Source organism: Leucoraja erinacea, chromosome 5 (assembly GCF_028641065.1).
Source record: "Leucoraja erinacea ecotype New England chromosome 5, Leri_hhj_1, whole genome shotgun sequence".
Classification (NCBI taxonomy): Eukaryota; Metazoa; Chordata; class Chondrichthyes; order Rajiformes; family Rajidae; genus Leucoraja; species Leucoraja erinaceus.
The window spans coordinates 92,960,235-94,011,934 of NC_073381.1; the positions used below are offsets into that span (position 1 = coordinate 92,960,235).

General features: G+C 45.5%; 14 protein-coding genes and 2 long non-coding RNA genes across 25 annotated transcripts in view; 8 read left to right on the top strand and 8 right to left on the bottom strand.

Moving 5' to 3' along the window:
- Positions 1-3,279: 3,279 nt before the first annotated feature.
- Positions 3,280-7,192, bottom strand: srp9 (signal recognition particle 9). Its single transcript, XM_055636261.1, has 3 exons — positions 7,035-7,192; positions 4,418-4,486; positions 3,280-3,781 (listed from the first exon to the last, which is right to left on the bottom strand). Exons 1-3 carry the CDS (start codon positions 7,104-7,106, stop codon positions 3,662-3,664), a joined length of 261 nt encoding a protein of 86 aa, XP_055492236.1. The 5' UTR covers positions 7,107-7,192; the 3' UTR covers positions 3,280-3,661.
- A 13,513-nt stretch (positions 7,193-20,705) lies between these two features.
- LOC129697684 (uncharacterized) lies at positions 20,706-21,763 on the bottom strand. Its single transcript, XM_055636392.1, has 2 exons — positions 21,739-21,763; positions 20,706-21,652 (listed from the first exon to the last, which is right to left on the bottom strand). Exons 1-2 carry the CDS (start codon positions 21,761-21,763, stop codon positions 20,706-20,708), a joined length of 972 nt encoding a protein of 323 aa, XP_055492367.1.
- enah (ENAH actin regulator) lies at positions 21,429-232,960 on the top strand. 6 transcript variants are annotated; one of them, XM_055636262.1, is made up of 16 exons: positions 21,429-21,766; positions 113,108-113,273; positions 126,318-126,495; positions 164,698-164,782; positions 190,676-190,953; positions 196,954-197,757; positions 203,945-203,983; positions 205,682-206,013; positions 206,535-206,668; positions 210,338-210,395; positions 210,809-210,860; positions 213,635-213,701; positions 219,528-219,587; positions 224,943-225,021; positions 225,330-225,387; positions 227,495-232,960. In XM_055636262.1, the coding sequence occupies exons 1-16, from the start codon at positions 21,762-21,764 to the stop codon at positions 227,530-227,532; spliced, it is 2,433 nt and encodes an 810-aa protein (XP_055492237.1). In that variant the 5' UTR covers positions 21,429-21,761; the 3' UTR covers positions 227,533-232,960. The 6 variants fall into 6 exon arrangements, with proteins under 6 accessions (XP_055492237.1, XP_055492238.1, XP_055492240.1 ...); XM_055636263.1 differs by lacking the exon at positions 219,528-219,587; XM_055636265.1 differs by lacking the exon at positions 196,954-197,757.
- An 8,653-nt stretch (positions 232,961-241,613) lies between these two features.
- Positions 241,614-249,776, bottom strand: LOC129697585 (uncharacterized). The gene is made up of 3 exons (XR_008723546.1): positions 249,575-249,776; positions 249,211-249,257; positions 241,614-242,390 (listed from the first exon to the last, which is right to left on the bottom strand). It is a non-coding gene; the product is annotated as an uncharacterized LOC129697585 (long non-coding RNA).
- Positions 249,777-250,038: 262 nt separating this feature from the next.
- lbr (lamin B receptor) lies at positions 250,039-292,696 on the top strand. The gene is made up of 14 exons (XM_055636272.1): positions 250,039-250,183; positions 270,656-270,823; positions 271,101-271,289; positions 276,339-276,431; positions 276,960-277,122; positions 277,454-277,650; positions 278,117-278,171; positions 280,736-280,930; positions 281,045-281,148; positions 287,070-287,195; positions 288,326-288,494; positions 288,600-288,680; positions 289,169-289,291; positions 290,849-292,696. Exons 2-14 carry the CDS (start codon positions 270,659-270,661, stop codon positions 291,007-291,009), a joined length of 1,821 nt encoding a protein of 606 aa, XP_055492247.1. The 5' UTR covers positions 250,039-250,183; positions 270,656-270,658; the 3' UTR covers positions 291,010-292,696.
- A 2,456-nt stretch (positions 292,697-295,152) lies between these two features.
- On the bottom strand, positions 295,153-330,007 carry LOC129697685 (alanine--tRNA ligase, mitochondrial-like). Its single transcript, XM_055636394.1, is given in 24 exon segments — positions 295,153-297,293; positions 297,612-297,722; positions 297,803-297,886; positions 298,299-298,409; positions 298,626-298,748; positions 301,229-301,337; positions 302,400-302,503; positions 303,087-303,224; positions 303,770-303,910; positions 304,631-304,744; positions 308,541-308,710; positions 310,553-310,697; positions 310,992-311,119; positions 316,957-317,008; positions 317,010-317,069; positions 319,020-319,058; positions 320,305-320,413; positions 320,988-321,133; positions 323,350-323,494; positions 324,760-324,951; positions 325,564-325,709; positions 326,199-326,387; positions 328,572-328,974; positions 329,997-330,007. Coding segments are annotated over 24 exon segments (3,135 nt in total). The 3' UTR covers positions 295,153-297,128.
- A 2,536-nt stretch (positions 330,008-332,543) lies between these two features.
- On the top strand, positions 332,544-337,899 carry cnih4 (cornichon family AMPA receptor auxiliary protein 4). The gene is made up of 5 exons (XM_055636275.1): positions 332,544-332,692; positions 335,217-335,285; positions 335,562-335,674; positions 335,999-336,139; positions 336,772-337,899. Exons 1-5 carry the CDS (start codon positions 332,624-332,626, stop codon positions 336,797-336,799), a joined length of 420 nt encoding a protein of 139 aa, XP_055492250.1. The 5' UTR covers positions 332,544-332,623; the 3' UTR covers positions 336,800-337,899.
- A 5,521-nt stretch (positions 337,900-343,420) lies between these two features.
- Positions 343,421-415,832, bottom strand: LOC129697586 (WD repeat-containing protein 26). Of its 3 annotated transcripts, XM_055636268.1 has the most exons (15): positions 414,556-415,832; positions 408,786-408,885; positions 408,653-408,709; positions 391,478-391,614; positions 386,741-386,838; positions 385,094-385,250; positions 376,930-376,989; positions 375,573-375,711; positions 372,869-373,009; positions 371,586-371,705; positions 369,250-369,395; positions 364,143-364,221; positions 352,684-352,813; positions 349,251-349,436; positions 343,421-348,004 (listed from the first exon to the last, which is right to left on the bottom strand). In XM_055636268.1, the coding sequence occupies exons 1-15, from the start codon at positions 414,867-414,869 to the stop codon at positions 347,979-347,981; spliced, it is 1,890 nt and encodes a 629-aa protein (XP_055492243.1). In that variant the 5' UTR covers positions 414,870-415,832; the 3' UTR covers positions 343,421-347,978. The 3 variants fall into 3 exon arrangements, with proteins under 3 accessions (XP_055492243.1, XP_055492245.1, XP_055492246.1); XM_055636270.1 differs by lacking the exon at positions 376,930-376,989 and having other exon boundaries at positions 414,556-415,830; XM_055636271.1 differs by lacking the exons at positions 343,421-348,004; positions 349,251-349,436; positions 352,684-352,813 and adding an exon at positions 356,826-356,961 and having other exon boundaries at positions 414,556-415,424.
- LOC129697590 (uncharacterized) lies at positions 415,336-418,394 on the top strand. Its single transcript, XR_008723547.1, has 3 exons — positions 415,336-415,468; positions 417,469-417,673; positions 417,722-418,394. It is a non-coding gene; the product is annotated as an uncharacterized LOC129697590 (long non-coding RNA).
- A 26,488-nt stretch (positions 418,395-444,882) lies between these two features.
- cnih3 (cornichon family AMPA receptor auxiliary protein 3) lies at positions 444,883-495,318 on the top strand. Its single transcript, XM_055636273.1, has 6 exons — positions 444,883-445,531; positions 465,667-465,735; positions 466,414-466,461; positions 469,103-469,215; positions 477,068-477,211; positions 491,935-495,318. Exons 1-6 carry the CDS (start codon positions 445,451-445,453, stop codon positions 491,960-491,962), a joined length of 483 nt encoding a protein of 160 aa, XP_055492248.1. The 5' UTR covers positions 444,883-445,450; the 3' UTR covers positions 491,963-495,318.
- A 1,996-nt stretch (positions 495,319-497,314) lies between these two features.
- Positions 497,315-912,406, top strand: LOC129697686 (dynein axonemal heavy chain 6-like). Its single transcript, XM_055636395.1, has 86 exons — positions 497,315-498,232; positions 537,070-537,187; positions 544,845-544,975; positions 546,281-546,420; positions 563,391-563,533; positions 569,765-569,935; positions 577,456-577,568; positions 579,211-579,468; positions 583,472-583,610; positions 584,851-584,982; positions 590,448-590,704; positions 592,478-592,640; positions 595,388-595,619; positions 599,701-599,734; positions 601,322-601,422; positions 605,722-605,888; positions 606,481-606,828; positions 611,741-612,082; positions 627,683-628,082; positions 631,188-631,375; positions 641,350-641,595; positions 645,105-645,226; positions 646,234-646,405; positions 651,132-651,236; positions 655,322-655,437; positions 659,282-659,356; positions 660,510-660,597; positions 689,013-689,263; positions 690,373-690,604; positions 694,846-694,899; positions 705,454-705,599; positions 713,854-713,922; positions 717,619-717,805; positions 721,303-721,382; positions 728,389-728,560; positions 735,347-735,436; positions 736,621-736,752; positions 744,385-744,646; positions 747,273-747,493; positions 750,845-751,097; positions 755,705-755,828; positions 758,075-758,307; positions 760,641-760,757; positions 764,733-764,888; positions 774,406-774,538; positions 778,168-778,420; positions 783,438-783,453; positions 794,128-794,327; positions 795,963-796,091; positions 800,983-801,123; positions 802,481-802,648; positions 806,951-807,121; positions 814,127-814,420; positions 818,057-818,152; positions 820,314-820,511; positions 822,786-822,947; positions 823,589-823,771; positions 825,915-826,096; positions 828,762-828,870; positions 830,793-830,918; positions 832,740-832,834; positions 834,374-834,533; positions 834,696-834,827; positions 844,359-844,454; positions 845,338-845,478; positions 846,439-846,654; positions 848,742-848,972; positions 852,370-852,491; positions 855,552-856,006; positions 858,611-859,035; positions 869,104-869,354; positions 871,452-871,699; positions 874,509-874,621; positions 878,964-879,120; positions 880,688-880,898; positions 881,682-881,784; positions 891,974-892,201; positions 894,846-895,043; positions 896,561-896,760; positions 898,040-898,203; positions 901,314-901,510; positions 903,528-903,640; positions 904,641-904,735; positions 905,237-905,391; positions 906,685-906,831; positions 911,778-912,406. The coding sequence occupies exons 2-86, from the start codon at positions 537,110-537,112 to the stop codon at positions 911,994-911,996; spliced, it is 14,673 nt and encodes a 4,890-aa protein (XP_055492370.1). The 5' UTR covers positions 497,315-498,232; positions 537,070-537,109; the 3' UTR covers positions 911,997-912,406.
- si:dkey-1j5.4 (insulin-like growth factor-binding protein complex acid labile subunit) lies at positions 835,811-844,253 on the bottom strand. Its single transcript, XM_055636277.1, has 4 exons — positions 841,944-844,253; positions 841,054-841,252; positions 837,910-838,608; positions 835,811-837,113 (listed from the first exon to the last, which is right to left on the bottom strand). The coding sequence occupies exons 2-4, from the start codon at positions 841,238-841,240 to the stop codon at positions 836,917-836,919; spliced, it is 1,083 nt and encodes a 360-aa protein (XP_055492252.1). The 5' UTR covers positions 841,241-841,252; positions 841,944-844,253; the 3' UTR covers positions 835,811-836,916.
- Positions 912,407-915,951: 3,545 nt separating the features above from the next.
- On the top strand, positions 915,952-928,854 carry tcte1 (t-complex-associated-testis-expressed 1). Its single transcript, XM_055636276.1, has 4 exons — positions 915,952-916,016; positions 920,056-920,311; positions 924,994-926,003; positions 928,471-928,854. The coding sequence occupies exons 2-4, from the start codon at positions 920,143-920,145 to the stop codon at positions 928,681-928,683; spliced, it is 1,392 nt and encodes a 463-aa protein (XP_055492251.1). The 5' UTR covers positions 915,952-916,016; positions 920,056-920,142; the 3' UTR covers positions 928,684-928,854.
- Positions 928,855-938,682: 9,828 nt separating this feature from the next.
- slc35b2 (solute carrier family 35 member B2) lies at positions 938,683-956,650 on the top strand. Of its 3 annotated transcripts, XR_008723548.1 has the most exons (6): positions 938,683-938,871; positions 946,977-947,158; positions 947,467-947,523; positions 951,860-952,020; positions 953,608-955,975; positions 956,018-956,650. XR_008723548.1 is itself a non-coding variant. In XM_055636278.1 (5 exons), exons 1-5 carry the CDS (start codon positions 938,855-938,857, stop codon positions 954,541-954,543), a joined length of 1,353 nt encoding a protein of 450 aa, XP_055492253.1. In that variant the 5' UTR covers positions 938,683-938,854; the 3' UTR covers positions 954,544-956,650. The 3 variants fall into 3 exon arrangements, 2 of the variants coding, with proteins under 2 accessions (XP_055492253.1, XP_055492254.1); XM_055636278.1 differs by having other exon boundaries at positions 953,608-956,650; XM_055636279.1 differs by lacking the exon at positions 947,467-947,523 and having other exon boundaries at positions 938,685-938,871; positions 953,608-956,650.
- A 21,670-nt stretch (positions 956,651-978,320) lies between these two features.
- Positions 978,321-1,000,482, bottom strand: hsp90ab1 (heat shock protein 90, alpha (cytosolic), class B member 1). Its single transcript, XM_055636280.1, has 11 exons — positions 1,000,325-1,000,482; positions 994,483-994,626; positions 992,486-992,852; positions 985,699-985,853; positions 985,182-985,496; positions 984,886-985,051; positions 983,229-983,419; positions 981,458-981,605; positions 980,874-981,142; positions 979,794-980,127; positions 978,321-978,647 (listed from the first exon to the last, which is right to left on the bottom strand). Exons 2-11 carry the CDS (start codon positions 994,624-994,626, stop codon positions 978,538-978,540), a joined length of 2,199 nt encoding a protein of 732 aa, XP_055492255.1. The 5' UTR covers positions 1,000,325-1,000,482; the 3' UTR covers positions 978,321-978,537.
- A 28,049-nt stretch (positions 1,000,483-1,028,531) lies between these two features.
- Positions 1,028,532-1,051,700, bottom strand: part of LOC129697687 (equilibrative nucleoside transporter 1-like) — a 79,796-nt gene continuing 56,627 nt past the window's right edge. Inside the window, 6 exon segments of the mRNA XM_055636396.1 lie at positions 1,028,532-1,029,213; positions 1,032,111-1,032,307; positions 1,046,084-1,046,169; positions 1,046,735-1,046,843; positions 1,047,395-1,047,492; positions 1,050,231-1,050,324. Coding sequence (XP_055492371.1) covers positions 1,029,102-1,029,213; positions 1,032,111-1,032,307; positions 1,046,084-1,046,169; positions 1,046,735-1,046,843; positions 1,047,395-1,047,492; positions 1,050,231-1,050,324 — 696 coding nt within the window. The 3' untranslated portion in view covers positions 1,028,532-1,029,101.

Genomic DNA, 1,051,700 nt, shown 5'->3' on the forward strand with positions numbered 1-1,051,700 from the left:
GAATTCCCCACCACAGAGGGCAATGGAGGCCAAGTCACTGGATGGATTTAAGAGAGAGTTAGATAGAGCTCTAGGGGCTAGTGGAGTCAAGGGATATGGGGAGAAGGCAGGCACGAGTTATTGATAGGGGATGATCAATCATGAACAGCAATGGTCTCCTCCTGCACCTATTTTCTATGTTTCTATGAAGGCATCAGCACAAAAGGCTGGATGGAGTAACGCAGCAGGACCGGCAGCATCTTTGGAGAGAAGCAATGGGCGACGTTTCGGGGTCGAGACCCTTCTTCAGTTACTTCAATCTGAAGTCTCGACCCGAAACGTCACCCATTCCTTCTCTTCAGAGATGCTACCTCGCCCCGCTGAGTTACTCCAGAATTTTTTTTTGTCTATCTGCGGTGTAAATCAGCATCTGCATTTCTTTCCTACCCAGTAACATTAGGATGTCTCGGATCCTCTGCTAACCTCGCCCTTGTGGTGGTGAAGGTGGAGACATAGGAGACAGCAATGCTGGGATGCTGAGGGGGGAAAAAAATACAGTCCGCTGGAATACTCAGTGGGTCGATGGTCAATGGTTTCTTTATTATCACGTGCACCAAGGTACAGCGAAATACTTTAATGTAGGAACGAACAGCAGATGCTGATCAGGTATGTCCAAGAACACTGTGGGAAGCAGGGGACGAAATTGTGGGTGCCATCGATAACATGTATGCATTAAAGTTAGCCAATGGTGAGGCACCAGAAGATGTGAGGGCAGCTTATATGTCTTCATTCAAGAAGGGCTGCAAACAAAATCATGGAACTACAGACTAGTAAGCTTGGTGTTGGTAGGAACGTTACTGCAGAGGATTCTAAGGGATAAGCTTTACGTACATTTGGACAGACGGGTTGATTTAGGATAGTCAACATGGTTTTGCGTATGGGAGATCATATGAATTTTATTGAGGTAACCAAGACATTGATTAGAGCAAGACTGTAACCGTATATGGACTTCACAAACATTTGCATAGGAGGTTAGATTGCACGGGATCCAGCGAGAACGATCTAATTGGACATATGTTCAAAAGTTCTAGTAGAAATAGGCCATTTGGCCCATCAAGCCTACTCTGCCATTCAATTATAGGTAATCTATCTTTCTCTCTCAACCTGATTCTCCTGCCTTCCCCCATAACAACTGACACCCGTACTAATCAAGAATCTGTCAATCTCTGCCTTTAAAATATCCTTCACAGCCGCCTGTGGCAATGAATTCCATAGATTCACCACCCTCTGACTAAAGAAATTCCTCCTAATTTCCTTTCCAAAGGAACGTCCTTTTATTCTGAGGTTATGGCCACTGGTCCTTGACTCTCCCATTAGTGGAAACATCCTCTCCACATCCACGCCTTTCTCTATTCAGTAAGTTCCAACGAGGTCTCCCCTCATCCTTCTAAACTCCAGCGAGTACAGGCCCAGTGTCGTCAAACGCTCATCATACGTTACCCACTCATTCCTGGGATCATACTTCTAAACTTCCTCTGGACCCTCTCCAACTCCTGCACATCCTTCCTCAGATACAGGGCCCAAAACCGATCACAATGCTTCTAATGTGATCTGACCAGTGCCTTATAAAGCTTCAGCAGTACATCCCTGTTTTTACATAATTGGCTTGAAGCAAGCAGAGGGTGGTAGGGGAAGAACATCTGGAGACTGCAAGCCTGTGACTATTGCTATACCTCAAGGATCAGTGCTGGGTCCAGTGGTGTTTGCCAAGTATATTAACGAGTTGGATAGGAAGGTACAAGGCATGGTTTATAAGTTTGTAGATGGCACTAAAATAGGTGATATTGTAGATAGTGAAGGTTATCAAGATTTACAGTGGAATCTTGGTCAGCTGGTCAAGTAGGCCTAGAAATATCAAATGCAGTATAATCCAGTTAGGATGAGGTATTGAATTTTGGGAAGTCAAACCAGTGTAGGAACTTTACAGTAAATGGCAAGACCCTGGGGGATGTTGTAGAATAGAGGGAACCAGGAGTACAAGCACATAGTTCCCTAAAAATGGTGTCACAGGCAGATAGGGTGGTGTAGGTGACTTTTGGATCACTGGTTTACATCAATCAGTGCAGTGAGTACAGACGTTGGGTCATTATGTGGCAGTTGTACAAGACATTGACGAGGACACACTTGGAGTATTGTGTGTCAGTTTTGGTCATCATGCTATTAAGCTGAAAAGAGTTCAGAAAATATTTACAGGGATGTTGCCAGGACTTGCGTGCCTGAGCTATTGGGAGAAGTTGGGCAGGTTAGGACTTTATTTCTTGCAGCATAGAAGAATGAGGGGTGATTTTTCCAAGCTACAATAAAATCATGAGGGCAATAGACAAGGTGAATGTACCAAATCTTTTTCCCACGACTGGGGAAATCAAGAACTAGAGGGCATTGTTTTAAAGTGCATGGAGAAATACTTAATAGGAACCTGAGAGCAACTTTTTTTTTCATAGAAAAGGTGGTGGGTGTATGGAATGAGCTGGCAGAGGAAGTAGTTGAGATAGAAGAGTTAGAGCCATACAGCATGGAAATGGCCCATTTGGTCCAACTTGTCCATGCCGATCAAGATCCTCATACACTAGTCCCACCTACCTGCTTTTGGCCCAAACCTTTCCGAGCCGCGTACCTGTCCAAATGTATTTTAAATGTCATTATAGTATCTGCCTCAACTACCTACTCTGGCAGCTCTTTCCATACACCCACCACCTTTCATTTCTCTGCACATCTCATATGTGTATGTGACAAATAAACTTGACTTGACATGTGCAAAAAAAAAATGCCCTCAGGTTATTGTAAAAATGTTCCCCTCCCACTTTAAAACAATGTCCTCTGATTCTTGATTCCCCTACTCTGGGTAAGATTTTGTGCATTCACCCTATCTATTCCCCTCAATTATTACATACACCTCTAAAATATCACTCTTCAGCCTCCTGCGCGTCAAGGAATAAAGTCATAGCCTGCCCAACCTCTCCCTATAGCTCAGGCCCTCAGGTACTAGTCATGTCCTCGTAAATATTCTCTGCACTCTTTAAAATAGTATATTAACATTGAAAAGACATTTGACATGGGTCAAATGCAGTAAAAGGATGAGTTGAGCTGAAGGGCCTATTTCCCTGTTGTATGACTGTGACTATAACAGGGGGCACTCGGGCAGAACCAGCCACAGGGAGGGAGTGTGTCACAACCCAATGTCCGCCAGGGCTCAGGCGTTGTTTGACAGGATAGGGCAAGGATGTGAAGACAGACGGTGGATTCTGCCAAGTATCATTTATTTCCATATCCGATTTCTGTACAAGGTTTCTGGCAGTCTCCCCACAGGAAGAAAACCTGCAGAATATTCAAGGAGAAGGAGTGACTGTGGATGTAGACATGTCGCCACTGGGAAGTTCGGGGTCACGTCATCTCGGGCCAATCAGCGGAGACACTGTCATCCAGCAGCCCAGCAGCAGGAGAGGCATTCCCTGTCCCGGGAAATGCAGCCTCCTCCCTCATGGAGCCGCCCACCGACTCAGTCCCCCGAAGCTCCTTCGCCTCTCAGCCCACACTCCACAACCACCTCTCTCCAAGACACAGCACATACGGAAAGTCTTTCCTGCTCCTTCCAACCAAGGGACCCAGCAGCGTACCCTTGGCTTTACTCCATTTCCATCAGATTGCTCCGGCATTCCCGGGAAACCATCAGGCGCATCAACTGGTTCTGGAACTTCTCAAATTTCTTGACATCTTGAGCTTGATCTGTCTTGTACTGTAGGCACTGGAGGTGGGAAAAAGAGTTATCATGAAACTCAACTCCCTCACTAGTCCTGCACAGCCCACCTACTCTCTGAGGTGCACCATCCAAGTCCCTATTCCACCTCACCCGTGCCAGAGTTTTCTACGTCAACCCTGCCCCCCAGGGTAAGCAATCTCCCCTAAACCCCCAATTAATTTATCAGGTGCTCTTCCTACCGAGGATCCAGCATTCATATCAATTACCAACAAAATTATTCTCGCCGCCTCTTCACTTGCCTCGAGACACATCGTCAGCTCTTGTCAGATACAGCTGTAGAGCCACCCGACTGATTTCTCCCCACCCACCCACCCATGCTCCTGCACTGCAGAAACTGGTGGGAGATCAACCTTGTCTGTGCCACACTGGAGAGTGATTGTAATAATATAGCATTGTTTAGCATGTCCACACACATGTAAGATTTTGTCTGTTAGTATTGTTTAGTGTGGTATTCGCATTAATTGTAAAACTCTCATTACTGAAAAGAGCAGTATATTGTACAAGTGGGAGAGAAGGATAGCAGTCCGCTGCACTGCCACCTCTTCCCAAACTGTGGTCACCGAGCCCAATCGGAATCCCTGTCCGCAGGCTCCCAGCTGTCACGGGCCAAGCAAGACTCACCACCACATCGTTGGTCACTTTCATGGACAGAAGGCCTGCACAGTGTCGATACTTGATGACCACCCGCACCTGCCGAGAACAAGAACAAACTGTATCAGCTAGCCATGCCCCGGGGAGGGAGGTTTACTGGGAGAGGATCCAGGGGCACTGCCAACACCAGGGTGAGGTCTTGTCTGTCGGGGGGTGGTGGTGGAAGGGGCAGGATCACTGTCAGAACTTGGGAAAGGAAGAGAAGATGGTGGGATTGGAGGGTGATGGGAATGGGTTGGCAAATTATAGGGAGGAGGCAATGCCGAAGATTTTGTGGCTGGAAGTGATATAGTGGTGAGGGGGGGGATTGATGCAAGGGGTGGGGTGGTAAGGCTGAGAGACAATGAGGTGGATGAGATGAGGGTGTGGAGATGGGTGTTACAGAGTGGTCAGGGGAGAAGATGATATGGGGAAGCAGTCTATGAATGGGGAGATTAGCAGGCCCAGGGAAATTGATTTTGAATTGAGGCGTAGACAGACAGTGACGAGGAGGGGAAGTGGGGGACAGCAGGTGGGAAGAAATGAGGGGTGGGAATGGTGATGAGGTCGGGGTAGTGATGGTGGGAAGCAGATGGGCGAGGGAGAGGGGATGTGAGGAGGAACAGTGATGTGGGTAGAGATGAAGTGGGAGAGCTGATGAGGGGCAGTGATGGGGATTATTGGGAAACGGGGAGGGGTGGGGGTGAGTGGTGCGGATGTGTGGGGGGGGGGAGAGAGGGTGAGTGAGGATGAGGGGGTGGGAGAGCTGATGAGGGGCAGTGATATTGGGGAATGAGGTAGGAGGGGATGGGAGAGGTAATGAGATTGGGGCAGTGATGGTGGGGAGCGGAAGAGCTGATGAGAGGCAGTGATAGGGAGGGAGGAGATGAGGTGGTGGGAGAGGTGATGAGTAGTGGAAGTGATGGGGAGGTGGTGAGGAGGGGCAGTGATGTGGGTGGGGGGGGGCAGTGATGGGGATCATAGGGGGGGGAGAGGAAGGGAGTTGGTGGTGGAGAGAGGTGATGAGGGGCAGTGATGGGGAGGTTGGGGTGGGGGTGGGTTGAGTGAGGGATGGGGAGGGAGGTTGGGTGCGGGTGGGTCTGAGGAAGGAGTGAGGGTGGGGGCGAGGCGGTGGAGAGGCAGTGATGGTGGGGAACGGATGGGGGAATGAGGGGAGCTGATATGGGGCAGTGATGGGGATGGGAGAGTTGTTGGTGGGGAGGGGGAGGTGGTGATGAAGGTGGGGACAGAGAGTGGTGAGTCTCTGGAACTCCTCTGCCGCAGAGGGTAGTTGAGGCCAGTTCATTGGCTATATTTAAGAGGGAGTTAGATGTGGCCCTTGTGGCTAAGAGGATCAGAGGGTATGGAGAGAAGGCAGGTACGGGATACTGAGTTGGATGATCAGCCATGATCATATTGAATGGTGGTGCAGGCTCGAAGGGCCAAACGGCCTACTCCTGCACCTAATTTCTATGTGGTCTATGAGGGGAAGTGGTGATAAAGAGGGGGAGAGGCAGTCGGTGGGGTGGGTGGGTCAAGTGAGGGATGGGTCGGTGAGGATGAGGAGGTAGGGAGGGTGGGTCTGGGGAGGGTGGGGTGGGGCGGTGGAGAGACAGTGATGGTGGGGAGCGGATGTGGGAGTGAGTGAGCTGATGAGGGGCAGTGATGGGGATCATGGGGGGGGGGGCAGGAAGGGAGTTGGTGGTGGGGAGATTGGGTGGGGATGGGTCGAGTGAGGGATGGGGAGGGAGGTATGGAAAGTGGGTGGGGGGGTGAGGGAGGGGAGGTTGGGTGGGGGTGGGTCGAGTGAGGGTGAGGGTGGGGCGGTGGAGACAGTGATGGTGGGGAGCGGATGTGGGAGTGAGGGGGGCTGATGTGGGGCAATGATGGGGATCATGGAGGGGGGGGGGGAGAGGAAGAGGAAGGGAGTTGGTGGTGTGGAGGTTGGGTGGGGGTGGGTCGAGTGAGGGATGAGGGGAGGGAGTGAGGGTGGGGTGAGGCGGTGGAGAGGCAGTGATGGTGGGGAGCGGATGTGGGAGTGAGCTGATGTGGGGCAGTGATGGGGATCATGGGGGGGGGGGGGGGGGGGGGCAGGAAGGGAGTTGGTGGTGAGGGAGGTTGGGTGAGGGAGGTATGGAAAGTTGGGTGGGGGTGATGGGAGGGGAGGTTGGTGAGGGGAGGCGGGGGAGAGGACAGTGATGGTGGGGAGCGGATATGGGGCAATGATGGGGTGGGTCGAGTGAGGGATGGGGAGTGAGGGTGGGGCGGGGGGCGAGGCGGTGGAGAGGGCAGTGATGGTGGGGAGCGGATATGGGAGTGAGAGGAGCTGATATGGGGCAGTGATGGGAATCATGGGGGGGGGGGGGTGGGGAGGAAGGGAGTTGGTGGTGCCAATGGGTTGGGTGGGGGTGGGGTCGCGTGAGGGACGAGGAGGGAGTGAGGAGGGTGGGGTGGGGCGAGGCGGTGGAGAGGCAGTGATGGTGGGGAGCGGATATGGGAGTGAGAGGAGCTGATATGGGGCAATGTTGGGGATGGGAGAGTTGGTGGTGATGGGGATTATCGGGGAGGGGGGACACAACCACAACCACAACCCGCGGCCCGGCTCTACCTTCATGAGGTCGGTGAGGCAGAGTTTCTCGGCCGCCCGGACGAACTCCTCCCAGCTGGGGATGTAGGTCATGGCGGCGCCTGGCTGCGGCCACCGCGTCCGCGGCCCAATCACTGCCCGCCGTGCTGCCGCGCTCAGAAACAGCCAATGGGTGAGAGCGGTCCGGACCGCGTGGCGATCAATCAGGGCCCGCCGCGCTGCCGCCCCCCCCCCGGCAACAGCCAATGGGTGAGAGCGATACCGGCAACGTGGCGGCCAATCGCGGCCCGCTGATCAATCCGGAGTGAAACAACCAATGGGAACACGAAAGGCGGGAGGCCGGCAACCAATCAGATCCAGCCGGGCCGGCAAACCAATCAGATCCACCCGGATCGGGGCCAGCAAACCAATCAGAACCAACCAGAGCGGGGCCGGCAACCAATCAGATCCACCTGGAGCGGGGCCGGCAACCAATCAAATCCACCTGGAGCGGGGACGGCAACCAATCAGATCCACCCGGAGCGGGGCCGGCAACCAATCAGATCCACCTGGAGCGGGGCCGGCAACCAATCAGATCCACCTGGAGCGGGGCCGGCAACCAATCAGATCCACCCGGAGCGGAGGCCGGCAACCAATCAGATCCACCCGGAGCGGGATCGGCAACCAATTAGATCCACTCGGTGCGGGGCCGGCAACCAATCAGACCCACCTGAAGCGGAGCCGGCAACCAATCAGGTCCACTCGGTGCGGGGCCGGCAACCAATCAGATCCACCCGGAGCGGGGCCGGCAACCAATCAGACCCACCTGAAGCGGAGCCGGCAACCAATCAGGTCCACTCGGTGCGGGGCCGGCAACCAATCAGATCCACCCGGAGCGGGGCCGGCAACCAATCACATCCAGTCAGGTGACCTGTCGGCCTCGCCTGTCCCGCCTAAATCACCTGGCGAGTTGGGGCGAGTGAGAGACGATTCAATGGGGGGGGCAATCCCCGGGGTCGGGTGGGACCCTGACCATCATAAACGGCCTTGTAGGGATCTCATCATGTCTGGAGTAGACAACGCAGATGTGCAGCAGCCAGTTTCACTCGAGCTGCCCACCTTCTGTGCATCACTGCCCAAAGTGTGGTTCATACAGGCCGAAGCCCAGTTCCACATCCACCACATAACTACCGACCTCACCAAGTACCTCTGCGTGGTCTGTGCGCTGGACCAGGAAACCACCAGGCGCCTCATCCATTACCTTCGCCAGCCACCGGCCGACAACAAGTACGAAGGGATCAAGACGCTCCTCTTGCGCACTTTCTGCCTCAGCCGCCGCGAGAGGGCGGCCAGACTCCTGCACATGGGTGGCCTAGGCGACCGCAAACCGTCCGTGCTCATGGGCGAAATGCTGGCCCTGATGGATGGACACAAGACCTGCCTCCTTTTCGACCTGCTCTTCCTCGAGCAGATGCCTATGGACATCCGCCTGCTCCTCGTGGATGATGATTTCACCGACCCCCACCGGCTGGCAGCCCATGCAGACGTGTTGTGGCAGGCCTTACACTTACAGCAGGGTGGGGCCGCCATCAGTCGGGAGGCGGCTGTGCCTCGGGAAGGAGTGGCAGTGCCGTCGGCCACGTACGGAGCCAGAAAGGACAAGTGGTGCTACTACCACCAAAGGTGGGGCTCCGAGGCCCACCGATGCCGACCACCCTGCATGCATCCAGGAAACGCCTCGGCCGGCTGTCAGTAATGGCAACTGCGGCCAGCCAAAAACATCACCGCCTCTACACCTGGGATCGTCATTCAGGGCGGCGTTCTCGCGTTGACATGGAAGTGGAGGTCAGTATTTTGCCCCCCTTGAGCACCAACACTCGTTCCTTAAAGAAATGGCCTCCCCTGACCGCCATCAACAGCAGCAACATCAGAACATTCGGGGTCCGCACGATCCCACTCAACTTCAACTCCTGTTGCTTCAAGTGGACCTTTACCATCGCCGACGTCTCACAACCGCTGCTGGGCGCTGACTTTCTCCGGGCGCACTCCCTGCTGGTCGACGAGAAAGGACAACGTCTCGTTAATTCGGAGACGTTCGAGTCGATCGCCTTGCACCACGCCGAATTGACTGCGCTCCACCTTGGCTCGGTGACCTCCTCCGACAACGAGTAAGCCAGGATCTTGGCCGATTTTTCCGGACATTATAACTCCCCAGTTCACACCCTAGAATAAAGATACTGATTGTGTACCCTATCTGTGTCTCTCATAATTTTATAAACCTCTATTACGACTCCTTTTAGCCTCTGCCGTGCCAGAGGAAACAATCCAAGTTTGTCCAACTTCTCCTTAGAGATAACACCCCCTAATGCAGCCATCTTTCTGATAAATGATAAGCATCCCGGTTGCTCAGCGCTTTGACTCCCCTTCCCATTCCCAAACTGACCTTTCTGTCCTGGGCCCCCTCCATTGTCAGAGTGACGCTCAGCGCAAATTGGAGAAACAGCACCTCATATTTCGCTTGGATAGTTTTCACCGCAGCGATATGAACATTTTCTCTAGCTTCAAATAGCCCTTGCTTTCCCTCTCCATCCCTTCCCAGTTCCCCCACCAGTCTTACTGTCTCTGACTACATTCTATCTCTGTCCCGCCCACTCCCGACTCTCAGTCTGAAGAAGAGTCTCAACCCGAAATATCACCCATTCCTTTTCTCCAGAGATGCTGCCTGTCCCACTGAGTTACTCCAGCATTTTGTGTCTACCTTCATTCTGATAAATTTCTTCTGCATGCTCTCCAAAGTCATCATTTCTATAATGGGGTGATCAGAACTGCACACAAAACTCCAAATGCAGCCTTACCAAAACTTAATAAATTTGCATCATGACTTCCAGACTCTTACACTCAGTCCCCAACTGATGAAGGCATGTCTTCTTTACTACTATATCTACTTGTGTTGCCACTTTCAGGGAGCTGTGGACGTAATCCTATGGATCAGCCAGCCATGAGGGATCTTGTCAAATCCTTTTGCAATATCCTTGAATCTCTGCGCTCTCTCTTTTGCTACCATGTCCTTCCTGTAGTCCTGTGGTATAGCGGTGACACTACAGGAAGGACGTGTGTTCCAACCGGGGTGGAAGATTGCAACCTTCACATGGTCCGCCCTGTTTCGACAAATGCAATCAAACCGACGTGCACAATCCTATTCTGTTCGGTGTGCTGAAGCAAAGCAAGAATTTCATTGTCCTATCAGGGACACATGACAATAAACTCACATGACTTGACTTGAGATCAAATAGAACAAGTTGTCCTACAACTTTAGGCTGTGCACGTTATACTCAAGATGAAGAAGAAGTGTGTTCCAACCAATATTTTGTACTGCTGCAACATGACATCTTAGCTCTTATACTTAATGTCTTGGTGTGTGAAGGCAAACCTACTGAATGCGTTCTTCACTAACCCATCAGTGAGCTATGGACATGCATCCCAAAGTTTCTCTATACATAATGCTCCTAAACTCCCTGCCAGTAACCCCATATGTCATTTCAGAATTTGAATTCCCAAAGTGCATTACCTAATATTTGTCTGGAATATGTTCCACCTGCCACACTCCACCCACTTTTCCAGCTGATCTGTGTCCCATTGTATCCTTGGACAACCTTTCTCATTGTCAGTGACTCCACCGATTTCCATGTTACCTGCAACTTAATAATCAGACCCTTACATAGAAGATAGACAGAAAATGCTGGAGTAACTCAGTGGGTCAGGCAGCATCTCTGGAGAAAAGGAATAGGTGATGTTTCGGGTCAAGGTCCTTCCTACCTACACAGACTACCTACATTCCTATTTAAGTTATTTATGTTGTGTAGCTGTGACTGCCACAAACAGCAATCTGGTCTGTGCTGGTAATTTCTCTGATTTTGCCTGTCATATCAATAGAAGACTTGGAGGCTGGTGTCTGTGTACAATAGAAATAGATTGAAGGCAGTTCTTTGCTTATTCTAACAGGTATTAAACTGTTCTCTCGCTCTCTCTGTTTCTCTGATTCTTAACCCCATCCTTGCCGACTGGTGGTGCAGTCTGTGTATGCTTGGTAGGAGCTGTACTGTCTTTGCAGTCCAGAGGTGCAATGTGAATCTTTGCAGAATAGGGAGCAGTGCCCAGCCCTGCCGAGTGAGGATGCGGCACTGAGTCCTTGCAGACACACATGAACGGAATCCTTGCTGAGCCCAGGAAAAGTTCAAATGTTTGCAGAAAAAAGCGGCATAGATGGAGTTAATCAGATTAGGGACTGCAGTGCTAGTCTTTTGGAGAGAAGAGGTACTGTTAAGTTTGTGCAGATCAGCAGTGCAGTGTGTGTCTTTGCAGAGAGGGACTGCAATGCTCTCTTTGCAGAGTGATAGTATTGCTCTTACTGTAGAGGCGCTGTAATACCTGTACTATGCTTGCAGAGCAGAGACAGTAATGTTTTACTTGCAGAGAGGGACTGTAATACAATCCTTGCAGAACAGTGATACAGTTTTGCCAAAGCTGAGCAGAGATTCATTGTGAGCCTCTGCAGAGCAGTAGACAGTGTGACTATGGGGGGCCTTGCTCAAGTGGGTTGCAGGGCTGGATTTCCCAGAGCTTGGATGCAGAGTTAGTCTTGGTAATTTAGGCATAGTTTGAGTCTTTGCTGAGCAGAGGCTATAAGATGCGGCCGTCAGTGTTATTCCATGCAGAACTGGATTTGAAATTCATGTCTTTGTAGGGCATGCATGTATTTTGATCCTTTACAGAGCAGGACTGCAGGGTGAATCCTTGCTGAGATATTGTCTTAGTTTTGTTTATAGATACAGCGCGGAAACAGGCCCCCTCAGCCCACCGAGCACGTGCCGACCAGCAATCCCCGTACACTAGCATTATCATACACACACTAGGGACAATTTACAATCTTTATCAAAACCAATTAACCTACAAACTATACGTCTTTGGGGTGTGGGAGGAAACCAGAGCACCTGTGGAAAAGGTCACGGGGAGAACGTACAAACTCCGTACAGACAGCACCCGTACTCAGGTTCTAAATCGGATCTCTGGCACTGTAAGGCAGCAACTCTGAGTCTGAGGCTGCAGTATGGAGACACATTGTCTGCAGAACAGAGATGCATTGCATTGCCGTGGAGCAGGGATGTAGCATGAGTCCTTGGAATGCAGGGGTATAGTTGATTCTTTGTAAAAGGCGATTGATCCAAGAGTCTGGTAGCAATGGGAAAGAAACTGTTCTATAAGTCAATCTCTTGTGGGTAGAAGAGGTAACAGAGAGAAAAGGAAATGACCAGGGTGGTAGCATCCTTGACAAGACTTCCAGCCTTCCTGATGCAATGCACTGTGAAGATTGATGGGATGGACAAGGTGACAAGTCTGTGGTGGGCTGAGCTGTGTTCACCACTCCCTGCTGGTTTAGGTGATCTGGAGCAGAGCAGTTGCCACACCAGGCTGAGATGCATCTTGTCGGAATACCTTCTGTAGAACATCAGTAGATGTTCGAGACATTCTTCATGGAGGGTGAGAAATGTAGCAAGCGACTCATCAGAGCTGGGTTGCACCCTTATAGAGCAGAGGTGCAGTTTAAGTTCAGAGCAGCATGGCTGTGTGAGCCTTTGCAAGGTTGTTATGCCAATCCAGGGATGTAGTGAGTCAATGTGAGGCTTTGCAGAGCCAGAATCCAATGGGTGTCCTTGGAGAACAGACGTAGTGTGTGAGTCATTGCCAAGCCGTGGTGCAGTGTGAGATTTTGCAGTCTGGGGTGCAGTGTATGTCTTCGTTGAGCAAGGATGCACGATGAGTTTTTGCAAAGCAGCACTGCAGTGTGAGTCTTTGCAGATCACAGGTGCAAGGCTGCGGTGCTGTGCAAATATTTTTAAAGAAAGGGGCTGCAGTGTGAGCTCTTGTAGAGCCAGGATTGGGCCTCTACTGGGCCTGTACTCACTGGAGTTTAGAAGAGTGAGGGGGACATCATTGAAACGTACAGAATAGTGAAAGGCTTGGATAGAGTGGATGTGGAGGGGATGTTTCCACTATTGGGAGAGTCTTGAAATAAAGGTCAAAGCCTCCGAATTAAGGGATGTTCTTTTAGGAAGGAGATGAGGAGAAATGCATTTAGTCAGAGGGTGGTGAATCTGTGGAATTCTTTGCCACAGAAGGCTGTGGAGGCCAAGTCAGTGGCTATATTTAAGGCAGAGACAGATAGATTCTTAATTAGTACAGGTGTCGGGGGTTATAGGGAGAAGGCAGGATAATGGGGTTAATCAACCATGATTAGATGGCATAGACTTGATGGGCCGAATGGCCTAATTCTACTCCTATCATTTATGACCTTATGATACTGTGTTAGCCCTTGGACAAACCAATAATGACTGGGACTCGTCATAGTAACCGATAGTAATGCTTTGCATGCTGCATTCAGTCACAAAGGTCATAAAATGGTCAAGTAACACATGTCTGGGGGAGATAAGAAAATGGGGGAATAAAGACAACACGTTTGTTTTCAGTGGCTTTAAATATGCACTTATCGGATCAAAGCAAAGATCTGACATTGGCGACGAGGATGAATTAGGAATTGTGTAGTTCAACTTTTGAGACAGACATGGTGTTTGGTGGAGTTGAAGTAGCTGGAATTGGAGGATTGAATCCATTCGCGTGGGGAAGTGAGTGTAGTACGTGCACTTTGGAAGGCATGGCCAGAGGAATTTGATGTCTCCGCAGACAGCCTGGGACTGTTTGTCGACGGGACAATGCTGATGGAGCTCACAGGACAGAGAGCATTGCTATTGTACGGTAGGATGCAAGCAGAAGCCTCCACGTGGCACATCCCGGGCAATGCTGATGACAGACACTGTACCACAGTGACTGACTGAAGTAGCCAATTCCAACCAACCACCGACCGTCAACCGTCACTGACCGAACGGAAAGACGTGATATAGAAGATGGCCGGACACGAGGAAGAAGTTGTACAGTCCTGGAGCTTCAGTTTGAGAGTCTTTCAAAACTCTTCCAGAGACAGGATGCAAAGTGGATTATGCTAAGGCTGTTGCTGCTTTGATGAGGCATCATGTGATGGAAACGAATGGTACATTTCAACAACATGTGTTGCGCCAGATGACACAGAGAGATGGGGAAATCATGCGGGGAAAATGCATTTTCTTCCACCTGATCTACTTGTATTGCCACCTGATCTATGAACAAGATCCCTCTTTACAGCAATGCCATTAAGGTTCCTGCCATTAACTGTATACTTTCCCATTACATTCATTCTCCCAAAGTGCAACGCCTCACCACACTTGATTGGATTCAACTCCATCTGCCATTTCTCTGCCCATTTCTGCAACTGATCTATAATCTCACTGTATCTTCAGTGAGCATTCCTCACTGTCTGTAACTCTGCCAATTTTAGTATCGTTAGAAACTTATTCACCGATCCATCTACATTTACATCTAGATCATTTATGTATATTGCAAACAGCAGAAGTCCCAGCACAGATCCCTGTGGAACGCCACTGGCCACTGACCTCCAGCCGGAATATTTAGCTTCCACCACAATTCTCAGTTTACTGTGAATAAGCCAGTTCTGAATCTGTACGGCCAAGCCATTGTGAATCCTGTGTATCTTCTGGATCAGCCTGTAATGAGAGACCTTATCAAAAGCCTTTCTAAAATACATCCACTGCCCTGCCTTCATCAATCTACTTCATCACCTCTCTTCGTCAATCTGCTTTGTCACCTCCATATTGTACTGGGAAATGAACCTGGCTAGGTGATCGGAGTTTCAGTGGAAGAGTATTTTGGGAACAGCGATCACAATTTCAGAAGTTTTAAGAGAGTTATTAATAAGTATAAGTTTGGACCTTAGGTAATGTACTATATTAGGGTAAAGCAGATTACAGCGTTATTAGGCAGGGGCTAGGAAGAGTAATTTGGGGCAGTTGTTATTGGGTAAGACCGCATGTGACATGTGGGAGGCGTTTAAAGGCCAGCTGATTAGAGCTCAGGACTGGCATGTTCCACTAAGGAGGAAGGATAAGGATGGCAAGATAAGGGAACCTTGGATGACCAAAGAGGTTGTAAGTTTGGTCAAAAAGAAAAATAGGAAGCCTATGTAAGATTTAGAAAAAGGAAATCCGACAGGGCTTTTGAAAAATATAAAGCGAGCAGGGAAGTTCGTTATTTTTACTTTTATTGGTTTTTTTTGGTGTGTCTAGTGTTGGTTTGGATGTCTCTCGGTATGTCTTGTGTGGGGGGTGGTGGGGAGGGCAAAGGGGGGGGGGGAACTATTTACGGTCGCCTCCTCCAAGGAGAGGCGACTTTTTCCATGTCGCCTCCCTCGCGGCCTAACAGAATGGATTGTAGCGGCCTTTCCCGGAGTCGGGCCCGGAGCATCGGCAGCAGCGCAGCGTGGACTTTCCATCGCGGAGCGGGCAAACCCTTGCTGGGGGTCGCCAGAGAGGAGTGCTCCGAATGCTGGCCTGGTGACTTTGGCATCATGGAGCTGTGGTCTGCAGAGCTTCGTGGCATGGACTTACCACCCGGAGCCTGGGATCCCTCGACGGGGATCGCCGGAGAAGAGCTCCGACCGCCGGCTGCGGCCTATAATATCCTGAAGCCACGGTCTCCAGTAGGAAAATGCCAATTCGGGACCTCCAAGCCGCGGAGTGTGTTCGACCGTCCCGACGTCGGAGTTTCAATCACCCCGACGAGAGGGCCTTTACATCGGGCTGTCCGTAGCGGCGGCTACAGAGGGTTTATGGCCCCGAACACGGGGTGAACAAGGATGAGGGCTGGCTGAACTTTGTTGCCTTCCACCACCGTGAAGAATGCTGTGGTGGGTGTTTGTATTAAATTTTATTGTGTATTGTGTGTTCTTTTTAAGTGTATCGCTGCTGGAAAATTCATTTCACTGCACCTTCGGGTAAATTGACTTTGAAAGACGAGTAGGCAATTAGAAGGGGCAAAAAGGGACATGAAATATTAATGGTGAGTGAATTAAAAAAAAAAAACCAAGGCTTTTCATATGTATGTTAAAAAGAAGATGGTAACCAGGGAGAAGGTAGGAATGCTCAAGGACAAGAGAGAATTTTTGCTTGGAGAAAGAGAATATAAGCAAAGTACTAAACACCCCCGGTGCGGATGCGAGGTGGATAGGCCCCAGGTGAGGCGGCAAGGTTCGGCGGGGGAAAAGGGTTAAATAAACGACATACCTTTTGCTTTGTCCTGCACTTCCAGTGATCCAAGGATCTGTGGAGCAAATTCCTCTCCACAACGAATATAAACCTCACCTGCATTTTAATCCCTCCCCCTCACATCACCAAAGCGCCACCGATGGTAGGTTTTGTAACAACGCATTTATCGCACAGCGCCTCTGATGGTAGGATTTGTAACAACGCCACTATCTCAAAAGTTTAACACACCTTGGTGCAGCAAGCAGAGGCCCCCCTAGATCTCGAGGCCCTAAAGTTAAGCTTGTCTAGCTTATACGTAAATCCGGCCCTGGGAGGCCATTTAAGCCTGATGTGAGAAAAAAACTTTTTCACCCAGAGAGCTGTGAATTTGTATAATTCCCTGCCACAGGGAGCAGTGGAGGCCAAATCACTGGATGGATTTAAGAGAGAGTTAGATAGAGCTCGAGTGGCTAGTGGTATCAAGGAATATGGTGAGAAGGCAGGCACGGTTATTGATTGGGGATGATCAGCCATGATCACAATGAATGGCGGTGCTGGCTCGAATGGCCGAATAATCTATAAACCACGTGTTCAAGAAGGAACTGCAGATGCTGGAAAATCGAAGGTACACAAAAATGCTGGAGAAACTCAGCGGGTGCAGCAGCATCTATGGAGTGAAGGAAATAGGTAACGTTTCGGGCCGAAACCCTTCTTCAGACTGATGGGGGGTGGGGAGAAGGAAGGAAAAAGGAGGAGGAGGAGCCCGAGGGCTGGGGGATGGGAGGAGACAGCTCGAGGGCTAAGGAAGGGGAGGAGACAGCAAGGGCTAACAAAATTGGGAGAATTCAATGTTCATGCCCTCTGGATGCAGGCTCACCAAGCGGAATATGAGGTGCTGTTCCTCCAATTTCTGGTGTTGTTCACTCTGGCAATGGAGGAGACCCAGGACAGAGAGATCAGATTGGGAATAGGAGGGGGAGTTGAAGTGCTGAGCCACCAGGAGGTCATGTAGGTTCTTGCGGACCGAGCGGAGGTGTTCGGCGAAACGATCGCCCAACCTCCGCTTAGTCTCACCGATGTAGGTCAGCTGACATCCAGAGCAGCGGATGCAGTAGATGAGGTTGGAGGAGATACAGGTGAACCTCTGTCGCACCTGGAACGACTGCTTGGGTCCTTGAATGGAGTCGAGGGGGGAGGTAAAGGGATAGGTGTTGCATTTCTTGCGGTTGCAACAGAAAGTGCCCGGGGAGGGGGTGGTACGGGAGGGAAGGGAAGAATTGACAAGGGAGTTGCGGAGGGAGCGGTCTTTGCGGAAGGCAGACATGGGGGGAGATGGGAAGATGTGGCGAGTGGTGGGGTCATGTTGGAGGTGGCGATAAATGACGGAGGATTATTTGTTGTATGTGACGGCTGGTGGGGTGAAAGGTGAGGACTAGGGGGACTCTGCCCTTGTTGCGAGTGTGGGGATGGGGAGAGAGAGCAGTGTTGCGGGGTATGGAAGAGACCCTGGTGCGAGCCTCATCTATGGTGGAGGAGGGGAATCCCCGTTCCCTGAAGAATGAGGACATTTCAGATGCCCTGGTGTGGAACGCCTCATCCTGGGAGCAGATGCCGCGTAGGCGGAGGAATTGGGAGTGGGGGATGGAGTCCTTACATGAGGCAGGGTGGGAAGAAGTGTAGTCCAGAGAGCCATGGGAGTCAGTGGGTTTGTAGTGGATGTCGGTCAGAAGTCTATAACCTGCGATGGAGATAGTGAGGTCAAGGAATGGTAGGGAAGTGTCGGAAATAGTCCAGGTGTGTTTGAGTGCCGGATGGAAGTTGGTGGTGAAGTGGATGAAGTCGGTCAGTTGTGTGTGGGTGCAGGAGGTGACCCCAAAGCAGTCGTCGATGTAACGGAGGTCTATGAACCACTGTTGTTTGTTACACTATTCTTATACCAATGTTAAGCACTTTGGCCAACGAGAGGTGTTTATTAAATGTGCTATATAAATAAATGTGACTTGACTTGACTTCTCCTGCGCCTATTTTCTATGTTTTCTATGTCTATCATTGCAGATCAAGAATTTCTTTGTTCTATCTCGGGCATATGACAATAAAATACCTTTAACTCTTGAGCAGGTTGCATTGAGCCTTATAAGAGGAGGTATGTGCAGCGAGTTCCTGTGAAAGTAGGGACTGCAATGCTAATCTAAGCAGGGATGAGGTGTCGTTTGCAGAACCGCTGCTGCAATGGTGAGCTCTGCAGAACAAAGGGTGCTCTGCTCATCGTCATTGCAAAGTAGAGGATGCCATGTGGGTCTTCGCAGAGCAGGGATGGGATGGGATGCCGCCTGAGACTTGCCAGGGCAGTTACTTTACTGCAAGTCCCTGGGAAGCGGCAATGCAAAGTGAGTAACTGCAGAGCAGAATAAGGGATTCAATGCCGGTCTTTTTGCAGAGCATTGAATGTAGCAGGATCCAGCCCCTTTCGGAGCGGTAATGATGTGGAAGGTACACAAAAATGCTGGAGAAACTTAGCGGGTGCAGCAGCATCTATGGAGCAAAGGAAATAGGCAACGTTTCGGGCCGAAACCCTTCTCCAGTCTTCGATTTTCCAGCATCTGCAGTTCCTTCTTAAACAACATGATGTGGACGGGAGGTACACAAAAAAGCTGGAGAAACTCAGCGGGTGCAGCAGCATCTATGGAGCGAAGGAAATAGGCAACGTTTCGGGCCGAAACGCTTCTTCAGACTGATCGGGGGGGGGGACAAGAAAGGACAAAGGAGGAGGAGCCCGAAGGCTGGGGGATGGGAGGAGACAGCAGGGGGACTGAGGAAGGGGAGGAGACAGCAAGGACTAACAAAATTGGGAGAATTCGATGTTCATGCCCCCAGGATGCAGACTCCCCAAACGGAATATGAGGTGCTGTTCCTCCAATTTCCGGTGCTGCTCGCTGTGGCCATGGAGGAGACCCAGGACAGAGAGGTCGGAGACGGAGTGGGAGGGGGAGTTGAAGTGCTGAGCCACCGGGAGGTCAGCTTGGTTATTGCGGACTGAGCGGAGGTGTTCGGCGAAACGATCGCCCAACCTCAGCTTGGTCTCACCGATATACATCTGCTGACATCTAGAGCAGCGGATGCAATTGATGAGGTTGGAAGAGATGCAGGTAAACCTCTGTCGCACCTGGAACGATTGCTTGGGTCCTTGAACGGAGTCGAGGGGGGAGGTAAAGGGACAAGTGTTGCATCTCTTGCGGTTGCAAGGGAAAGTGCCCGGGGAGGGGGTGGTACGAGAGGGGAGGGAAGAATTGACAAGGGAGTTATGGAGGGAGGAGTCTGAAGAAGGGTTTCGGCCCGAAACGTTGCCTATTTCCTTTGCTCCATAGATGCTGCTGCACCCGCTGAGTTTCTCCAGCTTTTTTGTGTACCTTCGATTCTCCAGCATCTGCAGTTCCTTCTTAAACAACATGATGTGGACAGGGTCTGGTGGGGCCGCCCACCAGGGGGCACTGGCATTGAGGGAGAGGGGCGACGCTAATGGCGGGAAGGTCATTGGTCTCACTGCCCAGTGATTGATGGGCAGCAGGGGCGGGGCATGTGAGGTGGGCGGGGTTTGATGGGACTGGGCGGGGCCTGTGGAGGCACAGGGTTGCGATTGTTTCGCTCCGTCCCCCTGAACCAAAGAACCGACCTGATCTCCCGGGTTGCTCAGCACTTAACTCCCCCTCCCGTTCCAACACTGACCTTCCTGTCCTGGTCCTCCTCCATTGCCAGCTGAAATTGGAGGGACAGCACCTCATATTTCACTTGGGCAGCAGTGGTATGAATATTGACCTCACGAACTTCAACTAACCCTTGCCTTCCCTCTCTATCCCCTCCTCCTTCCCAGTTCTCCCACCAGTCTTACTGTCTCTGATTACATTTTATCTCTTCCTTCTCTCCAGAGATGCTACCTGTCCCGCTGAGTTACTCCAGCATTTCGTGTCATAGTACCTGCACTGTTATTGTTGTCTTTTTTTGAGTGTATGTGTATATATGTATGTGTGTGTATATAAATATGTATATGTGTGTGTGTACTTGTGATTATATGTGTATATATACACATTTATCGTTTATAGAAACATAGAAACATAGAAATTAGGTGCAGGAGTAGGCCATTCGGCCCTTCGAGCCTGCACCGCCATTCAATATGATCATGGCTGATCATAAATATATTGTTTATTATATTATTATATTTATCTCGTTTATTATATTGTTTACAGTGTACTAAGTTGACACGTTCTGTGGTGTAAATGTTGTGCTGCAGCAAGTAAGAATTTAATTGTTCTATCTGGGATATATGACAATAAAACACTCTTGACTCTTTATCTCTCTTTGCTTTGTTGTTGTTATCTTCTCCCACCTAACAATAATCTATTCTGAATTTTCCTTGAACTGCATCCCCTTTATTTTTTGGATTCTGAAGAAGGGTCTCGACCGAAAAGTCACCCATTGCTTCTCTCCACAGAGGCTGCCTGACCCGCTGAGTTACTCCAGCACTTTGTGTCTATTGTGTTTGAGTGAAGGACGCTGGCGGGCGGAGGTTTGCGGGTGGAGGCGGGGCCTGCGATGTGAGTGACGTTGATGAGGCGGGGCCTGAGGTGGGTGCGGTTGCTGGGGGCGGGGCCCGCAGTTTGAGTGACGTTGATGGGGGCGGGGCCTGTGGTGTGAGTGACGTTGGGGCGGGGCCTGCGGTGTGAGTGGCGCCGTGGGGCGGGGCCTGCAGTGTGAGTGACGCTGTGGGGCGGGGCCTGCGGTGTGAGTGGCGCCGTGGGGCGGGGCCTGCGGTGTGAATGACGCTGTGGGGCGGGGCCTGCGGTGTGAGGGGAGCTGTGGGGCGGGGCCTGCGGTGTGAGGGGAGCTGTGGGGCGGGGCCTGCGGTGTGAGGGGAGCTGTGGGGCGGGGCCTGCGGTGTGAGGGGAGCTGTGGGGCGGGGCCTGCGGTGTGAGGGGAGCTGTGGGGCGGGGCCTGCGGTGTGAGTGACGGCGTGGGGCGGGGCCTGCGGTGTGAGGGGCGCTGTGGGGCGGGGCCTGCGGTGTGAATGACGCTGTGGGGCGGGGCCTGCGGTGTGAGGGGAGCTGTGGGGCGGGGCCTGCGGTGTGAGTGGCGCTGTGGGGCGGGGCCTGCGGTGTGAGTGACGCTGTGGGGCGGGGCCTGCGGTGTGAGTGACGCCGTGGGGCGGGGCCTGCGGTGTGAGTGACGCCGTGGGGCGGGGCCTGCGGTTGTCCGGGGTTTGCGGTTTGTGATTGGTGATGGTGGCGGCGGCTCGACCGCTTCCGGCGGTGGCGGGCGCGTGCGGCGACCGTTGCTCATTCGAAATCGTGAAGGGGACGCGAGGCGACGGCGGCTCCGGGACCTGACTCACCGGCGCCAGCTCGGCGACCACCGTCCACTCCAGTATCCGTCTGTGCCGCCGCCGGCACCACCGACTCACGGCTGCTGCTGATTTTGCTGCTACTCGGCGCGGGGAGCGAGTAAGTGAAGCGGAGAGGAGAGGCACCAAGAGGGAGCGAGCAAGTGAGCGACGGGGCGAGCCGAGCCGAGCCGGCGGCGGGCTGCGACCATGAGGTGAGTGAAGCAACAACGAGACCCCGACCTTCGGCTGAGAGGGGAGAGCGATGGCCCGGACTCGGACCTCCGGCATCCCGGGGGGTGGGGAACAACAGAGCGGCCGAGACTCGGACCTCCCGCTTGGAGAGAGGTGGTTGTGGGCAAACAACAGAGTGGCCCTGACTCGGACCTCCGGCATCCCGGGGCGTGGGGAACAACAGAGCGGCCGAGACTCGGACCTCCGGCATCCCGGGGGGTGGGGAACAACAGAGTGGCCGAGACTCGGACCTCCGGCATCCCGGCGGGTGGGGAACAACAGAGTGGCCGAGACTCGGACCTCCGGCTTGGAGAGAGGTGGTTGTGGGCAAACAACAGAGTGGCCCTGACTCGGACCTCCGGCAGCCCGGGGGGTGGGGAACAACAGAGTGGCCGAGACTCGGACCTCCGGCTGAGGACAGGGCAGGGGGAGTCGAGGAATAGCGAAGATGCACTGATTCGTGGGGGAGGAGGGGGCTGTTAGGTCTATTCTATCCCTCCCGAGTAGAGGTAGAAGTGATTTGAGTATTTTCCTTTAGCGTATGAATGAATTGGTGAGGGGAAGAGGGTGGCGAGGAGTCCTCTCAACGTGATAGAATAGATACATGGTGGGTTCGGGAATTGAATGGTTTGACTTTGAGTGGATCGCTGAATGGAGGGGCGAGTGATGGAAGAAGGGGAGATCCTGAATACATGGACAGATGGAAGCCACTCCTGAGTTGAGGGACGGGGGGTGGTTCTGAAACCGGGGGGAAAGAGATATATTTGGGGCAAGAGAAAAAGATGGAGAGGAGAGATATGGAACGGTATTCTGAATGTGGGTGGGGTTGAGGAGAGGGGGAGAGACCAAGGTCTATCGAGGGACAGTCTCTGGTTGTTTTTTAAAAACTGTTTGAGCTGCTATGTTTCACGTTCACAGAACATTTTTAGCTTTTTGCTTCCATCAGCAAACTATTGCAAATGATTCAGCCTTTTGCCGTCTCCTTCCTGATTGTTTCTATTCGCATGTGTTTGGAGTTCCCTCCCAAAGATAACTCCGTTAGAGACCTGTAATTAAAAAATAAAACCAGGTTGAATTGTTGGCTGATTTTGAAGTGTGGGTTTTCATCTCGGCTCATTATCCAAAGTATTGCTTTGTGCTGAATTATAATCAAATGCGTGACATTTTTAAGATTTACTGTTGCATCCTAGCAGAACCATTCCTTCCTTTGGGACCCCTCTTCCAATCAGAATCCCCGCCCCCCCCACCTCCAGGACCCCTTTCCCAATCAGGACCCTCTCTCCTCCAGGACCCCACCGCCAATTGCTGACCTGCACCACAGTCTAAAAACAGAATTTGGCAGATGCCTCAAATCAGAATTCTAAACAAAAGATGATTGAATTCTCAGCAAGTCAGGCAGCATTTATGGAAAGAGAGTGGAAAAGACAACCAGTGTTTTGATTTGATGATCTTTCATCATGATTTTGCTCTTTATCCATCACTATTCAATAACCCAAAGAAAAATCTGTGAATTTCACTTCTTGAAACCATGAACTTTTCAAACAAAGAGCAAGTGTTGTTGGGGGGAACACGGCAGATTTTCCACTATCCTTTATGAAGGAATTTTTGTGACTTTATTGATGAACAGCCTGCTCTGGTTTTAATGTTTTGCCGCCTTGATCCGGACTGCTGACAAAGGAAGTTGTTCCTTTTTCTCTATCCCTATTGATTACGCCATTCATCTAACCCACCTCAACTATATCATCCATTAATTGTGTCATTTTAAGGGAATACAGTCTTAGTCATGGCCTTTGCTCTTATTTTTGGGCTAGTTCCTTCTGATCAATGTGTTCATTTACTCCACTAGAGCTAATGTTTCCTTCTTGCAACGCTTAGACTTAACACTAGACCTCATGGTCTAGCCAGAACTATATAAACCCAGATGATCTGATGTATTTTGCTCTCCTTGAGACTTCATTGGGTTTTGTAATTTTCCTTTAGCATATGTTCACTTTTATTTGATTCATATGCTTGGATGTTTAAATCTCCAGTTTCTACCATTGGTGCTTAAAACAAAATGCTGTAATTACTTAAAGCAGAATATAGGTCAGTTACAGATGGGCAGAGAAATGACAGATGGAACAATCTTGGCAAATTTGAAGTTTTGCACTTTGGGAGATTGAATGTAAGGGGAAAAGTGTGCAGTTAATGGCAGGACCCTTAGAAGCACAAATGTACAGATAGAAGTAGCAACATGAGTAGATAGAGTTGTAAAGAAAGCATATGGTATGCTTGTCTTTGTCAGTTCGGGCTTTGAGTATAAGAGCCAGGAAGTCATGTTACAGTTTTTATTAGGTGCAGAAGAGGTTCACCAGAATGCTGCCTTGGTTATCAAATATTAGCTATAAGGAGGTGCTGGATAACCTTGGATTATTTTATCTGGAACATTGGAGGTGAGGGAAGACCTGATAGATGTATATGATATTCTGAGAGGCATAGATAGGATGGACGGGCTATCCCTTTTCTCCAGGGTGGAAATGTTAAAGCTAGGGAGCATGTCTTTAAAAGGTGAGAAGGGGATAGATTAAATGATATGTGCAGTGCATGTCTTTCTACACAGAGTGGTGAGTAACTGGAATGTGCTGCTATGGAAGGTACGATAATGGTGTTTACGAAGCTTTTAAATAGGCACATGAATAAGCAGGGATATGGTATTGTGCAGGCAGAATGAATTAGTTTAATTTGGCATGTTCGGTGCACACATTGTGGGCCAAAGGACCCCTGCTATACTGTTATTTTTCTTGAGGTTCTTCACTCTTTGTATCTGGGGAAATTGATTTAAGTTTTTTATTGTTAGCTGGCTTTTGTTCTTTAATTGGTTTTGGGATTGAAGACTATTTAATGTGCACAGTTCGGTATGGTATTCCATTTAATTATTGTCGATGGTGTGTAATTTCTTTGTCAATAGGTTTTCATATTCCACTGCCCAAAAACATTAGGATTGTCCAAAATTATGCCATCAGTGAGTTTAATTAGAATTCACTTTATCCTCCTTGTTAGTGTATCAACATTGGCTAATTGTTCTTGAATTTTACAGTTCTCTATTTCCTAATTCCCCCATATCTGAGACCTTTTCTCATTTGTGCAAACCTCAACACCTGTGTTTCTGTTAATTTGACCTCTTGTAAGACTTCTAATTTTAATTGTTACTCCATAATCTTTGCACATTTGGTTGATGCTGAGGCTCTGTAATCTCTCCATCGATCCTCACTTATGATCTCACTTAACTGACAAAGTTAATTGACTGACTAAACCTAACTGACTAAGATGTAGTCATTTCAGTAGTATCATATGAAGGTGTGATAAAATGTAGTTTTATGTGTTTTTGTGAAGAGTTTTGGGGGAGTTAACTACAATATGTGTTCATAAAAATATAATATTGAGATTATGGTTAGGGCTAGTCTTAACCTTGATAGTGTTCTCTGGAGATTTTTGGTGCCATGATGTGATATTTTTATATCAAATATGTGGCTCTAATTTTCTACATTTGGATAATACTGATCAATTCTGTTTATCAGTTCTGTGCTCGAGAACAGTTTACATACCTCTGTACATGTGACATGAATAAACCTAAACACCTTCTGTTCGATTTATTGTTGGATATGTTGGTTGGAAGGTATTGTAGCTATAGGAGAAGATGGTGAAAATTTGGTTGGGAGATCTGAACTCTTGCCATTTAGGTACGGAGTAATATCAACTGGTCATAGGTTGCAGTAATCGTGTTGCATTGATACAGAAAATGTCCCATTAGTTGTTAAACTGAATCGCATCACCATTTCTATGTGAAAACTCTTCTCATTAATAGTTACAGCAAATTGGAATATATTTCTTTCAAGTATAAGCACATGCACATTAGATTGCTATGATGTAAATAACTGTATAAATCCAATTGGTGTCATACCTCTTCAATTAGTTATTACGTTATATTGTAGAATTATTTTTTGTGTTTTTAATGTCATCACAATTTGTAATTATTGGTGGATGGAGCTGTGTTATAGGAGACTGATACAGCAATCTAAAATGAAGTATTACTAAATAGTTGTACTTGTCCCCTGCCAGGAAAATTGTAAGTGGTAAGGATAATTTTCCTGGAAGATCAGAATAAAAACAAATGTTTGTTTCTCATTGTTTCTAAATTGTACATTGAGACTGTCATTATTAAAGTTTTAAAAATAGTGGAACATTATTATAATCTCTATGATTGAATTCATGTTTGCAGCCCATGAATATGTCCCTTTGTCTTGTTATACCTGTCTGTCTTCAGCATTTTGTTTTGACATTTCTTGCAAATGTAAGATTGAGATGATTTTGTTGAAATAGACAAAATTCTCAGATGGTTCGACATTATGCGAGTCAGTTTTCCGTGATCTCAACATTTGTTGCAGGATGGGGAGGGGGGGGGGGGGCGGCAGCAGCAGCACCTGTCTTAAGACTGAAATGAAAACATTCTAGACTGAGGTCTCTGGATTTTACCCAAAAGGAGTTTAGTTTATTGTCGCGTGTACCGAGGTACAATGAAAAACTTTTGTTGCATGCTCGCCAGTCAGCAGAAAAACAATACATGATTACAAGTGATCCATTTACAGTGTATAGATACACGATAAGGGAATAACGTTTAGTGCAAAGTTAAGCCAGCAAAGTCCGATCAAGGATAGTCCGAGGGTTATCAAAGAGGTAGATAGTAGTTCAGCACTGTTCTCTGCTTGTGGTAGGATGATTTTGTTGCCTGATAACAGCAGGGAAGAAACTGTCCCCGAATCTGGTGGTGTTCGTTTTCACACATTTGCTAGAAGGAAGAAGAGGGAGTGGCCACGGTGCGATTTGTCCTTGCTGAGGCAGTGTGAGGTATAAACGGAGTCAATAGAAAGGAGGTTTGTTTGTGCAATGTCTGGGTGCAGCCAGAATTCGCTGCAATTTCCTGCGGTCTTGGATGGGGCTGTTCCCAAACGAAGCTGTGATGCATCTTGATAAAATGTTTTTGATGGTACATCTCATCTGTAGTTGGTGAGAGTTGTAGGGGACACGCCAATTTTCCAACGCCTTCTTAGGAAGTAGAGGTATTGGCGTGCTTTCTTGGTCATTGCTTCAATATGGGCGATCCGGGAGAAGTTGTTGGAGATTGACTCCTTGTAATTTGAAGTTTTGAACCATCTCTACTTCGGCACTGTCATTGCCAACTGGGGTATGTGTACTGCTTCGCTTCATGAAGGCGATTACTATCTCCTTTAGCTTGCTGACATTGTGGGAAAGGTTGTTGTCTCAAAACCAGGTCACAAGGTTCTCAATCTCCTTCCTGTACTCAAGTAAGTCAAGAGAGTTTATTGTCGTGTGTCCCAGATAAGACAATGAAATTCTCATCGTTATTTGATATCCGACCCACAATGCTGGTGTCATCTGCAAATTTGGAAATTGAATTAGATTTGTACATGGCTGCTCACTCATGGGTATACAAGGAGTAAAGAAGTGGGCTGAGAATGCATTCTTTGCAGAGCACATATGTTGAAGATTATTATGGAGGGTGATTTGTCCCCTATCCTCACTGATTGGGGCATTTGATGAAAAGTGTAAAATTGTGATGAGCTTTGTTTAAGAGGAAGTATTGGTGGTCTTGATGTATGTCTAGGTGGGTAAATTGCCAGAACCTGCCCAAATGCATCATTGGACTTTGTGGGAAGTGAGAAAAGAAATAGCGGAAGCCCTTGCAGAAAGGTTTGCATCATCTTTAGCCACAGGTGATGTTTTGGGAAACTGGAGGGTAGTTAATATTGCACCATTATTGATAGCAAGGTCAAGCCAAAGAAAGTGCTGGAGGAATTCAGTGGGTCAGGGAGTATCTGTGGAGGGAATGGACAGATGACGTTTCTGGTTGGAACACTTCTGTGTAAAGTGAGAGGGCAAGGATTTAAAAGAGAGCTGAGGGGTAACCTCTTTACGCAGAGGATTTTATGTCCATGGAACAAGCTGCCAGGGAAAATGGTGTGGAAGGTACAAGTCAGCATTTAAATGATGTCTTGACAAGTACATGGATAGGAAAGTTTTAGAGAGATATTAGCCTAACATAAACAAATAGGTTAAGTTTAGATAGACATCCTGGTCTGCGTGGACGACTTGGGCTGAAGAGTTTCCGAGCTGTATTACTCCATGATTCTGTGATAACTCAAATCATGTTTGTAAGATTAGAATTAGAATTAGATTCCTTTATTGTCATTCAGACCTTTTGGTCTGAACGAAATTATGTTGCCTGCAGTCATACACAGAACCAATAAAAACAAAGCATACAATAAACACAAATTAAACATCCACCACAGTGAGTTCACCAAGCACATCCTCACTATGATGGAGGCAAAGTCTTAGTCTCCGTCTCTTCCCTCCTTGTTCTCCCTCTGCACTGAGGCGATCGATCCAGGCTGGAGATGCCGCCCTCCAGTCCAGCGGACTTCCGTGGTGATGTCACCGTGGCCGAAAGCCGGAACGCCGTCTCCGCTCCGAGATGGCCCGCCACAGCATCAGCTTCGGGCAGCCGCTCCGGCTCCCGCAGTCTCCGCTCCAGGCCGCTGCCCCAGCTCCGGGTCCCGCAGTCTCCGCTCTGCTCCAATATGACTGCCACTCATAAAGTTATGCTGATTATCCCAAATAAGTTTGTTTTTCCAGTTGTGTGTAGATCTTATACCCACGGACCTTCTCCATAAGTTTACTATACCGAGTAAAGCACAACCTATAATTTTCTTATCTTATCCTATTGGCTTCTTAAACAAAAGAACAAAATTGGCTTATGTCTTCTGGAATCTTGCCTTTGGTTAAAGAGGATACAATGATCTCAGTCAACACCTCAGCAATCTCCTCTTCAGCCTCTCTCAATAATCTAGAATAGATCCCCAGGCCCCTGGGACTTATCCACCTTAATTGTCTCCTCCTCGTAAACAACATGCACAAGAATATCAGCGTACCTTCCCTGACTCACTACCCTTCATATCCTTATACTTTGTGAATACTGATACAAAGTACTCATTTAGTACCTCGCACACTTCTCTACCCCAGACATAAATTCCCTCCTTTGCCCATGAGTGATTCTACCTTCATTGAATCTTGCTACACCTTTTTTAATGTATGAAATCCCTTCCGATTCTCTTTAATCCTACTTGCCAACGAGATTTTATGGCCCCCTTTTGCCCTCCTGAATCTCTGTTTTAAGTTCCTTCCTGTTTCCTTTATATTCCTCAAGGGCTGTCTCTGATTTCAGCTTCCTAAAGGTTACTCATGCTTCTTTTTTCTATTTGTATAAATGTGCAGCATCTTCCTAAACAGCAGGGAAATAAGTAATTAGAAAGACAAATTATACCTTGCCTTTAACAGAAGGCGTTTGCATTATAAGAATGATGTCTTTCTCCAGTAAAAGACCAGGAAGCCTAACATCTGTTACAGTATAGGGACATTATTGGAGAAGAATCTGCAGGATGATATATTACATTTGTAAAGACGGGTTGATGATGAATAGTCTGTAAACATACAAATTTGTTTAGGGATAGTCTGCAAAAGGGTTGATTAGGGAAATTCTGCAAACACACAAAGCATCTCTGGAGGACATGGTTTTGGGTTGCGACCCTTCTGACTAATTAAGCTTGTGGAAGAGTTTCAACCCGAAATGTCACCCTTCCATGTCCTCCAGAGATGATGCCTGACCCGCTGAGTTGCTCTAGCTCTTTAAGAGAAATGTTTTGCATAGAATATGTTCGTAAGAACAGAACAAATAGCAGCACATGTATGTCAATTAACTTAAAGCTTCCATTCAAGATCGTGGCTGCTTTTTTTTAAACCTTAGTGCACAATCTTTAACCTGAAAGCACAATCACCATATCTCTTCAATCCTTTAATAAACTGTTGATTTCTGTTTTGAATATGCTGAATTTCTAGGATAGGGATTTCCAAAAATGTGCCACCTTTTGGTTGAGGGAATGTCTTTTCGTTCTTTTTGTCTATTTTAGGACTGTCATCCCTGGTTCTGGACAACCAAGCCAGGGAAAGCATTAACTTGCAACTGCCCTGATTAGGCATGTAAAGATATGCTTCAATAAGATCTTTTGTCATTTTACTAAACTCAAGAAAGAGTAAGCACCATCTGCTTAATCTCTTCCTATAAAACAAACATGTCTTCCTGAGAATTAATATGGCGAATCTTTTTTGCTCTCTCTCAATGTAATATCCCTTTCCTTTGGGTCAGAGATTGGATCTTCTTGGGTTAGAGAGATTAGACTAGTATATATTCCAGATGTGATCTTGCCCCGACTCACTATCGAGCATAGATACAGGCCCTTTCATCCATAGCTTTCACCATTATTACTTTAAAATCATCGGAATTATGGTCACAAAGTGTTTCCTCACTGACCTCAGTCACTTGGCGTTCCTCCCTCCCCAAGAAGAGATCCAAAGTTGTGCCCTCTCTAGTACGACCCTCTAAATATTGATAAAGGAAGATTTATTGGTCGCATTAAACAAATTCCACCCTGTTCAAGCCCTTTACACGTTTGGGGACCCAATCAATATTAGGGACGTTAAAATGTTCAACTAATACTACCTCAATGTTCAGAGCTATCTGCAATCTCTCTGCACCCGATTCTATATCTCTCTCTATCTCTCCTCCTCAAGTCTATATATCCGTGTTTACTTCTGCCTCCTCAAAATGGCGATCCCTTTCTCTCATGCCTGCTCCTCTAACACGTCCATAGCATATTTATCCTGGAACATTGAGCTACCAGTTTTGCCCTTCTCTTAGCCACGTTTCTGTCATGGCTATAAAATCCCAGACTCTGGGACATGCCATGCCCTGAGATTATTTGCCTTGCTTGTTAAGCCTCATGCATTGAAATTAATGTAGTCTAAATCTTTGAAGAAGTGACCAAGATGATTGAGGGTAGGGCAGTGAAAGTTATATTTATGGACTCTACTAAAAAGCATTTGACAAGGTCCCTCAAGGTAGACTAATCCAAAAAATGAAGTTGCGTGTGATCCACAGTGATTTGGTAGATTGGATTCACAATTAGCCACATGAAGCCAATTCTGCATCCATTTAGCTAGCTCTTTCTGGATCCCATGCAATCTCACCGCCCAGAACAGTCTGCAGTGCAAATCATTATCACTGGCCTTACAGAATTCCATATAGACTACATTTAGAGCCCTGCCCTCACCAACCTCTTGGTTACTTATTCAAAATACTCAATCAAATTTGTGAGACATGATCCCCCATGCACAAAACCATGTTGACTATCCCAAATCAACCACTATATTTCTAAATGAATGTGTATCTAATACCTCAGATTCCTCTCCAGTAAATATCCTACCATGGATGTTAGGCTCACTTGTCTATAGTTTGCAGGTTTTCTTTGCAGTCCTTAAATAAAGGAACAACGTTAGCCACTCTCCAGTCTTCCAGCAGCTCATTTGTATCTTATGACGATTTGTATGTTTCAGCCAGGAATCCTGCAGTCTCTTCTCTTGCTTCCCATTGCATCCTTGGGAATACCTAATCAGGCTTGGGGGATGTATCTGCTTTACATTTTAAGATGGCCTGAACCTTCTCCACTGTCTGGAATGTCCTTGAGATATCTGTGTTAACTTTCCCAAGTACCTTAGTCTTCATATCCTTCTCCAGAGTAAAAACATGTGTTTCACAAAGATCAGTGATGGGGCCTCTGTTTGTGAAATGACTTGGATATAAATGTCTGAAGAAGAGTCTCGACCCGAAATGTCACCCATTCCTTCTCTCCAGAGATGTTGCCTGTTCTGCTGAGTTACTCCAGCATTTTGTGTCTTCCTTGGATATAAATGTAGATGGGCAAAATAGTAAGTTTGCAGACAACACAAAAAATAGTGAACAGTGTGGACAGTAACATTTGTTATCACATGATTTGCCAAGATATAGATCAGTTGAAAATTTGGGCAGATAAATGACGGTTTAATCTTGACAAGTGATGTATTTAGGAAGTCAAGCATAAGACAAACGTGTACAATTAATGATAGGACTGTTTGGAACATTAATGTACGGAGGGATCTTGGGGTTCTTGAAAGTGGCAACACAAGTACTTAATATGGTAAAGATGGTTTGTAGCATAGTTGCTTTTATCATTTGGGGCAGTGAATATAAAATTTGAGAGGCCATTTTACTGCATGAAAACGAGCTTATCAGCTCAACTTGTTCATGCCAACCAAGATGCCCATCTATGTTAGTCCCATTTTCCTGAGTTTGCCCAATATCCTTCTAAACCTTTCCTGTCCATTTTATAGTATAAAAGTTTGTGTAGCCCACATTTGCAGCATTGTATACTGTACATTCTGGTTGTCACATTGAAGGAAAGATGTGATGGCTTTGGAGAGGCTGCAGAAGAAATTCACCAGGATGTTGCTTCAAATAATGGGTATTGGCTCTGAGGAATTTTTTTTTCTCTGGAGAGTCGGAGGTTCAGGGGTGACCTATAGAAGGACATACGATTGTGAGAGGCATAGTTAGGGTAAGTAGTCGTTTTTTTTCACTAGGTGGAAATGTCAGATTTTGGCAGGCACAGCTTTAACGTGAGATGTTTTTTTTTTAAGATGTACGATGCAAGTATTTTTTTCACGGACAGTGGTAGGTGCCTAGCATGCACAGCTGGAGAGGCGGTTGAAACAGTTTAGATAGCTACATTTAATAGGCATTTAGACAAATGTATGAAAAGTCAGGGAATCTTACCCGCACATGATATAGACCATGTAATATTTGCATAAGGACCCCCATGTGTCTTTGTACACCATTGTTATTTTTTGCTTGAAGTAAGTTTTTTTCCAGTGACTGAAGAAATGTTTCTGTTTATATTACATCAACCTGCAAACCCTAAAATACATTCCCGTCATCTAAGAACATTTCAATGTACTGTCATTGGAATGCTTAGAATGTTCACAGACACGTTCCACAGACTGAATGAGTTAAAAGATCTGATTTAGTCATATTAGCCATGGCACAGAAGGGACTTGCACCCCTACCCCACCTCAGGCCGTGCTGTCATTTATTTCTGGAGTGTCTGTTGAGATAATTGACAAGAGTTGGGTATAAAGTTCTCACCCAACAACGTATTCTAGGAACAAAATTCAAGGATGTATGAAGGTGAATGTGTCAGATATCTTTAGTGAGATTTGAACTTGTGACCCTCTGTAAGCAGTGAGCAAATGCTGCAACCTAAAATGTACAAGCGTGATTTATGATGTAATTCTTTTTCGAGTAGTTTGGGCAGAGAATAAAAAAAAGTTCAAGATGATAAACCCAGGTTCCTTAATTGCAACATTGTTGGCTGATGACCGGCAGAGATTGAGGTTGAAGTGGATGGTTAATGAAGAAAATGGTTTTGATGACTGCATGTGGAAAAATGCCCTGTATTTCTAACTTCCATTTAAGGAAAAGTTCTCGGGGTAGGAATGACTATTACGTTGAAAGAAAAGTCTCTGTCTCTATGCAGCAGTGAAACTATGCATAGAGTGTCTGTGGTTATTAAAGCATCCGTAAAACCTGGGTATTTATAGCCTGAAAGCTATTTTATGTGAAATATTAGAAGTTGATGTGGTAACTGTTTCATCTCCCATTTTAAGCAATGGAATCCAACCCTTTCCCTAATAAGGGAATGGCCAATGTGCAAACTGCATTAGGACTGAGTAATTGGTAAAATGAGGCACAGTCTAAAGTATAGATAGTAATGGCCAAGAAAATGATTGTCGTATGGGTTGGAGGTGGGGGTTGGTTCATGGCCCCAGCGATGAGCCGAAGGAGCTTTCCTGCTCTTAATTCTGTTACTAACTTTGATGCACACTGACAACAATGGTATAAGTAGGTTCTGTGGATTAATTTGTTCACTTATCTGGTTTCCAAAGTTTCAATTCTGAATCATGTTACCCAAAACTACAAGTTGCAACTGAAAACAATTCTACCAATTCCCACAACACAAAGAGATTTAACTGACTTTGTTTTTTTGCATTTTTATTGTAGCCATACAAATTTTCTTTTATTCAACCAAAAAAATCAATTGTCATTATTATCTCCTGATTGGACTTTCTGGCTGAGTTTATGAAGGCCCAAGGGAGGTTGCAGAAAAATGTTTTGGCAGTAAGGAATTTCAATTGTTACTAGAGAAGATATAGCAAGCAGCCTCCTTGGGCCAAAGAAGTTTAAGAACAGATAAAGTTGTACAACATCATAACTAGTTTAGAGTAACTGGAGAGACTTTGTGCTTGCTCATCAGAAGATAACTAAATGGATTAGGATACAGAGAGTTCAATAGTTTTTTTGATCAAAAGTCTATGAAAGAAAAGTATGCAGTCTTTTAGTTTAGTTTAGAGATACAATGTGGAAACAGGCCCTTCGGCCCACTGAGTCCGTACCGATCATCGATCACCCTGTAAGCTAATTCTACCTACACACTCAGGACAATTTACAGAAGCCAATTAACCTACAAGCATTCCCTTGGGAATGTGGAAGGAAACCAGAGCACCCAGAGAAATCCCACGCAAGGGGAGAACGTATAAACTCCATACAGACAGCACCTGTAGTCAAATTTGAATCCTGGTCTCTGGCGCTATAAGGCACCAACTCTACCGCTGTGCCACTGCCACCCAGCCAGCGGTTGTTTTCCAGAATTGGGTGTCTGCACCCTTTACTTTTTCTCTGCTGTTGTTGATAATTGATACCTGTAACAATTTTTTTGTTGAAAATTAGGCACAAGTTGCTGCAGATGCTGGTATCTGGAGCAACAAATAATATGGAGGAACTCGGCAGGTTCAGCAGCATCTGAAGTGGTGGTGCTGTGTGTGTGGGGGGGGGGGGGGGGGGGGGGGGGGGGGGGAATTGTCATTTATTTTGCCTATCAGGCTGGCCTGTCAACAATTTGGTAGTTTCATGATCACCTTTGCATTTTTTTTAAATATTTAATTTCTGGATAAGTGCATTGCTGCAAGTCCAAAGGGCCTGTCCCACACGCAATTGTTTTTTTTTCGGAGACTTGCCAGCACCCGTCGCGGGGTGACTCCTGTATGGTCGTGGGTAGTCGCCCAAATAGTCGTACCTTTTTCTGATCGCCGCTGGATTTTCAACGTTGAAAATTTTCACCCACCTGCTGCGATTATGACGGGAAGTTGCCGAAGAAATTGCATAAGTGGGACAGGCCCTTAACATTAATTACTCTGCCCTAACTCCTCCTGTGAAGCTTGTTGAGATACCATTCTGGATTGCTGCATTTAATGTGAAGGTGCTCCCAAAGTGTGATACCTTGTTCTAGCCAGATAAAATGGTATCCTTTAATCTTCTCCGAACCTTCTATGAATTTTGTAAATGTCAATGAGATTGCCTCGCATTCTTCCAAACTCCAGTGTGTCTGCTTGATCATGCGTGCAACAAACCTGCCACCCCAGGAATATCGTGAGGCCCTGCTGCGCTTTCAGCATTATGAATATCTTTGTAAAATTCTAAAAAAAGGATTCTTATAATTGGAACGTCTATATTTGCTTCATCCTGCACATAAGGCTAGCGCATAGCATGTCTTTCTAATTGATTCCTGCTGTAGTATGTTGTGATGCATCAGGAGTGGGGAGGGTTACTGGCAGTTGAGAGGCACATCCATTGCTTTGGCAGCAGTTGAGATTGGGCACTGATGAGAGCTAGGAGGGTGTGACAGCAAGATGTGGTGATGCAGAACCCTCGGTTTTCGACTTTAAGACGGGTGCAAGATGTGTAGAGATCCAAAGGCAGCAAAAGTAGCACCCTTGTTCAAGAAAGGTATAATAAGAACTAAGGACACGCCTATCACGAGTTTTAGAAACATAGAAACATAGAAAATAGGTGCAGGAGTAGGCCATTCGGCCCTTCGAGCCTGCACCGCCATTCAATATGATCATGGCTGATCATCCAACTCAGTATCCTGTACCTGCCTTCTCACCATACCCTTTAGCCACAATGACCACATCTAACTCCCTCTTAAATATAGCCAATGAACTGGCCTCAACTACCTTCTGAGGCAGAGAATTCCAGAGATTCACCACTCTGTGAAAAATTTTCTCATCTCGGTCCTAAAAGATATTCCCCTTATCCTTAAACTGTGACCCCTTGTTCTGGACTTTCCCAACATCGGGAACAATATTCCTGCATCTAGCTATGTTTTCAATGTTTTCAAATTGTGTAAAGCATTAAGCAGTTTGTAATAGAGAGCTTAAGAAAATACGATTGGCAAAATATTGGAAAATAAAATTATTTTGATCGTTAAATCTTGAGAATATCTAGCTGGATATATGAGGGGAAATAACGTGATATATTTGTATTTTTAAAAGGTACCATGGAAGATTATTTAAAAATAAACGGGTTCAGTTTTGCTAATAGGGTGATTTCACGAAAGGTCACTGGAGCGTAGATCCGCACCCACGTGACCGAAAATTTGAAGTGGAGTACACGCTATACTTCCGGTACATGTTAGTGAATGGGAAAACACGCACTTTCACACCCGCTAAAAACATCGAAAACGGCCAGTTTTTGAGCTGCAATTTACTGTGCCAGTTGGGGCGACCGTGAGGCACAGCTACCTAAATTTACAGTCCAAAAAAAAGATAGAAACTAAGGTAATTTCGAGAGGGAGCTGAAGGTGCAAATCCAGCGGAAGTGATCAGCGGACATTTGTCGTGGAGATTTAAAGATCCAAAATATCGGGAATTATTGCGTTTGCTCGCTGCATTTCATCAAAAGTAAGGCATTATTGACTTTTTTATCTTTATTCATTTGTTATATGAAAAGTTTTAAAAGTGAAAAATCCGTCAGTAAAATTGCAAAATAGCCCATGGTTCTCAGGTGGGTTTTAACATGCAAACTGAAAACGCTTCTGAAGCTACATTTACCATTTAAATAATCATAAACTATCAATGCGTTTTGAAATAAATTTTCCTCAGATGCAAGCTAAGGAATGGAATAATTGTCAGCTGTTAGTTGGACCAAATTAGGATATTTTATTATTTGCCAAAATCAGGATTGTTGACATCATTCCATGCTGCAGGCTTATCTGTTATCAGATGACAAATAAATAAATAAATAAATAAGTAGTTTGGGTGAATGTGCAGGCTTTAAACAAGAAACATTGAGAAATATATTTTGGCAAATAATAAAATGTCCTAATTTTATTCCTGCTTTTTCCAAATATCCCTCGATTCATTAGCCCCAAGAGTTAAATCTAGCTCTTGAAAACATCCAGTGAATTGGCATCCACTGCTTTCTGTGGTAAAGAATTCGGCAGATTCACAACTTTCTGGGTGAAAATGTTTCTCGTCATCTCAGTTTTAAATGGCCTACCCCATATTTTTAAACTGTGATGCCTGGTTCTGGACTCCCCCAACATCGGGAATATTTTTCCTGCATCTAGCCTTTAAGAATTGTATATGTTTCTTTAAGATCTCTTCTCGTCCTAAATTCCAGTGAATACAAGCCCAGTCTTTCATCATATGTCAGTCCTGCCAATAATAAAATGTCCTAATTTTGTCCAACTAACAGCTGACAATTATCCCATTCCTTAGCTTGCATCTGAGGAAATTTTTTTTTCAAAACGCATTGATAGTTTACGATTATTTAAATGGTAAATGTAGCTTCAGAAGCTTTTTCATTTTGCATGTTAAAACCCACCTGAGAACCATGGGCGATTTTGCAATTTTACGGAAGGATTTTTCACTTTTAAAACTTTTCATATAACAAATGAATAAAGATAAAGTCAATAATGCCTTACTTTTGATGAAATGCAGCGAGCAAGCGCGATAATTCCCGATATTTTGGATCTTTAAATCTCCACGACAAATGTCCGCTGATCACTTCCGCTGGATTTGCACCTTCAGCTCCCTCTTGAATTTACCTTAGTTTCTATCTTTTTTTTGGACTGTAAATTTAGGTAGCTGTGCCTCACGGTCACCCCGACTGGCACAGTAAATTGCAGCTCAAAAACTGGCCGTTTTCAATGTTTTTAACGGGTGTGAAAGTGCGTGTTTTCCCATTCACTAACATGTACCGGAAGTATAGCGTGTACTCCACTTCAAATTTTCGGTCACGTGGGGCGCGCTCCAGTGACCTTTCGTGAAATCACCCTATACATAAGCAAAGATCGATGATCGGTTAATGGGAAAGAAATATAATAAGAATAAATGGATCGGTTGTGGTCAGCAGGCAATTAAGTTGTCCTTGATCCTGAGGGGCTGCCTAGGAAAAATAGTGTACAGAAGGAGATGCACTGAAGCTTATGCTCTTAAGTTTTGTTTATAATCTGGATGAAAAGACAGTTTAACAAAGGTAATAGGGAAGGGAATGAAAAACAAAAGAAACGGGAAATGCTCAGCACTACTCGATAAAATGTTCAGGCCAAAGACTGTTGGTATGACCAAGGAATGTGGGGAAACAAAGTTGGTTTTAAATTACAGAGATGAGGGGAGGGAATAAAAGAGCAAAGACAATATCTCTAAGGTGAGGCAAGGGTCACCTGTCCGATCCTAATGTTTATGGAGTCATCTGGTTAAAAGATTAATTACGCCAAAGAGAGAGAGAGAGAGAATATACAAGGCAATGAACATGTTATGACTTCAAAATACAAGTCCAGTCCTGTTGCTCAAACCTAAATGCAAATGGAGAATGAAGAAATTTGCAATAATCATGCAATGTGTATAAGTTGAAAGAAAAAATCCATATTAGAAATGGTTAACCTTACATGATAATGGATTCAGCCAGATGAATGAATATGTGAGTGGTGTAGGAAAGAACTGCAGATGCTGGTTTAAATCGAAGATAGACACAAAATGCTTGAGTAACTCAGCGGGACAGGCAGCATCTCTGGAGAGAAGGAATGGGTGACGTTTCGGGTCGAGGCCCTTCTTCAGACTATGTGAGTGGAGTTTATTTAAAGAAGACATGGTGGTTGCTGGGTCTAGATGAGTTGTACATAGTGAAAAAATATAATTGGTACCCAGGGTGCAACATAACCAGTTGGAAGATGAAGTGTTGTTCCTCAAGTTTATGTGGGGCTTTTTTGAGAAAGTCTAGGAGACCACAATCGGTAATCAGAGGGAGTGAGATAGAAAATAGAACGTTCATGCAGATTGCAACTGAGTGAAGTCATTCTGTAAAGTGATCACCTAATTTGTGTTTGGTTCCTTCAATATGGAGAAGACTGTTATATGAGCAATGAACACAATGCAGTAGATTGGAAGAGGTACAAAAATTGCCGCTTCCACTAAAGGAATAGTTTGGGTTGCTGTAATAGATGTTGCACTACCTGCACTTGCATAGAAAAGTGCTATGAAAGATGTAGTGGAAAGGATGGAAGAGCAAATTTAGGAGTGGCAAAGCCAATTGACGCTTTGGGATCTTAAATGAGTATGGGATATTGGGCCTAGTGCTAGAATCTCATTTAAAATGATGAACATTACAAGGATGATCAATTGAATGTAGCAGATGGTGGGATAGAAAGAGTGCTCTGGAGGAACCCCTATCTTCGCTCAATTGGGGAAGAAAAGGGTGTGAAAACAGATGTGTGGGAAATAGATGTGGAAGAACAAATCTGTATAAACAATTAGGTTCTTGTACTGGGTGATTTTAACTTTCCTCATATTGACTGAGATTGCATTCGATTAAGGGGTCTATATGGGTTGGGATTTGGTAAACATACACAGAAAGGGTTTTTAAAGCAGTATGTAGTGTCCTCGTACCAAGGAGGGAACTCAACTCAGAGTTGAGCAACTGATGGAAGTGTCTGTGGAGGAACTCTTTAGTAACAGTCCATTATGCTTAAAGGTAACCATGGAAAAGGAGTAACAGTCCATTATGCTTAAAGGTAACCATGGAAAAGGATAACGTTGGACCTGGAGGCACAGCCTTAAATTAGGGGAGGGCTAACTTCAATAGTATGACATGGTCTGGGAGCTACCACTAGAGTGAAAAGCACCTGATAAGCGGGAAAATTTTAAAAGCACGATAGTAAGAGTTCAGTGTTAGTGTGTCCATGTCAGGGGAAGAAGCAAAAATTGTAGGATATGGGAATCTTGGTTAAGAAAATAAATTGAGGATGTAATTAACACAAAAGAGGCGTATATCAGGTATAGGAAATTGTTATCTAATTAATCCTTTGAGGTTTATAGAGGGATATAGTTATTGACCAGAAACTAAACTTGAGTAGTCACCTATGTTTAAGAAGGAACTGCAGATGCTGGAAAATCGAAGGTACACAAAAAAGCTGGAGAAACTCAGTGAGTGCAGCAGCATCTATGGAGCGAAGGAAATAGGCAACGTTTCTGGCCGAAATCCTTCTTCAGATAGGCAACGTTTTGGGCCAAAATCTATTTCCTTCGCTCCATAGATGCTGCTGCACCTGCTGAGTCTCTCCAGCTTTTTTGTGGACCTTTGAGTAGTCACTTGTTTGGGACTTCTAGAGCTCCAAAACCGCAGCGCCTGCGGTCTTACCATCTCGGAGCGGGCGATCCCTTTGCCAGGGGTCGGCCTTTGGTGCTCCAACCTGCGGGAGCTACAGACTCTTGACATCGTGGAGCACGCAGTCTATGGTGAGAATCGATTTCGGGAACTCCAAGCCACAGGAGTTCGACCACCCCGACGTGGGAGCTCGATCGCTGGCTGCGAATGGTTTGACTCCCCCGACCGCAGAAGGAAAGAAGATAATACTTTATTGCCTTCCATTACAGTGAGGGCGTGGAGGAGCCACTTTGGTGAATGTTTATGTCAATTTTTATATAGCTGTGTGCATTGTTGCTTTTTTGTTATGACTGTATCATGGCAAACCAAATTCCTCATATGTTGCAAAACATACTTGGCTAATAAATTGCAATTGCAATTATGATTATGATCTACATAATGTGGTTATAAGTGTAGGGCAAAGGCCAGGAATCATCAGATGAATAACTCCCCAAAACATTGTCCATCATCTATCTACAAGGCTCGCGTCAGGAGTATGATGAAATACTCTTCACTTGCCTGGATGTATGCTGCCACAACAACACTCAAGAAGCCTGATATAATACAGGACATAGCAGATTGCTTGATATGCAACCCTTCCACAATTATTCACTCACACCACCACTAACCCACAGCAGCAGTAGTTTGTACCACCATCTACTGGATGCGGCCACTCGTCAAGATTCCTTGGATATCGCCTTCTGGACTCTTGTTCTCTACCAGCTACCGGGACAGCAGGAGCATGAGAACATCACCATCTGGAAATGGCTCTTCAAACCACGCACCATCCATACTTGGAAATATATCGCCGTTCCTTCACCATCGCTGGGTCAAAGTCCTGGAACTCACTCCTGCAGTGGTTCAAGAAAGCAACCCACCACCACCTTCTCAAATGCCATTGGGTATGGGCAATTAAATGCTGGCTCAGCCTGTAAAGTGCACATCTGTTAAATGTACTGAAAATATATAGGAGAGGTGATGCAGCGGCAGAGTTGCTGCCTTACAGTGCCAGAGACCCAGATTCGATCCTGACTACGGATACCCGTTCAGAGTTTGTATGTTCACCCTGGGACCGCGTGGGGTTGTTCTGGTATATTCTCCCCCACTCTAAAGACGTACAGGTTTGTGGGTGAATTGGCTTTGGTAAAATTGTCCCTGGATAGTGTTGGTGTACGGGGTGATCGCTGGTTGGCGCGGACACGGTGGGACGAGGGGCTTGTTTGTTTCTACGCTGTATATCTAAAGTAAATGTTTTAATGAAGCATTCAGGAGAGCAGCAGGCAGACATGAAATGGACATGGCCAACAGAATTTAAGAAAATTCCAATAACATTTAAAAATGTATTCAATGGATGTGGATAGCATGGGAAGGAATAGGTCCCATCAGGGAACAAAATGGAAATCTTTGTGAGGAGCCAGGTGATATGTGTGGTGTCTGAGAGTGAGTTATAGATGGGAGGTTGGACAGGCGAGGACTATATTCCTTGGAATGTAGGAGACGGGTCATCTAAGAGTTGTATAAAATTATGAGAGGATAGGTATGGTAAATGCAAATGGTATTTTTCCGTGTGGCACTGAGGTAGTTTTATATGCTTTTTCATATGGATTTAAGGCAATACTTTGTGAAGCTTTGGTCTTCATTCTTCAGGGATAGATGTATTTACCTCAGAATGGTGCATTGCAGATTCTATAGCTTAATTCCAGGTCAAGATGGCTGCTTTTGAGAGGAAAGTAAGCAAGTAATCTTTTTAGATTGGAGATTAAGAGGAGGGAAAGTAATTAATTGAGCAGGAAAGATGGTTTTTTGCAAGGTTATTGGCTAGAAGCTGGAATTCAGAATTGGATTTTTTGGGGGGGGGGGGGGTTGATATATTTGATGAATGGTCGTTTATTTATTGACACGATTTTTTTTAAATAGGGGTATATAAATCTTGAATTTTCTACCTTGTCGTCAATGGAGGTTAAGAACGGTGGATTTTGTCTCCCAGCGTTAAGGGAATCAAGCAATTAACAGGATCAGGAAGAAAAATTGCCACATTTGATTGATGGTAACCTCAAGGAATTGGAGGATTTGACAAGGATATTGCCTTTTAAATATTGTTGGAAGATGGTTAAACATCCTTTTATTGTGGAAATGGGCTTACTTTGAGGGTGTGTTACAGAAATGTTGCTTGTCACGCTGCAGGCCAATATAGTGTTGCAGATGCACAGGCATATGTGGTGGAGTGGTTCCTCAACTGCAGAATCAATCATCTGTGACTATTATTGGGGTAGGTCATAGATTAAATATTGCAAGATGATTGGGTGTAGGCTAGAAGCCTAAGGAAGTACTCTGCTCAGATGTTGCTGCAGCCACAAGCCTCTTCATCCTGGTTAGGATTTCAGCCGAACAGTGACTTTTTGCACCCTGATTGCATGATTACTTGGGCTCCTTGGAGCTACTCTTGGGCCAATTTTGTCTTTCACCTGAAAACCAGTCTTTAGTAAGTAAAAATGCCAAGTGATCTCTGGAATGCTAATACTCTCTGTAAATAGATGCCACTTGATGGTACTGATGACAACTATGTAATTATGATTCTGAATAGCGAAGGGGCCAGTAATTAGACAGATTGGAATTATCCACTTTTTGTGGTCTAAACTTGAACACATTTTCCATGTCTGAAGGGTCCCACCCAACCCGCCACGTTACCTATCCATGTCCTCCAGAGGTGCTGCCTGACCTGCTGTTACCCCAGCACCCTTTTTTGTAAACCAGCATCTGCAGTTCCTAATATCTACATTCTGCTGCTCCACTACAAAATCTTCTCAAGCTATGCCTATTTTGAAGAAGTTATTTTCCTCTCTCTGACAGTTCTAAGACCCTCTCTCACTGCTCCACCTGTGATTCCTCCTGCTTTCCCCTGCTCTTTTGAGTTCTGACCCAAACTCAAGTCTGAAGAATGGCCCCGGCCTGAAACATCACCTATCCGTGTCCTCCAGAGATGCTGCCAGTTACGCTGACTTCAGCGCTTGGTGTCTTTTGTTTGGAGACCAGCATCTGCAGTGCCTTGTGTCTACAATCTTTCACATTGTTGAGTCAGAGCCAGTGTTGCAGCTGCATAAGTACATGTGGTGCAGTTAGACTTGGAGCTCTGCAGTCTCATAGCCGTTCTGCCTACAAATGTTTCTTAATGTGTTGCCTGAATTATATTGGGTGAAGACTGGCTTCTGTGATGTTGGGGACCCTATGGGTGGGAGGAGGGGGGACATTACACTGAAAACATCTGATTGAAGAGCCACGTAATGATTCTCTTTCGCCTTTGCTGTTGTCCTGTGTTCCGCTGCTTTGGCGTTTCTACTTTCCTGTGGGAAATTACTAGTACCCTTAGTTCAGCATCTTTCTCTTTCACTCCATCTCCCCCCACTCGTTCCATCACCGCCTGGCCACAATACCCTCACCATCTCTGTTGTTTGCCCCTGCCTCTTCCTTCCAGTTCTTCTGCCCCTCCCTCCTGCCCCCATCTCTTTGCTTATTTTATCATTTACCAACTAAGCTATTGGCTGAGGTCTTCTCATTGGTGTTTATACTGCAATAGTGTAATTTCTCTTACAATGAAAGGTTAATATTTTATTCAGCTGTTTTTATATAATGTTAGTGTTAATAATTTTTATCATAGGTTTATTAAAATTTAAGCTAGCAAACTGATGATTACATAATGTTTTGAGACTGTAGTCCAAGTTAATTTTGCCTGGAAGTATTTTGCTCATAAATATAACCTTTCGGGAGCCATGTTTTGGAGCTGGACCATGTGGAGAATCCAGTTGCTGTAAGTCTTAAACCTTTCATTTAGATGGTAACTGAAATCAGTCTTTTGAAAAACTGACTGAAATGATTGTAAAAATTGTGTATCTTATAAGAGCAAATGACATTGTTTTTAAGCAGTGTCTATTTTTAGTAGGCTTCCGAGAGAATTTATTTAATCTTTCACAGAATATGAATTGCTACTGCAGTCCTCGCACAAAGCTCTCAACATTTTACCAGTGCAAATGATAAATTTGATGTGATACAGTTTAATGTAACGTTATGGACATCATCTCTTGCATTTTCTACTGGTCTGATTTTTAAATTGCACCGTATTTTAGAATGCCTTGCAGGAAATGTTAGTGTGCAGATGTATACAATGCATCAAGCTCATTCGACTGCCTGAACAAGTAGATATGTAAACAGGAAGGATGCCATGCATTTGCTGCAGAAACAAAGAGCTTTGTGAGTTGCAGCTGCTAACGTTATGGTTGATTAATTCTTGGCATTAGAGAGTGTGGTATTGATACGTTTTATACGATGCATATGTTATCAATTTAAAGATTGTGTTTTAGAGTGGTCCCGAGTCATGTGCACACATACGCTGGTGGAAAACATTAATTTGATTATGATTCTTAAAGTGGTGAGTCGTTGATCACAGCTTAGGTGTTTGGGTGAAAGGTTTCCTCCTGAGAAACAAATGTAAAGGTTCGTCAGGCTATAACGAAAGCATGCGTCACTCGAGGCTGTCCGATGTTCGTTACTTGTGTCTTGAAAGCGAGCTGACCTGGGAACATGGGAATGGGGTGTGGGGGCAGGGAAAGGATGGTGCGGTGTATCTTATCGTGCGACTTGGACTTGTAGCTGTCTTCATACATGCAAAAGGATTGACAGAATGCTGCTTATTAGACAAATTAATGGTGGAATTCTGCAGCACGAGAGGCAAGATTTGATTATCCATTTTAAAATATTCGAGTGCTCCAGGCTATTCTGGATATTAACTGAATTTAAAAAATGCAATTTGATTTTTACTGAGGACAAAGCAATAGAATGATCGATTTTTACACCTGTGAAAATGTTCGCATGCAAGTGAGAATTCAGGTCTCTACATGAACAGAATGTTAATTTTTTTTTCAATGTAGAGAATATGCTGAAGACCTGAAGATGGCTTCTGATAACTCTCCAGTTTGTTTTTGGGTATTTAAACTTTGTCAATATTACATTTTCTATATCTGAACATTAATGGTAAATGTGTTCATGATTAAAAGAGCATTTTATTTTGTTTTTCCCCAAGTGTGGATAAGTACAAGATTCTTTTGATTTTAGCAGTGCAGGGAGCACACATTTCTGGAATTCGTTAAACTTACAAACACCTTGTGGTCTGTGAAAATTAATCATGACCATGTCGGACTGCCTAAAGCATCACATATGGGTATTCCTTTCATTGTTCTCACCGAATGGGCAGGTATTGGACATAATTTTCATTAACAGTATCAGCATCAAAATAATAGTCATACAGTGTATAAGAAGGAACTACAGATGGTGGTTCAAACCGAAGATAGACACAAAAATCTGGAGTAACTCAGCGGGTCAGGCAGCATCTCTGGAGAGAAGGAATGGGTGACGTTTCAGGACGAGACCCTTCTTCAGACGTCTTGACCCAAAACGGCACGCATTCCTTCTCTCCAGAGATGCTGCCTGTCCGGCCGAGTTACTGCAGCTTTTTGTGTCTAATAGTCATACGGCATGCATATCGGCCCTTCGGCCTAACTTGTCCATGCAGACCCAAGATGCCCTATCTACACTAGTCCCATCTGCTTGCATTTGGCCCGTATCCCTCTAAACCTTTCCTATCCATGTACCTGTATAAATGTTTCTTAAATGTTATAGTGCCTTCTTCAACGATCTCCACTGGCAGCTCGTCCCATAAGCCTACCACCCTCTGTGTGTTAATGTTGCCTTTAAGGTTCCTATTACATTTCCCCCCTCTTTCCTTAAACCTATGTGTTCTGGTTATTGATTCCCCTACTCTCGGTAAAAGATTCTGTGCATTCACCCTATCTATTTTCTTTATGATCTTATACATAAGATCACCCCTCATCCTCCTGCATGCCAAGAAATATAATCCTAGCCTGCGCAACCTCTCCCTATGGCTCAGCCCCTTGGGCTCTGGCAAGAATTGCGTGTAGTTCTGGTCGCCCTGTTAAAGGAAAGATATGGGGGCTTTAGAGAGGAGGTTTACCAGAATGCTGCCTGGATTAAAGGGTTTCAGTTACAGAGAGACATTGGATAGATTTGAATTGTTTTCTCTGGGATGTCGGAGGTTGAGGGGAGAATTGATAGAATTTATTAAATTTATGAGAGGCATAGATAGGGTAGACAGACAGAGAACCCTTTTCCCTAGTGGAAATGTTCAACACGAGAGGGCATAGCTATGAGGGGGAACTTTTTTTTTATACAAAGAAAGATGGGGTCTGGAATGCATTGGCAGGGTGGTAATGGAGGCAGATACGATAGTGGCGTTTAAGAAACTTTTGGGTGTGCACATGGGAGTGCAGGATGTGGATCATGTGCAGGCAGAAGGGATCAGTTTAACTTGGCATCATGTTGGCAGACATTGTGGACCAAAGGGCCCATTCCCGTGCTATACACTTCCATGTTAACATCCTTATAAATCTCCTCTGCACTCTTTCCAGCTTAACAACATCTTCCTATAGCAGGGTGACCAAAATTGAACTTAATACTCTAAATATGGCCTCACCAACATCTTGTAGAACTGTAACATAACATCGCAATTTCTGTACTCGATATCTTCTCCGGTAACTTCTCTGGTGAAAGGAGGAGATGCGGTCTCATACCGCACACGTGCCAGACGGGTCAGTAGGCCACCCATTAGATACAGCGATTTTGTATAACTATCTATACTTTCCCATATGCGTTATTAACGTTCCAGCTACGATATTCTTTAGCCACTATGTTTCTACGTATCTATACTTTATTTTGTTTCTACAAGGAAAGATGTAGATTGGTTATTTCCAACTAACCAATTGTAGTGCTTGTTAGTGGTTGCAATTTATATTACCAAGTGCTTGCCTACGCAATTCAGTCTGAGTAGCTGCTAGTTACTGTAATGTCCTGCAGACCAACACTGTAAGTCGACTTTAATAAACATGTGTTGTATCTTGATGTGTGTCCGACTCGGCTCGCTACAACTGATGAAGGCCAATGTACCGAGAGCCCTCTTGACCAGCCTGTCCACCTGTGATGCCACATCACCCTACACGTATCTACATTAAACTCCATTAGCTGTTCCACAGCCCACTTGCCCAACTGATTAAGATCTTACTGCAATTTTTTTGTAATCATCTTTGCGATCTGCAATACCACCTGCTTTAGTGTCATCTGTAAACTTACTAACCATGCCTTTTAAACTCTGATTCAAATTGTTGATATAAACCACAAACAGCAATAAGTCCAGCACCGATCCCTGAGGTATACCACTACTCACTATCCTCCAGTCTGAAAAAGTACCTTCTACTATCACCGTTGCTTCCTTCCATGCAGCCAATTCACTATCCAGTTGGCTAGCCCTTCCTGGATCCCATGCGATCTAACCTCCAGAGCAGCCTACCATGTGGAAACTTATCAAATGCCTTGCTGAAGTTCAAATAGACAACATCTACGGTTTTGGCCTCATCAATCTTTTCGGTTACTTCAAAATATTTAATCAGATTCGTAAGACACAATCTCCCACATACAAAACCATGGTGACCATCAGCCCTTCTCTATCCCAATGTGTATGTATATCTTATCCCTCCAATAACTTGCCTACCACAGATGGTAGGCTCACTGGTCTTCTTAAATAGAGGCACCACATTAGCACCCTCCAGCCTTTCGGCACCTCCAAGAGGAGGGCCGTCTCCTAATGTGATGGCTTGGAGGCTGTGGGGTGTTGGGTAACCACATGTCGGGTGAGTAATGAAACCTCTGAGTGAAAGACGTGTAATATTGTGGGGCGTTGGGAACAACAATGGTTGGGTCATTACTACAGAATGGTATGCCCCAGCAATGGACTTCAGGCAGTGGGAGGCCTCGTGCCACTGAATCGAGCTGGACACTAAAATTGTTGATGAGTCGTAGCCCGCTGCCGTGACATTGGGTAAGGGGTGACTGAAAATCCTCAGCTCTTGGTGGCAAAGAATTGGAAGAGTTTTGTGCAGTCTGGCGGACCTAACGCTAGTGTGGATGTGAGTGAGGATTTTATTGCATAAAAGGCAGCATTGATCTTTTCGATCCACTGGAAGTGTTCTGGTGCCACTGGTAAGCCAAAGTTCTGCAGGGGGCAACTAAGTTCTGCATAACTGGCAATCTATTGCCTGCAGCTGCCTGCTATTACCAACAAGTGGACGAGTTATTTCATTTGTGCCAACATGTACGGCGACTTGTGGCTGCTTACCCTCCCCTTTAAGAATGTCATGAAGCCACTTAGACATACTGAATCCTGGCCCCAAGGAAGCAACACCAGCTCTATTAATGCCACACAATCTCCTGTGGATCTGGCTGACATTATCCTTTGCTGCTGTGCCTCAGAGCAGGACTTGGTGGACAGCCCTGACTTCTACTGCTGCTCACCCTTGACAAGTCGTCCGTCTCTTCTTTCACCCCTCGCCCCCTCCCCCCCAAAACAGTATCCATAGGGGTATACCTGTTTTGAGCGGGAATGGGCTTAGCGGACACCCGCGCTGTCTGTCTACTCCCTTTCATAGGAGTCACCTACCTCCTCTCTTCCTGTACCTTGGGCATGACCACCTCGCTATAACTCCTTTCCATGAAGCTCTTGTTTTTCCTGCCAGGGACATCTCCACAGATTCCTAATGGCCCATTCTTAGTTATGTGTGTGATCAAAAATATGAAAAACTGTGGAATATATCTCTTCTAATTCTGAAAGCATTACAGGCATATTGTTTTGTACTCTATATATGATTCTTTTTTTCCCCCAAAGTTTATCGTGAAATGTTTATGTTATGCTGCCAATGTTTGTTAAGGGTCAGAGGTCAAATATGACTGGTCACGTGTGTGGCCTCGCACGAAAGCATTTTTTTCATAACTCAGTTTTATCTTACAAATTGTAAATTTAAAAAAGCAATAATGTTCATATCTTTAGCAGGCATGCGTTATAGTTCTGTCAGTAGGAAAATAACAATACATATGATTACTCTCTTACTAGGATTTTTTAATGTATTTATGTGATAATATCTGGTCACGTGTGTGAAATTAGGTTCACTTTCCAAAGAATGGCCCTAATGCGGCCCATAAGGATGTGCACCGGGACACACCTTAGACACGGGTGTGGTCATCAGGGATACCAATGACTTCCCAAATCCAGTAGGAGGAACAATGCACCATTCTACCTGCCATCACTACTGCACCAAATCTAAGAGGGAAAAAAAGTGCAACAATTACACACGAGAAACAGCTGCTGTGTCTTTACCTCCTGTCCCCCTCAGCTTTGTGAGGGCGCCGTCCTGTATGGTATGGCTGCCCAGCCTGCAGCTGTCTGTCTTTTCATCTCTTTTTTTAAAATTTTAGTTAGTTAAAGTGTTTTTGTTCTAGAGTTCTAGTTTTTTTTGTGTGGGGGGTGGGGGGGGGAAGGGGAAACTACTTTTCAGGGTCCCTACCTGGTCGGAGAGGCAGCTTTTCTCCGGGCTGCACGACCCGTCCTCGCGGCCTACCAGCGGGCCTGGAGCGGTGTTTCCTGAGGGAACCGCACAGAACCTCGGCGGCGGCACAGCGCTGGAGCGTGATAGCGGAGCGGGCGATGCCTTGCCCGGGTCGCCACGCTGGAGCTCCGGTGAGCTGAAGACCGCCGAGTAAAACATTGCGAAACTGCGGGAGTGTGGAGCGGCCAGCTGTGGGCGGCGGCGCTGAACTTTTCACCAGGAGTCTGGGATCTTGCGACGAGATCGCCAGTAGTAGAGCGCCATCCGGCGCGGCCTTGTTGGCTTCGCAAGCTGCGGTCTCGAGAAATGAGGCGGCCGTTCCAGGTGTCCCATGCCGCTGAGAGGATTCTCCCGACGTCGGAGCACCATCACCCGGCGAGAACGGCCTGGAACATCGGGCCTCCGTAGCGGCGACTGCGGAGGCCTCAATAGGCCTGACTATGGGTGAACATGGGGATAGGACTGGACTTAGTGCCTTCCCTCATAATGGAAACCATTGTGGGGGGATGTTTTTTATGTTAAAGTTCTTTATTATTGTCATGTTTATATTCTTTTTTTTTTATGTGCTGCATTGGCAACAAGAATTTCACTACACCTAGGTGTATGTGACTAATAAAGAAACCTTTGAACCTTTGAGCTCAGCCCCCTTGCCGAAGCCTTCACACTTGCCCTCTACACAGCATGTGCCCTCCACACAGCTGTTCCCAATATGCTGCTCCGCTACACCGTTTCTTTTTAATGCCCGCTCAATTAGCCAATTTTTGATCACTCAACCAATCCATCTGCTGTCTTTTGAAATCTTCTGCTGCTGTTCTGTCACTGAAGGATACTGACTCAACCAATCCAAATCCTGCTGTTATTCCAGGTATTAGTACCTGTTCATTATAGTGATGGGTTTTGAGATACTTTATTCGCGTGCTAACCAGTCAAATCATTACTGTACATGAGTACAATCAAGCCTGACACATACAACAGGTAGAGTAAAGAGAAAAATTCCATAGTGCAGAATATAGTTTCATAGCATTGTAGCATTACAGTTACTGAGAGAGTGCAGTTTGAAAAACGGTGCAAGGGTTGCAAAGTGGTAGGTTGGGAAAAAGGAACTGCACCCTTCGCTTTCGCGATGACCATTCATTATAGTCTGACAGCAGCTGGGAAGAAGCTGTTCCTGAATCTGGTGGTATGTGCTTTCAAACTTGTGTACCTTCTGCCAAACTGGAGAGGGGACAAGAAATGATGAAGGTGAAGCAAATCATCATCGTTGAAAACATCAACGGTGCCTTATGTTAAGTACGACAGTGATCGCAACTTTATTGCATGGCGGTACTTAGTGGTGCTAATGCAAATGATCCTCGTCGCTTTCCCGAGGCAGCAAGAAATACAGAGGAAAATAAGTTCATAAAATGGGGGGGGGGGAAGCTGGTTTGGGTGATGGACTGGGCTACATCTACAACTCTGAAATTTCTTGTACATCTTTCTGTGCTGTATTTGTAGAAGTTGATAAGATTCTTTGGAGACATGCTGAACTTCCTTTGACCTATGAGGAAGGTTTTGGCATGCTTTGATGTGTGTAACTTCAATGTGGCTGGTCCAGGACAAATTGTTGGTGATATTATTGCTTGGGAAATTGAAGCTCTTGGCCGTTTCTTTTCCAGCACCATTGATGCTGAAATGCTGCATGTACACCACTTAATTTCCTGATGTCAACAGTTCCTTTGTCTTGCTGGCATTGAGGGAGAGGTTGTTGCCTTGAAACTGTGATATTAAGCTCTCTCTCTCCCTCCTTCCTTGTATTTCCTATCATTTTTCAAGATCCATCTCACAACAGTGGTGTCATACTTGTAAATGTGAATTTACAATGGAGAGGTATTTGGCTGTGATTGTATAGGAAATATAGTAAGGGGTTGAGAACTTGTCTTTGTGGAGCCCAGTGCTGAGAATGATCAAGGAGAATGTTTTGTTGCATGATCTCACTGATTGTGGTCTATGGGTCAGGAAATTGTGGAGCAACAGTCAATAACTAGGAGTCTGACGTAGGTGTCCTTGTTGTTTTTGTGTGCTCCGGAGATGAGTTTTGGACCAGGAAGATGGTGTCTGCTGTGGACCTGTTGGGATGGTAGGCAAGCTGCAGTGGATTAAGGCTGTCTGGGAGGCTGGAGTTAATTTTGTGCCATGACCAGCCTCTCAAAACACTTGGATGAAAACCGTGAAAATATAAGAACACTTGGTTCTTAAAACAGTGGATGACAGAGCTACTGGTATGTTGGTCATTAAGGCTCGTTATCTTACTTTCTTTGGTATTGTGGTGATAGTATGTCTTAAAGGATGTGGGAAGTAGAGAGACGTTTAAGATGTTTGTGAATACCTCTCAGCTGGCCTGCGCCGTTCCCAAGGATGCTTTGGGGACTCTGTCCCTTTCCGTGGGATCGCTTTCACGAAGGCTGATCAGACGTCTGCGACAGTAGCCACGGAAACAGGTGCATCTTGGTATATTGGGATGGATGACGTCATTCCACCGACATTTTGTTCGAAACGAGAATTGAATACATTGAACCTATAGGAGAGTAAACATGTTGTCAGCGAAGCTTCGTGACTTAATTTTGTAGTCCGCTACAGAATGGACGCCTTGGCGCAATCGACGGGCGTCCGTCTGGTTATCCTGCATTAGCAGATCCAAAATGGTACTGAAGAGTTAGTCACTATGACATCTATTTCAGTATTCAATGTTCTAAATGTATTTCAAGCACTGAGTTGTCAGCCAAGTAAGCAAAGGACATTTTCCCAATCATTTTGAAGTATGGTAACACCATGGTTATGTTGCTGGACTATTATTGAAAGGTCCATAACATTTACCTAGAAAAGCAAGTTTAAACCTCGGACAACTGAAGAAGTTAAATTCCAGTGATTAAATTTGGAATATAACAAGTTACATTTGGTAATGATGTTTATTTTAATGTGTGTCCTCTGGTTATTGACTCTTTTTTTCTGTGGCATCCATTCACAGGATAATAGAGCCTATCTGCAGTTCTTTGCAGAGAAGAAAGTTGCATGGAGTACTCCAGGCTGAAGTCTTGTACAATCTTAGCAAGAGTTCCCTGTTTGGGAATCCAGCCCTCTTACAATAAAAGCTTCCTATTTACTTTCTGTAGGGGTTGCACAAATACAGCAAGATCATTTGGAACCACATTACTAGCTTCTCTTAAGTGTTTTTATCTTCTTTCCAACATTTTTATCATGTACTTCATCTGTCATCCTATTGCCCATTTGCCTAATCTGTCTCTTGTGCCTTTGGAGGCTCTTTGTCTCTGCCTGACAGCTTTCTTTCATCTAGTCCCTTTGGCACCCTCAGGGAGCAGTATGCCAATCTGAAAATGGCCTAGATACTCTTTGCCCTTTTAACTAAGCCTAATCTCATAGCCTATGATTTGTATAACACTTTACGATGTCTTTCGAAAATCTAGATGCACATCATACACTAGTTCCTACGTAGCCGTCTTGCTAGTTACACCCACAAACTCTTCCATAGCTGTTAAACAGAATTTCCCTTTCAACATACTGAATGTCTCAGAATTTTAGGTTTTGCCATGTTCCTTGTGAGTATCCGTTTCCATTTACTCATATTCTATCTGCCACGTTTTTGCACATATCACTGGTGCACGTCACTTCTTTGTTAACTTTGTTTGCAAATGTGTGCTATTTGTAAGATGAAATTATGTTGTGTTTTCCCACATCCAGGGGGTCATTATGCAATAATCTTTAGACTGGCCCATGGGGTACATCAGGGAGCAATGAAACTCCTTGTTCAAGTAAAGCTCACAAAAATAAACACCATGTGGTTTTGATAAATAATCCTATCAGGGCAAAAACTGATGCAGTGTCGAGACCTGAAAGGACAACTATCCCTTTGTTTCCCCAGGTGCTGCTTGACTCGCTGAATTCTTCCAGTGTTCTGATTTTTGGCTCAAAAGTACTTTATTGGCTGTAAGGCTTTTTGGGCCACAATGTTGTTGACAACCATATGATATAAATGCAAGTCCATATGGACTCTTAATTTGTACGTTATGTTTGATGTCTGAAATAAATGCCAGATAATTTAAGCCATGATAAGCAGAAAGCGGGCTTGGATCATGTAGGAGGACTGAGTCAGAAATGAGGTTCATTGAGGTTTGGAAGCAACGTAGGGAATTTATTTGAAAGGCAAGATATAATTGAGGAGTTAAGCACATTGATGATTGATGATATTTGAAGCGTTGATGGTCCCGAGGCTAATAGAGGATTGCATACATTGATGGTTGAGAATCTTTTTGGTGGCTCTGGTGCTTCTGTTGTATTGCTGCAATGTTTGGATTGCTATGCCATTTACACAGTCCATTTAGATGTGTTATTGAAAACTTTGAGAAAGATGAAACGGATAAAGTTAAACCAACTTGCACATCAAGAAGGGTCTAAAGCTGTCGTTTTTGAATATTGTGAAAAAACAGTGCTGAATGAGTGTGACTGTTTATTGACATTGGGATTCTTGTTATTCTCTGGTGTTTACATTTTTAGGCATTCAAGTTCAAGGTGAATTCCCTGACAAGTAAATAAATCTTCATTGAATTCTGAACTTTAATTTCTTTCCATTTTATATGCTAACTTTTTGGGGATACAATTTCATGTCCATTTGTTCCACGTTATGACTGACATAAAGGTGTTGCTCTATTTCTCACTATTTGGTTTCAACTTCTGCTATTTTATGCTAGTTGTCTGCATGTAACACCAGTGCATCAGGCGATGAACATTTCATTTCAGCTGAGAGCAGAAAAAGGTGAATAAGTAATCTTTTGTGGTATTCATGTTTTCTATTTAAAAGAACTGGAATTTCATTATTCCTCCCCTCCTCAAAGTTTATATTCCTATACTGTAAACTTCGACAGACTCCTTTATTACGGATTTTGGTAATGGCAGGCTCTCTCCCCTCTCACCAGTGTTATTTTGTCAATCTAAAGTCAAGAAAACGTGACTCAAACGCTTGTAGCTGTTGAAATCAATTCTTTATTCAGTACTGAGACAATTCTTTGAACCTTCCAACACAGAGCTAGAAGCTCCGGGGCAGCTCCAAAGTATTTGTGTTTTTGATACAAACTCATTGCTTTATATAGGTATTAGACATTTCAGATACAGAGGGTATGACAAACTGGTTACCAATCATCTGAGTCCTTCTGGTGATTTACAACATCAGTCACATGATCCCCCCCTTCCCTGGCCTCATTTTACAACCTTTGTTTGCCTGTGGTATAACTTTGTTTAGAATTATTTTATTTCAACACAGCAAAACCCCAGTATGCTCAATTATCAAAGACCACTCCTCAAAATATAAGATACATAGATACATATGTAATACAATGATCACACAAGTCATACAAACAAAACACACTTTCTATACCAAGAAGAAAGATATTTCTATAAATCTAAACAAAGTCTAATGTTTACAACCCTACTTAGACACAAACATTGCATAAATGGCTTCACTACAATTTTACACAGTTTATAATACTATTACCTATGTATTAAAACATTAATTATATGTTTGCCGAATTACACAGTTTCTAAGTTAAATTCAAACCCACACACCTCCCAACTCCAAGTATACATTGGTCGTAAATCTGTCAACAATTGATGATATGTGTTTTGTGTCAGGGTACAGCTTCATTCTAATTTGCAGCCCCTTTTCCTGCTATCTGGAAGCTGGATTTCCAATCTCATCTGCAAGGCCTTTTACAAATATTACAGAACAAAGGTAGATTCACAACTCAGACTATTACATCAGAATTACATCTGCTTCTTCGACTTTCTATAAACAGAAGGAAGGTCACAAATCCATCAATTTGATTATTTTCATCTCCAAGTATCCATCCCTTATCTTGACCTCATTATAATTTAACATAGCCAAAGCTAACCACAGAGTCTATTATCTCTCAGCCTTGAATTCTGTCTCGAACTCAGCATAACCGGCCATAACTCTTTATTTTTATGCCACATTCGGAGCTCAAGAATGTGCCATAGAGAAAGAGCAGATGACCTCTGGCGTAAGAAGAGTTCAGTAATCCATTCTTCAACACAAAATCATATCAAATACAAATTCCTCCAGCATTATAATTGCCTCAAAGCAATAAACTAAGCTATGCAGGTTCAGATTAGCGTTTCTATGTTTTCATTCATCTGTTCGCTGTATGTGTTTCTTGTACTTTATTTCTTTAGGATACACGTGTTTCTGTAAACCTTAAGCTTTTCTTTTTCAAATTACCTACCATATAAAAGTCACTATCCGAGCGGTTCTATTATATAATATTTCCTCACCAGCTACTGCTTCTTTCTGTTGGCCATTGCTTTGGCCACTCTGCCTCTTCTTCTATCTCCCCCCCCCCCCCCCCCCCCCATTCCATCGCTCTGTCCACTCGGCATCTCTCCCCCTCACCCTCACCACTGCCACCACCTTCTCCCTCTCCCTCTGAGTCGCTGATATACTCCACCTTGGAAAATGTCGGCAACTGTGGGGACGAAGGAGGTGGTGTCGGCGAGGGAGCGGATAAAGCGATGAGCGAGTGGGGAGGGAATCCCACTGTGACCGACCATATCGGTTATAGCAAACAGTCAGCAGTAACAGACACCATTTACCCCCCTATGGTCTGTTATAACAAGGGTTTACTGTACATTATATTCAGCTTGTGTTGGGCTGTATAATAATGCCATTAAGAGTTCTAGATTGGATGGGAACTGTGCGAGAATTTTCTTTAAAAGTATTTTCACAACAGTGCAATTGATCATATGATAGGAGGAATGATCCATGCCCATGCTTTTTTATGACTGGTGCAATGTACCAGCACCTCTACAAAGTTTAATAACTAGATTGACTTCTTGCACCAATAGTGTTCTATGAATTTTTTATTTGCGTACTGTATGTTATGTACACCAAAAAGCAATGATTATACCCAATGGGAATTTCTATTCGACTTGGGAAAAGATACAGTGAAATTTACTCATGGTTATATGATTACTTTCTGGTACTTGTGTTATGATTGGTTTTAATATTCTGATCCATATAAATATGTTTAAAGCATGACATGCTGGTTAATCTGCATTTATGCAAGTTTCATCTTCTCAGTAGATTTAGTTATTATGCTCAACACAAACCGAACTTGGCAGGTCAAGCATCATCGAGCAGGGAATGGACAGATGAACGTTTGGGTCGGGACCAAGTATATTTGCTTCCTCCACCACCCTGGCTGGCAGCGCATTCCGAGCACCCATCACTCTGTGTTTTTAAAAAAAATCAAAAGTTTCCTCGCACATTTTCCCATTCTCACCGTAACACAGTGAATGCCCTCATTTATTTGACATTTCCACTGTGGGGGAAAAAGGTTCTAAGTGTCTACCCTGTCAGTACTTCTCATAATTTTGTAAGTTTCAATTGGGTCTCCCCTCAGCCTCAGATGCTCCAGGGAAAGCAATCTATGTTTGTCTAACTACTCTTTACTGCTCATACCCTCTAATTCTGACCGATCCTGAAGTTAGGAGACTGCAAGGTGACTTGGATAGGCTGGGTGAGTGGGCAAATGTTTGGCAGATGCAGTATAATGTGGATAAATGTGAGGTTATCCATTTTGGTGGCAAAAACAGGAAAGCAGACTATTATCTAAATGGTGGCCGACTGGGAAAAGGGGAGATGCAGCGAGACCTGGGTGTCATGGTACACCAGTCATTGAAAGTAGGCATGCAGGTGCAGCAGGCAGTGAAGAAAGCGAATGGTATGTTAGCTTTCATAGCAAAAGGATTTGAGTATAGGAGCAAGGAGGTTCTACTGCAGTTGTACAGGGTCTTGGTGAGACCACACCTGGAGTATTGCGTACAGTTTTGGTCTCCAAATCTGAGGAAGGACATTATTGCCATAGAGGGAGTGCAGAGAAGGTTCACCAGACTGATTCCTGGGATGTCAGAACTGTCTTATGAAGAAAGACTGGATAGACTTGGTTTATACTCTCTAGAATTTAGGAGATTGAGAGGGGATCTTATAGAAACTTACAAAATTCTTAAGGGGTTGGACAGGCTAGATGCAGGAAGATTGCTCCCGATGTTGGGGAAGTCCAGAACAAGGGGTCACAGCTTAAAGATAAGGGGGAAATCCTTTAAAACCGAGATGAGAAGAACTTTTTTCACAGAGAGTGGTGAATCTCTGGAACTCTCTGCCACAGAGGGTAGTCGAGGCCCAGTTCATTGGCTATATTTAAGAGGGAGTTAGATGTGGCCCTTGTGGCTAAGGCGATCAGAGGGTATGGAGAGAAGGCAGGTACGGGATACTGAGTTGGATGATCAGCCATGATCATATTGAATGGCGGTGCAGGCTCGAAGGGCCGAATGGCCTACTCCTGCACCTAATTTCTATGTTTCTATGAACCACCTCTTCAGCACCTTCTCAAAAGCTTCCACATGCTTCCTGTTATGGGGTGTCCAGAACCAAAGATTATAGAGCCGAGCAAAATGCACCACGCTGCGAAAAAAGCGTAGTATGACATGGGTATGACATGATGCCATTTTATTGAGCTGTAATTTACAATAATATTAATAAAATTTACAGTAATATGAACTAAATATGTGAAGTGATGGATGCTATATCAAAACACTGTTCCCTACAACACTGATTACACCAAAGATGATAGTGCGGATCAATCTTTGGAACGGATTACACCAAAGATACTAGAGGAGCATTGCCCGCTGCCTCGGGAGCGCCGACCACGGGCAGACACTTGAGGCTCTCCTGCCGGCCGCCTTCGGTATCGGGGGGACCGAGAATCAGTGCTGGATCAATTCTGGAGTGCAGGAAACGTCCTCTTCCCCCAAAGATACTACAGGAGCCTCTTAGGATGTAAGAGCAGATTGTATAACTGTGGAGTCCGTCCCCGCTACCAAAAATGTCACGTTTGGCATAAACAAATGGCGGCAGTGACGTTCTGTTACATACTACACGTCAGTCCATTGGGTTTCGGAGAAGTGGTCTATCTTGCTCTGCTCTATAATCTTTGTCCAGAACTATCCACAAATACAGCCTAAACAAACTTTTATAAAGCCACTACATGATTCTTGTTCTCAATGCCCAGGCCAATAAAGGCAAACATACCGTATGCTTCCTTGACTATTTGTGTTGTAACTCTCAGGGGGCTGTGGACTTGGATCCCAAGATCCCTCTGTATATTAATGGTGTTAAGGATCTTGCCATTAACAAAATCTATAGTCCATACAGTTGACCTCCCAAAGTGCAACAACTCAAACTATTTCTGATGATACTCCACCTGCCATATCTGTAACTGATCCTACTGTGTATTTTGCCAACTTTATTCACTCTCCACAACCCCCACTAATAAACAGCTGGAATAACATCCTTTCACCACAACCTCCGTCTTCTCTGGCGATGCCATTTCTGAATTTAAACTGTTATCATCATGGATCCCATTAATTTTTATTTTTTATATCAGCCTATCATGAGGGTCCTTGTCAAATGCCTCACATTGTCAAATGTCCATGTAGATGATATTTGCTGCCTTGCTCTCATCAACCTATCAAAAAATGTCAGTCAACTTAGTAAGACGTGACGCACCCTGCACCAGGCCATGCTGTCTCTAATTTGCCCATTTAAAAAAAAAAAAACATTTGATTCAATATGTTGGAATTTCAATATTTGACCTCATGAATAAGTCAATCACCCAATCTGAACCCAATTGAGCATGCCTTTTATATGCTGAAGAGAAAACTGAAGGGGACTAGCCCCCAAAACAAGCATAAGCTAAAGATGGCTGCAATACAGGCCTGGCAGAACATCACCAGAGAAGACACCCAGCAACTGGTGATGTCCATGAATCGCAGACTTCAAGCAGTCATTGCATGCAAAGGATATGCAACAAAATACTAAACATAACTACTTTCATTTACATGACACTGCTGTGTCCCAAACATTATGGTGCCCTGAAATGTGGGGACTGCTGTAATTTCTCCATGGTGAAACCAAAATGTATAAAAAATACTCTTTATTAAAATCTGACAATGTGCACTTTAATCACATGTGATTTTTTTTTTTCTATTACACATCTCAAATTGTGGAGAACAGAGTCAAATAAATAAATGATGGGTCTTTGTCCCAAACATTACTGAGGGCACTGTATAAATCGAAACTTTTAAAAAACTACCAGGGTTTACAGTTTTTGTGTATGTTATCGCATATTCAAATACATCTAACTTTAGATTTTTTATTCCTGTCCTCCTTTTACTTATGCAAATATTCATTTATACACTTAGGATTGGCAGTAGGATCTTAATAAAACACTTATTTCTAAATTAACTTTAACGAGCTCAGGACATCTTAAAGTAGTTTACAACCTCCTGACAGGACTGGGACTGTAGCAGTCCCTGAAAGCAGCTCACCACCACCTTCTCAAGGACTATTATGGGTGGGCAATTAAATGTCGGCTCAGCTTGTGAGGCTCACATCCCTTGAATGAATAACAAAAACTTCTTGGGACCTTACTTGGCATCTTGGATGACTTGTGTCCATTGCACTTCTGATGTGACTGAGTCCTATTCAGGATTTACAGGCCCTCTTATGTGGGGACAGGTATAGTAGCACTCGGTGGTTGGGTTGATGGAATCATTGCTTGCTGGTGTTGCAACCAACACTGATGCTTCCTTTATCTATCATCTACAAGGCTACAATGGCAGGATGTTGATTGGGAGAATTAAACTTGACTTGGGGAAGTGACATCTGTTGTTGCTGCTCTGGTTGAAATTGTTGGAATCTGCGTAATGCCGACATGAGTGGTACTTGTACATGGGGAAACTTTATTTTATTGCTTTATTCATTGAATTTCTTTCTTTGCTAAATAAAGAGTTCGCCCATTGTGGGCTTATCATGTCTTTTGCTGAAAGCCTGATATTAAATACTGGACAATTTATTAATCATCCAGTGGAAATGTTTCATTATCTTGGTTCTAAATTATAAATAGTTACAATTAGGTTCTTGGAAAATAATTTTAGAATTGCATTTGATGGAAATCTGAAATTAAAATAGAAAATTACAGAAACACTCAACAGATTGGGCAACATATGGGTAAATAGAAAGAGTTCACTTCACATTGATGAACTTTCCTCCGAACTCTGTTCCTCTGTTCACTGTTTCCATTATTTTCTGTTTTTAATTTATAATTTTCTTATTTGTGACTCTTCTATCTTGTTGCTAGTTGAGTGATAAATATTATTGCAAAACACTAGCTTTTTAGAATATGGTTCTGATTAAATCCGTATGTTCAAGAAAATAAATTATTAATGTAAGAACCTTCAAAAGCCACTGACATCACTCGTGACCACAGTTTAAAGGGGAAGCTCACTCAATGAATCCTACAAAACGATAGTTCCTGAGCAATAATCACTTCTGCTATCAGGGATCTCTAGCGACAACGAATGCAAGAGTATCTTCACTCTTTAAGGCCCTTGAGAAGTCAACACAATTGGTGAAAAATTTAATAGCGGCTCGGCCTGTGCCCCTTCTAAACGCCTGTTTGAGTTCTATCCTCTTTTCGTTATATTCTTTTTTTTAATATTCCTCAAAGGTTCTGCCTGAGTATAACCTCTTAAACCTTGCACGCGCTTCATTTTCATTTGTGACCAAATTTACAACTTCTGGTCATCCAGGGTTCACTTACTTTGCCATCCTTACTCCTCTTCCTTACTGAATATCGATCAACTGGTCTGTACAGCAACTCCCACATACCAGTAGTGGATTTGCCCAATAACAATTGCTCCCAGTGTACCATTGTAGTTTGTCCTAATCTAATTTGGCACCTTCCGGCAAGGTCCAGTCTTCTCCTTATTCAAAACAATGAAAAAAAGCTTGAGGTGTGATCACTATTCCTCAGATTTTGAGAGGATGTTGAGGGAAAATGTAGTTGTAAGCAAAGAGTGATTAAATAGTATAGTTTTGAATGGATATTTAGAGATTTGGTTTTGTCAAAATTGTTGGGTTGAGACAAAGTAAATTGGAAGGATGCTATTTTCAGGTTGATAAATAACTTGGAAATAATTCTAAGGTAATTGTTGGATTAATTAATTAATTGCGAGTTAGACAATGTTTTTATGTAATAGCGATATTAGTAGTCTGAGTCCACTGCCAAAAAAGTGATAGAATCACGAATCTTCAACAGAACTTGTATGTCTTGCCATACATAAATTATCTAGATGTAAATGTAGATGGGTTGGTGAATATGTTTGCTGACAACACCAAAATTGGAGGAATTGCAGACAATGAGAAAGGCTGTAAGTAGATACAGTGGGATATAGATTAGCTGCAGATATGGGCGGAGAAATGGCAGATGGAGTTTAACCCCGGCAAGCGTGTTGCACTTTGGGAGATTGAATGTAAGGAGAGAGTGTATAGTCAATAGCAACACCCTTAACAGCATGGATGTGCAGAGGGATCTTGGAGTCCAAGTTCATAGCTCACTAAAGGTGGCAGCGCAAGTAGAGAGAGTGTTAAAGAAGGTGTATGGTATGCTTGCCTTCATTGCTAGGGGCATTGAATTTAAGAGTCAGGCAGCTGTATATGGCTGGTTACACAAAAAAGCTGGAGAAACTCAGCGGGTGCAGCAGCATCTATGGAGCGAAGGAAATAGGCAACGTTTCGGCGCGAAACGTTGCCTATTTCCTTCGCTCCATAGATGCTGCTGCACCCGCTGAGTTTCTCCAGCTTTTTTGTGTAACCTTCGATTCTCCAGCATCTGCAGTTCCCTCTTAAAAGCTGTATATGGCTGGTTCGGCCACATTTGGAGTATTGTGTGCAGTTCTGATCGCCCCATTATAGGAAGGATGTGGAGGCTTTGGAGAGGGTGCAGAGGAGGTTTATCAGAATGCTGCCTGGATTAGAGGATTTCGGCTACAGGGAGAGGTTGGATAGACAGTTTGTTTTCTCTGGAACACAGAAAAATAGGTGCAGGAGTAGGCCATTTGGTCCTTCGATCCAGCACCGCCATTCAATATGATCATGGCTGATCATCTAAAATCAGTACCCCGGTCCTGCTTTTTCCCAATATCCCTCGATTCATTAGCCCCAAGAGTTAAATCTAGCTCTTGAAAACATCCAGTGAATTGGCATCCACTGCTTTCTGTGGTAAAGAATTCAGCAGATTCACAACTTTCTGGGTGAAAATGTTTCTCGTCATCTCGGTTTTAAATGGCCTACCCCATATTTTTAAACTGTGATGCCTGGTTCTGGACTCCCCCAACATCGGGAACATTTTTCCTGCATCTAGCCTTTAAGAATTTTATATGTTTCTTTAAGATCTCTTCTCATCCTAAATTCCAGTGAATACAAGCCCAGTCTTTCATCATATGGCAGTCCTGCCATCCTGGGAATTAACCTGGTGAACCTATACTACATTCCCTCAATAGCAACAATGTCTTTCCTCAAATTAGGAGACCAAACTTGCACACAATACTCCAGGTGCGGTCTCACCAGGGCCCTGTACATCTGCTGTAGTACCTCCTTGCTCCTAAACTCAAATCCTCTCGCAATGAGCTGGGAAATGGCTCCAAACTTTGGAGGTTGTAGGGAAACTTGATGGAAGTATATAAAATTGAGAGGCGTAGATAAGGTAGACAGTCAACCTTTTTCCCAGGGTGAAAATGTCCAACACTGAAGGTACAGCTATAAGGTGAGACGAGGAAAGTTTCATGGAGATGGGCGGGTTTTTTTTTGTTTACACAGAGTGGTGGGGACCTGGAACACATTGCTAGGGCTGGTGGTGGAGGCAGATAAAATAATGGCGTTTAAGAGGCTTTTGGTTAGGCAGAGGAAATAGAAGGATATGAATCATGTACAGGCAGATGTTATCAATTTAACTAGGCATCATGTTTGGCACCGACATTGTGGGTTCCTGTGTGGCACTGCTCTATGATCCTGCAGGTCTGGAGCTCGGTAATGGGATTAGGTAGGATGGAGGCATTTCAGATGGCCTGCACTTTGCCAAATGGTCTTCTAGGCTGTTATTCTTTGTGTGCTGATAATCTGAATAAGATTTTTGCTGGCATTATCCAGAGAGAGAGCACATTGGTCATAATTTTTTAATTTATTTTTTGAATCTTAGCTCTTGCTGGTGTTAACCAATTATAGCTTTTTTTTTAAACACTGTTTAATAATTTTACACAGATTGAGTTAAACTTGGTTTGTGTTATCTCTGCATGGATTACCAAATTGTCTCGGGCACTGGGAAGTAAGTGCAGGATTTTAATTGTCAGTTTCTATTGCATGTGCTTCAGGGACTGATTTGTTCATTGTTAATTTTGGTTGAGGGGGTGAACAAGTGAGCTATAAATACATTGCCTAATGAGTCATTGTAAGAATTAAAGCTTGTTACAGATACTGTTTTTCTTGTGTCCTGTGGAAATTTGGCTTCTGTGTTGAAGCCCTCCCCGTAATCCAAATTGTGACCTTCAGCACAAACTATTTTGCTCCATTGTTTTGCCTATTAACGATGACAGTGAATACCAAACTAATGTCTCATGACTCTAATGAAAGTTATAAATCAGGTTTAAAAGAAACAATATTGGTCATTTTACAAATCATCTTTTAAAATTTAAATTGCAACTCCTGATAATTCTTTATACCCTCATTTTAAATGTTTACTGAATGTATCATCCCTGAACCCTCATTTGCTTTCTCCCTCTTGAATAAAGCATCTCCAAAAAATACATTGACGAGATGTGTGGAGAGCCTGTTTCTTTGCTGTATGACTCTGACTGTTAACTATTTGTGCTGTTGCCATGCTGATCACTGGAAAGAGATTCCTTCTAAATTGTTCAGATGTCTGCCTTTGCTCTAGACTTAGTCATTTTTATTTTAGTTTATTGTCACGTGTAACAAGGTACAGTGAAAAAAATATTTGTTGCTTGCTATCCAGTCAGCAGAAAGACTACACATGATTACAATCAAGCCATCCACAGTTTACAGATATAGGATAAAGGAAATAATGTTTAGTGCAAAGTTAAATTAAAGATAGTCCGAGATTCTCCAATGAGGTAAATTGCAGGTCAGGACCGCGGTCTAGTTGTTGGAATGGTTCAGTTTTCTGTACCTCTTGCCTGATGAGAAAGGGGAGCAGGAGTGACTGGGGTGAGACTCATCCTTGATCATGCTGGGGGTTTGTTGGGGCAGCGTGAAGTGTATATGGAGTCAATGGAAGGGAGGTTGGTTTGCATGATGGTCTGGGCGGCCTTGGATTGAGCTGTTCCCAAACCATGCCGTGATGCATCCCAATTAAATGCTTTCTGTGGCACATCTGTAGAAGTTGGTGAGAGTTATTGGGAGCATGCTGAGCTTCCTAAGCTGTCTAAGGAAGGAGAGACATTTGTGTGCTTTCTTGTCCATTGCTTCGACATGGTTGGTCTAGAACAAGTTGCTAATGATGTTTACTCCTAGGAACCTATTATCTATATAATATTGGGTGATTAGAACTCTGTACAATTGCATGCGATTTAGGACGTGCAATTATGATTCAGCCACTGCGTATTTGGCAGATTTTCTAGCTATTCAATTAATTGTACTCCCTTATTTGTACGTTCTGCACATTTCTTCTAAATTAAGGCAAGTCTTTTTTTAGAACGCTTTCGCTGAATCTGCTTCCACAACTCGTATTACCTTTGTTTTTGTTTCTCCTGCGACACAGGAGTCCATTTAGCCCATTGCAGCCTCCCAGCATAGCAGACTAATCTGACCCATTTCCCAGCTCTTGTCTGCAACCCTACAATGTACTCTCGCATGCACTCTCATCTGTTTTAAAATGAGTTCTAAGTTCTAACCGTCTTAGTTCTAAACAGTGACTCCCTAGTTCTATATATTCCATGTAAGACATCTTCTCCATATATGCTTGTCTGTTGCGCTTACCCAGTCAGGTCAGCAAATGTCTCCAAGCCCACTACTCTTATGCCCCTGTCCCACTTAGGAAACCTGAATGGAAACCACTGGAGACTTTGCACCCCACCCAAGGTTTCCGTGCGGTTCCATGAGGTTCCCAGAGGTTTTTGTCAGTCTCCCTACCTGCTTCCACTACCTGCAACCACCTGCAACCTCCAGGAAACCTTGGGTGGGGCGCAAAGTCTCCAGAGGTTTCCGTTCAGGTTTCCTAAGTGGGACAGGGGCATTAGGATTTTTGTAGCTATTCAATTAATTGTACTCCCTTATTTGTAAGTTCTGCACTTATTTATTTTCCACTTCTGCACTATGCTTACCCTTCCTTAAATTGAAAACTAATGTTTTCTTACCTGGATAAACAAGGAACAGCAGATGTTAGTTAGCATCTGGGACATCCAGTAGACCGTGGTGGAAAGAGAGCAAGTGCTCTACGCTTAGTCTCACCAATAAAAAGGATGTGCACATGAACTTCTGTCTCAACTGGAAAGACTGCTGGGATCCCTGGATAGATGTGTGGAGGTATTGGGACAGGTGTTTCATGTATCCACCTGTCACTTACCAGCTTTTGTCCTGTCCCTGTTCTCTTCCAGCCTTCATTACGTTTGAAGGAGGGTCCCGACCCAAAACATCACCTATTCATGATGTCCAGAGGTGCTGCCTGTCCCGCTGAGTTACTCCAGTACTTTGCATCCATTTTCATTTCCTGCATGGAAACTGCTTTCAGCTCAAATTGCCCATGCCGACCAAGATGCCCCATCTACACTAGTCCCATCTGCCCGCCTTTGGCACATATCCCTCTTCTTAGGCCCCCTTCGGTCATGGCTGACCATGGGTGTCTCCAGAGTTGGAGGAGGCCAGTGGGATGACTTTGTTTAACATGGGGAGAGTGATGCACAGACAGCCACCACACAGTCCTTGACAGATCTGGGTCATGATCCAGTGGCATGGAGCCCAAGGCGACCGGAGCCCCTTTTCTGCTGCAGCCACCATCCGCATTCCCAGCCGTTGTGATGCTCTACTAAGGTCAGCAATCATCCTCCGCCTGTTTCACCGTTGAGATCTTGGTTGGTTTGCTCTTTGTCAGAGTCCTCCCCCTCGACCTTACCACCATGGGTAGCCCTACCAGGAGCATAGCTCCAGACGGTATCGCTCTCAGAATCTCAGGACCACACAAGTTTCTCCACCACGACATGGTGACAATCCACGGAGAAGATCCCTCTAAATCGCTCCTATCCATGTACATGTCCAAATGTCTTTTAAATGTAGTTATAGTAGCTGTCTGATTCTAAATTGTCCTTATGAAATGGCCTATTAATAATATTGTTCGTGGGCAATTAGGGATGTACAGTTTATGCTAACCTGCTTGGTGATGTGGATATCTTGTGAATGACAAATGTTTCCTTTGTGAAAGAAATCTACTATCCCTTCATGGAAATGGGTGATTTAACTGGAACTGTTAATCACGTTGGCATTTGTGCTCTTGAGCCTGCTCCTTTCTCCCTTGTCAACATAAACTCAATGCATCTGCCTATTTATTTATTCATTTTCCCTAAAATTAATCCGTATGATTAATTTGTAACCACATTATCACAGCTCTGTAATAAAGTCTCTTCCAAATTTATTGTTGGATTTCATGGTGACCAACTTAAAATGATGGGTTGTAGCTTTGCTCTCCAAGTGGAAAAACTCTGCGCCTACTGTCAATTTTAATGAACTCCATCAGGCCATACCCCCCACCCCATAAGAATATATTGCCTTATTTAATAAGAACATTGCTAGGACGCAACAAGCACTTAGGATTCGGATAGTTAAACTATTCGTTTGGGATTCTTAGGAATAAAATATGTATTCGTTTGAAAAAACAGGGATTGATTAGGAATAGAAACATAGAAACATAGAAATTAGGTGCAGGAGTAGGTCATTTGGCCCTTCGAGCCTGCACCGCCATTCAATATGATCATGGCTGATCATCCAACTCAGTATCCCGTACCTGCCTTCACTCCATACCCTCTGATCCCCTTAGCCACAAGGACCACATCTAACTCCCTCTTAAATATAGCCAATGAACTGGCCTCGACTACCCTCTGCGGCAGAGAGTTCCAGAGACTCACCACTCTCTGTGTGAAGCATGGTATGTGCTCGGGAGATTATGACTCAGGATTTTGAGTTGTTTGAAGAAGGTTGATGACGTAGGGCTGTAAACATAGTCCCTCTCCATGGACATCAGCAAAACCGTTGATAGGTTCCACATGGCAGGCTGCTCTGAAAGGTAAGATCGCATTGGGATTTGAGGAGAACCAGCTAACTGAATGCAGAATTAGTTTAATGGTAAGAAGCAGAGGCCTCTGACAAATGATGTGCCTTAGTAATCGATGCTGGGCCCATTGTTATATGTGGTCTATTTCAATGACTTGGATGAGCGTCTACAAGGCGAGGTCAGTAAGTGTGCAGATGACGTAAAAATAGATGGTATCGTAGACAATGATGATGGTAATCAAGACAACAGAATCGTGATCAGCTGGGCAAGTGGGCTGAGCAATGGCAAATGGAATTTAATTGGGGCAAGTGTGAAGTGTTGCATTTTGGGAAATCAGATGAGGGCATAATCTTCTCAGTGAATGGGGAGTTTTTTTTAGAGCAAGGTATATCTGAGTACAAGTGTTTGCAAGTAATGCTGCAGGTAGATAGCGTGGTGAAGAAGGCGTTCGGCACATTGGCCTTCATTTGTCAGGAAGTTATAGAAGTTGGGATATTATGTTTGGTTTAGTTTAGAGGTACAGTTCGGAAACCGGCCTTTCGGCCCACCGATCAGCGATTCCCGCACATTAAAACTATCCTACATCCACCAAGGACAATTTTTACATTTACCAAGTCAATTAACCTACATACCTGTACTTTGGAGTGTGGGAGAAAACGGAAGATCTCGGAGAAAACCCTTGCAGGTCACGGGGAGAATGTACAAACGCCATACAGACAGCACCAATAGTCGGGATCGAACATGGGTCTCCGGTGCTGCATTCGCGGTCTGGCAGCAACTCTACTGTTGCACCACCGTGACCGCCCATATTACACCCCTACCTGATCCTGGTGAGGCTGTACTTGAAATATTGTGTTCAGTTTTGATCACCCTCCTATAGGAAAGGTGCCATTCTGCTGGAAAGAGCGCAAAGAAGGTTTACGCTGATGTTGCCAGTATTCAAGTGGGTACTGAGCTACAGAAAGAGGTTGAGCAGGCTAAGATATATTCCTTCGAGTGGAGGAGGCTGAGGAGTGATTTTATAGACGTATATAACATCTTGAGGGGAATAGATAGGGTGAATATACGTAGACTTTTTCCCAGCTAGGGAAATCAAGATCTGTTGGACATAGGCTTATGGTGAGACGTAAAATCTAACTTGAATCTGAGAGGCAACTTTTAGGAGATCAGTGGGATGGGTTTGCTGGCTGCTGCAGGGCTGTAGGTATCTTCTGCTGTGTGGAATTTTGGTATGCAGCAATATCTTTTCATCGTGCAGAGAAATCTGCATGGTTCAATTAAATGCTCTTGTTTAACCACGTCCATGTCTATGTTGGCGAATGTTTTTATTTAAAGATTGCCGGGCGCACATTTTGGAACTGGTTGGTTTACAGGTCACTGATTTCACAGTTTTCCCATGTTTTATTTGATCTATCACGCATTCGGCTTGGCATTATCTCTCAAAATATTTGAGAGACGCATTATTTTCACTGATTCAGGAATGATGGGTGCAGAGCATGGTTCTATAATTGAAGCCATTTTTATAAGGAGCTACTTCAGGTAGCATTTTATGGCCAAAATACAGTGAAGGTTTAGAAATACCTACCCCGAATGTCATTTGTTGTGAGGTCAGTTATGACATCCATGAAACAATGTTACGAGTTATGTTAACTGGAAGTAAAAGGGTATGTAGGACAAAGGTAACAATGATATTAGACCCATATAATATGTTGAGGCAGTCATCGTCAGGGGTAAATTGTAGCCTATGATTCCTGTGGAAATTACGTTTTTTAGAAACACTTGACAAAAATCCAAAGAGGGTAGGAATGTCTCTATTTGGTAAGAAGTAGAAAGTGATCCACAATCTGATCTGTGAGATGAAGATGGTCTGATTGGCCTAATCTTGCTATTTCCTTGTGTTCGTCATGGTGAGCCGCCTTCTTGAAATCTGCAGCACTGTTAGATAGGAAGTTCCAAGATTGTTACTTGGAAAGCAATGAAATGGACCTGAAAAAAAATATTGTTTTATTAATTTATTCATGGGTTGTTGGCATGGCTAGCAATTCCTGTATCGCTATTGGTTTATTCAAGTCAAGTCAACTTTATTTGTCACATACACATACAAGATGTGCAGTGAAATGAAAGTGGCAATGCCTGCGGATTGTGCAAAAACTACAGAACAACAGAACAGAATCAGTATTTACGTTAGAAAATATATTTTTTAAAAGACACAACAGAACTGTAAATTAGTCCCTGGCGAGATAAGAGTTTACCGTCCTAATGGCCTGTGGGAAGAAACTCCGTCTCATCCTCTCTGTTTTCACAGCATGACAGCGGAGGCGTTTGCCTGACCGTTGCTGGGGTGGTAGAGGTCCCCCATAATGTTGCTGGCTAAGGATCTGCACCTCCTGGTCCTGCAGGAGGGCGAGTGTAGTTCTTACAGTGCGTTCAGCAGAACGCAATACTCTCTGCAGAGCTTTCCTGTCCTGGGCAGAGCTGCTCCCAAACCAGATTGTGATGTTGCTGGACAAGATGCTTTCTATAGCCCCAGAGTAGAAGCACTGAAGGATCCTCAGAGACACTCTGAATTTCCTCAGCTGTCTGAGGTGGTAAAGGTGCTGCCTTGCCTTACTCACCAGTGCGGCAGTGTGTGTTGTCCATGTCAGATCCTCTGTGATGTGGACTCCCAGGTATTTAAAGCAGCTTACCCTATCCACAGTAGTCCCAGTGACGTGTACGTCCTCGGATGTTGAGCCCTTCTAAAGTCCACAATCAGCTCCTTAGTTTTTGTGACATTCAAGTGGAGGCTGTTGTCCTGACACCAGAGTGCCAATCAGCAAACCTCCTCCTGGTAGGCCTTCTCATCGTTATCGGCAATCAGGCCCACCACCACAGTGTCATCAGCATTATTGTTGTCACATGTACCAACATACAGTGAAAAACTTTTGTTTTGTGTGCTATCCAGACAAATCATCCCACATACGAGGACAATCAAACCATAAAGGTTGAGCAAAGACAGAGGAGAGTGCAGAATATTGTATTACAGCTACAGATCAAATTAAGATTTTAAAAAAGTACCAGGGCTGCACTAAGTTCCAATGTTCACTGTTCATCTTTGATTCTGAACCAGATGTAGTTGAGAATTGAAAACGTATGTGGATCTGAAGTTGCAAATGGATTAGACTGAATAAGTACAGCAGATGTTCTCTCCTGATGGCCATTAGAGAACAAGAAAGCTTTTACCACAGCCTGCTAGTTTCCTGACACCATGACTCACCAGTATTTAAATCCAGATTTGCTTCAGGATTTGTGTTTAAGTTTCACACATGCTGGCCTTGAGATCATTGATCTAAATATCTGATTACCAGTTGAGTAAATCCATACCATGATGTCAGTAAAATGTAGGAGTCTGGTGGTGATGCAGTGATTAAGATATTGGACCTGTAATCCAGAAGCAAGGGCTAACATATAGGGACATATAGAGTCCAAATATTATTGTGGCAACTGTGAAATTTAACTTGTTAATAATCTGGAATGTGGAAGAAGTGGTAATGTGTTAATAAGACACCAGGACTGAAAAGCAGAGAGCACTAATTATGGGTGTCCCTGGCATTGTCAGCATTTGTTGCCCATCTTTCATTGCCCTCAAGACGATGGTGACAAATGGCTGCAGTCTACCTGGTCAAAGCAGTTTGCACAGTCATCTATATTACTAAAACTCTGTTCTTGACCGGTTTTGGCTTTCTGTGCTGCGGTTTCCGAGAGTACGCCGCCACCTACGGCTGTCATTTTTGGCCACCTCGCTCAGAGCCCCCCTCCGCCGCATGTGTGCTGAGGATTTTTCCCGTCGATGAAAATTGACAGAGATATTAATGTTTTTACAACATTCCCCATTCTCTCTGCTGCGCCCACTGGACGGAGGGGGAGGGACTATAAAACCAGGAAGTGGTGTTCCTCAATCAGTCTCTGCAAGTGGTGTGCCGCAATCAGTCTCTGCAAGTGGTGTGCCTCAATCAGAGCTTTGAATGACACTGACAAATGTCTACAGCACTGAGAGTACCCTTAATTTGGTTTGAAAATGAAAATATGGTGAGAGGTAAAAAAAAGCACTGCCTGCAAATGGTTGTTTGGGTTTGGGTTGAAGTAAAAAGGCACTCTCCCCCCCCCCCTCTCTCCCCCCCCCCCTCCCTCTCCCCCCCCCTCTCCCCCCCCCCCCTCCCCCCTCTCCCCCCCCCCTCTCCCTCTCCCTCCCCCCCCCCCCCCCTCTCTCCCTCTCCCCCCCTCTCCCCCCCCCCCCCCTCTCCCCTCCCCCCCCCCCCCTCTAAAGGCCATTTATCTGCCCATACCTAAATGTTGTCTAGGCTCTGTGCATTAAGGCATAAACCACATCCTTTGTTATATTGCAAATGGAAATAAATGTAGCACAGTTTCATATTATTTTAACATATTTTAGCCTATCAGTTCATCAAGTGTCTGCCCATTTCTCCACTTCCAAACATAGGCGGGTATCCACCCTTCTTGCCTTCGGTTGCAAGGAAATGATGAATTAATGGAAGATGGTTAGGCCAGGAAATATGAGGAACTCCTACTGCGATCATCGGGGCTCCCACAGCCACAAGCAATTTCCCTTGTGCAGTCATTGGAGAGTTTCCTCTTGACGTCACATTCTGTTAAATGTTGCCTTGATGTCAAGAACAAAAGCCACTAGGGCAGGCGAAGGGCAATAGACCCTTCAAGCCTGCCCCATCATTTTATATGGCCATGGCTGATCTGTGCTGGTCTCAGCTTAAAAGTGCCTAATTCCTCAATGTTTCAAATATCATCTATATCCATCAGAAGTTTTTATAATGATTGGGCATCTGTAATGCTCTTGGCAGAGAATTTCAGAGATTCACTGCACTCTAGGGCAGTAATTTTCACCCTCTCCTGGTGTTTGGCTGTTAAATACATGTTTGGGCCATTGCTGCGATAAAGTTTCTAATGTATTAGGTTAACACTGAGTTTTGAACTGATTGCATTAACTGTAGGCAAACTTGGGAAAGACTATATAAATCAATTGGTAGAAGTTACAAATGAATGCAAGAACAAGACTTGACTGGATATGTACAACTATACTCTTTGTGACTTGTGTAATTGGCGACGTATGCAGACTCACCTACATGAGCTATTCTTTGAGCCTACTGCTTTATTTCCAAGTTGTGTGTCGGTAGTCTCAGTAGCTGTACACTACTGCCGTGGCATGTGGCCATTTCAGCAAGACCGTCAGCTGTTCTAGTAGATAGATAGATAGATAGCCTTTTATTGTCATTCAGACTGAAGTCTGAACAAAATTGCAGCAGTCATACATATAATACAATACAATAAAACAACAATAAACACATATTAACATCCACCACAGTGAGTCCACCCAGCATCTCCTCACTGTGATGGAGGCAAAAGTCTTAGGTCTGCAGTCTCTTCCCTCCTCTTCTCCCTCTGCGCTGGGGCGATACCCCCCTGGGCGATGTTAAAAACAGTCCCGCGGCTCAAACACCGCGGCCCGGGGTGGTTGAAGCTGCCGCCCACCAGTTCTGCAGACGCAGACGCAGCCGCTGGCCCGCGGCCGAACCCTGGACTCAGGCCACCACCGCCAGAACACCGTCCCAGCCACCCTCACGTGAGTACTGTGCTGTCTTCAGCCTCGGGCTGGGCCGCCCCGGACATGGGCGTCGCTTCTCCCCAGGACCGGGCCGCCCCGACTTGGGAGTCGCTTCTCCCCCGGACCGGGCCGCCCCGACTTGGGCGTCGCTTCTCCCCAGGACCGGGCCGCCCCGACTTGGGAGTCGCTTCTCCCCCGGACCGGGCCGCCCCGACTTGGGCGTCGCTTCTCCCCAGGACCGGGCCGCCCCGACTTGGGCGTCGCTTCTCCCCTGGACCGGGCCGCCCCGACTTGGGCGTCGCTTCTCCCCAGGACCGGGCCGCCCCGACTTGGGAGTCGCTTCTCCCCCGGACCGGGCCGCCCCGACTTGGGCGTCGCTTCTCCCCAGGACCGGGCCGCCCCGACTTGGGCGTCGCTTCTCCCCCGGACCGGGCCGCCCCGACTTGGGCGTCGCTTCTCCCCCGGACCGGGCCGCCCCGACTTGGGCGTCGCTTCTCCCCAGGACCGGGCCGCCCCGACTTGGGAGTCGCTTCTCCCCAGGACCGGGCCGCCACGACTTGGGCGCCGAACCTCCCTCGGGCTGCGAGCGCCGCACCTTCCCAAGCTCGGCCGCTCCGATGGGAGCCTCGTTCCACCCTCGGGCTGGCCGTCCTCACGGGAGCGTCCCAACCTCTTCCAGCCCTGAGCCGGACCACCCTCACGGGAGCGAGCTCAGAGCGAGTCCTGGCGGGCTCTGCCTCCGGAGCCTCGAGGTCGTCAGCTCCATTAGGCCTCATCGCAGACGGAGGCAGAGAAGGGGAATACGACAAAAAGGTCGTATTCCCCCGCAGGGAGAGACTGCAAACCCCGTTTCAACCCCCCCCCCCAAAAACACAAACTAAAACCAAAAAACCAGACTAACCAAAACAAAATAAACAACATAAAAAACACAAAACAACGGGACTGCCGGTAAGCCGCTGCAGCCAGAGCCGTGCCGCCACTCCAACATGTGGAGGGATGCTCCCTCTTGGTCTCCGTGTCGGAACTCCCATGTGGTGTCCGGATCTACTGTAGGTTTTTGGCTTGTCGATGATGTCTCGCTGAACTTGCCAAACTCATTATTAAACAGTCTGTGGCAGTACAAATTCACGTTTGAATCTTTGCACTTAATTTTGTAAATTTACACTTGCTACAGCTCTCAGACAGTTAACTGCAGCTACACCTGTCACTTGTGACAAAGTTCTCTGGCAATGTTGGAAGCTTTTTATTGCCAAACTGATCTTTTTTAGGTAGGTTTGCACATCAGGTTTTGCAGGCTCAACAGCATTGATTAGTCCAAACAGATAACTGTTGTGAAAAACATGGTCCATAACCTGCACCTAAAGCTTAAATTTTGGATGTATACAAGAATAAATTGTTTTTCTTAAATAAAATGATGAGCCCTGTAATTGTCTCAGCCTGCTTCTACTTTCTTGTTGCAAACATAGTTTTCAGATATTTGTTGATTGCATATCCCTTGGAAAATACCTGAGATAATTGCAAATTACCTATCACTTGTTGTACTGGAACAACGGCTGGTAATTCTACAGTACTGTAGCTGGGATGTTGTCTGGGTTGTCTTTGCTATATGTAGTATCTTTGCTATGTGTACTGCATCAAGTTGTTGGCGTTACAGATGAATAAATTAAATTGGCTGAAGGCAGGCTTTGTGATCAGAGCCTCAGCAGGAGGCCATTTGGCTCATCTGACTGAAAATCTTTGCAAAACATATGAAGTGGCATGATAGAGGTATATAAAATTATTAGAGCCATAGAAAGCCAGTGCCAGTTTCAAATAGGAGGGACGTCTCGAACTAGTGGGCATAGATTTCAGGTGAGAGGGGGGGGAGGTCTAATGGGAATCGGAGAGGTATATTGAACAGTACAGCACAAGAATGGGCCCCACGGCTCACGATGTCTCTGCTGACTGCGATGAAAACTTAAACTGCACACCCGCCTGCATGTGGCCTATATCTGTCAATTCCCCCGATGCCTTCATCCAGGGATCCCAGCAGAACTTCCAGGTAAGGCAGAGGTCCACGTCCACCTCCTCTAACCTGCATCTGGTGTTCCTGATGTGGTCTCCTGTACATCATCGAAAGCAAGCGTAGATTTGTCCACCTTTTTGCCAAACACTTGCGCTCGGTCCACCAAGGCCTCCGGATCTACTGTAGGTTTTTGGCTTGGCAATGATGTCTCGCTGAACTTGCCAAACTCATTATTAAACAGTCTGTGGCAGTACAAATTCACGTTTGAATCTTTGCACTTAATTTTGTAAATTTACACTTGCTACAGCTCTCAGACAGTCACACAAGGCGTAGCTATGGGCACACGCATGGGCCCCAGCTACACCTGCCTCTTTGTCGGGTACGTTGAACAATCCTTGTTCAATACGTACCAGGGCCCCATCCCTGACCTCTACCTCCGTTACATTGACGACTGCTTTGGGGCCACTTCCTGCACCCACACACAACTGACTGACTTCATCCACTTCAACACCAACTTCCACCCGGCACTCCAATACACCTGGACCATTTCCGACACTTCCCTACCATTCCTTGACCTCACCATCTCCATCGCAGGGGACAGACTTCTGACCGACATACACTATAAACCAACTGACTCACATGGCTATCTGGACTACACATCTTCCCACCCTGCCCCCTGTAAAGACTCCATCCCCTACTCCCAATTCCTCTGTCTACGCCGCATCTGCTCCCAGGATGAGACGTTCCACACCAGGGCATCGGAAATGTCCTCGTTCTTCAGGGAACGGGGATTCCCCTCCGCCATCATAGATGAGGCTCGCACCAGGGTCTCATCCATACCCCGCAACACTGCTCTCTCTCGCCATCCCCGCACTCGCAACAAGGGCAGAGTCCCCCTAGTCCTCACCTTTCATCCCACCAGCCGGCAAATACAACAAATAATCCTCCGCCATTTCCGCCACCTCCAACGTGACCCCACCACTCGCCACATCTTCCCATCTCCCCCTATGTCTGCCTTCCGCAAAGACGGCTCCCTACGCAACTCCCTTGTCAATTCTTCCCTTCCCTCCCATACCACCCCCTTCCCGGGCACTTTCCGTTGCAACCGCAAGAAATGCAACACCTGTCCCTTCAAGTCCCCCCTCAACTCCATTCAAGGACCCAAGCAGTCGTTCCAGGTGCGACAAAGGTTCACCTGTATCTCCTCCAACCTCAACTACTGCATCCGCTGCTCTAGATGTCAGCTGATTTACATCGGGGAGACTAAGCGGAGGTTGGGCGATCGTTTCGCCGAACACCTCCGCTCAGTCCGCAATAACCTACCTGAACTCCCGGTGGCTCAGTACTTCAACTCCCCCTCCCATTCCCAATCTGACCTCTCTGTCCTGGATCTCCTCCATTGCCAGAGTGAGCAACACCGGAAATTGGAGGAACAGCACCTCATATTCCGGCTGGGTTGCTTGCGTCCGGATGGCATGAATGTTGAATTCTCCCAGTTTTGCTAGCCCTTGCTGTCTCCTCCCCTTCCTTAACCCTCGAGCTGTCTCCTCCCAACCACCCCGCCCTCGGGCCCCTCCTCCTCCATTTTTCCTTCCTTTTCCCCCCCACCCCCCCATCAGTCTGAAGAAGGGTTTCGGCCCGAAACGTTGCCTATTTCCTTCGCTCCATAGATGCTGCCGCACCCGCTGAGTTTCTCCAGCAATTTTGTGTACCTTCGATCTTCTAGCATCTGCAGTTCCTTCTTGAACACAAGGCCTCCAGGATCTATTGGTTGCTAATCATTTTAATTCCCCTTCCCATATTGACCTTTCTGTCCTGGTTCTCCTCCATTGCCAGAGTGAGGCCACATGCAAACTAAAGGAACAGTTCCTCATGTTCCTCATGTGGATTGTTTACAACTCAACAATATGAACATTGATTTCTCCAATTTTAATTAAACTGTAACTCTCCCTTCCCCTGTGCCCCACCTGGACTCGCACCTATATCCCTTCCACCCCCCCAACCTCCACCTACATTTCTTACTCTGGCTTTCTCGCTGTCGTGCTCCTGCTTATCCTGGCTACGGAACTTGCTCTTATTGACTTCTTGGTTAACAGAAGTTTGTAATTGTTATATAATCCGAGGTATCGTGAAAAGCTTTTGTTTGCATATTATTTCACTCAAATCAGATAATACCATACATGAATATAATCAAGCCAAACACAACATGTACAATAGGTAGAACAAAGGGGAAGATACAGAGTGCAGAATAGAGTTCTCAGCAGTGTACTGTGACAGTTCCAAAGAAAAAGTCCAATAACTGGAATGAGGTATGTTGGAGAACTGGGACTGTACCTAGCAATGTTACAAAATTTTGAGATTTAAAAAATCAAGTCTGCAATTTATCCCATCAAATAAAGCATAAAATGAAGTTTAATTTGACACTTAATTCACTTTCATATCTACAGTATTAAAAATATTATGACCATTTTCATACTCTGAAATTAGCATCTTGTTCCCTATTACGTTTCCATTGACTTAACTCAAAATTTGTGATCGAGGACAGTCCATAACTTTCTTAAAAATTAAGAGAACGGAATGAAATTTTCAGTTATTATAGATTGAAGCATTCTGAAAGAAATATGAAACAATCCTACTTGGATGACCTGAAATGTCTTTGGAACTGTCACAGTACACTGCTGAGAACTATTCTGCATTCTGTATCTTCCCCTTTGTTCTACCTATTGTACATGTTGTGTTTGGCTTGATTATATTCATGTATGGTATTATCTGATTTGAGTGAAATAATATGCAAACAAAAGCTTTTCACGATACCTCGGTGTATATAACAATTACAAACTTATGTTAACCAAGAAGTCAATAAGAGCAAGTTCCGTAGCCAGGATAGGCAGGAGCACGACAGCGAGAAAGCCAGAATAAGAAATGTAGGTGGAGGTTAGGGGGGGTGGAAGGGATATAAGCGCATAATTAGTTAGTTACCTAATTGTAGCTAATTACAAAATTCAATTACTAGATCTAAACATCTATCCATTTCTTAAGAAAAGGTTAATATTTTTAAATAGCCTGTGTCCAAATAACATTCACACAAGAATTCACAATATAACTTTGATTTTTAAATCTCATTGTCATTAATTTATAGGCCAAATGGGAGGAATTTAGTGTTTAATTCCCGTAAATTAAGGGCCATTTAAATCATCTTGCGAGTGAGATTTTGTGGAACGCGATCGTTTGGAACGTTGCGGTTTGCGGTGAATTTAAACCCCATATCGGCAGGAAAAATACTGCCGGTTCGTATGGGGCCTAAATCACCTTTTCGCAACGTAAAATTTGGATTAAATTAATCCTAAGAATAATAATAATAATAATAATAACTTTATTTATAAAGCGCTTTTAGACAACATCAGTTACCACAAAGTGCTGTACATGGGAAGTCAACAAAAAGTTATTACAAACTACTAAAACCATTAAGACGACAGGACTATAAAAACAGTAAAAATTAAAAGACATTAAAAGCACTAAAAACAGGAACAATGTCTCAGCCAGTGTCGAAAGCCAGTGAATAAAAGTGAGTTTTTAGGGATGATTTAAGGATGGACAATGAAGGGGCCTGCCTGATCTGTACCGGCAAGGTGTTCCAGAGTGCCGGGGCAGCAACAGAAAAGGCTCTATCCCCTCTGAGCTTCCGCTTAGACCTTGGTACCTCAAGGAGCACCTGATCCGCTGACCTGAGGCACCGGGCAGGAGCATATAGGTGGAGCAGCTCAGAGAGGTAAGGCGGGGCGAGGCCATTCAATGATTTAAAAACAAATAAAAGAATTTTAAAATGAACTCGAAAGTGCACTGGGAGCCAGTGAAGGGAGGCCAAAATTGGCGTAATGTGCTCCCTCTTTCGAGTTCCGGTTAAAAGGCGAGCGGCAGCATTTTGGACCTACTGGAGACGAGCCAACGAAGCAAGTTTATATGTAAAATAAACGGCTTACCTTTATTTGTCCTGTACGGGAGATCCGTCCCGTTGTCGGCGTTGACGGCGTTAGAAGTCGAATTTTATTTTACTCCTGTGATTAAATTATCCAGCGGTGTTTTTAAAAAATCTTCATAGAACGGATGTCGGAGCGATTTCTCTGCAGCGGCTGAACAGCCTGAGAAAGATTGACTCCGACAGGCAGGAGAAAACGGCATTTTAATCCCGCCCCCCTCTCAAAGGCACCAAAGTCACGCACACGGCCAGTGGCAGAACTGCAGCGCCGCTGAAGGTAAGTCTTGGAACATACCTACTGTACCCCAGCTTATGGAAGGACTTCAGAAATCTGTTAACTGAGGGGAAGAAACTCTGCCTGAGTCTGGCGGTATATACTTTCATCTCCTACCTGATGGATGCTGGGAGTAGGAGCAGTGACTAAATGGGAAAGGTCTTTGATTATTTTGGCAGCTTTCCCGAGGCAGCGTGTTGTAAATGGAGCCAATGGGAGGTGGGTGGGGGTGTGCCTGGTCTCTCTGGTGGACTGTTGTATATGCACTACTCTCTGCAATTTCTTGTGGCCTTGGGCAGAGGTGTCCCAAACCAAACTGGTGCGACCCAACAGTATGCTCACTAAGGTGCATTTGTAGAAGTTCGCCAGAGTCGTTGAAGGCATGTCAAACGTGCTCGGTGTCCTGAAGCACACCACCATTTCTACTTCGGCACCCGTGATGCTGATTGGGGCATGTACTCCACCAGGTTTCCTGAAGTAGTAGATAAGTAGAAAACTTTGTCTTGCGAAATTGAGGGAGAGGTTAGTGTCCTGACAACATGTTACTAATCCAGTGCCAAAGTAAAGCAATGTGCGTTAATGACAACCATCCAGTGGCTCTGATATCCACAAAATCTCCTGGCTGACCGTGACTATCAAATTTTCCTCTCGCTATACCCCAGTCTGATGTTGTCTTACCCTGCTGTGCCCCAGAGAGAAACCCAGTGCCAGACCTGCTGTTGCTCTCCTCCGAACAGTCATCCCCCACAACAGTATCCAAATAGTTATACTTGTTTTGGATGGGAATGGTGACAGGAGATTCAGGCATTGTCTTTCCTGTTGCTCCCCAAAATTATTTCAACCTTGGATGTGTCAACTTGCTGTAACACCGATCTATGCAGCTCTCTCACAGACTCCCGGTCGTCCAGCTGTAGCTCCTGTTCCCTTGAGCTGTCAATCAGGAGCCGTGGTTGGATGTACTTCCCACAGGTGATATCCTCAGGGACACTGGAAGTTTCCCCGACTTTCCGCCTTCTGCAGGCAGAGAATGCCGGTGTCCTACTTGCCATCCCGACTCCTCCTAGGCCAAAGAAGGGTAACAAAAAAATAAACTTTCCCTTATCTTCCTGTCACCCTTTGCTCAGCCTCGAGGAAAAACCTCAATGATTAGTCTCAAACACAGCATTGGCACATTAATGGCCACTCTGCTAGTGTCTGCCTTCATTTTGATACTCCACTTGGAGCAGCCACTCCAATTCATTTACAGCTGTTTTTAATCTCCTGCACTGTTCCTCCTCTCAGCTGTTTACTTGACAGTGAAACTCATGACCCAAGTTGTGACCTGTATTTGCCCACACTGTGGCATGTAATACAACACTGATTTTAAATTATTTTCCCACCTTGTTTTCATAACCTTGTGCTTTGCAGCCCATGCAGCACTCTTTTGAAGGGCAGTTCAGTGCAGTAATTAGGGAACAAAATCAACAATTTGCAAATTGTTGATGATGGTCAAGGCACCTGCTTCGGAGCATTTGGTGGGAATCCGTCTTTGCCGTCAGCCTCCCAAGATGTTTGAAATACTGTCATTGGAATATTTTATCCAGACGGGCCTTAATGACTTGCTGCAAAGATGGCACCTCCAAATACTTGGTGCTGCTTCTTAGTATTGCTTTAGACTTTCTGCCTAGATTTGAATTTAGCAAACTTTTGACTGAAAGTGTGAATCTTCCCATTTTGTTATGAATGCCAAATGGTGTAGATATTAGTCAAGGGGAAAGATATGGTATGTCATCATCTTGATCTCAAGGTCAGCACTACATACCTTGTTTTCTTCACTTTGAATAAATGTAAATTCAGAGTGGGGAATAGTTACAATTGTTCACAAACTGGAAGGAGAGGTGACAAAAGAAGCAAAATAAATGTAATTTATATCCACAGCAGAACTGATAAAATGATAATGTACTTTACTCATCAAAATCATGTTTAGAAAAATGTATACATAAAGTTATTGAGGAAAATAAATCTGAGGGACAGGATTTATGATTACTTGGAAAGCGGGAACTAATCAGACAGCCACTGTGACTTTGTCGGGCCACATCCTGTCTGATTGTGGTGTTGATGAGGCCAGTGCGGCGAATGTGGTTTACATGAACTTAAGTTGTTGTTAGTCACTAGATTCAAGTAAGACCATGAATTCTTGATTGTGGTGTTGTGAAATGCACGAAGGTGGCTGATTAGACCAATTTTGACTCGAGAGTAATCCTCACACAGATGACAGAGGCGAAGAGATGCTGATTTTTCAATTACTCTTTTCCTCTTTGATTTGACAAGTTAGACAAAAGTGTGGTTAAAAAGCTGCAGTTTTGCATGTGGCATTTCTCTTGGAGCTGTCTTGCTGCGAAGATCATGTCTGCCCATTCAACCAATATAATTGATGGGACAGTAGTAATTTCTGTCAGGATTTACTCCCTTAACCTGATCCTCACCTGATCCAAGTTGGAAAATTGGATCCAACGTTGGCTTGGCAGTTGGAGACGTAGCGTAACGATAGATGGTTCTTGGTGTAAAGTGCAAAGATTGCTGAAGCTGGCAGTGCAGGTAGATAATGTGGTTAAGAAGGCAATGATATGGTAGAGATACTAGTCTGCATTGGCTGAATCATTGAATATAAGTGCAGGGAGGTTCCGCTCTAACATCATAAAACATTGATCAAACCACAGCTGGAGTTCCGCGTCTGGTCACCACTCCTTCAGAAAGATGCGATAGAACTGTAGAGGGCACAGAGGAGACTCGCTAATAGTAAAATAAATCAAACTGTTGGGGAGGATACTGTAGATAAAGCTGTGTCCACGGAGGGAAATGAACAGACGACATTTCGGATTGGGACCCTTATAATGGAGTACAGGGGAGATACCTGGTTGAAAGGGCCGGGGCAAGACCATCAGGTGAGAAATGGGTACAGGTGAGGAGGGGTTGGTTGACAGATAAGGCAGTTGGGGAGATGGGTAGAAATGTTACCAAAGCTTCAAGCTGGATTGATGTGTAGCAGACAAAAGGATGAAGATTGTAGAATCTGATAAGGAAGGGAAATGGGGAATTAAATAAAAACCAGACAGGGGGATGGGGTAAAGGAAAATGGGGGAGCTGGAGAAAGGAGGGGTATGTGATAAGCTGATTGAGGAGGAGAAAGGAATTGGTTGCTAGTGGCAGGGTTGGTCGAAGGAAAGGTGGTGGTGGGTTAGGAGAAACTCTTTTGATGAGAAGTGGTGATTAGGTGGGAGGGGATGGTGTTTACCTGTAAATGGAGATTCGCCAGGATGTTTAGCCATACAAAATTGAGTGTTAGAAAGAGGTCTGGAAAATAATGTAGAAATGAGGAACTGTAAATGCTGGTTTACACAAAAGGACACATGGTGATGGAGTACGTTAGCAGGTCAGGCTGCATATCTGGAGAACATAGTTGATACATCGGGTCCGGGGCCCTTCTTCAGCTTTGAGAAGTATTGATAGACTGAAGGATATTTCTGAACACCAGAGAGATATGGGAGGATGTAGATTTAGGGTAGGGGGAAGCGATTAGAAGGAAAATGAGGTCGCTTTCACTCTGGGTAGTGATCCTGGAATACACTATCCGAGAGTGGTTGTAGCAGAGTTGCTTGCAGCATTTAGTTGTATCCCGACAAGCAGTTGAATTGCTCAGGTTTAGAGCTATGGGCTAATGCTGAAAATGGGATTCATGTCGATATGGTGGGCCAAATGGCCTATTGCCATGCCGTATAACTTTTTGACATTATAAATTTTATAATGGTGTACAACGGAACGTGAAGTAAAAGTGAATTGTCAATAACTTTTCAATATTCAATAACTTAACAATAAGTCTTGACAATAACTTTTGCAAGCATTAAAAAAAAAATTATCAAGGGAAGAAGCATTTCGGCATGGAACTGAAAAATCAATAACATAGCACGCAACAGAAGCTAAAGTGTCCGCAGGAAGGCAGAGTGCTTTTTATGTAAAATATGCAAAACTGAAAGGTCCATTCAAAGCAGTATTTTGGATTAGATATCTTACTGAATTGTATACTCTCGTTGTTCCCTCTGGTGTAATGTCAGAGTACAATGCTCGTTTGTATTTTCATCTGGCATTGAGCAGTACATCACTGCTTTCACTGATACCTCCAGCAAAAATATGTGGAAATACTTGCAGATCATGCAGAATCTGTGGAGAGCGAAGTAGATTGAGGTTCCAGATCATTGTTCTTTTTCCATCAGAACTGGAAGGTTAGAAACGCAACACATTTTAAGCAAGTGGTGAATTGAGGAAAGGTGGGAGGGGAGAAAGATAAATGAGTTTGTGATTTGATGGAAGGCAGAAGAGACCTGATAGGATGATGATCTTGTGTTATACGATGAAAAATAATTGGACCACCGAAGTGAAAGAAGCTATTTAACTTGTTCTGCAATAAATGAGCTAATCACAAGCAGTGAGCAGTGAGCATGTATTCTACCCATTGTATAATAGATTGCTGAGGTAGATAAGATATCACTATTAATTGGACTTACTAAGAAGTGTAATTTGAAATTCTTAACCTGCTCATGATGTCAATTAAGTATTTTATGGTCGCTTCTTGGTCAAAGCTTTGTCCTTCATACTCGATAGAAATCCTCCACAGTAATCGTCATGTCTGAGTGTGGTAGCATTACTCGAGACTTAAAATAAATGCATATTACCCGCAACTATAAGTGTACAGGTCTGATACCAAATAATATAAATAGGCTACATAGAGCTAAAGTTAGACTGGTGGAATTTGTGAACTTCTAAAGTGGATCAACTATAAACTTGTTATATCTGAAAATAGATAAAGCAACATTCCTTTACCAGCCTTGCTCACAATTCTGCATAGATTTTTGATGTTGTAGTTTTAAAATATCAAATGTGCTGAGGAACTTCAGCCGTTTTGTTTTGTTGTCCAGATTCCAGCAACAGCAGTGGCTTACGCAAGTTCAGTTTTCATGACGGGTCATTGATCTGGAACATTCATTCTTTTCTCTCCTCGTGTGGATGACCTGTTGATTATTTACAGCATTACCACATTTTACTTATCACTGTGCATATTTCCGAAGATCTCTCCTGGTCCCAGCACACTGATGCAAATATAAAGAAAGCACATCAGCGCCTCTTCTTCCTGAGAAGATTACGGAGAGTCGGCATGTCAAAGGAGGACTCTCTCGAACTTCTACAGGTGCACAGTAGAGAGCATGCTGACCGGTTGCATCGTGGCTTGGTTCGGCAACTTGAGCGTCCAGGTGCGGAAAAGGCTGCAAAAAGTTGTAAACATTGCCCAGGCCATCTCCGGCTCTGACCTCTCTTTTGCCTTCTCGTTTGCCACCGCATATCAGTCTGAAGAAGGTTCTCGACCCGAAACGTCACCTATTCCTTCGCTCCATAGATGCTGCCTCACCCACTGAGTTTCTCCAGCATTTTTGTCTACCTTTGATTTTTCCAGCATCTGCAGCTTTTTCTTAAACAGGAGCTACAATGTAATCGCAGGCAAAGAGTTTCATAGGTAATTTGTCCTTTTCATGATCACATCTAATGTTTTCATCGGAAGTCATCAAGTTTTAGGGTTGGGCAACTTCACAGCCCACTCCTTTAATAATATCTGATAGTTATGGTGAAGCAGAGTATTTGAATGAATAATCCTATGAATTAATGGGTACAATTCTAAAGAATTGTATGAATATACTATTACCTAATAACTGACAATTCCTTTGTAGTTTTGGTTTCAGGGTGGCTCTCAGTGATCTAAGATAGTGAATTCTATTAAAAATGAAGGACTTACACCAAGTGCAAATTATCCAGTGAGTTAGATGGAAACCAAAAAAAATAACAATAATAGCTTACCGCAAAATATTTGTTACCAGTTTCTTATTGATTCTTTTTCTGCCTCCTTAGTTTCTCCTTCCTTTTGGCGAGAAATGGAAGTGATTAAATTCAGCATGCCCAAGATGCCAGAATTGAAGTAGCAGAGAAATTGTAGATTGTTGTTGGATTGAGGAGATTACTGAGGGTAAAACAAGGTTAGGATGTAAAAGGAAAGATCTAGGCAAAGAAGTAGTACGTATTTGAGCAGTGGTTGAAATGGAAATTTAAGTAATTAAAGCAAATGATTGTAATTGAAGCCCGGACAGCAAAACTCATGAATGAGCCTTGAAATTTGAAGGATCGTGCATGACTGTCATGATAATGATGGATTGTGACGTGAAGAAAGTATGAAGATATATTCAAGATGGCGGACTGCGGGGGTGATGCGCCGTTGTGTATGGCCGCTCCTCCTGCAGTCCGTCCTTTCACCCTTATTTATTTTTATTTTTAGTCCTGTTGGAGGTCTTCTTTTATGTGGTGGGTGGGGGAGGGGAAGGGGGAAATTATTTTTAATCCCAGTCCTACCTGGTCGGAGATGCGGTTTTTCTCCGAACCGCATCTTCGTCCTCTCTGTGCGGCCTACGAACGAACTGGAGCAGCGCTGGAGCGGCGTTTCCTGCGGGGACTGCAGCTTCGACGGCGGTGTAGATGCTGGGACATCTACAAGGAGCGGGCGATGCCTTGCCGGGTCGCCTTGCGGTAAGCTCCGGGGCACTGTGACCGCCGACAGCACCGCGGAGCCTGGGGTCCGAGATCGCCAGTGTCGGGGGTTCGGCCGGCGCGGCCTGTGAACTTTGGTCGTTGCAGTCTTCGCGTCGGGAAGCGGCCGCTTCAGTCCAGGCCGCTGATGGATGTTCACCGACGCCGATGGTCCAGCTTCGCGGCAGGAGGGCCTGAAGATACCGGGTTGGCTGAGGAGGCCAGATATAGGCCCCGACCTCGGGTGGACTATGAGGGGGAGAACTGGTTATTTTTGGTGCCTTCCCTCACAGTGAATTCTGCTGTGGGGGGACGTTTCATGTTGATTTCTATAGTGTACTGTTTCTGTGTCTTTTTTCTTATTCTCTTTTTTCTCTTTTTTTGATTTGTATGGATTTATTGCATTGATCTGTTCAATTAATTTAATCAATCTTTGTAAAGCACTTTGGTTCAAATACTGGTTTTGTTGAAAAGTGCTATATAAATAAATATTATTATTATTATTATTATTATATACAAATGAAATGTTTTAAAAAAAACTTGTAAGATATTGGAAACAAAGCCTAAATGCTTAAATCATTCAGCAGGTCAGGCAGAGAAACAGCCAAGGACACTTTCCTGGAAAGCTAATTGTTTTTCTTTTCACATATGCTGCTTGACTGGCTGAGTATTTTATGCATTTTCTAAAAATCATAATTCTTCAAATACCTTTCAGAACATGTTGTGATTTACAACTCATAATATTCACCATTTTGAAACATTAACAATATCCTGCTTTCCCCTCCCCCTGCCAAAGTAGTGCGTTATGAGGTACTTTGACCGGTCGGCCTGGCTTGTTTCTGCTGCCTAAGTAGATGAGGCCTAATTTTAATAATTAAACGTGAAAATGTGAATGGTAATACTCTTTTCAGTGTTTCAGTGAATGTGTAAATTTAGTTTACCTCCAATTTTTGATGCACAGATTTAAACACCTGAACCTTTTGACTCTGGTAATAATGTTATTGCTGAGACAGCAGGAACTGGTTATCATGTATTAATGATGGGTATTGCACTGAGGTAGGAAGTTTTTAAGTGTTTAATCCATGCGGCAGACAGTTGTAAAATGTGTGGGGGGGGGGGGGGGGGGGGGGGGGGGGGGGGGGGGGGTTGGAAAGAAAGGGACACTAAGATTGCTACTGAGTTCAAAGACGATGAGTAAATTCAGAACACGTGACAAATGTTTCTTTTCGATTTAAGGTTGTTGGAACCAGGCCAAGATACAAAATCTTTAGCATTATGGGGTTATGTGGTTATGTCAATGGTATAGAGACTAGACTTCTGTGATTATTGATCTGGAAACCCCACCATGACAGCTGGGGAATATAAGCTGAAGTAATTAATTCAGGAATTTAAAAAAAGAAACCGATCTTAGTAACGGTAACCATGAAGCTGACAGATCATTGTAAAAAAACAATTTGATTTGCTAATGTGCTGCAGAGAAGGAAATCTGTCATCTTCACCCAATCTGGCTTCTGCGCAAGGAATTTCTTTGCACCCTAGTGTATATGACAATAAATTAATCTGAATCTGGATCTCATGATCCACTAAAGTGGTTGCCTCCTCAGTTCAGTGGTGATTTAGATAATAAATGTTGATATTACCAGGAACATCAACATCCTGTGAATGAATATGAAAAGACAAATGACTAACTCTGGGAATTCCAATAATAGGATGCCAAATTATTATTTTTTTAAATGAGGGACTTTAAGCAATTTTACTTGTAAAAATTCATGGTGTTTCAATAAAATGGCAAAACTGGATGTTTACACGTATAAAATACAGCATCTGGGAAAGTGTTGGTCGGGGAAGCTGTTGTAACAATGCAATGATACAGAAAGCAATTAATCACATTTGTGCTAGATTGCAGTGATGGAGAATTTTAATAATATGGGTTATGATGCATAATTTAGGAAGCCACATTATGAGTTTACATCAATTGAGCTAATGGAACGGTTGTTTCCAGGATAGTACAAAGCATTGTAAAGTTAAATATGGTTGCAGCTAATCAAAATTGGATGAATGAAACAATATTAAAGCAGTCATGCAGCACGGAAACGAGCCCTTTGGCCAATTTGTCCATGTTGGCCAAGGTGCTCCATCTAAGCAAGTCTCATTTGACCCCATTTGGCAAATATTCTAAACCTTTCCTTCCCATGTACCTGTACAAATGTCTTTGTTTAAGAAGGAACTGCAGATGCTGGAAAATCAAAGGTAGACAAAAGTGCTGGAGAAACTCAGCGGGTGCAGCAGCATCCATGGAGCGAAGGAAATGGGCAACGTTTCGGCCAAAACCCTTCTTCCGAAACATTGCCTATTTCCTTCGCTCCATGGATGCTGCTGCACCCGCTGAGTTTCTCCAGCACTTTTGTCTATGTAGAAATGTATTTTATTGTTTCTGTGCCAGCATCAACTATCTCCTCTGGCAACTTGTCCATGTACCCACTACCCTCAGTGTGAGACTCTTGGGCCCCTCTCACTTTAAACCTATGCCCTTGATTTTCCCGGCGTTGGGGGGGGGAGGGGGGGGGGGGAAGTGAGAAGAGAGGGAGGAGGGAGACTGTGTGCAATCACCCTACATACTCCCTCAAGATTTTATACTTCTCCATACAAGATCACCCTTCAGCCTCCTGTGCTCCAAGGTATAAAGCCCTAGCCTCCACAACCTCTCCCTATACCTCAGGCCCTCTCCTTCTGACATCCTTATAAATCTTTTCTGCACTCTTTCCAACTTAGTAACATTTCCCAGCTTAATAACAATTCCCTCACCTTGCTTGGGTGACCAAAACTAAGCACAATATTTCATAATACAGCCTCACCATTATCTTGCAAAACTGCTATGTAACTTTCCAAAGTCTATACGGTGTCCTTGCTGATGAAGGTGAGAATACCTTCGTCACCCTATCCAGCTGTGACCACTTAAAGGTGTCAATAAAGAGCAAAAAGTAAACTGCTAGAAGAATTCAGTGGTCAAGCGGAGACAAAGGGGTGGTTAAGGTTTTGAATCTAGATCCTGCATCCAAACTTGATTTGTAATTTTGTATGATAAATATGGCCTCGTGGCAGTGTGCTAATTAAATTTGGAAAAAAAATCCAGTGTTACTGATTCGAAGTTTAACTAAATAGGCAGACATGCATATATGCAGACATGCATGTGAAGGCCAATTCGGAAGCAGTATTGAGTGTCTTCAGTAAGAATTTGGTAGGGAATTTGCAGTTTGGGCTTTAATTGTCATGGCTGCCAATGGTGGAACAAATATATTGTAGGTCAGAAGTGGAAGAGTGCAGATATCTAATGTTTCAACGGATGTCAAAGACTCCAGAGATAGGGAGAGGGATTGCTGAATCTTAATGTTGGTGTTATTTAACTGTAAGCCTCTATCTAGCAATGTTACAAAATTTTGAGATTTAAAAAATCAAGTCTGCAATTTATCCCATCAGATAAAGCATAGCAATAAGTTTAATTTGACACCTAATTCACTTTCATATCTCAAGTAATAAAAATGTTATGGCCATTTTCATACTCGGAAATTAGCATCTTGTTCCCTATTGATTTTCTATGGACATAACAAAAAAGCTGTGATTGTGGACAGTCAAAAGCCCATAACCTTCTTAAAAATTAAGAGAACTGAATGAAATTTTCAGTTATCATAGATTGAAGCATTCTGAAACAAATATAAAATAATCTTACTTGGATGACCTGAAATTAAAGCATATAATTAGTTAGTTACCCAATTGTAGCTAATTTCAAACTTCAATTACTAGTCTAAACATCTATCCATTTCTTAATAAATGATTAACATTTTTAAATAGCCTAAGTGTCCAAATAATATTCACAAATAATTCACAATAAAACATGATTTTAAAATCTCATTTACATCAATTTATAGGCCAAATGGAAGGAATTTAGTGTTCATTTGCTGTAAATTAAAGTCAATTTAAATCGGCTTTCTAGTGGGTTCCTGTGAACGCGCTGGTTTAGAACGTTCACATTGCGCTGGATTTGTGCCCTCAAGTGCCCAGAAAAATACTGCGGGATATAAAGAGCCCAAAATGAGCTACTCGCTATAGAAAACTTTATAAACAGGGTTATTTACAAGCCCCATTTAATGTAAAAATAAGGTACATACCTTTAATTGTTTGCTTTATAAAACCCTGGGGCTGCGAGAGGTTGCGGAGTGAGAGAGTGATTTTTAAACTACTATAAATATTATACAAGGCCATAAAAACTAATAATACCTTTTGCGACGGGGTCTTTCAGCGATTTTCCGTTAATGATTTACTAGGCTGAACATTTTCGATTGGAACAGCCTAGTAAAAATCGCGTTTTAAACCCGCCCCCTCTAAACAGCGCCAAAATCACACACAAGGGGTGGGGCAGATGCTCAGCCACGATTCAGGTACGTTTTGTAACATACCTACTCTATCAGTTCATAACAGAATGACTGGAGTTGGTGAGGATTGGGGCAGGAAGAAATGTACCGGATGATCAAGTTTATGGAGAGTAGAATGGTGGAGGCTAACCCTCATGGCTGTTGGATTAGACCAGTCATGAGGTATTAAAACATAGATGAGGGTTAAGGTAGAATCTGAGCTGAGGCAGAGACTGGCAAAAGTCATGGAGGTTTGAAAGGCGATCTTGCAAACAATGGTTGAGAAAAAGACTATACAGCAGGGATAGAAGCCTATTACTTCTCCACAGTTGGGACAAGTATCTGCTCACCCAGAAAGGCTTGTCAAACAGTCTAGCAGCTTAGACACTAAATATATTAGATAAACTGGTTGTCATTCTCATGCATTGTGTACAAGTACCACCAGATTAGTTAAAACTAAATCTTAGTCATTAATGTTGTCAGTAACTACCTATTGGAGCCAAATTAGAGGCTGAAAAATTATTCTCTCTTCTCCCCCCGCCCCAGCTCACTCAAATCTCTGCCAGCAATGTGCAATCTTTGTCTTTCATTTGCATAATTTCTATTGAGTGGTTATCCACTTTCTTTTCGAGTTGGAAATATTCACCAAATTATACATCATCCGTGGAGAGCGATGGAGAACGTTTCAGTTAAGCAACCTTTCAGGTCAAGAGCACCTGATTACGTTATCCTTCCAAGCTGTGATCTACAACAAGTCAGAAGTGTTTGTAGTTTTAATCACGGTTCTTCTCTCGATCCTTAATTTCAGGTGGGAAGTAAAGAATGCCTTGTGGAACATGGTTTGAAGAACTCCTGCTATAATTTTCTGGGGATAATTTACTCGGGGGTGTAATTGAAATCGACAGGTCCAGAATGCGAGCTGGATATTATCTGTGGCTCACCACAACAGTAGAGGCTCGAGCAGCATACAATATGGATAAATTGTTATTAATATTCCTGTTTAAACCTCCTAGGCTCCCCTTTCTTGTTATGACATACCATTCTGACACTCTGCCCTTCACATCTTTATGAACTCTCCAACTTGCCTACTCGTTTGTTTGCAACTAGGCTAGTCCGCTATCTTGTCCCCCTAGCTGACATATCTGTTACAGCTCACTTTCTCGCCCAACTTTGTATCATCAGTCAACTTGGAAATGGTTAATTTTGTTTTCATCAGTTACTGGTAGCTGAGAGCCTCGGGCTAATTTCTGTGGCACTCTCACCAGTGCCAATTTACCAATGTGTGACTGGTGAACGGAAGGATGTTAGGGTCCAAGTCCATAGCTCCTTGAAAGTGATAACATGGGTGGATAGAGTGGTAAAGAAGGCATCTGTGCCAGACATGATGCCAAGATTAGCTAATCTCATCTGCCAACACGCGGCTACCCAAGATTTCCGTGCGGTTCCCGGAGGTTTTTGTCAGTCTCCCTACCTCCTATATATCCATGTGCCTATCTAAAAGTCACCCAAAAGTTGCTGTTGTATCTACTTCCATCACCACCCCTGGCAGCATGTTCCAGGAACCCACCGTTGTTGTGTAAAAAAAAAAAAACTTGTCCGTGCCTCTCCTTTAAACTTTGCTCCACTTACCTTAAATTTTCAAGTCCTAATGCCACCTACTCCTTAATCTCAAACTGTTCTTGCATATCAGTATTTTCCACATTGATCTCACTGTCCATGTCCTCCTTACAAATACACATGTAAAGTACCAGTACTCATTTAGCACCTCGCCTACAACCTCTGCTCTCATTTATCCTTGAATGGTCCCACCTTCCCCCTGGTTATCCGCTGCTTAAAGTACGCATAAAAAGCTTGGGATTTTCTTTAATCTGATTCGAGTAAGACATTTCATGGCTTTGAGATGCAGCGAAGAAGGTAGTTTGCTTTCGTTGTCATTTTTGCAATATGGTTGGAGTGCAAAAATAAGGAAGGTACAAGGCTTTGAGACCAAACCTGGAATTCTATGCTCTATTGTCTCTGCACTTGAGAATATGTTTAAAGAAATTGAGCTTCTTATACTTGTAGTGCAGAATTACTGAATTGATTTCAAGATTGGGAGGGATTGCCCTGAAGAAGAGTGTGATTAAGATTGTCCTATATTTAAATGTAGACAAAAGAAGTATTTAATTAATTAGGAATTTGACATGGTAGTGTTTGAATCTGTTTCCACAAGCTTTTCAGGCTCAAACTTTTCCCTGTGCACAGTCTGAGGATAAGGAGTCATCCATTTAGAACTGAGAAGATTTGCTCATATTGGTAGAATTGCTATATTCTGTTTTAAATATTTGGAATTCTGAATCCTGGGAGAACACTGAGTGCATTAAAAAATGTGATATAGTATTGTTTTGGGCATTAAAAGTAATTGAGAAATTTGGAGCTTAGGTGATGTGGTGGGCTTGATGCATAAGATTGCACTCCATAATCTAACAGAATGGAAGGAAAGTATTAATGCACTACAAGAAACTGCAGATGCTGGTTTACAAAAATGAACACAGTGCTGGAGTAACTCAGCGGATCAAGCGGCATCTCTGGAGAGCATGGACGGGTGATTTTTCAGGTCGGAACTCATTTTCTGAAGAAGGGTTGTTGGTCTATTGCTACTATCCCAATGCACAGGAATGCACAATAAAGCAGCAGAGTGGTAGATTCAGCTCACCCCATCATGGTCACAGCCCTCCACACCATTAAAAGCATCAACATGAATTACTGTCTCAAGAAGATAAACTCTGCAGTCGCTGCATGCTGGTGATAGACACATTGACCATTTTGGATTGTTGATTAATGATTAGTAACCAATTATGTGTTCTTGATGGTGTTATTCTGCTTGAGCCATTGGCCAGTGGAAAAATATTCTACCATGCTCCTAACCAGTGGCTTGAAGATAGTAGACAGGTCTGGGGGGTGGTGGGGGTGGGGGGATGGGGAGGGAGGCAGGCAGTGTCAGGTGGTGACTGAATTGCCACAGAATAATCAGCATCTGATCTCTTTGTTGTGGATATGGAAAATCACACACGTCTATTAAGTCAAAGAAGCTTATATTTATTCTGATCAATCTTTTATCTCAAGAATAATGAGATAGGCCCATTTACCTTAGCTGAGCAGTTCAAGTTCATATTTATTGCCACATGCACCAATTAAGGCACAGTGGAATTTGCCTTGCCATGCAGCCATACAATCAAAAAGAGCACAATACACAATAGAATATAACACGAACATCCACCACAGTGGAATCAACATTCTTCACTCTGGTGGAAGGCAATAACGTTCATTCAGTCCTCCTCCTTTGTTCATCTGTGGTCACCCCCGCTCCGCGATGTAAAGGTCCATGCTGCGCCCACTGCAGAAGCTCAGGGCCCGACTACGGTAAAGGCCGCTCCAATTCAAGCTGTTAGGTCGCGAGACGAGAGAGGAGGCGGAGAAGCGACATGGGAAAAGGTGCCTCTCCATGAGGAAGTGACCGAAAAACTTCCCCCCCCCCCCCCCACCACCCCCCACATAAGACATACCGAGAGACACCAAAACAAACACTAAAAAAAAAAAAAAAAAGTAAAAATAACAAACACGCTGCTGGCAGGGCAGCCGACTCGCAGCGCCCCCAACCGACCAGTTGAGTCCATACAGGGAGTCCATATATTCTCCCTGTACAAAGACTGGCATCTTTATACGCAGGGGTCATAAAGTACATCATCCTCGCCAATGTCGTTATTTCCTGACCAATCCAAGATGAGAATGTGCATGATCAGTTGCTCTGACGTCACTTGTACCTTACTGACCCCTGCCTCTAGTAGGAGTCAAATGGTTTTATGTTTGAAATATCCCCTATTTCAAGCGTTATGAGACCCAGGAATGTTACCTCCAGTTATTACCTTCTTCCCGAATCCTTGTATTTCTGTCCCATACTTCTTCACAAATCAGATTAGAAATTAGGTGGGTTAGATATATAATTCTGTCATCCAGTATGCTCTATAAAATAGTACTATATTCACTCTCTGATCATGGTATCTATGTAGTAAGTCCAATTGAGTTTCTGGTCAATGGATTTCCTTGGATGTTGATGATGAAGTTTGCTCTTTGGTCATGTCATTGAATCTCAAGCTCAGAGAGATACTTCACCAACCTGGCCGTTGACTGGCGCTTTTGTAACATAAGTGTTACTTGCCATTTATTAGCCCATATCTGATTGTTGTCTTGCTCTTGCCCCATTGAACTGCTTCATTTGCTGAGTAATCCCTCCTGTGCTGCTCTTGTATTTAAACTAAATAAGAACTGTGGAATTCTCTTGAATTTTGGGAAGGAATCCAACTGAAGATAAGTATCTCATCCTGTCTCGCTACCCAAGAGACAATTCTCGCTGTTTTATCCAAAAGTCCTGTTGCTCATCAGACTCTGAGACACCTGTTCTGAAAGAAGCTAGGTTAACCTCCTGTGGAGCTAATGTTTTTCTTCTTCTGCTGTTTTACGGCTTGTATCCGTTTTGCAGTCTTGTGACAGCTTTAGCTCAGTGGTGGCATTCTCACCTCTGATTCAGAGGTCATGGGTTCAAGCCCCAGTTGAGAATAATGAACACATATTTCAGATTGACATTTCAGAGTTGCCAGGTTCACAGCAGATCAAAAGGGCTGCTTTTTTAGATAAAGCCATCCATCGGGTTGTAAATTTGGTGAGGTTGTACATTTGGTCAAAAATTAAAATAAAGTGTATGTTAAGTTTAGGAAGATGAAACCAGCCAAAGCCTTTGAGAAATTACAGAGCAAGTTGGAAAGAGCTCAAATCGGTGATTAGAAGGGCCAAAAGGGCCATGGAATGTCATTAGTGAGTGATTAAAGAAAACCCCAGGCTTTTCCATGCTGCTTCCTGTCCAATGCAGTCATTGATGTAGCAGAGAGGCGTCAGAATAGATATGGCCACGAAAAAGGCAGGTGTAGCTGGGGCAGGAGCCTGAGGACTGTTAACTCCAGTTGCAAGAATAGCTTCTTCCCACCAACCATGAATTTTCCTTAATGACAATAATCACAACCCGACCTCAGCACTGAACCACAATGGACTTTGTAGTAATTTTGTTGCTCTTTGTCCTTTGGGTTTGTACCATCTCTTATTTGCGTGGAATAACTTAGAATTTATAACGTTTATGTTTGTTGTTGCATCTAATGTGCCTGTGAGGCTGCAGCAAGAAAGAATGTCATTGTTCTGTTGCATGATATCCTTGTTGGATAGCAAGGATAAATTCTGCCAGGCGCACAAGTGTGAGTAGAAGAGAACTGGTTGGATCTGTAAAAACAAGAAACTGCAGATGCTAGATTACAACAAAAAAAAATTCCCAGCACACTGGAGTAACTCAGCATCCCTGGAAGAACTGGACAGGTGACATTTTGGGATGGGGCCCTTCTTCGGACCTCTGGGTGAATCACTTGTTCTAGAGAAGAGCGAAGGGCCTTCAGATCTTCCTGATGAAGAATAGAGGTGTATAGAGATTGGAAACCCATGATAATGTTGAAGCTGTTGGGACCAAGAAATAGGAAATTATCAAAAATGTGGAGGGCATGAGAGGTGTAGGTGAGAAATATCTGAGTGGTGGCGTGTGTGGGTGTAGGATAGTCAAATTACTTGGAATAGTTGGACTGACAGTGAGACTTTAATAAATGCCCAAGGCCTAGTGTATTTCTAGATACAATAGAATGATGCCACCAGATAAATAGGCAGGCATCAGCATTATTTAATTGATTGGACAATGCCTTGGGATCCAGGGGGTGTGAAATGTCGATAAATCATGTAACTAAAGATTGTATGGAGCAGAAGGATTCTGGGTGCATATGAACATAGGCTTTCAAAACTGGCAGGGCAGGATGATAATTGTTCGTGAAGGGTCTGGGATCCTGGGTTTATTACGAGAGATTTTAATGTACAAAAGGGGAGGTTGTGTTGAACCTGTACAAAACACATGTTGGGCCTCATATGGAGCAAAAATAGACTGCTGGACTGACAGCATTGGGGTTGCGATCCTCCTCCCAAGATGTTGTCTATCCATTTCCCTCCATAGGTGATGCCTGACTTATTGAGTTCTTCCAGCAGTCTTTTTTTTTTACACAAGATTTTAGCAACTGCGGTGGCTCTTGTCTCCATGCCCCAATTATAGTTTTTGCCTAATTTTGTTCATTACGGTTTCAGAAGGATGTGAAGGTCTGAGAGAGAGTGCAGAGTATGCTGATTAGAATAGTTTCACTGTATGGTAGGATGATTCTCTTTGGTGCAAAGACATTTGAGAATCAATTTGATGGAGGGGGAGGAGTGGCGTTCCTACATAATGGTCCATATTGCGATTTTCCTTAACATGTGCACATTCTTATTTGTGTTAAGGAATGGGAGTTGAAGAAAGCTTTTTTTTGGTAGTGGTGTGATTTCCATAAGGGTAAATTTCTGTTACCCGAACTGCTGTAATGAGTAGAATGCAAGTGAGGTGTGTAGACTTTTTTACTCAAGATCCAGAAATTACTACTAATTAAGAATGGCGGAAATTAGTTAATTAGTAGTATCTCAAAGGAATTGGCATGGTATTGGAGTGGGAATAATTTAAGGGCTTGAGAAAAGAGCAGTGAAACAGACTGAGAGGATACAATGGTAGCAGTTATGTACATACATACATATATACATATATACATACACTTCTTTATTTGTCACATGTGCCAGTTGGCACAGTGAAATGTGATCACCATACAGCCATACAATAAAATAAAGAACACAACACATGATAGAGTTCAACATAAAACATCCCCCCACAGCAGAATCAAAAGTTTCCCACTGTGAGAGAAGGCACCAAAGTCAGTCTCTTCCTCGATGTTCACCCGTGGTCGGGACCTCCGGGGCCCTCCGCAGTCCGCCGCTACGGGCAGCCCGCCGCTCAGGCCCGCTCACCGGGACGCTCACCGGGATGTCAGAACGGGAGGCCAACCTCAGCGGCTTGGACCTCCGAATCGGCCGCTTCCTACCAGAGTCCGCGGCTCCCGACGTCCCCAGGCCGCGCCGGGCGGTGATTCATGCTGGCGGCCCTCGGCAAAGAGCCCCAGGACTCCGCGGTGTAGGTCAGCGCCGCCCGCGTTGGCATGGACAGTGGGCATTCTGTGCAGGAACAGGTCTGATTATTTACCTAATCTCACAGAGTAGTTTGCTCTGCACATCTGCTGCAAAGAGGCTGCAGAACATGGTGGCTAATGCAAGGTTGTACTTACAATGTTGAAAAATTGCCATTCAGGTCTGCTTTAAAATTTTCCCCTCACAACTTAAACCCATGCCGTCTAATTTGAAATTCTCCTTCTCTGGGAAAAGACTGTGGCCATCCACCTTATAAATGCCCCTCATGATTTAATCTACTTCTATGTACGTCAGGCTACAGAACTGTGTCTCGGACATGGTGGTGAGTAACACAGGGGCCCCACAGGAGGCGGTCCACTCACCCTCCCAGTTCACCATCTACACCTCTGACTTCAGATATAACTCGGACTCCTGCCACTGCAGAAGTTTTCGGATGACTCTACAATTGTTGAGGGGAGGGAAGCTGAATACAGAGATGTAGCCACCGACTTTGTCCTGCCGATTATGGGGTATAAAATCACCGCAAACCGCAATGTTCCAAATGATCGCGTTCCAGAAAACCCCACTCGCAAGATAATTTAAATGGCCATTAATTTACAGGTATTAAACATTAAATTCCTTCCATTTGGCCTATAAATACATGACAATGAGATTTAAAAATTATGTTATATTGGGAATTCTTGTGTGAATGTTATTTGGACACTTAGGCTATTTAAAATTATTAATCTATTCTTAAGAAATTGATAGATGTTTAGATCTAGTAATTGAATTTTGTAATTAGCTACAATTAGGTAACTAACTAATTATATGCTTTAATTTCGTCATCTAAGTAAGATTGTTTCATATTTGTTTCAGAATGCTTCAATCTATAATAACTGAAAATTTATTTCAGTTCTCTTAATTTTTAAGAAAGTTATGGGCTTTTGACTGTCCTCGATCACAGCTTTTGTGTTAAGTCAATGGAAAAGCAATAGGGAACAAGATGCTAATTTCCGAGTATGTAAATGGCCATAACTTTTTTAATACTGAAGATATGAAAGTGAATTAGGTGTCAAATTAAACTTATTTTAATGCTTTATCTGATGGGATACATTGCAGAGTTGACTTTTAAAATCTCAAAATTTTGTAACATTGCTACATTTATTTTGTTAAGAATCTCAAGAATATAAATTATTTTATTTAGAATCTCTAAATATACATGAGTGTGTGTGTGTGTATATATAGCAACTTGGCGATAGATGCAAAATGCTGGAGTAACTCAGTGGGACAGGCAGCATCTCTGGAGAGAAGGAATGGCCCCACTGAGTTATTCCAGCATTTTGTGTCTATCTTCGGTTTAAACCAGCATCTGCAGTTCCTTCCTACACATATAGCAACTTGGCATTTTCTTTAAAAAAAAATCTAAGTTCCCTCAGCTGGGATGTTCATTTGAACATGTTTTAATCTCAGAGTCTGCCGTTCACTTTTGCTTTGGAGTTTGTTGAAACTAATGGGATCACAGCATTGTTATGAGCTATTTTAAAATAGAGGAAAAACAATTTATCTTAATAATTTTCTCATGTAAATTTCATCAGATCAAATGTAGTATTGCTCTTCCATTATTATTTCAATCTTTTTTACGGTGCAGTTATCATTGTTTTATTGAATGGATTCATTCTGCATCAAAGTAATCCATGTGCTTGACGTCAGTGCTGTTTGTGTCAAGTTTGAATGTGCTCCATGAATGTCAATAGAACTTGGATCTATGTTCCCACCTGATGTGTGCTAATGTTTAACATTAGTGGTTTTACACGTGTTCTTCTGCATTCTCTCTGAAGTGTATTTCAAAATGAGCATTGACATTTGCAGCTTCCTGTAGGGTTTGTGATGCAGTTTCTTTTTTTGGGGGGGGGGGAATGATTTGAATGTATTGGAGTTTCCTAACTACAATGATAATGTATGTGTGGCAATTTATTTGGGGCAGTATTATATTTCTTCTCAAATCAGAGGTTATTTTCAAAAAGTGCTTGTGCTCATGGGATAACTTTCATGACCTCACGATATCCCTGAACATCCCAATCGTTGGTATTGGTTTATTATTGTCACGTCTATTTGAGAAGCTGTTGTTTCCAATGAACTTCTGCGTTCATTGCACTCTTGAACTTCCAAAGAAAAATATTTGCATGTTAAATGTAAGATACCATCAGAGTGCATGTGTAGCTGATGTGCCAATAATGTTTAAGCATTTAAACAAATTTTTGTAAAAAAGGTTCCCCTCGGGTTACCATTCCCCCATTTCCCCCCCTAACTTTGTCTTCTGGTTCTTGATTCCCCTACTGTGGGTAAAAGATGCTGTGCATTTAACCTATCTATTCCTCTCATTATCTTGTACAGACCTGTAGGATAGGAAATGTGTAGGAAGGAACTGGTGGAGATGCTGGTTTACAACGGGGATAGACACAAATTGCTGGAGTAACTCAGCGGACCAGGCAGCATCTCTGGAGAGAAGGAATGAGTGATGTTTTGGATCGAGACACATCTTCAGACTGAACGGTCTCAACCAAAAACGTCACCCATTCCTTCTCTCCAGAGATGCTGCCTGTCCTGCTGAGTTACTCCAGCATTTTGTGTCTAGACCAGGAGGATACATACTAGACCCCCTCCCCTATTCATGAGCATTGGTGTTCTGGCAGATAGTGCCTTGTTGTCATGGACTGTACTTCAGACCTGGCATATGAAACTGGGCATGCACTAGGCATAACTATTCTGAAAAGATAACTCTTATTTTCACAATTGCTGGCTGAGTAACATTCAAGCCATACTCGTGGAATGGGGAGAATGTAAAGGAGAAGTGACATTGTAATGTTAATGAATGATTTCATTGCTGTTGCAATGAGAGTGTAAGTCCAAGAATGTTCTTCAATTATGCATTTACGGGGAGACCAGAGAAACACAAACAGGGGTCATTTTACTGCAAGGTGAACTTTAGGCCTATTTACAATCAGCAAGAGTTACAGGAGCAGTTATGTACGCAAATCACAGAGATGTGAAAAAAGGTCACAGACCTCGGGCACCAGTTGTACATTAATTTGGAATGTCCTGCCTGCCTTTGACCTATAACCCTCTAAACTTATCCTGTCCATACACCAGCCTAAATGTTTCTCAACGTGGTGTTAGTTGCTGCCTCAACTAACTCATCTGGCAGCTTGTTCCATACACCTACCATGCTTTATGTAAAAAAGGTTCCCCTCGGGTTACCATTCCCCCATTTTCCCCCTAACTTTAAGCCTTTGTCTTCTGGTTCTTGATTCCCCTACTGTGGGTAAAAGATGCTGTGCATTTAACCTATCTATTCCTCTCATTATCTTGTACACCTCTGTAAAATCACCCCTCAAGCTCCTGCTCTCCAAGGAAAAAAGTTGTGGCCTGCTGAACCTCTCTCTATAGCTCAGGCTGTCGAGTCCTGGCAACATCCTCGTAAATCTTTCCAGCTTAACATTATTCCAAAAAGGCTCAAAATTCCACGGTCCTATTTAGTACTATTACCTCTGTCATATGTCCCGCCCCCAGTACCAGCTTAGCTGAGTCCCCTGCAACGTGCAAAGAATTCTCTACTTTTTTCACCAGTAAAGTTGAGAACATCAGAATGAATATTTCCCCTCCCACTCGTGACCTAGCTGTCTCCTTGGTCTGCTCTTCTAAATTAGACTGTTTCCAACCCGTTACTCTACCCTCCCTTGTAAAGCTTGTCGCCACTATGAAACCTACAACCTGCCCACTTGACGTTGTTTCCACTGCCCTTCTGAAGGATGTCTTTGCAACAGTCGGTCCCAGCATCCTCTCTATCATCAACAGTTCTCTGGACACTGGCACTGTTCCAACCTATTTCAAGCACGCGGTGGTCCAGCCACTCCTGAATAAACCTAACCTAGACCCCACCCTGCCTAGTAACTACAGACCTATTTCCAAACTGCCTTTCCTCTCAAAAGTCCTTGAAACGGTAATTCCAGACCAACTAATGCCTTGTATACACCAAAATTCCATCCTGGAAAGTTTCCAATCCGGTTTCAGGGCCCACCACAGCACAGAGTGCCTTGTTGAAGGTACACAACGCCTTCTTCCCGCCATCGACTCTGGCGACTATGCTATCGTGCTCCTTCTCGACCTCAGTGCAGCGTTTGACCATACCATCCGAATTGACCGTCTCCGGCATGGGGTTGGTGTTGATGGCACTGCCCTGAGCTGGTTCATTTCCTACCTAAAAAAACAGGAGTTTCTCTACCAACATTGACAATTCTTTCACTTCCCCAGCTAGCCTTTTCTGCAGGGTTCCACAAGGCTCCATCCTTGCCCCATTCTCTTCAATCCCTACATGCTCCCCCTCGACCAATTTATTCAAAGGCACGGCATTTCTTCCACTGCTATGCAGATGATACACAGCTCTATCTCCCCCTGAAACCCAACAACCGGTCTAATTTAAATGGCCTCTTGCACTGCCCTGATGATTTAAAATGCTGGTTGGCTCAGAACTTCCTCCAACTTAACGAGAGCAAGTCTGAGGTCATTCTAATCTGCTCCTCCGACCCCATCAAAACGATAATAGGCAGCCTAGGAGGCCTAACCTCCTTAGTCAAACCATGCGTCAAAAACCGTGGCGTGATATTTGACTCTGCATTAAGGTTTGACAAGCAAGTCAACTCTGTGGTAAAAGCTGGTTTCTTCCAGCTTCGTACCATAGCTAAAATCGAATCATTCCTCAAATTCAACGATCTTGAAAAGATCATCCACGCATTCATCTTTTCCGCCTTGACTATTGCAACACCCTAATACACTGGCATCAGCCAATCATCCCTGTCCTATCTGCAATTGGTCCAAAACGCTGCAGCTGACTGGTACCCATAATAGCGACCACATCACCCCGATCCTGGTCTCTCTCCACTGGCTCCCAGTACGGCGTAGAATCAACTTCAAGCTCCTCTTATTCGTTTACAGAGCCCTTAACGGGCTTCCCCCCCCCCATTTCAAAAATCTTCTAACCAACCATTCTACCTCCAGGTCCCTCAGGTCGGCTGACTTGGGGCTACCGACTATCCCGCGGTCTAGGTTTAAGCTCAGAGGTGACCGCGTTTTTGCGGTTGCAGCTCCTAAACTGGGGAATAGCATCCCGCTCCTCATCAGAACTGCCCCCACCATCGACTCCTTTAAGTCACGACTCAAAACTATTGAATTGAATTGAATTGAATTTCCTTTATTGTCATTCAGACCTTACGGTCTGAACGAAATTTTGTGCCTGCAGTCATACATACAATGATACAATAATAACAACAATAAACACAAATTAACTTCCACCACAGTGAGTCCTCCAAACACCTCCTCACTGTGGTGGAGGCAAAAATCTTAGGGTTGCAGTCTCTCCCTCTGCTCCCTCTGCGCTGAGGCGATTCCCCACCGGGCGATGGTATAAACAGTCCCGCAGCTCACCGAACCCCGAGAACGGGCCGGTTCAAACACTGCGGCCCGGGGTGGTCGAAGCCGCCGCACCTCCAGTCCAGCACACGCAGCCGCCGGCCCGCGGCTGAACCCAGGACTCTGGACACCTCCGCCAGAACGTCGTCCCAGCCACCGGAGCACCGTCCCAGCCCCCGGACCAGATCGCCCTCACGTGAGTACCGTTCCACCCTCGGGCTGGGCCACTCCGACGGGAGTGCCATTCCTCCCTCGGGCTGGGCCACTCCAGCGGGAGTGCCGTTCCTCCCTCGGGCTGGGCCACTACAGCGGGAGTGCCGTTCCTCCCTCGGGCTGGGCCACTCCGACGGGAGTGCCGTTCCTCCCTCGGGCTGGGCCACTCCGACGGGAGTGCCGTTCCTCCCTCGGGCTGGGCCACTCCGACGGGAGTGCCGTTCCTCCCTCGGGCTGGGCCACTCCGACGGGAGTGCCGTTCCTCCCTCGGGCTGGGCCACTCCGACGGGAGTGCCGTTCCTCCCTTGGGCTGGGCCACTCCGACGGGAGTGCCGTTCCTCCCTCGGGCTGGGCCACTCCAGCCCCTCACCATGCCGCTCTCGCGGGAGCACCGTTCCATCCCGGGCTGGGCCGGGAGCGAGCCCAGGACGAGTCCTGTCAGCTGCCTCCAGAGTCCCGAGGTCGCCGGCTCCGCTAGGCCTCAGCGTAGACGGAGGCAAAGAAGGGGGATACGACAAAAAGGTCGTATTCCCCCGAAGGGAGTGACAGCAGCCCCCGTTTCACCCCCCACCCCCCTCCCCACATAAACACAGCCTAAAAACCAAAAACATAACTAGACAAAAACGAAAAAAAACAATACAAAAAGTAAAAACCAACGGACTGCAGGCGAGCCGCTGCTGCCAGGGCAGCGCCGCCACTTCCGGAAAAAAATGTATTTCTACTCCCAAGCGTTTTTGAGCCCTCTGATGGGCCACTGGAAACAGTTTATGTATGTATTGTTAGGTCTGTCTACCATTGTATGTATCAAATTAGTAGCTGCACTGATGTGAAGCACTTTGGTCAACGTGAATTGTTTTTAAACATGCTATACAAATAAATGTATTATTTATTATCCTTTTTATAAAGTTGACAAAACAACACAATAATATTTGGACTACCAATGTCTTGCACAACTGTAACATAACCTACCAACTTCTATACTCAGCATCAAACTGGGTCCAGGATTGAACCTATGTTAAACAAATGAGAAATAAGAGTATTTGGGCCAAATGGCCTAATTCTGTTCCAATAATTTACAAACTTAAGGAGTAAACTTAAGGAGTAAATCATTTGGTCCTTTGTACTCGCTCTGTCATTCAATAAGATGTATGTCGGAAGGAATTGCAGATGCTAGTTTATACCGAAGATAGACACAAAAAGCTGGAGCAGCTCAGCGGGACAGGCAGCATCTCTGGAGAGAAGGAATGGGTGATGTTTTGGGTCCAGACCCGTCTGACTGACTCCATGTACCTTGATTCTTTTATCTAAAATTCTACCCACCTCCACTTTGACAATGCTTAGTAATTGAGTCTCCAAATCCCCCATTTGGGTACAAATGTTCCAGTATCTGCTTTGGGTGAGGAAATCTCTTCCCATCTGTCCTGAATGGACAATCCCTTATTTGAAAATATTTCTCATATATAGTTTGTTTGTCCCTCGAGTCCACTCACATGCTCAACTAGCTATATAACAAGGCAAGTATAAATTGATTTGACACATCATTATAAAGTGTGTTTTGCACTTCTGACAAGATGATAAATTGAGGCCCGTAAAGTTTACTTTTTCTTTGTGAAAATGGGAACAGTGTTTTTTTTTCTGTTAGTAATGTGGACATTTTGATGCCTAGTCCATTCCAAGTACAGTTTAAGTTTATAGTTACTAATCATTTCACTGGTCTGCATACATCCTTTCCAACTTTCTGTTGGAATTGAGTTTCTATTTCTCAAATGCTAAATAAAACTCAAATTTTAACTAACTGTTAAATCTTGCATTCCAAAAACAAATTAAACATTGTGCTAGAAGGAAGAGTATTGTCAGCTTAGTTCACTAGTTGTTCCATCACTCCTGGTTAAAACAATTTAGCTTCATGTTGAGCCCAGGAGGATTGAGCATAAAAGCTAATTTGCACCTAGTCTTTTTGATCTGCGCAACAGAAGTCCATGGAATAAGTAATCATATGCCATTAATCAAACAAAAGTATCAATCTTCTTCTGGGATCTAGCTGACAAGTCCATTTAATGTTGCCAAAATTTGGATTATTTGGACAGTTTTTCTTTCAGATATAATGTGGAAACAGGCCCTTCGCCCTCCCGAGACCATGCCAACCATCAACCACCTGTAGGAAAGAACTGCAGATGCTGGTTTAAATCGAAGGTAGACACAAAATGCTGGAGTAACTCAACGGGACAGGAAGCATCTCTGGAGAGAAGGAATGGGTGACGTTTCAGATCGAGACCCTTCTTCGGACTGAAGTCAGGGGAATGGGCGGAACAACGATAGAATGTAGTCGGAGACAGTAAGACTGGTGGGAGAAAGGGGAGGGGTAGAGGGAAAGCAAGAGCTATTTGAAGTTAGAGAAGTCAATGTTTATACCGCTGGGGTGTAAACTACCCAAGCGAAATATGAGGTGCTGTTCCTCCAATTTGCGCTGGGCCTCACTCTGACAAATTGAGGAGGCCCAGGACAGAAAGGTGAGCTCAGCGCTAACTCTTCCCATTTCCAATCTGACCTTTATGTCCTGGGCCCTTTGCTCCAGGGAAAACCATCCCAGCTTATCCAATCTGTCCTTGTAACATGAGCCCTCCAGTCCAGGCAGCGCTCCTGTGAATCTTTACTGCACCCGTTTGGGCATAATCGCAACCTTCCTATGCTGCAAGGACGTGCAGTCAGGGGAGGCAGAGCCTCACCTGTCATACTCCCAATGAAAATAACTGTTAAGAAAAGCAAAGAAAAATAATAATAAAATAAAATAAATATAAAGGTTTTTCCACTGTGTTATAAATATCATTTCTATATGAATCTAATCATTTTTTATAGTCATAATCGCCAAATTTTCTCATCTACGCTGCAAATACAGGGAGAGATGAGAGGTGAGGCAGCGACGAGCTGAGCCTCTCCTCTGATTGGGCAACGCCTCAGAAACGGGATGGAGCGCGGGCAATAAGTGTGTGCCTATTACTATCTCTGTATGTTACCAATATAATGTTTGTAAACCCCTTCATTACATGTCCTCGCCTTCCATAGTCCAGGTAGCTTATTTCACGTATAAATATATTAAATTTAGGCTCGCAGGTCTCGTCATAAAACTGCAATGAAAAAGCACCAGGGGAGGCAGCGATCACATCTGCCTCACTGAGGGGGCGTGTCTTGAGCCCAGTGGAGGGAGAACGAGCGTCAATTACGTAGGCTCAGCCCACGTAATTGACGCTACCCCACTCTCCCTCCACATTAGCTAGCTTCAGCAGCGGCGGTGCAGCACTGGATTCCACCGCCGGTGGTGCTGACTGGTAGGTTGATTTGTAGTGGCCGATTCGGAGGTTCTGGGCTGCTGAGAGCTCCCAATTGGGGCCCCTTGCCTAAGGGGGCCCCGCGCTGGAGTAATGTACTCTCGGCTCGGGTAGATCTATCCCGGAGGGGGGAGAGAGTGGAGGGGGAAGCAAGACTGGGAGGGGGGTGTGAGGGGGAATGGAGAGAGGGGGAGGTGGGTCATGCAGTTCTTGTGGTGTGTGGTGAAACGTATCTTGAAGGCCGTTTTAAGTATAGCCTATATCAGATGAAGATATAAAACATTTTTAGTGAAAGAAAATTGCCCAATCATAATATGTTCTGTAAATGTTTGCAGCAATTCATAAGTAAGTTTTTCTGATTATTTTCAATTCATCAGAGGCTTTAGAACATTACTTACAGCCTTCAGTTGATTTGGTTCATCCGTAAATGTAGTTGACCTAGTATAGGAAAATTGAATTGAATTACAGCATGTGTGGCTCTCTCAAGGAATCCCACAGAGGCTGCTAGCCTTTGACTTAAATTTAGTGTAGTAAGTACTTGAATCGTGGCAGGCTGATGGATTACCACAATTAGTGTCATGTCTACTGTAAAGCACCTAGAGACATGCAGACGGCAAACATCAGTTAGCTGTGTGGAATTTTGTACAAAAATAGTAGGGCTGCAATTAGACTTTATACTGAGATGGATTACGAAGTGTTGTTTCCACTAGGGAGAGGGAGTGTAGACTAAATGGGTGTTCTGCAGGATATGGGCAATAGAGGTTCCTGACAAAGTGTATGTAGATTCATAGTCCGTGGAAATTTGTCCTTGCTGCCATCGTAAGTTGGTGGCTTCCTGTTCTGGCCAATGGAAGCATTTTCTCAGCTTTAAATTTGTCAAGCCCAAGATGAGGTGATCCATACTAGAACATCTGAGATGTCCTCATTCTTCAAGGAACGGGGGCTCCCCTCTCCCATCATAGATGAGGCCCTCACTCGTGTCTCCTCCGTACCCCGCAGCTCCGTCCTTGCTCCCCCTCCCCCTAGTCGCAATAGAGACAGTCCCCCTAGTCCTTACCTTCCACCCCATCATCCGGTGCATACAACACATAATCCTCCGAAATTTCCCCCACCTCCAATGGGATTCCACCACAAGCCACATCTTCCCATCTCCACCCCTTTCTGCCTTCCGCAGAGACCGTTCCCTCCGCAACTCCCTGGTTAACTCATCCTTTCCCACCCAAACCACCCCCTCCCCAGGTACCTTCCCCTGCAACCGCAGAAGATACAACATATTTGCTATACCTCCTCCTCGACTCTGTCCAGGGACCCCGACAGTCCTTTCAGGTTTGGCAGAGGTTCACTTGCTGCTCCTCCAACCTCATCTACTGTATCCATTGTTCAAGATGTGGACTCTTATACATCGGCGAGACCAAACACAGACTGGGCGATTGTTTTGGGGAACATATTCACTCAGCCCGCGTGAACCAACCTGATCTCCAGGTTGCTGGACACTTCAATTCTCCTTCCCATTCCTACACAGACCGTTCGGTTCTCGGTCTCCTCCATTGTCAGAGTGAGGCTAAACGCAAATTGGAGGAACAGCATTTCATATTTTGCTTGGGCAGCTTACAGCCCAGTGGTATAAATATTGATTTCTCTCACTTCAAGTAGCCCTGGCATTCCCTCCCTCTCTCTCTATCTCTCTCTCTCTCTCTCTCTCCCCTCTACCCACGTTTTTTGCATATCTTTCATTTATTGTTCTTTATCTATCCACATCACCGTCTATATCTCTTGTTTCCCTTATCCCTAACTAGTCTGAAGAAGGGTCTCGACCTGAAACATCACCCATTCCTTCTCTCCAGAGATGCTGCCTGGCCCGCTGAGTTACTCCAGCTTTTTGTGTCTATCAGCAGGAATAACTCAGCAGATCCAGCAGCATCTCTGGAGAACATGGGTAGCTGACATTTTGGGTGGGGACCCTACAGACTGAAAAATATGCCACTGCTGCCACAGACCTCATCAGCAAGTGTGTAGAGGGCCGAGTACAAAAAAAACAATACATGTGTTCCCCACCTGGAAACCATGGATGAACCGTGAAGATCACTCTCAGTGAAGCCCAAGTCTACAGCATTCAATTCAAATGATTCTCAGCGGTACAAGATATCTAGCTGCGGCTTCCTCAAAGTCATTAAGGATGCCAAGAAGGAATGCTGGAACAAGCTGGACTGAAGCTCTGACACAGACACACGTAGATTTTGTTAAGAAAGGCATACCATGAAGTTTCGCAGTGGAGCAGGAACTTTAGATTTTGCTAAGAAAGGCATACCATGAAGTTTCGCAGTGGAGCAGAAACTTTAATATGTGCCATTTCTGGTCGGGAGCCTTCTTCAGACTGCTTTGCAGGGAGAGGTGTAGGAATGTCACAAAAATTTGTTATTTTAAAAGTCAAGCCTGTAATTTATCCCACCAGATAAAGCATAAAAATAACTAATTTGATAACTAATTCACTTTCATATCTTCACTAATAAAAATGTTATGGTCATTTTCATATTCTGAAATTAGCATCTTGTTCCCTATTGCTTTCCATTGACTTAACACAAAAGCTGTGATCGAGGACATAAAAGCCCATAACCTTCTTAAAAATCTGAATTAGATTTTCAGTTATTATAGATTGAATCAATCTGAAACAAATATACATGTTGCTAGGATGGCCTGAAATTAAAGTATACGATTAGTTAATTACCTAATTAAGTAGCTAATTACAAAATTAACCATTGTGACGGAAATAGTAATAAATACCCAGACTTAAATTCAAAAATGTGATATTCTCAAGATCAGAACTTTAATATCATTGTAACGTTAAAACATAGTAAATACCCAACAAAATATTCATATTCAGTGTCATCAAATCAATTCCAATAACTAAATCTAAACATCTATCCAATTCTTAAGAAAAGGCTAAAAATAAATGTTTAAATAGCCAAAGTATCCAAATAACAAACTGATCCCATTCACATAAGAATTCACAATATAACATGTTTAAATCTCACTTTGCCATGAATTTCTATGCCAAATCGAAGGAATTGAAGGTTTAATTCCCATAAATTTGACTCTGTTGGTTTATAACACTGTAGCTTGCAAGGACCGTTTTGCAGACTTGTGTTCAAAATCCACAAACATCCACTCTCAAAATCAAAATCATTATTTATTTGCACAATCATGTTATAAGAACATCTAAATTATCTATATTTTGTGTTATTGTCTATCCATGATCAATATTTTCATACTAAATATCTGACTGAAAACTTCCACAGTACATAGTTTTTAAGTCAGATATTTAGGAAGAAAATATTGATCATGGATGGACAATTACACAAAATATAGATAATTTAGATGTACTTATGACATGATTGCAAAAAATAATGATTTTGATTATCTTGAGAGTGGATGTTTGTGGATTAAGATACAGAGAGATCGGAATGTGGCCGCCGCCATGATTTTGTGCAGTCAGACAGGACGGGGCCGATATCGGTGCCTAAATAACATATTTCACATCATTAGATTAAAATGCAATTACACCAAAAACTAGATAAGACGTTAAATAAACGCCAAACAGTACATACCTTTTGCTTTGTCCCGAACTTGTGATCCGTGATTTAAGGCGTTTTAATCTGATGATTTTATCCAGGGATTCAATAGTTAAACAACACTTTAAAAAAAAACGCGAACGGGATCACAGAACAAAATTTCCTCAAGATTGTTTTACGAGGAAATCCCTCCTTGACAACCAATAAAACCCTGCATTTTACTAACCTCCCCCCCCCCCCCCCCCCCCCATAGCCTCTCGAGTCACATGCACAGGCCGTGAGCAGACAAGAGCGCCACTGATGGCAGGAATTTGTAACAACGCTAAAAGGTGGGGTAGGACAATGTCTAGCAAACTTGCTTGAATTAAACTTGATAGGTCTGGTTAGTTTTATTAAATTTGTTGAATTCAAAGTTGACTTAAAAACACATTATTTTTACATCTTTAGTTAGCTTCCTATTGCCTATTTTATGAAAAGAGCAGGGGCTACTGGTGATGGAGAAAAGATTTCAAAGGGATCTAAGTGCAAACAAAGAGTGGTGGGTATATGCAACAAGCTGCCAAAGGAACTGATTGTGGTGGGTACAGTCATGGCATTTACAAGATACTTGTACAGCTATTCGTTAAGAAAGATTTATGGGGATGTGGCCCAGGCATGTGGGACTAACTCGGTTAAGCAATTTGGGTGGCATGGACGAGTTGTGTCAAAGGGCTTCATTCCATACTTCTGATAGTACTTTGATAATTTGATTTTATCATTGAGAATGGAAGTCAGAGGAATTCTCTAGAAATTGAAGCAGAGCATTTCAGGACAGAATTTTTACAATATTGCAGTGTGTGGCAAATTTCTGAGACTCACTTTCTCAAAAGTCGATTAATATCCATTGATTTGTTAAACTTAAGTGTGAGAGAGTCCTGTTAACCAGAAGTGTTATGGGATTTGGAACAAAGATGCATGGAGTTAGTGATAGATCAACCATGATCTGAATGCTTGGATGGACTGAGCTTCTGTGACTTCTGCATCAACACCCTTCGCTTTGATTGTAAGGTGACTTAGGTTGGGCAGTTCTTCGGCTGTTTATTCTCGCAACAAAAATAAATCTTTTAAACAGGTACCCAATTAAAAAAATTGTGTTACAGTTGATATATGCATGAGTCTTCACAGGAACATTTAAAAATTGTTTTTTGTCTACATGTGTTTTCGGACCTATTTGTTAAAGCTCTCAGTTTTTTCTTTTGTGGATGACGTAAACAACAAATTCTGGGCTCATTTCCCAGACACTTGAGGGCAGAATTCATTTTCAAACGATTTATTTTTTTCTTTTTGTCAGTAGTAAAGAGTGCGTGAAGTTGCACTATTTTCTATTATGTTGCGGTTTTATCTATATTCTTTGGAGCGAAAGAGTAAGCGCTGTTTATTTCTGGATTTCCTGCATGTATACTTGTAGCGTTATGAATCAGTTGGTCTCTTTGAGTGCTTGAAACGCCTGGCAGCTTACTTTTACTTGTTATTCAGCATGCCAATGAATGCCTCAAATTTGTGCATCTCTGATCAAGAGTTACAATTTTACTTCTCCCTCCGCGGCAGTTTGAATGAGGATACCTTGTGAAACTGCAGGTTTTCATGCTAAACAAGTAACTAAGCAGTACTGCAGCTGCTGGGGTAACTTCAGAGTCTTCATATGCATCGTGCATTATTGCATGCTTTTGGATTTACTTGCAGAATGTAGGATAAGGAGTTAGCCACTTGTACTGTTGAACCTGCCATGGAGTGATGACCTGGCAGTAACTAAATTACTGGGCTCAATATTCAAACAATGAATGGACTAGTAATCCAGAAGCCTTTGTTCAAATCCTACCACACCAGCTGTGGAATTTAAGTTTGGCTAATAAACAGGTATTAGGAATTTAAAAATACAGACGGTCCCCAACTTAAGTATGTGTTACATCCGTGGACCATTGCGTAAGTCAGATGTTACGTAAATCTGAAATGGAAGTGTTACTGTGCATGCGTAAATTTACATTTGGCCTGCTTTCCTCTATTTCTCCCCTTCCTCCATTATCCTTGCTCGTCAGTGTCCTTCTCTATCTGTTTCAACTTCCCCCACTTTCTCGTTTTCTTCTCTTTCAACCTTCAGTGCTATCACTGTTTGCCTGCTAGTTTGCTTTCTCTCGCTCTCTTTCCTCTATCTGCCAAAACCATTTGCCAACAAATGTAACCATGTTCTAAACAATCTGGATTGTACCTTGCACTGGCCCTGATCAATCGGAAGAAGGACAAATCAAACCCAAACTAAATTTTCTTTATCTGTTATTATAAATACAATACAGCTGTTCAAATTCTAATACTTTTATACTTTATTAATTATTTAGTAAATCTGTGCACATGAATTGAAGATATTGTCTGTACTTTTCCAAGAATGTTTTTTAAAGTGTTTGATGAACAACTCATGCAAGCTCATTAATTAATCCTATGTTTTGTTGTATCTGCAGTGAACAAAGTATATGCCAGGCGCGTGCTGCTGTCATGGTATATGACGATGGCAATAAGAAGTGGGTACCAGCTGGAGGAGCAACTGGATTCAGTAGAGTACATATTTACCATCACACAGGCAACAACACGTTCCGAGTGGTGGGGAGGAAAATTCAGGACCATCAGGTAGGCATAATTTAAGCTTGGTGTGATATTGTGCTCATTTCAGTTTCCGGCATATTAATTTTTTTTTCTGTGCATGCATATTCATTGTAGTTTTATTTTTTTGCCTTTCACTCATTTCTTTCTGTTGTAGTTTTACAGCAACTATTGCGCTTTGTATGAAAAAGCCTGGCAAGAAATAGGTGGATACAGGTGAGGGGAGTTTTGAGAGGTAGATGGTTGGACAAAGGCTAGAGATGAACAGGCAGACGGTGTGAGGTAAATGGATTGAAGAGTTGTCAAGTGGAGGAAGGATTATAGGTGGAAGGGAAGAGGGAGGGAAATAGGTGTTTGTCCAGGTGGGGCATAGGGAAGGAGAGGGAGATAAAAAGAAAAGAGGGGGGGGGGGGTCAAGGGGAATGGGTTTTGCAGTCACCTAAAAGAAATGGGATAATTCAATGTTCATACCATTGAGCTGTAAGCTATCCAAGTGGGATATGAGGTACTCTTTCTCCAGTTTGCATGTGGCTCATTCTGGCAATGGAAGAGGCAGAAACAATGGGTCTACTACAGTGGTTCCCAACGTGGGGCGTACGTCCCACAGGGGGGCAATTTGATTTTTAAGGGAGGCAATTGAGCGCGACTGAGGAGGTCTGGGTCCAAATTTTCGATTTTTATTTTTTTGCATTTTCCATCAGGTAAACATATGTAGTTTATGTTTCAGATGTTATTTTGAGTAAATAACTTTTTTTGGGGTAAAAAGGGTCTTTATTGTGTAGTTATTTTTTGAAGCTTGTTTAAACCAAGGTATTGGCGTTTTAAGCTTCTTCAGCTGAAACGGAGTTCACTTTTTAAATGATAAGAATTATATATCACCATATGGGGGGGGGGGCATCAGGATTTTAGAGGTGATTAGGTGGGGCATGGCCAAAAAAAGGTTGGGAACCACTGGTCTACTAGCTCAGTCCCGTTTGTGGATTTTGGGAAGGAGGTGGAAGTGGGCATTGCGAGGCTGCGGACAAAAAGGTTGGAAGTTGTGGAGGGGAGATTTTCCAGATGTGATGAGATCGGAAGTCTGTGAGGTCACAGTCTGGAGGTCACAGTCAAGGGGTAGATTTGAGGAGGTGTCAGAGAACTGGCACAGCTCAGTGTCAGCACAGCTGTTTCCTGCCCCACAGAATTCATCTCCAATACATATTAACTTCATCCTATTTCCCTCTTTCCATCTACATTCAAGGAAGCCTCACATGTCCTTCAACTCTTCAATAACTTTAAATATCTAGGCCCCAATTGCGTCATCTTTATCATTGACGTACAGATCCATTACACTTTCAACCCCCACTGGGAAGCACTCGAGGCCTCCCTGATCTTTCTTGAACGGACACCCAATCGTTTTCCCTCTACTAACGCACTCCTCCACCAGGCAGAACTTGTCCTCACCATCAAGACATTTTCTTTTGACTCCTCTCATTTTCTAAGAGTTATGGGCCACAGTTATGCCTACCTTTTAGTCAGTTATCTACAATAGTCCTTGTTCCAAATATACACTGGCACCATCCCCCAAATCTTTCTCCACTACATCGACAACTGCATCGTGGCTGTCTCCTGCATCCGTGCAGAGCTCGCTGATTTCACTAACTTCACAACTAACTTCCACCCAGTAATTTTGAAGAATGGCCAATGTATTTCCAACTTTGGATCGTATGTAATTTGGAAGTTATTGCTCCCATTGTCTTTCATTATTGGAGGTTGTGGGTGTGGGAGGCAGCACCGGATAAGAATTGAGTTGCAGCAGTACAGTTTGTAACAAAAACCAATTGGGTCTGTTGTAAGATGCTTGTGGTGTCAGCAAGCGCAGATAATTCTTGTGTATTCCTGCGTTGTTCCTGAGTATAGCAGGTGGTAAGGATTGCTGGGAGGGTCCTGAGGTGAGCTTCGAGCCACACTGTACCCAGTCTTTCTCCGAATAACCAGAACTTTTAGGCAGCTGGACTACATCAATAGATGGTCTGTAGACTTGCAAATTGCAAATATATGTTGAATGTCAAAGGAATGTGCAGATGGCTTGTTTGACATATTCCCGACAGTTGAAGCTGAAATATTATTTGCTGCTTTCAACCTGGATGTGGCTCAGGTTGTTTGGTCGGACGGCCTTATAGATTGCCTAAGAATGTAGTTAGCCTGAATATAGACACCCTTAATGTGAACAGGATCTAAATGGGAGCTTTCCCCAATAGATTGTGTAACTGACAATCTTTTAGCTGCACTGGAACAGCTTGGTGATATGTTTCATTTCATTTTAATTCCGGAGCTGTAACTTTGACATGACAATTACATGATGTGGTGTCACTATTAATCTGCTCATCATTGTTGCAGTCAGGTTCTACCAGGACTGCTTGGTTCTGAATCAAGCCTTGCTCTTAACATTTTAAATTCTGGAGACATGTAGTTGGTTTAACATCAGAGTAACATCACATGATATCAACGAGCCTTGCTCAAATTGTAAAGCAAAAATCCAAGCATGCTGGAAGTACTCAGTTAGGAGCAACTGTGGAAAGTGAAACAAATCATTTTTCATCAAGATTGACACAGTGCTGGTGTATCTCAGCGGATCAGGCAGCATCTTTGGAGAGTAATAGCCCTGTCCCACGGTACGAGTTCGTTCCAAGAGCTCTCCCGAGTTTAAAAAAAATCAAACTCGTAAGCACGGAGAATGGAAGTAGCGGGTACGTTGGAGCTCGGGGACGTCTCTTCGCGGCTCGTAACGCTACGGCAGGTATTCGGGAAGACTTGCTAACGGCAGGTAAGCACGGGAAGACTCGTGAAGATTTTTCAACATGATGAAAAAAAACATGACGAGAGACCCGAGTACCAACGAGTGGCCATTACCGTAAATCTCTGAGTTCAAATCAGGGCAAACTCGGGAGAGCTCTTGGAATGAACTCGTACCGTGGGACAGGGCTTTAAGGATGGGTAATGTTTTAAGTCCGAACCGTTCAGACTGAAAGTAGAGAAGAGTGGAGTAAAGTTCTCGATGTAAATAGAAATGTATCCTCTGCGTCAGGATATTATTGCAAGAGTTCCCGAGAACATTGTACTATGCCCAACCGTCTTCTCACTGCCATATCAATGACCTTCCATTCATTATAAGCTAAGAGCTGAAATATTTGTTGATTATTGCATTGTTCAATTTTATTTAGACCTAAAATATTGCAATTACCACATTGGGAGCTGGACTGCTTTCAACATAAAGCCATACGTGGCAAGTGACATTGAAAGTACAGAAGCGTCAGGCAATGAACATCTCCAATAAGAGAATCAAACTTACCTCCCCATGCTATTTTGATGACATTAACTTGACTTTCCTATCATGAGTATGTTGTCACCACTAAATAGTCCTCTAACTAGATCACTAATTTAAATGTATGAGCAGCACAGGCTTGGAACTTTGTACCAAGTGACTCACCTTTCCACAATCCGCATAACATGCCTTGAGCATGATCCCAGGAAGAGCACAACAATATACAAGAATTTCACGCCATCCATACTGGTGCGGCTACTTGATTGGCATACATAGTGCCACCCAATACATGCATTCTCACCACACTGAATCACTGGATGTAGTTGGTAGTTACCATCAACAAGATGCATTGAAGCAGCTGCTGGTTAGCCCATGATCTCTACTTCATCGAGCAACAAGAATAGTAAGTGAATCAGGTTGCTAGCACCGCAAGTTCCCTTACATTTGTCTCGGTCTTAGCTTGGAGTGAATTATTTTTCTGCGGAGCACTGAGTAACACTAAATGTACACAGTAGACAGCTTGATTGTAATCATGGTTAGTCGTTTTGCTGATGTGACAATATTAAATTGAACTAAACTGAAAGTGATGACGTAGTATGGGCAGTTACAGAAGGGCCACATCATTTTTGGCTGAAGATTGTGGTGAAACTTTAGTGTGTGTGCATGTACATAGGATAGTTGGGCATTGAACATGGAACTGTTTTAATTTTTATGAGACATTTCAGATGTTGTTCCAGGAAGGATTGTCAAATAAAATCCTGAGGATTTGACAGGGTGTGTGTGGAGAGGATGTTGTCTAGAATGAGGAGTCACTGATTTAATACAGAGATGAAGTGGAATATTTTCTCTTTGATGCTTATTTATCTTTGAAACTCTTCTTCAAAGGACTGTGGAAGTAGTTTTTGAATGTTTTTTTAAGTAGAAGTAGATTGATACTTGATACGTATATGGGAATGTGGAGTTGAGATTGCAACCAGATGATCTGTGAGTTTAATAACTGTGGGAAGAAGCTCAAAGGGCTGAGTGGCCACTGCTGTTCCTCGTCTATTTTTCTGATCAAGTGGGAGTTCATCAGCTCTCGATGACATTGCTTGGCTCTGTTATTGGCAGTCTCTCACTTGTGCCAAAGGATGTCAGTGTAATTTGCACTCCCTTAGGTAGAGTAAAATCGTTCAAAGGATTAGCACAATGCTCCCAAAGGATCCGGTAGCTTGCCTGTGACATGAAAATGGTTGATACTAAAATAGAAAACCTTCACAAGTTGGTGCAGTCCACTTACTTTTTAGACGTTGGTAACTACTGCAGTTTCTCTTGTGCACTGTGGAGCTGCGAGTGAAACGTTAACTTGAGCGCCTGGGCTGTGCATGACCTGTATCATAATGTACTGCTGAGGCAAGTTACAGCTCAGTTACATTTCCTCAGAAGCTCAATTCAAATCTAGGGATGTGCATGATAACTGCAAGCCACATGGCTTCGTGAGAAGGTGATGCTGTTGTTTTGGCCATTGCACACTTTGTATTCATGTCACCAATGCCAAGATATTGCTAATTGGACCTTGAGTTAATTAATTTCCTCGGTTGTTATTCTTGTCAATCTTGGCACAGTAATATGCAGAATGAGAGTTACTATTAAGTTGGTTAATAGATATGCTGTATTATCTAACACGCAATGGTGCATACAAGTGATGGAAGGGGACGATTGAGCCAAGAGTCTTGTTGATTATCCCATTGGAGTTGACTTTCTTGGTTGTAGTACTCTAAGACAACCATCGAGTATCGTGTGGTCTTGTTCATAGAAACAATCTAACCAGGTCCAGATTATCCGCTCATATAATATTTATTTATTCAATAATTTTTTTTTTTGAACAGAATAAAAAATAAAAAGCAAGTATGAAACAGCATACAATAAAAACAAACAAAACAAGAATATTTATTAAGTGTCATAAACAATATTTATAAATAAATGAATTGTATGTGTCCGAAAAGGAGCAGGAAGAGGCCAAAGCTTATTAATTCCCACCCCTTATTCAACGGCTTATAATTATCTTATACAAATTTAGCAGCTATAAACACCTATTTCCATATGTACACCAAATTATTTGCATTTATACACTAATCAAATATTTACAAAGCCATACAAAAAAAGAGAGGAATAAAAATAAAAACGAAAAAGAAACTTTAATTTTAAACATTTTTTTATTTTGTTCCCTGCAAACCTAAAATATGAAGTCTACTTCAATCAGAATGTACATAATGACATAATTTATGTTCCCAAATCAAATTGTTAATCTTGAAGTGTGGACTCCAAATTCAGTGATTAGTTTATTATCATGTACACCAAGGTGCAGTGAAATTCCTTGTTCACATTAATCTCAAACGGTATACATCCAGTCATGATATGTACAAAAACAATTACAACATCAAGTGCAAAACAGTATAATAGTGCAAGATTGTAGTGCAAATTGAAGTAGTGCAAAAAATATTAAAATACAATAACAGAATAACCAAATGAATTAGTGTTAAGAGTAGGAAGTCGTGGCAAAGTATCCAGGAAGTGGGTATGAATGATGATTGGTTCATCACAGTCTAATAGCAGTGGGAAAGAAACTGTTAGTCAGACTGACCTTTTAATCACCTGTGTTTTCTCCCAGACAATAGAAGAGTGAAAAGGGAATGGTCAGGGTAGTGGGCATTCTTGACGATACTTCCAGCCTTCCTGATGCAACACACTGAAGATGGACAGAATGGAAGGAAATTATGACTTTGCGATGGACTGGGTTGTGTTCATCACTCTACGGGTTCAGGCAGTGAAAAACAGAGAAGTTGCATTCCAGGCTAAAATGCATTCTGTCAAAATACTTTCCGTAGTGCATTTGTAGATGTTCGAGGGAATACTCATGTACATTTTAGATCACCTTAAATGCCAAAGAAAGTAAATGTGCTTATGTGCTTTCTTGATCAGTGTGAAGGGGACAAGTCGGGTTTCTGGAAGCAGTTAACCGTCCCTACAGCAGCTCCGTTAATGAGAACAGAGTTGCATTCAACACTGCTTCCTTAAGTCAACAACCGACTTGTCCATGTCGCATTTTTAAGGGTCAGGTGACACCATAAACAAGATTCTCGATCTCTTTTATGCACTTCGTCTCATCATTGTTGTTGACCCGGCCAACAACATTGGCACCAGCAACCATAAAATCGAGTTAAGGTTGTGCCTGGTCTTACAGGGAGTGGAGCAAGGGACTGAGATTCTCCAGAAGATTAGTGCAGATGTGGGCCATTATCAGTCTTTCAAAACACTTCACTATGGTCAGTGTTACAACTACTGGCTGGTAGCTTGAGAGGCACTTTAATTTTCTCGGGGATTGGAATGACGGTGCTCTCACCCAAGCTTCATTGTTAGCCCATGTTTAACACAGTTCAACCTGGTTACAGGTATCCAGGAACAGAATAAAATCTAATTGAACTTTAAAAAAAAAAAAAATGATTTATAAATTACCTTAGATTTATGGCTTCATCATTAACAACTGATTATCTATCCTTGGTGTTTTTCTTCATGAGCTTTTTGAATAGCTGTGATCTTGGAGGGTCATGACTGAGTCTGGTCTGGGTGCTTTCCAAGTGTGGTTGATGGAATTATTTGGGAGTGATTTTGCCCTATTCTTGTGCTTCATGCATTTAGACACAGCATATTGTTATTGATGTATTTGGAGTTGGGAGGTGGGATAATACAACCTTTTTTAAAGATATCTATTTGATTTGGCTGTTGTTGGGGAAGTGGCAGTTAATTGTCTTCCAAGAGCTCTCCTGTGAATGATTCGATTTCATATACATCTACATTATACTAAAATAGCTACACCACCTCTGATGATTGACATAAGCACTTGGTGGTTACGTGATGCTGCTGAAAGTTTAAGGATTTATCAGTGTAACAATGACCAGTCTGTGAACACTAGACAGGAAGATTTCAGCAAGAGCAGAAAGTGATCTGTTAGCATGGAATGTGGGCACTTGACATTTGTCCGTATGCACATTCCTGCAGAGCCGATGTGTCTCTGATTGCATGCTGTTCTACTTATAAATCCATCACTCTCGATCTCCCCACATGTGCAAATGCCATATCCTTTGTTTGCCTTGTGCATTTTAAGAGATTCTTCCTGTCCACAGCTCCTCAGCACAGGGGCACCTAAGCTGTGTGCTCAGCCCCCTGCTCTACTCTTAATACCGATGGCTGTGTAGCCAGACACAGTTTAAATACCTTCATTAAATTCATTGCAATACCACCATTGTTGGACAAATAAAGGGTTTGACAAGTCAAAGACTGGAGGGAGAATGATAAGCTGTTTGATGGTGCCTGAGCAAGCAACAATCTTGTTCGCAACAGTAGCAGGGAGCTGATTGTTGACTTGAAGGGAAAGCCGGGGGTCCATACATTTGTCATCTTGGCCCGATGGCGATGGAGAGAGAGAGCCAACCGCATCAAGTTCCTGGGCAGACATATCTCTGAACTCAAGGCAGACACAAAAAGCTGGAGTAACTCAGCGGGACAGGCAGCATTTCTGGAGAGAAGGAATGGGTGATGTTTCGGGTCGAGACCCTTCTTCAGGTCTCCAGCTCTTTGAGTCTATCTTCGGTTTAAACCAGCATCTGCAGTTCCTTCTTCCACATATCTCTGAACTCTCCTGATGAAGTAGAGGCAGAGAGCTGTCAAGATCAAATTAATTGATAGACCAGGTGGGGAGCTTGGATGTTAAGCGGTACAGTAGCTTGCAGTCAGGATACTGGACTAGTATTTAAAGATATGAACACAAGTTCCAGGGATATAAGTTTGAAATTCGCCATAGCAGCTATGAAATTTAAATTTGAGTAATTCAATGAATGAAGAATGAAAAGCTAGCATCAAAAATATGCTTGCGATGACTCTTTGATGTGAGATGATAAATGGATTACCTTGCACAGATACCACCTATCTTGAATACTTCTAACAACTTGTTTTTATTTTAGATTTCCAGGTTCTGTGGTTTTTATTTTCAATTTTGATTACAAAACAAGCATCTTGCAGTGTAGCCTCTGGTCATTGACAAATCCACACCTGATTCCTGAAGAGTGTTTCTGATCTGTCAGACAGGTGTTTGGGAGTTTTTCTTTATTATAGAGAGAATTCTTCTGTCATCAGCTGTGAAGGTCTTCCTTGGCCTGCCAGTCCCTTTGCGATTAGTAAGCTCACCATCTCTTTCTTCTTAGTGATGTTCCAAACTGTTCATTTTGATAAGCCTTAGGTTGGGCTGATGTCCCGAACAGTTTTATTCCTGTTTGTCAGTCTCATAATGGCTTATTTGACTTTCATTGGCACAACTTTGGTCCTCATGTTGATAAAGAGCAATAAAAGTTTCCAAAGATGATGGAAAGACTGGAGGAAAGACTAGGTGCTGAGAGCTCTCTTATACCTGCATGAAGGAGGCAATTAAACACACCTGAGACATTACAAACACCTGTGAAGCCATGTGTCCCAAACATTATGGTGCCCTGAAATGTGGGGACTATGTATAAACACTCCTGTAATTTCTACATGGTGAAACCAAAATGTATAAAAATACCTTTTAATAAAATCTGACAATGTGCACTTTATGCACATGTGATTTTTTCCATTACAAATCTCAAATTGTGGAGTACAGAGGGAAATAAATAAATAAATGATCTATGTCCCAAACATTGTGGAGGGCACTGTAAATGCCACCAAAGTGCATGACTGTGAATGAGTTAGAAAGTCCGTCACTGTAATTGGCATTGATTTAGAGCAGTAATATTTGGTATAATGAAAATTAAGTCAGCTTTTTGGACCATAGGGCCCAGCATACTATGCCAACCTGATCTGTATCTCAGTCTGCATCTTAATGTTGCTTTTGCCAAGTGAGAGTATATCATTTGCACCTTGTAGATGGCGATGAGGCATTTTGATGTCATTTTCAACGGAATAACCGGCCTCTAACCTGTCTTTATTGCAACAGTATTTATGTGACTGGTTCAGTTAGGTTTGTTGTAAACGGTGGGCTCCAGAATGTTGGTGATGGGTCATTGAAGATAATAATACTGTTGAGCATCAAGAGTGAGGAGCTGGAGATGTCATTGCCTGACCTTTCTGTGGCACATTAATATTAATCTGATTCATAGCTGAGAATTTGGATAACTGCCAGTTACTATGTAAGGGTGGAGACAGAAGAGGCAGCTGATGCTGAAATCTGCAGCAAAAAATAAACAGTTATTAGCACTCAGCGGGCCAAGCAGCATCCATGAAGGCAAAGGGATGGCCGGCCCTTTGGGTCAAGACCCTGTACCAGTACTGTGTTTTGGTGGGTATATGGAACGAGCTTCCAGAGGTAGTACTTGAAGCAGGTCCATAACAACTTTTAAAAGATATTTGGACAGGTACATAGATCGGAAAGGTTTAGAGCAATGTGGGCCCAGCGAGGATAAACGGGACAAGCTTAGATGGGGCATCTTGGTCAGCATGAACAATTTGGGCTGAAAGGCATGTTTCCTGTTGTTAATGGGCTTATATTATGATTCAAAACAAAATTATGTTTGTAAATCATGATATGCAACCCTTTACAGCTTGAAGAGGGGACAAAATAAAAACACTGGTCAATTGCAACAACAAGGTGGGTTTTATCTCCAAGTTTGCAGATGACATGAAGCTGGGGGGGCAGTGTTAGCTGTGAGGAGGATGCTAGGAGGCTGCAAGGTGACTTGGATAGGCTGGGTGAGTGGGCAAATGCATGGCAGATGCAGTATAATGTGGATAAATGTGAGGTTATCCACTTTGGTGGCAAAAACAGGAAAGTAGATTATTATCTGAATGGAGGCCGATTAGGAAAGGGGGAGATGCAACGAGACCTGGTACACCAGTCATTAAAAGTAGGCATGCAGGTGCAGCAGGCAGTGAAGAAGGCGAATGGTATGTTAGCATTCATAGCAAAAGGATTTGAGTATAGGAGCAGGGAGGTTCTACTGCAGTTGTACAGGGTCTTGGTGAGACCACACCTGGAGTATTGTGTACAGTTTTGGTCCCCTTTTTTGAGCAAGGACATTCTTGCTATTGAGGGAGTGCAGCATAGGTTTACAAGGTTAATTCCCGGGATGGCGGGACTGTCATATGCTGAGAGAATGGAGCAGCTGGACTTGTACACTCTGGAGTTTAGAAGGATGAGAGGGTATCTCATTAAAACATATAAGATTGTTCAGGGTTTGGACACGCTAGGGGCAGGAAACATGTTCCGATGTTGGTGGAGTCCAGAACCAGGGGCCACAGTTTAAGAATAAGGAGTAAGCCATTTAGAACGGAGACGAGGAAACACTTTTTCTCACAGAGAATGGCGAGTCTGTGGAATTCTCTGCCTCAGAGGGCAGTGGAGGTGGGTTCTCTGGATTCTACTTTCAAGAGAGAGCTAGATAGGGCTCTTAAAAATAGCGGAGTCAGGGGATATGGGGAGAAGGCAGGAACGGGTCACTGATTGGGGATGATCAGCCACGATCACATTGAATGATAGCAAAAGGATTTGAGTATAGGAGCAGGGAGGTTCTGCTGCAGTTGTACAGGGTCTTGGTGAGACCACACCTGGAGTATTGCGTACAGTTTTGGTCTCCTAATCTGAGGAAAGACATTCTTGCCATAGAGGGAGTACAGAGAAGGTTCACCAGACTGATTCCTGGGATGTCAGGACTTTCATATGAAGAAAGACTGGATAGACTTGGTTTGTACTCGCTAGAATTTAGAAGATTGAGGGGGGAATCTTATAGAAACTTACAACATTCTTAAGGGGTTGGACAGGCTAGATGCAGGAAGATTGTTCCCGATGTTGGGGAAGTCCAGAACAAGGGGTCACAGTTTAAGGATAAAGGGGAAATCTTTTAGGACCGAGATGAGGAAAACTTTTTTCACACAGAGAGTGGTGAATCTCTGGAATTCCCTTCCGCAGAAGGTAGTTGAGGCCAGTTCATTGGCTATATTTAAGAGGGAGTTAGATGTAGCCCTTGTGGCTAAAGGGATCAGGGGGTATGGAGAGAAGGCAGGTACAGGATACTGAGTTGGATGATCAGCCATGATCATATTGAATGGCGGTGCAGGCTCGAAGGGCCGAATGGCCTACTCCTGCACCTATTTTCTATGTTTCTATTTTATCAATCTTTGTAACATAAATTAAAAATAAGCTACACTTGCACTTGAGGAACTACATGCTTGGAACTAGACTTGAAACGAAACTTAGATTTGAAACTAACCACTCCTGGGTCTAGTTTATAATAAATGGAGACTTCAATCAGGCCAACCTCAAATGTGTGTTGCCAAAATACTATCAGCTTGTCTCCTGCCCAACCAGAGGCCAAACACCCTCGCCCACTGCTAGACAACCATCAAAACCGCATACCGCTCTGATTATCCGGCTGTGCTTATACTCTTTATGTACAAGCAGAAACCAAAGCTGGACAATCCTTTACAGGAAGTCATGAGATGGTGGACTGTTCCGTCTGAGGACTGTATTCCCCATCCGGAAACCATGGATGAATCACAATGTCCACTCCCAAGTGAAGCCCCAAATCTGTAGCATTTAAGTCAAATTATTCTGAGCAGTAGAAGAAATCTATCCACTACTTTCTCAGAACCATTAAGAATACCAAGAGGGAATTCCGGACTAAGCTGGAATCTCAAGGTAATGACCCAGATTACATAATCTGTCCGATTGAATCACAGAAAGCACACTGTTGGATTGTATCACAGCTTGATTTGGGAACAGCTCTGCCCGAGACTGCAAGAAATTGCATTGACTTGTAGATGCAGCCCAGTCCATCACACAGACCAGACTTCCCATGATTGACTCTACACCACGCTGTCTCGCAAAAGCAGCCAACATAAGCAAAGACTTATTGCAGACTGGTCATTCCTCCTCTTCCCTGCTCCCCCTCCAGCAAAATGTACAGAAGCTTGAAGGTGTGCACCGCCAGACTCGACAACAGATTCTTCCATTGTTAGTCTTCTGAACGGTCCTTCCATAAACTCGGGTATTGTTTAATTTCCCTTCTAGCCCATTGAGGAACTTGGTCTTTGTCTAAGGAATACATTGCTGAGAGCTATATTTTGAACTCTGCATGTTCCTCTTTGCTCTATTTATTGTACTTCAGTTTGAACTGATTGTGCCTTCGCATGGTATCTGATCTGTTTGGATGGCATCAAAATAATGCTTTTCACTGTGCCTGTGACGATAATAAACCTAAATAACCAGTTTCATGTGTCTTGATTAGGTTATACGTCAAACAAAATGGTACTACATTTAGTACAAATGATCCTTGCTTTGTTGTTGTTTCAGTATATAGAATTCTTGCAGAATTCTCAAATCACTACATTAAAAATATGAGATACAGAATAAAATATTTTCTCAGAAATTATGTGAATTAAATATACAAATCAGCACAAATTATTTTATTTTTTTAATTCTCATTTATTGATGCATGCACAGATGATACGACTTTGCGTTATGGAAAATTGTGATATGCACCTTTCTCCATTCCTCAATAACTTGGGGTCGCATGTATAAACATTAGCTTAAAGCACGTACTTTTTGTAATTGTGTTGGGAAGAATCTTGTTGGAATGCCACTTGCTCAAGTATGGCTGTTATCAATTTAACTTGCAAATTTGCTCCTAGCTCCACAAATGGGATTAGTTTCTGTGTTTGTTTATTAAATCAAATTTAAACTTCTGAAACTATTTTATTGACAGGTTGTGATAAACTGTGCCATTCCCAAAGGGCTGAAGTACAACCAGGCTACACAAACCTTTCATCAGTGGCGAGATGCCAGGCAGGTGTACGGCCTAAACTTTGGCAGCAAAGAAGATGCCAATGTTTTTGCAAGTGCCATGATGCATGCCCTGGAAGTGCTCAATTCGCAGGATGCAGGTAAAATATCTTGGTATACTGTACATAATTGCAATTTTTAAAATTCGCTTTTGTTAAATAAATAGTGAAGATTGACACTGGTGACAAAGTGAAAGAAAGGCCTCATGGAATAAGCGAGTTCGGTATTCTGATAAACGCAAGGAATCATGGGATTTGTCAAATGTCATTCGGGGGGGAAAAGGGGGGGGGGGGGGGAACAAACGCGGCGCTGTATAAATTGGGTATAAATTGTTAACTATTCCACCAATTAATGAATGTAGAATTCTGTCAACTCAATAGCTTCCTTTCTTGTTCTGCTGTTCACACACTACTTACAGTCCCAGTTCTAGTTCAGTTAATTTAACTCAAAGTTAAATAATTTATTATTTTCATTTAATCCTTAATGTGTTTGCTACTGGAGTAACAAAATATTGAAATATGAAACATTTTCTTATCTTTATTCATAATTTATGTGTAAAAATATATTTAATCTGAGGCAGGCAGCGACTCTATCAGTGTGATGTGGGCTGATGCTTTACCTGCAGGCGATATGAATGTACCGTTAAGGCAGAAGTCGGCAACCTATACGGGCCACGGGCTGGATTCGGCCCGTAACCCAAAATCATTCAGCCCGCAGGCGTATTTTTTTTAGTGACGAGAATGTTGCTCTTGCCTTCACAGTTGCCCCAGTCAGTGATTCCGCACCTTTATATTTAAAAAATAAATAAATAAATAAATCCTGAAATAGAATTCCAAATTTCCTGGAATTTTATGGTATTTCCTGCCTTCCCCAACTGTGCATGTACGACTGCCACCCCAACTGCGCACGCGCGGATTCCAGGCCCACTGCGCATGCGAGGGAAGTCAGCGTCCCTACTGCGCCACCGCCGCCATTTTCCATTGTGATGCGGCTGACGGACCTCCCACAACTGCTCAGGCGCAGGTGATTGGAAATATTCAGGCACATACTTTTTTTTCCCCCACAAATCATACCCTGGGCCTGATTGGACCCCTTGCGTCTCCCCACGCATGCGCAATGGGCCCAGTATCCGTGCATGCGCAGTTGGGGAAGGCTTACCAGGCCGGGAAATTTCCCGAAATGATTTCATTTCCCTAAAATTACCTGAAGGCAATCAGAATTTCCCGAATTTCGGGTAATATCCTTCAAAGTGGAAACACTGGTCCCAGTGCTCGGGCAAGGCAGCTCTCCGGGACGGTTTTGACTGGGATGGTTCACATTGTGAAGTTTACTGTACCTGAGTTATTGAACAGAGTGAACACCCGCTCCCGTGGACACGTCTCATGTGCAGTCTGTCACAGACAGATTCCACCGCCTGTTGGTCAATAATTGGATCGATCTCCTGAACCAGAACTGAACTCGCTGTGGAATGAGTCCATTAACAGAGCCACTCTGCTGCCGGATTCTAAGTGGACCCTGCCCCCTCTGGAACCCTCCTCGTCCCCATCAGATGCCGAGTTCCCAGAGCCCTGGTTAAATGTGGCCGGTCACGGTTACGTCTGTGAAACCGGCCCCATCAGAGACTGCGGGCAGGATTAACAAAAGAAAGGACTATTCCGCATATTGTTGCGGGTGGCTGTTTTTGATGAGTGTGAGGGGGAAAGTGGAGGAGTGTTCGGCGAGATTTAGCGACATGCCAGCAGCGTGTAAATGATGGACCCACAAGGGTTGACACTGCAACGGCAGTAGCGAGAGTCTGTTTCAACAGTTTTGTTTATCTTCAGCTGAGTTAAAAAAATAAAACACAAAGCCACCTGAATGATCCCCACACTTACTGCCGATTACCTACATATTGCTATTGATAAAATTACATTACTATACCGCAAGGAGTGAATGAATCCAAATGTATCACAGAAAACTGTAAAAGTTTGTTTGCCGAAGTTCTTACCGGGCGCACCAATACCTGCAATGAGCGTATATCTGTTATACCAGTGTCTTAAACTAACTGCTGTGTTCAGTTGACATAATATTGCTTAAAGCAATATTATGTCTACTGAACATAGCAGTTAGTTTGAGACACTGGTATAAAAGTTATACGCTCCGAAGCATAAAGCAATAAAATCAACAAAATCATCATAGTTTTGTACAAATGAATCATAAATACATAGTTAATAGTATTGAAAGCAGTATTTTCTTTCCTCCAAGAAGCAAAACTGGAAAATACGGATGAAACGCAGGTCTGTATACATGCAGAAGCTCAGCTGGCGAGTATGTTTAGCGCGAATAACCTATGACCTGGGCATGCGCAGTTGAAATACTGAACTCGCTTATTGGATCTAGGCATATTTCAGTTAACTTTTTTGCTGCTTAGTTTGTTTTATACAAACAGAGATTATCAAGCCATTCAGTCGAGTCAAGATATCTTAACAACATTTACACCTCAGCAATGTGCACATGTGCATCATCTGACAAAGACCGGTTTGGGAGACGTGGTCTTTCTTAAGGCTGCTATGGTAGGCTTATGTTTCTAATCCGCGGTTGCTTATGAGGTTAATTGCTGATTTTTAATATTTAAGCACCAAGATATCATGTAGGTCTTGCATAGTTATCTGCTTTCACAGGGGCAGTATTTAATTTGCCCTCCTGATCCATTTATTGAGAGAAGTCCTCAGTTGTCAGTGAAAGTTTGTGGTATGCACATATGGTTTTGAGCAGCAAGTTCTAGTTCCTTGTGGATTGACTGTGGTCATTTGTGAGAGTCGTTCTCTTGAGCAAAAATATTCATTGGATTATTTCAGTTAGAAGATTAAAGAATATTGATAACCTGTGCTGCCCATTCCTTATGATATTCATTTGTGAGTGTTATTTGGTGCAGTAAAACGGAGGAGGGGTAAGAAGGAAATTAAATTGTTAATATGAAGCCCGGACTTGAATTAAAAAAAACATTTATGACTGAATGTTGCGATAATTCAATACGTCTAAAAGACATTCTGACAGGTAGATGGATGGGAAAGGTTTTGAAGGTTATGGGCCAAACAAAGGCGGGTGGGACTAGTTTAGATGGGGTATCTTGGTTGGCGTGGGAAGGTCGGCTGAAGGGTCTGTTTCCATGCTGTATGACCCAATGATTCTTATAATATTGGGACTCTACATATATGCATATTGCATATTGAATTTGAAAAAAAAAAGTATTGTGCATAACTTTTTAAATAAAATTCAATCGTTGAGTTGCTAGAAAAAACACGTTTCAGAAGGGAGGAGTTATACAATACCGAGTTGACTGTGAATTAGAGTTTGATGCAAGTTTACAGGACCAAATGTGCATGAGCTGTTGTAACTGGAAAGTTATCATGGAATCTCATCCATCTTGTTTGCTTTTACCCCATGTAATGATTTACAGTGAAAATCTTACCATCTGTCGACCTGTGATGACACTTGCAGGGATGGATAATGTATGGATTGTTTGCCTAAATAGCATGCATTGCAAAGATTGTCACTGTATCTCGACACTGTACATGTGATAATACTCAACCAACGCCAAGTCCTTTACACTTATGCAATGTACTGAAATACTTGTATTTGTTCATCAGATATTGATGTCATTGATGAGGCTGTTTTTATTTACAGTATCATCTACAAACCTATTCATTATGCCCTTTTTAGTCCAAGATTTTAGTTTTTATGCAAAATGAGCACTGAACTGTCTGCAATCCAGGTATATATCCTGCCTACTTATTACAAGTCATTATAATCTGTGTTTCCTCCCACTGAGCCAGTTTTGGATCTAATCCTATTTTCCATTACATTTTGCTTCTCTAACTAATCTGTCATGTGATACATTAATAAATATGTGACTACAATCTTTAGATACATAATCATTTTCAATCTTCCGTGACCTTCCCAAAGGAAGTCTTAAGAAATTAAAGTAATATTGTGCAAAATGCAAGACTAAGTCGTATAGGTGTGTAGAAAAGGAAAGAGGAACTATTGGAAGTCCTTTAGATTGCAGCAGGTGAAATTATATTTGGAATAAGCAGGTACCAGGAAAGAGCAACAAACCAACTGCTGTTGGAACTCGGCAGGGTTGAACGACATTTGTGGAGGGAAATGGACTGTTGACGTTTCGGGTCATGCCCTTCAAATGTAGAGCGGAGATAACCTATTTAAACAGGTGATGCAGAGAGGTGGGACAAGAGTTGGCGAGCAGTAAGTGTATGCAGGTGGTTGATTAGCCCTAGCCATTGAAATCTTTCCTATCCATACATCTGTCCAAATGTCTTTTAAAAGTCGTTATTGCATCGGCTTCGATAGCTTTGTCTGGCAGCTCATTCCAGATATGTTCTACGCTCTGAGTGAAAGCATTGTGACTGAGGCCCTTCTTAAATCTCCCCACCCCACACCTAATGCCTATTTTTTTTAGTTCTGTTTATTATTGTCATGTGTACCGAGGTACATTGAAAAGCTTTTGTTTCCGAGCTATCCAGTCAAACAAAAGACTATGCATGAATACAATCAATGGATGTTGGGATACTTGTAACCTTCCAGAGCAGCCTACCATTGCAGAACATCTTCGAATGCCTTGCTGAAGTCCATATAGACAACATCTACGGCTTTATGTTGATGAGGGCAAATTAAGTTTTACACAATTTCAAATAATTTGTGGACAAGTGAGCTGTTTCCCACAGCTGATTTTACATTGATTCAGCACAAAGTGAGGTGCAGAAATGTTCGGTTGCCAAGTTTCATACTCGTGTATTTCTTCAATGCATTTAAAATCTGCGAGCCTGGGTGCAGCTGCTACATCTCACACACAGGTGCAAGTACACCCTGCAGACTGCACAACTCATTAAACAGGCAAGACACACTAATCAATAGGCAACCAGGCATGAAGAAATGTTCTAACAATTGTTCTGACATTTAGCCACAGCCATAGGCACCATTATTGAAGCAAGATTCAGCTGCCTCAGTAAATACTCTATGTTGAATTGCAAGCACATGTCACATTCCTTTGGTCACATTCCTTTGGTCACAACTGCCATGTGAAAGGGCCATTTCCTACTGAGCCCAATATGTTACAGTGCAAGTTCTTCAATGTAATACGTCAACCTACATTTAATGCACACTTTTTCTTTTTGTGTGCAATGGTTTAAATTTTCTAGACCTGTTTGAAAGTCTTACAAAGTGAAAGCCAAATCATAATAGCCAACTATCTTGTTCCTCTTTAAAAATGATGCCAAGAACATTATGCGATATTTTTAAAAATGGACTAAAATTATTTAGCAAGAGATCTCCTCTTCCAATTCTTTGGCTGTAGAGTAACTGCTTATAACAGGAAGAAAGACTCGATGGGCCGAATGGGTTGATGTATGAACACCGGCAGATAGGGTGGTCAAGCAAGCTTTCAGCACATTTTCCTTCATCAGTCAGAGTATCGAGTATAGAAATTGGGATGTTGTGTTACAGTTATACAACACATTGGTTGGGCTACATTTGGAATCCCTTGCAATAACGGACCTTGAGGGTTGGGAGGTGGGGGGGTTCGAGTCCATTGTTAACGATTGTCTGCTATAACCGAGGGGGGTAAAGTTTAGCTCGAGGCCGGGAGGGAAAAAACATGGCGTGGGAGGGAGGAAGGAAGGATTTAAACAAACGGGCATTCACAGGTCAGGGACCGCAGCACTCCGGCCCACATGCAGTGCATATCCCTCTAAACTTTCCTATCCATGTACCTATCCAAATGTCTTTGATTTTGCCTTAAAGTGATGGTTACCTTTATGGACCTATTCTTTATCTCTTCCCTTCTTCCAAATGGAAATAATCCCTTTATATCTATTCTATTTTAATTCTTAATGCCTAGTACTGGCTCATTTGCTCCTTTATGAGAGATTCATCAAGTTATAAGTGTTGGATTTATGAACTTTCAATAGAATCCTACAGACATTTCAAGCAATGAGGTTTTGATTTTTTAACAATAGCAAAAAATGCACCAATTACTGCCCATAATGCGTTTCATATCGTGCTTTCACTATATATTGACTTGGTTAACATCAGTGCTCTGCTGCTTTAGGCTCCATCAGAATTTATTCTGTGCATTCTTCAAGACGCTCCAGCAACCCTGAGAATCACAACTCTTTGGGGGGGGGGGGGGGGTGGGGAAATCACTCTAAGCTGTATGTCTATATTATTAAAAGTCTGTTCTTGACCGGTTTTGGCCATCTGTGCTGCGATTTCCGAGAGAACGCCGTCATTTTTGGCCACTTCGCTCAGAGCCCCCCTCCACCGCATGTGTACCGAGGATTTTTCCCGTCGATGAAAATAGTAATGTTACGATGAGATAGTAATGTTTTTACAAAATTCCCCATTCTCTCTGCTGCCCCGGCTGGAGGGAGATGGAGGGACTATAAAACCAGGAAGTCGTGTGCCTCAATCAGTCTCTGCAAGTGGTGTGCCTCAATCAGACCTCTGAATGACACTGAACAAATGTGTCCACAGCTGCGAGTACCCATAATGTAGTTTGAAAATGAAAATATGGTTAGTTTGAAGAAAAAAGCACTGCCTGCAAATGGTTGTTTGGGGGGTTTGGGTTGAGGTAAAAAGGAAACCCCTCACCTCACCCCCCTCTCAGCACACTCTCTCTCTCGCTCTCTCTCTCTCTCTCTCTCTCTCTCCCCTCCCTCCCTCCCCTACACGTTGGGGGAACAGACCCAACGGGTCTGCACTTGATCTAGTAATTAACAAAAATGAAAAAAGGCAAGCATTTGAATGATATCAGCAATTCATGAAATCTTACAAGATTTGTTTGGACAAAATAAGGATTTATCTTATGGTGGGACTTTCGGGAAAAGGCAGAACTTAAAATGAAGGGTGTGAATAAGGAGTTAAGCATCTGCCGAGAAGATCAGGATCAGTCGCTTGTGCCCCTGAATTTGATGATTTGTATTGTGGATGCTAATAATCTGGAGGCAAAACAATAGACAATAGGTTGCAGTAGTAGGCCATTCGGCCCTTTGAGCCAGCACCCCCATTCAGTGATCATGGCTGATCATCTACAATCAGTACCCTGTTCCTGCCTTCTCCCCATATCCCCTGACTTCACTATCTTTAAGAGCCCTATCTAGCTCTCTTGAAAGTATCCAGAGAATCGGCATTCACCGCCTTCTGAGGCAGAGAATTCCTCAGACTCACAACTCTCGGTGTGAAAAAGTGTTTCCTCATCTCCGTTCTAAATGGCTTAGCCCTTATTCTTAAACTGTGACCCCTGGTTCTGGACTCCCCCAACATCTGGAACATGTTTCCTGCCTCTAGCATGTCCAAACCCTTAATAATCTTATATATTTCAATAAGATATCCTCTCATCCTTCTAAACTCCAGAGTATACAAGCCCAGCCGCTCCATTCTCTGAGCATATGACAGTCCCGCCATCCCGGGAATTAACCTTGTGAACCTACGCTGCACTCCCTCAATAGCAAGAATATCCTTCCACAAATTTGGAGACAAATTGCACACAACACTCCAGGTGTTGTCTTACTATGGCCCTGTGCAACTGCATAATGACTTATTTGCTCCTATACTCAGCTCCTCTTGTTATGAAGACCAACATGCCATTCGCTTTCTTCACTGCCTGCTGTAACCTGCAAGCGTACTTTCTTTGACTGAGGAACAAGGAACCCCAGATCCCGTTGTATTTCCCCTTTTCCCAACTGGACACCATTTTTTAGATGATAATCTTCCTTCCTGTTTTTGCTACCAAAGTGTATAACCTCACATTTATCCACATTATACTGCATCTGCCCACTCACCCAACCTGTCCAAGTCACCATGCATTCTCATAGCATCCTCCTCACAGTTCACACTGCCTCCCAGCTTTGTGTCATCTGCAAATTTGCTAATGTTACTTGTAATCCCTTCATCTAAATCATTAATATATATTGTAAATAGCTGTGGTCCCAGCACAGGGCCTTGCGGTACCCCACTCGTCACTGCCTGCCATTCTGAAAGGGACCCGTTAATCCCTACTCTTTGTTTCCTGTCTGCCAACCAATTTTCTATCCATGTCAGCACTCTACTCCCAATACCATGTGCCCTAATTTTGCCCACTAATCTTCGATGTGAGACCTTATCAAATGCTTTCTGAAAGTCCAGGTTTACTACATCCACTGGCTTCCATGTTCCTAGTTACATCCTCAAAAAATTCCAGAAGATTAGTCAAGGATGATTTCCCCTTCGTAAATCCATGCTGACTCGGACTGATCCTGTTACTGCGATCCAAATGTACCGTTATTTCATCTTTTATGATTAACTCCAGCATCTTCACCACCACCGATGTCAGGCTAACTGGTCTGTAATTTCTCAGGAAAATGAAATGAACATTAAGGAGTGTGGCTGCTCTCCTGAACAAGTGCTTAATGTATGTTATTTTAGAAGAGGAATCTTCACATTCTTCCATTATAAAGGATGAGAAAACTACACTCGGCTTGAAGCCTGCCAAAGATCTCTTCGCCCTTCTAGGCGCCAACACTAAGATCTCTAAACTATCCACTCTTGATCTGTCACCGAGATCAGAGGGCCATGAAATGCCGTCTTTCAGTGGAACGATAATTGACTAAAAAGAACATGGGAAATGGTGCTACTCTTCCGGGATTATGGTATTGTTTCTCTCTCTGTCATTGAATGATGTTGTACTGGGAATAACATGAATGTCAGTCTTGCTGAGTGTTGACGGTACTCCTCGGCATCCAGTTGACATTGAGGATGAGATTGACACAATCTAGGTAACATTTGTGCCTCCTAACACTTTCATTGTTACAGCGATGGACCAAGGTCTATCATCATGGTCAAGGTTCACTACTGGGACAGAGTTACAAACCTTATGAGGCACGGCATTTTAACACAGCAGCAATGACAAACCTTTCACTTGAGAAACAGTGGGAGACAGTGCTGAGACGAGGCCATGGCCATAGATGACATCACTGCCTCTGGAGTTTACATAATCCCGGCAGCAATGAATGGTGTATGGAGGAAATTATGGCTAAGGCATGATCCCAGTGGGTTTGTCACCAGCTGCAATTGACCAGCTGTAATTGACCACATTGTCACCAGCTGCAATTGACCAGCACTACCATCATCTCGACACCAGTTACAACTCTGACCCTCACTTCTTCTCATTGCCACATGACATACAAAGATAGCACATATGAAGTGCAGTGGAAGATCATTTAACCTCTTAAGTTGATTTGACATTCAGTAAGAAAATATTTTTTCTGATTGCATTCACAAGTCCATATTCTCACCTACTCGTGGCAACCTTCTCTGCCATTCGGGATCGGTTCCTGTGGATTGGAGGGTAGCTAATGTTATCCCACTTTTTAAGACAGGAGAGAGAGAAACTAGGGAATTATAGACCAGTTAGCCTGACATCGTGGTGGGGAAGATGCTGGAGTCAATTATAAAAGATGAAAGAGCAGCACATTTGGATAGCAGTAACAGGATCGGTCCGAGTCAGCATGGATTTACAAAGGGCAAATCATGCTTGACCAACTTAATGGAATTTTCTGAGGGTGTAACTAGGAAAATGGACGAGGGAGAGCCAGTGGATGTAGTGTACCTGGATTTTCAGAAAGGCTTTGATAAGGTCTCACATAGGAGATTAGTGAGTAAAATTGGAGCACATGGTATTGGGTATATTGACATGGATAGAAAATTGGTTGGCAGACAGGAAACAAAGAATAGGGATTATCAGGTCCCTTTCAGAATGGCAGGCTGTGACTAGTGGGGTACCCCAAGGTGCTGGGACCGCAGCTATTTACAATATACATCAATGATTTAGATAAAGGGATTAAAAGTAACATTAGCAAATTTGCATATGACACAAAGCTGGGTGGCAGTGTGAACTGTGAGGAGGATGCTATGAAGATGCAGGGTGACTTGGGCAGGTTGGGTGAATGGGCAGATGCATGGCAGATGCAGTTTACCAGATGCAGATGCAGATGTATTTTCGTTGTCTCTGTACTGTACACTGACAATGACAATTAAAATTGAATCTGAATCTGAATCTAACGTGGATAAATGTGATGTTATCGACTTTGGTGGCAAGAACAGGAAGGCAGATTATTATCTGCATGGTGTCGTTAGGAAAAGGGGAAGTACAACGAGATCTGGGTATCCTTGTACATCAGTCACTGAAGTAAGCATGCAGGTACAACAAGCAGTGAAGAAAGCTAATGGCATGTTGGCCATCATAACAAAAGGAGTTGAGCATAGGAGCAAAGAGGTCCTTCTGTAGTTGTACAGGGCTCTGATGAGACCACACCCGGAGTATTGTGTGTAGTATTGGTCTCCAAATTTGAGGAAGGACATTCTTGCTATTGTGCGAGTGCAGTGTAGTTTCACAAGGCTAATTCCTGGGATGGCAGGACTGTCATTTATTGAAAGAATGGAGCGACTGGGCTTATATACACTGGAATTTAGGATGAGAGAATTAAAATATGGGCAGCCAGGCATAATAGGAATAAATAATGAATGAATAAGTTTAATGAATGAATGAATAAGTTTATTGGCCAATTATGTTCACATACAAGGAATTTGCCTTGGTGCTCCGCTCGCAAGCAACAACACAACGTACAGTAAACAATTAAGAATAAAACATAAAATTAAAACATTAAGAATAAAACATTATCGTTTAAACACGTCAATGAAATAAAATTCCAGAACAAAAGGAGGCCTCAGACTTTTGGTTATTGAGTAGAGCTACTGCTCGTGGGGAAAAAAAGCTGTTTTTATGTCTGGCTGTGGCGCTTTGACAGCCCGGAGTCGTCTTCCAGAGGGAAGTGCTTCAAAGAGTTTGTATAAAGTGTAAATAGTGGTACAGAATGGCTGAACGCTTGTGTTGTTATAATGCAACAGTGTTAGAAAAGAAAATGAATCAACATTGAAGCAACATCAGACAGCAACATGTAACGTTCTACTCTCATCATGATTTATTGGAGAAGTTTATTTAGCCTTGTGACCTGGTCTTGCAAATTGTCCTGTCTGTATCCAATTTCTGTAAGGGAAATAAATGTTGGGCTCTGTTAAAGGCACAAGGTTTGCAGAGAATTGGTGCAGATACCCCAAAGTTTATGTTGATTCACTTTTCATGGATTAATATTTAGTATTTAGCTATCTGTTGCACAGTGAATAGGAAAGGTTGATGGGGCAAATGTGCCTAGTTTGGTTTCATTTAAAGATATAACGCACAAACAGGCCCTTTGACCCACTGAGTCCATGCCAACCAGCGATCCCCATATAACTATCCTTTCCCTATGTGTACTTGTTTTCATCTAGCACACAGCTAACAATGGCATGTTTCTTTTATCATCGTAACTTTTTTGCATATCTTTCATTCATTTGTTCTACATCTCTACATCAACGTCTATATCTCGTTTCCCTTTCTCCCGCCTCTCAGTCTGAAGAATGAGTCTCGACCCGAAATGTAAGCTATTCCTTTTCACCAGAGATGCTGTCTGACCCGTTGAGTTGCTCCAGCTTTTTGTGTTAATCTTCGGTTTAAACCAGCATCTGTAGTTCCTTCTTCCTCGACACTATCTTACACATTGGGGACAATTTACAATCTTTGCCAGCCAATTAACCAACGAACCTTTACGTTGTTAGAGTGCGGGAAAAAACCGGAGCACCTGGGGAAAACCCATGCAGGCATGGGGAAAATGTACAAACTCTGTACAGACAGCACCCACAGTCAGGATCGAACCCGGGTCTCTGGAGCTGTAAGGCAGCAACTCTCCCCTTCAGCCATTATGCCGTCCCACCTACAAGAAGGTTAGCGAACTTAGGGCATCTTGGTATGCATGAATGAATTGGGCTGAAGGACACTATGTATTGACTTCCAAGATGTTCATCATTAACATTTAGCTGCAATAATATTTGTTCCCCGGCAAAATAAAGTGATAAAATTCAAGCGTGTTGCAAAACCTGTGGAATTAATATACTTCATCAGAGTCAAGCTAAGCTGCCGAATGTCTGAATGTGGAGTGAAGGGGAACATTTGCAGGCTTGTTCCCCTGATTTCACTGTGTCTACTTCAGTTTCCCATTGAGATGAGTTTGAAACTTGTCCTTCATGTCCACAACCAAATGTGTGTGTTAATTGCTGCAGCCAGCGATGCATCATATAATCCTGCAGAGGGCACCACAGCACCTGGTAGTGTCCTTCCAGCTGTCAGTTTGTTTGCATGCTTTCATCTTTATAGCAGCTGACTATCCTGAGTTGCTGCATGTAGTAAGCCTGACTTAATTATCTCTTACCCTGCATGTGCGAAAGTGATGCCTGCAGGTAGGAAATTAATTGGTTGTCAGGCTCTATACCATCCACATTATTGCTACCCGACAACAGTACTGTTCCCGAGATATGCCGTGGTGTTTAAACTAGCGATGGATCAGGTTAAAATACACAGCAGAGTAGTCGACATTATCCCCATGGCATTCACTTTGTGAAGGTCAATATCTTTGGGTTGATGGTGGTTTGGGGTGAGGAATAATTGGGTCAGTCAGATTTTCCACATTTGTCCTTTCATCTTGATTGACATTTAAATTCATTTTATAAATTGAAGCGTGTGAAATAAGAGAATGAAATAAGAGAATGAAGCAGCGTAAATAAAGAAAATGGCTAAGTAACCAGAAGTATTCAACTGGAAATTGTTTTTGAGTGATGGGCAATATTCCATGGAATTCTTCGGCGTCTCAGCTTCAAAATATGGCGCACGCCTTTCCAAACTGAGAGCAGGAGATGTTTCTTCCTCCAGTCGGAAAGATCCAGCATGGAAACGGGCCCTTCAGCCAACTGAGTTTGTACCGCCGCCCATCAACCATCTATTTATATTAGTCCATATTAGTCCCGTCACATCCTCCCTCCCCTGTGGCTATTGGTGATATAAATATCTCAGCCAGTGGGGTACTATTAGTTTCCAACAATGCCCGAGGATATACTGATCAAGTCCTGGGGGTTTACCTACCTAAAGGGCCTGTCCCACCAGCATGCGGTAGCATGTGTCTAGCGCGACCAAACGTGGGCACTTGAGGTGTACAGCCTCGCGGTTCCACTTCGATCGGCGGAGGTGTATGAAGTTGTGCGGGGCTGGTCCCGACATCGCGTGGGGCTCCAAAAATCTTGCACTGTCCGAAAATCCCGCGCGACAAGGGCCTGTAGGCCCGCAGCCGCATTGAGGCCGTAAGCAGCGCCTCGATGGGCGCACGCAGCGTCTCGACGTCGTACGCAGCGTCTTAATGGCGTACGCCTAGCGCGTGACATTGCGCGGTGACATCACCGCCTGGCGTGCCGTTGCGCAATGACGTCACCGCCGTGCGACGTCCAAATTCAGTCGGCCCGCCTCCTGCCCAGCTGATTGGTGAGTATGGTGTCAGGAGCAGCCCCGCACAACTCCATACGCCTCCGCGGTTGGAAGTGGGACTGGCCCCGAGAGGCCGTACGCCTCAAGCCACCTCGTTTGGTCGCGCTAGACGCATGGAAACGCATGCTGGTGGGACAGGCCCTTTAATGTGTTTTAAACCTCCTACTCTTTTGTAATGTGGACTCACTCATCGCTATTTACTTTCCCGAGTTTCTTATCATCTATGTCTTTCTCCCAGGTAAATTCAGATGCGAGATGCGCGTTTAATACCTTGCCCATCTCCTGGTGCTCCACACATGGACCTCCATGGTATTTAAAAGCTCTATCCTCTCAATCGTATTGTTCCATTGGTCCCTTTCCCATCTCAGCTTCTCCTGTTCCCTTACCCTGCACCCCCCAATTTAGAGTTTTGATATATATCCCTTGTCACTGCTGCCTTGGTATCTGATTTAATCTGATTACTTTATAATGCTATGTAAATGCATTCTGTAGTATGCATTAATTTTCACAGTGGATTTGGGATGAACTGCTTAGGACAGAACTCTTTGTTGGAAGAAAGAACTGCAGATGCTGGTTAAAATCGAAGGTAGACACAAAATGCTGGAGTAACAGCGGGTGAGGTAGCATCTCTGGAGAGAAGGAATAGGTGATGTTTTGGGTCAAGACATTTTGAGTCTGAAGAAGGGTCCCGACCCAAAATGGCACCCATTACTTCTATCCAGAGATGCTGCCTCACCTGCTGAGTTACTATTTTTGTTGTAACCTATTGAAAGTACAGTGGTTTTTGTGACTGGAATATTCCAATTTCATTAAAGTTTCAACAGCCAGCCTTATTGCTGATTAGGTGTTGCCTGGTGCTGAATGTTGTGACTTGCCACTGTTCATTAATAAATTATGGTGTGTGCTGACTGTTGTGGCTCAGCTACCACAGCAGGTAAACTTGTTTCACTGTTGTTTTCAGCCCACTGATAAAAGTGTGGGTTTTCATTGTGACAAAGGTCTCTGTTTGCAAGAAAACATCAGCTGTTCTATCAGAAGTACTTTCTGATTAAAGAAATGCCACTTCTGGAAACTGCCCCAGTCCAGAAGATAAGACGAGTGAACGTCATACAGATGAGTAAGTACTGTGAGTGTGTCATGCTGAGTGCATCTGTGGAGGCTTACAATGCTGTGCAGCTCATTTTAATAATGTCTTCTTACGCAGTTCATGGGGTTCATGCTGGGAGATGGACTGAGAGATTTGCCAGAGTAATTGTTTGCCTGTGAGGTTTTCTGCTTTTTTAAATAGGATTTGGTGTGATGGGTTTGGTCAATGATGGACCACTGTGTTTTAATGAGCAGTACATCTAGCAATTTACTACAACTGCCTTTCAAAACTGCAACTCTGCTGTGCAGTCTATGTCATACAACATGAACTGAGCCTTTCTGCACAACTTATTCATGCTGATCAAGATGCCCATCTAAGCGGGTCACTTTTCCCTGAATTTGACCCACAATTCCTCTAAAGCTTTCCTATTGATGTACCTGTCCAAATGACTTTTAAATGTTGTGAAGGTATCTGCCTCGACTACTTCCCCTGGCAGCTCTCCCCATATACGTATGGAGATGTTGCCCCTTCAGGTTCCTATTAATTCTTTCTCCATTCATCTTAAACCTATGTCCTCTTGTTCTTCATTCCCTTATGCTTATGTTGGCCTGCCCAACCTCGCCCTCAGTCCCTTGGTCCTGGCAACATTTTCGTAAATCTTTTCTGCACTATTAATGGCTCATTTCCCTTAACAGGGTGACCAAAACTGAATACTATATTCCAAGTACGGCCCCACCAACATCTTGGACAACTGTAGTATAATGGCCCACCTTCTCTACTCAATTCCCTGGCTGATGCTGACCGGTATGCCCAAAGCAGCCTTCACTACCATGTCTGCCTGTGCTGTCATGTTCAGGGAACCACGTACTTGTATTCTTAGATCTCTGTTCTACAATACTCCCTTGGGCTCTACGTTCACTGAGAAAGTCCTACTCTCATTTGACTTCCTAAAATGCAATATCTCGCACTCGAGGAAATTAAACTCCATTTGCTATTCCTTGACCTACTTACCCCGGTGATCAAGATGTCGCTGTAATTCTTGTTAACCACCTTCGCTATCTATACCACACATTTTAAAGTCTGCAAATGTACTAACCATTCCTTGTATATTCACATCTAAATTGCATGCCAAGATACTTGCTACTTGGCCAGGAGTTTCTGTAGTGATAAGTCTCTGTTGCTATTCCGCTAATTCTTCTTGTCCCTGTCTGGGAGAAACGTATGATAAAAAATCTCCAGTTCTGTATTTAGGACAGTTGGTGAGATTGACTGGCTCATTCTATAACATGCTTTCCTGTAGTTAAACTGATGTTTAAAAACGCACAAGAATCGAGGCTACTTGTGAATGAGGAGTGCAGGGGAGAGATAAGACTTTGCCTTCCATCACAGTGAGGAGGAGATTCACTGTGATGGATGTTTGTGTAAATTGTGTTGTGTCTTGGTTCTTTTTCTTGTGTGTATGACTGCAGAAACCAAATTTCGTTTGAACCTCAATGAGGTTCAAATGACAACAAATAAATTGTATCTTGTATTGTATCTTGTATTCAGTAACAGATAATTTAAGGGTTCGTCCAAGTAATTTTTCTTTATGCTGAGAGTTTCTGCTTCCATTATCCTTTTTTTGGTTCCACACTCTTGTTACTCATTAGATAAAAACATTGTTCTCAATGCCCTTCTGTTCCTTTCACTAATCAACATAAACCCGTGTCCCATCAGTGAATGACTCTCTGTGTGTAGACTGCTCATGTTTATACACTATATTTTAATCTAAAGTTTTCTTCGTTTCTCCGAACATGTTTCTGGACTGAATTGCATTTGCCACTTTTCTCTTTACCTTAAATGACCACAAAGAGGAAGGGGGGAAGTTTCAGTGGATGCAAGTTTGACTGAAACATGCACTCAGAGCGAAGCAAAAAATTGAGAGGAAACTCACCATGAGACTGCACCTGTGGAGAGAGCACTCAAGTTTATGTTCATGTGTTAATTGTGCACCGACTCTTTCTTTTGTAGCTATGCCCCTTACTCGTGTGCCTTCCATTAGGGGGAACTAGTCAACCTGTGAGTGAAAAACATGCACTAAAGGTGACCATAACCAGCTTCGCATTCTAAATTTACAAAATTGCCATTACCCCCAAGGTGGAGGCTGAAACCCTCATTACATTTGAAAGGTCATCTTTTGAAAACTATCAACCTCTGTCTACTGAGGATTGGTAGGTAGGAATCCAAGATTCATTTTTCATTGGTATAATAGATTTTTATGATATTATTTCCTAATGTTGTGAAGATAGTGGGGCATCTTGGATTAAAAAGTGTTAAATAAATATTACAATATTCAAGTTTAGTTTAGTTTGGAGACGTGGCGCAGAAACATGCCCTTCGCCCCTCTGAGTCTGCGCCGATCAGCGATCCCCGCACACTAATACTATCCTACACATACTAAGGACAATTTACATTTACACCAAGCCAATTAACCTACATACTTGTACGTCTTTGGAATGTGTGAGGAAACCGAAGATCTTGGCGAAAACTCGCACTGTCATGGGGCGAACGTACAACTCCCGTACGGACAGCACCCGTACTCTGGATCGAACCTGGGTGTCCTGTGCTGCAAGTGCTGGAAGGCAGCTACTCTACCTCTGTGCCAACGTTAGGGGGATTTGGTATCTGATGACACATGACTGAACCAAAAATCTATCTTTGGAGATGTTGATCTTGACATTATTTTGGTCTATTATACTCCCATGTACTCTTGTTTAATATTGTCTCCATCTGTCTTGCCTCGCAGCTCTTGGTTCTTGCGATGTTGTTTCCTGTTTCATGCACAACAGCACGAAGGATCTTAGTCTGAGAACGGCCATCCAACATCTAGAACAAAATGCTGCCGCAATTTGTTTTTAAACAGTCCTCGTCATATGTCAACTAATCTGCTTTTAAATAATCGGAAATAAACGGATTACTGCTTTAAAATATGAGAATGAAGATCTATTTGTAATTTTAAATCATTGGCATTTTTGCAAGATTGATTCACTTCTCACTTGGAATATTCTTAAGCGTCAGAATATTTCAATACAAAGTCTAGAAGAAATGCGTTTTTCAAGTAAGTCCAACAGCTGTGCATTTGCCAGAATGTTCCATTGAGATTTTCATATTAGAAGACTGTTTATAACTACTGAGGGGGTTCTTCACTTTATTCATATGACAATAAACTCTGATCCCATGTGGAACGTGTGCCATTATTTCAATATGAGTGGGGGGATCATTAGATGTCTTGACCAACATTCATATCCAAACAAGAAGCACCCAATGTTGCTATTCTTTTCCAAGTATCCTCTCTGTTCTCATAGTTCTGGAACATGAAGCAACAGTGGACCATTGTTTAACAGCCTGCTACAAGTCCTCTATCTTGTCTGATTCCCTTAATATTCCAAAATTAATTGATCACAGCCACAGCTCTCCAGAGTGGAGATTTCCAAATTTTCAAATGAGCCAGTGGAGCATTTGTTGTTCTGGTTATTTTTCAGGAAAAGACATAAATTGCTGGAGTAACTCAGCAAGTTATACAGCATCTATATCGGTGAGACCAAGCGGAGGTTGGGCGATCGTTTCGCCGAACACCTCCGCTCGGTCCGCAATAACCAAGCTGACCTCCCGGTGGCTCAGCACTTCAACTCCCCCTCCCACTCCATCTCCGACCTCTCTGTTCTGGGTCTCCTCCATGGCCACAGCGAGCAGCACCGGAAATTGGAGGAACAGCACCTCATATTCCGTTTGGGGAGTCTGCATCCTGGGGGCATGAACATCGAATTCTCCCAATTTTGTTAGTCCTTGCTGTCTCCTCCCCTTCCTCAGTCCCCCTGCTGTCTCCTCCCATCCCCCAGCCTTCGGGCTCCTCCTCCTTTTTCCTTTCTTGTCCCCCGCCCACCCCCGCCCCCGATCAGTCTGAAGAAGGGTTTCGGCCCGAAACGTTGCCTATTTCCTTCGCTCCATAGATGCTGCTGCACCCGCTGAGTTTCTCCAGCTTTTCTGTGTACCTTCGATTCTCCAGCATCTGCAGTTCCTTCTTAAACACAAGTTATACAGCATCACTGGAGGACATAAATAGGTGACATTTTGGGTCGGGAACCCTTGTTCAGACTAATTATCATTGCGGGGAGAAAGCTGAAAGAGTGTAAGGCCAGGCAAGTGATACTAGTTCACTTTAGTAGTTTACTAGTTTCATGTTCTTGTTCTATGTCTGTATAAAACTTGAGAGTCTTCAAGGTACATCAGAAGTCTTTATTACATTAACTCAATGCTGGCAGCAAGACAACTAAAAATGGCTGCAACCACACAATCTGACTGCACACTCGCACTGTGTACAGACAGAGATAATTATGTACAAAACATATCCCTTTATCCTGTACAGCGGCACCTGCTGCACAGGAGGAGCAACGGGTCCCCCCCATCTCACACGGTCCACCAAATATCACACTCCCCTTTTCCAGTTTGAATGTCTCTATTCCTGAATGAGTTGCCTTGGGGGAATATCACGATTGCAACTTGTCGATCAACGAGGGACCACAGGCAGATCGGCGGGGAGTTCATCTGGCGGAACTTCATCGGGCCTGGGAAGGGGCAAGTCAGGCACTCCAGTATTCACACGATTTGGCACGGGAGTGTACAACTGCTTGGTTCTGGTCAGTCTTTCTTGCTGGAGGAACGTGGCTTCTTAATTGGTCATCATGCCGTCGGCATTGTCCTTGGATGGTGTACATTTTGGTTCCAATGTGAGCCATGATCCTGCCAGCGCACCATTTGCTTTGCTTGGCCATATAATTGCGGTAATAGACGTAGTCGCCAATGTTTAATTTGGACTTGTTCGACTTCGTTGGCTGAGTGCGCGCCGTATAAGAGTTACGGGTCAGATTCAAAACTGATAGGGGAGAGTGCACCTTACATCCGAGCATCATCTCCGCTGGAGTTCGACCGGTAGTGCAGTTTAGAATGGTTCGATATTGCTGTATGAAATCGCGTAATGCCATTTGTTTTGATTTCTTATCAATTCCTACCTTTGATAGCCTGCTTGAAAACGCCGACGAGCCGCTCTGCCTCACCATTTGAGGGTGGATGAAAAGGTGCTGATGTCAGATGCACGATTGAGTGATGTTTGCACCAGTCACCGAACATTTGCGAGGCAAATTGGGGTCCGTTGTCGCTTACGATTGTTAAGGGCAATCCCCAAATGGTGAACAAATCGTCGAGTGCAGCAGTGGTTGTTTCGGTTGTCGGATATTTATTCATTTGGATAACATGTGGCCATTTCAGATGGGCGTCCATGACGACCAGCCACATATCCACCAGGAACCGTCCGGCAAAATCTATGTGGATTCACTGCCATGGTTGGTCAGGGACGAGCCATGCAGAGGTCTTTTCCCGCGGATTCGGCGCTGTTTCGGCACATGGTGTGCGGTCCTTGCAGTGATCGGCTATATCGATCTCGATATTCGGTCACCACACATGCATGCGGGCGAGTGCCTTTATTCGCACAATTCCAATGTGTGTCTTGTGCAACATTTTCAGAATTTGCGATGGCAGTTCCGTCGGAATGATCAATCGACAATCGCGTTGCAGAATGCCATCCTTTGAGGAGATTTCCGTTTGCGCATTCTGGAATGAGCAGAATTCTTTGTCCAGCTTGGGGACTGTTCGGCCACCCCTGAGTGACAAAATGTCGTACCTTCGACAAAATGGGGTCCGTGCTCATGTAGTTGGCGACTGTCCTTGCGGAGATGGGGAAATCGTCGATGACCCGCGTGTTGAGAAAGTTCACGTCCGTCTCAATTTCCATAATTGCCTCTTTATCATACGTCATGTCGGGTCCAATAAACAGTGCATCGGCATTGGCATGCCCGTCAGACTATCGGTAAATGATGTAATCATATCCCATCATGATCAGGGCCTAATGTTGTAGACACTGCAACGTCATGACAGGCAAACATTTCTCCGGACTGAAAACAGTCAGCAGCGGCTTGTGGTTAGTGATGAGCAGGAAATGTCGCCCACTCAAATATTGGTGGAACTTCCGGACACCAAACACGATCGCCTGTGCTTCTTTCTCCACCTCACTGTAGTTTTTCTCGGCGGTCGTCAGCGTTTTGGATGCGAACGAGATTGGTTCTTCCTTGTCATTCGCGCCTTTTGTGAGATTACAGCTCCAAGACCATACGGCGATGCTGGTGGCGGCAAGACAACTCAAAGTGGCTGCAACCACACGATCTGATTGCACACTCGCACTGTGTATAGACAGAGAAAACGATGTACAAAACATCTTCCTTTATCCTGTGCAACGCCACCTGCTGCACGGGAGGAGCAACGGTCCTCCCATCCCACATGGTCCACCAAGCATCACAACAAGGAAGCCTTTTAATCCACTTTCCATATCTACCATAGCCCAGAGTCTACTTCTAACTTTGCTCTAGGTGAAACTTATATTTTTCAAAACGAATTATGCTGCTTAAACTGCTGCACAAATTACACCACGTGTTCCCACTCCCCTCCCACCCCCAACTAGGATCCGTGCAGCAGGTCTGCATTATTAAATTAACCACAGAATTAAAACTGCAGTTGCTAGATATTTGAAATGAATGTTGGAAATATTCATCAAGGTCAAATGGCTTACTGCATTCCAGGATAAGGAAATGCAGATGCTTGATAGATTAGAGAACCTTTACTCAGAGCAAAGATGAGAGAAGTTTTGATTGAGTATAGAAGTTCATGACATGCTTTGAGAATGGAGATCAGCAGAAACTGTCATCAATATTGAATGGTTCACTGCCTGTAGTTGGGCAAAATGTTGATGCAGAATACTTACGATGTAGCATTTACTGTTGTGTAGAAAATGTAAATGAAATCTGCCAGGGCTTTTTTCCAAGGGAATTTGGTTGGGCATTTGAGACAGAAGAACAGAAATGTAGGGAAAGCGACTGACCAGACCTTCAGAGTTGGCATAGATTTGAAGTGTTACATAGCTCTTCTTTTAATGTAACATTACATTGAAACATAGAAAATAGGTGCAGGAATAGGCTATTTGGCCCTTCGAGCCTGCACCGCCATTCAATATGATCATGGCTGATCATCCAACTCAGTATCCTGTACCTGCCTTCTCTCCATACCCCCTGATCCCTTTAGCCACAAGGGCCACATCTAACTCCCTCTTAAATATAGCCAATGAACTGGCCTCAACTACCTTCTGTGGCAGAGAATTCCAGAGACTCACCACTCTCTGTGTGAAAAATGTTTTTCTCATCTCAGTCCTAAAAGATTTCCCCCTTATCCATAAACTGTGACCCCTTGTTCTGGACTTCCCCAACATCGGGAACAATCTTCCTGCATCTAGCCTGTCCAACCCCTTAAGAATTTTGTAAGTTTCTATAAGATCCCCCCTCAATCTTCTAAATTCTAGTGAGTACAAGCTGAGTCTATCCAGTCTTTCTTCATTTGAAAGTCCTGACATCCCAGGAATCAGTCTGGTGAACCTTCTCTGTACTCCCTCTATGGAAAGAATGTCTTTCCTCAGATTAGGAGACCAAAACTGAACGCAATACTCCAGGTGTGGTCTCACCAAGACCCTGTACAACTGCAGTAGAACCTCCCTGCTCCTATACTCAAATCCTTTTGCTATGAATGCTAACATACCATTCGCTTTCTTCACTGCCTGCTGCACCTGCATGCCTACTTTCAATGACTGGTTTACCATGACTCGTTGCATCTCCCCTTTTCCTAATCGGCCAACAATTTAGATAATAGTCTACTTTCCTGTTTTTGCCACCAAAGTGGATAACCTCACATTTATCCGCATTATATTGCATCTGCCATGCATTTGCCCACTCACCCAGCCTATCCAAGTCACCTTGCAGCCTCCTAGCATCCTCCTCACAGCTAACACTGCCCCCCAGCTTCGTGTCATCCGCAAACTTGGAGATGTTGCATTCAATTCCCTCGTCCAAATCATTAATATATATTGTAAATAGCTGGGGTCCCAGCACTGAGCCTTGCGGTACCCCACAAGTCACTGCCTGCCATTGTGAAAAGGACCCGTTTACTCCTACTCTTTGCTTCCTGTTTGCCAGCCAGTTCTTTATCCACATCAATTACTGATTCTTAGATTTAGTATTGCAATGTCCAGAAAAGGAGAAGATGTGACTCACATGCGCAGCAATGGAATTAGCTCAGTGAAATGTTCTACAAGAAAAACCCATGCTCTGTTTATGTTATAAATGAATAATATGCACAACCTAATTCTACTCGTACTCAAATTCCTGAATATGTTTTTGCATCTGACTATTGTTTAAAACCATCCATTGCCATCTGTTTACTGCTTCTCTATTGTGAATATTACTATTGCAATTGGGAAAAGGAACGGTTCTTAGAGGCCAGCTGCATTATATACCAAAAGGTTTGTTTGTCAGGTTAGTTAAGGTATCTTATGACGATATATTGAAACTGATCAATACCTTTCAGTGCATTTGGCATTGACAACTACTCAAGTGTGTTACGTGTTCCAAAAATACTATTGATTAGAAGTGGAAAGCTTATGTTGGTTTAGTCATCTCCTTAATAATGCACTATTAAAATGAAAGTTTTGCAGTTTTGCTGGATAGCTTCATGAAATGTGGCACCGCCATATTAATATTGTGGAACTTGCCCAGAAAAATATTGTGATAAATCCTTACTTTCTGCTGAATTAATGATAGAAGGAGAATGGATATTCTGGTTGAAAATGAATGGCTGCATTTTAGTTGGGAATGAATGGCCTTGTCTCTAATTATCAGTGTCTAAAAGCTCTCCAGGAGGTGTTGGTGCATTGATATTATCAGGCTATTCACAATCATTGTCCTTCAGAAGAATAGTAAAACGTACAAGTATGGCTGATGTGCTTGGAGAACAGTTGAACAGAGGTATTTGGCCTCGCATTTATTAAGATCTGACCTGATCTTTTACTTCATACCCACTTTCCTGCACTGTTCCTGTATCCTTTGATTTCATCTTGGATCCACCTAATTTACCGTTCTTTTGGGACCCCCCCACTCCAGTCCCAGAGCTAAGTCTAATGACTATTATTGCTCATCTTTAGAGATGCGTATAGTAAAACTCCATTAATCCAGCACACTTGAGACTTTAGTGTAAGACTGGCAGAATCTCGAATCTAAAGATGGACACGGAGTGCTGTAGTAACTCAGCTGGTCAGGCAACATCTGAGTTACATTAAGGTTAATGGAGCTAAAACTAGCTTTAGATTTAGATTTAAATTCCTTTATTGTCATTCAGACCTTTCGGTCTGAACAAAATTATGTTGCCTGCAGTCATACACAGAACCAATAAAAACAAAACATACAATAAACACAAATTAAACATCCACCACAGTAAGTTCACCAAGCACATCCTCACTATGATGGAGGCAAAGTCTTAGTCTCCGTCTCTTCCCTCCTTGTTCTCCCTCTGCGCTGAGGCGATCGATCCAGGCCGGAGATGCCGCCCTCCAGTCCAGCAGACCTCCGTGGTGATGTTGCCGCCGCCGAAAGCCAGAACGCCGTCTCCGCTCCGAGATGGCCCGCCACAGCATCAGCTTCGGGCAGCCGCCCCAGCTCCAGGCCGCCGCCCCAGCTCCGGGTCCTGCAGTCTCCGCTCCAGGCCACTGCCCCAGCTCCGGGTACCGCAGTCTCTGCTCCAGGCCGCTGCCCCAGCTCCGGGTCCCGCAGTCTCAGCTCCGAGCCCCGCTGCTTCAGCTCCGAGCCCCGCTGCTTCAGCTCCAGGCCACCGCCGAAAACCAGAATGCCGCACCAGCAAGTCGGGCCACCGCTGCCTCAGCCCCGAAGTCGGCCAGCCTCTCGTTGGTAAGTCCTGGCTGGCTCTGCCTCCGGAGCCTCAGGCTGGAGGCCGCCAGCTCCGCCATTAGGCCTCAGCACAGACGGAGGCAGAGAAGGGGGATACGATACGAAAAAGTCGCATTCCCCCGAAGGAAGAGAGAGAGAACATGTTTCACCCCCCCTCCCAACACAACCCAACAAACTAAAACTTAACCAAAACAAGACAAAAAAAACCAACAAAAAAAAGTAAAGACAGACGGACTGCAGGCGAGCTGCAGCTGTTAACAGCGCCGCCACTTCCGGACGTGCGCAGTATAAAGAACACTCTGCGATGTGTAAACGCCTTGCAGTACCTGGCCAAGGTCAAGGCGGACGTGAATTTTCTGCAGGAGTGCGGGCTGCTACACTATCGGAGGTGGTCGCGATGGTGGCCCCACGGAGTGTCGGTATGGTCAGGGGGCAATGAATGTTGCGCTTCTGCTCTGGCGATCTTGCTACGGGGGGAGGGAGCTTTGCCATCACTGAGGTCAGAGAGGTGGTTGGGTGGCGTCTCCTCGTGGTGGATGTAATGTACCGTGGCTCTCCGCTCCGGCTGATTAATGTATATGCCTTACCCGTGCAGAGCGAGCAGCTGGCCGTTCTCCAGTAGCTCCCACCGCTGCTGGCTACATCCCAGCCGCTCAATGAGGCTGGATGATCTGGCAGTGCCGACAACTGACTGGACAACACCTCCAAGCTCCTGATGTAATCGGGTCCCAGTCGTTTCAGTCCGGTCCCGGATAGACTTCCTCTTCACGTCGATGGCCGTCACGGTCAGACACACCGACCTCACACCAGTACCGGTTCCTCTCTGACCACTGCCTCCTTCAGGCTTCCTGTCACCTACAGGAGGACCGGAAGGCAGGCAGGGACATGGACGTTAAATGTGAAGCTGTTGACCCCAGAGAACATTGAGGACCTAAAGAGGGACTAGGCATGTGGGAGAACGGTGAAGCCCCTCTTTGACTCCCTGACACGCTGGTGGGAAGCAACCAAGGAGAACATCAAGAGGCCCTTCATATTTAAAGGGGTTCAGAGAGCAAGACAGAGTCAGAGGGAATTGTGTCAACTCCAGACTGATTTGCAGCAACTGCTCCTTCTGTAGTCGAGAAGGGTGGATGTGAGGATCTTAGAGAGTTGAAGGGCCGGCAAGCTCGGCTCTTAACCTCCGAATCCTCCAAGATTCTCTTCAGATCCAGTGTCCGCCACGTGGAGCAGGATGAGACGTGCTCACGCTTCTTCTTCCATAAGGTTCACAGGGGGAGCTCTGTGATGAACAGCCTTAGGGAGGGGGAACGGCTCGGTAACATCCTTGCGGACAGACATGCTGAAGATCTGCAAATCCTTTTATACGGATTTGTATGACAGAAAGGCCACAGATAGCGCTGCCTCCCAGAACTTCCTGTCCTCTATCACGGAGGTCTTGGAGGACAGCAAGCGGGAGAGTCTGGACCAACCACTGACCCTAGAGGAGCTGACTGGCTCCATCCGATCCATTGACGAGTAAAACTCCTGGAAGTGATGGCTTACCAGCCAAGTTGTATTCGGCTCTGTGGGACCTGCTGGAAGTGTACAATGACATGTTTCTAGCTGGCAGCATGTCAGACTCTATGAGGAATCTACAAGCAGAAGGGGGTGATGAATGATATAAGGAATCGGAGACCCATCACATTGTTGAATGTTGATTATAAGATCCTATCTAAGGCCATCGCCAATTGGGTCAGGTCTGCTCTGGGACGGGTGATCCACCCGGACCAAACCTGTGATGTACCTGGCAGGAAACAGCCTGGCAATGCTGAGAGATACCATTGCCTACGTGCAGGACAGACGGGTGGATGCCTGCCTAGTCAGCTTGGACCAGGAGAAGGCCTTCAACAGGATATCGCACGAGTACATGAGGGGCATGCTCTCCAAAATGGGCTTTGGGGAGGGAATCAGGAATTGGATTCAACTGCCCTACACCAATGTCTCTAGCGCAATCCGAATCAATGGGTGAGAATTAGGTCTGGAGTCAGGCAGGCTCGCCCTCTTTCCCCTGTCTTGTTCATCTGTTGTATTGAACCTTTAGCCGAGTCCATTAGGAAGGATGTGAGCATAAGAGGAGTGACATTGCCAGGCAGTGGGAGCACTCAGGTCAAAACCTCCCTGTGCATGGACGATGTCGCCATCTTCTGCTCGGATGCAGGGTCGGTCTGCAGATTGACCAGTGTCTGCGACCATTTGAGTCGGCCACGGAAGTCAGGGTGAACTCCAGGAAGAGCGAGGCAACTGGCTCGACCGATCTTCCGTCCCCATCACCATCAAGCCTGACTTCTTGAAGGTGCTGGGGATCTGGTTCGGGGGGGGGCTGAGGCGTGTGACAGGAATTGGCTGGAGCGGATAGCTAAGGTGGGGAAGAAACTGGAGCTGTGGAAGCAGCGGGAAAAAATTTGGTCTTGGGGCTGCTGTACTTGGCGCAGGTGTGGCCTGTCCCATCTGGAGGTCAAGGATGGACCAGGTGCGATGGGCGCCAGTGCACAAGTCGACAGACAACGGGGGTAAAAGTGTGCTGAACGTCACCCTCACCCCAATGGCCACCTTCGTGTGTGGCTGCAGCAGGCGTAGTGTAGAGCCAAGGCACGTGGTCACCAAGTGTCACTACCTGCTGAGGTTCTACATGTCCCCGGTGTTACAAAGGATGGGCCTGGCGCAGATGCCACGCAATGTGCCAGTCAGCTGGACATTGCTGCCCCATCTGTCGTTTGTGGAAAGGTTCTTCTGGATCAACACCTTTGCCCACAAGTCCATCGGGCAGTGGTCAGCACGGAACATCCTGCAGGCACTGCAGGGAAAGGACTCCATGGATCCTGTGGCATCGTTCCCACAGCAGACTGCCCAACTTGTCTGGCAAAATGCCTCATCGCCAGAACTCACCAACAAGTACCAAGACCTGGCTTGGCTGGCGGTGAGGGGAGCCCTCCCAGTCAGATCCTTCCTGCACCGTCGGAAGCTCACTACCAGCGCAGAGTGGGGATTTGCAAAGAGAGTCTGGAGAGGTTTGCAAGGGTCCCTGTCACGATTTATTCCGAACAACTCTGTCATAGAGGACTGCGATTTACGAACTGTTCCCAGGGATGCATTCAGAGATTGACATCGGGTGCTGCTGGAAGGTCATCAACTCGGTGAAAGACGCCCTTTGGTCTGCCCGAGCTTCATTGACCTCCCAGTGGAGCGGGATGTCAGTTGGGAAATTTTGCTGACTGGCCCGCTGCAGACTGCAGGAGTACGTGCTGAAGGACGCACTGAAGCTCTGTGCAGCCAACGCCAAGGCTCGGTGGGGGTGGACCACAGTATAGGGTCTTTCCGCTTCTGAACATGGGGGGCAGGGTTATGGTGACACCCCTCAAAATTAAGGGAAGGGATTCCATGCCAGTGGGCCACATGAGACAGGGTGGGAGGAAAAAATTGTGTCATTTATGTAAGCAATATTGAATGTATGTACAGTATAGCCTCCGAGAATGTCGGATGGAGTTTTGTATATGTCGGATAGATCATGTATTGTATATATTTATTTCTCGAATCAAGTACATTTTGAAATAAATAAAAAAAATCTAGTAAGATGCAAACTATCAGGATTTCTCAACAATAAATAATGGGTTATCGGAGTTTACCGTCTCTTCCTTGATAAACCTGACAAACTTCTGTAGGGCCTTCAAATGTAGAAAGTGTCCCAAATGACCTGCAAGGCTATCTATCTTTAAAGATATGTATACATACACTCCCAAGTTCCCTGTGCTCCTTTATGCCTCTCAGTATCCATGTATTACTATTGCCTTTGCCATGTTGCAGCTCCCAAACAGTCTCACACTGCTCAAGATTAAATTCTATTTGGTTTTTTTCAGTCGGCCAACTGCGCTGCCGACTTTTGAATCGTTATGGAACTCCATGCTTCTTTCAATCCAAAATATCAATAATAATTACTACAAAAATCAATGGACTATTTGAGCATTTTCCCGATCAATGTTGGGTACAGAAACAGGCCCTTAAGCCCACCATGTACATCACAAGCTTTTTGCCCATCTCCTGTGTACCTGCAGTGTCTGGTATCCTTCCATCCCTTGCCTATCCGAGTGCATATCTAACTGTCTCTTAAATTAATTATTGTATATTTGTCAATTGTACCTTCTTGTTCGAGTTAAGTTTTTTGTCATATGCACAAGTGCGGCGAGGTACTAGTACAATGAAAATCTTGTTTGCAGCAGTATCACGGGCATCTTGACTTAGACAATACACAATCGATAGTCATCCATAAGTTATAAAAGACAGTGAGAAGCAAAAACACTGCAAAAGCAAGACTTTAGTGCAAAGCATTTAGACAGTACGTTTACTTCTGACATTTCTTGAAGCACAGATTTGCTATCTTTCGACGCATGGTGAGACTTTTGAAAATCATTCCAAATTCACAGCCTTTCTTTGACTAACTTTGTCACCTGCGTTGTAGAATCGCTGAAGCATTATAACCACTTGCTTGTCCATGTGGTTTGGGCTACCAAAATTTAGTTTAAATGTACCACTTGTCTGGTAGGCAGTTATTTGTTTTCATTGATTTAAGTTTGCCTTCTAAAGCAAACAACCACTTTAAAAAAGTGCTGCGCTGTCTCGTGTCACTAAAACAACTCTGTTCAGCTTGAAATGCCAAGGATTAGTCAGGAACCCTGCAGGTTTGCCTGGAGGTTGTGCCCAACCGAGAGCGTCCATTGCTTTGAAGTCGTCCAGTGCCGTACTTCCGGATGACGGGCTCATTGACCTCTGTTGTGGTCTGGACTGACAGAGGCACTGGTGCCGTTCACAAATAGAAAAATGACATATGCATATTGAATCTTCCCGTTTATGTTGCTGGAGTAATGGTAACAGTGCTGAAGGTGAGGGTCAGGGAGAAGCTTGATGACTTATGTGCAGCTAACTGAGAAACCCACGGTTCAAGAAAGCAATTGTTTGAAACTTGTAAATTGAATTTTAAAAAGAAAATCATTCTCCAAATAGTATATTTATAATCCAGGAGCTTAATTAAAAGTTACAGCATGGATACAGGCCCTTTGGCCCGCCAAGTCCACGCCATCCTTCGATTACCTGTTCACACTTGTTCTTTTTTACCCACTTTCGCATCCGCTCTCTTACTTCCAGGACAATTTACAGTGGCCATTGAACCTATAAACCTGCATGTCTTTTGGGTGTGGGAGGAAACTGGAGCACCTGGTGGAAAGCAGGTCTCCCCACTAAACATCTACGAACTTTTTATAGGGGGACAATCGAGAGCACATTAACCAACCACATTAAATGTTTGAATGGTGCACTGACTGGCTGACATTTTTAAATTTTGTTGTACATGGTTCATGTTACAATGACAATAAAGAAACTATTCTATTCTATTCAACGGCATCACTTCCTGGTTCGGGAGCTGCAAGGCGTACGAACGGCACCAACTTGACAGGATTGTGAAGACCGCCAGCAGGATTATTGGTGCTCCACTCCCTTTCCTGCTGGACATATACAGGAAGAGATGTATCAACAGAGCCATCTCCATCATCAAAGACCCCTACCACCCATCGCATCACATATTCTCCATCCTGCCATCTGGGAAGAGGTACAGGAGCATTAGCTGCAAAACCAGCAGGATGCTCCTCAGCTTCTTCCTACAGGCTATAAGACTGATAAACGAACTTAGCCCCCTGCCAAAGTATCGCGCACTAACCATCAACCTGGACACACTGCAGCAGCTGTCGATCGGAACGCCTGTTGATGTTTAGTAGAGAGTAGAGTGTTTAATTTAATTTGTTCATGATATATGTATTTTTATTTCTATTTATTTGTTGTTATTTGTACTGCACACTGAATGGACACTGGTTGAGCAACATTTTTTTGTTTCCTGTGGGTATGTGAGTACTCGGGAAAATGACAATAAAGATATACTGATACTGATACTGAAACCCACGTGGCCACAGGGAGAACATGCAAACTCCAGACGGACAGCAGCCGAAGTCAGGATTGAACCTAGGTTCTGGCACTGCGGCAGCAGCTCTACAACTTGGCCACTGTGTATTAGTGAAAATATGGGTGAAGTTGATGCGTGTCTGCTTTGAGCACCAACATTTATTGTGTGATGTGAGCATGAGTCATGAATGGTGTGTGTTTGTCATCAGTATCCCTCACAATCACATTTAGAGAAATCTCAAAGTTCAGAACATGCAGAACAAAACTTCAGGCAATTAGTATTTTAGCTGAGAAAAATTAAATTGACTTAAAGGTTAATAGTTTCACATCCTGTGTGGCAGTTGTGATTTAACTGGGCAGGATTGTTTAAATGCAGCAGCAGTCCCAGTCACAAGGGTGCTGCAGCATAAAGCAATACAGCATTTGGCTCACTGGGAGCAAATATTAATTATTCAGTACAAACAGGAAATGCAGAGCATTCCAGTAAGGGCCAGGGCACTAGAGCAGGTAGACTTAACCTCTGATGGATAGAAGCTGTTAAATGCATGAATGATATAGTCCCAGACTGATTAAAATGCATCCACTTACTTAAGCACCTGTGGGAGAGCATGGTGAATGTTATCTTGGTTCCACTAAGAATGAGTGATAATGGTTGAGAGGAATTCTGAAGATATATTGGGATTCGAGGTGGACATGATGATTCACCTGCAAGATGGAACGTCGCGGGAGCGTGTTCCGAGCTCCGCGTCTCAGGATGCAAGTAATGGTATGTGGCACTATCTGTGCTGCCAGAAGCGAGACCAAGCCTTCATTTTGACATGTAGGTGCCCTTCAGATGTTCTGCACGGAATGCTTTGAGCAGCGTCATTTACCAACTTTTTCCTCTTGATTTTCTTTTGCAGCTGCTTGATTTAAAACAGAAATTTACAAATAATTTATGACGGGATTCCAACTAAAAATTCAGCTATCATTTATATTACTGAAGGGATAACCAAGGGGATGTTTGCTCGTTTTTGGAGGTATCATGTGTAATGCAGAACACTTAAATGCGCGTGTTTACAGAGCTGCGTGTGTGTTCAGATTTGTATAAATCAGTTGGACTGGAAACTGTCAGTGGTGCATTAGAGAGGTCTTCTCCAGTTAATTGTGTAGCTCCTATTTCTCGGTTTATGCCATTAATCTTGTGCATTTTCTTGCAGCATTGGCACTTAACAGATGCTTTAGAACTGTCTTGACATTCAAGAAATATGTGCTAGGAGCTTTCTGCTTTGTTTTGATTTTCTCAATCAGTGCTGAAATCCATATTTAAAATTAGAATGAATGGTCGGTGGATTGTATTTTTAACTATGGGCTGAATTGTTCGGTTGTACTGTGCGTGTTTCTGTAAACACTGAGCTTTGAGCATTATCGGCTCTAAATTTGTCTGACATAATCTAGGGATGTGTCTTTTTTCAATTATTTTGAGTTTAAAAGAACATTTCAAATATTACATAAGTGGGCTCCCTTTCAGATTTGGATTATTTTCAGAATTCTGGTCTTTTCTCAGTCTTTTGTACTGTCCAGGGATCGAAGCACTGTCATCATTTGTGTTAACTGGTTTGGGCATCCATTTTCTAGTTCTCAAGCTTTTTCTAATGGTTTATTGTGGGCTATCTAGAGGGTTCCTGAGTTTCTTTATCATTGTTACTTTCCTATAAACCTAGAACTGTGGGAGGTTGCATTGACCCCTTGGTTCCCCCCCCCCCCCCCCCCCCCCCCATCTCAATTGCTGTACAAACTTTGACCATGTTAAGATAACACTATGTACGATAACCAAAAGAAAGCAGACAATTTGATGCATTAAATATAGTCAAAAGTGCTGCTGTCATTTGCATTGGCAGAGGATTTAGAAACATGGTTGTTAAATGACACAACTAACATCCAGAAGCTTGATCTATTGACGCAGTTATGCAAATTTAAATCCCTCCATGGCAACTAGGGAATTTGCTCCATATAATTAGGTAAATCTCAGTAAGAACCTGACATCAGCAATGGTGAGCTTGACGTTTGTAGGTTGTCAATCAAAACTGATCTCCATTACTAAAATATTACGTGGAAGAAAGCAGATCTGATGACCTTGCCTGGTCTGGGTTGTAAATGTGACTCCACCAATACAATTAATAAAAGCAGAAAATGCTGAAAATATTCAACTGATCAGACAGCATCTCTGCAGAGTTAACATTTTGGGATGTCAGCCTGCGATGGTGTGCAGAGATGAAATTAAAGTTTCGATGAAAAGTAGGAATCGATCGGTGGAAAGGAGTAGAGGTTTTACATTTGGGTGTAATGTTCCTTAGCTGTTCTCTTTTCTAATTGGGGTTGAGAGGATGTTTTTCTCTCTCCTAATTTGAAGTTTTTAAAAGCTGCCATGCAACAATCACAAGACGTGACGCTTTTTAATCCTTCACCTATGGCATGACAAGCTCCTTCAAACGATGAAAGATCATTGGCCTGAAACATTAATCATGTTTCTCTGAAGAGTTCTCAATATCTTACATCATATTCTGTTTAGATTTTGTACATGGACGAGTTGGACCGAAGGACCTGTTTCCACGCTGATTGGTTCTATGTAAGGAAAAGGATCTTCAGTCAAAATGGTCTGCATTTTCAATTGGTAGAATATTAGGAACAGACACTGCTGTTTCTCAGGATACAGAAGCCATTGAAGCATTTTCAACTCTTAATTTTGCCATCTTCACATCATGAAACTTGGATATTTTGTATCAAGGCGATTGGCATTATGATGTTACATCGATTAGCTAATTTCCCATGTTTGGCCAATGGGAAAGTGATTATAGATCAGTCACTTGTCATTCAGCAGTATTTCTTTATGTGTGTTTAATGTTTGCAGAATGCTCTGGCTTGTCAGTACAACAAAAACTGCAACAAATAGTCATTGCTGAGTATAAAGATTTTCCATTATTGGTGTGCACTCTGGCCTATAAAGTGGAAGAGTTGACAATTTTTAATTTGTCAAAACAAACAAACATAAATGCAGGTGATATCGGCTTATTGAGGACGATTGCATTGCTAAAATAACGGTCTTTATAGTGATTTTCGATTACACAAACCTGTGTCATCTGCACATGCATCAAGAAAAGTGAGTTGAAAAAAATATTGTTTATTTAGTTTTTTTTAATTAAATTCTTTGAAAGTGAATTTTATTTTGCATCCTAGATTTTGGTAGTGATTTGTGAATTTTGTAAGCATGATTTTCCATTATCCAATTGGTGGGAGGGTTTATCTGTAACATTAACTGAAACGTAATGGCAGCATCTCTGGAGGAAATGGATAGGCAATGTTTCGGGTCAGGATCCTTCTTCGGACTAATAAATGTTGAAAACTATAATCGGCTGATAGACTGAATATAAAAAAGCAAGTCCCAGATCTAATTGCTAACTTTATTGATCCCCAACGTTTAGAAACTTCAATTTTTATATTTCATCTTATGGGATGTGAGCATTGCTGGCAAGGATATCATTTATTGCACAAGAAAGAACTGCAGACGCTGGTTTAAATTGAAGGTAGACACAAAATGCTGGAGTAACTCAGCCGGTGAGGCAGCATCTCTGGAGAGAAGGAATGGGCAACTTTTCGGTTCGAGACCCTTCTTCAGACTGATGTCAGATGAGGGGGCGGGACAAAGATAGATTGTAGGCAGTAAGAATGGTGGGAGAACTGGGAAGGGGAAGGGGATGGAGAGAGAAAGCAAGGGCTATCTGAAGTTAGAGAAGTCAATGTTCATACCGCTGTAGTGTCACTACCCAACTACATGCGTAATAGGTGAGTTACGTAAACCAAACAATTCACAATGGGTGGTCACAAAAAGCTGGAGTAACTCAGTGGGACAAGCAGCATCTCTGAAGAAAAGGAATAGGTGACGTTTTGGGTCGAGAACCTTCTTCTGAGTAAGGGGAAAGGGGAACGAGAGATTAGACGGTACTTAGGACAAATGAATGGAAGATATGCAAAAAGCAGCAAATATCAAGGAAATGTGGAGCCCAATGGCCCATTGTTAGCTGTGGAATAGGTGATAACGTGTTACACGGACAGTGGAACTTACCACGATGACAATAAAAATAGTTGGACGACTGGGGTGGTGGAGGGGCGGAAAGAGAGGGGATGCAAGCATTACCTTTTAACTGAATGACCTGTGTTTTTGCAACGGGAGAATGGCAAGTTATAGTGGTCTGGTAGTTTTGTGGTCACCATTCAAAAGGCTAATGTTTTTCTTATTTATTGAACCGAATGTAAAGTCCGTGCCTGCCATGTTGAGATTTAAACCTGCATGTTTCAGTTGTTCATTGATTTAATAATTTAACCACTAGCTTCTTGAATGGTGACCACAAAACCAAAAGACTATTATACAAACACACGTAGCTCACTAATGACATTCAAAGTAAGAAACTTGGCACCCTTACCACATCTGTCCTTTGGTTTGACTCCAGCTTCAACAGTGTTGTCTTCTGAAATGGCCTAGCAAGCCATGCATTTGTAGCCTACTAAATTCCAGATTATTTAATGAACTGAATGTAAATTCCATGCTTGCCATGGTGGGAGTTAAGCCAGCATGTTTCAGTTGTTCATCCAAGCCTCTGGATCACTGGTTTAGTAATTTAACCACTGCACCACCATAATGCCCCAGTACATTCTGTCTGTTTTCAACATTACTTTGGAGTTATATGTATCTGGTTTTCAATGACAATTTTCCCTGAATTTGGGAAAAACATATCACACTTGATCATACCAAATTACTAAATTTATTGTTTGGTTATGGCAAGGTGGCAAGGTACAAGTTACAAGATACATGGTTTGGCTAGATACAAGAAATATATGGTCCAGCAATGCAGTCTCTCAAAAACATTGGAGCAAGAGTTTAGACCTTGAGAACAGATAGGATGGATAAAAGGAGGGGTAGTGATTGGACTGAGTATTTGGGAGGATGGATTGACCAAGGGAGAATAGCATTACTAAATGAGGGTGAGCGGGTCAAGAGATGTTGGCCTATGCTGGTACTATTCAACCATTGTTTCTGCTGCTATTCTTGTGACGATACAGCAAATATTCTAAGAATAAATGAAACTGTGTTGTACTTCCTATGGAAAGACACAAAATGCTGCAGTAACTCAGCGGGTCAGACAAGCATCTGTGGAGAAAATGGATAAGGTGACGTTTTGGATCAGGCCCCTTCTACAGATTCCCTCGCACCTATTGATCCCTGGGATGGTGGGACTGTCCTACGAGGTGGGACTGTCATAAGTGGATATTTTAAAGGAAAGATTGAAAAGACTAGGCTTGTATTCACTGGAGTTTAGAAGGATGAGGGGAGATCTTATAGAAACTTATAAAAGGACTGGACAGGCTAGAGGCAGGAAAAATGTTCCCAATGTTGGGCGAGTCCAGAACCAGGGGCACAGTCTTAGAATAAAGGGGAGGCCATTTAGGACTGAGGTGAGAAAAAACTTTTGTGAATTTATGGAATTCCCTGCCACAGAAGGTAGTGGAGGCCAAATCACTGGATGGATTTAAGAGAAAGTTAGATAGAGCTCTAGGGGCTAGTGGAATCAAGGGATATGGGGAGAAGGCAGGTACGGGTTATTGATTGGGGAAGATCAGCCATGATCACAATGAATGGCGGTGCTGGTTCGAAGGGCCGAATGGCCTCCGCCTGCACCCGTTTTCTATGTTTCTATGCTCTTAAACATACAACAAAATTATCTCGAGCGCAAAGGGCAGTCGGGAAAGATTAATTTAGAATGATAGTCTAGAGAGAAAAATGAATCAAAAGAATAGCCTAGTTGAAGACTCTAGATCTTAACTGACAGTAAAGCTATTTGCTAAACGCAGGCAATATTTTGGGCAAAAGGTTCATCCAAGAACTTGGTTCAAACTGTCTGCCATTGTCAGAAGTCAGGCAGGAGATTCCTTACAAGGCACGGAGCCAACATTTTGCCCGTGAGCATCAGCAAAGATTTGTGACAGACCTGATCAGCAGACCTGAGCAAACGAGCAAGCTTTGTACCTTGAATGTCATTAGTGAGCTACGTGTGTTTGTATAATAGTCTGATGGTTTTGTGGTTAAATTACTAAACCAGTGAACCAAAGGCTTGGATGTAATGTTGAGGCTCTATGGTGCTGGTAAGGCTGCATTTGGAATATTGAGAGCAATTTTGGATACCATGTCTGAGGAAGGATGTGCTGGCGCTGGAGATAGTCCAGGTGAGGTTTACAAGAATGATCCCAGGAATGAGTAGGTTAACCTATGATGAGCGTTTGTCGGCACAAGAGGTCTAGTCTGGGACTAGTGGTCAGAGCATCAGAATTAAAGGACATTCTTTTAAGGAGATGAGGAAAAATATCTTTAGTCAGAGTGTGGTGAATTTGTCACCCTCGTTGCCACAGAAGGCTGTGGAGGCCAAGTAAGTGGATATTTTAAAGGCAGAGATGGATGGATTCCTGATTAATACAGGTGTCTGATGTTATGGGTAGAAGGCAGGAGAATGGGGTTAGAAAAGATAGATCAGCCATGATTGAATAGCGGAGTAGACTTGATGGGCCGAATGGCCTAATTCTACTCCTATTCCTTATGAGACCTAGATGTGGGATTAGTGGGGAATTGGACTGGACTGACTGGAAGACCTTACTCAATCTCTACCTAAATTGGCCAGTCAAGGAGGATCAACAGGATGAAACAGGGACAGGCTGCACTATCTGAACCAGCAGTTGTGACCTTCCCACTACACAAGAGCAGCCTGAATACAGGATGCTAGCAAGCTTTGCATGTACCCAGTAATATGGAGATATGTGACTTCAGATGGATGCAAGAAAGAGAATCTTTTGACGCCAGGATGGCCGACCTTATGGAATGAGCACACGTACCAGCACCGAGTTGAGCAGTGCTTTGTTAATTTTTACAATGGGAGCAGTTAGGCGGTTCCTTTTCCTCTCCCTATAATTTTAACAGGACTATAACAGAATCAAAGCAGTTATTCAGAGCAGAAGAAACAATAGATTTCTGGCTCATAGCCCCTGATTAGAGAGTCCATTTGGCTGTCTCGGGAATAGGAACGTACATATCTAAATGCTTTCCCCCTGCAAGTGGCTGTCAAAAAGATTTCCGTGCCAGGTACAGCACAGATTTTGTCATCTATCTGTGGCTCATTTATCTGTCTCAGAGCAGGTAGACAAAATTGCTGGAGAAACTCAGTGGCTGCGGCAGCATCTATGGAGCGAAGGAAATAGGCAACGTTTCGGGCCGAAACCCTTCTTCAGACTCAGAGCAGAGCAGATTTTGTCATCTATCTGTCTCAGAGCAGACTTGACCTGGTAGGATAGACTGAGACATTTGTCTTTGGAGCGAACGAGGCTGAAGGATGACCTTATTGAGCCTTACAAGATCTCAAGGGGTATGGATAAAGTGAACACTAGCTGATTTGTTCCCCAGGGTAGAGGATTCTAAAATTGGAGGCCATAGGCTGAAGGTGTGGGGGTGGGGGTTGGGGAGATTTAAGAGGGGCATAAGAGGTGACTTTTTCACTTGGGTAAACGTAGTCATCGTCTGGAATGAGCTGCCAGAGGAAGCTATAGAAGTGCATACTATTACAACTTTGAATAGACATTTGAACGCATACATAAAGCATTTAGAGGGATATGGGCCAAATGCAGGTAAATGGGACTAGCCCAGTATGCCAACTTTGCCAGCATGGACAACGTGAGCCAAAGGGTCTGTTTCTTTGTTGTATAGTTCTGTGACTTTACAACTCCAGGTCTAAAACCAAGTAACACTAACAGATGATGCAGAACAATGTACGATTCAGGACCGCATTAATATTTTATTATTGGGTAGCTTTTAAAACATTTTTTGTCAATTCCTTTTTTATAGGTCCAACATTGTCCAGACAGAACTCTCAGCTATTCCCACAAATACAGAATGGACCGTGTCAGGAGGAGCTGGAGATTCAGAGACGGTAAGAATGTGTGCTTTTCCTGGTGAAAGCCGTTGCTGACATAGGAAATTAGTCTATTTGGCAGGTGGAGCTGGGTGGGGACGGATGTATAATTTTCTTCAAACTGGAAAGGATGTACAATAAAACTACACTAACATGGCACACTTATTGCCGTAGTGCCGGATTTACACATTTTCCAGACTGAGATTATTTTACCAATATTCCAACTCCCAATTTTTTTAAATTTTCAAGAGATTGCACAATAAAGTTTCAGAAAACCACTAAGGTTAGAGTGTAAATATGCTCCTAAGGTTTACCCCCCTTAGTCTAGTTCAGTAAAACACTGAGTCAAGCACTGGACCACTGAACTTTATTTTTTGAACAAACAACGAATCCCCGATACAATACTTAACCACCGCGGGTTCGATCCTTGTCTCTGCCAAGCCCTTCAGCCTCGTGCAAGCAGACGCTTCCAAAAGGTCACGCAGTCCCAAGCGCCCTTACAGAAGATCAACAACGGACCTAGCGGGGGCTACCATTTATAGGTCTTCGAACCCTGCGGGGCCGAACTACATAGGGGTGGCTCCCCTTACAAGCCAATCACACATATCGATTAAAGTATTATTGACAGTTCCCCAATCCAATTACAAAGAGTCCCATTACAATGTTTCTACAGAAGCTTCTGGAAAGTAGTCAGCTAACTGAATAATGCAACATTTCCCCTGGCAGTATAAACAATTTAGCCATGGCTTCCCACTTCAGCCAATCATTAAACAGCAGTACAACTGTCCTGCAACAATATTAACATTATTTACAATCCCGATGCAGCTATCCAATCAAGACAATACGTCTACAACACCTTGGAGTTTCTTTGCAGAGAGTCCTCATACATTTTAACAATTAAGAGGACATCTGGACCTCACCTTATCTGAAATATTGATCTAGGACCTAGACTTCCTGGCACCAGCGCGCAGCTTGTGGCTTTGTACAGAAAAAGACTAACAGGCCTTCTAGATGCATAAATCCTTTACTTTATACTAACTCTGATTTAGCCAGGATTTACAAGAGTGAGCATGGGAAGCGGTACTGGGTAAGTTTCGAGGGAGGGTGGCCAACAGAACCATGTCAGGAGCTGAACTTGATGAGTGGAAACTGCAAATATTACCCGATGAGTCAGATGTCGAGGCAATGAGGTTTGTAAATGGTCGGATAGTGTTTTATCGGATTTCAGTTTGACTCCAATCCCAGTTATTTTGTTTATTTCCTCTGTTTTGTCTATCCATTTTAACTAGCTGTATTCCTCCATCTCTTTTTCTTGTTTTATCTGTCAGTCTTCTGTTCTGCTGTCTCCCTTCTTTTCTCTTCCCATTCCCACTTGACCCTTTCTTTCACCCCCCCCCCCCCCCCCCATTACAAACTTTTTCCCTCTTCACTGTCCCACCCCATTCTTTCCCCGTCTAACCGGCTTCTCCCCTCTCCTCCCAATTTGTCTCTTCACCCCTAGTTTGGCTTCTCAGCCTTCAGCTTGTCTTTCAAAGGTATCAAAGGTATTTTATTGGTCACATTCACATACACCTAGGTGTAGTGAAGTGAAATGCTTCTTGCCATTTTGCAGCACATAAAGAAGGAATACAGACATAACATTAATAAGAGTTTTAAACATAAAGAACATCCCCCCCACAAGGGTTCCCATTATGAGGGAAGGCACAAAGTCCAGTCCCCAACCCCAGTTCACCCATAGTCGGGCCCATTGAGGCCTCCACAGTTGCCTCTACGGAGGCCCGATGTTCCAGGCCGTTCTCGCCAGGTGATGTTGCTCCATGTCGGGAGAGTCCTCTCAGCGGCTTGGGAACCCTGGAACGGCCGCTTCCGTACCGGAGGCCGCGGCTTCCGAAGCCAACAAGGCCGCGCCGGTTGGAGCTCCACAACTGGCGATCTCATCTAGAGATCCCAGGCTCCCGGTGTAAAGTTCAGCGCCGCCGCCCGCAGCTGGTTGCTCCACAGTCCCGCAGCTCACGATGTTGTTCCCGGCGGTCTCAGCTCACCGGAGTTCCAGCGTGGTGACCCAGGCAAGGCATCGCCCGCTCCACGATAGCGCTCCAGCGCTGTGCCGCCGCCAAAGCCGAGGTTCTGGGCGGTCCCCGACAGGAAACGCCGCTCCAGGCCCGCTGGTAGGCCGCGAGGACGGGTCGAAGCTGCAGCCCGGAGAAAAGCTGCCTCTCCGACCAGGTAGGGACCCTGAAAGGTAGTTTCCCCCTTCCCCCCACCCCCCACGTAAAAAAAAGTCTAGACCTCCAAACAAAACACTTTCTCTCCTTCCCCACCCAGATTGTCCCTCCTCTTCTCCCGAGCTCGCTTCTCCCCTTCCCACATCCTAGTGTGTTTTTGCTCTCGCTTGTCTCTTTAATTCCCCCCCCCTCCCCTCCAGCATGTCTCTTCCCTAACTACTCCCAGCTTGTCTCCCCTCTTCTCCCTCTCAGCTTGCCTCTCTTCTTTCCCACACTTCCATCTTGTCACTCCTCTAATCCATTCGCCTCAACTTGTCAGTATAGAAAAGGGAGTGAACATAGTTAGGAACGAGGATGTCTAACAGGCCTTTGCAGACATTGATACAGTGGTCCAAGGGCAGGTCAGTGGCTAGGTATCTTGCAGTGAGTGCACGTCAGAAGTGTCTTGGAAACTCCCCATTTGCCTGAATGAATATAGTTCCAACAATGAGCAAAGCGGGCCATTTTTTGGCATTCCATCCATTACCTCAAAAAATCATTCTATCCTATCACTAGCCTACCGTGGTTGCAGTGTGTACTTCCCCCAAAACCCATTGTGGTTACTGTACTCGATGCTCTACAAATGCTCTACCACTGTCAAGAGGAAAAGGCGCATGGAAGCACTGCCACTTGCAGGCTGCTCTCCAAGTCGTATGCTGTCCTGGCTTAGAATATAGATTGCCTGTGCTTTATTAAAATGGAATCCAAATCCTGGAACCTCCTCCCCAGCAGCATTGTGGAGGAACCTTCACTAGCTTTTGTGTTTGATGAAGGTGGCACATAGACCGTGAGAGCAATTGAGGATGGGCAGTGAATGCTGGCTTTACAATAAGCTCATGAACCAGGAAAATGAATTCTAACATAGCCCCTTTCACTGACCTTGCCCTTAATCCTGGCACCTATCCTTCCCTGGGCACTGATCTGCACACTGTCTTCAGCAGCCCCTGGACTGTAACATTGTTTTCTTTTCCTGACTTTCCTCTCATGTTACCTATCTGCTCCAAATCTTCATTAGATTTTGTTTCCAAATGTTCCCAATCTGTGCAAAATCGTCTTTTGAGTCTGAAACATAGAAACATAGAAAATAGGTGCAGGAGTAGGCCATTCGGCCCTTCGAGCCTGCACCGCCATTCAATATGATCATGGCTGATCATCCAACTCAGTATCCCATCCCTGCCTTCTCTCCATACCCCCTGATCCCTTTAGCCACAAGGGCCGCATCTAACCCTCTTAAATATAGCCAATGAACTGGCCTCAACTACCTTCTGTACACTCTCTGAATAGGTCGACCCGAAACGTCACCTATTCCTTTTCTTCAGAGATGCTGCCTGTCCCGCTAAGTTACTCCAGCAATTTGTGCCTAAACCAGCGTTTGCAGATCTTTCCTACACATCTGCAGTTCCTTCCTACACCAAATCTTCATTATATTGGTACAGCCCTCACATTTCTCGCTCCTTATTTATCCTAGTAGTATTAAGGAGCTCTATGATGATAAAGTGGGAGCCGCTTAATGATCCTAGAATTAATTTATTCTGTGAAAATGATCTGGAAAAGATGTGTGGAGGATGATTTTCTGTCTGTTAAAGCTGATTACATGATAATTGATCTGCAAGATTTTTTCAGAACGGCAGTACGCAAGGTGACCCTTTTGATAGCAATTGTAACAATGATGGAAATTGAGAACAGTGTAAGATCAGTCAAATTCAGAGCCAAGATAACTGCTTCATATGGGTTAATAGCTCTTTTGCAAGAATGGAACAGACTGCACATTGAGCAGATAACATAATACAGTCATATTAATGAACCCGACTGATCCCACTATTTGCTCTGTTTAAGAAAGAACTGCAGATGCTGGAAAAATCGAAGGTAGACAAAAATGCTGGAGAAGCTCAGCGGGTGAGGCAGCATCTATGGAGAGAAGAAATAGGCAACATTTCGGGTCGAGACCCTTCTACAGACTATTTGCGCTGAGCTCTGGAAGAAACCTAGCTTACAACAATATTTAGAGAAAATATTTGACACATTCTGAACTTTTCTGGAGATTGTTGTGGTGGCTTTCTTTAAAACTCCTAAAGACACAAGAGATAGCAGATGAAGTCATACCTCGTTGGTGAGGCTGCGCTTGGAATATTGTGCTTGGTTTTATTCACCTAGCTTCAGGAAAGATCTATTACACGGAAAGAGTGCAGAAAAGATTTACAAGAATGTTGTATGACTTGAGAAGACTGGGTTACAGGGAGAGGAGCGGATCAGTCGGAAAGACTTTCTTCTTTGCAGCGTAGGAGACCGAGGTGATCATATAAAATCACGAGGTGCCTAGATAGATAGGGTGAATGCAGAGAGTCTTTTCTCCAAGGCTGGGGAATCAAAGGCACAGGTTTACGGTGAGAGGGAAAATATTTAACACGAACCTGAGGGCCTACTTTTTCACGCAGAGGGGGAATGTATATGGAACGATCCCATATATGTGTTAAAATGAGTTCTTTTTGCCAGTCTAATTCAAGAAAACTTGATTCAAACCATTGCTGCTAAAATCAATTCTTTATTCTGACAGCGCTGGATAATTCTTTAAACCTTCCAACACAGAGTTAGAAACTCTGGGGCAGGTTGAAAGAACTACTGACTTTGGCATAAATGTAACACATTATATAGGTAAAAGACAAGGATAGGACAAAAGGAGTGACAAACTATTAACCAATCATTATGGTTTACCATACATTTAACTTATTTGCATTAACCAATCAACTAAATCCTTTCCATTGATTGACAACACGTATAGTCACATGATTTTCCCTTTTCCAGACCCTTTACAACCTTCATCCCCTCTGTGGTTTCTTCAACCTCTTTGCTCAAAATCATTTTATTTCATTAAAGTAAAACCACAGATATAAAACTAATTCTCACAGAATACTTTTCAGAATATACACATAATATAGCAATCACACAACACATACATACAAAACATATTTTCACTTTTGGAAAAGAAAGTTATTTCTAAAACTTCCGATTTAAACAAAGCCTAATACTTACAATCGTAATTAAACACAATACACTTCACAATTAATTTCCTTACAACCACTTAGTTAAAATACAGTTACTTATGGATTACAAAGATTAAATATGAGTTTTACCCCATTCTTACAAAGTGGTAAAGACAAAGTTCTAATCACATAATTCCCAACTACAGACACATAAAGGCCATTAATTGTCACTTGATTGCTTCTTCCCAAGCTCGGGTTTAATTTCATTTTGTATTACAACCTCCCCCTACTATCTCTGGAGAAGAGGAATGTAACGCTTCTTCACCACTAAAAGCATTCCGCACAACAAATGAAAGAGTATCAAAACAGAGTTACTTTCTCAGTTTCTGTTAACCATAAGAAATCCTTTTGCAAAGGTCACACAACCATCATCTATGCTTTATCTTTTATCCCAACATAAACACACCTAAACAGCACAAACCATTTCACAGACTAGTATCTACCCATGGTGCCTACAATCCAACATAGGCAACCATAAATTGCCTTAGATGACACAGCCAAACTCTGAGATGTGTCACAAAGGAAGAAGGATGGTGCCCATGTCATGGAGAAAGATCCCATTAACAACCTCTATTATAAACACCAACCTAAACCAACTACACCTTCTCACAGCATGATTATTGCTCCAAAGCAATAAAGATATGCCTATCCAGATCACCCTTTCCATGTTTATGATAAGCCATCTGTTCTCCTGTGTGTGTTCTTTGTTCTTTATTTCTTTGTGGAGGCATGTATTTCTGAAAGCCCCAACACCAAACCCTTCTCTTGCAACTTAACACAAGTTCCTTAAGAACTTATCATTTGAGCAATTTTATTATATATTTCCTCATATGGAATTTTAGAGGAGGTGGTTGAGACAGCTTTCATAATATCACTTAAAAGACATTTGGAAATGTACGTGGATAAGTACGGTTTAGAGGAATATATAGGCCAAACACGAGCAAATGGCACTAGCCCAAATGGACATCTTCGTCTGCATGGACAAGTCGAGCTGAAGGACCTGTTTTTGTGTTGTCTGACTCTGCTGGAATCTTGAGCTAAGGGCAAACTACTGAAAGAACTCGGCAAGTCAGGCAGCATGTAGAGGGAAATGTACTGATGACATTTCGGGTTAGGACCCTTCAGATTGATGAAATAGGCCTCTCATACCTGCAAAAGTTCAGTATTTTATTCCTTTGGTGGGCTTTGTATATTGAACTTCAGAGACAAAATTGTTGGAATTGTAGATAGTGAGGAATGTTCTCGAAGAAGGTATCAGGAAATATGGGAGATATAACATATAACAATTACAGCACGGAAACAGGCAATCTCGACCCTTCTAGTCCGTGCCGAACACATAATCTCCCCTAGTCCCATATACCTGCGCTCAGACCATAACCCTCCATTCCCTTCCCATCCATATAACTATCCAATTTATTTTTAAATGATAAAATTAACACGAACCTGCCTCCACCACCTTCACTGGAAGCTCATTCCACACAGCTACCACTCTCTGAGTAAAGAAGTTCCCCCTCATGTTACCCCTACACTTCAGTCCCTTAATTCTCAAGTCATGTCCCCTTGTTTGAATCTTCCCTACTCTCAGTGGGAAAAGCTTTTCCACGTCAACTCTGTCTATCCCTCTCATCATTTTAAAAACCTCTATCAAGTCCCCCCTTAACCTTCTGCGCTCCAAAGAATAAAGCCCTAACTTGTTCAACCTTTCTCTGTAACTTAGTTGCTGAAACCCAGGCAACATTCTAATAAATCTCCTCTGTACTCTCTCTATTTTGTTGACTACTCTCTCTATTTTGTTGACCCCACAATTGGGAAATGGAGTTTGATCCGGACAGGTTTGAGGTGGTGCATTTTGGGAAGTCAAATGCAAGAGGTATGCAGTAAATATCAGTACTCAATAGGCCCGACCATGGGTGAACAAGGGGAAAGGACTGGACTTTGTGCCTTCCCTCACAGTGGGAACCATTATGGGGGGATGTTTTTATGTTTTATCTTCAGTTCTTTTTTAATGTGGTGTCTTACTTTTATTGGTGTGCTGCAAGTAATCTGAATTATCCTCAGCAAGCGATTAATAAAGTATTTATCTATCTGTCTATCATTGATATGCAGAGGGATCTTGGGGCACAAGTCCATAGCTCCCTGAAGGTGGTAACACAAGTAGATAGGATGGTGAAGATGATGTACGGCATGCTTGCCTTCATCGATTGGGGCATGAAGTACAAGAGTCAGGTAGCCATAAAACTTTGGTTAGGACACAGTTGGAGTATTGCACTTAGTTCGGGTTGTTGCATTACAAGAAGTTTGTAACGCAACAACCAACCTTTTAGCATTACATTACGCCAAAGTTGCTCAGCACAATATTAACTGGATTAGAGAGTATTACTGTAAAGTAATATAAAGTTGACAAACGTGCATTGTTTTTTCTGGAACATTGGCGGGTGCGGGGGGTGACCTGATGGAAGGTTCTAAAATGATGTGAGGCACAGATAGGGCGGACAGTCGGAACCGTTTTACCAGCGTGGAATCCTGGGTGGTTTGTAGCTACGATAGTGATGTTTAAGAGTCATTTAGATGAGCACGTGATCGTGCAGAAAATGGATGGAAAGTTTAGTTCCACTTCATGGCCAGCACGGACATCATGAGTAAAAAGGCTGGATTCTGTGCTGAAGTGTTCTATGTTTTATTAAGAAGCTTCTGCAATGACAATCTTTTATGCTGCTTGGTGTTGTGTTCTAGTTCTCCTCCTGTGATGTTGGTGTGTGTGCGTCATGTTTAATTTTGTCGTGCTTTGACTGTGACTGTTTTTATCAATGATGTAATTCAGTTTATCAGTGTGGCAGCCAGGTTAGTAATCTGACCTCTGTGTTAGTGTGAAATGGTGAGGTTTGAAATAGCTCTTTGACAGGCAAGAACTTCATTCAGGCACTTGCAGCACTCTACTGAAATGTGGGCTATAAATTCAGCGTGTGTCATCTGCCAACAACTCGCGTTGGAAAAATATAAAAGGACTCAGTTCAGTTTTGGTTTAGAACTTGTGTAAGATAGCAGCCATGAAGGTGTTGGACAAAAATCTGTGTCGCCGGGCAATGGGTCCAGATGTCAGGCAGCTTTTACAGTGAGTACAATGAGATGCTTATTGTTCATTTATAAAGAAGCTAAATTATTTTCAATATTGCTCAATAAGATATAACTAAAATCTTTCAGGGAAGGAAATTTGCTGAACGTAATTGTGGTGCGTAGAAAGGAACAGCAGTTGCTGGTTTATACCAAAGATAGACACAAAGTTCTGGAGAAACTCAGTGTGTCAGGCAACATCTGTGGAGAAAATGGATGTTTTTTCCAGAAACGTCACTCATCCTTTTTCCAGAGATGCTGCCTGACCAGCTGAGTCACTCTAGTACTTTGTGTCTATAATTGTGATGGGTCTGGAGTCACATAAAAATTTGTTGACTCTTTACTGCCTCTTCAGTTCAAAGTAATTGGAGTGAACATCGGTGCTGGCATTGCCAGTGATGTGCACATTATGAGGGACACTTTATTGCACAATCTAACTTATCCTGGGATCTGATGAGTTAAATGTTTTAAAATAAAAAAAACCCAGAGAAAATACAGGAACAATCCAGCAGTTCAGACAGCACCCACGGAGAGACAAACACAACTAATCTTCAAATCTATGGATTTTCATTGGAAATGTTCCTAATGTACTGACAGTTTTAACAATTAATTGAGGAGAATTCAGCCAGATTGTACAACCAGACTGGTCGCTCTCATACGGGAATGATATGGAGACTTTGAAGAACAGTTTTGGTCACTATGTCTCACTTCAGTTTGTTGTTTTGACTTACAATGCCAAGTGGCCTTTTGTCTGCAAAGACTGGGGCAGTTACCTATATAATCTTTGCGAGATGAGAATATTGGCAAAACGAGACTCAATTGCAGACTGATTAAAATAACTACAATTTTTCCCGGCAATAAAGACGCACCTGTATCGCAGAAGCGCCTCCAATTTAAGTTGCTAAATTTTGAGAAAAGGATGGCGGGACAGGATCAAATGTTTGGTTTAGTCCAGGGTTCGGCAACATCGCCTGCGTGCCCCGGGACTGGCTGCCGTTCCCAGGTCGCCTGCCCCAGGACTGGCTGTAGCGCCCAGGTCGCCTGCCCGGGACTAATAGAGAGAGAGAGAGAGAGATAGAGCCCGGGACGGAGCAACCAGCCTTTCACCCAGTAGCTACCCACCAACCACCACCTCCACCGGTTGCACATGTGCCGAAGGATAACGTGGCTGGCGGGCGGGTCAGAAGAAGGCACTGAGGTGGCAGCCGGTTCCGCTGTCCGGTCCCGGTGGCCGCTCACAGCCCTCTACTTCCCTTCCCGTCCACAATGCGGTGGCTCTGTGCCCGGAGCGCCGCACCAGCGGTGGGTGAGTGAGTTGCTGCCATGATCCCCGACCCCCTCCTTCTCAATGCTCCTTCCCGTGCTGACCCGGGCCAGACTGAGGGATAGCCATGTCTATCTTTCTTGTTTAACAACCTAACCTTTGGCCTCCAAGATGCAGGTACATTTTCGTGCCTTATTTTTGGGTAAAAAATAGTGTTTTCATTGCCGGGAAATACGGTAGATAACCACAGGCCATAGTCTGGCTCTGCTGTTTAATCAACTTGATGGTTTCCACACTGTAGTTTGATGTTTTCTTTCTCACTTGGCTGTTTTTTTTAAATGGACAGAGCACATAAGCTCTCAGATGTTTATTTCACCACCCAAAGGTCATTTTCTGTTTGAGAGCATACTGACTTGTATCACGGCAGGGCTCGAAAAATTAACGGTTGCCCGGGTGCCACTGACCACTCAAAGCGCCGCCAGGCAACTTAAACACCGAGTCATTTTGCCCGGCTTGGCAACCAGATACTGGTTTGTACTGAAGATAGACACAAAAAACTGGAGAACTCCGCGGGTCAGGCAGCATCTCCGGAGAAAAGGAACGAAACGTTTTGTGACGGCTTTATTGGGAGAGATACTAGGTGCGGGGTGAGGAATGGTCGCAACGAATGACGGGCCCCGCACAGCGGCAGCAGCAGCCGCTACAGCAGCTCCGGCTCCATCTCCTCCTCCTCCCACCCCCCGTCCACCCTGATAAGGGCCGCTGCTTGCAAACCCGCTAACGGCGCTTTTAAAAAAAAGAAAACTCCCACACGCCGAGGCCGGGAGGGGAGGGGAGGTCGCGACGTGCGGGAGGGTTTTTTTTAAAAAAGCGCCGTTAGCGGGTTTGCAAGCAGCGGCCGCTATCAAGGAGGAGGAGCCGCTTTCGCGGCTGCGGCCGTTGTGTGGGACCCGTCATTCGCTGCGAGACTTCTGAAGCAGCTGCACCACAGATCCTATAGCTATAGGATCTTTGAGCTACACCGCTCGGCCCCGCATCTTGCTGTTGGCTAGCGGAGTAGGGAGGCGGTGGCGAGGAAGTCCCAACGGCCATATCGCTCTCGCTCTCGCACTCGCTCTCGCTCTCTTCCAACCACATTCTTGTTTGGAAGTGGAAAGAACTAATAGCAATCGCATTAATTGCAATGTGTAAAAAGAGTTGAGATACTGTCTTATAATTTTGCTGCATGTCATTGTGGGATATATCATGTCTTGATTGATGAATATGTTTAGTTTGTGACTTTATTTGAAGCAGTAATAATATGTGAATGCTTCATTGAGTATAATTCCGACTGGTATCTACGCACTTCGTCCGTGCACATTATCGCACGCGTCATGCAAGCCATATTAAATGACCACCTAAACTGTCATTTGGCAACCTAAAAAGTTGCCAAGGTTGCCCAGCTGGCAACAGGGAAAAAAAGTTAAGCGAGAGCCCTGCACTGCGTGGTTTAGTGACTCTAAAGGGCCTGTCCCACATGGACGTCAATTGCTCTTGACTCCCAAGAATGTAAGAGAATGTAAAATGTGAATGGCATTGCTCAATCCATCATGGATCTGACCTTCCCCCTGTCAAAGGGATCTATGAAAAGTGCTGGCTCAGAGGCAACAAATATCATCAAAGATCCACAGCACCCTGGCCGCACTCTCACCTCGCCGTTATCGGGAAGAAAGTATAGGAGTTTGAGAATCGTTATCTCCAAATATAAGAACAGTTTCTTACCATCAGGTTCTTGAACCACACAGCACAACTCTTTCTCAACAGAACAACGATGAACTTTGTAGAACTTCAGCTTGCATTATTATAATCTGGTTACCTGGTATAACTGATCATTTATTGTATTATTGCTTATTGCATATTTATTTGTTTATTGAAGAAGTAACCAAAAAGGTATGGACTTCGGTAAGGCAATGATGGGCTGCACTGGAAGATTAGATCACACGAGATCCAGGGAGAGACAGTCTACTGGATAGAGAATTAGCTTCATAAAAGAAAGCAGAGAGTGCTGGTAGGTTTGTATTTTAGACTGGAGGCCTGTGACAAGCAGTGCTGGGCCGGTTGCTGTTTGTCATCTATATTGGATCATTTGGATGAGAATGTACAAGGCATGCATAATAAGTTGGTGGTATGGTAGAGAGTGAAGATGATTATCAAAAATTACAGCAGGTCATTGATCAGCTAGTCAAGTGGACCGAGGAATGGTTAATTGAGCTTAATGCAGATAAGTGTGAGGTTTTCATTTTGGGAAGTCAAACCAGAGCAGGTGAATGGCAAGGCCCTGGCGAGTGTTGTGGAGCAGAAGTACCTTGCAGCACATAGAATAGTACAGCATGGAAGCTGGTCCTTCCACCCACAATGTTTGCGCCGAACATGATGACAAGCTGCACTTCCAAGTGCCTATTAAAAGCCTCTTAAACGCCACTATCGTATCTGCCTTCACCAACAGTCCTGGCAATGTGTTCCAGGCACCCACCACTCTCTCTGTAAACAAAACATGCCCCTGCACATCTCCATTAAATTATCCCCGACTAACTTCTTAGCTATACCCCCTAGTGTTAGATATTTCCACCCTGGGGAGAAAAGGTTCTGATTGTCCAACTAATCTATGCCGCTCATAATACTTCTACCAAGTCTCCCCTCAACCTCCGACGTGCAAGAGAAAACAATCCAAGTTTATTCAACCTCTGCTTGTGGTTGAAACCCTCCAATCCAGGCAACATTCTGGACAACCTCCTCTGCGCCCACTCAAGTAATTCTTCCTGTAATGGGGTGATGAGCATTGTACGCAGTACTCCGAATGCGGCCAAACCAGTCTTATAGAGCTGCATCATGACTTCCTGACTCTTACACTCACTGTGGTTGCCAGAGAACCTAGCACAGATCCTTGCAGAACCTCATTGGTCATGGACCTCCACCCAGAATATCTTCCTTCCACAACAACCCTCTGTCTTCTGTGAATAAGTCAGTTCTGAATCCATATGACCAAGTCACTGTGAATCTCGTGCATCTTAATCTACTGGATCAACCTACCATGAGAAACCACTGCTCTATCTTCATCCATCTCCTTTGACACTTCCACAAAAAACTAAATCAAGTTAGTAAGAGATGACCTGCCGTGTACAAAGCCGACTGGAAGTCAATCCTATCTCGAAGAATTCTCTCCAATAGATTCCCTAACCACTGACATGAGGCTCACTGGCCTACACTTCCCTGGATTCTCTCTACTTCCCTTCTTAACAAAGGGACATCATTGGCAACGCTCCAGTCCTCCGGGACCTTGCCTGAGGCTAGAAAAGAGAAAAAAATCCTCGTCAAGGACTCCACAATCTCCTCTCTTGCTTTCCTTCATAACCATTAGGCCCAGGGGACTTACCCACCTTAATAACTTTAAGAATATCAGCGCCACCTCCTCCTCGATCTCAAACTGACCTAGTATATTTGTATTCTCCACACATTTTGCTTTCCTCCTTCTCGGTGAATACAGGCGCATGATACTACTTTAGGGCTTCATCTTCATCCTCCGACTCCAAGCATAACTATCTTCCTTTATCCTTGAGAGGTTCTATCTTCTCCTGGGTTATCCTCTTGTTTTCAACATGCATGTGAAAAGCCTTGGGATTTTCTTTAATCCAACTTGCCAATGGCATGTCATGGCTCCATTTGGCCCTTCTAATCACCCTATAGGGAGGTCTACAGTGTAACCCCATCGAAGTGACCACTCCTTTCTTCTCCCTGAATTCTACACAAGGGGCGGCATGGTGGCGCAGCGGTAGAGTTGCTGCCTTACAGCGCCAGAACCCAGGTTTGATCCTGACTATGGGTACTATCTGTACAGAATTTGTACGTTCTTCCCGTGATCTGCGTGGGTTTTCTCCGGGATCTCCGGTTTCCTCCCACACGCCAAAGACGTACAGGTTCTGTAGGATAATTGGCTAGGTATAATTGTGAATTGTTCCTAATGTGTGTAGGATAGTGTTACTGTGCGGGGATCGTTGATCGGCGCAAAGTTGGTGAGGTGAAGGGCCTGTTCCCATGCTGTCTCTCTAAACTAAACTAATGATAGACACAAAAAGAAACAAAACTAAATATGGGCTAATTGTCCAATCCTTTCAGGATATCCTCCCCAAGTCTTGCAATAATACTCTACCTGATCAGCAGTGCAACATCTCTGACCTGCCTTCTGTCGCATCTAATATGCCATTGTTTGCCCAGGCATTATTAATGATGGTGACCATGAAGCAACTGGGATGTTGCGTACACCATTGGGTTCACTGGATAGTTGGAGACTTGTTGTCATCACCAAGTCTTCTCTGTATTCAACTTCAAACCTAGCGCAGTGTTGTTGCCTTTTGTGGAATATAAATGGAAGGTCTAATGAATAAAATATAACCATTGTGCATCATACACTTGGTATAGAGTGTGCAAACAGGCCCTTCGGCCCAACTTGCCCACATCGGCCAACAATGTCCCAGCTACACTAGTCCCACTTGCCTTCGCTTGGTCCATATCCCTCCCAACCTGTCCTATCCATGTACTAGTCTAACTGTTTCTTAAATGATGGGATAGTCCCAGCCTCAACTACCTCCTCTGGCAGCTTGTTCCATACACCCACCACCCTTTGTGTGAAAAAGTCCCCACACTGATTCCTGTTAAATCTTTTCTCCTTAACATTGAACCTATGTCCTCTGGTCCTCAATTCCCCTACTCTGGGCATGAGACTCTGTGAATCTACCCGATCTATTCCTCTCATGATTTTGTACACCTCTATAAGAACGCACCTCATCCTCCTGCGCTCCAAGGAATAGAGACCCAGCTTACTCAACCTCCCCCTATAGCTCACACCCTCTAGTCCTGGCAACATCCTCGTAAATCTTTTCTGTACCATTTCCAGCTTGACTATATCTTTACACTTCTAAAACTCTGATCTTGGATGTGTGTGTATTTGCGTGTGTGTGATGCTTGTGTGCGTTTCACATCTCCTCGAAAACACGATTCGCTGTTGGTGAAATGTTTACATATTCCGATAGTGATTTATGCCGTGATGCCCCAAATCGCCTTATCCGAAAATTTCATGTATTATTACTCGAGTTATTTATGAAAATGTTCAAAAATTTCAAATAACTTGGAAAATAAACAAGATGGTCTCGCTGAGGACGTCACAATGGTTCTGCTCCTCGCGGCCTGCTGCCCTATGTTCCACGTGCAGCGAGCGACGTCACCTCCCCCTCCCCCCCCCTCCGGTTCTTCAAAAGACGCAGAATGAATGAGCAAGTGGACTCTGTACTGCAGCTCGCGAACGCTCCCGAGTACCCCAGATGCTTCGGAACTCCAGAGCGCTTCGATCGCAGGGACGCGGGGAATCGTGATGCCTTTTCCTCGCTGGTGATCCGGATCCCGCCTGGCGATCTCTGGCCATTAAGGGGGACGACATCCTCTCTGTCTCCCCCGCCCGATCGTCGGTTACGCGGGTGGGTGGGCTTCCCCTCGCGGAAGCCACAATCTGCCGCCCCCTCCCTCTCTGCCACCCCCTCCCTCTCTGCCACCCCCTTCCTCTCTGCCACCCCCCTCCCTCTCTGCCACCCCCCTCCCTCTCTGCCACCCCCTCCCTCTCTGCCACCCTCCCTCTCGCCCCCCCCCCCTCTCTGCCACCCCCTCCCCCTCTCTGCCACCCCCTCCCTCTACCCCCTCCCTCCTCTCTGCCCCCCCCTCCCTCTCTGCCGCCCCCTCCCTCTCTGCCACCCCCTCCCTCTCTGCCACCCCCTCCCTCTCTGCCACCCCCTCCCTCTCTGCCACCCCCCTCCCCTCTCTGCCACCCCCCTCCCTCTCTGCCACCCCCCTCCTCCCTCTCTGCCACCCCCCTCCCCTCTCTGCCCCCCGCGGAGTATTGCGTTCGGGAAACAGCCCTCCCCTGTGACGCCGCGGCCCCCCTCAATCTTTACCCCCCCCTCCCTCTCCCCCTCTATCCCCTCTCCCTCCCTCTCTACCGCCTCTCCCTCTCTCTCCCCCCCCCTCACCCCCTCCATCCCCCCCTCTCTAGCCATGCCTGCGCAGTTGGGGGGGTATGCTTGAGTGGTTAGGACGGGGAATGGGTAAAAGGAGCAAATTAATAATATTAATATAATATCAAGGGGGGGAGGTTAGTGTGTGTGTGTGAGGAGTGGGTGGTGTACTGTGTGTGTGTGTGTGACGCCGAAGGGCCCCCCCCCCCCCCCCCCCCCCCCCCCCCCCCCCCCCCTGCAACTGCACATTGAAGGGACAGGACCCAACGGGTCCCACTTGGTCTAGTCTTTCCTATAACACGGTGCCCAGAACTGAACACAATATTCCAAATGTGGTCTCACCTACATCTTATACAACTGCAACCAAGGATCTCCCAACTTCTATATTCAATACTCTGACTGATGACGGCCAAAGTGCCAAAAGCCTTTTTAACCACTTTATCTACCTGCGATTCGACCTTCAAGGAACCATGCACCAGGTCCAGATCCTGCTGCAATCTTTCACAACCATCTTCACTCCCTGCAAAACCACTCACTTTTGTATCATCAGCAAACTTGCTAATCTTGCCCTGTATGTTCCCATCCAAATCATTGATGTATATTTTATTCATCAGGATTTAGTAAAATGTTTCAGCACTGCCTGCTCCAAATGGTCAGCTTGATTTTCGTAGGATTCATCTTCAGATATTTTCATCAGCTGTCCAGAACGGAAGGGAATTATATATTTGTGCCCTTTAGAGAAGGTCTCAGTGTTGGCTCCCTTTAGTCAGTTATTGTACAGCATTGTAAATTTGTTTGGCATGTATATCAGTCTAGCTGCAGGCAAAAAAAAATCGTTCTGTGAGAGGTCTATAAATAAATCCAATTGCTGACTCACTGCAAATTAAACTCATGCCAAGAGTTCAACTGTTACCATGCCAATGATTAGAGGCTACATTTCTAGCCCGAATATTCACCTTTAAAAATTGTTCCATTCGTTTCAAGAAGCATTACAAAAATTGAAATTTTCACATTACTAAAATTGAAAATCCTGGAAATACTCAGCATGCTTGTCATGCTGCATGTGTTTTGACGAGAAACAGAATGAATCATTCAGGATGAAGACCCTTCGTCAGAATGGACAAGGAGACAAAAGAAATGTATAAAGAAGCACAGAGGGTGGGGGAAGGGAGATGTCTGTTCGCCACTCCCACATTCCTTTGTCCAGGTTCTTTTGTCACGGTTCTGCTCCCATTGACAGGATAACCTTGGTTTCTATCCCCATGGTCACCCTGGTTTCACCTGATCTTTACAGCTATACACATTGTCTTTTAGTTCTGATGAAAGGTCTTCAACCTGAAACATTAACTCCGTTTCTCTTCTTACAGGTGCAAACTAAGCTGATGAATATTTCCATCCTACTCTTGTTTTTTTAGATTTCCAGCACCTGCCTTTTTTTGTTATCACCTGTGTTTTACATATCTGTTATTGTATTATTAGTAGGTGACCAACTGGAAAAATAATGCAGAACACTGCAGTTGGGAGTAATTAATGGGTCAAAGTGTATTTACATGAGGGAAACGGTTCACATTTTGTTTTTTGGATAAATGACCTTTCTTCAGAACTGATGGAAGGTCAGTGTAACTAAATATGGCCACTTATGCCTCTCACCAGAGTTGCTGCATGATCCGCACATTGTCACATGGATCCTCCCTCCTGAGCTCCAGTGACCTTTTTAACTCTGGCTATTCTTCTTCTCTCTCTCATGCATTATTTAGACAATAGACAATAGGTGCAGGAGTAGGCCATTCTGCCCTTCGAGCCAACACCGTCATTCAATGTGATCGTGGCTGATCATCCCCAATCAGTGACCCGTTCCTGCCTTCTCCCCATATCCCCTGACTCCGCTATTTTTAAGAGCCCTATCTAGCTCTCTCTTGAAAGTAGAATCCAGAGAACCCACCTCCACTGCCCTCTGAGGCAGAGAATTCCACAGACTCGCCATTCTCTGTGAGAAAAAGTGTTTCCTCGTCTCCGTTCTAAATGGCTTACTCCTTATTCTTAAACTGTGGCCCCTGGTTCTGGACTCCACCAACATCGGAACATGTTTCCTGCCCCTAGCGTGTCCAAACCCTGAACAATCTTATATGTTTTAATGAGATACCCTCTCATCCTTCTAAACTCCAGAGTGTACAAGTCCAGCTGCTCCATTCTCTCAGCATATGACAGTCCCGCCATCCCGGGAATTAACCTTGTAAACCTATGCTGCACTCCCTCAATAGCAAGAATGTCCTTGCTCAAAAAAGGGGACCAAAACTGTACACAATACTCCAGGTGTGGTCCCACTAGGGCTCTGTACAACTGCAGAAGGACCTCTTTGCTCCTATATTTGATTCCTCTTGTTATAAAGGCCAACATGCCATTCGCTTTCTTCACTGCCTGCTGTACCTGCATGCTTACTTTCATAGACTGATGTACAAGGACCCCCAGATCCTGTTGTACTTCCTCTTTTCCCCGTTTCTGCTACTAAAGTGGATAACCTCACATTTATCTGCATTAAACTTCATCTGCCATGCATCTTCCCACTCCCCCAACCTGTCCAAGTCACCCTGCACTCTCATAGCATCCTCCTCACAGTTCACACTGCCACCCAGCTTTGTGTCATCTACAAATTTTCTAATGTTAATTTGAATCCCTTCATCCAAATCATTGATGTATATTGTAAATAGCTGCGGTCCCAGCACCGAGCCTTGCGGTACCCCACTAGTCACTGCCTGCCATTCTGAAAGGGACCTGATAATCCCTACTCTTTGTTTCCTGTCTGCTAACCACTTCTCTATCCATGTCAGCACTCTACCCCCAATACTATGTCCCCCAATTTTGCCCACCAATCTCCTATGTGGGACCTTATCAAATGCTTTCTGAAAGTCCAGGTACACTACATCCACTGGCTTTCCCTTGTCCATTTTCCTAGTTACATCTTCAAAAAATTCTAGAAGATTAGTCAAGCATGTTTTCCCCTTCGTAAATCCATGCTGACACGGACCGATCCTGTTACTGCTATCCAAATGTTCAGCTATCTCATCTTTTATAATTAACTCCAGCATCTTCCCCACCACCGATGTCAGGCTAACTCCCTGTCTATAATTCCCTGTTTTTCTCTCTCCGCATTTCTTAAAAAGTGGGATAACATTAGCTACCCTCCAATCCACAGGAACTGATCCTGGAGTCAATAGAACATTGGAAAATTATCACCAATGCATCCACGATTTCTAGAGCCACTTCCTTAAGTACCCTTTGATGCAGACCATCAGGCCCTAGGGATTTATCAGCCTTCAGTCCCATCAGTCTACCCAACACCATTTCCTGCCTAATGTGGATTTACTTTAGTTCCTCCGTCACCCCAAATCCTCTGGCCACTACAATTTCAGGAAGATTGTTTGTGTCCTCCGTCGTGAAGACAGATCCAAAGTACCTGTTAAACTCACCTGCCATTTCCTTGTTCCCCATAATAAATTCACCTTTTTGGGCTTTGGTCCTCTTCACATACCTAAAAAAGCTTTTACTATCCAGCTTTACATTCCTGGCTTGCTTACTTGCACCCTATGTCTAGGCTACTGTTTGGGGGCCTGTAGATTAGTCCCATTAGGGTCTTTTTACCCTTACAATTCCTTAGTTTTATCCATATTGACTCCACATCTCCTGTTTCAATGTCACCCTTTGCAAGGGACTGAATTTCATTCCTCACCAACAGGGCAACCCCTCCCCCCTCTGCCCACCTGTCTCTCCCTCCCCCCCCTCTCTCCCTCCCCCCCTCTCTCCCTCCCCCCCCTCTCTCCCTCCCCTTCTCTCTCTGTCCCTGCCCCTCTCTCTCTGTCCCTGCCCCTCTCTCTCTGTCTCTGCCCTCTCTCTCTCACCCCGCCTCCCTCTCCAGACGCACCTGCGAGTTGGGGGCTATACGTGAGTGGATAGGGCAGGGATGGGGTAAAAGGAACAAATGAATAATATTAATATAATATCAAGAGGGGTGGTTAGTGTGTGTGTGTGTTGGGCGGGAGGGTGTGGTTAGTGTGTGTGTGTGATGCCGCAGGTCGCCCCCCCACCGCAACCGCATGTTGAGGGGACGGGACCCAACATTGGTCTAGTAACATATAAATATTTCACTTGGTAAACTGAAAAAAATATGAATCATATATGCAGTGCAAAACAATATACCTGTAATGCTTTCAGAATTAGATGTATTCCACAATTTTTCATCCTTTTGGTCACACACGTGACTAAGAATGGGGCTTAAATGGATTCAATACTTCTGTTTTATATTTGATTAGCACTGAGCTGCCTTGATCTATGTTTTTTGTTCTCTTGATAAATTCCATAACCAGCTCTAACGTGAGATTTTGTCTTCAACCTGCATTTAATTTGCGCTTGATGAGTTGCTTTGAGGGATATCTGAATACAAAGAACAATTTTGAAATGTATTCAACATGCCGTACGCTGTTGAATGTAATGTGTGATGAATAAAGTTGTTGCTGTGATAAAAGACTGTGTTCCTATGCTCGTGGTTTGCAGTGTCCCCATGTGGTATTACAGTACATTCTGGAGGCGGCGCTGCCTTAGCAGCTGCGGCTCGCCTGCAGTCCGTCTGTTTTTTTCTTTTTTTTGTTCTTTTGTCCTGTTTTAGTTAATTTTTGGTTTATTAGGTTGTGTGTGTGTGTGGGTGGGGGGGAGAAACATGTTTTTGGTCTCTTCATTCGGGGGGATGCGACTTCTCTTGTCGTATCCCCCGTCTCCGTCTCCGTCTGCGCCAAGGCCTAATAGCGGAGCTGGCAGCGGGCCCAGTGGACGACATCGTCGGGAGCTCGCAGGTCACAGGTTGGTGACCTGTTTTCCGGAGTTCCCGCAACAACAGCTGTGTCCGCTGGACTGGAGGGCCGCAGCTTCGGCAGCTTCGACCACCCCGAGTTGAACCGGCCCGTTCGCGGAGCTCGGATTCAGCCGCGGGACTGACATTACTTACCATCGCCCGGCGGGGTCACAATATCTGAAGCCTGGATCGCCTCGGCGCAGAGGGCGAAGAAGAAAGGAAGAGACTTTTGCCTTCCATCACAGTGAACTCACTGTGGTGGATGTTAATTTATGTTTATTGTGTGCTTTTGTCATTTTAATATATGTGGGACTGCAAGGCAACAAAATTTCGTTCAGACAGCAAGGTCTGAATGACAATAAAGGCGACATTGACTTTGAGAACTTAAGCAGATGCTGTTTGGGAAGTCTCAGTGAGTGCACCTGCATTATACCACCTCTTTACCTTTATGATATACATTGCATTCCAGTACTGTATACAGATAATTGTTGTTGGCCACAGAGTTTTGGTAGCCTATTTGACTCGGGCAGATGACAGTTCAGCCCTCGCTGAATGTCTGCACGTACACATTCTTATGCTCTTGTTTTTAGGTAAAGGCAGGTGGACCACAGACACCGCCTCTGAGTATTTGTTGCTGCCATGTCCACGGATTGTGCCCATGTCATTAATGTTTGACTACTGGCCATCTCAGTTTAGAGATGCTGCATTGAAACAGACCCTTCAGCCCACCGAGTCCGTTCCGACTAACCGTCACCCCTACACTAGTTCTATCCTACACACTAGGAACAATTTACAGAAGCCAATTACCCCACATACCTGCGTCAGGCAGAAGATTCAGAAGCTTGACAACGTGTACCACAAGATTCAGGAAGTCTCTTCCCCACTGTTATTAGATTACAGAATGGTCCTCCCCAAGAGAAGGATCTCTCATCCTACCTCAATGCGCCCCTTGCACTTTAAAAAAAATCTACACTTTTTTTTGTTATCTGCACTGTGTGTTGAGCAAAAATGACATCATGCTGTAACACAATATTGCACACTGGTATTTTTCCCCTTGCACTAGTTGTGTATGACTGATTGTAATCATATGTAGTATGATTTGACAGGACAGCACACAAAGAAAGTTTTCACTGTATCTCTAAGTATACGTGGTAATAAGTAAAAAGCCATAAACCATAATTGTGAAAGGCTTCGGTGAGACTACACTTCAAGTACTTTATAAGTTTTGGAGTCATTATCTACAGATGGCTACATGTCTCATAGTAGGTGCAAATAAATTTCATAGTGTTCAAAATATTCCAAATGGAATTTAAACTGGAGGTGGTGAAGGGAGGGCTTAAGCCAGAAAGGGTTATTGGGAAGAAAGAGATACTTTAAATTTAGTTGCATCTGGTTGGGTAACTATAGTTGGGTGGAGATTATTCCATGCTTTTTTAATTGTGCGGAGGAAGAACGAATTGCTGTATACATCTGTCTTTGTCGCTGGGATCACAAATTGGATCGAATGCCCTCGTCTGCTGCTAATTGGTTTAGGTTTGGTGTAGGTCTTGTGGTCTATGTCGAGCTGACCATTTAACATTTTGTAAAAACAGGTCAAACGGTGAGCTTCACGTCTGTCTTGGAGAGGGTTCCACCCCGACCAGAGAATTCAGAAGTCAAAATTTCTTGATGGTGTTGATGTAGATACGTTGTTTCCTCTGCTGTTGAATGTGTATCTCTGGTTCGTTGTCCTAGCTGTGAGAGAGGAGATGAGAAGGTTCTTTTCAAGGCTTTTGAGTGCTTGCCGGCCTTTGTTAGACACTTGTGGATGCTCAGTCACCAAGATTATTCAACTGAGAGCAGGAGATTCTTGTGCAATGAGGCAATGAAGGCATATTTGAAGTGCAGTTGAGAGAGAAAAATATTTGCTATGGCGTTGATCAACTCCACAGACTTGAGAGATACTGTGTCCGTGAGTTGTACTTGGAATTAATTAGCAACGTTACAAAATTTTGAGATTTAAAAAATCAAGTCTGCAATTCATCCCATCAGATAAAGCATAAAAAGAAGTTTAATTTGACACCTAATTCACTTTCATATCTCAAGTATTAAAAAAGTTATGGCCATTTTCATACTCGGAAATTAGCGTCTTGTTCCCTATTGATTTTCTATGGACATAACAAAAAAGCTGTGATCGTGGACAGTCAAAAGCCCATAACTTTCTTAAAAATTAAGAGAACTGAATGAAATTTTCAGTTATTATAGATTGAAGCATTCTGAAACAAATATAAAATAATCTTACTTGGATGACCTGAAATTAAAGCATATAATTAGTTAGTTACCCAATTGTAGCTAATTCCAAACTTCAATTACTAGATCTAAACATCTATCCATTTCTTAAGAAAAGATTAACATTTTTAAATAGCCTAAGTGTCCAAATAATATTCACAAAGAATTCACAGTAAAACATGATTTTTAAATCTCATTTACATTAATTTATAGGCCAAATGGAAGGAATTTAGTGTTCAATTGCTGTAAATTAATGGCATTTAAATCAGCTTTCCCTGTGGAACGCGCTGGTTTAGAACGTTCACATTGCGGTAGATTTGTGCCACAAATGCCCAGAAAAATACTGCAGGATATAATGAGCCCCAAATTAGCTACTCGCAACATAACATTTTGTATAAAGGGATCTTAAGAAGCCCTTTTTAACGTAAAAATAAACAACCTACCTTCCGTTGTCCCCTGTATGAGATCCGGCCCGTTGTCGGCGGTCGCGGGTTTAGAAGTTAATTTTTAACCTACTATAACAAGTAAATAAACCCCTTAAAACTAAAAATAGCTCAAGCAACAGAATCTTCCAACGATTTTTCGTTAGTAATTAACTAGGCTGAACATCCTCGATTTAAACAGCCTAGGGAAAATCGGGTTTTAAACCCGCCCCCTCTAAACGGCGCCAAAATCGCGCACACGTGCTAGGACAGATTTTCACCGACGCTTCAAGTACGTTTTACAACATACCTAAATTAATCACTTGAAATGATGATGATAGAACAGATTCATTTACAGTTTGAAGTTGCAAGCAGTCCTATTGGCACAATGAGCCAGAGCACTTCATGCGTGCCAGTTTTGAACTGAAGGATGGTGTCAGTAAGACGTTGAGATTTGATCCATGTGAGATCTGTGTCACAACAGTTTTACAGTTGGATGTCACAGATATACACATCTTCCTGCTGGGCAAGAATGTAATCTAGGGTGTTGATGGAAGAGGTGATTTGAATGTCGGCTACTGGGTATTATCATAGAACATGATTGTTGGGCATTTCCTTGACCACTTTGTGGATGAGCTGTTAGAAGAAGTGATTGAGGGAGGTAAATAATCAACATTTAAAGGACATTTGGACTGGTACATGGATGTGGAAGGTTTAGAGGGATGTGGGTCAAATGCAGGCAAATGGACTGGCATGGATGTGCATCTTGGTCAAGAGTATCTACTTATATGTACCACAAACAGAAGAATCAAATTCTTATTTGCTTCAGCATAACAGGTTTGCAAACAGTCATTGTAGTTAATAAACAAATTTAAAAATACTATTTAGTAAAAAAAAAAAATATCAATATGTGCAAAACAAGCCCAAAGACAACCAAGACAGCTTGCAGCTTAGTTGGTGTTTGTAGCCTTCAAAACCTCGGAACGATGTTCCTAAACCTGGAGGTCAGTTTTCAGACTTCTATATCTTCTTCCCAATGGTCGGAGTGAAATGAAAGTGTGGCCCGGGTGGTGAGGGTCCTTGGTAATGCTGGCTGCCTATTTGAGGCAGTTCCTCCTATAGATTCCACCGATGGTGGGGAGGTCAGTGCCCATGATGGACTGGGCAGTGTCCACCATTTTTTGTAATCTTCATTCCTGGGTGTTCGAGTTGCCGAATCAGGCCGCGATGCAACCAGTTAATATGCTCTCTACTGTACACCTGTAGAAATCCAAGAGAGTATTCATCGACATACCAAATCTCCTCAAACTTCTAAGGAGGTAGAGGTGCTTCCTTTATGATTACAACAATGTTCTGGGCTCAGGATAAATCTTCAGAGATATGCACGCCCAAGAACTTGAAGCTGTTGATTCTCTTCACCCCTGACCAGTCAATCAATACACGCTCGTAGATCCTGGGCCTTCCTCTTCTCAAGTCAACAATCAGCTCCATGGTTTTACTGATGTTGAGGTTGTGGCACCATTCAATCGGGCGATTGATCCCCGTCAAATACTCTGACTTATCTTTACCCGTAACGGTGGTGTTCTCTGTGAAATTAAAGATGAAGTTGAACCTGTGTCTAGCTGCACTGTCATGGGTATAGAGTAAGTAGAGCAGGGGACTGAGCACACATGCTTAATGTTGATGGCTGTTGAGGATGAAGTGTTGTTGCAAATTTGTACCAATTGTGGTCTCTGGCTGAGGAAGTTGAGGATCTATTTGCAAAGGGATGCGCAGAAACCCACTTCCCTGAGCTCGGTAAAAAGTTTGGAGGATATGAGGTGTTGAACGCCAAGCTGTGGTCAATGAACAACAGCCCTATCTATATATGTGTTCTTCTTGTCCAAGTGGTCCAGTGCAGACTGGAAAGCCAGTGAGATCGCATCCCCCGTTGATCTATCATGGCAGTGGGCAAATTGCAGTGGGTGCGGGCTGCTAAGGTAGGAGTCGATAAAGGCTACAATCAACCTCTCAAAGCAATTCATCCTCACAGATGTTTGTACCACTAGTTGGTAGTCATCGAGGCATGTCATTTTACTTCTCTGGGACACCAGTAGTCTTGATGCCCTTTTAGAGCAGTTGGGAACCTCCGACCCCAGTATCGAGAGGTTGAACTCCAGCCAGTGGTCAGCGCAGGTTTTGAGAACGTGACCAGGTACATCAGCAGGTCCAGATATTTTCCAAGGGTTTACCCTCATGAAGGAGCTTCTGAGGGCGGTCTCGGTGACTGAAAGTACAATGTCATTGGGGGGCTATTGGTGCCTGAGAAGGCACATTATGTTCAGCATGTCAATAGCACATCAGAAGGTCAGCATGGACGGGTTAGGGCTAATGGCATGTTTCCATGCTGTATGACTCTACGCCTGTGACTTTGACTGTTTCCAGTGTTCGGAGAGGACATCGAAGAGCTTTACTGATCTAGGAGTCTTTGGGCAAGAGCACAGAAATTACAACCAGCCCAGAACCCTTGAGGACAAATTGTATGTTGTTTGGTGCAGCGAATACATTGTTATTTTGTTGAAAGAACAAAGTATATACTAAAAGTAAAACAGCTTGTATTGAAACATGTAGCCCCATCTTGACGAAGCGTCCAGAGTGTGTGTGCCTCTCTTGTGTTCCAGGCAATTGCAGGAGCAGCAACGGCAGAAGGAGCTGGAGAGAGAGCGGCTGGAGCGTGAGCGCTTGGAACGTGAACAATTGGAGAGAGAACGACTTGAACAGGAACAGATGGAATGTGAGAAGCAAGAGAGAGAGAAACACGAACGCATGGAGCAGGAAAGACTGGAACGGGAAAGGCAAGAACAAGAGGACCTGGAACTAGAACGACAAAGAGAACGACAGGACCAGCTTGAGAGAGAGCAGATCGAGTGGGAAATGGAGCGACGGATGTCATCTGTGGGTAAGTGACGAGTGGAGGTAAATCTGAGATCTATAGATTTCATCAAAGTGACCAGGTTTAAGGCTGCAGTGTCCCTTCAACGTGATCCTCAGCATGCTTTATTTACTGGCTTAGACACAAAATACTGGAGTAACTCAGCAGGACAGGCAGCATCTCTGGCGAGAAGGAATGGGGGTGATGTTTCGGGTCGAGACCCATCTTCAGACTGGCTTGTTCAGATTGTTGCTCAAACATTTCAAAGAGCTTGAAACTTTTGGTGTTCAGTGCTGGCCCCCATAGGCCACGTTTGGCACCCACAGAAGGTTTACCTTGGCGTGAATAGCAAAGCTGCCTGTTCAAGCTAATAGCAGCCGCAACTTCTCACAAGCAGCAGCCTCTGAAATCTCCACCATGATGCCCTCAATAGGGGATTTGTGGAGTGTATGAGCTGATCAAGCAGTAATAAGCATCCTCTCTCAAGGCCCAAGCCAAGCAATACGCATAACATCAAATTAATTCCAAGACCATGCACAGTAGGCATAGTAAAGCAGGAAGGACTGAGATTGCGTGAGAGTCTTAGAATTTTTTTTTTTCAATGAATTTGATTCTGAAGGAATGAGATTCTGCGTGTGGAAACCTAAGATTGTGGTACAGTCACTGGTGAAGCATGGTAACTTGGACACAACTTCGAGATTTCCGTATTTAACCTGCTCCACGTGGTGACCTGAATCTCAAGGTTTTGTCCGAGTTACCCTGCTTCACCAGTGACTGTGCCGTAATACCAGCAAAGTAATAGATTAGATGTTGACATCAATACAATAATCTGGTTGGTGCCACTTCTCAACAATCTGGATGCATTCAGGTACTACTAAATGTTCAGCAGTGTAACTCGGTTACTGCCTGCTCTCATCCTGTAATCTTAGGTTTCACATGCAGATTTTCATTGTAAGTACCAATGGCCGTCTCAAATTCCTAATGCAAAACCCAGCTTCCACTTGTGACTGGGTTAATCTGGATTTGAAGCATCTCGTTCTCGGCCTGTTATATTTGAGTAGGTGCAGTTTGCTCTTATTTTTGCCAGATGATTTAATTCTAATCTTTACGAAGACTATATTGATAATAAAACTGAGTGTTCACCCTTGTAGTCTTGGTGATCTAGATCAGTGCTCCTTGAACTATTTCAGTGTCATTCACCCTTGAGTCCTTATCACAAAATTTCATTCACCCTCGACTAAATTTTCTTATGTTTTTTGGTAATTTTCGTCTTATTCCTCGTGTATAATATCTGAATAAATTAAGTCATTCACCCTTCATTCACCTCTCTAGTTTCATTCACCCCAACATAATTAAATTCGCCCTTGGGTGAACCATTCACCAGTTTAAGAAGCACTGATCTAGATTTCAGTTCATGCAAGTTGGACGATAGTCTTTGATGGCAGTTCAGACAAGGAGAAGCATTGATAAAATTGAGGTTGGCTGTTCCTTGAAAAAAAAATTCCTATGTCTTGACATGCACTGACTCTTAATACAATCACCATATACATTACCACTGGGTTGAATAAGATTTCAGGGTCAAGAGTTATTCTACACTCCTGTCTGTTGCTTCAAATCCCTTTATGTGTATATACTTTCCATTAAGGATTAGAACTTGTACAAAGTGGAATTGATAGGGGTTTTAATGAAAACACCAGTCACTGAGAAAATTAATTGCCAGTTTTTCAATGTCATCAGGAAATAAAATAAATTTGTGAAAATAAAATAGCGTGAGGAGTTAGACCTGACAACTGTGTATTGGGCCCTGGGGGGGGGGGGGGAGGGGGAGATACTGTGACTGTTAAAATTGACTTCATTTTGAGCGGTGCTGTTTCATTATATCGATGTACGGGTGATGATTGCCTCAGTGTATATACCTGCAGCTTGACTCACAGGACCAGGAGGGATGGCAGGGGGATTAATTGCTTGTAGTGTGAGGAACGTTAGATGCTGCAGATAATTACTTCACACATGGTGAATGAGACTCCTAGGCAAAATACAAATATTTTAAAAAGCAAAATACTAAATTCGGGTCAATTGGCTTTTATAAAGACTAAAACAATCTCTTCTGCCAAATCTTTCTTTGGTCTCGCAGAGGGTTACTGATCATTCAGTGACAGTGCCTGCTTTTCCTCACTTTGATGGATGTTGTTCGCTGATTTTAGTTGGATACCTTATATTTTCACAGTATCACTTTCCTGCACAAAGGATACAGTGATGATGCAGTGATACTGGACCGGTAATCTAAAAACCTGGGCTAACTGGCAGACATATTGCACAGAAGGGGACCATTTTGCCCATTGGGTCCATGTCACCACCCAGAATAACAAAAGGAAATGAAAATTTTAAAAAATGCAATTGCCAGAAACCTAAAACAAAATTGCCAACATTCAGCAGGCCAGGCAGCATTTGTGGAAAGAAAAATAGTTCATGTTTCAAGTCAAAGAAGCAACATCTGAATATGAAAAGAGAGAAAAAATTAAAGTTAAAGGAAGTGGGTGTTGAGAATGGATAGGACCAAGAGAATCTATCTGTTGGGTAAGGCCAGGTTTGCTATACCAGTGAGCTGAACATACATCATTTGGTTAATTCATTGGGAAAGGCAGAGAGAGAACACAAACAAATAAAGATGGGAAATACACAGCTGCAGGAAATGACCAGCCGGGCAGGCCGTGATAATGGCAAAAGCAAAAACTGGGTCAATATTGCAGGTGTGCGACTAGAAAACTGCAATATACACTAGTGATATATCAGTTCCTGATATACTAGTGGCCAGAGGATCTGGGGTGACGGAGGAACGGAAGGAAATCCACATTAGGCAGGAAATGGAGTTGGGTGGACTGATGGGACTGAAGGCTGATAAATCCCCAGGGCCTGATGGTCTGCATCCCAGGGTACTTTAGGAAGTGGCTCTAGAAATTGTGGATGCATTGGTGATCACTTTCCAATGTTCTATAGACTCAGGATCAGTTCCTGTGGATTGGAGGGTAGCTAATGTTATCCCACTTTTTAAGAAAGGCGGGAGAGAGAAAACTGGGAATTATAGACCAGTTAGCCTGACATCGGTGATGGGGAAGATGCTGGAGTCAATTATAAAAGATGACAAAACGACACATTTGGATAGCAGTAACAGGATCGGTCCGAGTCAGCATGGATTTACGAAGGGGAAATCATGCTTGACTAATCTTCTGGAAATTTTTGAGGATGTAACTAGGAAAATGGGCAAGGGAGAGCCAGTGGATGTAGTGTACCTGGATTTTCAGAAAGCATTTGATAAGGTCCCACATTGGAGATTAGTGGGCAAAATTAGGGCACATGGTATTGGGGGTAGAGTGCTGACATGGGTAGAGAAGTGGTTGGCAGACAGGAAACAAAGAGTAGGGATTAACGGGTCCCTTTCAGAATAGCAGGCAGTGACTAGTGGGATACAGCAAGGCTCGGTGCTGGTACCGCAGCTATTTACAATATACATCAATGATTTAGATGAAGGGATTCAAAGTAACATTAGCAAATTTGCAGATGACACAAAACTGGGTGACAGTGTGAACTGTGAGGAGGATGCTATGAGAGGGCGAGTGGGCAGATGCACGGCAGATGCAGTTTAATGTGGATAAATGTGAGGTTATCCACTTTGATAGCAAAAACAGGAAGGCAGATTACTATCTAAATGGTGTCAAGTTTGGAAAAGGGGAAGTCCTTGTTCCTGGGGGTCCTTGTTCATCAGTCAATGAAAGTAAGCATGCAGGTACAGCAGGCAGTGAAGAAAGCGAATGACATGTTGGCCTTTATAACAAGAGAAGTTGAGTATAGGAGCAGAGGTCCTTCTGCAGTTGTGTAGGGCCCTAGTGAGACCACACCTGCAGTATTGTGTGTAGTTTTGAGGAACTAATTTGAGGAAGGACATTCTTGCAGCGTAGGTTTACAAGGTTAATTCCCGGGATGACAGGACTATCATATGCTGAGAGAATGGAGTAGCTGGTCTTGTATATTCTGGAGTTTAGAAGGATGAGAGGGAATCTTATTGAAACTTATCAGTTTATTAAGGGTTTATTAAGGGTTTGGACACGCTAGAGGTGGGAAACATGTTCCCAATGTTGGGGGAGTCCAGAACCAGGGGCCACAGTTTAAGAATAAGGGGTAAGCCATTTAGAACGGAGACGACAAAACGTTTTCTCACAGAGAATTGTGAGAGTGGAATTCTCTGCCTCAGAGGGCGGTGGAGGCCGATTCTCTGGATACTTTCAAGAGAGAGCTAGATAGGGCTTTTAAAGATGGCGGAGTCAGGGGATATGGGGAGAAGACAGGAATGGGGTACTGATTGGGGATGATCAGTCATGATCACATTGAATGGCGGTGCTGACTCGGAAGGGCCGAATGCCTACTCCACCTATTATCTATTGACTAAAACAATTTGAAGTTGAAGAATTCTATATGGATTCAGCCTGCAATGGGCCTCTTTAAAACCATGCAGGAACCACAGACAGGTCAAATTGGGAGTGGGATGGAGAACTAAAATGGCCGCCCACAGGAAGGTCGGGGTCATTGCACAGACTGGGCGCAGGTGCTCACAAAGTGCTAGGCCAATTTGAATTTATAACCAGATGCTGTCTACAGTTTATCATCATAGCAATCCTGGTCTCCCCCTTGCAGAGATATTGCCTCTGTCATACCCATGCCTCCTTCACCATCCCTGCAAATTAAAGCTAACACATCTTCTCTCTATGTCAGCTTTGACCTGAAACCTTAACCCTATTTCTCTTTCCATATTTGCTGCCTCTCTGCTTAAGTATTCCCACCATATTCTGTTTTAATCCAAGAGGAGCAATACTGTCCCAATTCCCTGCACCATTTTTGTTGTTGTAAAACTGCAGTTTATTCTCTCCCCCACATGCCCATCAACTTTACATTTGATCCTGTTGCATTGAACGACACCAGGGGAAATTTAATAGTAGTTGATTCATCTATCAGTGAATATTTAGGATGTGGAGCACCTGGGGAAAACCACGTGTTCACAGAGGACCTGCAAAATTTGCCTAAACAGCACCAAAGAAGCGGACTAATCACGGTACTTAAACCTGTGAGGCATTAACACTGTCTACTGCCACCGTGTCGCATGATCCAATCCCATTGTGGTAGCCGTTGAGTGTCAATTCTGTTAATAATCTGTAATTAAAACAAAACATTAGACCCAGTATGGATGATCCCAAAGTTATCAGATAGTTGTAAAAATCTGATTTATTAATGGTATTTGGGGAGGAAATTGGGCTATTTGTGACCCCAGACCTACAATAATAAATCTTTAAAGGTCATCTGAAGTAGCTGAGTAAACCATTGGTGATGAACGGTTAGCAATAAATGCCCATACCATAAACAATGAATCAATCATAAAGTTGTGCATTACAGTTCATCACTGTTTTCCCAGCTCAAACTGGGAATAGAACGTGGATGTGACCTTTACAAAGGATTAAAGTATTTGTGTTGTCTTCCTAGCTAAAGCTGCAGTGTTGGTGGGATTCAATGGTCAAATTATTGATCTGAGCTACATAACAGAGAGGCTGATTGCAGATCTGTATTTCTGCCAATGCATGTTGTGCAATCTAATCTAAACTGAAGTGAGTTTGTTCACCAGTCCACAACAAAAGGAACAACCCCTTTGAGAGTGTGAGGAAATGGCTAATTACTAAAAAGTGTTATCCAGTAATCCAATTTAAAATGGGATGCAGCAGCTTTTGTGAATGAGCCAAATGGCCCCCTTTACCCTGTGAAGCTTTTGATGCTTGACTGCAACACCTTCCATTGATGTATTTACAAATTCCAGCGAGTGACATTTCTGATGCCTTACTAAGACAGTCCTCTGAGGCAAGCTGCAGATTTTTGAAAGATGGTTTCCTTTCACTGCTGACTCTATTGCAATGTTAGCTGTATTTTTTTTTTCTCTCTTCTCTTTCCTCTTGTCTCCTTTCTGTGCTGCTTCCATTTCATTTCCAGCCTCATCTTTCGAATACAACACTCCACCTCCAGAATACAGCAGCTGTCAACCCCCATCAATCCCCCCTCCACCTTACACAAAAGCTGTTTCTGTAGCTGCCATCTCATCCTGTAACCCCCCCTCATCAGATTCTCTCTCAGAGTACGCAACTCTTGCCTCCTCCAACTCCACCCCACCCACCCCTCCTTTGCGCCACTCAGCATCTCGCTTTGCCACTTCCCTGGGTTCTGCCTTCCACCCTGTCCTGCCCCATTATGCAACTGTTCCACGTCCTGTTCACAGAACGCCTGGACCGCCGTCTCCAGTCAGTGCTCCTCCATCTCTTCCCTCTGCCCCCAAGCCAGTGGTCTGGCCTGCCACAAATTTTTCTCCTCTCCCACCTTCCCCGCCTGTGGTAATCAGTAGTCCGCCTGCAAAGGCCACGGGTCCTCGTCCAGTTCTTCCCATTCCGACTCCCATACAACTCCAGAAACCACCATCACCTTCTGTCATTAACGGCCCACCGGAGATTCCACTCCAGCACAGCCCAAGTGCTGCTCCAGCTAATCTCCCACCACCACCCCCTCCCCGTCCCCCCTCTCACCTGCCCCTCTCACAAACATCTCACACCACTTCTGTCTCATCAAACATCATTGTTCCAGTGTCTCAACCTCCTGTACCCCTTTCTCCTTGTGCAATCACCCCGACTTCCCCCAAGCTGCCTGCCTCTGCTGAGAACTCTTTTTCTGGGCTGGGAGACTGCTCGGCTCCTGAGCCAAACACCCAGGCACCCCCTCAGCTGGCTGAACCTACAGTTTCACAGGGTAAGGCTTTCTCTCTGCTACCATCTTTCATTTCTAGGTGATAACAAAATTCGGTTTACTTCAGGTATCGATCCACTGTTAAACAGTGGTTTGAGGTTTTGAAGAAACATGCAGTTGATTAGCTAAATAAATGCATTGGTCGAGTTTTATATTGGTATTAAATCAACACTTTGTTGAAAGTTGGGGTTTGATTTCCATGTGCACATCGTCATTGGGTCAGTAAGTTGTCTGTGTTTCTGTGGAAGTCACAGACAAAGCAACTTCTGCTTTTCAAAATCTACATGTGGCACTTAAGCAAAGACAGCCACTGAAACAGATGCACCAGTTGAAATAAGCTAAACCAACACAAGATCAGTACTCCTGCTGGTCATGGCTCTTCAAGTACAGTGTGGTATGTGTGTTTTCCTCTGTGACTACCTTCAGGCAGTGGGTTCTGGAACCTTGCCAACTGTGTGAAAATAACATCATTATTTTCCTTCATCTCCCATCTAACCCCTCTGTGCCCCCAATTTGTCAATGCTCCAGCTAAGGAAAATAGGTCCTGCCTAATTATTCCATGTGAACCCTTAAAAAATTTTGTACACCTCATATAAATGTCCCTTTACACAGTTCTGTTACCAATAAAACAAATTGATCTTATCCAATATTTCCTCACAGCAACAGTTTTCCACTCCTGGCAGCATTGTCATTCATGTCCCTGTGCCCTGTCTACTGTGATCACACCTTAGACAGTAAAAACAAAACCACTAGCAATTGATGACTTGGCTTCGATCTGAAGACTGACCATGGGGATAACTATTTCACAGAACAATGTCCTGCACTCATGAAAGATAGACCATAGAACAGTACAGCACAAGAAGAGGCACTTTGGCCCACGATGTCTGTGCTGAATATGATGCAAAGATCTGCATATCCATAATAAATCTATCTAAAAGTCTCTTAAATGCCACTAACATATCTGCTTCAGCCACTACCACCAGCAGCATGCTCCAGGCACTCATCACCCTCTGTATTTAAAAAAAGCTTGCCCTGCACTTCTTTAAACTTTGCCCCTCTCACCTTAAAGCTGTGCCCTGTACTTTTTCATTTTTCTATCGTGAGAAAAAGATACTGACTGTGTAACCGCATCTATGCCTCTCATCATTTTACATACTCCTATCAGATATCCCTGCAACCTCTGGCTTTCCAGAGAAAACGATCCAAGTCGGTCCAACTTCTTCTCCCTGTAGCTGACACCCCCTAATACAGGCATCATTCTGGTGAACCTCCTCGGCACCCTTTCCAAAGCCTCCACGTAATTCCTGTAATAAGGCAACCGAAACTGCATATAATACTCCAAATGTGCCCAACCAAAGTCCTGTAAAGCTGAATCATGGTTCCCTGACTTGCAAGCAAACCACATGCCGCCTTCCCCACTTGCATAGATGCCCTTGCACAGTTCACTTTATAAACAGAAACCAAAGACACTGTTGCTGCCTTCCTTGTCACAGAATGGATCATAATCAGAACAATCAAAGGCAGTGCAGGTCACCAGCTGGTTTGAATTCATGGTTTGACAATTGACATCATCATGAGCATCGATATTTGCTCAATAGACAGTGTGGCGTGGGTGAATGGAGCTGGGTTCAACAGTAGGGTGAACTCGCATGATATCTTTTATTTACAGGTAAGAAAGTCCACGATCACATGGGGGCGCTGTCCCTCACCACCAGGGTGCATGTGCGATGGGACTACCGATCTTGGGGTTGTCCTCGCAGCTCAGTCCTGGTCTTTCAAGGAGAAGGCGAGATGATCTCTGGCCTTCCCCGTGCCTCGAGAAGAGGCGCTGACAGTCTCGGGTTTATCCTGGCTGTGATGTATATGTAAATGCCAGTGCCCCTTTAATATAAAGGGCTGTGCCTCGTGATCGAGAGCAGGTGACCTTGTGAGAAGTGTCCGTGGGTGGGGCAGAATAAATCATACTTACAAGATGTCGGACGTGTTTTCCTTCTGCTTGTGCTAGTCACAACAGGGCCTTACGTGGTCTCAAACATTACATGGTGTCAAAGTTAAAAAAAAACTAAAGAAAAGAATGGCAGGACTCAAGCCACCGGGACCACTCTCCATGCAAGGAAACGTGGCCAAGAATTCTAAGGACTGGAAAGGGCATTCCAGCTGTACGAGGCAGCAATAGAACTAACAAATAAACCAGATAATATTCGCTGTGCAACATTCCTCCACGTAGCCGGGCCGGCAGCTTAGGAGATTTATGAGACCTTTGGGTTTACCCAGGAGGAAACTGACAAAATACAACCCCTGAAGGATAAGTTTCAAACATACTGTGATCCAAAAAAGAACTTAACCGTCTCAAGATATGTCTTTAATACACGTAATCAGCGGCGAGGGGAGACCTTCTCCAGCTACCCGACTGCAGTGAAGTTTTTAGCCAAAGATTGTGAGTTTGGCATTATCCATGACTCATTGCTACGAGACAGAATTGTCTGCGGCATCACCAGCCAGCCGCTCCAGGAAAAACTACTACAATGCGATGATTAGGGACGCAATGGGCTAAGTGTTCGGCTGGTGACCGGAAGGTAGCCGGTTCGAATCCCGCTTGGAGTGCATACTGTCGTTGTGTCCTTGGGGCAAGACACTTCACCCACCTTTGCCTGTGTGTAAATGTGTGTGAATGTGTGTGAGTGACTGGTGGTGGTCGGAGGGGCCGTAGGCGCAGATTAGCAGCCACGCTTCCGTCAGTCTGCCCCAGGGCAGCTGTGGCTACAGAAGTAGCTCACCACCACCGAGTGCGACTGAGGAGTGAATGAATAATGCGATGTAAAGCGCCTTGAGTATCTAGAAAGGCGCTATATAAATCCCATCCATTATTTAACACTGGAAAAATGCAGTGACATGTGTCTGATAGCTGAAGCAGCAGCTGAACAGATGAAGCAGATTGCCCCCAACCGCCATCGACACCGAAGAGACAGTTGATTGTGTGAAACGGGACAGTGCCAGTCGGCCTTGGGGCCGAGGCAGGGATTCGCGACCCAGACAACCACAGACAGAAATCCGTGATTCTGGTAAGGATACCGTCTGCTGGTCATGCACCTGCGGGCATAAAGGCAACTACTGCCCTGCTTAGTACATGAGATGTTATACCTGCGGAGAGATTGGACATCTTTCCACCTCCCCCGACTGCCCGGTAAATAGAGTGCCCAACAGCCGCCCACGTCCCCGACAATATGACCGGCAAATCAGCCAAAAAGCTGGGGACTGGAGCCGTGACGTCCGCAACGTCGAGTTCCAGATGAACGCCTCACCGCTGCCTGAGCCAGTGGAAGACGAGGTTGATGTCTTCTACATTGACGCCGTGACTGATGCTGTGATTGGGTCGACGTGTGAATGGGGACAGATGTGCAGCATCAACAATGTGAACATTGAGTTCAAACTTGACTCTGGAGCTCAAGTGGACATCCTGCCGGAGCACTTGTTCAGAAAGACTGGTCTTGACTTACTGAAGACGAACGTGACACTGAGGTCCTATTCTGGACATACAATGATGCCCGTGGGGCAGGCAAAAGGGAACGTCAAAGTAGGTAAGAAAGAACACAGGGTTGTCTTTCAAATAGTGAGGGGGAATGTGAAACCCATATTTGGGAAACTAACGTGTGAAAAGTTAGGGCTTCTTGTGCGAAAGGAGGCGGTTGATAGCGTGAGTGCGAGCCCATCATACACTGCAAGGATCATTGAGGAAAACCGTGAGATTTTCCAAGGGCTGGGAAGGCTAAAAAGACACGAGTACAACATAGTGCTGCAAGAGAAAGTGCAACCTAAGCAAAACCCGCCACGCACTATTCCCTATAAGATCAGGGATAAGGTCAAAGCCGAATTAGAGCGCATGGAAAGCTTGGGAGTCATAAAGCCCATGAGTGAACCGACAGATTGGGTGAATTCAATGACTGTGGTCAGCAAACCTAATGGTGAAGTTTGCATATGCCTTGACCCACGTGACCTCAATGCGGCCATTCGTAGGGAGCATTTCCCAATGCCGACGTTCGAGAACATTGCAGCCCGCATGCCGAAGACAGAATGGTTCTCAAAATTTGACGCTACAAGTGGGTACTGGCAGTTCCCACTGAGCGATGACAGCTCGTGTCTGACCACATTTAATACTCCCTTTGGGAGACACCGATACCTCGTGCTTCCATTTGGAATCTCATCCGCAAGTGAGATTTGGCAGTGGGCGATGCAGGAAGAGTTTGGCGATTTACAAGGGGTGGAGATAGTTGTCGACAACATTCTCGTTTGGGGTGTGAACGCAGCACAACATGACGCAAGGGTGAAAGCCCTACTCAAACGGGTGAAAGAATCCGGCCTAAAGCTCAATCCCCGAAAGTCGGTAATGCGCTCAAATGATTGAATATGTGGGACACGTCATCTCGCCAGCAGTCGTGTCACCAAGCCCGTCTCGTGTCAGCAGCATGCTACAAATGCCATACCCGACAAACAAGGATCCCAGGTTTATTTTGGCAGCTCAGCTCCGAGCTTCAAGTGGCGGAGCTGGTGGTCCCTGGATTATCCCAGCATCTCAGTCTTTGCCTCTGTGTGTGGACAATCCCTTGATGTCCGGGGGCAGGGAGAGGCACTGGCATCTCAGTTACCCTGACCACTCAGTCTTGGCCTCAGTAGAGGGCGCTGTCTGTCAAGGGATTCTTCCCAGCAGTTCAGTCTTGACCATACGGTGGCCCTGGCGGTCTCAGGTTTGTCCCAGTGGCTCAGCTCAGTCTTCCTAGAACTTATGACAGGGAAACACAGCTAGCAGGGAGGTGCTCCACTTTCTCTTCCTTCCTCTCTTTTCTTTCTTCTTTCTGGCTCGAATGCCTGAATTTTTAGAGGGAATAGGCGGCCACAATTCAAGTGGCCAACCAATATCAGCCTGTTGGACCCAGCTGTTACCAATAATGCTGAGGATTGATCTTTCCTGGCCAGTCAGCTAGTGAAAAGGATCACAGCGGCATCCAAGGGAGGAGCGCGCTGTTACAACATCTATTTGCATTTTGTTTACTCTTAGCGCGTGTGAATAGTGCTCATTCAGATGCACTGAGGAAATGGTTTGGCCCAGTTTTGATTGAGTTAAAAAAAAATGTGGATAAATGTGGAAGCCGATTCTGAAAGCTTCAATAGTAGTTTGAAATTTAATCTGTTCTCATTGTGTCTCCTCTCCAACACCTTTTTGGGAATAATATTTTGAGTGAGCACTGTTCACTTATGTAGTGTAATGTGATGATATAAAAGTATATTGCTGCATACTGTGACTAATGAGCATGTTAAAACAATGAAATATTAAACAGAGACAAAAAATTGCCAATGCTGGAATCTTGAACAAATCACAGTGCTGAAAGAACTCGGCATGTCAGGCAGCATCTGTGGAAGGAATAGTCAGGCGACGTTTGAGGTCGGGACCCATCTTCAGACTCAGTGTAGTAGGGCAGATCGGTGAAGTAAGTAAATGTGAATAGCAAACAAAAGGGTGAGATAAGAAGAGAAGAGGTGTAAATTGTAAAGCCAGAGTGAGGGATACGAGTGGAACATGACGGGGAAGGGGAAAGTGGGGGATAAAAAGAAAATAGGGGACTTGGAGATGAATGCACGGTGGAGATGATGGATTGGGAAATGTTGGGGAAAATGTGTGCATACCAGGATGGTGAAGGGGCACGGGAAAGAGTGGGATGGGGGTGATATTATTTGAAATTGGAGAATTTATTGTTCATACCATTGAGTTGTAAACTATCCAAGGGGAATATGGGGTGATATTCCTCAATTTTAATTTAGCAGAAAACTTGTCCCAGTCAAAGGGGGAAAGATGGATCCAGATGAAAGCAAGAATTTCTAAATCTGGTGAAGAGGTTTTGGGCATAGCACCAGAAACTGAATATAGCTGAGTGTTGACAGTAACTGGAGTTGTATTCTGTAGAGGCAGTGCCAACGGTTATTTAATAGGGTTGGTAGGAGGAAGATGCACGAGAAAGGATTCAACGATATGATCCACAATGAGGTAGATAATTAGAAGTAGCGCAAGCAGTCCCAGAGTTACGTAATGGTTCCATATCCTGAGAATTGTCTGAAAACGTATTTATTCATAAGTGGAAAAAAATGTCAATGTGCATCAATTAACATGAACATTTATTTATTATCTTCCCCTATGTAGATACAATGGTACAGAATCAGAATGTTCCACTTCCATTAGGTAATATTGAATGGCCTTAAAGTATCAGTGTATGTTACATTGTTTGATAAAGTATTTTACAAGGGTTAACAGAAGAGATTGTCCTGCCAGTTTCCAAAGCAAATCTCTTAAATGAACTCTCATTGTGAACCAACACCTGTGTTCTCATAAGATCATAAGTGATAGGAGCTTAGGCCATTCGGCCCATCAAATCTATTCTGCCATTCAATCATTGCTGATCATTTTTGCTTAAGTCCACCCTCCGCCACCAGTTTAAATTCCATTTGGAATATTTTGGAGGACTAAGAACTGAGAATCCATCCCTCTCTCCTAACCCCATTCTTGATGGAAATGCAGACAGTCCATGGAAGGTATTTAAGGAAAGGATTAGCTAATATGAGTCCCTTACAGATTAAGGCAGAATAAATTGTATTGAAGAAACAGGTAATGGCAGAGAAGCTAAGTTTGTATTTTGTGTCTGCCTTTACAAAATAAGTCAAATCTCCCAGAAATAAGGCAGAGCCACAGGTTTAGAGTGAATAAGGAACTCAATTAAATGAGCAGAAGGAAGAAAATTAGTATTGGTGGAATTAAAGATGTTATATTGCCAGGCCTTTATAATATGTGTACCAGATTTTTGGAGGAGTTGGCGTTAGAGATTAATGCATTGGTTGTCATCTTCCAAAATTCCACAAATTCTAGAACAGTCTCTTCAGATCACTGTATGACAAATCAAATTCCTCGAATGTTGCAAAACATACTTGGCTAATAAAGATTATGATTATGAAAATAACAAATGTAATTCCAATGTTTAACAAAAAGGAAACTGGGGACTATAGAGCATTTAACGACATCTGCAGTAGGAAAAATGCTCCAAGACGTTGTTAACGAAGTGCTAAATGGGCATTTGGTAAATAATAATAAGGATTAGCCTTGAACAGAATAGTGCACGGAAGAAACCACGTGAAAATTTAAATGAAAGGAGTTCCAGGCTGATTTGTGTGATCTCCCAGATGGTGATCAGTACATCTAATCAACTCCTATGTCGATAGAGGCAGAAATTCAAGATCTAATTATTTTTAAATTATTTTGTGTTCAGGCAATTTTGGGGTCCTCTGGGTTGAAGCAATATAGCTGAAGCATCCCTTATATCCTAGAGATCCTGCCAGGGATATGCATCTCAACCAATGATACTGCAAACTGTTCATCTCTGCTGCCTCATTGGTGACTCTGGGAACTTACTGTTTGCACATTGGCTTGCTTGTTGCTTTCTTCAACACTCCTAGACCTCTGCGATGACTATGAAGCACTTTGGGCTGATGGGACATCATGAAAGGCTTTATAGTAATGCAGGAGTCTCCATCTTACAGACGGAATATGAGATTAAAAATGATTTAGATGAAGAATGAGTCTAATTGAAGGAGGGGGATTTTAATTTATTCTCAAAGGAAGAGCTTGTCCCTCTCCCTCCCCTTCTCTCCACTTCCCCAAACACTGATTTGCAAATCGGTTTCAAGGATTTCTTTATTTTGTAATGTAATCTGTTTTGAGATGTTGGGCTTGTAAATTGTACCACTCAACATCTTGCAGATCTAATTAAGATATACCCAGCTACTAATGGGATGGTTATTTTTTTGTTTTCATTTTAGAAAAAAATATAGAAACTCAAAAGAAATATGACAGTAGGTGTAAGGTTTTTCTATTGTCTTGTTATCGCAGGTATTGTTCCAGCAAATGAAAGTTTCCAGGGGCCACCAGCCCCTCCACCTGCGCCTCCTCTTCCTCCGGGACCATCGCAATCAGCAGCACCTCCAGTGTCAGGACCACCATTGCCACCAGGCCCACCGCCTGCACCTCCGTTGCCTGGAGCAGGCCCTCCCCCTCCCCCTCCACCCCCTCTTCCCGGCCAGGCAGCACCTCCTGCTCCAGCTCTCCCTCCAGCCCCACCTCTCCCCTCCTCCACCCTTCTATCGGCTGAGGCTGAGGATGATCGCCCACTGACTGGACTGGCGGCTGCTCTGGCTGGAGCTAAACTCAGAAAAGTGGGAAGGGTAAGTGAAGTTGCGTGTTAATCTGCTGGGCAATGTTAGCAGGTAACAAGATGCTGTTGGAGTGTAATTTAACCCTGTCACTGGTTGTGGGTTCCACATATCTCTCTAACCTCTCAGCTCAAGGTTTCGGCTGCAAGTCCCATACAGAATGAGCAACAATCCAGCGAAACTCCCCAACTACTGAGGTAGACTGTCCCTGTCAGATGGGAGGTTGAACTATTTGCTCCTAATCATGTTCATGACATATAGCTTTTGAAGAGTAGGAAGTTCTTCCCAGTGTCCATCTAATAGATCAACAACCGTAAATAATGTTTGGTGTCACTGTTACTTGCAGCATTCTACTGTGGGTAAATCGTGCTTCCTTGGGTGAGGTGCTAGAAAATTACAGACCTATCTATAACCACCTTCCTGCCTGATATATGGTCCTTGGAGGCCAAGCCAACCATAGTGTGTTCCTTGGCACCTGTACCAACATTATGACACAAGGCTGCTGTTGTCACCTGATGTTGTTTGTTCTACAGGCTGAAGAGGCCTCAAGTTGCGTGGTCAGCGTTGGTTCAGTCCCGAAATCGGATTCCTCGCGAGGTAATGGAGCCCCAATTTCTATAGGAGGGACTGGTCTGATGGAAGAAATGAGTGCCCTGCTGGCCAGGAGGTAGGTTTTGAAAGAAGTGTTTAAATGGACTTGGAAGTTGTACATAGACAGTAGTACAGCACAGGAGCAGACATTTCAGCTCATAATGTCTGTGCAGAACATTATCCTCCTCTGTCAGCACGTGATTCATATCCTTCCATCCCCCGCATATTGATGTACCTATCTAAAAGCCTCTTAAATGGCACTATCGTATCATTCTCCACCACCACCCTTGCAGCACAGTCCAGGTAAGCAGCACCCTCTGAATAAAAAAAATGTGAACATTTTGCACCACACATCTCCTTTCAATTTTGCCCCTTTCACCTTAAACCTATACTATATAGTCTTTGACATTTCCACCAAGGGAGAAAAAAATGTTCTGGCCATCTATCTAAGCTCAGAATTTTATATACTTCTATCAGGCTTGCCTTTAGCCTCCAATGATCCAAAGTAAACAATCCAAGTTTGTCCAACCTCTCTTCAGAGCTAATATTATTTAATCCGAGCCGCATTCTGGTAAACCTCTTCTGCACCCTCTCCAAAACCTCCTTATCCTCCATGTAATGGAGCAACCAAAACTCCAATTGCAGCCTAACCAAAATCTTAAAGAGTTGCCACGTGATTTATTGACTCGTATACTCAATGCCCCAACGAATGAACGCATGTATACCATTTGCCTTCTTTACCAATGTATCTACTTATTTTCCCACTTTCAGGGACCTATGGTTCTGGACCCCAAGATCTCTCTGCATAAATAATGCTATTAAGCATCTTGCCACCAACCATATACTACCCCTACATTCAACATCCATGTGTCTTTGTTACCACTCTATCTACTTGTATCGCCATTTTCAGGGAGTTATGGACTAAGGTCCCAAGATACATCTGTACATCAATTACAATCCATCTACCATTTCATTACCCATTTCTGCAGCTTGATCTATATCCTGCTGTATACTTTGACAGCTTTCCACACAGTCTACTATGCCAACGATCTTGGAGTCATCTACAAGCCTACTAAGAAACCCATCTATATTCACGTCCAAATAATTTATATACAGACACTCCCCTACTTACGTAAACTTGCACTTATGTAAACAATTCTGTACTCAATCCCGACTGTAATACACTGTAATTCCAGTGTAAGTTTCCAAGCTGCATCTCTAAATTAAACTACAGAACATTTGCTTGATATGTGAATGCTCGCAATGTGCTCAAGGGGCAAATTACAGAGGAAGCCATCACCGAAGGGCAGACTGCTCAGGGGCACATCTTCCCCTGTCCAACAACTCACAGGAGGCAGAGATACACCTGCGAATCTTGGTTTCTTTCCCATCCTGCGCTTACTGCAGACTAAAAGTTACAAACTCTAATAAGACAAAATGATAGTACTTAAAACTCAGAAGTATTTCCAAGCTCTCCTTGCCCTTCCACTGCTTACAAAATGCGACTTGCCAATTTCGCCTCTGGTGAGACCTGCTGGAAAACGGAATAAACTAGTGGGAAGACGGTGGAGTTCCGCTGTCCTGTAATTCCACTGTAGTCCGCTAGAGGGCTCGCAGCCCCCACTCACAGTTCACAGGCTAACCATTTCCTCTGAATCAGGTTAACTTCCAGTTCACGTGAGTTTATTGTCATGTGTCCCTGATAGGACAATGAAATTCTTGCTTTGCTTCAGCACAACAGAACATAGTAGGCATTGACTACAAAACACATGAATAAATAAACTGATCAAGTGCAAATAACAGATAATGGGTTATTAATGTTCAGAGTTTTGTCCGAGCCAGGTTTAATAGCCTGATGGCTGTATAGTTTAAGACACTTCAGACACACACTGCACACCGTGTAACTGGCCCAGTGTCAGCATTCATCCGCACACCGTGAATATCCGGATGAATGACTGGGGCTCATCCACTCACAGACGCTAGGATGGCGACATCACTGGATGAAGGGAGAATTTCCATAGATCGAGAAATGTTCGACAGTGAGCAGTTCAGGCCCTGAGCTTTATTCAAATGAATCCCATCCCGTTTATCATGTATACGATAAGCCACCAGGCCAATGATGGGAACGGTTCAGACTTGTGGAAAATCTGACTTGCGTAAGGGTTCTCAGAACATAACCCTTAAGTCGGGGAATGCCAGTGTGTCACTGAGTCCCGTACATCTTTTGGATGAGCCTACCTTAATGTACTTTACCAAATTCATTACTAAAATCCATGAAGGCAACATCGACTATCCTACTCGCATCGATAGCCATTGTGACCACCTACATAATCAAATTAGTAAGACATGACCTGCCTTATACAAGACCATGCCGTCTGTCCCTATTCACTTTCAAATGGGAGTAAATACTCTTTTGAAGAATCCTCTCCAATAGGTTCCCTACCATTGATGTGAGGCTCACCGGCCTACAATTCCCTGGATTCACTTTACTTCCCTTTTTAAACAAAGGAACAACATTACCTACTCTCCAGGACCTCAATTATGGGAGGCAAAGTCAGGGTGAAAATGCCAAAGGTGAGAGAGCAAATGAAATCGATAGTAGACAAAAAGTTGGAGAAACTCAGCGGGTGAGGCAGCATCTATGGAGCGAAGGAATAGGTGACTTTTCGGGTCGAGACCCTTCTTCAAACTAATGTGGAGGTGGCGGTGGGGCGTGGGAAGAAGAAAGGAAGAGTCAGAGACAGTAGGATGTGGGAGAGCTGGGAAGGGGAGGGGAAGGAGGGAGAAAGCAAGGACTTCCTGAAATTGGAGTAGTCAATGTTCATACCGCTAGAGTGTCAACTACCCAAGCAAAATATGAGGTGCTGCTCCTCCAAGTTGCGGTGGGACTCACTCTGGCCATGGAGGAGGCCCAGGACAGAAAGATCGGATTTGGAATGGGAGGGGGAGTTGAAGTGCTGGGCCACCGGGAGATCAGGTTGGCTAATGTGAACTGACCGAAACCGATAGATCACAAGCACCTCGGGATCAAGAGTGCGAGGATGGTTAGGATAAGCATTCACCAATGCAAGGCACATCAAAGGTCCGACATGTCCAATGTATCACGTCTAACTACATCGATGGGTTCAGATGGAATTCCACTGCAGTCTACAGTATTTGTAAAGCAGATCCAGTGTCCGTGAGGCTCGGTTGCCTGCACACTGCCAATGAGGTTTGGGTTGTGGGTTAACCGGGGTGAAGTGTCAGTGCTATGAGGATTGGTGCCTTATCAAGGTTGCCATCTGTAAACGCGGTTGGAAAGGTGAGACTCCGCCTCCCTCTTCTGCTTGAAATAAAAGACATCAGTAGTTTGGCATTTTGCAATGCTTTGACCAGTTATCCCTCAGTCAGATGCATTGACATGTTCCAGATATCTCCTATCCACATCAATATCTTATCTCATCTATGGCCCAACAGTTTCTTACCCCCCCCCCCAACCTCATCTCTCATGCCCTCTCTCCCAATGCCTCTCTCGTGCCCTCTCTCCTTGCACTTTCTCTTCCTGTGGCCTCTCTCCCCCGCCTCTTCACCGCCTCTCTCCCCTCTGCTCCCCCCCCCCCCCCCCCCCCCCCGGCCCTCACTCTCTCTCTCCCCCACCGCCCCTCTCGCCTCTTTCTCCCAGTGTGCTGCCCTCCTTTTAATTTGGTGTTCCACCCCTTCATCTTTATCATGCACCTCAATGTTGATATTACCTTTGTTCCCAAAGGAGAAGAATTGCTGAGAAGGGTTCGTTTCCTGAGCCAGACCCTAAAGATGACAGGAATGTAAGTAGATCTCTGCTGATTATTTGCTGTAATTTGAGCCTATGCTCCCTCCTAGGAAAGGTTGAATGATTTACTTTGAGCGAACCTTCCCCAGAGTGAGGGCACAGCGTCAGGGAGGTGTCTCACCGCCACTGTCTCACGGGATGTCGCGATGGCCTTGGTGGGATGCCTGCACCTTGAGAAATGAACCAAGGGAAGCCACCGTGCTCTGCCCAGCCTCCAGTAGAAGTCATGGGTTTGTGACACCAGGCTCAACAATGGTCTTCGAGAGCAGATGCTCATTGTTAGAAGGCTGTCCCACCCAAAGGCTGTGGGCATGGAGCTGAACCGGGGCACCTTGTATTTTCACTGTGTACTCTTACATCATGCTTCAAAACAGTATGCTTAACCTTTGACTGCTTTGCTTCCATCAGGAGGATTCAGATTCTTCGAGCGTGAAAGGGCCCACAGCATCGAGCGTGTCTGGTAGGTTTGAGCAGCCCGCACTCTGTCCATCATGTCTGCTCTCCCTGCCTTCAGAAAGTTACATTTGTCCATAATGATGGTTCTCCAGACCTATTCCTAGGACGAGGTATTTGTTCTGTGAGGAAAGTTAAAGCAGGGTAGGACATTCCTCTCAAGTTCAGAATTATGATCACAGTCCATAAAGTTGTTCCAGGGCTTGGCGTGATAGGTGCAGGGATGATGTTAGCTGACGTGTCTGAAACTGGGGATCACTGTCAAAACATTTTTACACACAAGGTGATGGGTGTATGGCTAAAGCTGCCAGGGGAGGTAGTTGAGGCTGGTACTTTCGCAACGTTTAAGAAACATTTAGACAGGTACATGGATAGGATTGGTTTAGAGGGACATGGGCCAAACGCAGGCAGGTGGAACTAGTGTAGATGGGACATGTTGGTCGGCATGGGCATGCTGGGCCGAAGGGCCTGTTTCCACACAGTATCACTCCATTACTCCAAAAGATCAACCACAGAGAGCAATGAGGGGACACATTTTCATCTACACAGTATGAACATTTGGAATTCTCTACCTGAGAGCTAAGGAGGGGAGCCCCTGTTGCTCAGCGTACTCAAAACACAGGTTGATTGAAGTTTGGATCTTCAAGAGATCAAGGAATTTGGTACAGGAAAATCATGTTATTGCAAGGCAGAGCAAGTACAAAGGGCTGAATGACCTATTCCTGTACATGTATTTGTGTTTCTATCTCAAAAGCATTCATGAATTGTAGGACGTGCATCTATCTGTCTATCTTTGTCCTCCAGGCCTCATCTCACCTCAAGTAGAATAACATCTGCTATCCCAGGTTCTCTCTGGTCTTTATAATCTCTGACTCTTCTTGGATTCTTCTAATTCCAGCCATGCACTCGCTCATCTCCAAAGGATAAAAATATGATGGAGAACTATGTGAGCCATTCACTGTCCGTAACTCCACAAATGTTGACACCTGCTTTAATTTTCTTAGTTTCTTCCTTGCACCCTCGCATCTCCTCATTGTTAACTGTTATTCTTCACTCTTCCATCCAAGCCTCCAGCAGAGGAGATGAGGCTTGGGCCAGATCAGCCGTCAGCCTCTTGATTGCCAGAGCAGGCTTGAAGGGCCAAGTGACCAACTCCTATCCTATGTCCTTATGTTCTTAAATCTATTTACCTGAGCATGCAGTTGGTTACTCGTCTCATGCTCGTGGATTCCCGCTGAGGAAAGTGGACTGCATGTATTAGTGCAGTCAGAAGAAGGTCTTGACCCGAAGAGTCATGCATTCCTTCTCTCCAGAGATGCTGCCTGTCCCGCTGAGTTACTCCAGCATTGTGTGTCTACCTGAGATTTCATTGTCTGTTTTCATCTGCAGTAGCTGACCAAGCTTCTAGCAGCCAGAGTTTAAATTGTCCATGTGTTTCAGAGCCCTTTGCAAGATCAGTAGTCTGTACAGCTCTTCACCAGAGCTGTTCCTGTTCAACTGTTCAAATATGGTTCAGAAGAACGTACAACATAGAACAGTGCAGCACAAGAACAGGCCCTTCGGCCCACAATGTCTGTGCCAAACGTGATGCTAGGGCAATCTCTTATCTACCTGCGCATAATCCCTCCATTCCCTGCATATTTATGTGCCCATCTAAAAGCCTCATAATTGCCACTATCATAGCTGCCTCAAGCACGAACCCTGGCAGCTTGTTCCAGGCACTCGCCACCCTCTCTGTAAACATAGTTGCCCCACACAACTCCTTTACTTTGCCCCTCTAACTTTAACGCTATGGTCTCTGGTATTTGATATTTCCATCCTGGGGAAAAAAGTTCTGTCTGTCTACTCTGTCTATGCCTCTCATCATTGCATATACTTCTGTCAGGTCTCCCCACAACCTCTGGTGTTCCAGAGAAAACCATACAAGTCTGCCCAACCTATCCATGTAATGAATACCCCCTAATCCAGGCAACATCCTGGTAAACCACCTCTGCGCCTTCCAAAGCCTCCACATCCTTCCTGCAACGGAGTGACCAGAACTGCACGCAGTATTCCAAATGTGGAACAATCAATGTTCTATAAGCTATATCATGATGTCATGACTGTTATATTGACTCAGCCTCCCATAGGCTTTATTCACCACCCATATCTACTTGTGTTGCCACTTTCAGGGAGCTGTGGACCTGAACCCCAAGATTCCTCTGTACTTCAATTAAGGGTCACACCAATAATTGTATAATTTCTCCTTACATTTGACATCCTGAAATGCAACACCTCGCACTTGCTCGGATTAAACTCCATCTGCCATTTCTCCGTCCATTTCAGTAGCTGATTCCTATCCTGCTGTATACCTTGACAGCCTTCCTCTGATCTGTGACCCCAGCAATCATGATGTCATTTGCAACCTTACCAATCTACATTCTACCCCAATCTACGAAGCTACATTCTCATCCAAGTCATTTATATATACGTATATAAAAGAGTGTTAGAAACAGAAAAATAGGTGCAGTAGGCCATTCAGCCACTTCGAGCCAGCACCGCCATTCAATATGATCATGGCTGATCATCTATAATCAGTACCCCTGGCTGAATGCAAGGTCTTTCATTGCTGTTACCTGCTTCAACTCCAGTCTGCACCTTACTCTCTGATTCTTCACCAACTTAAATTTCACCACCTGCTGAAGGTACCTTTTCCCTGAACAAGCAAGATTTGCAACTGATTTTGGTTAAACTAAGTCATGTTACCGCTTGCTAAATCCTGTGGGACTTGCTTCTTTTCAGAGACGACCAGAAAGCCTTGGGAACGAACAAGTACAGTAAATGGCAACAAATCACCAGTAATTTCCAGGTACGTTCGCAGGATGTGAGGATGTTATGAGGCAGACTGCCAGACTGATGTGATGGGATCTGCAGACCGTGGAGGGACACGGTGTAATGAATGTCCACTGGGAGTTGTGCTTCCAGGGAACATGATCCACTAGACCAGTGGTTCCCAACGTGGGGCGTACGCCCCACAGGGGGGCAATTTGATTTTTAAGGGGGGCTATTCCAACCAAGGTATTGGCGTTTTAAGCTTCTTCAGCTGAAACGGAGTTCACTTTTTAAATGATAAGAATTATATATCACCACATGGGGGGGGGGGCATCAGGACTTTAGAGGTGATTAGGTGGGGCATGGCCAAAAAAAGGTTGGGAACCACTGCACTAGACATACACTCGCGTCTGATCAGAGGGACACTGCCTATGCTTGAAGCTACGGGACTTGAAGTGAACAATGTGGGGAGGTAGATAGGGCAAAGGAAAAAAGCAGAGAATTGAAAAGAGCTTTTTAAAGACTGTAGTTCTAGCTGTGATGAAGGCCTAAAACTAATAGGGTCTAAATTGCTTTTTAGGGTCCAAACAGTGCCCATCTGTAACTGAATATTTCATTTTTGTCTGAAATTTGTGTCCTCGCCTTTCTTTGTTAATTTTTTGAATGGGCTGTTCAGTTTAGTGGCAAAATGGAGACAGGTTTATGGGTTCAAGCCCCTGCACAGCATCAGGATATAGCCTTGGATGGCAAGTCTGGGTGTAGCATTGTGCCAGTGCACAGAAACTGTAACTCACAATCACACAGTCCGCCCCCAGCAACATAGCAAGTAATGCAGTCAAAAATGATAAGATTCATGTTTTACCCCCTAAATCACCGCATTTTCAATCTTTTCCAATGTTTATGGTGATGCTTTTGAGGGTAACTCTCCTGGACAAGTGGGAATTGTGCTTTGAGGGCCAGAATTTTGTGGTGAGCAATAGACAAATAGGTGCAGTAGTAGGCCATTCGGCCCTTCGAGCCAGCACCGCCATTCACTGTGATCATGGCTGATCATCCACAATCAGTACCCCGTTCCTGCCTTCTCCCCCTATGTCTTGACTCAGCTATCTTCAAGAGCTCTATCTATCTCTCTCTTGAAAGCGTCCAGAGAATTGGCTTCCACTGCCTTTTGAGGCAGAGAATTCCACCGATTCACAATTCTCCGGGCATAAAAGATTTTTATCATCTCCATTCTAAATGGCCAATCCCTTATTCTTAAACTGTGGCACCTGGTTCTGCACTCGCCAACACCGGGAACATGTTTCCTGCCTCAAGCGTATCCAATCCCTTAATAATCTAACATGTTTCAATAAGATACCCTCTCATCCTTCTAAATTCCAGTGTATTCAAATCCAGTCACTCCATTATTTCAACATATGACAGTCCGCAATCCCGGGAATTAACCTCGTGAACCTACACTCCACTCCCTCAATAGCAAGAATGTCCTTCCTCAAATTTGGAGACCAAAACTACACACAATACTCCAGGTGTGGTCTCACTAGGGCCCTGTACAACTACAGAAGGACCTCTTTGCTCCGATACTCAACTCCTCGTGTTATAAAGGCCATGTTAGCTTTCTTCACTGCCTGCTGTACCTGCATGCTTACTTTCAGTGACTGATGTACAAGACACCCAGATCTCGTTGTACTTCCCCTTTTCCTAACTTGACACCATTCAGATAATAATCTGCCTTCCTGTTCTTGCCACCAAAGTGGATAACTACACATTTATCCACATTAAACTGCATCTGCCATGCATCTGCCCACTCACCCAACCCGTCCAAGTCACCCTGCATCCTCGTAACATCCACACTGTTCACACTGCCACCCGGCTTTGTGTCATCTGCAAATTTGCTAATGTTACTTTTAAATGTTACTGTTAATCCCTTCATCTAAATCATTAATCTCAATAGTCTATTTAATTGTCATTTGGACCCCTGGAGGTCCAAATTAAATGCCGTTTCTGCAGCCATACATTACACACAAATAGACCCCAGACACAAAATAATTTCATTTTACAAAAACATCCATCACATAGCTGTGATGGAAGGCCAAAAAAACTTATCCCTCCCCCTCTCCCCCCCCCCCCCCCCCCCCCGATGTCAGAGTCAAAGTCAAGTGCCCCCGGCTGGCGATGCGATGCGATTGTCCCGTGGCCATTAAAGCCACGCCCGAGGTCGCACACCGGGTCTTGGTGTTTTGTGTCGCAGAGTCCCGCGGCCATTCGGGGCAAATTTGCTAATGTTACTTTTAATCCCTTCATCTAAATCATTAATCTATATTGTCTCGGCCAGCTCCGCGACGGCGAATAGCTGCGGTCTTCCAGCCCCAACGACAACGAACCTTGTGGTACCCCCAACATAATCACATGCAGGCTGCAGCCGCTGCTCATTCTGAAAGCTGTGGGACCCGTTAATTCTCCCTAATCCCTAATTATTGTTTCCTGTCTGCCAACTAATTTTCTATCCATGTCAGTACCCTACCCACAATATCATGTGCTTTAATTTTGCCCACTAATCTCCTATGTGGGACCTTATCAAAGGCTTTCTGAACGTCCAGGTACACTACATCCACTGGCTTTCCCTTGTCCATTTTCCTAGTTACATCCTCAAAAAATTCCAGAAGATTAGTCAAACATGATTTCCCCTTCGTAAATCCATGCTGTTACTGCTATCCAAATGTGCCGCTATTTCATCTTTTATAATTGACTCCAGCATCTTCCTCACCACCGATGTCAGGCCAACTGGTCTATAATTCCGTTTATTCTCTCGAATAATTGCGATAACATTAGCCACCCTTCAATCCACAGAAACTGATCCTGAATCTATAGAACATTGGAAAATGATCATCAATGCGTCCACAATTTCTAGAGCTACCTCCTTGAGATGCAGACCATCAGGCCCTGGGGATTTATCAGCCTTCAGTCCCATCAGTCTACCCAACACCATTTCCTGCCTAATGTGAATTTCCTTCAGTTCCTCCATCACCCTAAGTTCTCTGGCCACTAGTACATCTGGAAGATTGTTTGTGGCTTCCTTAGTGATGACAGATCCAAAGTATCTGTTCAACTCGTATGCCATTTTCTTGTTCCCCATAATAAATTCACCCGTTTCTGTCGTCAAGAGACCCACGTTTGGTTTAACTAATTTTTTCCTCCTCACATACCTAAGGAAGCTTTTACTATCCTCCTTTATATTCTTGGCTAGCTTACCTTCGTTCCTCATCTTTTCTCCCCGTATTGCCTTTTTAGTTATCCTCTGTTGCTAAAACACCGAGTGCTGGAGGAACTCAGCGGGTCAGGCAGCACCTGTGGAGGGAATAGACAGTTGACGTTCCTGGTTGAAACCCTTCAGACTGATTGTGGTGGTGAGAGTAGGGGGGAAGGGGAAAATGTTCAAATGGTTAACACTTCTCAGTCAGTATATCAGGAAGAAGGATGCACAATTTTAACTTTAATTTTAAATTATTAACTTTTTAAATGTTTTACAGAGCACAAAATAAAGATTGAAATACTCACATAACTATGGTAAACCAGAAACGTCCATCATTTCTATTAAGGAATTAAAATCCACAACTCCAAAACTAGCTTTAGGATTGGGGGGGGGTTGTTAAGTTATGCTATATAAAATCGGAGAATTCTTCAGCAAACAACACATTTTTATTTTTTCCGACCAATAAACCTCCGCTGATGAATTCCTGTCAGTCGTGTGAGTTTCCGATCTCTGGGACACAGCCTGAGGGGCAGGTTAAATCACCGCAGGTCTGGGTCTCTGCATTAAGTGGCATTTGTACTAATGACCGAATTTCTGGTACTATCACAGTGTTCCAACAGTAAATGCTGTTCATTAGGCCATCACAATGACCACAAATTCTGCCCGTTCCCCTTGCCATCCAGTCGAAAAGTTAGTGTGTTTCACAGTTCAGAAAGGAGAAGGTTACTTTTGAAATGTGACTTTCATGGCTGGGACTCACACTCGCCAACGTTAACCATACCGCAACTTGGTTTGATCCCTGTGCTCACCTCACAAAGACATCATGTGATTGACGTCTCAGTTTATCCCCCTGGTTTCTTTCTCAGAAAGCTGGTCAGGTCATCCCACGCATTTTGCGGCTATTAAATAACATCCTTTGTTACTGCTGTACTTTAGGAACTACCAGGAAGGGGATTTACACAGGAATGTAGATTTGTGGAAAGTTGGAATGGCTGCACAGGGTTGAGGACTGAATGGTCTGCTGCTGATCTTATTATGGTGGCTTATTATTGGTAAATCTTATTTAGTGTACAAAATAACGTCAAATATGCAACATTGTGATAACAAACAAATAATTTGTTTTAATAATACGGATGAAGGACGAACATTGAAACACTGAAGAGTCTTCTGTTCTATGGGATAATTATTTGGATTTATTTATTCATTCTGTTGAGTACGGTTTGAGTCAGTTACTGTACAACATGCTAGGCTTGTCCCATATGTATTTTTGTGTGCTCTAATATATTCAACCATGATGTTTGCAGTAATCAGTACAATTCTGTTCAGCTCACACATTTCTCCCACAAATGGTTTGGTTGCATGTTATCACAAAGAAAACTGTAGGTTTTGTCAATACATAATTGTCAATACTGGCAAGAGCTACATTGTCTCAAAGTCTCACGTGATGCTGCAGCTCTGATTCTACCTCACAGTTAGCTCCTTGCAGATCACCACGGATTGACTGCAGTTCAAAAGCAAAACGATGGAAATCTGAATTAAAAACAGTAAATGCTCACTCAGCAAGCTGGGCGGCATCTGTGAAGCAGGAAGCAGAGTTAATGCTTCCAGATAATGACCTGAAAACGGAAATACAGGTTTTAAGACCTGAAGTCTGAAGTGGAGTGAAGGTGAAGAGGAGAGTAGAACAGATGGGATAGTCTGAGATAAACATTTGGTAGAAAAAACTGAAAGATGAAATAGGCAGATGGACAAGTGAAAAGTGGTGGTTACAGGATAAGTCTGGGGTTAAAGGTTGGCCTGCAGGACATGTGAAAGCGGAATAATTATCAATATTGTCACAATATTGTTGTAGAACAAGTGCTTGAAATCTGAATTAAGAATGCCGTGCTGCTGATTATCTGTGGTTACAGAATTTAACGACTGAGTTCAGACAGTTGTGTGCTTTGTAGGAAGATGAGTTTCATTATTCTTATTGCTTCTCTCACTTCTCCATCCTATACACTGCTCCACTGAAACTCCTCATCTTCCCACAGAACTGAATTCAGTTTTGGTATTACCCATACGCATGTTATTTATATTTTGTATTTCCATCACCCGTTTGGCATTTCGCTGGTAATTTTAGGTACTTTTTTTCTTGGGTCATTTTTTTCTTGGGTTACAGCTGGGTGTTGAGAAGCAGAGGCACAAGAGAACGTTATTAATGTGTGTTGCCATCTGTCAGATATTCTTCTCTTAATAATGTTGTAGTTTGGGCTATACCCAAATATTTTTTTTTTTGAATTTTCCTTTGTATATCAGAACGTTAAAAAAACACAAACTGAATGAGTCGTAGATAATACCTAGAAGGTAAGACACTGAAGTGAAGACCAGGACACACCAAGCATTTGTGTGCTCAGTCCTAAATAGCTTCCAGGATAATTTCAGGAATAATCAAACAACTGCAGATGTTGGAAATCTGCAATAAAAACCGAAAATGCTGGTATACCTAGCAGGACAGACGGCATTTATGGAGAGAGATGCAGTTTGCGCTTTGTGTCTAGGTTGATGCTCCATTCCTTTGCAACATCGGAACTAGGGAGATATATTTTTCAAGATTCATTTTCTTTCTCCTAGACGAGATTCTCCGAGGAAAAATCAGCTGATCTCTGACAAGTTCAATGACACACTGAACAGGTACCAGATGGCCTGTAAAGTTTGTTTTTAAAATGGAAAAATCGATGTGCCAGCCCCTCACTCTGCATGGGAATGTGGGAAGTGTGTGCTGATCTGCATGCTGCGTGAGTTTGGATTGAGACCCAAGAGTTCTCCTCTATTTTAATTTTCTTTGCTTTCTTTTGCCTTTTCTGACCAATGGCTTTCTCCACACCTGAGGATGAGCTTACAGGTGCGGCTCACAAATAAAACCACGCTTGTACTGGCATTTAACTAATTCTGACATAGATATCTGAAATAACAGATTTAACCATGACTGCACTTTGTGTTTAAAGCTGCTTGCATTACTACAGACAAACAGTCTTCAAACTATTGTGTCCATCTATGACGAGGTACACATGACCTGCATTATAAGTAACTGTGACCAGTCCAGACCTCTATTAGTAATTGGTATTCATATTTTGGAAATTCCCCGTATCTTCATAAAACATGAGGTGTTTATAAGAATGAACTTGTCTCGGGTATGTTCTATGTCCAGTGAGTACAAGGTGAAATTTATGTTTTGTGGATTATGTTTTTTCTTGGATCTTTGTTCGCATGGATAGCTTTAACAATACTGTGTCACTCAACTTGCTACTCCCTCATTTAAAATGGCCCAAATCAGCATGAATACCTTGTGGCATTACTCTGGTGACTTAGAGTGGTTTGTGCTAGTTATCAACGTTATTCCTGATGGGGTGAAGCTATAGTATAATTGCTGTGCTGCTTTGTACATAGGTGTCCTCTTCTAGGTATTGCTATTGAATGATAGGGAGATGTCCCACTGACAACGAAATGCATTTAACTATGAATGATAGGGAGATGTCCCACTGTCCGTGGCTATGGCAGGGAATTGGTGGCTATGTCAGGGATTGCAGAAAGAAGATAGGAATAATTAAATTGACCAAGTGGCAGCTGGTGATTAAAGCTGAGACTTGAATTTGGACCTATTAACGACGGATGCAAACGCTATAGTGCCTGATGAAGAAATGTCAGGCTTATTAAAGAGATATTGAGTCATACAGCATGAAAGCAGATTCTTCAGCCCAACTTGGTCATGTTGATCAGGTTGCCTAACTGATCTAATCCTTGTCTTCTAGTGGCAAGCAGGCAGAGCATTTTGGAAGAAAATAACAAATTATTTGCCTTCCGGGGGGGGACCTTGTGAATAACAAAATGTTATTTGGGGGGAGAGGGGGCCTAAATCTGTGCAGGCTACCTTGTTCAGGGGAAGAAATTGGTTCTAATTTTCCAGAGCATCCTACTTTCAGGGTGTGGCCTATCAGTTGTAGCACTGAGGAATTAACACAAGAAAACGCAACACAAACCATTGAATTATTAGAATTGATTGTCAGAAACACAGAAAGGCTGAAATCCAAGCCTTACATGTTGTGGTTTAATTCAATCTCAATTTGTGTGCAATTTATAGGTGTAATCATTACTGCGCTGATCAGTCTGCACCTGCTCTACCTGGTTCATAGGATTGTGTAGAAACAAGATAACTAGTGCCCTGTTTATCCTTCATTCAGTCTCCTCTTGAATTAAGTCATTATCGGTTAACCCTGTTTCCATTTCAGTGACCATCTTGTATTGATGGCCTCCCAACCTGCATACACCATCACTGAACCCATTCCCACAAAAAAACGCTCATCATCCTAAAGATCTCCATCGGATCATAGCTCGGCCTACTCTGGCTCAGCGCTCCAGATCATTGGCACAGCACGTTGGCCGTAGCCACCCTGGAGGTATGAGCCCAGAGAGAAAGCCATGCAGCTGCTTACCACTGAGCTTACCTATTGGAATTGTGGCTCGGCATAACATTTCTGAAATGGGCCGAGTGGACGTATCCAGATCATGCAGGCAATATTCTATATTGACCTCTGTCCTCCATTTCGCATTGTGTAAATCATGCGCAGGAGGCTCTGAGGCTGATGCTGAGTGACCAGTGTGAAAAGTGCATTAGTGCCTTGATTTGGTCACTTGGGTGTGTGCTACAAATCTTTGCTGTTCCCGGTGTGGAGGCAAAGTGACTCACACTGGTCAGAGTCAGCATAGAATTGTGACAGGTTGGTATTTTGTGGCTGCTGCCTATTAGTTTTTCAGGCCACCAACATTGTACATGGAGGTGTGTTTATAGATGTTGTCCAAGTGGATTCAGAAATGCAAATTTGTGACATCCTGCACAAAAGTTTACAGCTGAAAGGATTGAAGAACATGTTTGCATCACTGGTTGAGATTGTGAAGGTAAATGGTACACCTTCTGATTCCCAGTCTGTCTGGGGGTTTCAGGTAAGAGGGAACAGCACTAGGTTATTGGATATTCACCAAATGTAGATTTGATGAAGGTTTAGAGTTCGGATACAAGTTTGTGAATTGCGTTGTTATCGTTGGGTACATGAGAGCTGTCAGACAAACTAAATGTCGGCAGAACTGTAACAGTTTGTGGTCATTGTGGAGAAATAATCCCAGGCTATTAAGAGAAACAAGAGAAGAGATTATAGGAGGTTTGATAAAGATCCTTTTACCACAGGAGAGACCCTGGAGGACTGAAGAGTGGCCAATGTTATACATTTGTTTAAGAAGGGAAATGGAGATAATCCAGTGAGCCTCCGTTCCGTGGTAGGGGAGTATTGGAGAGGGTTCTTCAGGACCTGTTCCTGTGTTGTACTGCTCTATATTCTATAAAATGAGTTTGAAAAAAGGGTGAAATGTTTAATTTATTATTATTTTCATTATTTTCCAAATTAGCAGAATGGGTATCTCTGCAGGAAGTGAAGGATTTTCAGAAATCATTGACGACATGGGGAAACTGATAGATCCAATTGAAGGGTTTTTCATACGTCATGTAACATATGGCAGGAGTTGGGGGTTACAAATGTCAAGGAAGTGTATGTGAGGAGATGCAATAAGGATTGGTGTGGATTTTTGTCAATTCTTAGTGAGTTGCTTCAATTTGCTATGAAATAACCTGTGGTGAAGTAATTGAGGATGGTGAGCAAATCAATGTTCTAGTTTAAGGCATTTGTTAGAGCAGTTACAGAAAGCTCATGACACTGATGGGTAGTTGAGCAAGCAGGCAGTGTTTCAGAAATGATAATCTCCCTAACAATGGATGAAAAGTTAGGGAAGGCTATCGAGCAAAATTGGGTAACTGGAGCTGAGACATTGGATAGCATAGCACAGTCCAGCACAAAACAGGCCCTCCAGCTCACAAGATCTGTGCCAACCATGAAACTGGATTAAAGTAATTTCACTTTCCTGCACATTTTGTTTATCCTTCAATTCCCTGTTCATGTGTCTGACTAAGTGTTCCTTAAATGTTGCTATTTTATCTGATATTATCACCTGGCAACATTGCTCTCTGTAGGAAAAAAATGCTTTGTAAATCTCCTTCAAACTTCCCCATCTCACCTAAATGTCATGCCCTCTGTTATTCACCCTGTGTACAAGACTGACTATCTACTCTATCAAAGTCTCTCATAATTTTATATACTCCTGTGAAATATCCCCTCAGCATCCAGAGTAAACAAACCGAGTTTGTTCTTGTTATCAAAGGGAATGTTGGAAGGCAATATCTCCAAGGATGACACTAAGTGGGGGGCAGTGTTAGCTTCTTGCTGCCGTGCTTAGGCTGCTGTTGTGGGCAAATGTTTGGCAATCCATGTGGATCATATTATCCATTCTGGTAAAACCATATAACCATATAACTAAATGGTACAGCACGGAAACAGGCCATCTCGTACCAGTCTTCTAGTCCGTGCCGAACACAGTAAAAGAATCCCCTAGTCCCATATACCTGCGCTCAGACCATAACCCTCCATTCTACTGCCTTCCCATCCATATAACTACACCTGGAATTTATTTGGTTCCAAATGAGGAAACATTATTGCCATAGAACCTGCCTCCACCAGACTTTCCTGTGGAAGCTCATTCCACACAGGTACCACTCTCTGAGTAAAGAAGTTCCCCCTCATGTTACCCCTAAACTTCAGTCCCTTAATTCTCATGTCATGTCCCCTTGTTTGAATCTTCCCTACTCTCAGTGGGAAAAGCTTTTCCACGTCAACTCTGGCTATCCCTCTCATCATTTTAAAAACCTCTATCAAGTCCCCCCTTAACCTTCTGTGCTCCAAAGAATGGCCTACTCCTGCACATAATTTCTATGTTTCTAAGAGGATTAACAGGTATATTCTTGCTGTCATGCTTCTGCTGTTGTATCCATGGAATCCATAATCATATTAATTCATTTTTCTGCCATTCATTTGAGTCTGTGCCCCTCTTTATATAATGAATCAGCTGCTTTTTATCCTCAAAAATGTACTGTGCGTTCTGGCAGTTTGTACTTGTCAATTTGGATCAATTTGCTGCATCTGAATTGCCGTGCATCATCTGCAATGGATGCAAAGCATTCCGTTATTCTCTTTATTTTTCAAAATAGTAAGGGCTGTTAAAGATGAATATTAACATATGATTTTGGCAGCAACATTCAAATCCCTTTTGAGAGTTTCAGCTAAAGTCCTTTCAGGGAGAAAGGCTCAGCTTCTTCTGATCTACCCCAAAGTGCAGAGGTCAGCCTTGTAACTCCGTCTCCGTGATTGGAATGATTGTCTTTAGATTAGAACAGAAATGTGGTTGGCACCTTTAAAATATTCTTCAACTTTAATTTTATTTGCTTTGCTTTCTACTTGTGATTGGGGACAAAGCGAATGTCATTTCTCTGTGATGCTTCCACCCCGTGTTATTCTGGTGACCGTTGCAAGCCTTCCTGAATTCTGCAGTCTTTTTAAATGGTTCGTCCATCTGAGCGTCATTGCGGCCGTTGCAGTGGTGATATTTGCATCTCTAGATGGCACAATGTGTGGATCAGGGTGATGTGAACTCATTTGTTCAGTGAAATGACTGTGATGTGTGTGTAAACCTGCGTCAGGAAGGGAAAATGAGATGATGAATTTGTTTAACATGCAAAAACCCAGTAAACACGAGCAGCCTGGGGCTTCAAGTCTTTCTTTCACAGCCATCATTGTAGAAATGAGTTGTACAAACAGGCAGGAGTGGGGGCATGTCAATAACCCTCTTACTGACAAGAACCTAGAATTGGGGTGTGATTTTGAGAATAAGGTGCCATTTATGCATTAACACAGGGGTTGCTGCAGTGGTGATGGGTGAAACCAAATGATTTGTGTTTGTTTTGTCACATTGTTAAGTATGTCATAGTCAGGGAATATGAGGTTGCGTCAGTGGATCTCAGAGATTAACTGCTGTCCCTTCCTGCTTGCAATGCTTGCAGATATCCTTTGGCCACAGTCCTGGGTAACTCTGTTCATTTCTCTGTTTCAGAAGCAAATCCACACCAAGTGGACCACCAAACACAAACGGTGTCCAAGCGGAAATCTTCGATTACGACAGATTAAAACAGGTGCGGTAGGCAGTTTTTAATCATTTCTATTCCCACATTATTTTGGCAAAATGTAAGTTTGTACCCACGGCACACCTTGCTGCTTTCTTCCCTTTCAGAACCCAGCTCTTCCTTTAACCTTATGCAGTCACAAATCAGAGTCCCTATCCAGCAACACCATATGTCCTCAGCAGAGCCCATATTCCCCACTGCTGCAGGTCACAGGACATCAAGAGCCCATTCTGGTGTCTTCGGATATGAAGCAGAGCATCATTTAGTTGAGTTCACTTTTCCTCCTCTTGACCGGAGCTACTTTATTTTTTAAACAGGATATCTTGGAAGAAATGAGGAAGGAGCTTCAGAAGCTAAAGGAGGAACTTATTGATGGTGAGTGTCCCCACATCTTCATTCCTGTATGGAATTTTTGATTGAACAACGTTTGGTTTGCTTCAGTGTGTTGATCTGTGCAGGCATCAGTAAATGTTGTCTCTAAGCTGCACTCTCTTCATTGGGAAGGTCACACAGCAGCATCTGGAGCATTACCACTTAAGCCCCTCCATGTTACATGTTACCCGCATTTGGAAATAATTTGTGTGGTGTCAAAGGCCTGGAATAAAACCATTTGGTGTTTAACATACTGAATGGGTCAGACAGCATTTGCAGAGTGTTATTGTTACAAATCAATATTTTAATTTCAGATTTCCAGCATCTGCAGAATTTTTGTTTTGGGTCAATCCTGGCATTCCTTACCACGGAAAAAGAGAAACAGGCCCTTCGGATACCAAGTCCTCGCCAACCAACAGTTGCCCATTTACACAAATCCTTATTAATGTCGTATTTTGTGTTACCCATATCTTGGTCAACTCTCCCAGATTCTACCACTGACCTACAGACCAGGAGGAATGTACCCACCAACATCTCTGGGCTTGGGAGGAAACTGGGGCACCTGCAGGAGAACCCAAATGGTCACTGAGAATGTGCAAACTGCACATGGGCAGCACCCGAGGTCAAGATTGGACTTGGTCTCTGGCACTGAGAGGCAGCAGCTTTATCAGGTGTTGCACTGTTAGGGCAGCACAGTAGAAGACCCTTCATCATAGATATGGCAACAGTTTAAGAAGCTGGCTTAGCACTACCTTGTTGAGCCTCTGACTACAAAGTCTTGTATCACTCTTCCTCGTCCAGTCTTCGTTCTTCCCTACTTTGCAACATTGTCAGGCATGGTGCCAGCAATCTCACAGCTGCTGCTATTTTTTGAGAGGCTGCTCCTCATTTACACCTACACAGACAGCATTGAAGCCCAGCATGTACTACAGCCTGCACTCTGATCTCAACAGCAGTACTTAAATTTCAAGGCCTTTTCAAAATGACGACTCCACTAGAGTCTGCCTCACTTGTCTTCGCTACTAGATCTTGCAGCGCCAAGACAAACAGTTCCTCACCTCATACACACTTTTTTAACCGTACTCAGCAGTTGCAGCTGGGCTCAGACTTGCATCTTATGACACAGAGACGTCAGTACCGTTTTGAAATACTGTGCAACCTTCCATGTCAGTAGAGTGTAGGTAAAGACAACAACTCTCAGCTCACCACAGTTAGTGGCCCCGACCACGGGTGAACAAGGAGGAAGATGACTGAACTTTATTGCCTTCCCTCACAGTGAGGAATGTGGATTCCGCTGTGGTGGATGTTTATGTTAAACTCTATCGTGTATTGCGTTCTTTTTATTTGTATAGCTGTATGGTAACTCAAATCTCACTGTACCAATAGACAATAGGGTGCAGGAGTAGGCCATTCGGCCCTTCCAGCCAGCACCGCCATTCAATGTGATCATGGTTGATCATCCCCAATCAGTACCCCATTCCTGCCTTCTCCCCATATCCCCTGACTCCACTATCTTTAAGAGCCCAATCTAGCTCTCTCCACATGTACCAATTGGTACCAACTGGTACATGTGACGATAAATGTGAACTTGAACTTAGTGCTGAGGGCATTAGAATGTCTCCTCAGCCGTGCTAATACACAGTAGCCATCGTGAAACACCTGGAACTGGGAACATGATTGATTGTTTAAGAAGGAACTGCAGATGCTAGAAAATTGAAGGTACACAAAAATGATGGAGAAACTCAGCGGATGCAGCAGCATCTATGGAGCGAAGGAAATAGGCAACGTTTCAGGCCGAAATGTTGCCTATTTCCTTCGCTCCATAGATGCTGCTGCACCCGCTGAGTTTCTCCAGCATTTTCTGTGTACATGATTGATTGTGATGGTTTTGGCCCCAGCCTGACCCTGTGGTGGAGGATGGACTGCACACAATCAATGCCTTACAACTGGTAGATCCTCCCCCCTGGAGTCACCACCACCAAGCAGGTTGGTGGGGCGTTGCACAGTGAAAGATAAGCACACAGGGTGAAAGCTGAGCATCATGCTCCTGAATCTGACCTGGTACTGATGCAGCAAAGGTTCTAATGCTAGCTCATCTTTTTATTCACAGCAATCAGACAGGAGCTGAGCAAGTCCAACACTGCATAGAAGACATGCTGAATGAAACCGGCCCTTCTATTTCTAATGTGACGACTGATGACAGTGAGAGGGTGATGAGAAAATGACAAAGACCCAGTGAGGATGGGGGGAGCAGGTGGGAGGGAAAGAGGGGGGAGACCCTCCTCGTGCTGCACTCTGAGATTTTGCGGGCAGCCTCATGCCGTCGTGCTTTTCTTTTTGTTCCCCTCACTGCTTGCCGCTTTTTCTAACTATGTTCTTGAAGGAAGAGAGTCTTAAAGTTATTGTAATATTATGCAAAGATTCTAATGTCCGACAAAACCGAATCACAGTGTCTGGAAAGTCACATCAATTGAAAGAAAAATTTGCACAACAGTTGTGTTTCTTTTAGTTTTTCCTCTAGGAGGTGGGTTATAGTTTGAGCACAGATCTTGGAGACAGTGAACTATAGAGATCAGTTTGTGCTGCGCTTCCCAGGAATGGCACAGTTTCTACATATAGGAAGATTCAAAGTGGGAATGTGCGCCATAGTGAGAGTGTCCTGGGATTATCTGTTATTTTTCTACTATTCAAACCAATGGCAGATCACAGGTTGTAAGGATACAGAGATGCCTTCCTTAGTTTATTGTGATGATGCTTTACCAAATCGAAGACTTATCTATCAATCCAATCAATGATGTCAGTTCTCAGTGCAGTGTCTGTAATTGTTCCTTCCCTGCGTTTTGTGCATGTTGAGATGTAGTTCTTTTTAATTATCAAAATCGGCTGTGAACTGGTCTTTTTTCCCCATTTTACCAAGCAATACTCAGTCATGTTAAGTTGCCATCTGGTTGCCTTTACGTATCTGGGTTGAAGGAGAGGTTGGGACGAGCATTCAACTACTCTGTGAGCCGTGTGGCAGCCATCTGTGTATTGTAATAATAAGTTCACATCCATCACATTTCTCCAGATCTTATAATCCTGGAAAAGATGCTCTTCCAGAATGTCTATGGTGCAGTTGTTGTTCATTTCCTCATGTTTTAACAAGAAGATGTATTCCGAAGCAAAGTGGAGATGATAGAGGCTGCCAGTATAGGGAGAATCTTAACCCTAGTCTGTAGGTTTGAGTCCTGAACTTTGGCTTTATGTAAAAAGCCGATAGCTACAAGTGGAGGCGGTGCCAATCTCACCACCTCAACTCGCTTCTTGCTCCCAAGACCGCACCTCCTTCCGCGGTCCAGTTCTTCAACCAGTTTAAAGAATTGTGGCTGCTTTGTTTGACCTCATGCAGCGGTGTTACCTCTGGGATGTCAGATGGCATTTGAGCTGGTGAGCGGTCTTTGACTTGGTATTTCTCAAAAGGTGAACTTTCCCAAAATTGGTGGTTGGAGTAGGATGTGGCTGTGTGGCGTGGGTTACAGAGGATGTAGCACCACTAAAGCCACTCTTTACCAACCCGTCACCCACATTGTACATGCTGTAGTTACCTAGTCTACCTTGGGACTTTGGATCCACACACGTTATTAGACCAGCAGAAATTGTGCCTCCTGAGCAGGAGAGTATCATTCCATCTCTCGGGGCTCTGCCACCAGTGAGGAGCGAAGTGTTTTCAGTCTTTATCTAGTGTGAGCTTCTTGCTTCCTCGGTTGCAGTGGCAATGCACAGCTCATCTTGTTGCACTCCTTTGAAACGGGTGCCTTTCCACCAACTCCTGCCAGTTTGGACAGGACCAGCACCAGAGAGCAGCAGCTAGCACTGATGCAGGGATCTAGGATTCCAGGTCCTGTAAATCAAGAACTTTCTGAAACATATCCTTTCTGTCAACACCTTGGCTTGCCTGCAGGTCTATATACCTTAATTAATCTCCCCTCACCTTGGGGTGTGTGCCTGCTTCCAGAACTTGATTATACTTGCCAAACAATGGAATGGATGTCTCCAAAATTAACCTGCTTCAAGAATATTTGTAGATGTGGGAATCATGAACAGGATTCTTTTTGTTTAAATTCTCCCAACTAGTATTGCAGATTGAAATTCAATATCATGTATATATGGTTTCAAAGTTGTCAACGTTCTTCATCATTTACAATATCAGCTAATTTCTGGAGCAAAATCAATTAAACTTCAGTGATATTAGTTTATCAAATCTTTTTCTATGTTGGAGGCCTTGAGGCCTCCGATCGTCACCAAGTAGATAATAGTTCCCAGCCCTAGTCAGCTGTTGTACTGGGGTAATAATTGTATCTCCGTGATCTAGGTAATGTGGAACCCAATGCGATTAGTTGAAAGTTCTACAAAATGTTACTGTTAGATAGTGATTGTTGTAGAGAAGCTGAGAGTTCTTCACTTTGGTAGAATGATCATAGGCACTTTTTTTACAAAGTGGTTATGAAAGCTTTGTCACTGTGATCTATAGAGGGATAAAGATCCTGTTATATCGCACATATATACTGTCAGTGCAAAATAGTTACAATGTTTTTAATAGGGTGAGTGTTTTCCTTTAAAATATTTATTGTTTTTTTGTCCAGCATCAATACGCAAATAAATCACAAGGAAATTGTGATAAAAATTAGTATTGGGGTTGTAACCTTGTATACTTGCCTTGCCTTTTCACTCTTTCCCCCGTAAAAAGCAAAGGGGATGGGCCTGATCGCAATCTTGTCCACCCAGAGCCAGGACCAGTTACACACTGTGCACAATCATATGTCCTACCACTGTGAGAAATGGCACATCTAGGTTCAGCTAATGTTCAATGAATACAGCATGAAGTGACTTCTTATCCCACTGGTTAATATCTTAAAGACTCGAGAGTGTTTCCACAGCTCTCAGCTATCTGATCCAGCACTTGTAACAAGAGTGCTGTAATCTAAAATCCCCCTTTGAGGATGACCTAGGGTCAAACACACTGACCAAGTTAGACTTTTTATAGCAGGACATCACGTCTAAGATGAGGGGGCTGTTTTATTGCACACTCAGCATTCGATCTATTAATGTAGAAATGGGCTTCAAAATGGTTCGAAGTTAGGTGGGAGCTAGCATTTATTTTAAACAAATCATGTTGCTGAGTGACTAAAGTAATGTGAGGAGATATTGGTTTGTCTTCCACAGCTGCTGTCTCCTGTACTGTAGTATTGTCAACTGTTTGACGACTACAATGCATGGAGATACAGAAACAAAGAATTGCAGGTGCTGGTTTAGCAAAGAAGACAGAATGTAGAGTAGCCCAACGGTAAAGGCAACATCTCAGGAGAACATGGATAGGTGACGTTTTGGATCGTGACCCTTCTTCAGATGCACAGAGATATGTTCCGTTGGATCAGTTCTGTGCTCTCCTTGGTGTGGAATGAGGAACTATGTGAAGTTACTTCAAGTGTTAACCAGGCTTTAATGTTTAAGTAACATTTTAAAGGTACTAATGTAAATGGTTTACATGGAACATACTTGAATCTTGTGGTTGTATATTCAGTTGCGGAAATGAACTTCTCAGAACCAGTCCGGCCGCAGAGAATGTCCCGTTGACAGCTGACTGACTGTAAAGTGAGCACTGATGGATTACACCATTCCAACAGGATGCTCCCATTTTAGTGCCTGGGAAATTTGTTTTATCCTTTCATTTAAGATTTTCTGCTGCTCATTTTTTAAATAAAAATCTAACACCCTCATAAAAATGTCATTAATGCAAGTATCTTTAAAAGAAAAACTGACTGAATGGGAACGGACAAGTCCTTGCACCCCAATGTTTAGACCATCTTGATATTTGTTTAAGATATTCTCAGATCAATTTTCTAAGTGGGGTCTTACTCGAAAAAAAATGAGAATATAGTCTTACTGCAGGAAGAACAGAGACAGTAGCAGGTACCTGGAAATTGCACCATTCACAGTCCATTTTGTTGGGCCAATGTCAAGCTCCAGGTCCTCTGGTTTCCTTTACGTATGTTTAGTGCCCTCTGTCTCTCCCAGAGCACGGATCTCAATGCTCGCTGTTGAGTTCTCCAAGACACTAACTGAGCTCAGTGCTTGCTGTGGAGATGATCATGGGCATTCAGTAAGTCCTTTGTCTCTGGTTCCTAAGGGTAAGTTTGTGGCTGCTTGTTACTAAGCTGTTGAGTTGCCTGTGGACAATCACATGGTTTCTTTGATGCTTATTGTTTGTAATGACACATTAGCCTTTACTGGATCGGGGTATGTTGTGGAGTTAGTCTACTGTGCCTGTATTTGTTTAAAATGTGTCTTCTGATTATATGAGCTTTCACAATGGTTGCTACCTGCTCGATAACCAGAGAGGAGTGAAAACAATCAGCATTTAAATGTGATTTTTTAAAAAATATATGCAAAATGAAATGCATTGAAAATATTGTAGCTAATTTGCAGTAAAGCATTCGAAGCTGCAGTACAGAATGACTTAAGTAAAATATACAAAATCAACAGGGTATGTTTACACAGATTAGAATGAAGGATTAAAGTGAGTATATTTCATTTTCTCATCCCAGTTCGTGCCTAGCAGCACGGTGAAGAAGTGGAGACGGTTGTTTTTCATAAAATCGGAAAACACTTTCAAGTGTTTACTTGACCCTGGCATTGTATCATGATGATGATGAATAGAAGTTCACTTTCCCCATAACACTAACACCCAGTGCCACAATCTGAGCTGTATGAACAAAACAGTGCCTGTTGTGGAAAGGACTTTGCTTCTCTCTATATCTCTTGTAATCAAATGAAGTTCTGTAAAAGTGTTGATGCTGGAACGTGACTTGAGCCTCTCTTGTCTTCAGATGTTCATTCTGTGTGAGTAAGGATTTTGCAATTGCATTTTGCCTTTAGATTTTGTGCGGGTAAATGATAATTAAAACAGGCTAATAAACCGGTAGAGATGGAACTACATTTGCATAGATCTTCCTTCTCTTGAGTGAAAGTTGTGGAATTTTCAGGGTTACAAGGTGGGGAAAATGATAGATCAGCTGTGACTTGAGGGATTGCAAGTGTCAGAATTACAGAGACCAAGACTGCAGTGACAGCTATGGTGTTCAGTCTCCACTGCAGACCTCCAGTTTGTGGGAGTATAGAGCCCAGTGCTAGCCTGTGTGGTAGCAGGACTGCATTATGCTGCAGGTTATAAATGTGAGCGTCAGGTAGGATTGCTTCAGTTGTGCGGTGAATCTAAGGGTTGTCTCCAGCCACAAAACAATGTTATCTGCTCTCTCTTCCTCATCTCCAATGTGATTGGATTTATTATGTATTTCTGATTTTCGACTGCCAAATTGATTTGCACAGATGTCCATAGTTAACGCTCTTGTCAGAAGAGTTCAAGGTTGTTTCTTGTACTGGTGAAATGAAGAAAATGTATCAACAGATTTCACATTTTCATGCTTTTGAATCAGTTCTTAGATTTACAATTCTGTTTGTATCATGTTATGTTACATTTTAAAATTTCTTAAGTGCTAATTTTTTTGAGCGAATGGAATAAAATTCAACATTAGATCTTCTTGCGAATGTTTTCCTTTTGTCTATTATGTGTCGTGCTATTAAACATATAAACGGTATTCCTATGGAGTTCATCACATGGATCCAAACACGTGTGGGCTTTTGACAAACTGCTCATTTCCAGCAGCAATCTGCAGATCATAGAAATTCTTTAAGCAAAGAATATGCACTTCTCCAATTCCTCTTCACAATCCATGAACTTTTTAAAGTTCTTAATGTTTTTTAATAAGTTTTAAAACATTTTTTAATCTTAATGTTTTACTAACATGAGTCTCCGAAAGAACTGGAGACACAAGAGACTGTAGATGCTGGAATCATTATCAACAGACACCGTCTGGAGGAACTCAGCTGGTTAGGCAGCATCTGTCAAGGGGAATGGACTTCTTTAAAGGGACCCAAACAATCTGAAAAAGAGTCCCGACCCAAAATTCTGTTATCCATTTTACTCCACAGATGCTGTCTAATTCATTCAGCACCTTGTTTTCATTTAAAGAACTCTTCAACCATTGTGTACACAACACTGAAGCAGAAGAAAGTCATCCTCAACTCTGACAATCTGTCTTAGAATAGTTTTAGTAAGGTGACAGATCCCATAAATGTCTGACTCCTAACCCAGATACAATATTCCTGGGTCCAGATTCTCCAGACTATCAGCAATTATCCTGATCATCTCACAACATATGCCTCTGTGAATTTTGTGGCGAATGAGTGCTTTGAAATGCCTGCTAGAGATTGCTCCGACAATGTCGTACAGCATGGAAACGGGTACTTTAGCCCAACTCGTCCACGACGATCAAAATGTCCAATTTAAGCTAGTCCAATTTGCCTACATTTGGCTCATCGTTGCTATCCATGCAGCCGTCCCAAGTGTCTTTTAAATGCTGTTATAATACCTGCCACAACTACCTCCACTGGATAAAGAATCTCAGAAGTATGTGAAGAAGAGGAGATGTCTCTGGCCCAGAACACGAGATTTAGGCCAGGTCTGAGCTCTTGATGTTCCTCAGTCAATCAGAAGCTAGTCTGTTAGATTGAGGACGGTGCGGAATTTGGTTCTGCTGAGAGATGGCTCCCTCGGGATGGGAAGGCTCCATGTCAGTCATCTGCCTTCCGGTCCACATTTTTTTAATTATGTCCACACTCCCAGATTCTACTGCAAAGTACCTCTTCTGCAAAGTGGTCCTTCTACAGTTGTGCAGGGCCCTAGCGAGATCACACCTGGAGTATTGTGCGCAGTTTTGGTCTCCAAATTTGAGGAAGGACATTCTTGCTATTGTGGGAGTGTAGCGTAGATTCACGAGGTTAATTGCCGGGATGGCGGGACTGTCATATGTTGATGAAATGCAGCGACTGGGCTTGTATACACTGGAATTTAGAAGGATGAGAGGTGATCTTATTGAAACATATAAGATTATTAGGGGATTGGCCACGCTAGAGGCGGGAAACATGTTCCCGATGTTGGGGGAGTTCAGAACCAGGGGCCACAGTTTAAGAATATGGGGTAGGCCATTTAGAATGGAGATGAGGAAAAACTTCTTCACCCAGAGAGTTGTGAATCTGTGGAATTCTCTGCCTCAGAGGGCGGTGGAGGCAAATTCTCTGGACGCTTTCAAGAGAGAGCTAGATAGGGCTCTTAAAGATAGCGGAATCGGGATATGGGGAGAAGGCAGGAACGGGGTACTGATGGTAGATGATCGGCCATGATCACAGTGAATGGCGGTGGTGGCTCGAAGGGCCAAATGGCCTACTCCTGCACCTATTGTCTACCACTCATTTTAGAGGCCAATTAAGCCACTGACCAGCCTGTCTTTTAGACGTGGGAAGAAACCAGCGCAGCCGGAGGAAAACACCGCAGTCACAATGAGCACTTACAAACTCCACACAAACTGCACCAGGGGTCAATATTGAATCCCTTCACTGGCAGCAGCTCTGCCATGGTTTTGCCATGAACCTTTGGAATGAACGCAGTGTGGAAAAGGATTCTGACTTTCGGATAGTGAGTGTAAGGTCCACCCCAGCTGAAAGTGTTAATGATGTCTTGTTCTCTGAGCATCTGCAGACACATCATTTGCACACTGCGCCTGACTCCCAAGCTTGTCCTGGGCTGTTGTCACAGTTTGCAAACTCTGCTGCCTTATGAGCAGCTGTCCAGCCTCGTCTGCTCCAGCAGTAGAATTTGGAAGTTAACGCCTTAGATCTCTGCCATTTCCTCTCAACAGCCTGGATGTGTGTTGACGAGCATGATGATTTATCTAAAGATGTTCATCCCATTATTTCCTTTGTTTCTAATGCACCTTTCTCCTCAGTACAGCGTGCATCCCCTTGTGAAGACAGACAAGGTGCCTGCCCTTGGACCTATGCCCTGCTTCCTTGCTGCCTCCTGCTGTTCAGTTTTTATGCTCCACATGGTGATCCTTCTGACCTAATCGCGTCATCCATCTGTGAGACGTCCTTGGATTTCACTTATCAAGCAGTTTTTAGTGCAGCCGGTAGTATGCATTTGGTCTCATAATTACATTTCGGCTGTCTCCCTCTCTGGTCCAAACCAACGCTCCCATAGCTTCTGTACCTGTCTTTCTTCACAGAAACACTTTAATTCCTCAGCATCTGTGTACTTGGATCATTGTTCAGAGTAGTCCAATGGTGATTCTGTTAGGCAGCTGCGTTCACCTTGGTTAAGTGTCTATGCGGGAGAGCAACTGAATATCCCCGCAAATGTTCCCAGCTTAGGAGAAAGCCCGTCTCAGCTTCTGGCCCCTACATCCCCACCAATACTTGTCTGTGTCAGTATCCTGGTTGATTTAAACACCTCTATAAACTATATTCTTGCATTCCAACCTCTGTTTACGTTAGAGATACAGCATGTCAACACTTCCTTCGGCACACCACGACCAACAATCTCCCATTCACACGTTTTCTATATTATCCCACTGCCTACATTTTACAGAGGCCAATTAATCTTCAAACCCACATGTCTTTGGGATATGGGAAGTAACGGGAGCAGCCAGTGGATACCCATGCGGTCTCAAGGAGAACATGCTAACCCCACACAGCCAACATATGAGGTCAGGATCGATCCCAGGTCTCCAGCACAGTGAGGCAGCTGCTCTATTAGCTGTGGCATTGTGCAGTCTTTTCGCATTGTTGCACTCATGTATGCTATTTGCCCGGATAACACACAAAGGAAAGTTTTCAACACTATATGCTGCTAACACAGTTTGTGCAGTAAATTGCAATACTTCAAATGCAAGAAAGTGAGCACATGACGAACAACCATGTCACCAAACACTTGTGCTCTGTCCAGTTATTCTGCTGAATCTCCCGGTTGCTAACCATTTTAACTCCCCTTCCCATACTGAGCGTTTTGTTCTAGGCCTTCTCCATTGCCAGAGTAAGGCTACACACAAACTGGAGGAACAGCATCTCGTATTCCACTTGGGTAGTTTACAACCTAATGGTATGAACATTAAATTCTCCAATTAAAGGTAAGAAACCTCCCCCCCCCCCCACCCCCCCCCCCCCCCCCCCTGTTTCCATCCATCACTTGCCAGGTTTTGGCCTGCCCCCACTTCTCTTCCAGTTTTCATAACACCCCCCCCCCCACATTCCCCCCCCACCGCCAGGTGTGGAACTCCCTCTTAAATTTAGCCAAGAACTGTTAGGACCCTCTGTGGCAGAGAGGACCGAGATTCACAACCACTCAGGTGTGCTGCTTTTTCTCATCTCGACATAAAGGAGTTCCCCCTTATCCTTAAACTGTGAAAGGGACTGGTGCCTGTTCTGGACTTCCCCAGATCGGGGAACAATCTTCCTGCATCTAGCCTGTCCAACCCCTTAAGAATGTTGTAAGTTTCTATAAGATCCCCCCTCAATCTTCTAAATTCTACGAGTATAAAGAAAGGATCCAGTCTTTCACTTGACAGTCCTGACATCCAGGAATCCAGGCTGGTGGAGATTTGCTGTACTCCCTCAATGGGAATGACTTTAAACTTCACTGCCTGGGGGCACCTGCATGCCTAATTTCGATGACTGGTAACCATAGAAATTAAGTGCCGTAGGCCATCTCCCCTTTTCGAGCCGCACCACCATTCAGATAAAAGTCTACATTCCTGTTGTTTTGCCACCAACCTGCCTAATCTCTCATTTACCCCATTATACCCTTTTGCCATGCATTTGCTCATCTCACCCAGCCTATCCAAGTCACCTTGCAGCCTCTTAACATCCTCCTCACAGCTAACACTACCCCCCAGCTTCATGTCAGTAGCGTGGATAGGGGAGAACCAGTGGATGTGGTGTATCTGGACTTCCAGAAGGCTTTCGACAAGGTCCCACATAAGAGATTAGTATACAAACTTAAAGCACACGGCATTGGGGGTTCAGTATTGATGTGGATAGAGAACTGGCTAGCAAACAGGAAGCAAAGAGTAGGAGTAAAAACGGGTCCTTTTCACAATGGCAGGCAGTGACTAGTAAGGTACCGCAAGGCTCAGTGCTTCTATTTACAATATAGCGAGTATTTAAACCAGGGAAATTGAATGCAACATCTCTTGCAGATTCATGAAGCAGGGGGGGAGTGTTATCCTGAGGAATCTAGTCTGGCTGCAAGGTGACTTGGATAGGCTGGGTGAGTGGGCAAATGCATAGCAGATGCAGTATAATGTGGATAAATGTGAGGTTATCCACTTTGGTGGCAAAAACAGGAAAGTAGACTTTTATCTAAATGGTGGCCGATTAGGAAAAGGGGAAATGCAACGAGATCTGGGTGTCATGGTACACCAGTCATTGAAGGTAGGCATGCAGGTGCAGCAGGCAGTGAAGAAAGCGAATGATATGTTAGCCATGCATAGCAAACTCATTTGAGCCTATCCAAGTCTACTGCAGCCTCTACAGGGTCTTGGTCACAGACCACACTGGAGTATTGCTTCATTTCAGTCTCCGTGGATGAGGGAGGACCAGTGCCATAGAGGGGTGAAAGGTTCTTCCAGACTGCTTCCTGGGATGTCAGGACTTTCCCACATGACTGGATAGACTTGTATTGTATTCTTGTAAAGCAAATTTTATTTGGGGGTTCACTTTGAGACAACGAAATGAACTTCCCGTAGCAGGCAGTAAGCAAAAAATCACAAGAAAAGTAATAAAAATTAATAATTTTCACAATGGCAAACATATGAAAATAAAATTGAAATACCGCAAAATTTAACAAAAGCACAAACACAGAAAGTCCACAACACAACATAACATAAATGGCACCCAGGTGACGAGGGACCATGTCCAGCCAGCCTGCCCCTCCGTGTCCATCCGTGGTGCGGATGCCTTGAGCTGGGGGGTAGTCGTTAGCTGGGAGGCCCGATGTTAAGAGGCTGCAAGGTGACTTGGTAGGAACGCCGAGTGGGCAACCCCGACATGAGCAGATCCAGTCAATGTGGATAAATGATGAGGTTCCATCCACTTTGGTGGCAAAGCCGGGAAAGTAGACCCCGCTTTTATCTAAATGGTGGCCCGATTGGGAAAAGGGGAAATGCAACGAGATGTGGGTGTCATGGTACACCGGGTCATTGAAGGTAGGCATCGCAGGCCCCGCGATGTTCCAGTGAAGAAAGCGAATGATGGAGTTAGCTTTCATAGCAAAAGGATTTGAGTATAGGAGCAGGGAGGTTCTACTGCAGTTGTACAGGGTCTTGGTGAGACCACACCTGGAGTATTGCATACAGTTTTGGTCTCCAAATCTGAGGAAGGACATTATTGCCATAGAGGGAGTGCAGAGAAGGTTCACCAGACTGATTCCTGGGATGTCAGGACTTTCATATGAAGAATGACTGCAGCACCAAAGACTTGGCTTGTACTCGCTAGAATTTAGAAGATTGAGGGGGGATTTTATAGAAACTCACAACATTCTTAAGGGGTTGGACAGGCTAGATGCAGGAAGATTGTTCCCGATGTTGGGGAAGTCCAGGACAAGGGGTCACAGTTTAAGGATAAAGGGGAAATCCTTTAGGACCGAGATGAGAAAAACATTTTTCACACAGAGAGTGGTGAATCTCTGGAATTCTCTGCCACAGAAGGTAGTTGAGGCCAGTTCATTGGCTATATTTAAGAGGGGGTTAGATGTGGCTAAAGGGATCAGGGGGTATGGAGAGAAGGCAGGTACAGGATACTGAGTTGGATGATCAGCCATGATCATATTGAATGGCGGAGCAGGCTCAAATGGCCGAATTGCCTACTCCTGCACCTATTTTCTATGTTTCTAAGAAGGCTCCCGAGCTGAAATGACAACCAATTCATATTCTTCAGAAATGCTGCCTGACCAGCTGAGTTATTCCAGCACTTTGTGCCTTTTTGTTACCAGGAGTTGAAGGCTTGAATTATATAAAGAGTCTGGAGCTTTTTTCCCTGGCGCGTAGGAGGCTGAGGGGTGTCCTTATAAAGGTCACAAAGTCATGAAAGGCATAGATAAGGTGGATGATCACAGTCTTTTTACCCAGGGTAGAACAGTCCAGATTAAGAGGGCATACATTTGTGAAAGAAGAAAAATAGGAATGAGACCTGAGGGGCAATTTCTTCACGTGGAGGCTGTGTGTACATGGCCGTAGTGGTGGGTGAACTGTCAGGAGAGAAAGCTGTAGAGGTAGGTATAATGGTGATGTTTAAAGCATTTGGAAAGGTACGTGAATAGGAAAGGTTTACAGGGTTTTTGCCAAATGCAGACCAGCTCAGTTATAACACCTAATCGGTACAGACAAGTTAGGTTGAAGTGCATGTTTCTACGCTGTATGTCTCAGCACCTACCACCTCTTGTGTCTCCATTAAATGATTGTTCTCTGGGTCGGGATTCATAGTAATAGCCTGGGATTCCTCTTTAGGATCTCTGCAAACTATGCAAACTATACTGAAACCGGTATAACCTTCCGCCGGTGACACAATAAATAATTAAGAGGCTATATTTACTGGGTAAATACAGAAGTGGGAGTGCTTCAGTTTGGCACTCAACAAAGCACCGGATAGAACAGAGGAAGGAAACACTAATTGCAAAAACTGGGGTCTAATCTGAACAAGGACATGCACACAACTGATGGCTCTGCATCAAACCAACACTAAGCCACATTATTAAACCAGGGGCGAGCAACAGCACAATTAGTACATTTACAGTTATGCTGGTTTGGATTTGGCATTTAAGCTGCATTTGAAGCCAAATTTTGACTTACAGAGTTGAAAATAACTTCAACACAGAACGAATAATCCTGAAGAGAAGATATATATATTGTGTCTTTAATGAATCCTGGACATCTCAAAACAATATGGAGGCAGAGCAGTAGTGTTGTCGCCTTACAGCGCCAGAGACCTGGTTTCGATCTTGACTAATGGTGCTGTCCGTACAGTTTGTACGTTCTACCCATGACTATGTTTTCTCCGGGATCTCCAGTTTCCTCCCACACTAGGGAACTGGAGCAGCAGCTGGATGACCTCGGGATCATCTGGGAAACCGAGAGTTTCCTGGACAGGACCTACAGTGAGGTTGTCACACCGAGGATACAGGAAGAGCGAATGTGGGTGAAACCGAGCAGGAGAAGTAAACAAGGTTTTAAGGAAAACGGTGGCTGTACCTGTTGAAAACAGGCGCACCCTCTTGGGAGCTGTCAGAGTGGACGACACACCAGTTTAATTGACAGCCAGGGCTGTGATTCCAACACTGGTGCTGAGGCTCAACGGGAAAGAGTGACATCAGGCATAGCCGTAGTGGTGGGAGACTTCATCGTCAGAGGTGCAGGCAGGAGATTCTGCGGCAGCAGGTGAGACTCCAGGTGTGTTGCCTCCCTGGTGCCAGGGTCCAGGACGTCTTGGAGCAGCTACACGGCATCCTCAAGAGTGAGGGGGAGCAGCCGGAGGTTGTTGTGCATGTTGGCACAAATGATATAGGTCGGAAGAGGAAGGAGGTTCTACAACACGAGTTTACGGAATTGGGTAGAAGACTGAAAAGCAGAACCTGCAGGGTTGTGATCTCAGGATTGCTTCCAGTACCCCGTGCTAGTGAAGGTAAAGACAGGAAGATACGGGGAATGAATGTGTGGCTGAGGAGTTGGTGCAAGGGGCAGGGATTCAGATTTCTGGATGATTGGGATCTCTACTGGGGCAGGGGTGACCTGCACAAAAGGGACAGGTTGCACCTTATCTGGTGGGGGGCCAACATCCTAGCGGGCAGGTTTGCTAATGTTACACGGGAGGGTTTAAACTAGATTGGCAGGGGGGTGGGATCTCGTACAGTACAGAGGCACGTGAGGGGCTAGAAGTTGGTATGTAGGGTGGTGTGGGAAAGGTTATTGGACAGAATAGACAGGTGAAAGACAGAGGAGGGTTGGTTTAAACTGCACACATTTTAATGCAAGGGGCCTGAAGGGTAAGGCAGATGAGCTTAGGGCATGGATAGGTACGAGCGACTGGGATATTGTAGCCATGATTGAAACCTGGTTAAGGGAGGGGCAGGACTGGCAGCTCAATGTTCTGGGGTACAGGAGCTTCAGAAGAGACGGGCCAAGTGGGATATTATTAAAGTGTGCTGACGAAAGCTCAGAATATATACGTCCCCGTTAGAGTGATGGGCAAAGCAGGCAAACGTAAGGAAGCTTGGGTGACGAGGGAAATTGAGGCGTTGGTCAAAAACAAGAAGGATGCATGGGACAGGTATAGGCAGCTGGGATCAAGTGCACCCCTGGAGGAGTTTTGGGAACTATGGAGTAAACTGAAAAAGGAGATCAGAACGGCAAAAAGGGGACGGGCGATAGCTCTGGCTGGTAGCATTAAGGACAATCCCAAAACATTTTATAAATACACTAGACTAAGTGGGACCCGTTGGGTCCCAGCTTCACATGGGAGGGCTGGTCCCCCAACGCAATATTCCACCTCTCCACCAATTCCAATATTGGTGAGGGCTAGTATGGACATTGTGGGCCGAATAGATTCTTGGGCTGGTGGCTCAGTCACTCAAGCCTGTTGTGCTGGCAGCTCACTCACTCACGGCTGGCAGTTGACACAGCTATTCCTTGAAATTCCATTTCAAGCAGCATGCAAGGCCACCAAATTCAAGTGCAGTTTCTTACCACTTCAAGCAGGGTGCAAGGCCACCAAATTCAAGTGCAGTTTCATACCATTTCAAGCAGGGTGCAAGGCAACTAAAGACAGCGAGTCATGACCTCTCCCTCCTCCATCTTGCGGAGACTGAGCCACGCCCACAATTCTGGGTTTTATAGTCCCTCCCCCTTCCACCAGTAGGGGCGTGGCCTTCATGGCATGATTGACAGGAGAGAGAATCTCAACATTTCTAAAACACTAATAACTTTTATTTTTCATCGATGGGAAAAATCCTCGGTACCTGATGAGCGGAGGGGGACTTTGGGTAAGATGGCCAAAAATCACAGCCATATGTGGTAGCGTTTTTTCTAAAATCAATATAAAACACAAACAGGAAGTGGTCAAGATTAGACTTTTAATTATATAGAAGGCAAGGCAACTTTAAGTAGGCAAGGCAACCTTAATTAGGCAACACAGCTTTAGCATTTCCAAACTAAATTTTCAAACCACGTTAAGGGCACTGAGAGGTCAGTAAAACCACTCACAGTTTAGTAGTCATGTGTTCAGTGTTATTCACAGCTCAGACTGAGAGACATGACCCTCTCACTCCCCCAACTTGCAGAGACTGACTGAGGCACTCAACACTTCCGGGTTTTATAGTCCCTCCGGAAGGGGTGTGGCCTTCGGGAGAGAGAATCTCAACATTTTTTAAACACTAATAACTCTTTTATTTTTCATCGATGGGAAAAATCCTCTTGTACCTGATGCAGCGGAGGGGGACTTTGAGTAAGATGGCCAAAAATCACAGCCGTAAGTGGCAGCGTTTTCTCTAAACTCAATATATGGAAAAACAGGAAATGGGTAACTAGAGAGAGAATGGGACATCTCAGGAATCAAAGACATCTCAGGAATCAAAATGGTCACCTCTGTGTGGAGCCACAGGAGATGGGCAAGGTCCTCAATTATTTCTCCTCTGTATTTACTGAGGAGAAAAACAATAGGACGGAGGAACTTGGGACAGTCAATGGAAATGTCTTGACAGCAGTCAGGGTTACTGTCGAAGAAGTACTGAAGGCACTGTCGTGTTTGAAGGTAGACAAATCTCCAAGGCCTGATCAGATATATCCAAGGACATTGCGGGAAACTGGAGAGGAAATTGCAGGAGTCCTGGTTGAAATTAATGAGTTGTCTTTAAATACAGGAGAAGTGCCGGAAAACTGGAGGGTGGCAAATGTTGTGCCTCTTTTCAAGAAAGGCTGCAGGGAAAATGCTGGGAACTATAGGCCGGTGAGCTTAACATCTGTAGTTGGTACGTTACTGCAGAGTTCTCTGAGGGATAAGTTATACAGGCATTTGGATGGGCAAGGGCTGATTAGGGATAGTCAGCATGGTTTTGTGCGTGGGAGGTTGTGTCCCACAAATCTGATTGATTTTTTTGAAGACGTGACCAAAAAGGTTGATGAGGGCAGAGCTGTAGATGTTGTGTACATGGACTTCAGTAAGGCATTTGACAAGGTTCTGCATGGTAGGCTGCTCTGGATGGTTAGATCGCATGGGATCCAAGGAGAGATAGCTGAATGGATAGTAAATTGGCTCCATGGAAGGAAGCAGAGGGTGATGGTGGAAGGTTGCTTCTCAGACTGGATGCCTGTGACTAGTGGTGTGCCTCAGGGTTCGGTGCTGGGCCCGTTACTCTTTGTCATCTACATCAATGATTTGGATGAGAACATACAGGGCAAGATTAGCAAGTTTGCTGATGATACAAAAGTGAGTGGTTTAATAGATAGTGAAGATGGTTGTGAACGATTGCAGCAGGATCTGGATCGATTGGCCAGGTGGGTAGAGCAATGATTGATGGAAGTTAATGCAGAGAAGTGTGAGCTGTTGCATTTTGGGACGTCGAACAAGGGCAGGACCTTCACAGTGAATGGTCGGCCTCTGGGTAGTGCTGTAGAGCAGAGGGATCTAGGAGTAAAGGTGCATGGTTCCTTGAAGGTCGAGTCACAGGTAGATAAAGTGGTCAAAAAGGCTTTTGGCACTTTGGCCTTCATCAGTCAGAGTATTGAGTATAGAAGTTGGGAGGTCATGTTGCAGTTGTATAAGACATTGGTGAGATCACATTTAGAATATTGTGTTCAATTCTGGGCACCATGTTATAGGAAAGATATCGTCAAACTTGAAGGGGTTCAGAAATGATTCATGCGGATGTTGCCAGGACTAGAGGGTGTGAGCTATAGGGAGAGGTTAAATAGGCGCTGGGTCTCTATTCCATGGAGCGGAGGAGAACAAGGGGTGATCTCATACAAAATGATAAGAGGAATAGATCAGGTAGATGCACAGAGTCTCTTGTACAGAGTAGAGGAATCGAGTACATAGGTTTAAGGTGAAGGGGAAATTATTTAATAGGAATCCGAGAGGTAACAGGGTGGTGGGTGTATGGAACAAGCTGCCAGAGAAGGTAGTTGAGGTTGGGACTATCCCATCGTTTAAGAAACAGACAGGTACATGGATAGGACAGGTTTGGAGCGATATGACCAAGCGTAGGCAAGTGGAACTAGTGTAGCTGGGACATTGTTGGCCGGTGTGGGCAAGTTGGGCCAAAGGGCCTGTTTCCACACTGTAATCGCTCTATGACAAGACATACAGGTTTGTAGGCTAATTGGCTTGGTAAAATTGTAAATTGTCCCTAGAGTGTGTAGGATAGTGTTAATGTGTGGGGAATCACAGATCAGCACGGACTCGGTGGGCCGAAGTGCCAGTTTCCGCGCTGTGTCTCTAAACTCAACTAATTAACCATTGTTAGGATTTGTAGTTGTTATCCACTTTAGTATATATTGCACATAGATAGATAGTTACAGAACTGGATTGAGGTAAATCCCAGCCAGGATCAAAGTGAGGAGCTGAGTTGGGATGGATCAGACAGCCAGTTGGCATTGCTGGAGAAGGAAGGAGAATGCTGGTTTCACACGCTGATGGACAACTTGGGAGAAATAACCACCCGATTTGTGAAAATCAACTACATTTGTGAAACAGCGGAAACACCTGTCAGTTCACCAAATGTGCCATACTGGAGCAAAACCTTTGCAGTGTGAAGTTTGTGGTTTCCACTGCAGGCAGAGAGCATCCTTGAAATGCCATATGACCAAGTACAAGGCAGAAGCTGAACTTGAATTTGCTTGCGACCAATGTGAGAAGCGGTTCGAGGAGGCTCACAATTTGAATGTTCATATGTCCATGAGTAATCCCTTGACCCAGAATACAGATAAAAACAAACCTATTGGAATTGAATTAAGTCAGCTAAGTTTGGAAACATTAATTAAGCAGGAACCCAGTTAATAGTTATTCAGCAGCTAAACGATGAATCTAAAGAATCTTGCACCCTTTATCAGTGTCAGCAAGATACAAAGGATTAACATGAATAAATGCAATCAAGCCAGGCTCACCTACAATAGGTAGAGCAAAGGAAAGGTTAGTGTGGAGAATATAGTTCTGAGCATTATAGCACACCAGTTCCAGAGACAAAGTCCAATGTCTGCAATGGGGTAGAGGTGCAGCAGGCAGAATCCTAGCAATTGGAAGGACTGTTCAGAACTCTGATAACAGAGGGCCACAGTTACACCCTGGACGTGCATTCAAGTCGCAGCGTTGTGTTGAATGAGGGACAGTGCCCATCCAGTAGAAATAAGGATTCAATGGAGGAAGTTCTGGATGGTTCAATAATCCTTTCACCTCGGAATGGAACAGTGACTGAAAATGGTGAGGGTGATAATGTTGCGAAGTATCAACCTGTCCCAGTGTTAGCAGACTTTCAGCCTTGTACATACAGTGGAGCCACTTGTACATACAGTGGAGCCACTTGGTCAGTGGTCAGTGGATGTGGACAACTGGGAATCCCCATTGAAGAAGGATATGTTCTTGTGCTCAGATCCTGAATGTACAGAGTGTTCCCGGGAAAAAGTTCAGGTACAAGATGCAACTCAACCATTAAATGTAAAAACAAAAACAGTTAACTGCAGTGAAGCATTTTGTTCTATAAGAAATGATGTTGTGGATGGATTGGAGTCCAGTGATCTTTCTGAGAGGTATTTATCAAGTGAAGATGACAGAGAAATAAAAGTTAAGAATGGCTCTTCAGATGAGTCTTTTCAACCATATTGGAAGAAGAAGAGTAAGTTACCAGTTAAGAAGTGCAATATTAAGGATGTGAAGAAACAACCTGGACAAAAACGTGGCCGAAAACCAAAGTCAAACTTGGAAAGGGAAGATATCGATGTCAGTATATGAGTTGCTGTGCTGTTTACAGAGGAGTTGACAGACTTAAGAAACACATAAAAGAGCAGCATGAAGAGGTATGTGAAAGATATTGCCCCCACCCAGGATGTAACAAGGTGTTTCTGATTGACCGCTACCTGCAGCGTCATGTAAAGCTGATCCATACAGAAGAAAGCACATCTTTACAGATCAGGAGGAAGTGCAAAGCTTTTGGTCACAACTTCGGAAAGACAAAGCCACATTTGATCAACAATCTTGAAGCATTTTGAGTATCGTATGACTAAGGGTCTAGAGAACATTTTGAAACGGATGGACCTCTTGAAAGAGATTATGTATAACCCTATCCAGGAAGACAATGACTCAAACTTGGTGTGGCAATCAGGACATTGATGAGGATGGCAATGATGGCATTTGATATAATTTGATATAATTTAATTGCCACACAACCAAGGTCGGTGGTATTTGGGTTGCCAGCAGCGGTACAATAATAAAGAACCCACAACCACAATAAAAATTTTACACAAACATCCACCACAGCATTCATCACTGTGGTGGAAGGCACAGAACTTGGCCAGACCTCCGCCATTTCCCCCCATGGTCGGGACCTCCACCCTCCGCAGCCGTTGATGCGGGCGTCCAGATGGTAAAGGACAAAGTCAAAGTCAAGGTGAGTCCAGGATCGGCTCTTCCCCACCGGAGACCGCGGTTTCAGGCTGGTGCAGGCCGGCGGTCAAAGTTTTAAAGTACCTGCCGTGCCGCAGCCGGAAGCACCGCAGTCTGCAGGGCCTGCGGTCGAAGCTCCCCTCCAGGGGAGATGGTAAGTCCATACCGCGCCTGCGGTAGAAGACGGCCACGGGCCGGCGGTGGAAGCTTCTTCTTCCCCCCGGGTCCTCCACGAGGGATCCCGGGCTGTAGATGCCGCACCAGCTGGAGTTCTGCAGACCGCGCGCTGCTTCAGGCTGCCAGCTGCCGTGGGCCAGCTTAACGGAGCACTCCCCTCCGGCGAGCCCCAGCGAGGTCTCATCCACTCCGCGCCGAGAGTCCACGCTGCGCCCGCTGCTGAAGCTCCGGGCGCGTCTCCGGGAAAGGCCGCCCGATCCTCGATGTTAGGCCACAGGGGAGGCGACCTGAAAAAAGTCGCCTCTCCATGGAGGCGACTGGGGTTTCCCCCTCACCCCCCCCACACATAACACACAAAGAAACATTAAAAACAGACTTTTAAAATTACTAGCGTCCCCTCCCCTCACTGATGAGAAAGACATTCTGTTTTGTTCCCAACCCTGACCAGATCGATGCCGATGGTGACAGCAGAGGAGACACCTGCAAGGACTTTGACAACAACATCCCAGATATCTATGACGTGTGCCCTGAGAACAGCGCCATCAGTGAGACTGACCTGAGGAAGTTCCAAAGGGGACAATGCAGATCGTTCCTAACTGGGTAGTGCGCAACAAGGGCAGGGAGTTACTGCAGAACGCCAACTCTGACCTTGGCCTTGCTGTCGGATTTGAGGAGTTCAATGCCATCAACTTCAATGGCACCTTCTACATCAACACAGACTGCAATCTACGCTGGCTTTGGCTTCCAGTCCAGCAGCCGCTTCTACGTGGTGATGTGGAAGCAGGCCACCCAAACCTACTGGGAGGAGAAGCTGTCCAAACCCACGGATACACTAGCGTCTAGATCAAGGTGGATAACCCCACCACAGGCCGAGACGGGGGAGCACCTCACTTGTGCAACGATCTTCGAAGAGACTGGCAACACCCTTGGACAGGTCCAAACTTTATGGCACAACCCCAATATTGGCTGAAGGGATTACACCGCCTACAGGTGGCACCTGCTCCATCGACCCTAAACAAACTTCATCAGGATGCTTGTCAATGAAGAGAGTGAGAACTGGTTGCCATACCATTGGTTTGATGGGCTTTGGGATAGTATTGAACTGGTAGCCATACCTTTGGTTTGGTGGAGTTTGGGGTACTGTGATACATTATGACTCTATCCTTCTGCTAATCATTGCTCTAATGCTTGTGAGCATTGTGTGTACCTACCAAGGGCTGTGAATGTTATCATGTTTGATAAAAAGGAGGGAATGAAAGAGACAATAGTCAAATCTAAAATTGAGTCGTTCTTCTATAAAAGCATGGACTAGTGGAACAAAAGAATTGCCGGTGCCAAGTCTGAATGACTTTGCAAATTATATGGAACACAATATTGCTCTGCTCTCATTCAGGAGAACATACAGAAGCTTGAAAGCGCACACCACAAGATTCAAGAACAGCTTGTTCCCCTGTTATCTGTTTCTTGAACGGTCAATCCACGAGCTAGGATACTGTCCGATTCACCTCTACCCCATTGTTGGCATCTAGTCTGTAATCTCTCATCAACCAGGGATCCCTAACTTGCCAGCCTTACCCTTCATCTTTACAGTAACTTGCTGTACTTGAGCTATTTCTATCATATTTTTAAGCTTCTGACTTGCCAGATGTCCATTTACCTGCAAACACCCCAAACTTGTTCTTGCTCCAATCAAGGCCCTTAACGTGGACTAGTGTGATCTTAAAATTAATAGAATTATAGTCACTGGTGAAAAGTGCTCCCCAAATTACACTTCTATCACTTACCTTGTGTTGTCTCCCAAGATAAGGTCCAGTGTTATGTCTTTACTCATAGGGCCTTCTATACATTGATTCAGTCCATATGGACAGCATCTATGGCCTTTCCCTCATCAACCTTTTTGGTTACCACTCCAAAAAACGACAATCACATTTATAAGGAACTATCTTCCAGGTACAAAACCATACTGGCTATCCATGTATCAATAAGGACACGATAACAGGGAACAAGGAACATCAATTAAAGATTTAATGAAAGGGAAATTATATTTGATAAATGTAATAAAAGTTGAGGATATACCTTGCAGCATAGATGATGATGGATGCAGTATATTTAGATCAAAGATCCTATTTGTGGAGAAGCAACATAGAAAATAAGCACAAAAACATTAAGTAACATTCCAGGGCTAGATCTTCATATTGCTATTATTTTCCCAAATACTGCAATTGTGAACAGTGATTACATTACATTAGTGTGATTAGATGAATGAATTACAGAGTGCAAGTGTAATACAAAATTAACTCAAACACAGCATATGAACCATTTAAAAAGAAATGATTTAAAAAACATTAAAATAGAAAATTACCAGAGTCAAAAATTATAAACATATTATTCTTTAACAAGAATTAACAGAATTATGAACTAACAGAATTATTAATCTAACCTTATATCACACACACAAACTGTTCTCCCGCAACGTTGATTACACTGCGAGTCGGGTCGCGTAGGTTCCGGTTACTAAAATGGGCGGGGGGAAATGCCCAGGACCCCCTCCGTAGCGTACTACACGTCAGCCCATTGCATTTCGCAGGAGTGGCCTATCTTGCTCCGCTATAGGATCTTTGCTTCAGACTGAGTGTATGGAACTCGTCGTCGCGCGAGTGCCCCCCCCCCCCCCCCCCCACACACACACACACACACACACCGCGCGGCAGCCTCGACCAATCACCGCCCTGCCGCGGCCAATCGCCGCCTTGCCTCGACCAATCGCCGCCCTGCCTCGGCCAATCGCCGCCCTGCCTCGACCAATCGCCGCTCTGCCTCGGCCAGTCACCGCCCTGTCGTGGCCAATCACCTCGCGGCCGCCCCGTTCAAACCATAGGGCGGACCAATGGGAGGCCCGGGCAGCTGCGCAGGCGCAGTGTGGTTCGGCGCTCGAGCTGTCCGGAGGTTGGGAACGTTTGGTGTTTTGAAAAAAAAACCGCCTTTTTTAAAAACAGAATAATAAACGTGAAGCAACGGCGGATTTTCCGGGAAGGAAGCGGCGAGGAAGGTGAGGTGCTGTGCGTGGTCTATATATATATATATATGTATGTATTGAGGTCGGGGAGGGTTGGGCAGCAGCATGGAGCTGACACTCGGCGGTTGGGCGGCGCAGCTTCCTGCCGTCAGATGAGAGCTGTCAGAGAGATAAAGATAGAGACACGACATGTGTCGGAAGCAACAGCAAGAAGGGTCCCGACCCGAAACATCACCCATCCTTCTCTCCAGAGATGCTGTCTGTCCCGCTGAGTTACTCCAGCATTTTACTGTCTGTCTGCAACTAGTTCAAGAGGGAGAGTTGGCTTCGGGCTGCAGGGCGTATCGACGCCCAGACCCGCCAGGCTGCACAGGGATGGATGGATGGTCCTTGTAGTTTACTTTATTGTCACATATCCCGAGTTGCAGTGGACATTTTAGTTGCTTGCTAACTAACCCGCAGTCAGCCCCGCTGTAGGATCTTTGCGCAGTACTAGGCTCACTAGTCCTGTGCAAAGCCGCTCCGCCCTCGCCGGACATACATAGCACCGGATTAAACAGTAGCTAGCCGGCCGGCCCGCTCACACAACCTCGCAACTCAGCCCACTGCACTTGCACCCCCAATCACCATGATCATTACACCGCAATGGTTTTGCGGTAACTTTAATCATTTTTAACCAAAGTCCCTTTTCTAACAGCCACGTGCTTGCATTACATTTTTAAAATATAGCTGGGTGACACGAAACACCTTGCAATAAAGATAGACACAAAATACTGGGGTAACTCAGCGGGACAGGAAGCATCTCTGGAGAAAATGGATAGGTGGCGTTTCGGGACGGGACCTTTCAGACCTTTTTCAGATCTTTCCATCTGCTTTATTTGAAGCTTGAAGTGGTTTTCATATTGATCTATTTTAATCCGAAGTTATGATATGTTTTATTTTTCCTCCCGGTAAGGAAAGCGTTGCTTTGCTTTTTGGTATTGGCTGGAAAATAGTTTATCCTTGCGTTTATCATTGTGCTCCTGGACAAGTGCATGGGTAAATCCTCTATGCCAGACAAAAAAAATCAATTGTACTGTGCGAGTGCCCCGTCACTCAATTTATCCAAACTGCAGCATCAGTCTGGACGATAAATTAAGTGGGCGCGAGAAAATAATCAATCCAAATGAGACGAAACTTTTTTTGCATATCTTTAATTTACTGTTCTTTATCTCTCTACATCATCGGCTATATCTCTCGTTTCCCTTCCCCTTGACTGAAGAAGGGTATCTACCCTAAACGTCACCCATTCCTTCTCCCCAGGGATGCTGCCTGTCCCGCTGACTTACTCCAGCTTTTTGTGTCTATCTATCTTTAAGCAGTGCGTATTTGGGCAGCCACATTTGTCAAAGCTTTTGACAAGTTGGATTTTGGTTTTGTTTACTGAAGATTTTAATTTGTTTGAAGCCACAGCATGTGTATAATGTTTCAGTTTTGTTTAAGCTGCAGTGTACAAAAGGATAGCTGGTGACTGTGTATCCCATTTGTGGTTTTGCACAACTTGTGTTTATTATGCCCCTATCAAATTTCTATGGCCTCCTTAACTGTGGCGTTCCAATGGAATTTTGGTATATAATTTACCCTGGTTTTTAATCTTTCCCCAAATATTTCTCATGTCCTCTTGCAGTACATTTATGTGGTGTGATAAATGTGTCACCTATGGAATAACTGGAATAATTTTGCCTGGAATTTAGTGATTAAATACTAATTCTATTTCTAGCTATAGCTGAGCAATTACAAAAAATGTGCTAAAGCTACTCCTGCCACTTGGCTGTGATTTTTTGAGATAATGCAAAGTAAAACTAGTTGACCTGCAGTAAAGATTTGTTAAAACAAATGTCAAATTAAAATGGGTGGTGGAAACGTTGGTAAAATTAGTATGGATACATCCACTGAAATTTCTGTCATGTCCAATGTGATCCCACCCACAATCACCTCTTTCCATCCTCACCCTTTTCCGCAGAGACCTCTCCCCCTGTAACTCCTTGGTTCACTCATCTCTTCCCACCCTAGCCATCCCTTTCCCAAGTAATTCCCCTGCAACTGTAAAACCTGCCTCCACACCTTCTCCCTCGTCTTCGCCCGTGGACCCCAACAGTCTTTCTGCGAGACAGAGGTAAACATGCACCATCTCTAACCTCATCTACTGCATCCTGTGTTCTCAATGTTGCCTCCTGTGCATTGGTGAATTCAAGTGTAGACCTGCTCTCAGTCCACCAAGGCCTATGGGATCTCCCAGTTGCTAACCATTTTAACTCTTCTTCCCATTGCCATGCTGACCTTTCTCTCATGGGCAGCCTCCATTGCCAGAGCGAGGCCCACGTGCAAACTGGAGGAACAACACCGTATGCTCTGTTTGGGTAGCTTACAACCCAATGGTATGAACATTGAATTCTCCAATTTTAGGGAACTGCAAACTAACCTATAGACAACCCCACCTAATCTTTTCTGTGCCCCCTCTAGATTTGCAGCTATTTCTTCCCTCCCCTTCCACCTACATTTCTGCCTATAGCTTTACAATTCACAACTCTTTAATCTTCATCTCATACCTTCAGTCTTTTCATCTCTGGCCTTTGTCCACTATTTGCCTATCAAATCCTCCCTCATCTGTATCAACACATTACCTGTCAGTTTTTGTCCTGCTGTTCCTCTCTTCCAGTTTTGATTTAATTTCCACCCCCCTACCCCTGTCCCCAATTAGTCTGAAGCAGTGTTCCGACCCGATACGTCACTGATCCATGTACTCCAGTGATGCTGCTAGCCTGCTAAATTACTCTAGTGCTTTGACTCTTTTGGGCAAATTAGTAGCCTAGGCAATTGAAGGTAAACTTCGGTTGTAAATTGAATCTGGGACATCACAGACTAGGACTGGATGAGAGATTTAACATTGGGGAATTATTATTGCTCTAGAGACTGCTGTAGGTTAGAATTAACAGTGAGCGATTTGGTGCATGAGTAAAGGCAACACAATTGGTTGTTTTAGGATATGAAACGGCCATTATTGAACGTTGAATGCTTGGCTCTTGGTGATTAAGTTGAATTTACTGACACGTGCACATGCACAATGAGTTGTAGTACAATGAAACTCTTGCTTGACGTAGCATCACTGGCATGTTGACACTGACAACACACAAATGCATAGGTTAGGCAAGAGTGTAAAAAGAAAAAACTTTAAAAAAAAAGGCATTAGTGGAAAACATAATTGAGGGAAAAAACAAGTTTATGGTAGTGCAAGGGTTATAGTGTTGCCGAGGTATTAGGTTTGAACAGGTCGGTTCAACATCTAATGGTGTAGGAAAGTAACTGTTCCTGAACCTGGTGATGTGCGATTTAAGGTTTCTGGCATGACAGAAACAGTGAGGAGCGGGCATGGCCTCCGACTCGCCAATGTCATTCGTGGCCCCCTTTTGACCCTTCTAATCGCCTGCTTGGGTTCTTTCCTACTTGCTTTTAATTCCTATGTTTATGGTCAACAGTTGTTTGAGTGTTCGAAAAGGGATAAACAAGAGTTCAGAGTTGTCAGTAAATAAACCTTTTGACCAGTGACAAATGGAATTAAAATGTGGAGATTATGCGTGCATTTCTAGCAAATTGTGCGTGCATTTCTAGCAAATGAAAGTTTGTGATTCTGAAAATGTTGTCTAGATTAATATATTTCAATTTTATAATTTTTAACTGAATTAAATGCAAATTAACTTTATGCCTCGAAATTCTTAGTGATATTGATGACTAGATGATTCCTGTGGGAAGTGTTTCGAAGTGTTCCTTATTAATTTTTACATAATTTAATGCAAACAGTAACTTCATGTCATAATTCTTAGTTATATTAATGGTCAGAAGATTCCTGGGGGAAGTGTTTTGAATGTTAAATGCTTTATTTATTTGCGTTGCCACCTTCTCGGACCATTTCATTAAAACCTTGATATGTCTGCGGTCTAAGACTACATTCCACGCTATCAGCAACTCTGCCAGTCTTCATTTAATTCCCAGACTTGCTGATCATGCCTCCTACATCCACATCCAGATCATTCACGTTTATTACGCAGACCAACACTTCAACTAGCCCTTGCTTTCCCCCACTCTCCATCCCCTCCCCCTTCCCAGTTCACCGACCAGTCATACTGTCTCCGCCTACATTTTATCTCTGTACCGCCCACTCTCCCAACATCAGTCTGAAGAAGGGTCTCGACCCGAAACGTCGCCCTTTTCTTCTCGCTAGAGATGCTGCCTGTCCCACTGAGTTACTTCAGCTTTTTGTGTATCCAGGGTTTCAAGCACAGACCCTTGTGAGATACTGCTAATCACAGGCAATCAATTGCAAAATAGGCCCCTACCATCACCCACTGTCTTCTATTGCCAATCCAATTTTGGATCCTGTTTATTAACACATTGGATCCCAGCATCCTAGCCTTTTTTGAACCAGTCTCCCATGTGGGACATTGCCAATGGTGTTATTAAAGTCCATGTAGATTGTATGAACTGCTCTGCACTCAATGGTGCACTTTATAACTACTTCAAGGAATACAATCAAACTGGTCAGACAGAATTTGCCTTTGACAAAGATATTTTGGCTGTCGATTTGGTCTCTGCCCTTCCAATCCTCTCCATGCCATTGATGTTACGTTCCCATCTATAGTTAGATGGTTTGGTCTATAATTACCGCAATGATCTATTTACTCTTATCCAAAGCAGTCTGGGATAAATCCTGGTCAGTCCTGGATATTTAGCCACTTTTAAGACCACCAACGCATTGAGTACCTCCTTTGACTCGTACATAGTTTGAACACCAGCCGAACACTTTAATTCCTCTTCCCATTCCCACACTGATCTTTCTGTCCTGGGCTTCCTCCATTATCAGTGAGGCCAAGTGCAGTGTGGAGGGAACAGTTCCTCATATTTTGTTTGGCCAGCTTACAACCCAGTGGTATGACTATTGATTTCTCTAACTTCAAGTAACCCTTGCATCCCCTCTCTCTTTGTCCCTTCCCCAGCCAAGTCATTGTACTAGCGTCAAAGTCATCTTATTGAGTCTCATTGTCTGTAACTTGTCTTCACCTATTCCACAGCTAACAATGGCCTGTTTTCTTTATTATCGCTATTTTTCTGCATTTCTTTCATTCATCTGTTCTATATCACCGTCTATATCTCTCGTTTCCCTTTTGCCTGACTCTCAGACAGAAGAAGGGTCTCGACCCGAAATGTCACCTATTCCTTTTCTCCAGAGATGCTGTCTGATCAGTTGAGTTACTCCGTCTTTTTGTATCTATCTGCAATTTAGTACCTGTAGTTTTTGAATGCTGTAATTCATATAGTATGCTGTAGTGCAAGGTTAGCAACAGGTAAGGATTCAAGCAGGCTTGAAAATGAAAGGTCAAATATTGTTGAGAATGGACTGGAATAGGGCCATTTTGCACACATTTTTGGGTGTCCCAGGTGAGGATGTTTGATTATTGTGTAGTGCTCATTCACAACTTTCCAGAAAATCAATGCCTTTTTGCATGTACCAAGAGGGCCTACGTGACGGGGGGTGATAAAGCGTCGGAGCCCCAGAGATCCGCTGCTCCAAACTGCGCCTCCGCGAAACTCCAGACCCAAGCATTGCTCAGAGTATCCCAGCGCTGCGATGCCGCCGACTCCCGACCAACGAGCTGGGACGTCCGGCCGCGGGCCGCGCCAAGTTGCCGGGGTCGGAGCTAGGTCTATCCTACACACAAGGACAATTTACTAAGAAGCCACCACCATTAGCCTAAAATGTGACTAACATTTATGCAATGATTCTTTGGAATGGGAGGGGCAGCTGGACTTTTCAACCAGAGGAATCTACGCTAAAAATCTTCCCCCTGAAATCACGATGTCACAGTGTCTGGGGACGTAAAAAGGTTGTGCACCAAACTCTAGACACTCACAGAGAGATGCTGTAACTGCGCGTATGTAGTCAAACCCAGATCTGAAGGCGCTAGCCTACAAACGTCCATGTCTTTGGAATGTGGGAGGAAACCAGAGGACCTGGAGGAAACCCCTCACGATCACAGGGGACGTACAAAACTCCACACATAACGCGTATGTAGTCAAACCCAGATCTCTGGCGCTGTAAGGTAGCAACTGTATCTCAGCAACACTGACACTGTGCCGCTCACAGCCGGAAGATCGCAGGAGGAAAGTTTAAAGGAGATGCGGCAGCCAAGTATTTTTTTACACAGATGGTGGGTGCATGGAACATGCTGCCAGGGGTGGTGGTAGAAGCGGTATGATTGTAGGAGTTAAGATGCTTTTAGATAGTCACATGAATATGCAGGGAAGGATGGGGATGAGGAAGAATGCAGGCAAAGGAAATTAGTTTAACTTGGCATAATGTTCAGCACAGATATTGTGGACTGCGTTGTTTTATGTTGTGGGCACACCAGAAATGCACGTAAAGACTTCTCTACCCTGTTTTAGCTGATTTTCAACAAGGTGATTTTTTTCCCCCCGATCTACCCACAAATTATGACTAGGGAGTAGTGACATAGCCTTCCGATGATTAATATCCATTCACTGGAATAGGGACAGGATATATCTGCCAAATTCTATTGACATTTAAAAAATATATTTTAACGTTCTTGGCCACAATTGTAAAGGGAATGTTTTTTTTTGTACCAACTTTTATTCTTGTTTTCAACTTGTGGCTGTGAACTGAAAGAGTTTAATGTTGAATGAAGATGATAACGTTCAATAAACTTGATAAAAGCAAGTCTGCTCCCAATGTTCTCACGCACTAATTCCCATTCGCCCTAACTTGCTGGATCACACTCATGATTCAATTACACTACGATATTAAAAATTCATGTCCTCATTTTTAAATCCCTCAGTCTATATCTTCATAATTTCTTATATCTGTAAATTTCCTCAAGCCTTTTAACTTTCTAAAAGGTCTGCACTCTATTTCAAGCCACTTAAATTTAAGCATTCCACCAATAGCAGATACTTAGGGCCATTCTGGATTTATGCTTTACCTCCCATTCCTCATTTTATGATGCTCCCTAAAATCTGCTTTTCGAGCCAAACTTGTGGTCAACTTCCATAACTTCTATCGTAATTTGCTTAAAATGTGGCTGTGACACAGCTGAATCCTTTACATTAAACCCCAAGCTAGGTTTGGAAGGATTTTTTTTCAGATGGACATTACCAATAATTGTGCTTAACTAAAATTTATTCTGCTGCTTTTAACTTTGTTTAGAGATTCAGCATGGAAACATGCCCGCCAATCAACGATCACCCGTTCACGCTAGTTCTATGTTATCCCACTTTTTCATGAACTCCCTACACATTAGGGCCAATTAACCCACAAACCCGCACATCTTTGGGATGTGGGAGGAAACCCCTGTGGTCACAGGGATAACATGAAAACTTCACACAGACAGTTTCTGAGGTCAGAGAGCAGCTGAGGTCAGGATCCAGGCAATCTCTGGCAATGTGAGGCAACAGCTCTACCAGCTGTGCCACTATGTTGCCCAGTTTGGGTAATTATTTTCTATATCTGACTCATAATGATTTAGCTAAAGTTCTAGAAGTATCTAGCCGTAGATGTGTTTTACGATTTTACTTAATTCCTTGGAAAAAAGCTGTAAAAATATTTTATTTAAATGAGTTCCTAATTTAAAGATTGAAATGCCAAAGTGTGTGTAAAAAGGCTTTTGTAAGAGCAAATTAAAATAGGAAATTTCTGGAGTTTTATAAGATTAGACTCTTGTGGTTGCACATTTGGGTTTTCCCCGAGGATAATATTTTGAGGAACTGCAACAAAAAAATGAAAGTTGGTTATAGCGCTATCTTCTTTTGACAGTTGTAGAAGCGATTGTAAGATAATGTACCACACAGGAAGAGTCAAGACATATTATCGTGTATTGGCTTAATTTTTTTTAAGCATGTTAACGTAATTTTTTTTTCCCTTCAAAATTTGTGACGGGTTTCTTCCTCTTCTGTGGCCCCCAAATGCCATTTGTTTCTTTTTCAACACTCCACTTCTCTTTATTGCTGGCTATCTTCCTTCTTAGAATTGATTCTATATTTCAACCCAATACGTTGATTGTTCCTTTCCACCCCCTGCGTTTCTTGACTTAATTGTTTAATTGTCAATGAACATTAATAACATTTTTTATTGTATTTGTTGTTTGTGGGACCACTGAAATCTTCTATGCTTTGAATCTGTGTGTTTGCTCCATTAAATTAGATTGTGTGGTCAGTGAAGTGGTAACATTCTCTGCTGGCCCTCAGTGACATGTAAAGGCATTGCCACGTTTTTGATTGCTTTAAAATGTGTCTTTTAGCCTGTTCTTGGTCTCCAATTAGAGATATGTTGTGAAGTTGGCATAGTAGCAAGGTTCTTACAGCAAGTGTTCTTACAGCAAATCAGGAGGTAAAAGAACACAAACTTTAAGGATATGTGTTGATTAGAATGTTAAATAATGATATGAAAATCCGCTAAGCTGAAATATCTATCTATCTATCTATCTATCTATCTATCTATCTATCTATCTATCTATCTATCTATCTAATATAAAACTCAAATCCATCCGTCCGCCTGCAGTACGGATCCCTTCCTGCCTTTTGATTCGTTGACGGCTGCTCCTTCCTATCAGCTTCCAACACACTTCGAAACAAAGTTGCAAGACAGGAACACTGAACTTTTCACTGCTGCAGCAGGCAGGGGAGGTGCAATTGAGGGAGGCAGGGGAGGGCTGGAAACTTACATTTGGCAACGGCTTCAGTTCCATTGGAGGAGACGGGTGCATGGTGGAATATTGGGTTGGGGGAAACACACCATTGGGGGAGCAGACCCAACGGGTCTGCACTTGGTCTAGTTAATATATAAAAGTCAAATCCGTCCGTCCGCCTGCAGTACGGATCCCTTCCTGCCTTTCGATTCGTTCCCGCCGTGCGATGTCACAATGCCCGATGCTCGCGGACGTCCAATCGGAATGGATCCATTTGCATGTACGGCTTTCCGGCCGCGTTTCTTCCTTTGATTCTCCGCAACTCCGAAACCGGACGCAGAATCGCCGACGTCTTTTCCATTTCGGTAGAGATTTCGCTTTTCTTTCTAAGTATCCGCTCCTCATTACATTTCGTCGTGTTTGAGTACACTTTTTTAATCAAATCCTTCACCCCCCCCCCCCCCCACCACCTCAATATTTCAAAAAGAAACTGGATTCTCACCCACAGAAGCAGCACCAGCCCATGGTGAATGTTCCATCGTGTGATGTCACAATGCCCAATGTTCACATATGTCCAATCGGAATGGATTCATTTACATATGCCTTTGCAGGAGCCCAGCCCATGGTGAACGTTCCATCGTGTGATGTCACAATGCCCAATGCTCAAATACATTGTTGCCATAGAGAACGCTCAGTGATTATTCAAATTCTTCACTAACTGTCATTCTGGTTTTGCTTGTGAAGTGAAAAGTCCTGAATTGCATTTGTCTGATGCAGGAAGATTGTTCCCGATGTTAGGGAAGTCGAGGACAAGGGGTCACAGCTTAAGGATAAGGGGGAAATCCTTTAAAACCGAGATGAGAAGAACTTTTTTCACACAGAGAGTGTTGAATCTCTGGAACTCTCTGCCACAGAGGGTAATTGAGGCCAGTTCATTGGCTATATTTAAGAGGGAGTTAGATGTGGCCCTTGTGGCTAAGGGGATCAGGGGGTATGGAGAGAAAGCAGGTACGGGATACTGAGTTGGATGATCAGCCGTGATCATATTGAATGGCGGTGCAGACTCGAAGGGCCGAATGGCCTACTCCTGCACTTAATTTCTATGTTTCTATGTGTCCCTCTCCTCACCCCTCTCCCTCTGCCACCCATCTCTCTCTCCCCCACCCCCCTTCCCTCTCTACCACCACCCCCTTCCCTCTCTACCACCACCACCCCCTTCCCCCTACCCCTCTGTCCCCTCTTCTACCACTTCCCACTACCCCTCTACCCCCTCCCCCCTCCCCACTCTTCCCCCTCTCTCTCCCACTCCTCTCCCTCTCTCTCCTCACCCCCTCTCTACCATCCCTCTCCACCCCCCCCCCCTTCCATCTCTACCCCACCCCCTACCTTCTCTCCCCCCTGTTCCCACCCTTCCCCTATCCCTCTGTCCGTCTTCCATCATTCCCGCTACCCCTCCTCCTCCTCCCTCCCCCCTCTCTTTGCCCCCCCCCCCTCCCTCTCCCCATCCCCACCCTGCTCCCCTCCCTCCCCATCCCCCCTCCCCAAAGCTCTCTCCCCATCCCTCACCCCCTACCCCGCTCTCCTTTCCCTCCCAAATCTATCCCGTTTCCTCCTCCTCCCTCCCCTCTTCTCACCCCCCCCCGCAAACGCCGTTGGGGAAACAGACCATAGAGGGAGTACAGAGAAGGTTCAACAGACTGATTCCTGGGATGTCAGGACTTTCAAATGAAGAAAGACTGGATAGACTTGGCTTGTACTCGCTAGATTTTAGAAGATTGAGTGGGGATCTTATAGAAACTTACAAAATTCTTAAGGGGTTGGACAGGCTAGATGCAGGAAGATTGTTCCAGATGTTTGGGAAGTCCAGAACAGGGGGTCACAGTTTAAGGATAAGGGGGAAATCCTTTATGACCGAGATGAGAAAAAAAATTTTCACACGGAGAGTGTGTGAATCTCTGGAATTCTCTTCCACAGAAGGTAGTTGAGGCCAGTTCATTGGCTATATTTAAGAGGGAGTTAGATGTGGCCCTTGTGGCTAAAGGGATCAGGGGGTATGGAGAGAAGGCAGGTACAGGATACTGAGTTGGATGATCATCCTTGATCATATTGAATGGCGGTGCAGGCTCGAAGGGCCGAATGGCCTACTACTGCATTTAATTTCTATGTTTCCCTCTCCTCACCCCTCTCCCTCTCCTCACCCCTCTCCCTCACCCCTCTCCCTCTCTCCCTCACCCTCTCTCCCTCACCCTCCTTCCCTCTCTACCCCACCCCCCCCTCCTCTCTCCCCCCACCCCCTTCCTCCTACCCCTCTCCTCCTCCCTCGCACTCCCCACTATTTCCCGTCTCTCCCTCCACCCCCCTCCCCCCCTCCTCCCCTCCCTCCCCATCCCCCCCTCCCCCACATCTCTCTCCCCATCGCACTATCTCACCCCCTACCCCGCTCTCCTTTCCCTCCCAATCTGTCATGTTTCCTCCTCCTCCCCCTCCCCTCCCTCCCCTCTTCTCACCCACCCACCCCCCCCCCCCTCCCCCCACCTGTGAGTTTGGGGGGTGGTTAATTTGAATGTGATGCCGCAGCCCCTACTCCCCCCCCCCCCCCCCCCCCCCCCCCCCGCAAACGCTGTTGGGAAAACAGACCCAACGGGTCTGCACTTGGTCTAGTTAATATATAAAACATAAATCCGCTGATTCCTGGGATGTCACCTGGCAGGTACGGGATACTGAGTTGGATGATCAGCCGTGATCATATTGAATGGCGAATGGTGCAGGCTCGAAGAGCCGAATGGCCTACTCCTACACTTAATTTCTATGTTTCTATGTGTCCCTCTCCTCACCCCTCTCCCTCTGCCACCCATCTCTCTCTCTCCCCCACCCCCCTTCCCTCTCTACCCCTCCCCCTTCCCCTACCACTCTGTCCCTCTTCCACCAGTCTCTCTACCCCTTCCTCCCCACTCTCACACTTCTCTCCTCTTACATGGTAAATGGTAGGGAATTACATGGTAAATGGTAGGGAATTACATGGTAAATGGTAGGGAATTAAAGAATGCAGGTGAACAGAGGGATCTGGGAATAACTGTGCACAGTTCCCTGAAAGTGGAATCTCATGTAGATAGGTGGGTAAGAAAGCTTTTGGTGTGCTGGCCTTTATAAATCAGAGCATTGAGTATAGAAGTTGGGATGTAATGTTAAAATTGTACAAGGCATTGGTGAGGCCAATTCTGGAGTATGGTGTACAATTTTGGTCGCCTAATTATAGGAAGGATGTCAACAAAATAGAGAGAGTACAGAGGAGATTTACTAGAATGTTGCCTGGGTTTCAGCAACTAAGTTACAGAGAAAGGTTTTGAACAAGTTAGGGCTTTATTCTTTGGAGCGCAGAAGGTTAAGGGGGGACTTGATAGAGGTTTTATAAAATTATGAGAGGTATAGACAGAGTTGACGTGGAAAAGCTTTTCCCACTGAGAGGAGGGAAGATTCAAACAAGGGGACATGACTTCAGAATTAAGGGACTGAAGTTTAAGGGTAACATGAGGGGGAACTTCTTTACTCAGAGAGTGGTAGCTGTGTGGAATGAGCTTCCAGTGAAGGTGGTGGAGGCAGGTTCGATTTTATCATTTAAAAATAAATTGGATAGTTATATGGATGGGAAGGGAATGGAGGGTTATGGTCTGAGCGCAGGTATATGGGACTAGGGGAGATTATGTGTTCGGCACGGACTAGAAGGGTCGAGATGGCCTGTTTCCGTGCTGTAATTGTTATATGGTTAAGGTTCACCAGACTGATTCCTGGGATGTCAGGACTTTCATATGAAGAAAGACTGGATAGACTCGGCTTGTACTCGCTAGATTTTAGAAGATTGAGGGAGGATCTTATAGAAACTCCTGATTACATTTTGTCGTATTTATGTACACATTTTTAATCAAATCCTTCTCCCCCCCCTCCCAATATTAAAAAAAAAAAAACCTGGCATCTCACCCATAGAATCAGCACCAGCACCCGCTGAACGTTCCATCGTGTGATGTCACAATGTCCAATGCTCAAAGACATTCTTGCCATAGAGGGAGTACAGAGAAGGTTCACCAGACTTATTCCTGGGATGTCAGGACTTTCATATGAAGAAAGACAAGATCGACTCGGCTTGTACTCGCTAGAATTTAGAAGATTGAGGGCAAATCTTATAGAAACGTACAAAATTCTTAAGGGGTTGGACAGGCTAGATGCAGGAAGATTGTTCCAGATGTTGGGGAAGTCCAGAACAAGGGGTCACAGTTTAAAGATAAGGTGGAAATCCTTTAGGACAGAGATGAGAAAAACATGTTTCACACAGAGAGTGGTGAATCTCTGGAATTCTCCGCCACAGAAGGTAGTTGAGGCCAGTTCATTGGCTAGATTTAAGAGGGAGTTAGATGTGGCCCTTGTGGCTAAAGGGATCAGGGGGTATGGAGAGAAGGCAGGTACAGGTTACTGAGTTGGATGATCAGCCATGATCATATTGAATGGTGGTGCAGGCTCAAAGGGCCGGATGGCCTACTACTGCACTTAATTTCTATGTTTCCCTCTCCTCACCCCTCTCCCCCTCCCTCTCCCTCTCCCACCCATCCCACTCTCCCCCACCCCCTTCCCTCTTTACGGATCCCTTCCTGCCTTTTGATTCGTTGACGGCTGCTCCTTCCTATCAGCTTCCAACACACTTCGAAACAACGTTGCAAGACAGGAACACTGAACTTTTCACTGCTGCAGCAGGCAGGGGAGGTGCAATTGAGGGAGGCAGGGGAGGGCTGGAAACTTACATTTGGCAACGGCTTCAGTTCCATTGGAGGAGACGGGTGCATGGTGGAATATTGGGTTGGGGGAATCACACCATTGGGGGAGCAGACCCAACGGGTCTGCACTTGGTCTAGTTAATATATAAAACTCAAATCCATCCATCCGCCTGCAGTACGGATCCCTTCCTGCCTTTTGATTCGTTGACGGCTGCACCTTCCTATCAGCTTCCAACACACTTCGAAACAAAGTTGCAAGACAGGAACACTGAACTTTTCACTGCTGCAGCAGGCAGGGGAGGTGCAATTGAGGGAGGCGGGGGAGTGCTGGAAACTTACATTTGGCAACGGCTTCAGTTCCATTGGAGGAGACGGGTGCATGGTGGAATATTGGGTTGGGGGATCACACCATTGGGGGAGCAGACCCAACGGGTCTGCACTTGGTCTAGTATATCTATACAACTCTGGGGCCATCCGACCGACTGCCGTCCGGAGCCCTTCCTGCCTTTCGATTCGTGCCCGATACTCGCAGATGTCCAATCGGAATGGCCGATGCTCGCAGATGTCCAATCGGAATGGATTCATTTGCATGTACGGCTGCCGGCTGCATTTTTTCCTTTGATTCATTGCCACGCCCAATCCAGACGCTCAATCTCAGAGATATTTTCCATTTCGGTAGAGATTTCGCTTTTCTTTCTAAGTATCCGCTCCTCATTTCATTTCGTCGTGTTGAAGTACACGTTTTTAATCAAATCCTTCTCCCCCCCTCCCCCACCAACCCCCAAGTATTTCAAAAATAAACAGGCTTCTCCATTTACATGCCAGCTTCCAACACACTTCGAAACAAAGTTGCAAGACAGGAACACTGAACTTTTCACTGCAGCAGGCAGGGGAGGTGCCATTGGATTTGGCAGGGCAGTGCTGGAATCTTACTTTTGGGAACGGCTTCAGTTCCATTGGAGGAGACGGGTGCATGGTGGAATATTGGTTTGGGGGATCACACCATTGGGGGAGCAGACCCAACGGGTCTGCACTTGGTCTAGTATATATATAAAACTCTCGTCCCATCCGACCGCCTGCCGTACGGCGCCCTTCCTACCTTTCGATTCGTTCCCGCCGTGCGATGTCACAATGCCCGATGCTCGCAGACGTCCAATCGGAATGGATCCATTTGCATGTACGGCTTCCGGCTGCGTTTCTTCCTTTGATTCCCTGCAACTCCGAAACCGGACGCAGAATCGCCGACATCTTTTCCATTTCGGTAGAGATTTCGCTTTTCTTTCTAAGTATCCGCTTCTCATTACATTTCGTCGTGTTTAAGTACACGTTTTTAATCAAATCCTTCACCCCCCCTTACACAATATTTCAAAAATAAACTGGCTTCTCACCCATAGAATCAGCACCAGGACCAGCTCCTGGTGAACGTTCCATCGTGTGATGTCACAATGCCCAATGCTCACAGATGTCCAATCGGAATGGATTCATTTACATATGCCTTTGCAGGAGCCCCAGCACCTGATGAATGTTCCATCGTGTGATGCCACAATGCCCAATGCTCGAATACATTGTTGCCATAGAGAACGCTCAGCGATTATTCGAATTCTTCACTAACCGTCATTCTGACTTTGCTTGTGAAGCGAAAAGTCCTGAATTGCATTTGTCTGATGCAGGAAGATTGTTCCCGATGTTGGGGAAGTCCAGGACAAGCGGGACACAGTTTAAGGATAAAGGGGAAATCCTTTAGTACTGAGATGAGGAAAACATTTTTCACACAGATAGTGGTGAGTCTCTGGAACTCTCTGCCACAGAAGGTAGTTGAGGCCAGTTCATTGGCTATATTTAAGATGGAGTTAGATGTGGCCCTTGTGGCTAAAGGGATCAGGGGGTATGGAGAGAAGGCAGGTACAGGATACTGAGTTGGATGATCAGCCATGATCATATTGAATGGTGGTGCAGGCTAGAAGGGCCGAATGGCCTACTCCTGCTCTTAATTTCTATGTTTCTCTGTTTTCCCTCTCCTCACCCCTCTCCCTCTCTCCTCTCCCTCTCCCACCCATCCCTCTCTCCCCCACCCCCCTTCCCTCTCTACCCCACCCCTTCCCTCTCTACCCCCGCCCCTTCCCCTACCACTCTGTCCCTCTTCCACCAGTCCCTCTACCCCTCCCTCCCCACTCTCCCACTTCTCTCTCCCCTTACCCCACCCCTCTCCCTCCCTCACCCCTCTTTCTAACCCCCCTGTCACACCCCTTCCCCTACCCCTCTGTCCCTCTTCCACCACTCCCCTGTCCCTCTTCCACCACTCCCGCTACCCCTCCCTCCCTCCCCACTCTTCCACTTCTCTCCCCCCCCCCCTTCTCTCCTCCACCTCTCCCTCTCCTCACCCCCTCTCCCATCCCTCTCTCCCCCACCCCTCCCCTCTCTACCCCACCCCCTTCCATCTCTCCCCCACCCCCTTCCCCTCTGTCCCTCTTCCACCACTCCCCCTACCCCTCCCTCTCCCACTTCTCTCCCTTCCCCCCCACCCCTCTCCCTCCTCCACCCCTGTCTCCTCCTCCCTTCCCCTCTCTCCCCCACCCCTTCCCTACCCCCTCTGTCCCTCTTCCACCACTCCCCCTGTCCCTCTGCCACCACTCCTGCTACCCCTCTCCCCCTCCCTCCCTCCCCTCCCCACTCTTCCACTTCTCTCCCCCCCCCTCCCTCCTTCCCTCTTTCTCTCCCCCCAACTTCTCTCCCCCTCCCATCCCACTCTCCCCCTCCCTCCACCTTCTTCCCCCTCTCCCTCCCCATTCCCTTACCGTGCACAGTCTCTGTCTTTAAGAAGGAACTACAGATGCTGGAAAATCGAAGGTAGACATAAAAAAAGCTGGATAAACTCAGCGGGTGCGGCAGCATCTATGGAGCGAATTGAATGGTCAACGTTTTTGGCCGAAAACCCGGAAGAAGGGTTTCGGCCAAAAACGTTGCCCTTTTCCTTCGGTCCATAGATGCTGCTGCACCCGCTGAGTTTATCCAGCTCTTTTGTTGTTGTACAAGCCTCTCTCTCTCTCTCTCTGCCCTTCTCTCGTCTCTCGACTCATGCACGCCCGCTCCCACCCCTCACCTCTCTGCCACCTCTCTCCCCCATCCTCTCCTCCCCCTCTTCTCCCCCTCCCCCCCCTCCCCTCATCCCCCTCTCTCCCCCCCCACCCTCCTTGTCCTCCCCTTCCTCACACAATATTTTTTGTGGGGGCGGGTCCACAGTGTGTGTGACTGTTTGTGGAGGCGGCCACGCGCTCTCCATTCAAGAAGACGCTCATCTGTTTGTGGAGGCGCGTGCTTAGTATGTGACCAAAGATCTTATAGCGGAGCTCTCCACTACAGGATCTTTGGATGTGACGACACACGCTCCCCCCCCCCTTTGGTGCAGGATATGCGCGCAGCATCTGAACGCTCAGCGATTATTCGAATTCTTCACTAACCGTTATTCTGACTTTGCTTGTGAAGAGAAAAGTCCTGAATTGCATTTGGCTTATGCAGGAAGATTGTTCCCGATGTTGGGGAAGTCCAGGACAAGCGGGACACAGTTTAAGGATAAAGGGGAAATCCTTTAGTACTGAGATGAGGAAAACATTTTTCACACAGATAGTGGTGAGTCTCTGGAACTCTCTGCCACAGAAGGTAGTTGAGGCCAGTTCATTGGCTATATTTAAGATGGAGTTAGATGTGGCCCTTGTGGCTAAGGGGATCAGGGGGTATGGAGAGAAGGCAGGTACGGGATACTGAGTTGGATGATCAGCCATGATCATATTAAATGGCGGTGCAGGCTCGAAGGGCCGAATGGCCTACTCCTGCACTTAATTTCTATGTTTTTATGTTTCCCTCTCCTCACCCCTCTCCCTCTGCCACCCATCTCTCTTCCCCTCCTTCCCCTCTCTCCTCCACCCCTTCCCCTACCCCTCTGTCCCTCTTTCACCACTCCCCCTACCCCTGCCTCCCCACTCTTCCACTTCTACCCCCTTACCCCACCCCCCCCATATCTCTTCCCCTCCCTTCCACTCTCCCTTCCCCTACCCCCTCTGTCCCTCTTCCACCACCACTCCCCTGTCCCTCTTCTACCACTCCCGCTACCTCTCTACCCCTCCCTCCCCTCCCCACTCTTCCACTTCTCTCCCACTCTCTCCTCCCCTTTCCTCACCCCTCTCCCATCCCTCTCTCCCCCACCCCCTTCCCTCTCTACCCCCCCTTCCCCTATCCCTCTGTCCCTCTTCCATCACTCCCGCTACCCCCCCTCTCCTCGTCCCTCCCCACTCTTCCACTTCTCTCCCCTTCCCCTCCACTCTCCCTCCCCACTCTTTCCCCTCTTTCCCCCCCACCCCTCTCCCCATCCCTCCCTCCCCATCCCCCCCTCCCCCAAAGCTCTCTCCCCATCTCTCACCCCCTACCACGCTCTCCTTTCCCTCCCAAATCTATCCCGTTTCCTCCTCTCCCTCCCCTCTTCTCACCCCCCCCCCCCGCCCCTCTGCAAACGCCGTTGGGGAAACAGACCCAACGGGTCTGTACTTGGTCTAGTAATGTTTAAAAATAATGCTTTTAAAATTGTTTTTTAAATACTTACTAGACCAAGTGGGACCCATTGGGCCACGTTCCCCCAACGCAACCCTCACCCATAGCCCCTCAACTGCACAGGCACAGCTGATGGATTCCCGTTGTGATGCTTGAGATCCATCTCAAATTTCTCAGAAAATCGCTTATCATTGTATCTCAAATATTTAGATTATGTTCAAGAAAGCATGAAACACCATACATTGTGGAAGTCTTAATCATACAGCTTGGAAACAGACCCTGCTGCCCAATTCAGTCATGCCGAATATGATGCCCCATCTAAACCCCGAATATGATACCCCATGATGTCCCGTTTGCCCAGCAAACGCGTGTTGGGGGAACGGACCCAACGGGTCTGCACTTGGTCTAGTTATTATATAAAACTCTGATCTTGGATGTGGATGTATATATTTGTGTGTGGATGTATGTGTTCGTATGTGATTCACATCTCCTCGAAAACCCGATGCGCGAACAGGGACATTTTTACATATTCCGATAGAGATTGACCTCATAATCTCAAAAATCGCATGCACAATCAAATAAGATCATATAGAACAAGTTGTCCTACAACTTTAGGCTGTGCACGCCATAAGCAAGAAGAAGACGTAACATCCCAACTTTTGAAGGGCAACATTCCATGCCTGCACCTCCCTGTATACTTTCAGGGAGCAATGTACAGCACTCCCGCAATAGTTTGACTTTCCAAAATGCAGTACCTTACTTAAACCTAATTTTATATTCCTTGGCCCACTTGTCCAACTGATCATGATCCTGTTGTAATACTTGATAATCATCTTCATTGTCTACAATACACTTATTTTAGAGTTATCTACAAATTTACTGATTGTGCCTTGTACATTCGCATCCAAATCATTTGATATAGATGACAAACAGCATTGGGTCCAGCACCAATTGCTCAGTACACTGCTAATCACGGCCTCTTGTCTGAAAGGCAACCTTTCATCACACCCTCTGCTTTCTCCTACAAAGCCAATTCTGTATTCACTGTATCCTGTCTCATGAAGGGTCTCGACCCAAAATGTCACCCATTCCTTTTCTCTAGAGATGCTGCCTGATCCGCTGAGTTACTCCAGCATTTTGTGTCTATCTTCTGTACCCACCTAGCTAGCTCTCCCTGGATCGATCTCATGTGATCTAACCTTCCAGAGCAACCTACCATGTGACACTTTATCAAAGGCCTTGTTGAAGTCCATGTAGACTACATCTACAGCCCCTAAAAGCTACTTCCCGATTTCATTTATTAACTTCCGATCTACCTACCTGTTTTTTCCCCAGAGCTACAGCATGGAAACAAGCCCTTAAGCTCACCATCCTGCACTCAAGTTCACTTGGACCATCTCTGATATCTCACTACTGTTTCTTGATCTCACAGGAGAGAGACAGTAGACTGACAGCTATTATAAACCTATTGACTCCCACAGCTATATAGTGTACACTTCTTCCTGCACTGCCTCCTGCAAAGATTCTATCCCCCTACTCCCAATTCCTGCGTCTAAGCCACATCTGCACCCAAGATGAGGTGTTCCATACCAGGGCATCGGAGATGTCCTCATTCTTTAGGGGACGGGGGTTCCCCTCTTGCAGTCAGTTTGCCTAAACCTGCCTGGTCTCCCGGTGGGTAAATGGTGTCTCCCATTCCCACATTGACATTCTATCCTGGGCCTCCTCAATTGTCAGAGTGAGGCCCAGCGCGCGCGCGTGCGCGCACGCACACACACACACACCACGCACGCACGCACGCACGCACGCACGCACGCACGCACACACACCCACACACACACACACACACACAACCCCGCCTCTCCCCCTCTGCCTCTCCCCCTCTCTCTCTGCCTCTCCCCCTCTCTCTCTCTGCCTCTCCCCCTCTCTGCCTCTCAGATTTTATTCACGCCCATAAGGTAATGTCTTGGTTTCCTATGCTTCGGGATGAAAAGGCCCAGCCTGTCTAGTCTCTCCTAGTAACTCAATCCCTCCAGACCTTGTAATATCCTCAAATCTATTTTGCACTCTTTCCAGTTTAATGACATTATCCTTGAATCTGCTTTATTCCTTTGGTAGTTTCTTCCCTTGATAGAACTCAGAATGGAGGTGTTTATTTTGGGATTCTGGTGTTGGGTACCTTTTTACATTCATTCAATGGATGTGGGATTCACAGGTGGAGCTAGTATTTAAATGTTTGTCCCTACCCTAATTGCCCTTGAGAATGTTCAATAGTTTATTATACGGTACATTATCAGAGATCTTTTGAAAATCTAAATATGTTGTACAACCCGCTTTGCTGTTAACTCTTTGTTCATTTGTAGCCAATGGTTCTATTCTGATTGAAGGAAGTGATTGTGATCATTGTCCAGAATTTTTTTAATTCTTCTGTTTAACCACACTAATGATCACATATATTTGATGTGCAGAGAATGCCAGCCAAAACCTTTCCAGATGGTGAAATAGTAATGGGCCGTTGGCCAGGGGGTCATCTCTACTACGAGGTGCAAGTGACAAGTTACAACAAGAACACTCAGTTGTATACAGTAAAGTACAAGGATGGGACTGAACTGAGCCTAAAAGAAAATGATATTAAGGTAAGACTGCGTTATTCCTCCTGATGGTGATGGTGCTGCAGGTGTCGGCTTCATGGTGGTTGGGTTATGCTTGCTTGGGTTGATACGTAGTTGAAGCGTGGTCATCCCAAACAAGATTTATAACATTTTCTAGAAATGGTATGCGAGTCATTTTCGAATGGATTTGGAAGTAAAATGTGAATGCTTTAACTCAAATGTAAAAAGTAAGTTTAAAAAATGTCAAAGCTAAGAATTTAGACATGTAATAGTTAATAACATTCCATTTTTTTACTTTTAGCCTATAAGTTATTTTAAACGAAAAAGAAGCAGTTCAAGGTCAAATTCCCGACAGCGCAGTCGCTCTCGATCACGGTCTCCTGCTAGGACTCAGACACCCAAGCACTCAAACTCCCGTGACAGAGAATCTAGGAAACAAGTGGAGAACGAGGAAGTGCAAAATGAAGACTTAAGTAAACCTGTTTATCAGGTATGTGGGATTAATTCATTTTAAACTATATAGACTTTTGGGTCTGTCCATGTGTGTATGAATTAAATCCACAATTACTGAAGTTCATTTAAAGTTAAATGTGTGGAGGAAATGCAGGTGGAAGTTCAACTCACTCTATCAAAGCACATCCACGCTTGCTTATTTTGCAAATTGGATAACTGTTGGAGGGCTGGCTGAAATTGTGACGACTTGTTGTATTTTGTTAGATATAAATTGGTCTAAAGTAGGAGAGCCCAAACCAATGGATATCACTGGTATAATTTCTTCTGACTTTCTGAAGGAGGGATTCTGTTATTCTGATGCATGAGGCCTGATACTTTGTCAAACACTGTTATTGTGACATATGAGGGCATAAGGTTGAGAGTGGGTCAGAGAGCTGGTTGTGGTGAGAATCTTAGTGGGAGAATAGGAACGAGGATTGACCGAAGGTGTCAGACTTAGAAAATGTGGGGAAACACTGAAGACATGGACAATAAGGGGCGGTAACATAAAAATTAAAAGCAGGAGTGGGTCGTAGCAGATCTTGTCCCTCATCGGCCGACTTGGGGTTACTGAACATCCCGCGGTCTAGGCATAAGCTCAGGGGCGACCACGCCTTTGCGCTTGCAGCTCCTAGACTGTGGGACAGCATCCCTCTTCCCATCAGAACTGCCCCCTCTATCGACTCCTTTAAGTCGAGACTTAAAACTCATCTTTATTCTCAAGCCTTTCTTGACATCCTCTGAGGGAGGGTTATATGTATGTATTTATGTATGTACTTAATCTATGAACCAATGTTGTATAACGTTAGTACCTCCACCAATGTAAAGCACTTTGGCCAAAGAGAGTTGTTTTTTAAATATGCTATAGAAATAAAAGTGACTTGATCATGCCTACTCTGATGCAGTGAAAAACATACCCAAAAAAATCAAACTATGTACATCAGCTGGTGCAAAAAGAAGAAAATGGTGCAGAATGTAGCTTTACAGCTGCAGAGGAAGTGCCAATAAAAGTGCAGACACTACAACAAGGTAGATTGGAAAATCAAGAATTCATCCCAGCTTTTGAGAGATCCACACACCAATCTGATAACAAGCTTTTGTTCAATCTGGTGGTATCTGTTTTTAAGCATTTGTTTCTGCATGACAGGAGATGGGAGAACAGAAAATCACTGGGGTATGAGTAGTTCTTGACTGTACTGTTTTCCCAAGACGCAAAGTGTAGATTGAGTATTTTGGAGGTGGGAGGTGGGGGGGGGGGGGGGGGGGGGGGGGGGGAGGGAGGTCTGTGTGCGTGATGGACTAGTCTGCATTCACAACTCCACAATTTCTTGCAGTCTTGGGCAGAGCAGTTGCTATACCAAGCTGTGATGCATCCAATGGGATGCTTTCTCTGCTGGATCTGTAGAAACCCATATGAGTAATTGGAATTTTCTTAGTCTCCTAAGGAAGTAGAGGCATCGCTGTACTTTCTTGGCTGTGGTATTAATGTGGTTGAACCAAGACAAATGGTGATGTTTGCACTTGATGTTCTTGCCATCTCTACTTCAGCACCATTGATAAAGTCTGGGGTGTGTACACTCCATTTCCTGAAGTCAGTAACCAGCTCCTTTTTGTGTTTTGCTGACACTGAGGGGGAGGTTGTTGGCTAGATACCCTTTCTTCTCTATTTTCTTGTACTTTGTATTCTCTATTTTCTTCCTGTACTCTGTCTCATAATTGTTTGAGATCTGGCTCACAATGAAGGTGACATCTGCAGACTTATTAATATAGTTGGAGTCGAATTTGGCTGCATCGTCATGTGTATAGTATAATTATGCATAGTTGCTTGCAATTCTGCCCTACAACTTTGTAGCCCATTGTAGCATTCAGCTACTGCTACAATTTGGAAATGTGATTATCCTGGGACTCTAGCTTGGTCCAGAATTGTCTCTTGGCATCTATGAAGGCTTTGTGAAAGTCATACTTAGATTTTCTGTACATGTTGGGATCACCTGATGTGAAAGCCTCGGACTTCACTAGGAAGTGAATTTTATGGTTCCTCCATGGTTTTCTTTTGGGGAACATTCAGATTGACTTATCAGGTATGCAGTCCTCTACACACCTATGAAGTCTGAAGACAGTGATGCACATATTTAGGTTAACCACTGAGTCCTTGAATATGGACCTGCACAGTCATTTAGGCTATCCTGACTGCAATTTACATCCCACCCCAGGCGATGTGTAATGACCGCAAGCAGGATTATTGGTGCTCCACTCCCCTTCCTGCTGGACATATACAAGAAGAGATGCATCAACAGAGCCATCTCCATCATCAAAGACCCTTACCACCCATCGCATGACTTTTTCACCATCCTCCCATCTGGGAAGAGGTACAGGAGCATCAGCTGCAAAACCAGCAGGATGCTCCTCAGCTTCTTCCCACAGGCTATAAGACTGCTAAATGAACTTTCACCCCTGCCAAGTATCGCGCACAAACATCCCGCTGCCGGTCGGAACGGCTGTTGAATGTTATTGAATGTTATTAGAGGGTTAATTTGTTCATGACATGTATTTTAACTTTAATTGCTATTTATTTTGTAACGAAAACTGAATGGACACTGGTTGAGAAACGTTTTTTTGTTTCCTCTGAGTATGCGAATACTCGGGAAATGACAATAAAGATTTACAATTACAATTACAATTCATCCGACCAGCTCAAAAAGACTGCCCTGGATACTTGTTCTTCATGTTCTGCTTCTAAGCAGAGAGAAGGAGCATAAGCCGATGGTTAGATTTTCTAAAATGTGACTGGAGATGCAACAGTAGGAGCCGGAAGAAACCTGGAAGAGAGGTGGGGCGAGACAAAGGCTGGCACATGAGAGGTGGATTGATTGGTGAATGGTTGGACTGAAGTCAGAGATGAAAAAAATAAAAGGTGTGAGAAAGATAGAAGACACAAGAAAAAAATAATTGGTGAAGCCAGAGGAAGGGGTATAGGTGGAAGTGGATACGGGGTGGAAGGGGAAAGGGAGCAATGGGTACACATCCAGGTAAGGCACAGGGAAGGCAGGGGCGTTTGTAGGTTGGTTGGGTACCAAAAATTGGAGAATTTAATGTTCATACAATTAGGTTGTAAGCAAGGAGGAGACGTGGGTGAGGAATCCATAACGACAGCAGGGGAGAAATCCATATTTATGAGCATATCCCAAATGTCTTAGAATGGAAGACCCCATCTTTGGTGCTGGATCTCTCAGTTGCTAACCATTTTAACTCCCCTTCCCATACTGTCCTTTCTGTCCTGGGCTGCCTCCGTTGCCAGAGTGAGGCTACGTGCACACTGGAGAAACAGCACCTCATATTCTGCTTGGGTAGCTTTCAAAACAATGGTATGAACATTTAATTCTCCAATTTTAGGTAATTAACCTACAAACATCCTCTCCACCCCACTTATTTTCCCCTCTCTCTTGCTGTGCTCCAACAGGTTATGCATCCATTCCTTCCTTTCCCCTTCCCCGTGTCCCAACTGTTTGTAGGGTAATTGACTTCTGTAAAATTGTAGATTATCTCTAGTGTGTAGGATAGTGTTAGTGTACAGAGTGATCACTGGTTGCCGCGGTCTCGATGGACTGATGGCCTGATTCCGTGCAGTATCTCTAAAGTCTAAAAGTACCCTTCCACCTGTATTCCTTCCTCTAGCTTCACATTTTGTGCTTCTTCTATCTTTATCCTGTTATCTCTTTTAGACGGTCAGAACCTTTTTTTCCCCCAGGGTGAAGATGTCAAGATTAGAGAACATAGCTTTAAGTTGAGAGGGGTAACGTTTAGATAAGTGCAAGGCATGGTTTTTTTTAAAATACCTAGGATGGAGGGTGCCTGGAACTAGTTGCGAGGATGCTGGTGGAAGCAGATACGATAGTGGAGTTTGAGGCATTTAGATAGGCACATGGATACGCAGAGAATGGAGAGGTACAGGTGGACGTGCAGGCAGAGGAGAGTATTTAAATTGGCTTTATGTTCAGCACATACATTGTGGGCTAATGGGCTTGTTACTGTACTGTTCTGTTTCTACAATATATAGTCTTGCCCATTCACTTAATTTCTCTGCATTTCCTTGAATGTATCTCGCAGCCCACTCTTGTATCATCGGCACTTTTGGAAATATTATAATTATTCCCCTCATCCATCATTTATGTAATTGTGAATGCCTGAGGTTTGGGACATTCCCTGTGGTACACCTTTAGTCATAGCCTACCAACCTGAAAACTGATATGTTTATTCCTACTTTCTATTTTCTGTATTTCAAGTGATCCTCAACCTGCTCCTCTTCTAATCAGTTTTGTTCAAATGTTTCTTGTGGGGCGAAGGGGGTGGTTATATATTGGAAATTTAATGCAAATTCAGGGAGGTCAATGCATTGGACTCCACTTGGTTAATTAATGTTGAAGCAGGGACTTTATTTGTTTGATAGACAAATATTAGCCTTTTGATGTTGCTGCGCATGCCCTGCAACCCCCTCTGTTTATGTTTAACATGTGTGGAATTTCCGGCAACAATATGAATCTCCATCTTCTGCCTAGATCTCTAAAGCTATTTCCAGTTCCCAGTATTGTGGGCTTTTTCTGTAGCAGCAGCCCTGACTCTGACTCATCTGACTCTTGCAAGGCAGAAAAGGGAATTTCCACCCGTGCATTTGTTAATTTTATGAAGAATTGTAGATAAGATCCAGGTAGATACAAAAAGCTGGAGTAACTTAGTGGGACAGACAGCATCTCTGGAGAGAAGGAATGGGCGACGTTTCAGGTCGAGACCCTTCTTCAGACTCATCAGTCCTGAAACGTTGCCCATTCCTTCCCTCCAGAGATGCTGCCTATCCGGCTGAGTTACTCCAGCTTTTTGTGTCTATCTTCGATTTAAGCCAGCATCTGAAGGTCTTTACTACTCAGCTGAGATGGACTACATTGCAGTTAGGTGTAAGTGATGGATGCTATATTTCCTGCACACTTATCACTGATACATTTATTAAATGCTTAAGTTCTAAATCTTTCATTGATGCCTTTTAAATGTGCAGGTCCAGGAAAACTACACCAACAACAAAAATACCTATGTGACTGACTACCCAGATGAAAAAGAGAAGAACAAGAGCATCTACAGACGTTTTGAGGTAGGAATTGCCGTTTACAGCCTATGGAACAACTCTACTTCTAGTAGTGAAAGTTATTCTGTGATCCGTTAATAAGCTGTTTAAGCATTAATAAGTTACTTTCTCAATTGTTCTTGCATTCCTCTCTTGATGCAGCTTTCCTGTTGTAGGGGGGGGATAATGGGCTTGATGGCTGAAGGAATGATGGGTAGAGAAAGTGGGTAGGGCGATGAAGAGAAAGTTAGAAGAGAGATCGAAGACCTAAATGAGTAGGGTTATTGGAGAAAAAGGTAGTGGAGATCTGTGTGCAGAGGGGTGGAAAGCCCAGAGGCAGGAGGAGCTGTTGAACGATGCTGAACTATTAGCTTTGTGGTAGGAATAGGATCAGTGGGAGTGAAGCATGCTACAGCAAAGGAAACTGGGAGAGAGACAGGAGTAAAGAGCAGGAGAGGATAGAATTTATCGCATGAAACCTCTGCACAATTTTCCAGCCATTTCTGAATCCGATATTTCAGTTATAGCTATCTGCCTTTTCCATCATTCCTGTAGCACAAGACCTGTAAAGAAGTTGTAACCGATCAGTTGGATCCTTGCAATCTGCAAGCCAAGGGGGAAGAGGCAAAATTTGTACACCTGGATGCAAAGGATGGCCACCTATATGTTAAAAAACAAGTGGTGCAGATCCAAGAGCAGGGGTTTGGAACGCGTGTTGGTAAGACCCAGAACTTTTTTTTTACCTCATTTATTTCCTCCACCCATCAAATGTTGCCCTTGCAAATATGTCTTGAACAAGGGTTCAATGAGTTGCCACTCACTGTAGTTTCTGTTCTGTCCTTGCTTTGTCAAAGGAAGCTAATAGATTGCAGCACTCTCTCATCAGCGTAGAACTGTAAATGGTACATAACTTTATTTCTCTTGTAAAATCTTTTTTTTTTTATTGTTAAGCATGCTCCTTTAGACAGATCAGTGAATAATTCCACTTTAGACAATTTTACTGAACTCTGCTATTAAGTCTTGGAGAATAATTGCTCTTTTACTTTTAGGTGCTGCCTTCATGATATTTTTGTTGCCGGCTACCCTCATTCTCTTGCTGTTGATGTGTGAACAAAAGGATCCCAGTATTCTCAGTTTTCCACCTCAAATCCCAGCTCTCCAGACGCTATGGAATGGTACTGCCCTTGGCATCTTTGTCCTGTGGTTCCTTTTTCAGGCACTACTTTATCTTTTGCCAATTGGGAAGGTAATTTGGGTTTTTCTCTGTGTTTTTTCTATAAATAATTGTACTTGTGTTAATTATTGTGAATTAAACTACATGCTCCACCTCTCTTTATCTGATGAGCATTGAATTCTACAATGTTATGTAGCAATCTCCCCCCCCCCCCCCCCCCCCCCCCTCCTCTCACTATCTTGCCTGTTGGTCAGGATGTCTAGGATCCAGTTGCAGAGATGAGTGAAGTAATCTTCATGAGTAAATTTGGCAGCTACCTCCATCGGACAACGACTGGTTGCAGCCACTTGCCTTTTGTGATTTTAACATTGATTGCCCAGTTAGTTTTGTGGTCAACCACTTATTGCAATCTACCTTCCAGAAGTTGGTTCCCTATTTAGTAGCAATTTGTTATTTTAAAATTTGTTCCTTTTCATATGGTCCAATTTCATTTACAGTCCTCGATTGGTCTGTTGATTTCTCTAATTGTTTGTTACAGGTTGTTGATGGCGTGCTACTAGCAAATGGAAAGACACTTAAATACAGAATCAATGGTATGTGAATCAGAGTTGGTAAAGACATTGGGAATGGGGAAATGACTTCAAATCCCAAAGTATCTTCCATCTCTAAAATAGCATCAAGTTCAACTCCTGTAATGCTGTGATTCTTGTCCTCCTTGTCTTGTTTGAATCAATCCAGCAGTTTTTTTTAATTTTCTAATCCACATCTTCCCTGGAGAATGATGTGCAGAGCAATTTTTGATTTGGAGGGCAGTATAATTTAACTATAAACTGTAATATTAAATGCCACTTTCCGGGTGGGCTGATGCACTCTGGAATCATATAATCATATAGCACGGGGACAGGCCATTCGTCTTAACTTGCCATGCTGACCTGTGGTCATGCGTCTGCCTTTTCCTCGCGCTTGGTCTATAGCCCTCTATACCCAGGCGATCCTAGTGCTCAGATAGGTGCTAGTTAAATGCGACAGCTTCAACCACCATGTCAGTGCATTCCACATACTCGCCACACCCTTGGTGAAGAAGGTCCACCCTCAGATCTCCTCTAAATCTCTTCCTGCTTAGCCTGAATCCATGTTGTTTATTAGTTTCATTTACCTCTGATATGAAGAAACATTATCTACAGGCTACCTAATCACTATCGTCCCTCATACTTTTATTACCTCAATCACGTCCCTTCTATCAATTCCCTTTCAGGGAGAACAGTCACATCTTCACCAATCACTCCTCATAACTGAACTGCTCTGTCCCAGGCGCAATCCCAGTGAATCTCCTCTGCTCACTCTCCAGCTTTATCATATTCTTCTTGTAGCATGGCGACCAGAACTGCACGCAGTACTCCAGCTGAGGGCTGACCAAATTTTAGTAAGAAGCATGATCTCCTGCTGTATTCAATGCAATGTCACATTTCTTATACACACACACACACACACACGTGTGTGTGTATGTATTATGTGTTGCCATCTTCAAGGATCTGTATTGTGAAATTCCTCTATTCCCTAATATTCCCTTAGACCCTACCATCCATGGTAGATGTCCTAGTCTCATTTGTATTCTCATACACATCATCTTGCATTTATCAGATTAAACTCCATTTGGCATTTCTCAGCCCATTATACCACGACGTCAAACACTTTGTGGTCTGAGACTATAATAAAATGTTATGGCCCCTTTTGACTCTTCTAACTGCTTGCTTGAGTTCTTTCATGTTTGCTTTATATTCTTCAAATCTCCTGTCTGATATCATCTTTCTAAACCTTGCATATGCTTGCTTTTTCTTTTTGACCAAATTTACAATCTATCTGGTTCCTTTGCCTTGCTGTTCTGTTCCTCCTCCTCACTGGAATATGTCAGTCCTGAACTCAATTCTGTTGGTCTTTAAATTACTCCCAAATGAATGATGTGGATTTGCCCAACAACAGTTGCTCCCAATTTATTGTCCCTAGCTCCTATCTCAGAATGTTGTAATCTCCCTTACGCCAATTTAGTACTTTTGCTCCAATGTCTGCGTTAAAATGGATGCAATTTAGCTTGAACTCTCAGTAGCAATCAGTAGAGGGAGCTCTAGGTTCTTCCATCCAGAGGTTCTTGAGCATGCATTTGTGATTAGAAGCTCTGCATTTATCAACTTCATAGATTAGTTTCCCTTTGTAGCTACTGTATGTTGAATTTTGACCATGTTTCTCTTTGTGCTTTTTTAACTGGAGAACTTTTGAAGATTCTTTAAGTTCTATATTTTCAGTCATAGGTTCACTGATTCATAGAACTTACAATTAAGAAGAGCTGATTGCCTCTTGACTGCGTATCAACCTGTTTCTTTACAAAATTAATGATTGCTCCATATAATTTGTTAATTTGGAAAGGCATGGCCATGTGGAATTGTAAATCTCCCAAATGTAGTTTGATTCTTTAAAATTAGGCAGACAACGGGCCCAGGATGAAATATTGTCGGCATGAATAAGATAACGGCTGAGATCACAGTAATATAGCAAGGAGTAGTGTGTGGGTGTTAACCCGAGTGCTGTGTTAATTTGGTAACAATCCCCATTTCTCTGCAGGGTGTCAAGTGTAACCATAATGAAGACCTTTCTGGGTTCCTCTTGCACATCTTTTGACAACTCTTTCAGCACCACAATGGCACTGAACTGGAAAGCTGGCTAGTTTTAGAATTCCAGCAGGCTAATTTAACACTTAATTAACAATGTGGTCTAGGTTCCTTGTCCCATGGTGCATTACATCGTTACAAAACTAATCTTATGCACGTGTGCTCTGTTATTAAGTGGTTGGCCATTAATTTTGAAGCCCGACAAAAATAATCTATTTTTTTTCAACAAGGCTGACTCAGTACCATTAGCAAAGTGAGAGAGATATAGTTGAATGCAATGAAAAGTGAAAATAGGAAATTGTCGCCAATAATGCACCAGAATACATTTTCATAAGTGCCAAGTGTCCTCACATAACCCCTGAACTGCCGACTGTGAGTGCAGTCCAATCTTAATGCAGTATGGATCTAACACAAGCATGTAGGGATAATACAATAATTATTTTTTATTCATGTGTAACTTTGTATAAATGTTAATTGACCATTTTCTCTTACAGCATTCTATGCCTTTCTGATGTGCGCTATGGCAGTAGGAGTTGCTCTATACAATGAGCTGAATCTGAGCTACATCCATGATTACTTGCGACAACTTGCAGTCTCTGCCATGATATTTGCCTTTGTGTTCAGTATTTATTTGTATGTGCGTTCCTGGCGTGTTCCTGCAGATGAACTGGCACCTGAAGGAAATTCTGGTGAGCAGCTATGAATTGAACAGAGCGGTTGAAATAGTGAATCTAATTCTATTTCCTTTCCACTTTTCTGATTTTTCCATTTGTAACTTTGAAATATCTATCTTTGGTTTGTAGGTAGCTTTGTTTATGACTTCTTCATTGGACGTGAATTGAATCCACGCATTAGAAATTTTGATCTGAAGTACTTCTGTGAGCTACGCCCAGGTTTGATTGGATGGGTGAGTTCAAAACATCTGATAACTGAAATTATAAACCACAAAGTGGTATTGTTGAATATTATATTTGCAAATCTTTCTGGTTACATAGAAACATAAAAAATAGGTGCAGGAGTAGGCCATTTGGCCCTTCGTGCCAGCACCATCAATATCATCATGGCTGATCATCCAGAACAGTACTTTTCCCCCATATCCCTGATTCCCTTAGCCCTAAGAGCTAAATCTAACTCTCTTGAAAACATACAGTGAATTGGCCTCCACTGGCAGAGAATTCCACAGATTCACAACTCTATGGGTGAAAAAGTTTTCCTTCATCTCAGTCCTAAATGGTGTACCCCTTATTCTTAAACTGTGACCCCTGGTTCTGGACTCTCCCAACATCGGAATCATTTCTCCTGCATCTACCTTGTCCAATCCTCTAAGAATTTTATGTTTCTATAAGATCCTCTCTCATCTTCTAAATTCCGGCAAATACAAGCCCAGTCGACCTATTCTTTCACCATATTGTCCCGCCATCCTGGGAATTAACCTGGTGAACCTACGCTGCACAATAATGTCCTTCCTTAAATTAGGAGACCAAAACTGCACACAATACTCTAGATGTGGCCTCACCAGGGCCCTGAACAACTGTAATAGGACCTCCTTGCTCCTAAACTCAAATACTCTTGCAATGAAGGCCAACTTCACTTTCTTCACTGCCTGCTGTACCTGCATGTTTACTTTCAGTGACTGACGTACAAGCACAACCAGGTCTCATTGCACCTACCCTTCTCCTAATCTGACACCATTAAGATAATAATCTGCCTTCCAGTTCTTGCCACCAAAGTGGTTAACCTCACATTTATCCACATTATACTGTATCTGCCATGCTTCTGCCTACTCACCCAACCTATCCAAGTCACCCTGCAGCCTCATAGCAACCTCCGCGCAGCTCACACTGCCACCCAGCGGCACCCCACTAGTCATTGCCTGCCATTCTGAAAAGGACCCGTTAATTCCTACTCTTTCCTTCCTGTCTGCCAACCAGTTCTCTATCCATGTCAATATCCTGCCCCCAAAACCATGTGTTCTAATTTTTCACACTGATCTCTTGTGTGGGACCTTATCAAAGAATTTTTGAGAGTCCAGATACACCACATCCATTGTCACTCCCTTTTCCATTCTACTTGTTACATCCTCAAAAAACTCCAAAAGATTAGTCAAGCATGAGTTCCCCTTCAAAAATCCATCACTATTTTCCAAAACGCTGCTGCAACATCTTTAATAATTGACTCCAGCAACTTCCCCACTACCAATGTAAGGCTAACTGGTCTATAATTCCCCGTTTTCTCTCTCCGTCCTTTCATGAATAGTGGAGTTACATTAGCTACCCTCCAGTCCACAGGAACTGATCCAGAGTCGGGAGAACATTGGAAAATGATCACCAATGCATCCTTGATTTCTAGCGCCACCTCCTTGAGTACTCTGGGATGCAGACAATAAGACCCTGGGGTTTTATCTGCCTTCAGTCTCAACAGTTTACTAACACAATTTTCTGACTGATTCAACACAACTGATTCCCTTCAGTTCCTCACTCACTAGATCCTCGGTCCCCTAGTATTTCCGGGAGATTGTTTGTCTTCCTTAGTGAAGACAAAACCAAAGTACTTGTTTAACTGTTCTGCCATTTCCTTGTTTCCCATTATAAATTCACCTGTCTCTGATTATAAGGGACCTACATTCGTCTTCACTAATCTTTTCCTTTTTATATACCTATAGAAACTTTTACAGTCAGTTTTTATATTCTCCGCAAGCTTTCTTTCATGCTCTTTATTTCCCCCTGTTAACTAACCGCTTTGTACTCCTCTGTTGAGTTCTAAATTTCTCACAATCCTCTGGTTTGCCGCTTCTTCTGGCCAATTTATAAGCCTCGTCCTTGGCTTTAACACTCTCCTGGACTTCCCTCGTCGGCCACGGTTGAGACGCCTTCCCAGTTTTAGTTCTTCACCAGATTGGGATGAACAATTTCTGGAGTTCATCCATGTGGTCTTTAAATCTTCGCCATTGCATCTCCACCGTCAACCCTTTAAGTATAATTTGTCCATCTATCCTAGCCAATTCCAGTCTCATAACTTCAAAGTCTCCTTTATTCAAGTTAACCATATAACAATTACAGCACGGAAACAGGCCACCTCGGCCCTACAAGTCCATGCCGAACAATTATTTTCCCCCTAGTCCCATCTACCCGCACTCAGACCATAATCCTCCATTCCCTTCCCATCCATATACCTATCCAATTTATTTTTAAATGATAAAATCGAACTTGCCTCCACCACTTCCACTGGAAGCTCATTCGACACAGCTACCACTCTCTGAGTAAAGAAGTTCCCCCTCATGTTACCCCTAAACTTCTGTCCCTTAATTCTGAAGTCATGTCCTCTTGTTTGAATCTTCCCTACTCTCAGTGGGAAAAGCTTATCCACGTCTACTCTGTCTATCCCTCTCATCATTTTAAAGACCTCTATCAAGTCCCCCCTTAACCTTCTGCGCTCCAGAGAATAAAGCCCTAACTTGTTCAACCTTTCTCTGTAACGTAGTTGCTGAAACCCAGGCAACATTCTAGTAAATCTCCTCTGTATTCTCTCTATTTTGTTGACATCCTTCCTATATTTGGGCGACCAAAATTGTACACCATACTCCAGAATTGGTCTCACCAATGGCTTATACAATTTTAACATTACATCCCAACTTCTATACTCAATGCTCTGATTTATAAAGGCTAGCATACCAAAATATTTCTTTACCACCCTATCCACATGAGATTCCACCTTCAGGGAACTATGCACAGTTATTCCCAGATCCTTCTGTTCAACTGCATTCCTCAATTCGCTACCATTTACCATGTACGTCCTATTTTGATTTGTCCTGCCAAGATGTAGCACCTTACACTTATCAGCATTAAACTCCATCTGCCATCTTTCAGCCCATTCTTCCAAATGGCCTAAATCTCTCTGTAGACTTTGGAAATCTACTTCATTATCCACAACACCACCTATCTTAATATCATCTGCATACTTACTAATCCAATTTACCACACCTACATCCAGATCATTGATGTACATGACAAACAACAGTGGACCCAACACAGATCCCTGAGGCACCCCACTTGTCACCTGCCTCCAACCTGACAAACAGCCATCCACCATTACTCTCTGGCGTCTCCCATTCAGCCACTGTTGAATCCATCTTGCTACTCCTGCATTTATACCCAACAATTGAACCTTCTTAACCAACCTTCCATGAGGAACCTTGTCAAAGGCCTTACTAAAGTCCATATAGACAACATCCACTGCTTTACCCTCATCAATTTCCCTAGTAGCCTCTTCAAAAAATTCAAGATTAGTCAAACATGACCTTCCAGGCACAAATCCATGTTGACTGTTCCTAATCAGACCCTGTTTATCCAGATGCTTATATATATTATTTCTAAGTATCTTTTCCATTAATTTGCCCACCACTGAAGTCAAACTAACAGGTCTATAATTGCTAGGTTTACTCTTAGAACCCTTTTTAAACAATGGAACAACATGCGCAGTACGTCAATCCTCGGGGACTATTCCCGTTTCTAATGACATTTGAAATATTTCTGTCACAGCCCCTGCTATTTCTACACTAACTTCCCTCAATGTCCTAGGGAATATCCTGTCAGGACCTGGAGACTTATCCACTTTTATATTTTTCAAAAGTGTCAGTACTTCTTTTTCTTTGAATCTCATAGTATCCATAGCTACTCTACTTGTTTCCCTTACCTCACATAATTCAATATCCTTCTCCTTGGTGAATACCGAAGAAAAGAAATTGTTCAATATCTCCCCCATCTTTTTTGGCTCTGCAGATAGCTGTCCACTCTGTCTCTCTAATGGACCAATTTTATCCCTCGTTATCCTTTTGCTATTAATGTAGCTGTAGAAACCTTTTGGATTTACTTTCACCTTACTTGCCAAATCTTCTTTTAGCTTTTCTAATTTCTTAAGATTCTTTTTACATTCTTTATACTCCTCAAGCACCTCATTCACTCCATGCTACCTATAATTATTGTAAATCTCTCTCTTTTTCGGAACCAAGTGTCCAATTTCCCTTGAAAACCATCGTTTTTTTCAATTTTTACTATTTCCTTTCAGCCGAACAGGGACATAAAGATTCTGTACTCTTAAATGTCCCCTTTAAATGTCCTCCATTTCTCTTCTACATCCTTCCCATAAAACAAAATGTCCCAATTCACTCCTTTTAAATCCTTTCGCATCTCATCAAAGTTAGCTTTTCTCCAATCAAATATCTCAACCCTAGATCCAGTTCTGACCCTCTCCATAATTATATTGAAACTAATGGTATTGTGATCACTGGACCCGAACTGTTCCCCAACGCATACCTCCGCAACCTGACCCGTCTCATTTCCTAACAGGAGGTCCAGCACTGCCCCTTCTCTAGTAGGCACCTCAATGTATTGCTGCAAAAAACTATCCTGCACACATTTTACAAACTCCAAACCATCCAGCCCATTTACAGAATGTGTTTCCCAGTCTATGTGTGGAAAATTGAAATCTCCCACAATCACTACCTTGTGCTTACTACTAATATCTGCTATCTCCTTACATATTTGCTCTTCCAATTCCAAGTTCAGGACACTAATCTCTGAATTAACTGTCACTTTCCATCCTAATGCAGAAATCCACCATATTATGGTCACTGTTGCCCAAGGGGCCTTGCACAGCAAGATCGCTAACTAATATTTCCACATTACACAATACCCAGTCTAGGATGGCCTGCCCTCAAGTCGGTTCCTCTACATATTGGTTTAAAAACCCATCCCGTATACATTCCAGGAAATCCTCCTCCTCAGCACTATTACCAATTTGGTTGGCCCAATCTATATGTAGATTAAAGTCACCCATGATAACCGCTGTAGCATTTCTACACACATCCCTAATTTCCTGCTATCCCCAACCTCCCTACTGCTGTTTGGTGGTCTGTATACCACTCCAACAAACATTTTCTGCCCTCGGCTATTTTGCAGTTCTACCCATACCGATTCTACAGCATCCAAGCTATTCTCCCATTTGTGCCTCTCTCCAAGATTCCTCCCATTTTATACATGAATGTATGCATGCAGGTTGGGGTGATGGAGGATAAGCCCTATGTACATGTCAGTTCCTCTCTAGTTGTGGGTCTTGTGCCACACTGCAGGCAAGTGCTGCAATCAGCATACCAAGCTGTTTCTGTATAAATGACACATGCCACAATGCCATTGGAAGTAGGGACTTGTGTCAATAAATGGGCAAGTTGCAGCATTAACACTGGTTTGGCATTGGAAGGCTTGGGTCAATAATAGTGGCAGGAATAATTTATCAGAGGCTGGCACCTTTCAGCCAATGCGTAGCAGATCCATATACGTGGAAGAGAAAGGACCCCGTTTTGTGGAGAATATAGCTGATGTATAGGTGGCAATATCATATACAATGCACATAGATTTTGCATCCGTCATAAATGAAACATTGTATGAGTTTCTAGTGTTGAATGCTTGAACCACTGTTGAATGTATTTTATAAATAGAAAGGGGTTGTGATCTTATCCCTTTCATTTTCGTGCAATCATCAGCATTTGAAGATTAATCACAGGTTTCGTACCTGTAATCATCCAGTACAAAAGCTGGTGGTTGGCTGTGTTTTGATGAGGTTTAATGAGGTGGATTTGCAACGCCTATGGTTGCAAAATGCAGACTATTTGTACTGGTCTGGAGCTGGTATGCACTGCATGGCACATCCTGTAGAAGTCGCATAAAAGGTTTCCTCCTATAAAGTAAAATTTCATAAAATTGTAAAAGTTAGTGTGTGGCTTATAGTTACTTGGTGACAATGAGCATTGCTTTGTTTCTCCAAATGTTGTAGGTTGTCATTAACTTGGGATTGCTGTTTGCTGAGATGAAAGTGCAGAACCGTGATGTTCCTTCATTGGCGATGATCCTTGTAAACAGCTTCCAGCTTCTCTATGTACTTGATGCACTATGGAATGAGGTAATTCTGATGTTTTCATCTTGCCAGCGCTTCAAAATGCTCAGTTGGCTTTTGAATAAATGCCAATTGTCATAGTGTATTTGGAAAAGGGTGTTATCCCACTGTAGCCAAACCATGCAACCTTCTAGAAGTTGCCGTTTTTGCAGCTGTTGGGTGAAGGCTGGTCCTTGCTTGGCTCGACTGATGTTCTGTGGTTAGAATGACTGCAGGCACACTCGTAGAGTAATACAGCATGGAAACTGGCCCTTCAGCCTAACTCATCATTGCTGACCAACTTGAGCTAGACCAATTTACCTGTAATTTATCCCTATACCTCCAAACCTTTCCTATCCATGAACCTATCCAAATGTCTTTTGAATGCTAGTAATGTACATGCCTCGACCACATCCTCTGGCGGATCATTTCATATACAGTATGAATAGTTGCTCCAAGGATGCCTGTTATCTGTGCACCTAGTGGGAATCTGAATTAAGAAGGAATATGTTGCATATTTGTCTTCTTCCCATCCGTCTCTCCAGAGTCCAGCTTTGTAGGAGACACAAGAGATTGCAGCTGTTGGAATCTTGAAGAAAAAATATGCTGGAGGAACTCAGTGGGTTAGGCTGCATCTGTGGAGGAATGCACATGGCATTGTTTTGGGTCGGGGTCCTTCTTCAGATTGGAGTTGAGGGGAGAAATCTGGTAGAGAGGCCAGGGAATGTTGTGGGGCAAGAGATAGTGATAGCTGGATGCAGATGAGGAGGAAACAATTGGCAGATGGGGACGAGGGAAGGGTGGAAATGGTGACCAGGGCAGGAGGTGATAGGTGGAGAAGACAAAAGGAGCAAATGGTAGAATCTGATAAGGAAGATGAAGGTTTAGGATCCAATGCAGGGTAAAGGGGAATGGATGGAGAGGGCGGGGGGGGGGGGGGGAAATGGGTGACCCTTTTTCCTTTCTCCCCCACATGACATCACTACCTGGTCTCACCCCCTCCCCTTGACTCTTTCCACTCCCAACCCAAAACGGGGTCACTCCGTTTCCTTCCACAGCTGCCTGACCCGCTGAGTTCCTCCAGCCGTTTGTTTTTTTTCCCGGCTTTGAAGGTGTTCATGTTCACACTTTTTTGCTTTCTCTATATTTGAACGCAGGCTGCAATTCTGACTACGATGGATATTGTGCATGAAGGCTTTGGCTACATGCTGGCATTTGGCAATCTGGTCTGGGTCCCATTTGTGTACAGTCTACAAGCTTTCTATCTGGTTAATCATCCGAATGAACTGAGCTGGCCCTTAGCCCTGGCAATCATCGCTCTCAACAGTAAGCGAGTTTCTCTGTCTAGTGGGGATTTGCTAAACGTGCTGCTATAATCTCACAGTGTAATCACTCACGTTCCAGTTGTCAAACTTGATTTTTGCATTGCAGCTGTCGGGTATATCATATTTCGGGCTGCTAACTCACAGAAGAATGCGTTCAGAAGAGATCCTCATGACCCTAAATTGGCACGTAAGTATCTGTGTTTAATAAATATTTTCACTGTGCGTTAGAATTAAGTGGAAAGATTAATTTTCAGAGCAATATAAAATACGATATTTCAGTTCTGCTTTATGTACAATTTCAATACTGGTCTATATTGCTCAGTATTTCTGCGCTATTTATTGTTCTGTACAAACTGTCTGAGCATATGACAATTTAGCAAACAATCCCCATATATTCACAAGCTGACCTGTGCCAGGTTAGCTGTGCTGGAGTGACTCCTTTGGCTCACTCAATGTAGTGGGGACACCAGGTGTTATTTAGTATAAATTAAATGGCTAATTAGGGCTCGGAATGCCTACTCCGGTAACTCAGCGACTGTCCCTATACTGTACAGTTTGAACAAATATTTTTGCATTTGTGGTGTTTTTGAGCTAATTACTGCAGAAGACTTGTTCAGTAGCGTTTATTTTTATGTGATCTTTACTTTTTGTAAAGTCATGTTTTTTTTCCTGCAGATTTGAAAACTATTCCCACTGCAACAGGGAAGAGTCTGATTGTTTCTGGATGGTGGGGAACCGTTCGTCACCCAAACTACCTGGGAGACCTCATCATGGCTTTGGCTTGGTCGTTGCCTTGTGGTAAGTAAGAAATTGGCTTCATCAGAGGGCTAAGTATTGATCAAGTGAATGGAAAGGTTAAGAGTCAAGTAGCCGATGTTCCTTATGTCTAGGTTGGGAATGGGACTGAAGAGTGCATAGTTAACCAAGTTAGAAATATTTTTGCTGCTTCAGATGCTGTAGCCAAACCATGAAGAGAAATTTACTGAAAAACATATGATGTTTGTGTAAGAAATGGTGGGTAATTTAGAATTCCATTCAGTGAGCTATGGAAAGGAAGCCAGAATAAAACATTATTAAACCATGGGTAGGTAGACACAAAATGCTGGAGTAACTCAGTGGGACAGGCAGCATCTCTGGAGAGAAGGAATGGGCGACATTTCAGGTCGAGACACTTCTTCAGACCATCACTCTGCCGATTAATCACTTTGAGAATCTTGATCTCTGGAGGTCCATGTAAAATTCAGTCCAGCTCTCAACTGATGCACTTTGGTTAAAAATCGAAAGAAAGAATGGGAAGGGAAGTAAGATTGTTTATGGGAAAGGCATTATGAAATCAGCAGTATCAAAAACTTTGCACTCGTCTGCTATCTCCAGCCTGTTCACGCAGCTTCTACAGACAATACTTACAGTATTCAGTAGTAAACTGTAACAAACTCAAATTTAGAGGGCCTTTATCGTAGGATCTCAGTCACTAAAAAAGACACAACATTCTGGCGTAACTCAGCGGGTCAAACATCTCTGGAAAATACGGATAGGTGATGTTTTGGGTACTGTACTCTCATTCACTAAAGTTACACAGGAATTATAGTTATTTTTGTGATCAAATACAAATTTGTTGTAACAATTAAACTTGCCAGGAGTTTTTGGACTAGTCCACAGATCCATCCGACTTCACTTTTTTTGACGGGTTACATTCCTGGATGTTGAAAATTATGATGAGTTTAAGGATGGGGGAAATTTTGAGATGTGTTATTAGGGAATTAAAGTGAACAGCAGCATTCGGAAGGAATGGTGCACGATCCAAAAGAATCGGAAGCACAGAGTCTTACAACCTGGCAACAGGCCCTTCGGCCCAACTTGCTCACAGCGGCCAACATGTCCCATCTACACCAGTCCCACCTGCTTGCATTTGACCCATATCCCTCTAAACCTGTCCTTTCCAAGTACCTGTCTAAATGTCTCTTAAACATTGTGATAGTATTGTAGAAACCTAGAAAATAGGTGCAGGAGGAGGCCATTTGCCCTTCGAGCCAGCACCACCATTGTGATCATGGCTGATCATCCACAATCAGTAACCCATGCCTGCCTTCCCCCCATATCCCTCAATTCTGCTAGCCCCTAGAGCTCTTATCTATTGTCTGGAAGAAAACAAACTGAATGTGGGAAGTCTCTGCAGAAGTATTATCAAAAAAACAGGTACTGCTGGAGGCTGAAAATGGGATGTAAATGTTTTCCTAGCCTTCTGGTCCGTTATAGCAAGTATTTAGCACAGACTCCTTTCAATAATATGTTCATAATGAAGACAACAGTGAAATTTCTAATGTAATTGAGATTTGCTCTTTGTTTTGTCTGCAGGGTTTAACCACATCCTTCCATATTTCTATATAATTTACTTCACTTGCTTGCTCATTCATCGTGAGGCCAGAGATGAGCATCAGTGCAGAAAAAAATACGGTGTGGCTTGGAATAAGTACCGCCAGCTGGTCCCATATCGGATTGTACCCTACATCTACTGAGCCAGTCTCTGTACACAAGGTCTGATGATTAAAAGTAAAACACAAGATGAAGACAGATTATTCATTTGGTATTAATCATGCAACCTGTTTTAAAAAATATATATTTATTTTTTTCATCTCTATCCTGTCCTGTCACATTTTTAGAAATAAAATCCTAAAATTATCCACGTGCTTTTTCATCACAAAGCATAGAAGCTTTCTAACAACTTCAGACTTTTTGTCACTTGACACATGGATAATTGTTCCTTGTTGTGCAGTTTTTCCATTGCACATAAGTCTTCTTTTTTCTCAGGCATTTGTCAAATTTCAACATTCTAAATTTGGTACTTTAATGTTTGTCATGACTCACTTTTAAGATCATAAAATTTGTTCTTTGACCCCTTATTGCCAAACATAACATCCCTTACAGTGAAATGGCTACTTTTTACAACGGTCTCCATTATTTTCTTTCATTTCTTCCTACTTGGGTCATGACATACATTGTCTTATCTTATCTTATCCACTAATATTTCACACTCACAATTAAGGGCCTATTCGATAAAAACTTTTCGAATTAAAAAAAAAAATCACACCTGTCACAGCAGTTTTGCACCATCTTGTATAATCTCCCCTTGTTCTTGGTTAATTTGACTTTGAGATATTTCTCCTTCCCTCATCTCACTGCCTCCAACTTTACTCTAGCTAAAATAAAAAAATAAAGCAAGCATCCTGCAATCAGATTCCAGAATACTTCCAAACCTATTAAACACCTCAAGAAGTCTTAAAACTAGAACTACTTCCTGATTCTGTTTTGTTCGTGTTTTTACTGGATGTCTTGATAAAATATCATAAAAGAAACATCTTTACAACAGCAATCAAAATGCATCTTAGCCACTTAGTTTCATTGAATGTTCTGGTGTCTGAAATAGAGTGAGTGGGCTGTCTGGTTTGAATCATGTTATTGGTGTGTATGCATTAGTTTAAGGAGAAATGGGTCTATTAACTGGATTGAAGGAAGATTATACTCTTAGATATTGTGAACTAAAATCTCAGCAATTTGATTTTTTTTGCTGTTGTTTTGCAAGGTGTTTGTTAACCTAAAAACTTAATTTCTAATTGGGTGAAAATTTGCTTAAAATGTTGTGACTGTGTTGGTTTTTAGCAGTTAGCAAAGACCAAAAGTAGAAGGATACAAGGTAGTTAGGTAAAATAACTGCTTTTCCTATTCTGTTGAGTGACTGGTGAAGGGTATTGCATTGTTTTGGAAATGGGCAGTGAGTTCTGCGAATCTGTACACTCATTTCCACTGAGGCCCATTTTCACTGATTGTATTATGATTGAAAATGAAATAAGTTGATTCGGTCCCTATTTCTAGCTCTTGAAAAGTTGTACTGTGAAAATATAAAACATTTTAAATGGGTTTCAGACATGGAATTTCCTTCCTTGATTGTGGTCCACCAGCTAGAAACCACTGTCACAAAATCAATTGGAAGTGCTTTGTGTTTTGAGTTGACATGATTACAACATGGGGAAATGGCAGGTAGATTTCCCTAACACAGTATACAGCAAGTTATTTCACATGGTTGGGTTTTCACTCAGCACATAAACACCCAATTTCACTGCCTGCCTTGCTCGGTCTGTTGTATCATGATTCTTTTCTTTTCCAAAGTGCTGTTTTAATTGGCATGTGCATTAAACTGATATAAAATACTTGAATTGAACATTTTATAAACAAGGGATTGGTGGGGGATGTAATGGAAAGATGACTTGTTTTGAAAATATTTTTGTATGTGAGCTATGAACTGTTCCAGTTGGTAGTGAATGCAGAGTCTTTGTTCAATGTCCTATGTGCTTCATTTAAAGGTTTACATAATTCTCTTTAAAACCAATGACAGTATTAATAGTTGAGTGCATAGACCCAGACATCACTACCCTCAAACGTGAAGAAAAGCACTAGATCAGGTATTCGAGCCTTAGCCTCAGGCGAGTTGCTGTTGATTCAAGTCCTCAGCAGCCGTACAGCAGATAGCAACTTTGTGTTCTCAGTTTGTTTGATGTAAATTTTAATTCTGCTCTTATATATCAGATCTACAATTTAACAAGATGACATTTTCATATGTTCTTGTCTTATGCAGTTTTGAGTAATTCTTCTAACTGTGTAAAACATGTTAATTGAATTACAGCATTTCAGATGGAATTTGGGTTGCCCATTTTCACTGTATTTGCAGTTGTTGAATTTTTCCTAAAATGTGCACCACTTTCAATTTCCATCAGCAAGTGGGTCAAAGAGAATTTGCTGCTGCAAATATTGTATTTCAGAGGAATCCCTTGTCTCTATAAGCTACTCCCATGGTGCAGCAACATTGGTCCTGAGCTCAACTGCAGCTGGCTTACCTCAGGCCTCTCTGCTGATCACATGCATACCAATTAAAAGCAGGTGTTGGCCATCAGTCTACTGTATCATTCAGTTAGCAATTACTGTACCAATATGAATGTAATTGCACCTCTGCTTACACCTAGCCATTTCTTTCCCCACCGCATGCTCCCCCACTGGTTACTACAATTCTATCTAGTACTGCCTTAAAAATATTCAAGAACTCTCATCTATAATGTGGAAAAAAGCTCCAAAACCTCAATTGTACAGTGAAAGAAAATTCACCTTATCTGTCTCAAATAGGTAGCTCCAATTAAATGGTAACCCCCTAGTTCTAGATTATTCTACAAGAGTAAACATCCACCTTGTCACGACTCAGAATTTGATGTCACGACTCAGAATTTGACCTTGTCACGACTCAGAATTTGATGAACAATTAGTTCTCCGCTCACCCTGTTGAACACGTACAACTTGACTATTCAACCCTTGCTTTGTAATACAAGGTGCCCATTCCAGAAATCAGGCCCTCCGACCTGCTTCCTTGCATCCTTCCTTAAAGAAGGAGACCAGTACTTTACACTGCACACAGATTTACCCTTGCCAATGCTCTATCTAACAGAAGCATGACCTACCTTTATATTAACTTCCACAGCAATAAATAAAATTAGCTTTCTAAATGTCTTGCCTCATCCTAGTCTGTATAAATCGTGCACAAGGACATTGAGATCCCACTGTATCTTGGACCTCTACAAACTATTAAGAGCATGTTACTTCATAGAAGTATAATAAATTGGTCAATCAACATTTCCATTTTACAAAACCACTAACTTTTTGCCTGATTACCTTAATTTTATTTACCAAATGTCCTACAATAATGTCATGAATAATAGCTTCTACCATTTTCCCTATGACACATTAAGCTAACTGGCCTGTAGTTTCATGTCTCCCCTTTAGAACGAAGGAGTCACATCTGCTACTTTACAATCTAATGGACTCTTTCCCAGATCTAAGAAATTTTGGAAAATTAAAACTAACTTAACTCCTCCACAGCATCAGCAGTTTGTTTTATTTACCTTAACTATCTTGCTAGCTGACTTTTTTAAGATCCTAGGATAAAGTACTTCAGGACCTAGAACTGCACACTGATAAATCTCTAACTGCAAATGTTTCTTTACCCCTACCTCCATCCAGTGGTCTCTGCCTATCCAGGGCCCAGCTGAAATAATCACTGTTCAAAGTGGCTCTACAAAAAAATGAACACTTCCAGTAATGTTTCTAGGATTCCATGTTTTCCCTTTGTTTCCTATGTGACTTGTTACTAATATCATGGCTAGTACAGTGGTGAGGTATTTAAGACACCTGTAGATGTGAATTTGTGGTGGGCATAAAATAAATGAGATTGATGGCTGGTGACTGACTGGCTTAACATTGCAGAGTGAACCACAGTGATAATCTATGGCTCATTTGCGGCAGAAAGGTGGTGAGAATAAATGGCAGGAAGAGTGCATTGAAAAAATGAAATGGAATGTTATCCAAAAAGCAGGCTCTGGCTTCCCACACAGATAGCACAGGATGCCCTCCCATATCTCACATCCTTTTGCCACCCCAAGCACATTATCACCTAGTGGGATGCAGTGTGAGAAAATGACCCATTGTAAATTACAGCTCCCACTTGCAACTGGAACTCCATCTGAAATCCTGTTCATTTCATCCTAACAGGTGAGCTTTGCTGAATCAGTTTTGTGTTGGAGATATGGAAATAAATGTAAATAATAGTTTTGTTTTGGGGGGGGGGGGATTGGTGGGTGGGTAACGGGGAATTTGATTTAAATTTTTATTAATTGCTTGTGTAACAATATCCATTGTACAAAGTGAGAATACTTTTATTTTTTGCTGGAATAAAGATTTGCAATAAATGGTCCTATAGTTTATTTCGGAGTGATCATGTCCTCATGGCCTTTGCTGGCTTTATTGTCCTGATTTTGCTAAGTCTGGTGCAGTGGAATTTTGAAGGATGTGGGGGGATCTTATAGAAACGTATAAAATTGTAAAAGGACTGAACAAGCTAGGTGCAGGAAAAATGTTCCCAATGATGGGGGAGTCCAGAACCAGGGGCCACAGTCTTAAGAATAAAGGGGAGGCCATTTAAAACTGACATGAGAAAAAATGTTTTCACCCAAAAAGTTGTGAATTGGTGGCATTCTCTGCCACAGAAGGCAGTAGAGGCCAATTCACTAGATGAATTTAAAAGAGAGTTACATAGAGCTCTGGGAGCCAGCGGAATCAAGGGATATATGGGGAGCAGGCAGGCATGGTTACTGATTGTGAATGATCAGCTATGATCACAATGAATGGCGGTGCAGGCTTTAAGGGCCTCCTCCTGCACCTATTTTCTATGTTTCTAAGTCAAAAGCCATGAGCCATTTCTCAAGAAGTTGGGAACAGTGTAAACTAGGAACACGAGAGAGAGAGAGAGAGAGAGAGAGAGAGAGAGAAACACCTGTTTGGGTTCGTGCTTCTGCCACAACACAAAAATGCATTCAGGGCAACTCCTTTTCCACTCTGAATAATCTGTATCTATTGTGCTGACTCTTTCACAAGCAGCCTTCCAAATTTGCTGTTCCAACAATGTCTCTCATTCGGCTATAGGTCAGCCCCCTCCCCTTCTCCTCACGCTCCAATGGGTCTCCTCACCCCACCCTTGTTACTCAACTCAGTGGAACAGCTTCCATCAATTCCACTGGCAGCATTGCGAAGAAAACTAGAGCTTCACCCAACCAACCTTTCTAATCACAAGTTACTATTACTCCAGGAGATCAGAGAGCTGACACCACCAGTCTCTGTAATCACAAGAGCATCTTTGCCACTGCTCAATCCCATGACGGGCAAAAACAACAATCAAGGAAACTGGCAGCTCCTGCAAAAAAACCTTTAATTAGTAGAAAACAAACCTTCACATTCATCTGTCACCCTACACCACACTGTCCCAATGCTCAACATAATTCCAACTTGCCATTCAGCAGACCAGTGGGGGGAGAGGCAGCAATAGACGTGAATGCTGGCTGTTGCAGCGAGGAGGATTACTCATCTACCTGACAACAGGGGTGGGTCAGGAGGTGAGCAGGCAGCAGAGGCTGGGTTATTTAACCAAATAATGTGTTGGTGGAGTATGAGCACACAGGTTCTGACTTTCCAGGTAATTTGATGATGAGCCATGGGTGCAGAGCCACCAGCCACAGGATTATGACCAAAGGCTTCTTAAATCAGAATCCTCTCCATGCCTGTTCCAATCGGAGAAAATCCTTGATCAGTCCCTCAAATGATGCTGGTCAACTACCACCAGGAGATTGCCAGCCCTCAATATCAATCAATGCTCCAAATCAAAGTCCCATTGTTCTCATATCCAGAACTCATCTAGACCCGACTGGGTTCAATCAGCAATGACACCCCTCAGGACTCTGCATCCCATCTGGCGAACTCGTGTCCGTGCCTTTGAGCAGGAGCGCTTCGTGCACCACAGACTGACCCACAAGAAGCCCAGGGCCCAGGAAACTGTCACCGACACACAGGACCCGGCCCGATCACTGTCCCACAGCCCTCCAAGTGGTGCAGGAGCTGGAACTGTTGCAGAATCCCTTGACCAGAGAGTCACAGAGGGTGCAGCTCAACACGATGGCTCCCATCTGAACAGCATGACCAGGCACTTGTCACAGGACTGTTCATCGGCAAGAGAAGGAGAGAGCCTGCTCACCAACAGCACCAACATTTACATTCTGCTTCTGGCGTACTGCAGGGCCATTTGGATAACTTCCTCCAGGTTGGAACTATTCCCAATGCCCTTGGCGATATGAGCGGAGCCTCCGGCGTTCCCGCCCATCCCTGCACAGACGGCGAGTGCCCAGTCCACGGCAGGCAGGTTGTTCCGCAGATCCTGGGCAGAGCAAGAGTAACATGATTGGGTGTGAATGTTTGGAGGGAGAGGGGTCAGAGGGAAATGAAACATTACTGAACGGGCAAGGAAGGGCAGAAAAAGCGCTGGTGTGGGGAGGGAGAGGGTGAGGTGTGGACAAGGTGAGGGGTGGGGCAGGAGGCCGTGGGGACGGGAAGGGTGTTGTGGGGCGGACAAGGGGTGATATAGAGGGGGCGGGCGTGCGATGTGGAGGAGGCAGGCGAGGGTTGGGGAGCGGGGGCGATGTGACGGGGGGGGGGGGGCATTCAGTAGAGGAGCAGGTCACACACTGCCACTCACCTGGGCGACCCCACACACACAAACCACCTTCCCTCCAGGCTGGGAGCTCAGCAGCATCACTGAGCAGTGCGGCCTCTCCACCGACAGCAGCTTCACCATCTTCCCCAGGACCTGCAACACAGAGACCGCTGAGTCCCGGGGGAGAGAGTTGGGGGTGGGCAGTGTAACAGGGTAGGGGAGGCCACACTTACTGTGACAGGCTGACCAGGGATCATGTCCACCAGCAACATCTGGTCCGGTGACTGCGCCAGGACCACACGGAGCTGGACAGCTGCCTGGAGAAGGGCAGAGACGGGGGCAGTGAGGACAAGAGAAGAGAGGACTGGTTTCAGGGAGCAGACACCCACACGGCTCTGCTCGTCACCATGTCCACCACCCCAAAACGTTCATCCGTTCCCCCTCCCCACCCCAATCAAACCCTCCCCTTCACCCATCTTAACCCCTCAACCCCACCCACCGCTCGAAGCACCCACCTTATCCCAGTAATTCCACTCCAACACTGTCCGCCACCGACCAACCCTGCCCACTGCCCGCAAACGCCCACCATAACCCGTCTTCACCCCACCCTTCGCCCCTCCCTCACCCCACACTGCGGCCAAAAGCACCCACCCGCCCCTCCCCGTGTCCCTAGGAGACGGCGCTGCTCCCGTCCCCACCCCCATGACTGGGTGCCCTGGGCCCACTCACCGCCTGGTCCTCCAGCCTGCGGACGCGTGTGTTGGCCACTCGCTGCAGGGCGCGGAGACGCTGCTGGAGTTGCCGCCGCTCTCTCTGCGGGACCGTCGCCCCATCAACCACCTGGAACCAAGGGCAGAGGTGTGACCCTGGGGCTGGAGGGGGGGGGGGGGGGGGTGAGGGAGCGGCGTGGAGCGGGAGGGGGGTGAGGTGGAGCGGGAGAGGTGGAGACGGAGAGTGCAGCAGGAGGGGTGGTGTGGGATCACAGTGGAGCGGGAGGGGGCGGATAGGGATTGTCGGGGCGCTCCCCTCTCATGCATGGGTGTCTGGGGGTCTCACGTCGGTGAGCCGGCCGATGTCCTTGGCTTGCCGCTGGGCCACCGGCAGCGACGCCGGGGCAGCTTGGCTGCGCTCACACAGCGAGTCCACCTCCTCACACAGCGCACTCCCCATGGCCCGGGCCTGTCAACACAAGCACATTCATGGTCACTGGACAACTACAGTGCAGATTACTGCAGCAAGCCGTAACATCTAGCATTTAGTGCTCTCTTCATAAATGGGGAAGGCCACGCTGTTCCTCACTCCTGCTCCCCATGTCTACACCACCTCCTCCCGCACTCACCCTGTTGCCCTGATTCCTTCCACATCCGGCAGTGACTGGGCTCAGGGACTCGACCTGCACCAGCCTCTGTGGAAAGACTTCCACGAGTGAATAGACCTCTCCGCCTCCCAGCGCTGAATGGCCGAGCGAGTCACGAGGCCTGGTGGCGGCTGAATGGCCCTGGGAGCATCAAACAATCCTCCTTCCTCTCCAGCCCAGAACAGCACAGTCCCCACCCCCCCCCTCCCCCCTTCCCAGCGTTCAATCTGGGATAAGGTTGACAACACTATAACTTGATAACTGTCTGATTGTTGTTTGCAAACTGCCAATGACAGTCCTGATTTTTTTCATTATTCTGTATTTGTGATTAATTAATTTAATAAAAGCTCGTTAAGGAGAGAGAAAAGAGAAGAAAAAGGATTCAACCTGTGAACCTTCCCTGCACCGTATCCTCCCATGGGTCATGACCCTTGACCTGTACACAGTATTCTGGCTGTGGTGTCACCAGGGACAAATGTCAGTAGAGAGAGACGTTGCTGGCTGAACCTGCACCTAGATCCCTCTGTACAGCAACACCTTTCACTCACCCTCCACTTTAGAAATCCTGAGTAAAACACAAAGCGCTGGTATAACTCAGTGGATTAAGCAGCATCTGGGGGAGGGAATGGACTGGTGATGTCTCGGGTTGAGACCCTTGGTCAATCTAATCGTAGTGTAATTTTCCATCTTCTAGACCCTTGCCCATTCACTCAGACTGTCCATATCCCTCCCGCCCGCCCCTTCCCAAACAGGAACAAACTTGTGTAAATAGCATTACAATAAATCTGGAACAAAATTAGAAAATACTGGAAACACTCAGCAAACCGGGCAGCGTCTGTGCAGAGAGAGAGGCAGAGTTAACATTCCTGATTGAAGATCCTTTGTCATGAATGGGAAGGGGGGGGAAACAAATTTGTTTTATGTTGCACAGAGCGTGTGAGAGGGACTGGGATGGAGAGGACAAAGGGAATATCTCCTTTAGGGTGAGACTTGGGATGCAGTGGGATGTTAGTCACCCAGAGGACAGTTAGCGGGAAGGAACACAGAGGAATGTAAAGCTTGAGAACATAGTCACAGGTCTGGCCCTGTGGGAGGGGAGAGAGAAATCTGAGACTGGGGAGCGTGAGAGGGAGCAAGCTGTTTTGTCACCGTGAGAACTGGCCAGTTTTGCTTTCGGGGACCCATCTCTCATTCCCAGCCATTTCCCCCACACACATTCTGAGTTTGCTGATGTTCATTTGTTTTGGGTCACCATTCACTCCCAGCACCAAGTGTTTAATTTCTCTGCCATTTTCTATCCCTCCACTAACTTCTCGTGTCTCAGCGTACAAGGGACCCTCTTTAACACCTGCTGACCTTTTCCTTTCAATTGGTGAAGCCATGCTTGAGAACTAGGTGAAGCAGGCAGGGAAACATTGATTGTCCATATCATACTGTCCTCCAGAAGGTGGAACCGAGACCCTGAACTGTTGGTGTTGGTCCCTTCAGAAGACAGTTGCTGGATTTTGCCCGACTGACAAGGAAGGATTGACGCAATTTTGGGCATCATATCTGAGGAAGGACGTGCTGGCTCTGGAGAGGGTTCAGAGGAGGTTTACAAGAAGGATCCCAGGAATGAGCAGGTTAACCTATGATGAATGTTTGTCGGCACTGGGCCTGTACTCGCTGGAGTTTAGAAGGATGAAGGGTGGGGAGGGGGGGAGGACTTCATTGAAACGTATAGAATAGTGAAAGGCTTGGATAGTGTGGATGTGGAGAGGATGTTTCCACTAGTGGGAGTGGGAGAGTCCAGGACTAGAGGTCACAGCCTCAGAATTAAAGGACGTTCCTTTAGGAGGGAGATGAGGAGGAATTTCTTTAGTCAGAGGCTGGTGAATCTGGAATTCTTTGCCACAGGAGGTTGTGGAGGCCAAGTCAGTGAATATTTTTAAGACAGAGATAAATAGATTCATGATTAGTACAAGTGTCAGGGGTTATGGGGAGAAGGCAGGGGATGGGGTTAGGAGGGAGAGGTAGATCAGCCATGATTGAATGGCAGAGTAGACGTGATGGGCTGAATGGCCTAATTCTGCTCCAGCTCTTATGACCTTATGATAATAGTTCCATGTCAGGAGATGTGGCTTCCTTAACCGTGATGAAGACAAGGGGTCAGACAGCCATCTTGTTTGAACGTCCATCTCTGGATGATCGGAGGGTCTCTATGCCCAGCCCTCCCAACCAACCTTCAGACGGAGGCAGGGGAGGAGAGGGGCAGGGTGCTGAGCACAGACTTTGAGCACATGTGCTGCGTCTGACCTCTCACCTGCTTGGCGTCCTGTCCTGTCACTGCGATCAGTCGGCTGATTCCCTTCGCCAGCTGCCGCTCGGACACTATCACCAGGTCCTGGATCAGGCCCGTCCTCAGCAAATGGCTGCAGGGAGGACAAGAGATTCCATAAGGCCACAAAACAAAGAGCCCAGTGTGTGTACAACACTATCCTGTCATATCCCCACGGCAGGGACAGCGTGGGTTAGACTCAGAATGAAGCGCCCTCCACATCTTCTCATCACACGCTCCCAGGGTTAGAAGCAGAGTGAAGCTCTCTCTACTCCAAATGTGGCCTAACCAAAGTCCTATAGAGCTGCTTCATGTAGTAATTAATGAACTGCTTGTTGCATGTTGAATATTAATGCCAGGGTCATGATACAGCTCTATAGGGCGGGTTAGGCCGCAGTTGGAGAATTATGTGCAGTTCTGGTCGTCCCATTACAGGAAAGATGTGGAGGCTTTGGAGAGGGTGCAGAGGTGGTTTACCAGAAAGATGCCTGGATCACAGCTACAGGGAGAGGTTGGATAGTCTTGGGTTGTTTTCTCTGGAACATCAGAGGTTGAGGGGAGACCTCATAGAAGTTTATAAAACGATGAGACATAGATCGGGTAGACAGTCAGAACCATCTTCCTAAGGTGGAAATGTCCAACACTGGAGAGCATAGATATAAGGTGGGAGCGGGAAAGTTTAATGGCGATAAGCGAGGCAAGTTGTTTTGTTAGATAGAGAGCTGTGGGAGCCAAGAATGCATTGGTGAAGGCAGATATACACGAGTGGATTTAAAGAGGTGTTTAGAGAGGCCCATGGCAGTACAGGCTATAGAGGGATATGGATCACATGCAGGCAGATGAGAACGTTATGGGCCTGTGTTGTACTGTTCTATGTTCTATAGAGGGCTCGGTGGGGGCAACTGTGTGTTCTGGATTCAGCTGACAGTGCGGTTATTTGATGGTTATTTACAAACTGCACAAAGAGTAGTGTTGATTAATATAATCGTTAAACAACAATCAGAATGTTAATTGTGACCATGGAATGAAATCTCCTCGTTAGGGGAGATAAAAGAGATTGGACACGGAGTGAATTCCCCGCCCCCGCTGCCTGGTCGTATTGGCAGGGAAGGAGAGTATTTGAGTTGACCCGCGTCGAGCGGAGGTCAGTACTTACGTCCCACAGCAGAGCTCCACAGAGGTGTGCTGGGTGCAGTCTGAAGAGTGCGGCTGCTCCACATGGGCACCGATGGAGACCACTCGTACAGGATCAAGGTAAACCTGACACACACACACACACAGAGGGGAGCTCAGTGCAGGCAAAGCAAGTTTCACCAGCGGCTTCCCACAGTTCCCCAGCCCACCTCCGCGTACAACGCTCGATCAGATCTCTCCGTTACCCACCCCCACCTCCCCCACCCATCCAAATCCTTCTCACAGCTCACCCACAACCCACCCCATCAGTTCCCGCACTCTGCAGGCAGGACCACAAATGGATGCTTCAAAGCAGCATTGATGGAGCACGGCACTGTGGGAGGGGGGGTGGTACTGGGGTAGTGCCGTGCCGTGCTGTAGGAGCGACAGCTCTGTACTAAATGTGATGTTTCTGGTCCACACAGGGGTGGGTAGTGGAGGGGTGGTATTGTGTTATTGTGGCTGCAGGTGTCTGACCAGTGGTGTCCCACAGGGATCAGTACTGACACCTACCTCTGTTATCTGTGATGATATAATAAATAACTTAGGATAAACTAAGAGCTGACGGCACAAACATGGGCAAAGCTGTGGACAGATCAAAGGCGGTTAGAGGCTCCATCGGGACATGGATCAGTTGGGAACAGTGGGGAGATGGGAGAGGGAGCCTCACCTCGTTGGTCTTGCGTAGCCCCGTGATCTGCAGGGCCTGGTGTAGCGGCAGCTCGGCCGTGTGAACCTCCTCGTCCCTCCCGATCAGCGCCTGCACCGCGGCGTCCAGCTCCGCCAGCTGGCCGTCTGTGAGCGGACCCTGCGGCGGGCAACACAGGCGGCTTATCACCGGCCCGGGGCGAGGGGGGATGGGGGACAGACAGGCTGGGCAAGGGGCAACAATGGGGGCGAGAGAGGGGCCACAGGGAGTCGGCCTAGGGGTGGATGGGGAGACAGCTGGGACACACACACACACACACACACACACTCACTCAATCCTGGGGGTGGGGGGGGGGAGCTGTGGCGACAGGCAGGACAGCGGGGGGGGGGGGGGGGGGGAAGGTTGGAAGGTTGGCAAGAGGGGCCGGGTCAGTGGGATGAAGGACTGAGGATGGTGAATGTGTGGGGGGGGAGGAACGACCAGGAGGAGGGGGGGGGGGGGGGGTGGGGAGGGGGGGGAGGGGGGGGGGGGGGGGGGGGGGAGGGGGGGGGGGGGGGAGGGGGATGAGGGGAGGATGGATGCTGGAGGAATCACTGTGTGTGGGGGGACGGTCGGGATGGGGGAGGGGGATGGGAGCGGAGGGGTTAGGATCAAAGGGCTGGGGGGGAATGGCAGAGTGGGGAGGGGGGAGGGGAGTGACCCACCTTGACGCTGACGTCCAGCCGCAGTCGTTGAGCGGCCACGTGTGAGCCCCGCTGTTGCGTGCGGGGCCCCAGCACTCGGCACAGAGCGGCCATCAGCAGGTGTGTGGCCGTGTGCTTCACCATGCAGCCGAGTCGCTGGGCCTGGGAGCGGGGAACACACGGGGGGGAGAGTGAATGAATACTTTGTTGTCGCGTGTGACCACTCACAGTGAAATCCTTTGTTTTGCGTTCCCAAGGTTTGCAAAGAGTCGCCACGGCAAGGACGGCGATAAAGTCACAGAGTTCCCCACGCACGTCCCCCTCACCGGGCGGGAAGAGAGGGAGGGTCTGATGGGGGAGGGGGGGTCACTGTGGCCCTTCCTCACCAGCCAGGGAGCCAGGGAGGCAGGGACAGGGACAGGGACCGGTCACTGCTGACCCAGGGGCAGCCTCCTTGTGGTTGGACTTGTCCGCCCGGAGCTGCGGGAGTGGGACAGAGTCTGGTGCTGAAGACGGGGCCGGGCTGAGGAGCGAGGGGCTGAATGGCCTCCTGCCTCCTGCCTCCTCCTGCCTCCTCCTCCTCCTCCTCCTCCTCCCCTCGCAGTGAGTGATCTGTTCCTCCACCCCCAGCCATGTCTAGCCCCAGCTCAACCCCCCCGCCCTGGGCCAGTCTGGGGGGGGGGGGTTGGTTAGGGTCAGGGGAGGGTCAGTCAGGGTCAGGGGAGGGTCAGTCAGGGTCAAGGGAGGGTCAGTCAGGGTTGGGGTCGGAAGCGGTTCACTGGTCGGTCGGGAATGGGTTCGGTCAGGGTGGATCGGGGTCGGGTCGGGGTCGGATCGGGGTCGGGTCGGGGTCGGTTCAGGGTCGGGTCGGGATACTCCCACCTGATCCACGAAGAGTTCCAGCCGGTCCCCGACCCGCAGACACTCCGGCACCAGCACCCGGTGGACCACAAAGCCCCCGGCCCCCCTCACATCCAGCTCCGGCAGCACCACGTCCTGGGGTGGGGTGGGGGGGGGGAAACAAGGAACCCAGCTCAGTGTTGGGACACCCCACCCACCGACTGACCAAACCCCCCCATCGTCCTCCGTCCCCCGAGATCCTCATTCCCCCCTACCCCTCCCCAGCCAGCGCCCCGCCACACCACACCACACCAAGCCCCAAGCCCACCACATCTGGGCTCCCACCGCTTCACGTCGCACCCCTCTCCCACCCCCCCCCCCCCCCCCCCCACCCCCCCCCCCCCCTCTCCCCCCCCCCCACCCCCCCCCCCCCCCACCCCCCCCCCCCCCCCCCACCCCCCCCCCCCCCCCCCCCCCACCCCCACCCTGCACATCACCCAACCCCCCACCCACTGATCTCAGTGGTTTCGGCCCGAAACGTTCGTCGCCTATTTCCTTCGCTCCATAGGTGCTGCTGCACCCGCTGAGTTTCTCCAGCACTTTTGTTCACCCACTGCTCTGTCCCCTTTGTCCTACACCACAGAAATTCAGTTCTAACCACTGCTACCAGATCCCCTGGCCCAACCACACACCGTCACTGCTCCGTTTAGACTTGCTGGCCACGACTGACCATTCACCTTTCCTACCCCCCTCATGATTTTATAAACCTCTATAAGATCGCCCCTCAGTCACCTACCCGCCGGGGAAGACAGACACAAAAAGCTGGAGTAACTCAGCGGGTCAGGCGGCATCTCTGGAGAGAAGGAATGGGTGACGTTTCGGGTTGAGACTTCCTTTCTCCGACCAGACCTCTGCAGAAGGCGGACACAAAATGCTGGAGTAACTCAGCGGGTCAGGCAGCCATTCCTTCCCTCCAGAGATGCTGCCTGACCCGCTGAGTTACTCCAGCATTTTGCGTCCTACCATCTAAGCTGTTGTCATTTACCACGTGTTTGGCCCATACCTCTTTAAAGCTTTCTTATCCATCTTCCTGACCATGCCTTTAAATGCTGTTATAGTATCCACCTATTCCGGCAGCTCGTTCGATTTGCCCACCACCCTCTGTGAATAAGTTGCCCCTCAGGTTTGTATTAAATCTTGTTCCTCACCTTAAACATGTCTTCTGTTTCTTGATATGCCTATTCTGTGCCTTCATCCTATTTATGCCCCTCATGATCTTACACATCTCTTCAAGATTACCCCTCAGCTTCCTGCACTGCAAGGAATAAAGTCCAATCCTGCCAAACCACACCCCCTCAAGTCCTGGCAACATCCCCATAAATTTAACTGCACCCTTTCCTGCTTAATGACATCCCTCCTATAGCAGGTGACCAAAACTGAACACAGTACTCCAAGTGTGGCCTCACCAGCGTCGTGTAACACTTCTATGCTCAATACCCTGGCTGATGAAGGGCAATGAACCAGAAGCTTACTTGACCACCATATCTATCTGTGGCGCCACTTTCAAGGCACTTTGTACCTGTACTCCGAGATCCCTTTGCTCTACAAGATTCCCCAGAGCCCTGCACTTATTGTCTATAGTGTAACAATAGACAATAGGTGCAGGAGTAGGCCATTCGGCCCTTCCAGCCAGCACCACCATTCAATGTCATCGTGGCTGATCATCCACAATCAGTACCCCGTTCCTGCCTTCTCCCCATATCTCTTGACTCAATTACTATCTTCAAGAGCCCTATCTTGCTCTGTCTTGAAAATATCCGGAGTACCGGCCTCCACCGCCCTCTGAGGCAGAGAATTCCACAGACTCACAACTCTCTGTGTGGAAAAAGTGTTTCCTCATCATTCTAAATGGCTTACCCCTTATTCTTAAACTGTGGCCCCTGGTTCTGGACTCCCCCAACATCAGGAACATGTTTCCTGCCTCTAGCGTGTCCAAACCCTTAATAATCTAATATGTTTCAATAAGATGCCCTCTCATCCTTCTAAACTCCAGAGTGTGCAAGCCCAGCGCTCCATTCTCTCAGCATATGACAGTCCCGCCATCCCGGGAATTAACCTGGTGAACCTACGCTGCACTCCCTCAATAGCAAGAATGTCCTTCCTCAAATTTGGAGACCAAAACTGCACACAATACTCCAGGTGTGGTCTCACTAGGGCCCTGTACAACTTGCATTATCTGCATTAAAGTCCGTTAACCATTCCTCAGCCCACGTTCCCAGCTGATCAAGACCCTGCTGTAATTTTTGAATAAGCATCTTCGCTATCTACAATACCTTCCACTTTAGTGTCATCTGCAAACTTACTAATCATGCCTTGTACATTCTTATCCAAGCTGCAACCTGCAATGGGCCCAGCACCGTTCCCTGAGGCACACCATTGTCCAATCTGAATAACATTCACCATCACCCTCGGCTTCCTTCCATTCCAAGCCAGTTTGCTAGCTCTCCCTGGATCCCATGCGATCTAACTTTCCAGAGCTGTTTACATGCAGAATCTTTTCAAAGGTCTTGCTGAGGTCTACATAGACAACGTCCATGGCCTTTCCCTCGTCAGCCTTATTATTTACCTCTTCAAAAAACGGAACCAAATTCGTAAGACATGACCTCCCACGTCCAAACTACAAGGTGTTCACCCTCTATATTTCTCAGCTCCACCGTGTAGCCTTATGCCCCTGTCCCACTTAGGAAACCTGAACGGAAACCTCTGGAGACTTTGCACCCCACCCAAGGTTTCCGTGCGGTTCCCGGAGGTTGCAAGTAGTGGATGCCGGTAGGGAGACTGATAAAAACCTCCGGGAACCGCACGGAAACCTTGGGTGGGGCGCAAAGTCTCCAGAGGTTTCCGTTCAGGTTTCCTAAGTGGGACAGGGGCATTACTGGCCAAACCTCTCCAGATAGCTCAAGCCCTTCATTTATCGGCAACATCGCGCCCTTTCCAAGCTGAATCAAATCCTTCCTGTTGCTGGGTGGCCAGAACTACACACAAGAGTGGTAAGAGTCACTAACATTTTGTACAGTTGCAACACGATGCCTCAACTAGTCTACTTGCGTGGCCAGGATGGTGAAGAAGACCTCTGGCATGATAACCTTCATTGGTTATGTCTTTTAGGGAACCTGTACTCCTAGATCTCGCTGTAGTTTGCTTTAGAGATAGAGCATGGAAACAGGCCCTTCAGCCCACCGAGTCCGCGCATCCTAACCATCACCCGTACACTAGCTCTATCCTACGCACTAGGGACAATTTGCAGAAGCCAATTAACCTACAAACCTGTACATCTTTGGAGTGTGGGAGGAAACCGGAGCACCCGGAGAAAACCCACATGGTGACAAGAATGTACAAAATCTATACGGACAGCACCTGTGATCAGGACCGAACCCGGGTCTCTGGTGCTGTAAGGCAGCAACTCTACCACTGTGTCACTGTACTCTCAAACAATCTCTCAGGCCCTATCATTTACTGTGTAATCGACGTCCTGGTTTATCATTCCAAAAATGCAACACTGTGCATGTCTTAGTTAAGTTCCCTCTGCCATACCATTCCCTCTGTCCCTGTTATCTCAGACAACCTTCTACACTGTCCACCGCACAATTTTGCAAACTTCCTATTCTTGCCATCCAAGTTCTCATCCAAATCGTTAATGTAGATGACAAACAGTGTAGACCCAGCACCAAGCCCCGTGGCACATCATTGGTTGCAGGTTTCCAGACCGAGTCCTACACTACCTCCCCCAACGTCCAACACTGAAGCAGTTTTGTAAGCACCTGGCTTGCCCACCCTGATCCCACCCACAGGACCAGTCCACCAGCCTGCCCAAGGCCCTGCTACAACCCAGGCCTGATGGTTGTGGACAACTGGAGAAGGGGCAGTGCCCTGGGGGTGACCCGTGCCGTACCTGCTGACCCTCTCGCACCAGGAAGCCCTGGTCGCAGCTCTGTCCACCCTGCTCGCTGTAGAAGTTGGTGCGGTCGAGAATGACAAAGCCTCGCTGGCCTGGCCCCACCTCCTGGACCAGACTCCGTCCCAGGCTGAGGGCCAGGACCATGGCCCTGCCCGAGGGAAACGCTGTAAAACAGGCCGATAGGGTCACACCGGGGGCAGCGAGGGAGAGACGGGATGTATGGTGATGGGGAGGGGGCGGCGAAGGGCAGTGAAACAGGTGAGGGGGAGATGAGGGGCAGCGGGGGGGAGAGACGGAGTGGTTTGTCATCTACATCAATGATTTGGATGAGAACATACATGGCAAGATTAGCAAATTTGCAGATGACACAAAAGTGTGCGGTTTTGCAGATAGTGAAGTTGGTTGTGAACGATTGCAACAGGATCTGGATCGATTGGCCAGGTGGGCGGAGGAGTGGTTGATGGAATTAAATGCAGAAAAATGTGATGGGCTGCATTTTGGGAAGTCTAACATGGGCAGGACCTACACAGTAAATGGTAGGCCTCTGGGTTAGTGTTGTAGAGCAGAGGGATCTAGGAGTACAGGTGCATGGTTCCCTGAAGGTGGAGTCACAGGTAGACAAGGTGGTCAAAAAGGCTTCTGGCACATTGGCCTTCATCAGTTAGAGTATTGAGTATAGAAGTTGGGAGGTCATGTTGCAATTGTATAAGCTGTTGGTGAGACTGCATTTAGAGTATTGTGTTCAGTTCTGGGCACCGTGTTATTGGAAAGATGTTGTCAAGCTGGAAAGGGTACAGAGAAGTTTTACGAGGATGTTGCCAGAACTAGAGGGTGTGAGCTATAGGGAGAGGTTGAGTAGGCTGGGACTATTCCTTGAAGCACAGGAGAATGAGTGGTGATCTTACAAAGGTGTATAAAATCATGAGAGGAATAGATTGGGTAGATACACACAGTCTCTTGCCCAGAGTATGGGAATCGAGGACCAAAGGACATAAGTTTAAGGTGAAGGGGAAAAGATTTAATAGGAATCTGAAGGGGTAACTGTTTCACACAAAGGGTGGTGGGTGTATGGAACAAGCTGCTGGAAGAGGTAGTTGAGGCTGGGACTATCCCAACATTAAGAAGTATTTACATGGATAGGACAGGTTTGGAGGGATATGGACCAAATGCTGGCAGGTGGGACATGTGGGCCGGTGTGGGCAAGTTGGGCCGAAAGGCCAGTTTCCACACTGTATCACTCTATGACTCTCTGAGGGGAAGAAGGGGGGTGAAGAGGGGAGGAGGAGGGGCGGTGAAGGAGAGGGCACAAAGGTGAAGAGGGGGAGGGGCATCAAGGGACAGGGAGGCCGCTCCAGTAGATCGAGCGCGCGGGGCGACTGGACTCTGAATATTGGCGCCAATAACGATGGCGTCCGCCCGTAATGTCTAGTTTCACTGTGCGGCAGCACGTGATAAATAAAGCACCATTGAACCATTGAGCGAAGGGGAGCTGCTCTCCCAGCTCCGCCTGTGTGAGTTGAAGCAGCATTCAAAGCCACAGATACAGCCAGGCCACAGGCCCTTCGGCCCAACGAGACCCTGCCTACCGCCATTTACACCAATGCCGTTTAGTTTAGAGGTACAGCGTGGAAACAGGCCCTTCGGCCCACCGAGTCCGCGCCGACCAGTGATCCCCGCACACCAACACTATCCAACACACACTAGGGACGATTTACGCTTATACCAAGCCAATTAACCTATAAACCTGCGCGTCTTTGGAGTCTGGGAGGAAACGAAAGATCTCGGAGAAAACCTACGCAGACTCCGTACAGACAGCACCCGTAGTCGGGATCGAACCTGGGTCTCTGGCACTGCAAGCGCTGTAAGGCAGCAACTCCACCGCCGTGCCACCGTGCCGCACATGTGTTTATTGTCCCCATACTCCGATCACCTCCCCAACAGCAGCCCGCTCTGCGCTCTCCGCTCTCCCCACCCCCCTCCCCCCCCGGCCCCTCCCCCACCGTTACCGTATTTGCCGTGGGCATCGAGGGTGTACGCATATTTGGGGGAATCGTCCGTAGGGGGGACCCTGGCCCGGTGCAGCTCACTCAGCGTGTGGGGGTCCAACTCTGGCTCAGCGCCCGCTTCCCCCATGGCGGCCCCTCGGGAATGCTGGAGAACGGGGATGGGGAAGGAGGGGTGACGGGGAAAAACAGATGGAGGGATAGGAGGAAGGGGGGGGAGGAGACAGAGCATAGTGATGAGAGTCCGCAGGAACCAACCACCAACGTTAACCTCCCTCCTCAACCACCGCCAGTTGCAGTCACCACCCGGCGACCCCTCTCCCCACCCGCCCCACACAATGTGCACCTCATCTCCCACCCTGCCCTTCCTGCCCAGTGCAACCCCCCTCGCCCTCCCTCCACCTCCCCTCCCTTGTAGATCCCTCCATCATTCCCTCCTCACCTCTGCCTCCTCTTTGGCCAGCCGCTCCAGGCCCTCGGTATCCATGGTGACGGCCTTCTCGTCCAGCATCAGACCAACCAGGTCGAGGGGGAAGCCCAGGCTGCGGTGGAGGGACCAGGCCACGTCCGCTGCAGGGACAGAGGGGAGGGTGACTTGTGTCTGCCTGTCACTGCTCCACATCGCCCCCTCTCTTCCTCCACCTGCCCCTCACCAGCCCTGACCCCGCGCTGCAGTGATATGGGGGGGACGGTGACCGTGGGTGGAGGCCGACTGCCACCCTAGCCCCTCCCCCACCAGCACCCACCCCCACACCTGCACCCACCCCCACACCAGCACCCACCCACCCCCCCACCAGCACCCACTCCCCCCCAAAATCAGCACCCCCACCCCCCACACCTGCACCCACCCCCCCACCAGCACCCACTCCCCCAAAATCAGCACCCACCCCCACACCAGCACCCACCCCCCAAAATCAGCACCCACCCCCACACCTGCACCCACCCCCCCACCACCACCAACCCAACCCCAAAATCAGCACCCACCCCCACACCTGCACCCACCCCCACACCAGCACCCACCCCCACACCAGCACCCACCCCCACCCACCAGCACCCACCCCCACACCTGCACCCCCACCCCCACACCAGCACCCACCCCCCACCAGCACCCACTCCCCCAACACCAGCACCCACCCACTCCCCCAAAATCAGCACCCACCCCCACACCTGCACCCCCCCCCACCCCAGCACCCACACCCCCACACCAGCACCCACACACCCCCACACACACCAGCACCCACCCCCACACCAGCACCCACACCCCCCACACACCCACCACCCACCCCACACACCACCACCCACACCCCCCCCCACACCAGCACCCCACCCCCCCACACACACCCACACCCCCCCCACACCAGCACCCACCCCCACACCAGCACCCACACACCCCCCACACCAGCACCACCCCCCACACCAGCACCCACACCCCCCCCACACACCAGCCCCACCCCCCACACCAGCCCCCCACACCCCACCCCAACACCACACCCCACCCCCCCCCACACACCCCCCCCCACACACCCACCCCCACACACACCACCCACCCCCCCACACACCAGCACCCACCCCCACACCAGCACCCACCCCCCCCACACCAACACCACCACACCCCCCCCACCCCACACCCACACCCCACCCCACACCACACACCCACACCCACCCCCCACACACCACCCACCCCCACACCAGCACCCACAACCCCAACCCACAGCACCCACCCCCACACCCACACCCACACACCCCCCACACCAGCACCACACCACCACCCCCACCCACCCCCCCCACACCCAGCACCCACACCCACACCCCACACCCACCCCCCACCACCACACCACACACACCCACCACCCCCCCCACACCACACCCCCCCCCCCCCACACCACCACCCACCCCCACACCCACCCCACACCACACCCACCCCCACCCCCCCCACCAGCCCCAGCACCCACCACCCCACCCCCCCACCCCCCACCACCACACCCACCCCACACCACACCCACCCCCACACACTCCCCCACCCCAGCACCCCCCCCACACCCCCACACACCCCACACCAGCACCCACACCCCCACCCACACACACACACCCCACACACCCCCCCACACACACACCGACACACACACCCCACCCCCCCACACCCCACCACACACACACACACACACACACACCCACACACACCAGCACCCACACACCCCACCAGCACCCACCCCACCCCCAGCACCCACACACACCCCACACCCCACCCACCCACCCCCCACCAGCACCCACCACCCCACCCCCACCCACCCACACACCACCACCCACCCCCCCACCACACCCCCCCCCCCCCCCACACCACACACCCCACCCCCAACACCCACCCCCACACCACACACCCACCCCCACACACCAGCACCCCACCCCCCACACCCACCACCCCCCAACCCCCCACCACCCCCCCCCCACCACACCACCCCCACCACCACACCCACACCCACACCACCACACCCACCCCCCACACACACCCCACACCCAACCCCACACCCACCACCCACCCAACCACCCCACCCACACCACCACACACCCACACCCACCCACACCCACACCAGCACCCACCCACACACACAGCCACCCCACCAACCACACACAACACCCACCCCCCACACCAGCACCCACCCCCACACCAGCACCCCACACCCCCACACACAGCACCCACACCCCACCAGCCACCCACCCCCCACCACACCCCACCCCCCCCCACACCACCACACCCCACACACACCACACCCACCACCCCCCACCCAGCACCCACCCCCCCCCCCACCCCACCCCCACACACCACCCACCCCCACACCAGCACCCAACCCACCCACCAACCCCCCACCAGCACCCACCCCCACACACACACACCCACCCCCACACCACCACACCCACCCCCACACACAGCACCCACTCCCCACACCAGCACCCACACCCACCAGCACCCACCCCACACCACACCACCCCACCCCCCCCACCAGCACCCACCCCCACACCACCAGCACCCACCAGCACCCACACCCACACCAGCACCCACCCCCCACCACCACACCCACCCCCCCACCAGCACCCCCCCCCCCACCAGCACCCACACCCCACAGCACCCAGCACCCACCACACCCACCCCACACCACCACACCCACCCCCCCACACCACCCCACACACACCCCCACCCACACACACACCACACCCACACCACACCCCACACAGCACACACACCAACACACACCACCACCCACCAACCCACACCCACACCCCACCACCCCCACACCACCCCACCACACACCAACACCCACACCCACACCACACCCCACCCCACACCACACACCCCCCCACACACACCCACTCTCCCCCCCCCACACCCCCACACCCACACACACCCACACCACACCCACACACCAGCACACCACACCCACCCCACCACACACCACCCCCACCACCACACACACACACACACACAACCCACACCAGCACCCACCCCCCCACCAGCACACCCACCACACCCACCCCCCCCCCAGCACCCACCCCCCCACCAGCACCCACACCCCACACCAGCACCCACCACACACCACCCACTCCCACACACACACCCACCCCACCCCCCACACACCCACACCCACCCCCAGCACCCACCCCCACACCCAGCACCACCCCCACCCACCCACACACACCCCACACACCCACCCACACACCCCCACCCCCCCACCCACACCACACACCCACCCCCCCCCCACCAGCCCCACCACCCCCACCACACCCACCCACACACACCCCACCAGCACCACCCCACCCCCCCACCACCCACCCACCCCCCCACCACCACCCACACCCACACCAGCACCCACCCCCCCCACCAGCACCCACCCCCCCACCAGCACCCACCACCCCCACACACCACCCACCCCCACACACCCACACCCACACCAGCACCCACCCACCCCCACCACCCACCCACCCACCCCCCACCAGCACCCCCACCACACACCCACCCCACCACCACACACCCCCCCACCACACCACCCCCACCCCCACCAGCACACCCCCACCCCACTCCCACCAGCACCCACCAGCACCCACTCCCACACCAGCACCCACCAGCACCCACTCCCACACCAGCACCCACCAGCACCCACTCCCACACCCAGCACCCACCAGCACCACCCCCCCACACCAGCACCCACCCCCACACCAGCACCCACCCCCCCCACCAGCACCCACTCCCCCACCCCCTCAGTTCCCAAGGGCGGGCAGGGAGGAGTGGAAATAGGGCCATCCCGGCAGAAAACATTCCAGGGAGGGGGAGCAGGAGGCGGACGCGGATGGGGGAGGGTGTGCGGCTCGGTGAGTATCTCCAGGTGTCAGTACCTGCGCAACGGAGAGGGGGGGTAGGGTCAGGTGAGGAGGGCGGTGGGACTTGGTATGGGTTGGGGAATGGGCTGTGTGGCGGGGGGATGGGCTGTGGCGGGGGATGAGACTGTGGTGTTGGTGGATGGATGGGCTATGGTGGGGGGGGTGGGCTGTGGTGGGGGATGGGCTGTGGTGGGGGGTGGGCTGTGGGGGGGGGGATGGGCTGGGCTGTGGGGGGGGATGGGCTGGGGGGGGATGGGCTGTGGGGTGGGGATGGGCTGGGGGGGGGGGATGGGCTGTGGGGGGGGGGATGGGCTGTGGGGGGGGGGATGGGATGCTGCTGGGGGGGGATGGGCTGTGGGGGGGGGGTGGGGGATGGGCTGTGGGGTGGGGGGGGGGGGGGGGGGGGGCTGTGGGGGGGGTGGGGGATGGGCTGTGGGGGGGGGGTGGGCTGTGGGGGGGGGTGGGGGATGGGCTGTGGGGGGGGTGGGCTGTGGTGGATGGGCTGTGGGGGGGGGTGGGCTGTGGTGGGGGGGGGGATGGGCTGTGGGGGGGGGGGGGGGCTGTGGGGGGGATGGGCTGTGGGGGGGGGGGTGGGCTGTGGTGGGGGGGGGGTGGGCTGTGGGTGGGGGGGATGGGCTGTGGGGGGGGATGGGCTGTGGTGGGGGGGGTGGGCTGTGGTGGGGGGGGTGGGCTGTGGGGGGGGATGGGCTGTGGGGGGGGGTGGGCTGTGGGGGGGATGGGCTGTGGTGGGGGGATGGGCTGTGGGGGGGGATGGGCTGTGGGGGGGGGTGGGCTGTGGGGGGGATGGGCTGTGGGGGGGGGGTGGGCTGTGGGGGATGGGCTGTGTGGGGGGGGGTGGGCTGTGTGGGGGGGGATGGGCTGTGGTGGGGGGGTGGGCTGTGTGGGGGGGGATGGGCTGTGGTGGGGGGTGGGCTGTGGGGTGGGCTGTGTGGGGGGGGATGGGCTGTGGTGGGGGGTGGGCTGTGGGGTGGGCTGTGTGGGGGGGGATGGGCTGTGGCGGGGGATGGGCTGTGGTGGGGGGGGGTGGGCTGTGTGGGGGGGGGGTGGGCTGTGGGGGGGGGGGGGGTGGGGTGGGGGTGGGCTGTGTGGGGGGGATGGGCTGTGGGCGGGGGATGGGCTGTGTGGGGGGGGGGTGGGCTGTGGCGGGGGGGGTGGGGGCTGTGGGGTGGGCTGTGTGGGGGGGATGGGCTGTGGCGGGGGATGGGCTGTGTGTGGGGGGGGGTGGGCTGTGGAGGGGGGGGGGGTGGGCTGTGGGGGGGGGATGGGCTGTGGTGGGGGGGGTGGGCTGTGGGGTGGGCTGTGTGGGGGGGGGATGGGCTGTGGTGGGGGGTGGGCTGTGGGGTGGGTGTGTGGGGGGGGATGGGCTGTGGTGGGGGGGTGGGCTGTGGGGTGGGCTGTGTGGGGGGGGATGGGCTGTGGTGGGGGGTGGGCTGGGGTGGGCTGTGGGGTGGGCTGTGTGGGGGGGGATGGGCTGTGGTGGGGGGTGGGCTGTGGGGTGGGCTGTGTGGGGGGGGGATGGGCTGTGGTGGTGGGGGGTGGGCTGTGGTGGGGGGTGGGCTGTGGGGGGGGGTGGGCTGTGGGGGGGGATGGGCTGTGGGGGGGGATGGGCTGTGGGGGGGGGGGGGTGGGCTGTGGTGGGGGGGGGGTGGGCTGTGGTGAGGGCGGGTGAGCTGTGGGGGGGGGGATGGGCTGTGGTGGGGGGGGGGGATGGGCTGTGGTGGGGGGGGGGTGGGCTGTGGGGGGGGGGGGTGGGCTGTGGTGGGGGGGGGGTGGGCTGTGGTGGGGGGGGGTGGGCTGTGGTGGGGGGGGGTGGGCTGTGGTGAGGGCGGGTGAGCTGTGGGGGGGGGGGGTGGGGTGTGGGCTGTGGTGGGGGGGGGGTGGGCTGTGGTGGGGGATGGACTGTGGTTGTTGGGGGATGGGCAGTGGGTGGGCTGTGGGGGTAGATGGGGAGAGGGTGGTGAGGTGGTGGGATGGCGGGGCAGATGGGGGAGGGGGAGGGGATCATGCCACTATACCCGGGAATCTCTCTCGGTCGCCCATCTTTCGCAGAGTCCTGTCGATGACTCGCCCGCCCCCGCACCAGTGAGGAGAGGAAGGCCGTCTCTCCCTCCTCTATGACGTCCATGATCTGCGGAGAGGAGCAACGAGAGTTGAGACCGCACGTGGGGCGGAGCTCTCCCCCACCTCCCCACGCACCGCACCCACCCTCTCCCTCTCCCACAGTCCAATTACACCCCGCACTGCCCACAACGGCTGACCCCTCCCATCCACAACTCCCCCACCTACAGACCCCACCGCACAGGCAGTATGTTCATGAATGATAAGAGCAGAATTAGGCCATTCGGCCCATCGAGTCTACTCCACCATTCAATCGCGTAAGATCTATCTTTCCCTCTCTACCCCCTTCTTCACTAAATCTTTGACATTCTTACAAATCAAGAACCTGCCTTAAAAATAGCCAATTCCCCAGTACATCATCCGCCACCCTCACCCTCCAGTCCACCCCCCCCCCCCCTCCTGACCGTCCCCAGCAACAGAACCCACACAGAGGGCGGAGGTGGAAGATGCAGGAAGGAAGTGCAGATGCTGGTTTACACCAAAGATAGACACAGAATGCTGGAGTAGCTCAGCGGGACAGGCAGCATCTCTGGAGAAGGAATGGGTGACGTTTCGGGTCGAGACCCTTCTTCAGACGAGTCAGGGGAGAGGGAAACGAGAGATATAGACAGTGATGTAGAGACAAGGTTGTCCTTCGGATTGGGGGTCTGTGACTAGTGGTTTGCCTCGGGGATCAGTGCTGGGAACACTGCTGTTTGCCACCTGGACTAACCAGTTGGACGAGAATGTACAAGGCATGATTGAGATGAGTGCAGATGACACCAAAATAGGGGCCATTGTAGATAGCGCAGATAGCCATCAAGAATTACAGCAGGATCTTTGATCAGCCGGGCAAGTGGGCTGAAGATTGGCAAATGGAGTTTAAGTGTGAGGTGTTGCATTTCGTGAAATCAAACCAGGGCAGAACAATCTCAGTGAATGGTCAGGCTCAGGGGAATGTTGTAGAGTAGAGGCATGGAGACGTACTAGTCCATAGTTCCCTGAAAGTGGTGTTGCAGGTAGATAGGATGGGTGGCTTTTAGCACTCTGGCCTTCGTCAGTCAAGGTGTTGAGTATAGGGGAAGGGACATCAGTTTACAGTTGTATGAGTTATTGGTGAGGCACCACTTATTGTGTTTAGTTTTGGTCCCCCTGTTGTAGGAACAATGCCATTAAGGTGTAAAGAATGCAGAGATATTTTACAAGGATGTTGGAGTTACAAGTGACTGGCGATCATGAGCAAAATAAATGCATCTCAGCGGATCAGGCAACATCTGTGGAGGGAATGGACAGATGACATCTGAAGAAGGTGTCATCTAACCCAAAGCAACATTCCCCCCCACACATAACCCTGTGTCAGAGGTTATGGGGAGAAGGCAGGAGAATGGGGTTAGGAGGGAGAGATAGATCAACCATGATTGAATGGCGGAGTAGACTTGATGGGGCCGAATGGCCTAATTCTACTCCAATTCCATATGACCTTTTGAGCCGCTGAGATTCCCATGAGGATGCTGCTTTGGACTGGAAGGTGTGAACTAAAGAGAGAGGTTGGGCAGGGAGCCCCTTTACTCCGTGGAATGCAAGAGGCTGAAGGGTGATCTTATAGAGGTGTTTCAGATCCAGAGAGGAACAGATAGGGTGGATGCAAATAATATTTTTCGCCAGAGTTGGTGAATCAAGGACCACACTGCACAGGTTTCAGGTGAGTTTTAGTAAGAACCAACAACTTTTTTGTGGTGGATACACGGAAGCTGCCAGATGAAGTGACTGAGGCAGGTACAATGACAACATTGAAAACGTATTTGGACAGGTACATGGATATGAAAAGTTTAGAGTGATACGGGTCAGGCGCGGGGCAACAGGACTGGATTGGGTGGGGCACCTTGGTTAGCAAGGGCACGTTGGGCCGAAGGGCCTGTTTCCATGACAATGAGCCTTCCCCATTACATTCCACACTCCCACCCTCACCCTCCTTCCTCACCTGGCTCGTATCTTGCTTCAGCTCTGGGTAGGCAGCTCCCTGAAAACAGTGAAACAAAACATCACTAATCCCACCTACGCCAATTTTTTGAGCAGTCCACCTCCCCCCTCACTCCCCTCCCCTGGGTCAGGGACCAGTGGGCACACTGTGGCCCGATTCACGCAGATCAGTTGCTGCACGAATGGCGGCCATTATACCCACAATGCTCGGTGCTCGTGAAAGCACTCTATCCCTTGTGTGAATCTGTAAACTGCATGGGGCACGGCCCAGGGTCCCTGTGGAACTCCTAATCCAGAGGCACAAAGCCAGTGGATGGGGAATGCGGTGGTACTGGGCAAGGCTACCACATTCCTACAGTCAGCTATATGGAGTTAAAATCTCAACAAGTCTGTCTCACCCGCTGCGAGAGAAGATGCGGGGAGATTGTGCAGCACGGTGGCGCAGCGGTAGAGTTGCTGCCTCATAGCACCATAGACCCGGGTTCGATCCCGACTACGGGTGCTGTCTGTACGGAGTTTGGACATTCTCCCCGTGACCACGTGGGTTTTCTACGATATCTTTGGTTTCCTCCCACACTCCAAAGAAGTACAGGTTTGTAGGTTAATTGGCGATATAAATGTAAATTGTCCCTAGTGTGTGTAGGATAGTGGCAATGTGCTGGGATCACTGGTCGGTGTGGACTCGGTGAGCCGAAGGGCCTGTTTCTGCGCTGTATCTCTAAACCAAACTAAGACCATGGAGGGAGAGGGTGGCGGTCACTGAACAAAGGGCCAGTAAGAAGAACCGGGGGTCTTACCTTCTGCGGCCTCAAAGTCTGTTGGGTTTGTGTGTGGGGACACACAATGCCACCCCATTGCTCAGTGAGGAACCAGAATAAACTCACGGTGGCGCAGCGGCAGAGCCAGACACCCGGGTTTAATCCTGACTGCGGGTGTTGTCTGAATATAGTTTGTACCTTCCCCCCCCGTGTCCACGTGGGTTTTCACCGGGTGCTCCGGTTTCCTCCCACACTCCAAAGACGTGCAGGTTTGTAGGTTAATTGGGTTCTGTAAATTGCCCCAGTGTGTAGGATGTGAAACTGGAGCAACATGGAACTAGTGTAGAGGGTGAGCACAGACTCGGTGGGGCCGAAAGGCCCTTTTCCACGTTGTATCTCTAAAACCCGATGGGCCAGATGTGAAGAGTTTGGTGGTTCTCCGACTGGGATAGCCAGGAACGCCAGAACTGATCCAACCACCCCCAAAGCTCAGCTCGCCATCCAGGTCCCCACTCGCCCCCTCCTCACCAGAGTCTCTACCACGCTGGGCACCAGGGAAGCCAGGAGCCCGGCAGGAGCATGGAGAACCTCGGCAGAGAACCTCACCGCCCGCCGCAGGATCCGCCGCAGTACCAGCCTGTGGGGCAAGGGGGCACTGTCAGATGCAGTACACCGTCACCTACCCACCCACCCCGACACAATGGCCACCCATACTCCACCACCCAACACAGTGACCCCATACTCACGACCCCACCCGACACCTCCTTGACCCCACCCCACGACCCCTCAGTGACCCCACCCCACGACCCCACATCATGGCCCCTCAGTGAACCCGACCTGACACCACCGTGACCTCACCCCCACCAACCCACATCATGACCCCACCCGACACCACTGTGACCCCTCAGTGACCCACCCACGACCCCACCCGACATCAGCGTGACCCCACCTTGCAACCTCACATCGCGACCCCTCAGTGACCCCCCACCCACGACCCCCCCACCAGACACCACCGTGACCCCCACTCAGCGACCCCCCCCACCTCACGACCCCGACACCCGACCCCACCACCGTGACCCCTCAGTGACCCCACCCGCGACCTCACCGTGACCCCCCTCAGAGACCCCCCTACGTCACGAACGCACTCAGTGACCTTGCCCCGTGACCCCACCCCCCCCCCCCCCCACCACAGAGACACCACAGAGACTCACGGAGCGCCGGACATCCCCGGGTACAGCCCGTCGGCGATGCAGACGGTGAGAGCCCGTGCGTGGTCAGCCAGCACGCGGTACGCCGTGTCCAGGGAGGCGTCCGGGCTCGATCCCACCAGCCCACTGTAGCGCCGCGCCCCTGACCGCTGAAAGAGGAGCAGACACAAAACTCCTGAGTCAGGGAGACCATGGCTGATCAAGTAGTATCCTTGATCGGACTTTGCTGGCTTTACCTTGCACTAAGCGTTATTCCCTTATCATGCATCTATACCCTGTAAATGGTTCGATTGTAATCATGTGTTGTCTTTCTGCTGACTGGATAGCACACAACTAAAGCTTTTCACTGTACCTCGGTACACGTGACAATAAACTGAGCTGAACAATCCTCGACGTGTTCATATACAACATATGAATCTCTGGAATTCTCTGCCACAGAAGGTAGTTGAGGCCAGTTCATTGGCTATATTTAAGAGGGAGTTAGATGTGGCCCTTGTGGCTAAAGGGATCGGGGGTATGGAGAGAAGGCAGGTACAGGATCAGCCATGATCATATTGAATGGCGGTGCAGGCTCGTGGGGCCGAATGGCCTACTCCTGCACCTGTTTTCTATGTTTCTGACATACACATCCTACACAGAGAGGGGGCTTTCCTATTTTTGACAAGTCCTCAGTAGAGCCCAGGAACAGGCCCTTCGGTCCACCACGCCTGTTCTGACCTTGATCCCAGCTGCCTGCACATGGTCTGCACCACTGCATTTCCAGCCCGTTCATGGGTCTTTTAAATGATGCCATCACACCTGCTTCCTCCGCCTCTCCTGAGCAATATGGGAGAAACGTGGGCAAATGGACCTTGTTTGACTGCCATGGATGAGTTGGGTTCAGAGGCCTGTTACTGTCTTGTATTAACTGACTGATCACACTTGTCCATCAATTCCATACCCCTCTACGCCCTGCTCACTCCAGTACCCGCCCAGATGTTGTTCCTGCCTCCACCACTTCCCCCGGCAGCTCATTCCAGATCCCGGCCACTCTATGTGTGAGAGATTTACAGTGCCTCTTTAAATCTTTCCCCTCTCACCCCAAACCTTATGTCGTCTAGTTTTATATTCCCAGATCCTGGGATAAAGGCCATGATATCCGCCTAGTCTATGATTTTATAAACACCTATAAACTCAGCCTCCTACGCTCAAGGTATAAAAGTACCAGCTTATCCAGTCTCCTCTGATAACTCGAGACCTCCTGTCCCAATAACATGTTGACAAATCTTCCCTGCTCCCTTTCCAACATCGAACCGAGATCAGTACACCACAAGAACAGGCCCCTCAGCCAACAATTCTGTGCCAAACTATTCTCTGCCTGCACGTGGTCCATTTCCCCCCATATCCGTGTGCCTATCTAAAACCCATGTAGACACCAGTATGGGGTCACGTTCACGGCCCTGCTCCCACCAATCTTTCCACCACCACGCACAAGAAGCACAAGACAGACACCATTGTGCAGATGCCGAGAAGTGTATTCAGCTCCGGCTGAACACACTTCTAATCTTGTGTGTGGACTCGATAAGATGAAGAACACCACTATCATATCCACCTCCACCACCCCTAGGCAGCACATTTCAGACACCGACCACCCTCAGTTAAAAAAACTGCCCTTTTTAAACATCTCTTTCAAACTTTGACCCGCTGTCTTAAACCTATACCCTCTAGTCTTTGATATTTCCCTGGAAAAAAAAGGTTCCGACTGTCTACCCTGTCTCTGCCTCTCATCATTTTATAACCTTCTATCAGGGCTTCCTTCAACCTCTGACATTCCAGAGCAAACAATCCACATTTGTTCTACCTCCCCTTACAGCTAATGCCCTCTAACCCAGGTTGCAGCATCCTAGTTAAAATCCTCTTCTGTACCCTCTCCAAAGCCTCTACATCCATCTTGTAATGGGGATGACTGGAACTGTGCACAAACCTCCAAGCGTGGCCTACCCAAAGCTTTATAAAGCTGTACCATGACATCCTGACTCTGATACCAACGAAGGCAAGCATATCACGGGCCTTCTTTACCACTCTGTGGTCATAAGGTCATGTGATGGGAGCAGAATTAGGCCATTCGGCCCATCAAGTCTACTTTGCCATTCATTCATGGCTTATCTATCTCTCCCTCCTAACCCCATTCTCCTGCCTTCTCCCCATAACTCCTGACACCATCTACCCACTGGTGTTGCTCCCTTATGTGCACGAGTCATCCGTTCCCCACATCCTTCCACACGCTCTCCCATGGGATTCCCCTTCCCAGAACCGCAACACCCCCAGGAACACTCCATCGCCCACCCGGAGTTTCCTATCCTCCCCCCGCTGCCCCCGTCCTCACCTGGTGTATGGTGTCCAGGAGGGGGGTGAAGAGGTCAGTGTCATAGTTGGAGGTTGTCCCTTGCAGAACGGCCACCAGTCGCTCCAGGCCCATCCCAGTGTCCACGCTGAACCGTGGCAGCGGCTGGAGGCTGGAGTCTGCCTCCCTGAGGCACAGAATGGGAACAGAATGGGAGAGAACAGAAAGCTCGCTCTACACCTCCCCGTCACACGTGAATGTCCCCCTACAGCGCCCCGTCACAGCGTGAAGCTCCCTCTACGCCATCCCGTCACACACTCTCACAATCAGACACAGAGGACCCGCCGTCCACAAAGGCCCCGGGGGTTAACGTGACCTCAGGCCACCGCAGGGAGTGGCACTGTCTTGTTACACACTTCTCACAATCGGACACAGAGTGAGTCTCCCTCTACACTGTCCTGTTACACATTCCCGGATTTGACACAGAGTGGAGCTGCTGTTATTGAGCTGGGAGAAATCAGAGAAACACTGTGGGTAAATAAAGAACTGCAGATACTGCTTAATATACAAAACGACACAAAGTGCTGGAGGAACTCAGCGGATCAGGCAGCATCCCTGGAGAACGTTTTGAATTGAGATCGCTTCCCCAGGCTAAAGTATCTGGAACGTTGAAGGGGGTGTGGGGTTGTGAGAATAATGACCGGCTGGCCTCTGGCCAGACTGATTAGGCGGGGGAACCTCAACTATCCCCTTGAGGAGGGGAATCCATTCTCCAGTGAGGCCGGGCGTGGGTGAGGAAGTTGAAGGAACTGATCGGTTCCTTGGATTCGGGAGGAATGTCCATCCTGACAGTGCCTGGTCACTGTCCTGCTGCCCAACAAGGGCCATCTCCACCTTTTGACACACAGACAGCACCTGAAGGCAGCTCCACCAGCTGCACCACCACTTTGATGGTTGTTATTTGCAAACTGCACAAATAGCAGTGTTGATGGATGTATTACCATGCTGTTTAGTTTAGTTTAGAGATACGGCGGGGAAACAGGCCCTTCGGCCCACCAAATCTGTGCCGATCAGCGATCCCCATACACTCGCACGATCCTACACACTAGGGAAGATTTGCAATTTTTACCAAACCCAATTAACCTACAAACCTGTACATCTTTGGAGTGTGGGAGGAGACTGGAGCACCCAGGGGAAAACCCACGAGGTCACGGGGAGAACGTACAAAAAAACGTGCAAACAGCAGCCTTAGTCAGGAGCAAAGCCGGGCCTCTGGCGCTGTAAGGAAGCAACTCTACCGGTGCGTCACCGTGCCGCTAATTGCGACTCTGGAAAAATGAGGGGATACAGAGAGAAGCTCCCACCACCCTGCCCTGGAAAGGCTTTGTAGATGCTTCAGTGAGTCGTGAGTGGGCCTGTGGAGAAGGGCTGGCCAGGACGGTGCTGCCTCACCGGTGGTACTGCATGAAGACCAGGTTCCAGAGCTCCACCAGCCCGGGGTTCCCAGTGTTCACCTGGGCCGCTGCCCCCTCCCCCACGCCGTGGTCGTAGTGGATCTCGGTGCAGGGCCCGCATGGTCCCGTCTCCCCCATCTCCCAGAAGTTGCAGTCTAGTCCGAAGGGCAGCACCCGTTCCGAGGGGAGCCTGCAGACCGGAGCAGAGACAGCGTCAGCTGGGGCTGGACCCCAGGCCCCCTCTGTGACCTTCACAGGCCGGGGCTGTACCCCTCCCATCCCATCCCTGCCCCCGTCATCTCCCTCCCCACCCACCCTCCCTTCTCCATCCTCCCCTTCAAAAACCACGTCCCCCTCCGCCCCCACCCCAATCATCCCTCTCCCTACTCACCCTCCCCATCCCATCCTTCACCCACCCCCCACCCCCTCCGTAGGGAGCATGCACCCATTGCATGGGGACGGGCAGTTGTGTTGGGGAGGGGGGGGGAAGCCCTGGGATACTGGGGGGGAAGCACCATGGAGTGGGAAACACCAATGGAACATCAGGGGTGACGAGGTGCTGTGGGAGGGGCGGAGAGCTGAGGCAGGGCTGGGGGGAGATAGAGAGGGAGGAGAGCCATGGGAGCGGGGGTGGGGGTGGGATGCAATGGTGGAGGGGGGGGGATGCAATGGTGGAGGGGAGAGGTGGGGTGAGGATCAGTGAGGGGGAGAGATGGGGTGAGGATCAGTGAGGGGGAGGGGAGAGGGTCAGTGAGGGATAAGGGGAGAGGGCTGGTGAAGGAGGGGGTTGGTGTGCACTCACCCCAGGCTGAGCCAGACGTCCCTGGTCTCGCTGTCGGCTGGCAGTCCGGCACCAGGGTCCCCCCCAAAGTAGGTGACATAGAGTCGGTCGGGCGGGATCCCGTACTTCTCGGTCAGCAGCTCCCAGGCCATGGAGCAAGCCTCTTCCTGCACCGCGACAAGGGGGATCATCACTCCCGGCCTTCCCCCTACCCCACCGCGCTAAAACCCACAACCCCCCGACAGGCCAGCACCCCTCCCCTCCATCTCAGAGGGAGCAGCCCGTCCCAGGGGGGTGAGAGGCCCAACTATTTGCATCCCTGTTAAACTGGATTCCAGTCTCCCATCTTCACCTTTTCCACCCACCCACCCATTCTTGCCCTTCTCCAACAACCCATTCACCCTACAAACTCCCTCCTCCTTCCCTTCACTCCCTGTGCCCACTTCACTCCCACTCAACCTGTGCTCACTCCCCCGGCGCCCACCCCCCTGTCCCGACTCTGCCTCCACTCCCCCAACATCCACTCCCCGTTCACTCCGTGTGCCCACCCCTTCATTCCCCCTGGACCCACTCCCCTTCTCTCCCCGCACCCACTCTGCCTTCACTCACACCCTTTTTACCAACTCCCCCTCACTCCCCAACCTCCCCCCAATCACCTTGAAGAAGTCTCCAAAGGACCAGTTGCCGAGCATCTCGAAGAACGTGTGGTGGTAGAGGTCGCGGCCCACGTCCTCCAGGTCATTGTGTTTGCCGCCGGCGCGCACGCACTTCTGGCTGTTGACCACTCGGCGGTAGCCCGCCATCTCACTGCGGGGGTCAACACTGCCCAGGATCAGGGGCTTGAACTGCGCGGAGACAGGCGTGACGGGAATGTCATTGTCACAGTTACAGGCAACGTTGGTCAAATTGCACTGGAGTATTGCGCACCGTTCTGGCTGCCTGGCTGACCCAGCGTGAGGGGGGGGAGGGGAAGAACAAAGGAGGACCTGGCACGGGATCATTTGTAGCTTTGTCAGCGCCCTGTACGTGGCAACTCTTTGCATACCTTACATAGGCAAAACAAAGAATTTCCCTGTGACTTCATGTGTCAATGAAGTATTCACTTATTCATTCATTAGGCAGATGGTTTGCTTGCCGTCATTGGTCAGGACATTGAGTATGAGAGCAAGGAAGTAACTTTGCAGCTTTATAAATCTAGTTCGGCTGCATTTGGAGTATTGCGTACAGTTTTGCTCGCCCCATTACATGAAGGAAGTGGAGGGTTTCGAGAAGGTGCAGAGGAGGTTTACCAGAACACTGCCTGGATTCGGGAGGACTAGCAATAAGGAAAGGTTGGATAAACTTGGGTTATTTTCTCTGGAGTGTCCGATGTTGAGGGGAGACCTGATAGTAGTATACAAATTTATGAGAGGCATAAATAGGGTGTACAGCCAGAATCCATTCCCCAGGGTGGAAATGTCAAAGACTAGAGGGTGCAGCTTTGCAGTCAGAGGGTGAAAGTTTAATGGAGATGATCAGGGCAACCTTTCATTTTACGTAACGAGTGGTGGGTGCCTGGAACGCACTGCCAGGGGAGGTCGTGGAAGCATGTACAATAGTGGTGTTAGAGAGGCTTTAAGATAGGCACATGGATCCAGAGGGAATGGAGGAGTATGGATCAAGTACAGGCAGAGGAGATTACTTTAATTTAGCATTATGTTTAGCACAGATATTGTGGGCCAATGGACCTGTTCCTGTGCTGTACTATGTTCTATGTTGGAAAGTGTACAGAGCAGATTCACCACAATGTCACCTGGACTGGAGGGCTCGAGTTATAAGGAGAGACTATATATTACTATTTTCCCTGGAGCGCATGAGACTGAGGGATGTGGATTTGCTGAAGCCGTGGGATTAATCATACTGAAATACTGCAGATAAACCAGCCTCTCAGCCCAACTTGACATGCCGGACAAGATGTCCATCTAAGTTAGTCCCATTGCCCACGTTTGACCCATATTCGTCTAAATCAGTGGTTCCCCACAGGGGGGCAATTTGATTTTTAAGGGGGGCAATGTTTTTTTCTTTTTTTTAACAATTTTTTTAGTAATTTCTTGCTCAGAACTTGAACTGTCTTTTGTTTATTTCATTTTTCTTTTTCATGGATGCCATGTTCTTTTGAAGCTTGTTTAAACCATGGTATTGGCGTTTTAAGCTTCTTCAGCTGAAACGGAGTTCACTTTTTAAATGATAAGAATTATATATCACCACATGGGGGAGGGCATCAGGATTTTAGAGGTGATTAGGTGGGGCATGGCCAAAAAAAGGTTGGGAACCACTGGTCTAAATCCTTCTTATCGATGTACCTGTTCCAAATGTCTTTTAATTGCTGTTTTTGTACCTGCCTCGAGCAGGTGCATAAACAGCAGCTTCTCCTGGCTGCTTGTTCCATACATGTATCACTTTCTATTTGAAAATGTTGTCCCTTCAAGCTCCTATTAAACCTTTTGCCTCCAATCTGAAACCTCTGCCTTCTAGTTCTCAACTCCCCCTCCCACAGAAAATGATTGCATTCACTCCATCTATTCATAGAAACATAGAAATTAGGTGCAGGAGTAGGCCATTCGGCCCTTCGAGCCTGCACCGCCATTCAATATGATCATGGCTGATCATCCAACTCGGTATCCCGTACCTGCCTTCTCTCCATAACCCCCGATCCCCTTAGCCACAAGGGCCACATCTAACTCCCTCTTAAATATAGCCAATGAACTGGCCTCGACTACCCTCTGTGGCAGAGAGTTCCACAGATTCACCACTCTCTGTGTGAAAAAAGTTCTTCTCATCTCGGTTTTAAAGGATTTCCCCCTTATCCTTAAGCTGTGACCCCTTGTCCCGGATGACCCCTTGTCCTTATTCCCCTCATTATTTTATACAACTCTGGAAGAGCAACACTCAATGCCTTTCACTCCGAGGAATAAAATCCCAAACTGCCCAACTGCTCGAGGCCTGGCAACTGAGCCTCTGACTGAGCTCTGCCATTGCCCCTCGCTCACCTGGTTCATGCCCGCATTGACGAACAGGAGGCTGGGGTCAGCCCGGGGTATCACCGGGGCCGACCGGACCTCCCGGTGCTGCTGCTGCTCTGTGAAGAAGCGGAGGAAGGTGTCGCGGACGCTGGCGGCGCTGGGCCCGGTGGTGGTGGCGGCGGCGGCGGCGCTGCTGAACGAGCGGCCCCGGCCCAAGGCCCAGACCCCGACCCCGGGCCGGACCCGCAGCACCCCGGGCGGTGGACGAGGACCCGCAGCAGCTGCCGTGTGGGCGCCGCCATCTTTGATACTGGCGGTGGACGAGGTGCCGCGGCAGCTGCCGTGTGGGCTCCGCCATCTTTGATACTGGCGGTGGACGAGGAGCCGCCGCGGTCTCCGGCTGCTGCCACCCAGCGAGGCGCCCTGGCCACTACAGCAAGGCAAGGCAAGGCACTAAGTGCTGGGGTAGTAACTCAGTGGGTCAGCCAGCATCTCTAGTCTGGAGAATATGGGGACAGGTGATGTGTCGGGTCGGAACCCGAAGAAGGGACCTGACCCGACCCGAAACGTCACCTATCCATCATCTCCAGAGATGCTGCCTGACCTGCGGAGTTACTCCAACACTTTGTGTTTGTTCATCTCAGTTGATCTGTCTGCAGGAGGAGGAGGAAAGCAATGCTGGATTTATGAGATGCAAAACATTGCACTTGCTGGAAACTATCCAAGACATGAAAGAGAAAGCTGGAGTTCCCCAAAAGAGCAGACAGTGCCGGTGGATAAAAATCCCCGTGTTAGTTATGGGTGTGATCTCGGGGTGAGAGTGGAATTGCTGGAAATGGAGCATATATGGTCATAGAGCATTAACTGGTCCATGCAGACCACGTTTTCTAATCTAGCTGGTCCTACTTGCCTGCACGTAGCCCATGTCCTTTTAAACCTTTCCTATCCTTGTACCTGTTCAAATATCTTAAATTTTGTAATTTTACCTGCTTCCACCGCTTCCTCTGGCAGATCATTCCATAAACCCACTGCCGTGTGTGAACAAAATTGGTCCCATTAAATCTTTACCCTTTCACCTTAAACCTGTGCTCTCCAGTTGGGGCAGATGTGGTTCAGCCTGCATTAACCTGCAAGAAAGGACAACCCACAATTAAGGAAAAGATCTGAAGATCAGTGCGGATCGGCCTATCATCAGAAGATCCCAGCACATTGAGGGAACGGGAGTTCTTACAGAAAGATACATCACGGACTCTGGCCCTTCGGCAAACTCATCTCAAAGCAAGCATACCGATCGGTTTTCCTTCCCAGAACTGATGCAGGGTTTCAATCCAAAATGTCGACCATCCCTCTGCCTCAACAGATGCTGCTTGATCCCTTGAGCTCCTCGAGCCGTTTGTTTTTGGACCATTCACACAGCATCACCGTTCAACTACCCATTGACTCTAATCTCACATTAACCCCATCTGTTCTATTCTCTCCACATTCTTGAGTCTGTGAGACCAGGAAGCAGGGCAAAAGGTGGCATCGGTGTAAAGGGGGAACAGCGAGGGAGACCTGAACTATATCTCTGAGGCATTGCAGCATAGATGTGTACATATTCTGGACAGTGTCCGGGATGTAGAGGAAGTGATTAGAGTTAAAGGAGACTTCATTCAATCTGCGAACGAGTTCATACAGGGTGAAGTAGTAATTCTTCCCGTCTAATGTACTGCATTCGGTATGGTATGTGTTGTCTCTGTATGTAGGTGAAACCAAATGGGTGAACACTTTGTGGAAAACCAGCGTTCCCTCAGTACTGCCCCTCCCACAGTGCAGCGCTCCCTATGACAAGCCATTGTGCCATTGTCCCTTCTCTCTTGAGAACACTGAGCTCTTTAGCCCTGAACGTTAGCCTGCGTTTGAGCTCCAATGTTCTCGTAAGTTGCGGCTGCACATAACTTTAGTTAGGCCCTTCTGGTCACACCATTACAGAAAGGATGTGGAGGCTTTGGAAAGGGTGCAGAAGAAGTTTACCAGAATGCTGTCTGGATTAGAAGGTATTAAAGACAGGTTGCACAAACTTGGAATGTTTTCTCTTTAGCGTTGGAAGCTGAGGAGAGACCTGAGATAAGTTTATAAAATTATGAGACATAGACAGGGTACTCAAAGAGTTTTTTCCCCAGGATGGCAAGTGAAAAGAACCAAGTTTAGGTGAGAGGGTGGAACTTTAAAGATCTACAAGGCATTTTCTTTTACAGTGAGTGGTCGGTGCCTGAAACCAGTGGTGGAAGTAAGTACGAAAGCAATGCTTGAGGCATTTAGACAAGGAGGAACAGCAGGTGATGGTTTACACCGAAGTTAGACACAAAATGCTGGAGTAACAGCAGAGACATGAGCAATTAGGGAATGGAGGGGGACTGACCATGTGCGGGCAGAAGTTTGTTTAAGCTGGCATCATGGTTGATGCAGACACAATGGGAGGAAAGGCCTGTTCCTGTGTTGCACTGTTCAATGTAAGTTGTGTCTGAAGAAGGGTCTCGACCCAAAATAGCACCCATTCCTTCTCTCCAGAGATGCTGCCTGTCCCCGCTGAGTTACTCCAGCATTTAGTCTGTCTTGTGTAACCTCCACTCCCGTGTCCCTGGGACCAGGAACACTGCAGCCTCTGCATCCTGACTGTGGAGGCGCCTCTCTGCAGGTCTGCACCCCCCCCAATCTGGGTCTGCACCCTCCTGTCTGGGTCTGCGCCTTCCTGTCTGGGTCTGCACCCTCCTGTCTGCACCCTCCTGTCTGGGTCTACACCCCCCTGTCTGGCTCTGCACCCTCCTGTCTGGCTCTGCACCCCCCTGTCTGGGTCTACACCCCCCTGTCTGGGTGTGAACCCTCCTATCTGTGTCTACACCCCCCCCTCCTGTCTGCACACCCCCCTATCTGGGTCTACACCCCCCTGTCTGGGTCTGCACCCCCCCTGTCTGGGTCTGCACCCCCCTGTCTGGGTCTACACCCTCCTGTCTGGGTCTACACCCTCCTGTCTGGGTCTACACCCCCCTGTCGGGTCCTGACCCCCCTGTCTGGCTCTGGTTCACAACCCCCCTGCCTGGGTCTACACCCTCCTGTCTGGGTCTGCACCGTCCTGTCTGGGTCTACACCCTCCTGTCTGGGTCTACACCCCCCTGTCTGGGTCTACACCCCCCTGTCTGGGTCTATACCCCCCTGTGGGTCTATACCCCCCTGTCTGGGTCTACACCCCCTGTCTGGGTCTACACCCCCTGTCTGGGTCTACACCCCCCTGTCTGGGTCTACACCCTCCTGTCTGGGTCTACACCCCCCCTGTCTGGGTCTACACCCCCCTGTCTGGGTGTGAACTCCCCTGTCTGGGTCTGCACCCCCCTGTCTGGGGGTGTGAACTCCCCTGTCTGGGTCTACACCCTCCTGTCTGGGTCTACACCCCCCTGTCTGGGTCTACACCCCCCAGTCTGTGTCTACACCCCTCCTCCTGTTTGGGTGTGAACTCTCCTGTCTGGGTCTACACCCCCTGTCTGGGTCTACACCCTCCTGTCTGGGTCTACACCCCCCTGTCTGGGTCTGAACCCCCTGTCTGGGTCTGCACCCCCTGTCTGGGTGTGAACTCTCCTGTCTGGGTCTACACCCCCTGTCTGTGTCTGTATTCTCCTGTCTGGGTCTGTATTCTCCTGTCTGGGTCTACACCCCCCTGTCTGGGTCTACACCCTCCTGTCTGGGTCTACACCCCCCTGTCTGGGTCTACACCCCCCTGTCTGGGTCTACACCCCCCTGTCTGGGTCTACACCCCCCTGTCTGGGTCTACACCCCCCTGTCTGGGTCTACACCCTCCTGTCTGGGTCTACACCCCCCTGTCTGGGGTCTACACCCCCCCTGGGTGTGAACTCTCCTGTCTGGGTCTACACCCTCTTGTCTGGGTCTGCACCCTCTTGTCTGGGTGTGAACTCTCCTGTCTGGGTCTACACCCTCCTGTCTGGGTCTACACCCTCTGCACCGTCCGCGGGTCCGGCCCCCATCCCTGTCCCGGGTGCCGGTGTCCCACACATTCCGCTCCCCCGGCAGCGAAGGCGGAAGCGAATATGGAGGCGGCCGTGTTCATCCTCTCCCTGGTCGATTGCTGCGCCTTGATCTTCCTCGCCGTCTATTTCGTATCCGCCGGTGTGGAGGGGAAGTAGGGGAAAGTGAACCGGGGGGCTCCCCCGGGGGGGAGGGGGGCGGGCAGTGGGGGTGGGGGAGAGGGGAGACGAGAGTGAGAGGGGGAGAAGGGGGGGGAGGTGAGGGGAGGGAGGGAGAGGAGGGAGAGAAGGGGAGAAGGTGGGGGAAAGGGAGAAGGCGTAGGAGGGAGAGAGGGGGAGAGGGAGGGAGAGAGGGGAGGGAAGAGGAGGGGGGGAGGAGGAGGGGGGAGGAGGGGAGGGGAGGTGGAGGAGGGGAGAAGGAGAGAGGGAGAGACGGAGAGAAAGAGAGACAGAGACAGGCAGAGACAGGCAGAGACAGAGAGGGAGAGGGAGATAGTGACGGAGTGAGAGAGGGAGTGAGAGAGGGGGAGAGGGAGAGAGGAGGGGGAGAGGGAGGGAGAGAGGGGGAGGGGAGGAAAGAGAGAGGGAGAGGAGGAGGGAGGGGAGGAGGAGGGGGGAGAGGGGAGGGAGGACGCGGATAGGAAAGGAAGGGATGGAGAGACGGTGGGAAGGGGGATGGAGGGAGAAGGTTATGAGGATAAGAATGATGGGGAGAGGGAGGAGGATGATGAGGGGGGAGAGAGAGAGAGGGATGGATTAGTGCATAGGGAGGTTAGGGGAATAGTCGTCAGTGTGGAGGATGAATGGAGCGAGAGAGAGAGAGGGAGTGAGGAGGGATGGGGGAATGGATGGAGGGAGGGAAGGAAGGGGAAGGGGGATGGATGGGAGAGGGAGTGGATGGAGGGGGGAGAGAGGGGAGGTCTAGGGGAAGGCGGGATAGTGTTAAAGGGAGGGATATATAGAGAGAGGGTGAAATGAAAGAGGGAGGGGTAGTAACAGGGAGGGGGTGGGGGCAAGGACGGATAAAGGAAGGGAGGATAGGGATGAGAAGGATGGAGAGGTGAGGGGAATGGGGTGAGGAGAGGGAAGGGGGGGGAGAGGGAGGAAGGCAGTGGGGAAGTGGATTGGTGGGAAAAGGGAGGAATGGATCAGAATAAGGGATGGGAGGGGAGGCATAGGGCAAGGAGGGAAAGCTGATGGAGGGAGGTATAGCGGGAGGGAGGGATATAAGGAGAGTGGGGGGGGGGAGAATGGCTAGGGAGAGAGGGGAAAGGATAGCTAGGGAAAGGGGATGGTAGCAATGGAGAGGTTGGATGGATAGGGAGAGGGAATGAGGAGGTATGAGGCGAGGGGGTTTGGTGGGCTCTGACATGCATTGGGAAAGAAGAGACAGATAAAAGGAGCATGTGGAGGGTATGGATGGAGGGATGGGGAGAGGGGAGGGGAGTTGTGGGGAGTATGGTTAGAGGGGGGAATGTTTAGAAGGAGTTAGAAAAAGTCAAAAGAGCATGGAAACAGGCCTTTCAACCTAGTTTGCCCATCCTGGCTGGCCTTGTTTGGCCAAAACCACCTCTATCCATATACCTGTCTTTTAAATGTTGCTGTTGTATCTGACTGTTTCCACTGGCAGACACAAAATGCCTGAGGAACTCAGCGGGACAGGCCACATCTCTGGAGAGAAGGAATGGGTGACGTCTCAGGTCAAGACCCTTCTTCAGATTGTTTCTTTCCTACACATTATTTCCACTGGCAGCTTGTTCCATATATCCTCCACCTTCCATGTGGAAAAGGTTAACTACTCCAGATCCCATTAAATGCACGCAATTAAATAAGCTTGATTCCTCTACCCGTGAAGACTGTGCATTCACCTACCTATCTATTCCCCTCATGAAGTTTATACACCTCTATCATTCCCTTAGTCTCCTTCTTCTTGCGTATGCGTGCACAGCCTAAAGTTGTAAGACAACTTGTTCTGTTTGATCTTTTGTATGTGCACCCCAGGTTGATTGCATTCGTCGAAATAGGGTGGACCACGTGAAGGTTGCAATCTCCCACCCCCCTTAGTCTCCTGTGCTCCAAGGAATACAGTCCCAGCTTGCCCAATCGCTCCCCATAGCTCAGGCCCTCAAATCCTGGCACTATTCCGTAAATCTTCTCCGCACTCTTTCCAGCTGAATGACATCTTACTTACGGCAGGGTGACCAAAACTGATGTCGGCCTCACCAACATCTTGTACCAATGTAACATAACGTCCCAACTTCTGTACTCCAATCCTTGATTGCCAAAAGCCTTTTTCACCACCTTGTCTACGTGTGGGTGGGAGGGAGGGGCGAGGAGTAAAGTGGAGGGAGGGGTGATGCAGGGAATTGAAAAGAGGGAAGTGGGGGCAGAGGAGGAAGAGAAGGTGAGTGAGGGGGGAAAGGAGAGTAAGGGGAGAATGAGGAGATGATGTAATTGAGGGGGGTATGGGGGATGGGAAGGGATTTGGACGAGAGTTGGGTGAGGTAGAGAGAATGCCAGCGTGTGTCAGTGCGAGGTGGGGAAAGCTGAGGGAGGATCATAGGGAGCAGTGAAAGGGAATGGAGGAAGGAGAGGGAGATTGTGAGGAGCTGTGAGTTGGGCTGATTGACCCTGGATTTTCCTGAGCATTGTTCAGATTATAACGCTCTCAGATCTGGAATGCGATTATATCAACGCCAGGGCATGCTGCTCCAAGCTGAACAAGGTGAGTCTGTGCAGATCTAGCTACACTGTTCAGCCGACCATCCCCATCTCTCTCTCTCCCCCCCCCCCCCCCCCCCCCCCCCTCTCTCGTCTTCCCCACTCTCCCCCTTTCCTCTCACCATTTGCCCCCCCCCCTCACCCATTTTGGCTGTATGCACACCAACGAGGTTGTCATGTGTGGAGGGGTGGTTATTGTTGCAGGGGGTGGGGGGGGGGGGGGGGGGGGAGATTCTGGGCAGAGTCCTGCCGACCCCTGACCCTGCCCATCTCTTCACAGTGGGTGTTGCCGGAGCTGGTGAGCCATAGCGTGGTCACGATCTTGATGCTGGTCTCCCTGCACTGGTTCATCCTGCTGCTCAACTTGCCCATTGCAGCCTGGAATCTCTACAGGTCAGTCAGCACTCACAGAGGGAGAGAGGGAGGGAGCATGCTGAGGGTGGAGCTGGTGGAGGTAGGCCAGGCGCCACACCACCATTGTGGTTTGCCCTCTCTGCATACGTGGTGCAGAGGTGGCCGTATTAGGGCAGACCTGAACTAATTTCTGTTTGCAGGACAGGGCACCGTGCCATTGGGGGGTTGGGGAGGGTGGTATCCGACTGTGGGTCTGTGGCAAACCACGAGCGTTGGTGTTGTAATGAGAGCGCAGACCTTGTGTGCAGGTTCGCTAGGCCTGTGAGCTGCGGATAAAGTGTTCCCCGCCTCTCCCTCCCACAGATACTTCTCTGTCCCCTCTGGCAATGTGGGGGTCTTCGACCCGACCGAGATACACAACCGAGGCCTGCTCAAGACCCACATGAAAGAGGCCATGATCAAACTCGGCTTCCACTTGCTGTGTTTCTTCATCTACCTGTACAGGTGAGCACGACAGTTTCGGATGGGGAGGGATTGAGGGAGGAAGTATATACGTAAGCCCAACAGAGAAGGGAAGGAGGGGCAGCACAGTGGCACAGACCCGGGTTCCATCCTGACTACGGATGTTGTCTGTATGGAGTTTGTACTTTCTCCCTGTGACCACGTGGGTTTTCTCTGGGTGCTCCGGTTGCCACCCACGCTCCAAAGACGTAGAGGCTTGTACGTTAAGTGGCTTCTGCAAATTGTCCCGAGTGTGTAGGATAGTGCTAGCTGGTCAGCGCGGACTTGCTGGGCCTGTTTCCATGCTGTATCTCTAAAGTGGGAGGTAAATCAAGCACAAGAGTAGGGGGATAGAAAATGGATCATATAGGGTATGTGAGGGAATGGGGAGACGTACAACCAAAGTGATTTAGGGCGGAAATATTGGGACCAGCAGGGTCAGGGGGATGACAGAGGTCATGAGAGGGTAACAGCAGGGATGGAATGGCAGACACAAAAGTATACAATGTGCAAGGTGGGATTTGCTCATCCAGCAAAAGTTTATCTGGGAATTGCATCTCTCAAGGGTTTGGAGTGGGTGGTGGCTTGGTGACTTTGTGTGACAAACCACCTGACTTTATCCCATCCTTTGACAGTATGATCCTGGCATTGATCAACGATTGAGTGCCCCAGTGGAGGTGTGTGGACATGCACAAACATCGAGCAGAGCTGGGACCAGGCTCCCGTTTGGTTCTCTTGGGTTAGAAGTTGGAGAAGGTCGTATCATGCAGGTTACATTCAGGACCCGACTGAAATGTGTTTTGAGATTATTTTTTTTAAGCAATAAAGTTAGTTTAAAAGTAAGGCTTTGATTGTCTGGTTGAGAGGTTACAGGTTAGAATGATCCTCGATCAAACGTGGGTTGTGCTGTGCTGACTGCAGCCAGTTGTTCTCAGTAGCTGCCTAGCAGGAACAGCTGAGACCGAGTTCCTTCTACCCCAGACTACCAAATAAGGCATGGCTGATCAGACTATTAACCTCAGTTCCACTTTCCTGCCTCATTTCTTTAGAGCCTGCTCTTCCTCAGTGCTGTGGTTTTCTGGGGTAGAGGGTTTCTTTGAGAGATATACCATCTCTTGGTTTGGCCTTAAATGCTGATGTGTTATTGCAAGATAAATAACTCCTTGCCTGGGTTTCCCCAGGAGTCCAACATTCTCTCAGAATCGGGAGGATCACCTTTTGATCTTGTGGTCTGCTTAATCCTACATTGAAAGGCAATCTTACTGAATTCTGTCAGTACTGCCTCACTGATGAATCTTGTATGATTGTTCTGGCAAAGCAGTCTGTGCAGCCCTGAGTGTACAGCCCTCTCTTCAGACTTCTATTATTCCCATAGGCCTGAATGTTTTTCGTCTCTTACAGTTTTTGTTTTGTAAAATTGAGGTATGTACAATGAGGAATGAATTGGGAAACTATTTTTCATTACGCCAGCCAAATTGGTTAGAATAGGATTTTGATTGGGAAATAGAGAACCACTTAAAAGTTTATTTGAAAATTGATGAGCAGAAAAAATAGCTGTCCTGGGGGGGGAAAAAAATCAGTGTTGTAAGTAAAATCTCTTTACATGTAACCTCCCCACAGTAATAAGAAACCATTGTGTTTTAAGAACAGAACTACTAGTTTCACCAAGTGATGGCCTATTGACATTTGTGCAACGATCAAACAATGTAATTTAGTCTTTAATATTTTTAGCAATATAAATAAAATTATTGCTGTTGAAAAGACTTATTTTTGAAAATCCTGCATGAATAGTAACATTTTGAATTCAAAACTCTCTTACCAAGTCCCTGATCTCTAATTACTATTGTTTTTAATAATGCTATTTTCTATTATGTGAGGTTTACTGGGAACACAATTATCACTGCTGTTCCAAACTGACTTAGCCAGCATGCTGGAGTCTCCCTTTATTTAACATTCTCCTCTGTTACCCCTGGGAAAGAGCTGAAACGGGAGAAAAAAAAGTCAAGATCCCTTTTGTCAGCAATGAATAAAAGCTGAAATATTCAAGGAAACGCAGTTACTCATATTTATTGAGATTTAAGAAAGAAATACAAATCATCCTTTAATTTTCCTCCTTTATGATTTAAGCAGTCACACCCACCACTGATGTGACAAAGTGGACTTTTGCAAACCTAATACAGTAGGAACTTTAAAATATTGGAGTCAATGAACATCTGGTCAACAGCCATTAAGATATGCTTTAATATTTATAAAATAATGAAATGCTTTAAAATCTAAAATGAAAAAAAAATAAATAGGCAGATAAAACCAGGCTTTTATGCTGTTATGTGTACTTTTATGTGTACCAGGCTGTATGGATTAACATAATACAGAAAGGATATATTTAATTCAATGTTGTAACAAGGATTTAGTGTATTGGCAAAAGGAAGTTGCCAAATCCCACTTGCTTTAACGTTGTGCAACATGCACTTTGTAAAATGTTCACTCTCAGGTTGTTTGCTCAATCAGTGGTAGACACTAATACTTGGGTCAGTGTCACAATTCAAGAAGCTCTTGCTAGATCAAAAAACTTGCATTTCTCTAGCAACTTTAACAGCCACAGGTCATTCCAGATGCTTCACAAATGAATTACCATCAAAATGTGACACTATTATGATGCAGGAGATGTCAGCCATTTTGCGCAAAGGAAGCGGCAATTCAGTATACATCTAATTTTTTTAAGAGATGTAAGAGACAAACATTGGCCTCGTTGGCAGGGACATCACACCCAAGCTTGGGATGTGCCTCAGGCAATTCAACATGTGAGCTCTTGAATGCCGTGCTTTGCCAAAAAAAATCCCTGCAATCACTTGTTCCACAAAAAAAGGCCTCATTGCAAAGAGGCCAGAGGCAAAGGAGGAGAACTGAGTAACAACCTGACCCGGATGCGCAAAGAAAGCATACCTTTTGCCATTCAGTAGCAGGATATTGCAACAATCAACATGAAAACCAAATATTGTACATAAACCATCTCCATCAAACCCAATTACAAAGTCAGAACAGGTTAACAAACGGCTTCCTGCCTCACTTTTCTTTCACTGTGAAGGCTTGGACTGATCAAACGGACTAAATATCAGTTTGTGGTGGAGGGATCCTGTCCACATTTGTTCTCTAAAGCATTCCATCTGTTGCATAAGATGCCTATGATATGAAGATAATGCATTCATCTTTGTCAATGGAGAACTGTGGTTTCAAGTGCCCAGATTTACAACAATCAAAAACTTAAGCCAAATCATTAGATCAGGAATATAGGAAAAAAGGAACAGGTCATTACAGAAGCTAGACATAAAATGCTGGAGTAACTCATCGGGTCAGGCAGCATTTCTGGAGAAGTGATCAGCATTACTGGAGAAGTAGCATCAGCTGTGATGAGCTCGAAGGATTGAATGGCCTATTCCCAATTTCTATTTGCTAATTTGGAGTACTTATCAGAGTAGAGATGAGATAAGATGCGGATTCTAGAAATATTGACAGGAAGACCAGGTGACATTCGAAAGGGTAAAGACAGGTAAGTGAAATGGACCAATTCTGTGTGGTTGTTTACTCTGGATTCTACCGTTCCTCCTGCTTAATGGAATTTCCAGGATAATTCTATAAATACAAAGGCATTAAGTTGATCTTTGAGGCACATTATCATTTTAGGACTTGGAATATTTGACTGGATTTGAAATAGGAAGTTCACCATTGAACAGAAATGTCAAAGTCAACACTTTTGATGGAAGCAGCTTTATTTGAACACCATTGATGGTGATGCTCATTTGTTCAAGCAGTTGGTTGATTAAGGTCATCAGACCTGGAAGTAGGTCATCTCTACAAAATAAATGTTGTCATTCATTGAAGTGGTCATTGGTCACACCTAACTATTACTGATAATCCAACAGTGAAGCAATTTATACTTTCATTTTCCCTCTCGCCTCCTACAATAAAAAGGATGAATTACACTAGCCAGCACATCTTAGACCATTGAGGGCAAGAGAAAGGAGGGCACACTAGAAAACCATTCTCAACCAGGTACCAGAGATCAAGGTGCTGGTTTTATAGCCTAGAAAGCTATGGAATATGTATGCTGCCTGTCTCCCTTCAGACACAAAAACAGCAAGACAAAATAAAGATGCATTGACATGATTTAAATTGCTTTGCAACATCAAATGAAATACTTTTGAAATGTAATTGCTATTGTAGATCTTGCATACAGCAAGCATCCACAAACAATAGTATGATAATGCACAGATAATGATTTAGTGATGTAGATTGAGGGATTTATAATTAGCAAGATACTGCTCCTCTTCAAACAAATGCCTTTACATCTTTTAAGTCTGCTTGAGAGAGCAGATAGGTCTAATGTCTTATTTGAAACTGGGTACCCCAGACTGCGCAACAATCCCTTGGTCCAGTAGTGCAGATTTTGGTTGTTCTCTGGAGTGGAACAAACTTCAACTTTGACCTTATACTACCATGTTACGCATGGAACCACAAAACCTGCCTATTGAATCAATGTCATGTTCACACATCCTAGAGCAACATTGATAGCATGTCTACTCACATCAGGCCCTGTACTCAAAAGTATAGAGAACCATAGCAAACTCAATTTTCCAAGAATCCATGAAAATCGCAGCAACTTACAGTGCCAAGTTAAAGGGCAATTCATTTTATTGCTAGTTATGTGGGCTTACAAATGCAAAACAGCAACCACATGACATAATTGTACTTTACAATGACACTGCATGTTCAGCACTTTGAGGGGATTATTTTTCAGTGGAAGATACCTTGTAAATTGAAGTCTGACAAATATTAACAAAATGTGCTTTAAAATAACAGCTCCCCACTGATGTCTTACAGATTAGAAAACAGGTAGTGTACAGGTCAGTCTTAGGTTGTAGCTGACTTCTTATTGGCTCTTTAGAGCTGCAGAACTCTTTTGCGGCATCTTTTTCAAATAATTGACTTATCTTTAAGTGCATGAGCACAGCCATTTGATTATGTAAAACATACTACAATTAAATATTCACTAACATTCAGGATCTATTCCTCTATCAACTATCAGCACAATGGCTCCGTCAAAAGGTTGTTAAACTCAAAGATGAGATTCCAGAATAAAGCATTAGGATAGGAAAATACGTAGAAGGGAATTTTTTTTTCACAAGATGGGACACCAATAATTTATTTGGTGATTGTTTTCAGATAAAACAGAGGCTGCAATAAATTTGTATTGCATCAGGGAATTTCTGTATGCATAAAATTAGACAGAGAGAACATAATTTTGTGACGATAAATAAATTAAATTTTGTTCATAGTAAAAAATAGATTGATCGAAAACCATAAGGGATTGTGCATAAAAGAACCTAAAGGCCAGTTAAACTACAATGGCAAGGCTATTGAAAACAACCAAGTTTGAATAAAAACCCAAATGCAGTGTTTCAGTGACAAAGTCCAAGAAACAATGATGAATGGTAAAGAGAAAGGCCATTGCAGATTTGAAGCAAAGCTAACAAAATATTACCCTGCAACATTCTTGCTTGATTCACGTGAATTGTTCCAGTAAGTTATAAAGCAAGGTACAAAAAAACCAAAGAAACCAATTTTAGTAGATGGCAAGTATGAAAATTTGGATGTGGAGATTCTGAAATAGCAGACGTTGCTGAATGGAATCTACATAACTGAAGCCTGACTGGATACAAGATTCAACAAATAAAATGTAAGTGTTCACTGCACCAGTCGGACACATAACCTCAATTATATTAAATGCTGAGACACTGGAGCGTAACACAATTTTAATTATAATTAAATTAATAACTATTTTAAACGGCTACATGAATCAAAAAACCTTGAGGGCCCGCATTTCTTTATATCTAACTAGTCCACTCTAGGATGTGTGAAACTGTGTCAATTCTCGGCTCTATAAAATTTCACAATAATATGGTCTGCTAATATTAGGATACTCTAATGTAACCACTCATATCAATATGGATCTCCATCCTTAAGTATTGGCAAAAAAAACATATTTAACCTGTTTGATCATGTAAGAAGAATCAGTGATTGGAAGCTTAGGATCCTAATTGCCAACAAAAATTAAATTCTGGAAGTCACAATGTTGCTTTGTGGATCTCTTCCTGGCAAACACTACCTGGTCCTTGAGCAATTTTGGAAGGTAAATACAACTCACTGGAGTCTCTATTGTGCGCATATTGTCAACATGCATATTGTTCATCCCCAAGGTTGAATAAAGATATCCCACTTTTATTCTTTGCTGAACACATTGCCTCCAATAGACCATTTTGAATATGTGAAATAAAATTGTTACTATTTGTTACTTTGAGTTCATCCTGTGAGAACCTATATACAGCTTTTACAGAAACATCAGGAAAAAAGGCAACTCAAATTTGAGATCTACTCTGCCAATTTTCATAAAAAAACAGTAATGGTAGTTTACTGCAATTTCAGGGCTTCAAGTCCCTCAGACAGGTTTATTGATAAGACAAATCTTTGGAGGCAGAATTAAATTCTAAGTTAAACAGCACAGTGTATGGGAGGTGGCAATCAGAGAGCGAAGGGAGGTGCGTTAGGCAAGTTACTGAACAGAACAGCCTAATAAAACCGTATAAGGTGGTATCAGTGCAACAACCCTGGGAGATATGCTGCTGTTCATGATTTCTGTAAAAATATATATTTTTTGAGATATACATGCCTTGCTCTTCATAGGACTCCAAGCACCCTGGCCACTCCCTCTTCTCCCCTCTCCCATCGGGCAAAAGGTATAGAAGTGTGAAAAAGCACACCTCCAGATTTAGGGACAGTTTTTCCCCCCAGCTGTTAGCAGGCAACGGAATCATCCTACCACAACAAGAGAGCAGTCCTGAACTACTATCCACCTCATTGGTGACCCTCGGACTATCTTTGATTGGATTTTACTGGCTTTACCTTGCACGAAACATTATTCCCGAATCATGTATCTGTACATTGTAAATGGCTCTATTGTAATTGTGTATTGTCTTTCCACTGACAAAAGCTTTTCACTGCACGTCGGTACACGTGACAATAAACTAAACTGAAAGGTTTGACCAGTCAAATTGTGAGTAGGCTCCCCTTATAAAGCTAAAAAATCTGCCGGAAGTTGTCAAGTGATTGAACTATCTTTCGTGTTTGCGGAACAGAGTCTAGACCAGTGATTCCCAACCCTTTTTTTGGCCATGCCCCACCTAATCACCTCTAAAATCCTGATGCCCCCCCCCCCCCCCCCCATGGTGATATATAATTCTTATCATTTAAAAAGTGAACTCCATTTCAGCTGAAGAACCTTAAAACGCCAATATCTTGGTTGTAATAACTACACACTAAAGACCCTTTTTACCCCCCAAAAAATTATTTACTCAAAATAACATCTGAAACATAAACTACATATGTTTACCTGATGGAAAATCCTAAAAAATAAAAATCGAAAATTTGGACCCAGGCCACTCCTTAAAAATCAAATTGCCCCCTGTCGGGCGTACGCCCCACATTGGGAACCACTGGTCTAGACTCTTTACCAAACTGCCTCTTATAGCACATTCTAACCAAAGGGTAGATCATGTCTGCAGCAATCCCTGGCAGTGGTATTTTTGCTGAGTAAGCCAATGTGATTGGGAAAACTGGTGCAACTACAACTGAGCCCAAAGGCAAGAAATAATGATTAAAACTAGCTAACGCTCTTTCACCTGATGTCATTTTAGTAATGCTGTAAAAAAAAAACTGTTGGAAGACCTCAGCAGCATCAGAGGAGGCAAAAGGATAGTTGACGTTTCATATCGAGACCCTGCATCATTGATCATTCCTTTGCTTCCAAAATTGCTGGCATGCTGAGCTCCTTCAGTAATTGTTTTTTGCTCCAGCATATGTGGTCTCTTGTGTCATAAGTGCACTAATTTACAATCCAGCGCTAGTTTAAGTACTATCTATTTCACTCTAACCCATTCTAAATCCATTGATATCTCACTTTGTTTTGGGTATTAATCAAGGAGCCCTATTTTTCAAGTTACAGACAGATGTAAACTTGTCAATGGATTTTGAAACATCAATTGCATGTATTTAAATAGAAGCTAGGAATTTAGGTATTTTACATCTTGAAGTAATCCTGACCAGAAATGGAGCATTTTTCTAATTATTAGTTTAGTTTAGAGACACAGCGCAGAAACAGGCCCTTCGGCCCACTGAGTCCACGCCAACCAGCGATGCCTGCACACCTACACACACTAGGGACAATTTAATTTTATACCAAGCCAATTAACCTACAAACCTGTACGTTTTTGGAGTGTGGGAGGAAACCGAAGATCTCGTAGAAAACCCATGCAGGACATGGAGAGAACGTACAAGCTCCGTAAAGATAACAGCCGTAGTTAGGATCTGACACAGTAAAGCAATAATTCTACTGCTACGCCACTGTGCCACCCATTTAATTATATGATTAATTATCATGTACTTGCTCATTTTAAATTGTCCACCTTATCTAAACGCCATCAGAAATATTGGTCATATACGAAAGAGTACTAAAAGACGAAGTAACCCCTGAAGATACACATTAAAGTGCTCCCCAATATTTATACTGATTTAGGTGAAGTTATTTTTACAGATAAATTTATCACCTCTCAGACAAGGAGGCTTTGTGGCATCAAGAGCCTTGTCAGTCTCAAGAGTAGTTCTATAAAATATTAAGCAGTCTTAATGTGGATAAGAATTATGCCATCCAATAGGTGGTAGAGTTCACTTCAGGCACAAAACTTTATATAATAAAATGTGCTAAGGATAGCAGAATTTTTATTTTTAACATAAGCTTCATTCCTATCCATCTCCTTAATTTTAAACCACAGAAACCTCATAATTTTGATATAATGTACTTATTTTAAGCTGATTTGGCAATCCCTAAATAACCTATCAGAAGTCAACCCAATCATCTGATTTCGTTAAGGGATGCTCACAGAACTGTTAAAGTTACTACTTTCCCATACAAATGTGATCAGTGGGGTATGTTACAACATTTGAATTTGTTTTTAAAACTGCTCAGTGTATTAACACCGACCCATCACAGACAGAAAACAACTGATGAGAGAATCCCTCTCTGCTTTTTAGCCCAAGGCCATTAAATCTAGCACAAGAATAAGTCATACATCAGAGTTTCCTGAGTGGTGCAGAGTAAACAGTGCAAATATACTGATTTCTGATGATAATCCACTGCTGACTTTTGTTGAAAATTAATTTCTGTTAAATTAGATAAGTGGTATTACACATTGAAACTGAGAGCAGAACTAATGCTGAGGGCAGAGAACCTCCCCAATTTAACGCTGACTGCAAGGATATTACACTTCCAGATCTATGGCGCAAGTGTCATCACACATATGAACCAGATCCAGGAAAACAATCCTCAAGTGGGCAGGGCTGATCCCGGCAGGTTTAACAACTGTACCAGGACAGAACAAAACAGTCCCTCCATCACCAGCGTGCCAAGGTGCATTGTGCACCATCTACAAAATGGAATGCAATTACTTTGTACTGACAGTATGAAAGCATCTTCCACACCTGTCAGAAAAAGATAGCAGGTGCATGGGACCACTGCAAATGTAGCTTCTGTCCAAGTTGTACATCACATCCTGATTTGGAAATATACTTACCTCCTTCATTCACACTGGGGACTAAACCTGGGGACTAAACCTGGGCACTTCCGACCAAACAACATTGTCAGACTGACACAATTCAAGATTGCCACTTTCTCATGGGCAATTATGAGTGGTTAAGAAATGTTGGCATTGCCAGCAATTCCTACATCTTAAAATTGAAAAAGGGTTGGATGACCCACTGGGAAAGTTGAAAGCAGTATTGCCACCAAATCTGAAATAAAGCCAGTTTCCTTGTAAAAGCTTGTTAAATTGCATTCTCATTGACAGTATATTGACAATGCAGAGCTCTCTCGTTTTTTAATCTCTTTTCTCCCAATAATGCTTAATAACTAATTACAAACTGCCAGATTTATTAGCCAAACCCAATTTTCACCCCATCTCATCAAAATAATTTCAATTTCTACTCATTTTCCATTGGAAAAACCTTATTTCCAAATAAAATAAACCCAAATTTAGAGGAGAATTAATCTAAATTCAAAGAGCAGTTATACATAAAAAAACAGATTGAGAACTGTAAAAGAATGTACAATAAATTGACAAAGTATAAATCTGTGATCGATCAATTAGCTGTTTGATCAATTAATTCTCCCACCATCTCGCCAACCCATGGAGGGCAATAGTTATCAGTTATAGCACTGTATAAAGCCATTAAACCACTTTGCCAAATTCATCTCTCTTGATTTTTGGGCTCACATAATAAATGAATGTCAATAGGAGGAGGAGAACATTCTGCACTGGCAAATGATTCACCTGTGGAGGTAGCACCTGTATCCCTCCCATACCAGCACGGTACAATACCTGGTAATTAGGAAACTACCAATGTTATACTTTGAGGGCAGACAATGTAGAATCACTCCTCCTCTTATTTACATTCATTTAGTGTGCAAGTAATACAAGCAAAAAAAGGATTGAGATCTATGAGGTGCCTCGAAACCTCGAAGATTATTCTAAATAGTTGGTGATTTAAAAAAATGGACACGACAATAAAAAGAGCAAAGAAAGGTAATATATTGCACAAGTCAAGATGTGGGACGATTTCTCCTCATTAAACATTTACATTCTTTCCCTATTTCAAGCCTGCCCATCATACTCAGCAGCAGTCTCCAACTGGAAGGCAAGCTGGCAAAGGGCTTACTGGCAAACCACTGTTGTTATGTTACCATCTATCTTAGGTGCTCAAAAAGTGCTGCACGCTTCACATACATTGTGTATTTCCTATCTCATGCCCCTTCATATCGAGAAACATGGTACTAACTCCAGTTGAGATCAAGAACTATCCAATAGGACCGGTGAACTAGTTAATTTGTACGACCATGCCAGATCAACTGATATTATCTACAAAAAAAAAATAGGTAGTGTTACAAATCTGAATGAAAGAACATGTACTACCATATAAGAACCAGTACAAAATACTCTTACAGTCTATAAATTTGTGTTTTCACCCCTAAATAAATGAATGTGGCATCTCCACCAGTGAATTAAACAAAATTCACCGCTGGCATAACCTCAAAAACACTGAAATGAATTTATTATAAAACAAATGGAAGACCATGATGTGGGAGCGAGTGCAAAGAAAAGATTTAAATGATTCAGCCAATAATTTGGATCTCAACCCTCCCAAAATTCTGTACATACCTTCCTCCTTTTCTCCCTAAAATACCATAATGAAAGATAGAGTCCAGGGCAACATGACCCAGGTGTAGTTCATAGACTGAGCTGTAGTTAGTTCCACTATTCAGGCTAACCGATTGAAAATAAAGGACATTTTCTTCCTATTTTACTGCATGTTTGTTGCAGACTAGCATTCCTCACCCTTCTATGAATTAGACCCCAAACAAGTAGTTAAAATTCCATGGTGTCAAAATAGAAGATAGATTGCCAGAGCAAAAAAAGGCAGAAAAGAATCAGAGTTCAATGGAACACGATTTCTTCACAACCAATGGTTAAAGTTCAAAATGGTGTCCCATTGGGGTCTAACGAGATTGTTTCTCCTGGATTTGTAACTATGAAGAAAGGCGGTAAGATGCTGGTTAGAAGACCTGGAATGAGTTTCATCGTGAGCACGTTTGTCCAGTGATCATTAGCAGTTGGTTTGTGCCAAACTTAAAGCGATTTTGTTCCGTGACTTAATTTCAGTCAAAGTTGCAAAGTCACCGTCAACTATCCATGCTACTACAGCCTTCTGTGGAGAGAGGAACACAACATTTAAAATGTGACAAAAATCTAAGATAAAATAATTGATGTCACATAAATTTGCTATTTAAATGAACAGCAGATAACTCAATAATTTGGACAGTTCACATGGGTCATGGCATTGGGTCCAGATGTAAAAAGTTGCAAATCTGAACTTATACTTTCTATAAAATATTGTAGCCATATTTTGATCAATAATCAATCTAACAAACCGTTATTGCACCGGCACTAGATACATTCTGCATTGTTCCACTTTAGAGCAGGGTCCACCTATCTCTAGGTAAGGAGACCAAAAAAAGTACTTCAAGGTGAAACATAAGCTGAAGTTGAAATATTTACAGCAGAAGGTCATTGCATATTTGATCCAATTAAGACCAACTTATTAATCCAATTATCATGAAACTTAAAAAAAAAAAAAACCCCACTAAGAGTTGGAAATCTGAAACAGGACCAGAAAATTCAGAAAACAAAAGACCATAAGACATAGATGCAGAATTAGGCCATTTGGCCCATCGAGAATGCTCCGCCATTTGATCATGGCTGATCTATTTTTCCCTCTCAACCCCATTCTCTCGCCTTCTCTGCGTAATCTTTGAGGCCCTTACTAATCAAGAATATATTGATCTCTGCTATAAAAACACTCGACGCGGCCTCCAGCAGCGCCTGTGGCAATGATTTCTACATTCATCACCCTCTTGTGCCAAAGAAATTCCTCCTCATCTCCATTCCAAAGGATTCTGAAGCTGTGCCCTCTTGTCATAGAAACGGCTGCAATATTCCAAATGTGGCCTGACCAACACCTTATAAAGCCTCCGCATTACATTCTTGCTTTTATATTCTAGTCCTCTCGAAATGAATGTTATTGTTACATTTGCCTTCCTTACTACCGGCACAACCTGGTTTTACAATTTGTTTCCCAAAGCTTGTTAACTTCCCTCTAGGAAAGGTTTAGAGGGATATGGGCCAAACACAGGCAGGTTCGATTAGTGTAGATGGGAAATGTTGGCTGGTGTGGGCCAGTTGGATCGAAGGCCCTGTTTCCATTCCGAATGACTCTATGGCTATGAATTTTGGTTTTTCTATTTATTTCCTAAAGCTTAACTTTGTGAAATTCCTATAAGGAGCGCCAAATCCTTGATTTTCAAAAGATATTTTGTTCTACTCTCTGGTCAAAATAAGCAGTCTTGTCACACCTTATTTTTCTCCCTAGTTTTGTAAATAATGAAATTTGTCACCTTCAGACTCCTGGTTGTCCAAGAAAGGCGCCGGTCCCCATATCCTCACTGTACCATCATCTGAAGCGCTAGCCATCATGGATGGGACTTGCATGTTCCAGCTCACACAGTTTACAGTACGTGTGTGTCCCGTCAGCTCTGCTATAGGCAGTTCACTTCGTTTATGCCAAATGTAAACTTTGTGATCTGCAAGAGATATTTTGTTAAAATACATATGGAAGCACTCCGATTTATCCCCTCATGCAATCAGGCAACAAAGTTTAGAAAATATTTTAAATTATTACTTTCAAAATTTAACACCCAAAAGGTGTCTACTAGGTTTTTACTCACTCCTCATCTACAAGTCTTTGTATTGTATTGTATTGTATTCAAATTTATTGTCATTGTCTCAATTTGAGACAACGAAATGAATTTCCCTTACAGGCAGTATCATAAAAAAATCACAAAAAAATAATAAAAAATAAATAATAAATAAATAATACAACATATTAAAAATAAAATTGAAATTGAATTAAAAATTTAAAAAAAGCACAAATACAGAAAGTCCACGACACAACATAACATAAATGGCACCAAGGTGAGGATGGCACCATAGTCCAGCCAGCCTCCCCTCCATGTTCATCCGTGGTCGGGGCCTTCCGAGCACCCGCAGTCGCCGCCCCGGGTGGCCCGAAGTCACTTTTGAATCAGCAAGCAGGATTGGATATGGCATGATACTCGCAAACCAAGGCAACCTATCCAGAGCTTGCTTTTGTTACCAGTGTATCTGAAACCAGGAAATGTGGTTTGGGAGATGGAAGAAGACATTCCTAAATTTAGTTTAGCTTAGTTTTTGTTTAATTTAGAAATACAGTGTGGAAACAGGTCCAACGATCACCCGTACACTAATTCTGTTATCCCGGTTTTGCATCCTACTCTTTAGGGACATTTTACAGAAGCCAATTAACCTACAAACCTGCACATCTTTAGAATGTGGAACAAAACCGGAGCAGGAATGTCAAGAGACAATGCCAGAACAAGCATGTCCCAATATAATAATTTGGATGCCTGTCAACTGTGCAAGGCCTGAATACTGTAAATAGTTGGTAAGCAAAGTCAGGCAGCATCACTGGTAAGCAAAGTCAGGCAGCATCACTGGTGATAGTGCGGCACTCCCTGTTGAACTTAATGCATTCTGTTTGCTTTGAGCAGAAGACGAATGGGCGAGGATATGCTTTAGATCTGACTCAAATGTGCCTTTTCCCAGGGTCACTGTTACAGAACATAGATCAGCCTTCCTGAGGATGAACCCATGGAAAGCAACTGGCTCAGATGGGAGTTGCTGGCCACATCTTTAGGAACTGAGCGAACCAACTAACGGGAGTGTTTACAGACATCTTTAATTTCTCCCATCTCCGTTCTGAGATACCCACCTACTTCAAGAAGACTATCATCCCGGTACCAAAGAAAAGCAAAATCTCATGCCATAACATCCACCTTGTCATAGGCTTGTCATCCAGCATCATGATAGGTGACAAATCATCCTCTACGGTAATCGTCAACAATGGTGCCCTGCAAGGATGCGTTCTCAGCCCCCTACTATATACACCCATGACTGCAGTCAAATACCAATCTAACTCAATTTATATGTTGTCATAAATTGAATCTGACAAGTGCAAGGTTATGCCCTTTAGGAGGTCAAATTGAAGAATGATATATACAGTAAGATGCTACAAAAAATGGTTGATCAACTCGAGGACCTTGGGGTTGAAATAAATAGTTCCCTGAAGCAAGACGCGGTGATAAAGGCGGCATATGTCACGCTAGCCTCCATAGGTTGGTACACAGAATATAAATGTCGGATGTTATGTTATGAAGCTTTGGTTAGACTACATTTGGAGTTTTATACATTCATTCAAGAGAAGTGGGCTTTGCCGGTTGAGCCAGCACTTAATTGCCCATTACTAATTGCCCTTGAGAAGCTGCTGGTGAGCTAACTTGTTGAACCACTCGAGTCGTTGTGGAGTAGATTTACCCACAATACTTAGGGACAAAGTTCTAGGTTTATGGCCCAGCAATGGCGAAGGAACAGCGATATATTTCCAAGTCAGGATGCTATATAGCTTGGAGGGCAACTTTCAGGTGGTGGTGTTCCCATGCTTATACCGTTTTTATCCTTCTATCTTGTAGAAGAAGTGAGTTTAGGAGCTACGAAGTTTTGGTTAGTTGCTGCAGAGCATTAGATAGATGATACAAACTGCTGCTGCTGTGGATCGATGTTGCAGTCATTGTACGATTGTGAATGAGGTGTCTATCAAAGGGTGTTATGTCCTTTTTGGGGAGTGAGGAGGCAAGTTACTCGCCACAAGATTCTTAGCTTTTGACATACTCTACATTGTGTATATGACATTTGAGCAGTTTCTGATCAATGATAATTCCAGGATATTGATTGTGGGGGGTTCAGTGATGGCAATGCCATTGAATGTCAGGAGGTGATAGCTGGATATCATAATTGCCTGGAAGTTGAGTGGCACGTCATTATTCAAATATATAAGATCCTGAGAAATATTAATAGGTTGATTGATGTGGAGAAAAGGTTTCCTCATGTGGAAGAATCTAGATCTGGAGGGCTACTGTTTGAAAGTAAGAGATTGCTCATTTAAGACAGAATTAAGGTGACTCTTCCTCTTATGTGGTGGAAGCAGTCTTTAAATATTTTTAAAGCAGAGGCAGACAATTCTGGTATAGTAATTCCAACGCAAAGGAATGTGAGAGGCTGCAGAGAGTAGTGAACTCAGACTGGTCTATCACGGGCACTGCCCCTCCACTATTGAAAGCACTTACATGAGACGGTGCCTAAAGAAGGCAGCATCTAGCATCAAGGATCCCCCACTGGGCCCTGCCTTCTTCTTGCTGCTACCATTAGGCAGAAGGTATAGAAACCCAAAGTCCAACACCACCTGGTTCAGGAACAGCAATTTTCCTACAACCATCAAGTTTTTCAATTGGCTGAACATCCCTAATTCTCCATCAGTAATGGAACAATACTAACCACCTCTTGCACTACCATTGATTTGTTTTCTAATTATCTTTTGCACTCAGGTTTTTTTTTTACACTCTTTTTAAAATATATTTTCGTGTTATCTATGTGCCTGTAATGTTTCTGCAATATTTTCATTGTACCTATAAACTCAATATTTTCATTGTACGTACCTATAAACTCATGGCAATAAACTCAACTTGATATATTCTTAATAAGTGATTGAAAGGTTAGTTGGCAGATATGAATGTGGAGCTGATGTTAAAAGCAGAGTAGCCATGACATTATTGAATGGCAGAGCATGCTTTAGCAACCAAGTAGCCTACTCTTGCTCCTAAATTGTACTGTACTTTTGTTCTCAAGGCTTCCATTTGCTGTTGTAAGCCTATGATGCTCGGCAACCCACTTTCTTACCTTCACTGCCACTGGCTATAAAGTCTTCATTGTTGCCTCCAAAACATGAATGAATTGTGTAAAATCCTTGTGTCACACCTTGATACTTTCTCACCAAAACACGATCCTGCAAATCCCATAGATGAACTCCCTAAAAGAAAGAACAGTCACATTTAAGTTTAAGATATTTTTTAATGTATTTTCAATGTAACATAACTTCTGGAAAATGTTCAATTACTATTCAAATATTGTGGTTTTGGGAATGGATGACATTCAGATTCCAAGTAATACTTTCTTAGTTGTGGTATAAAGAGATCATTCTGATAAATATGCCATAGATGGAAATGTAACAGGCCATTGTTTTTTTTTCTATTTGGCCTCTCTGTATATGTCCCAAACCTTAAAATTACTTTAAATTTATAATATCTGATTTTATTATTATCAGGACTAAACACAAACACATACTGGTCTTTACAAGTTTGAACAATAGAACTTAGTACTGATTTGAGTGCTTGTTATTGTGGACAAAATGCTGGAATCTATAATCAAAGATAAATTAATCAATTAAGAAAGCTGAATTTAATCAAACCCAGTAAGTTCTAAAAAAAAAGTAAATCATGTTTGATAAATTTGATCAATTGGCCACTCGTCAGTAAAAGGCAAATGACAGCCTGCTTGGAGTTTGTCAAAAGGCACCTAAAGGACTGTCAGACCATGAGAAACAAGTTTCTCTGGTCTGATGAAACCAAGATTGAACTTTTAGGCCTGAATGTCAAGTGTCACGTCTGGAGGAAACCAGGCACTGCTCATCACCTGGCCAATACCATACCTACTGTGAAGCATGGTGGTGGCAGCATCATACTGTGGGGATGTTTTACAGCGGCAGGAACTGAGAGACTACTCAGGATCGAGGGAAAGATGAACAGAGCAAAGTAGAGAGATCTTTGATGAAAACCTGTTTCAGAGCGTTCTGGACCTCAGACTGGGGCGGAGGTTCATCTTTCAACACGACAACGACCCTAAGCACACAGCCAAGACAACGCAAGAGTGGTTTTGTGACATGTCTGTGAATGTCCTTTAGTGGCCCAGCCAGAACCCGGATTTGAACCCGATCGAACATCTATGGAGGGACCTGAAAATAGCTGTGCATCGACGCTCCCCATCCAACCTGACAGAGCTTGAGAGGATCTGCAGAGAAGAATGGGAGAAATTACCCAAATACAGGTGTGCCAACCTTGTAGCGTCATACCCAATAAGACTTGAGGCTGTAATCACTGCCAAAGGTGCCTCAACAAAGTACTGAGTAAAGGGGCTGAATACTTATGTAAATGTGATATTTCAGTTATTTCTTTTTAATTACTTTGCAAAAACTTCTAAATACCTGTTTTCGCTTTTTTATTATGGGTTATTGTGTGTAGATTGATGATATTAAAAATAATTGAATCCCTTTTAGAATAAGGTTGTAACCTAACAAAATGTGGAAAAAGTGAAGGGGTCTGAATACTTTCTGAATGCACTGTATACTCACCTCACAACCTCTGTGAAAAAGTTGCCCCTCTGGTTCCTATTAAATCATTCCCCTCTCACCTTAAATCGATCCGCTCTATTTCTTGACTTCCCGACCCTGAGAAAAGGACTCTGAATGCCTGAGGGTTGCATGTTGTTTCTCTTAACATATGCAGCATGACCAGTATTTCCAGTATTTAAATTCAATTTCAAATTCACTTTCATTGATTCCCATCTACATTTATGTCCAAGTCATTCATTTATATCACAAACAGTAGAGGTCTCAGCACAGATCCCTATAGAACCCAACTTGTTTACAGATCTCCAGACGGAATACTGTCCTTCCACCCTTGGTCTTTTATCAGTAAGCCAATTCTGAATCCATACGACCATATTATGCATCTTAATCTACTGGATCAACCTACCAGATGAAACTTTATGAAATGCCTTACTAAACTCCATGTCGACAACATCCACTGCTCTATCCTCATCGAGCACCTTCTTCACCTCCTTGAAAATCTGATTAAGTTAGTATGACAGGGCCTGCAAACTTCAAAGCCATGCTGTTGGCCCCCAATTAATCCATTCTTTTCCAAATGGGAGCAAATCCGATCCCGAAGTATCCTCTCCAATAGCTTCCCTACTGCTGACGTGAGGTTCACCGGCCTATAATTACCTGGATTCTCTGTACATCTCTTCTTAAATAAAGTAACATTAGTTACTCTCCGGTCCTCCATAACCTCGCCTGGGCTAGAGAAGACAAAAATATCTTTGTTAAGGGCCCCACAATCTCCTGTCGCCTCTCTCAATAAGCTGCTACCATATTATTATTCTCAAACTTCCTTTACATATTAGTAGTTTCCACACTGATCTCACTGCCCTCCATGTCCTCACTTTAGTAAAAACCGTTGCAAAGTACCCATTAAGTATCTCGCCTACAATCCCAGACTCCCAGCACAAATTCCTTCCATCATCCTTGAACAGTCCAGTATGTTCTTTTCTTGGGTTGAATGATCTACATACTGTTTCAAGAAACCATCTCAGGTATACCTCACAAATTCTGCCCCATCTAAACCTTTGGTACTGAGCAAATTGGTGAAGTAAAAATCACCCACTAAGACAACGCTATTCCTTTGGCATCTTTTGGTAATCTGTCCACATATCTGTACCCCCATCTCCAGCTTGCTATTGGGTGGCCAAAAGTGTAATCCCATGCTTGCACCTTTCTTATTTTTAAGCTCTACCCATATTGTCTCCGTGGCAAACTCTCGAGTATGTCCTCTCTTGGTGCATACAATTTTTGTTATTTTGAGCAAAGACCATTCCTCAGATAAGTTCAAACTTATTGTGCCAGACATCCCTTTGATTTGTTTGGTGCTGGAAGTCCATGTAGATTCCAATTCAAGCTCTACCCGACGTGGCAACTTGGTAATATATTAAGAAATGAGATCATGGCATTGATGTCATTATGACATTTTATATCAAAGGACATGAAAAACTTCTCAGTCATGTTAAAGGCTCATATTAATCATACAAAATCCCTGAAATCTTGGGTGGGGTTTAAACCCATTAAAAATGCAAAGGATCAATAATCACTGTACCAATTGAAGTACAAAAATACTGGGATATTTGGAAATCCCATGCTCCTATACAATATGAATACTCTAACTTGAAATTAAGCAAGAAAATTATGGTTAATTATTGCAAGTAAACTCGTTTCAATCCTAATTCCAGAAAATTGTTTTGTTCGTTACAAACCAGATGTTTCACTGGCAATTTCCTAAATTGCCGTCAGACCGAGATAGTTCAATAATTAAAATCTATAGCAGGATCCTCAATTGGTGATAATTTATTGAGAGTAATGTCCATCATTCTGCAACTTGTTGCTGGTTATACAAACCAAGTGTTTGCAGACATCTTCCACTTTTTCCATTCAGCTTCACTTAAAATGCATTTTCTTCCTTGCAAATCTTCAAGGAGTTGGAAATACTTAACAGATAGTGTACTGCTTTCTGGAGGTTGTACTGAAGTCTTTGACAGGCATTGTGCTTTATATTGACACATAGAGATGAAGAAACCAGCTCACTAACAAAACTCCAAATATCCACTGATGTTGAGCTCTATTACCATAATAGCCCCAGTTCTTGAGTGCAAAAGAATTACGGTAAGAGTTTTTTCATCCATAATTAGAGACATTTTCCCATGCCAGGAACGAAAAAATGGGGAAACGTACCAAAACAGCAGAGGTGGTGGTCGATGTTAAGAGATCCACTTTAACTGTGTAAAATGAGTCGGTGATGCAGAAGCTTGGCTGAATCTGCTTTGCCAACTCCAGCATGTCGATCATTCATTTTTCTAATCTTCTCCAGTGGCAAAGCAACATGCAATCAGAGCCATTATCCAAGGTCAAAAGTTTTCCAGTCAGTCAGACTGCACTAATCAAAAATCAGTTCTTCAGCGAGTCTTTGTGATTAATACTATAGCGTTCCTTCCACCATTAAAAAAAGCCTTAAAGGAAGCTGAACAAGGGCCCTAAGCCACCATCACCACTAAGGGTCAAAAGCAGTACAAGCTTAAATCAGTTTGGGCTGTTTTGTGCAGTCTTTCTACTCACTCTTGAGCGAATCGATTTCTCATGCCTTTTCTCTTCATCATCTATGGTCTTCAATTATATTTTCATCATGCAGAGGGAAACATACGAGTCTTGTTAAAAATTCAATTCCAAATAGTTGGCTGCTTCTTCAGGTATCCAAGACAGATCATTGGATTTGCAGGTAGATAGAGTGGAGAAATCTTGCAGTAGTGGTTGAAGGAAAAGCACATAAAAAGACAAAAAAAACACAAAGCTGCCATGAAGTGATAAATGTACCCTTTCCCACTAATCTGGTCAACTTCGCGAGAAGCGAGAAAGAAAATTGATTTCACTTCAGCGAATGCAATAATATTGGAAAGCATCAAGAGCTAAATCTAATTAATCCTTCCTAGTTAATTTTGTTCAAACCTCTGTCTGTTTGAATGACAATAAAGGCAATTTGTATTGTATGTCTTTACACCAATACACAACCAGTCTCGCTAAGAATTGCTATTTTTCTGGTTTAAAGTCTACAAGTACAAATGGGTAAATCCCATGATGAACAGTGCATACTTTGGATTTCACCAACAAATTTTTGTACCTGCTTTCCCACATCTAATTACCTATCATATACCTCCTGCTCAAGGAAAACCATGAGAAGCATGGAGGTGAGGATGGGGGTTGGGTGGAGTTGAACATAAAGACCGTGAGTGGTTTGGCCAGGATAATCACAGTACCCGACATCAAACATTTAATCAATCAATGCTCATTTGGCGAAGGGATGGAGAACAGGCACATTGTAACCATTTTCTGCACCTCAAAGCAACTCAAAAGCAAAATATACGGTGCGGATGTGATTTGAGTACACCATCCTCTAGTAAGCTATTCAATTCCTTTAAGCAAATTGTTGCATTTATTACATCTCACCATATTACCAAAGTAACTTATTTCAAGGTTGGGAGAGTGGGAAGTAAAGATCATTCATGCCAGGTTCACTTTATGATTGACTGGGGCTGTCACTATTTTGGGTGGGAAATGTAATTAAGATAAACATCTGTATAAAAAAAATATTGATTTATATAGTGTATAGTATTGATTTATATAGTAACACTCCAGTAAAAATAGTCATATGCAATGAATTATACTGAACCATACAAATTAGGGGGATAAAGATGGGGTGCAAAATATGACTACCAGATAAAGTTAAGGAAACTCCTGAGCATTTATATAAATATTTTACGAGCAAGAGGTTAACCAGGGAAAGAGAGGGTCCATCTGGGATCAAAGGCTGTCTGCATGTGGAGCCAGAGGATCTGGGTGAAGATTTTAATGAATGTTTCTTATCTGCATTCTACAAGGAGAAAAACTTTGTAGTTGCAGATGTCAGGAAGGGCAAGGGGAATACTCCACAGCATGCTAATATTAAAAGGGAAAATGTATTATATGTCTTTGGGGTATTAAGTTGGCTAATGGCCTGATTAGGTATCCTAGGTTTTGTGAAGTAAGGACATAGAAGTAAGGACCCCGACTGAGACTTTTAAGTATTCGCTGGCCACAACCTACGTGTCAGATGACTAGAGCTCAGTAAATATGTTATCTTTATTCAAGAATGGAAACAGGGATCAGCCAGGTAGCTGAAGGCCAGTGAGCCTAATGTCCCAAATTGGTACTGGAATTATTGGGGAAAAATCCAATAATTCTCTTACATTTTGGGCTATCCTCTGGGGGACAGGATTAATCTACACTTGGAAAAGCAGGGGTAGATCAGGAATAGTCAGCATTGCTTTGTTGATGGAATCCTGACTCATTTTAATTTGAGTTTTTTGATATAAGAAAACACCTTGATGAGAACAGTGCAATTAATGTGGTTTACATGGACCTCACTGAGGCCTTTCATAAGGTCCTATATGAAAGAATGGTCCAAAAGGTTAGAGACCATGGGCTGACAAATTGGACTTGGCCTGGTATAGGAAATAGTGGGCATTGGTGGAGAATTGCTTTTGTGATTGGAAAACAGTGACCAGTAGCTTATCACAGGAATCGGTGCTGGGACACTTTTGTTTGACAAATTGGGGTTATGGAAAGAAGGCAGGAGAATGGGGTTAAAAGGGACCTTAGTGTATAAATTCATAGATTTCTACAAATGTCAGGACAGGGAGATACAGTGGGAAGACATACTGGATCCTGGCCTTCATTCCTTGTGGCAATGAACATAAGAATGAGAGATTATGGTACAACTTTATAAAACTTTGGTTAGGACACAGTTGGAGTATTGAGTTTTGTTCTGGTCATCATACGATGGAAAAGATGTGAGTGCACTGGAGAGAGTGCAGAGGAGATACACCACGATATCGTCTGGGGTGGAACATTCCAAGTAGAAAGAAAGATTGATTTGTTTTCTTAGTAATGGAGGAGGCTGATGGAAATGTTAAAATAATGATGATGGATCTTGAGAACTCTTTCCCCCTAACAGGGACATTGAGAACCAGAGGGCATGGATTTAAGGTGAAGAGTAAGAGGGCTAGGGGGGGATCTGAGTAAATTTCTTCTCACTCAGAGAGTAATTGCAATCTGGCATATCCGAGAAGGAGATGGAGGCAGGTATTCTCAGAACATGCCTCGTCAAGGCACAGAAGGCTATGGACTAAATGCTGGTAAATGGGATTAGTGGATCAAATGACCTGTTTCTGTGCTGTATGGCTCCATAATGAATTTTAGGCAAATATGGCTATCACTCTGCACACAAGATCAAATAAACAACTATGATAATCATCTACTAGTGATTACACACTAATAGTGCTTGTTATGGAGTAACATGCACTGGAACAGAGAAGCAGGACCTCCATTTGACATCTCATCAAAAATACAGCACATAACACAGAACCTCACCAGTACTTGACTGGAATTTGTCGAATTTAAAATTGATAGAGGTAAAAGTACTAGTAATTGAGGCAACCATGCATCTGGCCAGAGAAGGAAAAATTGCAGAGTAACTAACTGACCAAGAAGCAAATTAGAGAAAGGACTCTCATGCTGATCTGTACACGCCACTTGGTCCTTATAAGATCAATTTAAAATAATCATCAGAAATTCTTCCTGCCATTTCTCTACACGTACATACAATGTGATGTAGAAAATGACAATGTGCTCATGATAAAATCTGCAATTAGCTTTGAATGCAACCTGGTGGAATTTATGGTGTTATACCGCTGGCTGCAGCAGCTTCGATCGCCCCGACGGATGGTTCGACTGCCCCGACCGCGGGAGAATAAAGAGGATTGGACTTTTTTGCCTTCCATCACAGTGAGGAAAGTGGGGAATCCGCTGTGGTGGATGTTTATGTTAACTTTTATGTAGTTGTGTGTCTTGTTGCTTTTTTTCCCCTTATGGCTGTATGGTAATTGGCATATTACTGTACCTTAATCGGTACATGTGACAATAAAGACCTTTGAAACCTTTGAACCTGGAGTGAGAACCTCATACCATACAAACCCAATATATTAATGGAATACAACAGTTACAATCCTTCTTTAGTATGTTTAGATTAAAAGAACCGTAACATTACTTTACAGCAATAATCCTTCCAGTGACAAATTATATAAAGCAGCTGCATGGAAAAGACAAGAAATCCCACACAATATTTCAACTTTCCTCTCTTGTGTGTTATGACATAGAAGAACCACCAAAGGTAAATTTCATTCATAATGAGAACATACAGTGGCTTGCAAAAGTTTTCATACCCCTTGAACTTTTCCACATTTTGTCACGTTACAACCACAAACGTAAATGTATTTTATTGCGATTTTATGTGATAGACCAACACAAAGTGGTGCATAATTGTGAAGTGGAAGAGAAATGATACATGGTTTTCAATTTTTTTTACAAATAAAAAAACTGAAAAGTGTGGCGTGCAGAAGTATTCAGCCCCCCTGAGTCAATACTTTGTAGAACCACCTTTCATTGCAATTACAGCTGCAAGTCTTTTGGGGTATGTCTCTACCAGCTTTGCACATCTAGAGACTGAAATTTTTGCCCATTCTTCTTTGCAAAATAGCTCAAGCTCAGTCAGATTGGATGGAGAGCGTCTGTGAACAGCAATTTTCAAGTCTTGCTAGAGATTCTCAATTGGATTTAGGTCTGGACTTTGACTGGGCCATTCTAACACATGAATATGCTTTGATCTAAACCATTCCATTGTAGCTCTACATGTTTAGGGACGTTGTCCTGCTGGAAGGTGAACCTCCACCCCAGTCTCAAGTCTTTTGCAGACAGAACAGGTTTTCTTCCAAGATTGCCCTGTATTTGGCTCCATCCATCTTCCCATCAACTCTGACCAGCTTCCCTGTCCCTGCTGAAGAAAAGCATCCCCACAGCATGATGCTGCCACCACCATGTTTCACAGTGGGGATGGTGTGTTCAGGGTGATGTGCAGTGTTAGTTTTCCACCACACATAGCGTTTTGCATTTTGGCCAAAAACTTCAATTTTGGTCTCATCTGACCAGAACACCTTCCTCCACATGTTTGCTGTGTCCCCCACATGGCTTGTGGCAAACTGCAAACGGGACTTCTTATGGCTTTTTTTCAACAATAGCTTTCTTCTTGCCACTCTTCCATAAAGGCCCGATTTGTGGAGTGCACAACTAATAGTTGTCCTGTGGACAGATTCTTCCACCTGAGCTGTGGATCTCTGCAGCTCCTCCAGCGTTACCATGGGCCTCTTGGCTGCTTCTCTGATCAATGCTCTCCTTGCCCGGCCTGTCAGTTTAGGTGGACGGCCATGTCTTGGTAGGTTTGCAGTTGTGCCATACTCTTTCCATTTTCGGATGATGGATTGAACAGTGCTCCGTGAGATGTTCAAAGCTTGCGATATTTTTTTATAACCTAACCCTGCTTTAAACTTCTCCATAACTTCATCCCTGACCTGTCTGGTGTGTTCCTTGGGCTTCATGATGCTGTTTGTTCACTAATGTTTTCTAACAAACCTCTGAGGCCTTCACAGAACAGCTGTATTTATACTGAGATTAGATTACACACAAGTGGACTCTATTTACTAATTAGATGACTTCTGAAGGCAATTGGTTGCACTGGATTTTATTTAGGGGTATCAGAGTAAAGGGGGCTGAATACTTTTGCACGCCACACTTTTCAGTTTTTTATTTGTAAAAAAAATTTGAAAACCATGTATTATTTTCCTTCCACTTCACAATTATGCGCAACTTTGTGTTGGTCTATCACATAAAATCCCAATAAAATACATTTACGTTTGTGGTTCTAACGTGACAAAATGTGGAAAAGTTCAAGGGGTGTGAATACTTTTGCAAGCCACTGTACGTCCCCACTGCAAAACAGTATATTTGTTTTATCAACAGGAATGTATAGAAAGTTGTGTTGGTCTGTGAGACAAAGAATGCTGGTACTGCTATGGCTATTTAGTAATAGCTTACAAAGTTGAAGGGAGCAAAGACATAATTTTCTGAAAGATTTAAATAAGTTCATTTTATTGAAAAACAGCATTAAATTGTTATAAAATCTTAATTTTCTCATTATTTGACAATTCCAATCATATTAATAATTTAAGCATTATTCTAACTCCGAGAAGTACTTATGTATTTTTTCATACTTTAGCTAAGCACAAAACTGTGACTGATCCTTTGTGTGTTTATTAATTAACAAAATGCAATGGGCATTATAACTGAAGCTTGCTTCTATTTAAATTGCAGGCTTACACGGGAATGCATAGCAAGGCACTTTAACTTAAGAGGGACAGTTGGATAGATAACTAATAAGTATTGTCAGACTTCTAGATTGATATGACAAAGCACAAGTGTTGACAAGCTTTGAACACAATGCAAAAGTCAGGATAAGAGGATGGGCTTAATCAAGAACTTGCAGATGATGATAATCATTTAAGGTTAAATGTGCTTGGAAGTGAGGAGCAAATAATTGGAACCAATAAGGATAAGGAGACTTGGGCATGAGTCTTTGGACAGGGTTGCTCTCATGGTCAGAGAATTTGGAAAGACAATGTGGTGGTGATGGAAATATCCAGCCAAGATACAAAGAGTATAGTTGATGTTTTTTGTCGTCAGTGGAGGGTTTGAGTGGCGAGGCGTGGATTAGTGTGGCACAGCCAGTAGAGCCACTATGTTAGCTCTTCAGTAACCTAGGTTCAATCCTGGTCTTTGGTGCTGCGTAGAGTTTATACATTCTCCCTATGACTGCATGCGTTTTTCTTGATGCTCCAGCTTCCTCCCAAATCTCAATGTTACATTGTTCATAGTGCGTAGGTGAGTGGGAGATCTGAAGGGGTGGGGTGGAGTATTGATAGTAACTCTGTACTTGTAACAGTGATACTGTAACGTTATAATTTGTAACACTATATTTTGTACTCTGGTATTTTTACACTATCTATTGAACCTGTATGGGTTGATTGTATTCATGTGTAGTATAATTTGACTGGATAGCATAGAAACAGACCTTTTCACCGCATCTCTGTACATGTTACAATAATAAACCAATATCAATGACGCAGCGAGAATAAGATGGGATTTGTGGAGAATTACTGTAAATGAGAGCTTGATGTCAGCATAGACTCCATATTCCCATTAGACACAAGGTTATTTGGCTCATGTAGTCTATACTGACTAATGAGGGCATTTTCATTGTCCTATAAAAAATTTGTAACCCCCCCCCCCCCCCCCCCCCCCCCCCCCCCCCCCCCCCCCCCCCCCCCCCCCCCCCCCTATTTTCCCCCCCCCCCCCCCCCCCCCCCCCCCCCCCCCCCCACCCCCCCCCCCCCCACCCCCCCCCCCCCCCCCCACCCCCCCCCCCCCCCCCCCCCCCCCCCCCCCCCCCCCCACCCCCCCCTTCCATCAAATTCACAACCCCAGATTATTACGACAACCCATACCATGCATACAAGAGGCAATTTATCGTGACCAATTGACCCATCAACCAGCATGTCTTTGGGACACGGGAAGAAATTGAAGCACCTGGAAAATGATAAAAGCTACACATGGAGCACCTTAGGTTAGAATTGAACAAGGAACACTGGCACTGTTGGGTAGTGGTTCTATTAGTTGTATCACTGTGTTTCTGGGTTTGGTGGGTTGAGGCCTGTTTCCATGCTGTATGACTCAATGGACACAGGCAAGTTACATTCAGAAGGTTCTTGTGATGATTCAATGCGACGTATAAAATTCAGCTAATGTGATTAGTCAAGGGAAGCGATTAAATCCAAGTTTTGAGTTTATACTTCTTTCTGGTAGACATGCAGGTTGTATAAAACAAATGATTCATGGTGAAGAGTAAAGCCTTTGGTCACTTGAACCCGATAAAAGAGCGACAGCAGGGAAATATATTCCACATTAAATCTACTTGATTCCCCTCTGCTTTACATACCTGAGTTGCTACATTTAACAAGGCTAATCTTCCATTCTTTGAAACTGTAAACGACATTATAGGATGATCCTCTTGTACTCTGCAATAGAATGAAGCAAGGATCAAACATAACAAGTACTTCAGTACACTAGAGTTATTTTAATTTCAATGACAACATAGTGCGGCAATAATCAGCATTATTTGAGTCAGGATATTTCATCCTTTCCAGATATACCGGCCCTCCATAATGCTTGAGACAAAGACCCATCATTATTTATTTGCCTCTGCACTCCACAATTTGAGATTTGTAATGGAAAGAAATCACATATGGTTAAAGTCCACATTGTCAGATTTTAATAAAGGGTATTTTTAAACATTATGATTTCACCATGTAGAAATTACAGCAGTGTTTATACATAGTCCCCCCATTTCAGGGCACCACAATGTTTGGGACACATGGCTTCACAGACGTTTGTAATTGCTCAGGTGTGTATAATTGCCTCCTTAATGCTGGTATAAGAGAGCTCTCAGCACCTAGTCTTTCCTCCAGTCTTTCCATCACATTTGGAAACTTTTATTGCTGTTTATCAACATGAGGAACAAAGTTGTGCCAATGAAATTCAAAGAAGCCATTATGAGACTGAGAAACAAGAATACAACTGTTAGAGACATCAGCCAAACCTTAGGCTAACCAAAATCAACTGTTTGGAACATCATTAAGAAGAAAGAGAGCACTAGTGAACTTACTAATCGTAAAGGGGGCTGGCTGGCCAAGGAAGATCTCCACAGCTGGTGACAAACGAATTCTCTCTAATAATATAGAAAAAAAAACCCACACACCTGTCCGACAGATCAGAAACACTCTTCACGATTCATGTGTGGATTTGTCAATGACCGCTGTCCGCAGATGACTTCATGAACAGAAATACAGAGGCTACACTGCAAGATGCAAACCACCTTGACAACCTTCCTCACAATCTGTGAACCAAGCAATCTTAGTGTCATCTGTAAACGTATTAAACAACTCGTCTACGTCTTCGTTCAAGTATATATATATATATAGATATGGATCGTGTACTGGCAGATATGAGTTTGATCCATATCCTTCCATTCCGTACATGTCCATGTGCCTATTCAAGTCTCTTAAAAGCCACAATCATATCTGCCTCCACCACCATGCCTGGCAGCACATCCCAGGCACCCATGTAACGCTCACTATGTAACAAACTTGCCCCACACATTTCTTTTAAATTATAAACATAAATTCTCTATTTCACCATCTATATCGCTCGTTTCCCTTTCCCCTGACTCGCAGTCTGAAGAAGGGTCTCGACCCGAAATGTCACCCATTCTTTTTCTCCAAAGATGCTGTCGGAGCCGCGGAGCTTTTTGTGTCTATCCTTTAAACTATGCCCATCTCACCTTAAAGCTATATCATCTAGTATTTGCCTGGGAAAAAACTGACAGTCTACCCTATCTACATCACTATCCCTATCATCTATCTATCTATCTATCTATCTATCTATCTATCTATCTGTCTGTCTGTCTGTCTATCTGGCTATCTATCTATCTGTCTGTCTGTCTGTCTGTCTGTCTGTTCTTGACCGGTTTTGGCCATCTGTGCTGCGATTTCCGGTCGTCATTTTTGGCCACCTTGCTCAGCCGTATGTGTGCCGAGGATTTTCCCCGTCGATGAAAAATGACAGAGATATTAATGTTTTTACAAAATTCCCCATTCTCTCTGCTGCCCCCGCTGGCGGTAGGGGGTGGAACTATAAAACCAGGAAGTGGTGTGCCTCACAGTCTCTTCAAGATGGAGGAAGGCAGAGGATCATGTTTCTCTGAGCTGTGAATAACTCTGAACACATGTTTACTCAAATGTAAGTGTCCTTGGTGGTTCTAAAACGCTTGCAGAATGTGTCTATTGGTTCTAAAATGTTTGCAAAAAGTGTCTATTGGTTCTAAAGTGTTTGCAAAAAGTGTCTCTTTTGGTTCCACAATGCTTGCAGAATGTGTCTTTTTTGGTTCGAAAATGTTTTTTTTAGGTTCTCCCCCCCCCCCCCCCCCCCCTCTCCTCCCCTCCCCCCCCCCCTTCCCCCCCCGCCACCATTCCCCCCTAACCCCTCTCCCCTCCCGCCACCCCCTACCCCCTTCCCTGCTCCCCCCTCCCCTCTCAGCACACCCTCTCTCCCCCCTCTCCTCCCCCTCCTCTCTCTCTCCCCTCCATCCCCTCCATCGCCTCCCTCACCCTCCCTCCCTCCCCTAAACCCTCTCCCTTCCACACCCCCTACCCTCTTCCCTCCCCCTACGTCCCCCTCCCTGCCCCCCTCACCCACCCCCCTCTCTCCCCCCCTCACTCTCACCCTCTCTCTCTTCCCCCCCCCTCGCTCTTCTCTCCTCCTCTCCCCTCCCCTCTCCCTCTTGCCCTTCTCTCTGTGTCTCTGTCTCTGCCCCTTCTCTCTCTGCCCTCACTCTTAAACCCCATCCCCTCTAGGTGTGACTGCAAGTTGGGGGCTATGCGTCAGTAGATAGGGTGTTTATGGGGTAAAAGGAGCAAATTAATAATTAATAGTAGAATATTAATATAATATCAAGGGGGGTAATTAGCGTGAGTGCAGGGGCGTGGGGGGATAGTTAGTGTGTGTGACGCTGCATGCCGCCTCCCCCCCCCACAACCGCACTTTGAGGAAACAGACCCAACGGGTCGGCACTTGGTCTAGTATAACTATAAAACTCTGATCTGTATGTGGATTTGTGTGTTTATCTGTTTGTGTATGATCACATCCTCTCGAAAAAACGACGCGCTAACGGTCAAAACCTTTACATATTCTGAGAGATTTATGTCGTGAAATCCAAAATCGCCTTATTTGAAAATTTCATGCATTATTTCTCGAGTTATTAATCAAAATGTTCAAGAATCTGAAATAACTTTGAAAATAAAGCCAAGCGGCTTTGGCTGATGACGTCACAATGGCTCTGCGTGCTGCGGTCTTCGATCTGCACGCTGCGAGTGAAGTCCTCCCCGCGAGCTGCTCACCCCGCTCCCCTTCTCCTCTCCCTCCCGCCCCCTTCCTCTCTCTCCCCCTCTGTCCCCCCCTCTCTTCCCCTCCAGGAAGATAGTCCACAAGATAAAACTGAACAATTGTCACTCCAATAGGCTGCATTTATGATATCTAATACAGGTGCACAACCTTTTATCCGAAAGCCTTGGGACCAGACACTTTTCGTAATTCAGAATTTTTCGGCTTTCGGAATGGAAGATTTTTAGCGTAGTGGTAGAGTGCTCGGCTCATATCCGCAAGGTCGCGAGTTTGCGCCTCGATCCCGGCAGTTACTCAATCGCGAGTTTGAGTCTTCAATGTAGTTTTTTCTTGCAGAATAGGAGAGAATAGGGAGGGTTAGACTGGGATCATTCTCTGCGAGATGATCTTAGTGCGGGAGACAAGTGTAGGAGAGGTGTACTGACTGTGTGGGCAGAACTTTGGAAGGGATTGCCCACCATTCTCAAAAGCCGCTGTGTCTCCCTGTCCCTCCAACTCCAGAGGAATCCGCTGCCCGATGCGCCGCTACGGCGACAAGTGGCAGTTCGCCCACAGCCCGAGCTGCGGCCCCTCATCCGCAACCCGGGTTCCTCTGGAGTTGGAGCGGGGCTGGGCTAGAGTTGTTGCTGGCTGTGAGTCTCTGGGATCTCCGTGCTTGCAGTGGGCCTGGGGGTCGGTGTCCCGATGAGGGGGCGCAGCTCGGGCTGTGGGCGAACTGCAACTTGTCGCTGTAGCGGCCCATCGGGGAGCGGCTTCTGGTGGTCCTGACGTCTCTCAGCTCCTGTCCAGGGGGATGGCCGGAGACGTCAGGACCAACAAGAACCCGCTCCCCGATGCGCCGCTACAGCGACAAGTGGCCGTTCGCCCACAGCCCGAGCTGCGCCCCCTCATCCGCAACCCGGGTTCCTCTGGAGTTGGAGCGGGGCTGGGCTAGAGTTGCTGCTGGCTGTGAGTCTCTGGGATCTCCGTGCTTGCAGTCGGTGTCCCGTTGGTTCTGACGTCTCCGGTCACCCCCCTGGAATGGAGCTGAGACTGGGAACTGTACTGCCCTTGCCCCCTCCCTCTGCAACTACAAACAACCCCACAGTTCCCAGTCTCAGCTCCTGTACAGGGGGGTGGCCGGAGACGTCACAGCCGAGCTGCGCCCCCTCATCCGCAACGTCAAGACCAAGACGCACCTTGCACACCATCAGCTTCTGTCCCTACGGAGAGCGTGTTCCTCTGTACTTGGAGCGGGGCTGGGCTGCTGCTGGCTGTGGGTCTCTGGGATCTCCGTGCTTGCAGTGGGCCTGGGGGCCGGTGTCCCGTTGGTCCTGACGTCTCCGGTGACTGGCACTGGCTCCGACGTGAAGACAGTGCAAAGCCCCCACGCCGGTGCAATGGGCGGAGAGCTGGAGAGGGGAGGGAAGGGGTCACACACATGGCCGGGAAGCAGAGGGGTGTAGGTGGGGTGAAACTGAAGGGAGCGACAATCTGCTGCTACCTGCCCGCTGAGTTAAAAAGTTCCCACGCAAGACTCACGATACACTGTGTATCATGAGTCTACCGTGGGAACTTTTTTTAACTCAACGGGCAGGCAGCAGCAGATTGTCAATTATTAACCCTCCCGCGCAATATACCCTCACCTTCTCTTTTATGAATGGGGATTTAGTTCCCCTTTCTTCGAGGACCGACCGGAGGTTCCGCTGTCACCTCTGCGGGCCGCCCTCGGTGAACGTCTTCAAGGACCTTTTTTCAAGGACCGAAAAAATGTCGCTATTCGGAGGTTTTCGTTATTTGGAACTTCGGATAAAAGGTTGTGCACCTGTAGCCTTGAATAAAGCTTTGGGCATCAATAACATAAAATGGGATCACAAAACAGTGAAAATAATCAAAAAGATCTCATTGATGACCCAGCGAGCTTTCAACTAAATATCTGCAATGAGCCATTAATCTAAACACACAGCTGGAAGCAATACAGTGGCAGACACTGTGTGTACAAGAAATAGTAAACTACATTCAGAACTAATGTCCACCATTTCATCTTTGCAAATCGTATTAGGCAGTAAAAGTAATTACAGGGTAAATAGCTGGTCATTATAGCTTACATATTCCTATCGGTCAGGTCCTCAAAGTTGTAGCCTCGTATCCTCTGATGTGTGTCTGAGGCAAGAACTGTTTTCCCGTCGTTTAAACACCACAGGCACTGCACTCGCACACCTTCCCATGAATCCAGCAGATTTCCCTCCAAATCCTAACAGAAACACACACAAAGAATGTTAGACAAGCCTCTTTAGCATTATACAACAGAAATAATTCCCTCCCTATTATACATTCCCTCCAAAGGCATCGATTCTTGATGGACACTGTTCCACATGCAGTGGAAATTATCAGGTGCTACATTCAAATGACTAATTGTAGTCATCAGAAATGACCCTACACTTTGATATGGCCTTTGAAGATCTATCCATACAAGATCTATATGATACTAAAAGTGTGTGTGTGTGTGTGTGTGTGTGTGTGTGTGTGTGTGTGTGTGTGTGTGTGTGTGTGGTGTGTGTGTGTGTGTGTGTGTGTGTGTGTGTGTGTGTGTGTGTGAGAAAATCTGGTTAATTTTCCTATTTTCTTCCAAACGTTAGGCCACAGCTTTCCCATTTTCACACATCCTACTCACATTATTCCTGTTGAGGCGATAAACATCTTCCTATCGCATTCCCACCTATATTTCAAAACTTTTTAATCATTGAAAGTTTTAAAAACTGCCCGAAAACTCACCCATTTCGGAAAAAAAAACCTGAGTGACGTCACAATGCACTTACAAGGCAGGACGGGACACTCCAGGAGGGAGGGGCACTCCAGCACGTCTGTGGTGGCCGCTGCCTGCGCCCGGTGGGGAGGGTTGTGCTTGAGCTGGAGTGAGGGCCAAGCCCGGTGCTTGGGATGGGGCCGTGACCGGGGCCAAAAAAGAAGCCGCCGCTGGAACCAAGGATGACCCTGGGTCCAGGGTCGGGGCGAGCCTGGAGATGTAGTCGGGGCTTGCAGTGGAACCCACGCAGTGGCAGAGCTGACGGCTGGAGTCTACAGCCAGGGCTCAGCTGAGTACGAGAACCAGGCCTTGACGCTGCTCTGCGACCTGGGTAGATCCTGGGGCAGGGAATGGGAGTGAGGGGAGGAGGATGAGGGAAATGGGAAGGAAGATGGGGTGGGGAGTGGGGTGGTAGAGGGAGATTGGGGGGGGGGGGGGGGTGTGGAGGCAGGAGATGCCCCCTCCATATCTACCCTCACTCCCACCCTCTCTACCCCCCCCCCTCTCCCTTTACCCTCCTCCCTCTCTCTACACCGTCCCCCTCTAACCCCCTCCCCCTCTATCGCCCTCCCTGTCTACCCCCCCTCCCTCTCTAGGGATTGAAGAGGAGGAGGGAGGGAGTGCTGGGGGATGGGGAGAAATAAGCCGCACCTGCGCAGTTGGTGGCTATGCGTTGGGGGAGAAGACCCAATGGGTCTGCACTTGGTCTGGTGACTCTTAACAGTTTCTGCAGACCCACCACAGAAAGCATCCTGTCTGGATGCATAACATCTTGGTATGGCAACTGATCTACACTAGATCGCAAGGAATTCCATAGAGTTGTAAACGTAGCCCAGTACATTCAAAACAATCTCCCCAAACCCACAATCACTTCATGTTGCCCTGGGAAAAGAGCCAACATAATCAAAGGCAAATCTCTTCTCCCCTTTCCCAGCAGGCAGAAAATACTAAAGCTTGAAAACACATTCACAAAAATCAAGAACATCATCTTCCCCCGTTGTTTCAGACTTTTGAACTCTCATAGCTAAGGATGTATTCCTAATCTTCCAATCTACTTTGTTGCGGCCTTTGCACTTCTTTTAATCTGCATTTTCTCTGTAGCTGTAACACTATATTCTACATTCTCTTTTTTCATTATCTGTGTACTCATGTATGGTATGATTGCATAATCTATGGTGAGATCTGCCTGGATCGCAAGCCAAACAACGTTTTTCATTGTATCTCAGTACACATGACAATAATAAACCAATACCAATATCCTAGACCCAGATTAGGTAATACAAAGTTATAAATCAGGAGTGACAGGGGGTCAATCGGTCCTTTCGAGTCTACTTGGGGTAACATTTTCCTCCTTGCTTATCAAGAATGTATCTACCTCTGCCCCAAAAATATTCAAAGACACTGCTTCCACTGCCCTTTGAGGAAGAGTTCTAAAAACCTATGACCTTGAGAGAAATAATTTTGCCTCATCCTTGTCTTAAATAGGCAACTACTTATTTTTAATAAACGACCCCTGGTTCCAACATTTTCCAATATTTTTTATTTTCAGATTTTCAAGATCTGCAGTTTATTAATTTTCAAGAGTTATCGCACAAAGAGGTACATAGATACAAATTACCTAGAAAATTAATAACTCACACACTGATAAAATTGCCCACGTTGACCACCTGTCACAAAACGTTTTCCATCTGGGTTCCAAGCAACACTTGTTAGACTATCCTCATGGGACTGGCTCATCTTGGTCCTAAGTTCTCCTGTCTGGAGAGAAGAAAGATGTAATCTATCAGTAGCGCAGTGGTAGAGTCAATGCAGTGCCGGAGACTCGGGTTAGATCCCGACTACGGGTGCTGTTTGTACAGAGTTTGTATGTTCTCCCCGTGACTTGTGTGGGTTTTCTCCAAGATCTTCGGTTTCCTCCCTCACTCAAAAGATGTACAGGTATGTACATTGGCTTGGTAAATGTAAAATAGTGTTAATATGTGGGGCTCGCTGGTCAGCGCGGACCCACTGAGCTGAAGGGCATGTTTCCGTGCTGTATCTCTAACCTAAATTAAATAAACTAATCACCTAATTCAAAATGTCATTGCATCAAAAATAAAGAACAAATATTTATTTTTCAAATCTCATGTCTTCTTTTTGGTTGCTTTACACCCGCTGACCCATTTCCTCCACGAGGTGGTGGAGAAAGCTTTTGGCATGCTTACCTTTATGTGGAACAAAAGTTCAGACATTATCATGCAGCTGTACAAGTCAGGGTGAGACCAAAATTGGAGTACTGTGCACACTTCTGGTCCTCCAGTATAGGAAATATGTCATTAAGTTGGAACGGGTTCAGAGGAGATTCATTAGGATGTTACCTAGAGTTGCAGGCTTGAGTTATCGGGAGAGGTAGGATAATCTTGGATAGGTCTATTTTTAGCGGGTTGTTTTGAATTTGAAACGTGTATGAACAAAATCAGAAGGTTATCTTGCTTTACTGAAATATTTATTACGTTGTTGTTCTTCTCATTCATGGAACCAGCCAATATGAACTACTTCTGTGTGATCCCGACTTCTTAAATCCCAATTTCCACATTCTCCTCCTCTTTCGTCTTTTCAGTAACAACACGATTTGTTCTGTTGCTTAAAACTGATTGGATTACTGTTTGATGAGTTGTGACCGTCTTAATTCAATTTAAAGGCAAGATTTACAAAACAGCACTACTCGGATCAGTGCACTTCTATTGGATATTTTTACTGACATCTGCAACTGAGGCCACTAACACAAACTCCTCAGGAGGCTAACAGATTACTTTACTTACATCTGTTAATTCTGAAGAACTTGATTATCCATAATTTAAGCACAATGGTCACAAGGCACTTTGGTTGATTCAGTGTAAAATACACTGAAGAATTGTCACTGCATCCGGAGCATTGCTTACCTGCACATTCCAAAGCCATAGTTCGGAGCAGTCATCAGGGCCACAGGCCAAAAGGTAATTATCATCTGGACTCCAAGCCAAGTATGATACTCCATAAGCATGACCATCTAAAGTTTTATGCAGTCTAAGCTGATGAGTATCCTAACAGAGAAAAATATTTAAAAAACCAAGCCAATTAATGAACTATGTCAGCATTATTAATATAGCATGGTATGCTGCTCTGGAAGGGTAAATTGTATGCGATCTGGGGAGAGCTGGACAACGGATACAGAATTGACTATATGGAAGGAAGCAGAGGGTGATGGTGGAAAATTATTTTTCAGATTGGAGGCCTGTATTTAGTGGTGTGCCTCAGGGATAAGTGCTGGGCCCATTTCTTTTTGTGGTTTATATCAATGATTTGGACGTGAATGTGGAAGACATGATTAGTAAGTTTGCAATGATATTAAAGTGGGTGGTACTGTAGATAGCAAAGATGGTTATCAAAGGCTACAGCACGATCTTGATCAGTTGGGCAAGTGGGCAGAAGAATAGAGTTTACTGCAGATAACTGTGAGGTGTTACATGTTGGGAAGTAAAAACAGGGCAGGACCTTCACAGTAAATGGCAGGACCCTGGGGAGTGCGGTACGACAGAGGGATCCCATTCCTTCTCCCCAGAGATGTTGCCTGGGTTACACCAGCTTTTTGTGTCTATCTTCGGGATCTAGAAATGCAGGTACATAGTTCCTTGAAAGTGGCATCACAGATAGGGCGGTCATGAAGGCTTTCGCTACGTTAGCCTTCATAAGTCAGGTTCTTGAGTATAGAAGTTGGGATGTTATGTTACAGTTGTACAAAATATTGGTGAAGCCACATTTAGAGTATTGTTTTCAGTTTTGGTTACCCTGCTATAGGAAATCTACAACCAGAGGACATAGGATTAAGGTGAGAGTGGAAAGATTTTATAGGATCCTATTAGATTTAATAGGATCTTATTAGAAAGATTAGGGGCAACTTTTTCGTTGAGAGGGTGGTGGATATAAGGAACAAGATGTCAGAGGTAGTTGAGCCAGGTACTATAACAACATTTAAAGGATAGGTCCATTGATAGGAATGGTTTAGAGGTATATGGGCCAAACATGGAGAGGTGGGACTAGTGTAGATGGGGCATTTTGGTCAGCATGGACATGTTGGGCCGAAGGGCCTGTTTCTGTGCTGTATGACGCTGTATGACTCCGTGATCTTCTATGACCTTCTACCTGACAGTATACCCATGTGTAGAATAAAGGACCCTTAAATGGATATTTAGATTAATACAGCAGGTACATATGATAGCAGATAAGATTATGAAACAATACAGGATATCTTCATTGGCCGAGGCAAAGATTAAAACAGGTGGAAGATTTAGGTAATACTGCAAAAAAGACTGGTACAGTTAGAGTTCTGTGTACTGTTCTGATTATCACCCCATAGCATTGGAAGTTTATAAAAATATCGACAAGAATGGAGATTTATTTACAATGCAAGATCAGCCAGCCTGAGGTTTTTTATTAGTTTCATTCTTATAACTATAAAACTTTGAGTGTGTGTGTGTGTATATATTTACTTTTTTTTAATGTGATTTCACATCTTCTCGAAAAAACGACACGTGAATGGGAGATTTATTTACATATTCTGGTAGAGATTTACCCCCTGGAGTCCGAAATCGGCATCTGAAAATGTTGTGCTTTATTTCTTGAGTTATTAATTAAAATCTTCACGAAGCCGAACTCCCGAGAGCTTTGGTTGACGCACGCTCGCGGGAGCAGAAGATGCAGAAAGAACAAGCAAGTCAGGCCCTGTACCCGAGAGATCCCTCTCTCCCTCTCCCACCCTCCCCCCTCTCCGTCTCAGCCCCTCTCTCTCTGTCCCTGCCCCTCTCTCTCAGTCTCTGCCCTCTCTCTTCACCCCCCTCCCTCTCTGGACGCGCCTGCGAGTTGGGGGCTATGTGTGAGTGGATAGGGCGGGGATGGGGTAAAAGGAGCAAATGAATAATATTAATATAATTTCAAGGGGGGCGGTTAGTGTGTGTGTGGGGGGGTTGTTAGTGTGTGTGTGTGGGGGGGAGGGGTTGGTGGTTAGTGTGTGTGTGAGACGCCGCAGGCCCCCCCCCCCTCCCCTCCCATAACGGGACGGGACCCGTTCCACTTGGTCTAATAAAATACAAAAGCCTGAGCAGAGGCTTTAATGGAGGTGTTTAAAATTAAGGGGCCACGATAGAGTGAACACGAACAAATTATTTCCCTTATCAGAAAAGTCAGCGACATGGAGTCTTTGATTTATAGACAGGGAGAAAATTAAATAGTTCAATTTTATTTTATTTTCAAAGTGGCATGGATCTAGAATTCATAGCCTGAAAGTACAGGTGAAGCAGAGCTACCTGGATGAAAGTTTGATATGCATCATCTGCATGGCTACAGAGGAAGAGTTTAAACATTGGTTTAGTCTCAATCACTTTGTTTAGCCAGCATGGACTCATATTGAAAATTCTTATTGCTCTGCTCTACAAATTCTTATTGCTCTGCTCTACAATGAAACAAAGCAAGTCCTTAAAGATTTGAATATATTGAGAGAATATGAAAGGAATCCGCCATAAAAAAATAAACCAAATTACAATGAAAAACACAATAAACACTCTAATTGAATAAGAAACGTTTGTTTTCTTGTGGTCTCATGGTACTTACTGCATCAACCTGCCAAATAATAACTGTGGTGTCCTTGGATCCCGTTGCTAACTTACTGCCATCATTGGAGAACTTGCAGAACCACACTTCATTGCAGTGCTCTGTGAGGATCTGTTGTGTGTAGCAAGGAAACTGCTTCCTTGAAAAAAGAAAATGAAAAGCACGGCTATTTGTGAACTCATTTTAATAGTTGTCCAGGCCACCATAAGAATAGCAATCAGAGATCTGGGACCATCTACGGAACAAAAGATTGTAATGGAATGGATTTACGTTAACTTGGAAATGCAGGGAAAGATTAGGGGGGAGTCAGTATGGTTTTGCACAAGGAAGATAATGACACACAAATCGGAATTTATGGAGGAGTAAAAAAGAAAATTGATGAAGACAGGACAGTAGACATGGTTTAAATGGGCAGGTGTCGTATGGTAGGTTGGTCTGGAAAGGGATTCGAACTGGTTATAAAATCATGAGCGGCTGAATATAAAATTACCTTGGTGATAGGTCACAGAGGGTGTTGGTTAATGGGTGTTTTTCTGACTGGAATTGTGACTAGTGTGATTGTCCTGGTTTGACCACCCAAAATGCATCATCTCGCCTGTATCTGCATTAAACTCCATTAACTGTTCTTTAGCCCACTTACCCCACTGATCAAGATCTTGCTGTAAATTTGCTAATTATTTTCACCATCTATGATATCACCCACTTTATTGTCATCTGCAAACTTGCTAATCATGCTTTCTACAGTCTTATCCAAATTGTTGATATAAACCACAAACAGCAGTGGGCCTAGCACTGATCACTCCACTAGTTACAGGCTTCCAGCCTGAAAATCTACCTTCCACCGTCACCCTCTGCTTCCTTCCAGGAAACTAATTCTCTATTAGGATGGCTAGCTCTCCCCAGATCCCATGCAATCTAACCCTTCAGAGGAGCTACCATGCAGAACTTATCAAATGCCATGCTATGTCCATATAGACAACATCTACGGCTTTGCCCTTATCAACCTTGTTGCCTACTTCTTCAAAAAACTCAACCAAATTTGTGATACATTCTCCCAAGTACAAAACCATGTTGACTATCCCTAATCACCCCGTTTATCTAAACGCATATATATGTTATCCCTCAGAATACTCTCCAGTAACTTGCCTATCACAGATGTTAGTCTCACTGGGTCTAGTTCCTATGCTTTTCGTTGCAGCCCTTCTTAAATATAGGCACAACATTAACCACCCTCCAGTCTTCTGGCCCCTCACCTGTGGCCTTATCCTCCACCATCATGAAGTGCTTCGAGAGGCTGGTTATGGCACACATTATATCCAGCCTACCAAGCAGCCTTGATCCACTGCAGTTCACTTACCGCCACAACAGGTCCACGGCTGATACCATCTCCCTGGCCCTACACTCATCCCTGGAACACCTGGATAAGAAGGATACCTACGTCAGACTCCCATTCACAGATAACAGCTCTGGTTTCAGTACCGTTATCCCAAACAAGCTCATCTCCAAATTCATGGAACTTGGAGTCAGCACCCCCCTCTGCAACTGGATCCTCGAATTTCTGACCAACAGACCACAATCAGTGAGGATAGGTGATAAATCAACCTTTACGGTAATCGTCAACACTGGTGCCTCACAAGGATGCGTTCTCAGCCCCCTACTATATTCCTTATACACGCATGATTATGCTGCCAACACCAATCCAACTCAATTTACAAGTTGTTATAAAAAGGAACTGCAGATGCTAGTTTATATCAAAATTAGATACAAAATGCTGGAGTAACTCAGCGGGTAAAGCATCATAAAATGGATAAGCAACTTTTCGGGTCGGGATCCTTCTTCAGACTGATTGCAATGGGGGGGAAAGGGAAATGGGGGCGGGGGGGGGGGGGGGGGGGGGGGGGGGGGGGGGGAGAGTGGAAGGAGATATTTGTAAAAGTTACCTAAAATTGGAGAATTCAACATTTGTACTGCTGGATTGTAACTACCCAAGCAAAATATGAGGTGATGTTCCTCCAATCTGCGTTTGGCCTCACTCAGGCAAAGGAGGAGGCCCAGGCCAGAAAGATCAGTATAGGAATGGGAAGGGGAGTTCAAATGGTTATCAACTGGGAGACCAGTAGACCATGGAGGATTACGTGTAAGTGTTCAGCACAGTGAGCTGGATATTAAATAACGATGATACGGAATACAGAAAGGAGATTGAGAACTCCGTAACCTGGTGCTAAGACAACAACCTTCTCCTTAATGTCAGCATGACAAAGGAGATTGTGCCTGACTTCAGGAAGCAGTGATGGTCGAAAGCTTCAAGTTCCAAGGAATAAATATCACTAGCAATTTGTCCACATCGAAGCTATGGTCAAGAAAGCACACCAACACCTCTACTTGTTTAGAAGGCTTAGGAAGTTTGGCATGTCCCCAACAACCCTCACCGACTTTTACAGATGCGCCATTGAAAGTATTTTATCGGGATGCATCACAGCTTGGTTTGGTAACAGCTCCATCCAAGACCACAAGAAATTGCAGAGTTGTGGACGTAGCTCTGACCATCATGCAAACAATTCTCCCTTCCATTGACTCCATCAACACTGCACGCTGCCTCGGCAAGGCAATCAGCATAATCAATGACCAGTCTCACCCTCTTCTCCCCTCTACCAGAAGGCGAATGCTATGGAGGTTTGAAAACGCATACCTCCAGATTCAGGGACAGTTTCTTTCTAGGTATTATCAGGCAACTGAACAGTCTTCTCACCAGCTGGCGTGGTCCTGACCTTTCATCGATCTCATTGGAGACATTTGAACTATCTTTAATCAGACTTTATTTTGCACTGAATGATGTACCCTTTATCCTATATCTGTAAACTGTGGATGACTTGATTGTAATAATGTACAGTCTTTTCTACGACTGAATAGCACACAAACAGAAGCTTTTCACTGTACCTTAGTACACGCGACAGTTTAAAGAGATCTGGAGTGTCTCTGAATGACAAACTTTTAGAGATGTAATGTAGAAAGTATCCTGACTGGTTGCATCATGGCCTAATACGGCAATTTCACGGAATGCAAAAGGCTGCAGAGTGGTGGACTCAATCCAGCACATCATGGGCATAGTTCACTCCATCGAATGCTTCACACGAGGTGCTGCCTTAAGAAGGCAGCATCTGTTATCAAGGATCACCACCATATAGGGCATTCCCTCTTCTCACTGCTTCCATCAGATAAGAGTTACATGGGCCTGAAGTCGCATACCACCAGGACAGGCACGTGCCGTCAAGGTAGGCAAGGTAGGCACTGCCTACCCTGACTAAAATTATAAAATGGTAATTATTAAATATAAATAGTAAAGGCATGGGAGAATAATGCCTACCTAAGAGATCGATCTCTTAGCTTGGCATAATTCTCCGTGCCTTTCATCCGCAGTGCATGTAACACGCAGCCCACGTGCCGTCGACGATGCTTCAAGCCATCAATTTCCAGTTTCTTGGCGTGTTTTTCAAACATGGATTGCCATTATCTTAAGAAACAAAGAGAGAAAAATGGAGTTTGTGTACAAATGATGTGGGAAGTAGATTTCTTGGTGCCATATGTTTTTAAATACCGTATTTCCCGGCAATGAAGACGCCATTTATCACCCAAAAATAAGGCACAAAAATTTACATATATCTTGGAAGCCGAAGTTGGAATAGCCAAGCCTATCCCTCATTGCTGACAGCTGATGGGAAGCGGCTGTAAAAAGACAGCGCCGCTGGGGAGGGGAGAAGGAGTGGGTCGGGGATCATGCCAGCAACTCACTTGCCGCAACGCTCCAGGTGTGGAGAGTTCGGGTGGCTGCGAGCGGCCGCCACCTCAGCACCTTCTGCCGGCCCACGCTCATCTCTGGCAGTGCTCTTCGTCTGAAAACCTCTCTCCTGCCGCTCGCTGGCCTCACTCATGTCAGCCGCTTCCCGCCATTCCTTAAATTCCGACAGCGCGATCAAGGGACCAATTGAGCGGCAGGTGAGAGATGTTCAGACGGAGAGCACTGCCAGAGGTGAGCGAACTGGCAGAAGGCGCTGAGGTGGCGTCCGCTGTCCGGTCCCAGCAGTCGCTCGCAGCCACCCAAGCTACTTCCCTCCCCGGCCGCAATGCGGTGGCTCCGCGCCAGGAACGCCGCAGCAGCGGTGAGTGAGTGAGTTACTGGCATGATCCCCGACCCCCTCCTTCTCAATGCTCCTGCCCTCCCCGTAACTTTACCCCTAACCAGACTCCCCACATGTTGTGAAAGGAACTCTCCCCACAATTGGTCCCTTCAACAAGTATTATCATTCAATAAGATCACAACTGATTCAACTTGTCCCGGTGTGCTCCCGTTTTTCCCACCATCTCAACACCTGCCATCACCTTTCACCACCCACCCACCCATTCAGTAATTCAGAATGAAGATTTGGAAGCCTTGGGCAAATTGCTTTCTTTATTTTTAATTTTTTGAGCATGAGAAATTCTATGTCCCACCAGCCTTCTTTCAAAATTTAGCAACTCAAAATGGGGGTGCATTTTCATTGCATGGAAATACGGTACTTTATTAAGAGATTTGGGTTTTGAAGACTTTATAAAAGTCGACTGACAGCTTACGGAGAGAACAATCTGCGCATGACCTCCTTAAGATTTTTTTAAAAGCCGACTGACTGCTTACCCCGAGTAATTTTTCACGGCACGTGCCTGCTCCAGGATTAGGAAAGTCCTACAGCTTGAATCAGTTTACAACCCTAATTCTACCTCAATAACAGCACACGATTGTCCATCTTTTGCATTATAATGAACTCGTTGTTCATTAGATTTTATTTGGTTTCACCTTGCTGGAAGTGATGGCATGCAAGATGAAATTTTGAGCAAAAGTGTCTCTTAACCTTTTTGATGGCCTTAGAGGTGTACTTGGACTTCCTGTATCAATTTGCATCACCAGACTTCAATGCCCGAGAACTGGTCCTCAGAAGATCGTGGACCTATTGGTCTATCCAAGGCTTATGGTTGGGGAACACTCCGAACCAAACACACTCCTCCACACATTGCCTTATGAAATCTGTAGCAGCCATGGCATATTCAATCAGGTCTGTTGCCAAGAACTTGAACATTGCTTAGTCTACCAACTCCAAGCAATTTCAGTGTTGTTCCTCTACCTTGTCAGACCAGCACTGTGCTGCCCCCATCGCTGGAGGCGCTCTTCAGTAGCTGCCCATTTGCAGGAAGAAGGAGCACAGCCAGGTGGCGTGATTTCCCCCAAGTGAAGGCGAGGGATGAAGTCATAGACATCTTTGAGGGTGGAGGGCATCTGATCCTTTGCGGCTGCAAGACACGTGCTGGTTTGTAAGTGCATGGAAGTGACTTCTTGAAACTGGCCTTGTTGAAGCCTCCGGCTACAATAAAAAAGATGTTGGGGTATGCCGCCTGGTGTTTGTTGACCATGGCATGCAGCTCCTCCAGTGCTAGATGAACGTTTGCCTGGGGTGGGGGTTCATGATGATGGGGGTGAATTCCCTCAGGAGGTAAAAGGGACAACTGTATTCCTTATAGGTGTGATCCTCCATGAGCTCAGGATTCCCCTGCCGATGGGTGTTCCCTAATAATTAGTAACTCCATTGCCATTGGTAGATTCTAATCCATTTAAATGGACTGGCAGCTTGTCAGTTGCAGTACTGGTTTGTGCTGGGATTTTTTATTCATGCATGTGCATAACTGTTATATTTGATCCTGTCCTGTTGTGCTGCTTGCAATGAATGAATATTTTGCACATCAGAACTGCTATCAGTGGAGTTCCATTAAGAGACACTAACACTCTAGTCTCATTAAAAAAAAAATGTCAACACTCCAATTCAGAATGGATTCTGACAAATGTTCTTTGACCTGAAATATTAATTCCACTTCTCGCTCCACAAACGCTGCCTGACTTGCTGAGTATCTCAGGCAATTGTTCTCTTTAATATTACAATTTCTGCAAGACCTTGGATGGGTTATGAAGTTAATTCCATTATCAAATGGCCACAGTCTTCACCAACATCTTCAACCTGTCACTTGAAAAGACTTGTCCTCACCTACTTCAAGGAAACCTCCATCTTTCTGGTCCCAAAGTAAAATAAAGTGACCTATCTCAATGACTATCACCCAGTAGTTCTAATATCAACTACAATGAAGTGCTTTGAAAGTTTGGTAATGGCCCACATTTGTGTCAGTTGTCCGGACAATCTAGACCCCCTACAATTTATGTTCAAGAAAAATTGGGCTGCACTGGGACATCATCTCTCTTGCATTGCAAAGCCCCATCTATGTCAGAATGCTATTTGTTGATCACAGCTCAGCCTCCAATACCATACTACCGAATACCTCTGGACCTTGGCCTTGGAGGTTCCATCTGCAACTGACTTGACTGGCAGACCTCAGTCGACAGAATTAGTTATTAGGGCAGCACAATGGTTCAAGGGCGGCACAGTGACGCAAGTGGTAGAGCTACTGTCTCACAGAGCCAGAGACCTGGGATCGATCCTAACCTTGGGTGCTGTCTGTGTGGAGTTTGCACATTCTACCTGTAACCGCATGGGCTCTCTCCAGGTACTCCAATTTCCTCCCACATCCCAAAGACGTGCGGGTTTGTAGGTTAATTGGCTGCTGTAAATTGCCCCCCAAGTGTGTAGAAAGTGGATGAAAAAGTGGGATAAGTAGAACTATTGTGAAAGGGTGATCGATAGTCAACATGGACTCAATTTGCCGAAAGGCCTGTTTCTATGCTCTCTCTAAACTAAATTAATAACATTTCCTTCACTCTGACCCTCAACATTGGTGCCCGTCAGGACTGTGCTTGATGCATTGGTCAACTCCCTGTGCACCCTCTTGCACCCTGCTACAAGTAACTCACTTCCTAACTTCCTAAAGTCTCTCAAATATCAACAATGCTCAAATCAGAAATATGATGAAAGACCTTCCAGTTGACTGCAACTCCTTGGCTCACTCGTCATGTTCCACTGAAACTGCCTGCACCCCATCCAAATCACTCTCTTGCTCCTTCCCACCCACCATCACTCCTTCCATCAACCTGACCCATCCAGCAAACCAATCAAAAATAATCCAACTTGTTTCTCCCTCTCGCATCTTGCATCAACTCGATTTATCAACCTCATCTGACTCGTCGATCAAATCAGCCTGTCAATTCACCGTCAATGTGTGATCCATCAAATCTCGCTCCTTCCCTTCCCCTCATTCATTCCATTAATCCTCCCCAGTCGAACCATCACCATCACCACCCCCCCACCCCTGTCGATCCATCAGCCCCTCCCAGTCAATCCCTTCAATCCATCTCCCCTGTTCAACCATCAGGCCCACCTGTCAATTAATCAGCCTCCCCGTCAATCCATCAGGCGCCCAAACGTCCATCCATCAGGCCTCCCCCGTCAATCCATCAGGCCTCCCCCGTCAATCCATCAGACCCTCCTGTCAATCCATCAGGTCCCCCCGTCAATCCATCAGGTCCCCCCGTCAATCCATCAGGTCCCCCCGTCAATCCATCAGGTCCCCCCGTCAATCCATCAGCCCCGTCAATCCATCAGGCACCTCCCATCAATCCATCAGACACCACCGTCAATCCATCAGCCACCCCCGTCAATCCATCAGGCCCCCCGTCAATCCATCAGCACCTCTCAATCCATCAGGCCCCCCTCAATCCATCAGCCCCCCGTCAATCCATCAGGCCCCCCCGCGTCAATCCATCAGGGCCCCCGTCAATCCATCAGCGCCCCCCCCCGTCAATCCATCAGCTCCCCCTCAATCCATCAATCCATCAGCTCCCCCTCAATCCATCAGCCCGTCAATCCATCAGTTCCCCCTCAATCCATCAGTTCCCCCTCAATCCATCAGTTCCCCCTCAATCCATCAGGCCCCCCGTCAATCTATCAGCCCCCCGTCAATCCATCAGCGCCCCGTCAATCCATGAAATTTTGTTCTTACCATCACCTTCGCTCCTTCCACAACCTGACTTTACAATCCATCAACCCGAACTGTTGATCCAATCCAACGTATTATTCAATCAATCCATCAAATCTACTCATTAAATCTACCCAAACATCTACCCAACAAATCATCCATGGCAAACCAATCAAAACCAATGCAATCACTCCCTCCTTCCATCAACTCAACCCATCAATTCCTCCCGTAATCCACCAAATCACCCAGGGCAAATAAATCAAAACAGTCCCCCAGTGTTGTACAGTGACGTACCTGTCCCCACGGGGGGGTACAGTGCTGGTAGGAAGAGGTACTAAGGGAGATTGCCTCTTGCCCCGCTGTGTTGGGATGTGCGCTGTGACAGACAGTGCGTGCACTCTGCAGATGTCAGGTGGAGGAGCGGCGGGGAAGTAGGGGAGAATGGTGCGGGGGAGGCTCCAGTTTTGGAGAGTGGGCAGGGTGCTCCAAGTGTGACAGTCTGTGGAGGTGGACAGAGCCTCGGGTGTGAGACTATGGGGGTGGGGGAACCAGAGGGGGTGCCCAGGTGTGACAGACTGTAAGGGGAGGAGGGGCGACAGAGTGGGGTGCCTGGGTGTGACAGACTGTGGGGGTGGGAGACAGAGTGGGGTGCCTGGGTGTGAGAAGACTGTGGGGGGGAGAAACAGTGGGGTGCCCCGGATGCGACAGGCTGTGGGAGGGAGGGGGGTGGGGAAGGGAAAGAGAAATATACAGACAGAGGTATTGTAGGGATAAAGGTGAATTGGACAGTACCCTAGTTTATGGAAGGACCATGCAGAAGCCTGATAACAGAGGGGAAGAAGCTGATCCTGAGTCTGATCGTGCATATTTTCAAGTTTTGCTATCTTCTGCCCGACGAGAACGGGAAGGAGGATGATTATGTTGGCTGCTTTTCAGAGGCAGTGTGACGTGGCGATGGAGTCATTGGCAGGAGTCTGGTCTGTGTAATAGAGTGGGCTAAATACACAACTCTGCAATTTCTTCCGGTCTGGGACAGAGCTGTTTCCAAACCAGACTGTGATGCAATCCGGCAGTATACTTTCTGTGGTGAATTTGTAGAAGTTTGTAAGTTACTGGAAATGTGAAATTTCCTCCATCTCCTAAGGAAGCAGAAGTGTTGGTGTGCCGTCTTCCCTGTTGCTTCAATATGGTTGGTCCACGACAGATCGTTGGTCATATTTACACCAACAAACTTGAATGAGCACGGCATAGATGGATATGGAATTGATGCAGGTAAGTGAGATTAGTATAGATATAATGGCCAGCATGGACATGGTGAGCCAAAGGGGCAGTTTCTAATGTTGTACAATTCTATGACACACAAGAAACTCCACCTAATGACCTTGTTATACTTGATATTCCTCATTCAACTGTGACTACAATGAGAAACATAATCAGGTGGCAACACAAAACAGTGCTATTCTTTTCTACAGTAGTTAGTCAGCGTAAAGGACTACATTCAAATTGTTTGACAATAAAGTTCTATTTAAAACCAGCATGCAATGGTAATCCTTACCTAATTCTAAGAAATTCCTTACCTACTGCAAACATGATCAATGAGCAGAGACATTGAGTCTAGATTTCCGTCCAGCTTAGTATTGTGATACAGGCACCTGTCCCGCTGCAGTTCCACTGCTTGTCGCAGTAACGTCTGTAAGCGTCGTGGAGGTAGCATTACTGATGGGGGTAGGTACACTGGGAAAACAAAAGACAAATGTAAAAATTAATTTAACTTTGTTTGATGAGTAAAAGAATAGCCCACCCAAAAAAAAAATAATTGGTAATGGCAAAGCTGAGGCACACAACTATTATGAGGATGGCTAATTTGCAAGAGGTTGGGTGGGAGGAGGTATAGTCTAGATAACTGTGGGAGATGATGGGTTTGTAGTAGATATCAGTTGATAGTCTATATCCTGTGATGAAGAAAGAGAGATTTAGAACTGACAGAGAGGTGCCCGAGAAATTCCAAGTGAATTTGTGGGCAGGATTAAAGTTAATGGTAAAGTCGATGAAATCAACGTTCTGTACCAGTGTACGAGGCAGCCCTGATGCAGTCATCGATGCAGCAGAGAAAAGTTGGGAAATGGTGCTCGTATACATTTGTCGCCTTAACCAACAAAAAAACAGGCATAGCTGGGGCCCATGTGAGTGCTCGCAGCTACACCTCCGACTTGAAGAAACTGAGAGGAGTCATAACAGAAGTTATCGAGGGCGATGACAGGAAGAGAGTACAATTTCTCCATCTCATCCCAAGACTGGACTCTTTGCAACTCTTTGGCTTGTCCCTTCCCACTGAAACTGCCTGTACCATATTCAAATTGCCCTCTTCCCAGGTACTTCCCCTGCAATCAGAATGCAACACCTATCCCTGCACCTCCATCCAGGGATCCCACCAGCCCTTCCAGGTGAGACAGAGGTTCACATTCATCTCCTCTATCCTTATCTATTGTATCAGTCCTCCAGATGTGGTCTCATTTACATCGGCAAGACCAAGTGTTGACAAGGCTACTGTTTCACTGAACACTTGTGTCCACTCTGCTAAGTCCTGCTGGATCACCTATTTAATACCTCTCCCTGTTCCAATATTTCTGTCCTAGACCTCCTCCACTGCCACAGTGAGGCCACACACAAACAAGAGGAACAGCTTCTTATATTCCGCTTGAGTAGTTTAAAACCCAACTGTATGAACACTGAATTCACCAATTTTAAATAATACCTTGGATAGGAAAGATTTATAGAGATATAGGCCAAACTCAGGCAGCTGGGACGTGTAGATGGGGCACCTTGATCGGCATGGGCAAGCTGGGTTGCAGGGCCTGTTTCCACGCTGTATGACTATGATTCTATGACCTCCCATTTCACCCACTATCCCGCTCCTCTTCCCCCCTTTCCACTCTCTTTCACCTATACATCTCTCTCTAGCTTTACATTTCACTCTTCTCTCCTTATTTGACACCCTATTGTCTCCTTTTCATCTTTAGCCTTTCTGCTAATCAAACCCCCCACACTTGCATCTATCTATCGCTTGCCAGGTTTTATACTGCCTCAACCTCTTTTCCCACTTTCTGCCCCCTACTACAATGTCTGATGAAGGATCTCGTTCCCAATTATCGCATCCATTCCTTCTGCAGGTGCTACTTGATCTGCAGTTACTCTTTTTTTGTTTTAAGATAGAATGAACTTACTCTGAAGTTTGTCAAGTAACTTTGATCGTGAAACCGTCCCTTTTCCTTCCCACTCTGCCTTTGCCCTCAGGTCATCTGTATGACTGCACATGAGATACCTGTACAATTAGAAATCATATTTCAGCAGCTATATTACAATTGGCAGAATAAAAGAACGTCACAGAAAATATAATTAAAATGTAATTCTACTTATATTTGTTAAACTGAGAAACTAAATTTCTCTGAGTACTAGCAGCACGATGATACACGTATTAAGAATGTATTTGATCTAGAAACAGGGAGAATATTTGGCTTTCATCATGACCCCAGTCAGTAAACATACATTTTTATCACCTAATGGAATGAATTTTGCAAAATCAGCCTATGTACTTACCTACTGGCCTAACAGAGAGCCCCAATTACACCTGCAGTCTTCACTCAAGGAGAATAATTTTGAATTTGTATTATGGATATCAAGCAATTGAGCAGTGGCTCAGTACAGACCCTACTTGAAAGGGTTATAAGGGAAGGAACAAAAATCAATACATTTAATTATTTGCTTGTAAAAATGTCAGTCAAAAACACTGCCATTCATCAGGCACTGCTCACTTTAAGATAAATTGCAGAAAAGTATGGGGCAGTGCAAGTAAGCAAACTTTTAAACCATACTCGGAAGCCTCTACGAATGTGTAGGCTGAATGAATAGATATTCAAGGATATCTTCAAATTCTCACCTGCTTTCTGAGGTTCCCACCTGTTTCAAAATAGCATCTATCATATTGGGGCGAAGAAGAGCATGGTGACCTGCCTCAATGATTGCTTTAGCACTTGCATCCACTGTAATGAAGTGATTTGAGATTGGTATGGCACATATCAACTCTCACTCAGAAATGACCTAGATGGACTTAAATTAGCCTATTGCCACAACAGGCCAAAAACAGATGCTATCTCACTGGCTCGCCACTCTGCTCTGCACCATCTGGATAACAGGAACCCACTTTAGGCTACAACTCATTGACTACAGCTTGATGTTCAACACTATCATCCCCTCCAAACTCATCACCAAGCTCCAAGATCTGGGGATTGTATCTCCCTTTGCAACTGCATCCTTGACTTCAGCAGACCACAACCAGTGCAGGCAGCTTGGTAACAACATATCTTTCTCACTGACCATCAACACAGGTGCAGCTCAAGGCTGCATGCTTGCTTCCTGTTCTGCTCTCTTTATACCCGTGACTGTGAGGCGAGGCACACCTCCAATGCCATCTATAAATTTGGCGACGACACTATTACTGTTTGCTGAATCACGGGCGCTGATCAGTCACTGTATTGGAGAGAGAGATAGAACATCTGGTTGATTGGTTCCAGAACAACTCCTGCTCAATGTCAAAGACTAAGGAACTAATTATAGACAAAAAATGATGGTGTAACTCGGCGGGACAGGCAGCATCTCTGGATAGAATGGATGGGCGACAAGACCCTTCTTCAGACCATCCGACTCTACGACCAAGAAACTAATTGTTGACTTTAGAAAGGGTTAATAGATCGCGCTTCAGTTTTCATTGGTGGGTTGGTGTTGGCGAGAATTAGGTGCAAATTTACATCTTGGATGATCTGTCCTGGACACAGATCACAAAGAAGGAGAATAATGCCTCTACTTTCTTAGACGTTTGAAGGGATTCAGCATGTCATTAAATTGGAAAGAGTGCAGAGAAGATTTACGAGGATGTTGCCAGGATTCGAGGGCATGAGCTATAGGGAGAGATTGGGCAAGCAAGGACATTATTATTTGGAGTGCAAGAAGCTAAGGGATGATCTGATGCGGGTGTATAAATCATGAGAGATACTGATAGGGTGAATGCACAGAGTCTTTTAGCCAGGGTAGAGAAATCAAGAACCAGAGGACATATGTTTAAGGTGAGAGGGAAAAGATTTAATAGCAACCTGAGGGACAACTTTTTCAGACACCAAAAAATGTAGATGCTGGTTTACAAAATAAGACACAAAGTGCTTGAGTAACTCAGCGGGTCAGTCAGGCAGCATCTATGGAAAACATGGTCGACAAACGTTTGGGTTGGGATCCTTCTTCAGACGACAATTTTTTTCACTCTGAGGTGCTGCGTATATGGAATGAGGTTTCAGAGGAAGTAGTTGAGGCAGGTACAATAATAATATTTATAAGACATTTAGACAGGTACATAGATTGGAAAGGTTTCGAGGAATATGGGTCAAATGCAGCCAAATGGGACTTGATTAGCATCTTGGGGCATGGATGAGTTGGGCTGAAGGGCATGTTTTTGTGCCATACAACTCTATGTCACCAAATATATCACAAACATTTCCAGATGTACTGCAGAAAGCATCTTGACTGGTTATATCATGTCCTGGTACGGTATTTCCAATAGACAGTAACAGAAGAGACGACAGAGAGTGGTAGATTCAGCCCGGCAATGATATAGCCCTCCCTTTCATCAAAAGCATTTGCAAGAGGCGCTGTTTCAAACAGGTGGCATCAATCATCAAGGATCCCCACCAACTGGGCCATTCCCTCTTCTAGCTGCTACCTTCGAGCAAGAAGTACAGTAGCCTGAAACCACACACCATCAGGTTCAGAAGCAACTAGTTTTCTCGTAAATATCAAGTCCTTCAACCTACCCACACAACACTCTAATCATACCGCAACAACAGAACACCACAGACCATCACTTTGACTACAACAAACTTGCATTTGTTTCTTAATTATATTTTTGCACAATTGTCTTGTTTTTTTGCTCAGATATCTGAGTGCATAAAGGCTCACATCCCAAGCAGTTTCTCACTTGAGGACTATTTTTAGATTCATCTTGAAGCATCTTAAGGAAGTTTTCTTTTCTTTTTATATCTCCTCTACCACCTCCTCAAATTTGATAATCACTTAGACATTAAACATAGAAAATTTATGAGAAAACAAGATCAACGTGACTTGAAAAATACAGCCTAATTTCATTTTCCAATTTCTGTAGCATTGCACATCAAGTACTTTTGAACAGCGCCAGACCCCCGGGTTCGATCCTGACTATGGGTGCTTGCCTGTATGGAGTTTGTACGTTCTCCCCGTGAGTTTTCACAGAGATCTTTGGTTTCCTCCCACACTCCAAAGACGTACAGGTTTGTTGGTTAATTGATTTGGTATAAATGTAAATTGTCCTTAGTATGTTTGTGGATAGTGCTAATCTGCGGAGATCGTTGGTCGGTATGGACTTGGTGGGCCGAAGGGCCTGTTTCCGCACCGTATCTAAATTAAACTAAATGCGATGAGGATTTCCATTCTTATCACCCTCTCAGGCAGTGAGCTCCTTCATGAACAGAAATACAGAGGCTACACTGCAAGATGCAAACCATTGGTTAGCCGCAAAAATAAGATTGCCAGGTTACAGTTTGCCAAGAAGTATTTAAAAGAGCAACCACAGTTCTGAAAAAAGGTCTTGTGGACAGATGAGATGAAGATTAATTTATATCAGAGTGATGGCAAGAGCAAAGTATGGAGGAGAGAAGGAACTGCCCAAGATCTAAAGCATACCACCTCATCTGTGAAACACAGTGGTGGGGGTGTTATGGCCTGGGCTTGTATGGCTGCTGAAGGTACTGGTTCACTTATCTTCATTGATGATACAATTGCTGATGGTAGTAGCATAATGAATTCTTAAGTGTATAGACACATCCTATCTGCTCAAGTTCAAACAAATGCCTCAAAATTCATTGGCCGGCGGTTCATTCTACAGCAAGGCAATGATCCCAAACATACTGCTAAAGCAACAAATAAGTTTGTCAAAGCTAAAAATTCGTCAATTCTTGAATGGCCAAATCAATCACCCAATCTGAACCCAATTGAGCATGCCTTTTATATGCTGAAGAGCAATGGTGATGTCCATGAATCGCAGACTTCAAGCAGTCATCGCATGCAAAGGATATGCAACAAAAATACTTTCATTTACATGACATTGCTGTGTCCCAAACATTATGGTGCCCTGAAATGGGGGGACTATGTATAAACGTTGCTGTAATTTCTACATGGTGAAACCAAAATGTATAAAAATACCCACTATTTAAAATCTGACAATGTGCACTTTAACCACATGTGATTTTTTTCTATTATAAATCTCAAATTGTGGACTACAGAGGCAAATAAATAAATGATGGGCCTTTGTCCCAAACATTATGGAGGACACTGTAAATCATTTCCTATTCACTCTACCTTGGATCACCCAAACCTTTTCGTTTTGACTTACTTTTCATGTGAGATCTTGTCAAAATCCAACATGACTACTTACTACCTTCTCAAAATATTCAATCAAATTGATTGAAAATTGGCTGAATTGATTAAAAAATAACAAACTTAAGTTTCAGTTTCACTAATTTTCTACGATAATCAGAAAAATAGAAAAATTTACCAATCTACTGTTCTTTATATTCGAAGAAATGAAAGTAATGAAGAATCTGAGGATGGAATTGAAAGGCTAAAATACAGGGATGTAAATTGTTTTTAGAAGCCATCGGGGTACCACTAACAATTCACCATAGTTTAATGGGCCAGCATATAAAATTTGTCACAGGCGCCAATATAATTTATACCAACCAAAACAGAACACAGAGCACCACAAATTACCCATCTGGTGTAAAACTATTCCAAATCATCCAAATACACATATGTCAAAAAGGTTTTGCTGGGAACCTTTCACATCTGCATGTGAAAATTCTCTGCTCAATTCTCCTACATACCCACTTAAGATGTGTATTCTCTCTGTGTTGTACTTCAAAGGAGTCAGTTCACAACGCAGGACCTGAAGGGCTTCCAGAACCTTGCCATCTTCCAGATATTCTAAGTACTTCTGCTGCAGTAATAAGAATTTCATTTTCTGGAAGGAAAAGATATTTAACATGAAAACATAATGATCAGACAGTTCACAATTTACTACTGCAAATTGAAATTAGTGAATTCTGATTTATATATATTTCTTTACAACATTGGAGATATCCATTTGGCCCATTCAAGTACACGTAGGCTCTCAGAGCTTCTAATTTGCCTTCCTCACTCCTCTATAATCTGTTATCTCATAAAGGCCCCTAACAACTTCTTGATTCTCCTCCTGCCCCTTGAGTACGGGCAATTTACAAGAAGCAAGGTAACCTAATAGCCAGCTTATTTTTGCAATGCAAGGTCCCCGAGAAAACCCCGATTGTCACAAGAAATCCATGAACATTTCACATTGAAGGCACCTATGATCAGATTCGATGCCACTTCTCAGGGCTGAAAGTCCCGAAGATCATGATTCTTGGCCAGTTCAATGTTTTCATTATGTTTTTATTCCGGTTCAGGTTTATTATTGTCACATGTACTGAGACAGTGAAAGCTTTTTTTTTTACATGCTATCCAAACAGATCAGATTGTACATATCTATATCTATATACTTAAAAGTCTGATCTTGGATGGGTATTTATTTGTGTGTTTGTGTATAATCACATCTTATCCGAAAAAACCGACGTGTTAATGGTAAAACTTTTACATATTCCGGTAGAGATTTTTCCCGTAGAGTCCAAAATCGCCTTATCTGAAAATGTCATGCTTTATTTCTCGAGTAATTACTGAAAATGTTCAAAAATGTGACAAAACTTTGAATTTAAAAATGACTGACTTTCGCTGATGACATCACAATGGTTCTGTGTGCCCTTCTTCCTCGCCCCGCGGGGGACGTTTCCCCCCCCGGCCCCTCTCCCTCCCCCCCCCCCGTTATTCAAGACTCTGCCCGCCCCCACGCTCCAAGAAAGAACGAGTAAGTCGGGCCCGCCCCGCTCGCTGAGCCCACGTCCCTCTCTGCCCTCGTTGTGGGGACGGGACCGAGCTGTCGGGTCCTCTCTCTCTGCCCTCCCTCTCTAGCCATGCCTGTGAGTTGGGGGCTATGCGTGTGTGGGGGTTGGGGTAAAAGGAGCGAATTAATAATATGAATGTAATATCAAGGGGGTGGTTAGTGTGTATGTGTGTGACACCGCAGTGTGTGTGTGATGCCGCAACCGTGCATTGAGGGGACTGGACCCAACGGGTCCTACTTGGTCTAGTATACAATAAAGTCAAATTTGAGTACACTAGATAGGGCAAAGGGAAAGAAACAGAGAGCAGAATATAGTTCTCAGCATTGTAGCACATTAGTTCCATAGACAAAGTCCAATGTCTACAGTGGTACAATGTTTACAGAGGTAAATCAGACAGTACCCTAGCTTATGGAAGGACCTGGTCTGTGTTTCGTGGTCTGATAACAGTGGGAAAGAAGCTGTTCCTGAGTTTGATGGTTGTGCATTCAAGCCTCTGTCCTTCTCCCAGACAGGAGCAAAGTGAAGGAAAAAATGACTGGGTGGGGCAAGTCTTTAATTATTTTGACTACTTTTGAGGCGGAGTGCAGTGTAGGTGGACTCAATGGTGGGGAGTCTGGTCAGTATGATGGACTGGGCTACATCCAAAACTCTCTGCAATGTGTTGAGGTCTTGGGCTGAATTGTTTCCAGCCGAGCTGTGATGCAACCTGACAGTATGCTGTCTATGGTGCATATATAGACGTTTGAAAGAGTCATTGGAGTTGTGCTGAATTTCTTCAGTCTCCCTAGGAAGTAGAGGCAATGATAATTTCTTGGCTGTTATATCAAGGTGAAAGACCTGAAGGTGAAGTGTAGAAATCTCAGTAACATTCAATTATTGGTTCACTTTCATCTTGTTATTGCTTATTGATCCAATATGTAAACTATTTATCTCTCCACAGATGTTGCCTGACATGTAAAATATCACTCACATTATGTTATGTTATTTAAGATTTTCAGCATCCATACTTTTTGTTTTTCAACAAAAGCATATTGGATTCCAATGAATTAAACAAATTTACCAAAGATGGGAGCCATCATATGGATTCATAACTGGTTTACTTATGGATGACAAAGGATTGTGGTGGACACCTGTGACTAGTGCAGTTCTGCAAGGATCACCAAAATTCATGGAGTTGTGTATAGTGAGGAAGGATGTCAAAGTAACAGCGGGATATAGATTTATAAGACATTTGGTCAGGTGCATGGATAGGATGTTTAGAACGATATGGGCCAAATGCAGCCAAAGTGGGACTAGTGTAGATGGGGCATGTTGAGAGGGGGGGGGGGGGGGTGGGCAAATCAGGCCTAAGGGCCTGTTTCTACACCGTATGACTCTAAGCTACAGAAATGGGCAGAGAACTGGAGTTTAAAACAAGCAAATGCGAGCTGTTTGTTACACTTTGGGAGGTCAAATGCAAGGAAAAACTATAGTTAATGGCAAGACTTTGAACATCATTGGTGTATGATGGATCTTTGGCTCCAGTACAAAGCTCCCCGAAAGTAGCAACTCAAGTAGATAGAGTGGTAAAGACATATGATATGCGTGCCAACATTGGTTAGGACATTGAGTGCAAGCGTCAGGAAATCATGTTGCAGTTTTCTAGAACTTTGGTGAGGCTACATTTGGAGTATTGTGTGCAGTTCTGCTCATCCCATTTTAGGGATGTACAGTTTTGGAGAGTGCAGAAGAGGTTTACCAGAATGCTGCCTTGATTAGGAGATATTAGCTATAAAGAAGTTGGGCAAACTTGGAATGTTTTCTCAGTGTTTGGGAATTTAAAAGTATTTAAGAATAGGACCAGATAATGGGGAACTATTGAAAGTCATGAAGTTATCACATAAAAGGAAAAGTAGCATCATTTAAAAAAAAAATTATTAGCACAGACTTGAAATAAAGGCAGGATGAGTTTGGTGCTTTTTATGTGGCAAGCTATAACTAACAGCATGCCAGAGATTTGAACTCTGTTCTGCTATTCCGCTTAGATGAATGACTTAGATCTAGTGTAGTTTTGCTTATGTAGTGTAGCTTGGTGGAAATGAAGCAACAACAAAGAGTCTACAAAACTATGTCGATAGATTAAGCAAGTGAACAAGATGGAATATGGGAAAAGTGCAAGTTTAAGCACTAGTAGGAAGAATAGAAATACATTTTTCAAAAGTGAGTAACTATTAAATGTTAGTGCAGAGGGTTTTTATATGCTTATTCGAGATTCGGAAAGCACACAGGTAGAACAAGCTGTCTGTAATACACCAGTCTTTAAATCTTTGGAAAACCAAAGGCTGTTTCCTGAAGATAAAGGTCTTCAGTAACACTTCATTTAGAACATTATTCCTACTTCAAAGGATGTTCATTACTGGAGAACATTTCCGTAGATTAATTACACTGATTCCTTGGATGACAGAGTTTCCCGAAGAGAGATCAAGATTTGGATAGAAAAAGTGATCTCACTGAGGTTTACAGGGTTGAGTTGACAGGATATAAACAGGTTGAGATGTCTGTTTTTTTAACCCGACAGTGAATATTTAAATCTCTGTAGTTGGCAGTCAATTCTATTTGTAGGACAGTTTCACCCCGTTGTGTAGGAACGAACTGCAGATGCTGGTTTAAACTGAAGATTGACACAAAATGCTGGAGTAACTTAGCGGGCGGGACAGGCAGCATCTCTGGAGAGAAGCAACGGGTGATGTTTCAGGTCGAGAGCCTTCAGGGAAAAGTGAAACGAGAGATATAGGGTGATATAGTGAGATAAAGAACAAATGAATCAAAGATATGCAAAAAAGTAATGATGATAAAGGAAACAGGCCATTGTTAGCTGTTTGCTAGGTAAGAATGAAATGCTGGTGCGACTTGGGAGAGGGGGAGAGAGCTAAGCCTTAAATTTCATACAATGGTTGTGATGTGATGACAATCAACACAAAATGTCAAATTAATCATCAAAATATATTACAAGTTCTATAGTAATGTGTTGTGTTGTATGTTTTACCATTAATTTTAATGGCTGGTTCCCCAATAGTTCAAATAAGTTATGCTATCGCTCCTGGTTCATTGCCTGCCCACTTGTGGTGTAGCTATGAGTGTTCTAACATAATCCACCTCCATTCAATGGAAGCCTTGTCACTTTAGCATCTGAGACGTATGACATAGAAACAGGTCCTTCAGCTCAGACTTACATAATATACAAGTTACGTAAACTCGCACTTACGCAAACAATTCACAATGTACAAATCAATTTCCTGAATGGCTGGTGTTATTGCAACGGGAGGATGGCAGGGGATTTCCACATGACACTGTGAAGGCGAGCTAGAACGAGGGAGGCAGAGGAAAGGGACTCCCGGCTGTCACTGACATCTTCCACAAGGTGCACCAGTGAGCCTTTCTTCACCAGTTGCCGCGCCATCCGATTGACGCAGCTGCTGTTGCGACTCCGGTTGTAGCACTTGGCCGACAACGCTTTCTTAAGGTCACCGCCACCAAAAGGATGTGCTTGGTCATCAGAGCTCCTTCCTCACACCAGCTGTTGCATCTTTCGGTCAGCAGTGGTTTGCCAACCTTGGAACAGGTCAGCAACTCCGGGAGAGGAGGTGGTGGCGGAGGGGAGAGCTAGCAGAGTGAACAAAATGACAGGAGGCGGCCCTGGCAGCGGCAGTGGAGTGGGGAGAAAATGATGGCTGACAAGAAGCCGCAGCTCATGCGAGGGGAGGGAGCCTCACAGTGACCAAGTGTGCCCTGTCAGCGGCAGTGGCCTGAAGAAACTGCTGTCAGCCAGGGGCTACGTGAGCCACAACAGCCGGATCAACCAGACGTTGTAGCAGCCGGTAACAAAAGGCTCGCTGGTGCAGAGCAGATGCTGGAGTAACTCAGCAGACTGAATGTCTGAAGAAAGGTCCTGACCCGAAATGTCATCCATCCATATTATCCAGAGATGCTGCCTGACCTGCTGAATTACTCCCGCACTTGTTTATCATTTTGTGTATTCACGAGCATCTGCAGTTCTTAGTTTCTACCTAGTTCTAAGGTGATTACGACTTGCGTTAGATCAGATTTACGTAAGGGGTTATGGAACATAACACTTATGCACTAGTGTGTACATTAATTCTATGTTAATCCCATTTTAATTTGTTTTAATCTCTCTCCCCCTCCCACCCAAATGCTCAAACACCACTCACTTACACACAAGGGTCACTTAACAGTGGCCAATTTGCCCATAACCTTGTACTTCTTTGGGTTGTGTAAAGAAACCAGAGCATCGGTAGAAACTGATAAGGTCACATGGAGAACGTGCAAACTCCATGAAAAAAAACAGCACAGAGGTCCAGATTAAATCCATGTCTCTGGCACATCGAAGCAACAGCTCTAATAGCTGGCGCCACAAAAAGAAATATGTTGGGGACATTTAAAAAAAAAAAAAAAAAAAAAAATCTTGTGGCTTTACATAAGCTGATCCACAGCCGTGTCTTGGCAACTCCCAATTTGTATTTGGTCAATAATGAATAGCAAGACGCATTTTATTTTGCAACTTTTATTATCTCAGGATATCTCAATCTTCTTCACAAGCAATGATCTAATTTCAAAGTGCAGCCTTTGCTGTAAATAGAAAATCAGTCAAATTGCTATTAGGACTTTACTGTGCACAGTGCAATAACAGACAGCAGCACATGAACAGGCTACTTGACCCAACCAATGTTAATACCTGTGCTCCACTCAAACCTTTTCCCATTTATCCTCATCCAAACTTTTTCAGCAGAAAATCGCAGATCATTGAAACAGCTGAGAAAATCTACACTCCCTCCTCTTACCTTTCTGTTTTCAATTCAACTGTATCAGGCTGAGAGTTTGGGAGTCAAATTTATTTTAATAGTCATCAATGCACAAGTTTTGATTGATCTTGGACAAGCAATTGAAATCTCACGGGGTTGTAACTATACAAATTAAATTCTTATGATGGTACATAGATTATACACTTTTACACCATCTCGTAAATTGCATTACTTGGCTAGAAGTGCAGATTCTTCTGGAATGATCACCAGGATTATAACCTAGTGCAGTGGGAACCTTCCTTCATTCTATTCACTGATTTCAATCAAGTAGATATCACAAAGGTAGGATATAATGAGGTCAGATGACAAAATTATAAATTATACCATATTATAAAGTATCACTAAATGTAAATTATACTGGAAACTGAAAAAGAGCTGGATATACCCAGCACTTCAGACAGCATCTGTGGAAAGAGAAATGGTTAATATTTCAGGTCATTAACCTTTTGGTGGCCGATTGGGAAAGGGGGAGATGCAGCGAGACCTGGGTGTCATGGTACACCAGTCATTGAAGGTAGGCATGCAGGTGCAGCAGGCAGTAAAGAAAGTGAATGGTATGTTGGCTTTCATAGCAAGAGGATTTGAGTATAGGAGCAGGGAGGTTCTACTGCAGTTGTACAGGGTCTTGGTGAGACCACGCCTGGAGTATTGCGTGCAGTTTTGGTCTCCAAATCTGAGGAAGGACATTATTGCCATAGAGGGAGTGCAGAGAAGGTTCACCAGACTGATTCCTGGGATGTCAGGACTGTCTTATGAAGAAAGACTGGATAGACTTGGTTTATACTCTCTAGAATTTAGGAGATTGAGAGGGGATCTTATAGAAACTTACAAAATTCTTAAGGGGTTGGACAGGCTAGATGCAGGAAGATTGTTCCCGATGTTGGGGAAGTCCAGGACAAGGGGTCACAGCTTAAGGGTAAGGGGGAAATCCTTTAAAACCGAGATGAGGAGAACTTTTTTCACACAGAGAGTGGTGAATCTCTGGAACTCTCTGCCACAGAGGGTAGTTGAGGCCAGTTCATTGGCTATATTTAAGAGGGAGTTAGATGTGGCCCTTGTGGCCAAGGGGATCAGAGGGTATGGAGAGAAGGCAGGTACGGGATACTGAGTTGGATGATCAGCCATGATCATATTGAATGGCAGTGCAGGCTCGAAGGGCCGAATGGCCTACTCCTGCACCTAATTTCTATGTTTCTATGTTTCATTATAGCTAGAAAAATGAGAACCCAGTTTTTGATTGTAAAAAGGGAAATGGTGATGAACAAAAAAAAGATGGTGGGGAACAAGATTGTCCAGGTGGCACAAATCTTCTGGTGCCATCTAAGTCAAGGTTGGGCCGACAGATGGAGCAATGGGCTAAGTGTTCGGCTGGCGACCAGTAGGTAGCCGGTTCGAATCCCGCTTGGAGTGCATACTGTCGGTGTGTCCTTGGGCAAGACACTTCACCCACCTTTGCCTGCGTGTGAATGTGTGTGAATGTGTGGGAGTGATTGGTGGTGGTCGGAGGGGCCGTAGGCGCAGATTAGCAGCCACGCGTTCGTCAGTCTGCCCCAGGGCAGCTGTGGCTACAGAAGTAGCTCACCACCACCGATTGTGACTGAGGAGTGAATGAATAATGCGATGTAAAGCGCCTTGAGTATCTAGAAAGGCGCTATATAAATCCCATCCATCATCATTATTATTAAGGTGATAACTGCTTGTTAATTATTGCTGATGTCTTGAGGAGATGAATGAGGCAGCAGAGGGAACATGCAGAAAATGATAGATGCAGAACAAACAACTGAATGAATTAGAGTGCTGGAAAACTCAGATTAGGTCGTATCTGCAAATATATATTGTTTCATTAATGACCTTGTATTTGAACTGACCAGTTCCTAATCTATCTGCAGACAAATGAAGTTAATATTCACAATATAACCCCTGCCCAGAATTCCAATGTGCAATCTCAATTTTAAAACCCATCCCTAAGGGAGTATTCTGTCATCCAAAATAGTGGAACAGTTCCAAGCAGCAACTTATGTAATAAAGAAGCCATTTCAATACCACTGACCATGAAAAATGTGATTCATGATTCCTCTGTTGCAGAGTACAAAGCAAATTAAAAATTGGGGTGGGGAAGGGGGGGAACAAAAAAAATCAGATTTTCCCCTACTAGAGTTCACTCTATTTTGCAGTTTCCTTTTTGTTGAAATTTAAGCTAATTTGGAAAGTCACATACTAACTTAATCTTTGAACATTCTGACCTAAAATAGGCAACGCTCTGAATTAACTCTGAATAATTACTCACATTTTGCTATTTCACTGACACTTGAAATACAACAGTCACATGATGCTAATTTGACACGGGTAAAGGAGTACATTAGGGGACCAGAAACAATGCAAATCTAAGTCTCTAAGTACATGGGAGGAATGCAAGGCTGAATTACAACTTAAATCAAGACTTCTGATATGCAAGGCTAATGAATCTAGGGAGGTGAATTACACATGGAAATATGATATAGTTCCCTCAGAGATGTGATGATAGTTGCCAGAAGTAACATGACAATATTAATCTAGGAGTCCTTTACTGCACCGAGGGAAGATATCCAAGAAGGTTCTGCAGAGGAGACAGTCTGGTGAAAGCTCAGGAACAAAAAAAAAAGGTATCACTTTTCTGGGGATGCAAACGTCTCCAACAGTCAATGGGAGATGGAAGTATATAGACAAAATAGGGCAATGTTAAAATAAATGGTAATAATAATAGTGGATTTTAACCAATTTTAATCAGGATTTCCTTAAAGAGAAAGGCTTTATAATGGAAATTTTCTGGTGTGTCAAGGAGAGACTTTTGACTGAGTACATAGATGGGCAATACTAATCATTGGGATTGTAGCCTATTATGGGGAGGAAGAGTCAGTAGGAGAACATTTCAAAGATGGTGACCACAACACTAAAATTTTAAAGTTATTATGGAAAAGGTATCTCTCTGGAACCCCTACGATCCAAGGTGGCACAGTGGCGCAGCAGTAACTGCTGCTGCCTCACAGCACCATGGACTGGGTTTGATCCCGACCTTGGCTGCTGCCTGTGCTGAGTTTGCATGCTCTCCCTGTGACCACACGCGTTTCCTCCCACATCCCAAACACGTGCAGATTTGTAGATTAATTGGCTTCTGTAAATTGCCCCTAGTGTGTAGGACGTAAAGGTGGGATAACATGGAACTAGTGTGTGGGCGGTGAATGGTCAGTGTGGACGCGTAGAGCTGAAGGGCCTGTTTTCATGCTGTATATCTAAAATTAAAACTAACCTTCCAGAGCAACCTACCGTGCGGAACCTTGTTAAGTGTCTTGCTGCAAACCATATAGACAACATCTACAGCTCGGCTCTCATCAATTTTTTTGGTTACACCTTCATAGAACTCAGGATCGTGAGGCACAACCTCCCATGTACAAAACCGTGCTGCCTGTCCCCAACCAGCCCTTATCGATCTAAATGTATGTATATCTTATCCCTCTGAATACTCTCTGGTAATTTTCCGACCACAGATGTTAGACTCACTGGCTGATAATGTCAAGGCTTTCCTTTGCAGCCCTTCTTAAAGAGAGGCACAACATTTGCCACCCTCCAGTCTTTCAACACCTCACCCGTATTTAGCGACGACTTGTATCTCAGCCACGGCACCTGCAATTTCATCTCAGGCTTCCCACAGTATTCTCATATATATATATCTGATCAGGCTCAGGCAATTTGTCTATATTCATGCATGCTAGGATGTTCAGCACCTCTTCAACCGTAATACTGACTGTTCTCAAGACAGTTCCATTGACTGCCCTGAGTTCTCCGGTCTTCATGTCTTTCTCCACGATGAAAACAAGAGGAGAAATACTCTGGTATTACAGAGGAAAAACATCCTGGTAAACTTCTTCTGCACTCACACCAGAGCCTCTACAGCTTTCTTTCAATGGCATGATCAGAAATGCACACAGGCCTACCCAAAGTTTTATAAAGCTGCATCAATGACTTCCCTTCATTGCCAGAGAATGAGTTCAGCATAGAGCGTTCAGCCCAATGTTCATGAACACTATACAGGAACGATCCAACAAGCCTCCTTTCCCATTTTCTCCCTCAGCTCTGCAAATTCCTTCCTTTCAGATACTTGTAATGGACCAAGAGGCCTTGTGGCACATCGGGTCCATAATAGTTGCCAGGGAAGCAATCTCATTCCTTTCTCCTTAATTTCTGTACCAGTGAAAGATAAACAGCGCACTAAAAGGAAACACAGACTTGGAGAGAAAGTGCAAATTCCATATAGACAACATCCATGGCCATTTGATTGTAGAAAATGTTCTTCTTACAACCTTTGGTTTATCCATCAGAAAAACACCAGCATTCCTTCATCAAAGATTGGATCAAATCCCCAATACTCCCTACCCAATAGTATAAATACCATTCTGAACACAAGAACATAAAGGGGGCTAGAGGACCACCAGACTCAAACTATGGCCTTTCTTCACTCAGCACCAAAAACTACATTTCTTCATTCAATTGATACCCAGAAATTTTAGTCTGCTTTGATTGAACACAATAACATCACCTTTACAACCTTCCAAGGGTTCAATGTGTGTAGAAACTTTTCCTCATCTCAGTCCTAAACAGCCTGCCCCATTCACAAAATATGTCTCTTGGCTCTTCAAGCCTATTTCACCATTCCAGGTGATGACCCATCTGCCCCAACCATAACTTATCTTTTCCAGTTAACACCAGTTGCACATAACGTTCAATTCCCCAACATTTCCAAAATGTATCTACCTTCCCTTTAAATACTTTCAGTGGTAAGTCAGAATCACTGCTGCACAGCACACCTCAGGATGCTGACACAGAGCCTCCTACCCAGATGTACTCTACCCTCTGGGGTAGAAAATTCCAACGATTCACTGCAAGAAGAAATTCCTCCACATTTATGTTTTAATTGGCTGCTCCCTTGTCTTGTAATACAACCTCTCATTGAAGACACACCCACTAACAAACATCGCAACATGCACCTTGTTATAACCAAAGATCCTATAGCGGACGGTTATAACCAGTTTCTAAACTCCTTTAGAACAACCCTCTTCTCAGCAGTCATGTGAATTTCTGCACTGCCACATCCAGTGCAAGTATATCCTATCTCAAATAAGTGAACCAAAATGGTACAGTGCTCCAGATGAAGGCTGAACATTTGAAACAATACTTTATTTTTAAACTCCAACCCTCTTACAATAAAGGCCAATATGACATGTTGCTTTTTAACTACTTGCTGCATCTGTCTGTAACTTGATATATTTCATGCTCAGGACATCGAGATATCTTCAACCCTTTTTGCCTCCCGCAGACAGTTCCCTCCGCAACTCCTTGGTTAACCCATCCCTTTCCACCCTAATCACCCCCTCCCCAGGTGCCTTCCCCTGCAACCGCAGAAGATGCAACACCTGTCGCTATACCTCCTCCCTTGTCTCTGTCCAGGGACCCCAACAGTCCTTTCACGTTAGGCAGAGATTCACTTGCACCTTCTCCAACCTCATCTACTGTATCCGTTCTTCAAGATGTTGACTTGTACATCGGCGAGACCAAACGCAGACTGGGCGATCGTTTCTCGGAACACTTTCCCTCAGCCCATGTGAACCAACCTGATCTCCCGGTTGCTGGACACTAATTCTCCTTCCCATTCCCACACAGACCTTTCCATCCTCGGTCTCCTCCAATGTCAGAGTGAGGCTAAACGCAATTTGGAGGAACAGCATCTCATTTATCACAGCTTACAGCCCAGTGGTATGAATATTGATTTCTCTCATTTCAGGTAGCCCTGGCATTCCCTCTCACTCTATCCCTCCCCCACCCATGTCACACTAGCTTCTCATTTTCACCCTACAAACAGCTTACAATGGCCTGTTTTCTTTATCATTGTTAAGGGCCTGTCGCACTTGGTCATTTGCACGTCACGCAGGTGGTGCATGAGGACTTTGAGAATCTATGTCACTATCTACGCCACCACGTGCCATGCGCGCTTCATGACGTCACGTAAATGACGTGCAAATAACGCTCAAGTGGGACAGGCCCTTTACTTTTTTGCATATCTTTCATTCATTAATAATAATACATTTTATTTGTATAGCGCTTTTCAAGGACTCACAAAGTCGCTTTACATGGTGAGTCAAGAACAAAACAAAATAGAGCAGTAAGACAGAGATGCAAAGGGGAGGGGGACATGGGACTAAGGGTATGCAGAGGTGAAGAGATGGGTCTTGAGGCGGGACTGGAAGATGGTGAGGGACTCAGAAGATCGGATCAATTGTGGGAGGGAGTTCCAGAGCCTGGGAGCTGCCCTGGAGAAGACTCTGTCTCCAAAAATGCAGAGGTTGGATTTCAGAATGGAGAGGAGACCGGCTGAAATGGATCTGAGGGATCGTGAGGGTTGGTAGGGGGAGAGGAGGTCAGTGAGATAAGGGGGGGGCCAAGTGGTTGAGGGCTTTGTAGGTGAGGACCAGGATTTTGTAGATGATCCGGTGGGAAATGGAAAGCCAGTGAAGTTCTTTGAGGACTGGGGTGATGTGGTGCCAGGATTTGGTGTGGGTAATGAGTCGGGCGGCTGCATTCTGGACTAGTTGGAGTCGGTTGATGTTGCTGGAATTAATGTCAAAGAGAAGAGAGTTCTTCATTGTTCTTCATCTCTCTACATCACCGTCTATATATCTCGTTTCCCTTATCCTTAACTAATCTGAAGGGTCTCAACCCGAAACATCACCTGTTCCTTCTCTCCAGAGATGCTGCCTGTCCCGCTGAGTTACTCCAGCTTTGTGTTTATCTCTTCAGTTTATTCATCATTTAAACAGACTGCATTTTGATTCCTTAACCTCACTTCTGAACATTAAAACCCATGTACAAAGTTTTTACCCACTTGAATTATCTATATCCTTATGGGCAGCAGTGGTGTGGCACAGCTGGTAGAGGTACACCTCATAGCACCAGAGACCTGGGTTCAATCCTGACTTTGAGTGCTGTTTACATGGATTTTGCAGGTTCTTCCTATCACCCTCATAGGTTTCCTCCGGGTGCTCCAGTTTTCTCCCACATCCCAAAGATGTGCGGGTTTATAAGTTAATTGGCCTCTGTAAATTGCCTCTAATATGCAGGGAAAAGTGGGATAACATAGAACTAGTGAGAACAGGTGATCAATAGCCAGTGTGGACTCAGTGGGTCGAAGGGCCTGTTTTCACACTGTATCGCTAAATTAAACTTTAGAGTAAAATTTACCTATTGCAGCACGTCCTGTAACCATGTTGTATCATCAGCAAACTTTGATAATTTAAATGCTGGTCCCTTCTCCGAATAGTTGAGGATCAACAGCTAATTCTGAGGACACTCCATTAGTTATATCTTTCTTGTTTGCAAATAATCCATTTATTCGAACTCCTTCTTCTATGTGATAATTAGTCTTCAATCCATTTAGCATATTTTCCCCATACCCTGAGGGCCTTCCACCCAAACCCCAGGATTGTTTGACAATGCTTACTATTTTGGAGTCTCCCTTTCTCAGTAAAGCCCATTAGTATTCACAATGGCACGTGGAAGAACTACAGAGTTTCCATCTAATCCACTGGTTGCTGAGGTGAACAATCATTCCTGCAACTTCACCAGATTGGCATGTCTTTTTAGCAAGTCAGGTGGATGTTCTAGGATGGCCTATCTGCACTCTACATCAAAACAGGATTCACCTGATCATGGCAGAGTGAGGGTTATGCCAGGCCAAGTGATTAGAGAATGATCTGGTTGTCATCTAGTTTATTCCCAGTAACCCTAGTCTCAATATAACAGATATACCTTGTCTTTATCTATCACTCCCTCACCTCTCTGCCAGTTAAAACCAAATTTTCTCATTCCTAATTCTGATAAAGGAAATTTTACATAAAATTTGAACTTTCTCTCTTCACCAATGTTACCTGACCTGCTGAATATTTCCAGCATTTTGATTTTATTACAACAAACGTTCCTGTGATGATTCACGGCCTTCATTGCTGTGACCTCACTGACCCCCAGTGTGGAGCTACTAGATTTATATTGAGTTTATTTATCATCAGTACAGTTCCACAGCACATGTTATAGCATTTCCTCCTCAAAGACAAGATTTCACCAATGTTATCATGCTACAGATTGGCAAGACCAAAATATTTACCCTCTGATCCAATTGACAAATTTATCCTTCCAGACTCTGATAGCTCAATGGCGGTGCTGTCAAGCAACCCTTGGACACCAAAATCAGTCATACAAGGCACAATCTGTGCACTTTTACCATTGCCCTTCTTCTAAGACTTTATATTAATTGGAGCAATGAATCCTCAGAAGAGGGATAATGCTGGTGAATTGAAGGAGGGTCTGACATTATTTGTCGGATACAATTCTGTAAGCATAGCTGTGTCAGGCTTTTGCTTGACTATTTTACTCATAAGCCATGCATGGTTGATTAAACTGGGAGTGACTGCCACGCTAGGTTCCACAGAAGATCGATGTAAGTTAGTCTAACCAGGCAGCCTGCTCGGTCATTTCAAAAGATAACCACATGGGCAGGTGTACAATTACATACAAGATGGCTGATTTCCTTCTCAAAAGCGGAATGGTACCATTCGGCACCGCCGTTTTGCCTTTTCGGGGTGTTGGTGTTGGGTTCCGGGGTGTTAGGGTTAGGGTTAGGATTCTGATGAGTATAGATATTATAAACGGAGGCACCGAAACAGTGGCGCTGAACCGGCGGCACTGAAAAGTACCCGACCCCTCAAAAGATATTAGGTGCATTTTATGACATCCAGTAATTCAGTTTTAATTCTAGGTTAATAATTAAGGTGGGATTTCACTTTGTGCCTCTGGATTACTAGTTCAGGTTTCTAGATTACTAAACCTTAGTTTTACCTCTGCAAATGAAAAAAAACCCCACAAATATTGGAAATCCGTAATCAAAACAGAAAATTGCTGGAAATACCCAGGTCAAGCAACATCATCCCTGCTGACAATTAATAAATGAAAGCGATTCAATTTAGGATGTAGTTATTGTACCATGCATATAGTTGTTCTCCAGTTGCATGACAGCATGGTACTGAACACCCAAGTTTGATTCAGACTGTTGCAGCTGAAAATGTCACTGGAGCTACAATCAAAGCACTGCAGGCAGCTTTGTTATAGCTACAAAGAATGCACTTGCATTTACGTGGTCCCCATCACAACATTGACAGAAAATAATTCAGTCAATCATTTGAAATGCCTGCTGTTGTGTTTAGACACAATTTCAAATTTGCATAGAGCAAAGACACTAAAACACCATTGATCAGTAATCTCAAATAATTATTTTATCTTCAAAAGCAGACAGGCACTCATCTTAACAGCCGTTCTACAAACTAGGTCCACCATTGAAGTATTGGCTTTCATAAGTTAAATTATGCAGCTAATATGTGTCAGCATCCTTGAAATGGGGCAAATCCACAACCTCACAACTCAGATACACAAGTCACAGCTGAATTGAAAGGGATCTTAAAAAGGGGAAGGTTGACAATTTATGCCTGCAAAGTAATAGACAGGTTGGTTAGTAAGTTTGCAGGCAATAACAAGATTGCTGGGGTTGTGGACTGTGAGGAAGGCTGTCAAGCCATACTGCAGGATATAGATCAGCTTCAGAAATGGACAAAGAAATGGCAGATGGAGTTTAATCCAAGAAAGTACAAGGTGTTGAATTTAGGGAGAACAAATGCATGGAGGAAATATATAATTAATAGCATGACCCTCAACAGCATTGATGTACTGAGGGATCTTGGGATCAAAGTCCATAGCTCCCTGAGAGCGGCAACACAAGCAGATTGGAGTGGTAAAGGCAGCAGATAGCATGTTTGCCTTCATAAATGGAGGCATTGAGCATAAGAGTCAGGATACCATGATACAGCTTTAAAAAAAAAGACAGTGATGCACTTCAATTGGCCGTCCAACACAACAGATTGGCAGTGGATATGATCTTGTTGCACTGGAAAATTTGAGCAACAGGGAGATGTATGTCAGCCTGTTATTCATCGACTGCAGCTTAGAGTCCTCTCCAAACTCATCGTCAAACTCTGGGAAATAGTTAAAGGAGGGAGATCGATAATCTGGTTGAGTGTTTGGTGTCAAAACAACACTCCTGCTCTGAATGCTAGCAAGCCCAAGTAGATGATTGTTAACTTCAGCAAGGGAAAGCCGATGGATCTAATGACATCATTGGTGGGATGGCTGCGGAGAGAACCAACACCTACATGTGTACATATATATCTCTGACCTGTTCTGGGCCCAGCCCTTAATGCAATCAAACACTCGCAAGTGACTGCATGCGGCGAGCGCAACCAAACGTGATGGCTTGAGGCATACAGCCTCGCGGGTCCGGTCCCACTTCCAACTGCGGAGCCGTCTGGAGCTGGTCCCGACATCATACTCACCAATCAGCCGGGCAGGAGGCAGGCCGACTGAATTTGGACCTGCACGGCGTCCGGCGGTTACGTCATCACGCAACGGCACGCCGGGCAGTGACGTCATCGCGCAACGCCATGCGCTAGGCGTACGCTGTCAAACTGTGTACGATGTCCAGATGCTGCATACGCCTGTCGAGGCGCTGCGTACGGCCTCAATGCGGCTGCAGGCCGACAGGCCGTTGCCGCGCGGGATTTATGGACAGTGTCAGTTTTTCGGAGCCCCGCGCAATGTCCAGACCAGCCCCGCACAACTCCATACGGCTCCGGTGATCGAAGTGGGACCGGCCCCGCGAGGGCCGTACGGCTCCAACAACCATGTTAGGTCGCGTTCGCCGCATGCTGGTGGGCCCTTAACTAATCAATGACTCCTTCCTCAAACGTTTGTGAAGACTCAGCATGTCTAGCCAACTTCCACAAGTATAGTTCAGAGAGCATACTGACTGGTATCTGCATAGCCCGTTTTAGAAATTTGAATGCACAAAACAAAGGGGACTTCAGAAAGTAGTGAACATTGCCCGGTCCATCTTAGGTACTGACCTCTGCATCTTCGAAGGAATCTTTACACAAAATTGAAACCCAAAACAAGGAAACAAACATAACTAAAATATTCACAAAATAATTTGGGGAACACTCTAATCAACCTCTGCCCTATCACCCTGACATGCTCAGTATCATGAATTCCCAAAACAAAAACAAAAAAATCTAACCCTGCAACTTTCATTGTTCCTTACCATAATCACATGAGGCGAGTGCACCAATGACTTCAATTCATTAAGATCGTTTTCAGCCTGTTAACAAAAAACACTGATTAGTGCAACTCAAAGCATACCAAACAAAGAACCTACTCAGCTGGTTGAACATTACCTTTTCCCATTCTCCCTCCATAACGTGATTGCGAAATTTAGTTGCGGAAGAATGCTCCAAGTGGCAGCCCGATTCCTGCATCAAAAGATCCACCGTTTGGCTATAAGAAGAAAAATACTTCAAACCTTGAACCCCAGCACTAGTACTGGACAGGAAATCTGGAATATAGTTCTAATGACAACTTAAATCACAAATCCCCATATAATTTTAGCATTTATGACAAGGTTGCTTGAACTAAATGAGAAAGCTGTCTATAAAATAAATCACATGTTAAAACTATTTCAGTCCTACAAATTGTATAGTGTACTAGACCAAGTGCAGACCCGTTGGGTCTGATCCCCCAACGTGCGGTTGTGGGGGGGGGGGGGGGGGGGGAGGCGTCATGCAGCTGCAGCTTCACACACACTAAATATCCCCCTTCCCCCCCCCCGCACACACTAATTACCCCCCTTGATATTATATTAATATTATTAATTTGCTCCTTTTACCCCATAACCACCCTATCTTCTGAGGAGGGGGGGGGGGGAGGGAGAGGGAGGGGGAGGAAGGGGGGGGGGGAGGGGAGGGGGGGGGGGGGGAGAGGGGGGGAGGGAGGGGGGGGGGGGAGGGCTGGTGGGGAGAGGGGAGGGGGGGGGGAGAGGAGGGGGGGGGGAGACAGGAGGAGGGGGGGGAAGAGAGGAGGGGGGGGAGGGGGAGAGGAGGGGGGGGGGGGGAGAGGGGGGGAGGAGGGGGGGGAGAGAGAGGGGGGGGGGAGGGGAGGGGGGGGGGAGGGGGAGGGGGAGGAGGGGGGGGGGGGGGGAGGGGGAGAGGGGGGGAGGGGAGGGGGGGGGGGGAGGGGGGGGGGGGGGAGGGAGGGGAGGGGGGGGGGGGGGGGGGGGGGGGGGGGGGGGGGGAGAGGGGGGGGGGAGAGGGGGGGGGGGGGGAGAGGGGAGGGGGGGGGGGGGAGGGGGGGGGGGGGGGCGGGGGGGGGAGGGGGGGGGGGGGGGGGGGGGGGAGGGGGGGGGGAGGGGGGGGGGGGGAGGGGGAGGGGGGGAGGGGAGGGGGGGGGGGAGAGGGGGGGGGGGGGGGGGGGGGGGGGGGGGGGGGAGGGGGGAGGGGGGGGGGGGGGGGGGGGGGGAGGGGGGGGGGGGGGGGGGGGGGGGAGGGGGGGGGGGGGGGGGGGGGGAGGGGGGGGGGGGGGGGGGGAGGGGGGGGGGGGGGGGAGGGAGGGGGGGGAGGGAGGGGGGGGGGGGGGGAGGGGGGGGGAGGGAGAGGGGGGGGGGGAGGGAGGAAGGGGGGGGGGAGAGGGGGGGGGAGGGGGGGGGGGGGGGGAGGGGAGGGGGGGGGGGGGGGGGGGGAGGGGGGCAGGAGGGGGGGGGGAGAGGGGGGGGGGGGGGGGGGGGGGGGGGGGGGGGGGGGGGGGGGGGGGGGGGGGGGGGGGGGGGGGGGGGGGGGGGGGGGGGGGGGGGGGGGGGGGGGGGAGGGAGAGGGGGGGGGGGGGAGGGAGGGGGGGGGGGGGAGGGGGGGGGAGGAGGGGGGGGGGGGGGGGGGGGGGGGGGGGGGGGGGGGGGGGGGGGGGGGGGGGGGGGGGGGGGGGGGGAGGAGGGGGGGGGGGAGGAGAGGGGGGGGGGGGAGGGGGGGGGAAACCAGGGGGGGGGGAGGGGCGGGGGGGGGGGGGGGGGGAGAGGGGGGGGGGGGGAGAGAGGTGGGGGGGGGGGGGGGGGGGGGCGGAGAGGGGGGGGGAGGAGAGGGGGAGGGGAGAGAGGGAGGGGGGGGGGGGGAGGAGAGGGGGGGAGGCAGGGGGGGGGGAGAGGAGAGGGGGGGGGAGGAGGGGGGGGGGGGGGAGGGGGGGGGGGGGGGGGGGGGGGGGGGAGGAGGGGGGGGGGAGGGGGGAGGGGGGGGGGGGGGGGGGGGGGGAGGAGGGGGGGGGAGGAGGAGAGGGGGGGGGGGGAGGGGGGGAAGGGAGGGGGGGGGAGGAGAGGGGGGGGGGGAGAGAGGGGGGGAGGGGGGGGGGGGGGGAGGGAGAGGAGGGGGGGGGGGAGAGGAGAGGGGGGGGGGGAGAGGAGGGGGGGGGGAGAGGAGAGGGGGGGGGGAGGGATGGGGAGAGGGGAGAGGTGATGGGGAGTGATGGGCAGAGGGGGGGGGGAGGGGGGGGGGGAGAGGAGGGGGGGGGGGGGGGGGAGGGGGGGGGGGGGGGGGGGGGGGGGGGGGGGGGGGGGGGGGGGGGGGGGGGGGGGGGGGGGGGGGGGGAGGGGGGGGGGGGGGGGGGGGGGGGGGGGGGGGGAGAGAGGGGGGGGGGGGGGGGGGAGAGGGGGGGGGGGAGAGGGGGGGGGGAGAGGGGGAGAGGGGGAAAGGGGGAAAGGGGGAAAGGGGGAGAGGGGGGGGGGGGAGAGGGGGAGAGGAGAGGGTGCCTTTTTACTTCAACCCAAACAACCATTTGCAGGCAGTGCTTTTTTCCTCAAACTAACCATATTTTCATTTTCAAACCACATTATGGGTACTCACAGCTGTGGAGACATTTGTTCAGTGTTATTCAGCGCTCTGATTGAGGCACACCACTTGCAGAGACTGATTGAGGCACACCACTTGCAGAGACTGATTGAGGCACACCACTTCCTGGTTTTATAGTCCCTCCCCCTCCCTCCAGCAGGGGCAGCAGAGAGAATGGGAAATTTTGTAAAAACATTAATATCTCTGTCATTTTTCATCGACAGGAAAAATCCTCGGCACACATGCGGCGGAGGGGGGCTCTGAGCGAGGTGGCCAAAAATGACGGCCGTAGGTGGGTTGGCGTTCTCTCGGAAATCGCAGCACAGAAGGCCAAAACCGGTCAAGAACAGACTTTTAGTAATATATGGAAGATATGAACCAGCAACGATATGGCTTAAAATGAACAAATATGTACAATACTACAACATAAAAACAAATCGAAGGCATAAATTCAATGTCAATAAGTACATTACTTTCTTAAACTGTGCAATACAAAATAAACAATTCCTCCCAAATATCCATACTTGATGACACAAGGAACTGTAAGATGTTGGAATCTTAAGCAAATCACAAGGAAAAGTGCCAGAGTGACTCAGTGGGTCAGGCAGCATCTGTGGTGGGAATAGTTAGATAACATTTTTGGCTGGGATCCTTCGCCAGACTTGTGTTGTTGGGGGAGAAACTGAAGAGTCAGGGCAGAATAAAGTCTGACGAGTGATAGGTGGGTAGGTGCGGGGGGGTTTAATTGGCAGATGGGCGGACAAAGGTTAGAGATGAAGACGAAGGGTGTCAGGTAACGAGGAGTGAAATGTAAATCCAGAGAGAGGGATATAGGTGGAAGGGAAAATGGGGGCACAAGAAAGAGGGGGAAGGGGGTGCATTACTTCAAATAGAGAATTCAATGTTCATATAGTTGGGCTGTAACCTATCCCAACAACTTCATATTTGAAGCCAGTTTTTCCAGGGATCTGCATCCAAAGTTCAGACGTGTTTCCAGAATACGCTTTAATCTAAATGCGTGAAATGTATCCTTTATAATTGGCTGCTTGGCAATATTATTGCACTTAAAAGTGGATGATATTATAAATAGGCTATAAAAATATTTCTACATATGAATTGTTCATCCATGATTTGGATGAAGGGATTCAAAGTAACATTAGCAAATTTGCAGATGACACAAAGCTGGGTGGTAGTGTGAACTGTGAGGAGAATGCTATGAGAATGCAGGATGACTTGGACAGGTCGGGTGAGTGGGCAGATGAATGGCAGATGCAGTTTAATGTGGATAAATGTGAGATTATGCACTTTGGTGGCAAAAACAGGAAGGCAGATGATTATCTAAATGGTGTCAAGTTGGGAAAAGAGGAAGTACAACGGGATCAGGGGGTCCTTGTCCCTCAGTCAATGAAAGTAAGCATACAGGTACAGCAGGCAGTGAAGAAAGTGAATGACATGTTTGCTTTCATAACAAGAGGAGTTGAGTATAGGAGCAGAGATCCTTCTGCAGTTGTATAGGGCCCTAGTGAGACCACACGTGGAGTATTGTGCGCAATTTTGGTCCCCTAATTTGAGGAAGGACATTATTGCTATTGAGGGAGTGCAGCGTAGGTTTACAAGGTTAATACCCGGGATGACGGGACTGTCATATGCTGAGAGAATGGAGTTGCTGCGCTTGTATACTCTGGAGTTTAGGATGAGAGGGTATCTTATTGAAACATATAAGATTATTAAGGGTTTGGGCACACTAGAGGCAGGAAACATGTTCCCGATGTTGTGGGAGTCCAGAACCAGGGGCCACTGTTTAAGAATAAAGGCCAAGCCATTTAGAACAGAGATGAGGAATCATTTTTTCACGGAGTTGTGAGTCTGTGGAATTCTCTGCCTCAGAGGGTGGTGGTGGCCGGTTCTCCAGATACTTTCAAGGGAGAGATAGGTAGGGCTCTTAAAGATAGCAGAGTCAGGGGATATGAGAAGGCAGGAACGGGGTACTGATTGGGGATGATCAGCCATGAAGACATTGAATGACAGCACTGGCTTGAAGGGCCGAATGGCCTACTCCTGCACCTATTGTTTATTATTCAATAGCCAGATTTCAAATAGGCTTTTGACAAGATTTCATATGGTTGGCTGCTCAAAAAAAATTAGAATGGAACAAAGGAGGTAGAACAAATTAGATTCTAAGTTTCTCAGGAGCAGAAACCAGAAGGTAATGATTAGTAGGTGGTTTTACGACCAAAGCTTTGCTATCTGTTGGGTTTCAGAAGGTTCAGTACCAAATTCCTTTCTTTGTGTTATTGACTAATTAATTCAACTTAAATATATGGGTAAAATTTGAAAACAGTAAGAAACTAGGTCGAACGGTTCAAGAGGAAAAATATGAACCAAGAAGAAATATTCAGCAGAAAAATGGCAAATGGAATTTAATCCAAAGAAGCACAAGGTAATGATTCTGAAGTGCAACAAGGCAAAATAATACACAATAAATGGGATAACAAATGGTGTTGATGAACAGAGATCCTGGACTGTCCAATGATCCTTAAAGATAGAAGAATGGCAGATAAGGTGGTTAAATAACATACACAATGCTCCCCTTCATTAGTCACAGAACAGAACACGAGGATGGTTATGAGAGAACTGCATACAATGCTTGTTTGGCTACAGAGCAGGTTCTTTGTATAGCTCTGGTCACATTACAGTAAAGCCATCATTACATTTGGGAGTAGGTAGAAGAATTTTGAGGACTTCAGTACAAAGGAAAATTGTAGCTACAAAGAAAGATCATGAAGTTGTTTCTGTGGAACCAACGCTGTGGGGTGACGAAAAGAGATATGAAATTAAAAGGAGCCAGGCAAAGGCCAAAGACAAAGTAGAATTTTAGGATATTGAATTAAAACAGGAAACCCCGCTCTAGGGCAGCACGGGTATGCCATACCACCCCACGCATTTCACTAATACAAGTACAAAATGATAAGAGGCACAGATAGACAGAGTGAGCTTTTAGCTGCGAGGTGGAAATGTCAAAGACGAGGGAGCAGACCTTTAAGGTTAGAGGGTGAAAGGTTAAAGGAGATGCATTTTTACACAGATTAATTAGAGGGTGCGAGTGATGTTAGTAGAGAGGAGAGCATAATTTAAGTAGCTTTTGGATAGCTACATGCATATGCGGGTTTGGGGGGGGGGGGGGGGGGTTATGGATCAAGAGATTACTTAAACTTGGCATCATGTTCGCCACGGTCACTGTGGGCCGAAGAGCCTGTACCTCTCATCCTATCCCCACCCGCTACAGCCTCGGTACACTCACTTCAGCCCCAGGCCGTGCAGGTGTTGTCCGATCAGGCGAATCACATCCTCGTCGCTCTGACACAAGCGCTTTTTCTTCCTGTAAGCGACCTGATCTGTGCTCACCCCGCCGGGCCCGGGCACCAGGGGGGTGGCGGCGGCCAGCGATGAGGAGGAGGAGGAGGAGGGCATCCCGTTGGAGTGAGCGGCCGCGGGGCCCAAGCCCGGGGCGGAGCCGTGGGAGGCCGGTTCCTCCGCCGGCCCGTCCCGGCCCGTCGCGTCCCCGTTCTGTGCCGCAGGAGCCTCGCCGCCTCCTTGGTTACCGTTGGCCTGCATGACGCCGTGAGCCTGGCGCCCGGAGCCGCCGCCTCCTCCTCCTCCTAGGCCCAGCAGGCCGCCGAAGTTACCTGGGAGGTTGCTGGGGCCTAGTCGCGCTCCGCTGCTGCCCGCTGCCCCGGGCCCACCCTCGCCCTCCGCCGCCGTCGCCGCTCGCTGCTTCTTCCGCGGTGGCGGGGACACTCCGCCGCTCTCCGAGTCGGAGGAAGAGGAGGAGGAGGCCAGAGTGAACGTGGTGTGCTCGGCCGCAGCTGCTGCCGCCGTGGTGGGCTCGGTGCCTGTGCGGTGGGTCCGGGGGCGGGGGGCGCCTCCTCCCCCCAGGGGGGAGGCCGGGGATCTGTCAGCGCCGCCCCGAGAGAGACGGCGAAGGTTCCGGAAGGTCCGCGAGCCCCACGATCGCCAACCGTCGCCCGGCCCGGCCGCGGCCGCGGGGTTTCCCTCCCTGCTCCCTGTCAGCTGCCCCGCGTCGCCGGCGGTGACAGTGGCGGCTCCGGCCCCTCTCCTGCTCAGTCCGTCGTCGTCGGCGGCGGCGGCGGCTCAGTGCTGCATCACCCCCTCGCTCGCTGGATGGAAGGATAGATGGACGCACCTCCTTACCGGTACATTCCTTCCCTACCCTCTTGTCCACCACAACCCCTCTCCCTCCTCTTCTTTCTTGCGCTGGTGTTATTGTCGCCGCTCCCGGCCTCAGGCCCACAGCTTTGATAAAGTCCGTCAAACAACAACTGAGCGGACCGGAAGTTTCCGCGCTTCAATGGGGTGGAGCAAGGGACGAGTCCGCCCTGTCTGGTAAATCAGCGCACACGTTCCCAACGCGATTCCTCGCCGGTCACCCGCAAAGATCCTATAGCAGAGCTCTGCTATAAGATCTTTGGTTACCCGTGCGGAAGGGATGTTGGAGAAAAAAGATTATGTCGATGCAAGAGGACGGACTAAACTTTGTGCCTTCCACCACAGTGATGAATGGTGTGGTGGATGTTTTGTGTTAATGTTTTTATTGTGTGTTCTTTTTTATTGTATTGTACCGCTGCTGGCAAGTTCATTTCACTGCACTTCATTGTGTATGTGACGAATAAATCTGACTGTTGACTATTGAAATCCAAATGTTGTTGGAGTCAGGCAGCAGCAATTGTAAGGCCATCTAACCTGAACACAAGTGTAGGAAGGAACTGCAGATGATGGTCTAAACCGAAGATAGACACAAAAAGCTGGAGTAACTAAACGGGACGGGCAACATCACTGGAGATTATTTTCTTCGGCTGAGTTACTTCAACTTTTTGTGTCTATCTTCAACTCGAACACAATGTCCCTGTACGTGCAGTATGTACTGTGCATGAATTACACTACAGTTGCAAGTCAAGGCTTCTTCAACCGCACTCCAAACCCACCACCAAAAATAGGACAAAGGAATAAAGGTAAATAGAAGTACCACTACCCTTGGTTCTCCTCCAAGATCCTGATCATATCACTATAAATCTATAATCACCATACTATTGCCATAGCATTGTGATTGTAGAACTCTACTCGTCAATACTGCAGCAATAACTTCACTGGAAGTATTGCAGTGGCTAATGAGACATTTAAGGAGGGAAGTAAAGAGAATCTAAGGAATTGGAGATCGTCACACCAGTGGTAGGGAAACACTTGGTTAATTAGGGACAGTCTACACAGCTTTGTACAAGGCAGGCTGTGTCTTAAGAACTTGATTGAATGAGGTTACAAAGGTGGTCAACGAGGGTAGGGCAGTTGATGTTGTCTGCTAAGGCATTTGTTGAAGCCCCCATGGTAGGCTGTTCCAGAAGATTAATATGCATGGGTTTAACAATGACATATGGATTAAAAACCACTTTATTGATAGAAGACAGAGAATTGCAGTGGGATGACAATAATCAGGCTGAAGGTCTGACCAGTGGAGTTCTGCACAAATCTGTGTTAGGACATCTACTTTTTGTGATATATATAAATGAGTTTGACATAACTGTATATGGGTTGGCTAGTATGTTTGGAGCTGAAACCAACATGTTGAGGTCATGGGCTGTGAGGAAGGCTATAGAAATGGGTGGAGAAATGGCAGATGTTTAATCCGAGCAAGTGTGTAAGGTGGAAATATATAATTATTGGCATGACACTCAAGATCATTGATATACAGAGGGATCTTGGGGTCCAACACTACTTCCTCAAAAGGCGTAGGAAATTCTGCATGACTCTTACCAGTTTCTACAGATGCACCATAGAAAACATCCTGAGGCATCAGGTAACAGCAATGATGAAGACTGCAGGAAATTGCAGAGTTGTGAATGCAGCCCAGTCCATCTCGCAAACTGCCTCTGCACATACCATCAGATTTGAGATCCGCTTTATTTTTCTATTGTCAGACTTAAACAGACTTCTTATATGTTAAAGATGAATTGTTGATCCTCCAATCTTCCTTGTTATGCCCTTTGAACTTTTTTTAATCTGCACTTTCTCGATAGATGCAACATTATATTCTGCATTCTGTTTCCTTTTCTCTCATGCGCTGCCTGATGTAATTATGTATGGTATGCCTTGTCTCGAACACTATATTCTGCATTGTTTATTCTCTCCTTTTCACTATCAGATGTCAGATCGGCCTTCCTGAGAGTGAACCCGCATCTGGCCTTGAGGGAGTCCCCAGCCATATCCTCAGAACCAGCTGCCAGGCATAACTACTCTGCCCAAGACCACAGGAAGTTTCAGTGAATTGTGGATGTAGCCCGGTTCATCACTCAAATTAACCTACCACCATCGAGTCTCTCTACATTTCAGCTGCCTCAGGAAAACAAGTACCTTCGATCTTCCAGCATCTGCAGTTCTTGAACAGCATGAAAGAGTCAGCGTAATCAAGGACCTTTTCCCTCTTCTCCTCCTCCTCCACTACCTGATTCAGGAAAAGCTTCTCTGCTGTTATCAGACTACTAATCAGTCCTCCCATAGCTAGGTGTAGTCCTGACCCCCCAACCTACCTCATTTTGGACATTTAACTTTATTTTTATTTTCACTTTCTTTGTAACACTATATTTTGCACTCTGGTACTTTTCCCTTTGTGTTAGCTGTTGCATTCTTGTATGGCTTGATTTTACTTATCTACAGTATGATTTGACTGGATTGCGTGAAACCGCAGCTTGTCACTGTATCTCGATACACATATAAACCAATAAACTAATAACAATACCCACCAGTGGTGGCTCAGCAATGCACATATTGTAAGCATGGAGTAAATCCAATCTCCAATCAAAGTAGATATGAGAATTTATAATAACGATATAAATATTATATAATTATTTGTCAAATTGTAGTGAACGGTGCCAACTGATCGAGAACACAAACATCCTGCGGCGTGGATGTGTTTGCGAGTGCGTACGGGTATACGTGAGTGTGCACAGAAACATCCTGCAGCGTACTCTGCTGCGCACTCGGGGTTTGCAAGTGCGTTCGGGGATATTCGGGGATAAGTGAGTGTATGTACCTTATTTGGTAGTGTAATAAATTACTTAGTGAATCAAACTCTGTTGTCTGAATATGGTGATTTATCAAACACAACAGCATGAAAGAATTTCGGCCCAAAACGTCGCCTATTTCCTTCGCTCCATAGATGCTGCTGCACCCACTGAGTTTCTCCAGCATTTTTGTGTACCTTCGATCTTCCAGCATCTGCAGTTCTTGAACAGCATGAAAGAGTTTTTGTGCCTAAGCATGAATAATGAAGAAAATAGGGATAGTATAAGATTGAAAAGATTTACAAAATTTCCTGAAAAAAACTGCAGGCCTAAAGATTAGGCGCAGTTTAGAATTCAACAAAAGAGTACAAAAGGATTTTTACCAGTTACCCTTCTTAAGGATTAAAATCTGCCGTAAATATGAGATGAGAAAACGATTAGTGAAAACAAATGTTCTTACAGTTAAAAATACAGAAATTATAATTGGGATCAAAGAAATAGCACAATTAAAAACATACTTTGATTCTGCTATTTTCAGAAATGAAATACCCCCCCCCAGAAATGTTCAGGAATCCAAGATCTAAAGAGGGGGGAAGAACTGAAGAAAATCAATATTGGTATAGAAATTTAATAACGAAATGACACTCAAGAAATCAGTGGATGATAGGCCAACAATTGCCCTGGATCAGACAATCTGTATCTCATATATAAGTATGAAAGGAAATCGCCCTATAGATACTGGATCATTGGTGGTTATCTTACAATCTTTAGATTCTGGATTAGATTGGAGGGTGGTAAATAAATCTGCATCATTTATAAAAGGAGGAAAGGTAAATGTTAGTAGGGGGAAAAATGCTACAATTTATTGTAAAAGTGCAACAGAAAACTTGGAAAGAATGACCAGGTTTGGACAAAACCAGCAATATTTAATGTTTCCTGAAGAGGCAACAAAGAGGATTGAGGAGAGATGTTGCCGACAGGACTTTGACAAGGATGTTTAACAAGGGCTGGTCCAGAAAATTAGAATACAGAGAATCTATGATGAGACAGCAAACTGGATGTAAAATTGGCTTGGTGGTTGGAGGCAGAGGTTGATAATGGATGGGTTGGCTTTCAAATTGGAAATTTACGACTAGTGGCATGCCACAGTGATCAGTGCTGGGTTCTTTATTATTCAAGTGTTATGATTAGTAAGTTTTCAGATGAGACCAAAATTGGTAGTATGGTGAATAAAGAAAAAGATTGTGTGAAGTTACAACAGGATCAAGATCAACAGGGAAATTAGACAAGTGCAAAGTGATGCATTTTTAGAAACTAAACCAAAGGGCAAAGGACATTTTACTACGGAGTCATGTGAGTGACTACGTGAAGAAGACCGTCAGCCCGCATGCGCGTCATTATGTCTACCGCATTGCGCAACGGCTGGTTGGCGGCGCGTTGCTCCTCCAGCGGTCAGGTTGTCCTTTTGTTGCAGGAATCTCTCTTCGCAGAGTTTTTCCTGCTGGACATAGTAATATGCGGCGAAACCCGGACGGATCGCGGTGAAACCAATTATGGACCGCGGGGATGCCGGCTATGGACCGAGGGCTTCCTAGAGACTTCCGAGGGCTTTTCAAATTCAGGCGATATCCGGACGGGCCGCGGGGAAACTACAGTCTGCGAGGATGCCGGCTACGGACCGCGGGAGAGCGGGTAGCCGGTGGCCGTCGGATTCGCTACCCGAGTCGCTGACAGTGTGGTCAGCGACTTCAACTTCGGCAGCCTAATAGGTAGGCAACCATACGGAGTCGGAGAGGCCTGGGCTGGAGACCGGACAGGAGGGTTCCCCTCCGACTACAAGGGTATGTCCACGGACGTTTAACCCATCCTGATATGGCCCACGAAACAGGACCATATCAGCGCAGGTCCACGATGCACAGGGCTGCTCACTAATTTCCCTCTCTGTGGAGAGGAGTGCGAAGGGTCAGTGTGTGACTGACTTCTACCCCGGAAGTGTGTCCATGGCACATACTTCAATTCATCAGTAAGGTTCCAGAATACCTGGGGGGGGGTGGGGGGGCAGAGTTCCCCTATCGTTACTAGATAAACACCCCTATGCCTCCAATGGCAGTAGCAGCTATAATGTATTTTTTTTTTTAAAGTATGGCTATACAGGCATGGGCACCATTATGCTGGTATCCTCTGACTAATTTATCAGTTCAGGGGTTTGTTCTTGGTATCATAATATGTATCATCATGCCAATTTAGTTGTGTTAATAGAGAGAAATTACAAGCTATATTATTTATCACTTACACCAATAAATTGTGTAGTGGAATCGGACCTGCCATGGCGTTATAGATCCCTGGCTTGGAAAGCCTTGTTGAGCAATACCTATCAGTCACCTGTGCGAGCACACATGGTGGCGTCATGGTAATTCCGCTCATTAAAGGGACTGGAAGATTCTTCCCCCAGACGCCGACTTTATTCATATCAATAAAGTGATCAAATCTCTGATTTAACTGGGATGGGCGTCTTCATTCATCTAAACGTCTTCGCCCATGACAAATAACTGGCAGGTTTTTCCAGTTTTTCTCTCTCTATGTCTGACGTACGGGGGCCAGAGGCGCTCCAGTCCTTCCCTGTAGACTGCATTGGCATCGGAAAGGAGCAGGACTCCGAGTCACTAGCACGTGCAGCCTGTTTGGTAAATGAAGATACCAACAGAGCATCGATTTGCACAGCTAGTCCTGGCGGCTGCTGAAGGAAGCAACCTGCCAACCCCAACTCAGAGTGAGTGCCAAGTCTTGGGCATCTATGTCAGACAAGATTGCGACTCGTCGCAGTCAAAGAACGCTCCATCCTAAGGCATGTCAGGCAGCAGCTCCTGGCTCAGGGTTGCAAATTTCCTCCCACTCAAATGATGGAGTGGTAGAGGGTGCTACAGAAGTGTGCACATGTGCCTGAAGCGACACTTGGTTCAGGGTTGCAATTCCACCTACTCGGTTGAACGTAGTGGTGGAGATGGTGCTAAAATACATGCACACATGCTGGAGGCAGCTCCTGGTTCAGGTTGCATAAGTCCTCCCATTCGGATGTATGAAGGATGAAGATGGTCGAGGCAGCTCCTGGTTCAGGTTGCATAAGTCCTCCCATTTGGATGGATGAAGATGCATAGTCCTCCCATTTGGATGGATGAAGATGGAGCCATATATATTATGCCTCCTGTCACGGATGCATACACAGGCAGTTCAAGTCACATGCCTGCAGCTGCCTTGGTTCAAGGTTTGCGTTACCTCCCATCCAAAAGACTATGGGAGATGGTGTCACAAAACATGCTTGGTACAGAAGCATGCACACACAATTTAAGGATACGGATGGTACACCTGGTTCAGGTGCAATTACTCCCACTCTAAAAGAATGTCAGAGGTTAGTATGGATTACCTCCAAATAGGAACCCGAATATGACTATGTGCCGGGATCCCATGCTTAATACATAATGTACGACAATCGCATGAGGGGAAGCGGTGTGCTTTGCCTCTAAAATTGCTGCTCCGTCAGAGACGGACCAACCACTACAAGAGAAGTTGGCGCAGCATCAGCGATCTAATGGAAATGACAAACATGTGGACAGAATCTGGAAATGAAACTTCGCCGAAACTCCAGCAAAGGTAAGGGACCTGGAGTTAGAGACACTGGTAAGTAGGTCTTGTTATTTACCTCCAGGAACTAAAACTGAAAAGGTAATATCGATTTGTTCACAGCTCACCTCAATCACCAGTTACCTCAGTGTGTAGACCCAGGGGCAGTAGCGACAGATGCATTCTCGCTACGCTAGGGAGGAATGTATTTTATACGTTCCCTCCACTTTGCCTCATCAGTCGGTGCTTGTTAAAAACCAGCAAGACTCTGCCTCAAGCATTTTGGAATGCCTGACTGGCCTACACAGCCATGATTCCCACACATGTTGGGAATTAGAACAGAGCTTTTATGGCTGTTCCCAAATGCAGAAAATCTGCTGGTTCACCCCGTGACTGGGGAGGACCATCCACTGCATGAGCAAATCAAATCTTTGATTTAGAGTCTGAGAAGACCTTACTTGGAGGCTTGGACTGTCTGGTCGTATGTTGGTCATGATCACTGAGGCCTGGAGAGATAGTACCAAAAAATTGTGCATCCCCCATATCATTAGTGGGAAGTGTTCTGTTTACAGTCCAACATGCGTACAACGCGACAAGTATTACAGATGTTTTTGTAATTCCTCTCTAAACTAATTTTTACGAGGGATAGAGTTTGTGCCAGTAGTGCCTTGTCGTCATACTTGTGGCTGGGATCGGGACATCACTCTGTCGGATCTCACCCACTGATAGCCAGATTTATGAAACGTATCTTCAACTCAAAATCTCCCAGGCCCAGGGACTCAGAAATATGGGATGTTGACATTGTGCTGACGCTGCTTCGCCGATGGCCTCCAACTACATCCCTGTCCTTGGTCAAACTCACTTACAATGATGTTATGCTTATGGCGCTGGTTGCCGTGCAACGGATCCAGTCGTTGCATAAGCTACGACTGGACAAGATGGTTACATCTGTAGACTATAACATTTTATGTTATGACTTAGCAAGCAGAACAGATCAGGGGCATCAGGTTTCAAACTAGAGGTTTGCATACCCTATGGACCTTCGGTTGTGTGTTGTCACACATCTACAACAGTTTGTTAAGGTCACCAAGAGCCTTAGAGGCTCTGAACTAGCTATGTTTGTTAGTTACATAAAACCTCATAAAAAGGTATCAGTACAGACCACCTCCAGGTGGTTAAAATGGGGTCTGGCTTGTGCAGGAGTGATCACTGGCAGTCTCAATCTCACTCCACCAGGGCTGCAACTACATCAGCAGCTAGGGTTATGGACGTTCCGCTGGACCACATCCTAGCGGCTGCAGGATGGTCAACGAACAAACCTTTCCCATCATTTGACAACTAACCCATTGCCAGACCGAGGGTATTTGCCACCCTATTTTAGGTTCTGTTTTATAGTTTCCTCCTGGATGAAAGGGGTTACTAAAAACATTTAAAAACATCAGAATGTTTCAATCTATGTCCTGTCTGAATGCTTTTTTAATGTTCAATCATCTGTGGTCAACTGATGCAGTTGTGGACTCGTGTTCACGGCATGACATCACAGAGCTTTAAAATCTTCACGTAGTCACTCACATGACTCCGAAGTAAAATAGTAAGATTAAACGAGAATTTACCAATTTGAAGTTTGATCTTTATTTTATGAGGAGTTACGATGAGCGATTACGTGCCCTCCGCTCCCGACCCTCGTATCATAAAGATCATCTGGTAGTTCTAGTCTTCTCTAAATCTTACTATGTTCAGTTCAACAACTGTTATCTGTGATTTCACACCGCTCCTTTGAAGATTTATGTGCATGCGGGCTGACGGCCTTCTTCACGCAATCGTTCATCCTAACTCCTCATAAAATAAAGATCAAACTTCAAACTGGTAAGCTCGTTTAATCTTACTATTTATTGTCACATCCACCAATTGGTGCAGTGAAATTTGAGTTACCATGCAGCACACAAATAAGATAAACACAACACTTTAGAATTTAACACAAAACATAAAAAACATCCCCTCACAGTGGAATCAACGTTGCCCACTGTGAGGGAAGGCACCAAAGTTCAGTCCTCTTCCTCAGTTCACCCATGGTCGGGGCCTATTGAGGCCTCCGCAGTCGCCGCTACGGGCCCGATGTTTCTGGCCCTCGAAAACTCTCAGCGGCCCGGAGCCTCCGAATCGGCCGCTTCTTACCGGAGACTGCGGCTTCCGAAGTCCACAGGCTGAGCTGAGCGGAGATTCAACGCTGGTGACCTCGGGAAGAGATCCCAGGGCTCCGTGATGTTAAAGTCAGTGTCAGTGCCGCCCGCGGCTGGAAAGTCAGCGCCACCAGCGGCTGGAAGCTCCGCAGACCACAGCTCCACGGAGTCAAAGTCGGCAGTCCCAGCACTCCGGAGCTCCAACACGGCGACCACGGTAAGGCATCGCTCGCTCCGCGATGGAATCCAGTGCTGCGCCGCCGCTGCTGAAGTTGAGGCTCTGGCCGATCTCCGGCAGGAAAGGCCGCGCCAATCCAGGTGGTAGGCCGCGAGGAGGGGGGCGAAGATGCAGCTCGGAGAATAGTCGCATCCTCGTCCAGGAAGTGACCAAGAAAACAGTTTCCCCCTCCCCCCTCCCCCCACATAAAAAAGACTAAAAGATCTCCAGAAACAAACTTTAAAACACATTAAAAATAACAAAAAGAATGAAAGGACAGACAGCTGCCTTGTTCCCTGAAAGTGGTAACACAGGGTGTAATTAGTAAATAGGGTTGTAAGGTAGGCTAAGATCATGCTTGCCTTCATCAGACAAGGTATTAGGTGCAGGCATTGAGATGTCAGGTTTTAACTGTTCAAATCGTTGGTTAGGCTGCATGGAGTATTGTGTGTAGTCCCAACCTATTCAGTCTCTCCTTATAACACAAGCCCTCCGGTCCAGCAAATAGTTTGTTAAACTTTTATTGCCATTAGTTTATTGCTGTCACACGCACACATGTCACTGCATAGTCTCCAGCATTATTACATGCTTCCAATAGCTCGGCTTTCAGAACTGAACACGATACTCTTAATGTCATCTTACAAACCTCTTGTGCAACTGTAGCATCACATTACCACAAGATGTTATTTTACAAAGTATATGTTTTTTGTTGTTGGTTTTTTTTCATGGTACAACAGTGTTTATTAAAGTCTACTCACAGTATACATCAGCATGGTGTTAAAGCAAGCTTAACAGCTACTCAGACTAACTGTACGAACTGAATTCTGATAATATTAATAGGAATCACTCTAAAGGTGGGGGGCATTATACATCGATAAAAGTTACAAAAGTAAATGTGCTAGTAACATGTCTTTTGCTATAGACAACATCATGGAATGCATCACAGTAGAAATTGAGATTGAGAAATCAAAAAATATTTTGGTAAGCTGTGTGTATAGAAAACCAGGATCTTGTATTGATACGTTGAAGGAAACATTAGTGGAACTTTACAACAATATAAATAACAAGAAAATGGTTTTTGTCTGTGGAGATTTCAACATTGATCTGCTAAACCCACAAGAACACAACTCAACCACAGAATTTATCAATGCAATGTATAGCAGCAGCTTATACCCCACAATCACACGACCAACCAGAATAACAACACACAGTGCTACACTTATCGACAATATATTCACAAACGTTATGGATAGAAAAGTAGTGAGTGGCTTAGTAATAAATGACACAAGTGATCACCTGCCAGTCTTTGCAACTATACAGAGCTGGACCAGGATCAAAAAATACACCAAAACAATCAAAATAACCAGACACAAAACACAAGATGCTGTTAATTCCTTCAAAGAAGACCTATCGAAACAAGATTGGAACAAAGTTTATGTAAAAGATGTAAATGTAGCCTACAAATTATTTCTGTCAATTGTATCAGGACTGTACGAAAAAAATTGTCCTCTAGTAAAGAAAATAGTGAAACTAAAATATGCCGATAAACCATGGATAACTAAAGGAATATTAAATGCATGTAAGGAAAAAAAATTATTGTACAAATTTTTTTTAAAGAAAAGAACAGCAGAAGCTGAAGAAAAATATAAGACATATAAAAACAAACTAACAAAAATCATGAGATGCAGCAAAATCGATCACTATAGTAAGTTACTGGAGAACAACAAAAACAATATTAAAAATACATGGAATGTATTAATTGCCATAATTAAAACAGGAAATGGAAAGGCACAACACCCAAACCATTTCCTGTCTAAAAACAACACAATAATCACTGATATGGCCTCAGCTGCAAACAAATTCAACAAATTCTTTGTTGGTGTTGGTCCTGATTTGGCAAATTGCAAAGACTGGTAGCAGCGATGGTGTAGAAAGTAAAGAGATACATGTAAAGGATACAATATTTATAAGAGGGACTGAAGAAAAAGAAATTATTGACACTGTAAAAAAACTCAAGGGTAAGAAATCCACAGACTGTCATGATATTGACATGTTTACAGTTAAAAACATTATAGAATGCATAGCAAGACCTCTGACTCACATTTATAATCAGTCCCTTCAACAAAATGAAAACAGCTAAAGTCATACCAATATATAAAACTGGAGACAAACATGTATTTTCAAATTACAGACCCATTTCATTGCTTCCACAGTTCTCCAAAATACTGGAAAAAATATTTTACACAAGACTGGACGAATTTATCACCAAACATAACATACTGTACGAACAACAATATGGTTTTAGAGCTAACAGAACAACTTCATTTGCAATTATTGAATTTATAGAAAAAATTACTAAGGCAATAGAAAATAAAGAGTATGCAGTAGGGATTTTTTTGGACTTAAAAAAAGCATTTGACACCGTAGACCACGAGTTATTAATAAAGGAACTACAAAGATATGGCATTAGAGGCATCGCACTATCATGGCTATCCAGCTACCTACAGAACCGGGAACAATATGTCGAAATACAAAACCATAAATCACAATTACTGCAGATTACGTGTGGGGTGCCCCAGGGCTCAGTGTTAGGGCCATTATTATTCATTTTTGTATATCAATAATATATGTGAAGTGTAAAAAACTCTTGAAACTATTCTCTTCGCTGATGATACTAACTTACTCTGCTGTGGAGACAACTTGGAACAGCTCGTGGATAGTATGGAAAAGGAATTGAGCAGGATGAAGATCTGGTTTGACGAAAATAAACTCACATTGAATTTAAGTAAAACAAAATTCATAATATTTGGAAATCGATCAACCAACACAGAGAAAAAGCTCATGATAAATGGCACAGAAATAGAAAGAGTATCCTGAAATAAAATTTCTTGGAGTATTAATTGACAACAAATTAACTTGGAAACCTCACATAAATTATATTAAAGCCAAAATATCCAAATCAATTGCAATACTGAATAAAGCCAGAGACCTACTAAATCAAGCCTCCCTGTATATGTTGTACTGCTCCCTCATACTCCCATACATGATCTACTGTGTGGAGGTATGGGGGAACACATACAAAACAAATACACATCCAATCTTCATCCTCCAAAAAAGAGCAATACGAATTATACATAAAACCACCTACAGACAATCAACAAAACCATTATTTATCAGACTAAAAACATTAAAATTTCAAGATCTGACAGATTATAAAACTATCCAAATTATGTTCAAAGCAGCTAATCAGCAATTGCCTTGTAATGTCCAGGGGTTGTTCCAACGGAGAGAAAGCAAACACAACCAGAGAGGAACCTATATATTCGAAAAACCGGCAATGCAAAACTCCATTGTGTTACAGCAAAGGGTGTTAGTCTCTGGAATAACTGCCATGATGAGCTGAAAAAATGTAAGACTCTATTCAAACTAAAAACGCTCTTCAGAAACAAAAGATTGAATGGTTATGAGCTGGACCAGTGATTTTCTTTTCTGTTTGGTTATTTCTTGTTTGTGGACTGTTCAACAGATTTTGGGTCCATTTGTTCCCATTATTTTGTTTTTCCATGAAAATGGATAGAAAATAAGAGGGGGTAGGACCAGAAAAGTTTTCAAACTTCTTCTTACCCCTTTTGAACATGAACGATATTATTTGTATTATTTGAGTTACTTATTTGTTTGTTTTCCTTTGTGTTTTATTTTCTTTTTTTAATTGCTTACTTGTGTAATTTGTTTGTGTTTGTATTTTTTAACATGTTCAATAAATTAATAAAGTAAAGTAAAGTAAAATATAAACTGAGTAGTAGGCGGAACTTCTACTAATAGAGCAATACAATTAGTATGAAGTAACCAATCTACACCCCACATAAAACAAGCTATAGAACGCTAAAAACATTTATCACATACTAATAAAAACAACAAAGGAGAAAGGGACAGACATGTCTGACTGTTGGCGAGGCAGCCATTACTGGCGCCACCTGGTGGAGTCTGGTCTTTTTGTGTAACTATTGTTAGGGATAAGACACCGATGGAGGCCATTTGGCTTATCACATCTATATTGTTTCCTGTGCAACCCCATTCCCTACCATTTTTCTTTTTTTTTTTAATTATATTTTTATTAGAAGCAAACACATATCATTATAAAAACATTACATGTATATCAGTCGTACATTATTAATATTATCAGTTCTGGATTGATTCTGCTTCTAGTTTTTTTTATAGATAGAGAGTAAGAGAGAAAAAAAAATGGCATGATAAAAAAGAATGGAATAATTTACTAATAATATATCATTGGAGATAGGTTCGTAAATTATAAAGTATAACTTTTCATCTAATCCTGAGTTCAAGCTTCAGTTAGGTTCCCGTGCTGAACCAATCTACCCCTTCAAATAGTCAATGAATAGAGACCATATTCTGACAAAAAGTTCTTGTTTGTCCATTTAATACAAGTCTAATTCTTTCCAGGTGTAGGGCCTCCGACATTTCCATAATCCATATTTTAATTGTGGGGGTTATAGGGCCTTTCCAAAATGTTAATATTATTTCATTCCCAGTTATTATACCATACTATACTATACTTTACAGAGTATATGTAATTAATAAAGGGACATTGATGATATAGAAGATTTCGTTTATTTTCAGAAGGCCTTTAATGAAGGATCCCACAATAAACTATTAAATAATAGTAAGATTAAACGAGAACTTACCAATTTGAAGTTTGATCTTTATTTTATGAGGAGTTACGATGAGGGATTACGTGACGAAGACCCCGCTCGTCCGCATGCACATCAATCTTCAAAGCAGATTCAGATTCAGATTCAATTTTAATTGTCATTGTCAGTGTACAGTACAGAGACAACAAAATGCAGTTAGCATCTCCCTTGAAGAGCGACATAGCAAACGATTTGAATTAAAAAAAAAAAATAATAAGTGTCGGGGGGGGGGGGGGGGGGGGGGGGGGTGATTGGCAGTCACCGAGGTACGTTGTTTAGTAGAGTGACAGCGGCCGGAAAGAAGCTGTTCCTCGACCTGCTGGTTCGGCAACGGAGAGACCTGTAGCGCCTCCCGGATGGTAGGAGGGTAAACAGTCCATGGTTGGGGTGAGAGCAGTCCTTGGCGATGCTGAGCGCCCTCCGCAGACAGCGCTTGCTTTGGACAGACTCAATGGAGGGGAGCGTGGAACCGGTGATGCGTTGGGCAATTTTCACCACCCTCTGCAATGCCTTCCGGTCGGAGACAGAGCAGTTGCCATACCATACTGTGATGCAGTTGGTAAGGATGCTCTCGATGGTGCAGCGGTAGAAGTTCACCAGGATCTGAGGAGACAGATGGACCTTCTTCAGTCTCCTCAGGAAGAAGAGACGCTGATGAGCCTTCTTGATCAGAGTAGAGGTATTGTGGGTCCAAGAGAGGTCATCGGAGATGTTGACTCCCAGGAACCTGAAGCTAGAAACACGTTCCACCTCCGTCCCGTTAATGTGGATGGGGGTGTGCGTGCCGCCTCTGGACTTCCTGAATGCTACAATGAGCTCCTTGGTCTTCTTGGAGTTAAGGGCCAGGTTGTTGTCAGCGCACCATGCTGCTAAGTGCTGGACCTCCTCCCTGTAGGCCAGCTCATCGTTGTTGCTGATGAGGCCAATCACCGTTGTATCATCTGCATACTTGATGATGGTGTTAGTACCATGTACAGGTGTGCAGTCATAGGTGAAGAGGGAGTAGAGGAGGGGGCTCAGCACACAGCCCTGAGGAACGCCGGTGTTCAGGGTGAGGGTTGAAGAGGTGTGCTTGTCTAACCTCACAGACTGGGGTCTGTTGGTTAGAAAGTCCAGTATCCAGTTGCAGAGGGAGGGGTCGATGCCCAGGTTACCGAGTTTGGTGATCAGTTTTGATGGAATAATGGTGTTGAATGCTGAGCTGTAATCGATGAACAGCATTCTTACATAAGTGTCTCTGTTGTCAAGGTGGGAGAGGGCGGAGTGAAGTGCCGTTGAGATGGCATCCTCCGTACTCCTGTTCTTGCGGTAGGCAAACTGATAGGGATCCAGTGTGGGGGGTAGGCAGCTTTTGAGGTGTGCCAGGACCAGCCCTCTCGAAGCACTTGGTGATGATGGGGGTAAGTGCAACTGGGCGGAAGTCGTTGAGGCTTGCCGCAGTGGAGTGTTTTGGCACTGGCACGATGGAGGTGGCTTTAAGGCAAGTGGGGACAACTGCTTGGGCAAGTGACAGGTTGAAGATGTCAGTCCAGACGTCTGTCAGCTGCGCAGCACAGGCACTGAGCACGCGCCCGGGGATGCCGTCAGGGCCAGCAGCCTTACGTGCATTAGTCCTACTCAGTGCCACGTACACGTCGTAGGGGGTGAGTGTGAGGGGTTGGTGATCGGCAGGTAGCACAGCCTTGATGGCTGTCTCTAGATTGTCCCTGTCGAAGCGGCCATAGAAGTGATTCAGCTCCTCAAGGAAGGAGGCGTCGCTGGATGTGGGGGTGATGTTGGAGGGTCTGTAGTCCGTGATGGCCTGGATGCCTTGCCACATGCGTCGGGGGTCGGAGTTGTTGTTGAAGTGCTCCTCAATCCTGAGCTTATGGCAGTGCTTGGCCTTCCTGATGCCCCTCTTCAGGTTAGCCCTGGATGAACTGTAGGCTCGAGCATCGCCTGACCTGAAAGCGGTGTCCCGTGCTTTCAGCAGTAGCCTGACCTCGCTGTTCATCCATGGCTTCTGATTCGGGTATATGGTCACCTGTTTGAGGGAGGTGACACTATTGATGGTGGAGTTTATAAAGTCCAGAACAGAGGATGTATAGGAATCAATGTCCGTGTGAGAGTCAAGGGTGGCCTGGGCTGCAAACGCCTTCCAGTCAGTGTTTCCAAAACACTGCTGAAGTGTGAAGTCTGCTTCCTCTGACCAGACTTTAACTGTCCTTACAGCTGGTTTAACCCGTCTGATGAGTGGGGAGTACTTAGGGAGCAGGAACAATGAGACGTGATCAGACTGACCAAGGTGGGGGAGGGGGATGGCTTTGTAAGCTTCAGCCATATTGGTGTAGACTTTGTCCAGTGTCTTGTCTACTCTAGTGGGGAAGGATACATGTTGGTGGAATTTGGGGAGTACAGTCTTCAGGTTGGAGTGATTGAAGTCACCCGCAACAATGAAGGCTGCCTCGGGGTTGTGCGTCTGTTGTTTGCTAATGGCAGTATGCAGCTCTTTCATTGCAAGCTTGGCATTAGCATCAGGAGGGATATAGGCTGCAGTCACAACAGTGGAGGTGAACTCTCTGGGCAGATAGAACGGTCTGCATCTAACCAAGAGGAATTCAAGGTTAGCTGAGCAGTGACTCTCGATGATGGTGGAGTCCGTGCACCATGCTTTGTTTACATAAATGCACAGACCCCCCCCTCTGGTCTTACCAGAGTCTGATGTCCTGTCCGCTCGAAGTAAATGACGCCCCGATAGCTGGATGGCGCTGTCAGGAACGTCAGTGTTGAGCCAAGTTTCAGTGAAGAAAGCAGAAATTGAAGTGACATAGTAAGATTTAGAGAAGACTAGAACTACCAGATGACCTTTATGAGAGAGGGTTGGGAGCGGAGGGCACGTAATCCTTCATCGTAACTCCTCATAAAATAAAGATCAAACTTCAAACTGGTAAGTTCTCGTTTAATCTTACTATTTTACTTCGGAGTCACATGTGACTACGTGAAGATTTCAAAGCTCTGTGATTTCATGCCGTGAGAAACGAGTCTACACAACCACAACTGCTTCATTGACAGATGAGGGAAACATTCATAAAGCATACAGACATGACATACATTTAAAACATGCTGATGCTGTTAAATTAAGTAATAATAATAGTAACACCTCCCATCCGGATGGAAACTATAAATAGAACGTAAAATACAGTTGACAAATACCCCTGGTCTTGCAATAGGTTATTATAAAATGTTTGGAAATTTATTCGTTTGACCATGCTGCAGCCGTTAGGATGTGGTCCAGCGGAACGTAAATAACCCTTGCTGCTGATGTTGTAGCAGCCCTGGTGGAGTGAGATCTGGAAATCAGTGTCTACTCCTGCATAAATCAAACTCCGTTTTATCACCTGGAAATGGTCTGAACGGATACGTTCTTATAAAGTTTTTTGTAACTAACAAGCATTGCTAGTTCAGAGCCTCGAAGGCTCTTGGTTACCTTGACGTATTGTTGTATATGTGTGCCCTCACATAACCGAAGGTCCCTGGGTATGCCTTGAACTATTTTGAGACCTGACACCCTTTCTGCTCTGCTTAAGTAAATTATAAACATAAAACATTATATATATTATTTACAGATGTAATCATCCTGTCCCGTTGCAATTATGTAGGGACTGAACCTATTGCGCTAAAACCAGCGCCAGGAGGATAACTACCTTATGAGAGCCAGCCAAAGCTAAGGATGTAGCTGGAGCCCCCTGGTGAAATAGTGTTAACACAATGTCAATATCCCATACTACATTGTACTTGTACTGGGAGAACTTGTGTTAGAGATATCCTTTACAAACTCGATATCCGGGGTGAATCCGACAGAGTGGGTCCCGTTTGCTGCAGCAAATATTGTGAGAAGGCACGTTGGCACAGTTAATGGCCCTATAACTCAATTATTGTCAAAAGACCATTTAAAAATGATCTCCAAGACGTCAGTAATCTGTACCGTTTTAAATGTAACATTAGCATTAAACAAAACGCTTCCCATCTCCTGAAGAAGAAATGTACTGCTTTTTTGGTGCTATCCCAGCACTCTGGAGTGAACACATACAAGGATAGCAATGACAACCCAAGCCGTAGGGGAAGCCTATTCAGAATCTGCAGAACATAAATTGATTTTATCATGCAAAGGATGATTTCCCGAGCCACAGGCTGAACCAGCAAAGTTTACGATTAGAATAACCGTATAAGGTTGTATTAATATTCCCAAATAGGGAATCAAAGCTGCACAGGCCAATCAGACAGTAGGAAAAACCTAAAGCGGGATCTTGATGATTTTATTTGAAGACCCGATTGATGAGGCAAAATGGAGGAACACATAAAAGACCATTCCTCCTCCTGGTAGCGAGAATGTATCTTTCGCCACTGTTATGCCACATATTTTTGCAACCTGTGAATAAGCATGAAAACAAACATATCGATATTCGGTGTTCCATTGAACCAGAATTTCATAAATACTGTGTGATCCAACACGTATTCTGTGTTGTCATTGATCTGTACTTGATGACACACCAGTGGCAAATGAGATTAGGTAAACTATTATAGGATACTTTTAATTGATTGCACCCATGTGACTAACATATGCCACCATCATAGTGTATCAACCTGAAGTTGAGCATGCAGATTATGCATATTCGCCAAATCACTCTTTAACCCATAGAATGCACGTAGGGTCTATAGATAGTTGATACCAATAACTGGAGAATTGGTAACTCATTCAAATCTCCTCCACCTCCAAACTAGAGATGACATTCGCAATTTCCCACGTTAGGGCCCTTAGCATCAGTTTGCAATATAACTGAAATGTTTACTGACCAAACTACTGATGCAATGCTGAATACTGTTTGCCATCATTGTGACTGGTAGCTTCAGCTGGTAATAGCATAGGTGTGTTAACAATGACCTACATGGCACTTTAGAGTTTGCCATTTAGCATGATGTCAGCCTTCCTCTTGCACAGCTGAATCACAGCTATTATATTGCCAATTAGTGTTCATGAAACGCTAGAGACGGGCCAGGAAGATCATCAAGGACCCCTCTCACCCTAACCATGGACTGTTTGCCCTCCTTCCATCAGGGAGGCGGTACAGGAGCCTCAGGTCTCGAACTAGCAGGATGAGGAACAGCTTTTTCAGCAACACACTTACATTGCTGAACTCGGAGTCCCGTCGCTAGATATCTTTGGTCTCTCCATCCACATTGTTAACCAGTACTCTTCTTACTCTAATGTATGCTTGTTCTGTATTTTTTAATATATTTTTTTATTCCTATCTTGCACTATGACTATGACCAGACGCTAAACTGCATTTCGTTGTACCTATACTTGTATCTGTGCAATGACAATAAAGTTGAATTGAATTGAATTAATAGAAGGCTGCTTTATAACAACAAGGCTGTTACATGTTTCTATTAACTCCAATCTGTTGCCCAGGGCGGAGTCATAGGCCAATTAATAGCTAAAGGTAAATCCCAATAACCAACAAGTCTATTTGGTAATAACTTAATTTTAACTGGATAGAGGAGCCCAATTTCTCAAATATAGTTTGAGACTGAAACAGTTGATTTTTAACAAAATACAGCGTTAAAATATCATCCAGACATGACGTAACAAGTGTTTTTGAACTGAGTTTATTTGTCATCATACTGTTATTATTGCCTCATCATAGCAAATGCTTCTTCCAAATATCTCTGATGATTGCTGTAAATGGGAACACCCTATGAAATCAGTTGTTAATCAGCCATCTTTCATAATGAACAGGCTACGCCTGCCATCATTTCGTGCCTGCCTCGATCGACAACTCTGGCCCGATTTCCGAGCCTGTCTTGCAAGACAACCCTGGCCACAATACTGAGCCTATCTGATTATTCTGACCCGTCTTAAAAGACAACTCTGGCCATAATTCTGAGCCTTTCTCGAAAAACAATTCTGGCCACAATTCTGAGCTTGCCTCGAAAGACAACTCTGCCCATATTTCCGAGCCTGTCTCGAATGCAATCCTGGCCAAAATACTGAGCCTGCCTCAAAACACAATTCTGGCTCAATTCCAACCTGCTTGGAATGCTAGTATTGTCCAGATTTACATGGTTAGATGCCAGATGACAATGTCTTAATCATTTGTGTATTGTACAACCAAGTGTAAATATTACCAACTTATAACTGGTCCCTTAGTTTTAGAATAGAACTGGTAGAGTGCGTGGAACCTTTCATGCTGCCAACAGCTTCAGTGAACCGCTTACTGCCGATGAAGACGTGGGGTGCGTTGTCACCGAAACGTTGAAGCTTTGCTCGACGTTGGCCTTGATTGGTCCAACAGCTTGACCTTCGTCCTCCAGGTTTTGCCTGATGAATAGGTCTTACCTGAATAGAAAAATTTCCGGCTGGCTCTAATGTCCCCCTGATAGCGGTGTTCACTGCATTGTGTTGGGATGGCAAACCTTGCTGCCAGGAATGTGACACGTGCCCTTCATCCCTTGGAGTATGCTCCACGGCTATACCCTCAGACTCAGCATCAGATTTACACTGACACGGCATGCTCTCCTCCTCCAAGAGAGAGACTTCAAGCAGCCCTGCCAGGTGCTGCTGGCGCGGGCTCTTCCATAGGCCGGCGCTGCCATAGATTCAGCATCAACATTAAGCAGCCCTGTCCAAGGCACTGCTGGCATGGCTCTCCCATAGGCTGGCACTGCCATAGACTTGGCATCAACATTAAGCAGCCCTGTCCAAGGCACTGCTGGCGCACTCTCCCAACTCATGCTGTTGGCGTCAGATCTAGATGGAGCATAAGCAGCCTCTCCATGCTGAGCGCGGCCTCCTCCCATAGGCCGGCGCTGCCAAGACATTTATCAACATTAGCCGTCAACACAAGGTTACGAGGGGCACTGACACAACTCCTGCTGTTGGAGTGTATCTAGATGGAGCATCCTCTCCATTAGGAGCTCCATACTGGCCAACCTCCAAATATTTATACATTACCGGAGGGGAACCCTCCCGGCACCAGGACTGACCGTTCTGGTCGGTTTTACCCCATATCCTGGGGACCACTGCGGTCTGGGCGCCGCATTGCTGCTGGATTTCCCCTCCCCAGGAACCACAGCGTCTGGAAGTCATTGACCATCTTGTCAGTGACTGGGATCACGAACCCGACATTCGCCAGCTACCCGCTTCTGCGGTCGGAACCGGGGTCACCCCACAGCCCATAGCTGATTCCCTCGTCGGCCTTCGCGAAGTATCGGACAGGAAACCTCTGTAAAAAGAGGGTCCTGCAAGAAATCAAAAGCAGGTAAGAAATACTAAACTTACCTGTAGTTTAAACTTACCGCTGGCTGGAGCGACGCGCCTGTCAGTCCGGTGCTTCGCCATATGAGCGACGATAATGACGCGCGTGCGGACGAGCGAGGTCTTCTTCACGTAGTCACTCACGTAACTCCGAAGTAAAATTTCAGACATTGTGTAGCCAGAGCATTAGTAATAGAAGGCAATGCTGCTTGGCTTCTGGACAGAAAGCAGAGAGTAGGATCTTGTGCAGATCAGTCACGATTGTACTGAATGGAAGGGAGGTACCTGGAACGTGCTGGCAGGGGATGTGGAGGAAGCAAATACAAAGGCAATGTTTACCAGCATTTAGACAGATACACGAACAGGCAGGGAATAGTGGGATATCGAACTAATATCTTTACCATATATCCTACGTAATGTCAGACTCATATTAAGGATTTATCAAATTGTTCCATGCATGACAACATTCAATTATCTGGAGAGTGAAGTAGCTGGTGTCTGCCTTAGAGCAGAGAAGGTTAAAAGGTAATTTAAATGGTGTTCAAAACTACAAATAATTTAATGTGAATTTGTCTTCCAGTGGCAGAATGTTCAGTGGCAGAATGGCACCAAAGGCAGTAGAAAGGGAGGGTCAGAACTGACACGAGGGAAATGGAGGAAAAATGTGTGGGAGCACCATCAACTATGGCAAAGGAAAAGCCGCAATCTGGATGCAATCTGGAATGCCTTACCTGAGGGGTGGTGAAGGTGGTTTAACATGTGTCCATGTGAGCATTTGAATTGGTAGTGCAATTAAGGCTACAAACTGGTGCTGATGTATGGGTACTTAGTGGTTGCCAAGGGTGCGAAAGGCCATAGTAGCTGTTTCTGTGCCGTATATCTCTGACTCCATGACAATAGCTCACCATCAACTCTTTGTTGATGTCATTATTGTCTTTTGTAAGCAATCTGAAACTGAGGTCCTGTTTGCCTGATCAGGTGGGTGTTCAATATCTCACAATGCCTTAAGAAAAGGAATGCAGCTTGATCTCTAGATGTATCACTCAATCATTCCCCAGTGTGTGGCTTGGCTATGATTTGGTGACTGTATATCTTAAGTAGTTCGCAGTCTTTGCATTGCTTCAGAATATCTTGTATTTCTACAGTATGTTTTAAGGGGCTGTCCCACTTGGGCGACCTAATCCGCGAGTTCTGGCAAGTTTGCCCTCGACACAAGGTCGTAGGAGGTCTTTGAAACTCTCCTCCATGCTCGAGAGTAGTCCCTGTGTACTCAGCTAGGTCCTGCGAGTAAAAAAAGGTTGCCATGGAAAAAAATCAAGACTTTTTTTACTTGTAGGTTTAGTCGTAGTAGGTCAAAGTACGTCGGCAAGTTAGTCGTAGGTAATCGAGGGTAGTCAAAGGTAGTCTTCATCATAGTTGAAGGGAGGTCGAAGGAGATCGAAGGAGGTCGTCTTCACTCTCCCCTATTCGGTGTCCAATTTTCCCGAAGTTAAGGGCCTGTCCCACTTGGGTGACCTAATCTGCGTGTTCTGGCGAGTTTGCCCTCGAATCATACTCGCAGCATGGTCAACACAAGGTTACGCGTAGGAGGTCTTCGTAACTCATGCTCGAGAGTGGTCTCCGTGTACTCGAGGTCTCAGCTAGGTCGCGGCGCTTTTTTAAATATGTTAAAAAATGCCCGCGAGTAAAAAAAGGTTGCCATGGAAAAAATCAATATTTTTTTTACTCGTAGGTTTAGTCATAGAAGGTCGTAGTAGATCGCAGTAGGTCGTCATATTATTCGTAGGTAATCGAGGGTAGTCGAAGGTAATCGAAGGTAGTCGAATGTAGACATAGATAGTCTTCATCATAGTCGAAGGGAGGTTGAAGGGAGGTTGAAGGGAGGTTGAAGGGAGGTTGAAGGAGATCGAAGGAGGTTGTCTTTACTCTCCACTATTCGGTGTCCAATTTTCCCGAATTTAGTCGTAGCTAGTCGGAGCTGTTTCAACATAGTCAAAGGAGGTCGAAGGAGGTCTTCAACATGTCATTTCTACACCTGGAAGATATGAGACTCCTCCTTGCAGGCAAATCAGACCACTTCCAAAAGACGTGGTCTGCATTTATCGACTTACTACAAGTATAAGGTGCAACAATACTTTAAAAAAGAAATGGTGTCAGGTTCTGGTAAGGGGGGATGAAAAATACGAAGTTGGTATATCCCTTTTTGCGCGGTATTTATAATAGAGCTTGTGTTTCTTTTTCTTTTTTTCTTTTCTATGGCCTATTTCTTAACTTTCTTCTCTAATTCTTTGTTTAATGGGTTTTTCTTTTTGATCACTCTTTTACACTAACACAACTATCTCTCTTTCTTTACTTTCTTTATTTCTATCTTTCCTTAAAGCTTAAAAAATGAAGGGGTACAATAAATGTAATAAGATATAAGTGGCTTGTACTACTGTACTTCTAATAAATTAAAAATACATATTTTTTTTAATGTCATTTTTTCAAACTCTCCTAAACTCTTCTAAACTCGCCAATTAGGTCGCCCAAGTGGGACATCCCCTTTAGTCATAGCTAATCATAGCTAGTGGAAGCTTGTCTTCAACATAGTCGAAGGAGGTCGATGGAGATCTTGTACATAGTTGAAGAAGGTCTTCAACATAGTCGAAGGAGGTCTTCAACATAGTCGAAGGAGGTCTTCAACATAGTCGAAGGAGGTCTTCAACATGACATTTTTTCAAACTCTCCTAAACTCACCAATTAGGTTGCCCAAGTGGAACAGACAGCCCCTTTAAGATTCATTTTGGCAATTGAGTACAGCCTTGACGTTGGGCTCCTAATGCCTGCTTCACTGGGAGGAAGTTTGTCACACTTGCCAGGGTCCAAATAGATTATACAGGTCAGGTCAACCCTGGTTCAACTCCATCCCTGGAGCTGGCTGTGGGAAATGTAGCCCAAATGCCCTTTACTGGTAATGGACTATCACATTCTTCGAGAATGAATTTATGTACAGTGACAGCAGAGGGAGCAATAAATGAGTCACAATTTAAAGCTCTTCAAACCCAATTATGTTGTTCAGCTGATCTTATCTCAACCCTGCCTTGCTATTGTGGTTCCATAATTCTTGTTATCCTTGCCTAAAAATATATATCCATTGAATGGCTGACTAATCTTGTTATATCTTGTTGCTCTGGGCTACCTGTATCAAAGGGATGAGTTTTTCTCTCTCTCCACCTTATCAACCATTAAATTTTTAAAACATCTCAATGAATCATCCCTTTCATTTTTTGCACTATGAATGTAGCAAGTCTGACCTTTTCTCAGACGAATTAGCTTTTTAGCTATCAACCTGGTTAATCAGAGTTGTACCTACTCCAAGGTCAGTTTCTTTTTCCTGACATGATTGTCACAGATGAATGCGAGATTGTAATTGAGCAATATTCCTTAGAACTGCAGCCCCCTTGAGATTGTGTTTTAAGTAGTCCTGCGTCACTCCCTTGCTGGGGACCATTGATTAGAACACTCCTCCACCCCACTTAGTACTTAACCTCGTAATATACTAGGGTCATACATTAAAAAAAAACTGTAGATGTTGGAAATTTTAAGTATAAAGCAAAAAATGCTTTCAAAAACATCTAGCAAAGGAGGCAGCATCTATGGAGGGGAAAAAAACAAAATTAAAGTTTCAGATCTGTGACCTTTCATCTCCTACCTGAGTGTTTGTGTGGGCTTTCAGTGCATATTGCAAATTGTTTGGTGGGCGTTCAGGGACATTTCCACACATTTCTATTCCATTCTCCATCCCATGCAGAGTCTCTGCAACTCCATCCCGTAATTATCTGACAATTAAGGTTATATCCCTAAAAAGGTCCCAGTTCATCCTGAAGTGATATACAGTGATCTATTATGGTACAGCAAACTCTTCCAAGGAAGATCTCCAAAAATTAAACGGCGATATTGATCAGATTAATTGCTTAATTAATATTGATTGTGAAAAAGATATTGGCCTAGACAATATGATGTCTGGGATCTGTTGCATCTATTTGAGATGATAAATGAACGGTTTAATATCTGTCCAATTCTAAACATTTCTAACAATAGAACACTCTCTCAATGCTAGTCTGGAGTGTAGGTTTGTCTCTGGGATGAGGATTTCATGTGGGGATAATATTCTGCATCAAGAACAGAAATTAACTGATAGTGAATATACAGATGTGGTTTCTGTAGGAGTGGCAAAACTCTAGAAAAAGTGTTATGGAAAATCCGCTGATGCTATGTGGAATAATCTCATCCCTCCATTATACAACTTACAGTTCCTGTTTGGGAGACCTGCTTGTTTGAGATTGCCTTAAAACACAAACAGTCCAGAAGAGGGCTCCAAACACATATCAAATCAGCCAACAAGCTAATGTTTTCATTCATGATTTCCCTCTTCCCAAATTTCCACATTGCACTGAAAGACCATTGAAGGAATAGCATTCTCTGTTGAAAATGTAAATCAGATATTGAGATAACATTGTGGCACCACATGCAGGGCTTCAGTTAAACAGGAAGAATGGAGAGTTTTGGTTGCTTTCCAACTGAAGTAACTGCAGATTTGCTTCTGTGGGTTGGGATCTTGGGAGAAGCAAAATAAACTAATGTATTTGGCGCTTTTGAGTAAACATTTTTGTGAATATGTCTCTTGCACTGCCATTCTTGACTGTAAGATATTCCTGACACTGTTAGCTAGCATCAGCTGCTTGGTTGTCCACCACCATTCATGACCAGAGAAGGCAGGCCTCTAATCCATTGATAGTTAGATCTTGCAGCGCCATATATTTTTGTTTTTAACATGCACATGATGGTAGTGTGATGGATGTGTATACCACAAGGTTACAGGTTATGGTGGTGCACATTTCTGCTGATAGTCCACTGGGCCTCATGGATGCCCAGTTGTTATCTGCCAGATCTAGTCTCGCACAATTACAGTGCCGCACAACACAATAGAGATTGTGCTCAGTGTGAAAGTGGGTCTTTGTTTCCTCTAGTGTCGAAAGACATCATAGTCAGAAGCATCTGTCAGAAGTATATTTGCAGGGATGAGACCAAATAGATTCATCCTGTGCGCTGGTTCATTCACTACTTGCTACATGCCCATTCTGGCAGCTGTGCCCTTGAAGTCTCAACAGACCTGGTCACTGGTGGTGCTTACAATCTATTCTTGATGATGGACATTGACATACACCATCCAGAATTTCCCTGCATTGACCCATATCCACTAAACTGTTCCTACTGGTGTACCTCCCTGTCCAAATGTATTTTAAATGTTGATATTGTACCTGCCTCAATCACGTCCTCAGTCCTTTTGATCCATTTATGTTCTATCCTCTCTGAGGAAGAAGTTACCGTCTGGGTCCTAAGCCTATGCCTTCTAGTTCTTGAAGGCAAAAGTCAATGCATTCACTCAATTTTTGCCCCACATGCTTTCATACACCCCTAAGATCATTCTACATTCTCCTATGTTCCAAGAAATAAAATCCTAGCCTGCCCAATCTCTCCATATAACAGTCCATCGAGTGGTCGAAACATCTGCATAATTCTTTTACGCAATGTTTCCAGCTTAATGGTATATTTCCTAAAGCAAAGTGACCAAAACTAAACACAACATTCGAAATGTGCTTTCACCAATGTTTTCTACAACTGCAATATGAAAATTCAACTCTATACTCAATGCCTCGACTGATGAAAGCCCGTGTGCTAAAATCATTCCTCACCATTCCACGTATCTTATCCAGCTGATCAAGATCCAGCTGCAACTTTTGATAACCTTCTTCACTGTATATTGTACCACTTATTTTACCGTCATTTGCAAATGGTGCTGGCTCGAAGGGCCGAATGGCCTCCTCCTGCACCTATTTTCTAAACCTACTGACCATGCCTTGTACATTCACATCCAAATAGTTGATATAGATGACAAACAACAATTGACCGTGCACTGACCCCTCACGAGGTCACCTCTAGTAATGGGCCTCCAGACAGCAAAACAATCTTCCACCATCACTGTCTGTTTCTTACCCTCAAGTCAATTGTGTATCCAATTAGCTACTTCTCCAAGGATCTCATGAAATCTAACCTTTCAGAGCGACCTACCAGGAGGAAACTTATCAAAAGCCTTGTTCAAGTCCATATAGACTACATTTATAGGCCTGCCATCATTGACCTCTTTGTCTACTTCAAAAAATGCAATCAAATTCAAGAACACGCTTATCAAATTCCACCCATCTCATTCCTTAGCACTCTGGCAGTCTGGGCCTGTACTCGCTGGAGTTTACAGGACGAGGTGGATCTCTTTGAAGCCTACCGAATGATGAAAGGCGTAGATACTGTAGAGTGGATGTGGTGAGGATATTTCCAGGAGGGTCTAGGACACAGCCTCAGGATAAAATAACTTTTCTTTAGAATGGAGATAAGAAGAAATGTATTTGCAAGAGAATGGTGAATCTGTGGAATTCATCTGTGGAAGCCAACTATTGGCTTTTTTAAAGCAGAGATTGGCAGGTTCTTGACTAGTAAGGGCATCAAAGGTTATGGGGTGAAGCAGGAGAATGGGGTTGAGAAAGAAAAAATAGATCAGCTATGATTGAATGACGGAGCACATTCAATGGCCCAAATGGCCTGATTCTGTTCTTATGTCATGATCTTCTGTTCTACTTAATCAAAAATGAAACTCCCTCCTCTGTTTCTTCCAGCTCTTTACTTCTGTAGCAACTGGTCCATGGAATATTAAGCTGCCAGTGCTGTCCTCCCTTAACCATGTGGCTATAATATCCAATTTCCATGTACTATCCAAGTCCTGAGCGCAGATGCCTTACCTGTCAGGCCTCTTGCTTTGAAATTCATTCAGTTCAATTTAACAGTCTTTCATTGCTCCCACCTATGCTCTTATCTATTGTATTGTTGTAATTGACTTAGGGTCACAGAGTCATACAGCAGGGAAACACACCCTTCGGCCCAACTCATCCATGCCGACCACAAATCCCTATCAAAGCTAGTTCCATTTGCATGTGCTTGGCCCACATTCCCCTAAAACTTTTCTATCCATGTACCTGTTCAATCTTTTAAATGCTGCAATAATTCCTGCCCCAATGGCCTCCTCTAGCATCCCATTCCATAAACCCACCAACCTCTGAGTAAAATAAGTTGCCCCTCTGGTTGCTAGTAAATGTTGTCTCTCTCACTTCTTGTTTCCCCCTACCTCTTGTAAAAGATGCTGTGCATTCACCCCATCTACTCCCATCAAGATTGTATACATCTCTATAAGATTTCCCCCTCAGTCTCCTGCACCACAAGAAATAAAGTCCAAGCCTGCCCACCCTTTCTCTGTAGCTCAGGCCCTCGAGTTCTGGCAACATCCTCATACATCTTCGCTGCACTCTTTCCATCTTAATTACAATCTTCTTATAGCAGGGTGACCAAAACTGAAAAACAGTACTCCGGGACTTCTGAAGCAACTTCCAGCCTCTCATCTGCCACACTACTGCTTTAGATCTCAACCCTCTGCCAATCTAGCTTAAATCCTCCCCAGTAGTATTAGCCAATTTGTGCAATCAGATATAAGTCTCGCTTCCGTTATGGTGCAAACCTTTGTGCTGGTCACTTCTGCTCCAGAAGAGATACCAATTCAACATGGAGGAACAGCTGATGGACAGTAGAGGTACAGTGAAAATGCCTTTGTGCAATTATATTATACTTTGGTGAGACCACATTTCGACCAGTGGGTACAGTTTTGGTTTCCTCACCTAAAAAAATGAGATACTTGGTGCAGAGAGAGTGCAGTGAAAATTCTCCAAACTGGTTCTGAGATAGCAGGTCTCTTATATGCAGAAAGACTCAGTAGACTTGGCATCCAGTCACACTAGCTTAATCCAGTCTCGAGAGTTTAGAATCGGAAGTGACCTTATTGAGATATGCAGAGTACTTAGACAGCTCTGAAGAAGGGTTTCGGCCCGAAACATTGCCTATTTCCTTTGCTCCATAGATGCTGCTGCACCCGCTGAGTTTCTCCAGCATTTTTGTGTACCTCCGATTTTCCAGCATCTGCAGTTCCTTCTTAAACACTTAGACAGCTCAACAGGATAGATGCAGTGAAGGTGTTTTCCCTGGCTAACGGGTCAAGAAACAAAAGTCACAAGATCAAAATAATGAGAGGCCACGTGGGGCCACAATGAAGAGACCATTCTGCACTCAGGATGGTCAATCTTTAGAATTCCTCTGGCAGATGGCTATGATGGACCACTCATCGATAGCATCCATCCAGGCAGACATTAGAGGAACTAATGGAACAGGGGATAGGGCAGAGAAGTGGGATATGAATTGTTGAGCGGGAATGAAGAGTCGAATAGCTTACTCCTAGTTTTTCTTGGGATTATTATATCCAAGTTTTGTGGTGACCAGGGAGCGCTTCTATCTGAAGATGTCTGAATATACGGACCCCCCCCCCCCCCCCCTGCAATCTCTGATTGAATCTGAATTTATGCTCTGGACTGGATGATAAGGGAATGTGGCGGTGCATGAGGTTGGAGCTCAAAAGGGAAAGTGCACCAGTTGGTGTCCCACATCACCCAGTAATGAGCGACTGGACCTGTTGGAGGTCCTTGGTGGGGGCTCGGTGTTGTCCAAACCCCCCGCAGTATGCCAATCTCTGGATGCCGGTAACTTGCACTTGCCTCACAGCCAGTGGGTTGGGTATTGTTGACAGGTGCGGCCGGCCGGCGCGATCGCTGCCTCGCTTCACTCGCTTCACTCGCTCTCTCCGTGTTGAAGACATCGGATCTCGCAGCTTTGGAGGGAAGGCGTAATCCGGATCAACAATCCCAAGTGTTGAGTGGAAGGGAATCTGATGCTTGCTGTCAGCTCCCCCCCACCCGGAGCTGAGCCCTGTGCTCCGACGCGAGTTGGATTGAATGTTTCTGAAACTATGTAAAAGGGAGTGTGGATTAGAGCGAGTTCCCGGCGGAGTTCGTGTGTTTGTGCAAACAGGCGGATATTGGCGCTGACTCCCCGGGACAAGGGCTGGCGGCGTCGGAGTGGGACTCGGATCCGATGGGAATTTGAAAGCGAATCGCCAGGATTGGGGGCGCAATTATGGCGTTTACGTTCGCTGTCTTCTGTTACATGCTTTCGCTGGTGCTGTGCTCCTCGCTTCTCTGCTTCGCCATCTGGAACGTAAGTAGGAGAAGAAATCACACGGTGCCAACAAGATAGAGCGACTGTGATAAGGTGATCGGCGAGAGGGGGGGTCGACCAAAGATTGGGGAGAAAGGGAAATACGGGGTGACGGTGGAGAGAGAGACATTGAATAGATCGATAGATAAAGAGACGAAGGGGAAACAAGGTGAAGACCGAGAGAGGGAGAGATGGAAAAAGATAAACTCGGTGGAGAGGTGGGGAAAGAAACTGGAGAGAGAAACATGAGCTTCAGAGAGGTGTAGGGAGAGGGGGAGAGGGGGGGAGGGGGGGAGAGGGGAGTGAGGGGGGAGAGGGAAGTGAGGGGGGGAGAGGGGAGTGAGGGGGGGAGAGGGGAGAGGGGATTGAGAGGGGGAGAGGGGAGTGTGGGGGGGGGGGGAGAGGGGAGGGGGAGAGGGGAGTGAGGGGGGGGGAGGGGGGGAGTGAGAGGGGAGTGAGGGGGGGGAGAGGGGAGAGAGGGGGGAGGGGGGGAGTGAGGGGGAGAGGGGAGTGAGGGGGGGGAGAGAGGGAAGTGAGAGGGGAGTGAGGGGAGGGAATGAGAATGAGAGGGAGAGAGGGGGAGAGGGGAGGGAGTGGGGGGGGGGAGAGGGGGAGTGAGGGGGGGGGGAGGGGGGGGGGGGAGAGGGGAGTGAGAGGGGAGTGGGGGGGGGGGGTGGGGGGAGAGGGGGAGGGAGGGGGGGGAGGAGGGGAGGGGGAGTGAGAAGGGAGACTGGAGAGTGGAATAAGGTGGGAGCTGGGAAAGACACGAGGAGAGCGACATTTGAAGGGAGGAGATGTTGACTATGAGAGAGAGAAAGCGAGAATGGAGACAAGAGAGATGAGCTGGAATAAAAGAGGGCACAGAGGAGACTAAAGAAGAGACAAACAAGATAGAAACGGAGGATCAGTTGGGGGCATGAGAGTTAGAAGGAGATGAGAAAATGACCGAGAAGCTCAGGACAACAAAATCCTGAGCAACCCGTGTAAAATTATGCTAACCATTTGGTATCTGGTCTATGTCTTGTCTGTGTAACCCTGAATATTTTGTGTGATACTGAGACAAACAGTCTAGAATCTGTTCTGTGCAACACTGGACAAAGAGTAACACTGAAGCCAGTGTCTGATCTGATCTGAAGCAAGCGGAATGTTGTTGAGGGCATCATACAACATTTGGATTAGCTGGAGGAGTAGTTCAACTCCATCGAGACAAGACACAGGATTTGGTAACACCAGATAGTGGGCTGAGATTAAGCTTATAGACTAGTTGAACCCATGGACCATGACTGATCTGATTATAACTTCAACTCTGCATTGCTGTGCACCAGTGGTAACCTTCTTATCAAATATCTATTGAACTGAATATGAATTCTCCTTCTATTCCCCTTTGAAGAAGAGAGGTCCAAATATTCCCAACGCTATGAGAGAAATAATTGTGCATCATAGAAACATAGAAATTAGGTGCAGGAGTAGGCCATTCGGCCCTTCGAGCCTGCACCGCCATTCAATATGATCATGGCTGATCATCCAACTCAATATCCCGCACCTGCCTTCTCTCCATACCCTCTGATCCCCTTAGCCACAAGGGGCCACATCTAACTCCCTCTTAAATATAGCCAATGAACTGGCCTTGACTACCCTCTGCGGCAGAGAGTTCCAGAGATTCACCACTCTCTGTGTGAAAAAAGTTCTTCTCATCTCGGTTTTAAAGGATCTCTGTCTTAAATAGGCAACCCCTTATTATTAAACAGTGACCTAGATCTCAATTTCTCACGAAAGGAAACCTCCTGCACAAATCCACCCTGTCATGACCACCTGGGAGCCTAGGCTTCAATTAATTTATTAGCCAAATATCGGTTGTTACTAAATCCGGTGTCTTGTCTCAGTAAACCGCGATAAGCATTGTTGTACTGAAGATGTCAGCTTGTATCAGGTTGGAATGAATACACCACAAATGGGTAATACCAAGGAATTAGCCAGTGTCCGAATAAACCTCAACAAACAGGGGTGTACTGAGGACTGTTCTGGTCTGAATAAACCTCAACAAATAGTGGTGTACTGAGAATACTAGCTAGTGTCTAGTCTGAATAAACCCTATCCAGGGATGTATTGAGGATGCCAAACGGGGTCGTGTCTGAATAGACCTCTAGTGTCTGGTCTGAATAAAACAGTGGTGTACTGAAGATACCAGCAAGTATCTTATCTGAGTAAACTCGTACAAACAGTGTTATCTGAAGGATATCAGCCGGTAGCTTATTTGAGTATAACCTGACAAGCAGTAGACACTGAGCCTGATATTGTGAATAAATCAGGTAAGACTGTTTTTCTCATCTCTTTATCCTAAATTGAAGTTTGAGATTCATAACAAGACAGACAACTAGGAACTTTAACTTGATAGTTTTATTGCATTCATTTGTTATAGCTTCTAAAGAAGTTATCAATGTTCTTTTCTCTTTCATAAATCAGTTTTCTTCTCTCAATCATTTCAGCTACATCCAACCCACATAACCTCAACTTATCTGCCAGTTGCTGTGTACAAAAATAATCCTCAAATATCACGCTGGATCAAGTGTGCTTTTTCAAGTCAATTGGCTATTTCAACACTTCATCTGATTTTTACGTTCAAGAGTTGCATCATGTTGAGAGGATTTTTGCACATCTAACATATATGGTATAAGAATTGAAACAGAATACAGGACCATACAATTAATTGCATTGATGATATTGCAACCATTGCTACTAACTAATGTTGTGCACTGTCTCAAATCAATTACATGTTACTTAGCATTGAACTGCTCATTCTATTTTGTTGCATTATTCTTACTATATTTTTTCAGAGGTGTTTGTTCTTGCAAGAATTGATTTCAGATTCAGAGAAGGATAAGACAGTCAAATAAAGCTTTTAGTAGCTTTATTCACACACACCACACATGTATTTCAGTTTCAGTTTAATTTATTGTCACATGTACCGAGGTACAGTGAAAAGCTTTTGTTGCATGCTAACTAGTCAGTGGAAAAACTACTTAATTACAATTGAGCTACAGTATTTACAGTGTGTAGATACATGATAAGGGAATAACATTTAGTGCAAGGTAAAGCAGATAAAGTCCAATCAAGGATAGTTCGAGGGTCGCAAATGAGGTGGTCAGTAGTTCAGGACTGCTCTCTGGTTGTGGTAGGATGATTCAGTTGCCTGATAACAGATGGGAAGAAACTGCCCCTGAATCTGCAGGTGTGCGTTTTTACACTTCTATTACTTTTGCCTGATGGGAGAGGGGAGAAGAGAGAGTGGGCAGGGTGCGACTCGTCCTTGATTATGCTGCTGGCCTTGCTAAGGCAGCGTGAGGTATAAATTGGGTCAATGGAAGGGAAGTTGGATTGTGTGATGGTCTGTGCCGTGTCCACAATTCGCTGCAATTTCTTGCTGTCTTGGATGGAGCTGACCCCAAACCAAGCTGTGATGCATCCTGATAAAATGCTTTCGATGGTGCATCTTTAGAAGCTGGTGAGAGTGGTAGGGGACTTGCTGAACTTCCTAAGCCATCTAAGGAAGTAGAGGCGTTAGTGTGCTTTCTTGGTTGTTGCTTCAATATAATCACCAACATTGGGAATTGCAGTGACAAAGGTTTTCGAAGTATGTAGGAAGATAAGCTACAGAAATGGGTGGAAAAATGGTGGATGGAGTTTAATCCGAGCAAGTGTGAAGTGTTGCATTTGGAAGGTTAAATGTAACCTGTAAATATACAGTTAATGGTAAGACACTGAACAGCATTGATGTGCAGAGGGGTCTTGGACTCCAAATCCTTTGTACTCTGAAAGTGGCAACACAAGTAGATAGAATGTTAAAGAAGCTATACGTTATGCTTGCCTTCACAGTTGGGGCATTGAGTGTCAGAGTCAGGAAGTCATGTTGCAGCTTTATAGGACTTTGGTCAGACTACATTTGGAGTCTTGTGTGCACTTCTGGTCACCCCATTACAGAAGTGATGTGGAAGCTTTGGAGAGGGTGCAGAAGAGGTTCACCTGAATGCTGCCTGGGTTAGAGTGTAAACTAGAGGGAGAAGATGGACACATCTGGATTGTTTTCTCCAGAGCATTTGAGGGTTGCAGGAGACCTGGTAGAAGTATATTTAATTATGAGAGACATGGACAGTCAGAACCTTGGGTGGAAATGTTAAAGACTAGAGGGTATAGGTTTAAGGTGAGAGGGGTAAAGTTTAAAGGAGGTGTGCAGTGCAAGTTTTTACAGAGAGTGGGGCGTACCTTGCACACACTGCCAGGGTGGTGATGACAGCTCCGACAGTGGCATTTAGATAGGCATATGGATATGCATGGAAATGAGGGATAGGGATCATATGGATATGCATGGAAATGAGGGATAGGGATCATATGAGGCAGAGGACTTTTAACTTGGCATCATGTTCAGCATTGAAATTGTGGGCCAATATGGCTTGTTCCTGTGCTGTATTGTTCTATGATCTATGACTCCTCTTGTTCTCAGGAGTTGTTATCTAAGCTTAAGGTTTTTAGTTTGGTTTAGAGAATCAGTGTGGAAACAGGCCCTTCGGCCCACTGAGTCCGCACTGACCAGCGATTAAAACTAGATGCCGCTGGTCTGCACCAGTGGAGCGGACAAAGTTACAGCGACAAGAAGAAGTAGCAGCCAGTGAGAGGAGAAGGAGCCCCATGATGACTGAGCGTGTCCCGTCAGTGGAGAAAGCACTGCCAGGGCTAGGGACAATTTACACTTATACCAAGCCATTTAACCTACAAACCTATACATCTTTGAAATGTGGGAGGAAATCGAAGATCTCAGAGAAAACCCATGCGGTCACGGGGAGAACGTACAAACTCTGTACAGACAGCGCCCGTAGTCGCGATCGAACGCGGGCCTCCAGCACTGGAAGGCAGCAACTCTACCACTGTGTCACATATCAATTCTTTCATCACATTAACAAAGATGTATTCTTCCATGGTCAGAACAGCATTTGATTTTTGGGGTATGCCAAGAAGCCATCCTCGGATAAGGATGGAAAGTGGAGCTTCATGTTCTGTGTGGCTGTCTTGAACCAATGTCCCCAATGCATCCACCTTATAAATCCTTCCATTCTTCCACTGGTATCTTTGATGAGCTATAGTACAGTAAATCCTCATTTTAACAGACCCTCTTAGAACAGATTTTGATCAAACATACCCCACTGTTCAATATGGTCATGGCTAATCTATACTGGCTTCAACTCCTTTTCTGTTCCAGTTCCATTTAACACACAATTTCGCAATCTATCGAATCCATTTCTACCTGCACTTTAAATATATCAAATGATCGAACCTCCACTATCTTTGGGGCAGAGAATTCCACAAATTAATTCCCCTTTGAGGGAGAGATTCTGTTTATGAATTATACCCAGATAATTTAATTCAATTCAAACACAATTTTGTAAAATAAATCTCATTTTGGGGCGCAATTTCTCCTTTTGTGATTAAAGATCTCCGATTGGAGTTACCGTTTTATGTTATGCAGGAGCTCTAGAAAATCTTTCCTGCCCAATACCATATTCTCATGACACTTTTAAACTACTGCAGTAAACCTTTGTTATAACGGGAGGGAGGGTGATGGGGAATGGTGTCCGCTATTGTTGATTGTCTGCGGGAACTGAGTGTGGTATGTAGTTGAACCAGATGCTGCCTGACCCGCGGCGTTCCTCCAGTACATTGTGTTTTGCTGTTGTTGGGCTGACAACTTTTGTCAAAGTTCATGTCTGCCTCCCCAATTAGAACTTTATTTATCAAGAAGCGTCCAGGAGCGGAAAATAACGCAGAAAGTTGTGATCACTGCCCAGTCCATCATCGGCTCTGACCTTCCCACCATCGAAGGGATCTATCGCAGTCGCTGCCTCAAAAAGGCTGCCAGCATCATCAAGGACCCACACCATCCTGGCCACACACTCATCTCTCTGCTACCATCGGGCAGAAGGTACAGGAGCCTGAAAACTGATACCTCCAGGTGCAGGAACAGCTACTTCCCCACAGCCATCAGGCTATTAAACTCGCCAACAAACAGACTCTGAACTGTAACAGCCTATTGCACTTTATCTGTTTATTTATGTGTATATTGAACTGAACTGAACTGTTCAGTATTTATGCTTTTAATATTCTATTGTGCTGCAGCAAGCAAGAATGTCATTGTCCTATCTGGGACACATGACAATAAACTCTCTTGACTTGACTTGACTTGACTTGATATCCCAAAAATGTTGCTTGTATATTAGGGTATTACTTATAAGGAGTGGTTGGACAACTTGCTCTGGAGCATTGGAGGTTGAGGATCTGATAGAAGTACGTAAAATGATGTGTGGCATAGATGGAGTAGCTAGTCATAATCTTTTACTAAGGGTGGAACAATCTAATACTAGAGGACATAGCTTTAAGGTTAAAGATAAGTTTAATGCGGATGAGTGGGGCAATTTTTTTACAGAGGGTGATGAGTGCTCGGAACGCGCTGCTAGGGGTGGTGGTGGAGACAGATCCGTTAGTGGCATTTAGCTTTTAAATAGGTTTACCTGGTCTAGATCAATTAGATAGGCTAGATTGAGTTTAAGCAGGAACTTCACTGTCACTTCAACTACTTGGTTTCACCTTGTAGGAAGTGATAGCATGCAAGCCCTGCCACAGATGCCAAGCATCCTTCTGACTCCCCAGTTTAGACCCTTCTTGAATTCCTTCTCAAGATCGTACCTGGACTTGTTATATGAACCTGTATCACCAGACGTTTATGCCCAAGATATGGTCCTCTGTAGATTGCGGACGTCCTGGTTAGTAACACTCATATGATCTTGATGGGAACATATTCCATGCATTTCCTTGTGAATTTAATGGCATATCTATCTAGATCTGTTACCAAGTCTTTGAATATCACCCAGTCCAAGCATTTGTGAAGTCACTCCTCTGCCTTCCCTGAATTCTCACCAATGGAACTGAACTGTTTTAACGCTGCTTTTACACAAAGATTCAAGAAACTGAATCAAGATTTTCTGTGATCCCACATTTCCACAATTAATTTTACTTGCATCAGTTGTTTCAGTGACATTCAAACCGCATTAGAAGTTCCTAGATGTAAATATCACCAACAATCTTTCCTGGACCAACCACACTGAACACATGGCAAAGTAAGTGTAAAGGAAACTAGTCGTCAGCCTTAGTCCTTTAACTAAGTCTTTATTCAACACTACTCACACACAGCAAAAGCTAGGCGAGGCTGTGGTTTAGAACTGGTGGGTGCCCGCCGCGGCACAAACAGAGCAGCCACACCGACGGCACGGTTCCCAGAACCACTCTCCCCACCGAACGGAGTGACGACCTCAGCCAAACGGCAGGCATGCATAGCTTCATTTAACGTGAGGTCAGGTTTCCTCATTAACTCAGACCGCAGCTTCTGGTCGAGCATGCCATTAACCAATATATCCCGCGTGAGCTCGTCACGCAACTCACCAAAACGACAGCGCTGCGACAGGTGGCGGAGGTCAGCAATGAAACATTCCACCGGCTCCCCAGGTTGTTGTTTGCGGGAAAACAGACGTGTTCGCTCCAAAATACGATTTGAAGGAAGGTCACAAATCTCCGTGAACTTCCTCAAAAGACAAGCTGGGTCGTTCGGAGATTCTGCAGGCACAGCAACCTGGTCATCCACATCCAGGACCGCTGGACGGTATTCAAACGAGTTAGCCCTCCTCATGGCATCCGGTCCAGCGAGATTCAGTAGCAAAGATGCCCTTAGAGCAGGAGGATCATTGTGGTGTGCGATGTTAACATAGTGATTGTAGTCCATTACAAACGTCTCCCATCGCTCCGCGATGTCGGCATCAAAAACTAGCGGGGAAGGCTTGCGACAAGACGAAGCCATCCTTGCACACACTCACTCAATAAACAAAATAAAACCCGATGTACAGAGGCGCAGATTTACAGGTTCTGACACCATGTAAAGGAAACTAGTCGTCAGCCTTAGTCCTTTAACTAAGTCTTTATTCAACACTACTCACACACGTTCCAGTACTAACCACAACTGGTCTACACACGTACTGGAACCTAACAGGGAGGGAACATGCAGATACTACAGTTATACTACAAAGTGTGGGAGGGTCAATATGATAATGAGGTAGTTACATATATGGTTGCATGCATAACCATCTACAGTAAGCACATCAATGCCTCAACTTCCTCAGCAGACAGAAGGGCCTGTCCCACTTGGATGACCTAATCCACGTATTTAGAAGACTCTAGACGAGTTGAAAAAAATGTCAAGGTGGTGTTGACTCGCCAAAGTAAAAGACCTCCTCCGACTGTTTACGACCTCCTACTTTTATGTCTACGACCTCCTACGACTATGTCTACCACCCCCTCAACCTCAGTCCCATGCCTAAGGCCAACTACAACTAGCTACGAGTGGAAAATGATCACATGATAAAATGATGTCATGTTTCCATTTGTTTTCTCGGGCCAGTTACTGACCTATGACTACCTACGACTATACGACTACCATCACGACCTACCTACAAGTAAAAAGTATCGATTTTTTCCGTGCGTCCTTTTTTAAAACTCGTGGACATTTTTTTATCAGGCTGGAAAAAACACCGCGACCTACTTGCGGCCATGAGTGCCTGGAGACCGCTCACGAGCATGAGGAAGAGTTATGAAGACCTCCTACGACCTCGTGGCGACCATGCTGCGAGTATGAGTCAAGGGCAAACTCGGCAGAGGTCGCCAATTAGGTCGTGAAAGTGGGACGGGCTTGAGGACATCCAGCATGTCTCTAACAAGTATTACCAATTACTACAGGCGCACCATAGAAATTATCCTAATGGGATGCCGCAGCTTATATTGGCAACAGCTTTCCCCAAGACTGCAACAAATTACGGAGAGTTAAGGGCGTGTCCCACTTGGCCGACCTAATCCACGAGTTTAGAAGACCCTAGACGAGTTGAAAAAAATGTCAAGGTCGTGTTGACTCGCTGAAGTAAAAGTCCTCCTACGACCTCCTACGACTATGTCTACGACATCCTACGACACCCGTTGACCTCAGTCTTCCGCACCTAAGACCAACTACGACTGGCTACGACTGGAAAATGATCACATGAAAAAATGATGTCATGTTTGCATTTTTTTCTCGGGCCAGTTGACCTACGGCTACCTACGATTCTCTACGACTACCATCACGACCTACTACGACCTACCTCGAACCTACCTACGAGTAAAAAGTATCGTGCCGTCCTTTTTTTACTCGTGGACATTTTATATCAGGCTAGAAAAAACGCCGCGACCTACTTGAGGCCACGAGTACGCGGAGACCACTCACGAGCATGAGGAAGAGTTATGAAGACCTCCTACGACCTTATGGCGACCATGCTGCGAGTATGAGTCAAGGGACAACTCGGCAGAGGTCGCCAATTAGGCCGTGAAAGTGGGACAGGGGCTTTATAAACACAACCCAGTCCTTCACACAAAGCCTCCACACCCATTAACTCCATCTACACTTCATGCTACCTCGGGAAATCAGCCAGCATAATTAAGGACACATCACTGCTTCTCCTCCCCTCTCCGGTCAGGTAGATGAATTAGCAGCTTGAAAGCATATGCCACCAGATTTAGGAACCTACCTCGTTTAAGACCTTGCATGTTTTTATCTGCACTTTGTCTGAAATTGTAATGTTACAACACTGCAGCATATATTCTGCAACCTGGTATTTTTTTCTTTGAACTACCTGTTGCACGTGTATTGGCTTGATTGTACTCGTGATTGGTCTAATCTCCAGAGATGCTGCCTTACCCACTGAATTACTCCAGCATTTTATGTCCATCTTTGGTATAAACCAGCACCTGCAGTTCCTTGTTATTACATTTGACCGTTACACTGCCAAGTCATAGAGTCATACAGCATGGAAACAGGCTCTTTGGCCCAACCCGTCCCTGCCGACCAACATGCCCCATCTACACTTGACCAACATGCCTGCGATTGGTCAATATCCCCGTAAACCTATCCTATCCATGTACTAAATGCTTCTTAAACGTTCCGATAGTACCTTGCCTCAACTACCTCCTCTGCAACTTGTTCAATACACCCACCACCCTTTTACATCGCTACTTTCATGGAACTATCTACCTGCAACCCCGGGTCTCTATGTTCAACAAAACTCCCCAGGACCCTGCAATTTATTGTGAAAGTCCTGCCATGGTTCGTTCTGTCAAATGCAGCACCTTGCATTTAACTGAATTAAACTCCATCTGCCTATTATTGGCCTAGCTGATCAAGATCCAGATGTAATCATAGATTACCTTCTTCATTGTCCACAATTACCACCAAATAGACAACATCTACTGCACGGACATTATACTGTTGGTTATACAATGTACTACTGCTAGATACATAATAGATTGATGTTAATTGAGGCTATGTTTTATAGCTGGTTAAATAATGCATTAGTACTGATCAGGTTTAGGTCTGTTGCTAATTTTGTCACATGAGACAGCTGACTACAAAAATGTGCAAATTAAGATTCAGAAACGCTAGTTATATAATGTGTCCCTGTTGCTGATATATTCCAATGGTGCTAAACAGCTTATGAATAACTGGTTATATAATGTACGTGCTGCTTAGACTGAGTGCTGGTGCTGGTTAAGTGCACTAGTGCTGATTAAACAATGTACTTACACTGATTATCTAATGGGCCTAACTGTACTCTTCCTTGACCTATTGCCCACTGTCCCGACCCGTTAGCCCATGGGTCACTAACCTGTACTGGTTGAGCATTTCTTTTTTTTAAAAATATTTTTATTTATTAGAAGTACAGTAAATTACAATAGTACAAGCCAGATATATCTTATTACATTTATTGTACCCCTTCATTTTTTAAGCTTTAAGGAAAGATGTAGATAAAGAAAGTAGAGAAAGTGGGAGACAGAAAGTTGCGTTTGTGTAAAAGAGTGATCAATGAGAAAACAAAACAGACCCATTGGTTAGAGAAAAGAATTAAGAAAAATACCCTAGAAAAGAAAGGAAGAAAAAGGAAAAAAAGAAGAAAAAAACAAAGCTCCATTATAAAAACCGCGCAAAAGGGATATACCAACTTCATATTTTTCCTCCCCCCTTACCAGATCCTGACACCATTTCTTTTTTGAAGTACTGATGCAACTGGTTGAGCATTTCTGAAGATCTTAAAGCCTCCGTTCCACAGCTTTTGTGCCAGAAGTTTGCGCTGTGCGTCATGACCACTCCCTTTTAATTTAGTTCAGTTTATTTTAGTTTATTGCCATATGTACAGTGAAAGGCTTTTTTTGTTGCATGCTATTCAGTCAGCGGAAAGACTAAACATGATTACAATCAAGCCGTACACATTTTTAAGATAAAGGCAATCACGTTTAGTGCAAGATAAAGTCCAGTAAAGTCTGGTTAAAAATAGTCCGAGGGTCTCCAATTAAGTTGCTGGTCGCTCAGGACTGCTCTCTAGTTTGTGATAGATTGATAGCCTGATAACAGCTGGGAAGAAACTGTCCCTGAATCTGGAGGCGCTTGAACAAGGCACCCTGATGCCCTGCCCTTATACCACTCTGAGGCCTTTCACACGTCCTAATGTTAAAGGTTGATCAGTCTGAAAAAGGGTCCTGACCCAAATCGTCGTCTATCCTTTCCCTCCACATATGTTGCTTGACCAACTGTGTTACTCCAGCACTTGGTGTTTCACTAAAGTTTCCAACATCTGAAGTTCCTTGTGTTTCGATCTCAATATTCTTACATCTGTCATCATCAGCTGAAACTAATTTAAAGAATTGTTAAAATATTAGAAAGTATTAAAAAAGAAAAATAATATATGTATTTAAAATCACACCTAGTAGTCAGATTCACATGTGACGCACCTCCCAGTGTATTCTATGCGTCTGCGTTGCAGAATGGCTGTCATAAAGCTACAGTGCATTCTGGCCCATTCAACCTGCTGATTATACAACATGCTGCCACTGCTTTAGGCTGCTGCTCATATAATGCACGGGCACTCATTATATAACATTCCAATGCTGATGAGACAGAGTCCTTCTACAGGTTATAAATTAATATGTGTCATTGTGCGATGTGTAACATACTGATTAATTATATACTAATCCTGGTCGCATGATGTGGTGACACTGGTTACATTTGTACTTTGTATAATATATTGGTGTGGATAATGTAAAGTGCTGATGCCAGTCTGAAGTGTCAACGTGGGTGACAGGATGTGCCACTGCTAGCGGTGATGCTGATGAGGCTCAGTGCTGATACAGATGTTGTTTTATAATGTGCTAACGGTGAGTAATATAATGTGCTGGTGTGGCCTGATCCTAGTTTAGAATCTTTGTTCCTGTTTTACTTTGGGAATTTTCCATAACCAAATCAAATCAATACCACAAACATCTCTTGTTCCAGCCACACAGCCTCAATGCCTAAATCTAAATCCAGCCTGCCTTTTGTTGGGCTTATAACAAATGTAAAGCACTTTGGCCAACGAGAGTTGTTTTTTAAATGTGCTATATAAATAATTGTGACTTGACTTGACTTGACTTGACTCCTGAATGCAATTTAGGGATTTTCTGTCCCCTCTCCACCTTTTACTTAGAGTGTATCAGTTAGTAACACCCAGTGGGTCAGACAGCCTCTGTGGAACGAAAAACAGAGTTAACGCCAAAACTCTGTTTCTTTTTCCACAGTTGCTGCCAGACCTGCTGAATGTTTCCAGCATTTTTTGTTTTCATCACAGATTTCCAGCATCTGCAATTTTCATAACTTTTAGTTAGTATCAGAGTAATTGAAATCTATCTATTTCTGCCCAACTGGTTTTTCACTTGTCCATCAGTTTGTTAACCACCTGTGGTTTTGCTTAAGTAATATAATAATGCTGATTTGGTTAAATGCTTGTGATGTTTACTAGAATATTTTACCCTGTTGTGGATGTATAATCCATAATACTGGTTAAATTTAGTGCCAACTCGATGATGTGCTATTATTGTTCATCTAATGTTCTTGCACAGATTATATAAGCTGATACTAATCAGGTTTCATGCTGGTTACACGAGGTGCTGTGAAAATTAAAAAAAGATAGATTCTGGGAATTTGAAACATGAACAAAAATTCTGGAAATTCTCAGCAGTTCAGGCAGCATCTGTTAATGGTTCAGGCCCAATACTATTTACCAGTTCAACCTGGAACTATGTCTGTTTTAATATTTTACTAGCTTCACCAGTAGTTCAGCTTTTTATTGCACATAAATTTCTGTGCTCATAAGATTCTGTAAAATTTACTTTCACGAAATTTATGTGAAAAGAAATAAACACAATTTTTTATTCAACTCACTTTGCTTGTCCATATGCAGATGACAATGCTTAGCGTTACGGAAAATGATGATCCATACAGGTTTACAGGGACTTTAACAAGCCCTTTGACAAGGTTCTGCTGCATGGTAATTTGGCCTGGAAGATCAGATCACAAGGGATCCAACGTGAGCTGGTCAATTGAATACAAAATTGGTTTGAAGATAGAAAACAGAGGGAGGAGGAAAGTTGTTTATCAGACTGAGGGCCTGTGACAAGTGATGTCCCAAAGGGATTAGTGCTGGTGGTCTACTCAGAATGTTTATGGATGAAACTGATAATAACTCATTTCTAAGCTTCCCCCCAGTCTAGTTTCAGTAAAAACACTGAATCAAGCCCTTGAAACAACTAAATTTTATTTTACCAAAAGCGCGTCACATATCACATATTGTACCTATCCCACCTCGGCTTCGATCCCTGTGTTTATCTGTTTAAGCCCTCTAGGCCTCGCTCAGACAGAGACACTCCAGAAGTTCACGGAGTAACAATCACTCTTCTAGAAGATCGACGCTGAGCCTCGTGATCACGGACCTTTATATGTCCCGGGACCTCCAGGGGCTGAACCACATGGGGGTGGGTCTCTTAATAACCCAATTACAGATATCGATTAACCCCATACATAACACGCATTCCCCTAACCCAATGATACAACAGTTCAATTCATTTTATTCAAAATGGACTTCGAGAGGAAGTGCACTTGGTGCACATTTACCCTGATTTGCAGAAAACCTAGACACCGCTCAACACCTCATCCAATCAACACTTGGCAATGTCAGACTCTGCAACATTATTTACAAACTATTTACAAGGTGTATGTCTGGTTTGCAGCCATCCAATCCATTCTGTGCATTTTGCGCCAGATTGACAGGGTTTGCAGATCCTCCCATTCTTTGCTTGCAAATTGTATCTAAGCTCCAGACACTCTGGCACCTCCCTGCAGCTTGTCCCAGCTCTGCAGAGAGAAACCCTGAAACTTGACCCTATTTTGAAGTCCTAGCTGCTCCAATTTAGCCAGGATTAACAATATTAAAGTTGGTGAAAATTATCTATGATTACAACTAGATGTTGACCAATTGTGCCAATGGACCGAGGAATGACAGGTGGAGTTTAATTCAGATATATGCAAGATGTCGCATTTTGGTAGACAAACCTGGGCAGGACACATCGTAGGGCCCTGTGGAGTATTATAGGACAGAGAGACCTAGTTGTGCCATTAAATAGTCTCATGTACGGTGGTGACACAGGTGCACAGGGTGGTGAAGAAGGCATATGGCATGCATGGCTTCATTAAACACTATATTGAGTACAGAAATTGGGATGTCATGCTGCAGGTGTACAAGATGTTGGTAAGGTGAGTTTTGATTGGCCTTCTATAGGAAGGATGCTATTAAACTGGAACTAGTGCAACAATGTTTCCTGGTCTGAAGGGTTTGAGTTTTTGAGTTATAAGGAGAAGATTGATAGACAGTTTTTCTTTCCGCTGGAGCATAGGAAGAGGAGGGGTGACTTTTTAGAGGTATATAAAATCATGAGGGACATAGATATAATGAATAGTTGCAGAATATTCCTCAGGGTTGAGCTAAGGACTCACACCCCAAGATACCTCAGTATATCAGTGCACTTGTCATCTACATCAATGCATCATGGCAATATGCGTGGGAAATCGTGTTTCACAAATCTGATAACGAGTTTTTTAAGTAGGCCACCAAGATGATTATTGAGGCAGGACAGTGGGCATTGTCGATATGGACATCAGCAAGACCTTTAACAAAGTTCCGCATGGTAGGCTAGTCTGGAAGGTTAGATTGCATGAAATTCAATGTGAGCTGGCCAAATGGATTCAAAATTGGCTTGAAGGTAGCAATCAAAAGGTATTTGAGGAGGGTTGTTTCTTTAATATAGTCCGGTAACCAGTGATGTGCCGCAGGCATTGGTGCTGGGTCAATTGCTGTTTTTATCTACATTAATGAATTGGGTGACATTGTAGTTAATATTGTTAGTAAATTAACAGATGAACCAAAATTAGTGGTATAGTAGAGTGTGAGGAGGGTTATCTAAGTTTAAAACAGGACCTTGAACATTTGGGAAGGTGGGCCAAGAATTGGCAAATGGAATATATCGCTGACAAGTGTAAGGTGTTGCACTTTAGTAAGTCAATCCAGAGCAGGACTTGCACAGTAAATGATACCTGGAGATTGTGACAGACTGGGGATCTTGTAAAACTGGTGCATGGACTTCCCCAAAGTAGTCGAAAGAGGGGTGGAGAAGATATTTGGCACAATTGCCTTAAATGGGAATGGTATTGAGGGCAAAAGTTGGAACATCTTAATGCAACTATACAAGTTATTGGTTGGACCACCCTTGGAGTACTGTGTGTAGTCCTGGTCACCCAGCTATGGGAAGGTCATCTTTGTCATCTAATTGTCATCTAATTGTCATCTAATTGTCATCTAATTGGATAGCATGCAGAAGAGATTCACCAGAATGTTACCTGGGCTTGCAGGCTTGAGTTATAGGGAGAGGTTGGATAGGCTGGGATTTTTTCCCTTCAGAGCACAGGAGGCTATGGGATGATCTTTTGAGATGTACAAGACCATGAGGGGTGTGGATAAAATGAGTCTCTTTGTTAGAGTAGAATGTTATAAAACTAGAGGGCAAAGGCTAATGGTGAGAGATTTAAGAGGGACCTCAGGGGCCACTTTTTCATTCACGGTAGTCCGTCTTTGGAATGAGCTGATGAGGAAGCTTTAGATTACGACTTTGAAAAAACATTTAGACAGATATATGAATAGGAAGGATTTTAAGGGTGTTCGGCCAATTGTAAAATAGGACTAGTCCAGTATGCCAATTTGATCGGCATGGACAAAGTGGGCCAAAGGACCATTATATCAGTCTTTTCCAGAGAAGAAGACATTTTTAGTGCCTTAGAAAAAGAAGATGTTATTGTGATTCAGGTTGGTTAAAATTGCTAGAGGAATTGGCAATACTAGAAAGGTCACTTCTTCATTTGGTGACAACACAAGGACATAACAAACAGGAATGTGATTCTAGCCCTTGCTGCTCTGTCATTTATAGTATAATTTAGTATATCTTTATTGTCATTTTCCTGAGTACTCACATACCCAGAGGAAACAAAAAAATGTTGCTCAACCAGTGTCCATTCAGTGTGCAGTAAAAAATAAATAGAAATAAAAATACATATATCATGAACAAATTAAACACTCTACTCTCTACTAAACATCAACAGGCGTTCCGATCGGCAGCGGCACGACAGTGGCTCTGCTGCAGTGTGTCCAGGTTGGTGGTTGGTGCGCGATACTTTGGCAGGGGGCAAAGTCCGTTTATCAGTCTTATAGCCTGCGGGAAGAAGCTGAGGAGCATCCTGCTGGTTTTGCAGCTAATGCTCCTGTACCTCTTCCCAGATGGCAGGATGGAGAATATGTGATGCGATGGGTGGTAGGGGTCTTTGATGATGGAGATGGCTCTGCTGATACATCTCTTCCTGTATATGTCCAGCAGGAAAGGGAGTGGAGCATCAATAATCCTGCTGGCGGTCTTCACAATCCTGTCTAGTTGGTGCCGTTCGTACGCCTTGCAGCTCCCGAACCAGGAAGTGATGCCGTAGGTCAATGTGCTCTCGATTGTCCCCCTATAAAAAGTTTGTATGTGTGTAGTGGGGAGATCTGCTTTCCGTAGTCTTCGGAGAGGGTGTAGTCGCTGCTGGGCTCTCTTGACCAGTGCTGTGGTGTTGGTCGTGGACGTCAGGTCATCTGACAGGTGGAGTCCTAGGAACTTCACGTTGCTGACCCTTTCCACATCAGCTCCATCGATGTGCAGAGGTGTATGATGTTGTTTTCCCGCTCTCCTGAAGTCAACCACCATCTCCTTCATTTTTCCCACGTTGAGTATGAGGTTGTGGGATTTGCACCATCCTGTGAGCAGCTCCACCTCCATCCTGTACGCCGACTCATCATTGTCACTGATGAGACCCACCACTGTTGTGTCATCAGCGAACTTGTTGATGAAGTTGTTGTTGAGTCTAGCAGTACAGTTGTGTGTCAGCAGACTACCTCAAACATTATTTTCCTTCTCTATAGCCATATCCCTGATTTCTCTAATATAGAGAAACGTGTCTATCTGTTTAGAATGACTGAGAATTCTGAAGATTAACCATCTTTTGACCAAAGAAATGTCTCCTTATTTCATTCATAGATGGTTTACTCCAAATTCAAGCTGATTAATGGTTATCAACCTGACAAGTTCATTCCTTTTCTCCCTCTACAAATGATATCATGCTCATTGAATGTTTTTATTTCAGATGCCCAGCTTATGTGGTACATTGCTTTGGCATTTAGAATCTGTTAATCAGAGATGGAGAAAGAGAAATGGTCAGAGAGGAGAGCATGTGTGCCTGAAACTCTACCATGTTGGGGCATCTAGCAGTTAAGAAGATAATTGGCGCTGAAAATCCAACAAAAAGGCCAGTATTATGCAGATCCTGTGGAGTGACTGGCTGTGATTCAGAACACTCCAGACATTAATATTTCAGCACTAGGCTGGCAACTAGTGGTTGAAACTCACAGATAACAGTTGCGGATCCATAGGACATCATTAAATAAAGATCAGCAATTAGCTGAGCCAAGTAACATGGAGTTACCACAGTATCATGCCGACCTTCAAATGTAGGTTTTTGGGTGTGAGAAGAATCGAGGGATGTGGTGTTAGTGCATGAGAATGAGAGTGTAGAATGCAGATCGGCCATAATCTTATGAATGGGAGGACAGGGGCAGAACTGCTTCCCTGATATAATTCTATTCTTTGTTGTGTGAAGCTGAACTAAAGGTCCAGAGAAGGAATTCAGTGGATAATTGGTGACCCCGAAACTGGTTGAATGTTGTGAAAATCCTTTTAAGTGTCTGTGTAAATCTGTGTGTAGATTACAGCTTTGTTAATGTCTGTGTAGTTTCTCAAGTGATCAACTAAATCAATAAATTAAAGGACAATTCTGAGTCTATCTTTATAAATATGTACCACGGAGTGTTTATTTATGTTAGTGTGTATACCACACTTTTTTTTTGATTTTCAGGATAAATTCAAGTTCAAGTTCAAGTGAGTTTATTGTTATGTGTCCCTGTATAGGACAATGAAATTCTTGCTTTGCTTCAGCACAAGGTTATTAATAATCAGAGTTTTGTCCGAGCCAGGTTTAATGGCCTGATGGCTGTGGGGAAGTAGCTATTCCTGAACCTGGTTGTTGCAGTTTTCAAGGTCCTGTACCTTCTACCTTCTACCTGTGGCCAGGATGGTGTGGGTCTTTGATGATACTGCCAGCCTTTTTGAGGCAGCGACTGCGATAAATCCCCTCGATGGAAGGAAGGTCAGAGCCGATGATGGACTAGGCAGTGTTTACTACTTTTTGTAGTAATTCAAATTCAATCTGGCTAATAGTCACGCATTAGTCCATTCTGAATCATCAGTAAAGCGAGGGAATCTGTCACCGATTGTGCTTCCTGGTAGCACTTACACACTAATAACCCACTCACTGAAGCTAGGTTTAGGTTTCACTAGGACCACTCGACTTCAGACCTCATTGCAGCCTGCGTCCAAACATGAACAATACAGCTGAATTCCGGAGCTGAGGTGAAAGTGACTCTCCTTCGCATCATGGTAGCATTTGATCAACTGGACCATCAAGGAGCCCCGGTAAAACGGAAGTCAACGGATATCCATCGACAAACACTCCACTGGTTGGAGTCACACCATGCAGAATTAATGATGGTTGGATACTTTTAAGTTTGATCAACTGCCTCAGCAATAGGAGTTCCTCAAGGGAAGGGTTTCGGCCCGAAACATTGCCTATTTCCTTCGCTCCATAGATGCTGCTGGACCCGCTGAGTTTCTCCAGCACTTTTGTCTACCTTCGATTTTCCAGCATCTGCAGTTTCTTCTTAAACACAATCATCTTCAGCTGCTGTCTCTGCCTCTTCTTCCTTTCTTCTTCCGCCCCCCTCCCCCACCGCCGCATCAGTCTGAAGAAGGGTCTTGACCCGAAACATCACCTACTCCTTCGCTCCATAGATGCTGCCTCACCCGCTGAGTTTCTCCAGCATTTTAGTCTACCTTCAATTTTTCCAGCATCTGCAGTTCTTTCTTAAACAACACATCCTCAGCTGCTCCATCAACAACTTGCTTTGAAGAATAGAATATAGAACAGTACAGCAAAGGATCAGACCCATCAGCCCACCATATCTGTGCAAAACATGATGCCAAATTCAATATACCCCATCTGCCTGCACAGATCCACATCCATCCATCCTTGAATGTTCAAATGTCTGTCTAAATGCCCCTAAAACATTACTATCATATCTGCTTCCACCAACAACACCACCCCACCACATCCCCTGTCCCCACTCACCTTAAAGCTATGTCCTCTTCTGTTTGACATTTCTATCTTGGGAAAAAAGTCTGTATCTATGCCTCTCATAATTTTAAACTTCTATCACTTTCCCCTCAGCCTCCGACACCCAGAGAAAACAATCCAAGTTTGTCCAATCTATCCTTACAGCTAGTATTCTCTAATAGCTAATACTCCATCAGTAAGGCACAACTTAGAAGTTTAATAGAACATTCTCTGCTTGTTTGCATGATTACAGCACCAACAAATGTGTGTCTGTGTGTGTACACGTGCCTATCTCTATTTATGCATTGCAATGGGAATGCAGAATGAGGATTTTAATTTTGCTTCATTTCAGATAATTGCATTTGATGAACTGCGAACAGATCTCAGGAGTCCTGTAGACCAGTGCAACCCACTCCACGCAGTGAGTACAGCCCAGACTCCCTATATTACAAAATAGATGTTTAATTTCTGCTGTATTCCATCGAGGGAGAGAGGAATTTGTTTCAAGCATGAGAACGGATCAGTATGCCTATTGGTAACTGTTCTTGAAACAAATGATTGTTTCTGCCACTGTTGGTTCAGCCTCTTCACACATTCAGTCCCTATCCCCTCAGCCCCCAGTCTCCCTCTGCTCAGCCCCTTTCCCTCTCCCCTAGGCTCTCTCCACTCACCCTGTCCTAGTTTCTCTCCCTTCAAACCTTCCCCAGCCACTCCCTCACAGCCTCCTCCACTCAGCCCCTCTTCTCCCCTCAGCCCATCTCCCCCAACTCTTCCCCTCAGCCCCTCCTAGCAGCCCCTTCCCCTTCAGCCGCTCGCCCAGTGCCTCTCCCGTCAGCATCCCCCAGTCTCTTCCCACACAGCCACTTCCCCACAGCTCTTTCCCTCCAACCCCTCAGTCCCTCTTCTCTCAGCTCCTCTCACCCAGGACATGTCCCTCTCCTCCCAAACCCTTAGCTACTCTCTGTCTAACTCGATTCAACCGCTAGACCCTTTCTCTGAAGCCCCTGAAGAATAATTAGGCCTCCTCATGGAGATCTTGCATTTGACTGTTGATTGTCAGGAGATGAATATGTTATTTACTCTTTTTTACATTTCCCAGCGAGAGAGGTTGAGAAATATCGAGCGGATCTGCTACTTACTGAGAAGGGTAAGTGACTTGGTGACTGAGATATTTTGGGGCCCCAGGTCTCTATGGAGCTTATGCATTTATGTTAGGATTTTGCGTTATGCGGTGTGTTGGAAGAGAATGTGAGATGTATCTTCAATCAAGGTATTATCAACATCATTGTGCTGAGGACTTTTATCTAACTTGCACTCTCCCAGCCTTGCATTGTGCAGTATGACCTATATTATGTCTCCAGTAATCCACCCACAAGCCGCTCAGTAGCATCCAGTTCTACAGCGTTTGACCAGATCCTAGCAGGAAACCTTGCTGATTTGTCTCCCAAACCTGTTGCTGAAGCAATGTGGAGCAATTCCACAACTCCCCTGCACTGAGAAAGATAATTGGATGCAGGCCAAGAATTCAGGCCAGCGTATCTTAGAACTACATGAGATGATGTAGAATAATGGAGTCATAGAATAGTCATTAGGCCCATCTATGCTAGCTCCTATTAGAGCAATCCTGTTGGCCCCATTACCTCACTCTCTCCCAGAACTGTGTACATTATTCCCCTCAGGTGCCCATCCAATTTCCATTTGGCTCAGATTTATTCTGCTACAACCAGTGAGTTCCTGATGATAACCTCACATCATCCTCAATATTTTTACCGAAGGTTTACACCTGCTCCTTGACTAACCCTAATTAAAAGCAGCTCCCCTCCACCCTATCTAAACCAGACATAGCCTTGTATACCTCTGCCAAATGCATTCTCAACTTTCTTTGCTCAAAGGAGAACAGTCTCAGTGTCCCCAGTTCTACACCACAGCTGAAACTCCTCATTTGTTGATGTGTTCCAGGAAATATTTTCTGCAGCTGCCCAGGATCTTTACATCCTCTTCAAAGTGTGACAATGAAAGTATACACAAATTCCATTTGTGAAGCAACTAGCGGTTTATATTTCTTCCTGCTTTTCTCCTTTGAATTGTAATGTTACAGAAATTGCAGTTGCCATACTAGCAGGCTCCACCACAAGGATCTGATTATCTCACCCAGATCTGAAGAAGGGTCTCCACTTGAAACGTCATCTATTCCTTTCTCCAGAGATGCTGCCTGACCCGCTGAGTTACTCCAGCATTTTGTGTCTATCTTCGACCTGACGACCCCACTTCCCGGAAGAGCACCAGCAGTCCTGCTCTCAGGGTCTCTGGTCTCCCTCTAGGCTGCTCCTGAGGTGTCCAGTCTCCCTCTGGGCTAAATCCGTTTCACTGGCTCATCCCACCAGCCTCTGCTTCCAACGCCCATTCTCTGATATTTCACCACCTTCAATGTGATCCCACCACCAGTCACATCTTCCCGTCCCTACCCCTTTTCGACTTCCGTTGAAGCCACTTCTTGGTTCACTCATCCCTTCTCACCAAACCCCCATCCATCACCCCCCTCTCCCCAGGTACTTTCCCCCATCCACCACAAGAAATGTCACACCAGTCCTTACATCTATCTCCTCCCTCACCTCAATACAGGAACCCCAGAAACCATTTTAGGTGAGACAGAGGTTCACAGGCACATCTTCAAACCTCATCTTCTGCATTTGGTGCTCCTGATGTATCCCTCTTTACAACGGCGAGAATAAGTGAAGATGACACTTCTACTCTCTCTGCCAAGACCTGCTGGATCTGCCGGTTGCTAACCATTTTAACTCTCCTTCCCATTCCCATATTGACCTTCCTGTCCTGGGCCTCCTCCATTGCTAGGCGAGGCTACACGCAGACTGGAGGAACAGCACCTCTTATTCCGATTGGGAATATTCCCCCTACCCGCTCTCTCTTCCCTGTGTTTCCCCCACTCCAGTGTTTACTGATTTCTCCCACTATCCCCAGTTAAACTGCTTCTATCCCCTCCTTCCAACTCAGCTTCCATCCACAAGTCTCCATCTTCCATCCCCATTTCACCTATATCCCTCACTCTGGCTTTACATTTCACTCCTCTTCTCTCCTCATCTGATGCCCTTCATCTCCTTTTCACCTCCAGCCTTTGTCACTTACTCCATTCATCTGTCAATTAAAACCTGTTTACTTGCCAGGCTTTGTCCTGCCCCCACCCCTCTATTCCAGCTTTCTTCCCCCTATTCCTATCAGTCTGAAGAAGGATATCAACCTGAAATGTGTCAGTTTCCTCTACAGTTGCTGCTTGACCCACTGAGTCCCTCCAGCACTTTGTGTTTTGCTTCCTTCAGATTCTCATTCTAAAAGAAATCAACGTAGCTGAACCAATTAGCCCTCATAGCCACAATTTCCCAGTCCTGGTAACTTCTTCAAAAATCTCCAGTGCATCCATACCTTCCCAGTGGCCAGAGCCGTAGGCATTACTCAACCTGCAGTCTAGGCACTGTGGTACTGTAGTACTGGAAATGGAAAACCACTGTCTAACAGGACTGAGACCCTGGTTCAGTCCTGCCCTCAGGTGCTGTATGTGTGGAGTTTGCATGTTCTCTATGTTACCACATGAGCTTCCTCCCATATTTCAAGAATTTTTAGATTCTAAATTACCCCAAATATAGTGGAAACTTTAGGGAGAATTCGGGGGGGGGGGGGGGGGGTAAAAGTAAAAGTGAAAAACGTCAGGAGCAAAAGGAAAACTATTGTTCTCGACCTTGTGGTGTTAATGCCTGTTATATTTCTATACATAGCTGGTGCTCCCAGAATATTCTATTCACGGCTTGTTCTGTATCATGTTCCTGTGCGCACAAGAATGGCTGACATTGGGTCTCAATATACCCCTGCTCTTCTACAATCTTTGGAGGTAAGATGAAATAGATGTTTAACCAAAGGTGGGGTGAGGGTGGGGAAAAAGGTTTTGAGGAAAGTTGGATCAACCGTCACAAGTCTTATGGCCCTGTCCCACTTCGGCGATTTTTTTTGGCGACTATCATAGTCGTAGCAGGTTGCCGAAAACCCGGCGACTGGATCCCCCTACGACAGTGTCTACGACAATGTCTACAACAACCTTCCACCTAGTGGACGTTACGCTACGGCAAGCTACCGATAACCAGCGACCCATTAGGACGTCCACCTACGACCACACCTACGACAACCTACGTCCTCCCGCGACAAGGTACGACCCTGTCGGCGACAACTGAAGATAATTCAGTCGCCGGTACCAGTCGCTGGTTGACGTAGGTTGACGTAGGTAGTCGCCAATGGAATTCACTGAAGTCAGCACCGGCGACAACCTACGCCATCCTGGCAACAACCTGCGACAAGCCAACTGTCGTCGAAAAGTTTTGAACATTTCAAAATCCGGTGGCGACCAGAAAAACGCTACAATTCTTTGGGTGACTGAAGAGACCATATTGGCGGCACCCCAGCGACCATCTGGCAACAGCCTTGTCGCCTGAAGTTGCCTAAAAAAATCGCCTGTGGGACAGGGGCATAATTTATTGGGAAAACAAGGTCTCAAGCTGAACGGCCAACTTTGATTTCTATTTCTTCTATTTGTTACAGATTTGGAGGTAAATATAAGTATCACACCCACCCACCACCTTGATAGATGTAAATAAACAATTAATTAACCTTTGATCGATAAACTGATTTGTTAAATAAACTAAATAATACATTATTGAAACTGTAGATGGTTATGCATGCAACCATATATGTAACTACCTCATTAGCATATCGTCCCTCCCACATTCTATAGTATAACTGTAGTCTCTGTATGTTCCCTCCCTGTTGGGTTCCAGTACGTGTGTAGACCAGTTGTGGTTAGTACTGGAACGTGTGTTATTAGTGTTTAAATAAAGACCTAGCTAAAGGACTATGGACAACGTCTAGTCACCTTTACATGGTGTCAGAAGTGGGATTCGAACCCACGCCTCCAGTTGAATTTCTGTTCCCTCCCTGAATTTGCGTAATGTTTCTCGCGATGGGGTTTTGGGTTCTCCTGCCCAACGGCTCATGTCTCGCGTCCTCCGTCCTCCTATGCCCATTTCTCAACAATCCCTGACTCCTGTGGTTCGTTCCCCTGAGGCGGTCCACCGCCGCATCTCTCATCGCCATGAGATCCAGCGTCGATCTCATGACAAGTCTTGTCGTCCTCTACCTTCCCTCTCCGCGGGCCAGGTGGTTCGCATGCAGACTTCTACTGGTTTTTCTAAGCTTGCAACTGTTGTAGGGCTGGCTGACTCCCCTCGGTCCTATTTGGTGGATTACGAGGGCACTGTATATCGTTGCAGTCGACATTTGCGTGCTGTCCGTGAGCCTCCTCCCTGATCTCTTTGTCGGCATCCCTCCTTTACCTGTTCCTCCTCCTCGGGCCCATGTGCCCCTGCTGTCATTCCACAGCGCCTACAACACCGGCTCCTGTGAAACCTGATCTCGGCTCTCCTGTTCTTTAAAAAAAATCGTCGTCCTCCCCTTCTAGTGCCTCGCCGGTTTCTACACCTGCAGGCTGCATATTCCGTTCGCTGCCTTTGCCTTTGGGGAGGGGAGTGACAAGGTCGGACCCGCTCTCAGAGTTGTGCGGGCCCCGATCGGTACTTCGCTTAGTTTCTATGTTCTCTCTATTTGTTATTATGTGCAGGTCTTTATAATTGCCTGTTGCTGCTAATTATCTTACGGGAAGGGATGTGGATGGTTATGCATGCAACCATATATGTACCACCTCATTAGCCTTGATAGATAGTATAACTGTATAAACATGTTCCCTTGTTGGGTTCCAGTACCTTTGATCGATGGTTAGTACTGATTTGTTTAAATAAACTAAAGGATATGGACAATCTAGTCACCTTTATTGAAACGTAAGCTAACCTAAGTTCTGCAAAAGGGGAATGGTTCAGAGAAGGGAATGGTTGTAAATTTGAAGGAAAATGACCACACCAAAGAACAAAGCTGCAGCTTGGATAATAATAAGCAGATGGAGTCAGGAAGGCACAAGCCATTTTATAATAAGAGAATGTCAATAAAGAATGCAAGGAAAAATAAATAAGCTGAAAAGGTAAAGCATTGAATTTGAATGAATAAAGCTTCTGTAAAACAAAGAAGAGGCCAATGGTAAAAACATGTTACAAATAGGTTTGATCTATTGCTGTTGTGGTTGCATGGTAACCAAGGTCGAGAATTAAATATTGCAGGATCCTTGATGTTTAAAAAGAGCAGACAAAATGGAAAAGCAACAAGGGATGGGTGATGGTGGTGAAATGTGTGATGACAAAGGATTACATAAGAGTACAAGTAAACAATGGCTTTAGTCCTTTTTACACAAAAGCCATAATTAATAGTGGTGGAGATGAGAGATATCAAGGGACAGGAAACACTGGTTAGAGTATTTCACAGAGCCTTTGACTGCAGAAACATCTATTGAGAGAGAAACATTCATAAGAAGATTATACAACAGTAACGTCATAACCCCAGGAGAACTTAATCTTTATGTGAACTTGGAAAAAAAAGATGATGGGGGATGCGTTCATAGAACAGATTTGGGATCGTTTTCTGGAACGTATCATGGGACAACTATGAAAGTGGCCCTTGATGACTTTAGCTTATGAAATGAGAAACCAAAGATCCAATTTTAAACATAGCCAATAAAATTCTGGAGAAATCAATGGGACTAAAATCCAGAAGAATCCCTGTGACCCACGGGTTTGCACCTTCACAGGCGGCACAGTGGTGTAGCGGTAGAGCTGCTGCCTTACAGCGCCAGAGACCCTGACTATGGGTGCTGCCCGTACAGAGTTTTATGTTCTCCATGTAACCGTGTGGGTTTTCTAAGGGTTCTCTGGTATCCTCCCACTTTCCAAAGACATGCAGTTTTGTAGGTTAATTTGCTTCTGTAAATTGTTCCTAGTGCGTAGGATAGAACTAGTGTATGGGTGATCGCCCTTTGGCGCAGACAATAGACAATAGGTGCAGGAGTAGGCCATTTGGCCCTTCGAGCCAGCACCGCCATTCAATGCGATCATGGCTGATCATCCCCAATCAGTACGCCGTTCCTGCCTTCTCCCCATATCCCCTGACTCCGCTATTTTTAAGAGCCCTATCTAGCTCTCTCTTGAAAGCATCCAGAGAACCGGCCTCCACTGCCCTCTGAGGCAGAGAATTCCACAGACTCACCACTCTCTGTGAGAAAAAGTGCAGGGCTGTTTCCACACTGTATCTCTGAACTAAACCAAACCAGACCAAACTAACCTAAAAGAGGAGGCTGCAGTGAGCGCAGATGACCAAAATTCCACAGTTCCAACAGAATGGTTCACAAATAACAAATGTATCATCACTATTTGAAAGAGGGATCTGAAAAATATAGAGAACCACACAGTGCAAACATCTGTGCTTGGCAGAATCCAGGAATCCATCAAATGTGGTAATAGAGTTTAAAAGAAAATCATGAATATGTATGCAAAGCATGTTTTTATAGGAGGGTAATCGTGTTTGACAAATCTAATAGAATTGTTGAGGATTTATCAGGATATACTGTATAAAGGAGAATCAATGTATGTAGGATTTTCAAAAGCCTATGATATCATGCAGAAAGATTGTTGCCTTAAATAGAGATGCCCTGGGGCAGGGATAATATCAGCAATGATAGAGGGCTGGTAAAAGATTAAAAAAACAAATGTGGGAATGAATGATTTTTTTTAAATGTTGGCAGATCGATGGAGTGTTCACAGGCCCCTCTGTTATTCAAAGTAAATGAAATGGATTATATTTTGTATTTTCATCTAACTTGGTGATGTTCAAAGTCAAGGATGGCATAATGATACAGCTGATAGCCTCACAGCACCAGAGGGACACAGCACCAGAGGCCTTGTATTGTGCAGGGAGTGGATGAGAAAGTGCGCTAACATAGAATTAGTGTGAACCGGTGCTTGATGGTCTGCGTGGAGCAGTGGGCCAAACGCCTGTTTCCATATTGTATCTCCAAATTAAACAAGTGCGAGAATGCGGTGGAAAGAAGCAAAGAAACTGTAAAGCGCTATATTCAGATGAAATGAGTGTACAAGATTGTGGTAGAGTGGAATGTGGGCAAATGTGAGGATTGCCTTTCCAGAAGGAGAAGAGGAGAACAGAGATAATGTGTAGGAAGGCTAATGTGCAAATGCTGGTTCACACCGAACAAGGGTCTCGATCTGAAATGTTACCAATTCCTATTCTCCAGAAATGCTGCCTGGCTGTCTGGGTTACTCCAGCATTTTTGTGTCTATCTTAAGAGCAGGATATCTCTTAAATGGTGAAAAACTATTAATTGTCAGTCATAGAGTCCCTATGGCCCAACGTGCCAATGCTGATCAAGATGCCCCTTCAACACTAGTCTTGTGCTCTTGGCTTCTTGGAGCGGCATCCGAACCAGCTGAGTCCCCTGCTCCTGCAGGGCCTTCAGTGGACCACTCCACCAGTGAGGTGCATTGCAGCTCCCACAGCCGAACCATGTATCGGCCCTTTGTTCTTTGCATCCCTCGCTGCCGCCGTTATCCTGAATCTCTTCACCGTCCTCTCCGGCCTTCAGAGACGAGCAGGGCTCAGTGACGGGTTTCCCAGCTTTGTGGCGGGCGAGCCAGGACTACGGCCAGGGCATAGACACGGTACCATGGTCTGCTGCACAGCACTACGGTCTCAGCCACCAAATTTCCTCTTGCAAGGAAAAGCATGGGAACTACAGACCAGTGTGCCTAACGTTTGTGATGGACAGATTACTGGCAACTGAGATAAATGCATTTGGATAGACACGGGTTGTTGAGGGGTAGTCAACATAGTTTTGTATGTGGGAGATTGTGTCTTACTAAGCTGATTTTTCTGAAGAAGTAACCAACATTTTTGATGATGGCAGAGCTGTAGACATTGTCTATCTGGATTTCAGCAAGGCATTTGACAAGGTTCCACATGGTAGGCTGCTCTGGAAGATTCGATCTCATGGGAGCCAGGGAGAGTTAGCACACAGGATAGAAAATTGGCTTCATGGAAAGAAGCAGAGGGTAATGCTGAGTGTTTGTTTTTCGGACAGGAAAACTCGTGGTGTGGCTCAGGGATCAGTGTTGGGCCCATTGTTGTTTGTGGTTTACATCAACTGTTTAGATGAGAAGGCATGATTACAGCATGATTAATAACTTTACAGATGACACTAAAGTGTGTAGCATTGCGTATAAACATAGAAAATAGGTGCAGGAGGAGGCCATTCGGCCATTCGAGCCAGCACCGCCATTCATTGGGATCATGGCTGATCGTCCCCAATCAATAACCCGTGCATGTCTTCTCCCCATATCCCTTGATTCCGCTAGCCCCTAGAGCTCTATCTAACTCTCTCTTAAATCCATCCAGTGATTTGGCCTCCACTACCCTCTGTGGCAAGGAATTCCACAAATTCACCACTCTCTGGGTGAAAATGTTTTTTCACACCTCAGTCTTAAATGGCGTCCCCTTTATTCTAAGACTGTGACCCCTGGTTCAGGACTTGCCCAACATTGGGAACATTTTCCTGCATCTAGCTTTTCCAGTCCTTTTATAGTCCTTTTATTGCAGACAGTGAAGATGTAATCAAAAATTACAGCAGGATCTTGATCAGTGGTTATAGAGTTTAATGCAGATAAGTGCAAGGTGTTGCACTTTGGGAAGTCAAACTAGGGCAGGACCTACACAGTGAATGGCAGCTCAATGAATGAAGCCCTGGGGAGCATTGACGAGCAGAGGGATCCAGGAGTGTAGGTACATAGTTCCTTGAAAGTGGTGTCATGGGTAGATAGGGTGGTCAAGAATTATTTTGGCACATTGGCCTTCATCAGTCAGAGTATTGCGTATAGAAGTTGGGATGCTATGTTACAGTTGTACAAGACGTTGGTGAGGCCACATTTGGAGTATTGTGTTCAGTTTTAGTCACCCTGCTACAAAAAAGGATGTTGTTAAACTGGAAAGAGTGCAGATGAGAATTCCAAGGATATTGATAAGACTTGAGGGGCTGAGCTTAAGGAAGAGGCAGGGCAGGCTAGGACATTATTCCTTGGAGCGCCGGAGGCTGATGGGTGATCTTATCGAGGTGCATAAGGTCATGAGGGGAATAAACAGGGTGAATGCACACAGTCTTTTACCCAGAGTAGGGAAATCAAGAACTAAAGGACATAGGTTTTAGGTTGAAGAGGTAATAGGAACCTAAGAGAACACTTTTAGTCAAAGGCTGGTGGGTACATGGAAATAGTTGCCATTGGAGGTCATTAAACCAGGTGTTATAACAACTTTTAAAAGACATTTGGACAGATATATGGATTGGAAAGGTTTAGATGGACATGGGCTAAACGTGGGCAGGCGGGATTAATGTAGATGAAGCATTTTGGTCAGCATGGGCATGATGGACCAAAGGGCTTGTTTCCATGCTATTTGACTGTGACTCTACACTTTTATTTTCTGTACCTAAAAGATCAATGCATATGGTGAAGGAACCTTAGGTCGATATTGTGGTTGAGGGGTTTCTTACAAAAATAGAATGGAGCCGATACCTACTGGGTTTTGGAAGACTGTGAGGCAATCTCATTAAGATGTTCAACATTTTGAGAGAATAATAGGATCGATATTTATTTTTGAAGATTTGGACATTTCTTCAGGTTAATGCCCGAGCCTACAGTTCATCCATGGCTAACCTGAAGAGGGGCATCAAGAAGGCCAAGCACTGCCATAAACTCAGGATTGAGGAGCACTTCAACAACAACTCCGACCCCCGACGCATGTGGCAAGGCATCCAGGCCATCACGGACTATAGACCCACCAATACCACCCTCACATCCAGCAACGCCTTCTTCCATGAGGAGCTTAATCACTTCTATGGCCGCTTCGACAGGGACAATCTAGAGATAGCCATCAAGGCTGTGCTCCCTGCCGATCACCAGCCCCTCACACTCACACCCTACGACGTGTACGTGGCACTGAGTAGGACTAATGCACGTAAGGCTGCTGGCCCTGACGGCATCCCCGGATGGACCATCGAGAGCATCCTTACCAAATGTATCACAGTATGGTATGGCAACTGCTCTGTCTCCGACCGGAAAGCAGAGGATGGTGAAAATTGCCCAACGCATCACCGGTTCCTCACTCCCCTCCATTGAGTCTGTCCAAAGCAAGCGTTGTCTGCGAAGGGCGCTCAGCATCGCCAAGGACTGCTCTGACCCCAACCATAGACTGTTTACCCTCCTACCATCCGGGAGGCGCTACAGGTCTCTCCGTTGCCCGACCAGCAGGTCCAGGAACAGCTTCTTCCCTGCGGCTGTGACACTACTCAACACTGTACCTCGGTGACTGCCAATCACCCCCCTCCCCCCCTCCCCCCGGACACTTCTCCCACCAGGAAAACACTATGAATGTATGCATGTAAATAGATTTATTTATTGCTCATATTCTATGTCGCCTTTCCAGGGAGATGCTAACTGCATTTTGTTGTCTCTGCACTGTACACTGACAATGCCAATTAAAGTTGAATCTGAATCTGAATCTAATATGTTGGCTCTTTAGGATTGAGGGGAAGAGAAATCCAGTTATGCAATGTGTTGGAAATCTTCATTCAGCGAGAGATTGTTGTTAAGTTGTGCATTGTGGATGTGAGGTTAGAGGTGGACGGTGTGGGAGGACTTACATAGGATATTTCAGAAATAAAGTCGGGTCTTTGTGTTCTTTGTGTGTTGCAGGTACTTCCACAGCCCTGCGGACAGTAATGAGCTGATGTACGATCCAGCAACGGTGATGAATGATGAGACTCTCAATTACTGCCAGAAAGAAGCCTGGTGCAAGGCGTCCTTCTACCTGATGTCCTTTTTCTACTACCTTTACTGGTAAAGGGTCTTTCTCTATGGAGGAACTAGGGTCTTGGTTCAGGCTCACTCGTAAAGCATCATTGGCAGGAACAGAAGGTGGTTGTGTTGGGAGAGTTGTGTTGTGTATGTGGAAACAAAGTACGGGAGAAACTAGGCAGGTTGAGAGCCCGCTTCAGACTGATTGTAGGGGGGTGAAAGAAACCTGGAAAAGAGGAGAGGCAGGACAAAGCATGGCAGGTAATAGGTGAACACAGATGAGGGTTTTTTTTTTAAACAGGCAGATGGTTGGCACAAAGGCTAGAGAGAACTGAAGGTGTGAGGTAGCTTTGAAGAATTATGATGTGAAGTCAAGGGGAGGAAAGTAGTAGGAAGGGGAGGTGGGGGGGAGGGTGTTGTGGAGGAGAGAAATGGGTAGTAGTCCAGGCAGTGCACATAAGGGAGGGGAAAAGGTACAGGAGAGAATGGGTTTGAGGCGGTGGGGGAGTTAGCAGTTACCTAAACTTGGAGAATTCAACGTTCATACTGTTGGGTTGTAAGCTACCCAAGTGGAATATGAGGTGCCGTTCCCCTAGTTTGTGTGTGACCTCACCCTGGCAATGGAGGATGCCCAGGACAGAAAGGTCAACATGGGAATGGGAAGGTGCATTAAAATGGCTGGTAGCCAGGAGATCCAGTACCCATTAGTGGACCGAGCACAACGTTGAAGGGCTCAACAGGCTACACTGTCAGAGTGATATAGCAGTGAAACGAGTCCTTCAGCCTATCATATTCGTGTTGGTCCATCCATACGTATCCCCCGTTCCAACACTTGATCAGAAACACTCTGCCTTAGCGATTCAAGTGCTCGTACATAACTTCCAAATTGTAGTGAAAGTCTCTGCCTGGACTTCCTCAGACAGCGTGTTCCAGATTTCAGTCACCCCAGGGTGTAAAAACTCTTCCTCAGATCCCTGACAAATATTCTAAACCTATGTCCTCTAGTTTTAGAGACCACAATCATTTGGGGAAAAGTGTCCTATTATTTAATCTGTCTATGTCCTTAATAATTTGTATCTCTCTATCAGGTCCCCTGCAGCCTCTTCCACAATAGGAAAAGCTATGCATGCAATTCACACAATCCATGCGTACATCAGATAAGAAAAAAATAAGTGCGGAATGCAGCTACGGAGAAAGTGTAAAAAAAGATTAAGGCTGCAGTGAGGTAGATTGGAAGATTGGGGATTAATCCCCAGCATGTGAAAGGAACGTTCAAGAGTCCAATAACATCAGGGAAGAAGCTGCCCCTGTCATGCTCTTATATCTCCTGGCCAGATGGGAGAGAGTGGAGAAGAGCAAATGAGCAAAGAGAAAATGTATTACATTGGCTTCTTTCCTGATGCAGTATGAAGTATAGATGGAGTTGATGGGGGGATGGGGAAACACTGCTTTGTCTGATGGATTGAGTTGCATTCACAACTGTCTGCAATTTCTTGTGGTCTTGGGAAAATCAGTTACCTTACCAATCTTTGTTGAATCTGGATAGGATGCTTTCTATGATGCATGTGAAGAAATTGGCAAGAGTCTCGGAGACATGCCAAATTTCCTTAGCTTCTCAGGACGTAGAGGAGTTGGTGTGGTTTCTTGGACATTGTGTCAATATTTAGTTTAGTTTAGAGATACAGCATGGAAACAGGCCCTTCGGCCCACCGAGTCCACACTAACCATCAATCACCCATTCACACTATTATCCCACTTTCCCATCCACTCAATACACACTAGGGGCAATTTACAGAAGGCTAATTAACCTCCAACCTATGCGGTCACATTAAGAACGTGAAAACTCCACACAGACAGACTGAGGTTAGGATCGAATCTGCGTCTCTGACACTGAGCGGTAGAAGTTTTACCAGCTGCGCCGCAGTGTTGCCTCACTCATAGCTGTGATCTAACCACCTATAAGTGGAAAAAATCAATTCTGAGCACCCAAGACCATCAACAAACAAGATCACCACTGGCCACATTGGAAATCACCAATGTGGTTGGACGATTGTTGATGATATTTACATCTAAGAACTCGAAAGACTCGACCTTTTCCACTTCAACACCATTTAAACATTGATGGAGAGGTTGTTATCTTGGTACCATGTTTCCAAGCTTTCTATTTCTGAGGTATAGTTGCAACATGTTTTGGGATGCCTCCAGGGTTACTGGTGGTCCCTGTAGGCAGTGTACGTAATGCAAGCTATTCATTTCCCACTAGGGAACAAATAAAGGCAATGCCACTAATGTCAGAGACACAGTATCACAAGAAAGAAACACTTCAACAGATAGATGTCAATATGACCTTGTGGAGATAGCTTTTGCGCTGGTGTTTGAAAGGATTTAAGAGCAATGTACAAGATTTTCACGCTGGCTGCAAAGGTGGAAATTGAAAATTCAGAGCGCAATTTGTACTGTAGGAGTAGATGCCAAGACTCAACAACACTTTGTGTTCTGTGTTGTAAGGTTGGCGATTGTGTGACCAAGGCTCTGTCTAATAAGAGAATAAGCCTGCTTGAGAGGGTGAATCTGTTAATGAAAGAGTATTTGGAAAAAATGTAAGGTTGACATTTTTTATTAACATTTCAAAATAAATTCCTTTTTTTTACAAACAGTAGTGACCCAAAGCATATGTGAGGCATATGAGAAATTTGAGGCAAATACAAAAATTTAAAAAGAACGAGTTCAATAGACAGGTCATGATGGAAGGTGCTGCCGCATGTAAGATTTTCATTGTTCTGTTTTAGACATATGACAATAAAACACTCTTGATCTTTGGGTCTGATGGATTAAGCTGCATTTATATCAATATAACAAGATCACCCATTTGTGCAGCCACGGGAAATAGTTGAGGTGTTAAATGAAAATTTCTCATTTTTATTTACTGCAAAGTAAGACATGGATGGTAGGTAACTTTGAGAAATTAATAATGATGTCTTAAAGAGAGTCCACTTTACAGAAAAGTACTGAATGTCTTAAAACCCATTCAGGTACAGTAGATAAATCCCTGGGAAGAAAACCGTGGAAGAAATTGTGGGGCGATATTTTATGTCATCGAAAATATTTGGTGAGGTGCCATAATACTGGATGGTGGCTAATGCCATACCTTTATTTAGATAGAGCTGAAAATAAAAACCTGGGGAATTCAGGTGGGTTGTCCTAACCTCAGTGGTGGGTAAGATACTGGAGGGGATTCTGTGAGACAGGATCTATGTGCATTTGGAAGAGCAAGGACTGATTAGGGATAGTCAGCATGGCTTTGTACATGGGAAATTGTGTCTCATGAACTTGATTGATTTTTCTTTGAAGAGGTGACCAAGAAGATTGATGAGAGCAGTGCTGTAGACATTATCTACATGAACCTTAACAAGACCTTTGGCAAAATATCGCATGACAGGCTGGTCGGGAAGGTTAGATCACATGGGATCGAAGGCAAGCTAGCCAATTGGATTCAAAATTGGCTTGAAGGTAGGAGACAGAGTGGTGGTCAAGGGTTGTTTTTCAGACTGGGGGCTTGCAAAGTGATGTGTCACAGAGATCGGTGCTAGGTCGACTATTGTTCATTGCAGGCAGTTCTATTCTAATGCAATAGCTTAGTTCATGATAAATCTTGTGTTACAAAAAATTGCATTGTAAAACAATTGTGACAATGAGGAAAAGAGGGTTTAGGGCTAGAGAATATCAGACTTGCAATAACAGTTATTGCAAGTCTGCTAATCCCTCATTGTCAGGATTGTTTTACAAAAGTGAAGATTTTCATCACTCCCCACAGGATTTTCAAAAGATTATTTTTTTTACTGCAAAAATACTGATGTTTGTATGTTACATTGTCTAAAGGAGTATCATTGTCCAAGTGGCAATAGAAACGCTCACTTGTAGATTTCAGTAGCCAGCCTGGATTAATGTAGCAACTAAATTCTTCAGAACGCTGTCTGATTACTGTGGGGTGTGTACACTTTATTTACACGCTGCATCTCTAAAAATTCTAAAATTGAACTTTTTGGCATTTTTTTAGTTCCTGATCAAATTCGTGTTGTGACCATTCAGGCCTCTGTAATACAATTGTATTCTCTAATTCATCACTAGTATTACACACAATTCACATTGTAGAAACTATCTCTATTTATATTAACAATTTGGATGTGAGTATACGTGGCATGTTGGTAAGCTTGTGGATGACTACATTTGACATCTAAGTTTACAACGGGATCTCGATTAACTGGGCCAATGCGCCAAAGAATGACAGATGGAGTAAATGCGAGGTGTTTCATTTCCGAAAGGCAAATCAGGACAAATCTTGCAGGGCTTAGAGAGGGAGATCAAGGGTTGTGATAAATCTAATGTTTTGCATGCTGGAGGCTTGAGGTGCATCTTTGTTAGACTGGTATCTCATTTTCAGATATGGCTGTCAACAGAGAGACTCTTTAAGTTGTTATAATGCAACACTGTAAAATTATAATAAATCTGCCAGCCCAGCTCCCTTAGGACTTCTGTGGTGCTAGACTGGCATATTTCCCAGACAGTTAGATATTACTAGACTAAGTGGGACGCGTTGGGTCCCATGTTGACACGGGAGGGCTGGTCCCCCGACGCAATATTCCCCCTCTCCACCAATTCCAATATTGGTGGCCAGTGGAGGGGTGGGGGGGGGGGACACTTTCTGGGGCGCTAATATGGGTGTTGTGGGCTGAAGGGACTGGTTTCCAGAGGGCTAGTATGGACATTGTGGGCCAAATGGATTCTTGGGGTGGCAGCTCAGTCACTCAAGCCTGATGTGCTGGCAGCTCACTCACGGCTGATGGGCTGGCAGTTGACACGGCTATTCCTTGAAATTCCATTTCAAGCAGGGTGCAAGGCCACCAAATTCAAATGCAGTTTCCTACCACTTCAAGCAGGGGGCAAGGCCACCAAATTCAAGTGCAGTTTCCAACCAATTCAAGCAGGGTGCAAGGCCACCATATTCAGGTGCAGTTTCCTACCACTTCAAGCAGGATGCAAGGCCAACAAATTCAAGTGCACTTGAAGCAGGGTACAAGTGCAGTTTCCTACCACTTCAAGCGGGGCACAGGGCCACCAAACTCAAGTGCAGTTTCCTCCCACTTCAAGCAGGGTGCAGGGCCACCAAACTCAAGTGCAGTTTCCTACCACTTCAAGCAGGGTGCAAGGCCACCAAATTCAAGTGTGTTTCATGCCACTTCAAGCAGGGTGCATGGGCACCAAATTCAAATGCATTCATACCATTTCATGCAAGGTTCAAGGACACTAAATTCAAATGCAGTTTCATACCATTTCATGCAGGGTGCAAGGCCACCACATTCAAATGCAGTTTCATACCATTTCAAGCAGGGTGAAACCACCATAAAACCACCATAAAATCACACAAAATAGTAAGATTAAATGAGCTTACCAGTTTGAAGTTTGATCTATATTTTATGAGGAGTTACGATGAGGGATTTCGTGAAGAACCCGTCCAGCACGCATGCGTGACATACTTCAAAGCAGCGGTGTGGAATCACAGGAAACACAATAATTGAAATAAACATAGTAAAGAAAAGGTGAACTAAAAATACCAGTTGATCTCTATAATTGAGGGTGGGAGCGGAGGGCACGTAATCCCTCATCGTAACTCCTCATAAAATACAGATCAAACTTCAAACTGATAAGTTCTCGTTTAATCTTACTACAGGTGCACAACCTTTTATCCGAAAGCCTTGGGACCAGACACTTGTCGGATTTCGGACATTTTCGGATTTCCGAATGGAAGATTTTTAGCGTAGATTAGGTAGGTAGCGCGGGCGGCTTGAAAAGTCTGGAGCGACTGCCTCCTCCCCGGAGACCGGGGAATCATTGTAAATCATTGCATAAATGTTAGTCAGTTAGTTTGGAGGGATTTTATGGGGTGGGTGGGTGAAGGGGTAAACTTTAATTCTTAGTCCCCTACCTGGTCGGCGACTCCCAACATCGCGGAGCTGGGGGCTCCGTCCGGCCGCGGGCGGCGCCGGCTGGAGCTCCGACCCCGACAACTCGACCACTGGTTGCGAGGCGCTCCAAATCCAGCGCGGCCCGCAACCCCAGCAGCGCTGGGATACCAGCGGGAAGCGGGCAATGCCTTACCGGGTCGCTGTGCGGTAAGCTCCAGGGCGCTGAGGCCGCCAACCCAACGTTCGCGGAGCTGGGGCTGCGGGCGGCGCTGGATTTGGAGCGCCTCGCAGCCAGGGGTAGAGTTGCCGGGGTCGGAACTACAACCGGCGGCGGCCGCAGCTCCAGCTGGGTTGGCGGCCACAGAGCTGCGGAGCTTACTGCACGGCGACCCGGTAAAGCATTGATCGCTCCCCGCCTCTCCGACCAGGTAGGGAACTAAGAATTAAAGTTTATCCCTTCAACCCCCCCCCCACCCCTTCCTTCACATAAAAGTCCTCCAAACTAACATTTAAGCAATGATTTACAGATGTTTAAGTGTCTCCCCGGTCTCTGGGGAGGAGGCAGCCGCTACAGTAGTACAGACCTGGGTTGACCGTGGGTCGTTTCGGGTCAAGTTTGGCGCCAAACGCGAGCTTTGGTGTGCAGACGCCATCTTGGAAAAAATGGCCGGTTTTCGGAGTTTTTCGGTTTCCGGAACACCGGATAAAAGGTTGTGCACCTGTATTTTACTTCGGAGTCACGTGAGTGACTACGTGAAGATTTTAAAGCTCGATGATTTCAAACCGTGTAACAGTTCATACTTCACTCGCTGCCGAAGTCATTCGAGGGAGGAAGTATGTTATCGTAATCAACCATGAATCTGTTTGTAAAACAATAATGGTGTTATTAACAATAACAAGACCAAAATGCTCCCCTGGGCTTAAATTATATATTTGCAGATTCTAATACTTTTTCTGCAAACGATACAGGTTCTGCCAGCGGCTTGTTGTAAAAGTTTGGAACGTGTACTCCCTAGACCACCCCGCTATAGCCAGGATGTGGTCCATAGGCACGTCCATCCTCTTAGTCACCGATGTGGATGCTGCCCTGGTGGAGTAAGATTTATATACGTTAGTATTTACTCCAGCAGCTCCCAGTACCTGCTTGGGCCATTTGAGATAGTTTGGCTCGTCAACCGACCATGAGATTTCTTGTGGCTGACCCATAAGGCTTTTTCTCTCCCTCGGGGATTTCTTATTGTGTTGATGTAGTTCAATAAGTGGGTCATGACACATAACCGTGGTTCAGGTGGGTATGCCCGGAATTCCATGACTGGACCTGATGTTCCTGGTCTGCTCTATTCGATCAGCCCCTGAATGGTAAATGTGACACGGTCTGGTGTTATAACCATATTGTCCAATCGTAGTAGAAGGAGGAACTGGACTCTTTGTGCTGAGACAAGGCCATCAGCATGACCGTCTTCAGGATAGGCTGTTCCAGGGTGAGGGACCTGGCTGGTGACCATCCCCTAAGGTACGCTAGGACCACACTGACATCCCAGATTTGGGTGTACCTAGGTCTGGGGGATTAGAGTTGAATATGCCTCTCCTGAATTTGATCACCAGTGGGTGGTACCCTTGCCCTGTTGTCATGGTGGCTGAGTTGAGTAGGCTGACAGTGCACTTCTGGCTGTATTGATGGCGCAGTAGCTGAGTCCTTCATTGTGGTGAAGACCTGCCAGGAACTCCAGTACAGGTTTTGTTGTAGTTGAATATCTAGTTCCTGTATTTGAACAGGATCTTCCCACTTCTTGATGTTCGCCAAGTATGTTCCCTAGTGGATATGCGATGGGATGCTGTCATCGTGTCGATAGTGCAGTCTGACAATCCAGGCCCAGCAGTGGTCTTCCCAATTCTGCAACCCAGGCCCAGCAGTGGTTTTTTCAAATCTGCAACCCAGTAGTTTAATTTATCGTGGCATGGGTGACTTATGCCTGAAACTGGGTGAGTTGATAAGTCTGGGCTACTGGGAAAATCATTAGGGTTTTAATGACCATGTCGAGGACCACTGGGAACCATGACTGTGGGTTTAGTCGGGTACTATCAAAATACCTGAAGTAGAGTCCATCTGTATTTTGCGTAGTACCCGACTGATGAGGCCGTAGTACATGACTGATGAGGTAAAAAAGGGGCAAACATAGAGATTAGATTCCCCCCCCCTCCAGTTCAGCGGGAATGTATCCATTGCCGCTGCCTCAAAGTTTGGTTTCATGCGACATACATTGGTACGTGGTGATTCAATTGGAATACAAGGAAATCGATATCTGGTGTTCCATATTGCTTTGTAATTTCAGCAAATACTTTGGTTTAATATGTCTGTTTACAGTATTTAGCTCACCTGGTAGCTAATGGTCAAATATGTTTGACGACATACGGTTAACAATTGTTAAATAAATTGTCACTTGATATCGATTTTATTCCGCCCAAGTGGTTTGGTATATGCCACCACTGTGATGTTGTTAATTTATAAACGAACATGCAAAATGGTGCACTACTGAACAATATGCTTTTACCAATAGAACGTACTCAATATTTCCAACTAGGTTTTTTGCCCAGTGTATATAGTGATGACGACTCCAGATTAGTCCATTTGCCACCATGTTCTGGGTATGGGTTATTTTGTTTAAACATTAGCACCTTAGCTCTAATGGAAAGGTTCAGGTTAAGTAGCTGGTAATGCTGCTACAAATTCCCAATTACTCTTGCCACTTTGGTGAATGGTTGGTTGATTGTTACCATTAATTGTTACAGGTTGTGCCATATGCTGACTCTCCTTATGGCAATGTTATAGATGAGTGGGTAGAGTTAATTGAATACCAGATAGTCAATAGTTGTGGATGGTGTCAACGTAGATTTATCTGGATTGTATGATAGAGCCCAGGCTAAATAAGTTTTAGTAGCTAATGCTGCTGATTTAGCTATTTCCATGGATTTGTTAATATCATAGAGACATGCCATGACGATATGTTCCTTAATAGTGTCAGGGCTGGTTTGAATATCTGGAAACAGTTTTGGCTCATATTAACCATTGTCAATAATTTATACTGCCATAGTTACCCCATCCAGGTAAATTGTGGTATCTCCGAAAATCTTTTATGAATAGGTACTGAAGTACTGAGGATGTAACTAGTAGCGTGGTTAGGGGAGAACCAGTGGATGTGGTGTATCTAGACTTCCAGAAGGCTTTCGACAAGGTCCCACATAAGAGATTAGTATACAAACTTAAAGCACACGGCATTGGGGGTTCAGTATTGATGTGGATAGAGAACTGGCTGGCAAACAGGAAGCAAAGAGTAGGAGTAAACGGGTCCTTTTCACAATGGCGGGCAGTGACGAGTGGGGTACCGCAAGGCTCAGTGCTGGGACCCCCAGCTATTTACAATATAAAAGATCTGGATGAGGGAATTGAAGGCAATATCTCCAAGTTTGCAGATGACACTAAGCTGGGGGGCAGTGTTAGCTGTGAGGAGGATGCTAGGAGATTGCAAGATGACTTGGATAGGCTGGGTGAGTGGGCAAATGTTTGGCAGATGCGGTATAATGCGGATAAATATGAGGTTACCCATTTTTGTGGCAAAAACAGGAAAGCAGACTATTATCTAATGGTGGCCGATTAGGAAAAGGGGAGATGCAGCGAGACCTGGGTGTCATAGTACACCAGTCATTGAAAGTAGGCATGCAGGTGCAGCAGGCAGTGAAGAAAGCGAATGGTATGTTAGCTTTCATAGCAAAAGGATTTGAGTATAGGAGCAGGGAGGTTCTACTGCAGTTGTACAGGGTCTTGGTGAGACCACACCTGGAGTATTGCGTACAGTTTTGGTCTCCAAATTTGAGGAAGGACATTATTGCCATAGAGGGAGTGCAGAGAAGGTTCACCAGACTGATTCCTGGGATGTCAGGACTGTCTTATGAAGAAAGACTGGATAGACTTGGTTTATACTCTCTAGAATTTAGGAGATTGAGAGGGGATCTTATAGAAACTTACAAAATTCTTAACAGGTTGGACAGGCTAGATGCAGGAAGATTGTTCCCGATGTTGGGGAAGTCCAGGACAAGGGGTCACAGTTTAAGGATAAAGGGGAAATCCTTTAGGACCAAAATGAGAAAACCATTTTTCACACAAAGAGTGGTGAGTTTCTGGAACTTTCTGCGACAGAAGGTAGTTGAGGCCAGTTCATTGGCTATATTTAATAGGAGTTAGATGTGGCCCTTGTGGCTAAAGGGATCAGGGGGTATGGAGAGAAGGCAGGTACAGGATACCGAGTTGGATGATCAGCCATGATCATATTGAATGGCGGTGCAGGCTCAAAGGGCCAAATGGCCTACTCCTGCACCTATTTTCTATGTTTCTATGTTTATGAAGGTTTAAATAATCGTGAGATCAGCAGATTGGTCTTCTCACCTGTCAGTCACCATGAAGGTAACGCCACTTCAGGCACCTGCTGGAGAATAAACCCTGGAGACGGGGCCGAGTCCGTGAGCACGTGCAGAAGCGGCCCGTCCAAAAGCCGCCCTTCCAAAAGCCGCCCGTCCAGACATCCCCTCCCCCACACACCCCCCTCCTTCACACACACACCCCCCCCACACCCCCCCCCACCCCCCCCTCCACCACACTCCCCGCACAAACCCCCTCCCCCACACACCCCCCCCCACCTCCACCCCCCGCCCCCGCACCCCCCTCCCCCACACCCCCTCCCCCCCACACCCCCCCCCCCGCCCCACACCCCCCTACTCCACCCCCCTCCCACACACATCTCCCTCCCCCCACACATCCTCCTCCCCCCACATCCCCCTACCCCACTCACCCCCCCCCACACACTTCCTCCCCACACACCCCCCTCCTCACACACCCCCCCCCCCCCCACACCCCCCCCCCCACCCCCCCCCCCCACCCCCCTCCCCACACCCCCCCCGCCCACACCCCCTCCCCCCGCACCCCCTCCTCCACCACACACCCTTTCCCCCACACCCCCTCCTCCATCACACACCCCCCCCCCACACGGTGCGTTGGGGGAACAGGTGAGTATTGGAATATTGCAATGGGGAATGTGTTGCGTTGGGGGACCAGGCCTCCCGCGTGACGAGGACCCAATGGGTCCCACTTAGTCCTAGTCTAGTTTATTTTAGTGTTTAGTGATACACTGTGGAAACAGGTCACTTGGCCCACTGCATCCGTGCCCTAGACAACCTAGGGACAATTTTTACATTAACCTAGAAACCTGCACGTCTTTGGAATGTGTGAGAAAACCGTAGCACCCAGAGAAAACCCACGTGGTTACAGGGAGAATGTACAAACTCCATACAGATGGGACCCAGATCTCTGGCACTGAAAGGCAGGAACTCTACCACTACATCACTGTGCTGCCCGTATCGCCTGTAACACCAATTCCAATTAACAATGTACGTGCACTCTTAAATCCCTCTACTCTATGACACTCCCCAGGCCCTGTAATTCATGTGAAGGTCCCTCCTGGTTTGACATCACAAGATACAACATTTGCACTTATCTATGTTAAACTCCCTTAACTATTCTTCAGCCCAATTGGCCAACTGATCAAAATCCTGCTGTAATTTTTGATAACCACCTTTGCTATCTACAATACCACCCACTCCTGCCATTGCTGTTCCACTATCATTCCTGCAAGGATCCCCATCCAATCAGCTTTAGTCAGCTCCTCCCTCATGCCTTTGTAGTTTACTCAACTAAAAAACCGATACATCCCTCTCAAACTGCAGGTGGAATTCTATCATATTATGATTACTACCTCCTACAGATTCCTGAAGCTCCCTAATCAAACCGGGTTTATTATAAAACACCAAACCATAATTGCCTTTTCTCTAGTGGGCTTGACCCATCAGGGTCTTTTTACCCTTGCAGTGTTTTCATAAAAATATAGAAAATAGGTGCAGTAGGCCATTCGGCCCTTCAAGCCAGCACCACCATTCAATATGATCATGGCTGGTCATCCAAAATCAATACTCCTTTCCTGGTTTTCCCCATATCCCTTGATTATGACTGTTTGGCAAATCAAATTCTTTGTATGATTTACATACAGTACTTGTTTTGTTTTCACACTTGGCTAATAAAATCAATTACAATTCCAATTCCTATATCCCTAAGAGCTAAATCTAACTCTCTCTTGAAAACATTCAGTCAATTGGCCGCCACTGCCTTCTGTGGCAGAGAATTCCACAGATTCACAACTCTCTGGGTGAAAAAACGTTTTCCTCACCTCAGTGCTACCCATTATTCTTAAAATGTGACCCCGGTTCCGGATTCCCACAACATTGGGAACATTTTTCTTGCATCTAGCTAGTCCAATCCTTTAAGAATTTTATATGTTTCTATAAGATCCCTTCTCATCCTTCTAAATTCCAGCGAATACAAGCCCAGTCGACCCATTCTTTCATCATATGTCAGTACTGCCGTCCTGGGAAGTAACCTGGTGAACCTACGCTGCACTTCCTCAATAGCAATAATGTCCTTCCTCAAATTAGGAGACCAAAGCTGCACACAATATTCTGGGTGCAGTCTCACCAGGGCCCAGTACAACTGCAGTAGGATCTCCTTGCTCCTAAACTCATATCCTTTCGCAATGAATGTCATCTTGCCATCAGCTTTCTTCACTGCCTGCTATCCCTGCATGCTTAATCTATTCACAAAGATTCTACATCTGATTATATGTTGTTTCTTACACCAACAGTCCTGCCTCATATTCCTGCCATGTTCCTGCCCATTGAGTTTACTGAATTTGCATTCATCACTTTCCGTACCGACTTCCAGCCTCTCACCTGCATTGGATCCCATTCCCCAGCCAATCTAGTTTAACCCCTTCTGACGCACATGCACCAAACTATCCGCTTGGATATTGGTTCCACAAACGTCCAGGTGCAACCCGTCCCTCTTGTACAAGTCATCTCTGTCCCAGAAGAGATCCCAATGGTCCAAACATCTGAATCCCTGCCCTCTGCACCAACTCCTTAGCCATGAATTTGCATATCCTATCTTCCCTTTGTCACCCTCATTAGCATGTAGCTCCAAGAGCAATGCAGAGATACTACCCTCGAGGGCTTACTTTTTAAACTTTCGCCTAGCTCTCTGTATTTCCTAAAATAGGACCTTGCCCCTTTTCTTACCCATGTCATTTGTGCCAACATGCACTTTGACTTCCAGCTACTCCCTCTCCCCCTTAAGAATGTTCTGCAGCCACCCCGAGATATCGTGAACTCTGCTTCCAGGGAGGTAGACACACCATCCTGCAGTCTCTTGTGCTGCCACACAGTCTCCTCTCACTATGGCTCTGCCTGTCTTCACCATTCTTTGCTGTGTGTCAGAGCCAGACCATTCCCCCCAATAGTATCCAACGGGGCATACTTGTTGTTGAGGGAAATGGCCCCAGGGGTTTGCAGCACCTTCTGCCTACTTGCCTTCCTGGTGGCCACCCATCTACTTTCTGCCTGTACCCTAGGCGTGACCACCTTACTATAAAACCTATCTATGACCTCCCCAGTCTCCCGGAAAATCCTGACGTTACTCAGCTGCTGCCCCAGTTTCCTAACGTGGTCTATAAGGCCATGCAGTTGGGCACACCTTACACAGGTGTAATCCTTCCCACATCATGCAGGAGGAGCGTACCACTGCCCTAACTGGTATTTTTACTGCACTGGACAGTGGAAGATTTACGATAGAAAGAAAAACTACAGGCTGTACCTTTCCCCACCATCACCCTTGACACCCGAGCCCTTGTTTATTTTTCAAGTGTTGTGGAGTTGTGCGAAGAAGGAGAGGATTGGAAGGAGCTGTGGAAGAAAGTAGTTGCTGCAATGCACCTTCCAGGATGTACTCACCACAACCACTGCGCACCAGTGGTGTTGGGAGGGAAATGAAACATTTTATAAGGACATGAGAGAGAAAGTTGTGTAAGAAAGAACTGGAGATGCTGGTTTAAATCGAAGGTAGACACAAAATGCCATAGTAATTCAGCGGGTGAGGCAGCATCTCTGGAGAGAAGGAATGGGCGACGATTTGGGTCGAGACCCTTCTTCAGACTGATGTCAGGTGTGGGCGGGACAAAGGTAGAATGTAGTCGTAGACAGTAAGACAAGTGGGAGAACTGGGAAGGGAAAGGGGATGGAGAGAGAAAGCAAGGGCTAACTGAAGTTAGAGAAGTCAATGTTCATACCGCTGGGGTGTAAATTACCCAAACAAAATATGAGGTGCTGTTCCTCCAATTTGCGCTCGGCCTCACTCTGACAATGGAGGAGGCCCAGGACAGAAAGGTCAGATTGGGAATGGGAGGGGGAGTTTAAATGCTGAGCCACCAGGAAATCAGGTAGGTTAGGCGGACTGAGCGGAGGTGTTCAGTGAAATGATTGCCGAGCCTGCGCTTGGTCTCGCCGATGTAGAGAAGTTGACACCTGGAACAGCGTATACAGTAGATGAGGTTGGAGGCGGTGAAAGTGAACCTCAGCCTCACCTGGAAAGACTGTTTGGGTCCTTGGATGGATTCGAGGGGGGAGGTAAAGGGACAGGTGTTGCATCTCCTGCGGTTGCAGGGGGAAGTACCTGGGGAAGGGGTCGATGGGTAGGGGGTGGGGGGTGGAAGATGTGCTGTTTTGGCTAGGAGATGAATGGGTGGAATGGATACCTTGATGTAGGGGATACTGGGCTAAATGTGCTGCTTGCTTGGTGGGGATGCTGTGCTATGTAAATGCAAACATGAAATGAGGTTCACCTGGTTGTTTTTTGCTCTTCTTCTGCAGTATGATTGACACGCTGGTCAGCATCTAACCAGGAGGACACAGTGGCAGCGACTGAATCAAACTCAGAAGGAGGCAGGGACAGAAAGACTGGCACATCGCAGATACTGCATTCAATCCTTGCCATTTCCACACAAAACCTCGGAGCAACCAGTTTGAATAAGACCTTTGTTTCTGCCTTGATTACATCAAACCAAGGGCAGGGATCAGAATCAACCTTTTCCCCCAATCTCTCTTACACCAAACCATGGGGCAGAGATCAGAATCAACCCTTCACCCTCATCTCTTGTTCACCAAGCCGTGAAGCCGAGTCAAAAATGGCCCCCTAACCCATTCTGTAACACCAAGGTGCTTTCAGCGTATTGTAAAAGCGTTGATTCTTTCATTCATCTATTGATTCACAGAAGCAGTCTTGCCCGTCAGACCCTTCACTGAAGGAGATATCCACCCCGATCCCTTTCATTAAGGGAGATGTCCACTGAAACCAGTTTCAATGTGGGAAATCGACTGGGACTCCTTTCACTGAGGGAGATACCCAAAGGGACATCTTTCACTATGGGAAATATCGATTCAGACCCCTTTTACTAAGATATCCACTGTGAAAAACAAACTGCTGGAGGAACTTAATGGGTCAGGCAGCATCTGTGGAGGGAAATGAACATTTGACATTTTTGGTTCAAATTCACTGAAAGAGTGGAGAAGTGATAGCTGGTATATATGGGTGAAGAGAGTGGAGCAAGAACTGGCAAGCGATAGATGGATCCTGATAAGGAAGAGTGAATTGGTGGATGTAGTCAAGTGAGAAGAGAAGGTTGGCGAAAACAACAGAGACTGGGACATGGTTGGTGAAGATAACCATGGGCTGCAGGTGATGAATCTTGATGTGACGAAATGAGGGAGGTGGAGTGTGGCTAATGTGCAGATGGAGTCGGTGGGGTGTTATTGGAAATGAATATGTATAGGAATGTTTTAGGTAGAGAGGGACTGAGGAGATCAGACTACCTGAAATTATAGAATTTGATGTTGCTTCCATATCCAGTGGGACCCCTTTCACTGAGATATATATTCAATGGGATCCATTTCACTGAGGGAGAAAATCACCCAAATCTCTTTCAGTGAGGGAGATATCTCTTCAGATTTAATGGGTCTGTTCTTTCCTCAAACTAGTTGGATTTACAAGAACATTGTAACCATAACAGTACTTTGAAAGCATTCCACACTGTACTGAACCTTTTACATTCACATTTAGATCATATTCAATTCTGTGTGGAACCAAGCATTTTAGTATTGATTTAGAAAGTAGAAGCTCATGCCTGTGAATGAATGTGGGGATATTCCAAATAATGTTTGATGTAATTTGGGTGCCTACCTTTGGGCCCACACCACATCAACATCTTTAAGAGACAAATTCACTGTTGATGCTTGTGTCTTACGGAGCCTATTGAATGATTGAAATAATCATGTCTTTAATATTTCTTGTACAGGAAACTTGTAATATATTGCGACAATAAATATTGCATACAGGAGAAGTGTTTGGTGACTTAATGTTTGGTGACTCCCAAATTGTGTGTTTATCTCGTGATTTAATTGATAATATGGATTAGGCAAGATTAAACTGACAGTTTGACTTCTATGACACTATCTTCAGTGTTGTCAATTGTACGCCAAACACCTTCAGATTCTGTAATGACCTTCCCCTCATCAGAAGTTCTGAAGGGGATTGTTTCCTAGTTACAATGTTCATCCCTAAGCCCACATCTTCAGAAAATCAAGCATGCGGCAGGACCTGGATAACATTCAGACTTGGATTAATAAGTGTCAAATAACTTTTGCATACCATTAGTTCCAGCAAATGTTCACCCCCAACAAGAAAGAGTCTATCCATCGCCATTTAACAATTATGTTATGACTGTCCCAGGCTGCCACCACCAGCTTCCAGGGGGAGACATCGACCAGAAATTCAACTGGATCATGTGCAAAGATACCGTTGATACAAGAAGTGATCCTATGATGGGTAATATACAGCGAATGGCTCAACCCACCGATTATCAAATACCATCAGGCACAGAAGGCTGGGACAAAAAATGGGGACTGGGACAAGAAATGTCATAGAATCATTTAATGAGAAAATGTATGCAGTAGAAAGTCATTTGGGACATTGTGTGTGAATTGGTCTCAAAGGAACTACTCAGCCTATTCTCATTTTCCAGCATTAGGTCCACAGTCTTGAAGGTGTCTGCATTTGAACTGCATGCCCAAGTACATAGTAAATGTGATGGTGTGCTAAATATACACTGGGAATCCCCACAGGCAGTAAGATTATTGACTAGGAAAACTCACTGGGCAGACAATATTCACTGAAAATAATTTTAAGTCTCTGAATATCTACAAAGAATAACCAGTAGTATACTAATGCCCACTGGGAATATCTATCAAAGCAAGGATTTGGCTTTGGAAAACAGAATATCCCAATGGCAAGATGTGCATGGGACAATGAAATACTAATGAAATCCATTGGGAAATGCAAAATCAAACAGGACAAGGAATTCCCACTGAGAAAAAAACAAAAATATTTTAATAACTTTGAAAACTTATTAAAAGTTAAAAAATTAAACAAAATTATTAGTTATCAACATTTAAAAACAAATTAAAAAACAAAATGGATTAATTTAAAAACTGCAAATTATCAAATACTTACCTCACAGTTATTCCTCTCCCATTACATAAATGGAGCCCCAGTTCCCATAGGTCCAAGCCAAATTAAGTTGGTCTCATAGATTCCCCACCAAAGTGCCAGAAAGTCCCATATTTACACATTATGTACTAAATACGGTTGGAAAAAATTCACAGCTGCATAGAAAAAGCCAATTGGTCCATTATGTACACACCAGCTCCTTATAGAGTAATGCAGTCAGTCCCACATCTTCCATCTTTCTTCACTGTGTTGATAAATATTTCTGGCTTTAAATATTTATCTAATTCTCGTTCAAAAGCCACAACTGAATCTACCCAAACCGCACACTCAGTCAGTGCATTCAAGTGCATCTCTACTTAATATCTCTAGCCACCCACGTGATCCTTGATGCCTCTGCTAATGGGAATAGTTTCTCTCTATTACAGCTAGTCATGATTGCGTACATCACTATTAAGTTTACGTTAAGCTTCTTTGCTTCAAGGGGGACACCCCGGGTTCTAAAATTTAATTCTACTGGCTGAACTCCTCATCCAAAAACGATATTTTTTTTTCTCCCTCTCTAGTACCTTTACATCCTTCCAAACTTTAGATAATCAAAATTGAACTTAGTCAGTTGTGGACAAACTAGTATATTATATTGTTCAACATAACCCATTTGCTTTTACACTTTTTATGTCAGGTCGGGGGGAGTTCCCCCCACCACGGGTACCATTTAATCCCGTGCTACCTGCTCCATTGTCGGATAGTCTCCCCCACCTGGTTTGCCAGGTGAGGAGGGGGCTGTGGACCTCCAGCAGGACCAAACACTCCAGCAGGACCAAACATTGTAAGACCTGTCGTTGAGGGCGGATGAGCTCCTAGCGAGCCGACCATCCACCATCAGTAGTCCTGAGTCATCGATCACAGTCAATACTTAGCATTGTAAGGCGCACCGATCACAGTCATACTCGTCCCTGCCTGTCTCCGGCATACGTCCGTCAGCCAAACACCAACAATGGCAGTCGAGTTTAGAGGCCTGGCTGGGTTCCCATACTCATATGTGAAAATGGGAAGGCTGTGGCCTAGCGTTTGGAAGTAGATAGGAAAAGCATATTGACACATCGTCAGCACAAACACAAACAATAGGAAGAGTTTAGTATTATAGAGCTTATCTCTTCTTATTCTACTGATAAATTATCAGCTCTCACACGTCTTTGCTGTGGAATTTCATTTGCCTCTTATCTATCTACCCATTCTGCCAATTATCTTGTCGGCTGCATGGTTCACAGTACTCCTTTAAAGAATGTCCCTGGAGTGCTGCCCTGTCCCAAGGAGTTTTTCCAATATTTCGTGTGTCTACCATTTCCCTCGCAGCCCTGGCTATCGACTAGACTCCAACCGCAATCACTGCCCAGCCCTCCATCTCCCACCGTCAGCCCTGACGATTTCAATGCCGACAAACAACCCATCTCCAGTCTCGTCCCTGAAATAAATTACAATTTCTAGCAAAGACCAAGTCTTTATGGCTAAGATCAGCTGCTAGCTGGTACATGGCATATCATAATCAGTAGCATCAGAATCACTCTTCAGACAAAACGGAGGGCAGGGCTTGTCCTTGGTTCCAGCGGCGGCTTCTTTCTCGGCCCCGGTCACAGCTCCATCCCAAGTCCCGGGCTCGACTCTCACTCCAGCTCGAGCACCAGGCTTGACTCCAGCCAGAGCCCGTGGCACCACCCTCGCCACCAGGTGTCGGGTGCCGGCAACTGCCGCTGGAGTGCCCCTCCCTCCCAGAGTGTCCCGTCCTGCCTTGCGAGTGCATTGTGATGTCACTCGGTTTTTTTTCCAAAATGGGTGAGTTTTTGGAGCTGTTTTTAAAATTTAAAGGATTAATATCGTTGGAAATACAGGTGGGAATGCGACGGTAAGATGTTTATTGCCACAACGGGAAAAATGTGAGTAGGATATGTGAAAATGGGAAGGCTGTGGCCTAGCGTTTGGAAGAAGATAGGAAAAGCAGATTGACACATCGTCAGCATAAACATAAACAATAGGAAGAGTTTTAGTATTATAGAGATTATCTCTTCTTATTCTATCTGATAAATTATCAGCTCACACGTCTTTGCTGTTGAATTTCATTTGCCTCTTATCTACCCATTCTGCCAATTTATCTGCATCTCTCACAGTCCTTTTCCTTTAAAGAATTGGCTCTCCAGAGATGCTGCCTGTCCCACTGAGTTTTTCCAATATTTCGTGTCTACCCATTTCCCTCTAAGTTAGGGGTATCTGCCCAATGCAGGAAAATTGGCATTGTGTGGATTCCATTAACCTGCCATAAAGAAAGTTTTGAAATGGGTTAACACTAACCGTTAGTGAGGTTTGAATTTTTGGCGTGCGAGCCGTTCTCATCTTTCTGTCAGTCACTGCCCTCAGTGAGTCAGTCAGGCCAGTCAGAGTGAGGCCCAGCGCAAATTGGAGGAACAGCACCCCATATTGGGCAGCTTACACCTCAGCGGCATGAATATATGAATATTGACCTCCAAATTCAAATAACTCTTGCTTTTCCTCACCTCATCCCTCTCCCTTCCCAGTTTTTTGACCAGTCTGACTGTCCCCGATTACATTTTATGTCTGTTTGCTTTGTTGTTTGACAGCATTGGGCCTCTACTCACTGGAGTTTAGAAGGTTGAGGGGGGACCTCATTGAAACTTACAAAATAATGAAATAATAATAGATTGCATGGACATGGAAAGGATGTTTCCACTGGTGGGAGAGTCCAGGATCAGAGGTCATAGCCTCAGAATTAAAGGGCGCTCTTTTAGAAAGGAGGTGAGGGGGAACTTCTTTAGTCAGAGGGTAGTTAATCTGTGGAACTCATTGCCACAGAGAGTTGTGGAGGCCAAGTCACTGGATATTTTTATGGTAGAGATAGACAAATTATTGATTAGAACGGGTATCAAGGGTTATGGGGAGAAGGCAGGAAAAAGGGATTAGGAGGCAGAGATCAGCCATGATTGAATGGCAGAGTGGACTCGATGGTCCAAATGGCCTAATTCTACTCCTGTAACTTGTGACCGTGAACCTGTGTGAACTTGTCACCATTTCCGAGGTAACAATAATCTATTCTACATTTTCCTTGAGTTTTATCTCTTTTGATGTCTCGTTTTCACACCTTAACCCTTCTTTATCTCTGTGTCTCCCCCTCCCCCCTTGACTCTCAGTCTGAAGAAAGGGTGTCGACCAGAAAGGTCGCCCGTTGCTTCTCTCCAGAGATGCTGCCTGTCCCGCGGAGTTACTATTGTGTGCGCGTGTGTGAACCAGCACCTGCAGCTGTAGTAGCGCGCACACAGTTAGTCAGTGTCAGCCACGCGCCCACACTACGCTCTGACCGTTGGTGCGCTGGCACGTGCCGCCGCCGCCGCCGCGCGCCGTCCTCCCGCTCGCCGGGCGCGCGCCCCGTTGCTTGGCGACGGCCTGACGCGGGCGCTGAAGGTTGGATTGGATCGGCTGCTCCGGACGGGGTCGAGGGCTTCGGTCGGGCTCCGACTCGCCTCACCCACAAAAACAGCGGCCGCCCAGAATCGGGCGGTCACCTCGCCTGTCCTGTGTCCAGTATCCAGGGTAGTAAAGGTGAGTGGGACCGGTCCGTCCGTCCGTCCGTCCGTCGACCGTCCCGGGAACGGGCGAGGCACTGAAGGAAAATGGCGACTGGTGTTGAAGGGGGGCACGTTCCAACGCTCAGCGACCCCCGGCCTGATGGCAACCCGGTGGAGTGAATAACCACCTGGTCTTGCCATCCTTTCTTGTCTTAACTTTCGTACACCAGGCAGGAACTACATTCAAACAAGGCAACCCATCGCAAGGAGGACCTTGGGACGTGGTGAAAGTGATGTGAAGGATAATATGTTAATGCACGTGGTTCTTCAATTTGTGATAACTTTTGCTCCAGGGGTAATAGTATCAGCCCCCCAGCCCTGCCAACATCCTTGTGAATCGTTTATGCATCTTCTCTAGCTTAATTACAGTATGGCAACCAGAAATGCACATACCATTCTAGGTATGGTCCCACAAATGTCTTGTATAGCTGTAACATCGCATCCAACTTTTGTAAACAGTGTCCATTCCAATGAAGGCAAGTGTTCTACATGCCTTCTTAACCACTTGGTCAGCACATAGATAAACATTGCCAACGTATTATCTCTTTTAGGATATTATGTACTATGTACTCCTGTCTCTACCTATTCTACAGCAGTCCCTAGGACCCTGCTACTTACTGTGCATGTTTGCATTTGTCCGAGTTGAATTCCATTTGCATTTATTTTGTTCACCAAGAGTCAATATTGCCATATGTCCCGAAACAGAACAATTAAATACTTACTTGTAGCAATACAACACATATATAAACATAATACTCTGCAAACACAATAATAAACAACAAAAATAAGTTCAGTGTGTGTATATGTATATTTATATGTATGTATATATGTATATATGTATTAAAAAAAAATAATAGGGCCAGGACACAACAATGCCCCCCAAGTCTATGTAGTTTAGAGCGTAGCTTAATACTTTAATTGCCGGACGGTTACTGGGAAGAAGCTACTCCTGAACCTGAATGTTACAGTTTTTAGTGCTCCTATACCTGTTGACAGGAGTGAAATGAGAGCGTGGCCAGTGCGGTGTGGGTCCCTGATGATGCCGTGTCTAATTGAGGCAACAACTTCTATAGATTGAAAATAGTGTGGCGGCACCTGATAGCAACCCAACTGTGGATCTCTGACCAGCAGCAGGTGGGTGCGCTGGAATACCTGGAGCTGCTGGAATCCCCAGAGTCGCTGGACCGGATTGATTCAATGACCTGGCAGGCCCAGCGACCCAGGACCACGCCCACACGAGGGCCAAAGCCCACAAGAGCCACTGACAAGACAAGTGGCACGGAGAGGAGGATGGCTGAGCCACAGACCAGACAAGTGGCACAGGAGAGGAGGATGGCTGAGCAGGACCCAGGAGGTCCAAGGAGAAGAATGTGGTGTTTCTGCCACCTGCGCCAGGGTTCAGCAGCTCGCAAATGTCGCCAGCCATGTTCTTTTCCGGAAAACGGCAGCGCCGGCCGCCGATAGTCACTGCGGTGGCCGGCAGGATCCATCGACTATACGTCTGGGACCGGCGCTCGGGGCTCAGATTCTTGGTGGATACGGGGGCAGAGGTCAGCGTATTGCCCCCATCTGGACTCGACCTTCGTGCTGGTAAGAGGGGCAATACGCTGACCTCTGCCCCCGTATCCACCAAGAATGGCAGTTCAATCCACACATATGGCGTCCGCACGGTTCCTGTCATTTTCGGCGCGTGCCATTTCACCTGGCCTTTCATCATCGCGGACGTGGCCCAGCCGCTGCTGGGCGCAGATTTCTTGCGGGCACAGTCACTCCTTGTGGACGTGAAGGGCCAACATCTCATCCACACGTCAACTTTTGAGAAGATCTCCTTGAGCTCCACTGCGCCCACAACGCTGGTCAGCAACCCTGTAGCGACGGTGGACAATGTCTATGCCCAGGTACTGGCTGAGTTCCGGGACATTGTCACCCCAAGTTCGGCTCAAGCCAGCCTCATGCACCATATTCTGACATCGGGTCCACTGCTCCACGCTTGCGCCCGTAGGCCCGCTCCTGACAAGCTCCTCAAAGCAAAGGCGGAGTTTCGGAGTATGAAGGCTATGGGTATCGTTCGACGCTCCAACAGCCCATGGGCTTCCCCGCTGCACGTGGTGCCGAAGGTGTCCGACTGTTGGAGGCCGTGCGGGGACTACCCGCCTCCTTAACGAGGCCAGGACCGCCGACCGTTACCCTATTCCCCACATACAGGACTTCTCAGCCCATCTGGTTCTTCTCTAAGATCGACCTAGTCCAGGGATATCACCAGATCCCCGTGTGACCGGAGGATGTCCCCAATACGGCAATTATCACCCTGTTCGGGTTGTTCGAGTTCCTGCGGATGCTCTTCGGCCTCAAGAACGCCGCGCAGGCCTTTCAGCGCCTGATGGACACTGTGGTGCGCGGGCTTGACTTCCTGTTTGTCTACTTGGACGACATCCTCGTGGCATGCCGCTCGCGTGAGGAACATTGCGCCAACCTGTGTCTACTCTTCCAGCGCCTCAGTGACCATGGCCTCATAATTAACCCTGGCAAATGCCAATTCGGCCTTCAGGCCATCAACATCCTGGGGCATTGGGTGACATGGCATGGAGCAGTGCCTCTGCCGGACAGGGTTGAGGCAATCTGCCAGTTCCCGCGGCCTGCTATGGTACGTGGCCTCTGGGAGTTCGTAGGGATGGTCACATTTTACCACCGGTTCATTCCGGCGGCTGCTGAACATTTGCGGCCGCTTTTTCAGTTGCTGACGGGGAAGCAGTGGCAAATACAGTGGGATGCTGTCGCCGTGGCGGCGTTTGAAGGGGGAAGGAGGCCTTGGCTCGGGTGACTATGCTCGTGCATTCGTTGCTCGCCTTACACCTCGCAGTGCGGCACTTCCGGTACTTCCTCGAGTGCCGTTCCCTCGTAGCCTTCACAGACCACAAGCCCCTCACATTTGCGTTTGCGAAGGTTTTGGATCCTTGGTCCGTCCGCCAGCAGCGCCAGATGGCGGCCATTTCGGAGTATACAATGGACGTCCGGCACATCGCTGGGAAATGCAACCTCGTGGCGGATGCTTTGTCCTGTCCGGCAATTGCAGCTGTGCTTAACCCGGCCTCGGGGATAGGTTAATCCGACTTGGCGGCGGCCCAGCTGGCGGACAATGAGATGCCGGCGTACCGCACCGCGATCTCTGGCTTGGTGCTTGAGCGCGTGCCGTCGGGTCCCTCGGGTTCCATCCTCTGTGACGTATCCACGGGTCAGCCAAGGCCTATCGTTCCGGCAGCCTGGCGCCATCGCATGTTTGAGGTGATCCATGGGCTGGCCCACCCATCCATCCGGGCCACGGTCGCTATGGTGGACGCAAGGTTTATGTGGCACGGACTTCGGAAGCAGGTCGTTCGCTGGGCCCGGGACAGACATCAAAGGTACATAAGACACGTCCCGGCGTCCAATCAAGACTTTGCGGTGCCATGCCGGCGCTTCGATCACATACACGTGGACATCGTGGGGCCACTGCCTCCGTCCCAGGGTATTTCACACCTGCTTACGGTGGTTGACCGTTTTAGGCGGTGGCCATCCCGCACATGGACACTTCAACGCAGTCGTGTGCTCATGCTCTCGTAGCAGCCTGGATTGCCCGCTTTAGGGTTCCACTTCACATCACATCCGGGCGGGGCGCCCAGTGTACATCTGAACTGTGGTCCGCCATGGCCCGCCTATTGGGGACACAGCTCCACCACATGATAGCGTACTATCCCCAATCAAATGGGTTGGTGGAGCGGTTCCACCGCTGTCTGAAGGCCGCCCTGAAGGCTCGTCTCAAATGCCCTGGGTGGATGTACGAATTGCCATGGGTCCTGTTGGGGATTCGGACGGCCCCCAAGGAGGATCTGTCATCGTCCTCCGCGGAGTTGGTATATAGTGCTCTATTCACTGTCCCCAGGGAGTTTGTCCCTGCTGCTGATGAGTCTCAGAAACCCCCGTCATCGGTGCTGATCCGCTTGCGGGAGAGGGTTGGCGCCCAATCTCCCATCCCAACATTGCGTCATTGCGTCATGCACATACCTTCCCATGTGCCACTGCCACTGATGAGCTGCCCGTCCGTTTTTCTTCACCGTGATTCCCACAATTCACCATTGCAGCGCCCGTATGAAGGTCCCTTTCGCGTGCTGCCATGGGAGGCCGGCGTGAAACGATGTCTGTGGCTCGTTTGAAACCGGCCCACTTGGACCTGAGCGAGCCAGTCCATTTGGCTCAACCTCCCCGTCCCGGGCGTTCGCCGTCACGGGCTCCAGGAGATTCTCCTGAACCGAGCATGGCACCGTGAAGTCTTCAATGGGCGCCCGGCACGGTGTTGTATCTACGCGTCTGGGCCACCTCGTGCGACGTCCTGTGCTGTTTGGTGCCTCTGGTTCTGGGGGGGACATGTGGCGGCACCTGATAGCAAGCCAAGTTCACGACGAACCATAGGCTCTAGAAGGCGGCGTCTTGGTGGGGGAGGCGCGAGTCACGGGGTCATTATCTGAGTTGTTATTTAAGGCCGGGCAACGCCCATGTCAGCTGAGGAGTAGGGAGCTGTATGCAGAAGAATAAACACATCTAGAGCACACAACCTGTGTCTGACTAGGTTTTGCCTGGACTCCTGCCAGTCCCCGCCACAATAGACACAAACTGCTTGCAGGATAGGCAGCATCTCTGGAGAGAAGGAATAGGTGACGTTTCGGGTTAAGTCTGTGTTTATCTTCGGTGTAAACCAGCATCTGCAGTTACTTCCTACACACCTCTGTAGATCAGGCTGGTATCTGTAAAATGGACCAACAACTTGGCAGTTATAGCTCTGCCTATTGGAATAACCAAGTTTTTCTATTTCTGACTGAACATGACCACCAAATGTACATCTGCTATGTGTCCTATCCCTTTGCCAATTTATTTGAAAACACTCTAAAAAAGAAAGAGCAAATCTCCCACCAAAGATATTGGACCATTCACATTGAGAAGAGTGAATTACAGTGCACTCCATAATGTTTGGGACAAAGACCCATCATTGATTTATTTGCCTCTATACTCCACAATTTGAGATTTGTAACTGAAAAAAATCACCTGTGGTTAAAGTGCACATTGTCAGATTTTAATGAAGTCCATTTTTATACATATTGGTTTCACCATGTACAAATTGCAGCAGTGTTTATACACAGTCCCCCCATTTCAGGGCACCATAATGTTTGGGACACAGCAATGTCATGTAAATGTAAGTAGTCATGTTTAATATTTTGTTGCATATCCTTTGCATTCAATGACTGCTTTAAGTCTGTGATTCATGGACTGGGTGTCTTCTCTGGTGATGCTCTGCCAGGCCTGTATTGCAGCTATCTTCAGTTTATGCTTGTTTTGGGGGCTAGTCCCCTTAATCTCCTTCAATTTTCACTTCAGTATATAAAAGGCATGCTCAATTGGGGTCAGATCGAGTGATTGACTTGGCAACTCAAGAATTTACCATATTTTAGCTTTGAAAAACTCATTTGTTGCTTTAGCAGTATGTTTGGGATCATTGTCATGCTGTAGAATAAACCGGTGGCCATTGAGTTTTGAGGCATTTGTTTGAACTTGAGCAGATAGGATATGTCTATAGTTTTCAGAATTCATTATGCTCCTACCATCAGCAGTTGTATCATCAATGAAGATAAGTGGGCCAGTTCCTTCAGCAGCCATACATGCACAGGCCATAATACCCCCACTACCGTGTTTCACAGATGAGGTGGTATGCTTTTGATCTTGGGCTGTTCCTTCTCTCCTCCATACTTTGCTCTTGCCATCACTCTGATATAAGTTAATCTTCATCTTGAAGCACAATAAAGCGAGTCACTTGTTGTGAACTCCAGAGAAAGCTTTATTAAATACGAAGGAACTTAAAAACAATAGCGGTGTGGCTGAGCTCAGAATAGCTGCATGGCTCTCCAGGCACACACAAAAACTGCCCTTTTAATTCCTTATCTCCATTCCTTATCGTAGAGTTGCTGCCTTACACCAAAATGCAGTGCCAGAGACCGGGTTCGATCCCGACTACGGGTGCTGTCTGTATGGAGTTTATACGTTCCCCCCGTGATCTGCGTGGATTTTCCCCGAGATCTTCGGTTTCCTCCCACACACCAAGACGTACAGGTTTGTAGGTTAATTGGGTTGATAAAATGTAAAAATTGTCCAGTGCTGAATGATGCTCTACCTAGAGCTTTTCAACATACTACATCCAGATCCAGGGTTCGAATAAACAATGGCCCGACTAACAGATGATGCCACATGAACCCCCCCAGAAGCGGAGGAACAAAAACGAGCATGTCCACATTAAGCCGGCTTAAGGCGCACCACCGATCCACTCTCAGACTTTCCGCCCATGCCCAACACAAAAGTTGAAATGCCATGCTGAAACACCCAGAATGGACCTTCATACAGGCATTGCAACGGCGTATGATGAACATCCCGATGCAGGAACACATATCTGCAGTCCGAGATGTTGGAACGGGAGAAAACTTGCCCACCAGCTCCCGAAGCCACAACAGCACAGATGAGGGTGACCCCTGCTGCTCCCGTGCAGCTGGAATGAAATCACCTGGAACCGTCAGCGGAGCACCGTACACTAATTCGTTAAGGACGTAGCCAGATCTTCCTTACGGGCAGTGCAAATTCCCAACAATACCCATGGTAACTCATTGACCCGATCCGGATCTGTGAGCCGTGCTTTCAAAGCATCCTTGAGACGATAGTGGAAAAGCTCAACCAACCCGTTGGATTGCGGATGGTGGGCCGTGGCAAAGATACTAGAGGAGCAAGATAGACCACTTCTCTCCGAAATCCAATGGACTGACATGTAGTACGTAACGTTAATGCATAACGCAACTTCCGGTATGCCTCCCGCTGTGCATTCCGCTCTGTCACCTTTGGTGTAATCAGTGTTGTAGGGAACAGTGTTTGATATAGCTCATCTATCATATCACATATTTTTGTGAATTTTATTGTAAATGTTTTCCCCCTGTTCCCCCATTTCCCTCCCATCTTTCCTCCCCAGCCCCCGCTTTTGCGTATTCCCTTGCATTGTATCGTGCAGTTTCCCTTCTATTGCTTGAACACACACTGTGCACAAAATTAAATTTAACATATATATATATACTAGACCAAGTGCAGACCCGTTGGGTCTGTTCCCCCAACGTGCGGTTGTGGGGGGGAGGCAGCATGCAGCGTCACACACACAAACTATCCCCCCCCCCCCCCCCCCCCCCCCCGCACTCCCGCTAAATACCTCCTTTGACATTATATTAATATTATTAATTTGCTCCATTTACCCCATAACCAGCCTTATCTACTGACGCATAGCCCCCAACTTGCAGTCACATCTAGAGAGGGAGGGGGGGGGGGGGGGGGGGGGGGGGGGGGGGTTAGAGAGTGAGGGCAGAGAGAGAAGAGGCAGGGACAGAGAGAGAGACAGAGACACAGAGAGAGGGTAAAGATGGATAGGGGGTGGAGAGGAGGAGAAGAGGGAGGGTGGGTGAGGGGGGAAAGGTGGGGGAGGAGGGGGGGAGAGAGAGAGAGAGGGTGAGAGTGCGGGGGAGAGAGGGGGTGCTGAGAGGTGGGTGAGGGGGGAGAGGTGTGGAGTGTGGAGGGAGGGGGGAGCGAAGAGGGTAGGGGGTGTGGAGGGGAGGGGTTTAGGGGAGGGAGGGTGGGTGGGGGGGGAGGAGAGAGAGAGAGAGGAGAGGAGGGGGAGGAGGGGGAGAGAGGTTGTGCTGAGGGGGGTGAGGGGAGGGGGAGAGGTGGGGAGGGGAGGAGGGAGGGGGAGGGAAGAGGTAGGGGTGTGTGGATGGGAGGGGGGTGAAAAATAGGGACGGAGAGAGAGAGAGAGGGGGAGGGAGGGAGAGAGAGATAGGGAGAGTGGGAGAGAGGGAGGAGAGGAGAAGTGTGAGTGGGAGAGGAGAGGAGGAGGGAGGAGGGGGAGGGGGGGGAGGGAGGGAGAGTGGAGAGGGGAGAGGAGAGGGGAGGGGGGGAGAGGAGAGGGGAGGGGAGGAGAGGAGAGGGGAGGAGGGGGGGGGGGGGGGGAGAGGGGGGGGGGGGGGGGTGGGGAGAGGGGGAGGGGGAGAGGAGAGGAGAGGGGGAGACTTTGGGGGGGGAAAGAGGTGGGGCTGGGGGGGCTGGTCCTTTTTTGGGGGGGGGGGGGGGGGGGGATGGGGAGGAGAGAGAGAGAGAGAGATGGGGGGGATAGGAGAGAGAGAGAGAGGAGAGAGAGATGGGGGGGGGGGAGAGAGAGAGGGTTCCTTTTTTACTACAACCCAAACCCCCCAAACAACCATTTGCAGGCAGTGCTTTTTTTCCCCTCAAATTAGCCATATTTTCATTTTCAAACCACATTATGGGTACTTACAGCTGTGGAAACATTTGTTCAGTGTCATTCAGAGCTCTGATTGAGGCACACCACTTGCAGAGACTGATTGAGGCACACCACTTGCAGAGACTGATTGAGGCACACCACTTGCAGAGACTGATTGAGGCACACCACTTCCTGGTTTTATAGTCCCTCCCCCTCCCTCCAGCAGAGAGAATGGGGAATTTTGTAAAAACATTAATATCTCTGTCATTTTTCATCAACGGGAAAAATCCTCAGCACACATGCGGCGGAGGGGGGCTCTGAGCGAGGTGGCCAAAAATGCCAGCCATAGGTGGCGGCGTACTCTCGGAAATCGCAGCACAGATGGCCAAAACCGGTCAAGAACAAACTTTTAGTAATATAGATTTATATGAATGAGTGTTTGTGTGTGCCTGTGTGGGAGAGGCAAGTTAGAGATAAATAAAGTTCATTCTCATGGATCAGAAGCAACTTTGATTTAAAGCATCACTATTACGTTCTTTATCTTATATGTCAGATGATGTACATAAACCATAAAGGCAATTATATATGTAATCATATACATAAATATATGCATATATATATATATATATATATATATATATATATATATATATATATACACATGCATATACACACATACATATATACAAAGACATACAAACATATATGCATATACATGCATATGCATACATACGCATACATACATATGCATGCATATATATACACACATATACATACATATATATACACATACATATATACACACATATAGATAGACATATTATATATATTACATATATATTGTGCGCACATATATACATACACATATTATAGTGTTACACACACATATATGCACATAAATACAGAAAAGTGATCACACGGGACGTACATATATACACATATGTATAGCATATTACATATGATCATTTTCCCAATGTTCAATAGATTCAGGATCAGCTCATGTGGATTTGAGGATAGCTAATGTTATCCCAATTTTCAAGAAAGCGAGAGAGAAAACGGGGAATTACAGACCAGGTAGCCTGACTTCGGTGGTGGGAAAGATGCTGGAGTCAATTATTAAAGATGTAATAATGGGGCATTTGGATAGCAGTAAAAGGATTAGTCCAAGTCAGCATGGATGTATGAAAGGAAAATCATGCTTGACTAATCCTCTGGAATTTCTGTTGTGCTAATATGGGTGCTATGGGCCGAAGGGACTGCTTTCCAGAGGGCTAGTATGGACATTGTGGGTCGAATGGATTCTTGGGCTGGCAGCTCAGTCACTGAGGCCTGGCAGTACAGTCACTCAGACCTGGCAGGCTGGCAGCTGAGAAACTGCCAGAAATTCTGCTCAAAACAGGCGACAGACTCTGTGATAGAGAAGGGGGAGAGGGTGGACTGAATGGATTATTGGGCTGGCAGTTCAGTCACTTATGGCTGGTGGTCTGGCAGTTGTCACTTACAGATGGTGGGGTGCAAATTTACTTACTCACGGCTCGTGGGCTGGCAGTTCAGTGACTGACGGCCGGTGGGCTGGTGGGCTGGCAGTGTAGTCACTGACAGATGGTGGCTGGCAGTGCAGTCACTCATGCCTGGTATGCTGGCAGTTCACTCAGTGCTCCCTTCACCCTCTCACTCTGCTCCTTGTCATTCCCCTCCCCTCCACACATTCAGTACATCTCCCAACAACCTCCCCCCATGCACTCTTAGTGGCTCTCCCAACCTGCCCATTAGGTTCCCATTAGGTTCCCATTAGGCTCCCATTAGGCTCCCATTGTGATGAAGAACACGCAGGCATGAAAAATGCAAAAAGGATTTATTAAAGTTTAAAATGTGAATGACTCTTAAAATATAAGAACAATTTAAATGTCAAAGATGAGAATTATTAAGTTCTTTCTTGTCCTGCCTCTTGTTGCTGCTCACTGCGTCTTTATGTCTCTTCATGTCATCTGAAATTACAGAAAATATCATTTAGGATTAACTAATAAGAAAAAAATGATTATAACTACATGCCTGCAGAATATATGATGTATCACTTAAGTGCAATTGTTTTCAGTTGTGTGGAGAGACCCGTATATTGAAGATGCTTTTTGCCTCTAATATTTCAATTTACCTTAAATGTAGAAGAGCTTATTAAAATCTTCATACAAAGACCATTAAGTATTTTCTTTCAATCCTCTTTTGGACCTAAGGCATAGCAGGGCTGCCAACTCTCACGCAGAGGGAAGGGAGGGATAGAGAGAGGAAGGGAGAGAGGAAGGGAGGGAGGGGGAGAGGGAGAGAGAGAGAGGGGGGAGAGAGAGGAGGGAGAGAGGGAGATTGAGAGAGAGAGGGAGGGAGAGAGGGAGATCGATAGAAGAAACGGGAGAGAGAGAGAGATCGAGAGAAGGGGAGAGAGAGAGATCGAGAGAAGGGGGAGAGAGAGAGAGAGAGATCGAGAGAAGGGGGAGACAGTGAGAGGAGAGAGAGATCAAGAGAAAGGGAAAGAGAGAAGGGGGAGAGGGAGAAGGGGGAGAGTGGAATGATGGCACATTATAACGTGCAGCTGTCCCATTCCGACCGCCGCCGCCGAACCCCCCGCCCCACCATTGCACCTAAAGATTATAGACTGGAGCTTTATAATCTTTGATTGCACCCTTCTTCACGGCGGGCTTGTGATCTTTGTTTGTGATGTCTCGACAATTCGAGGGACATAACCGGCAATAGCCGCCGCGTTCCCGGACTCGAATCTGAGCTCGAAAAATCTCGTGGTGGGCCTAATGTGTCCCGCAGGCTATATTTTGGAGACCCCTGCCTTATAAGAACAAAACCAAAAATGTACAGAAGTGTTAAAATTGATTACTTTATTATTGTGGTAAATAAAGATCTATTAAAAATAATTATAATAACTTTCTAATGTACCGACAAACCTAGTTTCCCAATGACCGTTAATGGGAAAACAGAAAATAACATTTTCAGGACAGAATAATATTGATAGAAAACAATAATATTTCCTCCTTTCTTTGTTGTTGGGGAACCTGAAGAAAGGTCTGGTCGTCCACATCGGCAATTAGAGCAATTTATACCGAACAGTGAACTGTAGATGTGGACGCCATGACAGTGAGGGGGGCAGTCCGATAAAATGGCGTCAACAATCACACATGCCATACTACGCTTTTTTCACTGAGTGGCGCTTCTTGCTCTGCTCTATAATCTTTGGGCTGTGGTGTTGTGCAGCTGAGCCCCCAACAACCGGGTCATGGCAGACCACAATTTAGAGGTGATCTTTGCCCTCCTGTCAGATGAGATGTCCACTGACACACCAAAACGAGCGATCCAATGAGCGGCGAGGGCACAAGCGCACAAAGCAGCGGTGGTATCGACGATCAGAACAGCCTCCGGCCATCGAGTGAAATGGTAAACGATGGTAAACAGATGAGTAACCCCTCTGGATGAGGGCAATGGACCCACAATATCCACATGGATATGGTCAAAACGCCTATGGGGCACAGCAAAACCCTGACATGATGCTGGATTTTAGACGGCTGACAAGAGGTACACGTTCTCGCCCAGTAACCGACCTGCTTACCAAACATACTTGTCAGCCACAATGCAATCGTCGCTCGGATGGATGGATGAGCCAAACCATAAACCAGATCGAAAACCCGGCAAGGCCAAGATGCAGGAAGAATGGGTCTCGGCTGACCAGTCGACATGTTACAGAGGACCGTGGCACCATCAGGACCAAAACACATATCCTCCAAAACTAAACTAGAAATAGCAGTGCAGTAGGCGAGCACCTCATCGGCGTCATGCTGCACAGCCGGCAGTGCAGTATAATCAATACTTGAAGCCACCTCATGGACGGCATGGATGGCGGGACAACCCATCCGCAACCAGGTCGCTCTTCCCCGCAATGAGCCGGACGCAAGTTGTGTAATACGACACTAAAGCCTAATGGCACTGCTGCCGTGCTGACCAGGGATCCGTTATCTTTGCAAAAGCGAATGTAAGAGGCTTGTGACCCGTGAAAGTGGTAAACTCCCTGCCCTCGAGTAAATATCGAAAATGGCGAACGGCGATGGTAAAGTGCAAGGAGCTCCTGATCAAACGCACTGTACTTCCGCTCGGCTGGGCTCAGGTGCCGACTGAAAAAGGCGAGAGGTTGCCAGCACCCATCCATCAACTGCTCGAGTACGCCCCGAACAGCAATGTCAGAAGCGTCAACCGTAAGGGCAGACGGAGCATCAACTCGCGGATGGACCAACATCGTAGCATTTGCCAGAGCCTCCTTTGTGTCCTCAAATGCAGCCGTGGCCTCATCGTCCCACACCAGGCTACGCTGCTTGCTGGACATGAACCTAAACAACGGCCGCATAATCCGATCAGCCGCAGGCACGAAACAATAGTAAAAATTGACCATCCCGACAAACTCCTGCAGGCCACTCACCGTGGATGGCCGAGAAAAATGCCAAATGAAGTCAACCTCACTCGGGAGCGGCACCACCCCCTGTGATGTAATACAATGCCCCAGAAAAGTGCTAGAACTCAGACCAAACTGACACTTTGGGAGGGTGACTGTTAGTCCATTGTCACTGAGACGCTGACACAGCAAACGGATGTGGGCACTGTGCTCCTGACGAGAGCGACTGGCGATGAGGATGTCATCCAAGTAAATAAATAAAAAGTCCAAACCACGACCCACCATGCCCATGAGGTGCTGGAAAGCCTGTGCGGCGTTCTTAAGACAGAAAGGCATACATATGAATTCGAACAGCCCAAAAGGGGTAATGATAGCAGTTTTGGGGACATCAGCCGGATGAACTGGAATCTGATGATAACCTTTCACCAGGTCGATCTTTGAATTTTTTTTTGCCCCATTCAAATGGGCCGTGAAATCCTGGATATGTGGAACAGGATATCGATCAGCCACCGTGACATCATTTAAACGGTGATAATCCCCGCAAGGTCTCCAGCTCCCATTCGCTTTGGGAACCATGTGCAGTGGAGAGGCCGATGGGCTATCAGAACGACACACAATCTCCATCTCCATTTGGAGGAACTCCGCCTTGGCAATGCGAAGCTTGTCTGGAAATATACGGAGTGCCTGAGCATGCAGTGGTGCTCCGGTGGTAGTAATATGATGTAAAACCCTATGTTTGGAAATGCCCAACAGAGGGGTCAGAATGGCAGGAAACTCCTTTGTCAACAGAGGAAACTGGGTGGAGGCAAGGCAGAGGAACTGATGCGGGGTGAAGGGAAAGTTCCAGACACAGCCCACGTACAGTACATAGGTATGTTACAAAACTTACCTTCAGCGCAGCGCTGCAGTTCTGCCACTTACTATGTGCGCGACTTTGGTGCCTTTGAGAGGCGGGCGGGATTAAAATGCCGTTTTCTCCTGCCCAAAGGAGTCGATCTTTCTCAGGCTGCTCAGCTGCTGAAGTAAAATTGATCTGACATCCGTTCACTGAAGTTTTTTTAAAACATCGCTGGACAATTAAATGGCTGGAATAAAATAAAAATCGACTTCTAACGCCATCAATGCCGACAACGGGACGGATCTCCCGTACGGGTCAAATAAAGGTAAGCCCTCTATTTTACATATAAACTTGCAATTTAGGATTACTTTAATCTTAGTTTTACGTTGCGAAAAGGTGATTGAGGCCCCATACGAACCGGCAGTGTTTTTCCTGCCGATATGGGGTTTAAACTCACCGCAAACCGCAACGTTTCAAACGATCGCGTTCCACAAAATCCCACTCACAAGATGATTTAAATGGCCATTAATTTACGGGAATTAAACACTAAATTCCTTCCATTTGGAGATTTTAAAATCTACAAATTCATGACAATGAGATTTTAAAATCATGTTTTATTATGAATTCTTGTGTGAATGTTATTTGGATACTTAGGCTATTTTAAAATGTTAACCTTTTCTTAAGAAATGGATAGATGTTTAGATCTAGTAATTGAATTTTGTAATTAGCTACAATTAGATAACTAACTAATTATATGCTTTAATTTCAGGTGATCCAAATAAGATTATTTCGTATTTGTTTCAGAATGCTTCAATCTATAATAACTGAAAATTACATTGAGTTCTCTTAATTTTTAAGAAAGTTATGGGCTTTTGACTGTCCTCGATCACAACTTTTGAGTTAAGTCAATGAAAAAGCAATAGGGATGCTAATTTCTGAGTATGAAAATGGCTATAACTTTTTTAATACTGAAGATATGAAAGTGAATTAGGTGTCAAACTAAGCTTCTTTTTATGCTTTATCTGATGGGATAAATTGCAGACTTGATTTTTTAAATCTCAAAATTTTGTAACATTGCTAACGTACATCAACTAACAGGGATTGTGCCCGTAGAAAATCGGCGTCCAGCAACGGCTGGGAAATGTCGGCCACAGTGAAAGTCCTTGTAAAATGGCAGGAGCCAAAAATAAGGGGGACTGATACGAAAACCATAGGTATGGATGGGCCTGCTGTTAACTGCGGTAAGAGTGGGTCCCTGCTTACCTGATTGAGTGTCGACTCCTGCTGGGGGCAAAACACTGACCTCGGCACGCGTGTCCACCAGAAACCGCCGTCCCAAATGGCGGTCCCGGATGACGGTCCCGGGTCTAGAGGCAATTCTTCTGACCGGCCGCGGCAGCCACTCCTGGCGGCCGGCCGCAGCGTTTCCCGGAAATGAGCATGGCGGGAGGTTTTGGTGGGCCACAGCGTTTCCCGGATACAAACAGGACAGATGACATTGGTGGGCTGCAAGACCCCAGCGTTTGTGGTAGTAGCAACACCTACCTCTACACACTCGAAACCGGCCTTCTGGTGGAACCCCCAATCGAAACCGGAAATGGCCGTGGGCTGCATTGCGGCCCTGCCGACACCCAACCGATGGAAAATGCTCCCTGCTCCTACAGCTCGTCGGCACGTTCAGCCAGCTGCAGCGGGTCAGAAAAATGGTCACTCGTGAGGAGTAGGTGGATGTTCTCGGGCATCTGCTCCAGGAATACGTGCTTGAAAAGGAAACAGGGCTGATGACCGCCCATCAAGGTAAGCATTTCGCTCATCAGAACCGACGGCTTGCGGTCACAGATACACTCATGTTCAGAATCCTCACAGCCCGGTCGCGCTCGCTGGGCCCGAAAGTGCACAAAAGGAGCGCCTTAAGGCCATCTTTCCGGCAGCCGGCGGTTGGCGAAGAAAATGAACGAGACGACCAGCCGTGTCCTGATCCAAGAATTTTGTGTCGTCAGCAGTAATATGCCGAATATGAAATTGAGCCACGGCCTGCTCAAACCATACGTGCGGCTGCGACGTTCAAAACACGGGTAATTTAACCGCAACGGCATTCTGCTGAGCCAGAGGGCCGGCGTTCTACTGAGCCAGAGGGCCGACCACAACAGGCAGTAACAGGATGGTAGATTATGATTTGTATAGTATAGGAAGGTACTGCAGATGCTGGTTTAAACCAAAGATACTAGAGGAGCAAGATAGACCACTCCTACGAAATCCAATGTACTGACGTGTAGTACGCATCGGAACGCAACGGAACGTCACTTCTGCCATTTTAGGAGTAAGACCCCGATCCCCGTCATGCCTCTCGCAGTTTAATCCACGTCAGTCCATTGAATTTTGCAGTTTATCTTGGTCTATTTTAGTCTTCTATGATAGACCATTATGATCTTTGTTTATAATAAATAAGGTGCTTCTTTAAAAATATATATATGTTAAGAGAAACTGCGTATAAAATGGGCAATGCTGAATGAAAGGTCTCTGGACCATATGCTTTCTTTGATCTTCGGTTTAATCAGTGTTGTGGGGGAACGGTATGTGTGTGTTTGTGTGTGTGAGTGGCAAGATACAGATAATATATTTCAAAGTTCCACATGGATCAGAAGCAACTTTGATTTAAAGCAATTCATGATATACATGAGCCATTCTCATGATGTACATAAGCCATAGGGAAATTATATTTGCCTTTATTTTTTTGCCTATAAGATATAAGGAACATAAACCATAAGCCAATATATTTGCCTATATTTATATATTACTAGACCAAGTGCAGACCCGTTAGGTCTGTTCCCCCAACGTGCGGTTTTGGGGGGGAAGGTGGCATGCAGCGTCACACACTAACTCTGATTGAGGCACACCACTTGCAGAGACTAATTGAGGCACACCAATTGCAGAGACTGATTGAGGGCACACCACTTCCTGGTTTTATAGTCCCTCCCCCTCCCTCCAGCAGGGGCAGCAGAGAGAAAGGGGAATTTTGTAAAAACATTAATATCTCTGTCATTTTTCATCAACGGGAAAAATCCTCAGCACACATGTGGCGGAGGGGGGCTCTGAGCGAGGTCGCCAAAAATGACAGCCGTAGGTGGCGGCGTACTCTCGGAAATCTCAGCACAGAAAGCCAAAACCGGTCAAGAACAGATTTTTAGTAATATAAGATAAACACGTATATATATACACACGTATGTGATATTGATGTATATAATTATATAACACACATACATGTTACTCTAGTTTCTTATATGTATATATATAAACATATTCATTATATATATATGATGCGTATATATATGTGTGATTTATATATATGAATATATAACACACACATATGTATATTTCTCTAGTTTCTTTCTTGTCATCTCTAATTTTGTTGAACTTTTGTTTCTTTCATTCTACTTCTCTCTCTCTCTAAAATCCTAATATCGTGAATAAAATATAAATGCCACATGCCAAGAACTTTTTTCACGCAGAGAGTGGTGAATCTCTGGAACTCTCTGCCACAGAGGGTAGTTGAGGCCAGTTCATTGGCTATATTTAAGAGGGAGTTAGACGTGGCCCTTGTGGCTAAGGGGATCAGGGGGTATGGAGAGAAGGCAGGTATGGGATACTGAGTTGGATGATCAGCCATGATCATATTGAATGGCGTTGCAGGCTCGAAGGGCCGAATGGCCTACTCCTGCACCTAATTTCTATGTTTCTATATGTTTTCATTCTATATTAGTGTAAAGAAATATAGTGTATACATACGTACATTGATGCAGAAGTGCGAGCTTTAGACATGAATACTGTGTTTTGCTACAATAGTTTAGTTTTTAATTTAACATATATTTGAGGAAAATCTAACATATATTTGAGGGAATTCAGTTACCTTATTTCCCGGCAATGAAGACGCACCACCATTTGAGTTACTAAATTTTGAAAAAAGGATGGCAGGACAGGATCGACGGTTTGGTTTAGTCCAGGGGTCCGTAGCCTTTTTTGCATAGGGGCCAGGACCCTCCGAGAGTAGCTGCAGTTCCCAGGTCACCTGCGAGTCCCGGGTCTAGCTGCTGTTCCGCTGTCCGGTCCCAGTGGTCGCATACAGCCACCCGAGCTACTGAGTGAGTTTTTAAATGTGAATATCTCATAACTAAACATTTGTGGGTTAGAAGTATATTGCATCAATCCTCTCAATTTTAAATAATTCTACATCAAGATTCATAAAAAAGGATAACACTTTTCATTTCTGTCATTTATGGTAAGATTTCCATAAATTATTGTTTTATGTGTGAGATATGCAGGGTGTTCGGAACAAAGACGGCAGTTCTTTGACAAGTACTCCGTAGTTTGGTGTCGGAGATCTTGTCAACGAGTATTCTAGACCCACTGTCGACATCTGAAATTATAGTAAAATATCATATAGAATAAACATAAGAACAAATCTGATTATGACAACATAACTGCAGAATGGATGACATGCCACTTAAATGCATTTGGTTTCAGGGATGGGAAGAGACATGTATTAAAGATGCATTTTTCCTCTAATAGGTCAATTTATCTTAATGGCCCTGTCTCACGGTGCGAGTCCACCCACGAGTGATCCCGAGAGAAAGAAAAAATCACACTCGGTTGTCTACGAGATTCCAAGTTTATGTTCGCGAATTTAAACGAGTTCCTACGTGTATGTCTAAGTTTGCCGTTTACTTCTCATTTTTGCGATGTACCAAGATGTAAAATGTCATTCATTTGTCTGGGGTGACAAGGCTCTTGTGTTAGGCTGGGATCATTCTCTGCTCTCATCTCTCTCTTTCTGTGTGTGCATTAGTAGGGGGAAGAACGATCTACCTCGCTGGGGCACAAGACCTCTGCCGCCTGCCCCTTGCAGCCCTTAACTTGTTTGTTCCTTTGGTGCGCCTCATCTGCCCTGCTCCCATCCCAGCCCTGCCCCAGCTCTCTGCCACATTCTCTTAGAAATGTCACTTCTGCCGCTGTAACATAGAAACATAGAAAATAGGTGCAGGAGTAGGCCATTCGGCCCTTCTAGCCTGCACCGCCATTCAATATGATCATGGCTGATCATCCAACTCAGTATCCTGTTCCTGCCTTCTCTCCATATCCCCTGATCCCTTTAGCCACGAGGGCCACATCTAACTCCCTCTTAAATATAGCCAATTAACTGGCCTCAACTACCTTCTGCGGCAGAGAATTCCAGACCATGTGTGAAAAAAGTATTCCTCATTTCGGTCCTAAAAGATTTCCCCCTTATCCTTAAACAATGACCCCTTGTTCTGGAATTCCCCAACATCGGGAACAATCTTCCTGCATCTAGCCTGTCCAACCCCTTAAGAATTTTGTAAGTTTCTATAAGATCCCCCCTCAATCTTCTAAATTCTAGTGAGTACAAACCGAGTCTATCCAGTCTTTCTTCATATGAAAGTCCTGACATCCCAGGAATCAGTCTGGTGAACCTTCTCTGTACTCCCTCTATGGCAAGAATGTCTTCCCTCAGATTAGGAGACCAAAACTGTATGCGATATTCCAGGTGTGGTCTCACCAAGACCCTGTACAACTGCAGTAGAATCTCCCTGCTCCTATACTCAAATCCTTTTGCTATGAATGCTAACATACCATTCGCCTTCATCATTGCCTGCTGCACCTGCATGCTTACTTTTAATGACTGGTGTACCAATGACACCCAGGTCTCGTTGCATCTCCCCCTTTCCTAATCGGCCACCATTTAGATAAAAGTCTACTTTCCTGTTTTTGCCACCAAAGTGGATAACCTCACATTTATCCACATTGTACTGCATCTGCCATGCATTTGCCCACTCACCCAGCCTATCCAAGTCACCTTGCAGCCTCCTAGCATCCTCCTCACAGCTAACACTGCCTCCCAGCTTCGTGTCATCCGCAAACTTGGAGATGTTGCATTCAATTCCCTCATCCAAATCATTAATATATATCGTAAATAGCTGGGGTCCCAGAACTGAGCCTTGCGGTACCCCACTAGTCACTGCCTGCCATTGTGAAAAGGACCCGTTCACTCCTACACTTTGCTTCCTGTCTGCCAACCAGTTCTCTATCCACATCAATACTGAACCCCCAATACCGTGTGCTTTAAGTTTGTATACTAATCTCTTATGTGGGACCTTGTCGAATGCCTTCTGAAAGTCCAGATACAACACATCCACTGGTTCTCCCCTATCCACTCTACTAGTTACATCCTCGAAAAATTCTATAAGATTCGTCAGACATGATTTACCTTTCGTAAATCCATGCTGACTTTGTCCAATGATTTCACCACTTTCCAAATGTGCTGCTATCCCATCTTTAATAACTGATTCTAGAAGTTTCCCCACTACCGACGTTATACTAACTGGTCTGTAATTCCCTGTTTTCTCTCTCCCTCCCTTTTTAAAAAGTGGGGTTACATTAGCTACCCTCCAATCCTCAGGAACCACTCCAGAATCTAAAGAGTTTTGAAAAATTATCACTAATGCATCCACTATTTCTGGGGCTACTTCCTTAAGTACTCTGGGATGCAGCCTATCTGGCCCTGGGGATTTATCGGCCTTTAGTCCATTCAATTTATCTAACACCACTTCCCGGCTAACCTGGATTTCACTCAGTTCCCCCATCTCATTTGACCCCCATTTCTCCCCCTGTTTGATGCCATCCCGGCAGATTATTTATGTCCTTCCTTAGTGAAGACTCCCACTAAAGTAGTTGCCCCAATTGGTCTGCCATGTCTTTGTTCCCCATATCGATTCCACATCCGTTTCTGACTGCAAGGGACCTACATTTTATTTTTAACTAATCTTTTTCTCTTCACGCTATCCCACCTCTTTTGCAGTCAGTCTTCAAACTGGGATTGAACAATTGTTTGTAGTTCATCCATGCAGTCTTTAAATGTCTTCCATTGCATATCCACCGTCAACCCATTAAGAATCAATCGCCAGTCTATCTTGGCCAATTCACGTCTCATACCCTCAAAGTTATCTTTCTTTAAGTTCAGAACCATTGTTTCTGAATTAACAATGTCACACTCCATCCTAATGAAGAACTCACCCATATTATGGTCACTCTTGCCCAAGGGGCCTCGCACAACAAGACTGCTAACTCACCCTCATTACTCAATACCCAGTCTAGAATAGCCTGCTCTCTCGTTGGTTCCTCTACATGTTGGTTTAGAAAACTATCCCACTTACATTCCCCCCCCCCCCCTCTTCCTCAGTTTACCCCTGCCAATTTGATTCACCCAATCTATATGTAGATTGGAGTCACCCATTATAACTGTTTTACCTTTGTTGCACGCATTTCTAATTTCCTGTTTGATGCCATCCCCAACTCCACTACTACTGTTAGGTGGACTGTACACAACTCCCACTACCGTTTTCTGCCCCTTAGTGTTTCGCAGCTCTACCCATATCGATTACACATCCTCAAAGCTAATGTCCTTCCTTTCTATTGCGTTAATCTGCTCTCTAACCAGCAACGCTACCCCACCTCCTTTCCCTTTCTGTCTATCCCTCCTGAATATTGAATCGCCCTGGATGTTCAGCTCCCAGCTTTGGTCACCCTGGAGCCATGTCTCCTTGATCCCAACTATATCATAGTCATTAATAGCTATCTGCACATTCAACTCATCCACCTTATTACGAATGCTCCTTGCATTGAGACACAAAGCCTTCAGGCTTGTTTGTACAACACTTACCCCTTATACTATTATGCTGAAAAGTGGCCCTTTTTGATTTTTGCCCTGGATTTGTCGGCGTGCCACTTTTACTTTTCACCTTGCTACCTATTGCTTCTACCCTCATTTCACACCCCTCTGTCTCTACGTTCACACATTTAAGAAACCCTTTCCCTTTAACTCCATCCTCCACTATCCCATTCGACACCACACCCCCTTTATTCAGTTTAAAACCACCCGTGTAGCAGTGGCAAACCTGCCTGCCAGAATGCTGGTCCCACACCTGTTAAGATGCAATCTGTCCCTTTTGTACAGTTCCCCCTTACCCCAAAACAGATCCCAGTGATCTAAGAATCTAAATCCCTGCCCTGTGCACCAGTTCCTCAGCCACCGTATCTCCCTGTTCCTGCTCTCACCAGCACGAGGAACTGGAAGCAAACCGGAGATAACAACCCTGGAGGTCCTGCTTTTCAGCATTTTTCCGAGCTCTCTAAAGTCAAGCTGCAGAATATTCATCCCCTTCTTTCCGATGTCATTTGTGCAGACATGCACTACCACTTCCGAATGTTCACCTTCGCCCTTGAGGATTTTCTGCACTGTGTCCGTGACATCCTGGATCCTGGCACCAGGAAGGCAGCACACCATCCTCGCATCCCGTCTGTTGCCGCAGAAACCCCTGTCCGTACTTCTCACAATGGAGTCTCCCACTACAACGGCATTGCCTGCCTTCGACCTTTTTGGTTTTGGCTCAACAGCCCTATTCGCATCGCAAGCCAGTCCGCCGCTCAGTGTAAACACGTCTTCTGTCCCGACAGCTTCTAAGTGGGTGAACCTGTTCACAAGAGGTACAACACCCGGGGACGTTGGCATTCCATGCTTCCCCCAAGGAGGGGCTTGGTGGGTTAAAGAGTGCTCACGGTAGACTCACGAGTCCACTACGGTAAACTCACCGGCTACTACGTTCTTACAACGAGTTTAAAAGTTTAAAATTTGTACTTCAAGAGTTAACGTTTCCCGAGTACCTGCCGTTAGTTAGCGTTACGAGTCGCTAAGTTACGTCCACGAGTTCCGATGTTCCCGCTACGTTAATTCTACGTAATTACCATGAGTTTGATTTGTTTTAAACTCGGGATCACTCATGGGTGGACTTGCACCGTGAGACGGGTTTAAATGTAGAAGAACTTACAATACCATGCATGCCTTACAACAAAAGCAAAACCAAAAATGTACAGCAGGGTAACAATTGATACCTTTATTATTGTTTATGAAGGAACTGCAGATGCTGGAAAATCGAATGTAGACAAAAATGCTGGAGAAATTCTCCAGCATTTTTGTCTACCTTTATTATTGTGGTAGGTCTAGATCTATAAAAGAAGACTTTCTAATAACTTGCTCATGTACCAAACAATGTCTTATATAAAATAATGCATTGTTGGGATCATAAGAATAGAATTGTATATGTTACAGTCATCAGGAAGGAAATTAAGGCTTTAATGTGTGCTCCTCGTGGCATGTCGTTGTTCCCTATAACACCATTTATCATGTATTTTGATCCGTGTACATTGTGTATATTTAATACCCTTTATCATGTAGTTTAAACACCACTGATTTGTGCACATTGTGTATTTTTAACACCATTTATACTGTATTTTAAACACCATTTCAAACCGGCTTAAACACAAACCCATTTGGGATCTCCGCGGCTTGGAGGTCCCGAATCGGCCGCCTCCTACCGGAGACCGGGGCTTCATGATGTTATAGGCTGCGGGCCGGCGGTCAGATCTCTTCTCCGGAGAGGAATCCCAGACTCCACGAGGGAAAGTGCACGCTGCCCCCGCGACTAGAAGCTCCACACACCGCGGCTTCAGGGTGTTATAGTCCGTGGGCCAGCATTCAGAGCAATTTTTCTGGCGACCTCCGGCTCCGCGATCTGAGCTATAGGAAGAGATCGAGCATGCCACGACAGAAAGATAATTTTTTTCTTACCTTTTTCGTCTTTGGTGGGAAAACTGAAGAAAGTGCTTGAATCGCTTACATTGGCGATTCGAACACTATAGCAGAATGGCTCGCTACGCTGGTAGATGTGAACGCCATGACAGAAGCCGATTAAAAAAAAAACCCTCATATATTTGATTCCCAAAATGGCACGAAAAAAATGACCCATGACTGTACTACGGCTTTTTCGTCAAGTGGTCTATCTTGCTCCTCTAGTATCTTTGGTTTAAACCAAAGATAGACACAAAATGCTGGAGTAACTCAGCGGGACAGGCAGCATGCTTCCCGTCCCACTGAGTTACTCCAGCAGTTCATAATCATTATCATGATCATTCCTTATTTACCAAGTAAGTTTTGCAATGCGAGAAATTTGATTTGCCATACGGTCATACCAATAAAAGCAACAAGACACACAAAATACAGTTTAACATAAACATACACCACAGTGACTGCTCTACATTCCTCACTGTGATGGAAGGAGAGAAAAAAGTTCAATCTCTTCCCTTCTTTGTTCTCCCGCGGTCGATTGGCCTTGAGCCTTCCGCTGACGGGGCGATCTTGGCTACTGTAGCCGGCGGTCGGGCCCCCTGCGTCGGGGGGGATGTCAGCTCTCCTCGCCGGGCGATTGGACACCAGGGCGGGGCTAGTCGAACCTTCTGCGTCATTGGAGCTTCCGGACTCAGACTCTATCCGAGACTGCAAGCTCTATGATGTTGAAATCCCGCAGGCCACGGTTGGAGGGTCGATCCCTGGCAAGGCATCAGCTCCGATGGTAAGTCCACGCCCCCGCGGTGAGGCTCAAAGTTAGTCCTGAGCACGGCTTCCAGCTTCATGATGTTGGCCCACAGAGCACTGGAGATACGATCCTAAAAACAATTGCATCTCTGGCAAGGTAAGAGATTGAAAAAAAGTTTCTCCCTACCCCCACCCCCACATAAAACATGAACACAAACACTAAAAATAACAAATAAAAAGACGAAAAGACAGTCAGACTGTTGGCGAGGCTGCCATCGTGCCTCGCCCCCTGGTGGAATTTTGTGTCTATGACTTGTATAGTGATGGCTTGGAAAAGGGGGAGGTACGGAGATACCTGTGCATCCTTGTGCACCAGTCGCTGAAGGCAAGCAAACAGTTGCAGAAGGTGATTAATGCAAGAAATGATATGCTAGCCTTCATAGTGAGAAGATTTGAGTGCAGGAGCAGGGCTGTCTTGCTTCAATTATACAAGGCCTTGGTGCGACCACACCTTGAGTGTTGTGTTATCTGAGGAAGGATGTTTTTGCTGTGAGATAGTTCAGTGATTCCTGGGATAGTAGGATTGCCATATGAAGAGAGATTGGGGCAATCTACACTGGATTTTAGAAGATTGAGAGGGTTTCTCATTGAACGCTCTAACATTCTAACAGGACTGGGTAGATTAGATGCAAGAAGGATGTTTCTAATGATTGCGACATCCAGGATAAGGGGTAAGCTCTGTGGCACTGAGATAGATATATTTCTTTACTCACAGAGATGGTTAACATGTGGACCTCTCTGCTAAAGAAAGCAACAGCATCATCAAATATGTTAAATAAGCAGTTAGAAATTGTTCTTGGGGCTGCAGGGGTCAACAGCTATGGGTAAAAAGCTTGAATTTAAATGAAGAGCATGATCAAATTGAATGGTGGAGGAGAACAGGACCAACTCTTGCTCCCGTTTTCAATTTTTGAGAGCACTTTTCTGCTACACCCCACTCTAGCTTTCTTGTGTGCAAAATGGATCTGATGCTGTTAAAGCTTTTCAAAATTGTTTATGATAGCTTCTTTCTGTTGTGATAATTTGGCATTGATTGCATTTGAATTATTTTAAAATTACAGACTGGTATTTGTATCTTCCAAAATACTGAGCTGCGTTTATAATCAGACTGACAGCGTATTTGTGGTATTGACCTAAATACATTACATTTTCTCTCAGTCACTATTTCTCTGCCTTATTTCTTCCAGCTGGATAGTTGGTCTTGCTGCTTTAGTCTGTATGTCAATTAGTGACAACAATATATAATGGGAATGGGAATTTGTCACTCACACACATTACTATTGCATCCTACTATTCTAGAAAACTATTCTACTATAACTATTCTACTCTGTGAGAAATTGTTTGTTCAAAGAGAAATCTGAACTACCTTGTTCATGGTATATTTTAAATATGCCTCTTATTCCACTGCATTGACTAACATTTAACGCAATTCACTTTTGTTATTGAAGTTTAAATATTGTATCTCAATTGCAGAAAATAGTTTTTGTTAAATCCTTATTACATAGGAAAATGAATTGGCTTTACAGCCCCTTCAGTTTGTTCCACATCATAATTTAAATTTGTGGCATAACTGTCACTTCCCACTCTATCTGGCCTTGTTGACATGTTGTTCTCAATTTCTTGCATGCAGGCAAAGACAGCAGCTTCATTATCCGAGGAGCTGTGATTATGTAAACGGTACAATCTACAGTTCTGTCATGGTGGAAGGAAGGTCACGATGACCAGTTGTAGATGGCTGGACTGCAGGAGTATAGGACTGGGATCTTTAACCTCCAATAACCATATCCATCTTTGTCTGCATTTGATATAACCCAGTCAGTAGAGAGGGTTCCTCTTAATTTCCATTGACATCAGTCTTCATAAAATCGTAGAAATGTGCAGTACAAAGCAAGCCCCTTACAGCACACCTTGTTCTTGCCAGCCATGATGCCCAACCACGCTGATCCTGTTTGCCTGAATGAGGTCTTCATTCCTCTACTTCTTAGCAACAAACAAAATGTCGGATCAAGTAGCACATGTTTGGGGACAAAGGAATTAACAATGTTTCAGATCAAAACCCTGCCTCAGGACTGAGTGTTGAGAAGAAAAAATAGTGAGATTAAACGAGAACTTACCAGTTCGAAGTTTGATCTGTATTTTATGAGGAGTTACGATGAGGGATTAGGTGAAGAACCCGTCCAGCACGCATGCGCGGCATACTTCAAGGCAGCGGTGTGGAATCACAGGAAACACAATAATTGAAATAAACATAGTAAAATAAATTCAGTGCAGTTTCATATCACTTCAAGCAGGATGCAAGGCCACCAAATTCAAGTGCAGTTTTATTCCATTTCAAGCAGGGTGCAAGGCCACCAAATTCAAATGCAGCTTCATACCATTTCATGCAGGGTGAAACCACCATAAAACTACATAAAACACCAAACTCACACTTCAGTAGATATTCAGTGTGTTCAGTTAATTCACAGCTCAGACAGAGTCGTGACCTCTCCCTCCCCCATCATGCAGAGACTGAGCCACACCCACACTTCCGGGTTTTATAACCCTTCCCCCCCCCCCCCCCACTGGAAAAGGTGTGGCTTTCATGGAGTGATTGACAGGAGCGAGATTCTCAACATTTTATTAAAAACTAATAACACTTTTATTTTTCATTGATGGGAAGAATTCTCTGCACCTGCTCAGCAGAGGGGAACTGAGTAAGATGGCCAAAAGTCACAGCCGTAAGTGGTAGCGTTTTATCTAAAATCAATATACAGTGCAAACAGGAAGTAAGTGCATTTGCAGTAGTGCCTTTTAACTTCAAGCCAAAGCACCCTAGCCACCATTTGCAGTAAGTAGTGCCTTTCAACTTCATGCCACCATTTGCAGTAAGTGGTGCCTTTCAACTTCAAGCCAATGCACCCACGCCACCATTTGCAGTAAGTAATACCTTTCAACTTCAAGCCATTGCATTCAAGCCACCATTTGCAGTAAGTAGTGCCTTTCAACTTCAAGCCACACCCAAGCCACCATTAGCAGTAAGAGGTGCCTTTCAACTTCAAGTCAAAGCTCCCATGCTACCATTTGCAGTAAGTAGTGCCTTTCAACTTCAAGCCAATGCTCCCAAGCCACCATTTGCAGTAAGTAGTGCCTTTCAACTTCAAACCAAAGCTCCTAAGCCACCATTTGCAGTAAGTAGTGCCTTTTCTACTTCAAGCCAAAGCTCCCAAACCACCATTTGCAGTAAGTAGTGCCTTTCAACTAACAGCCAAATCACCCAAGCCACCATTTGCAGTAAGCAGTGCTATCAACTCCAAGCCAAAGCACCCAAGCCACCATTTGCGGTAAGTAGTGCCTTTCAACTTCATGCTGCCATTTGCAGTAAGTAATGCCTTTCAACTTCAAGCCAATGCACCCATGCCACCATTTGCAGTAAGTAATACCTTTCAACTTCAAGCCATTGCATCCAAGCCACCATTTGCAGTAAGTAGTGCCTTTCAACTTCAAGCCACACCCAAGCCACCATTAGCAGTAAGAGGTGCCTTTCAACTTCAAGTCAAAGCTCCCAGGCCACCATTTGCAGTAAGTAAAGTAGTGCCTTTCAACTTCATGCTGCCATTTGCAGTAAGTAATGCCTTTCAACTTCAAGCCAATGCACCCATGCCACCATTTGCAGTAAGTAATACCTTTCAACTTCAAGCCATTGCATCCAAGCCACCATTTGCAGTAAGTAGTGCCTTTCAACTTCAAGCCACACCCAAGCCACCATTAGCAGTAAGAGGTGCCTTTCAACTTCAAGTCAAAGCTCCCAGGCCACCATTTGCAGTAAGTAGTGCCTTTCAACTTCAAGCCCAAGTTCCCAAGCCATCATTTGCAGTAAGTAGTGCCTTTCAACTTCAAACCAAAGCTCCCAAGGCACCATTTGCAGTAAGTAGTGCCTTTACTACTTCAAGCCAAAGCTCCCAAACCACCATTTGCAGTAAGTAGTGCCTTTCAAATTCAAGCCAAAGCTCCCAAGCCACCATTTGCAGTAAGTAGTGGCTTTCAACTTCACGCCAAAGCTCCCAAGCCACCATTTGCAGTAAGTAGTGCCTTTCAACTTCAAGCCAATGCACCCACGCCCCATTTGCAGTAAGTAATGCCTTTCAACTTCAAGCCATTGCACCCAAGCCATCATTTGCAGGAAGTAGTGCCTTTCAACTTCATGCCACCATTTGCAGTAAGTGGTGTCTTTCAACTTCAAGCCACACCCAAGCCACCATTTGCAGTAAGTAGTGCCTTTCAACTTCAAGCCAAAGCAACCAAGCCACCATTTACAGTAATAGTGCCTTTCAACTCCAAGCCAAAGCTCCCAAGCCATCATTTGCAGTAAGTAGTGCCTTTCAACTTCTTGCCACCATTTGCAGTAAGTAGTGCCTTTCAACTTCTTGCCACCATTTGCAGTAAGTAGTGCCTTTCAATTTCAAGCCACACCCAAGCCACCATTTGCAGTAAGAAGTGCCTTTCAACTTCAAGCCATAGCTCCCAAGCCACCATTTGCAGTAAGTAGTGCCTTTTAACTTCAAGCCAAAGCACACAAATAACCATTTGCAGGCTTCAAGCCATAGCTCCCAAGCCACCATTTGCAGTAAGTAGTGCATTTCAATTTCAAGCCAAAGCACCCAAGCCACCATTTGCAGTAAGTAATGCCTTTTAACTTCAAGCCAAAGCACCCAAATAACCATTTGCAGGCAGTGCCTTTCTACTTCAAACAAACCATATTTTCATTTTCAAACCACATTAAGGGGACTCACAGTTATGTAGACATTTGTTCAGTGTTATTCATCGCTCAGAGAGACATGACCCTTGGCTTCATCCATATTGAAGAGACTGAGTGAGGCACACCACTTCCTGGTTGTATAGTCTCTCCCCCTCCCTCCAGCAGGGGCAGCAGAGAGAATGGTGATTTTTATTTTAACATTAATATCTCTCTGATTTGTCATCGTTTGGAAAAATCCTCTGCTCCTTTAAGGTGGAGGGGGGCTCTGAGCGAGGTGGCCAAAAATGATGGCCGTACGTGGCGGCGTTCTGTCGCAAATTGCAGCACAGTGGGCCAAAAGTGGTCAAGATCAGAGTTTTAGTAATATAGATATGATGTGCAACCAGAGGCTTGTGATGGTCATTACGGACAGCTCTACAATTCGATGATCAAATATCACTGATGTAGAATGTAACACCGGATGTGATGGATGAGGTGGTGCATGTGAATTTTTTCTTCACTTGGAAAGGTTGTTTGTGTCAATGAATGATTAGCGAGGAAGTGTAAGGACAAGTGTTGTAGCTCTTGTGAAGACACAAAATACTTTGTAAGAAAGCCCTGACACAAAACATCACCTATCCTTGTTTGCAAGGGATGCTGCCTGATCTGCAGAGGTCCTTCTGCATTTTGTGTCTATCCTCAAATGACGTCACACGCTTCAGACGGCTGAGCGGACGCATGATAACGCGCGCGACTGACGCACGGCAGTTACTACCGGTCTGTCGCGTAAATGACGGCCAAGTGGGACAGGTCCTTAACTCTCCATTACTGTCATAGAACTATGCAGCATAGAAACCGGCCCTTTGGCCCATCTTGTCCATGCCAACCAATTAGGCATATTAGGTTAGTCACATTTGGCTGCATTCGGCCTGTAGTAGCCTTCTAAATCTGTACTAACCATAGATTTGTCCAAATCTTCTATCTATCTATCTATCTATCTATCTATCTATCTATCTATCTATCTATCTATCTATCTATCTATCTATCTATCTATCTATCTAACTATCTAACTATCTAACTATCTAACTAACTATCTATCTATAACTAAAAGTCTGTTCTTGACCGGTTTTGGCCATCTGTGCTGTGATTTCCGAGAGAACGCCGCCAGCTACGGCCGTCATTTTTGGCCACCTTGCTCAGAGCCCCCCTCCGCCGTATGTGTGCCGAGGATTTTTCCTGTCGATGAAAGATGACAGAGATATTAATGTTTTTACAAAATTCCCCATTCTCCTTTCCTCTCCCCCTTTCCTCTCCCCCCCCCCCCCCGCCTCTCCCCCCCCCTCTCCTCCCCCCTCTCCTCCCCCTCTCCTCCCCCCCCTCTCCCCCCCCTCTCCTCCCCCCCCCCCCTCTCCCCCCCTCTCCTCTCCCCCCCTCCTCTCCCCCCTCTCCTCTCCCCCCTCTCCTCTCCCCCCCCCTCTCCTCTCCCCCCTCCTCTCCCTCCCGCTCTCTCCCCCCCTCCTCCCCCCCTCTCCTCCCCCTCCTCCCCCCCTCTCTCTCCCCCCCTCCTCTCCCCCCCCCTCCCCTCTCCCCCTCCCTCCTCCCCACCCCCCACTCCCCTCCCCCCCTCCCCCCCCCCCTCCCCCTCTCCCCTCCCCTACTCCCCCCTCTCTCCTCTCTCTCCCCCTCTTTTTCCTCCCCTCCATCCCCTCCCCCACCGTCCCTCCCCTAAACCCCCCCTCCCCTCCACACACCCCTACCTCCTTTCCTTCCACCCCCCCTCCCCCTCCCTCTACCCTGCCTCCCCCACCTCTTCCCCTCCCCTCATCTCACCCCCCCTCTCAGCACACTCCCCTCTCTCTCCCCCTCTCCCCCCCCTCTCCCCCCCCCCTCTCCCCCCCCCCCTCTCTCCCCCTCTCTCTCTCTCCCCCCCCCCTCTCTCCCCCCCCCCTCTCTCTCTCTCTCTCTCTCTCCCCTCCTCCCCTCCATCCCTTCCCCCACCCTCCCCTCCTCCACTAAAACCCCCTCCCCTCCCTCCCCCCTACCCTCTTCCCTCCACCTCTCCCCCCCTCCCTGCACCCCACCTCTCCTCACCTCCCCTCTCTCTCTCTTCTCCCCTCCTCCCCACCTTTCCCCCCTCACTCTCTACCCCCGCCCTCCCCCCTCTCTAGATGTGACTGCAAGTTGGGGGCTATGCATTAGTAGATAGGGTGGTTATGGGGTAAAAGGAGCAAATTAATAATATTAACATAATATCAAGGGGGGTAATTAGCGTGAGTGCGGGGGGGGGGGGGTAGTTAGAGTGTGTGTGACGCTGCATGCCGCCCCATCCCCCCCCCCCCCCCCCAACCACACGTTGGGGGAACAGACCCAACAGGTCTGCACTTGGTCTAGCACTATTACTAAAACTCTCATCTTGCCCTCTTCCAGTTTGCGTTAATTTTAAATTTGCGCAAAAACGGTACCCTATATCGCTAGGATTTATTTGCCACCTTACTCACCATTCTCCTCTGCTCCAGGCGCACCAAGATAAGAATTTTAGTATTAGTATAGATAGATATTACTAAAACTCTCATCTTGTTTGTGATTATGTCTGCGTGCATGTCTGCATGCCCATGCGCTCGCTCCCAGAACTATGCCAAAATGGTACACGATAGTGCTTACTTTTTGGACCATCTTACAATTGTCTTGTGTGTTTTAATCAAGTTTTGTTCAGATTGATGTTATATTTTATAAGTTATTAAAACTTTTTACTTTACAATATCCAGTTTGAGAAAAAATCACGAAGTTGCAGTGGCAGTTGGTATCTATCACGTCACAATGAGATCTCATTTACATAAATTGCCCGTCAGCAGTGTTGCAATGTTACAATGTTAACAAAGACGGACTCCCAGTGCAATGAGAGATTTGTTACATTGTTGTAAGGAGAGGGAGGGTGTGGGAAGGGGACGAGGAGAGGATTGTTGTTTAATTCTATTTAAACAGATAGAGGGAGACGAGGGAGGTTGGGAGTGGAGAGGGGTTATGGAGGGAGAGAGGGAGTGACTGAAGGTAGGGGAAAGGAAAGGGAGAGGTGAGGGAGGGTGTGGGGGAGGGGAGGAGGAGTGGGGAAAGAAGAGGAGGGGGAGGGAGTGCTGGGGATGAAGGGAAATGAGCCGTGCCTGCGCAGCTGGTGGTAATGGGTTAGTGGTGAAATATTGCTTTGCGGGAACGGGTTGCATTGGAGGAACGGGTGAATAGTCGAATATTGCGTTGGGGGCCAACGGGTCCCATTTAGTCTACTGTCTTTTAAAAGTTGCAATTGTACCGCTTTTATAACTTTCTCTGGCAGCTCATTCCAGATGTAGGCCTGGGTGGAAAGGCCTGTCTTATATCCCTCCCCTCTCACCTAAATCCAATGACCTCTAAGCCTGGGAAAAAGACTGTGAATGTCCATTTTATCCATGCTGCTTGTGATCTTGTACACTAAATTAATCTCACCACTCGGCCTCTTGTGCTCCAAAGAAAACTGTCCATTGCTATCCAACCTCCCCCTATAACTCAAGCCTGCAAGCCTGTACCTCGTACACTTACACTATCGTACACTTTAGGGGCAATTTACCAAAGCCAATTAACCTACAAACCTGTACCTCTTTGGAATGTGGTGATAATATCATAAGGAAATATTTTATGTATTTTATTAAGTAAAGATTAATTTTACTTCTTTGGGTTTTGAGTAAACTGGGCTTTGTGATTATGTGCTGTAGAAGAGCTGGGTGATCAGGAAATTAGAGGCCAGCATTCAACCTGCATCCAAGCTGCTTCCTGTTGTGTCCAAGCAAAAGATATTGACAATGGTGGGAGAGGATGTCATTCCCGAGAAGGTTCTGGAGAGAGAGGATGTGCTTCCTGAAAAGTTGGAAGTCTCTGTAAACAGAAATGTCTGTGGGTAATTGATAAAGATCCTTACATTGTTTAAGAAGGTACTGCAGATGATAGACCTTTGACTAACTTCCTGTTGTTTGGTGGTTTTGTAACTAAAGTTTGTGATCGATATAACCATAGCATGAGAAGTATTGTGTCAGTGATAAGAATGCTTTGAATGGTTAGAGCCTCTTATTTATTTGTGTTAGACGTCATTGCTGTATAAACATGTGACTACATTTACAAAACACTATAAAAGATGTTGGATGTCTTCATTCATTAGAGTGGTGGCCTAGGGGGGGTTACGTATCTGCTGCATACTTGACTTTGTATTCCCTAACACTCTCGCCGGCTAAATGATCAGTAAAGCTTGTGTTGGTTTATCTAACTTATTGTGAGTTGTTTGTTTTAAGAAATAGACCTTAACAGTGGGAGGAAACCCGAGCACCATGCGGTCACAGACAGAATATACAATAGTCGGGTTCGAACCCGGGTCTCTGGCGCTGAGAGGAAGTAACTTTACCACTGCGCCACTGTGTCATCCAGTGACCTCTTCAAAATTTCAGTAAAGCACACAAAATTTCAGTAAAGCATACTTTCTCCAATGACTCCTACAAACTTCTACTGATGCACTGTGGAAAGCATACTGTTGGGTTGCATTATAGTTTAGTTTGAGAACAGCTCTGCCAAAAAAAACCCCAACATTTCAGAGAGTTATCGATGTAGCTCAGTCCATTACACAGACCAGATTCCCAACCATTGACCCCATCTACACTTCGCCCTCCCTTAGGATAGCAGCCAGCATAATCGAGGACCTTTCCCACCCGGGTTATTCTTTCCCCTTCCAACTCCCATCGGGCAGAAGATAAATAAGTTAGAAAGCACATACCACCAGTCACAGGAATAGCTTCTTCCTCTCTGTTTTCAGACTTCTGAACTGTCCTTCCATTAGGGTACTGTCAATTTTCAACTTACCCCATTGTGGACATTGAATTTTTTCTCTGGAAATTCTATGCTGAGAACTATGCTTATTCTGCACTCTGTATCTTTCTCATTACTCTACCTTGTGTACTTGAGTATGGCTTGATTGTATCTATGAATAATATTACCAGATTTAATTGGATAGCATGCAAACAAAAGCTTTCATAAGGTTTCATAAGTGATAGGAGCAGGATTGAGTCATTCGGCCCAACAGGTCTACTCTGCCATTCAATCAGGGCTGATCTATCTCTCCCTCCTAACCCATACTCCTGCCTTCTCCCCATAACCCACTTGGTCCGCATTGCAATAATAAACCTAAACCTAATGTAAGCTATAGTGGTGCACTGATGTTGGGTTCTCAATTCGTTTCTTGTTCCACCAGGAACCAAGATGATGGGAAATACATTCAAACCTGGAAAAATTAGTGACATGCCATTCTTGCAGCAGTGATATTCTTGGTCCTCTCTGTGGAAGAAGTTACAGAAGAGGGGTTTGCAGTAACTTTTGGGTGTTGTGCATTACACCCTAGATACATTAACCTTCAGTCAGTGAGAGAATGAGTTCAATAAATGAACTGTGAGGGAAGTTGCAAGGTCACTACCTAAAATGCAGATTTAAACCCTTAGCCTCTGCAGTTGCTGCTTGGCCCACTGAGTTCATCTAGTTTTCTCTTTCTTGTCCAAATTCTAGCATCTGCAGTCTCTTGTGTCATCAAACAAGGAAAGAGTTTAATTCTCAGACTGACTTTTTTTTAAAGCATTACACTGTTTTTTTCAGGTACTGTATAATCTGTCTTCCTCTTAAAATGGTACAGCTGATATTTTGAAAGTTTAATGAATAAAGGCATTGAACAGATGCTGGACTTTTGAAGCCCTTTTTGATATATAAATCAATTGACCTCTACACAGCCCCTTTTCCTATGTAAAGCCATATGTTATCTGAATATCATCACAAATAAGATTTGGTTAGTTAATACTAATTTAATCTTACTGTGGCTTTTTGTTATGGATAAAGAGCTTTTGGAATCCACACAGCTATTGCAGAGTGGGCTATTGAAACCCAAAGGACTACCAAAGCAACCCTTGTGCACTTGGGTTCTGTAGTGCCCAGCTGGCTTAATTCTCCCTTTTCATGTTGATATCGAAATTTCCAGGGAACGCATATTGCATGAAAGATTCTGAGTAGCTACCCTGACTAATTGCTTTTGACGTGGCAATATTTGTAAATGCCAAAGGTTATTCAGTCAAATAATCCTTTCCCTCCTTCGAATGGTCATCACCGTCTGCCTGTTGGCTTACTGAGTTACCTATGGATCAGTTGTTACATCTCCAATTATATAAAATCATATAACATAGATGGAGGGTATGCAGGGGAGGGAGTACTATCTGAGCCACAACTGACACTGTTACTAAAACAGAACAAATGTGAAACATCAGGGAATTTTCCCTTGGTAGGGTAGGAGGAGATGATTGGGGAGGAGGCTGAATTGGGGTAGTTCCATGTACAGTATATTAAAATAAACAGAATGTGCACATTGGGCTGTTCGTCCTGGCGTCAAACAATATCTGCAGCAGGTTCTTGGAATAATTGGCAGAGGGAGAAATGAGGAAGTGAGAATGAGGTCTTGGTGGTTTTAAGCAAATAATTATTTTGAGTTAGGAACTTTCAAAATGTGTTTTTATATGGGTGCTCAATCAATTAGTGTGAGATGGGATTAGTGGGTGAGAGGAGAGAGGGGAAAGATAGGAACCTGCGAGCCTGGATAAGGGCAGCCCAGCCCATTAATACCATCCAGCTTGATTGGAATCTCATCTACTACTACCAAGAGGACTGTGGAAGCTAATTTGCTGAGTAGTTTTGTTCATTCCTATATGTTGCATTTTCACCCACCACTCCAAATTCTTTCACTAGCAGCTTCTTCCAGCATCTAAAAAGTGGGCAACAATTATTATCCCAGACTTCATTGACAGCAATTTTCAAACCTACGACTGTGCAATATAGAAAATCAAGAGAAGCAGGAGGGCAGAAATATCCACTTTCAAGTCCTTTTGTTCCTAACTTAAAAATATATACAAAAAGACATAAAGTTCTCTGGTGATGCTCTGCCAGGCCTATATTGCAGCCACCTTTAGCTTATGCTTGTTTTGGGGGCTAGTCCCCTTCAGTTTTCTCTTCAGCATATAAAAGGCATGCTCAATTGGGTTCAGATCGGCTGATTGACTTGGCCACTCAAGAACTGACCAGTTTTTAGCTTTGAAAAACTCCTTTGTTGCTTTAGCAGTATGTTTGGGATCATTGTCTTGCTGTAGAATGAACCGCCAGCCAATGGGTTTTGAGGCATCTGTTTGAACTTGAGCAGATAGGATGTGTCCATACACTTCAGAATTCATTATGCTACTACCACCAGCAGTCGTATCATCAATGAAGATACGTAAGCCAGTTCCTTCAGCAGCCATACATGCCCAGGCCAAAACACCCCCACCACCATGTTTGATAGATGAGGTGGTATGCTTTGGATCTTGGGCAGTTCCTTCTCTTCTCCATATTTTTCTCTTGCCATCACTCTGATATAAGTTAATCTTCTTCTCATCTGCCCACAAAACCTTTTTTTCTAGAAATGTGCTTGCTCTTTTAAATACTTCTTGGCAATCTGTAACCTGGCCATCCTATTTATGCGGCTAACCAGTGGTTTGCATCTTGCTATATTTAAGAGGGAGTTAGATGTGGCCCTTGTGGCTAAGGGGATCAGGGGGTATGGAGAGAAGGCAGGTACGGGATACTGAGTTGGATGATCAGCCATGATCATATTGAATGGCGGTGCAGGCTCGAAGGGCCGAATGGCCTACTCCTGCACCTAATTTCTATGTTTCTATGTTTCTATGTTTGCAGCTTAGCCTCTGTATTTACGATCATGAAGTCTTCTGTGGACAGTGGTCATTGACAAATCCACACCCGACTCTCGAAGAGTGTTTCTGATCTGTCGGACAGGTGTTTGGGTTTTTTTCTTTATTATCTTCTGTCATCAGCTGTGAAGGTCTTCATTGCCTGTCAGTCTCATTGCAATTAGTACGTTCACCAGTGCTCTCCTTCTTTTTAATGATGTTCCAAACAGTTGATTTTGGTAAGCCTAAGGTTTGGCAGCCACCTCTAACAGTATGCTTTTTTGGGAGCTAGTCCCATCACGTTTTATTTCAGCATTTCATTGGCACTCACTTGGGTCCTCACGTTGATAAACAACAATAAACTGTTTCCAAAGGTAGATGGAAAGACTTGTTGAATAGCACTATGTGCTGGGATCTTGTCTTGCTGTGCATTGAACACGCCTGCCATAAGCTCAGGATCTGTTTGAGGAGCACTTCAACACAACTCGACCCCCGACGCATGTGGCAAGGCATCCAGGCCATCACGGACTACAGACCCTCCCAACATCACCCCCACATCCAGCGACGCCTCCTTCCTTGAGGAGCTTAATTATTTCTATGGCCGCTTCGACAGGGACAATCTAGAGACAGCCATCAAGGCTGTGCTACCTGCCGATCAAAACCTTTTTCACAGAAACCCCCTGCGACTTGTACGTCTTGGCACTGAGTAGAACTAATCCTATTAAGGCTGCTGGCCCTGGTTTGCATCTTGCCCCGGGCGCGTGAGTCAGTGCCTGTGCTGCGCAGCTGACAGGGGTATGGACTGACATCTTCAACCTGTCACTTGCTGAAGCAGTTGTCCCCCTTGCCTTAAAGCCACCTGCATCGAAGGCCGAATGGGCCTACTCCACTGCGGCAATTTCCTCAACGACTTTTCTATGTTTGCACTTAGCCCCTGTATTTACATCATTCCACGCTCCCCTCCATTGAGTCTGTCCAAAGCAAGCGCTGTCTGCGGAGGGCGCTCAGCATCGCCAAGGACTGCTCTCACCCCAACCATGGACTATTTACCCTCCTACCATCCGGGAGGCGCTACAGGTCTCTCCGTTGCCGAACCAGCACGTCGAGGAACAGCATCTTTCCGGTGGCTGTCACTCTACTAAACAACGTACCTCGGTGACTGCCAATCACCCCCCCCGGACACTTATTCTTTTTTTTTAATTCAAATCGTTTGCTATGTCGCTCTTCAAGGGAGATGCTAAATGCATTTCGTTGTCTCTGTACTGTACACTGACAATGACAATTAAAATTGAATCTGAATCTGAATCTGAATCTGAGCAATTCTAAACACCCATGAAGCCATGTGTCCCAAACATTATGGAACCCTGAAATGGGAGGACTATGTGTAAACACAGCTCTTATTTCTACATGGTGAAACCAAAATGTATAAAAATGGCCTTTAATAAAATCTGATAATGTGCCCTTTAACTGCATGTGATTTTTTATATTATAAATCTCAAATTGTTGAGTACAGAGGCAAATAAATAAATGATGGGTCTTTGTCCCAAACATTATGGAGGGCACTAGATGCAGAGGTTCACCTTACTGAGGGCAATTCATTTTTCCCTTGTCAGCCATGCCCACATTCTGTCTATGAGTAAATAAAACCAGGCACACAGAAGTACACCACCACCTATACAAACATGCATGCACCTCTTCACATACTGTACATTCACACACATAGTTATGTGCACACACACACAGAAGCACGCATTACATATGATATAAACAGAAAATGTGGAAAATCCTCAGCAGATCAGGCTGTAACTATGAGAAGAGAAACAGTTAATGTTTCAGATCAAAGACCTTTTGGCAGAACTGGGAAGGAAATAAAAGAAGCTTGATAAGCTGCAGGGAATGCGGGGGAAAGGGGTCAAGAGTGTTTGCCATATGCACTGGGAATGGAACAGTGAAATTCTAGATGTCTTTCAGAGAGTAAAACCGGAGTGACCATGGGGATAAACTGCAACCAAGGGTTGTGAATGAAATAAGAGAAACACTGGGAGAATGAGAATATTAATGATAAAAAACCTAGATGAGAATGTGGGTGTTTGCCTTTATTATTTTCAAACACGACCTGTTGCCCATTTTCTTTGCAAAGTGGATTATGTGTGTGAATGTTCCATGCTGTTCGAGGGATGGGAATGGAGCAAACTCTAAAAATTGATTGATGAATTTTTGTTTTCTAGATACTTTAACAGAGATACAGATTGAAATTCTGCAGTGAGCATGCAGCCTCCAGAAGATCTATTGCACCGCATATACCCTAAACCTGGGAGCCCAGAAGCTTTTCGTAAACCTACTACTGTAAGTTAATGTTGAGAGTTAAGTGACTGGTGATATAGGACCAGATGTTTCCAGCAGCAACAGTGTAATTTACATAATCCTAAAATCTTCTCAGTCTTTCTGGTGACTGTATTTTTCCAATGTATTCATTTTTTGAAATCTGGCATTGCTGGTAAAGCCGACATTTGTTACCCATCCCTAATTGCCCAAGAGAGGTTGGTTCTGAGCTATCTTCTTGAACCACATCAGTCCTGGAGCATTCACGGTGCTGGTGGGGTGGACGTTGCAGGATTTAGGCTCAATTATTTTGTTTTCTTCCCATATCTCGTTTATCATATTGTTTACAGTGTACTATGTTTACATATTCTGTTGTGGTGCAGCAAGTAAGAATTTCATTGTTCTATCTGGAACATATGACAATAAAACACTCTTGACTCTTGACTATTTTGAAATCTGGAAGGTTAAATGGTCATAGAGCAAGGGACAAATACAACTCTATACTCATCAACAGACCTGTTATAGAAATGGTTAACAGCTTCAAGTTTCCCGGAATCTATATCATTGCCAACTTAACATGGTCCCTTCACATCGATGCAGTGATCAAGAAAACCCATTAGTATTATTAATTTCTTAGATGTCTAAAAAAAATTGGCATGCTGCATCATGCTGTGTGTAGAGCCACAGCACGTGGGCACCAAGTGTCATTACCTGCTGAGGTTCTTCCTGTCCCTGCTGTTGTAAAAGATGAGGTTGGCACTACTGCCATTCAATGTGCAAGTCAGCTGGATATTGCCGCACCATCTATCCTTTGTGGAAAAATATTGCGAGTCATTGACTTCAGGAAGCAAGATGGAGTACATGCCCTAGTCTACATCAATGGTGCTAAAGTGGAGACGGTTGAGAGATTAAAATTCCTTGTGGGAAATATCACCATCAATTCTTTGCAATTTCCAAGACCTCAAGAAATTGCAGAGAATTGTGAACGCAACCCAGACCATCACACAAACCAACCTCCTTTCCATTGACTCAATTAATACCTCATGCTGCCTCGGCAAGGCCACCAGCACAAGCAAGGGTGAGTCGCACCCTGGCCACTCCCTCTTCTCCCCTGTCCCATTGGACAAAGGGTATAGAAGCGTGAAAATGAACATCTCCAGATTCAGGGACGGTTTCTTCCCAGCTGTTATCAGGCAACTGAACCATTCTACCAACAACTAGAGAGCAGTCCCGAACTACTACCTACCTCATTGGAGACCCTCAGACGTTCTTTAATTGGACTTTACTGGCTTTATATCGTCTGGAAGTGGAGGCACTGCCTGGCAGCTGCGGCTCGCCTGCAGTCCGTCTGTTTTTTCTTTTTTGTTGTTGTTTTCTTTTGTCTGTTTTAGTTGAAGTAAGTTAAATTTATTTTATTAGGTTGTGTATGTGTGTGGGGGGCAAACATGGTTTTAGTCTTTTCCTTCGGGGGGGATGCGACTTTTTCTTGTTGTGTCCCCCGTCTCCGTCTCCGTCTGAGCTGAGGCCTAATGGCGGCGTTCCGTCGTTCCAGCGCCGTCCTGACTTGGAGTTGTGGCGGCGTTCTGGCGGGCTCAGTGGATGACATCGTCGAGAGCTCGCAGGTCACAGGTTGGTGACCTGTTTTTCCGGAGCCCCCGCAAAACAACAGCTCAAATAAACGACTCAAACTCAGACTCAATTTGTCTCGGTTCACATTGACCCTATAACCAAGAAAGCACATCAATGCTTCCATTTCCTCAGTAGACTTATGAAATTTCATAAGACTCTAATAATTCTTATCAATTTCTACATATGTAGAAAGCATCCTTTCAGGATGCTGTTTTGCCCAAGAGTGTAAGAAATTGCAGAGTTTTTGATGCAGCCCAGTCCATCACACAAACCAGCCGTAACCCCCATCACCTCCATCGACACATCATGCTGTCTTGGGAAAGCAGCCAACATAATCAGGACCACTCACACCCTCTTCTCCCCTTTCCAGTTGGGCAGAAAATACAAAAGCTGGAATCAAGGACAGCTTCTTCTCTGCTGTTATCTGACTTGAATGGACCTCTCATATGCTAAGGATGTATTCTCAATCTCACAATATACCCTCCTGTGGGTCTTGCAGTTTTTTAAATCTATATTTTCTGTGCAGCTATAACACAATATTCTGAATTCTGTTTCTATTTTCTTTTTGTACTCGTTGTCATGTTGTCATGATTTAATTGTACTCATATATAGTATAATTTGCTTGCATAGAAGTGACTTGGTTGAGAATGTAGGTCAGAATGTAGGTGGTTTAATTAGCATGTTTGCTGACAACCACAAAATTAGTGGAGTCAAAGGTAACACAGAAGGTGGGCTAGAGATTTAATGCAGCATAGAAGCTGGATAGTTGAGCGGAGATGTGGCAGATGGAATTTAATCCTGACAAGTGTGAGGCATGGACCTTATAGATGCTTATAACATTCTGAGGGGTGTAGATAGAATGAATGGTTAACCTTTTTTCCCCCAGGTAGGAGTTTCCATCTACAGTGCAGGGGTTTAATGTGAAAGGGGAGAAATTGAAAGCATAACTGAGGGGTATGTTCTTCACAAAGAGGGTAGAGAATATCTGGAATGACCTGCCAGAGGAGGTAAATATAATTCCAACAATTAAAAGTTGTTTGGATAGATCCTTGGGTAAGAACAAGCAGCCCCTTAAGATCCTATAGGGGCTAAAATAGAGTTTGTTTGTATCCACCAGTGAAAGTGTGTCAACGTTTTGGGAGCAGTCATTTAAAACTGAGGTGTATAGAACCTGTGGCCACAATGTCAGATCCTCGTGAATCGACTTATTGGTGCAGCGGTAGAATTGCTGCCTCTCAACGCCAGAAACCCGGGTTCAATCTTGACCACGGATGCTGTCTGTACAGAGTTTGTTCATTCTCCATGTGACCACGTGGATTTACTCTGGGTGCTCCACTTATTCCAAAGACGTGTAGGTTTGTAGGTTAATTGGCTCCTATAATTGGCTGCTGGGTGATCATTGGGCAGTGCTGACTTGGTGGGCGGAAAGACCTGTTTCCACACTGTATCTCTAAACTAAACTAAACTAAAACTCTATTGAAGAATTCTATGCAGTTGAGAGTGGTGGAGGCCAGATCTTTCGATATATTCAAGGTGAAAGGTAAGTATTAGAAATAAAGAGGGATAGAGAGTTATGGGGAATTGGCACAGAAAAGAAGTTGAGGCTACAGAAGAGTATAGATCAGCGATGATTATATTGAATGGCAGGGAGGGCTTGAGGGGCTTAGTGGCCAACTTCTGCTTGTACTTTATTGTATGCTTGTGTTCTGATTTCCAAGATAATACTCACCTGCTATTTCCTTGTCTCCACAGTTAAAATCTACATGTTTTGCAGTCTCGTTTAACCCATTTTACCACTTGGCTTTGTAGCTTTAGCCATCTTAAAATATTATACTCAGTCCCTTTGGCTGAGTCTAATCTATAAATTGTGAGAGCCTAATACTGATCTCCTGTGGCAATTCATTAGTGACAGTTTGCCAACCTGGAAATAACCCATTTATTCTTATGGTCTGTTTTCTGTTCCTAACCTAATCCAGAGTCCATACTAAAATCATCCTCGATCTCATGAGATTTTTTTTGTACAAAGGGTCAAAGAATCACACAATTAAACAGCATGGAAATAGGCCTTTCAGTCCACTATGCCCACATTGACCATCAAGAACCTATCTTTTATAATCCCAATTTTCTAGTGCCCTGCCCTCTATGCCTCTATGCCATGGGATTTCAGGTGCTCGTCTAATTACTTAAATGTTTTGGGAGTACCTGCTACCCCCATCTCCGAGGGCAATGCTCCATAATTTATCTGGGTAAAAAATATCTTCCTGAAATCTCTAAAATTCCCGCCTCTTATCTTACACCTATGCCCCTTAGTTATAGACGCCTCTGCTAAGGGGAAATATTTCTTACTATCTCTCCAACCCATGCCCCCGTATTCCTCTATCCGATTCCCCGTCCGCCTCCTTCCTCCAAAGAAATGTAAACACAAACGATTCAGATAATTCTATCCAGTGAATCTCCTTTGCACCCTTTCCAGACCAAACCATCAACTGAGTTGGATGATCAGCCATGATCATATTGAATGGCGGTGCAGGCTCGAAGGGCTGAATGGCCTACTCCTGCACCTAATTTCTATGTTTCTATGTTTCTATCTCCTGCAGTACATTGTGAAGAAAACTTTGCACAATACTCCAGGTGTGGCTAAATGTTTTATATTCTATGAATAATATTTATTTGATATTAATGTTATCTTTGTTTGGCATGTGACCTTATCAAACATCTTTTAAAAATCCGGATTCAATACTGTATTTCCATGATCAGCCTTGCTAATTAAATATTATAAATAACTATTAAAATTATTAAATACAACTTTCTCTTCATGCTAAATCATAATATTTTCTAAGTAGTCTGATACTGTGTCCTTAATCATGCATTCCAGCATTTTTTTTGCTGATGTCTAGCTAATTGGTCCACACTTCTCTAGTTCAGTTTCTTTCCCTCCTTTCTCACATTGAAACGTAGCATTTGTCTCATTCCATTCTGCTGTGTTCCAGAGTTTAGGGAGTTTTGTAAGCTTATCAGATATACATAAACTATCTCAACAGCAGTTTAGTTTAGAGATACAGCCTAGAAACAGACCCATTGGCCCACCAAGTCTGCGCCAACCAACAATCATCCCATACACTAATTCTATCCTACACAGTACGAACAATTTTACAGAGGCCAATTAACCTATAAACCTGCATGTCTTTGGATTGTGGGTGGAAACCGGAGCACCCGGAGAAAACCTATGTGGTCACAGGGAGAAGGTGCAAACTCCGTACAGACAGCACCCATAGGCAGGATTGAACCTGTCTCTGGCGCTGTAATACAGCAACTCTGCCACTGTGCCAGTGTGCTGCACTAATTGGCCTGTCCCACTTGGCGATTTATTTCGGCGACTGCCGGCATTGACTGGCGTATCAGGTCAACCAAAAATGTGTGGCGGTGACGCGGCGTGATGACGTATGATGCACGGTGTTTTTTCAAGTGTCGCAACATTTTTTTGGTCGTCGCTGGATTTTGAAATATTCAAAATCTTTTGGCAACACTGATATGACCCGGCAGTCGCCGAAAAAATCGCCAAGTGGGACAAGCCCTTTAGAGTCACAGTAACTCAATGGTTCAAGTTGAATTTCTAGAAGGCATGGATAGATGACTTTTCAAATCAGGACCCTTCTTAAGACTAATTGTAATATAGGGGCAGAAAGCAGGAAGAGTTGGGACAGGACAAAATCTGGCAAGTGATATGTGGATACAGGTGAGGGGGGTGGTGTTGATTGGCAGATGGGTGGACAAAGGCTAGAGATGAAAGGAAGATTAAAGGCTGTAAGATATGGAGAGGAGTGAAATGTGAAGACGGGAAGGGATATAGGTGGAAGGGGAAGGAGGGGGCGGGATAATGGATGAACATCCGGATGAGGCAGCATGAAGAAAAGGGGGGGGCTTGAGGAGTTTGTAAACTAAAATTGGAGAATTCAATGCTCATATTGTCGCATTGTAAGCTGCCCAAGTGTAGCTTAAGGGGGGTTTTCATCCAGTTTGTGAGTGGCATCAGGCCTTGAGTGGTGCAAGGATTAGTGCTGAGACCTCATATATATATATATATACGACTTGGACGAAAAAGTACTTTAACTTTGCAGCACACAAAAAAACTGCTGAAGTTGTAGATAGCGATGAAGGATGTCAAGGAATATAGAGAAGTTAGATCAGTTGGAGATATGTGCGGAGAAAGGCAGCTGTAGGTTAATCTAGACAAGTCTGAGGTGTAGCACTTTGGGATGTCAAATGTAAGGGAAAGGTAGGAAGTAAATGGCAGGACCTTCAGGAGTATTGATGTTTAGAGCCATATTGGGGTGTCTTAAGATCCATAGCTTCCTGAGAGTGGCAACACAAGTGCACAGGGTGTTAAAGAAGTTATACAGCATGCTTGCTTTCATTAGTTGGGAGATTGTGTATAAAAGTCTGTAAGTAATATTGCAGTTATGTAAAACTTTGGTCAGGGCATATTTGGAATATTGTGTACACTGCATTACAGGAAGGATGTGGAGGCCTTGGAGAGGGTGAAGAAGAGAGTCAAGTCAAATTTATTATCATATACAAAACTACGGTGAGGTACAAATAAATGTTGTCTGAATTAGAGAGAATTATCTATAAGGGCAATCCGTGCACGTGCGTCCATGGAGAGGGAACACGCAGTGTCCACGGGGACTCTGGAGGCCTTCCGTGGGCGCTGGTCATCGCGTGGGGTTGAGAGTATTGTAAACAATGAATGCAATGTATTAAAATGATACTTGATATAGTGTAATTTTTGTTTATGATTTGATGTGTTGTATCATATGATTGTGTCATATAAAGTCTTTGAAAAGGAAAAGAATAAAATTATATAAGGGCAAGTTGTTAAAGGATCTTTGTCCAGAATGTTTCATTTAAATCAAATTCTATTGTACTGTTTAGTGAACAGATCAACATTAATTTGGGCTTTAATCTCCAAGGCCATATTGTTACTGTTCAAAAAAAACAACTTCTTAAGCACATCTAACCTCTGTCTTGGGAAGATATTATACGGTAGACAAAGGAAAAGATTCAAAAATGTAACTATATCTTCCTTGGAAAAAATGTAACATGTACTCTTGGGAATGCCTGGTCTTTGAGAGCTTGAAGTGGGGAAGGAGCAGTTGAGCTGCTGTTGAACATTTTGAGACCATGAATCACGAAGACGTAGAAGCCTTGCATAATCAGAAGAGGAAGTGTACCATCTCACAAGCTGCTCATGAGACGCCATTGGTAGAAGAGTCTGTGGTTCCCATATTGGCCTAATTAGCCACCTCAGAAATTATTTGCAATCCAGAGAGATTGTATTTTTATATAACATCTTTCTCTTCTTAGACAAGTCGTTGACGATGAATAACCTGTTAACAACAATCAATGTAATCTTTGAATCGGTATGAAATTACATATAATGTGCTGGAGTAACTCAGCGGATCAGGCAATATCTCTGGAGGCCGACAGGCAAAGTTTGGAGTTGGGACCATCCTTCTTACAGCTGCTTGAGCTGCTGAGTTACTTCAGCACTTTGTGTCTCTTATGGCCTTTGTGTACAGTATCCTTAGTTCCTACCAGTGTTACATATGCACCAGTTATAGAGTTTTACAGTGCGGAAACAAGCCCAACCGGCCAACATGTCCCATCTACACTAGTCCCACCTGTCTGCGTCTGGCCCATATCCCTCTAACCCTGTCATTTCCATGTACCTGTCTAAATGTTTCTTAAACATTGCAATCGATTCTGCCTTTTACTTCACTGCAGTTTGCTGGGCACATTGTTCTTTACCTCCTGCTCTGACTTTCAACTCTTGTTTCAGATGCATTATTGTGGTTGTATCACACAGCATCGATAATTAGAGAACGGATAATTACCGTAAACTCGCAATTATTATTCATTCTTATGACACTAAGCACATTTCAGGTCCTGTGCGTGACTGCCAGTGTATATTGTCATGTAATTTACCACTATGGCAAACTGTAAATAACTGATCTCTCTGCCATTAAGTAATGTATTGAAAATTCTCTTTCAGGGTTTACACCCATTAACTCCTAAACAGCAGCTTTGTGAGAGTACTCTCCGAACACCTATCTACAAAAGGGACATTCCAAGTAGAAAACAGCAATGGATGAAGTGGAAGAATAGAGGTTACCAGTCAAAAAGGTATGGTTGAAGTTTGTTTTACACGGAGTATACAGCACTAGTGCAGGCCATTCAGCTGCACTAAGTCCATGTTGGAGATTATACTTTGCACAAGCCACTTTCTACCTTTTCCTCTAATCCTATCAGAATATCTTTGCTCTATCATGTGTTTATTTAGTTTCCTCTCAGATGCATAAAAGATGCATATCTCCAGATTCAGGGACAGTTTCTTCCCAGCAGTTGTCAGGCAACTGAACGGTCCTCTCATTAACCACAATGCAGTCCTGACCTCCCATCTACCTCATTGGAAAGGTTGAACTATTTTTAATCAAACTTTATCAGACTTCAATGTTATATCTTGCACTAAATGTACCTTTACCCTTTATGTGTACACTGTGAACATCTTGATTGTACTCATGTATATTATTTTCTTTGACTGGATTGCACACAAACAAAAGCTTTTCACTGTACCTTGGTACACGTGACACTAATAAACTAAACTAAGTTAAACTAAACTAAACTAAACTAAACTAAACTAAACTTTCCCCAGAAGGTAACAAATTGCTGTTCCCTTGGATGAAGATATGGCAGATTGGCCTATTGGTTTTATTAAACACTGTTATTTTACATGCCTGTTTTTCTTTACTTCCAATTAAATGTCAGCAGTTTATGCCCCACCTCACATTTTACCCAGTTCCGTTTGTACGTAAATAGCAATGTCATGTTCTTGCATTTGGTCATGAAGCTCTTTTGTTGGCTTGGCTAATTATATATCTAACAGCACAAAGGTGCAGTCAGTAGAACCACTGCCTTGCTGCACCAGAGACCCATGTTTAATCCTGGTTTCCAATACCCTCTGTGTTTATTTTGCATGTTCTCCCTGTAAGAATGTAAGTTTCCTTCCCAGGTACTCTGGTTTTCTCTGACAACCCAAAAACATGCAGGTTGGTAGGTTAATTTGTCTCCTTACATTGTTCTGGGTGTTTAATGTGTATCAGAATCTGATATGATGGCGGGAATATGGGAAGAATTAAAAAATGGGATTAATATAGGATTAGTGTAAACGGGTGGGTTGATGAAAGGCAGGGACTAAATGGGCCTATTTCTGTGCTGTCTCTCTCTCTGACTCTTTGAGAATAGATCTTCTGTTTCAATTGTAGTATATGCGGTATATTATCTAAATCAAATATCGATTGGTAGTATAAAAAGAGTAAGCTAGCATTTCTGATCAAAGTAATTAGTCATTTTTAGATATTTAGTTTCAGAATTGAACATATAATTATTCGATGCAATAATGTTTTTATTCTCTTTTTCTCACATTCTTAGATTATTGGAGGAAAGTCAGGAAGGGCCTTCCTCTGAGCCCACAGAGGAAGAACTGGCCCCTGTTTCTGAAACTGAATCAAAACTGAAGTCTGAGTTTCTTCCTCAACCTGAGGTGCAGGAGCAGCATCCTGAAGGCAAGGGTAGGTTGCTCTCTTCCATGCAGTCACAATGATGCATAAGTGTGTTGTATAATAAATGGTATATCTTTTATTGTAATACAGTACTTTCAGCTTATTCAAAAAGAGCAATTAAACCTGGACCTCTGTTTCTGTTTTTTTCTTTCCTGAAATGGAGAGGAACCATTGATACATTTTTAGACTCCTTCCAGAATTGATTTGATGCTCCAGCATTGCTGCTGATTTCTGTTGAATCGACTTTGCCCTGAACACATCCAAAATATCTGGGACCCCCTTTCATCAGTAAACCTGTGGTAGAGCAGAACTCTCGGCGATGGCCACAGATTCTGCTGTAGGGGTGGGGGAAAGGCCCTTAGTCAGGAAAGGGACACTCATACCCTCTGTGTTACTGCAGACTGCAGTCAACATATCTTCTTCTAACAGGATATGCTGATAGGGTGGAATGAAGAGGTATAGACTAGTTGGGCTGAATGCCCTCTTTCAGTGCTGCTGTAAACACTATGTAATTTGAAGCAGTTCCAAACTGCCCTAGTGAGGAAACAAACCCCTTCTTCAATTTCTTCTGAAGCTCAAATTCCTTCCAGGATCAGGTCTATTCCCTCAAGTAAACTTGAAACCTTTAAAAGAACCTGAATGGAGGGGTCAAGACCCCCCACCCCACCAGCAGTGAATGTTGAGCCCAATACAAGTCTTAGATGGTGCATGGGCAGTTCCAAACAGCTGAGCCTTTACCGTGAGATAGTGATCCACCAACCTGAGAAAATACTCAGTTGGAATCGGGAGGTCATGTTGCAGCTTTATAAAATTGTAGTTAGACTCCATTTCGAGTAATGTGCGTATTCTGGTCGTCACAGTACAAGAGTGATTTGGAGGTTTGGAGGGAATGTAGAAGAGGTTTACCAGACAGCTGTCTTAACTTGTCACAGACGTTGTGGGAAGAAGGGCCGGTTTCTGTGCTGTACTGTTCTAGGTTCTATGCTCTGAAAACAAAATTACAGAAATATACAACACAGAGGGAGGAAGGTCTTTCATCCCAATGTGTCTATGTGGATCAAAGATGGGCTTTGGAGCAATCCCATCTCTCTGTCCTTGCTCCTTAGCCATGCAGATTATGGCCATTCAAGATGTTTTCCAGTATGTTTTACTTATTACGAAAAGCTTCTGTCTCCTCCATTCTTTATACAGTGAGTTTGAACCCATCATTACTCTTTATCTTTTTTACTTGTTAAGTGAAAAGCCTATTCCTCAATTCCCCTCTTATTCTTCTACCAATTATTAAAATATGTGCCCCCTAGATTTTCTCTCCATTTTAATCAAAACAAGTTTGAACTATTTTGCAGACATTTCCTGGGCATGTCCTAGTTTTATACTTAATTAAATCTCCTTTCATACTCCTCTATTCTAAATAATAATATCGGCCGAGAGAGACCCTTCATAATTCTCCAATATAATAAATGTAATACTGGTGAGTATGGGTCACACTTCTTCAGTCTGTCCTCACAAGGCAACCTTCTCAACCTCAGAATCAATCTCATGAATCTGCACCACACTAACTTCAGCAGGTATGTGCCTGCTTAGGGGCAGGGATAACCTAAACCTTCGGTCCCATTAGCAAGTTGAAGATGGTCTAGTATCATGGACATTCTGTAATTTTTTGGCTAAAATAAAGCATATGCTTTTTCTTTATATATGTTATTTTCTAATTAATTTCAACATATCGCTAACTCTCTGCACCAGAACAAAGAACATAGTACAAGATAACACAAGAACAACATACAATATAACGCAAGTACAACATAACACAAGGAATGGGCACAACAGCACAGAAATGGGCCCTTTGACCCACAATGTGCCAAACAAGACGCCTAGCTAAACTGATCTCATCTGCCTGCATATGATCCATATCCCTCTATTCCCTGCCCTTTCATGCACCTATCTAAAAGCCTCTAAAATGCCATGATCATATCTGTCTCCACCTCCACCCATGGTAATGCGTTCTAGGGCCCCACCACTCTCTGGGTAAAAAAAAAACTTGCCCCGTACATCTCTATTAAACTTTCCCCCTCTCACCTGGTATCTCACTACAGAATGCCCTCTAGTGTTGGGCATTTTCACCTTGGGGGGGGGAAAGGCTCTGATTGTCCATCCTATCTATACTTCTTATAATTTTAAATACTTCTATCAGGTCTCCCCACAACCTCCAACATTCCAGAGAAAACTATCCATCCAACCTCTCTCTGCAGCTGAAACCCTCTAATCTAGGCAACATTCTGGTAGCATTCTCCTCTGCACCCTCCTCAAAGCTTCCAATCTTTCCTGGTATTGGGCGGCTAGAACTGCACATGTTACTCCAACTGTTGTAAGAGTGCGTCATGACTCCCTGATTTTTACATTAAATGCCCTTAGCAATGAAGGCAAGCATACTAGACAGAAGTATGCTTACTAGTTCCTGGAGTTTTTTTCCAACATTTCTGATTTATCGCTTAAAATCACATGCAGACATAGCATTAGGAGAGCTACAAGCTTCCACACCTTCTGCCAAAGTATGTCTAGTATGCTTACTGGTATGATACTTAGAACTATCAAAGAGTCACAGACCTGAAATGTTAACTGTTTCCCTTTCCACGGATGCTGGCTGACCTGCTGTGTTTTCCCTAGCACTTTCTGTTTTGATTTCAGATTTTCAGCATCTGCAGGTTTTTACATTTTCATCTTTTAAGCATTTTGATTATCATAATACTAATAATAGAAAGGATAGGCATGTTTTGATTAAATAGTAATCAGTTTTGGCTGTTTTGCATGTAATTCCAATGTTCTTCAGTTCGGCACATACCGTCAAGTAGAGATTCCTTCTCTCAGAGTTACTAGGACTTTGCCCCCATAGTATTACATTTATAATGCAGTTCTCTTATACACAAGGGGGTCAGCCAAAAGCAGACCCCACAACTAACAAACGGGATTCATTCTTTTTATTTTCTGGCAGTGCTTGGCTGCACACAAAGTGGATCAGAAGTGGTGCCTGTGTTCATCTAGCTGGTCACTCCCTATGCAGAATAGTTATTTGAGCCTGTAAAAAACAATTTATTTGAGTAACCTTGCATGTTAGTAAGATAATAAAGACAACACTCATTATAACGGACCATGGTGTCCATCATTGCCGATTGTACACTATAACTTTGGATGGATCGATGGCACATCTGTAAAGTTGCTGTCTTCCAGCGCCGGAGTCCCAGCTTTCGATTCTGACTACAGGTGCTGTCTGTACTGAGTTTGCATATTCTCCCTGTGATCAGGTGGATTTCCTCCAGTTGCTTCGGTTTACCCCGCATTCCAAAGATATGCAGGTTTGTAGGTTAATTGGCTTCTGTAAAATTGTCCCTAGTTTGTAGGATAGAACTAGTGTATGGGTGATCGCTGGTTGGTGCAGTCTCGGTGTGCCAAAGGGCCTGTTTCTACGCTGTAACTCTAAAATGAGTAGGGGGGTTTACTCAAACCTCCTAGTGGTTACTTTGTGAAACAACAAGTAATATTGAAAAACAAAGTTCTTTTCAACAGCTCAAATGTATTTTTGTTACTGCAAGCTAAAAATACTAAAGGCTGTTTGTTACATTGTTCAAAAGAGTGTCATTGCACCTGTGTCTTATTGATTGCTTGTCAATTGCATTTGCCTCCCGCAGGGTAACAAGCTAACTGCGTTCGTAAAGAGACAGTGGTGCCTGATTACTGTGGGAAATCCATGTTAAAGCGGTTCGTAATAATGAGGGTAGACTAGTGTATTTCTTACTCTGGGTACATTTTCTCATTACTTTGAGTCTAATCCTCATATATAATGATCCGTTTAGAATCCAACAAAATTTTCAATTTTGGCCTTAAATGTCCTCAACAACTGAGCACCCAACCATTCCAGCTGTAGAAATCCAAAGATTTATAACCCTTTGATTAAAGGATGTATGCTAATCTTACTCCTAAATGGTTACCCCCTTATCCTGAGACTGTGATCCCTCAATCGAAGTTCTCCATATCGCAGCAATAGCCTCTTCGAATCCTCTGTGGAATGTAAACTCAAGGGCTGGCGATCTAATATAAAAGCAGAAAATGCTGTGGCTGCTCAGTAGTCAGGCTAGTAATCGAAAGTTGTGGTGAAAAAGATGGTTTTTCATTTATGTTTTATTTATTCATGGATTTACACTTTGCAGAGCCAAGAGTAAGATAACACTTCTCCATGCTAGGTGCCAAATCTGGTTATGGAATTCTGGAGACGCAAGAGACTGCAGATGGTGGAATCTTGAGCAGAAAATAAACTGCTGGAAGAACTCCGCAGGTCGGGCAGCATCTGTGGAGGAAAATGGATATGTGTTGTTTCTGGTGGGATCCTTTTTCAGACTGTGTAGGAAGGAACTGCAGATGCTGGTTTAAATCGAAGGTAGGCACAAAATGCTGGAGTAACTCAGACTGAAGAAGGGTCTCGAACTGAATCATCACCCATTCCCTCTCTCCAGAGATGCTGTCTGTCCTGCTGAGTTACTTCAGCATTTTGTGTCTCCCCTTTTTCAGACTGATAGAATAGATCAGAGAAATCTGATTTAAAAAAAGGGGCGAGGGAACACGTGGGCAAGTAATATGTGAATTAGGTGAGGAGGGGTAATTGGCAGAGAGGTGAATATAGCTAGTAACCCAGCTTCTCTTCAGCAGTTTTCTCCCCCCTATTTTTTATCAGTCTCGACAAGTCCTACAGTAAGATTGTTACACCTAAGGTACTGGAAGAGAGAAGGTGGATGACGGTGAGAAATGGAGGGAAGCATGGAATGCAAACGTCCCCGGGTGTTGTACCTCTTGTGAACAGGTTCACCCACTTAGAAGCTGTCGGGTCAGAAGACGTTATTACACCGAGCGGCGGACTGGCTTGCGAAGCAAAAAGGGCTGTTGAGCCAAAACCAAAGAGGCCAACATCAGGCAACGCCATTGTAGTGGGAGACTCCATTGTGAGAGGTACGGACAGGGGTTTCTGCGGCAACAGATGGGATTTGAGGATGGTGTGCTGCCTTCCTGGTGCCAGGATCCAGGATGTCACGGACAGAGTGCAGAAAATCCTCAAGGGCGAAGGTGAACAACCGGAAGTGGTAGTGATTGTCGGCACAAACGATGTCGGAAAGAAGGGGATGAATATTCTGCAGCGTGACTTCAGAGAGCTCGGAAAAATGCTGAAAAGCAGGACCTCCAGGGTTGTTATCTCCAGTTTGGGAGAGATGAATATTCCTGAGCAGCGTGCTGGAGAAAGATCAGGAAAAGGGAGATACGGGACCTGAAGTGGCTGAGGAGACTGGTGCACAGGGGCAGGGAGTTCCTCGTGCTAGATTCAGGAAAAGGGAGATCACTGGGATGTGTTTGAGGAACTGGTAAGGGGGCAAGGATTTGTACTTAGAAAGGGATCTTTTGGGATTGCATCTTACAAAAACAGGCATCTTAACAGGTGGGGGACCAGCATTCTGGCAGGCAGGTTTGCCACTGCTACACAGGTGGTTTTAAACTGAATAAGGGGGGTGGGGTGTCGAATGGGATAGTCGAGGATGGAGTTAAAGGGAAAGGGTTTCTTAAATGGTGAGCATAGAGACAGAAGAGGGTAGAAGAAATAGGTAGCAAGGTGAAAAGTAAAAGTGGCAGGCAGACAAATCCAGGGCAAAAATCAAAAAGGACCACTTTTCAACATAATTGTATAAGGGGTAAGAGTGTTGTAAAAACACGCCTGAAGGCTTTGTGTCTCAATGCAAGGAGCATTCGTAATAAGGTGGATGAGTTGAATGTGCAGATAGCTATTAATGACAATGATATAGTTGGGATCACGGAGACATGGCTCCAGGGTGACCAAGGCTGGGAGCTGAACATCCAGGGATATTCAATATTCAGGAGGGATATACAGAAAGGAAAAGGAGGTGGGGTAGCGTTGCTGGTTAGAGAGGAGATTAACGCAATAGAAAGGGGCAGAAAACGCTAGTGGGAGTTGTGTACAGGCCACCTAACAGTAGTAGTGGAGTTGGGGATGGCATCAAACAGGAATTTAGAAATGCGTGCAACAAAGGTAAAACAGTTATAATGGGTGACTTCAATCTACATATAGATTGGGTGAATCAAATTGGCAAGGGTGCTGAGGAAGAGGATTTCATGGAATGTATGCGCGATAGTTTTCTAAACCTACATGTAGAGGAACCAACGAGAGAGCAGGCTATTCTAGATAGGGTGTTGAGTAGTGAGGAAGGGTTAGTTAGCAGTCTTGTTGTGCGTGGCCCCTTGGGCAAGAGTGACCATAATATGGTTGAGTTCTTCATTAGGATGGAGAGTGACATTGTTAATTCAGAAACAAGGGTCGTGAACTTAAAGAAAGGTAACTTTGAAGGTATGAGATGTGAATTGGCCAAGATAGACTGGCAATTGATTCTTAAAGGGTTAACGGTGGATATGCAATGGAAGGCATTTATAGACTGCATGGATGAGCTACAACAATTGTTCATCCCAGTTTGGCAAAAGAATAAATCAGGGAAGGTAGTTCATCCGTGGATAACAAGAGAAATTAGGGATAGTATCAAAACAAAAGATGAAGCATACAAATTAGCCAAAAAAAGCAGCCAACCAGAGGACTGGGAGAAATTCAGTCCAGCAGAGGAGGACAAAAGGCTAAATTAGGAAAGGGAAAATAGATTATGAAAGAAAACTGGCAGGGAACATAAAAACTGACTGCAAAAGTTTTTTATAGATATGTGAAGACAAAAAGATTAGTTAAAACAAATGTAGGTCCCTTGCAGTCAGAAACAGGTGAATTGATCACATGGGGAACAAGGACATGGCAGACCAAATGAATAACTACTTTGGTTCTGCCTTTACTAAGGAAGACATAAATAATCTTCCAGAAATAGCAGGGGATCGGGGATCAAATGAGATGGAGGAACTGAGTGAAATCCAGGTTAGCCGGGAAGTAGTGTTAGGTAAATTGAATGGATTAAAGGCCGATAAATCCCCAGGGCCAGTTAGGCTGCATCCCAGAGTACTTAAGGAAGTAGCCCCAGAAATAGTGGATGCATTAGTGATAATTTTTCAAAACTCTTTAGATTCTGGAGTAGTTCCTGAGGATTGGAGGGTAGCTAATGTAACCCCACATTTTAGAAAGGGAGGGAGAGAGAAAACGTGGAATTACAAACTAGTTAGTCTAACATCGATAGTGGGGAAACTGCTAGAATCAGTTATTAAAGATGGGATAGCAGCACATTTGGAAAGTGGTGAAATCATTGGACAAAGTCAGCATGGATTTATGAAAGGTAAATCATGTCTGACGAATCTTATAGAATTTTTCGAGGATGTAACTAGTAGAGTGGATAAGGGAGAACTAGTGGATGTGTTATATCTGGACTTTCAGAAGGCATTCGACAAGGTCACACATAAGAGATTAGTATACAAACTTAAAGCATACGGTATTGGGGGTTCAGTATTGATGTGGATAGAGAATTGGCTGGCAGACAGGAAGCAAAGAGTAGGAGTAAATGGGTCCTTTTCACAATGGCAGGCAGTGACTAGTGGGGTATCGCAAGGCTCAGTGCTGGGACCCCAGCTATTTACAATATATATTAATGATCTGGATGAGGGAATTGAAGGCAATATCTCCAAGTTTGCGGACGACACTAAGCTAGGGGGCAGTGTTAGCTGTGAGGAGGATGCTACGAGGCTGCAAGGTGACTTGGATAGGCTGGGTGAGTGGGCAAATGCATGGCAGATGCAGTATAATGTGGATAAATGTGAGGTTATCCACTTTGGCGGCAAAAACAGAAAAGTAGACTATTAACTGAATGGTGGCCAATTAGGAAAATCCCCGATCCACTTTGGCGGCAAAAACAGGAAAGTAGACTATTAACTGAATGTTGGCCAATTAGGAAAAGGGGAGATGCAACGAGACCTGGGTGTCATGGTACACCAGTCATTAAAAGTAGGCATGCAGGTGCAGCAGGCAGTGAAGAAAGCGAATGGTATGTTAGCATTCATAGCAAAAGGATTTGAGTATAGGAGCAGGGAGGTTCTACTGCAGTTGTACAGGGTCTTGATGAAACCACACCTGGGAGTATTGCGTACAGTTTTGGTCTCCTAATCTGAGGAAAGACATTCTTTTTTGCCATAGAGGGAGTACAGAGAAGCATAAATAACCTTCCGATTCTCCAGCATCTGCCGTTCCCTTCGTAAACATTAAAAAAGGCAGGCAGGTGGCGCCCGAATGGTATGTTAGTTCACCAGACTGATTCCTGGGATGTCAGGACTTTCATATGAAGAAAGACTGGATAGATTCGGCTTGTACTCGCTAGAATTTAGAAGATTGGGGGGGATCTTCTAGAAACTTACAAAATTCTTAAGGGGATGGACAGGCTAGATGCAGGAAGGTTGTTTCCGATGTTGGGGAAGTCCAGAACAAGGGGTCATAGTTTAAGAATAAGGGGGAAATCTTTTAGGACCGAGATGAGGAAAACATTTTTCACACAGAGTGGTGAATCTCTGGAATTGTCTGCCACAGAAGATAGTTGAGGCCAGTTCATTGGCTATATTTGTGGCTAAAGGGATCAGGACGGATGGAGAGAAGGCAGGTACAGGATACTGAGTTGGATGATCAGCATGATCATATTGATTGGCGGTGCAGGCTCGAAGGGCCGAATGGCCTACTCCTGCACCTATTTTCTATGTTTCTATGTTTCTATGAAGAAGGATCCCGATCTGAAATATCGGTCTCGACCCGAAATATCACCTATTTCGTTCGCTCAATAGATGCTGCCTCACCCGCTGAGTTTCTCCAGCATTTTTGTCTACCTTTGATTTTCCAGCATCTGCAGATCCTTCTTAAACACTGATCTGAAATATCGTCTGTCCATTTTCTACCACAGATACTGACTGACCCGTTGAGTTTTCCCAACAGTTTTGGTAACGGTAATGCACAATAGTGACAATTCTGGCTGCCTGTTTCTCCACGTGTTTCGAGAGGTCTTTCCCATAAGGAGTGAGAATAAATATGTGTTGCAAATGACTTGAATGTGGTATTTGAGATTTTGTTTTTAATCCACAAAGTTTAAAATAATAAGTAATGCAGTTTCTTAAAATGTTTGCCTGACAAAGAGTTGGCAAACATTTATTTGTGAGTGTTTGGATTTTTCGGAACTAAATCAGACATGTAAAAATGTTCCTTTCAGATGCTGTGCCTTTGTCTAAAGATAAAATGCGAAGACATCCGAGCAGATGGTTTCCCAAAATTAATCAAACATTCACCACATGTCAGCTATTTCATGGCTATGTCTCCCGTACAATACAGAAAACCCAACATTTACTGTGAGACAGAAAACATTTTTACAGACTAATTCTTGATTGTATTGTTGCCTATAATGTCTGCGCAGTGAATGCACTTCCTCAGTAGCAGACCATCATTCAGACCAAGCAACGATGAAGGAACTATAATATCTTTCCAAATCAAGATGTTGTGTAACTTTAAGGGGCACCTGCAGCTCATAGTATTCCTTTGCATCTGCTGCCCTTGGTGGCCTTGGTGGTTTGTGGATTTGGGAGGTGATCTTGTAACTCGTTATTACATAGCTGGGAGATGTTCTATTAAAAGTGATGCTTCACCCTGAAAATTTTCAAATATGATTCTGCACAAAATAATTATATTTGCAGAACACTTCCATACTTTTACATCTGATTTCTACACTCCCATAATGTATTCAGAGAATCTAGGTCTAAAGCTAATCTTCTCATACAAAGATGCCCAGAGCCAGCTGGAAAGCTATTTCTATATCACTTTTTTCAGTGCACCTATTATTGTCAGAGAAGTCAAACTTAATTCAGCACTTTGTGGAAAATCTTGTCACTGATTGTGCAAAGTTTGATATGTTTTCAATGAGCATGTAATGTCCTTGGCCCAGGCTCAGGGTAAAAAAAGCCACAAAGTTTTGCAAACTGAGAATGTAAATAATTTCTGTGAAATGGTTGCTCTTATGTAAATAGGTGATGTATTTTTGGAGTACAAATGAGACTGGGACATACACCATGAATGGTGGGCTCGGGAGGTAGTTAGGAATAGAGGGACTTTGGTGTGAAAGATTCTTGAAAGTGGCAATGTAGGCAGATAATGTAGGTACTGAACCAACCTGGCGGCAAAGCCAGGTGGCTCTTTGCATGCTGGTCCCAGAAATGATCTGCTATCATTCTTTACATTTGCTTCACTCTTTTAAATCTTTATTTCAGCAGCAGCATTTCTTACACTAACTATGCTATTCCCTTTATCTGTACATTGTGGACAGGTTGATTGTGATCATGTAGTCTTTTCATTGACTGAATGGCACGCAACAAAAATACATTTCACCGCACCTCGGCATACGTGACAAAAACTATACTAAACTATAGGTAACATAGTCAAGAGAACATATGGGATACTGGCCTTCATTAGCCTGGGCAGTGAATACAAGAGCAGAAAGGTTATGCACCATCTTTTTACAACTTTGGTCTGACCTCAGCTTAAGCACTGTGTACAGTTCTGGTCACCACACTTGTGATAGGGCTGGAGACAGCGCAGGGTAGATTCACCAGGATGTTTCCTGGTATGAAGTAGTTCAGTAATGGGGAGAGACTGGAGAGGTTTTATACACAGGGAATTGCAGATGTTGGAACCTTGAGCAAAGCTCAAAATGCTGGAGGTCAGGTAGCATCTGTGGAAGAAATTAACACACAATGTTGCAGCTTGTTCAGACTTCAGAGGCTAGATGTTTCCCTGGAGCAGAGGACATTACACAATACACAATACACAATACAATGTATTTGTCACTTGAACCTCATAGAGGCTCAAATGAAATGTTGTTTCTGTAGTCATTCACACAAGAAAAAAAGACCCAAGACACAACACAATTTACAGACATCCATCACAGCGCATCTCCACCTCGCTGTGATGGAAAGCAAAAAAACTAAACATTATGAGGGGGCATGCTCGAGGTATATGAAATAATGTGAAATATAGATAGAGTGGACTGCAGGAAACTTTTCCCAATATCAGTGGAGAATAAGTCTAGAAGACATAGATTTGGGGAACGGGGGAAGAGATTTAGAGGGGACCTTTTAGAATGATCACAGTGAATGGCGGTGCTGGCTAGAAGGGTCAAATTGGCCTACTCCTGCACCCATTGTCTACTGTCTATTGTCTATTGTACCCATGAAGCCTGGTATATCGATTGAGGAATATCACTTCTTTCATGAATGTGTGGGACTTTGACCCTATTTTGTTGCACAAAATGACAAGGACATGGATAGAGTCAGTGCAGAGGTAGCATAAGGATGACATATGGATCCAGTGGCTGGGAAATTTGGGTGGATCTTACATTTCAATATGAGCAGGTGAGATTCAGGTCACATTCCTGACTCTGTATCAGGGTGTAATGACCGGAAGAAGATCTAGAAAATGGAACATAGGATAGACAATAGACAACTGGTGCAGGAGTAGGCCATTCGGCCCTTCGAGCCAGCACCGCCATTCTCGGTGCTCATGGCTGATCATCCCCAATCAGTACCCCGTTCCTGCCTTCTCCCCATATCCCCTGACTCCGCTATCTATAAGTGCCCCATCTAGCTCTTTCTTGAAAGTATCCAGAGAAATGGCCTCCACCACCCTCTGAGGCAGAGAATTCCACAGACTCACAACTGTCTGTGTGAAAAAGCATTTCCTCATTTCCGTTCTAAATGGCTTACCCATTATTCTTAAACTATGCCTCCTGGTTCTGGACTCCTCCAACATCGGAACATGTTTCCTGCCTCTAGTGTGTCCAATCCCTTAATTACCTTATATGTTTCAATAAGATTTCCTCTCATCCTTCTAAACTCCAGAGTATACAAGCCCAGCCGCTCCATTCTCTCAGCCTATGACAGTCCCACCATCCCGGGAATTAACCTTGTAAACCTACTCCCTCAATAGCAAGATTGTCCTTCCTCAAATTAGGGGACCAAAACTGCACACGATACTCCAGATATGGTCTCATTAGGGCACTATACAACTGCAGAAGGACCTCTTTGCACCTATACTCAACTCCTCTTGTTATGAAGGCCAACATGCCATTCGCTTTCTTCACTGCCTGCTGTACCTGCATGCTTACTTTCATTGACTGATGAACAAGTCAGATCCCGTTGTACTTCCCCTTTGCCCAACTTAACACCATTTAGATAATAATCTGCCTTCCTGTTTTTGCTACCGAAGTGGTTAACCTCACATTTATCCACATTAATCTGCATCTGCCATGCATCTGCCCACTCACCTAACCTGTCCAGGTCACCCTGCATTCTCATAGCATCCTCCTCACAGTTCACACTGCCACCCAGCTTTATGTCATCTGCAAATTTTCTAATATTACTTTGAATCCCTTCATCTAAATCATTGATATATTTTGGAAATAGCTGCGGACCCAGCACAGAGCCTTGCGGTACCCCAATAGTCACTGCCTGCCATTCTGAAAGCGACCCGTTAATCCCTACTCGTTGGTATAAAAATACAGAAGGCGGCCAAGTCCTGAATCAATGATAACAAAGCTGCTTTAAGAACTTCCAGTTGTAAGAATCTGTTTGTGTTTTGCAAGCCTAATTTATTTTTAAATTTGAAGTAATTAGTCCCTTTGCCTGGCTCGTGTTGGTCTTTTATCTGAATAAATACTATGTCACTTTAATCATACTGTTACATAAATCACCTGATTTAGAATTGGTAATTGATGCAATTTTTTCCTTTTAAAGGTCATTTGAGAAGTACTTGTCATTTTCTGGTCATTTATTGCCTTTTTTATGTATTGCACTGCTTCATTTACTTCACTAAATTATGAGGTTAACTATTTCTCATCTGATCTTTTAGTGAGATGCCGTTTAATTGTTACAAATCCTGCAACTGTATTTTTCAAGCGCGTGATCCAAGTACACATAGTTTGCTGCCAACAATTAATGCTTGCCATGTTATTTCTTGATTTACCCTTGTCCCTGAATATGTTTGGGGATGATGTTCATTTATAGATATACAGCAGAGACCCTTGACAGGCCAATGAGGAAGCTTGCAGAAGACAATAAAGTTGGTGGTCTTGTAGGTGTTTAGTTTAGTTTAGAGATGCAGCACGGAAACAGGCCCTTTGGCCCATCAAGTCCGCACCGACCAGCGATCCCTGCATAATAATCATACACAGACTAGGGACAATTTATACTTATACCAAGCCAATTAACCTATAAATCTGTACGTCTTTGAAGTGTGGGAAGAAACCTAAGATCTTGGTGAAAACCCACGCGGTCATGGGGAGAATGTACAAACTCCTTACAGACAGCTCCCATAGTCAGGATCGAACCCATGTCTCTGGTGCTGCAAGCACTGTAAGGGAAAGTGGTCTAAGGCTATGCAAGATACAAATCAGATGGAAAGTTGGGCGGAGTATTGGTGAAGGAATTTAATCCCGACAAGTTTAGTTTATTATTGTCATGTATAATGAGGTACAGTGAAAAGCTTTTTTGTTGCATGCTATCCAGTCAGTGAAAAAACTCTACATGATTACAGTCAAGCTGTCCACAGTGTACATGATAAAGGGAATAATGTTTAGTGCATGATAAAGTCCAGTATAGTCAGATTAAAGATAGTGCAAGGGTTTCTGATGAGATAGATTGTAGGTCAAGCCTGCTCTCTAGTTGCTGATAGGATGGTTCAGCTGACTGTTAACAGCTGGAAAGAAACTGTCTGTGAATCTGGAGGTGTGCGTTTTCATACGCCTGCACCTCTTGCCTGAGGGAGAGGGGAGAATAGGGGTGAGACTCGTCCTTGATTTTGCTGGTTTGTACCATATGTATGATTAACAGACACTGGTGTTCAGAGATAGGCTGCTTTCAGTTATAATATTTGGCCTGAGTTATAATATTTGCAGCAACACTAGAAAAGATCCACAGGCATGACACAGCCCACCTGTCCTCTCCTTATAACTCAAGTTTTTCAGCCCTGGAAATGTCCTTGTAAATTTCTTAAGCACTCTATCTGGCCTTGTCACATTTTTCATGCATGGAGTATTCTACCTATGACCACCCAGTGATTTAAACAGTTATTTAAGAGGGAACTGCAGATGCTGGAGAATCGAAGGTTACACAAAAAAGCTGGAGAAACTCAGCGGGTGCAGCAGCATCTATGGAGCGAAGGAAATAGGCAACGTTTCGGGCCGAAACCCTTCTTGTTTAGTTATATTGTTTGACAAGTGAAGTTAAGTTTAGTTGTTTTTAAGGTTTAGAGAAACAGGTCCTTCGGCCCACCAAGTCCGCACTGACCAGTGATCCCCACACATTAACACTATCCTACACACAAGGGACAATTTACACTTATACCAAGCCAATTAACCTTCAAACTTGTACGTCTTTGGAGTATGGGAGGAAACCGAAGATCTCAGAGAAAACCCACGCGGTCACGGGGAGAACGTACAAACTCCATATAGACGAGCACCCGTAGCCGGGATCGAACCTGGGTCTCCAGCGCTGCAAGCAACTCTACCGTAATGCCACCGTGCCGCCCCTGTATGTTTGCTAATCACCGATAACTTGTCATGCTATCTTCAGGGGTCTGAGATCATACACTCTGAGGGCCCTTCTCCTCCTCTTCTCTTCTGTTTCCTACCATTTATAGTGCATTCCATAGAACATAAAACAGTACACCACAGATACAGGCTCTTCAGTCCCAAATGTGTGTGCCAAAAATTATGGTAAGTTAAAGTAATCTCTTCTGCCTGTATATGATCCATATCCCTTCATTCCCTGTCTCTCCATGATAAAGCCTCTTAAACATCATTAACATATCTGCTTACACCACCACCCCTGGCACCACATTCCAGGCATCCACCAATGTCTATAGGGAAAAAAAACCTGTCCCACACATCTCCTTTAAACATTCCCCCTCTGAGCTTAAAGCCATGCCCGCTAGTCATAGTTGGAAACAGGCCCTATGGCCCAACTTGCCCATGCTACCCAACATGCCCCACCTTCATAGTTCCACCTGCCCACGATTGGCCATACACCTCTAAAAGAGTCTGAAGAAGGATCTCGACCCTGAAACGTTACCCATTCCTTATCTCCAGAGTTGCCTCACCTGCGGATTTACTCCAGCATTTTACCTCTAAACCTTTCCTATCCATGAACCAGTCCAAATTACTTTTAATGTTGTTATAGTACCTGTGTCAACTACCTCCTCTGACACCACCTGTTCCATACACCCACCACCCTCTGTGTGAAAAAGTTGTCCCTCGGGTTACTATTCAATCTTTTCCCACTCAACTTAAATTGATGTCCTCTGGTTCTCGATTCCTCTATCCTGGGTAAAAGATTCTGTGCCTTTCCCCTATCTATTCCATTCATGATCCAATACACTTCTATAATATCACCCTTTATCCTCCTGCGCTCCAAGGAATACAGTCTAAGTGTACTCAACTGAACACAATACTACAAATGTGGCCTCATCTACGTCTCGTGCAACTGCAACATAACATTCCACCTTTTATAATCAATACCCTGACTGATGAAGGTCAATGCATCGAAAGCCTTCTTGACCACTCTATCCACCCCTGACACCACTTTCATGCCACTGTGTACCTGCACCCCTAAATCATTCTGCTCTACAATTCTCACCAGGACCCTGTCATTCACTGTAATGGTCCTACTCCGGTTTAACTTCCCAACACCTCGCACTTACCTACGTTCACTCCATTAACTATACCGCAGCCCATTTACCATAATGATCAAGATCCTACCGTAATTTTTGATAATCATATTCACTATTGATATTACCACCCACTTTAGTATCATCTGCAAACTTACCAATCATGCCTTGTATATTCTTATCCAAATCATTGATATAAACCACAAACAGCAATCAATCCCTGAGGCATACCACTAGTCACAGTCCTCCAGTCTGAAAAACAACCTTCCACTATCACCCTTGGCTTCCTTCCATGAAGCCAATTAATTGGATAGATTGTTGAATAGCCTTGCACAGGCATGATGAGTTAATAAAATCTTTCTATATTTTGCGATCCTACAGTAACACTAATCACTGTTCTCTGGTACATCTCATCTTCTCTTTCACGCCTTCAGATTCAGATTCAGATTCAGATTCAATTTTAATTGTCATTGTCAGTGTACAGTACAGAGACAACTAAATGCATTTAGCATCTCCCTGGATGAGCGACATAGCAAATGATTTGAATAAATAATAATAAGTGTCTGGGGGGGGTGGTGATTGGCAGTCATCGAGGTACGTTGTTGAGTAGAGTGACAGCCGCCGGGAAGAAGCTGTTCCTCGACCTGCTGGTTCGGCAACGGAGAGACCTGTAGCGCCTCCCGGATGGTAGGAGGGTAAACAGTCCATGGTTGGGGTGAGAGCAGTCCTTGGCGATGCTGAGCGCCCTCCGCAGACAACGCTTGCTTTGGACAGACTCAATGGAGGGGAGCGAGGAACCGGTGATGCGTTGGGCAATTTTCACCACCCTCTGCAATGCCTTCCGGTCGGAGACAGAGCAGTTGCCATACCATACTGTGATGCAGTTGGTAAGGATGCTCTCGATGGTGCAGCGGTAGAAGTTCACCAGGATCTGAGGAGGCAGATGGACCTTCTTCAGTCTCCTCAGGAAGAAGAGACGCTGGTGAGCCTTCTTGACCAGAGTTGAGGTATTGTGGGTCCAAGAGAGGTCATCGGAGATGTTGACCCCCAGGAACCTGAAGCTAGAAACACGTTCCACCTCCGTCCCGTTAATGTGGATGGGGGTGTGCGTGCCGCCTCTGGACTTCCGCCTCTGGCTTCCACTTTGTATGGATTTCCGTGTAGCACAGAATTTGTGTTTCCACTGTAGTTGAAATGTTGCATTTACTATTGATGAAATGATTTCCAGTTGGAGAGTTTTGACCAGTGATCCTGTTTTCATCAGAGCCAGAAGATGATCTAGAGGATGGGGCCATACACCACATTGTGAGACTGCGAAATTCACTTGGCTGGGAGACAGTATTCCCGGAAGATGCATCATGTCTCAAGATCCGTACTACTCGATTCCTTACAATGAACCAGCTACAGGTACAACTCATGGGATTTTGGCTTATACTTATGTTGTCAAATGTCATTTTTTGAAGAGAAATTAAACCAAATTTGGGATATCACAAGAAAAAAAGGTGGCTCAGAATGTGCTGGCTGGTTTGACCTGGTGAGACCTGATAATTAGCCAGGCACAATGATGAGAGTGAACTCTGATCTGATGGTCAGCTGAGTGTGAGATATGAGAGATGGATGGACACAAAACCTGACAGTAAATTGGAATTGAGGTCTATTAGTGTTCTGGACGTGCATTTCACTGGGCATCATCATTGCTCGTTATATTAGTACTCTGATACAATCATACAACATTGTATGGTAAGTGTGGTGCAAGAAATTCTGGCTTGCCTTGTTGGTTACATTTGCTTACTTTATTAAGGTGTTTTGAGTGCTGCACTGTCCCTTATTCCAACAGCAACACTTGTAAAACAGATAGAAATCTGGCTGTGATTTTCCAATGCCACATGTCTGTTTGCTGATTTATCTAACTACTGACCAGCCTGAATTCTATGCTCAAACAGTTTTGGGTGAAAATGTGTACACAGCAAACCAAGCAGTTTGATGTGCCATTAGAAGGACTGCATCACCATGGCAACCAGTAGTTCCAGAAATAAACTTCACTGTTTTTACAGTGTCCTCCATAACGTTTGGGACAAAGACCCATCATTTATTTATTTGCCTCAGTACTCCACAATTTGAGATTTGTAATTGAAAAAAAATCACATGTGGTTAAAGTGCACATTGACAGATTTTTAATAAAGGCCATTTTTATACATTTTGGTTTCACCATGTAGAAATTACAGTAGTGTTTATACATAGTCCCCCCATTTCAGGGCACCATAATGTTTGAGACACAGCAATGTCATGTAAATGAAAGTAGTCATGTTTAATATTTTGTTGCATATCCTTTGCATGCAATGACTGCTTGAAGTCCACGATTCATGGACATCACCAGTTGCTGGGTGTCTTCTCTGATGATGCTCTGCCAGGCATGTTTTGCAGCCATCTTTCACTTATGCTTGTTTTGGGGGCTAGTCCCCTTCAGTTTTCTCTTCAGTATATAAAAGGCATGCTCAATTGGGTTCAGATCAGGTGATTGACTTGGCCACTCAAGAATTGACAATTTTTTAGCTTTGAAAAACTCCTTTGTTGCTTTAGCAGTATGTTTGGGGTCATTGTCTTGCTGTAGAATGAACCGCCGGCCAATTAGTTTTGAGGCATTTGTTTGAACTTGAGCAGATAGGATGTGTCTGTACACTTCAGAATTCATTATGCTACTACCATCAGCAGTTGTTTCATCAATGAAGATAAGTGAGCCAGTTCCTTCAGCAGCCATACATGCCCAGGCCATAACACCCCCACTACCGTGTTTCACACATGAGGTGGTATGCTTTGGATTTTGGGCAGTTCCTTCTCTCCTCCATACTTTGCTCTTGCCATCACTCTGATATAAGTTAATCTTCGTCTCATCTGTCCACAAGACCTTTTTCCAGAACTGTGGTTACTCTTTTAAGTACTTCTTGACAAACTGTAACCTGGCCATACTATTTTTGCAGCGAACCAGTGGTTTGCATCTTGTAGTGTAGCCTCTGGTCATTGACAAATCCACACCTGACTCCTGAAGTGTGTTTCTGATCTGTCAGACAGGTGTTTGGGAGTTTTTCTTTATTATAGAGAGAATTCTTCTGTCATCAGCTGTGGAGGTCTTCCTTGGCCTGCCAGTTCCTTTGCGATTAGTAAGCTCATCAGTGCTCTAATTCTTCTTAATGATGTTCTAAACAGTTGATTTTGGTAAGCCTAAGGTTTGGCTCTCTTGAACAGTTTTATTCTTGTTTCTCAGTCTCATAATGGATTCTTTGACTTTCATTGGCACAACTTTGGTCCTCATGTTGATAAAGAGCAATAAAGGAGTTTCCAAAGGTGATGGAAAGACTGGAGGAAATACTAGGTGCTGAGAGCTCTCTTATACCTGCATTAAGGAGGCAATTTAACACACATGGGCAATTACAAATGCCTGTGAAGCCATGTGTCCCAAACATTATGGTGCCCTGAAATGGGGGGATTATGTATTAACACTTGTAAACAGGTTCATCCGCTTAGAAGCTGTTGGGACAGAAGACGTGAGCGGCGGACTGGCCTGTGATGCGAATAGGGCTGTTGAGCCAAAACTAAAAAGGCCTAAGGCAGGCAAGGCCATTGTAGTGGGAGACTCCATCGTGAGAGGTACGGACAGGGGTTTCTGCGGCAACAGACGGGATGCGAGGATGGTGTGCTGCCTTCCCGGTGCCAGGATCCAGGATGTCACGGACAGAGTGCAGAAAATCCTCAAGGGCGAAGGTGAACATCCGGAAGTGGTAGTGCATGTCGGCACAAACGATGTCGGAAAGAAGGGGATGAATATTCTGCAGCGTGACTTTAGAGAGCTCGGAAAAATGTTGAAAAGCAGGACCTCCAGGGTTGTTATCTCCGGTTTGCTTCCAGTTCCTCGTGCTGGCGAGAGCAGGAACAGGGAGATACGGGACCTGAACGTGTGGCTGAGGAACTGGTGCATGGGGCAGGGATTTAGATTCTTAGATCACTGGGATCTGTTTTGGGGTAAGGGGGAACTGTACAAAAGGGACGGATTGCATCTTAACAGGTGTGGGACCAGCATTCTGGCAGGCAGGTTTGCCACTGCTACACGGGTGGCTTTAAACTGAATAAGGGGGGTGGGGTGTCGAATGGGATAGTGGAGGATGGAGTTAAAGGGAAAGGGTTTCTTAAATGTGTGAGCGTAGAGACCGAGGGGTGTAAAATGAGGGTAGAAGAAATAGGTAGCAAGGTGAAAAGTAAAAGTGGCAGGCAGACAAAACCAGGGCAAAAATCAAAAAGGGCCACTTTTCAACATAATTGTATAAGGGGTAAGAGTGTTGTAAAAACAAGCCTGAAGGCTTTGTGTCTCAATGCAAGGAGCATTCGTAATAAGGTGGATGAGTTGAATGTGCAGATAGCTATTAATGACTATGATATAGTTGGGATCACGGAGACATGGCTCCAGGGTGACCAAGGCTGGGAGCTGAACGTCCAGGGATATTCAATATTCAGGAGGGATAGACAGAAAGGAAAAGGAGGTGGGGTAGCGTTACTGATTAGAGAGGGGATTAATGCAATGGAAAGGAAGGACATTAGTTTGGAGGATGTGGAATCGGTATGGGTAGAGCTGCAAAACACTAAGGGGCAGAAAACGCTGGTGGGTGTTGTGTACAGGCCACCTAACAGTAGTAGTGAAGTTGGAGATGGTATCAAACAGGAAATTAGAAATGCGTGCGACAAAGGCAAAACAGTTATAATGGGTGACTTCAATCTACATATAGATTGGGTGAATCAAATTGGCAGGGGTGTTGAGGAAGAGGATTTCTTGGAATGTATGCGGGATAGTTATCTAAATCAACATGTAGAGGAACCAACGAGAGAGCAGGCTATTTTAGACTGGGTATTGAGTAATGAGGAAGGGTTAGTTAGCAATCTTGTTGTACGTGCCCCCTTGGGCAAGAGTGACCATAATATGGTTGAGTTCTTCATTAGGATGGAGAGTGACATTGTTAATTCAGAAACAATGGTTCTGAACTTAAAGAAAGGTAACTTTGAGGGTATGAGACGTGAATTGGCCAAGATTGACTGGCAATTAATTCTAAAAGGGTTGACGGTGGATATGCAATGGAAGACATTTAAAGACTGCATGGATGAACTACAAAAATTGTTCATTCCAGTTTGGCAAAAGAATAAATCAGGGAAGGTAGTACATCCATGGATAACAAGGGAAATCAGGGATAGATCTTGTTTACAGCCACAGAAATGCCTGCTTGCTCTTCTTATAATTAATCCCCCACTCTATCACTCCTGATCGCTCCCATCTTAGTAACTCTTGTGCAGCAACGATAGATTGTGCCACAGACCTGGCTGCTTTTGCTTTCACCTGTGAGGCAATTTCTCCCTCACCCCCATCAGTATTGACCACAGTTTATGTTGGAGAGAGGGATGGCCATAGGAGACTACTGGATTACCTGGCTTCACCTGCTGCTCCGACCGGTGGTAATCCTTCACTTTTATGTCTATGCAGACATTAATTGCGGGGTGACCAGCTTACTCAACATGCAGTCACAAGGTCCTCAACATCACAGATGCTCTGCAATGAATCCATCTGCAACTCCAGCTGGGCAATATGGTCAGTCAGGAGCTGCAGTGGACATACTTCTTGCAAACGTGGCTGCCAGGGACACAACACAGGAGGAGCATGTCAAAGGGTCAAATTTCTCCGAAGTTACCTTAGTAGTTTAAATTCAAGGTTTCAAGGTCAGTTTATTGTCATATGTACCAATTAAGGTACAGTGAAATTTGAGTTACCATACAGCCATACTAAGTGAAAAGCAACAAGATCACATAAACGTTAACATAAACATCCATCACAGTGGATTCCATATTCCTCACTGTGATGGAAGGCAATAAAGTTCAATCTTCTTCCTCCTTGTTCTCCCGTGGTCGGGGCAGTCAAACTATCCGCAGTCAGGGCGATCAAAGCCCCCGCAGCCGACGATCGAAGCCCCCATCGGGGTAATCGAAACTCCCACGTAGGGGCGGATGAAACTCTCTCCGCGACATGGAGCTCCCAAATCGGCCTCTTCTCACCAGAGACCGCGGGCTTCACGATGTTGAAGTCCACAAGCCCCGTGGTTGGAGCATCGATCCTCGGCAAGGGATCGCAAGCTCTGTGATGTTAAAGCCCCGCAGACTCCCGCGGCTTGGAGCACCCGTTGGTCTTCAGGAAAGACCGCCAACTCCACCATATTAGGCCGCAGTGTGGACAGAGATAAGATATGGAAAAAAATTGCATCTCTGTCGAGGTAAGAGATTGAAAAAAAAAAGTTTCTCCCAACCCCCCCCCCCCATCAAACAAACCAAGGAACAGTAAAACATACTTTTTAACACATACTAAAAATAACATTACACTCATGGGTTTATTCCATTCTGAGGTAAGCCTGCAACAATCTGAAGTTCCTAATTAAAGCAGGAAAGAAAGAAATATACACCTGTGGCTATTCACCAAAGCCCTCACTCTTAGACCATTGATAATCCACAATCCAGGACTGCTGATTTTTTAAAAAGTATGCTGTGTTTTCTCTGCCTGGCTTCTTATCACTCAAACAGCAAGCTAAATTGATTGGCCTCAATTTAAATGGTTACAATGACAAAAGGAGGCCCTATTATGATACCTTCTTTACCTGGAACTGCAAGCTTCAGCTAAAATCTTATGACCCACAGGATTTAACTCAAGACATCACTCGCTTTCACTATGAAAATGTAGGATATATTTCAAATGAATGAAAGCCACCACCCACCAAAGGCTGCATTCTGTGATCACAATTAAATAAAAATGTATAAAATCTTTCTCAGTCAGAGCAAGCTCGATTAAGATCACTCTGATTTTTGTGTTTTCATTATGTTCCCAGCCCACTTTCACTTATTGGCTGGCACTCTGAACAGAGTAATTTCTCTCTAAAAGACAAAAGATGATTTGATATTTCAGTTGGATCCTGTAAACTGCCAAAATATTAAGTGTCAGGTTGACTCATGTACTGTGACAGTATGAACAGTGGCAATGAAACAGTGGCAATAGACAATAGGTGCAGGAGCAGGTCATTCGGCCCGTCGAGCCAGCACCGCCATTCAATGTGATCATGGCTGATCATCCACAGTCAGTACCCCGTTCCTGCCTTCTCCCCATATCCTTTGACTCTGCTATCTTTAAGAGCTCTGTTTAGTTCTCTCTTGAAAGCATCCAGAGAACCAGCCTCCACCGCCCTCTGAGGCAGAGAATTCCACACTCACAACTCTCTGTGTGAAAATGTTTTTCCTCATCTCCGTTCTAAATGGCTTACCCCTTATTCTTAAACAGTGGCCCCTGTTTCTGGACTCCCCCAACATCGGGAACATGTTTCCTACCTCTAGCTTGTCCAAACCCTTAATAATCTTCTATGTTTCAAATAGTTACCCTCTCATCCTTCTAAATTCCAGAGTATACAAGCACAGATGCTCCATTCTATCAACATATGACAGTCCCTAATCAGTGGAACTACGATCAGTGTGACCTGTGAATTGTGGACTATGGACTGTGCTCCTTCATTTGCACAGAGTGCTGCATAATATTATAACTTTTATTACTTTTATTTTATTTTCCAGCTGGATGTAATGACAGCAATGGAGGGCAAAGGCGAATTTGTGTATTGTCTCTCAAGGACTCGGAATGACCCAAGAGCTCGCTACAATCCTTACAATCTACAAGTGGTTCCGGCAAAAACAGCAAAACTGTATAAACCATATTGGACAATCAGTGCATCCCATGTTTCCAAGGTAATAGAATTGTTTGGCCCTTTAGTAGTAAACATAGAACAATACAGCACCGGAAAAGGCCTACAGTATCTATATTGAACATGATGCCAAATTAATCTGCCTGTATGTGATCCATATTCCTCCATTCTCTGCATTATCCATGTGTCTATCTAAAAGCCCCTTAAACACCACCATCTTATTTGCTTCCATCACCTCCAGCACATTCCAGAGGCCAACCATTCTCTGTGTATAAAAAAAAAACATGACCTGCACAACTCTTTAAACTTTCCCCCTCGACCTTAAAGCTATGACAAAACAAAGCTACGTGGTCACAAGTGACACAATGCAGGATTAGCATTCAATGGGTTAATGGAGGGATCTCCCATCTGAAGAAGGGTCCAAACCCGAAACGTCACCTATTCATTTTCTCCAGTTTCCTGACATTGAGTTACTCGAGCACTTAGTGCCTTTATTTTAACTCTATTAGCTGCACCATTCGTAGCTATCTCATCAAAAAAGACTGATGTCGGGAAGCTCCAAAATCGCAGAAGGTTTGACTAGCCCCGAATCGGGGTCCGATCATCCGGCGCGGGGGAGCTGAGATCCCCCTGATGCAGGTACTTGATCGCCCCGACGCAGCGGGCTCGACCACCGGCTGCGGGAGCCAAGATCGCCCCAAATGACGGAAGGTTCGAGTGCCCCGACCGCAGGAGAAAAAAAGAAGTGAAGAAGATTGAACTTTCTTTGCCTTCCATCACAGTGAGGAATGTGGGGGAGTTGCTGTGGTTGATGTTCATGGTAAAAATATATTTGGGTGTCTTGTTGCTCTTTATTGGTATCACTGTATGGCAAATCAAATTCCTCATATGTTGCAAAACATACTTGGCTAGTAAAGTACTATTATGATTATGATTATGAAAAAAAATCAGCTGGTTTATCCAATATAACATTCGAGGTAAGAGATTGAAAAAAAAAAGTTTCTCCCCAACCCCCCCCCCCATCAAACAAACAAGGAACACCTAACACACACTTTTGTAACACAATAATAAAAAAAATTCTGCTGGCTCTTATCACTCAAACAGCAAGCTAAATTGATGCCCAATTTAAATGGTTACAATGACAAGGAGCCCTATTATGATACTTCTTTACCGGAAACTGCAAGCTTCAGCTAAATCTTATTACCCACATGATTTACTCAAGACTCACTCGCTTCCCTATGAAAATGTAAAACCCTAATAATTTTAAATTAAAAACATTTTCTTGATTATTCTTTTGAATAGCTTCAGGTTAAATTGATTTGCTTGTAGTGGCCTGGAGATTATGGCAAGTATTTCTACAATGTCCACATACACCTCCCTCAGCTACACAGGATCCAGCACAGTGTGTGGGAAACTTATGGAACTGCAGATCTCTGGTTCAGTTTCTGGTCGAAGGTAGACACAAAATGGGGGGGGGGGTCTCAGCGGATACAGTCCAGCGAAGAGCATCTCTGGTGAAAGGAGACTGAGGGAGGAATGGGTGACGGCTATTTTCTGGTTGAGAAACCCATGTTCAGAGTACCCTCTCACTTCGCTGAGGTGTCTACCCAAGTGAGGGGGGGGTGGGGGTCAGAGATAGAATGTAGTCAGGACCAAATGTCCAAAGAACAGGGGGTAAGACTGGTGAGGAGAGAAACTGGGGAGGGGCAGGTTACAGTCTATATGGGGAGAGAGCTTAAAAGCAGAGGGCTATTTGAAGTTACCTGGAGCAGAAGTCAATGTTCATACTGCTGAGGTGTGGAAAAGACTACCCAAGTGAAATATGTGGTGCTGTTCTCTCCAATTTGTGCGGCCCGGGGCCTCACTCTGACAATGGAGGATGCCCAGGACAAAAATGTCAGATTGGGAATGGTAGGGGGTGTTAAAGTGCTGAGCAACCGGGATATCAGGTAGGTTAAGTTGGACTGAGGGGTGAAGCAAGGTGATCAGGTGCAGGAGCGAAACGATCGCCGAGCAGGAGTGGGGCGCTTGGGCTGCTCCGCCTGCAGATGTACAGGAGTTGATGTTTACCTGGACTACAAAATGTGGTGCTGCTCCTTGTTGGGATACGTAAATGAGGTTGGAAGTGCTGAGGGGAGGTGCCAAGTGCCGAGCTGCGCTTGGTTTTCCCTCTTCGTAAATGAGGTTGCCTCACCAACAGCATCCTCCCTGGTTGGAAAGATTGGCCGGGGTCCTTGGGGGGTGCTGGAGTGTGGCTGATAAAGGGAGTGGGGTGTGCTTTGTTCTCCCGCGCGGTTCCGGACTGCAGTACTGTGGGAAATCCGTTTGTTGGACCTGGGGAAGGGGTGATTTGGAGCCTGGGATTTCGAGGGAGTCAGAGCTCCCAACCAGCGCGGTCTGAAGAGGGCCGCGGTCTCCGCGGAGGAAGCGGTCAGACATTTCACCACGGAGCCAGGAAAGCAGAAAGAGGAGGAGATGGGAAGATGTGGCCAGTAGTGGAAAATATCGGACCGCTGCGGAGGCCACAAATGGCCCCAACCTCGGGTGATCACAGAGGGAGAGGACTGAACTTTCTGATGCCTTTCCCCACAGTGGAAAATATTTATTCTGTTGTGGGGGGACGTTTGTGTTGAATTATACAATATGTTGTGTCATTTTTCTTAATTTTAATGTTTCTATAGATGTACGGATGCTTAATTATTTTTTTCTATGTAAAGCACTTTGGTCTCAACGCGGTTGATTTAAACGTGCTATATAAATAAATTTACTTTACTTTACTTTACTAATGATAGCCTCATCTATAATGGAAGAGGGGAACCTCCGTTTCTTAAAGAATGAGGACATCTCTGATGACCTGGTATGGAAAACCTCATCCTGGGCGCAGATGCGGCATGGACATAGGAATTGGCAGTAGGGATAGAGTCTTTACAGGAAGCAGGGTGGGAAGAAGTGTAGTCTAGATAGCTATGGGAGTCAATGGGTTTGTAAGAGGCTCTCACTTGGGTCTTCTCGATATCCCGCAGCTCCGCTCTTGCTCCCCATCCACCCATTCATAACAAGGACAGTCCCCCTTGTTCCCACCTTTCACCCTATCAGCCGTCGCATACAGCATATAATCCTCCATCATTTTCGCCACCTCCAGCTGGATCCTACTACTGGTCACAGCTTCCCATCTCCACCCCTTTCTGCTTTCCGCAGAGAACGTTCCCTCCGCAGCTCCCTGGTCTATCTGATCTCCTGGTTGCTCAGCGCTTCAACTCTCCCTCCCATTCCCAATCTGACCTTTCTGTCCTGGACCTCCTCCATTGTTAGAGTGAGGCCCAGCGCAAACTGGAGGAACAGCACCTCATATTGTGTTGGGTAGCTCACACCCCAGAGGTATAAACATTGACTTCTCTAACTCAAATAGCCGTTGCTTTCCCTCTCTCTCCATCCCCTCCCCCTTCCCAGTTCTCCCACCACTGTCCTCAACTACATTCTATCTCTGTCCCGCCCCCTCCCCTGACATGAGTCTGAAGAAGGGTCTCGACCCGAAACATCACTCATTCCTTCTCTCCAGAGATGCTGCCTGTCCCACTGAGTTACTCCAGCACATCTGGACCTGGTTAATGACTTAAATAAATATACCCACGTTTGAGTTGAAGCAAAGCTAACTGAAAAAACGATCTTCGAGGAGGCTGCAAAGACTGCAAAACTTATCACTCATGAATCATCTATCTCTGCAGCCACTTTGTCTCAAATCTCGAGAAGCATGCAGTCAGGTTCTAATTGTTCCTGTTTTAGTCTTGATTATTTCTCTAGTGCTTTCTCTTCAGTGATTTTGATTATCCGAAGTTCCAAACAGTCATCATACCCCCATTCATGCTATATGTATGTTTTCTGAACTGAAAATAAATGCAAATTATTTCAGTACATCAGCCATTTGTTCATCCATCTAATATGTTTTATTTGTCATTTTCAGTATGCGACCTACATTTATTTTTGTTCCTCCTCTTTATATAGTTGTATAGTTAAAGGCTTACTCCTGGTTCTTTGTACTCTTATGCAATTTTGTGTCATCCCAACAATTCGGAGCCCGTTTTTTTTAATGTATTTCTCCAGTAACTTACCTGGACGGAGATGCAATTTTTCTCCGTGTCGCATCTCCGCCCCCCCTGCAGCCTACAGCATGGATTGGTGCGGCCTTTCCTGGACACCGGCCCAGAGCTTCAAGCCGCGGGTGCCGCGTGGACTTACCATCGCAGAACCTGGGATCTTTTGCTGAGGATCGCCAGTGTTGGAGCTCCGACCGCAGGGCCTGTAGACTAACACCGTGAAGCAGCGGTCTCCGGTAAGAGGCGGCCGACTCGGGAGCTCCATGCCGCGGAGTGTTCCAATCCGTCCCGACGCCGGAGTTTCGATCCTCCCGACGAGAGGGCTTGAACAGCGGACCGTCGGCAGCGGCACTGCGGAGGGTTCAAGGCACCGACCACGGGTGAACAAAGGAGGAAAATTACTGAACTTTATTGTCTTCCATCACAGTTAGGAATGTGGATTCCACTGTGGTCGATATTTATGTTTATGTTAAACTTTATTTTATGTGCTGTGTGTATTTCTGCTTTTCTACTTCTTATGGCTGTATGGTAACTCAAATTTCACTGTACCTTAATTGGTACATGTGACAATTAAATTGAATCTTGAATCTTGAATCTTGAGCTCTATTGTCATAGGTCTGCCATGCACTAATGAGAATCTAGATTTTGAATAACTTCAACCACTGCCAGAAGAATTCAATGCAAGGACAGCTTATCTTCAGGCAGGCTCCCCTGTTAATAACTGCAGACCTTATTACTGAGCAGAGATTGCTACATTGAATAGTGAAGGTGACACATATATTAAAGTTCAACGCTTTTCTTTTATTACAGGAGCCTACTATTTTGCTTTTCTTCTATTACAGGAGTTCCGGTGGGCGGCGCGACTCACGTCGCAGCGGCCTCTGTAGTCCGTCTGTCTTTTTGTTATTTTTTGTCCCGTTTTAATGTAGTTTTTATTTATTTTTTGATGGGGTATGTGTGTGTGTGTGTGTGTGTGTGTGTGTGTGTGGGGGGTGGGGGGGGAAACTTTTAAAATCTTTCCCCTGCACGGAGAACCCGACCTTTTCCCTGTCGGGTCTCCGTTGTCGTTGGGGCTGCAATGTGGAGCGGCCTCCAGCAGGAACGTCCTGGGGCTCCAGTCGCGGAGCTGCGGACCTACTCACCATCATGCAGCTGGCCGAGTTCGGAGCGGGTGGAGCTGTGGTGGCGGGCTGCTGTGACCCAACCCCCGGAGATTCGGAGGCTTACTGCAGGTCTGGCAGACAGTAATATCGGGAGCCCGCGGGTCCCTGCTGGGAGACCGCTTTTCGGGGCTTCCGCAACGGCGACTTCACCCGCCCGAGTCGCAGGGTCGAGGAGTACCTGGAGCGAGGCCTTACATCATCGCCCGGCGCGGCTTCAACGGCTGCGGGACTTTGCTAGCGCCCGCCGGAGGCTCCAACAACAAGACCCGGAGCGCAGCCTTGCATCACCCGACGCGGCGTTAATGGCCGCGGGACAATTGCCATCGCCTGCCGGGGGCTTTGACTCTGACATCGGGAGGGGAATGGGGAGTGCAGGGGAGAGATAAGTTTTTTTGCCTTCCATCACAGCGAGGAGGAGATGCGCTGTGATGGATGTCTGTGTAAATTGTGTTGTGTCTTAGGTCTTTTTTTCTTGTGTGTATGACTGTAGAAACAACATTTCATTTGAGCCTCTATGAGGTTCAAGTGACAAATAAATTGTATTGTGTTGTGTATTGTGTGTACTAAATTGAACCCCCTTGTAAAGGTTATAATTGCAAGTTCCCCGTAAACCTTTCAAGTCTGTTAAAAATTGCTTTTATTTGGAATTTAGTTTTTTTTAAAACCTACCTAATTGAGTTTAGATCTCTTGGAGAAAGGTTGTATGAAAGACTGCTTCATTGAAAACTGTAGTTACTGCTAGTTTCATTCAGTGTTGGTTGTGCAACCTACTGTTGCTGTAAGGTCTTGTTCAACATGGCAGCAGCTCTGGCATGTACTCCATTAACCCCTTTAGACTGTAAAATAATTGTGCAGTCTTTTCACTGAGAGAAGCCTTCTCATCTCACTGTCTCTACTCATCATAGAATCCATTGGTCAGCAATGCTATATTCAGTGTTTCTGACACGTCTTCTCTCTCTGCTAAACCACACATTCTCACTCCAATCCTTCACTTTCATTGTGCTGACATCAAAGTTTATTGACTTCAAAATTCTCAATCCGCTATTACCCTCACTCTTTCTGTTCTCGCAGGATTTGGACTCTGCCAAATCACCGGGACATTCAATTGGTGAAAAATAATGTAGGTTAGATTTTTTAAATAGATCCGCTGAGTTTAAATGTTTCAATGGAGGGTTTTTGAAAGTACACAAAAAAGCTGGAGAAACTCAGTGGGTGCAGCAGCATCTATGGAGCGATCCATAAATGCTGCTGCACCCGCTGAGTTTCTCCAGCTTTTTTGTGTACCTTCGATTCTCCAGCATCTGCAGTTCCTTCTTAAACACGAGGGTTTTTGAAAGTTGTGTCTAAGATCCACATACATGGATGTGGTTAAGAAAGCTTGGAAGATACTGTACATTATTTTAGTAGAGGAGTCACAAAATATAAGAGCAGGAAGATTAAGCTAGAACTTTATGAAACAATAGTTAGACCAGAGCTGGAGAACTTTGCGAAGTTCAGGGTCATCACATTCTGGAAAAGAATGAGAGAGGAAGCGGAGGAAATTTGAAAGGAGATTATTATTATTATTGTTATGGTATTTGACTGGTAACTCAGTGATCTGGACAAAGAAACCAGAAACATGAACTTCGATTCCACGAGGCAATTGGGCAAATTAATTCAGTTAGTTAATTTAATCCTGGAATATGAAGGTGGTATCATAACTGTGATGATAAAACTCCTGGACTGTTGTTAAAAGCATTTTGTTTGAGGGAAATAAATCCATACCAATCCTGAAAAAAGGATTGTACCTTTATTGTCCTCTGATGTGACTGAGTAAATGACTAAGTTCAAGGCTACAGGACCACCAATATCAGTCTTTAAATGAACGAGAAACTATTTCTCAGTTTAATTTAGTTTAGTATAGAGATGCATCGCGGAAATATGCCATTCTGCCCACTGAGTCCGCGCCGACCAGCGATCCCCGTACGCTAATACAATCTTACACACAAAGGACAATTTACAATCTTTACCGACAAACCTGTACGTCTTTGGAATGTGGGAGCAAACGGGAGCACCCGGAACAGGTCATGGGAAGAATGCAAACTTCCTACAGACAGCACCCGTAGTCAGGATCAAACCTGGTTCTCTGGCGCTGTAAAGCAGCAACTCTACCACTGCACCACCGTGCCGCTCTTGAAGGCTACATTTTGTTCCAGCTTTGGGATACTTCCAGTTATTCTTACCGTCTGATAATACAAACTCATTTATATTTCTTCCCTTTAAATTACCAGTGCTTTTCTAACTTTTTATGATGATTTAATTTTCAGATCAACTCACTGACTGAAAAAGATGGCATAGAAACTGATTCTGTATTGGAGTGGTTGAACGAACGATATTTCTTCTACAAGATTCATGAACTGCCAATTTTTGTGAATTTCAGGTAGGATGTCACAAAATTTAGATAAATGTTTTGATAAATATTTGATTGTTTGGGTATCGTCAAAGGCTGAGGTCTAAACATAACTGTGTCTTAAACTGGCCTCTGCATAACTGAAGCATAACTTTCATCTCCTTGTTCTCTAAATATAAAGGCCAGGATTTCATTCACTTTTAAATTATGAGAGTTTTAACAATCCACATACATGGATGTGGTTAAGAAAGTTTGGAAGATACTGTACATTCGTTTAGTAGAGGAGGCACAAAATATAAGAGCAGGAAGGTTAAGCTAGAACTCTATGAAACAATAGTTAGACCAGAGCTGGAGAACTTTGCGAAGTTCAGGGTCATCACATTCTGGAAAAGAATGAGAGAGGAAGCGGAGGAGATTTATGAATATATTGCCAGGATTTTAAAATCTAAATTCTAGCGAGTTCAAACCGAGTCTATCCAGTCTTTCTTCATATGAAAGTCCTGACATCCCAGGAATCAGTCTGGTGAACCTTCTCTGTACTCCCTCTATGGCAAGAATGTCTATCCTCAGATTAGGAGACCAAAACTGTACGCAATACTCCAGGTGTGTTCTCACCAAGACCCTGTACAACAGCAGTAGAGTTCAAAACCTCCCTGCTCCTATACTCAAATCCTTTTGCTATGAATGCTAACATACCATTCGCCTCTCTGTCACTGCCTGCTGCAAACCTGCATGCCTACTTTTAATGACTGGTGTACCATGACACCCAGGTCTCGTTGCATCTCCCCCTTTCCTAATCGGCCACCATTCAGATAATAGTCTACTTTCCTGTTTTTTGCCACCAAAGTGGATAACCTCACATTTATCCACATTATACTGCATATCCATCACACCTCCAGATTCAGGGAGAGTTTCTTCCCTGCTGTCATCAGGCAACTGAACCATCCTCTCGCCAGCTCGAGACGGCCCTGATCTCCTATCGACCACATTGGAGACCATTGAACTATCTTTGATCAGGTTTTATTGGACTTTATCTTGCCCTAAATGTTATACCCTCTATCCTGTATCCGTCCACTGTGGACGGCTTGATTATAATCATGTTTGGTCTTAGCTGACAACCACAATCTGAAAGAGGAAATATCACAGTTTTCCTGCTGGACAGAATGAAGCCAGTAGCAGGTGAGAAATCCCCTTTTGGTGAGCCATATCTTGCAAGGAATATCTTGATCTTCCCAGTTCTATGCCTCATGGAACTTTTCCATTGCTTCAGGCTTGTCACTCACCAGATTGCTTATAGGCACTCAGTCTCTCCATGCCCAAACTCGGTTATAAATAGCACATAGTGTTAACAAGTAGTTACTTAGCCCACACCAAGATGTTAGAATTATCTGAATCTGCTAATTAGGTCAGCTGGCTCACTGATAGTTGCACTGCACCTCTCTGGGTGCTTTAATGTATGGTTGCAACTTGACGGAACATTTCTTGAAAGTTAAGCAAATTTTAATACGTAAATAGATTTGCAGATAGGATAAATTTAGTGATAGTCAGATGTTAAGGTTTGATTTAAATCTGTGTTCCGTTTTAATATCCGTTTTCAATTTCCGTTCCTAATGTTTTTTTCTAATGTTTATTTTTCTTTTTTTCTAAACATATTCAATTTTTTTTCCCCCAGAAAATGGAAGGCTTTCAGTGTTTGGAAGGACAATATCCGTAACCTAAAGACCAGCAGCAGTAGGTATGTTTGGTTTAGTTTAGAGATACAAAATGGAAAAGGCTTGTTCAGTTCCCTGAGTTCACGCCAACTATCAATCACCTATTCACACAAGTTCTATTTTATCCCACTTACTCATCCACTCCCTACAAGCCAGGGGCAATTTACAGAGGCCAATTATCCTTCAAATCCATACGTCTTTGGGATGTCGGAGAAAACTTAAGCATGCAGTCCCAGAGAGAAAGTGCAAACTCCACATAGACGGCACCCGAGGTCAGGATTGAACCCGGGTCTCAAGCACTGTGAGGCAGCAGCTCTACCAATGGTTTACATGATGTTAAGAGAGTCTGTTTGACTTTCACTCATAGCCATGTGGAAATTGGTGAATAGGGTGCTAATTTAACTCATTCACAGCACAACTCATATGATGTTAATTCATTCTTTTCCTCCACTAAAGATACTGTTTGGCCTTGAGATATAATTCCATGAGATGTTCTTCATGTTTCACACAAAGATCTGAGAGCTGGCTATATGGCTGGAGGTTGTGTAGCATGGGGATGGTTGGAGGTAGTGTGGAATGGTGGAGGTGGGTAACCTTTTAACCTGCTTTAACCTGCACTCATACATTTGTATGAAGAGGGGAGGCAAAGATCTGAGAGCTGGCTATATGGCTGGAGGTTGTGTAGCATGGGAATGGTTGGAGGTAGTGTGGAATGGTGGAGGTGGGTAACCTTTTAACCTGCTTTAACCTGCACTCATACATTTGTATGAGGAGGGGAGGGAAAGCCATTGAGAAGGACTCTGGATAATTTTACACTCCCTAATTTGCAGGCACAATACATTCCTCCCTCATTTTAACACTAATCAGGGAGCAAATGTCATATTTCATAATGTATTGGGTCGATTCCCTTCTGCCCTCACTTAAAGAGATTTATTTTGGATCTTTATCCCTTCCCTTTTCTATTCAGTGTGCAGTTCCATCTTTTGGACAGTTTTCCTGCTGAATACCTCTTTGGCTTCTATTCTTCTCCATCATGCTTTATCCCTATTCTCATGTTCTCCACCAAAGGCCTACATACTTACCTCCAGTCTCCTGTGTGCACTTTTTGAAAGGCATAATTGTTTACCCCATTTTCCTATGTTCTCTACCAATGACCCACCTGCTTAACCCACATTCTCATATGCTCTCTTCAAAAGGCCTACACACTTACCACATTCATCTGTGCTCTCCTCAAAGGTCTACTGACTTTTCCCATTCTTCTGCGCTTGCCTTGGAAAACCAACAAAATTTACCATAGAATGATGCATTATTAGACCCACTGTGCCCATATAGATGGCACAGTGGCACAGCAGTAAAGTTGCTGCCTTACAGCGCAAGAGACCGGGTTCGATCCTGACTACGGATGCTGTCTGTACTGAGTTTGTACATTTTCCTTGTGATCGTGGAGGTTATCTCCGGGTGCTCTGATTTCCTCCCATACTCCAAAGACATAAAGGTTTATAGGTTAATTGGCTTCTCAAAATTGTAAATTTTTCCTACTCACTCGGTCGATCATGTGTCAGACGTTCTGCCATCGCTTTGCCCCATCTGTGCCACATCTGTGCCTCTGCAGAGATCGTCTGAGATGGTGGCCGATTGGGAAAGGGGGAGATGCAGCGAGACCTGGGTGTCATGGTACACCAGTCATTGAAGGTAGGCATGCAGGTGCAGCAGGCAGTAAAGAAAGCGAATGGTATGTTAGCTTTCATTGCAAAAGGATTTGAGTATAGGAGCAGAGAGGTTCTACTGCAGTTGTACAGTAGGGTCTTGGTGAGACCACACCTGGAGTATTGCGTACAGTTTTGGTCTCCAAATCTGAGGAAGGACATTATTGCCATAGAGGGAGTGCAGAGACGGTTCACCAGACTGATTCCTGGGATGTCAGGACTGTCTTATGAAGAAAGACTGGATAGACTTGGTTTATACTCTCTAGAATTTAGAAGATTGAGAGGGGATCTTATAGAAACTTACAAAATTCTTAATGGGTTGGACAGGCTAGATGCAGGAAGATTGTTCCCGATGTTAGGGAAGTCCAGGACAAGGGGTCACAGCTTAAGGATAAAGGGGAAATCCTTTAAAACCGAGATGAGAAGAACTTTTTTCACACAGAGAGTGGTGAATCTCTGGAACTCTCTGCCACAGAGGGTAGTTGAGGCCACTTCATTGGCTATATTTAAGAGGGAGTTAGATGTGGCCCTTGTGGCTAAGGGGATCAGGGGGTATGGAGAGAAGGCAGGTACGGGGATACTGAGTTGGATGATCAGCCATGATCATATTGAATGGCGGTGCAGGCTCGAAGGGCCGAATGGCCCACTCCTGCACCTAATTTCTATGTTTCTATGTTTCTATGCCTCTCCGCTGCAAGTCAGTAAGTGGGCCATTGTCTGCTCCTTTCCACAGTTACACTTGTCAGAATCCAAGAAGCCCCACTTCTTCAGGTTGAGTCCGCAGCATCCAACTCCAGTGCGGAGGCAGTTTAGGGCTTTCCAAGTAGCATAAGGCAGGTGGCGTCCTGGTGCCATCTGTTGTTTGGTTTTGGTGCCAGCACGATTGGCTCTAGTTCCATGAAGATGTTCCAACTTTTCAAGCGTTTCCCTACTGTGTAGGATAGTGCGTGTGAGTTATCGCTGGTCGGCGCCGACTTGGTGAAGCAAAAGGTCCGTTTCCACGCTGAATGCCTAAAGTCTCTGAAACAACTGTCCAGTTATGCGAGGGATCAGCTCGGATCAGTATCTCACTCTGTCGCCACTGGACAAGCATTTTCTCCCTGAACAACTGGGCCACAGCTATCTTAATCTAGTCATCCTTTAGGTCCCTTTCTTGGTTGACACATTGGTAAAACATAGAAACATAGAAAATAGGTGCAAGAAGAGGCCATTCGGCCCTTCGAGCCAGCACCACCATTCATTGTGATCATGGCTGATCATCCCCTATCAATAAACCGTGCCTGCCTTCTCCCCATATTCCTTGACTTCACTAGCCCCTAGAGCTCTATCTAACTCTCTCTTAAATCCATCCAGTGACTTGGCCTCCACTGCCCTCTGTGGCAGGGAATTCCACAAATTCACAACTCTCTGGGTGAAAATGTTTTATTCTCACCTCAGTCTTAAATGATCTTCCCTTTATTCTAAGACTGTGGCCCCTGGTTCTGGACTCGCCCAACATTGGGAACATTTTTCCTGCATCTAGCTTGTCCCGTCCTTTTATAATTTTATATGTTTCTATAAGATCACCCCCCCTCATCCTTCTAAACTCCAGTGAATACAAGCCTAGTCTTTTCAATCTTTCCTCATATGACAGTCCCGCCATCCCAGGGATTAATCTCGTGAACCTACGCTGCACTGCCTCAATCACAAGGATGTCCTTCCTCAAATTAGGAGACCAAAACTGTACACAATACTCCAGATGTGGTCTCACCAGAGCCCTATACAACTGCAGAAGAACCTCTTTACTCCGATACTGAAATCCTCTTGTTATGAAGGCCAACATTCCATTAGCTTTCTTCACTGCCTGCTGTACCTGTAAGCCAACTTTCAGTGACCGGTGTACAAGGACACCCAGGTCTCGCTGCACCTCCCCCTTACCTAACCTAACCCCATTGAGATAATAATCCGCCTCCTTGTTTTTGCCACCAAAGTGGATAACCTCACAGGTTGTGGAGAACTTTATCCTTCCACCTCCAGTGGAGTCCAAATGAAAACAAAATGAAGGTGATGGAGCCACTTGGTATCTCTTGTGAAAACGCCAGTCAGCTGATGCTTCAGTAAAATGGCAGCAGCCTCATGTTCTCTTGGTATGAGGTTTGGGAAACATTACATTTTCACTATCTGCGGCATTTTTGCTCCGTGGGTGTTGGGCAAAGGAAGAAGGGAAATTTTAATCAGAGACAGTCTCAGCTTTCCTAGTACAGGGTGGTGAATGGAAAGGTCAGTGTATTGCGAGAATAATTAAAACACTTTCTTGATGGCATAATAAAAACGTGTTTTTCAGAAAACGTTATGTGGCAAAAATTTACTACCAAACCACATAAAAAAAGATAGAAAACTGAAAATTCTCAGCAGGTCAGATGGAATCTGCGAAGAGGAAGCTGGAATGACTTAACAGGGTTATTAACCTATCAGTTGCCATGGAAAGTTAATTATCTTCCCAGTTTTGATTGTTCCTTATGTCTTTGGTTGCTAGAATGATTATGGTGAAGCAGCTGTTTTTTGCCGATGAGATCTTTCTGCGCTGCCTTTATTATGTCCGGGCTTTGTGTGAAGCTGCCAGCTCAAGCAATGGAGGTTTAGGAACAGAAGGGAGTGCCATTGCTTTTTTGAAAGTAAGTCTGCTTATAATGTTGCGAGTTTAAAACGAGACATGCACTCAAGATAAACATTAGTCTACTGAATTATACATCTGAAGATTCCCTTGATCCTTTCCATCATGTAAATCTTCTTCATCCACTCAGCAATATTTCCCCTAGATAGATGCAAAATGTTGGAGTAATTCTGTGGGTCAGGGAGCACCTCTGGAGAACTTGGATGAATAGGTGACGTTTTGATCACATCTTCCCCTCCCCACCCCTTTCAGCCTTCTGCTGAGTCTGTTCCCTCCGAAAATCCTTGGTTCCCATCCAAACCACCACCCGTCCCAGGTGCATTCTCCTGCAATCGCAGGAGATGTAACATCTGTCCATATACATATACTTTCTCCCTCAACTTCATCCAGGTTTTTCCTTCCAGGTGAGACAGAGTTTCACATGCACTCCTTTAACCTTACTGCACTCGGTGTTTCCGATGTGGGCTTCTGTACATTGTCCAGACGAAACATAGACTCGGAGACCGTTTCGCAGAACACTTATGCTCGGTGTGCCAAGGCCTACTTAATCTCTCGATTGCTAACCACTTTAACGCTCCTTCCCATTCCAATACTAACCTTTCTGATCTAGGCCTCCTCCATTGCCAGAGTGAGGCCACATGCAAATTGGAGGAACAGCACCTCATGTTCCATTTGGGTAGTTTAGAACTACAAGCACCTCTCTCCCCTTCCCCTTCCTCCTCTTCCTGCCTAAACGTCTGTTAACCAGTTCCACAGTTCAGTGAAATATCACCCTTGCTCTCACACCATCTCTAGCCAACAAGCAGCCATGAGGGAACCTCCTTCCCAACTACAATCAATCTAAAGGAGGGTTCCAACCCGAAACATCGCCAACCCTTGTTGTCCATTGATGCTGTCTGATCTGCTGATTACTCCAACATTTTGTGTCTATCTTTGTTATAAACAAGCATCTGTAGTTCCTTTTTATTACATTATTAATACTTCCCCTTGCCCCACCTTCCATTGCTGAAATCTTCATCCACTTTCCATCACCTTCAATGGTATTCCGGCTGGCCTTCTATTGTACAGTACTGCCCATGTCCTAACTCACATGGTCCTGTCTCTTCCCTGCATGCATCAAGTCCTCCCTGTCCCGCACACTGGGTGATCTGCAGATGAAGAATTCAACTAGTCATCTCTTCTCCAGATGATGCCTGAGATATTTCTGTGAAATATTCCACCACTTTCTTTCTCACTTTCAGCTGGACAGAAGTAATTCATACACTTATGATGATTTTGCCGAAATCCAGAGTGAACAACGTAAATATGCGCTGAATCAGCTTTGCGATCTCAGATACAAGATAATACAGTCTGTCAAGGAGGCCTGTTTGCAGGTAATTTTACAGCTAATGCCACCCTTCTTGCATGGCTTCAACTCAGAAAACACTCACAGCTGGTGTGATGTTTGGGTGGAACTCTGTGCTGTTACTGTACACTGTCATCCCGCTGAAAAATATTAAAAACATCATCTAGAGTCCCAGCAGGAAAAACACAATTATCAGCTCCTATCCTGAATCTCAATGGGAAAAGACCAGATGGCACAAGAGACTGCAGATGCTGCAATCATGAACTGCTGAGTTCCTCCAGCCATTTGTTTTTTGCCATTTGCCACTTAGCATGTTTCACAATTGGTGCATAATGTATTGTACTCCATTTGCCCATCTTTGCTCCATTCCCTTAACCAAAAAGGAGGAAGCCAAAATCATAAACATTGGGTCTCATGTGTGAATCTGACTGAGAAATCGGAAAAAATATGTTTACTCTGTAGGTGGTAAGAATGTGGGATTCATTCCTGCCTGGGATGGTTGAGGTGGACAAATGTGATTCATTGAGAGAGTTGAAGATATAGAGGAAGAGGCAGCTTGAGCATTAACACTGGCATAGACCCAGCACAGATGATTGGTCTCTAAGGAGCGTAGAACTTGAAAAGCTAAAAATCTGTGATAGAAGAAACATAGCCAGAGCAACTCAGGAGTACCATGTCGATTTGAACACTCAAGGCAGAAGTCCCTTATCAGAATAAAGCTTTGATCAATCGCCTCTATTTTTTCCTCCTCTTCTTGTCAATTTCTAACATCACACCCATGCACACTGCATCCAAGGTGAGGCTGAGTGGGGAGATAGCAACACTATCCTATGCAGTCTGGGTGAAATTTGAGATCTGGTGGGTAGGATCTCTCTGTTGAGAGTGCAATATGTACTTCCAGGTGAGGTACAGTGCACCAGGACCAGAGCAGGTGGTACGTTATCCCCCTGATGTGGACAAAATTGTCACACAGTACGGCTTTGGTGTCTCCTATGTAGAGGAGTGAGCACCAAATGCAATACAAGAAATTGGACGGTGCAAATAATTGACTGCTTCACCCAATTGGAGTTCTTGAGTAGCAGAAAGGGAAAGGGTAAACGTAAAAGTCGCAAGGGAATGTGTTGTGAGAAAGAGGAGCTTATTGGAGGCACAAGAGTGGACATTGAAGGAAACAATCCCTTCTGAAGGTTGAAATGAATGGAAAGAGGAAGGCTTTTTATATGTCAGTTAAAAATGAGAGGGTGACCAGACAGAAGGTAGCACCAGCTCAAAGATAACGGAGAAATATAGAAAAAAACAATAGGTGCAGGAGTAGGCCCTTCGAGCCAACACCGCCATTCAATATGATCATGGCTGAAAATCAGTACCCCGTTCCTGCTTTTTCCCCATATCACTTGATTGCTTTAACCCTACGAGCTAAAAACAAACCGCATGCTTCCAGACGAAAGTATTTGTCATCAAAAAAGCCCCAAAGGTAATATCCGCAGAGAAGAAGCGCTAACTCCACTGCTCCGGGCCGGTGTCCCATCAGTCCAGGCATGTCGGTTAACCCGGCGGGACAGGCAGAGTTGAGCTGGAGGTAGTGAATCTATGCTTGGAGTCAAAGGATGAAAGTAAGGTATTAAACAAATGCTTTGCATCTGTATTCACATGCCCCGTCTACACTAGTCCCACCTAGCTACATTTGGCCTGTTTCCTTCTAAACCTATTTTATCCATGATCAGCCATCTTCACTATAATACCACTCAGTTTAGCATCATCTGCAAACTTACTAATCATGCCTTGTACGTTCTCATCCAAATCATTGATATGGATGAGGAGCAGTAATGGGCCCCGCACCGAATCATGAGGCACACCACTAGTCATGGGCCTCCAGTTGGAAAAACACCCTTCCATCATCACCCTCTGCTTCCTCATAACCTTCTACTTCCAGTCGTGACATTCATAGAAGACAGAAGGTTGTGATGGAAAGCAGATATTCTGGCTGGAGGTCTGTAACCAGTGGAGGTCCACAGGGATCTGTGCTGGGAAAACTGCTGCTTGTGATATATATAAATTATCTAGATGTGAATGCAGTGTGGTTAAGAAGATGTATGATATGCCTGCTGTCACTGCTAGATGCATTGAATATAAGAATCGGGAAGTCATGATGTAGCTCTATAAGACTTTGGTTCTGCCGCATTTGGAGTATTCTGGTCATCTCTACAGAAAAGATGAGGCTTTGGAGAGGATGCAGAGAAGGTTTTCCCAGATTACTGCCTAGCAATTAGAGGGTTTCATGTCCAAGCAGAGGTTGGATAGACTTGGATTGTTTCCTTTGGAACTCGGGAGGATGAGGGGAGACTTGATCGAAGGATATAAAATCATGAGAGGCATAGATAGGGTAGGCAGAACTTTTTTCCCAGGTTGGAAATATTCAACACCATTCAGCACAGGTGAGAGGGGGAAAGTTTAATGGAGATATGCGGGGCAGGTTTTTTAAACAGAGTGTGGTGAGGGCCTGGAATGCGCTGCCAGGAATGGTGGTAAAGGTAGATACAATAGTGGCACATAAGAGGCTTTTAGATGGACACATGGAAGTGGGAGGAACAGAGCAATACGGACCAGGTACAGCCAAATGAAATCAGTTGACATTTAAGCACAAACGTTGTGCAGTACTTGTTCTATGTTCTGTTCTCTGTTTTTATTTCAGATATCCAGAATTTGCATTTTTTAAAATCATTTTCATCATATTGGAGTTGATGTACTGTAACTCTTACTTACATTTTTCAGTTTGAAATGTATCAGGGGCATAGGAATATGATAAAAGTAGATAGCGTGGTATAAAAAAACACATCTGGCACGCTTGCCTTCATCAGTTGGGGCGTTGACTATAAGAATCATTCAAGAAGAAGTCATGGTGCTTCATAAAACATTGGTTAGGCTGCATCTGGAGTATTGTTTGCAATTCTAGTGATCCCATTTCAGGGATGATGGGGAGGGGGATGCTTTGGAAAGGGTGCGTATGTTTTTTTTACCAGGATGCTGTCTAGATTAAAAGATTATTAGCTGGAAAGAGAGAATGGACAAACTTGGATGTTTTTGTTTTCTCTGGAACGTCAGAGGTTGAGGGTAGAACTGATCGAAATGTATAAATTTATGAGAGGCATGGATAGAGTAGACAGTCAGAATTTTTTATCCAGGTGAAAATGTCAGTGACGAGAGGGCGTAGCTGTAAGTTCAGACTGGTAAGTTTAAAGGAAATGTGCAGGGAAAGTTCTTAACACAGAGAATGGCGAGTGCCTGGAATTGAGGAAATATTATATAAATTGAACTGCTCGGATAGTGACTTTTATATAAGCTAGGTAATTTGCAAAAGAAAAGCTTAAGGTTTTCCTAACGAAATAAAGTACAAAGGGAAAGATGAATCAAAACATGGAGGCCTGAACCTGAACCTGCTTAGCTTAGTTTATTGCTTTGAGGCAATTGTATCGCTGGAGGAAATTGTATTTGGTATGATTGTGTTGGAGAATGGATAACTGAATAAGGGCCTCTTCTTAGGCCAGAGGTCAACTGCTCTTTCCTCTATGGCACTGTGAGGTTTATGCTGAGTTGAAACATAATTCAAGGCTGAGAGATAACAGGCCCTGTAGTTAGCCTTGGCTTTGTTGAATTAGGATGTATGTGAAGAGGAGTAGTTGCTTGGAGAAGACGATAATTTGATTGATGTAATGGTCTGAGTTGTGAATTTACGCTTTGTTCTGTAATATTTGTAAAAAGCCTTGTAGATAGATTGGAAATACAGCTCCCAGAGATAGAAGGGAGGGGGCTGCAAATTAAAATTGAGCTGTATCCTGGCACCAACACGTAAGTTGACAGATTTACGACCCATGTATGCTTGGTTGGGATGTGTGTGGGTTTTGAACTTAGAAAGTGTAATTCAGCAAACTTATATAATTAATGTTTTAAAGACATAGGTAATAGTATTTCAAACTGTGAAATTGTAGTAACACAAATTATGAAATGTATTGTCTTAGTAGGAATGTAAACATTAGACATAGAAATTGTTTAGATTTATAGAAATATCTTTCATCTTGGTATGGGAAGTGTGCATGACTTGTGTGATTATTGTATTACATACGTATCTTATAGTTTGAGGAGTGGTCTTTGATAATTGGGCCTACTGGGGTTTTGCTGTGTTGAAATAAAATAATTCTAAAAGCAGTTATACCACAGGCAAACAAAGGTTGTAATGAGGCCAGGGAAGGAGGAACATGTGACTGATGTTGTAAATCACCAGAAGGACTCAGATGATTGGTTACTAGCGTGTCATGTCCTCTGTATCTGAAATGTCTAATACCTATATAAATGACATGAGTTTCTATCAACGTTACTCCTCTCTGGACCCACCCCAGAGCATCAGCTCTGTGTTGGAAGGTTCAAGAGACTAGTCTCAGCTGAATAAACAATTGATTTTAACAGCAACAAGTGTTTGAGTCAAGTTGACTTTAGATTGACAAAATAACTCAGTTTTACAGAATTCGCAACCTGATGGTGGAAACAGATATGATAGTGAAGTTTAAAAAGCTTTAGATAGGCACAGGAATGTGTAGGTAATGGAGGAATATGGATCACGTTAAGGTAAAAACGATCAGTTTAACTTGCCATCATGTTCGGCGTAGCCATTGGGGGACAAAGGGCCATTCTTGTGCTCTTGTGTTCAATAGAAACATAGAAAGATAGAAAGATAGAAATTAGGTGCAGGAGTAGGCTATTCGGCCCTTCGAGCCTGCACCGCCATTTAATATGATCATGGCTGATCATCCAACTCAGTATCCCGTACCTGCCTTTTCTCATACCCTCTGATCCCCTTGGCCACAAGGGCCACATCTAACTCCCTCTTAAATATAGCCAATGAACTGGCCTCAACTACCCAATGTTCTATGTTTCTATGTAAATGTTATACCAGCGTGAAATCTGATGTAAAAAGACATTGGACATATATGGCTAGGAAGGGTCAAGAGAGATATGGGGCAAATGCAGGCAAATTGGACTAGCGTGGTATGCCAACTTGATCGGCATGAACAAAGTGACCAAACGACTTGTTTGAAACACACAGCTGTTCAGGAAAGATAAGCAGTTAATGGTTCAAGTAAATATTTTGAAGAACACCAAGAGTAGGATTAAGAGAAGGTTAAATGATATCTTGAATTTGTTTTGTGTATATTAAGATCACAACTGAACTTTTACAATGAATTCCATTTCTCTGCTGAGTTCCCACATGTCCGGATTCCCTGAGTGTAGGAGTCCTCCTGGAATACAAAATGTCACTGTGTAGCCTCTCATTTGTTTTAAATGACGTGTGGTGTAGTCCTCCAGTGGGCTGACCAGACATTTACCCCAGTTACATTCCTTTTCAGTCACAGGGTCTGTATCTTCACTTCATTTTCTCAAATGAATATTGAAGTGGAATTTCTGATTCATGTTTGTTGTTTCCATGCTCTCTAACTGCAGAAAGCCTTGGTAGCAGGATTTGGGAGGTTATACACAGCAGAACCCAGCAATTTGCAAGAGAGACCAACATTTTCTGAGATTGTGGAGTCAAGACCCCTCCGTGAATACTTCATCAGGTTCCTGAAGCTGGTGGACTATCTCTTCCAGGAGCTTCTCTGTCGATTGGTGAAAACCGCAGTCCAGCTACTACTTGAAGCTCTGTCTGCTTCATATGCAGTGACTTCAATAGAAGCAAGTAGGAATGAGAAATTGCTGAGGTGAGTGAGTGCTTCGATCCCAGTGCTCTAGCACTGACCTGGTTAGGCGCTATATAAAAGACAATGGAACTAGTAGGTATTTGAATTGAAAGAAAGTGTCCCACAATGAACTGAACTAGGCTCCCAACGTCACAGCGTTCGTTAATGACTTAGATGACAATAGGAAGTCATAGATCAATGTTTGCTGTTGACACAAAGCCTGCTGGCATATATAATGCTGACAGGATCACACAATTACCAATGATAAATGAAGTCAGCAAGGAAAGCTCAGATAGATGAATTTTAATGCAGCTAAGCACGAGGTCATCTATTTTGGACCTGCATGTACCATCAATTCTTTTTTACCCAAAGTATCTCAAAATAATTTTCAAACTCCAAAGTGTTGGTTCCCATAAGAAATTCATTGTGACATGAAGAGCAAATTTTGAAATATAAGAATGATGCAAAACTATGCTGTTAAAATAAAAAAGATATAGAACATTAAGTGAAATATGATAAAAAGTTTCTGAGTTCATTATTAATAATTCTACGATTACAATACATTGTAATGTGGATCTAGCTGCATTTTAACATTATGACATTATAATAATTTGTCAAATAATTAAAAATAAATTACAATTAATTTTGTCATTAAAAAAATAATTATAAGTGCTGTAATCAACAACGGAAGCCAATATTTTTGAACAGTGCATAAGAAACAGAGAGAAAGTGGTGAGGAGAGAGAGAGTGAGGGATGCAGAAAGAGAGAAAGCAAGTAGACATAAAGAGAGCATGTGAAAAAGGGGAAGGAAAAAGGCAGAGGAAGATTGCGGGAATGGAGTGAGAGTAAAAAGAGAAACATCTGGGAGGTGGAGAGGGGAAATAGGGTTTTAGAGAGAGAGGGAATGGAGTAAGAGGGAATTAGAATAGCGATGGAAAGGGATTGAGGTTCAAAGGGATTGCGGTAATAGAAATGGAGAGGGAGGGTGTGTTGTGTAGGGAGAAAGAGTAAAGGTATATAGACAAGCGATAGTGTGTAGGAATGTGATGGTGAGTAGACAGAGGGAGGAGAGTTATTTGCTATGGAACATTCCTAAATCTAACCCTTGTTTGGTCTGAAGAGAGGGTATAGTGGGTAGAGGGAGAGTATGTGCGGGTAGAGAGAGAGAAAATAAAATGGCAAGGGGTAGAGGCAATGGTTTTAACGAACGCTCTTCAAAATTACATTTTTCACACAAGCTGCCCGGCCTGAGTCAGAATACAACTTTTTAATTTGCTGTGCCCTCCTTTTCTGAGGGTAGTTCAGAGCCAAACTCATTGTTTGGGTCTTGGCCACAATAGGACAGGACTGTTTGGAATAGCAGCTTTTCTCAATGAAGGGTGTGAGTGAACCAGTTGAGTTTTTTACAAGTCAACACTATTCATTAATTCTTTCTTAAATTTTTAATTCCAAATCATTTGCAATTGAAAATAAATTCCACTGCTGCCAGAGCAGGACAAATTAATCTGTGGATTGTTAGTCCCAGCTATAAGTTTATCCACTGTACTTACCCACTGTATCACCAGCACCAGGACTCCAGTGACAAAAGACTTTCTCCAAGGCAACATATTCCAACACACTGTTACCACACATCTAAGCAAAAAACAGTGGATGTTCCTGCAGTAAAGATTCAGATTCTGCTTCTAAAGCTTTGTTTGGAAAATGATGGTGTTTTTTTACAAGATACGGATTCCATGGGTACAAATTGCATAAGGCTCCAGCTGCATGTACAACTGTTGCAATTCTCCTTTCAGCACACTCACACATCAAATGAGGGTAAACTTGGACAAACGCCTACATAATGTGAGGACTCTGGCAGAGACTACTGCTCAAAGCTACAAAGCACAGCAAGAAGCAGACACAACTGAAAGGGAACCTGTCAAGCTTTCTAACCAAGATTTATCGGATATAGACCAGGTAAGACCATGAAAAGATCATGCAATGCTTTGATACTGCAGTGTACATGGATGTGTGAAGCCATGAGCGAAGGAGATCTGGCAGAGAATGTAATTCCTCAATACTGTGAATTCCGGAAGTGGCGGCGCTGCCTAAGCAGCTGTTGCACGCCTGCAGTCCGTTTGTCTTTTTTCTTTTTGTCTTTTTTTTTTGTGTCTTGTTAGGGGGTATGTTTTGGTTTATTTTTAGTTGTATATATGTTGGGGGTGAGGGTTAACTTTTTTAAATCTCTTCCTTGAATGGGGGCGCGACCTTTTCCTTGTCGTGGCTTTGTTTTGTTGGGGACTAACATCGTGGAGCTGGCGGCCTCCAACTGGAATCGATTTGATGGCTCTGGTCGCAAAGCCTGTGGACCTATGGAGCTGTCTGACTCCGGAGGCTTCGCCAGCTGTGGTGGCGCTGTGGCTGTGACCCGACTTCGGAGCTTCTGCCGCAGGCCCCTGTGGACGTTAACATCGGGAGCACGCAGGTCCCTGGTAGGAGACCGATTTTCGGGAGCTCCCACAACGGCAACTTCACCTCTCCCGAATCGCGGGGTTTGAATCAGCCTGTCGCAGGGCGTTTCATCGCCCAGCGCTGCTTAATCGGCTGCGGGACTTACCATCGCCCGCTGGGGGCTTTAACATCAAGAACCTCGATCACCTCGACGCAGCAGTTTGACGCAGCAGTTTGCTGGGAAGTTAGGAGAATAACATGGAAGAGATAAGACTTTTGCCTTCCATCACAGTGAGGAGGTGTTTGAAGATTCACTGTGATGGATATTTGTGTGAAAATGTGTTAATTGCGAGTTTTGTTTGTGTTTCTTCTGCTGTTATGACTGGAGGGAAATAAATTTTGTTAAAACTTTTGTTTGTTTGAATGACAATAAAAGGCATTCCATTCTAAATGGAGTACAATACAGGAAAATGTAAAATGTTTGTTTTGGCCAAAATTATAAAACAGGCATTTAAATGGTGAGGGATTACAGAGCACAGAAATGCAGAGGGATCTGGGTGACCTAGTGCCTGATGTGTGAAAGACATGTGTGCAGGTACGACAAATAATTAGGAAAGCTAACAGAATGTTATTGTCTATTGTTGGGGAATGGAATGCAAAAGTATTTCTTCAGTTATGTCGGGGATTATTACCACTATATCTGGACACTGTCTTCCAGATATGAATGCTTTGGAAGCAGTAAAGAGGAACACTTATTTATACCTAGAAAGGTTAAGCAACTTTATGACTGTATGCATTGGTATTTAGCTGAGTAAGAGAGGACTTGACCTGAGAACCTTTACAGGATGGATTTGGAGAGAATGTCCTGTGGAAGAATCTCAGACAACAGGCTACTTGATAGTCCGCTCCTCCCAATACTCGGCATTGACTGCGTATGTTCATGATGCACGAACTTGTGATGTTAAATACTGTCCCAAACATTCATTCTCCACTTTGAGTGGTCATGGATCAAAGGTTCCCAGTGATGATGTTGGACTTCTTCAAGGAAGCTTTTGGCTTTTATCTCTGTTTGGGAAGTTATGGTGTTGGATACAGTATATGTATGATGTGGCCTGCCCACTGTAACTGTGGAGTAACTAAGTGCTAAGTGCTGAAGCTACGAGTCTGGGAGAGAATGTTATTGGTTTCCTACTTAAAATCCTATTTAATTTGGAGGATTTTGCAGGAACGGTGTTGGTGGTAACATTCCCATGTCTTGAGGTGCCTGCTGTAGTATGGGCGTCTGAAATGTATGGGTGACAGTGGGGATAAGGAACATGAATCACTGCTTCCTGAAGGCTATGTGTTCTATGCCTGATAGCATTCTTAATATCATCATGGCCTGCGAAATACATGAGCGGCACAGTGTCGCAGAGGTAGAGCTGCTGCCTCACAGCGCCAGAGACCTGGGTTCGATCCTGATCTCTGGTGCCATCTATGCGGAGTTTGTACATTATCCCTGTGGCTACATGGGTTTTCTCCGGGTGCTCGGGTTTCCTCCCACATTCCAAAGACGTGCAGGTTTGTAAGTTAATTGGCTTCTGTAAATTGCCCCTGGTATGTAGGATGAGAGAGTGCGATAACATAGAACTATGGGTAATCAATGGCCAGCACAGACTTGATGGGCCGAAGAACCTGTTTCCACGCTGTATCTGTAAACTAAACTCAAATTGTTCTTTTAGTCAGATTTTTTTTTTGGAAGTATGCAAAATAAGGTGGCTTTTTAGATGCTGCTGTACTACTCCTGTTTTTAGACATTGTGGTAATACCTACCAACCAATCTAAAGTTTCATTATTCAATTTTATGCTACCTTAATATGTATCTTTCAATTCCATGGTCTTTGGTGGCTTCAACAGTGGGTAACACAAGGGCATAACACCCACCAGCACTTGGAATAATCATCGAATAAAGTGTGCAAAATGAAGTTTGACACTAATGCGTACACTAAAACTAGTAAATTTTAATTCCTGCACAATGCCCAAGTTTAACAGTCGGGCAAACTTTATGTTCCTTGGCAGAGTAAACGTATTGTTGGTCTATGTCTTGCTTTTTTCAACAAAGTTTACTCTTCCACAAAAAATTGCTTCTGCCCTGAGGCGACCATCAATAAAATCCACTGTTTACGGGTCAAATGAATACTAAATATGTAAATTTTTAGTGTCTTCCTAGATGTCAAACATGTTACGTGGCGCTAATTTGCTCAATGCATGTGTCAATTATCTTTATTCTGCAGGTACTCCAGGATGCTAAAGAACATACAAAGATGGTGAATTTGGCACCAACGTTCATTGTAAATTTGATACTCGACATTCCATCTAAATATATAATTCATCCCCGAGACAGCACAAAGGCCAAATGCCGAGCCAAAAATAACATGTGTATGATAAAATCCAAATTATCCTATGACCCGCTAGAGCTTTCCAATGTGTCTAGGGAAATGGAGTGCTCTCTCCTGGACACCACAGGTACAACTTAATTTCTGAAAAACTTAAGTACTGCTTTTACGTTCAACCAATAGCTCGAATGCCATAGGAGTGTGCACTGCAGTCACACCGTGGTTAGTTTAGTTTAGTTTAGTGATACAGCATGGAAACAGGCCCTTTGGCCCACTGAGTCCATGCTGACCAGCGATCAACCATACACTGCTTCTGTCCTGCACACTAGGGACAATTTACAGAAGCTTTATTAACCTAAAGTTTACAAGCATTTAGATGGACAAGGCTGATTAAGGATAGTCAGCACGGTTTTGAAAATGGTAGATCGTGTCTCATTAATCGGAGTTTTTTGAAGATGCAACCAAAAAGGTTGATGAGGGCAGAGCTGTACACGTTGTCATATGGATTTCAGCAAGGCATTTGACAAGGTCAAATGCCCACCAAGCCTCCCTCCTCCCCTCTGCCCTCATCAGAGCCCGAGTTTGACCCCAGATCTAACCCAGTCGGTTTTCACCATACCACCAGGCTCCTCTGGAAGGTTAGATCGCATGGGATCCCGGGAGAGCTAGCTGACTGGATAGAAAATTGTATTGTAGATAGTGAAGATGGTTATCAAAGGTTAATGCAGGATCTTGATCAGTTTGGCAAGATGGGCAGAGGAATGGTTAATGAAGTTTAACGCAGATAAATACAATGTGTTGTAACCAAGGCAGGGCTTTCACAGTAAAAGGCACGGCTCTGGGGAGTGTTGCAGAGCAGAGGGATGTAGGAGTGTTGGTACATAGTTCCTTGAAAGTGGCATCAGAGATACATAAGGTGGTCAAAAGGCTTTTGGCACATTGACCTTTATCAATCAGGTTTCAGTATAGTAGATGTGGTGTTATATTACCTACAGCTGGTTAAGCTTCATTTTCTGTATTGTGTTATGTTTTGGTCACCCTGTTGTAGGAAAGTTGTTGTAGAGCTGGAAATAGTGCAGAGTAGATTGAAGAGGATGTTGCCTGGACGTGGGCCTGAGAGGTTGGACAAGCAAGGATTGTATTCCTTGGATCGTAGAAGGATGAGGGGAGATTTTATAGTGGTGTATAGATCTTAAGGGGAATGGATAGTGTAGATACACAAAGTATTTTACCCAAAGTATGGGAATCAAGTGCCAGAGTACATTGATATAAGGCGAGAGGGGAAAGATATAATAGGAATCTGAGGGGCATCATTTTCAAAGAGGAAGGTGGGCATATGGAATCAGCTGCCAGATGAGTTAGTTGAGGCAGGAATTATAACCATATTCAGAATACCTTTCATAGGGAACATGGATAGGAAAGGTTTAGAGGCACACTATGGTATGACATCTTTGTAAGAGACAGGGTCAGAGGAGGTGTATTCCAAATAATTGTTGGATTTGCTCGGTTTATAGTAAATGTCTTGTTTGGAGGAGAGTTCTGTGGGGCAGGATGAGGCAAAAGCAATGTGTCTGCATTGTACTGCCCCCATGTTTTCTCTACGGTATGCCCCCCAAGCCTCCCTCCTCCCCTCTGCCCTCATCAGAGCCTGTTTAACCCCAGCTCTAACCCTGTTGGGTTTTCAACATACCATCAGACCTTCCTCGTTCCAATGCAGAATGATCAGTCCTCAGTATTGGCCTTACCTTTGTAACCCTAAGACCACTCCACAGCGAGTTCTGAACCTGTCATGATGTTGAGCTTGGGCCTTTTTCTCTGGCAAGGAGTCCTTGCTTCCAAGTGACGACCCCTTCTCCTGGCTCCATCACTTCTCCTTGTGGACTCCTCCTTCCAGCCATCGAACCTTCTCTGGACCTTTTATTTCCAACTACCTGTACTGTCACAACGTCAACCATCTAATATTCTCCAATCCCCTTACTCACTCCAATCTTACCCCTTCTGAACCACAGCCCTCAGCTCAGTCTGTAACAATCAAAAAATTGCTATCAAACCCGCTAACATGGTAGGTGCCACTGTAGTCTGGCAGGTTGACCTCTCTGTGCTGAGGCCAGGTGCCAGCTCTCAGACACCTCCCTATATCTACCTCTTGACCATGATCCCACATGTGAACACCAGGCCATCATCTCCCAGTTCATTACCAATCTCGTCACCTCTGGCAATCTCCCCTCCACAGCCTCCAATCTTAGCCTTGTACTGCCCGATTCCTTTTTCTTCCCAAAATCCACAAACCGAACCACCCTCACAGAGCCATTGTTTCTGCCTGCACGTGCCGCACAGAACTGATCTCCAAATACCTTGATTGCATCTTAGCCACTTGTCTAGTCCCTTCTTTCTAACTTTCTGGCGCCTTTCCCCACAATGACATTTTTTTATTCTGCTGTGGGGGGACGTTTGTGTTGAACTCTATAATGGTTTGTGTCCATTATTTATTTATTTTTTAAACATTTTCTATTGTTTGTATGGAAGCTTATTATTCATTTTATGTAAAGCACTTTGGTGTCAATGCGAGTAGACTTAAAATGTGCTATATAAATAAAACTTACTTACTTACTTCCGATCTACATCTGAGACAACACACATGTCCTTCAACTCTTCAATAATTTTAAATTCTGAAGCCCACATTTTTACCATGGATGTCCAGTCCTTTTACACTTCCATTCCTCACCAGGATGGTCTCAAGGCCCTTGGGTTTTTCCCTGCGCAGAGACTCAATAGATTTCCCTCTACTAACACTGTCCTCTGTCTGATGGAACTTGTCTTCACCCTCAACTTACCGTTTCACTCCTCTCACTTTCTTCGTTAAATAGGCCCCAAATTTACAGTTACACCACCCTCCAATGTTTTCTCTGCTCCATAAACAACTGCATTGGGGTTGCCACCTGCACCCGTGTACAACTTGTTGATTTCATTAACTTTACCACTAACTTCCACCCTGCCATCACGGACTATCACTGACACCCCCCCCCCCCCCCCCCCCCCCCCCCCCCCCCCCCCCCCCCCCCCCCCCCCATTCTCGATCTCTCTATCTCCATTATAAGACAGACAATCAACTGATGTCTACTACAAACTCACCAATTCTCACAGTTATCTGGACTGAGCCTCCTCTCACCCTACCTCTTGGAGAGACGCCCTCCACTGCTCTCAATTTCTCCGTCTCCACCGTATCTGATGCCAAGATGAGGCTTTCCATTCTAGGACATCTGCCATGACCTCTTTCACCAGTAAACATTGTTTATGAGGTTGTAGTTCTTTCGCTCATCCGCTTCTGCTCTGCATCTCATAGTTCTGTTCTCAATCCCCCTCCCACAAGACAGAACAGAGATAGAGTTCTCCTGGTCCTTACCATTCACCCCACCAGCCTATGCATCCTATACATCATTCTCAGGCATTTCTGCCACTTTCAATGTGATCCCGTGACCTCCGTTCCACCTCTTCCCTCACATCCATCCAAGGATTCCAGCAGTTCTTCCAGGTGAGACAGAGGTTCACATGCATAACCTCAACTACTTCACTCGGTGCTCCCGATGTGGGCTCCTTGCCACCAGCAAGACCAGTTGTAGACTAAGTGACCATTTTGCCGAAACTTGGGCTCATTTCGCCAGGGCCTGCTGGATCTCCCGGTTATTAACCATTTTACACTTTCCATTACCTCTAAAGACCAATTTCAGCCAATGTAAAAACATAAAACGGACCAGGAGTACCATAGGTGAAGAGGACTTCTGAAATATTGGTTGATTTTTCCATGTGTGTGTTTGTATTTCTCAATGAATTGATTTGATCATTACTTGGAGCATATGGAAGAATGTGCGTTGCTACGGATGTGTGTGTTGATATGGGAACATCTGGTTAAGCGTGTTAGTCTGGCAGGGTGTCTAACAGACTGTGAGAGTATTTGCTGGTCATGGGGTGCACATGTTTTGGTTTAAATGTGTGTGCTTTGGTGTTGAGGTATATATATGTGTGCTTGAGGGTCGGTGGATTGGATCGTGTATGTTTTTGTGAGAGGGTTTATGCTGATGTGATTATTTTAACCATTGACTGACCGAACACAAAAAAGAAGCTTAAAATCTATTAATAGATTATTTAGTAAGGAGCCGTGTGACTTACAATCAATGCAAATCTTTGTTCCTGGAATATGTTTATTTTTACAGAAAGTGACATTGACATTCAGGAAGACATCGATGGGTAAGGAAATAACTGCTTCATAAAGCATCTTTAATCTAAAAAATGTGTAGCATTATTCAGCTGAAGAGTTCCCAAATTGGAGGGTTTTGTGGGTCATGATAATGGCATTTAGAGGAGGAGGAGGAGATTTAAGTATCAGGGGTTGGAAGGTCAGAGGTTGTTAATGAGATAGATCAGTGAGAGATGAGCAGTGATTGATGGGTTGTCTGTTACTCATCCAACCTTTCCCATTTGCTTTCAGTGTCCCTTTTATACCACATGCTTCAGTTTTGCTAATATGTCATGTGGCTTGTTATCAAAAGCCTTCTGACGATGCATCGACTGCATAACTCTTATTAACTTTATCTGTTAGCTCATCAAAGAGTTCTATCATATTGGTTAAACATAATTCATAGTGATAGACCTATGGAGTCATACAGAGAGGAAACGGACTCTTAGGCCCAACTCATCCACCCCGAACACGATGCCATCTACACCTGTCCTATTTACAGTTGTCCCTTGAATTATTTCTTATCTGTTTCTGTCCAAGTATCTCTTACATGCTGTTATAATACCTGCCTTAACCACTTCCTATGGCAGCTTTCCATATACCTCTCCCAATCTCTTTTAAAATCTTTCCTCGCTCACCTTAAACCTGTGCCCTCATGTTGTTAATTCCTCAACCCTGGGGAAAAAGGCTTTATATATTAACCGTAACAAATGCCTCTCATGATTTTATACGCCTCTCTAAGACCACCTCTCAATCTTCTACATTCCGAGGAATACAGTCCCATCGTGCCCAACCTCCCCTATAACTAATTCTCTTGAGTCTAGGCAACATCCTCCTAAATCTTTTCTTCTCTGCACCCTCTCCAGTTTAACGGCATCATTTATGATTACCAAAACTGAACACGATACTCCAAGTGTGTCCTCACTAACATTTGGTACAATACAACATAACATTCAATTTCTATACTCAATGCCCTGGTCATAGATCTTCAGTCCATAAAACCTCTACCAGCTGTGGCACATTGGCTGTGATATAGGTTTAATGGCTTCTGTAGAATTGCCCCTCGTGTGCAGGAGGTGGGTGACAAAGTGGGATAACATAGAACTAGTGTGACCGGCTTTGATATGGTGGGCTAAAAGAACTGTTTCCATGATGTATATATAAACAAAACTAAACTAAACAACCTTCCACCATCACCTTCTGCTTCTTTCCACCAAGCCAATGATTTATCTAATTAGCTTGCTCTATCTGGATCCCATGTGATCTAACCTTCCAGACCCACCTTATCAAAGCTTGAAGTCCATAGAGACCATGTCTATGACCCTACCCTCATCTACCTTCCCAGTTAATTGAAGTCGTGAGACACAATCTCCTATGCACAAAGCCATGCTGACTATCCCTAATCAACCCCTGTCTTTCCAAATATACATATACCTTATCTCAGAATCCCCTCCAGTAACTTACCAATCCTTTTTTAACAATGGAGTAACGTCCCCCTTTCTCCAGTGCTCTGGCATAGTATTATTGGATTATTTTTGGTTCTGATGAGCCAATAAAATACATTGGATTTGTGTACCATGCATGTTTTTATCTTCCAGGTCAGACTATAAAAAGCGTGCTCAATACATCTTGGTACCTACTTCAGAAGATCTGCTGGAACAAATACATAACATGGTCGGATTACTGGAAGAGGTTGTTGGTAAGGCACCAATGACCATAAAATGACATTTCAAATGCTAAATTAATTCACAGAATATGTACTCACATGGGAATGGTGAACGGGTAATTTATTTGTCAGTTAAGAAAGTGAATTGGGCACTTCCCTTTGTTTAGTTTAGTTTAGAGATACAGTAAGTAAACAGGCCCTTCAGCCTACCGAGACTGCACCAACCAGCGATCCCAGCACATTAACACTATTGTACACACCCTAGGGACTTTTAATGCAATTTTACACTTATAATGGCAAGACAACGATACAATGGTTCAACGATACAATGGTTCAACGATACTCGTATGTATCCAGGTACAGTGAAATTCCATTTTTTTTGCATACAGTTTAGTAAATATGTTACCATACACGGGCACAATCATAGTTAAGTACAAGAGTGTAGGAATAGTAGATTACATTGAGCAGCACACAAGAATCACCACATATCCAGTGCCATTTTGTATGATTCATATCCAAAGTTTAAAAAAAAGTGGTATCTTAACATGGCCATAAAGGCCCATTTTGCTGGTGGCAGCAAAGTGGCAGAGTTGCAGGGTCGGCCTGGCCAGGCAATGTTGTTGGTGTGCCGCATTGCTCTGAGCTCTTGTAGGCCCTGTCCAATCCAATCTCGCAGCTTCTTAAAGCAGCGTGTGATCCACTTAATCAGCGCTGATGCCTTGATCCACGAATGTACCATCCCTCGCTTCATGTCGCCACTGTTCAGCCTCCGTACCTTGGGCACTGATCGCATTCAACAGAGCATTCAGAGCATCTTTGAGGGTGCAGGAGAGAAGACCCCAGCTTGCTTACCAGCGCTGTTGATTTCTTGCGTCTGCTGCCATCATCATCCTGAATGTTTCTGAGCAAAGAGATTTTGCTCATAATATCTAAACAAAAAAAATATATTGGAGGCAGCCTGACTGGACTATATAAGCGGGGATTATTTTCTCAGCAGGGATGGACACGAAGGGGTGACCATTATAAAACCATGAGAAGCATGGATGAAGGTGAATGGTCTTCATCTTTTTCCCAAAATAGGGAAGTCTAAAAGTAGAGAACATAGGTGAAGGTGAGAGGGGAAAGATTTAAAAAAGATCCGAGGGTCGTGTTATTCAGAGTGCAGTGAGGATATACCAAAGACAGTGGTAGCGACTAGTACAATTACAATGTATAAAAGACTTAAACAGGAGCAGGTACAATCTTGCTTGCAGCAGCATGGCAGACACATTGATGTCAATGATGTAAGACAGTGGAAAGAAAAGAGCTGCGCAAAAACAAGAGATTAGTGCAAAGATACAATTAGAAAGCATGTCCATGGTAATGAATTTCTCCCCATTTGGGGTTTAGAATTCTATATATATAACTCTGTTCGTATGTGTTGGAATGACCCAACCTTGATGCAACCAATCAGGATTCTAGAGGGTTGCAGGCCAAATGTAGGCAAATGGAACAAGCTTAGATAGGCATCTTGGTCATTCTGGATGAGTTGGGCTGAAGGGCCTGTTTCTGTGCTGTGTTGTTGCAATGATTCTATGACTAATTCCTCTGATGAGAGGGTTTTCCTACCAGCATTGACTAAATAGCTTGGGACTATACCTTGGGGTATAGAAGAATGGGAGGCGACTTTATTCAAAAATATAACATCCTAAGGAGGATTGTCAGGCTGAATGTTTCGATGTTTTCACTAGTGGGAGAGTCACGATGAAGGGGATGTAACAACATGATAAGGGGCTGGTCATTTACAAATTAGGCAAGTAGAATTCCTTCCAGTAATGGATGGTGACTCTCTGGCATAGTGAAATCGACCCCCACCAATTCGCCTATCGCCAAAACAGATCCACAGAAGACGCCATCACCGTAGCTCTCCACTCTGTGCTGAGCCATCTGGAGCAGGGGCAGAGCTACGTCCGGATGCTCTTTGTGGATTTTAGTTCAGCCTTTAATACAATCATTCCGGACATTCTCATAGGTAAACTGGTCACTCTCGGCCTCCCCACTGTCACATGTGCCTGGATAAAGGATTTCCTCACCAACCGGCCCCAGACTGTGAGACTCGGCCCCCACCTCTCCTCCACTCGCAGGTTGAGTACCGGTTCCCCACAGGGCTGTGTGCTAAGCCCCCTCTTATACTGTCTCTACACCTACGACTGTAGTCCGGCCCACAACAACAACCGCATCGTCAAATTTGCTGACGACACTACTGTGGTCGGACTTATTTCGAAGGGAGACGAGGCAGCCTACAGAGAGGAAGTCCTGAAGTTGACAACCTGGTGCTCAGAAAACAATCTGGCTCTGAACACCAGGAAAACAAAAGAGCTCATTGTCGACTTCAGGAGGCACAGCACCGACTTAGCCCCCCTACACATCAACGGCGAGTGTGTGGAGAGGGTCAACACCTTCCGGTTTCTCGGTGTCCATATCGCTGCTAACATCTCCTGGACGGACAACACGACAGCGATCATCAAGAAGGCTCAGCAGCGGCTGCACTTCCTGAGGGTCCTCAGGAAGCACAACCTGGACTCTAACCTGCTGCTGACCTTCTACCGCTCGTCCATCGAGAGCCTGCTGACATACTGCATTACAGCATGGTATGGCAGCTGCACCATGGCAGACAGGGAGAGGCTTCAGAGGGTAACCAGGACAGCGCAGAGGATCATTGGCTGCCCTCTCCCCTCCCTGATGGACATCTACACCTCCCGCTGCCTTAGCAGGGCAAAGAAGATCATCAAAGACAGCTCCCATCCTGCGTTTGGACTGTTCGACCTGCTGCCCTCTGGAAGGCGCTATAGGTGCATCAAATCCAGGACAAACAGACTCAGGAATAGTTGCTTTCCGAGAATTATATCTACCATAAATTCAAATTCACACATGCACTGACTACACCGCCCAACACGGACTTCCATCTGTATATATGATATATGTATATATGTCCCCCCCCCCATCTCCCTTCTGTTTTTTTGTTTTTTCTGTTTCTTGTTTTTTGTGCTAAATTGTATGTATGCACTGAGTACGAGCAGCTTTCAGTTTCACTGTACATGTATAGTGACAATAAATGGCATATCATATCATAGAATTCCTTCCAGTAATGGATGGTGACTCTCTGGCATATCAATCCCCGGTGGGTGTGGAAGCTAGATCTTTCCATTTTCATTTGAAATGGAAGCAGATAAATATTTGATAGATCGAGGAATAGGTGGAGAAACTGCACATATGAGGAGTTAAGGCCAGGGTAGATAGGCTGTTATCATATTAAATGGTAGGCTGGAAAGGTCTGATGAACCACATTTGCTTCTATTTTCTCATATTATTGTGACAGCACAAAGAACGTAGAACTGTACAGCACATGATGGCAGGTTAAATTGATCTCATCTGCGTGTACATTTTAGTTTATTGTCACGTGTACTTTTGTGCATGCAAAATAGTCAGCAGAAAGACTATAATGATTACAATTGAGCTGTCAATAATGTACAGATACATGTTGAAGGGAATAACATTAAAGGGCCTGTCCCACGAGCATGGGACTGCATGCGGCAAGCACGACCTAACGTGGTTGCTTGGGCTGTACGGCCTCACGGGGCCGGTCCCACTTCGATCGCCAGAGCCGTATGGAGTTGTGCGGAGCTGGTCCCAACATCGCGCGGGGCTCCGAAAAACTGACAATGTTCAGAAATTCCGCGCGGTAACGGCCTGCCGGCCTGCAGCCAACTCGACGCCGTACGCAGCGCCTCGACGGGCATACGCAGCATCTTGGCGCCGTACGTCACTCGCGAACGTCCCGTGGACTTCGCTCGAACTTCATGTCACTCACACGGCCTCCGCGCGACCCCCGCTTCTGGTTTGGTCACGCTCGCCGCATGAAGTCACATGCTCGTGGGACCGGCCCTGTATGTGGATCACTTAACCTCCGTGCGGCCCCCGCTTCCGGTTTGGTCGCACTTGCCGCATGTAGTCGCATGCTCGTGGGACAGGCCCTTTAGTGAAAGGTAAAGTCCAGTAAAGTCCGTTTAAAGATAGTCCGAGGGTCTTCAATGAGGTAGATCGGGACAGCTCTCTAGTTGTGCCCCCTCTCACCTTATAGCTATGCCCTCTAGTGTTGGACATTTCCACTTGCGATAAACGTTCTGACTCTCATAATTGTATGTACTTCTAATGAATCTCCCCTCAACCTCCAATGTTCCAGAGAATGAGAGTTCATGAGAAACAGCATGTTTAGTATCTCTCTACGTGTAAAGTTTTTATCATTCCCTCATCAATAAACCACTGATGTGAAATCAACCATTGCCATTTTAGCCAAGCTGGTTGCCTTTACCGATGAGCCCCGCTTGTCTATGTTTAACTCGCCGTCTGTGTACGAACTGAAGCTCTCTGATGATCGGGAACTGGAAGCAAAGAGGACAAAGCAACTATCACTCGACTCCAATATACTCTTTGGTCAAGATCCAGTCTACCAACAACAAGTAGGTTGGGCGTCAGCCCATCAGAAATTATCTGAGTGATTTTTAATTTGGTTGAGTTTGTGGCATTTTATAAAGAGAATTGACAAATTAAATAAAAATGTACAGATAATCTATTGCACTAGTGCATAGTGGACTGAAGGGGCTATTCCTGTGCTGTAATTTCTATGAAGGCTCCCAAAGTATACAGTTGGATAGAGGTCAGCAACAAAACTGGGCAAAGATATGGCATATTAAGATTAATCCGAGCAAGTGTGAGGTATTGAATTTTGGGAGGTCAAATGTAGGGTGAATTACCAGCATTGGTGTACCGAGGTCCATAACTCTCTAAAAGTGACAACACAAGTAAATAAGAGTGGTATGTTTGCCTTCATCGGTCAGGGCATTGAATCTAAGTTTGAATCTTTATAGGACTGTTTTGGCCTTGTTTGGAGTATTGTCTACAGTTCTGAATGCTTTGGAGAGGATACTGCCTAGATTATAGGGTATTAGCATAAGGAGAGGTCGGAAACACTTGTATTGTTTTCTCTGGAGTGTCGGAGGCTGAAGTGAGACCTGATGTACCAATTGTAACATATTTATCCTTGGCTTCTAGCTTACGGAGCTGCAAAATTTGATAAGTGACACCATGATGGAAGTAACACAGTTCAGTAAAATGTTTGTGCAATACTGTGTCATGGTGGATCAGGCCATGGAGCTGGACCTTGAGGCTTCATTAAATCAGCAGGTGTGGAGCCCATTGGAATTCAGGAGCATGTTAGAGGTGTACACTGAACACATTATGGACGTAAGGAACATGACTGTGGAACGACGGGTCCGTTTGGTGAAGGTGGTAAGCGAACAGTACCAGGCAGAATGTCTGCCCTATTTGGAAGCAGTGATCAATGCAATGCACAATCACCTGAAGACGACTGCTTACAAGAAAACTGCTGGGCTGCTAAATGTGAGTATGTGCTTGTTTTCCTCTCTTGCAATTTATTAGCGTGTCACCATTGTTAAGGTTCAGATCACTGTTGTCAGAGACCTGCAGGGTAAGCTCTCTGTGTGGACACTGGGACTCTGGCAGGCCTATATGCTTGCATTTTCCCGTAGACCATGATAATCAGCGACACTGATTCATCCTTTTCTTGATCGGAGGGTACCTGGATGTCATAGAACAGCAGCCATCAACCTGTTCATGGAATTGGGTATGGTCCTGGTCACAGTGGGACAAAGTTCTTCGAATCAACTGCTCATGCCGACCAAAATGCCAAATCTACATCTGTCTTATCTGTCTATGTTTGCCTCATATCCCTCTAAACTTTTTCTATCCACACACCTGTTCAAATGTCTCTTAAATGTTGTTATAGTACCTGCCTCAACGACCTCCTCTGGCAGCCTGTTCTATATACCCACTGTTTCTGTTTGAAAAAGTTGCCACTCAGGTTCCTATTAAATTTCCCTTCTTGCCTTAAACCTATGTCCTCTGGTAATTCCCAACTCATCTACGTGTTCATCTACCCTATCTATTCCCATCATGATCTTATACAACTCTGTAAAATCACCCCTCATCCTGTGCTCCAAGGAATAAGGTCACAGCCTGCTCAACCTCTCCCTCTAGCTCAGGCCCTCAAGTCCTGTCAGCGTAGATTTTCTCTGCACTCCTTCCAGCTTAACATCTTCCCTATCGCAGGGAGACCAAAACTGAACACGATCCTCCAAATCTGGCCTCACCAACGTCTTGTACTGATTGATGAAGGCAAATATGCCAAAATCCTTCTTGACCACCCTGTCCACTTGTGATGGCACTATCAAGCAACTACGTACCTGCAAAAAAAGTTTTTGGCATATTTTTCGTTTATTGTTCTTTATCTCTCTACATCATTTTCTATATCTCTTGTTTCCCTTTGCCGTGACTTTCAGTCTGAAGAAGGGTCTCGACATGAAATGTCACCCATTCCTTCTCTCTAGAGATGCAGCCTGTCTCGCTGAGTTACTCCAGCTTGTTGTGTCTATCTTTGGTTTAAACCAGCATCTGTAGTTCCTTCCTACACAAATAGGGAAAACAGTCCACTAAGAGCATTGAGCACAGAAACGTATAGTACAGGAACAGGCCCTTTGGGCCACAATGTCTATGCCAAACTAGAAGCCATGATCAACTGTTATCTGCATACACATAAACTATATCCCTCCACTCCCTGTGTATCTACATACCTATAAAAAAATCTTCTAAATGCCATTATTGTTTCTGCCTCCACCACCAGCTCCACCACATCCCCTTTAAACTTTGCCCCTCTTACCTTAAAGTTATGAGTGCTATAATTTAGCATTTCCATCCTGGGAAAATGGTTCTGACTGTTTATCTATGCCTCTCTAATTTTACATATTTCAATAAGGTTTCCTCACAACCTTCAACGTTCCAGAAAAAACGACCCAGGTCTGATGTAACTAGGAAAAAGGACAAGGGAGAGCCAGTGAATGTAGTGTACCTGGACTTCCAGAAAGCATTTGATAAGGTCCCATATAGGGCAAAATTAGGGCACAGGGTATTGGGTACCGCAAGGCTCAGTGCTGGGACCGCAGCTATTTAAAATATACATCAATGATTTAGATGAAGAGATTCAAAGTAACATTAGCAAATTTGCAGATGACACAAAGCTGGGTGGCAGTGTGAACTGTGAGGAGGATGCTATGAGAATGCAGGGTGACTTGGACAGGTTGGGTGAGTGGGCAGATGCATGGCAGATGTAGTTTAATGTGGATAACTGTGAGATTATCCACTTTGGTAGCAAAAACAGGAAGGCAGATTATTATCTAAATGGTGTCAAGTTGGGAAAAGGGAAAGTACAACGGGATCTGGGGGGTCCTTGTTCATCAGTCAATGAAAGTAAACATGCAGGTGCAGTAGGCAGTGAAGGAAGCGAATGGCATGTTGGCCTTCATAACAAGAGGAGTTGAGTATAGCAGCAAAGAGGTCCTTCTGCAGTTGTATAGGGCCCTAGTGAGACCACACCTAGAGTATTGTGTGCAGTTTTGGTCCCCTAATTTGAGGATGGACAGTCTTGCTATTGAGAGAGTGCAGCGTAGGTTTATAAAGTTAATTCCCAGGATGGCAGGACTGTCATATGCAGAAAGAATGGAGCGGCTGGGCTTGTATTGTACACTCTGGAGTTTAGAAGGATGAGAGGGTATCTTATTGAAACATATAAGATTATTAAGGGTTTGGACACGCTAGAAGCAGGAAACATGTTCCCGATGTTGGGGGAGTCCAGAACCAGGGGCCACTGTTTAAGAATAAGGGGTAAGCCATTTAGAACGGATATGAGGAACCACTTTTTCACACAGAGAGTTGTGAGTGTGGAATTCTCTACCTCACAGGGTGGTGGAGGCCGGTTCTCTGGATACTTTGAAGAGAGAGCTAGATAGGGCTCTTAAAGATACCAGAGTCAGGGGATATGGGGAGAAGGCAGGAATGGTGTACTGATTGAGGATGATCAGCCATGATCACATTGAAAGGCAGTGCTGGCTCAAAAGGTTGGATGTCCTACTCCTGCACCTATTGTCTATTGTCTGTTGTCAACCTTTAGCTATTACCCTCTAATCCATGCATTATTCTGGTAAATTAAAAGACGCAAGGTTGCCTATCTATGTTCTCCAGACTGATCCGCTGAGTTACTCCAGCACTTTGTGTCTTTTTCTTTGTAAATAAGCGTCTGCAGTTCCTTGTGTTTCTATCATTCTGGTAAACCTCCTTTCCTCCTTTGCACCGTTTCTAAAGCCTCTACGTCCTTCCTTAATGGGGCGACTTGAACCACATGTAGTACCCACATGCGGCCTAATCAAAGTCGTACAAAGCTGCATCATGACTTCCTGACTCTTATATTCAATGCATTGACCAATAAAGGCAAGCATACCATATGCCTTCTTTACCACTGTCTACTCGTGTTGCCATTTTCAGAGAGTTACGGTCCTGGGCCCTGAGCTCCCTCCGCAAGTACATCAATGCTGTTAAGGGTCATGGCATTAATTGTATATTTCCCCCTAATATTCAACTTCCCAAAGTGCAATAATTCCTACTTACTTGGTTTAAACTCAATCTGCAATTTCCCCGCCTTTTTCAGTAGCTGATCTATATCCTACAGTATACTTTGATGTCTTCCTCAGAGTCCGTGACCCCCAGCAATCTTGGTGTGGAACCAGGCTGGTGAACCCAGCCCACTGAGTCCAAGCCAATCATAGAAACATGGGAGTCAAGGAAAGAGCGTTCACATCGCGGCCCTGTTTCCATCAATCTTTCCACCACCATGCATAAGAAATGCAAGACAGACCATTGTACGCAGGTGCCAATAAGTGTGTTGTGCTCTAGCTGAACAACTTCCAATCTTGTGTGTAGGCTCGATAAGAAGATAGAAACATAGAATCAGAGAAAATAGGTTCAGGAGTAGGCCATTTGGCCCTTCAAGCCAGCACCGTTATTCAATATGATCATGGCTGGACATGCCAAAAAATCAGCACCTGCTTTCTCCCCATATCCCTTGATTCCATTAGCCCTAAGAGCTATAAAAACTCTCTCTAACAATCCAGTGAATTGGCCTCCACTGCCTTCTGTGGCAGAGAATTCCAGAGATTCACAACTCCCTGGGTGAAAAAGTTTTTCCTCATCTCAGTCCTAAATGGCCTACCCCTTATTCTTAAACTGTGACCCCTGGTTCTGGACTCCCCCAACATCGGGAACATTTTTCCTGCATCTAACCTGTCCAATCCCTTAAGAAGGTTATGTTTTTATAAGATCACCTCTCATCCTTCTAAATTCCAGTAAATACAGGCCCAGTCGATCCATTCTTTCATCATCAGCAATCACCCATGCACTAGTTCTATGTTATCTCAGTTTCACACCCTGCACACTAGGGGCAATTTACTGAAGCCATTTACTACAATTTACTACAAACCTGCATGTCTTTGGCATGCTGGAGGAAACTGGAGCACCTGCAGAAAACCCAGGCGGTCACAGGGAGGATGTACAAAATCTATATAGACAACACCCATAGTCAGGATCACACCCGGGTCTCTGGCACTGCAAGATAGCAACTCTACCACTGCACCACTGTGCTGCATTTGGAAGAGAATGGGCTAATTAAGAACAGTCATTATGGCTTTGTATCTGGCAAGCCATGTCTTGATTATAATCGAGTATTGGTGAGGTGACAAAGGTGATCGATGAGGGTAGGACGTTGATTTGTGTCAAATGGCCTGTTTCTGAGCTTTGATTCTTTGCAGCTCACATTGTAGCCCTTGGAGACAGCTCTTTCTTCAGACCGCCGCCACTGACGAAGACGCACAGAATGTCGTTGGCATCGGTCTGAAGAAAGCCCTGTCCATTGAGGCTTGCGGACCATGCGGTGGGTGAAGAAGAGCTCTCTGGTGCAGACCTGCGGCATTTCCACCTAGTTTTACAATGAAACTACACAAAGTGCTGGAGCAACTCAACAGACTAAATCAGGCTGAGGAAGGGTCCTATCTATGTCACCTATCCAAGCTCCCAAGCGCTGTGGCCTGACCCGCTGAGTTACTCCAGCACTTTGTGTCTCATTATGTATCATCTGCAATTATTTGTTTCTGCTACATATAATTAACCCACAAACCAGCAGGTAAACATCGTACTCAATTACAACAGATTATCTGCAATAATGGACACCATTCCCTCACCTATGGTCCGTTATAACGGGGATTTACTATATATGGATGAGTATGTGAATAGACAGAATCTCTGGACCAAGCGTGTGATAGTCCACTTATTTGCAAAGTTTTCTTTCACAAGGCTTTGAGAACTGTGTGTGAATGCATGAGCTCAACATTATTATTTTTTTAATTTTTAGATAATTGAAGAAGCTCAGCAGAAGCTCAGCAAGGAACCAGAAACCATTGATCTGTTTGGAGAACACCTGATATTCCTTTCTCAAATGGAGGTGGAAATGCCCAGATTGGAGAGAGACTTTCAAACTCTGACTCAGATGTATGGTATTGCCAATGAGTATGATGTCCCCATCCCTCCTGAGGAATTTGCCCTCTATCAAATCCTGGTCCCCAGCTTCCACAGCCTGAAATCCAACCTCCTCTACTTTGAAGCCTTAAAAGACAGCAACATCAAAAAATTCAGTGCGGACCTGGAGAAAGACATCAGTAACCTTTACTATGAGTTAACACAAATTAAATATAAGGTAATGGCCCGGAGAATAGGGTATGAACATAGAAACATAGAAACATAGAAAATAGGTGCAGTAGGCCATTTGGCCCTTCGAGCCTGTACCGTCATTCGATATGATCATGGCTGATCATCCAGCTCAGTATCCCATCCCTGCCTTCTCTCCATACCCCCTGATCCCTTTAGCCACAAGGGCCACATCTAACTCCCTCTTAAATATAGCCAATGAACTGGCCTCAACTACCTTCTGTGGCAGAGAATTCCACAGATTCACCACTCTGTGTAAAAAATGATTTTCTCATCTCAGTCCTAAAAGACTTCCCTCTTATCCTTAAGCTGTGACTCCTAGTTCTGGACTTCCCCAACATTGGGAATAATCTTCCTGCATCTAGCCTGTCCAACCCCTTAAGAATTTTGTAAGTTTCTATAAGATCCCCCCTCAATCTTCTGAATTCTAGCGTGTACAAGCCGAGTCTATCCAGTCTTTCTTCATATGAAATTCCTGCCATCCCAGGAATCAGTCTGGTGAACCTTCTTTGTACTTCCTCTATGGCAAGAATGTCTTTCCTCAGATTGGGAGACCAAAACTGTACGCAATACTCCAGGTGTGGTCTCACCAAGACCCTGTACAACTGCAGTAGAACCTCCCTCCTCTCTTACTCAAATCTTTTTGCTATGAATGCTAACATACCATTTTCTTTCTTCACTGCCTGCTGCACCTGCATTCCTACTTTCAATGACTGGTGTACCAAGACACCCAGGTCTCGTTGCATCTCCCCTTTTCCTAATCGGCCACACCGAACGGTGTGGTGGTTTGAAAATGCTGCTTTCATGATTGGGTTTTACATTTGAAACAACAGTTTTGGAGGAAAATGGATGTGCAGCCAAATGGAAAACAACCAGCAGGTGCAAATCAGCAGAGACTGAAAGACATTGTGTTGAATTTCTACCTAAATTAGAATAGTGGAGATCCCACAAAATCATACCTGATATTTTGAGCCATCCCATCGCCTGAACTCTGGTTCCCTGATTTCCCTCTGTGTCACTTGCTCTCCTGGATCTATGCAAATTACCATAAGTAATAGAAAGTAAGGAGGCTTACCCCAAGATGGATACATGGAACAGTCCTTGTTTTAGACCTATTCAGGGCCCCCTCTTCATGCTTTTCTGTTACACTGATGACGTCAATGGCGCTGCTCTCTGTATTTGCATTGATTTTAAATTTCACTTCCCCTGCAGCTAATTTCTGCTTTCCTTTTTACAGGGTCCATATCTGACAAGGTTCCTTTTCTTGACCTCTCAGGTGATAGGTTAGTTACCAGCTATCTCAGTTGCACATCCTTCCACGCTAATTCCTGTAAGGATTCCATGCCATTCTCCCAGTTTCTCTGTTTCCATCTCATCTGATTATCCACACCAGAGCCTTGGAGATGTATGATGTTTTAGCAGTTTGAGTTGGTTTCCAAAAGAGCATTATTTAGCAATGTTACAAAATTTTGAGATTTTAAAAATCAAGTCTGCAATTTATCCCATCAGATAAAGCATAAAAAGAAGTTTAATTTGACACATAATTTACTTTCATAACTTCAGTATGAAAAAGGTTATGGCCATTTTTATACTCGGAAATTGTTCTTAAAACGCAAAAGCTGTGATCAAGAACAGTCTAAAGCCCATAACTTTATTAAAAATTAAGAGAACTGAAATAAATTTTCAGTTATTATAGATTGAAGCATTCTGAAACAAATATTAAACAATCTTACTTGGATGACCTGAAATTAAAGCATATAATTAGTTAGTTACCCAATTGTAGCTAATTCCAAAATTCAATTACTAGATCGAAACATCTATCCATTTCTTAAGGAAAGATTAACATTTTTAAATAGCCTGTGTCCAAAGAACGTTCACACAAGAATTCACAATAAAACATGATTTTTAAATCTCATTGACATTAATTTATAGGGATTTAGTGTTCAATTGCTGTAAATTAATGGCCATTTAAATCAGCTTGTGTGTGGGATTCTGTGGAACGCGCTGGTTTGGAACGCTGTCATTGCGGTGGATTTGAAGCCCATATGGCATGAAAGATACTGCGGGATTGAATGGGCCCCCAAGTCAGCTACTCGCAACATAAAATTTTGTATAAAGGGATCTTAAGAAGCCCTTTTTAATGTAAAAATAAACAACCTACCTTGCCATGTCCCCTACATGAAATCCGTCCTGTTGTCGGGCTTCGCGGCTTTAGAGGATGATTTTTAATTTACTACTAGACCAAGTGCAGACCCGTTGGGTCTGTTTTCCCCAGCGCGCGTTTGTGGGGTGGTGGGGGCGGGGGATAGGGGGCTGCGGCATCACACTCACACTAACCACCCCCCAAACACACAGGTGGGGGGAGGGGGGGGAGAGGGAGACGTGGTGAGGGGAGGGTGAGAAGAGGGGAGGGAGGGGAGAGGGGGGGAGGAGGAGGAAACGGGAGAGATTTGGGAGGGAGAGGAGAGCGGGGTAGGGGGGAGAGAGGGGGAGGGGGAGGAGAGTGGGGAGTGGTAGGAGAACAGGGAGGGCAGGAAGGGGGGGGAGAGGGGTAGGGGGGGTGGGAGAGGGGTAGCCGAGAGTGGTGCAAGAGAGAGGGGAAGGGGGTGGGAGGGAGATGGGGGTGAAGAGGGGGGGAGAGGGGGAGGAGGGAGAGGGGTGAGGAGAGAGGGATGGAGAGGGAGATGGAGAGGGGGTGGGGGAGGTGGGGGAGAGGGGGGGGGTGATGAGAGAGGGGTGGGGGAGGGGGGGTTGGAGAGAGGGTTGGGGGAAGGGGGGGAGAGAGGGAGGGAGGAGGGTGGGGAAGGAGGGGGAAGAGTGGGTGGAGGGAGGGGGAGAGTGGTGGGGGGCAGGTGAAGAGTGGGGATGGGAGGGGGAGGGGGAAAGAGGGGAAAGTGGTAAGGGAGGGGGAGGGTAAGAGTGCGGAAGAGGGGCAGAAGGGAGTGGTGGAAGAGGCAGAGAGGGGGGGGGGGGAGAGAGAGGGGTGGGGGTTGGGGTGGTTGGGGAGGAGGGGAGGGGTGAGGAGAGAGGGAGAGGGGAGAGAGGGCGGAAAGGGGGAGGAGCGGAGAGAGGGGCGTGGGAGGGGGTGAGAGAGGGTGGGGGGTAGGGGGGAAAGAGGATGGGGGGGAGAGGGGAGGGGCAGATGGAGGGAGGAGGAAGATGGGAAGAGTGAGGGGAAGAGTGTGGAGGGAGGGGGGAGAGGGGTGGGGGGAGAGAGGGGGAAGAGTGGAGGGAGGGGAGAGCAGAGCAGAGAGGGGGAAGAGTGGGGAGGGAGAGGGAAGGGAGGGGGTGAGTGAGAGGGGGGGGGGGGAGGGAGATGGGGAGGTGTGGGGGGGGGGGGGGGAGATAAGTGGAAGAATGGGGATGGAGAGGGAGAGGTGTAGGGGGGGAGTGGTGGAAGTGGCAGAGAGGGAGGGGATGAGGGGTAGGGGAGTGGTGGAAGAGAGGGACAGAGGGGTAGGGAGAAGGGGGTGGGGAGAGAGGGGAGCGAGGGTGGAAGGGGAGGGGTAAAGAGATGGGGGGGGGAGGGAGGGAGGGGGGGTGGTAAGGGGGAGAGGGGGGAGGGGGGGAAGGGAGGGAGGGAGGGTGGGGAGCGGTGGGGGGGGTAATGGAAGAGGGACAGGGGTAGGGGGGGGGGGAGAGATGGAGAGGGGTGGGGGAAGAGAGGGAAGGGGGCTGGGGGGGGAGAGGGATGGGGTGGGAGCAGGAGGGGGAGGAGATGGGTGAGGAGAGGGATATGAAGAGGGAGGAGGAGAGAGGGATGGGGAGGAGGAGAGAGGGAGGGAAGGGGGGGAGAGTTGTGGGGGAGAGGAGGAGGGAGATGGGGTGGGGAAGAGAGGGATGGGGTGAGAGGAGAAGGGGAGGAGGAGAGGGGGGTGTGGGAGGGGAGAGGAGAGAGGGGAGGTGGAGGTGTGGGTGAGGGGGGAGGGGAGGGAGGGAGGGGGGGAGGGTAGGGGGAGGGAGAGAGGGGGGAAGAGTGTGGAGGGAGGGGGGGAGAGTGGGGAGGGAGAAGGGGGTGGGAGGAGGAGAGGGAGAGAGGGGTGAGGAGAGGGAGATTGAGAGGGGGAGGAGAGAGGGGTGGGGGAGTGGTGGGAGGAGAGAGGGAGGGGGAGGGGGAGAGGTGGGGGGGGGATGGTGAGGGAGGGGAGGAGGGAGATGGGGGGAGGGGAGGGAGGGGGAGAGGGGTGGGGGAGGGAGGGGAAATAGTGGGGAGAGTGGAAGGGAGAGGGGGTAGGGACAATCCATCTGGTTCCCCATTCCCAATGACCCCCAATCCTCTTTCTCTATTCCCACACACGTGATGACGTGCTTCAACACAGGCTGCGGGGGTGGGGGCCTGGGGCTGGGGCCGGTGCAAATGCATATGTAAATGGATCCATTCCGATTGGACATCTGTGAGCATTGGGCATTGTGACATCACACGATGGAACGTTCACCAACATTCTATGGGTGAGAGCTGTTTTGTTTTTTGGGGGGGGGGGGGGGAGAGAAGGATTTTATTAAAAATGCGTACATAGGCACAACGAAATTTAATCAAGAATGGATACTTGGAAGGAAAAGTGACATCTCTACCGAAATGGAAAAAATCTTGGCGTTTCTGCGTGTGGTGTTGGCGTAGCAATGAATCAAAGGCCGGTACCCACAAGACAGCCAGAAACACGCACATACACACATCCAGACACAGTTTTAATATATACTAGACGAAGTGCAGACCCGTTGGGTCTGCTCCCCCAATGGTGTGATCCCCCAACCCAATATTCCACCATGCACCCGTCTCCTCCAATGGAACTGAAGCCGTTCTCAAAAGTAAGATTCCAGCACTGCCCTGCCTCTTTAAAAAAAAAATCCAATGGCACCTCCCCTGCCTGCTGCAGCAGTGAAAAGTTCAGTGTTCCTGTCTTGCAACTTTGTTTCGAAGTGTGTTGGAAGCTGACATGTAAATGGAGAAGCCTGTTTATTTTTGAAATACCTGGGGGTGGGGGGGGGGGGGGGGGGGGGGGGGGGGGGGGTGGAGGGGAGAAGGATTTGATTAAAAAATGTGTACTTCAACACGACGAAATGAAATGAGGAGCGGATACTTAGAAAGAAAAGCGAAATCTCTACCGAAATGGAAAATATCTCGGAGATTGAGTGTCTGGATTGGGCGTGGCAATGAATCAAAGGAAGAAATGCAGCCGGCAGCCGTACATGCAAATGAATCCATTCCGATTGGACATCTGCGAGTATCGGGCACGAATCGAAAGGCAGGAAGGGCGCCGGTCGGCAGTCGGTCAGATGGCCCCAGAGTTTTAAATGTATAAAGATAGACAGATAACAATTAAATTACCCAATTTAGTTTAAAAAATACCTGCAGCGAACGAATTTCGCAGCAATTTTTCGTCAGCAACTAGGTAGGCTGAACAACATCGATTTCAACAGCCTAGAGAAAATCGCATTTTAAACCCGCCCCCCTCTCAAAGGCGCCAAAGTCGCGCACACGGGCAGCGGCAGAACTGCAGTACCGCTGAAGGTAAGTTTTGTAACATACCTACTTTATTGTCAAAGCGGTGGAAACAACGACGATCATACAACAGCTAAACACAAACGATCTTACCACAACGGTGGTCGAAAAAGACTGACTTTTCTGGGTCTTGCCCAGAAACCGCGTGAAAACAAAACCCCTCACCGGACCGAAGTAGCCGACCGCAGGGTTCAACTACCCACAGACACCAGCAGGCTCCGCTACAGGACACCCCCCCAGAACCCGAGGTACGAATCTGAACAGGAACCCGGATGGAACGACCAGAATGTGTGGTTCGTGAAGGTGGGTGGGCGTAACATGGGGGCCGGCGAAACAAGGCCGGGTGTAGGCAAAGATGCAGAAATAACAGGTAGAGGAAACAGGCGTACTCAGTACGGGCGGAACAGCCGGCGGATGACCTCTAGGTTGCGGCGCAGCAACGACCACCGGGCTGTCCACATCGATGTGGGTGGGTTTGAGCTGGCCGACGGAGACGACCTCATCCCGGCCGCCCATGTCCACTGTGAACGTTGCGACCCTAGCTCGCAGCACCTGGAATGTCGTATGGTGTAACCGGGCACCACAGAGCTGGGCTATGGCAGCCCACAAGGACATGGTGAACTGGGTCCCCCAGTCGGTGGAAATGTCAGAGGGCACCCGGAACCGTGGCGATCAAGTGGGCCACCATAGCCCTGGTGGAGGCGGCAGTGAGTGGGATCGCCTCTGGCCACCGCGTGAAACGGCCCATGATGGTGAGCAGGTGGGCAGCACTGAGGGACTGTGGCAAGGGACCTACCAGGTCGACATGAACCTCCACGAACCTACCCTCGGGAACCGCGATCTCCTGCACTGGGGGCCGCACATGCCACTGGACCTTGGAGGTCTGGCAGGAGATACAGGCATGGGCCCAGGCAGCTACGTGCTTACGGAACCCGTGCCAGACTAACTTAGCCGCCATCAGAGCGGCCGTCGCTCGCCGCCTTCTTCAAGTAATGGGGACAATCGGGCGGGCGCGACCCGCGGATACGTCGTTCAGGACCGTGGTGCCTGCCGCTCCGCAAAGATTCCATACCGGCGTCTGCCCGCTGCACTGATGCCAGCTCACTGTAGACAACACCATGGTCGAGGGCCGAAATGGAGCGGATGGCGGGGTGGGACAAGGCGCCAGCAACGACGTTAAGTTTCCCCGCGACGTGCCGGATATCGGTCGTAATCTCCGAGATGTAGGCAAGGTGCTGCTGCTGACAGGCAGACCACGGATCCGCGGTCTTACCCAGGGCGAAAGTAAGGGGCTTGTGGTTCGTGTTCGCAGTGAACGCCCAGCCCTCGAGGAAATACCTGAAATGCCTGACGGCCAGGTACAGCGCCAGAAGCTCGCGATCGAATTTGCTATAGTTGCATTCTGGAGCCCGCAGCTGCCGGCTGTAAAAAGTCTATGGCTGCCAGCGGCCGTCACGAACTGCTCCAGTACACCATCTACAGCAGCATCCAAGACGTCAACTGTGAGCGCAGTAGGGACGAAGCAGGCGGGTGCACCAACATGGTAGCATTGGCCAAGGTTGCCTTGGCTCGCTTGAAAGCCGCATCTGCTTCCTCGGACCACACGAGATCACGCGGTTTACCCGTCAGGCACCGGAGCAGCCGCCGGCACGAAAAGGTGATAAAAATTCACCATGCCAATGAACTCGTGTAGCCCTTTCATGGTGAGTGGCCGGGGGAACTGCCGAATGGCCGCGTCCTTTGCGGGGAGCGGGGTAACGCCCTGCAGGGTAATGTGATTAATGAAGGGGATGAAGCCGAGGCCAAACTGGCATTTTGCGGGGTTAATGACGAGGCCGTGTTCGCGGATGCGCTGAAACAAAACTAGGAGGCGGGCGACGTGCTCCGCTAGCGAGTCGCTGGCGACCAGGATGTCGTCCAAATAAATGAATAGGAAAGGCAGATTCTGACCGCCCTGGTCCATCAGCCGCTGGAAAGCCTGCGTGGCGTTCTGCAACCCGAAAGGCATCCAAAGCCATTCGAATGGGGTGATCATGGGGGTTTTCAGAACATCGCCGGGGTGTACAGGAATTGGATTGTAACCCCGTACGAGGTCAACCTTGGAGAAGAAAGCAGCGCCCTTGAGGTGCCCGGAGAAGTCCTGAATATGAGACACCGGATAGCAGTCCGCTGTGGTCATAGCGTTGAGGCCTGGTCACTGCATGATCTCTACCTCCCAGATGCTTTTGGGACCATATGCAGTGGGGAGGCCCACGGACTGTCGGACCGCTGGACAATCCGCATGTCTTCCATCAGTTAAAATTCATCCCGGGCGATAAGCAGTTCGTCTGGCGGGAGGCGGCGCGCCCGGGCATGCACCAGAGTGCCCTTGGTGCGGATGTAATGCACGACTGCGTGTTTGGGTGCCGCCCAGCTGAAAAGGGGCGTAAGCAGCTCGGGGAAATCTGAGAGCAGGTCAGTGTAAGGACCGTCGACTTCTGCGATGCCGTTAAACTGCTGGTCGGATGGGGGCGGGGTCCACAGCACGGTGGAACCGATGGCCGGTCGCGGAATCATGCAACTGCCCCCCAAATCCACGATGAGGGAGAACGCACGTAGGAAATCGTCTCCCAGGAGCGGCAGAGCGACGTCCGCCACAATAAACGTCCACTCGTACTGATGGGAGTCAAAGGTAAGTGCAAGGGTCCACGTACCGTACGATCGGATGGTGCTCCCATTAACGGCAGTGAGAACGTGGCCCCGCTTACCAGCATGAGTGTTGCGCCCGGTCGGAGGGAGGATGCTGACGATTGCACCGGAGTCCACTAGGAAATGGCGGCCAGAATGGGCGGTCGCGGATGTAGAGGCGGTTGTTAGGGCCGATCGTGATCGGCCAAGGCATTTCCCTGAAACGTACAGGGTGGGCGGCAGCGTTGAGCCTCCACGCCGTAGCGGAGGTGATATTAACACCAACGGTGCCTACCGCTGGTTCCAGATTGCTGCGGCGGCTCTGTGATGGAATTCGTGGGCGGGGCCTCGTTGTAGTCCCGCTGAGGTGAATGGCGCGCTGGTGCGGACATGTGGTTAATGGTGCCGCCATCTTGATGATCCATCAGCCAGAGCTAGTCGGCCCGTTCGGGAAGCTGCTGAGGGTCGGCGAAATCCGCGCCTGCGAGCATGAGGCGAATATTGTCCGGCATTTGCTCTATGAATGCTTGCTCGAACAACAGGCATGGGCGGTGGCCGTCCATTAACGCGAGCATCTCGATCATGAGGACCGATGGCCTGCGATCTCCTAAACCGTCCATGTGTAAAATGCGAGTGGCCCGATCCTGGTGGCTGAGCCCGAATGTGTATAGTAGAAGGGCCTTGCCGCCGTCGTACTTGGCGGTGGCGGGTGGGTGCTGCAGAAAAGGCAGAAGACGTGAGGCGGACTCCTGCGTCAGGGCTCCCACCACATGAAAATATTTTGTCTCGTCTGCGACGATGCGGCGCAGGTGGAACTGTGCTTCCACATGTGCAAACCACACTTGCGGTTGCTGAGGCCAAAACACCGGCACCTTGAGGCTGACGGTGCTCTGATGGGCGTCGGGAACAGCGGCGGGCACTGCATTGTCCTGCATAATGCCGTCCAATTTCAATTCGGGGTCACCAATTTAGCAGATTGTGACGATAGTCGGTTTCCAAAAGAGCTTTATTGTCAAAGCGGTGAAAACAACGATGATCGTACAACAGCTAAACACAAAACGATCTTACCACAGCGGTGGTCAAAAAAGACTGACTGGGTCTTGCCCAGAAAACGCATGAAAACAAAACCTACAGTCTCCTGACCGATGTAGCCAACCGCAGGGTTCAACTACACCCAGGCACCAGCAGGCACCGCTACAACATTGTAATTAATTTTTTCCTGTATAGACTAGTCAAAAGAGAACTTGTTGCGTGCGGGGACATGTTCCAGCAGGCGTAGGCAAGTATTAGTAAAGGGAAATTGATTGGATCTTTGTTGGAAGAAGAGCCAGAGAGCCTTGAGACCTTCCTTTTGCATGATGGTAGTGTATAAATGTGAGGTTACCCATTTTGGTGGCAAAAACGGGAAAGCAGGGTTCTAAACTACAGCGAGACCTGGGTGTCATGGTACACCAGTCATTGAAAGTAGGCATGCAGGTGCAGCAGGCAGTGAAGAAGGCGAATGGTATGTTAGCTTTCATAGCAAAAGGATTTGAGTATAGGAGCAGGGAGGTTCTACTGCAGTTGTACAGGGTCTTGGTGAGACCACACCTGGAGTATTGCGTACGTTTGTTGCTGAGGAAGGACATTCTTGCGAGGGGACAGAGATGTTCTGATTCTGGGCGTAGGACTGTCTTATGAAGAAAGACTGGATAGACATGGTGTATACTCTAAAGAATTTAGAAGATTGAGAGGGGATCTTATAGGACTTCTTTGTTGATGAAGGAAGATTGCCAGAGACAAGCCTTAAGGATAAGGGGGAAACTTAAAAACTGAGATGAGAGAAACTTTTGCATGATGGTGAAGTGGTATAAAGGGTAGTTGAGGTTCATTGGCTATATTTAGAGGGAGTAGATTGGTGGCAAAAGGGGATCAATGGGAGAAAGGCAGGACGGGATACTGAGTTGGATGATCAGCATGATCTGATGGCGGTGCACTCGAAGGGCCGAATTTACTCCTGCACCTAATTTCTATGTTTCTATAGGGCCTAGATGTCCATGATAAAGATGAAGCAATGTGGAACAGGCAACTGAAAATTATCAAAGAGTTGAAGGGCGTGTGACATGTCTCGGCTGTAGGGTGGAAGAGACTGGACATGGGGGGAATAGAATCAAGATATTTGGAGATGAGTTCAGTGGAGCAGGAACAGGCAGAAATAGTAGGTGTGCCAGGACAGTCTTGTTTGCAGATTTTGGGAAGGCGATTGAAACATAGAAACATAGAAATTAGGTGCAGGAGTAGGCCATTCGGCCCTTCGAGCCTGCACCGCCATTCAATATGATAATGGCTGATCATCCAACTCGGTATCCCGTACCTGCCTTCTCTCCATACCCTCTGATCCCTGTAGCCACAAGGGCCACATCTAACTCCCTCTTAAATATAGCCAATGAACTGGCCTCAACTACCCTCTGCGGCAGAGAGTTCCAGAGATTCACCACTCTCTGTGTGAAAAAGGTTTTTCTCATCTCGGTTTTAAAGGATTTGCCCCTTATCCTTAAGCTGTGACCTCTTGTCCTGGACTTCCCCAACATCGGGAACAATCTTCCTGCATCTAGCCTGTCCAACCCCTTAAGAATTTTGTAAGTTTCTATAAGATCCCCTCTCAATCTCCTAAATTCTAGAGAATATAAACCAAGTCTATCCAGTCTTTCTTCATAAGACAGTCCTGACATCCCAGGAATCAATCTGGTGAACCTTCTCTGCACTCCCTCTGTGGCAATAATGTCCTTCCTCAGATTTGGAGACCAAAACTGTACGCAATGCTCCAGGTGTGGTCTCACCATGACCCTGTACAACTGCAGTAGAACCTCCCTGCTCCTATACTTAAATCCTTTTGCTATGAAAGCTAACATACCATTCGCTTTCTTCACTGCCTGCTGCACCTGCATGCCTACTTTCAATGACTGGTGTACCATGACACCCAGGTCTCACTGCATCTCCCCTTTTCCTAATCGGCCATCATTTCGATAATAGGCTGCTTTCCTGTTTTTGCCACCAAAATGGATAACCTCACATTTATCCACATTATACTGCACCTGTCAAACATTTGCCCACTCACCCAGCCCATCCAAGTCACCCTGCAGTCTCCTAGCATCCTCCTCACAGCTAACACTGCCCCCCCAGCTTAGTGTCATCCGCAAACTTGGAGATATTGCCTTCAATTCCCTCATCCAGATCATTAATATATATTGTAAATAGCTGGGGTCCCAGCACTGAACCTTGTGGTACCCCACTAGTCACTGCCCACCATTGTGAAAAGGACCCGTTTACTCCTACTCTTTGCTTCCTGTTTGCCAGCCAGTTCTCTATCCACATTAATACTGAACCCCCAATGCCGTGTGCTTTAAGTTTGTATACTAATCTGTTATGTGGGACCTTGTCGGAAGCCTTCTGGAAGTCTAGATACACCACATCCACTGGTTCTCCCCTATCCACGCTACTAGTTACATCCTCGAAAAATTCTATAAGATTCGTCAGACATGATTTAGCTTTCGTAAATCCATGCTGACTTTGTCCAATGATTTCACCACTTTCCAAATGTGCTGCTATCCCATCTTTAATAACTGATGTTTCCCCACTACCGACGTTAGACTAACTGGTCTGTAATTCCCCATTTTCTCTCCCTCCCTTCTTAAAAAGTGGGGTTACATTTGCTACCCGCCAATCCTCAGGAATTACTCCAGAATCTAAAGAGTTTTGAAAGATTATTACTAATGCATCCACTATTTCTGGAGCTACTTCCTTAAGTACTCTGGGATGCAGCCTATCTGGCCCTGGGAATTTAATGGCCTTTAATCCATTCAATTTACCTAACACCACTTCCCGACTAACCTGGATTTCACTCAATTCCTCCAACTCCTTTGACCCGTGGTCCCCTGCTATTTCCGGCATTTTATTTATATCTTCCTTAGTGAAGACGGAACCAAAGTAGTTATTCAATTGGTCCGCCATATCCTTGTTCCCCATGATCAATTCACCTGTTTCTGACTGCAAGGGACCTACATTTGTTTTAACTAATCTCACATTAACTTTTCACATATCTATAAAAAACTTTTGCAGTCAGTTTTTATGTTCCCTGCCAGTTTTCTTTCATAATCTATTTTTCCTTTCCTAATTAAGCCCTTTGTCCTCCTCTGCAGGTCTCTGAATTTCTCCCAGTCCTCCGGTATGCTGCTTTTTCTGGCTAATTTGTACGCATCATCCTTCGCTTTGACACTATCCCTGATTTCCCTTGTTATCCATGGATGCACTACCTTCCCTGATTTATTCTTTTGCCAAACTGGGATGAACAATTTTTGTAGTTCATCCATGCAGTCTTTAAATGTCTTCCATTGCATATCCACCGTCAACCCTTTTTCAATTAATTGCCAGTCAATCTTGGCCAATTCACGTCTCATACCCTCAAAGTTACCTTTCTTTAAGTTCAGAACCATTGTTTCTGAATTAACAATGTCACTCTCCATCTTAATGAAGAACTCAACCATATTATGGTCACTCTTGCCCAAGGGGGCACGTACAACAAGACTGCTAACTAACCCTTCCTCATTACTCAATACCCAGTCTAAAATAGCCTGCTCTCTCGTTGGTTCCTCTACATGTTGATTTAGATAACTGCATGTAGGTTTAGAAAACTATCCTGCATACATTCCAAGAAATCCTCTTCCTCAGCACCTCTGCCAATTTGATTCACCCAATCTATATGTAGATTGAAGTCACCCATTACAACTGTTTTGCCTTTGTTGCACGCATTTCTAATTTCCTGTTTGATACCATCTCCAACTTCACTACTACCGTTAGGTGGCCTGTACACAATACCCACCAGCGTTTTCTGCCCCTTAGTGTTTCGCAGCTCTACCCATATCGATTCCACATCCTCCAAACTAATGTCCTTCCTTTCCATTGCGTTAATCTCCTCTCTAACCAGCAACGCTACCCCACCTCCTTTTCCTTTCTCTCTATCCCTCCTGAATATTGAATATCCTTGGATGTTCAGCTCCCAGCCTTGGTCACCCTGGAGCCATGTCTCCGTGATCCCAACAATATCATAATCATTAATGACTATCTGCACATTCAACTCATCCACCTTATTACGAATACTCCTTGCATTGAGACACAAAGCCTTCAGGCTTGTTTTTACAACGCTCTTACCCCTTATACAATTATGTTGAAAAGTGGCCCTTTTTGATTTTTGCCCTGGTTTTGTCTGCCTGCCACTTTTACTTTTCATCTTGCTACCTATTGCTTCTACCCTCATTTTACACCCCCCTGCCTCTCTGCTCTTGTACCCATCCCCCTGCCACATTAGTTTAAATCCTCCCCGGCAGCACTAGCAAACACTCCCCCAAGGACATTGGTTCCATTCCAGCCCAGGTGCAGACCGTCCTGTTTGTACTGGTCCCACCTCCCCCAGAACTGGTTCCAATGCCCTAAAAATTTGAATCCCTCCCCCTTACACCATTTTTCAAGCCACGTATTCATCTGCAATATCCTCCTATTTCTACTCTGACTGGCCCGTGGTATTGGTAGTAATCCAGAGATTATTACCTTTGAGGTCCTACTTTTAAGTTTATCTCCTAGCTCCCTAAATTCATCCTGTAGGACCTCATCCCTTTTTTTACATATATCGTTTGTGCCAATATGCACCACGACAACTGGCTGTTCACCCTCCCCCTCCAGAATGTTCTGCAGCCGTTCAGTGACATCCCTGACCCTTGCACCAGGGAGGCAACATACCATCCTGGAGTCTTGTTTACGGCCGCAGAAACGCCTATCTATTCCCCTGACAATTGAATCCCCTATTACTATTGCCCTTCCACTCTTCCCCCCCCCCCCCATGTGCTGCAGAGCCACCCATGGTGCCATGAACTTGGCTGCTGCTGCATTCCCCTGATGAGCCATCTCCCTCAACAGTATCCAAAAGGGTATACCTGTTTAGGAGGGAGATGCCCGCAGGGGACTACTGCACTACCTGCCTATTGCTTTGCTCGCTATTGGCCACCCGTTCTCTTTCTGTCCTCTTACCTTTTACCTGCTGTGTGACCAACTCGCTGTACGTGCTATCCACGACTTTCTCAGCATCGTGGATGCTCCAGTATGAATCCAGCCGCAGTTCCAATCGTTCAATGCAGTCTGCCAGGAGCTGCAGCTGTACACACTTCCTGCAAACGTAGTCACCCGGGACACCGACCATATCCCTGATCTCCCACATGTTGCAGGCTGAGCAAACCACGGGGCCAATCTCCACTGACATATCTTACTCCCAAATTAACTGTATATTAAATATTACAAAACACAAAACTTTATCCGTTAAACTTTACTAATAAATACTGTACACTCGACTCCCAGAATCCTTAACCTGAAGGCAGAAATGTAAAAATGTAAACCCGGTCGGTCCTCTTCCACCAATCAGAGGCTTCCACCAGACTCCTTCTATGGAACGTTGCTGATTTTGGTGTCAGGTCCCTGGGCCTCTGTGAAAGCAAGCCCCGCGATGTATTTTATACATACAGCGCAGGTACTCCTCCCCTCGCACCAACGGCTCCCTGGGCCTTGACGCGGCAACGATAAGGTTGGAGGCTATGAAAGGGAAATGGCCAGAGCTGATGAGATTGGAAACAGTCTGGGAGATAGTGGCTTGGTGTTTACATGTGGGATCATAGTCAAGGAGTAGGTATTAGATGGTGTTTGAGAGCAGGCACCTGGCCTCAGCATGGTAGAGGTCAGCATGCCTTTCCACATTTCCACATTTCACTTCCAATTTAATGGCTACATTTCACCCTATCACAGATATCCCTTTTGTACCTGCCATTGCTCTCCTCGCCTTCTCTACCACTTTGTTTAGTTTAGAGATACAGCGCGGAAACAGGCCCTTCGGCCCACCAGTTCCGCGGCGACCAGCGATCCCCGCACATTAACACCATCCTACACCTACTAGGATCAATTTTTACATTTACCAAGCCATTCAACCTCTGAACCTGTACGTCTTTGGAGTGTGGGAAGAAACCGACGATCTCGGAGAAAACACACGCAGGTCAGGGGGAGAACGCACAAACTCCGTACAGACAGCACCCGTAGTCGGGATCTAACCCAGGTTTCCGGCACTGCATTCGCAGTAAGGCAGCAACTCTACCACTGCACCACTGTGAGGAAATATTTTCCTCTTTCTCAGTTCTTGGGCTGAAACTTGAACTGTTACTCTTTCCCCAAATGCTATCTAACGTGCTGAGATTTTTCAGCAATATTAATTTTTATTTCAGGTTTACAACAGCTGCAGTTTTTTTATTTTTTATTTTATGTTTGATATTGTCTTCTCTGATGGAACTTGGATGTCTTGCGCTGTTAATGTGCTGACAATAGATTGTGAACTATGTTTTGGTCTTTCAGGTGAGAAACCCCATCCTTCTCCTGGCCGAGACAAACCCAGAGAAAGCCATGAACATCACCAATCATCTGATGCTGGCAGTCTCTTCGATTTCTGGAAAGGCACGAACCTACAGCAACTATCACGATCGCTTCTGCAGCATGAGCACCCCAGAGAGCTCCATCAGCATCTCTTTAGGGGTGATGCAGAAGAGGTTGGGAGTGATGAACCGCCAGTCACTGAAATCACTGTTGTCTGAGACCGAGTATGAGTTGATGTTGAGGAAGCTGCTGTGGGAATCTGAGGTTGAATGGCAGAAGCTGTACACTAGCTGGACTAACACCTTATTTGATGAATTGAATGTAGATGCGATTCGAAAGGACGTCAACAGATTCACACAGACAATATACCTGCTGGAAAAAGGTCTGTGACACGCAATTGTGGTGCTGCCTCAGTCATTTGGACGCACTTCACTAAGCATCACATTGTGTGTCTGATGCTAGGGTTAAGAATACCTCTTGGGAGCTGGAGAGGATTTTGGAAGGGGAACGATTCAATTCTGTGATCTATGAGGAGAAGGGAAGCTGGAAATGGTAAAGAGAAGATTTACGAAGATGATGCCAGGACTCGAGGTTCTGAGCTATAGGGAGAGGTTGCGTAGGCTGGGACTCCAATCCTTGGAGTGCAGGAGGATGAGGGGTGATCTTAAAGAGGTGTATAAAATCATGAGAGGAATAGATCGGGTAGATGCACAGAGTCTCTTGCTCAAAGGAGGGGAATCAAGGACCATGGGTTTAAGGTAAAGGGGAAAAGATTTAATGGGCATCTGAGTGGTAACTTTTTCGCACAAAGGGCGGTTGGTGTATGGAATGAGCTGCGAGAGGAGGTAGACGAGGCAAGGACTATCCCAACGTTTAAGAAATCTTTGGACAGACGAGTTTGGAGAGATATGGAGCAAAAGTAGGCAGGTGGGACTAGTGTAGCTGGGACATGTTGACCGGTGTGGGTAAGTTGGGCCAAAGGGCCTGTTTCCACACCATGTCTCTATGAGAAACAATGGTACAGATAGGGTGGCGCAGTGGTGGAGTTGCTGCCTTAAGCGCAAGAGACACTGGTTAGAATCTGACTATGCGTGGTGTTTGCTTGCGCTCCCTGTGATGCACCGGTTTCCTCCCACTTCCTAAAGATGTGTGGGATTAAATTGCCATGAGTGTGTAGGGAGTGGATGCGAAAATGGGATAACATAGAACTAGTGTGAACAGGTGAGAAATAGAGTTGCTGCATTACAGCACCTGAGGCTTGAGTTTGATTCTGACTATGGGTGCTGTCTGTATGGAGTTTGTATGTTCTCCCTGTGAAAATTTGGGGTTCCTCTGGGCGCTCTGGTTTCCTCCACCATTCCAACAATGTGTAGGTTTTTAGGTTAATTGGCTTCTGTAAGTTGACCCATGTGTGTGGGATGCAAAACTGGGGTAATTAGTGTTCTGCAGATCTTTGGTTGGCACAGACGTGGTGGGCCGAAGGAACCATGAAGCATATGCCCACAGATTCTTATAGATAACATAAAAGCTCAGTAAGATGGTTCAAAAGACACATGGGATGCTTTCCTCTATTAACTGAGGATAGAATATAACAGCTGGATTAGTTAGTCGAATCTTGGGAACTGCATTAGTCTTGGTCATAGAATTACAGGAATAAAGTGGTAACACTAGAAAAAATTCAGAAAAGTTGGGTGAGGATGTTGCTGGAACAGAAACGTTTTAGTTGTAAGGAAAAATTGGATTGGCTAGACTTATTTTCTTTGGAACACATACCTCTGAGGGAGAATTAATTGAAGTGTGGAAAATTATGAGGGACCTGGCCGCATGTGTAGGAAAGACCTATTTTGCTTGGCTAACTGATCAAACACAAGGGAGCGTAGATTTCAAAGTGATTTTGTAGGAGGATTACTGAGGTGATGAGGAAACTGTTTCCACCAGGAGGAGGGTAATGTGCTGGAAATGATAGTCTGAAAGGTGATAGGAGTAAAAATCATCATCTTTATAATTTACTTTGACACATTCCTGAAAAGCCATGATCTTCAGGTGTTTTAAGATAGGATTCAGCAGTGAAGATATTTTTTAATTAATTACATATGATGGGCTGAATGGCCATTACACTTGTAAATGATATGTAATTCTATGAGTGCTAAACAATGGCTTCTTATTTCTCCGTTCCTGTATAACCGCAACCCATTAAGGTGCTCATGACAGGGTCAAAAGGATTCACATTTCAGATTTTTATAAACATCTGTAAGGTCTCCCCTCCTGTGTTTCAGTAAGTGAAAGCCCAACCTATCCAATCTTTCCTTGTAGCCACAACACTTGTTAATGTGGTGATCAGATCTATACACACTGCTCGTTATGTGGTCTAACCAATATTTTGTGCAGGTGCACCATAATGTTCCAACTCTTATAATCTATGCCATGGTCTGTGAAGACAAGCATACAAAAACACATATTCTGCTCTAGCCACTTTGTATTGCCACTTTCAGAGAGCAGTAGACTTGCACCCCAAGAACTCTCTGTCCAATAAAGCTCCTAAGGCCCCTGACATTTATTCTACATATCCTATCAGACCTCCCAAAGTGCATTACTTCACACTTGTCTGGATTAATTTTATCTGCCATTGCCTCGCCCAACCTTTCAGCACATCATTGTCCACTTGCATCCTTAGACAACCTTCTTGGCAAATTAATTCCCCACATAGGAAAGCTTACCATTACATTCAGCTACTGTCACCATAAAATAGTCTTTTGATGAAAAGCCCTGCACAGCAATGTTATTGGCAATCTAATGCTCTATTACATAGAAACATAGAAATTAGGTGCAGGAGTAGGCCATTCGGCCCTTCGAGCCTGCACCGCCATTCAATATGATCATGGCTGATCATCCAACTCAGTATCCTGTACCTGCCTCTCCATACCCCCTGATCCCTTTAGCCACAAAGGCCACATCTTACTCCCTCTTAAATATAGCCAACGAACTGGCCTCAACTACCTTCTGTGGCAGAGAATTCCACAGATTCACCACTCTCTGTGTGAAAAATCTTTTTCTCATCTCGGTCCTAAACGATTTCCCCCTTATCCTTAAACTGTGACCCCTAGTTCTGGACTTTCCCCAACATCGGGAACAATCTTCCTGCATCTAGCCAGTCCAACCCCTTAAGAATTTTGTAAGTTTCTATAAGATGCCCCCTCAATCTTCTAAATTCTAGTGAGTACAAGCCGAGTCTATCCAGTCTTTCTTCATATGAAAGTCCTGACATCCCAGGAATCAGTCTGGTGAACCTTCTCTATACTCCCTCTATGGCAAGAATGTCCTTCCTCAGATTAGGAGACCAAAACTGTACGCAATACTCCAGGTGTGGTCTCACCAAGACCCTGTACAACTGCTATTGTCAGTGCTAGACACAGTTTGTTGCGTGATCTCGATTCGTCCTTTCATTGTTAGATTCCTTTTCACTGTTGAGCTTTTCTTTCTCTTTTAGGATTGTCAACAAATAATATAGTTCCTCTTCTGAAGCAGGCAGTATTTGACTTCAAGGAGATGCTACCAGTTATTGTGGCCTTGAGAAACCCTTGGCTGGATTCCAAGCACTGGGAAAGCATTGAATACGCAATTGGGCGCTCAATCAAGGATAAAAACCTCATGCTGGGGAACTTCATGAAGCTCAGGGTAAGACTTGTCATGGAAGGTTCAGGGGGATGCGAGCATGACTGGAACTAGTCGCTGGATGTTGAGCCAATCGTCTCATTGCAGGAGCACACACATTGATGAGACTATGTAGAAACTCATTGTTCTTTTCATTCCCCTTCACTGTTCCTTCATTGAGTGGTGACTTTGATACCATCTTGCAACTGGTGCAGTCCTAGATGAGTGTTTGTTTTCCAAATATATTAAAGTATGGTATTATTTTTAAGTGTGCAGGGGCTGTGAACATAGTTGGCATTAGAGTTAATTGTACTTCGGAGTCACGTGAGTGACTTCGTGAAGAAGCCCGCTCAGGGCGCAGGTGCGGCATTACGCCAGCAAGTGCAACAGCGGCGGCAGCTGGAGTCAGGCTCTCCAGCTGCACTTTAAAAGCGCACGTTCAGGTAAGTGAAGGGTGCGTTGGGAACGGAGCGAGTAGGAGTTGGTTTTGTTTCAGGAAAACATGTCCCAACGTAAGAAACTCGCGACTAGAGCTGCCCGAGCTTTAACTCCGCCAGAGGAGTCTATTCCAGCGGGGCAGCAGCCAGCGGCACTACCGCTGGAACAGCGGTTTGAGATTCCTCAGACCGAGCCGGGCCCAGTCACGCCAGAGCCTACACGGCGGGCTGGGAAAGCCACCCGTAAAACTAACCGGCCGGTCGATTCCGATTCGTCGGAGGAGGACGTGTCCACCCCCAAGCAGGGGAGAGACAGCCGCTTAAGCTGCATCATGCAGCTGCTGGAGGGGATGGTCTACCGGGAGCAGCAGCGCTCTCGGTCAGACAGGACAGGCGCCCCCTCCATGGTGCTGAGTCCGGCACCCCCCTTTGCGACCTCGGACCAGGACTGGGAGGTCAGCATCGGTGACCAGGAGCAGGCTGGTCTGAATATGGGGCAGGCGGAAGGTACCGACAAAGAGCAGGGTGTGCAGGAAGAGCTGCTAGGGGTAGTAACCCGATTCGTTGCTACCCCACGGGTTGGAGCACCACTGCAGCCCAGAATGGCTGCAAGTATAAATCATCTATCTAACAAGCCATTGCAGGAAAAGGTGCTCGCCCAAGTGCTGGACGAGCACATCGCCCCGGACAACTGCGAAGCCCTGAAGGTCAAGAGCCTCAACCCTCAGATATGGGGTAACGTGGGTGGACCTATTCGCACACAGGAGGTTAAACTCCAGCGCGTACTGCGCCTCCTGACGGCGGCGATAACAGCATACGCACGGGGAGTCGAGACCACAGAAATGACAGCTCATCAACAGGATGTCTTGGCGCTCATGTGCACCACGCAATACGAGCTGAACAATCTCAGGAGAGATAACATTAGGCCGGCACTGAATCCTAAATTTGCAGGATTGTGCAAAGCTCCCACTGTAGAGACCGACTCATTTCTTTTTGGAAAAGACTTAAATAAACAACTGAAAGAAATGGAGGAGGCTTCAAAAACCTTTAGCCTCATGAGGGCAACACCGCCAGCACCTATACCGAAGCTCTTCATAACACCAAGGCGGTAGCACACCGCTGCATCCACCAGTCGGCATCATCCATATGCGACTGGTCAAAGCTTGGGGCCGCACTATCCCCAGAAACCTTTTTAGGTCAGGGCCTGCAGCGGACCCCCTGGAAAATGCGCCTCCCCCCAACATCGCCAGCTCGTCGACAGAAAACATCCAAAAAGAGAAAACCTCAACCCCGTCAATAACCATGGAGGTAGGTGGATCTGGTTCCTACCCGCATATTGTGAATAAGGGTGAATTACTAACAGGGGGAAGGTTACACTTATTTAAAAAAGCATGGGGGAGGATCACAGATGATAAATATATACTTAATAGTATTCAAGGTTATAAAATAGAGTTTATTTCGAATATACCGCCAGTTCAACACATGCCTAAGAGGACATTTGTACTCTCCAACAAACAACAACTGGAGGGACAAGCTGAACTGGTAAGGCTTATAAACAAAGGGGTCATAGGAAAAACTATTCATGAACCCTTGGAATTTGTTTCCAACATATTTACCAAATGTAAAAAGGATGGTGGATGTCGCATCATCATTGACTTAACATCCTTGAATGTGTTTGTTAAGTATATACATTTCAAAATGGAAACATTTGCGACTGCTAGACAATTGATTTTCAAAGGATACTATATGGCCAGCATCGATCTCAAAGATGCTTACTATCTAGTACCGATACATAAATATTATAGCAGATATCTTAAATTTATCTGGATGGGGGAGCTTTGGCAGTATAAAGCACTGCCTAATGGGCTTACTTCAGCTCCAAGACTATTCACTAAAATATTGAAGCCAGCCATGGCAATGTTAAGGAAACAAAACCATATAGTCATGGCATATTTGGACGACATCCTCATAGTTGGGAAAACTATGGAATTGGCTGTAGCAGCAGTATCAGCTACAAAACAGCTCCTAGAAACTCTAGGCTTTGTCTTACATCCAGATAAATCCAAGTTAAATCCATCCACAATTATGGACTACTTGGGGTTCACAATTAACTCAGTCCAAATGACGATTACCATGCCAAGGGAAAAAATGATTGCATTAACACAATCATGTGAAAACTTAAAAATAAAGAGAAAGCCAACTATTCGACAAGTGGCAGCAGTAATTGGCAAAATGGTAGCAGCATTTCCAGCTATCCAATTTGGACCTTTGCACTATCAAAATTTGCAAAGAGCAAAGATAATAGCATTAAAATGGCACAGAGGTCATTATGATCGGATCATGACTATACCCCCTGAAGCAATAGCAGAGCTACAGTGGTGGATTCAATATATTTGGCACGGTTATAGTCCTATAGTTATCACTAATCCTACGTTAGTACTCCAAACCGATGCTAGTGCTCAAGGCTGGGGAGCAACTAACTCCATATCCAGCACAGGTGGTAGATGGACTAACTCAGAATCCTCATTACTATCTACACTGGGCTTTAACACTTTGGAAATGTTGGGCGCCTTTTATGGTTTGAAAGCATATGCGTCTGATATGCGTCACTTGCATGTTAGATTAGAAATAGATAATACAACGGTGGTGGCTTATATTAACCATATGGGCGGCATCAAATCTTTATCATGCGACAAATTGGTTAATATGATTTGGCAATGGTGTGTCGAAAGACATATTTGGCTTTCAGCTACCTATTTACCAGGTAAGCTAAACATAGTGGCGGACACCAGGTCACGGAAATTCAATGATAACATCGAATGGATGTTAAATCCTAAAACATTTGCTAAAATTGTAAAGCAATATGGGAAGCCAGATATAGATTTATTTGCATCAAGACTGAATCACCAACTACCAGTCTATGTCGCGTGGGAACCAGATCCGGAGGCAGCAGCGGTAGACGCTTTTACGTTAGATTGGGGAAAGTTTGTGTTTTATGCTTTTCCCCCCTTCTGCCTCATTAGTCGGGTGCTTCGAAAAATCCAGACGGATTCAGCGTCTGGAGTTTTGGTGGTGCCCGACTGGCCTACACAGCCATGGTTCCCAATTCTCCAGGACATGGTGGTGGAAACACCTATGGTATTCCCCAGTCATCCAGGGTTACTGACTCACCCAGTATCAGGCATCAGCCACCCATGCCACAAAGATATGAATCTCCTGGGTTGCAGATTTTAAACCGACCTTACCTGGATCTGGGGCTATCGGAACAAACCATCGCCACCATGTCAGCATCCCTACGGATATCCACGAAGAGGCAGTACCTAACCTGCATCAGAAAATGGGAAACGTACTGCCAGAAAACCGGGATTGCTTATAAAACAGCCACAGTAGCGGATGTTCTGGAATTCCTGGCAGACTTACATCATCGTGAAGATTTGAGCTACAGTGCCATCAACACGGCACGTAGTGCTCTTTCAAATTACCTCAAACCTGCGGGACATCAGGCCATGGGAGCCCATCCGCTGGTGGTAAAACTGATGAGGGGCATATTTAACAGCAAGCCCCCCACCCCTAGATATACAAAAATCTGGGATGTCAGTATTGTACTAACATACCTTCGGGACAGACCACCAGCAAGATCTCTCAGCTTAGAGCAGTTGACTTTAAAAACACTCATGCTCATGGCGCTAGTATCTGCACAGAGGGTCCAGTCCTTACATAAACTTCGACTGGACAACATGGACACTACATCGGATCAGATCACATTCACTATTCAAGGTCTGATAAAACAGTCCAGGCCAGGAACATCCAACACGCTAGTGGCATTCCGGGCATACCCACTAGAGCCACGATTGTGTGTGGTGACCCACATAAATATTTACATAGACACAACCCATAACATCAGAGGAAGTGAGAGAGCCTTATGGGTCAGCCACAGGAAACCACATGGCAGGGTAACAAGTCAAACCATTTCAAGGTGGTTGAAACAGGTTTTGGAAGCTGCTGGAATTAACATTAATCTATTTAAATCTCATTCCACCAGGGCAGCATCCACATCATCGGCGGCCAGAATGGATGTGCCTGTGGACTTAATCCTCAAGAAAGCAGGATGGTCACGGGAAGCCACATTCCGAACATTTTATAATAAGCCGTTGGTGGAACCTGATATATTTGCAGTCAGCATTTTAGAAACTGCAAATGTTTAATTTAAAGCCCGGGGGAGCTATTTTTCTTTTGTTATTGTTAATAAATACCGTTTTGTTTTCAAAACAGATTCATTGGTTGATTACAATAACACTTCCTTCCTCAAGAGCTTTCGGTAGTGAGTGTATAAAACTGTTACACGGTTTGAAATCACAGAGCTTTGAAATCTTCACGAAGTCACTCACGTGACTCCGAAGTAAAATAGTAAGATTAAACGAGAACTTACCAGTTTGAAGTTTGATCTGTATTTTATGAGGAGTTACGATGAGGGATTACGTGCCCTCCGCTCCCACCCTCATTACATGGATCAAACCGATAAGCTGATGTCTCTTTGTTCTTTACTATGTTACTTCAAATACGTGTCTGTCTGTGATTCCACACCGCTGCTTGGAAGCATGCCGCACCTGCGCCCTGAGCGGGCTTCTTCACGTAATCCCTCATCGTAACTCCTCATAAAATACAGATCAAACTTCAAACTGGTAAGTTCTCGTTTAATCTTACTATTATGGCGCATATGTAAGTGCTAATGAACAGGGAGACTTGCTGGGGCATTTTAGAGAAATGCTGGGACTTTTCATTTTAGAGAAATGCTGAGACATGTTCTAGAGAATCACATTGCTCCGGATTAGATACCATTTAAAGATTAGACCAGGTAGGGTTGATGGATTTTCTTCCCAAATTAACATTGGAATTAGGTGAGTTTTTACAGCAACTGGTGTATCCTTTGCCCTTTATGTTTATAATAATGGACCAGCAATTGAACTCTGAGTTTGGTGGAAGTGATGATTGAGGATTTTCAGTAAAGGGACAAATAACAGAACCATTTATTTTGTGGTGATTACAGCGAGTAATTATAGTAACCTTGGTGAGACAGCTGACATTAGGTCACACTTTGGTTTTTATTCTCTCCCCCTCCTATGAACTGACCCTAGGATCGAACCAGCAGTGATCCAAATGTGACACAACTTCTGATAAATTACCAATTGACCATTCCCAACTGTAGTCATTTTCTGGCTGAGGTGAAACTCCTAAAGAGTGCCCAGTGCGACTTTCCCTTCATCCCTATACAAAAACGTATAGGGCGATTTTTTAGGTGACTGCTGGCGACTGTCAAGTCGTAGCAGGTCGCTGAAACACCGGCGACTGGAACGGCGACTGTCAGAGTGGAACACACACACACACACACACACACACACACACACACACACACACACACACACACACACACACACACACACACACACACACACACACACACACACACACACACACACACACATCCACACACACACACACACACACACACATATCCACACACACATATATATATACACACACACATCCACACACGCATATATACACACACACAGACACACACATCCACACACACACACACACACACACACACACACACACACACACACACACACACACACACACACACACACCCACCCACACACATCGCTTCCTTCACCAGCCTGTTAGGGGGTGAAGGAAGCGGGGGGAGTGCTGTCTGAGTGCTGTCTGAGTGCTGTCTGAGTTAAATTCACACGGTGCAAAGCCATTGTGATACAGACTCAGGATGAACAGGAACGTTGGTGCTGTGACTAAGACAGTGAAAGCACTGTGTACGGGAAGGGTCACTTAAGTCCTTTGAGAGAGGCGGAGGGGGGGGGGGGGGGGGGGGGGGGGGGAGAAGGAGTGGAGACAACTTTTAAGAAGCCAGAGACACGTGGCTGTGAAGCTCGGTGGACATTAACATTACCGGTCGGTTATCCTTGGTTCTGAAAACTACTGCTTACTTTTTTGAAATTCACCGGGTCAGTACCGGCTACAACCTACGACAACCTTCGACCTCCTGGCAACCCACCATCACTGCACCTACAGCACAAGAATTCTCCCTACTCTCCATGGCCGACAAAATTCTGGTCGCCGCTAATTTTTCAACATGTTGAAACCGCGACTAGTTAACAGAATGCGGGAACTGCTCACCATCATGCAGGTGAATCCCCGGCAAACTCTGGAGAACATGTGGTGACCTTGTGGCGACCTCATAGTTTCCTGTAGTCGCCTAAAAAGTCGCGTAAGTGGGACAGGCCCATTACACCCCTCCTCCCCACACCCCCCCCCCCCCCCCCCCCCCGTCACCCTGCCCCAGCCCGAGTTAACAATAATTATGGGCCTGTCCCACTTAGGCGACTGCAGGAGACTATGCGGTCGCCACATGTGCGCGGGTGGTTGCTGGGAACTAGTCACGGCCTCATTATGGTTGCCGCGAATTTTTGAAAAATTAGCGCCGACCAGAATGAAGCCGCCATGTACAGTAGCGAGAATTCTCATGCCGTAGGTGGGTCGTCAGTAGGTCCCAGTAGGTTGCCAGGAGGTTGAAGGTTCTCGTAGGTTCTCGTAGGTTGTAGCCAGTGCTGACCAGTGAATTTCATTGGCTCATCGGAAAAAAAAACGTCAGCAGTAGTTTTCAGAACCAAGGATAACCGACCGGCAATGTTAGATGTCTGCGAGCTTCACAGCCGTGTATCTCTGGCTTCTTAAAAGTTGTCTCCACTTCTTTCTCCTCCCTCCTTCTTGCTCCCTCCTTCTCCCCCCCCTCCCTCCTCCCCCCCCCCCCCCCCCTTCACACCCCCATTCCCCTCTTTTAAAGGACTTACCATACACTGTGCTGTAGTCGTCTTAATTACAGCACCAACCCTCCTGTTCATTGCGGTGTGTGTCTGTATCACCTTGGCTTTGCACCGTGTGAATTTCACTCAGACAGCGCTGCCCCGTTTGCTTTGTCCCCGCCTGCATAACGGAAGGAAGATGTGTGTGTGTGTGTGTGTGTGTGTGTGTGTGTGTGTGTGTGTGTGTGTGTGTGTGTGTGTGTGTGTGTGTGTGTGTGTGTGTGTGTGTGTGTGTGTGTGTGGTGGGTGCGTGCGTGTGTGGGTGGGTGTGGGTGGGTGTGGGTATGTGTGTGTGGGGTGTGTGTGTGGGGTGCGTGTGTGTGCGTGTGTGCATGTGTGTGTGCGTGTGTGTATGTTCCACTCTGAAAGTCGCCGTTCTAGTTGACGGTTTTTCAGGTGCCTGCTGCCGACTTTTCAGTCGCCTGAAAAATCGCCTAAGTAGGACAGGCCCATTAATCCTCCTTCTTCCTTATCTTTGTCAACTGTTTGATAAAATTGTTAATATTACAGTCAAAATTCAAATATAATCACCAGGAGTATAACAGTTTCAGTCATAATTATCGAGTACACTCTATTTCAACAAGAAGATTTTAGGTGTGAAGAAAACTCCAGGGAATGGCACATTCATGATGGGGTGTATTCTAGGTGAGGAAATAAACACTTTAAAATCTTCACCTTAAATCTGTAGCTAAACCAAATTAACAGACAATATTGCATGTCAGCACATTTAAGGGCTCCAGCTGTGCAAGTTTTAGGCCTCTGTGGACAATCAAATCAACAGATCATCAGACACAGCTCTCTTATGCTCGATCACTTTCTCTCAAGTTTGATAGCTTGTTGCATTAGGACAGGATACACTTTTCTACTGGTCAGTTTCTGGAATTATGGGCATAATGTTTCTTGTTGTACAGTAGTCACTCCGTCTTGTTAAGATAGGGTTAGCCACTCTTCATGTAAATGTGGCTGCTCACTATTACTGATTTTTTTTAAACCACTGTTTATTTAATTTACCAAATATAAACCCTGCCACTATTGTGGAGGGCTTTGAACAACAGAGAACAACAATCATTTAGTTTAGTTTAGTTGAGTTTATTGTTGTCACGTGTATTGAGATATAGCGAAAAGCTTTATTTTCAGTTCTATCCCATTAACCATAGCCAGAATACAATCATACACAAGTAAAATAATGGAATGATTGTAGTGGATAATAGTAGATCCTCTTCTGGACTGCATGCAAAGAGTTGCTTTGTTCAGGTGCATCTTGCAACTTTCAAGTTTCAAGTCTCTGAAATATCAAGTCTGATCTTGGCTTAAAGAGATATGCATTTCTTATTTCCTCACGTTAAGGCTTTGTTTCCTGGCAGCACTGCATTGATGATGTAAGGGTCAGTCTGGCTCAGTGTCGTGCTGTCGGTTCCTTTCATGGCTGCCAGCTGCTGCAGGCTGTGCTCACCCAGCTACTGTGTATTGCCTTTGGCAGCTGCCTCTTCTTCCATGGCCAATGCAACCATGCTGGCTTTCCCCTCTATGACAGGCTGAATGGTATGTTGCTCGGGGAATCCACCGAATCAACATATTATGCAGGGATTTGTATTTATTGAAGAGATTACATGAGGCAGATGCATGGGCTCCAATTGAACCTGCAACCTCTTGTCTTAGAATGTTCTCTATTGAGTCAAGCTGAACATGTCTTTCACTGTTTACTGTAACAAGGAATGGTTATGGTGAATGTTCTTCCTGAAATCATAATGAGGAGTTGATAAACTGAATATAAGATGCCTTGAGCTGAATATTTTGTTTTATATTCAGGTTTGAACTCGTATTAATGTTTTGAAAGTGGATGTGAAATTTGATTTGAATACAATGGTGTATCCAAGTCAATGGTAGAGCCCTGTGGAAATGGTGTAGATTGGAGGGCCTTAGGAGTACGAGTCTTTTGTTCTCTTAAAGTGGCATGCTAGGGAGACAGGGTGGTGAAGAAGACTTTAGGCATATTGGCCTTCATCAGTCAGGGGACTGAGTATAGAAGTTGGGTTTCATGTTTTGTTATGTTGCAGTTGTACACTACTTTGGTGAGGAAGCACTTGCAGCATTGTATTCACTTTTGGTCTCCCAGCTGCAAGGAAGGATACCATTAAGCTAAAGAGTGTGCAGAGAGATTTATGAGAATGTAGCCAGGACTCGAGGTCCTGCAACAATGGTGAGGCTGGAAAGTGTGGGAGACTGAAAGGTGATCTTATAAAGGTGTATACAATCATAAATAGAATAAATGCACATTTTCCCCCAGGGTTGGAGAGTCAAGAACTAGAGGACATAGGTTTAAAGTGAGAGGGGAAGATTTAATAGGTACCTAAGAAGTCAACTCAGCTTTGAACATATACAGAACAAGCTGTCAGAAGAAGTGGTTAAGGCAGGTACAATACATGTAATTTGGACAGGGAAATGGATAGGGAAGGTTTCGAGGAATGTGCTTCAAAAATATGTAAATTAGATTAGATTAGATTACCATCTTGGTTGACATAGACACGTTGGGCCAAAGGGCCTGTTTCCATGCTGTATGACTCCATGATCTATAAAAGGGTATCTAACTCCAATCACTGGATGTGAACTAAAGAACAAATATGTGTAGAACATGCAAATGCGATTCCAAGCTGCCTACCACTTTTCTCATATCTTTCAGGTGTTCCATCATAAGGAGATGATTGTTAATATCTCCAGTTTAGCCACCAATGAAGGCACTCTGAGAAACATGCTGGAAAAAGTCATTAACCAATGGAATCAAACCAGCTTCAAACTGGTGAGCCACCAGTTCGAGACCTTCAACGTTCTGATCATCGGGTCAACTGAAGAGATCATTGCTCAGCTGGAAGAGAGTCAAAACATCATCTCCACCATTAAGAGCTCCCGCTATGTGGGACCTATTGAGGTATTCACTCATTTGAATGAACAGATATTGCCTATGTCTATCAATGAGAAGCCATTTGTTTTAAGTGGGAATTCGTCATTGCCATGAAACACACATCATAGTTGCCCCATCATAGTAGAGGACATGTGCTATTTGTTGCCTGAGGGAGGCAGGATTCTAGTGTTCACTAATCAATGGATAGGGGAAGCTGCAGGTGGTTGTAAGCTTCTGGATGAACTCTCCTGCCAATCTTCATCTTGCAAGGGTGGCACAGTGGTGCAGCTGGTAGAGCTGCTGCCTCACAGCGCCAGGAATCCGGATTTGATTCTGACCTCGGGTGCTGTCTGTGTGGAGTTTACACATTCTCCCTGCGACTGCGTGGGTTTCCTCTGGATGCTCTGATTTCCTTCCACATCCCAAAGATGTGCGAGATTGTAGGTTAATCGGCTAATATAAATTGTCCTGAGTGTGTTGAGAGTGGATAACATAGAACTAGTGTGAATGGGTGATCGATGGTCGGCGTGGATTCAGAGGGCCAAAGGCCCAGTTTCCATGCTGTATCTCTAATAAAAAATAAAAAACACTTGTCTCTACTGGTCACCTTTGTGCATTAGAAAGGTCCAAGTAACCCAACGAGACATAATCTGTATATTTAAAGAGAGAACCCTCACTGCAATTTGTTAAACTGATGTGGAGCATCAACAGGACATTCTGTGCCCAATTTAAACATTTATGCTGCCCAGTTTGTACGTATTAGCTCTTTACACTTTATGTAACAAAAATGAGTGGCACAGGGAAATTCAATCTGGAGATCTGCACCCCATAGTTGAAGGCATAGATGTTGCAACATATCAGCATATTCACAATAAACCTTGACAAACAAGCCCAAAAGTTGCCTCTGGATTGGGACATACCTGATTTGTTTTGATGGACAAAATGGAATCTTTGACAAGTGTTCCTCAACAGATTGTGGGTGTATCTTCTTATTTTGCTTCCATGTGATAGGGGACTGGGGGGGGGGGGGGGGGGGGGGGGGGGGGGGGGGGGGGGGGGGTGTGGAGTCATGATGAAGAATCATAGTCATACAGCGTGGAAATAGGACCTTCGGCCCAAGTTGCCCATGCCAACCAAGATGCCCCATATACACTGGTCACACCTACCCGCGTTTGGCTCATATGCCTCTAAAACTATGGATCCATGTACCTATCCAAATTATTTTTTTTAAGTTGTGATAGTACCTGCCACAACTACCTCCTCTGTCAGCCTGTTCCATATACCCACCCCCTCTATGCCCCTTAGATTCCTATTAAATCCTTCCCCTCTTATCTAATTATGTCCTCTCTCTACACTGGATAAATGACACTGCATTTACCTGACCTATTCCTCTCATGATCTTACACACCTCTATGAGATCCACCTCATCCTCCTGCACTCCAAGGAATAAAGTTCTCGCCTGTTCAACCTCTCCCTATAGCTCAGGCCCTCGAGTCCAGGCAACATCCTCATCAATCTTGTCTGCACCCTTTCCAGCTTAACAACATCATTCCTACAATAGAGTGACCAAAACTGAACACAATACTCTAAATGTAGCCTCACCAATGTTTGGTACAGATGCAACATAACCTCCCAACATCTGTACTAAATACTGATGAAGGTCAACATGCCAAACGCCTTCTTGTTCACCCTATCTACCTGTGAAGCCATTTTCAAGGAACTATGTACCTACACTCCTAGATCTCTTTGCTCTACATCACTCCCCAGAGTGTAGGTCCTGTCCATATTAGACTTTGAAAAATGCAACAGCTCGCACTTATGTATATTAAATTAAACTACATCAACCATTCCTCAGCCCACGTGCTCAACCCATCAAGATCCTACTGTAATTTTTCACAACCGTCTTCGCTATCTATAATACCACCCATTTTAGTGCCATCTGCAAATTTACTAATCATGCCTTGTATGTCGTCATCCAAATCATTGATATAGATGACAAGCAGCAATGGACCCAGCACTAAACCCTGACACACACCACTAGTCACAGGCCTCCAGTCCGATAAACAACCTTCTACTATCACCCGTTACTTTCTTCCATGAAGCCAAATGTCTAAACATTGGCTAGCTCTCATTTGATCCCATGCGATCTAACCTTCCAGAGTAGCCTACCAAGCGGAACCTCATCAAATATCCTTGAAATCCATGTATACGACATCTACAGCTCTACCATCATAAACCTTTTTGGTCACATCTTCAAAAAACTCAATCAAATTCATGAGACATGATCTCCCACATGCAAAACCTTGCTGGCTATCCCTAATCAGCTCTTGTCTATCTAAATGCATGTACATCTTATCGCTCAGAATAGTCTCTAGTAACATTTTGATCACAGATGTTAGGCTCACTGGCCTATAGTTTGGAGGCATTTGCTTGCAGCCCTTCTTAAATAGAGATACAACATTTGCCATGCTTGAATCTTCCAGTACCTCACCCGTATTAGATGATGAATCACAAATCTCAGCCAGGGCACCTGCAATTACTTCTCTAGCTTCCCACGGTGGCCTTGGATATATCTGATCAAGCTTGGTAGATTTGTCTACCTTACATAAGCAGTAGGACTTTCAGCACCTCCTTGACTGTAATACAATACAATACAATATTTATTCAATGTCATTTGAACCTCAGTGAGGCTCAAACAAAACTGTTTCCACAGCCATACAAACAAAACAATTCCTACAAGACACAGAAACAATTCAATTCACACAAACATCCATCACAGTGAATCTCCTCCTCACTGTGATGGAAGGCAAGTCCTTTCTCTCCCCTGTGCACCATTTTCCCCGATGTTGAAGCCCTAGAAGGGCGATGGTAAGTCCCACGGCCATAAAGGCCGCGCCGGGCGATGAACGGTCCCGCTCCGGGTCGTTCCAACACGGGCTGGAGAAGTTGCATTGTGGGAGCTCCGAAAAGTGGTCTCCCACGCGGACCCACGAGCTCCCGATGTCACAGTCCACCGGTCTGCAGCTGGAGCCTCCGAGCTCCGGAGTCGGGCTGCAGCAGCGAGCCACCACCGCTCCCCACACTCCGAGGCCGGCCAGCCTCACGATGGTGAGTAGACCGCAGGCTCCACGACTGGAGCCCCCAGGTCGTTCCGGTTGGAGGCTGCTCCACTGTGCTAGGCCCCAACAACAACGGAGACCCGACAGGGAAAAGGTCGGGTCTCCCGTGCAGGGAAGAAATTTTAAAAGTTTCCCCCGCCCCCCACATACACACTTTTATAAACAGTATGAAAAAAAACACGACAACTACATTTAACTAGACCATAAAATTAAAAAAAAAGACAGACAGGCTGTAGGGGCCGCTGCAAAGTCGTGAATACTGACTGCTCTCAAGACACTTTCAATGATCTGTAAGAAATGGGATGTATGAACCCAGTATGTGGTGCAGCATTGATAATTTTGCATTTCTGTCATAAATGTTTGTTTTGTAATATCTGTCAGCTAGCTTTGGTTAATAGCAAACTTCCCTTGTGGCAGAATGAGGTGACTGAGTGGGACCGTAAACTCACCCTGTTGGCACTAACTTTAGAAGAGTGGATGACCTGTCAACGAAACTGGCTCTACCTCAAGCCCATCTTCCAAGCACCTGACATCCAAAGGTAAGAATCATCCCAGGTATGGCACATTCCTGAAACATCACTGTTTCTGAAGTTAGTAAGCATACTATTTCCTTTTTGATGATTCCTACATTTGGGAAGATGAGGTAGCAGCTCGAGGTGCTACAGAAGCTGGATGAGTGAGTGAACTGATCGAGGGCAACCTGCAACAGCTGCATGGAAGGGTTGCTGCCTTGAAAGGAACAACAGCAACGGACTGGGCCAGGCCGACCCCAAAATCATTCTTACCCCCCGCACCCACCCAGTGCTACCAGGATACTGGGCCTTCAAGTGAGATAATAGGCCATTATCAGACTTGATATTTTCGGAGATATGGACTTGATTAATGCAAGATGGTACTGGAGCGCGCGGCTCATTGCGTATTGTCCCCGAAAAGGATCTACCATGATCAACCATAATTATTTCAGTCTTATACCTTTTTCAGAGATGCAGCATGGAGACAGGCCCTTCAGCCCACCAAGTCCGTGCCGACCAACAATCACCTGTATACTAGTTCTATCCTTAACACTAGGGACAATTTATTGAAACCAATTAACCTATAAAACCTGCACGCGTTTGGAATGTGGGAGGAAACCGGAGCACCCGAAGAAAACCCATGTGGTCACAGGGATAAATACAAACTCAGTACATTCAGAACCCGTGGTCAGGATCGAACCTGAGTCTCTGGTGCTGCAGGCAGCAACTCTGCCACTGTGCCGCCCTTTCTGCCACACTGTGCCGCCTTTCACTTGTATATGATTATGTTCATAGTATGATTTGACTGGATAGGACACAAAACAAACAATTTCACTGTATTTCTTTACATGTGACAAGAATAAATTAAACTAATTAAAGTAACATTTCTAAATATTTAATTAAATTTTTTTGGATTTTGATGGGAGTGGTTTAATTGCTTGAGGAATATCAAGAACCAATCAGTTTGTGTGACTTGAAATGCAGCGCCACTCAGCCATATGTTTGACCCACTGTTGTATCATTTCATAACACAGGCAACTTGTAGCAGAGACCAAACTCTTTGCCCAAATTGAAGTGACGTGGAATGAATTGGTGGTGCGAATTCAGAAGAACTCGAATATCTTGAAGGTTACAACCTCACAAGGGATCGTTGAGCTCTTGCAGGCCACCAATGCTAACCTGGATCAGATACTGAAACACCTGGAGGTATAACACTTGTGAGAAGGAAATAACTTGACATGCAATATCCTTCTTGTCCCTTGCACTTTCACTTATCACAGCAAGTAAATGCAGAGCAGGAACCTATATAGACACACTGCAAGAACACATGCACACAAAAATATACGAACGGGACCAGGCCACCAGGCTTTTCAAGCACGTCCTACCATTTAATGTGATTATGACTGATCTATGAGTTCGCCCTCAATTCCCTAATCTTTCAAATATTCCCCTTAAACATGTCTCATGATCTGACCATCACCACCCTCGGGGTCAGAGAATTCCAGAGGTTCATCATCCACTTTGAGAAGATATTTCTCCCCACCTTAGTTTCAAATGACCAGCCCCTTATTTTGTAGATATGTGCCGTTGTTCATGACTCAGCATACAGTGTGATAAATGTCCAAGTAGTCCTTTTTACTAGAGCTAACTGATAAGATATTAAAATAAGTAAAGGGCTTGTCCCACTTAGGTGACTTTTTAGGCGAGTGCAGGAGACTCTGCGCTTGCCTCATGATCGTCACATGGTCACCACATGTTCGCTGGTGGTCTCTGGTGAGTCTCCTTCAAGGTCGTGAGGCGTTCCCGCATTTTGGGAACTCCTCGCCCTCGGCCTCAGGTATAGTCCCGGCCTCGGTATGGTCGCTGCAAATTTTTGAACATGTTGAAAATTTTTCTGCAACCAAAATTGATCGCCATGGAGAAAATCGATAATCCTGTATTTGTAGGTGCGGTTACAGTGGGGTTGCCATGTAGTTATGGGTAGTCGAGGTAGTCGTAGGTAGTTTTAGTTAATCGCCTTTGCTGACCGGGCATTTTCATTGGCTCATTGGGGGAAAAAAACGTAAGCACGTGCTTTCAGAACCAATGACAACCGATCAGTAATGTTAAATGGCCGTCGAACTTCACAGCTGTGTATCTCTGGCTTATTAAAATTTGACTGGCTTCTTAAACGTGTGCCCACTCCTTCTCTCCCCCCTTCTTCTCCCCCCTTCTCCCCTCTTCTCCCCTCCCCGCTCTTTTAAAGGACTTATCGTACACTGTGCTAGCCGCCTTAACCTTCCTGTTCCTCGCGGTGTGTGTCTGTATCACTTTGGCTTTGCACCGTCTGAATTTCAGACAGTGCTCCCCCGCTTTCCCTGGCCCCCGCTGTTTGCTTGCGTGCGTGCGTGCATGCGTGTGTGCATGCGTGTGTGTGTGTTCCACTCTGACAGTCACCGTTCCAGTTCCCGGTTTCTCAGGCGAGCGCCGCGAACTTGACAGTCGCCGGCAGTCCGCTGAAAAATCGTCTAAGTGGGACAGGCCCTTAAGAAAGACACAATGTGCTAGAATCACTCAGTAGATCAGGAAGCATCTCTGGAGAACATGGATAGGTGACGTTTCAGGTCAGGACCCTTCTTCAGAGTGATTGTTGAGGGAACTGGAAAGAAAGCTGGAAGAGAGGAGGAGCAGGTCAAACCATGGCTGTAATAAGTGAACACAGATGAGGTGGGTTTATCATTGGCAGATTGTTGGACAAAGGCAAGCAATGAAAAAACAGGTTTGAGCCCAAAGGAGTTCCGAATTGTGAAGCTCGAGGATAGAAAAGTTGTGAAACGTGAAGCTGGAGGATATTCCTTCAGTTTGCATGTGGCCTCTCTCTGGCAATGTAGGAGGCCCAGGTCAGTATGGGAATGGGAAGGGGAGTTAAAATGGTTTGCAACCGGGTGTTCCCTTGTCTTCACCTGGCAGACCCAGTGTTCAGCCAAGAGTTTGCAGAGTCTACGCTTGGTCTTGCCAATCAGGGGCGGAAAACCCGGGGAGGCCAGAGGGGACATGTTTTGAGAGATGGGGGACATCCCCCCCAAGTGTTTGTGATCCCGATTTAAAAATCTCCGCTTTTAGCGCTGGATTGAGCCTCCGAAGCCTCACGCATGTGTGTTTGAATGTGTGCATGCGCGCGTGGCCTCCAAACAATTGTGTCCCCGTCCCCTCCATGTTTTGATAGCGAGTTCCGCTCTTGTTGCCAATGTACAGGATGCTACATCGGAAAGACCGGATACTGTACATGAGGTTAGAGGAGGTGCAAGTGAACCTGCTGAGTGAATGAGTTGCAAAGGGAGCAATCTGTGCGGAGACGGGAATGGTTTGGAGATGAGAAAATGTGACTGAAAACAGTAGGTCAGTTAAAACTGAATGACTCAGTATAATGTTCCAATTTGGAATGTGCTGCTTGAGAGGCTGGTATAATGAATTCAATAGCAACATCCAAAAGAAAATTGGATGGGAGGAGATTTGCACAGGATGTGGGGAAAGAGCTGGGAATGGGACTAATTAGGCCGCTTTGTCAATTGGTGGGTTGAAGGACTTCTTACCGTGGAATTATTTACAACTGCAGGAATTTGCTGGAATCACTGTGATGTCTATTCAATTCAATTTTAATGTCATTGCACAGATACAAATATGGGTACAATGAAATGCAGTTTAGCGTCAGTCCGTAGTAATAGTGCAATATAGAAATAAAAATACAGAATAAGCAAACAATGTGGACGGAGAGACTGGAGAAATCTATCGGCGGGACTCCAAGTTCAGCAATGTGATAGTGTTGTTGTAGAAGCTGTTCCTCATCCTACTAGTACGAGACCTGAGGCTCCTGTACCGCCTCCCTGATGGGAGGAGGGCAAACAGTCCATGGTTGGGGTGGGAGGGGTCTTTGATGATCTTCCCGGCCCGTCTCAGACACCGTTTTCGGTGGAGGGCATCCATGGCAGGGAGCGGGGCACCGATGATGTAATGAGTGGTTTTCAACATCCGTTGTAGTGCCTTCCTGTCCGCTACGGTGCAACTGCTGTACCATACCATGAAGCAGGTGGTCAGGATGCTTTCGATGGTACAGCGGTAAAAGTTGGTCAGGATCTGGGGGGACAGGTGAGCTTTCTTGATGGCGCCTTTATGATCAGCTTGGAGGTGTTGAGGGACCAGGACAGATCTTCCGAGATATGTACCCCGAGGAATTTGTAGTTGGAGACGCGCTCCACCTCAGTCCCGTTTATGTGGATGGGGGTAGGTCTGCCTTCTCTGTTCTTCCTGAAGTCAACAATAATTTCCTTTGTCTTCTTGGAGTTGAGGACGAGGTTATTGTTCGCACACCAGGTGTCAGGTGCTGGTCCTCCTCCCTGTAGGCCGACTCGTCGTTGTCACTGATCAGCCCTACCACCGTGGTGTTGTCGGCAAATTTAATGATGGCGTTGGACCCATACTTAGGGATGCAGTCATGGGTGAAGATGGAGTAGAGGAGAGGGCTGAGCACACAGCCCTATGGCACGCCGGTGTTCAGTGTTACAGTGGAGGAGGTGAGGTTGTTGACCCTAACAGACTGTGGTCTGTTGGTGAGGAAATCCAGTGTCCAATTGAAGAGGGAGGTGGAGATGCCAAGTCCGCTGAGTTTGGTGATCAAGCTAGCGGGGATGACAGTGTTAAAGGCAGAGCTGAAATCAATGAACAGCATCCTGATGTAGGTGTTATTGCTGTCCAGGTGGGTCAGGGCAGAGTGTAGGGCCGCCGATATGGCGTCCTCTGTAGATCTGTTGGTCCGGTAGGCAAACTGGTGGGGGTCCAGTGTGGGGGGGAGGCAGGCTTTGAGGTGAGCCAAGATCAGCCGCTCAAAGCACTTTGCAACGACAGGGGTGAGTGCCACTGGGCGGAAGTCGTTGAGACTCCCTGTGGCTGCTTGTTTGGGCACTGGCACAATGGTTGATGTCTTGAGGCAAGTGGGGACAACACCCTGGGCCAGTGAGAGATTGAAAATGTCAGTGAAGACCAGGGATAGTTGTCCAGCACATGCCCTGAGCACCCGCCCGGGGATGCCATCGGGGCCGGCAGCTTTGTGCTCATTCACCTTGCTCAGTGCATCTTGTACAGCAGAGGTGGAGAGACTGAGAGGTTGTTCATTCGGGGGTGGAGCAACTTTGATGGCTGGAGTTTTTTGTTGCCCCGGTCAAAGCGAGCATAGAAATGGTTTAGCTCATCAGGAAGGGAGGCGTTATCTGGGGGGGGGGGGGGGGGGGGGTAACTTTATGGTAATCGGCAATGGATTTGATTCCTTGCCACATGCTCCTGGGGTCGGAGTTGTTTTGGAAATGCTCCTCAATCCGCCGTTTGTGATTGAGTTTAGCGTTCCTAATTCCCTTTTTCAGATTGGCCCTGGATGAGCGGTGTCCCTCAGCGTTGCCAGATCTGAAAGCGGCATCGCAAGCCTTCAGCAGGAGTCTGACCTCCCTGCTCATCCACGGCTTCTGGTTAGGGAAGGTCTTTATCTCTTTGTGGGTAGTGACGTTGTCAGTGCAGAATTTGATGTAGTCCAAAACGGTTGAGGTGTATGAGTTAATGTCCACTTGCAAGTTAAAGGTGGCCTGGGTGGCAAACAGACTCCAGTCTGTTTGCTGAAACTGTTCCTGTAAAACAGAGACAGCCCCCTCAGTCCAAACCTTCATTGTCCTCACGGTAGGTTTCACACGTCTGATCAGAGGTGTGTATTTAGGGAGCAGGAACAGAGAGAGGTGGTCAGACTGTCCAAGGTGGGGGAGGGGAGGGCTTTGTAGGCTTCAGTAATATTAGTGTATACTAAGTCCAGAATATTGTTTATAGAGATTACTAAGTCCAGAATATTGTTTATACTGATTATGTGAATGAATAGGGACACAAACTAAAGCTATTTGGTCATGTTGCCTTACAGGATTACTTGGAAGCCAAGCGGATTGCTTTCCCACGTTTCTACTTCCTCAGCAACAATGACCTGCTGGATATCCTGTCTCGGAGCAGAAATCTTGATGCCATAAAGGTATGAAGTAACAAACCAGAATTATAAGGCTAGTTCCAGAGTTGCTATCAGTGCTCCCTATGTCTCTATAAACCTCTATAAGTTCACCCCTCAGTTTCATACGTTCCAGTGAGGCTAAACCCAGCCTATTCAATTTCACCTCATAATTACAGCCCTCCTTCAGATGCAATATGCCTGGTAGATCTGTTCTGCACTCTCTCTCTCTAGCTACCACATCCATCCTGTAGTGTGGTGACTAGAACTATATACAATACTCTTATTGTGGTGTAACCAATGTTTTGTACATCTGAACAATGTTCCTGGTGGAGGAGAAACTAATCACAGCCTCATTTTTACCCTAAATGATTCAGGATGGGAATGGCCATTCTGCTGCTGCATGTTCACCTCACCTACACATATCCCTGTTTTACCAGCTAATGTTCTTAGAAGAAACGGATGAGTGCATACTTAGCACAACTAGAAGGACTTCTAGAGCACAGATGCAGGTGCTTTAGTCAAGTCAAGTCAAGAGAGTTTATTGTCATGTGTCCCAGATAGGACAATGAAATTCTTTCTTGCTGCAGCACAACAGAGTATTGTAACCATAAATGCAGAACAGTTCAGTGTGTCTATATAGCATAGACCATATTATACACACATAAATAAACAGAGAAAGTGCAATAGGCTGTTATAGTTCAGAGTTTGTTTGATGGCGAGTTTAATAGCCTGATGGCTATGGGGAAGAAGCTGGTCATGAACCTAGATGTACCAGATTTCAGGCTCCTGTACTTTCTACCTGATGGCAGCGGAGAGATGAATGTGTGGCAAGGATGGTGTGGGTCCTTGATGATATTGGCAGCCTTTTTAAGGCAGTGACTGTGATAGATCCCTTCGATGGTGGGGAGGTCAAAGCCGATGATGGGCAGTGGTCAGAACTTTCTGCATTCTTTTCCGCTCGTGGATGCTCAAGTTGCTGAACCAAGCCACGATGCAACCGGTCAGCATGCTCTCTACTGTGCACCTGTAGAAGTTCGGGAGAGTCCTCTTTGACATACCGACTCTCCGTAATCTTCTCAGGAAGTAGAGGCACTGATGTGCTTTCTTTATAATTGCATCAGTGTACTGGGACCAGGAAAGATCTTTGGAAATATGCACTCCCAGGAATTTGAAGTTAGAATTAGAATTAGATCCTTTATTTGTCATTCAGACCGTAAGGTCTGAATGACAAATAAAGGATCTAATTCTAATTCTAAAGGTAAATGTCGTTACCTGCAGCCATACATACAATAATAAACAACAGAACAGACAGTGAACACAAATTAACATCCACCACAGTGAGTCCACCAAACACCTCCTCACTGTGATGGAGGCAAAAATCTTAGGGCTGCTGTCTCTTCCCTCCTCTTCTCCCTCTGCGCTGAGGCAATACCGCACCGGGCGATGGTAAGTCAGTCCTGCGGCTCATCGTGTCCGCGAACGGGCCGGTTCAAACTCCGCGGCCCGGGGGTGGTCGTAGCTGCCGACCTCCAGTCCAGCCCCGCGCCAGGCCGCCCTCACGGGAGCATCTCAGCCCCGTGCCAGGCCGCCCTCACAGGAGCGCCGTTACCCTCGAGCTGGGCCGCCCTCCCGAGAGCGCCGTTACCCTGGAGCCAGGCCGCCCTCACGGGAGCGCTGTTACCCTCGAGCCAGGCCGCCCTCACGGGAGCGCCGTTACCCTCGAGCTGGGCCGTCCTCACGGGAGCATCTCAGCCCCTCACGGGAGCGCCGTTCCAGCCCTGAGCCGGGCCGCCTTCACGGGAGCCAGCCCAGGGCGAGTCGTGACAGGCTCGGCCTCCGAAGCCTCGAGGTCGCCAGCTCCGCCATTAGGCCTCAGCGCAGACGGAGGCAGAGAAGGGGGATACGACAAGAAAGTCGCATTCCCCCGAAGGGAGAGACAGCAAGGCCTGTTTCAACCCCCCCCCCCCCCCCCCCCCCCCCCACATAAACACAACCTAAAAAACCAAAAACGTATCTAGACAAGACCAAAAAAACAACCCAAAAAAGTAAAAACAAACGGACTGCAGGCGAGCCGCAGCCGTTCACCAGCGCCGCCACTTCCGGAATTTCTTGACCCTTTCCACCATTGATATAAACGGGATTGTGGGTCCCCATCCTACCCTTTCCAAAGTCCTCAATCAGTTCCACAAATCCACAATTAGTCCACCATGTCAATGTTGACCCATCCATACTAATCCTAATCTACCAGCCTTCTGTGTATTGGGATTCAAGTGCTCATATACTTACAGGTGACCCCCATTTGGCTTATGGAAATTCGCCCTTAAAAAGTTCAGAAAACTTTGCTCTTGCAGAATTTTGTATTTTAAAGAAAAGGTAAATAAAACAATACAAAATGTATATATTTTTCAACTTCCGTTTCTTGACACAGGGCAGATGACGCGGATTCATGTTAAGGAAAATACAGACCATTTTCTAGGAATGCAACCATTCCCGTTCTTTCCCCCACCCCCTTACCCTGCAATGCTGGGGTTACCTGTACTTCATAAATGTGGGGAGAGTACTTGCCTCCAGCACACACTCAGACAAGGGGTTTGTGCCCATTTGGGCGACCTAATCTGCGAGTTCTGGCGAGTTTGCCCTCATACTCGCAGCATGGTCGACATGAGGTCATAGGAGGTCTTCGTAACTCCTTCATGCTCGAGAGTGGTCTCCACGTACTCGAGGCCTCAGCTAGGTCGTGGCGTATTTTTCAACATGTTGAAAAATGCCCGCGAGTAAAAAGAGGTCGCCATGGAAAAGATCGATACTTTTTTTACTCGTAGGTTTAGTCGTAGCAGGTCGTAGTAGGTTGGCAAGTTAGTCGTAGGTAATCGAGGGTAGTCAAAGGTAGTCGTAGGCAGTCTTCATCATAGTGGAAGGAAGGTCGAAGGTCACCCAAGTGGTACAGGCCCTTAAGCTGGCCTATTCTTACTGGGAGTCAAATGGTGCAACTAAGATCCTAACGCTACGTTGAAGTTGAAGAATATTTTGCTAGTGGCAGTTCTGTATGTTAAATTTATTTTAATTAGCTGTGTTGGAGATCATTTGAGGTCTATATTCTTTGACATTATTTAAAATAGCAACACAACACAAAGCAACACAAAAATATTTTAACACATTTTGTTTTTGATACTGTATCTAGAAAGTTTATCCTGACAGGGCAGTGGAAGTGGATTCAGAAGAAACTTTCAATATTGGGCCTGTCCCACAGGCGATTTTTTTCCGTGACTGCTGGCGACTGGAACCCCCTTATGACAATGTCTACGACATTGCTACTACAACCTAGTCGACATCAAACTGCGGCAAGCTACCGACAACCGGCGACCCATTAGGATGTCCACCTACGACCACGCAGGCTACAACCTACGACAACCGAAGCCAACCTTCGTCCACCCGCGACGAGCTACGACAAACAACGACTCTGTCGGCGACAACTGAAGACAACTGAAGCCAATTCAGTTGCCGGTAACTGTCGCCGGTTGATGTAGGTAGTCACCAATGGAATTCACCGAAGTCAGCACCCGGCGACAACCAACGTCACCTGGCGACAACCTACGGCAGCACCTACAACAGGAGAAGACAAGCTACGTCAAGCATACAGTCGCTGAAATGTTTTGAACATTCCAAAATCCAGTGGCAACCAGAAAAACGTTATGACTCTTTAGGCAACTTGAGGAGACTACTCACAACCATACAGGTGTCACCCCGCGACCATTTGACAACAACCTAGTCTCCTGTAGTCGCCAAAAAAATCACCTGTGGGACAGGGGTTTTAGTTGGAGAGATTATCTGACCTGTTTGCAATGCATGCAAAACAAAGCTTTTCACTGTACCTCTGTACACGTGACCATATTAAACCTAAACCTAAAGAAGATTGGGAGCCAAAGGGGGAAGACTAGGTTGTGAAATTAATTGGGTAGCACAGTACAAGGGCTTCACTACTCGATGGACACCTTCTGTGCCAAGAGCCTATGATGTCCTATTAGAAAGCGTTATTGCTGTTGAGAGAACCTAATTAACAACCTTTAAATGAACAGATTCTGATGCTGACTTCTTTCTTCTTTCATTAGCCTTACTTGGCCAAATGCTTTGAAAACATCAGGAGTTTGGAAATCAGTATGTCTACCAGACCTGCTGTTGTGTTAATGATCAAGTCTGCAGAAAATGAAAGTCTGCCCATGCCAAGGTACAGTGCGGGTTAATTAATTCAGTTAGAATCTCTTTGGTTGTGCTCGTTGCTTTTTGTACTATGGTTTTGGGTTTGCCTGGTTAATAAGTAAATAGTCAGAGAAGCTTCAGAAAATGCAGAGGCCATTCAGCCCATCGCATCTACACTGGCTCTCTGATGCTGATATTAATGAGAGGGGAGAGGGGAGGTGTAAAAGAAACGCACCATTTTAGTTTAGCCCATGCTTGGGTGCTGAGAGAGGCACTGCCAGTCCATCTGTTCACCATGGGAATTTTATCTATCTGCATATTATGGGTGTTTGATGAAAAATAGTTGTCAATTGCCACACATTACAATGATGACCATACTTCAGGAGGGCTTCATTAGATGATGAAATTTGAGGTGTGTGGAGGTTCTGTAAAATGTTGCCATTGGAAGAAGCTATTTTCTTTCTTCTGACAATTTATTTTGACAATTAAATCTCCAATATTTATTCCCCTGATTCTCAAACATTTGTATTGAACATTGTGGCTTCCTACTTACCTCAGCCCATGATGTCCTTTAGAGTTATCATGTGTTTTATTTCTGATTCTTCATCTCTCCTCACCACCATGATTTCTTTAATGATTCATTTTTGGTATCCGGCATTTCCAATTTTTATCCCTTGAGAAGGTGCTGGCTTCAGAAACCAAAGCGGTCACCTCTGTGTGGAGCTGCAGGAGATGGGCCAAGTCCCAAATGAGTATTTCTCCTGTTTTTACTGTGGAGAAAGACATGAAGATTGTGGAACTTAGGTCAGTTAATGGAAATTACTTGAGGTGCAGTCAGTATAATGGTCGAGGAAGTGCTGAGAATCCTAAGGTGTATGAAGGTAGACAAATCTCCTGAGACAGATCAGATATATCTGAGGACATTGTGGGAGGCTAGAGAATAAATTGCAGGAGCCCTGGCTGAGAGATAGGAATCTTATAGAAACTTACAAAATTCTTAAGGGGTTGGACAGGCTAGATGCAGGAAGATTATTCCCGATGTTGCGGAAGTCCAGAACTAGGGGTCACAGTTTAAGGACCAAGATGAGAAAATCATTTTTTACACAGAGAGTGGTGAATCTGTGGAATTCTCTGCCACAGAAGGTAGTTGAGGCCATTTCATTGGCTATACTTAAGAGGGAGTTAGATGTGGCCCTTGTGGCTAAAGGGATCAGGAGGTATGGAGAGAAGGCAGGGATGGGATATTGAGTTGGATGATCAGCCATAGTCATATCGAATTGCGGTGCAGGCTCGAAGGGCCGAATGGCCTACTCCTGCACCTATTTTCAATGTTTCTATCCTTAGACAAGTGTGGGATGCCGGATAACTGGAGGGTGGCTAATGTTGCACTCTAGTTAAGAAGTGCTGCAAGGGATAGCATGGGAACTTTAGACCAGTGAATCTAATATCAGTGGTAGGCAAATTATTTGAGAATATTCTGAGGGATAATATATATAGATAGGGGTTGTTTAGGTTAGTTGGTATGGATTTGTACATGGGAGGTCATGTCTCATGAATCTAAGTTTTTTGAAGATGTAATCAAAAATGTTGATGAGGTCAGAGCCATAAACATTGTCTATATGTATTTCAGCAAAGCATTTGCACGCTCGGCTGCTCGGGAAGGTTAGATCGCATGTGATCCAGGGAGAGCTGACTGACTCGATAGGAAATATGCTCCATGGAAGGAAGCAGAGGGTGATGGTGGAAGGTTGTCTTTTGGTCTGGAGACCTATGACTAGTAGTGTGCCTCAGGGATTGGTGTTGAGCCCATTGCTGTTTGTGGTTTATATCAACGATTTGGATGAGAACATACAATGCATAATTAGTAAGTTTGCAGACGACACTAAAGTGAGTGGTATTGTATATAGTGAAGGTGGTTATCAAAAATCACAGCAGGATATTAATCAGTTGGGCAAGTGGGCCAAGGAATGGTTAATGGAGTTCGATTAAGATAAGCGAGAGGTGTTGCATTTTGGGAAGTCAAATGGGGTAGGACCTTCACAGTGAATGTAAGGGCCCTGTGAAGTGTTGCAGAGCAGAGGGATATAGGAGTACAGGTACATAGTTCCTTGACAGTGGTGTGTCAGGTAGAGTGGTCAAGCAGGCATTTGGCACATTGGCCTTCATCAGAGTACTGAGTATATAAGTTGGGAGGTTATATTACAGCCATATAAGACATTGGTGAGGGCGTATTTAGAAAATTGGGTATTTTTAAAACAGAGGATAGGAAATATAGGTTCTTGATCAGTAAGGGTGTCAAATGTTATGGAGAAAAGGCAGGAGAATGGGGTTGAGAGGGAAAAGCCATTAGCCAGGATCGAATGGGACAAATGGCCTAATTCAGCTCTTATTGTTTTATGGTCTTCTGGTTAGTGCTGCCATCTTTTAGGTGTTTTTGCTGTTGTACGTTAAGGTCTTCTGTTCTGCAATAGCCCCCAAGGTCCATTCATTTATTGTGTATTTGCCACCTATTTTGGTCCTCCCAAAGGGCATCAGCTGACACTAATCAAGATTAAATTCCATCTGCCATTGCTCTGCCCATCTTACCAGTTGATCAATATCATCCTGTAGCTACAACAACCTTCCTCGCTATCAACAGCACTGTCAAGGCTTGTGTTATCTCCAAGCTTGCAAATCATGCCTCCTACATTCATACTGTTAAAGGGAAGTAACAAATTTCAAGTCTCACAGGGTTGACCCCTCCCGTTGACTACTTGTCGTAGAGCCCTACATTCTTTGTTATTTCAAATTTGCAGCACCTGCAGGTTTTTCCCTTCAAATCGTTAATATTCTTGGAATTCTTCCTCCTGGTATCTGTTCATGTGTCCACCACCATTCATGACTGGATTGATCAGCCATGATCATATTGAATGGCGGTGTAGGCTCGAAGGGCCGAATGACCTACTCCTGCACCTATTTTCTATGTTTCTGTTTCTATGAATAAATCTGATCTGCTGGTCATAAGACTGTTCAGCTCTGCATGTTGCATGCTGTTTTTGCTGCCAACCTTCCTTTTCCAGTTTCAGTAAGTTTTAGGTGTACCTGATGCTGTTCCCAGCCCAATATCTGCACACTTCCACTGAACCAGAGTTGATCACCTGATTTGATAGTAATTGAAGAGTCATTTTGCAGGTTACTTATCCACTAGTGTCCTCCTGTAGTGAAGATTCTGTGACATTTTTATTACTCTTATTTCTTCCCTGGCTTTTGACCATGCCTGAGACTTTGCTTCTGTTTTTATTGTTTTTAATGTTTCTTTATTTTACATGTCTTTTCCTACTATTTCTTTTGATTGTTATTATTGGTGTGTATTAACTTTTTTGTCAATGATTAGTGATGTACAGCACTTTGTTGCAACTATGATTGTTTTTAAAGTGCTCTATAAATAAAATTATTATTATTATTATTATTACGATACATTACGATGCGATACGAAATGATATAACTTTATTTATCCCAGGTGGGTAACTGATTTGCCAACAGTCATAAAAACACAAAATACATGAAACGTGAAATTAAAGTGATGAAAGATCTTTAAGATCTAAAGGCAATTTGAAATTTGTAAGTAAAATAATATTTGAGAACCCAGACATAATTAGTAAATAGCTCCTTTTTCTACCTAAACAAATTAGGTTTGTTCACATGCAGTTTTCTCTCCTGTGGTTTCATAGTGTAGAATTTTCATCTTTATTCTGTACTGGCAAATATCTTTAACACTTTCTTTCAGTGTAAAAATTCCCTGTGCAAATGTCTGAAAGTGCCATGCCTCCAACAAATGTGTCTATGGCAGGCCTGGTCCTGGCAATTCTGATTCTTGCTAACCATTTTTGCAGGAATGTTCGGATACGGGGTCCTATCGAAAGCTGGCTGGGAAACGTGGAAACTGCGATGTTCGAGGCTGTGAGGAAGTAAGCAGTATAGACAACAGTCGGTGCAGGGTACGGATAGCAGGTGTGAGTTATCAGTGCAGGCAGTGCACAATTACCAAGCTGCCCATTGATAGCAAAGCCTTGGGTGCAGGGCTTTGCAATTTGTTGGCTAAAATCCTATTATGTGCGTTCAGTACCAGATATACTGTATAGGAGCCAACAGCTCTTAAAAGAGAGTGAATTCAGTTATCAATTAAATTGCACTATGTTCAGGAATTACGAGTTATGGCATGGCCAAATAAGATATCGCTCCTCGCCCAACCTGCACTCTGGCAACTGGTTGGAGTAGAGTCAGATCCGTACAATTTTGACTGCTTTGGGGATAGTACACACAAAATGTGTGATGGCCTATAAACTAGCTGGGCATCAGGTGAGTGCTGAAAGGAACTGCCTGGTAATGGATGAGTATTCAATGACAATTCACATCTCAAAATTCAAGTGAAGCATGTTGCCAACTCATCCTGCCCTTCTACGTCTGCAAGGAAGGAGAAATACGTTTATTTTGTTGTGGAGAGACCCAATGAGTGTGGTATTGCATGTTAATAGTTATTGCACGGATTTCATACTGCTATATGAGGTAATATGGTCATACACTCTGGAGTATGGATTGCTGGAGAAGATTTAGTTGTTGAAAGTAGTTGCCAGTGTAACTGGCAGCCTGAACTGACATTGAATCACAAACCACTTTATTGTTGTGTCAGCTCTTGTTTTTTTTTTATATCCCTGGTATTTTTTTCATGAAGCAGTTATAGGTTTGTTTTGTATGTTATTTATAGAATCTGCTTCCGCTGCCCTTTCAAACAAGAGGTTCTAGATCATTGCTCAGTCCATAATAAATACATTCATCCTGAGTGCTGGAGTCACTGAATTGTACAGCATGGAAATAGGCCACTTGACCCAACATGTCCATGCAAACCAGTGGTCACCCATCTGCATTCATTTTATCTTTCAGCATTTGGCATGTAGCCTTAATATATATTTTTTCCAATTACGTTCATCCTGTGGTTTATGGCAGGTCACACGCTGATATCTCCAGGGTTGCTACAGACCCTACTGTTAGACCATAGAGTGACAATAATCAGGAAGAATCCTTTCTGTGAATCTTAAGTACTGATCATTTTGTTTGTTTCAGGCAGCTCCAAATCGGAATAACCAAATGGGTGACAACAGATTTCAAAAAGTGGGTCCTGACTCATCCAGGGCAGGTGGTCCTCACTGTGGTAAGCCAAGTCTTTATCTGATTTGGTAGTTCATAAGCATCATACAATGACATGGCAATAAAAGTGGCATTTTGCTCATCATGCCACTTGTGGCTCATAGAAAACATTATGCAAATGAAATCGAACATTGTGCGATCAACAGTGAAGATTTCCACTCTCTCCTGACGATGGGAGGAAAGTTCTAGGTAAAGTAGCTGTTGTGTCTTTTCCTGGCTTGTATCTGATGTTGTAGTCGTAGTGCTGTAGCCTCAGTAATAGTCTCTGTAGTCTGGCTGGTGCTTTGGTGAGGTTTTTTTTTCCGATTTGTTCTAGAGGGCGGTGGTCTGTTTCAATGTCGAAATACCTTCCATATAGGTAAGTGTGAAATTTCTCGCAGCCATAGACTACTGCTAAGAGTTCTCTCTCTATGTTTGCGTACCTTGATTCTGTAGGAGTGAGTGCTTTGGATGCATACGCAATAGGTCGGCCATTTTGTATCAGTACTGCTCCAACTCCTCTCATGGAGGCATCAACTTGGAGTGTTACAGGTTTCTGTCTGTCATAGTACTGCAGGATTGTTTCTTTGCTGATGAGTTGTTTTATTTCCCCAAAATCTTGGCTATGTGAAGCACACCAATCAAATTCAGCGTCGTCTTTCATCAATTCACGGAGATTTGCTGTGTGATTAGCAAGCTTAGGTATGAAGACTCCCATGTATTGTATGAGCCCTAGGAAACTTCTTAGCTGTTTCTTGTCTTTGGGTTCCTCCATGTGGTTGATAGCATCCACTTTTGTAGGGTCCGGTTTCACTCCTTCTGCAGAGTAAATCAGTCCAAAGAATTTGCACTCCCTTTCTTTGATTATGCATTTGTCTGCATTGAGCTTTATGCCGGCTCTTCGAGTTTTTTCCATAGCCTCATGGAGGTTGTAATCATGCGTGTTTTCATCTCTGCCGTATACTTGGATATCATCTGCTATCCCGATTGCCCCTTTACAGCCTTTGTATGTTTCATCTATTTTCCGCTGGAAGACATCTTGACTCACCTTCAGCCTGAATGGGAGCCTGTTGAATCTGAATCTGCCAAATGGCGTGTTGAAAGTGGTGAGCATTGATGACTCTCGGTCTATTTTGATGTTCCAATATCCATTGCTAGCATCCAGCTTGCTGAACACCTTGGAACCGGCCAGTGCTGGTGTGATCTCTTCAAGGGTTGGAGTTGGATAATGGTCGCGCTTCAATGCATTGTTCAGATCCCTGGGATCAAGGCATATCCTTAGTTTTCCGTTTGGCTTTTCTTTGACAACAATTGAATTTACCCAATCAGTTGGTTTAATTATTTCTGTGATGATGCCCTTTTTTTTCCCATTTCGTTTAGTTGTTCCCTTAGCCTCTCTTTCAGTTCAAGGGGAACACGGCGGGGTGGGTGGATCACTGGTTTCACACTGGGGTCTACTGTGATATGGTATTCGTATTCCTCAAAACAACCAACGGTATCGTCAAAACACTCTGGGTACATGTCAATCAATTCTTCTTTGTTCCTGATGGGCGGCCGGTTTTTGATGGGTATGTTTCTGTCAATTCTGCAGGAGTTTGTCTTGATTTCATGGTTGATTGACACAATCTTCAGTCTTTGGCACGTGTTCAGGCCGAGAATAGCAGGTCCTTTCGATTTAGTGATGTAGAAGGGGCATTTCACTTCTTTCCCTTTGTATGTTCCTGCTATTATTGTTTTGCCTAGCTGTGGGATTATGGAACCTCCGTATGCAGCTAGGACTACATCGCTACTTCCAAGGATTCCTTTCCTGACGCTGCCATCTTTTGTCATGTGTTCAGGGAATATCTTTCCGTAAAGATTGACTGGTAAGATATTGCTCTGGGCTCCAGTATCAATTTTGAGCCTTAGATTAATCGTTGTTCTTTTCTTTCCCACTTTTTTCTGTAGTTGTATTATAGTATATGCTTCATCTCTGTTGCTATGTGGTTTGCTGTTTCCCATTTCGTGGACGTCAATGGTCCCAACGGAAAGGAATTCTTCCTCAGAGGTATCTGAGGTTATCTCCTCTTCCTGTTGGACGTGTGCGTGTATTTGTTTCCTTCTCGTATTTCTATCGTTCTTTGACCATTGCTGCTTTGGCTTGGTGCTGTATGATTTTGTTGACCTACACATTTTCTTCCAGTGGTTAGGCCTCCCACAGGAGTTGCAGGTAGTCCCGTATGCTGGGCACTCCCTGCGATCATCAAATGCATGCTCTGTACCGCAGTTCCAGCAGCTTCTTTGGCTTGCTTGTTTGTTTGCATGCCTAGAAAATTTCTGCTTTGGAGCCTTTAAGGTGGAGCCAGGGTCACATTTTGAGAGAGCGTCTATATTCACTCTGGTGCTGCTCTGAGATGGGCCAACTTGAAGGGAGAGGGAGGACATTTGTTTCCTTGTGGCTTCGAAAGCTCTGGCAGCATCTACGGCGTCTTTTAGGTTGAGGGTGTCTTTCCCTATTAGGGACTTTTGGACCTCTTGGTGGGCGCACCCCCATATTAGCTGGTCGACAATTCTGTCCTCTTCATCACCAAATCTGCATTTCTTGGCCACGTTCCTTAGTCTCGACAGGAAAGTGTCGGTTGTTTCTTGTGGGTCTTGTCTTAGCCCTTGGAACTCATACCGATGGATTCTGTGGTTTGATTTGGGCTCCATATGGTTCGCAAACCTTTCAAGGACTATTCCCGGATTATTGCAGTCGGGCTCTGTTAAGCTCCAACTGTTAAAAATGTCTAGACCCTTTTCCCCGAGCCATAGTAAAATATAACTGACCTTCTCTTCATCTGCAGTTCCTTTCAGGAAGCTTTTGAATGCCAGCTGGCTCTTTTGTTTGAATTTCTTGAACGCCTCCCCCACATCATCGGCGTCCCAGTTCATCGTAGGGTGGAGGTTCATTGCTGCAGCAACAGCCACTGTGGAGGCCGCCATCTTGTGTTGTTAGGTGGGTGCACAAAAAAAATCAATTTCTCTGCAGCCGCTGTTCCTAATTCCCAATAGCGATTCACAATAGCGCGGTTTTTTTTACTCGAAAGTCACCGCTGCCACCATGTTGTGTCTTCGTGTTTGATATCCTGATAATAAACGACACAATTCAGGTTGTTTCAGTTGCCTTACTGTACTCCTTTATTCAGCTGCTTTGTCTGTGTGGCGTAGTGATACTAAAAGTGCTTACATACCTAATCACAGTGTGTGTGTGTGTGGTGAGTGTGCCTGATACAAAGTAGTGCAGGAGGTTGGGACTGCTACAATGAATATGTAGCATATGTAACAGTAGCTGAAGGTGTTAGGGCCCATTAACCTCTTGGAGTTGGGATAACTGATCTCCAAGAACCCCCTTAATGTCAACAGCAGTCACACTCACCTCGCCATGAGAATTCTGTTCTTTGCTCTGAGTTTGGACCAAGGTGGGATAAGGTCAGTGCCGAGTGTTCAGCTGAAATTCAAACTGGGCATCAGTGACCAGATAGCACTGTTCATGACACCTTCCATTTGTTTGCTGATTGAAAGTATCATTGTTGTAATTGTATTGGAACAGTTTAGTTCTTAAGAGCAGGTCTTCAGTACACAGCTGGGATGCTCTCTAGTCCCTGCCATTGTTGTATCCTGTGCTCTCAGTTATTTTTTAATATCACGTGGAGTGAATGTGGTTGGCTGGAGATTGACTTCTGTGATGGTGGGGAGATACAACCGTACTCTTGGCTGATCATCCACTCTGCGCTGGACCACCTGGAAAATAAGAACGTTGCCAGACCATTGCTCAGCATTGAACACCATTATCCCTTCCAAGCTTATAATCAAACTTAGACAAGTGGGTCTTTGCTCATCTAGATCCTTGGCTTCCTCAACGGCAGACCAAGATCAGTAGCGATTGGCAACAACACTTCCTCTTCGATAACCATCAGCACAGGAGCATTTCAAGGCTGTTTGCTCAGTACCCTGCTCTTGTCACTCTCTCTCTACCCATGATTGTGTAGCCAGGCATAGTTCCAAAGCCATCTTTAAATCACTGATGGTACCATTGTTGTTGGACGAGTAATAGATAATGATAAGTCAGAGTACAGGAGAGAGAGAGAGGGAATTTTCTTGCAAGTCTCCTCCCATTAGCTGTTAACTTGTCCTCCACCTTTCACAACTAGATGTGACAAGATGGCAGTGCCTTGATCTGATCTGTGGTTGTGAGATTGCTTAGCTTGCAGTGGACCATCAACAGTTCAGTGTTAACATTTCACCTAATTGGCATTTCTTTTGGGCTTTGGCTGGTGCTGTCCTTGAGTCCCTGACTTGAAAGTAGTGGTCGAGTGCTGGTCCTTTGGGTTGGACAGGTGTATATTTCTGCTGCTGATGAAGGTACACAGCAGCTCAGGGATGTAAAACATGAACTGTGCACTGGTCACTTCTACCAGTGCTATCTCCGGCAGGTAACTGCCACAAATAAATTGGCAAAGGCAATGCCAAGTGGGCATGTCTCTCATGTTAGTTATAGATTCATAGCCATAGCGCTCTACAGCATGGAAACATGCTCTTCCACCCACCTTGTACATGTTAACCAAGCTGGCATTCTGGGCTAGTCTCATTAACCTGCATTTGCATTTGGCCCATATTCTTCCAAACTCTTCCTATCTATACGGGGAGAAGTTTTGGGTCGAGACCTTTCTTCGGAATTAATTGTTCTCTCCAGAGATGCTGCCCGTCCTGCTTACTCCAACATTTTGTGTCTACCTTTGATTTAAACCAGCATCTGCAGTTCTTTCCTGAACTCTTCCTATCTATGTTCATGCCCTATCCTGGATCCCACATGACCCAGTCTGGCAGCTCTGTCCTTTTGGCTTTGACCAGTCGGGTCAACAGTGGTGCCTCTATGCCACTCTTTTGCGGTGGACATGAGGTATCCCATCCAGAACATGTTTTACACCCTTCTTCCAATGTTGTTTCATGTGGAGGGGTATAGACCTTTCACCTGAGGAAAGAGGAATATTGATAAATGGGAGGTTTGACCAAGTTGCTCAAGTATGGCCTAATGTCACAAGATTTCATGGATCTGGAGCTAAAAGGGAATATCTCCCAGGGCCATTCCCTCTCATTGCTCTGCCACCTCCAGTGATTCTGTCCACTTCAACAGGCAAGGATTGTAATGGAGGAATCTGGCATGTTGACTGTAAGATATCATTCTTTATGCCAGCTTGAGTAGCCTGTGGGACGGCTCTCCCAGTGGGGACATCAGTCTCCAGGTCTTTGTAAGAACTGTGTAAGGTCAACTGAACTGGAAATGACTTTGATGTATTTGAATTCCATGTGTGAATTAATGCCATCTGGTTTTATTCTCTCTCTTTTTCAATGTAGTGGTTATTTCAATGTGTTGTTCAGCTGAGGGGCTGCCTTGGCTATTTCATAGTTAACTACACTGGAATAGAGGGATGTAGAGGGCACATTGAGTCAGGGTAGAATGTTTCCTCCCCTGAAGAGTATTATTAACGAGGCCAGGTTTTGCAATGATCCAGTCTTTTGTGGTTATCAATACTAATAACCAGCCCTTTAAAAAAAAAAGTCAGATTAATTGTTCAAGTTTCTGAATTCTTTGTCCAGTAACTTAACCACTGAATTTTTAACCACTCCGTCACAGTACACTTGAATCATGTTTTTGTTTTGTGTAAGAAGCCATCCAGATTTTTCTGTACTACAACATTGTATGATCACATTATTCTTCTTTCTCTCCTTCCGTCCAAAATGGATAGCCTGTATTTCTCCACCTTAGCTTCCATATGCCAAACCTTTTCCCAGTTAATTAACCTATGTGTAGCACGTAGCAGACTCTTTGTGGCTTCCTCACAGCTTGCTTTTCCGCCCATCATTGTATCAAAGACAACTTGGAGGGGGAAGGGAGGGGGGGGAGAGCGAGGGGCGGGGGGGGGGGAGAGGGAGAGGGGTGGGGTAAATGGGAGAGGAGTGGAAGAGTGGGGAGGGAGGGGTAGGGGGAGAGGTGGAAGAGGGAGAGAGAGGGGTAGGGAGAAGGGGGCAGAGGGAGAGAGGGAGGGGGTGGGGTTGGGATAGAGGGGGAAGGGGGGGGGGGGGGGAGAGGGAGGGGGCAGAGAGGGAGAGCGCAGAGAGGGAGGGGGAAGAGAGGGAGAGAGGGAGAGGGGTGAGGAGAGGGGAGAGGGGTGGGGGAGGGGAGGAGGAGAGGGGAGGGGGTGAGAGGTGGCGGGGGAGGGGGGAGATGGGGTACCACCATGAGGTACCACCTCCAGTTTAAATTCCATTTGGAATATTTTGGAGGAGCAAGGAACCAAGAACCAAGGACTGCAGTTTGCTCATTCCATTCATACAGCATGAAACAGGCTCTTTGGTACACAAATCCACACCGACCATTGATACCTGTTCACACCAATTCTATGTTATCCCACTTCCGCACCCACTCACTACATCATTAGGGGCAATTTAAGTGGCCTGTTGATCTACCAACCCACACATCTTTGGGATACGGGAGGAATCCGGAGCACCTGAAGGAAACCCACGTGGGCACAGGGAGAATGTGCAAACTCCACACAGATAGCACTCGTGGTCACGATCAAACCCACGTGCCTGGTATTGTGGGCAGCAGCTCCACCAATTGCATCACTGTGCCACCTATTCATAATGTAAACTGCATTTGCCTGAGGCCCCAGTATCAAACCCTGTCGTACCCATAATTACAGCTCGACAAATGTGACTAAGTTACTCTGCACTTCAATTTTCTGAGTGAGCCAGTCCTCTGCCTATTAATATATCACCCTCAACACCACAAGCCCTTACCTTCTGCATTAACATTTATCTGCCTTTCTAGTTCTCCAATGAATTTTGACAGCTTGATTTTCTTTTAATAAAACCATGTTGACTCTGATTAACTGAATTATGACTTTCCAAATATCCTGCTGCTACTTCATTAATAATGGATTCTGGCATATTTCTAGTGACAATAACCTTTAGTTTCCTGTTTTCTATCTCCCTCATATCTTGCATCTAGATATTATATTTGTGGTTTTCCAGTGCACTGGAATCTCTCAGTTGACCTGCAAATTATTTGTTGTTTTTGTGTCATTATCCTGTTCCCTATTCAAACTTACTCCTGAATCAGTCACCATGCTTTCAAGCTACATGTTACTGAGCACAACTAGTTGCTGGGTAAAAATAAATTCTCATTTTCCCTCCCTCTGGTTTCTTTGCCAATCACCTTAAATCTCTGCCCTCTGGTAAGCTGCCTTGCTGTCACTGGAACATGTGTCTCGGCATCAAAGAGCACCAAACGCAGCAAGACTGCTGCCTTGACTGTTATCCCAGTGAATTATTGTGTAAGTGTCACCGAGGCTTATGTGATGCACTGCGCTTTGCTGGCATTGATCCTTGCCTTTCTCAGTCTAGTTTGAGCAGGATCCCCCAGGGAGAAAGAACAGCTGTCAGTATCTAACCCAGTTCCCAATGAAAAATAAATCCTATTTTTAAAAGTACAACCAGCGAAAAGGATGAGAAAAGCATTTCACTGATTTCATAACCACACCTGTCCGCCCAGATACCTGAAGGTTTCAGTCATGCCGTTGAGGGCTCATTAAGGTAGCTTTACAGGGAAGACAATGAAAGGAATATTGCATGGGAAATGTTTACAACTGTGTACGTATGCGTACAATTGAAACAGAGTATAGAAGATGAACACCTTTACTTAAAGAGAAATATAATTACTGAATTATTCAGTTATCACACTCTCAATATTAGGCAGCAAATGTTGACCCCCCTCACCAATTGAAACAGTGCAGGCTGGGGTTGATGAGGCTAAGGGGATTGTGGAGAGGTCTCGGTGATGAAACAGTTCTGAAAACTGTTTTTGTGACCTCGGGATATCTGAATTGCTTTATATAAACTTAGTAGTTTTGAATTGTAATCACTTTGTAATATAGAAATCATAATTTCACACAATAAATTCCTATAAAAAAGCAATTGATTAAATTTGCCAGCTGACTTTGAGGTTCTTTGAGGATTAGACATTGACCACTTTCATTTGTGTTTTGAGATCATTTACATTTCTGAGGAGACGTGCTGTGTCTCAGTATGGCTTCTTTTCTGAAAGATCATTAATTAGGAGCAAGTTCGGCCCCACAAACCTGCTCCACCTTTTAATAAGATCATGGAGGATCTGATTTACCTTCAACACCACATTCTCATCTACCCTCAGCAACCAATGGCATTAATTAAGAACTTGTTCAATCTGCTTTAGTGATAATCAAATACTCTGCTTCTACTGCCCTTTGAAGAAGATAAACTTGAAACTCTATGGAAGAAAACATTTTGCCATAAACAAATGTTTCCTTATATTTGAATAGTAATTCTTAGTTCTAGATTCTCTCACAGGATTAATTCTCTCACTTAAGTCTCTTCTCGTTAATTTAAACCCCGGTAGATATACGCCTACCCTGTCCAACATTCCCTTGAAAGTCAACTATCCATTCCAGATGAACAGCTTCCAAATCAGCATCATTGTTCCTTTAATGAGACTCGTACTTTACAAAGTGTTTCACATGTGGTCTCATTGCCCTATAAGACCGAAGCATAACCTCCTCATTTTTTAATTCAATTCCCAAACGAATAAATTAATTTTGGTTTTCCAAATTACTTGCATGCATGTCCTCTGTGAATTATAAAACACACAGATCCCACTGCAATATCTGGCCATTTAGATAATATGTTGCTAAAACCACACTTTCACATTTATCTGCATTATACTATTTGGCAGATCTTTGCCCACTCACTTAACCTATCTATATCGAATTGGCCTGAAGCCAACTATCTCTCCTTCCCATCTTTGTATCATTAGCGTAAAGAACATGTATTTTCAACAAATGCCAAAGATGCAGTACCCCATTAGTTTAATTTATTATTGTCACGTGTACCGAGTGTACAGTGAAAAGCTTTTGTTTGCACGTTATACAGTCAAAGAAAAGAATGTACATGAATTAAGCCGTCCACAGTGCACAGAAAAGGATCAAGGGTACAACATTTAGGGCAAGATATAACGTTGAAGTCCGATAAAGTCCAATTAAAGGTAGTTCAAAGGTCTCCAATAAGGACCATTTAGATGCCTCATAATAGCTGGGGAGAAACTATCACTGAATTTGGAGGCTTATGCATTTTCAAACTTTTGTACCTTTTGCCTGATGGGAGGGGGGGGAGAAGAAGGAGTGACCGGGGTGAGACTGGTCTTTGATTATGCTGGCGGCTTTGCGAAGGCAGTGTCTTGTAGAAGGGATGTGTTCAAGAAGGAACTGCAGATGCTGGAAAATCGAAGGTACACAAAAAAGCTGGAGAAACTCAGCGGGTGCAGCAGCATCTATGGAGCGAAGAAAATAGGCAACGTTTCGGGCCAAAACCCTTCTTCAGACTGATAGGGGGTGGTGGGGAGAAGGAAGGAAAAAGGATGAGGAGGAGCCCGAGGGCTGGGGGATGGGAGGAGACAGCCCGAGGCCTAAGGAAGGGGAGGAGACAGTAAGGGCTAACAAAATTGGGAGAATTCAATGTTCATGCCTGCAGGCTGCAGACTCCCCAAGCGGAATATAAGGTGCTGTTCCTCCAATTTCCGGTGTTGCTCGCTCTGGCCATGGAGGAGACCCAGGACAGAGAGGTCGGATTCGGAGTGGGAGGGGGAGTTGAAGTGCTGAGCCACCGGGAGATCAGGTAGGTTCTTGCGGACCGATCGCCCAACCTCCGCTTGGTCTCACCGATGTAGATCAGCTGACATCTAGAGCAGCGGATGCAGTAGATGAGGTTGGAGGAGATACAGGTGAACCTTTGTCGCACCTGGAATGACTGCTTGGGTCCTTGAATGGAGTCGAGGGGGGAGGTAAAGGAACAGGTGTTGTATTTCTTGCGGTTGCAACGGAAAGTGCCCGGGGAGGGGGTGGTACGGGAGGGAAGGGGAGAATTGAAAAGGGAGTTACGGAGGGAGCAGTCTTTGCGGAAGGCAGACATGGGGGGGAGATGGGAAGATGTGGCGAGTGGTGCGGTCACGTTGGAGGTGGCGCACAAACCCGACTGTCCCGGTAGACCCATTGTCTCTGCCTGTTCGTGCCCCACTGAACTCATCTCCACATACCTTGACTCCATCCTATCCCCCTTGATTAAATCCCTTCTTACCTATGTTCAAGACACCTTAGACACTCTCCGCCGCCTCCGCGCATTCCATTCTCTAAGCCCTCACCCCCTCATCTTCACCATGGACGTCCAGTCACTCTACACCTCCATCCCCCACCAGGATGGCCTCAAAGCCCTCCGGTTCTTCCTCGACCAGAGGAGCAACCTATACCCAGCCACTGACACTCTCCTCCGCCTAGCGGAGCTGGTCCTTACCCTCAATAACTTCACGTTTGACTCCTCCCATTTCCTCCAAATACAAGGCGTAGCTATGGGCACACGCATGGGCCCCAGCTACGCCTGCCTCTTTGTCGGGTACGTCGAACAATCCTTGTTCAATACGTACCAGGGCCCCATCCCCGACCTCTACATCCGTTACATCGACGACTGCTTTGGGGCCACCTCCTGCACCCACACACAACTGACTGACTTCATCCACTTCACCACCAACTTCCATCCGGCACTCAAATACACCTGGACTATTTCCGACACTTCCCTACCATTCCTTGACCTCACTATCTCCATCGCAGGTGATAGACTTCTGACCGACATCCACTATAAACCCACTGACTCCCATGGCTATCTGGACTACACTTCTTCCCACCCTGCTTCCTGTAAGGACTCCATCCCCTACTCCCAATTCCTCTGCCTACGCCGCATCTGCTCCCAGGATGAGGCGTTCCATACCAGGGCATCTGAAATGTCCTCATTCTTCAGGGAACGGGGGTTCCCCTCCTCCACCATAGATGAGGCTCGCACCAGGATCTCTTCCATACCCTGCAACACTGCTCTCTCTCCCCATCCCCGCTCTCGCAACAAGGGCAGAGTCCCCCTAGTCCTCACCTTTCACCCCACCAGCCGTCACATACAAAAAGTAATCCTCCGCCATTTTCGCCACCTCCAACGTGACCCCACCACTCGCCACATCTTCCCATCTCCCCCCATGTCTGCCTTCTGCAAAGACCGCTCCCTCCATAACTCCCTTGTCAATTCTTCCCTTCCCTCCCGTACTACCCCCTCCCCAGGCACTTTCCGTTGCAACCGCAAGAAATGCAACACCTGTCCCTTTACCTCCCCCCTCGACTCCATTCAAGGACCCAAGCAGTCGTTCCAGGTGCAACAGAGGTTCACCTGTATCTCCTCCAACCTCATCTACTGCATCCGCTGCTCTAGATGTCAGCTGAACTACATCGGTGAGACCAAGCAGAGGTTGGGCGATCGTTTCGCCGAACACCTCTGCTCGGTCCGTTAGAACCTACCTGATCTCCCGGTGGCTCAGCACTTCAACTCCCCCTCCCACTCCGAATCCGACCTCTGTCCTGGGTCTCCTCCATGGCCAGAGTGAGCAATACCGGAAATTGGAGGAACAGCACCTTATATTCCGCTTGGGGAGTCTGCAGCCTGCGGGCATGAACATTGAATTCTCCCAATTTTGTTAGCCCTTGCTGTCTCCTCCCCTTCCTTAGCCCTCAGGCTGTCTCCTCTCATCCCCCAGCCCTCGGGCTCCTCCTCCTCCTTTTTCCTTCCTTCTCCCCGCCACCCCCTATCAGTCTGAAGAATGGTTTCGGCCCGAAACGTTGCCTATTTCCTTTGCTCCATAGATGCTGCTGTACCCGCTGAGTTTCTCCAGCTTTTTTGTGTACCTTCTTGTAGAAGGGAGGTTGTTTTGTGTGATGGTCTGAGCTACGTCCACAATTCTCTGGAATTCCTTTATGGAGCTGTGGAGTATCCACCTGAACTAAGAGTATTTTTCTGTCAGATATAATAGTTTTACTTTGATTATCAGAAGTAATGAACTTTCCATCTTTACCGTGTTAACAGGTTAAAATTAACATTAACTTCTGAAAAAAGAGTCCCTGCCTGAAATGTCATCTGCCATTCCCTCTGCTGATGCTGCTTAATCCATTGAGTTCCTCCAGCACTTTGTTTTTTTACGTACTAACAAATTCCTGAAACTAGTCAGCTCAGTCTTTGAATGAGTATGCTCTGCTCTTTTGCTCTGCAGTAGAACAGCTTGCACAGGGCTGCCAATTGGGCAGTTTACCAAGGGTCAAGTTGTCATGAGCTTTGGAATGGTGTCTGAAAAGCCTGGTTGAAAGTAGTTGGACTGAAATGGACAGAGATGGGTCATGTCACTGAGGTGACAAAGCAAGGAGGGATATTGGTTTGAAAGATTTGGATGGGTTACATGGAAATAATGATGAGACATTATACAGTGCAACTCCTTTCCAGTTTTGGAATAGAATCAAACACCTGCCCTTCGGAGTTTGATTGAGTTAGGATTAGCTACATCAACCAGACAGCCAAGCTCCTAAGGCTGAGGGACTCTGCACTATCATATCAGCATATCAGAGAGGTGCTGGTCCCCCTGAGTCAATACTTTGTAGAACCACCATTTGCTGCAATTTTACTTCGGGGTCACGTGAGTGACTACGCGAAGAAGCCCGCTAGGACGCATGCGTGTCATTGCGCTACACGCATTTGCAAACGTCAGACGCGGTGGAAGGACGTTCCCCGCGGCGGCAATTTAAAAGCCGCTATCGCAGGTAAGATTTTACTCTGCGAACTTTTTTCCCTCTACAGAGAATGGAGAAAGGGAAAAAAAAATCAACGAGGGCTGCAACGAAGCTGGCCGGGGAGGACCGCGGAGCAGCGGACAGCCAGCCAAAGCAGCCGTCGGCACTAAGATCACCCGTAGTGGGATCACTTGTGCCCTGTGTAGCCGCCGCACCGGCCAAATCAACGCAGCCGGGCGGAAAGGCAAAACACAAGACAAACAGAGTCGTGGACTCGGAGGAGTCCGACTCTGATACACCGCGGGAGACCAGCAACCAAGAGCGCTGGACCCGTATGGAACGGTGTCTGGAGCATCTACTCCAGCGGGACCGGCTCCGCGATTTGGAGTCAGACCTCTGTGGGCCCTATATCAAACCCACAGCAGCACCTTTTCAAGGGCTGCACAATGTCTCCACCTTATCAGAGGGGAGCACCTCGAGTCAGTTCTGGGCTGACTTGGAAGAGGGGACCGCGGAAGAAAACACCAGTGTGCATGGGGTGCAGGGGAAAGAAAATTTGCTGGATATGGTGGCAAGCTTCATGCAGCCAGACCAAACAGGGGCAAACCTGGAGCCTAAGCTTGCAGCAAGCATTGACTACATGTCACTGAACCAGCTACAGGAACAGGCTGTGCTGGATACAACAGGGAGACATTTAGCACCAGGAAACTGCATTTCCCTGAATGTGCCAATTGTAAACAGCTGCATCTGGAAGCACATCGGGCCAGGCGTCAGAAGCATGGATGTGAAGCTTCAAAAAGTCCTGAAGTTACTAACTTCAGGAATAACCGCTTTTGCCCGTACGGTGGACACCACGGACATGTCCCAAGACCGCTGGCACTTCTATGCAACACAAAGCACAAATTAAATAGCATTAGAAAAAGTGCCATACAGCCAATGCTAAATCCAAAATTCGCGGGGCTGTGTAAGTCTGGAGCCACCAAACCGCCCATTCTCCTGTTCAGGAGGCAACTTGTCAAAGCAGGTAAAGGAGCTGGACGAAGAAGCCAAAACTTTGGGGTTAATTAAAGGATCAACCTACCCTGCTAAAACCCACCATAGCCTACCACATCACCCCTACTCACCCACTGGCAGAACTGGTGAAAGTTCGAGGGCTTGGCACTAAACACGAGTCTTTTTTAGGCCATGGCCCAGGCCGACCCTCCTGGAAGATGCGGGAAACCCCAATAACACCAGCAACCAACCCGAAGAGCCAACTACCAGCACAGCAATGGAAGAACTTCAGGAAGAAGTAGTCCTGCCACTGGTAACAATGGAGGTAGGGGGTCTGGTTCCCCAAATAATATGGGAAGCATGGAGGTTGGGGGAAGACTGTATTGGTTTTTAAATGCATGGAGCATGCTAACATCCGATACTTACGTCTTAAGCAGTATCCAGGGATATGCCATAGAGTTTGTACACCAAAACAGCCCTCCAGTTCAACACAAACCAAACCGAGAATTTGTGCTCTCTGATAGGGAAAAAACAGAAGCACAAGTTGAACTGGAGCGACTTTACATAAAAGGTGTAATTCAGACAACACAACACGAACCATTAGAATTCGTGTCCAATATATTTACTAAAACCAAAAAAGATGGTGGTTGTCGCATCATCATAGATCTGACAAAATTGAATACATTTGTACAATATATTCACTTCAAAATGGAAACCTTTGTTACTGCTAAACAACTAATTTCCAAAGGGTACTTCATGGCTAGCATCGATTTAAAAGATGCATACTATTCAGTACCCATACGAGGTGACCACAGACGTTACTTAAAATTTAACTGGATGGGACAACATTGGAAATATAAAGCGCTGCCAAATGGGCTAACATCAGCCCCCAGGCTGTTCACAAAAATTTTAAAACCAGCCCTAGAGTTTCTACGCAAACGCAAACATATGGTTATGGCATATTTGGATGACATACTCATTGTGGGCATAACTTTGGAATTGGCCATACTAACTGTAACAGCCACAAAACAGTTGTTTGAAAAACTGGGATTTATCATCCATCCAATTAAATCTAAACTAACACCGTCCCCTACTATGGACTTCTTGGGAGTCACCATTGATTCAGTTCACATGACGGTGACACCACCTAAGGGAAAGGCCAGAGAAATAATAGAGGTTTGTAGCAACCTCATTGACATCACAAATCCATCCATCAGATTGGTAGCCAAAGTAATTGGTAAAATGGTGGCTGCTTTCCCAGCCACACAATTTGAACCTTTACATTACCAAAACTTACAGAGAGCTAAAATTCAAGCTCTAAAAATCAATGCAGGTCACTTTGACAGACCTATGAGACTACCAATCCAAGCCAAAACGGAGCTAAAATGGTGGATCGATAACATCTGGCTTTGTTCCAACCCTATCATTGTCAGTAACCCTTCGATGGTACTACAAACGGATGCCAGTGCACTAGGGTGGGGAGCCACCAATACCATCACCAGCTGTGGAGGTAGATGGACAGTGCAGGAGGCATCCTTCTTACTGACATTGGGTATAAATTACTTGGAAATGTTGGATGCATTTCATGGACTTAAGTCATATTGTACAGAAACACACCACCAGCATGTTAGATTACAAATAGACAATACCACTGTGGTAGCATACATTAACCACATGGGTGGCGACAAATCGATATAATGTGACAATCTCGCTAATTCAATTTGGCAATGGTGCATCCAGAAAAATATTTGGATATCAGCCACTTATCTACCAGGGAGACTAAATCTAGTGGCAGACACCAGGTCACGCAAGTTTAGTGAAAACACCGAATGGATGTTAAACAAAACAGTGTTTGCTGAAATCACAGCAAAATACGGAAAACCGGATATCGATCTTTTCGCATCCAGACTAAACAACCAGATATCTAACTATGTTTCATGGGAACCAGACCCTGGGGCAGCGGCAACAGATGCATTTTCACTGCATTGGGGGAAATTGTTTATCTACGCATTCCCTCCCTTCTGCCTCATCAGTCGGGTATTAAGGAAAATACGACAAAACTCTGCGTCTGGTATTTTGATAGTACCCGATTGGCCTACACAACCATGGTTCCCAGTGGTGCTAAACATGGTATTAGAACCATGTACTACAATCCCACACAGACCAGATCTACATCCCGTGACAGGGGATAGCCATCCAAGACATAAAAGCTTGAACCTGTTAATTTGTAGAGTTTAAAGATAGCACTTCTACAACTGGAACTCACGGACCGAACAGTAAACATCATCTCGGCGGCCCAAAGAGAATCGACAAAGAAACACTATCTGGTCTACATAAGGAAGTGGGAAAGTGGAAATCCACAAAGAAACAATATCTGGTCTACATAAGGAAGTGGCAAACATACTGCCAAAATAACAAAATCACCAACAGGAATATGAACATCCCATCTGTTCTGGAATATCTGGCAGGCCTACACTATGATGAAGGGCTCAGCTACAGTGCCATCAACAGCACCAGAAGTGCCCTGTCGACATACTTATGGCAAGGGACAGAGCGTTACACGGTAGGGACTCACCCTCTCGTAACCAAGCTCATGAGGGGAATTTTTAACACAAACCCCCCCTAAAACCAGGTACTCCCATATATGGGATGTAACGATTGTCCTGAAAGCACTCAGGAACTGGTCACCAGCAGCTACCCTGTCCTTCCATAGACTTACGTTAAAAACAGTCATATTGATGGCATTGGTCACGGCACAGAGGGTCCAGTCACTGCAAAAACTTAGACTGGACAACATGACCTCCTCACCAGACGATATTACGTTTCATATTTTCGAGCTGGTGAAACAAAACAGACAGAGATCGGCAGGCCCCAACATCCAATTCAGGTCATACCCTGCAGATGACCGCCTCTGTATAGTAAAACATCTATCACTATACATGGAGAAAACTAAAAACCTGAGAGGCAAAGAGAAGGGACTGCTGATCAGCCAAAAGAAACCTCACAAAAAAGTAACGGTCCAGACAATCTCGAGATGGCTGAAACAGGTACTGACGCAGGCTGGGGTGGATACTAATGTGTTCAAATCTCATTCCACCAGGGCCGCAGCTACATCAGCAGCAGTACGACTGGATGTGCCCATGGACCAAGTCCTCGAAGCAGCAGGATGGTCAGGGGAAAGAACTTTCCAGTTATTTTATAACAAACCAGTGAGGGAGACTGGAACATTTGCAGAAAGAATTTTAAATTCTGTAAATTAATTAAAACCCATAAATAGGGTTATATTTGTGTTAATAAATTTTATGATTTCAATAACGAATCGTGTGCAATTATGTTAACACTATTCCTCCCACAGTCAAGGCAGACGTGTGCATGGACGTTTCCACGGCATGAAATCACAGAGCTTTGAAATCTTCACGTAGTCACTCACGTGACTCCGAAGTAAAATAGTAAGGTTAAACGAGAAGTTACCAGTTTGAAGTTTGATCTGTATTTTATGAGGAGTTACGATGAGGGATTACGTGCCCTCTGCTCCCACCCAGATCATATACTTAACTGGTACCTCTTTAATCTTACTATGTTTAGTCATTACAGTTATCTGTGATCTCACACCGCTGCTTTGAAGAATGACACGCATGCGTCCTAGCGGGTTTCTTCACGTAATCCCTCATCGTAACTCCTCATAAAATACAGATCAAACTTCAAACTGGTAAGTTCTCGTTTAATCTTACTATTAAAGCTGCAAGTCTTTTGGGGTATGTCTCTACCAGCTTTGCACATCTAGAGACTGAAATTTTTGCCCATTCTTCTTTGCACAATAGCTCAAGCTCAGTCAGATTGGATGGAGAGCGTCTGTGAACAGCAATTTTCAAGTCTTGCCAGAGATTCTCAATTGGATTTAGGTCTGGACTTTGACTGGGCCATTCTAACACATGAATATGCTTTGATCTAAACCATTCCATTGTAGCTCTGGCTGTATGTTTAGGGTCGTTGTCCTGCTGGAAGGTGAACCTCCGCCCCAGTCTCAAGTCTTTTGCAGACTCTAACAGCTTTTTTTCCAAGATTGCCCTGTATTTGGCTCTATCCATCTTCCCATCAACTCTGACCAGCTTCCCTGTCCCTGCTGAAGAAAAGCATCCCCACAGCATGATGCTGCCACCACCATGTTTCACAGTGGGGATGGTGTGTTCAGGGTGATGTGCAGTGTTAGTTTTCTGGCACACAAAGCATTTTGCATTTAAGCCAAAAACTTCAATTTTGGTCTCATCTGACCAGAGCACCTTCCTCCACTTGTTTGCTGTGTCCCCCACATGGCTTGTGGCAAACTGCAAACAGGACTTCTTATGCCTTTTTTTCAACAATGGCTTTCTTCTTGCCACTCTTCCATAAAGGCCCGATTTGTGGAGTGCACGACTAATAGTTGTCCTGTGGACAGATTCTCCCACCTGAGCTGTGGATCTCTGCAGCTCCTCCAGAGTTACCATGGGCCTCTTGGCTGTTTCTCTGATCAATGCTCTCCTTGCCCGGCCTGTCAGTTTAGGTGGACGGCCATGTCTTGGTAGGTTTGCAGTTGTGCCATACTCTTTCCATTTTCGGATGATGGATTGAACAGGGCTCCGTGAGATGTTCAAAGCTTGGGATATTTTTTTATAACCTAACCCTGCTTTAAACTTCTCCACAACTTTATCCCTGACCTGTCTGGTGTGTTCCTTTGGCTTCATGATGCTGTTTGTTCACTAATGTTCTCTAACAAACCTCTGAGGCCTTCACAGAACAGCTGTATTTATACTGAGATTAGATTACACACAAGTGGACTCTATTTACTAATTAGGTGACTTCTGAAGGCAATTGGTTGCACTGGATTTTATTTAGGGGTATCAGAGTAAAGGGGGCTGAATATTTTTGCACGCCACACTTTTCAGTTTTTAATTTGTAAAAAAATTTGAAAACCATTTATCATTTTCCTTCCACTTCACAATTATGCGCCACTTTGTGTTGATCTATCACATAAAATCCCAATAAAATACATTTATGTTTGTGGTTGTAATGTGACAAAATGTGGAAAAGTTCAAGGGGTATGAATACTTTTGCAAGCCACTGTATATCAAACCTACAAGACTTCTGCAGCATTTCTTTCGTCAACTGGTGGACCATCAGTGTTTGAGGAACTGATTTATTGGCTGACAGTTTCTAACAATGGGAACGCTTATAAAATCCACCATGATTTATGAGTTTTTCATGCATTGTCAATGAATTTATTTATAAAAAACATGTTCCATCATTTACATTTCCAAGGTTGGTTCACTCTCTTCACATGGCCTGATGTCCATACAGTTACGTGCCTCAACCCCAGTGCATCCACGACTGCAATGTGAATTGGCTGTGAAATGCACTGCAGCAAATCAACAAGACTTCTCTGACAGCATCTCCTGAATCCCTGCCACATGGAAGTTCATACAGCACACACATCTAAGAATGCCATACTGGTAAATTCTCTACCAAGTTGCACTCTTAGAGCCGTGAACACAAATGACCATTTCTTCATTATTGCTGACTCCGGATTGTGGAAGTCCTCGCCTAGTAGTTGCACGATTCATAAATGTGGCTCACTATCAACTTCTGAATGCCACCGAGGGATTGACAGCCAGTGATGGGTTGACTAATGACTGGCCCAGACAGGAAGCCTCCCTAGGATTTATGTTGCCCTAAAAACGATCCGATATGTTGCTCACATGCCAATGAGTGTTCCAATTCCAGGGCTTTTACATTAATCATTTGGATATTCCCCCCACCCTCAAATTAATTACCAGCTATAGAATCAAATACTAAAGGAGGAAGCCATTCACAATGAAAACAGAATGCTGGAAACACTCAGTGGGTCCATCAGCATCAGTGGGAAGAGGGTATCGGTGGCGGCATGCTCTGCTAGCAGTCGCAAATTTTTTAGCTCCGCTGAAAAAAAATCGCGATTTATCGCGTTAAAATCGGGTCTGGAGGTTGGGACCGTTTTAAAAACCTACCGGAGCACCGGGTCGCTGTGCTGATGACATCATCAGTAAGCGCCGTGAATTTAACGGAGGGAAATTCATTTTAAATGAAAAACACTTCTCCAGGTCAGAGCCCACAGAGGAAAGTTACAAAACAACTACTGAAGACTCAGAAACTTCAAGAAACTGCAGAACTGACCTCTGGAGTGGATTCTGGAATGGCTACACGATCAAAGACTGAGATGGCCACAAAAGAGAAACCTGAAATGGAGGAGATAAAGAACTCGGTAAGAGACTTGAGAAAGGAGATTGAAACTGGAAGTTTAAAAATGATGCAAAACATGGAAGCCGGTAATCAAAAAATCCTTGAGGGCATTGGGGCTCTGCAAAAAAGAGTTGAGGATGTACAAGAAGAATTAACGAGGAAAGTTAATAAGGTGGCAGAAGAGACCACAAAGGTGTTTGAGGCTGTGCATGTAACTGTCTCTGCAAATGTAACTGCGGTGAAAGATATGGAAGTAGTTGTGGAAGAAATGACCGGAGATATGCAGGCGATGAAGTTAGAATTAGACAGCCTCAAAAGTCAACTGACAAAAATCTCTGATAAATGTGTCGACTTCGAAGCTCGCTCAAGACGTCAAAATATACGAATACGTGGAGTAACAGAGGGAGCTGAGGGGGACAATGCCTGTGAGTTCTTTGCCGATCTAATCAAACATGTACTCAAGCTACCTGAGGCACCTGTAATTGAAGTAGCACATCGACTTCCCAGATATAAATCAAGATCACAAGGAGCCCAAGCCTACCCACGACAGATCATAGTCAAACTTCGGGATATCTCAACAGTGGAAGAGCTGATGAAAAAAATTAAACACGAAGAGAAGATGATGTACAGAAATGATTCTATCAAACTCCTACGGGACTACCCTTACGAGATTGTGCAAAAGAGAAGAATGTTCTCACAGACAATAGAAGCTCTTTACGGTGTCAAGGGTGTCATATGCAGAGTGTATTACCCGGCCAGGATGCGTATTACTTTCAAGGGAGTTTCAAAAACATTCACTAATTCGGTAGCATTTCTTAAATATGCTCAAGAAATCGTGGCAGAACTCGCAGCGTAGGAACAGAAGATTAATCACGGCAACAGGACGATATGAACAAACTAACTTGCTTATTCCCCCAATGAGAATATTAGAAGAAAAGAGAAATAACACCAGCCTTTAAAAATTATCAAACGCAACAGCTTTCCCACTAGAAGTGTCTAGACATTATTATCTCCCCTTGGACATTGTGGAATCCAACTCAAGGACACTTTGTGTTCAAACGAGGAAAGACTGATAAACAGGGGAGTGACGAATGTGGAAAACATTACAAGGCTTTACGATCTTACATAGTCTCACAAAATATAGAGAACTAATAATAATTAATAACTAACAATATTAATATAGATATAGTAATGGAAATTGATTTGAGGTATACAATGGTAAAAATTGTAAAAATGCTTTGCCTGGTTTATAACGCAGACAACACTGTAATCTCATGTATTTCGCAGCCCGAATGGGGAGGGGAGGAGACTCAGGCACCTGGCATAATTCCAGGTGCCTGACTCTGGTTAACCCTTTCAGCGAACAGCTCACTATTAACAAAGCTAAAACCGATTATAAATAGTTAATAGATAAAGAGTGAGGAATATATGTAATTGAATATATGATTAGATTTGATAAGTCGGAATGAAACATATATAGATATAGTGTAACTGGGTGAAATAGAACTAATTTAGAAATGGTACTGACCCCCTAGGTTTAGGGTAATAAAGACAGCGGGGCTAACTTTATAACATCTACACCGGAAGCGGAATGTCGAACCCCACAGACGAGTGGGAAACTCACTACAGTGTCCAACACTCAGACACTGTAAATTTACTTATTCTATTTAAAAAAAAAATCACAATAGGTCACATCTATGTGTTTTTTTTTCAAGGAAAATCGCAGAAGGGAGCTACCAAAGAAGTCTATAATATAAACGCCCCCCAAATAACCAGAGTCCTGAGGCATGGATGCACCGCAATAAATAAGGTCATTAAAATTGGTAAAAATGCATGACGACAATCAAAAGAAAATGGGAGGAATCACACTATGTAGTTGGAATATAAGGGGTATTAATGAACCTATTAAAAGGGGCAAGATACTAGCTCAGTTGAAATCATACAACACGGACATTTCGTTTCTACAAGAAACGCATCTTAAACATCAAGATCAGACGAGACTGAGGGCGAACTGGATAGGCCAAACATTTCACTCTTCATTCACTTCCAAATCTAGAGGCACTGCAATCGTTATTCGTAAAGGAATACCATTTAAATCAAAGAATATTATATCAGACAAGGAAGGGAGATACCTTATAGTAACAGGAGAGATTAATACTACGCCAATTACGCTGGTAAACATTTATACGCCCAATTTTGATAATCCTCAATTTTTTAATAAAATTTTGAATATAATTGCAGAATTTAATTATCAAAATGTTATAATTGGAGGAGACTTCAACTGTGTTTTAGACCCTTATCTAGATAAATCGATGCAAAAACAAAGAGGTAATATGAAATCTAAAACCAGTGAACTTTTAAATACATATATAAAAAACACAAATATAGCAGACGTATGGAGGATTGCAAACCCGACGGGAAGGGATTACTCGTTTTATTCAACGGTACATAAAACATATTCACGTATAGACTATTTCCTTGTGGATACAAAATTAATTCCGCATACTATGAACCCTAAATACCACATCAATGCGATCTCAGACCACTCTCCGTTAACTTTTGTTTTAAAATTAGAAGGAATGTTTATGAATAAATCGTTCTGGAGGTTTAACTCGCAAATTTTAAAAGACCCACAAGGGAGTATATATCTAAAAAAACAGATGGACCTATTTTTTGAGATAAATGATACACCAGATATATCCCCCACGCTATTATGGGAATCCTTCAAATGCATTATTAGAGGAATCATTATTTCATTTCAAAGCTTTTATTAGAATAAGGAGTCATTATTTCATTTCAAGCAAATTTTCACAGATACAGATACAGATAAGAATAAACAAAGAAATTCGGCCCGAAAAGCCTACATAATAAAACTGAGTTTCTCCATGTAGATACAGATAATGCCAAAGATCCAACTATGGATAAACATAATAAAATTCTACTATTGAAATTCAAGCTAAACAAATTATTGTCAGAGAAAGTTATAACACTATTTCAAATTACAAAACAAGAACATTTTGAATTCGGGGACAAACCCCACAAACTTCTAGCACGCCAATTGAAAAAAACGGTAAAAGCGAATGCAATACTAAAGATTAAATCAGATAGAGGGGAATTATTAACACTACCCAAGGATATCAATAAAAGATTTGCTCAATTTTACCAGAATCTATATACATCTAAAACGTCAATAGACAATAATAAAGTTTCAGAATTTCTGGATAATTGTAACCTCCCTCAATTTGAATTGAGGGAACAAGAGGAACTGGGAGCACAAATTACTTCTAAGGAGATAGAAGACACAATAAACACACTTAAGAACGGAAAAACGCCAGGTCCAGACAAATTCAGTAATGAATTCTATAAATCCTTTTACGACATAGTTACTCCACGCTTACAGAAAATGTATACATATGCTTTTAAAGAGCAAAGCTTACCTGAAACATTAGCAGAATCAACGATCACATTAATACTTAAAAAAGATAAAAATATAGAAGAACCAGGATCATATAGAGCTATTGCTTTGTTAAATACGGATCAAAAAATAATAGTGAAAACACTAGCCAGAAGACTAAGCAGGTATGTTAGTAGATTAATAAATGAGGATCAAACAAGATTTATACCTAAGAGACACTCATTCAATAATTTGAGACGCTTGCTTAACATAATGCATTCACATAAATCTCATGACCAAGAGTTATCTATCATTTCACTGGACGCAGAAAAAGCGTTTGATCAAGTAGAATGGGATTATATGATTAAAGTATTGCAAAAATTCCAAATGGGAGAGAACTTCATCGCATGGATAAAACTATTATATAACAAATCCACGGCTAGAATACTAACTAATAATATACTATCCACAAAATTTGAATTATCAAGGGGTAATAGACAAGGATGTTCACTATCACCGTTGTTATTTGCTTTGGTAATTGAACCTCTTGCTGAAAAAATAAGAACACACCCAGATATCTATGGTTATAATACAAAACACTCAAATAACATAATATCTTTATACGCCGATGATGCACTACTGTATATCACAAAACCACAAATTAGTATACCAAACATACTAAACTTAATTGAGGACTTTGGATCCTTCTCAGGATATAGAATAAACTGGAACAAAAGTGAAATTATGTCAATAAAACCCAAAGGCTCAACACACCTCCGGAAATTCCCCTTTAAAATAGCAAAATTCAAATATTTGGGAATTGAAATTACTAGAAATTACCAGGATATGTTTAAAGCCAATTATAATCCCTTACTTAAGAAACTAAATAATTTGATTAAATTCTGGAAAACACTTCCGATGTCCCTAATAGGCAGAATAAACGCTATAAAAATGATCTTTTTACCACAAATCCTATACCTATTTCAATCAATACCTATATATCTCCCAAAAAAGTTTTTCAAAAAATTGGACTCAGACATTACAAATTTTATATGGGATTATAAATCCCATAGAATACAAAGAGCACACCTTAATAAACAAAAAGAGTTGGGTGGTCTAGCGCTCCCTAACTTTATGTATTATAATTGGGCAGTAAATATTAAAAATATGATTCACCTGCTGGACAAATCTGCCCAGCAGGTGGACTGGATTGTAATGGAAAGAGAGGACTGCTCTCCGTGTAATATAGGAGCGACTCTCCTCTCACCAATATATCTCAATAACAAAAACTATAACAAAAATCCAATTATACATAGCACAATTAGAACATGGAAACAAATAAAACCGAATTAAAAATTAAGAAACCTATCTCTTTTAATGCCAATAGTTAATAACCCATCATTTAAACCATCAATTATAGACAAATCATTTATTCAATGGGAAAGAATGGGAATTAAAACGCTCGGAGATCTGTATGAATTGGGAAAATTATTATCATTTCAACAACTACAACTGAAATACAATTTGAAAAATAATCAATATTTTAAATATCTTCAAATTCGTGATTATCTGAAAAAATACACAAAAGACTATCATAATATGCCTACTGACTTACTGGATGAAGCAATGAAGACAAAGGCGGAATCAGCTAATCTAATATCATACTTATATAACATCATCTTAAGCATAGAAATACCCACAACTGATGGAATTAGAAGAGACTGGGAACAAGAATTAGCTATAGAAATTCCAAAAGAGAGCTGGGATAATTACTTATTACAGGTGCATAAATGTTCGATCAACGTACGACATACTCTCATCCAATTCAAAACATTACATAGACTATATTATTCAAAAACTAAAATAAATAAATTCTTCCCTAATGTCTCACCCATCTGTGATAAATGTCTGTGTCAAGAAGCTACCATAGCGCATTCTTTTGTTTTTTGTACAAAAATACAAAAATTCTGGAATGAAATATTCGACATATTTACAAAATTAATTAAAATAAAACTGGTACCAAAACCAGAATGGATTATTTTTGGAATATCGGAAGGTAACCCTGAACTAAACGTGTTTCAGAAGAATTTACTCAATTACGGGCTAATAACGGGAAAAAAGCTCATACTTAAATTCTGGAAAAATGCGCCTACACCAACAATAAAAATGTGGATATCAAATATGTCTGAAACACTACATCTGGAAGAGATGAGATTCCTCTTAGCAGGCAAACCAGACCACTTCCAAAAGACGTGGTCTACGTTTTTGGAATTATTACAAGCATAAGGTGCAATAGTAATTTAAAAATAAATAAATAAATAAATAAATAAATAAATAAATAAAAGGTTCCAGGATCTGGTAATAAAAAACAAAACAACAACAACAGACTTGGTTGGTAGTCCCCTTTCTGCAGAGTTTAATGTTATAATAGAGCGATTGTTTCTCCTTTCTTTTTCCTTCTTTTCTAGGGTCTACTTTCTTTCTTTACTTCCTTCTCTAACTTCTTTTCTAAGGGGCTTTCTTTTCTTAACACTCTCCTACACCTTCACGACTCTTGCGCACTTTCCTTACTTCCTTTACTTCTATCTTTTTCTCAAAGCTCAAAAAATGAAGCGGTACAAAAAATGTATTAAGACATATGTGTTGTGTATTATTGTAATTTACCGTACTTCTAATAAAAATTAAATTAAAAAAAAAAAAAGCATCAGTGGGAAGAGGAATGGGGCGGCCATTACAGAGACTTGGCTGTGAGAGCGACAGGTCTGGTTGCTCAATGGTCCAGGGTTTCGATGTTTCAGACATGATAGAGAGGTGTAGCAGTTGGTTCAGTGATCATGGAGAGTGTCACAGTAGCACTCAGCAAGGACATACTGGAGAGTTTGTCCGCTGAGATAATATGGGAAGAGCTCAAAATAAGAAAGGAGCAATACCACCAATGGGCTTATACTATAGGCCACCCAATAGCCAGTAGGAGACAGAAGAACAGATATGAAGACAGATTATGCAAAGATGCAAAAATAACCAAGTAGACAGAGTGGGCGCATTACCATTCCCAATATTGATTGGTCTCACATGTGCAAAAAGCTTAGACAGGGCAGAATTTGTGAAGTGTATCCAAGAGGATTTCCTGAAACCGTAGGCGGATAGTCCAACTCGAGGAAGGACCATACAGGACCTGGGAAATTAGTATGGCCAGGTGACTGGTATTTCAGTGGAAGAGTATTTGAGAATGATCACTACTCCATCAGTTTTTAGCTAGTTATGAGCAAGGATAGGTTTGGGGGCAGAAACAAAATTGGGGTAACGCAGATTACGGCATTTTTAAGCAGGAGTTTGGAAGTATAAATTGTGAGCAGTTGTTTGGTTAGTCCACATCTGACATATAGGAGTCATTTAAAGGCCAGCTGATGAGAGTTCAGCACCTGCATGTTCCAGTAAGAAGGAATAATAAGGTAGGTGAGGTAAATTTACCATGGAAGATCAAAGAGATTGTAAATTTGCCAAAAAGAAAAATAAGCTTTGTAAGGTTTAGAAGATGAAATCAGGCAGGTCCTTTGAAGGAAGCAACAAAAAAAAAATCAAGTATCCAATTACGGCCACAAATTGTCATTGGTAAGTCGGATTAAAGAAAATCCTAAAGTTTTATATACGTATATTAAAAACAAGAGGGTAACCAGGGAAAAGGTAGGACTGCTTAAGGATAAACTGGAGAATTTATGCTTGGAGTCAGGCAATGTCACAAGATGCTAGAAGATTACTTTGAATCTGCATTCACTAAGGAGAGAGACACCGAGGACAATGAGATCTGTGTGGGGAATACTAATATGCTAAGGTGGTTTGAGGTCACGAAGAGCATTGAGATAGATAAATCCCCAGGGCCTGATGGGATCTATTTCACGTTATTGCGAGAGGCAAGAGAAGAGATAGCAAGATCTTTGTATCTTCTCCAGCCACAGGCAAAGTCCTGGTGACTAGTTATTGTTGTTCCTTTGTTTAAGAAGGGATGTAGAAATAATCCAGCAAACTATAGACTCACGAGCCTCACATCAGTATTGGAGAGCTATTGGAGAGGATTCCTCAGGATAAGATTTAATTGCATTTGGAAGATAGTGGGCTGTTTAGGAATAGTCAGCATAGCTTTGCCCCATGGCAGGTCATGTCTTACGAACATGATTGAGATTTTTGAGGAGGTGACAAATGTGATCAATGGGGGTAGGACAGTGGACGTTGTCTACATACATTTTAGTAAGGCATTTGACAAAGTTCCTCAAGCTAGGTTGAACCAGAAGATTAAGATGCATGGGATCCATGGTTGGTTGGTCATTTGCATTGTGAACTCCCATACTCCTTTAAGGCAAAGGCCTATGGTGGAATTGGTCTGTGACCAGTGGAGCTCTACAGGCATCTGTGCTGTGATCTCTGTTGTTTGTGATATATATAACCGACCTTGGTGCTAATGTAGATGGCAGGATTAGTACATTTGCAGATGACACCAAAATTAGTGTAGTTGGAGACAGTAAGGAAGGCTGTGAAAGTATCGAGCGAAAGTATTCAGCTCCAGAAATGGTTGGAGAAATGGCAGAAAGAGTCAAAGCAAATGTGGTGTTGCACTTTGAGGGGTCAAATGTAAGCGGAAAGTATTTACTTAATGGCAAGACGCTTAACAGCATTGATGTACAGAGGAATGTTGGGGTCCATGTTCATAACTCCATGGAAATGGTAACTCAAGTAGATAGAGTGGGATAGAAGGTGTATGGTATGCTTGCCTTCATCAGACAAGGTATTGAATGCAAGTCTGTAATTCATGACAGACATCGTAAAGGTACTCGTGTAGAAAGTCACGGTCAGTCATTCTGTCCCGACTCATTGTGAGTTATTCATTTATGTTGTTCTCCTGTTCCATCTCCAGATCACAGGATTTCTTCTCTCATTCTATTTTGAAAGTTAGTATTATAGATGCTGGAACCATCCTTCCAGATCATAGTCTTAAAATGATTAATAAAGTACACGGGGCCTCAAGTTTTCATTGGGTTTGCTTTAAACAAAAAACATAAGCAGGACACAAAGTTCTGATGTCTGTTGTTTGCATGTTTTGTGCAGAGCCAGATATTGTTCAACCAGGATTGTATGAACTGCTTCAGTGGAGCCCAGCCACAAAGCCAGTTGCAGGATGTCCATCTGGAGATGATGAACAGACTTGATATGTTGGCTGAGCTGGTGTGTGGGCCTCTGTATGCCTCCCAGGGGATGGTGCTGGAGAGTCTGGTGATCATCAACGTGCACTGTCGCGACTTGCTGAGTGACTTGATACGCAAGAAAGTCTTCAAAGCGGAGGATTTTGAGTGGAGCAGGTAATGACCAGTCTACAAAGCATTGCTGTAGTCCTGGAGCAGAATCCATTAATCCCTTCTGTCTCCTGTCTGCATTGGAGTTTTGGGCAGGATGGTAGAATTTAAGTGCCAGTTGATAGAGTCTATAGTTGATAGTGGCTCTATGGATAAATGTTGGGTGATTTTTGGGGTATTTAGAGGGATTGCATTTACTAATTTGAGGCAATGATGATATTCATAAAACTGCAGATCCTGAAAATAAAAGCAGGAAATGCTTGAAACACAAACAAACAGGTCTTTTTATGGAGTTAATATTTTATGTCAGAAACTATTTTTCAGAATTCTGATGAAGGGTCCCCAACCTGAAATGTTCAATATGTTTTGATTCCCACAGATGCTGCTAAACCTGCTGAGTGTCTCGAGCAATTTCTTTAACGTTATTGTTGCTCTGTTGTGCGTTTTCATTCAGGAATCTCTGAAGTCCATGATACACTTGATTCAGCAGATGTTTTATGACTGAACCATTCCAGCATTTATTTCTCATTCAGTACTGGGATTTATCACTGCTGGACATATAGAGACTTAACGTGTAGGAAGGAGCTGCAGATGCTAGTTTGCACCAAACATAGTCACAAAATGTTGGAGTAACTCAGCGGGTCAGGCAGCATCTTTGGAGAAAAGGAATAGGTGACATTTTGGGTTGAAACCCTACTTCAGACAAACAGACTTCATATGCGCACTGTGGTATGGACATTGTTCATGCATCTGTCTAATTTATATTATGTTGATGCACAAACATATGATATATGCATACATAGATGGAGAACATTCCCAGTGTTTGTAGATATTGTATATGCATGTATACACATCTTAGAACATAGAACTGTTGTTTGCATAGAACATAGATACTTCATATGTATAGTGTGTGGATGGATGGACCTTGTAAGCTGTCAGCGTTATGAACTGAGTCTATTCACACAGAAACCGTAGTAGACAGCCTGAGATGCAGCACAAAGCCCAGTGGGTACATTTTTGTAAGATACATTGTGACTTGGGGTCATTGTCATCCTACTAAAATACTGTGCATTTGAAAGGCGTGGAAAAGCACTGACACAAACTCTGTGTTTCAGGCAATTGCGTTATGAATGGAACACGCAGAACAACTCTTGCTACGTCATGCAGGCCAAAAGTTCCTTCATCTACGGCTATGAGTATCTTGGCTGTTCACCTCGATTAGTGATCACACCGCTGACTGTCCGTTGCTGGCTTACTCTGACTGGAGCCCTGCACTTGAACCTCGGAGGCTTGCCAGCAGGGCCATCAGGGACAGGCAAAACAGCAACTGTCAAAGACCTTGCTAAAGTAAGTGTTCAGTGCTGGGCAATGATCAGAAAAGTATTTTTCCCATACTTCTAATTTCATTCCAACATTGTATGCCACTAAATACTGCACCAGGCCATCTTGTTGTTGATGCAGGAGTGCAGATGCTGGAATCTGGAACAAAAAAACACAACAACTGGGGAAAATCAGGCAAAGGGATGCCAGTGCGTTGGGTTGAAACCCTGCATTTGTGCTTCATAGTTTGGAGGGAAGAATGCCAGGAATGAGAGGGAGTGGTGAGATGGGGCTGGTAGGCGACGGGTGGAACAGGAGAAGGGAGATGACGAGCAGATAGAACCAGGTGGCAGGAATGTTGACTCGGAGACAGGCGGGTGAGAGGCGGACACTGTAAACTTTTAAAATCCATCAAAGAGCAATAATTGCGGACAAAAGCATTGTGCTCAACAGGTTTTTCAGGTGGGCCTGTTTTACCGAGGAAGGCTGCTGCAAAAAACTTGCATTTAAAAACTTGCGAGTAGTAGATTTGGAGAGGAGACACAACGGACTTCAGATGCTGGAATCTTGACACAAAAACAAACTGCTGGGGGAACACAGTTGGTCAGACCACATCTATGGAGGGAACTGGACAGACCTTTCATTCTGAAGAAGGGTCCCAACCTGAAGCATTGTCTGTCTGCTTCCCCTGACGGGTGCTGCCTGACCCACCTGAGTCCTGCAGAAGAATTTGTCAGGTCAGGATAGAAAGGTACGAGGCCTATACTGCGGCGGTGCGCCAAATAGCCTGTCTCTGCACTGTGTGATTCAATCGGGACAATGTGAATAGTCCTGAGCTACCATTTTGAACAATGTGTGTTATCTCCAGGAACCTGGTACATATAGTTAGTTAAGGTATGGTTGGCAGTTAGTGACTCTGACCGTGACATTTTTAAATTAGCCTGACAAACCATGACTTACTTAAGCAGGCAAGTGGGTTGGATGAATGTTTGAATTGGTTGAATGAATAGTTAATTTAGTTCAGTGTCACGTGTACCGAGGTACAGTGAAAAGCTATTGGTGTGTGCTAACTAGTCAGCAGAAAGACAATACATGATTACAATCGATCCATTTACAGTGTAAGGGATACATGATAATGGAATAACGTTTATTGCAAGGTAAAGCCAACAAAGTCCAATCAAGATAATTCCTTCCTACACAAAGCCCAATCAAGGATAGTCTGGGTGTCATCAGAGAGGTAGATATTGTTTGAGTAGATTTTACAGCCAAGCAGTATCTGTGAAGGGTAACGGAAGGAGACGGATAGACAAAGATTTGGGTCGGGATCATTCTTCAGTGTCCACGGTGGGAGAGGATGGGGGCAGAGTCGTGACTCCTCCTAAAGTTATTAATTATTCACTATCCTCCTCCACCCTTAATCCATTAGTAAACAGTTGCTGGGAATTTCTTCCCCATCAATAACTACAACCCAAGGGGTTTTGAGCTCTGGGTGCACTGTGTAAATGGAGCTTCCCAGCAGCCTTTCAAACATTCCTGCCACAGCATCTGTTCCAAGCAGAGACATGGGAGCCAGCTTAGGTTCAGTCTAAGAATTAAAGTTGAAGACCATGTGTCCCTTTGTTCCAAATTTCTCTTTGAACAGTTGCTTTCCTTTGCAAGTTTTCCCTTTAGCCCTGCAGATTCACTTCCAGTCGGCACAGTACAGATTTCAACAACTGACTTTATGTTCTCCTTCTTGTCCCTCTGTGTCCTCTGGTTAGTAACCTCCAGTTACAGGACACAGTTTTTTTTCTTGAATTATTTTATTTAATCATACATAGACAATAGGTGCAGTAGCAGGCCATTCCGCCTTTCGTGCCAGCATTGCCATTCAATATGATCATGGCTGATCATCCACAATCAGTACCCCGTTCCTGTATTCTCCCCATATCCCTTGAGCTCGATCTAACTCTCTTTTGAATGTATCCAGTGAACCGGCCTCCACTGCCTTCTAAGGCAGAGAATTCTACAAATTCATAACTCTCTGCGTGAGAAAGTTTTTCCTCATCTCAGTTCAAAATGGCCTACCACTTATTCTTAAACTGTGACGTCTGGTTCTGGACTCCCCCAACATCGGGAACATGTTTCCTGCATTAAACGTGTACAATCCCTTAATTTTTTATGTTTCTATAAGATTCCCTCTCTTCCTTCTAAATTCCAGTGAATACAAGCCCAGCCGCTCCATCCTTTCATCATATAACAGTCCGCAACCCCGGGAATTAACCTTGTGAACCTATGTTGCACTCCCTCAATAACAAGAATATCCTTCCTCAAATTAGGAGACCAAAACCGTATGTATGTTGCAAAACTTACCTTCAGCGACGCTGCAGTTCTGTCGCTACCCTTGTGCGCGACTTTGGCGCCATTCAGAGGGGGGCTGGTTTAAAACGCGATTTTCTCTAGGCTGTTGAAATCTATGTTGTTCAGCCTACTTAGTTGCTGACGAAAAATCGCTGCGAGGTTCGTTCGCTGCAGATACTTTTAAACTAAATTGGGTTATTTAATTGTTATAGTAGATTAAAAATCATCCTCTAAAGCCGCGAACCCCGACAACGGGACGGATCTCATGTAGGGGACAACGGAAGGTAGTTTGTTTATTTTTACATTAAAAAGGGCTTCTTAAGATCCCTTTATACAAAATTTTATGTTGCGAGTAGCTGACTTGGGGGTCCATCTGAACCGGCAGTATCTTTCATGCCGACATGGGGTACAAATTCACCGCAATGGCAGCGTTCTAAACCAGCGCGTTCCACAGAATCACATTTAATGGCTGATTTAAATGGCCATTAATTTACAGCAATTGAACACTAAATTGGCCTATAAATTAATGTCAATGAGATTTAAAAATCATGTTTTATTCTGAATTTTTGTGTGAATGTTCTATCGACACTTAGGCTATTTAAAAATGTTAATCTTTCCTTAAGAAATGGATAGAGGTTTAGATCTAGTAATTGAATTTTGGAATTAGCTACAATTGGGTAACTAACTAATTACATGCTTTAATTTCAGGTCATCCAAGTAAGATTGTTTAATATTTGTTTCAGAATGGTTCAATCTATAATAACTGAAAATTTCTTTCAGTTCTCTTAATTTTTAATAAAGTTATGGGCTTTAGACTGTCCTCGATCACAGCTTTTGTGTTAAGTCAATGGAAAATCAATAGGGAACAAGATGCTAATTTCCGAGTATGAAAATGGCCATAACTTTTTTAACACTGAAGATATGAAGGGGAATTAGGTGTCAAATTAAACTTCTTTTTATGCTTTATCTGATGGGATAAATTGCAGACTTGATTTTTAAAATCTCAAAATTTTGTAACATTGCTAAAAACTGCACATAATACTCCAGGTGTTTAAGAAGGAACTGCAGATACTGGAAAATCGAAGGTAGACAAAAGTGCTGGAGATACAATACTCCAGGTGTGGTTTCACTAGGGCCCTGTACAACTGCAGAAGGACCTCTTTACTCCTATACTCAACTCCTCTCGTTATGAAGGCCAACATGCCATTAGCTTTCTTCACTGCCTGCTGTACCTGCATGCTTACTTTCAGTGACTGATGTACAAGGACACCCAGGTCTCGTTGTACTTCCCCCTTTCCCAACTTGACACCATTTAGATAATAATCTGCCTTCCTGTTCTTGCCTTCAAAATGGATAACCTCACATGTATCCACATTATACTGCAACTGCCATGCATCTGCCCACTCACTCAACCTGTCCAAGTCACCCTGCATCTTCACAGTTCACACTGCCATCCAGCTTTGTGTCATCTGCAAATTTGATAATGTTAATTTTAATTCCTTCATCTAAATCATTGATATATATTGTAAATAGTTGCGGTCCCAGCACCGAGCCTTTTGGTACCACACTAGTCACTGCCTGCCATTCTGAAAGGGACCCGTTAATCCCTACTCTTTGTTTCCTGCCTGCCAACCAATTTTCTATCCATGCCAACACCCTACCCCAATACCATGTGCTCTAATGTTAGTCACTAGTCTCCCGTCGGTGACCTTATCAAAGGCTTTCTGAAAGTCTAGGTACACTACATCCACTGGCTCTCCCTTGTCCATCTTCCCAATATTTGAACTATCAAACGTCTTCAAATGTCTCTGTTCTCGCTGGCTGCTGTCCTTTATTCTGATCCACACAAAAGTTGGTGTTGCAAGTAATGTAATGCAATTAATTAATTAATGGTGTTGTAAACTAATGTTATGTGCTCTATTTTCCAGGCCCTGGGAAAGCACTGTGTTGTCTTCAACTGTTCCAAAGGTCTGGATTATAAGGTACTATTTACTGTGCCAATAACAAATGTTTGTGTGAGTAAATACTTTCTGACAGCAGACCTGTATCCCTTACTCATCAGATTCCAGCACTGGTAGTCTTTGTGTTCATGGGTGTTAGCAGTCTCCTCCTTCACCCACCCTTCCCCTAACCTGTCTCCATTGGCCTGTCATCCTTCACTGCTCCTCAGTCCACCATAGAGTTATAGAGACATACTGGACGGAAACAGTTCTTTCAGCCTAAATCATCTTCATTGACCAAGTTGCTCATCTAATTACTTTCATTTCCCCCCATTTGAACCATTTCCTTCTGAACCTTTCCTATCCATGTATCTGTCTGAATGTCTTTTAAATGTTGTTAATGGACCTGCGTCAACCAGTGTTCTGTCTTCTATGTTCCGCTTTCTCCAGACCCAGACCTCTGTGCTCCTCCAGGTCTGACCTCATGCCCACACTTTCATGGCTCCACCTCTCTGCTTTCACCTTGTGATGCTCTAGATTTACTTGCTCGTTCCCAACGTCTCAGCCTCACCAACTCCCATAAGATGCTTCTCAAAATGTACCCTGACCTCTCCCCTGAGCAAGGTGTTGACACTCAAGTTTCCATGACTGATTTGGCTGTACTGTCATGCCTAGACCGCCTACTTCTTGGAGATCAAAATCACACATTCTCAACGACTCTCCCACAGAATCTTTCCAAGTAGCAGGCCCCCATTTTCCATTTATTTCCCCCCCTCCCCCGATTCAGGTTCAGGTTTGTAGGTCAATTAGCTTCTTTAACTTGTGCATTGTGCAGGATAGAACTAGTGTAAGGGTGATCGTTGGTTGGCATGGACTCGGTGGTCCGAAGGGCCTGTTTCCTCGCTGTATCTCTAAAACTAAAAAGATGGACGGGATGGTGAAAAAACCCACTTGCTCTTTAGAGACTGGGCAATGCATATAAGTATTGGGATGTCATGTTTGGCAGTACAAGACCTTGAATATTGTCTACAGTTCTGTTTGCCATGACATAGACACAATGTGATTAAGGTTGAGAAGGTACTGAAAAGTTTCACAAGGTATTGTTGTGAGTGGAATAGAGACTGGATATGTTGGGACTGTTTTCCCTGGAGTGAAAGAGGTTGAGGGGTGACCATACAGAGGTTTATAAAATCAATAGTAGCATAGACAGTGGATGCTTTCAGTCTTTTTTCCAGGGTGGAGAAGTCTAAAACTAGACGGCATGGGTTTAAGGTGATAGGGAGAAGATTTAAAAGGGACATGAAGTGTAGGTTTTACACACAGAGGAAAGTGGGCATGTGGTAGAAAAAGGTAGAATCGGGTAAAATTATGACATTTAAAAGACACTTAGAAAGACACATGCATAGGAAAGGTTTGGAGGGATACAGTCTAGGTGCAGGTAAATTGGACAAGCTTGGTTGGGCATGGTCGAGTTAGGCAGAAGCATCTATTTCCAAGCTGCATTTCATGCTCCATGACTTTAAGAGAATTGATGAACGAGGACCGTGAGTTGGACTTTCATTTTGGCATTTACAATGTCAGCACATCAGGCGCAGGTGCACCAGAACATCAGCAGAAACAGCTGTGGACACTGCTGCACTCTCAGCGTCTGCAGGAGGGCTCCTTTCCCCAGGTGGAGACAAAAAGAAGGGAAACGGATGCTGAGCTTGTCGTGGGATTCCAGTGCTCCATTAATAATTGTTCCACAGTTTTAGCCGGTGTCAGCATCATGGGACGTCCAAACGTCAGTGCATGGAGGTAGGCACAGCACATGTTCAGTGAATCACAAGGCACCTAATCTGCTTCAATCTTATGTGCTTTAAGTCCAAGAATACACAAGCTCCATCAGCTGAGCTGGGAATACGACTGCTCATGTGCAGCAATGTTGCAGAAACTCAGCTTACATAATGATCCTGTATTTCAAAAGCTTATTTTCCTCAGTCCCAGGAAAAAACCCTTTAGACTTCGGTAGACATGGACATAATGGCCATAAGACCTTTATCTGTACTAGTCAATGGAAACTATAAAACAGCTGCAATGCCAGAAATCTGAAATGAAACAGGACACATTGGAAATGATCAAGCAGCTCAGGCAAAATCGGTCACAAAAAACAAACAAACTGCTGGAAGAACTCAGCAGATCAAGTAGCATTTGTGGAGGGAAAAGAACTGTTGATATTTTAGGTGAAATGAGAGTAAAGAGAGAATATACTCAGTATAAACAGTAGAGGGGAGGGGCTTATAGGTGGAGTGAAGGATGATGGGCGCATGGGGTTAGGTGGGGGATGAGGAGCTGGAAGTGGGTCTAATGGTGGCAAATGAGTGTCGCGCAGTGTTGACATATATGAAAAATATGCTCTCAATTGTAAAGAAGTTAATCTTAATGTTGTATTGTTACTCAGACAATCTTGATGCAGGTGGTGAATGACTGACAATGATAGCAGCCAATAGTAACTGACAATGATAACAGCCAATGAGAGGTACTGTAATTGATGTGTGAGCAAGTGTGTAAATAAAGTTTTTCTTCCAGTTTGAACAAGATGGATGCCCCACTGTGTTTTTTACTGCTCTGAATTATCTTTGGTCTAGCACTGGGTAGGCTGCAAGAATCGCTGCACAATGCACCTCTGCCAACAGGTTATGGGCCCAGCTTTAGCCAGCTTTACCTAGAGTTACACAGAGGTACCCAGAGACAGTTACCCAGGGATTTACCACCGAGAGAAATGTCCGGTGAGAGTTAACTTGCTAAGCTAGCACCATGAGTAGACGGAGCACCCAGTCGAGTAGCTGCTGGTCTCGGCTAGTTTTTGACGGAGATGAAAAGAACTATGAGCTGTGAGAGACGAAATTTTTGGGCCATCTTCGGTTACAAGGGCTAAAGGAAACTATCTTGGAAGAGCCTACCGACAATGAAGAAGGAAACGAGGCCAAAAATTCAGAGGCATATGCTGAGCTAATCCAGTTTCTGGATGACAAGAGTTTGTCGCTGGTAATGCGAGAAGCAGCAGACGATGGGCGGAAAGCGCTAACTATTTTGAGAGATTATTATGCGGGTAAGGGAAAGCCACGTGTAATAAGTCTGTATACAGAACTGACTTCACTTCAAAAGTTGAGCAGCGAGAGTGTAACTGAATATGTTATAAGGGCAGAGACAGCCATCACAGCATTGAGAAACGCTGGTGAGGTATTGAGTGACGGACTGTTAATTGCAATGATTCTGAAGGGACTGCCTGAATCTTTCAAACCATTTGCTATCCATGTCACGCAAAGTGAGCAGACAATGCCTTTTGCCGAATTTAAAACGAAACTACGGAGCTATGAAGACACGGAAAAGATGCGTGCAGCAGCATCCGACGACAATGTCATGAAGGCACGTGTGCAACCGAGTGTGAGACTCGCCACGACGTGTACAAGTGCGGAGAGAGCGGACATTGTGTGCTTCAGGTGTGGCCTAAAAGGACATAAAGCCAGAGCATGTCAACGCAAGCAGTGGTGTAGTCACTGTAAAAGCAGCACACATCGGGACGCAACCTGCAGACGGAAACAGCGGCGGGACAACGCACGACAAGTTTCCGGGGAGACTAACAACAAGGAATATGCATTCCTGGTGAGTGAAAGAGACGCGAAGATCCAGTCAGAGCGTGGAGTCGAGTTGAAAGGGCTGATGGTCGATACGGGGGCAACTTCGCATATCATCACTGATATAGCAAGGTTCAAGACGTTCGACGTTATGTTCCAGTCCGAGACACACTGCGTGGAGTTGGCTGACGGAACAAGGTGTGATGGAGTCGCGGACCGCAGAGGAGACGCGGAGGTTTGCTTGGTCGACAGCCAAGGGCGTCGCCACAACACAACACTGAGGCAGGCATTGTACATCCCCTCATACCCGCAGGACATCTTCTCTGTAAAAGCAGCTACTTCCAGCGGAGCAACCGTAATCTTCAAGGACGGGGAAGACGTCCTACAACACAAGGATGGTACAAAATTCCACATTCATGAGTACAACAGACTGTACTATTTGCACACGGTAAACGTTGAATGTGATGACCAATGTAAGAGCAGTTATGATATCCAGACATGGCATGAGATTCTAGGGCACTGTAATTATGAAGATATTAAAAAATTACAGAATGTTGTTGAAGGTATGGCAATTAAGGGCAAAACAGACAAACCTGCTCTACACTGTGAAGTGTGTACTCAGGGAAAGTTTATCCAAACTAGGAACAGGGACCCTGATGTAAGAGCCAAAGCAGCTTTGAAGTTGGTACACACAGATTTAGCGGGACCGATAGACCCAGAATCCAGAGAGGGGTACAGGTTTGCGCTATCATTCACTGATGATTATTCCAGTGCAGTGTTTGTGTACTTTCTAAAGAATAAGAGTGACACAGTGCAAGCCACCGAGAGGTTTCTTGCTGACACAGCCCCATACGGGAAGATTAAATGTATGAGGTCTGACAATGGTACTGAATTCACGGGAAAGAATTACCAGGCACTACTCAGCAGAAATTGCATTAGACATGAGACCTCAGCGCCATACTCACCACACCAGAATGGTACTGCTGAGCGAAATTGGCGCACCCTGTTTGACATGGCCAGGTGTATGCTAATAGAGAGTGAGTTACCCAAACAGTTTTGGACCTATGCAGTGCAGACAGCAGCTGTAGTGAGGAACAGATGCTTTAACAAGCGCACAAAGCAGACTCCTTACTTGATGCTGACAAGAAAACGGCTCAACCTGTCTAGGATGCAAAAGTTTGGATCTGAGTGTTATGCCTATAAACAGGACAAGAGAAAACTGGACTCAAAGTGTGAGAAGGGAATCTTTGTCGGGTACGACAAGAATAGGCCAGCTTACATGGTTTACTATCCTGACAATGGGAAAGTAAAGAAGCACAGACTGGTGAAGTTTGTGACCAAAACAATTATAGAGAGGCAGACACAGACTGACATGACCCCCAGTGACGATGACTTTGAGGTGCAGAATAGGGCCAGTAGGATGAGAAAAAATACTGATGAGAGTCCAGGACATACTCAGGGCCAAGATCCAGTAACTAGGCCTGAGGTGAATAGCCAAGCACAGATAGGTGAAAACAAGCATGAGCCTGCACGTTACCCTTCTAGATTGAGGAAGAAACCAGGTTACTTAAGTGAATATGTAACTGGCAAGGCGAGTGATGATCATGTAATGATTAACATAGATTATTGCTACAGATTGATGTGTAACATCCCCCTAACATTCGGGGAAGCTGGAACCTCAACTAACTCAAAGGAATGGGTTAACGCAATGCATGAGGAAATGCAGTCGCTGAGAGAAAATGACACATTTACCTTAACCAACTTGCCTGAGGGTAAGAAAGCAGTGGGGGGTAGATGGGTATATGCAATCAAGAACAATGAGGATGGATCTGATAAATACAAGGCACGGTATGTAGACAAAGGATACAGTCAAATATTGGGTGTAGACTATGAGGAGACATTTTCTCCTACTGCTAACCTGACCAGTATCAGAGTGATGATGCAAAAAGCAGCACAGGAAAACCTGATTTTACATCAGATGGATGTCAAAACTGCCTACCTACATGCACCAATAGATTGCGAGATTTCATGGAAAACCAAAAAGCAGCCCACCATTGCACTGTCAACTTGTGAGGCTGAGTATATGGCGTTAGCCGCAACACTACAAGAGTGTATGTACCTAGTACAACTACTAGAAGGTATTGATGGACATCAGTACCCAACACCCAAGGTTTATGAGGATAACCAGGGTACAATTGCGTTAGCAAAGAATCCTGTAAGTAGACAGAGGTGTAAGCATGTGGACATAAAATATCACTTTGTGAGGTCCACTGTAAATCATGGCAAAATAAGTTTGGAGTATTGTCCAACAGACCAGATGGTAGCAGATGTGATGACAAAACCTGCAACAAAATTTAAGTTGATGGAGTTTGCAAAGTTTATGTTTGGAGAGTAACCATGTATGTAAAAGTCTACATGATGTAAGGTAGAAAACGCAGAAAGGCATCTTGGTCAACATGGGCCTCTTTCTGTGTTGTATGATTCTATTAGGAATGTTGTTTGTTTTGGGCTTGAGGTCTGATTGTATGCGCTCTCTGCTTCTGGACTTCCCAGTGTTTGAGAGATGCAGCTGTTGGTGAGTATCGCTAAAACAAAACTAGGAGCCAGTGGATTGAATCCACCAGGCTTGAGAGGCCGAATAGCCTCCTTCTGTTCCAAAGCTTTGATTGTCCTAACTTGCACCAGATGCGTTTCACAGAGAACGTTTGCCAGCAATTTGCCAGAGACCCTGGGATAAATTTTCTGCTTCCATTAGGGAAAATAGGTCCATCTTCAATCCTGGGTCTGTGTGATCATATGGCTAGCCAGTCAATGAATTGGCTCTAACCTCTCCATCAGGCTAAAGATAGACACAAAAATCAGGAGTAATTCAGTGGGACAGGCTGCATCTTTGGAGAGAAGGAATGGGTGATGTTTCGGGTCAAGACCCTTCTTCAGACTCTGAAGAACAGTCTCGACCCAAAATGTCATCCATTCCTTCTCTCCAGAGATGCAGCCTATCCCGCTGAGTTACTCCAGCTTTTTGAGTATCTTTGGTTTAAACCAGCATCTGCAGTTCCTTCCTACACTCTCCATCAGGCCAGATTGGTCTCAGACCTGGAATCCCGATGGTGAAGAAATCAATCTTGCCAGAGATCTAGTGATAGGAAAGGACAATAGCAACCCAAGGAACAGCACTTCTGCCATCATTGTTTTTATTCATGTTACTATTTTGCTTTGAGATTCTGGACTCGATCCATTGCCTGCTGGGCTAGCCAGGGATTAAAATAATTTCATTATCTAGTACTTAGCCGCGGGGCCCAGAGTTCCTCAGTCTAATCCCTGTTGACCTAGCCAAGGTCAACAGGATGCTATAACTTGCTCCAGCACTCTGGCTGGTGAGGGGTTATGACACCTGCCTGTAGAGCACAAAGGTGAAATTTGGATGAGAGACAAATTAAATATATTTGATTGGTTTATTGTCATATACACCAGTGTGAAACTAAATTCCTTGTTCACATGAGCCTCACACAGTAAATAGTATACATGCAGTAATGGTAAATACTAGGGCGGCACAGTGGCGCAGCGGTAGAGTTGCTTCGCAGTGCCACAGACCTGGGTTTGAGCTGACTGCGGGTGCTGCTTGTGTGGCGTTTATACATTCTCCATGTGACTGCGTGAGTTTTCTCTGGGTGTTTCGCTTTCCTCCCACATTCCAAAGACATTCAAATTTGTAGGTTAATTGGTTGCTGTAAATTGTCCCGAGTGTGTAGGATAGAACGAGTGGATGGGTGACCATTGGTCGGAGTGGAATCGGTAGGCCGAACGGCCTGTTTCCACACTGGATCTCTCAACTAAATTTAAGTCAATTAAACTAAATACAACAATAAATGTAATGACCAATGCAAAATTGCATTAGATTATTGTGTGATCCAAATTAGTGCAAACAAATATTGAAGTACAATGATGGAATAACTGAATGAGGTGGAATTAAGCGTAAGAGTACATGGCTACCTTTTAGGCAAGGAGGTGTTAAAGAGGTGAGTGGTTCAGGAGTCTGAGAGCAGTGGGGAATGTTCTAATAGCTGGACACATGAACTTTCAAGCTTATGTATCTTCTCTAGGAAGATAGAAGAGATAAAAGGGGATGGCCTGGGTGGCAAGCATTCTTGATGATACTTCCAACCTCCCTGAAGCAACACACCATGAACATGGACTGGATGGAAGGAAGTGATGAGCCTACGATGAACTGGGCTGTGTTCACCGCTGTCTGCAGGTTCAAGCAGTCAAGGGCAGGGCAGTTGCCATACCAAACGGAGATGCTTCCCATCAGAATACGTTCTGTGACGCATCAAGACTGGGCTTGTATTCACTGGAATTTAGAAGGATGAGAGGAGAAACGTATAAAATTATAAAAAGACTGGGCAAGCTAGATGCAGGAAAAATGGTCCCAGTGTTGGGGAGTCCAGAACCAGGGGCCACAGTCTAAGAATAAATGAGACTGAGAAAAACTTTTTCACCCAGAGAGTTGTGAATTTGTGGAATTCTCTGTCAAAGAAGGCAGTCGAGGCCAATTCAGTGGATGAATTTAAAAGAAAGTTAGATAGAGCTCTAGTGGCTAGCAGAATCAAAGGATATGGGGAGAAGGCAGGCACGAGTTACTGATTGTGGATGATCAGCCATGATCACAATGAATGGCGGTGCAGGCTCGAAGGGCCAAATGACCTCCTCCTGTGCCTATTTTCTATGTTTCTATCTGTAAAATACAAGAGAATCCTTCTGGACATGCCAAATCTTCACAGATGCCTAAGTAAATACACTGATACTCTTTCTTGGTTATCTTCTCAGTGTGAATCAACAGGGTTATGTTACTGGTGATATGGATGCTGAAGAACTTGAAGCTGTCAACCATCTTTACCAACTCTTGAAGAAGTAACCAAAAGGGTTAATCAGGGCAAAGCCCTAGTGGTTGTCTATGTCAGCCAGGCATTTGATAATGTTCTGCATCGTAGGCTACTCTGGAAGGTTAGACTGCATGGGATCCAGGAAGAGCTAGCTGACCAGATAGAGAATTGGCTTCATAGAAGGAAGCAGAGGATGATGGTGGAAGGTTGTTTTTCAGCCTGAAGGCCTGTGACTCGTGGTGTGACACAGGTCTCAGTGTTGGGCCCATTATCGTTTGTGATTGATCTCAATGACTTGGATGAGAATGCACATGGCATGATTAGTAAGTCTGCAGATGACACTCAGGTGGGTGGTATTATAGATAGCAAAGATGGTTGTCAATATTTACAGCAGGATCTTGATCAGCTGGGCAAGTGGGCTGAAGTATGGAGTTTAATGCGGATAAGTGTGAGGTGTCGCATTTTGGGAAGTAAAACCAGGGAAGGACCTTCACATGGCAGGGCCCTGGAGAGTATTGTAGAGCAGAGGAATCTAGGAGTGCAGGTACATTGTTCTTTGAAAGTGTATTCACAGGTAGATAGGGTGGTCACGAAGGCTCTCGGTACATCAGTTAGGGTATTGAAATTGGGGTAGAAGTGCTGAAGTAACTCAGTGGGTCAGGCACATGGGTAGGTAATATTTTGGTTTGGGACCCTTTTTCAGGCTGAATGTAGGAGATAGGAGAAACGATCATCACTGAAGAAGGGTCTCGACCCGAAACGTTGCCTATTTCCTTCGCTCCATAGATGCTGCCTCACCCGCTGAGTTTCTCCAGCATTTTTGTCTACTGGGAGTTGAGAAGTCTTTAGCATTGAAAAAGACCCGGGAGCAGAGGCGATGGAAATAGAACTCTACTTCATGACAGGACCATGTTTTGTTGAGGTGGAGGCATAGGGGAACAAAGATAAGGCCTCAGTTGAAGACTTCTTCTTCTTGCGTATGGCGTGCACAGCCTAAAGTTGTAGGACAACTTGTTCTATTTGATCTTATTTGATTGTGCATGCCAGGTTGATTTCATTCGTCGAAACAGTGAAGGTTGCAATCTCCCACCCCTGTTGAAGACTGATCGTTCTGCAAGGGAAAGAGGGAAGTCGGAGGGATGGTGAAAACATGACAGGATTTTAGGGCTGGGGTTAGAGGACAGCAGTGGTGTGGAGCTTCACTCTGGCAATGGAGGGGGCCCAGGACAGAAAGGTCGATATAGGAATGGGAAGGGAAGTTAAAATGATAGCATCCAGGAGATCCAGCACGCCTAAGTGAACTGAGCAGAGGTGCTTGGCGAAACAGTCGGCAAGTCTACACTTGGTCTCGCCAGTGTAAAGGATGTCACATCGAGAGCATCAAAGGTAGTAGATGAGATTAGAGGAGGTGCATGTGAACCTCTGTCTCACCTGGAAGGGCTGCTGGAGCCCCTGGATGTGAAGGTATCATTGTACTAGGCCAAATATTCATGGATGTATAGGAAGTAGAGCAGGTACTGAGCCGTTGATGCTGAGGGGCACCCGGATGGAAGAAATGTTATGGCCCATTCTATGAGTCTGAGTGAGGTCTGTCGGTCTGGATGTCCAGAAGCCAGTTGTAGATGGGAAGCAGTTGGTGGGAACCGCACACCAAGGTTCGGCCTGTTTCAGAGGCTTTTCCAGTGCATATCCATGTCCTGCTGCTTGAGCACCTGTGTTTCATGTTATTGTTTTCTTCCCCATCTGTCAGCACCTTGTCTTCTTTGGAGGTTTATGCTCATCTCACTCGGTACAAATGCCCCCCAGGTCAGAGTAAGAATACGGAGTAGCTTAGTCATTGGCACACAAGCGCATTTCATGGAGTTGGAAGCAGTAGAAGCTGTCACTCTGATCATTTACGGCTGTGATGTGCGACTGGGCACTGTCATCCAATTAATTAAAACCTCATTTGAGTAAAAGTGAGCAGATACAGGAGCTGCTGCGCAAAACCTGTCCTCAGCCAGCACTGTGTTAATCAAAGCTGGCATAACGTTGACCTTCCTTTATTTTCTCGCCTCCTCTCTCCTCACCTATTTGCCATCCTTTCTTCTCTACAGATGATGGGCAAATTGTTCTCTGGAATGGCTCAGTCTGGGACATGGATCTGCTTCGACGAGTTTAATCGGATTGACTTGGAAGTCTTGTCTGTAATTGCCTCACAGATCCAGACAATTAAGGCAGCCAAGGACAGTGAAGTGCTGAAGTGAGTACTCACATACACACACGGCATTGAGATGCATTTACTATTTTCACGCATTTGCCACAGACATCAAGTATAATAATAAAGCATTCCTCCAGTGTTGTGTTAAGCTGAAAACATCTCAAACGGGTAAAACCCTGTGGGATGACAAAAGAGCATGGGACTGAAAACTCAAATCAAAGGGAATGAGGAAAGAGAAAGGCTGAGAGCAGAGAGAAGCAGGCAGCAGAGTGGCACAGATACTCAGGTCCAATCCTGGGAATGGGGAATGTCTACGTGCAGTTTGCATGTTCTCCCTGTGGGGAACCATGGCGTTCCGGTTTCGTCCCATACCCCAAAGATATTCAAGTTTATAGTTGAATCGGCCTCTGTAATAATTGCCCCCTAAATTGTAGGGAATGGATTTGAATGTTGGAGAACTGGTGTTCATGGGTGATCAATGATCAGCATGGACTTGATGGGCCTGTTACAATGCTGCATCTCTGACCTAAGTAAACGGGTCCTTTTCACAATGGCAGGCAGTGACTAGTGGGGTACCGCAAGGCTCAGTACTGGGACCCCAGCTATTTACAATATATATTAATGATCTGGATGAGGGAATTGAAGGCAATATCTCCAAGTTTGCGGATGACACTAAGCTGGGGGTCAGTGTTAGCTGTGAGGAGGATGCTAGGAGACTGCAAGGTGACTTGGATAGGCTGGGTGAGTGGGCAAATGTTTGGCAGATGCAGTATAATGTGGATAAATGTGAGGTTATCCATTTTGGTGGCAAAAACGGGAAAGCAGACTATTATCTAAATGGTGGCCGATTGGGAAAGGGGGAGATGCAGCGTGACCTGGGTGTCATGGTACACCAGTCATTGAAGGTAGGCATGCAGGTGCAGCAGGCAGTAAAGAAAGCGAATGGTATGTTGGCTTTAATAGCAAGAGGATTTGAGTATAGGAGCTGGGAGGTTCTACTGCAGTTGTACAGGGTCTCCAAATCTGAGGAAGACCACACCTGGAGTATTGCGTACAGTTTTACAGAAAGACTGGATAGACTTGGTTTATACTCTCTAGAATTTAGGAGATTGAGAGGGGATCTTATAGAAACTCACAAAATTCTTAAGGGGTTGGACAGGCTAGATGCAGGAAGATTGTTCCCGATGTTGGGGAAGTCCAGGACAAGGGGTCACAGCTTAAGGATAAGGGGGAAATCCTTTAAAACCGAGATGAGGAGAACTTTTTTCACACAGAGTGGTGAATCTCTGGAACTCTCTGCCACAGAGGGTAGTTGAGGCCAGTTCATTGGCTATTTTTAAGAGGGAGTTAGATGTGGCCCTTGTGGCTAAGGGGATCAGAGGGTATGGAGAGAAGGCAGGTACGGGATACTGAGTTGGATGATCAGCCATGATCATATTGAATGGCGGTGCAGGCTCGAAGGGCCGAATGGCCTACTCCTGCACCTAATTTCTATGTTCTATGTTTCTAAATTCCAGTGCATGGAATGACTGAAGTTCCAGTCGGTGCAGTGAGTACAATCTACAAATGCATTACTTTGCACTTACAGTAAAACTTTACATATGTTTTATATATTAAACACTCAAACACGCTTGCCCGAATATAGACTGAGAATACAGAACTGCTGTAGATTTTTGGGAGGAACAACAGCAGCAGCAGATTAGCAAGAGATACGACTGATTGGCTCTAGCCCAAGTGGGAGGAGAGAAGTGAGTCAGAGGGGTGAAAACAGTTGAAAACTGAGGAATTTGCTTTGTAAATTGGTAAATCAGGCAATTTATCAGTCAATTTAAGCAGGACAGCTCTTAGCGAGCGGCAGTGAGTGAAATGCCCTGTGAGTAAAGTGTGAGTCTTTGGCTCGAGAGTCTTCGTCGAAGAGGCTGAGGAGAGGAGACCACGCAATACGCTTGAGAGGTAGAGACAAAAGAAGGAGATGTCAGGCAAGCTGATTCAGTGCGATGCTTGCAGTATGTGGGAGGTCAAGGACACCGCTGGTGCCTCTGGCTGCTACAAATGCGAAAAGTGCATCCAGGTAGAGCTCCTGAAGGACCGTGGTGGGGAACTGGAGAAGCAAGTGGACGACCTCCGGTTCGTACGAGAAACGTAGTCGTTCCTCGACAAGTCCTACAGTACGATTGTTACACCTAAGGTACTGGAAGAGAGAAGGTGGGAGACAGTGAGAAAGGGAGGGAAGCATGGAATGCCAACGTCCCCGGGTGGTGTACCTCTTGTAAACAGGTTCATCCGCTTAGAAGCTGTTGGGACAGAAGACGTGAGCGGCGGACTGGCTTGCGATGCGAATAGGGCTGTTGAGCCAAAACCAAAAAGGCCTAAGGCAGGCAAGGCCATTGTAGTGGGAGACTCCATCGTGAGAGGTACGGACAGGGGTTTCTGCGGCAACAGACGGGATGCGAGGATGGTGTGCTGCCTTCCCGGTGCCAGGATCCAGGATGTCACGGACAGAGTGCAGAAAATCCTCAAGGGCGAAGGTGAACATCCGGAAGTGGTAGTGCATGTCGGCACAAACGATGTCGGAAAAAAGGGGATGAATATTCTGCAGCGTGACTTTAGAGAGCTCGGAAAAATGTTGAAAAGCAAGACCTCCAGGGTTGTTATCTCCGGTTTGCTTCCAGTTCCCCGTGCTGGCGAGAGCAGGAACAGGGAGATACGGAACCTGAACGTGTGGCTGAGGAACTGGTGCACGGGGCAGGGATTTAGATTCTTAGATCACTGGGATCTGTTTTGGGGTAAGGGGGAACTGTACAAAAGGGACGGATTGCATCTTAACAGGTGTGGGACCAGCATTCTGGCAGGCAGGTTTGCCACTGCTACACGGGTGGTTTTAAACTGAATAAGGGGGGTGGGGTGTCAAATGGGATAGTGGAGGATGGAGTTAAAGGGAAAGGGTTTCTTAAATGTGTGAGCGTAGAGAGAGTGTAGAGGGGTGTAAAATGAGGGTAGAAGCAATAGGTAACAAGGTGAAAAGTAAAAGTGGCAGGCAGACAAAACCAGGGCAAACATCAAAAAGGGCCACTTTTCAACATAATTGTATAAGGGGTAAGAGTGTTGTAAAAACAAGCCTGAAGGCTTTGTGTCTCAATGCAAGGAGCATTCGTAATAAGGTGGATGAGTTGAATGTGCAGATAGCTATTAATGACTATGATATAGTTGGGATCACGGAGACATGGCTCCAGGGTGACCAAGGCTGGGAGCTGAACATCCAGGGATATTCAATATTCAGGAGGGATAGAGAGAAAGGAAAGGGAGGTGGGGTAGCGTTACTGATTAGAGAGGGGATTAATGCAATGGAAAGGAAGGACATTAGTTTGGAGGATGTGGAATCGGTATGGGTAGAGCTGCGAAACACTAAGGGGCAGAAAACGCTGGTGGGTGTTGTGTACAGGCCACCTAACAGTAGTAGTGAAGTTGGAGATGGTATCAAACAGGAAATTAGAAATGCGTGCGACAAAGGCAAAACAGTTATAATGGGTGACTTCAATCTACATATAGATTGGGTGAATCAAATTGGCAGGGGTGCTGAGGAAGAGGATTTCTTGGAATGTATGCGGGATAGTTATCTAAATCAACATGTAGAGGAACCAACGAGAGAGCAGGCTGTTTTAGACTGGGTATTGAGTAATGAGGAAGGGTTAGTTAGCAATCTTGTTGTACGTGCCCCCTTGGGCAAGAGTGACCATAATATGGTTGAGTTCTTCATTAGGATGGAGAGTGACGTTGTTAATTCAGAAACAATGGTTCTGAACTTAAAGAAAGGTAACTTTGAGGGTATGAGACGTGAATTGGCCAAGATTGACTGGCAATTAATTCTAAAATGGTTGACGGTGGATATGCAATGGAAGACATTTAAAGACTGCATGGATGAACTACAAAAATTGTTCATCCCAGTTTGGCAAAAGAATAAATCAGGGAAGGTAGTACATCCGTGGATAACAAGGGAAATCAGGGATAGTATCAAAGCGAAGGATGATGCGTACAAATTAGCCAGAAAAAGCAGCATACCGGAGGACTGGGAGAAATTCAAAGACCAGCAGAGGAGAACAAAGGGCTTAATTAGGAAAGGAAAAATAGATATTAAAGAAAACTGGCAGGGAACATAAAAACTGACTGCAAAAGTTTTTATAGATATGTGAAAAGAAAGAGATTAGTTAAAACAAATGTAGGTCCCTTGCAGTCAGAAACAGGTGAGTTGATCATGGGGAACAAGGATATGGCGGACCAATTGAATAACTACTTTGGTTCCGTCTTCACTAAGGAAGACATAAATAATTTGCCGGAAATAGCAGGGGACCGTGGGTCAAAGGAGTTGGAGGAATTGAGTGAAATCCAGGTTAGCCGGGAAGTGGTGTTGGGTAAATTGAATGGATTAAAGGCCGATAAATCCCCAGGACCAGATAGGCTGCATCCCAGAGTACTTAAGGAAGTAGCTCCAGAAATAGTGGATGCATTAGTAATAATCTTTCAAAACTCTTTAGATTCTGGTGTAGTTCCTGAAGATTGGCGGGTCGCAAACATAACCCCACTTTTTAAGAAGGGAGGGAGAGAGAAAATGGGGAATTACAGACCAGTTAGTCTAACATCGGTAGTGGGGAAACTGCTAGAGTCAGTTATTAATGATGGGATAGCAGCACATTTGGAAAGTGGTGAAATCATTGGACAAAGTCAGCATGGATTTACGAAAGGTAAATCATGTCTGACGAATCTTATAGAATTTTTCGAGGATGTAACTAGTAGCGTGGATAGGGGAGAACCAGTGGATGTGGTGTATCTGGACTTCCAGAAGGCTTTCGACAAGATCCCACATAAGAGATTAGTATGCAAACTTAAAGCACACGGCATTGGGGGTTCAGTATTGATGTGGATAGAGAACTGGCTGGCAAACAGGAAGCAAAGAGTAGGAGTAAACGGGTCCTTTTCACAATGGCAGGCAGTGACTAGTGGGGTACCGCAAGGCTCAGTGCTGGGACCCCAGCTATTTACAATATATATTAATGATCTGGATGAGGGAATTGAAGGCAATATCTCCAAGTTTGCGGAAGACACTAAGCTGGGGGTCAGTGTTAGCTGTGAGGAGGATGCTAGGAGACTGCAAGGTGACTTGGATAGGCTGGGTGAGTGGGCAAATGTTTGGCAGATGCAGTATAATGTGGATAAATGTGAGGTTATCCATTTTGGTGGCAAAAACAGGAAAGCAGACTATTATCTAAATGGTGGCCGACTAGGAAAAGGGGGAGATGCAGCGAGACCTGGGTGTCATGGTACACCAGTCATTGAAGGTAGGCATGCAGGTGCAGCAGGCAGTAAAGAAAGCGAATGGTATGTTAGCTTTCATTGCAAAAAGATTTGAGTATAGGAGCAGGGAGGTTCTACTGCAGTTGTACAGGGTATTGGTGAGACCACACCTGGAGTATTGCGTACAGTTTTGGTCTCCAAATCTGAGGAAGGACATTATTGCCATAGAGGGAGTGCAGAGACGGTTCACCAGACTGATTCCTGGGATGTCAGGACTGTCTTATGAAGAAAGACTGGATAGACTTGGTTTATACTCTCTAGAATTTAGGAGATTGAGAGGGGATCTTATAGAAACTTACAAAATTCTTAAGGGGTTGGACAGGCTAGATGCAGGAAGATTGTTCCCGATGTTAGGGAAGTCCAGGACAAGGGGTCACAGCTTAAGGATAAGGGGGAAATCCTTTAAAACCGAGATGAGAAGAACTTTTTTCACACAGAGAGTGGTGAATCTCTGGAACTCTCTGCCACAGAGGGTAGTTGAGGCCAGTTCATTGGCTATATTTAAGAGGGAGTTAGATGTAACCCTTGTGGCTAAGGGGATCAGAGGGTATGGAGAGAAGGCAGGTACGGGATACTGAGTTGGATGATCAGCCATGATCATATTGACTGGCGGTGCAGGCTCGAAGGGCGAATGGCCTACTCCTGCACCTAATTTCTATGTTTCTATAAGCTTTCAAAAACCTATGTGTGTTTGACCACGAGATACAGTTAGAAGCAAATGACCATCCCAGCGTTCACAGACAATCTGCTGGAGGATGTAAGAACGTTAGACAGCATCTGTGGAAGGAAATGGACAGTTGATGTTGCCAGTCAGGACCCTTCATCTAGATTCATCTGGGCTGGACAAGAACTCTCAGACCCCTCCTGATACCTACTCCAGGACCAATGGTAGTCAGGCATTGTCACCCATACTATGTGTAGTAAATAACTGCAGATGCTGGTTTAAACCGGATAGACATAAAAAGCTGGAGTAAATCAGCGGAACAGGCAGCATCTCTGGAGAGAAGGAATGGGTGACGTTTTGGGTCGAGACCCATCTTCAGACTGGTTAGGGATAAGGGAAACAAAATATATAGATGATGATCTAGATAGAACAATGAATGAAAGATATGCAAAAAAGTAACGATGATAAGGAATAGCTTCTCGTTTTCATCAAACAAACAGCTAACAATGGCCTGTTTCCTTTATCATCATTACTTTTTTGCGTATCATTCATTAATTGTTCTTTATCCATCTACATCATCGTCTATAGCTTTTGTTTCCCCTATCCCTAACCAGTCGGAAGAAGGGTCTTGACCCGAAATGTCACCCATTCCTTCCTGAGTTACTCCAGCATTTTGTGTCTCCCAAACTATCACAGATCTCATTGTTTTAGGGTATCTCCCCTCCACAGCCTCCAACCTGATTTTGACATTTTCTATCCCAGCCCAAATGAAGGACACCAACCCTAAATGTCCATTTTCCTCCACAAATGCTGCCTGACCTGTTGAAATCTTCCAGTAGTTTGTTTTTTGTTTTTACAGCATCATGTATCCCTCTTGTGTCTCGTGCATATCCCAATAGATAGCCGATATTTTGAAGGCCAATTTATTTTAACTCTCAATATGCACGGAGGAATCAATGTAATTTCTGGCAGTAAAGTACACGTACAAACCTCATCCTACCATAGGAAGGTAACATGAATAACTACACAACAGGCCAACAGCTGTGACTCACGGCCCCAGTCTGACGCACTCCTTATATGCCAGTACATTTACCTCTCTGACTATTGAGTCAATTGAAAATCAGCAATTTGAACAAACTAATTTTTCATGCATTGATGGAGTAAATTTGAAAAGAAAACCTGGAATAAGTTGTGGCATTTGTTGCTGGGTTTGATCGCTTGTTCGACAAAAGAGGCAGGCACTGGGGAATAAGCTGTCCTTTTAGAGCAGTGGATGCCATGGCAACACAGTTAATATTTTCAGTATTTGCTGGATTCTAGTCATCAGTAATAGCATGTATTTTTAAGGAATAAAACATCTCTTGGGGCTTCGTGACAATTGACCAACCCGTGTAAAAAGCTATTAAGACAGGAGGCCAAAAGCTTGCAGAAAGAGATAGCTCTTAAGGTATGTTTTAAAGGAGAGGAAAGGTGGGGTGAACCAGTGTTAGATGTCGGTTATGAAAAACATCTTTAAGGAAAAGAGACAGGGACTGAAAGGCAGAAGAGATAAGGGAGTGAATTCCAGATCCCAGGCTGCTAAAGACACGGCTCCCCGTGGTGGATGGATTAAATCGTGGGCGGCATGGTGACGCTGTTGGTAGAGCTGATGCCTCACTGCATCAGACCTGAGTTCAATCCTGATCTTCGCTGCTGTCTGTGTGGACTTTGCATATTCTGCCTTTGAATGCATGGGTTTCCTCCACATGCCCTGGTTTTTCTCCCACATCCCAAACATGTGCAGTGTTTGTAAGTCAATTGGCCTCTGTAAGAAGTGAATGGAAAAGTGGGATAAAATAGAACTAGTGTGAACAGGCAGTTAATGGTTGGTGTGGGCTGAACGGCCTATTTCCATGCTGTACCTCTAAACTAAAACAAAATCTGTGGTGATCATGCGGTCAGAATTTGGAAATTCAGAGATTTCAGAGGTTGTAAGTCTGAAGCAGACTGAAGGGGTGACCAGGGATAAAGGCATGAAAGATTTGATGATTTAATTTATTGAACCAAGAGCTTGTGTAGGAGTAACAAGTCATCTTGTTCAGATATAATTTCAAAATTGATCATTTAAATCATGCTGCCGAATAATTGAAAACTGGGGCCTGTATTGTGTCACTGTGAACAGACATGATAATAAGATACACAGGACACAAACAGGCCCACCGCACCCGTTAACCACTCATTTCAATGAATACCTCCATTATACTCCCCATATTCTCGGCAACAGATTGTTTTTTTTCCTTCCAGGTTTGTATTTGGAGACAGAGAGATTCGGCTGAATATGTCCTGTGGTTTCTTTGCCACTATAAACCCTAGGTAAGCTGCAGTTCATGCGAAAACTTTGGCATTCCAGGTTTTCATTTTTGTGGATATGAAGCCGAGGTGTTGTTTTGAGAAATATTTGAAAAATCTATTTCTTCAGTAATCACAGTGATTAGAAATGCACACTTTCAACATAGGTCACCCAACATAAACATCAGGCATCAACATGTCAGGCTGGCCCGACCTAGCCCGATTTAGGGAGAAGCTATAATGTTCTGCAATGGAAGAATATTTCAGGGACACATCCAATTTTGTTCATTATTTAAACACACAACCTTTGTTCCAGAGGTTTGGTCCACATCAACAACATCTGGACCTAAATTCCATCAGGCAATCTGTGTGGGAAGCAGCTTGGTGGGCATTTCACAGAGATGGTGAGTAGAATAGGGAGAAGTGAGGGGTGGATCTCGGAATCTGCACTCAATCAGGAACCCCTTGTGATCCTGTTGTTCCACACCCTGCCCACACACACCCTCAGTGCAGTGTAGACCCTCACTCCCTGTATCATTGAGTCATACAGCATTGAGACACACCGTTCAGCCCACCACATCCATGCCCACCAATGGTACCCATCTATATTAATGCCACCTTCCAGCACTTGGATCATAGCCTCTATGCCTAAGCAATTCAAGAGCTCATTGAGATACTTCTGCTACCAGTGACTCTGCCTTCGCCAATGTCTGAGTGAAAATCCTCTCTAAATCTCTTACCCCTTACCTTAAATTTATCTCCTCCAGTTTTTTTCTACCTCAGCTGAGGGGAAATGTTTCCTGTAGCCTGCCCCATCTATACCTCTGTGAACTAGTCCTAGTCCTAGATCAAGAGTCATATGGAACCCAAGCCTATTCCCCCTTTAACGGCGCGAACTATTAGTGTCTTGGTTGCACTGTCAGAAGTCGTGGTGGAGTTCAGAGCCACTTGCAGCGATCAAAATGGACCTGGATCAGTATCGAAAGTGTTTTGAAGGAGAGTGAGTCAACGGACAGAATGGTCTTTGTGCTGTAATCATGCTGTGATTCTTTCATCCTTCCTCCCAAGCGAAGAACCTCCCAGGTTGTAGAAGGCAACTCACCACCACTTTTTCAATACTACTCAATGACTTGTGTTAAATTCTTGAATGGTTATGAGATTAGGAGAATGCTGCGATAATTCATCTGAGACTCGAATGGCTTAGATTTCTGGAATTTAGCTGGAATTTGAATACAGACATTGTGAGAAGTAATCGGCTTTGAATCAAGCCTCTGACGATTTTTGCAGGAATCTCTGTGGTTGCAGTGAAGCCCTTGGAAAATAATGTTGATTATGGTGTGAACCATTGAATAAATTAATCTGGTGAATTTTGGTGATGTTATGATGATATGAAGATTCAGATGTTTTAAATTTGCATTGATCCTGGAACATTAATTATTTTTCTCTTTCAAGGTAATCGTCCTGAAACATTAACTCTGTTTCCTCCTCTCCAGCTGCTGCCTGACCCTCAATTTAATTTAGTTTAGTTTAGAGGTATAGTGTGGAAACATGCCCTTCGACCCACCGGGTCCACATCAACCAGCGATCCCCGCACACTAACACTATCCTACACATGCTAGGGACAATTTACAATTAAACCAAACCAATTAACCTACAAACCTGTACTTCTTTGGAGTGTGGGAGGAAACCAGAGATCCCGGAGAAAACCCACGCAGGTCACAGGGAGAACATACAAACTGCATAAAGACAGTAGCTGTAGTCAGGATCAAACCCGGGTCTCTGGCGCTGTTGACAGTAATTCTACCGCTGCGCCACCTTGCCGCCCTTGGATTGTCTGATTTATTCGTCTCTTTAGTGCTGACTTAATTTTTTGAATCACTTTGGGCTTTACTTTCTTTTTGCTGCATCTACTTTGCTACATTCGCTCCTTCGGTAACTTCCTGTACCTTTGAGGTCAGGCTATCCAACTCTCAATCTTCATCTCACTTCCCGATCTATGGATTGCTCCAACTTTGTTTCTGAACAAAAGTGACCAAAACTCTTGATCGTGAAGAAGTAACTGAAGAAGATTGAGTGGTGGGGTGAATGAAAAAGAGGAAGAGTAGGAATCAAGGGGAAAAGAGAGAGAGGGGAAGCAGAAGAGAGAGAAGAAAATATTGGAGGAAAGAGAAATCAAGAAAAAAAGTGAATGAAAGAGATGAAAGTTAATGGAGAGGAGGAGCAGTGAAATAATGGCAGTAGCTGAAGAAAGAATGGAGAGGGAGAGAGAGAGAGGAAGGAATAGAAATGAAAGAGGAATGAGTTTGTGTGAAAGACTAGAGAAAGTGGAGCCAAGATTAAAATATGTTTCCAAGACTTCAAGAAATCCACTAGCGATTCCAGCCAACTGTTATTCAGACATGAGACAGCAGTTCACTAGAGGCGAGTGGCCTGTTGAAAACGTTAGTGACACGGACAGATGTATATCTTTCTGTATAAACCAAAATCAGGCCTTATCCTGGCCTTTGGATGAAGAGCTCATCCCTATGTAGAAGGATTGTGCCCCGGAAGAAGACGGGGTGCAGCGTGGGTGACCACCTACCAGGAACTCTATAGGAAGCGCCGGGAAAATGTTAGGGGCCAATGCTATCAGCCTCTCCCTTCTCTCAGTTTCTTGGGATCACATTGTGCCCAACATTAAACTCCAGTTTAATTTCAAGTACTGTTAAAGGAGACTTTGATGTTGTCAGACACACATTCTAGTGCTTTAATCCACCAGCTTTAGTAGATTTATTTCCTATTAAAGCTACTTTTCTAAAGTTTTTCTTTTCCTTGGTTGATTTGTCAGCTGCTGTGGTGATAATGAAATTTTGCTGCTGCTGTTCTGTTTACATTGAGGATCATGTCTTTTTACTCTAATCCCTCTGCTGTGAAGCTACAACCGTTACTTACACCACGATGTGTCTTGACAACGTTTAGAATTTAATCAACAATTTTCCATAAGTGATTTGTGTTTTTAAGTAATTCCTGTCATTACCACTTGCTCACCACTTTGCAGGCTGATTTCCCAGCCCTGATCGATCTGTGGATAGTGTTTGGGGCTGACTTTTCATCCTCCATCTCTCATCGGTGATTTTGAACATCTGCTCCATCATCAGGGCCACCTACTTTCCATTGCTCTGTGCAATTCCTCTACTTTGCCGACGAAACCCTCAGCTTTCCTTTCTCCCTCTAGATTTACATATTCTAACTTGCTCCTGGCTGCCCTTGTTCTACCCCTCTTAAATGAATCATTCTAATGGTTTTATCTTGTTTGCACAGAGGCATTGTCATCCTAACACCAAGAACTTGTCATCCGAACACAAAGGGCTTGTCCTGTAGTTGCTGATCTGTATTGGCTTCTGAGCTGCCATCATTGTGATTACGTTATTCCTTTCCTTATTTTGGATCATTCCACACTCACCCTCTTCCTATTGTGTCGAGTCCTTCAGCCCTACAACCTTCAGCGCCACAGGGTGTTGTCTTTCCCCTCCTACTGTGACCTGAGGTGTGAGTGTGTCACGGTGTGTTGCTTTATGGTGTGTGTGTGTCACGGCGTGTTGACCTATGATGTGAGCGTGTCACCGTGTGTCGCCTTATGGTGTGAGTGTCATAGGCTGTTGCCTTTTCCCTCCAATTGCTGACCTGTCCTCTGGACATTTCTGGCCCTGATTTGAACATTATTTTCTTTCACTGCTCTAGGTATGAAGGTCGTGTTGAATTGCCAGACAACCTAAAATCCCTGTTCCGACCGGTTGCCATGATGGTACCTGACTCCAATCTCATTGCTGAAATTATGCTCTACTCTGCGGGCTTTAAGTCAGCTAGATCTCTCTCTGGAAAGGTCATCAATCTCTACGAGTTGGCCAGCAAGCAGCTTTCCCATCAGGTAGGAGGCCTCATTCACTTGGCAGCCATTCGCTGATCCAGCCTTTCCAGGCTCGGTCATGGTCCATACCAGACTACTTCCAAATGGAAAAAAAAAACATGGTGGGTACACATGCAGTACGTATGTTCAGAGCTAATGTTCAACATCCATCACCCTGAATACGGGACATTCTCCCAGCCCGTGCGCACCTGGGTTCTGCCGCAGTTACGTGGTCTCCTTTTACTGGTTACCGGTGGCTGTGTTGGTCGTTCCCAGTCATGGTCTGCTCGAATTCCAGCAGCCCCAGATGCCAGGACCATCCTTGACTTGATTCCTGAGTCGTGCTAGGCTTAGTCAGAGGTTCCTGGAGTTTTCAAGGAGAGTAGATTGGTGGAAGGTGAGGCTGGGTGGAATTATTTGAGGGTTGTCCAATCCAGTTGGTACGGGCGCCTGCATATACATTCCAAATGAGGTATGATCACCCTTGGTTGCAAAGAACTGGGGTGGGGGGGGGGGATTAATATAATTTACAACAGATTGAAAACTTTTCGGCAGGACCAGGCCAAGAGAGAGTACAGGAAGGTACCTGTAAAATAAAAGAGGAAAGTATACAGAAAATGGCAGGACTTATTGAAGTATTGGGTTGCAGAGGGATTTTGGGGTTAAAGCTCACAGCTCCCTGAAAGTAGCAACACGGGTAGATAAAGTGGTAAAGGAAGCATATGGTGTGCTCGTCAGAGCATTGAGAATAAGAGTCAGGAAGTCATGTTGCTGCTTTAGAATATTCGGTCAGCCTCTTTTGCAATGTTGTGTTCGATGCTGGCCACCACATTACAGGACGGATGTGGACGCTCTGGAGAGAGTGCAGAAGAGGTTTGCCAAAATGTTGCCTGGGTGGGAGTGGAATACCTATGAAGAGAATTTGGACAGAAATGGATTGTTTTTGCTCGAGTGTTGGAGGCTGAGGCGAGATTTGCTGGAAGTATATACAATTATGAGAGGCTTGAGAGAGTAGATTGTCCAGGGTATTTTCCAGGGTGCAACTGCCAAATCCCAGAGAACATACATTTTAGGTGAAAGGGGAGAAATTTAAAGGAGATTTAAGAGGCAAGTATTTTACACAGAGCAGCAGGTGCCTGGAACCTACTGCCAAGGAAGTGGTGGAAGAGGATGTGAAGGCAACATTTAAGGGGCACTAAACAGGCATATGAACAAGCAGGGAAAGGAAGGATATAAACAATAGCAAGCAAATGTGATGAGGTTAAATTAAAACATGGTGTCTGTTCCTGTGCTGTTCAGTTCTATGTTCTTTGGTCAGAGGTATATGGGAACACACCACGCAAATTAAAATGGATTGGTGAGCTGCAGCACTTTTGACTGCATGGGATTATGAGTTTAAGAGTCATACAGCACGGTAACAGGCCCTTTGGCCCAACTTGCCCAGAGCGACCAAGATGCCTCATCTACATTAGTCCCACCTGCCTGTGTTTGGCCAAAATCCCTCTAAATCATTCTAATCCATGTACCTGTCCAAACGTATTTTAAATATTCTTATAGTTCATGCCACAACTACCTTCTCTGGAAGCTTGTTCCATATACTGACCACCTTCTGTGTAGAAAAGGTTGCCACTCAGTTTCCTATCTATCTCCACTGACCTTAAAACTTTGTCTTCTGGTTTGTGATTACACCTCTAGAAGATCACCTCTCAGTGGCTTCTACACGCAATATCCTGACAGATGATAGATGCACAGAGTCTCTTGCCCAGAGTAGGTGAATCGAGAACCAGAGGACATAGGTTTAAGGTGAAGGGGAAAAGATTTAATAAGAATCTGAGGGGTAACTTTTTCACACTAAGGTTGGTGGCTGTCTGGAACAAACTGCCAGAGGAGGTAGTTGAGGCAGGGACTATCCCAACTTTTAAGAAACAGTTGGACAGGACAGGTTTGGAGGAATATGGACCAAACTTGGGCAGGTGGGACTATAGTTGCTGGGACATCGAAGGTAGACAAAAGTGCTGGAGAAATTCAGCGGGTGCAGCAGCATCTATGGAGCGAAGGAAATAGGCAACGTTTCGGGTATAAAGCCTTCTTCAGACTTTTGTCCACCTTCGATTTTCCAGCATCTGCAGTTCCTTCTTAAACACAGTTGCTGGGACAGGTTGGCCGGTGTGGGCAAGATGGGCCGAAGGGCCTGTTTCCACAGTATCACTCTATGTCTATGACTCTATGAAGGTCAACATATCAAAAGCCTTCTTGACCACCCTATCTACCTGTAACTACACTTTCAAGGAACTGTGTATCTGCACTCCTACATTCCTCTGCTCTACAATACTCCCCAGGGCCCTGCCATGTGAAGGTCCTTCCCTGGTTTGACTTCCAAAAACGCAACACTACCCACTTATCTGCATTAACATCCATTAAGCATCCCTCAGCCCACTTACCCAACTGACCAAGATCCTACGATATCATTCACTGTAATGTCATCTGCAGGCTAACTAATCATGCCTTGTACATTCTCCTTCAAATCATGTGGGATGATTGAAATTAAACTAATGGGAGTTTGACTTCAAAAGTTTCAAAGGTCTTTTACTGTCATGTGTACCAATTATGGTACAGTGATATTTGAATTACCATACAGCCATACAGAAAAAAAGCAACAAGACACACAACTACATAAAAATTAACATAAACATCCACCACAGCGGATTCTCCACATTCCTCACTGTGATGGAAGGCAATAAAGCTCAATTTTCTTCCTCCTTATTCTCCACGGTCGTGGCAGTCGAACCATCCACAGTCGGGGCGGTTGAAGCCCCTGCGTCGGGGGTCGAAGCTCCCGCATCAGGGAGATCCAAGCTCCCGCGTTGGCGCGGTTGAAGCTCCTGCAGCCTGGAGCTCCCGAAGTCGGTCTCTAAATAGGGACCTTGAGCTCCACGATGTTAAAGTCCGCAGGCTCCCGCAGTTGGAGCTCCAAGGTTGATCCCTGGCAAAGGGATCACCAGCTCCACGATGGTAAGTCCCATAGGCACTCGGTTGTAGCTTCCGAAGTCGGTCACCAGCAAGAGGCCGGCAACTCCTCAATGTTAGGCCGCAGTGCGGGCAGCGATACGATATGGAAAAAAATCGCATCTCCGTCGAGGTAAGAGATTTTTTTAAAGTTTCCCCCAACACAGCCCCACCCCCCACATAAAACAAGCTAAAGAACACTAAAACATACATTAAACACACATTTAACACAACATAGAAGAAAGGGACAGAGACTGTTGGCGAGGCAGCCATTGCTGGCGCCACCCACTGGTGATGTTGAAAGATTCTTAAGAGACTCAAAGAGACTTCAGTTGAAAGATACAGGTGACCAACATATCCTTCAACAGAATTTGACTGATGTGAGTCTCACTGCAACTGTGGTGTGGTTCACATTCAAGTGTCCATTGAGTGGGAAATGGAGATTCACACCAGACTGTTAAAATTAGTTGCTTTTAACCTCTGAATTCATTTTTGTGCCCCAATTTCTTTAGGACCATTATGACTTTGGAATGCGATCCATAAAGTCCGTGTTAATGATTGCAGGGCAAAAGAAGAGAGCTTTGTGGATGAAGTAAGTGTGAACTTAAGCAGTTGGCGCATCTCACCCGTCTATCCATGTCATCCCCATGAAGGGAGTTGCTAGAGTACCAAGATGATCATCTTCAGAAGGAGCAGGCCGTCTGATTCAACGTGCCCTGTTCACAAGTAACACTACTGAGGCCACGGAGTTTTGCTCTCTAAATATGGGCGCAGGTCACTGTTTTCCCCTGGTTTACCCCTTATAGGCGGTCTACTCAGAGCTAAAAATATATCTGGGCAGGTAATAATATTATTACAATTTTTACTATTTAAGTTAAATTTGGTTTTGGAAGCTCTTTGACCTTGTTCTAGTAATTAGTCCCATTCCTTCGCCCGCAATTCTCTGCCACAGAAGGTAGTTGAGGCCAGTTCATCTTATAGAAACTTACAAAACTCTTAAGGGGTTGGACAGGCTAGATGCAGGAAGATTGCTCCCGATGTTGGGGAAGTCCAGGACAAGGGGTCACAGCTTAAGGATAAGGGGGAAATCCTTTAAAATCGAGATGAGAAGAACTTTTTTCACACAGAGAATGGTGAATCTCTGGAACTCTCTGCCACAGAGGGTAGTTGAGGCCAGTTCATTGGCTATATTTAAGAGGGAGTTAGATGTGGTCCTTGTGGCTAACGGGATCAGGGGGTATGGAGAGAAGGCAGGGGGGGGGATACTGAGTTGGATGATCAGCCATGATCATATCGAATGGCGGTGCAGGCTCGAAGGGCCGAATGGCCAACTCCTGCACCTATTTTCTATGTTTCTATAAAATGTGCTGCTATCCCATCTTTAATAACTGACTGTAGCAGTTTCCCCACTACCGATGTTAGACTAACTGGTCTGTAATTCCCCGTTTTCTCTCTCCCTCCCTTCTTAAAAAGTGGGGTTACGTTTGCTACCCGCCAATCCTCAGGAACTACTCCAGAATCTAAAGAGTTTTGAAAGATTATTACTAATGCATCCACTATTTCTGGAGCTACTTCCTTAAGTACTCTGGGATGCAGCCTATCTGGCCCTGGGGATTTATCGGCCTTTAATCCATTCAATTTACCCAACACCACTTCCCGGCTAACCTGGATTTCACTCAATTCCTCCAACTCCTTTGACCCACGGTCCCCTGCTATTTCCGGCAGATTATTTATGTCTTCCTTAGTGAAGACGGAACCAAAGTAGTTATTCAATTGGTCCGCCATATCCTTGTTCCCCATGATCAACTCACCTGTTTCTGACTGCAAGGGACCTACATTTGTTTTAACTAATCTCTTTCTTTTCACATATCTATAAAAACTATATCTATAAAAACTTTTGAAGTCAGTTTTTATGTTCCCTGCCAGTTTTCTTTCTGCCAGTTTTCTGTACACAACACCCACCAGCGTTTTCTGCCCCTTAGTGTTTCGCAGCTCTACCCACATCCTCCAAACTAATGTCCTTCCTTTCCATATAATCTCCTCTCTAACCAGCAACGCTACCCCACCTCCTTTTCCTTTCTCTCTATCGCTCCTGAATATTGAATATTCTGCATTGAATATTGAATCCTGCAATATTCCCACATTCTCATCTGTTTCCACATATTATGCCCTCAACTACACACTTCGAGTGGAGGGAACAACTTACTGGGGCCAGTTGACTTACCAATCCACAAGTCTTTGTGATGTGGGAGGAAGCTAGAGCACTCGGGGAAACCCATGCAGTCACTAGGGCAACCTGTCTCTGGTACCACAAGGCAGTGGCTAACCCAATCTATATGTAGATTGAAGTCACCCATTATAACTGTTTTGCCTTTGTCGCACGCATTTCTAATTTCCTGTTTGATACCATCTCCAACTTCACTACTACTGTTAGGTGGCCTGTACACACCACCCACCAGCGTTTTCTGCCCCTTAGTGTTTCGCAGCTCTACCCATACCGATTCCACATCCTCCAAACTAATGTCCTTCATTTCCATTGCGTTAATCTCCTCTCTAATCAGAAACACTACCCCACCTCCTTTTCCTTTCTCTCTATCCCTCCTGAATATTGAATATCCCTGGATGTTTAGCTCCCAGCCTTGGTCACCCTGGAGCCATGTCTCCGTGATCCCAACTATACCATAGTCATTAATAGCTATCTATCAACAATATATTGTCTATGTTTCTAAACACCCAGAAACAGGCCCTTCAGCCCACAATGTCTGTGCCAAACATGATGCAAGTTAACAACCACTGTCTGCATGTGATCCATATTAGTCCATTTACTGTATATCTATGTGCCTATTTAAAAGCCTCTTTAAACACCACTATTGTATCTGCCTCCAACCAAAACCCTCAGCAGCGTGTGAGAGGAACCCATCACTTTCTGTTTTAAAAAAAAAAACTTGCCCTGTACATCTCCTTTGAATGTTACCTTTCTAATCTTAAATTGATGCCCTCTAGGCTTTGACATTTCCACCCTGGGAATAGGTCTGACTGTGTTCCACATCTCCGCCTCTCATAATTCACCCTATTAGATTTTTAAGGGTTTGGACATGCTAGAGGCAGGAAACATGTTCCTGATATTGGGGGAGTCCAGAACCAGGGGCCACAGTTTAAGAATAAGGAGTAAGCCATTTAGAATGGAGACGAGGAAACACTTTTTCTCACAGAGAGTGGTGAGTCTGTGAAATTCTCTGCCTCAGAGGGCGGTGGAGGCAGGTTCTCTGGATGCTTTCAAGAGAGAACTATATAGGGCTCTTACAAATAGTGGAGTCAGGGGATATGGTGAGAAGGCAGGAACGGGGTACTGATTGGGGATGATCAGCCATGATCACATTGAATGGCGGTGCTGGCTCGAAGGGCCGAATGGCCTACTCCTGCACCTATTGTCTATTAACCGGACAGCATTCTAGTAAGCCTCTTCTGCACCCATCTTCCTGTAATGGGGCGAGCAGAACTGTACACAATTCATTACCAATCAATTAAAATGATGACACTGGGAGGAGAGTGAGAATGGTCCAGATTAGGTTTGGCAATGCAGGAATGGCCAGGGAAGCTGGGAGGAGAAGGATGGCCTGGTTCCGATATCCTGGTTCAGTTTGTGTAACATAAATTTAGAAAGTCACTAAACATTTCAGTGTCAGAGCAGTGGTGGGAGATTTCAAAAGGCGGTTGGTGGATTGGTTGAGTGAGCAAAATGAGCTAATTGCACAGCCATTAAAGGAAGACAAGGTGTAGCGGGGCGGCCTAATGGGAGAGAGGCTGTGTTGAGGTAAAGTGCTGTGTGGAGGGTAAGTGTGAGGCTTTGGCGAGGAGGTTGAGCAGAGGGTAAAGGGACAGAGGGTAAAGATACAGTCTGCTGTTTCTTGTGTGTGATTTTTGTGTTTTTTTCCTCTTGGTTTTTAGAGCAGCAGTGATGGCAGGTAGAATGGTGCAATGTTCCTTCTGCAGGATGTGGGATGTTATAGAAACTGCTAGTGTCCCTGACCATCCGGGAGAATGAGAGCTTCATAGATAGGAGTTATAGTGAGATGATTACGCCTATGGTAGAGAGAGTAAGTGGGTGACCACGAAGAAATGGAGTAGACAGAGAGTGCGGGTGACAGCTTGTGTCATCAGCAAGTTTAGCACCAGTACTTTAGTGTCTATTTCCGTCTTTTCCATACATTGCGAAATATTGAGGCTATAGGACTGTCCCTATGACATGCACTCGTTACATCTTGCCAACCAGAAAGAAAGATCAATTTATGCTTATTCTCTGTTTCCTGTAAACCATACAATCTTTTATCCATGCCAATATGTTACCTCCTGCATCATGAGCTATTTTCTGCAATAACCTTTGATGCAGTATCTCATTGAATTCCTTTTGGAAATTTAAGTACAGTACAACACCCTTAACCACAGCACATGCTACTTCTTCAAGGAAGCCTAATAAATGGTCAAGCATGTATCTCCCTTTCACAAAACCTTTATTTATAATTCTTGATTATCTTATTTTTTCAAATTACCCTTATTCAATGATTAGTTTCTTGCTGTCACATTACTGGCCTGCATATCTCTGTCTCTTTTGAGTAGAAGGTTTTTATTTGTTATTGTCCAACCTACTAGAATTATCCCCAGATTGAGGATATTTGGAAAAATTAAACCAACTCATCAATTATAGGCCCCTTCCCCCTGCATTATCCGGAGAAGCAGTTGTTGCGTTTCCAGAAAATGGTTCATATCGCAATCTTCTGTCCCGTGAAGCCTTGTCGTCTGTGCATGCTTCAGGAAATGCAAGTTTGGGAAAAAAAAGTTGGATATTTATTTAATTTTTACATCAATTTTCTAAGAGCAAATTTTTATCCTGTATCTCTGAATTTTTTAATAATGATTTGTGAGTCCTGTAAGTGCAAACGTGTGTTACCTCAACTGCATAAACACTGTGATCACCTGTGCTGCGTCAATGGGTTATACAGCAGAGAAACAGGCCCTTCAGCCCACCAGGTTCATGCCAACATTGAGGAACTATCTTTACTACTCCCATTTGTCTGCAGTTATCCCACGGCCCTTTATGTCTTGGCAAGTCAAGTGCTTTTAAATATTGTGAGAGTCTCTGCCTCCGTAACCTCGTCAGGCAGTGCATTCCAGATTCCAGACACCCTCTGGGTGAAAAAAAGATAACAGTTCCACAAGCAGGTATCCTACAGTGTATCCTAAATTATAGTCACACTGGCAGACCAGCCTACATTGTTACCAGGGTTATAATCACACTGGTAAGTTGGAGAGTATATCCTGGATAATAGTCACATGGAGAGGATAACTTACAGTATCTAAAAGCAAAACGTTACACTTGCTCAAAAACGAAGTATTTCCAGCATTTCCCACTTCTATTTGAGTCCACGGCGTGTGCTGAGTAATAGTGCCGTGGAAAGACTCTGCAGATAGAAGTGTGAAAGAACACGTTCTTCGTGTGGAAGAACATTAAATTAGTTGGAGACTCAGTGTTGCCTGATATCTTCGGAATCTTTGAGCACATTTTCTCCCCACAATTCAGCCAAGGCAAGCCAGCCAAGATCTGGTGTTCTGGCTGAATGTGTCAGGGGCTAGAGGAGAGGTGATGAGGCAAAGGCCAAATTCTCCTCCAAGCTACATTGTGTTGTTGGATACAATGGATAACTGATCTTCAATTCTCAGATTATTCAGCGAAAGCAAGCATTCACCACGTTGCAGCTTCAGTCAGTAAGGAAGATAACCCACTCGAGTTCAGTAAACCACCCACATATATAGTCCATCAAACCTTATTCACTCTAGTACAGGAGCTATCTAGAGAAAAGCGACCTTTAAGAATGTATGTGCTTCTAGGTGTGGATCCTCAGGAGATGTACGAGGTCTTAAATTAATATTTCTCATTTGTAGTTATCATGGAGAAGGTCATGGAAGTTTGGGAATTCAGGGAAGAGGGTAATGATGTCTTAAAACATGCCCATCATTATAAGAGAGGAGGTGCTGGCAATCTAAAAACTAATACAAATCCCTGGTATCTGATCAAGTGTATCTTAGAACGTTGTGGTAAGCCAGGAAATAAATTACTGGGGCCCTTGCAAACATATTTGTATCATTGGTAGCCACAGGTAAGGTACCAGAAGACTGGAGGTTGGCTAATGTTATGTCTTTATTTAAGAAGGGCAGCAAGGACAAATGGAAATACATGCCAGTGAACCTAATATGAATGGTGGGAAAGTTATTAAAGGGGATTCTGGCGGACAGGATCTACCTGCATATTGAAAGGCAAGGACTGATCAATGATAATCAGCATGGGTTTACGTGTGCGATACCATGCCTCACAAATTTGATTGGGTGTTTTTGAAGAGGTGACCAAAGGTTTTGACGAGCGCAGACTAGAAGATGTTGTCTACATTGTCTTTGGCAAAGCATTTGACCCCGTTCCGTATGGTAGGCTGGTTGGGAAGGTGAGGTCTGGAGTGAGCTAGCGAGTTGGATACAAAATTGGCTCAAAGGGTTTCAAAGGTTTCAAAGATATTTTATTATCACATGTACAAATTAAGGTACAGTGATATGCAAATTCCCATACAGCCATGCTAAAAAAAAAAGCAACAAGACACACAACTACATAAAAGTTAACATAAACATCCACCATAGCGGATTCCCCACATTCCTCACTGTGAAGGAAGGCAATAAAGTCCAATTTGTTTCTTCCATATTCTCCCGCGGTCGGGCGATAAATTGGTGTTAAGCTGGAAAGAGTGCAGAGAAGATTTATAAGGATGTTGCTAGGACTAGAGGGCCTGAGCTATAGGGATAGATTGAGCAAGCTAGGACTCCATTCCTTGTAATTCAGGAGGATGAGGGGTGATCTTACAGAGGTGCACAAAATCATAAGCGGAATAGATTGGGTGAACGCACAGAGCCTCTTGTCCAGAGTAGAATTGTGAACCAGGGGACATTGGTTTAAGGTGACGGGAGTGGGGAGGGGGAGGGGGGGGAGAAAGATTTAATAGGAACCTGATGCGTAACCATTTTACACAAAAGGTGGTGGGTGTATGGAATGAGCTGCCGGAGGAGGTAGTTGAGGCAGGTACGATCACAAAGTCTAAGAAACATTTAACAGATACATGGATAGGATAGGTTTAGAGGGATATGGGCCAAATGCAGGTAGGTGGGACTAGTGTAGATGGCAAATGTTGGTCAATGTGGGCAAGTTGGGCCGAAGGGCCAGTTTCCATGCTGTATGACTATGACTCAAGAACTAAGAACAGAGCTGGGAATGGAAGTTAGAACATTTTTACCAAACAGGCTTTTTTACCTGTTTATCAACCAGGAGACAATGCAGATTGACCATCTCAAGTGACTTTTCCAGCAGGACCCATTTTTCTCTGCAAAGGAGCTGTTCACAGCATTGAAAAGGTTAATGTGATCGCGGTGTCAGTGTTTCATGTCAGCTCTGCCAATCTCATTTCATTATCACTTTCTGGGTTGCAATCACAGCAGGCAGAAAGCTGCAGCCCTTGATTTAGCATTTCCTCTGATAATCTAACAGGATACTTTCTCTTTAGAGATGCAAAGACGTCCCTGAACCATGCCGATGAATCACATATTCTCATCAATGCGCTGAAAGATGCAAATCTGACCAAGTTCCTGGCTGAAGACGTGACCTTGTTTGAAAACATTCTGGATGACATATTCCCAGGACTGACTCCACCCAAAGACGAAACCCTTCTGCTGCAGGTGACATTGCGAGATTAACCTGCAAACCCCTAATGTCCAATGAAATCTAACTGCCTGTTGTTGCCCGAAAGGATCAAATTTGGTTTCAGCCGTTAAGTATCCGACCTCCGCTTTTAAATGACGGGCTTTTTATTCTCCAGTATTTTGCATGTTTCTGTTGAAAATAAACTGTGCAGTGCCATAATTATCAGGGGATGTTGGAGAACATTGCCTTCAAAATTACTCCAGGGAGAATAATCCAAGTGACCAATGCTTTCAGTATCCAGGGCACCAGCACAACAAGAGTGAACAACAAAAGCCTTGTTAAATTCACCCTCTGTACACATCAGAACATGGACTGCCTACAGCAAGTACCTCAAAACACTGGAGGAATACCAACAACGTCTTCTCCACAAAATTCTCTAAATCTGTGGGGATAAAAGACACATTAACATCACTTCCCAGGACAATATCCCCAGCACCAGGGTTCAGTTACAGCAGCCAGCTCAAATAGAGTAGCCCACAATCACAAGACCTATAACAAGACTCCGAAAGAAGCATCTATTATGGGGCCCCCTCACTAGAAGAGATTATAAGGGCAGAAGAACTAATTCCAGAAAGTTTTAAAATACTCATTGATAAACTTATAGAACAGCACAGCATCTTTGGATCACAATGCCTGTGCCGAACATGACACCAAGTTAAATTAATTGTCTCTACCTGCAAGTGATCCATATCTGTCCATTTGCTACATATCCAGGTGTCAATCTGAAAGCCTCTTAAACACTGTTGTATCTGCGGCCACCACCTTTGGCAGTGCATTCCCAGCACCCACTGATCTGGGTGTAAAGAAAAAACCTGCCCGCACCTTTCCCTTAAATTTTCCTTCTCTGACCTTAGTGCTATGCCCTTAGGTCATTGACATTTCCACCCTGGGATTAAAGGGCCTGTCCCAAGAGCATGCGACTGCATGCGGCAAGCGTGACCTAACGTGGTCGCTTGAGCCGTACGGCCTCGCGGGGACCGGTCCCACTTCGATCGCCGGAGCCATATGGAGTTGTGCGGAGCTGGTCCCGACATCGCGGGGGGCTCCGAAAAACTGACACTGTCCAAAGATTCCGCGCGGCAACAGCCTGTCGGCCCGCAGCCACATTGAGGCCGTGCGCACCGCCTTGATGGGCATACGCAGCGTCTCGACGCCGTACGCAGCGTCTTGACGCCATACGCAGCATCTTGACGGCATACGCCTAGCGCGAACATCCCGCGGACTTCGCTCGAACTTCATGTCAACTCGTACGGGATCACTCGACCTCCGCACGGCCCCCGCTTCCGGTTTGGTCGCGCTTGCCGCATGCAGTTGCATGCTGGTGGGACAGGCCCTGTACGGGGATCACTCGACCTCCGCGCGGCCCCCGCATGGCCCCCCGCTTCCGGTTTGGTCGTGCTTGCCGCATGCAGTCGTATGCTCGTGAGACAGGCCCTTAAGGTTGTGACTATCTACCCCCGCATGCACTCGCATGCTATAAACTGCTCAGGTCTCCCCTTACCGCTATATCCACACACTATCTACACCACACACATGCACACTGATCATTTTACACACAACACACACACACACACTCACACACACACACACCCACACACACACACACATACACACACACACACACACACACACTCATGGGAACCCCTGGCCCCTGACTGTTGAAGACAGATGCCAAATAAATAAATAAATACTTATAGACAAAGTGATACAGAACCAAACCCTCTAGCTGACCTAGGGTGCAAATGGGTGGCTGGCTGGTCTACGAATCTGCAGGAGGAAATCAGAGCACCGTGCCTACAGTAAATAGGGAAATGTTCCGACTTTACACATGCAACACCGGAGGTGGGGATTGAACTTGACTTAATGGAGCTGTGAGGGAACAGTTTTACGAATTGTGCCACTCTGTTGCCCCACATCTGGAGTGACTCTGTAAACCTCAAGATTTATGTTTGGGAGCAAACAGAAACCCAGAGCACATGGCAGAAGGAGCAGACCACCTCCCATGCTACGCGCCAAGCACCTCACCCCCAACTATGACAGACTCTGCAGATCCCACCAAAGTGAATTATGTACTTTATTCTCACCCACTAACTGACTAAGACAGAATAATTGATGGAAATTTACTGGGGAGGTAACATGGGAAACCAATGAAGACAGTGCATTTGATGCAAGTTATGTGGATTTTAGCAAAGCTTTTGACAAGGTTCTACACAGTCTCATCAAAAAAGTTAAATCCACGAGATCCAAGCGTGAATGACAGGAAGCAAAGAGTGTGAACATTGTATAAGCAAAGAAAATCACTGATGTTTTAGTGATTGGAAAGCTCTTTCGATTGTGGTTCCAGAGTTAGTACTTGGCTCCTTGCTATTTATAGTACTGATTTAAACATGAACGTAGGAAGCATGTAAACACACTGTGTACATGATACAGAAATTGTCTGGTTAACGGCAAAGGGGAAAGCTTCATGTTGCAGGAAGGGATTGGAGACTCATCAGTTGGACAGAAAAGTGGCAAATGGACTTCAGTGCAGGGAATAGAGATTGTATGCGTACCCAAGTTCTGAAAGGTGACAGATCAATATTGCTGTTGAAACGGCCTATTTGATGTTTTCCTTGATGAATGGCGGCAGAATCTAAGAGCAAAGAGGTTATGTTGAGATTGTGTACCACAACAGTCAAGCCTCAGTAAGTACTGCAAAATTGAAAGTTAAATTATACTGCAGATGCTAGAAATCTGAGGTATGAACAGTAAGTACAGAAGGATTAAGCAAGGTCAAGCAGTATCTGTGGAAAATAAACTGTCATGTTTCAGGTCAATGACCATTCATCAGAATTATGAAAGTGAGAAAAACTGTCTACATAGATACAGAGACAATAGGTGCAGGAGTAGGCCATTCAGCCCTTCGACCCAGCACCGCCATTCAATGTGATCATGGCTGATCAACCACAATCAATACCCCGTTGCTGCCTTCTCCCCATACCCCCTTGATTCCGCTAGCCCTAAGAGCTCTATCTAACTCTCTTTTGTCTAGAGATTTAATTACTGCATTGCAGTGGAGATAAACTGATTGATAGAGTAAGTGAATCATACAACACAAAAATAGACCCTGACAGAAGCCCTCCAATGGTGCCACAAACTGACACTAATTGTACCTCCAGCCAAGCTCGCTCAACACAGCTTCTTTTCACACAGTCCCATCAGCTCAAGGATGACTTTTGCCCACTATAGTTTAGACACGAGGAACTACAGATACTGGTTTACAAAGTGCTGGAGTAACAGCGGGCCAGGCAGCATCTCTGGAGAACATGGGTAGGTGATGTTTTGGATCAGGACCTTTCTTCAGACTGATTATAGTGGGGGGGGGGCTTTAGTTTGTAGGGTTCTGAGTTTGCTGATGTGGGACCTGCAGATTCTACCACAGTCTGGGCAGGAGGTAATTGAAAGGGTAATTTGTGAGGTGGTGCATTCATCCTGTTACTTACACCTAATCTTTGTGCACTACCAACAAAGGAATTCAAAGTTCTAGATCTTCTCAGCACCATCGCAGTGCACCTTTTCCAGCTTCAGTAATCGTCCAGGATTCCCACAATTTTAGGGATATTAATAAGGAATAGTTTTATTAGGGTGGCATAGTGGGGAAGCTGGCAGAGCTGCTGCATCACAGTGCCAGAGACCCATATTCGATCCTGGCCTTGGGTGCTGTCTGTGTGGAGTTTGCATTTACTCCCTGTGACCACAGGGATTTCCACCGGTTTCCTCCCACATTGCAAATATGTGTGGGTTGTAGGTTATATTGGCTTCTGCAAATTGCACCTAACTTGTAGGGAATAGGGAGGTAAGTTGGACAACCTCGAACTGGTGTGAACGCGTGATTAATGGTCAGTATAGACTTAATGGGCCAAAGGGCCTGTTTCCATGCTGTACCTTTCAATCATTGATACTGTTTCAAGGATTGCCCATCTGGTAATCCCTTTCTGTGATGAAGCTCCGGGTAGTCTACAGCATGTGTTTCGGGAGCCTAATCTGTGGCATGTGTACAATGTGGTCTGTCCATCAGAACTAACTTTCTGCATCTGGAGCCACAATGCGGCATTGCTTATCCTACCAGCAAATGTGGATTTTCTCGGTGACTCTTTCACCTTGAGGTATCAGCTGAAACGGCCCATGTCTTTGAAGTATACAGGAAACGTATGTTGTCATTGCATCTGATAAGCTGTGTTTAGTTTAGTTTAGTTTAGAGATACGGCGCGGAAACAGGCCCTTTGGCCCACCGAGTCCACACCAACTAGCGAACCCTGCACACTAACACAACCCTACACACTAGGGACAATTATACATTTACACCAAGCCAATGAACCTACTAACCTGTATGTATCTTATAGAAACAGATAAAATTATAAAAGGACTGGACAAGCTAGATGCAGGAAAAATGTTCCCAATGTTGGGCGAGTCCAGAACCAGGGGCCACAGTCGTAGAATAAAGGGGAGGCCATTTAAGACTAAGGTGAGAAAAACTTTTTCACCCAGAGAGTTGTGAATTTGTGGAATTCCCTGCCGCAGAGGGCAGTGGAGGCCAAATCACTGGATGGATTTAAGAGAGAGTTAGATAGAGCTCTAGGGGCTAATGGAATCAAGGGATATGGGGAGAAGGCAGGCACGGGTTATTGATTGGGGACGATCAGCCATGATCACAATGAATGGCGGTGCTGGCTCGAAGGGCCGAATGGCCTCCTCCTGCACCTATTTTCTATGTTCTATGTTCTATGTATTTGGAGTGTGGGAGGAGGCTGAAGATGTCATAGAAAACCCATGCAGGTCACGTGGAGAACGTACAAACAACCGTAGAGACAAGTACCCGTAGTCAGGATGGAACCCGTGTTTCTGGCGCTGTAAGGCAATAACTCTACCACTGCGCCACCGCGCTGCCCTCACTGTGGAGGGAGTTAGAATTCTCGGTCGCTGATCTCTCCAACATTTCTCATATATTGATAGTTTCTCAAGATTAATGTTTTGCTATTACCATTCAAACTCTATCCATATTCAAGCTTTGCCGTGCCAGGGTTACTGTGGAAAAACTGCACAGGCCACTCCCCTATCTACACATTTAACTGATTTACATTCCCATTTATTAAAAGTAAATCTAGGGATATAAAATCAACTTTAGGAGTTTGTGCTGGAGTTTCTCTTTTTAGTAGGATCCTGACTCGTAAAGCTCTACAGCATGGAAACAGGCCCTCAACTCACCATGTCCATGCCGACCAATTTGGCATACTTGGCGAGCCCCATTTGCCTATATTTGGCTCCATAGACCTCTAAATCCTTCCTATCCATATATCTGTCCAAATGTATTTTTAAAATAGTAATTGTATCCACCTTAACTGCTTTCTTTAGCAGCTCATTCCAGATACAGATTACGCTGCGTGGAAAAAGTTGCCCCTGTTCTCTCTTATATATCTCCCCTCTCACCTTATGTCCTCTAGTTTTAGGATCATCTACCGTGAGAAACAGTCTTCAGGTGTTCACTTTATCCATGCCCCTCATGATCTTTTACACCTCAATAAAGTCACCACTCAGCCTCCTACGCTTCAACAAATAAGCTCCCAGCCACTTCCTCTAACTCAAGCTCGCAAGCTAAGGAAACATCCTGGCAAATCTCTTCTGTATCCTTCTCAAATTAATAGCATTCTTACTCTGACTGGGCGATCAGAATGGTACACAGTTTCCTTATGCATCATGATGTTCCAATGTTTGTAATCAATACTCTTCCCAATGAAGGCAAGCGTGCCAAAAGCTGCCTTCGCCGCAGTCCCGCATGGCAGGCTAGTCCAGAATGTTAGAATACATGGCATCCAGGGTAAGATAGCAAATTGGATATACAATTGGCTTGGTGGAGGAGGTAATGCTTTTCAGATTGGAGACCTGTAACTGGTTATGTGCTACAGGGATTGATGCTGGATCCCTTATTATTCATCATGTACATTCATGATTTAGATGAGAACACAAGTGGCATGATTGGTATAATGCTGTGGTGGGAGAGCTGCTGCCTCTTTGACAGTGTGGTTTGTCTCCAGGAGCTCCGGTTTCCTCTCACATTCCAAAGACATGCAGGGTTGTAAATTAATTGGCTTCTGTAAATTGTCCCCAGTGCGTAGGATGCAAAAATGGGATAACATAGAACTAGTGTATGGGTGATCAATAGTCGGCGTGGACTCGGTGGGTCATACTAAAACAATTGAGCAGATGACATCAAAATTGGTGCTAGAGTGAACAATGAAGAAAGTTGTCTAAGGTCAGAATTTAGATCAACTGGTAAAGTGGATAAGAGAAATAGTAACAGAATTTAACTTTGTGAGCCAATGTTTTTTTGGGAAGTTAAACCTGGCTAGGACATAAGCAATGAATGGCTGGGCACCAGGGAGTGCCGTACTGATGATTGTATGAATCTAAACTCTATGAATCTAAAATTAGGACGCACAGAATTGACAGTAAAATACTGGTGCGAATTAAGGATTGGTTAATGAAAAATAAACCGGAAACTGGTGACCTCCAACTAGGTGAGATTGTGAGCTTTGTGGAAGAATGTTTACACAAAAATGTGGTTCACTAATTTGGCGATGAGTGTGGCTTTCCAGGAACCTGCCGGTGAGAGAGCAAGGGTGCACCTTAGAATCAGAGATTAAGAGATAAGATTAAGAAGTTGTATATATACACCATCCACTGTTACTATGTTTAACATTTCTATTTTTGTGCATTCATTGTAGAGAGCAATAAATATTGCAACAGTCGATCTGGGCTTCCAGAAATGGCCAAGTCAAGAGGAGAAGATAATCCAACTGTACAGTCAGATTCTGGTATGGCCAAGTCTGGTAAAATCCTTCACCTCACCAGCTTAATTCCTGTCTTTCCTAACGTTCAGTTCTTTGAAGCATAGATAATTATCTACTTCCCCAATGTGTATAGTCCCTTATAAGAAGTAAGACTAGAAATTCAGCTCATTACCAGACCTGTTTATGAAGTGAAGCACCCAAGTTTACTCAATGGCTATGAATAAAATTAAACTAGGACTTGGGTTACCTGGGCGATGCCTAAATGTTACTGCAGGAGATAAATTTCTTGTATTACAAATAATTTCTCTGGCGCCATTCACAACCTTGGGTAACTTCTGGAAATGCAATATGTCCTCTTTCTTCAGTAAAATTGGGTTTCCCCCCCCCCCCCCCCTATGGTTGTGAATGAAACCCTCCCCCGTGTCTCCTGTTCCCTGCAGATCCGCTCTCTCTCCCCGCCCTCCAGACGGAAGAAGGATAGAGATTCCCTGGTCCTCCCCTCTCCACATCCAACACATCCTTCCCTGATTTTTCTGCAGTCTTCTGCGATCCCACCGTCAGTCACATCTTCCCATCCCCGTCCCTTTCCACTTTCTGTAGAGACCAGTCTCTCCACAACTTCTTAGTTCACTCTATCCTTCCCACCCCTTCACCAGGCACTTTCCCCTGCAGTCCAACTGCATGCGGTATGACACCTGTCCCACACCTCTTCTCGCACTTTCATCCAGAGAGCACAACAGCCCTTCCAGATGAGACCGAGTTTCATTTGCATATCTTCCAACCTCATTCAATGCTCCTTATAAGGCCTTCTCTACATCGGCGAGAGTAAGTGTAGACGAGGTGACACTTCCGCTTTGTCCACCAATTGCTAACTAATTTAACAGCTTTTCCCATTTCCTTCCCAAACTTTCTATCCTCGGCCACTTCCACTGCCAGAGCAAGGCTACATACAAACTGGAAGAACAGCACCTTATATTCCGCTTGGGTAGCCCATAACTCAACAGCATCAACATTGAATTGTCCAATTTCAAGTAACACCCCAGCTGCCCTTCTCTCCATCTTCATCACCCCCCCCCCCCCCCCCCCCCCCCCACCCTGGTGTGCACATATTTCTCCCACCAACCCATCCCCCTATTCCTTTCCGCTCCTTCTTTCACTCATCTGAGTTCCCCATTTATCTTTTAAGGTTCAAGGTTTTATCTCCACAGGTGCGTCATGGTGTGATGTTGGTGGGCCCCTCCTGCGGGGGTAAGACGGTAGCCAGAACAATCCTACAGAAGGCCCTTGTCATTCTCCCAGGCCTTGTTCACGAACCTACGAGTGAAAGGAGACGATCTTCGGTTAGTAAACGATTTGTTCAGTGTAAACGTTAAAAGAAAGTGCTGTTGAACGTAAACCAAAGATCTTCTACACCCCAATCTCACAAGCAGATTAAAAAGCTTTGAATTTGAAGGTTAGCCATGGAGAGACACATCATGGAACAGGCCACTCAGCCCAATGAGTCTGCACTACCGACCACCCATTTACACTACGTTTATCCCATTTTTATTCTCCCCACATTCTCATAAAGTCCCCAGACTACTGTGAAGGTAGGAGAGAAGGAACTGCCAGTAGCAGCGAGAGCTCGGATTGGCTGCAAGTTGGCAAGTCAGAGGGAAAGGCTAAGGATTAGCTGAGAGGTCGGCAACACGTGAAGGAGTGCAGGGATTGGCTGAGGAATTTAATTTGCAGAAATTAGTAAATTGGCTAATTAGGCAATTAATCAGCCAATATACGCAAGGTTGCTCAAGAGGAGCGGCCTTGTCGAAGGAACAGCTTTGTGAGAAAAGTGCGAGTGTTTGGCTCGAGAGTCTTCGGCAAGGAGGCTACATTTGTTAGAAATTGTGACTTTTGTCTTCTGAAGAAGTGGCAGGCATGTTGGAGCAATGGGTTTCCTGCAGGATGTGGGAAGACAAGGACACCACTGGTGCTTCTGGAAACTACACCTGCAGAAATTGTGTCCAGGTGCAGCTCCTGAACGAACGTGTTGGGGAACTGGAGCAGCAGCTGGATGACCTCAGGACCATCCGGGAAAACGAGTGTGTCCTGGACAGGACCTACAGTGAGGTTGTCACGCCAAGGATACAGGAAGAGCGAAGGTGGGGGACTGTGAGAAAGGGGAGTAACCGTGGAGTGCAGGGGACCCCAGTGGCTGTGCCAAATGGAAAAAGGTACCCCCTTTTGGGAGCTGTCGGGGCAGACGACGCTTCCAGACCGAGCGGCGGACAGGTCGGTGGCTCCAATCCTAGCGATGAGACTCGACTGACGAGACCGACGTCAGGCAGGGCCATAGTGGTGGGTGACTCCATTGTCCGAGGTGCGGACAGAAGATTCTGTGGTGGCAGACAAGACTCGCGGATGGTCTGTTGCCTCCCTGGTGTCAAGATATCTCGAACCAAATCCTGAACATTCCCGAGAGGGAAGGTGCACGTGGGCACAAACGACGTCCGGAAGAAGACGAAGGAGGTTTAGAGAGTTAGGAAGAAGATTGAAAAGCAGGACTTCTAGGGTGGTTATCTCTGGATTGCTTCCAGTAAGTACCTCATGCTAGGGACATAGGGGAACAGGGACATAGCTGATCTGAATGTGTGGCTGAGGGGCTGGTGCAGGGAACAAAGATTTAGATTTATAGACCACTGGGATGTCTTCTGATGTAGAGGTGACCTGTACAAAAGGGACGGGTTGCACCTTAACTGGAGGGGGACCAACATTCTGGCAGGCAGGTTTGCTAGTGCTACACGTGGGTTTAAACTAAATAGTGGGGAGGAGGGATTGACAAATTGGGAGTATAAAGTTGGAGTTAAAGGGAAAGTGAGTGCAAGAAAAGTTACAAAAGACTCCCAATTTAATGGGAGGGAAAGTTCAAGAAGGAATAAGAGAGTAAGGTCAGAGCCAATAGTGACTGGGGTGAGAAGGGAGGTGAATACCGAAGTCAAAGTGTTCTATATGAATGCACAAAGTATAAGAAATAAAGTGGATGAGCTTGAGGCTCAGTTAGAAATTGGTAAATATGATGTTGTGGGAATTACAGAGACATGGCTGCATGAGGACCAGGGCTGGGAACTGAATATTCAAGGGTATACGTCCTATCGAAAAACCAAACAGGTGGGCCGAGGGGGTGGGGTAGCTCTGTTGGTGAGGAATGAAATTCAGTCCCTTGCAAGGGGTGATATAGAATCAGGAGATGTAGTCAGTATGGAGAGAACTGAGAAATTGTAAGGGTAAAAAGACCCTGATGGGAGTTATCTACAGACCCCCAAACAGTAACCTGGATATAGGGTGCGAGTTGAATCAAGAGTTAAAATTGGCATGTCGTAAAGGTAATGCTATGGTTGTCATGGGAGATTTCAACATGCAGGTAGACTGGGAAAATCAGGTTGGTACTGGACCCCAAGAAAGGGAGTTTGTGGAGTACCTCCGTGATGGATTCTTAGAGCAACTTGTACTGGAGCCTACCAGGGAGAAGTCAATTTTGGATTTAGTGTTGTGTAATAAACTGGATTTGATAAGAGAACTCAAGGTAAAGGAGCCATTAGGAGGTGGTAGTGGCCCGTCGGTAACGATGATGGCGGGTTGTGCAGTCTCAATTTTGGTGAGTTCTGACATGGCTCACGAGTCAGAGGAGAGGGCTGCACAACAAAAACCTGTGCATGAATGAGTTTAAGGTGGAGAAGCTGTTGCAAGGTAACAACCCCACCCTCTTGGCCTAGGAGGCAGTGACCATAATATGATGTTTTAATCTACAATTTGAGAAGGAGAGTAAATCGGAGGTGTCAGTATTACAGTTGAACAAAGGGGACTATGGAGCCATGAGGGAGGAGCTGTCCAAAGTTGACTGGAAAGATACACTAGCAGGGATGACAGTGGAACAACAATGGCAGGTATTTCTGGGAATAACACAGAAGGTGCAGGATCAGTTCATTCCAAAGAGGAAGAAAGATTCCTAGGGGAGTAAGGGGCGACTGTGGCTGACAAGGGACGTCAGGGACAGTATAAAAATAAAAGAGAAGAAGCATAGCAAAGATGAGCGGGAAGCCAGAGGATTGGGTGACTTTTAAATAGCAAGAGAAGATAACTAAAAAGTAACGGGGAAAAAAGATGAGGTATGAAGGTAAGCTAGCCAAGAATATAAAGGAGGATAGTAAAAGCTTCTTTAGGTATGTGAAGAGGAAAATATTAGTTAAGACCAAAATTAGACCCTTGAAGACTGAAAAGGGCGAACAAGGAAATGGCAGACGTTGAACAGGTACTTTGGATCCATCTTCACTAAGGAGGACACAAACAATCTCCCTGGTGTACTAGTGGCCAGAGGATCTAGGGTGACGGAGGAACTCAAGGAAATTCACATTAGGCATGAAATGGTGTTGGGTACACGGATGGGACGTAAGGCTGATCAATCCCCAGGATCTGCATCCCAGGGTACTTAAGGAAGTGGCTCTAGAAATCATGGACACATTGGTGATCATTTTCCAATGTTCTATAGGTTCAGGATCAGTTCCTGTGGATTGGAGGGTACCTAATGTTATCCCACTTTTTAAGAAAGGCGGGAGAGAGAAAACAGGGAATTATAAAAGGTGAAATTGGAGTCAATTATAAAAGATGAAATTGCGGCACATTTGGATTGCAGTAGTAGGATCGGTCCGAGTCAGCATGGATTTACGAAAGGGAAATCATGCTTGACTAATCATCTGGAATTTTTTGATGATGTAACTAGGAAAATGGACAAGGGAAAGCCAGTGTATATAGTGTACCTGGACTTTCAGAAAGCATTTGATAAGGTCCCACATAGGAGATTAGTGCGCAAAATTAGGGCACATGGTATTGGGGGTAGAGTGCTGACATGGATAGAGAAGTGGTTGGCAGACAGGAAACAAAGAGTTGGGATTAACAGGTCCCTTTCAGAATGGCAGGCAGTGACAAGTGGCATACCGCAAGGTCCGATACAATATTAATGATTTCGATGAAGGGATTAAAAGTAACATTAGCAAATTTGCAGATGAAACAAAGCTGGGTGGCAGTGTGAAGTGTGCGGAGGATGCTATGGGGATGCAGGGTGACTTGGACAGGTTGGGTGAGTGGCCAGATGCATGGCAGATGCAGTTTAATGTGAATAATGTAGATCCACTTTGGTGGCAAAAATAGGAAGGCAGAATATTATCTAAATGGTTTCAAGTTGGAAAAAGGAGAAGGACAACGGGATCTGCGGGTCCTTGTTCATCAGTCACTGAAAGTAAGCATGCAGGTACAGCAGGCAGTGAAGAAAGCGAATAGCATGTTGGTCTTCATAACAAGAGGAGTTGAGTATAAGAGTAAAGAGGTCCTTCTGCAGTTGTACAGGAGTTTTGTGTGCAGTTTCGGTCTCCAAATTTGAGGATGGACATTCTTGCTATTGAGGGAGTGCAGCATAGGTTCACAATGTTAATTCCAGGGATGGCAGGGCTGTTATATGTTAATAGAAGAGCGGATGGGCTTGTATACTCTGGAATTTAGAAGGATGACAGGGGATTGAAACATATAATATTATTAAGGGCTTGGGCATGCTAGAGGCAGGAAACATGTTCCCGAATTTGGGGAATTCCAGAACCAGGGACCACAGTTTAAGAAAAGGGGTAAGCCATTTAATTTGTGAGTTATGAGTCTATGGAATTCTCTGCCTCAGAGGACAGTGGAGGCCAGTTCTCTGGATGCTTTCAAGAGAGAGTTAGATAGAGCTCTTAAAGATAGTGGATTCAAGGGATATGGGGAGAAGGCATGAACGGGGTAGTGATTGTGGATGATCAGCCATGATCACATTGAATGGCGGTGCTGGCTCGAAGGGCCAAATGGCCTACTCCTGCACCCATTGTCTATTGTCTATTATCTATTGTCTATATTTTATCGAGCAATTTGCAATGACCAATTAACCTACTATCTTTAGGATGTGGTAGGAAACCAGAGCACTCAGAGGAATATCAGGGAGAACATGTAAACTGTGCACAGACAGCATCCTAGGTCAGGAAGTGTATCACCTTTTTACCAAGGTTATATACTGCACAGTGGCATAGCAGAGGGAATCAGAGACTGAGGGAGAGGGCCTTGGGCACATAGTCATAGAAACAGGCCCATCTGCATACAAAGTCTAAGTTGGCCCTTTTTGCCCAGCTACACTAATTTGCTTGCAGTAGGAACATATCCTCTATGCCTTGATTATTTAAATGTATATTTCAATGCCTCTTAAATATAGTAATTGTATCTAATTCCACCCATTCCTCTTGGAGTGCAATACAGGTATAAAAATCTTTCTCCTCAAATCCTTTCACCGTAAACATATGCTGTGTTGTTTTTGGTACTTTTGTAGCAGGAAAAAATGTGACTTAGCTGTGACACTCTTTACTCCAGGGAAATCCCCCCCCCTATGTAGTCTCTTACCATAACTAAAGTCCTCCAATCTAAGCACCATCCCAATGAATCTGTACAAAACTTTGGTTTTGCCATACCTGGTAATTAAGCAATTCTGGTCATCACATCTTAGGAAGGATGGGATTAAGCCACGGAAAATACAGAGGAGATTCATTGAGATAGTGCCTAGATTGGAGGACTTTGCAGAAAAATGTTGCAACTTTTATATTCTGTGCCTCAGTCTAATAAAACAAGCATGCCATGTGTCTTCTTCATCACCCAATCGACTGTAGCACCTTTAAGCAACTATGGAGTTGGACCCCAAGGTCTCCCCGTTCATCACCATTCCTCAATACCCTGCCATTTATTGTACAGGTATATGACCTACCTTACACTTATCAGGAATAAATTCCATCTACCAATTCTCTGCCCAATTTTCCATCCGATCTCTTTCCTGCTGTAGCCTTCGAAAACCTTTCTTATTATCCACAACACCATTATTTTTTATGTCCTCCACAAGCTTACTAATGCTTGCTATTACCTCCTACATTCATACCCAAGTCGTTTATACACTTCACATGTAGCAAAGATCCCAGCACTGATTCCTGTAGTATACCACTAGACATAGACACATTCAGAAAAGCATTCTTCCAATACTACCCTCTGCCGGCTATTACCAAGCCAATTTTGGATCCAATTACCCAGATCATCTGGACCAGCCGACCAGGTGGGACCTTGTCAAATGCCTTAATGAAGTCCATATAGTACACATCTACTGCCCGGCATTCATTGATCTTCTTAGTTACCGCTTCAAAAAACTCAATCAAAATTATTGAGACTAGATTTCTTCTGCACAAAGCTAACTTGACTATCACTAAACAGTCACTGCCTGTATGAAAGTATACCAACACCTGTACCTTAGAATTCCCTCTACATCCTGTAACACTTTTACTAATCAGAAGTGTGCCTCCCCCTCCTCTTTTACATTCCTGTCTTGCTTGAAACTTCTATACCCTGGAAAATTACCTTTCTCTCAACCATTTTCCCTTGATTGCAGTAATATAATAATCTCCTCTCTCTCCATCGCTCCCCCACCCTAGTCATTGTACTCGTTTCACTTGCATCCTGGTGAGTTTTAATGTATAACTCGTTTTCACTGAGCCCGCAGCTAACAATGGACTGTTTTGTTGATCAATGTTATTTTTTTGCATATCTTTCATTTCTTTGTTCAATGTCTCTATATCGCCATCTATATCTCTTGTTTCCATTTCCCCTGACTCGGTCCGAAGAAGGGTCCCGAACCGAAACATCACCGATTCCTTCTCTCCAGAGATGCTGCCTGTCTCACTGAGCATTTTGTGTCCACTTTCCAGCATTTTGTTTCCACTTTCCCAACTGTTTGCTGTGTTTGCAATAAATGCTCTCTTTAAAATCAGTGCCAAAACCTGATATTAATGGCAAATTGAAGGATTCATCAAGATACTGTTGATCACACTTACAGCAATTAGCAGGAGTTGCTGATACCCCTTCAGTAGCATGTAAGATCAACAATCTGCTCTGTTTACTTTCAAACAACTGTTACATGCAGGGCAGCTAAGACCTAGTCAATTCAATTCAAGTCATACTCCATGGAAGGTGGTGTGACGAGGGATCACTGCATTGTGGGAATGGCAGTGATGAGGGAGAACCGCACTTTAAAAATAAATTATTATACAAATACTTTAATTCAGAAAATAAAAATAAACATACACAGTATGTACACAATCAAAGGCTGCCTATATTGACAGTCTACAGACAAAAACGGTCATCAGATTAAAATATCGCCAACTTTATCAACAACACACTCAACCTCCCGCGGCGACCAGCGTTCATGGAAGGCCTCCAAAGTTCCCGTGGACACCACGCGCGCCCTCTCCAGGGATACGCGAACACGGACGTAGGCCCGGAAAAGTGGCAGGCAGCCAACCCCGGTGCGGCCGTCCGCTACCCGCTGCCTGGACCCGCGAATGGCCATCCTGGCCAGGCCCAGGAGCAGACCGACAGGGAGAAACCCCTCTCCCTCCCGACCCTCCCCCCTCTGGGAGTGGCAGTGGCTGTGGGAGCACCGCAAGGTGGGGGGCAGTGCTAAGGGTGTACCAGAGTGGGAAGGAGCAATGTATTGCTGGAGAGGCAATGCTGAGGTGGAATGTAAGGGGTGATTCTGAGCAATTGTAGCAAGTAGAGGAACTGGATACTTGAAAACATCATGTCTAGTTGTCCCTGCCTAGTTCCAGACCACAGTGACTTGGAAATAGATCATCGACCTTCATTGTCATTAGATCTAAATTCTGGAACATGTTACTCACTAACATGCTGGTGTATGTTTGTTGTGTTCTGTAGCAAATCACCACCAACTTCTCAAGGTCACCTAAAGACGGGCTCTCTTTAAAATTGGTGCTGAAATCTCATAATAATGCCATGAAAACACATGTTGAAGGATTCATCCCAAATGCCAGGGATGAAGGACACTTTCTGACCTTTCAATATTTCTGAAATATTTTCTGCCCCCTCTGTAGGGTCTCCACGCTAAGAGAGGCAAAGTGGAAACCTTCACTTTGAATCCCAAGTCCATCAGCCTCAGGGAGCTCTTTGGGTATCTGAACCCACACAACATGACCTGGACTGATGGGCTGCTGGCTCAAGCAATGCGCAAGTTCGCCAAAGACCTCGAGCACGAGCTTGACCATGATTCTGAGGTGAAGATAATTTCCTCTAGCTTCAATAACATTGAGAGAAGTTGGATTGAACTCCAAGATCAGAAGAATCTGGAGAGCGAAGGTGAGCAAAGAAATGGAAAAATTGGGCTGGATAAGGGATCCGACTTCATCTGACTACAGTAGCTGTGAAATGTAAAATTATATAATAATTCAGAATTTAAAAAAGGGACGTCATTGTTAATAAAAATCAGCAAAAACTGCAGGTGCTGGAAATGTGAAATAAGCACAGAAAATGCCGGAGCACTCAGCAGATAAGGCAACATCTGTGGTGAGAGAAACAGAGCAAATGTTTCAGGTTGAAATTTCAGTTCAAAGACCCGTCATTGTATAATTCCTGAGGGGGATGTATTTTAGGAGGGTGAGCAAGGGTAGAACATGTACATTAAATGATAGTGCTCGAGGGGAGCTGAAGAACAGGATATAAGTTTATCGATAGCTTAGTTACATTAGATTTTGAAGTCGGCATATGGCACGTGGGACATAACACCTGGGACATCACGTTAGAACTTTATGAAACACAGATTAGGCCACAGTTGAAGTATTGTGTACAGATCACTATGTAGTACGTATGCTCTTGTGCTGGGGAGGGTGCAGAGGATGTTGCTTATCTCGGAGTAATTAAGTTAGAAAAAGAGATTGGATAAGCTAGGTTTATTTTCCCCAAAATGGAGGAAGCTGAGTAGGCGACTTGATGGAAGTGGGTAAAATAAGGACGGCACAGTGGTGGGGTCAAGGAAAGAGCGTTCATGTCGCAGCCCTGTTTCCACCAATCTTTCCACCACCACGCACAAGAAGCGACAAGACAGACACCATTGTATGTAGATGCCGAGAATTGTGTTCAGCTCTGGCTGAACAACTTCTAATCTTATGTGTGGACTCGATAAGAAGAAGAAACAGTGGCGCAGCACTAGAGTTGCTGCCTTACAACGCTGGAGACCTGGGTTGGATCCTGTCTACGGGTACTGTCTGTATGGAGTTTGTATGTTCTTGTATGTGGATTTTTACCGAGATCTTTGGTTTCCTCCCACACTCCTAAAGATATACAGGTTTGTAGATTAATTGGTTTGGTAAACTAAAAATTGTCCCTAGTATGTGTAGGATAGTGTTAATGCGCGGGATCGCTGGTCAGCGTGGACCCGATGGGCCGAAGGGCCTCTTTCCACACTGTATCTCTAAACTAAACTAAATGTGGGGCATATATATGGCAGATAGAGTTTTTTTGCCATGGTAGGGGTGGTCGGAAACAAGGGAGCATGGGTTTAAGGTGAGAGCGGGATTTGAGGTGGGATATTTCACACAGAGAATGGTTGAAATCTGGAGTGTTCTGCCTGAGGGAAATGTGAAGGCAGAGACTCTTATCACAGTTAAGTAACATCTGGACAAGCACTTGAATCACCAAGGATTAGAAGGTTACGGACCTAAATCAAATAAATGGGAGTTGTGTAGATAGGTGCACAACAGGTGACATGAGGACAGTACGCCAAAGGGCCCCATTACTGTGCTATGCAGATCTACGACAGTGACGTTATGGTTGGACTTGTCTGACAAAGAGTCTTCGACCTGAACATTAACTCTGATCTTTTCAACTTGGAAAAGTTCACATTTTCCTTGTGCCATTCCCTTAGAGTTGGGTGTAGATGCAATCCTTCATGTCATGGCATCATAAAATGATGGCTCTGGGGGGAGGGATAGTGACAGGTGAACAAAACCCCTCACAAAAAGGTGGAGAATAACTGTGACAGCTGAGCCTGCACATCTGTCAAAATACTCTGAATGCTTCTGACAACTAAAGGCAATCAGAAATATTTATATACAAATATCAATATATATTTTGTTAATTAAATGTTCCACGTTCCTTAATCCCAATGGAAAAATGGCATTAGTTCATACTCTCACTGAACTGCATGAGGTAAGGTGCTCAAGGCAAATACAAAGGGTGAACATACAGGGTTTTTTACGCAGGGCAAGGGAATCAAGGGTGAGAGGACATAGATTTAAAGTGAGAATGGCAAGATTTCATAGAAACCCCAGGAGTACGTTTTTCACTTAGAGAGTCGTGGGTATATGGAACGAACTGCTAGAGGAGGTAGTTGAGGCAGACACTATAACAGCATTTAGAGGACAATTGGTCAGGTACATGGATAATAAAGATTTAGAGGGATATGGGCCAAACATGGGCAAATGAGACAAGCTTAGATGGGGCATCTTGGTCACCTTGGATGAGTTGGGCTTAAGGGCCTGTTCCGTGCTGTATGACTATGACTAAAATACTGCATATGTAGCAATCTGAAATACCCAGCAACAGCAGCACAGAGGCACAGCAGCTAGAACTGCTGCCTCACAGCGCCAGGGATCTGGGTATGATCCTGATCTCAGGCACCGTCAGTGTGGAGTTTTCAAGTTCGTGCTGTGACTGCATCAATTTGCTTCAGTTAGATTTCATTCCCGATGAGCATCATTGGACCATTAGGGCCGAAAAATTAATATTAAAAATATGCTTCATAAGAAATAGAAGCAGTTAGTCATTTGGCCTCTCATGCCTGCTATTCATTTAGTAAAATCATGGCTGGTCTTTAACCCATCGCCATGTTTCTACACTAACCCCATGTCCCTTGATCCCCCCAAATATCTAATAATCTATCAACCTCTGCAGTTTTGTATAGTCTGCCCTCTTCTGTACCACTCAGATATGACGCTGATAACCAATTGGCGGTGGATCATTATGGATGGCCCGGTGGACACGGTTTGGATTGAAAACCTCAACACGGTGCTAGATGATACAAAGATTCTGTGCCTGTCTAACGGGGAGCGCATCAGTGTGCCGCCTAGCATGAGACTCCTGTTTGAGGTGGACTGTCTTTCCCAAGCCAGCCCTGCCACAATTAGCAGGTGTGCCATGGTCTATATGGTAAGATATCATCTGCACCCAGATCACATTTCATCACTACCAGAATTGGAACAGCAGACTGCATCTACTTGCAGCCATTTAATTCTTTATTTTGCTTGGTCTTTATTGTGGAGGGGATAGGTTTTGGAAATTGGAAAGTGTTGTCACAATTGTACAGTATGTTGGTGACCTGGATTACTGTGCACAGTTTTGGGCCCCTTACCTAAGAAAACATATAGTAGCATTGGGGATAGACCAAAGATGATCCCCTTGGCTAACTCCTGGGACGAGAGAGCTCCTATGGGAGCAATACAAGCCATACTTAAAAATGATGAGGTGCTAAGCCTGACAAAGCTGCAACACAGGCCTTGTATGTATATGTTTGCTAAACAGTGAAAGTTACAAATGGTAGCAATGTTACAAAATTTTGAGATTTAAAAAATCAAGTTTGCAATTTATCCCATCAGATAAAGCATAACAATAAGTTTAATTTGACACCTAATTCACTTTCATATCTCAAGTAATAAAAAGGTTATGGCCATTTTCATACTCGGAAATTAGCATCTTGTTCCCTATTGATTTTCTATGGACATAACAAAAAAGCTGTGATCGTGGACAGTCAAAAGCACATAACCTTCTTAAAAATTAAGAGAACTGAATGAAATTTTCAGTTATCATAGATTGAACCATTCTGAAACAAATATAAAATAATCTTACTTGGATGACCTGAAATTAAAGCATATAATTAGTTAGTTACCCAATTGTAGCTAATTTCAAACTTCAATTTACTAGATCTAAACATCTATCCATTTCTTAATAAATGATTAACATTTTTAAATAGCCTAAGTGTCCAAATAATATTCACAAATAATTCACAATAAAACATGATTTTTAAATCTCATTTACATCAATTTATAGGCCAAATGGAAGGAATTTAGTGTTCAATTGCTGTAAATTAAAGTCAATTTAAATCGGCTTTCTAGTGTGTTCATGTGGAACGCGCTGGTTTAGAACGTTCACATTTCGCTAGATTTATGCCCTCAAATGCCCAGAAAAATACTGCGGGATATAAAGAGCCCAAAATGAGCTACTCGCTATAGAAAACTTTAATAACAGGGTTATATACATGCCCCATTTAATGTAAAAATAAGGTACATACCTTTAATTGTTTGCTTTATAAAACCCTGGGGCTGCGAGAGGTTGCGAGTTTAGAGAGTGATTTTTAAATTACTCTAACTATTTTACAAGGCCATAAAAACTAATAATACCTTTTGCGACGGGGTCTTTCAGCGATTTTCCGTTAATGATTTACTAGGCTGAACATTTTCGATTGCAACAGCCTAGTAAAAATCGCGTTTTAAACCCGCCCCCTCTAAACAGTGCCAAAATCACACACACGGGGTGGGGCAGATGCTCAGCCACGATTCAGGTAGGTTTTGTAACATACCTACAAATGGGGTATCCCTGATGGTATTGGCAACTAGACTAAGTGGCTCCCAGTCACACGGGAGGCCTGGTCCCCCAACGCAACCCATTCCCCAACACAATATTCCACCACTCACCCGTTCCCCTGGGTGTGTGTGTGTGTGTGGGGGAGGGTGTGTGTGTGCGAGGGGTGTGTGTGTGTGTGTGCGTGTGTGTGTGTGGGTGGAGAGGTTGTGGGGGGAAGGGGTGCGTGGGGCAAAGGGGTGTGAGCGGGGGGGGGTGTGGGACGGCGGGGTGTGGGGGGAGGGGGAGTTGTGGGAGGGGGGGTTGGGGGAGAGGGGTGGTTGTGGGGGGGGGGGGTGTGTGGGGGGAGGTTGGGGGGATGGGTGTGTGGGGAGAGGGGTGTGTGGAGGGTGAGGGGGGTTTGTGGGGGGGTTGGTCTGTGAAGCGAGGGGGTTTGTGGGCAGGGGGCTGTGTGTGTGTGTGTGTGTGGTATGGGCAAGGGGACTTGTGGGGGAGAGGGGTGTGTGGAAGGCAGGGAGTGAGCTCGGGAAGAGCCATGGGGGAGAGGGGGGCATCACGGGGGAGGGGCGAGAAGCCAACGAAGGGGACCGGAGGGGTAATGGCTGGAATTGGCGGTGTGATAGGGACTCACAGCGGGCGCTGGGCGCTGGTCGTTCTCCTCCACGGGGATAGGCGTTTCCGCTTTCCGTTTGGCGACATCTCCGACTCTGGGTTCGGCCTGGTTCTTGGGCCGGGCTGCTTGGGGCGGGGCTTCTTGGGGCGGGGCTGCTGGGGCGGAGCTTCTTGGGGCGGGGCTGCTTGGGGGGGGTGGGGTGGGGCTGCTTGGGGCGTGGCTACTTGGGGCGGGGCTGCTGGGGGCGGAGCTTCTTCTTGGGCTTGGGGCTGGGCTGCTCTTAGGGGGGGGGCTGCTGGGGGGGGCTGCGGGGCGGAGCTTCTTGGGGAGGGGCGGGGCTGGGCTGCTGCTTAGGGCGGGGCTGCTGCTTGGGGAGGGGCTTCTTAGGGCGGGGCTGTTTCGGGTCCCACCGAGAGTCCGCCGGCCACCCTCAGCTCCAGTAAAGACGCAATGGTGTAGGAAGGGGGGACCGTCCCGGGGAGTGACAGGGGAAGAAACTAATCCGCGTGGCGTCGACTAGCAGGAGAAGAGATTGATCTGCGCATGCGCGGTTTTTTAAATTTTTAAACCTTGCTAACTTTTACATCCTTCAACCGATTGGAACGATTCTCTGCCTCAGAGGGCGGTGGAGGCCGGTTCTCTGGATACTTTCAAGAGACAGCTAGATAGGGCTCTTAAAGATAGCAGAGTCAGGGGATATGGGGAGAAGGCAGGAACGGGGTACTGATTGGGGATGATCAGCCATGATCACATTGAATGGCGGTGCTGGCTCAAAGGGCCGAATTGCCTACTCCTGCAACTATTGAAACTTGGTGCACTTGCAGCACAGTAGAACGGTGAGTGAACTGGCGAAAAATCGTAGCACTATCGCGAACCGTTTTTCCGCAAATAGAAAGACCGCCAAACAGGAAGATAACAAGATCAGTGTTTTAGTTATGTAAAGATAGATAGATGAGTGGCAATCAGTTAAAGCATACCATTCATGAGTTAAACCATACCATGCATGAGTTAAACCAAGCTACGCGCAAGTGCAACAGGAGAAACATACCAGAGTGCAGAATATAGTGTTATGGTTACAGATAAAGTGCAGATGAAACAAAGTGCAAGGACTGCAATGAGGTGAGTTGGGATATGGGGACGACACCCATAGATTATGGGAGAACCATTCAGTATTCTCATAATAGTGGGCAAGAAGCTGTTCCTGAATCTGGTGTTATATTTTTTCAAGCTTTTGCATCTGCTGCCCAAAGGAGAAGGGAGAAGAGGGAATGACTAGGTAGTATTATTAATATCTGTTATTTTCACAACAGGACCCACATGATCTTGGCTGGAGACCATATGTGAAGACCTGGCTGGCAAATCTCCCCAGCAAGCTGCCTCGAAGTAGCAGGGAATTCTTGCAGGTGCTCTTCAACAAAAGCATGACGGAAGGTCTGCAGTTTGTGAGGAAATGGCAGAAAATGTGCCCATTTGGCATTCCGGAGCTGGGCATCACGATGACTCTTTGCCGCATTCTCCAAGCGTTTCTGGACTTTATGAGCACGAATGGCGGATTTGGAATTGGTGAGTGATCCTCCTCATGGCATTTGAGCTGATTGGGGGCATGGATCCACCACTGAAGATTGGCCTCGGAGTAGATGTCCAGCTACGACAATAGGACTGGGTTACAAAACTGTCAATAATCAAGTGTCCTCAATGCTGATGTGTGGGGCTTAGGGCCACACACTGACCAGCATGGGGGGTGTGGGGCAGTCACTCACTTCTCCCTGGTGTGAACAGACAGAACTCCACGACTCAGCTCTGAGCAGCTACTCTGCATGTCCCAGTTCATCCAATATTGGCCCTCATGGGAATTCCCCCTACACTGAGCCATGGCAAGTCATCGGTGTATGAATTCCAGCAGAGAGAAGGGTTTGCAGTAGGTTCCAGAGTGACAATGCAATCTCTAACCCCGGCACACACTATCATGACTCTACCACTTTAAATTGAAAGTCATGTTGCAGCTTTATAAAACTTTGGTTGCTACGTCACACAGGAAGAATGTGAAGACTTTGGAGAGTGTTCAATAGACTATAGGTGCAGGAGTAGGCCATTCGGCCCTTCGAGCCAGCACTACCATTCAATGTGATCATGGCTGATCATCCACAATCATTATCCCATTCCTGGCTTCTCCCCATATCCCCTGACTCCGCTATTTTTAAGTGCCCTATCAAGCTGTCTCTTGAAAGTCTCCAGAGAAACGGCCTCCACAGAGACAGAGCATTCCACAGACTCACAACTCTGTGCGAAAATGTGTTTCCTCACCTCCATTCTAAATGCCTTACCCCTTATTCTTAAACTGTGGCCCCTAGTTCTGGACTCCCACAACCTCGGGAACATGTTTCCTGCCTCTTGCGTGTCCAAACCCTTAATAATCTTATATGTTTCAATAAGATAGCCTCTCATCCTTCTAAATTCCAGAGTATACAAGCCCAGCCGCTCCATTCTTTCAGCATATGATAGTCCTGCAATCCCTGGAATTAATCTTGTGAATCTACGCTGCACTCCCTCAATAGCAAGAATGTCCTTCCTCAAATTAGAGGACCAAAACCGCACACAATACTCCAGGTGTGGTGTCACTAGGGCCCTGTACAACTGCAGAAGGACCTCTTTCCTCCTATACTCAACTCCTCTTGTTATGAAAGCCAACATGCCATTCGCTTCAAAAGAGATTCACCAGGATACTGCCTGGATTAGAGGGTATTAGTTGTATGGAGAGGTTAGACAAAGTTAGAACTCTTTCTCTGAAGCAATGAATGGTGGGGTGACCTGATAGAAGTCTCTAAAATTATGATAGGGTAGTCAGTCAGTCTATTTCCAGGGTGAAAATGTCAAAGACTAGAGACCATAAGACATGGGAGCAGAAATAGGCCATTCAGTCCATCGAGTCTACTCTTCAATTCAATCATGGCTAATTTATCTTTCCCTCTCACCACGTTCTCTTGTCTTCTGCTCATAACTTTTAACATATTTCATAATCAAGAGCCTACCAATCTCTGTCTTAACAATACCCAATGTCTTGGCCTCCACAGCTATCTGTGGCAATGAATTTCACAGATTCATCACCCTTCGGCTAAAGAAATTCCTCCTCATCTCCATTTTGAAGGGGAACCGCTGGGAGGTGGGACAGTGGTGGACCTGGTGTGAGGGAGGGGGAGAGGATGGGGTTGGGGATGGGGGCTGAAACAAAGGAAGACCAGCTGCAGAATAATTTGTTACTTTGTCGGCACCATTTGTGTCATGACTCTTTGCATACCATGGGTATGTAAAATAAATAATTTTACTGTGACTTGTCACATGTGATATTAAAGCATTCATCCTTTCATTTATTCAGAGGTTGGGTCCTCTAGATTCTCCCATTACTGGAAAAATCCTTTCCACGTCCACTTTATCTTGGCCTTACATTTAATGAAGGTTTCATTGAGATCCCTTAATCCTTCTAAACACCAGCGAGTACAGGTCAATAGCCTTCAAATGCTCCCTGGGATAATTCTCTTAAACCTCTGGACCCTCTTCAAAGCCACCACATCGTTCCTCAGATTTGGGATCCAAAACTGCTCACAATATTCCAAATGTGGCCTCACAAGCGCCTGATATATGCTTATCCTTGCTTTTACGTTCTAGTCCCCTCAAAATGAATGCTAGGGATTCATTTGCCTTCCTTACTACAATGGGAAACCTGCACCTCCGATTTCTGAATCCTCTCCCTATTTAGAAAGCAGTCCGCACATTTATTCCGTCTACCAAAGTGCATGTCCTTTCACTTTGCTATGCTGTATTCCATTTGCCACTTCTTTGCCCACTCTCCCAACCTGCCAAGTCCTTCTACAACCTCCCTGCTTCCTCAACATTACCTGTCCCACCACCTATCTTTGTATTGTCTGTAAACTTGACCACAAGTGATCAATTCCCTCATCTAGATTATTAATATTTAACGTGTGAGGCAGCAGACCCAACACTGATCCCTGCGGAACATCGCTAGTCACCTGCAGCCAACCAAAAAAGGCCTCCTTTATTCACACTCTTTGCCTTCTGCCCGTCAGCCAATCTTCTCTAATACCAAGGGATCCTATCTTGTTTAGCAGCCTCATGCGTGGCATCTTATCAAATGGCTTCTGAAAATACAAGTGACCAACACCCACTAACAGGCCTTTGTATATCCTGCTTGTTACCTCCTCAAAAAACTCCAAACAGATGTCAGGCAAGATTTCCCCTTAACAAAACCATGCTGACTTTGACCTATTTTATCATGTGCTTCCAAGTAACCTCATCCTTAATAATGGACTCTAATATTTTATCAATCACAGTAGTCAAACTAACTGGCCTATAATTTCCTTTCTCTTCCCTTGCTCCTTTCCTAAACAGTGCTGTTACATTTGAGATTTTCCGGTCCTCCTGAATCATTCCTGTCTCCAGTTATTCTTGAATCTTGAATGCTTCCTCAATCTCTACATCTATCTCCTTCAGAACCCTAGGGTGCAGTCCATCTGGTCCAGGTGACTTCAGACCTTTCAGCTTCCCAAGTACCTTCTCCTCAGTAGTAGCGACTATACTCACTCCTGCAGGATTATGGCTTTATGATGGGAGGTTTTAGGTTAAAGCAGATGTGCAGGGAAAGTTTGTATCCGCAGAGAGTGGTAGGTGCCTGGAATGTGCTGCCAAGGGTGAGGTGAGGAATCGAGCATTCATTTAAGAGGCATTCAGACAGACATGAAGAATCTGGGAATGGAGAGCTATAGAAGATGTACAGCCAGATGGCATTAGTTGGACCAGAATCATGATCTGCACAGAGGGAACGGGCCTGTTCCTGTGTGCTAAGTAAGACCACTTGAAGTGCTGACTCCAATGGTTCTCTTGTAGTTGTTGAAGGTAATGAATTAAGCGACCGGCAGTTTCTTGCTCCAGCGCACCGACCACGTAGAAATATTTAGTTGAGTTGGCGATAATGTGCCGAACATGGAATTGGGCCTCAATTTGCTGAAACCATACGTGAGCCGTCCAGAAAATGGGAAGCTTTAGCGAAACTGCGTTTGCTGGACTAGGTTGGCGTCGAGGTTAGCGGCTGCGTCCATAGTAGCGGATCCGAAAGAACATTCTGATTGACGGGGTCACCAACTGTAGCGAGACCAAGCGGGTAGAGCAAACGGTTTTATTGACAAAACGTTACTTGAACTGCTCAAGCACTTAGTCGAGAGAAAACATTTTAAAGCTCTTGTCGTTGCGAAGAGCATTAGCAACTGAACAAACTTACGAACTCTTAAAAACCCCGCAAAAAAACCATGTCACGTGACAGTCCTGACTTCTGACGAGGGTTCTGCATGCACAGATTAACCACTAGGTTCCGCTACACACTCATTACTGGAAATGCTCCCTGACTGTGCCTCTTCTGATGTGGATGTGTTGAAATGATCCTTGCCTTGAATCAGAAGGTTATGGGTTCAAACCCTACTCAGGTGCATAATCCAAGATGATGGTCCAGCATAGTCCCACACTGCCACAATAATTCTCTCTTGTAGCACAAAAATCTCCCCACTGCATCAGCGTGAAGAAAACCAGGGAAATTCTCCCCAGGTCCTGGCTGATATTTATCTCACAGACAACATCACAAGATCACAGATGGATAAATTGCTGAGCATGGATTTCTCATCATGTTTCATTTAGCTCAGTGTAAATGGAACTCAAAAAGGTGCTCACTTGCCTGTAAAATTATTTTCCTTCAACCCTTTCATTGCGAGGAAGTATTAGGAGTTACTTGTATAACCGCAGCTCAATTCTGGGATTGTTTATAAAAAGGATGATTAAGACCTTGATTAAAAGAGGGAATACAAGCTGATGAAGCCTCGCTGGAGTAATGAGAGTGAGGATAAGACCATATTCTCATCGACTCATGACTGTTCAAAATAAAGAAAGAGCATTTTGGGTGACACTAATTCCCATGAGTCTGTTTGAAGTTCAGTGAAAGTGGTGCAAGGAGTGCACCATTTCCACAACGACAACACCCATCCCAATAAGCCTCTCCTGATTTCCCCCCAACCCCACCGGGCAGGGTCAGTACATTGGCCTCATCAACCACATCAGAAATGGAATAAGTAGAATCTGAGCACTAATCCTTCATGTCTTTCCCTCCTCAGAAGGTGACGCTGAAGAAGAAGTCATTATTCCCGAAAAGATTCAAAAATCCAAAATGGCCACCACAGTCATCATCGTCGAGGAAGGTCCTAGTGGACAAGAGACGGAGTCCAGCTCTGGGCCCAAGTAAGGATTTACAGAGTCCTGTTTTGCCCTTCTGAGGGGTAGTTATGCAACACCTATCACCTGGGGCTGTGCCTGACTACTTATTGCACCAAGTCATAGAGCATAAGAAATGGAAACAGGACTAAGGTTGCTGTGCCTGCTCTGATATTCAACAAGCTCATGGCCGATCTTTGATCTCAGTTACGTACTTACTTACCGACTGACACTAAAGGAAACCATTCAGTCCATCCAATGCATATCAGCACCTAGCAATGCTTTTCCTCCGATGCCAAGTACCCTCTTCTTATTTCCCCATTACCCTGCTGCTCTTTCTCACAAGACAAAATGGAAGGAGAGCACATACCTCAGAGGAAGTAGGGGTGCAGGATCTTATTGAGATGGGTAAGGGTGAAACCACAGAGCGATTTGCAATTACAGATAAGAATTTCAAAACCGAGGTGCTGCTGAACAATGTAGGCCTATAAGCACAAGGGTAACAGATCTAAAGGATAGGGTGAATTAAGATGAGAGGAGTATTGGTGTGGATGAGTTTGTGTTGATGGAAGGCAATATATGGGTGGCCAATCAGTAGGGAGGGGGGAAGGGGGAGGGGGGAGTGGGGGAGTGGGGGAGTAGGGGGAAGTAGGGGGGAGAGAGGGACCCGACCCGAGACGGACCCGACCTGAGAGCTCGTTCTTCACTCGCGTGGAACACAGCGTGTAGATCCATTGTGATGTCATCAGCGAAATACACTTTTTTCAAAGTTTTTTTCAGATTTGTGAATATTTTCATTAATAACTCGAGAAATAAAGCATGAATTTTTCAGATAAGGCAAATTTGGACTCCAAGAGATAAATCTCTACCGGAATAAGTAAAAATTGTACCGTTAGCATGTCATCTTTTCAAGAAGATGTGATTATGAACAAACAAACACACACACACAACCAAGATCAGAGTTTTGTAATTATAGAGAGGTTTATTTTTGTTCCTGTAAGCCTCAAAATACTAAAAGCCATATATTACATTGCGTATTAGAGTATCATTACACACATTTTAATGGAAGTGTAGACACAAGGAACTGCGAGTGCTAGTTTATTTTTTAAAAAAGGCACAAAATCTGAAAAGGGGCCCTGGCCCAAAAGGTTACTTATCCATGTTCTTCAGAGATGCTGACTGACCTGCTGAGTTATTCCATCGCTTTGTGTCTTTTTTGTCACTAGAAACAATTGCTTGTCAATTTAAAATGACCTCCTGCGGTGAGACTGACAAACTGGGATTTTGAGGGATTACTGGGAGAGGGTTCCATTTAAAGAGCTTTTCTTCAAACATTGATATTTTTCCCCGACTGTCTTTTCTCTGTCACTTTCTTTTAAGTGGTACTCTTCCTGATTGAAACTGTGTTATAATCAATTCAGTCCAGGTAATAAAAATGAAGTACCCTAGTTCATAGAGACAGTGTGGAAACAGGCCCTTTGCCCCAACCTGCCCACACCGACCAACATGTCTCATCTACACAAGTCCCACCTGCCTGCATTTGACCCATATGCCTCTAAACCCGTCCTATCCAGGTCTAACTGCTTCTTAAACATTGCAATAGTCGCAGCCTCAACTACCTCCTCCAGTAGCTCATTCCATAAATCATTTTATATTCAATTTGTGTTCGGGAAATACCTGTTACAGCAAATATCAATTTTTTCCATTGGAAGGTTTTGGAAATGTTGTCATGTTAAAGATGCGTCAATGGTGATCGCTGGTATTGGTGGTGAACCATATTCATCAAATCATAGGAATTTATAACAGGGCATGAGGCCACTCAACCCTTCAGGTCCATGCTGGCCAAAAATGTAGTTTGAATTAACCCAATTTGCCATCTCTGGATTGGTGGCCGTGCAGATCATGGGTCATCACGTTTGTCCAACAATGATGTAAGTGTGCTCTGAGTTTCTCCTTCAGCCCCCATTCAGAGAGTCAGCTCCATGGCCTTGAGGCACAGTGTGAAATCATTATCTCCCAGCTCCTCGTTAATATATCTACCATTGATTCTAATCACTCTCCTGGGGAAGTAGATTGTTTCCGTTTACCTGATCTAGGCCTTTAGTTTAGTTTAGAGATACAACGCAGAAACAGGTGGGTCCTTGATACTGCTAACTGCCCTTTAGAGGCTGTGCATCCTATAGACCCTTCGATGGTGGGGAGGTCACTGCCCATGATGGACCTTTTAAATATTTTAATCATTATGTTGCCATTGATGTTCCCTCCAACTGCAGGACTACAAAGTGGTTTATACAGCAACAACCGCAACAGCTGCCTGCACTGCTGGTAAAGCTCTACGCCTTTGCCTTTATTTGGGCAGTCGGTGGCTGCTTGAAACATGAGGATGAATACGACGACGATGACCTGATCGGAGTCAGCGTCCAAAGCAAAGACGACATGGTTCACAAGCTCACATTGGAATTCAACACTTTCGTCCAAACGATGTTCGCGGGGAAAACACCACTATGTGAGTCCTCGAAACTTTAGAAGTCAGCTTTTCTACCAGCTACTGACCAGGTGAGGGGGCAAGAAATCACAGCTAAACCTGATGCCTACCAGGAGAGAAACTACAGATACTGGAGTCTTGAGTAAAACACAAAATGCTGGAATAACTTAGCTCAGGCAGCAATTGTGGAAGCAATGGATAGGCAGCCTTTTGGGTTGGGACCATTGTTCTGACATTGTAGTCGGGGGGGGGGGGGGGGGGGGGGGTAGTAAGCTGGAAAAGAGGTGGGGTGGGACAAAGCCTGATAATTGATGGGTAGATGGGTTTAATTGGCAGATGGAGTAGGGGGCGCTGCAGTGGCAGCAGCCTGTCAGCAGCGCGTTAGTTTTTGCAACTTTTTAAATTTTTTTAGTATGTTTTAAAGTATGTTTTTGATGTTTCTCGGTGTGTTTTGTGTGGGGGATGGTGTGGGGGGTAAGGGGGAAACCGTTTCGGCCTCCTCTTCCACGGAGAGGCGACTTTTTCCAGGTCGCCTCCCCCGTGGCCTAACAGCAAGGATCGGCGCGGCCTTTCCTGGAGACGCGCCCGGGGCTTCAGCGACGGGCGCAGCGTGGACTCTCGGCGTGGAGCGGGTGAGCCCTCGCTGGGGCTCGCTGGAGGGAAGTGCTCCGTTTCGCTGGCCCGGGGCAGCCGGCAGCCTGAAGCCACGGTCTGCACAGCTCCGGCTGGCACGGCGTCTACAGCCCAGGATCCCTCGTGGGGGACCCGGGGGAAGAAGAAGCCATCACTGCCGGCCCGCGGCCGTCTTCTACTGCGGGTCCGGCATGGACTTGCCATCGCCCCTGGAGGGGAGCTTCGACCGCCGGCCCTGCGGTCTGCGGTGCTTCATGCTGCGGCGCGGCGGGTACCTTAAATCTTCGACTGCCGGCCAGCGGCCTACACCAGCCTGAAGCCGCGGTCTCCGGTGGGGAAGAGCCGATCCTGGACTTACCTTGACTTTGACTTTGTCCTTTACCATCTGGACGCCCGCAGCAACGGCTGCGGAGGGTGGAGGTCCCGACCATGGGGGAGAATGGAGGAGGACTGGCCAAGTTCTGTGCCTTCCACCACAGTGATGAATGCTGTGGTGGATGCTTGTGTTACATTTTTATTGTGGTTGTGGGTTCTTTATTATTGTACCGCTGCTGACAACCCAAATACCACCGACACTGGTTGTGTGGCAAATAATTTCTATATCTATCTATCTATGGGTGGACAAAGGACAAAGTAGACAAAAATGTGTCAGATAAGGAGAGAAGAGGAGTTAAAAGTAAAGCCAGAGGAAGGGAATAGTTAGAAGGGTACAGGGTGGGGGGGAAAGGGGGTTGGTTAGTGGAGGAAATGGATGCACATAGGAGTGGGTACACCTGCCAGCCTTTGTCCCACTCAAGTTCAAGTGAGCTTATTGTCAGTTGTCCCTGTATAGGACAATGAAATTCTTGCCTTGCTTAAGCACACAGAAAATAGTAGGCATTTACTACAAAACAGATAAATGTGTCCATATACCATCATATAAATATATACACACACGAATAAATAAACTGATAAAGTGCAAATAGCAGAAAGTGGTTATTAATAATCAGAGTTTTGTCCGAGCCAGGTTTAATAGCCTGATGGCTGTGGGGAAGTAGCTATTCCTGAACCTGGTTGTTGCAGTCTTCAGGTTCCTTTACCTTCTACCTGAAGGTAGCAGGGAGATGAGTGTGTGGCCAGGATTGTGTGGGTCTTTGATGATACTGCCAGCCTTTTTGAGGCAGCGACTACGATAAATCCCCTCGATGGAAGGAAGGTCAGAGCCAATGATGGACTGGGCAGCTCCCACCTCTTTCTCAGATTTCCACTCCTACTACAATCTGTCTGAAGAAGGCTCCCGACCCAAAATGCCACTATCCAACCTTCCAAACATGCTGCTAGAATCTGCCAAGTTACTTCTACACTTTGTGATGGTCACCAGCATTTGAGCAGCTCTCTAACATTGCCACACACAGACAGCCAGCAACCTGCTTCCTCATTTCTTTATTGAAAACCTGAAACCTGAAAAGAGTATAATAAAATTCCCACTGAAGCATGAATAACTGAAGTTAAACTCACCTCTGGAATCAGATTAAATGGGAATTCATCGAGGACAACATTTACAGGAAAAGGGTTCAGAGAGAGGATGTAGAAGAAAACAGAAATACGCGGGTATTCATACATTTTCTGTGGAGAGAAGTTGTTCAATGTCTCTTTAAAGTGGTAGTGGGGGCTGCAGCCACATTGCTTGACTCTGGGAATAATACATTCCTGAGATTAATTCTACTGCCATCTTTTTACAGCGGTTAAATTTCCAACTGAGAAGCCCACTGTCTTTGAATACTTTGTGGATATGCAAACTGGGAAATTTGAAGCCTGGGCCAAATTAGTTCCATCTACTCAGACGCTTATTACAAAAGGTAACTGGAACCCAGATTACTAGATTCGACATGCATGTGTGTCTACATATGTGTTTGATAATTGAGGTGTTAATATGCAGTTTAGCATAAATGTAAATCTGGCGCATTGTGATAAAATCCAGTTTGATTTTATAACCCTTCTCTCCCTACGCCAAACCAGCTTGTCTGTTCAGTCTGTCCCTTGGGCCATGGGTTATGTACAGCTGTTTAACAGTCTGAGGGAGGATCTTGTTCACAAGTACTAGCAATGTTACAGAGATTTTAAAAATCAAGTCTGCAATTTACCCCATCAGATAACGCATAACAACAAGTTTAATTTGACACCAAATTCACTTTCATATCTCAAGTATTAAAAAAGTTATGGCCATTTTCATACTCGGAAATTAGCATCTTGTTCCCTATTGATTTTCAATGGACATTACAAAAAAGCTGTGATCTTGGATAGTCAAAAGCCTGTAACTTTCTTAAGAATTAAGAGAACTGAATGAAATTTTCACCTATCATAGATTGAAGCATTCTGAAAAAATATAAAACAATCTTACTTGGATGACATGAAATTAAAGCATATAATTAGCTAATTACCTAATTGTAGCTAATTACAAAATTGACCGATGTGACAGAAATGGTAATAAACAACCAGACTGCCTTGAAAATTAAAAAATGTGATATTCTCAAGATCAGAACTTTAATATTATTGTATAATATGCTGTAAGTCAGTTATGGATAGGTAAATAAATTACAATTTCTAGCAAAAGACCAAGTCTTTATGGAGAAGATCAGCTGCTAGCTGGTACATTGGCATATCATAATCAGTAGCATCATCATACTCCTCAGACTGCAACCAATAAGCAACTCTGTACACGTTGTTTTTCCTCAATTTTTCAATTTTAGAAAAAAAGGTAGAGATTATAAAGTTAAACGCTAAAACAAATAGTAAATACTAAAAAAGAAAATCATGTTTAATCAAAATTCAATTACTAGATATAAACATCTATCCATTTCTTAAATAGCCTAAGTGTCCAAAGATTATTCACAAATAATTCACAATATAACATGATTTTTATATCTAATTTACATTAATTTTAGGCCAAATGGAAGGAATTTAGTGTTCAATTGCTGTAAATAAATGCCCATTTAAATCGGCTTTCTAGTGGGTTCCTGTGAACGCGCTGGTTTAGATCGTTCATATTGCGCTGGATTAGTGCCCTCAAATGCTGAGAAAAATACTGCGGGATATAAAAAGCCCAAAATGAACTACTCGCTATAGAAAAATTTTATATACAGGGTTTTATATACATGCCCCATTTAATGTAAAAATAAGGTACATACCTTTAATTGTTTGCTTTATAAAACCCTGGGGCTGCGAGAGGTTGCGGAGTGAAAGAGAGCTTTTAAAACTATTATATCTATTATTCGAGGCCTATAAAACTAATAATAGCTTTTGCGACCGGGTCTTGCAGCGATTTTTCGTTAATGATTTACTAGGCTGAACATCTGCGATTAGAACAGCCTAGTGTAAATCGCGTTTTAAACCCGCCCCCTCCAAACAGCGCCAAAATCGCGGACATGGCTTTGGGCAGATTCCCAATGACGATTCAGGTAGGTTTTGTAACATACCTACAAGTACAACATTCAAACAGGGCTTGACAAACTGGATGTGTGGCATGGTCTAGAGATCATTGTCACAGTCTAGATCCAGACATCGCTCTGCAGAAAGATACAGGAGCAACGGGGTTGTTGTGGCGGGCGATTTTAACTGACTTTAACTTCACTCAGTGCAAAAGGCTTAGTTAGGGCAGAATTTATCAGGGGTTTCCTGAAAGAGTAGTCCAACTTGAGGAGGGACCATTCTGGGAAAAAAGCATGCACACGTGGCTGGTATGTCAGTGGAAGAGTATTTTGGGAAGAATGACCACAGCTCCATAAGTTTTAAGATAGTTACGAATAATGAAAGTCTGGACCTGAGGGGAAGGCACTAAATTGGGGTAAGGCAGATTATAGCATTATTAGCCAGAAGCTAGGATGAGTAAATTGGAAGTGGTTGTTATGGGGCAAGTCTCATCTGACATGTGGGAGATATTTGTACACTAATTGATCAAAGTTCAGGACCAGCATGTTCCAGTAAGGAAGAAATATAAGAATGGCAAGGTAAGGGAACCTCGGATGACCATAAAGGTTGTAAATTTGGCCTTAAACAAAAAATAAGTGTATTTTAAGGTTTAAGCCAAGTCAACTTTATTTGTCGCATACACATACAAGATGTTCCGTGAAATGAAAGTAGCAATGCCTGCGGATTGTGCAAAAACAACAGAACAGAACCACTATTTACATTTTAGAAACAAAATAGACACAACACAACAGTAAGTTAGTCCCTGGTGAGATAAGAGTTTACAGTCCTGATGGCCTGTGGGAAGAAACTCCGTCTCATTCTCTCTGTTTGCACAGCATGACAGCGGAGGCGTTTGCCTGACCGTAGCAGCTGGAACAGTCCATTGCTGGGGTGGTAGGGGTCCCTCATTATGTTGCTTGCTCTAGATCTACACCTCCTGGTGTATAGGTCTTGCAGGGGGGTGAGTGTAGTTCCCATAGTGCGTTCGGTTGAATGCACTACTCTCTGCAGAGCCTTCCTGCCCTGGCCAGAGCTGTTCCCAAACCAGAATGAGATGTTGCTGGACAAGATCCTTTCTAAAGCCCCAGAGTAGAAGCACCAAAGGATCCTCAGAGAGTATTTCCTCAGCTGCCTGAGTTGGTAAAGGCGCTGCCTTGCCTTACTCACCAGTGCGGCAGCGTGTGTTGTCCACGTCAGATCCTCTGTGATGTGGACTCCCAGGTATTTAAAGCTGCTCACCCTATCCACAGTAGTCCCGTTTATCTCCAGTGGCGTGTACGTCCTCGGATGTTGAGTCCTTCTAAAGTCCACAATCAGCTCCTTAGTTTTTGTGACATTCAAGAGGAGGCTGTTGTCCTGACACCAGAGTGCCAGATCAGCCTCCTCATTCCGGTAGGCCTTCTCGGCGTTATCCGAGATCAGGCCCACCACCACAATGTCCTCAGCAAAGTTGATGATGGAGTTGGAGCTGAACCTGGCCACACAGTCATGTGTGTACAGGGTGTACAGTAGGGGGCTAAGGATGCAACCCTGGGGGTTCAGGGTGAGGGGATTGGAGGTATTTCTCCCAATCTTGACCACCTGGGGCCAGGCGGTGAGAAAGTCCATATTGTCAGTGTGGTATATACTAATATGTTGCAGCAGTTTAAAGGAAATGGTGTTGGGTTTCTACGTGAGCATTAAAGTGTACAAATCCCCAGGGCCCGATGGAATCTGTCAGGTTATTGAGAGGGACAAGGGAGGAGATTGCAGAGGCCTTGATAAAGATTGTTGCATCCTCACTAGCCACATGCAAGTCCCAGAGAACTGGAGAATGGCCAATGTTGTTCCGTTGTTAAAGAAGGACAGTAGAGATAATCCAGGAAGTTGTAAACCTCACATCAGTGGTAGGGAAGCTATTCGACAGGATTCTTAGGCATAGGATTTGCTCACAATTAGAAGAGAATGGGCTAATTAGGGATACTCAACATGGCTTTGTAGACAGTGGGCGATAGACAACATATTAAATAAAGTAAATTAAGTAAAAATCTAATATAGTGCAAAAACAAAGAAAAGCCCGTTGTCCTTAGTGTAACCAAGTCATTCAGAGTTTAGTTGGAGTCGTAATTTCTATAGCCTGATGGCTGCTGAGACATCGGGGCTGGCTGGAACGAGCTGCCAGGGGTGGTGTTAGAGGTAGATATGATAGTGGCATTTAAGAGGCTTTTAGTTAGGCGCCTGGATATGCAGTGGAGGGATAGTGATCACATGCAGGCAGAGGAGATTTATTTGGCATCATGTTTTGACTGTAAATAATTGGTTTGATTTATAGCTGAAAAATGTCTGACCTAACCCATGCTAATTTTTGGTCTTTTTAATATTAACAGGATTGCAGTTAGCAGGACTTGTTGATCCAATAATTTCCGGACCTCCTAAACCGAAGCCAAGTATTCAAGAAGGTCTTGTGCGTACAATAGACAGCGTACGGTATTCCTTCCTGGTCAGTCTGCTGCTGGTCAATAAATACCCCGTATTGCTGACAGGTAACAACCCATCAGCTCAATGAATGCCCTCAAGTCTTGTTATTGCTGCTAATGCTATCACTCAGACTGGACAGTTGACAACGGGAGCTGCCAGCCTTCGCAGCTATAATACGGCAATATGTCATGTCATAGACCATGGTACATGGTGTTTAAAAGTTCACTCATGCTCATTTGCACTACAATGCCTCATTTTTAGAAGAGGCGACAATTACATGTAAATTATACCATCAGATATCTAATCGCACATACGATATTTTTAAATCAACTAATTATTCCCACAAATAGAAAATACTGCAAATTGATAAACTATACCGTATCCAATCTTACCTAGTTTCCTAGTCATCGAAAACCCTTTTACTTCTAGCTGTACATCGGCAATTGTTCCATTAAAATAAATATATTAGCACAAAGGCAGTGAAGTTCTGGATCAATGATAGAGTCGTACAACAGGCAAATAGATTGTTAAGTTTTAGAGATTCAGCAGGGAAACTGGCCTTTTGGCCCACCATCTCCACCTGTAGGCGGTTCCAGCACATTTACACGAGGGACTATTTACAATTTTACCAAGTCAATTAACCTCCAAACTTTGCCTAGGGAGCATGGGAGGAAATAAAAACCACGCAGATCACAGGCAGAAAGCCCAAACTCTGTACAGATAGCACCTTGAGTTAGGATCGAACCAGGGTCTCTGGCATTGTAAGGCAGCATCTCTACCTCTGTGCCACCATGACTCAAGGCCATTAATTATGCACCAACCAATAAGTATCCACTTACATTTATCCCATTCTACTCTCTCTACATCCTGATCAGTCCCCCCCCCCCCCCCCCCCCCCCCCCCCCCCCCCCACTCGCTCCACTGCAACCTGGGGAATCAGGAAGAATGGGAAAACTCCACACAGACAACACTGGAGATAAGGATCAAGCCCAGATCTCTGAAGCTTTGTAGCAACATCTCTACCAAATACACTACCATCCAGTCCTAGAAACTAGAGTTTGAAAGCCACCATAGCAACCGGGAATTTAAATTCAAGTAACTAATATGGATAAATGTGAGGTTATCCAGTTTGGTATCAAAAACAGGAAGGCAGATTACTATCTAAATGGCGTCAAGTTTGCAAAAGGGGAAGTACAATGGGATCTGGGGGTCCTTGTTCATCAGTCTATGAAAGTAAGCATGCAGGTACAGCAGGCAGTGAAGAAAATGAATGGCATGTTGGCCTTTATAACAAGAGTCGAGTATAGGAGCAAGGAGGTCCTTCTGCAGTTGTACAGGGCCCTAGTGAAACCACACCTGGAGTATGTGTTCAAGAAGGAACTGCAGATGCTGGAAGATCGAAGGTACACAAAAATGCTGGAGAAACTCAGCGGGTGAAGCAGCATCTATGGAATGAAGGAAATAGGTGACGTTTCGGGCCGAAACCCTTCTTCAGACTGAGTATTGTGTGCAATTTTGGTCCCCTAATTTGAGGAAGGACCTTCTTGCTATTGAGGGAGTGCAGCGTAGGTTTACAAGGTTAATTCCTGGGATGGCTGGAGTGTCATATGCATTGAATCCCTTCCATGTATATTGTAAATGTATATTGTAAATAGCTGCGGTCCCAGCACCGAGCCTTGTGGTACCCCAATAGTCACTGCCTGCCATTCATAATAGGTGAGATTTCAGGTCTGAACTCTTCAGAAGAAAAGGTCCCAACTCGAATTACTCCTTGTTATGTTCTTCAGATATGTTACCTGATCCACTGAGGTACTCCAGCACTTTATGTCTTCTTTTACAAGCAATTGGGACAAGTTCAAGTAAGCAACTTGGTCAGCATGGATGAATGGACCGAAGAGCCTGTTTCCATGCTGAATTACTCTATGACTCTATGACCCTCATTTCAGAAATGGCATTAGTTTAATCGGAAAACAAAATCATAAAAAGCTGGTATGGCAGCATTCATGAAATGAGAAATAATCTATGTTCTATGTTTGCAACCCTCATCAGTTTTGATTTTCATTTTTATCATGAAATAGTTTTAGTATAAGGCAATTATAAATTAATGTTTTTATTAAAGAATTATATTAAGGATACTGTCATTTAAGTACAGAAATCTGATATCTTATAACATCGACAGCATTGGAAAAGGTCTTGTTTGTAACCGTTGTTAATAGTAGATGACAATTGCATCCTCCATTCTCCTCCCTTCTACAGATTTGGTTGGTGTCAACCTCCCGATGGCTTATTAAGCTCCTGTTTCCTAAAATGATTTGCATTCTCATTTCCATGCTTCTGACTGCTGAATTCGTTTGATGTAGTGTGATCAAAATAAGCAGTTGCCAAGATTCCAGTTCACAATACAATTAGCAGGTTTCGAACTGCACAAATGCATAATTAGGTAGCTTTTTTTTTGTAAATCAGCGGATTAATTCAGATCACCACACTAACACTCTGTAGAAATGTCCAGCAGAGTTAACTTCCCCATCACTCACTGAGAAGAAGGAACCATTTAGTCTGCACTTCACAACTAAGGCCGAAAATTGCGGGCTGGATTTGTACTTGGGTGATCACAGGCATTCATAACCATCAAGCTTAATTCAAATTTGATGAATGAAAGTGATGCAATGGGTTTGATTTATTGTAAATGTCACAAGCTTTTTCAAGAGGCCACAAATGGCTAAAGCAAAGGTAAAATGCTGCAGATATTGGAAATCTCAAATGCATACTGATATTAGTAAAAAAGAATTATTTTTCATTGTTACCCGTCAAAATATTCAAAAGTCTGCACCAAGATGAGTGTGCTTTCATTGGTTTAGTTTAGAGATGCAGCGTGGAAACATGCTCTTCGGCCCATCGAGTCCGTGCCAACCAGCAATCACCTGTACACTAGTTCTATCCTACACACTAGGGACAATTTACAGAAGCCAATTAACCTACATCTTTGGAATGTGGATGGAAACTGGAGCACTCAGAGAAAACCCACGTGGTCACAGGGAGAAATTGCAAACACCGTACAGACAGCACCCGTGGTCAGGATTGAACCCAGGTCCCTGATGCTGTAAGGCAGCAACTCTACTACATACCGCACTCACTTAAGTCCACCTTGAACTTGAACACATCCAGTTTAAATTGAGGTAGAGCAAGGGCAGGCCAATTTGTTCCAAGAATGTGGGTTTTCAGCCATGATGGTTGAAATCTGCTCCATCTATGTCATCTTCCCCAACCTATGGCAGCTGAACATAGGCAAGAAGAGTTGAGTCCTTGAGTAATGTAACCCGAGAACTGTCTGCGGCTCAGGAGCCAGAGAGGTGTTTCCACAATGCTCAGAAACAGCCCACAACCTGTTCATTCCTCATCCCCACTGATAACCAGAATTTAGAAGGATGATAGGATATCTTATAGAAACATATCAAATTCTTAAGGGGTTGGATAGGCTAGATGCAGGAAAAATGTTCCCGATGTTGGTGGAGTCCAGAATCAGGGGTCACAGTTTAAGAATAATGGGTAGGCCATTTTGGACTGAGAAGAGGAACATCTTTTTCACCCAGAGAGTTACGAATGTGTGGAATTCTCTGCCACAGAAGGCAGTGCAGGCCAATTCACTGGATGTTTTCAAGAGAGAGTTAGATTTAGCTCTTGGGGCTAAAGGAATTAAGGGAAGGTAGATACAAAATGCTGGAGTAACCCAGCGGGACAGGCAGCGTCTCTGGAGTTACTGCCTCTGGTTTTTTATGTTCTTAAACACTGCACAAATTAACAATAAAATTAAATTGCAGATGTTAACAATACCTCTGCTCCTATTTCCTTGTGTTCTCAGTGTAGAGAGACAGCAGCCCCCTAGAATATAGTCCTTCCCCCTGGAAGCTGTGCAGTGGCTACATCGACATTCTGAGACACTAAATGCTGGAGTAACTCAGCGGGGCAGGCAGCATCTCTGGAGAGAAGGAATGGGTGACGTTTTGGGTCGAGACCCTTCTTCAATCAAAAAATGTCACGACCCGAAACGTCACCCATTCCTTCTCTCCAGAGATGCTGCCTGCCCCGCTGAGTTACTCCAGCGTTTTGAGTCTACCTTTGATTTAAACCAGCATCTGCAGTTCTTTCATACACATAAGGAATCAAGGGATATGGGGGAAAAGCAGGAACGAGGTACTGATTTTAGATGCTCAGCCATGATCATATTGAATGGCGGTGTTGGCTCGAAGGGCCGAATGACCTACTCCTGCACCTATTTCTTTCTAACTTTCTAACCGTCATCAGACACACCCTACGTCCCCCAAACATCCAACCACTGACAAATGCAGCCACTAGGGATAGAAACGCTCAGTCAAACTGGTGGTTGTCTGGGTAACCAGTTAATTCATGCTTCACAGCTCATAACAGCCTCCTCCATTGTCACACTGAATCAAATCTCAGGGCCGATGCTTCACATTGTCAATACATCAACAGAATTAAAACCAAACAACGCAAAGGCAAATTGTTATGATACAGAACATAATAAATAAATAAAAAGTCAGGCACTATCGTGAAGAGAGACAGAATTATGTTTCAGATTGATGGCATTTCCTCAGATGGACAACAGTTAGGCAATAACGAATAACGCACAGACCCCAATCAGTGAGGATAGGGGACAAATCACCCTCCAAGAATTCCTCAACACTGGGGCTCTGCAAGGCTGTGTTCTCAGCCCCTTCTTTACTCCTTGTACACCTACGACTGTGCAGCCATGTACAAATCTAATTCAATTTACAAATTCAGACAACACCACCATTGTGAGCCGGATATCAAACAATGATGCGACGGAGTACAGGAAGGAGTTTGAGAACCTTGTGTCCTGGTGTTGAGACAACAACCTTTCCCTCAATGTCTGCAAGACAAAGGAGTTAATGATTGACTTCATGAAGAAACGCAGTACACAAACCTCATTTTGCATTGACGGTGCCGAAGTAGAGATGGGTGAAAACTTCTGAGTCAATATCTTCAACAACTTCCTCTGAGTCAATATATCCCACTACTTTTCCTGAACCACCCATATAGAAGCAACAACCAAGAAAGTACACCAATGTCTCTACTTCCTTAGAAGGCTTAGGACGTTTGGCAAGCTCCCTCCAACTCTCACCAACCTCTACAGATATGCCATAAAAGCATTTTATCAGGATGCGCCATACTTGGAACAGCTCCGTCCAAGAGCGCAAGAAATTGCAGCGAATTGTGGACGCAACCCAGACCATCACGCAAACCAACCTCCCTTCTATTGTTTCCATTTATACTTGAGGCTGCCATGGCAAGGCCAGCAGCATAATCCAAGGACAAGACAGACCCTGGACACTCCCGCTTCTTCCTTGCCCCATCGGGCAAAAGATGTAGAAGTGTGAAAACGCACACCTCCAGATTCAGGGACAGTTTCTTCCCAGCTTTTACCAGACGACTGAATCATCCCACCACAACCAGAGATCAGACCTGAACAACCGTCTACCTCATTGCTGACCCTTGGACTATCCTTGATCGGACTTTACTGGCTTTACCTTTCACTAAACATTACTCCCTTATCAAGTATCTATACACTGTAAATGGCTGGGTTGTAATCATGTATTGTCTTTCCCCTAACTAGATAACATGCAACAAAAGCTTTGCACTGTAATCCGGTGCAGGTGCCAATAAACTAAACTGATAGAGGAATAGGAGCCTAGGGACTGTCAGTGACACCTCCTCTTGTGATGGTCCATTAATGCTACCTCCCCACCCTCTGCATACTCCTTTCTCCTCCCTGTGACTGGCACTGTGTTCCCTTGTGCTGTTGCCCACCTTGGTCCTTTCCCCTTGATTCCAATAATGCTAATGTGAAGGTGATGGCTGCTACGTGTTAATGCTCTGGTCTTGGGGTTGATGAGGATTTGGGGAATTGTTTCTCCCTGCACACCTTTGCTTGCAAAATGCTGACTTACTTTCTTTAAATAGATCCTAAAATTACTTGCCTGATGGAGATGCGAAGGTGCGGGTTTCAGGGCAGGAATTTAAAAAGCACGCATGTGTCACTTTAGACAAGTACTAAAAGCCACTTATCTCACGCATTATACACTCAGCATCCCTCTGCTGCACTTACATAATGATCAATAACCTATGCCACTAGTGAATAAAACAACACCAAAGGTGGTGGAAGTGTCACGTCACTACCCTGCACCTACAGTCTGTAGAACCGCTTGCTATCACTCACAAATGCTTCAAATTGCTACAGAGCCTGCTGCTGGCAGAGGCATCATAGACTCAACAGTCAAAGCTTCAGATGCCTTTCATAGCAATGGCAAAACCAATGTCACCAGAGAGAAGGAGATTGCTGGGTCAAAGTGTGAATACCTTGCTCCCCAAACTCTCAGATCCTCCACATGCGGTCAGGGCCTCACTCCCTGCACATGCTGCCTTCAAGGAGGCTGTGGTGTGGACTGGAGTATTGCCCATCTCCTCGTGGCCTGTTCATTTGCCAAAAACGTCAAGGCACTGCAGATTATTCACAGGGATCCACACTGAGATAAATATTAACCGCTGCCAAAAGATCATCCATTTGACAAAAAGACACACTTTAACCTTCCCAGTACTCTGTTTGGTCTTCTACTGTATGTGGATTATTGCAGTGCTGCCAACTAACATTTCAGGTGCAGAGGTACTATACCTGCTGAGGATGTCTCAGAAGATGTATGAAATATCTGCAGATGCTGGTTTAAATCGAATATAGACACAAAATGCTGGAGTAACTCAGTGGGACAGGCAGCATCTCTGGAGAGAAGGAATGGGTTACATTTCGCGTCGAGACCTTTCTTCAGACTGATCAACCTGAGAGCACCTGCAGCAACAGACTGGTTCCACCAAGATGCAAGATTTTTTTCCCCTATGGCTATTAAACTGTACAACTCCTCCCCCTTCTGGTGTGGGGGTAGACTGACTTCTCTTCACCCTCCCCCCTTCCCAATCTTTGCACACCCCAAATCCTGGGCTTTCCACTGGTCACACTAATTTCATGTTTCATGGATCTTGTTGTGTTTTATGACTGTTGGCAGACCAATTTCCCTCCTGGGATAAATAATGTTCAATCATGTTTAAATATGGTTACCCCTCATACCTTCTTCTTCCTCGTGTCCGGCCATCTTCTATATCACGTCTTTCCGGTCGGTCAGTGACGGTTGACGGTCGGTGGTTGCAGAATTGGCTACTTTAGTCAGTCACTGTGGTACAGTGTCTGTCATCAGCATCGCCCGGGATGCACCACGTGGAGGCTTCTGCTTGCATCCCACCCCTCATACCAAACCCCAAGGAATGCAGGCCCAGAACACAGAAACATAAGGCACACTGATCTGTTTTGTAGTAAATGCCTACTATGTTCTGTGTGCTGAAGCAAAGCAAGAATTGCATTGTCCTCTCAGGGACACATGATAATAAACTCACTTGAACTTGAACTTGGACTTATTCTGTTCTTTTTGAGTATGTCCACAGATGACATGCCGGAGTCGTTTAAAGACCAGCTGGTGAATGTGCGGTAAATGTTGTATACAGGGTTTTTAGTAAGGCTTTTGATAAGGTTCCTCATGGTAGGCCGATCCAAAAGATTAAGATGTACGAGATTCACGATAACCTGGTCGTATGCATTCAGAACTGGTTTATTCATAGAAGACGGAGGGGTGGTGGTGGAAGGAAGATATTGTGGCTGGAGGACTGTGACCAGTGGAGATTCCACAGGAATCAGTCTGATCAGTCTGAAGAAGGGTTTCGGCCTGAAACGTCGCCTATTTCCTTCGCTCCATAGATGCTGCTGCACCCGCTGAGTTTCTCCAGCATTTTTGTGTGCCTTCGATCTTCCAGCATCTGCAGTTCCTTCTTGAACACGAGATTCCACAGGATCTGTGCTAGGTCCACTGTTGTTTGTGATATATGTAAATGACCTCAACATACATTTAGATGGATTGTTGGGTAAGTTTGTTGATCACATCAAAATGCCTTACATCTGATAAAGGGCGTCGGACCTGAAATGATAACTAATTCCCTTTCCATTGAAGTTGCCCGACCTACTGAACTTTTGCAACATTTTCTCTTCTTGAAGCAGCATCCCTACAGATTCCCCACCACATAACGTTGCATCCACCATGGAAATGCTTCAGCACTGACATCCAGACCTTGTACCTAAGACCATATCTCCAGCTCCCATTCCTACAGTTCAAGGAATGACCTTTCAGGATGAACATCATCCATCTTTCATTGTGCTTAATGTGGTCAGGATTTCAATCATTACCAGACCGAAAAGATCCAACATCAGATTCTGAGAGCCAATCATCTTTTACTTTAAATTTCTCTTGCCTGCACCAGAACAGAAGTGTAGCAGTTGTATGCCTGTTACTAATCCAGAGATGCAGCTAATGATTGAAAGACATGTGTGCAAATCCCAGTGTGACAGCTGAGAAACTTTGAGCATAGTCATAGGGAGTCATACAGCACAGAAATAGGCCCTTCAGCCCAACCCATCCAGGCTGACCAAGATGCCCCATCCACACTAGCCCCACCTGCCTGCATTTGGTCCTTATCCCTCTAAACCTTTTCTGTACATGTACCTGTAAAAGTGTCTTTTCAATGTCGTTATACTAATAGCTGGTGAATGATTTGAGCTGGTATCAGTAATTGTCACTGTGCAACACTCAGATTATCAAGCCCATCTGGTTCTCCAATTTCATTGAGGGATGAGAATCGACTATCTTTCACCTGCCTGCGCCAATGATTTCCACACACCAGCAATGAAAATTGTTAAGTGAATGGTATTGGTATTAGTTTTCTTGTCATGTGTACCAAGATAAAGTGAAAAATGGTGTTTTGTGATCTACCCAGTCACATGAGTACAACAGCAGTGCAAAAGACAAAAATAAACATGCCAAATTCCGTGTTATAGAGTCATAGAGTGATACAGTGTGGAAACAGGCCCTTCAGCCCAATTTACCCACACCCACCAACATGCCCCAGCTACACTTGTCCCACCTGCCAGCATTTGGCCCATACCCCTCTAAACCTGTGTTTTCATGTACCTGTCTAACCGTTTCTTAAATGTTGGTATAGTCCCAGCCTCAACTACCTCCTCTGATAGCTTGTGCCATATACCCACCACCCTTTGTGTGAAAAAGTTACCCCTCAGATCCTATTAAATCTTCCCATTTACCTTAAACCTGCATCCTCTTGTCCTTGATTCACCTACTCTGGACAAGAAACCGATCTATTCCCCTTATGATTTTATACACCTCTATAAAAGCACCCTCATTCTCCGGCGCTCCAAGGAATAGAGACCCAGCCTACTCAACCTCTCTCTATAGTTCACCCCCTCGAGCCCTGGCAACATCCTTGTAAATCTTCTTTGTACCCTTTCCAGTTTATTATTGTTATTGAGATTAAAGAAAGATGACACAAAAGAAGATTGTAATATACACTTTCTGCCCATCATATTCAAGGTTGAAGGGCTGGTATAACAGGAAAGCCTTGTGGAAACTCCAGCTTTGTCTTTACTTTCTCCAGGTGAATCTGGCAATGGGAAGTCTTCTCTTCTTCAGGAAATGCTTTCCAAGCTGGAGAAATCCAAAGGCTCATCAGTCCAATCGGAGTCCATCCTGAACGACGTCTTCCTTTACAATGAGATGAAACATGACAGGTGAACATCAGCATGCATAAAAGGGGAGAAGCTGCACGATCTCTGGGGCCAATATCTAGTTACGGGATTGACCGCTGATTTGAATCAAGCCTCCTTTATTAAAAGCGTTGATGTAATTCTGTTATGTCCAGGAATTACTGCTTCCAGTGGTGTATAAAAGGAAGGCAGGCACTAGCGGGGTAGAAGATAGGGAGCAGCCTTGTTGGGAGAGGCTGTGGTAAAGTAGGTTATTGAGGATAAGAGCTGAGGCTGTGATTGGTGAAGTTTTGGCCAGGAGGCTGAGTGGAGGGTAACGGCAAGATAAGGTAACTCTTTTTGTGACTCTTCCATGGCCTTAGTACAAGATACAAGATACAAGATAAATTTAATTGTCACGTGTGCCAAATGGCACAGTGAAATGAATTCCCATACACGCAATACAATAAAAAAAAACAGGACTCAACACACTATAGAATTCAACACAAAACATCCCCACACAGCAGAACCAAAGTTTCCCACTGTGTGGGAAGGCACCAAAGTCAGTCTTCTTCCTAGTGCAGTCAAGATGGCAGTTAAAGCACGTTATGTTCCTCCTTCATGATGTGGGAAGCCAGGAAAACTTCCAATGGTGCTGAGGGAGTGCTGCACTGTGCGAGGATAATGATGAGGAGGGTCATGTGGATGGAGTGCCACACTGTGGGGGGCAGTGCAAAGGAGTGCAGTACTGTAGGAGGACATTGCCAAGGGAGTGTTTTGCTGTGGGAAGGCCCATACATAGGGAGCTCTGCAATGTTACATAGAAACATAGATACATAGACAATAGGTGCAGGAGTCGGCCTTTCGGCCCTTCGAGTCAGCACTGCCATTCAATGTGATCATCCGCAATCGGTACCCTGTTCCTGCCTTCTCCCCATACCTCTTGATTCTGCTAGCCCTAAGAGTATCTTTTGAATGCATCCAGTGAATCAACCTCCACTGCCTTCTGAGATAGAGAATTCCACAAAATATTTTCCTCATCTCAGTTCTAAATGGCCTACCCCTTATTCTTAAGGGGACAGCTCTGAGCGATCACCAAAGAATTGTATTGGCAGGGCTGAGTTATAGCCATACTGTCAGAGGGCTTGAGTAAGAGAGCTGTTTATAAAATACCTTTCTGCAACATCGATTCTGCATCATGGAACCAGACCACTTGTCCACTTTGACCAAGTTGCTTATCTGAGCAAGTCCCATATTCCTTTAAACCTTTCTATCCATCTGCCTGTCCAATTATCTCTTAAACTTTGTCATAGTACCTGCCTCAATTACTGTCTCTGGCAACTCATTCCCCATGCCCAATATTCTCGGTGTGAAAATGTTGCCCTCAAGTCCCCTTTAATTGTTTTCCCTCTCACATTAAATCTACGCGCTCTAGTTTTAGACATCGCAATCTTGAGAAAAAAGACTATTCAACTTATCTGCGTCCCCCGTGATTTCATATAGATCTACAGGTCACCCCTCAAACTCCAGTACTCCTGGGGTAAAATGACCCAACCTGCTCCTTATAACCCAAGCCCTCCTGTCCCATTCCAAAATCCAGGTGAATCTTTACTGCATCCTTTCCAGCTTCATTGAATCTTTCCTATAACTAGGTGGCCAGAACATCGCACAATTCTCTGTGTGTCGTCTTACCAACGTCTTGTAATAATTTGTCGCAACCAACTCACAAAGTCATTGCTCTGACTGTAGAAGGCTAATGGATCAATTGCCTTCTTTACCATTCAGTCTACCAGTCTCACTACTTTCAGTGAACTGTGTACTTGTACTCCTCGACCTCTCAGTTCTGCAACACTCTCCAGGGCCCTGACATTCACTGTGTTTAACTCACCACGATGCAGCACTTCACAATAAGCGAGTACAGTATTCCGACTGCGCATGCCCAGGTCAAAGGTCACTATGCATAAACATTGCTGGAAAGCAGTGGAGCTGCATATTTTATATTTGCACCTTTATATTTTCTGTTTTTTTCCAGCTTTGATTCTTCTGGCCCATTTTTCCAGTTGAACTAAATCAGTTGTAATCTAAGGTAATGTTCACTGTCCAATATACCACCTATTTTAGTGTTGACCACAAATTCACTAGCTACGCCAATTACATTCTCATTTAAATTGTTAATATGGATGACGAACAACAGTGGACCCAGCACTAATCCCTGCAGCTCACTGAAAAGCAACCCTCCACTACTCCTATCACCAAGCCAATTTTGTATCCACTTGGCATGCTCATCCTGCACCCTTTTTGATCTAACCTCCCGTACGAGCCTACATGCGGGACCTTGTCATAGGCCTTGCTAAAATCCATGTAGACCACCCTGCCCAGTTTAGTTTATTGTCACCTGTACCGAGGTACAGTGAAAAGCTTTTGTTGCGTGCTAACCAATCAGCAGCAAGACAATACATGATTATAATCGAGTCAGTTACACTGTACAGATACGTGATAAGGGAATAATGTTTAGTGCAAGGTAAAGCCAGTAAAGTCCAATCAAAGATAGTCCGAGGGTCACCAATGAGGTAGATAGTAGTTCAGGACTGGTCCCTAGTTGTGAATCAGTTGCCTGATAACAGCTGGGAAGAAACTGTCCCTGAATCTGGAGGTGTACGTTTTCACACTTCTGTACCTTTTGCCCAATGGAAGAGGGGAGAAGAGGGAGTGGCCAGGGTGTGCCTCGTCCTTGATTATGCTGCTGGCCTTGCTGAGGCAGCGTGAGGTATAAATGGAATCTTATCGAGGTGTATAAAATCATGAGAGGAATAGATCGGGTACACGCCCAGAGTAGAGGAATCGAGAACCAGAAACAATGGGCTTAAGGTGAGGAGAGGAAAGATTTTAATAGTAATCTGCGGTGTAACTTTTACACACAAAGGATGGTAGGTGTATGGCACAAGCTGCCAGAGGAGGTAGTTGAGGCTGGTACTATCGCAACGTTTAAGAAACATTTACACAGATAAATGGATAAGACAGGTTTAGAGGGATATGGGACAAACACTGACAGGTGGGACTAGTGTAGATGGAACATGTTGGGCGGTGTGGGCCTGTTTCCACACTGTAAGACTATGACTCTCTGACTCTATAAGATTAAATGTATTTTTTGAGAAAGTCATGCGGGTCTGTATTCTTTGGAGTTCAGAAGATTGAAGGGTGACTTTATTCAAGCATATAATCAATGCAGGGTGCTTGACAGGATAGATGTTGAGACATGGTCACGGGGAGGAGAGTGATAAACAAGAGGACAGGATTACAAACTAAAGACATTTAAAAATAAAGTGCATACTAATTTCTTCTCTCAGAGGGTAGTGAATTTCTGGATTTCACTATCTAAGGGGATGGCAGAGGCATTAGATATATTTAAAATGGAGACAGATAAATATTTGAAAGATAGAGGAACTGTTGTTTATGGGGAACTGGCAAAGAGGAGTAGTTGAGCAGACCCCCATTGAATGGTGGGGCAGACTTGAGGGATCTGGTTGCCGACGCTCGCTCCTATTTTCTTGTAGTCTCGTGTAGTTCTGAGGGGGTGACAAATGATCCAGATCTGTGTATTTTTTCTTTCATATTTCCAGGGAGGAAGAAGTTCAGTTTTAGTGATTGCTGTTTCCGTCTGCTTTCTTTCACAGCCTGGTGCCGCGTCTCACCCAGATGATAGAGGGCTTCAACAGGGAAATAGACAAGGGCACAACCTGCACTGACGGAGGTACGAGATCTCACAGTGGTAACAGTAGTGGTGGGTGTGCAAGGCAGCAAGCGCTTGTCAGAATCATGACCATAGCTGTCACTGTTCTTGGAATATTCCCGGGTAGATTCACTGACTCATGGTTTGCCCAGATAGACACAAAATGCAGGAGTAACAAAGCGGGACTGGCAGCATCTCTGGAGAGAAGAAAGGGGTGACGTTTCAGGTCGAGACCCCTTCTTCACCAGCGTGATTAGATCACCAGTGATGACTAGCCATCTGTTATGTAGTATCATCAGTATTCACCAACACGCCTGATGACTATTGCTGGTCCTTCATATTAGATGGAGGCTATTTATTCCATTGCGTGATTCATCTGTTTAGATGAGTTCACCTTCTCCAGTACTATTTTTTTAACTGATATTTGGCTTCTCCATTTCCACATTTTAACTGGGCCCTTGATTCTCTAATGCAGCTCGCAATCTCCCAGCATATTTGTTCTTCTAATGCCCATTACTATTTTTAGGGCCTATTTGTACACTCCAAATAAGGTGATCATCCTTGCTTTATTTCTGAAATCCACATCAAGAACCAGGGGACATAGGGTCATGGTGAGGAGGGAGAAACAATTATTAGGATCCAGAACCAGAGGAACACAGATATTGATGAACACAGTTGCAGGCTGGAGGGGCTAGATTGGTCCTACTTCTTATGTTTTATAAAGTAACAACACTTCCAACTACACAACCTTAGAAATAAATTGCACAGATTAACTAGAGAGGGAAGTAAAAGAGGTAGAAAAGTTGAATTACTGATCAGGGAGAATGTCACAGCGACACTCAGGGAGGATCTACTGGAGGGTTTGGCCTCTGAAACAATATTGGTAAATGCAAAAATAAGAAAGATACAATCACTCAGATGGGATTATACTCTAGGCCTCCCAAGAGCTAGCAGGAGGAACAGATATGTCGACTAATTATTGAAAGATGTTTGCCGATGATAGCGAAGGTGGTTTTACCAAAGGTTACAGCAGGATCTCGATCAGTTGGGCAAGTGGGCAGGGGAATGGTTAATTGAGTCCAATGTAGATCAATGTGAGGTGTTGCATTTTTAGCAGTCTAACCAGAGAGGACCTTCACAATATATGGCAAGGCTTTTGGTAGTGTTGCAGTAGAGGGATCCAGGAATGCAGGTACATAGTTCCTTGAAATTGGCATCACAGGTAGATAAAGTGGTCAAAAAGGCTTTCAGCACGTTGGCCTTCATCAGTCAGGTTACTGAGCATAGAAGTGTGTAGCAAGGAACTGCAGATGCTGGTTTATACCGAAGATAGATACAGAGTGCTGGAGTACCTCAGCATGTCAGGCAGCATCTCTGAAGAAAAGAGATGGATGACGTTTCAGGTTGGAACTCTTCTTCAGACACTTTCACATTCAACTTTTATACCTCTTTTGCCTTCCTCTCTATCAGGTCTGAAGAAGGGTTCCGACCTGAAACTGTACAACAAACTGAGTTGTCCTAGTGGGTGACTTTAACTTTCCCAGTATTGACTGGAACTTCATTTGTGCAAGAATCTTAAACTTTTCTAATCAGGACTTGTTAGAAGTATCCAATTGGTTTTCTTGAAACAGTGCGTGGATAGTTCAACCAGAGGAAGGAACATACTGGATCTTGTTTTGGGAAACATGCCAGGATAGGACGGTGATGAGAGCATTTTGGAAACAGTGATCACAGCTCAATAATTTTTAAGATAATTGTGAATCAGGATAAGTCTGGTCCTTGGAGGAAAGTGCTAAATTTGGGGAAAGTACTAAATTGGGAGAGGGCAAATTACAACATTATTCGGCAGGAGCTAGCAAAACTAAACTGGGAAAAGCTGGTAATGGCTAAGTTCACGTCTGACATGTGGAAGGCGTTTAAAGGCCAGCTGATCAGATTTCAGGACCGACTTGTTGTAGTAAGTAGGAGGGTTAAGGATGGCAAGGTAAGAAATCCTATGATGAGAGAGGTTGTAACTTTGGTCAGGAAGAAATAGGAAGCGTAAGGAAAAATGAAGGTTTAGGAAAATAAAGTCAGACAGGGCCATGGGGCAATATAAAGAAAGCAGGAAGAAAGTCAAGCAGGCAATTATATGGGCCCAATGTCATTGACAAGTCAGATTAAAGACAATCCCATTATATTGTACACATCTATATTACTAAATCTCTGATCTTGACCGCTTTTAGCCGACTGTGCTGCGATTTCCGAGAGAACGCCGCCACCTACGGCCATCATTTTTAGCCACCTCGCTCAGAGCCCCCCTCCACCGTATGAGTGGAGGATTTTTTCCGTCAATTAAAAATGAGAGATATTAATGTTTTTACAAAATTCCCCATTCTCTCTGCTGCACCCGCTGGCGGCAGGGGGAGGGACTATAAAACCAGGAAGTGTCGTGCCTCACTCAGTCTCTGCCAGACCCAGGAAGCGAGAGGGTCTGGCAGAGACTGAGCTGAGAATAACACTGAACACACGTCTACTCCACGGTGAGTCCCCTTGATGCCCTGTAAAGTGTCTGCAGCGTAATTGTTTGCCTCGCCTTTTTTGACAAGTTTGTGTTCACAAAATGAATTTTGGTTGTCGGGTGGCTGCAGCCCAATTGTTTGCCTTGGCTTGGCTTTTAAAATCGTTGCAACAGTTGGATGCCTGCCCAAGCATCCATACGGCCCACAATGTCTATACTAGCCCTCTGGAAACCAGTACCTTCAGCCCGCAACACCCATACTAGCGCAACAGTCATGGGTATACAAGGAGTAAAAAAGGTGCCAGAGAAGGGGGCATCCATGCAGAGCCCCCATGTTGAGGATTATCATAGAGGATGATTTGTCCCCTATCCTTATTGATTGAGGTCTGTTGGTCAGGAAGTCGAGGACCCAGTTGCAGAGATGAGTGCTGACTCCAAGTCCCGTGAGTTTGGTGATAAGCTCGGATGGTATAATGGTGTTAAATGCTGGACTGAGGTTTATGAATAGGAGTCTGACATCGGTGTCTCTCTTACCCAGGTGTTCCCAAGGATGAGTCTAGGGCTAGGTAGACTGTATTTAATGCGCTCCATAACTAGCCTCTCAAAACATTTCATGATGGTGGATGTCAAGGATACTGGATGATAGTTGTGTAGGCATGAGGTGCAGATGGATTGGTTAGTAAGTTTACAGACAACACAAAGATTGTGAAAGTGAAAAAGGTCAATGGATACAGCAGGATGTAGATCAGTTGCAAATATGGACGGAAAATTGGTGCTGCAATTTCATTTGGGCAAGTGTAAAATTGTCAACTCAGATTTCTGAAAGTGGTAGCACAAGTAGATAACATGATAGTGAATGTGTATGATATGCTTGCTTCATCAGTCAAAGCATCGAGTATAAGATTCAGGAAGTCATGTTGCGGCTTTATAAAACTTTGGAGTATTATACGCAGATCTGGTCGTCCCATTACAGGAAGGATGTAGAGGCTTTGGAGAGGGTGCAGAGGAGGTTTATCAGAATGCTGTCAGGATTACAGGGCATTAAGTAAAAGGAGAAGTTGGACAAACTTCTTGTTTATTCTGGAGCGTCGGAAGCTAGGTTTGTAAAATTATGGGAGGTATAAATGTACAGTCAGAATCTTTTACCTAGGGTGTAAATGTTAAAGATTAGAGGGCAGAGCTATGTGAGAGGGGAAAGTTGAAAGGAAATATGTGGGGCATGTTTCTTTACACAGAGAGTTGTAGGTGTCTGGAATGTGGTGGTGGTGGAAGCAGATGTGATAATGGCATTTAAAAAGCTTTTAGATAGGCATATGGATATGCAGGGAATGGAAGGATATGGAGTATGCAGAATGCATATGCATGCAGAAGTCATTCATTTAGTTGGGAATCAGGTTCTGCACAGGCATTATGGGCTGCAGGGCCTGCTCCTGTGCTGTACTGTTCCATGTTCTATGGTCTAACATGTAATATCTCTCCACGTTTCCTGTTCTCTCAGTGTTGTGCAGTGAGACACTCTTATACTGAGGCTCTGCAAAGGTGCACTAGGCCAGAGTGTGCAGGGACTAGCATTCTCATTACATGGGTCACAGTCTCCAGTTAAGCAATGCAATTAAGTGATGCATGCATTTCCAAGGATGCCAGCTCAATGGCAGGTTCATGTATTTGGGTCACATTACATTGAATTTCATGAACTGAGACACATATAATTTGGCTCTGAAGCACCAACTCTAAAGAGAACTGAAGGACACCTCACTGGAGAAGGAGGTGGGTGGTGGTGAGCATAAGACCTCAGGTTTTGCTGAATGAATAATAAGATTAAACGAGAACTTACCAGTTTGAAGTTTGATCTGTATTTTATGAGGAGTTACGACGAGATATTACGTGAAGAAGCCCGCCAGGACGCATGCGTGTCATTCTTCAAAGCAGCGGTGTGAAATCACAGATAACTGTAATGACTAAACATAGTAAGATTAGAGAAGAGATTCCAGTTAAGTATATGATCAGGGTGGGAGCGGAGGGCACACAATCCCTCATCGTAACTCCTCATAAAATACAGATCAAACTTCAAACTGGTAAGTTCTCGTTTAATCTTACAATTTTACTTCGGATTCACGTGAGTGACTACGTGAAGATTTTAAAGCTCTGTGATTTCATGCCGTGGAAACGAGTCCATGCTTCACGTCTGCCTTGGCTGTGGGAGGAATTGTGTTAACATAATTTGGACATGAGTACGACATTGAAATCATGAAGTTTATTAACACAAATTATAACCCTTTTTTGGGTTTGAATTAATTTACAGAACTTAAATTTTTTTCTGCAAATGTTCCAGGTTTCATTACTGGCTTATTATAAAATAATTGGAATGTTCTTTTCCCGGACCATCCTGCTGCTTCAAGGACTTGGTCTGTAGGTACATCCAATTGTATTGCTGCCGATGTAGCTGCAGCCCTGGTGGAATGAGATTTTAAAATGTTAGTATCCACCCCAGCCTGTGTAAGCACCTGTTTCAGCCATCTTGAGATGGTCTGGACCGTCACTCTTTTGTGTGGTTGCTTGTGGCTGACCAAGAGTCCCTTCTCATTGCCTCTTAGGATTTTTGTTTTCTCTATGTATAATGACAGGTGTCTGATTATACAGAGACGGTCATCTGTAGGGTATGACCTAAATTGTATATTAAGTTCTGCTGATCCCTGTCTGTTCTGCTTTACTAGTTCGTAGATGTGGAATGTAATATTGTCAGGTGTGGAATTCATGTTGTCCAGTCTAAGTTTGTGCAGTGACTGTACCCTCTGTGCCGTGACCAATGCCATTAGCATGACTGTTTTTAAAGTCAGTCTGTGTAGTGACAGCGCTGTTGCTGGAGACCAATTTCTTAGCGTCTTCAGGACAATGCTTACATCCCAAATTTGGGAGTACCTGGTTTTTGGGGGATTTGTATTAAAGATTCCCCTCATGAGCTTTGTTACCAGGGGGGTGTGTCCCTACAGAATAACGCTCTGTCCCTTGCCATAGGTAAGTCGATAAGGCACTTCTGGCGCTGTTGATGGCACTGTAACTGAGCCCCTCATCATAGTGGAGGCCGGGATGTTCATGTTCCTGCTGGTGATGTTGTTTTTGTGGCAGTACATTTCCCACTTCCTGATATAGACCAGATACTGTTTTTTAGTTGATTGTCTTTGGGCCGCCGAGATCATGTTTGCTGTTCGGTCCGTTAGTCGTAGTTGTAGCAGTGTTGTTTTCAAACTCTACAAATCAATAAGTTCAAGTATTTATGGCATGGGTGGCTATCCCTTGTTACGGGATGTAGCAATAAGTCTGGTCTATGTGGGATAGTAATACATGGTTCTAATGCCATGTTTTGTACCACTGGGAACCATGGTTGAGTAGGCCAATCGGGTACTACCAAAATATCAGACGCAGAGTCTTATAGAAACATAGAAACATAGAAATCAGGTGCAGGAGTAGGCCATTCGGCCCTTCGAGCCTGCACCGCCATTCAATATGATCATGGCTGATCATCCAACTCAGTATCCCGTACCTGCCTTCTCTCCATACCCTCTGATCCCCTTAGCCACAAGGGCCACATCTAACTCCCTCTTAAATATAGCCAATGAACTGGCCTCAACTACCCTCTGTGGCAGAGAGTTCCAGAGACTCACCACTGATATCCAAATATCTCTCTGGATACACCATTGCCTAATTGAATTAGCCAGATTGTCACATGATATCGATTTGTTTCCACCCATGTGGTCAATGTATGCTACCACGGTGGTATTGTCTATTTGTAATCTGACATGCTGGTGATATGACCCAGTACAATATGACTTTAGGCCATGGAATGCACCCAACATTTCCAAGTAGTTTATGCCAAATGTGAGTAAAAAAGATGCCTCCTGTGCAGTCCATCTACCTCCACAGCTGGTGATGGTATTGGTGGCTCCCCAGCCAAGTGCACTGGCATCAGTTTGTAGTACCATAGAAGGGTTACTGACAATGATTGGGTTGGAACAAAGCCAGATGTTATCTATCCAACCTCTTAGTTCCATTTTGGCTTGGATTGGTAGTTTCATAGGTCTGTCAAAGTGACCTCCATTAATTTTGAGCGCTTGTATTTTTGCTCTCTGTAAGTTTTGGTAATGTAGAGGTCCAAATTGTGTGGCTGGAAAAGCAGCCACCATTTTACCAATTACTTTTGCTACCAATCTGATGGATGGTTTCCTGATGTCAATGAGGTTATTGCAAGCCTCTATGAAATCTCTAGCCTTCTCCTTAGGCAGTGTCACCGACATGTGAATTGAGTCAATGGTGAATCCCAAATAGTCCTTAGTATTGGAAGGCGTTAGTTTAGATTTAAGTGGATGGATGATAAATCCCAGTTTTTCAAGTAATTGTTTTGTGGCTGTTACTGTTTGTATGGCCAATTCCAAAGTTTTGCCCACAATGAGTATGTCATCTAAATATGCCATAACCATGTGTTTATGTTTCCGTAGAAACGCTAGGGCTGGTTTTAAACTTTTTGTGAACAGCCTGGGGGCTGATGATAGCCCGTTTGGCAGTGCTTTATACTGCCAAAGTTGTCCCATCCAGTTAAATTTTAAGTAACATCTGTGGTCACCTCGTATAGGCACTGTATAGTAAGCATCTTTTAAATCGATGCTGGCCATGAAATAACCTTTGGAAATTAATTATTTAGCAGTAACAAAGGTTTCCATTTTAAAGTGAAAAGTGACTATTAAAGTTTAAAGTGATCCGACAACCACCATCTTTTTTGATTTTGGTAAATATATTGGACACGAATTCTAATGATTCGTGTTGTGTTTCCTCAATTACACCTTTTTTGTAAAGCCGCTCCAGTTCTACTTGTGCCTCTGATTTTTCTTTATCAGAGAGTACGAACACTCGGTTTGGTATATGTTGAACTGGAGGGCTATACTGGTGTATAAACTCTATTGTATATCCCTGGATACTGCTTAAAATGTAAGTATCAGTTGTTAACATGCTCCATGCATTCAGAAAATAGTGTAATCTCCCCCCAACCTCCATGCTCTCCATATTTTTTAGGGAACCAGACCCACCTACCTCCATTGTTACCAGTGGCAGGTTTACTTCTTTTTGTAGTGCCTTCGTTGTTGTTGTTGCGCTGGTGTCTGGTTTTTCTGTTTGGTTGGCGTTGGAGGTCCCCGCATCCTCCAAGAAGGCCGGCCTGGGCCATGGCCTAAAAAAGACTCATGTTTGGAATACCGTGCCTTCGAGCTTTCACCAGTTCTACTGGTGGGTGCGTAGGGGTGTTGTCTTTGGCTGTAGTGGGTTTTCGTTGGTGTTCCTTTTATTAGTCCCAGGGTTTTGGCTTCCTCATCGAGTTCTTTTACTTGTTTCAACAGGTTGCCTCCAAACAAGAGTATAGGTGGTTTTGAGGTCCCGGGTTTGCATAGTCCTGCGAATTTTGGGTTCAGTGTAGGTTGTATGGCACTTTTCCTGATGTTGTTTATCTCATACTGGGTATTACAGAATAGTGCCAGTGCATCTTGTTGGTCCTGGGACATTTCCTTTTCGTCCACTGTACGGGCAAATGCTGTTATCCCTGCGGTCAGTAATTTCAGTACTTTTTGCAATTTTACATCCATACTCCTGACTCCTGTTCCAATGTGTTTCCATATGCAGTTGTTTACTATTGGAACGTTTAGAGATATGCAATTGCCCGGTGCCTGGTGTCTTGCTGTGGTGTCCAGTACAGCCTGCTCTTGTAGCTGGTTTAGAGACATGTAGTCTATGCTGGCAGCAAGCTTTGGCTCCAGATTTTTACCAGTCTGATCCTGCTGTATAAAATTGGACACCATGTCCAGTAGGTTCTCTTCCTGCACCCCATGCACACTTATCTTTTCTTCTGCGGACCCCTCTTCCAGGTCAGCCCAGAACTGACCCGCAGTGCTTCCCTCCGATGAGGTGGAAGCACTGTGCAGCCCTTGAAAAGGTACTGCTGTGGGTTTATCATAGGGCCCACAGTGACCCGACTCCACCTCCCGGAGCCTGTCACGTTGGAGCAAATGCTCCATACAATGCTCTATTCGGCTCCAGCGTTTTCGGTCGCTGGCCGCCCGCGGTGGTTCAAAGTCGGACTCCTCTGAGTCCACGACCTTGTTCATTTTGTGTCTAGCCTTGCCGCCTGGCCGCGTGGATCTGGCCAGTGCCAAATTTGGAGAATTTGGGATTTGGAGAAACCCCTGTACTGAGTCAGCGGATAAGAATGGGACAACATTAAAGCTCAGACAATTTCTGCTCAGGTCTGTCAGTCGAGTAGCTTTTATTAAGACAACCGACCGTTTATTTTTGTGCATTAGTTGCTGTAAACTAAACAGGATATCAGGTGGTGCAGATTCCCACTTTGCACAATGAACTAGTGGACCAGACTGCCACCTAGAGTTCTGACTGCTCATAACTCTAGGCTATAGTACTGTGCAAACACTGAAGGGGCACAATCATTTGCCATGATTTTTAAACCAATAGGTTTAAACCCATCTTAACTTGGGTTGGAATCGTGGAAGGAGCAAATATAAATGAGTTGTGTGTGATATACAAATAACATAAATGCATGATTCCTAGACTTTCAAGAGAGTTTATTTGTCATATACACTGGGTATGAACTGGAAGAATAATATTGTTATTTGCTGCAACTTTACAGACTCATTCGATGCAACAACAAAAACAACAACAATAAATATATAGCACATTATTGGTTATTCTAAGTAAACCAGACCATGATAGTGAAAAAACAAAGTGCATGGGACAACCATTATAGGGCAAAGACCATTGTGGTTGGTTGCTGAGATAGAATTGTGTGTTAGGGTTGTGTATAGAATAGTTTCTTTATTGTCATTGTAACATGGGCCATGTACAACGAAATTTAAAATGTCAGCCAGTCAGTGCAGCATTCAAACATTTCTAAAGCTAACGAAACATCCACGGTAAAATAATAAAGATAAGCAAATAAATAAAAAACACAGACAAAGCACGCATACACACCCAACCCTCCATCCTTCTGTCGATTTCACCGTTACCACAGTCCCTTAGTCTGTATCGCCCCTGCGTTCCTTGGCGGCCACATTTAGTGCTTTTATAGCAGTGGGGTAAAAAACTGTTTTGTAGTTTATTTGTCCTTGTCGTTTATTTTCTGTACCGTCTGCCTGCTGTAAACAGTTCAAACAGGGAGTGTCAGGGGTGGGAGATGTCCTTTATTATATTCTGGTTTTTTTGGTGCAGCGGGAACTGTGTAAGTCCTCCAAGGTAAGGAGAGGGCATAGTACCGACAATCCTCTGGGCGTTGTCAATGGCCCTCTGGAGCGCTTTCCTCTGAGCCACTGTGCAATCTGGTGTACCACACGCATACACATAAATGTTAGTATGCTCTCAATGGATATACCGATAAAAGGACAGCAGCAGCCTCTGAGTGATGTTGTTCTTCCTGAGCACCCTCAGGAAGTGCAGTCTCTGCTGGACCTTTTTCAGCAGCGCAGTGGTGTTCACGCTCCACGTCAGGTCCTCCTCAATGTGGATTCCCAGGAAGCGGAAATCCGCCACCCTCTCTACACAGTCCCCTCTGATGGTCAGTGGTACCATGTCCGTTTTGTTTTTCCTGAAGTCTATTATTACCTCCTTCGTCTTTGAGGTGTTGAGGAGCAGGTTATTTTCTTCGCACCACACTGTCAGCTGCTCCACCTCATCCCGGTAGGAGGGTTATTCTTGATGGGAAGAAGCTGCTCTTGAACCAGGAGGTAAAGGTCAACGAGATGAGAGTATGGCCAGGATGGTGTGGGCCTTCGATATATTCCAGTCCATCTCCTGGATCCAGAAATCATCATTCCCTCATGTTCCTTTGTAAAGCAATCTTTCACTCAATTATTCTTATTCTTAATGTTATTTTTTTCTAGTATTATTAAGATTAATATTATCCGTACCATAATCTTGCCAAGATACAGCCCAAGTTATGTAGGCTGAGTCTGAGATAAAAACAACTTGAGGGGGTCCTATACATAAGCAAAATACAAGAGATGGCAGAAGCCATTGTCTGGTAAATGTAGACCGGAGTCAGCTTGTAATACTCCAAATGCAAGGAGCCCCGACAGGTAAAGCCAATGAACTCAGTGTTAGGATAGATACGTGGATGTTAGGATGTTATAGCCATTACAAACCTGACTAAGGGAGGGATAGTAGTGTGTAGGAAGGAACAGCAGATGCTGATTTAAACTCGCTAGAATTTAGAAGATTGAGGCGGGACCTTATAGAAACTTACAAAATTCTTAAGGAGTTGGACAGGCTAGATGCAGGAAGATTGTTCCCGATGTTGGGGAAGTCCAGAACAAGGGGTCACCGTTTAAGGATAAGGGGGAAATCTTTTAGGACTGAGATGAGGAAAACATTTTTCACACAGAGAGTGGTGAATCTCTGGAATTCTCTGCCACAGAAGGTAGTTGAGGCCAGTTCATTGGCTATATTTAAGAGGGAGTTAGATGTGGCCCTTGTGGCTAAAGGGATCAGGGAGTATGGAGAGAAGGCAGGTACAGGATACTGAGTTGGATGATCAGCCATGATCATATTGAATGGCAGTGCAGGCTCGAATGGCCGAATGGCCTACTCCTGCACCTATTTTCTATGTTTCTATGTTTCTATGTTTCTAAACCGAAGATAGACACAATAAACCGGAATAACTCAGCTGCTCAAACAGCATCTCTGGAGAAAAGGAATATGGTAGGTTTTCTTTCCTCCAGAGATACTGTCTGACCCGCTGAGTTACTTCGACATTTTGTATCTCTCTGTGGAGGGATAGGACTGGCAGCTTAATGTTGCTGAAGTGGGGGTAAAAGAGATGGGGAAGATGGTTTATTGATTAAGGAGAACATCATGGCAGTTGTCAGAAATGGCATCACTGATGGTACGTTGCGTGAGACTATATGGGTTGAATTGAGAAATGAAAAAGGGATGATTACCTTGGTGGGTGTGTGCTATAGACCCCCAAATAGTCCCACAAGGACTTTATTCCTTGGAGCGCAGGAGGCTAAAGGGTGATCTTATGGAGGTGTATAAAATTACGTGGGGAATGGATAGTATTTTACTCATTGCAGGGGGAATCCAGAACAGAAGAATACACTAGATTTAAGGTGAGGGGCAAGATTTAATAGTAGCCTGAGAGGTCACTTCTTCCTCAGCGGGTGGCAGGTATATGGAAGGAGCTGCCAGAGGAGGTAGATGAGGCTGGTACTATAACAGCATTTAAAAATTAACTTGGACATGTTCATGGATAGGAAAGATTTGGCAATATATGTACCAATGGGTATCTTGGTTGGGATGGCCGAATTGGGCCAAAGGGCCTGTTTCCGTGCTGTATGATTATATGACTAAATGTGGACCAACCAACATCTTACAGAGCTGCATCATAATTTCCTGACTCTTACACTCAGTCCCTCGGCCGATAAACGCAAGCATACCATACTCTTTCTTTACCATGCTATCTACTTGTGTGGCCCAATTCCAGGGAGCCATAGATCCCTCTGTACATTAATGTTGTTAAAGGTATTGCCATTAACTGTATACTTTCCCCTTACATTCGACCTTCCAAAGTGCAAAACCTCACACTTGTTTGTATTAAATTCCATCTATCATTTATCTGCCCATTTCTCCTCACATTAGTGCAAAACACAATGAGAAAAAGAAAGTCCATGGTAATGGAAGAGGTTGTCCATAGTTGTTGAGGTAGGATTATAATTGTGCAAGTTGGTTCAAGAACCTGGTGATTGCAGGAAAGTAGCAGCTCCTGATCCTGCTGGTGTGTGACCGCTTGCTTCGGTACATTCTACCTAATGTAAAAGCAAGAAGAAGGCATGGTGGGGATCTTGATGAACTTGAGGCAGTGCCTCATGTAGAGGCTTTTGATGAAGGAGGAGGCTGCGCCTTTGATGGATCGGGTTGAGTGCAGCACGCTCCGCAGCCTCTGCTGTCTCAGTGCATTGGAATTGCCACACCAAGCCACGATGCAACCAGTCAGGGTCTACTACATCTGCAATGTTTGTTCGGGTATTTGGTGACATGCCGAATCTCTTTAAACGTCTCATGAGAGTAGAGGCGCTGGCCCACCTACTTCGTGATTATATCCATGTGCTGGGCCCAGGGCGGGTTGTCCCAAATGTTAACTCCCAGGAATTTAAAGGCTAATCCACCATTGAAAACTGGTGGGTTGATGCACAATTATTTTTTTTAAAAACTAGTCCAAAACAATGACTTTCCCTTTCTGAAGCCAACAATTGGTTCCTTTGTCTTGTTGACATGGAGCTAGAGGTTATTGTTGAGGCACCACTCAGCCAGGTGTTCTATCTTGCTCCTCTGCGCTGGCTTATCACCACCCATAACTCAGTCAACAACAGTGGTGTCATCAGCAAATTCAAATATGGCACATAATCATAGGTGAAGATTTGAGCAGATAATTAAGCCCTGAGGTCATCTCTATGCATCGTGCGCTCTGGGGAAAATAAGACAGCCAATCCAGTCTTTCTTTATAGTTTCATCCTCAGGCTTGGTAATATTGTAAATCTGTTTTTGCTATAACATGATTTCCCAACTGTGCTCAATATCTTATCCAATGTGGGGCTGCCGCTTCATCACCCTGTCCGAATGTGAACTGAATGTAAACTATGCACCTGTATCCCTGGGTCTCTGTTCTACAACACTTCTCAGGATCCTGCCACTTAATGTTTAAGTTTTCACTTAATTTGTCTTACTACAATATTATGCCTTTCATTTATCTGAATTAAACTCCATCTGCCATTCCTCAGCCCCTTGGACCTAGTTGACCTAGACCCCTTTCTAATCTTAGATAACCTATTCACTGTCGATGACACCACCAATGTTAATGTCATTTATAAACTTACTAACCATTCCACCTACATTCATATCCAAATCGCTGATATAAATAATGAACAAGGCTGAACCCAGCACTGATCCCTGTGACTCCAGTCTGAAGACAGTCCTCTACCAACATCCCCTGCTTCCTATCTTCAACCCAAAATTGTAATCAGTTAGCTAGCTTATGCTGGATCCCATGTGTTCTAATCTTCTAGATCAGCCTACCTTGAGGTGCCATGTCAAAATCCTCACTTATGTCCCTGTAGACAACATGTATCACGCTGTCCTTATCACCCTTCTTTGTTACCTCTCCAAAAGCTTCAATCAAATTTTGAGACACGATTTCCCATGCACCAAGCTATGCTGACTATTCCTAATCGGTCTTTGCCTTCCCCATGTAGATCCGGTCTTTCAAAATCCCCTCCCCCATAACTAACTTAGGCTCACCTGTTAGTAGTTCTCAGACTCTTCCTTGAACACCATTCTTATAAAGAGGCCCAACATTAGCCTCCCTCTAGTTTCCCAGCACCACACCCAAACGTCTTCACCTCTCATCTGAGCCTTAAGGCCGCAATTACATTTGTGTAGCATCGTTCAACACATCAGGGTGCCACAACCAAGAACGGGTCGTGACCAAATAGAATACCACAATGTTGCAGATGCTGGAAATCGGAAACTAAAGCAGAAAAAAGCTTGAAATGCATAACATTTCAGACAGCATTACATGTTCTGGATATTAACTCGATGTACGCTGAGTGTTTCCGGCATATCCTGACTTCATAATTGACCTGGTACATAGCCCCGTACTCTCTTCCTCAGCACTGTCCAGATGGCATTATGGTGCTCCGTCAACACTTCCCTCCTGAAAGGGCATTCAGTGCTCCACAGGGAGCAGTGTTATTCCACTGACAGTCAAGCATTTCCCTACCAATACCCCTTCCACAGTGTGGCAATCCCTCATAACTACCTCTCCTTCATTGCATGGCTCCTTGAACATTACCCCTCCTGCAGTGAGGCACTCCCTCAATAGGGCACCTTTCAAACTTTTGTGAAGTAATGGGGATCATGAATGAACCTTAATCCATTTTCTATCTTCAGCTGAGCTTTCTCCAACATATCTGGGTATTAAGTCATTAGACACGAAAAGCTGGAGTAACTCAGCGGGCCAGACAGCGTCTCTGGAGAGAAGGAATGGGTGATGTTTCGGGTCGAGACCCTTCTTCAGACTGGTTAGGGATAAGGGAAATGAAAGATATAGACGGTGATGTAGAGAGATAAATAACAATGAATAAAAGATATGAAAAAAGTAACGATGATAAAGGATACAGGCCATTGTAAGTTGTTTGCAGGGTGAAAATGCGAAGCTAGTGCAACTTGGGTGGGGGGAGGGATGGAGAGAGAGACAAGGAATGCCGGGGCTACCTGAAATGAGAGAAATCAATATTCATACTACTGTGCTGTAAGCTGCCCAAGCGAAATATGAAATGCTGCTCCTCCAACTTGCGTTTAGCCTCACTCTGACAATGGAGGAGACTGAGGATATAAAGGTCTGTGTAGGAATGGGAAGAAGAATTGAAGTGTCCAGCAACCGGGAGATCAGGTTGGTTCACACGGGCTGAGCGAAGGTGTTCCGCAAAACGACCACCCAGTCTGCGTTTGGTCTCGCCCGCCGATGTATAAGAGTCCACATCTTGAACAACTGATACAGTAGAAGAGGTTGGAGGAGGTGCAAGTGAACCTCTGCCAAACCTGAAAGGACTGTCGGGGTCCCTGGACAGAGTCGAGGGAGGAGGTATAACGACAGGTGATGTATCTTCTGCGGTTGCAGGAGAAGGCACCTGTGGAGGGGGTGGTTTGGGTGGTAAGAGATGAGTTAACCAGGGAGTTGCGGAGGGAACGGTCTCTGCGGAAGGCGGAAAGGGGTGGAGATGGGAAAATGTGGCTAGTGGGAGGATCCCGTTGGAGGTGGGGGAAATGTTGGAGGTTTATGTTGTATGCGACGGCTGATGGGGTGGAAGGTGAGGACTAGGGATACTGTGTCTGTTGCGACTAGGGGGAGGGGGAACAAGGGCGGAGCTGCAGGGTACCGAGGAGACACGAGTGAGGGCCTCATCTATGATGGGAGAGGGGAACCCCCATTCCCCATTCCCTGGTTCCTACACAGACCTTTCTGTCCTCGGTCTCCTCCATTGTCAGAGTGAGGTTAAACGCAACTTGGATGAACAGCATCTCTTATTTCATATGGGCAGCTTACAGCACAGTAGTATGAATATTGATTTCTCTCACTTCAGGTAGCCCCGGCATTCCCTCTCTCTCTATCCCTCCCCCACCCAAGTAACACTAGCTTCTCATTTTCACCCTCGATGCTGCCTGTTCCGCTGAGTTACTCCAGCTTTTTGTGTCTATCATCAGTTTAAATCAGCAACTGCAGTTCCTTCTTACATATTAAGTCATTAGGTTTGTTATCTTCGGAGATTAATGGGCTTTCTTTCCCCTCCTGAATTGGCTCAGTTTGCAGCGGGCCACGTTTTGATTTGAGCAAGAAGTACAGTGCTCAAGCCGACACCACATTCAGCCGTGACATCAAGGAGATGGTGTTTGCCAACATACTGATGAGCACTCAGACTACTTCAGCTCAAATCCAGGCTCACATCTTGAATACCCTGATGAAGAGAATCAGAAACAAGCGAAGCCCAGAGAAGACCAGAAAGGTTAGTGCACTAATGTAGGAGGACTAGGTCGGGTCACGCCAGCTCAACTGTACTCCCAGGTAAACCATACTGCCGCCACTGCAGTGATGAAGATCAATGAGGCATAGTCAAGAGGGAGGTCAGGAATTAATTTATTGCTTGTAATCACCGTATATTGTGTTATTTACAATGTTCATACTGTAGCTATTTCTATTGTTAACTATAGTTCATGGTACTATAGTTCATAGTTATTTCATACATTGCTCATAGTTAACTTTGGGAAGGTGCTGGTGAGACATAGAAACATAGAAAATAGGTGCAGGAGTAGGCCATTCGGCCCTTCGAGCCTGCACCGCCATTCAATATGATCATGGCTGATCCTCCAACTCAGTATCCTGTACCTGCCTTCTCTCCATACCCCCTGAGCCTTTTAGCCACAAGGGCCACATCTAACTCCCTCTTAAATATAGCCAATGAACTGGCCTCAACTACCTTCTGTGGCAGAGAATTCCACAGATTCACCACTCTCTGTGTGAAAAATGTTTTCCTCATCTCTGTCCTAAAAGATTTCCCCCTTATCCTTAAACTGTGACCCCTTGTTCTGGACTTCCCCAACATCGGGAACAATTTTTCTGCATCTAGCCTGTCCAACCCCTTAAGAATTTTGTAAGTTTCTATAAGATCCCCCCCCCAATCTTCTAAATTCTAGCGTGTACAAGCCGAGTCTATCCAGTCTTTCTTCATATGAAAGTCCTGACATCCCAGGAATCAGTCTGGTGAACCTTCTCTGTTCTCCCTCTACGGCAAGAATGTCTTTCCTCAGATTCGGAGACCAAAACTCATGGTGAAGAGGCTCCCACTGTGCCTGTAGGGAGGGGGTTCTAAGAGTTTGACCTAGCGATGATGGGCTACTGATAAGGCCGTGACTTAGTGGGGAACCTGAAATTGATGATGCAGGTGCCTGCTTGCAGAGGTGGTGGGTTTGCAGGTGCTGTTGAATTGCCTGAGCGATTAATCGCATTTCATTTAGGAGATGCTGCACACTACAGCCACAGTGCACCTGTGGTGGGTGAACGTACATGTTCCCAGTGAGTGTGCATTCAGTATGTTCTCAGCCGACAACTTTGTAGGAAGGAACTGCAGATGCTGGTTTACACCAAAGATAGACACAAAGTGCTGGAGTAACTCAGCGGGACAGACGGCATCTCTGGATAGGATATCTCCTGGTTGCTAAACACTTTAACTCCCCCTCCCATTCCCATGCTGACCTTTCTGTCCTGGGCCTCCTCCACTGTTAACAGTGACGCCCAACGCAAATTGGAGGAAGAGCACCTTATATTTCGCTTGAGCAGCGTACAACCCAGCGGTATGAATATTGACTTCTCTAACTTCAAGTAACCCTTGCTTTCCCTCTCTCTCCATCCCTCCCCATCCTAGTTCTCCAATGCGTCTGACTGTCCTCCTTATTACATTTTATCTGTGTACGCTTTGTTGTCAACTTCCCCTAGCTAACAATGATCTATTCTACATTTTCCTTGACATTCGTCCCCTTTGATGTCTCGTTTAACACCTTACCCTTCCATATCTCCGTGTCTCCCCTGACTCTCAGACGTACCTATGACTACTGTACTATATGTTGCTGTGTGTACTTGTCAGGTGATTATCTTTGTTGATGACCTGAACATGCCAGTCGTTGAGCACTATGGAGCCCAACCACCACTAGAGCTGATCCGGCAGTTCCTGGACCTGGGTGGATTCTTCGACGTTATAAATCTCAAATGGCTGGTATGTTTCTTATTTTCCTGTTCATGCGTTATCGAGCCATTTAAAAAATAGTGGGACCATACATATATTGCGGTTACAAGAGTAGGTCAGAGAACACACATTAAACTTTTGCCTCAAAGGCTTTCCACAATCTACAAGGCACGAGTCAAGCGGTTGGCAGAATACTCACCATTTGCTCCCTCTCAAGAAATCCAGTGCCATCCATGGGATGTACTAACCAATTGGACACAAAACCTGGCTCGGTAAAAGGATTCAGAGGGTGGAAGTAGAGTGTTGTTTATCAGGTTGGAGGTCTGCGACCAGTCGTGTACCGCAGCGATTGATGCTGGGTCCAATGTGTTATATATGTATATATATATATATATATATACAGTATATGTTAAACATATATATATATATATATATATATATGAATGATTTGGATGAGAATGCATGGCATGATGAATATCATTATGGATTACCTCAAATTGAAGGTGCAATGGAGTTCAAGGTCCTGTAAGGTCACAAGAGGACAATGATCAACTGAGAAAGTTGACAGGAAATGACACATGGAATTTAACTTGGACAAGTGCAAATTGACACATTTCAAGAAGTTACATCAAGGCAACAGTGGCGGCACAATGGTAGAGCTGCTGTCTTACAGCACCAGTGACCTGACTTTGAACCTGACTACGGGTGCTGTCTGTACAGAATGGGTATGTTCTCCCTGTGACTATGTGGGTTTTTACCAGGTTCTCCAGTTTCCTCCCACACTCCAAAGTCATACAGGTTTGTGGGTTAATTGGGTTTGGCAAAATTGTAAATTATCCCTAGTGTATAGGATAATGTTAGTGTACGGGGTGATCGCTAGTCAGCACCGATTTGGTGGGCCGAAGGGCCTGTTTCCACACTGTATCTCTAAAATCTAAGCAACACATACAAATTGAATGATAGGCCCCTAGGAAGTATTGTTGGAAGAGAGACCAATAGGTTCAAGTACATGCTTCGCAAAAAGGGACATATAGGTAAATAGTCTGGTGAAGAAAGAGCTTAGCACATTTGTGTGTATCGGCTCAAGTATTAAGTACAGGGCTTGAAACGTCATGTTCGATTGGTGAGACCATACTTGGATGTGATTAAACTTGGGAGAGTGGAGAGGAGATACAAAGCGATATTGCTAGGACTGAAGTGCTGTAACACTATATTCTGCACTCTGTTTATTTTATTTTTGTTTCACTACCTGATGTACTAATGAATGGTGTGATTTGCTTGCATAGCTCAAAAAACAAAGCTTTTACTGAAGTAGGATGGAACTGTAGATGTTGGTTTAAACCAAAGATAGACACAAAATGCTGGATTAACTCAGCGGGACAGGCAGCATCTCTGGATAGAAGGAATAGGTGACGTTTCGGGTCGAGACCCTTCTTCAGACTGAATCTGAATTCCCCCTTTCCTTCTATCCAGAGATGCTGCTTGTCCCGCTGAGTCACTCCAGCATTTTGTTTCTATCAAAGCTTTAACAGTACCTTGGTACATGTGATAATAACAAACCAATACTATTATCAAAGTTTTCAGGGAGTCATTGAGACATACTGCAGAATATCCACTTCTTCTGGATTCAACGTAAGAAATAGGATTTAGTTCAGGCTCTTTGATTGTTTAAACCTGCTCGATGTTCAGCAAGATCATTGTCAATCTGACCTTGGCACCAGCTCCACCTTCATGGAGTTATTGAGTCACACAGCACCGAAACAAGCCCTGGGGCCCATGGTTGGCCCATTCATGCCAACTATGGATTACCCTTCTATACAAACATCATTTTTGAGTACTTGGTCCATAGTCTATGTACTTGGTCTATGTATTGGTATTCAGGTGGTCATCTAGATACTTCTACAATGTTGTGAGACCCCCTGCCTCCACCTCCCCAGGCAGCGCATTCCAGATTTCAACCATCCTAGGGGTGAAAAAATATTTTTTTGGATTTTCCGATGGACAAATATGGTTCTCCAAAACATTTTCCAGGAACACATCTCTTTAATAAATGTAAAAATGACTGTGAATTCCAATGGGACCTCAGTGGTAACAGACCTTCCTGTCACAAACTCACCCAACAACCGTCGCTCGCCATCGCTGAGTCACGTTGAGGACCCTTGGAAGCCGTGGGTTTCCGGTCACAGGAATGGCCACAGACAAAATGACCACTTGCTGACAGTAGTTAGAGGCATTAAACTAAACTAAACTAAATTAGATGGCATGTTTAAGAGGGAACTGCAGATGATGGATAATCAAAGGTAGACAAAAATGCTGGAGAAACTCAGCGGGTGCAGCAGCATCTATGGAGCAAAGGAAATAGGCGACGTTTCGGGCCAAAACCCTTCTTCAGACTGATGTGAGCGTGGGGGGGGGGGGGGGGGAGAAGAAAGAAAGAGGAGGAGCCAGAGGGTTGAGGGAGAGACAGTTGGGACTACCTGAAATCAAATAGTATACAAACTTAAAGCATAGTATACAAACTTAAAGCACATGGCATTGGGGGTTCAGTATTGATGTGGATAGAGAACTGGCTGGCAAACAGGAAGCAAAGAGTAGGAGTAAACGGGTCCTTTTCACAATGGCAGGCAGTGACTAGTGGGGTACCGCAAGGCTCAGTACTGGGACCCCAGCTATTTACAATATATATTAATGATCTGGATGAGGGAATTGAAGGCAATATCTCCAAGTTTGCGGATGACACTAAGCTGGGGGGCAGTGTTAGGTGTGAGGAGGATGCTAGGAGACTGCAAGGTGACTTGGATAGGCTGGGTGAGTGGGCAAATGTTTGGCAGATGCAGTTTAATGTGGATAAATGTGAGGTTATCCATTTTGGTGGCAAAAACGGGAAAGCAGATTATTATCTAAACGGTGGCCGATTGGGAAACGGGGATATGCAGCGAGACCTGGGTGTCATGGTACACCAGTCATTGAAGGTAGGCATGCAGGTGCAGCAGGCAGTAAAGAAAGCGAATGGCATGTTGGCTTTCATAGCAAGAGGATTTGAGTATAGGAGCAGGGAGGTTCTACTGCAGTTGTATAGGGTCTTGGTGAGACCACACCTGGAGTATTGCGTGCAGTTTTGGTCTCCAAATCTGAGGAAGGACATTATTGCCATAGAGGGAGTGCAGAGAAGGTTCACCAGACTGATTCCTGGGATGTCAGGACTGTCTTATGAAGAAAGACTGGATAGACTTGGTTTATACTCTCTAGAGTTTAGGAGATTGAGAGGGGATCTTATAGAAACTTACAAAATTCATAAGGGGTTGGACAGGCTAGATGCAGGAAGATTGTTTCCGATGTTGGGGAAGTCCAGGACAAGGGGTCACAGCTTAAGGATAAGGGGGAAATCCTTTAAAACCGAGATGAGGAGAACTTTTTTCACAGAGAGAGTGGTGAATCTCTGGAACTCTCTGCCACAGAGGGTAGTTGAGGCCAGTTCATTGGCTATATTTAAGAGGGAGTTAGATGTGGCCCTTGTGGCCAAGGGGATCAGAGGGTATGGAGAAAAGGCAGGTACGGGATACTGAGTTGGATGATCAGCCATGATCATATTAAATGGCGGTGCAGGCTCGAAGGGCCGAATGGCCTACTCCTGCACCTAATTTCTATGTTTCTATGTTTCTATACCGCTCGGGTACAAACTCTCCAAGTAAAATATGAGGTGCTGCTCCTCCAATTTCCGGTGGTCCTCACTCTGGCCATGGAGGCCCAGGACAGAAAGGTCGGATTGGGAATGGGAGAGGGAGTTGAAGTGCTGAGCCACCGGGAGATCAGGTTGGTTATTGCGAACCGAGCGGAGGTGTTCTGTGAAGTGATCGCCAGGCCTACGCTTGGTCTCATCGATGTAGATCAGCTGACATCTAGAGCAGTGGATGCAATAGATGAGGTTGGAGGAGGTGCAGGTGAACCTCTGTCGCACCTGGACCGACTGCTTGGGTCCTTGAATGGAGTCAAGGGGGGAGGTAAAGCGACAAGTGTAGCATTTCTTGCGGTTGCAAGGGAAAGTGCCCGGAGAGGGGGTGATTCGGGTTGGAAGGGACGAATTGACCAGCGAGTTACGGAGGAAGCGTTCTCTGCAGAAAGCAGACGGGAGGAGATGGGAAGATGTGGCAAGTGGTGGGGTCACGTTGGAGGTGGCGAAAATGATGGAGGATTATTTGTTGTACGTGACGGCTGGTGGGGTGGAAGGTGAGGACCAGGGGGACTCTGCCCTTGTTATGAGTGGGGCGATGGGGAGAGAGAGCAGTGTCACGGTGTATCGAAGAAACCCTGGTGAGAGCCTCATCTATGTAGAAGAGTGGAACCCCCATTCCCTGAAGAATGAAGACATCTCCGATGCCCTGGTGTGGAACACCTCATCCTGGGAGCAGGTGCGGCGTAGACGAAGGAATTGGGAGTAGGGGATGGTCCTTACAGGAAGCAGGGTGGGAAGAAGTGTAGTCCAGATAGCCATGGGAGTCAGTAGGTTTATAGTGGATGTCAGTCAGAAAACTAGATGGCACGTTGGCTCAGAGTTGCTGCTTTACCGCGCCAGAGACCCGGGTTTGATCTGGCTACAGGTGCTTGTCTGTACCGAGTTTGTACATTCTCCCCTTGACCTGCATGGGATTTTTCTGGGAGCTCTGGTTTCCTTCCACACTACAAAGACGTACAGGTTTGTAGGTTAATTGGCTTGGTATAATTGTAAATTGTCCCAAATGTGTGTTGCATAACGTTAGTGTGCCAGGATCACTGGTTGGCACGGACTTGGTGGGCCGAAGGGCCTGTTTCTGTGCTGTATCTCTAAACTAAACTAAACTAAACTTTGTGCCTGTGCTTGAGTCCAAGATTGCCATTGTCTCACCATGTCTCTCCTGCTCTCTTCTCTCTGCCCGATACCAAGCACGTGGATGATGTGACCCTGTTGGCAGCCTGCGCTCCCCCGGGCGGTGCACGAAGCCAGCTCAGCCAACGTCTGCTCAAACACTTCTGCATCTTCACTCTGCCTCAGCCCTCAACCAAGTCCCTACAGCACATCTTCCAGGTCAGTGTCTTGCTCGCTACAACAGCCAATGCAAAGAACAGGTTAGACGCATAGTTGCATCTCTCAATCTCAGGGTAAGGATAGCACGGGTTAGATACAAATTGAAGCTCACTCGACACCGTCACATCACACATTCTCAGGCCACAAAGTTAGGCCAGTGTGAATCTGACCTATCACTCATCCCAGGGTCAGACACCGGGAGTACTCTCTCCGTGAGCTGAGAGGTGCTGACACAAAATCAGAAAGATTAATTGTCGAAAAGCACTAAAAAGTGGGAAGTCTTTGGTGTCCTCAACACTGGACCAGAAAGGCTTTCCTTTCAAGGAATTATCTGGTCTGCTGTTTGAGTGTTGCAAGAGCAGCAGTGTGAGCGTGCAGTCCCTGTTTGAGTATCTAACGGGGGCTGCCTCTCAGGTTTTGGCTGCAGATGAGCCCAACACTGTTGATTTTAGGTTGCTTGGCCAAAGTGGCCATTCACGGGTTCCAGAGGTGGGCAGTTGAGAGTTCTGCCTGAGTCGACTGCCTGCCATCCTTCCAGGTTTACGTTTATTTCTGTGTATTGCTGGAGAGGGAGCACATGGTGTCCATGGGAGCTTGGGAGACATCTCAGGAATAGTGGGCAACAAGGGGGCTCAAGGGCAGCACGGTGGCACAGTGGAGGAGTTGCTGCCTTACAGCACCAGAGTCCCAGGTTCGCCCCTGTCTATGGGTGCTGTCTGGATGGAGTTTTTAAGTTCTCCCTGTGACCGCACAGACTTTCCCCCGGTGCTCTGGTTTCCTGCCACACTCCAAAGATGTACAGGTTTGGAGGTTAATTGGCTTCGGTAAAAATTGTAACTTGTCCCTAGTATGTAGGATAGTGCTCATGTACAGGGATCGCTGGTTGGCGTGGACTCGGTGGGCTGCAGAACCTGTTTCCACGTTGGATCACTAAACTAAACTAAACTAAACTAATAGTGTGTCCTGGATATGGTCGGCAATGTTATAATTTGATGGTTGTTTGCAAATTGCATGACTAGCAGTTTTGATTAATGAAATACTATGTTAATTGTGACAATGGAATAAAAACTTCTTGTCAAAGAATAAAAAGGCCACGATAATCACAGCATAGCCACAGAGTATAACTCCTTTTATACTGTTCCAATCCCAAACTCCCAGGACAGGGGCAGCAGTGATCCAGTCCGAAGAAGGGTCTCAACCCGAAAAATCACCCATTCCTTGTCTCCAGAGTTGCTGCCTGTCCCGCTGAGTTACTCCACCATTTTGTGTCTATCTTCGGAGACCCTAACAACATGTATAAAATCTATTTGGTCAATTTATGGATTATGATACTTTCTTGGAATTCATGTTTCCACAGGTTAAACTTGGCCGTTTTCTGGAGAGCCATAACTTCTTGCCTGTTGTCCGGAATTGCAGGAATCAGCTAGTGACTGCCGCAATTAGCATTTATTACAAAATGTCTCGGCACATGCTGCCCACGCCAATCAATCCCCATTACACGTTCAATCTGCGAGACCTAACAAAGGTACGTTTTCCTACACTGCCAGTCCAGCATATGTGAATGAGACTTCATTTTGTTGTTTGTCCATACCTTTTGGGCAATGTGCGTGTATATCAGTGTGACCTGCATGTCTGTGTCTGCATATGTGTTTTATGCGTGCATATGCATGTGAGTCAGTGTGTTAATGTGCATATGCACATTCATATGACTGTTACAGTTCAGTCTACATGTCCTAATCTATATGTGCCGCCAAGTCTGTTGTTGCCACCAAGCTGGGTGGGAAGTGAGCTGTGAGAAGAGTGTAGAAATATATGTGGGGTAGGCAAGTGAAAAGATGATTGTTTATGCCAATTTCATTCAAGGATTGTGGGCTTCACAGACTGAGCCAGCATTTATTTGCTCCTTACTAATAGCCCATGTTAAGGTGGTGGTAAGCTGCAACCTTAAACCACTGCAATCCTTGAGGTTGATAGGAAGGGAGCTCCAGGATTCTGACCCAGCGATGGTGAACAGCCATCAGGCTATTAAACACAACGAATAAGCCATGAGCTCTGAACTGCAAAAGACTATTGTTATTTGTTATTTGCACTACATTTGTTATTTATTGAACTTTTTCTTTTTTCCCCCCGTTATATACAATGTTTACATATTCACATATTCTGTTGTGCTGCAGCGAGCAAGAATTTCATTGTCCTGTCTGGGACATATGACAATAAAACACTCTTGACTCTTGTCATGACTTGAAGGAATGCCACCACATATACCTCCAAGTCTGCACAGCGTGTGGCTTGAAAGGCACCTTCCAGGTGGTAGTCTTCCTTTGCTCTTTCTGCCCTTGCCCTTCTAGCTGGAAGAGGTTATGGGTTTGGAAGGTGCTGTTTAAGGAGTCTTGGTGAGTTGCTGCAATGCATTGGTTTTGATTTTAATATAGGGTATTTATTGTCACGAGATACAGTGAAATAGTTTGTTTTGCATGCTTTCTAGTCTCCATCCCATTCCACCTTCAGCAGAGACCGTTTCCTCCATAACTCCATGGTTAACTCATCACTTTCCACCCAAACCATCCCCTCCCCAGGTACCTTCACCTGCAAACACAGGAAATGCAACACCTGTCCCTATACCTCCTCCCTCGACTCTGTCCAGGGACCCTGACAGTCCTTTCAGGTTAGGCAGAGGTTCACTTGTGTAGTGGCAGATTTTTCATATCTTTCAGATAATTAGCACCCTAGCTGCTAATTGGATGAGAATGGATAAGGGGAATATCTTCGGTACACATGCAAGCTGCCTCAGACACCTTCAGAGCTTTTCCATTCATAAAGCTTCAGCACACAATCTTTTAATGAATATTTTCTTTATTGTAGATAGAAAACAGTAAGATACATCCAAGGTTTTTCCGACTTGTTACGGCAATCTTCTTCGAACTCCAGCTCATTACTTCAGATAATAGAAAGCTCCTCGTGTCTCCGTAACAATGACATGCCATGACATGGTCGAAGGATTAACCTTCTCCATCGTCTCTCCAAAACTAATCTAAACACTAAACTTCTGCGCAAGCAGTTAAGCTGCAAACACGCCCAAAGACACGTCATAAATCCCACCCACATTATAACAGGCAGTCTAAAATTTAAAGGCACATGCCATCCACAATGACATGCAAAACAGGCCAAATGGTCACTCCAACTTGCACCTCCTCCAACCTCATCTACTGTACCCGTTGTTCAAGATGTGGACTCTTATACATCGGCTGTCGTAGACTGCGCAATGGTTTCGCTGAACACCTTCACTCAGTCTGCCTGAACCTACCTGATTTCCCGGTTCCCAAACACTTAATTCCCCTTCCCATTCCCACACTGATCTTTCTTCCCAAGGCCTCCTGCATTGTCAGAGTGAGGCTAGTCGCAAATTGGAAGAACAGCATCTCATATTTTGCTTGGGTAGCTTACAACCCAGTGGGATGAATATTGATTTCTCTAAATTCAAGTAAGCCCTGCATTCCCTCTCTCGGGGTCAAGGAAAGAGCGTTCACGTCGCGGCCCTGTTTCCACCACCACGCACAAGAAGCACAAGAAACTCAAGACAGACACCATTGTGCAGATGCAGAGAAGTGTGTTCAGCTCTGGCCGAACCACTTCTAATCTTGTATAAGGGCTCTATAAAAAGAAGACTCCATCTCTCCATCCCTATCCCACCTAAATCGCACCAGGTTCCCATTCTCACATAGTAAAATGGCCTGTTTCCTTTATCATCAGAACTTTTTTGTATATCTTTCATTTATTTGTTCTATATCTCTCTCCATCACTGTCTATATCTCTCATATTCCTTTCCCCTCAATAGTCTGAAGAAGGGTCTCGAGCCGAAACGTCATCCATTCCTGCTGCCTGTCTAACTGAGTTACTCCAGCATTTTGTGTCTATATTCAAATCATACGATACTTAAATACAATTAAGCCATACATAGTGAAACAGGTAGTGTAAGAGAAAAACGCCAGAGTGCAGAATGTAGTATCACATGTTTTAGTTTGACACCTAAGCTGTACATGATACAAATTGCTGCTGTGCATCAGTGTGGAGTGAGTTGATGGTTGTGGATGGCATGCCTATCAAGCAAATTGCTTTTACTGTATGGTGTTGAGTGTTGTTAAAGCTGCACTCATCCAGGCAAGTGGAGAATACTCCATCATGCTCCTAATTTGAACCCTATAGATGGTGTCCGGGCTTTGGGGAGTTACAGGATTCCCAGACCCTGACTTGCTCTTGTAGCCACATTGTGTAAAAGGTCAATGGTAACCCTCAGGATATTAACAGTGATGGTAGTAATGCCATTGAATGTCAGTGAAAATATAAAGTAATATACTTGGGTAGTATGAATGGAATGCTAAAATCCTTTAAAAATCAAATGTAAGCTTTGCATTGCTACCTGGGTTGAGGACGAGAATTAGAGAACTGAATTAGGGTCGCACCTTTGGTTCAACCTCTGGTGCTGTCTGTGTGAAGTTTGCTAAATATCCCTGTGTCCAAATGGGTTTCCGCCTACTGCTCCAGTTTCCTCACACAGTCACACATTTCCAAAGACATGCTTTGGCAAGTTAATTTTCCGCAGTGAATTGCCTGTCTTGTGCATGGTAGGAAAATTGAGGTGGAGAGAGAAAGAATAGGAGAGACAGTGGTCAATCCCTGGAACTCTGCCCTGACTGGATCATTAGAGGGTGGTAGGCATAATCTACATGGACTTTAATAAAGCTTTTGAACAGGTCCCACATTGTATGAAGGCCCAGCTAGTTAGATCACATGGGCCAAAGGATGAGCTCGCCAACTGGAACCAAAATTGGCTTTGTGTAACGAACCACAGAGTGGCAGTGGAAGGTTATTTTTCAGATTGTGGACTTGAAATAAGTAATACGTTACAGCAATTGATGCTAGATGCCTTGTTGTCTGTTGGATGTTACCAGTGTTGTAGAGCAGAGAAAGATCTAGGAGTGCAGATGCATAGTTCCTTGAAGGTGCACAATAGGTAGATAGGGTAGTCAAGAAACCTTCATTGGCCTTCATCAGTCAGGGTATGGAATATAAAGTTGGGATGTTATATTACAGTTGTACAAGACGTTCGTGAGGCCGAATTTAAGAGCATTGTGTTCAATTGTGGCCACCTGCTGGAGGAAAGGTGTTGTTAAGCTGGAAAGTGTGCAGAGAAGATTTATGTTGAGGCCTGGACTTGAGGGCATGAGCTACAGGGAGAGGTTGGACAGGCTCGGACTTTACTTCTTGGAGCGCAGGAGGATGAGGTGTGATCTTTTGGTGGTGATTAAAATCATGAGGGGAATGAATAAAGTGAATGCACAGAGTCTTTTGCCCAGAGTAGGGGAATCAAGAACCAGAGGACATAGGGTTAAGGTGCGAGTTGAAAGGTTTAATAGAATATGCAGAGCAACTTTTTCGCACAGATGGTGGTCGATTTATGGAATGAACAGACAGAGCAGGTAGTTGAGGGCTTGAGGCAGAACTATAACAGCATTTAAAAGACATTTGGATGGGTACATGGATAGGAAAGGCTTCAAGGAATGTGTGCCAAATGCAAGCTGGTGGGACGTATAGATGGGATAACTTTGTTAGCATGGGCAAATTGACCAAAGGATCTGTTTCCTTGCTGAATGACTCTCTGATTCTAATTCTATTCCTACAAAGGTGGGGTGGGGGTGGTGGTGGTGGTGGTGGGGTGGGGTGGGGGGGGGGGGGGGGGGGGGGGGGGGGGGGGGGGGGTGTAGTAGATATATGGGCTTATAATTTACATGTGCCATGTGTGAGGAAGAATTTGTCAATCTTTCTGCAGGTGATCAATGGCCTACTCAGAGCTGACAAGGCCAACATAGTCTCTAAAAACAGGGTAGTCATTCTGTTTGCCCATGAGCTGACCAGAGTATTCCACGACCGGCTCAGTAACAAGAAAGACAGGCAGATGTTTTATTCTTTCCTCGCGGATGACCTCCATAACTACTTCAAGGTGAGTAGGAAAACAACGGGGCAACATTTCAAGTGGAGAGAGAGGGGACAGGCGGGAACACAGGGGAACACAGGGGAACTGGGAGAGGAACGAGTAGCGGCAACGTGCCGGGAGTGTCACCCACAAGGTAAGAGCACAAACCTGGCCCACAGTCACGTTGGCAGTTGTCAACGTGAGAGGGTAAAGATTTAATAGGAACCTGAGGGATTACTATCTCAAACTGAGGGTGGAGGCGATGTGGAATAAGCTGCTAGAGGAAGTAGTTGAGGTACAGACAATAAGAACATTTGGAACACATTTGGACAGCTACATGAATAGCGTAGACTTAGAGGCATATGGGCCTGGCATGGTAGTAGATTGGATGGGGCATCTTGGTTGGAATGGATGCATTGAGCCAAAGGGCCTATTTCCCTGCTGTGTGACTCTCTAATACATCGTCCTGTAGTGGGCAACCAGAGTTGTACAGAGTAAGCTGTTTTGTATGATTGCTACGTGACTTCTCAACGTGGAAATATAGAATGCCTTGGCCTGTGAAGGCAAGCATGCCCCACACCGTTTTTATTGCCACAACCACCTATGTCTCAACATTCAGGGAACTATGGATATATACCCCAAGGTCTCTCCGTACAACAACAATCCTAAGGACTTTGCTATTTACTCTTTATATCATTCCAGAATTTGACTTCCTGGATTAAATTTGTCAAGATCATGGCTGACATACCACACCATCATTTTCCTGCAACATCTCTATTTCCCTTGATTCTATTAACAATTAGAAATCCATTAATCACTGCTTTGTAAGAACTCAACTTTTGAGCCTCCTCAGTCCCCAAGGCTTTGATTTCTAAAGGTTTACAACCTTGTGAACTAAGACATTTCTCTTCATCTCAGTCAGAAATGGCCAAGACCTTATTCTGAAACTGTAATCCCAATCCTTCTCTGTCAGGGGAAGAATCCTTCCTACATCCAACCTGGCAGCCATGCAAGAATTTTATAAGTTTCAATGAGATCTTCTTTCCGCTTTCAATTTGCTTACAGTAAAATAATAGGTGCAAGGAGGATGGCATCACCATTCTATTATATTTAGCTCTGGATCACCTTGACAATGAGAACATCTATATCAGGATGCTGCTCATTGACCACAGCTCAGCCTTCAATGCCATAATACCGAATACGCTCATCTCTAAACTTCTAGACCTTGGCTTTGAAGCCTCCATTGCAACTGACTTCTGGACTTCCTGACCGCAGACCTCAGTTGGTTGGAATTGATCATACCAATTCCTCCACTCTGATTCTCAACACTGGTGCTCCTCAGGGTTGTGTGCTCAATCCCCTACTCTATTCCCTTTAAACACATGATTATGTAGCAAAGAATAGCACCAACTCAATCTTTAAGTTTTCCAACGATAACACTGTTGTTAGCTGGAACAGCAACGATGATGTGGTGGAGTGCAGGAAAAAGAATGAGAACTTTGCATCATAGTATCAAAACAACCACCTAGCCTTTAATGCCTACAAAATAAGGGTTGGTTGTTAACCTAAGGAAATGAGGGGTTAAACACAGCCCTGTCCTCATCAATGGAGTTGCTGTGGAGATGGTCGACAGTATCAAGTTCCTAGGCATCCAGCAACTTAACCTCCACAACCCTCTTGGGTAGGGAATTCCAAAGATTTACTACCCTCTGATTGAAGATATTTCTCCTCATATCAGTCGAATGACCAACGTCTTCCTTGACCACCAGTTCTAGGTACCCCCAGCCAGGGGAAACATCAACTCCACATCTACCCCGTCAAGCCTCATAAGCACTTTGTACTTTGAAAAGTGAGTTCATCTCCCATTCTTCAAGAAGAAACCAAATACATGTGAGCAACTGCACACCTCATGCCGACCAAGATGTCCCATCTTATCCCACGACCACATTTGACCTAGATCTCTCCAAACCTTTCCTATCCATGTGTGTGGCGAAATGTCTTTTAAATATTATTATTTTACCTGACTCAAATACTTCCTCTGGCAGCTTGTCCAATATAGCCACTACCTTTTGTGTGAAAAAATAGTAAGATTAAACGAGAACTTACCAGTTCGAAGTTTGATCATTATTTTATGAGGAGTACGTTGAGGGAATACGCGAAGAACCCCGCCAGGACGCATTCGTGTCATTCTTCAAAGCAGCGGTGTGAAATCACAGATAACTGTAATGACTTAAACATAGTAAGATTAGAGAAAGAAATACCAGTTGAGTATATGATCATGGGTGGGAGCGGAGGGCACGTATTACCTCAACGTACTCCTCATAAAATAATGATCAAACTTCAAACTGGTAAGTTCTCGTTTAATCTTACTATTTTACTTCGGAGTCACGTGAGTGACTACGTGAAGATTTCAAAGCTCTGTGATTTCATGCCGTGGAAACAAGTCCATGCATCACATCTGCCTTAATGACGGTAGGAGGAATTGTGTCAACATGACATGAATCCGACATTGGAATCCATGAATTGATTAACACAAATTATAGCCCCTATTTATGGGGTAATTAAATTACAGAACTTAAATTGTTTCTGCAAATGTTCCAGGTTTAATGACTGGTTTATGATAAAATAGTTGGAGTGTTTTTTCCCCTGACCATCCTGCTGCCTTGAGGATTTGGTCCATTGGTACATCCAACTGCATAGCTGCCGATGTAGCTGCAGCCCTGGTGGAATGAGATTTAAAATATTAGTATCCACCCCAGCCTGTGTTAGAACCTGTTTCAGCCATCTTGAGATGGTCTGGACCGACACTTTTTTGTGTGGTTGCTTATGGCTGACTAAAAGTGCCTTCTCATTGCCTCTGATGATTTTCGTTTTCTCCATATATAACGACAAATGTTTTACTATACAGAGACGATCATCTGTTAGGTAAGACCTAAATTCGATATTGAGGCCCGCTGATCCCTGTCTGTTCTGTTTCACTAATTCATAAATATGAAACGTAATGTTTTCAGATGAAGAAGTCATGTTGTCCAGTCTTAATTTATGTAATGACTGTACCCTTTGTGCCGTGACCAATGCCATTAGCATGACTGTTTTTAATGTCAGTCTATGTAGGGACAGAGCTGTTGCTGGAGACCAATTCCTGAGCATCTTCAGGACAATACTCACATCCCATATTTGGGAGTACCTGGTTCTTGGGGGATTGGTATTAAAAATTCCCCTCATAAGTTTTGTTACCAGTGGGTGAGTTCCAACAGAGTGACGCTCTGTTCCTTGCCATAGATAAGTCGATAAGGCACTTCTGGCGCAGTTGATGGCACTATAACTGAGCCCCTCATCATAATGGAGGCCTGCCAGGTATTCCAGAACAGACGGGATGTTCATATCTCTGTAGGTGATGCTGTTTTTGTTACAATACATCTCCCACTTCCTGATATAGACCAGATACTGTTTTTTGGTGGACTGTCTTTGGGCCGCCTAAATCATATTCACTGTTGTGTCCGTAAGTCCCAGCTGTAGTAGAGGTATTTTTAAACTCTACAAATTAATAAATTCAAATAGTTATGGCATGGGTGGCTATCCCTTGTTACGGGATGAACCAACAAGTCTGGTCTATTCGGGATACATGGTTCTAATACCATGTTCATTATCACTGGGGACCATGGTTGAGTAGGCCAATCGGGTACTACCAAAATACCAGACGCAGTCATGCTGTATTTTCCTTAATACCCGACTGATGAGGCAGAAAGGAGGGAATGCATAAATAAACAATTTCCCCCCAATGCAGCGAAAATGCATCTGTCGCCGCTGCCCCAGGGTCTGGTTCCCATAAAGCATAATTTGATAACTGGTGATTAAGCCTGGATGCGAATAGATCGATATCTGGTGTTCCATATCTTGCTGTAATATCAGCAAATACTTTTTATTCAACATCCATTCGGTGTTTTCATTAAATTTGCGTGACCTGGTGTCTGCCACTAAATTTAATTTACCTGGTAGGTAAATAGCTGATATCCAAATATCTCTCTGGATACACCACTGCCAAATTGTATTAGCCAGATTGTCACATGATGTCGATTTGTTTCCACCCATGTGGTTGATATATGCTACCACGGTGGTATTGTCTATCTGTAGTCTAACATGCTGGTGATATGACCCAGTACAATATGACTTTAGGCCATAGAATGCACCCAACATTTCCAGGTAGTTTATGCCCAGTGTTAGTAATAATGATGCCTCCTGAGCAGTCCATCTACCTCCACAGCTGGAGATGGAATTGGTGGCACCCCAACCAAGTGCACTGGCATCAGTTTGTAGCACCATAGAAGGGTTGCTGATAATGATTGGATTGAAACAAAGCCAAATGTTATCTATCCACCATTTTAGTCCCATTATAGCTTTGATTGGTAGCTTCATTGGTCTGTCAAAATGGCCAGCATTGATTTTGAGTGCTTGTATTTTTGCTCTCTGTTAATTTTGGTAATGTAAAGGTCCAAATTGTGTGGCTGAAAAAGAAGCCACCATTTTGCCAATTACTTTTGCTACCAATCTAATGGACAGTTACTGATGTCAATGAGGTTATTGCAAGCCTCTATTAAGTCTATAGCCTTTCCCTTTGGCAAGGTCACCGACATGTGAACTGAGTCAATGGTGAACCCCAAATAGTCCATAGTAGTGGAAGGCGTTAATTTAGATTTAACTGGATGGATAATAAACCCCAGTTTTTCAAATAACTGTTTTGTGGCTGTTACAGTTTGTTTGGCCAATTCCAAAGTTTTGCCCACAATAAGTATGTCATCTAGATATGCCATGACCATGTGTTTTCGTTTCCATAGAAACACTAAGGCTGGTTTCAAAATTGTAGTGAACAGCCTGGGGGCTGATGTTAACCCATTTGGCAGCGCTCTATATTGCCAGAGCTGTCCCATCCAGTTGAATTTTAAGTAACATCTGTGGTCACCTCGTATAGGCACTGAATAGTAAGCATTTTTTAATCGATGCTAGCCATGAAGTAACCTTTGGAAATCAATTGTTTAGCAGTAACAAAGGTTTCCATTTTAAATAGATGATGCGACAACCACCATCTTTTTTGATTTTGGTAAAGATATTGGACACGAATTCTAGCGGTTCGTGTTGGGATTTTTCAATTACCTATTTTGCGTAAGGCCGCTCCAGTTCAGCCTGCGCTTCTGATTTTTCTTTACCGGAAAGTATGAACATTCGGTTCGGTATATGTTGAACTGGAGGGCTGTACTTGTGTATAATTCTATTGTATATCCCTGGATACTGTTTAAATATAAGTATCGGTAGTTAACATACTCCATGCATCCAGAAAGGAGAGTAATCTCCCCCCCACAACCTCCATGCTCCCTGCAATTTGTAGGGAACCAGACCCTCCTACCTCCATAGTTACCAGTGGCAGGTTTACTTCTTTTTGTAAATCCTTCGTTGATGTTGAGGCGTCGGTGTCTGGGTTTGTGGTTTGGTTGATGTTGGAGGTTTGCGTATCTTCCAAGAAGGCCGGTCTGGGCCATGGCCTAAGAAAGACTCATGTTTGGTGTACCGGACCTTCGAGCTTTCACCAGTCGGTCTTGTTCTACTGGTGGGTGCGTAAGGGTGCTGTCTATGGCCATGTGTTGCAAAGCAGTGCCAGTGCATCCTGTTGGTCCTGCGACATGTCCTTCTCATCCACTGTGCAGGTGAATGCTATTATCCCTGCTGTTTAGGAGTTTCCATATACAATAAATAACTACAGGAAACATTCCGGGATATACAGTTACCCCGGTGTCAGGTGTCCTCCAGGTTTTGGCCAGTCTGGTCTGGCTGTATGAAGTTGGACACCATGTCCAGTAGATTTTCACGTTCCTGCAACCCCTGCACACTTGATTTCTGTTCTGCAAACCCCTCTTCAGGATCAGCCCAGAACTGACCCCCAGTGCTCCCCTCTGACGAGGGAGAAGCACTGTGCAGCCCTACAAGAGGTGCTGCTGTGGGTTTTACATAGAGCCCACAGTGACTCGACTCCATCTCCCTGAGCCTGTCACGTTGGAGCAAATGCTCCACACACCGCTCCATCCGGCTCCAGCGCTCACGGTCGCTGGCCGCCCGCGGCTGCTCAAAGTCGGACTCCTCTGAGTCCACGACTTTGATGGATTTTTCTCTTGCCTTACCGCCCGGCCGCGGAGTGGATCTGGCCGGTGCGGAGGCGACATCGGGCACAGCTGATCCCATTATAAGTGATTCAAGTGCCGCTGGCCGCTGCTAGCCCGCCAGCTTTGTCGCAGCCCGTTGGTTTCTCCACCTGTAATCAGCATGGAAAAACACAAAAAGACCGCAGCTCTTACCTGCAGGTCCTGGTTTAAATTGTCGCTATGGGGGAACATCGTCCCCCCCCCCCCCCCCCCCCCCCCCCCCCCCCCCCGCCTCGCCTCCTGCCATTTTTGACTTGACTTGTCAAAAGTCGACGGCCCCATTTGAATAGTCTCCCGCCCGGCCGTGGTGTTCTGGCCGGCGTGGGACCAAAAGTCGGCACAGCTGATCCCTTACGGGGCTTGTGCCGTCAGCTGCTGCTGGCTCCCGCAACTTCGCGGTCCTCCCCAGCCAGCTTCACTCGCAGCACTTGTGGACACTATTTTGTCCAGCTTCCCCCCGTGTAAAAACAGCGCGGGGACAAAAACTACCGCAAAGTAAATCACCTACCTGCAGGTCGTGGTTTCAAACTTGCCGCTGCGGGGGAACGCTCCACCCCGCCTTTCGTTTCGCAAGCGTGAAAGCGATATGACACGCATGCGCCCTGGCGGGGTTCTTCACGCAGTCACTCACGTGACTCCGAAGTAAAATTGCACTATAGGTTCCTATTAAATCTTTCACCTCTCACTTTAAGCATTTGGCTTCTAATTCTTGATTCCCCAATCCTAGGGAAAATACGATGTGCATTCACCCTATCTATTTCCCATGTGGTTTTATCAAGCTCAGTATTAGGTCAGTGAGTCTCATGTCCATTCCAACATGGCTATGCTTTCATTCCAACAGAGCAAGTGGAGCCCGTCCGAGCTGATTGCCAGCTGCTTTCTTTTTGGCGATTTCATGGAGTTCCAAGTTCCAAGCGAAGCTAGAGTCTACCGTCGAATTATGGACATGAAGAACTTGGAAAATGTCTTGGAGCAATACTACCTGAGGTACAACACAGGAAACATGAAGGTGAGGGATGGAACGTCAGTCAACACCCTCCATCTACACTCAGCAGGACAGGGAGCAGCCACACTCTGCCAACAGCAGGCTGGAACCCCTCTCCCCCATCCCACTCTGAGACCCTTGCTGTGGAGATCCTGATCAACACATTCCCTCTACAGTATAGACCCTAGTCCACACAGTCCCTGTACTATGTAGATCCTACACAGGTGCTGTGCAGTACAGGATCTACACTGCACAGAGACTGTGTGGAATAGGATGACGCAAGGAACAATGCTGGTTTACCAAAAAAGACACATGGTGCTGGAGTAACTCAGTGGGTCAGGCAGCATCTCCAAAGAACATGGATAGGTGACATTTTGGGTTGGATCCTTCTTCAAACTGATTGTGGTGGGAGGGGGGCCTGAAAGCGGGAAGAGAGGTGGGACAGGAGAAAGCTTGGTGGATACAGGTGAGGGGGGTTGGATAGGCAGACGGTTGGACAAAGGCCAAAGATGAAAGGCCAAAGCGTGTTAAATAAGGATAGATGAGATGTGAATTGTGAAGCCAGAGGAAGGAATATAGGTGGAAGGGGAGGGGGCCCCGATTGCAAGTGTTTGGCAAAAGGGTCACTGAGTCTACGCTAGGTATTGTTGATATTAGGAGGCCACGTTGGGAAAACCAAATGCAGCAGTTGAGGTTAGAGGAGGTGCACGTGAACCTCTGTCTCACCTGGAAAGACTATCCCTACTTACACCTTCCCCCAACTCTTTCTCAGCTACATCGACAATTGCAACAGGGCGGCATCCTGCACCTGTGAAGAACTCGATGATTTATTTGACATTACCACTAATTTCCACTGCCCTCAAATTCTCTTAGATAATCTCTGATACCTCTCTCCCCTTTCTTGATCTCTCTGTCTCTATCATGGGAGACCGACAATCGACTGACATCTACTATAGGGAGGTTTCACGGCAGTCGGATCACGACCCATGACCCGTACTGTTGCTACGCTACTCCAAATGGATTACACGTGATGAACTGCAGGTAGTCACTTACCATTGTTTCCAGCGTAGCGGGCCCGTTAAAACCCGCTGAAATTGTCAATCTGCGCATTATGGAAATCGGGATAAGCGTGAGAAACATTTAGCCAACTTCAGAATTCCAAAAGTGAGGAGAAATGACGGTAGATAGAAACGAGAGCTGAAGGGACAACACCAGCCAGAGTGCTTGGCGAACATTGGCCGTTTGCTCACTGCATTTCATCAACTAAGACATTATTTGTGTTTTTTCTTGATTCCTTTGGCATCTAAAAAGTTTCAGAAGTGATAAATCTGGCTGTAATTCTTTTAATCGCCCATGGTTCTCGTGGGTTTTTACATAAAAATGAAAACGCATCTGAAGAAACATTTACAGCCAGATTTATCACTTCTGAGAATTTTTAGATAACAAAGGAATCAAGAAAAATCACAAATAATGCCTTACTTGATGAAATGCAGTGAGCAAAGTGATAATTCCCAATATTTTCAATGTTTACTAAGCACTTTAACTGCTGTAGTCCCTTCAGTTCTCGCTTCTCTATACCTTCATTTCGCTTCACGTTTGGAATTCTAAAGTTAGGTACGTGTCTCTCACACTTAGCCTGACTCCCACTATTTTTATCAACGCAAAAATTCAACATTTTGGCGGTTTTTAACAGGTAGGAAAGTACACGTTTCTAGCATTAATAACATATACCGGAAGTGACGGATGTCTTCCAGTTGGATTTAGCGGCTCCGTGCGTCGAGCCCTGTGACCCAGTGACCTTACGTGCAACCCCCCTATAAACCCACTGACTCCCACAGTTGGCTGGACTACACCTCCTCCCACCCTGCTTCTTACTGGGATGCTATCTCTTACTCTCAACTTCTCTGAATCCACTACATCTGCTCCCAAGATGAGGCTTTTGATTCTACAACATTCGAGATGGCCTCTTCCTTTAGTAAATGAGGTATCCCTCCTGCTGTCATAGATAGATCCCTCAGCCACATCTACTTTGTGTATCGTAGTTCTGCTCTCACTCCCCCTCCCCCCTTACAGAACAAGGATAGTTTCCCTGGTCCTTAGCTTTCATTCCACCAGTCTCCAACACATCATTCACCGACATTTCTGCTATTTCCGCCACCTTCAACGTGATCCTAGCACCAGTCATATCTTCTCATCCCCACCTCTTTTCGCCTTCTGCAGACACCACTCTCTCCGTAACTCATTGGGTTACTCATCCCTTCCCACCCAAACCTGTCTTTTTTTTGTAAACCAGCATCTACAGTTGGAAAGTGGTGGAATCATTGGACAAAGTCAGCATGGATTTATGAAGGGTAAATCATGTCTGACGAATCTTATAGAATTTTTCGAGGATGTAACTAGTAGAGTGGATAAGGGAGAACCAGTGGATGTGTTATATCTGGACTTTCAGAAGGCTTCCGACAAGGTCCCACATAAGAGATTAGTATACAAACTTAAAGCACACGATATTGGGGGTTCAGTATTGATGTGGATAGAGAACTGGCTGGCAGACAGGAAGCAAAGAGTAGGAGTAAACGGGTCCTTTTCACAATGGCAGGCAGTGACTAGTGGGGTACTGCAAGGCTCAGTTCTGGGACCCCAGCTATTTACGATATATATTAATGATTTGGACGAGGGAATTGAATGCAACATCTCCAAGTCTGCGGATGACACGAAGCTGGGGGGCAGTGTTAGCTGTGAGGAGGATGCTAGGAGGCTGCAAGGTGACTTGGATAGGCTGGGTGAGTGGTCAAATGCATGGCAGATGCAGTATAATGTGGATAAATGTGAGGTTATCCACTTTGGTGGCAAAAAAAAGAAAGTAGATTATTATCTGAATGGTGGCCGATTAGGAAAGGGGGAGATGCAACAAGACCAGGGTGTCATGGTACACCAGTCATTAAAGGTAGGCATGCAGGTGCAGCAGGCAGTGAAGAAGGCGAATGGTATGTTAGCATTCATAACAAACGGATTTGAGTATAGGAGCAGGGAGGTTCTACTGCAGTTGTACAGGGTCTTGGTGAGACCACACTTGGAGTATTGCGTACAGTTTTGGTCTCCTAATCTGAGGAAAGACATTCTTGCCATAGAGGGAGTGCAGAGAAGGTTCACCAGACTGATTCCTGGGATGTCAGGACTTTCATATGAAGAAAGACTGGATAGACTCGGTTTGTACTCGCTAGAATTTAGAAGATTGAGGGGGGATCTTATAGAAACATACAAAATTCTTAAGGGGTTGGACAGGCTAGATGCAGGAAGATTGTTCCTGATGTTGGGGAAGTCCAGAACAAGGGGTCACAGTTTAAGGATAAGGGGGAAATCTTTTAGGACCGAGATGAGGAAAACTTTTTTCACACAGAGAGTGGTGAATCTCTGGAATTATCTCCCGCAGAAGGTAGTTGAGGCCAGTTCATTGGCTATATTTAAGAGGGAGTTAGATGTGGCCCTTGTGGCTAAAGGGATCAGGGGGTATGGAGAGAAGGCAGGTACGGGATACTGAGTTGGATGATCAGCCATGATCATATTGAATGGCGGTGCAGGCTCGAAGGGCCGAATGGCCTACTCCTGCACCTAATTTCTATGTTTCTATGTTCCTTGTATCATCTGGTTCCACACAGTCCCTGTACAACGTAGAGCTTGTACACAGCACCCTCATTGTATACTTCCTATTCTGTGCAGACTTGTAGTGCATAGTTCGTATCATGCGCAAGTGACAATGTTTGTTGGCTGTAACAATGGTGTGTTTTTCCCCAGGCCACCATGCCCGTGTTTTTCGAAGAGGCAGTGGAGCACATTGTCAGGGCTGCTCGAGTCTTCAGCCTGCCAGGTGGACACCTCATGATGGTACACAGCTCCCCTCGCACTGTATCTCTCCCCCTCACACTGTATCTCTCTCTCTCCCCCCTAACACTGTCTCTCCTCCCCTCACACAGTGTCTCTCCCCCTCACACTGTGTCTCTCCCCCTCACACTGTGTCTCCCCCCTCACACTGTGTCTCCCCCCTCACACAGTGTCTCTCCCCTCACACAGTGTCTCTCCCCCTCACACTGTCTCTCTCCCCCTCACACTGTGTCTCCCCCCCCTCACACTGTGTCTCTCCCCTCACACTGTGTCTCCCCCCCTCACACTGTGTCTCTCCCCTCACACTGTGTCTCTCCCCTCACACTGTGTCTCTCCCCTCACACTGTGTCTCCCCCCTCACACTGTGTCTCTCCCCTCACACTGTGTCTCTCCCCTCACACAGTGTCTCTCCCCCTCACACTGTCTCTCCCCCCTCACACTGTGTCTCTCCCCTCACACAGTGTCTCTCCCCCTCACACTGCCTATTTCCCCCTCACACTGTGTCTCCCCCCTCACACTGTGTCTCTCCCCTCACACTGTGTCTCTCCCCCTCACACTGTGTCTCTCCCCCTCACACTGTGTCTCTCCCCCTCACACTGTGTCTCTTCCCCTCACACTGCCTATCTCCCCCTCACACTGTGTCTCTCCCCTCACACTGTGTCTCCCCCCTCACACTGTGTCTCTCCCCCTCACACTGTGTCTCTCCCCTCACACTGTGTCTCTCCCCTCACACTGTGTCTCTCCCCCTCACACTGTGTCTCTCCCCCTCACACTGTCTCTCCCCTCACACTGTCTCTCCCCTCACACTGTGTCTCTCCCCTCACACTGTGTCTCTCCCCCTCACACTGCGATAGCCGACCAGGTAGAGAGCAGACTTCATGGACCACATGGTGGAAGGTTATTTTTCGGACTGGAGACCTTTAACTAGTGGTGTACCTCAGTGATCGGTGCTGGGCCCATCACTGTCTGTGGTTTATATCGTGATTTGGATGAGAATGTACAAGACATGATTGCAAGTTTGCAGATGGCACTAAAGTTGGTGATAGCAAATATGGCTACCAAAGCTTACAGCAGATGAAATATGTAGCAAGGAACTGCAGATGCTGATTTACACCGAAGATAAACACAAAATATTGGAGTAACTCAGCGGGATAGGCAGCATCTCTGGAGAGGAGGAATGGAAGACGTTTCGGGTCGAGACCCTTCTTCAGTCTGTGCATTTTAGGGAGTCAAACCAGAGCAGGACCTTCAAGTTGAATAGCAGGGCCCAGGAGAGTGTTGTAGAGCAGTGGGATCTAGAAGTGCAGGATCTAGAAGTGAGTTCCCTGAAAGTAGCATCACAGGTAGATAGGGTGATCAAGAGGCTTTTTGGTACATTGTCCCTCATCATTCAAGGTTTTCAGTATAGAAGTTGGGATGTGATGTTACAGTTGTACAAGATGTTAGTGAGTAATGTGTTCAGTTTTGGTCACCATTCCATACAAAGAATGCATTAACCTGGGAAGAGTGCAGAGAAGATTGATGAGGATTTTGCTGGAGGGCTATAAGGAGAGGTTAGGCAGGCTTGGATTTGCATTGGCAAGGGTGATCTGATAGAGGTGTATAAAATCAAAAGGGTGAATACACAGAGTCTTGTATCCAGAGTTGTGGGATCAAGAACTAGAGGACAGAATTAAGGGCATTTGGCGGTCTGAAGAACGACAACCGAAGTTTCCAACAGATCTTTATTCAAAAGTTCGGTTTCCAATATACAGGCTCTCTAGACACGTCTGGCCACAATGGTGGTCAGCGCTGAACTAACGCAAAAGCAAAAACTGCACAAAACAAGCAGCTCCTCCCGAGTTACGTGACTGCAGCTTCCGAACGCCGGGTTCGATCTCTGCGTACGCCAACAGATGCCGCTACAGGCATACCTTTAGAAAGGAGATGAGGTGAAATTTCTTTGCTACAGACAGCTGTGGAGGCCAAGTCTGTGGGTATTTTTAAAGGGGAGATTGACAGTTTTTTGATTAGTAAGGGTGTCAAACATTATGGGGAGAATGTTTGAATGGTTGATTGGCGGTGTACTCGATGGGTTGAATGGCCTCATTCTGCTCCTATGACATGAATTTTTGGCTCTCCCCCACCAGCCTTAGGCTGTTTGTGTTTTTTTTTTATGGAACAGGTTGGCTTGGACAGTACTGGCAAGGTAACCACTTCCACCCTGGCCTGTCACATTGCAGACTGTGAGCTCTACACACTCACCATCAGGCACAACTCCAGCCACAGTGACTTCCGGGAGGATCTGAAGCAAGTCTTCAAGCAGTCCGGTGTTTTTGGAATTAGGACCGTCTTCCAGCTGACCGATTCCGACTACCTCCAGGTTAGAAAAGCAGGAAAAGGTTTGTGTCCCTGCTGATTCCGTTGTTCTGAGGTGATAGATGTGACTCCGAGCTGAGATTTCGAACCTAACCCGCTGTCGTAGGGTCATGTGGCAAGAAAACATGCCGTCGGTCCTACTCGTACATTCCAGCTTTGTTGCCTAACTGAGCTACTCCGACTTGCCTGCACCTGGCCATATCCCTCCAATCCATGTACCTGTCCTACTGTATATTTAAGTGGTGTAAATGTACCTGTAATTGTAATGGTGTAATTGCACAATAAAAGCTTTTCATTGTCCCTCAGCACACGTGACAATAAACTAAACTGAACTGAACTGTACCTGCCTCTACCACCTCCTCTGGCAGCTTGTTCCATATACAAAACCTCCTTCTGAGGGGAAAATGTTGCCCCTCAGGTCTCTTTTAAATCTTTCTGCTCTCACCTTCAACTTATTTTCCTCTTGTTTTCGCTTCTCCTACTTTGGGGGAAAGACTGTGGCCATCCACCTTGTGTATGCCCCTCAAGATTGTATGCACGTTTATACGGTCACCCCACAACCTCCAGAGCAAAATGATCCAGCCCTTCTTGTCTCTCCTTATAGGTCAAACACACATAAGACCCAGTCACATTCTTGTTACATACTTATTTGCATACTTTCCAATTAAAAGACATACCTCCTCTAATAAGGTGACCAGACTGTACACAGTACTCCAAATGTGACCTCACTAATGTCTTTGTAATATAACGTATAACTCCTGTATATAACGTATACCCTAATCAATGAAGCAAGCATGCCAAATGCCTTCTTTGTTATCCTGTGTCACTATATTTATAGAACTATGTACCAGCACCCTAGATTTCTCTGTTCTAAAACATTCCACAGGGTCCTACCATTTACTGTGCAGTTCCTGCCCTGATTTTGTCCACAATTGCTGCACCTTGTATTTATCTGAATTGAACGCCATCTGCCACTTATTGGCCCAATTGATCAAGATTTAATTGTTATCATAGATAACTTTCTTCATTGCCCACTTTCCCACCAATTTTAGGGTCATCAGCAAACTGACAAAACATTAAGCCACAAGGGGCGCTGCACTGGCAGCAGCCTCTGCCTACAGCCTGTCTGTCATTTCTATCTTTTTTTTAATTTTCAGTTAGTCCAAAGTCTGTTTTGGGGGGGAACTTTTACTTTTCTATGTGGGGGAGGGGGGCAGGGTAAGGGGGAAACCGTCTCCCAGTCTCTTCCTGGCGGGGACGCGACTATTTCTCCGAGTCGCGTCCTCGCCCCCCACCTCGCGGCCTACCAGCTGGATCGGAGCGGCCTTTCCTGCCGGGGACCGGGAACCGGACCGGGGCTGCTACAGCGGCGGCGCAGCGCTGGAGTCACCGCGGAGCGGGCGATGCCTACCTGGGTCACCGCTGGGAGCACCGGAGCGCTGGGCCGTTGCTCCAACATCGTGGAGCTCTGGTGCGGGGAGCTTCCAACGCGGGCGGCGCTGACTGTCATCGTGGAGTCCTGGGGCGCCTTGCAGAGGGCCTACAGCAGCAGTATCCACCGGCGCAGCCTGCGGACTTTGGAAGCCGCCGACTCCGGTAGGAGGGGGCCGACTCTGTGTCCACTCCGCTGAGAACGTCCCACAGCCCCGACGTCTGACTGGTATCATCCCGGCGAGCGGTCCTGGACATCGGGCCACCCGTAGCTGCAACTGCGGAGGGCTTGGGGAGGCCCTGACCACGAGGAACAGTGGAGGAAGAGACTGACTTTGGTGCCTTCCCACACAGTGGAGAACTTTGATTCTGCTGTGTGGGGATGTTTTATGTCAAATTCTATAGTGTGTTGTGTTCATTATTTTTTATTGTATGGCTGTATGGGAATTTCATTTCACTGTGCCATCAGGCACATGTGACAATTACATGTATCTTGTATCTTGAATCTTGAAACCTACATTCACATCTAAATTGTTTAGTATAAATACAAACACAATAAATACAAACACAAAAGTGGACGCAGCATCCATCCCTGTGGCACCCCACATGTTACAAGCTAGGTGTCCCAGCACCCTGTGTCTACTACCTTCAAACCAATTTTGTATCCACACCATGGATTCCACATGATCTGGCATCCAAGACCAGCCCACCGCATGGTCCCTTGTCAAAGACCTTGCTAAAGTCCATCGCTGTCCCTTTAACACAATGACACCAGGCGATAGAGGAGCTATGGTGTAACCAATTCCTGACTGGAGACCTGATAGTCAGACATGTTCCCTGTGTACAGGAGGCATTCCTGGAGGATCTGAACTGCATGGTGAATTCGGGCCAGGTGCCGGGCCTCTTTGACAACGAGGAGATGAACAACATCATCATGGAGCTGAAGAACCACGAGAAGGAAGGCAACATCCCCGACAACAAGGAGGCTCTGACCAACTTTTTCCTGCAGGTAGACCCAGGCTGTGATAATCAAGGAAGGCTGCACACTTCACTGGCTCTGGGTATTCCAGTGATGTCTCATTTAATCGGAGCACATCAGTGATGTCTCACTGACCCTGAGTATTCCATTGCTGTCTCATTAGCCCTGGGTATTTCAGTGATATTTCACTGCCCCCTGCCTATACTAGTAATATCACTGGATATGGATACTCCAGTGGTATCTCAATGGCTCAGAGTATTCCAGCCAAACTGCACTGGCTCTAGGTAATTCCAGAGATATCACTGGCTCTTTCCATCCCTATGAGATGTCACTACTCTGATGTTCAAGTGATGTCTAACTAGTTCTGGGTGTTTCAGTTATATGTCACTAACCCTGGGTATAAGCGAGTTCGGTATTCCGACTGCGCATGCCCAGGTCACAGGTCACTGTCGATAAACATTCTCGGCAGCTGTTGCAGTGGCGGCCCAGGCTTGCAGCCAGCGCGTAGAAGCGCCAACTCCACTACCCCGGGCTGGTGTCCCGGCAGTCCAGGGCTGTTGGTTAACCCGGCGGGACAGACAGAGTTGAGCTGGAGTTAGTGTCACTACCTCTGGCTCTTCCTGTGATATGACCTGCTTATTACAATGACTGTTAATTTATTCACCTCCCAGCGTGTACAGGAGAAGTTGCACATCGCACTGGCTTTGAGTGCGGCTGGCTCGATGTTCCGCCTGCGCTGTCGGATGAACCCCTCCCTCATCAACTGCTGCACAATCGACTGGTTTAACCAATGGCCCAAGGAAGCTCAGCTGAAGGTGGCCAAAATCTACTTCTCCCAAGTGGAGTTCGATGAGGTATGACTCCGACCTGTCTGCGTACAGCGGTTCCATACATTCAACTGTTCAAACAAAACTTTCTCACTGTGATCTTTACTTTTGACGTGAGGCTCATTAGAAAATATTCTGAGTATGCAGTGCAAGAGTCAGTAAAGAAAACCATTTGGAGAGGTTCCTTAAAGAATGGAGGAAAAAAAATAATAGTGTTTAATAGAGATATCACTTCATGAACAAATATTGCTTCCACTTTTATTGTTAAAGCATCCGGTGAGGAATGATTTTAGAGGAGTTTTATCGATTGACAAACTGCCCACAGTTATCCGGAATACACTTCCTCCCACCTTGCCTCTTGCAAAGACACTATCCCCAACTCTCAATTCCTCTGTCTCCACAGCATGTGTTACAAGATGAAGCTCTCCATACGACAACATCCATGATGTTCTCATTCATTAGTGAGCGTGGTTTCCCTCATTAGTGAGCGTGGCTGTCACAGATGGATCCCTCACCCATGCCTCTTCTGTGTCCTGGAGTTCTGCCCTTACCCTCTCTCGGCCCCAGGCACAACAAGGACAGAGTTGGCCTCACCTTTCACCCACCAACCTCCACATCCAACACATCCCATCACCTTCATCGTGATCCCACCACTAATCACATCTTCCCATCTCTACCCCTTTCCACCCACTGCAGCGACGACTCCCTCTGCAGCTCCCTGGTTCACTCATCCCTTCACACCCAAGCAATCCCGCTCCCCCTTGCAATCAGTCTGAAGAAGGATCCCGACCTGAAACCTCACCTATCCATTTTTCCCAGAGATGCTGCCTGATTCGCTGAATTACTCCAACATTTTGTGTCTATCAAAAACCAGCATCTGCAGTTCCTTGTTTTTAAATAAAACGGGGGTTTTAAGGAATATTTTGGAGGAAGGGGAACTTCCTAACATGCAACATCACACACTTACCTGAATTAAAGTCTATTTGCCATTCATCGACCCACTTACTCAGCCGATCAGGATCCTGTAGTAATTCTTCAAAACTCTTCTTCAGTGTGTATGATACCACCTATACTCCTGTCATCTGCAAACCTTCTAATCATGCCTTGTACATTTTCACAAGTCACTGATAAATTGTTGATATAAATGACAATTAATGACAGTATTTTGGGTGACCTCACATTGATGGGGTATAGAATGAAAGAGGGTTGTCATCGAAATTAACATGCAGCAAAGAATAATTAAAAACCACTGTAAAATAATAAAAGATTAACCTTGAAGTTGATTTAAAAAAAACATCTCACATGGCCAGAATCTGTCCAACTTTTTCCAGCTAAGGTAAATACTTCCATTGTATCATGTTTCTCCTTCCCTCTATGTTACTTGATTACGGACTATACTCAAACAGAGGTGAAGGTTAACCTGAATGACTCCTGGGACAACTGGACTGACACACAAGGAGAGATTGGGGCAATTAGATTTATGCGCACTGGAGTTCAGAAGAATGAGAGGGGATCTCATTAAAAGCTTCAATTCTCGAACATGCAGGAAAGATGTACTTAATGTTGGGGAAGTCTAAGACTAGAGGTCATAGTCTGAAAATGAAAGGTAAGCCATGTAGGACTGAGACAAGAAGAAATGGTTTCATCACTGAGATTGGTGAACCTGTGGAATTTTCTACTGCAGAAAGCAGTTGAAGACAAATCATTATTTCACGAAAGAGTTAGATATTCTCCTCAGGCTAAAGAGAGTAAGGGTTACGGGCAGGATGAAGCACAATGCACTCAATGTGGGTTATCAGCCAGGTTCCTCTTGAATGATGGAACAACTGAAGGGCTAAATGGCCTGTCCTACTCCGGTTTTCTTTGTTTCTATGTTAGAACAAGATTCCATCGCTCATGCTAGAAATCAGAAATAAAAGCAAATAAATTTCCATTGGGCAAAAATATGATTAGAAAAAAAAATGAATATCCAATTCATTAACTCAACCTGAAACATGAATTCAGTTTCTCTCTCCACATATACTGACTGATCCACTGAACATTTCCTGAACTTCCGTCTGCAAGACATATTTGTTTGTATTCTAATCACCTGTCATTTCCAGACCCATTGTTACTCCATAGTTGTGGAGGTATTGCTTCAGACTAAGATATAGGCTGTTTGTTATTTCAGGCGTTGAAGGAAAAAGTGGTCCTTAGTTGCGTTGACATTCACAACAGCGTTTCGGTTGCTTTAGAAAAGCTGTGGCAGCAAAAGAGAAAGCGCTATTACATCACCCCCAGCAAGTACATGGAACTGATACGCACTTTCTCCAAACTGCTTGCATCCAAGAAGAAAGACATATTCAACTCAAGGTAAAGCAGTTCTCTGGCATGGTAAATGCCTTGGCTAATCATCTCATTCATACATGACTGGTCGTTGATGCCATTGAGTTGCTGCAGCATTGTCAAACTGTTGCTGTTGGTTTAGACAATAATTAAAGGGCCTGTCCCACTTGGGCGTCTTTTGCGCATCATTTATGTGACATCATTTACGCGACTTCATTTACGCATTACAAACGCGCATGGTGCGTGGTGACATAGGCAGTGGCGCGCAATCGTACGTGGCGTCCCAGAATTTTGGGATGCATAATGACGCCCGAGTGGGACAGGCCCTTTACTCTCATCCTGCCTAGGCCTCTTGTAATTATACGTGCAAGAATTAAATCTCCTCTCATTCTACTTAGTTCCAAGAGAAACAACCAGACACACTGCAGGGGCGGTGCCGGAGGCAGATATGAACCAACGAGAGAGCAGGCTATTCTAGACTATGTATTGAGTAATGAGGAGGGTTAGTTAGCAGTCTTGTTGTGCGTGGCCCCTTGGGCAAGAGTGACCATATTATGGTTGAGTTCTTCATTAGGATGGAGAGTGACATCATTAATTCAGAAACAAGGGTCCTGAACTTAAAGAAAGGTAACTTTGAGGGTATGAGACGTGAATTGGCCAAGATAGACTGGCGACTGATTCTTAATGGGTTGACGGTGGATATGCAATGGAAGGCATTTAAAGACTGCATGGATGAACTACAACAATTGTTCATCCCAGTTTGGCAAAAAAATAAATCATGGAAGGTAGTGCATCCGTGGATAACAAGGGAAATCAGGGATAGTATCAAAACAAAAGATGAAGCGTACAAATTAGCCAGAAAAAGCAGCCTACCAGAGGACTGGGAGAAATTCAGAGACCAGCAGAGGAGGACAAAGGGCTTAATTAGGAAAGGGAAAATAGATTATGAAAGAAAACTGGCAGGGAACATAAAAACTGACTGCAAAAGCTTTTATAGATATGTGAAGAGAAAAAGATTAGTTAAAACAAATGTAGGTCCCTTGCAGTCAGAAACGGGTGAATTGATCATGGGAAACAAGGACATGGCAGACCAATTGAATAACTACTTTGGTTCTGTCTTCACTAAGGAAGACATAAATAATCTGCCGGAAATAGCGGGGGTCAAAGGAGTTGAAGGAATTGAGTGAAATCCAGGTTAGTCGGGAAGTGGTGTTGGGTAAATTGAATGGATTAAAGGCCGATAAATCCCCAGGCCCAGATAGGCTGCATCCCAGAGTACTTAAGGAAGTAGTTCCAGAAATAGTGGATGCATTAGTAATAATCTTTCAAAACTCTTTAGATTCTGGAGTAGTTCCTGAGGATTGGCGGGTAGCAAACGTAACACCACTCTTTAAGAAGGGAGAGAGAGAGAAAACGGGGAATTACAGACCAGTTAGTCTATCGGTAGTGGGGAAACTGCTAGAGTCAGTTATTAAAGATGGGATAGCAGCACATTTGGAAAGTGGTGAAATCATTGGACAAAGTCAGCATGGATTTATGAAAGGTAAATCATGTCTGACGAATCTTATAGAATTTTCCAAGGATGTAACTAGTAGCGTGGATAGGGGAGAACCAGTGGATGTGGTGTATCTGGATTTCCAGAAGGCTTTCGACAAGGTCCCACATAAGAGATTAGTATACAAACTGAAAGCAGGGATAGTATCAAAACAAAACAAAAGATGAAGCGTACAAATTAGCCAGAAAAAGCAGCCTACCAGAGGACTGGGAGAAATTCAGAGACCAGCAGAGGAGGACAAAGGGCTTAATTAGGAAAGGGAAAATAGGGATAGTATCAAAACCTAGTATAGGGATAGTATCAGATCCACAAGGACAAGGACAAATAGACTACAAAACAGTTTTTACCCCACTGCTATAAAAGCACTAAATGTGGCCGCCAAGGAACGCAGGGGCGATACAGACTAAGGGACTGTGGTAACGGTGAAATCGACAGAAGGATGGAGGGTTGGGTGTGTATGCGTGCTTTGTCTGTGTTTTTTATTTATTTGCTTATCTTTATTATTTTACCGTGGATGTTTCGTTAGCTTTAGAAATGTTTGAATGCTGCACTGACTGGCTGACATTTTAAATTTCGTTGTACATGGCCCATGTTACAATGACAATAAAGAAACTATTCTATTCACACGGCATTGGGGGTTCAGTATTGATGTGGATAGAGAAATGGTGGCAAACAGGAAGCAAAGAGTAGGAGTAAACGGGTCCTTTTCACAATGGCGGGCAATGACTAGCGGGGTACATATGGTGACTAGTGGGATCATATTGAATGGCGGTGCAGGCTCGAAGGGCCGAATGGCCTACTCCTGCACCTAATACAAGAGCAAGGAAGTCATGACGAAACACTATTTTGGGCAGCAGGTCAGATTTAGGTATATTTTTGCCACATATACCGAGGTACAGTGGAAAGCTTTGTATTGCATGCTGTCCAAACAGATCAAACATACTATACATAAATACAATCGTCAAACTCAAGTATAATAGACAGACCAAAGGGGAAGATACAGAGTGCAGAATGTAGTTCTCAGCATTGTAGCACATCAGTTCTACAAACAAACTCCAAGGTCAGGCAGCAACTGTGGAAAAGAAAACAGATTTAACATTCAAGGTCACAGATTCCACTGTTCTGCTTTGTTCCCAGAAACCGTTTTGCCAATGGTCTGCAGAAACTTTCAGAGGCCAGTTCGATGATTGGGGTGATGCAGCAGGAGTTGGTGCCGCTCGGAAAACAGATCGAGCAGAAAACTGAGGTACGAGTAAATGAACAGATGGGAGATTACAGAAGCAAAACTTGCACTGTGCAGCCAAATGATGCAGGTCGGTTAAAACACATGATCGTTGTAGGACAGTAGCTGTTCCTGAAGCTGGTGGTGTAGGAGTTTAGGCTGTTATACCTCCTCCCCAACAGTAGCAGCAAGAAGATAGCATGGCTTGGATGATGGGGATCCTAAATGATTGTTATCACCTTATTGAGGCAGCATGTAGATCCTGTGCCCGGGATGAATCAGGCTGAGTCCACCACTCTCTGCAGCCTCTTGCACCTCTGTGTGTGACATTGCCACACCAGTGGGCAGTCAGGATACATTCCACACTGCATCAGTAGAGGTTCATGAGAGTATTCGGTGACATGCCAAATCTGTGAAACTACCAAAAACCTAGAAGCACCAGCACGCCTTCTTCATGATTACGTCTATGTGCTGGGATCAGAACAGGTCATCTGCGATGTTCAGACTCAAAAATTTGAAACTGCTAATTCCACCGCCAATCCACTAATGAAAATTGGTGTGTGGTCTCCTGACTTTTCCTTTCTGAAGTTAAGGATTAGAATGGAACCAGTCTGGAGTAATCCCTCTATAGCAGATCGGTAAGAGGACTAAAGCCTACCCACCACTCTGGTTGCCGTCTCCATGTAATTGTGGTTTGAGATCTTTACTCCTGTCCTCACATCTCTCATTATAAAGTCCAATGTTCATCCTGTCTTCCTTGCTGCTGGCACATTGACTTCCAGTGATTTGCTCACAGGGCCACCTAGGTCCCTTTGAAACCAATCAGAAATGCTGCAACACTCAGCAGGTCAGGCAGGACTTGTGGAAGGAGAGACAGTGTTAACCTTTCAAGACCAAGACCGTTCGTGAGAACTGGGAAGGAGGGAAGCGAGTTAGTTTTAAGTTGTAGAGAAGGTGTGACGATGGATTGATAGGGTAAAGGGGGGTTACCTGTGATAGGTTGTGACCAGGATTACTGTGAGGATGAGTTGTTACGAGGGCAGTTTGAAGTTGACAAAGAAGCATAGTGTTGTAAATAGCAGGTCATGATGTAGTAATGTTCAGGAGAAAAGCAGATTCAAAGCCAGACAGGTAACTGACACCAAAAATAGCCACCTTTTAAAATGTTCATTTAATTTTCATTTGATTTTCTTTGACATCAGCTTCCCAACTTCTAGCCATTTAATAAATGCACTGATTTTCTCTTTTGTGCACCAAAGCAGATAACCTCACATTTTCCACATTTTGTAGAGACTGGGGAACTCCAGAAACAAAGAAGACTAAGGACAGATTTAACCAAGGGATTTATAACCATGAAGAGTTGAGTGATAACATTTGAGTGGTAGTTTTGTGAAGATGTGACCAAGACGATTGACGAGGACAAGGTGCTGGACTGTCTATAGGAAAGGACTTTGACAAGGTCCTGCATGGCAAGCTAGTCTGGAAGGTTAGATCGCATGGGATCCAAGGTGAACTAGCCAACTGGATTCAAAATTAGTTTGGTGGATTGGAATGGAATGGAATGCTATTTATTGTCATTCAAACCTAGGTTTGAATGAAATTTCAACAGAAGAAGCCAAAGTGTAAGGTAATTTTACTGATTGGAGGCTTGTCTGTGGGTCGGTGCGGGCTCCAATGTTGTTTGTCATCTATGTTACTGATTTAACTGACAATGTAGTCAACATCAAGTCAAGCAGCATGGAAGCAGGCCCATCAGACCAATTTGTCCATATTGAGCAAGATACCCTGTTTAAGGTGGTCCCATTGCCCAGGCTCATTGGATGTTTGTGGGCTCTGTGGGCTAAGGAGAAATGTATATTGTGACACAGGGCACTCAACGTCATGGGGCATGTTGGGAATTGTGGCTGACGGCAGCGTGGACTGATTGCTATATCCGCTCTTACCAGGAAATTGAGCAGTTGATGAGCAAACTTCATGAAGACACCGCTGCCGTGGAGGAAGTTCGAGGTATAGTCAAACAAGAAGAGGAGATCATGACTGAGGAGACACAAGTTGTGCAGGATTATGCTGAGGTAACCAATCTCTTCTCTCACCCATCCTTAGCCCTGGTCCTGTTGGGCGGGACATTCACGATGTAGCACCTCATACATGAGATCCAAGCAATTGATATTTCTCCTTTGAGCAGCCCAGAATGCAGTATTGGTCCATCATACCTTTCCTCAAGGATACTGGTAACTTTGCACCCTCTCCAGTGCCATCACACCTTTTCTGTAAAATAGTGAACAAAACTGGGTGCAGCGTTCAAGCTATGGACTAACTCTTTCTGTATGCGGTTCAAACACAACCTCTCTTCTCTTATAATTTTTGCCTCAACAAGAAAAGAAAGCACCCCTCCTCATCACTTTATTCAGCTGCCCTGCTGCCTTCAAATATCTGTGTACGTACACTTCAAGGTCTTTGTTCCTTCAAACCACTCCTCCCGTTTATCACTTTGTGTTATTGCCATGTTGTACCTGCCCAGTGCTTTGCCTCGCACTTCCCTGATTTAAATCTTGTTTGTCAATTCTCTGCCCAACTGATCACGCCATTGATATCTTCTTTCAATTCAAGGCACTCTTCCTCCCTTTTAATCACTCAGCCAAAATTTGATTTGTAAGTTTGATCCAGAACCAAAAGAGTGTCTCAATGTGGTGAGAGCCTGGAATTGTTCACCAGGAGATGAGAAACTGATGCCCACATGTAACGAGACACAAAATGCTGGAGTAAATCAGCAGGACAGGCAGCATCTCTAGAGAGAAGGAATGGGTGAACGTCACCAATTTCTTCTCTCTAGAGATGCTGCCTGCCCCGCTGAGTTACTCCAGCATTTTGTGTCTACCTTCAATTTAAACCAGCATCTGCAGTTCTTTTCCCCCACACGTAACTGGTGGATTACAGTGAGACCGTAGAATGTCATGCAAGCGATTGAGTTTGTTACCATTGAGCTATGGATTCCTAGATTCATAAAACAATGTAGCATGGAAACAGGCCCTTCAGTTGCGGCCAGTTGGCCTCTCATGCCAGCGCTGCCTTTCCACAAAGAACAAAGTGGAGCAGACACAAGGAGCCGAATATACCCAGCAGCTGAGCCTCCATAGCCCCCTAACATGGATGCTTCTAAAACTTCACCCAGTGCCAGCCAGCTTCAACCCACCACTGCCCCAGTGCCAGTGAGGCCGAGTGCTGGTGAGTTATAGTTTACCCATACATGTGAAAATCAAATCAAGCAGGTCGAGCACCATATGTTGAAAGAGGAACCGAGTTAACGTTTCAGGACGGAGACTTACATCAGAACTGGGAAAGAGAGAGAACAAGTGTGTTTTCCATCCAACCTATTTACTGTACATAGTGGTGGGGTATAGTTTGGAAGCAGGGAGCTCAGAGTAACTTGTCTGTCGAAGTTCAGTGAGTATCACCCTTCCTTCCACTGTGAAGGTTGCCTCCAGAGGCTTGAACTCCTGTGCTGGCTCCAGGGAGTGCTGCTATGTTGGAGTTGCTGCCTTTCACATGGGACGCTTCAACTGAGACTGATTTTTATGCTCCAGCTGCGCACATGAAAGATTCTGAGGCACTATCACAAAGACTAGAATAGTTCCCCTTGTACCCTGACCAGTCCCTCGATCATCTTTATAAATGAAGATTATTAGGTCAATTTCACATTGCAGCCCAGCATTGTCACCAGTCCTACGCTATAACCTGGGTGAAGTTCCCAAGTTCTGATTGATTCTGGACTGCTCTGTTGATGCCCTGAGGATGTGAGGGGTGCTGGAGTAATGTGAGCCCCACTGTGACTGTGGACAAACCTTGATCTCATTGATTCACTGATTGGTGCTGATTCCTCTGTTGACATGCAGCAAGCCAGCAGCGAGCTGAACACCGTTCTTCCCATCCTGGCCCAGGCCATCAGTGCACTCCAAGCCCTTGACAAGAGCGACATTTCAGAGATCAGGTGCGTCACATCGACCTCCCACACCGCGTGACAGTTTGAACCTCAATGTGACAAATTGACAGCAAGCCTTGTCGGGTTCAGCAACACTTCACTTCAGAAGTTCTGTTCAAGTGGGGGACAGAGACTTGGGGAGTATATGTGCAAATGGTCCAACATTAAGGAATGTCATTGAAAGTACAGTTAGGATTCTGGCATCTGGGATTAATAGAGGAATGTAGCAGATATGCAAGCCATTCAATTTGTGTGTCTGGAACCAGAGAAAGAATGGATCCATAAGATCCAGAGGGATAATCTATAGCCAGGCAATATTCACCAAGAACGTGAAAGATAGTGAGTTCAGAGAGGTGTATGTGAATAATCTGGAACAGATCAGTATGAAGGAGGAGAAGGAGGTATTAAATGGGAAGCAAGGGAGGTCTGGGGTCTCGAAGGAGATTTCTGCATCTTTGTTGGCCACAGGTGAAGTGTGAGAACATTGGAGGACAACTAATGTTTGTCCTTTATTTAAGAAGGGCAGAGGGGTTAAGCCAGATACCAACAGAATGGCGAGCCTTACATCAGCAGTAAGAAAATTATAGCAGAGGGTGAGACTGTGATGGGACATGTCGCATGCCTTTATGCAGGGGAAATCTTATCTCACTATTTGATTCAGATTTTGAGGTAACGAAGACGATTGATGAAGGCAGAGATGTTGGACGTCAGTAAGGTTTTTGATAAGGTCCCATTGGCAGGACTGGTCCAGCAGATTAAAGTATTTGAGATCCAAGCGAGCGGGAGAATCAGTTGTACAATTGGTTTGGTGAGACAGTAATGCTGAAAGGGTGACTTTCTAAACTGAGACGTACCACAGGGATTGGAGCTGGGACCCTTGTTATTTGTGATATTTATTAGCGTATTGCATGTGAATATAGATTTGCAGATATGCAGATACTTTGTCTTTGACTAACCCCTCACCTCCAGACCTGTGGGGGTATATATTGACTATATCCTCACTGATGTTAATCCAGCACCCTCACACTGTCTCTCACTAACCCTACTCCCCCTGTTCTGTGACACTCTCTATATCCCCACTGATATTACACCATCTCCCTCGTTATGCCTCTCCCCATCTCGCTGTATCACTTACTGTATCCTCACTGATGTTAATCCTGTTCCCTCACACCATCTCTCAGTAACCCCTCTCCACCAGCACCCTATGTCACTGACTGAATCTCCACTGATGTTAATCCACTTCCCTCACACTGTCCCCCAGTAACCCCTCACCCCCAGTATTCTTACTGACTGTCACTGACTATATCTCTAAGGGTAATAATCCAGTACCTCACACTAGCTCGGTGACTCCTCTCCCCCAACATGTTGTGCTATCAACTGTTGATGAGAATCCATCTCACTTGCAATCTTCCAGTAACTTGAGCCACACAAATCCACACAATACTGATCTATAAGCCATGTATTGGTTTTGACATCTCACTGACTTGTCCCTACTGCCAGTATAATTACTGTTATTTGACAATATTAATACTGTTGTTGTGTATGCAGGGTTTACATCAACCCACCCACGCTAGTCCTGACTGTGATGAATGCTGTGTGCGTGCTGCTGCAGAAACCACCCCAGTGGGCAACAGCTAAACTTCTGCTCGGCGATCCCTCCTTCCTGAAACACCTATTGAACCTGGACAAGGACACGTTACCTGAGAAGGTAAGCTCTCTCTCTCCTTCTGTCTCCCTCGCTCCCTATCTCTCGCTCTCTCTCTGTCTCTCTCGCACACGTGTGCACATCTGAGGAGGTAATGTGTCCTAAACGGGCAAATGTGATCTATAAGCCATGAATTGGTTTGAAATTACACGTTCTGCTTTCCAGGTCTTTGCGAAGCTAAAGGTTTATTCAAAACAACCTGATTTCAACCCTGCGAGGGTGGGCCTTGTGTCAACCGCCTGCCGCTCCCTGTGCCAGTGGGTGCTGGCACTGGAGCACTATCACGAAGTCCGCAAGGTAAGGGTAATGCAGCTGTAAATGGTCGCACACTTGCTGTTTCTTGTGGGATCTGGAACTCCACTGTCACGATGTTACCTGGCCTGCAGAATGTAAGACTGTATTGGCAGCTCATGCAGGCCATGCTGAGGGTGTGATGGCCAAGTACAGGTGGGACTGAGAGGTACATGAGGGATGGTGTACAGAACAGGTCCGAAGAAGGGTCTCGACCCGAAATGTCACCCATTCCTTCAATCCAAAGATCCGGCACGTCCTGCTGAGCTACTACAGCATTTTGCGTCTATCTTCGGAGGTTTGATGACCAGATGCAGGAGGATGGAACGTTATGGTACACCATATCCCCATTACTCATAAGCAGGAGGCAGTAGGACGAGTTTCCGCAGATGACAAAATAACACAAGGGCTATTGGCACTGACACTGAGGGTCCAATGGTACAGAGCCTTGTGAATTCATGTCAAAATAAGTAATGGAAGCTGGCACTGGACCACATTTCAGCTGAATTAACCTTTTAGGTGCTGCATGACTATAACCACATGGAATTCTGCCACGTGTTACAGTTTCCTTCCACTTTGTAAAAACATGTTATGTGGTGGCTTCATTGGCCACTGTAAATTATCCCTAGCGTAAATAGGTGGTAAAATCTGGGGAGGTAACGATAGTTTGGAGAGAATAAAAATTGGGATTAAAGTAGGATTGGTATAAATGTGTGGCTGAAGGTCATCATAGACTGGGTGGCCTGAAGGGCCTGTTTCTGTGCAGTATCTCTTTGTGGCACGGGAACTATTTCCTGAGAATAAAGGCAAATAAGTAAAAGGTAAAGGTATAGGTTTAAGATGAGAGAGGAAAGATTGAATAAAATTTTCATTCAAAGGATTGTGTGTGTATATGGAACGAGTTGCCAGAGGAGGTAGTTGGGGCAGGTACTATAACAGCATTTAAAAGACACTTGGGCAGATACATGAATAGGACATTTTTGGAGGGATATGGGGCAAACACAGCCAAATGGGACCATCTTAGATGGGGCAACTAGGTCGGCAATGATGAGTTGGGCCAAAGGGCTTGTTTCCGTGCACGTTGACTTTTCGTAGGGTATTAGTGTTGGTTTATTGTCGTCATGTGTACCGAGATACAGTGAAAAGTTTTGTTTGAGCAATCCAATCCAATCATATTATTCATGTACAATCAAGCCATTCTTAAGTAGTGCAAAGAAAAAAAATACCAGTCAGCATTTATAGCATCATAACATTAATGTTACAGAGAACAGGTACAAGGTTGTAATGGGTAGGTTTGAAGATCGGGATTACATCTAGTGTTTGAGAAGTCAGCCTCTGATAAGAGGGGGGAAGAAGCTATTCCTGAAACTGGTAGTACATGCTTTCATACTTGTTTCTTCTGCTTCATGGGAGAGGGAAGACTGGGTGAAAAAGGTCCTTGATTATGTTTGTTGCTTTCCCAAATTAGCATAAAGTGTAGATGGAGTCGATGGTAGGGACATTAGTCTGCGTGATGGACTGGGCTACATCCACAACTCTCCTCAATGAAGTACATTAAAGGAAAGAGGATGACGAGAGAGAGACTGGGGACCATCAGAAGCCAAAGTGGTCATCTCTATGTGGAGCTGTAGGAGATGGGCAAAGTCCACAATGAGTATTTCTATTTTTACTGTGGAGAAAGACATGAAGACTGGGGAACTTGGGACAATTAATGAAAGTGTCTTGAGGACAGTCACTATTATGGTTAAGGAGGTGCTGAATGGCCTAAGGCATTTGAAGGGAGACAAACCTCCTGGGCCTGATCAGATATATCTAAAGACACTGTGGGAAGCTAGAGAAGAAATTGCAGGCACACTGGCTTTGATATATCAATCATCATTGGATACGGGTGAGGTGCTGGAGACTGGAGACTGCTGTAATTTTTGAATTGTTTATTTAAAGGAATGAATTAGATGAGAATTGGAGAGTCATGTTGGTTCTGCACATTTTCAACCGTGTCTTTTGATGGTCAGCTTTGGTAAGCAACCATATAAAGAGTGGGGAAGTGCAGCGAATGGGGCTGGAAGGAAATGGCGCAATGGCTGGGAGCAGTTCTTCAGCCTCTTGCCTTGCACCTCAGGTCAACTGGTTTCAGGCTGCTCAGGGTCCTGCCCTTGTTCCAGGAAGGAGAGCTACACCTCAGCATTTCCAAGGAAAAGACATTCACTTCACTCTGAGACAGCCAACGAAGGAAGCTCTTCATCCTGCAGTCACATGACCAGGGATTGTTATGCAGGAAAACCTCCTGGACACCTGGAAATATAATCAATAAACACAAATATTGGTCAAACACCAAACAATCTGCTGGAGGAACTCAACCCGTTGATCAGCAGCATCCGTGTGAAGGTGAAGGAAGTGTCAACGTTTCGAGTTGAAACCTTGCATCAGGAAAGTGCAGAGGGAATTTGTGTAGGAAGGAACTGCAATGCTGGTTTAAACCAAAGATAGACACGAAAAGCTGGAGTAACTCAGCGGGTCAGACAGCAGGTAGACACGAAAAGCTGGAGTAACTCAGCGGGTCAGACAGCAGGTAGACACAAAATGCTGGAGTGAGGCAGCATCTATGGAGAGAAGGAATACGTGACGTTTCGGGTCGAGACCCTTCTTCTGACTGAGAGGCAGTTAGATGGTATAAAGTAGAGAGGGGGAGGTGAGACAGTCAGCGTGTGATTCATGGACTGCAGAGGTGTGAAGGATGATGGCGGATAGAACCAGTAGGTGGAGTTCACTTTGGATGATAGGTGGAGGCAGACAAAAAAAGGCAGATGGAGCCAGATGGTGTATATATCTATATAAGCTAGACAATCAGAACATTTTTCCCAGGGGGGAAATGGCCAACAATAGAGGGCATAGTTATAAGGTGAGAGGGGGGGAGTTTAATGGAGATGAGCAGAGCAAGTTTCTTTACACAGTGAGTTGGTGGGAGCCTGGAATACATTGTCAGGGATGGTGGTGGAGGCAGATACAATAATGGTGTTTAAGAGGCTTTTAGATAGGAACATGAAAGCGCAGGTTGCAGAAATAATCCATAGGCTGCTGTTATCCCTACCTGTCAATGCCAAGAATGATGTGCCATCAATAGATTTCAGCTTGTTGCCGTTCAGGGCTAGATGGGTAAGTCTGGGAGTGTGTTTGAAGACATCTCTTAGAAGCTTGCTAATGTCATTATTTCTCACATACAACTCTCGCAAGTTACCTAAACCTTCTAATGCTGTGGCGTTGAGGGTGTAGAGCAAGTTGTTGTCCAGCACCAGTATCTTCAGACTGCCCAATGGCTTGAAGGTTCTCAGGGGGATGGACTGAATCCTGTTGTGGTCCAGGTTGAGACTGTAGAGCAGGCCAAGTCCAGTGAAGGCGTTGCCAGATATCTTCTGGATCTTGTTGAAGGCCAAATCCAGGATCCTGAGGGCACTCAGAGTCTGGAAGTTATTGGGTGGCAGTGAGGTGATGTCGTTCAATGACATGTCCAAGTCTGTCAGATTGTGGAGCCCAGCAAACATCTCAGGCCTGAGGAATGTGAAACGGTTTTGTCCCAGCATCAGAAAGCGGAGCCTGGAGAGACCCTGGAAGATTCTGCGGGGCAGCCTGCTCAGTTGATTGCCATGGAGATTGACCAGTATCAGTTGACCGGCCCCAGAGAAAGCCCGAGGGTGGATTGTTGTTATGGTGTTGTGCTCAAAGTTGATGCTCTCAGTGTGCGGCAATCCTTGAAGCACTCTGGCAGGAAGAGTTTGCAGGAAGTTCTGACCTTAAAAAAAGAGTTGTGCATTACTCGGGGCAATCGGTCCAATATAAGTTCGTACACGGAGCAGCAACCCCTGACCACACCTAGAATATTGTGATCCATCTGATGGTCATACTGGAGGAAGGATGTGATTAAGCCAAAGAGGGTGCAGAAAATATTCACGAGGCTATTGCTGGGACTTGGGCTGCAGCCACAAGTAGAGATTGGATCAGCTGGGACTGGAGTGTAGGAGGCTGAGAAGCAAGTGGTGTGCTGGTGAAAACAGAGACAATAGTGGGGTTTAATAGGCTTTGAGATGGGCAGATGGATGTGAGGGAATTGAAGCAGATAGGATTAGTTTAGCTAGGTATCATGTTCAGTGCAGACTTTGTGAGCCAAAGGGCCAGTTCTGTGCTGTCATTTTCTATGCTCTATAAGAGGAAAAACATTTAAAGAGGACCTGCAAAAGGCAACTTTTCACACAGAGAATAGTGGGTGTATGGAACGAGCTGCCAGAGGAAGTCCTAGCGTTGGGTGCAATGACAATGTTTAAAACACATTTGGACAGGCACTTGGATAGGGGAACATGGGCCAAATGCAGACAAACTGGATCAGCTCAGATAGATATCTTGGTTGACAGACATGAATTGCTTTAAGGGCTTATATCCATACTGTACAACTCTATGACTGCATTCAATGGGATCTGGAACGTGATAGGTACTGCCACACTCCCTGAAGTGTCAATAGGCACACAACAATGGCCCACTTTGTAAGATTCAGATTCAGATTCAATTTTAATTGTCATTGTCAGTGTACAGTACAGAGACAACAAAATGCAGTACAGAGAAAACAAAATGATCAAGGGTAAGCTTTTAAGGAATTCCTTGAAGGAAAAGACAGAGGCAGAAAGGATTAGGAAGTGAGTTCTTTAGAGATGCCACCACTGTGTCCACATTGCAGGATACATGTAGCATGGCTGCAGTGGTGTTTTGATCACTGTACAACCATCTATCTCATGTACCCTCCAGCTGAAGATGCAGCCTCGGTCCAGAATGTCATCTTGGGGTGTCATCACATCTGATGCCCCCCCCCCTCCACACTGTCTGCCAGCCTTAGATAGTGGCTCCCACAAGCCTGCTAACTCTGACAGCTGAGCTGAATTTAATCCTCTATGCAATTACAGTCACCTGATACTGTCCTGGAGATAGAGGCCTGGCTAATGGGTCCAGAGGTTAAACCCCAACACAAGGGTGTCCTACCCTGCTCCAATGCCACCCAGTGATGGACCCTGTCATACTCACCAGTAACTCCGTGCTTTAATCAGCTACTGCATTGGAAATGTCAGAAAGGCCACTTCTAACCGCCACATTGTAGGGAAATAACAAGGCCCTCTAAGGGTGCAGGGAATACCAACCAGAGTTGTTTTAGGAAGGAGAGATCTCACTCTTTGGTGAGACTGGGGTTGTTCTCAAACTTTACATCCACTCGAGTTTTGGGCCTGTCCCTGTCCCTGTGCTGCATGGCACCATAATAAAGTGGATAACTTCACATTTATCCACATTATATACCGATTCTGGCAATTTTCTAAATCACCTGGAAGCCTAGTTGAATCATCCTCACAACTCGCAATCCCATTCCATTTTATGATATCAACCTCAAGCAGGGTTGCCAACTTTCTCACCCCCCCAAATAAGGGACAAAAGGTCAAAATACGGGACAAATTCCCGATGACAATTCGTTGACCGACTCGGCCCTGGCTGGGTGAATGATGAGCTGGCCCGGGTGCTGGACTGCACACAAAGCCCAGTCGTCAGGCCAGCTGAGGAGTTTTGGCCAGGGTCGCATGATGTCGCGTGCAAAGTCCGGCGCCCCGTCCAACTCATGAACCGATGATCGGCCATGAGATGGAGGGGTGGTGGTGTAGGTGGTCAGCGAAGGTCCAAAGGCCGGGCGAAGCACTGCTGCTGCACTCCATGGGCTGCACTACGTCGGGACGGGTGAGGCGGGGCCGGACGCGGCACTCCGACCCGACAGTCCCCTCGACCCGAGTAGTAGTGGTCAAATACGGGACAAGGGGCGGTCCCATACTGGGGACAAACCAATTTAGCCCAAAATACAGGATGTTCCAGCTAATACGGGACAGTTGGCAACCCTAACCTCAAGAAATAATATACCAATTTATAGTCTATGCTAGAGGATTACCCCCAATCCTGTGTGTCTAGTATTGCACACTAGCCTCTTTTGTGGGATGTTATCAAAGACACACTTTGAAAGACTAAGTCCTCTGCTTCTCTGTTTTCCATTCTACAAACTCCACCTCCAAAGACAATGTCCCCTTCATAGATCCCTGTTGAACCAACTCCTGTGCAACTCATCATCCCTCCCAATGCTCTTCCCACCCACTGTGCCATTCATTGCCCCGATCACCTTTGTCCCACTTGCACACAGTGCAAAATCCAATGTACGTACCCATCCTAAGAACCCAGGCGTCCCCAGGCAGCTCCCTTGGCATCGACCTCAGGCCCCGCTTGTAGCAGTCCACCTCAGTATGGTTGACAGGTTGTTTCTGGCCACAGATGCAATCCCTTGGGCATTGACCTGCCACTGCCTGACGCACACAAAGAGTGGCCAACAGGAGGCACAGTGCCAAAGCCATTCCTTCACCAACCTGAAAGGGAGAGGAGAAAGCACAGACAGCTCAGTTGTGTTTAATTCACTTCCAGGGTGAGGTGTGTGTGTGCATGTGTGTGTGGGTCTGTGTGTGTGTGTGTCTGTGTGTCTGTGACAATAAAGAGAGAGACCATTGCACATTCATCAGGGCCTCCTGCACAGCACAAACTTGTCATTTATAGCCAATGAAATGTATTTTTAAAGAGCGAGTTATCTTTGTTACATGAAAGGTCTGGCAGGCATTTGCAACACGTTAATCACTTGCAAACACCAACAATCACATATAGTAATTAGAAACACAAGGCGCTGGAGTAACTCAGTGGGTCGGCCGGCATCTCTGGAGAACATGGATAGGTAATGTTTCTGGTTGGGACAATTCTTCGATCACTTAATTAGCTTCAGTGGTAAATGAAAACTAAAAAACTGCAGCTGCTGGAAATCCAAACTAAAAACTGGAAGTGTTGGAAACACTCAGCAGGTCAGGAAGCATAGCTGGAGGGAAAAACAGAATGAACTTTTCTTATACACCCTATAAGATCATCCCTTAGCATCCTGCACTCCACGGAATATCATCCTAACCTCCTCAACCTCTCCTTAAAGCTCAGGCCCCGAAACAACTTTGCGAGATTAACTCTATCCAGTTCAAGCAGAAAACACTCAGAGCAACAGCTGAATTATGAAACACTCACCTTATAGTGAAAGTGAGTCCAAAGGCAGCTCTCTTTCAACTGCGAGGGACAGGAAGGAGATTAATCTTTCTGGGAGCACGTCCTAACTGTGAGGGACCTGCTCCAGCACTCCTCAGGCGTCTCTTCAGGCTCACCATTAGCAGAGCAGAGCATCCAATAGCAGCTCAGCCGCAGGGAGGCAGGCGCTGCACAGACATTACAGCACGGAAATGATTCCTGACTGTGAAGACCCAGGCATTGTGAAAGCTCAGCTCTCTCAGGCTTCATTACGTAATCCCTGAAGGAGCGATCGTTCCACTCCCCTAGACAAGGGGCAGATGTATCTCACAGGGAAGGTGTGGTCCCCCAGGGTGATGCATGAATGGTGTGCCAGATAGTTTTATCGAGCTTGGACAGCTTTGTGGTTAGCGAGAGCAGTGGATAGTTTGCTTGTGTCTGTTAGGAAGACAGTGGTTCATTCTGCAAAGAGCACAGCTGGAAAACATCCGCGATTACGTAAGGCTGCATATATTCCCTTCCTCTGCCTCGGGCAAGCCATGCTGCAACAATATACAGTTCACCAGGCATTTTCAGCAGCATCAACATAACCCACTCCAATATCTATTATTCAAATCCTTTTGTAATAAAGGCCAAAGTACCATACCTTGCTACACCTGCTGAATAGCTTTTGGTGGCTTCTGTGCCGTCATATCTAAGTTTCTAAACACCTGTTTTTGCTTTTTTATTATGGGGTATTGTGTGTAGATTGATGAGAATTTAAAAAAAATTAATCCGTGTTATAATAAGGTTGTAACATAACAAAATGTGGAAAATGTGAAGGGATCTGAATACTTTCTGAATGCACTGTATGTGCAGTTTGCACATTCTATCTGTGGGTTAGTGTAAATAGATGCTGGAGTTGGTAGGTGGTAGAAATTGAGGTGAGTTGATAGGAGTATGAAGAAAATAAAATAGGAGTAGCGTGAGATTAGTGAAAATAGGTGTGTGATGGTGGATCAAAAGGCCAAGATGGACCTCATCTCTGGTCTTTGAGGTCTTAGCTTTTCAAGGTTAGACAACCAACTCATCTCCTCTTGAATCTGAAGAATGGTCCCGACCCGAAACATCACCTATCCATGTTCTCCAGAGATACTGCCTAACTCGCTCAGTTACTCCAGCACTTTGTCTTTTTTCGTATTAACCAGCAGCTGAAGTTCCTTGGATATTCCCCTCTTGTTTTCATTCTTTGATACTCTATCACTCACACAACCCCTCACCAATATTCCTGTCTGATCCCAGGGAGCACTTCCCAAAGTTATCATGTATTTTCTGTCTTTGGTAACTCAGCCTTCAGAGCCTTCTTACTTCAAGAATTCCAAAGTTTCCCGATGTAATTTCTCATCATCTTGCTCCTGAATGAAGGAAGCCTATATAACCATATAACAATTACAGCACGGAAACAGGCCATCTCGGCCCTACATAGAAACATAGAAACATAGAAATTAGGTGCAGGAGTAGGCCATTCGGCCCTTTGAGCCTGCACCGCCATTCAATATGATCATGGCTGATCATCCAACTCAGTATCCCGTACCTGCCTTCTCTCCATACCCCCTGATCCCCTTAGCCACAAGGGCCACATCTAACTCCCTCGTAAATACAAGTCCGTGCCGAACACTTATTCTCACCTAGTCCCATCTACCTGCACTCAGACCATAACCCTCCATTCCTTTCCCATCCATATACCTATCCAATTTATTTTTAAATGATAAAATCGAACCTGCCTCCACCACTTCCACTGGAAGCTCATTCCACACAGCTACCACAGCTACCACAGCCTAATGTTCAGACTTTACCCAAAGGGTGTAGCACTCCAATCACTGGAAACATCAACTATACAATCATTCTGTCAAGCCCTATAAAAACAGTATGGTATGTTCATTCCTACTCTTCTCCAAAATTCCTCTTTCAAAGCTCTCACAGTTGGTTCATCGGGTCCTTGTTGTTTCTTTGTTTTCAAGCTTAATGACTTCTCAGGTCTTTTTTTAACGATAACTGATTGATTTTATTTATTAATTTGCATTGAGCCATTAGTTCTCCAGTACTCCTGTGAGATATTTTGTCTCTTCTGTGAAGAGAGACATAATTCATTTACTTCCCCCACCAATTTCTCCTTCCCCTTCATCAGTTCTCCTGTCTTTGCCTGTAGGGGCCCATATCTGGCCTAGTTTATGGTTTGTGCCGCATCATAGGTATATTTGATGTGAACATGGTGGCATAACCATGCCAGGCATAACCCACTCAGAATATCTCCAACTGAGCACACTGGAGCTGTTGAAGCAGTGGGCTCCTTTCTGTCTGATGAGTTTGGTCACTGGCTGAGGTGTTGTTATTTAGTACGGAACTGCCACAGTAAAATCATTCAACTCTGTTTGACAGTCAGTTGAGCCGAAGCAGCAAAACGTGATGGTTGCCCAGGAGGCTCTTGTGATCGCTAGGAACAATCTTCGAGAGAAGAACGTTGCCCTGAACCTGGTAAGAAGCAATCAGGCTCATCCCATTCTGCGCACACACCCCTCCCCCTATCATTCACTCATTTTCAACTCCTCGTCATGTTCCCCTGCACCACTCTTCCTCCACATTCCCATCAATAGTTTCTCCTCCCACTGAGGGATGAGCTACCCACTGATTCTCAGCCGGCTCGACAGATCCCAGAACTCTTTGCTGGCCAATTGTTTGTCGGCGTTCCACACACATATACATACACACATATACATACACATACACATATAAACACACAGACAGACAGATAACATATATACACATAAAGCACGCGTACACAGAGGCACACCCTAGTCCAAATACACACACATGCATACAAGCACATATCTGTATACTTGTGTGCACACATACACAGGACGCTCAACTGTGCACACACACAATGGCATAGACACTCGCGTACATATATACATATATATTCAAAGTACAAACTCGTGCAAGGAAATACATTCGCAAACATCATGCGGATGCCTACACACACAAGGCCACATGCACACATCTCACATATGCACGCACACGGGATCTCCAGTTCAACCAATCATCTGTCGCCAACATAAGGCCATTTTCCCACAAGATAAGTTGGAGCAAAGACAGAATGTTCTTCCTACTCCTTGGAGTGTGGTAATCGGGGGGGGCAGAATGGCAATCCTCTTCCTATGACTCAAAATGCGGGTGGGTGTGGCATGTCGAGGTGAAAGATGCTGGAAGTGCATTGACGTATAGGACATGCCCCACATGTGCTGTAATTTCTATCAACCTCAAGCCTCTCATTTCCAGTGGGCCTGGAACCACCCGTTTGCATTAAGCTCATCCGGACGGTGACCACTGACTGACGGCTCCCTTTCTGTTTGTCCCACAGATCGAGGATCACCAGCGGTCTCTGCAAGAGTCCTTCAATGAAGCTGTGGAGCAGCAGGCAGCTTTGGCTACCCGCAAGCTGCAGACTACCAACAGACTGTCACGGGCATCGCTCTTGATCACTGCCCTCGCCAGTGAGAAGGTGGGTACCAACGGCAGAAGCTGTGCACAGAGAGGCAGATAGAGTGGACTGATCAGCACCTAATATGTAGGCGAGCCATAGAATCTGGCAGAGTTCATGGGAATGTGGGGAGAATAAAGTATTAGTGCAGATGGTTCTTGATAGCATGTACAATCTGTACAAGTATAATTAGTGCAGATGGTTCTTGATAGCATGTACAATCTGTACAAGTATAATTAGTGCAGATGGTTCTTGATAGCATGTACAAATTCGGTGGGCAGAAAGGCCTGTTTTATTTATTCTCATTTGTTTAGTTTATTGTCACATGTAACGAGGTACAGTGAAAATCATTTGTTGCGCTAACCAGTCAGCAGAAATACAAAACATGATCACAATAGAGCCATTTACAGTGAATAGATACATGATAAGAGAATAACGTTTAGTGCAAGGTAAAGCCAGCAAAGTCCAATCAAGGATAGTCCAAGGGTAGTCACCAATGAGGTAGATAGTAGTTCAGCATTGCTCTCTGGATGATTCAGTCGCCTGATAACAGCTGGGAAGAAACTGTCCCTGAATCTGGAGGTGTGCGTTTTCACACTTCTACACCTTTGCCTGTTGGGTGAGGTGAAAAGAGGGAGTGGCCAGGGTGTGACGTGTCCTTGATTATGCTGCTGGACTTGCCAAGGCAGCGTGAGGTGTAAATGGAGTCAATAGAAGGCAGGTTGGTTTGTGTGATGGTCTGGGTTGCGTCTACAATTCGCTGCAATTTCTTGTGGTCTTGGATGGAGCTGTTCCCAAATGAAACTGTGATGCATCCTGATAAAATGCTTTCTATGATGCATCTGTAGAAGTTGATGAGAATTGGTGACTCTACGGCTATGCGAAGTGAGCGGACATTTTGAAAGCAGATGTTTTTGGGCTGAGGAGAGCACTCTGTGATTCTAAGATGCTTTGACTGACGAGCACCTTGTGTGCTTACAGATCCGCTGGAAGGAGTGCATCGACGACTTGGACCGCGACCTGTTGGCATTAGTGGGCGACATCCTGCTCTCAGCTGCATGTATCACATACTACGGCCCCTTTCCTGCCGACTACAGGCAGAGCCTGTTGAAACAATGGAAAAGCCTCTGCACTGACATCCAGATCCCAATCTCAATTAACTACGCATTGATTCCAGCAATACTCGAAAAGAACGAGGTAACGAGTAACACTGCTGCCTGCCGCAACTTTACCTCTCAGTGTGGTGATCAACGAATCCCTGAGTTCATCACCTGGGACTCGTTGATCACCTGGGACTGAGACCAGCACAGCTGTTAGAAGACATTAGTCTGCATCTAAATTGGGTATGGTAGCATTGTGGCTAAATTAGTGAACTAGTAATCAAGACTTCTCGTCTAACAATCTGGAGAACAAGTTTGAATCCCATCATGGCATTTTAAATTAGGCAAACAGGTAAAGTAAGGGTCACTGTGGAAGAAATGGTGCATGTTTCACTCATGATCATACGAGAAGGGTTTTTGTTCATTCATTCTCTTATTTCTCAACACCATTCACCTCATAAAGTTTAAGCTGGCAACAGGGCATTCCTATAATTCCCCTTACCCCAATTATTTTCTTTCTCATGAGTCATTAGTTTTCTCTGTAGCAGTGATATTCAAGACTAGAGGGCATGAGGAGCAGGTGGTTTGGTGGGCCTCTGAAAAAGAATTATGAAGGAACATGATGGTGGAGGCGGATATTAGACAATGTATAAGAAGTACCTGGAATTCTCAAGGCATAGTAGGTTATGGACTAAGTGCCAGGTGAAGGGTTCAGATTCAGATTCAGAAAACTTTATTGTCTGTCGTAACAGAAAACCTTCTTTGACGTGGCTCAACATACAGACAGGACAATGTACTGATAAGCAGTCATACAACACAGATTTCTGCGTTACTCTGCAGGGTAGATGAGGATGGTTGGTTTGGTGGGCTGAAGTGCCTGTTTCTGAGCTGTATGTCTCTGTGACTAACTCTCACCAACTCTCCTGCCACCTACACTCACTGGGGCTAATTTATAAAATCCAATTAAGCAGACCTTCGGGAAAGCCATTTGGTCACGGGGAGAACAAACAAACGTCACTCCGATAGCACCGGAGGTCAGGATTGAACCTGGGTCGCTGGAGCTGCAAGGTCCCAGCTCTACAAACTGCACCACTGTGCTGCTCCCTCCGATGGACTCTTTAACTGCCCTCTGAAATGCCCTACCGTTTAGAACCAAAAAAGGCCTAGAAAAGGCCTCACCACCAATGCCCACTTCCCACCAAATGTATAAGGAAATCTTCCACTGGGGACTGCGGTGGGTGGGCGGTTAGGTTGAGAGGAGGGCGGGAAATGTCAGTAAAAGGTGCATAATGCTGGAATGTACAGGGAGATGCTGGGGGATAGAGACAAAATACTGAAGTAACTCAGTGGGACAGGCAACATCTCTGGGGAGAAGGAATGGGTGACGTTTCGGGTCAAGACCCTTCTTCAGACTGATGCCAGAGGAGTGTGCGGTGCATAGATAAGGAAGTGTATAGATGAAGTGTAAGGTGTGAAAACAGGACAAAGTGAATAGAGATCAAGGAAAATGTAGAATAGAACATTGTTAGTTGGGAGAAGGTAACAACAAAGCAAACAGAGATAAAATGTAGTCAGAGTCAGTAAGACTGGTTGGAGAACTGGGAAGGGTCTCGATCCGAAACGTCCTCCATTCCTTCTCTCCAGAGGTGCTGCCTGTCCCGCTGAATTACTCCAGCATTTTGTGTCTATCTTCAATTTAAACCAACATCTGCAGTTCTTTCCTACACGAGATGCTGGGAGATGTCAGAAGGTGGCGGAGAAGCCAGTGAGTGAGCAAATTTATTTCTGGAACAAGCCGGGAATGACAAAAGAAAATCATCATAGAACCATTGTATACTCAGTGGTGAAAATGAACGAAGTTCAGATAGGTGATGTGGAAGGCAAGGAACGGTCACTGATGGGGTAGAGGTGGGGAAAGTGTGCAGCAGGTTACAGGAGACAATGATGCACATTTTTCCCAGATATCTCCTTTAAACATTTCTGCTCTCACCTTAAAGCTATGCCCTCTAACCTTTGACATTGCCACCCTGGGAAAAGGGTTCTGTCTACACTAACTTTGTCACATCTTTTTATAAACTTCTATTTGGTTGCCGTCTGCCTTCAACACCCCAAAGAAAACCATCAAAGTTTGTCCAACCTCTCCTTATACGTAATACCTTCTAACACAATATATTTTCTGACCAGGTTCGCAATTTGCAGAACATGGGTCTGCCTCCGGATAACCATTCGACTGAGAACGCTATCCTGGTGAAGATGGGCGAATACTGGCCCTTACTCATTGACCCTCAAGGTCAGGCTGTTAGATGGATTAAGAAGATGGAAGGCGAGGAACTGTTCATTCTCCTGGCTACCAACCCCAACTACATGAACTCAGTGGTGACTGCCATGCAAATGGGACATCCAGTCCTGCTGCATGTAAGTGAATAGAAAGCATGGTGTGCATTTTAGGTTTAGTTTCAAATTTTATTTAAAGGCACCAAAGAAAAAAACACCTTAAATTCATGTTGTCCAATGTTGGAATAGTAGCAATGTTACACAATTTTGAGATTTTAAAAATCAAGTCTGCAATTTATCCCATCAGATAAAACATAAAAGGAAGTTTAATTTGACACCTAATTCATTTTCATATCTTCAGTATTAGAAAAGTTATGGCCATTTTCATACTCGGAAATAAGCATCTTGTTCCCTATTGCTTTTCCATTGACTTAACTCAAAAGCTGTGATCGAGGACAGTCAAAAGCCCATAACATTCTTAAAAATTAAGAGAACTGAATGAAATTTTCAGTTATTGTAGATCGAAGCATTCTGAAACAAATATGAAACAATCTTACTTGGATGACCTGAGATTAAAGCATATAATTAGTTAGTTACATAATTAAAGCTAATTGCAAAATTCAATTACTAGATCTAAACATCTATCCATTTCTTAAGAAAAGGTTAACATTTTTAAATAGCCTAAGTGTCCAAATAACATTCACACAAGAATTCACAATATAACATGATTTTAAAATCTCATTGTCATGAATTTATAGGTCAAATGGAAGGAATTTAGTGTTTAATTCCTGTAAATTAATGACCATTTAAATCATCTTACGAGTGGGATTTTGGGGAACGCGATCATTTGGAACGTTGCGGTTTGAGGTGAATTTAAACCCCATATCGGCAGGGAAAACACTGCCTGTTTGTATGGGGCCTAAATCACCTTTTCACAACGTAAAATTTGGATTAAAGTAATCCTAAGAAGCAAGTTTATATGTAAAATAAACGGCTTACCTTTATTTGTCCCGTACGGGACATCCATCCCGTTGTCGGCAATGACGCCGTTAGAAGTCGATTTTTATTTTACTCCAGCAATTGAATTGTCCAGCGATGTTTTTAAAAAACTTAAGAGAATGGATGTCGGAGCGATTTTTCTGCAGCAGTTGAACAGGCTGAGAAAGATCGACTCCGACAGGCAGGAGAAAACGGCATTTTAATCCCGCCCCCCTCTCAAAGACGCCAAAGTCACGCACATGGCCAGTGGCAGAACTGCAGCGCCACTGAAGGTAAGTTTTGTAACATACCTAGGAATAGGCACTTCAACCCACCCAGTCAACAGTGACCTGTAACCACCCATTTACACCAAACCTACATTAATCCCATGTTACCTAGTTGCCCATTTTAGGGATGTGGGAGGAAACTAAAACGCCCGGAGGAAACCCACGCACTCATTGGAACATGCAAACTGCACACAAATAGCACCCAAGGTCAGGATTGAGCCTGGTCTCTGGTGCTGTGAGGCAGCAGGTGTACTAGCTGCGCCACTGTGATGTCCTCCATGCCCTCTATCCACCTGCAACACCATGATCGCAGGTAGATCACCAACATGGCGCATTCCTTCACCAAGGTGGAAGCAAGCCACCAGCATAGACACTATCTCAGATAGACCCACTGCTGGAACATGGCCTGGTTCAGGAGCAGAACGAGATCCGTGTCTAGCTCGTATCTTTTTGCATCAAGTCCCCCAAGGTCAAGAACGCGAGGCTGAAGTGTAGTCAAAGCTCGAGGAGCAAGCTCTCTGCAACCCCCTAAATTCCGCATGGCCTGCAGAATTGTCCAGGCCACATGGATGATGGGGCCTGGAATTCCAATAACTGGTTAAAGCGCTGGTCCACAGCCATAACTTTATCAAATGCTGCTCACCCAATGTCCCCAATGTGAAATCTTCCCTGGGATCTCCCTCACAGCCAGGTGGCAGAGTGGACCATGTCTCCAGATGATAAACCAGGGTAAGGAAGTCGAGAGCTTGCAGAAACAGGAATCGCTACCACGTGATGTACAATAAGTAGAGAAACTGTAACAAAACTGATTATATCCTAGAGTTTGTAATTCCCTCAGAGAGGTAGACCTACTGGTTGTAGAGGGAAGTGATGCTACCTTGATGGCAGTGCCACTTGCAAATAAAATATGCTGGCTGCACAGCTGTGCGGGAGAGTGTTGTGCAGTACCTGCAGTTCTCCGTCCAGGGCCTGAAGGTGTAGGATTACAGCCAGAAAGGAAATGCACATCGTAGACTGACTGCCCTCTGTTGGGATATACAGAAACATGGCAGAAACCCAGCATTTTCCTTTGCCCAGACCTCAACCAGCTGCCTCTGAGTCTTGGTGGCACATCCCAAGTGACCAACTGATACCACAGCATAGAGGTCACCAGTTGGTTCATGAACAACACTCTGCATTTGTACAAGTCCCGTCCACAACCAAGTGGCAATTTTCACCTCTAATTCTTGTTACCCAGGCTCCTTCAACAGGGCTTAGACTCCCAGCTAAGGAAGGTGCGTGGTTCTCCGTATAAATAGTTTCAAACACTTTTCCAACTTTCCTAACATTTGGCTGAGGGGTGGAGTTGTTGTCCATCAGGTGACTGTCAATCATGTCCATCATTGTAGGGGAGGCATCCTGGTCTGTCTGTGATCCTGAAGATGCAGTCAGCCATTGCCTTGGACAGAATAATTCCCTCCTACCTCCTCCTTCCAAGCGATCCCTATAATATCTGCCTCTGGAAGGATAAGATATTCCAAAGGCTGATTTCCTGCAGCTGAAGCAACACGAGTATGATCCTAACGTCACCTCTCCCGGATGGTGCAGCTGTGAGGAGCTCATCGGGAATGAAGGCCAGGGCATTTGATCAAACATCTCCAGGTTATCCATCACCAGCAAGGTCTTGCCTACAGTGATCTCCGTACCCAGGGCCAAGCACACACCACCCAGTCATCAGGATGAACACAGCATCGTAGCTGCCATAGCAACTAATGGACCAACACTGCCTTAAGTGATCCCCACCTGTCACTACTGCCTACACAAGGGAGGGTCATGCCACTGAAGAGGATGACTGGCTGTGGGGACATAGAGATAAGGCCACCACAGATAATGGGACAATGTAGTGGGAGCTTCACTCTATGTCTAACGGTATCCTGGAAATGGGTAACAGGACCATGCAGAGGGAGCTTCACTCTTTGTCTAATCCTGGGAGTGTTTGATGGGAGAGTGCAGAGGGAGATTCACTGTGACTAATCATCCCTGAAAGTGTGTGTCAGGATAGTGCAGAGAGTGCTTCACTGTATCCAACCCCCCCTGTCCATATCCTGGAAGTATGTAATGGGACAGTGAAGAGGGAACTGAACTCCATCTAAACACTCCCCTGGGTGTGCGCGGTGGCTCAGGATGGAGGGAGCTCTACTCTCTCACTCGGCTGTTCCTGTCCTGCTCCATTTGAGGAAGAGGAAAATGGTAGGAGAATTGCCATGTGTAAAGAAAGTCTACATATTGCACAGGATGTAACGGAGCAACTGGATCCTGGTCTGAGGCCGATTCTCCTACGGGATATTTCTACTCGAGATGGACATGACTTCATCATGATTGGCACCACGGAAGTAGAGTACAACTCCAACTTCAGGTAATTCAGTCTCACACTCTCTCTCTCTGCTCAGATCAAACCCCACTTTCAGGTTCAGTTTTATGGGTTCTGATGTGGCCGATCAGGTCGAAGTAGGATGTGAAAACCCTTCCACGGGTGGAAGGTGGCCATGGACTGGCAGGGTAGGTGGGGTACCCAGATGATACACTCCCGACAAGTGAATCCAGGAGCTCAGTGGTGGCTGGAATGCTCCTGTCCATTTTGAGTGGTCATGGGCCTGGGGTTGCTCACTCACTTTTTCCAGAAGTTTTGACTTGTTTCCTCTGTCCACCTATTAATCCCTTGGTGTGCCTTATTTGGGGATAAAGCACATATATCAGGAAATTGGAGTTATCCATGCAGGGTACACAAAAAAGCTGGAGAAACTCAGCGGGTGCAGCAGCATCTATGGAGCGAAGGAAATAGGCAATGTTTCGGGCCGAAACCCTCCATGCAGGGGTTGTGGCCTGTCCAAGGAGCATGTAAGTGGGAATAGACACAAAGTGCCGGAGTAACTCAGTGGGTCAGGCAGCATCACTGGAGAAAAAGGATGGGTGATATTTTGGGTCGGGACCTTTGTTCAGACTGAAAGTATAGAGGAGGGAACTGGAGGTATGAAAGGGCCAGAACAAAGAGGGCCAGCAACAGATGATTGCAGATGTGTGGGGCCAAAGGGTTCTCTCCCTCAGATGGCCAAGGCCTGTGCTGGCACTCTAACACCAATGATGACTTTCATCATCAGCACTCGCCTTTGCTGACAGATGTCTCACAAGAGGTGGGAAGTGGTCAGGCTCCTGTTATGGGCATTGGAGCACAAGAACCAGGAGAAGGAGTTGACTATTCAGGCCCTCAAGCCTTCTCCACCATTTATCCTGATCACTGCTGATCATTCCACCTCAGCACTATTTTCAAGCCCATCACCATATTCCTTATTTCCTAGGATATCCAAAAATCTTCTCACTCCTGTTTTGACTGAAATCAGTGACTGAGTCTCCACAGCCTCCACATGGAGACTTCCACAGGGCTCCTCATCGCACTCTGAGTGCTGTAATTCCTTCTCTGTAATCAGTCCAAAATGTCCTCTGTTTTATTCTGACAATATCCCCTGTTTCTAAGCTCATCAGCCAATGGTCACAGTCTGAGGTCAATCCGGATCCTCCCACAGTCTCTGTCGGGATGATGAACACTTGTGGTCCCTCTCAGTCTCTCTTTCTAACGCGGGTCTGAGCAGCCAGGAGTACAGGCAAGGACAGCGATGGGAAGGAAAGGATGGTTTTAGTGATGGAGCAGCAAGAAGTTGAACTTAGGCCCCAGAGAGCCAGAGTAGTTACCAAAGGATGGGTGGTTTGTTGGCTGCGGAGGAGAGTTAGTGGTGATAGTCACAGACAACGATTAGGTCTTCATAATAGAAGGTGCACAAAAAAGCTGGAGAAACTCAGCGGGTGCAGCAGCATCTATGGAGCGAAGGAAATAGGCAACGTTTCGGGCTGAAACCCTTCTTCAGGTTTTGGTCAGGAAATCCTATGCTGCTCACTTCCTGAAAGTCAGATAAGCAGCATGATAAGAAGGTGGTTGAGGAAAGATTAAGAGGTGGAAATGGGTGTTAGCAGCAAGTACTTGGAAACTAACCTTCCTGACTCCTCACTATGCTACCAACTGTTCGACAACAACAATCATAGCACCAACATTCTCATCCAGATCATTAATATATATGTCCAACAACGGTGGACCCAGCATCAATTCTTGTGATATGCCACTTGTTACAAGCCTGCAATCTGAAAAGCAACCATCCACTATCACCCTCTGCATCCTACTACCAAGCCAATTTTGCATCCAAGAAAGTTGACACAAGGAACTGCAGATGCTGATTTGCACAAAAAAAAAGGCACAAAGTGCTGGAGTAACTCAGCGAGCCGAGCAACATCTCTGGAGAACATAGATTGGTGACGTTTCCAGTTGGGACCGTTCTTCAGACTGATTGGTCTGAAGAAGGGTCCTGACCCAAAACACCACCTATCCATGTTCGCCAGAGATGCTGAGTTACTCCAGCGCTTTGTCCCTTTTTTTTTATATCCAATAGGTTTGCTCGCCCTAGATCCCTTGTCATTTAACCTTTTGGACCAGCCTACCATGCGGTACCTTGTCGTAGGCCTTGCTAAATTTAATACAGACATACACCACCCTGCCCTCATCAATTCTCTTGGTTGCCTCTTCGAAAAAACTCAATGAAATTTGTGAAATAATACCTGTTGCCGGTAAATGGGATTAGTATGGATGTGTACACCATGCTCTTGATGGGTGAAAGGTCCTGCTTCTGTGCAGCACGGTTCCAAGACTGTAAGTGGTCCCCGTATCTAAATAAGATACTAATGGTTTGTAGTTACTGCAGCAGCGATTCTGAGGATTCCTGATTCTGAGGATGATGGATTGCATCAAGAACGCTTAGATTTGCAACGTTTTCAGTTCAATTTAGTATATTGTTATGTGTACCGAGATACAGTGAAAAGCTTTTGTTGCATGCTGACCAGTCAGCAGAAAGACAATACATGATTACATTCGATCCATTCGCAATGTATAGATACATGATAAGGGAATAACGTTTAGTGCAAGGTAAAGCCAGCTAAGTCCGATCAAGGATAGTCCGAGGGTCACCAAAGAGGTAGATGGTAGCTCAGGACTGCTCTGTGGTTGTGGTAGGATGATTCAGTTGCCTGATAACAGCTGAGAAGAAACTGTCCCCGAATCTCGAGGTGTGTTGAGTGAGTGATGGCATTAGTGACTGTGAGAGGGACTTTTGTTCTGAAAGTCTGCTTCCTCAGGGGGGAGAGCCCAGAGTTACATACATATTCTCAGCTAGTTGAGTCTGCTGTAAGAAGAAATTTGTTTCCATAAGAGCATTGTAAATCTTTGGAAATTCGTGCAAGCCTCTCGCTGGCAATGACCATGGTAATAATGCCACCCTGCGTGAATCCAGGAGGTGTCCAGCACTTGGGGTTAAGCTCTTGCAACCGTACATGAGTAAATTGTGATGTGCTCACTGTGTTTACAATGTCATTGCAGGCTGTACATGACCACCCGGATGTCCAAACCAAACTACCTGCCAGCCGTCTGCATCCTGGTCACAATGATCAACTTCACAGCCACGTTCGAGGGGCTCCAGGAGCAGCTGCTGTCCAGGGTGGTGAAGGGGCAGCACCCCGAGGTGGAGCAACAGCTCAGCCAGCTGTTGCAGAGCATTGCCAGCGACCTGTGCACCCTGAGGGACCTGGAGAACAGGTCACTCTCCTTGCTACAGAAAACCGAGGGTAAGGAGAGCGGGTGGTGTGCAGTTATTCTCCACTCTGGGTTGTGCATGGCAGCCGTTGTCGTGGTGAGGGGCAGAAAACAGGCACCAAATAGGCTCTGCGGTGATAAGAAAAGCTTGCCGAATGAGACACAATTATCATGGACCAGTAACTGTGGCTCCTTATACCCACTTCCAATGAAGTGTGGCTGGCACACAGCAGAACAGCAGGGTTAGTTCAGTGACTGGGAGAGGGGGGACACTTTCTTCATTAGAATGGGCATCAAGGGTTATGGGGAAAAGGCAGGAAAATGGGATTAGGAGGCAGAGATCAGCCATGATTGAATGGCAGAGTCGACTCGATGGGCCGAATGGTCTAATTCTACTCCTGTAACTTGTGAACTTGCGAACACATATTCTCGGATTCTCAAGGCCACAGGGGAGAGGGTGCACATTACAGCAAGTAATTAGGAACGCTAACAGAATGTTACTGAATATTGCAAAGGACACTGGATATAGTAGGGAGGCTATTCCTCAGTTATAGAGAGCATTATTAAGACCACGAATGGAGAACCATATTGCTCTCCCGATTCAAAGAAGGTTGGTCATGCATTAAGAGGTCATAAAAGTTCTCTAAATTAGTACCTGATATGAGGGGGTTTTCTTAAAGGAAAGGTTAGGCAGATGTAGCTTGTATCTCGTGATGCCTTTCTAGGCTAGTATCTTCAGGGATTTATAAGAGCCATCATTAAGACATAATATCCCAGTGTCTTGACAGGGTGGTTGTGGGGAGGATGACTGATCTTGTGTAAGAATCTATAACTGGTTAAAAAAAGGTCACCTCTTTAAATAGGTAAGATTACATTTTCTCCCTGAGGGTTTCGTGGATCTTTGGAATTCTCTTCCTTAAAAGATATTGGAAACACTGTCTTTGCACATTTTTACAGTAGATAGATACTTAAAAGGCCAGGTGATGAAAGGATGTTGGGGGTAAGCGATAAAGCAGAACCAAGATTAGTCAGATCAGTCATGATTGTATTGATTGGTGGTCCAGACTCCAGGAGCCAGATGACCTGCTCCTCCTTCTAATTCTTTTGCTCATATATTTTGAGCAAGAGATGCAAAAACTCACAACCCTACAAATGCCTCTTCGTCTTCTCAGCAGGTCATCAGATATTCAAATCTCTGACCTGAAACATTAACTCTATTTCTGTCTCCATAAAACATAGAACAGTGTGCCACTGGAGCTGATCTTTTGGACCACCGTGTCTTTGTTGAACATGATGCCAAGCCAAACTAATCTCCTCTTCCTGCATGTGGTCCATATCCCTTCATTCCCTGCATATCCATGTGCCAAAAGCCCTATAAAACAAAATATGGCATCCGCCACCTCTGGCGTCGCGTTCCAATCAGTATAAAAATAACATTTGTCATGCATAGCAAAGGACACTGCATCAAACTTTCCCCTTTTACTTTATACCCCTCTAGTCTTTGACATTTCTATCTTGGGAAAAAAGATTCTGACTGTCTACCCTAACTGTATTTCTCATAATAAACCTATCAGGTCTCCCAAAGCCTCTGACACTCTGGAGAAACCTATCCAAGTTTGTCCAACTTCTCCTTGTAGTTAATACCCACTAACCTTGGCAGTATAGTGATAAACCTGCCGAGTATTCCCAGCATTTTCTATTGATTTCAGATTTCCAGCATATGCAGTGTTTTAGTTTGATTTACATGACAGATGACGTACTTAAAGAGCATAAATCGTCTGATTAAATTTTTCCGGTTGATCTATATCCCATTGTAATCTTAGGTAACTCTTCACTGAACACCATACCACCACATTTTGTGTAATTTGCAAACTTACTGACCATGTTATTCAAATTTGTTATCTAAAGTTGTTTTTCAAATTGTCAATATAGATGTCAAGCAGCAGTAGCCTCAGCACAGATACACGCAGCACACTACTGGTCACAGGTCTCCAATCTGTATAACAACCCTCCATGACCACCTCTGCCTCCTTTCTATAAGCCAATTTTGTATCTAATTGGCTAGCTCACCGTGGATCCCATTGCAAAACGTTGTCAAACAATGTCTACTGTCCTGCTCTCATCAATCCTCGGTCATCTCTTCAAATTCATGTGACAGGATTTCCCATGCAGAAAGGCATGCTGACTAACCTTGGCTTTCCAAATACATATAGATCCTGATCCTCATAACCCCCTCCAGGAGTTTTCTCACCACTGATGTTAGGTTTATTGACATGTTGTTCCCTGGCTTGTCCTTGCTGTCCTTCTTAAACAAGGGCACAATATTAGCCACCTATTAGCACAGGGGAAGGGGAAGGTGAGTCTTTCTTCTCTGTTTTTGATGTGGAGAGAGTCATGAAGACCAGGGATGGTCTTGGGATGGATAGTTGAGATGTCTTCAGGACAGTTCGTTTTACTGTGGAGGAGGTGCTGGACATCCTAATGCTCATGAGGATAGATAGATCTCCCAGGCCTGATCAGACATATCTGAGGACACTGGGAAGATTGAGAAGTAATTACAGGAGCCTCGACTGAGATGCATGATTTTGCTGAATGAAGATGCAATCTCGAGGTGCCGAATAATCTGTTCCTACTCATGTGCTCATGTCTTAAATAATGAGAACATGTAAGACAATTTCAGGGCTTGGAGCCAAGACAGTTGAATGCATGGCCACCAGGTGCAATCGAAATTAAGGTGTGAATGGGAGAATCTTCCAGGTATGTAGGGCTGGATTTGGTTCCTGAAATAGGAAGGTCATCTTTCTATCATCACAGTATTTTCATTGTGGCCATTTCTTGTTCTTAAGGGCATATTTTGGATGACCATGACCTCATTGATACCCTTCATCAGTCAAAAAATATGTCCAAAGAGATAAAACTTCGCATCAGTGCCTCGGAGGAGAACGAGAAGAAAATTACGGCAGCTTGTAAGAAGTACCTGCCCATGGCCACACGTGGATCTATTTTGTTCTTTGTGATAGATGAGTTGTCGCAGCTGAACTGCATGTACCAGTTCTCTCTGCACTGGTTTATGAAGTTATTTACCCAGTCTGTGCGTGACATTCACAAGCCACACACCAGGACACCGGTGACCAGCTTCATAAAATCGGCCACTGCTTTACAACAGTCCACTGCTGGGCTCAGAACCATTTCCACCAAAAACATCCTGCACACCGGTTTCAACTCCTTCTTACAGAACATGATGACAACACTTACTGAGAACGTTTACAAGGTATGTCACACGCACTAATATAAAAATGGTGGGGGACCAGCATTCTGGCACGCAGGTTTGCCACTGCTACACAGATGGTTTAAAACTAAATAAGGTCGGGGGGGGGGGGGGGGGGGGTCAAATGGGATAGTCAAGGACAGAGTTAAAGGGAAAGGGAATAAAGGGATAGTTAATGACCCCAGAATTAACGGGAACAAAAACTCACAAAGGAATAGGAGAGTATGGCCAAGTGTAATAGGTATCGATGTGAAAGGTGAGATGCGTAATGAATTAAAAGTATTGTATATGAATGCGCGAAGTATAAGAAGTAAAGTAGATGAGCTTGAGGCTCAGTTAGAGGTTGGTAGATATGACATTGTGTGGATTACTGAGACATGGCTGCAGGAGGGTTGGGCCTGGGAACTTAATATTCAGGGTTATCCATCCTATAGAAAGGACAGGCAGGTGGGCAGAGGAGGGGGGGGGGTAGCTCTACTGGTGAGAGATGGAATTCTGTCCCTTGCGAGGGAAGACATAGGGACATGAAATGAAATGCCTTTATTTGGCGTTGTAAGCACTGCATACAACAAAATTGTTGTTGCCACTCCACTGGTGCATAATATACAAACATAAAAACACAGGACACAATTTTAAAACAATGTTAAAAACGAGGTATTAAAATAAGTAAGTAATCAGTACTGTACATGGTGATAGTAAAAGTTCAAGGTGGGTAGCAGCATGGAAGAGAGCAGCATGAATAATACTCAGTGTTTTTTCATGTTGAGTGTGAAGATTGCTTTGGGGAAGAAACTGTCTCTGAGTCGGGAGGTGCGTGCTTTGGCTGACCTGTAACGCCTGCCAGAGGGCAACAGTTCGAAAAGGTGGTGACCGGGGTGTGTGGAGTCTTTGCTAATTTTAGTGGCTCAGCTGAGGTAGCGTGAGGTGGCAATATCTTCCAGAGAGGGCAGTGGGCAGCCGGTGATTCTCTCTGCTGTTTTTACCACTCTCTGAAGCGCTTTCTTATGTGTCTGCATACCACACTGACATGCAATATGTCAGTAGACTCTCAATGGTGGCCTGGTAGAAGGCCACCAGCAGCTTCTTCTTAGTGTTGTGCCTCCTGAGCACTCTCAGGAAGTGGAGTCTCTGTTGTGCTCTCTTGACCGTTGCAGTGGTGTTGGCCGATAAGGAGGGATCCTCGGATATGAGGACTCCTAGGAATTTGAAAGTCAGCACCCTTTCCACACAGGCCCCATTTATGCAGAGTGGGGCCGGGTCCACGTCCCGTTTCCTCCTGAAGTCTAGTATTAGCTCCTATGTCTTGGCTGTGTTCAATGTCAGGTTATTTACTGAACACCACTCTCACAGTCGCTGTATCTCGTCCCTGTACGCTGACTCGTCCCCCCCTGAGATGAGCCCGACGACAGTTGTGTGGTCAGCAAATTTAATAATGGTGTTAGACAGGTGGGCGGGTGTGCAGTCATAGGTGTATAAGGAGTAAAGGAGTGGACGCTGCACACAGCCTTGAGATGCGTCAGTGCTTAGTGTGATGGAGGAGGAGATGTGGGGAGGGTTTTAACTCTCTGTGGGCAGTTTGTGAGAAAGTCTTTGATCCATGTGCAGATGGGGGAGGAGAGGCCTAGGTCAAGCAGTTTGCTGATTAAAATGTCCGGAATGATTGTATTGAATGCTGAGCGATAATCAATGAATAACATCCTCACGTAGCTTTCCTGATGTTCCAAATGGCTCAGTGCGGTGTGAGTTGCTATGGAGATGGTGTCCTCAGTGGATCTGTTATCTCTGTAGGCAAACTGATGCGGGTCGAAGGAGGGAAGTAGGCTGGTTCAGATGTGATGCAGGACTAGTTTCTCGAAGCACTTCAGAATCTCTGGTGTAAGTGCAATCGGTCTAAAGTCATTCAGGTCCTCAGGGACTGACTTTTTTGGAATAGGAATGATTGTGGTAGAGTCACTGTGGATTGAGTTGAGGAATTGCAAACGCAAGAAGACACTAATTGGTGTTATCTACAGACCCCCAAATAATAGCCCGGATGTAGGGTGTAAGTTGCAGCAGGAGTTAAAACTGGCATGTAACAAAGGTAATGCCACTGTGGTCATGGGGGATTTCAATATGCAGGTGGACTGGGAAAATCAGGTTGGTTCAGGACCCCAAGAAAGAGAGTTTGTAGAATGCCGACCAGAGAAAAGGCACTTCTGAATTTAGTGTTGTCCAATGAACCAGATTTGAACTCGAGGTAAAGGAACCGCTTGGAGGTAGTCATCATAATATGAATAGTTCTAATCTGCAATTTGAGAAGGAGAAGGTTAAATCGGAAGTGTGAGTGATGCAGTTGAACAAAGGGGACTATGAAGGCATGAGAGAGGAGCTGGCCAAGGTAGACTGGAAAGGGATCCTGGCAGGAATGATGGTGGAACAGCAATGGCAGGAATATCTGGGCATAATCCGGAAGACGCAGGATCATTTCATTCCAAAAAGGAAGAAAGATTCTAAGGGGAGTAGGAGGCAACCGTGGCTGACAAGAGAAGTTAGGAATAGAATAAAACTAAAAGAAAAGATGTATAACACAGCAAAGAGTAACCGGATGCCAGAGGATTGGGAAACTTTCATAGGACAACAGAAGGAAACAAAACGGGCAATATGGGCTGAAGAGATGAAGTACGAAGGGAAGCTGGCCAGGAATATAAAGAAGGACAGTAAAAGCTTGATTAGATATGTTAAGGGAAAAAGAATAGCAAAGTCAAATGTGGGTCTCTTGAATGCAGACACGGGTGAAATTATTATGGGGAACAAGGAAATGACAGAAGAGTTCAATGGGTACTTCGGATCTAACTTCACTAAGGAAGACACAAACAATCTCCCAGAAGTACTGGAGGACAGAGGATCAAGGGGGGTTGCGGTAAAGAAATTTTCATTAGATGAGAAATAGTATTGGGTAGGCTAATGGGACTGAAGGATGATAAATCCCCTGGGCCTGATGGTCTGCATCCCAGGGTCCTCAGGGAGGTGGCTCTAGAAATAGCGGACGCATTGGTGATCATTTTCCAATGTTCAATCGATTCAGGATCAGTTCCTGTGGATTGGAGGTTAGCTAATGTTATCCCACTTTTCAAGAAAGGAGCGAGAGAGAAAACGGGGAATTACAGAACAGTTGGCCTGAATTCGGTGGTGGGAAAGATGCTGGAATCAATTATTAAAGAGGTAATAATGGGGCATTTGGATAGCAGTAAAAGGATTAGTCCAAGTCAACATGGATTTATTAAAGGAAAATCATGCTTGACTAATCTTCTGGAATTTTTTGAGGATGTGACAAGTAAAATGGATGAAGGGGAGCCAGTGGATATAGTGTACCTGGACTTTCAGAAAGCCTTTGATAAGATCCCGCATGGGAGACTGGTGACTAGGGTGTTGACATGGATAGAAAATTGGTTGGCAGACAGGAAGCAAAGAATAGGAGCGAACGGGTCCTTTTTAGAATGGCAGGCAGTGGCGAGTGGAGTGCCACAAGGCTCGTTGTTAGGGCCACAACTGTTTACCATATATATTAATAATTTGGAAGAGGGAATTAGGAGCAACGCTAGCAACTTGGTGGATGACACATAGCTGGGTGGCAGTGTGAACTGTGAAGAGAATGTTAGGAGGTTGCAGGGTGACCTGGACAGGTTGAGTGAGTGGGCAGATGTGTGGCAGATGCAGTATAATATAGATAAATGCGAGGTTATCCACTTTGGCGGCAAAAACAAGGGGGCAGATTATTATCTAAATGGGGTTAGGTTAGGTAAGGGGGAAGTACAGTGAGACCTGGGTGTGCAGGTACAACTGAAAGTTGGCGTGCAGGTACAGCAGTGAAGAAAGCTAATGGAATGTTGGCCTTCATAACAAGAGGATTTCAGTATAGGAGGTTCTTCTGCAGTTGTATAGGGCTCTGGTAAGAGTATTGTGTACTGTTTTGGTCTCCTAATTTGAGGAAGGACATTGTGATTGAGGCAGTGTACGAGATTGATCCCTGGGTTGGTGGGACTGTCATATGAGGAAAGATTGAAAGGATAGGCTTGTATTCACTGGAGTTTAGAAGGATGAGGGGGAATCTTATAGAAACATATAAAATTATAAAAGGACTGGACAAGCTAGATGCAGGAAAAATGTTCCCAATGTTGGGCGAGTCCAGAACCAGGACCCACAGTCTTAGGATAGAGAGGAGGCCATTTGAGGTGAGAAAAAACCTTTTCACCCAGTGAGTTGTGAATTTGTGGAATTCCCTGCCACAGAGGGCAGTGGAGGCCAATTTACTGGATGGATTTAAGAGAGTTAGATAGAGCTCTAGGGGCTAATGGAATCAAGGGATATGGGGAGAAGGCAGGCACGGGTTATTGATTGGGGACGGTCAGCCATGATCACAATGAATGGCGGTGCTGGCTCGAAGCCTCCTCCTGCACCTATTTTCTATGTTTCTATGTTTCAACACCATTCCACTAGACACAGAATCCCAATGGAGCAACCCCCTTGTTGTTCGTTTGCTTAGCATTGTACTTGAGGGACAAACCTGAACAGCTCAGATTCTCCACCTGAGTCATTCCCTTCCTCAACTACCCCTTGCAATAATATTTTTCAAAAAAAGGAGGGTGAGAGAAGAACTACTGGCTGCTTAGCCTAACATGTCAGGGAAATGCTAGGGGCGTCGTAGATGGATTGGATTGTTTTTGCGAAGGTGTGCGAGGTTGAGGGAAACCTGATATAAGTATATAAAATTATGAGAGGCATAGATAGAGTGGACAGTCAGATCTTTTTTCCCCAAGGTGGAAATGTCAAAGACTAGAGAGCATAGTTCTAAGGTGACAGGAGCAAAGTTTAAAAGAGACTAGACCAGGTGCAGACCCGTTGGGCTCCGTCCCCCAAGGCAATTGTTCCACCACTGACCCATAGCCCCCATTGCGCAGGCACGGCTGACGGGTTCCCATTGTGACGCCAGAGATCCCTGTTGTGACGCGAGTCATGGCAACCCTCCACCAACTACGTCATACCATCCCTCTTCCTACCCCTATCCTCCTCCATTCCCCATCATCCCCAGCACTCCCTCCCCTCCTCTTCACCCTCCCTCTTCTTTCCCCTCTCCTCCTCCCCTCCCCCACTTCCTCCCTCACCTCTCGCTCGCTCTCCTTTCCCCTACTCTGTCACTCCCTCCCTCCCTACATAACCCCTCTCCCATCCCTACCCTCTCCTCTCCCTCTATCTCCCTGCTCCCCCATTCCTCACCTGCCCCCATCCCACTCCCCCACTCTCCATCCTCACCTCCCCCACTGCCTTCCTCTCTATCCCCCTCCTCCCCTACTCTCCCTCCTCACCTCCCCCACTTTCCCCTCTCTCTTCCTCCCTACCCCCTCCGCTCCCTCTCCCAGCTCCCCCACTCATCACCTCCCACCTATTCCACCCCCACAATGAAAATCAAGATGGTTTTTTTAATGAAACCCCCCACCCCCCATGCAAATCACGATGTTTAAAAAAAAAAAATTCTCAATGAAAACCACGTTTTTTCTTTAAAATAACCTAAACACAATGTTAGCTGTCAATTAAAAATGGAAGAATTTGATTAAAACTGAGTTCTTTTGAAAATTGCAATTTTCTAATGTAAATGAGATTCCGGATCCCATTGTGAGTCATTGTGATGTCGAAGGTGGCCAACGGTCAGGGCAAGTGGAAAGGAGGTTTGAAAAGTGATTTTTGTAAAGTTTAAAATGTCAAGAACTTGTAAAATATAACATCAATCTGAACATAACGTGTTTCTTTTACATCCCAGAACAATGGTGAGATAGTTGTGCTAAAAATTGGAGCGCTATCATGTGCTGTTTTGGAGGGGTTTTGAGATCTTCAGCACATGCACATGCGCATATAAACAAACAAATAAGATGAGAGTTTTAGTAATACATAGATAGATATAGATAGATGTGGAGGGTAAGTTTATGCAGAGAATGCTCACCAATTCTCTGACTTCACAGCAGAATTAGCCGACAGTTATACTGTGCAGTAAACAACTTTTGTTTTTCGTTAGATCCAGCTATACGAAAATATACTATCTACTACATGGGTACCAATTATTTCATTAGTCATAACTTTTCGCTTATGTTAACCTTATTCAACAACAGATGGTTAATACAAGTCAAACACATTACAAGGGCATCTTGGCATTATGCTATCTCACCTTTCAGGTGGATCACGCCTCCATCCCCTCTCCAAGCCAATCATAAGCCTCCCATTTACAGTAACATTTCTATACCACAAGCGAGGGGCACTAGGGGCGCTGCATTGAAGGCGCCTCTACTTACAGCCTGTCCGTTTTTTCCTATTTTTTTTAATTTTAGTTTGCATAAACTGTTTGTTTTAGGGATTCTTTCGTTTTTCTATGTGGGGGGGGGGGGGGGGGGGGGTAGGGTAAGGGGAAACCGTTTCCTAGACGCTTCCTGGTGAGGATGCGACTATTTCTCCAAGTCGCGTCCTCGCCCTCCCTCTTCGCGGCCTACCACTGGATCAGAGCGGCCTTTCCTACCGGAGACCGGGGACCGGAGACCGGACCAGAGCTTCGGCAGCGGCGGCGCAGCGCTGGATTCACCGCGGAGCGGGTGATGCCTTCCTGGACCGTCGTTTGGAGCTCCGGAGCGTTGGGCCCGCTGCTCCAACATCGCGGGGCTGTGGTTCACGGAGTTCCCAACGCGGGCGGGGCTGACCGACATCGCGGAGTCCCTGGGGCCCTTTGCCGAGGGCTTGTTCGTTACCTTGTTCAATTCCAATCAAAATTAAGTGAGGAAGGATATTAATTTTTCTTCCACAGGTATCATATTTGGCACAGACTTTGTGGACCGAAGGACCTGTTGCTGTGCTTTACAGTTCTATCATGTGATTACAGAGCACTTAGAAAATAGCGACAAAATTAGACAAAGTCATCGTGGATTTCTGAAGCGATTAGAATTTTCGAGGATGGAACTAGAGTAATACAGGCCATTGGCCCAACTTGTCCATGCCTACCAAAGAGATTTTAACTTTCCCAATATTGACTGGGAATGTCATAATGCAAAAGGTTTAAACGTGACAACATTTGTCAAATGTTTTCAAGAAAATTTCCCCTGGCAATATATAGAGGGTCCAACACGGGAGAGGGCAATGATTGATCTGGTCTCAGGAAATTGGGAGGGGCAAGTGTTTGGGGACCAGCAACCACTGTTCTATTAGGTTTAAATTTGTTATGGATGAGTTAATATTCTAAATTGGGGCAAGGCCAGCTTTGAGGGTATTAGACAGTTGATTGGAGTAGGTTGTTTGAAGGAAAAATAACGTCAAAGCGGGATGTTTGTAAAAGTGTGCTGACAAGAGTCCAGGAAATATAATGTTCCTGTTAGCATGAAGGGCAAGGTAGGTAGGTGTAAGGAAGGTTGGATGACGTGAGGAATTGAAGCTCTGATTTTCATCATTCTTATTAATAAAATTCTCTTTCATTAAATTCTTCCAAATAGCCTCCCATTATACACAACTTCAATGATCTAAACCTCCCCTACACTTTGATTTAGACTTTAGAGGTTGAGCAGGCCCTTCGGCCCACCAAGTCTGTGCGGACTAGCAATCACTCCATACACTAGCACTATCCTACATAATAGGAAATATGTACAATTTACAAAAGCCCATTAACCTACAAACCTGCATGTCTTAGGAGTGTGGTTGGAAACCGGAGCACCTGGAGAAAACCTACTCGGTCACAGGGAGAACATAGAAACTCTGTACAGACAAAACCCGTAGTCAGGATCGAACCCGGGTCTCTGGCTCTGTAAGGCAGCAGCTCTACCACTGCTCCACTGTGCTGCCATATTTGCTCAGAATCATCTTGTATGTGTGTTATAATTTGACATTGAGTGTTTGGCAGCTCCAAGTGATCGTGTGTAAGTGCCAGCATTAATGAGGTGTTGTTTAGGTGACTGTACCCAGTGCTGCTTATAAGGGGATAGTCCAACAATGGTGGTTTATAGATGATGGGCCTGTAGAACTGCAGCAAGTAAGAATTTCAACGTTTAATTCCTGGTACATAAAACAATTAAACACTCTTGATCCATGACAGTACAAAGTGTAAGTGTGTAGGGGTGGTTCAGGGATTGATGGTGTATAGGGACAGTGTGGGGATTGTGGTGTATAGGGACAGTGTGGGGAGTGATGGTGTATAGGGACAGTGTGGGGATTGTGGTGTTTAGGGACAGTGTGGGGATTGTGGTGTATAGGGACAGTGTGGGGAGTGATGGTGTATAGGGACAGTGTGGGGAGTGATGGTGTATAGGGACAGTGTGGGGAGTGATGGTGTATAGGGACAGTGTGGGGATTGTGGTGTATAGGGACAGTGTGGGGATTGTGGTGTATAGGGACAGTGTGGGGATTGTGGTGTATAGGGACAGTGTGGGGATTGTGGTGTATAGGGACAGTGTGGGGATTGTGGTGTATAGGGACCGCGTGGGGAGTGATGGTGTATAGGGACAGTGTGGGGAGTGATGGTGTATAGGGACAGTGCAAAGAGTGATGGTGTATAGGGACAGTGTGGGGATTGCGGTGTATAGGGACAGTGTGGGGATTGTGGTGTATAGGGACAGTGTGGGGATTGTGGTGTATAGGGACAGGGTGGGGATTAGGGACAGTGTGGGGATTGGTGTATAGGGACAGTGTGGGGATTGTGGTGTATAGGGACAGTGTGGGGAGTGATGGTGTTTAGGGACAGTGTGGGGATCGTGGTGTATAGGGACAGTGTGGGGATTGTGGTGTTTAGGGACAGTGTGGGGAGTGATGGGGTATAGGGACAGTGTGGGGATTGTGGTGTACAGGGACAGTGTGGGGATTGTGGTGTATAGGGACAGTGTGGGGATTGTGGTGTATAGGGACAGTGTGGGGATTGTGGTGTGTAGGGACAGTGTGCGGATTGTGGTGTATAGGGACAGTGTGGGGATTGTGGTGTATAGGGACAGTGTGGGGATTGTGGTGTATAGGGACAGTGTGGGGATTGTGGTGTATAGGGACAGTGTGGGGAGTGATGGTGTTTATGGACAGTGTTTGGAAGTCAAGCCAAGTTTTAAAGTGCAAGTGAAATGAATTTGCCAGCAGCGGAACAATAAAAAAAGAACACACAATAACAATTTACACAAAAATCCACCACAGCATTCATCACTGTGATGGAAGGCACAAATATTGGTCAGTCCTCCATTTTCCCCCGTGGTCGGGACCTTAACCCTCTGCAGTCGCCGCTGCAGGCATCCAGATGTTCAGACAAGGTAAGTCCAGGTAAGTCCTGAATCGGTGCCTCCCCACCGGAGACCGCAGCTTCAAGTTGATGTAGGCCGCAGGCTGGCAGCCGAAGATTTAAAGTCCACGCCGCTCCACAGCCAGAAGCACCACAGACCGCAGGGCTGGCGGTCGGAGCTCCTCTCCAGGGATCCCCAGCAAGGGACCCCGCTCAAGATGGTAAGTCCACGTCGCGCCTGCGGTAGAAGCTCTTCTCCTCCCGGGTCCCCAATGAGGGTTCCAGGCCCAGGACACCGCCAGCTGGAGCTCTGCAGACCCCGGCTTCAGGCTGCTCTCTCCCCCAGCGACCCCCGGCGAGGGCTTGCCCTCTCCGCGACGAAAGAATTCTCGCTGCGCCCGCTGCTGAAGCTGAAGCCCCGTTAGCGTCTCCGGGAAAGGCCGCACCGATTCTTGCTGATGGGCCATGGGGGAGGCGACATGGAAAAAGTTTCCTCTCCGTGGAGGAGGCAACCGAAGCGGTTTCTCCCTTACCCCCCCCCCCCCCCACACACCAACCCCCACACAAGACACACAGAGAGACATTAACAGCACACATTGACACACTAAAAAAACAGAAAAAGTAGAAAAAACTAACACGCTGCTGGCAGGGTTGCCAGCTAGCAGCGCCCCCGCCAACTCTTGGTGACAGTGATGGCGTATAGGGACAGTGCGGGGAGTGGTGGTGTTTCAGGGGTGTCGCCGGGAACGGTGATATTTCGGGTCTCTGTATGGAGTTGTAATCCCAGTCTCTTTCCCTCTCTCACCCTGCAGCTGCTCTGGTATGCAATCTTCACGGAACACCAGCTCTGCCTCTCCTTCATGCTGTGCACCAGCATCATGCGGATGAACAAGACATTGGATGGTGGCATTGACTCCATGGGCATGCTTCCAGAAGTCGAGTGGGAGATTTTCCTCCATTCAGAAGTGCTGGCGAATGTGGGAAACAAGAAGACATCCCCAGGCAATCAGAGTACACTCCAACAATATGTTGTTCAAACTCTATGTGGGAGCGCTGGGTTACAGTGGGTGAATGATCCCTGATTATGGAACTAAACTGTTCGAGTGTGAGGTGTTGCACTTTGAGAAGTCAAATGTACAGAGTAAATAAATAGTTAGTGGCGGGACCAATAATAGTATTGATGTACAAAGGGATCTTGGGTTCCAAGTCCTTAGCTCCCTAAAGGTAGTAATACAAGTAGATCGAGTGATAAAGGAGTCATATGGATTACAGCGAGGGAGTAAAGATGGTAGTAACATGGTGGCAGAATAATAACAACCTCCATCTTAATGTCAGCAAAGCATATGGCATGCTTACCTTCATCGATTACAGCATTCAGTATAAGAGTCAGGAAGTCATTTTGCAGCTTTATAAAACTTTGGTTGGGCCACATTTGCAGTATCGTGTGCAGTTCTGGTTACCCCATTACAGGGAAGATGTATTGGTAGTGGTGGTTATATCAGTGTGGGTGAACCTGGACATATTGTGGGTAATATTTACACCCAGTAATTTAAAGCTGCAGATTATCTCCACTTCAGCACCATTGATGCTCACTGGAGCGTGTATCCTGAAGTCAATGACCTAGTGACTTTGTCTTGTTGACACTAAGATAGAGGTTGTTATTGTCCTGGCACCATGTTACTAACTTCTTTACCTCCTCGCTGTATTCTATCTCATCTTTGTTCGAGATCCGGCCCACTATGGCCGTGCTGTGTGCAAACTTGTAAACAGAGCTAGAATAGAACTTGACTAGACAGTTGTGAGTGTACAGAGAGTATAGTAAGGGGCTGAGAACCCATCAGTGTTGAGAATTACACTGGAACATGTTTTGACGCCTATCCTCACTGTTTTGGTTTATGGGTGAAGTAGTCGAGGATCCAGATGCAGAGAGGGGATGCTGACTCTGAGATCCAGGTGTCTGGAGATGAATTTTGTTGGGGTTTTGGCAATGAAGGCGGCGCTAGAGAAAATAAATAGGTCTGATTTAGGTGCCCTTGTTATCCAGATGTCTCAGGAATGTGTGTAGGGCCGGTGTCTGCCATAGACCCATTGTGATGGTAGGCGAATTGCAGTGGATCAAGGCTGTCTGGGAGACTGGACAATGTATGCTGTGACCAGTGTATCAAAGCACTACATGATGATAAATGTTTTTGATACTGGTCTTCTTAAAGCATGTGGGAACCTCAGAATAGCGTGAGGATAGGTTAAGATGTCCATGAATTCTCCCACCGACTGATCTGTACAGCTTCTGAGAGGGTGCAGAGGATCTTTACCAGGAAGTTGCCTGGATTCAAGGCATTTGCTTTAAGGAGGATTGTTTTCTCTGGAGCATTTGAGGCTGAAAGGAGACCTGATCCATTTTATAAAATTGTCTTTGTCTTCTTGCGTTTGAGGCAGCAGAAGTCTGCAGCAGGGTGATTCCATCCGGTTCGTCATCCGTAGGTGCCCGCCTTAAAAAGGGTGTATGCTCCGGGTTGGCGCCAAGCTGCGGTGACTGAGGTTGCATTTCTGCTGCTTTCTCTGTTTGGTGTCGTTCACCTGACTGAGGTCAGTTGACAGGCCTCACCACGGGGAGGTCAACAACATGAGCCCCTTATAAAATTGTGAGAGCCTTCGATAGGATAGATAGTAAGAACCTTCTACCCAGGTGCAGATGTCAGAATACTGGAGATCTTTGATTTCATAGGGGGAAGTTTAAAGGTAATGTGCTGAGTGATAGGTGCCAGAAATGCACGACCAGCATTGGTGATGGAAGCAGGTACAATTGTGGCATTTAAGAGGCTTTTAGATAGGAACATGGATATGCAGGGAATGGAGGAATATGGATGATGAGCAAGCAGAAAGGATTGGTTTAGGTTTGTCATCATGGTTGGCACAGATATAGGGAGCCAATGGGCCTGTTCCTGTGCTGGGTTCTATGTTCATTCCCAGAGGATTGAGTACAGTGGGAGTTTGATTCCCCACTCCCTGAGACGTTTGGGGTACAGTGGGTGAATGATTGTTGTCCCATTCATCTTAATCTCTCCCCATCAGATTTGATAGTGATTTTGCATAACCAATCACCTCTAACAGTCAGGGGGATAGTGGTTGGCCCAGAATACCATCAGCCTGGTCTTGTTTAAACGGGTTATTATTACTACACAGGTGATGCAGACGACACGTGGTTTAAGCAAGGTCCTAATGCTCAGTGGATGACTGAAGCCATGTGGAATCAGTGTCTGTACGTCAACACTCATCTGAGCCCCTTTATGCTCCTCTGTCCATCCCTCAACACCAACCCTGAACAGTGGGACAGCTTCCGTCAATCTGAGGATCTCAACCACTTCCTGAAAACATATTTCCCCCAACAGGAGCTGCTCTCAGAGCCAGGTAGGTTGTACAGCAGAAGCTCACCGGCTGTGTTCATGGACTCATAGCTGGATTGTTTGCTAGTTTTGGGTGTACTTGCTGGTAATTATAGTGAGCATTCATAACTCAATGGGTACTGAGAACTGTTGTGTGTGCTGGAAACATATGCGTACACTGTTTCCTAGTGCATATGTGTTTGTAATTAGTACAATCGTCAGATTCAAAATTCAAGATTCAAGAGAGTTTATTGTCATATGTCCCAGATAGGACAATGAAATTATTGCTTTGCTTCAGCACAACAGAATATAGTAGGCATAAATACAGTACAGATCAGTGTCCATGTACCATTGAATATATATATATATATATTATATATATATATATATATATATACATAAATAAATACACAGATAAAGTGCAATGGGCTTTTAGTTGGGGATCAGTGAGAGGGGATCTTGGAGACTGGAGAGAGGAGGTGTAGGGGATTGGAGTGTTGGAGATTGGAGCGAGGGAGTGTTGGGGATTGGAACGAGAGAGTGTCAGGGATTGGAGTGAGGAGGTGTTGGGGATCGGAGAGAGGGAATGTCAGGGTTTGGAGAGCGTGTTGAGACTTGGGGGGGGAGTGCTGATGATTAGAGATTTGCCACAGTTGGGGATTGGAGAGAGGGGGTGTTCGGGATTGATTGGAGAATTTTGCGGTTTGGAGAGCATATTTTGAAGATTGGAGAGAATGTGATGAGTGTGGAGAGTGTGTTAGGGATTGGAGGGAGCGTTGGGGATTGGAATGAGTTTTATGGATTGACAATAGACAATAGACAATAGACAATAGGTGCAGGAGGAGGCCATTCAGCCCCTCAAACCAGCACCATCATTCAATGTGATTCAACACCATCTCAACACCACAAAAACGAAGGAGATAGTTGTGGATTTCAGGAGGGGGAGGAGGAGGACTCAACCAACACCAATCACCATCAGGGGCACTGAGGTGGAGGTGGTCGCCAACCACAGGTACCTTGGTGTGCAGCTTGACAGTGAGCTGGACTGGAAGAGTCATATGGAGGCGGTGTACAGGAAGGGACAAAGTCGACTGTATTTCTTAAGGAGGCTAAGGTCATTCAACATCTGCCAACCTCTACTGTGCAGTGTCTACCATTCAGTGGTGGCCAGTGCTCTGTTTTTTGCTGTGGCCTGTTGGGGAGAAGGCGCCCGCATAGCGGACAAAAACAGACTGGACAAGCTGATCAGGAAGGCCGGTTCAGTGGTCGGGGCTGAGCAACTAATGGTCCAGCAGGTGGCAGAGGCCAGAACTCTGAACAAACTGGGTTCAATAATGACCAACCCTACTCACCCACTCCACGCCCTGAAGGTGATCAAGAGCAGCATCTTCAGTCAGAGACTGATTGCACCAATGTGCAAAACGGAGAGATATAGGAAGTCTTGTATACCAGCTGCTATAAGGTTTAATAATGCACAAAAATAATTTTGGATTTTTTTAGTATTCATTCATTGTATTTTAACTTATTAAGTATTGAAGCGATCTGAGGAAATGTGTGGTGTTATGTCTGTCTTGAAGCTGTTGTGGCACTGTAATTTCCTGTAAAGGATTATTAAAGGTTATTCAATTCAATGTGATCATGACTGATCATCCACAATCAATACCCCATTCCAGCCTTCTTCCCATATCCCCTGACTCTGCCATCTTTAAGAGCCCTAAATCGCTCTCTCTTGAAAGTATCCAGAGAAACTGCCTCCACCGCCCTCTGAGGCAGAGAATCCCACAGACTCACAACTCTCTATACGAAAAAGTGTTTCCACATCTCTGTTCTAAATGGCTTACCCCTTATTCTTAAACTGTGGCCCATGGTTCTGGACTCCCCCAACATAGGGAACATGTTTCCTGCCTCTAGCGTGTCCAACCCCTTAATAATCTTATATGCTTCAACAAGATACCCTCTCATCCTTCTTAATTCCAGAGTATACAAGCCCAGCCGCTCCATTCTTTTTGCATATGACAGCACCGCCATCCCGGGAATTAACCTTGAGAACCCATGCTGCACTCCCTCAATAGCAAGAATGTCCTTCCTCAAATTTGGAGACCAAAACTGCACACAATACTCCAGGTGTGGTCTCACTAGGCCCTGTACAACTGCAGTAGGCCCTCTTTGCTCCTATACTCAACTCTTCTTGTTATGATGGCCAACATGCCATTCACTTTCTTCATTGCCTGCTGTACCTGCATGCTTACTTTCATTTACTGATGAACAAGGACCCCCTGATCCCGTTGTACTTCCCCTTTTCCCAATTTGACACCATTTAGATAATAATCTTCCTTCCTGGTTTTGCTACCAAAGTGGATAACCTCACATTTATCCACATTAAACTGCATCTGCCATGCATCTGCCCACTCACCCAGCCTGTCCAAGTCACCCTGCATTCTCATAGCATCCTCCTCACAGTTCACACTGCCACCCAGCTTTGTGTCAACTGCAAATTTGCTAATGTTACTTGTAATCCCTTGATCTAAATCATTGATGTATATTGTAAATAGCTGCGGTCCCAGTATCGAGCCTTGCGGTACATCACTAGTCACTGCCTGCCATTCTGAAAGGGATCCGTTAATCCCTACTCATTGTTTAGAGAAGGTATTGAATGGAGAAGGTATTGGCGATTTGCAATGTTAACTCTGATTTTATTCCCTCCACAGGCACATTGTGAAATGCTAAGTATTTCCTGTTTTTATTTTTCAGAGCACCAAATAAGTTCTGTGATATACTCTGTAAGTTGCTCTTATTTGATGGTATATTCACACATCTATCTCTTTGTTGTACAGACTTTAGTCCACAAGAAAGTGGCACTGAATCACACTATACGCTGGAGAATCAGGACAGCAAAACTGAGTTCTTTCCATGGGAAAATCTAAGTGCATTCCAGAAGCTGATATTGGTATGAGCTTTATCCATTGTCCACAGCGTGACATAGGGGTGAACTAGTTACCGATTAGTTACACAGGGACAGGGTGTATGGGAATTTACAATAAACCACGCGGTGATGTGGAATTGATCCCACCTGTGGAAAACTCAAAGTGGCAACATAAACAGGAAGGGTGATAAAGAGGGCTTGCCTTCATCGATCCAGGTATTGACTCTTCAAGTTGGGTTTTCCTGTTGCAGCTTGATAAAACTTTGGTTGAGCCACATTTAGAATACCATGTGTCGTTATGATCACCCCATTACAGGAAGCACTGTATGTGGACACTTTGGAGGGGATGCAGAAGGATCTAATGGATTTATCTTCCCTGGTCAGAATTAAATTCCATCAGCCATTCCCATGCCCATTTTACCAGTTCATCTAGATCCTGTTGTAACCTTGAACAACCTCCTTCATAGTCCACCGCATCACTCATCATCTGCAAACCAAATAATCATGCGCCAACATTTTCTTCAAAATCATTCCTATATCGAAGAGTGTGATTGCTTGAGAGGAATCATTGCTGCCCAAGACCCTGCTGCAGAGCAGTGCATCTATTCAATGGAAAGGTCAGAAGTGGTGATGTTTGATGATTCAACTGCATTCATAACCCCTCAGTAAAAGAAAATGTCTGTGCCAGGGTGCAGAAAGACTAGGCACCATTCAGCCACGGTTCAATGTGTAGCCATACAGCTTGGCACCAGGGCTTCCGGCCCATCACTTCATTGTCAACCTCTTTGCCCATCTGCTGTAATACCATTTCTTTGCATTAGGTCCATATCCTTCCATGCCTTGCCTGTTCGAGTGTCTGTCTAAATAACTCTTAAACATGGTGATTATGTTTCATTTCATAACCTCCTCTGACACACATTCCAGATATCAACCACTCTCTGTGTAAATAAACTTCCCCTGAAATCCCCTTTAAAACTCCTTCCTCTTGGTTAGATTGGCCCACCCCACGTGGGGGATAATAAACTATCTACCCTATCTTTGCCTCATAGTCTTACATCATCTATCAGGTCACCTCTTAGCCACCTTCGCCAAAGGAAAACAAGTCTACCCTTTCCCCATAACTAAACTCCTTCAATGCAGAAAATAACCTGGTGCATCTCCCCTGTATTCTTTCAGCCTTCCTCTAGTCTGGCAACTAAACTGTGCGCAGTACTCAAAGTATAGCCTAACTAGCGGTTTGTGAAATTGTGAAACATGTTGTCTCGATTTTTATATTCTGTGCTTGACTAGGAGGCAAGCCAGATGTGCCTTCTTCATCCCCCTATCTACCTGCTGCACTTTCAGGGAACTCTGGACTTGGACCCTCTGGGGTCTTTCTGTTCATCAACATTTCTTAGCATCCACCCCACATGGCTATACATAGAGGTTTAGTGTTCTCTGGAAGGACCCGCTCTTTCTCTGGCTTCCTTCTTGGCCCTTCTGCACATGAACAATATCTCGGGTAGACAAAAAAGTGCTGGAGAAACTCAGCGGGTGCAGCAGCATCTATGGAGCGAAGGAAATAGGCACGTTTCGGGTCGAAACCCTTCTTCAGACTGATGTAGGGTGGGCGGGGGGGAGAAGAAAAGAAAAAGGAAGAGGAGAAGCCCGAGGGCTGAGGGAGAGCTGTGAAGGGGAGGAGACAGCAAAGGCTACCGGAAATTGGTGAATTCAATGTTTATGCCACTAGGGTGCAGACTGCCCAAGTGGAATATGAGGTGTTGCTCCTCCAATTCCCAGTGGTGCTCACTCTGGCCATGGAGGAGGCCCAGGACAGAGAGATCAGATTCGGAATGGGAGGGGGAGTTGAAGTGCTGAGCCACCGGGAGATCAGGTTGGTTATTGCGGACCGAGCGGAGGTGTTCGGCGAAACGATCGCCAAGCCTACGCTTGGTCTCACCGATGTAGATCAGCTGACATCTAGAGCAGCAGATGCAATAGATGAGGTTGGAGGAGATGCAGGTGAACATTTGTTGCACCTGCTTGGGTCCTTGAATGGAGTTGAGGGGGGAGGTAAAGCGACAGGTGTAGCACCTCTTGCGGTTCTCAGTTGAGATATCTTGAGGTTCTCCTTAGTATAATTCCCCAAGGATCTTTTCCCTTTTCATTCCCTTCGTATGTTCTCTCCTGTTTATTAATGTCTAATTAAATACTAGAAAGTACAGCTTTAAGGTAAGAGGGGGGAAATTTAAAAGACATTTTCAAGGCGATCTTTTTACCGAGAGTGATGGGTGCCTGGAGTGTGCCACTAGTGGAAATTGAGGAAGCAGATACGATGCAGATAAGAGATTTAGACAGGCACGTGAATAGGAAGGGCATAGAGGGATAAAGGCCCAATGCAGGCTGATCAGATTAGTTTAAATTAGCATCATAATCGACACTTTACTTTTCACCCAGAGAGTTGTGAACCTGTGGAATTCTCTGCCACAGAAGGCAGTGGAGGCCAATTCACTGGCTGTTTTCAAGAGTGAGAGATTTAGCTCTTGGGGCTAACGGAATCAAGGGATATGGGGAGAAAGCAGGAACTGGGTACTGATTTAGGATGATTGGCCATTATCATATTGGCTCAATGAGTTGAATGGCCTACTCCTACACCTATTTTCTATGTCTATGTTTCTATATTTAAACATTCCCCAGTTTAGCTTAAAGTGATGCTCTATTATTTGACATTTCCACCGAGAGAAATAGAAGTGCCGCCATTATGTTCTTCCTAATCAGCAGTGTGACTCTCCCTCTTCTCTGTGCTACAATTTCCATATCCTGGAACATTGCCAGCTTGCATCATGTAACATCATCATGATGTTAAGTGGTCAATTGCTCTCTGCTACAGAAGGGCCTTTTTCCCCTCCCTAACTAATCCTCCACAGCTACTGCTTACTTACCAGACATTTCCTTCCCATGTTGTGTATCAGAGCCATAAACGTAGCTGTTGCCACTTTCCTCTGAGAAGTCACCCCCTCTAACCTGCTCAGAGAGAAATCCTGCACTTTGTGCCTAACCTCATTGCCCTTCCAGGTGATCACCCATTGCTGCTCTTTCTCTACCTGTGGTATGACCAAATTGCTAAACGTATATGGGGCGGCACAGTGGCGCAGCGGTAGAGTTGCTGCCTTACAGTGCCAGAAAACTGGATTCGATCCTGACTGCAGATGCTGTCTGTACGAAGTTTGCACATTTTCCCTTTGACCGTGAGGGTTTTCTCCGGGTGCTTCAGTTTCCTTCTACGTTCCAAAGACGTGCAGGTGTGTAGGTTAATTGGCCTCTGTAAATTGTTCCTGGTGTGTAGAGTAGAACTAGTATACAGGTGATCGCTGGTCAGCATGGTCGCGATGGGCCGAAGTGGCCTGTTTCCACCCTGTATCTCTAAACTAAACTCAACTAAATATCCACCACTTTTTTTGCATCCCATTGTGAGTCCAACTGTAGCTTCAGTTGCTCAGTACAATCCCACAGGAGCCAAAGCGGACCACACATTCAGCAGATCAACTGAAGAAGGGTCTCGACCTGAAACGTCACCCATTCCTTCTCTCAATAGATGCTGCCTCACCCACTGAGTTTCTCCAGCTTTTTGTCGACCTTTGATTTTTCCAGCATCTGCAGTTCTTTGTTAAACACATTCGGCAGATGTACTTCTCTGGGCCATTGTCCCAAATCTCCCACAGGAGCAGTGTGCCACTGCCCTGGCTTCCATTTCATTTATCCCTAGTCCCTTTCACAAAGAGAGGGGAAAAAAATCCCCCTAACCCCACCCCCCCTCCCCTTCTCAAGGACAGTTAGGGTGGGCATTAAATTCTGGTTTAGCCAGTGATAGCTGTAGTCTGAAACAGAGCTAAAAAACTAAAGATGCACAAAGAACACATGCTGGCTCACCAGGCACTGTGTATAAGTTGCCTCTCATGGCAGGCAATCATTTCTAGGTCTGAAGAAGGGTTCCGACCTGAAACGTTACTCACCCTTTTTCTCCAGAGATGCTGAGTTACTCCTGCACTTTGTATCTATCTTCATTTTTAGGTCCACAAAAAAGCTGGAGAAACTCAGCGGGTGCAGCAGCATCTATGGAGCGAAGGAAAAAGGCGACGGTTTGGGCCGAAACCCTTCTTCATTTTTAGGTTGTTCTCTTTTGTTTATACCTGCTGTGTCTCACCCACCACAGCTGCTGCCTGACCTGCTGAGTATCTCCAGCACTTTCTCCTTTTATATTCAGGTTTACTGCAACCACTTCACTTTCAGCTTTCTTCGGATAGTTCTGGCTGGCAGGACTGGATGCGTGCCAGAAGAACGGAGAGCTTGCCGTTCGTTGCTCCTCACAATGTCCTTTACATTCTAGATCAAGATCCTGAGGCCGGAGTGTTTGACCGCTGCTGTGAACGGGTTTGTTGAGGATAAGCTGGGCCCTGACTTCCTCCCTAGCCCGGCTGTTTTCCTCAATGATGCGTTCAGTGAAACCGATGCCTCCACCCCATTGATCTTTTTGCTGTCACCAGGTGAGGGAGCCTGAAGCCTACGGGCAGTCGTCAGCTGTGGCTGTGGTTAGACAAAGGGAAACACCTGGATCTTAGGAGTAGGACAGAATAGGACAGAGGCAAGCATAATAGAGAGATCTCTGTACTTCCCTCCAACTGTGCCCCACTCCAGCAATACTGCTCCTCCTGCAGACCAATGCTCTCTCAGCATTACTCTTCGAAGAATGTGGGAGCCACTCAGTTCTGTCCATCTCACAGTGCAGCACTCCCTCAACTCAGTACCTCTCCACCCACAAGACCACCCACCCACAGTGTGGCGCGCCTTTATCGCTGTCCCTCCCTCACACAGTGTGGCGTTCGCTCATGACTGCTCTTCGTACTCTCACAGTTTACAGACTCGCCAGCCGCCTGCCACTGTAGCGGGCTGGAAGAGTCTGTGTTCCATGTGTATATGGAGAGTGTGAGGCTGCAGCCACTGTTTGAATACCTAAAGGGGCTTCTCCATGCCTTCTGACTGCACTTCACACCCACCATCCTCATCTTTGGACACCCTGTGCGTAGGGGAGAGGTTCGGGCTGAAGATGTCCTGGTCGGGTTACTACTGGGCCTGGCCAAGCCGGCCATCCGTGAGTCACGGCACCAGGCATAGAGGGCTCTGCCCGAGCCAGCTGCCTGCATCTTTCCCGGGGTTATGTCCGCGCCCGGGTGGTGTTAGAGAAGGACTACGCGCTGTCCACGGGCACCCTGGGGGATTTCCGGGACCGCTGGGCACCGCGGGGGGTGGAATGCATCCTCAGTAAGGATGGGGAAATAGTAATATGAGAATATTTGTTCTGCTTGTGTTGTGGTGGTCAATTTGTTTGTACATATTATTGTAAATAGTTGAATCAATTATTTTTGGTTAAAAAAAAAAACAGTACGGCGTTCCCTCATCATTCCCCATGCCCGTCACACAGTGTTGCTTTCCCTCAGCACCAGCCCTACCACAGTACAGGGCTTCCTCATCACGGCCCTTTGAACAGTGAAACATTTCCTCATTATTCCTTCCCCATCACTTCTGCCTCTCCAGTAGAGTTGCGTTACCTCTGTTACCCCGACCCGGCCACACCGTTCCTGTCCACCGTAATCTCCGGGATTGCCTCCCAGCCCTTGTGGGTGTGTCACAGGGGTTGATGATGCCATGATCTCAGGAGGTCCGTGATGGAGGTGGGATGTAAGTCGTGGGCACTGGAGTCTTGTGGCTTGTCTGGGTGACTGCCGTCTCCAGTGTGGAGTGGACAGGGCCACTTGACGGCTGCTGCGTCTGGAAGTGGGGCCCTTCCTTGAGGGGAGGAGATTGATACAAAGTGCTGGAGTAACTCCGCGGGTCAGGCAGCATCTCTGGAGAAAAGGAATAGGTGCGATTTCGGGTCGAGACCCTTCTTCAGACTTGAGGGGAGGAGAGCTGGGGATGGTAGGGTGCTGAGATGTGACACTGTGGCGGTCAGTTTGTTTGCTTTTTGGGTGATGAGGCTGGTATAAATGCTTACTTCATCTCCTCTCTCCCTCTCTGTAAGGCATGACTAACCGTCTATATTTGCCATGATAGGCACTGATCCCACTGTCCAAATGCTGCGGTTTGCCAAGGAACTGCGGGGAAACGCAACCCATCTGGACATCGTGTCTCTGGGCCAGGGGCAGGGACGGGTGGCTGAGGAGCTGATCCAAAGGGCTCAGATGCAGAAGGGGCACTGGATCTTCTTGCAGAACTGCCACCTGGCTGCTTCCTTCATGCCGAAGCTGCAGGCCATCATAGAATCGTGAGTCATCCTCCGAACTGGCTACATTAGTGCAGAAATAAACGTACAAACTCCATACAAACAACACCCATAGTTAGGATCAAACCGCTGTAAGGTAGCAACTGTCACACGCAGACTGTCAAGCGGTATAGTTGCACGCTTATTTAGTAGTGTTTAGATATACAGCATGGGAACAAACAGGCCCTTCGGCAAATCGAGTCCGCACTGACCAACGATCACCCCTACACTAATTCCAGATGCCCTAGTTTCACATCGCACACCAGAGGCAATCTACCAAAGCCAATTAACATACAAACCTGCACGTCTATGAGATGTGGGAGGAAGCCAAAGCACCCGGAGGAAACCCAGATGGTCACATGGAGAACGTACAAACTCCGTACAGACAGCATGCAGAGTCAGGATCGAACCCAAGTCTCATGCTGTTAAGTAGCAACTCTATCACTGCGCCACTGTGTATATTTTCTAATGCGGGGCAGTAAAATGCTTTGGGAGCAGCTTGGTGTAGGTGTGTGCATAGAGTGTGTCCTTCAGAGCTCTGTCAACTCCTGATCAGTCTCTTGGCGGCACCAAGTGGTTTCTGGCTGGTGCTGTATGACCCGCACCCACCCATGAAAAATAGTACATCACCCCATCTCCCACCCCTTTGTCCCACCACCTTCCATTTCTCCCATCCCTTTGCCCTTCTCCCTCTGCCTTCCCTCCCTCCTCCTTCCCGTATCCCACCTGTTTCCTGCTACTATATGTACTGAGTTATGTCCTTTGTCTTTATGCCTCTATCGTTAGGTTCCAAGAGCCAGGTGTGATTCTGGATCGTAACTTCAGGCTCTTCCTGAGCTGCAAATCAGACCCGGCATTTCCCATCTCCATTCTCCACGCTGGAATGAAGGTAAAGCACGCAACCTATCACACAGGGACTGTCACACACACGGACTGTCACACACACGGACTGTCACACACACGGACTGTCACACACGGACTGTCACACACGGACTGTCACACACGGACTGTCACACACACGGACTGTCACACACGGACTGTCACACACGGACTGTCACACACACGGACTGTCACACACGGACTGTCACACACGGACTGTCACACACGGACTGTCACACACACGGACTGTCACACACGGACTGTCACACGCGGACTGTCACACGCGGACTGTCACACACGCGGACTGTCACACACGCGGACTGTCACACACGCGGACTGTCACACACGCGGACTGTCACACGCGGACTGTCACACACGGACTGTCACACACACGGACTGTCACACACACGGACTGTCACACACGCGGACTGTCACACGCGGACTGTCACACACGGACTGTCACACACACGGACTGTCACACACACGGACTGTCACACACACGGACTGTCACACACGGACTGTCACACACGCGGACTGTCACACACACGGACTGTCACACGCGGACTGTCACACACGGACTGTCACACACACGGACTGTCACACACGGACTGTCACACACACGGACTGTCACACACACGGACTGTCACACGCGGACTGTCACACGCGGACTGTCACACACACGGCCTGTCACACGCGGCCTGTCACACACACGGACTGTCACACGCGGACTGTCACACACGGACTGTCACACACACGGACTGTCACACATGGACTGTCACACACACGGACTGTCACACACGGACTGGACACACGTCACACACGGACTGTCACACACACGGACTGTGACACACGGACTGTCACACGCGGACTGTCACACACATGGACTGTCACACACGGACTGTCACACACACGGACTGTCACACACGGACTGTCACACGCGGACTGTCACACACACGGACTGTCACACACGGACTGTCACACACACGGACTGTCACACACACGGACTGTCACACACGGACTGTCACACACACGGACTGTCACACACACGGACTGTCACACACGGACTGTCACACACGGACTGTCACACACGGACTGTCACACACACGGACTGTCACACACGGACTGTCACACACGGACTGTCACACGCGGACTGTCACACACAAAGTGTCATGCACACCCTGTCACGTGAAAACACCACACACACAGACTATCACACACAAACTGTCACACAGATCTGTCGCACACGGTCTCGTCCATCTCGACCATCATGCTAGTAACACTAATCCTATTTGCAAGCATTAAACCAATATCCCTCCACTCCTTTCCTATCTATAATGCCGTTTAAATGTTGTCATTGTATCTGCCTCTGCCTCCTCCTCCTCTGGCAGCTTGTTCCATGTAACTTCCATCCACCCCATGATTAACATGCCCCTCAGATCTCCTTTAAATTTCCCCCCTCCAATGCTAACCTGCGCCCTCTTCTAGTTCTAGACTCCTCTGACCTGTGAAAAAGATTCTGACCCTCTATCCTATGCTGAAGGATTCTATGATCTCCCCAAAGGTGTCACATTTATCATTCTCAGGCTGAATACAGGTTAAGAACAGTGAAGATCCCGTCAACCTGTCCCATCACACACTCCCAGGGCACAGGTTAGACACAGAATGAAACTCCTGCACTGTGCCGACACAGACGCATAGGGTCTTGGCGAGGTGGGAAGCACTGAAACAAAATCAGCACCATGAGTTATCAGAGAGCAGTAAAAGGTGGTGAGACTGTGGAGCTCAGCTTGACAACAGAGTACAAGTATCAAGTATCAAGTATCCTTTATTGTCATTCAGACTTTTCAGTCTGAACGAAATTTTGTGCCTTTCAGTCATAACATAGAATAAAATAACAAAACTCACAATAAAAACATCCACCACAGTGAGTCCACCAGGCCCTCCTCACTGTGGTGGAAGGCAAAAGTCAAAGTCCTTATCTCTTCCCTCCTTGTTCTCCCTCTGCGTTGAGGCAATCCAGGCTTCCGATGTTGTGACCCCGCCGGGTGATGGTAAGTAACTTCCGCAGCTGAATCCGTGCTCTGCGAACGGGCCGGTTCAAACTCCGCGGCCCGGGGCGGTGGCATCTGCCGAAGCTGTTGTTGCGGGAGCTCCGGAGAACCTTTGACCTGCGAGCTCCTGACGATGTCGTCCACTGTGCCCTCGGCCGAGCCTCCGAGGCTCCAAAGTCGGGTCGCCGCCCCCACCCCCCTCCTGCACACATACACAACTAAAATAAACTGATACAAATTGTGATAACGGGACGAGAAAAGAAAAACGGCGGCGCTGCTACGCCACTTCCGGGCTTTTGGACAAAGGCTTTCTTTTCGAGGCATTCTCTAAATCGCAAGATTTTCGACTGTTTTTCAAGCATTGTGGGACCTGGCAGATTGCCACGGTGCCGTTTGTAATTGTGGGAGCTTGAGAGTGACTTCATTTTTGGTCGTTATCATCGGAAATCTCCCTTCCATCCTGAATGCCCAGCCCGGGTTGGCTGGATGAAGACAGTTTTAACAGCACCTTTTGTGAGGCCTGGGGGAATCGACTCTCAGTGTGACCTGCAGAAGATTTACACCGATCATCAATCTGCAAAATGGTCCCGACCCGAAAAGTCAGCTGTCCATTCCCTTCACAGATGTTGCCTGACCCACTGAGTCTCTCCTGCACTTTGTGTTATGTTCAAGGTCCCAGCATCTGCAGTCTCTTGTGCCTCGAACACAGGACATTCCTTGCTTGTCTGAGAACATCACCTTGCTGCTCTTTTGAACTGCTCCTTCAGTAAAGTGCTTGGTGAATTGTTGGTGGCATGTTGATTTATAGTAACAGCAGTGCTATCAGTTTCTAAAATTACCTCGGTACATGTGACAATAAATTAAACTGAACTACTGTTGATCAATGTCAAAATGATCACTCTCCTCAAAGATAGTGGGGAGCTACGCAGCTGCTGCAGCTTCAGCTCCTGAGGTTTGACCACTATTAGAGTTGCTGGGTTGCAAACACGGGTAGAATTATACACAATCAATACAATACATAAATATATATTTTATATATATATACACGTGAATATATATATTTACATATCCTTAAAATTATAAAACTCTGATCTTGGATGTGCAAAGGCTACTGGGGAGACTTTAAACTAGTATGGTTGGGGGGAGGGACCCAAATTGGGAAAGCTAGCAGTCAGTGTGTGAGGCAGGAGGCAGAGAATGGTAGCACTCTGACCCAAAATGTAGCGAGAGAGAAGAAAAAGACAATAAACAGAGAATAAGAGGCGGAAGGTTTCTTAAATTTGTATATTTTAATGCTAGGAGCAATGTAAGAAAGGTGGATGAACTTAGAGCCTGGATTGACACCTGGAAGTATGATGTTGTGGCGATCAGTGAAACATGGTTGCAGGAGGGCTGTGATTGAAAACTAAATATTCCAGCATTTTGTTGCTTCAGGTGTGATAGAATTGGAGGGGCAAGAGGTGGAGGTGTTGCATGAAGATATTACAGCAGTGCTTTGGCAGGATAGATTAGAGGGCTCGTCTATGGAGGCTATTTGGGTGGAACTGAGAAATACGAGAGGGGTAGCAACACTTATAGGGGTGTATTATAGACCGCCAAATGGGGAGCGAGAATTGGAAGAGCAAATATGTAAGGAGATTGCAGATATTAGTAGTAAGCACAAGGTAGTGATTGTGGGAGATTTCAATTTTCCACACATAGACTGGGAAACACATTCTGTAAATGGGCTGGATAGGTTGGAGTTTGTAAAATGTGTGCAGGATAGTTTTTTGCAGCAATACATAGAAGTACCTACTAGAGAAGGGGCAGTGCTGGACCTCCTGTTAGGAAATGAGACGGGTCAGGTGGCAGAGGTATGCGTTGGGGAACAGTTCGGGACCAGTGATCACAATACCATTAGTTTCAATATAATTATGGAGAGGGTCAGAACTGGACCTAGGGTTGAGATTTTTGATTGGAGAAAGGCTAACTTTGAGGAGATGCGAAAGGATTTAAAAGGAGTAAATTGGGACAGTTTGTTTTATGGGAAAGATGTGGAAGAGAAATGGAGGACATTTAAAGGTGAAATTTTAAGAGTACAGAATCTTTATATCCCTGTTCGGTTGAAAGGAAATAGTAAAAATTGGAAAGAGCCCTGGTTTTCAAGGGAAATTGGACACTTGGTTCGGAAAAAGAGAGAGATCTACAATAATTATAGGCAGCATGGAGTAAATGAGGTGCTTGAGGAGTATAAAGAATGTAAAAAGAATCTTAAGAAAGAAATTAGAAAAGCTAAAAGAAGATATGAGGTTGCTTTGGCAAGTAAGGTGAAAGTAAATCCAAAGGGTTTCTACAGCTATATTAATAGCAAAAGGATAACGGGGGATAAAATTGGTCCATTACAGAGTCAGAGTGGACAGCTATCTGCAGAGCCAAAAGAGATGGAGGAGATATTGAACAATTTCTTTTCTTTGGTATTCACCAAGGAGAAGGATATTGAATTATGTGAGGCAAGGGAAACAAGTAGAGTAGCTATGGAAACTATGAGATTCAAAGAAGAGGAAGTACTGACACTTTTGAGAAATATAAAAGTGGATAAGTCTCCAGGTCCGGACAGTATATTCCCTAGGACATTGAGGGAAGTCAGTGGGCTATGACAGAAATATTTCAAATGTCATTAGAAACGGGAATAGTACTGGAGGATTGGTGTACTGCGCATGTTGTTCCATTGTTTAAAAAGGGGTCTAAGAGTAAACCTAGCAATTATAGACCTGTTAGTTTGGCGTCAGTGGTGGGCAAATTAATGGAAAGGATACTTAGAGATAATATATATATAAGCATCTGGATAAACAGGGTCTGATTAGGAACAGTCAACATGGATTTGTGCCTGGAAGGTCATGTTTGACTAATCTTCTTGAATTTTTTGAAGAGGTTACTCGGGAAATTGATGAGGGTAAAGCAGTGGATGTTGTGGACTTCAGTAAGGCCTTTGACAAGGTTCCTCGTGGAAGGTTGGTTAAGAAGGTTCAATTGTTGGGTATTAATGGTGGAGTAGCAAGATGGATTCAACAGTGGCTGAATGGGAGATGCCAGAGAGTAATGGTGGATGGTTGTTTGTCAGGTTGGAGGCCAGTGACTAGTGGGGTGCCACAGGGATCTGTGTAAAGGTCCACTGTTGTTTGTCATGTACATCAATGATCTGGATGATGGTGTGGTAAATTGGATTAGTAAGTATGCAGATGATACTAAGACAGGTGGGGTTGTGGATAATTAAGTAGATTTTCAAAGTCTACAGAGAGATTTATGCCAGTTGGAAGAGTGGGCTGGAAGATGGCAGATGGAGTTTAATGCTGATAAGTGTGAGGTCCTACATCTTGGCAGGACAAATCAAAATAGGACGTACATGGTAAATGGTAGGGAATTGAAGAATGCAGGTGAACAGAGGGATCTTGGAATAACTCTGCACAGTTCCCTGAAAGTGGAATCTCATGTAGATAGGATGGTAAAGAAAGCTTTTGGTGTGCTGGCCTTAATAAATCAGAGCATTGAGTATAGAAGTTGGGATGTAATGTTAAAACTGTACAAGGCATTGGTGAGGCCAATTCTGGAGTATGGTGTACAATTTTGGTCGCCTGATTATAGGAAGGATGTCAACAAAATAGAGAGAGTACAGAGGAGATTTACTAGAATGTTGCCTGGGTTTCAGCAACTAAGTTACAGAGAAAGGTTGAACAAGTTAGGGCTTTATTCTTTGGAGCGCAGAAGGTTAAGGGGGGACTTGATAGAGGTCTTTAAAATGATGAGAGGGATAGACAGAGTTGACATGGATAAGCTTTTCCCACTGAGAGTAGGGAAGATTCAAACAAGGGGACATGACTTGAGAATTAAGGGACAGAAGTTTAGGGGTAACATGAGGGGGAACTTCTTTACTCAGCGAGTGGTGGCTGTGTGGAATGAGCTTCCAGTGAAGGTGGTGGAGGCAGGTTCGTTTTTATCATTTAAAAATAAATTGGATAGTTATATGGACGGGAAAGGAATGGAGGATTATGGTCTGAGCGCAGGTATATGGGACTAGGGGAGATTATGTGTTCGGCACGGACTAGAAGGGTCAAGATGGCCTGTTTCCGTGCTGTAATTGTTATATGATTATATGGTTATATGGTATTTATTTATTTGTGTGTGATCATATCTTCTCGAAAAAACGACATGGTAACGGTAAATTTTTAATACTATATATGATATATATATACAGGCCTCATCGATCACCGTCATCTCATCAAAAAACTCATTCAAGTAAGACATGACATGCCACAAACAAAGCAATTAGCCGATTCACTTCCAAATGGGAGTAAATCCTATCCAACAGCTTCCCTGCCACTGACGTGATGCTCACTGGCCTATACAGTGCCCTCCATAATGTTAGGGACAAAGACCCATCATTTATTTATTTGCCTCTGTACTCCACAATTTGAGATTTGTAATAGAAAAAAACCACATGTGGTTTAAGTGCACATTGTCAGAATTTAATGAAGGCCATTTTTATACATTTTGGTTTCACCATGTAGAAATGGCAGCTGTGTTTATACATAATCCCCCCATTTCATGGCACCATAATGTTTGGGACACAGCAATGTCATGTAAATGAAAGTAGTCATGTTTAGTATTTTGTTGCATATCCTTTGCATGCAATGACTGCTTGAAGTCTGTGATTCATGGACATCACCAGTTGCTGGGTGTCTTCTCTGGTGATGCTCTGCCAGGCCTGTATTGCAGCCATCTTTAGCTTATACTTATTTTGGGGGCTAGTCCCCTTCAGTTTTCTCTTCAACATATAAAAGGCATGCTCAATTGGGTTCAGATCATGTGATTTACTTGGCCACTCAAGAATTGACCGTTTTTTAGCTTTGAAAAACTCCTTTGTTGCTTCAGCAGTATGTTTGGGATCATTGTCTTGCTGTAGAATGAATGTAGAATGCCGGCCAATGAGTTTTGAGGCATTTGTTTGAACTTGAGCAGATAGGATGTGTCTATACACTTCAGAATTCATTATGCTACTACCATCAGTAGTTGTATCATCAATGAAGATAAGTAAGCCAGTACTTTCAGCAGCCATACATGCCCAGGCCATAACACCCCCACCACTGTGTTTCACAGATAAGGTGGTATGCTTTGGATCTTGGGAAGTTCCTTCTCTCCTTCATACTTTGCTCTTGCCTTCACTCTGATATAATTTAATCTTTGTCTCATCTGTCCACAAGACCTTTTTCCAGAACTGTGGTTGTTCTTTTAAATACTTCTTGGCAAACTGTAACCTGGCCATCCTATTTTTGCAGCTAAGCCTCTGTATTTCTGTTCATGGTGTTCTGCGGACAGTGGTCATTGACAAATCCACACCTGACTCCTGAAGAGTGTTTCTGATCTGTCGGACAGGTGTTTGGGGATTTTTCTTTATTATAGAGAGAATTCTTCTGTCATCAGCTGTGGAGGTCTTCCTTGGCCTGCCAGTCCCTTTGCGATTAGTAAGCTCACCAGTGCTCTCTTTCTCCTTCATGATGTTTCATACAGTTGATTTTGGTAAGCTGAAGATCTGGCTGATGTCTCTAACAGTATTATTCTTGTTTCTCAGTCTCATAATGGCTTCTTTGACTTTCATTGGCACAACTTTGGTCCTCATGTTGATAAACAGAAATAAAAGTTTCCAAAGGTGATGGAAAGACTGGAGGAAAGACTAGATGCTGAGAGCTCTCTTATACCTGCATTAAGGAGGCAATTAAACACACCTGAGCAATTATATACACCCATGAAGCCATGTGTCCCAAACATTATGGTGCCCTGAAATGGGGGGACTATGTATAAACACTGCTGTAATTTCTATATGGTGAAACCAAACTGTCTAAAAATGGCTTTTAATAAAATCTGACAATGTGCACTTTAACCACATGATTTCTTTTCTATTACAAATCTCAAATTGTTGAGTAGAGGCAAATAAATAAATGATGGGTCTTTGTCCCAAACCTTATGGAGGGCACTTGTAACTCATTGGATTCTCTCCACGTCACCTCTTTCTATACTTCATCAAATAAATCAATCAAATTTGTGAGATACGATCTCCTCTGCACAAAATCGTGCTATCTCTAATCAAACACTGTCCTTCAAAACGCATGGATATCTTATCCCTCAAACTCCTCTCTGGTAAATTTTCTACCACAGATGTTAGGCCCACAGGTCTATTGTTTCCAGGTTTTTCTTTTGTAGCCTTTTTTAAATCGAGGCACAACATTAGCCACCCTCTAGTCTTCCGGCACTGCAGCCCCAAATCCCCTCAATTCCCTTACTCCTCCAGGGATACATTTCCTCCCAGCTGCCTCTAACTGACCTATGTCTCCTTTTATCCTGACCAGAGCCTCAATTTCTCGTATTATCCAGTACAACTACCTGCCTAATAGCAACATGCATACCTTGAACTCTCACTATCGCACTTTTAACAGCATCCCACGTTCTAAAGATCCCTTTCCTACAAACAGCCCACTTCAATCAGCTTTTGCAAGTTCCTACCTCATACCATCAACGTTGGCTGTGCCCCATTTAGAACTTTAACGTGGATCAGCCTTCTCCTTGTCTGTAACGATTTAAAAACTGATAGAATTGTTATCAATGGTCCCAAAAGGCTCGCTCACTGACATTTCCGTCACTTGCCCTGCCCAATTCCCTAGGAATTGGCCATGTTTTGCCCACACGCTTGTAGGGTCCTCTACATTTTGCCTGAGGAAATATTCCTGAATACACTATGTCCTTGGCACAATGGCAGACCCAGTCTATATTGGAAAAGTTAAACCCCCTTCTCTGACCACTCTATTAGTCTACGATTTCCTGGCAAATTTGTTCCTCTAATCCCTGTTGACTATTTGGCAGCCTATAGTGCAATCCCAAGAAGTTGACCATCCCCTTTTTATTTCACACTTCCACCCATATCAACTAACTGGCCAATCCTTCAGTAATGCCATCTCAAACTACTGGCGTGATGTTATTCTACTGAACACCTCCGCTCTGTCTGCCTAGACCTGCCTGATCTCCCAGTTGCTAAACACTTTAACTCTCCCTCCCATTCCCATACTGACCTTCCTGCCCTGGACCTCCTCCTCCACTGTCAGAGTGAGGTCCAACACAAATTGGAGGAACAGCACCTTATATTTTGCTTGGGCAGCTTACAATCCATTGGTATGAATATTGACTTCTCTAGTTTTGTAATGCTTGCTTTCCCTCTCTCTCCATCCCTCCCCCATCCTAGTTCTCCAACCAGTCTGACTGTCCTCCTGATTACATTTTAACTTATGTCTCGTTGTCACCTTCCCCTAGCTAACAATGAACTAGTCTATATTTTCCTTGAACCTCATCCCCTTTGATATCTCATTTTCACACCTTACCCTTTCATATGTCTGTGTCTCCCACTCCCCTGACTCTCAGCCTGATTAAGGGTCTCGACCCAAAACATCTCCAGAGATGCTGCCTGTCCCAGCATTTTGTGTCTAACTTCATAAATCCTACAGGTATTGTCCTCAGGAACACTGGAAGTTTTGCTGACTTCCCACATCCTGTAGGAAGACCATGCATGCGGACTAACTGCCTTCCTGTCTGCACTTTGACTAAAGAAGAAAGTTACAAAAAGAAAAGACCTTTATCTTGCCGTCGTCCTCTGTTTAGCCTCCTTGCCAAGGCCTCTCGAGCCAAAGCGTCAACATTTTCCATCACACACAGCACTTGCACCTCAGGACACAGCCTCTCCTAAAACAGTCGCTCACAAATGGCCGATCCACTGGTGCCGGCCTTCCTTTTGTACCCGCAGGACCAGTCACTCCCAGACACTAACAGTTTTTAAAATCTCATGCTGCTCCTCTTCTCAGCTGCTCATTCACAAGTAATCCAACCTTCAGCTGAACTGGAGGTTGGAGGAGGGATACAAGGGGAGTGAAGTGACTCAGTGGCTGACAGAGTACCTGGCAAGAGCTCACCTCAAAGATGGTGTTGATGTTCATGTCCAAAATTAGCCAGCAGCAATGAGTATTGGCACTGAGTGCCCGTAGGTAACAGGGGCGGCGGGGAGGGTGAGAGAACAATGTAACACTGGACAATCAATGTTTTTGAACAAAGATCTCTCCTGTTGTGTCAAAGGTCACCATTGAGCCACCAAAAGGCCTCAAAAACAAACTGTTGACAGCCTTCGGAACCAGTGGCTTGGGAGAAATCGCAGAAAGGATCTACATGAAAGAAGACTCGAATCTGGGCTGGAGGAGACTGCTGTTCAGCCTCTGCCTCTTCAATGCCGTGATCCAGGAAAGGAACAAGTATGACGCGCTGGGCTGGAACCTCCCGTACGAGTTCACCTCCTCTGATTTGGAGGTAGGTTCAAAGGTTAACGGCTCTTCGGAAAAAGGCAGGTTTTCTCAGCTGATGAACTCATCCATCGATGCATGACATTGTGTCCAAAGATCTGTCAAATTACCTGGCTGTGATTTCCAGCTGATGATCCATGCTTTCACAAGTTCTCTACCTTGTGAGACGAAAGCTTCATTTACCGGAACTGTTGTCTGAATGTGCGCCAAATTGGCATCACGATTGGCACAGACATGGTGGGCTGAAGGGCCTGTTACAGTGTTGCACTGTTCAGTGGTCCACATTCACCTAGGGTATCTGTTTTTAAGGAATTACTAATAGGACACTGGAAAATTATCGTATTGGACATGGGTTCAGGAAAGAAAATTGTGTTTATCAAATCGCTCTGAATTTTTTTGAGGTCATGAATTAGGGAAGAGAGTGTGGAAGGGAATGGTGCAGAACAAGGAAGGGAGAGAGGGGGAGAGAGCAAGAGTAAAGGAGATGAGACTGATGTATTTTGGTGACTCTATGTGAGAAGTGCTTTGCAGTGCTTGTCACTCGCACGGGCTGTACTCCAAGAGCAGGTAGTGCTGCTGCTGGTTTCACAGCATGATCTGCTTCCATCCATGTACGTGAGATATTGTACGTGCTAAAAAGAAAGCATTACTTTGCCACTTGTGATGTTGTGAAATTCTGCGTCAGGACTGCAAATAGTTGTTCATATACGCAGCTCCTAGTGACTAAATATCTTGACATCTCAGTTGTTAACAGTACAATTGGGATGAAGTGAAAGATGATGTAATGTTAGGCACGTTCATGGAAGTGCTCACAAGAGGGAAGCAGGCATTGTCAGAACGTCCGGGGATAGTGATCTTACAAATCAAGTGACTGGGACCCGGAACCTCTACATTTTACCGGGATGCTTCACAGCATGGTTTGGGAACTGTTCCATCCAAGACCACAGAGGTTTGGACATAGCCCAGACCATCACACAAATTAACCTTCCTTCCATGGACTCTACACTTCACACTACCTCAGCCAGGCCACCAGCATAATGACCAGTCACTGCCTCTTCTCCTCTTCTCCCCTTTCCCATCAGGCAAGAGGTACATAAGGTACGTCCAGATTCAGGGACAGTTTCTTCCCAGCTGTTATCAGGCAACTGAATTGTCCTCTCACCAATTAGACAGTGGTCCTGACCTCCCATCTACCTCATTGGAGATCTTCAAACTATCTTTAATCAGACTTTACTGGATTTTATCTTGCACTAAATATCATACCCTGTATCCTGTATCTGTACACTGTGGACGGCTTGATTGTAATCATGTATAGTCTGTTTGATGACTGGAAGGATGGGAGCAAATCACATTGAAACTTTTAAAGTTCTCACTGGGTCAACTTGAGACATTAACTCTCTCCCTCCACACTTGCTGAGTGCTTCCAGCATTTCCTGTTTTTATTTCAGGTTTCCAGCATTTATTGATTATCTGACAGGGTTCAACTGGTTGGATGTGGAGAAAATGGTTACTAGTATTGGTTTATTTATATTTGTCACCTGTACTGAGATATAGTGAAAAACTTTGTTTTGCATCCAGGTAAATCATACATGAGTACAATCAAACTGTACATGTGCAACAAGTAGTACAAAAGGAGAAACTGTTTGTTCATCATATTGTTGCACTTATAGAGAAAGTGCAGATTTTTTTTTAAAAGGTGCAAATGTTGCAATGAGGTGGATTGGGAGATTTGGAATACAAGCTTTATTTATGAGAGGTTCGTTCAATCGTCTGATAACAGCAGCAAAGAAACTGTTCCTGAACGTACTTTCAAACTTTTGTGTCTTCTGTCTGACATGAGAGAGGAGAATAGGGAATGACCGGGCGGGCCATGAGGGTCCTTGATTATGCTGGCATCGTGAAGTGCAGACGCAGTCAATGGAAGAGGGGGGAGGAAGGGGTGGGAAGCTGGTATGTATACTGGACATGACAGTCACTGACAATGACACACACACGACAGAGACACACACACACACACACACACACACACACGACAGAGAGAGACACACACACACATCACACACGCACACAATGGCAGAGAGACACACACACACGACAGAGAGAGACACACACACACATCACACCACACACACACACACACACACACACACACACACACACACACACACAAACACACAGAGAGACATACACACACACACACACACACACACACACACACACAACAAAGGACAAACACACACACATACAATGGCAGAGAGACACACACACACACACGACAGAGAGAGACACACACACACACACACACACACACACACACATGATAGAGAGACACATTGAATGCATATGTTAACATGTTGCACAGGTTTCACTCTTCAAGCAAGGCTATGAGGTAGACTTTGAAGGCAGCTAGAGCTTCCATTACTCAGGCAGTGGTGGACAGCAGCAGCTAGTTGATGGAGTGGTGTCTGTGGGTGAAAGGCTGTGAGAGAGGTTGGAGAGGGTTGAGTTTGGTTTTCGTTCAGGAAGCTGGAGGGTTCAGTGGCCAACCCTTGCCGGGGGTCCCAATTGGAATTGGCACACAACTGGCACCCGATGATGCACTGTTGTCTGCCCATCTCACCATTTCTCTCCCCTGCCTGTCTCTCCCCTAGGTGGCCATTCTGAATATGGAGATACTACTCCAGGGTGAAACAGAGATCCCGTGGATAGCCCTACGTTACCTGATCGGGGAGGTGGTGTACGGAGGCCGTGTCACTGACTACTGGGATCGCCGGTGCCTCAATGGCATGCTCAGCAGGTTCTATAGGCCAGCCATCATGCAGGAAAACTTCAGCTTCTCCACCGACCAGGTAAGCCCCCCTCCCCAACCAGCCCCAGCCCCACTGCCAGAGTCATCCCAACAGCTCTGCTGGGAGGTCAAACATCGTCCATCCATAGGAACTGAGACACTTCAGTTGCCCCCGCCAGAAGCAGGTCAGCGATCACCCACCCCCGGAGGCTGGGGCCGGTCAGATGTCTCTCCGTCCAGTGACTGGGGACAGCTCAGCTACACCCATCAGGGGCACGTCATCTGTCACCCACCCCCGGGACTGTGGCGGCATGTTGGCGCAGCTGTAGAGTTGCTGCCTTACAGCACCAGAGACCCACGTTTCATCCTGACCACGGCTGCTGTACTTACACCGTTTGTACATTCTCCCTGTGACCGCGTGGGTTTCCTCCAGGTGCTCCGGCTTCCTTCCACACTCCAAAGACGCTCAGGTTTGTAGGTTAATTGGCTCCGTGAAAGAAAAGTAAATTGTCCCTCGTGTGTAGCATAGTGCTAGTGTACCGGGTGATCGCTGGGCGATGCAGACACAGAGGGCCGAAAGGCCTGTCTCTAAAGTCTAAAGCCTAAAGACTGAGGACTAAAGACTCAGCACCCCCGTCAGCACTGTAACATGATCGGGGTAACTGGGATTTAACATCCGCCCCCTGTGTCACCGGCAGTGACTGTGCATCGCTGCGGCTGTAAGGTCCTGGATCCAGAGCTCGGCCCAGGATTATTGTAGCTGCACCAGACTGGAGCAACTGCCTCACCTCCTGCCTCCAGAAGGACAACTTCACAAGCGGGGATGAAAGAGTTACGTTGTGATGGAGAGTTCCACCCAGCCCAGATGATGGAAGGGTGATTGAATTGGATTTAGTATGAATAGACAATAGGTGCTGGAGTAGGCCATTCAGCCCTTCGAGCCAGCACCGCCATTCAATGTGATCATGGCTGATCATCCCCAATCAGTACCCCGAATAAAAGAGTACATGGGGGGAAAAGTGGTATCTTCAACTACAGGCATCCAGACTTGGACCATCATCTCAAGTAGACTATTGGCACAATTGTGACTTTCTCCCACACAAGGTATTGGGGCTTCACAGTGGGAATTGATGCGTGTCAGGCAAGGCCAAATATTGGAGATGTGATAGGGTTAACATGTAGACCGGCATCACTCATTGAATGGTGGAACAACAACGGCCTCTGACCCAGCACAAGGAGATAAACACTTGCCTCAGAGCCGTGCGAGGTTTATTGCAGCAGATGACCAAAGTCCTGGGGGAGTCAGTGGGGCTCAAGGACAACAGGACTGAAGGTGGAATGTTTTAGGGAAGCTGACGGCACGGCAGGTAGAGGCCAGAACTGAAGGAGTACAGAGGTCAGAAGCCTGGAGGAGGACGTGAACAGGAGGGCGGGATGAGTGGGTTCTTGAGAACTAGGATTTTAAAATGAAGGCTTAATTTAATTAGGAGTGAGCCAAGTGATGGGTGAATGGGACGGCATGAGTTAGAAATAATTCACTTATAGCCTAATCTTCTGTCCTTGCTGTGATTGTGCCAGGTTTACACGATCATCACAGAGGACATGAGCCTGCCCGAGTGCATAGAGTACATGGAATCTCTGCCCACCACTGACTCTGCGGACCTGTTTGGCATGCACTCCAACGCTGAGAAGGCTTATCTGGAGAGCCAGGCTAAGGAGTTCATGGCCACCGTCAAGAGCACAGAGCCCAGGCTTAGCAGTGATGTGCACGCTTTCAGGTCAGCCGCAGCCCACCTCACCAGGTCCCTGCCCCTCCACCGCAACAGACAGGCTGGTGGCCCAGCATCACTTTCAGCACAGCCCCACATGACTTCCGAGCCCACTCTGCCCAGCTCAGCAATTGCAAATCAATAAAAAGTGTGAAGCCTCTCTCAGTAGGGTAAATCCTAACCAATCCACCAGATCACAGATTGGTGAAGGCTTTGCAAAAAGGCTACTACTTTGTATCCGTGTAATCACATTCTCCTATCATCGACACGTTCTCCATCCCATTCCATCCCCGTCCTCTTGTTTCCCGGCCTGCTACACGGTGAAGCCCAAGGTGCATCACCTCATCTCTGGACCCTGCACGTTCAACAAGTACAGCCAGAGATTCTACATAGCCCATCATCTCTGTATATGTTTATTCCATTATTGCTCATTTTATCCTTCAACATCATCCTTAATTACTAACCAACCCTTTCACAGGACTTCCCACTTGTTCTTTCCTCCACTGCCCCCAATTCTATTCACTATCCACAAACCTTTGCCCCTGCTATGACCATTAACTGGTGCCCTTGTTGACAGTCACAAACCATTGGCCAATTGCTGACTATTAACTAATGTCTCTGTTATCAAATATTAAATGGCAACCCAATAATACTGACTATTAGCTGGTGAGCCTGTTACTGATCATTAACCACAGGGCCCAATACCATTACCATTAAATGATAGGACTATCCAGAAACAGAGGCACAAGTTCAAACCCCACAATGCTAGTTAGCAGTTTACACAATTACAGTAGCAGGGACCACTGTAAAATACCATCAGGTTCACAAATGGCCTTCAAGGAAGGAGATCTACCATCCTTACTGGGTCAGTTTGATGTACGACTAAATGTCCACCTCTGAATCATCTCCTTTCATGGACAATTAGTAAGCATCAGTCATACAGTGTGGAAACAGGACCTTCGGCCGAACATGCCCACGCCGACCAACCTGCCCCATCTACACTTGCCCATTTTATCTTTCAACATCATACTTAATTACTCCCGTAACCTGCCCTGCGTTTGGCCCATATCCCTCCAAACTTTTCTTATCCGTGTACCTGTCCAAATGCTTCTTAAACATTGCGATACCGGTATTGCAGCCTTACCGGTGCCCCATAAACAAATAAAGATGAACCAACATCCCCATGACTGAACATAATGGACCAGTGTTCCCATTACTGACCTTTTACCCCTTAATTGAATCTCCAAACCAGACCAGACTGTTTCCAGACTCTGCTTGTAATTTTTAGAGAGCATCGTACCCAGGATGAAATAGTGTTGGAGAAAGCAGAAGGAATCCTTAGGAGGCTCCGTAAGACAGTGGAGGGTATTGATGGATCAGAGAGCAATGTCATGGACCTAGCTCATTTGCTGGCGTCCCCCAACTGGGCAGCATACGTGGAGTCTGTCAAAGGTGAGACTGTGCCTTGTGTCCTCCTCACGGGTGCCACCCTCACCTTCACCCGTGACAACAGCTAAAATATATCAATGGTTTAATTGTGCTTTTATTGTCACGCATGCAAAGTGCTAACACACGGTGACATTATTTTCTTACAAACAAAAATTCCAACAGGGCTGGTCACGCTGGACACTGGGTGGAAGTTTCCCCCGGCTGGGGCAGGGGCGTGATCTGGTGGGGGGACAAAGTTGCAGGAGATGGAGTAAGACATTTAGCAATGAGACGAGGAGTGATCTCTTCACCTGGAAACCTGGGCAAATGTGTGGAATTCTCAGAAGCTGATGGAGTACAAGTCACTTGACATCAAGTGACAGAGTCACACAGCACGGAAACAGCCCATTCAGCACAACGCACCCATGCCGACAAAGTTTTATAGCTCACCTAGTTCCATTTACCTGTGTTTACCCATATACCTCTGAACCTTTCCGATCCATGTACCCATCAATGTACATGGATTTAGTGGTTGCCAATGTATCCACCACTAAAGCCTCATCTATATATGACGATATATCATCATATATAGATGATTCCATATATGTACAGTTACAGTTTAGTTTATTATCACATATACCGAGGAAGAGTGAAAAGCCTTTTGTTGCGTACTAACCAGTCAGCAGAAAGGCAATATATGATTACAATCGATCCATTTACAGTGATAAGGGAATAACATTCAGTGCAAGGTAAAGCCAGCAAAGTCCAGTCAAATGATAGTCCGAGGTAGATACAAGTTCAGCATTGCTCTCTGGTTGTGGTAGGATGATTCAGGTGCCTGATAACAGCTGAGAAGAAACTGTCCATGAATCTGGAGGTGTGCGTTTTCACACTTCTGTACCTTTTGCCGGATGGAAGAGGGGGAAGAGGGAGTGGCCAGGGTGTGACTCGCCCTTGATTATGCTGCTGGCCTTGCTGAGGCAGTGTGACGTATAAATGGAATCAATAGAAGGGAGGTTGGCTTGTGTGATAGTCCTGGATGGAGCTGTTCACAAACCAAGCACCACCATCTGCTTGAAGAAACTGCCTCTTGGATCCCTTTTAAAACTTTCCCCCTCTCACCCCAAACTTATGCCATCTAATTCTAGACTTCCCTACCCTGGGAAAAGCACTGTAACCATTCACCTGCTAAACGCCCTTCATGATTTTATATATGCTACAAAGTCACCCCTCAGCCTACATTTCAAGGTAGAACATCCAGCCTATCCTATAACTCAACTCCTCAAGTCCTGGAGCACCCTGGTTAATCTTTCCTGCACCCTTTTCAGTTTAATGACCTGTGTCCTATATCAGGGTGACCAGAATCACACACAATACTCCATTGGGTGGTCTGTCTCACTGTCTTGTACAACTGTAACATGGCATCCCAACTTGTCTTTGACATTTCCACCCTGACTATCTCCTCTCTATACCTCTCATGATGTTTTATATTTCAATCAGATCCCCCCCACAACCTCTGATACTCCAGAGAAAAATGGACAAAGATCTGTCAAATGAAAGATAATGCGGAAACGCGGGAAATCGCCCACTGTGGCGAGAAAAATAAAAGATGCTTTTTATCTCAATGATGAAGGATTCTTGAGCTCTGATATGCAGAGGGATCTGAGTTCCAACTACATTATTCACCCGAGGCTAGTGTGTAGTAAAAACAAGTAATTAGGAAACCTTCACAAATATTATTGTTTATTGCTGAAAGATTGAACACAAAATGAGGCAGCTTGCACTTCCATTATATGGGGCAATGCTGAGATCATATCTGGACTATTATTTACAGTCTTAGTCGTAGACTCGCACTGCACGGGAACAAGCCCCAACTTGCTCATGCTGACCAAGATGCACCATCTACACTAGTCCCACCCTGTTCGCATTTGGCCCATATCCCACTAAACCTTTCCAATTTAAAAAATATGTCCAAACATCATTTAAATGTTGTTATTGTACCTGCTTCAACTACCTCCTCTGGCAGCTGGCTCCATACACCCACCACCCTCCGTGTGAAAAAGCTTTCCCTTAGGTTCCTAGCAAATCTTTCCACTCTCATCTTAAACGTATGTCCCTGTGGTGTTGTTTCCCCAACTCTGGGTAAAATACACTGCACATTCACCTATCCATTCAGTCTTCTTACTGTTGGAAAGATGGAATAGTACAGCACAGGAATAGACCCTTCTTCCCACCATGTCCATGCCAAACATGATGCCGTTAAACTCTTTCCCTCTGACTGCACATGATCCATCTCCCTGCATTTCCACGTGTCTAGGTTGTAAAGGTGAGAGAAGCAGTTCAGAGAAGGTTTACTGTGTTGATGCTGGTAGCGGGCAAAGGCTTGCCTTATGAGGAAAGGTTGGACAGTATCCACTGGAGTTTTGAGGAGTGAGGGATTGACACATAAGATCCTGAAGGATTTTGAGAGGTTGGATACCAATGTCCCAAGGTGTGCTGGGCTCCCAGTTGCCAGTTCTCCTACCTAGTATTTCAGAGTTGAGCTCCGCAGCATACAGTATGCTTCCTAACCATCCCTGTAGCAGGGCACACAGTGATACAGCAGTAGAACTGCTGCCTCACAGCACCAGAGACCCGGGTTAAACCCTGACCACGGTGCTGTCTGTGTGGAGTTTGCACGTTCTCCCTGTAACTGCGTTGGTTTCCTCCGGGTGCTCCGGTTTCCTCCCATATCCCAAGGTTGTGCAGGTTTGTAGGTTAAGTGCCTCTGTAAATTGCCCCTAGTGTGTAGGATGCCAAAGTGGGATAATATGGAACTGGTCTGCTGGTCATCAATGGGCGGCATGGACTAGGTGGGCCGAAGGGCCTGTTTCCACTCGGTATAACTGAGCTAAACTAAATCAGTAGTTGACTGGCTATTCTCACTCATGCTCTCATCAGTCATGACCTCCACTTGCAAGACTCTTACGAGGGTAACAAAGAGAACCATGGCACTTTGTAAAGTGGTCCATCGGTCCACTCCCCTCTGTTCTGTATGTCACTGGCCCAGGAGGAGTTACTCTTTTCCTTCCCCAATGCCTTCCTTCTACAGTGTTACTGTTTCATCAGCTGTCCTCTCCCTTCATCTTCACCAGGGTTTGATGGTTTGGCAAACTCGGCACTGCTGACAGTCTTGCGGCATGAGATCGGATGCTTCAACCAGCTGCTGCAGGTGATTAGATCCTCACTGCGATCCCTGTGTCAAGGGGTGAAGGGAAAGATCATTCTAACCGATACTCTGGACGAGATATACAACTCCTTCCTCAACATGAGGATGCCGAAGCTTTGGCAGGTGAGGCGGTGTGCTTGCCTGTGAGATGATGTGGATGATGGATGAGGAGCAGACAGACCCAGGGGTTCAAGACCAGACAACAAGAACATAAAAACATAGATAGAAACATAGAAAATAGGTGCAGGAGTAGGCCATTCAGCCCTTTGAGCCTGGATCGCCATTCAATATGATCATGGCTGATCATCCAACTCAGTATCCCGTACCTGCTTTCTCTCCATACCCCCTGATCCCTTTAGCCACAAGGGCCACATCTAACTCCCTCTTAAATATAGCCAATGAACTGGCCTCAACTACATTCTGTGGCAGAGAATTCCAGAGATTCACAACTCTCTGTGTAAATTTTTTTTTTCTCATCTCAGTCCTAAAAGATTTCCCCCTTATCCTTAAACTGTGACCCCTTGTTCTGGACTTCCCCAACATCGGGAACAATCTTCCTGCATCTGGCCTGTCCAACCACTTAAGAATTTTGTACGTTTCTATAAGATCCCCCTTCAATCTGCTAAATTCTAGCGAGTACAAGCCGAGTCTATCCAGTCTTTGTTCCTATGAAAGTCCTGAAATCCCAGGAATCAGTCTGGTGAACCTTCTCTTTAGTCCCTCTATGGCAAGAATGTCTTTCCTCAGATTAGAACAGCCATGTTGCTTCAAAACATAAACATCCAGACAGAATTTTAGAAAAACAGACAAGCAACTTGCCTTAATTGGTTCCTGATCCTCAACCCCAAACATAACTAAGCCTTAATGACAAAGCCTGTTTCCCTTGTGACTACTGATGACAAGTATTAATTTAGGGCCTCACCTGTTCATTCTGGTTCCAAGCAGAAAGTGCCCATGTCGTCCCTAATGAGTTCTACTTTTCCCCAACAGGTCAAACATCACCTATGGAGAGAAAAATGGAGTAAATGTTTCATGTTGGTGACCTTTCGTCATATGTTGGAAAAGCTAGAAAGTGACCCTGTTTTAAGTTGCAGAGAAAGGGTGTAGCCATGGGTCCTGGAGCTCTACAGCATGGAAAGAGGCCCTTCAGCCTAACCCGTCAAGGCCAAACAATTTGCCTAACTTGCCAGTGCATGGACCATATCTTTCTAAACCTTACCTATCCATGCACATATTTGTACCCACTTCAACCAGCTCCTCTGAAAAGCGCATTCCATATATGTACCACCCTCTGTGTGGAAAATATCTTCCCTTCTCAACTTAAACCCATGCCCTCTAGTTTCAGGCTCCCCTACCCTGGGGAAAAGACTACGACTATTCACCCTGTCAAAGTCCATCGTGATTTTATAAACCACCATCAGTTCACCCCTCACCCCTCAACACATCTTGGAAACATAGTCCCAGCCTGCACAGCCTTCCCGTATAAATCAAGCCTTCATCATAAATCTGTTTTACACTATTTGTTGTTTGACACTGATATATTGTTTGGGTGTACTGAGATACAGTGGAAAAACATTGTTCTACATGCCATCCAGGCAAATGGTCATTTAATGACATCCTCCCAATAACATCCTCGCTGTAGCAGGGCGATCAGAGTCTGCTACTCTGCTGCCCAGTAAAGTATCTTGAGAACATTGACAGGAATGAACCAGTGTGCAGATGGTACTGGCTCATGGTCAGTTTCGGGATCAGCAGTCCCAGATTCCTGGATATCAAACCAGTAACATGACCACTAATCCCCTTTCCCAACACTTGGTCCATATTTTTCTATGCTTAGCCAATTGGGGTGCTTGTCCAGACACTAATTAAATGTGGTGAAGGTATCTTCTTCCAGTCCCCATGAAGGCAGCGCGTTCCAGATTCCATGTGATGCTTGCAGCATAATTAATGTAATTTGCCACTCATGGAACTATAGCTGCTTACACTTTTCGGTGCTGAGCTGTATTTTTAGTATCGTTCCCCTGCTGCGAGAATCACAGGAAGTCAGATGATTCTCAAGTGATGGGGCCAGAACAGGCTTCAGTACAAATAGATAAACTGTCAGCCACAGGCACTCACCACTGTGTATCCTTCCACCCAGCTCCATTCATACGACTCATGCAAGCCTCTTGGCTCATGGATTGATGACTTTATTCTCCGTGTGAACTTCTTCAAGAACTGGTCAGCACAGTTTGTGGCAGGCGCTCAGCACAGGTAAGGATGATGAGATCCAGAGTCTATTTTCAGGAACGGGGTGCTAGTATCCTGCGCTTCAGTGCAGATCCACAAATTCCCTAGTCCTGCAGCTCCCTGTCTCTCCAAGTACATAATCCTCTCCTTGGGACACTGACCGGTCCTGGCCCACAGCAAGCGAGTAGCCCCAGCCACACAGGGTCAAACAGCCTGGCTCCAGTCATTCATCAGTTTAGTTTAGTTTGGAGATACAGCGTGGAAACAAGCCCTTCAGACCACCAAGTCCCTGCCGACCATTGATCACCAGTCCATTAGTTCCATGTTATCCCACATTCGCATCATACACACTAGGGACAATTTACAGGGACAAATTGACATGCAAACCTGTACGTCTTTGGAATGTGGGAGGAAACCGGAACACCAGAAGGAAACCCACGCAGTCACAGGGAGAACATGCAAATTCCACATAGACAGCACCATAATCATACAGCACCAGATCGAACCCGGGTCCCTGGTGCTGTGAGTCAACAGCTCTACTGCTGTGCCACCATGCAGGCCTGCTATTGGTAACCCAGCAGGGATGATAAGGAAGTGCAGAATGTGCTCCCAATGACCACGTAGGTTTCCTCCGGGTGCTCCTGTTTTATCCCACATCCCAAAGACATGCGAGTTTGTATGTTGATTGGCCTCTGTAAATTGCCCATACACTCATTCTACCCTAGCACTGGGGACAATTTACAGAGGCCAATTAACCTACAAACTTGCACGTCTTTGGGATGTGGGAGGAAACCGGAGCACCCAGAGGACACCTATGTTGTCATTGGGAGAAGGTGCAAACTCCACACAGACAGCACGTGAGGACAGGATTGAACACGGGTCTCTGTCACTGTGAGGCAGTACCATTACCGCTGCGGCACTATGCTGCCCTTTAGTCCCATAAATATTGGTAGAACTGTACTTTGAACTGCGTCAATGTTCTCTGTGTGGTTCAGATGTCCTATCCCTCTCCAAATCACCACAGAATTGACAAGAATGCATCCCAGAAGAGGCCAACACGGCAGATCTGCGATGTGGACCCATCTGCCTTCTGGCTCTCAGCATTCTTCTTTCCACAGGGTAAGGCACTGACACAGGTACTGCATCTGGGGATGGATATTCTTACTGGGAGTCCGGGTCTGGGACTGGGTCCTGCACACCTGTACCGGGATAGGGACTGGGCAATGACCCCAGACTGGACATTGACCTATGAACTGGGCATTGACCTGTGGCCTGGGCATTGACCCCTGATGGGGTATTGACTCCAGATTGGGTATTGACCTGTGGACTGGGCATTGACCCCTAGACTGGCCATAGACCTGTGTACTGGACAGACAGGATGTGATTCCTGAACTGGTAGTCGACCCCCGGACTGGGCAATGACTCCCGGACAAGATGTTGACCCCAGGGCAAGTTGTTGACTCCAGTACAGGACGTTGACCCTGGACAAGACATTGTCCCCAGGAGAGGATGTTGACCACCGGACTGAGATCTCCAGTGAATCGTTTTTAAATGCTCGGTAGGGTGAGTTGTCGAAGTGAAGTTCTCGGCCTGGTTGAAACCAATGACCATCCGTTGCAGGGTTCTTGACGGCTGTGTTACAGAACCACGCCCGCAAGCACGGCATGTCTGTGGATTCCATCAACTTCCATTTCCACATCCTGCCTTTCAATGAGAATACTGAGGATTATCTGAGCACGATGTGTCACCTCAATATCGGGACCGACAACTTTCAGGTAGGGGTGGGAATGTAACATCACACCACTGATTTGTGAAACTGGTCCAGACATCTCACTAGGTCATGGAAACGTAGAACTGTCCAGCATGGAGAGAGACCAGTGGGCACCCACCTACATGATGATGGGTTTATATATGGGGTGGAGTCCTGACAGGGACAAGCAGTGAGATGCCCTGGGTAATGAGAGATGCCACGGGTGGTGGGTGATATACACAGGACAGGTTCCTGATGGGGACACAGGGAGATGTCCCAGGTGGTGGATGGTGTTTATAGGGCAGAGTTCTGACCAGGATAGGGAGAGAGATTCTGACCAGGATATGGAGAGAGGTTCCCTGGGTGTATACGAGGCAGGATCCTGGTAGTGACATGAAGAAATGCCCTGGGTGGTGAATGGATGAGCATAGTTTATGTTCATAGGAGTGGAATTAAGCCATTTGGCTCAATAACCCATTCACCTGCCTTCACCACATAACCACTGACAACCCTACCCCACAGAGCAGACCTGATGAGGATAGATACAGAGATTCCCCGGGTGGATATGAGGCACGATCCCAGGCGATGGATGGTGTATAGAAACATAGAAAATAGGTGCAGGAGTAGGCCATTCGGCCCTTCGAGCCTGCACCGCCATTCAATATGATCATGGCTGATCATCCAACTCAGTATCCTGCACCTGCCTTCTCTCCATACTCCCTGATCCCTTTAGCCACAAGGGCCACATCTAACTCCATCTTAAATATAGCCAATGAACTGGCTTCAACTGCCTTCTGTGGCAGAGAATTCCAGAGATTCACCACTCTCTGTGTGAAAAATGTTTTTCTTATCTCGGTCCTAAAATATTTCCCCCTTATCCTTAAACTGTGACCCCTTGTTCTGGACTTTTTCCAAGATCAGGAACAATCTTCCTGCATCTAGCCTGTCCAACCCCTTAAGAATTTTGTAAGTTTCTATAAGATCCCCCCTCAATCTTCTAAATTCTAGCGAGTACAAACCGAGTCTATCCAGTCTTTCCTCATATGAAAGTCCTGACATCCCAGAAATCAGTCTGGTGAATCTTCTCTGTACTCCCTTCATGGCAAGAATGTCCTTCCTCAGATTTGGAGACCAAAACTGTACGCAATACTCCAGGTGTGGTCTCACCAAGACCCTGTACTACTGCAGTAGAACCTCCCTGCTCCTAGACTCAAATCCTTTTGCAATGAAAGCCAACATACCATTCGCTTTCTTCACTATAACGGGAATGATGCATACTGTTCTGCACAGTTGCCTTCAAGTGTTGTTCTGCATGCAGGGCAGTGATGCTCCAGTAGAGGGGGCTGTGTTATTTGGACTTTTCTTGGACGGTGCTTGTTGGGATCCCAATGCAAAGACTCTGAAGGACTCCGAAGTTGGCCAAAGGTTCAGCAGCGTTCCTCCAGTCCACTTCCTGCCGGTCAAGGTGAGGCTTACATTGAACTTTGACATTTCTGTAATAGAAAGTTTGATCATGCATGGGACGGGTCCAGGATCTGCAACGATAGATCTGAATTAAGAGGAACCTGAGCACATACGAAGCTGCTCACAACAGGTGTCAGGTTACTCTTGGAGAATCCTTCTCCCAAACCAAGCACCGCACCTTCTAAAGAACCTCACTTGCATGAGTCAGTGGTAGAAAGTTGTACGATTCAGAAACAGACCCTTTGACACACCGCCTCCACCATGAACATCAAACCCATTTATATTTACACGCAAGGCGGCACCCGCGGAGGGAATGGACCAGGAGCCGCCATGGGCCAGGACTCTCCCCCAACCCCCCCCCCCCCCCCCCCCCCCCCAACGGAAAGGAACTGCAGATGCAGCCGGCACATCAAAACGTCTTAGAAGGAGCTGCAGATGCTGGAAAATCGAAGGTAGACAAAAACACTGGAGAAACTCAGCAGGTGAGGCAGCATCGATGGAGCGAAGGAAATAACCAACGTTTCGGGCCAGGTCTGAAGAAAGGTTTTGGCCCGAAACGTTGCCTATTTCCTTTGCTCCATAGATACTGCCTCACCTGCTGAGTTTCTCCAGCATTTTTGTCTACCGCAAAACGTAAATGATTCCGGGAATGCCGAGGCGACAGGGTGAGAGAGAGGGAGTGAGAGAGCTAGAGAGAGACCAGATGGGGAGCGGGAGAGAGAGAGCGTGAGAGAGAGAGAGAGGGGAGAGAGCAAAAGACAGAGAGACACAACGTGGGTCGTTAGGTGAATGACTAATCTGCAAACCAAGAAGCCCCTGCTATAGGATGTTTGGTCCGGATCCCTAAATCATGATGGTGAGTTTTAAGAAATTCATCAATGCATCGATCTACATTCCTCCAAGTATTAATGACGGTGCATGAATTTTATTCAAAGGAACGCCGCGTCATTAATACTTGTTCAAAACACAATTACATTTACTGAGGAATGTGGATCGATGCATTGATGACACATTGTATAACTACTTGTTAACTACTGGCTGTTAACAAGTGCTAACAGTAGTAGTTAACAAATCGATTGTGTCTGATGGCCATGCAGTGGCTGTTATCCATGTTTGTTTTACGAAAAAATCCGTATAGCAAATGTTTTTTTTTAAATCTTTATTTAACAAAGCGAATTCGTATATTTCCGTACGAAATACGGAACATTAGCGCGGGGCTCCCCTTAGGCGCGGGGCCCAATTGGGAACAATCGGTCCAATCGGCTTAAGGCCTGCCCTGTCTGTCAGATCCCACTAAGCTTCCTCCGCTCCATGGAAAATGTACTACGTCTCCGCAGTTTATAGTGTCATAACTGAAACGCTCATTCCCAGGCAACATCCACTATAAACCCACTGACTCCCATGGCTATCTGGACTACACTTCTTCCCACCCTGCTTCCTGTAAGGACTCCATCCCCTACTCCCAATTCCTCCGTCTACGCCGCTTCTGCTCCACGGATGAGACGTTCCACACCAGGACATCTGAAATGGCCTCATTATTCAGGAAACGGGGGTTCCCCTCCTCCACCATAGATAAGGCTCTCACCAGGGTCTCTTCCATACCCCGCAACACTGCTCTCTCTCCCCATCCCCCCACTCGCAACAAGGGCAGAGTCCCCCTAGTCCTCACCTTTCACCCCACCAGCCGTCATATACAAAAAGTAATCCTCCGTCAGTTTCGCCACCTCCAACGTGACCCCACCACTCGCCACATCTTCCCATCTCACCCCATATCTGCCTTCCGCAAAGACCGCTCCCTCCATAACTCCCTTGTCAATTCTTCCCTTCCCTCTCGTACCACCCCCTCCCCTGGCACTTTCCCTTGCAACCGCAAGAAATGCAACACTTGTCCCTTTACCTCCCCCCTCGACTCCGTTCAAGGACCCAAGCAGTCGTTCCAGGTGCGACAGAGATTTACCTGCATCTCCTCCAACCTCATCTATTGCATCCGCTGCTCTAGATGTCAGCAGATCTATATCGGTGAGACCAAGCGGAGGTTGGGCGATTGTTTCGCCGAACACCTCCGCTCGGTCCGCAATAACCAAGCTGACCTCCCGGTGGCTCAGCACTTCAACTCCCCCTCCCACTCCGTCTCCGACCTCTCTGTCCTGGGTCTCCTCCATGGCCACAGCGAGCAGCACCGGAAATTGGAGGAACAGCACCTCATATTCCGCTTGGGGAGTCTGCATCCTGGGGGCATGAGCATCGAATTCTCCCAATTTTGTTAGTCCTTGCTATCTCCTCCCCTTGCTCAGTCCCCCTGCTGTCTCCTCCCATCCACCAGCCTTCGGGCTCCTCCTCCTTTTTCCTTTCTTGTCCCGCCCCCCCACCCCCGATCAGTCTGAAGAAGGGTTTCGGCCCAAAACGTTGCCTATTTCCTTCGCTCCATAGATGCTGCTGCACCCGCTGAGTTTCTCCAGCTTTTTTGTGTACCTTCAAATTTTCCAGCATCTGCAGTTCCTTCTTAAACATCCTGGTGTACCTCCACTCCTGCTTCCTTTTCACATTCTTCCTGTCATGTGATGACCAGATCTGCACAGGATATTCCAGCTCTACCGAACCACAATTTTATAGCGTATTAATATAGCTCTTATATCATACAGTGCATTCAGAAAGTATTCAGACCCCTTCACTTTTTCCACATTTTGTTACGTTACAGCCTTATTCTAAAACGGATTAATATTTAAATCATCAATCTACACACAATACCCCATAATAAAAATGCAAAAATGCATGGTTAAAAATGTTTGCAAAGTTATTAAAAATAAATAACTGAAATATCAAATTTACATAAGTATTCAGACCCTTTACTCAGTACTTTGTTGAGGCACCTTTGGCAGCGATTACAGCCTCAAGTCTACTTGGGTATGATGCTACAAGCTTGGCACACCTGTATTTGGGTAATTTCTCCCATTCTTCTCAGCAGATCCTCTCAAGCTCAGTCAGGTTGGATGGGGAGTGTCGATGCACAGCTATTTTCAGGTCCCTCCAGAGATGTTCGATCGGGTTCAAGTCCGGCCTCTGGCTGGGCCACTCAAGGACATTCACAGACTTGTCACAAAGCCACTCCTGAGTTGTCTTGGCTGTGTGCTTAGGGTCGTTGTCCTGTTGGAAGGTGAACCTCTGCCCCAGTCTGAGGTCCTGAACGTTCTGGAGCAGGTTTTCATCAAAGATCTCTCTGTACTTTGCTCCGTTCATCTTTCCCGCGATCCTGACTAGTCTCCCAGTTCCTGCCACTGAAAAACATCCCCACAGCATGATGCTGCCACCACCATGCTTCACCGTAGGTATGGTATTGGCCAGGAGATGAGCAGTGCCTGGTTTCCTCCAGACGTGATGCTTGGCATTCAGGCCAGAGTTCAATCTTGGTTTCATCAGACCAGAGAATGTTGTTTCTCATGCCTTTTGGCAAACTCCAAGCGGGCTGTCATGTGCCTTTTACTGAGGAGTGGCTTCCGTCTGGCCACTCTACCATAAAGGCCTGATTGGTGGAGTGCTGCAGATATAGTTGTCCTTCTGGAAGGTTCTCCCATCTCCACAGAGAAACTCTGGAGCTCTGTCAGAGTGACCATCGGGTTCTTGGTCACCTCCTTGACCAAGGCCCTTCACCCCCGATTGCTCAGTTTGGGCGGGTGGCCAGCTCTATGAAGAGTCCTGGTGGATCCAAAGTTCTTCCATTTAAGAATGACGGAGGCCACTGTGCTCTTCGGGACCTGCAATGCTGCAGAAATTGTTTTATACCCTTCCCCAGATCTGTGTCTCGACACAATCCTGTCTCGGAGGTCTACGGACAATTCGTTCGTCTTCATGGCTTGGTTTTTGCTGTGACATGCACTGTCATCTGTGGGAACTTATATAGCCAGGTGTGTGCCTTTCCAAATCATGTCCAATCAATTTACCAAATGAAGTTGTAGAAACATCTCAAGGATAATTAATGGATACAGGATACACCGAAGCTTAATTTTGAGTGGCATATCAAAGGGTCTGAATACTTGTGTAAATTTCTAAACACCTGTTTTTACTTTTTTATTATGGGGTATTGTGTGTAGATTGATGATAGAAAAAAAATGAATGTAATCCATTTTAGAATAAGGCTGTAACATAACAAAATGTGGAAAAAGTGATGGGGTCTCAATACTTTCAGAATGCACTGTATGCCGCGGCTAACGAAAGCAAGCATCAGGGGGACCTTCTGCACCCCTTGCCTGTGCTGTCTCCTTCAGGGATCCTTAGATTTGTACACCAAGGTCCCTATTCCTCTACCATATATCCTACTCTGATTTGACCTCCCTCCCCCCCCCCCACCTTATCAGGGTTAAATGCCATCTGCGACTACCCTGGGGGGGAAAAACCATGGCCATTCATCTTATTTAGGCCATTCATGATTTTATAAACATCTATAAGGTTAGGGTTAGGGTTACTTGTCTTCTGCTCAGCCTCCTGTGTTTGAGGGAAAAAAGTCCCAAGCCTCTTCCTATAACTCAATTCTTGAGTGGGGATGATCAGCCATGATCACATTGAATGGCGGTGCTGGATCGAAGAGCCGACTGGCCTACTGCACCCATTGTCTATTGGGTCTAGGTAATATCTGGTGAATCTCTTCTGCACCTTTTCCAGCTTAATGACATCCTTCCTATAGCTGGGTGACCAGACTGCAAATGTGGTCTCACCAATGACTTGTACAGTTGTACTGCAACATCCCAACTTGTACTCAGTACCCTTACCTATGATGGCAAGTATGCCAAACACCTTCTTCACCACCTTGTTTAGTTATGTTGCTGCTCTCAGCGAATTTGTATCTGTGTTCACTATTAGTCTGTGAAGTTTGAATGTTTACTATTGGTCATGTTTTATGTGAGAGTGTGTAATATCTGAGCACGGCTTTTAATAATATTTGTCTTATTTTAGATTGGGAACCAAGAGGAATGGTTTGAGGAAGTGGAGCACTCCCAGTTGGAGGAGCATCGTTACGAGTGTCCCCTCTACAGGACCTCTCGGCGAACGGGTTCCATCACCACCACTGGCTTCTCCTCTAACTTTGTAATCGCCATTGACCTTCCCACTGTGCTGCCGGCAGATCACTGGGTATTGCGGGGGGTGGCCCTCCTCTGCCAGCTGGACGACTGACCCTTCCCTCCAAAGGGAGAAAACCCAAGTGTTATTCCAAGTTTATCTATCTCAATCAGTGCCCAATCCCATGATCCCGACCACATTGGTCTGTTTATTCAATCCCTGTTTCCGCTAGCTTTCCAATATCCCGTTGATTCCCAATATATTCCTGCCCAGTATTTCATCATCTCCTCTCGTGTTGTAGGAATATTGATATTGTTTCCATGACTCAAACTGTGCCCCTCAACTGGGAAGTTGCCTGCAGGACAGCCCAAGGGTCGGAGATGGCGTTGTCTGGGCCTTTCAGTGCTCTGGCACTGATTCATGTCGCAGGAGTCTTCTCAAGCAGTTTGCTTGAATGTTGTTGTTTTCGTGGAAGTGATCAATTAATTATCCAATGTTATCTTAATTAAACGATATGAGTGTTTTTCCTCCTAAATCAGTTTCTACTCATTTGCACCTATTTAATCTCCATCCCTGACCATAACTTTCAGCAAAATGGGGCAGGCGCCTGCAGGAGTCGGGATCTCACATTGAGCAGGGCTGTCAACATTGGGTGAGAGATGGGAGTGAGAAATAGCGAGAGACCAAGCCCGAGGGAGCACAGCGACGTGGGGGGGGGGGGGGGGGGGGGGGGGGGAGCATTTTTGAAAGGGGGGAGGCTGTGCAATCACTGACCACTGGCCTTCTGGATACCCGGTGAGGGAGTGGAGCAACCGAGTGGGGAGAGGGTGTGGAAGAAGGGGGTCCCCCATCCAAGGGTAGGAACTTTTTGAAATTTGATGTATTAAAATCATGTTATAGTGCCCTGCGGAAGTATGATTTCAAAGTTTTTTTTGTATTTTTAAGGGGTAACTTTATCCACACAAAGGGTGGTGGGTGTATGGAACAAGCTGCCAGAGGAGGTAGTTGAGGCAGGGACCATCCCAACATTTAAGAAAAAGTTAGACTGCTACATGGATAGAACAGGTTTGGAGGGATATGGACCAAAAGCAGGTGGCGTAGCTGGGACATGTTGGCGGGTGTCGGCAAGTTGCACCGAAAGGCCTGTTTTCACACTGTATCACTCTATGACTGCATTATACCTCCACCATGCATGAATGCTTCAAAATCAAGTGATCGAGTTTTATTGCCATATACTCAAGCATAGAAACATAGAAAATAGGTGCAGGGATAGGCCATCGGCCCTTCGAGCCAGCACTGCCATTCAATATGATCATGGCTATTCATCTAAAATCAGTACCTCTTTCCTATTTTTTCCCAATATCCCTTGATGTTGTTAGCCCCAAGAATTAAATGTAACTCTCTCTTGAAAACATCCAGTGAATTGGCCTGCACTGCCTTCTGTGGCAGAGAATTCCACAGATTCACAACTCTCTGTGTGAAGAAAGTTTGTTCTCATCTCAGTCCTAACTGCCTCCCCCTTTATTCTTAAACTGTGACCCATGGTTCTGAACGCCCCCAACATCGGGAACATTTTTCCTGCAGTTACCGTAAGTGAAAATCTAGCAGGCAAGCAGAATGCTTTCACCAACCACCCCCATTTGAAGTCCACAATCTTCCACCGTTTCTACCCAGTGCTTGGTACTTACTTCCAGCAGCCACTGGTTGTCCTCCAGGATGCACTCTCTCTCCTCTCAACCCCCCTCTCTCTCTCCCCTCCATCTCTCTTTCCCCTCTCTCTCTCTCTCCCTCTGTTTCTCCTCTCACCCCCTCTCTCCCGTCTCCCCTCTCTCCCCTTCCCTCTCCTCTCTCTCTCTCCCATTCTCTCTCTTCCACCTCACTCTCCCCGTCCCACCTCACGCTCCCCCTCTCTCTCGTCCCCTCTCCTCTCCCTCCCCTTTCCCCTAACTCTCTCCCCTCTTTCTTCTCTCTCTCCCCCTCTCTCTCTCTCCATCTCTCTCTCCCCCCCGCGTCCCCCTCTCTCTGCCCTCTCTCTCTCTCTTTCTCCCTGCCTATCTCCCCCTCTACACACTCTCCCCTCTCTCCCTCCCCTCTCTCTCTCTCCTCTCTCTCTCTCTCTCTCTCTCTCTCTCCCCCTCCTCTCTCATCTCTCCTTTCTCCTCCTCTCTCTCCCTCTCTCTCCCCCTTATCTCCCTCCCACCTCGCTCTCCCCCTGGCTCTCTCTCCCCTCTCTCTTTCTCCTCTGTCTCTGTCTCCTCTTTCTCTTTGCCTCCCCCCATCTCTCTCTCTTTCCCCCGTCTCTCTCCTTCCTCCTCTCTCCCTCTTCCCCCTCTCTCTTTTACCACCCCTCTCTATTCCATTCTCTCCTACCCTCTCCACCCCCTCTCTCTTCCCTATTTCGTCCCTCTCACCCTCTCTCTCCCCTTTCTCCCCTTTCTTCCCCTACCTCTTTTCCCCCCTCTCCCTCTTCCCTCCTCTCTCTCTCTCCCTCTCCCTCTCTCCCCCTCTCTCCCCCCCCCCCCCCCCCCCCCCCCCCCTCTCTCTCCCCACTGTCTCCCTGTCCCCTTCCCCTCTCTCTCTCTCCACCTCCCTTTGAGAGTCTGTCCTTTCGGCACAGAAACTCTCGCGGTAGCGGCGGTTCGGACACCTCCGACGGCCCGGGACACTCGCACTGGCCGCAGTTCTCAGGTCCGCTCGCCTGCCCCGACCCCGCAAAATCGAATTGAAAAAAAACCCCACGGTTTTTCGGGTTACGGGTCGAAAACCCGTATATTGCATATTGGGAACAGGTTGTAAAATATCTAAACACACTACTGAGGCCTCGTACTTATACTTAATTTATGGGCCATCGGGTATTGGGCCCCCCCGGTAGTGGGCCCCCCCAGGTTTTGGGCGGGGCCGGGACGGGTAGTTCCATCTCCGGCTGCTGGGGTTGGATGTGCAGGCGGGGCGGTAGTGATCGGGGCCCGGGTACACGCGGGGCGGGAGGGGTAAATTGCGGGGTCTGGTACTGGGCGGGGAGAACTGGGTCGTGGTAGTGAGGGCGTGAGAAATGGGCTCCGGGGCGGGTAGTGGGCCGAAAGCGGGAGAGTTGGCGGGCCCCGCAGTGGCCGGCATGGACACTGGGGGGCCGGGCCACACTGGGTCCGGGTCGGCCTTCTGTGTTGTGCAAACGTGGATGGAAGGGTTTCAGCCCGAAACGTCGCCTAGTGGCCTTCGCTCCATAGATGCTGCTGCACCAACTGGGCGGGGCCAGCAAGTTTGTGTCCCTTGGATGGAGCTTTGCCTGGACAACTGGGGGGCGGGGCCAGGGTAGTGGGCGGGGCCGGGTAGTGGGCGGGGCCGGGTAGTGGGCGGGGCCGGGTAGTGGGCGGGGCCGCGGTAGTGGGGCGGGGGCCGGGTAGTGGGCGGGGCCGGGTAGTGGGCGGGGCCGGGACGGGTAGTGGGCGGGGCCGGGTAGTGGGCGGGGCCGGGGGCGGGGCCGGTAGTGGGCGGGGCCGGGTAGTGGGCGGGGCCGGGACGGGTAGTGGGCGGGTCGGGTAGTGGGCGGGGGGGACGGGTAGTGGGCGGGGTCGGGTAGTGGGCGGGGCCGGGTAGTGTGGCGGGGCCGGGGTACGGGTAGTGGGCGGGGTCGGGGGTAGTGGGCGGGGCGGTAGTGGGCGGGGCCGGTAGTGGGCGGGGCCGGGTAGTGGGCGGGGCCGGGACGGGGTAGTGGGGGGGTCGGGTAGTGGGCGGGGCCGGGGACGGGTAGTGGGGGCGGGGGCCGGGTAGTGGGCGGGGTCGGGGTAGTGGGCGGGGCCGGGACGGGTAGTGGGCGGGGCTGGGTAGTGGGCGGGGCCGGGTAGTGGGCGGGGGCGGGGACGGGTAGTGGGCGGGGTCGGTAGTGTGGGCGGGGGCGGGACGGGTAGTGGGCGGGGCCGGGGTAGTGGGCGGGGCCGGGACGGGTAGTGGGCGGGGCCGGGGTAGTGGGCGGGGCTAACAGCGGCCACGCCACCAATGGGCGGGCGCGGAACAGGGGCGGGGTAACGCTGATTGACGGGTCGAACAGCCAATGGCAGGGAGCGGGGGCGGGGCAGTGTTGCCCCTGGCAACGTCAACACGGTCCAGTCCACAGGAGCGTCTCCGGAGAGAGAGGTGAGAGAGAGGGTCACACACAGACACAGAGAGAGGGTCACACACAGAGAGAGGGTCACACACAGAGACAGAGAGAGGGTCACACACACACACACACAGAGGGTCACACACACACACACAGAGGGAGAGAGAGAGGGTCACACACACACACAGAGAGGGTCACAGAGGGAGGGAGAGAGGGAGAGAGAGAGAGAGAGGGTCACACACACACAGAGAGAGAGAGAGAGAGAGACAGCCACACACACAGAGACAGAGAGAGAGACACACACACACAGAGAGGGTCACACACAGAGAGAGAGAGAGAGAGGGTCACAGAGAGAGAGAGAGAGAGAGAGGGACACACAGAGAGAGAGAGAGAGAGGGTCACAGAGAGAGAGAGAGAGAGAGAGTAACAGAGAGAGAGAGAGAGAGAGGGTCACAGAGAGAGAGAGAGAGAGAGAGGGTCACACACAGAGAGAGGGTCACACACACACGGAGAGAGAGGAGAGGGTCACAGAGAGAGAAATGGGGAGAGAGGGTCACAGAGAGGGAGGGAGGGGGATCAGAGATAGAGAGGGTCACAGAGAGGGGGTAGGGATCACAGAGAGGGTCACATAGGGAGAAGGAACAGGAGCATGTTTACCGAGGGAGATGGATTTAAAGGTGATCTGAGTGGGAAATAGTTTACTCAAAGTGGCTATTAACTGCAACTCACTGTCCAAGGAAGTGGTGGAGTTAATTGGCAAATGCACCGGGAATAGAACAACAAAATTACTTTATAAGCCCATTATTGCAACACAAATAAATATACAATACAATAAATTATCAATAATACTGGGTTACCATAGTATAACAAAACAAACCAAAGTATGTTGTGCAACCTAAACAAATTCCATAGTAGATCGTTGCCAAGGTAGGGTTGTGGTTAGGATTGTGATAAGTTATTGTGGTTAGTTTTCAAGAGAGAGTTAGATTTAGTTCTTAGGGCTAAGGGAATCAAGGGATATGGGGAGAAAGCAGAAACGGGACACTGTTTTTGGATGATCGGCTATGATCATATTGGATGGCGGTGCTGGCTCGATGTGCAGAATGGCCTACTCCTGCACCTATTTTCTATGTGCAGTGTGGTTCAAGAGCCTGATGGTTCACAGCATGGTGACAGATACAGTCACTGTGTTGAGGCATCTAGACAATTGAAAATTCCAGGCATAAAAGGTCCTAATATTGTAATAACAGTCTGTTTTAGCTGCATTTGTCTTCTGAATGCAGCTGTGGTCACCCTATTACAGGAAGCATGTGGAGAAGGTGCAAAAGAGGTTGACATGGATTAAAAGGGATTAGCTTTAAGGAGAGGTTGGGCAAACTTGGATTGTAGTCTGGAGCATTGGAGTTTGATGGAAGTGCTGGGCCAAAGGGTCCATTTCCATGCTTTGTGGTCAGAGACTCTATGACATGGTGTGCTGAAGGGCCTGTTCTGTGCTGTTTAGACCAACTTTGGCCTGTGACTCTATGAGCCACCCCGTAGCGCCCCTGAGCAGGTGGGGTGGTGAGCCGCCCTCTGGCAGCCTCTGGCAGCCTCTGGCAAGGCTTTCACCATACACAAAACAACCACAGGGAGAGCAAATGCTGGAAGTACTCAGCCAGTAATGCATTGGTATTTGGTTATTATTGTCATCAAGAGTGTTTAATTGTCACATGAGCTGAAAACAGAACAATGAAATCCTTATTGAAGCAGCATAACAGGCCTGTAAACACGGTACTCATACATAACATCATAAACCCCAAAAAACATTTCATTAAAAAAAACAATATTATTTCAAAAACCCCAGGACTGTTCATAGTTGTTAGTGTTTGTAGTGTTCAAGAGCCTGATGGTTATTGGGGGAAAAAGCTGTTCTTAAACTGGAGGTCACGTTTCAGATTCCTATACCATCTTCCTGTCGGCAGGAGTGAGATGAAAGCATAGCCAGAGTAGTGAGGGTCATAGTGCGTGGGTCATAGTGAGGGTCATATAGTGTGGAAACAGGCCCTATAGCCCCTCTGGCCCGTGCCGAGCAACATGCCCCATCTACGCTAGTCCCACCAGCCTGCGTTTGGCCCGTATACTTCTAAACCTATCCTATGCATGTGGAAACATAGAACATAGAAAATAGGTGCAGGAGGAGGCCATTTTGGCTCTTCGAGCCAGCACCACCATTCATTGTGCTCATGGTTGATCATCCACAATCAGTAACCCATGCCTGCCTTTTCCCCATATTCCTTGATTCCGCTAGCCCCTAGAGCTCTATCTAACTCTCTTTTAAATTCATCCAGTGAATTGGCCTCCACTATGAAGTGAATTGGCCTCCACTATGAAGTGAATTGGCCTCCACTGTGGCAGAGAATTCCACAAATTCACAACTCTCAGTGTGAAAGGTTTTCCTCAAGTTCTCAGTTCTAAATGGCCTACCCCTTATTCTTAGACTGTGGCCCCTGGTTCTGGACACCCCCAACATTGGAAACATTTTTCCTGCATCCAGCTTGTCCAGTCCTTTTATAATTTTATACGTTTCTATAATTTTATAAGTTTCTACCCTCTCATCCTTCTAAATTCCAGTGACTACAAGCCCAGTCTTTCCAATCTTTCCTCATATGACAGTCGTGCCATCCCGGGGATTAACCTCGTGAACCTACGCTGCACTGCCTCAATAGCAAGGATGTCCTTCCTCAAATTAGACCAAAACTGCACACAATACTGCAGATGTGGTCTCACCAGGGCCCTGTACAACTGCAGAAGGACCTCTTTATTCCTACAAATCCTCTTGCTATGGAGGCCAACATGCCATTAGCTTTATTAATTGCCTGCTGTACCTGCATGTTTACTTTCATTGACTTGTCCAAATGGTTTTTAAATGTTGTGATCGTACCTGCCTCAACTACATCCTCTGGCAGCTCTTTCCATATACCCACTACCCTTGTTTAAACAAGTTGCCACTCAGGTTCCTATTCAATCTTTCTTCCTCACCTTGAATCTTTCCTATTACATGGTGACCAAAACTGATACATCATACTCTAAATGTAGCTTCACTAATGTCATGTACAACTGTAAAATAACCTCCTATAATCAATACTCTGATAAAGTTCAATGTGCTGAAAGCCTTCTGACCACCCTATCTACCTGTGACACAATTTTCAAGGAACTATGTATCTGCAATCCTAGATCCCTTTGCTCTACAAAACTTCCCAGAGCCCTGCCATTCACTGTGTAGGCCCTGTTTAGACTTCCCGAAATGCAACATCTCGCACTTATCGGTAATAATCTCCATTAACCATTCCTCAGTCCACCTGTCCAACTGATCTAGATCCTGTTGCAATTTCTGATAACCATCTTCGATATCCACAATACCACCCCCTTTGGTGTCACCTGCAAGCTTACTAATCATGCATTGTACTTACTCATCCAAATCATTGATATAGATGACAAACAGCAATGGGCCCAGCACCGAACCCTGAAGCCACACCACTAGTCACAGGCCTCCAGTCCAAATCACAACCTACCCCCATCAGCAGGGGTTGAGAGGGGACCTGGTCGAAATTCAGTTACACAAACAGAAAAAGCCCCATTAGCCCAACACGTTCATTTGTGTATTTTCCACTTGCGTTCGACACTTTACACTTGCTCAGTGTCATCTGCAAACTCACCACGTGCTAGTGCGGGTAGATATAGGACAGATGAATGCGTAGCTCAGGAGTTGGTGCAGGGACACGTAATCCATGAATGACCGATAGTTTGGTCAAAGAAATTGATTTAAGGAGCATCTTTAAAGGGAGAGGGAGGTTCAGGAAGAGAATCCTAGGTTAGGGCCCAGTGGTTGAAGGCCAGGTGCAGTAGTGGTTAGGGGATGACACTGAGAATGAGCAAGCATTGGTAATGGGAGGTATGGATATGCTGGAGATGACTGACAGAATGATGGGTGAATCATAGAGGGAACTGCAATAATGATAGGATTTCAAACCAACGGGGCAGGGATTAAAGGTACTTGTGATTGGACATGACTCCACTTTGCTCCTCTTACTGCAGTGAGCCCTCTTCAGCCTGCCTTTTGCCACAAGCAGTCCAGGCCTCTGCTGGAGACACCCAGCAGCCTAAGCCAGCGACCACATCCAGATGGCAACAACGAGCGAGAACCCATGGGTCACCATGTACTCGGGGCCAAATCCAGCGGCCGACCCCAGGAGGATGAGGAGGATCATCGCCGAGGATCGCAGCTGGTCCCTTGCCACAGCACAGCGGCTCACCGACCTCTGTGTCGAACACATTGTGAAGAACTTTGCTGGTAGGTGCGGGTGGAAGAGTCAGTTCAATCAGATGCTGAGTAATCCGACCTCAGCTGCAGCTCTACTCCACTGCCTATCAGCCTATCAGCTCCCCTACAGCCCACAAACCAATGCTGGATGTGTTCATCAACAGCTGTTCAGCTCTTCAGAGCAGGGAATCTAAAAGCTCACCACCCTCTTGAGAGAAGAACTAATAGTTTAGAGAGTGTGTAAGAAAGAACTGCATATGCTGGTTTAAATCAAAGGTAGATACAAAATGCTGGAATAACTGGAATAGCGGGACAGGCGGCATCTCTGGAGAGAAGGAATGGGTGACGTTTCGGGTTGCGACCCTTCTTCAGACTGATATCAGGGAAGGGGGCAGGACAAAGATAGAATGTAGTTGGAGACAGTAAGTCTAGTGGGTGAACTGGGAATGGGAAGGGGAAGAAAAGAGAAAGCAAGGGCTATTTGAAGTTAGAGAAGTCAATGTTCATACCGCTGGGGTGTAAACTACCCAAGCTAAATATGAGGTGCTGTTCCTCCAATTTGTGCTGGGCCTCATTCTGACAATGGAGGAGGCCCAGGACAGAAATGTCAGATTGGGAATGGGAGTGGGAGTTGAAATGCGGAACCACCGGGAGATCAGGTAGGTTGAGGCGGACTGAGCGGAGGTGTTCAGTGAAGCGATCGCCGAGTCTGCGTTTGGTCTCATCGATGTAGAGAAGTTGACACCTGGAACAGAGGATGCAGTAGATGAGGTTGGAAGAGGTGCAGGTGAACCTCTGCCTTACCTGGAAAGATGGTCGGGATCCTTGGATGGAGTCGAGGGGGGAGGTAAAGGGACGGGTGTTGCATCTCCCGTGGTTGCTGGAGAAAGTACCTGGGGAGGGGGTGGTTTGGGTGGGAAGGGATGTTGACCAGGGAGTTTCGGATGGAACGGTCTCTGCAGAAAGCAGAAAGGGCTGGGGATGGGAAGATATGGCCAGTAGTGGGATCCCGTTGGAGGTGGTGAAAATGTTGGTGGAGTATGTGTTGTCTACATCCTTTAGTCTACATTATACTGCATCTGCCATGCATCTGCCCACCAAAGTGGATCACTCAACCTGTCCGAGTCACCCTGCAACCTCCAAGCATCCTCTTTGCAGTTCGCACTGCCACCCAGCTTTGTGTCATCCGCAAATTTGCCGGTGTTACTTTTAATCTCATCATCTAAATCATTAATATATATATTGTAAATATTTGTGGTCCCAGTACCAAGCCTTGCGGAACTCCACTCACCACTGCCTGCCATTCTGACAGGGACCCGTTTATTCCTACTCTTTGTTTCCTATCTGCCATCCAATTCTCTATCCATGTCAATACCCTAACCCCAATACCCTGTGCTCTAATTTTGCCCACTAATCTCCTGTGTGGGACCTTATCAAAGGCTTTGTGAAAGTCCAGGTACACTACATCCACCGGCTTTCCTTGATCCATTTTACTTGTCGCATCCTCATCAAATTCCAGAAGATTAGTCAAGCAGAATTTCCCCTTCATAAATCCATGCTGACTTGGACCAATCCTTTTCCTGCTACTCAAATGCGCCATTATTAAATACTTCTTTAATAACTGACTCCAGCATCTTCCCCGCCACCGATGTCAGGCTAACTGGTCTATAATTCCCCGTTTTCTCTCTTGCTACTTTCTTGAAAAGTGGGATAACATTAACTACCCTCCAATCCACAGCAACTGATCCAGAATCTATAGAACATTGGAAAATGATCGCCAATGCGTCCACAATTTCTAGAGCCACCTCCTTGAGTACCCTGGGATGCAGACCATCAGGCCCTGGGGATTTGTCAGCTTTCAATCTCATCAGCACCGAATACTATTTCTCGCCTAATGCAAATTTCTTTCAGTTCCACTGTCTCCCTAGGTCCTCTGTCCTCTAGTACATCTGGGAGTCTTCCTCAGTGAAGACAGAACCAAAGTACCTGGTCATCTCTTCTACCATTTCCTTGTTCCCCATAATAACATTACCTGTTTCTGACTTCAAGGGACCCACATTTGTCTTCACTATTATTTTTCTCTTAACATACCTAAAGAAGCTTTTACTGTCCTTCTTTATATTCCTGGCCAGCTTCCCCTCGTACTTCATCTTTTCAGCCTGTATTGCCCTTTTTCTTACCTTCTGTTGTCCTTTGAAAGTTTCCCAATCCTCTGGCTTCCTGCTACTTTTTGCTATGTTATACATCTTTTCTTTTAGTTTTATTTCATCCCTAACTTCCCCTGTCAGCCACAGTCGCCTCCTACTCCCCTTAGAATCTTTCTTCCTCTGGAATGAAATGATCCTGTGTCTTCTGGATTATGCCCAGAAATTCCTGCCATCGTCATTCCTGCAAGGATCCTTTTCCAGTCGACCTTGGCCAGCTCCCCTTTCATGCCTTCATTGTCCCCTTTGTTCAACTGCAACACTGGCACTTCTGATTTAACCTTCTCACTCACAAATTGCAGATTAAAATTTATCATATTATGGTCACTACCTCCTAGCAGTTCCTTTACCTTGAGTTCTCTTATTAAATCTGGTTCATTAGACAACACTAAATCCAGAATTGCCTTCTCTCTGGTAGGCTCCAGATCAAGCTGCTCTAAGAATCCATCTCAAAGGCATTCTACAAACTTCCTTTCTTGAGGTCCAGAACCAACCTAATTTTCCCAGTCTACCTACATATTGAAATCCCCTATAACCACAGTGGCATTACCTTTGTTACATGCCAGTTTTAACACCTGTACCCTATATCCAGGCTACTGTTTGGGGGCCTGTAGATAACTCCCATTAGTGTCTTCTTGCCTTTACAATTCCTCAATTCTATCCACAGCGACTCTACATCACGTAGATCATCACTCACACTCCTCAGTTCCGATGAGTTTAATCCTCCGACAACTCATTCCATATGCCCGCACCTTCTGTGTGGGAACATTACCATTCAGATTCTTATTAAATCTTTTCCCACTCACCTTAAACCTATGTCCTCTGGTTCCTGGTTCCCTTACTCAAAATAAAGGACTCTGTGCATTTACACTATCTAATCCCCCCATGGTCTTCTACACCTCTATAAGATCACTCCTCATCCTCCTGAGCTCCAAAGAATACATTCCTAGCCTGCCCAAGCTCTCCCAATAGCTCAGGCTCTCAAGTCCTGGCAACATCCTCATAAATCCTCTCTGCAACCTTTCCAACTGAACAGCATGTTTCCCATAGCAGGGTGACCAAAGTGGAACACAATCCTCCAACTGTGGCCTCACCAGCACCTTGTACAGCTGTAACAGAACATCCCAACTTCTATATACTCAAAAACCTGACCAATGATTAAATGACGTGGTCGGCCAAATGGACCCCATTCTGTTCCCAGAATTTATGAACTTATCCTATCCCTCAGAATAATCTCCAGTGATGTTCCGACCACCTATGTTAGACTCATTGGCCGATTATTCTCAGGCTTTTCCTTGCATCCCTACTTAAATAGTCACAACTTTCGCAACCCTCCAATCTTCTGGCACCTCATTGATATTTAATGATGACTGCTACATCTCAGCCAGGGCACCTGCAATTTCTTCCCCCGCTTCCCACAGTGTGCTCAGATATATCTGTTCAGACCCAGGAGATGTGTTTCTTTCATACACTTTAGGACATTCAACACCTCCTCGACCGTGATATTGACTAGCCTCAAGACACTTCCATAGATTGCCCCAAGCTCCCCGTCCTCATGCCGTTCCCCATGATAAGAGTAGAGGAGAAATACTCATTGAGGACCTTGCCCATCTCCCGTGGCTCCACACAGAGATTCCGAGGGGCTCTAATCGCTATCTCTGGTTACCCTTTCCCCCTTAATGTACATAGAATCTCGTTGGATTATCCTTAATATTATCTGCCAGAGCTATCTTCTGACCTCTGTTTGCCCTCCAGATTCCCTTCTTAACCATGCTCCTCAGTTCCTGAAACTCTTCCAGGTGCACTCTTGTTCCCAGTTGCCCATATCTTTTTTCCTGACCAGAGCTTCAGTTTCTCTCCTCATCCAAACTTCCATATTGCCCCCTACCTTGCCCTTCACTCTAACAGGAGCATGCGCTACCTGAAGTCTTGTCATCACACTTTTAAAAGCATCCCACTTTCCAGACTTCCCTTTGCACACTGAGAACAACCTACTCCAATCAACGTTAGCAAGTTAGCAACGTTACCATTAGAGTTGACCTTGCCCCAATTCAGGAATTTAACTTGTAGCCCACCCTGTCTTTATCCACAACTATTTTAAAGCTAATAGGACAGTGGTTGCTGGTCTCAACAGGCTTGCACAGACGCCTGCTAATGTCCGCAGATAGATCAAGCTTTGCCCTCTCCCATGGAGGGCTCTCTTGTATGTGCCAGGATGCAAGTGTGGGATTGAAAGGTGAAGAGACTGTGGGAGGTGTGTGAGGGAGCTGGGGTCCACTGGAAGTGCCAGGTTGGAAGCTGGGCTTTGTCCGTTCTGGAGCTTTGTGAAATGTTGTGGGAAGGAACTGCAGATGCTGCTTTAAACCATAGACACAAAAAGTTGGAGTAACTCAGCGGGACAGGCAGCATCTCTGACAGAAGGAAGATGTTTCGGGTCGAGACCCTTCCTCATGCTCTCACTTGTGCTGTTCCCCCCCCCCCCCCCCCCCCCCCCCCCCCCCCCTACAGTGCACCCGCTGCTGAAGACACTGCCGGAAAAGTACAAGAGCAAGGTGCTGGCCAAGATCTCCACCAACATCCCCCTGCAGGTGACGGCCAACCTGGTCAGCGACGAGGGCTACTGGCGGAGGTGCTGCCTGGAGTGCTGGCAGGTGTGCGACATCTCCCGCTACGGGGGTAGCTGGAAGCGGATGTTCTTCGAGCGGCTGCTGAAGAATGTCATCGAGTACTTTGTGCCCGACACCACTGAGTTGAAGGTGGTCTTCCAGTTGATCCCTCTGTGCAGGAACTACGTGAAGAGGCTGGAAATCAGTCAGCTGCTGCCGCCCGTCAAGCAGACCGCCGAGCGGCTGGACGACGATGGGTCAGACACGGGCAGTGACAGCGATGGCCCCTCGATGAACCACTTTGACTTCAGCTTGTTACTGAGCAAGCTGCTGATCCTGGAGGAGCTGGCAGTCACCTACGGCGTGAAGGACTGCGGGATGAACTTCCAGTGGAACATATTCCAGTTCACCTACCAAGACTGTTTCTCCTTGGCCAAGGCCATCCACGCCTGCAAGAGCCTGCGGGTGCTGAGGCTGCCCCGCAACAGGATCGATGATGATCGGGTACGGGTGCTGATCAAGTACATGCTCAACCACCCGTCGCTCGTCGAGCTAGACCTGTCCCACAACCTGATCGGAGACAACGGGGCCAAGGCCTTGGCCAAGCTCCTGCTCAAGTCCAAACTGGAGGTGGTCAACCTGTGCGACAATCGGATCGGACCCTTCGGGGCCAAAGCCATCTCCTACAAGGTGCGGCGCTACTCCACCCTGCGCTCCATCAACATACGCCTCAACAAAATTACCGACGAGGGTGGGGAAGCCCTGGCCCGAGCCCTGGTGAAGTCCTCGGTGGAAGACATCAACTTGGGCAGCAACGAGCTGTCGACACACGTGGCTGTGATCATCTCCGAGGTCCTGATGAGGAATCAGACCCTCAAGTCCATCAACATGTCCTGCAATAACATCGGCCCGGTCAGTACCGCGGGGGTCGGGGTGGCTCATGTGCCCACAGGATTTCCTGCGAGCGCCGTCTCATAGAAACATGGAAAATAGGTGCAGGAGTAGGCCATTCGGCCCTTCGAGCCTGCACCGCCATTCAATATGATCATGGCTGATCATCCAACTCAGTATCCCGTACCCGCCTTCTCTCCATACCCCCTGATCCCTTTAGCCACAATGGCCACATCTAACTCCCTTTTAAATATAGCCAATGAACTGGCCTCAACTACCTTCTGTGGCAGAGAGTTCCACAGATTCACCACTCTCTGTGTAAAAAATGATTTTCTCATCTCGGTCCTAAAAGATTTCCCCCTTATCCTTAAACTGTGACCCCTTGTTCTGGACTTCCCCAATATCGGGAACAATCTTCCTGCATCTAGCCTGTCCAACCCCTTAAGAATTTTGTAAGTTTCTATAAGATCCCCCCCCAATCTTCTGAATTCTAGCGAGTACAAACCAATTAAGCCATGTAGTGGCTTGAAATTACACGTTCTGTTTTCCAGGTTCTATAAGAAACGGTCTCTCTGTGGTCAGGCCTGCAGGCTCTCCCCAGAATCGCACCTTCACACCACAAGCTGATGGCCATTCCCCTCTCTTGTCCACCACACAACACAGCACAGGGACAGGCCCTTCAGCTCATGATGTCCGTGCCAAACTTGATGTCAAGTTACATTCCCTGCCTGCATGAGATCCATATCCCTCCAATCCTTGAATATCCAGTGCATGTCCAAAAGCCATTTTCATGCCACCATCACCTCTGGTAGATTCCACCACCAGCTCCGACAGCGAGTTCCAGGCACCCATCATTCTTTGTGTCATAAAAACTTGCCCCGTACATCTATAAACCTTCGACCTCAGATCTAAAAACTATGCCCTTTAGCTTTTGACATTTCCACTTTGGGGAAAAGGGTTCTGATTGTGTACCGCAAGGTCTGGATGACAATAAAGGCTACTTGACTTGAATATTTCTAATAAGTGTTCCCTCAGATTCCATGTTCTGGAGAAACCAATACAGGTTCCTTAAAGTTATTACTCTCTAATCCAGCCAGCATTCCAGTAAACCTCTTCTGCACCCTCTCCAAAGCTTCCACATCTTTCCTCACCATCGCCCAGTTTCGCTGAACACCTATGTTGGCCGACGTGATCTCCCGATAGCCGAACACTTTAACTCCCCTTTTCATTCCCCCACTGACCTTTCTGTCCTGGGCCTCCTCCACTGTCAGTGAGGCCAAACGCAAATTGGAGGAACAGCACTTCATATTTTGCTTGGTCAGTTCAATATCTCTAATTTTAAGTAATGCTTCCATTCCCTCTCTCTCCATCCCTCCCCCACTAGTCATCTTACTAGTTTCACTGTCATCCTGCATTGTTTCACTCTTCGTACCCCTCTCATTATCACCTCTTTAACAGCCAACAATGGACCATTGTGGGCTCCACCTTTCCTTGATCATCCTTGCTGGCCTTGATTTGTTCTTTTCATAGCTTTCATTAATATTGTTCTTTGTGCCTTCATACCTCTAGTTTCCCTTTCCCTTGACTCTCGGTCTGAAGAAGGGTCCTGACCCGAGGCGCCTCCTTGCCTTTTCTCCAGAGATGCTGCCTGACCCGCTGAGTTACTCCAGAATTTTGTGTCTATCTTAGGTGTAAACCAGCATGTGCAGTTCCTTCCTACACAGGAGCTGAGGCCAGCATAGATCAGCCATGATGATATTGAACGGTGGGGCAGGATCGAGGAACCCAGCGGCCTGCTCCTGTTCCTATTCTCTGGTGTTCAAAGGGGGGGGGGAAGATTGCAACCTTCACGTGGTCCGCCCTGTTTCGACTAATGCAATCAACTCGACGTGCACAAACGGTAGATCAAATAGAACAAGTTGTCCAATAACTTTAGGCTGTGCACGTCACACTAAACAAGAAGAAAAAGGGGGGGGGGGGGGGGGGGGGGGGAAGTGTTACAATGGTATATTGGAACTCTCAGAGGCTGGTGAATCTGTGCAATTCTCACCCCATACGTAGTGGAGGACAGATCACTGGGGGTTTAAAGAGGAGTGGGATCATTTGTAGATCAGGGAGCTGAGGGTTTAATGGTCGGTGGGGATGATGGGACAAAGAGCCCGTATAATTGCAACTCAACAAGAGCTGTGAGAAACTGGCCCAGAGGAGGGGCCGAGACCTGGGGCAGATCATTCATGGTCCTATTGAAGGGCCGAATGGCCTCCTCCTGCCCCTTATGGTAGACAGACTGAGGAGGACAGATTCCCTTTCCCAAAGATGATGATGACAGCCTGGTACTTTCACAGAAGCCACTAATAGTGCTGCCTCCAGTTGCATGTGACTGCCTCAGTTAAAGTCCCTCACACTGGCCCAGGCCCGGGATACAAGTGTGCAGTGCGGGCGACCCTGTGCCTCTTGCCCTATGAGTTTCCCCGTTCTCTCCCTGCAGGAGGGTGGCAAGCAGCTGCTGGAGGGCATGTCCAAGAACAAGACCCTGCTGGAGTGTGACCTGCGGCTGACCGACATTGGTCAGGAGAGCGAGTTCGCCATCAACCAAATCCTGTACACCAACCGCGAGCGGATCTGTAACGCCATCTGTCACCCACCCAAGCCCAAAGGCATGCCACGCCTGGTGTCCGACCACTACTTAGCATCTGACTGAGGCCCCGTGCCCATCGATGCTGCCTCTCCCCTTGGACCGAGCCGAGCCGGGCCCATCCCATCACCGTCAGTCACACCCACGTAGTATTCAGTGTGAAACTGGGAACTGTGACCCAAACCCACTCAACTATTTTTATACTGTGTTGTTGAATAAATATATTGTTACAAGGTCGTTAGGCTTCAGCTTCATTTGTCCCCAAGGTCCGAGCCAAGATGATTCTCCTGGCTGTGGAATCTCCATCCAGGGAGAACAGTCTAGGGCTGCGTCGGACCCCGAAGAGGAATTTCTTCCTTCAGCGGGCAGTGAATCTCTGGCACTCAGAGACTGCGGAGCCTGTGCTTCACGAGCAACAAGGACACTGAGTTGGAAGATTCAGCCGTGGTGGTAATGAGTGGAGCAGCAGGTTCAGAAGGTCAATGTGCACTATCTAACCTCGCGGGATCATTACCAAACTGGACCTTGCACCGGGCAGGGCTGGGAAGGCGGATCAGTCAGCGGGGTTTAAAGTGAGCTCTGACAATGACGGGGGCAAGAGTGGAGGGATCGCAGATCTCGGGGCCCAGGTAACGCAAGGCTGGAGACAGACACAAATAGCTGGAGTAACTAGGTCAGGCAGCATCTCTGTGGAGAAAAGGAATCGGTGGTTTCAGGTTGAGACCCATCTTCAGTCTCAACCTAAAACGTCACCAATTACTTTCCTCCAATGATGCTGTCTGACCCACTGAGATACTCCAGCTTTTTGTGTCCATCTTCAGTTTAAAGCAGCATCTGCTGTTCCTTCCTACACAACGTAAGGTTGGGTCAGCCATGGTGGAGCGATGGAGTCAACAAAGGGCGCAAGGCCAGAGTTGGGAGATCACTGAGAAGAGGGAGGGTTGTGAGGCCACAGGCAGTGCAGAAACACAGAGAATGAGAGGCGTGGAACCTGGGCTACCTGGGGCCAGTGCGGGTGGACAGGTGAATGGGAAGGTGTTGGTGCTGCACTAATGCTGATGAGATGCCAACACTGCTGACACAACATAGAACACTACTGTAAAGGACCAGGCCCTTCGGCCCACAATGTGTGTGCTGAATGTGGTGCCAGGTTAAACTAATCTCTGCTTGCATGTGATCCATATCACTCCAATACCTGTACATCCACATGCCCACCTAAACCCTGAAATGCCTCTATCGTATCGCCCCTGGCAGCTGGTTCGAGGCACCCGTCACTATGTGTAAAACACCTTGCAATGTCTCCCCTCTAACCTTAAATCTATGCCCTCTAGTATTTGCCATTTCCACCCAGGGGAAATGTATTTGACTGTCTACCCTATTTATGCCTTTCACCATTTTATGTACTTCTTTCAGGCCTCGCCTTCAGCCTCTAACATTTCAATCCAAGTTTCTCCAACCTCTCCTAGTAGCGAATACCCTCTAATCCAGGCAGCATCCTGATGAACCTTTTCTGTACCCGCTACAAAGTTTCTACATCCCTCCTGCACCGAGGCGACCAGAACTGCACACTGTACTCCAGATGCTGCCGAACGAGAGTTTTATCAAGCTGCAGCAGGGGCGGAAATTGTTTTTAAAACATGGGGGGGACACAATGAGGCCTAACATCTAGGACAGGGGTTGGTAATATACGGCCCACGGGCGTATTTTTTTCAATTAGTTTTCGCGACCTGGAAACTGCAGCCAATCCCGGGGCATGCAGTTCGACCTGGGCGCTACAGCCAGACCTGGGTCAAGCGAGCTGACCTGGGAACTGCACCTAGTCCCGGGCTCTAGATTCTAGGAGCTGGCGGCCTCCACTGGAATCGACCTTGAGGGCTCCGGTCACAGAGCCTGTGGACTGGACTTACCATCATGGAGCTGGCGGACTTCGGAGGCTGCGGAGGCTGCGGTTTTGCTGCAAGATGTATCACAAAACATGCGGGGGGGAAAATGTCCCCCACCTCTCAGAACAGGTGTTCCCCCCTGCCCCCCACCAAGATTTCTGCCCATGCATGACTTGTTACTGACCATAACACTGCCCTGGGATAGTGTCCACAGTCAGGGACCAAGCTCACAGTAGTGACAAAAGACAGTGCTGCAGTCTTAGCCTGGTTAGTGCTGCCTGCCCAGTCCTGAACCGCAAGCATAGCAACCCAGAATCACTAGAAGACCAGCGACCCAGCACACTCCCACAGAAGACACAAAGTGCTGGAGGAACTCAGCGGGTCAGACAGTATCACTGGAGAACTGGCATAGGCAACGTTTCCGGTTGAGATCTTTCCTCAGATTGCTTGTAGTAGGAGGGAGAAAGCTGGAAGAGAGGTGGAGGTGGGGCGTTGGGGCAAAGCTGGCCGAGCGGTATTTTTTTATGATACTGCCTGCAAGGGAAATTCATTTCGTTGTCTCAAATTTGAATACAATACAATACATCTTCAACCTGTCACTTGCCCAAGCAGTTGTCTCCAAGTGCCTTAAAACCACCTCCATCGTGCCAGTGCCAAAACACTCCACTGCGGCAAGCCTCAACGACTTCCGCCCAGTTGCACTTACTCCCATCATCACCAAGTGCTTCGAGAGGCTGGTCCTGGCACACCTCAAAGGCTGCCTACCCCCCACACTGGATCCCTATCAGTTTGCCTACCGCAAGAACAGGAGTACGGAGGATGCCATCTCAAGGGCACTTCACTCCGCCCTCTCCCACCTCGACAACAGAGACACTTACGTAAGAATACTGTTCATCGATTACAGCTCAGCATTCAACACCATTATACCCTCTAAACTGATCACCAAACTCAGTGACCTGGGCATCGACCCCTCCCTCTGCAACTGGATACTGGACTTTCTAACCAACAGACCCCAGTCTGTTAGGTTAGACAAGCACACCTCTTCAACCCTCACCCTGAACACCGGCGTTCCACAGGGCTGTGTACTGAGCCCCCTCCTCTACTCCCTCTTCACCTACGACTGCACACCTGTATATGGTACTAACACCATCATCAAGTATGCAGATGATACAACGGTGATTGGCCTCAACAGCAACAACGATGAGTCGGCCTATAGGGAGGAGGTCCAGCACCTAGCAGCATGGTGCGCTGACAACAACCTGGCCCTTAACTCCAAGAAGACCAAGGAGCTCATTGGAGACTTCAGGAAGTCAGAGGCGGCACGCACAGTCCACATTAACGGGACGGAGGTGGAACGTGTTTCCAGCTTCAGGTTCCTGGGGGTCAACATCTCCGATGACCTCTCTTGGACCCACAATACCTCAACTCTGGTCAAGAAGGCTCACCAGCGTCTCTTCTTCCTGAGGAGACTGAAGAAGGTCCATCTGTCTCCTCAGATCCTGGTGAACTTCTACCGCTGCACCATCGAGAGCATCCTTACCAACTGTATCACAGTATGGTACGGCAACTGCTCTGTCTCCGACCGGAAAGCACTGCAGAGGGTGGTGAAAATTGCCCAACGCATCACCGGTTCCTCGCTCCCCTCCATTGAGTCTGTCCAAAGCAAGCGTTGTCTGCGGAGGGCGCTCAGCATTGCCAAGGACTGCTCTCACCCCAACCATGGACTGTTTACCCTCCTACCATCCGGGAGGCGCTACAGGTCTCTCCGTTGCCGGACCAGCAGGTCCAGGAACAGCTTCTTCCCTGCGGCTGTCACACTACTCAACAACGTACCTCGGTGACTGCCAATCACCCCCCCCCCCCCATCCCACCGGACACTTCTCCCACCAGGAAAACACTATGACTGTATGCATGTAAATAGATTTATTTATTGAAATCATATTCTATGTCGCTCTTCCAGGGAGATGCTAACTGCATTTCGTTGTCTCTGTACTGTACACTGACAGGTTGAATCTGAATCTGAATCTGAAAGACGTGCGGGTTTGTAGGTTAATTGGCCTCTGTAAATTGCCCCAGTGTGCAGCAGGATAATTAGTGTTCGGCACGGACTCAGTGGACCAAAGGGGCTGTTCCCATGCTGTATCTCTAAAACTAAACTAAAAAAGTGGTAGGTGGAGTTCTGATAAGTCTCACTATCCCTGATTTTCATAAAACTAACATGGAAGCAGGTCCTTTGGCCCACTGTCCACATCTACCATTCTACATTCACACTAGTTCCATGTTATCCCACTTTTACATCCACTCCCTATACATAGAAACATAGAAAATAGATGTAGGTGTAGACTATTTGGCCCTTCGACCCAGCACCGCCATTCAATATGATCATGGCTGATCATCAAGAATCAGTACCCCGGTCCTGCTTTCTCCCCATATCCCTTGATTCCGTTAGCCCAAAGAGCTAAATCTAACTCTCCCTTGAAAACATCATATCGAATCGTTAGCAGGCTGAGGGCCAGAACGATGGACTTACCACGAGCTGAAGCTGTTCCGGCCTCATTTCTTTGTCCAGTTCGGTGAGTTCAGACACCATTCGACATGCCTCGACGTTCAAGTATTCGAATATGCGGATCTTCCCTCTGGCAAACCTGGAGAGCAGGAGAGGAATGAAGTTTCCATCCACCACACCATCCTGTCACACACTCCCCCCCTCCCTCCCTCCCTCCGTCCGTCCCGTGACACACTCCCTCCCTCCCTCCGTCACACACACACACTCCCTCTCCCTACACTAGAGGCAACAACCCCACAAACCCACACGTCTTTCGGATGTGGGAGGAAACTGGAGCATCCAGGGGAAACTCATGCGGTCTCCGTTTTTTTCCTATAGTTCCCTTTAGAAAATTCCTAATGAATCCCCAGGCAGTGATTACAGACTGCAGTAATTGCTGCAAGAAGATGTTTTTTCACTTCTTGCCTCTGTTTCTTCCTTTCATCGGTGTTCTCTGTGACTGACCTTCCTGCCAATGAAAGATCGCATTGATTTATCACAATTCTTCAAAGCACGAAATGGCTCAATCAGATGTTCCCCTCCCTCCTGATGTCAAAGTCTCCTCTCACAGGAACCCTCGGCTCAGGTTCACTCTGGTGGATTTGTTACAGTCAACACCATCTCTCCAGCTACGCATGTGTCTCCTTTATCTTCCTATTTCTGTACTCGCTGTAACACTTGCCATTGTTAATAATCTGAAGATTTCTAACTTTGAGATCCAGTTTTTTTACATCTATTTCCAGGCTCTCTAAATTTTGCTTCGCTCTTTCTACCTCTGACGTTGGTACGGATTTGGAGAGCAACCTCTGGCTATTTCCCCTTTCCCAAAAGACATCTGAACAGGTTTCTCATAAGGGTGTTGTCCCGATTTCCCAAACGTTGCAGCCCTGGCACTGATTTCTTACATGCACTCTCTCTGTAACTGCAACACCATAAGGCTGTAATACTATATTCTACACTCAGGTATTTTCTCTTCACACTCCCTGTTCTGCTTGTGTGTGGCCTCATTGTATTCATGTACACTTTGATTTGACTGAACAGCAGACAAACAATGCTTTCCACTGTATTTCAGCATACTTGACATAATAAAGCAATACCTGTTCATCCTGATCTCCACCCAAAGCAATAACATCCTTGCCTCTGTTATCTGTGAGACAAGGCACCGCCCAGCAGTCACATCAACAGCTATGGGAATCACCTGTGTTCCTTCCTCCCATGCTGTGCCTTTAAACCAGCTGTAGTGCCTGACTCCTGATTCTGGGATTGCTCCCAGGAACCCTCGCTCCCATCGGTATGAAAAAGGAAAAGTCTGTGTTTGGAAGGAAAGGACCCAGGGAATCTGGCACTTCCCGCCTGCCGAAATACAGTACAAAGCATTGTTTGTGTGCTGTCTAATCTGTCTAATCTGTACAGAGTGGGCGGCCTGGCTGACAGGAGGTATCAGTAGATTGGTGGGTGTTCACAATGTTGCCAGGTGAAAATCAATGCAGGGAGCTGTGAGCTGAGTGATTTGGAGTGGATGCACAAAGCAAGAATACACAGATCCGCGGATACACAAGACACAAGACCTGAATCCGGGGCTCGGCCGTGGGCCAATGGACGACATCGTCAGGAGCTCGCAGGTCACAGGTTGGTGACCTGTTTTTCCGGAGCTCCCGCGGCAACAGCTGCGTCTGCTGGACTGGAGGGCGGCAGCTTCGACCACCCCGGGCCCACGGTGGGGTAACAACATCTTCGGCCTGGATCGCCTCAGCGCAGAGGGAGAATAAGGAGGGAAGAGACAGTGACTTTAAGACTTTTGCCTCCATCGCAGTGAGGAGGTGCCTGGTGAACTCACTGTGGTGGATGTTAATTTGTGTTTATTGTATGTTTTGTTATTTATTATTATATGTATGACTGCAGGCAACGAAATTTCGTTCAGACCGAAAGGTCTTAATGAGAAATAAAGGAATCTAATCTAAAATAAAAGTGTGGAAGATGGGGAGAGGGTTCCACAGCTGACTGTCTGAGGTGTCGGAGGAGCAGCGCTCAGAACAGTGTGATATTGCTGAAAGAACACATGAAGACCTATACTCTACAGGTCCACTTGGACCCACAGCTGGACAAGAAGCTTGGCCTCTCTCTTTGTGCTGTAATATTCTACAATGGTGTGAACGGCCTCTAGATGAGGAACGCACCAAAGGTGAATTGGATTGTTTCTGCACCAACTTCCCTGCTCACGCCCACGCCCAAGATAAAAAGAATGGAGGTAAAGCTTATAGAGTCTGGAAAGAGATGTAGTTGTACAGATCCCTAGTGAGACCACACCTGGAGTATTGGGTGCAGTTTTGGCCCCCTAATTTGCGGAAGGACATTCTTGCTATTGAGGGAGTGCAGCGTAGGTTTACGAGGTTAATTCCCGGGATGGCGGGACTGTCGTATGCTGAGAGAATGGAGCAGCTGGGCTTGTACACTCTGGAGTTTAGAAAGATGAGAGGATATCTCATTGAAACATATAAGATTGTTAAGGGCTTGGGCACGCTAGAGGCAGGAAACATGTTCCCGATGTTGGGGGGAGTCCAGAACCAGAGGCCACAGTTTAAGAATAAGGAGTAAGCCATTTAGAACGGAGACGAGGAAACAGTGTCAGAGGGCGGTGGAGGCCGGTTCTCTGGATGCTTTCAAGAGATAGCTAGATAGGACTCTTAAAAATAGCGGAGTCAGGGGATATGGGGAGAAGGCAGGAACCGGGCACTGATTGGGGATGATCAGCCATGATCACATTGAATGGCGGTGCTGGCTCGAAGGGCTGAATGACCTACTCCTGCACCTATTGTTTATTGTCTATTGTGATTTAAAAACTGGATCTCAGAGCCAATAATCAGATTACGAACAGTGGCATGTTCTAGCGAGCACAGAAATGGTAAAATAAAGGAGATTAATGCTTGGCTGGAGTAGGTGAATTGAGGACCAGTGGACATAGGTTCAAGGGGAAGGGGAAAGTAATTAAAAATAATCTGAGGGTTATCTTTTTTACAGAGGGTGGTGGGTGTATGGAACAAGTTGCCAGAGGAGGTAGTTGAGGCTGGGACTATCCCATCATTTGGTACATGAATGAGACGGGTTTGGAGGGATATGGATCAAACATGGGCAGGTGGGACTACTGTAGCTGGGACATGTTGGTCAGTGTGGGCAAGTTGGGCCGAAGGGCCTATTTCCACTCTATGACTCAATGAGTGATGGTGTTGACTGTAACAAATCAATCTGAAATGAGTGGTGGTGGGAGCTTTGCCCAGTTCAATGTAGATGTGATAAGCTGCCCCTCTTCTAGGCTATCATCCGCAGCATCAAGGCCCTAGTTACATCCAGAACACCACATGGGGCAAGCCCGACTGTTCACATGCCTGACAATGACCTTGGACGATGACACAAAGCTGGATGGCAATGGGAACTGTGAAGAAGATGTTAGGAGGTTGCAGGGTGACCTGGATAAGTTGAGTGAGTGGGCAGATTTGTGGCAGATGCAGTGTAATATAGGTAAATGTGAGGTTATCCACTTTGGCGGCAAAAACAAGGGGGCAGATTATTATCTCAATGGGGTTAGCTTAGGTAAGGGAGAAGTGCAGCGAGACCTGGGTGTCCTTGTACACAGGTCACTGAAAGTTGGCGTGTAGGTACAGCAGGCAGTGAAGAAAGCTAATGGAATGTTGGCCTTCATAACAAGAGGACTTCAGTACAGGAGTAAAAAGGTTATTCTGCCGTTGTATAGGGCTCTGGTGAGACCACATCTGGAGTATTGTGTACAGTTTTGGTCTCCTAAGTTGAGGAAGGACATCCTTGTGATTGAGGCAGTGCAGCGTAGGTTCACGAGATTGATCCATGGGATGGCGGGACTGTCATATGAGGAAAGATTGAAAAGACTAGGCTTGCATTCACTGGAGTTTAGAAGGATGAGGGGTGATCTTATAGAAACTTATAAAAGGACTGGACAAGCTAGATGCAGGAAAAATGTTCTCAATGTTGGGCGAGTCCAGAACCAGGGGCCACAGTCTTAGAATAAAGGGGAGGCCATTTAAGACTGTGAGAAAAAACGTTTTCACCCAGAGAGTTGTGAATTTGTGGAATTCCCTGCCACAGAGGGCAGTGGAGGCCAAATCACTGGATGGATTTAAGAGAGAGTTAGATAGAGCTCTAGGGGCTAGTGGAATCTAGGGATATAGGGAGAAGGCAGACACGGGTTATTGATTGGGGACGATCAGCCATGATCACAATGAATGGTAGTGCTGGCTCGAAGGGCCGAAAGGCCTCTGCCTGCACCTATTTTCTATTTTCTATGTTTCTAAACAGACGCTCTGTTCTGCGACTAAATTACTAAGTAGATGGGGGAAAGGATACAAAGCTCCCTTGAACAAGTGTGGTAGGTGCATCTTAGAACACACTGCCGGGGGAGGAGGTGGAAGCAGCAACAACATCAATATAGTATGCCTTGACTGGATAGGGCACAAATAAAGTTTGTCACACATGCATAGGTGTAATTTTTCACCATGTGACAATAAGAAACTAATACTGTATTTAAGAGACATTTAGACAGATACGTGAACAGGCAGGGAGTGGAGAGACACTGATGGTGCATGAAGAGTTTTTTTGCATTGTTTTTGTTTTGCATATATTTTTCATTCCGAATAAAGTCTTTTTAAGAGAAAAACTCTGAAAGTGTTTCCCATTATTTCATGCCTTCTGTTAACAAGAAGCCTCAGGGACAGTTTTATCCAAACACATCGCCAATGATCATATTGAATGGCGGTGCAGGCTCGAAGGGCCGAATGGCCTACCCCTGCACCTAATTTCTATGTTTCTATGATATGCAGAGTATGTGTAAACTAGAATTAGAGTCACAGAATGGGCGAGGTTCCGGGTCGAGACCCTTCCTCAGTCTGGTCTCTCCAGATGCTGCTGCCTGTCCCGCTGAGTGACACCAGCATCTTCTGTGCAACCCAGGATCCATCCATCCATCCATCCATCCATCCATCCATCCATCCATCCATCCATCCATCCATCCATCCATCCATCCATCCATCCATCCATCCATCCATCCATCCATCCATCCATCCATCCATCCATCCATCCATCCATCCATCCATCCATCCATCCATCCATCCATCCATCCATCTGCCTGCAGTCCCTTCCCCTCAGTATGAGGCTTGGTAACTAAATATTATGATTTGAAGCTCAAAATGGCACTGGACCTGACACGTTACCAGTTTCTCTGTTCACAGATGCCGCCTGAAGTCTTGAGCGGTGGTAGATGGTTCTTGTTTTTAATTCAAAATTCAGATTATTTGAAGCTCATTTTCACTGCTCTGCATCCTTCAAGGCGCTGCAGTCGCTCCTCCCGCCAGTGGCGGCGCTGTGGGGCCAGGGCGGCGGTGTCGGAGTAGTCGCTCCTCCCGCCGGTGGCGGCGCTGCAGTCGCTCCTCCCGCCAGTGGCGGCGCTGCAGGGGGCGGGTGGCGGCGCTGCAGTCGCTCCTCCCGCCGGTGGCGGCGCTGCAGTCGCTGTCGGGGGCGGGTGGCGGCGTTGCAGTGACTCCTCCTGCCGGTGGCGGCGCTGTGGGGCCCGGTGTCGGGGTTGGAGTCGTCACCGCCGGCGGGAGGTGGAGGAGGAGGAGTCGGGGCTGCTGCTGCTGCGCCTGCGCCAAGGCCCCGGGACGCGCCGAGCCGAGCCGGGGGATGCTGGAGGCCGAGCGGCCTGTGGACGGCAACCGGGACCCGGGGCAGCGCAGAGGCCGAGGAGCGGAGCGGGACTGAGAGAGCGGAGCGGAGCGAGGGAACCATGGAGCCGCCGTGGAGGTGAGGGGGAGGGAGAGGGAAGGAGGAGGGAGAGAGGGAGAGAGGGAGAGAGGGAAGGAGAAGAAGGAAGGAAAGAGAGAGGGAGGGAGGGAGGGGGTGGGAGAGGCTACAGCTGGACTGGGTCGAGAGCTACAGCTGGACTGGGGAGGGCACTAGGGATCATAGGGCTGACGAAGGGTCCCGACACGAAACCACCCATTGCTTCTCGCCAGAGATGCTGCCGGTCCCGCTGAGTTACTCCAGCTTTTTGTGCCTATCTTCGGGACCAGCTATAGTTGGACTGGGGAGAGGGGGAGCTACACCTGAACAGGTGGTGAGTCACACATTCATAGGGCTGTGTGGCACGGAACAGCCCCTCCAAGCTAGTTTGTTCATGGCAAGTTGGCACATTTGCCTGCATTTTGTTCATTGCTCTCTAAATTCTTCTTATCCTCATCTATCTAAATGTCCACATTCATAATGGTAGATCTCGACCCAGTCCAGCTTAGATCTCTCTATTCCCCCCCCCTTCCCCAGGCAGCTCATTCTTCACACAGACTACCTTGTGAGTACAAATGGTTCCCCTGAGGTCACTCTCACCTTAAGCCTCTCTTCTAGTTTTGTGTCCTCTACCTGGGAAAAAGACTGAGCATTGAGCTTATTCACCCCCTTCATGATCTTGTACACCTCGAGAAAGTCACCCCTCAGTCTCCTATGCTCTGAAGAAAATAAATCCTAGCCTATCCAGCCTCTTCATATAAATCAAGCTCAGAAACCAAGGTAACATCCTGGTAAGAAGGAATTGCAGATGCTGGTTTACACCAAAGAAAGACACAAAACACTGGAGTAATTCAGTTGGTCAGTCTGAAGAACTGGTAAAAAGGAGAAAAGGAATAGGTGACATTTTTTCAGACTTGAAACCTTTCAATATCCTGGTAAATCTCTTTTGCATAATTTCCAACTTAATGACATCTGTCCAAGAGCAGGATTACCATAACTGCGCACAGCATCCCAAGTGTGGTCTCACCAATGATTTATAAAACTGTATCCTTACTTCAGTACGAAACTTTAGTAACCTTTGTACTTAACAGCCTTTCCAACAAAGGCAAGCTGGCCAAATGTCATCTTCACCACACTTCACCTGAATCACCACCCTTATGGAACCATGCACTTGCATTCCCAGATCTGTGTTCTCTACTATTTACCCACTAAGTCTTGCACTGGTTTGAAAGACCAGAGTGCAACGTCACCTCACACTTGTCAGAGTTAAATTCCAGTTGCCATTCCTTGGCCCCACCTTCCACAACTGATCTGGATACTGCTGTAAACTTAGATACACACTGTCCACAACATCAATTTTGGTATCACCTACATCATCATCCAAATTGTTAAGCCCTTCTCCATAACTACTTAAATAAAATGCTGGTCACTGGTCCCAAAGTGCTGTCCCATTGTCACTTCAGAAACCTGCCCTACCTCATTCCCAAAGAGGGGGTCCAGTGCTGCACTCTCTGTGTTAGCTTCTCTCTGTAATCATCAAGAAGCTTTCAATTGAACAAATTGCACCCAGTCAAAGTCCTTTATACTATGGGAGACACAAAAAGCTGGAGTAACTCTGAGGGTCAGACAGCATCTCTGGAGAAAAGGAGGGTCTCAACCCAAAACGTTACCCATTCCTTTTATCCACAGATTTTGTCTGACCCACTGAGTTACTCCAGATTTTTGCGTCTGTCTCCCTCTCAGGATATTGGTCCCCTTCCACTTCAAGCATAATCCATCTCTCTTGCACAGGTCAATGATTCAAGAATCTGCCTCCTGCACCAGCTTCTCAAACATGCATTCATCTGAACTATCCCCTCTAGTCCTGCCTTCCTGGCGCTGAGAGTAATTTAGACATGACCACCCTCAGAATTCAGCTATTTAAAAATCTTTTGATAACTCCCTATATTCTCTCCTGAAGACCTCATTCCTGTTACTACCTTGGTTTGCAGAGAACAATGTAGCATAGGAATGGGCCCTTCAGCCCACAATGTTTGTGCCAAGCATGATGTCACGTTAAACTGATATCATCAGCCTGTACGCGATCCATTCCCTGTACTTCCCATGTGCCTATCCAAAAGCCTCCTGAACGCCACTGTTGTGTCTGTCGCCTATCCAAAAGCCTCCTGAACGCCACTGTTGTGTCTGTCTATCTACCCTATCTAGGCCTCATCATTTTATATACAGACACTTTCCAACTTTTGCACGAGAGTTACCCCATATGCAATCAGAATCACCTTAAAACTAGGTAGAAGCGAAGAACTGCAGATGCTGGTTCATACAGAAAACGACACAGAGCACATTCTAAAGCTCTCCGCGGCTAATGAAAGGGTTGGCAGTGGAGTCACAAGTCACAGGAGCAATATTAGACCATTCGGCCCATCTAGTCTATTCAATCATGGCTGATCTATCTTCCCCCCCCCCTGTGGGTCTGGCAGCATCTCTGGAGATCATGGATAGGTGACGTTTCGGGTCGGGATCTTTCTTCACACTGATTCAATCCGTTGACTTACTAAAGCACTTTGAAACTAAGTGCCGATGCCGCTGGTCTGCATCAGCGAGACCCTCTTCATTAGTTGTCGCACTGTCCCGTTGAGACTGTTGTTGCGATTCATGTTGTAGCCCCTGGCCGCCGGCACCGATGGGGCGCGCTGGGTCACTGTGGGGCTCTCTCCACTCTCACCAGCTGCCGCGTTTTCCTGCCGGTCGTCCCTTTATCCGCTCCACTGTCGTCTCCTTCTCGCCCGGAGTTGCCGATGTATTCCAAGGTGGACGCTTTCATGTCCATGAAGCTGAAGGGAAGCTCTCATCACCCTCCTGTTGCAATACCACGGGTCATTGAGGAAATGGGAACACCTATTGTGAATTGTTTACGAGTTACCTAACTCGTCGGGGAGTGCCTGTACTTCAAACTAGTCTTCCCTCAAACTCTGACGTTCCAGAGAAAACAACCCCAAGTCTATCCGACTTCTCCCTGTAGCTGAAACCTGTTAATCCAGGCCACATCCTGGTAAACCTCCTCTGCACCCTCCCCAAAGCCTCCACATCTTTACTATAATGAGGTGACTAGATTTGCACACAATAGCCAATTGTGGCCAAACTAAAGTACTACAGGGCGGCATAATGACTTCTTGACGTGTTCAATGTCCCGAGCAATGAAAGAGAAGCATACAAATATGCTGCTTTAACCACCCTATCTACTTGTGCTACCACTTTAGGTGAGCAATGAACTTTGACCAAGATCCCTCTGCACTTCAACGCTGTTAAGGGTCCTGCCATTAACTCAACCTCGCAAAGTGCAACACCTCCCACTTACTCGGGTTAAACTCTACCTGCCATTTCTCCTTGCCCCAGTTAAGTACCTTCCCCATACATCCCTATTCAAAACTATCTTAAAACTTATTGAGTTGTGATGACTATCTCCAAATTCCTCTTCCACTGCAACACGAGACACCTGGTCAGGCTCGATTCTCCATACAAGGCCCAGTGTGGTACCTCCTCAAGTCAGTCTATCCACACACTTGCACCTCTCAAATTCTGCCCCCTCTAATCCTCTTGCCCTGATAACACCCAGTCAATAAAGGGGAAGTTAAAGTGACCCGCTACAACAACCCTGCGATTCTTGCATCCTTCCGTTATCTGTCTACATAACTGATCCTCTATCTCCCGCTATAATACCATCCCACTAGAGTGATTGCTCCTTTCTTATCTGTGAGCTCAACCCATAGACGTCCTGGTTGTTGGTTCCGATGTGCACAACGACTTCTGGCTGCTCACCCTCCCCATTGGGAATGTTCTGCAGCCGCTCCGAGACTCCGGCTCCACGGAAAGGACACGCCATCCTGGAGTCTCATTTGAGGCCACAGAATCTTCCGTCTCTCTCCCTAACTAGCACTCTGGTGACTTTAACCTACACCACTGTGTTCAGAGCCTGGTGCAGTGCAGGGCGACACAGCTTGTAGAGCTACTGCCTCTCAGCGCCAGAGACCTAGGTTCGGTCCTGACCCCTGATGCTGTCCGTGTGGAGTTTGTACGTTCTCCCTGTGATCGCGTCGGTTTCCTCCAAGTGCTCCGATTTCCCCCCCACATCCCACAGAGGTGCAGGTTTGTAGGTTAATTGGCCTCTGTAAAAATTGTCCCAAACATGTTGGGAGTGGATGAGAGACATAGAAATTAGGTGCAGGAGTAGGCCATTCGGCCCTTCGAGCCTGCACCGCCATTCAATATGATCATGGCTGATCATCCAACTCAGTATCCCGTACCTGCCTTCTCTCCATACCCCCTGATCCCCTTAGCCACAAGGGCCACATCTAACTCCCTCTTAAATATAGCCAATGAACTGGCCTCAACTACCCTCTGTGGCAGAGAGTTCCAGAGATTCGCCACTCTCTGTGTGAAAAAAGTTCTTCTCATCTCGGTTTTTAAAGGATTTCCCCCTTATCCTTAAGCTGTGACCCCTTGTCCTGGACTTCCCCAACATCGGGAACAATCTTCCTGCATCTAGCCTGTCCAACCCCTTAAGAATTTTGTAAGTTTCTATAAGATCCCCTCTCAATCTTCTAAATTCTAGAGAGTATAAACCAAGTCTATCCAGTCTTTCTTCATAAGACAGTCCTGACATCCCAGGAATCAGTCTGGTGAACCGTCTCTGCACTCCCTCTATGGCAATAATGTCCTTCCTCAGATTTGGAGACCAAAACTGTACGCAATACTCCAGGTGTGGTCTCACCAAGACCCTGTACAACTGCAGTAGAACCTCCCTGCTCCTATACTCAAATCCTTTTGCAATGAAAGCTAACATACCATTCGCTTATTTACTGCCTGCTGCACCTGCATGCCTACCTTCAATGACTGGTGTACCATGACACCCAGTTCTCGCTGCATCTCCCCCTTTCCCAATCGGCCACCATTTAGATAATAGTCTGCTTTCCCGTTTTTGCCACCAAAATGGATAACCTCACATTTATCCACATTATACTGCATCTGCCAAACATTTGCCCCACTCACCCAGCCTATCCAAGTCACCTTGCAGTCTCCTAGCATCCTCCTCACAGCTAACACTGCCCCCCAGCTTAGTGTCATCCGCAAACTTGGAGATACTGCCTTCAATTCCCTCATCCAGATCATTAATATATATTGTAAATAGCTGGGGTCCCAGCACTGAGCCTTGGGGTACCCCACTAGTCACTGCCCGCCATTGTGAAAAGGACCCGTTTACTCCTACTCTTTGCTTCCTGTTTGCCAGCCAGTTCTCTATCCACATCAATACTGAACCCCCAATGCCTTGTGCTTTAAGTTTGTATACTAATCTCTTATGTGGGACCTTGTCGAAAGCCTTCTGGAAGTCCAGATACACCACATCCACTGGTTCTCCCCTATCCACGCTACTAGTTACATCCTCGAAAAATTCTATAAGATTCGTCAGACATGATTTACCTTTCGTAAATCCATGCTGACTTTGTCCAATGATTTCACCACTTTCCAAATGTGCTGCTATCCCATCTTTAATAACTGACTCTAGCAGTTTCCCCACTACCGATGTTAGACTAACTGGTCTGTAATTCCCCATTTTCTCTCTCCCTCCCTTCTTAAAAAGTGGGGTTACGTTTGCTACCCGCCAATCTTCAGGAACTACTCCAGAATCTAAAGAGTTTTGAAAGATTATTACTAATGCATCCACTATTTCTGGAGCTACTTCCTTAAGTACTCTGGGGTGCAGCCTATCTGGCCCTGGGGATTTATCGGCCTTTAATCCATTCAATTTACCCAACACCACTTCCCGGCTAACCTGGATTTCACTCAATTCCTCCAACTCCTTTGACCCGCGGTCCCCTGCTATTTCCGGCAAATTATTTATGTCTTCCTTAGTGAAGACGGAACCAAAGTAGTTATTCAATTGGTCCGCCATATCCTTGTTCCCCATGATCAACTCACCTGTTTCTGACTGCAAGGGACCTACATTTGTTTTAACTAATCTCTTTCTTTTCACATATCTATAAAAACTTTTGCAGTCAGTTTTTATGTTCCCTGCCAGTTTTCTTTCATAATCTATTTTTCCTTTCCTAATTAAGCCCTTTATCCTCCTCTACTGGTCTTTGAATTTCTCCCAGTCCTCCGGTATGCTGCTTTTTCTGGCTAATTTGTACGCATCATCCTTCGCTTTGATACTATCCCTGATTTCCCTTGTTATCCATGGATGTACTAACTTCCCTGATTTATTCTTTTGCCAAACTGGGATGAACAATTTTTGTAGTTCATCCATGCAGTCTTTAAATGTCTTCCATTGCATATCCACCGTCAACCCTTTTAGAATTAATTGCCAGTCAATCTTGGCCAATTCATGTCTCATACCCTCAAAAAGTTACCTTTCTTTAAGTTCAGAACCATTGTTTCTGCTAACTAACCCTTCCTCATTAACAATGTCACTCTCCATCCTAATGAAGAACTCAACCATATTATGGTCACTCTTGCCCAAGGGGGCACGTACAACAAGATTGCTACCTAACCCTCCCTCATTACTCAATACCCAGTCTAAAATAGCCTGCTCTCTCGTTGGTTCCTCTACATGTTCATTTAGATAACTATCCCGCATACATTCCAAGAAGTCCTCTTCCTCAGCACCCCAGCCAATTTGATTCACCCAATCTATATGTAGATTGAAGTCACCCATTATAACTGTTTTGCCTTTGTCGCACGCATTTCTAATTTCCTGTTTGATACCATCTCCAACTTCACTACTACTGTTAGGTGGCCTATACACAACACCCACCAGCGTTTTCTGCCCCTTAGTGTTTTGCAGCTCTACCCATACCTATTCCACATCCTCCAAACTAATGTCCTTCCTTTCCATTGCATTAATCCCCTCTCTAATCAGTAACGCTACCCCACCTCCTTTTCCTTTCTCTCTATCCCTCCTGAATATTGAATATCCCTGGATGTTCAGCTCCCAGCCTTGGTCACCCTGGAGCCATGTCTCCGTGATCCCAACTATATCATAGTCATTAATAGCTATCTGCACATTCAACTCATCCACCTTATTAGAAAGTGGGGTAACATGGAACAAGTGTGAATGGGTGATCGGTGGGCAGTGTGGACTCGGTGGGCCGAAGGGCCTTTTTCCATGCTGTATCTGTAAACTAAACCTCAAGTGGCCAGATCCTGACCATACCAGCAATGTTTCCCCTCAATCCGCTGACTACATCCAACACAGCAGCCCCAGGGCCCACACCTGCAACAGCAGAACCACTCACTCCCATCATTTACTGGAAAGACCTGAACCGTTTGCACTGTTGATCCCCGAGGGCTGCAACCGGGGTGTGACATTGCAACCTTCACGTGGTCCACCCTGTTTCAACAGATGCAATTAACCTGGCATGCACAAACAGAAGTTCAACAGAATAAGTTGTCTTACAACATTAGGCTGTGCACACCATACGCAAGAAGAAGAAGGGCTGCAACCAACCTCACTGGAAGAAGGAATGTTGCTCCGTGTGTGTGTGTGCGACACACTGAGACCTCGGAGACAGAGAGAGGAGGCGGGGAGAGGGTTGGACTGGTGTGGAGAATTACACTGAGAGCACAGCCTCACAATGTAGACTCACTCGGTCACCACAGTGTGGCGCTCCTTCAGTGCCCTCTCCCTCCTCGCCACATGGCTCTCCCACCATGCAGCCGTCCCTCCCAGCCCCTCCCGCAGTGTGACACTTCCTTGCTGACCCTCCTGCCTCCCGGCGCTCACTTGCCTCCCACCAAGTGGAGGATTGGGTGCTGGACATCCAGCCAGGGACTGGGGACGCCCTGGGCAGTGGTAAAGGGTTGCCCGGGGGAGGGGTGAGGAGTTGCTTCGGGGAGGGGTTGCCGCGGGGGAGGGGTAGGGGGTAGCTCTGGGGAGGGATGAAGGGTTGCCGCAGGGGAGGGGTGGGCAGGCCGAGCTGTGTGCTGCTGGTTCTGCCACTGCTGGGGAGGGGTGGGGGGTTGCTCCGGGAGAGGGCTGGGGGGTTGCTCTGGGGAGAGTGAAGGGCTGCTCCGGGGAGGGGTGGGCAGGCTGAGCTGGAGCTGAGTGTCACGCTGTGTGCTATGTGTTGCAGTGCGCTGCTGGCTCTGGTACTGTTGGCTGCCCCAGCCTGGGCCGAGGATCCCAGCCCAGCGGAGCACTGGTCTGATTTCTGGGCGGTTCGCTTCATCATTAACCTGGCCGGTTACGCTACCATCCTCCTGCCCGGATATCTGCTGGTGAAGTACTTCAAACGGACAAATTACCTGGAGAGAGGCGAGTATCGAGAGGGGTGGGGGGAATGGAATTATTGGGGCACGTTACAGGAGGTCACAGGGTGGGGGTTCCCCTGTGGCAGGGGTCAGAGGGCGTGGGGTTGTCATAGGGGAGAGGTCAGACGGTGCTGGTTTTGCCATTATTTATAATAAATGACCTTTATTCCTCATATCTTATATCTTATATGGAAAAGATACTTAGAGATAATATATATAAGCATCTGGATAAACAGGGTCTGATTAGGAACAGTCAACATGGATTTGTGCCTGGAAGGGCATGTTTGACTAATCTTCTTGAATTTTTTGTAGAGGTTACTGTGGAAATTGACGAGGGTAAAGCAGTGGATGTTGGCTATATGGACTTTGGTAAGGCCTTTGACAAGGTTCCTCATGGAAGGTTGGTTAAGAAGGTTAAACTGTTGGGTATCAATGCAGGAATAGCAAGATGGATTCAACAGTGGCTGAATGGGAGAAGCCAGAGAGTAATGGTGGATGGCTGTTTATCGGGTTGGAGGCAGGTGACTAGTGGGGTGCCTCAGGGATCTGTGTTGGGTCCTTTGTTGTTTGTCATGTACATCAATGATCTGGATGAAGGGGTGGTAAATTGGATTAGTAAGTATGCAGATGATACCAAGATAGGGGGTGTTTTGGATAATGAAGAGGATTTCCAAAGTCTACAGAGTGATTTAGGCCATTTGGAAAAATGGGCTGAAAGATGGCAGATGGAGTTTAATGCTGATAAATGTGAGGTGCTACATCTTGGCAGGACAAATCAAAATAGGACGTACATGGTAAATGGTAGGGAATTGAAGAATACAGTTGGACAGAGGGATCTGGGAATAACCGTGCATAGTTCCTTGAAGGTGGAATCTCATATAGATAGGGTGGTAAAGAAAGCTTTTGGTATGCTAGCGTTTATAAATCAGAGCATTGAGTATAGAAGCTGGGATGTAATGTTAAAATTGTACAAGGCATTGGTGAGACCAAATCTGGAGTATGGTGTACAATTTTGGTCGCCCAACTATAGGAAGGATGTCAACAAAATAGAGAGAGTACAGAGGAGATTTACTAGAATGTTGCCTGGGTTTCGACAACTAAGTTACAGTTAAGTTAGGTCTTTATTCTCTGGAGCGCAGAAGGTTAAGGGGGGACTTGATAGAGGTCTTTAAAATGATGAGAAGGATAGACAGAGTTGATGTGGACAAGCTTTTCCCTTTGAGAATAGGGAAGATTCAAACAAGAGGACATTACTTCAGAATTAAGGGACAGAAGTTTAGGGGTGACATGAGGGGGAACTTCTTTACTCAGAGAGTGGTAGCGGTGTGGAATGAGCTTCCAGTGGAAGTGGTGGCAGCAGGTTCGTTGGTATCATTTTAAAATAAATTGGATAGGCATATGGATGAGAAGGGAATGGAGGGTTATGGTATGAGTGCAGGCAGGTGGGACTAAGGGAAAAAATTTGTTCGGCACGGACTTGTAGGGCCGAGGTGGCCTGTTTCCGTGCTGTAATTGTTATATGGTTATATGGTATGCATGGGAGGGAGGCTATTGGAGAGAATTATTCAGGATAGGAGTTACTCGTATTTGGTAGAGAATGTGGGTCATTGGGGAGAGGTGTAGGACCGGTGTGGAGAATTACACAGACAGACGACTGGCGGCCCAGCCTCACCGTTGCCGACTCCCCCAGCGTGATGGTCCCTCACTGCCCCCCTCCCACGGCTCCTCACTAATCTGCATCTCCTCACATAATGCCCGCACCCTGAATACTGCCCCTGTCACAACTTTAATCCTCACTTCAGTGGGAGGGAAACTATAGCAGAGGACTCTCCGGGAATGGATTGAGGTGTATTTGGAGGAGAATGCGGGTAAGTCGGGACAGTCAGCATGGCTTTGTGCGGGGCAGGGGCAGTGGAAACCTCATTGACGTTTTTGAGTCGGTGGAGAAATTAGGGCAGTGGATGAAGCAAAAAGCTGGAGTAACTCAGCGGGACAAGCAGCATCTCTGGAGAGAAGGAATGGGTGACGTTTCCCATTAAGGGAAACGGATACTTCGCCCATTCCTTCTCTCCAGAGATGCTGCCTGTCCCACTGAGTTACTCCAGCATTGTGTGTCTATCGTGGGGCAGTGGATGATGTCTGCGTGGATTTTAGTAGGGAATTCGCTAGAGTCCCTCCTCGTAGGTTGATCCTGAAGGTTAAGATGCATGAGATTCACGGTGCCTGGGTTGTTTGGATTCAATTGTAGCTACTCATAGGGTAGTGGTGGAAGGGTGATATTCTGCTGGAGGTCTGTGGCCAGTGATGTTCCACAGGGATCGTTGCTGGGACCTCTCTTGTTTGTGAGATATATAACAACTTGGATGCAAATGTAGATCAGTTGGTTACGAGACGGCTCCAATAATTGGTGGAGTTGCAGACAGGGAGGAGGGGGCAGTGGGATGTACATTGGGATACACGGTGTCCTCCAGAATGTTTGGGACAGAGATCCATCATTTATTTATTTGCCTCTGTACTCCACAATTTGAGATTTGTAATAGGAAAAAAATCACATGTGGTTAAAGTGCACATTGTCAGATTTTATTAAAGGCTATTTTTATACATTTTGTTTCACCATGTAGAAATTACAGCTGTGTTTATACATAGTCCCCCCATTTCAGGGCACCATAATGTTTGGGACACAGCAATGTCATGTAAATGAAAATAGTCATGTTTAGTATTTTGTTGCATATCCTTTGCATGCAATGACTGCTTGAAGTCTGTGATTCATGGACATCACCAGTTGCTGGGTGTCTTCTCTGGTGATGCTCTGCCAGGCCTGTATTGCAGCCATCTTTAGTTTATGCTTGTTTTGGGGGCTAGTCCTCTTCAGTTTTCTCTTCAACATATAAAAGACATGCTCAATTGGGTTCAGATCGGGTGATTGACTTGGCCACTCAAGAATTGACCATTTTTTAGCTTTGAAAAATTCCTTTGTTGCTTCAGCAGTATGTTTGGGATCATTGTCTTGCTGTAGAATGAACCGCCGGCCAATGAGTTTTGAGACGTTTGTTTGAACTTTTGAACTTGAGCACCATCAGCAGATGTGATCTGAAGATAATACACTTCATTGAATTCAGTGAGCCATTTGGTACTACATGCCCAACATCCCCACCACCGTGTTTTGTGATGCTTTGGATCTGAAGTTTCTTCTGAGCCATACTTTGCTCTTTTGGTGGATCTTTTGTTTTATTATAGAGAGAATTTTTCTGTCATTTTAAGTACTTCTGACAAAACTGTAACCTGGCCATCCTATTTTTGCAGCTAATCTTCCTTGGCCTGCCAGTCCCATTGTGATTAGTTCATGAAGTCTTTTTGCACAGTGGTGTTCTCTTTCTTCTTCTTAATGATGTTTCTGATCAGCAGGATTTTGTTTTTTGGTAATTCCTCCTCAGCTGTGGGTTAGTCCCATTGTGATAGTCTCTCAACAGTGCTCTCTTTCTTCTTAATGATGTTCCAAATTCTTGATTTTTAGGCCTAGGGTTAGGCTCTCTAACAATGGCTCAGTCTTTAACTTTCTTTCATTAGGACAACTTTGGTCCTCATGTTGATAAACAGCAATAAAAGGTTCCAAAGGTGATGGAAAGACTAGGTGCTGAGAGCTCTCTTATACCTGCATTAAGGAGGCAATTGAACACACCTAAGCAATTATAAACGCCTATGAAGCCATGTGTCCCAAACATTATGGAACCCTGAAATGGGGGGACTATGTATAAACACAGCTGTAATTTCTACATGGTGAAACCAAAATGTATAAGAATGTGCACTTTAATCACATGTGATTTTTTTCCTATTACAAATCTCAAATTGTAGAGAACCGAGGTAAATAAATAAATGATGGGTCTTTGTCCCAAACATTATGGAGGGCACTGTAGATCGGCTACAGATATGGGCGGGAAAATGGCAGATGAAGTTAATCTGTGCAAGTGAGATATTATAATTTTGGTGGTTGAACGTAAGGGGATAGTATACAGTTAATGGCAAGATCTTTGCCAGCATTGATGTACAGAGGGATCTTGAGCTCTAGGTACCTAGCTCCCTGAAAGTGGCCACATAAGTAGATAAACCTTCGTAGGTTGGGACATTGAGTATAAGAGTCAGGAAGTCATGTCACAGCTTTATAAAACATAGGTTAGGCTGCTTCTGCAGTGTTGTGTCGTTGTGCTCGCTCCATTATAGGATGTGGATCTTTGGAGAGGGTGTAGAAGAGGTTTACCAGAATGCTGCGTGGATTAGAGGACGTTAGCTGTAAGGAGAGATTGGACAAACTTGGATTGTTTTCTCTGGAGTACAAGAGACGACCTGATAGAAGTGCGTAAAAGAATGCATAGATCCGAACCTTTTTACCCAGAGTGGAAATGTGAAAGACTCGAGGGCAGAGCTTTAGGATCAGAGGGCGAAAATTTAAAGATGTGTGGGCAATTGTTTTATACAGAGGATGGTGGGTGCCTGGAAGGCACTGCTGGAGATGGTGGTGGTGGAGGGAGATACAATAGTGGGGTTTAAGAGGCTTTTGGACAAGGTCACGGATATGGAGGATTATGGATCACGTGCAGACAGGTGATTAGTTGAACTTGGCGTGATATTGGGCACAGGCGTTGTGGGTTGACGGGCCTGATCCTGTGCTATGTGTCCTGACTCCCTGCGCTCCTGCTTTGCCTTCCAGGTCGAGGGTTTTGTTTTCCAGTTATAAGCGTCTGTGTGTTCGGCCACGAGGTGAAAACTGGACTGCCGGAGGAACACAGTCCCGGCGTGCGGACGGAGCCGGCAGAATCCTCTCCCACCAAGCAGACGTTGAGGTTGCTGGCCTGTGCCCTGGGACTGCAGGTGAGTTGCCGTGCTGGGGGTCCCGGCTCTCCTGCCCCCCTCCGTTCCTTCCTTCTCCTCCCCAGCTGACTGTGGGCTTTGAGAATCGCTGCTGGTCGCAGCCCAGGGGCTGTCCTGAGCTGGGAGACTGCAGTAGTCTGCTCCCTCCTGTGCTGCCCCCATTCCCTTAGGGAAGCTCCCAATTGGATCTGCTTCCACTGGCCTCCCATCTGGTTCCTGAACATGGCTCCCTGTGAGGAAGCATTGTCCCTGCCCCGTGATCTCTGACCCCCTGCCCCGTGATCTCTGACCTCCCCTGCCCCGTGATCTCTGACCCCCCCCCGTGATCTCTGACCCCCTGCCCCGTGATCTCTGACCCCCTGACCCCTCTGACCCTTGCCCCGTGATCTGACCCCTGACCCGTGAACTCTGCCCCGTGATCTCTGACCCCCTGCCCCTGATCTCTGACCCCCTTGATCTCTGACCCCGCCCCGTGTGATCTCTGACCACCCCCTTCCCGTGATCTCTGACCCCCTGGTAAAACAGATCTCTGACCCCCTTCCCCGTGATCTCTGACCCTCCCCTGCCCCTTGATCCCAGCCACCTGCTTCTGGAAACAGTTCTGACCTCCCTCCCTCCCTCCGCATTTCTACATATGATGAACCATCACTTGATTCCCACACCTCCCTCATTCAGATTGTGCTGCCCCAGCCCCTCTCTGTTGCAGAAACCCAAGTCCACATCTTCATAAGTGATAGGAGCGGAATTGGGCCATTCGGCCCATCAAGTCTACTCCGCCATTCAAGCATGGCTGTTCTATCTTTCCCTCTCAACCCCATTCTCCTGCCTTCTCCCCATAACCCCAGACACTCATACTAAATCAAGAATCTATCAATCTGCGCCTTAAATATATCCGTTGATCGGGCCTCCGCAGCCGCCTGTGGCATCGAATTCCACAGATTCACCACCCGCTGACTAAAGAAATCCCTGCCCTAAACATTTTCTATCCCAGTACCCGTTCAAATTGTAAATGTAGCTGTGTCCATCACTTCCACTGGCGGCTTGTCCCATATATCCACCGCCTTCTAAGTGCAAAAATGTGTCTCTAATGCCCCTGTCCCACTTTGAAGGAAACCTCTGGAAACTTTGCGCTCCACCCAAGGTTTCCGTGCGATTCCCGGAGGTTTTTGCCAGTCTCCCTACCTGCTTCCACTACCTGCAACCTCTGGCAATCACCTGCAACCTCCGGGAACCGCTTGGAAAGCTTGGGTGGGGGGGCAAAGTCTCCAGAGGTTTCCGTTCAGGTTTCCTAAGTGGGGCAGGGGCATTAGGTCCCTTGTAGATCTTTTGCTTCTCACGTTAACTCTATGCTGTGGTTTTAGACTCCCCTACCCTGGGGCAAAGCCTGGCCGTTCACCTTATCGTTGGCCCTCGTGATTGTCACCCATCGCTGTGGACAAGTAGGGCCGAGGGGTTTAATTCCACGCTGCGTGACTCTGTGCTCCCGTGGCGTTGAAGGAGCCCCGGCCCATACCCCTCCCCCTCTCCCTCTCCCTGCACCTCTCCTCGATTGGAGGTGGGCCCATCTGCCCGCTGCTTGCCTTGCAGGTGTCCTACCTGACGTGGGGGGTGCTGCAGGAGCGGGTGATGACTCGCACCTACGGGAAGACAGACACGGACCCCGGCGTGAAGTTCCGCGACTCTCAGTTCCTGGTCTTCATGAACCGTATCCTGGCGGTGACGGTGGCGGCCGTGTGCTGCGCAATGACCAAGCAGCCCCGGCACGGCGCGCCCATGTACAAGTACTCCTTTGCCTCGCTCTCCAACATCCTCAGCAGCTGGTGCCAGTACGAGGCCCTCAAGTTCATCAGCTTCCCCACCCAGGTGCTGGCCAAGGCCTCCAAGGTCATCCCCGTCATGCTGATGGGCAAGCTGGTGTCGCACAAGAGCTACGAGTACTGGGAGTACCTGACCGCGGTGCTCATCTCCTTCGGGGTCAGCGTCTTCCTGCTGAGCAGTGGCCAGGACCACCGGACCTCCTCCATCACCACCTTCTCCGGCGTGGTCATCCTGGCCGGCTACATCCTCTTCGACAGCTTCACCTCCAACTGGCAGGACGCGCTCTTCACCTACAAGATGTCGCCGTTGCAGATGATGTTTGGCGTCAACCTCTTCTCCTGCCTTTTCACGGTGGGCTCGCTGCTGGAGCAGGGGGCTCTCTTCCAGTCGGTGGCCTTCATGGCTCGGCACCCTGAGTTTGGCATGCACGCCGCCCTGCTCTCTGTGTGCTCCGCCTGCGGCCAGCTCTTCATCTTCTACACCATCCGGCATTTTGGGGCGGCCGCCTTCACCATCATCATGACGCTGCGCCAGGCGCTGGCCATCCTGCTGTCCTGCCTGCTCTACGGGCACGCCATCACCCTGCTGGGGGCGCTGGGGGTGGCCACCGTCTTCCTCGCCCTCTTCCTCCGCGTCTACGCCCGCACACGCGTCCGCGCCAAGAAGCGGCCCGTGCAGGGAGAGCCGGCCGTGCAGAGGGTGTAGCCGTGACCCCGACCCACCCACACACGGACGGACGGACAGACAGGCGGGTGGGCAGGGCTCGGGTATCCGCAGCAAACACTGGGACCAGCTGGGGGGGGGGGGGGGGGGGGGCAGAATCGAAATGACATGCAACCACAGGCACCCGTACCCAGGCCTGTGCTGTACACTGCCTGCACAAGTCCTGCACATTAGTGCGAGGGAAAGTGCGTTTGTAATACAGTGCAGAAACCAGCCCTTCAACCAACTCAACCATGCCGACCAGGGCTTTACAGCTGAGCTAATCCCATCTACCTGCACTTGGTCCATATCTCTCTGAACATTTCCCTTCTATTCACCTGTCTAAAGTATTGTAAGCATTGCTATTGACCCCCACCCCACCACACATACAGCTTCCCTTGACAGCTTGTTCCATGTGTGTACCACCCTCTGTGTGAAGCATTACTGCTCAGGTCCCCTTTAGGTCTTTCCCCCCCTCACCTTAAACCTATCTATTTTAGTTCTAGACCTCACACTGGGAACAAGACTGTGACCATTTATCTTACTTTTGCTTCTCGTGACTTTTGTATCCTCGTATAAGGTCATCCTTCGATCCCACACTCCAGCCTCTCCTTTAGCTCGAGTCCTAGTAACATCCTGATAGCTTATTGCACCCTTTCCAGCTTGGGTTGTGTGTGTGTGTGTATAATATATAGTTTAGTTTTGTTTATTGTCGCATGTACCAAGGCGCAGTGAAAAAGCTTTTTTGTTGGGTGCATACGTATATAGGCAGAGGGACCACCGTTCACATAAAAGATGTGTGTATGTGTGTGTGTGTGTGTGTGTGTGTGTGAGAGAGAGAGAAATAGGTGGTGTGTGTGCAGGATTTGTGTCTACATAATATATGCAGTGTGTGTGTTTGCACGGTTGAGGTGTGTGCAAGTAGTGCAGACACATAGGTGTGCATGTAGTATTGAAACATAGGTACGTGTCTTATGCCCATCCATGTACGTTGGTCTGTGGTCCATTGGTCCAGGGGTGGTGTTGGAGTGGCTGCCCTGGCTGGGTGTTGGTGAGGTCGGGGTTGCCCTGAATTGGTGCCCACAGTTGTACTGGTGTAGTTGTCCCGGGTTCAATGTCCTCGGTTTGGGGTTACGTGTAGTTCCCCAAGTTGGGTGTCCTTAGTTGGGGATGGGTGTAGTTGCCCTGGTTGGGTGTTGATAGTAAGGGTTACCTACCCCTGGCTGGGTATCCTCAGTGGGGCTTGGGATTGCCCCGCTCAGTGTCCTCAGTTGGGGTTAAGTGTAGTTGCCGCTGCTGCTGAATGTCCTTGGTTGGGTGTCAATGGTTTGGGTTGCCCCGGCTGGTTATCCTCATTTGAGACAGACACAAAATGCTGGAGTAACTCAGCGGGTCAGGCAGCATCTCTGGAGAAAAGGAATAGGTGACGTTTCAGGTTGAGACCCTTCTTCAGACTGAGTCCCAAGAAGGGTCTCAGCCCCGCCTATCATCAGTTGGGGTTGGGATTGCCCTGGTTTGGTGTCATTGGTTGATGTAGTTGCCTCTGGTGAATGTCCTTGGCTGGGGTTGGTGTCAATGCCCGGGTTGGTGCCAATGCCCGGGTTGGGTGTCGATGGGAAGGGTTGCCATGGGTGGGTGGGTGGGTTGATGCGGTTGTGACTGGGTGTCCACCATTGTCAGTCCGGGCTGTGACTTTCCTCACACAGGGTCAGTGACTCGGGGCCTGCATTTGATCAGAGAGAAGTCAGTGCTTGCCTCTATCCCCAGCCTCTTGTTCTCTCCCCCCCCCCTCGCTGTATCCTGGCCTGCTTTGTTCCTGTGGTCTAACCCCGGCCCACTCCCAGTCTGAAGCACTCCACGTGGTTTTACCAGGGCTTTGTGAAGCCCTTTTTATATCTGTCCCTCCGAACACTGGCTGGCGTTCCAGGGCTGCTGTGCGTAGTTTTTGTACCTGACTGCTTTCTTTTTAGTGGAGTGTGTGATGGACACTGACACTCTGCTGTGCCTGGGTGAGGAGCATTGCTTGGCAAGTGGGTGAGGCTAGGCTCGTGCCAGCATCGGGCTGCAGAGGTGACAAATTGATTATCACTAATAAAATATTTTGGGCGATTTCTGGTTGTTTCTCGTTCCTCTTGTCGTAACGTGCGCCACTGAGGGAATTGGCCTGAATTCAGGGCCTTGGCAGGGGACAGGCAACAGCTGTGTGGTGGGGGTACGCTGGCTGCCTCAGTGCGGCTGATGCCACTTATAATCCTCCTGCATCACCCTGTCAGCTGGAGGTGGCATTGGAGAATGCTGTTGGGATGGGTGTCCCGGCTGAGAGGTTGAGCCATCACCGTCTGCTGAAGAAATGAGATCGATCTGTATTTTTTATGTTGAGGAATGAGGAGTGATCTCAGAGTCACAGAGCACAAACCAGGCCGTTGGGCCCATGTGCATGGTGACCAACTTAATAAGTCCCCAGCATTGGTTATCTCCAACCGTCTCCCCCCCCACCTCCCCCCCCCCCACACACACACACACACACACACAATCAAACACCTGGATCCAAATCCCCATCCCCTCCCTTTCTTCTACCTGGATCCACCTTTTTTTGGCCAGCCCCACCTAATCTCCCATGCCCCCCCCCTCACCTCTTATCTAAAAAGTGAACTCCCTCTGAAGCGGTGATTATGTACCAATAAAGACCCAAAAAAAATTATTTGCTCAAAATAACATCTGAAACATAAACTACATATGTTTACCTGATGGAAAATCCTAAAAAATAAAAATCGAAAATTTGGACCCAGACCTCCTCAGTCGTGCTCAATTGCCCCCCTTAAAAATCAAATTGCCCCCCTGTGGGGCGTACGCCCCACGTTGGGAACCACTGCTCTACTCCTGAAGAAGGGTCCTGACCCAAAATGTTATCTCTCCATTTCCTCAGCTGTCTGACCTGCTTAGTTCCTGCTAATTTTGTTTTACTTCATATTCCAGCATCTGCAGTCTCTTGCACCTTCAACTCTCCATCTATACATCCATTTACAAGTCCTAGATTCACAGCCTCCTCTGCACGGGCGATTTAAATGCTCATCTAGATACTTTGGAGATCCAGCACAGAAACAGGCCCTTTGGCCCACCGAGCCCGCGCCGACCACCGATTAGCACCATCCTACACACTAGGGACAATTTAAAGACAGGCACCCGTAGCCAGGATTGAACCTGGGTCTCTGGCGCTGTGAGGCAGCAACTCTACCGCTGTGCCGTCCAAAACTTGAATGTTCTTATTGCAGCCCATGGGATGGTGCAGGTTTAGCAAGGCTAGAGTGGAGCGAGCATGTGTGCCATAAGTAGATGATGTGCATATGTGTCGGCAGAAACCAGCAGTATTTGATAGTATACATCATTTCAACAGACCAAGTTTCAAGTTGGGACTTTGTGCCACGTTTGAAATATCATCTGTCCCTTTCAGTGTGAAGATAAGCCCTTCGGCCCAACACGTCCATGCCGACCAAGATCTCCCCCCCCCCCCCCATCTAAACTAGTCCCGTTTACCTGCGTTTGATCCATTATCTCCCTAAATCTTTCCTATCCGTGTACCTGTCCAAATAGTTTTAAAAGTTGTTCCAAGTGTTCTCCACAGATGTTGACTAATCCACTGAGTTCCTCCAGCATATTGTTTTTCAGTCACAGTTCCAAAAAATCTGCAGTCTCTTGTCAATCCAATCACTTGAATCCATGATGCTGTACTTGCCTCTCATGCAGCTGCACATTGAGATACTTTCTGCATATTTACACATGCAGCCACCACCATTTCTGAGGCCATCCTGCAATGTCCAAAGTCCAGTCGGCACTGGAGCACGTCCCGCGAACCGGGGTCCCTCTCCCGGACATCTTTGTGTCCCGGGGGGCATCACCTCTTTAATACGTTTAGTGGGTGTGACATATTCCCAGCTGTTCCCATTGTACATGGATTCCAGCTCCTCGCCATTGTGTACCAGTCACCCTGTGCTGCTGCTGCTGCTGCTGCTGCTGCCGCTGCCGCTGCCACCTGGCTATCATGGGGAATGTACCTTCAGGGAATTGTATATCACAAGGCGCGGGGATTAGCTGGGAGTTCTGTCGTTGGTCTGTGTAGGAAGGAACTGCAGTTGAAATGAAAATGAAATGATTCAATTTATTGTCATTGTCAGTGTACAGTACAGAGACAACGAAATGCATTTTTAGCATCTCCCTTGAAAGGGAGACACAGGGCGTCGCGGTGTGCCCGCGCCTGCCGCCGTAACATTCCATTACAGGCAAAGGTGGGTGAAGTGTCTTGCCCAAGGACACAACGACAGTATGCACTCCAAGCGGGATTTGAACCGGCTACCTTCCGGTCGCCAGCCGAACTCTTAGCCCATTGTGCTATCTGTCGTCCTGTTACTGGTTTACACCAAAGATAGACACAAAATGCTGGAGTAACTCAGCGGGATGGGCAGCATCTGGAGAGAAGGCAGAGGCAACGTTTCGGGTTGAGACTCTTGACACTGGTCTGTAGGACTATATCGGCCAGTCACGTGGGTAAAAATCTGCACAACCAATTTGCCACACTTGCTGGCAAACAATATTGCGATCATTTTGGGAGTGTGGTTTGATGCTGGCAATCTTACCCCACTCTTGACGTTGTGTGGGGGTGAGACGTGTTAGTGCAAGGCCTCGACAGATAACCCTGCAGAGAGCATGGGGTGTGGATAAGACAAGGGGGATATCTCTGTTGTGGTGAGGCGAGAGTTTCCGTGAGGAACAGTTGTTGATTTCTGGTCGATAGATTAATGAGGGCGGTTAGAAAAGAAAAAGGATGTCAAAGTTTCGAAACGCAGGTCAGAGCTGCAAGCAATGTGCAGCAGATCAGGCAGCATGATTGGGGGGCTGTTATTTCATGTCACTTGGAAAAAGGCCCTTTGGCCCAATTTATCTAGGGAAACTAAAATGACAATGACACCAATCCCAGTTGCCGGCTTTTGACCCAAATCCCAAATGGTTTTTAAATGTTGTATATGCACCTGCCTCAACCACCTCTCTAGGCAGCCTTTTCTAAATACCTGCTGCCTTTAAATCTTTCACCTCTCACCTCAAACCTACACCCTCTAGTTTTAGACACACCTAACCTGGGGGAAAAAACTGACCATTTGCCATATCCATGTCTCTTATGATCTTGTAAAGGTCATCTTCAGACTATTTTGCTTCAGGGAGAACAGACCCAGTCTTACCTCGTGACTCGAGACCTCCAGTCCCAGTAACGTCCTTCCTTGGAAATCTGTCCTGCACTCTGCGGCATGGAGACCAGAACCGCAAGTGCAGTTTAACCAGCGTTTTGTACAACTGTAATATGACATCCCAACTCTTGTACTCAATCCCAACATAAGCTTGAGGTGGCGCAGCGGTAGAGTTGCTGCCTTACAGCGCCAGAGACCAGGGTTTGATCCTGATTACGGGTGCTGTCTGCAGAATTTCCACGTTCTCCTCGTGACCGCATGCGGTTTCTCCAGTTTCCTCCCACACTCCAAAGACATAAAGGGTCGTCGGTTAATTGGCTCTGATAACAATTATAAATTGTCCCTAGTGTGTAGTGTTACGGGGTGATCACTGGTCGACGGGGACTCGGTGGTCTTCCAGACATGAGACTATGTGCCCAGCCAGAAGATAGGATGGTGCAGTATAATGTGGATAAATGTGAGGTTATCCACATTGGTGGCAAAAACAGGAAAGTAGACTATTATCTAAATGGTGGCCGATTAGGAAAAGGGGAGATGAAACGAGACCTGGGTGTCATGGTACACCAGTCATTGAAAGTAGGCATGCAGGTGCAGCAGGCAGTGAAGAAAGCGAATGGTATGTTAGCATTCATAGCAAAAAGGATTTGAGTATAGGAGCAGGGAGGTTCTACTGCAGTTGTACAGGGTATTGGTGAGACCACACCTGGAGTATTGTGTACAGTTTTGGTCTAGAAATCTGAGGAAAGACATTCTTGCCATATAATTCTTGAGAAGGTTCACCAGACTGATTCCTGGGATGTCAGGACTTTCATATGAAGAAAGACTGGATAGACTTGGCTTGTACTCGCTAGAATTTAGAAGATTGAGGGGGGATCTTATAGAAACTTACAAAATTCTAAAGGGGTTGGACAGGCTAGATGCAGGAAGATTGTTCCCGAGGTTATGTTGGGGAAGTCCAGAACAGGGGGTTCAAGGATAAAGGGGAAATCATTTCGGACCGAGATGAGAAAAACATTTTTCACACAGAGAGTGGTGAATCTGTGGAATTCTCTGCCACAGAAGGTAGTTGAGGCCAGTTCATTGGCTATATTTAAGAGGGAGTTAGATGTGGCCCTTGTGGTTAAAAGGATCAGGGGGTATGGAGAGAAGGCAGGTACAGGATACTGAGTTGGATGATCAGCCATGATCATATTGAATGGCGGTGCAGGCTCGAAGGGCCGAATGGCCTACTCCTGCATCTATTTTCTATGTGTTTACTTTACTTTCAGGATCATGTTGAAGGGCCGAATGGCCTACTCCTATTTTTTTTTTTCCTTCCAATAATTTCAATCACTGCCTGTAACTTTCCCCCTCCCTTCCATTGCTCCATCTGCTGCTCTCATAAGGGATAGGAGCAGAATTAGGCCATTCGCCCCATCAAGTCTACACTGCCATTCAATCATGGCTGATCTATCTCTCCCTCCTAAGCCCATTCGCCTGCCTTCTCCCCATAACCTCTGACACCTGTACTAACCAAAAATTAGTACGTATCTCTATCCATCTCTTATTCTCCCTCTCCTGCTGCTTGCCTTGTTCACAGCACTGAGCGTGAATCATGGAGAGAGGGTGTTTGGGTGGCCAAGTGACTGGAGAACCAGGTGAGTTTTAGCAGACGTGCCGTCTCTGGTCACGGCTTGTTTGGTGTTCTGAGGTTTAGCCGGCCTGTAGACGCTCTGTCTGCTGACGTCTCAGGCACTGACCACGGATAAGGGAGCCTTTGAGTGGATGTGGGATTATTTCCCACTGGGAGAGGATTGAATCAGACTGCAGGACTGTGAGCTCTTCTGTTACTGAATTATGTGCCACAGTTAGAAACCCTTTCAGGAGCACCGGTCTCAGGCAGGAATTTGGGACACCGAGCTCGTACAGAAAGTGAGGAGAAGGAGAAGGTGGAACAATGGAACACGCACATTGGAGCATCGGTAGGCAAAACTGCACAGGGTCATAGTGGAGGGTCGCCTGTGTGTGAGACCAGGGTCTTCAATGAGTAATTCTCTGCATGTTTTCTTTGAAGGAGAGATACAGCAAGGAGCTTTTGTTGCACGATAACCCAGTCAGCGGAAAGATGCCCTGGTTTGGAACACCAGATGCCCTCATTCTTTAGGGAACATGGGTTCCCCTATTCGACTATAGATGAGGCTCTCACCAGGGTCCCCTCCATACCCCGTAGCTCCGTTCTCACTCTCCATACCCCCACTTGTAACAAGGGCAGAGTTGAGTCCCCCTTGCCCTCGCCTTCCACCCTACCAGCCGTCACATACCACAGATAATCCTACGACTTTTTTGCCAATCCAACGTGATCCCTCCACTGGCCACATCTTCCCATCTCCTCCCCTTTCGGCTTTCCGCAGAGACCGCTCCATCTGTAACCTTTCCCACCCAAACCACCCCCTCCCCTGGCACTTTCCCTTGTAACTGCAGGAAATGCTACACTTGTCGCTTTACCTCCCCCCTTGACTCCATTCAAGGACCCAAGCAGTCTTTCCAGGTGAGGCAGAGGTTCACCTGCACCTCCTCCAACCTCATCTATTGCATTGGCTGCTCCAGATGTCAGCTGCTCTACATCGGTGAGACCAAGCGTAGGCTTGGCGATCGCTTTGCCCAACACCTCCACTCGGTTCCCACTAACCAACCTGACCTCCCAGCACTTCAACTCCCCCTCCCATTCCGAATCTGACCTTTCTGTATTGGGCCTCCTCCATTGTCAGAGTGAGTCCCACCGCAAATTGGAGGAGCAGCACCTCATATTTCGCTTGGGCAGTTTACACCCCAGCGGTATGAACTTCTCCAATTTCAGGTAGTCCTTGCTTTCTCCCTCCTTCCCCTCCCCAGCTCTCCCACAGCCTACTTTCTCCCTCTTTCCTTTCTTCTTCCCCCCCTTCCCACCTTGACATCAGCCTGAAGAAGGGTCTCGACCCGAAACGTCACCTATTCCTTCGCTCTATAGATGCTGCTTCACCCGCTGAGTTTCTCCAGCATTTATTTTATCTACTTTCGATTTTTCCAACATCTGCAGCTCTTTCTTAAACATACCTAATTATATAATCATCAATGGTCTCCCTGCTGACCACTTAGCATGTGACAAAGCTTTTCTCTGGAGCTCAGTACACGTGACAATAAATTAAATTAAAGTGAACTAAACCATGAAGGCAAATAAATTCAGGCAAGAGAACTATTATATTTTGGAGCATAATCAACATTACAAAGAGGGGTTTGAAGGTCTCAAGTTGAGTTACTCCAGCATTGTGTGTCTATCTTAGACTAGGATGTTAGGGGAAGCAAGAAAGGGGAGTGCAGAGGCCTTGCCATTGATTTTTGTATCTTCCATTAGCTAAAGATGAGATGCCAGAAGTCTGGAGGGTGGCTAACGTTATGACTTTATTTAGGAAAGGCTGTGTAGACAAGCTAGGGAGCTATGGGCTGGTGAGCTCAACATCAGTGGCTGTAAAGATACTGGGGGGGGGCGGGGGAGGGACAAGATTTATTTACACTTGGAGACACAAGGGAAGTTAGGGACAGTTATGGGACAAAGCATGATCTTGTGGATGAGAAGTCCTCTTGAGCCTGCTCCACCATTCAGTAAGACTGGTTGATCGGATTTCTGGCGTTGGAGCCATTCTCTCGGGAAAAACTCCCACTGCTCAGCGGCGCAGTTGGTAGAGCCTCTGCCTCCTTCAATGCTGACCTTGAAGTCTGTCTGTGTGGAGTTTACACGTTCTCCCAGTGATAGCGAGGGTTTCTTCGCACATCCCAAAGACGAGTGGAGTTGTAGGTTAACTGGTCTCTGTAGAATTGCCCCTAATGTATAGGGAGTGGGTGTGAAAGTGAGATACGTGGATCTAGTGTGAACAGGTAATTATTGGTCAGTGTGGATTCAGTGGGCTAAACAGATAGTTTCCATGCTGTATCTCTCAATCAATCAAAAACCTTTGATCCCTATATTGTCCAAAATCTACACCAGTCTTGAATGTAGTTTCCATAATTTGCAGCCTCCAGGATTCATCCCTTCCCCGTCCCATCTCTACCGACCGACCCCCTCCACCCTCTGCAAAATGGATATTTAAACTAGAGGCCATAATTGTATTAGGAGTGGAACCAAGGGCTGTAGTTGTCTATTGTAAACTGGAGGTTTATAGAGCATACGCCATCTGGACTTTACAAAGAGGAGCAGAGAACACAGGAGCAAGTACATCATGGTGAACTTGTATAAAACACTGGATCAGGTACAATCTGGAGTTTTATGTCCATTTATGGGCACCACACTTTAGCGTCATAGAGTTAGTACAATTGTCAGAGGTTATGGGGAGAAGGAAGGAGAATGGGATTAGGAGGGAGAGATAGATAGATCAGCCTGTGATTGAATGACAGAGTAGACTTGATGGGATGAATGGCCTAATCCTACTCATGTTACTTATGATTTTATGAAACAGCGTGGACCCCCAGGCAGCCCATGATGTCCTTGTCTGGTCCATACGCTGCGAAACCACATCCCAATGCAGATTTTCCAAAATAATGACAGCGAAGAATGAAGTTGGGAATGTGAAAAGGCAAGAGTTGCTGGGGTTGTTTCTGGAGCATGGGATGTTTCAAGGGGATCTGACAGAGATGGTCGAGACCAAACAGCGTAGATAGAAAAGATTCCCATTGTTAGAAGAACAAAGAACCATTGAATGAAGCAGAGTCATAATACACACAAGGGAATATGTTAACACTGGTGTAACGCCTAGAATGAGCAGCTGGGCAGAGCAGTGAGAAAATTAAATCTTCGGCCACGCTGACTAAGATTTCACATTTTAGCTGATTCCATTTGCTTGTATTTGGCCCATATCCCTCTTAAACCTTTTCTATCCTTTTATATGTTGTCATTGTACCTGCCTCAATCACCCCCTCTGACAGCTCGTTCCAAATACCCACCACGCTGTGTGTGCAAAGGTTGCTGCTCAGATGCCCATTAAATCTTTCTCCGCTCACTTCAACCTACACCCTCTAGTCCTCGATTCCTCTACTCTGAGAAAAGTCTCTACGCATTCACACTATCTATTCCCCATATGACTTCATACACCTCCATAAGATCATCCCACAGCATCCTATAATGCAGACCCTCGAAACCTGGCAGCATGCTCATAAATCATCTCTACACTCTCTTCAGCTTAAGACATCCTTCCTATAACAAGGATATCAAAACGGAACATAATACTTCAAGTGCAGCCTCACCAGTGTCTTGTACAACTGTAACATAATGTCCCAAGAGTCAATGATGAAGGTGTGCCAAAGTCTTCTTCTGTACATGCGACACCACTTTCTGGGAACTGCATACTTGTACTCCCAGATCCCTCTGCACTACCCAGGGATCTATTGTTCACTGTGATGGTCCTGCTCTGGTTCGACTTCCCAACGTGCATGAGATACAGTGAATGCACAGTCATTTACTCGGGATAAGGGAATCAAGGACCTAGTTCCCATACTATCCATGGATATATTTGATCAAGCCCAGGAATGTATCTGCTTCCATAAGCCTTTGGACATCCAGCACCTCCTCGACTAATACAACTATCCTCAGGACGTAAACATTAACTCTTCCAAGTTTCCAAGTCTTTGTCTTTCTCCAAGGTAAAAATAGAAGAGAAATAGTCATTGTGGACCTGGCCCATCTACTGCGGCTTTACACATACATGACCACTTTGATTTATGAGGAGTCTAGTCTTTGTTTAGTTCCCCTATTCCTCTTAATATAGTAATATAATGGCATCTGCCAGAGCTAGCTCATGCCTTCATTTTGCCCTGATGATTTCCTTCGTAGTATGTCGCTAACCGCAAGTATTCCTCAAGGAAGACTTAATCCCATTGCCTATTCCTGATCCATGCCTCCTCATTCCTGAACGTAGATGCAATTTCTCTCATCATTCATAGAAACATAGAAACATAGAAATTAGGTGCAGGAGTAGGCCATTCGGCCCTTCGAGCCTGCACCGCCATTTAATATGATCATGGCTGATCATCCAACTCAGTATCCCGTACCTGCCTTCTCTCTATACCCTCTGATCCCCTTGGCCACAAGGGCCACATCTAACTCCCTCTTAAATATAGCCAATGAACTGGCCTCAACTACCCTCTGTGGCAGAGAGTTCCAGAGATTCACCACTCTCTGTGTGAAAAAAGTTCTCCTCATCTCGGTTTTAAAGGATTTCCCCCTTATCCTTAAGCTGTGAGCCCTTGTCCTGGACTTCCCCAACATCGGGAACAATCTTCCTGCATCTAGCCTGTCCAACCCCTTAAGAATTTTGTAAGTTTCTATAAGACTTACAAGTTCTTACAAGAACTATAAGACTTCATAGTTCTTTAATCCTACAATTTACTCCAATCGACTTTTGCAAGCTGCACTTCAACAGGAACATGCGTGCCTTGAACTCTATCGCATGTTTGAAAGCACCCTATTCCCTGGACATCACCTTGCCCTCAAACAACCTACTCCTATCAACTTCTCAACATCCCATCGAATACCAACAAAGTTGGCCAGGCCCCAATTTAGAACTTTAATCTGTGGACCTTATCAGTGTCCATATCCATAACTATTTTAAAGTTAATAGAATTGTGTTTGCTAGTCCCAACAGGCTCGGCAATCGACACTTCAATCACTTGCCTTTCACAATTTCCCTTATAGGGCCCTCTACGTATTGCCTGAGGAAACTTTCCTGAACACATTTGACAAATTCCAGCCCATTTACGCCCCTGGCACTATGACAGCCCCAGTCTATGTTGGGAATGTTCAATTCTCCTACTATGATCACCTCATTACTCTTGCAGCTATCTGCAATCTCCCGGCATATTTGTTCCTCTAATTTCTGTTGACTATTTGGGGGCTGTAGATTAGTGTCACTCATACTATTGGTCCGCCCACAGGCTTATTAGAGAGCTCTCTCACTCTCTCTCTCTCTCTCTCTCTCTCTCTCTCTCTCTCTCTAGCAGACTAGCTGTATGCATGTGGAGATTGAATTGAATTTTATTTTTGTCATTCTGAATGAAATTTCATGCCTTGCAGTCATACATATAATAAAAATGACATAAACACACAATAAACACAAATTTAACATCCACCACAGTGCGTTCACCAGGCACCTCCTCACTGCCATGGAAGGCAAAAGTCTTAAAGTCTTTGTCTCTTCCCTCCTTGTTCTCCCTGAAAGCACCTTGTGTTTCCTCTACAGAGTTGCTAATAAAATACTATGGATTCTAATCACTGGGTGTGATTCTGATCATTCTTTAATTGGTGTCAGAAGTGGGATTGTTCCATGAATTGTTTGACACTCCTGACGGCACGTTCAGCCAGTCCATTCCACTGAGGATATTCGGGGCTGCTGGTGATGTGACTAAAACCCCAGCGTGCAGCAAAGTCTTTGAGGCACTGGCTGGTAAATTGACTGACATTATCAGATAGTAGTTGACGTGGAGCTCCGTGGTCGGAGAAATGGCGAGCCAGCTTCTGAACGACCCCGTGACAAGTGGGGCTACTAAGGAGATCGATGTCAAACCAACCAGAATACGAGTCGACAAGAACCATGTATTGTTTGCAACGCCACTCAAATATGTCAGTTGCTACTGTGGACCACGGGAGGGCAGAAACCGGGTGTGAGAGAAGTGGTTGCTTTTGTTGATGTGGTGCCAAACTGTTGCACACTGGACAGGATTCCACTTTCCCGTGAATATAATCGGTCATGCCAGGCCAGTAAAACATGTTTATTGGCCAAGTATTGTCATACAAGGAATTTGCCTTTGTGCTCCTCCCACAAGTGACAACATAGAAACATAGAAAATAGGTGCAGGATAGGCCATTCGGCCCTTCGAGCCTGATTCTTATCCGTCACTGTATGTCATGTTATTCATAGCAAAAGGATTTGAGTATAGGAGCAGGGAGGTTCTACTGCAGTTGTACAGGGTCTTGGTGAGACCACACCTGGAGTATTGCGTACAGTTTTGGTCTCCTAATCTGAGGAAAGACATTCTTGCCATAGAGGGAGTGCAGAGAAGGTTCACCAGACTGATTCCTGGGATGTCAGGACTGTCTTATGAAGAAAGACTGGATAGACTTGACTTGTACTTGGCTAGAATTTAGAAGATTGAGGGGGGATCTTATAGAAACGTACAAAATTCTTAAAGGGCTGGACAGGCTAGATGCAGGAAGATTGTTCCCGATATTGGGGAAGTCCAGAACAAGGGGTCATATTTTAAGGATAAGGGGGAAATCTTTTAGGACCGAGATGAGAAAAACATTTTTCACACAGAGAGTGGTGAATCTGTGGAATTCTCTGCCACAGAAGGTAGTTGAGGCCAGTTCATTGGCTATATTTAAGAGGGAGTTAGATGTGGCCCTTGTGGATAAAGGTATCAGGGGGCATGGAGAGAAGGCAGGTACAGGATACTGAGTTGGATGATCAGCCTAGATCATAGTGAATGGTGATGCAGGCTCGAAGGGCCGAATGGCCTACTCCTGCACCTATTTTCTATGTTGTCACTTGTGGGAGGAGCACAAAGGCAAATTCCTTGTATGACAATACTTGGCCAATAAACATATTCATTCATTCATTCATTCATTCTTGCTCGCAGGACAGTTGCTTCGATGCCTAGGTGTCCCACATGGACTGTATCAAAATACTTGCTGTGTAGAGAGGCAGGAACGACAGCTTTGTGGCCCTTTACGATAATGCCATCTTGTAGTACTAGTTCATCACGGACGGCAAAGAAGGGCCGAACTGGAAGTGGTAGATTGTATTGCTTGTCAGGCCAACCGCATGTAATGACAGAGGCGAGCGATGGTATGGTATCGTCAGCAGCAGCGTGGGCTACCAGCTCCTCCAAGCAGGACGAGGGAATAAAGGAAACAGTCACTACCACAAAACCGTCATCTGGCGTGGTGTGGATGAACCCTCGCAGGTCTCTCGAGGAGCACGCAAGAGGGTGCCAGCCAGGTACATGTCCTTGCCACGTTTTATAGATTAGAACAATGTCATACTTCTGAAGCTGTAGTAACATCCGTTGAAGGCATCCTGGAGAGGCTTGTATTGGTTTGTTCAAGATGCTGATCAGGGGTTGATGGTCAGTTTCGATCATGACCGAAGATAAGGTCATTAAACTTCTTGCATGCGAAAACGACCGCTAGCGGCTCCTTTTCAATCTGGGCGTAGCGTTGTTCCGTGTCTTTCATGGCGCGTGAAGCATAGGCGGCAGGCCTGTTGCTGTCACCATCATCTTGGAGGAAAGCTGCTCCCAAACCGTACTGTGAGGCGCCACAAGTCAGTGTGACCAGTAATTTAGTATTAAAGTAGGCGAGAGTGGGGACACAAGACATCTGTTGTTGAAGAGTGTCAAGCGCCCTCTGCTGTTGCTCATGCCGGGCTCAAACAGTGTGTTTGTGGGTTACAGCCTCTGTAGGCAGACCCGAGTCACATTGCCTGTGGCGAAGCAGGCACTAGTTCCGCATGTGGTCCCACCATCAGAAGTCCAGTCCAGACTTCAACAAAAATGCGACATTTTTTGTATCTTTCTTCTTTTTCTTCATTCTTTCCTTTTTACTTTTTTTTCCCCCGATTCATTTATCAGTTTATAAATCGTTAACAATGAAGCTGTACGAAAATTGTATCATTGTTATGTCGATTGCTTTATTCTTGTCATTGCTTCTAATAAAATAAACATTAATTCTTTGCTATACTTAGTAGTTTTGCATTTGCATTTAATTCTTTAAGAGGGGGGATGTAGATTAGTGTCACTCATACTATTGGTCCGCCCACAGGCTTATTAGAGAGCTCTCGCTCTCTCTCTCGAGCAGACTAGCTGTATACATGTGGAGACTAAAGCACCTTGTGATTCCTCTAGAGTTAGAAAGTTAGAAACATAGAAATTAGGTGCAGGAGTAGGCCATTCGGCCCTTCGAGCCTGCACCGCCATTCAATATGATCATGGCTGATCATCCAACAGTATCCCGTACCTGCCTTCTCTCCATACCCTCTGATCCCCTTAGCCACAAGGGCCACATCTAACTCCCTCTTAAATATAGCTTGCTAATAAAAGACTATGGATTCTAATCACTATGTGTGAGTCTGATAATTTCCTACAGGGGCCAATAGTACAATCCCAACAAGGTGTTCAACCCCTTTATATTTCTCAGCTCCACCCATACAGCATTGCTGAACGAACCAACAGTAATGCCATCTTGGACTCCTGCCATGATATTCTCCGTAGTTGGTAAAGCAACTCCCCCTTCTCTTTTACACCCACTTTAGTCTTGCCTGTAGCACCTGTACCCTGGACATTCAGTTGTCATTCCTATCCATTCCTTACCTAAGTTTCCACAATGGATATAATGCCCCAGTAGCACGTGCCTATCCTGAGTTTATCAGTCTTAGCCTTCAGGACTCGAGCAGTGAAATAAATGCAATTTAATCGAGTTGTCTCTCCTTGCTCCCTGCCAAAACTCCTGCCTATCCTGTCTACTGAACACATTGTCATTGACTTCTATACCGACTTCTCTGTTGCTCTGGGTCCCCCCACATCTCAAAGGCGTGCAGGTTGGTAGGTTAATTGGCCTCTGTAAATTGCCCCTAGTGTGTGGGATATGAAACTGGGATAACGTATTAATAGATGATCATAGGTTGGTGCGGACTTGGTGGGTTGAAGGGCCTGTCTCCACACTATATCTTTAAACTAAATTCAACTTTTCCCCTAACTCTGTATTTTCACTCTGCAGGACCTCATCCCATTTCCTAGCTATGTGATCTATGCCAATGTGCACGACTTCTAGCTGTTCGCCCGTTAAGAATGTTTTGTAGTTTTTCCTCATCTCAGTCCTAAATGGCCTGCCCCTTATTCTAAACTGGCCCCTGGTTCTGTACTCACCCAACATCGGGAACATTTTCCCTGTCCAATCCTCTAAGAATTTTATCAGTTTCTATAAGGTCTCTTCTCATCCTTCTACAGTGTCCTCCATAATGTTTGGGACAAAGACCCATCATTTATTTATTTGTCTCTGTACTCACAATTTGATAATTGTAATAGAATAAATCACATGTGGTTAAAGTCAGAATTAATAAAGGCCATTTTTATACATTTTGGTTTCATCATGTAGAAATTACAGCAGTGTTTATACATAGTCCCCCCCATTTCAGGGCACCATAATGTTTGGGACACATGGCTTCATGGGTGTATATAATTGCTCAGGTGTGTTTAATTGCCTCCTCAATGCAGGTATAAGAGAGCTCTCAGTACCTAGTCTTTCCTCCAGTCTTTCCATCACCTTTGGAAATCTTTATTGCTGTTTATCAACATGAGGACCAACATTACGCTAATGAAAGTCAAATAAGCCATTATGAGACTGAGAAATAAGAATAAAACTGCCAACATCAGCCAAACCTTAAGCTTACCAAAATCAACTGTGAAACATAGTTAAGAAGAAAGAGAGCACTGGTGAGCTTACTAATCGCAAGGGGACTGGCAGGCCAAGGAAGACCTCCACAGCTGATGACAGAAGAATTGATGATGCGTACAAATTAGCCAGAAAAAGCAGCATACCGGAGGACTGGGAGAAATTCAAAGACCAGCAGAGGAGGACAAAGGGCTTAATTAGGAAAGGAAAAATAGATTATGAAAGAAAACTGGCAGGAAACATAAAAACTGACTGCAAAAGTTTTTATAGATATGTGAAAAGAAAGAGATTAGTTAAAACAAATGTAGGTCCCTTGCAGTCAGAAACAGGTGAGTTGATCATGGGGAACAAGGATATGGCGGACCAATTGAATAACTACTTTGGTTCCGTCTTCACTAAGGAAGACATAAATAATTTGCCGGAAATAGCAGGGGACTGCGGGTCAAAGGAGTTGGAGGAATTGAGTGAAATCCAGGTTAGCCGGGAAGTGGTGTTGGGTAAATTGAATGGATTAAAGGCCGATAAATCCCCAGGGCCAGATAGGCTGCATCCCAGAGTACTTAAGGAAGTAGCTCCAGAAATAGTGGATGCATTAGTAATAATCTTTCAAAACTCTTTAGATTCTGGAGTAGTTCCTGAAGATTGGCGGGTAGCAAACGTAACCCCACTTTTTTTAAGAAGGGAGGGAGAGAGAAAATGGGGAATTACAGACCAGTTAGTCTAACATTGGTAGTGGGGAAACTGCTATTATTAAAGATGGGATAGCAGCACATTTGGAAAGTGGTGAAATCATTGGACAAAGTCAGCATGGATTTACGAAAGGTAAATCATGTCTGACGAATCTTATAGAATTTTTCGAGGATGTAACTAGTAGCGTGGATAGGGGAAAACCAGTGGATGTGGTGTATCTGGACTTCCAGAAGGCTTTCGACAACGTCCCACATAAAAAATTAGTATACAAACTTAAAGCACAAGGCATTGGGGGTTCAGTATTGATGTGGATAGAGAACTGGCTGGCAAACAGGAAGCAAAGAGTAGGAGTAAACGGGTCCTTTTCACAATGGCAGGCAGTGACTAGTGGGGTACCCCAAGGCTCAGTGCTGGGACCCCAGCTATTTACAATATATATTAATGATCTGGATGAGGGAATTGAAGGCAATATCTCCAAGTTTGCGGATGACACTAAGCTGGGGGGCAGTGTTAGCTGTGAGGAGGATGCTAGGAGACTGCAAGGTGACTTGGATAGGCTGGGTGAGTGGGCAAATGTTTGGCAGATGCAGTATAATGTGGATAAATGTGAGGTTATCCATTTTGGTGGCAAAAAAACGGGAAAGCAGACTATTATCTAAATGGTGGCCGATTGGGAAAGGGGGAGATGCAGCGAGACCTGGGTGTCATGGTACACCAGTCATTGAAGGTAGGCATGCAGGTGCAGCAGGCAGTAAAGAAAGCGAATGGTATGTTAGCTTTCATTGCAAAAGGATTTGAGTATAGGAGCAGGGAGGTTCTACTGCAGTTGTACAGGGTCTTGATGAGACCACACCTGGAGTATTGTGTACAGTTTTGGTCTCCAAATCTGAGGAAGGACATTATTGCCATAGAGGGAGTGCAGAGACGGTTCACCAGACTGATTCCTGGGATGTCAGGACTGTCTTATGAAGAAAGACTGGATAGACTTGGTTTATACTCTCTAGAATTTAGAAGATTGAGAAGGGATCTTATAGAAACTTACAAAATTCTTAAGGGGTTGGACAGGCTAGATGCAGGAAGATTGTTCCCGATGTTAGGGAAGTCCAGGACAAGGGGTCACAGCTTAAGGATAAGGGGGAAATCCTTTAAAACCGAGATGAGAAGAACTTTTTTCACACAGAGAGTGGTGAATCTCTGGAACTCTCTGCCACAGAGGGTAGTTGAGGCCAGTTCATTGGCTATATTTAAGAGGGAGTTAGATGTGGCCCTTGTGGCTAAGGGGATCAGGGGGTATGGAGAGAAGGCAGGTACGGGATACTGAGTTGGATGATCAGCCATGATCATATTGAATGGCGGTGCAGGCTCGAAGGGCCGAATGGCCTACTCCTGCACCTAATTTCTATGTTTTTCTATGTTTCTAATTCTCTCATCACAATCTCAATAATACTTTATTAGCCAAGTATGTTTTGCAACATACGGGAAATTTCATAAAGAAAGAAAAATCCCCAAACACCTGTCCGACAGATCAGAAACACTCTTCAGGAGTCAGGTGTGTATTTGTCAATGACCACTGTCCGCAGAAGACTTCATGACAGAAACATCCAGTGATGTGTATAGGTGAGAACTACTGGGGGAATATTGCGTTGGGGGTCTATTTCAGGGGTGTCAAACTCATTTTAGGTCACAGGCTGGATTGGGCAAAATGCGACTCCATGCGGGCCGGATCACCTGTGCATGCGCACGTGCTCCCACAGCTTTCGTTGCCATTGTTTTTTCAACCTGCTCTCATGTGACTCAGTCTCTGCTGTAACTACAAAGTGTCTCACTTTACGAATTTCGTTTCTTATGAAGAAGATTGCCAAGCAAGCATTACTTTTATGATTGGTATTAATTTACAGTCGTACGCTACAAGAAAGTTGGGATGAGAGAGAGAAAAAACGATGCTATTTTGGCTAAGATTGTTTTGGGAGCCACACCCTTTCCATTAAATCAAACCGCGCAGCCCGCACTGTTACAATGGTGTTTTTTGACCAGCACCCAGCCGCTTCGCACCACACAACCTAACCCCGCTCAGCGCAACGTGGTGTCAATCACGCTGGATGACGGCCAGCACGATTGTTTGACTCCCGCCACGTCAGACCCCCCCACAAGCGGCATCTGCGGTTCAATTGGTTGGGTCGGGTCGACTAGGGATGCTCGAGTTTATTACTATTTCTCTCGGAACCCCTGGCGACCTCTCGTGGAACCCTAACGTTCTGGGGAACCCTGGTTGCGAAACATTGGTATACACACATCCTATCTGCTCAAGTTCAAACAAATGCCTCAAAACTCATTGGCCGGCGGTTGATTCTACAGCAAGACAATGATCCCAAACATACAGCTAAAGCAACAAAGGAGTTTTTCAAAGCTGAAAAATGGTCAATTCTTGAGTGGCCAAGTCAATCACCTGATCTGAACCCAATTGAGCATGTCTTTTATATGCTGAAGAGAAATTTGAAGGGGACTAGCCCCCAAAACAAGTATAAGCTAAAGATGGCTGCAATACAGGCCTGGCTTCGTCTTCTTCTTGCGTATGGCGTGCACAGCCGAGCGATGTAGGACAACTTGTTCTATTTGATCTTACTTGATTGTGCACGGCAGGTAGATTGCATTTGTCGAAACAGGGCAGACTACGTGAAGGTTGCAATCTTCCACCTCCACAGGCCTGGCAGAACATCATCAGAGATGACACCCAGCAACTGGTGATGTCCATGAATCGAAGACTTCAAGCAGTCATTGCATGCAAAGGATATGCAACAAAATACTAAACATGACTACTTTCATTTACATGACGTTGCTGTGTCCTAAACATTATGGTGCCCTGAAATGGGGGTTCTATGTATAAACACTGCTGTATTTCTACATGGGGAAACCAAAATGTATAAAATGGCCTTTATTAAAATCTGACATTGTGCACTTTAATCACATGTGATTTTTTCTATTACAAATCTCAAATTGTGGAGTACCGAGGCAAATAAATAAATGATGGGTCTTTGTCCCAAACATTATGGAGGGCACTGTATATTCCAGTGAATACAAGCCCAGTCAACACATTCTTTCATCATACATCAGTCCCGCCATCCCGGGAATCAACAAGGAATTAACCTTGTGAACCTACGCTGCACTCCCTTAATAGCAATAATGCACACAAAGAGACCAAGCATGCACACAATACTCCAGATGCTGCCTCACCAGGGACCTGTACAGGACCTCCTTGCTCATAAACTCAAATCCTCTCGCAATTAAGGCTTTCTTCACTGCCTGCTGTACGTGCATGCTTACGTTCAGTGACGGATGTACAAGCACACCCAGGTCCCGATGCACCCCCCCCCTTCTCCTAATCTGACACCATTCAGATCTGCTTTCTTGCCACCAAAGTGGATAACCTCACATTTATCCACATTGCACGGAATCTGCTATGCTTCTGCCCACTCACCCAACCTATCCAAGTCAGCCTGCAGCCTCATCGCAGCTCACACTGCCACCCAGCTTTGTGGCATCCGCAAAATTAGAGATGTCACACTTAATTACCTCGTCTAAATCGTTAATATCTTTCTCAGGCCTCCTTCGATCGTTCGGATATATATCCTTAATATATATTGTAAACTGGGGTCCCAGCATCGAGCCTTGCTGCACCCCACTAGTCACTGCCTGCCATTCCGAAAAGGACCTGTTAATTCCTGCTCTTTGCTTCCTGTCTGCCAACCATTCTCTATCTATGTCATTACCCTACCCCCCCAATAATTTTGCACACTAACCTCTTGTGTGGGACCATGTCAAAGGCTTTTTGAAAATCAGATACACCACATCCACTGGCTCTCCCTTATCCATTCCACTTGTTATATCCTCAAAAAATTCCAAAAGATTAGCCGAGCATGATTGAAGGTGAGGTTGGCTGTGAAGATCAACACGTCAAGCATACTTTAAATCATGTCGCAGGCACACTGCTAGGTAAGAGCTGACCTACATATCGCACGCCACTCTCAGCAGCTCAGTGAGAAAGCCATGAAAACTGATGCCCATTGATCGGAGTCACATCTGCATGCTTCAGGGTTTTGAGGACGGCATCAACAGCTCTGCTTCAAGAAGGCAGCTAAAATCAGACCCACACCACCCCTGGCCATGGTCTCCTCTTGCTGCTCTCATCAGGAAGGAGCCTGCACAACTCCTTTCGCAGTAACAATCTACAATGGATTTTGGTTACTGATAATTCATTGTATTAAATTTGTTGTGCTGTTGCATTAATGTGCCTTAAAGCTGCAGCAAATATCCAACAATTGAACCCTCTTGACTCGGGGATCAAAGCCACCTGGTGGGGTAGAAAGGAGAGAGTGTGGGTGGTGTCAGCTCAGCTCAGTTCCATTTCCAATTTATGCTCATGAATTTATATTAGTGTAGGATTATAGGGCAAAGGAATCAGGCATGATTAAAATGAATGGGCTGAATGGCCTTATTCTGGTTTTAGAACTCCAGCTCGAGATCTTGGGCATCAAACTTTCGCCAGGCTCCATCTAAACATGCTTATGGGTAGCATGCAATTACACTGCAAAGTAAACCGTTCATCATTTCACACATATCTCCTGCGTCTCGGCATTCTCAATACAGTGCTTGGATCACCACCTGCTGTGTACAAAGCACGTCCATGTGGTATTCATGTATTGGCACTTCAATGAGGAGAGGAAATTCCTGCATTTATTCTATAATATGTGGGTCAACAGAAGCAGCAGGAGGGCTTCCCCATATTTGAGGCTGTGGTTGGATTTGGGCAAGACTTGCATCCATCTCTTCTGGAAGGGGTACACTAAGGTATTTAGAGAGGCAGGCCAAGATGATACACCTTGAGCAAAAATGCTCCTGGAGTCCCAGCCATGGACCAACTCCCAAAGCCTGTACAATATATTGCACCTACAAATCCCACACAATTTGGACTGCACATCACCCTTCAAAAAAAGGCAAAGGCCCATAAGCTTGTAGAGCTGACTAACAGCTCTGCCATCACATATGCAGAGGGAATGGCACAACATTTTTTCCAGTAGTTAACACAATCAAGGACTATTTGCACACCGGTTATTCCCTCACCCACTCTCCCATCAGGCAAAGATCCAAAAGCTTGAAAGCAAGCACGTATCAGATTCGAGAACAGGCTTTTCCCTTTCATCATTATAGCCACATCTACACTTTCTCTGTAACTGTAATGTTATATAACACATTATATTGTGCACTCTGTTTGCACTACCTACTGCACTTGTGTATGACTTGATTATACTTTAGTGTATAGTATGGTTTGACTGGACAGCACACAAATGTTTTTTACTAGCTCAATATATATGACAATCACAAACCGGTGAGGACATGTGCAAAGTTTTTATCTTGTGAGACTGGAAGTTTATTAAATTGGACTGTTCACAGGCTTGTGTGGGTTTTCTCCAGGTGCTCTGCTCTCCTCCCACATTCCAGGTGTGTAGGTTAATTGGTATAACAGTCCCGACTGTGTAGGCTAAAACTGGTGTATGGGTGATAGTTGGCTGGTGCCTCACTGAGCCAAAAGACCCGTTTCCATACTGTATCTCTAAAATAAACAAAACCAAACCATTGGTGAAGCTGACCGATGCCCTCCACTAGCTTGATCCACAACCTACAGACAGTGGAATTCCTCAAGGTTTTTCTGAGAGGGCATCTACACAGATGCCCTCTTCTCTCCATAGTTGTCATTGTGCATGGACTAGCAGTGTCTTTCCAAAACCAGCAGGCAGCTTGGACGGCAGGACCATAGCTCAATTCAATTTATTGCCAGACTTTTATCTTGAAACAGGCTTAAGGCAGTCCACATTAGGCTCGTCTGCAATCAAGGGGCAACTGGGCCAAGCGAAGTTGTAAACAGCAATCCTCACTGTGACTGAACTGGGCAGTTGGCATTTACTCAAACTGCTGCTCCAGTTGTCAGTGTGATCACAATACGACAGGCAAGGCCAAGAATGAACAGCCACTCAACACTGCCGCCCGTGCGCCAGCCACTCCTGCGGTGCAGCCCATCTCTGGGACAGGACCTTTGCACTGCTGTCACTGACAATCACGTGTGTGGAAACCCCTCGGCTGCGACAGGAGAGCGGCATCACTGCCTGATCTTTTGCTCCACCTTACACCGATGGGGAATGCTCAGTGGAGTTCAGCTAGGATTTCACTCTGAACAGCAGCCTTCGCCCAGATATTTGGAAGTAGAGCCAGCCGTCTCATTTTCTCATGCCCGCCCTCTTACCACCACCCCCCAGGGCCCCAACTCTGCTCCAGTATGTTTCTGGATGAGGGTGCCACAATGTAGAGCAGTCAGAAACTGCAGCACACCACAAAACCAGGACCTCACATGACAGTGGTTCAGACTTTATTTTACAGAACATAGCTCCGAAAAAAAAAAAAACATGCTCTTCAAATTAAAATATAGGACAGCGTTACAGTAAGGCTGTGGTGCCGTGACAAGGGCCCGCTCACTGGCTGGACAACAACTATACACACCGCACCACAGATCCCGTGCCAAGTCCAAATTAAATACAACAGTCCACACGAGCAGGGGGCAGTCCAGATTTAGTCCACCTCTTCCATGCGTGATGCATCCTCGTCTCCCTCCAGGGGCGGGATCTCTTCAGCAGGTTGTGGAGTGACCTCATCCACAATCACCTCCTCCTCGTCGAGACCTGTGAACACACAGAGGGTCAGTGCGAGTCCTCACCCGGATAGACAGTGGACTGGATATGGGTGGGCAGTGGGAGGGGTAAGCAAGGTGACTGGGCAGCAGCAGCCCAGAAAAATGGAGCGTCAGCCAAATCCCAGCCAGACCCTGCCTCCTGGGAGTAGGGACAGTTCCAGACCAGGACGATGGGGGCACAAGCTGTATTAATGAAACATGTATAGGAAGGAACTGCAGGTGCTGGTTTAAACAAAACAGACACAAAATGCTGGAGTAACTCAGCGAGTCTAAACTAAATCCAGGACAAAGCAAAACTGAAAATAAAGGGAAGATGGGACCAAATCAGAGTATTATTTGGAGATAGATTTTTCTGACTGTCAAAGATAGGAGCAGGCAGACGGTCAACGGTGCTCCGACTAAGATCATGCATGCTATGAGAAGGCAATGTGAGGATGGACCATGACGGTCTCCGGTAGAAATAGAGATAGTAAACAGAAAAGACAGTAAAGCTCTCTGCACCAAAGATTCTATAGCAAGCAAGATAGACCACTCCTTCTAAATGCAATGGGCTGACGTGTAGTACGCAACGGAGTGGAACGTGGGCCTTTTTTTCCATCCATTTCAGTAACCCGACCGACTCGCAGTGTAATCAACGGTGACAAATTTTTACCAAATAACTTTTACGTGGATGTTTCCGTAACCGGCTTCCTTCTCCGCACTAGTATCTTTGCTCCACTATGGGATCTCTGGTGCGGAGACGGAAGCCGGTTATGGAAATGGGGCCGAAAATTACCCATGACCGTACTACGACTTTTTCATCGAGTAATCTATCTTGCTCGCCACAGGATCTTTGCTCTGCACCTCCAACTTTAAAGCTCTAGCACAACTTGATAGACCAATCAAGTCACCCCTTAGACTAGGAATGGCATAGGAAACCCAGGACTCAGGTACTGGTTACTCCAATAACCGTACAGGGAAATATAGTCAGGTAATTGGCATTGGTGGATATCTGTGCAGACAATACTCTGATACAACAGCAATCCTGCTTACCAGGGAAAATGGTGAAATAAATGTAAGCAGGTTCTTGCTTTCACCTAATAGCAGCAAGTTTGGGCCACTGCTGTATGGGAACCATGCACAGGAACTCACTCACCGAGACCCAATTTGATCATGCGGTAGATTCTGTTGGAGTGTGTCTGGGGGTCATCCAGTGAAAACCCAGAGGACAAGAGGGCAGTCTCGAAGAGCAGGATCACTAGGTCCTTCACGGCCTTATCATTCTTGTCTGCGTCGGCCTTCTGCCTCAGGGTGTCCACGATCGGGTGGTCAGGGTTGATCTCCAGGTGCTTCTTGGCCATCATGTAGCCCATGGTGGAGTTGTCCCTCAGGGCCTGAGCCTTCATGATCCTTTCCATGTTGGCAGTCCAGCCATAGGTGCTGGTCACGATGCAGCAAGGCGAGGAAACCAGACGGTTGGAAACGGTCACCTGGAGAGACAGATAGGTTACATCAGACAATGCATTTGAGTTATTTTGTGTTTAATTTCATATTCGTAATTTTATTATACACGTACGACATATTTAACGACGTCTATACGGAGCCAGTGTGAAACGGCCTTTAGTGGTCAGTAGACAGGAGCTGTACGAGACAGATTTGTGTATCATCAAGTGACTCACTAGAGTACAGATGCATGCATGGTCTCCATCAGTCCTGTCTGTGCTTCCTGGCGTGCAGGTACAGTCCCTCATTTGTTATTTAGTCATTTTTACCCATAATTTAGGGATGTTATACGAATTTAAAAAAAATTAGGTATGGTTATGTTTATTTTTTGTTACTTTATCAAGTTTATTTATGTATGTTTTTGTTAGTTTATGAAAAGTTTGTTTGTTGTTTTCTCTCTCCGCCAAGGTGCAAAGTTCTTCTGTTTGCCTTTATTTGCTTCAGTTTTGAACAAGCGGTTTGTTTGATTTCATTTTTGCTCAAACCAGAAAAATATACTATGTTTGCCTTATGAACTAAGTTTATGAAAGAGAAAGAAAGACATGATATATCATTTTTATGTAGGGATTCCGAGACATGGAAATCATTTCAAGGGTTCAGCAAAGGTAAAAAGGTTGAGAAACACTGCCTTTCAGAGGCCTGCCTCTCAGCTGCTGGCAGCCTTCATTCCATGGTCAGAGCCCGCCCCCCTCAAAGAACGTGGCCCTGTAACTGCTCCCCAGAGACACCGTACCTTCTCCACCTTCTTGTCCAGGATCTCCTTCATCAGTTTGCAGAGACCATCGTACTTGGTCCGGTCAGTTTCACGCTTCTTCTTCTCATCATCATCCTCAGGCAACTCCAGCCCCTCTTTGGTGACAGACACCAGCTGCTTGCCATCAAACTCCTTCAGCTGCTGCACACAGTACTCGTCGATGGGCTCAGTCATGTAGACCACCTCGAAGCCCCGCTTCCTCACGCGCTCCACGAATGCGGAGTTAGCCACCTGGTCCTTGCTTTCACCTAGAGATAGCAAATGACATGGTAAGTTTGCATCCCAGCTGGATGGGAACCTCACTCTGCCAATGTCCTACCTGAGCAGGGATCACCAGGGCAAAGGGTGTCACATTAACCTGGGCTCTCAGCATAAGGTCACAAAGTACACAATCTCATCTCGTGTTTCCCTGAGGGGCGTTTGGTACGTTGAAGGCAAACTGCTTCTCCAGCCCAAGCCGACTGGCTTGGTAAGAGGGGACATCAGGGAAGAGTTGGAAGTTACTAGAGGTCAGGTAGCCATACATACTGGAGCACAGCGGGTCTCAACAAACTACATCGTACCAGTAATGTAGTAAATGCACTTCTGGTTCTCCTTCATGCGAGAGACGTAGTCAGACAGGGGTGTGAGCTCATCTCCGGACTGAGACGTATGGTAACGCAGCATTTCTGACAGCTTCTTGCGATTCTGAGAATCCTCATGGATACCAAGCTGTGAAAGAATGGATAGTACAGGAAGTCAGCAATTATACCGCAATGGCAAACTCAGATAAATACCATATTAAAAGCAGCAAACTCATTGGGTCCGCCTGCTGCTCTCCGTCACCACTTGCAGTTGCTGTATATTCAGCGACTACCCCAGTCACCTGGCCTTTGTAATGTGTCCCATGTGATAGTCATACAGCACGAAAACTTGACCTTCAGCCCAACTGATCCATACTGACCAAGCTCCATCTAAACTAGTCTAATTTGCCTGCGTTTGACCAACATTCCTCTACACATTCCTATCCATGTTCCTCCACCCTCCCACCCCAAATCTATGTCCTCTGGTTTTTCATTACCTACCCAGTTAAAAGTCCTCAAGTCCCAAAGACACCCTTGAGATGTTGAACGCAAGGGGAAGTATACCATCAATGGCAACACCCTTAACATCATTGATGTGCAGAGGAATTTTGTAGTCCAAGTTCATAACTCATTAAAGGTTCCAGCACAAGTAGGCATATGGAAGGAAGTACATGGAAGAGGGATATAGATCATGTACAGTCAGATGAGTTCAGTTAAGCTAGGCATCATGTTCAGCACATTGTGGACTGACGGATTAGTTCTTATGCTGTACTGTTCTATGTTCTAAATCTCTGGCATCATCCTCAAATATTCTTTAAATAAACAACCCATTTCAATTGAAGTGGAATTAAAACAATGCGCACTACCATTTAGCAACAAGGGCCACTTGATCACCCTTTCAGTTTCAGTTTGCTTTTGATTTGTAGGATCCTTAGTGGAACAGTCTGGCGAGGGCACTACATTTTCTAATAATAAAGACATTGGGAAAGTTTTTAAAGAAGACATACAAGATCACAAGCGGTACAAGTACTAGGGAGTGGGCAAAAATTTGCTACGGATAATTAAACATTCTGAGAGAGACATTCACAAAGGCTTCTATGCAGATTCAACAGTTGAAAAGCTAGCTGATTACCACTCCTTATGGATTAGGGGACTGAATACAAAAGCAGGTTATGCTTCAGTTATATAGGGCATTGGTGAAGCCACATTGTAGCTCTTATGAGGAACAGTTTAACAGACTGGGTTTGTATGAGTTTAAAAGTGTGAGAGGGGACGATTGAAATAGAATCTTGATGGCTTTCACAAGATCTTGCCTTTTATTCCCTGGGAGGACCAAGAGCTAAGGAGATCATAAAAATAAAGCATCCACTCATTTAACACAGGCAACTTCGGAGTCACAAATCTTTGGAACAGATCTCCTCAGAGCTGTGGAAGCAGGGCATTTTAACACGAAGACAGAGAAAGATGGTGTGAACTGTTCCCAGGGAACGCAGAGTGAAGGTACAATCAAGACTGGTCACCATCATACTGAAGCAGAGAAGGCTTGAGGAACCAAGTAGTTGTTTGGTTATAAATACCAATCACCAAACTTCACACAATAACGGTCCTGCACATTAGAGGCATGGCAAGACAAGCAACGCAGTAGATGCTTCTGTGGAACAGTGGTGAAATTCGCAGAAAGAGCAGCAAGGATACCAGAGAAATGGTCAAATTCCAAGGAAACCCACAAAAACGTAGCAGTAGGGCCAGGGGTCACACACTTTCACCATACCTTGAGATTCTTTGAGAATTGTTCATAGAATTTTTTGTAGTTCTCCTTGTCTTCTGACAGTTCACCAAACAATTCCATGCATTTCTTGACAATGTTCTTGCGGATGACCTTTAGAATTTTGCTCTGCTGAAGCATCTCTCGGGAGATATTCAAGGGCAGGTCCTCGGAGTCCACCACACCCCGCACAAAGTCTGGGCAAAACAGGAATCAGCATGGTTCCACATCAAATAAACAAGCAAATTTGAGAATTGCCAACAGAAATCAACATATAGCTAATATTACTGTCAGATCAAGTCTAAAACATACAAGGTATTCCAAATTCAAGACACTGCTCATTCATGCTCCAGCAGAGGCTCAGATCAGCAACAGCCAGACCAGCTCACCTGTCATGGAACTGGGCAGGGTGTCGACGATGGCAGGGGAGGCTGGGCAAAGGGCTGTGTTGAAGATGGCGGTAGACAGAGGAGAGGATTGGTGCCACCAGGACAATGGTCTTTTAAGGCCAAGATAAGACCACACTCTTAAGAACTTTGAAACTTTGTGGGCACCAGAAACACAGCGACTCTTTGTAGTTTGAGTTAAGTCTATTATTACACTACAATCATTGCGCTTATCTACGATTGTGCTAATCTATAGTTTGATTTTACTGTAATGCATGCAATACAAAGAATTTAACTGAACCCAGGTACGTGACAATTAAGTTATCATCATCATAAGGCGCTTATGGCTCAGAAGCAGCTAAATAGATGAGCTCAGTGTCATAAGACAGCGTCTCTAGGCAGTTACCACCAGGCTATGCAGATTATAGGGCTTCCACTGAATTACCCTGCATGCTACTGGTTTGTATCAGCCCTTCACCGAATAAGCACAGACCGTGTACACATTTTCCTACAGTGTCAGCAGGAAAACGAGGCAGGGGAATGCTGGCAAATATAGATAGCTCTGTTATATAACACTATAGATCCCGAGAAACCTAGTGTTATAGATTCATGTTAAAAAGACAACTGTGCCAATGAGGGAAAGAGTTAGGAAATGGTTTCGGACTCACCGGAAGTTATTTTTTCACCCAGAATTTTCAAAAAGAATGGTCTTTTCAATAGCAATAAGATTAATTTGTTACTGCAAGCTGAAAATACTAAAGATCGTGCATTACCTTAACAGAGTTCATTGCAGTGCCAACAGGAGCATATCAATTTCAACAGCCTTCTGTAATGAAACTGACGGACTGTGTGCTTAAGGTCATAAGTAATAGGACCAGAATTAGGCCATTCGGCCCATCAAGTCTACTCCGCTATTCAATCATGGCTAATCTATCTCTGCCTCCTAACCCCATTCCCCTGCCCTTCCCATAACCCCCGACACCCGTACTAATCAAGAATATATCGATCTGGTTATCCATCTCTGCCGTAAAAATATCCATGGCCTCCGCAGCCTTCTGTGGCATAGAAATTTAGATTCAACACCCTCTAACTAAAGAAATTCCTCATCTGCTTCCTAAAGGAATGTCTGAGGCTATGACTAGTCCTATAACCTCCCACGAGTGGAAACATCCTCTACACATCCACTCTATCCAAACCTTTCACAATTCGGTAAGTTAAGATCCAATGGAAATAGATGTTCTGTGTAATTGCCTACTTCACCAGGACAAAGCACTCACTTAGGTATTCGGGGATCAGCTCCTCGCAGCTATCCATAATGAAGACTCTGCGGACGTACAGCTTGATGTTGTTCTTCTTCTTCTTGTTTTCAAAGAGGTCGAAGGGAGCCCGCCTTGGAAGGAACAACAGGGCTCGGAATTCTAGCTGCCCTTCGACAGAAAAGTGCTGAGGAGAGAAGAACCCCCTTGGTTATTTCCACCGTTGGCATACATTTTGGCACGTTTAGACCTTCACGATAATGCAACATGTCAAGCTCAGGAGTCACAGACTCCACCCCATGCAACAGAATCCTCACCTTCACAGCCAGGTGGTCCTCCCAGTCATTGGTGAGACTCTTATAGAACTCGCCATACTCCTCCTGTGTGATGTCGTCAGGATTGCGGGTCCAGATGGGCTTGGTTTTGTTGAGTTCCTCCTGGTCTATATACTTCTCCTTGATTTTCTTGGTTTTCTTCTTGTCCTTTTTTTCACCGTCCTCCTCTTCATCTGAGCCCACATCTTCGATCTTGGGCTTCTCCCCTTCCTCTGCCTCCACTCCTTCCTCCTTCTCGGCCTTGTCCTCCGGCTCTGCCTCGTCATCACTGATCTCCTTCTCCCGCTCCTTCTCCACCTGAAGCCAAGAACCAACCTTAGTCAAGCTTCTTTTCTTACTCCTCAATCCACCCCCCCCTCCTGCAACTGCGACAAGCACACCAAACTTAAAACATTCAAGCCTCGTAAATCCAGAGCTAAAATCTTTCTTTCAGCAAGAGGAATGTGACAGAACCATGCTAAATCTCAGCGCTAACACCGCCCCCCCCCCAACCACTTACAAAGAGAGTGATGGGATAGCCGATGAACTGAGAGTGTTTCTTCACAACCTCCTTGATTCTCTTCTCCTCTAGATACTCAGCCTGATCCTCCTTTAGCTGTAGGATAACTGTTGTACCACGAGTGATTGTATCAGGCACACCAGCATCACCCTTCCCTGAAAAACAAACCAGAGGCACATCATACACTGGAACCCAAAACACCCACTCCCAGCCGTCCACAATCCACCAAAATCCCAGTTCACAACAACCACCCCCAAAGTCATTCCCAAACCAGCAAAACACTCCCGGAGCCAGTCCCAGTCCAGAGCCCCAAGAACAAGCTAATAGTGGTGCCAAAATACATCAGCCAAGGCCTTAATGAATGACGAAGGAGGAACAAGGAATCAAGTCCACATGTGAACGTACATCGCAAGATACAGGAGGAGCCCACGTGGCCAACAAAAAAGGCGGCGCTGCCATTCATAGTCAGAATTACACAACACAGAAATGGGTCCTTCAGCCAAACTCAATCATGCATCAAACAGAACGCCAAATTGGTCTGCATGGACAGGGTGGGTTATAGCGCCCGTTTTCACCCTAGGTCTAGGACACCACTCCTGCATGATATGATCTGCCTGGATAGTGAAGTTTTTCCACCCCATCTTAAGTCACGTGACAATAATATCCCTTTAGTATAATTTGGGTCAATCCTCTACATTCTAAACCCTGTCCAACGTTGCCCATTCGATTATTATGGTGCATTAGGATGCTTGCTAAAAACGATGAATTGGATGCAAGACTTTTTATAAGCATGCAGCAGTTACAATGTTTTTACAATTGGTCATTGATGCTTCTGGACTGCTAATATTAGGCAGGATCCATGGAGAGAAACGGTCAGAGTGTGATTTATTGGTATTGGTTTATTACTATCGCGAAAAATAAAGTGCTTGCTGTCCATGTATAAACACCCTTGTGAATATAATCATGACTGTGCAGAATAGTGTTATGGTTACAAAAAGTGCATAGACAAGAGTGCATGGGCTGCAAATAGATAGACTGGGAATGCTTCCTTGTGTTATAAGAGTTTTTCATTATGTGCTGCTCAAGATGAGTCAATCGCACTGTGATACCCGTCTGTTGTGGTCTTTGGACAGAATTTTGCTTTGAACTGTCCTGACTGATAAAAGCCTTTGAGCCACCACCATAAATGTACACACCATTTTGTATTTAGTCACACCAGTCGAGCGACTATTGCATTACTACTCCTCTCTCTCCATCAGTCCACGCCCTGCACCAATGGATGAGGTTGGGTCCCTGACAGAATAACTGCAGAGCACTTTACTTGCCTATTTCCACTCTTCACCAGCAATTTGACGGTTGAAACTAGCCCACACATGAACTAATGAACATAAAAGAATGCCAAATACAACACTGCTAACAAGGCAGAGGGTGCGGTAAAGGATAATGAAAGTCACAACTCATTATATGCATTTGTGGTTGCCATAGTATAGGAAGGATGCGATTGTGCAGGAGAGGGTTCAAAGGAGTTGCCTGGGATGACTGTTTTAGTTAAGATCAGAGGCTGGGTAGGTCTCCTTGGGCAGCAAGCTAAGGGGGCTGTTTATAAAATGGGGAGGTAGACACGATAGCTAATAGAACTCTTCTCCAGAGTAATTAATAAAATTAGGGCATAGGATTATGTTACAGATAAGAGGCAAGTATCTAGACAAGCAATTGAATAGAAGACACGGCAGGCTACAGGCCATGTGCTGTGAATGAGATTAGCACAAATCTATAAGCCATGTTGATGAACATGATAGGGTCCCCTTCAGTCTTGTATGACTAACCAATCCCTGACCTCCTTCCACAACTTATTCCCAATTTAAGGGTACAAGGAGCCTTCCTGTAAAACTTCACTCCAGCCCTGCCCTCAACATTCCAAGCTTGAAGGGAAACAGTGCTTCGCAGAAATCAAACAGCACATTCGCCATTCATTCTCTGGCCCAATGGAGTCTGCAATTCCAAAGCATAGCTGGATTGGCTGGAGATTTATAACACCCGCCAGCAATTCCAAGATAAGAGACTGGAAAATTACTTTAATGAGCGCCTGATGGAGCTAAAGCACAGGCCTGTCCAGGCAGCCAGGCCCAGCTGATTACTGAACAATTCTGCCTCCATATAGATACTTAGACAATAGGTGCAGGATTAGGCCATTCGAGCCAGCACCGCCATTCAATGTGATCATAGCTAATCATCCACAATCAGTACCCCGTTCCTGACTTCCCCCCCATACCCCTTGAATGTATCCTGTGAATCGGCCTCCACTACCTTCTAAGGCAGAGAATTCCACAAATTCACAACTTTCTCTGTGGCCCTTAGTTCTGGACTCCCCCAACATCGGGAACATGTGTCCAATCCCTTAATAATTGTATACATTTCTATGATTCCCTCTCATCCTTCTAAATTCCAGTGAATACAAGCCCAGCCTCTCCATTCTTTAACAGTCCCGCCATCCCGAGAATTAGCCTTGTGAACCTACGCTAAACTCCCTCAATAGCACAAATGTCCTTCCTCAAATGAGACCAAAACTGCACACAATACTCTAGGCGTGGTCTCACCAGGGCCCTGTACAACTGCAGAAGGACTTCTTTGCTCCTATACTCAACTCCTCTCATTATGAAGGCAAACGTGCCATTAGCTTTCTTCACTGCCTGCTGTACCTGCATGCTTACTTTCAGTGGCTGATGTACAAGGACACCCAGATCTCGTTGTACTTCCCCTTTTCCTAACCCGACATCATTCAGACAATAATCTGCCTTCCCGTTCTTGCCACCAAAGTGGATAACCTCACATTTATCCACATTATACTGCATCTGCCCACTCACCCAATCTGTCCAAATCACCCTGCATCCTCATGACTTCCCCTTCGTAAATCCATGCTAATTTGGACCGATCATGTTACAGCTATCCAAATGTGTTTCTATTACATCTTTGATAATCGACTCCAGCATCTTCCCTACCATTGATGTCAGGCCAACGTCTACAATTACCTGCTTTCTCTCCCTCCTTTCTTGAAAAGTGGGATAACATAAACTACCCTCCAATCCACAGGAACTGATCCAGAATCTATAGAACACTGGAAAATGGTCACCAATGCATCCACGATTTCTAGAGCCACCTCCTTGAGTACCCTGGTATGCAGACCATCAGACCCTGGGGAATTGTCAGCCTATCAGTCTACCCAACACCATTTCCTGACTAATGTGAATTTCCTTCAATTCCTTCATCACCCTAGGTCCTCTGACCCCTAGTACGTCCGGGAGATTGTTTATGTCTTCACTAAGGTAGACAGAAACACAGTATCTGTACAACTCATTTGCCATTTCCTGGCTCCCCATAATAAATTCACCTGTTTCTGTCTTCAAGGGACCCACATTTGTCTTAACTAAATTTTTCCTCATCACACACCTAAAGAAGTTTTTACAGCTCCTTCCTCATGCCTCCATATTCCCTTGTTCAGCTGCAATACTGACATTTCTGATTTTACCTTCTCCCTCTCAAATTGCAGATTAAAACGTATCATATTATGGCCACTACCTCCTAATGCAGGGGTTGGCAACCTACAGCCCTCGGGCCGAATCCGGCCCATAGACGTTTTTTCCCCCTCAATCATCCAGACTTCCGTCATCTCCGGTACCTGGATTGTTTAAGAAAGAACTGCAGATGCTGGAAAAATCGAAGGTAGAAAAAAAACACCGGAGTGAGTTTCTCCAGCATTTTTTTCTACCTCCGGTACATGGAAGGTGATTTAGCTGTACCGCATGCTGCGCATAGCCGCCGGCACTGCAGCGCACCTTCTGTTGGAGTGTGCAAAGTGAAGATAGCCAGTAGTGAGAGGCAAACAAAGTGCTGGATGCCCAGCAATTAGTGTAACCAGGTTTGGAGGGAGGTAAACAGATGGAGCTAGGAAGAGAGTTAGTGGCTGATGTGAAGCAGGCAGGGGCAAGAGAAAAAAAAGAGGGGGATTGTCAGGGCTCAGTGGAAAGATGCTGGAAGGCATAAGGGGAACATTTTAATAAGAACCTGAGAGGTAACCTTTTCCTTCAGTGGGCTTCAGGCAGGTACAACAGCATTTTGAGACCCTGCTTCTGTACTGTATGACCTATATGATCCAGACACACTAATGCACATTGAACCGCAGCAGCCAGCAACCTGAATTCAAGTAGATGGGACAATAAACACCAACATTGCTAAAAGGCATTTAAAATCCCATGAACAAATAAATAAAACCAACAGCTTGCCTTCCTGCAGAACCAGACAACATAAGTGGTCCTCTCACTGAACAAGAGGAATAAAGCACGTTCCATAAACATTGAACAGTATCAGGCAAAGCAAACCAACAAGGGGGAACAAGATCATACTTAAAAAGCTGGAGTAACTCAGAGGGACAGGCTGCATCCAATAGACAATAGGTGTAGGAGTAGGCCATTCGGCCTTTCGTGCCAGCACCGCCATTTAATGTGATCATGGCTGATCATCCCCAATCAGTGCCCTGTTCCTGCCTTCTCCCCATATCCTCCGACTCTGCTATCTTTAAGTGCCCTATCTAGCTCTCTCTTGAAAGCATCCATAGAACCAGCCTCCACCGCACTCTGAGGCAGAGAATTCCAGACTCGCATCTCTCTGTGTGAAAAAGTGTTTCCTCATCTCCGTTTCAAATGGCTTACCCGTTATTATGTGTTATATCTGGACTTTCAGAAGGCTTTCGACAAGGTCCCACATATACAAACTTAAAGCACACAGTATTGAGGTTTCAGTATTGATGTGGATAGAGAACTGGCTGGCAGACAGGAATAAGTTGAGTTGGAGTAAACGGGTCCTTTTCAGAATGGCAGGCAGTGACTAGTGGGGTACCGCAAGGCTCAGTGCTGGGACCCCAGCTATTTACAATATATATTAATGATCTGGATGTGGGAATTGAATGGAACATCTCCAAGTTTGCAGATGACACGAAGTTCGGGGGGGGGGGCAGTGTTAGCTGTGAGGATGCTGGGAGGCTGCAAGGTGACTTGGATAGGTTGGGTGAGTGGGCAAATGCATGGCAGATGCAGTATAATGTGGATAAATGTGAGGTTATCCACTTTGGTGGCAAAAACAGGAAAGTAGACTATTATCTGAATGGTGGCCGAATTAGGAAAAAGGGGAGATGCAACAAGACCTGGGTGTCATGGTACACCAGTCAATGAAAGTAGGCATGCAGGTGCAGCAGACAGTGAAGAAAGAGAATGGTATGTTAGCATTCAGAGCAAAAGGATACGAGTGTAAGAGCAGGGAGGTTCTACTGCAGTTGTACAGGGTCTTGGTGAGACCACACCTGGAGTATTGCGTACAGTTTTGGTCTCCTAATCTGAGGAAAGACATTCTTGCCATAGAGGAAGTACAGAGAAGGTTCACCATACTGATTCCTGGGATGGCAGGACTTTCATATGAAGAAAGACTGGATAGACTCGGCTTGTTTTTGTGGGCTAGAATTTAGAAGATTGAGGGGGGAGGATCTTATAGAAACTTACAAAATTCTTAAGAGGTTGGACAGGCTAGATGCAGGAAGATTATTCCCGATGTTGGGGAAGTCCAGAACTAGGGGTCACAGTTTAAGGATAAGAGTATTTTAGGACCGAGATGAGAAAATCATTTTTTACACAAAGAGAGTGGTGAATCTGTGGAATTCTCTGCCACAGAAGGTAGATGAGGCCAGTTCATTGGCTATATTTAAGAGGGAGTTAGATGTGGCCCTTGTGGCTAAATGGATCAGGGGGTATGGAGAGAAGGCAGGGATGGGATACAGAGTTGGAAGATCAGCCATGATCATATTGAATGGAGGTGCAGGCTCAAAGGGCCGAATGGCCTACTCCTGCACCTATTTTCTATGTTTCTATTCTTAAACTGTGGCCACTGGTTCTGGACTCCCCCAACATCAGGAACACGTTTCCTGCCTCTAGCGTGTTCAAACCCTTAATAATCTAATGTAAAATAAGACGCCCTCTCATCCTAAATTCCAGAGTATACAAGCCCAGCCACTCCATTCTCTCAGCATATAACAATCCCGGGAATTAACCTTGTGAACCTCAATAGCAAGAATGTCCTTCCTCAAATTTGGAGACCAATACTGCACACAATACTCCAGGTGCGGTCTCGCCAGGACCTCTGCAGAAGGACATCTTTGCTCCCATCCCTAGAGAAAATGAATGGGTGGCGTTTTGGGTCTAGACCGTTCTTCAGATTCAGTTCCAAAACATCTTGGAGACGGGAGTAGACCGACTCGTTGAGAGACAAGATGGGGAGCGGGCGAGAGAGCACGCGAGAGGGAGGGAGCAAAAGACAGGGACAGCGAGAGATGGAGGGAGAGAGAAAGAACGAGAGACAGAGACCCCAACCCAAGCACAGCGGCAGACCAACGCCCACAAAAACAATCATCCAGATCTTGAAACCCAAAACACCAATAAATTTAATCCCCAATGGTACAGCATGACCTCCCCACCCCCCCATCTTCCAAGCAGCTAGATTCCAAATCAACCCCACCGGGTCACCACCCCTCCATTGGCATGCCAACGAAACAGGAAGTCGGGCCGATCCCGGCCGCTCCAACCTGCCCGTTGCACCTTGTTACAATTATCTATGGTCGATTTTGTGTTGTTAAATGCGGACGTCTAAAAAATCCGTATTTAACAACGCAAAACCGTACATACGTATTATTATAATTCACAATATTTGGGCACGTCAGTTTGTAGGTTCTCCACTCACTGCTTACCACTGTGGGTTTTGACAGTGAAGGAGCCTCCAGCGGACGATTCCCAGCAGTATGACTCGTCATCGTTGTGCTTGGTGAACACTGTAACCTTCTCGGCCACCAGGTAAGCAGAGTAGAAGCCAACACCAAACTGCCCGATCATGGAAATGTCGGCACCAGCCTGCAGAGCTTCCATGAAGGCCTTTGTGCCAGACTTGGCAATAGTGCCCAGGTTGTTGATCAGGTCAGCCTTGGTCATGCCAATCCCGGTGTCAATGACGGTCAGTGTACGCTCCCGTATATTGGGAATAATTTCAATCTTCAGGTCCTTGCAACTTTCCATTTTTGAAGGATCAGTCAGACTTTCATATCGGATCTTGTCCAGGGCCTACATATTAAAATACAATTGTAATAAGGTATCAAAATCCAAACATGTTCAAAAATACACAATCTGCCAAAGCCACTTGATATACAGAACCAAATTCCACACCAGTCACACCACTCGACCAATCTGTCGAATGAGCACCAAGAATGGACTGGAACCCTTGGGAGAAGGACAGATGAGCGACCATACTGTGACAGTAAGTACCACAGTATGAGGAAACAAGAACAAGCCGAAACCATTGGAATATGCACCCAGGCCACATCATCCTAACATGAGAATCCAGAAAAGCGGGTCCAAAATTGGCTTGGCACCAAGAGAAAGATTGTGGATTGGATGCCGCTGACTATTGTTGTACTGCAGAGATCAGTGTTGGGACCTTAGTTTTCAATACACAGGAATAAAGTGGACTGGATTGTTGATAGCGAGGTCAGTGGTCTTGGGATATGGAATGATATTGATGTAAAATGGGCCTACACCATGAATAGGAGGGTGCTAAAGAGTATTGAGAAACAGAGGGAGCACAAAACCAAGGTTCAGGTCCTTGAAGGTGGCAGCACAACCAATTACAAAGGAATATGCAACATTGCCCCTTATTAGGCACGGGCAACAGCTGGGAAGATAGGCTCCAAATTTATAAAACATTGGTCAGTTGGAACACTGAGTGTAATTCTGGTCATCACAGAGAAAAGAGAACATAGCACTGGAGAGGTTGCAGAGGAGATCCATCATGATCTTGCCAGAGATGGCTTTTTTGATTAAGTGGAGACCAGAAACAACAGGTACGCTTCTCCCCCCCCCCCCACTTGAAGTAGAGGTGGTTAAGAGGGTACGTAATTAAGTTATATACATTTATGACAGGTACAGAGAGACTGCAAGTGGAAGCAGTCACCAAGAGCATTTAAGAGGTGTCTGGCATAGTAGACCGGGTCAAGTGCTGGAAAATCTGACTAATACAAGCTGGTACACACAGGTCAGAGTGGAGTGGTGTGCCAGATGGCCTGTTTCCATGCTGTTTGACGACGACACACCAGATTCAGCTGCCAGGTTGATCAAAGGGAACCACATGCAAAATGCTTAGCAACAACATTGACGTAGAGCATGTCCGCAGCGCTGATAAGGCATATAGAAATCCAGTCTTTCTCCGCACCCTCTCCAGAACTGTGTTGTCTTTCCTCTATGTGGTGACCAGAATTACACTCAGTATTCCAACTGACCAATGTTTTATAAATTTGGAGCCTATCTTCCCAGCTGTTGTCCCTGACTAAAGTGTACAAAACCAAGAGTAGGATAGTGCCATCTGAATGTGAAAGCATCCATTAGTCTGACAGTGCCATACAGTGGCAATGCTTGAACTGCTGCCTCACATCGCCCGTGACCAAGTTGAGTGCTAACCTTCAGAACCCCACTTCAGATTCCAATTGGAATTTGCATTCTCTGACTACATGCTTCTACATGCTTTAGTATGCTTCTGACCATAAATTAGATTCAAGTTGTCAATCTATAGTTAAAAACACAATTCCCAACCAAACCTTTAACACTGTGGCCCTAAAGCTGCGAATCAGTGATAAACAGAAATAGCCTGCAATGAAGGCAGAATCATCACCGTAGTAACAAACTTATGAAGGGAACTTACATCGGAAGCATTGGAGATGAGCTCTCGGAGGAAAATTTCTTTGTTGGAATAGAAGGTGTTGATGATCAAGGACATAAGCTGAGCAATCTCAGCCTGGAAGGCAAACGTCTCCAACTCATCGTCAGTGCGAATCTCTTCAGGCATCTGAAAAACAAATTTCTTCTCTTCAGCAAAAAATAATTTAGCCCAACTTGTGTTTTCTGGCATGCTAGTTCAGTTACCACAGACCAATAGCTGTGGCCACACTACACAAAATTATTTAGTTTAGAGATACAACGCGGAAACAGGCCCTTCGGCCCACCGATCCCCGCACATTAACACAAGCCTACACACACGACAATCTACACGTATACCAAGCCAATTAACCTACAAACCTATACGTCTTTGGAGTGTGGGAGGAAACCGAAGATCTCCGAGAAATCCCACGTGGTGAAGGGGAGAACGCAAACTCCCTACAGACAGCACCCATAGTCGGTATCTAACCCAGATCTCTCGCGCTGCAAGGCAACAACTCTATCGCTGAGCCACCATTTGTTAAATTATTACATTTTCTGGGCAACACAAATCAAACAGAAGAACCAAACGCCCATATGCCCCAACATCTCATCTCTCCCATCATGTGCTGTTAGGTTTGAAATTTGACTAAAAATTTGAAAATTGACATTTCCCATCTGATACCAAAATGAGGGGTAAGCGACAATTTGAAACATCGTACATTGGTGAAGATACACAAATAGACCCTGCAGCTACAGACCAGCGAGCTTGACCTCAGTGGTAGGTAGCTTTTAGAAGCTATAATCACAAAGAGAATTAGCAGTTACTCTGACAAGTACAAATTGATTAAGGAATGTCAGCAAATACTTGTCAACGGCCAACTTGGAGCTCTGTGATAAGTAAAGAGATCCAGGTGGAAAATGCAGCATTCGAAATATGGATTTATACAATGCCTTTGATGAGGCGCCCATTGCTTCTGTCATCAAGACTGAATGCCCAAAAATAAAGGCTACAGCAGTATCAATAGAAAATTGGTGAAGTGACAAACAGTTGGGTCAGAATTGTGCAGCAGAAAAACAGGCTGATCTGCCCACCATATGTTGACCTGTTTGCCCATTCACATTAATCCAATTTGCCACGTCGGTCACGACGATCTAGAGAATCAGACAAGTCCTGGAAAGGGGGGAAAAAAGCAACGGGGAGATGAGTGGGCCAGACTAGAATTGTTGATGGGCCAAATGAACCATTTTCGTTTCATAAACATAAGTAGATTAAAAAAAAAATCCCAAGCAATGGACAAACTGATTCCCAAGAATGGCAGTGACCCGAAAGGCACTAATTAACATGTGTTAATGCGACTGGAAGTCACTTTCCATTGAAGTTTCACAAGGCCTCTGCCTTTAACATCGAACAGTGGACCCAAACTGTATACTCCTTTATGCACGTGATAAAGGAGTATACAGATTATATAAATTCTTGCCACATAAGGAAGAAAGCCTGAAATTATAAACTTTAAACATGGTGGCTAGGACGAAGCCGCGGAATTTAAAACGACCAGGATGGGTAAAATGAGGTTGAGACAAAGGTGGTGTGGAATGCAAAACAACAGTTCAGAGAATCCAGATGTGGAATATGCATGGGTGGAGCCAAGAAACAATAGTGGAGGCTCCACTGGCCTCAAATAGTAATGATGCGTGGAACAACATTCAGAAATAGACACAAAATGCTGGAGTACCTCAGCGGGACAGGCAGCATCCCTGGAGAGAAGTAATGGGTGACATTTCGGGTCGAGAACCTTCTTCACTCAACCTGAAAAATCACCCATTCCTTCTTTTATTGTTCCTGCCTTTTGTGTCTATCTTTGGTTTAAACCAGCGTCTGCAGTTCCTTCCTACCTATTCCTTCGCCCCATAGATGCTGCCTCACCCGCTGAGTTTCACCAGCATTTGTCTACCTTTAAACAGGAAATGTCAGTTTAAGGGGACAACTGTAAATGCGGCAAGTTCAAACTAAATTTCACGCTAGGCTGGTATTGTCTAATAAGGGTTAGTTAACATTCTTGTTGTGCAGTTTCTTGGGGAGAGCTACATTACCCATAAAGAACATGGGCCAAAGAGCCTGTCTTGTGTTGTTCTGTTCAATGAACAGCATTTTTCATTAAGATTATGGTGAAGATCAACTAGGGTCCTCAATCTAAATTAAGAAAACTACAATGATGGGAGGCATAAATTGGTTATCAGAGATTTGGGGTTGTTAATTAATGGACTAACAGTGCTGTGACAATAACTAACATAGAAAATAGGTGCAGGAGTAGGCCATTCGGCCCTTCGAGCCTGCACCACCAATCAATATGATCATGGCGGATCATTAAAGAGGGCATAGATGAACTGCAATAAATGTCCATTCTTCATGCTGCTAGGCATGATGAGTTCCCCAGCACTGTTTTCTACTCAAGATTCCACTGTCTAGTCTCTTGTCTCCAATTATTCATTGCTGCCAGGAAAGGTGGTTCAACAAACAGGAAAATAGTATGATTGTAAGCTTTGGAGACAAACTGGAAAAGTTTTAATGGATATACTAAGAGAAAATGATTAAAGGAAAAAATGCCCACTAGTCACAATCAGGAATGTTTTATTATGAGGAACAAAGCAATAGCATAGGTATAGGTATAAAAAGCACAGGTAATGTATGACCAATTAGTGAGATGCCAGCCAGTGTTGGGATAAATTTTAGTCAGCAACACTTGGGAGAGGATTGCACAAATTCAACAGAAATTCTTGAAAGGGAGGTCCAGCAAATGTGGTGTACTTGGGCTTCAAAAAAGCTTATGGGCGAAGTTCTGAAATGGACAGAGAACTGTTTGGGAGAAAGGAAACAAAGAAAAAGATTAACACAGATATTCCCAGGTGATTTAAATGTAATGTTTTCAAGTCTGCCCATAACAAAACCACATAGCAGTCATAGCCGTGAGAAAGATGCAGAGGCAGCAATCTGATGTGAATGAGTGGACATATACCTGGCAGAGGCAGTATAATGATAAATGTGGGGTGATCCACTTTGGTGACAGTAATACAAAGGCAGATCATAATCTGAATGAGATATCCAATTATGAGGTGCTTTCCTATTCATTTTGTTTACTTCAGTTCAGTTTAAAGATGCAGTGGAAACAGGCCCTTCGACCTGACGGTCCTCCACTAGGGATAATTTACTGATTCTATCCTCCACACTAGGGATAATTTACATATGCCAATTAACCTACACGTCTTTGGAATAAAGGAGGGAACCCCATCCAACCTATAAACCGTACAGACAGCACACGGTCAGGATAGAACCTGGGTCTCTGGTGCTGTGAGGCAGCAACTCTTCCACTTTCTTCCCAGAGGCCATTAGGACTGTAAACTCCTATCTCACCAGGGACTAACTTAATGTACCAATTTACTGTTGTCTTTTAAAATTGCTGTTTTTTCTACCACAAATATGTAATTACTGATTCTGTTCCATTCTGTTTTGTAGTTTTTTTGGCACTTTCCACAAGCATTGCCACTTTTCATTTCACTGCACATCTCGTATGCGTATGTGCGAATAAATTTGACTTGACTCTTCCACTGCACACCTGCGCCTGATACAATGGCCTGGATGGAAACGTCCACGCCCCATAAAGTGGGAAACTCATTTTCATCCAGAAAATGCATAATTGGCCGTGATCTTAAAACACTTTCCTGTGATCATGACATCCAATTATAAAAATCTATGACTCCAAAACAACCAGCAAATATCTGAGAAATGGATGGTCAAAAGGCCTTGGGCTGGAATCGTGTCTAGGATGATAAAAATGATCTCAAGAAATGGCACTGGGAAATCCAGGAGAAAGCTGAGGGACTCCCAGCTCAAAGATTTTGGTGCAGGTGAGTGGTGGAGTGCTGCCAAGGCATGGAGTCCACGCCCCCAGTGGCCCCCATTTTCAATTGACTGCAGGGTGAGGAAGAGTGTGGAGTCCTTGTTCCTGGGAGGTTTTGTGCAGGGATTAAGAGCACCCATCCACAGGGGAGTTTGGTGCATACCCAGTCCTGAGGGGGAGAGGGGGAGGTGGTCAGAGTTGTGTCCCCATCTTCAAGAATTTGAGGTTGGGGGTTTGAGTTGGTTCCCTGGGTCAGGGGTTAGTGTTGGGCCCGAGCCCCAGGGGTATTGGTTTCAGTTTGTCCTGGGGAAAATGGCCTGTTATGTCAAAGATAAGACTAACATTTCTAAAAATGCCAGTCAAAGGGTAAAATATGGCACTAAAAACGTGGTAACGATCCTAACATTACCACTGAACTCCCACTACAAAAAAATGCGTCTCTGCACCTAGGTGCGTGCGCCGAAGAGGCCGCGGCCAGTTAAGGATCCCCAGCAGTGATAGCCCGGACCTGAAAAGGGGCCTCCACCCGAAACATCACCCATTCCTTCTATCCAGAGGTGCCGCCCGACTACAGCAATTTGTCTATCACCGACATTTAGCCGCAGGATGACCTCACCGCCGCCGGAAGTCCCGGTAGAAAATGGCGGGCCGATGAGCACGCGGTCGCCCGGACGCGGACAAAAGCTCCCGGGGGGGGAAGAGAGAGGAGAGGGAGAGGGGGGAGAGGAGGAGGACGGGGGGAGAGAGGACGGGACGGGGGGGGGGAAAAGAGAGGGACGGGGGGGGGGGGGGGAGAGAGGGACGGGAGGGGAGGGGGGGGGGGAAGAGAGGGGGGGGGGGAGGGGGAAAGAGGGGGGAGGACGGGAGGGGGGGGGGAGGGGGAAAGAGAGGGACGGGGGGGGGGGGGGGGAAGAGAGGAGAGGGAGGGGGGGGGGGGGGGGGAAAGAGGGACGGGGAGAGGGGGGGGGAGAGGGGGGGGGGGGGGAAGAGAGGGACGGGGGAAAGAGAGGGGGACGGGGGGAAGAGAGGGAGGGGGGGGGAGAGAGGGGGGGGGGGGGGGGGGGGAGAGGGGGAGGGACGGGGGGGGGAGAGAGGGACGGGAGGGGGGGGGGGGGGAGAGAGAGGGGGGGAGGGGGGGGGGGGAAGAGAGGGGGGGGGGGGGGGGGGGGGGAGAGAGGGACGAGAGAGGGGGAAGAGAGGGAGAGAGGGGGGGGAGGGGGGGGGGGAGAGAGAGGGGGGGGGGGGGGGGGGGAAGGAGAGAGGGAGGGGGGGGGGGGGGGGGGGGGGATGGGGGGGGGGGGGAGGGGGGAAAAGGGGGGGGGGGGGGGGGAGAGGGGGGGGGGGGGGGGGGGGGGGGAGAGAGGGAGGGGAGGGGGGGGGGAGAGAGGGGGGGGGAGGGGAGGAGAGAGCAAGAGAGAGGGGAGGGGGGGAGAGAGAGGAGAGGGAGGGGGGGGGGGGAAGAGAGGGACGGGGGGGGGGGGAAAGAGGGGGGGGGGGGGGGGGGGGAAGAGAGGGACGGGGGGGGGGAAGAGAGGGACGGGGGGGGGGAAGAGAGGGACGGGGGGGGGGGGAAAGAGAGGGAGGGGGGGGGGGGGGAAAAGAGAGGGACGGGGGGGGAGAGGGAGGGAGAGGGAGAGGGAGGGAGGGAGAGGGGGGGGGGGGGGGGGGGGGGGGGGGGGAAGGGAGGGGGGGGGAGGAGAGAGGACGGGGGGGAGAGGAGGGAGGGGGGGAGCGAGGAGGGGGGTGGAAGGTACGATGGGGATGGAGAGGGCAGGAGGCGAGCACGAGGGAGATAGACGAGCATCGTCGGCGAGCGCTGCAACGGCCTAATTCACCGTGGTTTTTTTTTTACTGCGACCATCGTCCGCAGACTCGGGCGCCTCACGGCCTTCATGCTCCTCCCCGACCCCCCAATCCCGGTCTGCCCGTCCGCCCGCCGCGCCCTCGTACCTTGGCTGGGTTGTGTATTCCGCTTGTAGTGAGCTGGTCCGGGAGATTGTTGCTGCGTGTGCGCTGTGCCGGATGGGGAAAGAGCCGTCACCTGGTCCTCGCCGCTCCGCTGCCGCCGTCGAAAGGAACTGCGCCGCCTCTGCGTCGGCTCTCTATCCCGGCGCCGCACCACCCTCCGCCGGTGTATCCCTCCGCCCCCACCCACCCCAGCTCCCACAACAACCCCCCCATTCCTCCAACCCCCACCATCCCGGCTCACAACACACGGCCAGCATCACCCTCCCCCACCCGCCCAGCGCCCACTGCCCGCCGCGGCCGTCTAGGGGGGGACTCTTTGCCGGACAGGTGCGGAGGCGGATGGGGCCGGGCGGGTGAGGCGGTTTGTTCCAGCACATTCGACGGGCGGGTTCCGGCGCGGTGATGTCATGGGGCGGGACCTGGCGTCGGTTGGCGGTTGCTCTGGGCGACGCGAGTGGCTGGGCCTCTAGGCCTGGGAGACGCAGTGGGGTGGAGGCTGGGGCTGGGACACTGGCACACTGGGACATGGGACAGGGGCACTGGGTTACACAGAAAAGCTGGAGAAACTCAGCGGGTGCAGCAGCATCTATGGAGCGAAGGAACTCCAGCGTCTGCAGTTCCCTCTTTAACACAGGGGCACTGGGACGGGCACAGGGACAGTGGGACAGGGGCACTGGGACGGGCACAGGGACAGTGGGACAGGGGCACTGGGACGGGCACAGGGACAGTGGGACAGGGGCACTGGGACGGGCACAGGGACAGTGGGACAGGGGCACAGGGACACAGGCACTGGGACAGGGACACTGGGACTGGGACGGGCACAGGGACACTGGGGGGACTGGGGCACTGGGGACTGGGACGGTGGGACAGGGACACTGGGACGGGGGGCACGGGGGCAGGGGCACTGGGACAGGGACACTGGGACAGGGGCACAGGGACGGGCACAGGGACAGTGGGACTGGGACAGGGGCACTGGGACAGGGGCACTGGGACAGGGGCACAGGGACGGGCACAGGGACAGTGGGACTGGGACAGGGGCACTGGGACAGGGGCACTGGGACTGGGACACACTGGGACAGGGGCACAGGGACAGGGGACGGCACTGGGACAGGGACAGGGGGACTGGGACAGGGGCAGGGGGACAGGGACAGGGGGACAGGGGCAGGGGCACTGGGACAGGTTGCACTGGGACAGGGGCACTGGGACAGGGGGCACAGGGACACTGGGACGGGCACAGGGACACTGGGACTGGGACTGGGACGGGCACTGGGACTGGGACGGGGGGACTGGGACGGGGGGTCTGGGGCAGGGGCACTGGGACAGGGGCAGGGGCACTGGGACAGGGGCAGGGGCACTAGGACACTGGGACAGGGGCACTGGGACAGGGACAGTGGGACAAGGACAGGGGCACTGGGACAGGGGATGAAAGAAGCACTGGGGTGGGGGCTGGGAGAAGGAAAATTAAATAGTGGGTTTAAACTAAATAGTGTGGGGGGGGGGGTTAACAAATTGGGAGTATAAAGATTGAGTTGAAGGGGAAGTGGATACAGGAAAAATTACAAAAGATTCTCGAATTTTATGGGGTCTTGGTGAGACCACACCTGGAGTATTGCGTACAGTTTTGGTCTCCTAATCTGAGGAAGGACATTCTTGCCATGAAGGGAGTACAGAGAAGGTTCACCAGACTGATTCCTGGGACGGCAGGACTTTCATATGAAGAAAGACTGGACAGACTAGGATTGTACTCGCTAGAATTTAGAAGATTGAGGGGGGATCTTATAGAAACTTACAAAATTCTTAAGGGGTTGGACAGGCTAGATGCAGGAAGATTGTTCCCGATGTTGGGGAAGTCCAGAACGAGGGGTCACAGTTTAAGGATAAGGGGGAAATCTTTTAGGACCGAGATGAGAGAAAAAACATTTTTTACACACAGAGTGGTGAATCTCTGGAACTCTCTGCCACAGAAGGTAGTTGAGGCCAGTTCATTGGCTACATTTAAGAGGGAGTTAGATGTGGTCCTTGAGGCTAAAGGGATCAGGGGGTATGGAGAGAAGGCAGGGATGGGATACTGAGTTGGATAATCAGCCATGATCCGGTGCAGGCTCGAAGGGCCGTATGGCCTACTCCTGCACCTATTTTCTATGTATCTATGAATTAATGGGAAGGAAATCAATAATCTAAAATGGCACATCAACGCAGATCACATCATTAAGAAAGGACAACAACGCCTATACTTCCTCAGACAGCTCAAAAAGTTCAGAGTCCACAAACACCTCCTGGTCCATTTCTGTCAATCCATTATCGAAAGCATTATCACCTCCTCAATCCCATGTTGGTACGGAAACACTGAGTCACTCACTACACAGAATACAGCGCATTGTCTCCAAGGCCTCCTGGACCATCAACTCCCCCCTCCCCTCAATCCATTCCATTTACCTCCAACGTACCTCAAAACGGGCAATAAAGATCATCTCGGACCCCTCCCATCCAGCAAACCACCTTTTCCAGTCTCTCCCTTCAGGGAGGCGCCTCAGGTCACTTGCCACAAAATCCACCCATTTTAAAAACAACTTCTTCCCCTCAGCAATAAGAACACTCAATTCCCTCCAATAACAGACAACACTAAGGACTCTTAATGTATATAGTGTCTTGTCTATGGTCTTTATCTGTTCTTTTGCACTATGTTCTGTTGGTGAGATTTGTGATTTGTGATGTGGTATGGATGCACTTTATTACTATGATCTGTGTTGTTATTAGTGTTAATGTGACTGAAGCAGTGTACCATCATGTACCGAACCCAAATACCACCAACCCTGGTTGCGTGGCAAATAAAGATTCTATTCTATTCTATTCGAAAGCTCGAGAAGGGACAACCGAGTAAGATCAGGGCCAATTGCGAGCAGTGCGAGGGGGGAAGTGAATACGGAGGTCAAAGTGCTGTATATGAATGCGCGAAGTATAAGGAATAAAGTGGACGGGCTTGACGCTCAGTTAGAAACTGGCAAGTATGATGTTGTGAGAATACTGAGACATGGCTGCAAGAGGGCCAGGGCTGGGAACTGAATATCCAAGGGAATACCTCCTATCGAAAAGACAGACAGGTGGGCAGAGGGGGTGGGGTTGCCCTGTTGGTGAGGAATGAAATTCAGTCCCTTACAGCTCCTTACAACAATAGGTACTGTAGATTCTTGATTAGTTCGGGTGTCAGGGGTCATGGGGAGAAGACGGGAGAATGGGGTGGAGAGGGGAAAATAGATCAGCCATGATTGAATGGCAGAGTGGACTTGATGGGCCGAATGGCCTAATTCTGCTTCTAGAACATGAAACGCTTCGATCCCGAGCTGCCCCTTGCTGTAAGAGATGGGAGGGAGGGAGGGAGGGAGGGGGGGCGCCTGCAGCCTTCAGTGAATGGCCATCTCCTTCCAAAACGACCCGACAAAGTCGAATTAGGTGGTTGGACCATGAACAAAATAGGCCAAAGGCTCAGTTTCCGCCTCTATGACTCCAGTTTGTTGTATACAGGGTATAGACAGCACCTGTGGCCAGGTAAAGTCCCTCGCTGTCGGCTGATCCAGAAGATTAAGATGCATGGTATTCATGGTGACTTGGTCGAATGCAGGGTTGCCAACATTGGGTGAGAGTTGAGAGTGAGAAATTGGAGGGAGCGTAGCGACTGAGGGGGGAGGAGGGAGAGACGGTAGGGAGCTTTTGTATTTTTCAGCTTGAAATTGTGCAATCTCCGAATACAGATTTGAAAAATTCTCTTTTAAGGGGAGGAGGGAGAGTCACGTTTTTCTACTCTCTACCATCTATTTTTCCACTTTTTCCTCTTTCTATTGATTTCTTTTTCTTGTCTTGCTTACTTCCTTCTCACAACATAAAACTAGAGGTTGTACATAGAATGGATTACGGTATTACATAGTTGGTACCTAAAATTAGGTTCCACTGTACTGTTTTGTGCTGTATTAACTTCTAATGAAATAAACAAAAAAAAAAGCAAAAAAAAACAAAAAAACAAAGAAATTGTGCAATCTGGTGCATACTGTCGCAAATCTTTTAACTTATCAATCAATCAATCAACCTTGCAAATCAATCAGTCATCTTGCAAAGCAACGATTGTACAGTGCAAAATGAGAAGGGAATACCGGAGCATCGCACATAAAACTTAAACATTTCACACATAATAACAGTAAAAACAATCCAGTCCCTGATAAAACAGTATAAATAGTTAAAAGCAGGTAAAAAAGCAACATTAAAATACAGTAAAAACAATCATTAAAATGTCCAGGGCAGCTGATTTGAGTGGCCAGTGCCAGAGTTATCAAATTGTCAGTGCAAAGCAGCAGAATCAGGTGGTGACTGTTTAACAGCCTTACAGCCTGTGGCAGGAAGCTGTTTAGCAGTCTGGTAGTTCGGGCTTTGATGCTACGGGATCTCTTGCCCGATGGCAGGAGATCCAGGTGTGTGGAGGGGGTGCAGTTTGTCCTTATCTACTCTCAGAGCTTTTTTCAGGCAGCGGCTCTGGAACAGTTCTTGTACCGAGGGTAGGGGGACGTCAATGATCCTCTCTGCTCCCCTCACTACCCTCTGCAGAGCCTTCCTGTCTGAGCAGTTACAGTTGGAGTACTACGTGTTCATGAGTACAGACTCCACCGTGCCCCTGTAAAAAGTCCTGAGGATGATGGTAGGGAGTGAGGCCTGTTTGAGTTTCCTCAGGTAGTGCAATCGCTGATGGGCCCGTTTGACAATCCCAGTGTTGTTCCGAGACCAGGTGAGACTGTCTGTAATTTGACTCCGAGGAACTTTATGCTCTCCACTCTCTCCACCGTGGTGCCACTGATGTTGAGGGATGTGTGTTTTGGCTGCGACCTCCTGAAGTCGACAATCATCTCCTTTGTTTTGTCAACTTTTAATGCTAAATTGTTGTTGCCGCACCAGTCCACTAGTTGTTTCACTTCCTCCCTGTACATTGATTCGTCATCTCCGCTGATGAGTCCCATTACTGTTGTGTCATCTGCGAATTTTATGATCTTATTGTCCCTGAACTTATTGTCAACTTACACTTGAATACAACATTTATGCTTCAAATTGGATTAGGTATGAATAAGGTTAGGCTAAATTACATTCCTAATTACATTCCACAGTAGAGCCAGGCTCTGATCAACAGGTGCAGCGCTTGAATGACCTTAGTATATTCATGTATGGAAATCAGATTATAATTCATGCTGTTATGCATATATTTAGAGAAACAAAAACAGAAACAAGGCAAGAGGAGTCAGACTTCCATCATTGTTCTGCACAAATAAATCAATCAACCTTACCCTTTGACTATAGAAACGAGACGAAAATAATGCCACATATTCAACCGTATATGGTTCAATGAAATTAAGATATATATATAAAACATATATATTGAAACAGGCTCTTCGGCCCACCAAGCCCACACCGGCCAGCAATCTACCATACACCAGTTGTATCCGACATGCCAGGAACAATTTACAGAAGCCAATTAACCTACAAACCTGCACTCTTTCAGATGTGGGAGAAACCAGAATATCCAGAGAAAACCATGTGGTCATAAGGAGAATGTACGAATACTGTACAGACAGCACCTGTAATCAGGATCAAATCTGGGTCTGTGGTGCTGTAAGGCAGCAACTCTACCGCTGCGCCATCCCATTAAATCACACCTTTTGACCATCACACCATCTGCACGGGAATGTGAATGCGGGTGAGGCAACATCTATAGAGCGGTAGACAAAAATGCTGCAGAAACGCTCGAGTCTGAAGAAGGGTCAAACTCAGACATAGATGCTGCCTCACCCGCTGGGTTTCTCCAGCATTTTTGTCTACATTGCCATTTTAAATAGTGCGCGATGGGCTTAAGCCATTTAAATGGCTCGTTCTTTACGGGAAACTTGCCGACAGAAAACTATTCTCATTGGTGAGTGTGGAGGAGTGTGACTTTATTTATTTATATATATTTTATATATTTAAATATTTTTTTGAACGTGAGAACGTCTGTCATCAGCGTCAGAGCGTGAGAATTTCGTCAAATGTGTGAATTTCACACTTAATGCGTGAGAGTTGGCAGCCCTGTCGTATGGATTCAGAACTGGCTTATTCCTCGGGTAAAAGGAAGATATTCAGGCTGGATGTTTAAGAAAGAACTACAGATGCTGGAAAAATCAAAGGTAGACAAAAATGCTGGAGGAATTCAGCGGGTGAGGCAGCATCTATGGAGAGAAGGAATAAGCGACGTTTCGGATTCTTCAGATGAAGGGTCTCGACCCGAAATGTTGCCTATTCCTTCTCTCCATATTCAGGCTGGAGGTCTGTGACCAGTGAAATCCTGCAGTGATCTGTGCTGGGACCTCTACTGTTTGTGCTATATATAAATGGCTTGGATGTAAATGTTGACGGGTTGGTGGGAAAGTTTGCTGATGACAACAAAACTTGAGGCGTTGCAGACAGTGAGGAAGCCTGTCAGAAGATACAGTCGAATATAGATCAGGTGCAGAAATTGGCAGAGAAATGGCAGATGGAATTTAACTTGAGCAAGTGTGAGGTCTACATCATGGAAACAGACCCTTTGGCACACCGAGTCTACACTGATTATCACCCGTTCACACTAGTTGTATGTTATCCCACTTTCATAGAAACATAGAAAATAGGTGCAGGAGTAGGTCATTCGGCCCTTCGAGCCTGCACCGCCATTCAATATGATCATGGCTGATCATCCAACTCAGTATCCTGTACTTGCCTTCTCTCCATACCCCCTGATCCCTTTAGCCACAAGGGCCACATCTAACTCCCTCTTAAATAATTTCTTACACAGTAGGGCCAATTTACATAGGTTACTTAACATACAAACACACATGTCTTTGGGATGTGGGGGGAACTGGAGCACCCGGAGAAAACCCTATGCGGTCACAGGGAAAACGGGCAAACTCCATACAGACAGTACCCCAGGTTAGGATTGAACCCTGGTCTCTAGTGCAGTGAGGCAACAGCTCTGCCAGATGCGCCACTGTGCTACCCAATGTTGCACTTTGGGACGTTGAATGTAAGGGGAGAGTATACGGTTAATGACAAGACTTAACAGCATTGATGTGCGGAGGGATCATGGAGTCCAAGTTCATAGCTCATTGAAGGTGGAAGCACGTAGATAAGATGGTAAAGAAGGAGTATAGTATAGTATGATTGCCTTCATTGCTCGGGGCTTTGAGCATAAGAGTCAGGAAGTCATGATGCAGCACATTGTTTAAGCCACATTTGGATTATTACTTGCAGTTCTGGTCGCCCTATTACAAGAAGGATGGGGAGGCGTTGAGGTAGGGTGCAGAGGTTTGCCAGAATGCTGTCGAGTTTGGAGGGCTTCAGCTACTGGGAGTGGTTGGTTAAACTTCGATTGTGTGTTCCCTGGAAGGTTGAAGGTTGAGGGGCGACTTGATAGAAGTATATAAAATTACAAGAGGCATAATTAGGAGAGACAGAAGTCTTTTCTCAGATGGAGTAGGGACAGAAGAATAAAATGGGATTAAAGATAGGCAGCATCCCTGGAGAGAAGGAATGGATGATGTTTTGGGTCGCGACCTTTCTTCAGATGGGATTGGTGGTTAGCGCAGATAGAAACATAGACATAGAAACATAGAAATTAGGTGCAGGAGTAGGCCATTCGGCCCTTCGAGCCTGCACCGCCATTCAATATGATCATGGCTGATCATCCAACTCAGTATCCCGTACCTGCCTTCTCTCCATACCCCCTGATCCCCTTAGCCACAAGGGCCACCTCTAACTCCCTCTTAAATATAGCCAATGAACTGTGGCCTCAACTACCCTCTGTGGCAGAGAGTTCCACAGATTCACCACTCTCTGTGTGAAAAAAGTTCTTCTCATCTCGGTTTTAAAGGATTTCCCCCTTATCCTTAAGCTGTGACCCCTTGTCCTGGACTTCCCTAACATCGGGAACAATCTTCCTGCATCTAGCCTGTCCAACCCCTTAAGAATTTTGTAAGATCAAAGGGCCAAAGCGCCCATTTCTGTGCTACATAACTCTTGACTGCAGAACAGTGGAACAGGATCAACAAAAGGATTGTTGTGGTTCAGGAAGATGGCTTTCTCACACCACCTAGTGGGCAATTGGGGATTGACAACAAATGCTGGTCATGCCCGTGAAGCGCATATCCCCAAAATGAGTTGTTGGGCGGGCACTTTATGGCACTTCATTTGCCAATTGACACATTCTTCCAGGTGAACTGACAGATAGCATGATGCTCTTTTCTGCTTCCTCTTTAATGTCAGGCATCGAATTTTATTGAAACCTTTTCTTCTTTTCCGTCCAGGTTAGAAGGGAGGTGCCGGAGAGGAAGAAAAACCAATTTGTGGGGGGGATTGTGGTGGCCCATAGAGCAGAGAAACAAGTCCATCAGCCCTCCTTACCTGGACCCGCTTGTCCCTTGCCAGTTTTTGCCCCTCCCTTCACAACCCTTTATCTACCCTCGACTCGAAGAAAGCTCCTCACCCTAAACATCATCTGTACATTTCCCTTCACAGACGCCGTCTGACCATCAGTGGCCCCTTTCAGTCTGGGAATTAAGTGTAAAAGTTGGGATGTGTAGGAAGGAACTGCAGATGCTGGTTTAAACCGAAGATAGACACAAAATGCTGGAGTAACTCAGCGAGACAGGCAGTATATCTGGAGAGAAGGAATGGGTAGGTTTTGGGTTGAGGCCCTTGGGAAGTCTGAAGGGTTTCGACCCGAAAGTTCACCCATTCCCTCCTTCTCACACTCACCAATGAGAATAGTTTTCTGTCGGCGGGTTTCCCGTAAAGAACGAGCAATTTGATTGGCTAATGCCCATCGCGCACTATTTAAAATGGCAATGTAGACAAAAATGCTGGAGAAGCTCAGTGGGTGAGGCAGCATCTATGTCTGAGTTTGACTCTTCTTCACACTCAAGCGTTTCTCCAGCATTTTTGCCTACTGCTCCACAGATGCTGCTCCACCGGCATTCTCATTCCCGTGTAGTTGGGGTGATATTGTATTGTATTGTATTGTATTGTATTCAAATTTATTGTCATTGTCTCAATTTGAGACAACAAAATGAATTTCCCTTACAGGCAGTATCATTAAAAAAAAAAAAAAAAGATATGTGGCCCAACACCGAGCTACATATCTTTTTAAGGCTCCGCTCCGATGACCATCCCCTCACCTGCCCCGGACCCCCGGGTCACTGACACTTACCTCCCCCGGACCCCAGGAAGACACAGAGCACCTGGGCTGGCCCGCATTCTGGGGGGGGGGGGAGGGAAATATCCCCAGATATCGGCAAGTCTCCGCTCACTCCGGGTGTTGTCGCCACTTCACTGACACACACTCTCACACATAACCTAACACACACTGACACACGCCGTTACACAAACACTGACACATACACAAGGTTTAAAGGGATAAGGGCCAAATGGGGATAAATGGGACTAGTTTAGATGGGGCATCTTGATGTGCATGGACAAGCTGGGATGAAGGGCCTGTTTCCATGCTGTAAGACTATGACACTGTAGAAAGGGTGCAATTGCTCTGGAGAGGATCCAGGGGCGATTTATAAACATGCTGGCAGGGCTGGAATTTGTTTTTCACTTTGAAGAAAGATTTGATAACTGGGATTGTATTCTCTGCAGCAATGGAGGTGAAGAAAAGACTTAGTTGAGGGGATTAATATTATGAGAATAGGACCTGTTTCGCTTAACAAAGAGTGTAGGAAGGAACTGCAGATAATGGATTAAACTGAAGATAGACTCAAAAAACTCGAATAATTCAGCAGGACAGGCAGCATCTCTGGAGAGAAAGAATAGGTGATGTTTCGGGTCGAGACCTTCAGACTGAAGAGGTTGAAAACCAGCCATAAAACACAATGACTGGACATGTGTGTTATCCAACTAAGGGCAGAAATCAGAATCATGTGTTCATCTTTATTGACGTGGCACTATAATAAATATATTACAGAGAAAATAATTTAATGGGGTGGTGCAGTGGTAGAGTTGCTGCCTTGCAGCACCACAGACCCAGATTTGATCCTGACTATGAGTGCTGTCTGTACAGTATTTGTACATTCTCCTTATGACCACATGGGTTTTCTCTGGATATTGCGGTTTCTCCCACATCCGAAAGAAGTGCAGGTTTGTAGGTTAATTGGCTTCTGTAAATTGTCCCTGACGTGTCGGATAGAACTGGTGCATGGTAGATTGCTGATCGGTGTGGACTTGGTGGGCCGAAGGGCCTGTTTCCATATATATGTTTTACATATATATCTTAATTTCATTGAACCATATACAGTTGAATATGTGGCATTATATTTGTCTCGTTGCTGTAGTCAAAAGGTAAGGTTGATTGATTTATTTGTGCAGAAAATTGATGGAAATTTGACTGCTCTTGCCTTGTTTCTATGTTTTTGTTTCTCTATATATATGCATAACTGCATGAATTATAATCTGATATACTAAGGTCATTCATGTACTGCACCTGTTGATCAGAGCTTGGCTCTACTGTGGAATGTAATTTAGCCTAACCTTATTCATACCTGATCCAATTTGAAGCATAAATGTTGCATTCAAGTGTAAGTTAAAAGATTCGCGACAGTATGCATCAGATTGCACAATTTCTCTTTTTTTAATTTAAAATTTTTTTTTTTTAATTAGAAGTACAATAAGTTACAGTAATACACACCACATATATCTCATTACATTTGTTGTACCCCTTCATTTTTTTAGCTTTAAAAAAGATGAAAATAAAAGAAGTAAGGAAAGTGAGAAAGAGTCGTGAAGGTGCAGGAAAGTGTTGGGAAAAGAAAGCCCATTAGAAAAGGAGTTAGAGAAGAAAGTTAAGAAATAGACCCTAGAAAAGAAAAAAAGAAAGAGTAACAATCGCTCTATTATATTAAAAAAAAAAGAAACTCTGCAAAAAGGGATATACCAACCGTATTTTTCACCCCCCGTTACCAGATCCTGGCACCATTTATTTTTTTAATTACTATTGCGCCTTATGCTTGTAATAAGTCCATAAATGCAGACCACATCTTTTGGACGTGGTCTGCTTTGCCTGCTAGGAGGAGTCTCATCTCTTCCAGATGTAATATTATGAAATCACATTTTTATTGTTGGTATAGGAGGGTTTTTCCATAATTTGAGTATAAGCTTTTTTCCCATTATTAGCCCGTAATTAAGTAAATTATTTTAAAACACGTTGAGTTCAGGGCTACCTTCTGTTATTCCAAAAATAATCCATTCTGCTTTTGGTATGAGTTTTATTTTAAATAGTTTTGTGAAAACTTCAAATATTTAGTTCCAGAATTTTTGGATTTTTATACAAAAAACAAAAGAGTGCACTATGGTAGCTTCATGAGATTTACATTTATCACAAATGGGTGAGACGTTAGGGAAAATTTTATTTATTTTTGTTTTTGAATAGTATATGTAATGTTTTGAATTGAATTAGAGTATGTCATACGTTGATCGAGCATTTGTGCACATATAGTAAGTGTTTATCCCAGCTCTCTTTTGAAATTTTTATAGCTAGTTCTTGTTCCCAGTCTCTTCTAATACCATCAGTTGTAGGTATTTCTATATTTAAAATAGTTTTGTATAAGTATGATATTAGGTTTGCTGATTCTGCCTTTGTTTTCATTGCTTCGTCCAGTAAGTCTGGAGGCATGTTATGATAGTCTTTTGTGTATTTTTTCAGACAGTCACACAATAGAAGATATTTAAAATATTGATTATTTCTCAAATTATATTTCAGTTGTAATTGTTGAAATGATAATAATTTTCCGAATTCATACAAGTCTCCGAGCGTTTTGATTCCTATTCTTTCCCATTGTGTAAATGATTTATCTATAGCAGTGGTTCCCAACCTTTTTTTGGCCATGCCCCACCTAATCACCTCTAAAAGCCTGATGCCCCCCCCCCCCTTGCTTTCCCTTGAGAGAAAACGGAGGAAATAGATATTATAAGGGTAACTTAGCAAAAGCTCTTTGAATCGCATTTCTAAATCCAATTCAATAAATAAGGTTCTCCCATGACCTCGTGCCCTTCGTGCGACGTGCATGAAGAGCGATGGCGCGGTGATTATGTAATAACTACACAATAAAGACCTTTTTTACCCAAAAAAAATTATTTACTCAAAATAACATCTGAAACATAAACTACATATGTTTACCTGATGGAAAATCCAAAAAAATAAAAATCGAAAATTTGGACCCAGAACTCCTCAGTCGCGCTCAATTGCCCCCCTTAAAAATCAAATTGCCCCCCTGTGGGGCGTACGCCACACGTTGGGAACCACTGATCTATTAGTATAGCAATGTTACAAAATTTTGAGAATTAAAAAATCAAGTCTGTAATTTATCCCATCAGATAAAGCATAAAAAGAAGTTTAATTTGACGCCTAATTCACTTTCATATCTCAAGTATTTAAAAAGTTATGGACATTTTCATACTCGGAAATTAGCATCTTGTTCCCTATTGATTTTCTATGGACATAACAAAAAAAGCTGTGATCGTGGGCAGTCAAAAGCCCATAACATTCTTAAAAATTAAGAGAACTGAATGAAATTTACAGTTATCGGAGATTGAAGCATTCTGAAACAAATATAAAATAATCTTACTTGGATTGACCTGAAATTAAAACATATAATTAGTTAGTTACCCAAGTGTAGCAAATTTCAAACTTCAATTACTAGATCTAAACATCTATCCATTTCTTAATAAATGATTAACATTTTTAAATAGCCCAAGTGTCCAAATAATATTCATACATAATTCACAATAAAACATGATTTTGAAATCTCATTTACATTAATTTATAGGCCAAATGGAAGGAATTTTGTGTTCAATTGCTGCAAATTAAAGTCCATTTTAAATCAGCTTTCTAGTGGGTTCCTGTGAACGCGCTGGTTTAGAACGTTCACATTACGCTGGATTTGTGCCCTCAAATGCCCAGAAAAATACTGCGGGATATAAAAAGCCCAAAATGAGCTACTCGCTATAGTAAACTTTGTATAAAGGGTTCTTAAGAAGCCCTTTTTAATGTAAAAATAAGCTACATACCTTTAATTGTTCGCTTTTTGTGTATTTTTGCGAGAGGTCGCGGGTTTAGAGAGAGTGATTTTTAAACTCCCCATAACTGATTACACAAGGCCATAAAAAAATATTACCTTTTGCGACGGGGTGTTCAGCAATTTTTCGTTGATGATTTACTAGGATGAACATTTTCAATTGAACAGCCTAGTAAAATCGCGTGTTAAAACCGCCCCCTCAAAACAGCGTCAAAATCACACACACGGGCTGGGGCAGATTTTCAACGACGCTTCAGGTAGGCTTCGCAACATACCTATATAGTAGAAGGTTTAAACGACGGATTATTGACTATTGGCATTAAAAGAGATAGATTTCTTAATTTTAGATTGTTTTATTTGTTTCCAAGTTCTAATTGTGCTATGTATAATTGGATTTCTATTGTAATTTTTGTTATTCAGATTCATTGGTGAGAGGAGAGTCGCTCCTATATGACACGGAGAGCAGTCCTCTCTCTCCATTACAATCCAGTCCACCTGCTGGGCAGAATTGTCCAGCAGGTGAATCATATTTTTAATATTTACTGCCCAATTATAGTACATAAAGTTAGGGAGCGCTAGATCACCCATCTCTTTTGGTTTACTAAGGTGTGTTCTTTGTACTCTGTGGGATTTATAGTCCCATATAAAGTTTGTAATGTCTGAGTCTAGTTTTTGAAAAACTTTTTTGGAAGATATATAGGTATTGATTGAAATGGATATAGGATTTGTGGTAGAAAGATAATTTTTATAGCATTTATTCGACCTATTAAAGACATCGGGAGTGTTTTCCAGAATTTGATTAGACTATTTAGTTTCTTAAGTAAGGGACTATAATTGGCATTAAACATAGCATGATAGTTTCTAGTAATTTCAATTCCCAAATATTTAAATTTTTCTGTGGCTATTTTAAAGGGTAATTTTAAAAGATGTGTTGAGTCTTTCGGTTTTATCGACATAATTTCACTTTTGATCCAGTTTATTCTGTATCCTGAGAAAGATCCAAAGTCCGCAATTAGATTTAGTATGTTTGGTATACTAATTTGGGATTTTGTGATGTACAGTAGTACATCGTCTGCATATACAGATATTATGTTATTTGGATATTTTGTATTGTAACCGTAAATATCTGGGTGTGTTCGGATTCTTTCAGCTAAAGGTTCAATTACCAGAGCAAATAACAGCGATGATAATGAACATCCTTGTCTATTGCCCCTTGATAATTGGAATTTCGTAGATAGTATATTATTAGTTAATATTCTAGCCATAGGTTTGTTATATAATAATTTTATCCATGCGATGAAGTTCGCTCCCATTTGAAATTTTTGCAATATTTTAATCATATAATCCCATTCTACTTGATCAAATGCTTTTTCTGCGTCCAATGAAATGATTGATAACTCTTGTTCTTGAGGTTTGTGTGAATGCATTATGTTAAGCAGACGTCTCAGGTTATTAAATGAGTGTCTCTTGGGTATAAATCCCGTTTGATCCTAGTTTATTAATTTACTAACATATTTACTTAGTCTTCTAGCTAGTGTTTTCGCTAATATTTTTTGATCCGTATTTAACAATGCAATAGCTCTATATGAGCCTGGTTCTTCTATGTCTTTATCTTTTTTAAGTATTAATGTAATCGTTGATTCTGCTAGTGTTTCAGGTAGGATTTGTTCTTTAAAAGCATATGTATACATTTTCTGTAAACGTGGTGTAACTATGTCGTAAAAACATTTATAAAATTAGTTACTGAATCCGTCTGGTCTTGGTGTTTTTCCATTCTTTAGTGCGTTTATTGTGTCTTCTATCTCCTTAGATGTAATTTGTGCTCCCAGTTCCTCTTGTTCCTTCAAATCTAGTTTTGGAAGATTACAATTGTCCAGGAACTTTGAAACTTTATTATTGTCTGTTAGCGTTTTGGATGTATATAAATTCTGGTAAAATTCAGTGAATCTTTTATTGATATAATTGGGTAGTGTTAATAATTCCCCTCTATCTGATTTAATCTTTAAAATTGCGTGGTCTTTTTCCTGTTTTTTTCAGTTGGCATGCCAGAGGTTTGTGGGGTTTATCCCCAAATTCAAAATGTTCTTGTTTTGTAATTTGGAATAGTCTTATAACTTTCTCTGATAATAACTTATTTAGTTTAAATTTCAATATTAATATTTTATTATGTTTATGCATAGTTGGATCTTTAGCATTATCTATATCTAGTTATCTGATTTGTTCTTCTAATTGTCTTTGTTCGTTCTTATTCCTTTTGTTTTGAAAAGCTTGGTATGAGATAATGATTCCTCTAATAAATGCTTTGAAGGATTCCCATAGTAAAGTGGGTGGTATGTTTGGTGTATCGTTTGTCTCAAAAAATAAGTCCATCTGTTTTTTTTAGATATATACTCCCTTGTGGGTCTTTTAAAATTCGCGAGTTAAACCTCCAGAACGATTTATTCGTAGACATTCCTTCCAGTTTTAAAAAGAAAGTTAGCGGGGAGTGATCTGAAATCGTATTGGTGTGATATTTAGGGTTCATAGTATAAGGGATTAGTTTTGTATCCACTAGGAAATAATCTATATGTGAGTATGTTTTGTGTACCATTGAATAAAACGAGTATTCCCTTCCAGTCGGATTCGCGATCCTCCAAACGTCTGTTATGTTTGTGTTTTTTGTGTATGTATTTAAGAGTTCACTAGTTTTAGATTTCATAATACCTCTTTGTTTTTGCATCGATTTATCTAAATACGGGTCTAAAACACAGTTGAAGTCTCCTCCAATTATAACATTTTGGTAGTTGAACTGCGATTGTATTCAAGATATTATTAAAAAATTGAGGATTATGAAAATTGGGCGCATATATATTTATCAAAGTGATTGGTGTAGCATGGATCTCTCCTGCAACTATAAGAAATCTCCCTTCCTTATCTGATATAATGTTCTTTGATTTAAATGGTATTCCTTTACGAATAATAATTGCGGTACCTCTGGATTTCGAGGTGTGTGAAGAGTGTTATGTTTGGTCTATCCAATTCGCCCTCAATCTCATCTGATCTTGGTGTTTAAGATGCGTTTTTTGTAAAAAAAAAAGTAATGTCCGTGTTGTATGATTTCAACTGAGCTAGTATCTTGCCCCGTTTGATTGGTTCATTAATACCCCTTATATTCCAGCTACACAGTGTGATTCCTCCCATTTTCTTCTGTTTATTGTCTTGCAATTTCGCTGATTTTAATACCCTTATTTATTATGGTGCATCCATACCTCAGGACTCTGGATATTTGGGGAACGTTTATGTTACTTACTTCCTTTGGTGGATCCCTTTTGCTATTGTCCTTAAAATAAAAACCCACATAGTTGTGACATATTGTGATAAAAAAAAAATTGAACAAGTGAAATTACAGTGTCTAGAGTAGTTGACACTGTAATGAGTGTCCCACACGTCTATGAGGTTTGACATCAATTCGACTTCCAATGTTGATGTTATGCAATTAGCTCCGCTCCCTTTATTACTATTAGACTAGGAGGGAGGGACCTTTTCAAAATCAGTTGTATTTCACCCAATTACAGTATATATATTTCATTAATACTTATCAAATCGTATGTTCAGCTACTGTGAAACTTATATATCTAACACTTTTATCTACTAACTATTTATAGTTATAGTTATACCTTTGATAATAGTCAGCTGTCGGCTGAGAGGGTTAACCAGAATCAGGCTCCTGGAACTATGCCAGGTGCCTGAGTCTCCTCCTTTCCCCACATGAAGCACATAGCACTAAAACTTGTGATATTATCTACGTTAGTTCTAAAGTTTGTTATTTGTCTCGCTCTATATACGGGAGAGTCTGTCTTTTTAAAACATTATTACATTTTGCCCATTATATAGTTCTGGTTAGTTTCCATTTCTATTGCTATATTAGTGTTGTTAATTATTGTTAATTCTCTATGTTTTGTGAAACTATTTTAAGATCCTAAACCGCCATTTGTCCTTGTGATGTTTTCCACATTCGGCTCTCCTGTTCATCTCTCCGTTGTTAATCAGTCTTTCCTTCATTTTGAACAAAGAGTGTCCTTGACATAAATTCCAAAGCGTCCGAGGAAGATAAAGTGTTTAGACCAGCGCATGTGGAGATACTCCTCCATTTTGGACTTTTAGAAAATGGTGTTTCTTCCCTTATCTTCGGGCATTCTCTGTGAACTAATAAAGAGAAAGAATTTGTCCATACCGTCCCGCTGCATTCATTCATCCTCTGTTTCTGCCACAATCTCTTGGGCATATTTGTACGCTGAGTCCGGATTAGTGAATGATTTCTCCTTTCCCTTGAAAGTAATTCGCATCCTGGCTGGATAAAAAACGCCACATCTGACATCTTGAACTCCTTGGAGAATCTGTCTTGTCCGCGAGAACTGTCTTCTCTTTTGCACGATCTCATAGGGATAATCCCGGAGGATTTTACATAGAGTTGTTTCCAAACGTCATCTTCACTCCGTATTTGATTTTTTTCATCAGCTCTTCAAGTGCTGAAATGTTCCGAAGTTTGACTATGATCTGTCGTGGGTGGGCTGGATCTGCTTGTGATCTTGGCTTAAATCTGGGTATTTGATGTGCCACTTCAATTTTCGGTTCCACGGGTAAATTGAGTACATGTTTGAGTAAGTTGGCAGTAAACTCACGGGGGTTGTTTCCCTCTGCTCCCTCTGTTACTCCCAGTATTCGTAAATTTTGGCGTCTTGAGGGTAGTTAATGTTATCCCACTTTTTAAGAATGTGAAAGAGAGAACAGGGAATTATAGACCAGTCAGCCTGACATCGGTGGTGGGGAAGATGCTGGAGTCAATCATAAAATATTAAATAGCGGCGCATTTGAATAACAGCAAAAGTATCGGTCCGTGTCACCTTGGGAAATAGGGTCTGACTGTCTACCTTATTGTTTACCAGAGAAAACAATCCGTCTATCCATCCTCTCTTTGTGTAGCTGAAACCCTCTAATCCAGGCGGCATTCAACTCCTGCATCCTCTCCAAAGCCTACACACCTTTCCTTTAATGGGGCGACCAGACCTGCACGCAATATTCCAAATATGTCTTAACCAAAGTCCAATAGAGCTTCCTGACCTCCTGAGCAATGAAGGCAAGCATACCATACACCCTGTCCCACGGTGCGAGTCCACCCACAAGTTATCCCGAGTTAAAGAAAAAATCAAAATCGTGGTTTTCTACGAGATTCCAAGTTTATGTTCACGCGTTTCAACGAGTTCCCATGTGTATGTCTAAGTTTGCCGTTTACCTCTAATTTCTGCGATGTACCACGTTCCTCTCCCGAGTTACTCTTGAGCCAACAACGACTACTGACGTGTGGAAAAACCATCACATGGTAAAAATTATGTCATACAGTTTTTTTTTTCACTATAAAAAGCTTCCCATGTTTAAATTTCTTAGGGTTACGGAATCATGGGATATGGGGAGAAATCAGAAACGGGGTACTGATTTCGGATGATCAGCCATGATCATATTGAATCGCAATGCTTGCTCGAAGATGGCCTACTCCTGCACCCATTTGCTATGTGTTTATACCTTTTAAATGTTTTGACATGCGTTTCAGGATTCCAGCATCTGTCTTTTCCAATATCCCTTTCCCTGTATTTCTCTTGGGCTTTTCCTCTCTTTCCCCAACTCCTATCTCCTCCATCTGCCAGTCCATCCAAGTTCTTCATGACTGTCTATCTGTATGTGTGGACTTTCCATTAAAAGTCATCCATGATCATTATCTCACAATCCATCAGGTGTTTTTGCCACTCACTTCTCATCGAGTCATGGGTTCATACAACACAGAAACAGGCTCCTCCGCCCACCATGTCCATTCCAACCATAGCCTTCCTGACTGTTATTCGAGTTCAGGCCCATATACTTTGCAAACCTGCCTCCATCGCGTTCTCAGATTACGACTACAGTACTTACTGGGTTGAGAAAACATTCATCAGATGCCCTCTATTCCGCCTGCTGCTCACGTTGAATCTACGCCCTTTGATGAGTTCAACGAATCTGATTAGTGTCTGTCATTCATTTCATTATACGTTCACTTGAGTGGCGTGTGTCACTGCTCCAGGGACCCGGGTTCGATTCTAACCTCCGGTCCTATTTTATGGAGATTCCCCGAAGTGCTCCCTTTCACTCCCCGCATGCTGCTTTGCTGTATGAATGCTCCCCGCAACATCTGCTGTGCTGTATGAACCCATGACTCGATGAGAAATGAATGGCAAAAACACCTGAAGGACTGTCACCTTCCCCCAATGTGTCGGCGAGTGGTCGAATGGGGCTCAGGTGGGAAATTGATGTGAATGCGGGCAGAAATGAGTTTGAGGTAAATGAGTGTTTGACGACTGGTTCAGTGGGCTGAAGGGCCTGTTTCCGCCCTTTGGGACATTTTCACCAGGTGTGTGTGCGCTGCCATACGTGAAGCTTCCCTATCTGTAAAGGTTTCTTGTCTAATGTACTTTTTTTTAACTCACTGAACCCGAGTTTGGGGATTTTTCAATATATAGGGTGATTTCACCAAAGGTCAAATGAGCGTAGATCCCCCTTCACGTGACCGAAAATTTTAACTGGAGGACATATGTCAGTTCGGTACATGTTAGTGAATGGGGAAACACGCACTTTCCCACCCGTTAAAAACATGTAAAACGGCCAATTATTTAGTTGAAATTTTCTGTGCTAGTCGGGGTGACCGTGAAGCACAGCGACCTAAATTTTCAGGCAAAAAAAAAGATAGAAAGTAAGGTAATTACAAGAGGGAACTGAAGATGGAAAACAGCGGAAGTGAACAGCCGACATTTGCCGTGGAGATTTAAAGATCCAAAATATCGGGAATTATCGCGTTTGCTCGCTGAATTTCATCAAAAGTAAGTTATTAATGCCTTACTTTTGATGAAATTCAGTGAGCAAATGCGATAATTCCCGATATTTTGGACCTTTAAATCTCCACGGCAAATGTCGGCTGTTCACTTCCGCTGTTTTCTACCTTCAGTTCCCTCTTGTAATTACCTTAATTTCTATCTTTTTTTTTGCCTGAAAATTTAGGTCGCTGTGCTTCACGGTCACCCCGACTAGCACAGAAAATTTCAGCTCAAAAAATGGCCGTTTTCCATGTTTTTAACGGGTGTGAAAGTGCGTGTTTCCCCATTCACTAACATGTACCGAACTGACATATGTCCTCCAGTTAAAATTTTCGGTCACGTGAGGGGGGATCTACGCTCATTTGACATTTGGTGAAATCACCCTATAGGCTGATGGTTAGTACATTTCTCACCCCTGTTTATTCATCGCTCGGCAGACTGTATTTCGGGGATCTCGCCTCACACCTGTATCATTGGCCACGTTATCATTCCTGCACTGTTGTATCCGTGACTGCGGATGGTAGCGAACGACCCCAAAGGATATTCCCCTTCGTGTTGGCAAAGTTTTGCAATTGCTTTATTTTTCACATAAAGGCGATTTATTTTGAAGAGTTGGTGTGGATCATTTCATTTTCAAATAATCTTATTCAAACAAGAGATGGACACAAAAAGCTGGAGTAACTCAGCGGGTCAGACGGCATCTCCGGAGAAAAGGAATAAAAGGCGATGCTTCGGGTCGAGACTTTTTTTCAGCGATGCTGCATGACCCGCTGAGCTACTCCAGCTTTTTGTGCCTGTCTTCGGTGTAAACCACCATCTGCCGTTCCTTCCTGCACTTATTCAAACGGGAATGCATTCACTCCCCCTCCCCGCCCCACATAACGCATCAAACCTCTGAAGCAGTAATGTGAAAGACACATAAACAAGGGAAGTGACCTGCGCTTGGAAATCTGGAAATATTGGTTGTTAGTCGCTCTATTCCAAAGGCCACGGTGCGATTCCCACAGGTGTCTCCAGCATCAGGGGATCATTCCAGACAGGCAGACTTGGCGAACCTTGTTTTACTCACCTTTTTTTTCTCTGTCCAGCTGCCGAGTTAAGATTACCCACGAGTCACTACGGTATTACAACGAGTTTAAAAGTATCAACATTTTCCTTCAAGAGTATATTTGACTCGTGGAAATCTTTCAACATGTTGAACATTTTTCACGAGTTAACATGTTTCCCCGAGTACCTGCCGTTAGCGTTACGAGTCACTAAGTTATGTCCACGAGCTCCGACGTTCCCACTACGTTCATTCTACGTGATTACCACGAGTTTGATTTGTTTTTAACTCGGGATCACTCTGGGTGGCCTTGCACCGTGGGACAGGGGTTTTACTATCCTATCTCAAGAGTCAAGACTGCTTGTTGTCAGATGTCCCAAAATGAAACAATGAAATTCTTACTTGCAGAAGCACAAAAGAATGTAAACATTGGAAAGACATCCTTGCTATTGGGGCAGTGCAGCGTCACGAGGTTAATCCCCGGGATGGCGGGACTGTCATATGAGGAAAGATTGGAAAGACTGGGCTTGTATTCACTGGAATTTAGAAGGATGAGGGGGATTCTTATAGAAACGTATAAAATTATAAAAGGACTGGACAAGCTAGATGCAGGAAAAATGTTCCCAATGTTGGAGGAGTACAGAACCAGGGGCCACAGTCTAAGGATAAAGGGGAGGTTATTTAAAACTGAGATGAGAAAAAACCGCTTTCACCCAGAGATTTGTGAATTTGTGGAATTCTCTGCCACAGAGGGCAGTGGAGGCCAAATCACTGGATGAATTTAAAAGAGAGTTACATAGAGCTCTAGGTTAGAGTTAGCGGAATCAAAGGGTATAGGGAGGAGGCGGGCACGGGTTACTGATTGTGGATGTTCAGCCATGATCACAATGAATGGCGGTGCTGGCTCGAAGGGCCAAATGGCCTCCTCCTGCACGTATTTTCCATGTTTCTAGTACTGTAAAATGCATAATGAACAGTGAGCTATGAAATAGGGTGGCACGATGGCGCAGCGGTAGAGTTGCTTCCTTACAGCGCCAGAGATCCGGCTTAGATCCTGTCTGTGCAGAGTTTGTACATTCACCTGCGTGGGTTTTCCTCCGTGATCTTCGGTTTCCTCCCATATTCCAAAGACGTACAGTTGTGTAGGTTAATTGGTATTCGGTATAAATATAAGTTATCCCTAGTGTGTGTGTAGGATAGTGGTAATGTGCGGGGATCACTGACGGCACGGACACGGTGGGCCGAAGGGCCCCATTGCCACGCTGAATCTCGAAACTAAATTCCACTCGGGCTAAACTCCATCTTGCATTATTACTCTGCCCATTTCCGCAGCTGATCTATATGAACTTGGTCCCAGCACAGATTTCTGCAGAGTATTACAGGTCACAGACCTGCAGCCAGAATATCTGCCTTCCACTACAACTCTCTAGTCTTCTATGAATAAGCCATTTCTGGAACCCATACAAATGTTATTGTGAATCGCATAAATGCAATTAATCTGGATCAGCCGTCCATGCGGGATCTTATCAAAACCCTTAAGGGCCTGTCCCACAGGCTATTTTTTAGGTGACTACAGGCAACTAGGTTGTCGTCACCTGGTCGCCAGGGTGTCGCCTGTGTGGATGTGAGTAGTCTCCTCAGTCGCCCAAAGAGTCTTAGCGTCTTTCTGGTCGCTGCTGGATTTTCGACATGTTGAAAGTTTTTCGGGGACAGTCAGCGACCGTGGGTTTGATGCCAATGAGCGTAGATTCATCCTGATGTAGGTGCTGATGTAGTTGTCGCCAGGTTAACGTAGGCTGTCGCCAGGTGATGTAGGTTGGCGCTGGTGTTGACTTCATTTTTTTTTTTGCTGTTAAAGTAATGATTCTATTTCAAATTTTATGTTGAAGGGGGGGTCCAGTCGACTATGACTATGACATTGAGATGCCGGCAGTCATCCAAAAATAGCCTAAGTGGGACAGGCCCTTTATTAAAATCCATATACACAAGGTCTACCACCTTACCTTCATCAATCTCATTTGTTCCTTCTCAAAAAACTCAAGTTAGTGAGACATGACCTGCCGCATACAATTCCATGCTGGCTGTCCCTGATTAGCCCATTCTCTCCCAAATAGGAGTAAATCCTATCTCGAAGAATCCTCTCCAATAGTTTCCCTGGCACTGACGTGAGACTCATTGGCCTATAGTTCCCTGGATTGTCTCTACTTCCTTTCTTAAACAACATTGGCCACTCTCCAGCCCTCCGGGACCTCGCCTGTGGCTGGAGAAGTAACAAAAGTCCTCATCAAGCTCCCTGCAAACTTCTCTCTTGCCTCCCTGTGGACAGTCCAACTCGAAGAGGTGTCATACTGGATCATGTACTGGGAAACAAGCCTGACGAGGTGACTGGTATTATGATGGAACAGCATTTTGGACACTTAGGTAACTAACCCACAAACAACCCCTGGAATGCATTGCTTGGGGTGGTGGTGGAGGCATTTAAGAGGCTTTTAGATAGGCACATTGAAGTGCCAGGAATAGAGGGATATGGATCATGTACAAGCAGATGAGATCAGTTTATATTGGCATCGTGTTCGGACAAACATTGTGGATCAAAGGGCCCATTCCTGTGCTATACTGTTCTTTGTCTCTCTGTGAAACAGAATACACAGCAGTCTCTCCGTTCCATGTGATAGGCGAGTCTAGCTTTAAGTTCATCCAATTAGTTTTCAACAGCTTGGATGTTTGCCGGTGTATGCTGGGGAGAGAGGATTTGATACCAAGTTGTGTCAGTTTCACCTTGTGGGCCAAAGAGCTCGTTCCTGTGCTGTACTGTTCTATGTTCTATTTCAGTGTTGAGTTACAAGCTACCAAAGCAGAATGTGAGATGCTGTTCCTTCTGGCCTTGCGTGTGGCCACACTGACAATGGAGGGGGTCTGGAACAGTATGGGAAGGGCAGTAAAAATGGTCAGTAACCTGGAGATCCAGCAGGTCATGGCAAGTGCTTGGCAAAATCGTCATCTATTCTACCCTTGGTCTTGCTGATATAAAGGAATCCTTATTGCATTGAGATGCTGCAGTGAATTCAGATACAAGGTTTGTAGGTTAGTAGATCTGCACATGCTGGTTTACAAAGACAACAGACAGTGCTGGAGTAACTGAGCAGGAGAGGCAGCATCTCGGGAGAACGGGTGGTCGGGTGGTCGGGGTGCCGGTGCAGATCGACCAGTGACTCTGGGTGGGCGGAGGGACCAGACTGTCCCCAACTCTGCTGCAGCTGACGGGGACGTTGCCGGGTTTTCGTCCCCGTGTGTCCACTGCCCGGAGCCGCAGCGTGACAGGGGGAGGGCGGCCGTGGCCGGACAGCGCTGACCCCGGGGGGGGGGAGGGAGAGAGCGGGGGCTGTCCTGAGGGATGCGCTCCTTTGGCCGCTTACACCTTGGTGCTAGAATTTAGGAGATTCAGAGCTTAAAGAAATACAAAACTAGAGCATTAGATTGTTCAGAGCGCTCAAGGGGTCACAGCTTAAGGATAAAAAAAAATCACAGAAAATGGAAACCACAATCAATTGGCAATCAAATTGCCCTCCCAATTTGAGGCAGGTTTGCTTTATAAAGCGAATGGCGGTTATCGAGATGGTGCTGTCTATGGACACAATGAATGTGGCCCCAAAAAAAAATAACCACAATATTTCAATCGCGGAGTTTGCTGTAAAAGATCGCTGCACCATGATGTGGATTACACGCAGTTTAACCAGTTTGATACCTTCCCGCTTTCAATGACAGCTCCCACAATTATTTACAGAGTAAAAATTGACCATTTTGGCGGTTTTTTAACAGGTATAATGGTGGCCGATTGGGAAAGGGGGAGATGCAGCGAGACCTGGGTGTCATGGTACACCAAAGTACTCGTTTCGTGAGTGTTTAACAGTGTGTGCCGACACAGTGATGTCCTCCACATGGACTGAGCAGCTCTGTGCGATGACCCGATGACCTTACGTGCAACCTCTATAGAAAGTTAACAGCCGGGCGATCCAGCAGGCCTCGATCGATTGACTGAGCGCATGTGTTGTGAATGCAGCCAGCCCATCACTGAAGGGCATCGGAAGTGCCAGCTGCAGAAGTGGCAACACGTCCCCTGATACCCCAGTCCCATCTCACCGGCAGCCCCCACAGCTTCCTCCCCATTACAACACCCGCCCACCCTGCCTCAGCCACCAAATACCCACCGGGTTCGGAACCAAAGCAGCGGCTTTGCAGCAGCGGCTTTTAGCACCAGAGACCGGGTTCGATCCCGACCACGGCTGCTGTCTATACAGAGTTTGTACGTTCTCCGCATGGGTTTTCTCCGGGAACTCTATTTTCTCCGGGACGTACAGGTTTGTAGGTTGTTAATTGGTTTGGTTTAAATGTAAATTGTCCCTAGTGTGTGTAGGATAGTGTTAATATGCAGGGATCGCTGGTCGAGGCGGACTCGGTGGACTGAAAGGTCTGTTTCCGCACTGTATCTCTAAACTAATGGGTTGAAGTATTGGCCGGATCGTAACTCCAAGGCTTACTGTGTCGACCAGTTTCAATGAGATTCCCTCTCATCCTTCTAAACTCGTACTGCTGTGAGAGTGGCTCTATACCGCTGCGCTGACACTGTCGCCGATTGATCTATCCGTATATCCCACATTCAAATATGATTATTTTTGAGAAGGAAGAAATTAGTGCATTTTTCACATTATTCCCAGAATGTTTCAAAACATGAAACCACAGCTGTGGCCAAGTTTCCGCCTCGGCTGGTCGTGGTTTTGTACTGTACGCTTGTTCTGAGATTCTGGATGGCGCAGGTCCTCAGAAGAAGAGAAAAGTACGCTTGCGGGGCCGGATAATTTCGGGTTATGAAGCATGCTTGCCAGAAATGTGGTTCCCCCGGTTCCGCTGCCCATGAAATGCACAAATAAATAAGAAGCAGCAAGCTTCCATAAACAACGGTCTGATAATCAGCTAGGCAGAGCTCCAGGACATGAATCTATTCTTTAAGATTATGGAGTGAACAGGGTCCCAAGGTTTAACAGCATATGCAAGGATGGTGCCACAGTGTGGCAGTACTATCCCTCCCAACCTCTCTCGCCGGTCTCCTGCCCACACACACCGTGTGACTTACTGGTGCCAACTATCACTGCTGTCATGTGAGAGTGACCCATGTAGATTTTGACCCGAACCCAGGACTTCATTACTGCATGGCTCTGATTCATAGCTGACACACCCCACTACACCTCATTCTGCTGCAGCATCAGCTGTTTCTCATCCCACGGATGTCCGCACGTACTGCCAACATTTACAACTCATCACTGGACCTTCACTGGTGTGGCTTTTATGGCTCGTGAAATTTCTATTTTTAGATTTAATTTTCTCTTCCCCCGTCTTGTCCAATGTGCTCAGTTCCTGGGTTAGTCTGCAATCTGACGTTCTGAGGACCAATGTTTAGGTATTAGCCGTGTAAGGAAGAACTGCAGACGCTGGGGTTTAAATCGAAGGCAGACACAAAATGCTGGAGTAACTCAGCGGGACAGGCAGCATCTCTGGAGAGAAGGAATGGGCGACGTTTCGGGTCGAGACCGGGGTATTAGGTATTGGGTGATGGAGTTGATGGAGACAGGTGTTGGATGGTGGAGCTAGTATCAATGGGCTGAATGGCCTGCACCGCTGCATTCTGTATTATCTGTTGTTGTGGAAAGTTGTTCACTTGGGATTGGGAGCGATCTCTGCTGCTCAAACTCCTCCATCCCTTCCTCCCCTTCCCTTGCCCGGTCCTCTGGGGTCTACCTATTAGTTTAGTTCAGAGTGGAAGCAGGCCCTGTTTAGGCTAATTTCCCAATATAAGGGTCCAGTATTGTCCCTCCTCGGGTTCATAGCTTCATAATAGACAATAGACACTAGGTGCAGGAGTAGGCCATTCGGCCCTTCGAGCCAGCACCGACATTCAATGTGATCATGGCTGATCATCCCCAATCAGTACCCCGTTCCTGCCTTCACCCCATATCCCCTGACTCCGCTATTTTTAAGAGCCCTATCTAGCTCTCTCTTGAAAGCATCCAGAGAACCCGCCTCCAGAGAATTCCACAGACTCACCATTCTCTGTGAGAAAAAGTGTTTCCCCGTTCTAAATGGCTTACTCCTTATTCTTAAACTGTGGCCCCTGGTTCTGGCTCCCCCTTCATAGGGGACATGTTTCCTGCCTCTAGCATGTCCAAACCCTCACCATTTTATATGTTTCAATGAGATGCCCTCTCGTCCTTCTAAACTCCAGAGTGTACATGCCCAGCTCCTCCATTCTCTCAGCATAAGTCACATGGCCACTAATGCCTCCACAATCTCTAAAGCCATCTCTTTCAGAACCCTGGGGTATAGTCCATCTGGTCCAGGTGACTTGTCCACCTTCATCCTTTCAGCTTCCCAAGCACCTTCTCCTTTATTAAGAGCAACTCAACTCACTTCTGACCCCTTCTGACTCTCTTGCATTTCAGACAAGTTGCTGGTGCCTGTGATGACTGATGCAAAAAAACAGTCATCTGCCATTTCTTTTTTCCCCGTATTACAACTTCTCCAGCATCATTTGGAGTAACTGAGCAGGAGAGGCAGCATCTCGGGAGAACATGGATATTTTGGGTTGGGACCCCTCAGAATGGTTGAAGGTGGAGCATCATTTTCAATTGGTCCAATGTCCAATCTTGTCCCTCTTTTACTCTTAATATATTTGAAGAGAGAATGAGGCATGCATATCGGCCCGTCTTCTTTTCTCTCTCTCTCTCATTTATCATACTATTTACAGTGTTTACATATTCTGTTGTGCTGCATCGAGTAAGAATTGAATTGCTCTATCTGGGACGTATGACAACAAACCACTCTCGACTCTATGAGCTGTCTGTAAGGATCGCACTCGTCAGGCAAAATGCTGGCGGCAGCAAGAACTAGCAACAGGTAATTCAGTGTTTTCAAGGAGCATTACCCATGGAGATATGCCAGCAGAGCGACTGAAGAGATCGCTCTTCATGCCCATTTTAAAGACCACAGTACAGAGACTCCCGTGATCTGTTAACACCAAGGTGGTAATGAAGTTTGTCGCTCCTTGTATTTAACACTGCCAAGGATGCAGGAGGTTGAATGTAACAGAGCGTGACAAGTCATTAAGATTAGACAGCATGCGTTTATAAAGACAAAAACATCAAGCATAAAAATATACACTGTATTAAAACTAAAGTTATTGCTGAGGCATTGTCGACTGATGGCCACATAGACAACCCAGATCCTGGTCTTTGCCAGACCATGGCCACTAATACCGCCGAGTTCCGTGGAAGACCGTACCACTTCCTGGGCCTCCATTAGCAGTAGATCAATTAAACAACATTATAGTCTGGTTCGGGAGGCACTCACGTCTCTTATTAATGTGCAGCATATCTCTCCGGCTGGGATTTGTGGGGAGGGGAGAGGGAGGGTGAGCTGTGGCAGGGAGAGCTGCCCTCATCCCATTCTTTACCAAGGCCCTCTCACCCCTCCCCATTCTCACACTCTCGTTGCCTGTTGTGCGAGGGTACAGGACTCAGCTTTCACGCGGACCAAGCCAGTGGCGTAGGAAGGGCACAAACTGGATGGGGAGCAGAGAGGTGGGGTTGTGGGGAGGGAGGAAGGGAGGGACGGTCCAAACGGAAGTGTTGAGTGGAGGAGGCTTGCTCGTGTCACACCACACCTGGTTGGAATCAGACCAGTGCACGGACCAAAAAGCCGAGAAAGGCTCCGGACGCCAACCCCAGGGACAGGAAGAACGACATGACGGCTCCAGCCATTTCTGCCTCCTTTGGCGACACGTTCCTGTCAACACAGCAGTCAAATGACAGTCAATACATGTCCCCGAGGTCCCACCCTGACAGGAGCACCCCACCCAGACAAACCGATGACCCCGCCCCGATGGCCAGGCCGTTCCCCCGGCCCGATGACAGGCCCTGCCCGATGACAGGCCCTGTTCCCCCACCCCGGCAACAGGCCCCTGTCCCCCTCGGCAACAGGCCCTGTTCCCCCACCCCGGCAACAGGCCCCTGTCCCCCTCGGCAACAAGGCCCTGTCCCCCTCGGACAACAGGCCCTGTTCCCCCCCCTCGGCAACAGGCCCCTGGGCAACAACCTGCCCCCCCCCCCCGGCAACAGGCCCCTGTTCCCTCCCTTGTCAACAGGGCCCTGTCCCCCTCGGCAACAGGCCCCTCCCGCTCGGCAACAGGCCCCGTCCCCCTCGGCAACAAGGCCCTGTTCCCCCTCCTCGGCAACAGGGCCCCGTCCCCCCGGCGACGGCCCTGTCCCCCTGACAACAGTCCCCCCGGTGACAGATCCCCCCCCCCACTATCAGTCAAGTCGCTCCCCTCAAACAACAATGGACCACACATCCAGCAGCCAGTCTCCACCTCCCCTTCCCTCATAAGACAACTGGCACTGATCCCAAACATTCGACGATGTATTCAAGACAGAGTTAGATTTAGCTCTTTGGGTGAAGGGAATCGAGAGATGTGGGGAAAAAGCTGGAATGGGGTACTGATTTTGGATGATCAGCCATGATCATATTGAATGGCGGTGCTGGCTCGAAGGGCCGAATGGCCTACTCCTGCACCTCTGCTATGTTTCTAGCATCATTACCATCCCACCTCCTGACAAGCCTACACCCCCGGCAACAGGTTACGTCTGGATGATGGCCCCTCCCACCCAAATCCTACCCCTTCCTCATTGTGCAAGTAACCTCAGGCTTGGCCTCAACAGGAGCAGGAGGAGGAGATGGACACAAAATGCTGAAGTAACTCAATGGGACAGGCAGCATCTCTGGAGAAAAGAAATAGGTGACGTTTTGGATTCGAGACCCTTCTTCTTCACAGGAGGTGACGATTCTGCCCCAGGCACCTGCTCCACCATTCAATAAGATCCTGGCTCATCTTTTACCTCTGCACCACTCTACTCTACACATCTCCCTCCAGTCCCTTTATATCCACAAATCCACCTGTCTGTGTCTTAACATACACAGTGCCACAAGCCTCTTGGATAGAGAATTCCTAATATTCACTCTCTCTCACCTGAAGGGCTGACCCCTGATAAGAACCAGAGGGGTCAGACTCCCAGCCAGGAGAAACTACCCAGTGAAGCCCAGGAACAATCTTGAAAGCTGGCTTGGTCACGGAAGAGAGGATCGGGCTGGAAGGATGTTATTTAGGCTGGACATCTCTGGCCTGTGGGATTCTGCAGGAATCTGTGCTGGGACCTTGTTTGTTTGTGACTTACATAAATGATTTGGATGTTAATGTAGGTGATCTGATTAGCAAGTCCTCACTCAGACGTCACCAGGAGTTACAGACTGTGAGGAATGCTGTCAAAGTGTACAACGGGATATAGATCAGCAACCAAAATGGGTGGAGAAATGGCAGATGCAGTGCGGCAAGGTCATTTTTGGAGAATTTGTTTAGAGTTTTGGTCGCCCTGTTACAGGAAAGACGGGGAGCTTTGGAGAGGGTGCAGAAGAGATTCACCGGGATGTTCACTGGGATAGGAGAGAACTTGTTATAAGCATTGTGTCAGATGATGAGGGAGACCCGATTAAGCTATATGAAAGGTATACGAGAGACACAGATAGGATGGATAGACAGAGTTTGTTTTCCCCAGGGTGAAACTGTCAAAGAGGGCATGGCTTTAAGGTCAGAGGGGGAAAAGTTTGAAGGAGGCCAATTGTTTTTACGCAGAGAGTGGTGCATGCCTGGATCGTGCGGTCAGGGATGGTGGTGAAAGCCAATACTATAGTAGTGCTTAAGATGCTTTTAGATAAGGCACATGATCAGGAAGGGAATGAACAGGATCTAAAGAAGGGTTTTGATCCAAAATGTCACCCATCCACGTACTCCCGAGATGCTGCCTGACCCGCTGAGTTACTCCAGAACTTTGTATCTTTCTTTTCCAAGGCAATGGATAGATATGGACCATGTGCAGGCAGATGGGATTAAATTGGCATGGTGGTCGGCACAGATATGGTGAGCTGAAGGGCTCGTTTCTGCGCCATGCTGTTCTATGCTCGAATATCAGGCTAGCTCTCAGGTAAACACCTCCCCATTTTGCTACATCCCTCCCTCCCCAAGGTCTGGGCAATTCTGAAAGCTCGTCACTAAAGCCTACTCACTAAAGTTCTACAGCCACCTTCAAGCTTGAGATGCAACCTGTTAGATCCGGGACCGACACCAGTTTTGTCTCCTGGTAATATTACACATGACCAGGACGATCACCTCTGTGCCTGGAGATGTGGGGGAAGATTTATTTTGGAGAGAGGAGAGGGTGGGGTGAGGGACTGGGCACTGGGGGAGGTGTGGGAGAGAACTGGAGATCAGAGCAAAATGTGTGGAAGGATCGGCAGATGCCGGGTTGAATCGAAGATAGACACACAATGCTGGAGTCACTCAGTGGGACAAGAGCATCCCATTGCCGCTCTCCAGAGATGCAGCCTGTCCCGCTGAGTTACTCCAGCATTTTGTGGCTATTTAGTGAGATCTGGGCAGCTGGACAAAGGGTGGCTGGCAGGCTTAGGGGTAGTTGTCCAACTCGTCTCCTCGAACTCCCCTCCTCCGCCACCTACCATGTGCTCCTCCTCCTCCTCCTCCTCCTCCCCCCCCACTCTCATCCCCTCTCCACTCCCTCCCCCCCTCACTCCTCACCCACACCCCAGCGCCCCCTCTCCAGCCGTGCACTCACTGCGGTCCGTAGCACATGCAGAGACTGGCCATGTAGCCGTTGCTGAAGGCGAAGAGGACCATGAAGCAGATGTACCAGGCGTCATGGGCGAAGAAGACGGGCAGCTGGCGCGGGTAGATGTTGCACAGCATGAAGAGAGGGATGAAGACCACTCGGGTGATCACCAAGGCCACCAGCCACTTGCTACCCTTCCGGGGCTGTGGATCGATGCAGAGAAGCAGAGGTTCAAACGTCACAGTCAGTGGAGGCCGAGTCAATCCCGTGGCCCAACCCTCTCCTCCCTCAGCCTGTGGGACCCCCCCCCCATCCCCACACCATCCCCACAGTGCGAGGGACAGTGCCTGGCTCGTACTCGTACACAACCCTTCCCCACTGCCCGAGAGCTCCATCCACCCCTTTATCCTGTCCACCCTCCTCCCCCCAAGCTCTGCAATCTAAAGGGCCTGTCCCACTGTATGAGGTAATTCACGAGTTCCCCCGAGTTTTTCGAATCAGGGGAAAAATTTCCGTAGCGGGTCCGTGGGAGTTCGTGGATGGCTCCTAGCGGCTCGTACGAGGAAAAAGTAACATTTTTTTTCATCACGAGTATTTTTTAACTCATGTACATTTTTCAAAGTGTTGAATAAACGTCACGAGTTTACCGGATTTCCCGAGTACCTACCGTTACTCGTACGAGCCGCTACGAGACATCCACAAACTCCTACGGACATTCTCCGAGTTTGAATCAGGGGAAATCTTGGGAGAACTCGTACAGTGGGACAGGCCCTTTAAGCTAACATTCTCTGTCTCCCCCCCCAGTGTTGTTGTAGGATATTAGACTTAAAAAGGTAACCCTACTTTCCTTTCCACAGACAGTGTCTGACCTGCTATGTATCCCTGGCATCATTATTTTTATTTTGGTGTCATGAATGTCTGTTGCCCTGACACCAATCTCTGCGCGACCACACTAATTATTCTGCCATGGGACAAGGATTTGTTTATTCCCACTCCATGCTGTCAGCACACCAACGACTTTACTTCCTTAGAAGGCTCAGGAAGTTCAGCATGTCCCCAACAACCTTCACCTGGTTCGGGAACAGCTCCGTCCAAGACTGCAAGATATTGCAGCAAATTGTAGATGCAGCCCAGACCATCACACAAACCAACCTGCCTTCCATTGACTCCATCTACACCTCACGCTGCCTTGGCAAGTCCAGCAGCATAATCCAAGGACAAGTCACACCCTGGCCACTCCCTCTTCTCACCTCACCCAACAGGCAAAGGTGTAGAAGTGTGAAAACGCACGCCTCCAGATTCAGGGACAGTTTCTTCCCAGCTGTTATCAGGCATCTGAATCATCCTACCACAACCAGAGAGCAGTGCTGAACTACTATCTACCTCTTTGGTGACACTCGGACCATCCTTGATCTGACTTTGCTGGCTTTACCTTGCACTAAACGTTATTCCCTTATCATGTAAATGGATCGATTGTAATCACGTATTGTCTTTCTGCTGACTGGTTAGCATGCAACAAAATGAATGAATACGTTTATTGGCCAAGTATTCACATACAAGGAATTTGCCTGATGCTCCGCCCGCAAGTGTAAACGTGACAAACAGTGACAGTTAGGAATGACACATAAAACATTAATAATAAAATAGTATCGATTAAACATGTGAATTGAATAAAATACCAGAGCAAAAGGAGGCTACAGATTTTTGGTTATTGAGTAGAGCTAATACTCGTGGAAAAAAGCTGTTTTTATATCTGGCTGTGGCAGCTTTGACAGTCTGGAGTCGCTTTCCAGAGGGAAATGATTCAAAGAGTTTGTGGCCAGGGTGAGAGGGGTCAGAGATGATCTTACCCACTCGCTTCCTGGCCCTTGCAGTGTACAGTTCGTCAACGGAGGGAAGGTTGCAGCCAATAACCTTCTCAGCTGATCGAACGATTCGCTGCAGCCTCCGGATGTCGTGCTTGGTGGCTGAGCCAAACCAGACCATCGATGGAGAAGGTGAGGACAGACTCTACGATGGGCGTGTAGAATTGTACCATCATTGCCTGTGGCAGATTGTGCTTCCTCAGCTTCCGCAGGAAGTACATCCTCTGTTGTGCCTTTTTGACTTTTGGAGTTGATGGTAGCCCCCCACTTAAGGTCCTTGGAGATGATGGTTCCCAGGAACTTAAGGCTTCACAGGTGTGACTGTGGTGTTGTTGATGGTGAGTGGGGTGAGGGGAGGGGGAGCTCTCCTAAAGTCTACAATCAATTCCACTGTCTAAAGAGCATTGAGCTCCAGGTTGTTGCGATGGCACCAGGACGCCAGTTGTGACACTTCCTGTCTGTAGGCAGATTCGTCCCCATCCTGGATCAGTCCAATCGGGGTTGTGTCTGAGGTACAGTGAAAAGCTTTTCACCGTACCTCAGAACACGTGACAATAAACTAAACTGAACTGATAACCAATTCTCAATCCATGTCAGTAATATTATAGTTAGACACAAAATGCAGGTGTAACTCAGCGGGACGGGCAGCATCTGTGGATAGAAGGTGCTAGATGAGGTTTTGGGTTGAGACCCTTCGTCGGACTGAGTCATGGGAGAGGGAGACAGAGAGATATGGGGAAGGTGTGAAAAGGAGACATCAAAGGGGAGCGAAGGTCAAGGAAGATGTAGAACAGATCATTGTTAGCCAGGGGAAGTTGACATCGAAGCATACAGAGATAAAATTTAATCAGGGCGACCGTCAGACTGGTCGGAGAACTAGGATGGGGGAGGGATGGAGAGAGAGGGAAGGCAAGGGTTACTTGAAGTTAGAGAAGTCGATATTCATACCGCTGGGTTGCAAGCTGCCCAAGAGAAATACGAGATGCTGTTCCTCCAATTTGGGTTGGGCCACACTCTGACAATGGAGGAGGCCCAGGGCAGAAATGTCAGTATGTGAATGGGAGGGGTAGTTAAAGTGTTTAGCAACCGGGTGATCATGTAGATTTAAGTGGACGGAGCAGAGGTCAGTGCATTATCCCCTCGTCCACGTGAAACCCTGTGATGGCAAACACAATGGTATTAAGGTGTAGTGTCGTTTAGAGATACAGCATGGAAACAGTCCTTCGGCCCACCAAGTCCATGCCAACCAGCCATCACCTGTACACTAGTTCTATTCTACACTCTAGGGGCAATTTACAGAAGTCAATTAACCTACAAACCTGTAAGTCTTTGGAATGTGGAAGGAAACCGGTGCACCCAGAGAAAACCCACACGGTCACAGAGTGAACGTACAAACTCCAAACAGACAGCACCCGTGGTCAGGATCAAGCCTGGGTCTCCGGTGCTCGGACTCTATCGCTGCACCACTGTGCCACCATTTATGCAACTGCCTTCTACATGGCAACTTTTGGAAATCTAAATACACTACTATATATACTCTATCAATTCTACTTGTTACAGCCTCAAAGAATTGGAATACATTTGTCAAACATGACTTTCCTTTCATAAAACCTGCTGACTTGGTTTGATTGTATGTGGCTTTACTGTTTGATTGTTGACCTCAGCATCCTTGTCATATAAACTGTAAAACTAACCAGCCTATAACTCCCCGCGCGCCGTCTGTCTTGTATTTTGGACATGGAAGCCACATTGGCTACCTTCCAATCTTCTGGTACCTTCCTGGAATTTAGTAAGTCTAAAAAAAAAATCAGCCAGTGTCCATGAGTCCACTGTCTCACTTTTTCCACAAAGGGTGGTGGGTGTATGGAACAAGCTGCTCCGGAGGAGGTATTTGAGACTGGGACTATCGCAACGTTTAAGAAGCAATTAGTCAGGTACATGAATAGGACCGGCTTTTAGAGGGATACGGGTCAAACGCAGGCAGGTAGGACTAGTGTAGTTGGGACATGTTGGTTGGTGTGGCCCGTTTCCGCACTGTATGACCTCACCACGACTCTAATTCCCGTAGCTCAGTCAAACATGAGTTTCCCTTCATGTTGGTTCTAGTGAATATGCTGGAGTAACTCAGCGGGACAAGCGATCAGTCTGAAGAAGGGTCTCGGCCCGAAACGTCACCCATTCCTTCTCTCCAGAGATGCTGCCTGTCCCTCTGAGTTACTCCAGCATTTTGTGTCTATCCTCGGTTTAAACCAGCATCTGCAGTTCCTTCCAACACATTGGTTCCAGTAAATCCTTTCTTAGTTATTAGGTCCTTCATTGTAGAATCTAGCACTTTTCCCGCCACTGACGTTACGCTAAGAGCTGGGTGGTTCCTCGTTTTCTCTCTCATTTCGTGAACAGTGGGGTCACATCTGCTCCCTTTAACCCAAAAGAAAAAAACCCACAATCTACAGAAGAGTGGAAGGTGACTGCCAGTCCATGGAATTTATTTCCTTGTTCTGCTTTATACCTTCCTTGACAGTAAGGTGGCAGTCTTGTCCTTTTAATGTATGTACGTAAAGGTCTTGCAATTTATTTTTATGTTTCTCTCCAATCTGCACTGGTAATCTGTTGTGCCTTTATCATCAGTATTTTGCTCCTTCTTAGCCGAATTCGAAAACGCTCCGATTCCCTCTGCTGTTTCTAGCAAAAGTGTCCAACTTCAATTTCTCCATCAGTCATGGATGAATCATTTTTCCTTTCAGACAGGATTGTTTTTTTGTAATAGCCCTGTCCCACGGTACGAGTTCATTCCAAGAGCTCTCCCGAATTTAAAAAAAATCAAACTAGTGGTAAGCATGGAGAATGAACGTAGCGGGTACGTCGGAGCTCGGGGACGTCCCTTAGCGGCTCGTAACGCTAACGGCAGGTTCTCGGGAAGACTAGCTAACGGCAGGTAAGCACGGGAAGACTCGTGAAGACTTTTCAACATGTTGAAAAATGTCCACGAGAGCCCCGAGTACCGACGAGCGGCCATTGCCGTAAATCTCCGAGTTCGAATCAGGGCAAACTCGGGAGAACTCTTGGAATGAACTCGTACCGTGGGACAGGGCTTTAACTTGTAAAAATATTTCTTGCAAGCTATGGCAGTGGCAATACTTTCTAATCAACCAGTCCCATTCTCCTCTCACCCATTTGTCATTTTCATCTGCTCGATTTACATTTCACACTGCCTCGGTAAGGCCACCAGCATTATCAAGAACCAGTCTCACCCTGGTCACTCCCTCTTCTCCCCTCTCCCGTATGACAAGAGGAACAGAAGTTTGAAAACTCATACCTCCAGATTCAGGTCAGTTTCTTCTCAGCTGTTATTAGGCAACTAAACATTCCTCTCACCACCTAAAGAGCAGTCAACACCTCCCATCTGCCTCATTGGAGACATCCACAATATCTTTAATCGGACTGTACTGAACTTTATCTTACACTAAATGTTATACCCTTTATCCTGTATCTGTAAACATAGAAACATAGGTGCAAGAGTAGGCCATTCGCCCCTTCAAGCCTGCACCGCCATTCAATATGATCATGGCTGATCATCCAACTCAGTATCCTGTACCTGCCTTCTCTCCATACCAACTGATCCCTTTATCCACAAGGGCCACATCTAACATCCTCTTAAATATAGCCAATGAACTGGCCTCAACTACCTTCCGTGGCAGAGAATTCCAGAGATTCACCACTCTCTATGTGAAAAATGTTTTTCTCATCTCGGTCCTAAAAGATTTCCCCCTTAATAAACTGTGATCCTTGTTCTGGACTTCCCCAACATCGGGAACAATCTTCCTGCATCTAGCCTGTCCAACCCCTTAAGAATTTTGCAAGTTTCTATAAGATCCCCCCTCAATCTTCTAAATTCTAGCGAGTACAAGCCGAGTCTGTCCAGTTTGTACATTGTGGACGGCTTGATTGTAATCATGTATTGTCTTTTCACTGACTGGATTGCATGCAACAAAAAGCTTTTCACTGTACCTCAGTACACGTGACAATAAACTAATCGAAACACAAGATTCATATTGAATGACAACAATGTGAAACCCAATGTAAATGTTTTTCATGTTATGGTGAATCTTTACAACAAGATTGCCAACCAGTTGAATGAATGAATGAAATGAATGTATGAATGAATGAATGATTGAATGTATATGAATGAATGAATGTATATGAATGAATGTATGAATGTATGAATGCATGAATGTATGAATGAATGAATGAATGAATGAATGAAAACTTTATTGTCATTCAGATATACACCTAGACACAGTGCACCTTGAACGAAATTTTGTTGCATTTGACTCTCCAAAATCAGGTAATAGTAAAAAGTGCTAGGTGCGTCCATAAAAATGCCTCATGTGCATGGTTCTGGAAAATAAATATATATAAAAAGTTTTTAAAAAGTGTAGATATTTAAAAAGTTCTAGCCTCGGTTTTGTTGATTGTTCAGTAATCTTATGGCCTGGGGGATGAAGCAGTTGCAGAACCTGGTTGTCCCGCTCTTCATGCTGCGGTACCTCCTCCCAGAGTTAAGCAGTATGAACAGTCCAAATTGTGGGTGTGTGGGGGCTCTGGTAATGCCCTTAGCTCTAGCAGTTGCTTCTGACCGCACAAAATAAGATACAAAGCAGTCTTTTGCCTGGCTAGGTCCTCCGTGAATTGAATAAATCTACACAAATGCATTGCTTGAATTAATCTCCCAGCTTATTAGAGTGCATACATACATGCAGGTTAAATTCTCACATAAATCACTGCATTGCGCCATTGGCATGCTGACACACCCAGTATTATTCGATGACCAATAAATACTTTCTCCCACGGGATCTGCTCTTTTGCTACTTGGTGACGTCTCCTGATTTCCACCACTACATCATGTCCTACCATGCCCAAGGCCTTTGTTAACTCTGCTCTGATCTGCACTCTCTGTCCCTTGGGCCACACAACCACTTTTCAGCGGGTCAGGCAGCATCTCTGGTGAGAAGGAATGGGTGACGTTTTGGGTTGAGACCCTTCTTCAGACTGAGAGTCGTAGGAAAGGGAAATGAGAGAAATAGACGGTGATGTAGAGGGTGATGAATGAAAGATATGCAAAAATGTAGCAAAATTACTTTTTCTTTATCATTATCACTGTTTTTGCATATCTGAGGTGTGGAGGGAGCACCACACTGTGGGAGGGGGGGTGTGGAGGGAGCACCACACTGTGTGGAGGGAGCACCACACTGTGGGAGGGGGGCGGTGTGGAGGGGGCACCACACTGTGGGAGAGGGGCCGTGTGGAGGGGGCACCACACTGTGGGGGGGGGGTGTGGAGGGAGCACCACACACTGTGGGGGGGGGGGTGTGTGGAGGGGCAACCTCACTGTGGGAGGGGGGGGGGGTTGGGAGGGGGGGCCACACTGTGGGGGGGGGGACAGTGTGGAGGGGGCACCACACTGTGGGGGGGGGGGGGGACAGTGTGGAGGGGGCACCACACTGTGTGGGGGGGGGGGACAGTGTGGAGGGGGCACCACACTGTGGGGGGGGGGGGGGGACAGTGTGGAGGGGGCACCACACTGTGGGAGGGGGGGTTGTGGAGGGGGCACCACACTGTGGGGAGGGGGGACAGTGTGGAGGGGGGGACACTGCACCACACTGGGGAGGGGGGACCGTGTGGAGGGGGCACCACACTGTGGAGGGGGGGGCAGTGTGGAGGGGGCACCACACTGTGGGGGGGGGGGGTGTGGAGGGGGGCACCTCACTGTGTGAGTGGCGGGGGGGGTGTGGAGGGGGGCACCTCACTGTGGGAGGGGGGGTGTGGAGGGGGCACCACACTGTGGGAGGGGGGGACAGTGTGGAGGGGGCACCACACTGTGGGAGGGGGGGTGTGGAGGGGCACCACACTGTGGGAGGGGGGGTGTGTGGAGGGGGCACCACACTGTGGGAGGGGGGGGTGTGGAGGGGGCACCTCACTGTGGGAGGGGGGGTGTTTGGGGGGCACCACACTGTGGGAGGGGGGGTGTGGAGGGGGGCACCACACTGTGGGAGGGGGGGTGTTGGAGGGGGCACCACACTGTGGGAGGGGGGTGTGGAGGGGGCACCTCACTGTGGGAGGGGGGGGGGGGGGTGTGGAGGGGGCACCTCACTGTGGGAGGGGGGGTGTGGAGGGGGCACCACACTGTGGGAGGGGGGGTGTGGAGGGGGCACCACACTGTGGGGGGGGGGGGTGTGGAGGGGGCACCTCACTGTGGGAGGGGGGTGTGGAGGGGGCACCACACTGTGGGGGGGGGGGGGGGGGGGGGGGTGTGGAGGGGGCACCTCACTGTGGGAGGGGGGGTGTGGAGGGGGCACCTCACTGTGGGAGGAGCCGTGTGGAGGGGGCATCGCGCTGCTTTTTTTGTTTTTAACCAAAAATGATTTATTCAACTATTTTCAATAATATGTACAGTATGAAATAAATGAAATCAAAACCCACTTCCATAATACAAGTCAAACAAATACTTTTCAATACCAAATACACACTTAAACAGCTATATCCCCCCCTTGTCACGGATGCATTCCACCCCTCGCCGTGCCCATTGGTCCCGGAAATCCCCCAGGGTGCCCGTGGACAGCGGGTATTCCCTCTCTAACGCCACCCGGGCACGGACGTAACCCCGGAAAAGGGGCAGGTGGGCAGCCGGCTCGGGCAGAGCCCTCTTCTGCCCAGTGCCGTGACTCATGGATAGCCAGCCTGGCCAGGCCCAGGAGCAACACGACCAGGACATCTTCAGCCCAACCCTCTCCAAGGTGTGTCCAAAGATGAGGATGGTGGGTGTGAAGTGCAGCCAGAAGGCAAGGAGAAGCCCCTTTAGATGTTGGAACAGGGGCTGCAGCCTCACGCACTCCATGTACACGTGGTACACAGACTCTTCCAGCCCGCAACAGTGGCAGGCGGCTGGCGAGTTTGTGAACCGCGAGAGACACAAGTTGCAGGGAACTCCTTGGTGCAATACCCTCCACCCCAGGTCCCCGATGTAGAGGGGGAGAATCCCTGCGTAGAGGGACCCTGGGAGCGTTGCACTGAGGGAGGGGCAGTACTGAGGGAGCAGCACGGTTTTGTTTTTGTATCAAAAATAATATATTTGTTTTCGAACACAATACAAAAAAAACACAAAAAAGTGTAATGACAATCCCACCAACATATTACAAAATCCCAAATTATTCAGACACTGAATTCCAAACAACTGTGTTCAAGAGAGAGCTAGATAGGGCTCTTAAAAATAGCGGAGTCAGGGGGTATGGGGAGAAGGCAGGAAACATAGAAACATAGAAAATAGGTGCAGGAGTAGGCCATTCGGCCCTTCGAACGTGCACCACCATTCAATATGATCATGGCTGATCATCCAACTCAGTATCCTGTACCTGCCCTCTCCATACCCCCTGATACCTTTATCCACAAGGGCCACATCTAACTCCCTCTTAAATATAGCCAATGAACTGGCCTCAACTACCTTCTGTGGCAGAGTTCCAAAGATTCACCACTCTCTGTGTGAAAAAAAATGTCCTCATCTCGGTCCTAAAAAAATTCCCCCTTATCATTAAACTGTGACCTCTTGTTCTGGACTTCCCCAACATCGGGAACAATCTTCCTGCATCTAGCCTGTCCAGCCCTTTAAGAATTTTGTAAGTTTCTACAAGATCCCCCCTCAATCTTTCAATCTTCTAAACGGGGCACTGATTGGGGATGATCAACCATGATCACATTGAATGGCGGTGCTGGCTCGAAGGGCCAAATGGCACCTATTATCTATTGTCTATAAATATACTAATAACTACTATACAACAACGTTCCTCTCTAACACCAGCCGGGCATGGACGTAACCCGGGTAAAGGGGGCAATTAACTGGCTCGGGCAAAGCCCACGTCTGCCTGGCGCGGTGACTGGCGGAAGGCCAGCTTGGCCAGGCCGGGGGGGGGGGGGGGGGGGGGCACACTGTGGGAGGGGCGATGCGGAGGGAGCTCAGTGGGTGAGACTGCATTGAGGGAGCACCGCACTGTAGTAGGAGGAAGCACTGCACTGTGGGAAGGGTGGCACTGCATAACAGCCGCAATATGTTAGGGAGCTAAATAAGTTGTTGGGCGTGTTTAATAGTGTGGGATTTTTTTTGAGTCAGGGAATGTTGCTGAAGTTTTCGTTGGTTTGGCACATGGCCGCAGTGAAGTATTTCAATGACCCACTGTGCTCCCAGTTGGAGGAAAGCCTTGTGTTTCCCAGCCCGGGCGTTCCCGCTACAACAGAGTCCACACAGGCCATTCGATGGGGAATAATGTCTTGCTGATACCCGTCTCAAGCCAATGTTTTCACGCACACAAATGTCCCAACACCACGGCTTTATCAGTGGCTGCGGCAATCTGACTTTGCTTGGCATCTCGTGGAGATATACAGCATCATGCCCCAGGATGTGCTCCCACAGACTTTTCATTTTCCCAGCCTCCCACGGCAAAGGGCAGCATTCCAATGACGAGCAGTCCCCCCGTATTGATTGTCTGCTGTGTGCTGCAGTTACCAAACGCAGCATTCTCACGTTTGAAATTCCTGTTCCCTTGACCATGCATTTAAACTAAACCACATAATACTCCCTCAGCCTCTGCCTTCTCGCCAGCTCTCTACAAACTATCCACATCGCTCTGCAGTCCCCCTGGCTTCGACCGATAGCACCTCCTTCCGCCAGCCTTTGCATCATCAGCAAACTTGGAGACAATCTCACCCGAGCCATTAGCATGCACTCCACATCACTGAGGTCTCAGCAGCCATCCCTGTGCCAACCTGAACATTAGCTGTTTATTCCAGCATTCCAACTTTGGCTGATCGTCTGATACTTACCACGTTCCCATTCCCCCCCCCCATCACAATTCATCCAACATTGTGGTCTCACTGACTCACTCATGTCCTAACTCTCTTATTTCCTTTTTTCCGTGCCCACAGTAATGGATCCCACATTCCCAGTTATTGAAGAAGGAGTAATTCTAGTTAAGGGTCAGAAGTATGATCTCGACCCGAAATGTCACCCTTTCCTTCACTGCCTATCCCGCTGAGATACTCAGGTTTTTGTGCCCGACCTGCGGAGTTACTCCAGCACTCTGTGTCTTCTGTTGACCCCTTGAAGCTCAGTTGGAAAAGTAGAAGGTTGCCAAGCTGAAGGGACAGTCCCACTTGGGCTATTTTTGTCCCACACTCACTCTTTGTTATTCCTCTGGCAACATCGCTGTGGAACATCCAAGTATTTCAATATGTTCCATTATTTGCCCAGAGTTGGGGAATCGAGAACCAGAGGTCATAGGTTCAAGGTGAAGGGGGAAAGATTTAATAGGAACCTGAGGGGTAACATTTTTACACATAGGGTGGTGGGTGTACGTAACGAGCTGCTGCAGGAGGTAGTTGAGGCAGGTACTGTAACACGTTTAAGAGACATTTAGACAGGTACATGGATAGGACAGGTATGGAGGGATATGGACCAAACGTGGGCAGGTGGGACTAGTGTAGATGGGACATGTTGTTCGACCTGGGCAAGTTGGGCCGAAGGGCCTGTTTCCACGCTGTATCACTCTATGACGATTATGCATTGGCAAGTTTTCACAAGTTCACAAGTTATAGGAGTAGAATTATACCATTCGGCCCATCTATGTTTCTATGATTCAATCATGGCTGATCTCTGCTTCCTAAATCCCCTTTCCCTGCCTTCTCCCCATAACCCTTGACACCCGTTCTAATCAAGAGTTTGTCTATCCCCGTCTTAAAAACATCCTGCAACGGCCTCCACAGCCCTCTGTGGCAATGAGTTCCATAGAATAACTACCTTCTGACTAAAGAAATTCCTCCTCACGTCCTTTCTAAAAGAGCGCCCTTTAATTCTGAGGCTATGACCTCTGGTCCTAGACTCTCCCACCAGTGGAAACATCCTCTCCACATCCACCCTATCTATCTGTGGAATTCTCTGCCACAGAAGGTAGTTGAGGCCAGTTCATTGGCTATATTTAAGAGGGAGTTAGACGTGGCCCTTGTGGCTAAAGGTATCAGGGGGTATGGAGAGAAGGCAGGTACAGGATACTGAGTTGGATGATCAGCCATGATCATATTGAATGGCGGTGCAGGGCCGAAGGGCCAAAGGGCCGAATGGCCTCTACTCCTGCACCTATTTTCTATGTTTCTAAGCATTTCATTATTCTGTAAGTTTCAATGAGGCCCCCCCTTCAACCTTCTAAGCTCCAGCAAGTTAGAGTCCCAGTGCTGTCAAACGCTCATTATATGCTAACCCACTCATTCCTGGATCCAGGAATATTTTAGAATATGATGATATCACTCTGAAACTCAGCCAAATAATTCCTCAAACTGGCTTCATTTCATAAATATTAAATTTTCTGACCAATCTGTGTTGTGATTGAATTGCATACAAAATGCGTATTGGGATCACTTTTCCACAGAGGATCCCTTGTTTACTGGAAGGTGATCACTAATTAATTTAGCCTCGTTACTCAAGACCTAAAAAAGCTTCTTCCGTGGCTGTTGTTCTGGAAGACTCTGCCAAAATATGTTGATGGACTCCTCATGCCAGTGGGAAGAGTGTCAAAGTTTTAAAGATCCCAGGATTGTTACGGCTGCTGCAAACAAGGGACATGTGCAGGAAGGAACAGCAGATGCTGGTTCATACTAAAAGATAGACGGCAAAAGCTGGAGTAACTCAGCGGGTCAGGCAGCAGCATCTCTGGGGTGAAGGAATAGGTGACGTTTCGGGCCGGGACCCTTCTTCAGACTGACAATTCAGACATGCGGAGCACAAGAACTCTGTACAGCAACTGCACTCCGAAATCCCTTTGCTCTGCAACACACCCCAAAGTCCTGCCGTTCACTGCCATGGTCCTGACTTCCCAAACATACCACCTCACAATTATCTGCATTAAAATGCATTAACCATTCCACAGCCCATCAATGTCCTGCTGCAATTTCCGACAACCACCTTCGCTGTGCACTCTCGTGTCAACTGCAAACTTATTAATCGTGCCTTGTATGCACTTTATTCATTCGACCCCACTCCCCCCTTTACCATTTTGTCAGGTCCCTTTGTAAACATATTCAGACCTTAATCATTTTTCATGCAAAGGCACGGAACAGTCAGTAACAAACGCTCCACAGATGCTGCGCAAACTAGCCAGGAATTCCCGGCACCAGTAGCTTTTCCTTGCTTCCTCCCTTCCCCACTCCTTACTATCACTTCTCGTACCCTCTCCTCCCTCCAACTCCTGTCTCCTCTCTCCCCACGCCATGCATCTCTCCCCTCACTCGCACTCTCCCTCTCCCCCCTCCCCTTTATCCTCTTCCTTCTCCTCAACAGCTGCAACAGTACTTCTCAACTGTTTCTTTTCTCTTTGGGACAATGTGATTCACTCCTGTGTCTCTCCCCCTTCCTCTCTCCCTCTCCCTCCCCCCCCCCCCTCTCCCTCCATCTGTCTCTCTCTCTGTCCATCCCTCTCTCTCTGTCCACCACTCTTTCTCTCTCTCTCTCTCCCGCCCCCTCTCTCTCTCCGCCCCCCCCTCTCTCCGCCCCCCCCTCTCTCCGTCCGTCCTCCTCTCCCCCAGTCAGCCAGCACTGCTGCTGGCCAAGGACATTCTCTGGTGACCCCCTGCAGCTCGTGCCTGTGAATGGGCCTGTTTTTTGGGATGTTATGTAGAAGCTGTGGCTGGTTGGGGCAGCTCACTGCCCACCACACATCCTCTGGATAGGAAGCGGGCACACACCCACCAGCACATCGGCTGCAGCCCAGTGCCCTGACGACGCAAGGATGGGTAGCCAGAGTCCGTCCCCTCCCTCTGCCCCTCTCTCCCCTCCCTCCTACCCTCGTGCCCCTGAGCTCAGCCGAACCCCTCCTGCCCTGCCTCATTTCACCCCGTCCACTCTCCTGCACTGAGGACCGCTCACTGCAGACTCACTCGTGCCAACCCCTCTCCCCCCCCCCCCTCCCTCCCTCCCCCCCCTCCCTCCCTCCCTCCTCCCCTCGCTCCCTCCTCCCCTCGCTCCCTCCCTCCTCCCCTCGCTCCCTCCGTTATCACACTGTGGACTCACTCACTCACCCACATGCAGAAGGCGGTCAGACTGCGGCCGAACCAGTCGAAGAGGTTGAACATGAGGAAGCAGCATATGGGGATGAAGTACAGCCCTTGAGACACGGACAGGGGTTAGTGACGGGAAATCGGGGGCGACAACGAGGGCAGAGGGGTGACCCACGGAGGGGGATCCCTGAGCGTTGAGCTCTGCTGACAGGGATCCCGCCCACACCCCTCCACCCCGCTCCCATCCCCCGCCCCCTCCGCCCAAACACAAACCCCCCTCCCCAAATCCCACCAACCTCAACACTGCCCCTTCCCCGACTCCCGTCCCGCCCCTCCTCTCCACACCCTCCCCCCCTCATCCTCCCTCCATCCCTCCTCCACAATTCCTCCCTCGTCCCACCTCATCCGCCCCCAACCTTGCCCCTCCCCCCTCCCTCCCCCAAAACCACCCCTCCCCCGGCCGTGAGACCTCCTCCTTCCCCCCCCTCTCTCCCCATCCCCCTCTCTCTCCCCTCTCCGTTCACCCTCTCCCCCCTCTGCTCCCCCCACCTCTCTCCCCCTCCACTGTTTACCCTCACACCCCTCCCCTCTCCCCCATCCCCCTCTCCCCTCCACTGTTCACCCCTCTCCCCCTCTTCCTCCCCCCCCCCCCCCCCCTCCCCCCACACGTACTCCAGATCCCGTCTCCGGCCACCGTGGAGACAGCGTCCACAGTGACGGCGGGGAAGATGCTGATGGTGACGGTGAAGACGAACCACACCTGCAACGCCAATGGCCACACCTGCGGGAGAGAGGCAGAGGCAGAGGCAGCTGGGGGTGGCAATGTGTGGGGGGGGGGGGGGAGGGGGAGAGGTTGGGACGGGGCGAGGGGGGGAAACAGCGGGGTGGGGGGGTGGGACGGGGAGAGTAGGGAAGGCAAGGATGGGGAGGGGTGGGATGCGAATGGGGAGGGGAGGGGTGAAGTCAGTGGAAGGGGTGGGCTGGTGAGGGCTGGACAGTGGGGAGCAGGGGCCGATGAGGGGAAAAGTCAGAGTGGGGTGGGGGTAAGTTTAGGGCGAGGGGGAGGGGTTTTGGACAGTGAGGGGGGGGTCAGGAACTTAAGGGGTAGACAGTGGGGTGAGGGGAGAGGGTACGGCGGGGGGGAGGGGAGGGTGCAGGTCGGGGGAGGAGAGGGTGCAGGTCGGGGGAGGGTGTGGGTCGGGGGAGGGTGTGGGTCGGGGGAGGGTGTGGTCGGGGGAGGGGAGGGGCAGGGTCGGGGAGGGGGGGTGAGGTTGGGGCAGGGGTAGAGAGCGGAGAGCCAGGTGATGGGGCAGTAGGTGCTCAGGCACTCACCTTCCTCAGGATGGTGATGACTGAGGGTCCCTCGTCCCGCTCCCCGCAGTGCGTCTCCACGTGGAGTGTGGACGGCCTCTCACTGGGGCTGCTGCCGTCTGTGCCGGGATCAGTGAGAGTCAGGACCACGGGCACCAGATGCCAACCATCACCTCCCCCCTCCCCCCCCCCCCCCCACCGCAGGCCACCCAGTATCCCCCAACTCACACCCACCCCCTCAGCTCACACTCACTCCCCCAGATCACCCCCCCAGCTCACACCCACTCCCCTAGATCACTCACCCCCAGCTCACACCCACTCCCCTAGATCACACTCCCAGATCACACTCACCCCATCCCCCCCCCCAGCTCACACTCACCCCCACCCCCCCCAACCTCACCCACCCCCACACCACACTCACCCCATCCCCCCAGCTCACACTCATCCCCACCCTTACACTCACTGCCCCAGATCACACTCGACCCCCACTCACACCCACCCCCCCACAGATCACACTCAGATCAGCTCACACCCACTCCCCAGCTCACACACACTCCCCTAGATCACACTCCACTCTCACAGATCTCCCCGCCAGACCACACTCACCACCCACAGCTCACACTCACCCCCCAGATCACACTCACCCCATCCCCCCCAGCTCACACTCACTCCCCCAGATCACACACACCACCACAGCTCACACTCACCACTCCCCCCAGATCACACTCACCCCATCCCCCCAGCTCACACTCACCCCCCCCATCATCACCCCCCCCCCAGCTGACACTCACCCCCCCTAAATCCCACCCCACCCCCCCCCACACCACCATGGCCATTCCCCCCCTCACTGCTTCTGTCCCTGTAAAGTCTTACTTTAACCATCGAACAGCACAGCAGAGGACCAGGCCCTTTGGCCCACGTCGTCTGTGCCGAACAAGGTGCATAGGAAGGAACTGCAGATGCTGGTTTACACCAGAGCCAGACACAAGATGCTGGAGTAACTCAGCGGGACAGGCAGCGTCTCTGGAGAGAAGGAATGGGTGACGTTTCGGGTCAAGCCCCTTCTGCGGTCTGAAGAAGGGTCTTGACTCGAGACGTCACCCATTCCTTCTCTCCAGAGAGGCTGCCTGTCCCGCTGAGTTACTCCAGCATTTTGTGTCCACCTATGATGCCACCATAACCGGCACATCTCCCCGTGACCCATATCCCCCCATTCCCTGCATATCCACGTGCCAATCCAAAGGCCTTTTAAACGCCACTATCGTATCTGCCTCCACCACCACCCCCTGCCAGCACGTTCCAGGTTCCCACCACCCTCATGTGTAGAAGAATACCTTGCCCTGCACGTCTCCTTGTGCCAAAGCCTCCATCCTCCCAGCCTGTGATCCACTCATCAACTGGTCCAGGACAACTTGCATTCATTTTCCCCACACACTTTATTTACTTGTCCACTAGGAGAGGTGCACAGCCCCAGTTTACATACAGTTCTCAAACCCCACTCAGGACTGTCAGCTTTTATACAGCTTTTGACCCATGAAATTGTGCGCACTCTCTAACTTCTTACCATCGCTCACATAACCTTCTCAAAATCACTAATACAAATACAGTAACACTTATGAAAACTAAACGACATGCCATTCGATCCTTTGTTTGTATTCAATTTTAGTAAGCATGACTATCAAGAGCCCTGTGCCCTGGGATATAGCTAGCTGTGGGCGGCACGGTGGCCCAGCGGTGGAGCTACTGCCTTATGCCCCTGTCCCACTTAGGAAACCTGGACGGAAACCTCTGGAGACTTTGCGCCCCACCCAAGGTTTCCGTGCGGTTCCCGGAGGTTTTTGTCAGTCTCCCTACCTGCAACCTCCGGCAACCACCTGCAACCTCCGGGAACTGCACGGAAACCTTGGGTGGGGCGCAAAGTCTCCACAGGTTTCCGTCCAGGTTTCCTAAGTGGGACAGGGGCAATACAGCGCCACAGAGCCCGGTTTGATCTTAACTGTGGGTCCTTATCAGGACAGAGTTTGTACATTCTCCCTGTGACCTGCATGGGTTTTCTCCGAGAGCTTCGGTCTCCAGTGGTAAGAATATTGATTTCTCTAACTTCAGGTAGCCCCGGCATTCCCTCTCTCTCACTCCCTCCCCCACCCAAGTCGCAACAGCTTCTCATTTACACCCAACTAACAGCTTACAAAGGCCTGTAGACAAAAAATGCTGGAGAAACTCAGCAGGTGAGGCAGCATCTATGGAGAGAAGGAGTAGGCAACGTTTCGGGTCGAGACCCTTCTTCAGCCTGTTCCCTTTATCCTCGTCCTCGTTACTTTGTTTCATCTCTTTCATTCATTGTTCTTTATCTCTCTACATCTCTCAGCTTCCATATCTCTCGATTCCCTTATCCCCCAACCAGTCGGAAGAAGGGTCTCGACCCGAAATGTCACCGTTGCTTCTCTCCAGAGATGCTGCCTGTCCCGCTGAGTTACTCCAGCTTTTTGTGTCCATGTGGAACGCAGATCTGTACAGCACAGGAACAGGATCTTCAGGCCAAATTAAACTCATCTCCTCTGTCGGCTTGTCATTCATATCTCTCCATTCCCTGCATATCCCCGTGCCAATCTATAAGCACCTTAAACGCCACCATTGTAGCTGCCTCTGGCAGTGCGTCCCAGATACCAGGCACCCTCTGTGTAAAAATCCTTCCCTCACCCACATCGCCTTTCAGCTTTCAGTCCCCGACCTAAAGCTGTGTCCTTTAGTCTTTAGATGTCTCCTGCACCCTCTCCAAAGCCACCACCTGCTTCCTGTAATGGGGTGAGCAGAACAGAACTGCAGGCAGTCCTCCCACAGCCTCCCAGCTCCTCACCTTGCTTGATCAAGTCCACCTTGCTCAAACACTCCTCCTGCTGGGCCTTCATCCATTCCTCACTCTTCACCTTGAAATGATGGCGGGAGAAAGCCTGGTCCGAGAGGGGGGGGGAGAGAGTGGGGACACAGGGGGGGGAGGAGTGGGAGAGAGGAGGAGAAGAGGGGGGGGGGAAAGAGAAGGGGAGGGGGGGAGAAGAGGGGGGGGGGAGAGGGGGAGGGGGGGGAGAAGAGAAGGAGAGGGGAAGAGGGGGAGGAGGAGGGGAAGAGGGGGAGAAGAGAGGGGGAGGAGAGGGGGAAGAGAAGGGGGGAGAGGAGAGGGGGGGGAGAGGAGAGGGGGGGGAGAGAAGGGGGGGAGAAAGAGGGGGGGAGGGGGAGAGGAGGGGGGGAGGGGGAGGGAGAGAGGAGGGAGAGAGAGGAGGGAGGGAGGGAAGAGGAGAGAGAGGGAGAAAAAGGGAGAGAGAGGGAGGAGAGGAGGAGGGAGAGAGAGGGGAGAGCGGAGAGAGGAGAGAGAGAGGAGAGGGGAGGAGGGGGGAGAAGGAGAGGGGAGGAGAGGGAGGGGAGGAGGGAGGGAGGAGGGGAGGGGAGAGAGGAGGGGGAGGGGAGGGGGAGAGAGGGGGAGAAGAGGGAGGAGAGGAGAGGGGGGGAGGAAGGGAGAGGAGAGAGGGGGAGAGAGGAGAGAGGGAGAAGAGGGGGGGGAGGAGAGAGGGGAGAGGAGAGGAGAGGGGGAGAGGAGAGGAGGGGGGGAGGAGGAGGAGAGGGGAGAGAGGAGAGGGAGAGAGAGGAGGAGAGGAGGAGGGAGGGGGAGACAGATAGAGAGGAGGAGAGAGAGTGCGGAGAGAGGGAGAGAGAGAGGAGAGGAGAGAGAGGGGGGAGAGGAGAGGAGAGGGGAGAGGAGGGAGAGGAGGGGGGAGGGAGGGGAGGAGGAGGAGGAGAGGAGAAGGAGAGGAGAGGAGGGGAGGGGAGGAGAGGGGAGGAGAGGGGGGGGGAAGAGAGGAGTAGAGGGAGAGGGAGAAGAGAGGAGAGGGGAGGAGAGGAGGGGGAGGAGGGGGGAGAAGGGAGGAGGGGGAGAGGAGAGGGAGGGGAGAGAGAGGGAGGAGAGAGAGAGGGAGGAGGGGGGGGAGAGGGAGAGGAGAGGAGAGGGGAGGAGAGGAGAGGAGAGGGGAGGGGAGGGGAGGGGAGGGAGGGGGAGGGGGAGGGAGGAGAGGGGAGGGGGGGAGGAGGAGAAGAGAGGGGGGAAGAGGAGGGAGGAGAGGGGGGAAGGGGGGGAGAGAGGGGGAGGAGAGGGGAGGGAGGGAGGAGAGAGGGGGAGGAGAGGAGAGGAGAGCAGAGGAGAGGAGAGGGGAGGAGAGGAGAGGAGGGGGGAACAGGGGGAAGGAGAGGAGAGGAGCAGAGAGGAGGAGAAGGGGGGCGAGGATGGAAATTGAGAGGGGAGGAGAGGAGGGCAGGACGGGAGAGGGAGAGGGTGAGG

Excerpts from the sequence above, each read along its gene's own strand:
- srp9 (XM_055636261.1), bottom strand. The coding sequence starts at position 7,106 with ATGACCTACATCCCCAGCTGGGAGGAGTTCGTCCGGGCGGCCGAGAAA. Across the intron at positions 4,487-7,034 it reads GCCTCACCGACCTCATGAAG|GTGCGGGTGGTCATCAAGTA; the intron begins GTAGAGCCGGGC and ends TGTTCTCGGCAG. Across the intron at positions 3,782-4,417 it reads AAGTGACCAACGATGTGGTG|TGCCTACAGTACAAGACAGA; the intron begins GTGAGTCTTGCT and ends TCCCACCTCCAG.
- enah (XM_055636262.1), top strand. Across the intron at positions 206,669-210,337 it reads AGTGCCCTGCTGGCCAGGAG|GAGAAGAATTGCTGAGAAGG; the intron begins GTAGGTTTTGAA and ends TTGTTCCCAAAG. Across the intron at positions 225,388-227,494 it reads AAAGGAGGAACTTATTGATG|CAATCAGACAGGAGCTGAGC; the intron begins GTGAGTGTCCCC and ends TTTTATTCACAG.
- LOC129697684 (XM_055636392.1), bottom strand. The coding sequence starts at position 21,763 with ATGGTCGCAGCCCGCCGCCGGCTCG. Across the intron at positions 21,653-21,738 it reads CGCAGCCCGCCGCCGGCTCG|CAGCAAAATCAGCAGCAGCC; the intron begins GCTCGGCTCGCC and ends CGCGCCGAGTAG.
- lbr (XM_055636272.1), top strand. The coding sequence starts at position 270,659 with ATGCCAGCCAAAACCTTTCCAGATGGTGAAATAGTAATGGGCCGTTGG. Across the intron at positions 270,824-271,100 it reads TAAAAGAAAATGATATTAAG|CCTATAAGTTATTTTAAACG; the intron begins GTAAGACTGCGT and ends TTTTACTTTTAG. Across the intron at positions 278,172-280,735 it reads ACTTAAATACAGAATCAATG|CATTCTATGCCTTTCTGATG; the intron begins GTATGTGAATCA and ends TTTCTCTTACAG.
- cnih4 (XM_055636275.1), top strand. The coding sequence starts at position 332,624 with ATGGAGGCGGCCGTGTTCATCCTCTCCCTGGTCGATTGCTGCGCCTTG. Across the intron at positions 332,693-335,216 it reads TCTTCCTCGCCGTCTATTTC|ATTATAACGCTCTCAGATCT; the intron begins GTATCCGCCGGT and ends AGCATTGTTCAG. Across the intron at positions 335,675-335,998 it reads GCAGCCTGGAATCTCTACAG|ATACTTCTCTGTCCCCTCTG; the intron begins GTCAGTCAGCAC and ends TCCCTCCCACAG.
- LOC129697586 (XM_055636268.1), bottom strand. The coding sequence starts at position 414,869 with ATGCAGGCCAACGGTAACCAAGGAGGCGGCGAGGCTCCTGCGGCACAG. Across the intron at positions 386,839-391,477 it reads AGAATACACATCTTAAGTGG|GTATCTCATGTGCAGTCATA; the intron begins GTATGTAGGAGA and ends CTAATTGTACAG. Across the intron at positions 369,396-371,585 it reads GTGGGCAATTTTATCAGTGT|GATTTGGAGGGAAATCTGCT; the intron begins GTGAGTTATTAA and ends TGTTTCTGTTAG.
- cnih3 (XM_055636273.1), top strand. The coding sequence starts at position 445,451 with ATGGCGTTTACGTTCGCTGTCTTCTGTTACATGCTTTCGCTGGTGCTG. Across the intron at positions 445,532-465,666 it reads TCTGCTTCGCCATCTGGAAC|ATAATTGCATTTGATGAACT; the intron begins GTAAGTAGGAGA and ends GCTTCATTTCAG. Across the intron at positions 465,736-466,413 it reads AGTGCAACCCACTCCACGCA|CGAGAGAGGTTGAGAAATAT; the intron begins GTGAGTACAGCC and ends TACATTTCCCAG.
- LOC129697686 (XM_055636395.1), top strand. The coding sequence starts at position 537,110 with ATGCAGCCTCCAGAAGATCTATTGCACCGCATATACCCTAAACCTGGG. Across the intron at positions 690,605-694,845 it reads CTGTCAAAGACCTTGCTAAA|GCCCTGGGAAAGCACTGTGT; the intron begins GTAAGTGTTCAG and ends TCTATTTTCCAG. Across the intron at positions 826,097-828,761 it reads AAAGACATATTCAACTCAAG|AAACCGTTTTGCCAATGGTC; the intron begins GTAAAGCAGTTC and ends CTTTGTTCCCAG.
- si:dkey-1j5.4 (XM_055636277.1), bottom strand. The coding sequence starts at position 841,240 with ATGGCTTTGGCACTGTGCCTCCTGTTGGCCACTCTTTGTGTGCGTCAG. Across the intron at positions 838,609-841,053 it reads CGCCTGGGTTCTTAGGATGG|GTCAGAACTTCCTGCAAACT; the intron begins GTACGTACATTG and ends TCTTTTTTTAAG. Across the intron at positions 837,114-837,909 it reads ATCATTCTTGGCATTGACAG|GTGTCCAGGAGGTTTTCCTG; the intron begins GTAGGGATAACA and ends TTATATTTCCAG.
- tcte1 (XM_055636276.1), top strand. The coding sequence starts at position 920,143 with ATGGCAACAACGAGCGAGAACCCATGGGTCACCATGTACTCGGGGCCA. Across the intron at positions 920,312-924,993 it reads CATTGTGAAGAACTTTGCTG|TGCACCCGCTGCTGAAGACA; the intron begins GTAGGTGCGGGT and ends CCCCCCCTACAG. Across the intron at positions 926,004-928,470 it reads CCTGCAATAACATCGGCCCG|GAGGGTGGCAAGCAGCTGCT; the intron begins GTCAGTACCGCG and ends CTCTCCCTGCAG.
- slc35b2 (XM_055636278.1), top strand. Across the intron at positions 947,159-947,466 it reads GACAAATTACCTGGAGAGAG|AGGTTACTGTGGAAATTGAC; the intron begins GCGAGTATCGAG and ends AATTTTTTGTAG. Across the intron at positions 952,021-953,607 it reads CCTGTGCCCTGGGACTGCAG|GTGTCCTACCTGACGTGGGG; the intron begins GTGAGTTGCCGT and ends CTTGCCTTGCAG.
- hsp90ab1 (XM_055636280.1), bottom strand. The coding sequence starts at position 994,626 with ATGCCTGAAGAGATTCGCACTGACGATGAGTTGGAGACGTTTGCCTTC. Across the intron at positions 985,052-985,181 it reads AGGACCACCTGGCTGTGAAG|CACTTTTCTGTCGAAGGGCA; the intron begins GTGAGGATTCTG and ends TTCTCTCCTCAG. Across the intron at positions 980,128-980,873 it reads TGGACAAGAAGGTGGAGAAG|GTGACCGTTTCCAACCGTCT; the intron begins GTACGGTGTCTC and ends CTGTCTCTCCAG.